General features: G+C 40.5%; 5 protein-coding genes and 3 pseudogenes across 11 annotated transcripts; 4 read left to right on the top strand and 4 right to left on the bottom strand.

Moving 5' to 3' along the window:
- Nucleotides 1–51545: 51545 nt before the first annotated feature.
- On the bottom strand, nucleotides 51546–52829 carry PAQR9 (progestin and adipoQ receptor family member 9; the record flags this gene model as incomplete). The annotated part of the gene is made up of 1 exon (XM_082655122.1): nucleotides 51546–52829. The coding sequence occupies exon 1, from the start codon at nucleotides 52677–52679 to the stop codon at nucleotides 51546–51548; it is 1134 nt and encodes a 377-aa protein (XP_082511248.1). The 5' UTR covers nucleotides 52680–52829.
- Nucleotides 52830–96247: 43418 nt separating this feature from the next.
- On the top strand, nucleotides 96248–149256 carry U2SURP (U2 snRNP associated SURP domain containing). 4 transcript variants are annotated; one of them, XM_082654564.1, is made up of 28 exons: nucleotides 96248–96359; nucleotides 104901–104945; nucleotides 106230–106361; nucleotides 113755–113853; nucleotides 115932–116046; nucleotides 116610–116743; nucleotides 119267–119334; nucleotides 119876–119970; nucleotides 120054–120089; nucleotides 120179–120261; nucleotides 121633–121798; nucleotides 121980–122191; nucleotides 123132–123175; nucleotides 126249–126353; nucleotides 127645–127711; nucleotides 127792–127955; nucleotides 129282–129444; nucleotides 129860–129939; nucleotides 130878–130965; nucleotides 131985–132107; nucleotides 133169–133325; nucleotides 134164–134259; nucleotides 134966–135032; nucleotides 139176–139335; nucleotides 142216–142326; nucleotides 144738–144856; nucleotides 146095–146271; nucleotides 147421–149256. In XM_082654564.1, exons 1-28 carry the CDS (start codon nucleotides 96315–96317, stop codon nucleotides 147557–147559), a joined length of 3090 nt encoding a protein of 1029 aa, XP_082510690.1. In that variant the 5' UTR covers nucleotides 96248–96314; the 3' UTR covers nucleotides 147560–149256. The 4 variants fall into 4 exon arrangements, with proteins under 4 accessions (XP_082510690.1, XP_082510689.1, XP_082510688.1 ...); XM_082654563.1 differs by having other exon boundaries at nucleotides 96273–96359; nucleotides 120054–120086; XM_082654562.1 differs by having other exon boundaries at nucleotides 96273–96359; nucleotides 127645–127715; nucleotides 127796–127955.
- Nucleotides 149257–196082: 46826 nt separating this feature from the next.
- Nucleotides 196083–198206, top strand: CHST2 (carbohydrate sulfotransferase 2; the record flags this gene model as incomplete). The annotated part of the gene is made up of 1 exon (XM_082654796.1): nucleotides 196083–198206. One exon carries the CDS (start codon nucleotides 196083–196085, stop codon nucleotides 197673–197675), a length of 1593 nt encoding a protein of 530 aa, XP_082510922.1. The 3' UTR covers nucleotides 197676–198206.
- Nucleotides 198207–297867: 99661 nt separating this feature from the next.
- Nucleotides 297868–298438, bottom strand: LOC309822695 (large ribosomal subunit protein uL22-like; annotated as a pseudogene). Its single transcript has one exon. The product of its transcript is annotated as a large ribosomal subunit protein uL22-like (transcript).
- A 47954-nt stretch (nucleotides 298439–346392) lies between these two features.
- On the bottom strand, nucleotides 346393–886681 carry SLC9A9 (solute carrier family 9 member A9). Its single transcript, XM_082654190.1, has 17 exons — nucleotides 886399–886681; nucleotides 870687–870889; nucleotides 844593–844670; nucleotides 842126–842202; nucleotides 731705–731820; nucleotides 699497–699602; nucleotides 632104–632236; nucleotides 627667–627802; nucleotides 609999–610087; nucleotides 561198–561311; nucleotides 559502–559613; nucleotides 538001–538154; nucleotides 459573–459621; nucleotides 447066–447145; nucleotides 349534–349639; nucleotides 347898–348264; nucleotides 346393–346956 (listed from the first exon to the last, which is right to left on the bottom strand). The coding sequence occupies exons 1-16, from the start codon at nucleotides 886571–886573 to the stop codon at nucleotides 348037–348039; spliced, it is 1956 nt and encodes a 651-aa protein (XP_082510316.1). The 5' UTR covers nucleotides 886574–886681; the 3' UTR covers nucleotides 346393–346956; nucleotides 347898–348036.
- Nucleotides 574691–577581, bottom strand: LOC309822647 (eukaryotic translation initiation factor 4 gamma 2-like; annotated as a pseudogene). Its single transcript has one exon. The product of its transcript is annotated as a eukaryotic translation initiation factor 4 gamma 2-like (transcript).
- Nucleotides 886682–959942: 73261 nt separating the features above from the next.
- On the top strand, nucleotides 959943–960654 carry LOC309822694 (cytochrome b5 domain-containing protein 1-like; annotated as a pseudogene). Its single transcript has one exon. The product of its transcript is annotated as a cytochrome b5 domain-containing protein 1-like (transcript).
- A 48441-nt stretch (nucleotides 960655–1009095) lies between these two features.
- Nucleotides 1009096–1031283, top strand: DIPK2A (divergent protein kinase domain 2A; the record flags this gene model as incomplete). Its single annotated transcript, XM_082655108.1, has 3 exons — nucleotides 1009096–1009752; nucleotides 1025379–1025682; nucleotides 1028465–1031283. 3 exons carry the CDS (start codon nucleotides 1009096–1009098, stop codon nucleotides 1028794–1028796), a joined length of 1293 nt encoding a protein of 430 aa, XP_082511234.1. The 3' UTR covers nucleotides 1028797–1031283.
- Nucleotides 1031284–1136700: the final 105417 nt, after the last annotated feature.

The raw sequence follows: 1136700 nt of genomic DNA, 5'->3' as shown, positions 1-1136700 counted from the left end.
ATAATGATCTTATAGTGCCAACATTACTGCAGTGACAGACTGAACATGATTTCCTGAGAGGAATGGTAGTGGATCATTTTCTATGTTCTCCATTCACAAGTCACTTCCTGCACTCATTGGTCTTCTAAACTATGGTCTGGAGAAACCGATTCTAAACACAGGCAGAACCAACAAATCTACCTCAATTCAATTGCCTTTTATTTGTTCCTCAAGGAAAAGATTCACATTCATTGCTCATTAAACATCTGGAATAAAAGAATTTGTATTTCCAATTTGAGTCTGGTTTGTTATGAGTTTCAAGATTGCTAAATGTTATTGCTTTTGAAAAGGTAAGATAACTACCTAAAAGGCATTATCCAAATAAATATTATATGCGAACAAAGACATTAAAACTATGAGACTGAATCATTATGAGATTCTTCAGAGTTCTGTGAATTTTGCAGTTGGTTTTCTTTTAATTGTTTCTGTAGAGAATTTGCAATTTAAGAATTAACTAAAATTAAATGAAATTAAAATTTAAGAATTTCTCTAAAAGCTTTATATATAAAGAATTTATAAATATAAAAAATTATATGTCAAGGATTTATATATACTGTAGTATATGAATATATGTTTATATATAAATAAACATGAAATTATGGCTATGAACACAGTCCTAAATCCATGATATTAATAAAACTGTTTCAAGTATGTGTCCTGAGTCCTTTGCCCTCAGAGTTCTAAAAACACTTTATTGTCTTGTAAACACTTTTGAATAATCCAAACAAAAACTTCATTTTTCCTAAGAAACAAGTCAAACTCTGCACACACATTTTTCCACTAAGATAATTGCAAAAGAAGATATATGTGGGAAAACATCACTTTCGGTAAATTTAAATAAAGCCAAAATGCTTGAACATCAACATATATTTATTGTGGACATTAAACGGTTATTAATTTTAAAAATTAGCCTGAGACTTGTTTGATGGAATTTAATAGGATTACAGCTCTTGATGGAGTCCAGAGCCTTTTCTCAGGGACACTGCAATTTCCACATCTTAACTGAGCGATGTTTGCCAGACGCTAATGACAGGAGTACTCTGGCCTGCTGTGTAGAACTAATTGCACAAATGGGAAGTTGTAGCAACAGAAGTGTTGTGACTGTGCCTGCAGCAGGTGATCGTCCGTTTTCTCAATTGGTAATGTTTCCATTGGCAGTATCTCGAGGAGATTTTTTTGTTTGTTCCATTTTCCTTTGACCCTTGGTATATATTGAGAATTCTGAGCAAGGTAATAGGTATATGAATAGATGTATAATATATCCATTATTTCCTACACATTATTATTCATGCATATATAGATATGGATGCAGGTTGGAATGTGTGTATGCATCTGTGTGTGTGTGTATCTTCTCCAGACAGTGCTGAGGAAGTAATAACAAATTTTTACTCTTTGACGTTCCCTTTTCTAAATTCAAAACTGACCATCCTCTCCTGTCTACATGTTTTTCCTTCTAATGCTGCGGGTTTTTTTTTTTAACATTCACTAAATCTTAGTTAGATTTTTAATCTCAGCTCATCCAAAATCTTCCCTTCTTCTCTCCCTCTCTTCCTTTCATAAGTTTTTGAGAGGCTATTTTATGCTTTATGCCAACTGCTTCACTAGGCCCTGCAGATATAGTGTTGAATAGAACGACCCAGTTTGTATCCTCACCCTTGAGAATGTCCTTCAAGTTTAGTTCTGTAAGTAATTAATCTCATTCATTTTGTATTGTGTTGGTTCGGGTCCTCTGAGAGACAGTCACTAGTACAGACTTAGATGTCCACAGATATATTGAGGGAAACACCTGTGGAGGATAAAGGGATAAGGAGGCATGAGTAGGTAGGGAGCCTCAGACTGCAATGCAGGTCTGGCACCTGTGAAAGGAGTTAGGGAAAGAAGTGGGATTGGGTTGGAAGAACTTTAGGTGACAGTGCAGCCCTGAGTAAAAGCTGGGCCAGGGCAACAAGGACCTCTAGCAAGGAGCCTGTTAGAGGAGACCTGTGTTGGCTCTAGTACTTCTGCCATTGGCTGGGAACAGCCTGGGTGGCCTTGGCAGGTATCCTGTAGTAGATCTCTAAAGTACAGGAGCTGGAGGCTGACAACTAATGACAGTCCTTACGCCAGGTTCTCTCCTGAAGGGACATCTATATGGTGTACTCCATGGCTACCACATGGGTGAATTTTAGGGTTTTATGTGCAGAGGCAACTTTATTTTCAAGTTCTTGGAAGAGGTGGGAGTGCGAGCAGAAGAAACATTTCACTGCTGCCTCCATGTAAAGATTGTGATATCAAGAATTTAACTTTGTAGCAACAAGGTCCTACTGTATAGCACAGGGACCTATATTCAATATCCTGTGATAAACCACGATGGAAATGAATATGAAAAAGAATCTATATATGTATAACTGAGTCACTTTGCTGTACAGTAGAAATTAACACATTGTAAATCAACTATACTTCAATAAAATATTTTTAAAAAGAAGAAGAAATAATATGAATTAAAAGTTCAGATTATGAATTGGCAACGATGGTACAAAATTTAAAAGGTGAAATTTAATAAAAATAGTTCTGTGTGAAAAAAAGAAAGAATTTAACTTTGTGACACCCAAACAAGGACATACCTGTGTCCTTCCCAGTTTTAGCAGAGAGGTCATTATATGGTCCAACTCCATTGAAAATACATATAGGGCTATTTTGTAAAGGTGCATTTCTTCAGATGCCTAGGGCTCCAAATCCTGTATTTCACTCTTGTCCCACAACAGACGCCTACCAGCAATAAGGTGTAGAATTAGATACACAGAAGGCATCCTGTAACACTTATCTCTTCTAGATTGCTTGTGTCACCTACAAATCTAGGACATCTTGGATTGCCTTAAAGCCCAAACCACACCATCCCATACCATCACCACCACCAAAACACTTGTAGCTGAGGAAAAGAAAGACCAAACAAGAAAAATCGATGAAAAAAGAAAAGCTACAGGGCTTCCCTGGTGGCGCAGTGGTTGAGAGTCCGCCTGCCGATGCAGGGGACGCGGGTTTGTGCCCCGGTCCGGGAAGATCCCACACGCCGCGGAGCGGCTGGGCCCGTGAGCCATGGCCACTGAGCCTGCGTGTCCGGAGCCTGTGCTCCGCAACGGGAGAGGCCGCAGCAGTGAGAGGCCTGCGTACCGCAAAAAAAAAAAAAAAAAAAAAAAAAAAAAGAAAGAAAGAAAAGCTACAAAACGACATGATTATATCCAGAATAATTATACCCAACTACACTTCAGTTGAACCCTCCTCCAGCTTGCCCTCTCATCAGATAGCTCTAGTGGGTCTGAAAACTTAGGCAGCCCAAAGGATTTTAACCAACAACATACCAGGCCAACGACTCTCCGCCTTCAAAAAGATTAGCACCAAGGAAAATTGGAAATACCAAAATCAGCAGTCATCTGGACTCTTCAGGGCAAAAACAAACAGCCGAATAGTAAGTGTCTAGATGGGTAGTATTTCAGATGAATATCTGGTGGTTGGACTTTTTTTTTTTTTTTTTATCTCTGCAAAAAGCACTAGAGAAACAGGAGAGACTTGTTTCTTGGCTTCCAAAAAAGGAAATATGAGAACATTAGACACAATGAGAAGGTGATTGGGAGATCGTCTCTAATTATTGCTGCTCCTCGACATTTTTGTGGTTGGATCTCCACTTATCCAAGATACTAGCTCCTTACATTAGCTAATTTTGAAACGTAACTATGATGTCTTTAATGTTATTCTAAGAAACAGTAAATGAAAACACGGTATAATTTAGCTAAGTATCTAGATCTGTGCTGTTCAGTAAGACAGCCACTAGCCACATATGGCTATTTAAGTTTATTTATTTATTTTACTAGTGTCAACTAGTAAAAGTCTTGCCTATCAAATAAAATCTTGCCTATCAAATCAGACACTAACTTTGAATAGAGTAATCTTTACATGAGTAAAAACATTCATTCACTTTAGTTTTTTAAAACTAAAAAAAAAAAAAGTAGAAAACTGACATGGCACTACCTGTGGCCTGGCCTTGGTAGGTCCTGGCGGGCAGCCAGGGCTCCCCTGAGACTCCAGGGGCCTCTCCAGACTGCGGCTGCTCTCTGGCTCCCCCCAGGGGCTGGGGGTCTCTGGTGGGAAGGAAATAAAAACCTTTCCCAAAGTGTGGGCTCCAGAGAAGACAATGCTTACAAAAGAGATGACCAGAAATTCGTCCTTTTGGAGACTCTGACTTGGTGCTAGTCACCTGGGACTCTGTGGTGTTGAATTGCTTGGTTCCAGGTTCCTGGTCAGAATGACATGGAGCCGTGGAGGTCGGCAGGACTAGAGCTGAAACGGACGCTCGTGGTCAGCTCCCCATTCCTGTGATCATAGTGCCTGGATTGTCCTTCCCCACTCTTTTCTTCTTTCTTTTTATTTTTTTTTGCGGTACACAGGCCTCTCACTGCTGTAGCCTCTCCCGTTGCGGAGTACGGACACGCAGGCTCAGAGGCCATCTCACGGGCCCAGCTGCTCCGCGGCATGTGCGATCCTCCCGGACCAGGACACGAACCCGTGTCCCCTGCATCGGCAGGCGGACTCTCAACCACTGCGCCACCAGGGAAGCCCCTTCCCCACTCTTAGTCCAAGTTGTCCTGATGAGGACGGCTCCACCCTGACTCTCTGGGGAAAGCAGTGACTCAGACCGCAGTAAATCAGAGCTTCACACTCCCCTGGCCGCAGCGCTCACTTCAGGGATGGGCCTAGGATCGCTTCCTCCCCAGAGCCCATGGGTTGCCATGAAACATTTTTGGAGAAGGAGACATTTCTGAGAAGCGTGAGATGTGCAGTCTTTTTGCTTTGAAGCTGAAACCTGAGAGGATGTAGGGTCGGATCTGCTGTCACCATCTTGATACTTCCGGAGCCATCTCAGAGCAAATCAGATGAGATACAGATAGAGAACAAGTCCTGGAGACAGTGGTTGGGCCCGGAATCCGGCCATGCCTGATGAGTCCATCCTTGGCCTTTTTGTTTGCTCACTCAGTTCCCTGGTAAATTCCCTCCTTCTTTAAACCAGATGGGCTCAGGTTTTCTGTCTCATGCAACTGGAATGGCAAACTCCTGCTGCTTCCCCTGCCAGGAATACCTCCACCCACCCCCATCGACTGGCAACTATCTCCTTCTCTTTCAAGACTCAGTTTATACACCAATCATCTGTGAGCCTCTTCTGGCTCTCCTGCCTCAGGGGGAACTGACCCTTCCTTTATTTTCCTCCACTGTACACTGTACACATTTGTATCATCGCACCTAAATTGCCTTAGAACACTTATTCTTATCATTGTGGCTTTCTCTCGATGAGGCTGTAAAGCTGTCGAGGGCAGGAACTGTCTATTTGTGGGCTTTGTATCCTCAGAGTCTAGCCCAGTGTTGGACACATAGTAGGTACATAACTAGCATTTGTTACGTGAATGAATGAATGAGTGAATAGCACAAGGGTCTGCACCCAAGTTTTCCTATAAGTGATATTCATGTCTCAGCAGGTGGACAGAGTAAGGCCATGGAGAATTTGGGATACACAATGGAAGGAACCAATCTGTCCATTGGTCAGTCATTCAGTCAGTCTGTCTATCTATCTGAATCTCCTTAGGCATCACTCACAACTGGGGTTCCCAGGCTGCGGCAGTGACTCATGCTTGGGAATAGGAAATTCAGGGCTGTTTAAATGTCACCTATGCCCAGCACTGATTTTTGTGACAATCCTTGCCCAACTCTGCTCTCTCTCTCTCAGGTGGGCCTCTTGGTGAGCAGCTCTGGAGAACCAAGGGCACAAAAGCTGAGGGAATGAGGTGGAAGGTGATAGAACAGTTTTGAAGCATTTAATAAGTTCTTATTGCTCCATTGAATTCGTTTACTATAGGAACTTCTTTTGTCCCCATTAATATGAGAAGCCACTTGGAGGTGCAAATATGACCAATGGCAAAATAAAAAAATGACATTAGTGAATGTAAACAGAAAATGTTTGAAGCATCATTTAAAGCACCAAACGTATCCTCAAGACATTACTATCAGTAAGTAGGTCCGATCACCACTCGTTTGGTGTACTGATCTTGTTGACGTTTCCTGTTTCCCAAATCAGAAGGTCACCAACCCCAAGCTCTGTAATCTACTAGCTAGAAAACCTTGGGCCAGTCATTCAGCATATCAAGGGTATAATTTTATCACCTTTTCAGTGGGACAATAAAACCATCACCCCTACCTACCTCTCATAGTTGAAATGAGGATTAAACGAAGGGAGAAACGGAAACTGAAGTGAGATTGGACGCCTTTTAAGTTCCCTATCCTATACTGCACATATTACAGACTGCATCTGTCTTGATTTTCTTGGTGACAAGTGACAGACAAAAACAAGCCAAACAGCCTTAAGTGAAAACAAGAGACACTGACACTCATAACTGAAAGATCCCCAGAGAGATCTGGGCTCCAATGGCATCACTGGAACCCAACCAATCTCTCTCACCTCTGTTCTCCTCAGTGTTGGCTCAGTTTCCAAATATTACTGTCCCTTGGGGTCACAAGATGCTTCCAGGAGCAGCAGACCTCATTCAAGTCTGTTGGAAAGGAGTAATTATCCTTTCCTTAAGAGTCCCAGTAAAAATGTCATTGAGTTTTATTGACTGTTTGGATCATGTGCCCATCCCCAAACCAATCATTGTGACCTAAAGAAATATCATATTTTTTCTGATTGGTGAGGCTGAGTCACATGCCCATACCTTGAGCCAAGGCTACAATCAACCCCACCCTTACTTCATGAACTGAGAGAGGAAGAGTTGGTGATCCCCCAAGGGAAATTGTGCTGTGGTTACCAGTAGGGAGCACGGAGGTTAAGTGACAAGACAACAGATGTCAATTACCCATATGTAACTCTTAAGACCTCAGGCCACACAAGAGTGGTGATAGCAGCTTGAGGCAGATGGGAGGGACAAAGGGGGTCACAAGAGCATACAAACTAGAATCTCTCTGGTTTTATCCCCACCTGCTCTGTGAGAACTCCAGACCCTCAGCTTCCTCCCCTATTAGTTAGGGAGTCCCTGGAGACTTTAGCAGGGAGTCCCTGGAGACTTTAGCAAGTAGTCCCATGTACACTTGTGAAAGAGTTCTTCTGGGTATTGCTCAGGACCTGTAACCCCTTCCCCCTTTGCTGTGGCCTCTTGTGATGTTTTCTGTGGCTGCCAAGGCCAAGGTATGCAAAGCACAGTGTTGCTTCTGCAGTGCACAATGCCCTCCAGGGGCAGCAGAAATGGTGTGCATGTTGCTGAAAGGATCAAACCCTTTAAAAACTGGTGCCTCTTCTCACTTCTCCAACAGGGACACCATGTGAAGACAATACCCTTCACTCCCATTTTTGCCATTCAGCCCCTCTTACCTGGCAGACAGGGCTCAGGTGGTGCGTGCCCAGCCAACAGGTAAGCCAGAGGATGGAGCTGGAACACAACTATTTGTGGTTATAAAGCCAAGGGAATGGAGCCCAGGGAAATTCCTGGATGCAGTGCCCTGTTCAAGTCCCAGTTCAGAGCCCAAGTCCAGGGACACAGGTGGGCAGACAGCTGAGGAGCACTGACGTGGAGAAATGGACTTGAGCTTGAGTTGATTGCCTGAGGAGTATCCCCTCTCCCAGAGTTGCTGGCTGGGCTAGACTGTGCTTATGTGATAACAGAGATCAGTCAAACCACCCTGTATGTTATCGCTTACTCTTCCCTGCAGTCCTCTCCCACTGTGAGTCCCTGGGGGCTGGGCTGGCCATCAGTCGACAGGGTAGATTACTGAGAACCATACTTTTTCTGCAGGAGTTGCTTACTATTGCACTTGGACCAATCCCAGGGTTCCAACTCTTTCTCCCTTAAGGTATGTCCTCTTCTTCATGCAAATCCGTGCCTGCAAAGGATGGTAGCAGTGGAGTTGACGGCCCTGCTGGTCCTCCCGGCAGTCCTCAAACACTGTAGAGTGGGCATTATACATAATGATAACAACATCTAATACTAATTGAGAGCTTGCTATGTACCAGGCAGGGCTCTGTGTGTGCTACCTTCCTCACTCGTAACAAAAGTCCCCCGAGTTAGGAACTATTATTATCCACAGTTTATAGATGAGGGCATCGAGGCAAAGAAAGCTTTAGTAGATGTACCTATACCTTGAACTGGATATCTGTCTGTCTTGGTCACTGTTGTGTTTCCGGTGCTCAGCACAGTGCCTGACTTAGAGGAGTTATTCAACAAATACTTTTAAAATTGATGGATATGCAGGGGATGCTGCGGTGGGCCTCCTTGATCTCTCATTTAGGACAAAGGCGTTCATTCCCCCAGTTGCTGGCTGTCAGCTGCTAACACCTTCCAATTGGCACATGTCTAGGAATTTCCCACAGGACAAGATTTACAGCCCCTCCCCCAAGGATGGCACCCAGTGGCTGGTCTATGTGGGAGTTAAAAGATCAGTCCCGATTTGAAGGGCCATCCCAGGCCCCACTGCAGATGGAATCAGTTAGGCCTCTGCTGCATCTCCATTGCAGTTCAGTCTCTCTCTCTACCCAGTCTCGCTTTCCTCACTTCTTTTTTTTTTTTTTAACACCTTTATTGGAGTATAATTGCTCGCTTTCCTCACTTCTTTATGGCTGTTATTGTCGACTACACCCCTCAGTGAACCACCTGCATGCAAATCTCTATCTGAGTTTTTCTCCAGGCAGCTTGATCCAAGGCGGATGGAATGTGTCCTTCGCTCAGCCTTGTGGCTCTCACCTCAACAATCCTCTCTAGAGACTGGCTCTTTTTCTAGAGCTGTTTGAGGTGACATGGCCATGGGCGCTGCAAAAGCCTCTGCCTTCCTCCCTGAAACTTTCACAGTTCAGGAAGATGCCACCTCTCATCACAGCTGCTCTCACTGAAGCTGGAACTCTTTGTTCAGCCCTGATGAGCCCAGAGACGGCTCTCTTGTCTCAGTGCCCCAGGCCACAGTGATAGCTCAAGACACAAGGAAGAAAGCTTCTACCCTTGGAGATTCTCTCAGGAGCTCCACCCCAGCTTCACAGACCTTCCTATGAACCCTCCACCCTGGCAACCCTCTTGGGTCAGACCAGCCGCCAAGGCATCCCTTACTAGCACCACTGTTCCCCATGAGTTCGGTCTGCTCCTTCCTGCCAGGTGAATTTCCTTGGAGTCTCTTGCTCTTCCTTTTTCCATCTGCCTATTGTCAGGGCCACATTATGCACACCTGAAGCACGAAATGGAAATGGGTCCACTTCCTCCCCCTGGCTCCTCTGTAAGTTCTGACTGTCCATACCCCTTGCCTCTCCCCAGGAACCAGCAAGCTCTGAGAAAATTGAATATATTAGGACAGGGAGGGAGGGTAATGTGGGAGGGACGTCTGCTTACTGAGATACGATCCAGACAATACCTTGTTGTGTACAGCAGAGGAGTTACGAAGTCAGATAAACCCAGCTTCCTAACATCCCATCTGTAAAATGGGGATACTTCACTAAGTTGGTGAGATAAATAAGGTAATGCGTGTAAAGCACTTGGCATTGTGCGTGGCATGAAGTGTGTGCTGCATACATGATATTTGTGCCAGTTACTTGGCTTTTGTCTCTCAGTTCTAAACCTACCGCTGTCTGCTCTGCTTTGAGGGTCTGGGACTCTGCAAACTACAGTTCTGTTTACCCGCTATTCCTTGTTGGGCTCCGCCCATGGGGAAACCAGAGGGAGACTACAAGGCTGCAGGAGGGAGAAGGAACGTGCTCCTCCCCTGGGGGCTGGGATCTACTTCTTGTTCCTGTGCGGCTCACATCAGCAATGCTTATTCATCCCTTCCAGAGGCAGTCTGAATCCAGGTTGCACTTCCCCCCTTACTTGCAGAAGCAGCCTCATCACACCCCCTTGGAGACACCAGCCCCATCCTCGTGCACTATCCTCAGAGGTCCTAGGTCCCACCTGCACCCTCCTCCTCTCTTCCCCACCTCTAGGGGAGGTGGATGTTTCCCATAGTTGCTTCTGCTGTGATTTCTTAGTGTCTTCTTTCTACCTTTTCAGTCTCCTAGTTAACAACATTATACCTACTTAACAGCTTTTTTATATGTGTGTATATATTAAATTCTCACTGTTCAGATAACTGGTACGGTTTCTTGTCTCCTGACTGGACCGTGATGGATATAGCAGCTTTTCCATTTTATGAATGAGAAAACAGGGGTTCGTGTTGGTTAAGGAATTTCCCAAGGTCACAGAGTGGTTCTTTGGGGTTTGAATCCTGGTCTGCCTTTGGCCGGCACTGCAGTGGCATATTCTACATGATATGACACAGCTAAAGTAAGCCACGTTGCACCCACTCCAGGTCACCCTCAGATTTTCATCCCTGCCTTGGCCTCACCCAGTTGCGTGATGGGATGTACTCCACCCACTACCCTGGGGCTTGGAACTGAGAATAAAACCCAGCTGCTGCGTGGCTAAACACGGGACATTGAGTGCCTCGCTAAAATTCTGTTATTTAAAAAAAATTATTTTGACCAACTTCTAAATTTCTCATTAAGTGAACAGGGATAAATAGTAAATCAGTTATAAAAATTTTAGATGCTAGTGAATCTAAAAGGATTCACTAAGGTTTATAAAATTATCTTGACCGAAATTGATTCTCTAAGCCTGACCTAGAATTTTGTGGGGAAAAAAATTCTCGAAACACAGCTATTTTAATTTCACTTTTATTTTTAGAAGTGTTTCCTGAAGCACTTTTTGATGGAGGACAGGTGGTCAGAAAGAAGAAAGGGAGCTAGACCGAAAGAGAAATCTTTCACATCAAACAAGGATGGACTGCACATCTTTAAAAGATGAGGAACCAGCATTCTAATGGATTATTTGGGGAAAAGACACAGTGACATTCCTGGGAATCTGGCCAAAGGAGGAACTATTACTGGCTGTTTCTGACTTTGTTCAGAATATTCCTGGGACTCAATATCTTTATAACGCCATAGAGATAGAAGCTTTTTCCTAATATGAAGAATGCCACAGTCCATTAGCAGAAATTGAACAACGTTTTAATTTTATTATAATGAATATCTAATTAGAAATCGTACCTCAAAGAAAAACAAATGAGTTGTTAAATAATTATTGTCAAGAAATAATGAGTAATGTTACTAGATGAATGGAAAAGGCTGACCTCAACATGTTGGTGAAAACAGAAAATACAATCCAACTTCTGGATCACTACCTAGGAATGAGGGCAGGGTTCTCATTCCAGGCAGTGATAAGTTGTTATGTTTGATGTTTCTCTACTAGAAAAACAAAATCATGTAAGCAAAGAGTCATTTTTACAAGTTTGGAAAACTAAAGCCACAAAATTTTGTGTCATCACCAAAGAATGTTCCTAGGAAATTCACTGACAAATATATTTTTTATAAAAAAATTGTTTTCAGAATCATACCAGGGAGTTGAACATTCAGAATTTATTAAATATTAAGTGTTGCCAGATAAAAGCCAAGATAAGTGAATATTTCTCCTATCTAGCTACTTCCCTTCTTTCTAATATTCCAATATCTTGCTTTCTCACCGACTATATTCTACTTGGCTATTTTTTGGAGGTTCCTACTGTTTATGCTATTTACTCATTACCAAATTTTAAAGAAGGAAAAAATGACAGAATCCACGGACTTTTCTACCAGTCTGAAAGGGCTTTCTAAAGTAACATATTTTACAATCTTTTATATGACTGTTACTGAGAGCACTTTTAAAACATTTCTTAAAATTGTCTTTCTCCATTCTTCAAGTCAGCAGAGAGAACACAGCAAGGTCAATGTGCTGTCCTGGATAAGATCACAAGCTCCAAGGGTCAAGAGATCAGAATTTGGAGTTTAGCTTCAGCCATTCACTAGCTGTGTGACCTTTGGGCAAGTTACCTAACCTCTCTGAGCCTTAATTTCCTCATCTATAACATGGGGTGATGATAGTGGCCACCTCATAGGATTGATGAGTAAAACAGATGATATGCCCGGCACATCGTGTATGCCCAGGGCGTTACTATTTAATGAAAATGCAGGGGCTCAGAACAGGATTGGAGTGAGGGTTACCTCTTGGTAGGGTATCAACTGTGTATGAGAAACACTTCCATGAAGTTCATTGGAACTTTTACTCATTCATATTTGTTGAACCCATACTGTATGAAAAAGAGCTTACAAAGTGCTAAGTAAGCTACAACCCATGCTTTCAAGAAATTTATAGTCAAGTTGGGGCATGAGGGAAATATCCAAACAACTTAGGGACAGAAGAAAAGAAGGGACTTGAGTGTGGGACAAGCAGTGTGAGCTGTGGAGAGTCTCAGGGTGGAGCATCGTGGCTTTCCTGAGAGCCAGGGGTAGGCGGTACAGGTGGGTAGGGTTGGACCAGGTGACAGGGACATTTCAGGGGAGGAAACAATATAAAGCAAGAAAAAGAGGCGGTGAATTGTGCAATTCGTTTGGGGAACTAACCTATTTGGCTGAAGCACTGGGTGATGGTGAGGGGATAGTAGAAAATAAAGCTGGTTGGAATCAAACTTTGGAGAGCCCTGAATAGTAAGTAGATGAGGGAGTCTTGGTGGTTGGTTGGTTGGTTTTGGTTTTAAATAGATAGTAATAGGGAGCCAATGGTAGCATTCAAACATGCTCGTCTCTTTTACCTTCTTTTCCCCTCCAGATAGGTCTTATCTCTCTCTTCTCCCTTTCAGCCATATTTCTTGAAAGTCTTGCCTAAATACTTTGTCTGAAATTCAGATGCTCTGAACCACTGCAGCCTGGCTTCTGTCCTGTCATTCTGCTTGGAACTGCCTTATTGAGTGCACCAGTGACATCCTTTTTTTTTTTTTTTTTATTGAAGTATAGTTGATCTACAACATCGTGTCAATTTCTGCTGCACACAAAGCTCACAGCTGCACAGTGAGTCAGTTATACATACATATACATTCTTTTTCATATTCTTTTCCATTATGGTTTATCTCAGGATATTGACTATCATTCCCTGTGCTACCAGTGACATTCTTGATGCCATTTTGCAGTCCCTATGGCGTCGACACACTGACCCTTCCTCCTGCACTGTCTTCGCTCGGCCTCCATAAACCAGCACCTCCTTGGATTTCATCTAACACCTCGAGCTGCTCTTTCTCAGCTCCTTAGCAGGCTCATCTCCCTCTGCCCATCCCGAACTATCAGGACACCTTGGGGATCTGACCACATGCCTCCTCCCTTCTCCTCCGCGTCTCTTCCTGAGGGATCTCACCGCTCCTCTCCATTTCCACACCCCTTACCACTTCCGTGCTGAGGATGGGTACTCAGATCCGCATCTGCTTCTGAGCTACATTTCCACTTACTTTACAGACAGCTCCTCTTGGAGGTTCTTCAGGCACCTTAATCCCAATGTGCCCAAATGAACTCATTGGTTACCCCTATCCTGTGATCTCTGTCTTAATAAATGGCGCCTCAACCCACACGTTACCGAAGCCGGAAATCCGGCGTCATCTGAGCCTCTTTCCTCTTCTTTATGTCCCACATTCTGCCACCAAGGCTTATTGCTTCTACCTGTGCCTGTTCCTTGAACCCATCTACCTCTCTTCGTCCCCATTGCCGTTTTCTTATATTCTCTGCTAGTCCTAAGTGGTCTTCCTTTTCCCTGTGTCCATTCTTCATGTTGCCATCATATTGGGTTTTTTTGTTTTGCAGTGAAAATATTGTCCCCTTAATGGTACCCATTACTCTTAGGGATGAGTTGCAGACTCATCACAGCTTATAGGCCCTACAGGATCTGCAGATATGACCCTGAAACAGCAAGTGGTTTTACCCTAAGAGTGCTTAATGCCTCGGGATGCAGGCCAAATGCAGGGAGTCCATCAGATCTTTCATTCTCTGGCTGCTGTCTGCCTTTCCTTTCATCCCTGGGCTTTCACTTACGTGCACCCTGCCCTCCTGTCACCTTGAACCTCTTCCAGGTTCTGGGATGTGTCATGGTCTCCTGTGTGCCCAGCCATGCACCTGCTGCTTCCTCTGCATGGAGCATTTATCGTCCCTTCTGCACCTGTCACGTCCTGTTTGCTTTTTTTTTTTTTTTTGCAGCACGTGTGCCTCTCACTGTTGTGGCCTCTCCTGTTGCAGAGCACAGGCTCCGGACGTGCAGGCTCAGCGGCCATGGCTCACGGGCCCAGCCGCTCCGCGGCATGTGGGATCTTCCCGGACCGGGACACGAACCCGTGTCCCCTGCATCGGCAGGTGGACTCTCAACTACTGTGCCACCAGGGAAGCCCCCTGCTTGCTTTTTAAATGATTTTCCTGGGTCTCTTCCTCCAGGGAACCTTCTCAGGCTTTCAAGTCTAGGTTAGTGGCCCCTATTTAGTGCTCCAGTTTTTGGTTAGTCCTTTTCGTTTGCTATATTGTTTATGCTTCTGTACTGTGATTGTCAACTCACTTGCCGTGTTCCTCTTTTGGACTGTAAGCTTGGTGTGGAAAGGACCATGTCTATCTTATTCATTGCCTTATTCCCAGCACCATTCGCCAGTGCATGGCACATAGTAGGTATTCAACAAATACGTGTTAGGTGAATGAATGCATGAACTCAGCAGAAGTTATTAGTACAATAACGAAAAAATTAGAAACAGCAGCTATTAAATATTACCATTCATTCATTCACCCATTCAATCACTATTTACTAAGGATTTATCACGTGCCCGGCACTGGGTTAAGAAACTGGTAATGAAAAAGCTACAGAAATATGAATACATGTTTATAATGCAATATAATGTGAAATAAATAAATAAACAAAACCGGAATACCAAACTGGGTGTACACTATGATTACAACTCTGTAAAATATGAAAATAAGTTTCTTTTTCATTGTTTAGTGGCTACCATAAACAGCTATAATTCTGGAGCACCTATCTTACTTTAAGCAAGTTGATACAATAAACAGGTAAAGAGCCATTTTCTTGTACTTTAGAAGCTCAGTCATATAGAAGAAGAGGCTGGAATAAAAGTCAGTGTTGCTGACTTCTTGTCCTGGCTCTCGCCCTTCTGTGACCCTGGACAGAAGTCTTGTGTTCTCTGGGCTCTGAAGCCTTTATTTACAGACCGAGTCTGGATTATGTAATCTTTAGATGAAAGAACATCTTATCTGAGCTACTCAGACCCTTTAAAAGTTACATTTTTCCCTCTTTTCCTACTTTGAATAGAACCTTTGGTAATTCTAACACATAGTTAGATGTATTCCCCACCCCCCTTCCATCAGTTATATAAATGAGCCATACATTATTAAAATTTGGCAAAGATTAGTATCAGGTATAGTATCTTTTGATAAGTTAAGCATTTTATTTTCTAATGAGTAGCCCTCCCTACCAAAAGAAATCAGAAAGAGGGTAAGAAGAGAATAAAAAATGCTATTTTGTTTTATTGAATTTTAACTCCTTGGCCATTTTAAATTTCCTCAGAATAGTGTTTGGAGTCTTGACCTTGTAGTCAATTGGTCAGTCTGCCACTGTGGAGACGCTGGCACTGCTGGGGGTAGCCATGGGGAGGATGCAAAAGAAGCAAAATACACGATGTCTGCTCTCGATGGGGTCCCATCTTATGCTGGGAGCGCTCAAGCTAAACGCTCAGAAACAGCAACACGCGCACACTCACATGTGTGCAAAGTGACACCACGTTCCTTCCTTCATTTAACAAGAATGTGTTGACTGCCCGCTCTGTTCTTTGGGATCAGTGCTAACAAGACAAAGTTCTGGTCCTTATGGAGTTGTCATTTCAGTTGACTATATATCTCTGAATCAAAGAAGTAGATTGAGGGAAAAGTGAGGGTTAACGTCCATCACCCTTGTGGGCAGATTCACAGCCGAGCGGCAGGGGAAAGCCTTGTCAGACAGGGCAGCTCTCCCCCACCCCTGGCAGCTCTCCCCCAACCCTGGCTCTTAGCTCTGGGGGGCAGTGGTGTGCCCTGTGTATCTGACACACAGAGCACGGCATTGGTTTACAGATCCTCCTTTATATCTTATTTTCAGTAATAGTAATAAAATGAGAAAAATAATATGAACAGAAAAAAACCCACCGTGACATTTTTCTTTTATTGAACTTTGTATGTATAATCATGTCAATAAAAACAAATAAGTAATAAAATAAAGGATTCCAGGATCAAAAAATGGGGAAAAGTAATGGATTACTACTTTTTAATTACATTACTATTTTTCAAACAGAGGGGGAAAATATATCTACATATTAGTCTGCCACAGAAACTAATAACATGGCAGGTGAATAGTAATTAAACAGCAAATAAGGAAAATGACAACTAAAAAGGAATCAATTTCATTTTTTTTGTTTTTTTGTGGTACGCGGGCCTCTCACCATTGTGGCCTCTCCCGTTGCGGAGCACAGGCTCCAGATGCACAGGCTCAGTGGCTATGGCTCACGGGCCCAGCCGCTCCGCGGCATGTGGGATCTTCCCGGACCGGGGCACGAACCTGTGTCCCCTGCATCGGCAGGCGGACTCTCAACCACTGCACTACCAGGGAAGCCCCAATTTCAATTTTTAAAGGTATTGTTCAAATGCTGTTAAATTTCACATATGAACTAATTTCTATTTTTATCAGACAAAAATGTTCCACCTTGCAGTTTGCACTGTTTCACTTTAAAATTTTAATCACAAATTAAAGCTCCAAGTGGTCGCAGAAAAATGAGAGAATTACATTGAATGAGAGAATTGAAGTAGCTCAAGTTCTGTTATACTCAAGACTGCCTCTTATTTCAAATCTAGCGTGTAAATGCAAAAGCAGAGAACTCCACCAGAACTGGAGACATGAAATGTGCCCAAAGCAAGCATGAATGATTCCAAACCATTAGGAACTAAGCTATCAAACAAACTCGTGTAGATTAGTCTAGTTATGCGAAGGCTTCTGTGAGTTAACTTCCATGCAGAATACAATGTTTATTGAACGATAAGTGACAAAATGTGCTAATTTTACATATTACAAAGTTGAATAGTTACCACAGAACTTTTGCAGAATTTAGACAAACAAAAGATTTGGAGAGAGGAAGAGTATTTCACATTGTATCTGACATTGTGTAGAATTGCCAGTGTGGCACTATGTAAAAGCAGACCAACTTAGTCTGTCTTATTATTGTTTTAAATCTCTCTACAGACTGTTTACTCCCTTATTGCCTGGGACGATTCATGTGACTACTCTTGGAACACCAATGGCAGAGGAAGTGAGGAAAATTAATATAGGAACTATAACTTAAAGCCACATGTATTTAATTGGTAAGACCCTCCCTGCCTCTCTGTTCCAGGCCAGTTCCCAGCCGTGGGAGCCTCAAGAAGCCCCTGCACACCCTCTGGATCTTGCAGCCGGATGAGGCGCCTGCTCAAGGCTGCTTATCATAGACTCTGAAACAATAGCAGAGGCTGTGTGTCTATTGGGTGAGTGCGAAATAGGAGTTAGGGTGTGTATGCTTGCAGACGGGCGTGTTTGCCTGTGACGTGAGGTTAGAGAGGCTGGTGAAAAGCACTAAGAATAAACATAAAACGAATTTGTGCCCTCTCCTGGAAACAATGGGAAATTTTGGTTTGAAAATTAATGTGGATTTAAACAGCTTCTCCGAGTCCAAAATACCTCACAGACATCATTTAATTCATATTTTCAGTTTCCCTCTGAGTTTGGCAAGAGATTTCTGTAAGCAGGGGGAAATTGTGGAAGGTATATTCAGTGATCCCCCTCACTCCAGGGTGAATTTATTAAACGGTAGATGAGTTTTAGACATATACATAGGAAAGGAAAAGAATGAGACCAAATCAGTAAGAAGTAATTATTTAGGAGCGTAATATGACAATACCTGGTACAGTTGAAGATAGACATTCCCAATGATGCAGCCATTCACTTCTCTTTTTAAAAAAAATTATTTTATACAATTTTAAAGGTTACACTCTATTTACAGTTATTACAAAAATACTGGCTATTTTCCCCGTGTTGTACAATACATCCCTGCAGCCTATCTTACACCCAGTAGCTTGCCCCTCCCCCTCCTCCATTTCTGCATTCCCCTCCCCCTCCTCCCCACCGGTAACCACGACTTTGTTCTCTGTAACTGTGAGTCTGCTTCTTTTTTGTTATATTCACTAGTTTGTCATATTTTTTAGGTTCCACATATAAGTGATATCACAGAGTATTTGTCTTTCTCTGTCTGACTTACTTTCCTTAGCATAATGCCCTCCAAAGTCCATCCATGTTTGCAAATGGCAAAATTTTGTTTTGTTTTTTTAAATTAGCCATTCACTTCTAAATATACACCCCAGGGAAATCTCCTGTATGTGCACAAGAAGACGTGTCAGGATGTTTCGGACAGACTGAGTTTCTTAGGCTCAGCCGTGGTTTTCTCAAGACCCCCCAGGAAAATCACCTTCTTTGGAGCCACAGAGAGGTCGTTTTGACCATTGTGGTAGGGAAGCTCATGAACCTCCACCTCTGCAGAAGCCATGCCGTCGTCACTTTCTTCCTGCTCAGCCAGCTGGGCCCATCATATAGCTGCTCCGGGTCTCCCAGGTCACCGTGGTACAGCCCAGTTATCACCCTGCCTCAAACCTCGCACTGCAGCCCCTTCTTTCCCACCTTGGACCCTACCTGTCACCACGGAGGTACAAGATACAACAGAACCACTGGAGGCACACTGGCTTGAGGGGGCCCAGATGCTGCAGGCTGCGGGCAGAAAGGGGATGTCCCTGGCTTGTGCCTGCTCACAGGTGGCAGATGCCAGTGCTGTTTCTTCATGGCTGCCAGGAGGAGCCTGCAAACAATGCCGGAAGTGCAGGATATTAATACCCAATGAAGTAAGTGTTAACCACTGATTCTTTGTTGTTATATTTAGTGTTATTCTACACTAGCATTATTTTTTAAATTCCACATATAAGTGATATCATACAGTATTTGTCTTTCTCTGTCTGACATATTTCACTTAGCATAAAACCCTCCAAGTCCATCCATATTGTTGCAAATGGCAAAATTTCATTCTTTTTGATGGCTGAGTAGTATTCCATTGTATGTGTGTGCGTGTGTGTGTGTGTATATATACCACATCTTATAGAGAACAAACTATTGGTTACCAGTGGGGAGAGGGAAGCGGGGAGGGGCAATATAGGGGTAGGGGATTAAGAGGTACACACTATTATGTATAAAATAAGCTACAAGGATATATTGTACAACACAGGGAATATAGCTAATATTTTATAATAACTGTAAATGGAGTATGACCTTTAAAAATCACGGATCACTATACTGTACACCTGTAACTTAGATAATATTGTACATCAATTATACTTCAATAAAAAATCAAAAAACATTTCAGGGCTTCCCTGGTGGCGCAGTGGTTGAGAGTCCGCCTGCTGATGCGGGGGACACGGGTTTGTGCCCCGGTCCGGGAAGATCCCACATGCCGCGGAGCGGCTGGGCCCGTGAGCCATGGCCGCTGAGCCTGCGCGTCCAGAGCCTGCGCATCCAGAGCCTGTGCTCCGCAACGGGAGAGGCCACAACAGTGAGAGGCCCGCATACCGCAAAAAACAAAACAAAACAAAACAAAAAAAACATTTCAACCACTGAGAGGATGGAAAAGAATCCATGGATGATTTTTCTCCATCCTCTCCCCAAAGGAATCTTCTAAGAAATGATTCAATGTGGTCTCTGGAAATTTCCTACATGACTGAGCAACCAACTGTGCCTTCTAGTGAGGTGTGGGGGGCCAGCTCAGCCAAAGGTCACCTTCTGTCTGCTTCCCCTTCCTCCTGCCTCAATGCCCTGTTCCCCTTCACTCTTGCTTCCCCGGGTTTGCATTCTTCCAGTAAAGCTTCAGAGTGTAAAATTTGCCGCAGGCTCTAATTTCCGGGGAACTCAGACTCAGACAAACAATGCTGACTGCAGCAAAATTGTCACAATGCTCAGACATTGTTTTATGGACGCAAAACCATAATTAAACCATTAGCACAGAGAAAAAGAAGGAAAACTAGAGCGAAAACAGGGAATTTCAAAGCTGGAAACTAAAATGAAAACAAACATGGACTCACAGTGCAAAGAATAGCCTCTGACCTGGGAGAGTTCACTTCTATTTTTTCTCTACTGCTCACTAGCAAGCTCTCTTGTAAACTTTTTTCTTTAATTTTATTTATTTATTCATTGGCTGCATTGGGTCTTTGTTGCCGCGCGTGGACTTTCTCTAGTTGTGGCGAGCAGGGACTATTCTTCGCTGTGGTGCGCGGGCTTCTCATTGCGGTGGCTTCTCCTGTTGTGGAGCATGGGCTCTAGGCGTGAGGGCCTCAGTAGTTGTGGCACACGGGCTCAGTAGTTATGGCTTGCGGGCTCTAGAGCACAGGCTCAGTAGTTGTGGCGCACAGGCTTAGTTGCTCTGCGGCATGTGGGATCTTCCCGGACCAGGGCTCGAACCCGTGTCCCCTGCATTGGCAGGCGGATTCTTAACCACTGCGCCACCAGGGCAGTCCCAAACCTTATTTTTTTTAATGATTACAATATAGTGAAAAGCTTTCAGTTCCTTAAAACCTGCTTAAACCTATGGATGCTAATGACTAGTCTAGAAAAGAAAAAACAATATTCAGAAGAGTAACTGTTGTTTCAGATACAACTTTAATACATTTTGTTTTGTGAAACTGACCAGAGTTTCAAAGGTTCATCCAGAAGTTCTGGGGTCAGGTGACCTAGGATTTAAAATCCAGATTTAGCCATCATTTAAAGGTTACTACCTGTTTAAGCTTCAATTTTCTCTTCTTTTAAATAAGGATAAGAGAGTACCTAAGTCATAGAGTCGTCATGGGTTTTAAATGAGATAATTGAGGGTCTGGCACCCATTGCTCACTGAACATCATCACCCATTATAGTCCCGATGAGGGACATCAATTCTTTGTGAGCAAAAATTGGTGCTGAGCAAAGCTACATTTATGCTTGTTGTCTTGAGGTAGATAAATTCCAGTTGGAGCTTTTAGCATGAAAGGAACATATGATTTTTTTCATCATTTTAAGTGTGTGTTCGTGTGTGTGTGTGTGTGTGTGAACTCAACCCATTTTACCAAGCACCTACCTTAGGCCTGGCATTTTTCTAGGCAGGAGGATAGATAGAGATCAAGATAAATTAGGTCCTTGTTCCTGAGGATTTCTTGTTCATGGAAAACAGCTTATTATTGTTTTGTTTATTTGTTTGCTATTTCAGAAGGAAGTGATCAGCACATCAGCACCTGACAGGGTGATAAGAAGCTAACAGCCCAGGACAGAATGGAAACTTGGGTCAGATGTAGTGCACTGTCATTACCAAAAGAGTTCTGTAGCCTAATTTTGGTTCTTTCTACCTGGCCTTTGAACTACCCAATATTCTTTCCTGTCAACAAATTTGTTATTTCCTAAGTCAATTGGAATCCATCTTTAGTGCTTAAACTGAGAATCCTCTCTAAAAATTTTAGCGAGAACATCCCCTTTTATTGTCTAAGCCCATCTGAGCTGGACTTCCTATTCCTCGAAGCCAGAAGCACCCTGACTGATGCAGGAGTACCGGCAATAAGTGTTATCAGAGCTCTGAGCAATAACAAACAGATGGTTAGAGTGGGGCGTGTGCAAAGTTGAATTTAGTCCAGTGCATCTGCTGCAGGCAAGGAGATTGTGGCAGGCAATAGTCACGTGGTGACCATAGTACGGAAAGGACTGCAGGTCTGAACTTAGCTCTGCCTCCTGGCTCCTCCTGGATCTGAGGATAAGCATCACGCCCTCTCCACTGCCCTCTTTGTTGCGGGTAAAACATGAAGGAAGAATGACAGCCTAGCTTATCCTTTCCAATTATCGTGTGTTCTCCTTACCCCAATCCCATTCAACTTTGATATTGTTAGCTAAGGGTTTGCATGCCTATCATTGTGCTGGTTCAGCAAGGTTGGCTGTCTGTGGTCTAGACTTTCAAGTGATAGGTCTAATTCTAAGATGCCCAGGAAAGCACCCTCCCAATTGGCCCCTTTCCAGATAAGCACACTTGTTGAGAATCCCCAGGGTGTAGGGGACAGCTATTCAGTGTTGAGTCCTTGTTCATAGGGTCATCACAACATCAGATTATGAGGCAATGCCCTCACGCAAAGTAAGAGTACATTTAGAAATGACCTTGAATAAATAACTACTGGTTTCATAACTATGCTTATTTTTCTTTGTTTCCACTTGGACCTAGATTTTGGCTTGATCATGTCTTACTACTTTGTTAGCTCTTTGATGTCCTTAAGACATAATTTTTGTTTCTAATTTAGCCAGTATTTTTTTGTTATTTTCAGTGGGAGAGTGGTCCAAAATATCTTGGTAACCATATTGTCATAAATGGAAATCTTCCATTGATTTTTTAATTCCATGACTATATTTTTCATTCTTATAAGTTTCAAATGGTCTTTAAGTCTCTTTGACATTTTTAAATGATTTCGTATTGCCTGCCCGTTTTTTCAAGATTGTTGTATTTTTCTAAAATAGTTAAAAGTAGTTATTTCATATTTTGTGTTTGATATATCCAATAGGAGGTCTTTGGAGTCCTTTAGTGACATCTACTCTTTCTGCTGGATCTTGCTCATGGTGCCTTATTTCCTAGTATATTTACTATTTTTGCCTGATGGTTGTCTGTTTCTTGGAATTGGTGTGTTTGTGTGAAATTCCAGAACTAATAAAAAAAATCCATAGATTCAAAGAGCCTTCTCCACTCCCGTTAACCTGCTTCCCCCAACAAAGAAAAATCCCTAGGAAGACAAATTTAAAAACATATAGTGGGAATATAAATTGCTGCAGCCACTATGGAAAACAGTATGGAGGTTCCTTAAAAAACTAAAAATAGGGACTTCCCTGGTGGCCCAGCGGGAGAGAATCCGCCTTGAGATGCAGGGGACGTGGGTTTGATCCCTGGTCAGGGAACTAAGATCCCACATGCCGTGGGACAACTAAGCCTGTGCGCCACAACTACAGAGACCATGCACACTGGAGCCTGTGCACCACAGCTAGAGAAGAGAAAACCCACACACCACAACAAGAGACAAGCCTGCACGCCACAATGAAAGATCCTGCATGCCGCAACTAAGACCTGACGCAGCCAAAAATAAAATAAGTAAATAAATAATAAATCTTAAAAAAAATAAAACCAAAAGTAGTTACCATATGATCCAGCGATCCCACTCTTGGGCATATATCTGGAGAAAACTCTAATTCAAAAAGAGACATGTGGGCTTCCCTGGTGGTGCAGTGGTTGCGAGTCTGCCTGCCGATGCAGGGGACACGGGTTCGTTCCCCGGTCCGGGAAGATCCCACATGCCGCAGAGCGGCTGGGCCCGTGAGCCATGGCTGCAGAGCCTGTGCGTCCGGAGCCTGTGCTCCGCAACGGGAGAGGCCACAACAGTGAGAGGCCAGCGTACCACAAAAAAAAAAAAAAGAGAGAGAGACATGCACCCCAATGTTCATAGCAGCACTGTGTACAATAGCCAAGACATGGAAGCAACCTAAGTGTCCATTGACAGTGAATGTATAAAGAAGATGTGGTATATACACACAGTGGAATACGACTCAGCCATAAAAAAAAGAATTAAATAATACCATTTTCAGTAACATGGATGGATCTAGAGATTATCATACTAAGTGAAGTAAGTCAGGCAGAGAAAGACGAATATCATATGATATCGCTTATATGTGGAATCTAAAAAAAATGGTACAAACGAACTTATTTACAAAACAGAAATAGACTTGTAGACATAGAAAACAAACTTATGGTTACCAAAGGGGAAGGGGTGGGGAGGAATAAATTAGGAGTTTGGGATTAAAATATACACACTACTGGGCTTCCCTGGTGGCGCAGTGGTTGAGAGTCCACCTACCGGTGCAAGGGACACAGGTTCGTGCCCCAGTCCGCGAGGATCCCACGTGCCACGGAGCGGCTGGGCCCGTGGGCCATGGCCACTGAGACTGCACGTCCAGAGCCTGTGCTCCGCAATGGGAGAGGCCACAACAGTGAGAGCCCCGCATACCGCAAAAAAAAAAAAAAAAATATATATATATATATATATATACTATTATATATAAAATGGGTAACCGAGGGACTTCCCTGGTGGTCTAGTGGTGATTCCTGGTCAGGGAACTAGATCCCAAGAGTTGCAACCAAAAAAAAAAAAAAAAAGCCCACATGCTGCAACTAAGACCCTGCCCAGCCAAATAAATAAATATGTTAAAAAAAAAAGATAACCAACAAGGATCTACCATACAGCACAGGAAACTATACTCAACATCTTGTAATAACCTATAATGGAAAAGGTTATTACCTATATATATACATGTATGTATAACTGAATCACTTTGCTGTACACCTGAAATATCACTGATGAACATAGATGCAAAAATCCTTAACAAAATACTAGCAAACAGAATCCAACAGCACATTAAAAGGATCACACACCATGATCAAGTGGAGTTTATCCCAGGAATGCAAAGATTCTTCAATATATGCAAATCCATCAACGTGATACACCATATTAATGAACCGAAGGATAAAAACCATATGATAATCTCAATAAATGCAGAGAAAGCTTTTGACAAAATTCAACACCCATTTATGATAAAAACTCTCCAGAAAGTAGGCATAGAGGGAACCTACCTAAACATAATAAAAGTTGTATATGACAAACCCACAGCCAACATCATTCTCAATGGTGAAAAACTGAAAGCATTTCCTCTAAGATCAGGAACAAGACAAGGGTGCCCACTCTCACCACTATTATTCAAGATAGTTTTGGAAGTTTTAACCACAGCAATCAGAGAAGAAAGAGAAATAAAAGGAATCTAAATTGGAAAAGAAGAACTAACACTGCCATTGATTGCAGATGACATGATATACATAGAAAATCCTAAACATGCCACCAGAAAACTACTAGAGCTAATCAATGAATTTGGTAAAGTAGCAGGATACAAAATTAATGCACAGAAATCTCTTGCATTCCTATACACCTACAACAAAAACTCAGAAAGAGAAATCAAGGACACACTCTCATTTACCATTGCAACAAAAAGAATAAAATACCTAGGAATAAACCTACCTAAGGAGGCAAAAGGCCTGTATGCAGAAAACTATAAGCACTGATGAAAGAAATCAAAGAGGATACAAACAGATGCAGAGATATACCATGTTCTTGGATTGGAAGAATCAACATTGTGAAAATAACTATACTACCCAAAGCAATCTACAGATTCAATGCAATCTCTGTCAAATTACCAATGGCATTTTTCACAGAACTAGAACAAAAAAAAAGTTCACAATTTGTATGGAAACACAAAAGACCCCGAATAGCCACAGCAATATTGAGAAAGAAAAACGGAGCTGGAGGAATCAGGCTCCCTGACTTCAGACTATACTACAAAACTACAGTAATCAAGACAGTATGGTACTGGCACAAAAACAGAAATATAGGTCAATGGAACAGGATAGAAAGCCCAGAGATAAACTCACACACATATGGTCACCTTATCTTTGACAAAGGAGGCAAGAATATACAATGGAGAAAAGACAGCCTCTTCAATAAGTGGAGCTGGGAAAACTAGACAGCTACATGTAAAAGAATGAAATTAGAACACTCCCTAACACCATACACAAAAATAAACTCAAAATGTAAATCAACTATATTTCAATAAAATTTAAAAATATATACATATACACACATCCTCATTTATAAGATTACATCAGCTTGAAGAACAAATATGGAAGGATGCACAATATATTTTTAACCTGGCCATATGGGCATGGAGGTAGAGGTGAGGGTGGAGAAAGAATGATGTGGGTGATGAGGAGAAGGAGGTTGCGAATAGCAAAGCAAAAAAGGAACAAAAGATGCAAAAATTTATGATTATGTTTAGGTATTTTTATAAATGTATATATGTAGAAAAAAGCTTAAAAATAAAATGCATAAACAAAGAAAAACCATATATCTCTATATAGAGATATTCAAAATAAAATAACTGGAAATTGAATCTAAAAGTGGATTGAGAAAAATGTCCTGCAGTCACATGCAAAGATGACTCAGTCTTAAGAAATATATCAACATTATTCAATATACTGCATCAACTAATTAAAAGTAAAGAATCCTATGTTAGAATAAACATACGTCCCTAGAATAGGAATTGATAAAATTCAAAAACCATTCCTAACATATAAAGAACTTCTAAAGTTGGTGAAAAAAAATATCAGCAATCAATTACAAAATAAGCCAACAACCTGAAGAGGTTAAGTGGCCAGTCTAAATATGAAAGAACAATAAATAGTCATTAAATTGTTAAGGAAACACAAGTTAGAGACCTTCAGTTGTCACATCTGCAGCAAATATTCTCTGAATCTGGTTTTCAAATTTTTTTAAAGTTGTCTTTTTATTGACATGCAGATTTTAAATGTTTCTCATGTATGCAGATTTGTCATTCTTCTTATGAGTGTGATATCATTTTTACCCTTGAGATTTGAAAAAACGGAAGGTTATAATAACACATATAATAACATTGTCAAGGACGTGAGGAAACCAACATTCTCATCCCATGTTGTGGATGGGAATGCAAACAACAGATTTTGAAATATAATCAGCTATATGACTGCTAGCATAACTAACACCTTCTTGGACCTGTTTTAGTTCATCCTGTCCCGTCACTGATGCTACCTAGGACTATACTGTGTGGTAAATCACTTCTCTGTCGTCAAGGGCTTTGGAGTTAAGATATTGTTTAATAATTATTAGGACCAGGTGGCCTCTATGCTCTGTTAGTCTCCAAACAATGATGAAGACCTTCACTGACGTATTCCTGGTGCCCATGAGACTAGTCACCCATTCCTAAATCTTGACTTAGGAATGGATGTCCTGTTTCCAAGCACCAACCCCCATACCCTAGGTTAATTATAAAGTGGTTTCAGTGGCCCCTGGGTGGTGCTGAGTGCAGCTGCGAATGCTGGATGGTTGTCTGCCCGATCCCCATTACACCCTGTAAGTTACCCTGGAATAAATGGATCCATTGATTAGACGGAGCTGCCCGCTAATTTCTTCAGTCTCAAGATGCCTTCTCACTTTTGTGGGCACTTTTCATTCCTTCTGTCCCCCAACATCAGGTAACAAATATTAAAACATTAAATATGTTCATCTTTAGAACTTGCAATCCTGCTTTGAGGAATCCATATTGCAAAAAGAAATGAACTAGCCAATACAAGGAAGTTTCTTGCGGCACTGCTTATAATATAAAACTTTATGGGAAGTGGGGGGAGCAGAGACAGCTGAACATTCATCAGTAGTGACATGGTATACTTTATAGGAATTTACAAAAATGAGGTGGTTTTTTTCCATTATTGACATTATATTACATCGATTACTTTATATGGAGGGATGTCCATAATGTACTATTAAGTGAAGAAAGAGAGATACAGGAAGTAATGAACAATGTGTTGTTTTTGCTGACCCAGGATTCATTAACCTTTCTGGTAAATGTGGTTTTCCTTTTGGGAGTATTATGAACTGGATGTTTATGCCCATGGCTCCCACTCCACCAAATTCATGTGTTGAAATTGTAACTACCAATGTGATGATATTAGAAGATGGGATGTTTTGGGTACTTTGGATATTAGTTCATGAGGGTGGAGCCTCACGAATGGGATCAGTGCCTTTATAAAAAGAGATATGAGAGCTTTCTCCATTTCCTCCTCCTCCCCTTCTTCCCCCTCTTCCTCCTCCTTTATCTCCATCTCTTTCTCTGTCTCTGTCAGAGACAGACTCTCTCTGAGACTCTCTCTCAGAGTCTGCAAACCAGTAAGAGTATCCTCACCAGACACCAGATCAAATCCAACTCTAGATCTTGGATTTCCAACCTCCAGAACTGTGAGAAGTAAATACTTGTTATTCAAGCCACCCGGTCTAGTATATTTTTGTTATGGAAGTCCAAACTAAGACAGGGAGCCTATTCTCAGTCCATGTGTACCCATGACACATGACTGGAAGATCACAACGAGAGTATTCCTCTGGCCTCAGGAATGGACATTTCATCGATCCAATCAGAGGCAGTGAGTGCAAAACCTCAGAACTTTCGTTGATTCTGTTGAAAGAGAAACATACTCTTTTTTTCCCTGGTTTTGGAGCTGTGAAGATGTAAGCTATTGCCACCACAAGGGAAGATTTGCCCAAGAATGGACCAGTATAGAGAAGACCAGCACCAAGACAAAGCAAATTAAGTCCCTAGATCCAGCTATTCTTGAAACCTTCTCAGTTTAGTGAACCAATAAATCCCCCGTTTTAGTTAAACAACTTTCTGTTTCTGTTACTTGCAACCAAGAGTCCTGATTAATATGTAGAATGATGTGAATGATTTGATTCTGACTTTATAAAACGAGCCTTTACAATTATGCATTTGTGTTTGAATAAATGTACATATTTCTTTACTGAGGAGAATATACACTAAACTGTTAACATTGTGCTTCTCAGGGGGATGGAATTGGAGGCAGTGAAGGGAAGATTAATAACTTTTTCTTTATACATATCTGTAATGTTTGACTTTCACACAGGTGTTTGTATCTTTTGCAATTTTTAAAACCCTATAAATTTTCATATGTTTTGTGTTTTTTCAAATACGGGAATTTATAAAAGGGGAAATGATGCAAATTACCCAGAAAAAGAAAAAAAAGCTTAAAGTTGATACTAGAAACATTTTAAAACAAATAATCATATCAGCTGATGAAAACTTAGTAAAACTTTTCTGAGTTAATTCTTGATTCCAGAACTTAAATATAATTGATTATTGCTTTTTATATCCTTACTTTGAATGCACATGATTAAAGCTTTTTAAAAATGTCCTTATTCCTAGTTAACCTGATGCACATATGGCTTTAATCCAATATATTTAGGAATAGGAAACAGGATTTCTCCTCCACGATTAAAATATACCCACCCCTACATTAAGAAAACAAAATAATAAAGTATTTCACTATTGTCCTGGAAATTTGTCTTTCTCAGATTTGAATTCTGAGTTAAAAAACTAATTATAACTTCTTATAACTTATGAAATATGCTTTGAATGATGCCTTCTGATAATGTTTGAGACTTTTTTTCACACTGGCATCTTTTATTTCTTGATTAGAAATGTAACCAAGGGTCTGATCAACCTAAATCAAAATCCTAGATCTTGGGGCTTCCCTGGTGGCCCAGTGGTTAAGAATCCTCCTGCCAATGCAGGGGACACGGGTTCGAGCCCTGGTCCAGGAAGATCGTACATGCCACAGAGCAACTAAGCTTGTGCGCCACAACTACTGAGCCTGCACTCTAGAGCCCGCGAGCCACAACTACTGAGGCCCTCGCGCCTAGAGCCCATGGTCCACAACAAGAGAAGCCACTGCAGCGAGGAGGCCGCTCACCACAACGAAGAGAAGCCCCCACTCCCTGTATAACTAGAGAAAGCCCGCACGCAGCAACGAAGACCCAATGCAGCCAAAAACAAATAAATAAAATAAATAAATTTATTTAAAAAAAACAACTAAATCTTATAATTTTATGAAAACACAATTCGAGGCATATGTTGTTACAGTATTTACATTTGCATTATTTAGTAAGATGGTTTTTTCCCTCCTGGAAGCTAGGGAAGGGAGATCAGTGAGAACATTAATGACAGAGCCAGGAGAAAACACTGCCAGCTCTTACCTTTGAGTGGCATTTCACAGGTCTTAACCTCACAGCCTTTTTTAAACCCGCAAAGGTCATTTACTTTCTCACACAAGCCTCTAACCCACTTCAGAGATGGGTTTAGTCAAAGGTAAAGCCCCTGTGAATTGGTAACCTGGTTTTGGGAAAAGACTTACATAGTAACTAAGGTGTTGGATAAACAGACAGTTACCATTTATTTACAAAGACGCCTCATAGCTATGAGTATTATTTTGATTGTGTCTTCAGAGCACAATATAGCTGTCTTAGAGCTCCTTTTCCCAAGGAGAGGATCAGTTTAAATATAATTAAAAGTTGGTAATTATTTCCTCGAATTTGGGTATATCAGGTTATTATGTTGTATCTGCAAACCCAGTATGCCATGTTTATAGGTAGGAACTTCTAATGTACCATATATTAAATATTATCCATTAAATCCATCAAAATGAAAATCTTGACAAATGACAGTAAGTGAAATAAATAAATAATGTCCTTGGAAAAAAACACAGTAATATATAAATAATTTTTATCTTATAAAATTAATCCCATAAGAGAGCATAATTGACTTTATTGATTTACAGTACCGTCAACGTTCTTGTAATGTAACATTTAGTAGCTAGCCTTGGACATTAAATTTTAAACTCAGAATCACCATCAATCTTTTATTTAGATCTGATAAGCTTCTGGGGTTGCTCCAGCAGTGGTATCTTAATATGGTTCTCCCACATGGAGGGACTCACCTTCAGGATATTATCTGTCCTCTTTTACAAATCTATAAGCAAAAGTATTACCTATGATAATGGAAATAAATGACTAAAATTTTTTCACTTGGCATTGGGATAAGGATTACATTGCCTTGACTAACAGCTTATATATTTTTTTTCTTAGCTTTATTAACTCTAGCCAAGTCCTTAATTTTCATGAATGGAATTGAAAATACTGTTCTTTTAATCTTCTGGGTTGAGTTCTGGATCATACAAAGATTAAGTGAAGTGATTCCAAACCTAAATCCTATAATTATGAAATGTCTGTTTTAAGTTGATGCTGGGTCTTCTTTCTCCCTCTACTTCTAAGTTGGGAAGAGAGCTTTCTGAACTGCAAATTAAGATAGTCTTGGCTTGTTCGTCTGTGGTAAAGCAAGCAGACTTCAAGAGGCCATCTACTTAGTTACCATTTGTTTTGCTTAATCTGAGATTAGGCCTAGGTTTACAAAAAATTTACTAAATTTAGAGTAGACAGAAGGCTTTAAGACAGCATTAGTTGGTAGGAGTTTCTTCCTACAGCCTCTTCTGAGTGGTTCGTGAATGGGCAACAAAATGTAAATAAGCTTTGACAAATCGGAGGATGCAGTTTGAGAGGGAATCGAAATATCTACAAATTGATCAAATAACATATTAGAGGACTTCTAAATGCCGGCATATGCCATTTTTTAAGGAGCTGGTAATAATTCCTCTAATGATTTACTGAATGTATTTTTACCACTGACCATTACCTAAGGGAAGAAAGATCATGTGACTCTTTACTGTAATGGCTCAGATAAAGAAAACCCCGTGGGAGGAAAGACTTAGAACTACAGCCTCACTTCTTTTTAAAAAAAATTTTTTATATCTTGATTGGAGTATAATTGCTTTACAATGTTGCTTTGTTTCTGTTGTACAACAAAGTGAATCAGCTATATGTATACATATGTCCCCATATCCCCTACCTCTTGAGCCTCCCTTCCACCCTCCCTATCCCACCCCTCTAGGTCATCACAAAGCACGGAGCTGATCTCCTTGTGCTATGCGACTGCTTCCCACTAGCTATATCTATTTTACATTTGGTGGTGTATAAATGTCCATGCCACTCTCTCACTTCGTCCCAGCTTCCCCTTCCCCCTCCCCACATCCTCAAGTCCATTCTCTATGTCTGCGTCTTCTTTCCTGCCCTGCTGCTAGGTTCACCAGTACCGTTTTTTTAGATTCCATATATGTGTGTTAGCATATGGTATTTGTTTTTCTCTTTCTGACTTACTTCACTCTGTATGACAGACTCTAGCTCCCCCCACCTCATTACTAATAACTTGATTTCATTCTTTTTTATGGCTGAGTAATATTCCATTGTATATATGTGCCACATCTTCTTTATCCATTCATCTGTTGATGGACATTTAGGTTGCTTCCATGTCCTGTACAGCCTCATTTCTAATTGGAGTGTGGTGAAAAAGACACTAGTTACAACTGGAACAAGGGGCCAGGATGGCTGCTTGCCTTGTCTTGCAACCAATAGTCAGCAAAGCTTTGCATCAGCATATGAGACAATTTTTGCAGTCAATTTGGGGGGTTAAATTGTAGAAACTCTCAAAGGGACCAAATTGAGGACATTTCTGAGATTTAGAATTTGACACTTGGTTTAAGAAAGACTACAATGGGTAATGTGACCTTCCACCTTAGAGATAGTATTATTAATTGATGAAGTGTATTAGTTTAGTTTTATTTTTATAACTCTAATAAACTTAAAGAAATGTCTTAGCGGTCATTTAGAGTGGGAAAACATATTTATGATACTGTGCTTTTCTGCTGTTGCTTTCTCTGCTTGAAGAGCCTGCCAGGAACAGGATGGTGAAGGAAGGAAGGAAGGAGTAAGGACTCAGGGCCAGGCAGACAGACAGATCTGTGTTCATATTTCAGCTCTACAGTTACTGGCTGGCTGGTTGCAAGTGTGAAACTGATCCTCTCTGTTTCCTCAGGGGTTCAGTGGAATCAATGATAATTATACTGAGGGGATGTGGAGATAATGAAGTAACATATGCAAAGTACCTAGCACATGGCAGATGCTCCAAAATGTTGCTTTACTTCCAGTTTCCCTATGTCTGCCCGGTAAATCACTCATCCTTCAGACTGACTCAACAAACCTCTTACCTTCCAGCTCTCACGACCCTTCTCTTATCATGAAAATGGAAAGGTTGGACTACATTTGGGATATTATTCCCAGGTAGTCTTTGGAATGCAGAGGACTGTGCTCCTTCCAAAAGACACAGAAGCAATTGTCTTCAAACAGCCAAGAGTCCATCAGAAGCTGGAGTAGCAGACTACTTGGATCTGAATCAGTTAGGGAAGATTTCTTGTTCTCTTTTGTATGATCCAATCATAAATTCTGTAAAGTCAACTGACTGATAAAAAAAAAGCTCTGCCTTTATCATTGACCTCCCAACCTAGTAACATTTCACCTACTAATCTTCCCAATTGATTTGTCCTTCAGTCTAGTTTTCCACCTGCTGTTTGTCTGACTGGGAAATCTGCTATGTCTACAGAATCTGACCAGTCAGCATTCACACCAACTCAGGCTGCTACACTGGCTGTCCTTTCAAAGACTCCTCTCCTCCATCTCAGATCTTCAGAGCTATGCTCACTGCTCTGCATAGGTGTCCATCATACGACTTTGAAGAGGGACAGCTAAATCAATATTTTTGCTCTCCTTTGCTGCCAGAATTCGATGATCTGTCACAGTTCTTGCCCAATTCGTCTAATCGTTATTGTTCAAATGTTTTTAGCTTTGTTTAAAGTATTGGGTTAGGTGGTTTCATAAGCTACCTCTGAGCTAAACTTTGAAGTAGAACTTTAGCAACATTTTACTATACTTTTCCACAACCCAGAGCACATACTATTTTATGCTTAATGGTTAATCATTAATGGCATACATCTTTTGCAACTATCCTCCAAGATTTTTCCAGTATTTTCTATCTGGGAAGGTTTTTACTTATAATCATCCTATCCTGAATCATCTTACAAACGCTTCTGTCTTATATTACATTGCTCCTAACCTACAGACCAAGCACAGATTACTCTAAATAATGTTGAATAAGATGCTATGGTTCTGTAAAGTCTTTGATATTCACATCTGAATGCAATCACTTGTAGATTCATAGAATAAATCTCTCTACAATGGGAGTGTTTATAAGTTGCTTATGTTAAACAGTTCCCCTATCATGCTTTTCACATTAAATAAAGTAACCCTTTCAAATCAATTTTCTATTGTATCTATGACGTAATCATTCGATGGTATAGGTCAGGGTTGGCCAACTTTTTGGAGGGTCAGATAGTAAATATTTGGAGGGTCAGATAGTAAATATTTTAAGCTTTGCAGGCCACGCAATCGCTGTTGCAACTACTCAGCTCTGGTGTGTAGCAGTCACAGACAATTTATAAATGGATGAGCATGGCTGTGAACAATATAACTTTACCTATAGATACTGAAATTTGCATTTCATATAATTTTCACAGGTCATAAAATATTACTTTTCTTTTCAACCATTAAAAATGTAAAAACCATTCTTATGGCCTGTACAAAAACAGGCAGAGGGCTGGATTTGCTCTGTAGCTGTGGTTTTCTGGGACAGTATAGTTTAAAGCCAGAAGCAGATCCAGGTTTTGTGAGGAGAGAACTCTTTACAAGGGGACCTTCTTCTTCTTCTTTTTTTTTTTTTTTTTAACAGTTTACCATTTTAATGTTTCAATTTGCATTTACTAAGGACAAGGATATTTTCTTAAGTAACATCAGTAAAACTAATAAATTTATGAAATTTAACAGTAATACCATACTTTCTAACCTACAACCCCCACTCCATTTTATTCAATTGTGCCAATAATGTCCTATGTAGGACTGTTTTCAGTACAGGATGCCATCCAGGTCATGTAATAAGTAAAGTCTGCACATCTCTTTAGCTTAAGGGGTCCTTCTTTTTTAAAAAAAATTATATAAAATTACAAATACAAAATTAGACACAAGGCTTTGGGAGGGACACGTGCGGGTGATAGGCCCTTGAAAATGGAGTCTCCTTGGTGTCCTGGTGAATCTGCCTCTGGTGACACTTGGACAATTCTGCTGTGAGGTTCCCAGACCTGGCTGATTATTCAAGACACCAAGAGAATTTTCTAACGACAGGCTGCAAAGCCCCAACAGAGTGCCTGAATTAGAATCTCTGTCTTGTGAAACTCCCAGGCAATTCTACTGTGCAGCTAGGTTTGGAGACCACTATTTTACTAACCAATTTATAATAGCATATGAGTCCATTAGAACCAGTACCACAAACACATTTGTTGCCTTAGTTGTGTAGCCTGTCCAGAAGTAGGTTTTAACCATTGTTATTGACCCATAGCCCAAATATTTAGTTTTATCCAGAAAGCTCGTGTGTTAAATGGTCTCAGCAGAGCAGATATACATACTCTTAGGCCAGGCCATCTACTCTCTTTTCAGTGAAGGTTAACCCATCCATAGTGGATTGGCTCTTCACCATTTAGACTCAGTCTAATATTTTTATATATTAATCTTTAATTTTAAAACTCTTTTTAAAAGTCTTTGAGCTGGCATTACATTTCAGATAATCTATGAAGTAAATAAACGGCAGTTGAAGAACATCTGAAACTTATGTCTTCACAGTTGGGAGAGTTAGTTTATAACCTCAGGCACAAGGTGGTAGCTAAGTCACTTGTCATTGCCTGATGAATCGTCAGATTTATAGAAGCCTGTTTTCATATTCCTGTGAGTATAATGCATTCTTTATTCTTCAAATATAATATTATTTCCATGATGCTGAGGGATCTTCTTAGTCAGAATTGGGTAGTTCTGTCTGTAGAGGAGGTAGATACTACCACATCCAGTCATTTATTCATTTAACTCATTAACTCATACATTCAACAAGTATTAAACAACTGCCTACAGTATGCTAGGCACTGTGCTGGGTGCTGAGGACCCAAACCTGCAGCCTTGGAGCTTAGATTCTGATGGGGAGACAGAAACAGTAAACAAGGGAATTTCACATGGTGATAAATAATGTGTAGAAAATAAAATAAGGTAAAGCCATGGTGAATGTGTGTGTGTGAAGGGAGGGAGGAAACAGGGGCCACTACTTACCTAGTCAAAGGTGGTGGTGACGTTTGAGCTGAGACTCAAATAGTGACAAGGAGTCTGAGCTGTGCTGTCCAGCACATGGGAGATTGAAGCTCCTGAAATTGGGCTGGTGCCACAGGTTGAAATGATAGTACTTTGGATATAGTGGCTTAAACAAAATATATCATTAAATTTAATTTTACTTGATTTTTGACCCTTTTAACGTGGTTATTAGAAAATTACATATATGGTTTGTGTTATATTTCTATTGGACGGCATTGATCTAAAAAGAAAGTTAATTCAATTCCATTTTTTCCCCAGACTGCACACATGCCCTCAAGGATCCTTATGGATTGGGGATGTTATGAGTTCCTAAGAGTTTGAGCTAATATAACCCTAGCTAAAATGTACTGAACAGTTAGCATGTAGCAGGCACTTAGTAAAATTGCTTTACATTCATTCCTTGAATTCTCACACTGCTAGGACATAAGAAATATTTCCAACTCGATTTTACAGATGAGGAAAGGGAGGTCTGCAGGGGCCAAGTAACTTCCTGAGATGACAACGAAATCGTGGCGTGAGAAGTCAGACCCACGTCCAGGTCTGATGAGCGAGAGGCCAGGAGTTGCAGTGGGAGGAGGCCGGAGTTCAGAGCACGAACAGGGTCGGGACCACCGCGGGTTTTCCTGCAGCCTCCCGGGTCCTCGAGTGCGGGTCCCCTGACCCCCACCGCCGTCCCACCGTCCAGCCCGCGCCCCGCGCCCCTGCGCCGGCTCCGGCCGCCCTCCCAGCAGCTCCCGCAGGACAAGACCAAGACCAAGGGCGAGGCTCCGACCTCCCCAAGCCCACCCCGCCGCCCTCGTCCTCTGGGACCCACCCGCCCCGCGCGCCCCGATGACCCTCGGCCCTCGCCCCGCTGCCGCTCCAACCCCTGTCCCCTGGCGACTACTCCCCGAGCACACCCGGAGAGCACCCCGCATCCCTCTGGCTGCTCGAAATGTATTTCCCGAGCCAGCGTCGGCCCTGCAGGAATTCCTGCAAAAAATCCAGCGAGAGCCGATTTCCTCCCCCTTCCCCTACTGCATGCATCTCCCCATCTGCTCCGCCGGCCGTGGTTCTGAAAGAGGCCTTTGTGGGGACCTTTATCGCTCGAGGGTCATCTCGCCATCTGGAGTGACCAGGGTGTTTGGTGTGTGTATGTTTGTCCACAGCTCTTTAGATACCATTCTCTGGAGAGGCAGGATCCCCACCCCACCTCCAACTTGGGGGTCCAGCTTTTTCCTTCCGATTGTCCAGAACTTCACGCTGCGCCTCCACAAAGTTGCCTGAGTGTGCAGTCATCCAGCTCCATGGCCGCAGCGGGGACAGTGGGGACATCGTTCCAGACACAACAAGCAGGCTGGACGCTAAGAGGCCCCAAACACCCGGGCAGCGATTCCAGAAGCGGCTTCCCGTTTTACAGGAGGGCACTGGTTTCCTCTTTGGGGCATCTTAGGAGGGGCTGTCAATAGTCACTAGCACCTCGGGGCGGGGTGGTGGAGTCAAGCAACACTAGGTGTCTTTGTCAGACCTACTTATGGCATCGAAGAGCAAGGACAGGGAGGAAAATGTTTAGTTTTTAAAGTACTCTGCTACTCACATGACGAGCCCCGTGTTGTTACGCACAGGAAGAAAGGGGGAACTTCATCTTCACCAGACCTGAGTCTGACTCACAGCATAGCTGTGACTCATTCTTCCAGGACTACTTCTCCAGCCACGAAGAAGCAAATGATGGCCCCAGGGCTGAAACGATTCTGTGAACCAGTATGACGGGGAGACAGGGTAGAATTGCCACCTGGTGCTAAGAATAGCCCTCACGTTTCCTTTTTATTCTCTTTAAATTCATTTTAGCTGGATTCCATCTGTGTAACCAAATTAAAGGGAGGCACCATGATTTATATGACTTGCCCTGGATCTCCTTATGCGTTCATGGGATACACAGGCGCCTATTAACAAGCTTTACATTTGGCAAGACATAGGTAACATCGGAGATCAAAATGAGGGGCTTCTGACAGGATTTCACATCTACGATTTTTTATATGTGACCCTTTCCTAGGATCTAAAAGTGACAAAAAGAAAACACCATAACCAAAAGCAAAAATTCAGATGAAAACCAAAAAAATCAAACCAAAACAAACAACAAGAGAAAATGAGGACAGGCACCTTTTTCTTACCTTATTTATATGCAAGATATGATCAGGATCTTCTTAGAGTTGGTGGATTATATGCGTATATCTGTAGAAATATTTATTTCCTTAAGCTCATTTCTTTTTGTACTTTTTGAAATTTCTGTGTAACTAAAATAAGAATATGAAAGAATTCTAAACTGATATTTATAGATTACCATCAAAACAGATTTATAGATGGTAAGGATGAAATAATACAGTGAACCAGTTAATTAACAGCAGGAGTAAAAACCCACTCAGAGCACCTTTAATTAATAATGTAGCTCTCAGAGAATTACATTTTGTACCAATAAATGCTCACGTGCCTTCTCCCTACCTCTCAGTTTTCTACATATATTTTTACCATTCTATAGGTTCAGGATAGGAAGGTTGGGTACTATGTGAGCAGGCAGGATATGGGACCTCTTTTATTAGTCCTATGATTTTAAGAAGTACTTATATTTGCAAAGGTAATCCAATTTCTTAAATTCTACCTTCTTTTAGGAATTCCTTCAGCTCTTGGAGAAAAAAAAAAATTGGAGGTCAGAAACTGTGAGTGGACTCCTCAGACAGAAAGGAGAGAAAGAAATTATTTACAAATGCTTCAGAAGTCATCATGACTCAGCCATAAAAAAAAAAAAAAGAATGAAATAATGCCATTTGCAGCAACATGGATGGACCCAGAGATTGTCATACTGAGTGAAGTATAATAAGTCAGACAATCATATGATATCGCTTATATGTGGAATCTAAAAATAATGGTACAAATGGACTTACTTACAAAACAGAAATAGAGTCACGGATGTAGAAGCAAACTTATGGTTTTCGGGGGGGTGGGGGGAATAAATTGGGAGATTGGGATTGACATATATATGCTGCTATATATAAAATAGGTAACTAATAAGGACCTACTGTATAGCACAGGAAGTCGTCTCAATACTCTGTAATGGCCTATATGGGAAAAGAATCTAAAAAAGAGTGAATATATGTATATGTATAACTGATTCGCTTTGCTGTACACCTGAAACTAACATAACATTGTAAATCAACTATACTCCAATAAAAATTTTTTTAAAAAAGTCATGTCATGTCTACGTGTAGAATTTCCTTTGTACAGATTTTGAGTGGGTGTTGTATCATTCGCTATGCTCTGTTCCTTTCTTTCTTTTTTCTCTGGCCTTCCTGTTACGCATATGTTATACTTTTTGTAATTGTCCCACAGTTCTTGAATATTCAGTTCCATTCTTCCCCAGTCTTTTTTCTCTTTGCGTTTCAGTTTTGGAAGTTTCTATTGATGTATCCTCAAGCTCCTTGGTTCTTTCCTGAGTGTCTAGTCTACTAATGAGTCATCAAAGTCATTCTTCATTTCTCTCACCATGTTTTTGATTTCTAGCATTTATTTTTGATTCTTTCTTAAAATTCCCATTGTTTTGCTTACAATTAGCCATCTGTTCTTGCATGTTGTCTGCTTTTTCTATTAGAGCCTTTAGCATTGTTGTCCTAAATTCCTAGTCTGATAATCCCAGTATCCCTGCCTTATCTGAGTCTGGTTCTGCTGCTTGCTCTGTCTCTTCAAACTATGTTTTTGGCCTTTTAGTAGCCTTGTAGTTTTTTATTTAAAGCTAGATGTGATGCATATCAGGTAAAAGGAACCCAGTACTTGTTCCTGCAGAGGTTTCTGCTCATGGATTCCTAACATGGCAAGTTATAATTCTCTGCATCCACCTGTCTGGATCTCTAATTTTGAGGACAATGGTTTGCTCTGTGATCTCACTTCTCTGATGGATCCAAGAAGAGTTGTTGATTTTTTGGTTTATTCAGAGTTTTAGTTGTTGTTAGGATAGAGTGACAATTTGTAAGCTTTTTACATGCCAGACCAGAAACTGGAAGTCCTCAGTCAATGTTCTTTAGTTGCAGGAAATGGAAACCTTCTGGCTAACTTAAGGGGAAAAAAATTTTAAAAAGAAGTAATATATTGAAGGCTATGGGTGCCTCACAGGATTACATAAAGTCATATGCAGGCAAGTCATGGAAAGTACAGAATCCAGAGACACTTTGGGCTCACAGGCCTACCTTGGGTCACATGCCCCACCCCCCCCACTGCCAGGGAGAGCAGTCCCACCAAGGTTGAGTGGGAGGGGTTCTTCCTAAAAGGAAATTTAGGGTACTGCTAGAAGAAGCAGGGGGATGCATTATAGGGATACAAGGAAACCAAGGGAAAGAGGAAACCAAGCACCTGCTGAAGTTCCAGCTCACTTCCGATGGCCTTTCACTGGGATAGAGGACCACAATTAATTTTTTAGATCAGAGACTCATGGAATTCCTTTCCAATGTTATAATTCTGTATATTCTTTATATTTAATGGATTTTTGGTTATTAGGAGCTGAGTCTCAATATGAAAATTATAAACACTATGCTGATACATGGGAATGTCGCTTATTATTTGTGAGTTTTGTTATTTTAGATTTCTTTCACTTGACGTATGTTCTAAGTATCCATGTTATATCTGCCTTCATCTATTTAAAGTCAACATTAAGGGAAAGAAATCTTAGGTAATTCTGTTCCTAATGTTCCTTTTTTCCTTTGCAGTAGAACCAAATCTCCGAAGAGAGTTCAGTCTCTGCCTGATCCAGAGTCTGCTTTGTCTTCCAAGGAGAATTAAGCGTGAAAAATCAGAGGCTTAATTGACTACTTGCTAATGATTGGTTTGGGGAATAAAGAGCTATGTCTTCCCATTTCCAGCACTCCTGATCACCATCTTTTTCTGCTTAGCTAGTTTATCAATTTGGAATCAGTTGCAGACAACAGAGTCCACTCAAACTAGCTGGGGCTGAAGGGGATTTGTTAACAGGCATTGGTTGGCTTAGACACCCACTGAAAGGGTTGGAGGAGTAGGCTCAAGGTTGAGCTTCCTGGAACTAGCATTACAATGCCTTGGTGAGTCAGAGAGCTGACAGGAAGTGGCAGAATCAAGCCGCTAACCGAGTCCTTAACTTTTACTATACATAGTAGAGGGTCTGCATTCACACTTTAAGAACATCGACGTCAGGCGTCAACAGGGGAAGAGAAGTCAGCAAAGGAGATTATGAAAGAGTAGCCAGAGAGGTAGGAGGAAATCCAGGAAGTACAGGGTCACAGAGGCTGAGGGAAGACTTTCAGCAGAAGGTAATGGAAAAGAGGATCTAAGAAATGTCCAGGACACAATAAGGAGGTTGTTAGAAATCTTGTAAAAACCATTTTGGTGAGATTAATGAAGCCAGAATGCAGTGAGTGAAGGAGTGAGTGGGAAGTATGAAAACAAAGACAAGTGTACACCACTCTTGCAAAAAGCCTAGCTGTGAAGGAGAAGAGAGAGGGGAGTGTTCGTTAGAGTGTGACATAGTGGGGAGAGGGTGACTCTTTTTTTAGAAGATGGGAAAGACTAGTAGCACATTTTAAAATGTTCATAGGGAGAATCCTATTGAGTAGAAGTAGTTGAACATACAGGAGAACAATGTGCAATACATGGAGTGTGGTTCCTGAAGAGATGGGAAGGGGTAGGATGAGAGATTTGAGGAAAGAGCGGAAGTGGGAAGATGAAAGAGATGAAATACCTGCAATGGAGAACAGGAGGGTCACTGGGCAGCCCCGAGTCCTAACATATCAACAGAAATCTGTACTTTAAGCATATATTTCAAATACCTAACATGCAGATCCTAGAATGGGGGACTGGCTGAGTGAAGGTGGGATGGGGCTGTGCAAGTCCTATTATATAGAACTGGGACACTAGCAAACCTTATGGATCAGTTAAGATGTTTCTGATTACATGCAATAAATACAACTTAAACTAGATTATATAATGAAGGTTTATAAGGAAAAGTCCAAAAATGTGTAGGCTTCAGGCATAGATTGATCAAGTCTCCTTTTGTGATTTACTCTATTTGACCCCACTCCATGTGCCAGCTGTACTCTTATGCTGGCTTCCCTCAGGGTCACACTTAGACTGCCAGCAGCTGCCAGGGTTAAGGATCCCAGAAGAAATTGGAACCATAAAGGAAGAGTGGGGAGGGAAAGGGAAAAAAATACCTGCCTTCTGCCATCTCCCTTCCATCCAATCTCCCACCATTTCTCTCCTTGGCAGGACCTAACAAAAGCCAGAGAGAAGGGGGCCTAGAATCAGCTCCAATACAGAACAAATGAGGGGAGGGATGGAGAAATGGATCTGAAGGCAAACAGGCAGATATCTGGCACAGGCCCAAGGTGGACAGAAATCCTCCCAGCACACAGAACCTGAGGAACTCATCCAACAACCAGCTCATGGAGGGCTTGGCCTTCCTAGATCATGGGAGGTGACGGCTGCCAGTTACTGGTGGCACAGTATGCTATTAGAAGTGGTACAATATTGTGAGCGGGAGTTGGCCTCTCAGTGATCCAATTCTTCTCCGCCTACAGTGAGTTGGGGTGTAGCTGAGTGTCTCACTGAGAGGAACTCCTATCACATGGAGATCCTAGGTGCTGGGAGCTGGCTGCAGTTCTAAGCCAGGACTTTGGGTTGATTTGGGGAAAGGGGGCAAAAACACTTAGATTAGACATGTAATGGTTCTACTGCATAAGGCAAGCATATATGGAAAGGAGAGTGTGGGCTAGCCAGCCAGGTGCTGGGCTGTGGTTGTTATTGTTTGGGGCTGCTGGCATGCATTTTCTTCCTTCCTTCTGTAACCGGGGGCTCCAGAATTTGGACAGGAACCCCACATTGGTAAGACACTTGGCTTAGACAAGTGCCTTACATAGTGCCTATTGGCCCAAACCTTCGGTCTCCCATTGCCCTTGTCCTCACACTCCCCAGGAGTTGGGATTACAGAGGTATGCCTGTGTACCAGACAACCAAGGGACGCATGATGAGGTGGACAGCAGTTGTTTTTGTCTGCCCATCATCCCTTCCTTTGGGGAATGACTCTTCCCCTCCCTGCAGTTCTGAAAAGGGCTGTAAATCACAAGCACCATACCCTGACATCAGAAGAGTCCATGTGATCTAAGCTAAGCCAATCAGATACTCGCTCCCAGGAATCTGAACTGGGGACAGATATAACAGGGCCAGAAAACAGCTGAAGTTGCCTCTCTCTGGTAGCAGTACCCTGGAAAGACGCTGGCTTGGGGCAGGAGTTCCCAGCTGGAATCTCAAGCTCTGTCCTACTCTTTTTCCTTCCTGAGGTGTGGGTGGTCAGCTCTGTGCATTCTGGGAACTCCCTAGTATTCTTCCTACAAACCTTTTCGTGCTTAATTGATTTTTTCTGTTCCTAACAACCCCTGAAACAAGAGTCAACATGAGTTAAAGACTTAGCAGCTTAAGAACTGAAGTTGAATCTCCCTTGCTAGTATTATTTAGGACAGAGATGATGCAAAGTTACACAGATCACAGGGTTCTGGAACAGGCTGTATTTGCAGAGAAGTCCATGGACCACATGTGCCCTTGAAGAATAGTGAGGTGTAAGGAAAAACTTCATTACCTGGGTTATATGAGTATTTTCTTAGAAGATATGGTTTCAAAGTAAGTCATGAATTTTCTCTTTCTGTTGGGGGGTATGCCTTGTTGAGCTGCTTGTGGGATTTCAGGTCCCCAACCAGGGACTGAACCCAGGTCCTTGGTAGTGAAAGCACAGAGTCCTAACCACTGGACCTCCAGGGAATTCCCATGAATTTTCTTTTTCATTTAACTAAAATTGTAAATGTAATATACTAAGGGTACTTCTTCAGGACAAACTTAACATTCTTCCCTTCTGCCTGCTGATGCTTGTGTCATACATACTATTAATTTAGGGATAATCTGTTTGCTGAAGGATATCTTCTGGACATGCAGAGAGGCGTACAAATGCAGTCCTAAACACGATGCTTACAAATAATTTATTCTTATTTCATACATTTGTTTTTCAGCAAAAAATGAATAGTTATTTATACAGATGTTCATGTTCAAGATCATAGGGAACAAATGTCTCAGAAAACCCAAATCATGATACAACAGAAAAGAGTCACAATTTTGTTCAGCTACATGCACAGAACTGACCAAGTGATAGTTATTTCTATGGATTATTTTGCTTAATTTATCAGGTAACAGGGGATTATGATTAAATAATCCTTTTCTGGCAGAATACACCAATGATTTGAAACCACATCGTAGCCCCCGTCCACACATCCTGAGAAAACCTCGCCAGCTAGCTAAACACAGCTGTTTAAGATCTAGGTGGTGACTGGAGTTAAGGTAGCCTAAGAAGAATTCATTTAGCAAGCAGTGGAAAAACTAGAAACTATTAGTTTCTTTTTTCATGCCTGCATTTTCCTTTACTCCCTTCTTCCTCCATTATCACCATTAAATGAACTTAAAAAATACTGACACAACGAGGGCTCTATTTGGTCACTGTTAAATCCTCCGTCTGCCTCTGACCTGAGGAAAAAGTGAGTATGGCCCTTCAATTAATGCCCTTGACCGCAAAAGGGGACCTGCTGGTTGTACATTCTTGTAAATCTGAGCACAGTCATTGTATTTAAATCCTCAGTTTAGAAATGGATGAACCTCCTAAGGCAGATGGTTTGAGATGGCCTAAATACACATGGAATCTTTTTAGAAACCTTTTGTCTTCAAGGCTGAGTTGGGAAGTGAAGGCTTCAGGGGTGATGGCCATGGCCTGGGAGAAGGCTGATACGAAGAGAGTTCAGAGCTACCACGTGCTTTATTTAGAGAAGAGAGCGGCCACAGCGTCCTCCCCCAGCCCTGAAACACAGCCTTTTCCTGGTCTGTGGATTGATGGCATGAGGCTTTACGCTTCTTTCCGCTCCAGAGAAACTAGGAGTGGAGTGTCCAGGGCTATACATTTTACTGGCTATGTTATCCACTGTGAGTGAACCCTCATCAAACTCAACTGGGCCTCATTTCTTTACTGCCTTGGTACTCAGTTGCTTAGTTGGAACAATTTTGCTCATAGCCTCCATAAAAGACCAACCTGGTAGAAAAGTAGACCTTCTGCGCTAAGCCTTGCTGGGAGAGTGAATTTAATGATGTTTCTAACTAGAATTTTAAAAAGACTTAAATTTAGCCTTGTGACACACCTATAACATAGCTGACCTGTTTTCTTCTTTTAAAAAAATTGTTTTATCCTTTTTTAAACTATACACTATTTACATTTTTCAAGACCTTGTAGGTCTTTATCATTTGGGTAAGAGCTCCAGGTGATTAAACTCCCAGGACAAAGATGAGGCTTTCCAAAAAGCGCTGGTTCTCATCTATGTGCAAAGGCCAGTTTTTACAAACAAATTGCTATTATAAACTTTTAAAATATAAAATTAGAATTCTTCTCTAAAAATTTTGCCTATTAGTTTTCATTTTTGCATCCAGCATATTACAAACAGATCATGCTTTCTAACTGGAGATGGACCTAAAAGGAGAAATGATGTTAATGTGTCCCTGTACTCCATCTGGAAACAAGGGTTATTTACACGGGGTCCTTTCTCAATGTTGTGGTGAGCTGTGAGGGGCAGGGCCATCTCTACAGCATGGTTAAAAACCCAACCGAAGACCCCTCCACTCCTGCTTGAGTGCTTATTGCATATTTTAGGTGGAGTATAAGGCATGAGAAAGGTGGCCAGCCACTTTTACACGCTGGAGAATAACGCTGCACATTCAAGAAATGCCACGGTTGGAACAGCTTTCAGAGATTGTTCAAGAACAAAACGTATTAAAGGTCGTGCGTTACATTTAGAAGCACAATACATCGGAGAACATTTTCAAAAGCTCAAACGCAAAGCTGTGTTCCACTGAGTTCAATAGTCAATAAATGAGCATTTTGCTGCCTCTAGGTATGTGTTCAGAGCTTTCAAAAGTCACATCCTGCCACAATTAACAGCCAAATGAGCATTCCCGGCCTCTGACCTATCCGTAAACGCTAATTCTGCAACTCACTCACAGGCTCTGAAGAAGCTGTTTGGAAACAGAAGAAGCCCACGAACCCGGTTAGAAATCTGCAAACGAGAAATGCAATACATTTGTCCTTTTTTTTAACAACGACAAAAATTTGTGTTGGCTTTTGGAATAGTGACCAAGAAGAGTAGACGACCAGGGGCTTCCCCTTCCCCGGTGGTGCAGTGGTTAAGAATCCGCCTGCCAATGCAGGGGACACAGGTTCGAGCCCTGGTCCGGTGCCTCGGAGCAACTAAGCCCATGTGCCACAACTACTGAGCCTGTGCTCTAGAGCCTATGAGTCACAACTACTGAGCCCGTGAGCCACAACTACTGAAGCCTATGCGCCTAGAGCCCGTGCTCCGCAACAAGAGAAGCCACTGCCATGAGAAGCCTGCGCACCACAACAGAGTAGCCGGAGCGCTGCAACAAAGACCCCAACGCAGCCAAAAATAAATAAATAAATATTTTTTAAAAAGTGGACACCCATTTTCACAATTAAGAATAATTATTCATAATATTGAAGGAATAAAATCTTCAGTAGGAAAACATGCAGCCTATCACAACAGAATACAGCAGTACTCAGCTTCCACCAATGATTGCTGCCTTTTTTAGTTTGTCTAGACTTGTTCGCTTTTTGTCAGGTGATATACGTCAGAGAATATTGGCAATCCTTCAAGAAAATGATCCAAAGGTGCTTTACAGGGCTTCCCTGGTGGCGCACTGGTTGAGAGTCCGCCTGCCGATGCAGGGGACACGGGTTCGTGCCCCGGTCCGGGAAGATCCCACATGCCGCAAAGCGGCTGGGCCCGTGAGCCATGGCCGCTGAGCCTGCGCGTCCGGAGCCTGTACTCCGCAACGGGAGAGGCCACAACAATGAGAGGCCCGCGTACCGCAAAAAAAAAAAAGGTGATTTACAATTGGCTGATGCTATCCCCTCATGCCTTTTTGCCTTATGCCCTAATTTTATGGAGACAAATTAAAGACGGTAAACCAGGAGTACATCTGCTACTCAAAATATACCTAGGCACTTGTGCTCAGGTCATAAGCTACAGGATGTGGTCACGCTGCCAAACAGAATTCCTCGCCTGCCTATCTGAGCACTAATGCCCTGGGAGTGCACACGCTTTTCTAGGGACAAAATGTAAAACTCAGGCAAAACTGTCCATAGTTCAACTTGCCCCATTCTAACTGTGTGAAGCTAATCCTCCTTGTTCTCCCTTCTCCCATGCCTGCTTCCTATCTTTTTCACATCTGGTATTTTTTCTATGTAGCTTTCTCCAGATTAATTTTTTTCTAAAACAGGTTTCATAGGTTACAACACAATGACCTGAAAAGAGGAAAAAGGCTAAAGAACATTAGGTAATCTCAGCTAATCTTTGGAGATATAAGCATTTAAGCTCACATTTTTAAAAACTTAAATATGCTATCTGTGAAATGCAGACACGTAATGATATCACGGTTTAGGCACTTTGGATGAACCTTGCTTCACAGTGGTTTAAAACCATGAAACTTCCAAAAGTGATCTTTATGAATTAGCAGTGATGATAAATTTTGCAACTCTTTGTACATATGCCTGCTCTCCCTTCACCTGGATTATGCATTAAACTTTCTAGTTATTTTTACCAAGAAAATTCACATAGGCTCAGGAGCAGACAGAAAAAAAAAAAAAAGGAATGAAATCGATTGTGGGTGAATTAGCATGTGAATTGAAATAAGATTCTTTGCATGGCTCTTAGGCTAACAGGAGAAAAGAACCAAACTCAGCGGCTTGGGACAGGGATCCCTGGCCAGAGGGCCTTTCTGGTGCTCCCACCTCTGTTCCACCAGCAGATAAAAGGGTAATGGCTATAATAATATGGCTGGTTCCTTGCCCAGCATCTTACATGCAGAAGGTTGCTAATGATCACTAAACGGATTACAGGAACAAGCAAGTGAAAATCAACTCAGAGAGAAGTCGGCAGCGGCAGACTTCAGCAGATGAAGAACAATCCAAGATGACAGAAAGTACTTAAGCAGCTGAAAACATTTTGTTTAAAATTTTATAACCTAAATTCAAGGATAGTCATCTCTAATCTCGCTGTTTTACAGTTATAAGGTAATCAATGAAAGGGGGAAAATATATAGATATCCAATTAGTGTCGGTGTGCTAGGCCAGGCATCATAGCCATGCAAACTAGTAACACTCACAATTGAGCACACAACCGTCTCCACGTTCTAATTCTGCCACCTTGGACCAACGGTATAACCTTAAAGTGGAGATAACGCCTACCTGTCTCCCACTATAGCTCTGTGCAGATTAAATCAAGTTGTGAAGAGATCTAAGATTAAAATCCCTGTTTGTTATTGCTGTTAGCTCTCAGATTCAGCACCAAATCAGAAAAAGTTATAAAATCACCTCCATCCTCAAATTTTGCATTCTTCAAAATGATTCCCCTGAAGTAGTATGATGAATTAAGTGAAATGGTTTTTGACTGCGATCACTTACAGGCAGGATTTATGAATGGAAACATGGGAAGGCCACTCTGGCCAGCTCTGAAGCCCTGGGCTTTCTTCCTGGGCTATTTACAGAAAGTGTATGGCCAGGGGAAAAGATCACGTTTGTTTTTACAAGCCAGTCATGACATGACTGAAGAACTCATTTCCTCTCTCTGCGAGGTCACCCTCTTCACCTGAAGGTGCAGATACAAGAATGGCAGGGAAGAAAGGAACCTCCCCTTAGCCGCCTACATCAGCCTGAGTCAATTCCACAGACCAACCCACAGGGTGACAGGCATGGAAGTCAAACACCCTCATTTCCCAGGCATGACTCTCTGATGCTGCTCCTTGAGATGTCATCCAGATCATGACTAATGAGTAAAAATAAAATGCATTACATAACGGGCTTCAAAATTCTACTGCTGAAATAGGTTGTACAGAGATAAGGGAGTGCATTCTTACTTATCATCTGTCCTACATTTCTAACAGCTGAACACAATAAACTGACTGAATTGGATGTGCCAAAATGAAGAGTGTGAAAAAATATTTTAAAAGCAATTTTATTCTGATTGTCATATTACCCCTGAAATATATAATATACCTGGAGAGTTCCAAGCAAATGTGGAGACTGAGTAAATATTTGCTGATTCTCAAATATCATCATTTATCTTGACTGAAATCCGATATCATTTAGCAAATAAAATATATAGCCTCACAAATCAACCCCGGCCTTATGTAGTGTATACAGTACCTATTTGGAAACATTAGGTAAAGCCAAACCAATGTTTTCAACTAGAATGTCCTTTGTCAGTGCTGTATGTGGTATATAAAAATGAAGATGGAATGGGAAAGGGAACGTGCAGGAAGGAAGAAGCAAAGGGAAGGAAAGTCAGTCCTCACTTTGCTGAAACCTTCCAGGGAAAAAGTGTGTCATCTTACTGGGCTCATGCATCATAATCACTTGAAAATTATATGGGTATAATTTTATCCTTAAGTGGCCTCTGCTTAAGGACAAAGACACAAGGCAAGAAGAGAATTTTCTTTGAGGACCTGGAAGATCGCCAACAAAAATTTAAAATGACAAATAGAGGCTTTATTTCTTGTTCTCAAACTCATCAACCTTTTTTAGAAGGCTGTCTCTAGAGAGTTTCTTCTAGTTTACAAGGAAGATCCAAAATGCTCCTCAACCTGTTTTTCTAGCTTCCAAACCAACATTTTTGGGGGCTCTAAAAGAGACAACAATGACATGCAAATGAGTTTGCATGTGGAAATAGCCTGATTGCCACAATTGTCCTTGAATACACGTACTGAATTAAGTTACAGCTGAGGATTAACATCCGTGGCAGGCACAGCTCTCAGTCCCTGTAACCTAACAGGAATCTCCTTGCACTTTGCCAAACGTGAGACACTGACACCCATCAGCAAATGCGCAAAGTGTATTTACAATCTCGTTAAGAGATCTCCTAAGTTAAATATAGACATATATAAAGTTAACTTCCGTGTGCAATTAACACACAAGGATACTGGTTCCTCCAGGGAACTGTGCCGGAGCCTCTCTGTTTACAAGTACAGTAGTGATTAAAAGCATAAACAAAAGGAGCAATTTTGGCAGGACCACCAGCCTACCAGTGCTGAGGTAAGTGTTCATCTACCTTCTGTCCTTGATCTAAATTATACCATGAAGTCAAGACTTCCCCATTCAATGACTTATCTGGCTCTTCACCCGAAGGACGTGTCAAGAAGTGTGATAAGTATTTAAATAAGCCACCTCAGTGGTGTGTGTTAGTCTAGAGCTGCTATCTCAAGTCCAGGATAACGTTTATGAGAAATGTCTTAAGTAACACTGGCCAACGTGGCTGTCAGATAGGATCTCAGGAGCGTGTTTCCCTAACTTTTCAACGATTTAGGGTGACCGCCATTCATTTCCATAGTCTGGATCCAAATGAGAATTCAGTGCTTAACTAGGCAAAGGTCATCTTATTTAACTCAAAATTTTCAGCTATAACTCAAGCAACATACTCCTGACTTTCATATTACAACTGCCATATTTACTGCTGAATACTACGATTTTAATTTTAAGCAAGGCTAGACGGGCTCAGTCTAGAACAGTGTCCTTTCACCTTCCCCGATGGCAGCATTAGGAACCACAGCCTCATTAGTAGGCTGATTTCTTCTCCTTGTAAGAGAAGCCAAATGCTCTGCATGTCCTAGGAAGCCACTACTGGTGCTACCAAAAACTTACAACCCATACCATCTTCCTTCCCTCCTGAAGAGAATGTTAAACCTTGATTTGCAATAAAGTAAGAAAAGCTTACACCTACTGCTCTCCCCATGCAAGAAACTATGTTTGAGGACCAGTCATTTGGGCATTGCTTCAAAAGGCACATTTATTCCAGTGGCAATTTGAACCAGTAGAGAAAGAGAGAATAAGATTAAAAACAAAACCGAAAAAACAGGATGGGTTTTGTGGAACACATAAGTAAATAGCAATCTGGGACCTATACAAACCACTTAGCTCCTTCCCAATAGTTTAACCAGAGTCCCTAAGGTAGAATAATTCACAGTTGTATCATGACACACACAGGCCTTCAAAAAATACTGTTTAAAAAAGTAGCTGAGAACTCTCAAGCAGCTTGCCCTGATGTCCAGTTCAAGTATATGCAACGCAGAAGAGCCGCAAGTTTCCAAACTACATGATAAAGAAAATTCAGTGCGGATCACAGGCTTCGATAAATTATGAAAAATCATTGTATATATTACTATTTAACTAACATCTAAGAAACATTTTGAAATAATTAACGTGTGTTCACATTCCATGCATTTTCTAGCAGGTTAAGCCCTGGGTTAGTGTCTCTGTGCTCTTTTCCTACAAAGCTCTATTCTTTGACAAATCCAAGCATTCCTCACACTGAAACGGAAGTACCCAGGGATTCTGTCTACTTACCCTCTTTACTGCATGCCTGACCTCACAAGGGCTGCTCGTTATTACCTCTGGCAGAGAAGACGACTGGAAGATCGAACTGGTTGGGGGTTTATGTGGGGTTCTATTCGCGCTGCCTTAGAAGAATCCCTGGATGTCACAGACACCACCTGCATTTTTTCCAGGGGCAAGAACCAGCCGCCCTCTCCCTCCTGCTTGCCCCACCTCCCTCTCCCAAAGCCCTAAGTGCACTGAGTGCACTCTCCCAAAGCCCTTGTCGCACTGAACTTTTTCCCTGTGGTTTTGCAGCACCCTCCTCGAGCAAAGAAGGAAACACAACAAAACTTGAAAACAAACCAACAACAGAAACTTCAAACAGGTGAGCGAGCCGGCAGCCTCCTCCAAGGCGGAGGCTCACTTTTTACCGCAGAATTCGGTGTTGTTGAGGAACTTCTTGATGACCAGCCCCAGGCAGACAACCAGCAACAACATGTAGCCCACGGTGCCCGAGAAGGTGGGCGCGTCCGGCGGCGCCTTAAGGAACTGGCGCAGGCCCTCCTCCACGTAGTACACCTGGTCGTAGATGCTGAGGAAGGTGAAGATGTGGAAGAGCTGGTGGCTGTGGCCGATGATGTCGAAGAGGCCCGGCTGGATGCGCTCGGGGATCTTGCTCACGTTGAAGAAGGCGGCCACCACCAGCCAGAAGTAGCGGCGGTAGAAGTGCACGAAGAGCGTGGGGTTCTCTCCCCGCAGGTCGAAGAGCCAGCTCTCGAGCATGATGGGGCAGGCCATGCTCAGGGGCATGACGAAGACGAAGGTGCGCAGCGCGAATGGATAAGAGCACCAGTCGGTGCGGCTCTTGCAGCAGGCCACGGTGCAGGCCACGGCCAGCAGGAAGGCCACGGGCAGCACGAGCGCGCGGTAGGCGGCAATGAGGCCCGTGCAGTCCACGTGCCAGCCCAGGCGCTGCTGCACGTACGGGGTCATCACCCTGGCGTCCAACAAGCTCAGGCCGGGCAGCAGGTAGTAGTAGTAGGCCACAGTGCTGCCAAAGCCGTAGTAGCTGATGGACGCGTAGTCCAGGTAGAAGAAGGCTGCGCGCAGGCGCAGCGACAGGCAGCTGAACACGTGCGCCGTGCAGCTCATGGCGAAGGTCAGCAGCACGCCCGAAGCGTAGCACCACAGCGGCAGTAGCCACGGATGGTGGAAGGGCACGTCGCGGCCGCTCAGGAAGAACAGGCGGCAGAACTTGCTCAGGAACAGCAGCAGTGGGATGAAGTGCGTCCAGAAGTTCAGCGTCTCGTTGGTAGGCTTCAGCACCGAGGCTAGGCACTCCTGCGCCGTGCACGGCAGCCGCCGGTAGCCCGACAGGATGAAGCACTCCACAAAGTCGTCGGGCACCTCGTCCCAGCGCAGCAGCGGCTTGGCGGAGGCCGGAGCGTCCCCGGAGGGTGAGGGGTGGGGGCGTGAGGCGGCCTCCGAAGCCGCCGCTGTCGTGCCGGGCGGGCCCTTTGTGCCCGCGCTCCGGGGCTGCAGGCGCCGCGGCATGGTGCCCGGGGCTTGGCTAGGGCGCGCACAGGCGACCTCTGGCGCCGGCTCCGGCGCGCTCGCCAGTCCCCGCCGGCTGCCGTCGGAGCCTTTGTGCACGCGCCGGGGGCGTCGCTGCAGGTTCACGAGAAGACCTGAGCCTTGGAGCAGCCGTTCCTAAAAAATAAACAAATAAGTAAATAAAAATAGTCATCGATTTCGCAGCCGCGTAGCGACCGGTAGGAGCGCACGGGGCTCGGCGGCCCCTTCCCCAGGCTCCCTGCTACCGGCTCTCGGCCGCCCGCGCTGCTGCAGCGGCGGTGGCGGCGCGGCTGACGGCGGCGCTGCTGCGGTGACTGGGCATCGCGCGGTGCGGGCGCAGCAGCAGCCGCCCCCGGCGCGGGAGGCGGGGATGTGGGAGCTGAGGCGCTGGAGGGAGGGAGGGACGGGCGCACTGGGGGAGGGCGGGGGCCTCTCTGGCTAGTGTTTCGCGGCGGCCTCGGGGGATAGAGTTGTCCCTGGGCTCGAGTTCCGTACCATCCCCCCTCCCTCGGGTCGCAGAAGCCCGAGCTGGCCCGTTAATGATTGATGCGGGGGACCAAAGGCTGCGCCCGCGACTCAGCAGCGCGCGCCGAGGGCGAGGGTCGGCGCGGGGATTCGAAACCCGACAGCCACGCGGGCGTTCGAGAGGACACTGGAGAAACGCGTCCGCTGGGGGCGGGGAGCTGCGGCCGCGGGGGGAGGGGAGAGGAGCGCAGCCGGCGCGCCTGAGCCGGGGCAGGGCGGAGGGATGCGCTGACAGTAATCTCCGGAGGGGGCGGGGGCGCTCCGGAAATCGGGGGCCTTTGAGGCCATGTCTGGATCGGGGCGTGTCATTGTCAGATACCTGGGACTGCTCCTCTCTTTCCGTGTGTGTGCGCGCGCCCGCGCGCGCGGTCCTCACTCTTAGCACCATATCAAGCATTAGTTTGTCTCCTTTCGTCTAGCGGACTTATTCAGGTGCGTCACTAACCTCCTTTCGTCCTTGTCCGGTCCAAACGAACGGTCCTCTAAACTGGCCTGTGGTCGCGGTCACCAGGCCTCGGGGGCCGCAGCTCACCCGTGCTCCTGTTCTTGTGTCTTTAACTAGGAATTTTGTTTGGAGCCCAAAGTCCTACAACTCAGAGCGGGCTGCTCAAACTCCACGTTTTAATGAAAATTTTCAGGTGAAGACCAGGCGATTCAGAAAGCCTGTAACGATCTGAGGAATTTATTAAGAAGGGGTTCCCAAGCAGAGCTGCGCCTGAGTCAAAGGCTGATCATAAGTGGGGGCCGTTGATGACGGAGGACTAAAAGGAGGAGGTGCGTTCTAGCCCTAACTGAAAAGAGAACGGAGACGAATTCGTAGAGACTCGGAGGGGTGGCTTGGAAAAAGCTTATGCATAATTTAGCAGAAGTACCTGGCAGGCTAAGTTGGGTGGCTGGAGCCCAGAAGAAAGGAAGACTGAAGAATGGAAAACAGTTGTGATGCACTGCGCTGTGAAAATATGCCCGTAAGCCTTGTGAAAAGAGGGGCTAAAAAACCTGCCTCCTGTAAAATGTTTATCATTTCACGGAAGTTTCTCTTAGTGATGCCTTGGGGATGTGACTGAGTCTGACTTGCATCACTGACCTGCTGTATAGTGTCATGGCAACAAGGGCTAACCTTTAAGGAACCAGGCACTGTTCTAAGTGCTTTAGAGTTTTAAAATTTTTTAGGTATTATTATTTTTCCCATTTTGCAGGTAAGGAGGTGGAAGCACCACAACGGTGAATAATATGCCCAGTTGGCAGAAGGGGGATTTGAACCCAGCAAGCTGCTTCTGGATCTTGTGTACTTAAAGCAGAACATCCAACAACCTGATTTGCTCAGAAGAAACTAGTAGGGAAGGATAGTCTGATTTGAGGAAAGCCTTTCATGTTCATTTTATAAGTGAAAGGCCACCTTCATCACTATAACAAACCCTGTAGGTACGTCAAGGAAGATTTACTTAGTGGTGGCTCAGAGGACTTAAGTTATGGATAAGAATTATTTATAACTAAGAAACCATTCAGTATTGTAAATGTCTAAAATTACTTAAAGGTACTAGAAACAGTCCCTTTAGAAGTTTCCGCTTTCTCTTTGAAAAAAGTGTTTTCCATTAATAACTGCTTTAGCAAACTCTTACACAACTAGACCAAAGGTACACTTGGGTCTCGAGCCTTTCTGAACTATCACAAATTCCTTATTAATGGATTTTAAATAAATGAGATTTTGCCGTAGTTACTTAACTAGTATTTTGTTTTGCCACTGTCTATAGCCTTGTTTTTGTTTTTGCGGTACGTGGGCCTCTCACTGTTGTGGCCTCTCCCGTTGCGGAGCACAGGCTCCGGATGCACAGGCTCAGCAGCCATGGCTCACAGGCCTAGCCGCTCCGCGGCATGTGATATCTTCCCGGACTCGGGTACGAACCCGTGTCCCCTGCATCGGCAGGCAGACTCTCAACCACTGCGCCACCAGGGAAGCCCAGCCTTGTTTTAAAGCAAAACCTAATTTCCTTTCACATCTGGACTAAGGATCCAGGCTAATTTGTAAAAGGGATTAAGATTCAGCCATTTATAAATCAAACCTGGGAATGATAAAACTGAATCCAGGGCAGACTGGAAAAAAAATTTTTTTTTCTATTCTCTTTGTTACTTCATAAACAACTTGAGCTGTAGAAAAATGTTGATCTTATAATAAGCCCCATATTTACCAACCTCTTAGTTGCATAATCAGCTCACTTACATAATCGGGAGAAATAATAGAAAGTTCACATCAAATGAAATAATGGAATTGACTCTAAATGAAAGTGAAAAAACTCTGGCTAGATGGAATAACATTTATCTTGATGACTAAGAGTGATGAGACTGGCTATGATAAAAGATGGTGTTCTTTAAAGCACTCAGTATTTTATAAAGTCAAAAGATCTGTTATAACATTCTCATGTCTTTCGGAAAGTCTTTGTGACTTCTGCTTTTCTCTTTTCTCACGCGTCTCCCACCGCACATGAGGCACAAAGTCAGCTGCTGCCTTGAAGTGGTGTTCCCGAAAGCTCTCTGATGCCAGCCAAAACAGGTGTCCTGGCTATACCTTGACAAGTCCAAGTAAAAAGGAACTAAGGAAACTGCAAAATTCACCTAACTTATTTATAAAAAAAAAAAACCAAAAACTATGATTTTTCCTTAATTACTACCAATCTATAGAATTAATTTTTCTTAAGGTTTTTGAGATGTAAAACTGTGTTCCCCAAACCTTACAAAGGCTGGCTTTTGTAGTTTAAGTCCAGTAAATTAACTGCCTCTTGTCAGTGAGAACCACGATTCCGTCCCCTGGGCTTGGCTAAACAGATAGAAGAAGTGGGCTGGCTGCCATTCCCTGAAGGTGCACTGGGAGATAAGGCATCTCTAAGGTAACCAGAACTACCAAGTTCCTGATAGAGAAGAGTCACCAGGTATTACATTGGAAAGCCAGTGCCAGCGTTTAGAGGCAGAAACCAGCTAGTTCTCCCAATTGAAATCTTGTCAAACCAAGGCTACAAATGTGTTTTTCACAGTTCTGCGAAGGATGCTGAGGGGTCCTGGCTGCAAAATGCAGTCATAGGTAGGAATTGTAGCAAGCAGGACGAATGGCTTTTGCCCTTGTGGTTTGCTACCAACTATAAGTTTATTTGTGTTTCTCGCTGCAGTAATAAGATGAAGCATATATAAAAATTCCGCAGCAAATGTGATGTCCTCTAATAAAGGTGATGAGATATTTGTAAAGCCTGCAGAAAAAAATATGCTATGATATTTGTTAATACTACATCTGGTTTTGGAGGAAGTAATTTTTTTGCTAGTCTCATTTTTAGAAAATCAATCAACCAACCAAACGAAACCTACTATGGACCCAGTGCTTAAATGCACCCGTGACTCTGTATGAAGAGAATTCTATAAGGTTTCGTCCGTCTCTTTAGAATATACAGTCTAAACAAAGTGCTTCTCTTTCCTCAAATTGAAAACAGTCGTAATGTTATCATCCAAACTCTTCCATGCTGTTTGGGATTAAAATATACACACTACTATGTATAAAATAGATAACATGGGAAAGGGACGGTGGGAGGGAGAAGCAAGAGGGAGGGGATATGGGGATATATGTATACATATAGCTGATTCACTTTGTTATACAGCAGAAACTAACACAACATTGTAAAGCACTTATACTCCAATAAAGATGTTTAAAAAAATAGATAACCAACAAGGACCTACTGTATAGCACAGGGAATTATACTCAATATCTTGTAATATGTTGTATCTTCCAATATACCTATAATGGAAAAGAGTCTAAAAAAGAAAAGATATATATATATATATAAAAAACTGAATCACTTTGCTGTACACCTGAAACTAACACAACATTGTGAATCAACTATATTTCAATACAAATTAAAAAAAAAAAACAATCACTTCCATGTCAGATGTGGTCACTACCAGATTATAGGGTCCCAGCTTCCTAATGGTGGAAAAACTTCTGGCAGCGGCATCAGGTGTATCTATGGCAACTTTTTCAGGGCAAAGTGCAATCCAAAGCCTGGGTAGAGGGCTGAAAGTGAGAGAGAGAGTGGTGGGAGATTGAGTTCTTACCTGGCACCGTTCCTGCCTGGTTACTGACATGGTGGCAGGGTTCTCGCTCTCTTTTTTTTGGCTGCACTGCAAGGCTGGTGGGATCTTAGTTCCCCGACCAGGGATTGAACCTGCGCCCTCGGCAGTGAAAGTGTGGAGTCCTAACCACTGGACCTCCAGGGAATTCCCAACAGGGGTCTCTTTTGAAGGAAAGCTAAGGGAGCCTTGTTGAGGGTGTTTTTGCCTTTTGAGGTTCTATGCCGGGAGTGACAATTCCATATGCCCCTCTCTCCACAAGTTCACCTGCTCTCTACCAGTGGTCTCCAGAGGGGGCTGCACAAGAAGACCGATGATGGTGAAGAATAAGATGTCGCAACTTCTGTTTCAATAGATCTCATCCTTCTGAATGTCCATACTCTGAGAAGGTTGTATAATACGCTTAACGTGGAACCCATGGAGGTAACTTACAAATAATACGTTGGGTCGTGGGGAGCATCTAAACACTGGCAGGTAAAGGGCACGCGATCGAAACTGTTTGACGACTTCTGCCCTGGAGTCCATTGCCCTTGTTTGTCCGGTCTGCTTCCATCCCCTGTCCCAGATCCAGGATGGACTCCCCTTTCTTGCCTCTCAGGTTGCTGGAAAGGGTGTTTTGGAGTCACCGTCTGTCGTCCTACAGTCCCTAGGCTCTGATTAGCCCTGCCCAAGCCTTCAGCCCCTCCCATAGCTTTCCTGAGCTAATGCAGTCTCCATTCTGGAGTTATTTCTCCCAATTCTGCCCTTTCTGTTTCCTGACTAGAGCCCGGATTGTCTTCCTGTAAAATCCTCGTATTTACATGTTACATTCACCCTAATTCAGAGTTATCCTTTGGGGAAGAGACTTTTTTGGTGGTGCCTTTGAGGTGGCTTCCATTCATTTAACTTCAGAAACAGTGATACAAGTGTGTAAGATAGATGACTGAGTGCCTGCTCCTGATTATTTTATTTATTTTTTTAAAAATTTATTTATTTATTTTTGGCTGTGTTGGGTCTTCGTTTCTGTGCGAGGGCTTTCTCCAGTTGTGGCAAGCGGGGGCCACTCTTCATCGCACTGCACGGGCCTCTCACTGTCGCGGCCTCTCTTGTTGCGGAGCACAAGCTCCAGACGCGCAGGCTCAGTAGTTGTGGCTCACGGGCCTAGCTGCTCCATGGCATGTGGGATTTTCCCACACCAGGGCTCAAACCCGTGTCCCCTGCATCGGCAGGCAGACTCTCAACCACTGCGCCACCAGGGAAGCCCTGCTCCTCATTATTTATTGACAGTTTTCCTTGAGACACAGTGCTTTGCACATAGTAAGTACCCAACACGTACTTGTGATTGGGGCAATTCTTTTCAGTACTGTAGTTCTTTAAAAGGTTAGACTCTTAGAATAGGCTTGTCCTGTAACCCTTTGGTCATCTACAGAGTTGGTCATGTAGTCCACCTCTCTTCCCATTTATCATAGTTGTTTCAGTAATTGATCATACACTGTATTCAGGTACGGGGATAGGCACTTTACCTATATTATCTCTAATTCTCAGAATACTCTTTGTAAGGTAAATCCACTCTCCTCATTTTCAGACAAGAAATCAGAGGCTCAGAGATGTGAAGCAGTTGGGTGGCAGGGCCAGAGTCAAACTATTAATTCCAAACTCCCCACTCTTTCCTTTATGGGGCACTGTCCCCAGCAAGGCTATGGTGTAGCCAGCCTTGAACATCTCCAGCAAAGGCACCTATTACCTCATATGGTCTCCCCTTCCATTTCAAGCATTTTAAATGGTTGTTGTTGGAGAACTTTGTAAATAATTAAATGAGCATAACTGATGAGAAAAAAGCCACTGTTACATCTTGGCCTAAAGGTCAGCCATAAGTGTCATTGAATGTGGTCACTGGTTGGATCTGGTTAGAAAGTCCCCAAAAAGAATGATGCCAAATAAGACGTGTGTGCGTGCAGTATGTGTCAGCTGCATATTGATTATCCATGGCTGGAAGGTACATTTCATACAAAGAGCATTTTCCTGTAAACAATTAACATCTGTTGTTACCAGGGGGCTTGCCACACCCTCGATCTCTACAAAGAGGCCAATAGCAGATCCTGTGATTTCAGAGATGATCCTTGCATTTAGTACAATATTATTGACTACAGTGATTGATTAATACAGAAAGGAAAGTATTCTGCTATGGTTTCATTTAGTTTTTTTTTCTTTTTAGAAATTAAAAAAATGTTTAGGCATAATGCACATGCAACATTATATTAGTTTCAGGTGCACAATGATTTGATATTTGTATCCATTGTGAAATGGTCACCACAATAAGTCTAGTTAACATCTATCAACATACATAGTTACAAAAAAATTTTTTTTCTTGCATTGAGGACTTTTAAGATCTACTCTCTTGACAACTTTCAATATGCAATACAGCGTTATTATCTGTAGTCACCATGCTGTACATTATAGCCCCAGGACATTAATTTTTTTAACTGGAAATTTGTACTTTTTGACACCCTTCACTCATCTTGCCCACCCCCAGCCCCTGAATATGTTATTTTCTTCCTCTGACATTTTTCACTAGCATAATGTCCTCAAGGTCCATCCATGTTGTCACAAATGGGAAGATTTCACTCTTTTTTATGGCAGAATTATATTCCATTGGTGTATCCATCTATCTATCTATCTATTATCTATCTATCTATCCATCTCTTCTTTATCTATTCATCCATCTATGGACAGTTAGGTTGTTTCCATATCTTGGCTGTTGTTAATAATGCTGGAATGAGCATGGAGGTGCAGATATCTTTTTGAATTAGCATTTCCATTTTCTTTGGATAAATACTCAGGAGTAGAATTGCTGGATTGTATGGTAATTCTATTTTTAACTTTTTGAGAAACCTCCATACTGTTTCCACAGTGGGTGTACCAATTTACATTCCAATCAACAGTGCACAAGGGTTTCCTGTTCTCCAGTACAGGTTATTTCTTACCTTTTTGATAATAGCCAGTTTAACAAGTGTGAGGTGGTATCTCAGTGTGGTTTTGACTTGCATTTCCCTGATGATTAGTGATGTTGAGCATCTTTTCATGTACTTGTACATCTAGCTTTTTTTTTTTTTTTTTTCAGTACGCGGGCCTCTCACTGTTGTGGCCTCTCCTGTTGCGGAGCACAGGCTCCGGACGCACAGGCTCAGCGGCCATGGCTCACGGGCCCAGCCGCTCCACGGCATGTGGGATCTTCCCGGACTGGGGCACGAACCCGTGTCCCCTGCATCGGCAGGCGGACTCTCAACCACTGCGCCACCAGGGAAGCCCTACATCTAGCTTTTTAATGTAATGATTCTCTTTTTCTTTGAGGTACAGTGTCTATTTGTTGAAAATATTTATCAACATAATTATCTTGGGACCAATCACAAAACTAATTGAAGGTATCGTATCTTACATATATTGATTTTTTAAAGAGTGTGATCTTACATTCACCTTGTGCCCCATTCATGTGAAAACCACAAGAATGTGGGGTTACCAATAATAGGACTTTCCTCCACACACTTAATTCATTTCTATACAATGAACAAGGAGCGTTTTTTTTTTGTTTTTTTTTTTTTCGCGGTACGCAGGCCTGTCACCGTTGTGGCCTCTCCTGTTGCCGAGCACAGGCTCCGGACGCGCAGGCCCAGAGGCCATGGCGCACGGGCCCAGCCGCTCCGCGGCATGCGGGATCCTCCCGGACCAGGGCACGAACCCGCGTCCCCTGCATCGGCAGGCGGACTCTCAACCACTGCACCACCAGGGAAGCCCCAACAAGGAGCGTTTTTTAAAGAACATGTGTAGTCCCTTGGTCACCCAGTGGCATGTTTCCTTTGAGCCATGTGTTCTGAGAATTCTATGGTCAAAATGCATTAGTTTTGTTTTATTCTTGGTCCCTTCCCTGCTCCTCCAAACTTCCACCAAACTCCGCTCTAGATACCTCATTCTCATACACACTTAACTCACTGATTAGAGATAACCCAGTGCTGGTTAGGGATTATTGAGTAAATCTATAGTGAGCATTCAGGAGACAGGCCAGTTGTTTATTTAACAAGCAATAATAAACACCACTTATGCACATAGCTGGTACCTATTGCTCAGGGCATGGAAAGGCAGAGGAGCAAGTTGGAGCACAACAAAGAGAAGTCAGAATCATCCCTCTTCTCACTTGGAGGGGAAATGGGTCCACAATGTTTTAATGCAACCACTTTGTGATTACTTATTTAACGCAGCCATTTTGAAACAAGGAACATTTCAATGCTGCTTCAAACACCATTAAGCTTCTGATGTTTTTACTTCTAAGTAATGTGCTAGACAGACACCTGCACCCCACCCACGGAGGTCAGGGCTGGGGTGAGGGTTAAGCACCATCTGGCAAGAAAACTATGGAAAACAGAGTCATGAGTCATCCACACTTGTTCATCTCAAAGAGAACTGTCATCCCTGGATTATTTGTTTGTCTGTCCCTTGGCTTGCATCTCTGTTCTCTGATTTCTCCTTTACTGTACCAATGCCCAGGCTCACTTCTTCTTTTTCTTCTTTTTTTTTAAATAGATCTTTATTGGAGTATAATTGCTTCACAATACTGTGTTAGTTTCTGTTGCACGGCAAAGCGAGAATCAGCCATATGCATACATGTGTCCCCATATCCCCTCCCTCTTGAGCCTCCCTCCCACCCTCCCTATCTCACCCCTCCAGGTCATCGCAAAGCACCGAGGAAGACCTAAATAGACATTTCACCAAGGAAGACATACAGATGGCCAAGAGGCACATGAAAAGATGCTCAACATCACTAATTATTAGAGAAATGCAAAACAAAACTACAATGAGGTATCACCTCTGGCGGGTCAGAATGGCAGTTATCAAAAAAGCTAGAAACAATGAATGCTGGAAAGGGTGTGGTGAAAAGCGAACCCTCGTACACTGTTGGTGGGAATGTAAATTGATACAGCCACTTCTAATTAACAGCTTTGAATGCAAGAGTATGGAACTGACTTTGTTTTCCACTTTAAATTGCATGAATGTCCACTCCTATGTTTTGGAAGCTTCCTGATTATAGTAACTTTATTTAATTGGGTCAGTGTTGGAAGGGAAGTGGGGTGGGAATGGAATGACTCTTCGGGTTACAATTCTATCTCATATTGCAAGCTCCAGACTGCATCGGAAATCCTCAATTAACATTTCTAACAGGTCCTTCAGTGATGTACATATATTCTATCTACTGGCATCAAATTCCTTTGCAATAACTTAGGGGAGACAGGCTACTCCAGGTCTGGTAGATGTCAACACAACACTTTGTTTTCTCATATTATTAAACAAAATTAAAACAAATATCGAGTAATTAGATGTGGGCTTGTCAAAACCATAAATTTGTAAGACGTTTTAAACAATTCAGAAATAAAGTAGGAAATGAAAATCTCATAAAAAAGGGGATGAGAGATGGAAGAAGGGGTGAGGAAAGGCTATTTTTCTTGTTTTATTTGGTAATTTAAAAACAGGTAGTGATTTTACACTTATGTCAAGAATCTTTTGACTTTGCTCGGAAGAATGTTCTATCTCAGGAGAGACAAAGCATGGTACAAATACTATAAAAGAAGGAGTAAAATGATGGGGAGGGAGGAGAGGATTTCTCTGTGTGAGAGGGGCATGGAAATAGCCTGCCTTAGTTTCCAAATTGGAATGGTATTGTATTAGGGCTGATGTGGTTCTTAAATTCTATGTCAGCCTCATGATTGATGGCAGAAAATCATCGCCCCAGTCGGGGACGGAGGGGAGTCCCTTGTTGGGGGGAGGGGGGCTCCTAAATCCTGTCCCATGTGGTTGGTGGTTAGCTCACGGAAGGAAGGGATTTTTAATCTACATCGCTCATCTTTTAAGACAGAGGTTGCTAGTTACCATGTTCCCTCATTCAATCCTCTCTCTCATCCGCTGCACCAGCCTTCCTGCTGTCCCTCTAAAAGCGTGTGCCGCCAGGAGAGGCTCCGTGTGGCTGTGCGCAAGCTGTCCCCTGCACCACAGCCTGGCAGCAGGGGCAGGGAGGTCTGACAGGCAGCCTGTAATCTGCCGGCCACACTCTGGGCCCAGCCGTGGGCTGTCTCCCCAGAAGAAAGGGTACCTTTCCCTGACTCACTGCTGGGCTGACAGCTGCCCCCGGGCCCTTGCACTTGCTGTTTCTCTCTGCCTCAGATGCCTTCTGCCCTGACATTGTCCCTTCATTCTGATCAACATCACCATCTCTCAGAAAACTCTGCCACCCATCCGATCTCAAATGACAGCCCCCGTCACTCTTTGCCTCCTCGCCCTGCTTTATTTTCTTCATATTTTTCTGGCTGACGCTGTGTAATATATGGCATGATATATACTTCATTCTTTCTCCCCTCCTGAAATATAAGCTCTGTGAGGGCAGGAACTTTGCTCTCTGCTGTATCCCCAGCACCTATCAGAGGGCCTGGCACATAGAAGGCACTTAATTAACATTTGTGAAATGTTTAAAAACACCCATTTCCAAGGCTTTCTAAGTCCAGAGTTAGGCTCAATTCAGAACATTTGTACTGACCCTGTTCAAGCAGACTCTTCTCTAATTAACTGATCTCCACAACCCAGAAAAGCTAAACCAAAAATAGAAAACACGAAAGCTGTTGGCTGAGAACCTGTGACTAGGGCTGTGGTATCTGCACTTCAGAATCAATCACTTGGGGACCTTAACAACAAAACCCCCGAATGAGGCATGCCACCCCACTCTCACCACTCCCCTCAGCTGAACCTCTGGAAAGAGCCCTGTTCACTCGGTGGACAAGTCATTTATCTGGAAAGAAACAACATATAACGTGGGCTATTATGATAGGAAGACTTACCAGTGCTTTGATTTGAATTTTAAAGGTCAATTCTAACAAAGTAGTTTGTATCAAAGAGAATTCCTCAAATCTCTTCTATTAATAGCATCATTTTGCACCCGGGCAGCTCTGCACAAGCTATTTAGGATTGTCTCACCATGGTTTCACCTTAACTGAGATAAAGAAGCAAATGTCAGCGTGGATATAGTGCCACAGAGATATAAAAAATTTACACCCTCTTTCCCCATGGCCTGAGCTTTTAGAACTTAACAGATCCTTTTCCTGAAAGTCTGATTTAAAATGTTTGGAGAAAAAAAAATAAATAAATAAAATAAAATAAAATAAAATGCTTGGAGGTTTGCAAATTTTAAAGAGCTTTTAGGACCACAACACTAATTAAAAATTTTTTTTTAATTTAAGTATAGTTGATTGACAATATTATACTAGTTTCAGGTGTACAGGGTAGTGATTCAATATTTTTATAGATTATACTCCATTTAAAATTATTATAAAATATTGGCTATATCCCCTGTGCTTTACAATATATCCTTGTAACTTATTTATTTTTTATGTAATAGTTTGTACCTCCTAATTCCCTACCCATATCTTGCCCCTCCCTTCTTCCCCTCCCCACTAGTAACCACTAGTTTGTTCTCTATATCTGTGAGTCTTATTTCTTTTGTTCTATTCATTTGTTTGTTTTATTTTTCCGATTCCACATATAAGTGATAACATACAGTATTTGTCTTTCTCTCTCTGACTCATTTCACTAAGTATAATACCCTCCAGGTCCATCCACGTTGTTGCAAATGGCAGAATTTCATTCTTTTTTATGGCTGAGTAATAGTCCATTGTGTATATATACCACATCTTCTTAAGCCATTCATCTGTTGATGGGCACTTGGGTTGTTTCCATGTCTTGGATGTTGCAAATAGTGCTATTATGAACATTGGGGTGTGTGTATCTTTTTTTTTTTTTTTTGTGGTACGCGGGCCTCTCACTGCTGTGGCCTCTCCCGTTGCAGAACACAGTCTCCGGACGCACAGGCTCAGCGGCCATGGCTCACGGGCCCTGCCGCTCCGCGGCATGTAGGATCTTCCCGGACCGGGGCACGAACCCATGTCCCCTGCATCGGCAGGCAGACTCTCAACCACTGTGCCACCAGGGAAGCCCCTGTGTGTATCTTTTTTAATTAAAGTTTTTATCTTTTCTGGATATATACCCAGGAGTGAAATTGCTAGATCATATGGCCTGGGCTTGCAACATGGCTTTGTTATATATCGACTGTGTGACCTTGGGCAAGTTGTTTAACCTCTCTGATCTGCAAAGGGAACCTGTAATGTTGTCTTGCAAGTTTGTTGGGAAGATTGATGCATAAAAAGTGCTAGATACAGACTAGGTATCAATAAAGTGTAGCTGTTACTGTTGTTCTATGCCCTCCCCCGAAAACCTTAGTCAAGGAAAAACAAACACAGCCACAGATATCACAAAACATTAGTTTAAGATGGTAGAGCTTTCAAGAGTGTTTATTTTTTAGTAGAGATACTTGAAAATAAAAAGCCACTGAGATATAAAGGGATGAACTTTAGTAATGGGGTGGACATCTGGGCACGGTCGAGATACATGCAGGGGGATGGGTTAAGTGTTAGGGGAACAGTTTCCCCTGACAGTGCCGGGAGGGAGCCAGTGTGAGGAGTACGCGTGAACACATGAAGACAGATAAGTCCAGGCAGGCAGGCAGCCTTAGGGCAGGTAGCTAGGCATCTAACTAGCCTGAGGAGGGACATGGCACAGCAACCAGAAATTTGGAGGAGTTGAGATGCACACTTGTAAGTCTGAGTAGCTGACATCAGGGCGATCCGTCAGGAGGTGGGGAGACCACAGCACCTGTTCTCATGTTCAGTCCTGGAGAGGTTGGCGGTGGGCAGACCGACAAATCCCAACAGGCAGACAACTGCTTCTGTGCTTCCCTTTTAAGTCTGGCAAGAGTAGCTTGTGTATGTCGATGTGTCAGTTGCCATTTATTTTTATTTGCATAAAAGCATTTTTTTAGAAATAGAGAATTCTGGGGAAAAAAACGAATTAAATTCTAAACCGTTAGAAATAGTCTAAATGCTCTTCTAATCTTTCTCAATATTCCTACAGATGTTTCACATAATTATAATCCATGTGTGAATTCCGTCTTCTGTTCTAAATGTAGATATTTCCATGAATTAACATAGTACACATCCTTTCCATTTTTAATACCTCTGTAATCTTTCATCCAGATTATATCACAGTTCCCCACTGGAAGTATTGGGGATGCTAAGAATTTATCATAATTACCAATTGCACTATCTTGAGAATATCTTTGGCCATTTTTTTATTTTACATTGTTTCTTTGCCATAAATTCCCCAAAACAGAATTATGAGATCAAATATATGAACAGTTCGGTGGCTTCTGACATGATTGACAAATTTCTTTTTCAAAAACCTCTGAGATCTCCCTCCTCAATGCCCTGTCAACCCAAAGCCCACATAGGTCTCACCTCCCATATTCCACAGGGACATGACCCCATCTTTGCCCTGGACCCTGGATAGACACACTTCATGTGTGCGTCAAGGTTTTAGCAAGGCCGGCTTCGAGGCAGAGGTAAGAGTTGGTGCTGGGCAAGCTGGCTTATGCTGGCCTCGGCCCAAGGCTGACCTCAGCCTGAGAGAGAAGGCAGAGAAGAAATGCTGCTTCTGTTTCTATTGATTCTTAGAAAACATACGGTAGAGGGAAACAGGATACAGAACTGAACTGGAAAAGGTCTCTCCTATGTGTAGTAACAGAATTTACTGTACTATACTGTTATCAGGTCTTTTAATGATAAAAGATCCTATTTGTTCGTTTAGAAGTGGAGATAACCGATTCTTCATTCACCAACTGCTCTCCGTTTGGTTGTTCCAAAGGAAAGTGGTGAGCACATCACAATTTCATCCCAAATGTGTCTGTAAGCTCCATGAGGGTGGGTCCCTGTCCAGCTGTGCTGCCTCTCTATTCCCAGCACCTGGTACAGCACCTGAAGTGCAGGAAATACCTGTTAAATTCATAAATGAATGAATGTATTCCCAGAAATAGGAAATCAATGAGACAACCTGGCTCTTTTTCTCCAGGGGACTTTCTACCCAAGAAGCTTTCTTTCTTTCCTCTAATAGCAGTGACAGCACAACATTTAGCAGACGTAAAGTGAACATCAGCCTTGCCCTGATGTAAAGACCAGCCCAAACAAAAGGAAGTTACTTCCAGAAATTCTCTTGTGAAATGCTATTTAATCAGTACTTTTTAGGGAACCTGCAGGATTATTTTGAATTTGGCTGGTGCACGGGTTCTGGTTGAGGGAATGAAGATCTGATGAGTCAGCCGTGCAGCCAGGGCTCTATCTCTAAATGGTCTTTCGTGAATTAATCGTTAGACCACATGCAGGGCCCCACCCATGTTTACTTTCCATTTGCAAGATTATGTTTCACAAATCCCCAAATAACACAGAAAATAATTTTTCTTCCAAAAAAATCTATTAAAAACATAAAACTATGGCATGAATAGGATTTCTTTTCCATTTCCAGTTCCAACTGGTTGTTGTTAATATATAGAATAGCTATTGATTTTCGATATTATTAATTTTCGATATCTAGCCATTTTTTTCAAAATCCTTTAGTATATTTTTGTTGTTGAATCTCTTATGTCTTCTCACTATACTCTCACATCATTTGCTATCATCCTTTTAACACACTGCTAGATTTAATTTGCTAATATTTTATTTAGAATTGTTTATCCCCATCTTTATAAGTATAATTGTTCCATCATTTTTGTGTTGTGTATTTTGTAGTAGGTTTTGGTATTAAGGATATGGTAAAATCATGCAGTGAAATAAAGTGCTTTCTGTCTTTTTCCATGGTCTGGGATGGTTTGGGAAGGATAGGAATAATTATGTAGTGCTTATTCCAGAATTATATCATTTTATAACATTAGGAAATATATCAACATTGTCAAGAATATTATAACATTGAAGGTTAAAATTTATGTGATTATGGTGATGTAGATGAAAAAACTTTGACAAAGTAGGTTTTCTAATAAAAATTCCAAATGTAATAGGAACAAAAGGAAGCTACTTAAATTTGCGAATAACTATGAATTACAATCGTCAACATCATATTACTGAGTGAAAAATCAAAGCTACTGTCATTAAAATCAGGGACAAAGCTGGGATAGGCACATTCACCACGATTCAACATTTTTTGAAAGTTTTAACTAATGTATTTGGGACTCTTCCATAAATTTAACAAGTGGTATAAATATTGGAAAAGAGGATAAACTTTTTGCAGTGGTGTGACTATATACCTAGAAAATTCAAGACTCTGTTAAAAACCAATTAGAACAATTAGAGATTTTAGCTCAGTTGCTGAATGCCAGGTAAATATGCCCAAATCATTGTTTCTTCTATATTAGCAATTGTCTATTAGATATGGGAGAAAAATCCCATTCAAAACAGTGACAGAAAGAGCAGATTCAATGATAAAGGCGCAAGAGTTTTATTTTTAAAAACTCTAACATTTTCTTGAAGAACCTAAATAAATGGGGCATTACACCATGTCCATGGATAGATTTAATATATGTGTCAGTTTCTGAACAAATTAATAGGCATATTTAATACAATCCAAATCAAAATGTGAAAATATATTTTCTTTGAAATTGAACAAATGATTTAAACCTTTGTATGGAATAAAAATATTTAAAATTTATTGGATAAATTTAGAAGGGTAGTAAGGGAGTACTCGCCTTACCAGAGAGAGAAAACGTGCTATAAAACAACGAAAATCAAAACAATATAGATGTGACGCAACTACAATAGAATCCAGAGATAGACTAGTCAGGCTATATTTGAGAACTTGTGCCATGAAACGTGTGTTTCAGTTAAATGGGAAGGATGTTTCTTAAATGGGATTAGCACAATTAACTGTTCATCTGGATTTTGGAAGGATAAGGTCTTGAGTGAGATTGCTTGGGTTAAAATTTCATTTTTGTGTCTTAGTAGCTGTGTAAACTTGGCTGGTTCCTTAAATTCTCTAATCCTTAATTTTCTTATCTATGTGAAGTGAATCAAGTTCTTACAGAGCTCCTGGCATATGGAAATTGCTCAGTAAATTTTAGCTGTTATTGTTGCTCATTATTATTATTTCTTCTCACTGTATAAAAATAAAGCCCAGATGGGGGCATATATTTAGAAAAGACAAAAACTCTAATTCAAAAATGTACATGCACCCCAGTGTTCATTGCAGCACTATTTACAGTAGCCAAGACATGGAAAGCAACCTAAATGTCCATCAACAGATGGATGGATAAAGAAGAGGTGGTACATATAGACAATGCAATATTACTCAGCCATAAAAAAGAGTGAAATAATGCCATTTGCAGCAACATGGATAGACCTAGAGATTCTCTAAGTGAAGTAAGCCAGATAAAGACAACTATCATATGATATCACTTATATGTGGAATCGAAAAAAGTGATACAAATGAATTTATTTACAAAACAGAAATAGACTTATAGACGTAGAAAACAAACTTACGGTTACCAAAGGGGAAGGGGGGGCAATAAATTAGGAGTTTGGGATTAACAGATATACACTACTGTATATAAAATAAACAGCAAGGACTTACTGTATAGCACAGGGGTATCTTGTAATAACCTATAATGGAAAAGAATCTGAAAAAGAATATAAATATATGTATAACTGAATCACTTTGCTGTACACCTGAAATGAACACAACATTGTAAATCAACTATACTTCAATAAAAAAGATTGTATTCTCCCCCTCAAAATAAATAAATAACAAAAAATCCCAGAGGGATTAAAGATCTGTTTCAAATGTAAAACAATAAAAATAACAGAAGGAAATATAGGAAAGTATTTGTATAATCTCAGTTTGAGGGAGACAGCCTGCAGGAAGACAGAAAACCCAGAGCCATAAAAGAAAAATCTGATGAGTTTGACAACATAAAAATTAGAAACTTCTGCCTAGGAAAAAATGGTAATCAAAGTCAGTATACGGGCTTCCCTGGTGGCGCAGTGGTTGAGAGTCCGCCTGCCGATGCAGGGGACGCGGGTTCGTGCCCCGGTCCGGGAGGATCCCACATGCCGCGGAGCGGCTGGGCCCGTGAGCCACGGCCGCTGAGCCTGCGCATCCGGAGCCTGTGCTCCGCAATGGGAGAGGCCACAACAGTGAGAGGCACACGTACCGAAAAAAAAAAAAAAAAAAAAAAAAAGTCAGTATAGGACAGACAAGAAATTAATTATCTTTAAAATACAGAGAACTCCTACAATCTGATAAGAAAATAGAAAAAGAAAAAATGGGCAAAGGGTATGAATGATCAGGTCACAAATTAAGAACTTTATATAGCTGAGAAATGTCTGAAAAGATGCTCAGCTACACTAGGCCAGTGAAATGCAAATTATAATAATACTGAGTTGACTTTTTTTTTAATCCAACAGACTCACAAAAATCTGTAAATTTATCCTCCAGCTCTGGCTGGAGGATAGAGAAACAGGTGATGCCCAGTGTTGCCGGCCAGAGTGTGTCTGCTACAACTCTTTGTAAAGTTAAATCAGTTAGCTAATTAGTTAAAATTAAACTTCCACATACCTTCTGACCCAGCAATCTCACTTTTGCAACTCTAGCCGATAGAAATGAGAGCACAAATAATTAAAGGATAGGTGTATAAGGGAATTTGGTACACCAATTTTTTAGACCATCCCCCCCCCAAAAAAGAAAAAAAACCACTGGAAATAATCTGAAGATTTCTCAAATAGAGAAATGGATGAACAAGAGATGGACTATTATGTCTACAAAGAATACATTCCATGTTATGTATTGATCTGGAGTAACAAAAGCAAGTTCCTGAGTCATGACATGATGGTTGACATTTATTGAGCACTTACAACATGCTAAGCCATTTAAATATGGTCTCTTCATTAAACATCGTTGTCAGGGTTCTCTCTCACCGGATCTGCATCCTCCTTCCTGGTGTATTCCGGGGTTTGGCTTTCTCTGCTCTGTTTTATCTGAATTGTCTTCCAGAAAGTATTGTCCATTGGTGACTTCCTTATCTGTTCTCTTTGTTGTTTTAATTTTATCCCTCTCCCCGCCCCACCCCCCCAATTATCTATACAGATTGTCTCTGGAACAACAGGAGACGAATGTTTGGTCCACTCTCTTGAAGCAGAATCCTTTAATTTCACGTTGTTAAACAAGGGGGAAAAGCTGCCCTGCATTTGCATGCTTTGATTTACATAGATTTGTATGAGGGCAGAGGAAAGTAGGAAAGAGTACACAATTGAGTCTTAACATTTGAATTGACGCATTGGCAATCTATTGTCCTTGAGTGGAAAGCTCCCATGATTTTGTAAATAACATTATTTCACTTTACAACTGTGGATATCTGTTGTCAACGGACTGAATCTGATTCAGTTGTAAACTGATTCAGTGACCTGCATCAACTAAGGTACAATATCTATTATCATCATATTAATTGGTCAGTTTTGAATTATAGACTCACAAAGAAGGTAAAACCCCGTAACTGACAAAACACATCATGTTAATTAAGGCTTCCAAGCCAAAGAAAGTCTTTTAAAATCCCAATAGCTAGGAATAACGCACCTTGTTTCAGAATTTAAGAGCACTGTTCCTCACATTTCTAGTTTAAATTTTTTAAAAATCTATAGGTAAAAACCTATAGGAAAAGGAAATTACATTTAAGAGTACCTTTGTGCCATGTTCTGAGAGCATAAGGAGATTTAAAAACTCCCTTATTCTTCTTAATGTGTATACATTTATAAAATTATTTTCTTTGCTTCTCTGCTAGTCAGTGGAGCGCACTCATTAAAAGTCAGGGGAACAGCATGTTCCATTATCAGCACACTAAACCACAGGATTAACGAATATTCTAGCAAAAGCAATCACATTTATTAATGTCCCCATGGAGCTGTGGTCTGAAACGATAAACTTAGCCATCGTAATTTGGTATCCATTAATCAAATAAATTAATTCATCCATCCACGGTTTCGAGTATATTTACAATTTAAAAAGGATAACTTTGGGAAAAGAATAGATCCAAAGGAGGGCACACTATTAATTTGCATTACTTTGGCAGCTCCTGATTCTGGCAAACCACACGCAAAGGGTTAATGAGCTGGGTTGACTCAGTTGGTAGCCGCATTTCGTAGTTGAAGGGGGTGGCAGGAATTTAGAACCAAAATGATTGCCTGGAAAGGCAGCAGGGGCACAAGAAGACAGATGGCAGAGAAAAGGGAATGTGTTTTTTTGTGCATTTACCAAATATAATTAAGTACCTCCTTTTTACCAGTGTTAGGTGCTTTTCAAAAAGGATTACATTTAATCCTCTGACTAACCCTTACAGATGAAGAAATCAGACGAGAGAGAAAGAGAGAGAGAGACTTGCCGAATGTAGCACAGCTAGTAAGTGGGAGAGCAGTTTTGAATGCAGTGGAGCGATCTGAGGTCAAAGCCAGAGCTCTATTCTCTGTCACACTGTGTGTGGACTGTTGTCTACCCTTGAAATTATTTGCTTAATCTCTGAATCCCTTGCTAGAGAGTAAGCTCCTTGAGGGCAGAGGCTGTGTCCCCCTGTGGATCCAGGTGTCCCTCATTGCCCTCTACAGAGTCCTCTGTTGGGAGCAGGGCACTTCCTGTTCCATTTACTTCCCATTTGGTGCAACCTGCTAGGAATTTATTCCTTCACTTTAGCCAGGCCTCTGGTGCGCCTTCTGACATTCATCCTTTCTTGGTCTTCTGCTTCCACTCTTTCCCTGGAAACCATTTTTCGTGCAGCAGCCAGACCGATCTTTTGAAATGTAAAGCAGGTAGTCTTGATCTTTGAATAAAATCCAAAATCTTACCCATGGCCTCCTGGCCCAATTACGGGCCCCTGTGAACATGTGCCCTCAGGACTCCAGCCTCGTGCCTGTGCTCCAGGCGCAGTGGCTCTCTTCCCGTTTCTCATCACTCTGAGCTTTGTTCCACCCTGGAGCCTTTGCACAGCTGCTTCCTTTGCTCTTTGTTTTAATTATCCCAGAGAAATACATGCACAAGGAAGCATGTGCAAGGACGTTTATTGAGGCAACTTTGAAATACAACAACTGAAAACAACCTAATGTCCTGCATCAGTAGAAAAGGGCCTACAATGTATATCTTCTGTACAGCCGGTGCTCCTTATCTGCGGATACCGGGAGATCATCGTCTTCAGAACATTATGCAGCAGTTGGAAACACTGAGATACATGCTGATGGGGGTATACATTGGTACAGTACCTGTGGAAGGCAATTTGACAGTATCTATCAAAATTAGCAATTAAAAAACCCTTTGTACAGTTTCCCTTTTGGAAATTAACCCTACAGGTATACTTCCACGTGGAAAGTGACACAGGTACAAAGTTCTTTATTGTAGCACTCATTGTAATAGTAAACATTGAAAACAACCCAGGACTCCATCAACATCCATCCAGGGGGCTGATTAAATTATGGCAGCCATACAGTGGAACACCATGGTGCTGAAAAAAGGATGAAGATATTCTCAATACTCTGATATGGAAGGGTTTTCAAGATATGTAAAGTCACTTCAAGGGGCAGAATAGTGCATAAAATGGGAGGAAAATAGGAATTATATTCATATTTGCTTGAAATGCATGAAGAATAACGGATGGTAATAAGAAACTAACAACAGTGATTACCTATGAAACTTGTATGGTGTAGATGAGGAGGAAGAATGGGGAGGAAAACGTCACTGTACATTTTCAAATACTTTTGGGGGGACTTCCCCAGTGGTCCAGTGGTTAAGACTCTGTGCTTCCGGGCTTCCTTGGTGGTGCAGTGGTTAAGAATCCACCTGCCCATGCAGGGGACACGAGTTCGAGCCCTGGTCCGGGAAGATCCCACATGCCGCAGAGCAACTAAGCCCGGCGCGCCACAACTACTGAGCCCACGCGCCACAACTACTGAGCCCACGCGCCACAACTACTGAAGCTCGCTCGCCTAGAGCCCGTGCTCTGCAACAAGAGAAGCCCCCGCAATGAGAAGCCCGTGCACTGCAACGAAGAGTAGCCCCTGCTCGCTGCAACTAGGGAAAGCCTGCGCGCAGCAGCAAAGACACAACGCAGCCAATAAATAAATAAATAAATTTTATATTAAAAAAAAAAGACTCAGTGCTGCCAGTGCAGGGGGCACGGGTTTGATCCCTGGTCGGGGAGCTAAGATGCTGTATGCCACGGGGCTAAAAAATAAATAAATGAATACTTTTGGGGCTTTAACTATGTGAATATACTACCTCCCCCTGCCCCTACATACACAAAACAAGGAAGAGGTGGGTCTACCTATTCTGACATGAAAAGGTCTGCAAGACAAATTGTTAAGAAAAACAAGCATGCTGCAAAACAACATGCAGACACTTACCAAGGTTTAGAAATATAAGGACAGGGGATTTGGAGAAGGGTGCAAGAGGGGGACTTGATTTTTAGGGGTGGGCTGGCCAAAGGCAACGTTCCTTTTAGCTGTATGGGTCAATTCTTTTTTAAAAAGAAGAATGTACTATGCATTATTTATGAATTCGTTATAAATAAAGGAATAAAAAATATATCTTGGGTGGAGTACTGCCAAGTGATGACCAGATTAAGGGTTGGGTTCTGGGAGTAGGTGATTGAAATGTAGTGAAGGTGAGGCTGGAGTTAAGGAGGTACCAGACGTGTTCAGTCAAGCTGTTACCCAGAGCTACACACATGGTAAAAAGCCCCAGTGTGATGCTGGGAGCTGGGCTGGGACAGCATGGGGCAGCTCTGAAGGCTGAAAGACCCTCTGAAAGTCTTCATCAGGAGAGGCAGCTCCATGACTCCCACGAGGTCGTGGCTGGAGGTTCTAGAGCTGAATGGTCTCCAAGGAGAGTTGGCTTTATCTGGTGGTGGAAGGGAAATAGAAGAGAAATACTGTCCAATATGGAAGCCACTGGCCACATGTGGCCCTTGAGCACTAGAAATGTGGCTAGTGCAACTGAGGAAATGAAGTTTTTAATTTTATTTTGATTAACTTAAATTTAGGTAGCCACATGCTTATTTGTGTTTATCACATTGGACAACACGGAGCTAGCCTGAAGCTGCATGAGGAACCGATCCTGGTAGTTTGAGGTATAAAAGAATAAGTGGCCTCTGCTAGAGACGCCCAGGGGTTGTGTAGTGGCCTTAGGAGAGGACCTGGATCCCAATGATGCAAGAAGAGGAAAAAAAGTGCTCTGGGGAAAGACTGAATATATAGGAGGTTAAAAGGTATTTATGGGAATAAGGATCTAACATTTCCATCATTGCAGAAAGCTCTACTGGACAATGTTAGTCTAGCCACATGCTGCTACTGAGCCCTTGAGATGTGCTGTGAGCATAAATACACACTGGATTACAAAGACTTAGTCCCCAAAGAAGAATATAAAATATGAATAACTTTAAATATTGATTACATAAAATTATAATATTTTGCATATATTACATCATATAAAAATATTATTTAAAGTAATTACAAAGGGGGAGGGAGGGTAGGTGAGTGATAGACTGGGAGTTTGGGATTAGCAGATGTAAACTATTATATACAGGATGGATAAACAGCAAGGTCATAGTGTATAGCACAGGGACCTATATTCAATAGCCTGTGATAAGCCATAATGGAAAGAATATGAAAAAGAATGTATATATGTATAACTGAATCACTTTGCTGTACAGCAGAAATTAACACAATATTGTAAATCAACTATACTTCAATAACATTTTAAAAAAGTAATTACAGCTGCTTCTTTTTTAAAGTAGCTCCTAGAAAATTTTAAGTTACATGTGTGGCTTGTATTATATTTCTGTTGGACGGAGTTGATCTAAAAAGTGCAGGGGAAAAGATTGAGAGGGAGGTCAGGTCAGAGCAAGGCTGAGGATTGTGGGGATAAGAGGTGCTTTAGTACATTTTGGTCCCAGGTGGTGTCCGGTCTTCTCTCAGTTTGACAGGAAGGGCCCCTACGAGACCGGCTGAGGGCCTGGGGTCCAGGCCTAGAAAGCAGTAGTATGGCTTGGGGTGATGTCGAGGGCTTTGTTTGTGGGGTCAGCTCAGGACTTTCCAGATTCTCTTTTCCCTGTGAAAGTGTACTCCCCTCTAATCTTAACTTGAGTGATACTGTCTCCACATCCTATCCCTTTATATAGTAGAGTTCACCCTAATTGAGACTAGCCTTTCCTTAAATATGTAAAAAAGATGCTCAACTCACTTATATTAAGAGAAACACAAAGCAAAATACAAGGAGATATTTTTCACATAGCAGATTGGTCAAGATTTAAAAAAAAAATTAAGTATAAACTGTGTGGGCAAGATACAGGAAAACAGGGTTATGGGAATTTAGTTAGTACAACCTTCGTAGAAGACAAATTGATAGTGTCTATCAAGACTTTAATTGTGTGGGCTGCCTGGTGGCACAGTGGTTGCGAGTCCGCCGGCCGATGCAGGGGACACGGGTTCGTGCCGCGGTCCGGGAAGATCCCACATGCCGCGGAGCGGCTGGGCCCGTGGGCCATGGCCGCTGAGCCTGCGCGTCCGGAGCCTGTGCTCCGCAACGGGAGAGGCCACAATAGTGAGAGGCCCACGTACCACCCAAAAAAACCAAAAAACAAAAAAAACCCTTTAATTGTGTATTTGCTTTGACTCAATCCTGATAGTTATTCTACAAATATACACACTGCAAAATAACCTCTGTAAAAGAGTATTCACTGCAATAATGTTTATGCAAGAAATAATTGGGAATAACTTAAATGTTCATTACTAGAGAGTGATGAAATACATGATGAGTATAATTTCAATAGGATTATAAAATAATCATGTAGCTTCAATAGCAGGCAGCCGCTAAAAATAGTAAGGCAGATATAAAGCAGATCCAAACGTACAGAGAAGGATCTCCAAGAGAATAGCATTAAGTTAAAAAAAAAAAGAAAGAAAAAAGAAAAGAAGCAAAGTGAGAACAGTGTAGGTAGCACACTGCCATTTCCGTCGGGGGTGGAGCTCAATATATTTGTTCAGCTCTATGTTTCCACATGTATAGATTTATTTGAAGGTTGTATAAGAAACTAGTAACAATGGTGGCTTCTAAGGAGGGGAACTGTATTGGGGGAAGAAGAGAGACTTAGTATTTTGTACCTTTAAGTTTTTTATGACCCATATATATTGTCAATCCAATAAAACCAAATAAAACATCTAATGACTTTTTAAGTAGGGAATTACCTCTTATCACAATACCATAGAGCATCTTTTGCCTACACTTCACAGTTTACTTCTTTCCGGGTGCTGCAACTCTCTCTTTGCTTTCTAGAGAGTTAGATTTACCCTCTTACTACTTAGCAACTGAAAGGAAAATTGTATGTATTTATTTATTTGATTGTCAAGTACAGTATCTGGATTTACCAATTTTTAGATTTCAAGGATTTTGATTTCTTTCCCTCTTATTTTGTCCCTTTCTTCATGCTTATCGTTAAGTTAATGAGGGTTTTTAAAAATATTCACATTGAACAGCAGCAGCTAACACAACAATGTAAAGCAATTATACCTCAATAAGGATGCTAAAAAAAGAAATATTCACATTGAAAAATCAAAGTTCTCTTATTCTTCCTCTTATTCTTTGAGTACTCTTGAAATAAACATTTAAAATTACGTAGAAGTGAAATAAGACCAAAATACCCGATGTAGTGTGCCCTCTAGTGGTTAAAGAAAACACTCACAAACTCACCAGCCCCTTCTTTTCTCAAGAATCAAGAACTTCTGTGTTTTACTAAAAATAGAATTACCATAAAATCCAGCAATCCCACTGGCATATATCCAGACAAAACTATAGTTCAAAAAGATACATGCACCCCAATGTTCATTGCAGCACTATTCACAATAGCTAAGACATGGAAACAAGCTAAAAGTCCATCAACAGATGAACTGATAAAGAAGATGTGGTACCTATATATAATACAATGGAATACTACTCGGCCATAAAAATGAACAAAATAATGCCATTTGCAGCAACATGGATGCAACTAGAGATTATCATACTAAGTGAAGTAAGTCAGAAAGAGAAAGACAAATACATACCATATGATAATCACTTATATGTGGAATCTAAAATAAGGCACAGATGAACCTATCTATGAAACAGAAACAGACTCACAGACATAGAGAACAGACTTGTGGTTGCTAAGGGGAGGGATGGACTGGAAGTTTGGGGTCAGTAGATGCAAACTATTACATATAGAAAGGATAAACAATAAGATCCTACTGTATAGTACAGGGAACTATATTCAATATCCTGGGATAAACCATAATGGTAAAGAATATGAAAAAAATGTACATATGTATAACTGAGTCACTTTGCTGTACCTCAGAAATTAACACAACATTGTAAATCAACTATACTTCAATAAAAAATAAATTAATAAAACAAGAATGTGTTTTAAAAATATGAGTGAAAACTCAGTTCTAAAGTGAAAGACAAAAAAGCTATGAGAAACATAAACATAGCAGATGTCTCAGTCTATTCAGGCTGCTACAACAAAAGCACCATAGACAGAGTGATTTAAACAACAAATGTTTATTTCTCATAGTTCTGTAGGCTGGGAAGTCCAAGATCAAGGTACCGGCAGATTTGGTATCTAGTGAAGACTTGCTTCCTAGTTCACAAACAAGCGTCTCTTCACTGTGTCCTCACGTGGTGGAAGGGACGCGAGAGCTCTCTGGGGTCTCTTTTATGAGGGCACTAACTCCATTCATGAGGGCTCTACCCTCATGGCCTAACTAATCACCTTCCAAAGGTTCCACCTCCATAACCATCACATTGAAGTTTAGGATTTTAACATGTGGACTTTGGGGGGACACAGATATTCAGCCCATAACAGTAGGTACATTTCTTAAATCAGAAACAAATAGTAGCTAAGGAAGAAAACGATCAAAACATATTTAACTTGCTTTACCATCCATCTCTCTGGAGCCAAATACACAGATCAAAGGTGACCTTCCAAAGTTTTAGTTAGAAAGATAACTTAATTGGATTGGAAGCAGAAAACTAACTCTAACTTTAATTTGCCCAGGAAGGAAACAAAGGATGCATCATAAAGTAAAGCCATTGGAATTGGTTAATGAAAGAATGCCTGCTTTTAGTAAGTGATCTAAGAACAAAAGTCATAGAATTTTTTCAGAAAGTGTGTCACAGAGGGTGATTTGATGGTCAAAGCCCTTGTTTACAAAGTTTCCTTGGGTCTGGTGATGGTAAACCAGGGTCTCTTTGAAGAAGGCTGGAAACCTAAGGAGTGTTGGCATGTGGTCTTCCGAGAGCAGCTTTGTCCAACAGGATGGAAAGTTCAGCTCAGAGTGGGGGGAATGGGGGCTGTCTTGATGGAGGTGACTGACAATTCCACCCATGTCAGTGGAAGGAAAACAGAATAGATGTGGACTTCTTTTCAAGGAAGAACACCCAGTTCCAATGCCTTTACTCTGGCAAAAATGCACAGGATATTAACATGCCACATTTTCTTGGATTTACCACCTGTGAAAGAGGCCCTTACATAGACTTGGTCCCTGGGCTAGCCCTTCCTTTCTCTTGGCTCTTGCCTTTTCTGAAGTTGACAATTCTTTAGTGGCAGAAAGGAACACTAGTACAGGAAGGAATGGAAGAGATGAAGGAGGTATCATGTCCATCTTTTTCATCCTGGATCTCAGATTCAGAGGTTTCAAATAATCGTACTTCTCATTTCAAGGCGCATTGTCATCGTCATCTGGGTAGGGTTCCTCTTGTGACTGACTGATTTCTTAAATGGTTTACTTATTATCTCCTCTTCCCTTATCTGCTTCCCTTTAAGCCTTCCCCCAAAGGCAACTATTATTATGTGTTTAATGTGTATCTGTGTGTATGTTTCTTGCAAAATATATATAATTGTTTTGTGTACATGTATTTTTAATTGAGTGGTACTGCAGTATATCTCTCATTCTGTTCCTTTTCTCTTGCTTCAGCAGATGTCTCTGAGATCTATTTATATTGCTGTGTGTACTTTTCATCCATTGTTTTTAACTGTTGCATAATATTCCATGATGCATATCTACCATTTTAACAATCCACTGGCCAAGAGATGGATAACCAATTGTCTCTAACTCCCTGCTACCACAGATAATGCTGTCTCTTAATGAATCTGAGTGAGAACGTCTTTGCGATATATACTGAGGGATGGAAATGCTGTGCCGTAGAATATGAATATGTTTAATTTGACTATAGTTCCAGATTGTTTTCCAGAATGGATGATCTAATCTGTACCTCCTATAGCAGAGGGCCAAAAACGTATTCACAAATTCTCATCAAAAGGTGGAAACTGTTTCTCTTCCCTTTGAATCTGATTTGACTTGTGACTTACTTTGAACTGTAGAACATGGCAGAAAATACATTATTTGAGTTCTGAGTTAGGGCCTTGAGAGTTCTTGCAACTCTTATTGCTGAGCTGGGACCTTTCCACCATCATGTGAACAAGCCCGGGCTAGCCTGCTGGAGGATGAGCGACCAGGCAGAGAGAGGACCCAGGTGCTGCAGACACTTTGGCTGAGGCCCCAGACATGGGAGTGAGTGGAGAGTAGTGGCACCAGAGAGTAGGCTGCCTGGCAGAGCCCAGTCCAGATTGCAAACCCACAGAATTGTGAGCTAAATAAAATGTTTGTTGTTTTAAGCTACTAAGTTTTGGGTGTTGTGCTATGCAGCAATAGATAAGTGATATTTCCCCCCTGACATATCTCATATTCCCACCAACACTTGACATAATCTAGCTTTCTTATTTTTATCCATCTTATAGGTATAAATAATATTTTATTTAATTTGGATTTTTAGAAGTATACTAATAAAATTGAATATTTCGGCATGTGCCTGGTGGACTTTGGGCTTCCTCTTCTTAAATTGCCTGTTCATATTCTTTGCCCCTTTTTCTTATGAAATTGCTGACTTTTCTTGATGATTTTTTGTTCTTGTATATTAGGGATATTAATCCTTTTCCATTTTTAGACACTATAAATATCTTCTACTATTCTGTAATCTATTATTTTTTATCCGTGATGGGCTTTGTTTAATAAAACTCCTTAATTTTTTTTTTTTTTTTTTTTTTGCGTTACGCGGGCCTCTCACTGTTGCAGCCTCTCCCGTCGCGAAACACAGGCTCCGGACGCGCAGGCTCAGTGGCCATGGCCCACGGGCCCAGCCGCTCCGCGGCATGTGGGATCTTCCCGGACCGGGGCACAAACCCGTGTCCCCTGCATCGGCAGGCGGACTCTCAACCACTGCGCCACCAGGGAAGCCCCTTAATTTTTTTTTTAACATCTTTATTGGGGTATAATTGCTTTACAATGGTGTGTTAGTTTCTGCTTTATAACAAAGTGAATCAGTTATACATATACATATGTTCCCATATCTCTTCCCTCTTGCGTCTCCCTCCCTCCCACCCTCCCTATCCCACCCCTCCAGGTGGTCACAAAGCACTGAGCTGATCTCTCTATGCTATGCGGCTGCTTCCCACTAGCTATCTACCCTACGTAAAACTCCTTAATTTTTATGTAATCAAATGCCTCAAGCTTTTGCCTTATGGTTTGTGTTTGTAAATTTTTTTAATTGAAGTATAGTTGATGTACAATATTATATAAGTTACAGGTGTTACAGTATAGTGATTCACAAGTTTTAAAGGTTATACTCTATTTATAGTTATTATAAAATATTGGCTATATTCTCTGTGTTATACAATATATACTTGTAGCTTATTTTATATATAATAGTTTGTCCCTCTTAATCCCCTACCGCTATATTGCCTCTCCCCACCCACTGGTAACCACTAGTATGTTCTCTATATCTGAGTCTGTTTCTGTTTTGTTATATTCACTAGCTTGTTGTATTTTTTAGATTCCACATATAGGTGATACCATAGAGTATTTGTCTTTCTCTGCCAAGGTTTGTCAAGGTTTGTCAAGGTTTATTTAAGAAATGCTTCTTAACTCCTAGGGTCATAAAGACATCCTACTACAATTTCCCCCATTAATTTTAGAGTTCTCCCTCAGATAATTAGAACCATCATTCATCTTGAAACCACTCTGCTAGTTAAGAGGTGAAAAGGGCATTTTCCACCCTGGTCCCATGTACCAAACTGGATTTTCTTTTTCTTCATAATGAGTCAGTTCTCCTAACACCATCTGTTGAGCAATGCATTCTTTCCCCCATTGAGTTGTGGTGACACCTTTGTTGTGTATTAAGTTCTCATGTGCAAATGGCACTACGTTAGCTCTTCTAGTCCACTGGCCAATCTTTCAGTCTTGTGCTAATATAACACTGTTTTTGTTTGTTTGTTCTGTTTTGTTTTTACAATGGCAGGAGGTTTGATATTTTGTTCTTATGTTCTAGGCATTCAGCCATGTGCTTTCTTTTTTTAAATAAATTTATTTGTTTGTATTATTTTTGGCTGCGTTGGGTCTTCACTGCTGTGCATGGGCTTTCTCTAGTTGCTGTGAGCGGGGGCTACTCTTTGTTGGAGCACGGGCTTTTGGTGCACAGTCTTCAGTAGTTATGGCACGCGGGCTCAGTAGTTGTGGCTTGCAGGCTCTAGAGTGCAGGCTCAGTAGATGTGGCACACGGGCTCAGTTGCTCCGTGGCATGTGGGATCTTCCAGGACCAGGGATCGAACCTGTGTCCCCTGCATTGGCAGGCGGATTCTTTTTTGTGGTACGCGTGCCTCTCACTATTGTGGCCTCTTCCATTGCGGAGCACAGGCTCTGGACGCGCAGGCTCAGCGGCCATGGCTCACGGGCCCAGCCACTCCGCGGCATGTGGGATCCTCCCGGACCGGGGCACGAACCCGTGTCCCCTGCATCGGCAGGCGGACTCTCAACCACTGCGCCACCAGGGAAGCCCTGGCAGGCGGATTCTTAACCATTGCGCCACCAGGGAAGTCCCAGCCACGTGCTTTCACTCCAGGTTCTCACTTAATTCTCTCAGAAAGCTGCAAGGTCAGTATTATGTTTTTATTTTTTTAACTTTTGGAGGTGACTTTATTACCATGATTGTGATGATCTAGGTCAGTATTATTATCTGTATTTTACACATAAGGAAACAGAGGCCCAGAAAATTTAATTTCATTGCCTAAAGTTCATGTATATTCTTAAATGATGGAGCTAGGGTTTAAACTAAGTCAATCTGGCTTGAGAGCCTGTGTTTTCCTTTCTACAACATGCCCAGCTTGTCAGCTCCTGGTCTGGTTGCTCTTTAAGCTCAATGAAGAGTCCTGACCAATTGGGAAAGGGAAAAAATTCATCATCTCAGTCTCTTGGCAAACACTGGCATGGTTCTAGGTTTAATTGCCTCATTTTTTTTTTCACTCAGTACTACCAATGCTCAAAGTTTTAAAACTCCATATTCTGAGCTAGATTTAGGTCACTTATGTGATAATTTTAAAAGTAAAGCTCCAGGTCTTGGGAGTGATGTAGTGTTTTCTAACTATAGTATATGCAATTTAGCTCAATAGTTAAGAAAGGGCTTCCCTGGTGGCGCAGTGGTTGGGAGTCCGCCTGCCGATGCAGGGGACACGGGTTCGTGTCCCGGTCTGGGAGGATCCCGTGTGCCGCGGAGCAGCTGGGCCCGTGAGCCATGGCCGCTGAGCCTGCGCGTCCGGAGCCTGTGCTCCGCAGCGGGAGAGGCCACAACGGTGAGAGGCCCGTGTTCCGCAAAAAAAAAAAAAAAAAAAAAAGTTAAAAAAAAAGGCAGAAACCTAGGTCCTCACAATGTAGGAGACAGTGTTGTTATTACCCACTCTCTTCCTTTTCAGCAGAACTCAGATTTTATTCAGATGATTGCGGATTCCCTGGCAGTCCAGTGGCTAGGACTTGGTGCTTTTGCTGTGCAGGCCTGGGTTCGATCCCTGATCAGGAAACTAAGATTCTGCAAGGCGCAGGGCAGCCAAGAAAAAAAAAATTTTTTAATTCAGATAATGCACACCCTAGTCAACCAGGTGCTGCATATAAGCCAATCACGGTCATTCTACTCCCCTTGCCATCAGTTGGTTTAGGTATGAGCATCAACCCATTTCTGGCAAGTAAGACATGAAGAGAAAGTCTGATAGGGTGGCTTCTAGGAAGTTTTCTTCTTAAAAAAAAATGATATACAAGCTTTCAGGAAGAAAGGAACACTTTTTCCTCTGGTGTGATGTTGGGAGCTGTGGTAGCCATTTTGTGACTGTGAGGGAAATTAGCCTGAGGAGCAGGCTGACCCACTGAAGGTGGCAGAGCAGAGTGATGGAAAGAACCTGGGACTTTGATGAGACTGAGCTGTTAAATTAACAAGTCCTGGGACAGTCTTGCCTCTGAACTTCTTGATGAGTGAAATAATAAAATTTCCTTACAGTGTAAGTCACACAAGTGACGAGGCTCCTGTCAGTTGCAGCTAAAGGTATCCTATACGTGCTTCCTAAGGTGATGTAAGTATAAGTCCTCAAATATCTCTTGTGAATTTAAGTCAAGAATGTGACCTCTGTATGGGCTAACCACATGCACTTGCCCCTGCTCGAGGTAGGGAGTAGGGGAGTGAACAGGGCATGTCGTACCACAGTTCCCATATGCCTGCCTTCTATCCCATCCCCTCTCATCTCCAAGGAGCTTACTGTCTAGTAGGGAAGACAGAAACATGACATGACAGTGGGTGAAGACCTGCCTGGGACTAAGTGTAAAGTACAGGGTAGCCCAAAGGATTGAGAGACCCACTTATCTGGGATGCATATCCAGGAACAGAATTGCTGGATTATCAGGTAAGGGCATGAGAATGGTTGGGGCAGGAGTGGGCTAAGGTGTCAGAGGAAGAGCCTTGAGTTGGGTGTTGTGCATAGGAATTATCCGGGGGAGGCCTGGGAGGAACAGTATTCCAAGTTGAGAGGAGGTGTGCGTTAAGAGATGGAGACAGGGCTTCCCAGGTGGTGCAGTGGTTGAGAGTCCGCCTGCCGATGCAGGGGACACGGGTTCGTGCCCCGGTCCGGGAGGATCCCACATGCCGCGGAGTGGCTGGGCCCGTGAGCCATGGCCATTGAGCCTGCGCGTCCGGAGCCTGTGCTCCGCAACGGGAGAGGCCACAGCAGTGAGGGGCCCGCGTACAGCAAAAAAAAAAAAAAAGAGATGGAGACAGAAACAGGCCCCCGAGGGGGAGCTCGAACCCTTGGTGTGGCTGGAGCACAAGGTTATCAGGACACAGAGAATGGGGCTGAAAAGAAGGCATTTTCCTGTTCCTCCAAAGAGGTGAAAGGAAAGAGTCTCTTTTTCTGTGAGAAGTGATATGATATGAGCTCAAGTTAAACAAAGTATGAAAACGCTTCTTTGTGAGTTAGCTAATGTATGTCGACATAGAAAAAACGTTCATATGAGAATTTTAGAAATGGGTCTTTGGAATGATTGTTTATTGGAGGATATTAAAAATGTCATTATTTGTCTCTTTGCTCATTTGTTGAATAAACAATAGACTGAAATAGACCAAAGGGTCTATATTAAAAAGTAAGTTTCCTCCCGCCTCTGAGCCCCAGCATCTTACATTTCCTTTCCTGATGGTGAGCACAGTGGCCAGTGTTTAAAGAACTGTATATATGCATAACAAACAAGCATTTTGTATTAGTTATCTACTGCTGTGTAACAATTTACACCACAACTTAGTGGCTTAAAACAACAAACGTTTATTGTCTCACATTTTCTGTGATCAGGAGTCCAGTGGCCTAGCTGGGCCCTCAGACTCAGGGTGTGTCACAAGGATGTCATCAAGCTGTCAGCTGGGAAGGCAGTCACCTCATAGCTCCACCCCGGAACATCTGCTGTCAAGTTCGTTCAAGGCCTTGTTGGCAGGATTTAGTTCCTCACAGGTTGTTTGGCTGATGGCCTCATTTTTTCACTGGATTTTGGCCTGAGGCCTCCCTCAGCTTCATGCCCCGTGGGCCTCTCCACTGGGCCCCTCAGAGCATGGCAGCTGACTTCATCTGAGCCAACAGTTGAGAAGAGCTAGAAAAGTCAAGGAAGACAAGAAACCAAAGATTTTTTAACCGAATCTCAGAAGTGACATCCTCTCACCCTTGCTGTATTCTGTTCATTAGAAGCACGTCAGTAGGTTGAACCCATGCTCAAGGGGAGGGGATTACACAGGGCATGGTTACCACGGGCTGGAGAGCATTGGAGGTCATCTTAGAAGCCGCCTGGCTCACATGTGTACATATTTCTATCTATTGATGGTTTTTTTTTTTTTAAGCATAAAGTTTCCTGCCTTGCTTTTGTCATGTAGCAGTGTATTTTGGAGCAATTTCCAAGTCAGTGTATAAAGATCTTCTTGGCATAGCATTTTGGCCCTACACCACACTGAACATTCTATGGATGTGCCATAACTTATGAAACAGTCCCTTAGTGACGGACGGTCAGGGCATTTTTGATGTTTTGCTGCACATATTCTTTACTGGAGTGAGAAAGCATCCAGGAGGAAAATTCATTCTTACAAGTGGAATTGCTGGGTCAAAGGGTATGTTCACTTCACATTTTAGTAACTATGGCCAAATGGCCATCCAAACCCCAAAGCAGAAGAATTGTCTACTTCTCCACAGCTTCTTGAGGCATTTTTTTTGCCACAAGTTTTAATGAAAAGAGAAAAGAGAAATCGCAGGAGAAAAACTAGAAACCTAAGTCTAATAAGTGAGACTAATTGGAGTCATTAATTTTTAGTCACAAAAGGTGGGACACTATTTGTTTACTTTGATTTGGATTTACCAGGGTATTTTCCTAGTGTAATATACAAACAAGAGCAAGGACTCTTGAGTTGAGGTCCCAGCATACCTGTTGATCATGTCTGGCTCTCGTCACTATAATCTTAGATAATGCTTCCCTCTCTGAGGTTTGTGTGGGTCGCTAACAGCATTCAACAGTTAGCTTCTCAGATTCCAGCTGCATCTGTGGACACGGCACTCATGAATATCGAATAAAGTTTATAATGAGTAATTATTTACTTTGGAAACTTTACAGCTTTGGCTGTTTTGTCTTCTCTACGGATGTTTCAAGCATTTGAAAGACAGGGAATGTTGGGGTAAAAGAAGTCTTAGAACCCAGATATAGCTCTCCTCCAACTGCCTTCCAAATTCTGGAACCCTTTCTACAATCAGCTTCTGTCTGTGTATTTTCATAGAGAAGTACTTATTTCATTAAGGTAGATTGTTTCACTGGTAAACAGTTCTAGAGGTTAAAAAGTATTTTGTACATTGAGTAGAAATCAGAAATTTGTTGTTTCGTGCCTCTATCCAGTGCTTCCTCATCTGTCTTAGGGAGAAACAAGGAAAAGGTCTTTGTTCCTCAGCTCCCGTAGCTTCCTTCAGTCTGCTCTCCTGCAGGCCAATGACTTTATTTTGTATCATTCCTTCTTCGCAGGAGTTGATTTCCAGATGCACCACCACACTGATCCCTCTACTCTGAACACACTCCTATTCTAAGGTTCAAAAAGGTGTCAAGCATGAGGGTACCCACACTGCCAGTTTTTCTGCTGATCCCCACTTGATAGTAGGTATACTTTTAAGACCACTGATTGCTGGTATGTATAAATGACAAAGAGCTGTTGTGAATTCAAGAATGCTCTGACAGTGTCCATAGCAGCATTATTCACAACAGCCAAAAGCTGGAAGCAACCTAAATGTTTATCGATGGATAAACAGCTAAACAAACTGTGCTATAGACATACAATGGAATATTATTCAGCCTTAAAATGGAAGGAAATTCTGACACGTGCTACATCATAGCTACATTATAGGAGACATTATGCTAAGTGAAATAAGCGAGTCACAAAGGAACCAATACTGTTTGATTTCACTTATATGAGATATACAGAGTAGTCAAATTTATAGAGACAGAAAGTAGAATGGTGGTTTCCTGGTGCCGGGTGGGGGGCGGGGGGTGGGGGGAGGGGAGATGGGAAGTTAGTGTTGAACGGGTAGAGTTTCAGCTGGGGAAGATGAAAAAATTCTGGAGATGGATGAGAGTTTGCACAACAGTATGAATGGATTTAATGCCACTACGCTGCACCCTGAAAATGGTTAAAATGGCAAATTGTATGTTATGTGTATTTTACCACAGTAAACCAAATTGTATCCTAGCAGTCACAGCAGCATCTCCAAACACTTGAAAAACAAATTGTATATGTGCCTGAGATCTATTATTCATACACTCTACAGTTAGTTTTGGCCCCTCAACCCCACACCCGACATGAAATCTTCATTCGATCACACTGTAAGCCTCTGGGAGCCATTTGTACTATGTGGCCCTATTTCCCTGGGCGCGACTGATTAGACCAAGAATGAGCAGCTGATATGAGCTGGACTATTCAGAAACTCACGGCTGTGATTTTGGAATTTGGTTTCAGGAACTTTTTGTTAGTCTCTGTGTAGGGTGAGGGGATATATGTTTGGGAGCTACAAAGGTAGCCATCTTCCATGTTCATTTATTATTTATTCAACAAACGTTTATTGTTTGCTTATGGGTGCTAGGCACAGTAATAAGTTCTGGGATTCAGCCCTCTCCCTGTCCTCCTCAAGAAACAGAGCAAGCCAGACTGAAAAGGTATTACCTCTAATGTCATCTATAATATGTTTGTTATCTCTAAGATTTTGTGAACTCTTCCCTCCTCAATGAGCAATACAGTATACCATCGTTTTATCGTATTTAACTTCCCCCTCTACATTATTTCGTTAGCACTTTTTTTTTTTCAGCACTGGAGCTAGCACAACTGCTCAATGAAAGGACACTAGGAAGATTTTTTTTTTTTTTTTTTTTTTTTTTTTTGCCGTACGCGGGCCTCTCACTGCTGTGGCCTCTCCCGTCGCGGAGCACAGGCTCCAGACGCGCAGGCTCAGCGGCCATGGCTTACGGGCCCAGCCGCTCCGCAGCATGTGGGATCCTCCCAGACCGGGGCACGAACCCGTGTCCCCTGCATCGGCAGGCGGACTCTCAACCACTGCACCACCAGGGAAGCCCTCGAAAAGAGTTTTTTAAATTGAGGATGAGAAGAGATTCGTATTATTTCAAACTTTGCACAGGAAGGGAGACTTTTCAGTCTGTTTAAAATGAGCAAAATTTGCATTTTCTTAAAATGAGATAACATTGTGCTAAGGTCTCCATCCTGCTCTCCGAGAGCCTCTAGTAATTCCTGGGAGTTAGCCCCAGAAGTGACCTCTTAAGAGCAGGACAGATACCCCCAAAAGTTCTACAGATTCTTTGACGAGGCCTTCCCTGACTCCTCTTATGCAGCACCAGTCTTCTGTGTTCTCAAAAACCACCTCTGCTGTGGATTTCATTCATTAGCAAATAGTCATTGAGTGCCTGCATGATGCTTACTCTGTTTCAGGCACTGCAGACACAGCAGTAAACAAATCGGACCAAAATTTCAATCTTATTACACTTGTTGTGACACATCTGTCTCCATTATGCCCTGTAAGTCCTCTGACAACAGGGATCTGTCTCATGCCATTTCACTGGAACCATACCTTCTACCCCTTTAATTCCCCAATAACAATTTCAGAGCTCAGTTGCTTTGAGAAGACTGTATTTATTAGGACCATTCCCATGTTAGTGTTCTGGTCGGATCAAAGCTGTGCCTGCCAGCTTTCTTCTAAGATGAAGAAAGTTCATTTTAGATCCTGTGGTAGGCTGAATAATAGCCCTCCAGAGATGTCCACACCCTGATCCCTGGAAACTCCAGATACGTTAATTTACATGGCAAAGGGGCTTTGTGGACGTGATTAAGTTAAGGTTTTTGAGATGGGAAATTATCCTGGATTGCCGTGGAGGACCCAGTGTAATCATGAAGGACCTTAAAAGAGGGAGGTGGCAGACTTGGAGAGAAGATTATAAGTTTGAAACAGAGGTCAGAGAAGAGAGAGGATGCTATGCTATTGGCTTTGAGGACGGAGAAGGGGCCACAAGCCAGGGAGTGTAGGTGAACTCTAGAGGCTGGAAAAGGTAAGGAAATGGATTCTCCTCTAGAGCATCCAAAATGAACACAGGCCTGCTGGCACATTTTACACTTCTGACCTACAGAACTATAAGATAATACATTTGTGTTGCTATAAGCTGCTAACTTTGAGGTAATTGTTCTGGCAGCAACAGGAGGTTAATAGAGATTTCTACCCGTCCTCCCTCTAATCTGCTCACCCCACTGCCCATTCTCCCTGGTGCACAGAGCAGGACATTTCTACTCTGTTCCCTTACTTTCCCAAGTTATGGATGTGTCCTGGGGTTTCTTAACACAAGCCTGTAATAGTGTTTCTGTCATAGGGTTGTCTGACCATTGGCAGTCTTTGGCATATCCTCAGGGTCCCCAAGTTATCTATGAGAATTAAAAATTCTGTATTTTTAGTTCCATGCTTGGCTAAATAATTAATATATAATTAATATATATTTTAATAATTCAACTTACAACCCTAAAGTCAGCCTCATCCTCGTAAGAACACTAAAAGCATTCGCATCAAAGTCAGGAACAAGACAGGGATATCCATTAGTGCCATTCTTACTTATTGTTATGCTGGATGCATGGCTAATGTTATTACACAAAAGATAGAAAAAAAAAAGTGGGACAAGAGGAGGTAAACTTATAGTTATTTGCCAATGAAATGAAAGTCCAAAAGAAAATGTGAAAATCTATACAAACAATAAAAGAATTCAGCCAAGTGGTAGGTACAACATTCATGCATGGTAATCAACATATAAAATTACCTAGGACACATATAAATAATGGAAAAACATCCTATTTGCAGTAACAAAAAATTAAAAAACTAAGAATTAGGGTAACAAGAAATGTGCAAAGTCAATACAAAGGAAACAGAACAAAACTTAGAAAAGAAGAAAAGTATGCCATGTTCCTTAAGAGAAAGACTTACCATGATAGCACTGTGAAAAGAGAGTCTTATGTGCTTAAGACCACTGCAGCTGGGCTTCTGTTGTTGGCAACCAAATGAAACTGATCAGAGAAAAAGTCTTGTTTTATTTTCTCTCCCTAACTTTATTCTCCACCTAGCCTTTATATTACCTGGTGGTCCAAGCCAAGCCCCCCTTTGGACTGCCAGGCCATGCAAGTGAGTTCTCCCTAGGAGATGTTGCCCTCTGCTCGTTGTTGTGACTTGCGCTGGGCACCTTCAGTCCTCCTTTGTCACACACACATACACACACACACAAACTTAGAAACACCCATTTCCACAATACCCTATCTGGACCATCCTAGGTTTTACTATATTGTTGATACAATAATTGCTACACAGTAAGGGTAATCTCCCCAGGATCAAAGCTAAAATAGCAATTTTTATTATCTTCAACATGTTACCGGACCATTCTTGGGCTATATGCTTTCTGACACTGTTTTGTTTTTTGGGTTTTTTTTGTGGTACGCAGGCCTCTCACTCTTGTGGCCTCTCCCGTTGCGGAGCACAGGCTCCAGACGCGCAGGCCCAGCGGCCGTGGCTCACGGGCCCAGCCGCTCCGCGGCATGTGGGATCCTCCCAGACCGGGGCACGAACCCGCATCCCCTGCATCGGCAGGCGGACTCTCAACCACTACGCCACCAGGGAAGCCCCTGACACTGTTTTTTATATACTTCTTACCTCCCTACATCCTGGGCATTGTAGTTAAAAAAAATTCCACTGCTAATTACTATTGTCAAAGGAATTCTATATATCATCAATAAGTACATTTTTTTTGCTGGGGGGGAGAAAAGGGAGAAGCTGTTATTGCCACTGAAATTTTACTTGTCAGGGTAGCATTGTGGGGTGGGGCAGGCGATCAGGTTAATCAGAAAGAATCTTCCAGTCCACACAGACCACAGCCTCCTTGGAGGCTGTTACCTATCCCTAGAAGCGGCTAGGATCTCTCAGCAGATAAGCTAAGTTGGATTTTTAGCTCTCCCTTCCTCCCTTTTATCTTCTTTCTGCAGAACCTGGCACATGCTAGAATTTCAGAACTGCCAAATGAACAAATGGATGGGATTGTCCTTTCACCAACCTATATCCTGAAGCCTAAAGAGCAGGGAGAGCTGCTTAAACGTTCTCTAGAAAGTGCCACCAAGTAGGAGCGGTTCATTGGCACAATAGAGGAGACGTTAGCCTGAGGGCAATCATTTTTTTTTTTTTAACATCTTTATTGGGGTATAATTGCTTTACAATGGTGTGTTAGTTTCTGCTTTATAACAAAGTGAATCAGTTATACATATACATATGTTCCCATATCTCTTCCCTCTTGCGTCTCCCTCCCTCCCACCCTCCCTATCCCACCCCTCCAGGCTGTCACAAAGCACCAAGCCAATATCCCTGTACCATGCGGCTGCTTCCAACTAGCTATCTACCTTACTACGTTTGTTAGTGTGTATATGTCCATGACTCTCTCTCGTCCTGTCACAGCTCACCCTTCCCTCTCCCCCCAAAATGGGCAGAAGACCTAAATAGACATTTCTCCAAAGAAGATATACAAACTGCCAACAAACACATGAAAGAATGCTCAACATCATTAATCATTAGAGAAATGCAAATCAAAACTACAATGAGATATCATCTCACACCAGTCAGAATGGCCATCATCAAAAAATCTAGAAACAATAAATGCTGGAGAGGGTGTGGAGAAAAGGGAACACTCTTGCACTGCTGGTGGGAATGTGAATTGGTTCAGCCACTATGGAGAACAGTATGGAGGTTCCTTAAAAAGCTACAAATAGAACTACCATATGACCCAGCAATCCCACTACTGGGCATATACCCAGAGAAAACCGAAATTCAAAAAGGGCAATCATTTTTAAGGTCTCTACCTTTCACTGCGTGTACTGTGAAATGCTGCTATTGTTTCAGCCTCTCCACTCCATCTTTCCCTCCCCCCCCCTTATTTTAAAAGAAATTAAAACATTTTGGGAGGCCCTTAAAAGTAAATGGGCCCTAGACACTGCGCCCTCTGTGCCTAACAGGTAAGTCTGTTCTTGGTGCCGGGGGACTGATTGTTAAATATTTTGATCATTACCCCTGCTGAGACTTACATTGTACATGAGAAGTAGATAACTCATAGGCCTACAAGCAGGCCTGTGTGGGGCACTTGTCCACCGTGTGTGGCGAAGCCCTGGACCCCCCTTCCCAAGAGCTCCCTGTGGCTCACCTCCACCGGATTGTTCCCAGACTTGCCCATTTTTCAAGAAAAACTGGAAATCCTGAGTAGAAAAAAGTCAAGTCTCCCAATTAAAAAATGATCAAAATTCAAAGAAAAAACCCTCCCTGCTTGAGCCAAACAAAACACCTCTGCGGACTGCATCTGGCACTACTTTGTAATCTCGGTCAAATGTAGCTTTGGGGAGAACCCTTGCAAACAGATGACAGGTGTAGGACTAGAGAACCAACACGCCAGGAAGAGAAGAATGGTATGGGTTCAGTGTGATTGTAAAAAAGTAATACTAATTGCAGTAAATTGTATGATTTTCTTACTCTTCATGTGTAGTCACTTGGCAATAATAATTGTGAATCTAATTAAAAATTTCAGGTTCTGTAAACTTCCGTTCATATTCATATTCATGCCCTTTCATCCTCCTTGATTTGTGGCTTGAGTAACAGGGCCATTTACCTGTACCTATTGAGGAGAACTCTGCTCTGAATCGTGATTGTGAGTTTTTAAGAGTACTTAATTAGGCCTTAATAAAAGCCTATGTACCATTTCTAGTCAGGTCATATTTGTTTGACTTCCTTTGGGGCTTTACTGTATGAAAAAGAAGAGAGAGAAGAAGTCTATGTTCCTTTATGTTCAAGTCTTTAGGCGTAAACATTTAATAAAAATGATTTTTACGTGAAGTAGGACTTTAGGGATCTAAATGAAAAGTATGTATATATTCACTTTACAGTGACAAAGTCAGCCTGCAGCATTGCCAGAACATGACTTGGCACGGCCAAGCCCACAATTCTCCCTTCATCTCAGCTGATGATTTCATTTTCTAATCCTAGATTGTAAACAGACAATGAAGATCTGGTGCGATGAGCATCTTGAGCGCGAAACAGGTTCCTATGGTAACAGAAGCAGTCTCTTTCTTAGGCTTGGTAGGGGAGGGAGGTCTGTAAGTCTTCCTGGAGGAAGGGATATCTTCAATAAGAGTATAAAAAGAAATCGATTAGCCTTCAATTAGCAGTCAGGACAAGGGTAGGGGGGAGAAGCCCAGAAGTGAAAAAAGCTGGGCTCGAAAATAAATTCAGCAGGACTGGAGATTCTAAAGCATCATTCCATTTCAAGTATAGCACTTGTTACTTTCTGACTATTCCTTGTTTGCTTATTTGTTTACTGTCTGTTCTTCTACCCCCATCCCCTCACACAGAACAGGAGCCCTACCTGGCCTGCTGATTCCTCAGCCTGGCACATACGACTGTTAGTCTTTCCATGTGTCAGATCCAGCTTCCCTCACCATCACGCCAACCTCCCCTCCCTCTCCCCCCCAACACCATCCAACAGACAAAATTCTACTTCCTCAGAGTTGGCTCAAATGCATCCTTCTCTGTGAAACCTCCCCCCAACTCTTTGCCCAACCCCTACCTTTAGAATTAATTCTTTCAGGGTTCCCACAGCTAATGACCCTTCCTTGCAGCATAAATTGAATTCTACAGCGTTAGTTAGTTTGCTGTTCCCTTCTCTCCCCTATTCCTCATTAAATCTTTTTTTTTGGTTCCTCATTAAATCTTAAATCATATGAAGATAATGTGTTTTAGGCATCTCTGTAAGCCTCTCAACATTTCGTGCAGGCTTTTACACACAAAACGGGCTCAAAATTTTTTTTTTTTAAATATTTTGAATAAATGAATTCAGGAGAAGGTCATGAACCCTTCTTCCTCCCTTCCCCCAGTGATCAGAGCAATCTTTTAAAACTTAAAATCTGACCACATCACAGCCCTACTTAACTGTGTTGAGGGCCGCTCTTCATCCTTGGAATAGAATTCTAATTCTCTAAGCACACTGGTTACCTCAGGGTCCTGTGTGAGCTTGCTCCCAACCACTTCTCCAGCCACGTCGATTCCCAAAACCTGGTCTAATAAAACGGGACTGCTTAACGTGACTGGGCTGTCCTGATTCATGCCACCAGGCTTTTATTTCAACGACTCCCTCTGCTTGGAAAGCCCTTTCCATTTTCCTTGCCTGGTTTGGCTCAGGAATGACCTCAAGCAAGCTTTCCTTCTTTGACTATAGATCCTATTAAAAATTTAAAAAACCAAAACCCAAAAAGCTAAGTACAGAAAGGTTTATGGCGTTCCCCTCCATTTATGTGATTAAAAATGAAAAAACCGTAAAATGTAATTCTTAAATGACACACAACTTACATGGATGCTAGATTTAGAATACCATCTGTTTATGATTTTTCTTTCATTCACCCTCTCTCTGCATGTAGCCGTTTTGACCCAGAGTCTATCCGATAACCCCACTGCCGGAACCTCAGGTTGGGTCAAAAGCTTCCCTCCTCCGCTTCCGGACACCACTCTATTTTAAATTAACTTGAACAGACTGCAAGTTTGCCTTTCCCACTAGGGTGTGAGCGACAGAGGTGGCGCGAACACCATCTCTGTCCACGGAGCGCCGGACCCCGGTCGGCTCCAGATTTCTGAGTTGAAGTAAAGGCTCCTCCCCAGCTGACGACGCACTTCTTCTTTACGAAGACTTTCCCTCCTCGCCCAGCAAGTGCAACTGGCTCGCACCTACCAAAGGTTGGTGCTGGAAAAAGACTGAACTATCGACCGGCCCTGAAAGCCAGGACGAGAAGATTCTCTAAATTCTCGGGCCCAATAACGCGACACGCCACAGAGACGCCCCCAAATATTCAGCGGAATGGGCGGGCCCGGGAAATGACCAGCACCGAAGTCACGTGGCGAAGCTCCTCTTCAATTTCGCCAAGTCGGCAGTCGACTATTCGGGCTTGCACGCGCCTCAGGCGGGCTCCGCTGAGATCGAGTCTTTCGGCGCTCGACTCGCCCGCGCTGCTGCCGCTGCCGAAGGAGGGGCAAAGCTGAAGATGGCGGACAAAACGCCAGGCGGCTCTCAGAAGGCCAGTTCAAAGGTAATTTCTTAGAGGACTTAGTAAGTCAGTGAGTGTATCACTGTCGTCTGGGGACTACAGACGCTTCTGGCCAGAGGGAGGAGATTGGGGTGGGGGTCCGCGTTCTGGTCGCGGTGGTAGGCCGGGCGCAGACTCACCGTGGTGCGCAGGTTGAGAGGCCTGGTATCTCCTCTTAGTCCCAGCCTGGATTCGGCTCGAGACTGGCGGGCCCAGGGCGGGTGGCGTGAGTAGTTCGGCTCCCGCTTAGAACTGGAGTGAAATCAGTGATTTAGACTGAGGTCTGAAGTCGGGAAAACGCGCCCCTGTATTTCAGCTTACTGAGCTCCGAGGCCGCGGGACAGAGCCTGGGAGAGGCGGGAATCGCTTCCCGGTGCTTAAGTGTCTGCCTCTGTTTCCTCGGCTCTTTGGGTTTGGTTCTCGCACGCTTTCGGCCTCGCTCAATTTCCTTCACGTTCTCCAGAGAATAGATAATCTCTAGGGCCGCAAATTGTGAGGGGAGGACCAATAGTGGAAGGAAGCGGGGTGGGAAGTGCAGTTCTCCTTTGCGGTGATGCCTCGCCAAGGTTAATGCTACGCTCTACACGTGGTCTTAGCTCACATAAGAGGAAGTGTAAAATGAGCCCTTCCATGGAGGGCTCGTTTTCGAGGACTCGGGGTCTTCCGCTTCTTCTGAAAGGAAAACTTTAATAGACTTGGAAGCCACCTAAGACTAGTAAATTGCTTTTGAGTTTACAGGGAACCGTGTGCACGTATTGTGAAACCACTGAGCTGTAGAAGTCGTTTAGCGTTAGTTAGGTTGTGATTAGCATCGGGTCCTAAGTTGCCGTCCTGGACGGGTCACTTAATCGTTTTTTGCTTTGAGTTTTTCATCTCCAACACGATATTAAAAGTAATAGTGCCCGAAGTAGTTGTTAAGCTTTTTGATGCTGATGCAAGAAGTGTAATACTTAAAGGTTCTAAGGACTTACGTCTTAAAGAGTGTGTATGATAGTAAGTAGGTTATGAGGAAGTTACGTTTACGGTAGAGGGGTCTAGTCTTGTGTGTACAGTTTGTTCTGGGAAACGTAAGCTATTATACACCTGCTTTCTCAGTTTCTATTAAATCATAGTCTTTATGCCATTTGGTGAATGATGTTTATAATTAGTTCGTAATTAGTAATGGATTTACCAGAAATCTTTTAGTTATGTAGAAACTGTGGTAGAGGGCCAGTCTTGGCTGCTTTACAACCTGCGTTCACTCCTTGTTTGTTTCTCCCCTCCCCAGTACATTTCTCCTTGGTGAGGAGGGGCTCACCGGGTTGGGTACATGACTGCCCGCTTCCTCAGCGGACTCTGACAAAAACAGCCCTGCTTACTATTAGGGAACTGTTACTAAAGCTAGTGCATCCATAAAATTCATGCACAAGCCTCACTATTTTTGTTTCTACTCAAAGTAATATTTTAAGTGTCTTCTGTTTGAGGCTTTGGCTTACATTGGAAACATTAATGTATATATATGTTCAGGCCTCCTTCTCTAGTAGTACTTCTCACGGTTGTGACTGTGTGGCTGTTCCCTGTAAGTAAATTGTTGGATCTTCCAGTAATCTTTTTAGTTTATATTGCTTTAGATTATAATCAGTTGATGCTGTTAAGAGATTTCCTACCGATGTCTGTAAAATATCTCAGGAGGGTGCGTGATGTAGTGGAGAGATTATGGATTTTGATAACAAACAAAAGGTATTTGGATTCAAATCCTGACTTGGTAATAAATTATATTTGCGATATCAAGGCAAATTGCTTAAACTTTTCAGCCTCAATTTCCTTGTTTGTAATATGGACATAATCCCTTTTCTACAGGGTTGATGTAAGGGTTAAATGAGTGAATATCTATAAAGTACATAAAAAAACTTAGTTCCTTTCCTCTCCCCTTTGTTCTTAGAGGAAGTAAAAAGTACTTACTTTTCAAAATGTCAGGCTAAATTCTAATCCTGAGATTTAGAATCTATTATCAGTTATCATAATGACTGCTCAGATTACTGCTTTCTATTTCTAACACAAGTCCAGAATTTATTGGAGAGAGTATAAGATCATTTTGGTTAATATGACAGTGTTTGGAATTTCTAGCCTTTGATCTCTGTTTTGATTTCTTCCTCTGGGGAGTGCAGATGAGTGACATATTCTACCATACAGATGGAGTAAAATATTCTTTAGTTTCATGTTCATTCTTACTCTTTGGTAGTTAAATTCCCATTGCTATGGGTAGGGATGCTTGTTAATCGTATTTCTAGACCCTGAGGAAAATGTTAATTTTTAAATGTACAAGAGGATGTAATGTACGGCATGGTGACTATAGTTAATAATACTGTATTGCATATTTGAAAGCTAAGAAGAGAGTAGATCTTAAAAGTTCTCATCACAAGAAGAAAAAACTCTGTAACTATGTTTAATGATGGCTATTAACTAGACTTATTGTGATGAAATTTCTGCAGTGTATACAAATACTGAATCATTATGTTGTATACCCAAAACTAATCGTGTTGTATGTCATTTATACCTCAGTAAAAAAAAGTGGAGCTAATTGAGGTAATTTAAGGTATTGAGGTAATTTAACAAATAAAATGTATAATAGGGTTTTTTGCTATTGACAATGGCAAAATTATTTGATGTGTCTTAATTACAAAATGAAGAAATTAAATTAGATAACCTCTACAGTTTCTTTTAGCTTTAAAAATTACATTTTAAGTTTGTATAGTCAAATGATTTAACGTTTATGTGTAGTTGTCCCTGATGAAGAGACCCTTTATTTTCTGTGTAATTTTGCTGTACTTTTTATTTTAAAGCCTGACAAATATAGAAATTCAGTAAATGTTTTAGGAATTAGCTAAAAATTTCCTGTGCATTTATTCTTGTATCACCAGACTAAAATGATGCTTTGGGGGAGGGGGTACCATGTTGTAGCTTTGATTTTGGGAGGAGAGGCAAAGAGCCTATAATTGTTTGCTTAGAAAAATGTTAAATTTAATATATAAACTTAGAATTTAATTTATAAAAATTAATTTATTTTGATTGTAAGAGTTGTTTGCTCAGCCAATGAGGATATGAAGAGAATGTGGTATTCTCGTTCCCTCTGCAGCTCCTGTGCTGGTAGTACTACTAATATAATGGAATTGTGTGCCCTGTTATTTCACTCTGTGACAGTGCTTATTTTTTGCCATAGTGTCAAAAATTGGGTTAGAGAGGTAAATGAGCTAAGTAGGAAATACTGCTGGCTTCCTTGGACACCCAGTGCTAAATTGGTGTGGGAACTATTTTAATTGACTGCTGATTAACAAAAGTATTTCAGTTGTACGAAATATGTATTGATATAATGATTATCCATTCAAGACTTATCATCCTTAGGTATATATTACTGCTTGTGTACATTTTTTTGGTGGTACCTGAAGGTATGTAAGAATTAAATATGATCAAAAACTCCAAACAAAACACAAACCTTGAAAAATTAGGCTCTCTTGTTCTGCATTTTAGTTTAAACTGAATCTTTATTATGATATGGATGTAAGATAAGATAACAGTCTTATCTTAAAATATAAGGTGGCTGTGTTTTGGGGTGGAGAGAGGCATTAGGAACTTTTATTTTCTTGATTGGTGTCTTTTAGAAATTCGAGTATTTGTAGCACTGGTGCTCGAATATGACTATTAATATGGTATTAAAAATTTTCTGTCTTATTGGATTGAATTATTTGTTTTCTGAAAGTCTAGCTTTTTTTTTTTTTTTTTTCCTCGGTACGCGGGCCTCTCACTGTTGTGGCCTCTCCCGTTGCGGAGCACAGGCTCCGGACTCACAGGCTCAGCGGCCACGGCTCAGGGGCCCAGTTGCTCCGCGGCATGTGGGATCATGTGGGATCCTCCCAGACCGGGGCACGAACCCGTGTCCCCTGCATCGGCAGGCGGACTCTCAACCACTGCGCCACCAGGGAAGCCCTGAAAGTCTAGTTTTTATTCTCTTCTAGTTTTTATTCTCTTCTAGTTTTTATCCCTGAAGCTTTTTTCCCCTAGAAAGTATAATAAATTGACAAAAAATACTCATTTGCCAGTAAGGCAAATGAGAGGAGGGCTCATTTGGTATGCAAGTTGAAGACTCATGCCTCTCTATCACTTTTTACAAAGGACATCATTTTTGAAAAACAAAAACAAAAAAGAGCCCAAAACTTCCTACAGGATATTAAACTCAAAAATATTAATATTACAAATAATTTGCCTCTTGTACTGTTAAGTAGCTTTAACAGTTTATTGCAGATTGACCACATGCTAGATATTTTGCTGAAATAATTTTTTTTAAAAGCAAGATGCATTTGCCAATAGCAGTTGAGGCTATTTGGTACTGTTAGATGTCTCTTCCTTGAGCACTTAATTTTTTTCACCAGGCTTTCCTCATTTTAGATTACAGATCATTCAAAATGTACTTACAACTTTTCATGTGTTGGTAGTGTTTTGGATGTAATTTTAAGGATAATTTCAGGTTTATTATTTAACTCAATAGATTTGATGAATTTTTTTGAGAGGTAGACTTTGGTTTGTCTTGGAAAGTGGTATTCAGCTAGGTAGCTGTTACTTGTTGGTGAGTGGACAGCTTAGTATGTTGATAGTGAGGAGTGCAATTTTGTTGTGTAGGTACTTGTTCCAACTTGGTACGTCAGCAAGTTTATTGAGGCTCCGTCACTTGCCAGATTTTGTTTGACTCTGAGGAAGAAAAAATTAAATAAGATGATAATCAGTTTTGGGGAACATGCTGTCAAGTGGAAAAAGAGTCAACACATGATAGTTCAAAGCAGAGCCATCAGAAGCGTCTAAAACTTTAGGGAAAGAAATGACAGCTGGTTGATTGGAGGGTGGGGTGGGGAGGCTTCAGGAATAGAGGAGTTTGAGTCTTTTGAACAATGAATAGAGTTTTGAAGGGTAGACATAGAGGTATAAAAAAGAGATGGGTGAGGTAAAGAAAATAAATCACTGGCAAATGGATTGATACATGTTCTGGTTTAGCCAATGTATATAGGACATTTGCATAGGGATAAAAGTTTCTGAGACGGAAGGATAAGTTTGAGCTAAATTGTGGCGGCTTTAAAACCTATGGAATAAAATTAGAGAGCCATGGAAGATTCAAGGCAGGAAAGTCCTTTAGGAAAGCTCTTCTGGAGACATAGTTTAGGAAGAATTTGGGATTGAGGAGGATTAGTTTGAAGATTTTTGTAGTGCTGCTGATAAATATTAAAGATTGCTTCAAAATCTCACCTCAGATACTCTTTGGGAAGCTTTTCTGACATCGTCCCCACTCCCACTAAGATTTGCTTGCCCTCTGTGCTCTGGTGGTATAGCCACACTGTTTTACTTGTCTCTCTTATTTATTAGCTCCTAAGAACATTTATATCTGATGTAAGGCACAGTACCAGTAAGTGGTTGCCCAGTAAATGGGTTGAATAAAGGGAAGATCTGAACCACAATAGTGTCTTTAGTAAAAAGGGTCCCCAGAGAAGAGTTTCAGTAGAGGTGGGGTGAACAGAATTTGACTCAGTTGGTTATGGGGGAGAGGGAAGTAGTCAAGGATGACCTTGGTATAATGCTGCTGGCTAACACTCATTGAGCACTTTTATGTACCAAACACGGTTCTTAGTGCTTCACCTGTCTTTGTCCTTCACAACAATCCTATAAGGCAGGTGCTATTCAGCATTACAGGTGAAGGAACTAGGCCCAAGTTTACAAAGCTGGTAAGTGCTAAAAACAGGAAGTGTGATTCCAGAGTCTGTGCTCTTAACATTTTACTACTTCTGTATTATGACTGATTGAAAGTTACCATTCGGTGTTAGAAGTAAGAAGGTCAACAGGAGAAGCTAGTTTGGGAGGAAACTATATTTTATATATATAGGATGTGAGGAACTTGCAGATATTCAGGTGAAGATGTCCAGGAAGTTGTTTAAGAACAGATTGGAACCCAGGAGAGGCACCAAGGTTGAAGATAAGGAATTGGGAGTCATCTCAGCACAATAAAAGTGTTGATATGCTTCCTATGGGAGTGATTATTAAACTTGTGGAAATGTAAGTTGATGCTTTAGAGGATGTGAGGAGGAAGGAGGCAGATGGGAATGGAGAGCGGACTAGGCAGAGTGGAGGTGTTGGAGGCATGTTGCTGTGGTTAGCTTGCTAATTTGAAAACTCAGGTGTGGCGGTTTTTCAATTGAAGTAAAGTAGGAGCAGCTGGAAAAAAAAATTTTATGGTATCGTTTAGTTGGCTTCACCTCTATCTCCTCAGCAGCCATCAGTATGATCCTTTTTTTTCCCCTTGCTGTCCTTCCCCACATCTGTACTATATCTGCTTTCTCAAACTTGAGATAAGTTTTTCTTGTGTCTGCTGCTTTATTGCCTCAAATCTCCCTTATTTTGCCTTTTCATTTCTTGCTTTTGGGTCTTTTCATTTGGATGAGGGATTGTGCTGTGGACTTCAGAAGATCTTTAAGCATCACTAATTTACTGTTCTTCAGTAAAAACATAAAACCCAAACCCAAGACAAATAACATAGTGCAGTTCCAGGTTAAGTAGAGGGAGAGACTCTTCAGAAGTAGTGTTACGTTTACTGATTACCTGGACCATTAGCTTTAAAAGTTGGTTATTCCTTTAAAATTTTTATTTACTGCTATTTCCATCTCTTTAACTGTTCTCAAGCCTAAAATTTCATTCTGATGCTGTGTAGCGTATCAGTGGAAAATGTTTGGTTTGCACTAAATATGACCATCTTAGGTTAATTGAAATCAACTGATGCATCGTCCTAAGCCATGCTGTTATTTTTAAATCCTAGAAATGATTTGGATGTGGTGGCATAGATGAAAGAAAGGCTAGCACTTTCTTATCTGCTCTTTCGTGCTTATTCTTCTGGGGTGAACTTCAGAATTATTTTTGGCAATCCCCCTTGTCCCCTTGCGACTTCCCTTTAGGATTTTGAGCTCTGGAATGAAATTGCATTAAATGCATGAATAAATTTAGGTGTAGTTGACTTTGTCTTAATAATGAGTTTTCCCATCTAGGAATGTGATGAATCTTTTCAAAAGTTGACTTGAATAACAACCCTTTTGTGAAGTTTGTATTTTCTTCGCACAGGTGGTACATATTTCTTTAGTTGGTTTCTAGTTGTTTTATGTTTTTTCTCACTATTATGATTACCCTGTTATTTTTGTTACCTAGCAGGTTAACACTGGTATATTAGAGGGCAATTGAATTTTTTTTCCTCCTCAATTCACTCAGTCTCTTGACGGAACTTTTTCTTTCTTTTTTTTTTTTTTTTTTTTTTTTTTGCGGTACGCGGCCCTCTCACTGTTGTGGCTTCTCCCGTTGCGGAGCACAGGCTCCGGACGCGCAGGCTCAGCGGCCATTGCTCACGGGCCCAGCTGCTCCGGGGCATGTGGGATCTTCCCGTACTGGGGCACGAACCCGTGTCCCCTGCACCGGCAGGCGGACTCTCAAGCACTGCGCCACCAGGGAAGCCCCCTTTTTATCTTTTTTAAGAGGAGTTATTTATTGTCTTGTATTTTTTAAGTGTCTGCAAATGGGTGCATTTCAAACTGATTCAAAGTAGGTTTCACAGGGTTAAATTTAAATATAAAAAAATTTCTTTCATGCTACCTTGCCTTTTAGGAAAGGTTAGCAAGGAGAAGAAAGTGAAATAGGAGGGACACAGTAAAAGTTGGGGACAGAAAAAAGACGGGTAGAAAGAATGGAGATGGCTGGTGGCTCAGTGCTTGGTTGTCTTGGGCTGATTTTGCCTAGGGTCCAGTATGGAGTTCAGAGGAATAAATTGATTCAGTATGAAAATCCGATCAGCTGTTCTTAGCCTTATGTTTCAACAAGATAAGTAAAGCAGTACTGTGTGGACCCATGGGAATCTTATTGGCTTTTTTCTACATCATACAAATCTTCAATTTTTTCTTAAAAATGAATGTATTGTCTTGTGCATTACATTTGAAATCTAGAAGTGGGAGCTAGGATCGATGAGGTACTTGTGATCTCAAGATTCTTGATTTCACTTTTAATACTTAAATATATATATAAAATAAGTAAAATCTCACTACCCAATACCTTGAAAAATAAAAACAACTCAGTGCCAGAGTTAAATTCTGGGCCTCCAATTAAAATTTCAGAAAGATACCACATATTATTTATTTAGTTAATAGTGTTATAGCTTGGCTTCTTCATCCTTAGCTGCATAGTGAAAAATCAAATAAATTATTATATGCCATATGTAATCTGAAATTTAGATCAATTAAAACAAAATCAGGTGAAACTTTAACACTTGACCTTATTGGAAAGTGCCATTTGAAGACTGAACTTGACTGACACATTTATTTTGGATCACAATTTTTTTTTTGTAAGTCAGAGGTTGCCTTTGTTTGGTTTTATTAGCTGAGAAGAAATTGCTACAAGTTTGGAAAGATTGTGTAACATAAGAAATACTTGTTTTGTTAGCATAATACATTTTCTGATTATTTAAATGTTGGCTTTTATTTTTAATGCTTGCAGACCAGATCATCAGATGTTCATTCATCTGGATCTTCAGATGCCCATGTGAGTATAAAAGGCAATCGTTGTCTTTTTTCCTTAAAATTTAATTTCTTGTTGTATATATCCCTACTTGATATGTCCCTTATGATTTTACTTGATAAATAAATATGATTGCGTTGTATGTGCATATTTTCTTTAACCTTTTTTGCTAGATGTTCTGTGTTTTTTTTGTGTTCTGTTATTTACGTAAGTTGGCCCCTCAAACCATGTTAGAAACCAAGTGTGTATATTTCCCTTTTTTTTTTTTTTACTGTGCTTGTAAAATTTTGTACATGCATAGGTGTGTGTGCTTATACATTTTTTTTAAACAAGTTTTGCGTTATACACATTTCTTTTCACAGTGCACAGTACACCTATTGCAAATCCCTGCAAGTCAACAGATACAGCTCTAATCTAGTCTTTCTAATGGTATCTTAATGTTCCACGGGGGAGGTGCAATTATTTATTAAGCTATTTCTCTGTTGATGGGCATAGACGATTTGTTTCAAGCTTTTTGACATTTTGAATAATACTGCGATAAACTTTCCTTTACATGTGTTATTATAGCAGTGCTAAAAGTGTGGTCTTCAGACCCGTGGGGTTGCTGAGAATTTTTCAGAGTGGCTGAATTCAGAACTATTTTGTAATAACACTAAGACATCATTTGCCATCACTGTGTTGACATTTGCACTAATGGTGCAAAAACAATTGATGGGTAAATTGTTGGCACCTTAGCACGAATCAAGGCAATGTCGCCAAAATGTGCTAGTAGTCATTGTGTTCTTCCCCTCCAGACACAGTAAAAATATGCTAGTTTCACTTAAGAATGTTCTTGATGAAGCAGTAAAAATTATTAATATTAAATCTTGTCCTTGTGTATGAGTGTTTTTAACGTTCTGAGTGATGAAATGGGAGACACATATAAGGCACTTCTGCTTGCCAAAGTGTGGTGTTTGTCTTGAGGAAAAGTATAATACTTGTGGGATTGTTTAAGTTGTGGAATAAAACTGGCTCCTTCTTTCATGGAATACCATTTTTACTTGAAGGTACAACTGACAGACAAACTGTGGTCAGACTTGGGTGTTTGGCAGATATTTTCTTGAAAATGATCTTTCAAGTGCAAGTTAGAATTATTGAAAACTTCCTGTACTTAAGAACTTTTCTGATGAAATCAGAGGTATTAAGGGATAATTAGTGGAATATTTTGATAGTGTAAAATGAAGTTTGTTAATATTTGGACATTTGGGTTGATTCTAGTTTCAGTACTACATATATGATTTTTAAAAACTCGTTTTCCTTTTCTCGAAGATGGATGCATCTGGACCCTCAGATAGTGATATGCCAAGTCGGACACGACCTAAGAGCCCAAGAAAGCATAATTATAGGAATGAAAGTACCCGTGAAAACGTTTGTGACTCTCCTCATCAGAATCTCTCAAGAGTAAGTATTGATAAAGATAAGAAAGGATAGATAATGATTTTGATTTGCCCTTGATTGAATTTGGTAGTTGAATATCTTGGTTTTGTGCTTGTTGTTTCATCTTGTACTATTTGAAAATAGCATTCATTATTCTATTTGGGTTAACAATAAATTCAAACTCATCTAAGGAAATGTTTTTTAGCTCATATGTAAGATATGTTTCATTTAAAAATTTTAATTTTATTTTAAAAAACCAAGGAGTGTTTTGAATATAAAATGGTTAATAGATTTATTGTTCTCCCCTTATGCCAAACATTTACTGAACCAAGTGCCAGAGGCCAGTCACTGGAAATACACAGGTGATTAAAACATATTTCTTGTTCTCAGCTTACACATAGTCCCAGCCTGGGAAGCTAACAGGAGCAGGTGCTGTTCACTCTGGTCAGTGCAGTTCCCAGGGTGCTGCAAGCACCCAGAGAAGGAGCATCTTCACTGCCTGTATCTGCAAAGTACTCTCGTGTTCTTTTAGTCTTTTTTTAAATTTCAAATAATGTTTTCTTGTCGTGGTTAAATTTGGAAAATATAATAAGGAGGACAGTCATTACCAGCCAGTATTGATATTGATAACACTTTATTTTTCTTGTTTAATATTTTTAAGCATAAATATATTTTTACTTTGCTGAGGTCCATTTTACAGGAACACATTTTAAAAGATTCTTCAGGTCTAATTTTTTTTGATTTTAGGAAAAACTCTATAACCAAACTTTAATGGGTGATTATATTTTTTGAGTAAGTATTCCATAATTTTCTTAACCATTTCTCTCTTAGGTGTCTAAGTTTGGCTCGTAGGATATAAATAAAATTGAAGACAAAAATTTTGCTTTGTAAAATTATGTTTCTTATTGAATTTGTATGTAATTTTACCATTTGTTTAAACTTCAGCAGTTGAAATCAAAGGTGCTGAATGATGGCAGAACATTTTCCTTTCTATTTTGGGAAAAAATTTACTTTGAGTGTGTTTGTGAAACCCAGTATTGACTTTTGAGTTATGAACTGCTTTGTTTTTTTTTTTAAAGGGATTTTAATGTAACCTTGAAGTAGTTTGCAGCAGTATTACTTTTCCATTTTGTATCTTGCCAAGGGCAAGCCTGTTTAATAACCAAGGGATTGATAGTTTAATTTCATAACTGGTTAACTTCTCATTTTGGTAGGTGAGAGAGAAACCTTCAGATTTCAACTGCAGATTAATATTTTACGCTGTATTTTTGAATTTTATTTAATTTATTGTTTTATACAGCAGGTTCTTATTAGTTATCCATTTTATACATATTAGTGTATATCTGGCAATCCCAAACTCCCAATTCATCACACCACCACCACCCATCACTGCTTTCCACCCTTGGTGTCCATACGTTTGTTCTCTACATCTGTGTTTCAATTTCTGCCCTGCAAACCAGTTCACCTGCACCATTTTTCTAGGTTCCACATATATGTGTTAATATATGATATTTGTTTTTCTCTTTCTGACTTACTTCACTCTGTATGACAGTCTCTAGATCCATCCACATCTCTACGAATGACCCAGTTTTGTTCCATTTTATGGCTGAGTAATATTCCATTGTATGTATGTACCATGTCTTCTTTATCCATTCGTCTGTCGGCGGGCATTTAAGTTGCTTCCGTAACCTGGCTATTGTAAATAGTGCTGCAGTGAACATTGGGGTGCATGTGTGTTTTTGAATTGTGGTTTTCTCTGGGTATATGCCCAGTAGTGGGATTGCTGGGTCATATGGTAATTCTGTTTTTAGCTTTTTAAGGAACCTCCATACTGTTCTCCATAGTGGCTATATCAATTTACATTCCCACCAACAGTGCAAGAGGGTTCCCTTTTCTCCACACCCTCTCCAGCATTTGTTTGTAGATTTTCTGATGATGCCCATTCTAACTGGTGTGAGGTGATACCTCATTGTAGTTTTGATTTGCATTTCTCTAGTAATTAGTAATGTTGAGCAGCTTTTCATGTGCTTCTTGGCCATCTGTGTGTCTTCTTTGGAGAAATGTCTATTTAGGTCTTCTGTCCGTTTTTTGATTGGGTTGTTTGTTTTTTTTAATATTGAGCTGCATGAGCTGTTTATATATTTTGGAGATTAATCCTATGTCCATTGATTTGTTTGCAAATATTTTCTCCCATTCTGAGGGTTGTCTCTTCGTCTTGTTTGTAGTTTCCTTTGCTTTGCAAAAGTTTGTAGTTTCCTTGCTTTAAGGTTCATTAGGTCCCATTTGTTTACTTTTGTTTTTATTTCCATTACTCTAGGAGGTGGATCAAAAAAGATCTTCCTGTGATTTATGTCAGTGTTCTTCCTATGTTTTCCTTTAAGAGCTTTATGGTGTCTGGTCTTATATTTAGGTCTCTAATCCATTTTGAGTTTATTTTTGTGCATGGTGTTAGGGAGTATTCTAATTTCATTCTTTTACATGTAGCTGTCCAGTTTTCACAGCACCATTTATTAAAGAGACTGTCTTTTCTCCATTGTATATTGTTGCCTCCTTTGTCATAGATTAGTTGACCACAGGTGCTTGGGTTTACCTCTGGGTTTTCTATCCTGTTCCATTGATCTATGTTTCTGTTTTTGTGCCCGTACCATACTGTCTTGATTACTGTAGCTTTGTAGTACAGTCTGAAGTCAGGGAGTCTGATTCCTCCAGTTTCGTTTTTTTCCCCTCAAGACTGCTTGGGCTGTTAGGGGCCTTTTGTGTCTCCATACAAATTTTAAGATTTTTTTTTCTAGTTCTGTAAAAAATGCCATTGGTAATTTGATAGGGATTGCCTTGAAGCTATAGATTGCTTTGGGTAGTATAGTCATTTTCACAATATTGATTCTTCCAATCCAAGAACATGGTATATCTCTCCATCTGTTTGTATCATCTTTAATTTCTTTCATCAGTGTCTTATAGTTTTTTGCATACAGGTCTTTTGTCTCCCTAAGTACGTTTATTCTTAAGTATTTTATTCTTTTTGTTGCAATGGTAAATGGGAGTGTTTCCTTAATTTCTCTTTCAGATTTTTCATCATTAGTGTGTAGGAATGCAAGAGATATCTGTGCATTAATTTTGTATCCTGCAACTTTACCAGATTCATTGCTTAGCTCTAGTAGTTTTCTGGTGGCATCTTTAGGATTCTTTATGTATAGTATCATGTCATCTGCAAACAGTGACAGTTTTACTTCTTCTTTTCCAATTTGTATTCCTTTTATTTCTTTTTCTTCTCTGATTGCTGTGGCTAGGACTTTTAAAACTATGTTGAATAATAGTGGCGGGAGTGGACATCCTTGTCTTGTTCCTGATCTTAGAGGAAATGCTTTCAGTTTTTCACCATTGAGAATGATGTTTGCTGTGGGTTTGTCATATATGGCCTTTATCATGTTGAGGTAGGTTCCCTCTATGCCCACTCTCTGGATAGTTTTTATCATAAATGGGTGTTGAATTTTGTCAGAAGCTTTTTCTGCATCTATTGAGATGATCATATGGTTTTTCTTCTTCAGTTTGTTAACATGGTGTATCACATTGATTGATTTGCGTATATTGAAGAATCCTCGCATCCCTAGGATAAATCCCACTTGACCATGGTGTATGATCCTTTTAATGTGTTGTTGGATTCTGTTTGCTAATATTTTTTTTGAAGATTTTTGCATCTATGTTCATCAGTGATATTGGTCTGTAGTTTTCTTTTTTTGTAGCATCTTTGTCTGGTTTTGGTATCAGGGTGATGGTGGCCTCCTAGAATGAGTTTGGGAGTGTTCCTTCCTCTGCAATTTTTGGAAGAGTTTGAGAAGGATGGGTGTTAGCTCTTCTCTGAATGTTGGATAGAATTCACCTGTGGAACCATCTGGTCCTGAACTGTTGTTTGTTGGAAGATTTTTAATCACAGTTTCAATTTCATTACTTGTGATTGGTCTGTTCATGTTTTCTGTTTCTTCCTGGTTCAATCTTGGAAGGTTATACCTTTTGAAAAATTTGTCCATTTCTTCCAAGTTGTCCATTTTATAGGCATAGAGTTGTTGTAGTAGTCTCTTAGGCTGCTTCGTCTGTTGTAACTTCCCCTTTTTCATTTCTAATTTTATTGATTTGAGTTCTCTTCCTCTTTTTCTTGATGAGTCTGGCTAATGGTATATCAATTTTATTTATCTTCTCAAAGAACCAGCTTTTAGTTTTATTGATCTTTGCTATTGTTTTCTTTGTTTCTATTTCATTTATTTCTGTTCTGATCTTTATGATTTCTTTCCTTCTGCTAACTTTGGGTTTTGTTTGTTCTTCTTTCTCTAGTTCCTTTAGGTGTAACGTTAGGTTGTTTATTTGACGTTTTTCTTGTTCTTGAGGTAGGCTTGAATTGCTATAAACTTCCCTCTCAGAACTGCTTTTGCTGCATCCCATAGGTTTTGGATCGAGGTTTTTGTTGTCATTTGTCTCTAGGTATTTTCTGTTTGGATGATCTGTCCAATAGTGTAAGTGAGGTGTTAAAGTCCCCCACTATTATTGTGTTACTCTCGATTTCCACTTTTATAGCTGTTAGCAGTTGCCTTATGTATTGAGATGCTCCTATGTTGGGTGCATATATATTTATAATTGTTATCTCTTCTTCTTGGATTGATCCCTTGATCCTTATGTAATGTCCTTCCTTGTCTCTTGTAAGATTCTTTATTTTAAAATCTATTTGGTCTGATATGAGTATTGCTACTCCAGCTTTCTTTTGATTTCCATTTGCATGGAATATCTTTTTCCATCCCCTCACTTTCAGTCTGTATGTTGTCCCTAGGTATGAAGTGGGTCTCTTGTAGACAGCATATATATGGGTTTTGTTTTTGTATCCATTCAGCAAGCCTGTGTCTTTTCGTTGGAGCATTTAATCCATTCACGTTTAAGGTAATTGTCGATATGTATGTTCTTATGACCATTTTCTTAATTGTTTCAGGTTTGTCTTTGTAGGTCCTTTTCTTCATTTGTGTTCCCCACTTAGAGAAGTTCCTTTAGCATTTGTTGTAGAGCTGGTTTGGTGGTGCTGAATTTTCTTAGCTTTTGCTTGTCTGTAAAGCTTTTGATTTCTCCGTCGAATCTGAATGAGATCCTTGCGGGGTAGAGTAATCTTGATTGTAGTTTCTTCCCTTTCACCACTTTAAGTATATCATGCCACTGCCTTCTGGCTTGTAGAGTTTCTGCTGAGGAATCAGCTGTTAACCTTATGGGAGTTCCCTTGTATGTATTTGTCATTTTTCCCTTGTTGCTTTCAATAATTTTTCTTTGTCTTTAATTTTTGCCAATTTGATTACTATGTGTCTTGGCCTGTTTCTCCTTGGGTTTATCCTTCCTGGGACTCTCTGCTCTTCTTGGACTTAGGTGGCTGTTTCCTTTCCCATGTTAGGGAAGTTTTCACCTATAATCTCTTCAGATATTTTCTGGGGTCCTTTCTCTCTCTCTTCTCCTTCTGGGACCTCTATAATCGAATGTTGTTGCATTTAACGTTGTCCCAGAGGTCTCTTAGGCTGTCTTCATTTCTTTTCATTCTTTTTTCTTTATTCTGTTCTGTGGCAGTGAATTCCACCATTCTGTCTTCCAGGTCACTTATCTGTTCTTCTGCCTCAGTTATTCTGCTATTGATTCCTTCTAGTGTATTTTTCATTTCAATTATTGTATTGTTCATCTTTGTTTGTTCGTTAATTCTTCTACGTCTTTGTTAAACATTTCCTGCATCTTCTCGATCTTTGCCTCCATTCTTTTCCCGAGGTCCTGGATCATTTTCACTATCATTATTCTGAATTCTTTTTCTGGAAGGTTGCCTATCTCCACTTCATTTAGTTGTTTTTCTGGGGTTTTATCTTGTTCCCTTCATCTGGTATATAGCCCTCTGCCTTTTCATCTTGTCTGTCTTTCTGTGAATGTGGTTTTTGTTCCACAGGCTGCAGGATTATAGTTGTTCTTGCTTCTGCTCTCTGCCCTCTGGTGGATGAGGCTATCTAAGAGGCTTGTGCAAGTTTCCTGATGAGAGGGACTGATGGTGGTTAGAGGTGGGTGTGCTCTGGTGGGCAGAGCTCAGTAAAACTTTAATCCTCTTGTCTGTTGATGGGTGGGGCTGAATTCCCTCCCTGTTGGCTTTTTGGCCTGAGGCGACCCAAAACTGGAGCCTACCTGGGCTCTTTGGTGGGGCTAATGGTGGACCCTGGGAAGTCTTACACCAAAGAGTACTTCCTAGAACTTCTGCTGCCAGTGTCCTTGTCCTCATGTGAGCCATAGCCACCCCCCACCTCTACAGGAGACCCTCCAACACAAGCAGGTAGGTCTGGTTCAGTCTTCCTTGGGGTCACTGCTCCTTCCCCTGGGTCCCGATGCGCACACTACTTTGTGCGTGCCCTCCAAGGGTGGAGTCTCTGTTTCCCCAAGTCCTGTGGAAGTCCTGCAATCAAATCCCGCTAGCCTTCAAAGTCTGATTCTCTAGGAATTCCTCCTCCCGTTGCTGGACCCCCAGGTTGGGAAGCTTGACGTGGGGCTCAGAACTTTCACGCCAGTGGGTGTTCTCCAGTTTGTGAGTGTTCTCCAGTTTGTGAGTCACCCACCCAGCAGTTATAGGATTTGATTTTATTGTGATTGTGCCCCTCCTACCGTCTCAATGTGGCTTCTCCTTTGTCTTTGGATGTGGGGTATCTTTTATGGTGAGTTCCAGTGTCTTCCTGTTGATGATTGCTCAGCAGTTAGCCTTCTACTCCACCATCTTGAAGCATTCTAGGCTGTATTTAATAAACATTCCTCTCTTTTAAAAGTTTATGACTCAATTATCATTCAAATAAATAACTGAACAATTAAAAGTCTACAATTTGTTCAAACCATGTTTACAAGGAAATTGCTTCTAAGTTACATAAATGAAGAATTCATTAAAATACTATTTTCTCATATTCAAAATTAATTGATGACTGTTTACTTGTGTGAAACCTAGAACACAGTATGTGATATTTTCCCAGCAATGAAAATGAAATTATTTTGTTCATAAACATCAGTTTTGTTGATGAAGAATTAGGTAATTTACTGAATTACAAAAGGAAGTGATGTGATTTTTGTGCCTGAATTGGGGGTTTTAGATGGTAATGATTCCTGCTACTGAACATAGATGCCTCTTTCTCCCTATTTGAATGTCTTTTTTCTATCACTGCTTCTTTTGCCCAGAAGCATCTATACTTGCCTTCCTCAAGTGCTTTTATTCTTGCCGCCAAGTAGGTTGAATGAGTTCTAAGCCTTTGTGTCTCTCTTTGTGTTGTATTTTTACTTTATGTATTTAAAAATGGCTTTTGTAAGTTATTAGCCTTGAGGTTAATAACAAGTTAAATTGAGAATGTGTATGTAAAGGTATGCTTTTTATTTCTTTTCACAGCCTCTTCTAGAAAACAAACTTAAAGCATTCAGTATTGGAAAAATGAGTACAGCTAAGCGAACTTTAAGTAAGAAGGAGCAAGAAGAATTAAAGAAGAAGGTAATGCTTAAAATGTATTTTTAGTTATCTTTATAAGTGTGTCTACGGAGGCGTTAAGTGTATGGACAGTAGAGAAATGTTTTTCAGAGATTCTTGTCCTCCAGGGTATTCTCAGCTCCCACCCCAAGTTAAGTCTATAACACAAGATATATTCGGAGAAGTCCAGCTTTATCCCTGTCCCCTCCACCATTTCCTCTCTTCTGTGTAAGTAAGAGTTTTGATTGTTTTCTGGTCTATTCTTTTTGTATAAGCAAGTTTGTATAAATGTATGTTGTGCCTGCTCTTTCTTAGATGAACAATAGCTTGCTATATTCAGTACACTTTTCTCCACCTTGCTTTTTTCACTTAACATTATATCTCAGAGATTACTGGAAGTATATTGAAATATTGCTTGTTCTTTTTTTATAGCTCTATAGATATGCCATAGTTTATTCACTAAAATCCTACATTCACTACAGTGCCTATTGAGGGCATTTGTGTTTTGGTCTTTGGCTGTTTCCGGTAGTGCACTTAGGGATAGTGTTAGGCATATGGGTTTATTCCTAGTGTATCTTTAGGGTGTATTTCTATAAGTGAGATTACTGGGTTGAATGGTAAATGCATAGCTGTAATTCTGCTAGATAGTGTTAAATTGGTCTCTCGTATATATGGGCAGGTCCATTTTGCATCCCTATAAGCAGTGTTTGAGAGGTTGGTTCCCCATAGCCTTGCCATTATTTTTGAAGGACTTTTGCCAATCTGCTAAGTGAAAAATTGTATATTGGTGCAGTTTTAAATTTGCATTTCTTTTATAAGTAAGGTTGAACAACTTTTCTTGTGTTTGATTTTGTGAACTGTCTGCTCATATCTAAACCAATATTTCTCTAAGTTAGTAGGATATCTCTGTTTTTAGAAACTCCTGTATTAAGTATGTTGTAACACTTGTCTATGACATAAGGTACAGTGTTCTTATTCAGTTTGTTGACTGCCTTTTTATCTTGCTTCTGGTGTTTTTTTTCCATGCAGAAACTATTTTTTGTTATATGGTCAGATTTATTATCAGTCTTATGATTTTTTAGTTTACGTTTTTTTTTTTTCGGTATGTGGGCCTCTCACTGTTGTGGCCTCTCCCGTTGCGGAGCACAGGCTCCGGACGCGCAGGCCCAGCGGCCATGGCTCACGGGCCCAGCCGCTCTGCGGCATGCGGGATCCTCCCGGACCGGGGCACGAACCTGTGTCCCCTGCATCGGCAGGTGGACTCTCAACCACTGCGCCACCAGGGAAGCCCCTAGTTTACATTTTTTTACTCCAACCTTTTAAAGGAATTTCCTCATGTTTTTCCCAATACTTACATTAAAAAAAAATTAAATGTGATTCATTTGCAATTTCTCCTGGTATGTGATGTGAAGAATTGGTTCATTTTTATCTTTTTTTCAAATAACTATCAAATTATCCCACCATCATTCATTGAAAAGTCCATCTATTCTCCACTGTTTTGAGAGGCCCCTTTTATTGAATACTAAATTTCCACGTGCTATTGGATTTATTTCTATATTTTCTGTTCTGTTGGCCTTCCTATTCATGCATGTTTTGGGGACATTTAGAATAATTATAATTGTAATTATAATTACATATAATTATAATTTTGAGGTTTTTTTCTCGAATGCCAACTGTCTGGAGATATTGCTTCTTCAGACTTCTAATACTCATGTCTTCAGTGGTTTGTGAAGGAAATGTTTATATTCAGAGTTAAATTTTTGTGCCTTAGAAATGTCATAAACGTTAATAGAATAATATATTTTGTGTAGTCTGTTGTCATACAGTTGGACCCTTGAATTGTCTCTGAACAGATTTACTTAGTGGGTCCTTTTCTTGTTCCACAAATTACCTGTAGAGGAGCAAAGCCCCTCTTAATTCCAGTGTTAATTAGTATGTTAAATATCTACTAAGCATTAGATATTACTGCCTGTTAAGGTTGCTTAATAACCTGCTTTCCCCATTGGAGGGAGAGGTTTTGTTTACATTATTCTTGGATGAGTTTCACCGTATGTACAGTAATTTTTATATCAAGTGATGTTAATATTTTCGTGTGTATTTAGGAGGATGAAAAGGCAGCTGCTGAAATTTATGAGGAATTTCTTGCTGCCTTTGAAGGAAGTGATGGTAATAAAGTGAAAACGTTTGTGCGCGGAGGTGTTGTTAATGCAGCTAAAGGTTAGTGTGAATATTATAGTCCTTGAGCAAACCCAAAAAGTCTTGGTTGAATTGCTTTTGAGTTTCATGTTTCCTTTCTATCAGCACCCTCTAGTGGTGATAATGATTAGTAAAATTAATGGCCAAATGTGGATTAATGACAAATTGGAGCCAGATAAGTTTAAAAAATGTTTTAGTACCTTTCAGGTTTCGAGATGGCAGAGAACTTTGCAAACATTTTCAAGTATTTTATAGTTTTACTGTATATTCCTAGGAGTGGAGTTGCTACTCATATGGTAACTATTTGTTTAACCTTTTGAGAAACTGCTGTACTGTTTTCCAAAGTAGCTGTACCATTTTACAGGTTTTATAGTTTTACTATAAAATGATTAAATTAGTAGTTTTGAGAGTAAGGCAGTAATATTTGAATAATATTTGAATTAAATTTCATATTTTGTCACTAGTGATATATCTTAATACTAAAAGCATTTTACTAAGTTGTGTTTATTTTTAATAAAAATAGTAAGTAAACAAAATCCACATAATGTGAAATTAGTTTTGAAACTTAGTATTTTAAATTTCAGAAGAACATGAAACAGATGAAAAAAGAGGTAAAATCTATAAGCCATCTTCAAGATTTGCAGATCAAAAAAATCCTCCAAATCAGTCATCCAATGAAAGACCACCATCTCTTCTTGTGATAGAAACCAAAAAACCTGTAAGTCATACTTAAATAAGCGACCATTTATGTTCAGAGATGACACTGCCAATAATATTTTCTGTACTTCCACTGTAAGCAGGACTTTGGTTTCTCGTTTCTAATTATTTTGGTAGTAGATGTTGAGTTTTGATGCTTAACCTTCCTAGATGAGAGATAATAAATTAGGACACATAGATGATACTCTTTTTATGTTTGTTGAGCAGTGAACATTTGCTGTTACAGCATACTGCAAGTTGAAAGTTAACTATAGTTTAGGCATAAATGTAAAGTAATGGGATTGTCTTTTTAAGCAATGCTGAACTTGGGTATTTAAATATCAGCATGTGTAGTATCAATTACTTTGGAAGACTGTGTACTCCAACAATGTGTCTGTTGCCTGGAACATTTTTGGAATTTATTTGGATTTACTATCAGAACTAGTGACACTTTCCTTTAAATATTCTCAGTGTTAGAAAGTCTTTATGTTTTGAGAGTGAGAGTTTTCATGGGGGATGGTAGGTAGATGTGGGTCTTGTCATTTGGAGCCAGATTTGAGGAAATGTGATTATGCTGAATAGTGAGACTGATTTTTCTTGTATGACTTTTAAAATAGCTCTGAAAGCAATTTAAAAAACAGCTTTATTAAGTGTTTTTTTTTAACCTATGTTGACAGTTGTGCAACAGTCACTAATCTCTAATTTTGAAGCATTTTTATCATCCCAGAAGGAAACCTTATACTTAATTTCAGTCATCCCTAACCGCTGGCAACCACTAATCTACTTTCTATCTCTTTGGATTTGCCTGTTCTGGACATTTCATGCACATGGAATCATACAGCATATGGCCTTTCGTGTCTAGCTTTTTAGCACAATGTTTCAAAGTTCATCTACATTTTGGTATATATATCAGTACTTTATTACTTTTTATGGTTGAATAACATTCCATTTTGCAGCTATACCTCATATTGCTGATCCGTTTATTACTTGATGGACATTTGGGCTGTTTCTACTTTTTGGCTATTATGAGTAATGCTTCTGAAAACATTCATGTATAGGCTTCTGTGTGGACATATATTTTTAATTCTTTTATATTCCTAGGAGTGGAATTGCTGGTCATATGGTCACTAATTGTTTAACCTTTTGAGAAACTGCCATACTGTTTTCCAAAGTAGCTGTACCACTTTACAGTCCCATCCATCAACAGTGTATATGAGTGTTCCAATTTTTCTACATCTTCATCACCACTTGCTAAAATTATTTTAGTCAACTTAGTGGGTGTGAAGTTGTACCTAATTGTGGTTTTGATTTGCACTTGCCTAGTGATGTTGAGCATCATTTTATTTATCATCCACTTGGAGTCTTCTGTAAAGAAATGTCTTTTCAGATCCTTCACGCATTTTTTTAATTGAGTTATTTGTCTTTTTATTGTTGAGTTGTAAGAGTATTTTACAGCTTCTAGAGTCAAGTCTCTTATCAGCTATGTTGTTTTCTCCCAGTTTGTGGGTTGGCTTTGCCCTTTTTTGTTAGTGTTCTTTGAAGAACAAAAGCTTTTAATTTTAATGAAGTCTAGTTTATCAGTTTTTTGTTGTTGTTGCCTTTTCTTTTGTTTCTCATGGTGTCATATCTAAGAAACTATTGCCGAATTCAGGCTCATGATGATTCACTCCTATGTTTTTAGGTCTTATATTTAGGTCTGTGAACGATTTGAGTTAATTTTTGTATATGGTATGAGGTAGAGGTCCAACTTCATTCTTTCTTATGGGTGGATATTCAATTTCCGTACTTCCATTTGTTAAAAAGACTATTCTCCCCCATTGAATTATTTTGGCACTTTCAAAAGAGGGATTCCAAAAGCATTTTTGGAAGCAGTTTTTTTTTTTTTTTTTTTTTTTTGCGGTACGCGGGCCTCTCACTGTTGTGGCCTCTCCCGTTGCGGAGCACAGGCTCTGGACGCGCAGGCTCAGCGGCCATGGCTCACGGGCCCAGCCGCTCCGCGGCATATCGGACCGGGGCACGAACCCGTGTCCCCTGCATCGGCAGGCGGACTCTCAACCACTGCACCACCAGGGAAGCCCTGGAAGCAGTTTTAAGAGAGGAATTCCAGCGGTGTTACTATTTGTTTCAGTAATTCATTTCCTTCTAAGGTGATTGTTTTGAAGGGTGCATATTTTTGGTAGTTGTTCACGGCAGTTATTTACGTGGCAGTTCAGTTACCTTATGTTTATTAATTTTCCCTCCAGTACCCTTCCAACAGTATTCTGGCCTAAGTATTGTAGGCTTTGGGACAGGGGCGGGGCAGGGGATAGAGTTGGTGGCTCCTTTAAGAGTGCTGCTTGTTGTTTTAATAATGTGTTAAATTCTCAGTTTTAGAAAATAGGAAGGAAAGTTCAGTGGTAACAGAAGCATTCTTTCTTTTTAATTTAAATAATTAGATCATAATTGGCACTAAAATAAAAGTTTATTTAAAGTGATCTGATTATCGAACCATTAGTTTTGTTTAACCTTGTTTTCTTTGAAGTATAACTTATCATATCCTTCGTAGCCACTGAAGAAAGGCGAGAAAGAAAAGAAAAAAAGCAATTTGGAACTCTTCAAAGAAGAATTGAAACAGTAAGTTTTATAGTGTTGAGAATGGCTCTCATAGGTATTTTGAGCTGATACTTATAGATGCAGGTATGAAGAATGTAGTCTACCAATTTGTTTTTACTAACTGGCTTACCATGAGGCTGTTTTAGATTATTTTGTGGGTTATGTTTGAAAATGAAATTAGCATTTTGTCCAGCATCTAGGTTGTTTCTGTTATGTGGATGCAATTAAATTGATTTAACTAATGTCCGGAGTCCTGTTTGCAGTGGAAACAATATAGTCACTGAGAGGAGTGGTCAACCTTTATCTAAGAAAGAACAAATTAAGTGGTTTTAATGTTGAATTTCCTTCTCACCTTAGAAGTGGGCTTTATATTCCACTGCTTGATATATCAGAAGTTTGCTCATGACTTGTAGCTGAGGGACTCTTTAATCTTGGTTGTCAGTACTGGCATTACACACAAATATTTCAGGTTATTTCAAGATGATATCTGGATAAGTTCTGTTATTAAATGTGAACAAACAGATTTTGGCTCGTTATTAGTGATTATATATATTTTCAACAGAATTCAAGAAGAGCGTGATGAGAGACATAAAACAAAAGGCAGATTAAGTCGATTTGAGCCACCTCAGTCAGATTCTGATGGTCAGCGTCGTTCTAGTAAGTGACATTTATTTTAATGTTTGTTTTTGTGACGAACTATTCCAAAAACTAAGAATTGTTTTCTTTTCCCCCTTTTAAAGTGGATGCGCCTTCAAGAAGAAATAGATCATCTGGTGGTAATACAGTTTTTTGCTTTTTTTAATTCATAGAAATTGTCCAAACTGTGTATTTTGCAGGTTATAATTTTTTCTTCTCTTTGTCCTAGTTCTCGATGATTATGCACCTGGCTCACATGATGTTGGAGATCCAAGCACTACTAATTTATACCTTGGAAACATTAATCCACAGGTAATATTAGAAAAGTAAGATGAATGTTGGCTCATATGCTGTATACTTTTGTAGGAAAACTGCTTTGCCAGTCATTAAAAAAAATGAAGTCAAGAATCTGAAGTAAGCAGATTTGGTGGAACTAGATAAGTCTCTAAAAGTATCTTGTGAAATTGAGCCTTAGCGGTATGGGCCGAATTTTCTTGCTACAATTCCTAAGGGCTTGTCTCCTCTTTTTTTCTTTTCCTTTTCTTTTTTTTTTAAAAAATTACATTTATTTAGCTTTTCTTTTCTTCTTCTTCTTATTTCTTTTAAAAGCTTTTGGCTGCGTTGGGTCTTCCTTGCTGTGCGCAGGCTTGCTCTAGTTGCAGTGAGCGGGGGCTACTCTTCGTGGTGGTGTGCGGGCTTCTTGTGGTGGCTTCTCTGTTGTGGAGCACGTGCTCTAGGCATGTGGTAGTTGCAGCACCTGGGCACTGTAGTTGTGGCACACAGGCTTAGTTGCTCCGCGGCATGTGGGATCTTCCCACACCAGGGCTCAAACCTGTGTTCCGTGCATTGGCAGGCAGATTCTTAACCACTGCACCGCCAGGGAAGTCCCTGTCTCCTCTTGCTGTAACTGGACTGTCCTCTGACTTTGAAATGTTTTGCTAGGTGCTGATTTTATTTATCAGGATATGACCAGTGGTAGACAATATTCTTTTGAGACTGTCCCTTTCTGATGCATAGCCTACTTCCTTATGGATTTTTTTCTTTTTTCATCTTAATAATAGCAAACTAATATTTCTGCTTTGTCTTTTATATTTTAATTCTTTCCCCTGCTTCATTCTTAATTGTTATGGGGAATGTAGTGGTTGCTCTGCATAATAAGATCTTTTAAATAATAATATATATTTTGGACCTCATTGCATACTTACCCTTTTTTGTTTTCTCTGTTCTTGATTACACTGGCAGCTGGGTGCTGGAAAAAGAAAAAGTGACCAGATCCTTTATTTCTTTCATTGCCAACAAATATTTCCTCCTTGACTTAAGTGTGGTAATCATTGCTGCCTGAAAAAGGTTGCTAAATGCTGAACAAACCATTGCTGTAGAAAGCGTATTTTAGGTGCAGGATCTCAGAAGGAGAAAGAGTGAAGGTAAAGGTGTGCTTTTGATTTCTCCAGCCACCCAGCCTCTTCACCCGGCCACTTACGTAAAACAGAATGTTTCTGGTGTGAAAAGATTTGCGCGTGCCCCATGAAGGCAGGATTTTACCCTTGTAGAGGTCCCAGTACTTGAATGGAAAGCTGTAGCATTGATAGGTCTCTTCTCATTTTGCAAAAACTGCTCTGTGCTGCATAGAGTTCTTTCTTCTTTCCTCTTTGCTTACCAAAAATATCTTATGCCTTATAATAGATGAATGAAGAAATGTTGTGCCAGGAGTTTGGAAGATTTGGGCCCCTGGCCAGCGTGAAAATTATGTGGCCCAGAACTGATGAAGAAAGGGCAAGAGAGAGAAATTGTGGCTTTGTGGCCTTTATGAATAGAAGAGATGCTGAAAGAGCTTTAAAAAACTTAAATGGTAAGGAAGCCCATCTGTAGAACTCAGATATTGCTTTGGTTTTGAAAAGTATTTATAAAAACTCGAGGGGAAAAATGGACCAGAAAGGTAAAGGTTAAACATGAAAATTAATTTAAATCACCAGAGAGCCCTTATTTTCTTCTGAGAGTTACCAGGGTGACTTTTCTTTTCTTTCTTTTAGGAAAGATGATTATGTCTTTTGAAATGAAGTTAGGTTGGGGTAAAGCTGTGCCTATTCCTCCACATCCAATATACATTCCGCCTTCCATGATGGAACATACGCTTCCCCCACCTCCGTCAGGACTGCCTTTTAATGCGCAGCCTAGAGAGCGATTAAAAAACCCCAATGCTCCCATGTTACCACCACCTAAAAACAAGGAGGATTTTGAGAAGGTAATTTAAAAAATGTATATAGGGCCGCATCTAATTTGTAAATACTAAATCTGTGGTAGTATTTCTTTTCAACAATTTATAGAAAGTGTGTGTGTAATTCTGTTTGGCAACTCTTAAAGAAAATGAAATAACTTAGATGTGTTCCCTGCCTTAGCCCATGGAAACCCTGTATTGGGATGCTAGGTCATATTTTTATTTGTGGCTATCATTCCTTTTTTGACCACTTATTAAGTTTTTTTTTTTCCTTTGTCCACTGTTGTATCCAGGTTTGCTTAAGTGTAGTATCTAAATTTACTTTGTTTTGAGAAAGTGATACTTTGTATTTGGTTAAGTGCCTTTTCAGTTAGAAAGACTCCTAAATAGTTAAATTGTTTGGATGGCAGCTAGCTAATAACTTCGTTTTCAAGATCTAAGGTATTAGAATATTTGAGAGCATATATGGTTTTTAAAAAGTTAGCTACTCTAGTAAAAGCAAAGGGTGAGTATTTTCTTTTTATTAAACATAAAACCAACTTAATTTCAAGTTATAAGAATTTGTTGGTTCTATTATGAATTAATTACACTTAAAATGACAGGGCTGGTTTTAAAGGCTTGGGAACAAAGTAGCAAACTGTATGGTCAGAGGCAAACAGTTAATGATTTCACAAATTAAAATCTTTATCTGATAATTCTCAGTGTAGTACCTATTTCAGTGCATTGATGTGCATTCTGGCAGGAATGTTCTGATTCTTTGCATTTGGTGAACGTTTACTGTTCACTGAACACATCCATTTGCATTTATGTAATTGCTTAGTGTATAATTACTTCAAATGCAGTGATTGCCTGCAAAACTTGTGATTAGATGTGTAGTATTTTCAATGCATATGTATATTTTTGCTTGTTACTTGTTAACAATACTCACATATTCTATGTTTATTATCTGATGTGACTTCATATACAGACTCTGTCGCAAGCCATAGTCAAAGTGGTTATCCCAACAGAAAGGTACATGTTTTTCTTTATTATTACTGATCTAAATATAGACAATATCCCCTTCTGAATTAAAAAAAAAAATGGTGTTGAGGAAAAGGTAGTATCTTGACTGAGCAATGGTTCCTTCCCAGTACTTTTTGGGGGGGATATGTGAAATTTAACTAACTTTAGTATACTTTGCAATTTTATGTCATTATCTTTTTTGTTTTATTGTTACCAATGTAGGGTGTTTTGTAGCTTTAGTAGTTAGAATGTGTTTAATAGATTTAATCTGGAGTTGTTAGTCTAATAACATTAGACTATTGGGATGGGAAAATAGGTGTTTTAAATGTATCTTAAATTTTAGATAATGTTACATTTTGACCCAATCTGTTATTTTTTTCCTTGGTTTCTGAATTGTCTGTGTTTAATATGCAACCTTAGTTTGAGTTTTCCTTACTGAAAGCATACCTTTATTTTTCCTAAATGATTTTAAGAAGGAATTTCTATTATTCTCATGAACACTGACCATAACTAGAAACTTTTTTCATGATAACAAAGGTGTTTGGAATTCTTTTATTTTCCTTTCTTCCTTTTTTTCTTTTTCAACATAATGTTAAAGCGGAAGAATTCATGCTGTAGGTATGCTCTTGCTCAGTCAAGCTAAGCCTTTTCCCAAACACAGGAACACAACACTGGTTGAATAATAACACAAAAGAATACCAAATTCTCTTTGACATTGGCCTTGGTGAGCAACACCAGCTGAACTGTCTGCGGCAGCGGGGGACCAGGAAAACATCATGGGATGGATTGGGAAAGTATACAGTTTTTGACCAGACATTGGTACGATCGACTCCAATAAATGTGGTTTTATTATAACTGAGAGACAATTTTTGTTGTTGTTGCCCAGAATAAGATAATTACCATTTTAAAATAAAATAATGCACTTTAAATTATACCATCTTTTTGTACTACACTGTTTCATTCTGATAGAAAAGTCACCTTTTTAAAAATAAGCACATAATCCTTAAGGAAAAAAGAGTGATTACAGTTCTTAAGAATCTTGAATTAAAGTTAATTGTCAGATTTTGATTTTAAATAATCATGAAACATATTAAAACTTCTTTTAAACTTTAAATTTTCTAAAAATAGATATATCAGTTACAAGCCTGTTTAAAACTATAGTGGGTTTTTTTTTCCACTGGTAAAGCACTCACAGGAAAGTAGTATATTGGCATCACTTAAAAAGCATATATCCAGTATTAGCTTTACATGTGGCTCAGCTTATTTCTAAACAAAATTTTGAGTGTACATTTTGCTGTAAAGTCTTGACTCACCATTACAATGAATCCTTTGTTTTAAACTTGCTAAATCATTTTTCATCTATCTTTAATATGCAAGTCAAGTTGCTTTTGACTTAATTCATACAAGTTTCTGGATGTGTAGTATTTGTCCACCTAGTCATTGATTTTATATATTATGATACATAAAATTTCCCTTTAATTTGACATATACCAGTGGGAGTTTTGGGACTGAATCAATACCATATCTCCCTTCTTTTAAAACAATGTCATTAACCACATGGATGTTGAGAACACATTCTCATTTGGTTATCAAGACCTGCATATTTGCAGACCAATTAGTACTTCTGTGAAAGAATTTTTAGATTTAAAATTGATACTTTTGGGTTTTTGCTTTAACAGTTTGAGGTTGAATTAATAATTTTAATATATAGTTTTCCCTCTGTTAAAGATTTATTAAACCTTCATATTTTTCTTTGACCTCTTTTAGGAGGTCAAAAAAATTCATTTTTTCACTATGTAGAGATTTTAGTGTCCACTTAAGTAGGTTTGTTTGAAAACTGAGAAAATAATTATAATCAGCATGAGATAAATTATTTTACTGTTCATGTACTCTGAAGCAGGGCTTTATAGAGCAAAAAAAATGTCTTATTCTATAACTGTATATTTATTTATATTCTAGCAGTTATATGAACTTAATTTGAGCTGGGAATGCTAAAGGTGTAATTTAGTGTGTGCCTTGTACCAAGAGCCAATATCCTTTTGCTTTTCCCATTTGTTATTTGCCAACTCTATATGGTGGAGACTGGTGAAATGAGAAATCAGAAGTAGCTGTCATAAGCTGAATCATTTTTGCCTGACACTGTAATCAATGTCTAAAATTGTGTTTGGAGCCTAATAAGGTATCAGATTTTAAAAATAAAGACTTTGTATAAGCCCAGTCAACAAAATGACGACTAAAAAGTTACATATGTTTATTTTTGGCTTAAATATTGGGAAGTAATTGTTACGAAAAATGGGAAGGGCATATCACCAACGTCCCTTATTTCAGAATATTTTGGAAACAGGACTCCATTCGTTTAAGGCTTTGGCAATATAATTGCTTTATTGATTCAGAACACACAGGCAGAATTATACATGTCATGAACTATGTGAACTAGTTTGAAGTGTGGTCCAAAGGGATGTTGCCTCATTAAAGGTCAGATTCAATAAAAACTCCATCTGCTATATGTGTACCAGAAAAGCACAGGAGTTGGATGGATTTTTTTTTTATTATTATTAACTCAGACCTTAAACTTGTTAATAGTTGTGCATTTTTATAAATTATAGTCATGTATATAACATTTCAATATCACTACAAAAGTGCTTGGTTTAGGAATGTTTTCTTTTAAAACTGAGATAGTGTGTAAGTTTTTAGATGGTTATGATAACATGTAAGCTTTAAGTTACTGATTTTATATATTTGCAGCTTTCCAGTTAGTTGTGATTCATAATTTAATGTTTTGCATTTGGAAAGTAAAATTAAGTGGGTATTTAGACATTGAAATCTTTATTACTGTGAAGCTGTGTTGTGGTTTCCCACCCTCCCTTCCCTTCCCTTCCCCTCCCACTCCCTTATCCCCATTGCCCCACTCCCTCTTAATGCACAAGGTATTAACTATGCTCCAGGTTACTTTCTTGGTATAAAATTCTGTATTAGTCAGCAGAATAATCTTTTTCTGCACAATTATAGTAACTTAGGTCAAGTGTAGTTTTATTTAGTGGTAGGTCTGAATCCATTTTCTTTAACTGTGTTGTTGTTGTAGGAATTTGCTCGCCCTGATACATCGAATGATAGAGTTTGTTGTACGTGAAGGGCCAATGTTTGAAGCTATGATTATGAACAGAGAGATCAACAATCCTATGTTCAGGTGTGCATTTTTTTATTGTGGTAATAACATTTACATGTAACATACAACTGACCATTTATATATGTACAGTTCAGTGGCATTAAGTACATTCATGTTGTTGTGCAACCATCACCATAACTTTTCACATTTTCCATAACTGAAACTCTGTACCCCTTAAACAATAACTCCCCATTCCTTTGGTCCCTCAGCCCCTGGCAACCACCATTCTACTTTCTGTGAATTTGATTACCCTAGGTACCTCATCTAAGTGGAGTCATACCTTATTTGTGCTTTTGAGACTGGCTTATTTCACTTAGCTTAATGTCTTCAAGGTTCATCCTTGGTATATAGCATGTGTCAGAATTTCCTTATCTTTTAAGGCTGAATAATATTCCATTGCATGTATATACCACATTTTGTGTATCCTCAGATGTGCATTTTTAAAAATACTTTAAAATTAAAAATACTGAAAGAAAAAAGTCCTAAAAGTATGAGGTTATTTTCGTAATGGGGTGAGAAGGCAGTTTTAATAATTAGACTAGAATGTGCCTGGGTCCATTTTCCAGTGATTTCCATGGTTTGATTAATTAAATAGCTTTGTTTTTAGCATTCTCTAGGAGGAAAATATTTTTCATTGTGTTTTTCAATGAAAGAGTCTTTCATAAGCAAAATACGGTAGAATAAATGAGGTTTATAAGAAACTATTCTGAATAGTTATATCTAACACTTCATTTGCAATTTACTTAAGTCATTTAAAAACCACTGCTTTTGGGCTTCCCTGGTGGCGCAGTGGTTGAGAGTCCGCCTGCCGATGCAGGGGACACGGGTTCGTGCCCCGGTCCGGGAAGATCCTGCATGCCGCGGAGCGGCTGGGCCCGTGAGCCATGGCCGCTGAGCCTGTGCGTCTGGAGCCTGTGCTCCACAAGGGGAGAGGCCACAACAGTGAGAGGCCCACGTACCGCAAAAAACAAAACAAAACAAAACAAAAAACACTGCTTTTGAAATTATATTTTGGGAAGATCTCTCCATTGCCCGACACAGTACCTGACACATAGTGTTCAGTAAAACTGATTGTAAGACTCAGCAAGGTGCATACATACCTTCTGAGTATTAGTGTCAGTCACAAAGGCAGTCTGGGGTTGGGGTGAGGAAGGGGATAGATGGTAGTCGGTGAGGATTTCTCTTCAGGGATCTTTGCTTTTGGTTTTCTTTAGAAGTAAATAGACAAATAATATTTCTCATTCATATTTACTTGAAGATAGTTCTCCATTAAAGAATCCAATGTTTAATTTTTTGTTTGTTTTTGTTTTAGATTCTTATTTGAAAACCAGACACCAGCCCATGTTTACTATAGGTGGAAGCTTTATTCTATTCTGCAGGCAAGTATAATCAACTACTTTGTTTAATTTTGACTCTGAGGTATTAGATCTTTCTAATAACATTCTGGACACTTAACTAGGGAGATTCTCCGACTAAGTGGCGGACGGAAGATTTTCGTATGTTCAAAAATGGATCTTTTTGGAGGCCACCACCGTTAAATCCATATCTGCATGGGATGTCAGAAGAGCAGGAAACAGAAGCTTTTGTAGAGGAGCCTAGTAAAAAGGGAGCACTTAAGGAAGAGTAAGATTTTTACCTTTCTTGTTTTATATTCAGAAAAGTTGCTTTAATGGTCACTTTAATTAATGGTCTTAATAAGATGTGTTAACCCTAAAATAAAATGGTTTTTAAAATTTGTGATTGTTTAAAATAGTAACATCTCTTAACATATGCATTGTAATTTTAAAAATCTTGGCAAGTATTATAAGTGTGTGTCCTATTCAACCTGACCTCTTCCTACTGATAAAAATTATTGATGATCTCTTAAGTGATGGTACTCCAGCAGTGGAATACTTTATATATTCTTATAGGAATTATTTCATGGCCCTTAGAACTCTTGCCTCTTTGAATGCAACGTAGAGGTAAAGTTATTTTATGGCTTAGTGAAGTCAAATGGGTGACTGCAAAGCTGCTCCATGAAGTGCCGTGTGCGGCCACCATGGAAACATGTTATTATTAGTGCTCAGTCAGCACTGCTTCAGGGCAGTTAGCCTGGTTTAAGAAGCAAGAACAAATTTAACTGTTGAAATGTTTAGAGGAAATTCTGTATACCTGAAGGGGAGACAAAGGCCAAAATAATTTTTAGCTTATAGGATTATATACTTCACTGTCAATAAATCTTAATGCTAGTTGCATTGATGCATTGTTTGTGAGAGCATTGCTGATAGAGAACTATAGCATTTGAGAGTATATTTGCTTCTGAAGATGTATGTTCATCATTACTTTTGCCCAGGGATCTGCATACTCAGCCCGTAGGCTAAATCTGGCTACCTCCTATTTTTGTAAATAAATTTTTATTTGAACATGGCCATAGCCATCCTTTTACATGTACTCTGTGGTTGCTTTGGTGTTATAGCAGCAAAGCTGAGTAACTGTGACAGAGACTATGACTTTCAAAGCCTAAAATATTCACTCTGTGATCCTTTACAGAAAAAGTTTGTCAACCCTTGCTTTGTATCCTGTCCTAATCCTATGCAGAAGTGCTAAAGTAACAAACTTCCTTCAAAGGAGAGTGAAGACCATGAAGGTTCTTCAGTGTAATAGGATAATAGGAGTGGGACATTCGCGAAGACTCTTGAAAAAATGCCTATAATTTTAAATTTGCTTAATTTGTAAACTAAAAGTCACTAAAATAATTTATTAGTTCCTGGGATAGTTTTCTTCCCCATATAAATTCTTTAAAAAAAGGTAACATATTTGGAATACGTAACACAAATCAGACTTAACACAATTTAGTCTTCAGAGTTTTATCTGAGTGGGTTTTAAAGAAATTAACTTGCGAGCAGAAAGTATAATGGCATTTGAAATTTGTATTTATAAATACTTATAAGTTAAAAAATTCGTATTCAGACAGAGGGACAAATTAGAAGAAATTCTGCGGGGGTTAACTCCAAGGAAAAATGATATTGGAGATGCAATGGTTTTCTGTCTTAATAATGCTGAAGCTGCTGAAGAAATAGTGGATTGCATTACCGAGTCATTGTCCATCTTAAAGACACCCCTCCCCAAAAAGGTATGGGAATACTTTCTCCTAATGGAACATTCAGTTAAGTAAAGGAGAGGTAATAGTTGACTTCTATTTGAATTGAAATTGGTTTCCTTTTTGAATGAAGAAGTTGACTGAAGAAATCTTTCTCGTGGAGTTTCATTTTCCTTCTGCCTGGGAAACTTATCTTAGTTATTAACACACAAATTATCAACAGATTGAAATGTAAATGAGTTACAACTTCTATCCCTGCCCAAGTCATGGTTGTGGTGATACTGAATTTCTTAAAACCCTTCTCATTATTTAGGATTATTAAATTATGGCTGAACATTGGCCTTATGCTGTTGATTCAAAAAATTTCAATATGGAAATATTTTTAGTAATGTTTTTTGCTGTTGGTTTTTATTTTTAATCCATTTTATGCTATCTTTTGGTATTCTAGATTGCCAGATTATATTTGGTTTCTGATGTTTTGTACAACTCTTCAGCCAAAGTTGCCAATGCTTCCTATTATAGAAAATTGTAAGTATAGTGATGTAAGTTGATATGCCTGAACTAAAATATTTAAGGGTAAGGAGCTCAGAAAAGAGGATAGTTTAGTTAATTAATACCCTCAATAATAAGAAATAATTTGAACTTCTTCATAGTTTGTTTAATATTCTAAAAATTGGATTGTATTCATTGAAGTAAACCACTTTAAGGTAAATTATTATAATCTTTTGCAAGTTTTTCTATCAGTTTCTTGATTAACTATTAATAAAAGAACAAATAGGAAGAGTTAAAAATCACTTTATTCCTATTGTGTATTTAGCCACTTGTGTAATAAATAAGCTGAAACACTAGAAATAGTGGCCAACAAAGGAAGAAAACAAAGGAGCATTAACTATTTATAGAATCAGTGTTCTCTGATCATCATTGTATTGGTTGTAGTTCATTGTTAATGTTTTCCTAGGCAATAGGAAATTATGTTGCTGTATATTGATATATAGCTCTTCCTCAGTTCCCCACAGTTCCTTTTTGGTGTTTATTTTATGAATTAGGGAAGCTTTTCTTTAGGAACTGGCTCTGAAGGGAAATTTGGAGGTTTGGGCCCTAATCTTAGCTCTGCTATTCCTTCTTTTGCCTTGGACAGGTCACTTACCTTTTCTATTTCCTATTTTATAAAACAAAGAGGTTGGACTAGATGGCTCAAGGTATCCTAGATGTAAAAGTTCCTTGTTAATTAAGGGAACTAGTTCTTAAGGCTCTTCGTGCGATTTTGCAGAAGAAAAATTCAGAATAATAGGAGTTAAAGTTATAGTTTTAGAGTTCAAACACCTAATTCTTATTTTTAAAGATTTACTTGATTAATTTATTTATAAAATTAAAAGTCCAGAGTGGTTTTCATTGGCTAGCATGTTGAAGTAGATAAGGATTTTTAAACACATTCTATTGTAAAAAACATATTATTTGAATTTCAGTTTTGAAACAAAGTTGTGTCAGATATTTTCAGACCTCAATGCTACCTATCGTACAATTCAAGGCCATTTACAGTCTGAAAACTTTAAGGTACGTTTATTGTTTGGGTATTTTTGCCCTAGTGTTTTAAATGGGAAGTAGGCGCCGGGAAGCACATTGGTGGGCTAAAAGAGTATGTTAAGTAAGTGTAAGACATAACTTAGATGTTTCAGAAATTATTGTTTTAAAATTTACTGCCATTTTACCTTCAGTGTCAAAAAAAGTCTGAAATTTTAAAATATGTCTAGTGTTTTGTTGGGTGTCTGTTTTAGTTTTAAGGGTTTTATTTAAACATTTTAAATATTGGTCTTTTCACAGAAAACACTCAGAAGATCACTTGTTTTGTAGTGGTATATATTACTTGGCTGGATTAGGAATATAGTTATTCATGTTGAAAGTATATTCAGTTGTTAATTTTTTATTAACTCTCAAGCTGTAGACCAATGTTAAGAAAAGTCAAACAGAATACCTTACTTATAGTTGAAAAAATAGATACACTTTCATGGGAAGAATACTCATTAAGGAAATTTTTATCTTGGGAAGATGCCCAGTGACCCTACCCATTTAGGGGATTCAGACAAACAACTCCATTAAAATTTTTTTTGACCTCAAATTTTGACCATAAGACAGAGATTATAGAAAAGTTTAAGGAGGGGACAGAGAGAAGTGTTAGCCAGAATCAAGAAGTACTTCATCGGACCATAAAGGAATTCAGATCAAAATGTGGGCTACCTTGATATCCAGCTTTCATAAGTTTCTAAGCTAGTGTTTCCCAGAATGTGGCCTCATGTGTACCACCAGTGGTATGGGACCTTGATCTTAGGTGACTGAGAGCAAACAGTTACTGTTTATTTTTTTATTACATTTATTCTTAGTTTATTTCCTCTTTTAATGGGGAGGTAATATTGATTTTTTAAAAAAATATTGTAATGATGAATAGATATTTCCCTTAAACTTTAAAAAGAATATTGGTTTAAAGGAAAATTTAGCAAATTGTGATGGTCATTATCATGAGATGACATTGGATAGTTATTGCCCTGAATGATAATTCATTGTCTTTTTCCTGTTAGCAACGGGTAATGACCTGCTTTAGAGCATGGGAAGATTGGGCAATTTATCCAGAACCATTTTTGATCAAACTACAAAATATTTTCTTAGGACTTGTAAATATTATTGAAGAAAAGGAGACAGAGGTAGGTATTCAGTGTATTTGTCCGATTATCTTAAAATTTATTTCTGGAATGCTGTGGAGGTATGAAATGTTACAAATGTAACATTTCTTTGTGGAAAATGCCTACTGCTTACCACTAAACAGTGGATTTTTGTTGCTGGGATTGCTGGAGCCCAGGACTTGAAATTATATGTAACAGGAATTCTCTGTTTTGTGTCCTTATGTGAAAATTGGTGACTTTTTTATTTGATGACATAAAAGGATTTATAGTATATTAGTAGAAAAAAACAAGTAATAGAGTAATGTATATAGCATGATTTCGTTTTGTTAAACCAAAAATAGCTGTGTAAGTAAACATATACCTGAAAAGATGCACCACAGTGGTAGCAGATTGTATTCATCACCATTCTGTGTTTTTGTATTTTTAACCTCCTCAATAGTTCTTAAATCCATCATCTTCATTTCTACCATCCTAATCCAGCTATCATATTTTCACTTTTACTGCTCCAACCACATGGTCCGTGTTTCAGTTTCTTAAATATGTTTCCTCCTACCATACATCTTTGTACATGTTCTTTCCTCTTTCTGGAACATCTCTTCTTTATCTGAGACACTTCGGATCTCAGCTTGAGCATAAATTCATTGAGCCTTCTCAGACCTCTTTAGGTGGAACCTACTTATTACACATTCTGATAACACAGTGCACCTCTTCGTTATAGCAGTCATCGTGTATTGTTGTGATTATCTGATTGTCTGGCTCCTTCTCTGCCCCACTGTCCCCCCCACCCCCTAATTGTACTAAGCTCTATGACAGGAGGGACTAGGGCACCAAGGCTCATTTTTGCTCATCATTGTATCCTCAGTGCCTCACATGGTACCTGGCGTAATTAAGTACTTGGTAACTATTTGATAAATATTGCACAGATGAATGCGTCTTTGTCAGCTGGATGATAAAAATATATTCTTATTATATCCTCACATTGTACTTGGGAATGTTGGTTGGTTTATACTGGATTGCAAGTTAATCTTTTAGCAATATGACTTTAGCAAGCAAAAGAAAATGTTACAGTAGTGTTTTTATAGGATGTACCAGATGACCTTGATGGTGCCCCCATTGAGGAAGAGCTTGATGGTGCACCTCTAGAAGATGTGGATGGAATTCCTATTGATGCTACTCCCATTGATGACCTTGATGGAGTCCCTATAAAGAGCCTTGATGATGATCTTGATGGAGTGCCTTGTAAGTTCAAATTTCAAACTCATTAAATCTAGCTAATAAGTTTGATTCCAAGCCTCTTTAATTTCCACACATGCTGATATGGAAAAAGGTTATAATTTCTCAGTAAGGTTGTCAGTCATTAACTTTTTTCTGTCTTTTATTTCTGACTTTTCAGAATTGAACAACCCAGTAATACATTTGTGCCAAGAAAAAGGTTTCCTTTCTGGTCACATTTATTTGTTGGGACAGTCAGCCTCTTACAATATTAGCAGGTTTTTCCTGTCTTGTTAGGAAACTATAGGCAAAATCTTGTGTTCAATTGTATGCATAATCCCAGGTGCTTGGTTTTATCAGTTCTATTTTTATTATTAGTTTTCCTAACTTATAGATTCAGTTTTCCTATTTGCCTGAAATCATTTTTGGAAATAGGAAGTATACATAATCCTTAGTACATTTGGATTATATGTTAAAATATTGAATAATATATGAATTCTGCAGTTTAAACAATAATTAGATAAAGGTACTAAAGTTTCTTTTACTTCCTCAGCTTCTCCATTTGCTTGCAGTAACCACCTCTGTGTTCTGAGTGTGTGTGTGTGTGTGTGTGTGTGTGTGTGTATATACACACACACACACACATATGCATATGCATATGTATAAATTATATTTATACTTATATTTAAAAATTGGACCTCAGGTGCAGAGAGTTGGATTAGTCATAATCCTTGTTCTTGACACTAGCATTATTAGTCCATGTGTGACCTTATTTAATTTTACTTTTTAATAATAAGTGAATACTCATGAGCTCCTTAAGTCATCCTCTAGTAGTCAGAATTAATGGCTCATCTTTCTTCAATAGTGGATGCGACTGAAGACTCAAAGAAGAATGAGCCTATATTTAAGGTTGCCCCATCAAAATGGGAAGCTGTAGATGAATCTGAATTGGAAGCACAGGGTAAGTAAAAATACAATAAATACAAAGCTTTAAAAACTTGAGTACTTAAAATTTTACCAGATCGTTGTGTGTGTGTACATTTTCCTTTTGTATTTTATAACATGTTTCAACCTTAAGACCCAGTGTTGTCATATTTTATGTCTAGTGGCTAAGTTTTCATTGTGGTTGCTGTTTAAATTTTCTTAGATCCTTCAGTTTGGATGCTTCAAGAGTAATCAGAGAAATCACTAAAAACCTTTTAGGTTAAGCCATTTCAGTAGAAAATGTAGATGGGAAGCTGTACCTATTTGGAAGTTTACTTAGAGGTCAGTTTCAGAAAAAACAAAGCTTTGTCTCTCTTATAATGCTTGACTTCTTAGATGCAGTTTAGACCTGTCTTTCATGCTTGCTTGGACATGTATCCTAGCGCTTATAATCTGTAATTGTTAATTTGGTATTTGTAGGTTCTAATGAAATAAATCTTACCATCTAGCATAGAAATAAGGATGACAACATTAGTTGTCACCTCATGAATTTGAATAAAATTATAGTGTAGGTGTGAGGAAAGAAATACATTTAGTACATAGGAATGGCTATTCAAAGAAAAGATAAATGTAGATAACTTCTGTAATATAAACTTTCAGTTCTAAAGCTGGGCTTCTACTGTGCTGCTGCAAAAATGCTGATTTACCTTATGGAATTACATCCTTTTTTTCCTTCCATTCAGCTGTAACAACTTCTAAATGGGAGTTATTTGACCAGCATGAAGAATCAGAAGAAGAAGAAAATCAAAAGTAAGAATCTAAGTTTCGAATATACTCAGTTTCTTATTGCATATACACTCCCTTTTTCATTAAGAGGTATGCTTGAAATAATAGTGAAGAGGAAAACTTAACTCTTAAAAAAACTTGTTTTAAGAGGATCATTTTTAGTTCTTCATTGTTTTTCCAGTGAATAAAGAGCTTTTGCTTTCTGGTTTTGACGCATCTGGTTTCACTTTGCTTTTGAGTTTGTTTTCCTATGCTAGGTTATACATTCTTACTTTGTAGTTACTAAATGGTCGACTGCATTTATTTTAAATCTTTGTCATCAAGTATTGTTTTGGCTCCACAAAAAGTGTTTTTTAAAATGTGAATGGGAAGGTTATGCTCCTTTTTGGGGGGGATTGTGCATTGCTAAGAAAAATAATGCATTATGACCATTATGACCGTTATGTTATTTAAATGTTAACACCTCAGAAGAACTAAGAATAACTAAAAGAAAAAAACCATTTTACCTTTATTTTATGGAGAAATTATAGTTTCAGTTTTGCTCTTTGGTAATTACCCCCGGTTGATTTTGAGTTTAACACTGAATGTGATTATAGGAATTCCTGCTCCCAAATTCTCCTGCAAGTTTATGCTGGTAGTTTTTTTTTTTTTTTTAAGATAGCACTTGACACCTTTAAAAATCATTGCAAAAAAAGTTAATTTTTTTTTAATAGGGAAAGAGATGGCATCAAAGCAGAGGTTTCTGGTTTTTGGGGTTTTTTTTAAATCTTCTTTTATTGTTTTCATATGGAAGAGTGCACAAAAGGAAAAGTCCCTTTGTGTCCCAGCACAATTTGAGCATTTGTGTGGATTCAATAAGTGGGTGTTAGCATTTAGATTTAAGGCAATATGATTGATCAGCATTTGTGGAAACAGTTTGGTATGAGGAAGAAAACTTGGCAGTGGTGATGTCTTTCCAGAAACAGTGTGATCAGAACAAGTCAGCAATGATTATGACAACATGTTTACAAAATATAGATGTGGTTCGCTGATGGAAGTACCTCTCTGAGGCTGTTTAGGAGTACAGGAATTGGAAACAGTCCAGTTTGTTTTCATTTTTATGTCTGCAGTCCCATCATTAGTAACATCTCTCACCATTGTAGAATCACTGCTTTTTAAAATGAGTATGTGTATTCATAAAATAATTATTTAAGGGAAAGGAAGGGTAGAAAAGCCATTGCAGAACCCAAATATTGTTCAAGTGGTTTTGTTTCTAAAGGTGCTAATTTTTTTGCATTGAATTTGATATTTATGTTAATGTTTGAAATGTGAAAGCATTTTTGTGTTGATGGTAATTGTACATTCATACAGTGAAGCACGGATCACTGAAAATATAATTTATATTTTTGATTTTTCCTAGGAGCTCCAAATAAGTCATGATAACATGAAAATAACTTTTTGAAAACAGGGAAAAATACTTTTTCACATATTACTGCTTTCTGGTCCTTGAAATTTTCTTGCGCCTCACTGCTGCTCTCTAGTGGCTGAATCCAAAATGCCTTTTTACCAAGGAGCTGCTTTTTTTGGGCGGGGGCGGGTCAGGGTGCTGCATTGGGTCTTCGTTGCTGTGCACAGGCTTTCTCTAGTTGCAGTGAGCGGGGGTTACTCTTCGTTGCGGTGCACGGGCTTCTCATTGTGGTGGCTTCTCTTGTGGAGCACGGGCTCTAGGCACGCGGGCTTCAGTAGCTGTGGCTTGCGGGCTCTAGAGCACAGGCTTGGTAGCTGTGGCTCCCGGGCTTAGTTGCTCCGCGGCCTGTGGGATATTCCCGGACCAGGGCTTGAACCCGTGTCCCCTGCATTGGCAGGCGGATTCCCAACCACTGTGCCACCAGGGAAGCCCTGGAGCTGCTTTTTGACACTAGTAATTATTGTCTTTGCGGCAGAAGGGTGATTAAAAAATATATATAGCACTACTAATGCTTTGGAGAAAAGTTCCAATAGTAATTTAATTCGTTTGTAATGAATTCTGTATGGGTTTAGTCTTGAATTTCCAGTTCTTTACAAGAAGAGCAAGATGAGGCTGTGATGAGATCTGAACCTAGAACTGGTAACTAAGAGCTAAAGTCAAAGCCAATTAGAACAGATCACTCAGGCCTTACAAAATTTAAATAGCAGCTGTAAAGTATGTGTGTATTTTAAATTCTCAAATTGTAGTTCATTTTAAAAGTCTTAAATAATATGATTAGTGTTTAGTGTCTAGCCACCTATATTCTTTCTCTGTATGTATAAAAGCATGCATATCTATTTAAAGCATAAATTATGTACTATTGTACATACTATTCTGTGACCCATGTTTTTCACTCAAGTGTCATGGGTTTTGTTATTCCATGTTAGTCCATATGTTTATCTGCTCTGTATTCATCTGTGGTTGAAAGCAAGCATTCAGATAAGTGTACAAGGAAGTTTATCAAGGAATATTTCAAATTGCAAAAAATTTTTTTTGAAAAAATTGTAAATAACAGGCTGGAATTGGTTAAGTAATCTCCATTGACTAGATAACACAGTTTCATTAGCTGTGTTGCATCTTTGTTGATTAACTCTTTCCAGAATAATCCTTCAGTAAATAATCTGTATTTACACACACACACAGACACACACACACACGCACACACACACACTTTAACCACTAAAAGCATCTGAGACACTTGTAAAACTATTTTGCACCATAAAACAAGAAATTCTCGTTCTTCTAAAAAATTAGCTAAGAACTGCATTTAGGAAGTTTCTGACAAATTAATGAGAAATATTAAGTAAAAGTTTATTTCCGAAAAGAATATGTTTTTTAATCGTTGGTTTTGACTTTTTCCTCTTTTTTTCGTCACCTGAGTATTGTATTGAGTTGTGCCTATATGTGCTACTAATGATTTGTGGGGCTCTGAGAGTATAAAGTGTGAAAAGCATTTTATTAGTATTCTAGAAAGGACCTTTAAATGAGAAATTAAAAAGCTAGTACTCTATTTTTATCTACCTTGCTTAAATTTTTCTCATTCAGTGTGTGACTCTAAAATAATTAAAATTTTATTTGGAAAGGATTTGGTTATAATTGTTTTTATATTATTATGAATAGTTTTAAATATATACTAAAAGAACTTCTCTTATTCATGGTAGAGGGTAGTTAGTACTCAAATACCAATATATAAGAGCTTATCAGGTTCAAATATTAAGGGAAAATGGCATATATTCTAGGCTGTGCCAGTAATGTTCATATCACAGTATTGTTTATGAGGAATTTTGTTTGTATATACATAAACATTTTGAGTTTGTACATGGAAGACTTGTTTTGCCCAGATCCAACATTTACACTCAAAAGGCCCAGTCCCAGAGCATACAACCTTTTTTTTTTTTTAAGTCCCATCATTCTTTGTGCTTCAAGAACATTGAAGAACATTTGTTAATCCTATCCTGGCAATGATGAGCAGCTTGTCATAGTTGCTCCCCTGTCTGTTTCTACTCGATTGCTTCTGGAAGGACAGGAGAATTTTTCTTTGTTGTATCCTTAGCTATGGTAGTCACTTAGTTTATCATTTTCTTTTTATCTGACATAGAACCAATACAACTTTCATAATCAACTATGACATGAATACTAATGTGTGCTAAAATTTAAAATTAATACACTGTTTTGTTCTTAGGGTTATGTGTTAATTAGATAAGGTCTTTTACTTGCTGCATAGAAACTCTGTGACTCAAACTTACGTATTCTCTAGCTTACAGGCTCTGCTGAAGGAAGGGTAAACATTAGGCTTTTTAAACATTAACCATCATGAAATCACTCTGAACTATGAAGTATGCAGAAATCACTGATTGATTAGTCATTTCATTTAACTGTTGCAAGGAAAGTTTGTGGCAGAATGAAAACCACAGAAATAACATTAACATAAGCAGAATTTTTAGAAGTGTGATTATGTTGAAGCTCACATTTTTTCTATGGAGGAAACATAAGAGTTTTATAAAATTGTTATTTGATCAGATATTTAGTAAAAAATGTTTTAGTGATGAATTGTCCTCTTATGTTTTGTTAACATTATTTAAGCTCTAAGGCAGTGAAAAATCAAAAAGCTGTACTGTAAAATGTAATTTTTTTCCTTGCTGTTGTGACATACAACGTATTCTGCTTATTTATTTCCAAAGTCAAGAAGAAGAAAGTGAAGATGAAGAAGATACTCAAAGTTCCAAGTCTGAAGAACATCATTTGTACTCTAATCCAATCAAAGAAGAAATGACTGAGTCCAAGTTCTCTAAGTACTCTGAAATGAGTGAGGAAAAACGAGCTAAACTCCGTGAAATTGAGGTTAGTATTGCATTGAAGTTTAAACTACACTACACTGGCCTTCTTTCACTTTTCCCACCAAACTGTGCTTCCTCTTTAGAATCATACCTTGGTCCATACTGTCCCCTCTCTGCCTGGAAACCTTCATACCAGCTGTCTTCCTTCAGGCCTCTTAGTTCAAGCATCTCTTCTGTCTTTCTGTTACGATTTTACATGTGTTGTGGTGTGTGTATTTTTTTTTTTCTTGCTTGCTTGTTTAGTGTGTTCCCCACTAGGCTGTGATTTCTGCAAGAGTAAGGGACCATGTCTGTTGTCTGTTCATCATCATATCTCCAGTGCCTGGCACATAGGAGATCCTCTGCAGATATTGATGTAATGAATAGATTATATCTCGCATTATGAAATCCATCACATGTTGAGCATAAATAGTATGTAACAAAAAAAGTGAGATATTTTCTGACACGTTCAAGTTATGTATACGTGGTACAGTAGTAGGCTCATTTTCAGTGTCTGCACGAGTGATGGGGAGAGAGTAGGTGTTGATTGGGGCTTAACAATAAGAAGGGGAATAACATTGCGGGAATCCAAACTCTCAAGACTTCTCTCTCTCCATTCCCTTTTCTATTATAGTGCCTTTTTAAAATTACCAAAGGTATTCAGACACGTCAGTGAGGGGAGGGTTGTATAATGGGAGCCTTCCTTATATCTTGCCCCAAGGTGGTAGAACATTCCCAGTAAATATTAGCAGTCGTGTAGCAGTCAGTCCAGAATCTCAAAAGTGTACGTGAGGGTGAATTTTAATACTCTGTCCGTTCATTTAACAGTATTTTATATGCCTACTGGTTGTCAGTGCTTTTCCTCTTACTAACTTATAATACCTACCACCTTAATTTTCACTTCTCCACTTACTCACTGCTGGGCTGGTACAAGTTCTTGCCCACCTCTTTCTCGATATCACCAAGCCAGAAAGTTAATAGAGAAAACGTTTTGTTTCAGCCTTACACAGAATCAGTGTGATGTCAATTTTAAGTAGAGAGGAGGGATTTTCAGAGTTAGTAAGTTGATTCATTTTTCCTGAGGTATATTCATATACATTCTTTATAAAATTGTAGGGGAATAAGATGTTGTGTTATCAGTGAATGTGCTCACCTGTGGACCTTTTTCAAGCTGCACATGGCCCTTAACTCTCAGAACTTCTCCCAGTCTTACTGAACTCTGCCTTACTGACCTGATGGATCTATTGGAGTAGAAACAAAGATTGAGTTCAATAAAAAATGTATTTTCTTGATAATTGAATTACCCTCTTATAAATGCCAAAACAGACTGTTTCTAAATGTTCTGTTTTCTTATTGACTTGAAAGAAAACCATGTGATACAACTTTTGTTAATTTGGATGGTTCTACACTGTATATGTGTATACTGATTTGTGCTATATATGCATACACAGAGGTGCACATAGCAACACACCTTATATATATACATTTCCCTACTTTATATGTTCTTTGAGAATCTGGCCTCTCTCTTTGTTAGATACTCAGCGGTGGTTCATCCTACTCTCATAGTGGCTACCCTATCGCAATTGGGATTTGGACGTGAGCCAAATCCTGATTTTAAAATGTAGATCTTGGGTTTGTTATAGAATTATCTATTCTTCTCCCTTATTTACTCTGAGATTTAGTCGTGTGGAGTAAAGGTCCACAACTGGTGGCAAATTTGAACTAGAACTCAGGGCTCATGAGCTTTATTCATGCGCGCTCTCTTCTCTGCCCCTAAATTCAAATGTCAGTTTCTGAATTTAGAATTCAGTGAGTACCTTTTTATTGGAGAACCCTTAAATAAAGAATTAAGTTCTAATTAGTTTTATTATATACTATAGGATATATATAGTATGTATAATGTATATTTATTGTGTAGTTTTTCTTTCTAAAAGCTCTTTTCTTCCCCACATGTGTCGTAATAAAGATGTCTATAGCTGAATCTTTTTTTACCACGGGATTAATAAAAACCAAAGGATTTGTGTTATAAAATACTGACATTCTCTGCAAAGCACTTAGAAAACACGCAGCCATAAATTACAGTGTTTACTGGAAGCAAGTTCTTAATCTTTCAGATTCTGCTTAGAGCAGTGCCTAGGCTGGCATTTTCTTTTCTCATTCTGCTGTTGTCTCCGTTTCTATCAATAAGGGTTGGAGGAGTGGAACACTAGGTGGGGAGCCAGGTGAAGGGTCTTCTTTGTTGTTGAAGTAGAAAGATCCCTTTTCTGCCCTCATCCCTGAGGAAAGAGTGAATAGTTGAGGGGAAAGGTGATATACTTGGCACTGTCCCAGGGCAGCCAGGGGATAGATGGCTAACAAGCCATTCCATGGGCTACTGTCTTTTGAGTTGGGACCCTTTGTGACCTGTTTTCTGGGCGCCCTGGACTTGTGCTTGTGCCTGAGTTAGGCCACATCAGCAGGAACTGTAGCTAGGGATTTTATAATGATCTTCAAAAGGTGCTCTAGGAATGCCTTTCTTTCACCAAAGTAGCATTCAGGTCTGTTGTTTGACTCTTGGATGCTTACCTCTTAAACTGATTTACCACAAATTAGAACAGTCATTTTTGTCAAGTCATCTCGTGTGGCTGTGCAGAGAGCACGTGGACCAATGTCTGATTACTTGAATTCTGCATAGTTGGGCTTGTCTGACAAGTGGCCTTCCGATGAGGGAGTTACACATTGATGTTATATTTTGACTGAGTCCTTAATCGGTTACTGTATGTTTTTATGTTTTATGTTGCTATACTTATGCTTTTCGTTTTTATACACTTGTTTCAAAGAAGAGAGTTTTTTTTAAAGGAGCAAAGCACTCCTTGAGAAGCTATAGCGATAAAAAGATTTATTTTAAATATGTGTTATTTCACAGCTCAAAGTTATGAAGTTTCAAGATGAATTGGAATCTGGAAAAAGACCTAAAAAACCAGGCCAGAGCTTTCAGGAACAAGTAGAACACTACAGAGATAAACTTCTTCAACGAGTACGGAATAAGTATACGCAGTAATATGCATTTTCCAGAGTTACTTGTTTGACTGCCTACAATATTGATATATTGGCGTATTTAAGGAAAAGAATATTTAAATTATATCCTTTGTCTACATGCTGAATATTGGTAGCTAATTCGGAATGTTTGAAACTTGACGTTTTACAGTTATTTCAGCGTGGAAAGCAGTCTTAGGGCAACAGCACACTGTTTTATTCCTGATACTACCTGTGGAGCATGAAATCCTGCTAAGAACATGCTTTCAGAACTGGAAGATACTATAGGAAGAGTCACATTTGTGACAGTGAGACACCAAGAACCCTGAGAAGTAGCACAGAGTCAGAGATGGTGTTAGGGTTTGGGAATTTCATTTAGGACTCCTTTTCCATTGTGTCCAAGGAGGGACAGCAAGTGGTAGAATATCTCATCTGTGAATTCTAAGCTTTTGAGGGACCTCGTATTCTTATACATAAAAAAGTGTTCAGGGATATACAGAGAATTTTAGAACAAGGAGGCCTACATGATAATTGTTGAAAGAACCTAGGAATTTTATCGGGACTGCTATTAATTTTTACCTATATCTTGACTGTCATTACAAATAAAAGATTATAGAGAGAAATAGAAACAACTAGAAGGGAGCTTAAAATCATACAAACCTATTAATGGTGACGGGAGCACAACAGTGTGGTAAAGCAGCTTGTTGCTGTACAACACTGTGGACCCTGGTGCCACTGTCTGCTGTGCACTCCCAGGCACGTCACTGAAACCTGCTTTTACTCTGTAAAACTGGGTTGATAAGTCCCAATTTTGCAGGATTGTGAATTAGATAATAGCTATATTAACTCTTTATTATTGAATTAAAATGTTTAAAATATCTTGAGTGTTTTAACTGTAGTCTGATTCCTATGAAAGTGTCAATCAGGAAAATGTATCCTACAGGTCACCAGAGGAAGTCAGTCTCCTCAGCATCACTTTTTAAATTTGTGCTCAGTATGTTGTATTTGGAAAAAAGATAAATGAGTTTTTTTGTTTTTTTTTTTTTAAAAAAAGATGTTATGTGTCTGAACCCCATGAGTCCCTTTGGAGATGGTAGATGTTTGATGTGCATGGAAGACTACACCTTGAGATGCCCACTGGGTCTAATGTAGTAATACATGTATTACCATTTTAGTCTCCTTGCATTCCATCGTTGTAATTGGAGGGAAGAATGTACTTTTTGAAGGTACATGCTAGGGGTCAGCAGACTATGGCCATCACCTCATTTTTGTAAATAAACTTATTAAAACACAGCCATACCCCTTCACTTATTATCTGTGTATTATCTACTGTGGCGACTAAAGCGGTAGAGTAGACCGGTTGTGGCCCACAAAGAAAATATTCACCACCTGGCCCTTATGGAAAACATGTGCCAGCATCTGATGTAGGCTTTTTATCAGATATCAGTTAGCTTTCTTGATGCATACAAATCATAGAGAAATTTAATTCCTGTTAGTGGAAAGCTAAGTTGGCTTTGTGGGTTCATTGTCTATAGCCACTCCTTTAATTATCAATAGAAATCATAATTTCAAGTGAGAAGTGGCAGTTGTAGCAGTTGGGGATAAGCAAATAAGTTATTTTTTGGTTTACATAATTATATAGTCATGTAGTCAGTTTGTACTTTTATAAATTAGGATTTAACATTTCCAATATGATTGGTACTTGTTTCTCAATAGTATTAGTATTGAGTATTAATAGTATTTTAATAGTGTTTTCTGATAGTATAGTATTTTCTGATGGACGAGTATTGTGAATAGCTCTTTCTCCTTTTCAACATATTACTTTGTAAGGGCTTTCCTTTGATTAAATCAACTTGCTGTACCATTAGAATCACTATTGACAATTTTATTGCAGTCTGAGGTGGAAAGGTCATTGTTCTGTTAGCTTTTTCCAATTGTTTTTTCAAGTGGAGGGACAGCACTCTAGGTAGTAGCTAAGAGAGCCCTGGCTCTGGAGCTTTGGCTCAAATCCTGACTTCACCATCCTGTATGACCACAGGCATGGTACTTAGCCTTTCTGAGTCTCATTTTTCATCTCTAGAATGAGGATAATGCTATTCCTAGACATGTTTCGAGGAATTACATGAAATGATATATGGAAAATTGTTTATTAATTGCTTGGCCTGTGGTAGGCACTCAGAAAATGTTCAGCTGCTGTCACTGGCATCACTATTATTATTCAGTATAAGTAGAAGAGTAGAAGAAATGACTGGTTTTCTGGAAGAGTAGGTATTTAAAAAAAATAGTTATACCTTCAGTAGTAATTTAAAAAATAGTTAACTAGAAGAGGCAATATTGTTTCATAAATGAGATTAACCAGGTTGGTGTTTTTAATGGCTAAATACTTTCTCTTTAAAAAAAAAAAAAAAACAGGAGAAAGAGAAAGAATTAGAAAGAGAACGAGAAAGAGATAAGAAGGATAAAGAAAAATTGGAATCTCGATCCAAAGACAAGAAGGAAAAGGATGAGTGTACTCCAACAAGGAAAGAAAGGTATAACATTTCTCATTTAATGCCTATACTGGTTTCAGGATTTGGAATCATGTTTCATTTTGTAATATTTTCATCACTGGTGCCAACAAACTGGAAAAGTATTTTTGTGTGTGGTAAACATGTTTGGCCTCTGCCTGCAGGAGGCAGAATTAGCTGAGAAATGGGGCAGTCAGTTGGCACTTGGCTTAGTTATCTGGGACATCATCCCTTTACATGGTTCGTATGGTACCTTAGCCTTAGTTCGGTGCAAGAATTCAGTTACCGTATTAGGTATCAAACCTAAGGCTTAAATAACTAAACAACTTGCTAGATCTTACCTGTTGCCTCCAATATAAGCTTTTCTTCTGTGCTGAGGCTGATATCTGTAAACTTGAGTCTCCTGGTCCTGTTTGTAAAGGGAGTTTGTGTATATAGGCCATAGGGACTTGGTCCTCACTTTAAGGCTTTATTCTAATCAAAATCATTTCTCTTTTAGTTTTTATTCCTTACTTGCACAGTTCCTAAATCTCTGATTAGTAGAGAAAATTACTTCAGTTAACAGAATTGAGGTTTTCCTAATAAAAACCAAACAAATGCCAAGAAAAAAAATTTGGCTCAGTCACCCTACATATAGTTACAAATAAGTTATACTAATTGGTTAAGTAGTAAATCTATCACTTTTTTGTTTTCTATTATTATCTTGATATAATTTCAGATTTATAGAAAAGTTGCAAAAATAGTATAAAGAATTCCCAGATATCCTTCACCCATATTTCCCCAATGTTAAAATATTTCTCCTTTTGCTTTATTTTCTTCTTCCTCTTCCTTCCCCCCTCGTCCCCAATCATTTAAGAGTAGTGTGCCTACATGATGCCCCGTTTTCATACTTAACTACAGTAAAAGTTTCAAGATCAAACAACAACAAAAGGTTTCAAGAGCAGGAAATTAACATTTTAAAAAACACGATTGTCTAATCAGAGACCTTTATGAAATTTGGTCCATTGTTCCAATAATCTTTCTTAGAGCAGGAGAAAATCTAATTTAGTTGAATTCAGTTTTTGTCTAGATCAACCTATCTTTAAGACTTATTTGTTCTTAGTATAAAAGGCTTTGAATGTTGTTGGAAAATAACATTAATAAGGTTAGTGAAAATAAAGATAGTGTAAGCTGGTAGGAATTAAAAGCTAATTTAGTAGAAGGAAAATGAATACCTGATCCTTTGCTCACTTATGGAATGTTTTGGGGGCTTTGTTCCATAGGAAAAGGCGACACAGTACGTCCCCTAGCCCATCTCGCAGTAGCAGTGGTAGACGAGTGAAATCCCCATCACCAAAATCGGAGCGATCAGAGCGTTCAGAAAGATCTCATAAAGAGAGCTCACGGTCCAGGTCATCTCACAAAGATTCTCCTAGAGATGTTAGCAAAAAGGCCAAAAGGTAAACGCAAGTCATTTTTCTGTAATATTTGAAATGCCAGTTTCCTTGTCATTCCACCAGCTTTTGAAAATAATTTGGTTGGCAGCCATTTTTTAAAGGATTTTAGAAAACCAAACAGATATACTTTCATTTTAGAATCTTCCTTCCCATCTCACCACCCCAGCCTTGTCATGACTAAAGCACAAGAAAGCTTCCAACAAGGAAAGACCAGCCAAGAATTTTAAACATCAGTTTCCTGTGGAGTAGGGATAGCTGCTTTCCTTTCCTTTCTGTTCTTTAGCTTCTATAGAATATTCTTTGATTTTTGTCAGGGCTGAAAGAAAAATACATTCTCCCTCCCCACCCAACAGTAATCTTATTAGCAAGTTCTTGGGTAGAGACTTATGGACATAGATACCATTTCTTCAGTGTTTAATTTAGTGTGTTATATACCTTTCTCCTCCTAGTTCCAGAAAGGTGGTTCAGAAATGTTTTATTTATCTAGTGTTTTATAGAAGAATTTTTCTGAGAGCTAAAACTGCTTTTTATCCTAAAACGTTTTTATTGTAACCATTTTTAGTAAAATCTTTATACAACAGATAAGTCTCTTTTTCTAAATGGTGCTTGTGCATATATTTATATACATGTTCATGAAAATTATATATATGTATATATAATTATTTGTTTTGGTAATTTTCATGAATAGCACAGAGTTATGCTGTCTTAAATGATTTCCTCAAATGATATTGCAGTAGTTGGTTCTTTCCCTTCAAGAAGATAGGCTGCAAAGCTGCTGCATTTAAAAGTTTGTGAATGATCTTGGATGCCATTTTGAACTTTGGCTTATAATAATCTGGGGAGCTTGTTAAAATGCAAATTCCCAGTCCCTGCCTCTTGAGATTTTGACTCAGTAGAGCAGTAGTAAGGCTCAGGAGTCTGTCTTTCTAAGCATGCATACCACCAATGATCACTGATGCAGCGCCTAGGAAGTACAAAATCTGTGTGTGTGTGTGCACACGGTAGGCAAAGCATAAACTTGGAAAGTTTACATCCTTTTTTATTTCAGTGACTTTCATTGTGCTCTCTTAAAGATCACTTTAGATAATTTAAGGATAGTCAGTTTTGATCACATGAGTACTTTGGCTAAATTGTTTTTGTTTGTTTCCTCAGATCTCCATCTGGTTCAAGGACACCTAAAAGGTCTAGGCGATCACGGTCTAGATCCCCTAAAAAATCAGGGAAGAAATCCAGATCCCAGTCCCGATCTCCACACAGGTCTCATAAAAAGTCAAAGAAAAACAAACACTGACATAAATTTTTAAGATGCTGTCACTTATTGGAAATGCGATTTTGTTTTGTGCCTGAACGGTCTGTTTTTTTTAAAAAAAAACAAAAAAACAAAAAATCTAATGAAAGAGCATTCCTGGGGTTTTTCTTTGTTTGTGAATGCATGTGTAAACTCATAAGTAACTGCATCTGTAGACCTGTCGTTGTTTTATATTGTATAAATTACTTTCATTGTGGCTGTTTCTCAAGATGAGATTTTTATTGTGCTAATGAACTTCATCAAAAATGTGTATAATGGATCTGCTGGCAGTAGTAATATTTTGTTTTAGGATGTTGTGACTTAGCAAAAAATAATACAGATGTCTTCCCCCCTTTTGTAGCTTTGACAATTTGAATTAGATTTCAAATAAAATCTGAACAGAAAACTATAACGTTGTTTTTTTGCCCTATCGATGACATCAAGTCCCTTAAAGTCCTACTTAAGTGAGTTTAGCACTTCTGCTGTGTTTCTTATACCTAATGCACTTTACAAGCTCCATTGTTCAGGTAGCTAAAGTTTTATATTTACTAAGATGACTGTCAAAATTTAGGGACCTGAGACTCACATTTGGTAGGTTTGCCAACCAGTTTCTTTGGTAAGGTTCCCTTAAGTAATACTAGTACCCAGAGATCAAAAGACTAGGCAAATGTGGTGTAGTCTTTTGTTAATGCAATGCCTGGTTAGAATATTTTTTTCTTTTTTCAGAGAAGCAATATGGTTTCAATAGACTTAACCTGTGTCCTGAGCAACTACTTATTTTCAGGGAAAAATTAAATTTCCATCTTTCGATTTCATCTTCTCTCATTAGAAAAGTTTACTTAAAAGTTTTCTAATAATAGTTGGCCATAGAATTTTTTTTTGAAGGTTACCCTTTTACAGCCCTCTGTAGGCTGTCTTTCAAACACTGGTATCAGAATATTTCTACAAGGTTCAGTGTAAAGCACCTTTGTTGGGTTTTTTTGGTTTGTTTTTAAAGAATTTAGTTTTAGGTTTAGCTTTAAGTAAAATTTAAAAATAAAATAATTTTCAGGAAACTTAACATCCAATGGTTTGTAAATTAAAGGTGCAAAAAGTTGATTTAAACCATTTGCAGAGTTGAAATCTGTAATAGAGTGGTAATAAATTGCAGTATGAGGAAGAAATAAGAAAACTTGTGTAATGTTGAATATAATATTGCTATAATGTAATAAAGGGTTATGTAGACTTGAACTGACACTACTACTATTTGTGAATCTTGCTTTCAGTTTTTCATTTAGGCACTTTATACAATGGTTGATGTTTTTTTCCCCCTCTTAATAGAGTAGAAAACTGTTCTAATAATGGATTGTTTTGAGTTAGCTTGTTTTTTAAAAATACGTTTTCAAGTTGTTTTACTTAGTCTTGCCTAGTCACAAAATAAAAAAGCTGTACTCATGATTTGAGGAGTAGGAATATCAGCTGAGCAGTGAGGCATGTTATTGCCAAACTGGGCAGACCTACAATAGCTGTAGAAATGAGCCAATCAGATTATTTTACTTAGTGGTTCTTATCAACATGCAATATTGCTTGAAAGTTATTCCCTTATCATGCACTCTTTTGTTTGTCCGTATTGTTAGGGTGTTAATTACTAAATGTTGCTCAGAATAATTAAACATGAACATTTGGTGCTGGTTTTTAAAAACCTACAAATATAGCCATTTTTAAAGAGCATGTTTTTCTCCCCTGTTCATTGCCTGGGAGAATGGAATTTTATATAATTACCTTTCTTTGCAGAAATAACAATGTTGAGTTGCTGGTGATTGCGGGCACTCTGTCATTCATTGGTATCTAGTATAGGCTTAGAAATGATAAGTCAGGAAATGATTTTGCCAGTCAAGTTGCAAGGAGTACTTCTTTTTCTCTCTTTAAAAAAATACCCTGGAGAAGCAGGAGTGTGTAGAAATTGTTAGGTCAGTTTCGGGTGCTTATATTTAGTATTTTTTCTACTGCAGTGGGACATAGCAGTTCTTTTAATCTGCGTCCAGATATAACGAACATCGTTTATCTATCTTAGAGTGGGTGAGACTGGCTTCCTTTTGGGTGATGGGTGGGGATTGTGTAGGCTTGGTAGAATATGTATTCTGTGAAGTTTGCTAATGTTCGTATTAGATTGTATTGGATTTTTTTCCCCTGGAATTGCAAATGGTATTGTTAGATAGGTTATTTCCAACTTAATGAGAAAATATCCAGAGTAAGTGTGTTTAATTCTCCATGGATTCTGTGAAAGCTTAACGGTCAGAAATTGGTGAATTGTAAGGGAGGAGATATTCTCTACCATATTTTTATAATAGCATGTTATTCCTGTTTCCTGTCTAAAGAACACTTAATTAGATAGCAAAACTTCTACAGGTTGACTAACCTGTAGTTTGTAGGTGTGGCCATCCAGTTATAGGAAATACCCTGTTTCAGCTCTGTGATAGACAGTTATCCTCACCACAGCTACATGTAGGAGGAAATCCTCTGATGGCTACTCTTTTTATAAAGGGCGTGGCTTAAACTCTTCACTCTCTAACATGCACAGGGATTCCTTACCAGGTTAATACCACTTAATCTCTCATTCTTTGACAGGTGAGAGAAAGTAAATCATGTTTGTGAATCTTTTCTTTGACTTTGTATTTCCTTATTATTGTTAATAAGCTTATGGGCACTTCTGGACTGCAACATGTTGAGAAGTTAGAGACTAAAGAACTAAAACAAAAAGCCCTGACCCAAAAGATCACTTTTATTTGGCTCAGAGTGTTCTTGGCATTTCTGCTAAAGTTTGCAGAAAGTACTATACACTGACCTAGTTTTTCTTTATTGCAGACCATTCCTGAGACTTTTATCCCAATTAAAGGAACTTAGAGGGAGGAAATACTTGCTTATGACTTTCACATTTTTTCCCACAAACTTTAATATTCTTGATCACTTGAAAATATTTTAAAGAAATTCTAATCGTGAGCTAATATAGTTTATTAGAAATATTCTGCCCATATTTGCCTCCATTGTGGTATAAGTTCTGAAAAAATTACATGGACATGATAATAGTATATGATTATTAAAAATGACATGAAATAAGTATTGTCCAAGTGACTTAACCTGTTCTGATGACCACAACAGTGTGATTTCTTTAGCAGAGAAAGTTGTTTTTAAAAATAAATAGTACCACTTTTCTAAGAAAATAAGAGCTTCTTTTTGCTTTGTTGTTTTCCTCTTCTATTATATATTAATGGAAAAGCTACAGAAAATTCAGTGCAGGTACTAATGAAGACACTAGTGTAAGTTTAAAGGAACATATGACTGTAAAAACTCATGAAGTGCTTGGTTTCTTCATATTCCACATGCATGTTTTAGAATAGATTTTAGGGAGTATTTAATTCATTTTCCTTTTGGCATTTTTCTTTATTTTGTTATCAACTTCCCAGGACTTAGATGATACACAAATACAGATCCCAGGGGATGTGTTGTGATGCTGGACTAAAAGGTGGGAATGCGCTGCTGTCCAGAGTGAGCCATGTTCCAGTGTTGAAAATTCAATGCCTCAGTGTTTATTCAGTACCACCTCATGGAGCGTCAGTGTACACGGATTATATGTATAATTGGTTATTTATATAGTTTTGTAGATCTGTAGATAAATGCCCTCATTCATTTTTATATGTAATTGTGCTTGGAGTATTTTTGTGTTTTATTCTTTGACTTCAACAGGGTCTTGTACGTTATATCTTTGGTGATTTGAAATATCAGGAAAGACAAATTTTCAGAAATGAGAATAATACAGTTGAAATCAGCTTAGCTGAAATATTCTATAGCAAGACAATTTCTTTTGGGTGAACTGATTCCATAATTAACTACTCTTGATGTAAGGATTCAGTTTATTGTGGAGTTGCTTTCCAGACTGTCACTTTATAGTTTTTCTACATAAAGATTATATAGTTGCAAACAAAGGTTGTGGAATTTCCTTTTTGTTGTTGTTTTTTGACTTTTAATTACTTTAATAAAATACGTTGTTTTCACAGCAAACTTTAGACTGTTCATGTAATTTTCTCCATACAGTTTTTCTAATGTAAGCCCAGCAAATAATATCTAGTTTTCAGCAGCGTTATCCCAAGTGAAATAAGTGATGTGTCATATTTATCAGTTATAGCTAAAATGTTACTACATTTTACATGTTTAAACCATAATAAAATATTGTCATGATAGATGATTTTTTTTGTGTGTGTGTGGTACGCGGGCCTCTCACTGCTGTGGCCTCTCCCGTTGCGGAGCACAGGCTCTGGACGCGCAGGCTCAGCGGCCATGGCTCACGGGTCCAGCCGCTCCGCGGCACATGGGATCTTCCCGGACCGGGGCACGAACCCGTGTCCCCTGCATCGGCAGGCGGACTCTTAACCACTGTGCCACCAGGGAAGCCCTAGATGATTTTTTTGATAAGGAAATTTTAGTTCCTTATTGGTTCCACTTTTTAAAGAGAGTTTGTTCTGTTTTATGGAGGCAATTTTCAAACATATATGAAAGTAGAATAATAGGATGAGCATTCCTAGTACCCATCGGTCTGCAAATACCAAGTTATTAGTCTCTAAATGTCTCTAAGTGTTTTCTTTTTTAAAACATAACCACAGTATCATTATCACATTAAAAATAATTTATTGCTTCCTTTAAAATCTTTTAAATTGTGGTAAAATACTCAACAAAATTTACCATCCTAACCATTTTTGGGTGTACAGTTTAGTCGTGTGAAGTATGTTCACATTGTTATGCAACCTGTCTCCAGAACTTTTCATGATACAAAACTGAAACTGTGTACCTATTAAACACTACTCCCCCATCCCCACACCCGGCAACCACCATTTTTTACTTTCTGTGAGTTTGACTACTTCAGATACTGCATGCAAGTAAGTGGAATCATACAGAACTTGTCTTTTTGTGACTAGCATATTTCACTTAGCATAATGTCCCTTCAGGTTCATCCATGTGGTAGCATGTGCATTGGTTCTTTTTTAAAGCCTACTTTTTCTTTTAAAATTTCTATATTTTCTTATAGAATTTGAAAAGTTTTTTCTGCAAATGGCACATTAGCATTTTCTATTTTGAGTAAAAACTTAAAAAAGAAAACAGTAATACCAAGTATATATGCCAACCACTGACTTTTTTTTATCACTTTTGTGCTGTGTTCTCTTTAAATGATTATGTATGATATGATTTCACATCAACATATCATAGCATGGGGTGCAAAATACACTTTCAAAGCATATGTGATTTTGAAATTGTAGTGTATTAATATAAATGACCATACTCAAATGCTTTTTTAGCTTATTTATTGCCTGATGAAAAGGAAACTAAAATTCTGGCATTTAGTATACTCAGTGTTTAGACAAGACACTCATTTTGCCACAAAGGAAAAAAAAAACTTTTGTTTTAATTTTTTTAAGTTATTTTTTCCTATTAGAAAACACAGAGCATGAAACTGTTTGGAATAAAGAACTTATTTTTTTTTTTCTGCGGTACGTGGGCCTCTCACTGTCGTGGCCTCTCGCGTTGTGGAGCACAGGCTCCGGACACGCAGGCTCAGCGGCCATGGCTCACGGGCCCAGCCGCTCCGCGGCATGTGGGATCTTCCCGGACCGGGGCACGAACCCGTGTCCCCTGCATCGGCAGGCGGACTCTCAACCACTGCACCACCGGGGAAGCCCTACTTTTTGATTTTTAAATGAGATGTGGCATAGCATAATGGAGGAAGAGGAAGAGGCTGGTCTGTGGCCTTATATTTGAACTTATTTGAACTTGAATACCAGCTCTTCCCCACTATTAGCTGTGTGATCCTTTGGAATCTATTCTTGCCTATAAGATGGCAATAACCTCGCCTGTTTATTTTAAGGATGAAATCACATGTAAATGACTGGCGTGTAGTTGTCATGCGGTGGTAGTTTAATAAACTTTCAGTATTCCTGGACACTAGTGATGGGAACATCTTTTAACTAAAAATAGATCAACACTACAATTCTGTAGTACTGGTACCTTTAAAAGACACATTTGTGTACTTGATTCGTATTTAGTTAACAGATTTTGTGGACTTACACTTGGGGATATGTTGCTTTGTTGCACACTGAATATCACTTCATAATTTGCTGCCAAGTCTTATAGATGACGTTTAATTCTTGATCTCCTTTGAGAAAAACATTTTCATTAAGCAGGTTTTTAAAGATACTTTTTAAATTGTCATTTATTATTATGGAATTCCCCTAACCAAAGTTCCTGAAAGGAAGCTCATAAAGCAAAATCCAAATGTAAACAGCTTAAATAGGGTATATGGTGGAAAGAGCCTGGAAAATAGTATAAAATAGGATGAAGCACTCACTGGATTCTTTGACCAAGTTCAAAGTTAAAACAAAGAAAAGCTATACCAGTTACCAGAGCTGAGCAACAGTATGCGATATTCACAGAACGTGTGGACAGGGAACAGCATGAGGGAAGACCAAAAAGAGGGTTAGTGATGTGAGGGTAATTGAACTCCTGTGTTTTGTGTATATTTGCAAGTTACGATTTGTATTTTCAGATTATGCAGAAATAAGAAATGTACCCTAAAACTACTTTTAGAAAGGAGAGCTGAAACTATATAGAATTTGAAAAGGAAATTACACTTTAAATTCTACTCAGAAGTAATGGCTTTGTAATAAAATACCTTTCAGGACATTTGTAATGATCTTTGGAGTTCTCAGCAGCTGCACCAACATGAATCTAGAAGAGCAAAACTTTGCTTAAAAACACTATTTCGTTCTCCATATAGCTGAAACATTGAAATCGAAACAAGTACCTCACTATCCATTGGCCACCTTAAGCAGCTTAAATAGTCCTGTTACATGAAGTTGCTATTAGATGATTTTTCTTTCAGCATATTTTGTTTCATTGCTGCAATAGCTATTGGGTGTGAGCAGTTTGTTAAACAGCATTTAGGAAGGTGCTTTTCAGATGGTTTTTAGCCATGCTAAAGTTTTCGGGCCTCTCACTGCTGTGGCCTGTCCCGTTGCGGAGCACAGTCTCTGGACGCGCAGGCTCAGCGGCCATGGCTCACGGACCCAGCCACTCCGCAGCATGTGGGATCTTCCCGGACCGGGGTGTGAACCCGTGTCCCCTGCATCGGCAGGCGGACTCTCAACCACTGCGCCACCAGGGAAGCCCCCATGCTAAAGTTTTAATAAAGGATATGTCAAACTCTTCACTCACTTCTGGGAAAGTTAGCTATCTGGGCCTAATACAGGCCTCCCTTACAGGGTGTAGTGTGGTATCAAAAACGAAAAGGTGTTCTGAGTAGGTTTTCTAATCTTTATAGTCTCTAATCACAACATTTAGCTAATGGGAATTTCAACTCTAAATTTCGAGATCACATATGTACCTTATGTATTTCATAGGGTGCTTATCCTTAACTTCTCCTGATATATCCATCTTACTTTAAGAATGTGTCCTCTCCAGAAAAAGCAGCAGCATGTCCGAGTCTGTGCCAAATACTATATACGTGTGCCACAAAGCAGAAGTATCACTCAAGTACTTCTCAAGAGGCATCAGCGTCTACAAGTACCTGTTGAATGCTGAATTGATTGCCCTAAGAGCATGCTTAATTTTACTCAAATAGTAGGCATATGTTAGAGAACGTCTTTAAGCAGGGAATCATCTTTTTACCTGTTCTCTTGACTGACGTGGAACTTGTCGAAACCTGTCAGAATATTCTTCATTTGCATGTATTATGAAATCTAATGTATTCTTTTTCTATTACATAATAAAATGGTGACTAACAATATATGAAGAACGAGAGAAAGTTTTGGTGCTAAGATAAAGAATTACTCTGCGTGCTGTATGTTTCAGAGCTTATGGTACCATTCGCAGCAAGTTGCAGAATTCTACTAGATCTGTTTCCGTGTATTTCCAGAACAGATTATCTTATAATAGTCTTCATGATTAACAGTCACGGCACATACACTGATACTGTCCTACTCAGTGAATAGTTCAAATGATTCTCTTCAGGTACCATAGCCTATCACAATGGAATTCAAAGTACTTAGCTACAGAGATCACATCATGGCTTTCCTTGTACCTCATACGTCCTTGGAATAAAGGAAAAAAAGCCTTCAAGTTATTTTTAGTGCCTGAGTATACTAGTACCTACCCCTCTTTATCCTAGACTTTGGCCTTTTGTCAGTTTATCTTGATGTCCTTACATGCACCCATTGGGGATCCAAAGGCCCTTGAAGACCTTGCAAAACTCCTCATGTCTGCGTGGAAGGTGTTTTACCTCTGTTGAAACAGACCCTTTTGTTGAATATGGAGGAGGATATAATGTACTTTTGGAGAAAATAGAGGACTTGCCTGACCTCCTTACCTCTTCTGATTGCCTTGTAGTGCTTTTTTTTTCCCCTCCCCACTTTCTCTGAAGTTTTTAGTTCTTTCCTTGCAGAATGTGTTGAAGACAACAAGGTAAACATGATAAAATATCTGATTGTGGCTAAAATGATATTTCTCATTGATCTGTACAGATGCTTACCTCTGACCCAAACACTGCCCAGGGCAAGAAGGAAGACTTGAGGCGAAGACACAAGATATTAGACATAATCACTTCCTTCATCTCATGTATGAATGAGTCTAGTTGTCAGACCTCAAGACCTTAGAGCTTTTTGGATATTTTGGTGGAATGTGATTTCTAAAGAAGAATTTCTGACCTTGATCATCTTTAAGAAATCTAGATTAGCTCCTACAGGGCTTGATAGAAAGTTTACAAAAGCTGAGTGCCTCCTTGAGAACCAAGTTCTTTGTATTTTGTAGCCCAGCAGAACTTGGCCAAACAATATAATACAATACCCGGACTCCAAAGCCTCCCTTCAACTTTGCTTCGTTGCAAAACGTGGCTGCCAATCACTTCCCAGCTGTGTGGCCTTGGTCATGATGCCTCTTTCCTTATCAGCACAAGTGCACCATCCCCTTTATAGGGTTCATCAACAAACTGAGCATTTGCTGCACACCTGGCATTGTTCTAGGCGCAGGGGGTATATGGTGATGATAGAACAAGGTCTTTCTCGTGGAATTTACATCTTAATGGGAGGAGCCAGACAGAAAATCAAACAAGATCATTTCCAGTGGTTCAAGGTCCTGAAAAACAAAAAGCGGGCAGTGAGACGGAAAGTGGATGAGAGGTGCCTATTTTAGATAGGGTAGTCAAGGAGGGCCTCGTGGTGGTAATGTTTGAGCTGAGAACTGAGTAATAAGGTAGGACTGGTTGTGTGAAGATAGGGCACTGAGTGCTCCAGGCCCAGGGAGCTGCAAGTATGGCTGTGTTAAGGAACAGTGTTGGTGTGATGAGGAATGGAAAGCAGTCAGTGTGGCTCCAGTGCAGTGAGGAAAGGAAGGTGTGGAATGAGGTGAGATTAGGAAGAACTTGACAGTTTTAAGCAAGGGAGTGATGTAGTTTCAGGTCACTGGCCACTGTGCAGAGAGGCAAGAGGGGAAACGGAACTTAGGAAGTTCTTGGCTGTGAAAATTAAATGAGATCGTGTAAGTGAAGTATCTGGCATTGCCCCGAGCACATAGCAGCTCTCTAATAATTCAACCTCTCCTCTCATCATTTTCTTGGATCTTATGATTCCTTTCTTCCCAGCAGAGGCTAAGCATTCACTTTAAGATTAACTTCACTTGACCTCTCTTAAACAAATTCAACCAGATCAGGACACAGCACCCCTGTTGCTGGTATATGAGGAAATTATAAATTGTGTAGACTACATAGCATTCCTTCACTGCCACCTGCTGCTTCTACTGCCTACTGCACTGCAGGGTGTTAATAGGTACTACTTGGAAAAGGGAGTTGTGTGGTCAAATCAGTTGAGAAACACCAGGCTAAATAGGCTTCTTTACAGCAGTCCTTCTCAGAACCTTGACTATGGACTATGTATGCCCAGGCAGGAGACGTTATGTCATTTCCCAAACGTATCTGATCTCAGAGGGCTAAAGTTCCACTGAACATACTTTGGAAAACACTTTCAAACTGTGATTGGGCAACTTTATTTTTTGGAGTCTGATGAACTGATTGATGGGTTGGTTAGATTAGTCAGTGTCCTTGGGCACAAGTCAGTGAGACCATCTCTTGCTAAATTAAGCAAAAAGGAATTCAATTCAGCAGGATGTAGAGCGCAGCAGGCAAGGGAGCTGGAATCACAGTGGTGGGCAGTCTGGCCAGGCCCCCACCAGGAAGGATCACAGCTCCAGCCTTCTTCAGCCTCTTTGTTCTTCTCCTGGAGGTTTGGGTTCCAGGAAGGGGGCACCTGATGGACCTAGCTTTCCAGTCATAAGCTTTTAGAAAATATATAACTTTAATGGCTACAAACAATCCTTTACTGTAGTTTGCCAAGACCCTGTTGTTAGAAACTTGGGTTGTTTCCACTTTTTTCTAAACAATGCTGTGATGAACATCACCATGTATATAACATTTTTGTTTTCATTCTTCAAAAAACCTTTTGGATTATTCCCAGATATGGAATAATTGGGTCAAAGAATGTAAACATTTTAAAGCTCATGTGATGCATGTTGCCAACTTTCTTTCCAAATAGGTACCATTTTAGACTTTATGTAATGTTGGGGGATGGGTATTTCACCACACATTTGCCACCACTGGGAACTTGTGACGTACAATTTAAAAAATTAATTCAAATTGGATGAAATTACTTGCTCCCAGCTGGGGAGATTTCTGGAATCCATAAAACAGAGGGTGATTTTGGCAGGCTATATAGATGAATGAGGTAACTGGTCCAGTCATCTGGAGAAACGTGTAGGTTTAAAGCAATTCCACTTGCAGGAGCCATACTGTGTGGCAGCCATATCCCTAGAGCCACACTAATTTCCTCTGACATCTGAGGCAAAAGGCCAAATACTCCTGATATGAATCAATTGTAACTCAGTTTTTTTTAAAAAAAATCACTATTTTATATTATCTTTAGAAAGGAGAGAAATTATATATAATAAATGTAAGTCTTTGGGTGGCTTTAGCTGTTTTCAATTTTTTGTGTAATTTTGGCAAGTTAGTTTTCCATGTGCATACGTGTCTGAGTATGGTTATGTGTTACAGAAGGGGGCTGGGGGAGATAGAAAGGAAGACACCTCTGGTACATGAAAAAATCAAGCCAAGCAATGCTGTGTGTCCTCTTTTCCAGACCAGGGACCACCTAGGCAGGTTTCCATTTTTCTACTATATCCTGGTATGTGGTTAAGAGGAAACTTCTCCTCCCAGATGACTCAAGATGGAATACTGCGAGATCCTCCCTCACTGAGTCAATAAAAAGTTGAACCTTAAGGTTCTTATCTTCCAAATCTTGTGTTTGATTAAGCTAAAGAATAGCAATATTGAATGTTAAGCATGGTAGATAGCAAGGTGGAAAGGGGAACCATACCTCCCAAGCTTCCTACCCCCATCACCATGCACCCAGTTATGAGATACCCCCAGCTTCTGGGCCAGGAAGGAGCCAGTGCTTTTGGTGTGGGTTTGCCCCTTTAACAACAGGGGTCAGATCAGCAGTGAACCTCCCTTAAGCCTCTACCCCCATCACCAAATGTCAAGAAGAGGTCCTCACATCTCCTGTGGTCCAAAGAAAACCACAGATACCCAACTCTCCCTCTCTCCCTTTCCCTTCTCACAGCTTCTCACAACTGATTCGACCATTATTTTTCTTTCTTCCACCAAGACTGAATTTTCCCAGTCCTTCAGCCCGGGTTATGTCAGTTATCATGAGGAGCCCCAGACTCCCACGTCACCCTTCACCTCCAACATTCTAATACACCTCAGGCTGAATATTCCCTGTTCTGTTCAGGATTCACGGACCAACAGAAACAAAATCCCCAATGTTCTCAGTCTCCTTTCTGAATGTTCCTGCTGCCTTCTGGTTTTCATTTGAGCAGAATGTAATAGGAACATTCAGAAAAGATGTTGCAGATACAGGAGATTTTGCTACTGTTGGACTGTGAATCCAGGAGGACAAGGTTTATGACCTCTGTGTATAATCTCATTTGGAAATAACATTGGAGGTCTTTTTTTTTTTGCATTTTGGAATTTTATTTTATTTACTTTATTCTCTACATCTCTGTCTCAATTTTTGCCCTGCAAACTGGTTCATCTGTACCATTTTTCTAGGTTCCACATATATGCGTTAATATATATTTGTTTTTCTCTTTCTGACTTACTTCACTCTGTATGACAGTCTCTAGATCCATCCACGTCTCTACAAATGACCCAGTTTTGTTCCTTTTTATGGCTGAGTAATATTCCATTGTATATATGGACCACATCTTTATCCATTCATCTGTCAATGGGCATTTAGGTTACTTCCATGACCTGGCTATTGTAAGTAGTGCTGCAGTGAACATTGGGGTGCATGTGTCTTTTTGAATTATGGTTTTCTCTGGGTATATGCCCAGTAGTGGGATTTCTGGGTCATATGGTAATTCTATTTTTCGTTTTTTAAGGAATCTCCATACTGTTCTCCATAGTGGCTGTATCAATTTACATTCCCACCAGCAGTGCAAGGGGTTCCCTTTTCTCCACACCCTCTCCAGCATTTGTTGTTTGTAGATTTTCTGATGATGCCCATTCTAACTGGGGTTCGCTGATACCTCATTGTAGTTTTGATTTGCATTTCTCTAATAATTAGTGATGTTGAGTAGCTTTACATGTGCTTCTTGGCCATCTGTATGTCTTCTTTGGAGAAATGTCTATTTAGGTCTTCTGCCCAGTTTTTGATTGGGTTGTTTGTTTCTTTTAATATTGAGCTGCATGAGCTGTTTATATATTTTGGAGATTAATCCTTTGTCCATTGATTTGTTTGCAAATATTTTCTCCCATTCTGAGGGTTGTCTTTTCATCTTGTTTGTAGTTTCCTTTGCTTTGCAAAAGCTTTTAAGGTTCATTAGGTCCCATTTGTTTATTTTTGTTTTTATTTCCATTACTGTAGAAGGTGGAGCAAAAAAGATCTTGCTGTGATTTATGTCAAAGAGTGTTCTGCCGATGTTTTCCTCTAAGAGTTTTATAGTGTCTGGTCTTACATTTAGGTCTCTAATCCATTTGGAGTTTATTTTTGTGTATGCTGTTAGAGAGTATTCTAATTTCATTCTTTTACATGTAGCTGTCCAGTTTTCCCAGCACCACTTATTGAAGGGACTGTCTTTTCTCCATTGTATATAATTGCCTCCTTTGTCATAAATTAGTTGACCATAGGTGCGTGGGTTTATCTCTGGGTTTTCTATCCTGTTACATTGATCTATATTTCTGTTTTTGTGCCGGTACCATACTCTCTTGATTACTGTAGCTTTAGAGTATAGTCTGAAGTCAGGGAGCCTGATTCCTCCAGCTCCGTTTCTCTTTCTCAAGATTGCTTTGGCTATTCGGGGTCTTTTGTGTTTCCAAACAAATTGTGAAATTTTTGGTTCTAGTTCTGTGAAAAATGCCAGTGGTAGTTTGATAGGGATTGCTTTGAATCTGTAGATTGCTTTGGGTAGTATAGTCATTTTCACAATATTGATTCTTCCAATCCAAGAACATGGTATACCTCTCCATCTGTTGGTATCATCTTTAATTTCTTTCATCAGTGTCATAGTTTTCTGCATACAGGTCTTTTTTCACCTTAGGTATGTTTATTCCTAGGTATTTTATTCTTTTTGTTGCAGTGGTAAATGGGAGTGGTTCCTTAATTTCTCTTTCAGATTTTTCATCATTAGCGTATAGGAATGCAAGGGATTTCTGTGCATTAATTTTGTATCCTGCAACTTTACCAAATTCATTGATTAGCTCTAGTAGTTTTCTGGTGGCATCTTTAGGATTCTCTATGTATAGTATGATGTCATCTGCAAACAGTGACAGTTTTACTTCTTCTTTTCCAATTTGTATTCCTTTTATTTCTTTTTCTTCTCTGATTGCTGTGGCTAGGACTTCCAAAACCATGTTGAATAATAGTGGTGAGAGTGGACATCCTTGTCTTGTTCCTGATCTTAGAGGAAATGCTTTCAGTTTTTCACCATTGAGAATGATGTTTGCTGTGGGTTTGTCACATATGGCCTTTATTATGTTGAGGTAGGTTCCCTCTATGCCCCCTTTCTGGAGAGTTTTTATCATAAATGGGTGTTGAATTTTGTCAAAAGCTTTTTCTGCATCTATTGAGATGATCATACGGTTTTTCTTCTTCAGTTTGTTAACATGGTGTATCACATTGATTGGTTTGCATATATTGAAGAATCCTTGCATCACGGGGATAAATCACTTGATCATGGTGTATGATCCTTTTAATGTGCTGTTGGATTCTGTTTGCTAGTATTTTGTTGAGGATTTTTGCATCTATATTCATCAGTGATATCGGTGTGTAATTTTCTTTTTTTTGTAGTATCTTTGTTTGGTTTTGGTATCAGGGTGATTGTGGCCTCCTAGAATGAGTTTGGGAGTGTTCCTTCCTCTGCAATTTTTTGGAAGAGTTTGAGAAGGATGGGTGTTAGATCTTCTCTAAAGGTTTGATAGAATTCACCTGTGAAGCCATCTGGTCCTGGACTTTTGTTTTTTGGAAGATTTTTAATCACAGTTTCAATTTCATTACTTGTGATTGGTCTGTTCATATTTTCTCTTTCTTCCTGGTTCATTCTTGGAAGGTTATACCTTTCTAAGAATTTGTCCATTTCTTCCAGGTTGTCCATTTTATTGGCACAGAGTTGCTTGTAGTAGTCTCTTAGGATGCTTTGTATTTCTGTGGTGTCTGTTGTAACTTCTCCTTTTTCATTTCTAATTTTATTGATTTGAGTCCTCTCCCTCTTTTTCTTGATGAGTCTGGCTAGTGGTTTATCAATTTTTTTTATCTTCTCAAAGAATCAGCTTTTAGTTTTATTGATCTTTGCTATTGTTTTCTTCATTTCTATTTCATTTATTTCTGCTCTGATCTTTATGATTTCTTTCCTTCTACTAACTTTGGGTTTTGTTTGCTGTTCTTTCTCTAGTTCCTTTAGGCATAAGATTAGAGTGTTTATTTGAGATGTTTGTTGTTTCTTGAGGTAGGATTGTATTGCTATAAACTTTCCTCTTAGAACTGCTTTTGCTGCATTCCATAGGTTTTGGATCATCGTGTTTTCATTGTCATTTGTCTCTAGGTATTTTTTGATTTCCTCTTTGATTTTTTCAGTGATCTCTTGGTTATTTAGTAATGTATTGTTTAGCCTCCATATGTTTGTGTTTTTTGTGGTTTTTTCCCTGTAATTGATTTCTAATCTCATAGCATTGTGGTCAGAAAAGATGCTTAATATGATTTCAACTTTCTTTAATTTACTGTGTCTTGATTTGTGGCCCAAGATGTGATCTATCCTGGAGAATGTTCCATGCACACTTGAGAAGAAAGTGTAATCTGCTGTTTTGGGATGGAGTGTCCTATAAATATTAATTATATCTATCTGATCTATTGTGTCATTTAAAGTTTTTGTTTCCATATTAATTTTCTGTTTGGATGATCTGTCCATTGGTGTAAATGAGGTGTTAAAGTCCCCCACCATTATTGTGTTACTGTTGATTTCCTCTTTTATAGCTGTTAGCAGTTGCTATATGTGTTGAGGTGCTCCTATATTGGGTGCATATATATTTATAACTGTTATATCTTCTTCTTGGATTGATCCCTTGATCCTTATGTAGTGTCCTTACTTGTCTCTTGTAACATTCTTTATTTTAAAGTCTATTTGATCTGATAGGAGTATTGCTACTCCTGCTTTCTTTTGATTTCCATTTGCATGGAATATCTTTTTCCATCCCCTCATTTTCAGTCTGTATGTGTCTCTAGGTCTGAAGTGGGTCTCTTGTAGACAGCATCTATATGGGTCTTGTTTTTGTATCCATTCAGCGAGCCTATGTCTTTTGGTTGGAGCATTTAATCCGTTCACGTTTAAGGTAATTATCGATATGTATGTTCCTATGACCATCTTCTTAATTGTTTTCAGTTTGTTTTTGTATGTCCTTTTCTTCTCTTGTGTTTCCCACTTAGAGAAGTTCCTTTAGCATTTGTTGTAGAGCTGGTTTGGTGGTGCTGAATTCTCTTAGCTTTTGCTTGTCTGTAAAGCTTTTGATTTCTCCCTCGAATCTGAATGAGATCCTTGCCGGGTAGAGTATTCTTGGCTGTAGGTTCTTCCCTTTCATCACTTTAAGTATATCATGCCACTCCCTTCTGGCTTGTAGAGTTTCTACTGAGACATCAGCTGTTAACCTTATGGGAATTCCCTTGTTGCTTTCAATAATTTTTCTTTGTCTTTAATTTTTGTCAGTTTGATTACTATGTGTCTCACTTGTTTCTCCTTGGGTTTATCCTGCCTGGGACTCTCTGTGCTTCCTGGACTTTGGTGGCTATTTCCTTTCCCATGTTAGGGAAGTTTTCGACTATAATCTCTTCAAATATTTTCTCAGGTCCTTTCTGTCTCTCTTCTCCCTCTGCGACCCCTATAATGCGAATGTTCTTGCTTTCAATGTTGTCCCAGAGGTCTCTTAGGCTGACTTCATTTCTTTTCATTCTTTTTTCTTTATTCTGTTCTGCAGCAGTGAATTCCACCATTCTATCTTCCAGGTCACTTATCCGTTCTTCTGCCTCAGTTATTCTGCTCTTGATTCCTTCTAATGTATTTTTCATTTCAGTTATTGTATTATTCATCTCTTTTTGTTTGTTCTTTAATTCTTCTAGGTGTTTGTTAAACATTTCTTGCACCTTCTCAATCTTTGCCTCCATTTTTTTTCCGAGGTCCTGGATCATCTTCACTATCATTATTCTGAATTCTTTTTCTGGAAGGTGCCTATCTCCACTTCATTTAGTTGTTTTTCTGGGGTTTTATCTTGTTCCTTCATCTGGTACATAGCCCTCTGCCTTTTCATCTTGTCTGTCTTTCTGTGAATGTGGTCTTTGTTCCACAGGCTGCAGGATTGTAGTTCTTTTCTCTTCTGCTGTCTGCCCTCTAACATCGGAGGTCTTAAATTTGAGTTCCTGTGTGCAGATGTGGCTCGAAAGTCCTCTTCTTCTCCATGATAGACACTGAGGTCCTCACGGATCAGGTAGCCCCATGGGACTATGATTACAGAGTGATGAAAGATCCTAGACACTTCCCAGGGTGCCTTCTGGCCACGTGTATTTAAACTCGGTCAAAGCATCATGTTGCCTAAGAGGGGAATACATTTAGGAGTGAAGGCATTTGCATTCAAGAGGCTGCCTCTTATTCTGAAAATGATCCTGGGCCAGAGTCAGGCAACTTGGGTTCTTCCATGAACCAGCTGTGTGACTTGGGCAAGAAATGTGCTGTCCTTGCGCCTCAGGGTCCTTGTGAGTCAAACCACAGTTTCCCAAACACCAGACCACAGACCAGCCACATCAGAATCACTGGGGAGATCTCAGAACTCAGATTCCAGGTCCCACCTCTGAGATCCTGGTTCAGCAGGTCTGAGGTGGGACTTAAGACCTGATATATATATATGGCTTTACTTTTAAGTTAGAAAATTCAAACATATGCAAAAGTAGAAAAAATAGTATAATGAACCCCCTGACTACGTCACCTGGCTTCAACAATTATCCCTTCACAGCCACTTTAATCTGTATAAATCCCAGACATGTTATTTTAATCATACATATTAAAAAAAATTTTATTGGAGTATAGTTGCTTTACAATATTGTGTTAATTTCTACTGCATACCAAGGTGAATCAGCTATACGCATACATAAATCCCCTCTTTTTTTGGATTTCCTTCCTATTTAGGTCACCACAGAGCATTGTGTAGAGTTCCCTGTGCTATACAGTAGGTTCTCATTAGTTACCTATTTTATACATAGTACCAATGTTTCTCTACAAGATACAGACTTTAAAAATATCCACTATGCCATTATACACCAGAAAAGAAATTAACAGTAATCCCTTAATATCATTAAAAATCCTGTCAGTGTTCACAAATCCACAATTGTTTTATTAAAAAATGTGTTTTTTTCCTGTGTGTTTGAATTGAAACTCAAGTAAGGATCCTGCATTATGATTGGCTAATGTATCTCTTAAGTAACTTTTAATCCATTGGTGTCCCTCATTTTAATTTTTTTCCCCTTAAAGCTGGGTTGTTTGTCCTCAAGACTTTCCCATAGTCTGGATTTGGCTGACGGCACCTCTGCCACCTACCAGGTTTATTCTCTGTAAAGCAGTCATTTGATCTAGAGGTTTGATGCCTTGGGTTCAAAAACTTTGGCAAGGAAACTTCATAAGAGGTGGTGTGCACTTCCATTAGGAGTACATAATGTCTACTTGTGTCTCTTTTTGTGACATTAGCCGCCACTGATGGCCATTGCCTATGTCTATTAATCCATTATGGTTGCATATGGTGATGTCCTAAATTTATCATTCCTTTTCCATTTGTTAGCTGAGATGATACAGAGAAACTTCCCCTCATCTACTGTTTGCTCAGGCCACAGTACAGTTCAGATAGGAAAGGCAGCCTAAATGCTTGATTCTTTCCCTTTATTTTCCAGTTTGCAAAATCATCTCAATGCAGGAAATATCACTACCATCCTCCAAAGTGACCATTAAAGTTTTATTATTATTATTATTAACATCATTATAACCTCATGGATTTTTAACATGTTTGATGTGCTTTTATCCATTTCTTCCTGAGTCTTTTTGACACATGACATTGGTTTTTCATAGCTTCCTTGTCTTCTGAAATGACAGAGTCTCGAGACTCATCTTGTGCATTTTTTACCCCCAGACCTAAAACAGCCATTTCTCAAGCTTTAGTGGAACTCATATTATTAAAAGACTCCTCAGGTAATTCTGATTTGCAGCAAAGTTTGGGAACCACTGGGTTGTATGAGATTCCTTCCAGCTCCAAAATGCTATTTTTTTCTTCTTGCTAATTACAGTAGCAAAAATATATTTGAAGTGATTTTAAAATATTTATATGAAATACAAATATATTTCCATACCTGATATCCTTTTCCTTTGCTCACTGCACTTTAAATTGGTACAACTTTTTAAAATGCACTTTGACCACACCCTGAATATTGTCCTACACTTTGACCCAGAAATCCCACTTTTAGAAATCTGGTTTAAGGAAATAGTAAAAAATATATATGAATCTGGAAAAAGATGCATGCACCAACACTTTATTTGCAAACTGTAAAAAAATTTAGACATAGCTTGAACATCCAAAAATGGGGGAGCAGTTTGGTAGATTGTGGAGAATTTACTGGAAGGAGTATTATGAGGCCATTAAATAATGCCTGGGAGGACTGTGCATCTAGATGCAAAATTGTATTTATGACATTATGTTAAAATATGCATACGAAAATGTTTAAAATTGAATATATCAGAATGAGAGCAGTAGGTTAGTAGACTTACGGGTGACTTCTCTCTGCTCTCCCCCTTTTCCAAAGTTACTTAAACGCGTATTTAAAAATTCTACGAGTCTGTGATATTTCATGGTTAACTGACTTGCAGTGCCCTGTCACTTAGAAACAACAGGGCTTGGGGAAAAGGGGCACAGAGCATAAGGCACAGCCCAGAGTCGGTGGGAGGGGGGGTGTTACCTAGGGAGTGATGGGGGAGGGGACACGACCACCAGGCTGAGAAAGGCCAGTAGGGGTGAGAGTGGACGCGACTGTGGCTCGCCTTCGGTCTTACCTGAGCTTTGTCTCCATCATGCTCACGAACAGTGCAGCTACAAGCATGGGCTTGGAATCTTTCCAAGCTCCTAGTCTCCTTGGTGGACCCTCAGGCATTTCATCGGGGCTTGATGGCAGGGACGACTGTCCAGCCTCGCAGGCTGAGGAATTTGGCTTCAATATATTCGGGTAACCAAGGGAACAAATGAACATTTGTTTGGGGTTTGCCCTTTCAATCATTTAGACTTAGAACAAGCGCCTTTGGGTTGTATTTATCGGGATGTGAAGCATCTTTTCTCAAACCACTCCTCACATCTGGAAGGCCCTCCCCTGGCTTTCTCTCTCTCTTGTTAGGAGGTGGTGCCAGAGGGGAAGCTGAGGGTGAGGAAAGGGGTGAGCCCAGGCCAACGGCCAGCACCCTTTGACCCCATCTTTTGAACTCTAGTCATGTGCCCTTATAGCCCCAGGATTTCCCCCTCACGGGAGAAAAGACACAAGAGGCTGGGATGGAAAAGCAGAGAGAAGCCACATTACCGGACTTGGAATGCCAAGCTGAGAATTTTGGACTTTCTTCTCTAGGGACTACAGGGGGTTTTGAGCAAAGAAGTGATGCAATCTGACCTATAATTTAGGAAAACCACTCTGGCAGCTGAGAAGGAAAGACACTGGCATGAGGTAAAGTCAGTGGGAGGGGAGCCAGAGCCAGGGGCCAGGTGAACAAAGGGAGCTTGGACGGACATGGCAGCAGCAGAAAGGGCAGCATGGATTTCCCACCGAGGGACAAGGCTGAGATTATTTACCAGCGTCTGTTGCCTTTTCCTCCTTGGCACACAGCTGGGCCACGTGTATTAGTCCCAGTGCTGCTGTAACAAAGGACCACAAACTTAGTGGCTTAACCCAACACAGATTTGTTCTCTTACAGTTCTGGAGGTCAGAAGTCGAAAATCCAGGTGTTGCAGAGAGACTCTGTGTCCTTGTCTTTTCCAGCTTCTAGAGGCAGCACCTTGGCTTGGGCTACTTCCTCCATCTTCAAGGACGTTACTCCAACCTCTGCTTTCATCTTCACATCTCCTTTTCCTGACTTTCACCCTCTTGCCTGTCTCTTCTTAGGACACTGTGATTACACTGGGCTCACCCATGTCATCCGGAACAATCTCTTCATAGCAGGATTTTTAACTGAATCGCACCTGCGAAGTCCTTGTGGCATGAAACATAGAACACAGGTTCTGGGGACGTCTTGGGGCCATCATCTGCCTACACACCACTCATCCCAGGCTCCCACAGTTAGGTGGGGTTATGAGGCCAAATCCCGGCCATTGGAATGTGACCAGATGATGTGATTTCTACTCTTCCCTTCCAGGCCTGGACATAAAGTCTCCCTTGTTGCCCTCCATACTCTCCCTTTTCCTGTGCTGAGGACACAAAGGAAGGAAAAGGCAGAGATGGGGACTTCCCTGGTGGCGCAGTGGTTGAGAGTCCGCCTGCCGATGCAGGGGACACAGGTTTCGTGCCCCGGTCCGGGAAGATCCCACATGCCGCGGAGCGGCTGGGCCCGTGAGCCATGGCCGCTGAGCCTGCGCGTCCCGAGCCTGTGCTCCGCAACGGGAGAGGCCACAACAGTGAGAGGCCCGTGTACCGCAAAAAAAAAAAAAAAAAAAGGCAGAGATGTACGTACCTGGGACCCTGGATGGCCAAGCAGAAAGCCATCTGCCACCAAGGAACAGCCACATTGGACCTAGTTGAGTGAAAAATAAACCTCTGTGTTACGCCACTGAAATTTGGGAGTTTGCTGTTAGCATCACTTACCCTAATACCTCAACTGGCTGACTGTTATTCAGGATTGAGAGGGAGACAGAGGGATGGTTTAGAGTCTTAGGAGGTGGGGAGGCTGGAGGCCCTTAGTGAAGATAAAGATTCAATTTGGGGTGTACCTTGAGACACTTTTGACTGAGGTGTCGGGTGGGTGTCCTGTTCCATATCCGAAGTCCACATGTGAAAATAAGAATGCATCCATAAACACACACGCTACCATATATAAGACAGATAACCAACAAGGACCTACTGTAGCACAAGGAACTCTACTCAATATTCTGTGACAATCTATATGGGAAAAGAATCTAAAAAAGAATGAATATATGTATATGTATAACTGGATCACTTTGCTGTACACCTGAAACCAACACAACATTGTCAATCAACTATACTCCAATAAAATTAAAATATTAAAGAAAGAATACATCCGTATCTCAGAGTGAAAGCTAAATAAGGCAAAAGGTCTGAAAGACATTCTATAAATGCTGCTTCTCCTTTCAATATTCTCACTGGGTTTTTAGAGGAGCCCATTTCTGGGAAGTACTGCACGTATTTAGATGCAGCAGATTCAGCTGTAGTCTTGCTTCAGTCAGGCACCTGAGAGGTTTCATGGCAGCGAGTAGAGAGTTACAGGGCTGGGACGTGCAAAAGAAGAGAGAAAAGGGACAGGGCTGAAAGGAAGACGGGGGAGTGGGGAGGTAGCAGCCTGGCTGGTGGTCAAGGTTTCTGGCTGAAAACAGTTTTGGTGAGGGTTTTAAGTATTTTTTTAGTTCTACATAAGCTCAGAAATAATAAAAGAAGTAACTTTAAAAGTTTAAAATTTAGAGTGTAAGAGTGAAAATTCCTGGTGGCAATGGCTAACAATGTATTGTTTCGATTTTCTGATTTTTTTTCTATTCATGTGCTAACACACACCCACCCATTTTCAACTTGCTTTTTATACTAACTAGATCTTGAATATACTTCCTTGTCATTACCTATAAATCTGCCTCATTCTTTAACTACAATTGATAAACATTTGATTCCAGACACCATATCAGTGAACATCCTTTGAGCCCCGGGAGACCACTTCAAGGAATCTATACACTGCAGGACAAATAAACCCCTTGGAGTGGGATTGCCATGTCAAAGTGTAGAAACACTTTATAACTTTCACAGGTATTTAAGTTTCCCTCCAAAAAATATACCAATATCCCCTTTGTGAGGGGCAGAAGTTGTGGAGTCAAGGAGGTGGGGCGTGGTGTGGAGGGAGGGTGGATTTTGTGTGGAGACATGAGGGAGACAGGAGGATGGGGCAGAGAAAGACTCAGGACTTGCCTGCCTGCCGCCTGGGGCCCAGGGACCAAGCCCTGGGAAGAAGGGTGCGTGCTTGGCTTGATGCTCTGTTGTCACTGTACCGAAGCTCTTAATTTTTAACAAGGGGCCCCCCGTTTTTATTTTGCTTTGGGGTCCACAAATTATGTAGCCGGTCCTGGCGAAGGAGGAAACGGGCAGAACCAGTGAGCACTTGTCCTCGTGGTGACGGGGTGCTGCATGGACAGCCCTTGGCCCTGAGGTCAAAGCGAATGGGACTTGGGCCGGTCCAGGGATGTCTGGACTCCTCAGGAGGGGGGCTCACAGTGAGCAGGGGGGCCCTGAAGAGAAGCTGGATTGGGGCGCCCCACAGAACCTGTGTCCACTGGCCCCCTTAGAGTGTCCTAAACCAGTGACCCATCTTGGAACCCCACTGGTTCTAGAGTGTGGTCCCCAGGCCAGCAGAGGCAGCATCCCTGGCGACTGGTTAAAAACGCAGATTCTATGTCCATGCCTCTCTCTTGCTTTGTCACAGCTCACCCTTCCCCCTCCCCATATATACACTACCAAAAGTAAGGTAGATAGCTAGTGGGAAGCAGCCGCATAACACAGGGATATCAGCTCGGTGCTTTGTGACCGCCTGGAGGGGTGGGATAGGGAGGGTGGGAGGGAGGGAGAGGCAAGAGGGAAGAGATATGGGAACATATGTATATGTATAACTGATTCACTTTGTTATAAAGCAGAAACTAACACACCATTGTAAAGCAATTATACTCCAATAAAGATGTAAAAAAAAACACAGAAAACCCCCGCAGATTCTAAGGCCCCACCCCAGACGAACAGAATCAGAGACTATGGTGGGGCCCATCCATCTATGCCCCCGCCAGCCCTCCAGGGGTTCTGATGGGCCCTGAAGTATGAGAACCCCCGTCTAGACCAACTCTGGTCCTCAGGACTCCTCTTGGAGCTGGTTTCCAGAATAGCATAAACCTTCTGGCCTCTGAAAGGCAGAAGTGAGCCCAATGAGGGAACCTGCCTTTTTTCTTGCCCAGGCTGGGGCTTCTCCCTCCTGCTTCAGCCTGAGGGAAAAGGTTTGGACCATGACAAGTCTCCTGGGGTATCAGTGTGCTTTTCCTCCCTCTCCATCATGAACATAATCTATTGGGCTAATGAAATGCTATGCAGACCTCATTTCTGTGGTTCCCTCGTGGATCCAAGATAAAGTCTATAATAAGTCCTCCTCACATAGGGAGACAGAGGAAAGCTAGGCAGAGATGAATATCCTAAAAGACATATTAATTATGTGCGTTCTGCTTTGGAGAAGCTAAAAACCACTGCATTCGCTAATAGCTTTATGATCGTCTTTTAGACTCCTGGAAGTTGCACATGTCTAAGGTAAATATCTTTGTCAGGAAAGGGGCCTCTTGGGATGCACGGAATATGAGACTATTAGAATTAGAAAGGGCAGCTAGAGATGGTAATAAAGTTGTCTCTCATCGAGGAATAATATTGAAAACTGCTAGCACGAATGGTTTAAACTCTCTGAAGAGTCAGGACGGACTGTATAGAATGGAAATTACAGGCACGTGTTGGGCCCTATGTTGAGTCCAGGTCTGCACGGCCCCCTCCACATCTCCTTGGGCTAGGGAGAGCCGAAGCTATTTGAACTTGTAGAGGCTGACGCTCCGGGCTGCACATGTTTTGAGTGCAGGCGAGGGGAGTGCCCATCTCTGACTGAGTGGGGGCCTTTCACTGTGCCTGGGCGAGGGGCACTGTAGGCTGAGGACAAAGCTGGGGCTCCCGGTATCCCCTATTCTGGGAGCTGGGGCACCCCAGGCCTCTTGCACCACGTTCAGCTGATGACTTCAAAGGTGCAGGGAGAGGTTGGAGCTGGACCCTGCCACTGCCTGTCTTCCTCTTTTTTTTTTTTTTTGCCTGCATGTGGGATCTTAGTTCCCTGACCAGAGACCAAACCTGCACCCCCTGCATTGGAAGTGCAGAGTCTTAACCACCGAATCGCCAGGAAAGTCCCTGTCTTCCTTCCTCTTAATCCTACAAGTGCTTGTGAGTTTGTCCGTCTGCTGGGCACTCCCTCCAGGAGTGTGGAGGGATGAACAAAGTCAGCCTCTGAGGGGGAGCCCAGCGGTCCTCTCTCTGCCCCTCGGGCCCTGTGCCCGGGGTCTGGTTCTGTGCAGACAGCAGGAGGTCTGCAGATCCCTGCTGGGGGCCCGGGCCTTGACAATCTTTTGGCAGCCACCTTCCCCTAAAAGGAATCTCTCTTTGCCTCCAGCCAGCTGCTGCAGCCCCATCTGTGCCTGTTAGAGATGTGCAGAGGGTGAGCTGGTGACAGACTGATTCACAGAATTGTCCCTAAGCTGCAGGTGTGAAAAGAAGATGGGTTCAGAGCATCATAACAGAGGAACAAGGCTCAGTGGAATAGACGTGACTTTCCAAATCATTGACACCGGCAGGAAATGTTACCTCTGGTCCCAGCAGCTTGTTCTGGTCTGATGTCCCGCACTCCCTGGGGCTCCCTCCTCCCCGTGGGGTCACCCAGGGCTGCCTCTTGTTCCTTGTCTGCAACACATGTGCAGCGAGAGGGGACACGATGTCCTTGGATGGATTTGCAAATCAAAGTGTGTGATATTCTCTAAAGGTTGTGGGTACCTTGACCTTACAGGCTTTAAAAGAAAGTCTTAATGAAGCAATAGTCTCCAGATGCTCATTTCCTTTTTTATTTTTACCTGTAAGTGACCTTTTCTTCTAAGAATGGGCTTCTGATGTGCAAGGTTTTCTTGTGTTTGCTGCTTTCTTTTTTTTTTTCCTTCTGGGCTCATTCTTCGTGACTTTGTTACCATGTCCCTAGCCTCTACCTTGGATGCTACAATTGGAGGTTACAGCTGGTGAGAAGAAAAAGCCTCCACCAGATGAATTCTTAAGAGACCGAGGTTCTGTATTTATCTCAGCAGCTTAAAAAAGATACAGGGAAGGGAAACACAGAGATGCTGTGACACACAGATGGAATTATGGCTAGGTGGGATGCTTTTCAAAGCTTTAGATGGCTTTGTTGGGTCTGTGAAAAAAACCCGTCTCTTCTCCTAGGGGGCTCCATAAATTCTGAAGTCCAGTCAGGTAGCAGCGCGGGCTGGATTTCCACTTACTGCCTGAAGGATCTAGAACAAGGATATTCTGTGCGGCGTTTCTGTATGGAGGCTTTTGTTTTCTCCTCTAGCTTTGAAATTTGCATTCCTTTTAATAAAACATGCTGGTACAAAAACATGTACGCGTATGTGTTTTGTCTATGTTACTTAATTTAAAAAATGTTTGCATTTTTACAAGTTATTCTTTTCAAGAATTCAGTGAAACAGAGTGGTGTTAGTAGCTCCATGTTTTAGGTGGGAAACAGAGGCACATTTGAGGTCTGGTGTCTTGTCCCAGCACAGTGTTCTCACATTCCTTGTTCAAAAATGAACGAGTCAGTTTTTTTTTTTTGTTTTTAATTTTAATTTTTTTATTGAGGTAACATTGGTTTATAATGTTATATAAATTTCATGTGTACAACTTTATGTTTCTATTTCAGGATACCCTGCAGCATACTCACCATGAGAAATTTAGTTTCCATCCATCACCTTTATCTATTCTCCCCCACCACCTCCATGGCCCCCTCCTCTCTGGTAACCACTACTCTGTTCTCTGTATCTACATGTTTATGTCTGTTTGTTTTGGCTTGTTCATTTATTTTGTTTGTTTGTTTTTTAGATCCCACATATGAGTGAAATCATATAGTATTTGTCTTTCTCCTTCTGACTTATTTCACTTAGCATAATACCCTCAAGGTCCATCCATGTTGTTGCAAATGGCAAGGTTTCATCGTTTTTATGGCTGAGTAGTATTCCATTGCATATATGTACCACATCTTCTTTATCCATTCATCTGTTGATGGACATTTAGGTTGTTTTGATGTCTTGGCTATTGTAAATAATGCTGCTATGAACATTGGAGTGCATATATCTTTTTGAATTAGTGTTTTCGTGTTCTTTGGATAAATACCCAGAGTGGAATCGCTGGATCATATGGTAGTTCTATTTTTAATTTTTTGAGGAACCTCCATACTGTTTTCCATAGTGGCTATACTAGTTTTCATTCCTACCAACAGTGTACGAGGGTTCCCTTTTCTCCACATCTTTGCCAAATAAGCCAGGGTTTTTAGTTGGATGCAACAGAAACTGACTAGTGCTGATTAGTGGGGAAAACAGTTACTGGGCACCTCCTAGAATCCCCAGGACGGCAGTGAGCCAGGCGCACAGCATGAGTGGGAATAGAGGTGCTAAGGGCACAGACAGCTGTTGGGCCGGATTCTCATCTGTTCTGCATCTGCGAGGCTGGTTAGTAGAACTGTAGCCAGAGTCCTGGGCCCTCCGTACAGAGCTGGCGAACGTGAATTTCAGCCCCCCTTTGGCTCCTCTAGTGGAATGGACTCATGTTGGGGAAGATTCTGAATATGGGAAAGGGATTTGGTTGCTGGGGAAGTATCTGTTCCTATCTGTTGCCCATTTCTTTATTGAGTTGATAACTCATTAAAAAAAAATTCTTTCTGAAAAGTTCTGCGACATCTATCTTTGGGAAATTTCTGGGAAACAATAAAAAGCTTAAGAAGCTGAGAGCTAGCTTATCCCTAAACCATACATTTATAATTACATATATTTATTTCTCAGACTAAAATATTTATTGTCAGTGGTGTATTGTATAGGGTTATTGGGGAATGTTTGGTGTGTAGAATTAATAAGGGGCCCTGAGATGCCTTGATCTCTCATTTTTCTAGTTATCAGGCACAATCCCAGGGGTGAACAAAAAATAATTAAACAACTGGAGAAAAAGAATCGCATTTGCTGTGTTTTTGATTTTCAGAAAAGGTAATGTTCTCAAGACATAACCTCAGAAAACTAAGGAACAGTTTGTTTGGAGTCCCTTCTCTGAATCTCTTAGTTTTTCTGTAATTGTAATAAAACACTTAACCCAGAGTGCATTGATCTGCTAGAATTTCATACCACTTGTTTCAACAGCACAATCCATTCTTCCTACCGCATCTATGAACATGTATCGAACATTCAGTACAACCTATCATTAAGGAGACGTAGAAACACCCGCTCTCGAAGCGTTTACCAATTAGTTGAACTGAGTCGGTTCCCCGTGAGAGCCCTGCGTTTAGCTACTGCAGTTCATGAAGGAGTGAGGTTGCTGAACCTCCCAGCCTTGGAGAAGTCAGGCAAGGACCTCACCACTCGATCTCCGGCTTGAGGACCTGGTCAAGAGATTTCACAGGCTTTTCTAAGGGTTATATCTTGACATTTCCCTGCTTCCTGGGCCCACCACCATTCTGCTCCTCTACTTTCTCCCTCCCCCTTTCCCTCTTCAGACTCTGTACATACCTGCCAGCCCCAGGGCAGTGCCCTCTGTCAGCATGCTGCCTGAGAAAAGGGGAGGATCTGTCCAGTCCTTCGCCTCAAAGGGCCAGTGCGCGCCCAATGCAAACAACGGAAAACTCAGATAGCTCCCAGATCAAGAAACAAAATCCGAAGATTCCCTGGGCATCTTGGTGGAGTGGCGTTTTGCTAGATGTAGACCAATTCTCTGGTCCAGTTACAGGTAAGAGTTTTCATTTCGTTCCGTGATAGGCTTTCTCGTGGAAATCTCCGTACACTTGTATCCAGGGACCCTGGCACCGATGCTGTGTGAAGAGTTGATTCCTATGATCTCAACTCTGTGGGTTAAGATTGTGAGTTTGTGACACAAACGGACTCACAGACTTAGAATATGCCAAGCGTTCTTCCCTATCTCACTCCTGCACTCTCGCCCAGCCTGTGCTTGGCCAGCTCCACCCATCCTTCCATCTTGGTGTCCTGGACGTCCCTTCCTCAGAGACGCACCTCTGACCACTCTCCGAAATGCTCCAGCTCGTCTCATCTTCCACGGTGCCTTCATAGACTCACAGACATAGAGAACAGACCTGTGGTTGCCGAGGGGACTGGGGGATGGAGAAGGGATGGATTGGGAGTTTGGGATTAGCAGATACAAACTACTGTATAAAGAATGGATAAACAACAAGGTCCTACTGTATAGCCCAGGGAACTCTATTCAATATCCTGTAATAAAGCCTAATGGAAAAGACTATAAAAGAGAAAAACAAATAAATTACAAGAAAAAATGATCTGAAGTTGAATAGGTAAAACCCAACTTCCTTAGTTATTTAAAATTACTGGGCTAAATCACCAAAATTAATGTATAGTCAAGGAAATAAAAAAGAACAACCGAAGCATCTTTTTCATAAAAAAACGACTGTGAGTTTCTGGTGTGTTGAGAGCGTAGGAGTGCCGAGGACTAAGAAACCACTTATTCTCTCATCTTGTCCCTTACAAGCCTCTGACTTCTTCCCATAGGAGGAGGGAGAGAAATATTCTCTCATCTCTCTAAGAGCTTTCTCCGTCATCTCTCAGCTTCACCCCTTTAGTACCCTCAAGGTGGCACTGGGCTAAAGATTGCCATTTTTGAGCCCCTCTTTTGCAAGTCTTGTAAGGGGGTGTCTAGTAGCAACCTGTGAAATGTGGAGAGTACTTGACACTTATTGATTTGTTCTTTTTTTTAGAATTTTATAAATTTCAGTTTTATTTGACATTTAAAAGAGCTATGTTGACAAATACTACAGTAATACACAAGCCTTCGATATCATAATGTATATTGTATTCTTCCACCTATTCATCTGTTCCTGACCATATGGAGTTTTGGCCAAACCTGAGACTGAAAGAGGCCCATCTAAACATGCTGTTGTGTGTGTATATTGTATTTGTATCTTCATCATCATCACCTCCCAGCTGGTTCTGTATCATATTTAAGGTACCCTTGAAGGATACAAAAAGCGAATAATATGGTGTAAAAGGAAGTAGGTAGAGTTTAGGAAGGAGTGATACAAACAAGAAAAACAAGCATGAATATATAAAAATGGAGTGAGGCTAAAACCAACACAGTTTCCGTCCATGGACCAAAGTTTGGCTCTGAACTTTCTGGTTAAATGAGGAGGTCTTCGAAATGTGACCCAGAAGGAATTTCTTTTGGGTCCAGGTAATCAGTAGATTGTGATGATCAGAGTACTTTTAACCTATTTAAATCAGATTTATTTTTAAAAGCTGGACAATTATAGTGTTATTAAATGTCCTCTCTGATGTAATCTTCCTCCTAAAAGACTCCAACATCAAACCAATAAACAACATAAGATTTCCCCAAAAGAACCAAGTCTGCCCAAAAGACACAAAAGTATTTCCACCTTCAGAATAAAGTTGGTGAAATACTCTACCCATGAATATTTCTGCAGAGGCAGTTTTCAGTAAAGAAGGAAATAAGAGTGGACGGTGGGTTTTTTGATGGTGCAGTACCCATCTTATCATTGCACCTGAACCAGTTGCTACGAGGTGGGCAAGGGACCCAAGCAGGATGAAGGGACTTCCCTCCCTGGAATTTGAATCACTTTTTGATTTGACCTAGGGACAGAAAATGCTTGGCGTCATTCACTCCAGCGGGGCTGTGCCTGGCGGAGGCTGGAACACAGTCTCCTGGGCACCCCCTGTCCCCTGACCAGACCGGACTGGCTCTGTCCCTTGTGAGCCTTGGACTTCCGCCTTCCTCTCTCCTGTGACACTGCCCTCCCCTCTCTCGCAACCACCCCCATAGCTTTCTAATAAAATCTCCATTCATTTATGATGGTCAGACTCTGTTCCTGTTTCTTGACTCCCAAGTATTCTGACGCTTTCTCAACGTGGCTTCAGTGTCCTCGGTCTGACCAAAAGGTTAGAAAGTTTTTATCCCGGGTTGTTCAAAATTCTGCTTATAAAACATCCCCGGCACGGAACACTTTCCCACAAAGAATCTATCCGTTTTATCTGTATGCTGAATTTCTAAGGTAGCTAATATGCCTTGCGTCTAGATGCCCAGTTATCAGGAAGAAGATGCAGCCTCTGCGCATTCTTTCGTTAATTAGATCTGCTATGAAATCATTCATTTGATGTCCACCTAATGAAGCTAATAAAAGCCTCCTCTGAAGCGGGCTATTCTTCGTACCTCAAGTACTGTATCTCGCGCTCAGCCACGCTGGCAGCCGAGCTAACAGACTCATTATCTTCCAAATTCTGATGTCTATTTTCACGCTCCGTTGATTTCATTAGATACAAAATAAAATCACTACTTATTAAAATTGCATTAAAATCCTAACTTAAACTGACAAAAGCTTAGAAACTTAGAGGCCAGGCTGCTGTTCAGCCTCCCGTATACGAGAAATTCCTGCATTTTGCAGACTGAGTGGATTGGGCCTGGCCTGTACTTTAGGGCCTAAACATTCGGTGTTTCCCAGGCTGGATGGGGAGCCAGCAGAGCGAGCTGCCAATGAAATTACTTGGTTTCTCACCAGTCAGTGATTCAACCATATTTTAATAGGTCAGCAGTTATCTTCTGATTTCCGGAATCAAATGAGGCAAACGTGAGGATGGGAAGAAAGACCATTTTTACATGGCCAACTGCAATGCCTTCAGAAGAGATCACCAGTAGAGATGTTTCCACTGTTGATGCTTTGGAGCTGCTTATGGAGAGGCCAGTAGATTGGTTATACTTCCATATCACATCATCAATGTTACTTCCCCCAGAGAATGTCAAAAACAAAAAATAACCAAAACCAGCCTTGGTTCTTATGGAAAACAGGAACAGAGGGTTAAGCGGCCACGACTTTCCAAAACCAATGTGTAACCTGACTGTATCCGGGGGAGAGAGGCAGAGTGGGCATCTGAGGGACGCTTGGAAGCACGAAGCTGGCGGTTGCACAGGGGAAAAGGCGTTGGCTGAGAAAAGAACTCTGTCCCGGGTGCGGATCGGGGGGAGCTTGTGACCTTCAGCCAGTTATTCTGTGGATTTTAGCGTCCTCATCTGTAAAATGGAGCTGTCGTACCACATTATACTATTACTCTCACCAGACAACTCAGTGTGTGCGTGTGTATGTGTGTGCACGTGTACATGTGTCTTTGTGCATGTGTGTGTGTGTGTGTGTGTGTAAATTCTAAAAGCTGCCCTCCTCAAAATTGCCCCTCCTCGAATTGAGTACCACTGTTCTAACCCATCCTTCCTGCGGCTGCCAGGGAATGTCTCCTTTGGTCCCCACATGAGGAATATTGTTCTGATCACCTTGAAGACTGCAGTTCTGACAGCCTCTAAATCAGTGTTGAGGAGGACAGTGGCCAGTCATCACACACATCGGAGAAGGGAAAACTCTGCCTCTTCTCCTCCCCTCTTCCCACACTTCCGCATCCCCTGATTTCCATTTGAACTCTCCCAGTTGATTCCTGAAGTTGGGACCTCAAGGCAAAGATCCAGGAGGTGACAGGACACTGTCCCTGATGCAGTCACTGAGATCCTGGCGGGTGCACAGCAGCTCTCTGGGTGCCGTGACATTCTAATGAAAATTGCCATGCAGTTGAAGAATGATACAAAAACGTTAAAGAAAAACTGACAACAAAGCCACTGTTTATTGACAGCTTGTTATGTCTGAGGTGCTGTGATAAAATACTTATATACACTATCTTGACTCTTATGACAACCTAGTAGACATTATTATCCCATATTACAGATGAGAACACTGAGACTCAAAGAAGTTAGGCAATTTTCCCAAGGCCTCAGAGCTCCCTAAGCGGTTGATCCAGAATTGGAGACAAGCAGAGCTCTTTGCCACCTGGCCAAAGAGGAATCATGGAGCAGACTGTTTTTTGGTCTGTGTTACAAACAATTTATGGGTCACGAAAATAATTCAGAGGTTAAGGACAGTATTAAAAAGGTAGAATAGACTAGAAAATATCAGAGGACCTCTCATGTTTCGTGAGTGGCACACATGCACAAGAGTTTGTGTGTGTGTGTGTGTCTGTGTCTGTGTACAGGGTTGTAATGGAAAATCGGTTTCCTACTGTGAGTTGTGATTTTAAAAAATGTTTGTAAAACTCTGGCTTGGAGAAGTTAATGAATGAGATGGAGTGAAAAGGGCTAGGTGTTGGGGAGTCTAGGTTTTTCCATCCAGAAATTGACCATGAATTAGTTTTTTCATTTCAAACGCTCTCATTACATCTCTCTCTTCTTTTATTATCGTTCTTTCTAGCTCTGACATTCTATGATCTTTTGAGAAGCACACACAGTTAATTTGTGTCTTAGCAGTTTAGAGCATGACCAGGTCACTGGACACCGAGGAGCTTTATGCGGGATGTCACCTGAGCAGAGAGGAGGAGGGTGTCTTTCCTGGGCAGGGCGACCAGCCGAGTCAGGGCCTGGAAGTGGGGCTCCAGGAGTACAGGAATGCAGGGGTAACACAGGAGGGGTGAGAATGCAGCACTGCCCATGCTGGGCTGAGGGGGCTGAGGCAAATCTTGGCAGTGGGGAGCGAATGAAGTCTTTGGGTCAGGAAAACGGATTGATAAAAGTGCATTTGATGCTGGGATTGCAAATTTCTCCAAAGCTAGGCAGGTACCATGAACGAATGAAGTGCACCAGGTGTGGGCTCTGGTGAGCTGTCCATCACATGGTCCCACTGAGGGGACAGCCACCCCTAAGCTCTGGAAGATTACCTTATGAGAATACAACTCCAGTGTTGCTAGATCTTCTGATTTTTGAACAGAAATCTGAATTTTTATGTGAAATCTCTGGATTGGCAATGTAGACAACTGTATTAGTTATGGTAAAAGGCAATGCTGCTGTAACAAATACATTTCAAAATACAGTGGCTTTAAGAAGACGGACATTTATTTCTCTGAGGTTGTGGCCCAGGCTGGTGGGCTGGGAGGTTGGAGGCCAGCTGAGCTCCACATGGTCATTCAGGGACCATACTCCCTCCATCTTGCTCTGCCATCCCTTAGGGGACCATCCCTAACTGCACGATCAAAGCTGGGTCATCAGCCTGTCTGTGGTCCAGCATCTCTGCAGCTGCGGTCTTTCTGCCTTTGATGGCTCTCATTTCTCCCTCCCTCACTCCTTCTTTCCTTCTCTTCCCCTCCATCCCCCTCTCCTTTCTTTCCTTCCTTTTCTTGCTTAATCTTCTTCTCATTTTACTCCCTCTTATAAGATATACCACACATAAGAAAAGTACATAAAATATACATTATAACAAACACCCTCTATGTTAAGGAATGTAATATCGTGAGCTCCTTGAAAGCACCCCAACATGCCTTCTCAATCATCATTTGCTTTCTCCTCCACAGAGGTAACCACTACTGACTTTAGTGGAAAGTATTTTCTTGATTTAAAAAATATATAATTAAAAAATATGTAAAGAACATAGTGTAATTTCTCCTGTTCTTGAACTTCGTAGGAATGAGACAATACTGTATGTCCTGCTTCATTTTTACTCAACAGTGTCTGTAAGATTCATGTTTTTGTTCATACTCTAGTTCATTTCTTTTCATGTCATATTCCATTGTCTGACCATATAATTTATTGATCTGTTTTGATGTTTTGGATTTTATAAACACTTCTGGCCTGTCTCCTGGTGCCCATGTCCACAGATGCTCTAGCAAATATGCCCTATGAGTAGAACTGCTGGGTCAGAGCAATGAACTTTTTCAAGTTTATTAGATAATGTCAAAACTTTTTTCCAAAGTAGCAATAGTTTATGATTCCCACCAGCAGCGAATGAGAGTTCCCTTCCTCACCAACAGTTGGCACTGCCAGATTTTTTATGTTTTTAGCACTTTTGTGGTGTGTAGTAATATTGCTTTCTGGTCTTTAATTGCATCTCCTTGATTACTAATAAGATTGAGCATCTTTTCCTGTATATTGGCAATTTCAGTTTATTCCTTTGTGAAGAGCCAATTCAAATCTTTTGCAGTTTTTTCTATTAGGCCACTTGCCTTTTTCTTACTGAGCTGTGAGAATTCTTTGTGTAAAGTGGATTGAAGTCCTTTGAGACTTACATGTGTTGCAATATCTTCTCTCATTCCACGGTTTGTATTTCCATTTCCTTTATGCTATTTTTCTGCTGAACAGAAGCTCTTATTTTTAATGTAGTTAAATACATATATATATATTTTTCTTCATGGTTAGTGCTTTTTTGTGTTTACAATTTTTTTTCCTCTATTGAGATCATTAAGCTATTCTTCTATGTTATCTCCTAAGAGCATTAGTGTTTTACCTTTCACATTCAGGTTTGTAATTTAGCTGGGCTTGAATTTTATGTATTGTATGAGACAGGTGTTCAATGTCATCTTTTTCCATATGGACATTCAATTGTCCTAGCATCATTTATTGAGAGACTGTCTCTGTCCTACCCCTTTGCAGTGGCAACTACATCACAGCTCAGGTCCATATATGCATGAGTCTGTGAAGGAGCTACCTGGTCTATTCCAGTCCATGCTCGATTTTTCTGTTCCTGCACCAATATCACACTGTCTTAATAACGAGAGCTTTATACCAAGTCTTGATATCTGCAACAGCAAGTCTTCCTACTTGTTCTTCTTTGAGGTTTGCTTGGCTTTGCTTGGTCCTCTACACTGTATATCCACTGTGAATGAAAAATGGTGCTTGCCTTCTCAGTAAATAAAGGATGCTGTAGCCATCAAGTCACTACAGCCGCCCGTGAAGGTGAGCCTTGAGGGAACTCAGGGTGGAGACAAACAGGCTGCCCATGAAGTCACCCCCTATGGTGCACCCTGAGGGGACTCCGGCTGGGAAAGCACAGGATAGTGACCTTACCTAGCTAGCTGAGATACATATCAAAGGAATGATTTCAATGAGCCCAGACTCTTGCATCTTCCCATACATTAGGAAAGTGCTAATTTCATTAACTTGAGGTGGCTGGTTTTCTTTAATTAGCAGTAATCTTTTGATGTTCCAACTACCTGGTGTTTTGTTGCAAAAGCCCCTATGTATCCTGGGTCCTTCCTTCCTTCCTTCCTTTATTTATTTATTTTATTTGGTTGTGCTGGGTCTTAGTTGCGGCAGGCGGACTCCTTAGTTGCAGCATGCCTGTGGGATCTCATTGCCTGACCAGGGATCTAACCCAGGCTGCCTGCATTGGGAGCGCAGAGCCTTAGCCACTGGGCTACCGGGGAAGTTCCCTCCCTTTCTTCCTCCAGTCAGTCCCTCAGAGCTATCTATTGGCTGCATCCCAGGGTTAACTCCTCAGTTTTGTCTGCCAAATAAAACATAATTCTCAGCTTTTAGGCTGTGCATTTTTTTTTCAGTTGACACCACGAACTTTCAGTAAGTGGGTATGTTAATCCGAATAACCAAGTTTGTCACTAATGAAAGCAGTACCTTCTGAGTAGAACATTTATAAGGATTTACATATGTTACCCCCAAATGGCACTCTAGAAAACACGATACAAATGTGCACCCCCAAAGCAGGTCAGAACAAGATTTAGCATGGAGAAGGACCATTTATATGTTTTGTGATTTAATTTAGGTGGTGGTATAATGTTGACCTCATGCCTCTAGTAGCTGTTCAAAAAGTATGTGCTGAATATAAGAATCTTTTGTATGAATAGAAATACCGAGTGTAATGGCAAGCAGAATGTGTTTTCCCTTCTCATTGTAACTGTATGTGTGTGGTACTCATGTGGTTTTGATGTTTGAAATAATTGATTATATACTATTCTGAAAAAAAGAACGAGATACACTTAAAAGCAAATTGAGTGTTTTAAAAAGGTCTTTCTTAACTCTAAACCTTAACAACAAAAGCCAGTTGTATGTATGTATATAGTTCACAGAAGCGTTTCAATGGAATTATCAGATTTGGGGTGCATGGAGTTTGCCAGCATCTTTTGCAACACTCATGAGCCTGGAATGGAAATGTTTACTGTTAAGTTAAGAAGGAAATAGCATGAAGTTGTTCAGTGAGCTGGAGCCAGGGCTGCAGGTTGAGCATAACTGCTTTGGGTTGCACAGGCGTAAACACAAGCCCTCAGCAACGGAGAAGCTAGAAACTGGAGGATTAATATTAGACATACAATCCTAAACGAAAACCGGAACATAGAAACCAATCAGTGGCTCTCATAAACCGTGTGGTTCATGACCTAACATAAGTGAATGGGGTGATCTGGGATGCCAGATGGAAAGTGTAATAAACAAACAAAAAACCCCACTTCAGTCTCTGTTAATGAGCATTCTGACCCTAATCTAATCACATGCAAATCAGGAACTCACCACACAGGGGAAGGAATTCATGGGGTAGAATCTGCATTGTACCAGGAAGACCCTGAACTGGACCCCTAAATGTTAATGGAGTAATTAAATGGAGGAAAGTTGTAAAATCAAATTTTACAGTCAAGATGTTTGTACATTCCCTCATTCATTCACTCAACAGATATTCAATCTTTGTTCAGTGCCTCCATAAGCAAGGCACTTGTGCTAAGTCCTAAAGCAGTTTTAAAGATGTACATGATGGTATTATAAAACGTTCAGACAGATTTCTTCAGTGGCAATCTACTTTTAAATTGTTACATTTCCCATAAAATACAGTCCTTGTCTTTGAGAAACTTCAATTTCTGACATGGTGTTTCTTAAATACTAGGAACCCTACCACTCATGGTATGTCAGATTGTTTTCAGGAAAATGAGGAATAATTTTCAATTTTTGCCTGGGGCTGGTCTGTCTTTAATACTTACTAATTTCCCCCTCCTTTTAAAAACAAAACAAAAAAGCAAAAACAAAACAAAACAGGACAACAAAAACAATAAAAACACACAAAAAAAACCCAAAAAAGAAACCAAAAACAAAGAAAGGCTATAATCTAATTGAATTTAATAACTTTCTTTTGTTTTTTTGTTACATTTATATTTGGTTACTTTTCATTTGTAAAAATTGATAATGGTTTTCCATCTATAGTGGTGATATACAATTTCTCTCTAAAATAAATATAGGTTAGCTCTTGAACAGTGAATCAGATAAAATAAAATATTAAATAAACAATAAAACAGGTGGTATCTGGCCATGACAAGGAGTGAAAGTGGAAGAGGAATGAATGAGGTTTGGTAAACTGCCAGAGGAGAAGTAAGACACGCACATACATATTAGCTCAGCTAACTCAGTGGTTCAGACATGAGCTACAGACAGAAAGAGCTCTGGGCATTGGCTGCTTTTCTTCCTGTAGTAATCATGGAAGGCTCCCTGGAGGAGGCTTTTCAGCCTATCTATGGATGGGGACTAGCATTGGAGCCAAGGGCCTTGCAAAACGGGGGAAATGACTGAAAGCCTGAGGGTCAAGGCGTGTGCTGCAGTTGACAGTGGTCCCCCCATTTAAGTGCATCAGAATCAGCTGGAGAGCTTTTCCAGGACTCTGCCCTTGGAGATAGATAATGATGCTGTGGGTCGGAGGAGGGGAGTGTTTAAACCTCACTTTGAGCAGGTCCTTGGACCACAATTTGAGAGGGCCTGTGAATCTAGAGACTAAACACAGACTTGGAGGTCAGAGCCCATTGAGCACTGAGTCAGCATCCCTCTTGTGGTCATAAACTTGCAACATGGCTGGGCTGCTTCCACTTTCCTGTGTCTTCACTGCAATCCCGGCTAACATCAGTTTCCGCACTCTCACGTGGCCCATGAGGCTTATACACATATTTGCTACCGGTTTGGTGGTGTTTTTGTGGGCGAGATTGGGAGGAGAATGCTTGGATGTGGGAAGATGGAGAGAGAAGATCTGCTATGAGTTTTCTGTTCATGCTTTCTATATAAGCCTCGTGCAGGGCTAGGCATCCAGTACTGGGTCCCTGGAGGACAGGATGAAATAAGGATGCTAAAATTCTGCTGGACCTAGCTATTCATGGGTAAAATTAGTGCCTCATTTCCAGTCTTCGTGAAATTTCTATCCTTCTCTGGTGGGAGGTTATAAGGACAAGCTTCTGTAAAGTGCTTTGAAAGTGAACCATGATTATGCAAACAGACGACATTATCTACCTTCTACTGACAGCAAGAATTGGTGATGTGGGGAGTCTTGCAGGTAAATAAAGACTTTTCGAATCAGGAGGAACCATGGGATTAGACTAAACGTGAGCCCCCAAAGCACACAGTGCGTATTCAGCACTTTGACTTGAACTACCAGATGGATAGTAAACTGTTAGGCGATATTCTGAGTGGGTTATTTAAAAGGATGTAAAAGATTGCTGACCCAGGCTGGGACTGTGGGAAAGCTGTGGGCACATCTGCAGCTATTGAGTACATATTTCTAAGGGTTTCCCGCAGAACATAAGTAAACAATTGCCTGCCTGAGTGATATGGGAGTTTCATAATAGCCATAAATACTTAAGGTGATGGCCAATGTGGTTGGACATATGCAGCTGTGTGCAGAAACAATGTCGTCCAGCCAAAACATACCAAATTGCACCATCTCTCTTGGGTTCTTCTCCAACACAGCACACCAGGCAGAAGGGCAAAACTTGAGCCATGGATACCCAAGTGCTCTGATGTGGTGACACCGGCAAAAATGCTGCAAATAGGGGAAGATGTTGTGGCGTTCACGTCATTATGGACAGAGTTCAACAGGCCAGGGATCCAAAAGCTTGCAGAGCAGTGCCATGCATATTAATTGAGAAGGATTAATTTTCACCAGAAGGAGAGGGCTTTCTTCTGTCATTAGTGACCATTATTCCCACTTTGTTAGTACTGCCATTCTGTCCAGCACATCATCATATGCTATGATGCTGTCCATCATATCTTCATTCTCTGGGTACAGAGTCCAGGCAGTGGCAATGGCTGAACGTTGCGTCTCTATAATGAGTATAAAGCCATGACCACTATGGTCTGGGCAGAGGAGATCTGAGGGAAAAAGAAACAAAACATCCATCATTAAAATGATAATGGAAAAATAAATCTGGATGAACCCAGATGTTTGTCATAAAAATAAAAACAGAGAGTTTAGTATAATAAATTCCTAATTTCTTATGTTGTACTGAAATTTCATCGAGTCAATTAGATCCTGAAATAAATGAGAAGTGGGGCATTGGCTGGAGATGAAGAGAATAATGTACTTTTGTACGAAGGCTAGGAGTTTAGACATTTATTGGATTGGAATTTGACCTGTGGCATTAAAATGTAGATTGTCTCCCAAAACTGTAAGTGGGGCACGGATTTGCAGAAGAAACTTTTCTGCATAAAAAGTTGTGTCCTAACAATGAAATCTTGCATAAAAATAGACAGCTAACAAGGCGAAGGAAAAGAAACACTCAACAGATCAACAGAACATTTTGTGCTCTCAAAATGGAAGTGGCAGAAACCATGCTTAAGCCAAAAGGTTGCTCCTTTGAAGGAAGTAAAGCCACTCGTGACTGAGAAAAGAGAAATCTGTCGAAAGACAAGGATATGTCATCTGAAAACTAATGAGACGTTACATTCTGAGCCAAAATTGCATCCCACTTTTCAGCGTGTCACTGGGCAAGATCTGAGCCAAAGCATAAAGAGTTGACCTAAAACTTTGGGAATTCAGAACTCAGAAGCTGCCATAGAAGATGAAAGTGGGGCGTGGGGCAGGGAGGGGGGGAAGACCAACTATAGACGGAGGAGATGCAGAATGAAACTATCTAGGTTAAGACCTACTTTCTTTCTCCGATATTTTCCCCGGTTGGATTTTCTATCTTGTGACTGCCAAAACAATGTATGCATGAAATTCTACATTCCCCTGCATTCAGCGACATACCATAGAAATTACTCACATAAGCATGGAGGTGACCCATGGAAAATCACTGGCTCTCTGCATCATAGTTTTTCTATAAGTTACAAGGACGGAGATAACTTGGCCCGGAATAGAATTTGCTTTTGTGCGTGGCGCTGAGTACCCTGAGACTCACAACATGCCCAAAACACTCATCTTTCTTCAGAAAAAACTGATGTCACTATGGGTTGCTACCGTAATCAAGTGCGGGCATAGTTTCTTTTTTTTGTTTCTATTTAATGTCAGCAAAGCAGCTATTTCTATGGCTTTAGGTAAATACAGAAGTTGAGAGTGAAGGACTAGTTCTGGAAATTTGTATTATTTTTACTTATTTTTGTGCCAAGAACGTTCTCTCGTGTGGTTGTGCAGGTTGTATTCTGCACAGTTTCCTGCATCTGCTCCGCTGGCTGCGCACCCTGGCCTGGGGCTGTACCTGGGGTGGGGACGGTGGGGAGGAAGCATTTCTTATTAATATGTGTGCTAGCAAGTGCTCCAGAAGGAGCCTGTACTAGCCACCTGATAATCCTGCGCGACAGAAAAGGGAGTGAAACACCAGTCACCCACCTGCGTGACCTTAAGTTATTTATTTAGGTGTTCATTCATTAACACCAGAATGGTTGCTACCGGGCTTCCCAAACTCTAATGTGCAGACCAGTCACTCAGCGATCTTGTTAAAATGCAGATTCTGATGGAAGCCGTTGGGAGGCCTGAGATTTTGCATTTCTAACAAGCTCTCAGGTGACCTTGATTCAGCCAATCCACTGACCATATTTTGAGTAGCAAGGCCCAGGGGACGTCAAGGAGAAGATGCCCTTCACCTGGAGTGGGGGGCAGGGACTGTTATTTACTAACAGCTCGGAGCCACGCTGTGTGTCTTCCTCCTGCACTTGCCCTAGCTTTTACTAGCCATTCGAGGAGACAGCTATTATTATCCCATTACTACAGATGGAAAACTGAGGCCCAAGGAGATGACATACTTTTTCTGGGAACATAGAACCAGTAAGTAAACTTGCAGGGAATTGAATCCAGGGCTGATTTCAAATTCTGTACATGAACCACTATATCTTTTTTTTTTTCATTTATTTTTTTATTTTATAAATTTATTTATTTATTTTATTTTTGGCTGCGTTGGGTCTTCGTTGCTGTGCGCAGGCTTTCTCTAGTTGCAGCGAGAGGGGGCTACTCTTTGTTGTGATGCGCGGGCTTCTCATTGTGGTGGCTTCTCTTGTGGAGCACGGGCTCTAGGCACGCGGGCTTCAATAGTTGTGGCTCGCAGGCTCTAGAGCGCAGGCTCAGTAGCTGTGGCACACGGGCTTAGCTGCTCCGCAACCTGTGGGATCTTCCTGGACCAGGGCTCGAACCCCTGTCCCCTGCATTGGCAGGCGGATTCTTAACCGCTGCGCCACCAGGGAAGCCCCATGAGCCACTATATCTTGTTTCTCCATCTCAAGGAACTTAATTTCTTCTGTCAATAAAGAGAAGGTTTTCCAATTGATGGCCTTTTATCAGAGACTGTGTTACCTGTGGTAGAAGTCACATGGAAGGCATGGGGGTATTACACTAGACAGCTCTTTATTTGTTTTAAGCAGAATTCTATTACTGCACAGACATGTGGATGTCCCACGGAGTTTCTACCAGTGTGACATTATCTCTGCTTCCTCATGACAGTTGATTTTGGTGACTGGTTGATTATTTTTAAAGTACTTCCGATCATGGACTAAAACCCCAGTGGCAAAGCTTCTCCGGTTTTTCAAATGTTGTGTTTCAAAAATACAGTGAAAGTCATTGCTCCTGACCGACTGGGGCCAGGTGAGTGATGTGTCCAGAAGGTCCACAGTGAGGCAGTTGGCCATCTCTCAGGGCCTATAGGGAGGTCCAACTTCCAGGCATCCAACTTTTGGGGGACAGGCTCTCCATGGAGAGAACAGATTTGCTCCAAGGAGCAATTCCTGCAAACTGGAGCTCCAGCCTGGGGATGAGGGTGGTGGCTGCAGCAAGGCACGCTGCCCACTCCCAGTTCAACTCCATTTAGTGTGTTCATAGCTCACAAGTCCTGGGCAACTGAGGGGGAGAGCGGGGGTGGGGAGGGGGAAATGAAATGATTTTCCAAATGCTTCAAGACCACTTTCTAGCTGAGGATAGCACAAGACACAGCTCTTACTGCTGTTGGGAGATGTTTGGCATGGAGATGTGAAAAGAGTTGACAGAAGCTGAGTCTCTTGTTTCCAGGCAGTCATTTCTCCAAGAAGCCTCTTCCTAGAAGGGATTCATCCCTACACACTTGGGCATGAGGAATAGCTTAATGCAGCGTGCTGAGATGAGCCATCAGGCCAGACCATCAGAGTGGTAGATGTAACCCACACTAGTCTACCTTTCCTGAACTGAGCATTGATATTATGACATTAGATTGCATTGACTGGGCTTATAAGAACCAGCACCTACTGCCCCAACTCTATAGTTTTTTAAATTGTAGATCGTGGAGACATATTTAAGGACATAGTACACTTTCCATGCTGCGTAATTCCTTTTTAAGGACCCACAGTAATTAGCCAACAAATAGTTATTGAACGCTTATATGCCAGATAGGGTGCTAGTATTAGGAAAAAAGCAGTGAACAAAGAAATCACATGAATGAGTCTTACAATACAAAGAAGAGAAATTATTTTCTTAGTTCTTTATGTCAGGCAAAGCTGTCAATCTCCTGAGCAACTTTCCTTCTTTACAATGCCTACTAGGAAGCTCAGAGCCAATTTTTGGACTCACCTCTCGCAATTGCACAGGACCTCATGAAATGAATTGTTGTACAGACCATACCCCTGGCTTCATGTTATTTTCCCCTTTGATCATTTTTCTTGTGTTTATCTCTGTGGGCTACCTCACATTCCTGCTATTTTTTTTTTTGAATGGGAGGTTATAATTAAATAATAATAAAAGAGCCCAGCAGATCAGGGGTTATGAGTGAGCAGCCCAATCAGTGTTAGTGTGAGATAATGAGAAATATACATATATTGGTCTCTGTCCTTGGTTCCCAGCACAGGACTCCTAAAACCCTTGCAGTTTCCTAAGTGATAAGAGTACTAGGAGCATCTTTTGTTCTAATGAGTGACTCTGGGTGGGCTTCTGAGTGGCTCCTGGATAAGGGCTGGTCACCAGAAGGACAAGCCGTATTAGAAACTTAGAATTCTCAGCCCCAGCCTCCATCTTCCAGCGAGGGAAATGGAGTTAATCATTGGTCATGACAACATGAGAAGCCTCCATACATTCCAACAGGAGGGGGTTCAAAGAACTCCTCGCCGGTGAACATGTGTTGGTGCCGGGAGAGTGGTGAGCCCAGAGAGGGTGTGCAAGCTCCGTGCCCCTTCCCACATACCTTGCCCTGTGCATCTCTTCCATCGGGCTGTTCACCCATATACTTTATCGTATCCTTTTACGATAAACCGATAAACATAAGTAAACTTCTCCTGAGTTCTGTGATCCGTTCTAGCAAATTAAGTGAACCCGAGGAGGGGGTTGTGGGAAACCTCTCACTTAGGACCGATTGGTCGAAATCCCAGGTGGCAATCTGGATTTGCGATTGGCATCAGAAGTGGGGGGCAGTCTAGTGGGATTGAGCCCTTAACCTCTGGGATCTGACACTATCTCCAGGCAAAGAGTGTCAGAATTGAGTAAAGTTGCTGGACACCCAGCGGGTGCCACAGAATTGCTTGGTGTTGGGGAAAGAATCCACACTTTTGGTGACCTGGAGTGTCAGAAGTGAAGTGAGTAGCAGAGTGTTCTGTGGAGGAGAAAGACACAGGTGGCAACCTGTGGGTTCTTCTCATCCAGCTGGTGATAAATAAGGCCAGGGAGAGGTGTGAGCGGTGAGGTCACCGGTGCTGTTTTAGAGGCTGGGCTGGAGTTCCTCAGGATGACTGGTGGCTACGTACTAGAATTTGAAAGTGGGAACTCAAAAGAGTTCCTTCACAGCCATCAGACGATTCAGGTTATTTTCTTTTTTGACAGTTAAGGCAAGCATCTCTCCCCGCCACCCCAAACTTGACCATTTCATTTCAGCTTTTAAACTCAATTAAGCAGAGCGGTTACCTCTGGAGGTTCATGGGCTCTGCAGTGGGTTCATGAGTATTCATTATATTATTTAAAATCATATAAAAAAGAAAAGAGCCACCCTTGGACTAATGACAACAGTGTGTTTTAAATCAAAGATTATGATTAATCCAATTCTGTGTACTCAAGTTCCCCTGACAATGCATATTCGCTGAAACGATGACTGACTGAATCTATCTTGGTGCCCGGCAGGGCGGGGTGGGGGGGCAGGCATTCCCCAGAGGGGAATCTTGTGGGTCCACAGTGACACAGACAGGCCTGGATGGAAACTGGCTGGGTAACCCAGCCTTACATCTTTTCTCGACAGACTATGGAGGAAGGTCTGGGAAGATCTCTCTGCCACATCCCACAGGCTGGGCCCTGGGCCTACAGCACCTCAGAACGTTTGGCCTCCTATCTGTCCAGGATTAGGTAAATGCCACAGCAAGTTTCCAACAGCAGTTTCCTTTCCACAGCCCAGACCGCAGAGGATGGACTGAGGAGCCTTGTGGAAAAGACTCTGAATTGCAATAAACTCAACAGTGAGCTGAAATTAAGGACAGCCCTGTGGCCTGACTCCTCTGACAACAAAATTATGTGACTTCTTATAGGTCTGGGTCATTGCTATGCTAACGGGATAAGTGGCTTAAAATGAAAGGACATCCTGAACCCACGTGGGAAGACAGGCATTATCAAGTCTTTGGGTGACATTAGTTGTGACGAAGGCTGGAATTAATCATGACACTGTGCAAAACGGTTTAAACATTTGCAAGCAAGGAGAGGGTGGAGATGCTGGAACCTGTAAATTGATGCTAGCTGAGCACTCACTGTGGGGGGGGGGGGGGGTGTCCAGCAAATGGATTTACTATTTTGCCAACTTCAGGAAAGTGTTACAGAATGGCAGACAAAACTGTTTCTATGCAAACAATTGTTTAGAAAAGGGTCCTTACAGCAAATAACTGCAATTCAGGGGCTTTCTGAGTAACCACAAAGCCAGGGACTAAATTTTAAATATTCGACATTATTTTTCTTGGAACCAGGCTGAATACTGACGTCGAGGTTTTCTTGCCTCCCTAACTCCGTCTCTTCCACCAGTCTTTTAATGTGTCAATATCACTTCAGTTTCGTGGGGAAAGGGTAGAGGGAAAAAGGAAGAGGGGTAGAGACAGTAGGGGGAAGGGCAGTGGGTGGGCCCAGAAATGGAGAGATGGGAAGTCACTCCATTAAACTATCATCTTCGTCTGTAAACAGGGATTAAAAACGTCTGTCTGTCCTGACACGCTCCCAGGGGAAATGCCATGCTGCTTGAGAAAGCTGTGAATAAAATTCGATCTCTACTCTCCCTCCCTCTATTTGCACAAAATCTGTCCCAGAAACGTCTCACCCTTACATTTTATCAGAACCACGGGAGGGGGGGAAAATATTACCTGAACTCTACCCGTGGCATTATGGATTTTTCTGGAAAACGAGGCTAGGTCAAGTTCTTGGAACATATTTCTACCCTGAAAACTCATATGAATTAAGTCACTTTCGGAATTAAGAATGGAATTAAGAATGGAATTAAGTGCACTCCTTGCACTCCGAAGATTCGTACTTCAGTAAGACTCACTGAAGAATAATGGCGCAAACAACATTTTTTAATTTAGAAGAATCTTGCTGAGAAAGGCTGCCCCAAATAGTACAAACATAAATTCGCAGTAACTTTGTCAAATTTCTAAAAACTCCATCAGGACAGGAGGCTGCAAAACGTCTCCAGGAGATCAGTCTGTTACCAGCGGCCCGTGAGCTTCAAGATCGGTCGCAGTTCGTAGCGATTCAGCCCAGGACTCGAGTGGGGTTTAATCATCTGGGCGTCTAGCTCCCCATCACCGTTCAATTACTGGAGGCTATTATAATTGTCCCCATTTTGCGGATAAAATTGAGCTACGGCTTAGTCTCTTTTGGTGAGAGATTGAGAGAGAAAGAGAGAGGAGGAGGGGAGGGAGGGCTGTTCCTCATTATCCTAAAAAAAAAAAGTACTTAAACCTTAACATAAAAAATGATCTACTTCCAAAAACTGCGTTTCCTTTAGGGTGAAATCGTTTGATCTCATCTCTAACACCAAGGAGCAAAACAAGTATTTTACTGTAAATTGGAACAAAGAGTTACCCCCGACCCCTCATCACCCCAATTCCTGAGGACGTCAGTCACAGCGGACGCGTCATTACGATCGGAGGTGGGGAGAGCGTCTGCTGGGGGCTAATAAAACCGAAGAGGCCCTCTCCATGGGTGGAGTAGAGCGGGGAGAAGACGCCCCGCTGGCACACACCTCCGGAAAACTGAAGCTGCTTCTTTGACCCAGGGGTCAGAAAGATTTATTACTTCCTCGGTGAGGGAGAAGCCTCAGGCCAGCTGGAAGGGACGAGCCGGGAGTGGGGAGCCTGAGAGCCGCGCTCGGCCTCCTCGGAGCGCTCCGGGGCGCGGGTGCGTCCTCGGTCCCCGAGAGGCCCGGCGGTGCCGACCCCGGGGGGAGAGCGGAGTGGGAGGCCGCTGTGGGATTTCTGCCCAAACTTTATCACCAACTCTTTTCCGAGAGCAAAACTGTGCGGTTGAGCCCGGTAGCGGCACGGAGAATCCAAGTTTCCCAGAGGTCGGGACGCCCGAGCGCTCCGAACCCCGCGCCCGTACCCTGGCGCTTGGCGCACGGATTGCTACGGCCTACGCCGCGCGGACGGCGGCCCAAGCGGCGCCGCTGTAAATCGGAACCCGCATCTCCAACCCCCAAGGTGGCGGCGGCGGGAGCTGGGCGCTGCAAGGGGGGGCGGGCGCGGGACGCGCGGAGGAGGAGGGCAGCGCGCCGAAGGGGAGGAGCCGCAGCGACAGACGGCGGCGCGCACCAACCCGGCGCCGGCTGGCAGGAGCCGCGCAGAGGCTGGACGGAGTGCGCTCCGCGTAGGGAGAGTCGGGTAGCAGCATCCTCCCCGGCGCCGGCTTTCGCGCGGCGGCGGCGGCGGGGTTTTCTCTGCCCCGGTGCCTCGTTGACCTGAAGAGGCTGGTGCTGCGGGGGAGGCGGGCAAGGGAGCGCTGCGGACCCCGGCTCCTTTGCCTAGAGCTGTGTGTGTGAGTGTAGGGGGTTTCCGGGCCAGTCGGAGGCTGAGGAGCGGCGGGGGCTGCCGGCAATGCCCGCCCGGGCATCCTTCGAGTGATGGAAGAAGCAGCTGCTGCCGCCGCCGCTGCAGAGTCGCGCTGCGCCCCATCTACCACCACCAGAGAGATGGGAAGATTCGGGGAGCGGAGGCCAAGAGCAAGAGAGGCGGAGCCGCTTTGCCGGGAGCTGGGTCCCGTATAAGCCCCCTCCCCCTCCCCTCCCTCGGCCAGCTTCACCCCGCCAGAGCGAGGAAGGAAGCTACAGTCCCGAGAGGGCGGCGGAGACGCCGATGGAGCCGGGCGCACTGGACTCAGCGGAGCGCAGAGCAGGGCTTCGGGCCCGGTGAAAGTTTCCCTTCCCCAGCCGCAGGGCGCCCGCTGCCCGCAAACTCTGCCCAGGGCTTGGGCTGCCAAGTCCCTCGGCCCCCTCGGAGGCGCGCGGACCCCGGGCGGAAAACAGCGCTCGAGAAGGCGGGGAACGAGTGACAGCAGGACTGACCGCCGGGCCGTGCTCCCGGGCCGCTCCGGGGAGCGCCCGTGGCTCCAGGTTAGCGGGGTAGCCAGGCAGACCCGAGGGTGGGCGTTAATTAGGGGGAGGAGGATTGGGGCGCACGAGCTTACTCCGCTTCCCCTCGCAGGTCCTTCTCAGAGCCGCTGCCATGGGAGAGCCAACCCTGGGCGCCGGGGACCAGCCGCCGTTGCTGCCGCGCCCGCCTCGGAGTCGCGGCCCAAGTCCCAGCGCCCGAATCCGGGCCGCTGCGTCCTCCTCCCGGGTTGCAGGGCCGCCTCCGCCGCGCTGCCGGCCCGGGTTGTGCCTGTGATGAGCCGCAGCCCGCCGCGAGCCCTGCCCGCGGGCGCGCCACCCCGGTTGCTCGCGGCCGCGCCTGCCGCCGGGCCGCGCGCCTTGCTCCCGCCGTGGCCCCGGCGCCCGGGTCGCCGCTGGCCCCCGTCCCCGCTCGGAATGAAGGTGTTCCGCAGGAAGGCGCTGGTGCTGTGCGCGGGCTACGCGCTGCTGCTGGTGCTCACCATGCTCAACCTCCTGGACTACAAGTGGCACAAGGAGCCGTTGCAGCAGTGCAGCCCCGACGGGCCGCTCGGTGCCGCGGCGGGGGCGGCTGGGGGCGGCTGGGGGCATCCGGGGCCTCCTCCGGCCGTGCAGCCCCGCGCACACACCCGCTTGGACCCCCGTACCCCATACCGCTCTCCCGTCGCCCCCGTCCGGGCGGCTCCGGCAGCTGGGGCGGGGGCGGCGGGGGCCGCAGCCCCTCCGGGTAATGGCACTCGGGGCACCGGGGATGGCGGGGACAAGAGGCAGTTGGTGTACGTGTTCACCACGTGGCGCTCGGGCTCGTCCTTCTTCGGCGAGCTTTTCAACCAGAACCCCGAAGTGTTCTTCCTCTACGAGCCAGTGTGGCACGTGTGGCAAAAACTGTACCCAGGGGACGCCGTTTCCCTGCAAGGGGCGGCACGGGACATGCTGAGCGCTCTCTACCGCTGCGACCTCTCTGTCTTCCAGCTGTACAGTCCCGCTGGCAGCGGGGGGCGCAACCTCACCACGCTGGGCATTTTCGGCGCGGCCACCAACAAGGTGGTGTGCTCGTCGCCACTTTGCCCCGCCTACCGCAAGGAGGTCGTGGGGCTGGTAGACGATCGCGTGTGCAAGAAGTGCCCCCCGCAGCGCCTGGCGCGCTTCGAGGAGGAGTGCCGCAAGTACCGCACTCTGGTCATCAAGGGCGTGCGCGTCTTCGACGTGGCCGTGTTGGCGCCACTTCTGCGCGACCCGGCCCTGGACCTCAAGGTCATTCACCTGGTGCGGGATCCCCGCGCCGTGGCCAGTTCACGCATCCGCTCGCGCCATGGTCTCATCCGTGAAAGCCTGCAGGTGGTGCGCAGCCGGGACCCCCGAGCGCACCGCATGCCCTTCCTGGAGGCCGCTGGCCATAAGCTGGGCGCCAAGAAGGAGAGCATGGGTGGGCCTGCAGACTACCACGCCCTTGGCGCCATGGAGGTCATCTGCCACAGCATGGCCAAGACGCTGCAGACGGCCCTGCAGCCCCCTGACTGGCTGCAAGGCCACTACCTGGTGGTGCGGTACGAGGACCTGGTGGGAGACCCCATCAAGACCCTACGGAGGGTGTATGACTTTGTGGGGCTATTGGTGAGCCCTGAAATGGAGCAGTTTGCCCTCAACATGACCAGTGGCTCAGGCTCCTCTTCCAAGCCTTTCGTGGTGTCAGCACGCAACGCCACGCAGGCCGCCAATGCCTGGCGGACCGCCCTCACCTTCCAGCAGATCAAACAGGTGGAGGAGTTTTGCTACCAGCCCATGGCCGTGCTGGGCTACGAGCGGGTCAGTAGCCCTGAAGAGGTCAGAGACCTCAGCAAGACCCTGCTCCGGAAACCCCGGCTCTGAGACGGGTTCCCGGGAGACCAGACTCCCTGTGGGGACACCCACAGAAGGATTGTGGTGTGTTTCAACAAAAACAGCCCAGATCCAAACTGAGGAAGCCCACACATTCTGTTATAGATACATAATATAAATAACCACACAGGCACTTACTGTCAGTGTTTTGAGTCATTGAATTTCAAGGAACAGCCACAATACACACACATCTCAGAAAAGGCAAGGCTTGAAAGTGCTGACCCGCCGCCCTTCCTCTTCTCTCCCCTGCCTTTTCTCCCTTTTCCTACCCTCTCCCCTACCTGCCTTCCATTTTGAAGTGGGATGTTGATTAAATCAAGATCCAGTAACCCAAATCTTGTTTCCAAAATTTTCGTGGTATCTGTGAACACGTAGAAGAGTCATTTGGATGTCGGGGGTAGGGTGGGAGGTGTGGGAGGGTGGAGAAAGGGGAAGTGGTCCAGGAGCAAAAGCCCCACTGGGCACGCTAAACCAAGGAGGCATTCTTCTAAGTAGACTTTTGTGTAAAAAGCAAAGGTTATATGTGAGTATTAATAAAGAAAATAATAAATAATATTCTTTTTTATATTTGCCTCCATTACTTGGATTTGCCTGTGTTCCTTGTCCTGTGCAGCTTCAGACAGAATCTGCTTCTCCTCCCCCCACCCCCTTTTCCTGTCTGTTTCCTAGAAAACAGCTAAGATGGGTGGGAGCAGCTTCAGACTCCTTGATAAGAGCCTTGGAGTTGTGTTCTCCCATGTAAATCACAGCCTGTCAGGTGCCCAGGAATGGGGACAAATCTTCAGATTCTAAAGGCAAAAACCAAGCAGGGCAGTGGAGGAAAAAGCACAGCGCTACTTTCCTGTTCCACTTGGAGCACAGAAAGGAAGAAGCAACCCCTTGAGGATCTGAAGGCATTCGGTTTTGATTACTCTTGAGTTAACACTGGGAAACCTTGAAGCAGAGACCAGTGTTTTGGTCCTGAGGTTAGTTCAGAAAAAGGATTTTTTAAAAAAGAGAAGTATGTAGTTCAAAAAACTTCTGATGATAAGAACACAAACCTCAAAAATTAGTGTGAACGTTTTGTTGGCAACGGTAGCAAGTTCTTTGGTTAGAAAAGTGACAGAAGTGTTTGAGTTTGGAGCGTTTTTCTGCCTCTGACACAGTCCACGGAGGCATATGAAAAGGGAAGTTTGATCTGGGAACTGTAAGGGCACCCACAGGTTATCCCCCTTATTCCTGGCTGCCCACCCAAATTAGTGCAAAAGAGAATGTGAATTTATAATGGTTTACTTAGGTTGCTTGTGGGGGTACATTGCTTTTCTTTTTATGTTTTCTGAAAGTAGAAAATTGCAAAGAAGCTACGTGTTGCTGACAGTATAAGTCTTCAACCAAGAGCTTCTTTTAGATATGAAAATAAATTATGGGAAAGAGGAAATGAAAATGAATTAAGAGTTTGTATGTTGGATTGTGAGATTTGGTATTTTCCAGGGAAAAAAGCATTGCAATTTTCCTGTAGTGGTAATGGTGTTGCTGCTGTCCTGAGCCCATTTGTACTGAAGCGTTCTGCAGAATGTTGTATTATGATAAGAAGTTATGAAGCTAAATAGGAAAAAGAGAGTGTAGTTGTATATTACATTAAATACGATACAAGTTCAAGTTCATCATAATTTTATTTTACTGTAATTTATTGTGAGATTTGTGCAAGCCAATCTGTATAGGTTAAATGCTGAGGATTTCATTTTAAGGCAAATATAATGAAAAGGAATATGTACATGGGAAATACTTTAAGTATAATTTTTATTACAATGTGAAATCTAACTACACTGTTAAGAATTCCGAGAGTTTAAAAGCACAGAGGTTAAAAAAAGGGATGTATTTAGCAGTGGATTTTATAACACATTCTAGAATGGTTATTTCTTAATTTACTAAAATTGTTTATAGTAATTGTGTTTATTAATCCAGATTACAGCTATAACACGTTGATCATGGTTTCTATGATATTTTCATGGTAGCGCCTATGCTGAATTATCTTCAGCAGTAGAATATTTGTAACAACTTTAATTTAAGAATACTTTCAAAGTAAATGAACAAAATAAATATTAATGTTGGGTGACTAGAGATGAAACAGGTTTAGTGGGAAATTAAGGCAGCATCATTAAAAGGCAACCACTCTGAATTAAAGAACCATTTAAAAACAAATTTCATGTGACATTAGAATCAACTCGTTTCACTTAATCACAGTAAAATTCATGCTTAGTGTTTGAGTGAAGGATCTTTAGGCAGTTGAATTCATTCTTCTCTCTGGATAGCTAAGGACTTTGATTGCATTAAAGTGGAATCACGATGTTTTTGGATCTTGTATTTAAAAAATGTGAGATGCCACGTAGAGGCTTTGTAGCCTGCAGCACGTTCACGGTCTCTGCTCCAATGAAATTTTAAGCTAAACACCAACAGTTCTCCCCTTGCTGTGTTTGAACGAGGCTTCCGCCCCTAATATCCTTGTTTTGTAGCAGCTGCCTTCTCTCCACTCTGCCACTCCTGGGCTCGGGAATTTGACAGGGTGAATTGTTGCTCCTGAAGATTTGTACCTCGCTGCATTCTAGGAAAGCGAGACAGGTGTAGTTCCCACAAACAGCCGAGATCGTCATATCAGTGACATTCTCCTTCTACAAGTCTGAGAAGGAGAGAAGCAATTTTGGGTGTTAATCAGCTTCTGTCAGCCCCTGGAGCAAGCAGACTTGTGCCACAACAATTTGTGACAGAGCCTGTGACCATTTCTGAAGCAGCAAATGTGAAGGAGTTCCTTTCACCGTTCCCAACTTGGCAATATGTCCATCAGCAGGAGGACATATTCTTTAGAGCAGCTTATCAGAGTGATTTTTATTTTCAAATTCTGCTTGACTGATAGCACGCCTGATTTACCCCATTGACTTTGGAATCCCTTTGTTAATTAGAGAGCTCTATTTGTAAAACAAAGTCGACTCAGTGCATTTAGCCAACAAATATGAATTTGGAACAAGGGCAGCAGCTCAGGCTGGGTGCTTGAGTTTCAGGGAGCTCAGGGGCACTCAAAGGCCTCATTCAGACTGACCCGTGGGTACCCTGTGGGCGGGCATGGGGGCAAATCCTGCACCCTTCAGTGTCTACTACACAGTGGGTACTTGGTAACTATTTATTAAGTGAGTGAAATATGTAACTATCCAATTTTGAAAGTGCTCAGAAGGGAAAGAGTGGCAAAATGAGTTACCTGTTTGGAGAAAGTGCCAGGCTATTCTTTAAAGTTTGCTGAAGAGAATGGGCCTTAGGCTCTATTTAGATGTGGGGCATAGGCACTAGGAACACCTTCAAGATTTCCAGGAGGATCTGTGTTTAGTTCAATATTTCCCGCTGATGAATTAGAATTTCTGAACACGGAGAGGTAAAAGTCTCCAAATGAGGAATTCTATTTCTATTATTTGTTTTTCCAACAGCATGAACAAGATAAAAGGCAGGGATCAGAACATGCCGGCAGAATAAATGCTGCCCTGGTACCTAAGGGATGTTGTTCATGATTGCAGAAGCCTGTGATATTTATTTATGGTTTCGAGTGCTGTGAATTTCACCCAGGCAGAGAATAGTTACTTGCAGGAAGTGAGTCCTGTTGTGGACAGTGGACGAGACAATGGCTGCCTGTCCCCATGCATCCCCTGCCTGGCCGTGGCCAGTTCTGTCCAGGATTGCTGTTGCACGCTGGAGAGCTGTGGCTGAATTACGCTGTCTGTTTGAAATTACTGTGAATCTGAGTGAGGCCATTAAATGAATATTCCCTCGGTCTGAACAGTGAAATAAACATCATGTTGGAAGCCCAGTCTCTAGAGATGACTTCAGAAAGACTAAGAGGGAAGTAAAAAGGCGTGTCTTATCTGTAGTCGTGAATAAAGATGAGGTGTCACTTTACCACCCTCCCCTGACCTCCTTCCCTTCCCTCTCTACACACAGCACACATGCCCGCCTGCACATACAAGTGTGTTTGTGCACTGTCTTGAGGTCTGGAAGAGAGAATGTTTTTATACCAGCTAATGGGTGTGTGGGGAGGGACACTGTTTGATCGCAGGCCTCTGAGAGCTCGTGGGTGATGATTCTGTCAGAACCAGTGACAGTTCTGTGTCAGGATCCAGTGTGGACAGGTAGAAAATGACCGTTGCAATCTGCAGAACGGCTTGAGGTAGGTGATGGGATGTCCCAAGGTAAATGCACAGCTTATAGACCCCTTTTGTCACTCACCTTGAGAGGGACCCTTTCAAATCCGTCACGGCTAAGAACACAGTTGGTTTCCATACCTTCCCTTCTTTCTGGCAATCCAGCTGCTACTTTTGCAGTTCAAGTACAAGCCACTGAGCTGCTTGGGTATGGGCTCTGGTACAAGTGTTTAATAATTGAAATTACAGGGCTTGACTTTTATTACATCTGATACAGTTCTGCACACCCTTCATCAAATTATGCTAAGGAAATGGTTCAATTCTGAATAACACATTAAGTTTGTAGAATGGGAAACTTTATGAACCAGTGTTGGGGGTGGTATTGTTTATAAACTTGAAGGAGCCTTGAAGAAATAGGGCCTGTCTGTATACCTGGCAGGATGAGAGAGGATGGCCAAGGCCAAAGCTTAACTTTTGACCAAGCCAGTTATTTGTAATCAGACATCAAATGTGTTCTGGGGCTGTTTGAACTTTCAGGTTGGTGACAGTCACCCTGCCAAGTAAATGACTGTGAAAATGATCACTGGAACCAAAAGCTATACTCAGAACCATTCAGTAATGGCTCCCATCCTGAGTGTGTAGACAGGGCTTGATAGAAATTCACCTTGAGGCAGTGAATCCTCGAGACAGGACCAGCTACATAATTTGTGGGGCTCCGTGCAAAATGAAAAGGCAGGGCCTCCTGTTAAAAAATTCTTAAGCGTTTCAATTCTGCAGCAGCAGAGGATTAAATCAAGCATGGGCCCTTCTGAGTGTAGGGCCCACAAACTGTACGGGTATTTACCATGAAGCCAGTCCTGCATCCAGATACAGAAACGAAATGCTTAATTATAGGAGAGAATAAATAACAGTGGCCTACAGTTTCTTGGAAAGTGGCTGCAGGGTATCGTGTGTAACTATAATTAAAGCACAGACATCCTAGCGAGACAAGTGCACTCTGCATGATGGAGTTCTAAGGAGGTGAGTGTGCACATGACAAATAATCCTTGATGACTGTAGCAAATGATTGACAAGGCCCTCTGAGTCATCAGTTGGGCTTGAGACAACTTGGGACCAATCCTGTTCAGGGTGGATATTGCTTTATTAACTTCTGGTCCTGATTTTTCTTCCCTTGTAGCTAACTTGTTTATTCTTTTTGTTTGTTTTATTTTGTTTTCTTCCTGTCTTCCAGAATTCTTTTTATGAAATATTAAAATTTCAAACTACCACAAGAACTAGTCTCTTTATGTTAATTTTGTCTAGTATTCATCAAGCCCATTTGATCTGAGTATTTACTTCTTAAGCTCAAGAAGTTATTTTCTATAACTTTATATAAATATAAATGTATAAATATATATAAATATAAATAAATAAATAAATATATAGCCTGTGCCGTCAGGGGAATCCTTCAGGCAAGAACACATCAGATAGTCTTCCATGAGGATGCAGAGCTTACCTCCTTGCCCTCAGCGTGGGGATACTAGCAACTTCTGCTGACAACAATATTTCCTTCCTTCTGAAACGACTGTGGGACTCTCTGCATTTGCTTCGTGTATAATAGAGAGGGAGAGTCTATGCATAGAAAAGCAGCAGGTCAAGTTACAGTGAACGCAAGGAGTAAAGGTGCAGGGTGTGCTAAGCCATCAGCTAAGCCTCCTTATTGTGTGCCCAGTCTGTTTGGCTAAGTTTATTTCATTATAAGTGTGGGATGTCCCGCTCTTCTCTGGGGAAATTTCTCTGCCCTCTCGTACCCTCTCCTGCCTGCCATTTCTTCTCTACTTTGTAAATTCCTACTCATTATCTAAGAGCCTAGATGTGTTTGAAGCTTTTATTTATCAGCCCTGCTCCAAGATGCAGACGTGTCTTTCTGTCTCCTATTCCCTCTGACCGCCTTGTGCATAGATCCATCGGTATGTATCCCTGCAGATTGGGATTCTTTGTTTATAATCCACTTCCTCTTCTAGTCATGGTCCTTCGAGAGGAAAGAAACTGGATCCTATCTGTGTGTGTGTCTCCCCAACACTGAAGCAGCATCTTGCTCGTAGGTCTTTAAAAAGTGAGCGCTGGGGACTCCTCTGGTGGCGCAGTGGCTAAGACTCCGATGCTCCCAAAACAGGGGGCCTGGGTTCGATCCTTGGTCAGGGGACTAGATCCCACATGCATGCTGCAACTAAGAGTTTGCATGCCACAGCTAAGGAGCCCGCCTGCCGCAACTAAGACCCGGCACAGCCAAAAAAAAAAAAAAAGTGGAGTGCTAAATAAAAGAGATCACCCAAGAAGCCACCGCAGCAGAAGGGATTGAGGGGAGCAGACACTGTCAGAGGCTTTTGAGTTGGGATGTGACATTCCACCATGGTCTGAGATTCATATGTGTGCCAGACAGAAGGCGGAAAAAGCCAGACAAATCAATACGGATGAAAAGGAATTCCAAAAACTCCTGTGGAAGGCCTCAAATGTGGTCTTTCCATATTAATGTTTGAAACAGAGGAACAATAAATTGGAGCCCCCCAAAGAAAGGTAACAACTGAATTACAGTCAATAGAAATGATACAATTCTTTTGGTCCTACCCATGCACGTAATATATATGTATTCTTTTTACATATTAAAAAAATTTTAATACAATTTTTAAAGGTTACTTTCCATTTACAGTTATTACAGAATACTGGCTCTATTCCCCGTGTTGGACAATACATCCTTGAGCCTACCTTACACCTGATAGTTTGCCCCTCCCCCTCCTCCACCTCTACCTGCCCCTCCCCACTTGCCTTGCCCCACTGGTAACCACTAGTTTGTTCTCTGTATCTGTGAGTCTGCTTCTTTTTTGTTATATTCACTAGTTTGTTGTATTTCTTAGATTCCACATATAAGTGAGCTCATACGGTATTTGTCTTTCTCTGTCTGACTTACTTCACTTAACCTAATGCCCTCCAAAGTCCATCCATGTTGCTGCAAATGGCAAAACTGCGTTCTTTTTTATGGCTGAGTAGTATTCCATTGTGTCTATCTACCTACCTATCTATCTATAGATATAGATATACATACAATGGAATATATATATATATACACAACAGAATCTATCTCTAATATAGATAGATATATACACAATGGAATATATATATATATATACCACAGTTTCTTTATCCATTCATCTGTTGATCGACACTTAGGTTCCATATCTCAGCTCTTGTAAATAGTGCTGCTATGAACATTGGGGGGTGCCTGTAGAAATGATACAATTTTTAAGGGCCCACTAGGAAAATGTATTGCGGTAATATAGGCTGAGCCCGTGTATTTATTTTGACATGTGGAGCTCATGACTGGTATGATCATCTTTTGACTTTTTCAGGGACTGGAAAGGTTTCAAGGAACAATGTGGAGGTCTGAATATTACATTTCCATTTTCAGATGTCCCAGTTACTCTGGCAAACTCTTATTCTCTCTAGGACTGAACTAGCTCCTGGGAGGAATTAAAATATTTGATGTTCTCATATTCGTGCTCAGCATCTTTAGATAAAGGAGGGTATTATGTTATTTCTTTCTAAAAGAAAAATAGAAATGAAGCACATTTTCTTTCTGAAAGAACGGGCGTTCGCATTTATAGTTTTTAGCCCTGTTATTTAACCAGCCATACTTGCTGGTGAGACCAGTATCCTTCCAGGCTGTGAGCTCTGAGTGCACTTTTTTAGGTTAAGTCTTCATTTATATTTTTACATTTCCCAAGTGACTTCTCGATGTGTGGTGCTTTTTATAACTTTCTATCACCATTTTAGTTTCACTTTCAAATGCCCTAATTGTGATGGTGATAATAATACTAATACTGTCATTTACCCTTTGTAGAGCATTTGTTATGTGCTAGTCACTGTGCAAAGTACTTTACATGTATGATTCTATTTGATTCTCGTAACAATCCTGTGGAATAAGTATTACTGTCTCCATTTTTTCCTTCCCATTTTATTGAGGTGTAATTGACATATAGCACTGTATAAGTTAAATATGTACAGCACAGTGATTTGATTTACATACATGATGGAATAATTACCACAATAAGTTTAGTGAGCGTCCATCATCTCATATAGACACAAAGAAATAGATTTTTTTTTCATTGTGATGAGTGTCTCCACTTTACAGAAGGGAAATATAGGTTTAGATGCTTAATTTTCCTCAGGTCACGCAGCTATTTAAGTGACAGAGCCTCTTTCTTTTTGCTTGGTACATGAGAGGTCACACTATTTCCATATAAGGGATACGAACAAAATAGCAAAGCTTTTTATTCCAGCCAAATGCTTTCCGAGAAATGCTTCCTAAATGCTGGAGGCATTATGCCTTCAGCCAGGGAACAGGTGTTATCAGTATTGTTAGAGATGCGTTTTTTGCAGCAGAAAGAAAGAAGCAATTGTTGGTCAGAATTCCTCTTGGATTGACCTTTGTTTAGCAAAACATGTAATAGGCCATTTTGGTGGTGGGAAGAAGGCGTGGAAAATCTGAACAGGAAATTTGGGGATTGGGAGAAAGAGTTTGAAAGGAGAGGGGAAGAGGTGGAGGGAGGATACAAGCAACACGATGGGATGCTGGAGCCCAAGGAGGGGACCCTGCAGTGATGTTCCTGGAAGAGAAGGGAATGGCCAGTAACAGGAAGAGCCATGTTCAGCCTGGAGGTATTTGCTTTCCTCAGCTGCAGTGTGTAGTAGCCTCTGTTACTCCAAGCCTTCAGCAAGGCTGCTACATGCTTTGCCTTGAGTGGGTGGTGCTTTGCAGGCTGAAGGGATCAGAGTGGTGCCACCCAGGATGACATGGGGTGAAAAAACTACAGGAGGTGAAAGGCAGGGAGGCAATTGCAAATTCAGTGGAAGCAGGAACTCGAGCTAGAATTGACCTGTGGGAGTGTGGGCTTACCCCAGGACTCCCTGGAGGCGTTGGGCAGGGAAGGACATTTCTCTCCCACTGTGAGATGGAGCTTCTGGGCAATCTTATTTAAAATTTCAAGGATGAGGGGGTGTGAGCACTGCTCAAGGAGTAGGGATGTCCAGGAGGTGGATGTATGGCTTGTGACTCTAAGGCTTTGCAGGTAGGGACTCAGTGGGCAGGTGGAGACCTAGCGAAGTTAGGAAATACTGGCATGTCGTAAAGGTTGATGTGATAGAGACAGCTCAGTCATCTACAGGTGTGGAAATCGAGGTGCAGAGAGGCTGGAAGATGTCCTCTGTGTCTCTAGTCAGAGAAATTGCACAAACTAGAAATCACAGCTCTTGGTTTCCTGACACATCCTTGCCCTAAGACTTATTTCCTTGGCGCCCACCAGTTTTTTGGCCACTCCAGTGTTTCACAGTATCTCTATAGAATGTCTGGGAATCAGAGAAGAAGTGTCCTTTGGGATTCTGGTCAAGTTTTAGTAGGAGATGAGGTTGAATCCAAAGCAGAGAGCTGAGTTTCTGGGTGGTCTGCAAGTGTCATTCTCATAGGCACCAGTCAAGGTTCTTTGGTTGAAAAACAGACTCAATTACAGTAAGCAAAACAGGAAATTAGCTGGAAAATATATTGGGAGGCCACAGAATTGAAGAACAGCTAAAAAGCAAGGCTGGATACACTGGCTTTCTTGTTTCTTTCTTTTTTCCCTCCCTCCCTCCCTTCCTTCCTTCCTTATTTCCTCCCTCTTTCCCTCCCTCCTTCCCTCCCTCCCTCCCCTTATCCCTCCCCCACTCCCCCCCACTCCTTTTTAATCCCTCTCTCCCTCTTCTCATCCTCTTCCTCTCCCTTTCTCTCTCTTTCAGTTGCCTTGCTTCAAACATTCAGAATTCAACGTCTAGGAAGAGAGAGTTGCACTGGCTGAGGTTGGGGCACCTGAGCAGGGCACCTTGACTGACAGTCCCACTGAGGCAGGAGATAGATGGGCCCCAGGCTGAGCAGCTGAAGTCTGTCCCCTGTGGACAGATACTCCAAGGTAAAGATAATGGCGGGAGCCAGGAGGAGATGAGTCCTGCCGAGATAGAAGATAAAAGAGACGACATATTTCTCATTCTGGAGGTCAAGGAGACCTCCTGACTACACATGCGCAGAAAGGCTCCTTGGGGGTCAAAAAGGGAGGGGACACCATCCCATAATAAGTGGTGTCAACCTTCCCACAGGCCTCTGTGTTGGAATCCATCTTGGCTAAGAGATGTGTGTGCATGGGGTGGGGGGACCCTGAGATAAACCAAATATGGACTCAGAGCCAGGCAAAGCAAGATGATTGGCCAGGGGAAACCTGGCAGAAATGCCCCATATAAGTGATTCAAACTACCACAAATCGTGACTCTCTCTCTGAGCCCGCCGGTGTGTGCCTATTCACAGGTACTTTTTCCCTCCTAATAAACACTTTACTTGTTTTACTGCTTTCTGTCCCTTTGTTGAAATTCATTTCTCCAAAGCAGACAAGCCAGGGCCTTGTCACTAGCCACTGGCCCTTATGGTCTAGTGGTTAGGATTCAGTGCTGACTCTGCTGTGGCCTGGCTTCAATCTCTGGTCGGGGCCACTGCAGGTCGAGGCCACCTGAGTTCACCACCAACCTGCACACAATGTGGGAAAGTAGTTTTCCACAAGAAAATCAGGGTGCAATGATCAAAAATAGGTGAATAAATTCCAGGTGGCCTTAAACCAAGAAAAATCTTCTATCTTCATTTACATACTTTCTTATTATCTCCTGTTACCTTGAATAATTGGGACCAATCTTCTTCAGAGCCCACTACACAAAAGGTGGTTCGCTCTGCATTGCTATGTTAAAATGTGGGCAGCGATATACCTTATTAGTGAATTGGGCAGCCATGCTCGTTGGATGTAAATAAGAACATTCACTTATTTAAGTGATGGGGATTAATTCAGGTAATGAAATTCATGTAGACAGTGCATTTTGTGATGTGCTTTCAATTCAGGTTTTGATAATAACGCCACCTTACACTTCTGTAATGCTTTCTAGTTTACTAAGTACGACAGGTATTGCTGGTTTCCTACCCACTATCCATTATCCCCTTCTTTCTTACTCACAGAATCTTAGGAGGCAATATGCTCAGCTAAAAATATTTCCCAGTCTCCCTTGTAGGTAGGAATGATCCTGCGACAGCCAATGAGATGTAAATGGAAATCTGCTGGGGACTTTTAGGTAAGTGTCATGTTTCTGATTGAGACAGAACTTTTTCTTGCCTGTTGTGTCTTCCTACCTGCCTTCTTCCCTTTCTCCCTTCCTGCTCTCCCCCCTCCTTTCTGTCTATCCATCTGTCTGTCTTGAGTCTGGAAGGGGAGACTCTACGCTGTGGCTGAGAGGTGGCCATGAAGGTAAAGGCCACTTGCAGAAAGACAGAAGCCAGGGATGTTGATGAGATCATGAAGTCACCACACCAGTTGTGGACCAACTGTGTTGTAGGAAAAATAAACACCTAATTGTTTAAGCTGCTGCTGTCCAATTTTTTGTTACTCACAGTGAAATACAATCCTAATGAATACACTGAATATTCTCACTAATACTTTATTAGATTATTGGAAACTTGCCACCACCAGGCAGAAGTAGGATTATGACCCATCTTTTATAGGAGGAGGAACTGACTCTCAGAGAGGCTAGTGGCTTGCTCAAGGTCAAAGTACATAGAGTAAATGTCAGTTCTGAGATCCAAATGAGTACTCTTTCCACTCAGCCGCTGGTTCTCACCTGTCCTTTCAATCTACTTGGTGGGGAGGATTGAGGGCCAGTCTTTGGACAACTGTGTGTGTGTGTGTGTGTGTGTGTGTGTGTGTGTGTTTGCCATGACACTGGCATTTAGTGGGCTGGGAGCAGTATTGCTGAATATTCTGTTGTGCACAGGACTGTCCCAGGTAATGAAGCATGGTCCTGCTCCAAATGCCAACAGTGGTTCCTTTGAAAAATACTGAGCTAAAGTAAACCAAAGAGAATTATGTACTTACTGACTCAGAACCAACAGTAAAGCTGCCTGATAATGATACTCCATAAATGTTAGGTGATAAGGATATCACCACCATTGTCAACATCATCATCATCATTGCTCTTGGGGGCATTTAAGGCGGGAATGAATTTAAAGTTTGCATGTTTCTATAGCTACATTCTGCTGCTTTAGGTCAGGTGTAGAAAAGATGGCTGATTGGATGATGGGTAAAGGATAGGGAAACAGTAGCAGTCAGGAATTCTTGAATCCTATATTTCTAAGATGGTGCAGTTGTTCTCAGTCAAGGACTAAGGTAGTTGTGTGGATTGAAGGTGAACATGTTAAGGCGATGAAAAAGTCTAGGATATCAGATAGGTTCCCAGCGTGGACACTCAAATCATGGATAACGGTGGTCTAGGCCATGGTCGTTGATCTGGGCGCTCAAATCTTGCACTTATCCCTGGTGTTTGAGATTGAAACTGTCCTCTTCTACAACTTGCTTAGTCTCTTCATGTCCCAATGCACAAGTTAGCTCATTACTGCAACTCTATGTTCATGCCTGTGGAAGCTCTGTTCCAGCTTACACCAATGCCTCCTTTCTTTGAGGACAAATAAAACACAGTATTTTGTATTGGCTTTAAAATATTTGATGTGTCATTCTGGTCTATATTCCAATTTAATTCTAATCTCAGAAACAATTAAACCAGACTTTTCACTTCTCATTTCCTGCACGGAAAGTAATGAGTGAAATATTTCTGGAGTGACTGAACTACACCATTGCTGAGGTAGATGTGGAGCAGTGTCACGTTAAAGGCCCCCAAGAAACCAATCAGCAGTCTTTTCCAGATTGGGCACTGTGTGTGCTTTGCCTGTGGCTGGTGACACACACACACACACACACACACACACACACACACACACGTGCGCGTGCGCATGCGTTGTCAACAGTATTTATCAGGTGCCAGTGTTCTTCTCTATGCACATGCTTCTATCACGCCTCTGTTGTGGTGACTGTGGCCTTTTGGCGGCCTGGCATCCAACCGCTGATTTTCTTTTGGGAATCCATGCGTCCTGCTCTTTTGATGCGTGTGGTTCTGCTGGGGCTAACTCCACCCGAAACACTAGTGTTTGCCATGGTGGAAGTCTGACTTCCCAGGACACAGTGATCGGTTAAGTGTTGAACATGTGACCCAATTAGAGCCAATGAGATACCTTGAGATTTTTGCTGAGATTTCTGGGATAAGCGGGCACTCTTATTAAGAGGAGAAGAAATATGGACTGGTAACCACATTGCCTCCAAAAGAAAAGAGCCAAACCACAGGAAGCAGAGCGAAAAGACTGAAACCAGGTACTGGTGGAGAAAGAGAAACTAGGTATTCGTGATGTCATTTTAGCCCTGCATCAAACCAGATTTGAAGTCACCTCACCCGAGCTTTACAATTCCAGGAGCCAGTTACATTCCCTTTTCACTTGAACCACTTTGGATGGGTGTTTCTTGCTTGCCATGCAAAGAATCCAAACGACAGCTGAATTTTCCCAGAGTGTTTTAAGCTGTCTCTCTTATGACACCAACTTCTCAAAGGAAGGGCCCCTGTCTTATCTTTATATTTCTAGGAGAAGGCACAGTGCCTGGCGCCTGGAATGCCTCCAAACCATGTTTATTTAATTGTGAAGGGAAGTGGGGTCCTCAGGACAGTTGCATCAGCCCCTCTCTATCCTGCCGGATTGGAATCTGCATTTTAATAGGCTCCCTGGTGATCGATGTTCACACTCAAGTTTGTGGCCGACCTATAGGCAATTTCAATTTGCTAACATTCAGCCTGGAGTGGTTCTGTACGAGGAGCACCATCGCAGTTCAGTAATTCTGGCTGCATGCCAGGCATCTTGCTCACGTCCATAAATGTATAGATGAAGATGCTCAGAAAGACAGGAGCAGCATGCGTAGCTGGTCCAGTCCCATGGAGCGAGGGACGTGAAAGGCCCCCATGGCTTCACCAGGGATACCTGGATCCCCCCCTGCACCACATCCTGGCCACCTGTCAAAGGACCAAACATTTGTTTACTTATGAATATGTTAACAGCCCACTAGATTTTTCTTGATTTGGAGAGCCTGAAGAAAGCTAATTGAAACCTGAATTCCGTCACAGTCTAGGGAATACTACACGTTAAAATGAATTCTGGGCTTCCATCCTGCAGCATCTTAGCCCTGTGGCTGACTCCAGAATTTGATTTTGACTCTCTTTGAGTGTGCATTTTTAGAAGGACCAAAGGCAAACAAGCATTGTATAAATAACAGAAAAAATGATGGATAGTCTCATTTCTTAGCATGTTTTCAGGTGATAAGAAAACTTGACATAACAGACCCGCTAAAGATTAGATGCTGGTTAAAAATGACAATGTCAATCTTGTTCTTTTTTTCTGATTTCTGCTCACCTCAGTTAATAAGAGTATATTTCTACCATAAGAGCTTTACACCCAATCATAACATGAATTTTGAGTAAATTTAGAGTCTCATCTAAGGGTCATATATGCATGCTTCATACATATGTACATGTAATGTAAATAATGTGCATAACTTTTGATTGACACAGGGCAGAAAGAATGAGTCATTTCTTTTCTGTAACTTAAGAATTTGTTTAAAAATGGCTGGTTGGAGACTTCAAGCTGGGGGTAGGCGAGGAACACAGTCATATGCTTCCTAGCTGCGGTTTGATCTCCAGGACGAGGAAGTGATGACTGACTCAGCGTTATCCCCAGGGGAGACGTGGTCCTGGCATTGCCATTGGCAGTTGCTCTTCAGAAATAACTTCAGACTTTTGGCTTTCATTGCTCAGTGTAGAGTTGAGAGTCAGCTGTGGATCCGTTATCTGGGCTGCTGTGATGTGATGATGCCTGAGGCTAATAGCTAAGGACTTCCAGGAGTTCCTAATGGCCTAGAGATGATGCCCTAACCACTCTGATGAGAGCTGCCCAGTGTGGTAACTTACATTTTAATATCCAACATGTTACTCATCCTTCGTTTCTTGGTGGCAGGTTAAGTACCTTCATTTCCACAATGTTTGCCAGCCAACATTGTTTACAGCTCCAATAAATGGTAGAGAGCAAGGACACCACAACCTAAACACGACACACTGTGGAGCACACTCAACCGGCCATAGCCTGGAGGAACACTTATGGGGTAAGAGCTCAGGACAGTTGGCCACACCAGCTCTCATTGCTAAGGCTGAAGCCTCAGAGTGTGGGGAAAATCAAGATCATGGCAATAGATGGTTATGTATACATTATATCCATTTATCTATATAGATACATACATGTATATGCTTGTGTGTATACATGTATTTTAAAGGAAGCCATTTTAGGGACAGACAGCACTTTAACATAACAAAGCTGAGCAAAGAGGGGGAAAACACCCCCCTTGGGCGTGAGTGCACCTCCCAGGTGGTACCTAACCTAACAGCCTAGGGCCTGAGTGTACCTATCAGCCAGCTGGTGCAGGCAATGCCTTCTTCCTACAGGAGAGGTACCAGCCCTTTTAGATTTGCCCAACTGGTGGTTGGTTGGTTCACTTTTCAAAAGCAACTTCATACTGACAGTGAACAGGTAGAAAAGATCCTCCTGCCTCTGACCTTCAGAGGATGATAATAATTTGCTGACCTCAACTGAGTGTACTGTTCTGGCCACTGTGCTATGCATACACGTCATCCACCCAGTGAGCCTCTAAGGTAGCCACTTCTCTTAGCCCCATTCACAGACAAGGCTCAGAGATACAGTAACCTGCCCGTGGTCACACAGCCAGCAACCGGGAGAGCCAGCAGTCTCAGCCCAGAGCCCAAGATCTTACCGTGCAACTCTTTTTCCCAGTTAAAGAGTTTGTAGTTGTTCTCATTTCAGACCGACATAACTACCTTCTAAGTTGAAAACCTAGAATAGACCTAACGATCTGCCACAAATAGGAAAACATCACACAACTCCTTCTTTACGTCTGGGTAATTATGGAGGGATCTTTGTTTTTTCAGGCTTTCTTTTCTTTTCTTTCTTTTTTTTTTTTTTTTTTAAAGAAAACTTCAAGTTGTTTATCCAGAGATCCAATTAGGATCTACTTTCCTATTTGAATCATCATCATGTATCATACCTATTTTGAATCAAATGAACAGGTTGCATGGAAATGTCCTATCTGGATGCGAGAGGAAAGCAATTATTTCTGTTTTAGTGCCATTTAGAATCAGCTGACAAGGAATGATTTAGGAGGACTTATTTACGTGTTTTCTTAATCAGAGGTGTGAGCGGGGGACTTCAGTGACCCCATTGTTAATAAAGGTGCACATTGAAAACTTAGTCACAGGTGGATGTTGGCTTTTTAGAGATTGAGTCCTCAAGTCATTATGAAAATATCCGGTGACGTTCTGAGCAGGTTGAAAAAAATATTGCCAAACCTGTCATCTTCCACAGCATTATGTACTTAAAAATAAGGATAAAGACATTGCCTGTGTGTGACAACTGTTACTGTTTCATGTCATAGCTCTGTGTTCACCGACGGGAGACGGCCATGGAGCACAGATTTGGTTATCCAGGGAGTACACACAAATCGCTCTGGCCTGTTGAACAACCAGTAAGAGGCAAGGAGGTAGGGAGATTTTATTTTATTTTATTTTATTTTTGCGGTACGCCGGCCTCTCACTGCTGTGGCCTCTCCCGTATGCGGAGCACAGGCTCCGGCCGCGCAGGCTCAGCGGCCATGGTTCACGGGCCTAGCCGCTCCGCGGCATGTGGGATCTTCCCGGACCGGGGCACGAACCCGTGTCCCCTGCATCGGCAGGCGGACTCTCAACCACTGTGCCACCAGGGAAGCCCAGTAGGGAGATTTTGATTAAGAGTGGTGTTATGGGCTGGTGACATCACAGACTAGTATGGGCTAAGGACCCAGAATGATGTATGGGCTTATTAACTTCCTCGAGAAAGAGTTCTTGGGTTTTCCTTAACTTTCCTTGAGTATTCAAAGAAAACATTGTATCTTTGGCTTCTTTTCCCAGGTGGGAGGTGTCTGATGAGAAGACATTGTCATTTACCAGCTGGGGACCATTCTGATCCCTGTTTTGTTATTGATCTTCTATCATCGGCAAGAAAATTAAAGGAGGTGAAACTTCTGCTGCAGCCCAACGTTTAGAGGGCTTGATGTCTAATACTGAAAGAACTCTTCCTCACAAGAAAAAAAAGCAAGCCCTCCATTGACAGACTCATGTTCAAAACTCTGATTTGGGGGTGAGGGAAACGGCGCTCCGTGAGGAAAGGATGGTGAGCTGGGGTTCTAAGCCCGGTAGTAGAAGGAGAGTTAGGATTAGGTTTAAGATTAGGTTTCCTTCACTGCAGCACCCTTAGCAATCGGTAACCTTCTTTATTATTTTTTTGAATACATAATTGCACGAAGGAGGAGACAGAGCAGAAGCACATTGTTCCTATCCCCAAAGCTAAAGCTAGAAACAGAAAACAGTGTTGAATCCACAATCCAAAATTTTGACTGGAGGATGTTGCTAGCTGTGTTCTTCTAGGACTTTCCTTTGGTTTCCCAGAAACCCGCAATCCCTACTCTGTTCAGAGAGATGCCCCAGACCAAGGGATGACCAGGCTTCCAATTTCCTTCTCTGTCTTGCTTCCAAAGTAGTGATTAAAGGTAGACGGCTGGGAGGAGTGAATGAAGGACCCTCCAGTGAAACCTTTAAGACACTCACAAATGGTAAGTTTTTATTCTTCCATCTGAGCTTATTATTTTTCTCTCTTCCCCTTTGTTGAAACTTGGACAGCAAACAGCCTAGAACTATTGATATATCCTTCGCTCTCCTACCTCAAACAAACCAAAACAAACATTGAATCCACACACATGTATTTAAGACACTGATTTGGGACTCACGGAAATGGTATCAAGCAAGGATGTTTAGAGTTTTGGTTGAAATGCCCTTTCTCCTTGGCTCATACAGTTTTGTGTACAGCTTGCAGGGCACCGAAGGAATTAATCTGGAAAAAAAACAGTCAAAGGCTTTTAACATGAAACAGGCTTTTCATGTTCATAAGCCATCTGTGCTGTGACCTCAACCAGCAGAGTCCTGATGTTGCCACCCGAATGCTCCTTGCCCAGGAAGCGAGCCTGTGCTGTCCTGAGCTAGAGACGGCCCCTAGTCTGGCTGATTTCACGGAGGGAGGCATTGGTGATGGGGCTCTGTCGTCCTCCAGGTCAGCCGGATGGAAACAGGAGTCGGGAGCAGGACAAACATTGCCAGGGTCCTGTGGGGCCCACAGCATCTGGATTCCTTTCTTTCTTAAGCAGTGGGTCTGATTTCACTGGTATCTTCTCTACTACCTGCCTGGGTCCAGGGTGGTTATGTTCATGCCAAGAATATTCTTCCACTGGGCAAAGCAACAGTGACTTGGAAATTCAAATATATAAAAGTATATATACTTAATAATTCAGCAGAAATTTAAAGCACTGTAATGTGCAAGGGACACAGACAACCATATTCTCTGCCCTCTTGGAGTGTACTTTGTAGTAGGAGAGACAGACTAATAAACAGTTTAGGTACAGTGTGACAAGTGCCACTGTAGGACAAGTTCAGGGACAGTGAAAGACTTGCACGGAGGGAGGAGGACCTAATCTCTACTGGGTGGTGATGGGGGTGCTAGAAGTCTTCCAAGAGGAAGTGACGTCTCTTCAGGGGCCTGAAAGGTGAAACAGGATTTTCTAAAAGGTGTGGGGTTGAGGCCAGGCTAGGGCACCAGGCAGAGTGAACAGTGGGTGCAAAGGCCTGGGAGAAGTGGAGTGGTGCTGGCGTCTACAGTGGGCGAGATGAAGCTGGCGAGATTGGAAGTACAGCTAGTGGCTTCTGAATAGCATCATCCTCTTCATCTACAGTAATAGAACCACCAAATGCTAGCAAGGCATATGGCTGCCCAGAATAAAGACTACATTTCCCAGCCTCCCTTGCAACTGGATGTTGCCCATGTCTAAGTTCTGGCCAGTGAGATGGAAACAGAAGTGAGTGTATATCCTGTTGGTTGTGCCCTTAAAGAGTGTGTCCTTCCTCCTGCCCTTTCCTGCTTCCTGTGGGCAGGAATGTGAATGAGGTCATGAGACTTCTGGGAACGGCCCTGCCCCAAGGGTCCTGTTCCTGGAAGCATCTTACAGTTATGGGCCACTCATACTCAGATGACTATGTGAGAGAAGAATAAACTTCTCTCTTATTTAAGTTACTGGTCTCTTGGGTCTCTGTGACAACAACTGTATTTCTGTTCAAAATAATTCCAGAGGGAAGCTGTGCCAGATGTTTCTTTCTTCCATTTGAGTAGCATGCCTTATTGAGCATCTGCTCTGTGGAGGGACCATGTAAAGCTGGAGTTACTGAGGTCACCACGCTGGACAGAGTGCCCACTCCCATGGAACTAGACTCTGGTGAGGCTGTTTGTAAGGCTTGGCAAGCAGAATCATAATAATGATGATGATGGTTAGAGCAGCTAACATTCATCAAGAGTTTTCTCTGTGCCAGACACCATGCTAAGTGCTTTTCATGTTATGTTCTGTAACCCTCACAACGGCCCTATGACCTACCTGCTATTGTGGCCCCATTTTGTAGATGGAGAATGAAGAGGTTAAGTACCTTGTTCAAAGCCCCATTAAGGAGTTTGTTCTCTATTTGGAGAGCAGTTGGAAGCAGGGTGAGGGCTGAAACATACGTGGGTATAAATAGGGGTGGCCAAAGGTGTAGGTTCGGGTTAATAGGTTAGTGCAGGGTTTAGACTTGATCTAGACCTTGCTCTTTCAGGTCACTGCTGCCTCCTGTTGGTGGCTGACTCCTTAGCTCTCTGCCAGACCACACAGTTTAGTCTATACAAAGCTAGTTGCCCCCTGCTTACCAGCTCCAACCACAACCCCAATGGGAACCATTATAAACATTTTATCTTTTAATGCTTAATTTTGAAATAGTTTCAGACTTACAAAATGTCACAAGAATAGTACAAAGAATTTTCCTATCCCCTTCACTCAGATTCCCCAAATGTTAATATTTCACATAGCTACAGTAAAATGATAAAAACCAGAAAATTAACATTGATGCCATACTGTTATGTAATCTAGAGACCATATTCACATTTCTCCAATTGTCCATCTAATGTCTCTTTTCTGTTCCAGGATCCAATCCGGGATAGCATGTTGCATTTAGTTGTTATGCCTCCTAGTTTCCTTTAATTTGTGACAGCTTTCTCCTTAGTCTTTGTCATTCATGACGTTGACCTTTTGTGGAGAGTACTGGCCAGCTACTCTGTGGAATGTTCCTTAATTGGATTTGTCCAGGTTTCATGATGACTGAATACAGGCTATGCGTTTTTGACAAGAACATCACGGAAGTGGTATTGTGTCCTTCTTGTGCAACGTATCAGGAGGCACTTGAGATTGATTTGTTCCATAACTGGGGATATTAACTTTGAAAACTTGGTTCAGGTGGTGTCGGACAAATTTCTCCTTTGGGACGTTACTATGTCCCCCTCTGTAACTAGTAGATATTTTAGGGGGAGATACTCTGAGACCATGTAAACATCCTGTTTCTCATACTTGTGCCTATTAATTTTAGCACCCATTGATAACTCTTGCCAGAAACAATTATTACTGTGGTATTTGTCAAATTCTCTACTGTCATCATTCTTTCTACATTTATTCATTAGAATTCTACTGCAAGAAAGAGCTTTCCCTTCATTCTCATTTATTTGTTTATTCTCAATTGTTTATTTATATCTGTATAGATTAATGGCTTTTATTTTACTCTATGGGCAATTATCTATTACTATCTTTATTTATTTTATTGCTGAAATTGTTCCAGATTTGGCCACTAGGATCCTGTGTCATTTTGACATATCTCTATCATTTTTTGAGCATTTCTTACTCTTTGGCACCATAAGATGGTCCAGGTTCATCTTCTTCTTTTCTTTCCCTGTCCTGGAATCAGCCATTTCTCCAAGAAGCTGTGATTTCTTTTATTGGAAAATGGTGTTTAGAAGTTAATATCTGAGTGGTAGATCGGGTCATCAACTAGAACAAGTGTAAGCCTCTATACAAGGGGGCATGGTTGCATGTTGCCACTTTTCATTCTTTTCAACTTAGTTTTATGGCCTGTGAGATATTGGGATAAAAGCCACACAGAAATATCAGTGTGCGTATTTATGTTTATTTACTATCTTTTGACAAATATTTATTGAATATTTACTGTTCTAACAATTCATCTTTTTACCTGTGAGCATCAAAATTTATTGCTACTAGAGCTGAAAAGCAAATAGATTATGGTTAATCTAACTCTGATTATATACATGTATGTGTTGGTGTGAATAGACTAGATCTATTTAATGCCTTATCACCTGGTTAACTCAGCCCATTTGCTCAAGCTACTGGTCAATTTAGTAAAGCAAAAATCAGCTTGGCTAGTTGTTTGGCATAGTTAGATCCTAATCAGCTAACTACATTTTTCATTTTTTAAATAATTGTGCTGTTGTGTAGAGACAGCTTTAGTTCGAAATTCAATTTCCCAGTTTGTAATACATTTGCCAAGATGGTCAAATCAGCATAGCTACATGGCTGCCCAGAATAAAGACTACATTTCCCAGCCTCCCTTGCAACTGGATGTTGCCCATGTCTAAGTTCTGGCCAGTGAGATGGAAACAGAAGTGAGCATAGCTATCAAATCAGCATAGCTAATACTCTTTCTCCTGATGGATATCGTAGTTATATGCATAGTCAACAGGTAATTTATGAACTCTAAGGCCAAATCTCCCAGTGCAAAAGCTAATGCTGGTCTGTTTTGGTGAAGGATGTCTCTATTTCACTTTCGATGGATTCCTAAGCAAATTCACTCTATAGATCAAACAGAAGTGCAGTGAGGAAACCCTTGGAACACGGTTCAGACATGCTGCTTTAGCCAACAATTTCCCACATGGGTAATGCGGTTAGAGCAATCATATAAATCGAAACACCTAATTCTTCTTATCCAGAAAGTCAAAGACTTTTCTACATTGTATTTGATGTATTTGGTGGCACATAATAGATTAAGAAGGAAAAATACAAGGTTTCAAAAGAGAAGTTAGGACGAATTATATTCTTATAAAAAGACTTTGTTGTGTGGCTGTTGTCCAGAGCTAGTTCCCCAAAAGATGAGCAGTTCCTGATATGATCAAACCCAGGTTGTGATTATAAAAATAGTTGCTGTTCAAGAGATACATCTGAATAGGTCGTGTACCAGACTCGACCATGGTACCATCCTTCCAAAGAGAAGGACACCCCCAATAGCCTTGGAAAGATCACCCAGATATCTCTATTACTTCCTGTGTGCCTCACGGGACTATTTCAACAGAACAGTGCCTTCTTATGGGTAGTTCTTCCCTTAAAGTTGTATTTTGAAAAAATAAGGTCCATTCAAGTCTTCCATCTTAGCCTTTTGAGACACACTGTGATACCATTTTGAAGCCACTTGGGAGCATCATTTCTTCATTCAGAGCTCCTGATGGAGGGAAAGTCAACTTCTCTCACCCCAGCACAGAGACTCCTCTTCCAGCTGGCTACTGCTCCAATGGCTAGTCCTCAGCTCCAATTCTCCTTCGTAGATTACCCCCGAGGGCAGGTGTTGCTGCCATCATGAGAATCGTGGGGAAGAAGAAAACGCGAGACCGACCCAGATCAACCAGTTTGGCCACGGAATATGCTATCCCTTAGTATTTTTTAAAAACCTAACAAACAACCTGGTGCTTGTTAAACACCTTCTCAGAACCACCCCCCAGCCCCACATACATTTTGAGTCCATGTGTCGTTTCTGTTGGTAATTGCCCCTAGAAGGTTCAGATGGGGTTCTGCAAACCAGTTCTTGCACCTTGAAAACAGCACTTATGTTCTCCTACTCTCCTGGGATTCTGTGCCCTTATGATTCTTTAACATTACATTCACTTCTTCAAAAAGGTGCTCATTTTCTATGTCAGAAACATGCGCATGTTCTACCCTGGAGAGCTAGGCCATCTGTTCAAGAAATGCTGCAGTGAGAATATATGACATGACATGGACCCGTTTTGATGGTGAAAGGAAAGGAACATGGCACAGACTCACCCCAGGGCCTTTGCACTTGTGGTATCTTCTGCCCAGAATGTTGTTTCCTGAGATCTTTGCATGGCTGTTCCTCTCTGGCCATTCAGGTCTCAGCTTAAATATACCGTCCCTAGAGAGGCTTCCCTGACCACACAGGCACTCTCTTTCCTGTCCCAGTTTTATTCTCTTCATAGCACTCATCATGACCTAATATTATTTTGTTGGTTGATTTGTTTACTCGACACTTGGGGGCCTAGAATAGGAAGCCCTTGGGAGCCGGGACCTTGTCTCTTTTGGTCGTGAGCATATCCCTCTGGTTTAGAATAGGAACGGTGAAAACTTACCACATGTTCACGATGCTTGTGTCAATTTGTACACAGAACCGTCAACTTTACCTGGAAGAAACAAGTATGTACCTCTTTCATTTGTATGCTGTGGTCTCAGGTACATCCCACATTGTAAATCCACATGCCCCTGTAAGCTGCCTGTCTTTTGCAATTTTATTATTATGATCACCCTCTTTGTAAGAGATTAGAAAAGATGGATTTTGGTGGCAAGTGAAGGGTCATTTGCCTCTTACTTACTTCCAAGCCTTCTTCCCTAGCTGAACAATTACATAATGCAGTTGCAGTGTCCAGGCCAGCAAGCTGTCAGCTGCGTGCCAAGTGTACTTCACACTGGAAGTCAGTTCATAATGCAGGGGTGCCGATAGGATTTGCTTTACTCTGGCATCTGGGTCTGGCTGTGGCTTCTCAGGGGCAGAGGAGAATCTGTGCCACTGGCCACCTCCCGGAGTAAGCCAGCTCTGAGCCCTGCCATCTGATGTCTCTCTCCTAGCTCGTCTCTCCTCATCCCAATTAATATCACAAAAGGGCAACATTTATGTAAAACCACATGCCGAGCGGCCTTTCGCTCCTAATTTAAACTATTAAAATGCCATTAAGAATTGCACAGCACGTTTCAGCACTGTTTTCCTTCATTATTTCTTGTTGAAGAACAGCCACGTGGAAAGGAATGCGTTTTGTTTCTGTGCAAAGTGGAGCTCGTTTTTTTCAGGATGGTTTATGGTACCTGCTGGTGGAATTTATATCCCCAAATCCAAGCCCCCGCTACCCAGAGATGGAGTTAGTAGATACACTTTCTGTCAGCGAAACTCAGGCCAATCAATACGAACATACCAGGGCATCTCTTTTAAACATTTGGCTGAATAAATCATCGTGGTCACCACGCCGGAGACAGCCTTCATTTCAACTGTGGAACGTTTTGGAGCCTGTGAAATTTCTTTCCTGTTTGCTTGCTTCTTTTCGATAAAGCGTCAGCCTTTGCTGTACCATGGCAAATGCCTCATCAGAGGTTACACCTGCTGCTCCGATGCAAAGCTGGTTATCCAAAGACCAGTTCGTATGTCATGGGGAACCCTTCATGAATATATAGTCTACCCGCAGGGCTTGTTATTTTTGAAATTTTGGCCCAATTTTCATTGTTTGGAGATTAAAACACACGCAGTTTCATCTCAGCTTTGACCTTTTAAGTTGCTACGCGTTAATCTTCGGCTAAAAGCATGGAGAGTGGGAAATATTATATTTTGTGAAGGAAGCAGCCTATGCGCACAGAAGGGGACCGCGGTTATGGAAATGTGTCTCTTACACAATGTTTCAATGCTAGAAACGGTATCAACAAAGACAGTATTTTCGTGCATTTTAAAAATTGAAAACGTGTACTTAGATTCTGGACGGCTGCTTTGCAAGCAAGCTGCTCTTGGGTGTTTTTCTTTGCCCGGCTTCTCTTCGTGGGAGAGATGGTGTCCCCGGGCAGACGCACCCGAACGGTTCATTCAGGGAGCCAGTGTGGTTGCATCTGAAGCCAGGGTCCCTTTAGGCAACGTCTTCCTGACCTTGGAAGGAAGAGCAATTTTTGCCTCCTCTGCCCTGTTAAGGGCCCCACAGCTAGCTGGGTGGTAGTGGCTCCCCTGGGACCCTCCATTTCCAGCTGAAATAATGGCAAGCTTGTTCAGTGCCTGCGCTGAGCTCAAGGCTTTGCATCCTGAGTTCATCCAACCCTCATATCCACCCCTGAGAAGTACACCATCTACCCCACTGTATTCACCTGGTGGCTGGCAGAGATGGGAATGGAACCCTGGGCCGTCTCACTCCAGAGCCCATGGCAGCCTCCATACCATCGTGTTAGGTGGCTTGTCATCTAGGGAATTCAGAAGGTCCTTCAATGCCACCATTTGCTAGACTGAGGAGATGAGCAGAAATCCTAGAACTCTCTACGCCCCGGTGTCCAGGGGAATACATTCTGCAGAGAGAGCCTGATGATACTTTCTCCCTGGGGATAAGGACCACCAAGCCTTCACGTAATGACATCTCAGGAGTTGTGACTATGAAGTAAAATCAGTGGCTTTTTAACACACATGGGGATGGCGTCCTCCATCGTCAAAGCCTGAGCCAAGATGGGCTGATTCCAATGACACCACCAGTTCTCTCTTCCTCTGTCTCCTCGGCTTCTGTATCCCGTCCTGGACCATGAAGCTCCGCTTAGAAATGGAGGAAAAGCACAGGGTTTCGTGTCCTAAGATGAGAGGTCAAGCCTGAGCTCCACTGATGACAAAATAAATGACCCGAGGCCATGGAGTCAAGCTCTGAGCCTTCACTTCCTTCCTTGTAAATTGCAGGTAATTAGAACCTCGTCATCATCTCCAGTGATGGGCCAATCTTTATCCTTTGAAGGTGGGTTTGATTTTTGGATTAGAGCTAAAAATTCTTTGCGGAAAGTGGCTGTGAATAAGGTGAGCTTTCTCTCTGGGAGAAGCTGAGCTTATATGATGAGGTGGCCAAGTCATAATGCTCCTTTCCTCGTGTGATTTGTGAATTGGCTCTATGGAAATTTCAAAAATGCCTTCCTCTTGGCATAATTACTGGAAGAAGTATAGCACCTTTTTTTGTGTGTGTGATACGCGGGCCTCTCACCGCCATGGCCTCTCCCGTTGCGGAGCACAGGCTCCAGATGCGCAGGCTCAGCGGCCACGGCTCCCGGGCCCAGCTGCTCCGCGGCATGTAGGATCCTCCCGGGCCGGGGCACGAACCCGTGTCCCCTGCATCGGCAGGCGGACTCTCAACCACTGTGCCACCAGGGAAGCCCAGAAATATAGCACCTTTTAAACTAGGATGAAACTGTTCTGTTTGTTAAACTCTCTTATGGATCATATGATGCTTTCTGGATCTTTATTTCCTTTGAGACTGTGATTGAATGTTTACTGCCTCTCAGATTTTCCTGGTGAAGATCTCAGGCCTGGGAAGGCACTTAATTCTTTCACAAGATGGTGAAACTTGGTGAATAGGAATCCCAATCCTCCACCCCCTCTTGATGACACAACTTTAGACAATTCATTGAAACTCTTGAAGGCTCTGTTTCTCAATTTAAAAATGGAAAAATGCTGCCTTCTCTACAGGATTGTTGAAAGGATTAGAAATAACGTACGAACAGCATCCAGCACATTGCTGGCATGAAGTAGGTACTCAAATTATATCTGTCCTTATTGAAATTGCCTGAGCAGAAAAAGATAACTATTTTCACAGTTGGCTTTAAAAATATAGGTTATTTCCAACACACGATGACTCTCCCGAGCATTTAAGGACAGTCATACAGTTTTTAATAAATGTTTACTAGTGCCTATTTTGTGCCGGATTCATGATGAGTTAAATGAGGCCTGGGGTCACTTCCAGCAGTGGGGAGAAGGGAGAAAAAGATGAGGAAGTAAGGATAACTGAAGAACTGAATGACGTCCCTGAACAGTAGACAGGCCCTGTTACAACCCATCCCACTGTGTGGTGGAAACTTCTACAAGCTGGAGGCAGAATAAAGCAGTGGCTTACGTCTTTGCTCCGGAGCCACTGTCTGGCTTTGAGTCCCAGCTCTGCCGTTTACTGTGCAACTTTAACTTCACTGAGCCTCCGTTTTCTCATCTGAACATGGGATGACAGCATTTACCTCATAGGGTTGTTGTGAAGTTTAAATGAATGAATGAATGTAAAGCACTGAGAATCATGTCTGGTAATATTTGATAAATGTTTACTTAGAAGTGATTGGACTGACATTTATTGAGCATCTTCTCTATGCCAGGCACTGGTCCAGGCACAGGAGAGAGTGTTGGCAGAATACTTGCCCTCGAGGAGCTTTTAGACATGTAATAGAAGCAGCAGGCAGGAAAGTAGAGGACAAGGAAACACCACATGTATTAGGGAAGGTGGCCAGGGAAGGCCTCTCTGAACGAGTGACATTTGATGTGACATATGATGGATGTAGGGTGATCTTAGAGTCTAGATCAAGGATTGGAGGTAGAGAAAGACTAATTTTCACGAGAGTTTCACCTGTGACATAATCCTGTGGTCAGGATCTCCCTGAGATATTATGTTGTTCCACAGCCGCTCCTTTCAATGGAATTAGAAACTTGGTAATTATGGGAACACGTCATCACAAATGGTAGACTCTAGGCAGCGGCGGAGGAGAACTAAATCAGATACATGTTCCACACTGTTAGGAGGGCTATTTGCCCCTTCTCCTCAGCAGATAATTCTAACTCCGCTTAGACCCATTTCACAGATGTAGAAAACTGAGCTACTGACAAGACTAACTCATATACGACACACTTATCAGCATTATACATTAATATAAAATGCCAGCGTTCTTCAGATTACAGTTGTAATCAGCAGATTACAACACAGGAACTGTACGACAGACCCACTAATTGTCTGGGCTGGTGCCTGTGATCGTACATGGTATAATTAGCTCAACTCTTGCGGTGGCCCTGCTGTTGCCTATCCAATATGTATTTTAACTTTATTAATAGAATGGTCATTTTGTGTGGGGTTGGCAATGTGTCCCACTAGAAACGCACACCTCTCAGACTCCCTTGCAGCTAAGAGTGGTCATGGGACACTATTCTGGTCACTGAGGTGTAAGCAGAATGCTGCTAAGGGGGTTTTGGAAAAGCATTCACTTTCTGGATGCAATGCTTCCCCTTTCTGTTTCTTTCTTTTCTTCCTGCCTAGAATGTATATGTGATGACTTAAGATGCAGCAGCTATTTCGGAGCCATGTGGCAACAAGCATGAGAACGGAGACCTAAGACACAAGACTTGTGGGACAGGAAGAAGAGAAGAACCTGGAATCCTGACACCAGTGTTGCGTTTTGGCACTATTGTGAGACTGCAGACCCCCAGATTGCTTCATTCATTAGACCAATAAATCCTTATCTATTTAAGGTAGTCCCTGGTAGTCAAGATTTCTTTTATTTGCATCTGCACATATTTCTAACTGATACAAATAGCTTCCATAACAATGGGCTAGCCGACAGCAATAAATTTCCCCGTTTGGAAATTGGCACTCGATTTTATGTGAAAAGAGAGGGCATATGAGCAGATAATGAAAACAGTATACAGTCTAGTTCTCTGTAGGAGAATTGGCTTTTCTAGCTACTGCTTTGTCTTAACTTATGGCTTCTGGCTTCCTATGTCTTTTGTTCCTTAACAAAATGGAAATTGAAGCAATCATTTGTGAGGACGCCGACAGGCCGCTTACATCTCCAGATCTGGCAGGGTTTCTTCTGCCCCCATTTAGCCTGATTTCTTGTCCTGACTCTTTTCCTCTGGGTCACGTTCCCCAGCATCTTCTTGACTCTTTCTGCCACCCAAATATCGCTCTCTCTGCAGTTAATGATTTCAGAGGCAGTTCTTGTCTCTTCATTTTGACCGGGAGTGACTTGACCTAAAGCCATGAGAATGGCCCGAGAGAGACCAGCGTAGTCCTAATTGCTTTTCCTGGCCCTTCAAAAAAGAAATTCAACAGCCAATACATTCGGAGGTGATTGTATTATCTCAATTAACCCCCTTGTTTTAGCTCCTGGTTTACTGGATGAGAAAGAGGAACGTGGTTTTAGGCAAAAGGCTCCTGGTGTGCAGTTACAGCTCGGAGTCTGGTGCCCCGCTACCCACTCTTCCGTGTAAAAGCGAGAAAGTGCCGGGAACAGCCTATGCCCGCTCCTTTAGCTATCAGCAAGTAGGGACTCTGATGTCTGCGAAGATGTGACCAAACCTTCAGATTCCTCTTTGTTTGTGTCCACATCTGCCCAGATTAAAGAAATTCACATATATCCTTTCCTGAAGTGATGAGGGTCACGTGGAGACAGGCTGGGGTGAAATGCAGAAGTGAGTATGGTTATTTACGAATGGCTCTTACACACGGGAAATAATCACCTTCCGAGTCCCTCCTTTTCCAATAAACGTATAATTGCATTCTAAATCAAGAAGTGCCAATACCTGCAAAAGCTGAAAGTGGTAAAAAAAAAAAAAAAAATCATATGAATGGGACTCTCCAAAGACGTTTTGCTATGCTGTGTGTGTGCTCTGGTAGCCACTGCCTACCAGAGGAGCATGCCTCATCTAAACTCCTGGTTGTGTCAAAGAGATTTTTTTCCTAGTCTCCAATTTCATTTTTTCCCTCCCTTTGTCCTTGTGTTATTTATGGGACAAGGCTGAGAGTGAGTTGCTGAGGCACTTTTCAGCATATGCTTCATAAGTTTTATGAACCTCAATTGAATTTGCTTTTCTGTCTCCCTAGTCTAGGCTGAATAATTCTTTTCTGCAGTATAACCTATCAGCCTGCTGAAGCCAGTGGATACAACCCGCCTGCCCTTGCAGCCAGCCAGCCAGCCTAGACACTTCCCAATCATTTGCCTCATTTCCTGATGCAATGGGGCACCTGAAACGGGGCTCATAGTTTCAGCTGAAGGCTGCGGGACAGGGCATCGGTCACCCCCTCTGCCCCTCAGCTCAGTAAATACTCATCTCGTGAATGCTGCCACTGATGCCATCTTCAGAAGTGAAGGCGCCTCTTCTCTCTGGAGCCTCCCTCCCTCACGTGGTTTGTGAAGTGCTAAGCTGACTTGAAGCGCTGGAAAATCCGAAGCAAATAAATTTGTTAGACCAAGGCAAGTGGACCGGCAGGTGGGGCATCTCTTCCATCATCAGGCAAAATCTGAGTTGAACTACCCAAGTGTGGTTGACAGTCGTCATTGTTGGCTTTCTCAGCATCAAAGAACCCTTCTTATTTGAGACAAGCCTCTGCTTGTGGGAGTCTTGGGGATGGGCAGGGCCCAGATGCCCATGACAAAATCAAGGAGAAGGAAAGATACTCTTTACTCCTTACTCCTTGCTTGCTTGGCAGATAAGACGCTTCCCTCAAGGCTTGGAATTTCCAGGGAGTGAGGCAAGGATGGAGCTCCATGGGAGCAAGTTGTAGCAGGCAGAGGTGGGTGCTTTTGGCTCTCCTGGGGGTGACCTGACAACACCCTGCCCGGATGGGAACTTGTCTATGTTCTTGGGCTGCCCAGGCTGCCTTTTTCTGTCTGTTTTCCAAGCTTACATCTTCAGTCTTCCAATGGATTCAGAGTGCCTCCATCCTTTCAATACATCCCTTTTGGTAAGACCTACAACCATAACTGGCATGTGAAGGAAAAAGTAAATCCCCATCCCTCCCTCCACCACCCAACCCATTAGAACAAAATCAGGAGAAACGGATAGGTGTTCCCTTTCAGTCATCATTTCTACCTGAGATGGACAACAGCCCATTTCTTGTATGAGAAGAATGGCACTCCTCACCCATCCCTATCGTATCTGAATTAAGGTCAGGGTTGTTTTCTTTATTGCATTTTAAGGAGAGGTTTGGAGGAGGTGACCGATTGCTCATGTTTTTACCACACTAGTAATACATGAATGCATAGTCCTCATAGAAGACTCCAACAATGCAGGAATATTCAGAGGGAAACAATGCAGGAATATGCAGACAGCCTCCCTGACAGCATGCCCCCAACCCTCTTGCTTCCTGCCCCAAGAGACAAGCACTGTGAGCATTGCTCTGCATTCGTTCAATCCATGCACTTTTAAACACATAAATGGGACGTACTGTGGGCTTTGCTTTGTGACTTGGTTTTCAGTTAACAGTTTGTCTGGAAGATCTTTCTATAAAGGCTCAATATTTTCTTTTAACAACTGCACAGTATTCCATACCATGCTTAATTTAACCTCTTCCATTTAGGAAGTAGGAAAAACTTTTTTTGCTGGTAGAAAAAAATGCTGCCATGAACAACCTTGTATATCTTTGTGTTTATACATAATCTTCTTTTCTAGGATAGATTTTTCTAGAACTGAGTGTTTTCTAGAATGGATTTCCTAAATCAAATATTATATGTATATTTTCAACAAGGACCTACTATATAGGACAGGGAACTCTACTCAATATTCTGTAATAACCTATATGGGAAAAGAAACTGAAAAAGAATGGATATAAGTATATGTATAACTGAATCACTTTGTTGTACACCTGACACTAACACAACATTGTAAATCAATGATACTGTAATATAAAATAAAAATAAAAAATACTGTATACATGTACAATTTTGATAAGTGCCATCCAACAGCTTTTGAAAAAGGTTTTACCAATTTACAGCCCCTTTAATAGAATGGCCTAGAGCCCAATTCTCCAGCCCTTTCAATGATTTTATAGGCACTTAATTCTCTTTCCACTTAAAATTGCCAAAGTGGTTTTGATTTCCTGCAACAGAATCCTGCCTGATATTCCATGCTATGATCACATGACTCCACTGCTTAAACCACTTCTGTGCAAAAAAAACAAACAGGGCTTTCCTAGTGGTGCAGTGGTTGAGAGTCTGCCTGCTAGTGCGGGAGACACGGGTTCGAGCCCTGGTCTGGGAGGATCCCACATGCCGCGGAGCTGCTAGGCCCGTGAGCCACAACTACTGAGCCTGCGCGTCTGGAGCCTGTGCTCTGCAACGAGAGAGGCTGCGATAGTGAGAGGCCCGCGCACCGCAATGAAGAGTGGCCCCCGTATGTCACAACTAGAGAAAGTCCTCGCACAGAAACGAAGACCCAACACAGCAAAAATAAATAAAATAAATTAATAAACTCCTACCCCCAACATCTTCTTTTAAAAAAACCCATACAAACCAATCAAAAAATGGGCAGAAGATCTAAATAGACATTTCTCCAAAGAAGACATACAGATGGCCAACAGGCACATGAAAAAATGCTCAACATTGTTAATCATTAGAGAAATGCAAATCCAAACTATACAATGAGGTATCACCTCAATCCAGTCAGAATGGCCATTATCATCAAAAAGTCTACAAGTAATAAATGCTGAGGTGTGGAGAAGAGGGAACCCTCCTGCACTGTTGGTAGGAATGTAAATTGGTGCAGCCACTATGGAAAACAGTATGGAGGTTCATTAAAAAACTAAAAATAGAGCTACAATATGATCCAGCAATCCCACTCCTGGGCATATAGCCAAAGAAAACTCTAATTCAAAAAGATACATGCACCCCAGTGTTCATGGCAGCAATATTTACAATAGCCAAGACATGGGAGCAACCTAAATGTCCATCGACAGATGTATGGAATAATGGAAAAATAAGTGAAAATGGCTGGCATCTACCCACATGTACTCCTGTCTTCCTGCCTTTGCTTCTTCCCCTTTCCAGCTCAATTGTGCCCCACAAGCCCCATCCTTTCCTGGTTGGTGCGTGCCACGGTCAGGACAGTCCCACTGCTCTTGAAGGCTGCCCAGGGGATGCTGGATCACATTTCTCCCTTCTCTACCTTTGTTGGGTTGTGCTCTGGTACACACTGTCCCACTCTCAGGTGAACGCAGCATTTGATTATATCAGAGGGTAAAGCCATTCTTTGGTCATTATTTTACACCTGTGTACATTTTGTCCCAATCTAGATTATAAGGCCCTAATGTAAAAGGGAGCACATCTTGTTTTCCTTTTGTATTGTAACATGCTTAAAACAAGAGAAAAGAAAAGAAAAATTCACTGAATACCTACTATGGATAAAGTGCTTTCTTAAGCATGACCTCATTTAATATTCAAGACAACTCTGGAAATATCTTATTGAATTTCAGAGGTGTGAAACAACTTTCCTCTGACAAATTCCCAAAGTTCAAACTCAGATCTGAACTCAGATCAGCCCAGTGCCACAGTGCTTCCTAAATCCATTGCCTCATCAACGGCCCCTTAGGGCTTTACACTCCTAGCGGGGGGAAGTGGTGAACTCCTACTGTGAGTTACTAACTCATGAAAAATGAAAGTGTGCCTTCTTTGCCTAGAAAGACGATGTCTCAGGGACTTCCCTGGTGGCGCAGTGGTTGAGAGTCCGCCTGCCGATGCAGGGGACACGGGTTCGTGTCCGGGTCCAGGAAGATCCCACATGCCGCGGAGCAGCTGGGCCCGTGAGCCATGGCCACTGAGCCTGCTCGTCCGGAGCCTGTGCTCCGCAACGGGAGAGAGGCCACAGCAGTGAGAGGCCCGCGTACTGCAAAAAAAAAAAAAAAAAAAAAGATAATGTCTCAGGACTCTCAAAGTTTTCACTCTGTGTGCCTGTATTTTTCTTCAGATATTTAAAAAACGTTTAATTTTGAGATAATTTTAGAAGTTGCAAAAGTAGTACAGCGGGTTCCATATACCCTTTATCAGGCCATCCCTTAAAATCCTATAAAAATGTAGTATAATTATGAAAACTCAGAAATTAACATTGGCACAGTACTATTAACTAAACTACAGATGATTTTAGAATTTCCTGAGTTTTTCTGAGAATGTCTTTTTCTGTTCCAGAATTCAGTGAGAATGTACTTAGGCATAATGTCCCTTTAGTCTCCTAGATCTGTGACAATCCCCCAGTCTCTCCTTGTTTTTCATGGCTTTGATAGTTTTGAAGAATACTGGTCAGAGATATTGTAGAATGTCCCTATGTTGGGGTTTGTCTGATATTTTCCCGTGAGTAGACTGGAGCTATGGGTTATTGGGACGAACACCACAGAGGCGATGTGCCCTTGTCAGTGGGACATGTTAGAGGGTACATGGTGTCATAAGGACATCACTAGTGATATTAACCTTGATCATTTGGCTAAGGTGGTTTCTCTGCTGTACAATGACCATGTTTACCTTTGAAATGAATTAATATTTGTTTGGGGGGAGATAGTTTGAGATTATGGAAATATCCTGTTTCTCCTTAAATTTTCACTCACTAATTTTAACAACTATCAGTGGGTTGTTCCTCTAGTGGGCACTATGGTGGTGTTCTAATAGTGATTTCCTATTTCTCTCATTCCTCCTACACTTATTTACTGGAATTCTTCGGTAAGGAAGTGTTGTCCCTTCTCTTCTATCTATTAATTATTTAATCATTCAATCATTTATTTATCTCACTATAGACTCAGGGAATATTTATTTTAATCTTTGGATTATGATCCAATACTTTTGCTATTTATATTGTTGCACACATTGTTCCAGCTTTAGCTATTTCAGGTTGGCTCCTGTGCTTTGTAGCATGCCTTTATCTTCTTATTTTTTTGTAAAAAAACCCTTTTTAACTTTTGCGAGTGTGAGATGCTCCAAGTTCATCTTTTTTTTAAATAGCAGAATGGAGTTTTACTTTGATTTACTGAAAAGATAGACATTACTAAGCAGCCAGTTGATAACTAGTCACAAAACATAATTGTTGGGCATCAAATTATTCTACCTTTCATTGTAAGCTAATCAGGATTTTAGACACAATGCAGATTAATGGCCATCTTATATTCTTCCTGCTCCAGCCCTGGAATCAACCACTTCTCCAAGGGGCGTGGGTTCCTTTCATGGTAGCATGGTATTAGAAACCAAGATCAGGGTAGTAGGTGTGTTCATTGCTACTGGGTTATTACTACTCCTAGAGTTTTTTTTTTTTTTTTTTTTTGCGGTACACGGGCCTCTCACTGTTGTGGCCTCTCCCGTTGCAGAGCACAGGCTCCGGACGCGCAGGCTCGGCGGCCATGGCTCACGGGCCCAGCCACTCCGCGGCATGTGGGATCTTCCCGGACCGGGGCACGGACCCGTGTCCCCTGCATTGGCAGGAGGACTCTCAACCACTGCGCCACCAGGGAAGCCCTAGAATTTTTTTTTTTTTAATTACAAAATTAAAAAAATTTTTGGCTGCACCACATGGCACATGGGATCTTAGTTCCCCAACCAGGGATCAAACCCCTGTCACCTGCATTGGAAACGTGGAGTGTTAACCACTGGACCGCCAGGGAAGTCTCTGTTACTAGTTCTAGAGTCTCTCAGGAGACACACTGAGCTAGGACACACATGTGTGTTTACTAACCTATGCATACATCTATATTTCCTTCTGTATTTTTGTAGCAAAACCAAAGACACTACAATAAAAAAACAATGGGACAATAAGAAGTTGTCATTTAATGGGTACAGGGTTTCAGTCTGCGGTGATAGAAGAGTTCTGGAGATGGATAGTGGTGATGGTTGCACAACAGTGTGAATGTAGTTAATGTAGTTAATATTTTAACCACACACAGAAAAATAGCTATAAATTCACGTTGCTACCTCCCACTCCCATCTAGCAGGACAGGGATTATTCTAGCCTCCTTCTTGCCTTATTTGGAACTTTTTCCTCTAGCAGTAGGAAATTTAGCTCTCATTATCAGCAATACATGTTCTTGTATGTTCAACTCTAGCATACATAGAAAATGGTTTCAAAATTGCTAACCCAATACTCCCGTGAGAAACAAAGTTACCAACTAGAGTACATTCTTTCTGTCTTTAGCCTTGTAGTATCCAGTCAAGATATTGTTTTCCAGAGTTACTTAGCTCAGTTCCTTCCTTCCTCACCATCTTCAATGTGGTTATGTCGTTCATTTGTAATATACTTGGATTCATTTGTCCCAAGTGCTGGCTTGACGGTCAGTGAGATAGTGCATGTGAAATGCCTAATGCACTACCTGGCATGGCTCAGGGTCTTAAGAAATATGAGCTGAACCTGAATTTGTGGCAGTGATAAGTGTTGTCCATCAGCTTCATTACTCCAGCCCCGTGAAATGTCAAAAGAGCTTTGATCGGGTTTCGAGGGCCATTCTTGGCTGTGACTCAGAACTAAGGTAACCAGCCCACAAAAATCGTCAGAAGTGCTGCCCTCATTAGCATCATGCTCTAGACAGCTGAGTTACTTCTCACAGGCCGATAACTCTATGGGCTTAAATGGTGAGTAACCGTAGAAGGTGTGAATCATGGAAGGGACAGAGAATTTCAGGGGTTAAAAGCTATCTAGAAACCCAACAAAATTAGAGCTTATTCCTTCATCTTCTTGTCTCTTGAAACAGCCCCATTTCTCCACTCATTTGCTGTCCAGTAACAGTCACCCTGTGATCTCTGTAGTGGATTCTAAGCTCAGACTCACCAGCGTCAAGGGATGCCTCCCCTTGGGCAACTTGAAATTCAGTTAGGATTTTTTTGGTTGCAGGCAACAGGAAAAAAAACCCCTAGCTACCTTAAGCAGAAAAGGAATGTGCTGGAGGATATGAGGTTGCTCACAGAATGGAAGAGAAAGCTGCTGGACCCTGTTTCAGAACAACAGGGACTTAGAAGCTTTGGGAAACTCCATAGCAGGAACCAATTGTCACTGTGTCCAGGCCATGGCTGCCAGAATGAATCAATTCCAGAAATCTCTCTTTGTGTCTCTCTACACAAGACTCGATTTCTGGGAGTGTTCTATTGGTCTAGCCTGGGCCACATGCCCACCTTTGGTTGTGGGAAGGCAGAGCACCTTGAATAGAAACCCACCAATGGGGAGAGGGGGGTAAACAGCCAATAACAGAAGTCCAGTACTCTCTGTGATATGGTCATCTTTCTTCCATCTATTGTGAGCTCTAAGTTAATTTAGCAATAAAAAAAAAGTTGAGCAATAGGCTGTCTTTCCCCATATTCCCTACATGCATTCTCTGTAAATCCTACAAAGTTCTCCCCTCCCTGCCACGGTAAGTGTGAGTCAGATGATGACACATGGTTGGCTTTGCTGTTGTCCAAAATGTGCTCTGGGTCATTCTTCAGGGTGGAGTGTAGCAAATGGTCAGGGTGTGTCACTTGGACGTTCACCCAGCTTCTCTTGAGACAGTCCTTTACTGTGGAATTGGGTGTTGGTTTGAAGCCCTGGGATTCCCCTGATTTCACATTTTATGAAATCCTCAAATAAAATGCAAATAGAAGTTAGGTTGGGTGTGAAAGTCAATTTACTACAATACCAAGTTGCAGAGCGTGGAAACTTGGAATTAGGATGACTGGAATTCAAGTCCTGAAGTGGCCACTCACCAGCCGTGTGTTCTTTGATGTATTATCTTCTCTAGGGCTCAGTTGTCTCATCTGTAAAACGTGGGAAGGCCTTGTAGTCAAAGGCACAAGCAATGGGATCAGATCCTTGGATTGATTCCGTGCTCCACACTCCCTAGCTATATGACCATGGGAAATAGATTTAGTGTCTTTACATTTATTTAATGTCTTTAAATTCTTCCCTTGTCTGGAAAATGGGATAATGATAGTGCCTCCCTCCAAGGCTTGATCTGACAAACAAATAAAATAAGTTACATAAGTTGCCATTGTTATTATTATCACAGAATTTCTGTTTTGTTTTAGTTTTTGGCTGCGCTGCACAGCTTGTGGGATCTTAGCTCCCAGACCAGGGATTGAACCCTTGCTCCCTGCAGTGGAAGCACAGAGTCCTAACCACTGGACCTCCAGGGAAGTCCTGATTACAGAATTTCTTGAGGATTAAGTTCCTGTATGGGAGGTGCTGGGCATAGGGCCTGCCCTACTACAGTAAACGTTTAATAAATGGTGGCTATTGGTATTACGTGGCTTAATGACAGTTTGTGAATTACCTGTTCTTCCTTTCATTTGTCTGGGTAATTGAGTTCCTGTGTTTGTACATATATTTTAACCAAATTGCCTTGTATCTGGGGAGAAACTCTATGTTGCTTTTGTTTTCTTCAGAGACTAATAAAAGATTACAAAGACCTCAGGATATTTTTTAGAAAAAAATGTTTATTAAACTGATTGGATTCAACAATCTAACCTTCTCTGGAGCTACTGAAATGGTAAGCCTTGTCTTTAATTGCAAGGTTCTATTTGTAGAGCTCTAAAGGTAACACTGAAGATACATTCTAATAATTCGGATGAAGAGAGCAACAGACAGCCTTTTCTTAAAAAACCTGAATCCTTTGTCCCCAGTTTCCCAGGGATGTGCTGAATTCTCTGCTTTGCTTGTGGAGACAGGAACGTTTGACTGTGTCCTGATAGTAGGAGTGGTCCACAGATCCCATGAAAGTGATTTTCTTTTCTTTCTTTTTTTAATTGGAGTATAATTTCTTTACCATGTTGTGTTAGTTTCTGCTGTATAACGAAGTGAATCAGCTATATGTATACGTATATCCCCTCCCTCTTGGACCTCCCTCCCACCCTCCACCCCTATCCCACCCATCTAGGTCGTCACAGAGCACCAAACTGAGCTCCCTGTGCTATACCGCAGATTCCTACTAGCTATCTATTTTACGCATGGTAATGTATATATGTCAGTCCTAATCTCCCAATTCGTCCCACCCTCCCCTTCTCCCCACCCCCCATGTCCCCATGTCTGTTCTTTACATCTACGTCTTTATTCCTGCCCTGCAAATAGGTTCATCTATACCATTTTTCTAGATTCCACATATATGTGTTAGTATACGATATTTGTTTTTCTCCCATGAAAGTGATTTTAAAGCTAAACTCTTCATTGGCTTCTGCATATGAGTGTTTCTCTTTCTACCGCTTAGATTTCATTCTTTGTCATGAGTTCTACCACTTTTTTAAAAATTAATTAATTAATTAATTATTTCACACACACACACTGTATTTTATTTTTACAAGAGATAAATAGACTGACACCAAGCATTGTTAGTGGATGACCACAACAAAAGCAACAATGACTGCAATTACCAAACACGAAACACACTCATACTATGTCATAATATTGACATTCAGCCCAGTAACCCTCCACTGTAACAGCTTTTACTTTGCAGTGAAAATTGATTTGTATATTTTTTGCCTCTGAGTCCTTGTGGGATTTTTTTTTTAATTCAAACAGAAAGTCACAAAAATTATAATCATCCTCATCAGTTTACTCAGTCCCATGTAATTAATTTTTTTTTCATCTTGATCTTTTGTTAGCACTTTTATGAGTTCATCAGTTTTCCATTAGAGTTCTGAAAATGCTTATTCATTCAGTTCATCTGTACAGTCAGTTACCAGAAACCTGTACTTGTCAGAGTCTTTTCCATGAATTCCTTGAAGATGAAACCCTTTTATAGGAACATATTTGCAAAAGCCTCAGAGTACATCCAGAACTGTCTGTAAATGACAAAAGAGTTAAAAATGACCATGGTCAAAGATTTGATGAAAGTTCATAATAATGTAATTGACAAGGAAATTTAGTTATTTCTGAGATATACATTTTAAAGTAATAACTAGAATTATGACTTATTATACCAGAACATATAAGATTTTTAGAAATTTCATGCAATGTCTGAAACATTTATATTAACATATTTCCATACAAATAACCCAATGAAAGTTGAGTATTAGTTGTTTTGTTTGTTTGTTTGTTTTTTTATACTGCAGGTTATTTGTCATCAGTTTTATACACATTAGAGTACACATGTCGATCCCAATCGCCCAATTCAGCACACCAACATCCCCACCCCACCGCAGTTTTCCCCTCTTGGTGTCCATATGTCTGTTCTCTACATCTGTGTCTCAACTTCTGCCTGCAATCCGGCTCATCTGTACCATTCGTCTAGGTTCCACATACATGCGTTAATATACGATATTTATTTTTCTCTTTCAGACTTACTTCACTCTGTACGACAGTCTCTAGATCCATCTACGCCTCAACCAATGATTCAATTTCGTTCCTTTTTATGGCTGAGTAATATTCCATTGTATATATGTACCACATCTTCTTTATCCATTTGTCTGTTGATGGGCATTTAGGTTGTTTCCATGACCTGACTATTGTAAATAGTGTTGCAATGAACATTGGGGTGCATGTGTCTTTTTGAATTGTGGTTTTCTCTGGGTATATGCCCAGTAGTGGGATTGCTGGATCATGTGGTAATTCTATTTTTAGTTTTTTAAGGAATCTCCATACTGTTCTCCATAGTGGCTCTATCAATTTACATTCCCACCAACAGTGCAAGAGGGTTCCCTTTTCTCCGCACCCTCTCCAGCATTTGTTGTTTGTAGATTTTCTGATGATGCCCATTCTAACTGGTGTGAGGTGATATCTCATTGTAGTTTTGATTTGCATTTCTCTAATAATTAGTGATGTTGAGTAGTTTTTCATGTGTTTTTTGGCCATCTGTATGTCTTCTTTGGAGAAATGTCTATTTAGGTCTTCTGCCCATTTTTGAATTGGGTTGTTTGTTTCTTTAATATTGAGCTGCATATATATTTTGGAGATTAATCCTTTGTCCATTGATTCATTTGCAAATATTTTCTCCCATTCTGAGGGCTGTCTTTCCGTTTTATTTATGGTTTCCTTTGCTGTGCAAAAGCGTTGAAGTTTCATTAGGTCCCATTTGTTTATTTTTGTTTTTATTTCCATTACTCTAGGAGGTAGATCAAAAAAGATCTTGCTGTGATTTATGTCAAAGAGTGTTCTTCCTATTTTTTCCTCTAAGAGTTTTATAGTGTCTGGTCTTACATTTAAGTCTCTAATCCATTTTGAGTTTATTTTGGGGTATGGTGTTAGGGAGTGCTCTAATTTCTTTTTTTTGCATGTAGCTGTCCAGTTTTCCCAGCACCACTTACTGAAGAGACTGTCTTTTCTCCATTGTATATTGTTGCCTCCTTTGTCATAGATTAGTTGACCATAGGTGCATGGGTTTATCTCTGGGCTTTCTATCTTGTTCCATTGATCTATGTTTCTGTTTTTGTGCCAGTACCATATTGTCTTGAATACTGTAGCATTGTAGTACGGTCTGAAGTCAGGGAGTCTGATTCCTCCAGCTCCGTTTTTTTCCCTCAAGACTGCTTTGGCTATTTGGGGTCTTTTGTGTCTCCATACAAATTTTAAGATGATTTGTTCTTGTTCTGTAAAAAATATCATTGGTAATTTGATAGGGATTGCATTGAATCTGTAGGTTGCTTTGGATAGTATAGTCATTTTCACAATGTTGATTCTTCCAATCTAAGAACATGGTATATCTCTCCATCTGTTGGTATCATCTTCTTTAATTTCTTTCATCGTCTTATAGTTTTCTGCATACAGGTCTTTTGTCTCCCTAGGTAGGTTTATTCCTAGGTATTTTATTCTTTTTTGTTGCAATGGTAAATGGGAGTGTTTCCATAATTTCTCTTTCAGATTTTTCATCATTAGTGTATAGGAATGCAAGAGATTTCTGTGCATTAATTTCGTATCCTGCAACTTTACCAAATTCATTGATTAGCTCTAGTAGTTTTCTGGTGGCATCTTTAGAATTCTCTATGTATAGTATCATGTCATCTGCAAACAGTGACAGTTTTACTTCTTCTTTTCCAATTTGTATTCCTTTTATTTCTTTTTCTTCTCTAATTGCCGTGGCTAGGACTTCCAAATCTATGTTGAATAATAGTGGTGAGAGTGGACATCCTTGTCTTGTTCCTGATCTTAGAGGAAATGCTTTCAGTTTTTCACCATTGAGAATGATGTTTGCTGTGGGTTTGTCGTATATGGCCTTTATTGTGTTGAGGTAGGTTCCCTTTATGCCCACTTTCTGGAGAGTTTTTATCATAAATGGATGTTGAATTTTGTCAAAAGATTTTTCTGCATCTATTGAGATGATCATACGGTTTTTAGTCTTCAAGTTGTTAATATGGTGTATCACATTGATTGATTTGCGTATATTGAAGAATCCTTGCATCCCTGGGATAAATCCCACTTGATCGTGGTGTATGATCCTTTTAGTGTGTTGTTGGATTCTGTTTGCTAGTATTTTGTTGAGGATTTTTGCATCTATATTCATCAGTGATATTGGTGTGTAATTTTCTTTTTTTGTAGTATTTTTGTCTGGTTTTGGTATCAGGGTGACGGTGGCCTCATAGAATGAGTTTGGGAGTGTTCCTTCCTCTGCAAATTTTTGGAAGAGTTTGAGAAGTATGGGTGTTAGCTCTTCACTAAATGTTTGATAGAATTCACCTGTGAAGCCATCTGGTCATGGACTTTAGTTTGTTGGAAGATTTTTAATCACAGTTTCAATTTCATTACTTGTGATTGGTCTGTTCATGTTTTCTGTTTCTTCCTGGTTCAGTCTTGGAAGGTTATACCTTTCTAAGAATTTGTCCATTTCTTCCAGGTTGTCCATTTTATTGGCATAGAGTTGCTTGTAGTAGTCTCTTAGGATGCTTTGTATTTCTGTGGTGTCTGTTGTAACTTCTCCTTTTTCATTTCTAATTTTATTGATTTGAGTCCTCTCCCTCTTTTTCTTGATGAGTCTGGCTAATAGTTTATCAATTTTTTTTTATCTTCTTAAAGAACCAGCTTTTAGTTTTATTGATCTTTGCTATTGTGTTCTTCTTTTTCTATTTCATTTATTTCTGCTCTGATCTTTATGATTTCTTTCCTTCTGCTAACTTTGGATTTTGTTTGCTCTTCTTTCTCTAGTTGCTTTAGGTGTAATGTTAGATTGTTTAATTGAGATTTTTCTTGTTTCTTGACATAGGCTTGTATAGCTATTAACTTCCCTCTTTGAACTGCTTTTGCTGCATCCCATAGGTTTTGTATCGTCATGTTTCCACTGTCATTTGTCTGTAGGTATGTTTTGATTTCCTCTTTGATTTCTTTAGTGATATCTTGGTTATTTAGTAATGTATTGTTTAGCCTCCATGTGTTTGTGTTTTTTTCCCTGTAATTCATTTCTAATCTCATAATGTTGTGGTCCGAAAAGGTGCTTGATATGATTTCAATTTTCTTAAATTTACTGAGGCTTGATTTGTGACCCAAGATGTGATCTATCCTGGAGAATGTTCCATGTGCACTTGAGAAGAAAGTGTCATCTGCTGTTTTTGGATGGAATGTCTTATAAATATCAATTAAATCTATCTGGTGTATTGTGTCATTTAAAGTTTCTCTTTCCTTATTTATTTTCATTTTGGATGATCTATCCATTGATGTAAGTGAGGTGTTAAAGTCCCCCACTATTATTGTATTACTGTCGATTTCCTCTCTTATAGCTGTTAGTAGTTGCCTTATGTATTGAGGTGCTCCTATGTTGGGTGCATATATACCAATAATTGTTATATTGGGTGCATATGTATTTATAATTGTTATATTTATAATTGTTATATATTCTTCTTGGATTGATCCCTTGATCATTATGTAGTGTCCTTCCTTGTTTCTTGTAACATTCTTTATGTTTTATTTTTTTAACACCTTTATTGGAGTATAATTGCTTTACAATGGTGTGTTAGTTTCTGCTTTATAACAAAATGAATCAGTTATACATATATATATATGTATATATGTATATGTTCCCATATCTCTTCCCTCTTGCATCTCCCTCCCTCCCACCCTCCATATCCCACCCCTCTAGGTGGTCACAAAGCACTGAGCTGATCTCCCTGTGCTATGCGGCTGCTTCACACTAACTATCTATTTTACGTTTGGTAGTGTATATATATCCCTGCTACTCTCTCACTTTGTCACAGCTTACCCTTCTCCCTCCCCATATCCTCAAGTCCATTCTCTAGTAGGTCTGTGCCTTTATTCCTGTCTTACCACTAGGTTCTTCGTGACATTTTTTTTCTGAGATTCCATATATATAACAATCTTTATTTTAAAACTATTTTATCTGATATGAGTATAGCTACTCCAGCTTTCTTTTGATTTCCATTTACATGGAGTATCTTTTTCCATCCCCTCGCTTTCAGTCTGTATGTGTCCCTAGGTCTGAAGTGGGTCTCTTGTAGACAGCATATATATGGGTCTTGTTTTTGTATCCATTCAGCAAGCCTGTGTCTTTTGGTTGGAGCATTTAATCCATTCACGTTTAAGGTAATTATCGATACGTATGTTCCTATGACCATCCTTTTAATTGTTTTGGGTTTGTTTTTGTATGTCCTTTTCTTCTCTTGTGTTTCCCACTTAGAGAAGTTCCTTTAGCATTTGTTGTAGAGCTGGTTTGGTGGTGCTGAATTCTCTTAGCTTTTGTTTGTCTGTAAAGCTTTTGATTTCTCCATCGAATCTGAATGAGATCCTTGCTGGCTAGAGTAATCTTGGTTGTAGGTTCTTCTCTTTCATCACTTTAAGTATATCATGCCACTCCCTTCTGGTTTGTAGAGTTTCGCTGGGAAATCAGCTGTTAACCTTATGGGTGTTCCCTTGTATGTTATTTGTCATTTTTCTCTTGCTGCTTTCAATAGTTTTTCTTTGTCTTTTATTTTTGCCAATTTGATTACTATGTGTCTCAGCATGTTTCTCCTTGGGTTTATCCTGTATGGGACTCGCTGTGCTTCTGGCTTTGGTGGCTATTTCCTTTCCCATGTTAGGGAAGTTTTTGACTATAACCTCTTCAAATATTTTCTCTGATTCTTTCTCTCTCTCTTTTCCTTCTGGGACCCCTATAATGCGAATGTTGTTGCATTTAATGTTGTCCCAGTGGCCTCTTAGTCTGCATTTCTTTTCATTCTTTTTTCTTTAGTCTGTTCCGCAGCAGTGAATTCCACCATTTAGTCTTCCAGGTCACTTATTCTTTCTTCTGCCTCAGTTATTCTGCTATTGATTGCTTCTAGTGTAGTTTTCATTTCAGTTATTTTATTGTTCATCTCTGTTTGTTTGTTCTTTAACTCTTCTAGATCTTTGTTAAACATTTCTTGCATCTTCTCGATCTTTGTCTCCATTGTTTTTCCGAGGTCCTGGATCATCTTCACTACCATTATTCTGAATTCTTTTTCTGGAAGCTTGCCTATCTCCACTTCATTTAGTTATTTTTCTGGGGTTTTATCTTGTTCCTTCATCTGGTATATAGCCCTCTGCCTTTTCATCTTGTCTGTCTTTCTGTGAATGTGGTCTTTGTTCCACAGGCTGCAGGATTGTAGTTCTTCTTGCTTCTCTAACATTTTGTTTTTAATGTCTTTTCAATTCTTGGACAACTGGCCTTCTGTCCTCATGATTGATCACCTCTGTGTTTTTCTAGAGGCTGCTTTACCTCTTCCCTAGAAACCTTAGCCTCTAGCTCTGATTACCCTGTGATTTCTTGCTGACAGTGTCTTTGGGATGGAAATTGCTCCATCATCTCTTCTGAGGGGCAGGCTGTTTTGAAGAATTAATTTGACTTCTCAGTAACCACACTCACCCCCTGTGTGGGCTGTGGCTTTTATGACCCTCAGACACCCTGCCCTACGAGGGCATGGCTTCTTAGCTGCATTTCTTGTCGCCCTTTGAGCTTCCAGTGTGGGCATCTGTGGCCAGCAGCTCAGCTCAATACCTTATATCTTTGGGACTCCTTAGAAGCTTCCTTTTCCAACAGTGCCCCATGATTCAGTCTTCAGTTTCTTTTTTAATTTCTCTGTGTTTAGTGGCACATACATGTTTCATATTTATGACAAAGCTACAGTTTTCTGGAGACTTAACTATTTTTGAAGGGAATTTACCTATTACTTTCTTTTTCTTATTGAAGCATAGTTGATTTACAATATTATATTAGTTTTGGGTGTATAGCATAGTGATTCAATGTTTTTATAGATTATACTCTATTTAAAGTTATTACAAAATAATGGCTATATTTTCCCGTGCTGTACACTATATCCTTGTTGCTTATTTATTTTATACATAGTTGTTTGTATCTCTTAATCCCCTACCCCAATATTGCCCCTCTCCCCTTCCCTCTCCCCAGTGGTAACCACTAGCTTGTTCTCTGTACCTGTGAGTGTGTTTCTGTTTTGTTATATTCACTAATTTATTTTTAAATTCCAATATAAGCGATAACACAGAGTATTTGTCTTTGTCTGACTTATTTCACTAACCATAAAACTCTGCAGGTCCAGCCATGTTGTTGCAAATGATAGAATTTATTCTTTTTATGGTTGAGTAGTATTCCCCACACACATGCACACACACACACACACACACACACACACACACACACACACACACACATATTCTTCCTAATCTGTAAAATAGGTAAAATGCACCACAGGATTGTGAAGATTAAATATGATAACATGGTAATTGACTTATGTGCCAAGTCATTTCAATGCAAGACAAGAAATTCTTTTCAACAAACTGTTCTGGAACAATTGGATAGCGCTGCAGTGGGAAATGAGCCTCGACCTCTACAAGTCCACATTTAAAACTAATTTGAGATGAATTATAGACATAATATATAAAATCAGAGTGCTAAATCTTCTAAAAGAAAGTATAGGAGAATATCTTAGTCAAAGAGTTCTTTGTCAAGTTGTGGAAAGCACTAATCATAAAAGATAAAATTGGTAAGTTAGACCACATCAAAATTAAAAATTTTTGTTCATCAAAAGATACTGTTAAGAAAATAAACATGCAAGACACAGACTAGGAGAAAATATTTGTAATACATGTATCTGCATAGATCTGACAAAGAATTCGTATCCAGAAAATACCAAGAATTTTTACAACTCAACAGTAAGACAAACAACCAAATAAAAACATGGACAAAAGATTTGAGCAGAGAAACTCACAAAAGGAGATATACAAATGGACTAAAAATACATGAAAAGATATTCAATATCTTTATTCATCAGGAAAAGGCAAACTAAAATCAGAATGAGATACCACTAGATATCCATTAAAATGACTAAAATTAAAACAACGGATAACACCAAGTTGTAGAATACCTGGAATATTCATATGCTGCTGGTTGAAATTTAAATGGTGCAACCACTATGGAGGACTGTTTGCCAATTTCTTATAAAGTTAAACATACATCTACTCTATGACCCAGTAATTAAACTTGTAGATATTTATCTAAGAGATAAGAGATATGAAAACCTATGTTCACAAAAAGGCTTGTGCAAGCATGTTCATGGCAGTCTCATTCCTAATAGCCAGAAACCAGGAACAACCTTCATATCCATCAACAGGTTGAAAAGATAAGCAAATTATGGTATATCCATGTGACTGAATACTGCACAGCAATAAGGAAGAACAAATTATACATAACAACATGGGTGAACCTCACTATGCTGAGTGAAAGAAAACAGATACAAAAGAGAACATACAGCATGATTCCGTTTATGCTAAATTCTAGGACAGAACTAGATGAATCTATAGCGATAGGAATCAAACAATCGTTGTCTTCATGGGAGGGAACTGACTTGAAAGTGACACAAAGCAACACTGGGGTGTGGTGGACATGATTTTTATCTTTACAGGACTGATGGTTGCATGAGTGCGTAGAACTGTCAGAACTCACTGAGCTGAACACTTAAGATGTGTGCATTTTACTGTATGTAAACTATTCCTGAAAAAAAAAGGACAATGTGGTAAAGGGCACAGTATAGGGTAACTTCTCAGGAATGGTGGCTGTGGGTATTACAGGCATGGACAACAATACCAGTAGTTTTAGTTTTGGTCTGCTGCCCCAATAAGTCAGAGGCTCTGCCAGCCATCTCTTTTGCCTAGCAGGGTCCTGTGGACTCACAGGGGACTTTTAGTAGATGTTCTGATTTGATTATTGTTACCCACAATGATGCACCTGAATTCTTTTTTTTTTTATTAAGGTGTAGTTAATTTACAATGTTGTGTTAGTTTCAAGTGTACAGCAAATGATTCAGTTATTTATATATATGTATTTTTTTCAGATTCTTTTCCATTATAGGTCATTACAAGATATTGAGTACAGTTCCCTGTGTTATACAGTAAGTCCTTGTTGTTTACCTATTTTATACATAGTAGTGTGTATATGTTAATCCCAAACTCCTACTTTATCTCCCCCACACTCCGCTATCCACTTTGGTAACTGTAAGTTTGTTTTCTATGTCTCTGAGTCCCTTTCTGTTTTGTAAATGAGTTCATTTGTATCATTTTTTAAGATTCCACATATAAGCAATCTCATATGATATTTGTCTTTCTCTGTCTGACTTACTTCACTTTGTATGATAATCTCTAGTTGCATCCATGTTGCTGCAAATGGCATTATTTCATTCTTTTTAATGGCTGAGTAATAGTGCATTGTCTATATGTACCACCTCTTCTTTATCCATTCATCTGTTGATGGACATTTAGGTTGCTTTCATGTCTTGGCTATTGTAACTAGTGCTGCCATGAACACTGGGGTGCATGTATCTTTTTGAATTATGGTTTTCTCTGGGTATATGCCCAGTAGTGGGATTGCTGTGTCATATGGTCATTCTATTTTTAGTCTTTGAAGGCACTTCCATACTGTTCTCCATAGTGGCTGCACCAATTTAATTCCCACCAACAGTGTAGGAGGGTTCCCTTTTCTCCACACCATCTCCAGCATTTATTTGTGGACTTTTTAATGATGGCCATTCTGACTGGTGTGAGGTGATACCTCAGTGTAGTTTTGATGTGCATTTCTCTTATAATTAGTGATATTGAGCATCATTTCATGTGTCTGTTGGCCATCTGTGTATCTTCTTTGTAGAAATGTCTATTTAGGTCTTCTGCACATGTTTTCATTGGGTTGTTTGTTTTTTTGATATTTAGCTGTATGAGCTGTTTGTATATTTTGGAAATTAATCCCTCATCGGTAGCATGGTTTGCAAATATTTTCTCCCAGTCTGTAGGTTGTCTTTTTGTTCTGTTTATGGTTTCCTTTGCTATGCAAACACTTTTAGTTTAATAAGGTCCCATTTGCTTATTTGCACCTGAATTCTTAACTCACACATATTCTCTCTCTTTCCCCTCATCTCTCTCTCTCTCAAACACACACACACACAGAGAAAATCATGATCCTCCCTTTCTTTCTTCCTTTCTCCTTCTCTCCTTCTTTCCTATTCATTTCTCATCTTTATTCCACCTCATTCCAAAGTCAGTTTAATGCGGTTATAATAAGAGTCAGCTACCGGATAAAATGGTGTAGGAAACAAATGTAAACCTAAAGCCGGAAGGAAATAGACACCATTTGGTTCTCAGCCCTTGCTCGAGGTAGGCTACAAATTGGGCTCTGAGCTTCCTAGCCACAGCAACAAAAAGGGAAATATGATTAGTCACTAAACAGCCCACAGAGCAGATTCACAGATGCCCTCAAGCAGCATCTTGAGCTGGTATCTGTTATTCAGAGCCCCAGGTGTCCAAATTTGTTTGCCCGAGTGGTGGATTAGTGGTGAGGCGAGAAGGAACTAGAGGTTTATTTGCTCTTGGCTCAGTTTTCCTGGAGGGGAGACACTGAAGGTTTCCTTCTGGAAGTTAGTGTCGCCAGGGCTCTCCATGCAGTGGAGATCACATTATTTGTATTCTGAACCTCTGTGGTCATCCTCTGGGTGAGCAGCCCACCCCATTGCCCAGTTCATCCTCCCGCTGTTTTTCTGCAGTTTCAGTTTTGATGTTGACACCTTTTCTTGAGTGGTATTCTGGCAAGACAAGCTTGTTGCTGAATGGTCCTTCCCAGCAGAGATCTCTTTCATTCATCTTGGCTATTTTTCTTTGATTATGGTAGACTTATCTTTTCCCCTCCCCTTCTCAGAGTTATTTTAGACTTTAAAACCTCTTCTTAGGGTTTCAGCCAAGCTATCAAGTACATGGATGCAGGAATTTTTTAGACGGAGAGCCCTCTCCCATTGACCCTTTTAAGAATGAGCTTCCTAATTACAGGGAGTCACTGGCCTTGCAAGATATTACAGATCCATCTCCCTCTTGTCTTGAAGAGTTACTTTCCCTAAGAACCTGCTGTTTCGTAGCTGGAAATGAGATTTTCAGGCTGCTCACTGGAATTAAATCTTGACTTCCAAGAATGAGCAACTTGTAGTGTCAAGTACACCAGACTGGGTGTTGGCAGATGTAGATTCCAGATGAACTTCCAGGGCTGACCCGCTGTGTGATGTTAGGCAAGTGCTGTAAACTTCCTGGGCCTGCTTTCCTCATGGTGCAATGGAGGAAGTAATCTCAGAAGGTCGTTGTGATGATCAAACAAGATATAACACTTGAAAGTGTTTTGAAAGTCTCAGTGCTTTAAGTTCTAAGTCTGTAATGGAGAGGAAATGAAGGAAATAGATTTTCAGTAGTATGGAATTTGCAGGTTGTATTCAGTGCCTTGGTAGGGGAACAAAAGTATTAGGAAACACAGTTCTTATCCTGAAGAGTTTTAGGCAGAGCTCGAAGGTTGTGTGTAAAATGTAAAACGTTTCCTCTTGATGGCTCTCTGAAGTGTTTTTTTTTTTTGGTCTGAAGATTTTGGAGTCAGACTTTCTTCTTTAACCTCTCTTTCTCTAAATATTTAACTTCTTCCACCTCACACTGATCTCTAGGCATTACAAAAATAGCTCTTACCTCCCTTGAATAGTGTGTTTCAGATAATGAGAATTTCAGAACTCATCATGTTTCTCTTTTTGCTTTGGCTACCAGCAACCCCAAAGCTATAACTGTTGCTTAGTTTAAATAACCATGATATTCATGGTACTTGAAGCATTTCCTTTTGCTTCTTCTTTTTTCTACCTGATGTCTGACTTTTTTTTTTTTTTTGCATTTGAATAACCTTACTGAATATATCTTTTTTTTTTTTTTGCTGCAAGTTGTTATGGATTATTTTTGGCAGTATAAATAATTTATAAATTAATTTGGAAGTATAAATAATGCCAGCACATAACAACAGATAACAAGCACTGTCCAATGGGAAAAATGCATTCTGAGTTCTAATTCAGCATTCCTCCTGCTGTCTCAGTGGTTGAAAAGAGGACTCTCTTGAATTCTAAAGCATCAGCTCTAGCAGTCAGTGACTCCCACTGAAGGAACTGGGTGCCAGGTGGGAGTTACTGACCACTTGAGAATTCTCTAGATTTGTAGAGGAGAAGGACAAGCTTAGGACTGGTGCTTTCTCAGCAGCTCAGAATGGTCTGTTCAAACAGATTTCCTGGTCTCCATTTGTGGATATATGTGTAGCCAATGCTTGGCACTCAGAGCAGTTCTCCTCAAACTTTAACATGCCTATGAGTCACCTGTGGATCTTGTTAAAATGTGGATTCTAATTCACTACTTGTGGGATGGGGCCCAAGAGCCTGCATTTCTAACAAGTTCCTAGGTGATGCTGATGCTGCTGGTCTGGGGACCAGGCTTTGAGTAATGAGGACTTAGAGGTCACTCAACCCAATCTGTTGAATGGGTGAATCTGACCTGTGCATGAGTCATACTTCCTAATTTTAGAACCACTATATTGCTAGACCTGTCTTCTCTTAAGAACCCTAGTTCTTCAACGTTCCTAATTTCTTACTGTCAGTTGAGCGTCTCTTCCACTTCTTGGTGAGTTTTCGCCTTTCTTTTCTTCCCTCCTGGCCCGCACCAAACTCAAGTCCATTCCTAAAGGGAATATACTGCGGGCTGTAGTGTCACTGGATGGGTCCAATCTCTCTAGTCTTAAAGGTAGACTAGCTTGTACTTTTCCTTAGAACTGGGGTGATAGGGGCAGGGGTGGGGTGGGCCTGCAGGGTTTTGTGCCTAGTGGGTGCTTCTTAGATATTTGTTGCTTGATTGACTTGCCTGTGACTGTAAAGGTTTTCATTAATGGAGACTGAAAACTTGACAAAAATTGGCTATCCTTTACCGACCTCTCCCTGCCTACAGAAGCAGAGGTTAATGGATGCAGTAGTGATTTAATAAATCACTGTGAAGATTAAGGCCCTCATCAGCAAGGGACCAAGGTGAGAGAATGGGTACTGGGGTCCAAACACTGGTGCATTTGGGTCAGGCTCTCAGGCTGTTCCTATAATGTTGGTTCACCACAAATTAGGCCACAGAGACCAAAGGTATTCACAACTCAGTGGCTGGAAAATGTTACAAAGTGTACTGTGAGGGCTGCATATTTGAAACCATCAATACTGCCTCTATACCACTTGCTCTCTGCCATGGTCCTTTTCCACTCTCGTGATTCTCCATCACTTTCCTCCCTGCCTCAGTCAGAGAGGTGAATCAGAAATGCAAGGTGGGGCTTCCCTGGTGGCGCAGTGGCTGAGAGTCCGCCTGCCGATGCAGGGGACACGGGTTCATGCCCCGGTCCGGGAAGATCCCACATGCCGCTGAGCCTGCGCGTCCGGAGCCCGCGCGTCCGAAGCCTGTGCTCCGCAACGGGAGAGGCCACAACAGTGAGAGGCCCGCGTACCGCGAAAACCAACCAAACAAAAAAGAAATGCAAGGTGCAATGAGCCAGGATTCCTTTACCTGCCCACATGACATGCAAATTAGTAATACAAAGTAAGACTTAACACTGGCATCTTAGAACGTACATATTTGCATAAATGACTCTCTCTCTACTGAGTCCTTCATCTTGGAATAAGATTATAGTTGTCTCCAACAAGGAAAGTTTCCATTTATGTTGCAGAACATCAGTCATGAGGTGTGTCAAGACAAACTTGTTATTAGTCATGCTTATAGCATCCAAGTTCACTAACAATGTATTTAAAAAACTAAATGAGTAGATTCAGGGATTTCTGTCTCACCATTGCATTCTCACTGACTTGCATGTGATATGGTCTCATGAATGAGTGGGAGAGAAAGGTCTTGTAACAATCAACGAGTGGTAACTTGCGTATCCACCAGGTGCTGAATGGCACTTCTGCCATCTTGAAAAATTCAGCTAAAGTCCCAAAGCCAATCATGATTGGGTGATAAGTTCCTAGGGAGTTGCTGTTAGCCATGTCCCTGCAGCGCCTACTGAGAAGGAATCAGACCAGCCCAGTGAACCTCAGCCCAAGAACCACCTCCAACCTCTATGAAGAGAAGATGAGAACTTCAAAAGGATCATCAAGGAAATGAGTGACGTGGCTTTGGCTCTTCCTTCCAAGCCTGGGATGGGGGCTCCCCCAGGGCACCAACACTGAATCACAAAAGCACTGATCAGGTATGTCCACTTTGCCCCATCCCCCTTTCCCTGCTCCTACCCCAGAAGAGAACTGGGTGGAGGTGGAGGAGGTGTGAAAGGGTGGTGGAAATACAGACAGCTCTCCAGCCTCTGCAGGTCAGTGCTATGCTTGAGGGGACAGGGTATCAGTGGTTGAAGGAGAGGAGGTTGAGCCTTGAATTGCGTGGGACTGATATTTTGATTTTGAGTGGACCAGGCTTGAGAGGGAGTCTTGATGGCCCAAATGAGGCTTGTTCTTAGAAGTGGCAGAGACAGGAAAGTTATGGGATCGGTCAAGTATGGCAAGGGGTAGAGGAGGGCGGTCTGATAAGGCAGATCTGAGGGCAGCAGCTAGAGGAAAACAAAGCTGTTTCCTGTTTGAACCCTGCTTGCTTCAGACTGTTCCATGAGATGGTTTCCCACGTGAGCCTGGGTACACCCATGGGAGTATGTTCTGTCCGTGACCATCACCTGACCTGGGAGTCTCAGGGGAAAAAGTGTAGGGAGATTTGGGGCTAGAACTCCTTTATCTCCCAGCCTCAAGGAAGACCATCTTGGTGTGGAAGGGGTTGTCTGAGGACTAGTTGTGTGTGCTGTCCCAAGATACGTCCCTTGAAGATATTCTCTCATTTGACACCTATTCCTTTGCATAAGCAAACACATTGTTTTTTGCCTTTATGGAGTTTTTAAAAAAATTTTATTTTATATTGGAGTATAGTTGATTAATAATGTTGTATTAGTTTCATGTATACAGCAAAGTGATTCAGTTATACATATACATGTATCTATTCTTTTTCAAGTTCTTTTCCCATTTATGTTGTTACAGAATATTGCACAATTTGTATTGTGCTGTACAGGGTGTCCAGGAAGTTTTAAATTGAAATATAAATATTTCCAGGAGGGCAGCACCTGAGGCAATATTAATTAGTGGCTTTGGGGAATTGTTTGGTGGGATCAAGTCCCCATCCCTGCTCAGAAGCCTTCAGTGTCTCCCCAGTGCCCATGTGATTAAGTCTGAATAGTCTAGCCTGGTCCACAGGGGCTCTCAGAACTAGTGCCAGTCTACTCTTCTGGACCGGACTCCTTCTGAATTCTCCCATCCTACCCCACAAGTCAATATTACAGCTCTTCCGGAGTCCGTGCATCTTCCTGAATGTGCTACTCACTTTTCCCATGGATTCCCATCCTGCTGTCCTCCCATCACTGTCTTTAAAAAGTCTACCCATTGGGCTGTGTTCGGATGCCACCTCCTACAAAAAGTCTTCCTTGAGCTTCCTAATTCATTTTTCTCTCCCTTAGTGATCCTTAATGCAGAAACCAGCACCTACTTTGATAACATCGCACATCAGGAGTTAGAGAGAGAGAAGTAAAGTTTCAGCAAAATGAAAGCTCGTGAAAATTTTATCCGACAAACACTGAGACTTTTTTCAAGTGTATCATCAGCAAATCCCCTTCCTCCCCTCCCCCATTTTTTTCTTTACAGTTCTAGGGTTTACCCTTCCCTCTCTTATGCAGTCTAATGAGATCTCTCCCCTGAGTGTCATCTGGGTCCCCTTCCCCTGCTGACCACAAGGCAATTCTCAGAGGGCTTTGCTTGCAAATTCTATGTGTTCACTGGTTAATGAGCACTTCCCTCCTCCCTTCCCTGCAGATCTTAGCACCACAAGGCTTTAAAAAATTCCTGTGTCTGTAGCCATAATATTTACATCACCCTATAGCTTGGTCTGTACACAATTCTAGCACATAGTACTCCCTGCCAGCCTTAGAATTTTCTGTCTGCTCCCCTGACAGATTGTATACTTCTTGGCCGTCCCTTCATGCGGTACACACGTTCTACCTACTTCATGTAGAGAACTTTGTAGGGACTTAGTAAATATTTGGTGAATGACAACTCATGAGATCTAAATCTGCAGGTGAAAAACTCCAGAGAGAGGCTAAAAGAGAGCTGTTGGAGGAGGTGTAGAACTAGCCGTTCTGTGGACCAGCTTCCGTCATGCCACAATTTTGTGAGAGATTGATCTGGAATCAGGCTGCAACATCCCTATTCACATAAGGCTACAGACCTCCAGCATATAAGGAACATTACACCTTTGTCCTTGATTTATCTCTTCATGCCTGCTCAGGCACCCACGTTGGGGTGTGTGTGTGTGTGTGTGTGTGTGCGTGCGTGTGTGTGTGTGTGTGTGTGTGTGTGTGTGTGTGTGTAAGATGGGGGCAGGCAGCACATGTGGGCTTGGGAGTGAGGGAAGTTGTAGTTTTGACCACTTACTCCAGTGTTTGAGGAAGAGGGTTTGAGTTTTCAGTCTGGTCTCAAAACCAGGTCTAGGATATTTCATTCTTCCCTGGCTGGCTGGCAAAGTGCAGTACACATGTTGTACCCAGACTAAAGAGCGTGTGAGAGACACACGAGTGTTTCCAGGGTTAATTCTCCCTTCTCCATGAAGCCTGCAGAGTTTTACAGTCTACACACATCACCCCTTTACAGAAGATCCTACAGCATTTAATACTTGATACTACTCCAGCCCTTGATTATAGCCATTTTTGGTTAGTTTCTTTAATAACGTCTGTCTTTCATTTGCTTCAAAGCTCATCTCTTCCACTGCTCCCTTGCTTCCTGTTATATGAAGCAGTGTTGAACATGTAGGAGGAGCTTGGTAACTATTAACTGTTTTACTCTCTAATTAGATCCACTATGCAGTAGCTACCAGAGGGTGCTGGGTTTTAGCGGGTGTAGGAAAGTAATTTGGGGGAATCATCTCCAAAGACCAAATGTATGAATATTAACTTAGGTTGCTTCTCTGCAGGCCTCATGGGACTTAGATCAGATCAGCAGACTTTTCAAGAAATAAACCACAAGTAGCTGAAAAACACAAAAGTTCAAATTGCATCCGGTGTAACCCTGTGAGAGAATTTCTACAGCAGAGGAAGTCTGTTATTCTCGACCTGAACTTCAGTCTTCTGCGATAACATGGGGGCTGCAAAAGTGTTTCTAATCTCACTGATAAAGTTATATTCTTACCCATAAATCTATCTGAAATGAGAGGGACCAACTGACTGAGAGCAGAGAGAAAATTTCCCCAGTGACAGTACACAGTCTCTGCATATGTGTATATATATTTAAGTCTCTGCACATATATATATATATATGTGTAATTGGTTAATATTATGGAAACTTCATCTCGGTTTTAAGTGGTGTTTTTCTTAATTTGATGTGCATTATTTTAAAAACATGGCACAGATGTAGCCTTTAACAGCCCCCGGCCTGTGGCATTATTCATACTGAAGCTTTCAACCAGCTGAATAGGAAAGCACTTTTAACTACAGTCCACTTCATTAATGTTTCTGCTGTTTAAGCAGAAAAAATTGGGATGTGGCTCAGCAAAAGGCTGAGGAAAACATAAAATAGGAAGAGTAATATATCTATTTCTCATAGAGTTTTCCTATGTAAGGAGCATCTTAATGATTTTCTTTCAATTAACATAGTTTCACACATCTGAGAATGAGAAATGCAAGAATATATTGTTAGGATAATCCGTATTTCCCAAGATGTGTTCAGTTTGGAGTCGCTGGTCTTTATTCAGCTCTTGCTCTGCCAGTCTTCCCCTTCTGGGCCCTCACAGCTCGATGTCAGCTCCTCTTCTTGCTTCTGGGCTCCAGACTGAACGTTTTAGCTCTCTAATAAACATTTCAGAAAAGTCCTATTGAAATTTCTAACTCATCAAGCTAACAGTGACCTCATGATATTATCTCCAAGCAATATTTGCATCAATACCATTGACATCCTCCACATGCCTGAGTCAACTTTGACTTACTTTTCTGTGTCCTACAATCAATCCATGGTGGCTGAGTCTTGTTGATTCTGCCTTTGAAATGTCTACAGAACACGCTCTCCAGTTTCCATTTCTACTTCCACTGCCATAGTTCCTGCTTACCTGGGTCATGACAGCAAAGAATTGTCCTAATTGGTCTCATGGGCTGCCATCAATTCCCTCTCAAAAGCACCCTCATGAGGCCTCTGGGTTGTCTTCCTAAAGAATGACTTGGGTGATGCCCTTCTTCTGCTGAAAAACTTGTGGTGGTTCCACCACTGCCTATTGAATCTGTTTCCAACCTAACTTTCAGCCTCATTTTCTGCAACTCCCCACCATCTCCCCACACTGAGCTCCAAAAGACAACTCACTTTGCTCAGTGATATGCCCGCTGTGCCTTTGCCTGGGCTGTTTTCACCCACAGGAGCCTCCAGCAAGACAACATGCAAATATCCTGCATCTTCCCCTAGCCCCTCACCCCCGTCTGGTCCAAGCATCATTTGTTCTCTGTTTTAAAAACAGCCCTTCTTGGCAGGCTTTCTGGAGGCTTTGTTTACATTTCCATCTCTCCTGTGCACCAGATTTGAGTTCCTGGAGTGCAGGGACTATGTCATTTTTATCTTTTTTTTTTTATTTAAAAGATTCAAATTAGTGATGGATATGTATTAACTGCTCAATGAATTCTTCTTGTTGAATGAATGAATAAATGAATTGTTACCTCCTTTGTGAATATCTGATCCTCTAAAGCAAAACTATTTTTCTCCTTTATGTGACAATAACATTTTGCATATTCTTCCAAGATTTTTCTCTTTGCATTTGGCTTTTAGCAGCTTCCTGTGATGTGGGTTGGTATATTTTTCTTGTATTTATCCTGTTTGGGGCTTGAGGGGCTACTTGAATCTGTAGCTTAATGTCTTTTTTCAGCTTTGGAAAATTCTTTGTTATTATTTCTTCAAATATTGCTCTACCCCTTTCTTTCCTTCTTCTCTTTGGGACTCTAATTCCATATGTTAGATTTTTCTACTGGGTCCCCTATATCTCTTTCAATGTTTTCCATCTTTTTTTTCTCTCTGTGCTTCATTCTGGATAATTTCCACTGTCTTATCTTCCAAATTATTAGTCTTTTTTCTAGCTGTGTCTAATCTATTATCTATTTATTGAGTTCTCAACTTCTGATATTAGTTTAGAATTTCCATTTGATTCTTTTTTATAGATTCTAATTTTCTGGTGAAATTCTCAATCTTACCATCTATTTTTATTAACCTATAAATCACAGGAGTTTTAAAGAATTTAAATAACTCCTTGGATTGCTGTAGGGGGTAGGTCTGTTTCTACTGTCTTTCCCCCCTCTTGGTCATCTCTCTTGGATGTCTGAAACATTTTATTGAATGCCAGATATGCATATAAAAATTTGTAGAAACTATAATAACACTTTCTTTTTCTAAAGAGAAATTTAAAAATCTTCCAGCGCTCTGGTGCTGCTGATAGCTCTGCCCAGCTTGTTATAGTCTTAGAAACCACTATCTGCCTTTCCTTAGGTGCTTCGTATGAATCAGTAAATGCCTCAGGGTAAATGCTGCTCAGATTGTTGGGTTCACCCCTCTGCTTCCCTCCTCCCTGCATCTTGGTCTTTTAACTCCTGGCTGTCTTGCTGGCTCTGAACTCCAATTTTTGTCTCCCTATCTTTGTGAGATGGTGAAAACTCTGCTCAGCCTTTTTGTGTCAGCAGTTGCTTTCTGCTTGGCTTCTCAGCCATCACACACACTGTGTATGAATCAGAAAATATCCCAAAGAGAAAAGTGATATGAAATATTGGGCTCACCTCAGTGAGTTTCTCCTCTCTCTGGGCTCCTGCAAATCCTGGCTTCCTTAAGAGTTTCCAATGTCTTCAAACAGATTTTTTTTTTTTCATTTTAGCACATCTTTGCAGTTTGTTCAGGGGGATGATTGCTCTGCTATGACATAGTCTGCTGTAGTTGGAAGTGGTACTCTGTGTATTCTTCTATTACAGCATGCTCTTACATTATACATTTTCAGGTGTGTTTCTTTCTCCTCATTTATGACTTCCCTGAGGTCAGAAACAGTATTTTCTTTCATTTATCTTTCACGAAATGCCAATTCGTCCATCAATTCATTCAATGATTTTGTTTTTGAGCAGCTACTATGGTACAAATGCTGAGGATACATCAGTGAATAAAATAGACTAGGTCTCAGCTGTTATGGAGCTCATGTCCTAGTGGGGGAGAAGGTACACAAACAAACAAATGAATAGCAAACACCCCCCCCCCCAAACCAAGTAGTAAAAGATGTTATGTGCAGGATTAAATTAGAATGCTGGGGTCCAAGGTGGGTCACCATTGAGATCTAAATAATAAGAAAAAGTCAACCATAAGGAGATCTGGAGAATTGCAGGTAGAGAGAGGAAGCAAGGGCAAGGAAGGACCCAGCATGTTTGCTAAAGTTGATGAATTTTATGAGAGTCTAAATTAAAGATTTCAACATAAGGTTTTTCTTCTTTTTTTTTGAGAACATTAATTTATACATTTTGAAACATTTCGAATATTTGGTAAATAGCTGTCTCTGAGGTACTTTAACTTATTTAGGAATCATGAATGTTACTTATGGTTTTATTTGTTTGTTTGTTTGTTTTTGCGGTACACGGACCTCTCACCGCTGTGGCCTCTCCCGTTGCAGAGCACAGGCTCCGGACGCGCAGGCTCAGCGGCCATGGCTCACGGGTCCAGCCACTCCACGGCATGTGGGATCCTCCCGGACCGGGGCATGAACTCGTGTCCCCTGCATCGACAGGCGGGCTCTCAACCACTGTGCCACCAGGGAAGCCCACTTATGGTTTTTAAGAGTTAAAATATCCGCAATAGGCATAACTCCCTATAGGAGGGTCCCTTGCTCACCAGGGTGGCAGAACTGAGTAGAAACAATAATTGTTTTTTTCTTACCTTTGAGGTTATGTGTATCTGCAAACATGCTATTTTTGTTTAATAATTACATAAAAGTATTATATTTTTAGTACTGCTCTGTATCAGTCAGGATCCCAACAGTAAACAGAAGCCCATTCACATAGTTCAAGAGACTGAAAAGAAGAGCCTGCTTAGAATAAAAAAGAATGAAATAATGCCATTTGCAGCAACATGGATGAGCCGATTATCACACTAAGTGAAGTAAGCCAGACAGAGCAAGACAAATATCATATGATATCACTTATATGTGGAATCTAAAAAAGATGATGCAAATGAACATACTTACAAAATAGGAACAGACTCACAGACTTCAAAAACAAACTTATGGTTACCAAAGGGGAAAGGGCAGGATAAATTAGGAGTTTGGGATTGACATATACACACTATTGTATATAAAATAGATAATCAACAAGGATCTACTGTATAGCACAGGGAACTCTACTCAATACTCTGTAATAACCTATATGGGAAAAGAATCTGAAAAGAAGTAGATATATGTATATGTATAACTGATGCACTTTTCTGTACACCTGAAACTAACACAACATTGTAAATCAACTATGCTCCAATATAAAATAAAAATTAAAAAAACTTTGATAAGCAAAAAACAAACAAACAAAAAGATGAGGCTACTTACAGGGGTATAGACAGGGCTAAGGGAACAATCAGGGATGTGAGGCCCCCAGAGATGAGCAACGGCAGAGCCATTACTGCCCCAGATCTGGAGGGACACAGAGCAATACAAAGTGCATTGCTTCAGTTCCGTGCAAGCTGCAGTCAGGGAGGGATGCAGCCACTGCCAGAAAACATGGCCTGGGGCAGGGAGGGAGCAGGAAAATGTACCCTGTCTTCTCTTTCCTCCTGCCTTGCTTTAAGGTGTCTCCCTTGGCCAAACCCACCCAAGAGCCAGCTAGCAGTGGATCCTGGTTGATCCAGCCCATGGGAGTCAGTCTCCAGGACTCAGAGCTGCAGAGAGAAGGGCCAAGATGGACCCGAGGGGAGGCAGCCAACCAAACACAACACCCAAACGCTCAGTTTTGCAAGCAGTAATGAATTTGAAGAGAGTTTACAGGATTCATTTGGAGCTCCAGCCTACTAGATTTTTGTGATATAAAGTACATACATACAATGGAATACTACTCAGCCATAAAAAAGGATGAAATAATGCCATTTGCAGCAATATGGATGGACCTAGAGATTATCATACTAAGTGAAGTAAGCCAGGCAAAGACAGATACCATATGATACCACTTATATGTGGAATCTAAAAAAATCATACAAGTGAACATATCTACAAAACAGAAACAGCCTCACAGACATAGAGAACAGACCTGTGATTGCCAAGGGGGAGGGGGTGGGGGAGGGAAGGACTGGGAGTTTGGGATTAGCAGATGTAAACGATTATATATAGGATGGATAAACAACAAGGTCCTACTGCATAGCACAGGGAACTATGTTCAATATCCTGTAATAAACCATGATGGAAAAGAACAGAAATAAAAGAATGTCTATATGTGTATAACTGAGTCACTTTGCTGTACAGCAGAGATTGGCACAACATTGTAAATTAACAATACTTCAATTAAAAAAATGTAAAAAATAGTGCCTTTCCCAAATCAAGGGTAGAGAACCCAAAAGATCTTCAGTCATGTCTTTAAAGACAGAAAATTATTTCGAAGCACGTTGAAACCAACTTGGGAGAATATGAGGCTATGAGACTGGAGTGCTCAGTGGAGTTTTGAAGGATTATTTTAAGGCAGAATCTTGCATTTGTGATGATGAAGGAAGAGATAGACCAGGGGAGAGCGGGCATACATTGGCAGGCCCGAGAGAGGGAAGAAGCGTCCTGCGGTGGGACACGGATTTCTCAAGGTATAGTCATCAGTATACGAAAAAACCCCAAATCTAGTCATATCCTGAAAATCTGCTTGCTCATGAAGGGTTTGTGGCATTGATATCAGTATGGTTTTATGACACAGAAGTAGTTATCGTTTCAATTCAGCAATTTAAAATACCAGAATCTTAAAAATGTTATTGCCCAGGGTACACAAAAGCACCCGGACACACTTGTCTGCACACCTTCCTTGTCTGTACACCTGAAATTAACACAACATTGCAAATCAACTATACTCCAATATAAAATAAAAATTAAAAAAAAACTTTGATGAGGAAAAAACAAAATATAAATATAAATTAAAAAAATAAATATAAATGTTCCTTGGCCTGAAGACTTGGTGGACTTGGGCTAAGTCGTGTTTAATTCATGCCCCGTGTTTTTCTCTAAAATATCTCAAACTGAACAATCTCTCATTTCACATCTGAATACTGTGTAACTTTTCAGTCAATATTTTTTAAATGTCTAACTTAAATTTCCATCGTTTCTTTTTCACATTGAAAATGGGACAGTTCTTAGATGGGGTGTGGCAATGGGATAAATCTTATTGGTTCAAAGGGTATGTATACTCTTTTGTTCCTGAAAGTTTGAAACAATTTATGTCACATATTACTTTTCAAAAGCTTAGTGTTTACCATTCTAAGTACTTTATAAAATTTTAACTCATTAAATTTCCAGCAATGCTGTCAGTCGGTACTATTATTATTATCGTCCTCATTACACGTATGGGGCAGCTGAGAAGTGTGGCACAGAGGGTTTAAGTACCTAACACAAGGCTGCACAGTTAATAAATCGGATTAAAACTGGGATTCAAACCCAGGAAGTCTTGCTCCAGAGTCTGTGCCCTGAACCACTACACCAGGCTGTCTGTATTCAGTGGAGGCTTGAGTTTACAATAATTCCACTACTGTGGGGTTCAGATTTCCATACCATGAATTGAAGTGTTTATCAAATAATTAAACCAAGATTTTCAAAAGTGCCTAGTAGATGAGTCCTCACCTTAAAAAGACTGTTGATTAGACTTTTACCATTAGAGAATCCTTTAATGTTTCTTTGGGCCAAAGAAACATTAATGAATTCTCTTACAGTAAAAGGGAAAGATCTAATTAACATTTCCTAAAATGTGTTCCTTGCAGGAATGCCCTTATAGGATTCTCCCTGTAGAAAGGTTTCCATCATCAAATAAGTTTGGAGAACCTCACATGCTATATACATATATTTGAGGTTCACAACACACATATTAAAGGTACGGAAAAGTCCTTCAGGAAAGACACTTTCTTAACTTTTTTCAGCCTAGAATTTACCAAGTTAAACTGACCAAAGGTTTATTTTTTCACAAAATTCTTATTAACATCCTATAGCACCAGTGTCGTACAATTTTCATCAGGTTCCTTAAAATCAAAGTGTTGGCTCTGAGGCTTCTAGAAGGCAAGCAAAAAGGGGCTGAAAAAAATGACCAAGAAGTGAAACAATGAAACAGACTATTGCCTTTTTGCTTATACTGTCTGAAATTCACCTTTTAAGTCTATGATAATCTGCTAAACTGACATTTCCCATCATGGAATAACATTGTTGGATTTCTTCCTGATCTTAGTCAGCTCTAGATGTAAGCTTGGGAAGTACTGTGGAGAAGCTCACTTGCCCTCCCCATGTGTGCTGTGGATGTCTCCTCAAATAGCCTTGCTTTGTTTGATATTTTAGAGTGATTTTTTAAATGCTCAAAAAGGGCAGATTCTAAATCCAGATCTGGTGAGAGACGCTGTTACTTATCTGAGAAGAACAGCTATGGAGTGCGCACACATATGTGAAAAGATCTTTTTAAAACAAAGAAATGAGACAGAGAGAGAGGGAGAGAGAGAGAGAGGGAGATAGAGAACTTGATATAGAGATTTGTCATGTATCAAAGACTCTGTATTCATCATATCACTTCATGCTTTGTCTACATCTGGGGACTGGAATTCCCAAACACATTCTAAGAATACTGTTAAGAACATTGTATGCTCCCTTCTCTGCCAAACACTCTCTCTCTCTCAAAACAGTCAGGTTTAAGTTCACTGCATTTTGGACACCTGGTTCTGACTATGGTGTTGAGCCCCTGGCTTTGTCCTCTCTCCCTACCCTTTCCTGATGGTAGTCACCTCAACCCCAACGTTTTGGTTCCAACAATCCCAAGAGCAACATAGAGAACAAGTTCCCTTTCTCATGGTCATTATTGCTCTTCCTGTTTCTCTCCCTCAACCGAGTTCCCAAAGTCCAGGACGGTCGGGAACCACTGTCTGCAGGGACCCTGGGTACTGCCCTTCAATTGCCCATTAGACTCGGGCCTGCTTGGGCAGGGAGGAAACTGCTCTCTGAAAGTGAACTTGTGACCTGTGCAAAATGAATTCACTTTTCAATGGCACTAGAGGTCTATTTAGTAAATGACTTTCCTTGCACAGAATTCCACCCTGGTGTCCTGGAAGACAAGACTGGTGTCTCACAGGTGAGCTATTTTCTCCCTGGGCAAAAGTGTTCCTACACAGAGGGCTCTGGGGGGCCCATGAGCCTGAGTCTTGTAGGTGGACTGAAGGATGTTTGGCTGAAGGTCTGCTGGGACGGGGCAAGCATGGGGATTGTGTTTGGCCCCTGAAGTTTCTAGACCTGGGTCAGAAGGGTTTTCTGAGGAGCTCTGAAAACTGAATTCTTGACCACCTTTTGCTGTGGCAACATCAGTGACGACCACAACAGTGATAACAACTCCTTATGTGGCTCCTATCAAATTCTGGCACAGCTGAGGATACTTCACACACATTACGTCCGTTAATTTAGCAATAGAAATATGAGATAGGTTCTGATATCATTTTATGGATGAAGAGATGAAACTTGAGAGGGTTAAGCCCCATACTTAAGGTCATGCACATAGAATACGATGGAGTGAGGGTTCAAATTCATTCATTTATTCAACAAATATTGACATTCTAGGAATAGTTCTAAATGCCAGGGATGTAGCAGGGAACAAAATCCAAAAGTGAATATAGCCTATTAGAGGATGAGAAGACTAATGGAGAAAACCAGAGCCGGATGAGGAGATAGCATTTATGTGGATGACTGTTCTATTTCATGTGGGAAGGGGTCAGGGATGTCCTCTCTAACAAGGTGACATTTAAGGACAGAGTTGAAGGAAATGTGGAAGCAAGGCATTTACATATTCCAGAGATAAGGGAACAGTAAGTGCAAGGGCCCTGTGGTGCGTGTGTGCTTGGCCTGGTCAAGGACGGAGAAGACCAGTGTGACTGGAGCAGAAAGAGTGAGGGGGAAGTGGGTACTAATTGAAGTCAGACAGGTGGCCAGGTCATGTAAGACCTTATAGGGCACTGTTAGGGCTTTGGTACTTACTCGGAAAGCCATTGGAGAGTTCTAGCAGAGGCATGGTATTGAGGCCTTACATTTAATTTTATTTTCATGATACAATAAAGGACATTTTAATCCAACCGTAATTCATTTCTATATTACATACTTTGAAATTTCTCTAATTTCTTAAATGTAATTAACCAATTAACCACCAGAGATTCCCAATAATGTAACAGAAAGAAGATAATTCGTAAATTTCTGTTTTTGAAACTATGAAAAATTATTAAAACATACCAGATAGAATTCTTAACATCTTTTCTTTTTCATGGTATTTGAAAGGCATTATAAAATATCATAAAAGCCCTTCAGGAAAGAAATCAAACAAAGTGACAAAGGGACTATCATACTTTACAAATGCAGTATAGTATTGTCTCTCGAGTCAGAGGCCTTACACTTGAAGAAGCTGATGTGCAGTATAGACTGTCAGGAGGCAAGGACAGAAGGTAAGATACCATTATGTGCTCTTGTAATAATCCAAGCAAGAAATGATGTATTGAGGCCAGCATGGTGGCCATGGAGATGACGAGAAGTGCTTGAAGGCAGAGGCTACAGGATTCGGTGATGGTTTGGATACAGGATGTGGGGAAAGGAGAGGAGTCAAGGATGATGCCGAGGTGTTTGTGCCGGGAAACCGAAAGGATGCCATTGTCACATACTGAGATAGGAAGACAGTAGGAGGAGCAGGTGGGGGGAAGGGTTGGGAAGGGCAGATCAAGAGCTTGGATTTGGACGAGTTAAGTTGGAGATGCCTAGTAGATACCCAAGTGGTGAGACTGAGTAGGTTGGTGTACATATAAGTCTAGAATTCGGGGCAGAGGTCTGAGTTGGAGATCACGAATCTGGGATTCTTGCTGTTTTCTAAACCATGAATCAGAAGAGATCACAAGGGAGTGAGTGTAAATAGAGGAGAGAAGAGGTTGGAGGCCTGAGCCCCAAGTTAGGGACATGAGATGGGCATGAACACAGGAGACAGAGAAGAACCAAGGGAGGGTGAAGTCCTGGAAACCAAGTACAAAGGTGTATCAAGGAAGAGGATGTGATCTTCTGTGAAAAAATGCTGCTGACAGTTCCAGTAAGATGAGAGCTGGGAATTGACCACTGGATTCATGCATTCAACAACAACAACAGATGAATAAATTCAGTAGAAAGGAGCTGTTTTGGCAAAGTAGAGAGGCTGAAAACCTGTTTGGAGTAGGCTCAAGAGAGATGGGAACAAGAGGAATTGGAAGCAGTGGATAAACAAAACAAAACAAAACAAAACAAACAAAACAAAACAACCCACCAAAACTCCTTTGAGAATTTTTTCTGTGAAGTGGAATTTTGGAATGGCATGGGGAGCAGAGTTAAAAGATTTATTTTTTAAAAGATACTTGGTATTAGGGCAAGTTTATATGCAGATATAAACAATCTAGCCAAGAAAGGAAAAAAATGATGCAGAAAAGATGGGGTAAGTGGTGGAGCAATATCTTTGAGTGGGCAAGAAAGGAGGGGGAAATCTTGGGCACAAGGGGAGAAATTGGTCTTAGAAGTATGGATGGTTTATCCACTGAGGGAGAAGGGAGGCACAAAATAGAGGATCACATGGGTGGGTGGTAGGAGCATGTGAAAATTCTTCTCTGATTGATTCTATATTCTCAGAGAAATTGGAAGCCAAGTCGTTAACCAAGAGGGAAGATGGGGAGGAGATGTTGGAGGGTGTAAGAGAGGAGACAGGAGAAATCTAGGAGTGAGGAGAGTGAGTGGACTCAGGAAACGAACGTGGTGGCAGCATGAAGGGCTGTAGGTAATGGTCTTGAACTTAAGTTGGGACCTGTCAGGCTGGTTGTGTGCTTTTCTCCAGCCACATCTAGCTGGAGTGTACGAGTGTGGATCAAGGAGGGTATGAGGTTAAACTAGGGCTGTGTTTTTTTCCAGATGAATAAGAAGAAAAGAGGAAAGGGCAAGGGAATGATTACAATGGTGAACCATAGATTCTAAGCTCTGTAGAGAGGGAAGTGAGAATCTGAACAATAAAAGTGGTAAGATCAATAGATTTTATCCTGGTGGGTCAAAGAGTTGTTGCAATTGGGGTACCAGAGGTAGTGATGTAATTGGTGAATGGGCAGCAGGAGATTTAAAGTGAGATTGCAGAGAGCATGTAGTTATTGATACTGACAAGATTTAGGGCGACCATGTGACTGAGCAGTTGAGGTAGGTCAGCAGTTGTGGCGGGGAAGGAGCAGATCATTGGAAGAAGGGTAGGTCTAGGAACTGGGAAGCCAGAATACTGGAAGTTTCATTTCCATGGGTCTTGAAATCAGCGAGTATTAAGACAGGCAGGTGCTAGTTTGTGTACTTGTAGCTAAGAGCAGTAAATAATGAGGGAGTGTGACGAGGGTCTTGAGATCATGGCAGCAGGAGAGGTAGTGGACGTCTAGGCTGATAGCTGGCTGTGCAAAGCTGGGAGAATTTTAGGAGATGTGAGATGTCAGTGAGAAGCAAGCAAGTCACCCAGTCCACCTCCAGGCCCTGTGAAATGATGACCGTGAGACAGAAAATAGCTCTCAATGCCTGAGGGCTGAAGGGGAGGCAGCGTCCTCAGATGACAGGTGGTTTCAGATGGAGCAGGGAGGTGATGGAAATGTTTAGAAAAGATGTTGCGATGTGGGATTTTGTGGATGTTCAGTGAACTTCAGAGGACACAGTGGGAGAGTTTCAGGAGTTGGGGAGGGATGGGAGGGAGAATCAGAGTAGAGGATGTCTGGGATGAGGGCTGGGGTATAAGGGATGATCTGGAGTAACGCGTCTGTAGAGGCTGGCAAACGGGGATCCAGATGGTCTCTACAGCAGACAGCGATGTTGACGCTGTGAGTGTTGGTGGTGGGAGGGGACGGGAAAGGTGTGTGTGGTCTTCCCAGGGACACACAGAGCTTTGGAGCCCCCTCTTGTCTCCTGCCAATGAGGGTGTGGAGACATGGCTGGGTGGTGGTATCCAGAGCACCTGAGCTTTTGGCCTCATTTCCATTCCTGTGGTCGGAGGCCATGAACTAGGTGCCAGAGTTTGTGCTTAGCACCGAGGACCAAAGCTGGGGTCAGCGGCTCCTGTGCCACACCATGTTGAGCCTATCAGATGTGGGTATCCTGCACAGGAGAAACAAGATCATCTAGTCACCATCTCTCTTCATTTCTTCACTCTGCTCTCCACTGAGTTGTCTTCATTTTCAGGAAGATTCTCTCCATGCCATGGTAAAGTCAACCTAGCAGCTCCAGCCTTGCATCCATTCATATGACCACCCCTTCGGAAAGAAACCTCTCCCCCAGTGATTCTCCAGAAAGATACCTTGGGTTCTTCTCTCTGGCCTAGCCTGGTTCATATTCCCATTGTGGCCAAGAAGATGTGGGACTGCAACTGGCCAGGTACACCACCCCCCATCCTGGAGCTAGTTCACATGAACTGAGAGTGTGGGAGGATATGTCCCCGAAGGAAAAAAATTAAATGATTTGCATCACGTTTATTTGGAGGAAATCTGAGTGAAGAGATTGAGGGCTGTGGGGACAGCATGTCCAGCCTTCCTCTGTTATCCTGAACAATTCAACATTGGCCCCAGTTTTGCATAGATGTTCAGCTGAACAAAAGCCCAGCAGTTCATCAGACCTATCCATTTTGGAAAGCAAGTTAGGCATCATCCATTGTTAACTACCTTTTTCCAACATCAGTCAAGATAGTCTAGGTTTTGTCACTGTTACAAATAACCACCAAAGTCTTAGTGGATTAAGCTTAATTATTGCTCATACAAAGTCCACTGTGGGTCCCGGCAGCCATCTGTCATGTGGTTCCTCAGGGACCCGGGATGCTTTGGTCTTATATGGTTTCAGAATCTCAACACGAGGCCTCGCTGAGAGCATTGTACCAGGATGAGAGGAGACTGGAGAATTGGCGGGGGTGGTGGGAGTGGGGAAGCTTGTCACTGTCTCTGCTTGATATTACAGACTTCACTTCTACTCACTTCTCATTGGCCAGGACTTGTCACATGTCTGATGGGAGACACAGGGACTCCTCTTTGCTTCCATAGATATCTGTGCACTCCTTTGTCATAACACCTGCTTTACAGTGTGGGAACTAGCTGTTTAAGTGTCTGTCCTCCTGCAAAGACTGTGGGTATCTAATTCATCTCAGTGTCTTTGGTGCCCAGTACCAGCCAGACACATTACAGCATTAAAAAAATGTATTAATTGAATTAGTCCAACCTATTCGTTTGGCATATAAACCAAATAAGACCCCTAAAGATGAATGAGCTCAGAGAGGTGAAGTGATTGACTCCGGTTTGCATAATTAGAACAAACACAGGAACCCAGGGCAGCTGACGTTTAGTCTGCTTCCAGCCTATGCCACCACGTATTACGTGCAGGTTGTGCATTATAAGGGGGACACCTGGCTGAGCCCATGTCAGGCTTGGTGTCCTTGTTATAGGCTGTGCTTGCTCAGAGGAAGCAGAGGACTTTTCTTTCTATAAAGCACTTTGTGCTGGTCAAGCCAGGTACCTTGGAGGGTGCGTCTGATGGGAGAGAGTGTCTTTTCCTGATTTGCATTAAGGTACTGAAACATGGACTGAATGTTTGTGTGCCCTTAACATTCATATGTTGAAATCTAATCTCCAGTGTGATGGTATAGGAGGTGGGACTTTGGGAGGTGATTAGAGCACGAGGGTGGAGCCCTCATGAATGGAATTAGTGGCCTTATAAAAGAGACCTCTGAGAGCTTCCTGTTTTTTTTTTTGTTTTTGTTTTTGCCATGTGAGGACACAACGAGAAGACAGCTGTTTAATTACCAGGAAGTAAGCCCTCATCAGACTCTGAATCTGCTGGTTCCTTGATCTTGGACTTCCCAGCCTCCAGAACTTCAATAAATAAGTTTCTTTTGTTTATAAGCCACCTAATCTATGGTATTTGTGTTATAGAAGCCCAAACAGACTGAGATGTACTGTAAAGACCAGTAATGGTTCCTCTTTTGCCATGGGACATGTTTAGCACCTAATACACTTTAATCACCCAGGGTCAGGTGACCTAGCCTCTAAGGCCCAGGAAGAGAATAATCACCCTCTGGGCTTCCAAGAATAGATCGCAGATAGACGCTCTGATTCTTCACCCTTCCAGCCAGGGAGAGATGGGAAGACCCCCTTTATCCCCCCATGCTTGTACCTTTCAAAACTTGCATAGGAACTGAGTTGCTCAGCAGAGCAGCTCTGAGGAGGCCTCTGCCATCCCCTAGACCCACGCACCACTTTGAGCCATAAGAATGGCCAGCTTGTTCTGGATCTTTCCATATTTCTTCTTGAGAGACTTCTTGGACCAACCCCCTGTGGATCATGAATATTTTTGCCTTAATTCTTACTCCCCATCTGATAACCCCTCATTACCTGCATGTTGCCTTATCCCTACACTGCTCTGTACATCCTAAAATATGACCCTTCTTCCATGCCTTTGCATCTGTCCAAATCCTTCCACTATGCCCTTTGGAGCTCCTGGTTTGTCTTTATCAGACATAAATTGTCATTTTTTCCCCAAAATGTTCCCTTTACCTTCTCACTCTAACTGGAACCTGGCTGTCCCTGAGGACTCTGCTTCCTCCACAGTCCTCTCAAGGAGAGACTTTGATTTCATACCCCATGGATCTGAAAGCCTGGAAAAAGGGTAAGTCTCTTCCTTAGCCCCCTTTACTGCTTCTAATTAATCATTGCTCTTGCTTCTAACTTCAAAGATCTGAGCTCCTTTGAAGCACAGCGTCAGATGTTACCACCTGCTACCCCACCTTGCTGCTGTCATTCAGCAGCAAGTCCTTGGTGCTTCCAGCATCTGATTTGCTGTCTTTATCTCTACTGCCAATGATAATGACAATGATAGTTAGCATTTACCAAGTGCTCTCTTTTCTCCTGGAACTCTTCTAAGCTCTCTAAAAACATTATTTTATTTAACTCCTATAATACTATGAGATGGGTACTATTATCATCCTCATTCTATAGATGAGTAAGCTGAGGTGCAGAGCGTAATCAAATATCACACACAGTTAGTGACAGAGTCAGGGCTGGAAATACAGTCGGGCTCCAGAGCAAGTGCCCTTAAATACTATATTAAGCTATTTCCCTGTCGACGTTCCTGGCAACCTTAACATCTCTGCAGATGACCCACTTGACACCCTGGCCGTTCTACTCCTTAATCTCCTTGGTTTCCTTGTTCTACCACAGTTGCCCACTCCTGCGAGCTTTGCTTCAGTTACAACGGCATTATCTCCAAATATGGATTTCAAGTTCCCTCCTGTCTGGCATCAACCCCTGTTTTTCTTTCTTTCTTTCTTTTTTAAATTTTAATAAACTTTAATTAGCATACAATAGGGAATCACTGGAGTTGTTTTTAGTAGGAGCTTGGCCTGAGAACATGTTAGGAGGACCGATTTCCAATACTGAGCAGGCTGGATCAGAGAAGAAGAGGAAGAAATCAGAGAAACAATTCAGGAATGTGTCCCAATATTCCAGGAGCAGAAGTGAGGAGAACTAAACTCAGGAATGAAATACAGGGAACAAACGCAAAAGATGTGGTGACTGAAGAATCAGTGACTTGGTCTGGTGTGACAGAAGAGACTGAGGGTATCACAGGGGAAACCCAAGTTTCCCCTGAGGGTAAATGGCCCTCAGAAGAAGAGCTGATTTGAGGGACAGTGAAATATTGTCTGGCTTTGGTCAAGTTGTCAACTCCTGTTTTTCCAACCCTCTACTGTAGTGATCCCACTCCAGAAATTCCTCAGCCTCATGGAAGCCTAAAATCCAACAACTCCATTGACTCTATTATTTCACTTATAATAACACGCCCTGAAATCCTCATTTCCTTTTGGTGGACGATGGCAACAAGCTAGGGGAGCACTTCCTGTTTCAGTTACATAATGCCGTGTAACAAATCACCCCAAAGCTTAGTGGTTCAAAACAACAAGCCTTTTATTCGCTCACAATCCTGTGGGTCAGAAATTGAGCAGGGCTTGATGGGATGGTTCTTCTGCTCCAAGTGGCATCAGCTGGAGTCTCTCATGAGGTTGTAGTCAGATGGTGACTGAGATTGGAGTGTCCACGATGGCTTCTGTCTCATGTCTGGACCCTTGGTGGTGATGGCAGGTATCTCTCTCTCTCTTTCTCTCTCTCTCTCTCTCTCAATTCATACTGCACTTTAAGTGTCCATCCTGGACTTCTTTACATGGCAGTTGGATCTCAAGAGTGAGTATTGCAATTAACAAAGCTAGAAGCTGCAGAAGTTACACAGCATCACTTCTGCTGCATTTTCTTAGTCTGAAACAAAATGTATGGTGAGCCCAGATCCAAAGGGAGGGGAAATAGACTGTGTCTCTTGTGGTGAATGGCAAGATTACACTGCAAAAGAGCATGTGGAAAGGGGTGGGGGAAGACTGTTGACACTATCCTTGGAAACAATTTAATTATGACACAGCATTACAATTTCTCCTTCGAATGGGCTTGTACCTCCCTTATCCTCTTTCCCTTCCTTCTTGCCTGGCAAGATTTTTTAAATATTCTTGCCTGGCAATATTCCTGGCAATATTCATAAAGCAACTTACTTTATTACTAGTTGGGTAAAGCCATCACTACGTGGTTAAAATCACAGTGAATTGCATCAGACTGCCTGATTCAAATGACAAACTAATTAAAGAAAGTGAGAGACAGCTTATTAAGGAGAATATCAGGCTATCTCACTCTCCTACTTAAATCCCTTTAATGACTTTTCATTGCAATTGAACAAAATCAAATGGTTAATCATGGCTGAAAAGGCTCCTGCCAAACTTTCTGAACTCAGTTCCTATATTCAACGTCCCCTTTTCCTACTCCGTTCCAACCAGCTGGCCTTTCTAGAGGCCTGAGAACATACTCCTTCCAGTCTCAGCCCTTTGAATGTGATACTTCCCACATGGCTGCTCTGAGAGCATCATTCACAACTCAGTTCAAGTCACCTCCTCCAAGAGGCCTTCTTTGATTACCGTACATAAAGGAGATTTCATGTGACCCCCTTGTAGACTCTATATCAGATTACTCCATTTTCTTCATAACAATCACTATCTAAAATTTGCTTATGCATCAAGTTCCATGTTTATTGTTAATCTTCCTCACCAGAATGTTAGTTGTTTTTTTTTGCAGTATGCGGGCCTCTCACTGCTGTGGCCTATCCCGTTGTGGAGCACAGGCTCCGGACGTGCAGGCTCAGTGGCCATGGCTCACGGGCCCAGCCGCTTCGCGGCATGCGGGATCTTCCTGGACCGGGGCACGAACCCGCGTCCCCTGCATCGGCAGGGGGACTCTCAACAACTGCGCGACCAGGCAAGCCCAGAATGTTAGTTTTTTGAGGCCAAGGACTCTCTCTTGTGATTCTCGGAACCTAGATGAGGCCTGGCACAGAGTATGTATCTAAATATTTATTAACTAACTGGACCTGTGCTTTTTAATTTATTGAATAATATGAGTAATTCAAACACATGAGAAAATTTTCAAATAGCATCAAGGCATAAAATAAGTAAAATTATCCATCTGTCTGTTCTCAGAACACCAACCCCCTCACCCCCATCCGGTTCTCACTCCCAAGAAGTAAGTTGGTTTTGGAAGTTTGTAGAATTTATCATATTACCATTACTTCTCTCCTCTTCTTTGTCCATTTTTTAAAGTTACATTATTGTTTGAAATGTCTTCTTTTGGTTAACTTTATAACCATAAATAGCACACATAAACCACTATTTCTTGTCTCCCCATTATGGAAGAGGAGAAAATATACACAGATACTTCCTTTCCCTTTTCTCTGGCCCCTCCCCTCTTAGCTTCAGTCATTACTTTCACATGATCAAGGTTTATTACATTTATATTCTGATCTGTAACTATAATTAAGTCTTCTGTGCTTCGATGATAGGTTAGTTTCTTAAAATTGAATACTATTAAATGGCAATTGGAAATTATGATTATGTAAATATTATTCAGTGTAGAACCAAGTAGTTTGATTAGACTTGTAGAGAAGGAAAAATAATCCCAAATTACCAAACCCATGACATGCAATGGAGAAAAATCCAAACTTCAAGGTCAAATTAATTCTCTGTTTTCCACTCCATACTCTTTTACTTGCTAAAGTCACCCTGCGGTTTAATTTGCTTCGACATATGACATTTCTTGACAGCTTTGTTTTGTTTCTTCCAAAATCTCTAATTGCCTTTTTTTTTCTGTTGATACGAAAATTATAACAATAAAAAACTTACTGAGGGCCAGGCACTAAATATTTTGCATGTATTATTTCATTGAATACCCACAATGACCTATGAAGTAGAAATTATTTTTATACCTATTTTTCAAACAAGAAAACTGAACCAAAGAGAATTTAAGTAGCTGCTCAAGGTTACACACATAGTTTGTAATTTGAACCAAGCAGTCTAATTTTGGAGACTGAGATTTTAATCACTTTGTGATGTCTTTACCCAATTAGTAAGCATATCAAACTTCTTAATTACACTGTTATTGAAGTAAATATTTTTTTCTAAATTGAAGACCTTTTGTGGGAAGGTTTGACATCCTGTTTCAATTTAAACTTTCAGGTTTAGTACTGCTGCACAGTTGTCGTCTTGACATTTTATTTTTATTGTACTTCTGGTCTGGTCCATATCTTCCTCTTTCTTTTATTTCATTTAAATTTTTGCTGGCATGCAATGACAGGTAAGTTCTTCAGAATGGGTAACCGGAAAGTACAATTTCTGAGTCATTGTATGTTTAACAAGTTCTTGCATTATGTTGCCCTCACACTTGACTGATAGTTTGGCTGGTTATAAATTTAGGTTGGAAATAATCTATCAAAACTTTGCCAATATTGCTCCACTATCTTCCAGCATCTGATGAGGAGTTTTATGCCAGTTCTTTTGAAGATATTTTTCCCCCCTGGAAGTTTTATGTTCTTTTTATCTTTGATGTTTCAAAATTTTATAATAATATGTTTAGGTGCGGGCCTTTTTGTTCAGTAATTGGTACATCCCAGACTTGTGCTTCCTTCTACTCTAGGAAATTTTCTTCTATGATTTATTTGATGATCTTCTTCTCTCCAGTTCTTTTTTTCCCCTCTCCTTCTAGAACTCCTGTTGGATTGGTGTTGGAATCCTCAGAATGAAGTTAAATCTACCATGTTGCTTACGTTTTTCTTAATTTTTTCCATCTTTCCTTTCTTGTTTCTTGCTTCTTTATAATGTACAATCTTTCTTTGACTTTGTCTTCTAGCCCTTCTATGATTTTTCTTTTAACAATTACTTCTTTAATTTCTGAAAGGTTGTAGTTGTCTCTGCACATGTTCAAGTGTCCTGTTCAATTTTCATGGATGTGGTGTCTTTTTGAATCTCTCCATGCGCCCTTGGTAATCAGTTACTCTGTTTACCTTAGAGTTTCTTTCATGCTCTTGATTTCCTTAACTGTTTGCTGAGGCTTGGCTGATTATTTCTCTTTGTAATAAAAGGATTAGATTTCCTACTATGGGCCACTAAAGTAAGTTTCTTCTGGAGCTGATTAGATCTGTTTCTATAACTGATATCATCCTCCTCTTTCAAAAAAAATGTCTGAGTTACTCATCCTCCGGGGTCAGTATATAACCCCTTGTATTTTTATCCAGGTGAAGCCAGAATAAAGTGAGTCTTGTGGGAAGATTTAAGAGAAAAAGACATAACAAGTTAACGTGTGGCTTGAGGGATAGATGTGCAGAAGGGGAGTCTGTCTTATAAGTGGAGTTTCTGGCATGGGTTAGTATTTAATGTGGCTGATTGTGTACAAGGGAACCTTAGAGGGTTGTTTTTGTTTGGTTTGGTTTTTTAAAGAAAATTTTTTTTAGAGCAGTTTAAGGTTCATAGCAAAATTGAGGGAGAGTTACAGAGGTTTCCCATATACCCCCCTCTCTCCTTACATGTGTAGCCTCCTCCATGATCCACATCTCCCACCAGAGTGGTACATTTGTTACAACTGATGAACTGACACTGACACATCGTTATCACCCAAAGTCCATAGTTTACATTATGGTTCATTCTTTGTGGTGTACACTCTATGGGTTTGGACAAATGTATAATGACATGTATCCATTATTCTAGTATCATACGGAACATATTCACTGCTCTAAAAAATCCCCTGTGCTCCACGTATTCATCACTCCCTCCCCCCAACCTCTGGCAACCACTGATCTTTTTATTTTCTCCATAGTTTTGCATTTTCCAAAATGTCACGTCATTGGAATCGTATAGTAGCCTTTTCAGACTGGCCTCTTCCACTTAGTAATATGCATTTAAGGTCCCTCCATGCCTTTTCATGACTTGAGAGCTCATTTCTTTTTAGGACTGAATAATAGTCCTCATCTGGATGTACCACAGTTTATTTATACATTCAACTATTGAAGGACATCTTGTTTGCTTCAATTTAGAGGATTTTTGGTGGTTGTGAGTTTAAACCCTTCTCAAAACTCAGAAATCAGAACCGTCTCCTCCAGCCCCTGGGCACCTACAAAGTCACTTCCCAGCCATAACCATTAAGAGCACAGCAGACCTCTAGGACTCAGAATATAGAGCCACTGTTTAAATCTATATTGTCTAGCGAAGGGGATGGGCATGCTACCCCTGGACCAGCTCTGGCCTCTTCCTAACTTGGTATTCTGTATTATTTTACTAATAACATTTTTCTCTTGTGAATATAAGATCATTGTGAAAAATTTGAAAAATTCAGAATTTAAAATATTAAATATCACTCAATATTCTACCACCCAGAAAAAAGGTTACAAATTCACTGTATACCTTTCCAGTTTTTTGAGAAATAGATAGCATATGATGTACATAGTTTTTATTTGACTTTAGAAAAATTTATAGTTTATGTCTTTAAATATTCTTCAAAACATGATCCTTGATGTTGCATGATATTTATCACATGTCTACAGTACAGTTTATTTGCCTATTCTTTACTTTTGATTTTTGGAGCATTTCTAGATTTTCTATTATGAGTCATACTATGAGAAATATCCTCGTTCATACAGCTCCCCTGGCCCCCCATCTCTTAGTTCCTTGGATTAATTCTTAGGATGGCAGATATAGGCCAAAGTGTTTCAGCACATTTTAAAGCTTTTGGTACATACTGCCAAATTGTCCATCTGTTGAGATAGTATCAATGAATACATTTTTCTGTTAGTGTGTAAGAATTCCCTAGCATCTAAACTTGATGTTATCTTTTAAAAAAAGAGAATGGGAAAAAAGATTTTCTATCAGCATGATAGAAGAACATGATTTTCAATGTTCTTTTGTGTTTTTTTGATTCTTACCGAAATTAAATATGTCTATCTATCTATCCTATTTGCATTTCTTCTTTTGTAATTTTTCCTGCTCAGATCTTTTTGCCTATTTTTCTGTTAGTGTGCCTCTCTTCTATTATTTATAAGACTTTTATGGATTAAGAATTCTTCTCTTCCATATACATGTATATGGAAGAGAAGAATTCTTAAATATATGTATGTGTATACATATATGTATATATATTCAAACAACTTTTTTAGTCTCTGAATTTCTTCCTAATTTTGTTTAGGACTTTTTTTTTTTTTTTTGCGGTACGTGGGCCTCTCACTGTTGTGGCCGCTCCCGTTGTGGAGCACAGGCTCCGGACGCGCAGGGTCAGCGACCATAGCTCACGGGCCTAGCTGCTCCGTGGCACGTGGGATCTTCCCAGACCGGGGCACGAGCCCGTGTCCCCTGCATCGGCAGGTGGACTCTCAACCACTGCGCCACCAGGGAAGCCCAGGACTTTTTTTTGAATAGAGAAGTTTTAAGTTTTTTGCATGAATCCTTTTTCTAATGGGTTTACTTCTTTGGCACTTTTGAAATTTAAATCTTTAAACCATCTGGAATTTACCTTTCTGCAAGCGTGATATAGAGATCTAACGTTATTGTTTTGCTAAACATATGGCCAACTGTACGAACACCATCCACCATATAATATTTTATTTATCCACCAAATAGAAATGTTATTTTTGAAATATACTTAATTCTTACATACGTTGGGATCTGCTTCAAGGATATCAATTCTTTCCTATCACTGTATCTGCTCACTGAAGTGCTACTACAGTGTTCTAATTATTGTATTTTTACAGTATATTCTTAGAAATGGTAGTGAATATTCCAATGACTTGCCTTTCTCAAATATTTAAAAGCAATTCTTGCCTACTTATTCTTTCATATGAACTTCAGAATAATTTATTCACACTCTTTCCTATCCCCAGTCTACTTAATCTAATGTGTTAAGCCTATAAATTAATTTGAAGAGAAGTAGCATCTTCTCATTACCCAGGCTTCTTTGCCCAGCATGATCTATCTTCTCATTTATTCAAATAGCTAACTTGTTGTTATATTCAGTAAATTATGTACAGTGTAATATCTTTGATAAACCCATAAAACCATGAAGAAATGTGATTTGACCCAAGCGACCCTGGAACAGAAATCAGGAAACTTGGATTCCTGCTCCAGCCCTGCCACCAATTGGCTGTGTAAACTTGGGTAATGAGCATCTTTGGGGCTCTGTGTTTTCACCTGTAAAATGAGGAAGGCTTGATAAAGACTTCTCTAAGATCTCTCCAGCAACAGCATCTGTGAGTCCCTGAATCATGATGCAAAATTTGTACAGCAAGTGGTCCCCCGCCAGGAGGAGAATGTTACTCTAGCTCCCTGCACTGGCATCACAGGCGTGCACAGAACTTTGAACACATCCACCCACCATTCCTTACAAGAAAGTCAGTAAGAAAGAGAAGAACTGTGCACACTATGGAATTAGTTTCATTTCTTACATTTTCTAGCTTTCAGTGCTGTGATAAAAACAAATTTAAAACCATCTTACCAGGCCATTGTTGCTGTTCCAAAGCAGGGTTGAGATGTGAGCTCTCAGTGGGAGGAGGGGGGCCTTATGGAGGGGCCTGGAGCCGTGGGCACTGTTACCATTTTGCAAAGCTCCAGGGAAGCGAAACAAAAGAAATGGAGCTGCTTTGAAGGTCCCTGCCAAGCTCTTCTTAAGAGCAGCCGGATTAGGAGGAAAATGAGGCTTCTATTAGCATGACCAAGCATTTAATACCCCCTGGAACCCACAAAACAAAAACACAGTCATCTTCATCTCACCATTAAAAAGAAAACACGAAGGACAGTGGCTTTGCTTGATCTCATTAATTGGATTATAAAGTTTTTATGGAAATTCTGTTGCAACGAAGTGACCAAAGCTTTATGGCCAGGACAGAATAACTCAGAGCAAAGCTACAGGTCCACCCAAGATCCTTCATCCCTAGAAAAATGGGGCTTAATTTCCACATCATAAACGGTTTGAATCTGCACAACTTTTCCTATTGCTTTTGAAAACAATTCAGTTTCAAGAACAGTGGAAGATTGAACTCAGTTTGGTGATGACCATTAATAGTTCTCATTTAGAAGGATATTTTGGAAAGCTCTTTTTTTTCCCATTGTCACGAAAAAATGAACTGGTGATGCCTAAGCAAGCACTAGAAGAAGAGCTTAATATATTGGCAGATAAAAACACAGCACATACTGAAGGAATGTATTATGGACGTAAGCCATAAAAATGTTTTCAATTTCTTTTGGTGTTAAGCTACAGTGTAAGAAACGAGTCAATTTCTGGAGACTCACTTGAGGCAATTTGCATATAGAATGTTTATTGCAGGATGGCAGCTGTGACTATGAATAAATGCAGCCAGTTCTTGTGAATGTTGCCTCCCATCTCTGTCCAGGCTACCAGCATCTGGAAGTTGTGACCATGCTGCATTAAGAAAAATGATTCAAGGGACTGAGAGACAGTGTTCAAAGTTTATATAATTTTAACTTAATTTGCAGCTAATTCATGTAGCCCTTTTTGAGGTTTCTGTGAGTCCTCTTAAGGAAGTCTTCCAACATCAAGAGAAATAAATGTTTTCTCCCAACTCCAGAACCTTCCTTTTCTTTTCCTTTGTTCTGTTTTTAAAAAGATAAATTCACCCTGTCGGTACACATTGAGATCCTGTCCCTTTTCTTTTTGGAAAATAGCTTACTGCGAAGACTCCTTTACAACTGGATTCTGGGGAAGCATTTAATTACACACCAAGGGAGGAGGGTGTTCACGTGGATAAAAGAATGATGAAAATGCTATGAAAAGTGACAAGGATTGAAAGAGAGGATAATATGCCAAATTATAAAACCAAACAGACAAATGTCTTTGACTTCATTCTAGACCTAAGAAAGAGGGAGTGTTTACAAACCATCCTGCAAGTAGAAGGCTTGTTTGCCCTGGGAGCCCTGGGAAAGGAAGGGGGCGGAGGCAGCAGAGCCAGCCCACAGGTTGCAGCTCCTGGGAATTTCTCGGTCCAGATGCAGTGAGGGCAATGGACCAGCTCCACTTCCTCTTCCGGTTGCCTTTGAGGTCTGGTTCTCATGCTGAGCAGCCCGCAAGCTCCATGCCAGCCTCTCTTCCCGCTGCCCTCCACAGGCTCCCGGTGTTTCTCAAGAGCAAATGTCACCAACTGAGGGTGGCCTTCCACGACCTGCAGGTCTCACTCAGCTCTCCCGCTTGTATTTGCTCGTGACATCCTGTGGGTTTCCTTCCCGGCTCTCACACCCGTCTGTAAATGTGCATTGACTTGTGTGCTTACTGGTTTCTCTGGCCAGGTTGTACATCCCCGTCAGGGCTCCGCTGTGGCTCCCCAGCACCTGGAACAGGCTTGGCACACAGCAAGTGACCAGTACATCCTCGGTGACCAATGAGCGAACTTTGTGGTTTTCCGAGGAAGACCCATCTCCACTCCCGTCCTTGCCTTGTCTTGGCAGGATTCTCCAACAGCTTGATTTCCATCTGTCTCCTTTTTACTTTCTCACTCCCTTCCTCTGTCCTTCCCTCCTTCCCCTATTCATTTGTAACAACTTTATTGGTTTCCTTCTTTTTTCTCCCGTACAGCTCTAGAAGGAAACAGATGGGTAGAGGATTTCGGATGAATACTGAATATCACATCCCCATTGATGAGATCATTTTGGAACTTTCTAAAAGTACTCTTCATGGTTACATGGCCAGGGAGAAAATATCCCTGGGTTTTTGAGAGTGGGGATGCTGCTGCCAGGTTTAAGTCATTATTAAAGAGACAAAGACTCACCAGGATAAAGCTGCTGCAAAGTTTTCTTTCTTTCTTTAGCAGTAGAGCATATTCAATAAACAGCACTCACCTGGAGGCACGCTGGATGAGAGCTCCTTCTTTTGTGTGTGTGTGTGTTTATGTGTAATTACTTGTCACTGTATCGAAATGTCATATCTGGGAGAAATTATCTTCCTTTAGACATTTCCAATAGCATCCACCTTGGGACTGCCAATAGGAGATGACTCGGCCCCGGAAAGAAGATTTTTTTTTTTTTTTTTTTTTGCGGTACGCGGGCCTCTCACTGTTGTGGCCTCTCCCACTGCAGAGCACAGGCTCCGGACGCGCAGGCTCAGCGGCCATGGCTCACGGGCCCAGCCGCTCCGCGACATGTGGGATCTTCCCGGACCGGGGCACGAACCCGTGTCCCCTTCATCGGCAGGCGGACTCTCAACCACTGCGCCACCAGGGAAGCCCCGGAAAGAAGATTTTTAATGGCTCATATTAATAGCATATGATTTTCCTCCTCCCTTTAAAAAATGTGGGCAAATGTGTCAGAAAGGCAATGTCATGCCTTGAGCATATGAAAGACGTTCCAGGTATTATTGCCTGCTTGTTACCTTTGATTATCTCATCCCTTACTCTCCAGAAAATGACGTGCATATGGACTTGGCTCCTTCAGAGAGGCAATCTCAACTTTGTCAGAGTTAAGCCCATCGGTTGGGTGTTGAGCCATCTCTAGCATTGATACTACAAGCTGGGTTGTTAGATTCAAAGAGCAAGTGGACACTGCCATGGTACTTGGTGGCTAAATGCCCTCTCTTCCCAGTGATGTCCACAGCAGTTTGACTCTAGGTCAACCACCTCTCTCTCCCACCTTCATCTCAGCTTGAGAAAGGCTGCCCTGGTGCAAAGCTGCAGTGAGTCTCGACATTTCAGTGAAGACAGGGAGATCTGTCGGTAACCCAGCAACGTGGCGACATAAGCATCCACGTGCTGTTTAGTTTCTCAAATAATGAAATGATAGTCGCAACATTTTGCATTTAAACAGCACAGTCTCCAAGGACCTTACAGACTGTTGTAAATAGAGAACAGGGGTCACAAGAACCTGCTCCTCTGGAGATGGCTAGCTCTATTTTACAGATGGCTAAGCTAGAGCAAACACAGCACAAGAGACCATTTTACATGAGCGGCAGAACTAGCTAGGAAGCATGCAGAACTTCCAGCCAATGGAAAACGCTAAAGAAAAGGACCTGTAAACCAGCTCATTTTTTCTCATTAAACTTTTCAACTCCTAGGGAGCAGAGAATGTGTTCTTCATATATTTTGAAAAGTAGTTGCCTTACTGATTGCTAAATTGTAGATGAAGTCAGTGGGTAGGTGGTCTGCCTTGCAGCCTCACTGCTGAACAAAGAATCAGCTCTAGGAAGGGTTTGCAAGATGTTGTTAGTTTTCTAAACTTGTGGTTATTCTGGGATTGTTTTCTGAAAATGAAATTTATTTCTGATCCGAAGGCAGATGCTCTTATTTATCTACTCCTTTTTTGCTAACAGTGTGGTTTTAAAAAATTGCCACAATGTTTTTAATGATACTCCTTCCGTTGAGAGATAGGGTCTTTATAATCTCTCCTTGAGTCTGGTAGCCTTATGACCGATTCAACCAATAGACTATTGTGGAAGTTATGCTAGATGACTTTCTAGGCTGACTCATACAAGGTGATACAGCTTCCCTCCTGTTCACTGGAACATGCACATTGGGAGCTCAGGAAGCCATGAAAGAAGTCCAGCTACGATGAGGCTGATATGCTGTGTGGAAACCGAAGTCGCACTATGGGGCTCTGTGTAGGCATTCTGGTTGACCCCCCAGCTGAGCTCAGCCTTCCAGTCATTCCCGCCTGGGCACCAGATATTTGAGTGAAGAAGCCTCCAGATAATTATGCTGTCCAGCACCCAACTCTGCCATCTCATTGTCCCATCTGAAATCCCAGACCTTGTGAGACGCAATAGCCGTCCTTTCTGTACCTTTCTAAATGATCAGTAAGAATGATTAAAGCATCATTATTTTCGGCCACTACGTTTAAGGAAGTTGTTTAAGCAACAGTTATAATGCTCAGAACCCCAGTCGTCCACGTCCACGTGTATGTCCTGAAGGAGAGGCTGTGGCCCTTTCTTGACTCCTGAGGGTGAGTATGTATTTGTCTAAGGCAATTGTGGCCATCTCATTTCTCTTACTATGTGTTTAGGTTGGGTATGTTCAGGAGATGCAATTCTGGTCAATTAAGTGAGTAGAAGAGTTTGCTGGGGCTGCTTTTGGGAAAATTTCCCTTATTCTCCATAAGATTTGAAGGACAGACTGGTTCTCCATGCTACCTTTGGATGCTGTTGTCTGCACATGAAGCCTACACCCGTGGTACCCATCCTAGGACCATCAGGAGAGCAAAGAGGACAAGCCACACACTGAAGGGACAGGTCAAAGAGAAGGATGGAGAATCTACGTCCTTGATGAGCTCAACACTGAAGATGCTCAATCCTGGAACTACATCTGCTTTTGCACTTCTTGCTATGCTAACATTTTCCTCATTGTTTAAGCCTGTTTGGGCTTTCTGAGAGCTTCAGCCATAGATTTCATATTTCAGAGCATAGGATTTTTTTTTTTTGGTACGCGGGCCTCTCACTGCCGTGGCCTCTCCCGTTGCGGAGCACAGGCTCTGGATGCGCAGGCTCAGCGGCCATGGCTCACGGGTCCAGCCGCTCCGCGGCACATGGGATCCTCCCAGACCGGGTCACGAACCCGTGTCCCCTGCATCGGCAGGCGGACTCCCAACCACTGCGCCACCAGGGAAGCCCCAGAGCATAGATTTTGGTCCTAAAGATCTAGATTCAAATTTTGGTTCTGCCACTTATTAGCTGTCAAACTTTGAGTTGTTCTCTGTTTTCTTAGGCTAAAAAAGGTTTTCATCACTGAATTCTTGTGAAAATAATATCAGTCACGCAATAGGTGCTTATTGAGGGCCTGTTGTGCGCCAGGTGCCATTCTCAGCTCTGGGGAAGTGGCTTTGTATCAGATGGATAAGCTTCCAACCCTCATTGTGGCTACATTCGTGTGAAGGAGATAGATTGTTAATGAGGACACAAACAAGATAATCTCAGCAAGCGCGATAAAGATAACATAAGATGAGGTCTGCAGAATGCTTAGCACTGGGCCTGGCACAGTGCAAGCAATCTGTGGTGGCCTCTATTACCTTTATTATTAAAGTTAATAAATAGTATTGAAATCGCCATTAGGGAAAGTAGTCGCACGAGTGAACTTTGATTTTGGTCTGAGGATTATAGAAACATGAAGCCTGTTTGTCCCCCCTCTCCCATTTCCATCCATTAGGATTAAGGGGGTAAGGCCTTCTCTGCAATGCACTGGCCTGAATTTTTACCCTTCAGGATCTTGTCATTGGCTCTTCCTGGGTGCCGCCCCTCCCCAAGTGAGCCGAGGTGAGATGTGTGGCTGGTGGGAGAGCTCCATGGACAGGTCTCCACTGGCTCTCTTCTGACCCTTGGGCAGCCGGGGCTATTGAAGCATGTCAGATGGAGGTGGCCAAATGCCAGCACGTTCCCCTCCACGGTCGTCCCCTGCCTCAGGTCTCCCAACCCTGCAAAGTGGGTAGATGGGTAACACTGGCTCCTAGAGTCCACACTGAGGCTGTGCGTTGGAAGGTGTGAGGGCCTGGCTCGTGATGAGGCTGGTTTAGACTTCAGAGCAGCAGTTCTGTGTAAGTACCGCACGCTAACCGATTGTGCCGCTGGAGCTCCTAGAGCAGCAGTTTTCATTCTGAGTATCCCAAATACCTAGAAATTGGAGAATAATGACAAAAACAATGCACTATGGATTTTTGGTAGGGACCTATGGGCCAGGCATTTGTGAAGTATTTTTAAATTATAGTGGTGTCTAAGAAAGGTTAATGTATGAAATGTCCTGATTCCCAGCTCCAAGTGGCAGAGCAAATTCTCTCATAAGATGGCCCGCTGCTAATCCCCTTCAGTGACAGAGGCTGGACCATGTTTTATGCACTGTCTTATTTCTCTGTTAAGGCATCCAACTACTCCTGTTTGCTTTCTCCCTGATATACACAGCTTATCCATGCTAAATAGTGCTGAAAAGCAGTTTTGAAACCTACCCACACCTCCAGCTGAGAGATTTAGTTGAAGGGTTCTTTGCCCGTGTGTTTCGAAACATTGTTTATGCCATGCACTGCCTTGACCCTGGTTATCCTGAAGAATATCCCCTTCTCACATTTCAGCTTACTGAGCTGGGTTGGAATTCAATCTGGCTGGCTTGCCAGGCAGCGCTTCAGACATGACTGAGGTCTTCAGGCTGCTGCTGTCAAGTGTGGAGAAGAAAAACAAGTCATGTCTGCCCAGCCCTGTCTGCTGGGCTCCTGAGAATGGCAGCTGTGTAGCCCTGGTGTCCTGAGTGATGGGCCACGACCACTCAACTGTGCAGAGTCTCCCCTCCAAAAATGCACATGCGGCCCTTTCATTTTGTGTGTGCATTTGCAGCGGCTCACTGAGGCATTTCCCTGGAGCTCAGGGTAGTGCATTTTTTGTTTAAAGGGGATTTTTGGTCTCAAGCGCTTCTCGCAGTCTTGTGGAGGCAACCTGTTGAATCATCGCGGGTGGCCAAATGCAGTGGCCAGAGGTGGCATCTGATGGTGTTTCTGATGGAGGGGTCACTGACAGTGCCAGCCTTAGTCTTCTGCAAAGGGGTGAGGAGGTCTTATTAAGAAGGGGTGTAGGTAAGTAGTTGCCCTCTGGGACCCTACCTGTCATCGCACATTTTCCATCTCCTTTTTTGGTTATAGAGAAAATCCCTGGGCTCTTAGACAGACCTAGGTTTGGAAGCCGAACTTGGCATCTAGATACAGTTTGACCTTAAGTAATACACTTAACCCCTCTGAGTCTGTTTTTTTTTTTTTTTTTTTTTTTTTGCCTATGGATATGAAAATAATGTTTAACTCACAGGATTGATGGAAGAATTAGATGAGCTCACTGCATAGCACGGGGCTCAATAAATGTCTCATTTTAGATGTCCTCTTTGAAAATACAAGTGTCACATCAAGGATTCCTACGATACAATGAGTGCTTAGCAATGAGCACTCACTCAACACTTAACGATCATTAAAACAAGGATTGGCAGGAATTAAGTGGAGAGGGTCAAAGGGGAGAGATAGAATCTTGTAGGAAATGGGTAATAGCACCAAAGACATTGATTTTCTCACCTCACAGCTTTCCTGGATGTCAGGCCTTTTATGGAAAGCTAGTATGTATGTATGTATATATATATATATATATAAAATATGTTATATATGTTAAAATCAGTTATAAAGTATATATATACATACTATATATAATATGTATATATATTATACATATTTTAAAATCAATTCTAAGGTACACAGTTTAAAAAGTTAATATCTCTGAGTTTTGAATTCACTTGACAATCTATGGCATTTATAATTACAATTTTTTAATGGTATTTGAAATAACATCTCGCAATGGATGGCATCTGAGTTTGGACGAATAGGGTAATACTTTTTATAAACAACAATAGTTTCAGGAATCGAGGGCCTTCTTTAGGATCTCTTAGAACTGCACTGCCTAAAACTGTAGCCACTAGCCCCATGTGTGTTTTGAGCACCTGAAGTGTGGCTCGTCCAAATGGTGATGTGCTGTAGCACCAAATACTCACCGGAGTCTGAAGACTCTGGTATGGAAAAAATAATGCTAAGATATCTCCTTAAGACTTTTCTGTTGATTACATGTTGGAATGATAATATTTTGGCTATATTGGATTAAATCAACTATATTATTAAAGTTGATTTCATCTGTTTCTTTTTCCTTTTGTAAGGCTACTAGAAACTGTAAATTTCCACACACAGCTCGCGTTTCTTTTCTCCTGGACGGTGCTGCCTTAGAACAAAGAGCTCAGAGTTGGTCTGCTGTGACCACCTGGTAGAAGCTGGATGGGCTTCAACCCCAAATTTGGTTCAGAGATTGAGACTGATTATGCCACATAAGAAGAGGGTATGAAAAGGTTTGCTACTCACGTAATGAGGCTTTCTGGGGAGAACAGTGTAGGTCCCAGGCAGTTCCAAAAATACCCTGAGAGCTGAGGGATAGGAGACTGGCTTGGGGGTTTTATGGCCGTTCGGGAATGGGACTGGGGTGAGGGTTCCCATGTGCTGGCAGAGGCTTGAGTGACTAGAAAGTCCCCGGAGGGAACATCTGGGCTTTCTTTTCAGCTTTTCCAGATGTGGCGCAGAAGGGGAAGAGGGAGGGTGAGGTTAAACGCTGTCAATTCCAACTGCTGATCATAAAAGAGTCAGATTTCTTATTACATGGTCTAATCCTGTGCCTTCATTTTACCAGTGAGGATTCAGACGCAGAAAGGGAAGGTGACTTGCCAAAGGTCACACAGCCAGCTAGAGGCAATGCTGGTGCTGGAATCCAGGCCTCTGGAGACCAGAGATTTTTCCTCCCCTTCACAGCACCTGGTGGAAAGTCTTCTTGGAGAACAAGGAAGTTCTTTCTCCGGGGGACAACAGTCTCCATGTTTTGTGGATCTGTTGGGAAGAAAGAAGTGCTGCAGGATGGCAGTTGGGCTCAGCCTCAACCACCTGGGACTCTCTCTCTCCTCTCTCTCTCTCTCTCTCTCTCTCTCCTCTCTCTCTCTCCCTCTCTCCCTCTCTCCCTTTCTCGCTAGGGCAGCTCCAGGCCAACTTTCCTGATGTTTGCTGACAAGCTGGCTCAGGAAAGTGACTTGAAAAGTAAATACTAACTCAACCTAAAATGAAAATGAAATCAAGAGCTGAAAAGGAAAACAAAAGAGAAACCCCCCCCCCAAAACAAACAAATCTGTGAGAACAGAGTAGGCATTGTGCACTTACTTTTTTTGATGTCCAAGTGGCTTTGAATCAAGCCAGAAAGCTCTCACACCTACATTCTATGCGGATTAAAAACTTCCACGAGAGGTTATGAGTCCAGGGACAGAGGGTTCCCATTGCAGGTGCAGAGCTTAAATGCTTCACAAAGGAAAGGAAGTAAGCTCGTTGGGGTTTGTTTGAATACTTCCAGGAGAGTCGTTTCAAGTTGACAGCATGCATTTTGGAAGCCTGAATACTTAAAAACACACTTGAGAAGGAACTGGTTTTAAAATCTGAAACTTTGCCTGGTTCTCGGTTTCTCTGAAGTGTCAGTAGTTTTGTGTTTTCTATTTATTGTTTCACACAAAAATCAGTCTGAATTTGTTTTGATTTTTCTGATTTTCTCCTACCCAGGGAAATTGAGCTACCTTCTCAGTGGACATAAGTTTGCATAGAGTGGACATAAGTTTGCATAGAGTCTCCAATAATTGTCAGTTCAGCTGACACTCGATGGGACCCTGGAATACACTCTCTCTGCTGCCTTCTAGGAAGAACAAAGGGTAGAAGGGGTTGATTGAGAAGCAGATAAAGAGCTCCTCCTGTGTCATGGCCAACCAAGAGAATTTCATCCCTATGTGTGTGTAGGTTCAGCCCACAATTGTCAGGCAAATGAGACATGATGGATAGAAAAATGTGACAGCTGTGGATGATACCCAATTACTTATATTTAGCTTTGAACTGTCTTTTGTTGGGTTGTGTCTTTTGAATATGGGGAATTTTATGGTTATAGCAATACCAGCATATATCAAATTATATATTCTATGCCTACCCTGGGGAAATAATTTGTGATATTGTCTCTATTGATTCTATTATTTATTATCTGAAGGGCATTTTTTTGCTTGGAGAGGAATACTCGCTACTACCTAGCTTTCCTTTCATGCTCAATTTATTAACTTTTTGGACGTTATAAAACAATAAGCATTAACATAATTAAATAATTAATATTCTTCTAAATATTTGCATGCTATTCAACACAGCTAATAAGTCAAAATTTAGGAGTTTGAGAAGATATTTTCCCCCCCACAAACTTAGAAAATTATTTGATTAAATGTTTTCACACAGTATACCTTTACAAGTCCTATGTACCAGGATTCTCCTAAATGCTCTAAACACCCAAGAGGGAGGTAGAACACACAGAATATCACAACGATTGCAGCCCTTATTCTTATACTTACACTACTGATTTCACTGTTTTATTGTTTCTCTCCAAATCTGTATCCTCATTCTCATCTGTATTCTTATACCTTCCCAGGGTGGCAGTAAGTTTACCAGACCCACTTAGATGCCAGGTTCTGGGATGCATCCCCAGATTCTTGGTTTGGATGTAGGACCTGTTTTTTAAGTTCGAGATGATTTAAAACAGAACCCCGGTCAATGGCCCTGGCTGGGTCCACTTTTTCATTGCTTCTCTTGCTAGTCATGAGATTTTAAATTTCTGAGGCTTTTAGGCTTTTGATATTTGGTGTCTTTCTCACTATCCTGCCATTATTGTATATCGGCCAGGTCTTTAAGTCTTATTGGAACGTAGTTATGCATTCCTAGAATCTCATTCTTATTAATAAGTGCATTTAGAAGATTAGGTTTGTGCGGTAAGTTCTCTTCTTTGGGTTACATCGTGGATGCTGTGATGTGCCTTCCAGCTCCTCCCCTGATGACTGGGGCACTCATTTCCCAGTGGGTAGGCATGTTGCTTGCTGACGGCTCAGCAGAAACTGTCCTTGGGCAAAGGGAGCTGCCTTGCCCCAAAGACAGGTTGGTGTAGTGGTACCAATGCTGATCCCCTTGCTTCAATATTCTAAATCTTCAATATGGGAGCCATTCCGGTTTTGGAGCTCCCCATGGGGTTGGCTTACGCTTTGCTTCCATGCATCACAATTCAACTCCCCCCACCCCATTCAGCTTTCCTCACTCGCTTACAGGAGTCTTTTCCAACAAGACACCCTAACAAACCTCTAGTTCAGAGTTTGTTTCCAGGAAGCCCACCTACAAATGTTTGTGCCAGGCATAGTCCTAGCAAGTGGCATCCAATGTAGAATCTTGGAGCTGGATCACTGATCAGGTGGCAATGAGGACCCCATCATTGGTGGTAGCCCCCTGATATATGGTGCAATTGCTAAAATGTCCCTGGTGGTGAACAGGGATGGGGTACTGGTGGAAGGGAATTCACTGGAAGATGCAATACCTCAGCAGTCGAGAGGTTCAGGGAAAGTAAACTTTTTTAGGATTATGGAATTGGATGGCGGTTGGTTGGAGATCTCCAGCTACTGAGAGAAGGAAAGGCTGAGGGTGATTAATCACCAATTTCAGATGAAGTGTGAAAAGCAGAGCCAGCCCACATGTCTGGCCGCATGTGAAGAGATTCTCATTTCCTATAGCCAAACGGCAGAAAACAGTCAGCATCAAATCTAGGACTTAATTCTAAGAGTGATGGTGCTCCAGAAGAGGTTGAATTCTTAAACATGGCAAGTCTGCCACCCCAAGTTTAGGGTTCTGAGGAGAAAGGTGTAGGACTCTGAGACTTGGAATGGGGCCCTCTGGGTTGATGTAATTAAACTCAATCCCTGGAGTCCCCCAAAGTCTCTGAGCTTGTAGAAATGGTCAGAGTCCTCACTATTAAAGACTAGTGTACTCCTGTCTTGAAGACAAGGAGGAAGTCTCTGCCTTGAAAAACAATACATCAACCATGCCCGCCATCCCCAGGATCTATCTCCACCTCTTCTCTAGACCAGTAACTAGAGTTAAGCCACAGTATAACCTGGCCAGAGAAGTGCTGTGTCTGCTAAGGGAGGAGAGGGAGTAGCAGTACCTGGGCAGCACGTGGTTCCCAGAACTGGGAGAGTATGAATGAGAGGCTGGATCAAGCGGGGGTGAAGGTGAAGAGGAGATACAAGGTTGGTTGAAGGGAAGTTTACGGCTATGGGAACACTCTCACAGGATACATGATTTAACACCTTGGCAAGGACCCTGGGGGATGAGGCTGACACGCTGCTAGCACATTGCTCTTAGAAGCTTAAAGAAGGTGATGTTCTACACTAGGTGAAGTAGAAATTCCAGAACTGTGGCAGATGGTGGAAGGGATCAAAGGCTCAGAGAATTGAGGATGCTAGAGAGAATACACTAAGTAAGGATAAAAAAGTACCAATTAACTTTCTGGCATTCCATGAGAAAGCCAGAAGAATAAGGTCAGAAGGATACCAGCCTCACTGAGCAGTTCAGTGGTGGCTGTGTTCTGAAGGCCAGGGCTAACACAAGGTGATGCTGTTATAGCACCTAGTTTGGTGACAGCAATGGGGCTGATGGGCTCCACAGGACTTCACTCTCAGAAGTGAGAGGGCACAATAATCCTAATTAATGGCAAGATCAAAGTGACAGCCAGAAAACCTGACCCACTGAGAGCTATGGAGGTGGTTAGTAAAATGTAGCATCGCTGCAGGTGAGATAGACGGGCAGCCACAAAGGATTGCTCAATCCATACAATCAAAAACCATCAAGGCTAGATTATCAGGAAGTTGAGGGAACTAATGTAATAAAAATTCATGATGTCCCTTGTCTAGTTTCCAGGCCTGAGCCTGTTTTTGGACTTGGAATTTTTCGACTGAAAGAGAGGTAGAGTCCGTAGGAGGAAGGACCCTGCAACACCATGGCAAGTGAATATGATATAATTCCTCTGGGTAATGATGCCCCAGAGGGCATTCCAATCATTTACCCAGTTAACTGTACACTGGATAAAGGGGAATACCCAAACATTTCAAAGACTGTTGGCAACAGAGTTGATATTAATACCTGGGGTCCCTTCCTCTTCAATAGCATAGTCTAACTCACAGAGTACGTTGAGTTCATGGACTCATCCAAAGGTCTTTCCCTGGAACAGACATACTTGGTAGTTTGCAGAACCGCCATATTGATTCCTTGGTTCTAAGCTAAGAGATGCTGTAGTGGAAAAGGCCAAGTGGAAGACTTCGCTGCAGCTGCTCTCCTCCTAATGGTCAATCAGGCAGTAACTTTGGTGGCCCTGAATGCACCACACCTCCCAGTATTCACAGCTTTGAGTTGTCCCCTCCAACACTGAGTTTGAGCTTGGGAAAATGGGTATAAACAGGCATGATACAAGCAAAGGCTTGATAAGAGTTTGCACATAAGGGCTTGTCTTCTTGGAATGCTTGCTCTTGGGATTGGCTGCCATGTAAAGATGCTCTAGGTAGCTACATGAAGAGATGATGTGGACTGCCAGCCTTCTCTGCTAAGATGCCAGCCATGTGAATGAAGATATCTTGGACATTCCAGCCTCAGCTGCCATCTGGTTGCATCTGCGTGAGAGACTCCAAGCAAGATCAACAGAGGGATGATCCAGTTAAGCCCCTGTTAACCCACAGAATTGTGCTAAATAATAAAATAGTTGCTGTTTTAAGCCACTACATTTTGTGGTAATTTGTTATTCAGCAAGAAATAAACAATTGTAAATAAAAAAATATAACATCCTGGGGGAAATGGCAGCAATTAGCATAACTGATAAAGACCTAGACCCTCTCAAAGGGCAGAATTTTGAGTGTTGCATCTGGTCTATACTTTTATGGAAAGAGAAATGGTTCAAGGCAGGCATACGAATGGACTCCTGGGCAGTGGCAAACGACTTGACTCGTTGGTCAGAGGCCTGGCAGGAGAAAGATTAGCAGACTGGGAACAAAGAGGTCTAAGAAAGAGGTGCCAACTAAAAATTGGCATTTGTCATCTGCCTCTACAAGGATTAAGCCACTACAGCCACTGACCTTCAACACACCCTGAAAGGAGTTCAGGGTGGAGACCAGGAAAGAGGTGCTCTGTACTCTGGGAAAAACTGGCAGAACAAGCCTGCAGTGAGTTAGGTATTTTCAGGAGAAGATTTTATAAGCCCATTTTTTTGCATCTCCTTCTGTCTAGAAGAGCAATAAAATCATTCATGGTGACATCTGCTGCTTGTGACTAGCAGCAACTTTCTGCAAAACTCTGTGCTTGATTCCATGTACCCCCCTTCACCAAAATCACATGTATACTGACCTTCCCCCCTGCCTCTTCGGAGCAGTTTCTCAGAGCTATCTGAAATGCTGTCTCCTGGGCTATAGTCCTCATTTTGCCCCAAATAAAACTTAACTCACAACTCTCACGTTGTGCATTTTTTTTTTCAATCTACAGAGGCGTGTGGTTGGACCTACAGGAGTGGCCACAAGGTGTATGCTGTGGGTCCTGGAGGACATTTCACTTCTCTGGTCCAAGCAGCTCTCCTCCATGCTGTATGTGAGAACTACATTCCTACGTTGAACGACTCTGTCATTTTTGTACTGGTTTATACCTTCCCAGGAGCAGGTAGGTCATTATATGCCTAAGGCTGAAATGACTTTCCTGATGGTTGGGTCTGAATGTGGTGAGCAAACGCCAAACCTTCCTTCCTGGGGGAGGGACTGGAGTTCAGATGATTGTGCAATCCCTAATGACTTTTTTCTGATCTATTGGTTTGAACTCTGAGGTTTGCACAGATTGTGGACGAGAACTGCTACGTCAGTTCTAATTCATCCTTAACTATGTAATCTGAATCTTGAATCCAAGAAACATGTCCAGAGATAGCCAGGATCACACTACAATTTATATTATTTGAGGTAGAAGGTCTTATCTTTCCTTTATTAAGAGGCCTGAGTAGGTTGTTGGCTTGGCCTTTAACTTGAGTAGGTACCTGGCTGCCTTCCCAGCTTACACTTCATGGAGAAGGACTTCTGTCCTCACAGGGGTCTTGTCCTGCCCTCCAAGTTTATTCTCCTGATGCTGTTTTTCTGGCCACGGTTGATTGGAGCCAAGGTGAGCAACTGATGCATGCTGAACCAACCATATTTTTTCTCCTTGGAACTTGGAACTGAGCTATGACACAGTTAGTCCTGGCTGGTCTATTGAAGCAAGAGGACAGAGACTTGGGAGCTGAGACATATTCACCCTTTGCTCACGTACGCACAGAGAAGCATCAGAGGCCCTTCAGAGGGAAAAGAGAAGTGGATTCCACAGAGCTTTCCTCCTTTTGGCTTCCAGATCCCACCTTCCTTTTGCTTCCTGAATATTCTTTTATCTTTATAAGAATTCTTATATCTTTATTCCTATATCTTATATCATTTTTTTTTTTTTTTTTTTTGCGGTACGAGGGCCTCTCACTGTTGTGGCCTCTCCCGTTGCGGAGCACAGGCTCCGGACACTCAGGCTCAGCGGCCATGGCTCACGGGCCCAGCCACTCCACGGCATGTGTGATCTTCCCGGACCGGGGCACGAACCCGTGTCCCCTGCATCAGCAGGCAGACTCTCAACCACTGCGCCACCAGGGAAGCCCTATCTTATATCTTTAAGCCAACTTGAGTTACTTTCTGTGACTTAAAACCAAAGAGATTTAACTAGCATAGACCCATTTTCCTGAACATACTTCTGGTGCCTGGATATTGCTGCTTGATTTTCCTTTCTTCCTTCTTCCCTTCTGCTCTTCTTTCCTCTCTCCCTCCCTCCCTCCTTTCCTCCCTCCCTCCCTTTCTCCCTTCTCTCCCTCCCACGCTTTTCCTTGTTGCTTTTCATTTACCCCCAGGACTGCATTGCCATTGTGTATTCAGGTTACAGAGAATCCCTGTTCTAACCCAAAGTGGTTTTCTTGCCAGGAATCCCATAGGTACAGACCCTCAGCTTTGAAGGCTAAATTAAGCTTAAGGGTATACCTCCCAGAATATAGCTCACAACCTATTATCTGAAGAAAATAAGCAAAGTCATTGTTCTTCCCTAAAGGCAGCCTCCTCTTAGTTAAGTACGTATGTCTAGTTCCATTTGTGTGATCTTCAACAGCTCTTTGCACTGAGAAGGGAATAACCAACCCCCAGAGACAAGGGACAACAAGAGGGCCTTTCACACGAGTTTCTTCATCTTTTCTCAATGTTCTTTAGTAGAGAAGAAGAGAGACTTGACAGTCCCCTCACCTGTCAGTCCAGGAGAGGTAAAAATGAAACACATTTGTTTAAATATATTTGCTAAATCTCCACTCAAATTCAAGTACTGTTGCTTATCATGGCAAAGAGAAAACAACAAAAGACTGGATGTAGGACTCATTTTCAGAAATAGGAGGATGGTTGGAAAAACTATGATCACCCACACTTTAGACAATTGAGCAATTATTAAAAAGAATGATTGGGGGCTTCCCTGGTGGCGCAGTGGTTGGAAATCCACCTGCCAGTGCAGGGGACAGGGGTTCGAGCCCTGGTCCTGGAAGATCCCACATGCCACGGAGCAACTAAGCCTGTGTGCCACAGTTCCTGAGCCGGTGCTCTAGAGCCCGCAAACCACAGCTACTGAGGCCCGCGTGCCTAGAGCCCATGGTCCACAACAAGAGAAACCACCGCAGTGAGAATCCTGTGCACCGCAACGAAGACTAGCCCCCGCTCACTGCACCTAGAGAAAGCCTGCACGCAGCAACGAAGACCCAGCATAGCCAAAAATGAATAAATTAAATCAACAAAATTTAAAAAAAGAATGATTGGTTATTAAAAAGAATAGTTATTAAAACCAGCAATATGTATTATAGTAAGAGCTTTATCTGGGGTAAAGTCTGTGCATTACCCGCCCCCCCATAAGTCTATCCCTTTCCATGAAATTTAGCCGGCCACATAGCTGCCTGGGGAAAAGACTACATTTCCCAGCTTTCCTTGTAGCAAAGTGTAGTCACATGACCAGGCCCTGGTTAATGACGTATGTGGAGAAGTGAGATAGGCAACTTCTGGGCATGTCCTTTCCTCCCTTCTTTCCTTCATCTTATTTCCTGAACGTGGCTGTGATGGCAAACTTAGGTCATGTGGATGAGGGGTACTGCTTGGGGAGAATGGGTAACAAGATAGAAAATTTTGGGTGCCTGGCCCACGGTATGGGACAGAGCTCCAGAAGGCCCCTTGACCATCTACCTAGGAACTGTTAAGTCAGATAGAAAGAAACTTCTGTCTTCTTAATTTGGATCTCTGTTACCTGCAGTCAGACTTGTAGCCCAATTAATACCTCATATAAGGAGGAAAAAATTTTCAGTTGTAGAGTCATGTGTATAGTGTGATATGGTTTTAAAATATCTGTGAAAGAATTTGCCTTGTATGTATGCATATATGCTTGAAATGTTTAAATGATCTTCAAGAAAAGTGGGAAAGTATATGGCCAAGCTTCTAACTTTGATTTCCTAAGAGGTGGGGTAGAGAGAAATTGTTCACACTTTCAACATCTTTTGTTTTTTAACTTATTATAACAGTCAAAACATTTTTTTAATTTATAGAAGAAATTATTTCAAGTCTTCCTGAAATAGGAGTAGCTAACATGAAGGTGCTAATTAAAACCATGCAGTGGAAGGCTTTTGGGCTAAAAGTTCAGGAACAGAAACACAGCCTGCTGTTCTGGTGTGGCAGGATGCTATATCTGCCTGAGAGACTTATGTGTGGGGGGCTATTCTTTTTGTTTTTGGGTGCATTGGGTCTTCATTGCTGCGTGAGGACTTTCTTTAGTTGCGGTGAGCGGGGGCTACTCTTCGTTGTGGTGCGCAGGCTTCTCATTGCGGTGGCTTCTCTTGTTGCGGAGCATGGGCTCTAGGCGTGCGGGCTTCAGTAGTTGTGGCTCACGGGCTCTAGAGCACAGGCTCAGTAGTGGTGGCGCACGGGCTTAGCTGCTCCGTGACGTGAGGGATCTTCCCGAACCAGGGCATGAACCTGTGTCGCCTGCATTGGCAGGCGGATTCTCAACCATTGCACCACCCGGGAAGTCCTATATGGGGCTATTCTTACAAACTTCTTTCTAGATAGAGGTCCTGCTGGCTCTTTTATGTGGTTGAGTAAATGCTACTGAGGAGGACTGATTATTTTGTAGTAAAAAGAGAGGAACTATTGTGTTTCATACAACATTATCTCTCTATTTGCTTCTATTATGGAGCAACTGTGGGACGAGGTGGACAGAATGAGTGAGGGAAATAATTCAACTGTGGAAAGACATCTCCCTAGTGACTTCTGACCAGCTGACCACATGGCCAAAACTCAGAGTGCGAAGGGGTGTCAGAGAGCCATGAATTTACTGCCTGCAATGAATACAGCCACATCACCTGCAGGACGCAGAGAGATTTGCACATTTGTTGATACGGCCCCAGTTGGAAATGAAAATTTGGAAATCCTGGGCTTCAGAGTCAGCAACCAGCAGCAAAAGCTTTCAAATTCTTTTTCTAAGCACTTGTTGGAAGATATTGTTTCTTTTTGTACTCCGCCCTACCTCCCTATTTTTCTAAGGAAAGAATGATGCCACAAGACTATAGTTTGACAATAGTTAAAATGGCACTATTCATTGAGAAGAGATGCTAGTTAAATTTTTCCACTTGACCAAGGAAAGGGAAACTAATAGCTTCCTTTGGTTTTCCATATCTGGGTAAAATGGACAAAAATCACTGAGAAGAGAAGGATGTGGCACAGACACATTTGAAAGGACATCTTTTCCAGGACCAAAATGAAGATTATTCAAAAAGTACTAAATAAATTCTAAATGGAATTCTGAATTTGAATTTGGAGGTTGTCTGGCATAATAGAAAGAATAGGGAATTTGGAATCAGCTAGGTGTGGGTTCAAATCCTGATTTTCCACTTATAGCAGTGTAATAGGACGTTAAAATAAAACTTTTTTTTTTGGTGTCACTTTTGGCCAGGGCTTTAAGACCATGATATTAATTTACATTACAAAGTGGGGTATGACATCACCATGTAGGACTTGCAACAAAGTGTTTAACACCATTGTGGGACTCTTATCCCCTCAGCATCAAGGATATAAAAGGGTTGAATGGAGATTAGAAGATTTTTATATGGAAAGGTGGGACATTTTTCTTTTACCTCAAGCCCAGGGAGAAGGTCTTCAGTAGGACCACAAGTGAGTTTGACATGTGTCCCAATGGATTGATGTTTGAGTCACGCTGAAGACATCAGAAAGGTAAGAGACTGTTGTTTCGTTTCACCAAGAGAAGAGTGAAAAGATGCTGCATAAGGATGACTTTCACTCCCCAGGCTGACTGGGGCAAAGAGCACATGTTTCCTTCTGACTAGGTGTTGCCCAGGAGGGCTGTCTTAGCTGCCAACCAGGAAGGTTGCCTGAAAGGGCAAAGTGAAGTCAGGAGAGAGTGTGGTTGGGTCCTGCTGGGTGAGGTTTGTGGGAGAAACCCAGTCTTTGAGGAGTCTCTGAAGAACCCACATAAGTGCCCCTTGAAACAAAGAGTCAGTTGTATACAGCTGCCCGTCCTAGGAAGTGCTGGTGTCACAGCACTACGGTGGCAGGTGGGGTAGGATTGCGAAAGAAGACTCAAGGGACCTCAATAGTCAGCGCTTATCAATCTACAGTTCATTGCAGGAAAAGGATGAAATAGAGCATCAGCATTAAAGCCAGGACATACATCGCAGCCAAGGGCGGCCTCACAGCAAAGGGTCAGGACAGCCCAAGTTCCAGGTGTCTTCCTCTGTAAGGGCTGAGGTGGGATGCCCCTGCTCTCTCAGCTCAGGAACCACTGATGTGTGCACAGAATACTTAGAAACCAGGGAGCCCAGAGGAGAGTCTGGGCCAGGGTTTCTCATACTCTGCTGGTCACATGGGTATAATTTTGCTATGCAGTCAGCTCCAATGTCCAAGGCTGGAGGGGGGGCTCTCACCAAGACCAGGTGCAAATCATCAGCCTCACTGTTATCCATAAAGATGCTGACAAGCTTGTACAAACCACCCCAAACTCCTCAGACACATGGTTATAAAGTGACACTATTAATCATGCCTTGGCATGTCAGCATCTCATATCTGAGTAAAACAGCTCAGCCTTCTTCCAGGCTTGCTGGCATTAATCCTCTCCATGCACCAGCTCATGACAATCTCTGTCTAATAAGAACATTTCTGCCCCTGGCTTCTCCCTGCACTCTAAGCCTAGAAGAGGTGAACGCAGCCTAGGGATTGGAGGGGAACAGAAACCCAAGATGAAGAAACAGAAAAGGAGCTGACCACAACTATTTCCTTCTCAAAGCATGTCTGACAGGAAGAAGATGTCATTCTAAACGTAATCGAATCTTGTGACTCTTCCGTAAGACTGGATATTTTAATTATTGAACTGAGACTATTTTCATGAACTATACATAGCTGGAAAATTCTCTTTTTTTTCTTACTGGTGATGATTGACCATAAAACCATGAGACTTGTCTTCAATTTCATCTAGCAAGCCGGGCAAAAATTAGGCCTCACAGGATGTGTTTGAATAGGTAGGAGGAGAAGATCAAACCACATATGAGCTTGATTCTTTTCATATATGGATTCCATGAGAATATCAAAGGTGAAATTGGACAAGTGTTAAGGAATGCCCAAGAAAAATGAGAGGTGTTAAATAAGTAAAAATTGATGGTTAAAACTCTCCCTTTCCCACTTCAAACCTAACTAGAAATAAGCACTGGAATCCTATTGCTTTCTTTTTTTTCAATTTTCAATTTCAATTTAATTTTTTTATTGAAGTATAGTTGATTTACAATGTCTCAGGTGTACAGCAAAGTGACTCAGTTATACATACATATATATATATATATATATATTCTTTTCAGATTCTTTTCCATTATAGATTATTACAAGATACTGTGTACAGTTCCCTGTGCTATACAGCAGGTCTTTGTTGTTTGTCTATTTTAGGTACAGTATTGTGTATCTCTCAATCCCAAATCTCTAGTTTATTCCTCCCTCCCTTTTCTCCTTTGTAACCACAAGTTTTTTCTTTTTCTTTTTCTTTTTTTTTACTTTTATTTGCATTTATTTTTTGCGGCATTTATTCCCAGGCCGTAAGTAAGTTTTTGTTTCTTCGGTTTCTTCTGGGATATCTTTTTCTTCTGGGCAACCTCCTCTTCTGGTTTAGGAACAATCTGTTCTTTTTCTGTGAGGATTATCTCAGTGTGGCAGGGAAAGCTCATGTATGGGTTGATCCAACCATGAGCTCTGTAAGTCCTGTGCCGTATCTTGGGGGCTTTGTTCATCTGGATGTGCTCAATGACCAGAGAATCTACATCTAAGCCCTTAAGTTCAGTATTACTCTCTGCATTTTTGAGCATGTGCAGTAAAAATTCAGCACTCTTTTTGGGCCACCCATCCTGTGTCCAGCCCCATTGTTTGGCCTGGAGCACACCTACCAACTCCACCATTGTAACAACGTAATGGCACACATGACTTCCTTAAAGTGACATCCTTCAGATACTTGGCGGCTTTTCAGATATGCATACCCTTAACGGCCTGGGCAGTTTCACGAGTGTGCTTAAAGTGAACACGAAGATTTGAACCTCTTGACTTGCATGATTTTGTGGGGGTTTCTGGGCCAAGTGAATAGAGGACAGTTTTTAGAGGTCACCTCAGGCTGCTTACTGGAAAAGGAAGCACAGGTCTTTTCTTAACAAAGCAAAATGTTTACTTACATCGTTTGATTTTATGATGAAGGAAAAGGGATTAAGATACCAGTTTCATGAGTTTAAGAGCTGGTTTGCAGGATTAAGAGAGATCTTGAGCAGCTGGGAAGATTGCAGGGTTGACACATGGAACATGCTCTTTCAGGCCGTTAAGTCACGTCACCAGGAGCGGAATGATAGCTCTTTTTCCCCAGGCCCCCTTGCAGTTTTTGGTTTCTGGCCGTCTGATGAGGGCGGAAGTGGTGTAAGCCACTTGCAGTCCTGGCTCTTAAAAGCCCAACAGACTCTCCAGATTCCTCTTTCTCTGCTACTCTGAAGTTTTCTAGATGAAAACAAGACAGAGGAAGTTCTCCTGACCTGTATAGGGCTTTGTGTGAGCAAGTTCAGCCATAGAAATGTTGGGTTAACTGTAGGTTAAACCATCCTGACTAATCTATGGGAAAAGACCTAGGAAGAAAGGAAGCAGCCAAAACATAAAGCAGTTTTCCCAAAACAGATCTAAAGGTGGAATCAATATTTCTTGTACATCAATATTGGTTGAAGAGAGCAGGGATTAGGGAAAGAAAGAAGAATTGGCATTAAATAATTTTACCTTGTGGTTACACTAAAAAATGAAAAAACTTCTAAAAAAGAATAATACATAAAAAGAAATGTATAAAAATCATACAATTTTCACAAACTGAATATGTCCATGTAACCGAGTGAGTAGTAATAATAATAATAGTAATAATAATAATAAATCAAGCCAGAGTATTACCAGGATCCTAGAAGCTCTCTTCATGACGCTGTCAGTCACAAGCCCACAGAAATAGCTCTGTTCCGACTTCCGACGCTGTGGTTGCACCTGAGCTCTGCTTGACCATGTGGTTACAAAAGGACTTCACTCCCCAGACCCACTTAAGTTTCCATATTACCCAGAAACTCCAGGCTTCTCGAAGTTTCTTAATTTTTTTGCTTTCATAGCTAGTAGAAAAAAAATAAGTTAAAACAATTAGGAATTGAATGAAACGATTATCAAACTGATTTTAATTCTTAGTGGATTTTATTTTCATTAATTTTAATTTCATTTTCTTGGGATAAATATCATATGTGTGTATGTCCACAAAAATTTATAAAACTCGTTATACGTTACCAAAAAAGGTCATCTTATTCCATTTTGCTTTTGTTTTTGTTTTTTTTGCGGTATGCGGGCCTCTCCCCTCTGTGGCCTCCCATTGCGGAGCACAGGCTCCGGACACGCAGGCTCAGCAGCCATGGCTCACGGGCCCAGCCGCTCCGCGGCATGTGGGATCCTCCTGGACCGGGGCATGAACCCACGTCCCCTGCATCGGCAGGCAGACTCCCAACCACTGCGCCACCAGGGAAGCCCTACATTTTTAAAGGTAGAGATTTTACAGGCAAATTGTATGGTCGTAATTCAATACAATTAAAAACAAAGACTGGAAAGTTATCAAAATATTACTGCATGGAGAATAAAAATTAATAGAAAACACTTGGTACAATCCAAAATCAAAACTGAAGTTACAGTCTTTTCAAAACCATGAAAATAATGCTTTATCTTAAAACCTAATAGTCACTGCAAAAGCTATTCTCATAGAAAAATCCATAGCCTTAAATATCTTTATTATTATAGAAGTACTGAAAATAAACCTTGTCTATCTTAGAATAAAACACAATAAATCAAACAAAATAAGCCAGGAAGTGAGGATTACCATATTGCATCAATTCTATTTTTTTTTGGTGCGGTACGCGGGCCTCGCCCGTTGCGGAGCACAGGCTCCGGACGCACAGGCTCAGCGGCCATGGCCTCACGGGCCCAGCCGCTCCGCGGCATGTGGGATCTTCCCAGACTGGGGCATGAACCCGTGTCCCCTGCATCGGCAGGCGGACTCTCAACCACTGCGGCACCAGGGAAGCCCTTGATATCTCTTAAATCAGAACATGTCCTCAATTTCTTTTGACCATGTAGCAGTGTGACCTTGTTATTACCTGTGCCTGTAAAAACTTGGCTGTTCTTCCTGGTGGCATGATTGAAATCCCTTGAGATGTCAGTCAAAAAACCATTTAAGCACTGTTTGAAGAAGGGCTATGAATACTGGTTGATGTCTGAAATACTTTGAATGACACTTCCAGTAAGAGAGAGCTAGCATCAAAACTTGAAGAGTGAGTATCAGCAATTCGGAAGAAAATCTTGGAAACAGTTGTGGGACGCTCTTAGGAAATGCTGTGTCACCAGCACGGGGGACAGAATTGTGTGGAAAAATTGGAACATTGATGACTGAGTGGATGATGATTTAAAAGAGCTGGTCTCTCAATCAGAAGACATCTTAGAAGTACTTTAAGTGATTTTATGTTTTCTTTTATGGATGCATAAGAGAAATATGATTAAAATTTATGCCTAATGAGTTTCAAAGAGCTCTTCCAATAAGTAAAGAATAAACATTCTAAGTGATAAGAAAGCCTTATGTCCTAGACCTAGATAATGTCGAAGAGTTTTTTTTTTTTAGCAGTGTCCAAAATAATGATGAAATGTGGTTACACAGCCAAAAGTTAAAGTTATGAAAAATAGAAATAGAAAACTGAAAGAGTAGAATGTATATATAAATGGAAAAACGAGATTTTTGCAAAGATTGGTAATGTATAAATAAATTCTTCATGAGCCTGATTAAGGACAAAAGTGTGGGAGCAAAAATATACAGGATTAGGAGTAAGAAAAGACAGAGAAGGTAGATTGAAACAGTAAGAGAATATTACATGCAAATCATCAGCAACCTATCTGAAAATCAAGAAATGGGGTTGGTTGGACCTAGAGTCTGTCATACAGAGTGAAGTAAGTCAGAAAGAGAAAAACAAATACCGTATGCTAACGCATATATACGGGATCTTAAAAAAAAAAAAAAGGTACGGATGAACCTAGGGGCAGGGCAGGAATAAAGATGTAGACATAGAAAATGGACTTGAATGTAAAGCAATTATACACCAATAAAGAGGTTAAAAAAAAAAGAAAAGAAAATGGACTTGAGGATATGGGGTGGGAGGGTGAAGCTGGGGTGAAGTAAGAGTAGCATCGACATATATACACTACCGAATGTAAAATAGTTAGCTAGTGGGAAGCAGCCACACAGCACAGGGAAATCAGCTCCGTGCTTTGCGATGACCTGGAGGGGTGGGATAGGGAGGGTGGGAGGGAGGCTCAAGAGGGAGGGGATATGGGGACATGTGTATGCATATGACTGATTCACTTTGGTGTACAACAGAAACTAACAGAGTATTGTGAAGCAGTTATACTCCAATAAAGATCTATTAAAAAAAATACCAGGGGTTGGCAAACTTTTTCTCTAGGAGGCCGGGTAGTAAATATTTTAGGCTCTGTGAGAGGTAAATCGAGGCTATTACGTAGGTATTTAAATAACCATTTAACTATTTATAGAGAAAGATGTGGCCAAGATGGTGGAGTAGGAAAAGACCCTGAGTTCATCTCCTTCCATGGGCACACCAAAATTACAACTATTTACAGAGCAACTATTGATGAGAATGACCTGAAGGCTAGCAGAAAAGATTTTCCACAACTAAAGATACAAAGAAGAAACCACAAAGAGATGCGTAGGAGAAGCGGAGACACAGTATAGTCAAGATTCATCCCCCTGGGGCAGGCAATTCACAAACAGGAGAACAATCACAATTACAGAGATTCTCCCCAAGGAGTGAGAGGTCTGAGTCCTGCATTAGGCTCCCCAGCCTGGGGGTCCTGCACTGGGAAGATGAGGCCCCGGAATGCCTGGCTTTGAAGGCCAGCAGGGCTTGCGTACGGGAGAGCCAGAGGGCTGTAGGAAACCAAGACTCTGCTCTTAAAGGGTAAACACAAAAATCTCACATGCTCGGAGTCCTAGCACAGAGGTAATACTTTGAAAGAAGCCTGGGTCAGACCGCCTTGCTGACCTTGGAGAGCCTCCTGGAGAGACAGGAAGCAATTTGGACACCCCCTAGGGACACAGATGCTAGCAGCAGCTATTTTGGGGGAGCTCATTCTATCTTGAGGACACTGGTGATGACAAGTGCCATTTTGGAGTCCTCCCTCTAGCCTACTAGTGCCAGAGGCTTACTGCCCACCGGCAGGCCAGCACCAGTCTTGGGATCCAGTCCCCCCCGCCCCACACACACACTTATGGGCCGTCATCAGCTCTGGACACTCTGGGCTGTGCAGCCAGCTGCACGGGGACCTGGCCTGGCCCAGCAGGAGGTTGGCAACCACCACACGAGGCAGGGCCTGGCAGCTAACTGGGTTGAGTGCCAGCTTCAGTGACCAGTGGGTCCACAGCAGTCACCCCTACCACAACAGAAAGGCCCACACAACCCAGATGAGGGGCACCTCTAGAGCATAAAGCTCTGGTGACCAGCGGGGAGTGTGCTGCTGGGTCCCACAGGAGGTCTCCTATATAAAGCCACTTCTCCAGGATCAGGAGATGTAATTGGCCTACCTAACATGTACAAATAAATACAGCAGAGTACCGAGTGAATGGTATATTATAACCAAGGAGAAAAGGCAAGGGCGGTTGCCTCTAAATTATCAAGAAATTTATCAATAATTAACTATATCAGCAAATAAGAGAAAAGCAAATATGATCAGAGCAATAAATGCTAAAAAAATTTGATTAAAAACAACTGCAGCAGTTATTCCTAAAAAAAACCCTCTAAATAACTGGCAGTTAAGAAAAGCTATTTAAATATGATTAATGAGTGAAGAGGGTCAAAATATACAAACTTCCAGTTATAAAATAAGTAAGCCATGGGGATGTAATGCACAGCATGGCGACAATAGTTAATACTGTATTGCATATTTGAACATTGCTAAGAAGTAGATCTTAACAGTCCTCATCACAAGAAAAAAAAATTGTAACTATGTACGGGGACAGATTTTACCTAGACTTATTGTGGTGATCATTTTGCAATATATACAAATATTGGATCATTATGTTGTACACCTAAAACTAATATAGTTATAGGTCAACTATACCTCAATTAAAACAAAAGACTCTGGTTTTAAAACAAAATAAGAAACATCACTCTATGTACTGAAATGATGAAGGCAAGTCAATGAAATTCAAAAAAGACATGCCGGGCTTCCCTGGTGCCGCAGTAGTTGAGAGTCCGCCTGCCGATGCAGGGGACACGTGTTCGTGTCCCGGTCCGTGAAGATCCCACATGCCGCGGAGCGGCTGGGTCCGTGAGCCATGGCCGCTGAGCCTGCGCGTCCGGAGCCTGTATTCCACAATGGGAGAGGCCACAACAGTGAAAGGAAAAAGACGTGCCAACTATTACCTTTATCATTCTATATTATTTTGGAGGTTCTGTTGTATATACTAAGACAAAATAAAAATAAAATACAGTAAGTTCCCTACATACGAACCTTCAAGTTGCAAACTTTCGAAGCTGCGAACGTGCATTCCATCAACGTCAGGCGTGAGTGAAATTGCAGCTTGCCCTCCGTCTCCTATTGCTGAGGATCCTTCAGCTCTACCATCTCCCACCTCCTCTCCCTCCTCCAGTCAGTAACTCTTCTTGCCTGTTCGCTCGATGCCAGCCCCTGGATGCCAGCTGTTGTACTGTACTACTGTACTTTTCAAGGTACTGTACTGTAAGATTAAACATGTTTTATTTTTTGTGGGTTTTTTTTCGTGTATTATTTGTGTGAAAAGTATTATAAACCTATTACAGTACTATATAGCTGATTGTGTTAGTTGGGTACCTAGACTAACTTTGTTGGACTAATGAACAAACCGGACTTATGAACGCACTCTCGGAACAGAACTCGTTCATATGTAGGGGACTTACTTACTGTAGTAAGTATAAGCAATGGAGAAAAAAGAGGTAAACTAATCATATGATTCTACACCTAGAAAAAGCAAGAAATTCCAGTTTTAAAAATTTCTAGGAAAAGACTTTTTCCTAGAGAATGAAGGGGAAATAAGAGAATTTGGTGATGTGGGACACAAGCTTTTCTTTATTCTAGAAATAAGACATGGAAATGGGAAAACATTTCATTGATAACATCAACAATAATTTAAAATATAGATAAGAATGGTACAGAACCTGTAAAATAAATGATAGTATGAGATGGAAGGATGTAAATCAACACCTGAATAACTGGAAAAACTTTCATGTTCTTGGATTGGAAGTGTTAATATCAAACAAAATCAATTATGTCATTACTCATGTCAATGCAATTTCAATTAGAATTCCAATGAGAGATTTCGGGGGAATAATTGATTATGATGATATTACATTTCATATGGAGGAAAAAATGCCTATGAACAGCCAGCAAAAGTATAAAAAGAAGCATAGTAAGGAGGCATCTGCTTAAACTAAAAAGCCACCATAATAAATCAGTATGATACAGGCATAGGGATGGCCATATAGATCAAAACACAGATGGACACTTCAGAAATAGATCTCATTTTATAGGATTTAAAAAAATTTTTTTATTGAAGTACAGTTAATTTACAATGTTGTGTGAATTTCTTCTGTATAGCAAAGTGATTCCATTATACATATATATTCTTTTTCATATTCTTTTCCATTATGGTTTATCACAGGATATTGAATATAGTTCCCTGGGCTATATAGTAGGACCTTGTTGTTTATCCATCCTATATATAATAGTTTGCCTGTTCTAGGATGATTTTACATATGAAAATGTGGTATTTCAATTCAACGGAAGAAGAATGATTTATTTAATAAATAATGTGTGCAACAGGCTATCTATCTGGAAGAAAATTAAAGAGGACTCGTATCTAGTATCATTTATAAAAATAAATCCCAAATAGATTAAAGGAATGAGACTTGTAGGGTCTCTTTCAATGGATGGACTTCACATTTTGAAACTCTGCTTTGGCCACTGTATCTGGAGTCAACTCTGTCCAAATTCCTCACAGGATGAAGGGGAAGCTGGCATCTTCCCATCTGCCTAGATGCAAGGGAGTGGAGGCTTTGAACACAATGAAGGAAGACAAAGAGAAGGCATACTGAGTAGGCGACTGGTGCTATCTGCTAAAGAAAGCCAACTGGAGAGAGAGAGAGCGAGAGAGAGTTTATATTGGAGTATTTTTGTCATTGGCTGGGATCCACTGCTGTTGCTGTTGCTTTCCCTTGCTTTGATTAGTTTTGGCTTCTGGCCAGGTCTTTGCTGTGGTACCTGCAGCCCCTAGGAGGACAGGAAGACTGACTTCTATCTTAGGTACCAAGGAGGAAAGAGTCCAAATATCATGTCTAGGACACCCACCACCCCCTGCCCCCAACTCTCTAGAGCCGCTCTTTTGCAGGAGGGAGAAGAAATGTAATTACCGCTGCCTCTTCCTTCATACTTAATACTCTGAAGAAAAGGGGATGAAAGCCAGGAAACCAAACAGAAGGACAACTGCTTTCTTCACCCACTTTTAAGGGATACCCAAGACAGGTGTGGGGTCATTAACCATTTCCCCAGCATCCTGCACAGGATGAAGGCCCATCAGATAGTCGCCCTTGAAAGACGTCCTATTCCTGGTGCTTCTGCATCTGGTCCTGAGAAACAGAGGGCTCAGCATCACCTGAGGAGCGGTGGGTGTGGGGAGGAGAGAAGAGAGGCCAGCTGAGCAGAGAGCCCGGGAGAGGACAGTGCACTGTCCTCTCAGGCCTGGGGCTTGCTGGGGGAGCAGCTGACCTGAGCTGAGGACCTCAAGGAAGGGAAGGAACCCTCTGCCATGCTGCTCACGGATGTAGAGGACGCTGAGCTCGGATCCCGAGGTGATGCATCGCTGCAGCCACAGGTAACCATCTGAACGACTAGAGGTGCTGGCGAGGGCAGGGGTGGCATTCTCCCCAGATGCCAGATTACCCTGCCCTGGCCAGAGAGCTGTTTATTTAAGGGCAGAGGCCAGGCACATCCAGAACCTTCAAGGCTTCTGTCAGGGGTTCTCTGACAGAGCCGGGGCCTGGGTGGGACCTCTGTGCCCAGGAAGTGACAAAGAGGCACAGCACTAAAGTGACCCCCCCACAACGTTGCCCTGTCTCTGGCTCTCACCAACAGTGCCAGCTCGGGGAACTTGCCGAGCATGCAGTGATCAGGGCAGGCTGCCCCGCAGCAAGGGTGTCTGAGGGAAGAAGTGTGGTTTTGGCGTCAGACAGACCTGGGCTTGAGTCCTGAGTGACCCACTTGCTAACCAGCTGTCTGATCTGGGGCAGGTCTCAGTTTCCTTGCTGTTCATTTGTGAATTAAGAGACCCACAGAGCTGTGGGGAGAGGTCAACAGGAATGAATGACATGGCACTCAGCACAGTCTGGCACAAAGTAGGCACTTAATCAATGTGAATTTCCTTCCTTCTCTCTGAGGACGCAAGGTGGCCTTCCACGGCAGGCATCCTGGAGGTCCTTTTGTTTTCCTCTTGTTGGGCTCACCTGGCCCTGCCTCTGGTGGGTGCAGCAGGCACAGCTTAGTGAGCTCCACCTCCCAGTACCTTACCTTACACTGCTCCCTGCTGCTCTATCTAATTTCTTTACTGTTGTATTGCTTTGCCTAGGACAGTGCCTGGCACATAGTAGGTGCTCAGTGAAAATGTTCAGTGAATGAATGAATGAGTTCGTCTCTTTTGTCCTTAGACTGCTTTGAGTGAGACCCCCAAAATTATATAATTTGCACCTGGACAATTATTGTCACTTGGAGATCCATCTCTGTTTTTTGGTTTATAGTTTTTCACAAAGAACTGTCACATTCTAAGGTCAGTACCAGGTTTCAGACCACATTCAGACATTATACGTACTAATACACACCCAAAGCCTGCATTAGAAAGAACTATTTTGCTGTAAAATAAGCCAAAGATTTCTTTAGAAATTATTGGCTACTGGAAACTTATTTAATTGACAATTTGCTAGGATTTCTTAGCAACCATCGTGCCTGCTCAGGAGTTTCTGCAAAGTGAGCAAATCTGACTTACAAATGGTTTTCAGATGTAATGGAATTTTTATGAATACTAAACTGAACAATTAACGAGGTTAAAATAATGTTGTATTTTGGCAATAAACATTTATTAATTTATGTTTTGCTGGTTTCTTTTCACATTTGAGAGTCAATGATTTTATTTTTTATTTTTTTTTAACTGGTGGGAGCTAGCTTTTATTTATTTATTTTACATCTTTATTGGAGTAAAATTGCTTTATAATGATGTGTTAGTTTCTGCTTTATAACAAAGTGAATCAGTTATACATATACATATGTTCCCATATCCCTTCCTTCTTGCTTCTCCCTCCCTCCCACCCTCACTATCCCACCCCTCCAAGTGGTCACAAAGCACCGAGCTGATCTCCCTATGTGCTATGTGGCTGCTTCCCACTAGCTATCTATTTTACGTTTGGTAGTGTATATATGTCCATGCCACTCTCTCACTTTGTCACAGTTTACCCTTCCCCTTCCCCATATCCTCAAGTCCATTCTCTAGTAGGTCTGCGTCTTTATTCCTGTCTTACCACTAGGTTCTTCATGACATTTTTTTCCCTTAAATTCCATATATATGTGTTAGCACACGGTATTTGTCTTTCTCTCTCTGACTTACTTCACTCTGTATGACAGACTCTAGGTCCATCCACCTCACTACAAATAACTCAATTTCGTTTCTTTTTATGGCTGAGTAATATTCCATTGTGTGTATGTGCCACATCTTCTTTATCCATTCATCTGTTGATGGACACTTAGGTTGTTTCCATCTCTGGGCTATTGTAAATAGAGCTGCAATGAACATTTTGGTACATGACTCTTTTTGAATTATGGTTTTCTCAGGGTATGTGCCCAGTAGTGGGATTGCTGGGTCATATGGTAGTTCTATTTGTAGTTTTTTAAGGAACCTCCATACTGTTCTCCATAGTGGCTGTATCAATTTACATTCCCAACAACAGTGCAAGAGTGTTCCGTATTCTCCACACCCTCTCCAGCATTTATCGTTTCTAGATTTTTTGATGATGGCCATTCTGTTTGGTGTGAGATGATATGATTTTATATTCTGGCCTCAAACATTTTTGTAGGTCCCTGAAGAACTCATGTGACATGAGCACTGGGCTGAGAGCATCTGTTGGAGAAAATAGTCTCAGAGGATTGTAGACTCAGAATGTCTGTAACTTATTCTTATCTAGAGTGGGTCATGGGCTATCTTGATAAGGGGAAAGGACATCTTAGGAGATTGTCTTTTAGCTCTAGCCTCTTCGGTATTCAGCCCTGATTCTCCTTTTAGTGTCTTTTAGTATCTTACCCCCTACCTATTTCCTTTTGGTTTCCACCCTCTGCACTGAAACCTGTTGTATCATTTGCCCTCAAGGCCACAATTCTTGGCTTATCAGGCTCGCTGATCTGCATTATTAAGTTCTTGCACCGGTGGGCTGAGTCATTCATTTTTGTATTCCCTTAGAAAGGAAAGTTAGTAAATGTAAGTTGAAGGTAAGAAATAATAGATGAAGTCTTTACATCAACTAAAAGGCATCTTCCCTTCCCAGGTAATGTGGCTGTATCCCATGGCCTCTGGTGGAGGTGCTGCTATCTGGAAATCCCCTCATTCTGTGTCCCTCTTCCTCATTCTGGCAGACGCCTCCGGTCTTTTCCCTTTTCAGAGAGAGGACAATGGGATGAGGGGGAAAGGAATGGAGAGTGAATACCTGAGAACAGTTTATCAACTGCTTTATTAGACTGCTACGCAGACTATGGTCTGAGGACACGTAGCATCTGTACCCGCTGGGGGCTTGTTGGAAATGCAGAATCTCAGGCTCCACCTCAGACCTGTGGAATCAGAAGCTGCATTTTAAGAAAGTCTCTGGGTGAATGCGTGTGAACATTAAGGTTTGAGAAGCCCTGGAACCAGACATCATCACCTGGATGTCCCTAAGTACTCAACGTCCACAGGTCTGAATCTAAGCCCATCATCTGCTCCCACAACTTGCCCCCTCCTGAGCTTCTTCTCTTCTTCCACGTTTCCGGGGTGCCTGAAATTATACTTCATCATAGGACTTGTTTATTGTCTATTATGTTACTTTTTTACTGTTTTCTCCCCATTAGATTGTAAGCTTCTTGAACACAGGTATTAAGTCCGTTTATTTTCTGTCACCAACAGTGTTCGCTGAGCCTGAAACAAGTTTTGGCTTCTTTAACCTCAGTTTCCTCATCTGTAAGATGCAGGGGCTGGGCTTCATCTCAAAGACTCTGTTCAACCATCACATTCTGGGACTCTATGATGTGCTCTCAGAACTGCAAGTTTGAGAAACACCTTGGAAGTCACCTAACTCGACAACTGCTCCCCAAATCCCCATATTACTCCATGATATTCTGGCTAAAGTGGAAGCCCCTTCAGTCACATCCACATGTAATGACTGTCCCACTTAAGCATGGACATCTTTAGTGACAGAGAAGTTAGGACCTCTGCGGTCAGTACATTCCATTTTCAGAAGACTCTACCTTTTTAGAAACTATATTTTTGAGGCTTCATAGCTAAATTAAATGAGAATAGATATTGGAATAGGATAGAAGTTGTCTCCAATTTCACGAGAGTTATTAACTGTGTGAGTTGAACAGACTCTAAGATGAGCCCATGAGCCCTGTCTCCTGGTGTTCATGCCTTTGTGTAATTCACTTTCCTTGAGTGTAGGTGAGCCCTGTGACTTATTTCTAAACAACAGAGTGTGGTAAAAGTAATGGGTTGGCACTCCTCTGGTTACATTATGCTATGTAGCCAAGGTGATGTCACTCCCATACCTACAATATATAAGACTCCATGTCCCTCGCAGACCACTCTCTATCTTCAATGCTGGCTTTGAAGAAGTAAGCTGTAATGAGTTTTACAGCCACAAAGAAATAAATTCTGTCATAGGCCTGAGAGAGCTTAGAAGTGGAACCTTCTCAAGCCCTCAGATGAGAACCCGTCTCTGACTGGCACCTTGATTTCAGCTCTGCAGAGGACCCAGCTAAGCCATTCCCGACCTCCTGACTCTCAGAAACTGCAATAATCAATGTGTGTTACTTTATGCTGCTATTTGTGTAATTTGTTACACAGCAAAGAAAATGAGTCATATACTGTATAATCTTGGGCTTGCTTCTTAACTTCATTGATTTTCTATAAAACATAATAATACCTACCACCTAGGGTTCTTGTAAGGACTGGAGACAATTTGCTTGCCGACAGTGGGTAGCATCAATGGTAGCTTTTCTCCTTGTTATTGTTATTTTCTCCTTGTATCTCCTGAGACTTTTCATAGCCAACTTCATGAGAGAGTTGTCTTTGGAAGCCGTCTCCAATTCTTTGCTTCTCGTTCACTGGTCAGCCTTCTCCTATGTAGTTTTTGTCTGCGTCGGTCCATTGTCAAGATTACCAGCAACCTCTAGTTTAGAAATCCAATGTCTCCTTTATTCTGTCATCGGTTTACTGACCTCTCAGACGATTTTGTTATAGCTGACTGCTCACTCCTTCCTGAGATACCCTGTTGATGTCCATGATAGAACACTCTTCTGGCTTTGCTCTTTGATGCTTTTTTTTTTTTTTTCTATTTGGCTGATAACCCATCTCTACCCAGTCTCTAAGTTCTAATACAGCATGCTCTTAAGCCCTCCATTTCCTTACATACTGCTCCCTTACATTATTCATCGGGTTTTTTTTCCATGGTTTTCATTAGCATCTGCAGGCTCCCAAATTTGTAGGTCCTTCTCTGAACAATCCTCTGAGCTCTAGACTCATATATCCAACTGCCATCTTGACTCCTCCATCTGGCTACCTCACAGGCATCTCAGATTGACATGTCCCAAACTGAACATTCTATCCTCTTTAGCCATTCCTCTGTGGATGGACACTTAGGTTAGTTCCAGGTCCTGGCTATTGTAAATAGTGCTGCAATAAACATTGGGGTGAATGTACCTTTTCAAAGTATGGTTTTCTCCAGATATGTGGCCAGGAGTGGGATTGCTGGATCATATGGTAGCTCTATTTTTAGTTTTTATAGGAACCTCCATACCGTTCTCCATAGTGGCTGCACCAATTTACATTCCCACCAACACTGTAGGAGGGTTCCCTTTTCTCCACACCCTCTCCAGCATTCGTTATTTATAGACTTTTTGATGATGGCCATTCTGATTGGTGTAAGGTGGTATCTCATTGTAGTTTTGATTTGCATTTCTGTAATAATTAACAATGTTGAGCATCTTTTCATATGCCTTTTGACCATCTGATAAAGAAGATGTGGTATATTTATACAATGGAAAATTACTCAACCATAAAAAGAATAAAATAATGCCACTTGTAGCAACATGAATGGACCTAGAGATTATCGTGCTAAGTGAAGTAAGCCAGACAAAGACAAATATCAAATGATACTGTTTATATGTGGAATCTAAAAAATGATACAAATGAACTTATATGCAAAACATAAACAGACCCACAGACATAGAAAGCAAACTTATGGTTACCAAAGGGGAAAGGTGTGGGGAGGGATAAATTAGGAGCTTGGGATTAACACACACACCCTACCCTATATAAAACAGATCATCAACAAGGACCTACTGTACAGCACAGGGAATTATACTCAGTATTTTATAATAATCTTTAAGGGAAAATAATCTGAAAAATATATATGTATATATGTATAACTGAATCACTTTGCTGTACACCTGAAACTAACACAACATTGTAAATCAATTATACAAAACAAAACAAACAAACAAAAACCCCCAAACCAAAACTGAATGTTCCATTCCCCACCCTCCCAGATTATTCACCAGCCTTCTTCCTCATCTTGATAAATGGTATCACCGTCCACCAATTTGTTTCAACCAGAATCACCCTTGATTTCTTGCTTTCACTCATTCTTCCTGTCCCCCTGTAAGCAAGTCCTACCTATTACAACTAAAATAGTATGTCTTGAATGTGTCCCCTTCGCTCCCTCTATACTGCCACCACTCTGTCCAAGCCCCCAGGAGCAACCCCTTGAACAGGGACAACATCTAACTGCTCTCTGCTCTTTCCCTCAGGCCTCTCTTCAAACCATTCTTCAGGCCACAGCCAATGATCTTTTAAAAATTTAACTTGAATTATATCCCTCTACTTTTAAAAAACTTTAAAGGCTTTTCTTTTGTATTTAACATAAAATTCAGACTTTTAAATGGCCTAAAGCCCTATATAGTGTGGGTCCTCCCACCATTTTCCTGTTCTTTCTTTTCCTGTTGTTACCTCACCTTAAATATTCTTCCCCTTGTTCTCTTTATAGTGTCTTCCTTTCAGTGTTTTGGCTTCAGTTTAAACATAACTGCCTTAGAAACATCATTTCTTACTGCTCTATTTACTTTAGAATTCTGCTCCTCTTCTCTAATTCAGCACCTTGCTTCATTTCCTTCTTTGCACATTTTATACTTTGTAATAATCAATTTGTTTGCTTATCATCCATCTGCCCCACTAGCCCATAAGTTTCATGAGGGCAAGTTCTGGCTGTTAGGTGGCAACTTGGCAGATCTTTATTAAATGAATGAATGAATGAATGAGTGACAATAGTGTATTCTATTCTTACCCTCTGGGTCCACCCAGAAACAGTGTCATCCCTCTCACGCACTCTGCCCCTTCAGTTCCTTGAAGACACACTCCTCCCCTATACGAAACAAGGCTTCCTTTTCCCTAAAATAAAATATTTTTCAGCTTCCCTTTGTCACGTGATTTTGATGTCACTTTATAATCCTTGCTATTCATTCAATAAATCTACTCAATAAAATAACAAATATTATTCACTCTCCTTTGGACAGGCCTCAGCTCTATTTTGTCAGGTTCTTATTAATATGTGTTCCCCTGCCCCCAGTAAATGGGTATTTCCTAGAGTTGAAGAAACTCTTGTAGATGTTGACTGACTAGTCCAGCTCAGAGTTGACGAGGACTGTCATATCCCTCATTTCAGAGTCCATACTTCTATTGATTCATCCCAAGTGGGAGTTTCAAGAAGTCTAGAAGGGAAGGTGACGTCATCACAGTAGTGGGGAAGCGGGAGTGTATCAATTACATGACTTTGGGTGAAAGTAACAGAAAACTCAACTATTAACAATGGATTGAGCAATATAGGTGTTTAATATCTCATATAACCAGAAACCAGTCTTTAGGCTTGGTTAAGAAAGTGGTTCAGTGACGTCATTAAGGACCTAGGTCTTCAGTCCTTCAGTCTTAGGTCTTAGTCCTTAGACAAAGTCCTTAGTCCTTAGACTAAGTCCTTCAGTCTTAGGTCTTCTTTGTCCTTCAGTTTTCTTTCCTATTGCTTGCAAGATGGCTGCAGTAGCTCCAGGCATCACCAAGCCCAGAGGTAGAAAAGGCACCTTTCTTTTCTTCTCAAGAATCTTTTTTTTTTTTTGGTCTGGTAAGTTTAGGTTGAATTTATTAAGAAACATTGGCAAGTTTATAGCAAAACTAAATTCCGAAATCATTCAGTACTCACTAATAGTGTCTGAGGACAATTCTCATTCAGAAAAAATTCAGTCTCAGTCTTAAGCTCCAAAAATTAAAATGTAACTTTACCACCATTAAGACATTAAGCTGCTATAGGGTAGGACAAGTCATTATATTCACCTTCTACTTCTGACAAAAATTCATGGAACTGATGATATTTAAGTCCATAAGAGCAAGTAAAATACCCCACGGAGAGTACTGTTTCAATAACACATAAATACTTTACACAAGTGCTGATAAATAGTAGAATGAATAAAGATAGACTTTTAGAATTTTACATTTTAATAAATTTAAAATGTAAAATTTGTAAATTTCTCTAAACATCTTTCTGCCCCACATGTATTTTTATCACCATCAGTTGTAGGACATCTTAGTAGATTCCACTTCAGGTTGTAATAAATTAGTGCTTTTTCAACTTCTTTGAAAAATATATATATATTTAAAAATTTTATTACTATTCAGAAAAGCTTAATCCAAATAGTGTTAACTGAGGCACCAATTAACTTTTGACCCAGTAGGAAAAGATGCAATAAAAAAATAGTAAAACTAGGACAAAATCAAATACACGAAGCACTTACAAACGTAAGTAACATTCAAAAGCAAGCTAATTGTAAAATGTCTCAAAATTCTACTATTACATTATAAAGTCACAACTAATATAAATCTAAAAAATGTACCTGGATGCTTTTTTTCTTTTTTTAAAAATTTTAAATTTTCTTTTATTTATATTTTTATACAGCAGGTTCTTATTAGTCAACAATTTTATACACATCAGTGTATACATGTCAATCCCAACTGCCCAATTCATCACACCACCACCTCCACCCCCCTGCTGTTTTCCCCCTTGGTCTCCATATGTTTGTTCTCTACATTTGTGTCTCAATTGCTGCCCTGCAAACCAGTTCATCTGTACTATTTTTCTAGGTTCCACATATATGCGTTAATATACGATATTTGTTTTTCACTTTCCGACTTACTTCACTCTGTATGACAGTCTCTAGATCCATCCACATCTCTACAAATGACCCAATTTCATTCCTTTTTATGGCTGAGTAATATTCCATTGTATATACGGACCACATCTTCTTTATCCATTCATCTGTCAGTGGGCATTTAGGTTGCTTCCATGACCTGGTTATTGTAAATAGTGCTGCAATGAACATTGAGGCCATGTGCCTTTTTGAATTATGGTTTTCTCTGGGTATATGCCCAGTAGTGGGATTGCTGGGTCATATGGTAGTTCTATTTTTAGTTTTTTAAGGAACCTCCATACTGTTATCCATAGTGGCTGTATCAATTTACATTCTCACCAACAGTGCAAGAGGGTTCCCTTTTCTCCACACCCTCTCCAGCATTTGTTGTTTGTAGATTTTCTGATGATGCCTATTCTAACTGGTGTGAGGTGATACCCCACTGTAGTTTTGATTTGCACTTCTGTAATAATTAGTGATGTTGAGCAGCTTTTCATGTGCTTCTTGGCCATCTGTATGTCTTCTTTGGAGAAATGTCTATTTAGGTCTTCTGCCCATTTTGGATTGGGTTGTTTTTTTTAATATTGACCTGCATGAGCTGTTTATATATTTTGGAGATTAATCCTTTATCCATTGATTTGTTTGCAAATATTTTCTCCCATTCTGAGGGTTACCTTTTCATCTTGTTTATGGTTTCTTTTGCTGTGCAAAAGCTTTGAAGTTTCATTAGGTCCCATGTGTTTATTGTTGTTTTTATTTCCATTACTCTAGGAGGTGGACCCAAAAAGACATTGCTGTGATTTATGTCAAAGAGTGTTCTTCCTATGTTTTCCTCTAAGAGTTTTATAGTATCTGGTCTTAAATTTAAGTCTCTAATCCATTTTGAGTTTATTTTGGGGTATGGTGTTAGGGAGTGATCTAATTTAATTCTTTTACATGTAGCTGTCCAGTTTTCCCAGCACCACTTATTGAAGAGACTGTCTTTTCTCCACTGTATATCCTTGCCTCCTTTGGCATAGATTAGTTGGCCATAGGTGCATGGGTTTATGTTGGGGCTTTCTAACTTGTTCCATTGATCTATGTTTCTGTTTTTGTGCCAGTACCATATTGTCTTGATTACTGTAGCTTTATCATATAGTCTGAAGTCAGGGAGTCTGATTCCTCCAGCTCCGTTTTTTTCCCTCAAGACTGCTTTCTCTATTTGGGGTCTTTTGTGTCTGCATACAAATTTTAAGATTTTTTGTTCTAGTTCCGTAAAAAATGCCATTGGTAATTTCATAGGGATTGAATTGAACCTGTAGATTGCTTCCCATGTCATTTTCACAAGGTTGATTTCACAAGGTTGATTCTTCCAATCCAAGGACATGGTCTATCTTTCCATCTGTTGGTATCATCTTTAATTTCTTTCATCAGTGTCTTATAGTTTTCTGCATACAGGTCTTTTGTCTCCTTAGGTAGGTTTATTCCTAGGTATTTTATTCTTTTTGTTGCAATGGTAAATGGGAGTGTTTCCTTAATTTCTCTTTCAGATTTTTCATCATTAGTGTATAGGAATGTAAGAGATTTCTGTGCATTAATTTTGTATCCTGCAACTTTACCAAATTCATTGATTAGCTCTAGTATTTTTCTGGTGGCATCTTTAGAATTCTCTATGTATAGTATCATGTCATCTGCAAACAGTGACAGTTTTACTTCTTCTTTTCCAATTTGTATTCCTTTTATTTCTTTTTCTTCTCTGATGGCCATGGCTAGGACTTCCAAAACTATGTTGAATAATGTTGATGAGAGTGGACATCCTTGTCTCGTTCCTGATCTTAGAGGAAGTACTTTCAGTTTTTCACCATTGAGAATGATGTTTGCTGTGGGTTTGTTGCATATGGCCTTTATTATGTTGAGGTAGGTTCCTTCTATGCCCACTTTCTGGAGAGTTTTTATCATAAATAGGTGTTCAATTTTGTCAAATGCTTTTTCTGCATCTACTGAGATGATCATATGGTTTTTAGTCTTCAATTTGTTAATATGGTGTATCACATTGATTGATTTGTGTATATTGCAGAATCCTTGCATCCCTGGGATAAATCCCACTTGATGGGATTTATGATGTATGATCCTTTTAATGTGTTGTTTGATTCTGTTTGCTAGTATTTTATTGAGGATTTGTGCATCTATATTCATCAGTAATATTGGTGTGTAATTTTCTTTTTTTGTAGTATCTTAGTCTGGTTTTGGTGTCAGGGTGATGGTGGCCTCATACAATGAGTTTGGGAGTGGTCTTTCCTCCGTAATTTTTGGGAAGAGTTTGAGAAGGATGGGTGATAGCTCTTCTCTAAGTGTTTGATAGAATTCACCTGTGAAGCCATCTAGTCCTGGACTTTTGTTGTTGGAAGAATTTTATTCACAGCTTCAATTTCATTACTTGTGATTGGTCTGTTCATATTTTCTGTTTCTTCCTGGTTCAGTCTTGGAAGGTTATACTTTTCTAAGAATTTGTCCATTTCTTCCAGGTTGTCCATTTTATTGGCATAGAGTTGCTTGTAGTAGTCTCTTAGGATGCCTTTGTATTTCTGCAGTGTCTGTTGTAACTTCTCCTTTTTCATTTCTAATTTTATTGATTAGAGTCCACTCCCTCTTTTTCTTGATTAGTCTGGTTAATGGTTTATCAATTTTTTTTTATCTTCTCAAAGAACCAGCTTTTAGTTTTATTGATCTTTGCTATTGTTTTCTTTGTTTCTATTTCATATATTTCTGTTCTGATTTTTATGATTTCTTTCCTTCTGCTAACTTTGGGTTTTGTTTGCTCTTCTTTCTCTAGTTCCTTTAGGCAAAAGGTTAGAGTGTTTATTTGAGATGTTTGTTGTTTCTTGAGGTAGGATTGTATTGCTATAAACTTCCCTCTTTGAACTGCTTTTGCTGCATCCCATAGGTTTTGGGTCATCGTGTTTTCATTGTCATTTGTCTCTAGGTATTTTTAAATTTTCTCTTTGATTTCTTCAGTGATTTCTTGGTTATTTAGTAACGTATTGTTTAGCCTCAATGTGTTTCTGTTTTTTATTTTTTTTCACTGTAATTGATTTCTAGTCTCATAGCATTGTGGTCAGAAAAGATGCTTGATATGATTTCAATTTTCTTAAATTAACTGTGGCTTGATTTGTGACCCACAATGTGATCTATCCTGGAGAATGTTCCATGTGCACTTGAGAAGAAAGTGTAATCTGCTGTTTTGGGATGGAATGTCCTATAAATATCAATTAAATCTATCTGGTCTATTGTGTCATTTAAAGCTTCTGTTTCCTTATTTATTTTCATTTTGGATGATCTGTCCATTGGTGAAAGTGAGGTGTTAAAGTCCCCCACTATTATTGTGTTACTGTTGATTTCCTCTTTTATAGCTGTTAGCAGTTGCCTTATATATTGAGGTGCTCCTATGTTGGGTGCATATATATTTATAATTGTTATATCTTCTTTTTGGATTGATCCCTTGATCCTTATGTAATGTCCGTCCTTGTCTCTTGTAAGTTCCTTTATTTTAAAGTCTATTTGTTCTGATATGAGTATTGCTACTCCAGCTTTCTTTTGATATCCACTTGCATGGAATATCTTTTTCCATCCCCTCACTTTCAGTCTGTATGTGTCCCTAGGTCTGAAGTGAGTCTCTTGTAGACAGCATCTATATGGGTCTTGTTTTTGTATCCATTTAGCAAGCTGGTGTCTTTTGGTTGGAACATTTAATCCATTTACATTTAAGGTAATTATCTATATCTATGTTCCTATGACCATTTTCTTAATTGTTTTGAGTTTGTTTTTGTAAGTCCTTTTCTTCTCTTGTGTTTCCCACTTAGAGAAGTTCCTTTAGCTTTTGTTGTAGAGCTGGTTTTGTGGTGCTGAATTCTCTTAGCTTTTGTTGTCTGTAAAGGTTTTGATTTCTCCCTCGAATCTGAATGAGATCCTTGCTGGATAGAGTAATCTTGGTTGTAGGTTCTTCCCTTTCATCACTTTAAGTATATCATGCTACTCCCTTCTGGCTTGTAGAGTTTCTGCTGAGAAATCAGCTGTTAACCTTATGGGAGTTCCCTTGTATGTTATTTGTCATTTTTCCCTTGTTGCTTTCGATAATTATTCTTTGTCTTTAATTTTTGCCAATTTGATTACTATGTGTCTCAGCATGTTGCTCCTTGGGTTTATCCTGTACAGGACTGTCTTGGCTTCTTGGACTTTGGTGGCTATTTCCTTTCCCATGTTAGGGAAATTTTTGAATATAATCTCTTCAAATATTTTCTCTGGTCTTTTCTCTCTCTCTTCTCCTTCTGGGACCCCTATAATATGAATGTTGTTGTGTTTAATGTTGTCCCAGAGGACTCTTAGGCTGTCTTCATTTCTTTTCATTCTTTTTTCTTTATTTTGTTCTGCAGCCGTGAATTCCACCATTCTGTCTTCCAGGTCACTTATCTGTTCTTCTGCCTCAATTATTCTGCTATTGATTCCTTCTAGTGTAGTTTTCATTTCAGTTATTGTATTGTTCATCTCTGTTTGTTTGTTCTTTAATTCTTATTGGTCTTTTTAAAACATTTCTTCCATCTTCTCAATCTTTGCCTCCATTCTTTTCCCGAGGTCCTGGATCGTCTTCACTATCATTATTCTGAATTCTTTTTCTGGAAGGTTGCCTATCTCCACTTCATTTAGTTGTTTCTCTGGGGTTTTATCTTGTTCCTTCATCTGGTACTTAGCCCTCTGCCTTTTTATCTTGTCTCTCTTTCTGTGAATGTGTTTTTTGTTTTACAGGCTGCAGGATTGTAGTTCTTCTTGCTTCTTCTGTCTGCCGTCTCACATCTTTTTTAATCCTAGAAGTCTTCCCTCCCCTCCCACTCCCATATTTTCACATCTCATTGGTAAGAACTGGGTCACGTGTCACCGCTAAAACAACCAATGGGAAAGAGAAGCAATCATGATGTTGGGATTGATTAATGAAGCTTCTCTGGGGTGGAGAAGGAACAAGTCTCTTCTGAAGCACAAGACCCCATCACCCTTGAATCAACTCTGGGTTCTGCTAGCAAGGAAGGCAGGGCAGGGGATGACAAGCAAGAGCAACTGCTGTAGGGCGGGTGATGCTTTTGGGTATGCAGACCTGTCTCTATCTCTCATCAATGTCTGCAGTGGCTGCCCTCTCCTGAAATGTGAACATATCTTTTTCAAATTCTCAAGCACTTTAAAGGGTTTTCTTGGGGGTGAAACTTATTCTGGACATACTATATTTCATCAAACCTAAGAAACCATAGACTACAAGATTCACCATTGTCTAGTGAACTTCTAAGATAGAAAAAGTTATTTTAAACTCTTACGTAATGTCTTAACAGTCATTCTGCATGGTCCTTGATTGGTCATACTAGCCTGTGCTGCTTTGAAATTTCTTTCATCTCTTCCGAAGGATTTGTCAATTTCTCTTGCATTCAGTTGCTTTGCTGGATGTGGGGCAAATATAACTGCTTAATTTCTTGTAGATTTCATCCTTTTTGAGGTCTTGAAAGAAGTTGATTGTTGCTTTGTGAGAAAGTATAGAATGGCGGTTTTCCTGTAGCAACAAATACTTGCTTCACAAATGTCAAATTTACAGCCCCTTCCTCTGTTTCTTTTTGCATCCACAATAGTTCATTGTTCGAATGCCAAAATATAGGATAATCTTTGGAGGGCCTTTTAAACGGCATTGAACCTCCACACCCGTCCTTGCAGCCATGCATTGAACTCAGCTGAAAGTATGATAGCATGAACAGCTGTGACCAAGTTTGCCACACAGAGACCAAGACGACTATTCTGTGATTGCCTTGATTCTAAGGCACATTTTGATTTTAAAAGATGTTAAAATGTGGAGGGCAGGGAAGCCTGTCTTAGAATCTGTGAAACATGGCACATCTAAATAGCATGGTAGTCTGTGGCTTAATCAAAGCTATTGATGGTTTCATGTCCCTCATTAATGGCCAACTCGGGCATGGGCCCTGTGTGGACTAAAAATGCAGAGACTGGCTGGGCAGCCATGGCCTGAGTGGTTCTAATTAGATCAGAGAGACGTGGAGCAGGGCTCTTTGCTGAGCTGGCTGTGCGACATGAATGGTCACCACTGGAGCCTGTGATTTTCTTATTGCTAATTGGACAAAGGCTTGTGTCGTCTGTCACTTCCTGCATTTGTTTTCTGCTTCACTGCACTCTCTGCCAAGGCAGTAAGATGTGGCTAGAAAGGAAGAGGGGTGTGTGTGTGTGTGTGTGTGTGTGTGTGTGTGAGAGAGAGAGAGAGAGAGAGCGAGCGAGCTTGAGTTTAGTGAAGAAAAACACTCACCTTTAAAAAATCGGTTCTGGACTTCGCTGGTGGCAGAGTGGTTAGGAATCTGCCTGCCAATGCACAGGGGACATGGGTTCAAGCCCTGGTCTGGGAAGATACCACATGCCATGGAGCAACTAAGCCTGTGTGCCACAACTACTGAGCCTGTGCTCTGAGCCCGCGAGCTGCAACTACTGAGCCCGAGGGCCACAACTACTGAAGCCCATGTGCCTAGAGCCCATGCTCTGCAACAAGAGAAGCCACTGAAATGATAAGCGTGCACACCACAACAAAGAGTAACCCCCGCTCGCCACAACTAGAGAAACCCCATGCACAGCAACGAAGACCCAATGCAGCCAAAAATAAATAAATTGGATAAATAAACTTATAAAACAAAAATAAAATAAAATTAAAAAACAAACAAAAACAAAAATCGGTTCCTGAAATGATGGAATCCAAGCCCTGGGTGGGATTCTGGCAAAGGGGCTCATGGGCACAATTTTCCTCCAGGACCCCCTCTGAGGCAAGGTTGGGCTCCTGCTGTGGCTGGGTCTGGACACTGCAAATCATGGAAAACAAAACCAGACCCAAGATCAGACTGCCTTCTGATGAACCTAGGGACAGGACAGGAATAAAGATGAAGACGTAGAGAATGGACTTGAGGACACGGAGTGGGGGTGGATGGGTTAAAGTGAGAGAGTGGAATTGACATATATACACTACCAAATGTAAAATAGATAGCTAGATAGCTAGGAAAATAGATAGCTCGTGCGGCTACAGCCGCATAGCACAGGGAGATCAGTTAGGTGCTTTGTGATGACCTAGAGGGGTGGGATAGGGAGGGTGGGAGGGAGACATAAGAGGGAGGGGATATGGGGATATATGTATATGTATAGCTGCTACACTGTTATAAAGCAGAAAGTAACACACCATTGTAAAGCAATTATAGTCCAATAAAGATGTTAAAAAAAAGATGATCAATTAAAAAAAAAAAAAGAAAGGAAAAATACATGTGTGAGAATCGTCTTGTCTGATGTCAAGCAAGTGAAAAGGCGCTCTCGGTTCGGATGATTCGCTGAAAAAAATGTGCCCTTTCGGCCAAGCTCCCTTCTGCCTTGAAGTCTGTTGTTTTCAGCATCTCAGTCCCCGGCCCACCCACTCTGCATTGTGTTCACAAACCATCCTAACATGTCAGCGTGTGCTTGTCAGCTTCAGAAAGGAAGGACCGCACTGAGGTCTATTCCCTATGCTGCCCTTTTTGCCCCCAGCACAGGCAGGCTGGGGCAGAGGCAGTTTCTGTTTCTGCTTTAGTAATCCACGCCCTCCTTCTCAGTTCTCCTCGCCCCCAAATCATTGTTTCTTCTTCTAATGTTTGCATTGCAAAATTTCGCCTCTTGGTAAGGAGCAGAGGAAAAAAATAGCTCTTTTCTTTCTGGAAATAGTAAGTGGGGTTTGCACCGCAGGTTAACGGTTTGTGCTCCGCACTCTGATAAAACTGGTGGCAAAACCCGGCTCCTTCCCTTATAATGCATAACCCTGGGCAAGTCCCTTAATCTCCACAAATCTAGGCTTGCTTATTTGAAAAATGAGGACAGAAATGGGAGACATGTCTCTGATTGTTTGGGGATGACGTGGGATCACTCATGCACTGCCTGGCACCTGCTAAGTGTCCAACAAATGATAGCCAGCACTGGGTATTATTTTTATGCATTTGAGGGGCTGTAAGTTTCTTATTAGTCATTACAGAGTCCATCACTGTCAACTCCTCTGTTTCCAGAGAGGATTCTCGCCTTGACTACGTGTGCATCTCACAAGCACGCTTTCTGTGGGCAGTAATATCTCCCTCCATCCTGTATCCCCAGTTTTGTATTTCTATTGTGGTCAAGCCTATCATCCCAGCCCCAGATTTACACATTCACCTGCTGACAGGACCCAGCTTGCAACTAACACTAAAACTGAACTCTCCCCAAACACGCTTTCCTCCATGGTTTCTCTCTCACCACCATCTCCCAGTCACCCAGGGCAGCCATCTGCTCATCCCAGCACCCACTTTCTCTTGTCCTCACTCCTGCCTTGGTGCCCCTTGATTTCTACCATTTTCTGCAACGAGCATTCCCAACTGGCTTCCTCATTTCCATTTTATCCATCTTCCAATCCACCCTTCACTGTGTTGGGCTTACCCATTCACGACACTGTTTAAAACCTTTGGTGACTCCATGTTACCTTCCGTGTAAAATCCAAACTCCTTGATGGGGTCCTCCAAAACCCTGTGATTTGGTCCACCCCTCCTGCTCATCCCATCTCTTTCCCTTTGTCTTTAAATTCCTCACACTCCAGCTGTGCTGGATTGCTTGAAACATTCTTCCTGATCCATGGACATGTCTTGGACTTTGCATAAACTCTTCCCTCTGCCTGGAACGCAATTTCCATAACTTTTCTTTGTGTTATTTATTTTATCTCAGTTGATACTCCCATAAAGCCTTTCCTGACTAAACCCCTCAAATCTGGCTTTCGTTCCCCTCACATTGCACATTGCATACTAGGCATTCCTTCATCGCAGCTCTTTCTGAAATGGAGCAGGAACCTATGGTCCTTGCCCCCCTCCCCATGTCCTCCGCCTGTCTTTTGTCTGTGGAAAAACTTTAGCCAAAGAAGAAGTCTAATCAAAGAAGTGAGAAAATGCAGAAACAAAGGAAAACATCCAACAAGACTAAATAATAATAGTTTAGTCAGTAAGCAAGGTCAAGAACCTTGAGTTCCTCCTCAAGGGCTATAGATAATATTCTGAGCCGTATCCTGTGAGCTGTCTTATAGACATTAAAACCCCCGCCAGGTGGAAGATGTTAACTACATGATGACCAGACTGTAACCATGACATAAGCTGCCACAATTCCAAGAATTAGCTTCAAAGAAATGGGAAAAAACTGACCCTGGAACTGCAGATTAATTGTGCTTAAAACAATCAAGATGATGCTGATCAGACCACTGGTGACCAATTTCAAGATGACTGTCAGAGCTGACTGTGCTGTTTCTGCATGTGACCCCCTCCCTCCATCTATAAAAGCTCTTGCCCACTGATTGTCAGTGGTGGGGAGTTGGCCTTTGGACAGGAGTCCACCCTACCCCCAGTTGCTGGCATCCAAAATAAAGCAAACTTTCCTTTCGACCAACCTTGCCTCTTGGCTTTTGAGTGGTGAGCAGCCAGACTCCACTTTCGGTTACATTACCACACTCCTTGAATGAAGGGAATTTTTTTTTTAAGCTTGGTATCCACCATAATTTGCATTAGGTCTGGCACACCGTACAAATATAGTATGTTTCCTGAAAGAGTGAACAGAAGAAGGAAGGAGGAGATGAATCATTTTGATGGGAATAAATCAAGAAGGTAGGGACTTCCCTGGCAGTCCAGTGGTTAAGACTTTGCCTTCCAAAGAAGGGGGTGTGGGTTCAATCCCTGGTCAGGGAGCTAAGATCCCACATGCCTCACAGCCAAAAAAACAAAACATAAAACGGAAACAATGTTGTAACACATTCAATAAAGACTTTAAAAATGGTCCACATCAAACAAACAAACAAAACTTAAAAAAAAAAACCAAAAAACAAGAAGGTAGATGGTTCTCCAGGGTAGTATGTCTGCATCTTGGTGCTTGCCACAGGGGATGGCATCATGAGATGAATTGCCTGCATTCCATCTCGGTTATCTGCACACGGAGAGAACCCTAGTTGCTTCTTGTGCTCTCCAGAATCAAATGACATTGCCCACTAGGGTCAGATCCCCAGCCTGGGAGGAATTAACCAGCCGGCTTCCCAAGTTCTGTCCTTCTGACAATGGCGGTCACATAAAGAGTTTAAGTCCACTTTCTCAGCTACTTGACCTTGGAGTACTGAGGACTTTGGAAGAATGAAGGCTAAGCTGCATCTGTAAGTCAGTCCTGACCCTGGTCTTTCTCACTGGATATCATTGTTTAGTTTTTGTATCGGTTTTTATTGTTAAGAAGGCTTGTCATGGTTAATAACTTTCTACCCTTATTTCCTGTTTATCTGTAACAAGAAAGAAATTTTGACAAGGCACGAATTCATCTGTAGATAGGGGGTACTCTTTGAAAGCTTGTGGATTTTTATGCTTTTTTAAGAGATTGTTGAGACTTCTGACGCTCTGATTTACCCTGAACGTATTTCAACTCTTGAGTAGCTCTGATCAGCTTAATTTTCAAAACATTTATCTTCAGCGCACTGAGGGAGCTTTAATATGTCCTTAATCTAGTTTGGTGCATTTCCAGTAGTTTTGTCTCTTGTTTCTGTAAATAGAGAAGTAAAGCAATGGGGAGGAAGTAAAGGTAGCATTTATCAGGAGGAATTGTCCTTCTCTCCCATTAACAACTTCTGTGGCCTGTTTTTTCATTCATTCATTATAGGTCAAAAGTTACTTTTTGATGAGAGCTAATGCCTTTTGTTTCTTTAAAGGATCTTTAAAGGGCCAAGAAGGCCATGCCTATTCCTCAAGTGGGTAAACTTGACAAGGGAGGTTAATAGATTTATCCAAGGTCATATAACAAATGAGTGTCAGAGTCTGAACAAACACCCAGACCTAGACACGGTGTCACTGTGAGATTTTGCTAACTGTACCCTGGTGGTCTGATCCTTTGTAGCTTAGGGGACAGGTTTCCTTTATCTGTCAGTGTCTTCCTTTGTGAGTAGACAGTTTTTTTCCGCATAAGCACAGATTTGCCCTCCTTTAAAGCTGACCTCAGGATCCTTTAATTCTTAAGCTCATCATCCTCAGGTATTCAAGACACAATGAACGGGACACACAGTTCCTAGGACATTTGTAGATGTCTCTTCCCAGGTGACACCAGCCTGCAGATGAATCAGAAATGATGATCTGGACTCATTCCTTAAGAACCCCAGCATCTTCTAAGCCAGGTGTCCCCAACCCCCTGGCCGTGGACTGGTACCGGTTGCAACCTGTTAGGAACGGGGCCGCACAGCAGGAGGTGAGCGGCAGGTGAGCGAGCGAAGCTTCGTCTATATTTACAGCCTCTCCCCATCGCTCGCATTACCGCCTGAACCATTCCCCCCAACCACTCTTGCCGGTGCCTGGTGCCGGAAAGTTTGGGGACCGCCGTTCTAAGCAGTAGTTCTTAACTTCGCTTCACATTTAAAAGAAAATTCCAGAATTTAGGCCCCAGCCTCAGAGATTTGTATTTCATGGGTTTAGGGTGAGGTTCTGGCATGGTAATTTAAAAAAATCTCCTTGAATGACTTTAACGTATAACCAGGGTGAAGAACGAATATTCTTGGCTATCTTGCCGATTTGCTTTTATCCTTAAACGTGGGCTTTGCTTGTAGAGCCATGGCCAAACGGGTTGGAACCTTGCTCTATTTTTAAGTTAAGCCACCTTTATTGTACTCTGCAGATGTTGAAGTAAAAATCTCATCCTTGGGAATTACAGACTGATGATATAACTTCTCTGTAACGAGGCTGAGACAGATAAAGCAAAATGAATCACTCAAGAGTCTTCTGAAGCATCTGGATGGGTAGAATTTGAATGGAACAAGCTGGCCTGAGTAAAATTATGCCTCTTGAACCTGTCAGAAGTCCTTGAAATAAAGCCATGGATAAAAGGGACTAGTGGCTATAATTTATTTAGTTTTTCCAGAAGCCATTGTTAAAGTTCTTCATGAGAAGAGAACCTGGTAACTGGGGAGGGAAACTGCAGAACTGCCAGGGATTAGGACTGATTAGGAACTGGGACTCCCGGGGTCAGGAACAAATGTCTGTTTTCAGTGTAGCCAGCTTCAGCGGGGACCCGCACAATGATCTGATCAACAAACTTCGTGATATCTAAGATTCTTTTTTGTTTTTATTACCCAATTTTACAGCATCTTTTGAGAGACAAGGGTTCTCGAGCAAAGTGGTTAATGACCAGCTCTCTGCCCTCTTCCTTGCTTGTCCAGGACAGGGTGGCAAGGTTGAGTGGCTATTTGTCTGGCTTTGACCTCTGACCTTGATTCACACTCTGAAAATGTAAGATCCTCTAGAGTGCTCTAAAGAAAATGAATCATGGGTATTCCAGAGACTGGAAAGGCTGATGGGATGTGGTAATCTACTTAATCAAAGGCAGACAGGGCAAGAACTGTAAGCAGAAGAGCTGCTAGGAAGCTATGTGTCTCTCCTCCCATCTCTGGGGTCTGCTGTATTTGCTGGGGACCTTTTGTTGCTCAGTGAACCCAGGCCCCCCGTGTCTTAAGTCCCCCGGAAGGTTGTGCTTCACCAGAGTCTACCTCCTCTTCTTTTAACCTTGGCACTTTTCACTTTCTTTGGCAAACTACTCATCACCCACTCAGTCCATGGAGCTCAGGAGGGAGCTGTGACTCACCCGCCCTCCCAGCATGCACATATATTAGCTCCAAGGTGAGCACGTTCCCTCAGCCTGGCTATTAGCATATTCCATCTCTTTGGCCTCAGTGACTTCAATAGGGCTGGTCACCTTGCCCAGGTTGGTCCAGTGAATTCCAGCCCAGGGATTTTGTTGGAACTCTCTGAAAGAGCCTCCCTCTGTCCATTGCATTTGCTAAGCTGGTGACCAGGGGCCACCCTGAAGAGGGCAGCTTCTTGAGATAGAGAAACAAAATGGAAGAAGGCAAAGCCAAGAGGTGGAACATGCCACACTTCTTGACAACACCTTTGGAGTATCCGGATCTGGGTGTATTTACGAGATATGTCCACTGGACTTTTCTATTAGTCAACAGATTTTTCATCCCACATAGTCTTTCCTTAAGCTTCTTAAAGCTGTGTTTCTGTCACTCACAGGATCCTTTCATAAGAGGTCCCTAAGTGAATACCCTCCTAACACACCTTAGTGGCCCATCCCATTAAAACTAGTCTTTCCTGTCTCCTTAGGGACAGGCTCTCTGGACAGTGGTAGTGGCAAGCTCATCTAAGAAATGAGTCTGTGTTGATGAGCCAGTCAGGGGGTTGTCTCAGGTGAAAAGTTTACATTAGAAAATAATTATTTTATTGACGTATAGTTGATTTACAGAGTTGTGTAATTTCTGTTGTACAGCAAAGTGACTCAGTCATATATATATATATATATATATATATATATATATACACACACACATGCACACACATATAAATATATATTCTTTTCCATTATAGATATCGCAGGATATTGAATATAATTGGCTGTGCTATACGGTAGGACCTTATTGTTTATCCATTCTATATATGAGTTTGCATCTGCTAATCCCACATTCCCACTCCATCCCTCCCCCACCCCTGACCCTTTGCAACCACAAGTCTGTTCCCTATGTCTGTGAGTCTATTTCATAGATAAGTTCATTTGTGTCATATTTTAGATTCCACATATAAATGATATCATATGATATTTGTCTTTCTCTGTCTGACTTACTTCACTTAGTATGATAATCTCTAGGTCCATCCATGTGGCTGCAAATGGCATTATTTCATTCTTTTTTATGGCTGAGTAATATTCCATTGTATAGATATACCACATCTTCTTTATCCGTTCATCTGTCGATGGACGTTTAGGTTGTTTCCATGTCTTGGCTATTGTGAACAGTGCTGCTGTGAACATAGGGGTGCATGTATATTTTTGAATTATAGTTTTGTCTGGATATATGCCCAGGAGTGGGACTGCTGGATCTTATAGAAACTCTATTTTTAGTGTTTTGAGGAATCTCCATACTGTGTTCCATAGTGGCGGCACCAATTTACATTCCCACTGAAAGGTTTACATTTTGACAGCATTTTTCTGGAGCCAATAGTTCTTCTTTTCAGTTAACCCAGCAGAGTGATTGTGAGGAACACAGGGAAAGAGGGGTTAGGGAATGAATTTTCACTGAACATTTTCTACACGCCGGGTCCTGTGTCAGGTGCTTAATATACTGTTACCTAATTCTTACACAAATTGTGTGTATATTATTATCTTTGTTTCACAGATGGGAAAAAATATCAATAACAATAATAAACAGCTACAATTTATTGAGTGCTATGTTCTCATGTTAGCTATAATTCTACTTTATTCATTACGATAATAACCTGCAAGGTAGAGATTAGAACCTATATTTTATAGATGATGAAGCCAAGGTTCAGAAATGTTAAGTTCACTGTCATGTAGCTAAAAAGCGGGCAAATCTGAATCCAGACAGACTCAAGTTGGAAGCCAAGCTTGATAGGAAGCAGATCTTCATTATAGGCTTGTGATGGGGCTGGATGGGGAGATATTTGGGGCTAAGGAGGGACTCTTGCCATGGACGCGCAGTCAACAGGAATAAGTCACAGATAGTGTTGACCTGAGCTACCTGACCCAAGCCCTGGCATACTGACCACAAACTTTAGTTGGGATCTCTGGTCAGCTTACTTGCTTGATGAGATCTAAAGGAGTTTTCTACTTGGGACTTTATAAAGAAAAGAAGAAAGTATAATTAAGAGCACAATGTAGAGCACAGTTGTCATCTAGCCTATATATTGTAAAATAAACCCTAAACATACTGGATACTCCTTAATTTGAGCATCAGTGTAATTATCAGTTGGTAAATGTGGAGCTGAATGGGGCTCGGGACGTCTGCCGGGAGCTGTTAGTATTCTCTCCTAGGTTGTGCCAGTCCTGGGAGTTCTTTTGGTCTGTGCTAATGTCCTGTGGTGATTTGTGTCCCACATGGATCCATGCCAGCCCCTTTCAGATGTGCAGCTCCTTTCTCAGTCAGAATCGATATCCAAGATACAAAGAGTTCTCTGTCTTCTAGAATGCAGCCCCTTGGAGCTCAGTCTTTAAGGTTTATCAATTGCATTTCAGTTGTGCCATTTACTCCTGTCCCAACTGTTACATTAATTAAACAAGGAGGCCATTAGACTGGCTCCAACGCCTTGATGACCTATGTAAACCGACCAACATCTGAGCCCATAAATGCCTCCAGGTTACAAATCCAAAATGTTAAGGACAATGAGGACTTCCCTGGTGGCGCAGTGGTTGAGAGTCCGCCTGCCGATGCAGGGGATATGGGTTCATGCCCCGGTCCGGGAAGATCCCACATGCCGCGGAGCGGCTGGGCCCGTGAGCCATGGCCGCTGAGCCTGCACATCCGGAGCCTGTGCTCCGCGACAGGAGAGGCCACAACAGTGAGAGGCCTGCATACCGCAAAAAAACAAAACAAAACAAAATGCTAAGGACAACGAATCACAAACAGCCAACCAGGCTTTACGCTACAGACAATCAAATCATTTCCTTTCTTTGCTTTTGCACCTTCTCTGCACAAGTCTTTCCCACTGTGCCTGTCTGCAGAGCGCTCCTAACCACTTCTGGTTTGGTGCTGCCCCAATAGAAGAGATTCTTGATCAAACTCTTAAAATTTTAAACATCTTACTTTAAATATTTTATCTTTCAACACCACCTATGGCTATGATGCTGTTGTAGGCTGGAAATGGCTCCCACAGACATCCAGGTCCTCGCCTCATCCCTGCAACCCGTGGATGTTGCCTTACGTGATGAAAGGGATTTTGCAGGTGTGATTAAGTTAAGGCTTTTGAGATGGAGAGATTATCCTGGATTATCCAGGTGGGCCCAATTACAAGGTCCTTCTAAGAGGAACGGTCAGGCGGCTCAGAGTCAGGAGAAGGAAATCCGATCACAGAAGAGGTTGGAGTGATGCGGGCAAGGGGTGATGAACCACGGAACATGGCAGCTTCTAGCAGCAGAAAAAGCAGACAGACTCTCCTCCTGATCCTCCAGAAGCAACCAGCTCTGCCGACACCTTGACTTTAGGCCAGTGAGGCTGATTTTGGACTTCTGACCTCTAGCACTACAAGATAACAAATTTGTGTTGACTTAAGCAACTGAATTTGTGGTAGTTTACAGCAGCAATGCTCCAAACCATAGCTTAGATGCTTGAGGGACTTTTTTGTTTTCCTCCAGCAAATGCCTTTAGCAAACACATGCCACACATTGTTTTACTGGTGTTCGTGAAGGTGTACAAATGACTTCCCCTGAGCCACCTGGGGAGGGGGGTTTCAAGGGTTCTCCTGGCTTGAAGAGGGGAGAGGATAACTTTTGGTGTGTGTGCATCCTCAAAAACGCTCCCCTTCCTTACAAGGCCTCGACTCTCCACTTGCTTCCTGTGTTGCACTAACAATCGCTCCCCTTGCCACAGCAGCGGTCCGTAAAAACTGTCCCCTTGCCCTTTCACTGGGTTTTACTGTGATAGAAGAGTTTTCGTCAGTTGATGGATACAAAGTTAACCATTTAATTCACACTTACATGTTGTAATTTGAAGATAGTGGTGGAAGGCCAGGTTCTACTGGGTTACTGAAGGCCTCGGGGTGGGGGTGGTGGTGAATTCATCACGGGACTGGGCTTCAGCTGGACAGGAGGATGACTTGACTTGGGATATGACTTGGGTGTTATCGGAGCCAATTAAACTCAGAAGAGACTGATGATTCAGCTGGATTTTATACATCCATAACTGAGCGTATTGAATGCTGCCGACTGGTATTGATACTTGCCATTTGGAGTCTAAGGAAGAAGAATTATCAGAAGCTTCCCTGGTAGACATGAAGTCAGAGCAAAGGGAGGTATTAATATATCAGAGTTTGGGGACATTTAATTCAGGACAGTTTTCAAAAGAAGACACTTAAAAAATGTTTGGGGAAGTCTAGTATGTGGAAGCTGGTGCATCAGGGGTGGAGGTTCCTCCACACCTGTGGTGACCCCCAAAGGCCCTCAGAAACCCACCAGGGCTCTTCCAGGGACAGGCCTGGTGTGTCAGCCCTGTGCCATGGCAGGATATGCCTCCTTGCTGATGCCAGCTTTGGGATCTCTCCCATCTAGCCTGACAGAGCTGAACAAACACTGTCAATGATGGGGTCTCTGGGCTTCCCTGCTGTGTGCTCCAGGCCATCCACGCCCCCTGAGTTCCAGAGACTATTCTTAAACTGGGTACAATATAATTGATTAGGATTGATTTTTCTAAATTACAATTACAGTTTGGTTTTGTTTCTTTAAAATTACACTCTGGTCCCCTTGATTGGAGTTTTGAATATTCCCAATCTTTTCAGTTACACACTTACAGTCTCTGGGTTTATTTCCACAGATGGCTGAACTCATGCATTATGTATGGGTTTTACAGGTGGTGTCTCGGAGGGCGAGTCTATTCTTGAATGTTTGCTGGGTCCTATGGTCACTCGCATGTTTTATCCACATGTGTGGTGCTGTCTCCCCGTTGAGTGGGGCTGCTGATTCTCCTCATGGGAAACCGACCCCTTAGCATTGCCAGGCTACCTGTGAGGGAGTCAGGATGTGTTTTCATCTTCCCCCCAGATTCCTGTACGGGGAGGGGATTGTAAGTGTTGACATTGGATCAGAACTGTCAAAAGCGTATAAACTCAGCTTCAGAACTTGAGAAACTTGAGTTGTGGTTCTCTTTGTTCTGCAGCAGAGCTAAATCCCCCTGTTTCTCAGCAATCTAGAACAGAAAAACAAAGAAACACATGGACCCCTCAGGTGCAACTCAACTGATGAGGACACTTCCATCCCAGCATCCCTGTCTTCAGGGTGGCCGTGCTCACTCAGCTTGGGTTCGCTGAGGACCCAGATTTCTTACTCTCCTTTAATCAATTGCGATTTCAGCTGTGGTTGGGTGGGACTTCTTGTAATTGTGTTTAATTAACATTGATGTCGAAACAAGTGTTCCCCCCTACCCACAGCCCCGGGCGTCCTTCGGGGACTGCGCCTATAGTAGAGCTTCTGGTCGCCCTCTCTGCTTCCTTTTCTCTCCCACCTCCACCAGCTGTTCTCTCCCCTGGTTCAGAACTCCTGTGAAAGGCTGAACGGGAGGAACAACTACACCAGCACATGTGCTCCCTGTCCCCCATCCCCAACTCCCGTCAACACTTCAGTCACACACTGTAAGGTTCAAACTATCGTCCTGTCTCCCAGGGCATCAGTGTTTGCTCAGAGACCCTCAGGGCTGCGGCCCTCTCTCCACAGAGGGCTTGCTCTCATCTTCTGCAGCTGTGCCACCTGCCTTCCTCACTTGAACTTGACCTACTAATGCTGTCCTCCAGAGGATCAGCACAGTGTGGGAGATGCATCAATGGGCTAATTACATATGGTGGAGAAAAGTTTACCCCTCAGAGCAGGAACTCTTTTGAGGTTAAAGCCACCATAAGCGCTTATGAAATGCTGATGCCTGGACAGAGAGAGAGAATCATTCCTTCTGCCCCCTCCATCATTTCCAGGCCACAGGAGAAAGCCAAGGCTAGTGGGTGTTGGCGGGAGGAGCTGTCATTGGAATAAGTGTGATGGCCAGAGGTCACCTTAATTGAGCTGCTAAATGGAGTTGTGTGTTTTGTCTCTTTAATGTGGATGGGTCACTGTTTTTATGGCTGTACTTATGTCATCTTTCTTATAACTGGCCTGGCTTATTGGCACCGCTGGGTATTGTGGACTGAGAATTATTGGGAGTCATTTTTTTTCCTTCAAATGAAAAGCCTGCCCTACTTCTTCCGAACTTATCCATCAAAAGTACTTAGTATAACCTGACTGGTTGTAGGTGAGTGACTGAATTGGGTTTACTTGCAACTTCTTGGCATGTGTTTCGCAGAATGTTAGCCTACCAGAATACCTATCAGACATTTGACACACCCACGGACCACCGTTTTCATAGAAAAAAGATGCCACACAATTTTTAAAATAGTAAAGTGAAAACTGCATTCAAAATGGAAAACAATATTTGTTTGTTTGTTTGTTTTCCGGTGAGAGACGTGATATAGTTTACCATCTTTCACTAATGTGTCCATATCCGAATACGTATCTGTTCAGTGGGAGAGAGTTTGAGCCACAGATGAGTTTCCCTATAATCTATTGCCTTTTGGTTTGTATTTCTCCTAAATTTGAAAATCCTTATTCATAATTATGTGTTTGGTAATGGAGGGACATATAGGGTGACTCTATCAGATAGTTCTGGATATCTGCATAGGAAGGACAAGACCCCCAGATTACGGGGTGCCTTCTCGTTATTGTCTTTCTGCCCATCAGCCCCCTTGTCAATTAACACGTCCTACTAATGGGGGTGTTTCAACAAGGAAGATGATGGTGAATGAATTCCTTATTTCTTCTTTGGTTTTATTTGTAAGTTTTCTTCGTATTCTTTTGTAATATTCAGATATGGATTTTCAATATGCCCATTAATAAGCCATATATTTCTCTCTATCAGAAGACAAGAGAAATTGTTTTGGAAAATAGCTACTTCCAAGGATGGAGTTGTCTGTACCACTGTTTGTTTCTTAAAAATCCAGATGTCTCATTTCCAATATTAAAAGTGATGGCATTTCAGCTCTGAAGTGAGAGTTGCAGGCTGTTTAAGACACTGAAAGTTCAAGTGTGTTATGTAACTTGAACAACACAGTTGAAATGATTGGTTACAGAAATGGTTCCTACTGGAATCCAGACTCATGAAGTAAAAAATCATATTATCCATTAAAAAAAAAAAAACTATGTGAGTCCCTTTCTCCTTGACATTCAGGATATTTTGGTGAGTCAAACACAGAGGACTCCCCGTCCATGCTTTAGGTGGTACGTGGAAAAACTCTATACTTGGTGACCACAATTTGATTTGATATGCCACTTTTTATTGTTAAATCAAGATCATGGCTTAAAAGAAAACTACCATCTGTATGCCAATGATTCTCCTGAAAAGAAAATTCCAGGTCTAGCCTGCTGGTCCCAGAGGAGGATGGGATGGGAGGCACAGCAGGGCTAGACCGGTGATCACCCCAGTGGGACCCAGCCTGGAATGACAGACATGCCCCCCGTCCCCCAACAAATGACTCATGACACATGAGCTAAGTAAATGCTTACTGTTTGTATTGCTGAGATTTTTGTATTTGTTTGTTATGTAGCAATAGTTAACCAAAATACCTTATTTCTATCATTACCTTCCTAGAGTCTATTTTCAACACAGCAGATGGAATGATCCTTTTAGAAGCCAGATTTTGTCAGTTATGGGCTGCCCATGCCATCGGTTCTCATCTCACTAAGGGTCAAACAAAAATTTTTACAAGAACCCATATGGATGACCTCTTCGCCCTACTCATTTCCTCCTGATTTCATCGTCCACAAGCCTCCTCCTTGCTAGCTCTCCTCTAGTCACACTTATTTCCTTGCTGTCCTTAAACATTCCAGACAAGACTAGAACTCTCTCCCTGCAGGTATCTCCACGGTTTTTGCTCAAATGCCATCTTCTCAGAGAGGCCACCTCTGATCATCCTACTTAAAATCTCAACTTTCATGCTACTCCTCATTCTGTAATCTCAATCTCCCTTACACTGCTCTATTTCCTTCCCCTATGGTGTTATCACTCAGTGATCTACCACTCAGCAATCTACCGGACAGTCATTGTTAAAGTCTTTCTTTTTCTGCTAGAATGTAAGTTTCAGAGGGCAGGAAACTTTGTTTTGTTCACTCAGTATCCTAAGCGCCTAGAACCCTGCCTGACATAGTGTAGGTGCTCATTAAGTATTTGTAGAATAAATAAAGGTCAAGAGGTATACTGGTGACCAGAGAGGTTCTCTCTGAATAATGCAATGTGTGGATGGACATTTCTGCTTGCTTGTCAAAGCCCTCTCTGGCCACCTAACAGTATTTTGTCAGTAGGATCAAAGCACACCTTTCCTGGTCTACCTCACCAGGTACGAAACAATTATTTCCAAAATAAAGAGTCTTTTCTGTAGCAAAGGTTTTTAGTAACAAAGAGAACAAAAACTTGCAGGGCAATTTTTACTTCATTTATTTATTTCACATAAGCCTAGAGCTGATTTATATTCTATTCAATGGTGGTATTATCCAAGTGAAAACTGAAATACCCACTCGCAAACTCACAAGATCACAAAGACGTTTCACCTTGAAAATCGTGTCCTAAAGTTTACTCTTGTTTTCCCTCTAAGCGGAGTATTTATAATTAAACTGGTTTAACAAACATTTTGGCGAAAAGTATAGTTTGACCCATTTTTTTGCTGTTAGGCGTACAACTTTGTTTTTGTTTTGCGGTACGCGGGCCTCTCACTGTTGTGGCCTCTCCCGTTGCGGAGCACAGGCTCTGGACGCGCAGGCTCAGTGCCCATGGCTCACGGACCCAGCCTCTCCACGGCATGTGGGATCCTCCCGGACCGGGGCACGAACCCGTGTCCCCTGCATCGGCAGGCAGACTCCCAACCACTGTGCCACCAGGGAAGCCCAGGCATACAACTTTGAATGGTGTTTCTGTGGCTTATAACTCTTCTTCAACTTCGGGCCAAATTTGTTAATTTTGTACTGGAATGTATTATTTTGTATTTGTTGTAGAAAAATGGAAAGATTTTACCAAAGAAGGAAAAGAAGTTTCCCTCTGTTCTCTGAAGTGGAGGTAAAATTTTCTGCCCTCCTCTGACAAGTTTTTTAAAGAGATGATGCTCTTCGAGGGAGGGGTGACCTGATAATTGAGTTTCAGATACTTTTCCTTTGTGTTGCTTGTGTGCAGTTGTCATTCGATGAATTCACCTGCCTGGTCAGACACCAGAACCGCAGAAACAAGCTCTCGCTCGAGTCTTGTTTGCTACCTACGTGTATAACATTTTGAATTATAGTATTTATATGATTATTTCTATCCCTACTTTTATGCTCCAATGAACTACTTTTGAGCCATCGATCCATCTTTGGGAATGTGGTGACACCCTACTAAGGACAAAAATGCATATAGGACAAACATAGCCGTTTTGCCCAAATAAGGAGACAATGTATTAATTAAGATGAGTTGCGCCCTGGAAACTGAAGATTAGATAACTGAAGGATTAGCTAACTGAGAAATAGCTGGGGAAAACTGAGTGATACTATCCTTACCAGATACGGACACACTTTAAAAATAGAAGAATTTTTGGGAAGATCACAGTTAATATTACATTTCATATGAGTGCCCTGGCTGCGAACCAAATGGTTCTGTCACTTCATTTCTGAAGCTGCCAAGCTGCTTGCAGACCCCTGGACAGATAAAGACTGCCTGTTAATTGCATCCCAAGCCTGAGAAACACTGCTCTGGCCTCCAGCTACTTGAAGTGTGGTCCAGGGACCAGCAGATCAGCATCACCCAGGAGTGGCTGGAAATGTAGAACCTCAGGTCCCATCCGAGACCTTCAGCATCTGAATCTGTATGTAACATGGTCCTCAGAGCATCAAACGTCCTTTAAAGTTTGAGAAGTGATGCTCTAGACAGCCCTTCTTAAGATAGGTGTCAGGAGGGCGGGGTTACTCTCCTAATAAGCACAGCAGCCTTGCAGGCCTTCGAGGATGGCAACGACACCAGCTGAACGGGCAATTGAGGGGGAGCAGAATAAGCCACCCCAGAAGGCATCACTTGGGCTTGTGGATCATCTCAGCCTGAAGACAATCGGGGCCCAGCGGGCTCAGGTAGAGCTTTTTACCTCCCCTTTAACTCCTAAAAGAATTTAGAGAGGGGGTCTGTACCAGGAAGAGAGCTATTGCCAGAGAGCATTTTTATATCCAAAAGACTCATCTGCGTGGCGAGGCAAGCATTTGTTCCCAAACGTTGGCTCTTCCCATCTTCCTGTGAATTGTCTTCCTCCTCTTTGAAGCCCCAGATCCCTACTCCCTTCTCCTTAGCTCAGGATGCTATAAAAGCCTCAATTGCCTGACTGCGGGGGGGTGTCATATTTTTATGGGGCTCCCATATGTAAGAAATTTGTTTTTCTCCTGTGAATCTGTCTTACGTCAATTTAATTATTAAACCAGCCAGAGAACCTAGAAGGGAAGGAGAGAAGAGTTTTCCACCCTATGCAATCCCTGACTGTATCAAGAGTCATCTCTTGGGCTTCCCTGGTGGCGCAGTGGTTAAGAAGCCGCCTGCCAATGCAGGGGACACGGGTTCGAGCGCTGGTCCGGGAAGATCCCACATGCCGTGGGGCAACTAAGCCCGTGCGTTGCAACTACTGAGCCTGCGAGCCACAACTACTGAAGCCCGCACGCCTAGAGCCCGTGCTCCGCAACAAGAGAAGCCACCGCAATGAGAAGCCCGTGCACCGCTAGGAAGAGTAGCCCCCGCTCTCTGCAACTAGAGAAAGCCCGCGTGCAGCAACGAAGACCCAACACAGCCAAAAAAAAAAAAAAAAAAAGAGTCATCTCTTCATTTCTAGCAGGCGCAGACCGTTGGGGGAGGGTGGAGGGGCAGGGCTGGCTCTTGGTCAAGGTTTCACCAGGAAAAGGATGCACTTGGAGACCAAGGCCAGCTCCTGATGCAGTTCGTATCTCTGGATCCAGGAGACAATTTGGAGTGATTTGGTGGGTGACGTTGCATGGTCACGGGGGCTTGGAGGGAGCAGGTATTTTTTCTTCTTTTGTTCAGGCAGCAGCTGTGGCTCCCAAATACGTTGCCTGCTGGGGATCTAGAACTTGATGATTCACAAGTTTTGTGAGTTGGTGCTTTTCGAGCTGGACAGTGGTCTCGGCCGTGAACGTGGTTATAGCCTGAGGATTGAGAATTAGGCACAAATGAGGGCAGCATCCTCATCACCTCTGTTACTTCTTAGCCATTGTGTGGTTCCTTGTTGCCCCAGCAAGCAGGATGCCAGGGACGCACCCTCCGGCCCCTGCCGTCACAGCTTGCCCTTCTCTTCCCCTTCCTTAGACTGTTCCCCCCGCTCCACATTCCCAGCTTGTACTGCCCATCCCAATCACCACTTCCCCTTTGATGATTTTCTGCAACTGGGTGCTATTGCTTCCTCCTCCCAAATCCCTTTCATCTAGTGGTTTGCAACCTTGGCTACACAACAGAATCATCTGAGAAGCTTTAAGAAATCCTAACGTTCAGGCCACAGCCCAGAGCAGTTAAGTCAGGATCGCAGGGGGTGGACCCAGGCATCAGGAGCTTGTAAAGCTCTCCCGGTCCCTCCAATGTTCAGCCAGTACTAGTACCATAAAACTCGTCTGATCACTGTGAACCGCATGAAGCTGAGGTACATCTGTCTGGTTTTCTGCCCCTGGTGCTGGGGCATCAAGTGTTCTTAGCGCATCTTGACAGACTTGTGCTAAGTCTGCCCGCAGCCTGGTATAATTGGGGAAGAAGTCATGGTCTTTGGAACTATACGGTTCTGGGTTCAAAACTCCCCTCTGCCATGAATCAACTGCGTGATCTTAGGCCAAGACTTAACTTTCTCCCAGGTCCACGCACGTAAAGCGGGAGTTGAAATGTGATGCTCCCAGGGTGGTTGTGAGGATAAAATAAGATACTGTATCTGGAAAAGCGAGGCCCATATCAAAAGGTCAACTAATATTTGTTTCCTTTTCTTCCTTTTGTCATTTTTCCTTTTTCCCTTTAGGCATGGTGCCAGGTACAACCAAGCTCTACCAAGCCATGACTTAATTCAGCTCAGTTCTGTTAAGTCAGCGTATCCCGAATGCTGGCCATCTGCAAGATAATGAGTGGACAGTGGGGTTTCAGGGAGGGGGACCTGGTGATTTTGGTTAACTGAAGGCTGCCTGTAGACCAGGAAAAGGATGGGTGAGTTTCACAGTATGACTGCATTTCTTAGGCCACATCCTGAAGTAGGGGGCATTTGAATCTGATCTCTTGTGTTTGGTCCTTGCTGAGCTGCTCTCCTCCCACTGACCAGTTCCCAGTGGGGAGGGGGCACAGAGGAGGAGGATGATCTGCAAAGAAGCTGCCTCCTGTAATGCCAAGGTGCAGATGACCCAATCCCCTCCTTTACCTCCAGGCTGCCTTGGTGGATCTCCCCTCTCCTCTGTACTCGCTGCTAAAACGAATCAGTCTGCCTGTTGAGGTGATGCAATGAACCAAGATGTCTTTGAATTCATGTGCTGTCTGGACTCATCATTAGTCATCTGTGCCATCTTGACTGACCCCATTAATGATGTTGACACTGGCAATTCCTAACCTGGATTATCAGCAGTATATTGTAAGCCTCTAATAAATGTTTGTGAAACTGAAGGAATGACAGGTTGATGGACAATATTTGGGAAGACGATGGAACCTTCCATAGGCAGGTGTCTTATCCTTGCAACCTCCCCAAACCTAGCCTAACGGCTGCCCATGCTCAATGATAAACACACCTCAAGGCTTCTCGGCTAATCTCACAAGTACTTCAAGAGTGTGCTTCAGAATCATCCTTTGAACATCAGTTATCCTTGAACTGTGCTATGTATCTCCACACACAGGGATAAGAGATTGGGGCAGCACTATGAGTAAATGAGAATACAGCACAGAAGGTGGTTTATTCAGAAACAAATCCCTGAAGTGCTCCTTTCAAAAACATTGGAATTGATCAAATAAACTACCTGTTTCGTTTATTTTGTGTGAGCATTGCTCTTATAGCCTTTGTCCTTCTGTTCCAATCTGGAAGGAGAGGGGAAAGGAAGAGGGAGGGGAGAGAGATCAGGTGAGGGAGGGCATATCTTGGCAGGCAGGCCATCAGAGTGGGCAGTTTGGAAGTCTCTGGTATGAGCTGACACTGCGGTCACAAGCAGAACTTCTTCTCCTCAGAAACCTCAGTTCTGCTCTGAGGGCCTTTAACTGATTGAATCAGGCCCGCCCAGGTTAGCTAGCCTAGTCTCCTTTAAAGTCAACTAATGATGGATGTTAAGCATATCTACAAAATATGCATTCATAGTAACACCTAGACTAGTGTTTGAATGACTGGGGATTATATCATAGCTGAGTTGACAAGCAAAGCTATCACAGCTGAGGAGAGGTAGGGCCGTCGTACACCACCGCTAGAACAGTAACGGTAGAAATCGATGCTTCTCTGAGCTAGTTCCCTGTCCCTGGAATGCCAGAGCTTCTTGAATTCTCCGTGAGGGCTCATCCAGGCTCTTTTCACGGGTGCACACTCTGTCTATCCACTGAATGTAGCACTTAGCCTCTGTCCGATTCTCTCTTTCTTCTTAGTGTCAGTGGTTCTCCCCAGGGATTGAGTGAGAATCATCTGTGGCGCCTTTTGAGGAAAAATATGCTTGTCCTCTTGGAGATTCTGACACGGTCCTTTTGTGGGGAGGGCATATCAGAATTTCTTTGCAGGAGTTAGAGAGAGGTGATGAAGGTCATGTGGCATTTGAGAAACTCTTCAGTGAAGCTGTGATGCACATCTCATCCCTCCAGACACACGCCTCCAGCCTGGACATTTTCCTTAAACTTCAGATTCTTGTAAACCTCTGGAGAGCTCCATGAAGCTCTACACGGGAACCTCAGGCTCAGCATGTGCAGAGCTGAATCTACTGGTTTTTCCTCGTTCCTCCTCCTAATACCCTCAGTGAATGGAGCCATCAACCTATTGTCACCTAAGCCTCAAACCTGGGATCCTTCTGGGCTTCCTCACCTTCCATAGCCAATCAGTTACCAGCTTCGTAGATTCTCACTCTGAAATCCATCTGGAAGATGCGCCCTCTCCGTCCTCCTTGATTCCACCTGAGTTAAGTCTCTTATCATCTCTCTCCTGGGCTAGTAAAATAGCATCCTAACTGGGTTATTGCACCAACTCCCAGTCTTACTTGCACTCTGTCTCCTCACAATACATGTAGTTTTCTTCCCCGTTTAAAATATTTCAGTAGCTCCCCATTCTCAAAGGATCATGACCCAGACACTTCATTTGATCTACATCTCCAGAATGATCTCTTATTCTTCCATTTTCTCACACTCAAACACATAAACAAGCCCCATGTGGAATAATTTATAGTTTCTCTAATGTGCCAGGCTGCTTCATACCCCTTTGTCTCTGCCCAGGCTCTTCCGTTTGATTGGAATGCCTTTTCCATATTCTAATGATCCACCACACCTCTTGCCCCACGGGCCAGCACCCATCATGTCTGCTTGGTCATATTCTCTCATCTTTCAAGACTTCACTCAAATGTTAGTTCCTCCTTGAAGCCTTGCTTGACCATACCTTCACTCCCCACCCCCGTCTTGAAGCCAGAGCCACTCTAAGAACAGATCATAAATGAAAATGGTATCATTGTTAAAACTAAAAGTAACGCGGATAAACCAAAAGGCTCTCTTGATTCAGTCCTCCTATTCCCACTCCTCTTTTTGTTATCAGTCTGCTGTGGATCATCCCAAACTGTTTTTTCACTAACAATTTATCTTGAAAATATTTCCATGTGAATGCATATGTATGGGTCCATCTCTACATAGAGTATAACTAACTGCTGCAGAGTATGGGTATAATACAGTTTAGTTAACTCTTCTGCTATTTTTTTTTTAACCTTTTAAAAGGAGTTTTATTGATGGTGTGCTATGCAGGCATTAACATTTCTCAAAAAATTTCAAATAGAAAGAATTAAATTGCTTTGCTTAGCAATCTTTTTTCCACTACTTTATCTTGTTTTTTTTGAATTTTATTTTATTTATTTTTGTATACAGCAGGTTCTTATTAGTCATTAATTTTATACATGTCAGTGTATACATGTCAATCCCAATCTCCCAATTCATCACACCACTGCCTCCAACCACCACCGCTTTCCCCGCTTGGTGTCCATACGTTTGTTCTCTACATCTGTGTCTGTATTTCTGCCCTGCAAACCAGTTCATCTGTACCATTTTTCTAGGTTCCACATATATGCATTAATATACGATATTTGTTTTTCTCTTTCTGACTTACTTCACACTGTATGACAGTCTCTAGGTCCAACCACGTCTCTACAAATGACCAAATTTCACTCCTTTTTATGGCTGAGTAATATTCCATTGTATATATGTACCACGTCTTCTTTATCCATTCGTCTGTCAGTGGGCATTTAGGATGCTTCCATGACCTGGCTATTGTAAATAGTGCTGCAATGAACACTGGGGTGCATGTGTCTTTTTGAATTATGCTTTTCTCTGGGTATATGCCCAGTAGTGAGATTGCTGGATCATATGGTAATTCTATTTTTAGTTTTTTAAGGAACCTCCGTACTGTTCTCCATAGTGGCTGTATCAATTTACATTTCCACCAACAGTGCAAGAGGGTTCCCTTTTCTCCACACCCTCTCCTTTGTTGATTGTAGACATTTTGATGATGGCCATTCTAACTGGTGTGAGGTGATACCTCATTGTAGTTTTGATTTGCATTTCTCTAATAATTAGTGATGTTGAGCAGCTTTACATGTGCTTCTTGGCCATCTGTATATCTTCTTTGGAGAAATATCTATTTAGGTCTTCTGCCCATTTTTGGATTGGGTTGTTTGTTTTTTTTTAATATTGACCTGCATGAGCTGTTTATATATTTTGGAGATTAATCCTTTGTCCAACTTCTCTGCTATTGATGGACATTTTCCCCCCAGTATTTTGCAATAACAGTGTCACAAGGAATATCATTTTGTACACTTTCTTATGCATAAATGCCAAGTATTTCTTTTCTACAGGGATGCCTAAAATAGAAGTCTGGATAGAAGGTATACATATTTGATTCTACATTTCTTGATATATTTTTTTATTTGGTAGTTTTTTTCTTTCTTTTCTCATGCATCAGTAAAAGTTCTTTGTATATTTTGAAGAATGATCCTTAGTCGCACAAACAAAAAGTGTATATATATATATATATATGTATTTCTCCACTTCATTTAAAAAATTTTGCTTATTGTGTCTTTAATTATAAGAAATTTTGTATTCTTATGTAGTCAAATGTATCATTCTTTGCTCTTGGTTTGTATCTCTCTCAGGAAGACCATCCATATGCCAAGGTTATTTACATATTCTATTTTATACTTTGTGTTATTCTGTAGCTTTATTTTTTACATTTAGCTGTTAAAGTTACTTGGAATTTAATTTTATGATGTTTGAGGGTATTACCTAATTTTCTTTCTTTTTCCAAATTGAAAGTCTACTTGGTCCATACTATTTAATGAATAATATTCTATTCATCCATGTCCCCAAGTTGAAATGACATGTTTTATGTATTAAGTTTCTAAACATATTCATGAGTCAACTTCTGTCCTTTGTAGTAGATTTTCTTGATCGCTTTGCTTATTTCCGGGTCAATACTACACTGTTTTGGTTACTATAGCTTTATCGTATGTTTTGATACCTTATAAGGAGACATTATTTTTTAGCTGTCTGTCTCTACTTGATATGGGCCGGATGGGATTGAGTCACATGTCTTTGAATTTTAAAGATCTTTTACATAGTTTGCATCCATGTGTGTTGAATGATGCAAATGATTAAACCAGAAGCTATTGGTGCTATTGTTGCTATACTTTGTATTCTCAAGGTCTCAAAGATTGCAACGTAAAATAGCTTTTCCAGTCCTTACTTCCTATTGCAACTCAGTACCTTAATGTGTTGCTTCATAGGAATCTTCTTCTTATTATTTTGAATAAATAGTGCTTTTACAGTGTACAAAACCCAAAAGCTGCAAAAGTGAGAAATCTCTCTTTAATTCTTAAGAGGCAATCATACTACCAATTTCTTCTTCAACATCCAGAATGACAGCAACCATCTGTTCTGCACCTTGCTCTTTTTGTTTAACAATATATCTTGGCGATCATTCCATATTAGTACTTATGGTGCTGTTTCATGAGATAGCTGTGCCATGTTTTATTTAACCAGGATGGCAATTCAGTTGTTTTAATAAATATCCTTTATATGTATACAATTCTCAAATATCTGGAATAAAAATTTTGCTTATGAAATTGGTGAGTCAAAGGGTATTTGAATTTTCAGCTTCCATTTATATCATTAAGTTGTCCTCCAAGACGTTTCCAGAAACTTCATGAATGAAGACCGCGATGGCATTTGCCACCAGGCTTCGGACTTGCTCAGACGTGTGCCGAGTACCAGGGAGAACACTACAGAGACGTTAGCTGGGACCTGACAGTGAAAGGAACTCTGTGTGTGTGTGTGTGTGTGTGTGTGTGTGTGTGTGTGTGTGTGTGTGTGTGTATGTGAGTGTGATGTATACACGGTAAGAAGTTCAAGGAAGAACCTTAGGTGAATTAATTAGGGTCCTGTTTAAAGCTCTAATAATGAATGCAAGCATTAATGGTTTGAATAAAGCTCCTTTGTCTTCATTATTCATTAGAAACTGGCAGTAAATAATAGGTTTGAATTCCACCATCCTGATGCTGCTAATCAAAGCACAGAGCATTTCTTAAGATCATAAATTATTATTCTTCACGACAGGAGCAGAGAGGGAATTTGGTTTTATGAATTGGTAACTGGGACACTAGCTAGCCTCTATTCTGGTCTTGGTCTGATTCAGAGGGAAAGAGGCTGGTTATCACATCTTGAAGCTGGAACCCTGTCCAATTGGGCGGGACACACGTTTCCTCAAACTCACAATATCATACCTACCTGGAGTCAGCTGGGATAAGTGGTCCAGTCCAGATTAAACAGCCCTCATTCTCCTTGTGGGTAACGGTTCATGATGTTCAGATGCAAAGAGATTTTTTTCCAAGCAGGAAGAGGGCTTTGCCTGTGGGCCAGGAGGCTATTTTTGGTCTGCCCTCTTAGCCAGTTGGTACTGGCTGTAGACGGTGTATCTTCCCCTACCCGCCCCCCCGCCCCCCGCCTCATTTCCATCCAGTGTGTCATATTTCTCTCCCTTCTCTCCACTCCTTCCCTCACTAACGTTTGTCTGTTTTGGGGGGATCTTCTCCTTCCCTGATGTGTCTTTCTCCATGCAGAGGAAAAGAAACAAAACACTGAGTTCTCATCCCTCCCTCTCACATGATAAAGGCAGAAATAAGATGAATCCTGTCTCCCGCCTTTCCTTCCGTCCTTTCTCCTCTAGCACCTCCTCCCCTGTTTTGGAAGTTTCTGGTCCCCTGCAGTGTGAAAGGAGGAGGTGCTCCCTCTGCCTGACTCCGCCTTCCCTTCTCACATCCTCCCAGCCCGCTGTGCTCTCTCCACGTGTCACTGACTAGGCCAGTAGCCCCCATGGCTCTTCCTGGCCCAGAGGACCCCAGCATCGCCCTTACATCACTTTTCAGTCCCCCTTCACCTGGCACTTCGAGAGCAAGGGTTTAGCACTGCCAATTGGCGTAGACAGTAGAAGATGGCTTTAAATACATGAATAAAACAATTGTGCTTTTTAACAAAATTTTATTAGGATTAAGTCAAATTAGAAAACTTCCTGCTTTGCCATTTGCCATATTTACCCGGAATGACCATGTTATACTTAGCTGAGCAGAAAACAATTTATGTCCCTGGATTCTACTGTTTGGAAAGCAAGAGAATCTGCATAGTGGCGTGCCCAGCACCACCATGGTTCATGTCTAAAGCCAAATAACGGGTCAGCAAAGCCTATGTTACTTCCAAGCTTTGGGCCCCAGGAAGGTGTCATTCCTACCTACCTCCAGGCACAGACTCATCAGAGCCTGGGCACCTGTGACTGGGGTCTGCTTTTTTAGGAGTCTGATATTAACATTTGCATTTCAAGAGAAGCTGTGTTTGAGGTATCTTAATGGCTTAAAAGTTGCGCAGCTAAATTAAAAGCTATTGCGTTGGTCTCCCCGCCATGGGCCATGAGCCGTGCCTTGTAAAAATGCTCCTGATGCTGCGTCCTTGTCTCCTCCGTGTGGTCTCTGCGCATCCTCAGCCCCGATGCTCTCGCTCCTGCCCCTGCACTGCTGTCGAGCTGTGAGAGTTGGAATTGGAGGACAGGTCAGGGTTCCTGTCCCGAATCCTGCTGCGTGCAGAGGAACCTGTGCTAAGGAATCTCATCACTCAGCAGACAGAGGGACCTGCCGTGGAGCCAGGAAGTGACTCAGATGCAAGCGAGGACAGGAAGGCTGAAACATGGTATGGAGAAGAGGACCCCGCTGTCCCTGGAAGGGGTCCTACCAAGGTGAAGAGTGGCACTGCATTTAGTGCAGAGTACAACAAAGCTGTCACCCACAGCTTCAAGCGACGGGAGGAGCAACTTGAAGTGAATGCGGAGAACCGCGGGTCCCCAGGCGACGTGGGCTCTGTGAGGCCGTCAACAGCGGTATCAAGCAAGCACTTATGTGGGCAAATATCCGTGGGTCATTCGGAGCGAGTGAGAACCTAGGTTCTAAACATATAAAACGTCTCACTTCCTGAAGAACCGGGCATTCCCTCCAGCTTAGGAGACACACATTTAAGCTCAGAAACTCTTTTTCTGATTTTTTTTTTTTTTGCGGTACGCGGGCCTCTTACTGCCGTGGCCTCTCCCGTTGCGGAGCACAGGCTCCGGACACGCAGGCTCAGCGGCCATGGCTCACGGGCCCAGCCGCTCCGTGGCATGTGGGATCTTCCCGGACCAGGGCACGAACCCATGTCCCCTGCATCGGCAGGCGGACTCTCAAACACTGCGCCACCAGGGAAGCCCTCTTTTTCTGATTTTTAAACTCTCCTTAATGAAGGGAATAGAATCCCAAATCTGAGTGAAGGGCCCAGAGAGCTGCACACAGAAAAGAAACACCCTGCAGACACAGCACATCTGTTTCATCCTCCCAGCAGCTAGACTCCTCCCTCCCTCCCCTCTGCATCCTTCCCACCCCACCCAATTCATTAATAAAAATGGCGCTGTCAAAAACTTAAATGCAGTTGCGTAATATAGAGGGATGATAATAAATTCTCATTTCTGCAGGCACCAGAGGATACACGTGATAAGGTTTTGAATCTCTCCAATTGATGCTCTTCGTACATTTTCCAGCCTCTCCTCCACGCAGCCTCATCGGCTTGGCTTGATCCTCAGTGATCCCTGCATTACCTGTGATTACCTCGGTGCTGTTCACGCCCATTAATTCAGCTGGGACTGACCCGGAGTTTGCTCAAGCTTGAGTCCGTAGCCTCCTAGGCCAAGGTCCCCCTCATAAATGTTTTCCTTGCTTGGAGTCTGGGGTGAAGCTTTCTGGTCCAGACCCAGCCTTGCAGGAGGGCTGCAGGGTGAGGTCGCTTGCTCCTGGTAATTCATGGCCAGTTCATCCTGGTTTACAATACATTCTACATCATCCTCTTTGAGCTGTTCCTGGTTTTGGAAAGAAAGAGAGGTCACTTCCTGATAAAAGCAGAAAACAATAGCAGTCCTACAGTGTTACAAACTAGGATGTTTGTTTTCCTTTTTTAACTGCCCTGTCTTGTCTCAGCTGACGTTGCTGGTATGGCAGATGTCACGTTTTCCCTCCCTGTGGGTAAGAGAACATGTGCTAATTGAGCACCTCTGTGGATAAGGAAGTTAAAATAAAATGCAGTGGATTTTTTTGAATGGATACCTAATCTGGGTGAGAGGAGTTAGGAGTTTGCAGAATCCTGTGACCTCAGAGTACGGAATGATTCTCAATGTAGGTTTTGTAACACTCCTGCCTATCACAAAATTCTTAAAACTCAATGTCTGTTATATTTTCTCTACAAAGTATATCCTCACAGCATGTTTCTTGGGATGAGTGTCACAGGGCTAAAAAGGGTTGGAAGTTACCATAGCAGATAATAGTGGAAATGAACTAGATCCGGCCACTAAAGTTTTCCTCAGACAGAACTTCCCTTAAGGAAAGGAATTAAAATCTCAACTCTTCTTCCATTGGTTTTTGGAAGACCACACAAAATTACCTGTAGAATGAACCCTAGCTAGGTGACCTCAGCTCAGTGGTTTTCAACTTTGGCCTGTCTTGGAATCACTTGTTGAAGCACAGATGCTGGGCCCCTGAGACCAGAGTTCTGATGTAGGGCCTGAGAACTTGCAGTTCTAACAAGTTTCCAAGCGATGCTGAGGTTGCCGGTCTGAGGACATACTTTGAGAACCACTGGCTCAGGCTGTGGTGTCCTGAGCACGTCTGAGATCTGAGACGCCTTTTTCTCTGTTTAGACAAGGGGTCAGCCAGCTGGACAACCTCCAAGGGTGCCACAAACTCCAAGATTCTACTCCTCGCCAATCCCTGACACTCTGATTTACTGATAAGGATTCTAATTGCTTCTCAGCATTTTTGATTCCACCCCCTTGAGCTATAAAGCACAGGCCTGATATTCTAAATCTCAAAACACAGCACTTTGTGAGGGCACATGCCTTCTTTTATATTTTCTAAATTCATCTTATGGTTAAAAATATTGGTCACAATAAAAAATTTGCATTTTTAAAAAGAAGAATGAGCCCACATTAGCAACAACTGAAAAGAGAAGAGAGATGATTCTTGGTGCCGTGAATTTTAAAAATGCTTCCTCCTCATGCTGGGAAGAAATAGCTCTGAGGTTCCCGGGCTCATCAGTATTCACCATGCCTGTCCCTCTCGGGATATTTACTCACCCCATAGGCCTGAGGACTGGTGAGCAGTCTGGAAATTGGGCCGCACCATTCAGGTAATGTTGTGGTCAGCGGAGGACCAGAGTGGGTTAAAATTGGTTTCAGATATCTGCGAGGCCTGTTAGGGAATACTTGCCAAGAGGAAGCCAGGATTTAGTTTCTTACACAGCACAAACATTTGCATGCCGCGAAAGAGACAGTTATTTTTACATTTAAATCGCCTACTCCCTCATTTAGGAGGTAATTTGGCCCGCAGAAATGCCTAGTTATATTCTTTGCTCCACACACGTTCCCAGCCCTCCTCGTGGTCTTTGATGATGGAGAAATGGCGCCTCGACCTGAATGACTTGAATAGCAGCATACGAGACTGTGTTTTCCTAAAACCGCACACACATCTTAAACCAGAGGTAATTGTCACAAAGAAGCAAGAGGTATTTCATAAAACGTTCACTCATTCTAGGACTGGGTAGTGAACAGAGATTGTTTACCAAAATACTTTATTTTCACTATTCAACACAGTCACTTTATACTTCATACATCAATGCATCTCCATACGAAATAATGTAAATAAGCTGGGTTTATTTTACTGTCTAGCACCTGTCTTCCCCCCCCCCCTTCATCCCAAAGTGCTCTAACAAGTTAAAAGTAAAACCTGTTCATCTAAAGCCGTGATGCTTCCCTCCAGTCTAGCAATAATGAAATCCCTAGAGGCTGCCTCAGGTCGCCTTATTTATTTATTTATTTTCCTCCAAGAAAAGTAGTGAAATTATTTCACCATTCTATCAGAAACAGCTTTTAAGCTTTGTATTATTTCCTCTTCTGGAGAATAGGTCACCTCATCAACTTTCTGAAATGCTCTAATAAATAGGGAAAGGGAAAACAAAATGGAAGGCAGTTACCATCGGCTTGTGAGGATGTACAGTCACCCCCAGGCACTGAAGACAAGAGGGAATCTAGGCGATGACTCTACTGCAGCCCACCCACCGCTGGACGGTGACAACATTCTGTCATGCCTGGGATGCTCTGACAGTGTGGGACAGAGGGAGGATGCAGCCCACATGGGCCGGGAATCTGGTTGCCTCTGGCTTCAAATCACTCACCACCACAGTGGGGACAAAGCAGGTGAGGCTCATGAACACAGCCTAGTTATGACGTGAGGAGAGCGACTGAAAAGATGCTTAAGAGGGTTTGTAATTGCAACTGCGAATAGAAAACTTGACGACTCTTTTCAGATGAGCAGCTGTTGTGCTCAGTTAAGGACCAGGAAGATATTAAAGCTCAGAGCCTGGCATCCTCTGCAACATCGTGTAAGTCTATCTACAACTCTGGAAAGTCCTTGATGATTTGCCATTAATTTTTATTACAGAGTGTTATTACCTTCATTTTATGGATGAAAGAATTGAAGCCTAGAGATATGATGATTTTAAATAATCCGGAGGCTCCCTTTGCTATTTGAATCCACCACTGTCCTCCCCTAGTGAAAGGTAATTTATCAGAGCACAATCGTGCATGTGACCAGCTGGTTCTCTAGAGAGAAAAGCTTGCAGACAGCACCCCTGCTGGTGAGCTGCAGACCCTCTCAGGCAGGGGGCATGTGGTCTTACTAGGTTTTATGGTGTGCATAGGTCAGGGAAATTTTTTTTTTTTTTTTTTTTTTTTTTTAGGGAGGTGAGGTGGACGATATATATATATATATATATATATATATATATATATATATATTATACAACTGAAGTATAAATCAAAGAAAATCCAGCCAATTTTATTTCCAGATGGAAAAGTGACAGCAAGTAAGCAACATTTTTAGCAATGTTGTGTAAATAAAAATGAGGTCTTTTGTTTAAGAGAGGCCTGGGCAACTTCCATTGTTTGAGGTTCTCAATATCATGAAAAATCACAATGCCAAAATCATGCTACAAAAGGAAAACACAAATTTAAACTTGCACAAGGCACATTTTCTTCTTTTCATCCTGATGAGGTATCTCTTCAACTTTATGTGTCTTGTTATTGGAGCTAACACTTAATGACTTCCTTTGTAGCTTTCTGTGACTGTGAGGCCTGGACCAAATGGGCTACCATCTGGCCCCTCTGGACAAGCTCTGGGATTTTCGACTCAGAAGACTTGGGCACAGCTGCCAGCTCTGCCCCTTCACCGACTCTATGACCTGTGGTCTAGTGATTGACCCCTGTGAGCCTCAAGCGTTGCCATGGATATTAACTGAAATAACATGGAAAAGAGGTGTTACACTTTCACATGCCATTCAAATGCTATTTTATTTAAAAACATTATTTTCTAAGCAATACTTTCTGGAGACAGTGGTGTGTCAATTATTGTGCAAATAACAGAGAGGAAATGATATGAGGGTAGAGGTGAGAGAGCGGCACTCCTGGCATTTGCTGCGGCATTGGGAGTCGCAGCCTAGTTAGTGGTTGGAAGATTTGAGCTGCTCCTACACCAAAAATAGCTATTTGGGTTAAACATTGTTGTATGGGGGGGGGCTGGCGTCAGGTAGTAGGTGAGAGGTGGGAGAATTTGCTGACATAAGACTCTTCTAGGAAACTCATGATGCCATTCTGGCTGTGCTGGAGTCTCAGTAGCGGCAAGTCAAAGGAAGGACACATACACCGCGTGGCAAAAGTGAACGGAACATGTAAGCACCATCCGCAGACACGAAAGATGTGGACCAGAGTCTACGTTCTCCAACGTCTTGGTTTGCCCAATGCTTGCCATATATAATGTGCTCAGTGGATGTTTGTTGAATTTATAGTTTAGGAAAATATTCATGGGTATTATGAGTGATGGAGGTGGATTCTGGGTAACTGTGTCAAGGGAAGAATGAAGGGAGCAGATTACAGCCAACAAATGAGGATTTCCTGAGGATAAAAGCCTAAGGAAGGTCAAGTCAGAGATGGATCTCTTGGGCCTAGGTTATTAGAGAAAGGGGACCATGTGGTAACGGCATAAAATAAAGTGGTTAGAAAACAACTTTGTGCTTCACTCATTCAATCATTCATTTGTTCCTTCATATACTCACACGTTTTTATGTTATGCGCTAAACTACTGAAGAACCCACACAAGGAAATTAACAATTACATTACAGAATGGAAAGCTCCCTTGTCTCTAGACGGTGGTCTTCTTGAGGGCAGGGCTGTCCCCTTCAGCTGGATACAATGCTCGGCACATTTTAGATGTTCAAGAAATAGTTGTTGAATTAATGATGAAAACAGGCTCAAAGAGAGGAAAAGAATTTCTCAGTGGAACACAGCCAGTTAGTTATTGGCAGAGCTGGGCCTGAGACCCCAGACATTTCCACCACATTGGGCACCTTCCTGCTGGTATAGAGAAACTGAGTAACAAGTCTCATCTAATTGGATAACTTATTTGGAATTGGGGACTCAGTGACTTTCTGAGTTCTTCATTGCTGAGCAGTATCTGGAAAGTGGCTGGATCTCCAGGATTACCTGAATTATTAAAAAGTAAAAAAACTCTTTTGATCTACAGGAAACCCCAACTGCCGATTTTGCAAAATGTGTTATTTTTCTTATCAGGTTCTAGTATATGTTCGGAGAGAGAGAGATTCCCCATTGGGTATTTCTGGTACAGCTAGTTTTGCTTTTCTAATAAGCTTGAAATGCATTGAGATGAAATGTTAAGCTCTGGGGGGGGGAAAAAAAACAATGACTTTTCTCATCTTTAAAGGGCATAAGTTTGGGAAGAGCAGTCTGTTTCAGGAGATGTAAGTAAAAGCTGGAACCCTACCTGGAATTTAACATGTGTGAAATAGGAAAGACAATTAACTCAGGCCAAAGGAGAAAATGCATCTGCTATCAGCAGGTCCAGAGCTAAATTTAGTGCTTAACTGAACCAACATCCAAAATAGTGGTGACATTGATTTCTCTCTTTTGTTAGTTTCTGTTTTGATTATTCTAAGTCCTCATGTTTTGTCCCTTGTAAGTTGCCAAAACCAATGGGTGCACAGCTTGCTCCTGCCTATGCCTCTCATAACACGGTCCTACATAGATTGGTCAGATGCAGAAACCCCAAGCAAAGATCCAGCTCCACAAAAAAATCTGCCCCTTTGAAGGGAGTAAGCCCCATTGCCCTGTACTATGGACTGAAAGTTTGTGTTCTCCCAAAATTCACATGTTGAAGCCCTGACCCCCACTGTGATAGTATTTGGAGATGGCACCTTTGGGAGGTAATTAGGGTTAGATGAGATCATGAGGGTGGGGCCTTCCTGAGGGGATTAGTGTCCTTATAAGAAGAGAATCCAGAGAGTTTGCTCTCCCTCTCTCCACATGTCCACAAAGGGGTCATGTGAACACACAGTGAGGTAGTGCCTGTTTGCAAGCCTGGAAGAGAGTTCTCACTAGAACCTGACCGTGCTGGCACCCTAAGCTCAGACTTCCAGTCCCCAGAACTGTGATAAAATAAGTTTCTGTTGTTTAAGCCAGCATTTTATGGTATTTTGTTATGGCAGCCTGAGAAGACTAACATGCCCCTGTTTCTGGACTTCTTGAAAAGTCTTTGATTTCAGAACCCTGAAGAGCTATGTTCTATCTTGGCTTTCTCTAAACATGCCTCATCGTGAAGACCATCTTGGCATTTGTTAAAAATTCAGATGTCCAAGTCTTGCCCTGGAGATTTTGATTTGGCAGGTCTGGGAAGTTGCCCGGGACTCTGAATTTTCAATGGCCCAGGCAACTGATGATCAGGCAAGTATGGAACACAGTGGTCTCTCTCCAGAGTATTGCCCTCCATATGAGATTTAGATCTTAAATAGGAAGAAAAAGAACATGGCCTCTTATGTCCATAAAGCCATCATTTTTAGGGTGAGCATAGGTATAAGGTAAGCCCATTTTGCCCAGAACCCAGACCTGACTAAAGCCAATTGTTTCAACTTGTCCCTGGGGGATGGGTCAGCAACTTGGCTCAACAAGATACAGTCTTGATGATGTTACACCCGAGAGTGGAATAATGAAGCATTGCATCTTGGCTTGAGTAGGAAGACTTTGTGCCTATTGGGAGCATTTGCATGTGTTTGTATGTATAAGCTTGATAAATGGTCTTGTTATCAGGAAAAAATTCTTGTTAATTCAGAGGTGTGTAGAGAAGGAAAGCACATTTATCTTTTTAGGAATACACCCTGCATCTTTTTATTTATAAGACATTTCTCTATACCTTATTTTCTCTTTACAACTGTAGGTGGGTATTATAGTTCCATTTTAAAGATCAAGAAATGTGTAATCAGATGGCTTTTCGATTCTCTTCTAAACTATCTTTAGCTCCCTTTCCAGAGCGCATTTAACTTCCAGGGCTGACTTGCTACCAGAGATGGTCAGGGATCAATGGCAGGTGAGTAGGGAAGGGTAAGTGCATCCCAGAGTGGGAGCTGACCTTGCCCTCCAAGCCCATATGTTACTGCAGGAAACCAGGTCCCATTTGCTATGGACTTGCTGAGTCCCCACACTGGTATTTACTCAGCATCCATGAACAGAACAAGTAGAGGATAGCCCCAAATTGTACACACCCCATCATTCTTTGATTCCAATATACAAATCACACCCTTTATGCTTTATTTCACAGGAAATGTGGGCTAATAAATTGAATTGAGTGTGTTCTCCTTCTTCCTTAGGATATGTTGGATTCTGTAATTTGACACACTGTCTTGCCATCTTGTTTAAGTATGTGATGAAAAATTTTGCTGAGGTGTATTTGGGGTTCAGGTTGGAGGAAGACTTTAAGAGTCCAACCAAAAGCCCTCTTCTTTAAGCTGTTTTATCACTCTGTTCTCTCTACCTTGAGGGAGGACTTCCCATTCTGCACTGGCACACACAGAGAACGTAGAGGTGTGGTCCTGTCTTTGCAGCAGCCACTCTATTTCAAGAACAAGCTATCAAGAATATACAATGGAATATTACTCAGCCATAAAAAAGTACGAAATTGCATCATTTGTAGTGATGTGGAAGAATCTAGAGTCTGTTATACAGAGTGAAGTAAGTCAGAAAGAGAAAAACAAATATCGTATATTAACGCATACATATGGAATCTAGAAAAATGGTACTGATGAACATATTTGCAGGCCAGAAAAGAGACACAGGTGTAGAGAACGGACTTGTGGACACAGGGGGAAAGGGGAGGGTGGGACGAAATGAGAGAGTAGCACTGACATATATACACTACCATTTGTAAAATAGATAGCTAGTGGGAAGCTGTTGTATAGCACAGGGAGCTCAGCTTGGTGCTTTGTGATGACCTAGAGGGGTGGGACGGGGGGGTGGCAGGGAGGCTCAAGAGGGAGGGGATATATATATACACATAGCTGATTCACTTCGTTCTACAGCAGAAACTAATACAACATGGTAAAGCAATTATACTTCAATTTAGAAAAAAAAAGAAAAAAAAAGAAAAACAAGGAAAAGGCAGAAACCCGCTATTCACATACAAGGGTGAACATGTGTTCCTTTTTGGTTGACTATCCTAACCTTTACCATTTTAAAGGAAATTGCCCTGGACAAGTGCTAGGGCAGAAAGGAAGCCCGAATAAACACCCTGAGGGGTAAGCAGAACTGTCTGGAATAAGATAGCAAGGAGTGACTGCAAGCCCCTTCAGCCTGGTCTTTGAGCTCTGCTACTCACATGTCTGTTTGGAGAATGGTTCTCCCTTCAAGGCCAGGCTGGTTTGTCCCTTCCTCCCAATAGCCATCTTAGATCTGCCACGCTGAACTGCTTCAGCTCCATGGCAGATCCAGAGCAACATGTATAATACATACCTGCCTGACAGCATTTATCACATTGTCTTAAAGCTGATTGTTTACATCTCCATCTTCCTCTTTAGACTCTAAGCTCCTTGAGGGAGCTTATAAAATAAAATCTTTTTATTGTAAAATGAAAAAGTGATACATCAAACATCATAAATCTAATGTGTATCTTAATCGATCATTATAACCTTCCAGATTCCAGGAAACGGAACTATGTCACCTACCCTTGAAGCCCTTTTCAGGTGTCTCATCCTAATCAAAACTTCTTCCTCTCTCCAAAAGGAACTACTATCCTGATTTTTATACAAGTCACTTCCTTGAGTTTTTAATTACAGTTTTGTCACTTAAATGTACATTCTGGCACACTACAGTTTGGTCTTGCCTATTTTTAAAAATGTGTTATGTCTTTTAATCTATAGATTCCTCTTCCACCCTTTTCTTTATAATTTATTTGTTGAAGAACCTGGGCCATTGGACCTGTGGAGTTTCCCATGGTCTGAATTGCTGATTGCAAACTCATGTGCAGCCCAGCATGTTCCTCTGCCCTTCGTATCTCCTGCAAATGGCCAGCTGGATCCAGAGACTGGATCAGATTCAGGCTTTATTCTACCCCTTCTGCAAGACTAAAGAAGGCACATCATATCTGGTTGTCTCTCTTTGTGTGATTTTAGCAGCCACTGATGTGTAATAACTATATCTATTTGCTCACTGGGGTGTGCAAACAGTGAAATTCTAATTTTATCTTTTTATTATTTTATTAGGTAGAATACTTTTATAAAGAGACACTTTTCATTTGTCCTATTGGGATATTCAGTGGAATAGTCAATACAGGAAAGGCAAGATAAATGTTTGATTTATTCCCTCTACTTACTAGTTTTCCAGATAATGATTGGTTATGACCCTCTGAAAATGACTGATGCTTTGTTTAAATATCACCATAAAGTAATGGTGAATTTAAATGAATTTGATTGCAATTTTTATCACTGTTGAAGCTCAAACTGAAGCTCTTTGGTCAATGGGAATCTTCAGATCAGCTTCTGAGTCCTATTGACATGATGCCAGTATCTTTGATAGCTTCCTTGTCATCTGCATGGCAAGTTGTAGGTTCATCTTATACACTTCTGTTTCAGACCTCAAAGAAGCTATTTCTCCAAACTTCTCTGAGTTTTATTTTCCAGTGGGAAAGGGTACTTTAACAGCACAACCTGGGCACCAAAGGTTGCAATATAAAATGGGGTGCTGGCAAATGTATAACAACTGACTCTCGTAAAAAAAAGGGCAGATTTGTAGCATTTCCTGATTTTCATGGTGTAAATACTCCCATTATGGCTGATTCCAATATACCAACATGGAGTCATTAAATGTGGAGTTGGGACAAATGTGTACAATCTGTTCTTACCAGCTCTTGTAAACCAGCTTCACCACACCACTGATTATATATCTCATGAGTTCCTATGGATACTTCCAATTCAAGTTCAAGAACTTCTGATTCTCAGGGACATAGGGGATGATAGAATTAGAATACTCCACAATGACTCATTTGTTTTATCCGTAGTATTATACTTACAGTAGTCTCATAATCATAATATACTACCACTGTAATAATTACATCATATATTAAAAATGTTTGCTTATCCTTCCTCCATTCTAACTTCTCATCAAAAAAAGAAAATCTATAGTAGAACTATTCATAGTTGTACTATATTTACATTGTCAGAGTATATAACCATTACATTCTATACTCTCTCTCAGCCCTCATGTAATCTTAGCACTACAGGTAACTGTACGTTTAATGTTCACCTTCAGGCCTTATGTCAATGTCTTTCTAGTCATTTTGATTCTTTGAAGCTTGTTCTTTAGTAGATTCCTTAGGAAGGACTCATGGAAACATTTGCTGAGTTCTCGAATATTGATAAGAGTTAGTGCCCTTTATATATTGAAACTGTTTTTCTGGAAATAAAATTGTTGGCTTATACTTTCTTTATTTGATTACTTAAATATGTTTCTATTTTCTTTTAACATAAGGAGTTGCTCCTGAAAAGTCTAATGAAAATATAATTTTCTCTCCCTTATAAATCACATTTTTTTTCTCTAAATGTCTGAAGGACTTTTTAAAATTTTTCATTAATTTCACTAATTTTTTCCTGATGTTTGCTGTTCCTAGTTGATAGCCTCAGGTACATGGTGTGCTCTTTCAATGTGTCGTTCCCAATGTGTTAAATGTGTGTGTTGTATTTCAGGGAAGTTCTCTTGAGCTAGGACTTGTTCTGTTTCCTTGCTTTGCTCTTTTTTCAGGGATTCCTGTTTTCTAGATGTTCCATCTCCTGTGCCTATCTTCAATATTTGTCACTTTCTCTTGAATCTTTTTAATCTTTTTCTTCATTTATTTTTGACTTAAAAACTTCTCTTTCTTTTCACTTGCATTTTCTCTTAAGGTATTATCCATTGTGTTTATTTGCTTTTGTAGTCTTTCTAATTTACTATTCATTTCTGAAATAATTTTTAAAAAATTTTAAATTGTTTCCAGAGCTTTTTTCTAATTCTGATTTATTTCGTTCTTTCATAGCTTGTATCATTTTTTTTTTTTTTTGGTTTGATTTTTTTTTTTGCAGCATGCGGGCCTCTCACTGTTGTGGTCTCTCCCGTTGCGGAGCACCGGCTCTGGAGACGCAGGCCCAGCGGCCATGGCTCATGGGCCCAGCTGCTCCGTGGCATGTGGGATCCTCCCAGACCGGGGCACGAACCCGCGTCCCCTGCATCGGCAGGCGGACTCTCAACCACTGTGCCACCAGGGAAGCCTCTCGTATCATTTTTTTAAGGTCTTTTAACTTGCTTTAATATAGCATGTTATAGTTTTGATTTATTTATGGGCACATCTTTCTGGCATGTTTTCATTATTTGTGGAGATGTTATTCTGCTCCTCATCTTCTTATTTGTTTTTTTTTCCTTATAATAAGTCTCTATGGGATTTGACTTCTATTCTTTTCTGTTGTTCGTTCTTATGTAAAATTAGTTTTCCTAAAGTTATAGAATAAGATAGGGTTCAGGAAAGCTGTTCTGACTTCACAGGGTTCCCTCTTCTGTTGTTTTTATATAGTGGTAAACATGGTGGCTTGCATTCTGAGATTTCCTGCCCTGTTTCCTGTGCCCACTGCACTTCCCCCCACCCCCAACTGATCTGGACCTTGTCTTTCCTTTATCACTGTTGTCTCTATGCAGCTCAATTTTAACTCCACTCCAAGGCCATTTCTCCTGAGTGTAGGGCCTGACCTTGAAGGGAGACTTCTGAAAAAATGCCCGTGTGCTCATCACTCGTGTACAATTTTGAGAGCTCTCAGGGGTCTCGACAGCCCATTCAGTCCTTCTTCCTGGGACCTTCCACTTATTCCTCTTAGAGAAAACTACATCCCCCACTCCCTGCCCTAACACCAGGTTTAGGGATGTTTATCAAATTGGTCCAACTACACTTTCCAGGAAATACTATTGGCCATTCAGTTCTCCTGATTTCAGATGTTACCTCAAATGTTACCCTATTGCTTCCTTTTTCCTCCTGAATGGACACTTGTACTATTGGTAGTTTGTTTCCCCTCACTTTTAATTTGGAGTTTGTGAGAAAACTTGCCCCTAGTTTTGCTGTAAATGTGTCCATGGATTTTGGTTTTGTTACCTAATTGTTCTGCCTATTTTTTTTCTTAACTTAAAATTTTTTTACTTACTTTTTAAAATTGTTCTGCCTTTTTTTTTTTTTTTTTTTTTTTGCAGTACGCGGGCCTCTCTCTCACTGTTGTGGCCTCTCCCGTTGCGGAGCACAGGCTCCGGACGCGCAGGCTCAGCGGTCATGGCTCACGGGCCCAGCCGCTCTGCAGCACGTGGGATCTTCCCGGACCGGGGCACGAACCTGTGTCCCCTGCATCGGCAGGCGGACTCTCAACTACTGCACCACCAGGGAAGCCGTGTTCTGCCTATTTTTATGTAGGGATTTGGAGAGATTGAGAGACTGCTGTTGATGCCACTGCCATCTTCCCAGAATCCTCCAGGACTGAATTTTATTTGATCTTCTATCTTTGGTGATTAGTATCTAGCACATTACCAACGAATGGGGATGTGGTCTAGTTAGATTTGTAAACTGTGCTCTGTCTGAATTGCCTAAGCTAACTGGGGGCTGTCCATAATTCAACCAATGTGGCTTAGATTTATCAATATGGACTTCCTATGTCACAGCCAGATGAGCTGATGGTACCTGGAGCCATGATTCCCAACCTTCCCTGGCCTTGGACTGGCATCTCTGAAAGAATGCCTGTGTGCTCGTCATTTGTGTAAAATTTCATGTGACATTTCAGAGAGTTCCCAGATGCCTTGAAATGCATCCATGTTCCCCTAGAGGTCCTGAGCTAGGAAACTCTGGTGATTAAGTATTAAGGACAAGGGCCGACTAAAGGCCGATAAAATGATGTGCTTGCTATCTTATTTGTACCGGGAGTTGGTTTTATCAGCGATATCTATAAGATCTAACTATCAAATGTTAATTCTGTTGGGCTTCTCGGTTCCAGATAGACAATCCAGGGACGGAGAAAGGGCAGTGGAGTTTGCTGAAAGGTTAAAGGAAAGAAGACAGTTGTAGGATACCAAAGCAGCCAGTGTAAGTAGGGCAAGTGGACAGGAGATAAACAGGGGGAAATATTGGAATCATGAAGCTGGAGGAAACCTGAGAGTTCATCTGATCCACAGCCTTGGATCTAAATACAAAAGAAAGTCTAAACCTGGGTTTTTTCCAAGTGTGGTCACCTGCTCATCTGCGTCAGAATCATTGTGGCTTCTTAAAATGCAGATTTCCAGGCCATGACCCCCTTAGGTGGGGGCCTAGCAATCTGCATATTAAGAACTCCCTGAAAACCACTGGTCTAAATGATGCAGAGCAGAACGGCATCCTGTCTCTTGAAGAACTCTGGATGTGGAGGTACAATATCTATGAGCTGCACAGTGCAATAATAACCATGATGACAATAGTATTACTTTCACTCTTACCACCATTGCTTCTCCTCCTACTACTGTGGCCTTAACATTTTTCCCTTTGGGCACAGGATGGGCTCACAGATTTCCAGGAATCTTTGCTGCCTATCAGACGCAGTTAAATCCATTTGCACCATATGGGAGGTTGCATCTGGCTCATTGTTTCGAGAGAAGACAGTTCTGGAGAAGAACGCTGCTGACACTCACATGGAGTGGGTCTTGGCTTTTCGTGGCCTTCTGGTTGTTAGGGGAAGTGCTACCCCGGACCGGGGCATGAACCCGTGTCCCCTGCATCGGCAGGCGGACTCTCAACCACTGCGCCATACTTTTTTAAGCACAGGTCTGGCCACGTAATAAGCACTCAGCAAATATTAGTTAACGTTATTATTTTCACTGTGTCCTTTGAGGAGTTGTGTGTATTAGAAACATATTCCAAATATCCCCAAGTCAATTTACTCACGAAAACCCCTCCCTGTGCCCCAAGGATTTCCTAATATTTCTTCTGCTGGCTGCTGGAGCCCAGAGGAAGGTACTGCAAAGTTTCTCTCAGAAGATTCCCTTCTGTTCTTGGAGCTGTGCCCCACGTGTTGGTGCCCAGGGAGGATCTGCTCACTGTTTCATGTCAGCAGGGTTTCAATGGAGCACTTACATTCCAAGGCTCCTGACACAGGAACGACCTGTCTCCACGGGAGTGAGGCACTCGCTCAGAAGGGGGCTGTTTTCATGTTGGGCATCGGGTTTTTAAGGTCGCCCTAGAGCAGCCCTTTCTCATCATTGTATTTGTTTCTCTGGGCTCTGGTTGTCCTTGAGGCCAATCCAACTTTCCTATACTCTGAAGACACTGTCTCTTCCTGGCCATTTATCGAACTCCTTACTATTGAGAAAGACAAATCTCTGTCGCTCTGTCTCTCTCTCTCTCTCTCTCTCTCTCTCTCACACACACACACACACACCAGCAACGCTGACTGCTGTAACCCACTGAGTTAGTTACGCATATGGGAATCAGGGTATGTGACACTGGGTTATTTGAAGCTATGAAATGAAGCCCCATTCAGGACACATTAGAAACTCCTTTTCCTTTGACTGAGAGGACATAAGAGGAGAGCCCTTTGTTGTTACAGGGTCACATGTCATAAATAATCTCATTCTGCTCTCCAGGCACATTTTTCTCTCAGATGCAGTCACTTTCAAACTTTTTTCCCCCTTTAACCCCTACCTGGAAATACATTTTATAATTGCTTCTCAGTACGTGTCCTAACATCTGCCGAGTCATAAAAGTAAAAATACTGCTGTGATGCACTTGGGTCTATTCCTATTTTTATTCTTTGTCCTATTCTCCATCCTATCCTATCCTACCCTATCCTATCCTACCCTACCCTATCGTATCCTATCCCATCCCATTCAGTCTGTCTTCTATATATCTTTCTCCTGAGCATTGCTAGGATTCACCAATATCCAGGTCTCCTCGTCTTTCAGGTACATCAGCATCTTTGAAGAAGTTGCCTCGGCTTCTTTGAAGTAGGTGGGGCTATATCACTAATTCTGGCCAATGTGCTGTGGTCACGGTGACTAGTGTCACTTCTACGCTGAAACATCGGAAGCCAGCAAACCTCCAGCTCACTCTTTCCCTGATACAGTGATCCCAGGAGGCCTCAGGTTGAGGTGGTGGACGCACAGATCAAAGCTGCCTGCATCACTGAGTTGCCTCATGGAGGTCTGTTGCCCTAGAGGGTCACCTGCATCCTTAGCAGCCTTTAAGTAAGAGAGAAATAAAAATGTTTGTTGGGCCACTGAGATTTGGGAAGTGTCTGTTACCACAGGATAGTCTATCCTATTTTAATATGGTATTCTTGTGTATTTCTTTCTTTCTTTTTTTTAAGAAATGCTGGTCCTGGGTTACTGAAACGATTCCATGACCCACCATGGGTAGCCTCCTACAATTTGCAAATCTTTTTTTCAAAGCATCTGCCACATCGACAGCCCCAAAGTTTAGGTAGAGAGAGAACGCCACAGAGGAGGGCAGGCACGTACCAGTACCGTCTCTCTTCAGGGTTCCAAATACGGGGGATTGGGTGACTTAAGGACTACTTGGTTGTGTGACGTGGAACCTAGAGAGTTAGGTTATAATAGTTTTGGTGGGGAGGCACCAGGGACTAGTTCCAAAGGTGACTGAGTAGTGCATTTACCCTTTCTGTGGGACATTTTTTTGCCTTTTGGATGTACGTGGATCCAGATTCAGGCCTCATATATATTGCATTTTATCAATAGTCCTATGTGCGCTGAGAACCCAAATAAGCGGTGTATCCTGCTTATTATTAAAAGAACTTGGAGTACAATCGCATGACTGCTACTACTGTACTGTCAAGCGGTGAGATCAGAGGCCTCTATCATGGCTGCGTCCTCGACTAGATACTTGAATTTCATCATCCTCTGTTGATCCTACTTACTTTCCCAACCCTATTCCCCATACTTTTCCACAATCCTTAGTTTCTGATAAATGTAGTTGGGCACTGATTCCTGTTTTCGTATCACTGTCTCTCTGGGCCTTTGCATATGCCGTTCCCTCCATTTAAACAGCTTTTCTTTTCACCTTGGCACTTGGAAATCCTACATCCTTTCAGACACAGCTCAACTGTCACCGTCTCTGAAATCCCATTGATCTTTTATTTACTCCTCTTCTAGGACTTACCACTCTCTACCTTATGATGATTAAAGTTCAATTCTCCTCCCGCCATCCTACCTTGAGCCAGAGCTGCTCTCTTTTAGCTTTTTTGTCTTGGGGCTCCTCATAAAATTCCATCCAAATAAAAGGCTGCCCATGAACAACAATAACCACAACACATACCCTAAAGTTAGAAACTCCACTGACTTAAAAAAATAACGTTGAGGGACTTCCCTGGTGGCACGGTGGTTAAGAATCCACCTGCCAATGCGGGGGATACGGGTTTGAGCCCTGGTCCAGGAAGATCCCATGTACTGCGGAGCAACTAAGCCCGTGCACCACAACTACTGAGCCTGCGCTCTAGAGCCCGCGCGCCACAACTACTGAGCCCACGTGCTGCAACTACTCAAGCCTGCACGCCTAGAGCCCGCGCTCTGCAACAAGAGAAGCCACTGCAATGAGAAGCTTGCGCACCACAACAAAAGAGTAGACCCCGCCTTCCACAACTAGAGAAAGCCCGTGTGTGGCAATGGAAGACCCAACGCAGCCAAAATAATAATAATAATAATAAAAAATTAAAAAAAAAACAAGGTTGATTTATTAAGACATGGAAGGCCTTTGTAGGCTACTCACTGTTCCCATATTTACCAAATACTATACAGACTTTTATCTTTGCATGCTCTGTTTCTTTTACAAGGAACGTCCTTCCTCAATATCTTTGGGGGAGGCCCATTTATTCTTTAAAGCCTATGGGATAATTGCTTTTTGCCTACCCAATGTCCAGTCTCCCTTTCTCCTTTATGATAGCAAGAGGTTCTATTTCCTCAGCAGATTAGGTGTCCAATGACATTGAAGAAGTTTGTTGGGTAGAATTTCTAGAGAAACTCTGCAAAGAGAGCTTCAATTTTGTCCTTTTTCCTTTCTTGCCCGGCACTTGTATGCGCTGTCTGAAGCTCCAGCAGCCATTTTGGAACCATAAGGTAAACTTGAGGATAGAATCTGTATACTAAGGATGGTAGAGGAGAAAGATAGGAGGACCATAGGAATACTGATGACATCATAGAACTCTGTTACCAGCTGTAGACTGTTTAATGCTGGACTTCTTTTACATGAGATGAAACCTCTATTTTGATTAAGCTATATTTTTTTGGATTTTTGTTATATGCAGCAAAACATAATCCTAATGGATATACCGCTCAAATTCTTCTTTGTTACCATCCATGTATCCTAACTAGGGAATTTTTTTTCCTGGGGCTCCCACAGGCCTTCACTCAACTTTCTGAGTATATTTATGTTGATATATAAGAACTATTTGACTATATATCTCCTCCCCTGTAAGACTGTGAGCTCCTTGAGGGAGGAACATTGTCTCATTCCTTTTCGTGTCTGCGGTGCTTAATGTCCAGTAGCTAGAAATGAGTCCTCTCAATTGATGTTTGTTGAGTTGAATTGAGACTTGAAAAGGATTTCAGGTTTTCTGTTAACTTGCAAATTCTTCGGGAAAGGGTATTATCTGAAACCCGAACCTTATTTGGGATTTAGTTGGCAAGAAATAAAATCATGGGAAATGACACTGGACGGGGGCCTTTGGGATGAGGGTGTGAGGGATGAGTAGGGCTGAACTGGCCACAGGAGGAAAGGTGGGAAAAATCACAGCCATGGATTTCAGCCCATCTGGATCTCCCTAGGGCAGCTCTTGTTTGCTGTTATGCTTTTCTGTACACAGAACCTCGCTCCCTGGAGAGCCCTAGAGGAGGCTGCCTGCATTAGGAATGCTTTACCTCATCCCTCCTGCCTCTCTGAGAGGCAAAGCTTCTCTCCCGAGACCAGGTATCACAGATAACTGGCTCCTTGGGCATAGCTGCGAGTGCCTCCTGCATGCCCCAGCCCTGTCCCCTTGGTCCTCCCAAACCACTTTGGAAGGGTCTGTCACTCTTGAGTTGCAAGATTAAATGAATGCATGTTTGGATAAGATGCCTTTGGGCCCTAGATCAAAGTCTTACCTACCCGGGCTCTAGACCCCTTTCAGAGCGAGTATAAAACCTGCCCCCCGCCTTTCAGTGAATTACGGGTGCAGAAGGAGAGAAGTCCTACATATCCACCGTATCAACACATCTTCTCAGGAGCAGAGCTCAGGTGGCGTCCTCTGAAACCGGTGCGCTGAGAAAATGGAAAGACGCGCTTTCTATTAAAACCGTTCAAAAATTTTATTGGCGTGGACAAATACGATCTTTTGACTAAATAAAACCACTGGGGGGCCAATTAAACCATGCCACGTGATATGATTCTTCTCTCCTTGTAAAAATAATAAAAAATGTTTCGGGAGGTTTGCTGTGCTTTTGTGTGTCTGCTTTAATAAACGGTTCCAGGGTCTTTCTGTTGTTGTTAAGTCACAGATCTGGATATAAGCCAAACCAGTGGCAGGAGCTGTCCCGCTTGCCACAGAAAAGGAAGAAAAAGCACCGAGTCGTTGTACAATTTCACTCTCCTAAATCAAACCTTCCATTTGCCACAATTATTTACCATTGCTTTGTAATTGTGAGGAGACAGCTGAGTGGAGCTGGAAGTCTATTCGTTCTTTAAAGTGACATAAAACGGCACTTGGAGTGCCAAACGATAATTGTTCTTTTCTCCCTGTTAATATCCAGCCGCTGCTAGGAGTTCTGTGAAAGGTTCATTTAATGCCAGCTCCAGAAACTTCTGTGGGATTTGGTTCTTGGCCTCTCTTTTGAAAACCAATTTGAAATCACCCTCAGGAATTGGGAAGGCTGAATTGCTTGTGACTTTCAGTCAGAATTCCTCTCTAAATATTTTAGCAGGATGGAGAAATCTCCCTCATTTACAACCCTGTCCTACTCAGTAGGGGTATGGGTGAGAAATAGTGGCAGTTTCTCAGACATACGATTACTTCAAGGACATTTCCAGCTCCACCTGAATCTTAGGAACTGGAATTTGGTAAGAAACTAGATCTTATGAGATTTTCACCTAATCTAATAGGACCTTGGTGGCGAGACAAAAACTGGAAGTCCATGGGAACCACTCTGCAAGGATGGGAGGGTCCTTGCTCTTTGGCTACGCTCTCAGGGGTTCCCGCACCCCACAACGAAGTGACCATGTATGGGTAATCTGCCAATCCAATGAAACTTTCTGCTGACAAAATGAACGATACAGGGCTTCCCTGCTGGCGCAGTGGTTGAGAGTCCGCCGGCCGATGCAGGGGACGCGGGTTCGTGCCCTGGTCCGGGAGGATCCCACATGCCGCGGAGCGGCTGGGCCTGTGAGCCATGGCCACTGAGCCTGCGCGTCTGGAGCCTGCGCTCCGCAACGGGAGAGGTCACAACAGTGAGAGGCCCGCGTACCGCATAAAAAAAAAAAAAAAAAAAAGAGCGATACAGATTGGCTGCGTCCTTTGGCTCTACGTGAGTTTCCAAACACCCTTGAGATCCCTGTTGATTGACTACAGATAGGGCAGGGAAGGTAAAGACGTGCTGTTATCAATGGGCCTTTCTACTGTACGGATGAGTTCCTACTACTCCTGCCCTCCAGTTTCACATTCTATGCAACACTGTCGAGTTTCTGACCTGGGTTAGAATCAAAAGCAGCGAGCTCATGCCTCTCTGACCCTCTGGCTCAGAATTGCAATATTAATGGTGTCCAGCATTTATTAACACTAAGTATATTGGAAACTCTGTGTTAAGTGCTTTACGTGAATAATCTCCTTAAATCCTAGGAAGTAGCTTTATCATTATCCCCATTTTATGGGTGAGGAAACTGAGGCCCAGGGAGTGGAAGCCATTCAGCTAGGAGATGGTGAAGCCAGAAGGCACACTTGAGCTGCTGCACTGCCAGCCTCACTTGCCCTCGCTTTGACTCTGGAGCTCAGAGCACGACGATCACATCTCTGGCTTCGGAAAAAGTCAGCAGAGGTGCCTCTTAGAAAAGACCTTCATTTTCTGCGTTCTCTGAGCCTGCTTCAGCACCATTCATACCTGAGGCCATCAACGCAGTAGGTGACTGTGACCCAGGAACTTTGTGGCATGATAATGGGCTTAGGTTAGGAACAGAATTATTGGTGTGAAAAGATTTGCCGTGGGGCAGACTTCCATTTGCAATGGCTGGAGTTTTAATAGTTTGTCCCACGTATCCCTGGTTCCTTGAGTTTTGAAAAAGAAGAGAAGGAGAGGAAAGCAGAGACACCCTGGAAGAGGCACTGGGCTGTCTCACCCTCCTCCCTTTCTTTCTACTACGTATAGTTTTGAGGTTCTATTCATGAGCTGTAGTGTTTTGAGCCTTTTAGGAATTGAATACACAGTTGAGGGAGTATGAGATGTGACTTAATCACCCAGAACCCGGGAGGGGTTGGATACAGAGTTTAGTAATGTCCTCAGAACTGAAAGATTCTCTTCTCTTTCAACCAAGGACATTCAAGAGTTGGTGACTTTGGAAGTTGGGGGATTTTCACCTTCCACGTGCCATCTGCTGATTGAACGGTAGTTGTTATTTTCTCCTAACTGAGCTTCTTTTTTTGAGGCTGATTTTAAGTGTTTGCAAAGGAAGGCAAGTGTGTGCTCTGGAGGTGGTAGGGGTAGGAAGCAGCGGGGTCTCGATAAACCTTCCCAGGATCTGCCTGAGAGCTTCGGCCAGGCCCTGGCCCCATGCACACAGTGTTGCCAGACATAGCGGCTCTGCGACCTTCTTGAGGATTTGGAGGAGGCCAAGCCAGGCATTCTACGGCTCTTTCTGTTGGCTCCTTCAGGGCCAAGGGCTTCTGATGCCATTCAGAGCCCTTGGAGTAAATCTGACATTTGAAAGGAGGCCAGGGCATTCTTGGTATAGGCGGTGCCCGGTCTCGAGCCGATTTCCGAGATTTATAGCCTGGTGACATTCCCTCCGGCTCCCAACTTTCCTCTCGGCCAGGGCCTCACAGGGTGTTCTTGTTCAGGCTAAGGCTGCATTGTTTTGTGCTGTGGACGGACATTCTTTTTCTCCCATTGATTCTTCCCAGTTTAGGGATGCAGCTCTGTCTGGACATAAATGGAGGTGGAAACAATCACACCAGATTTCAGTGACTTCAGATAACCATCACAGTGGCATCTTCTGGGGTTTCCCCCAGGAAGTAAATAACTCAGATTAACTCCAAACTCTTTAGAATAAAACTTCATAGTGTCTGCTAGACTGTGAAGTGCAGGTGCCAATGCAGGTCACCTTTGAGTCATCATAGCCCACGACATAAGAAGTCTTAAAGCAAAATGTGGCTCCCCTATTTCTGGACCTCACAAGGTAGGTGTCAGCAAAATTCTCCATCTCTCAACCCCTTCTCTGTCCTGGTAGCTGGGCTGGTGGGGAATGGGTGAGAACCACTGGCAAACAGGGGAGGCCCAAGAATGCCCGGCCAGGCAGCTCTAGAGGGGCCGCTGGCGTGACCTGGACGAGGCAACAAAGCAGATACCGTTTCCTAGTCTCTGTTTGACCTGAGGCTTGGCCAGCTTATACCCTAGGCAAAAGTCTTGCATTGCCAATTTAGAAGAGTGCTAATACAGCAAACTATGAATAATTGGATGACTCAGAAAATAGCGTGTTAAGGGGCAGACATCAAAGGGTGCAATGGACCAGAGGGAAAAAATTCTTTTCTCTCTTCTTTATCCTCTGGGAGCTTCTCTTCCTGTGCTTACCATTGCTAGCTTCTCTTGTGATCTCGCGTCTCATTTCTGTGATTCACAGGTGACTGAAGTGGAAATACGAAGCAGGAGCAGATCGCCCATTGTTTTGAGTTATCCCTGCAAATTCACTCTCTTTGCCGACACGCTGAAGGAGCGGACTGTGTAGCTATTCCCCCTGGGTTTGGAATAATTCCCGTTGCTGCTATTCATGCAGCCCAGGACAATCATTTTCCCATTTTCTGCTCAGCACCTTGTCCTTCAGTGGCGATGGAATAATAGTGAGTTAGTTTATAGAATCGTTGTACCTATAGACCTTTGCACTTTAGTTAGGAATGGCCTGGGGCAAGAGGAGAATTTGCATGAGGTGGATGCCAAAGGGGATTTTAGAGATTAAAAAATGTCCCAGAGGTAAACTATTTGGTTTTTCCAGAGGGCTTAAAATGATGCCAAGTGCTTACACTTAAGTATCGCTAGGGTGCTATTCTCCAGTAGATTCTGGCCTGTCCCCCCAAAATGTCTTCCTGGAAGAAAAACAAATTGAGGCTTTTGATTGATTTGTTTTTGTTCAGAAAAGCTGAAATGGAATTAACTTCATAGGTGGAGAACTGGTCTCTGCTTCTACTGCTGACAGTAAGTACTACAATAGGAAACAAATGGAACATTTCCTTCTGAACAGAGCTGTAGTGAATTGAGAACTAAAGAGCTTATGGAAAATAGCTTTCAAATGATTATTTTTGTTTGCTTAAATGCTTGATTATGATGATTGTGCTTCCAGCTATACACAGAGACAGCATGGGAAAAAAGCTAAGCCTAGACTCCTGTTATAACAAAAACCACAGAACACATCACACTTCATAAAATCCAAGTGCTCATAGGTTTCCTGGGACTGCTAAGTAAAGTATAAATACGCTGTTCAAGTTCTCCTTGTTTGCATTTTCAAGGCCAAGAATTCTTTTTAGGCTTTCTTTAAAAGGTTTACCTTGGCCTTGGGTCACTGTAACACTTATGAAATGAAACTTGAACTTGGAATTTTCTTGCTTTGCCTGCAAAGGTTGGCCCTCTGGTTTACAACAAGAGGCTTTTGGGGGTGACGAATACATCCACTGATGGCTCAGGGTTTCAGACAACAGGATCATTCCAGCCCCTGAACTGGACAGTTCTTGGTGGGATAATTTCATCACTGCGGCAGAGACAAACCCGGCTACAGCACCACTATCAAGCACAGCCCTATTGACAGCCATGTTCCGTGAAGTAATTTTTCTTGTTCTTTGCTTAGAAAGAGTAGGACCATTACAGCCATGCAGTCACTTTAACTTCTCAGACCATGACCAAGATGAATAATATGAATAAACCCTGAACCAAGAACCTAAAGGCAAACATGATGGGACAATCAAGTAGAGAACTTCAAATGGTCTTGGAAGATCCAAGTGCTACCTTGGCAATTTTAAGCTCTGATCTTCTCTGGCCAAAAGCAAACCAAATCCCCTTGCCTCTGCCCTCATCCAACATGCACAATGGCCCCAGGGATGATGAGGAAGCAGTGGCAAGAGAACTGACACTGTTGGTGGATGTTCAGGGGGCTGGCAGATGGCTTCGAGAGCATTCCACCGTCAGCCTGTAAACCTGACTCAACCTGAGAAGGACTGAGATCGCTTGATAACTGCTGGTTTGCTCAGCGGGGCTCTCAGTGGTAGCACAGCCTGGGAGCAGAACGTTCTGTGCTCAGGGTGAATGGGGCCAGGTGATGCTTACAGGGCCCTTGTCTACACCTGCTCTGTTTCAGAGTGAAACAGATGAGCTTGGTGTTGGAGGCTCAATTCACTGCCCCCCAGAAAACCAACAGCCAGTGACACGTTGTGCCAGTAGCAAGGCTGCTCTGGTACACTTTGACTTGGCTTTTTGTTTCATTCAGTTTCAAGAATGTTTGTGAATGCTTTTTAAAGATGCCCCTTGTCTTTACCCTTTCAGCCCTGAAGCTCTTGAAAAGGCCAAGACACGGCAAGGACACTTCACATTTCTCCTGGCCCAAATCGACCTCCTTGTCTCCCTCTCCCTAAGACCTGTTCCTCCCCTTATACTCCCTGTCTCACTGAAGAAGACTCCATCCTCCAGTTTCATGCTCAAGCATGGGGTTGACCTTCAACTCGCTCTTCTTCCATCCCCACCACAGCCAATCAATCCATCAGTCACCAAGTTCTATCTATTCCACCTGCCAAAGACCTCCCCATCCATCCATCCATCCATCCATCCATCCATCCATCATTCCATCCATCCATCCATCCACTTCTCTCCAGCCCACAGCTGCAGTCCTCACCCAGGCTGCCAGCACTTCTCCCCCGGGTGCCTGTAACAGTCTCCTCACTGGTCTAGGGGCTCTGCCGACTGACCCCAGTTCACTGCCCCACTTCCACTCCCAGTCGCAGTAAGAGTGGTTCTTCTTCAATGTTGACTAGATCATGATACTTCCGTGCCTACAACACCATCAAGGGCTTCCCATGGCCCTGAAAAGTCTCACCTCCTTAGCCTGATGCAACTGGACTCTTTGAGACCTGTCTCCTTCAATGTAACCACACGTGCTGAGTCCTATCTTTTCTCATCCTTTGCACTTGCTCTTTCCTCCACCTGAGTGCTGACTCCACCACTGTCCATGGCTCCTCTTCTTCCTCAGTTTTCAGGACTCAAGGGTCAGTTCCTCCCAGAAGCTTCCCCTGACCCTCCCTCCTCTGGACTTCCACAACCTGCACCCATTGTAACTAGTGGGACGTTGTAATCTAATGTCAGAACTAGGACACCTATGAGAGTGACAGGGTCACTTGTACATATTATGCACAGACAACAGGCAAACCCAGGCTGTATGGTCACCCTTATCATGGCATTTATCACACCTTCAAATTGCTTATTAACTGGCCAGGTCACTCCCCGCCCTGGCCGGCAGACGGCAAGGTCCCTGATGACAGAGAATGCCCAGTTTTCAATGTAGTTGCTTCCATAGTAGGTGCTCAATACATATTTTTTAAATGAATGAAAGAAGGGATGAAAATGACTGAAACAAATAAGAGTCTGGTCATGTGGTCCCAGACTCCAGAGTCTGATGTAAAGTCATTTGTCCCCAAACCCTGCTGGTAGGCCTTGATGTCTAATGGACCTAGATTTTCTCTCTGTTTCTCCTCTGAAGATGCCCTCAGCCATCACAAAGAGCACAGAGAAAGGATGTACTAGACTTCCTTGCTAACACTCCCAAAATTCTTAATTCCAAAGCACGTCTGGCTGAAATGAAGCAGATGGGTCGGGTCTTGAAGTGTGTTTCCTGGTGGATAAGCACCTTAGGATGTTGCGACATGTTAAATGGGTTCTGGGCCCAAATGAGTCACGGAAATTAAGCATGTCTCTTTATTGCTAAGGTTCACTGTGAAATAAGCAGTGTTTCTGAAGTTTAGATAGACACAGAACCTATCCTCCTTACCTCTCCCATCTCCCAGCCTTCATATTCCATGGAACCTGCTTTGAGAACCAATAAAATCAAGTTGCCAGGCCGTCTCTATGTAGGTGAAAGCTTTGAGTCCCTCAAGGCCAGGCCTGTACTTTACTCATCTCTCCCCATTGCCTAGACCAGTTGGCACACAGTTGACACTCAGAAAAAATGTTTGTTGCATGTGGACTGGAATGCCCTGCACTCAATGGAAGACAGAAGAGCTTGGGGTTGGGGGAAGCCATGTCACCCTGCCACACTGGCCCTGCAGGTGGCCTAGGGAAGGGGAGGAGGCCGACTTGCCTGAAAATGACACGGGGAAGCGATGAGGCTGGTGAAGCTTGTCTGTCACGCTTTGAGCCGTGCCCTCCTTGACCTCATACCCTGTTCCCATCCCACCTCCCCCATGGATTTGGCTGTCATTGTCTGTTCACCAAAACACTGAGCTGGTGAAGCTTAGTCTCACTCAGTGGTGTTTGCTTAGATGGCTCCTGCTAACACCCTCTGGCCTCAAGGGAGAGCAACTCGAGTGGCAGAAGGCCAGGTGGCAGGACTGATTTCAAGCAGGCTCCTGCTGCCCCACTAAGGTATGTTGTATTTCTCGCTCTGCCCACTTGGGAGGTTGGCCCTGATCGTGCACCAAAGCCACATGTTCTGTCCATCGCCCAGAGGGGGGCCTCACGGGTCAGTGTTCAGAACGGAAGAGGATGGGGCTGTTGATGTTCCTGAGACATCAGGAAAGAAAAGCACAAACCCAACTGAAAACCTCCCAATGAGGGAGGAAAAAAAAAAGATGGTGCTCAGAAGTTAAACACTGCTCCTTTGGAGCAGGTTTAAATGTCTGTCTTGAAGAATTTTTTGGCAGTGTAACTTCTGTTTCCTTCTAAGATGCTATTCCTTCTTCCAAATTAATTATTTATTATAGAATGACAAAATTTCATGAAGCTACAAGCTGAATCTTCTCCTTTTTCACTGTCCTTTTTCCAATCTAAAAGGGGAAAAACAGTCAGAAAATGCCATCCTGAAACTCTGCAGTTGAGCCAGTATGGGCTGCAAGTGAGTCCAGTGGGAGGGCCTGTCACCCACAGGGCTGCTCTAAGCCAGTGGGGGTGAGGCCAAAGGGACTCTCCTAGGAAAGAGGAGGGTCCACCTGCAGGGAAATGAATTACTTGAAGCTTTTAGAATATGAGTCAATCTGACTTGTCCCTCTACCTTACTAAAGAATGCTTTAGACTTTTAGATTTTGCTCCTATAAAGAAGAGCCGGCCTCTTGGCCTAACCTGCTACCACCCAGAACAGCAGGCAGGAGCCGGGGGCTTAGAAACAGCAGAAGCTCTTCATTGAGCACAGGGGATGAGGACACAGAGCCTAAGGGCTTCCATTCGGCTTAGAAGCCCCTGGACTGGCCCCTGGCCTGGTGCTCGGCTGCCATGGGATTAATAATGACAATATATAGCCTCGTCCCTTCAGGTCGGCGTTTACCTCTAAGTAAGTTCAGTCTGGGCTGACTCTGCTACCAAATGAATTAGGAAATGCTTTTGCTTCTCAGGGCAGTTTAGATTTCTGAACTACTGATGACAGCTTGTGGATTTATACTATCATTTCCATTGTAGAGGTGAGTAACCTGAGGATCAGAAAGGTTAGGGATTTGGTGCAGTTTATACATCTGTGATCTGAACACAACTTGGCCTAGGTCCAGAACCCATGTTCTTGCTACTACATTCTGCCTCCTTCTGGCCACATGGAGGTCCCCTACTTGTGTTTCCCTGTGTCTATGTGGCTGGGGGATGTCCCAGAGTTGTAAAATGAGAGCTGTGGATGGGATGATCTAGAAGGTTCCTTCTTGACCTCTCATTCCATAACTCAAAGCAAACACGTGTTCCACTGTCTACAATGGGGTATATACATCCAAGTGGATGCCTAGGAAGGGAAATCTGCCCCCTCTAAGACCTCTTTTCCAAAATGTAAGACCCTGGGCTTTTGGACCAAGTGATATATGTGAATCCCTTGATCCCTCTGTGCCTTGATGGCAGTGCTCTGGCTGCAGCATGGGTGATCTTCACTGAGACAGGGGACCCAGGCTGGTTAATGCTACACTTGCTGGGGGGCAACATAGAAGACACTTAAGTGCAATAAGGCCCCAGAGCTATAAATAAAGCTCCGATTTTTTTTTTTTTTGGAGGAGTTGGGGGTGAAGGTGGGGGAAGAGACCCTTTAAATGGAAGAACTTGTGGGTATAAATCTCTCTTCTCATCTGTCTTTATTTTGGAGTGTGTTTAAGGATATATATAATATGCATTCCTCTTCCCATATATCTCTATGCTTATATCAATTCATAAATAAAATATACAGCTGCTCGGCTGAAATGTATTACTTGTCTGCAAGATTCCTCCTGCAGGTTAATATCTCCTGCCAGGGGAGCTGCCCTGGTTTGCATTGACTTTCAGTGACCTACTTGCATGCACTGGTTCAGGCAGGGTTTAACAAGTGGTCTGGTAGATATGTGCATCTGCATGTATTCTTCATTTTCACGTTATTTTAGTATTAATTGACTTCACTACGCCAAAAATCAATAGTATGTGCATAAAGTTAATCTGGCAATTGCACCTTTAGACAGGAAACCTGTCATGAACAGATACTTAAAAAAATGTGTTTATTTATTTAGGCTGCACGGGCTTTCTCTAGTTGTGGCGAGCGGGGGCTACTCTTCGTTGCGGTGCGCGGGCTTCTCATTGTGGTGGCTTCTCTTGTTGCAGAGCACAGGCTCTAGGTGTGCAGGCCTCAGTAGTTGTGGCTCATGGGCTCTAGAGCGCAGCCTCAGTAGCTGTGGTGCACGGGCTTAGTTGCTCCGCTGCACGTGGGATCTTCCCTGACTAGGGCTCAAACGCATGTCCCCTGCATTGGCAGGCGGATTCTTAACCACTGCGCCACCAGGGAAGCCCTGAGCAGATACTTTTGGAAATGGCTCCGGAGGGGAGACTAATTCATGCCGTTTATCATTCTACAGCTGTTCTGTTATTGGTATAATCGGCATTTTCCCGATAAGTGCCTTCAAGATCCTCAGTGCTTATGGGAGAGAGAACCTTGAAAATGGAACCCACCTGAGGATTGCACATCATTGTGCAAGTTCCCTTTCTGTTGTTGAATGTGATCTGAGACTGAGGTTGGCGGCTGTGAATTTTAGTATGTTACTGTCAATCACGGGAGCTTATCTGAGTCTATTTGGCTTGGAATTGGAAATTCCTGAATAATGTGACACTTACACCTTGGGTAGTCTCAGAATCAGAAGGCAGTTTGATCTCCCTGATCAATTCTAAAATATGATTCCTACAGTATTTACTAATACTGAAGAATTCCATCTTTGAGCACAAGTCAGTGTTTTGAATGTGCCCGTAACCCTTGCAGGAGGTATTTCTTGTTAAAGCCAGGCGTACAGTTAGGGACCAGAGAGTAAAAAAAAAAAAAATTTATAAAACTCTTTTCTTACACACATCTGTAAAAACAAATAGAACAAATAATATGAGATGATGAAACGTAAATTCATATAAAATGTTGTAGAATATTCTCGGCCAAGTCAAGCACTTGGTGCGTTGTGAATAACTGTTTCTTGTAAACTAAATTACAAAAAATTGGATTAAAAAATCAATGGACTATTATTTATGTTCCATTTAATCTAGGTGCTTTAATAATGTCTATCTGGCCAAATACAATATTGATTTTTCATTGCTGTGGGATTCACTTAACCTCAAACAAAACTAAAGAAAACGAAACCCCAACTGCTTACCCTCTCTTGTAATTGTTGGTGTTTACAGTGGGAAAGAACACGTTGAATTTAGGCAACTGATGGGGAAAGGGGAAGAGATGTAGGAGCCTTGGTTTTCTGCCTGTTTTCAACTGACAAACACTTATATTAGGTGTGAGATCATAGAAAAAAATATATATATATGTATTGGTCTTTGACCCTGGTTCCTGACACTGGGCTCCTGAATCCCTTGTAAATTCCTAAGTCATAAGAGTACTAGGAGTATGTTTTGTTCTAATGAGGTGACTCTGGGTCCTGAGAGGAGACAGGGGCCAGAAAGGAAGTTAAAAGTTGGTCATGACTACGTGAGGACGCCTCCATAAATTCCCTACAGTAGGGGGTTTGCAGAGCTTCCAGGTGGGTAACCACATCCGTACCTGGAGGGTGATGCATCCCAACTCCACAGGGGCAGAAACTCCTGTGCTCGGAACCCTCCCAGACCTTGCCCTATGTATGGCTCCATCTGCTGTTCATGTGCATCTTTTATCATATCCTTTAATAAACTGGTACATGTAAGTAAGTATTTGCCTGAGTTCTGGGAGCCTCTCTAATGAGTTAATCCAACCTGAGGAGGGAGTCGTTGGAACCTCCTATCTACAGCGCAGGTGATAAGCTGGGCTTGTGGCTGGCGTCTGAAGTGGGGGTAAGGGTAGCCTCCTTGTGGGACTGAGCCCTTACCTGTGAGATGTGACGCTATCTCTTGGTAGGTAGTGTCAGGATTGAGCTAAATGGCAGGATACCCCGACATCTGGTGATCGGAAGTGTCAGAAGTGAAATGAGCTAGGTGAGTAGAAAAGGAGATTACCAGGAAAGAAGCACAGCAGAAAGGAACTGGGTTTCCTCTACTCTGGAAGGAAAAATCTGGTACGAGTAGGGTAAGGCTCAAATTCGTACTGTGCATTTTCAGATATATACTAAATGATAGAGCAAGACTATTGCCAAACAAGGTACCCAGTAAGTGTGTGACAAGGAAGCACAGAAATCTGGTGGAGGAGGCTGCTTCAGACAAAAGCAGAAGTTCCAGTTTCTATTTTACATTAACTTTTTGAGAAAATCCGTTGTATTCCAAGTGGGTTGTCCAAATACTGAAAGAAAAGAAATTTTCAGGTGAGGGAGGGTAGACGGGTGGAGGGTGGGCATTGGCAACCCCTAGGGCCTTGCCCAAGCTCTTTCTGACAGGGCTTGTGCCCTATAACTTCTAATAATTGCCTAATTTAAATCTTATTTCGATTTTATAATTCACATGTCAGTGTCTCCATTTTGCAGATGAAGAAACTGAATACTCAGAGAGGTTGAGTTGCTTGCTTTAAGGTCACACAGCTCTTGCTTAGCAGGACTGGGGTTCTAAACTTGATCGGACAACATGTTTTTTCTACACATGTCCCATGTAGGAAATAGATAGAAATATGTCAAAAATAACATTATCATGGGGATTAATATTTACATGTACAAGATGGAGGAGCTGATCAGAAGATCATTGATTGAAGTCCTATCTGTGATAAAGTTTAATGATTTGAGAGTGGTTTAGAAAAAGCTGAAGTCACCTCTGGAAGTCCATGAATGGAAATTAGTTTGCAGATAGGTTTTGTTTTGCCTGTTGATGAAACAGGTAAACATCTGAGGTTAAGATTTTTTTTGAGCTAACATTAAAGCAAACACTAAACCTTATATAAACTTTATATAAAAATCTGAATAATCAGCAGATGTGGCAATTGAGTCTGCACTCCTGAAAGGTAACAAACAGTTGGTTCTGAGTACCAGCTGTTCACTTTAGATGTTGTCAGCAGTTTTCCACTTTGCCATAGTCCCTAACAATCCCTAATGTCTCCCTGACACTGATGCCATGTATCGATTGCTTTTACTTCTTTTTATCCCCTCAAACCTGGCAGCTCCCTTTATTTGTCCTGCCTGCTTTGTCCCTGTAGGCACTTTTAGGTGGGTTTCCTGATACAGAAAGCAGTAGAAGCTAAAAGAAGAGAGACTTGCATTCAAGAATCTACCATGGCACTAATCAGTTCTGTGATCTCAGGTTAATGCATTAACCACTCTGAGCCTCAGATTCCTCATCTGTTATGTGGGAATGATGAACGATTTGGGGAAGATTAAATTTAAAAGTTTATGAGGGCTTCCCTGGTGGCACAGTGGTTGAGAGTCCGCCTGCCAATGCAGGGGACATGGGTTCGTGCCCCGGTTCGGGAGGATCCCACATGCCGTGGAGCGGCTGGGCCCGTGAGCCATGGCCGCTGGGCCTGTGCGTCTGGAGCCTGTGCTCTGCAACGGGAGAGGCCACAACAGTGACAGGCCCGTGTACCGCAACAACAAAAAAAAGTTTATGAGATTAGGCTCAATAAATGTTAACTGACTCTAAGACATTCTTAGAAAACAGTTCTTAAAGAAATGTTGCCCTCACCACTAATTCACAGAGGATGCTAAAACTGACAGTGTCCCAACAGCCTCTCACATCCATCTTATAGCTAACCTTTCAAGTCACCTACACCCTTTTCTAGACCAGTTTTGCTCTCTTTCATTCTCCTTTAGTCCAGTGATTTTTAATGGTGCTTCAGACCGTTTCCAACATTACTGTAATTACATAGCAACATCTTTTCATAATACGAAATGGAGCAATTGAGCAAAACACGCAAAGACCTCTGCCTCCCCAACACCCCTTTCACACAGCTGCTCATGGTACCCCTTCTTTGCCCACTGGGAGATGAGGCGCCCACACTTTCTGGCATGTGGCTACCATTTTAGATCTTTCCATCATCACTCCTGTTTCAAGGCCCTACAATTGTTAATAATACGGTATTGCCCAATGATGTCTGAATAACTTTTTTCTTGACTTCAATCTAAGACTCAGCTACCGTGGTGGTGTATTTACTTGGAAGGTACAATGGGAAGTGGGATTTGGAGTCCCTGTAGCGACAGGTAAGCGGTAACCCTTGGGCTGGATGCAGGTTTTCAAAGAGTCCCTGACTTAACCTCAAACAAGAGGGAAAATGGCCCATGGAGGCCCTTACAGAAATAACTGACCTGCATTTTGGCAAAAACGTATAATTCAAATAAAATTACTCAGGGTGGAAAATGGCTTTCTCCTTGCATGAATGAGAAAGGTTGAAAGGCAATTTTTGTTTTGCCTGCTTATTTCTCCATAGAACTGATCTCTTTGGACCAAGTGTTGGAAGGGCTTCCCACCTCTTGGGGTTCAGGTCAACCAGTGTGTGTCCATCCTGTGGATAAACACGGCGATCGGGAAGAGGGTGCTTAAAGGTTGTTCTGGGCAGGTGCTGAGGCAAGCAGACAGCAAAGGAAGTCTGTATGGATCCACGACCCCATGCTAACCTTTAAGCAGGTGTCCATCTCATTCTGCGATTGAATTAGCCAGTGTCCTTTTTGTTCGACTCGTCAGATCATAGCTCAGAGCCTTCTTGCATTTAATGGCATGAACGTGAGCTCTTACTGGGGATGTAGGGAGGACATGGCTCACCAGCACTATCTCCCTGTGCTCCTTTCTCTTGGGAGTTCATTTCCCAGGTTCTAGGTGTGGCAAAGAGGTTCCCTGGTCTTCTGAAGAGTGAACCTCAAGGCTGCTTAGCAGGGCATTGGCAAAGCAGGACCTGCTAACTTGGAACCTTCGCTGCCGGTTAAGAATAGATTTCTAAGTGTTTCAGGGTGCTCAAGCACAGCTGAACTATTTCACTTTCCATGGCTGATCTATTCTTATGCTTTGAGAGCAGCTTCCATAGTGCAGCCAGAACACAGAAGAGGTTTGTTGAGCTCGGCATCCCGGGGCTTTGAGTAGGCGGATCTATTTTGGGAGCTTGCTGTGAGAATTCTGAAACCCAATCATTCCAGATACTGAGTGCGCCCTAAGCTCTTCACCTTTCCTGCTGGAGGGTAAGGAATACAGGAGCACAGGCTGTTGGAAAAACCCTGGAGCTACCATTGCCACTTCGTGATTTTAGGCAAGTCACATCATCTCTCTGAACCTCAGTTTCCCTATTTCTCAGACAGGGATCACTCTGTTAAATGAGATGATAGGTGAGCAGGGTATATAGGCTGTATTGCTGTATGCCTGATGCCTGGCATACAGTCGGTGCTCAAGAACTGCCAGTTCTCTTTTCTTTTTCTGATGCTCCCATGTTTCTTGCCCTAGCAGAAAGTGAGCTGAAGGCATGGAAAGAGTGCTTAATATTTAATCTGTTATCCATCATTTTCTTTCTCTTTTCTAGAGCATTACAGTTCTTTCCTGAGAGGTGAAGAAGGCCCTAAAATAGTCAATCAGCATGTAAATGTCAGGTTCGTTCCAAGCTAAGCCCCTTAAGAAATCTTTATTTTGCAGAGGGTCCCCTCCTGTGGCAGGGGCTCAAGCACAGGAGTTGTGGGCAAGCACACTGGCAGAGCCACTGGGGCTGCTTGCCTTAGTGTGCTGGCTCTCAAAAGAGCAAAATCAGGATGGCCTGGAGAGCTTGTTAAAACAGCTTGCTAGGGCTTCCCTGGTGGCACAGTGGTTGAGAGTCCGCCTGCCAATGCAGGGTTCGTGCCCCGGTCCGGGAAGATCCCACATACTGGGGAGCGGCTGGGCCCGTGAGCCATGGCCACTGAGCCTGCGCGTCCGGAGCCTGTGCTCCGCAACGGGAGAGGCCACAACAGTGAGAGGCCCGCTGGTTGCACATTGGAATCATTTGGGGACCTTTAACAACCTCAGACCACACTCCCAGCCAATGAAATCCCAGTCTCTGGGGTGGGGTACAAACATCAGTCATGGTTGAAACTCCACGGCTGATCCCAACATGTAGTTTTGACAGTACTGGTTCTCAAAGCTGGCTACATATTGGAGAGTTTTACAACATAATGATGCTTGGGTCCCACTCCCAGAGATTTTGATTTGGTTCAGGGTGAGGTCCGAGCATTAAGGTTTTCAAAAGCTCCCGGGTATTTTAATGAGCAGTAAAGTTTGAGAACCTCTTTCTAAAGTCCAAGGCACTCTTTAGTAAGGCAAAGGGAGAAGTTAGATTGACTTGTAGTCCAGGAGATTGAAGCAATTAATTTCCTTTCAAATGGGCCCCCTTTTCCCCAGGAGATCTGCCCTGAAATATGGCCAAAATAAGAATATTTTTTACTCTTATTTTAAAGGCAAAAAATTGTTTTAACATCTGTATTCAGGAAGCTGTGTTGTACAGTAGCTCAGAAATAGGCTCGAGAGAGAGCATTCAGCACCTAATTCCTTCCATCACCACCTTCAGCGTGACCTTGGAAAATCTTTTCATGTTTACGTTTCCATATTTTCTCATTTGCGAAACCCGGCTAATCCTACAAAGTGACCACAGGACTGGTGTGTGGTCAGCTGCGGCTTCAAAAACACTCCTGCTACACTTCTCCCGAATTGTTCTGATTTGCTGACTACATTTGGACATTTATGCCAAATGCCTACTTCGTGTGTCTTGAAAATCTGTCACATTTAAACTATAGTATTCTATCTCTCTCTCTCTTTCAAGGGTACCAATTGCTTCCTGTTCTATTCACACAAAGTTTAGGCTTAACACACGCCAGGGATTCAGAAAAATCAGCAAGAGGGCGGAAATGGTTTTTGAAAAGCTGTGGTTTTGCAGGCTTGGCAGGGTCAGTCTTTTTCTTGACCCCCTAAGCGGAAACGTCCCACAACTTTCCAGTGGTCCACTTGGTCCCCCGGCTCGCGCTTCTTCTGGATGATTGCCTATACTTTAGCTTTATGAAACAGGCTCATACATCTTTGTTTCCCTAGCGCTTAGCATACTGCCTGGAACGTAGTAGGTGCTCAAGAAGTGCTGGTCCAACAAATGAATGAAGTGGCAGGAAGAAGTAAAATCGGACAGTACGGAGGACCCAAAGGATTCCAGGAAACAGAAAGGAAATGATATTTAATGGGAAAAGTAGGTAAAAATAAGGTATTGATGCTAATAAATGTTGAAGGGAATGAAGTGAAGGGCTGAAAAAGCTCAGTAAATGAGAGGCAGGAAAGGCCAGGAGGCCTGAGTGAGGTTTGTGAGGGGCAGAGAGGATGAAGGGGCCCCTGGGACAGCTAGAGAAAAAGGGGAAAATGACCGGAGAGAAAGAAGTAAAGGTGTGACTGACAAGGGACCTCGGGCAGTTGAAGGTAGAGGAAGGGAGTGAAGGTAGGAAGAAGGAGGCAGGGGATGGGGGGAGATGTCATGGGGACAGAACCTCCCAGGACCAGGACAGCTGGTCCCCTCGCTGAGGACAGACAGGGGTGGCTCAGGTCTGACTGAGGCAGGACTGGAGGGAAAAGCCAAACGGGTGGGCATGAAGTGGGCCACTGTCAGGGTTCATCACGTTTTCTGGAATCGGATATTTTCAAACTGCATAATTCTCTTTGTTTTCAATTATCCTCTGCGAGAGAGCACAGTCCCTGCCACCTTACAAATCCACCTCGGTTAAGCCCAGACAGCCACTGCTAACACCGGGATGATTCCTTGGCCGCCTCCCGGCCCTCCCTTTCCAGCCACCGCATCCTGCCCCTCCGCCCCCAGAGCCTCCGTTGCATCTCCAGTCATTTCCCCTCCCGACTTCCAGGCACTGCCGGCCAGCGTGACACACAGACTCTTAAGCCGCCTTCCTGTCCCCATGGACCCTCGTTCCTCCAGGGTCACTGCCAGCCTATCCGCAGCCTTTGCGCAGTTTGGAAAAAGGTGCCCGTGGGATCCTGGGCAGATGAGTTGGAGAAAAGGGCCGGTGGGATAAAGCAAGACTTGTGTCGCAGTCAGCAACTCTGCGACGATGATGTGTGTGTGTGTGTGTGTGTGTGTGTGTGTGTGCGCGCGCGTGCGTGCGTGCGTGTGTGCGGGGAGGGGTGTGTATACAGAGGTGTTCGACGGAAGTTGCTCATAAAAAGGGATATTTGAACTGCGTTTTCAAAGATGAGCAAATGTTTTCCCTCTTCCAGATGGTTTTGTGGGGGGTGGGGGGTGGAACAAAGGGAAAGAACTGCTTTGGGGCAGGAATAGCGTGTGCAAAGGAGCAGAGGTGGGAAGCAGTGTGATTTTCAATATTGCTGGAGCGTTTGTGTGAAAGGTGGTTAAGAGGGGACCCAGTGATGGAGTTGAGGTTAGAACAGGGAGGAAGGATGGGGTCGTGAAGGAACTTGAATGCCAGGCTCAGAACCAGATATCACTTTACAGGAACTAGGTAGTGTCTGGTTCGAAGCAAGGATGAGATGTGAGATTTGCATTTGAGAATGACTACTTTGGAAAGGTATTATTATTTAGTTTTTTTTTATATATGATCAAACTCAGCCTCAGAGGGGTATTTATAAATGACATGCTCCATGTCACATAGCTGATGGCAGAACCAGAACTTGACTCCGTTTTGTTGTGCTTAAACCTGGATCTCTTTACCCAGACCTCAGGTCTGAGTGACCTGTGAGATTTTCCGTGCAGAATTTGCTAGCCCCATCTCACCTTCAAAAGCCACAAAGGACTAGATTCAGGCCAGTTCAGAGAATGCCCCTTGGGCCCCTAAAGAGATACTTTAAAAAATCTAGTTGCTTCATTTCTTAACAGAAAAACTTTATTCATACTAGTTTAGTTCTTAGAAAGCTGAACCAAAAACTGCTCCATTGGGCATTTATTGGCACTGATTTCCAGAAAATATTTATATTGTCAGCTGGAAAGAGGGAAATTGGGGGAAAGAGGACTCAGTGATCTCTTAGATTTCCGTGGGAAGACAGCAACTACAGTCAATCGTTAGTGGCCACTGGATGGTGTATCTACTGGTTTTGGTCTGTGACCTCAACATAACTTCATTCCAGGTCTGCTTATGAAAACAAAATGGAATTCCTTCAGCGTTTTTCTCCTTTTCCTGTCTCCTATACCTAGGTGAGATTTCTGCCAAAGACAGATGGCCTCAGGGAGGAGAGAAATGATAAAGAGCTTTGAAAATCCAATTTCTGGGGTTCATCTTCTGAATCACTGGTGGCCGAGGCACCCAGGAAATAGCCACCTTAATGACTGTGCCTGGGAAGTGCCTTTGTTCAACTCCAGCAGGGAGAAACTGCTTCCTGTGTCTAAGACGTGAAACTGAGAGAGGAACCCAAATTCTCTTAGTCATCTGGAGTTCTGCAAGAGAGGCACTTTGGGATTAGAGGGGATGTTTTTACCTTGTTTACACTCAGCTTCATCTTGGTGGCATTCAGGCCTCGGTTAAGAACTTGGTTTCAAGTTGACAGACTTGATAGAAGTCCAGCCAAGGCTGGCTCATGAATGAGACACCCAAGGTCTATCTTCAGACCAGCCAATAAATTACTATTATCACTGCTGATAAGGCTGAGTTCTTTGAGATTTCTCTAAATATAGATAATACGAACAATAATGAATTCCCAGAATGTTCCCACAGACATTCAAAGTACATCTTCTATTAGTAATTTTTTAAAAAGCTTTGGTTTAACATCCTCGCCTTCCTTCTAGAGTATTCCTATTAAAATTTAAGTCCAGTGACATTAAATGCGTTAGTTTTACACACAGATTTTTAAAATTTTTTTATAAGTTATCTATTTTATACATATTAGTGTATATATGTCAATCCCAATCTCCCTATTCATCCTACCACCCTCCCCACCCCTGGCTTTCTCCCCTTCGTGTCCATACGTTTGTTCTCTACATCTGTGTCTCTATTTCTGCCTTGCAAAACGGTTCATCGTACCATTTTTCTAGGTTCCACAAACATGCGTTAATATACGATATTTGTTTTTCTCTTTCTGACTTACTTCACTCTGTTGCTGTTTCTTTTTTTTTTTTTTTTTTTTTTTTGCGGTACGCGGGCCTCTCACTGTTGTGGCCTCTCCCGTTGCGGAGCAACAGGCTCCGGACGCGCAGGCTCAGCGGCCATGGCTCACGGGCACAGCTGCTCCGCGGCATGTGGGATCTTCCCGGACCGGGGCACGAACCCGTGTCCCCTGCATCGGCAGGCGGACTCTCAACCACTGCGCCACCAGGGAAGCCCTTACTTCACTCTGTATGACAGTCACTAGGTCCATCCACATCTCTACAAATGACCCAATTTCGTTCCTTTTTATGGCTGAGTAATATTCCATTGTATATATGGACCACATCTTCTTTATCCATTTGTCTGTCGATGGGCATTTAGGTTGCTTCCATGACCTGGCTATTGTAAACAGTGCTGCAATGAACATTGGGGTGCATGTGTCTTTTTGAATTAACACACAGATTTTTTTTAAGGGTTGACTATTTGCAAGTCCAGGTGAAGAGCAACCCCACCCTTAGGTCACAACTACCCTGTACACACACACACACACACACACACACACACACACACACACACACGCACCCACACACTGGCATTCTAGCTCCTCCTGCTGGTGGCCACTCAGCTCTGCTTATAATTTTATAACAGGGTTAACCAATTGATCTGGGTCTATAGATAACAGCTTTGGAGAATATTTTATATTTTGATATCTGATCCTGGACCAGATGTCAAAATTAGATTTTTGGGATTAAGAAAAAAATTCCCTTTTCCTTTGCTCAGTAAGTGACAAGGCAAAGTCACAGCTTTTTTATTAGTATCTTGGTGCTCAAGAATCCTAATGCCAACTGTTGTGGGCCATTTGGGTAGATAGGGAAAGGGAGAGTTGAGGCCAACTTTTTGAGAAGCTCCGTTAGGCTTTTTTTCTGCTGCTTCTAACTCTGTTCCAGCAGGTGACCCCTGTCTCCTCTTCTAAACCTCTGACTGAATCATGATTATTTTGTTACGCAGCAGTGGCTACCAATGGTGATGCTAATAGCGATAGATACACTGAGTGCTAAGAACCTCATATTCTTTACCTCGTTTATTCTTCTTGACAACCATATAAGGTAGGTAATGCCATTTTACAGTTGGGAAACTGAGGTTCAGAGAAGTTAAGTATATTTCCCAGTCACACAACTTGAAAATGGTGGAAACCGGTACTGGAACCAGGTCTACCTGACCTCGAAGTCTGAAAGCAATTTTGTTGTCTTCATAAAAGTTCACGACTATTTGGATTTCACTTTCTTTATGACAGGGTTGCTGGGGGGAAGTGAATTGATAGGAAGAGAAAGTCTAGGGAAGGGGCTGCAAAGGAAAATATAAATATTAGAGTGTGGATTTGTCTCAAGGAAATGTTTTGGCAAATTTGGTGGATCCGGTCAATGACGGTCAATTCTATTTAAGGCCTCTGATCAAAACTAACTGTCCATCACTCCATAAAAAAGAAATGACTGAAGATAAAAAGAAATATATTTTTGACCAGAAGTGGATTGGCAGAAAACCCAGCTCAAGTTATAGAACCATCTCCTCGGCTTCCTTCCTGGCTTGTCTCAATTTCTCAGCTGTCAGGTGGTGAAGAAGAATGTTTGCTATTTGTCAAAGTCATATTTATTTAAGAGTGAGCAAAACAGTCTAACAAAACCTCCTTTTGTGGTATATTCGGTAATTTACTCAGATTATGAACATTTGTTTTTTTGTCTTTGGCACGTATGACCTGAAAAATCATAAAAGTGGAATTCCTTAAAAACATTCTGAGACACTGACAAACATGGACATTGTTTTCCTTACTGTCCCGCTCGAGCCTTATTATTTCCTGAAAGATTTTAATGCCCCTCAGAAGCACCATCAGGGAGGCTGTGGGGAAGCGCAGCAGGGGTGCTGGACAAGAAGGCAGGTGTTTGCTGGATCCCTGGAGGACCCGGCCTCTTTCTGCCATCACACCGGCATCCCCCTGCCTTCCAGTTAAACCCAGGCACCTGCACCATGAACCTACCTGCTTTCAGTTTATGACCTAATACTTCACGCAAGGGTAACATTTAGGGCTCCCCTCTAGAATTATTTGAGAATTAATGAGGCAATGCATGTAAAATGGTACTGCATACCATGCCTGCCATGCAGTAAACACTCCAGAGTTAACTATTATTAGACCTTTTAAAACAATTTCTCCACTTGCCTAGAAGATCCATGAAGGCTGGGGCAGTATTCTCATTGATGAATCACCAGGACCTTGCACAGGTATATGTATATGGCACAAGCTCAATAAATACCTGTTAACACAAATATATAAAACCTGGCCCAGGACGCCAGCATCTTCCACCTGGGATACTGCCATGGCCCGCCTGGTCTCCCTGCTTGCCCGCTTGCCTGTAGACACATTGCCCACACTTAGCCAGAGTGATGGTTCTAAAATATAAGTACTATGTCCGTGGCTGCCTTAACACCCAGCTCTGGAAGCTGGTGAACTTGGCCCCTGCACTGTCTGACTGTCTGGTCTCTGCTTCTCCACAACCTTGTCTTTCCCTGCCCCAGCTCTTTCTCAAACATGCTTTCCTTTCTTCCTCCTTCTCTTTCCTCCTGGCCTGCAAACATGCTGTGTCCTTCCCCTGGTCATGTCTTGACATGGTCTCACATCTATGTCTTCAGGTCTCAGTAGAAATCTTCTTCCTCAAGGAGGTCCTCCCTGCTCTCTGTCCAAAGTTATATTGTTTCCTGCTCTCCTTTTTCTTCTGTAAAACTTTCAGTGCTATAGTTTGTTCTTTCTGATAGATGGTAGCTCAGTGATATGCTGGCATAGGTTCCCTAGAGCAGATTCAGCACAACTTTTCCCAACTCTGTATTCGGTGACCTCACATTGGTAGATTGATATCAGCCATGGTGGGAATATTTATACCATGGAAATTGGCATATGTGACAAAGCAATTTTTTACTTTTTCTCCAGAAAGCTGGTTGTTAAACATTTATTAGCACACCATTGGTTAGTCCCACAAGAGCTGAAGGTACCCTAGTCCCTCCCACAGAGGTTGGCTCATAATAGGTTTCTTTAGATATTTATGGAACTAAAGTATATATTGAGACTTTCAGGGTGACCATACTGAACTGTGCACTCTATCTATCTATCTACCTATCATCTATCTATCTATCTATCTAATGTCTCATTTTGACAATGACCTCACGAAGTATGTACTGTGTCTCTTATTTTTCACATGAGGAGAGCTAGGCTCAGCAAAGTAAGTGATTTCCCCAATGTCACAGAGTGAGTCAGCTGAAGATCCCTTGTGCCTGCACCTTAGGGCTCTGCTCCAGCCTGTTGCCCTCTGCTCCTGGCTGTCTGCACCCACACTGTCTCGAGCCTGGCTTGGGTCTCTGAATATGGACTGAAGCCTGCCTGTTCCCAAATAGACTGGTTCCTCTGCATTCACTTTCCTGGTCCCCAGTCTCACAATGACAGCTGGTTGGTTGCCCACCCTCTGCTATGGTCTCCAGCCTGTCCTCTGGGTGAGCCCTGTCTTTGGGGACCTACATGTGGCCCAGTGGGCACAGGACATGGCACAACTGATAAGGTCTGGGAAGCCTCCAGAGTCCCATGCCTGCGACTGCATAGTAGGGTAACCAACTCATCTCGGTTTGCCCTGGACTTTCCCAGTTTTAGCACTGAAAGTCCCATGTCCTAGGAATCCCCTACAGCCCCAGGCAGCCTGGAATGGTTAGTCATCCAACTTAGGATACAGAGATGTCTGAGGCCAGCAGAGGAAGGGAAATCCCAAAGGGGCTTTGAAAGGACAGCATCCACTTAGCCAGTCCCTTTGGTCACCTTCACACTGTCTGCTGACTCTGCACATCTGTGTCCCTATCTTTGTGAGCGGCTAGGACCAAGGGCAAGGCATTTAATTTCTCTAAGTCTCTGTTGATACATCTGGAACATGGAGATAATGAGGGCCAGCTACATAATTTGTGGGGCTCAGTGTGAAATGAAAATGGGGGAATCCCTTGTTCAAAAATTAAGAATTTCAAGATGGCGATCGCAGAGCCCAGGGCCCTTCTGAATGGTGTCTGTCTGCGACACCACTGGTCTCAAGCCCATGGAGCTACTGCTGGTTATCGATAACACCTATCATCCAGCGGTGTGGGGATTCCGTAGCCCAAAGCATTGACAGCATTGAGCATGGTTGCTTGGCCCAGGGACAATGTCCAGAACGTGGAGGTGATTGTTTCTGTGGTCTGGCCTGGCTACCCCTGGCCTGCTCAGCCTTTTCCAAAACAAATCCTGAATTCTTACCTTGAGGGTAATGTGAATTGGGTGATTTTTTGTGAGTCATTTCATCTTTTCTAGGCTCAGATTTTTCCCTCTATAAACCATGGGGATTGCAGGAAACCTCTAAAGAGCTCACCAGCTCTAAATCTGTTTTGGCCAACGCCGTGACATTTGTGCATACGAGCAAAGTCTTAATGTTCTTTTGAAAGCAATTTCTCCCTCCCTGGGTTTGCTGAGATTCTATTTGGCCCTCAAGTTCATTTCATATCAAAGAGTCTTTGCAACCCTGAATACATAAATCAGGGTATGTATTCTTCCTAAAGTTCCTCTAATTCAAAGGTTAACCCATCTTCCGCGTGAGCAGTCTGAGGCTTGGGATGGCTGAATGCCTCTCCTGGGGCCGTATAATGAGATGGAGGAGGGTAGGAATCAAGACCTGCTCCTCCACAGGATTATACCGTTTCTTTCCTGGCGAAGGAAACATCAGAAGACATCTTTATAATCATATTTTGCAATTATTCTCTTCTGAAAAAGTTTTCATAAAAACAAAGAAGTAGAAAAGCAAAAAAAAAAAAAAAAGTAAATTTTCCTTTAAATTTTCCTTTTCCTTTCCTCACTGGATGATATTTTTTTCAAGTATGTTCCTACTTTCTCAAATGCAGGCCACCTGACCCAGGCTTAGTTTCATGATTTCTCCAGTAATTTCTACTTAGTAAGGATGAGGGTTTCTTCCCTTCCCACTTCAGTGTAGGATTCCCAGACCCTTTCTTCTCATGTTTCTGTACTCCAGGGTGAATAAACAGATGTTCCTTTAAAAGCACATCTTCTTTTATTTATTTAATTAATTTTTAAAAACATCTTTATTGGAGTATAGTTGCTTTACAATGTTGTGTTAGTTTCTGCTGTATAACAAAGTGAATCAGCTATATGTATACATATATCCCCATATCTCCTCCCTCTTGTGTCTCCCTCCCACCCTCCCTATCCCACCCCTCTAGGTGGTCACAGAGCACTGAGCTGATCTCCCTGTGCTATGCAGCTGCTTCCGACTAGCTATCTACCCGTCAGAATGACCATCATAAAAAATCTACAAACAATAAGTGCTGGAGAGAGTGTGGAGAAAAGGGAACCCTCTTGCACTGTTGGTGGGAATGTAAATTGATACAGCCACTATGGAGAACAGTATGAAGTTTCCTTAAAAAACTAAAAATAGAACTACCATACAACCCAGCAATCCCACCACTGGGCATATACCCTGAGAAAACCATAATTCAAAAGAGTCATGTACCAAAATGTTCATTGCAGCTCTATTTACAATAGCCAGGACATGGAAGCAACCTAAATGTCCATCAACAGATGAATGGATAAAGAAGGTGTGGCACATATATACAATGAAATATTACCCGGCCATAAAAAGAAATGAAATTGAGTTATTTGTAGTGAGGTGGATGGACCTAGAGTTTGTCATAAAAGCATATCTTCTTAACTTTTTGTTTCTCTCTATCTCACTGGTCTTTTGGGGATATCTAATCATTCCCTTAAAAGAAAAGGTTGAAAAGAAGGAAAGAATGTTCTCAGTCATTCCCTGGGTCTGGTCCATGTGAATTCCCAGTAGACCGCTCCATGGGGCATCTGGTCATGTGCCTAGTGGTTGGAAACTTTTGAGCTTTTCCCAAGGTCGAGAGTCAGAGACAAAAAAAAAAAGTCTCTGTCTCTGGAAATCCTGTTACTTCCAAAAATCATACCCACTCCCATTTGTGCTGGTTCTTTCACTGAGGGAGCCCTGGCTGGACAATGGATCCAGCTCCTTTTTGAGTGATATATTTTTAAATTTAAGGTTGTACTTTTCACATGAACTGGCTCAGGGCCAGACTAAACATGTATTGTTTTAGTGGGAGTGAAGACTGTAATTTTATCTCTTCTCTTAGTTTAATCTGCCCTTCTTCTGCTGCAGTGGTCCTGAACTGACAGATACTTCAGAGACAAAGGGAAAGGGTTTTCTGTGCCACTCTCAACTTTCATTGAGATTTAAGGCCATATGCCATTTCCTCCATTTTCAAACAGCTTAGAAAGGAAGCCCAAAGGCTCAAATTCTAAGGAACTGTGATTTGCCAACCAGTTTGAACCAGCCTGTGAATCAGGTTTGTAAACTAAGAACAGTTTCCAGTGGGCACTCTCTCCCTTCTCCATAGGCTGTGTAATAATCTCCTTTCTAGAAGAAAGTCACAGAAGTCTGGGGCTGCTATGAAATTTTCAGCTGGCATCAGGCCAGAATGAGGGCTGAGAAGCTTGGAGTGAAATGTGGAGGTGGTGTGGCCTTTACAAAACAAACCCAGAAAGTCTTGCACTTAAAAAAAAAAAAATCCCAATTTAGAATCTAGGTTTCCACCAATTTCAGAAATGGATACTTTCTGCTTCCTGCCCCCATCCTGACACAAGGGATGTTTTCTAGTTGTAGGGATTATAGAGTTGTAGGGGTAGTTATAGCTGTGCAGGCAGATGGAGCATTCCTTAGAGGAACTAAGAAAACTAGGGGGCAAATCCTGTGTATGCAGGAGAGGGAAGTGATGAGAACTGGTGTAACCACAAGAATTTGTGTCTCACAGGCTCATGAGATCATGGAGACACTAATAAGCACAGGTGGTCATAATGTTCATGAATAGAAAATCAGAAGAAAATTTCAGATCCAGAAAGATATTCTGGGCCTAAAATCCTTCAGGGCTAAGAATGTCCTCAAGTCAAACCGGGTTGTTTATTTGGGAGGACGTCAGATGTCCTTAGACCTCACATAGTTTAGAGATCAGAAAATGGGCACCCTGAAAGGTTGAGTTACCAGAGTTTGTGAAAGTTCTCTGTGTAAACGACTTGATTTCCAGAGAAATTTTCCCACCCAGTTTAGCCAAGACTAAAACTGGCTTCTTACCTACCCTTCACGGTCAGTGGGAGATGGTGGTCTTTTCTTTAAAAGCAAGTCCATCGTGCTCTAATTGGCCCCTGGTCAGCTGCCTTGTCTTTAGTGGCCAGGACTCTTCTTAGCTGCCTGGTCTCTCTCTTGTAGGAGGGGTTATACTTTGCAATAAAGGGAAGGATGTCTCAAGTGAGCTGAAAAGACAGTGAAACATTCCTGGTAGCCAGAAACAAAAATCAATACTGATGGTCCAGGTTTTGATAATCTGGGCCTACCTAGGGAAGACCTTACATGGCTGGTGAAGTGAAATGGCATATTATTTTGGTTTGGGATCATAAATATTCTACATTAATAAATTAATGTGCCTGCTTTCCCTATTGGTTATGACCTTCTCTTACAGTTAGTAGGGAAATGTAATGGAAGAAAAACATTTAAATATCATTCAGTATTATACATTTGTATAGCACTTAACAGTTAATGAGAACACAGTGTTTCATCTGCTCTAAATGTCTGTTTTGTGAGGTATGTGTTCCCGTTTTCACAGATAAGGAAATTAAAAACATAGGGAAGAATTTGCTCAAGGGCAGTAATTAAGTGGCAGATGTAGGGCGTGACCCAGGAACTTTTTATTCCAATTCAAAATTTCCTTTCCATTTTAAAACAATTCAACTTTTCCAGGTTATGAGAAATTCTTCTCTAGAACCCTGGTGAAAGCAGACTTCACTCCCAGGCAGGTTAGATGCTTCTACTAACAATAACTACGTCTTTTACCCTGCAGAACTAAACAACAGTAATGGGGGAGATGAGGACAAGTAAAGTTGTATTAGAAGCAGGTGATATGTCAGGTCTTATTACATAAAATTTAAATATTGGGAAAAAATGTCTCTTCTAGTTATGTTGACATAATTAGTGGGGAGGGGAACTATGTTCCGAATGTTCTTTTGTCTCTACCTGTTGCTCTGGCTGACTTTGCTCCCCTGTGTACCGAATACCAACCCTAAACATTATGAGAGTGAAGAGTGATGGTGGCCCTTCCATATTTTAGTTTCTCTGAGATCGTCCTAAGTTCAGCCTTAGAAAATAATTTGAAAATATATTATACTTCCCTGCCCCATGGGCAAAACAAAAACATTAGATGAGTTAGTCCTTTTGAGGGATGAGAGACATGCTATTTGTCTACCAGAAGGTGAAAAAAAAGCATTAAGCTCCAATCTTCACGCAGAAACAAAATCTGAATGCTGACCATTTGGCCTGTTAAATCTTCTTTAAGTTACAGAGAGTCAAAACACCCCAGGAAAATACTCAGTTGCTCTCTCTCCATGTCAGAGGACACGGTGTAACCTACTTCTGTCATTTGCTGAGCAAGGATTGATGTGTGGGCATGTGGGTGAGGAATCGTGGTGGATGGTTGAAAATGTATTGCAACAGGGCTCAATCCAACAGCAAGTCAAAGGAACCGGAATGAACTTTGGAGGAAACACAGAAACGGTTGCCAAAAAGTTAACGCGCAATTGTAACGTCACAAAAGCACCCCTTCATAGGGCTTCCCTGGTGGCGCGGTGGTTGAGAGTACGCCTGCCGATGCAGGGGACACGGGTTCGTGCCCCGGTCCGGGAAGATCCTACATGCTGCGGAGCGGCTGGGCTCGTGAGCCATGGCCGCTGAGCCTGCACGTCCGGAGCCTGTGCTCCGCAACGGGAGAGGCCACAACAGTGAGAGGCCCGCGTACTGCAAAAAAAAAAAAAAAAAAGCACGTCTACAAAAGGTCTGGCCGTGCTGTTTCCGGAAGCACGAGCATTTGTCTGGAAAAAGACTACTCTCAAATCTTTGCTCCAACCTCCATCTGACTCTCTCTGAATCTGCCCCAAAGGAGAGAAGCAGGTTAGCTGCTTGATGTCACACCAGGGCGGAAAAGCATGGGCTTTCCAAACTGGACCCTGGCTCACCAGGCCTGAGGATGAGGTGGGACCCAGTGAAGTCATCTGTTCCATCATCCTGCCTTTCTCTAGTGGATGAACTACCCTGCTTTCCGCAGCTGGCAGAGAAGTAATATTCTACACCTGCCTTCAGGCAACTCATTCCTTGGGGTAGCAACCCCACCTTCCTAGAAGGTCTTCTCACTTTTGAAACTGAGTTCCTCATGTCGCATCTTGTTTCAGTGCAGCTGGCTACCGTTTTCTAATAATATCAGACATTTGGGGACTGACGTTATCCCCCTCTCACCTCTGATCCGTGCTCAGACCAAGATGGCATCTCATGCTCCGTGACAACCCGTGCCTTATGCTGCTGACTCAGAGAGCTCCCCAGTGAATCCTCCATCCCAGAGAACAAGCTCTTGTTAAGACTATACCTCCTCTTTTTTCAAATATCCTCTTTCAGGTCATTCTCTGGGCAAGAGAGCTAATGAATTCGTCTGGTGAGACTTCGATAAAGCTAATAATATTACATAGGAAACAGCACAAAGGGTCAGGAGGTTAAAAAAAACCTTAAAAACTAGAATTAATTGATCTTCTACTGTGGACCACATGGACCCTCACAGTTAATCCTCAGGATGGTTCTTCAAGGTGGCTTTGGCCGGTGCTAGCTTTGTGCTTGAGGAAATGGAGCCTCAGTTCCATAGTGAATAGAAAAGCTGCAGTTCAGCGTCTTACTGATTCTAAGGCTACACACTACAGGAGGGCAGGGGCCCAATGATGGGGAAGGGTTCCATGCCCAAGATTACATCCTGTCCCTGCCTCTTCTTTTTTTGTTTTTTGGGCCACACCGCGTGGCTTGTGGGATCTTAGTTCCCCAGTCAGGGATCGAACCCAGGTGAAAGCGCAGAATCCTAACCACTGGACCACCAGGGAATTCCCTGTCCCTGTCTCTCTTTGAATTTTTTGGTCCCCTCGTAGCCATAGGGACATAGCTCCACAAAATACAGCCAGGGCCCAGCTGGTTTGGGATTGGCCGAGTCCTCTAAGCTACAGCCATGCTCAGACCCAGAGCCACTACAGCCGGGACCTGCTTGCCGCCTGTCGTGAGATTCTTCATGCTCTCTCACCAGAATGCCAATACTTCTGTTTTCTCCCTGAATCCTCCCCAAATGTTCTCAGTGTTATTCCCATCCTACAGATGGAGAAACTCATGTCCTGAGAGCAATGAAGGAGTGAAAGTTCACACTCTTTTTACCTCTTGGCTTTTGGGGGCACACTTGGGTCTTTCCCTATCTTCCATTCTTGGTAGAGGCAAGGCAGCATGTCTCTCTTCTCCTGGACTGTCCTGGAGAATGGCCCTGCCTGGGAGGCTGGCCTTCACAATGCACCGAGCTGACCATGCCACCAGACTTGCTGCTTTGTGGGACTGAAGATGTGGGTGTGCTCGGGAGGGGTGGAGAGTAAGTTCAGCAACCCTCCTGGGAGCTCCCACTGCCCTTGTGCCCACCTCCATCATGGGACTTAACTCTGTGAATTATGAATTTTTAAGCCCCTGTCTCCCCATGGGACCATGAGCTCCTTGAGAACAGGAGTTGCATCTTCTCATTTCCATCCCGAGCAGGTAGCATAGTTTGTTAGCACATAGTAGCTGTTCAATAAATATGTCATGGACGAGCGGAAGGAGAAATATGGCTGCCTCCTACCTTACTGCTGAGATCACAGAGTGCTCTATTCCATATGTTGTCGGGACCCCACACTCCCCTTGCTCACCTACCTCTCCCCACATTTTGCTGGCCCTTCTCCTTCTGACCTGTCCCCATAGAGGGGCTGGCCCCAGGGAATAGAGGTAAGGAACCCAGCAGACTGAGCCGTGTGCATGAGCACGATGCGTCGACTTGGGGGTGAGGAGAGAATGGTTTGAATTCTACTTTTCCAGGGTTTGAAGGGGAACTGTGTGAGTGACACACAGCAGCTGTTTCCACTTAAAATTGATTACCAAGTATCACTACAAATGGACTCAGAATTTAAAACAAAACTCTATGGAAATGAGTCATTCTCAATGGGTTGAAGGAAAGAAGTTTCTCCAGCTGAAGACCAGAGAGATCTCTGTTAGTCCTGCTTTCCCCCTACTGGACAGTCCTTCTAGAGGCTACAGTTCCCCTTACGTTACAGAGATAAAACGAATCCCAATTCTTTCTTGCTGGCTGCTTGTCACGAATTTTAACTGGTCCTGAGCAAATGCCCTGGCACTGTCGGCAAAGCTGGAAGTAAAATGTCGCCGGAGACGGAGGCGGCCAGGCTAGCCTCACTCTACTCTGGGGCAAGAGCCACACTCTTGGAGATGAACCTCAGAGCAGCCCTTGGACTCTATCACAGCCCTCAGCGGTGAGTAGCTGATAGGCTGGTGGGCAGTGCCATTTCCATTAGCCCTTCAGCACCTGGGAAGTTAAACGTAAAATACTGTTTGGTTTTTGATTTGTTCTTATTAGAGAATTAAGAGTCTAATTCATAGAAACAAATAACCTCAAGGTGTGATACTCAAGGAAATTTCAGAGAGCCTGGGGTTATTAATGACCATACCATGGGCGGTCTTCGTAGAAAGCCTGATAGAGGCGGCAAATCAAATAAAGAAAATCAATTTTTGAGAATAAATTAAATTTAAAACGCATCAGCTGTAAGGCCCCAGCAAAGACAAGTTATAGTACATCTTCTGGTCATCTAACTAATGGAAGTCACATTTTATTCCCATTGTACTGGCCACACATTACTGAGCTCTGATCTCTCTCAAATTAGATCTTTGCAAAGATATAGTTGGCTCGTCTTGACAGGGCTGATGGGTGGTGAGAGCCTCTAGCAGCAACACACTCCATCTGGGAAGATTCTCTTCTGCTCAGCTCTATAAAGCATTCTTTGTGTTGCAAGAATTGATGTACGGCTGTGCGGCCTGAGAAAACAAAACCCAGCGGTCCACTCCTCTTTTCTCCGCTGCTTAGCTCATAGAGTAGGTACACGGCTGGCCCTAAACAACATCCACGTCACCTCCAAGGAGAACAGAGATGCCACTTAGTCCCTTTCCTACCTAGACTTGTTTAAAACCACGTGTGGCGATCACAAGTCAGGAACCATAAGATACTAAAGACCCAGGGGGTTGCTTGTCCTTTGGTCAAGGAGACTTGATAACACTTGTTGTCTGTACCGGTTTTAGGCTTTTATATTATCTTCCTTAATTGGAAGAATTCCCACTTGGGTAGAGCTAAAATAAACCCAGGGTTTAAAGGTTCCCTGGGGTAATACTAAAATGCGTATTCGTTGTGTGCCGGTAGAGTGAACGTGATCCCACGGCCCTGTGCTGTGGAAGGTCCTGGAGAAGACGGAGCCTGGGATCTGGATGGAGAGAAAAAGCCTCCAATGGCGGCCAGGAAGGACCTCTAGCTGATGAAAAAAGCCAGGAGGCAGCGAGGGGAGATGGTGACTCCTAAGTCCCCTCGCCCAAAGCTCTATCCAGAAGGTTCTGGGATAGGTATCTGAGTGTCTGAGCCAGACAAATTGGGTTATACTTAGCTGAGGCACCCAGCACTGAGGGATGCTGGGGCGTTGGAGGGCGTTGCAGTTTGTTGAAACTGCACAGGCGGAAACATTCCCACGTCTTTAAACATTGAAAACCACTTGCCACTCACGAGACCACAAAGGGGATTGCCAGCTTTACTTCATTTTCTTGATCGATCCACCCAACATTTACGATGTGCAATTACTGCATGTCAAGGAGCTTGCTAGGTAATTGTGACATAGTTCTTGCTCTCAGGCTTTCTCCTATTCTGGTGAGGAGACAAAAAGTAAACAGGCAACTTCAAGTCCTGTGCTCAGTGATCTGAGAGGGTCTGGATAGGAGTCTTCGGGAGCACACAGGGCTGGAAGTTATTACCAAACTCAGTGGCAAGAGGACCTCTTCTACATTCCCAGGAGAGCTGGTATGCAACAAAGTGCCTAGCAGACAATACTCCATGCAGTCAATTGCTCTGGAGCTGGGCCCTTAAGACCGCACTGATGTTGATACCACAATGATATTAATAAAATGCCTAGTTGACCCCATATCAGGTGTGTAAATACGAAGTAATGCACTCTCGACATTTGATAGAACCCTGACCATCTGACTTGGACAGGCAGTGAGAAAATCAGCCCTGCTGGGAATCAGCAGGATACAATGGATGTACTAAGGAATAGAGAAGAACGACGCTGGCAATATTAACTGCAAATTCATATTGAGCACTTAAAACAATTTACAATGTTACTGCATTTAATTCTCCCAGCAACCCTCCCAGGAAAGAAATGATCGTTATTTCCATCTCATAGATGAGCAAATCAAGGCTCACGGAGGTCAAGTAGCTTGCGTGGGCACTGTATCACACAAATACTAAGTGGTGAACATAGGAGTCGATTTTAGTTCTGGTCTTAGGGTTGTCATGAGGACTAAGTATGTGCGAAGTGCTAGGAATGGGGCCTGAAACATAGCCAGCACCCGATGAGAGTGAACCATTATTACCAACACAGATAAATCTCGCCTGCAGATCTCTTCCAAGAGAAAAATAAATGATCTCCCCTCAAACAACCAACTTCATGCAGACCTCTCAGTGATTAAAGGCACTGATTACCTGCGCCTAAAGGAGAAAAGAAATGAGGCGAGAGCTTGCCAGCCCCCTGTGTCCAGCCAGGGTCAGGCTTGTGGTGTGCGGTATAGGTGACCCTCCATGGAGCCGGCTCCATGATGCTTCGTGCCCAGGTAGAGCCCAGCGGGGGCCCTGGGAGCCCAAGGCGGGGACAACTCCCACCCCATTTGTCCCTCCATTTTCTCTTGGGCTGGATGTTTCAGTGTTACTGATTAAAAGACTTTCTTCAGTCAAAATCCTCCTGATTCCCACGCCAGCAGGAGAACGTGAGGTCTTTGATGGGGCTTGGGGAGGGGGAGGGGTGGGGACATGCGGGGAACAGGTGAGATGTGATGAACCACACTTCCCAGCAGTGTTTTCCAAGAAGTAGGCATTCTGGGCACTGGAGAAAGCAGACATCTATTTTCTTTCTTTTAAAGAAAGCAGTTTCTACCAAATTCATTATTTCTAGAGAATTGATATGTTCTGTATTTCATTTCTTCCTTCTCTTCCCATCCCAATCTCTTTATAGGCTTATGCCACCCAGCGGGATTTCGAGAAGTTTGTTACAACCGCCAGCAGTGGGGCTGGATGTTGATATCTAGTCATCTTTTTATTTTTACGTTTTATTAGACAATCTACCTTTAGAAACTCTACCTAAGGTTGTTTCTCCACTGACTAATAAATACTCCTGCATGCATTTTACCCTTCTTTCAACAAATCAAGACTGGGATATTTCAAAGGGAAGATGAGAAATCAATTAAAATTGTATTGAGAAGAAGCTGTCATTATTGCAATCTTTAAAATAAGAAAGATAAGCAGCATTTTTGTATTATTTCTCTGAGGAACTCAAAGTAACGTTCAATTAGCCCTGTGAAGTACATACGAGAGAAATGTGATTAGGTGCCCTTTTCTCACGAAGAAACAAACATGGAGAGGGAAAGTGATGTGCTCGTTCAGAATACACAACCCAGTCAAGCAGAACTTGTAACTACACACAGACCTCACAATTAGCCAGTAAATGTAGTAGGCCACCTCCAGAAGCACACATTGGACCAAAGAAACCAAAACAACTCATCAGTCCCAAATGGCTGGCCTTTATGGGGCATGAGCCTTGGACTTGCCAGGGTTCCCACCCCTTCTCCCAGACATGGGGTGGAGTCTCACTTGTCATTCCTGGTCTTTACTTAGCCTGTGATACCCATTTCTGTTGCCTGCCTGAGAGTAAGGTACAAGCAGTGGGCACAGGTTGGACACAGGACCAGCTCAAATAATATGACAGGGAAGCAAAGGGACAGGTGAAGACTATCAGCCCATTTCAGAGTTAGGAAAATAGAAACACATAATAGGAAGTCATTTACCCATAGTTCCTCCAGGCTTCTACTCTCTCTGCTACCATTTTGCCCTGATAATCTTGCAGATGTTTCCTGAAGATCTTAAATTTCAGTTGCAACAGAAATCCTTAGTGCTTGTTACTCTCACCACTTAGCTTTCCCCCCAGTATATCTATCCTTTAGGAATTTGTGACTTGCGACAGACTGCAAATGTCAGATGGGGGAAAAGAAAAATGATAATAGTACACTGGGAGTTGTAGCCTCTTTGCTAATTCACAGAAGCCGTTTCCAGAAAAATATTGCCTGCTAATTAAACAACCCTTTTTTTTTTTTCTGACAGATGAAAACATGGGAAAAATCTTATCCCATCTGTTGGAGAGCAGCCACTGCCCTGGGAGGTGGCTTCTTTTTCTAAGGGAATTGACTCCTTGGGAACAGCCATAAAAAGCTTTTACAGTAGGTAGAGCTCTGATCTTCAAGCCACATGACAAACCTTAACTAATTAATATATCCACACCCTGTGGGGAGGTATCATTCATTAGCACCACTGCTTCAAGGTCTTTGCCATGACGCCCTACAAACACGAGTTGTCTGTCATTGGAGGTCCACACAGTTCTCTGCCACCTGGATGGCCACTCTGTGCCTGGGACTGGCCTGGTGTATAGTAGTTGCTCAATAAATACTGCTTGGATGAATTTACTGCTTATCCTCTATACGCTACCACTTCAATGACAACAAGCTCCTGTTTAGAAGAAGAGGAAGTTCCTGTGTTTGAAGTATTGTAGTTGAATTATATCCCCTCCAAAATACATATTCGAGTTCTGATCCCCCGTACCAGTGAATAGGACTTATTTGGAAATAGGGTCTCTGCAGATGTGATCAAGTTAAAATGAGGTCATCCTGGGTCAGGGCGGGCCCTAACTCCAATGACTGTTGTCTTTATAAGAAGAGGGGAATTTGTACCTAGAGACACAAATGCGCGGGGAGAAGACGACGTAAAGACGAAGGCAGAGATTGGAGCAAGGCATCTACAAGCCAAGGAAGCCAAAGAGTACCTGACAGCAACCGCCAGAAGCTAGAAGAGGCAAGGAAGGATTCCTCCCAGGGCCTTCTGGAGGCAGCATGGCCCGGCTGACGCACTGATTTCCAAGGTCTGGCCTTCAGAACTGTGAGAGGATACATTTGTGCTGTTTTAAGCCACCCAGCTTGTGGTGCTTTGTTACAACAACCCTGGGAAACCAATCCATGAAGCTTATGACAGATCAGCAAGAGACCCTTTGGGGAATGAGACAGGAAGCTCTGCTCGCTTTTGCTTGGAAGCTCAGTTTCCTTATGGCCTCCACGGCAGGGCAAGGCAGTATCATAGCAGCTCTGTCAGAGTGGTGGTAAGAGATACGGAGGGGAAGAAAGGGAAGTGTGTGCAATTTACCGAGGCCTTCCCTTTGTGCCCAGGAGCCCTCTGACCCAGGTGGGTCTGTCTGGTCTTCAGATATGGCCCCCCTGAAGTCCTTCACGTTCCAGGAGGTGTTTCTCCCCGGGTTAGCTCCTCTTGGCATGTTCACCGTCATGGATACCACCAGCCACCTATTGAGAGGCTGCCCTTCATTTCGGAGCTGCAAGCTCTTACTCTGCGTGATCTATATTCTCTGTTTCTGGTGAGACAAATGGGTCCGCTATGGGCACCGCAGTCTGTGTGTCAGGTATGTTCTAGGACATTTCCCCTCACATTAATCATGATCACTGAGGTCCAAAGGGTCAGCTGAAATAGTACATCCATTGCTCTGAAGTATATTCCTTCTTGTAACTAAGGAATATTTAGAACTTTAAGTAATTTTGGAATGTCAGTGGTTCCTGATCATGATTTTTAGCTCCTTAGGAAGACTCTGGAGCACGACTCTTAGACTTTTTAGGGGCCAGACGCTTTGAGAGTCTGATGATGTTATGAAGTCTCTCTAGGTGGACATCCATACAACATCTGGATGATGCTGTAGGCCCTGGACCCCGAGCTAGGAATTCCTGCTCTGCCCTAGGTGGACCATCTTTTTCTTCATCTCAGCTTATCAAAAGGAGAAGCTGTTTGGCCCTTCCAATGACTTTTCAGAAGAGGAGTCCTGGCCTCTGGCTTTTGGGAAGTTAGTGGAGGAGCCCTGACCTTTTGGTTGATCTCAGCTGACTTTTTCCTTGATTTACATAATTCCCCAGTAGGAATGGTTAATATCACCAGAAATTTGGTCAAACATTATTCTGGGTGTATCTGTAAGAGTGTTTCTGGATGAGATTAACATTTGAATCAGCAAACTGAGTAAGGCAGATTGCTCTCCCCAGTGTGTAAATATGTATGGATATCTCCTGCTTATTCTCTTTCTCTGAAGAGCCCTGACTAATATAACCAGGGCAAGAGGAGTCAGAATCTGTACCTCATTTTGCCCGTGAACTGCTTCTTCCTCAGTAGATCTAGGCCCTTCGTGTGTGTGTGTGTGTGTGTGTGTTTTCAAAGTAGAAATTCCAAGGCTTACTTTTAGGGTGTTAATTAGTGCAAAATAGATTGCCTACAGATTAACAGAAAGAAGAAGTCTTCCAGACCAGAGTGCCTGACATGGTCCTCACAAGCTGTAATCATAAAAGATGCTTGTGTTTGCTTTGTTTCCGGCACATGGATCCATTTATGATACGTATGCGCCCTGAGGAAACTAATATTTTTTAAATGGATTCTTGAAGCTGGTTTATGTTAGTCTTCAGTTTGGCAGCCTAAGAAAATTGTTACCTAATCTTCCAATTATTTAGTTGGCCCCGTATACTTGGTCCCAATGTATCCATTTCTCTTTGCATTATATTTATCAGTCTGTTTTTGGTGGTGGAGGTGACAGTCCAGGTTGAAAGTTCCTTCCTGTGCTGTTCTTTGCTGTTATCATCACTTCTCTCCTTTGCTCAACTTAAAACTCCCGCTCCCCTGGGAAAGGACAGAGATGGGGTCAGGGAAACCACAGCAGCCTTCCTTGAATGAGACTTATTGAACAAGTGGGAGCACCGTGGGGTCGTTGTAACGCTCCCCAGGCAACCGGTGAGCCCGGTCTGGGTCTTTCTCTCCATTCCCACAGCCTCCCTGCTTCCCTGAAGCTCCACCAGTATAGCCCGGTGGGAAGCACCCTGCAGTCAGACCAATCTGGACTTTAACTGCAGTCGGGGCCCTTCCTCTTACTAGTGTGTGGCCCTCGTTGGGTGAATTCCTCCATCTCTGGAAGCAATACCTGTCTCCTGGGGCTGAGTGAGGACAGTGTAAACGTAAAGGCCCTCGGGTGGTGCTGATACAGTGTGGATCTTAGTAAATAGTAGCTGCTTCTCTGTTCATCTGCATTAAGGCTCTCAGGGCAGCCTCTCAGAGGCTACTTCTCCCACCTCCAACACGGCTGTCAGCTTACTCTTCTTAATGTCATCAAAAATCTTCTATGGAAAATATGTAAAAAATCCCCAGATCCTTTACTCTGGCTGGTCAGATTATGGACGACCTGCTGTTTTCTTTCTTATGTGTTTCTGTCTCTTCTCACTGACCAGAAAATAAATAAATAAAAGCCAGGCTCTATCACTTCTCCTTTTCCCACGGTGGAGAGAACAGTTCCAAGCCTGCTCTCCATTGGCCCTGGTTGAATTTGTCCTCATTGGCTATGTCACTATGTCACTTAACCTCCCTCAACCCTAGTTTCTCCTCACTTACAAAAGACTGTTTGTGCAAGGACTGAATGGGAAAATGCACGTAAAATACCCAGCACAGGGCTTAAGCAATGAGAGCTTTGAGCGCCAGGAAGTGCCTGAAATACTGGCCTTGCTAAGGGTTTGTTAACAGATCCGCAGAATATAGTCAATTATGTCTCTCATTTCTTCACCCTCCATAACCCAAAACTTCTCCCTTGGCCTCAGTTCAGACAGAGCTTACTGTCAGATTGGGTTCTGTTCCGGCAGGGTCAGCTTGGCTGTCCTTTTCGTGTCCCCTCTGTCTCTGACTGCAGGCTCCCAAGACCAGGGACCTGCCTTATGTGCCACACGTGCAAATCAGGATCAAAAGCTTCCTTACCTTTGCTAAGGGTGAAGGTGCTGTGGGCAGGAGTAACTGAGAGGAACAGATACACCTGGACGGCCTTGGCCTGTTCCATAGGACAAGACATCCCCTTGGGCTCTGCAGTGCGTTCAAATCTTTGAAAGCCCGTGGCCTCGTGCCACTCAGGATTATCAGCAGCAGCATCAAAAGGTACAGTAATGGACTGTTTATTGGTGCCTTGTCAGCAACTGTTTAAAGCGAATCCTTCAGACCTGGTCTCTGTCTATAGGATGAGCTCAGGGCAGACACAGAGGGTGTGTCAGCCATCACTCGCGCAGGTTCTGAAATGTTCTGACATGCCCTCAGTCCGTCCTGAGGCACTGCAAATGTGTCCTGGCTTAAAGTTTTGCTTAATGTTTTCGCTTTAGGAAGGATGAATCTATTTTCTTGTAGTTGAAGCTCTGATACCACTTGGTTTTCTCTTCGTGCACGCAACTGTTCTGTGAGTGCTTTATGTATTCGCTTGCACGTGAACATTCACAGAAGATTCAATAAAAAGCTCACAATAATGAAAAGAAAAAAAACGTACAAATCTTGGATGTGCAATGAAAGGAGGTTTCGACTGTCTTTTGACCCAATTATTGGAGAGATGAATACTTTGAAGGAGCGGAGGAAGGATTAGAAGAAATTTCTCCCTACGTCCATTTCATCCTCTGTCGGCCTTTCTGGGTATCTCTTCTTCCCAGGTACCTGGGTTTCTAGTTCTGTATTTAGTGTTAGCACTTTTGTGGCAAGGTAAAGAGCTTCTTCTGGAGAAAAGGAAAAAAGATCTTCTCTCTATTGAGGAAATCATGACTGAGTTGTGGCAACAAACACTCAACTGGGTACTTAACTGTGCTAGATGACCCTATTGTGTTTTTTTTTTTTTTAAAGAAGATTTGCTTTTCTTCCCCGAAATGACTTGCCTTTCTCCCCTTCAGCTTCCTGCTCCACCTTCATTGTCAGCTGATGACCTCGCCACGTACTCTACTGTTTCTCCCCTTCAGCTTCCTGCTCCACCTTCATTGTCAGCTGATGACCTCGCCACGTACTCTACTGAAAATAAAGAGGAACCAGAAGCTGTACCAGACAGGAGCCCCTCCACTTCCCACCATCAAACTCCCACCCGTCTGGCCTGCGCTCTCCTCCTCTGCTCTTCTTTCTTCTGAGTGTTTGCCCTGCCCCCTCAAAGGCCAGTCCCTCCTCCTGGGATTGGGAGTCCATCCTCTGACACCTTTTCAGGGAAGTCTTTTTTTATTCACTCTTCAGCACTGCTGTCTCCCTCCCTCCCGAATCATTTCCATCAGCTACAGACCAATGTGATCTGGCATCTTCCATATTTAACTTTCCTCCATATTTTGCCCCATTTCTTTGATTCCTTTTAGAGCTCTGATACTCAGAAGAGTTAATTTATGCTCACTACCTTCACTTTCTCATTTGTGTTCACTCCTCAATCTAGCCCCAGCCAGCTTTTGCCCCTGTCACTCCATTGAATTTGCTCTAGTCAAGGTCAACCAATGACTTCTGTGGTGCTAACTCCAAAGGACGCTTCTCTGTGTCCCTCAGCCCCTGGCACAGTGACCCTCCTTCTCCACACACCCTGCTACCTGACTTCTCAGGTTTCTGCACCCTCTTGCCTCCCCACCTGCCATTCATGGGCCTATCCTTTGAAGTCTTCTTTGCAGACTCCCATCCCTCTACTTAAGTCTAAAAACTGGTATTCCTGGAGGGTCTGTCCTGGGACCTCCTATCTTCCCCCAAACACCATCTCTCTAGGTGATCTCATCTATGGTTTTAAATAGTGTCTAGAGATTAACAAATCACATATAACAAATATTATATCTCCATATGTTTTCTGAGCTCTAAATGCATATATCCAGCTGGCTACTTACCTTTTCCACTGGCCAATCTCAAACTTAACTAATCTAAACCTGAACTCTGGATTCCTCCCTGCCCCCACCAGTCTTCCCTCTCTCAGTAAATGACATCACCAGTCGCATGGTGGCTGCAGTCAGAAACCTGGGAAGTCAGTCTTGATTCCTCCTTTTCCCTCACCCCACTCCCCATACCAATGCCTGAAAGTCCTGTGATTCCACCTCCAGACTAGTTTCAAGGCACCACGATTCCCTGCATCCAGGCCACCGTTGTCTCTTGCCTGGACTAATACAACTGCTTCCTAACTGGTCTCCCAGATGCCACACTCACTCCGCACAGCATAACCGGAGTGATCTGTAAGAAAGTAAATTAGATCCCAAGATTGCCCTGCTTAAAACTCTTTGATGCATGTTTATTTCACTTAGAATAAAGTCTACCCTCTTCAGCCTCCAGGCCCTGCGGGATCTGCCTTCCTCACCAGATTTCCCTGGGACCTTGTTCCTCAATCATCCTCTCTCTCAGCCACACTGGCTGCCCTTCTGTTTCTTAAACATGCTAAGCTCTTTCCCTGACAAGTCTTTGCACGTGCCGTTCCTTCTGCCTGGAACCCTCCTCTCAAAGCTCCGCAAGAGCCTGGGTCCTTCTCATTTTTAGTTTCTGAAGGAAAGCTCTTCCCCGACTGCCTGTAACGTAGCTTCTCCCCACTATGGTCCCTCTCCATCACGGTAAAAAATGACCGACTCTGTAATTATTCCACTTGTTTGATTTGTTTTATTCCCCTGCTAGATTGTTAGGCTGCAAGCTACATCGTAAGAGGGGCCGTGTCTTCTAGCCCCAGCCCAGGTACAGAGGCTGGCGCTTAGTAGGCACTAAATAAATACTCGTAGAATCAATAAGGTGTTATATGTTTGCGCACTTAAATCAACAGTCACGTGTGTCTCTGCCTCAGGGGTCCATTTTCTCTTGCCTGTGTTCACAGTTCTTACAAATGGTGATAGAGGCCACTCATCTACCTTGTGGTGAAATAAAGTAATTTTTTTTCATCAGCAGTCATGATCCCCTTGAATCTGTCAGCAGACGTGGGTTCAGAGATAAGTCTTTTTAGGATAATTTCAGTTGAAAAAGCTCAGAAAGGGTCCTTGCAAGTATTCTGAGAGTACAGTGGAGAGCTGGAAACACATTTTTCCAGAACTTCAACTAGAACTCTCACTTGCAGAAGCTCTTTCAGACAGGAAAGAAAGAGGAAGGAAGTCTAAAGTCTCCAAAAATTGCAAATGATAAATCCAAGTGAGAGCTAAACTTCCTCTCTTAAAAAATCACAACCTCCCACAATGAAAGAAAAAAATCTATAAAAGTAGACTTGTGGGTGTGAGGTAGAGTGGGGCGAATGAACAGTAAGGGAACTTGACTAGTAAATGTGGGCAATAAAGAAGAAAACCAACTTAGACACTGGATCAGACAGTGCGAAAAGAAGTTCCTCAGTACAGCGCCATATGGAACAACTATGAATTTTAATTCAAGAGAAGGAAACAGAGGTTTTGTCTCTTTAACTTTTTCCATCTCCTCTTATTATTACTAGTAGATTGATTCCATTTCTTGGGCCCTGAGGCTTTTCTTGTTTCCTGTCATTAGAACTCAGAAGTATTTTCCTCTGTTCCCCACCCCCCCCTTCATTATTCTTAGTTCTTCCACAAACATCTGTGGTCACCTACTGGAGATAGAGAAACAGCCTCTAACATCTTTCATGTTCAGTGTACTTGAGGGTAATACTCTGAATGTCACACAGGATTAACAGGACATTCTGATCACACAATTTTTGTGTTTGCACACTGCCCCAGAATGTGGTAGTAACTAGATTTTCCAAGCTATCTAGGGTAAAAATCAAGTACATGTAATAACTTTTGTGAGAAGCAGTGCCAGTTCTTCCAAATCCATTCTAAACTCTTTGAGCACTAACTAGTCCAATCCCCAGCTTTCACGTTCCACTAAACGTTGCAAACCTGGGGCTTCCCTGGTGGCACAGTGGTTGAGGGTCCGCCTGCCAATGCGGGGGACACAGGTTCGTGCCCTGGTCCGGGAAGATCCCACAGGCGGGGCGGCTGGGCCCGTGAGCCATGGCCGCTGAGCCTGTGCATCCGGAGCCTGTGCTCCGCAACGGGAGAGGCCCCAACAGTGAGAGGCCCGCGTACCGCAAAAAAGTTGCAAACCTGGATGAGCTATTCTTACTAAGAAAAGAAAGGTTCTGAAAGGCTCCTCTCTTCCTGATTGCAATGTGTGTCAACAGAGGGAGTTTTTCTACATAAACGTTTCTGCTCCTTGTACAAGTACTATCTGTTTTTCTTGCCTGCAATAATACTTATTTTAATCAATAATAGATAGATATCTAGAAATCAGAGTCTCAGCTGTCTTTAAAAAAGTAAACTATTACATATCTTACTGTAATGGTGGGTACATGTCACTCCATATTTGCCAAAACCCATAGAATGTACAGCAGAAAGAGTGGAACCCAATGTAAACTATGGACTTTAGTTAATAATAATGTATCAATATTGGCTCATCCGTTGTAACAAATGTACCACACGAATGCAAAATAATAATAGGGGAAACGATGGGCAGAGAGTGGTGAAGTATATGGGAACTCTGCTCAACTCTGCTCAAAATTCTGTAAACCTAAAAACTGCTCTAAAAAGTAAAGTCTAGTAATTAAAAAAAATACAAAGTGGTTACAATCCCTCTGGTTTCAAGATCTTTCATGATATTAAAGATTGTTTCACAGAACCATTCTGAACAGCCTGAAAACACAGCAACAGTGAGCCATAAAGAATCAGGTGAACTCTGCCATCTTAAATGGGTGCTGACGTAACACTGGAGTCTAGATGCCCCGATCACGTCCGACACATGCCCCTTCCTTCATCTCCCTGATTCAAAACCCTACACAGTATTCTCAGCCCAGTTCCCTGAGATCCTCTTTTTCAGAACATCCAGTTCTCCACCTGGAAGTAATATTGTCACCGTTGCTGGAACTTTCCCAGCTTCCACAAGTTGTACACAGGGCCTCTCCTGTTTCTGGCACAAGTTAGCTTTAGCTGCTGGAGGATATCTGGGTTGTTCTCCCTGATTAGCTTGATCTGTTCCCCCATTACCGTATTTGTTATGGACCCGAAAGATTGTGAGAACAGTACCTGGGTTTTTCCTTGCTGATAATGCTGTTCTTGCCTGTCTGCAAGTGTGCTTGTTTTGTGCTGTTTCAGTACTCTGCATCAACTTTGCTTGACCACATATGACCCATTTAAAGTTCTCGTCAAAAAGCCCTGAAAATATGACCTTATTGCCTGATGTGGGCCCCAAACTTTCCACTCAAGTTGATCTCTGCATGTGGCACTTGCTCTAACAGGGTCAGGAATGCCAACAGCTGACTTTCAAGAGTCCAGCCATTTAAGAACAAGGACCTGTTTCTGAGCCTCAGTATAGCTGTGACCCAAACAACACATTGCTCCATAATGCTGACAAAAAATCCTACCGTATAAGGAATGTTTCCTATTTAGGGCAACCTTTTACGGATCTAGTAATTTATTGTCCCTTGAAGTGTGTGTGTGTGTGTGTGTGTGTGTGTGTGTGTGTGTGTGTGTGTTTGCGCGCGTGCGTGCGCGCACACATTTGGGGTGGAAGTGGCGGCAGGGGAGTTGATGCAAAAGGTGAGAAGCTGAGCCCGGGGCAGAACAGGGTACTCAGTAAAGCCAGGAGGAACAAAATAGCAAAAAGGAAAAAATGAATAACTTGCAGACTCTGTAAAGGAAACTCCCCTGTGTGTTGGCAGCAGTGGATCTCTATTGACATGAAATTTAAAATCGTTGATTAGCGAAACAATTTTGATTTCCCATCAGATTCTTGGGGGGGAGGGTGGTTACACGGGAGAAGCTGGGCACACCTGTGTGCACGACCCTCTGCCTCCCGGTGCCCGCCTGGCGGGGTCTCGGGTCTCCTCCCGGCCCAAGGAGCACCCTTTCTCTTCCATTCGTCTGCGCAGCCTCCCAGCTGTTCCCCTTCGGGAAGGGCTGATCCCGTCCTCCGCGGGAACTACGGGGTCCTCGCTGGAGGGACCTCAGGAGTCCGGGGCCCACGTCCCTGGGCACGGCTCCCTTTCCCCTCAGCTTTTCTTCGGCCCCCGTACCTGCAGGCTTGGCTCTCTGGGGTTTTTTTCTCCGTAATATAGGAGGGAGGGTAATTAGAAGGAAATCCTGAGAAAGAGCTTTCAAAATACTTTTTACAAAAATGCTGGAGGTGCAATTCTAGGAAAAGTGGAATTTGACCGGGCTATGACCCGCCACGCCAGGCTTTGAGTCCGAGGTGGAGGAAACAGATGGTGAGGTGAGGGACCGTGTGTGCCACCTGATGGGCTGGCCAGGGCCATCGGCGGGACGGCGCAGCATCAGTGGGAGCCGTGTGAGCAGAGGGCAGCCCAACTGCGTTTTAAACCAACATGAACTTGAGGGCAGGAGAAGAAAAGGATAAAGCGCTATTAATGGGAAGTCAAGACGTTTGTGAACGGAATGAGCTCAGTCATTTTATTTTAAATTCAGTGCCAAGCGGTGGGGAGTGGACTTAATTAGTTTCAAGTCTCACCTTCAACCCTGGGGACAGGTAGGTCATTAGAAGCCAAAAGGGACAGTCTCGACCATCTTGGCCCATTTCTGACGACTGTGACCAACAGTCAACTAATCAGACCTGAGCTGTGGAATAAATGACAAATGGACATATCTCTTTTTCATTAATTTTCATCTAAACGTAGTTTGGATATTATTTTGAGAGTGTCTCTTTAAGCACAAATTTATTATTAATGGCTAATATTTTAGGATACGGTTAGCTACATTTCCTTGGGTGTCAAGCACATGCTGTTTCCTGAAAATCATTAAAGGTCTTCCTTCTGTTCATAGGAGTGACACATCCCATTGTCTTGTTTCCACAATGCTTAACTGTGTTATAGCAAATGCCAATAGCGAACTAACTATCCCTTTGAATGTTTCAAATGCGACTTTTAATTAAGTGTATTAACCTGATGAATCATCACTTGAGCAGCAACTAAAATAAGATTGTAGGCATTTTCAACTTTTGGATGTCCACAGAACATGAAAAGCACTTTACGAGGCTTGCATTAATGCATATTTCATTATAATGTAATTCTATATTAGATATTCCACTTATGCATAGAGCCAAAATAGTTTCTGCTCTGTAGCGATGCTGATTTAAATGAGTAAACCACAAGGAATCGAGAAAGCTTAACTCTTTGTGTATCTCAGCATGGTCGTGCTTACAAAAGAATTCGCTGGGAGCAGAATTTCACCTTTAGTTAGTGGAGAGAGTACAGCATTTATGTGTCAGGTGGGATGGGGTAAGAAAGAATGGATGCAGCATTTCTTCTGCACATTAACTGATTAAGGGTAATCCTGAGCAAACCCTGAGCACTTTCCCTTTACTCCACATAGACAGCTGATCAGTTTCGCTGCACCGAGCAGTCAGCAAGGCCAAGTTGCACACAAGAGGGTTGTGAGGGGCTGGTGAATTGCCTTGACCACCTGGATAAGAAGAACACCTGCAACAGAAATGCATAAAGAAACCCTGGGAACTAAATGGATGGCTCTCTGCAAGGCTGCCATAAAGCACCCTGCACAATATTACTAATAGACCTTTTACAATTTTTATAGCTTCCCGAGTTATTTTTGAGCCAGTGCTAGCATTCAATTATTTCCTGTTGAATAAGGAACAAAACAGGCCTAAAGACTGAAAGGAAAAGCTGCTGAGGGGAGTGATCTCTCCAGATGGAAGTTTTCTGGCAGATCGTGATTTGTGACTCAGAATGAGCCCAGATCACTGCGCCATATGGATGGCAGCAGAGCCTTTAGACACTGACTCAGTCACTCAGCAGACTTCTGAATTCCTACTATGCGTCAGTTATTAGCTGGGCATTGGGAAACAAAGATGAGTAAGCAACGGTATCTGCCACCAAGGAGTCCGTTCATTCATTCATTCATTCATTCTTTGACATTTACTGAGCAGTAGTGATGTGCATCGTATATTGGGGGACTTGCATGTGTAAACAGAGAGTAAATTACCATATGGTACTATGACAAAATCAGTTATAAAAATAGGGGAAAATGCTTCGCAAGGATGGAGGTGGAGAGAGAGACTAATTATATCTGGCGTCGTCATAGGAAATTGATAAAGTGACCTTCAGCCTGAATTTTGAAGATGGATTAGTGGACTAAGGAGTGGTATTGGTGGGGTGGGAGGAGGGCAAGGCCCTTTCCTTTCCTAGCAAAGGAGTAGTAGGAGCAAAGTCACAGACTTAAGGATTCATGCTTGGGAGGAAAAATAAGAAAATAAGAAATTGATCGTGGATAAAGCTTGTGGCTTCATAGACAGGAAGTGGAACTAGAGAAATAACCCCTTCAGGATCTTCAATGTCATGTTAGAGTTTCAGCTTTATTCTATATACTGGGAATGGCAATCCCAGAGCTTCTCCCTTTCTACCCTCATGGCAGATGTCCCCAGTCCGCCATGAATGGCGTTCTTTCCTGCTGAGCCCAGGCCGACCCATGGAATCTTTCTCTGCACAGGGCTTTAGGAAGCCCCCTCCACCTTGCTAGGATTGGCACATAGGAAAAGTATATTCCCTCTCTTTGCTGCAGGCAAAGGAAGTATTCTGAGGTTTTTAAATCTAGGAATGACAAGGTCAGATTTGATTATTGGGAAGCCTATTTTACTAGTACACTAGAGAATGGATTGGAGTGGGCAGAATCTTGAATCAGAAAAGTCATTGGTTCTCAACCCCGGGTGCACACTGAAATACCTGAGTGCTTGTTAAAAATATCTTGTACCTAGGTCCCACCCCAAACCAATGAACCCAAATGATTCATGTGTGCCCAAGGGTTGAGATCCACTCGTCTGGGTACTAGTTAATGGGAACATTTATGAAACGTAATAGGTTTTATCTTCCTTCATGATGATCTTGGAGAGGGGAGAAGATGACTTGGGGAAGATGGGAAAGGATTTACCCTTGTTTGGCCTTTATTCAAATAGTATAACTAATAATGACTGTGCTTTCTTGGCAGTCTTCTGTGTGTTTATGTGTTTGCTAACTTATATGCAGATGTATCATTTCACTTGATCCCCACATTAATCCTGTAAATATGTATTTATTATTCCCAATTTACAGCTGAAGTAACCACATCTCAGAGACCTTAAGTAACTTGTTGATGATCACAGGGTACTCTGATGCCAAGAGTTATATTCTTTTCACTCCTCCATGTTACTTTCAGGACTTTTAATTTAAATCATATATAAAACGCAGGAAATACATTAGAAGAAATAAGAGCAGTTGAGGAGTGTATTGTTACTCTTAGGTATGATCAAGTTCACTTTCGGGAACTAAAACCTGAGCCTCTTGCTCTGTCAAGTAGGCTGGGCTGGACCTGTGGCTCAGGAAATGGGTGACTTTTAAAAAAATTTATTTTATTGAAGTATAGCTGATTTATGCTGTATAGCAAAGTGATTCAGTTATACACATATATACATTCTTTTTCATATTCTTTTCCATTATGGTTTATCACAGGATATTGAATATAGCTCCCTGTGCTATACAGTAGGACCTTGTCGTTTACCCATTCTATGTATAATAGTTTACATCTGCTAGTCCCAAACTCCCAATCCATCCCTCCCCCAGCCCACTTCCCCCTTGGCAACCACAAGTCTGTTCTCTATATTTGTGGGTCTGTTTCATAGATACATTCATTTGTGTCATATTTTAGATTCCACATATAAGTGATATCATCTAGTATTTCCTTCTCTGTCTGAGTTACTTCACTTAGTATAATAATCTCTAGGTCCATCCATGTTGCTGCAAATGGCATTAAGGAAATGGGTTATTTTACACCTACTGTAGTCTTTTTATGGAGGACTGATGGGAACATCAGTGTTTCCCTCGGGTCCGGACAAGGTAATTCCCACCCACCAGGAACTATCTTTCACTCTGTGTCCTGGCTGGCCTAAATCCTCATTGTATGCACATCACATCATTGCCCTGACTAGCTGCGTTTGCTTGGTTGTGATTCCTGTGAACAGATAGTACAATGAAACCTCTAAAATTAAAAGACACATTAGGTCCTTTTGCAAATGTATATAAAACTTGGATTTGTCCGACCAATTGTTATTTAGCAACCAATTAATGCTCCGTGGCTACCTAACTATCCAGATCATTTCAGAACTAATAAGCTGGAAACTAGTGATTCACAGGAAGCACTAAGTTCTGACTTGGTCTGAAACTTCAATTCTATTATCTCTCTCTATACAACAGAGACAGCTAGAATAGCCAGCAGCCATGACAGGAGTTGAATTTGACAACCTGTATCTCATCTACAGTCCAGCAGGCTGCTTCCTGGCCTGGGTGATTGGCCATGAAGGTTGGGCTTGAGGAAAGCATGTTACTGCAGCTAGGTGAGCCCCATGGCTTGCCCTGGTAATAAAAGCCGCCAGCAGAGGAACACACCACAGAGTGCAGAAGTCCCTAACTTTGTCTAAAGTCTTCAATTATCAGATTGTATTAATTCCTAACAACGGAGCCAAGTAAGGGGTGTTTTATTCATTTGTTACGTTTTACTCTCTTGACAAAATCTTATGCATTTCGTTAGCGTCTGTTTTTTTTTTTTTTAATTGCAAGGAGACCCTGGGACCTTGGCTTTCTAGCTGTGTTCTGTGGAGCCCCAAGATTCCTTGCTGTATGGGAGGAACCTCAGTGGATGTCATGGGGAGGAGAAGAAGGTAGGAGAGAGGGTTGGACTCTAGGCTCTAGGATGTTCATCCCATCTTCAACCCGAGCAGTTTTGCTTTTACTAATTTTATATTTGAAAAAAAAAAAAGGCTATAATTGGTGTGAAGAGCACTGAACTAGACATAAGAAATCCCTGGGTAAGCATCTGCATGTGTCGATCAATTGGACTTCTTTTAATTTTAATTGTCTGGAAATTCAATTTTGACCCTGTGCGTGTCTGAAAAAGTGACCTGAACATAGCAGAAAAGAGGTGTCACAAAGCCCATGAACTTGACTCCCAGGAGAGATCTGGATCGACCTACATGCCCTTATACCATGACCATGGAGTTAAAATGGGTTTAAAGTCAAGGTTTCTGATTTAACAACCCTGGTTATTACATTTCAACAGCATATATTAGTAGAGAGCTGTTGGAAGCTGACATGTGGAAAACTAATAGAAGCCACAGCAGAGGAAGTGGCATGAGACTCAGTCACCCGCTGCACTGGAGGGACTATCTCATTGTGGGTCACAGTGTGGACTATGCAACCTAACAGATTTTGATTCATGAGCCAATTTGGCCCCTTACTTACTTTGTGACTTTGAGCCTCAGTGTTCTCTTCTGTAAAATGGGCACAGTAGTCAGGCTCTACTGGAATCTGACAGGGCAGCTCCCTCAGAGGACTTCTGGACTTTCCCAAAGCTTTCCTGTTGACCTACTCTAGCAGAATCCCCTGAAATACTGGTTAAATATACAGATCCCCTGGGCCTTACACCCAGGCTGCCTGAATCAGAATCTGCAGGGGGAGGACCAGTGATCTGAACTTTTAATCAGTGCCTCAGGGGATGCTGAGCTGCCTCCATGCTTAGAAACTACTACTTTAGAGACAGCTTGACAAACCCTGATGAAGATTCTTGTGAAACTAAAGAGTGGGAAGGGGAATCTCCAGCCTATGGAGACCCTGGCCTTGTACCCACACCCCTTTCTTCCTAGACCTACATCCTCTCTGTTGGCAGAGGAGCGGGTACTTTGAAAGTCAGAACCCACTGCTGCTTCTCGTCAGGGCCAGAGTGGAAGCAGTCATGACCCCATGAAGGAGAATCACATGCTTTTTGCTTTTCTCTCAAGCAAGGAGGGATCCTTGAACGCCAATTAAGTGACTCTTCTATATTATACAAGAGACTAATATGGATGTCTCTTTAAATAAAAAGCCCTATTAAAACATATACTCATGTGGTTTTGGAGAGGTACGGAATGTGTATTTTTTGTACCAGGCTGAAAACTGGCCACATTACCGTAGTGGTCTTGCAGAGTTCCAAGAAAGAAAAGAGCTCTCATTTTTTATTGCAATGTCAAAGTGTTACGGTTGTCAACCCAGTTGTGCCTAAATCCACTCTAAGAGGCTTCATTATAAATAAAACTGAATCCAGTTTTCTGTAATCTTTCAGTTTGCACAAAAAATGTGGCAAAGGGAAAGGCATTGTAAACATCTTTGGCCTGATTTGGTCTGTGTTTTTCTGTGTCAGACTGGAGCTCCTGACAGGGAGACAGGGCAGTGTTATATTAACAAACACCTTTGTGAAACCCATAGAGAGAGGGAGAGAGGGAGCAGGTGGGAGCCAGTCAGCTCTGTTTAATCATTTAACTCATTCCTAGCCTAGAGTGTGTGTACAGAACTTGGGACATGCATACACATATTTTTAAAAGATTCTTTAAAAATAATGGCACACCTGACTGCACCCAAACCAGGTGATGGCCTTACACAGGTGTTTGCTTCCACTTATAGCTGCCACTGGGTTGAGGAAAACAGTCAGAATGGTCCAGGGTAATCAATCACCTTTATGTTAAAAAATGACTTAAAGCAGCCTGAGGATTGTATGTCTAGGCTGCCAATTGATTAAAATAATCATGCATGTGGGTATAGTGCTTGATACTTTGCCATTATGACAATAGCTTCTTCCCGTTTTGAAGATTACGAAAGAGATTTGAAAAGTGACTTGGCCAAGTCACTCAGTTATTAAGTGAAAGAGACAGGGGTCTGAACCCATGTGTTTTGAATCCAAAGACCTTCAAAGTTCCACAAGTCACACCACCTTAGCTAATAACATAAAAGAATGCCATGTGATCTCTTCCCTATTAGGCCTTGTTGGAATTATAACCAAGGAGTGGTTAAGAATGCTGGAAACCTTCAGATTCCGTAACTTAAATCTTACTGATGCCTTCTACACAAGGCTCTGTGTCACCTGACAGCCCGAGGGACGGACTTTTGGCTTCCCTACGCCACTACCTGCCACCGAGGGCTTCACTCTCAATCATCATCGATGATTATCTGTGTGTCCCTGGAATGCCACCTTGCTCTGTCTCACAGTCTGCTCATTAGTGCCCCTCCTGGTGTGGAGGCTCATCACATGCTCCTTGGACAGGTGCCCTCAGCCTCCTTCACTGCTAGCGTGTGTTGGCTGTCATCTCTGGCTTTTGTAATTAATTACAATTTGCCGCATAGGAGCTGAGTGTCTGGAGGGAAGAAATGCAGTTTCCAGCTCTCTCGCTCACCTACTCGGCTCAAGCCTTGGATGAGGATCTTCTCCAGTTGTGTTCCAGCCTGCTTGATTCTCGCTCAGTGCACAGAATTCCTTTTCCCTCCTGCCTTCCTTTATGTCACATTCCCTCCTTCTGCACTGACATACTACTTTGTTTCTAATATGAATACATGATTCTTCAGATCCTTTTCACTGCTGTTCTTAAGGCTCTCCATCATATGGCATTGGCCCATCATTGAAAACCCTTGTTGCGCCTGGTGAATGACAGTTGTCACTAAAAGAGCAGATTGTTGAGGTGTTCTCTGGAGTTCTCAACAATCACACGACTCTGATCGTTTCCTCTCCTGTTCCAAAGCCGAGCTTGGCTGTGTTCAGTTCTGATCATTAGGTTCATGTTTACAACTGTTGCTCAATTCACTGTTTTCTCACAATTATTAATACGACTCTGGGAGTGACAACTGCTTCTGTAAAAGAATTGCGCTGGGCTTCCTTGGTGGCGCAGTGGTTGAGAGTCCGCCTGCCGATGCAGGGGACGCGGGTTCATGTCCCGGTCTGGGAAGATCCCACGTGCCGCGGAGCGGCTGGGCCCGTGAGCCATGGCCGCTGAGCCTGCGTGTCCGGAGCCTGTGCTCCGCAACGGGAGAGGCCACAACAGTGAGAGGCCCGCGTACCGCAAAAAAAAAAAAAAAAAAAAAAAGAATTGTGCTGCCTGAATTATGGTGTGTGCTACATACAATTACAGCTCCCCAAAAGGTATTAACTGACATGGAAAAAAGCAATCAGGTCAAAGACGAATGCATAGGAGAACTCTAAAGCGCACTAAAGACACAACGTGAGAACTTGTGCATCGTGACACTGTAAACAAAATAATAAGGGTCTTGGAATCATGGTTGATTAAATTCCTGTTAGAAGCCCTCGGCACTATTACATCCTGCTTAGTCTCCTAGGCACCCTTGCGCATTCTCAGCCAACAAACTATAAGTTCGTGCTTGAATGGCCTAATACGGTCTTAGGTTCCAGATTCTGTGCACAACCATGCTAAGCCAGAAGAATTAAGTGCAAAGCAAATACATAAATAAAGCAGTGGGCAGAGGTCAAAAGCCAATGCCCAACACCAGCCTGAAACAGAGCAAGCCTTTTTGTGGAAAACGTTCGTGTTTTTACTATTCTTTAACTGAAGGACCTTTCTGATTACTTGCCGATTAAACATTTACTAGAACACCTGCTATGTGCCAGGCACAGTGGTAGTCCTAGAGGCTATCATGGTGAGCAAACAGTTACTGATGAGCAGCTGGGATTTCTCAGCGGAAAAGCAAGATGGGTTCCTATCTCAACCATTCTATAGCAGAGTCTGAAGAGACACTGTCAATGAGGTTTGGGTTTGGGCTTTGGCAGCTTTCCCAGGGCTCTCTGTTTGCACCCTCTTCAAGATTGCTTCTGGAAAGGGGGCACCGATCCTTTTCCAGACACAATTCATAATAATTATTCGCCCTTACTATACTCATCTGTCTGTATTTCAGAATATACTCAGAAAAGGTCTTCTGTTCAGATCTTATCTCCACTCAGTAAAGGTTCTCTTAAGATCCCAAAACCTGTCTGCAGGTGCCCTTTCATTTGCTCTTTCTAAGATGACAGTATGAATGGCTTGGTATGAGGAATGTAAAAAAGAGAGCTGAGGAATTTATTGAAATTTGTCAGTCATCGGGACAAAAGTTTTTATTCATTTCGACATATTTTGTGCAGTTAGGATCATCTGAACTTTACCACTCTTGCTGGTAGCAGAATCATAATTAAAGCTGAAAAGGGTACTTAATTCAAAGAAAATTCTTTAAGAAATCCTTAACAAAACTCTTAGGACTGCCCCTCCCACTATCCTTTAGGCTGAAAAATCTGCCCAAATGCCTTTTGGCACTTATATTGCATATAATCAGTTCTTTTCTCTGGGTTTATCTCAGGATAGCATTAATTTGGTATGACTGGGAGGTAATTTTCCTTCATTAGGCTTTTTGTCACTGTTCTTTAGTGATTCTGTCGTGCAGACCCTTTGGAGCAGAAGGCTCACAGGTGCCGAGCTCCCATGAAGTCTTGGTCATGAGAACGTATGCCTGAGATGGGACCAGTTTGGGAGCCTCCAATGCTTGAAGTTAAGGATATGTGGTCTGGGGTGGTTTGGGGGATCCAGAGTGAGATTTCAACATAACCATCAATTCATAACTGTACCAAGTGGCAAAGGAGGGCAAGAGAGTCATTCTGGGTCATTGGCTGTACAGTGCAAATTTAGACTGAAGAATGAAAGGTATTGGAGGACATCCTGGAAAAAAACATGACTGGGTACCTGTGAATTTAAGCACACTTTTCAGGAGGTGACAAGGTACTTGCCATAGTGTGATGAGCAGGAGAAGCTGTGCAAGATGGTTGGGGAGAGGTGTGGAGAGGAATAACATTAGTTTCAGATACCAAATTGAGGATTGAACTTCCTGAGGAATTTTTGAGCCCTGCGGAAGTATATTGAAAATATATTATTTTACCAAAACTGCTCCAATAATGCAGAAAATGGTGCTAAATGGGTGCTAGAGATTGAAATCTTTCACAGTGATGTGACACATATTATTACAATAAGACTCACAATAGATCGTATTTGCTGTCTTGCTTACTCAAATGAATAGGAGTGGATCCAGATTTTGTGGAGCCTGAAGGTTATCCAATCTGGGGGACCCTCCTTAACAAAGAGAATATAAACTTTGAGTATAAAATAAGGACAGATTCTTCACAAGGGGCTCCCTCGAGGGAAGGGCCCTGAGAGTCGAATGTCACCGATTCTTGACGAATCCACGTCTGGATGTAGAGCTGTGTTATGAGCCATGTCATGGGAAGGGCCCAGCTCCCCTGCCACCTTCGTAGGAGGCAGGCAAAGGTGAATGTGGAAACTGTGGTTCCAAGTTTCAGATTTTACTTAGCACATCTGAGTGCTTTGCTGACCATGTTGGAAGCTGCCTGTTGATCCCTTAGGAAGGGAACTCTCAATGAAACAAACACCAGAACGTGTGCTTCCTTATGACCAGAAGGCCCTCATCCAGAATTTAGTGAGCTGGGAGATTCCTCCTGAGGCCACTTACAAAGCTTTTGGGGATGTGTTCCTGTTTAGCATTGAACTACCTTAGATTTAAAACACCCCACCCAATGCGATTATCTAGGTAGCCACCAGAGCAAATAAATAGCCACAAATAAAATAACCTTCAAGGCCACACAGCTGCCAGGAACTGGATTTGTCAAGATTAACCTGAGCAAGTTAATCTGGCAATGCTGCAGACACATGCCCCCGTGGAGACCATAGCATATCACGTTATTCCAAAAGACCAAGCAGACTGAAAATCAGCTGCAAGAATTCCTTTTGGGTGATCTGTTTAATCACTCAGGTTGGGTACAGTATGTCTAGTGCACGTTCAAGCCGGGACACATGTGCATGCACACACACAAACATGTCTCTCTTTGTGAAAAGACTCTTCCTTCTTTCTATCTGATCTCTCTTTGAACACATTGTCAAAACAATCCTCAAATGCTACATAATATAGTCCTCAAATGCTAGTAATATAAAAATGACTGTAATAATACAAGTGGTATTATTGCCATTCATGGCACTGACACTTTTGACTGTTTCTCAAATCTGCAACTATCCTATTTTCTAGTCTTTATTCTTTTATCCGCTGAAATGACTGATACAGGCAGTTTAGACACGCAGAGAAGGAGATAATGGTTTTGACCTTAATAGATGGTTTGAATGGGTAGCACATCCCATAGACTTAATACCAGAAGAGGTTATGAACGCTTTTTTTCCTTGGTTCTCTCCCTTTTTATTATGAAGGGACTAATTTTGTGTGACCAGGCTCACATGAGTACATGTGTGACAGGAAATATTAAACTCCTTTTGATTCCTCACTTTGTGGTGACAGGAACAGGAGGGCATTCTTTTAAAATTCTTCTCTTTTTCTAAGCAAAGTGTGGGAATGAAGGGCAAGAGTAAGCCAGTTTTCAGAATGAGATGTTTTAGCAAGATGTTAAGAGGGAAACAAAATAATTTTCAACAGTTAAGAGAGAACTGCCACAAGTGGTAGTCAATCAAATCAATGATATGGCTTCATAATGTGGTCTTGGATTCAGCAAAAAAAAAAAAAAAAAAAAAGGTGCTGTAAAGAGAAAACTGCAGGAGTCCCCATTGTGTCCCCACAGCATGAATTAAAAGGGTCTGCTGGAACCTGGAAGGCTGTGAAAGTGGCCTGACTACCACTGATTCTTCTGATGGTGTCAAAGATGATTCATGTTTATATATAAAAGGAAGCACTTTTGTCTGCTATTCATAAGTTAAAAATGACAGAGGGTATACATTTTCACTAGGCTATTTACCCAACACTGCTGCCTTGGAAGCCTGGTTCTAGGTCCCATGAGTTCCCATGAGTTCTCTCTCTGTGATCTGAGCTCTGAAAAATGTCCTGAGCTGACTACCTGAGCAACATTATATCTAAACTAACAGCCAGATGTACTGATCAATGATCTGAACAGCTCGCGAGTTATGGCTGAAGGAATGGCTTACCCATCAAACCCACATAATTCTCAGAATAATGATTCCAGCTTTGGGGCTGGAAATTATTTAAATGAAAGATTATTTACAAAGGGAACAGCAGGGAGAGGAATCATGTAAATTAGATTCATTAAGTGGACAGATTCATTCACAGTTCATTTTGGGATAATTTATGCCCGTTTTCTCTGATGTCATCTGTTGTTCAGGTTAATAATTAGTCATGCTCATTATTAACTGATGGAGGTTGTTTTGTATTTTGGCAGAGGGAGGCATATTATTTGAGAAAGCTCCTATCAACATTCCTGTGAATACTGAGCTTTCAATATAGGTAGAGGGTTTACTTGCAAAAATATACCTCTTTCATTTTTCCAAACAATGCAATATTCTGATGCATTGAGTTCTATATTCTTAGGAGGTTTTGCAGAAGAATATATCATTCTTTCCTAGTGTAAAAACAGTCAAGACCAAAAGAAAACAGGGTAAAATGTTCATTTTAAGTCTTTAGTGCTTTCTGCTTAGAACCAAAGATAATATTTTAAAATATATGAAGACATCTCTTTTACAGGCTAAGTTACAGATCTCTTGAGAAATCCAATACAATGAGGAGGCCCATTTAAAAGATTTTATGATCAGAAAATGAACTTTAATACTCTGTTTTACAATTCCTCCAAATGGAAGAAATGTATGTATCTAAGAAGATATGACAATCCATTTAGACCTCTTGAAATTCTTGGGTGTAGCTGTGAGAATGTGTCTCAGTCCTGTGTAATTTAGTGACTCTGACCTCGAGAACGTGACAAGAATGATGCCCACTATTAATGTTGTTTTTCTTTAAAAAAACAAAATATTTCCTGGCATGTAATTGTTTTTTTTTTTTCCAAAAAATACTTGATCCTGTGCAGTATTTACACTTACATCATTTCCCATTTATAATTCTTGTTTCAGTGTGTTGGAGGGAAAAAAAAGGTGTTAGGTAGTTCTTCTAAAAAACTCAACCAAACAATAACAATCAGAACATTCTAAGCTATCCTGAACGTAAATTCTGAAGGTAGTAAAACTGGTGAGAGATGATTTACGTAACAGCTGGATAAAGGAGAGGGAATCCAAGAAAATGCTTGCGTTTTTTGTCTGCGTTAACAGTACGGAGGGGACACTGGACATGGATTAGGTTTGCAGGGGAAATTCCTGAGTTTAAGGCATATGTGTGGGGCTATCAAGTAAGTTGCATCTACGTACCTGGAGTTTGACAGAGGTTTAAATTTGTGACTTATCTCTGTTTCCCTGTTATTTTAATACAACAGTATAGATGGACACTTAGGGATAGAGAACAGAGTGAGAAGAGGGCCTTGGATAGAATCTTGATTAATCCCGGCATTTAAAGGACAAAGAAAGATGAGCCTGAAAACGATTGGCCAGAGTGACAGGAGGAAACTCAAAGAGAGTGTTGAGTCAGGGAGGACAAGGGAAAGAGCATGACAAGCAGGGAGCCATCAACAGTACCACATGCTGTGACAAAGTGAGAGAGTGGCATGGACATATATACACTACCAAACGTAAGGTAGATAGCTAGTGGGAAGCAGCCGCATAGCACAGGGAGATCAGCTCGGTGCTTAGTGACCACCTAGAGGGGTGGGATAAGGAGGGTAGGAGGGAGGAAGACGCAAGAGGGAAGAGATATGGGAACATATGTACATGTACAACTGATTCACTTTGTTATAAAGCAGAAACTAACACCATTGTTAAGCAATTATACTCTAATAAAGATGTAAAAAAAAAAAAGACACGTCAGAAGAGAACTGAAAAATATCTGTATGGTTTAGAGATCTGGGGGTCATTGTGGACCTAACAAACTGCTTTAATAAAGTGGTTGAGATGGAAGCCAGAACTGAGTGGGATGAGGACTGAGTAGAAGGAGAATAAATGGAGACAGTGATTATAGTCATTTTTTCTGAGAATTTAGACTTTAAAATGGAAGGTGAAAGAAGATGATTGATGAAGGGGTTGTGAGGTTACTGAAAGTTTTTATTTATTTAGTTGGTGTTAAATGGTTAAGACTTCTTAAGTTTGGGGGGGAGGGATAAACTGGGAGTTTGGGATCGACATATACACACTACTATATTTAAAATAGATAACCAACAAGGACCTACTGTATAGCACAGGGAACTCTGCTCAATATTCTGTAATAACCTAAATGGGAAAAGAATTTGAAAAAGAATACATACATGTATATGTATAACTGAATCACTTTGCTGTACACCTGAAACTAATACAACATTGTTAATCAACTATACTCCAAAATAAACATTTTTAACAAGTCATTTCAAAAGATTTAGTTGAGAAGGAGTGGTTGACAATATAAGAAAAGAGAAAGTGTGGAAGTAGGTTGTTTTGAACGTTTGACAGATAGATGAGAGGAGTTCCCATCTAATGGCTTCTATTCTCCATTAGCCTCCTCTCTCTATTAGGAGGGGAGCTCATCTGTTGAGAGCAAGATGGGAAAGTTGGGGCTTCTCTGGTGGCACAGTGGTTGAGAGTCCGCCTGCCGATGCAGGGGACACGGGTTCGTGACCCGGTCCGGGAAGATCCCACATGCCGCGGAGCGGCTGGGCCCGTAAGCCATGGCCGCTGAGCCTGCGCGTCCGGAGCCTGTGCTCCGCAACGGGAGAGGCCACAACAGTGAGAGGCCCGCGTACCACAAAAAAAAAAAAAAAAAAAGGATGGGAAAGTTGGAGAGTTGAAGTTTCAGGAGAGCAGACATAGGTTTGAAAGAGTAATTAAAGATCAAAGTTATGAGAGTTGTGAAGTAGGAGAGTTGAGCAGTACAGATCCATTTGAGGTTGGTATTCAACAGTTTAATAGAGACGAAGTCTTCCCAGGTGTGTAACTCTAACAGGGCTCAGCGACTCAGGCGCAGTTTCCCCCAAAAGCAGAGAGTTGGGTCCACCACGGCTTGGGGTTTTGTCAGATGGGTGTACCAAAAGGATAGTGGACAAAGGAATCTAGAGTGCTTGGAAAGGCGTTATTGAAATGATGGAGCATGGATTCCAATCTAGGTAAGTAGAAAAGTGGGGAAAGGATAGACCTTAGTGAACTGGAGTCTCTGTCACATGAAAGAATCGTCTCATCTATGCATATGCCCCCCTTAATATAGCTTGTCTACAGAAGGAGGAAAAATAATGTCTTATTTAAAGTTATAGATATTTAAGCTCACTGAATATAAAGAATTTCTTTTTGATTAAACTAAAGGGCAAAAGAGAACTAAATCCAATTTTAACTACTCCCTCTCCCTTCAAATTTGTAGGAAGGTCCAAGCACAGAAAAAACGGATTTCAAAGACAAGCTCAGACTTGTATAAATTCTTATCTGAATATAGATTTCTCCCTATATGCCAGTTAAAACTCTCTCAGCATAATAAATTTGTGGGAAAAATGTTCTCTTTTCATTTGGCTAAGGGTAAAGGAACACCACTGTGTACAAAGAACTGGAGACCAGACGAGGAAAAAAAGTGGAGAGAGAGGATGAAAAGCATAACTTTACTCAAAGGGGAACCTCATTTAATTTTTCCATTATTCTCATCAAAATGAGTGCTGAGCCAATTGCAAGAGAAAACTGATACTTGATGTTGTAAAAAATACACTTAAAAATAATCATACTAAAGTCTCATTTCTTTCTCAGCACTCTGTGGCCTTTTTGTATTATATTATTTTTATTAAAACCTTTGGATAAAATGAAAAGAAAAAGAAAACACTAGCTATTAGAAAACAAGAGAAAAATCGTGAGAAAAAAACATTACATTCAATCTCCACAAAACTTTTCAGATGACTGTTGTCAATTTCCTTCACCAAATAATAAGTAATATCACAGCCAAGGGCAAGTCTAACTTTTCTTTTTTTCCAGAAAGGAAAATGACTAGTTATTCCGGAAAAGCAAATGAAAGGAAACGGAATTTCTCCTCACCAGCTAAACCTCAAATAAACAAAAAGCATCTAACAATCCAAGGACATGAACTTGGACCTGGTAGGGGACATAACTGAAGCAATTGCTAGAACTGCAGAATGTGCCCATCTGTGAGCCTATGAGATAATGGATAGCGTTTTTCTCAGCAAGGAGCATCGAAGATATATTTCATCATTGAATTTGGTCATGTACTGGTTCAAGAATGTTCCCAAGCATGGCAACTAATTTAGGGCTTTAATAGAGAAGCAACTTTATGTATGGTTTAATCAGATGGCTGCATGGGAAAGGAGCATTTGTTTGCGTTAACAAATGGAATGATGAGACAGATAAAAGGGGAAATCAAGAAACTCACTCAAGGAAACAGATACATGAAGGAATAAAAGTGAAGTTCAAAATTCCTGCGAAGAGAATTTGTTATAAGCACTTGTAGGTGTTTTCGGCTAAACCAGAAATCAAACGGCAGCTACTCCCAGCTGAAGTCCAGAGCGATAAAACACAGATAGGGAAAGAGCCCCTGGATGGGGGTGTCCCATGCCCAGGGTTTCAGTCTCAGCTCTGCTGAGCCTCAGTTTCCCTACGTGTAAAGAGAGAGGAGCCTCCTGCTCTGTGCGAGAACGAAGAGGCCACCACCGTTGTCATCTGCCCACTTTTTTTTTTTTTTTTTTTTTGCGGTACGCGGGCCTCTCACTGCTGTGGCCTCTCCCGTTGCAGAGCACAGGCTCCGGACGTGCAGGCTCAGCGGCTATGGCTCACGGGCCCAGCCGCTCCGCGGCATGTGGGATCTTCCCGGACCGGGTCACGAACCCGTGTCCCCTGCATCGGCAGGCGGACTCTCAACCACTGCGCCACCAGGGAAGCCCATCTGCCCACTCTTATCCACAGCCAGACGTAGCAGGGCAGCTATTTCTAACTCTGTCTTGAAAGAATTATTTCGAAACCAAGATGATGAAGAGGATCCAGTTAGAAAAAAAAAGGTGAGTTCATGGCTTGTCAAAAGGGATTAAGATTTCTTCCTTTGTTTCTAGCAGAAATAGGGTAAAACCAGGTCTTGCTGGAAGCTGGATGAGACGGTAAGCAGCTATTGATGGCAGCGTATTGGACTTTATTTCATTTCTTTCTTTCATTTTCACATATGCTTCCTGTGATTGAATCATAGAAAGTCACTATGTCAATTATTTACTTCCTGGGAGTCTAGGAAAGTACCTTTATTTACTACATGCCATCCAAATGGGATGGTACATCTTGTTAAGTCTGCAAGGATAAAAACATGACAAGTGTGCCCTATTTCTGAAAAATAGATTCCAAGTTTGCCACAGAGAGCCAGGAATGTCTTTCCTTTCTTCACTCAAAACCACGGGAGAATAAATACTCCTTTTCATAAAGGTGGCTTTTTGGGGGGCCAAATTCTCACAGGAGAATTTGTTTTAAGCACTTTCGTTGTGCAGTATGGTGTTGGTTGGAAGCATAAATAGACATACAAGACTGAAAAAATAAGCTCTAATTTCCAAGCCTATAAAGATAGTGGGGGTACTGTGTGGGAATCATGGGTTGTCAAAGCTCCGGGTTCCTGAACTTGCACGAGGAGTGCTCTGTGTTGGGGTAGTGGTCTCCTCGTTAAAGAACAGGCAGGGGCATTCCAGGTCCTCACAGCTAAGGAGACTGGGGCTGGGAGTGGTTGCCTCAAGCTCACATGGCCTGCAAAGCCAGGACCCATATTTTTCCTGCTTTGTGACCTCTGGGGCCCAACTGCATACTCTCTGATTTCTGGTTTAGCTGACTTTCTCAGAAGGAGCACTCTATTCACATCAATAATTGCTTGGATGTAATGCTTGCAATCATATTTTATGATAGAAAAACAGGCACGTTATTTTCATGGCCAGATGGGATTCCCCAAAGATTATTCTGATCATGCGGCAGGAGGAAGCCAGCTGCCCCAGGTCTCAGCTGACTGCAGCCATGGGAATCCTGTCTTCCCCCAACCCCTGGCTACTGGGTGACTTGAGTGGTACACATGGAGGAGTCCTATTTCTGTTCGCTTACTCCCAGTGAGGGACACCTGGCATTTTTGGACCACTGTTGAGCTGGAACAAAGTAATTTTGCCTAAAGAGCCTGTAGGTGGGCTTAAAGCAGAGGGGCAGTGATAGCTTTTTTCTCCTGCAGACATAGGTGCTGCCAGGTCAGTCCCGGAAGCCCCTCTCTTTGAGCAGAGGCTGGGTAAGCCTCATCTTGTGGAACTAGGGAAAAGCTGTAGTGTGTGGTTAGGAAGGAGTGTGGAACACATCCATTCATATCCTTGAGTAAGAATAACAATAGCAGCCCTTTACTGAGGGCCTATTTTTTTAAGACCTTATTCTAGGTGTGTGTTTAACATTTTGAATCTTACAACAATCCTGAAAGATAGGTATTATTGTCATGGTCATCATCACCATTTTACAGATTAGGAAATTAAGGTTCAGAGAATTCAAGTAGATTCTGCAGTGTCACACAGCTAGTAAGTGGCAAAGATCTAAACCCAGCTGTTTGACTCATCCTCCATGCTGCTCCAACCTAATGAGTTTGAACTTGACTTGGTAGGATATGGTATCAGGGCTGTATTCATAACATAAGTTAACCTGAGGTTTAATTTAAGCAAAGTCTACAAATAGAAGACAGATTGATGAGACCGAATTTTCACAAAATACTATAATAAGTGTTTTCCCTCTTTTTGAGTAGAATTTTTTTTTAAACATCTCTATTGGCGTATAATTGCTTTACAATGGTGTGTTAGTTTCTGCTTTATAACAAAGTGAATCAGTTATACATATACATATGTCCCCATATTCTTCCCTCTTGCGTCTCCCTCCCTCCCTCCCTTCCTATCCCACCCCTCTAGGTGGTCACAAAGTACTGAGCTGATCTCCCTGTGCTATGCGGCTGCTTCCCACTAGCTATCTATTTTACGTTTGGTAGTGTATATACATGATGCCACTCTCTCACTTTGTCACAGCTTACCCTTCCCCCTCCCCGTATCCTCAAGTCCATTCTCTAGTAGGTCTGTATCTTTATTCCCGTCTTGCCCCTAGGTTCTTCATGACCATTTTTTTTGTTTGTTTTTTTTAGATTTCATATACATGTGTTAGCATACGGTATTTATCTTTCTCTTTCTGACTTACTTCACTCTGTATGACAGACATCCACTTCACTACAAATCCACTACAGACATCCACTTCACTACAAATAACTCAATTTCGTTTCTTTTTATGGCTGAGTAATATTCCATTGTATATATGTGCCACATCTTCTGTATCCATTCATCTGTTGATGGACACCTAGGTTGTGTCCATGTCCTGGCTATTGTATATAGAGCTGCAATGAACATTTTGGTAGATGACTCTTTTTGAATTATGGTTTTCTCAGGGTATATGCCCAGTGGTGGGATTGCTGGGTCGTATGGTAGTTCTATTTTTAGTTTTTTAAGGAACCTCCGTACTGTTCTCCATAGTGGCTGTATCAATTTACATTCCTACCAGCAGTGCAAGAGGGTTCCCTTTTCTCCACACCCTCTCCAGCATTTATTGTTTGTAGATTTTTTGATTATGGCCATTCTGACTGGTATGAGAGGATATGCCGTTGTAGTTTTGATTTGCATTTCTCTAATGATTAATGATGTTGAGCATTCTTTCATGTGTTTGTTGGCAATCTGTATATCTTCTTTGGAGAAATGTCTATTTAGGTCTTCTCCCCATTTTTGGATTGGGCTGTTTGTGTTTTTGATATTGAGCTGCATGAGCTGCTTGTAAATTTTGGAGATTAATCCTTTGTCAGTTGATTCATTTGCAAATATTTTCTCCCATTCTGAGGGTTGTCTTTTGGTCTTGTTTATGGTTTCTTTTGCTGTGCAAAAGCTTTGAAGTTTCATTAGGTCCCATTTGTTTATTTTTGTTTTTATTTCCATTTCTCTAGGAGGTGGGTCAAAAAGGATCTTGCTGTGATTTATGTCATAGAGTGTTCTCCCTATGTGTTCCTCTAAGAGTTTGATAGTGTCTGGCCTTACATTTAGGTCTTTAATCCATTTTGAGTTTATTTTTGTGTATGGTGTTAGGGAGTGTTCTAATTTCATTATTTTCCATGTAGCTGTCCAGTTTTCCCAGCACCACTTATTGAAGAGGCTGTCTTTTCTCCACTGTATATTCTTGCCTCCTTTACCAAAGATAAGGTAACCATATGTGTGTGAGTTTATCTCTGGGCTTTCTATCCTGTTCCATTGATCTATCTTTCTGTTTTTGTGCCAGTACCATACTGTCTTGATTAGTGTAGCTTTGTAGTATAGTCTGAAGTCAGGGAGCCTGATTCCACCAGCTCCATTTTTCTTTCTCAAGATTGCTTTGGCTATTCGGGGTCTTTTGTGTTTCCATACAAATTGTGAATTTTTTTGTTCTAGTTCTGTGAAAAATGCCAGTGGTAGTTTGATAGGGATTGCATTGAATCTGTATATTGCTTTGGGTAGTATAGTCATTTTCACAATGTTGATTCTTCCAATCCAAGAACATGCTACATCTCTCCATCTATTTGTATCATCTTTAATTTCTTTCATCAGTGTCATAATTTTCTGCATACAGTTCTTTTGTCTCCTTAGGTAGGTTTATTCCTAGATATTTTATTCTTTTTGTTGCAATGGTAAATGGGAGTGTTTTCTTAATTTCACTTTCAGATTTTTCATCATTAGTGTATAGGAATGCCGGAGATTTCTTTGCATTAATGTTGTATCCTGCTACTTTACCAAATTCATTGATTAGCTCTAGTAGTTTTCTGGTAGCATCTTTAGGATTCTCTATGTATAGTATCATGTCATCTGCAAACAGTGAAAGCTTTACTTCTTCTTTTCCAAATTGGATTCCTTTTATTTCTTTTTCTTCTCTGATTGCTGTGGCTAAAACTTCCAAAACTATGTTGAATAAGTGTAGAATTTTAATTGCAGAGCATCTCCCTGTGAGAAAGCAGCTCGGGAGAAAAAACTAAGTTCACTCAGAGGTCAAGAGAACTGTATTTGCAAGGCAAGACTGGGCCAGTGGCTTGTTTTTCCCAAAGAACAGGCTCAGCAAGAACACAGAGCAGGTTCATATAAATAGGTTTCCACCTGTGGGGTTGTCAACCGCTTCTCCCCATGAGACTAGTCTTCCTGCCTCCTGTTTCTGTGACTGGCAGAAGCAGAGGGTTGGAACACCCCCAGCTACCCACAGCCCACCACTCCCTAATAACTGCACCTCCTGGCCCTTCCTCTCTGCAGCCCCAATACCCCCAGTACCACGGCATCAGATTCTATGGATTTGGGGCCAGGGTTTTCTAGCATCTGTCCCTTTTCTTTCTAGTCCCGTTGCCACTAGTCTCATTTAGGCCCTTGTGACTTCTCCCTAATCAATGCTGTTAAACCAATCTTTCTGAAACAGGATTCTCTCACTCCTGTGTCTACAAATCATCCGCTTCCCCATTATCTACTGAATCAAATCCAGACACCTTCACCTGATACTCAAAAGCTTTACAGATTTCCCTAAACACAGCTTTTTAGCCCCTTCCTCTCTCATGGCCAGCCCTACATGTGCCAAGCTGCCATCCTCCGTCTATCCCAGGCACAGTCTCACTTCACGTGTGACCTTTGCTTTGCCTGGAAAAACTTACTAAGCATATCTTGCATTTGTTTGATATTTCCTAGTTTTCAAAGTGGTTTCACTTACCTTATTCCATTGGAAAATTGTAATTACTAAGCAGGGCAGATAGCAGATTAGAAAATATTGGCTCTGAGCAGGCCTAGAGCCTGAGGTTCCACAGCCGAGAGGCAGGCCTAGGAGCCAGATCTTCAAATTCCCTCTCTCCACAGCTCTGGGTTGCTTTTCTCTCTCCTCCTTCTGCCTTTCCTCTGGCTCCTTCCAGTTTCTACTTGTCAAGTTCTGCCTTCTTTCCAAGTCCAGCTCAAATCCACTAGCACCATGAACTCTTCCAAAATAACCCGTAAGAGTCAATGGCTCTCCTTTCCATATGCTCTTACAGCTCCTCACCCAACTACCCTGGCACTTAAAGCAATTAGGTGAAAAGGCCTGAGAGTTCCAGGATAAGGGTTTGAGGCCAGCATAGATCAAGGTTTCAAGTCTTTTTGATTAGGATTTCCATTAAGAAACACATTTTATATCACAAAGTAGAGTGCACACACACACACACACACACCCCTGAAACAAGTTTCATGAAACAGTATTTCTAATCCTGCAACGCATTAACATATTTCTCTAGTCTATTTTTTTTTATTATTATTAAAAAGTACTAGTTAGGAACCCAGTAAATTGATTTTGAGGACTAATGAGTCCTGGTCAGCAGTTTAGAAAACTGATTTAAATTTAATCTGTCATTCTAAATGGCCTAGACAACATTTTCAAAGATTTGTAAAAGACTGAGCTAGCAAGAGAACTATGTTCATTGGGGGTTTAATCTGTGATTCTTATCAGGAACACAAACACCTCTCACAAAGGCTAGGCCAGGAAGGAAGGGCCTCAGCTGGAGAGCACCAGCTTCTACTTGCTGGAAGGTCAAGAACAGGGATTTTTTTCCCCAGCTTTATTCAGGTATAGTTGACAAATAAAAATAGTATATATTTAAGATGTACAACGTGATGTTTTGATGTATGTATATATTGTGAAATGATTACCACAATCAAGCTAATTAACAAATCCATCACCCCATACATTTACTTTTTTTTTTTTTTTTGGTGGTGAGAACACTTAAGATCTACTCTCAGCGCATTTCAAGTATAGAATGCAGAATTATTAACTATAATCACCATACTGTACATTAGATCTCCAGAACTTACTCATCCTGCATAACTGGAACTTTGTACCCTTTGACCAACACCTCTTCATTTCCCCCAATTCTGCCCCTGGTAAACACCATTCTACTCTCTGCTTTTATGAGTTTGACTTTTTTGGCTTCCACATGCACGTGAGATTATGCAAGGAGAGGCTTCCTAACAGGGGCTAATTGATGGAGGAATGGGATGCATCCATTTCACAGTGGATCATCTTCAAAAGACAGTGTCAGAGATCTGGGGAGAAAGATTTCTCAACGAGGCACATCTGTAGACTGAGAGCAGATTTTTGTGCTCGTCATAATCTTGACTAGAGCAGGAAATCAGCTAGAATTTAAAAATAGTAAAAATGTAATAAAATTTTTTGTTTATATCTGCATAGTGAGTCTGAGGGCCTTCAGGCCTATAAACCCGTCAATGAAGTTAGTATCTTTTCAACTTTATGAAGCACTTGACGTTTGCAAAGTGCTTGTACAATTACCAATTACCATAATGTTCATCTTCCAAACATTACAGCTCAGAGAAGGCCTGAGGACTTCAGACTGAGAGTAAAAATTTAAAACAAAAAAAGTAAAGGGAAAAGAGTTGGTCAAGCTAAAGACCAGGCTTCTGGGCTTATGCTGCCAGAGCTGTTCAAGATGTGGTGTACCTGCTTCTGAGTAGGGTCCCCTCTTGCTGCAGTGCATGCAGCCAGCCTTGGTACGCTGCTCTTGGAAGCTCCAAGCATGATCTGCGTGTACATGAAGCAGGGGAGGGAAAGGCAAAGGGCTTGGCACCTGCAACCCAAGTGCTCCTGGTGTTGAGGGATGTAGGAAGAGGTGTTTGCGACTGCTGGGAAAGGGTAGTGAGGAAACGGACAAAGGAGTTATGGCCTTTCCTGTTCCAGCTATTAAAGGCTGTATGTATAAGCTGGAAAGCAGCTCTGGCTATGTTTACAAGCAACAGGTCAGTGAAACTCAACACACTGGTTTACTTCCAGGAATTCCAAGGAAATGGCTTTAAGGAATGTCAAAGGCAATGCTTTGAGGATGTGTCTGTTTCCTCTGGAGAAAGGTTAGCTCTCCTGTGCTTCTTCCCCTCCATTTAAAATCATCAGTTACCACTGGCAAGTGGCTGACCCCAGGGCTGAGCGTAGCCTGAGGGCTGGTGGTGTTTGAGTGTATCAGTTTAGGAACAAAAAGCAGCCTTTTCTTTGGAAGTGATTTTTAATCCAACATTTTCTGTTAGATTAGTTCAAACCTCTGTCAGAAGTGCTCCCTTTCCTGACCATGGTTAGGTAACTGCAGTACCAGAAGCTGAGCTGAAAGACTGAGTTGGCTTTTGAACCAGAAAACCTCCTGGTAGACCCTAATCGTTTCACCACCGGATTTTCCTTAGTGGAAGTTAAAAAAAAATCAATCTCTTAATGAAACGATACCTTTCTATGTTAATACGCTTGTGTTTCGAAACACATATTGAGCGTTCCCAAATGTTTTTCAAAGGAGAATGAGGACATTCCTGTCCTCATTTTTATCCACATAGAAAACGGGTGGGTGATTTTGAAAGCAACCGTCCAGAATCATCCTAAGTTTATTGTTCTCTCAGCCGCCCCCTTCCACACAGCCACGAGTTCTCTTCATTATAACAAGCCGGACTGTGTGACTCCGTGCTTAAAGCGCGGCATTGGTATCCTGCTGTAAGTAAGATAAAATCCATTTTCTTGACCGTGACACACGTGGTCCAGCCCAATCTGTCCACATGAGAACTCTTTAGTTTCACCTCCCACTGATCTAGCTGCACTGAATCTCTTACCATTTTCCAAATACCTCACACCCTGTTTGTGTCTCTGCCTGAGCTGTTGTTTTTTTTTTTTTGCGGTACGCGGGCCTCTCACTGTTGTGGCCTCTCCCGTTGCGGAGCACAGGCTCCGGACACGCAGGCTCAGTGGCCATGGCTCACGGGCCCAGCCGCTCCGCAGCATGTGGAATCTTCCCGGACCGGGGCACGAACCCGCGTCCCCTGCATCGGCAGGCGGACTCCCAACCACTGCACCACCAGGGAAGCTCTGCCTGAGCTGTTTTATTGCCAAAATGCCATTCACATCCTCAGCCCAGGTCTTTACGGATTCTTACTTTTTTTCTCCACCTGGTTTCTAAGTTACTTTTGTGTGGCTTCTCTGATTCTCCAAAGCTGGTGAGTGCGTTGGCTACACCCGCCTCTGGCTTCCGTAATGCTTTTTGCTCATAACTTTTATATAGTTCTTAGTGCATTGGTGGCTGCTGTCTCTACCTCGTTAGGTTACTGGCATCTTGAGGGCAACCACCATTTCTTATTTATCTCTGTGACTTCAGAAGCCAGAAGACAGGCTCATATTTTTTTTCTAGGAAAGAAGTATTAAAACTAAAGTCATTTAAAACAATTAATGAAAATTTAAGCAAAATACTTGTTTTATTCCAGATTTAATATTAATAAATTAAATATTTAATTTATTAATATTAAATATTAATATAATATTTAGATTAAATGTTAATTCTGGACACATTAAATGTGTAGGTACCTGACAAATGACCATCAGACAGATGAATCAGATTTGCGACAGAAAGGAAACTTTAAAGGCTCTTCAGCCTGTGACACGCTGCCCTACCTTTAGCCATCTGAGAGACCAAAACAAAGAAATAAAATGAATCCCAGTGGGAGAGAATTCTGATTGTGCTAGGTGTCGGGAATAAGAGTCTCCTCCTTTCTTCAAAGGCTGACACTATAGTTCTCTGGAGATCACCTGCTTTCTCTTCTCCCAGTTCTGTGCCTTACAGGAAGCCTTACTCAGGCTTCTCTGAGCTATTCGTGCCACACTTGTCATGGGACCATCCTCCATGGTATTCCCTCCACGCAGAATGCTTTCTCACTTCCCATTGTTTAATTTCATGTTAGGAAATCCCAGGTCCTCCATGGACTCTTTCCCACATGATTAGAAGAACAGTAGTGATTTCTCCTGTAATCCCTTCTTCCATTCACCGCCAGCGCAGGTACCTCTTTGCCTGCTCTTATTTATGCGTTGAGAAGGTGTTATTATGCGTTGAGAAGGTGTTATCACCATCCACCTTGTGGAGTGAACTTTAATTAGGGTGGGGTCATGTCTGCCCACATGCCTTGTACTGTGTCTACCACAGCTTCACAATCAGACAAGGGTTGAGGACTGCTGTCCACGAGATAGACTTGGCCTCTGTCTCCCTGTCAGGTGAGAATATGTGAGACCGGCAGCCAAGGCTCCTGCTGCTAAGGTGTCTCTGGTAGCTCCCAAATTTGTTGGCAGCCTGTAAATGCCTTGTCTCCTACGGCTGAGAAGGAATGACCAAGTAGCAATTAAAGACAATTTAAGCAAAATACTCTTTTTTTCCCATGGGGAAGAAATATTGAAACTAAATTCAAAACTGGCAACATTAAGGTAATACATATGTTTTTGTCAGTCTTAACATTATTTCCTTCTCCTTTATTTCTAATAAAATGATTCAGTATGTACTGACCTAGAAATCTTCAAATGTAACATCACACTGCTAATGACAAAACATGATGGCTTCACCTGAAAGGTGCAATTAAAAGATTTCCTTTATCACAAGAATGTGCAAGAGGAATAATTATCATCAAAGGCTTGTATTGCTTCCATTGCTGGACAGGAAAATGGTTGCACTTTTCTATCAAGCTAAAATTGCTTTCTGTGGTGTAATTTCCAGAAAAATACTATGGGACGAAGTACTGTAACTTAGGAAAATTGTAAATGAAACAATCCCATGTGCAGAACAGGAGACACAAGGAAGTGCCGAACACCCAGCTACTTCCATCTACTCAAGATCAAATCAGAAGAATTGTGTCTGATTTATAGCCTGAGTGGAATCTTTTGTTTCTGGAGACTGAAGACTTTCCTATGGTATTAAAATAGGGCTGTTACAACAAAAAATTATTACAAGCATATAAGACCATAGATATTTTGGTCACTCAGAAATAATAAATGACAACGAACACCAAATACATTACATGATGCTGCCCTTTAAGAGAAGCAGACATCAACAGGTAATAATGACAATAATAAAGCTCACATTTTTGAGCACTTATCTGAGTGCTTTAACTCATTTAATCCTCAAAACAAACCTATGACGTAGGGACTTGTATTATCCCCATTTTGCAGCTGAGAGACTGAGGCACAGAGAGGGTAAATAACTTTCCTAAAGTTACACAACTAGTAAGTGGGTAGGCTACAGTAGCAAATCAATAAATCCTGACCACTGAGCCAGGTTTCCCTCTATTTGATGAAAACCAGTACTGGAATGTCTAAGTGTATCTTTCTTTATACCAAAGTCATTTCCTGAAAAGACATCTGTAAGTCAGAAACTCAAAGACAGAACCAGATTGGAATGTAAGCTCTGTGAGGGTTTGTCAACAGCTGTATCCCTACTGCCTAGTATAGTACATGGCCCGTGGTAGCCTCTTGATAAACATGTGATGAATACGTGAATAAATAGAGAAAAGAGGAGAGTCTAATACAGTGCTTTGCAATGAGAAAGTGCTCAACAGATTTTTAAAATTGGATTTAAAGGAATTTGTTTTATGAATCCATTTGAGAAGCGGAGGATTCATCTTCTGATTTCCTGTTTGTGTAAATCCAGATTTTCATATTGTTTGCTTACAGTGAAGATGAAATGAGAAAGCATTCTCATTTAAGAGACATATTATTAAAACTTTTACAGGGGAAAAGGCAAAACAAATCAGGGATGCCAAAACTCTTGGAGAATCCTAGGATTATTGTAGAAAACTCAGTTATCGTCTTGGGAGCCACAACTTTTCACATTCATAGCAGAGTATCTACCATGTTTGGGCAACAATTCACAATGCCATGCTTGTAGTCACTTGTCAGGACTCCAGAAGAGCTTAAGTCCAGTTATGGAATGTTTCAACATATTTAGGCCACAGGGTCTTAAGAAAATTGCACTATTTAACTGGTTTAAACATGTTTTGGCTCTGAGAGATAAGTGAACAAGGTACCATCAGTAGGAAGCTGTTTTAAGAAATAGCTAAATTTTCCAATGGATTTAGCCAAAACAGAAGATAATATTTATTGTTCCCATTATACGGATGAAGAAACCATGGAAGACCCAAGTTATGACCTGAACAAAAGACAGCTCATGTTTCAAGGCACGGATACCACCCCCTACATTGGTTCTCACCAAACAGTCAAGGAATATAAGGATCCAGGAAGCTAGTGTTTTCTTTTAGTGAATTTTAATTTCATTTCACTTAGGTGCTAAGTCAAGGGCTGTCTACAAGGTCTTTCTACACTAGCATTTGTGAAGACAAGGAAGACCAAAAGTCAAGCTGCAAACGCAATGGATTAACCACCCAGGGGAGAGTGCCGGCTGCACTACTGCCCCATGCAAGCTCAGCTCCTCCCTATAGCCAGCTTCCCAGGAGGGAAGCAGTTATAATGCCACATACATCCTCACGTGGGATACCACTGGGGATGTATTTAGAGAGAGTCTTTAGAAAGCTGATTGCTTATGTTTCTTTCAAATATTTTGAAATATTGGTGCTTTCTGAAACCGCTTGTGGAGTTATCTGGTTACATTTTGCAAGTGAGGGTTACAAATTATTTTAATTCACAGCTCTCTAAAGAGTTCCCCCATTAAACTCTGGAGATGCCAAGGTCTCTCTTTCCTACACTAAGGGCCACCTGCCATTTCAAGGGGCTTTGGGGTCATGACTCATCTGAATGAATCAAATAAGCACGACTTCATGAGAGTCAGCCGTGCCTACCTTGTTTGCTGTTTGCCTCAGTACCTCCTGTATTGCTTGGCGCATAGTAGGTACTCAATAAGTTGAACAAAAGGCATCTTACTTACATCCTCTGCTATCCCTCTGGCTTTCTACTTAAAGTAAAACACACCCTGCCTCCGGACTGGTGAAGATTTTGATGAGCCTCCCAAGAAGCTATCACTTCGAACTATCAATTGTATGCCAGGCACACTTAAGCGCATCACACACATATTAATGCCACCAGAGCTCACTGGATGGACTACCCGAACCACAACCCGTGGATTCTTCAGGTGGACGCAGCCCAGTCTTTGTTGATTACGAATGCTGCCTCCAAGTCCATCACTGACCTTGGGTGTGTCTTTTCCCTCCTTGGGGCTCAGTTGCCTCATCGATAAAACAGGAATCACAGAACTAACATTCCCTGTTCCTCTGAGAGTTTTTTTGCTAAGTGAACTCAAGTCATTCACAAGGCCACAGTACCAACCCAACAACTAATTCATAGATGCTTCAGCTAGTCAGAATAAGAAAAAGCGGCAATGCAGTGATCATCATTTAAAATGGAAATTGCCGCTCACAATATTCATACCTATGATTTAAAATAAGCATGACTGTGTGGGATATAACGAATTCTGTCAAGTTTTAGGAGGAAAGGGTTCTTTTCCCTTGTTTTTTTGTTGTTGTTGTTGTTTAAAGACTACGATGCCGTTACATTTAAATCCATGAAATACTTGTTTCCAAGGATCATTCTGAGTGATCTGGATGTTCACGTTTATTTTTCCTGGAATGCAATCTGTCACACTTTGGTTCAGGAAGGGGTCTGGCATCTGCCACTTTCCTTGCCAGACTTTTTAATGGAAAACTCAAGAGCTGCAACATCTACACGTCTGCCATGGCCTTTCATTTTCTTGGTAACATCTCAGTGCACAATTCATTTCAAGCCAGTGATGGGAAGGAAGTCTCCATCCATGTGACTTTGTAATTCTGTTACTGTGTCAACTTACCAGTCCATTGTTATCTTTGTGCTATCTTTACACTTCTGTAAAATGTTGGCAACCACAGGATAACTCCTTATTTTCAGTTGATGTTGGCATACAGGAAGCGCTAAAAATGATTTTAGGCTGCCCTTTTTATTTTGGAAGAAGTCATTCTTATCCTCTGTCATTCACATTTGTAGAACTAATATATAAACATGCTTTTTTTTTGTTTGTTTTGTTTTATTTGCGGTATGCGGGCCTCTCACTGTTGTGGCCTCTCCCATTGTGGAGCACAGGCTACGGACGCGCAGGCTCAGTGGCCATGGCTCACGGGCCCAGCTGCTCCGCGGCATGTGGGGTCTTCCCGGACCGGGGCACGAACCCGTGTCCCCTGCATCGGCAGGCGGACTCTCAACCACTGCGCCACCAGGGAAGCATGCTTAAGGGGAGAGATGATAAATGATAGAATGGATAGAGACTGTAGAAAGTAGACAGTCCAGCAGCATCATTAGTCACCTACGAATAAGGCAACCTACGATTCCTATACCAGCTGCAACACTGCGAATCTAAGCAAACCGTTTTATCTGATGTCTTAAAATCTGAATAAGGGGGCATCAATTTCTAACCTTCTCATTAAAAGAGATTGTTAGTGAGGATGATAGGTGGCTCTAAATTCTGATTTCTATATACAAATAAAATCAACACACAATCGGTGAGATAAGATACAGTCACCCAGACAGAGAATGGCTTCTAAGCCAGAGCCAGGCTTGAATATATGAGATCAGGTGTACGAATTAAACCTAAGGAAGGATGGACCAACCATAGGAAGGAGGTCAGTGAGGCAACAGGGATCCAGCTCTGCCGTGGTGGCTGTCCCTGCCCAGGGAGAGGGACCCTGCCGCTGAGGGAGGGGTGGGTGTGCACCCGGGGTGTGCCTTTTGGTGCCGAAGGGCAGCCTGGATGAAAAACACTAAGATTATCCCCTCTGCCTTGCTCTGCTTTCAGACTCACTTAGCAACCCTCAGATAATTCATTGGATTTTTCTGCTATATCAACGTTTTAGAGTAAATGTGCCCTGGATAGAAAATATTGCTTTCTTGCTTGATTCATTCATTCAGTGAATATTTATTGAGTGTCCACTATATGCCAAACACTGTTGTATGCTTTGATTACAGAGCCAAATCCCTGTCCGCAGGAAGCATACATCCTGGTTGGGGGAGAATATTATAACAAATGCAAAAAGTACATACAGTGTCAGATGGTGATAAGCATAATGGTGACAAATGAAGCGGGGAAGGGGAGAGGGAGTGCTCCTGTTGGGACGGCTAATTTAAATATGGAGCCAGGGGGCTTCCCTGGTGACGCAGTGGTTGAGAGTCTGCCTGCCGATGCAGGGGACGCGGGTTCGTGCCCCGGTCCGGGAAGATCCCACATGCCGCGGAGCGGCTGGGCCCGTGAGCCACGGCCGCTGAGCCTGCGCGTCCGGAGCCTGTGCTCCGCAACGGGAGAGGCCACAGCAGTGAGAGGCCCGCGTACCGCAAAAGAAAAAAAAAAATGTATATATATATATATATATATATATATATATATATATATATATATGGAGCCAGGAAAGTCTCACTGCCAAGTTGGATGAAAGAGGTGAAGGAGGGAGCCCTGCGAATGTCTGAGAGAAGAGCATCCCAAGCAGGGGGAAGAGGAAACCGTGCGAAGGCTCTGAAGCAGGAATGTGCTTGGTGTCTCTCAGGAAGGCCGGGGTGCTGAAGCAGGCTGAGCCAGCGCGCGACAGGGAGAGAAGGGGCCGGAGGGACACTGGGGACCAGACTGCGACTTGACCCTTCTAAGAGCTGGGAGAGAATATCCCTCCCCATGAGGACACATATGATGATTTAGGAATTTGATGTCTGGTTTCTACTTGTGCCTCCCTGAGCTTGGCTAGAGTCCATCCGTTTCTATGAAACGAAGCCATTCTCGGAGTCTTTGGCATATTGAACTTTCTGCCTTTGAAAAGTTGAGAACGTGATTCAGAAACTTGGAGACTCCTTTATGGTGGTGTTCTTAGGGTGACCGACCAGGACCCCTAACCTTATCACCTCCTATATCTTCAACAGCTGCTTGGGATGTGAACTCTGTAGGACATAATGTAAGCAGTCATAACAGTCATTGCTTTAAGAGTGACATTCTGGACGTATGGAAGTGGGGTATATGTGTAGATAAGAGCTATCATGGACATAGAGCTGTCAGTGAGAGCGTTCATTTAAGTATATTTATGGATTTTATCGTTATGTGATGCCTTTCTTTGTCATTACGGTCTTTGTTTTGAAGTGTTTCGAAGTCTATTTATTTATTTAATTTTTGGTTGCATCGTGCAGCATGTGGGATCTTAGTTCCCTGACCAGGGATTGAATCCAAGCCCCCTGCAGTGGGAGCGCAGGGTCCTAACCGCTGGACTGCCGGGTAAGTCCCTAATATAGATTTTGACAGATCCGGGCTTGGATCATGGAATTGACATTAGCTATGGAAACCTAAGAAAGTTATTTAAGTTCTTGGAGACTTTGTTTCTTCCATCTCAAAGAGAGTCTTTGTGAGAATGAAACCAAAAGGGTGGTTATTAGGATTAAATGAAAGAATGTTCTCGATGGCAAAGCACTGGTGCTCAGTAACGTGGTTCCCTTTCTCATAGCCCCCTTCTCAATTTCTGCTTTGCACCGCAAGACTCAGAATTGCTGCCCACAGGGAATCATAGTGAAATCTTAACTAATCGTCAATTTTGGCACCATAGGCTTCCGGCTTATTTATTTGTACTTGTTGCGGTGCGTGGGCTTCTCATTGCAGTGGCTTCTCTTGTTGCTGAGCACGGGCTCTAGAGCGCAGGCTCAGTAGTTGTGGCACACAGGCTTAGTTGTTCTGCGGCATGTGGGATTTTCCCGGACCAGGGCTCGAACCCGTGTCCCCTGCCTTGGCAGGCGGATTCTTAACCACTGCGCCACCAGGGCAGCCCGCACAGGCTGTTTTGTCAGAGGCCTAGACAATCAGCAGTCCATTTGTGTGGTACTCTACCCTTGGAGCCACCCTCTTACAGAGCTGTGGAGGTGACATGAAATTATAACGTAAAGCACTCAACACGGTACTTGGCCATGGTTCATCCTTATGGAATGTTAATTTTTATTATTTTTATTTTTCCGTAGGTTTTGGGAAATTTTTATGGGAATGCATATGTATTAATTATGCTATGAAAAAAAGAAAACAAGACTATATGAGCCATAGTGACTTGTTTTATTGATACCGATGGTAAGTTAAGAGCATCTTTGTATCCTTGGGTCTGAATATTGGGCATAAGTTCAATGTGAATATGTGAACACAGTGTCAATACTGTGACACTTAGTTTTACATGTTTACTTGACTAGGCTACCTCGTTATTCAATCAGACCCTAATCTAGGTGTTGCTGTGAAGGTATTTTCTAGGTGTGGTTAGCATCTACAGTCAGTTGACTTTAAAGAGATGATCCTCAATAAGGTGGGTGGGCCTCATCTGATCAGTTGAGTGGACTTAAGAGCAAAACTGAGGCTTCCCTGAGGAAGAAGAAGTTTTGTCTTAAGATTGCAGCATCTCAGCTCCTACTGGCGAGTTTCTAGACTGAGAGCCTGCCCTGCACGTTCTGAACTTGCCACCTTCACAAACACATAAGTCAATCCCTTGAAGTAAACCTATGTGTATGTGTATTATATGTATATGTATGTATGCATGTGTGTGTGTGTGTGTGTGAGTGTGTGTGTGTACTCCTGACTGGTTCTGTGTCTGTTTCTCTGGAGAATCCTGACTTACAAAGGTGCATATGAAGGCTCATTTATTCTTCTTTTTCTTTTGTCGGTAATTCTTTGATGCCTCATTTGCATGATGCAATTTTACTAAAATGAAACTTGAACAGCTCCAAACTGCATAATCCATTTCTTTCAGCCTCACGCTTTCTTTTTGGCCTCAGCCAGGCAATCTGACCCCAGAGTTGGGGGGATCATCCCTACATTGACAGCAGCTGGCATAGTCTACCCATGAGGTCCATGGGGCACATCGCCTGGGTTCTAGGTGGCCAACAGGATGACGGTAAATGCCAAGGGGATAATTTTTCTCTAAAAATATGGATAAATCAAGAGTTTACAGAGTGGAAACTGGTTGGTTTGCTACACTCTGGGTATGAATTCAGAGCATAACTAGGATATAAAAACTCTGTTGTCTAAGTGAAAATATATTTATGCAGTGATGGTAGCCCCGCAATTTCTAGGATGAATGCACAGGAGGACAAATTACCATGAGAAGAGATATTACTGAGAGTGTAAGCCTGCTTTCATTTTTTGCTAGTTTGTCCATAATCATATGGAAATAACCCCCCGGTAAAATGTGAGACAAAAACTATGACATCATCTGAATTTAGTGTCACTGCTCTAAGCTAAAAATTTGGGTGGGTTCCTACGTACATTTCCTTGTCTCCAAGTTATCTTTTCCATTTTGCAATGCAATGCAAAGCATTCCTTACAACACTGTCAGAATTTGAACAAAACATCTTTTATCTAATTTCTGATTTGCCATTTTGTGATATTGTGATTTATAATAAGAAATAGAAATTTGGTCTTCATCCCCAGTTTTGGCAGAGAGCTCTTAAAACCCTTGAATTTCCTAAGTGATGAAAGCAAAAAGGCATCTTTCTGTTATGTTAATGATGACGTTTGGACCCTAACTAAGGTTGGGTGCCGGATGCCAGGAGAACCCACCATTAGATTAGAGGGTTGGAACTTTCAGTTCTCACCCTCACCACCTCTGGGGAAGAGGAGAGAGGCTGGAGATGGAGTTCAGTCACCAATGGTTAATTATTCATCAGTTGTGCCTATGCAATGAAGCCTCCATAAAACCCCAAAAGGATGGAGTTTAGGAGAATTTCCAGGTTGGTGAACAGGTGGAGATTCGAGGAGAGTGGTGCACTCAGAGAGGGCATGGAAGCTCCATGTCCTTTCCCCGTACCTTGCCCTATGCACCTCCTCCATCTGGCTGTTCCTGAGTTATATACTTTTATAATAAACCAATGATCTAGTAAGTAATGAGGTCTTCTAGCAAATCAATCAAACCCAAGGAGAAGGTCACGGGAACCTCCAACATGTAGCCGATAGATCAGAAGCATAGGTAACAACCTGGGCTTGTGGCTGGCTTCTGAAGTGGTGGTGGTAGGGGCAGCCTTGTGGGACTGATCTTACCTGTGAGATCTGACTCTGTCTCCAGGGACATAGTGTCAGAATTGAGTTGAGTTGTAGGACACTGACCTGGCGCATTGCTTGGATGGGTGGGGAAGCCCCCCTTCCACAAGTTGGAAATGGGGTCCTGGAACCCCAAAAGACACTTTCTTACTGAACATCTTGTCATAACCAAGCAGCCTTTATATGTACTCTTTAGCCACATTTTTATAACTTCCTACAAATTTGGTTATCAGATACTTTAAGCAACGGCAGGAGAAAATTGTGTTTCCAGAAGAGAAACAAACTGGAACACAAAGCAGCGTAACCTGCTAAGAACTGGCTTCCCTCAGAGAGACCAGTGACTGGTGAGTGAGGTACCAGAACCTCCAAGAGGCAGGTAATGGCCAAGATGGACCACTTTTAGGGTGGTGGCAACCTACACTGTCCATGAAAGCGCAAGATTGAGTGAGGCAAGGTATTTGCCCATAGATAACAGAAGTATGGAAAAGCAAAACTGTAGCCTCAAAAAGCCTCTACCTTCCACATCTCATTTCATAATTCTTGGAATGTTCTACTATTTCAGAATTGCTTTCTAATTTTAACCTTGTTTTACTTTTGCTTATCTCTGCAATCTTCAATGGGCTTCTCTTCACTTCACTCTTACTTATTTTTTTTTTCTCGAATTTGTCATTCCTCGAATTTGCTTTCCTTTCCTTCCTGCTGTGAATTTCCTGTATTTCTCTTGCTTCTTCTCCCCTTTCCATTTTTACCTCCTCTTCATCTTATTCTTTGAATTTCTTTCCCCTGTTCTTAATTCTTCTTCCTTTCCCTCTGATCTGTTGTGGCTTTAATCATTGCTGAGCTGCTTTAAAATCGCCCAGTGACTGACATTTTCTCCCTGAAAGGAGAGGGATTTGTGACTGTGGAAAACTAACTACAAAGACCCAACACATTCAATTTTCAGCACAGTTCTTTCCTTTCTTCTGTGGCGCTTTTGCCTGGGATTAGAGGTGGACCGCTTACTGCAACTCACAATGGCAAAGCCCTTCAGGCCTGACTTCTCAGCTCTGTGAGTCGCATGGCAAGGTGTATCTGAGCCGCTCTGTTTACACTGATTGCTAGAATTTTAAAATTGCCCGTCACTAGAAAAAGCTTACTCAAGTGTTTCCTGGAAAACAAAGTAGTATTATTTCACAATGTGATGACCGGACTTATTCTTCTCCTTGGACTATTCATCCTCCCTCCCCCCTCCCCCTTCATTTTTTACAGCATGAAACAAAAACAGACAAATGTGTTCCTGGCAGAAGGGTGAAGGAGCTTTGTCACCCTAGCCGACTCCACCAGAAGTAAGATTTTTACAAAGGGATGAACAGTAAAATTAGTAAAATAGATCAGTTTTTCAGGACTCTATGATTTTATCATAGGGCATTAGGAAATAGTAGATTGCCACAAGCACACCAGATTCATTTGCCTCTGAGAGATTTCACTTTAGCTCTTTGCAACACTTAAGTATGGACTACACAGCTTTTTATGTTTTGAAATCATTCTTTTGGCTAAATTTGCTCGTGAATTCGCTTTACCTTTCTGCGTTTCTTGAAGAGCAGCAGCGCAGACCTCAATGATTAAGTGCTCGAAGTCAGTGTCTGCCATGTAGCAGGACCTGGGAGATTATCATTATCAAAGGATACTTGTGGTCAAAGCTGTACCACATTCTGAAGAGCCAGGCAGTCTCTGTTTTCGTCGTGCTTTTGCCAGAGTTGTTTGCTTCCTAGCGAGTGACAACAGAAAAAGGCATTGGATAAATGATCACTATAAATATTGAGATATAATATCAACATTAATACATAGTATTAATTATTAATACATTAATAATGTATTAATGTATTAATACATGTATATAATATTAATATATTTTAACTATAAGAATATGCGTCAAGCTAAATTAAACTTAACCACTTTTAAAAAATCTTTCCAGATACAGGTATTTTCATCTAAATGTTGAACCTGCTGCCAAGCAGATTAGCTCACGGATCTTGCCATATGGGTGAGGTTCTTGTGGCATAATTCAACATTTACTTTTTTTCATAATTCCTATTTTATTAAACAGCTAAGAAATGCCACTTTGTTGACACCAGTGAACATGATATTTCTGTCAGATTGCTGTTGTGGGGATTTTGCAGTTATTTCTGTCAGATTTGGATGGTATTTATTTACGATTTACCAAAAGGTCAAGACTAAAGGGATAACAGTCTAATAATTGTTAAACTAGTTTTCATTCATTTTATTTTTGATAGATCACTACCAAAGCCTATGGTTAATTTTTGATATCTTCCCCCTTCGATTCTTAAGTTTTGAAATAGATATTCCGGTTAAGAAGCCTGTAATAATTTAATAACTGAATGAATGTGTTTGTCTCCCCCAACCCCATGCTCACTCACTCTTTTTTTTTTTTCCTCAAAGGACCACAGTGGGAAGGAGGAAGAAAAGGACAAAAGAGATAGGTGTTTATGTAACAGTAGAGGATGAAAATGTGAGAAAAAGGTGAAAAATTTTTGTGAACTTTAGAGAGATGATAATGGACATTGCAATGTGGTATGAAGGAGATTCCGGGACATTTTTACCTCTTTTGTGTATCTCATTTTGCATATTAAGAGAATTCCAGACTTCAATCAGTTGTAATTATCTTCATCATTAAAAGCATTTATATCTTAACATGGACTTCATTACTTTGTTTGGGCCCTCGGTTTCCATGCCCAAATTGTATCAGGAGTTCACAGTCCAGTAATAATGTGAACATTCTCAAGAAATCATGAGGCATGGAAGACAGTGAGAAACCACTGGCTGCTCCAAAGCTAGCCCTTAGTTGAAACCAAGGTGATTTACTTTACTTTGTTTATTTACTTTTTTGCCCCTTTCCAGACAGTTCCACTGATGGGTAATGATAAATAACTGAACACAAAAGGCTGTATTCTGCTCTCTGAAACACATGTAGAAGCAGACGCTGCAGGTCCATGCCCCACAAACAGAAGGGGAACACAAGGATGCTAAGTGTGGTCCCTCCCTTTCTAGGCCTCCACTTATCCTTTGTCTAAAATGGTTGAAGCAGACACTCCACAATAAAATGAAAACCCAAACTGGCAGCCTTTCTCATTGGTTGTTTTAAGATCTCTGATTTCCAACACTGAACAGTTTCCTAAAAGGCGTTCCTGAGTATGCCACTGTCCTACGTGATGTTGATGGAAATTCTGTGCCGATCGTTCAGGAAGGGATGGGTTTGAGAGTGTTAACCAGGTTTGTTACATTCAGAAATTTTTGGAATCTTTCGTTTGTAAATGAGCATTGTAAATCTTTGAGAGGGAAGCCTTTCTCAAACTTACCTGGTCATGGACCACATGCCCCATTCCCAAGTCCCACAATGGGACATCTATTATCTTTTCATGGATGATGTCAGAGTTTCATAGATCTGTTTTCTGATAGACCCAGAGTGCCATGCCCTGTTATCTAGAGCTAGAATGTACCCATGGCATTTCCACAGAAGGGAAACCAAGGTGTCCAGTTCAATTTCCATCTGTCCCTGAACCTTTCTCTAGCTATTTCTACCCCAAGAAAGGTGTCAGATTTGCAAAGTCACTGCTATACTTAGTGTTTTCTTCATCATCTTGCAACATTTGCAAGTCGTTTCTGAGTCACTGTCTCTCAAACAGGTCAGCACGTTGGGGCTCAGCTGGCAGAGTAAAACTGTTATCCCTGAACTAAACTAGGTAGTAACGCTCTGGGCTAGCCCTGGGGAGTTCTCTCTCTCTTTTCTTTTCTCTTCTTTTCTTTTTTCTTTCCTTAAGAACAATAAGCAGTTACACATTTTAACCATGCAGAGGCACAGGTAATTTTGATAGCTGACAATATCTATGGATGACAAGACAGTCACTGAAGAAAATTAATAGAAAGGAGTGTAAGCAAATTTCTGTTTTTCTGTTTGGTTGTTTGTTTCTAAGTTAAGGTGGGCTGTGTAGTGTTGAGCTTGGCTGGCAGTCAGGGGCCCAGGATTCTAGCACCCACTCCACAGCAGCCCGGCTGAATGACATTTGTAATAACATTCTCCAGCTGTGGAATGCTCATTCATTCCTAGGCAAGGCGCTGGTCACATTATCCAGTCACTAACTTTTTCAGTCATTGTTTTTCAGTTTTCACAACAAACCCTCAAGGTAGGTTGCATTATACCTATTTTACAGGTGAGGACCTAGAGAGGCCCAGAGAAGGGAAGAGCTGAGTCCAAAGTCACATAGCTAGCAAGCTATAGAGCTGGAATTTGAACGTAGGACTAAAGGACTCCAAAGGTGCTGTTCTTTCTGCTGGTATCTCACGCAGCCTTTGAACTTCGGAAAGCACACACACCGTATGATAGGCTATTGGGCTGCAGTCTCCTCGCCTGTAAAATGAATTGAGGAAATTGGATTGGCTGGTCTCTGAGGTCCTAATCGTATGGAAAATACTGTTTTTTCATTAATGACAACAACAACAATAACGGCTGGCACTCCTTGAATAGATGCCATGTGCCAGGCACTGTTCTAAGTGCTCTTCAGATATTATTATTCCTATTTTACAGATGAGGAAACTGAGGCAACTGGAGCACAGAGAGGTTTCCAAGCACAGTTGTGGCCTCTCAGCAGCAGCCTTGATTCCGTCATCTAGGTGGGTGTAAGTGGAGAGCAAACTAGGGCAAATGGGTACCTGAATAGATGAGGTCGGGATACTGAAGGTTGAGATGCAGCAGCTATATATCCCCCCAAACGTAATGAAAATGCATGGCTCCCCTCAGCTGGGTGAACGCTAATGGGTTGGAAAGTGTCCCTGAAGAAACTTAACTTCAGTGTTAGAAATTTCTCTAGACTCCTAAATACTGGTTTCAGGGATTTCTGAAGGTCTTGGAAAACCTCCCTGCCTTTTACCCCCTTTTTCCTCTCCTTTTTATTTTATTTCCTGAGGGGAATATATCAGAATGTACAGGCACTCCTGAAAGAGCTTATACTCTATTTCTGGGAAATCTTCCAAGGTTATTTTTTGCCAGCTGATGAGAGCAACACATACTAGGTAGCATTTTGGAAAAAATGTTAACACTTGTAATCTATTTTTCAAACTTTAATTTACTTGGGATACTGGAGATGTTATTCATTTTACTGCTTTGTAGAGAAATAAACTGGGCTCCAATTAGAATGAAACATAGAAAATGTTTTTCCAGGTAAGGGAAATACCATGGATGATCCAGCATTGACGTTTCTGCTGATCTGAGATAAAATGTTCAGTGTATGTCTTAAATAGCTGTTGGCCCAATTCTGGATCCATTCATTTATTTCTCTGAAGTTATTGATGACTTAATAACTGGGTTATGAAAGGCCATCAATAAATGAGTAGAAATAAATGAGTTAGTCCACTGTGTGCTCTGCTTGTTCACTGGGGGCTGAGGATAAATGTGCCAAGGGAAGGCCAGCCTTTGCAGTCACCCTGGAACAGGGAAGGTATCCAATGAGGCAGCGCAGAGGGCAAGCCCCTGGGAGGGCCCAGATGGGCAGAGGACAGCAGGTAGCATCAATTTACCTGGATTATTCTGAAGCAGTGATCAGATCACACCCGAGGACAAGGGATATAAGCAGTCATCAGAAGAAGAATCTGGAACTTGGTGATAGTCCCTTTATTGCTAGCAATATGTCTTCTTTTTTTGAGTTCTTTGATGCCAGAGGGGCAGTGGCATCCATGTTGGAACAAGCAGAGGATCCAGAAACTGAAGAGCAAGATTTGAGTTCTGACTCTCTACTGTCTACCATTGAATAATAATGATACACTCTCCAGAGCTGAGCCTCATGTTTCACAGCTGTAAATGGGAACTGGAGATCCAAGGGCATGAATGTTAGCTTTTATTTGCCCTTGCTACTTCTAAGAAGCAGAGTGTTTGATATATGCGTAATTTCTGTTTCCTTTATTATCCTCCATTTCTGGGAAAATGTAAAAATGACTGGGGCATTTGATATCTTTCCTTTTTCTCCTGAAACAAGGGAATAGATCAGAGGTTGGGAAGTGGCTGAGCACGATAAGGAGTGAGTAGTTGTCTTTTTTTTTTTTTTTTTGCGGTACGCGGGCCTCTCACTGTTGTGACCTCTCCTGTTGCGGAGCACAGGCTCTGGACGCACAGGCTCAGCGGCCATGGCTCACGGGCCCAGCCGCTCCGCGGCATGTGGGATCTTCCCGGACCTGGGCACGAACCTGTGTCCCCTGCATCGGCAGGTGGACTCTCAACCACTGCGCCACCAGGGAAGCCCAGTAGGGAGATTTTGATTAAGAGTGGTGTTATGGGCTGGTGACATCACAGACTAGTATGGGCTAAGGACCCAGAATGATGTATGGACTTATGAACTTCCTCGAGAAAGAGTTCTTGGGTTTTCCTTAACTTTCCTTGAGTATTCAAAGAAAACATTGTATCTTTGGCTTCTTTTCCCAGGTGGGAGGTGTCTGATGAGAAGACATTGTCATTTACCAGCTGAGATTCCTCAATCCTACCCACCAGGGAAGCCCAGTAGTTGTCTTTTAAGTGACCCCTCTAGCACCACCCTAGAGAGGGAGCAACAGGAAAATTAGGAAGGTACTCTTTGTTTTATGCTTATTTGGATCCCTGAAAGAAAACAAAGGCTCTGGCCAGAAATCTTTAAAAAACAGACACTGAAGCAAGAGGGAATTGCTTGCTGTATTAACCTTAATGAAAAAGAGCTAAGCAAATGTAAATACATTCCTCTATCAATATTCAAAGGAGGGGTCTTTGCTAAGTGAACCGGAGGAACTCTGCTCTGGGCTAGTCATATGGGATTGCTTCTCACTTCACGGGGATTCAATGGATTAAGAGAGAGAAGATTTTCCTATTTCTAAGATTTCATATTCAATACTAATGTCAGTGGAGGTTGTACAGAATGATGACAAAGACAGATAATTATCATAACAAATCTGTAGAGTCCCTTCTGGGTTCCAGGGCACTTTTTCAAGTAGTCAATGTGAATGGGATTTGACAGCAGTCCTTTTGCCCTGCCACCTCCCAGTGTGGAATGTATTCATGTAATAATTTCAAGTTTATTGCCCTGATTTTCTGATTACCAAGGAGAAGACCGGATTCTCTGTCCCTAAAGAGAACGATTTCTAGATTCTGAAGAAGGGGGACATGACACAATTGGGAGTCAATAGGAAATTTTTTTCAAATTTATGTTTTAAAAGGTAAAATTAACTCTTAGCCTCCACATAGAGAGTATTTTATACAAATATTTTCACCTTCCTCACACTATGATAAATTCATAAACGTTCCCAAGAAGGTATAGTCACAAAATACATGCTTAGGGAGAAAGAATGAAGGAAACAACTAGATAAGGATGGGTAAAAATGCCAAGAGGAAACGTAGACATCACAGATACACTACCCGATGGGCTAAACTCATGGTTTAGCTACAAAAAAAAAAAAAAAAAAGGTCTGCTTCAAATAACTTTGTCCGTACAAGAGATTCAAGTTAATCCAGGGAAAAATAAATTGTTTGGTTCCGGTAAATATAATATTTTGGTGAGTTAAAAATGTATATTCGGGGCTTCCCTGGTGGCACAGTGGTTGAGAGTCAGCCTGCCGATGCAGGGGACACGGGTTCGTGCCCCGGTCTGGGAGGATCCCACATGCCGCGGAGAGGCTGGACCCGTGAGCCATGGCCTCTGAGCCTGGCGTCCGGAGCCTGTGCTCCGCAACGGGAGAGGCCACAACAGTGAGAGGCCCGCGTACCGCAAAAAAAAAAAAAAAATGTATATTCACAAATTCTTTGGTACTTGTCCCTTTAAAAGATGGAGACTAATTTCCCTTCCTATTGAGTGTGGACGATATATAATGACTCATTTTTAATCAATGGAATGGAGCAGAAGGGATGGTGATATACAAGGCTAGGTCATAAAAAAACATTGTGATTTCCTCCTTTCTGTCTGTGTTGAACCACTTGAGGGAAGTTAGTTACCATACTGTGAGGACCCAAGCCACTCTATGGAGAGATCCATGTGGTAAGCATCCGAGTCTCCCTGCCAATAGTCAGCAAGGCACTGAGGCCTCCTGCCAACATGGAAGTGAACCTTTCAGACCCAGTCAAGCCTTCAGATGACTAGCTCTGGCTGACATCCTGACTGCAACGTCATGAGAGACCCTGAGCCAGAAACACTCAGCTAATTTGCTTTCAAATTCCTGACACTTAGAAACTGTGAGATAATAAACATTTGTTATTTTAAGCCACTAAGTTTTGGGATAATTTGTTCAGCAGCAATAGAAGGCTGATACAATTACATATTGGAATTATAAATTCTAGATGTAAAAGGCACTGGAGTAGAAAATGCACCTTGGAACAAGAAGATCCCAGCTCATGCTGTTTCCCAGTGACACTGCCCCAAACCACAAACACCATAGCAAAGATAAGGGTTCTACATTTAGGCCTGTGATTTGAGTATACAGTATTATATTTTTGTCTGAAAACAAAACAAAACAATGTTTCCCCCTACAAAACTACTTGCAAAATACATAATGGCTGGTAAGAATAACTGGTATCATAAATACATGATAGAATTCAGATATTGGGCAACAGGCAGCAAAGGACAAATGAGGTAAGCCCTATATTCTCTTTTCTTTCTGCCCTTTCCCAACTGTAGTACAAGGAGCTAGAGTCCAAGCAGAGAACAATTCAAGCTGAGAGCAACAGTCTCACTGAGTTGAAGAACTACAAATTGGAGATTGGGTGTTATTGAAGCGGCTGGAATTTTTTTGTTGTTGTTGTCTTGGGAAAGTTACTTTAATTCTTTGAACTTCAATTTCATCATTTATAAAACGGGGTTTATAATATGTGTCTCGATTGGTCAAGGTAAAGATTAAATGTGATTTTACATACAGCACCTAATTGCTAAATTGAGGCTATCATCTTCCTGCACTTCCTCTTCCTCATTATTTCTGTTTTCTAGAGCATGTAATTATAGAATCTGTAAATATAGATTCTATATTCTATTCTATATATATATATATATATATATATATATATATATATATATATATATATAGAATTTAGTCTTAAGCAGTAAAAATGTAGTGGGGAGGGTGTATACTTTTGGGTGTATAAGCCGTAAGTAAAACCAAAATAAATTCAGTGTTGGCCAAGGGAAAACCCAAGATACTTGCTCTGAAATAGTCATTTTGTTTTTCTCAAAGTACTGTTAGTTACAATAACATAAAAAAAACCTTCATCTGGGTCAGGTCAGTTTTAGAGCTTACTGTTCTATTTCTGAAATATTTGTTGGTATAGCATGGAATTTACATTCTGTGAGGCCAGCTCCAACAGCATGGGGACATAGTATGGAAAAATATTGATAATTGTTAGATCCGAGGAACATATACGTGGGAATCTTTATTCCGTTTTCTGTAGGTTTGTTAGCAATATCTAGAAAATATTCACAAGGCAAAATTAAATTTTATTTCATGACTAGATGACCCTACCATCTGCGAATCTCTTTCCCTCTTGAACCTACTTATATCTCCAGCATTTAAGTATCAATTGTGCAGAAGAACACATACTTTTATTCTTCTCCAAATGAGCTCTTTCAGTTTTAAGGGTGTTTTAAGTTATGGTTTTCTGGGATTTGGCAAACAAGTCTTTGTTCACCTGACTCATACCCTCCATATTTTTACAGACACTTTGTTGTGTCCCTTCTTAGTGGTAGTCGTTCTGCGGGAGAAATCGTAATTCGTTTAATCTCCCTCTGCTCGTTGAAGCTGCTCTTCTCTGGACCTTTCTCAGCTCTGCTTTGACTTTCTTGAGCTGTGGTGACCAGAACTTATCCACCCAGGTTACACACAAGCATAAATGACAACCAAAACCAGAATTCAATGAAGGGACTTCTCGAAGCAAAAATAAAAGTGGAAGTTAGCATTAAGAGAGCACATAGAGAAGCCAGCATAGTGTTCAAAATAAAATTATGTTAGAAAAGATGAAAATTAGCCTCACTGTAACAGTTGGCAGAGTCGGAAATGGAAGAAAAATGAGTTTTTAAAAAAGTTGATTCCATTACTTTTAAGTTCCAAACCTGCAAGTCTTTGCTGCCATCACACATAGAATGAAATCAAAATCACCACCGTGGCCGGTGATCTGGCCCCTCTCGGTCTCTCCGAATCCACCTGCACTGGCTCCCACCTTGCCCACTGGGATCCAGCCACACTGGCCTTCTTGCTGCGCGTGGAGCGCACCATAACCCGCTGTGAGGCCAGGGCCTTCATCCTTGCAGTTCCCTCTGGCTGGACTGTTTCCCCCCAGAGCCCACATACACATCTCACTTCTGCACATCGTTCAGGACTCTGATCAAATGCCACTTCTTCAGAGAGGCCTGCCCTGGCCAGCCATAGCCTCTCCTCCATTGTTCTCCATCCTTGTACCTGCTCTACTGTTCCCAGTCTCTGAACATATAGTATGTAGCTGTTTACCTTTTTGTTCCCAGTGTCCCCCATTAGAGCGTAAGCTCTGTGAGGGTGAAGACTTTGAATTGGTAACTGCTGCATCTTCCTCACACTTAGATTCGTGCCTGACACGGGTGGGTTGTATGAATGAATAAATGATTGAACGAATAGACGCACGCACACCAATTAAGAGTGGAAGTTCTAGAACCAGATTCTGGGGTTGAATTTCACAATGTGTCCTTTGGTACGTTATTTAACTTCTCTGTATACAGTTTCCTTATTTAAAATAGAAGCATAATAACAGTACCCACTCATAGGTTTATCTTGGAAGATAAATGAGTTAACACAGATAAAGTGCTTAGAACAGTATTAGTAACAAGAGTCAGTACTCCACAAATATTAGGATGATCATGAAAAAGGGCAAGAAGGGAAAAAGAGAAGCAATCGTGGCAGCCCTTCTTGGGTAGCGGGAATTTTCTATTGAAAGATTAAGGGGGGCGTGGCGCTCCAGCATGGCTCACCTTTGGAATGCTGGGCTGCCAAGGACACTGAATCAATTACAAGGACAACTTCTTGTTGGGGCGAGGGTGGGGTGGTGGAATTTTGTCTGAGGGCTTTTTTTTTTTTAACATTTAAGAGACATAAAATCACAACTGCGATACCTTCCATTTCTCAAAGTGGCACATTTGCATAGACTATATATTTAAAGTTTAATACTTGCTTGTGGAACATTCTTTTTAAAGCTTCTGGGTCTGGTATGAGTAAGAGTGTAACACCATTCACACTTTCAAGGTACTACAAGGCAAAAAGGAAAATTGTGACATTGCTGGTTAGTCACAGCCACAAGTTCATATTTCCCAAAGGTTATTTTACTCTCCAGAAACAGAGAAAAAGGAAATTCCTTCAAAAATAGGTACATGTCGGGCTTCCCTGGTGGTGCAATGGTTGAGAGTCCGCCTGCCGATGCAGGGGACACGGGTTCGTGCCCCGGTCCGGGAAGATCCCACATGCCGCGGAGCGGCTGCGCCCGTGAGCCATGGCCGCTGAGCCTGCGCGTCCGGAGCCTGTGCTCCGCAACGGGAGAGGCCACAGCAGTGAGAGGCCCGCGTACCGCAAAAAAAAAAAAAAAAAAGTATATGTCATTACATATGCTTATTATTGATTTTGAGAGTATATGATCAGTAATTGCCACAATTATCTGAAAGTTTTAGCTTTGGGCAAGTAAGAGTAAGGTCTTTTTTTCAGAAGTTGACCAGTGCAAAGATTATCCTATTTGTTAATGCAAGACCAATTTAATAAGTGCAAGCTGAGTGGAAAAATGCAATCCACCTAAGAATTAGGTTTCTGGTCTTTAGTCAGAGCAACAGGTGTTGATAATAAGCGAAGAGTCGTCAGGCAAAATGAGGGCTGACAGGTTCTTGACACATAGTTTGGAAAGTACCAAAAAACCCCCTCGGTCCAGGTCAAGTGGCAGCTGCATGGACGCTGTGGTTTGTTACTTCTGGCCTGACCCCACCATTTCCCGTACTTGACACTGAACATAAGAATTATTCCAAGGGTGGAAAAAGCCTTTTTCTGAAACGTAGTTACCTCGGTAGTCAACCATCATGAATAAGAACACTTCCAGGACACTTTTAAAAAACAATAGCGGCAGAAGATCAGTAGGAACCATGTAAATTATACCAGGGTTAGTTAGATAACTCTTTATGTGTCCTCTACAGGAAGCCCCAAGCGAGAAATTGTGGCCTGTGAACTTCTGTACAGCTTGAGGACAGAGTATAATTTTCGCCTCTAATTATAGTAATTTAGTATATTACTGGTTATCATTTCCTTTCCCCCCCTTTGGTTACCAGAAAGCTCACTTGTGGTTCAACTTTAGCAAGTACATAGGACCTTATGATCTGCTTACTCATGATTCTTTTTACTCCTCTGGTTTTGTTTCTGCTTTCATTAATTTTTTTAACTGAGTTTTAAAGTTTTTAAAAAATATTTTACTATTATTTTATCATATGTGGTGGTGTAAGCTGCTTCATCAAATCCTTCACGAGATAAGATGGTTTTAATGAAATTGATTAAGTTAGGTCGTTTTCATAAATATAATTCTAACAACCTGGAGAAGTAGACATTATTATCATGCACGTTTTACAGTTAGGAAAATTGTGATTCAAAGTGTAAAAAAACTTGCCCAAGATCCAAATACCACGTAGTTTTCACTGTACTATGTTGTACTATCTCATTTCTCTAATAACAACAACGACAAAAATACTTTCTACTGGTTTAAGTATCTTCAGGTAAGAGTAATTACTAAATTGACAATGGTATGAATGAGCTAAAATAAAGTACATTTAAATTACAAAAGAAAAAAGTTAAACTAGCAGGTAACCTTACCAATAATTATATGTAATTGTAAAATATTAGGCAGTTAGAGGAAGATGAAGAATTTTCTTTGATGAATTTTCTTATTCTATCACTTTTCTTTTAAAGAAAAAGATATGAGAAGGACAAAATTTAGATAAAAGTTCTACGTGAAAGTAGAAGAATGGATTAGTTGATCTATATGAGCTAAAATGCTTTGTGAACATCTGTACCAGCCCTTCCTAAGGACTCATTACAGCCCACCAGTGTAAGGAGATGGACGGGCTTTGATCCCCTTTCGAAGGTCACCACTCTGGCCCTAATCCCAGTACGCTGACACCCTGCTGGGCTCAGTCCTGCAGTTAAGTGTCTTTCCTGGGCAATAAAGTCTGTGAAAACAGCACCAGCATGGGCTTGGAACACATGTGACAAAAAAATTCAAAGTACATATGAGCCAGGATCATTGCCAACTTCATTTTCCAGCCCTTTGTGTAGAGCATAGGATCCTTCCCTCTTTACATGAACCAGGAAAGCAGCAGCATCTTGCCTGGCGGCACTAACCAGCTGTGCCTCACTGATGGGACTGTAGGAAAAAAACCCATGAAATAAAAGAGAGATGGACCCTCTTCAGATCCAGATATGATCAGGACACAATTCATTAAGCAGCACCGCTTATTTAAGATGTTATTCTATCATGTCTGTCTACCTGCAATTTCAGCAAGAGGTGCAACATTTCTACACAATTGTTTGCTTTAAGTACTGAGTTAAAAATGACCAAAGCAAAATTGCCAATGACAGGTTTTACTCTGATGTTAGATTCAAGTCCAGAATTTGCAGAGACTACGCTTCCCTTACTCAAGGCGAAAGCACGTTGTTCTGAATAATTTTCCCTAAGGATTTTCAGGCTGTACTTTTGCAGATTTTCAACATTTCTGTATTTCTGTATACCTGGACCTGGTAAATGAGAAATCATGCAGGAGAAGCAGGCCCATCTGTTGTGTGCCCAACATGCATCGAACATGCATCAAGTACATTTCACTGAGATGACAGCGCTAGCAAGTTGCTGGGCAGGGATTTGAACTCCAGGCTGCCTGATTCCAAGAGCTGTGCTCTTGCTCATACACTGCAGTTTCCAGGCTTCCTGCAGCCACAAAGAAGGCATGAGTGTATGCTAGTTCTAAGCACTCTAGAGGTTATGCAAAGGTTATCGACACCCTGAATGCCTGCGTATTTTATAGTCATCTGATTTATTTTATCTGCGGGGCCAGCCCCCTTTAGAACGAGTCTCCTGGCTATGGAACACAAGACCTCATATCGCTGTACTCTATGCATCGGCTTCTTTGACTTGCCTGGTGTGAAGAGGGCTCCTTCGGATCCTCATCCGGGTCCACACCAACCCTGTTAAAGAGAACAGAGAACTGGTAAGGGCCTTGCTGCAGATGAGATGACACAGTCTCTTGGGTCAGATCACGTGAACCAAAGACAATATGAATCAGACGAAAGGTTTACCAGAAAGCCCTCCTACCTCTCCCTGAATCGAAAGAACTTCAAATAGATTTATGGCAAGAGGAGAACTTGTACAGCTGGGCCTCTGCACAGCTGGTGAGATCGGGCATCCACAGCTGTTCCCTGCTGCTGTCTTTCCCAGCAAGAGCAGAAGCCTGAGAACCTGGGACAGGAGCGCTCAGGAAAAGACCTCCATGGCCCCCAAAACAGGGGTCCTAGAAGGAAGGCCATCTGTTCTTCCTGCAGGACTCACTGACAAAACTGCTCTGGGAATGTGGTGGCCCAGGCTGCAGCAGGCTCCCCAGGACAGAAGAAAAACAGATCCTTTGTCCAGATGCTCATGGAGGCTGGCAGTAGGGAGGATCCAGGTTTGTGGGGCCTGAGACTTATACAATTTGGGGGGCTCTCTTTAAGCAAATTAATACAAAAATACAAAATTAGGGATGAAAGTGACTCTTTAAAGAGAAAATAAATTATAACACATTTTATAATCTTAAAATTGGCAAATGCAACAGACATCTCAACATCTATAAAATACATAATATTCGAATTACTTTACTGCCTGACATACCTCTAAAATAACCTTTTCCTCCTAAGTTTTGCCTGCATACTTTGTTACTCTCTTTATATGATATAATGATTTTGTATAAGACAGTATAGGAGGGGGCTTCCCTGGTGGCTCAGTGGTTGAGAGTCCGCCTGCCGATGCAGGGGACACGGGTTCGTGCCCCGGTCCGGGAAGATCCCACATGCCGCGGAGCGGCTGGGCCCGTGAGCCATGGCCGCTGAGCCTGCGCATCTGGAGCCTGTGCTCCGCAACGGGAGAGGCCACAGCGGTGAGAGGCCCGCGTACCGCAAAAAAAAAAAAAAAAAAATAGAGAGAGAATAGGAGGACAAGGTAGTCTCTCCTCTAGCAGAGTCATCACAATTATTAATAATTGGGAGGCATTAAAACATGGTTCCTTACAGACATGCTTGCTGTGTGCAGTACTGCTAAAGGTTTATACCCCGAAAAGACAAGATTTCTGATAAATTTCACTGCATGCAATTCTCGTCAACAATACCCAGTACGCTTATCAGTGTATACGCTGCATCGCTGAATGTACGTATTCCTGAATTTCCGTTTTGACAGGGCCTCAATGAGAACAGAATCCTCCACTTTGAATTGTACACATCTCATGACTGGAAGAATTGTCCACAGACTAGCTTCTGGCTCAGGGCATTTGAAGCCTTGTTTTTCCTCCACTACCCCCAGACTTGTGAAGCCAGTCACCATAGGACATGTTCATCTTCCATCCAGCCTCGTGACACACTGCCTGTAAGCCGGCGCTGCAGGAGGCTGGCCAGCAGTGACTTGCCCTTGCACAGAAGTGACTGCAGACCACACAGCCTCATCCCACTAAATACAATCTAAATGCGCTCCCAATTCGGCTTCCCCTTGGTCGGACCCCACAGCTGCCCAGGGCCACTCCAGGGCCATCTGACCAGGCGAGAAGCATGACGGAGGGGAAACTGTAGCACAAAGAAACAGTGATCAAACCCAACAGTGGTTAAAATATATTCCTTTTGCAAATCTTACGAAAACATAGGACCATGGGAACACAATGCTGGGGCTCTTCCCAGGGCCTTGGAAGGGCCGGAGCGTGTGAGGGCCTGGAGCTGGAACTTCCTCTGCTCTGGAGGGTGGGCCTCTGCCTGTGGTGGGCGGCACGGGGGTGCAGCTCAGGGCCTCAGCCACCTGGCTGGGGCTCCGCCAGAGCCTTTCCCGAGAACGTCACAATTTCTAGGGCTTTAGCGTCTTTCCTTCCACTCCGGCCCCTGTAAACACTGCTGCAGTGCCCTTGTTCTGGTCCCTAGATGTGGGGAGGGGAGGCAGGTTAGAAGCTACCAGGCCTGCAGATGTGTTAGCCTGTGAAAGGAAAGCCACTGGTGGAGAGGTGGTTTGTTTAAAATACCTCTGATTCTTCAAAAATTAGTGTCCTCTGGGCATGAATAGCCCCTTTTCTCTAACCCAGAGGGTGAAATGGGCGGCTATTTATTGTGTGCTGAACCTCTTGGCCTTTAGGTAACTAGAAAGGGCCTCTGCTGGGGACTAACCTTTGATTTTTTTAGAGTAGAAAGAGCTATTTGATCTATTTCGTTGAAGTTGGAGGGAGAGAAGGACAGGACGGGGGGGGGGGGGCGAAAGGGGGTCAGGAAGGAGAAAGGAGGAGGGGGAAGGAAAGAGAAGAGAGAAGGGAGGGAGGGGGCAGTGTAGGGATGGGGGGAAGAAGGAGGGGCAGGGGGGAGAGGACTGGGAGAGTTGAAGGGGGGAGGGGGGGAGGATAGACAAGAAGAGAGGGGGAGGGAAAGGAGGAAAGGGTTGGGGAGAGAGAATGGAGGGGAGTTAAGGCCCAGCCTCTCAAGGTGGGTCTAGACAGTGACCTTGGGGTATGGGTGGCCTGAGTCCAACCTCTATGAATAGTGGGGTCCCAGTTGGAGGCACCCTGGCCCCCTTTCTCGTGGGGCTGGGCCACCTTCAAGCCTCTGGTGGATCTGAGCTCTCTGGCGGATGCTGGGAGCCCCTAGGAGCCTTTATTATTGAGCCCTAACCCCTTTCCCAACACCAGAAGCTACAGGCACCCATGCAGGCTGTGAATTGAACTGAGGGTCCTGAAGTTCCCACTGCTGCATTTGCTTAGGGCCTTTTTTTTTTTTTTTTTTTTAAGTCCTCTGTCTAGAAAACTAGAGAGAACAGAAATCAAATTTCACAAGAAACCCAACATTTAAAGTTTGAGGCAGCACTGAGGCCTTTCTCCCCAGCAGCAGTCATAGCAGACATTTCTAGTTTCAATTATTCTAGAAGCCAGATGGAGCAGAGGAACGGTAGCAGTGGATTAAGTGCTTCAGTTTTATGTGGGACTCGGTGAAAATCATCTCAGGGGCCCGAGAGATCGGCTGTTTTCCTCGGAGCAAGAATACATCTCCTCCCTCCTGCCGTTTCAGGGAAGCTCAGGGTCTGCTCCTGGGGCCAGGCCTGCAGCCCTCTTGCCTAGAGCAGACGAAACATCTCAAGAGGCTTGAAGAAAGAGAGACTGCATATGAGTTATTCCCTCCTGGGGCAGCGGTGGGGAACAAAGCAGATGTGGTCCCTGCCCTCACAGGGCATAACGGTTAGGTACGTTTAATTAGAAAAATCTGAAAAGTTTCTTATAATTGTTTTGGTTTTACTTTTTTAATTAATTTTTATTGGAGTATAGTTGCTTTACAACGTTGTGTTAGTTTCTACTGTACAGCAAAGTGAATCAGCCATACGTATACATATATCCCCTCGCTTTTGGATTTCCTTCCCATTTAAGTCACCAAAGTGCATTAAGTAGAGTTCCCTGTGCTGTACAGTAGGTTCTCATTAGATCTCTACTTTATACATAGTATCAATAGTGTATATGTGTCAATCCCAATCTCCCAATTCCTCCCACCTCCCCCTTCCTCCCTTAACCCCTTGGTATCCATACATTTGTTCTCTATGCTATAATAATTGAGGTGCTATGAAGGAAAGGCACCTAAGAATGACACCTTCTTTCTCTTACGATTTTGCCTGCTTTTCATAGCAATCTTGCTAAAATATATTACCTGGCCCCCTGCTTCCTTAAACAGAGTGTGATGGGGCTACTCGGAACTTTACTGGAGGTTTCAGTATCGCCACTGGCCCCATAAAATCTAACACTCACTTGTTATAATGATTTCCAAGAGGTATGTGAACCTCTTTATGCCCATATTAAATGGTCCCTGGCTACTATTCTTTTTCTTTTTGAAATTCTTGTATCTGCCATTTAGATTGCCTTGATTTTCTACCTGCAACAATATGTTAGAATATTGTCTCTATGCTTGCCCCCTACTTGTTTTTTTTTTTAACATCTTTATTTGAGTATAATTGCTTTACAATGGTGTGTTAGTTTCTGCTGTATAACGAAGTGAATCAGTTATACATATACATATGTTCCCATATCCCTTCCCTCTTGCGTCTCCCTCCTTCCCACACTCCCTATCCCACCCCTCTAGGTGGTCACAAAGCACAAAGCTGATCTCCCTGTGCTATGTGGCTGCTTCCCACTAGCTATCTATTTTACATTTGGTAGTGTATATATGTCCATGCCACTCTCTCACTTTGTCACAGCTTACCCTTCCCCCTCCTCATGTCCTCAGGTCCATTCTTATGTCTGTGTCTTTATTTCTGTCCTGCCCCTAGGTTCTTCAGAACCATTTTTTTTTTTTAGATTCCATATATATGTGTTAGCATACGGTATTCGTTTTTCTCTTTCTGACCCATTTCACTCTAGGTCCATTCACCTCACTGCAAATAACTCAATTTCATTCCTTTTTATGGCTGAGTAATATTCCATTGTATATATGTGCCACATCTTCTTTATCCATTCATCTGTTGATGGACACTTATGTTGCTTCCATGTCCTGGCTATTGTAAATAGAGCTGCAATGAATGTTGTGGTACATGACTTTTTTTTTTTTTTTTTTTTTTGCGGTACGCGGGCCTCTCACTGTTGTGGCCTCTCCTGTTGCGGAGCACAGGCTCCAGACGCACAGGCTCAGCAGCCACGGCTCATGGGCCCAGCCGCTCCGCGGCATGTGGGATCTTCCTGGACCGGGGCATGAACCTGTGTCCCCTGCATTGGCAGGTGGACTCTCAACCACTGCGCCACCAGGGAAGCCCCATGATTCTTTTTGAATTATGGTTTTCTCAGGGAATATGCCTGAGATATTGGGATTGCTGGGTCGTATGGTAGTTCTATTTTTAGTTTCTCAAGGACCCTCCATACTGTTCTCCATAGTGGCTGTATCAATTTTTATTCCCACCAGCAGTGCAAGAGGGTTCCCTTTTCTCCACACCCTCTCCAGCATTTATTGCTTGTAGACTTTTTGATGATGGCCATTCTGACTGGTATGAGGTGATACCTCATTGTAGTTTTGATTTGCATTTCTCTAATGATTAATGATGTTGAGCACCCTTTCATGTGTTTGTTGGCAGTTTGTATATCTTCTTTGGAGAAATGTCTGTTTAGGTCTTCTGCCCATTTTTGGATTGTCACCCCCTACTTTTTAATTTAGTGTGGGACCGATAGCCTGAGAGTCAAATTTAATACATGTTTTTTCTTTTCAAGTTTATAATACACACACAGATACGTAACAAAATAATACTGTTGAAACATTACAGAAGGGCTTACAAGACAACACAGTAGTCTCCTGCCACACCCCGCACACCCACATACCGACTCCCCTCCTCTGAGGGCAATTTTCTGCCTTTTCTCCACTGTGATGTATAAACTGGCATCACCATGCATGGCACCTTCACACAGCATCCCCAGGGTTAAGCAAACATGCCAGCTGCGTCTGTGTCTCTTACTCTCCTCTTCAAGAAAGCAAGTCAGAGTGTGAAAGTAACCCCCTAAAGGGTTAACCTTGAATCCACTCACTTTTATGCATAAGAGATCATTTACACACGGTGGGTTCTTGAGAGGTTATTAGAAAGAAGACACAATGAACCCTGGCATGTGGCACCACAGGTGTATACATACAGCAGCTCCCAGGTGAGATCACAGGTGTATGGGATGACGTGCACCCTCCTTAGGTGTTATCCAAGGCTCTACAGCACCTTTCCCGCAGCCTCGCACCACCCTTTCTGCTCATCTGATCTAGACGCAGTGTTCCAGGACTGGCAAATGGACCTGTCCTTGTTTCTGAGCCTCAGTACCCAACTGGGCCCCTGAGCTCTGGTCCTGCCTGGATCAGTTCCTCTTCCGTCGACTGAATCCCCTCTCTCCAAACTCTAGTTGGTGGTTGGGCCATGCTGGCCATCACTGGCCATCTGTGATGCCCCGCCTCCTATCCTGAAATTCCCTCTCCTGCCCTTCCTCTTCTGATCACCACCGTGGACCATGCATTTTGTTGCCCTGACTTGGTTCAGATGCCCCATCACTTAAAGTGTTCACTGACTTGGATGGCAAGTAGCCATACACCTTCGACTCTGTTCTCTGCTTCCCGACAGAACCCCTTCCAGGGTGTCTGTGATTGTCCTGCTGTGTCCCTGGCCCACCCTGTGTTCACCTCTTTGGTGCCAGCCAGACGAGTGGGGCTAGCCAGGGCTCTTCAGGATACGCCAGCCCTGGCTGGAATCCCGGGACTCAGGATCACCCTGTGGTTGTTGAGGGGTGAGTGAAACCCCGCTGTGAAGAGCCTGTCACTACTGTGTGACCTGCATCACTCACTGCCTTGGTTTCCTTGTTAGTACAGTGGGGATAATGACAGAACCTGCTTCTTATAGTTGTGGCGAGGATTAAATGAGAAAATACTTGTAAAGTGTTAGCTTAGGGCCTGGTACCCACTGAGCTCTCAAGACACGTTAGCAGCTATTGTCCATGTTATTATTTTTATTATTATCAGTACTTTTTTAAAAATCAATGGGGCCAGAGCTCAGTACTGCCATGCTCCCTGCTCAACCCTTCTAGTCCCTGGTTCTGCATTGGGCAACCCTCAGGTATAAACTAACAGTTACAGCTGAGCCATAGGGAGTGGCCAGTGCACAGGAGGAATTTCCAGTTTCACAGTAAAACATCATTTCTATTTACAGAGGGCCAAGCTTCCCAGATTGGAATTCATTTACAATTTACTGGTAGGCTAGGGAGGTAAGAGGGCAACAAAGAAGGAAAGGAAGGTGTCTAGAGAGCAAGGGGAAGGAAGGAAAGCGTAGAACTGAGCAGAAAGAGAGCAAAGAGAAGGCAGGTGCAAAGGAAACAGTATCTTACTATAAAGAATAGGTACAGGGGGTGGATAAATAACCACAAAGGTGCGTGCAACTTTAGAAAGGGAAGCCAAGGCTGGGTGGAGGAGCAATTGCACAGCCCAGGAAAAGCTCTAAAAATATAGAGAATTGAAGAGCCAGTAAAGGAGTAAAAAGCAATGAAAGAGTCTGGTTAAAATTTTATACCATGTTTTGCATTTTTGATGTACCTTTTAATTTTAAACAAGTCGAGGCCGCCTCTGTGGTATTCAGATGAAAATGAAAACGAGCTTTGCACATATTCCCAGCTGTGCCCTCCAATGCCTCCCTCCGGGTTCCTCATTTACGGCGAGCAGCCAGCGCCGTTTTCAGAGCCAAACACAACTCTGTGCACCCTCGTGCACCTCAACTCCATGGCACCTCCATTCTTTGGTGAGTTTTATTAGACATACTAAAGTCTCAGGATGCTCCCATAACCAACCACGGCAAAAAGAATGCTCCAAAGTTGGGGGTTTTCATAGAGGGGAAGCAAGGTAAGTAACTAACAAAAGGCTCGCTTTTCCCATTAAAGCCAACAAAATCCATTCTGATCCTTATCACTTAGCACCTCCGGAAAGGGAGTGAAATATTACCAGGGCTTAGTCTCATTGTGTGAATTCCAATAGTCTTACGTTCGGTTTGGTTCTTTTTGACGCCGCCCCCCCTCCCCCCGCTGACAGGGGCCAGGTGGTGAGGGAGGAGAAACCATTTCCTCTAAGAACTGTATTTGATGGCTAAATGTAAAAAATGACATTTTCAGTAAGGGAAGAGCGACTGGATATTGAGTGCAATAAATACAGCAGGACAATGGAGGAGTCTGAAAGACACCCGCTGGGGTTTGCGGACTATTGTGTAGCCATGAGAACATCCCACAGGGGCCCAAATCCGGTACTTTACCCCATTTTCACCCTATATTATTTGAATAAATAGTAGTGGGGCTTGTGTATGGCCCAAATCAATCTAATATAATCACTCAAATATTTTCAATTTATTTTGGGGAATTAAGAAAATGGACTAACGTAATTGGAAAGACTCACCTCAGTTCAGTTTGTAGTTCCGGCGCGGCGCGGTAGCTAGATGAGTTAGGAGCCTGCAGCCAGGCTGTATGGGTTCAAGTCTCACTTCTATGATTTACTACACTTGTAACTTTGGGACAAATTACGTAATCTCTCTAAACCTCAGCTTTCCCAATTGTAAATGGGGATATATATATATATGAATGTAGGGGTTATTATAAGGATAAAATGAGTTAATACATATAAAGTGTGTAAAATATTGGCTGCCACTTAGGAAACACTCATGAAACATTAACTGATATTCTTGGTGTGATTAGCAAGAAACGGATGTACCCCAAATTGAGTGGTAAATAGGTTAAAGCCAAGAGTAGATTGTCTATAAATGATAGATGCTAAGCTATAAAGAGCAATGACAGGATTGCTGCCATCAATGACTCCAGATCTAACGGCAAAGACAGACATTGGAAGCAAAGAACTCGAGTACAGTGAGGTAGGCACTGTACACAGAATTATTGGAACACACACACAAAGCGCCCAACCAAGATGGGTTCTGCAGGGATTGGGCACATTTCAAAGAGGAGCTGGGTAAAAAAAAAAAAAATCATCCCCAAACCATATTCCACAGCCAGGCTAATGAACTTTCATTCTTTGTACACTGCAATATAAATTGAAGAGTGTAATTCAACTACCTAATTGAATATAAGTTGGAGTTTAGAATAGTATTAAAATTTAAATAGCTTCATCAAGTTAAAACAACAAAACAAAAAACCCAAAAATGAAGAGGAGCTGGGTACTGAAAAGGGAGTATAGTGTATGTGCTTGACATTAAGATCTGATTGCTGAGGCATCCGTTTCTAAAGACATCCATCTTCTATAAACACATTGCCTGCTATATGGTACAGCTCCTAGCATAACAACCAGACTAGGAATTAAGCTGCCCCACCCATAAAGTTCCCTCTTTCAGAAAGCCCTGGGTAACCCGATGACTGACTGCTTGCGTGACCCAGGTTCTCCTTTCCCATCCTCAAATTCCTACTCTTATGCTTTAAATTAGCCAATAAAGAGTGAGCACCCGAAAACCTAGACACCCCACCCTCAGACCTAGTAAAGGCAGAGACCCAGGTCCATTCTCTCTCTCCCCCCGCCCCCATGACCTTGTTGTGTGGCCTCAGGGGTGTTGAGTTCACTCTGTGAGCAATGAAACTTGTTCCTGAAAGTTCCCTGATGGTTTTTGGAAGTGTGTCATGCAATCATAACAAAAACCACAAGGGCTGGTCCAGCCAAAACATTGGCCCCAGTGGGAGAAATGTCTGTGGGGTCTCTCTACGAGGAATATGGGTGAGTGAGTGCCTCAGGCATTCCTAACTCAGAGCATCACTATCAATAGACTGGGACCCACACCACATGAGGATTTAATGAAAGAGAGGTTGGGAGAGTGTACTCCAGGCTGAGGGCACAGCATGGGCAAAAGGGCTAGAAATTTAAAAGAATGAAGTAGACTTAGGACATGGTAAATAATTGTGTGAGTAGATTGTGAGGGCTATGCATGTTGAGGTGGGCAGAATTGCTCTGGGTGAGATCAGAAAGTAATTTGAGGCCAAATTATAAAGGATCTTGAATGCTATGCTTATGAGAGTGTTTTTTGTTTTGTTCTGTTTTCCTGTAGGCAGTAGGAGTTGAAATAACTAGATTTATGTTCTAGAAAAACAACTGGTGGCAAAATTGTGATATTAAGAAACTGGAGGCATGGAAGTCATTTAGTAGACGACTGCAAGAGTCCAGCCAAGAGTCTAAGCTAAGACACTGGTGGTGGAGAAGAGATGGATTTGAGAGAGGTGTACATGGAGGGGCGGGGGTGGTGGTGGTGGTATGTGATGGACTGACTGTGGAGGGAAGGAGAGGAAACTACCGAGATGATTCTGAGTTTTTAACTCAGCACACCTGAATGGTTCACCCCTGCTATTAACCATATACAGGAGGCATATGTGTGGATTTTCTTTCTTTCTTTTTTTATAAAATTTTTATTGGCGTATAGTTGACTTACAATGTTGTGTTAGTTTCAGATGTACAGCAAAGTGAATCATATATATATATATATATATATATATATATATATATATCCATTCTTTTTCAGATTCTTTTCCCATATAGGTTATTATAGAACATTGAGTAGAGTTCCCTGTGGTACACAGTAGGTCCTTATTAGTTATTTATTTTATATATAGTAGTGTGTATATGTTAATCCCAGTCTCCTAATTTATCACTTCCTCCCATATTTCTCCAAGGTCAGCCCGCTACATTCGTATCAGCTCAAGAAAAGTAGCCCCTCCTCCTTAAGAGTTTTAGCTATTTGCTTGTCTGAAGTGGAGGTTGAGACTAAATGGAAAATCCAAGGAATAAGGTAGGGAAAATGGGTGTTTCAAGGCCAAGATCAGTGGACTGGGAATGTTCACAGAAGCTGGAGAAGGGTGTATCACAATCTGTATTTGAAGACAGTTTGGACATCTTATTTAAGAAAGGCTACAGAGAGGCTAAGGAAAGAGGCTCAGGAGAGTAATTTATCATAGTCTTGAAGAGAGGTGAACATTTTCTGGATGAAGGCTGTGGCAATAGAGGTAGAAAAATTTCCGTTTGGATTAACATGTTACATGAGACAGACAGTACCACATGGGAATTACCCAAATGTAGACAATGTGGGCTCAGAATCAAGAAAAGCACCCCACCTCCCCATTTCTTGTTTGCTTTTAAGCAAAGAATGATGGATCATGTCAGAGGCGTGATAGTGAGTCCCTTGGTCAGTAACTGGTAGACGGTTTTCACTTCTTTCAGAAGACTGGATTTAGAGTGCACAGTGGCATTGAATTTGAGGAGTGATAAGATATCTGCCAATGAATTGAAGGGAGAAAGGGAGGTTCCATAATTTAGGGACATGAAGCATTTGACATGACTGTGAACTCCATAGACAAGTAAGATACTGGTGAGTCTGGGGATACTGCAGGGAGAGCAGAGCTGGGGATACTGCAGGGAGAGCAGAGCTGTCCCTCTGGGTTTCCACCAGTGCATGGACACACTGTCATCTGTTGGTCTCCTGTATGCTCTGCTAGATTATACTTTCCCACCCCTGGGACCTGGCTGATCACTAAATTGAAAATGGCTAGATCAAGTGTTCATGTGACATTCCTGTCCTGGTGTCCTGTGGCTTCCCGCATGATTTTTGTTTTTTTAGGAGATTATGGATGTGGAACAGATTCCTTGGGTCACTGTCACGCTGATCAGACTAGAGAAGGGTCTGATCTCTTTTTAACTCTTTGCTGATACAGTTTACTAAAAATACTAGGTAACAGCTAACATGGCATATAGCCTAATCATTAGGACTTAGACACCCTGACAAGCTGGTCCCACCATTTACCTGTGTGGCTATAGGCAAGAAGCTGTGCCTCGCTTTCCCTTTCCATAAAATGGAATATGAATAGTAACTATCCAGGAGGTTGTTGTGAGTTGGTGGATGTAAGGGGCTCAGCAGGACTTCACCAAGAAGTCCTCAGGAGTGGTAGCTGCTGTTATTGTTGTGTTTCTTGTTGATGTTATCCTTGCTGCTTAGGCCTTCTGGATAGAGATTTAACTGTGAGTGTCTCCAGCATGGGAGTTACGTTTCATCCTTCGTCACCTGGCCTTAAAGTCCCTTTTCCATGTAACTCCCGGTTCCAGCAGAGGCTTATTTACAGGGTAAACACTGAGAAGAGGAGGTGCTTTCTGGATGCATAGATGAGCCATTGGGCTCGTGTTTATAATCTCTGACAATTTAGAAATACATTTGGGAACATATAAGTATGCTGGAAACGTTATTTTCTTTGAAAAATAAACACCAATAAACAAGTACATGTCACAGACACAAACCAGATCTATATCCTATTCTCTAAGTTTGGCAAAACGTCCCTTGAGTTTGGAGTGTTTAGTTTTGCCAGGATGTAAGCTAATTTCAGGCTACAGATAAGAGCCAATTAGAAAAGGGACTGAGACTGAATACACGGACTAATTTCTTTTGACCTAAGCTGCAAGCGCACTGACACACTTTGGTGGCAAGACAGATGTAATAACTTAGCAAGGCATCTGGTCTTTCTTCCCTAAGGCTTCACTCTGGGTGCCCCGTCTGGGCAATTAGGGATTTATCAGAGCCAAGTGCTCATCCCCTTTCAAGAAAAGCCATCCTTTCAAGTGGATTAGCTTGTTTAAATTCTAGTGTGTTACCAGGTGAGGCGTCTTCTCAATGTCAAACTGAAGACGTTTTATGAGAAAAAAGAGAGACATTTTATTACCGGATATAAAGAGGTTGTAGGAGCCTGCTTTAAATGTTGGTGTGAAACCAAAAGTGGTTGAAAATAAATCCCAGACTGTCAGCAGTCTGAGTGAGAAGTGGAAAATTTAAAACTTGGAAACTGTTGTGGTTCCTTCACAGTCAAATAGCCTCCCATGGCAATACCAGAATTGCAACTCCTTCCCTCACTCCAAACCACCCCAGCCTCTAAGGAACTCAAGGTGGAACTGTGGCCTAATCCCTGCTCTCCAGGAAAGACCACACTTGGTATGTAGCCTTGGTCTAGAGGCCATCTCAGAGTAAGACTTCACACTGCTGTTCTCTGATGTGCTCAGACTTCAGTGGGAAGGAGCCTGGATGGAGATGTGTCCTCTTGATGCAAGGAGCATATTATCCCCATGAGAAATCACCCACAAAAATCAAGAGTGGACTTTGACGATAAGGGGGAAATACATGAAACATACATTTAGGGAACCATTAAATTTCTTTAAGCAATAACCCAGGAGAAAAGTTGACCCAGCCAAAGTAAATGATGGCCAGGAGACATTTATGTGGAATGATGTCCTGGAAATTATCCTAAGAGGAGAACAACAAAGCTTTGCAAAATTGATGGATGTTTACCTATAGTACAGCTGTTGCAGGAGGTATAATTCCAGTGGCTGGTTCTGAATTCTCCAACCGAAGTTGGCTTTACCTGTTGGTAGGGCAGGTAATCTACAAGGTGTTTTGAGAAGGCTACCTCCCCAAATCGTGACCTTCTCTAACTTCTAATGTCTGAACTTCCTTAACATGAGATAAAGTGCTTCATTCCCAGTTGAAGATTAGACCTAAAGGCAAGGACTTGGTAGAGGCCATATTTGGACTTGTATTCACACAATGTACAAGTGACTGGATTAGGCTTATCCCTGAGAGCAGGAAGAGGTGAGAACAAAAGCCCAAAGGGCACCAAGGTATTGAGAGAGGGCATCATGGAACGTGGAAGTAAGGGCGGCAGAGTGTGAAAAGGCACCTGGAAATGTAAACTTAACAGTAGCAACTAATATATATTGAGTGCTTAAGGAGTGTTAGAATAAGCATTCGGTAATATTCCTGTTTTATCTAAAGCATATGGAGGTGGGGAAGAGGATCGTAAGTTATCATTGTAATACCATGTATTTTAATAATAATAATTAAAAAAAAGATTTATAACCCATTTCTTTAAGTTAGCCATTAAAAAGCACTTGCAACTGGGTCCTATGATAATTTTGCACCAGTAAATCTGTTGCTTTTGGCTATCCATCACCAACATCCTGCAGATAGTACAGAATTATTAACCATGTGGACGTAAACCATGAAAAAATAGAAAATTGTTTCACCAACACTAATAAATCACTAAAATTGAAATTAAAACAGCTTTGGGGTAAATAATGGTTGCCCAAATCATTACTTAAGCCCCAAATTGGAAGTAGATTGTGATCCACAATCTCTGCAAACAACTGAAATCTTATTCTCCTTTGGGGTGGTTAACACTTTTTAAGGCCATGTGATGCTATTAACAATTAATACTCAGCCTTCCGATATACATATTTAATTTTTTAATGAGAAAACTTCTTCCTTATCCTCAGAAGAGAGTTAAGTCAGAAATACCAGTCTCAATATAGCATTATAAATGAGTAAATGTCAATTTTAAAAGGGAAATTCACAGGAAGAGGTAATGGCTAAGCTAGGAAGCTGTTACTGCATGACTCATCAAAAAGAAGAAAATAATGTTAGTTTCTTGCAGAGAGGGATTAAAGTAAATCGCTAGAAAAATAATGTTTTCTCTGGCCAAACCAGCTTCTATTAACCATGAGACTGAGGTGCATGCCTGCATGCAGGACTGTTAAAATGAAATGAAAATTTTAAACTTTAAAGTAAAAGAATTCATGGTTAATGCTAGAATTACACTGAAAACTGCACTTTGATTTCAGAATCAAAGGCTTAAAATCAGGGATGTGAATTGAGAATTAATGAAATGCCATTGGGAAGAAGTTATCTTAGAGCAGATGAGAAAGAGGAAGATGAGAAGAGGGAGTGAAAATCTGCTGTAAAACGGTTTCAGATTGTCGTGAAGACTACAGAAAGTGCCCAGCATGGACACAGAATTAGTGTCAACTTGGCAGAAAATGAAACAATGAGAGTTAAGTGAATGCTCATGGTGAATGCAACATTCAGGCTTTTTTAGCCTATCATTGCAGAAGATCGTGATGATAGCTTAAACTTTTGTATACAAGCTAGTATTTTTCCTAACACCACACTATCCAAGCCCTAAAAGGACGTATCAGCTGGAACAGGAGGACTCTCTCATTCATTCCCACCTTCACTCACTTATTCATCCATTCATTCATGAAATCCTGGTTGAAGATATACCATGGCCATTATTACACCCTAAGTTTGTGTTAAATCCAGATACATGCTCGAAGTATTTACACTGAATTTCATCAAATCAAAGATGCCATCAATTATACGGCACACTATTACTCTGTATACCTCTAAGAAGAAAAATGCTGCGAATTGTACTTCTGACGTCATTGATTATAAGACAAGATTGACTTCAGCAACGTTAAGATGTGAAAAACTGTGCAGTTGGAATCAATGACACACCCCCACAAAATAATCAAAATGCAGGGCTCAATGCCAATGCCAGGCCGTTAATCACACTAGCCTCTGGACATTTCATGTATGAATAGTGTATTATTTGCCTGGACCTCGGGGTGGGGGGGGTGGAAAGTCTAAAGAGATATTTTTTAAATCTCTAAAGAGATATTTTAAAATCTTTTAACAAGAGCTCTTCTTATACTTACAGATTAAAAGGTAGAACATTCCCTCTCTTAATTGTATTGCAAACAACTCTAAGTCCCTGGGTGAATCAGGCCTGGGTCTAGGCGACCCCTCTTTCCAGGTCAGGAAAGTGCTGAACCTTAGCCTGATCCTGAGACTCAGCACCTTCTTAAATTTTGCATCCTAGGTACCTTTCTTGCTTCACTCTTGTCTTGATCTTGGATAAAATAACCTCACAATTGTTTTCGCTGCCTTACCCCTGGATTTGGGAAATGTGTGACTTTTTCCATTTGCCCTTCTACCTTCTCCACGCTGTCCTGGGCTCCGGGATGCTCACCATTGTGAACAACATTAACTGTGTTCTCTCGCCCTCTGACGTTAGATTGGTTTTGGCCAAAGGGAAGCACCGGCAGGATATTGGAAGGAGGGAGGAGAGTGAAGACAGGGTATTTATTCCTTAAGCTCCCTCCTTGCTAGGTCACCACGGCTGTCTGTGTCCCTCTCCCAAAGCCTCAGCTCCTCATTGGCAGCCTTGTCTATATAGCTTCTCTCTCTAGGTCCTGGTCAATACTCCTCTCCCTATCCATTTGGGTGGTTACTTCTCTCCACTGCTTCGAGTCCTGGGGTACTGCACTATTCCTGGTTGGTTTTCTTAGGCCAGCCCATATCTTTGTAAACATTCCCTTTATTAACTTTCTTTAAATGAGTCAGTTTGAACGTGCTACTTGTTTTCTGCCTAAACTCGGGCTAGTATAAAATATTCCACATCTGTAAGCATGCAGCTGCAGTAAGTTCTTACTTTGAACTGGGAATTTTGTAGGCACTTGAAATTTCTTAAGGAATTCATGAATATAATAAACAAATCTTAAACAGAGTTTTGTTTCCAGCCTTAAAAGTTAAAATTGCGTTTTTAACTGTTTCTCTAGGGCACCTGCATATTCATGCCCGGCTTGCCATAAACTGCTCTCAGCCCTAGGCTGGCTTAGATTTTTCACTAGGGAAATGTGCTGACTGCAGATATTAGGAGTGCATATCATACCACAGACAGGACCTAAACAGGAGGAACTGGGAGTTTCGGATTGACAATAAACACTGCTGTACTTAAAATAGATAACCAACAAGGACGTATTGTTTAGCACAGGGAACTCTGCTCGATATTCTGTAATAACCTAAATGGGAAAAGAATTTGGAAAAGAATAGATACATGCATATGTATAACTTAATCACTTTGCTGTACACCTGAAACTAACACCATGTTGTAAATCAACTATACTCCAATAGAAAATAAAAATTTAAAAAAAAGTGTTTCGGAACCGAATCCACTTATTACAACCAAAGGCAAAGTGTGCTTTATTAAATCTGCATAAACTACTGAATTCTGTAGAAATGCTAAGAGTTTGCAGAAGTCTTTCTAGAAGCTGAAATTGTAACCCAGTGAAGCAGTGAGGTGGACCTCACCAACTCAGCAATCAGGATCCTGCTGACCTCCTAATGGTAAGCTTGGTGAAACAGTTCACACCAGGCTCAGAAGAGACCTCAGATGGTCTCATTCTACCACATCGTTTAAAAGATGAGAATGCCAAGACCCATAGAGATTACTTGGCAGAGGCAATTAGGTTGTAAGTAATAGAAACAAGATTTAGATCAGTTTTTAAATTTAGGTTGTTTCAACTTTGTATGTTGCCTACCTTAAATAAGCAAATGAACAATGATGGGGGAGATTATAAAATCTTTTTTATCCTTTGGTGAGAATGGACTTTTAGGAGAGGGAAAGATTAAAATGAAAAGATTAGTGGAAGATACTTATTGTCTGAGACGTCAGGATATAACAATGCAGAGTGAACTTGAAATTTGAGAACAATATAGCCTTAATGTGGCGTGAGGTGGTATTTCTCAAACTCTAGTAATTTGCTTAGTCTCTTTGTGATTTTTTTACATTACTGAAAGCCACTTGTACACTTATTTCTTTAAATTAACTTTTCTTTCTTCCATTCTGTCAGTTTTGCTTCATGTATTTTGGGGCCTTATTGTTCAGAACGTGTGTTTATAATTGTTATATCTTCCTAACAAATTGACCCTTTTTATCATTATAAAGGAGTCCTCTAGCAACGTGTGTGTGTGTGTGTGTGTGTGTGTGTGTGACAGTCCATTTTGTCTGCTATTAGTATACTTCTCCAGTTCTCTTACGGTTACTCTTTCCATGGTGTATCTTTTTCCATCTTTTGCCTTTTAGCCTATTTGTATCTTTGAATCTAGTAGGATCTTGTCTTTTTAAAATCTAGTTCAATAATCTCTGCCTTTTGATTCAATTGTTTAGTTCATTCAGATTTAATTATTGATAAAGTCAGATTTACCTCTGCCATTTTGGTACTTTTTTCTATATCTTTCATGTGTTTTTTATTCTTCTGTTCTTAATTTATTGCTTTCTTTTGTATTAAATGGATATTTTCTGTGTACCATTTTAATTCCTCTAATAACTTTTAAAATATTTTTGAGTAATTTTCTTAGTGGTTGCTCTGGGGATTACAATATACATTTTAACTTATCAGACTCTATGTCAGGTTTATACTAAATTAATTCCAGTGAGATATAGAAAGTTTGTTCTACTCTATTCCCTCTCCCCTCTTGTGTATTATTAATACAATATATATCACATCTATATATGTTACAAGCACAAAAATATAGCATTATACTTGGTGCTTTATATAATCTTATGTCTTTTTAAGAAACTAAGAAAGCAGAAAAATATATTTATAAAGTTGTTTATTAATCTTCTGATTTACCATTTCTGGTATGCTTCATTTCTTCCCGTGGACTCGAGTTATCATCTCATGTTACTTCCTTGCTCACTATAGGTAGCTTCCTTTCTTCCTTTCCCCTTTGTATGATTATTATGCTATAGGCCCCATAATTCAATTTTATATTGTTTAATCTTGTTGTCTTTTAATTAAGAGAAGAAAGGAAAATAAATATGTAATTATGTTGTCTTTTATGCTTAATACATGATTTCCTCTGCCAGCACTTTTTGTTTTTCATATGGATTAACTTACAGTCTAGCCTTAACTTCTTTTCAGCTTAGAGAATTCCTTTAGTAATTTTTGTAAGGCAGGTCTGCTGGCTACAAATTATCTTAGTCTTTGTTTATCTTGGAATGTTTTTATGTTTTCCCCACTTTTGAAAGATATAGTGTTCTTGGCTAACAGGTTTCTTCTTGAAGCACTTTAAATATGCTATCCATTGCTATTTGCACTCTACCATTTCTGATAAGAAGCTGTAATGTCATTGAGATTCTCTCCTATGTGATGACATTTTTCTCTGCTGCTTTCAAGATTTTCTCTGTCTTTTACTTTCAACATTTTGACTATGATATGTCTAGATATGGCTCTTTTTTGTTTTTCCAATTTGGAGTTCATTGAACATGAATGTGTAGATCAATGTTTTTCATCATACCTGGGAAGTTTTCAGCCGTTATTTCTTTGAATATTTTTTCTGTCCCTTTCTTTCCTCTCTTTCTGGTACTCTCACTACATGCATGTTTGTGTGCTTAATGGTGTCTCAGAGGATCATTCATTTTTCCTCATTCTTTTTTCTTTAGGTTTTAAGATTGTATAATTTCTAATGACCTATCTTCAAGTTTGCTGATTCTTTTTCCAGTTCAAATCTTCAGTTGAACCCCTGTAGTGAATTTTCCATTTCAGCAAGTGTACTTTTCAACTCCAGAATTTCCATTTTTCAATCTCCTTATTGATATTCCCTATTTGATGAGTCATGGTCATCATACTTTCCTTTAATTTTTAAAAAATGGTTTCATGGTTTTAGTTGTTTGAACATATTTATAATAGCTGCTTTGAAATCTTTGTCTCCTTCACCTGGGCTCCCTCAAATGCAGCTTTTATTGCTTACTTGTTGTTGTTTTCCTGTACAAGGGTCACAATATCCTGTTTCTTTCCATATTTTATAATATTTTGTCAAAAACTGGACATTATATTGTACCAATTCTGGATTGTGATCAGCCCTCTTTCCCACCCCCAGGGCATGATGATGTTGCTATTTTGTATTAGTTTATCTGTTTAGTGGATTGCCTGGACAAATTATGTAAAGTCTGTTTCCATTTTGGAAGTCCTGCTCAATTGATGTTTTACAAGCTTAGTCTATCTTAAGCAATAATATCTATGAAATTATGGTTTGATATGCTAGCTATGTATTTTATATATCCCTTTACCCTCAGTATGCCATCAGCATTCATTGGATCTAATTTTAGTTTTTGAGTTTATTTTTTCAGTAGTTCTATTCGTAAGTATTGCTATTTCATGATATTTTCCTTCTTTCTTATAAGTCTTCCAAAGCTCAAGGAGAAATCATACATATTAAAAAAATAAAATAATACCAATTTTTCTCTTATAATTCTAACATAGGTCCCCTGGACCCTTTTAAAAAGCTAAAATATATTTTAAAATCTTAGTGATCTTATTTTTCCTATCTTGAAAAATTTTGCTATTCTGTCATCCTACAAATTATGTCCTCATCACTCATTATTCCAAATGATGCTATAAAATACTAAATTAAGAAGAAAACAAGAAAACTGATGGGATCACCTAGATACACTAGTGATATGAGTCATCATTATTTTATTATCCTTTAGCTTTCTTATTATGTTGTCTAAAGTATTGCATTACCTGTTGAAAAGGTGTAAGGGAAGATAGAAGACACTCTCTTTGTAGTTGTAGTCTGCTTTTAGTTTTCTTTGGACACAATTGAGAATTCAGAATTTTTTCATTTCTCACCCATAATGATAAAAAGAGTAGAATTTACAACAGAAGACATTTCACAATTATTAGACAAATGAGAAAACAAATGCAAAGAGACAGCAAAACTCTATTCTCTAAGGGTGATGGTCAAATTGATTGTATTAGCAAAATCTTAGACCATAATTCTTCCAATAACAATATCCTAGATGAATTGTTTTAAACTCCAGAATCCATGAATGACGAATATAATTCTAAGAGCACAAAGGAAATATGGCATTTTCATCAATTTAGTCATTGAACAGGAAGAACTTTATCATGTAATATTTTGCAACAAGAACTTGAATTATCCCATGTTTCTAAAAGGACATATCCATTATTTTTTTATCTTTTATGATGCATTTGTGGCAAAATTATTTGATATGATTTGTAAGTAGACAAATGCTGAATCAGATATATATACAAAGATGAATGAAAGAAAATTAAAACAATTCAATAGACATTATTATTTTAATTGCTGTTTGTAAATCTAAAATGGAAATGTTTTGTAATGTGGAATTAAAAATATGGCCTCTTCAACGAAATTATGATTAATCAAAATTTTAAAAAGTCTTTACATTTTCCATTTTCATAATGCAAATGAAAAAGAAGACCCATAAGTAATGATAAGCTAGATCCTCTTAGTGATATGTTTGAAATCTGTAATATGTTCTAGGTGCATGCATGACAGTTGACAAGCAATTAATTGAACTAAGAGAATGTTGCCCAGTTCAGATTTCTCTCTCTCATTTATGTACCTAGAGAGAGAAAGGGAGGAAAAATATATAACAAAAATTGTGTTTTATGTGTTTGTATTCTTAATAAAATTTTGAATAAAGTTGCTTTTCACTATCCTTTTTTAAAATATCTTTATTGGAGTATAATTGCTTTACAATGTTGTGTTAGTTTCTGCTGTACAACAAAGTGAATCAGTTATATGTATACGTATATCCCCATATCCTCTCCATCTTAAGCCTCCCTTCTACCCTTCCTATCCCACCCCTCTAGGTTGTCACAAAGCATCGAGCTGACCTCCCTGTGCTATGCAGCAGCTACTCACTAGCCATCCATTTTACATTTGGTAGTGTATATATGTCAATGCTACTCTCTCACTTCGTCCCAGCTTCCCCTTCCCCCAGTGTGCCCTTAAGTCCATTCTCTACGTCTGTATCTTTATTACTGCCCTGCCACTATGTTCATCAGTACCATTTTTTTAGATTCCATGTATGTGCGGTAGCATATGGTATCCTTTATTTTTCTGAAAATTATTTATAAAATGTTTTAAAATATAAAAAACAAAAGCATATTTATCTAGATAGTAAATGGTGATGAATATTTTTCCTATTGTACTAGGGATTAAACACAAATGTGTAACTTAAAAAAATTTAAAGTTCGTCATTGTACCTCTTAAAATACTCCTGCATGCATGTGTATCACACTTTAGGCAAAGGGATGTGCTAGGATGCCTAATGGTTTTAGAACCAGGATGACCCAGGTTTGAATTTTGGCCCCACTCCTTTTAGCTGTGTGACCATGGACAAGAAACATCCCTTCTATAAATTCTAGTTTATTCATCTATAAAAAGAGGATAATAGAACCTGCTCTGCAGAATTAACATCATATTCAGAGATGAAGACAAAATACCCAATGTATTTACTAGGAAACATTAGGTGCTCAATAAATACTCTCTTCTTCCTTCTTTCCTTTTGGTATTAATAATCTTTGTTGAGGAAGATGCATGACTAGACTAAGACTAATGGAAAAATAGGTCTGGCTCAAAAGAAACATTATAAATAGAGGAATGGCACTGTGTGTGTGTGTTTAAAGCATATAATTAAGTGAAAATAAACAAATCTTAGTGGAAAAATGAGATGAAGAGTGTTTCTGCATGGATGAAAGAGAAGTGGAAGGATTATATCCTGGGAGTATTACACAAACTTCGAGGCCAGGTAAAGGCCTTGACATACTCTCTTAGTATTGTATACAGACCCGTACAGAGAAGAGCTCCTACAGCTAGATCTTCAGTCCTCCAGATATCTGTTGGAAGTTTAAGGTTTTTTTTAACTATAAGGCATCTGATTATTTCTTGGTTTTCCCTGCTGACAATTTCATTATCATTACTCAGAAGAAAAGGAAAGTAACAAGAGGGATTTCTATTTTGCTGTTAATACTGACCAAGAAATCAGAACAGTGATGACAAAGAAAGAATGGAAAATTTAGGGAAGGTTTGGCACATTATCCTGAGCTTTATTAATGTGAAGGGAAAAAAATGATAGGCTCAATTAGGTACATCTCTGGCTTTAGGAAGGCATACTTCATAACACTCAGGAAAGACATGGCTAAACAGTCAGTGGTATTAGAAATTGCTACAGCTCTTTTGTAGAACAATTAGGCAATATGTAAAAGTCATAATACTGTTTGGCACCAAAAGCCTACTCCCGGGAATTGATTTTATTTCAAATGCCCAACTGACATTTCAAATAAAACCTAATCTAAAAGCATAATCATGTTCACCATAGATTATCACCGACTGTCCAAAAACCTATCTAGAAACAACTTAGGTTTTGTCCCTTGACCTCCACTCCAATTCCCCTAGAACTGCAGTCAGCAAATGCTTTCTGTAAGAGGCCAGTAGTGATTTAGGCCATACTCTGTTGCAACTACTCAACTCTATCATTGAAGCATGAACCCGCTCATAGACAATATATAAACGAATAAGTGTGGCTGTGTTCCAATACTTTATTGCTAACTCTGAAATTTTAGTTTCCAATAATTTTCACATGTCAAGAAATATTATTCTTTAAGAAATGTTTCTTCAACCATTTAAAAATATAAAAATCATTATTAGCTCATGAGCCATACAAAAACACGTGGCACATCTGCCCAAGGATGCTCCCACTACTGTGGTAGAAGAGAGTCTTGGAGAGGGTGGAGCCCTTCTTTCCTCCCACTCCAGAATTGGGTCTGGATTTTTCTGGTACCATCCTGTAGTAACATATATCTCTTGCTCATTTGTCACTTGAGATGCCAATTCCTATTTGTAATGTTCTTTTTGAGAAAGACACATTTGTCCAATGATAATGTTCTTCTGGTTATGCATCCTATCTCATCAAATATTACTGATACCAAGGAGAAAGAAGGAAGAAACAAGTATTTATTGATTACCTTCTATAATGGAAAAATATTCAGATTTCTGAAAGGGAGTAAATGTGATTCCAAACAACATAGCCCTGTAAACGTGATGGACCCCCCAAATAGACTGAAAAGCAGACTGATGCCACATAAAAATAAATGTACCTGTAGGATGGGAAGCCTCTGGTATAATCTAAAGAATTGTGCTATTGGTTCAATTTTGCACCATACAATCCCTCCTGACTCTCTTATAGGGTCCTCCTGAAAAAGGACTGTAGCTTTCTGTGCTCACAGATGTGTAGGGTTTTTCAAGGAGCACCTCTTCCCTCTTAACCAGAGAACCAGGATTCTCTTCATTTCAGAGATTACGTGGCAAATTGAGGCTGGCAGGAGTCTTTAGAATCAAAGAGTCAGGGCCTAACCAAGCCTAAGGCTCATTTCAAAGTCCATCCCAGTCCGTGACTCAAGTTCTTTCCATAGGAAAAAGACAGAACAGGGAATGGGCTTAAATAACATCTTGATCAAGGTTAACTAAGCAGTGTCTTTCTCATAATTTAATATGCATACTCATCATCTGAAGATATTGTTAGGATGAAGAATCTGATTCAGAGGGTTTTTAGTCAGCTTGGGCTGCCATGACAAAATGCCATAGACTGGGTGGCTTAAACTACAGACATTTATTTCTTACAGTTTTGGAGTCTGGGATGCCCCAGATAAAAGTAGTGACTGATTTGGTTACTAGTAAGATCTCTCTTCCTGGATTGCAGATAGCTGCCTTCTCATTATGTTCTCACATGACCTCTTCTTTGTGTGTATGGCAAGAAAGAACACAAGCTCTCTGGTGTCTCTTCTTATAAGGACACTAATTTGATTAGATCAGGGCCCCACCCTTACAACCTCATTTAACCTTTATTACCTCCTAATAGGCCCTATCTCCAAATACAGTCACATTGAGGGTTAGAGCTTCAAAATATGAATTTGGGGTGGTGACACAATTTAGTCCATAATAGTAGGTGTGTGGGGGGCCTGAGATTCTCTATTTCTAACAAGCTCTCAGGTGATATGGATGCTATCTGCCTTTGGACCACATTTTGGGTATCAGAGAACCAAAGTTAAAGGTCCCAGGTCTTGCTTTAGGACAGAATCAGGGTGCTCAATGATAAATGGGATGACATGGCTAATCATGTTAGTAAAGCTTGTTCAGGAATGATGCCAATGAGAATAACGGCACTGTATCCTATTGATGTGTAAAATGTCATCAAAGAAAGCACAAAGACATGAACAGATTAGCACAATGGCAGTCAATTCTTCAACAAATGACCCTAAGTGAAACTGCCTTGAATGGTATCTTTCAGATTTCTGGATTTTTTCTAAGACATGTGAAGTTCTCCCGATGAAATGTTTTATACCTCCAAATCTGAAAGCTTCTTACCAAAGACCCCTTCTCTGGAGCATTATTAAATTTTCAGCAAAGAGACAAAAACACCATTACTATATGAGAAAAATAATCTTGGCACATAGAGGGGAAAGAAGACTCCGCCTGAATTTCCAAATTTGTACTACTAGTAACTCTACAGAGACAGGTGCAACTTAGAAAAAGATGAAGAATCAGGCCATTTTGCCATCATTTTATTTGGGCTGCTGATAAGCATCACCAGCCAGGAGAAATGAGGACTGACTTTACAAAAGAGCTGCACACACACACACACAAAAAAAAAAGGAAAAGAAAAAGAAAAGAGAATGCCTGCCCAGATGTATTTTGACAGTTTCCTACAAATGAGGCAAGTTAATTCTGGGCTCAGGAATACCATTTTTCTCTAGTGACATGTCAGTGGTTCTCAGAACTCCTTTGGGTATCTGTGCCTTTATTTTCCTTGGGCATGAATCAGGCTCATTTGGATGTGAGGTCAGGCCACTGTGCCCATTAATGTTCTTAACTCAAAGACAAACTTTAGAGACTTCAACTGTAAATAGTGTGATATCCTGCTATTTCTTCTGACTGAAAAGTGGTGGGTAAAAATAATTATCTGACCTTCCATGGCCTGAACATGGAAGAACACTTCTTGGGATACTGCACAGATATTCTCAGATACAGGTTCATGGCTGGAGGACCAAACTGAGTTCTCCATGTTTTAAGCATCTCTGGGAGTCCAGAATAGTGACTTAGCCTCTCAGCAACAAAGCACAGCCTCAAACGAAGGACCAGAAAGGTTTGATTAAAATCAGCTGCCAAAGCACTATTCACAACAGCCAGGACATGGAAGCAACCTAAATGTCCATCGACAGAGGAATGGATAAAGAAGGTGTGGTACCTATATACAGTGCAATATCACTCAGCCATAAAAAGGAAAGAAATAGTGCCATTTGCAGAGACATGGATGGACTTAGAGATTGTCATGCAGAAGGAAGTCAGAAAGAGAAAAACAAATATCGTATGATATCTCTTCTATGTGGAATCCAGAAAAATGGTACAGATGAACTTATCTGCAAAGCAGAAATAGAGTCACGGATGTAGAGAACAAACTTACGGTTACCAAGGGGTGAAGGGTAGGGTGTGACGAATTGGGAGAGTCGGATTGACATATATACACTACTATGTATAAAACAGATAACTAATGAGAACCTACTGTATAGCACAGGGAACTCTACTCAATGATCTGTGGTGACCTAAATGGGAAGGAAAGAGGGGATATATGTATACGTATAGCTGATTCACTTTGCTGTACAGCAGAAACTAACACAACATTGTAAAGCAACTATACTCCAATAAAAAAAATAAACAGCAAAAATAAAGTCAGCTGCCAATATTCAATGTTTCCATTTCATTCACAGGTTAAACCTCACCAAAAGACTAAATTAACGTGGCACAAATCAGTGGTAGAGAATTAAGCAAATATACTTTGCCTGAACCTATCCTTCTCCATCAAAGAGAAAAATCAAGCTGGCCTAAGTAGAGGCACAGAACAGAAGAGTCTTTCCTGGATGCTTAACTGCCTGACTCTTTATTTTCCCCCAAGCAAATATCATCATCGACTTGCTGCTTTTCTAGAAGCTATGCGGGAAGATTGACTTGGATGGAATCCAGAACGTTTGTTACCAGTTTTGTTTGAAAGAGTTATCTGAATATTAAGAGATCTTGACCAGTGATTCTTTGATTTGATTCCCAAGATCTAGATTTCTCAGTGATGTGTTGTTAGGGTTCTGGACTGCAGGGGCAGAAGGAAAGAAGGACAAAGAAAACATAAATTGAGCTGAAGTACTAAAGCTGTATTAATAGTCATTGAGTTACAACTGTGAAGTTGTGTTTAATTACTTTAGGAAGAAGTCTCTTGAGCAGCTCACTTGTTCCCTAAGTAGGACGTTAGAGCTGAGTAAAGAGGCCTTGAGGAATAATAATGAGGAAATGCTGACCTTGCTTGTTTCTCTCTGTCCCCACCCTCCATCCCCAGTCCCCTAGGATGAGCCCTCTGAACTGTAGCAGAGAGGGCTGGAGAGGACGGAGCTCTCTTCTCTCTCACTCCAGAGCTTGGCTGGGCATTTCTGGAATCAGTCTATATTAAACATATATATTTTTGATTATTTATCACCTTTATATGCTAACTGCATCCCTGGACTGGTGACAGAGGCATCTGGGTGAGCAGGGGCATATTCAGACTTACGGTGAGTACAGCGCCTCATAAAGTGCCTTGCCCATCACAGGCACCTCAAACGCTATGTATTTGAAATTGAACTTCATGTCTTCCCTCTCCAACTTATTCTTCCTTCTCCATTTTCTGTCTTACTAATAGTATCACCTTCACCTGATGACCCAATCTCCAACTCTCACTCCTCTTTGACTCCTTTTACTTCCTATTTTCTGCTTCCAAATGCCAGGATCATTTCATTCCAGAACAGCTTCTCAATCCAGCTCTTCTTTCTGATCCTGCTGCTTCGGTATTTTAGGCTTTCATCACTTTGCTGCAGAATTATCTCCACCCTTATCTCAGGGCATTGCTGCCAGAATTGTCTTCTTCTGCACTTTGCTATCCCTCTTCTAATTTCTTAAGTTGAATAGGTACAGTTTATTTATCTTCAGTCTCTCTTTCTTTCTTTTTTTTTTGCGGTACGCGGGCCTCTCACTGCTGTGGCCTCTCCCTCCGCGGAGCACAGGCTCCGGACGCGCAGGCTCAGCGGCCATGGCTCACGGGCCCAGCCGCTCCACGGCATGTGGAATCTTCCCGGACCGGGGCACGAACCCGTGTCCCCTGCATCGGCAGGCGGACTCTCAACCACTGAGCCACCAGGGAAGCCCTCTTCAGTCTCTCTTTACTTTCATTTTAATTTTTCTAATATACTAAAAGCATTTAAAGCTTTACATTTTCCTTTTGAATACAGTTTTAGCTGCGTCCTGTACTCTTTGGTATGAAATGTATACTTTTTTGTTACTCTCTAGATAATGTCATATTTTTGCTAGGACTTGCCTATTATGCCAAAGAACGTTTCTTAATTTGCAGGTAATTATACTTGTTTTGGGTAAGCATTTGTTGTTGATTTACATTATACAGTAGACCCTTGAACAACATGGGTTTGAACTGCATGGGTCTACGTATATGCAGATTTTTTTCTTTCAGTAGTAAATACTACAGTACTATATAATTCATCCGTGTTTGGTTGAATCCCTGATGCAGAATTGCGTATATGGAAGAACCTTGAATACGGAAGGTAGACTACAAGTTATAGGAAGATTTTCAACTGCACTGAAGGTCAGCACCCCTAACCTCCATGTTGTTCAAGGATGGGGACTATGATATTCTTTCCTTTCCCTCAGGTGAATGGTACTTAGGCTGGATAAGATTTTAGGATCAGAATCTGCTTTTATTAATAATCTTTCTTTCTTGGGGCTTCCCTGGTGGCGCAGTGGTTGAGAGTCCGCCTGCCGATGCTGCGGACACGGGTTCGTGCCCCGGTCTGGGAGGATCCCACATGCCGCGGAGTGGCTGGGCCCGTAAGCCATGGCCGCTGAGCCTGCGCGTCCGGAGCCTGTGCTCCGCAACGGGAGAGGCCACAACAGTGAGAGGCCCGCGTACCGCAAAAAAAAAAAAAAAAAAAAAAAAAAATAATAATAATAATCTTTCTTTCTCTATACAGGTGTTATTTCAGTGTTCTTTAGATTCTAGTATTTCAGGTGATGAGGAAGTGACCTGTTCTTTCTGTCCGAAGGTCTGTAATATTTCCTCCTTATCTTTGAAAGGTAGAAATTTCACTAGAGTATGTCTCAGGTTTTTATTGTTGTTGCTTTCCCCTCTTAATTCGTCTTCTCTAGGACTCAGTGGAGCTTTCAGTCTGAAGGACCAAGTATTTCTTCAGTTTAGGGAATATTTTCTTCCATTATTGGCTCATTGTTCTGCACACGTTACTTCATATGTTAACACGGTAGGTCCTCTGGATGTGTCTTCTAGGGCTCTTTTCTCATTCCACATGACTTATACTTTGGGGACTAGTTCTCTGTGTCTTGAGATATTTCTTTAACTTGATCTCCCAGAACATGAATTCTATTCTCAGCAGTGAGCATTCATTTTTTTTCAATTTGTCTACTGAACTTTTAAAATTCAGAAATATCATTCTTGTTTCCAGAAAGTCTTTCTGTGCTCTAATTAGATCTTGCTCTAATTACTGTTATTAATGTCCTCTCTCTCTCTTCCATTAGTTCTAATGTAAATGAAGTTGCCAGCTTTACTGCTCAGCCTTGTCTTTCTCCCTCTGTCTACAGAGTCCCCTTAAGTGGGTTGTAATTTTTCATTACCTACTGATGTTGTGTGCTCCCTCAACCCGTGTCCCCATCAGCCCGTTGGGGAATTCTATCAGTGATGGCAGAGCACGGGGCAGGAGGCACGCCGGTACCCATTTTTAGCGACTGGCGGCCAGCAAGCCGGTAAAGTGTTACGTTCCGCTGAGGTGCTGATCGAACTCTCTCTATTTAGAACAGATCCAGCCCATCAGGGAAGCCCCACGTAGGTCCAAGAGGGTGAGCATAAATCGGTGACCTCTTCGAATTCCACATCTGTAGCCGGGAGAGACACGGCCCCCTTCCAAGGGCACAGACAGACATCTGCCAGATGGGCTTCTCTGGGGAGTCGCAAAATCCAAGGTCCTCACTTTATGCCTCCTGGTCTGCCACTGGTCACCAGGCCTTGCTGGTGGCTGCCAACTACAAATTGGCACTTGACATCTGCCTCTACCAGGGTTAAAGTATGAGCCGCTGCAGCTGCTGACCTTCAACACCCCCTGAAAGGAGTTCAGGGTAGAGATCAGGAATGAGGCCGTCTGTGCTCTGGGAAAAAACTGGCAGAACAAGCCTTCGGGTACTTAGATATTTTCAGGAGAAGAATTTATGAGCTCAAATTCCTGCATCTCCTCTTATCTAGAAAAGCATTAAAATCCTTCACGGTGACGTCTGCTCCTTGTGACTAGCAGTAACCTTCACGAGATTAGAAGCAAACTTCTGCCAAAAGTGTGCGCTTGGTCGCACGTTTTTGTGCGATCGCATTTATCCCCCTTCACCAAAATCACATATACACTGATCTCCCCACCACTTCTTTGGAGCAGTTCCTCAGAGCTCTCTGAGATGCCATCTCTCTGGCTATAGTCTTCATTTTGTCCCCAATAAAACTTTAACTCACAGCTCTCACGTTGTGCATTTCTTTTCCAGTCAACACTGCCATGGAGCCTGAAGTCCCCAGCATGCTCTCCCTCATTGTGTCCTCTGGACTCTGGCTCTAGTCTCACTGCTATTGAGAAGGACAGGGGACAAGGCCATGCTTTCTCTCTGGCAGTCCCCTTCTCAGATTCCAAGCTATCTTCCTAAAGTGTAGGGAATACTAGGACCTTCCAGTGGCTCCCCTCTCCTATAGCACAATATCCAAGCCCTAGGCCCTACGAGCCGAACCTTCCTTAAATTGGATGCACTGAACCAGGCCACACCCCCTCTGTTTTCTTTCATACCTGACTCCTCGCTTTCTCCAGACCCATGCCGTGTATTCCCTTTCTGTGTTGACGTGCACGTTCCCTTCATCAGGAAGTCCCACCACTTCCCCTTGCTCTGACTTCCGGCAATCTCTTCATTCTCTGATTCAGATACCACCTTTTACAGGAAGCCTCAGTTGGAATTTATTCTTCCCTCCTCTGTGACCCTATCACTCCTAGTTGTTCCTCAGTGGCGGCACTTCATACAACCAGCCTTTTCTTTTCATTTGGCCGTGCCGCGTGGCTTGTGGGATCTTAGTTCCCCAACCAGGGATCGAACCCGGGCCCTCAGTAGTGAGAGCGCCGAGTCCTAACCACTGGACTGCAGGGAAGTCCCAACCAGCCTTTTCTTAAATGACCCTCTCTCCCTCTCCCACCCCAGACCCTAAATAACATGAGGGCAGGTTCTAGGTCTGTCTTATTTGATCTCTTCTCACAGTGTCTTCCATGAAATGGATGCCCAATATTTGTAGTGCTGAATTGACAATGGAAAACGATTAAACTAGACATTGGTGGAGCAACCCTGAGCTTTTTTTTTTTTTTTTTTAACTACTGGTGAAAGATAGTGTCCTTAAGATCTACTGGAGTTTAACAGAGGGACTGATGTCCTCAGCATCAGTTTACAGACTTGCACCTTCAGAAAAGGCCTCTGAATCTCATGGGAAGGACTTCCAATTATTTTCTCCTACCCCACCGAGGTGTTATTGTAAAGAGAGAGATGGGACGCGGGTAACAGGGTTTGTGGTCAGTCACAGCCACTGCATGTCACGCAAAGCCTCTCCTCGGTTGCCTGGAAGTATGCAGCTTAGTCAGGTAGAAGATGGCCGGCGAAAGACCAGAGGTTCATGCTTTTCAGAAGACCTGTCTGTCGTCCATGAACCATTGCAAAGATAAGCTTTGAGGGGGAAATGCCTCTGACACTTCAGGAAGTTTGAAAAGATTCATGATGTTAAGAAGGCCTACAGAATGTACAAGAAGAGTTGGGAGGTGCCTTTCCCAAGGCAGCTGATTATAAGGAAGCAGGACTCACCCTACTTCCACCTGCTTGCAGACTCCCACTTCAGAGAGAACCATAACTTTCTGAAGAACACTTCACCTGTCACCAGACCTCTGTGTGACTTGGGAATGAGCAAAGATGACACAATTGGATAATCAACAGTCTAACCTTGACTAGTTTAACCATTTTCCTGCCTGGGGCTCCTTGAAGTAGCTGGTCTCATGGTACCACTTTCTTGCTCTAGTTTAGAAAGCCAAGTTGAAGGTACTAAAATACAGAGACCTGTATTATTAACTGAGTGTGTGTTTATTGTAAAGATGTATTCTCTTGGTGAGAATATATTGCAGCTCTTCCTGGAAAGGAGCCTATTGGCCCCTTTAAGAATCCCATTAAGCACACTGTCACTTTAAATGCACCATTTAAAGGCAAGGGCCAGTGCCTCATCCAGGGCCAGACACATAGCAGACTCTTGAAAAATGTGCTGAAAATGGAATAGTCAGCATTCAGCGGAAAGGCAGAGATTCAGTCTGATCTTTCCTTTCTTTTTGGCCTTTACACCATTTGTTTTTATAATTGCATTCCAATTTCTCCTTTCCTCTTCACAACCTCTTCAAGACTACATGTGTGTGTTTGTATGTGTACGTGTATATGTGCTTATGTGGGTAAAGTTGTATATGCTTTTATATATGTGTGTATATGTGTATATCTGTATATATGTCTGTGTATATGTGAATATCTTTTTGTGTGGAGGAGTATATGTGTGTAAATCTGTACATATCTGTGTATGTGTATATACTTGTATATAGCTACATGTGTTTATGTATGTTGCTATGTATATATATGTGTGCATGCACACATTTAATTTTATATTTTATAATATTTTATAAATAAAAAATGTGTATATCAGATACCCACTACAGTTGATGATCAAGCCATTTCTTCATAGAAGCTAGCCTGAAAAAAGAGTCTAAATGACATCTTGCTTAAGTTTACTCCTTGACTCTTGTAGCATTACTGGAGGAGGACAGGCGAATGGGGTATAGGAGAACATTTGGGATGCTGATATTAGCCTTCCAGTCTAAAGGGAGATATTGATGGTACAGGAAAAAGGGAGAGGAGGACTGAAGGAGGGAAGATCTGAGAAGTGAGAGAGGATAGAATCCAGAGCTCAGGGGAGAGGTTGCTTTAGATAGGAGAAGGGGCAAGCCTTCTACTGGGTTAGGAGGCTCCTTCCAAGCTGCGTGACCCTGTTTCTGTGCTCTAAGGGCAGTAGCAACTGTAGCAGAAGGCTCTGAAATTCTCCTTGCCATGCACTGAATTGGATCCCCTAAAATTCATATTGAAGCCCTAACCCCCATGTGATTGTATTTGAAGATAAGGCTTTTAGGAGGTAATTCAGGTTTAAATAAGGACATAAGGGTGAGGTCCTAATCCCATAGGATTAGTGGCCTTGTAAGAAGAGGAAGAGAGATAAAGGTCTCTCTCTCTACCTGCACACACTGAAGAAAGGCCATGTGAGGACATAGTCAGAAGACAGTCATCTGCAAGGCAGGAATAAGGTCCTCAATTGGAACTGAATCTGCTGGGACCTTGATCTTGGAATTCTCAGCCTCCAGAACTGTGAGAAATAAATTTCTATGGTTTAAGCAACCCAGTCTCTTGTATTTTGTTCTGGCAGCCTGAGCAGACTAAGATGCCCTTCCTAAGGACTCTTACCACACAGCCATTGACCTGTGAAAGAGTAGCTTCCAAGGCCCAGAGGGACTCTAGCTTTGGAAAGAGCACATCTTTGCTTTGTGTGATGGTCACAGAGACTGGGACAATGGGAGACTCTCAGAGGAAGGAGTATCAGGATTCTGTAGCCTTACTCTCCAGTGCAAGGAGCTTCATTACATGCATTTCTTGTGCTCCTCTACCATGGCATTCTATTTGGTTAATTCCTACTCAATACCCTCAAGAAGGAAGCAGACCCAGCAGGAGGGTCTGTTCTGAGCACAAAAAGGTTGACATAAAAATTCATGATTTATTGCCTCTTCTTCCCACTTCTGCTACCCATGCTTCATGGTGAGGCTGTACTGGTTTAAGAATTCAGTCTCTGGAGCCGGACGCCTGGGTTCATCACTTTACTGGTATCGTGACCTAGGGCAGATTGCTTAACCTCTCTGTGCCTTTGTTTTCTTATGTGTAACGTGGGGACAATAACACCATCCACGTTGTAGGCTTGCTGTGGAGAGTCAAGAAAGTTAATATGTGTAAAAAATCTTAGCACGTGGTAAATACTTAATGTTGGCTCTTATTATTTTTTTCTGTTCTTCTTCCTTGAGTTCATTAGCAGGGGACCCATGGCAGTTCCTGGAGCTGAAGCATGGCCAGCTCAGTTAGTCCAAGGCATGTGCTTCTAAAGGAAAATGGTCTTGACTGTATCAGGAGAAGAAGATGGGAGCAAGTGAAGTTGGGGTGGCAGGTTTGGTAGTGGAGGCTGAGAGGGTGTGTGCCTGCTGGCGGCTGTTTTCTCAGTGAAGCGTGAAACAAGGTCATCAGCTGATGGGCAGCGTGGAGGAGGGGCCGTGGGAGGCTTGTGAAGGCTGGAGAAGGAATGAGTTAGATGTCTAAGAGAGGGGGAAAATGAACCTTCTAGAGAAACCTAGCAAGCTTGCTGAGGAATATTGAGTGCCAATTTGAGTCTTGAGATCATGAATTTAAAGTGAAAACAGAGGCTTGATTGTGTGAGTTTCTTCCAACATCCAGCAACCCGGGTGATGCAGGGAGAAGGCGTGGAGCTGCCTTCTGATCGACTGTCCTCGTTTGCAGGGCTGTGTGTCCACTGTGCACTAACACCTGCTTTTATACATGACGATTTTGCTGGTTTTGTTTATAACATACTATGTTAATGATGAAGGGAAATATTCTAGAATCTTCTCACCTTCTTGTAGCTTCATTTTCATTTCCTTGTCCCTTTCCCCTGAGACCACATGTGTAAATTACCAGTTTATGGTAATTTAATTTGTAGAATGCTTTGGACAAAGAACTCATTTTCTTAGTTCATGTGGCTTTGGGTACTGTATTTTCTTTTTATTACCCTATCAGGGTCTTAATCTCTTCTTGCCAAAGCAACAAAGGCACAAGATGACAACAAAATCTCATACTTCTATAGCACTTACTATGTGCCAGGCACTGTTCTAAGCACTTTACAGATATGAACTCATTCATTTTTCAGGTAGGGCACAGAGAGCTTAAGTAACTTGCATGAGGTCACACAGCGAGGAAGTATCAGAGCTAAGATTCAACCAGGCAGCCTTGCTCTGGACTCCATGCTTTGTACCTCTATGCTTCTCTAGGGCACCCTTGAAAAGAAGTTTAAAAATTTGTGTCTCTTTAAAATATTTACTTTCTGAGAAAATTTATAATAGATCTACCCGCCTCTAACTAGGCTCTTTCCTTACCTTCCTCTCACATTGCATGTACCTCCCTGCTGTTGACATCATTAAGGATAAAGATGACCAGTACCATCTCTCCAACCAGCCAACATATATTTATGAAAGGCCTACCTTGTTTTAGCACGAATGAGATAAAGATGACCAAAACACTCTCCTTGCATCCCCAGAACTCAGTCTAGCTGGGGATCAGAAAAATGGACAGGGAAAGTACAACAAAGGATACAGGGAAACCCCCAGAGACACAAGATCCTGTGAAAAACAAACTACATAAGGAAAAAGAACAGGTCAATGGTGCTGAATTTATTTCATTCTCAATGGCAGCCTTTTTAGTCCCTGAGCAGATGCCAACTCTTCTGGTTGTGTTACAGAAATACTCTGGCAACAAGATGCCAAAAACTTTAGTCACTGTGCTCTTGAATTTCCGGAACAAGGGGAATGTGGAATGCTGGGAACTGGAGGTGGTGTTCTGAGCTCATTGTTAGCAATTTTAATTTGCCTCTTTGGCCAAGTGGGGCATGGTCAGAGTTCCACAAATCAACTGGATGGGGTCACGTCCTGGGCATATTTCTCTTGACGAGTAATGTGACAGTGGGCTGAACAGAAGGTGGGTCTGGAGCCCCTCACACATTGGATCCAATCTGGACCCAGTCATTTACTGGCTGTGCAGCCTTGGGAAGACATTTAAGTTGTCCTAACTGCAGTTTTCTAATCTATGAAATGGACCTTCCTTGCAGGGATGTTGTAAGGATTAGCAATGAGTTTGCAAATTTCCTAGTATTATATGCATTCAATCAACCCAAAGCCATCATTATTTATTATTACACAGAGTTAAAACTCTATGGTAAAATTGTCTTAAATGCATCCTTTATTGCTGGAGCAGTCATCTCTTCCTCCGAGTTCTATCGCACCTTGGAAATATTCAGAGAGGGTGAAAATGCCATAAAAATGCAACTTATTATACTCAATTGCTCTTTTAGAAGGTTATCTCACTAGACCATACTTAAGAAATTACGTGATCATTTTAACTTCGTTGCCCATTTTTTAACTCTATATAGGTATAATTATAGTTGTATTATTTTTGTTATTATTATTATTACTTAACATTGTGGTGAGGGGAAAGGTGAAGGGAATAATTATTTATTAATTGTTTCTATCTACCAGGCACTCTGCCAAATAGTTTTGCATACAATTAAATATCACAACCACTTGGGAGCTTGGTGGTAGCATTATTTACATTTTAAAAATGAAGTAACAAGGCTCAGAGAAGTTGCGTCACTTTTTCAAGTTCACACAGCCAGTGGGTGTCAGAGCCAGTCTGGCCACAGGCCTTTTACTCTGACCTCCATCCTGTGTGTCCTCCTGAAACAGGTATTATGGTCACAGCTATTTTACAGATGAAGAATGGCAAACCGGAACAGTTAAGTGACTTGTTCAAGATCATACAGCTATTGAAGAGGAGGCCCGGGACTCAGTCCCAAGTTTCAGTGCAGTTTTCTTCCTTTTCCTTGAACCCCGGGGGGCAGACAATAGAGTAGAATGGTTAAGAGCACAGGCTGTTAGGTTTCTTGCTGTCAGAGATGGAAATATGGAAAGGGAGAAACTAGAACGGTATTAGACTAGTTTTGAAGGCATTGGTATGAACTCATATATAAAGGTGTATGTAGCCACACCAGAATAGAAACGAACGTATATGTAAATCTCTCTTTCTTCACGTATACACGTAATTCCTAATTCTTTCTACCTATAGGGCCAGCTTTGAAGCAGCAATGAGCACACCAACACCACATCTTGGTTTCTAAATACCGTTCTTCATTAAAAGAAACCAGGGATCCTGGGAGACATGGTTGATGCCAGGGCTGGAGCAGGGAAGGTACAAGATGAGCCTGGAATATCTTATTGTGCCAATTCGCAAGGAAGTGCTCTAAAAATGATAGGAAAATTAAAAAAGACGAAGCAGACAGGTTGAAGGCGCTCCCAATAGGCAAACTGAAGACAACTGGAATATCAAAATAAAAAATAGTAATACATTATAATCCACTGAATAAGTAGAAAAGCACAAGTCTATGCTGGTATTCATAAAGAAATGAATGACTTGAAAATTGATAAGAACTGGAATATTTACATAGCTTCAAAATACCCCCCCACACACAAAAATACTTGTTAATTATGGAGGGTAAAATGCAATGTGATAAGTCCAAATCATGAGCCCCCGATAGCATGCAATGAGAGGAACTCAGCATCACTTCTGTGATATTCCCGCTAAAGATGAAAATCTGAATCTAATCATGAGGAAATATCAGATACCCACCAAAGGAAGGATCTCTACAAAAGATCTGGCCTGTAATCTTCAAAGGTATCAAGGTCATGAAAGTTAAAAGATTGAGGAACTGTTCCAGATTAAATGAGACCAATGAAATGTGACAAATAAATGTAACACATGATTTTGCTTTAAGGGACGTTAGTGGTAAACTGGTAAAATGTGAATGGGATGTGAGAATTAGATGGAAGAAATGTTTTGAATGTTAAATTCCTGACCTTGGTGGTTGTGTTGTGGTTGTGTAGGAGAATATCTGGTTTATTGGAATTACATGCTAATATATTTCAAGGTAAGATGTATCAGGTGAACGACTTACTCTCAGATGGTTCAGGAAAAAAGAGATCTGTGTATTGTATTTGTTTTCAAGATAAAAAGTTATCTCCCCCAACAATAAAAAGCTCAGAACAAAAACAACAATAAAATGGAACACAGGTGGTACATGCAGAAGTTATAGTAAAGTGGTTAAAAACATTCTTTAGGCTCTGGATTTGAATTCCAGCTTTGCCACTTACTAGCTATGTGAACTTAGGCCTAAGTTATCTGTGACTTACTTTCTTGGTCTGTAAAATGGGGATAATAAAAGTACCAACATAGATTCTTTGTGGATTTAAATGAGTTAGTAACCATAAAGTACTTGATATCATGAGGTCTATAATCAGTGCTTAATACCACTGGTTGTTCTTCTTACATGGTAGGCAATGATATGGTTCTCTGTGATCCATGTTCCCTTCAAGGTGTATGCCAGGGAGAGAGATCTGGTGTACTCCTTCTGACTTATTCAGCTAGAAATAGAATTCAGCTAGAAAGCATGTGCTATGTGGTCAATCCTATTATACAGGCAGATGGCTGTAGATTTCACAGACTGAGAAAGTTTAAAATAACACAGATGTGTTTGTAATCTTTGGATATATACTTTTTGATGTAGGGCCCAATGGGGATTAGTTTTTATTTTAACTATACATAATTATCCTATCAGGCCAAGATATTGTGTTAGGAATAATCTAGGCATTACTATGAAGAAAAAGTGATTATCACATTGACAAGATGTTTCTTAAGCAGTTTAAAAAATATACATGCATGGCCTATTATGAAGGATTAAAATGTATCCACTACCAACAGCGGCTAATTCAGTTAAAAATGGAAATAAAAAATGGAAATTAAAACAATGTTCTGGTTGGGAAGGAAGCACAGATTGCACTTTGATGTTGATTCTTTGAAATTATTCCTTTTCTGCCCTTTGGATACTTAATACTGAGCAGGAATAACACAATATGAGAAGCTGAGTGTGGGCGTGGGGAGTAAGACTAGTATTTTGCTAGTTATCTTCAATGCATATTTTTTTTGGGTCCGTCTCCACTAATGAAATTGAGTTTTAAGAACCCTGAGTTTTTTTTCAGTTAGCTTTGGTTGACATGAGAGCCGATGGGCTCTGACAAAGCCTCTTTGCTCTCTCATTTGGCAGTCTTTTAAAATGTTACTTTAAAACATTTTAGAGGTTCACAATGACCACTGCTAACAGGACAAAATGGGATCCACCTCACCCCTTGGAAAAGAGTGAAAACCTCCAGCTGGGCTGAACTCTAACCTTGACCCTGGGATGTCCACTTGAATATGCCCGTGTTCTGAACTAAAGAGCCACATTGGCTTTTTTATTTTCTTCTTCTCAAAAGGCAGAGAATTATTATTATTATTTTTTAGTTTTTAGTTTTTGCGGTACGCGGGTCTCTCACTGTTGTGGCCTCTCCCGCTGTGGAGCACAGGCTCCGGACGCGCAGGCTCAGCGGCCATGGCTCACGGGCCCAGCCGCTCTGCGGCATGTGGGAACTTCCCGGACCAGGGCACGAACCCGTGTCCCCTGCATCGGCAGGCGGACTCTTAACCACTGCGCTACCAGGGAAGCCCCAAGGCAGAGAATTTTTGACGCACCTTCAAGATTCCATTTATATCAGTGACATAATAGCGTCAGTTCTTTGAAGGAAGAAAGAAGAACAGGCAGCAACTGGTATTATATTGTTAAGTGCCCAAGAATCAATTACATCCTTGCTGAGACAAGAGGCAATTTTCCCATTTAAACTTCACAGATGCACGGACTGGCAAATTATTGTTGGGTTGTTGCTTCTTTTATTATAATTAACAATTAAAAAACACACTTTATAATGTAATTAGCTGTTTACTGGCTGTTACTGGCTCAGGTCATAGCCGGGACTTTACTTTCAAGGATATGAACTACTAAAAAAGTATTTTAATCAACTCTTTTAAATTCAGTCACTAGTGTGGAACCATTTTGGTCCCTCACAATTAAGCCACCGGAAATTTCCAAGCTGATCTGGGTTTATAAGAAGCATCTTGTGGAAACCTATCAGTTTCCTTTCTTAAAACATTCAGCTGGGAGTTCACTGATTCTTCATTTCTGGGAAATGTAGCAGCAGTTTTCTTGCCTTCCCCTTCCCCCAACCTTTTTCCTCTTGTTCATCCTTAAATAAATTCTTTTATCTCAATGTAGGCTCATATTCTTAATATTTTTCAAATACACACACACATGCAGAACACACAAGAAGCTAATTTTGTTCAAGGTCAAATAGAAATTTTATGATTACCCTTACACGGACAACCTGTTTGAAAGAAGCTAATAATTTAGATAATAAGCAATGCCATGTTGGAAAACGGCACTAGAAATGGAAACTGTTAAGTGTAACAATGGATGACTGTTCATAATTATAAAAGCTAACACTTATAGGGCACTGATTATGTACCAGGCACTGTTTAAAGTACTGTATACACTGTCCACAATTCAATTCAGTTAATGACCTCACAATGACCCTCTGAGGTGGTTTCTATTATAGTCCCCAGTTTAGAAACAGAAAAGGGAGATGCTATGGAACGTGCAAGTGGCAGAGCTGGATTCAAACCCAGGCAGCTGGCCCCAGAGCCCATGCTTTCAGCCACTACAGTCTACTAGTAACTACAAAACATGATGACTGTTGAAGCAAGGTTGAAGCTTTTTGTTTGTTTGTTTGTTTTTAAATCCATAAAAATGAAGTAAAAGAGATTTGAGAAGCAATGTCTTCATATACTGATTGACAATCCGCACTGATGAGATTCCTGGGGAATATACATTTGCTTACCATGGACCAGGCTAAAGCATGAAGTGGGTTAAATGTCCAGGAAATATCCACGGAAATAATGGCAAAAGTTACGCTTGTGTAACACACTCATGCACATAAGGTTATTGAAGTTACCCATACCTCCTTATGTGGCCTCATACTCTAAGAAAAGAAACCACCATATGTTGCCGCATATTTAAAACTATTATTGTTATTATTTACAAATTTAGGCTACTTTTTAGGTATTGAAATCTATTCTTGGATCTTCTTCCTGTTGCATCAGGGCATCTTGTGTCGAGTAAATGGTCTCTAATAATGATCAAGTAAGGTACTTCTTACCCACACCCTATCCTTTTACAAAATAGGAGTTGAGGCCACTTACGATAGGAGGTCACGTAGTTGGACAAGGACAAGTGTTATGTCATGATGATGGGGATGGAGGGAGGGGTGGGTAGAAAATGATGGTTTTAGAAAACTTAGGGCTGGAAATAGTTACTACAGCTGAGCCCAGCATTTCGTGCTTAATTGGCACAAAGCAATGGTGTGATGTTGGTGAAATGTGTCTTAGCTCCTGATATTCCACCTTTTATCTTCGTTCCCTGCCCGGCTACTGGTACTTAACGCTGATATTTCTCTCCACATGTCTCCTGAGGCACCTTCCTCCCAGGGTCTCTCAGCTGGCTGTCAGCTCATCTCTTAGAAGTCACGGCTTGATGTCGGTTTGAGAAACTACCTCTCCCAAGAGAGCGGGGTAGAATAAATGAGGACACTTGGAAAACTTGAAAAGCTGTTAGAGGTATTTATTGTTATTATTAATGGGACAGTCAAAGGAATAATACCTTTAAATTAGGGGACCGATTCAAGTGGTGACTCGGGCAGCTGTATAGGTTGGGAGGATGTCTGGATGATGTTTGGGGTAAGGGGTCAACTTGGGACTCCCTAATAAGGCTGTATGTAAAGCAGGCATTGACTTGTATTAGGAAGAGAGGAGAGAAGGCAGGTAAAGGTAGAATTCAAAGCTGCACTGAGTCTATCTGCACGGAGAGGAGTGGAGGAAGAGGTCTATCCCTGCTACCTTTCTAACCACAATTAGGGCAGTTCATCTTTACAACATTTGTTGAATGCCTCCTGTGTGTCAGCACTGGGTTGGATGCTGCGGTACCATGGTGACCCAGACACATCCCTGCCCTCAACAGGTGGATGGTCTAGTGGATGACACTAAGAGGCAGCTCCTCTCCATGGCTGTCCACACCAAGATACTTACTTTCAGAGGAAGTCAGACAGAGGTCTGGGAGGAAGGGCTTGCACACCTGGCTGGAGATCTCCCCTGAAGAGGGAGAAGCAGAGTATCTGTGGTCCTGGTCGTCAGAGAGTTGTAGGACAAAGCCTGCATCCACGATGGCCACTAAGGCCCAGCGGAGGCCAGAGTCACGGTGTCCTGGGTTCATTACTTGGCTGTATTGGCCTTAGAGGTCATCTCCTCCAAATCTGTTATTTTACAGATGAGGCAACTGAAGCCCGCAAGATATACTGATGGACTGGGCAGTGAGTGGCAGAGCTAGAAATAGAAACCAGATGCTCTGATGCCCTATTCATGCCACACTTAGGTCTGAGCCACAGGGGCTTGGCAGTTACGAAAATAAGGACACACTTAGGGGAGGGGCTATTTTCTGTCTTATGAGTCATTTATACTCCAGGGCTAGTGACTTCATCAGAGCCTCTAGGAGAATAGATTTGGAAAGAGGGTGAAGAGAGATAGGCAGCAGTCCCCTGGGTTCGGGGAGAGCTGGTTGCGGCCGTTGAGATCAAGCTTTGCAGACTCATAACGTGGCTCAGTCACACACAGCCACGGGTGCCCTCACACGGGCGCCTTCCTGCTACATCACTTAGGCTGACAGGACAGAAGCCTCTTCTGACAAAACACAAGCGAGCTCTGCAGGCTTAAGGAAATTTTGAGTGTTATATACACGCATATATCCCTCTTCTCTACTGAGAGGCAGACCCCAAAGGCAGCATAGGAGTCCAACCCACGGCTGAGTCAGTGATGCTCACAGACACACAGGAAAGGCAGGACTTGGAAGCCCCAGCTGGCCCACCTGGGCCCCTGTGGAGGGGGCGGGGCAACGACAGCCAAGGCGGGGAGTGGGTGCTTCTAGGCAACTCTCCTTTCACTGAACCTGCTTACAAGGGGTGCGGAGGACGTGCAGCTGCACATGGCCTTCTGGGAAAGCATCCTCTTCACTTGCATCAGCTGCATGAAGAGCTCGTGGCAGCGCTGTTAGTCATGGACGCACCTGGTCCACCCGCCCTTCTGCTCAACCGTCTTCCAGGTAGGGATGGTCATGTGACCCAGTTGGGCCAAAGATCCATAAGCAGAAGCTGTTGGATGGGGCTTCTAGGGGATCTGCTCTCCTGGTTCAATAAAGGAGGTGACAGACTCATGTGCTATACACGCTCTCTTCCCCCCTCTTCCTTCTGAGGACACAAATCTGTGGCAGCCTCTTACGACTGCAACAAACTAACACGACAGAGACGATGGAAAGAGCCTGAGTCACCATTGTCATCATCGATTTTCTGCACTAGTTCTGGACAGATCCTCGGATTTCTTAATATGTGAGACAAAGAAGACCCTATGGGTGTAACCCTATCGGTGTAAGCTACGTAGTTGGGTATTTTCCTGGTCTCAAAACAAGTAACAACCTTGGGATTCAAGGCCTTTCACAATCCGATGCCACAAAACCTTTCCCATCTCACCTGCTGCCACCTCCCTCCCTTCTCAAAACCCCATTCCTCTGATCCAAATATCACAGCCCTGAGAAGTCCTCCGGGGAACTGGTCGCACACCCTGCTCTACACTCTAACCTTGTTCGTACCATCGCCACGACACACAAAACCATGTATTATTTGCTGATTTGCTTAGATTCTTTCAACTCCCTCCTAACTTGACTCCCAGCCTCCACCTTTGCCTCCCTACAGTGTATTCTCAGGATGAGAGGTTCCTTTGAAACACCAGTCAGATATATCCCTCTTCTTTGTAAAATCCGCCAGTGACTCCTCGTTCTTTCAAAGTAAAAGGCAAAGTCCTTACAATGGCTTGTAAGGCCCCATACGACCTTCCTGCCCCCATTTTTTCTCCAGGGTCTCCTTCTAACTCTAATTCTTCACCCACACTGGCCCGTAGACACTGCCCCAATGTGTCAGGCTCGCTCTCACCTACAGTCTGCATGAGCGGCTCCCTTTGCCAGAGCTCTCTTCCTCCTTTCCCTCCTTCAAGTGTTTGCTCAAGAGAGACCTTCTCGTTAGACCTACCTGGACCACCCTAACTCACACTGCAATCCAACCTCATCCCCTGTATCCAGTCCTCCAGTTTCCCTTACTCTGCTCTATTTTTCTCTATAGCAGTCACCGCCTTCTAATATACTGTATAATTTACCTATTTATTGTGCTAATTGCTTATGGTTTACTTCCTCTTGCCAGAAGGAAAGCTCCCTGAGGGCAGGCATTTTTGTCTTTTTTCGATAGCTGACTTATTTCAAGTGCCCAGAATTGTGCTTTGTCCATAAATATTTGTTGAGTGTATGAAAAAATTGATTTGTTTACGATTAATATGGCACTGAGGACCTACCATGTGTCACACCCTCTCAGGTGCTAGGGATGTGGTGGGAATGAGCTACGGTCCTGGCTCCTGCAGAGTCTGCAGCTAGATGATTGTTTACCATCCCAGTGACCCTACTTAGACTAGTCTCACTAATAGGTAGAGGGTATATTTATCATATCAAGGAAGAATAAGAATTAAAACATTAATTACTGGAGGGCTCCTTCATTACAATCCCATCCATAATTCATACAGAAAGGGAGACAGATTGGGTCCAGGTTTTGAGGAACTTCACAAAGAAAGATGTTATTACAATGAGCAGGCTGCCCAGGAATCAGTATTTGAAGGGCTTTTATTCCTTGAGATGGAGGCCAGCTGGCTGGTCTTGCCCACATTTTATCTCATCTGAAGGCACTCTCGCCTTTTTGACTACGGCTGGAAATCGGCATCTAGGACATAATCTGATTGGAGCGACAGCATCAACCAACTTCCTTGGGAATGAAGGTACAGCCCTGGTAATTTCTTTGAACTTAACAATGAAAGTGAAACTTTAAATAAAACCCTTGAGACAGCATTCCTTTTCATGCACGTCTAACTGGACTTGATCATAGGATTCCGTCTTGATATGTCTGCTCTTGATTCCCTGGAAAGGTGGACAGCTCCCGTAATGACGGCAGAGGTTTCCTCCCTTTACTCAAATGTGTCAGGGCAACAAGAGCACCTCTTGGTTTTGACTTTATGGCTTTTTTAAACGAGAGGGTCACTTGGTCTTTTTTGGGGGGTGGGGGGATTATAGCACAAGCATCATGGAGATTTATTTACTTGTATTCAAAAACACTGTGGTGAATAATTTGTATTGTGTGTTTTGACTCTGCTTACCTCTTTGATGGAAAAGTACTTTATAACTGATAGGCATTTCAGCAGATCAAGGAGATTCATTACCCTGGCGGTTTTTCATTTTCAGATAGGAATGAGTAGAAATTATCCAATTTCTCTTTTTATAATAACGTCCAATACATTTAGTGTCCAATTTCACACTGCCCCTTGATTTATAGCATTTGCCAGATTAATCAAGATCTGCTGATATTATAAAAGGTTGGTGTCTCTTAACCCTATGAAGCCCAGGAGGCAGGCATATAGAACCACACAAGGATTAAACCTGTCTGACTCTCATACACACTCCAGAAAGCAATTCATTTATACTCTGTTTACTCGTGTGTTTCTATCTTGTCCTACCCTGCTCCACATCTTGAGGAAATGTGCAGATTCTTGGCAGCAGCAGCAGTTTCTCAGAAACCTTGATTAAAACCGCCCATAAAGTAAAGTAAGTGGGGAGTTGCATACCAAACCTTTAGTGTTTCAATGGTTTTGAAGTTTAGATAGCCTGTGTCTTCCTTATCTTTGCACATCAGGTTTTCATTTAGGTGTCTTCCTACCTGATCTCTGCCTCACTAGAGGGCGATGTGCTGCAGAGGGCCTTCGGGGCAGGCTCTCCTGGCTCTGCCAGAAGACATGCGGATGGCCAGCACACACATGAAAGGATGCTCAACATCGCTAATCATTAGAGAAACGCAAATCAAAACTACAATGAGGTATCACCTCACACAGGTCAGAATGGCCATCATCAAAAAATCTACAAACAGTAAATGCTGGAGAGGGTGTGGAGAAAAGGGAACCCTCTTGCACTGTTGGTGGGAATGTATATTGATATAGCCACTATGGAGAACAGTATGGAGGTTCCTTGAAAAACTAAAAATAGAACTACCATCTGACCCAGCAGTCCACTACGGGGCATATACCCTGAGAAAACTGTAATTCAGAAAGACACATGCACCCCAATGTTCACTGTGGCACTATTTACAATAGCCAGGTCATGGAAGCAACATAAACATCCACCAACAATGAATGGATAAAGGAGATGTGGTACATATATACAATGGAATATTACTCGGCCATAAAAAGGAACGAAATTGGGTCATTTGTAGAGACGTGGATGGATCTAGAGACTGTCATACAGAGTGAAGTAAGTCAGAAAAAGAAAAACAAATATCGTATATTAGCTCATATATCTGGAATCTGAAAAAATTGGTATAGATATCTTATTTACAAAGCAGAAATAGAGACACAGACTTAGAGATAGAGAACAAATGTATGGATACCAAGGGGGAAAGGGGTGGTGGTGGGATGAATTAGGAGATTGGGAATGACATATATACACTATTGATACTATGTATAAAATAGATAACTAATGAGAACCTACTGTATAGCACAGGGCACTCTACTCAATGCTCTGTGGTGAGCTAAATGAGAAGGAAGTCCAAAAAAGAGGGGATATATGTATACGTATAGCTGATTCACTTTGCTGTACAGTATAAACTAATACAATATTGTAAAGCAACTGTACTCCAATTTAGAAAAATGGGCACAATAATAAGATAAAAAGCATATGGCACATAGTAGCACTACACTATGATACATGCATTCCTCTCCCCAACACGCACATACTTAGTTTCTTCTAATTTATGTAATGTTTCAAGTTTGCTTCAAGTTCCAGCATCTTTTTCAAGGTGGCCTTTATCATGAACTATAGTATATGATGCTATGTTGACATGTGGATGTGGTTCTATCTCTGCAAATATATTGAGAGTCATCTGAGAACAGGAACTAGGTGTTAAGTTGTGTTTCTTTGAATAATGTGACTGCTTTATAGATATTTAGTGACTGATGACTTAAAAGAGAGAGAGAGGCAAGAAAGGAAAGTGAAAGAGAAGTTTTATAGGTTATCTTTCTTGCTTATTTGGAAATCCTATGTTTAGCTTTCATTATGCTGGCATCTCCTCTAGCACCTCTGAACTGGAGAAGTTCTCATGGAAGAACATCCTGTAATTTTTCCTTTCCAGCCTCTGTGTTGTGCTGTAATTTTCCTTTCCAGTGTTCTATTGCAACTACTAACCACCTTGGCCTCCTCTTGCTGGCCCCATCCAATCTGAGGGCACAGGTTGGAAGAAAAATCCTTATTTCTCCAGAATCTACTGGTTCTGTCTTGAAAATGCCTCTTGTGCCTGCCCCTTCTCCCTATCCCCACAGCTACTCCCCTAGGTCAGGTATTCATCTCATCTCATTTGGATTCAGTTCCATAACCTTCCATCTCTCCCCACCCCAATCCATAACCTCTGCTGCTGGACCAATTGGATATGGGTAGAGTCCTTATCATCTCAATGCCTCTGATGGTAGAATCATCTCCCTCAGTCTGGTCCCCAGCACCCTCCATGACCTCTCCACACCCAGCTCTCTCAGCCTTACACCCATCTCTTTATGTCTCCTGGGCTTCATGTGGTCCATCCCATGAGCCTCTTCTGACCTCTCTCCTACCGTTCATGTTAACCCCTTTTGTGGTCACCCAATATTGCCCTTGACTACGGCTCTGGACCCTGTTTTCTTTCAGGCATGGCTCCTGTGCTTCTTCATCATCAAGCTTTCCCAACCTTCAGCTGGAATAAACACCTCCTACTGGCATCCCTTAGACCTTATCAAGATACCTTTTAAAATATTTATCCCTCTCAACCTTGTCTTATGTTTAATATAATATTTCATATATTTTGCATTATAAAAAATTCTATTTGGGGATGTCTTTTCTCTCCTACCTTTTTTTTTAAACATCTTTATTGGAGTATAATTGCTTTACAGTGTTGTGTTAGTTTCTGCTGTATAACAAAGTGAATCAGCTATATGTATACATATATCCCCATATCCCCTCCCTCTTGCGTCTCCCTCCCACCCTCCCTATCCCATCCCTCTAGGTGGACACAAAGCATTGAGCTGACCTCCCTGTGCTATGTGGCTGCTTCCCACTAGCTATCTGTTTTACATTTGGTAGTGTATATGCGTCCATGCCACGCTCTCACTTCATCCCAGCTCACCCTTCCCCCTCCCCATGTCCTCAAGTCCATTCTCTACTTCAGTGTCTTTATTCCTGACTATCTTGTAAGCATCTTGAGGACAGAAGGCATGACTGTGTCTTTGCTTTTTAAAGAAGTTTTTTGGGTTTTTTTCCCATTATAAACCCAATGCACCTGATTCTCTGAGTTGGAGGAAAGGCATTGTAGATAATGAGAAAGTTGGAGTCCAATAACCTTGTATTTTCTTGATGAAGAAGACAGTAAAGTCAAGGTTTTAAAGTAAGAGTTTCAAGTAATTTTTTTAAAAAAGTAATAATTTGCTTATGTATCTAATACCTGCTTAGCTTACATATCCATTTTCAATTATAATTCTACAGCAAATCCTACTGTCCAAAAAACTTTGCAGACTCATTACAGAAAATTTGGGAAATTCAGAAGTCAAAGCAAGGGAAAATGTCTTCACTTTGAGTCTAACACATTGCCTGACACCTTAGACTTTCAGTAAATTATCTTTAAGTAATTAATCAATGAAATCAAGCTTTCCAGGAGATAAGGGCTTTGGAATGAGAGGACCAGGGACATGAAAGCCTAGGGCAGACTTCAGAGCAGCCAGTAGAGTGGCAGGATCTGAGGGGTGACAGAAAGCCCCACTTAGATCTCTCCCAAAGGGTCTCAGCTTGAGTGCCACTCAGTCTGAAATGGCACACGAGACTCCATCTCTCTACTCCGCTTAGTCAAACCACTAATACACCTGGAGGACTACCATAATTATATACAAAACAGGATTGCTCCACACATGTTACATCCTTTCCTCCCTCGAGGGACATAGTGGGGCCGGAGATAGGACCGGAAGGAATTGTGTAGAAAGAGAAGTCACAGACCCTGACGCTAAACCTTTAAGATGATTGTGCCAGCCTTTATGTCACTGTAATCAACCCCCTAGGCCCTTTTTCCTTACCCTCCCTCATCCTCAAGGCAGGCCTTTCCTGCTTTACCTCTAGTCTCTCTTTGCCTTCTCGTGCTCCAAGCTCCTGTCAATCAGCCCTCACAGCACCTCTTCAGACACAGGGGCCATGGGGGCTCCCTCCTCCATGGGGAGAAGTAGGTTCAAGTCTGCATGAGGCTCACACTCGGTGTCTGTGGTGAGAGACTGGTGGGCACAGGGTCTGGTCTTAGCTGACAGGCTCAGCTCATTACCCCATCCCGGGCATGCCCCTCTCCCACCCCAGGTGACTAGAGAGCCAGACCCTGGCCTGTGAACATTTAATATGAGAGCACTTAGCGTTCACGTGACACCCTGTTACCTGTCATGCTCACAAAACATCTTGAGGCCTTCAGGTGGAAAGTGCTATAAATGCAAACAGCCTCAGTCAGACCTTGTTCGGTCCATCAGCAAATGAGAGGTGAGTTACTGTCCTGTTCCGTCGAGCCCCTTGCGATTTGGTCAGATGATTTGTGAAAATCAGAGCAGAAGCAAGGGCCTCTCCCTTGCTTTCTTCACGGCGCGGATGGGAGAGGCAACAGTGAGAAGTACAGCTGCCCCGACTCTTGTCTAATATAGCAAAATAAAATATTTCCTCTTCATGGACAGTAATTTGTGACTAATTAGGCATCAGTGCTTTCTGGCTGACCAGCTGCAATGCAGAGGTCAGCTGGTGTGTTTCCTAACAGATCAAAAAGAGAGAAGGCAAATGCTTGTCACGGGGAAATGAGCTTCCTTAGCTGGGATGCTTGGCCGAGTCTGTGGTAGCATTGCTGCTCTGTCTGCATGGGTCTGCCTGAGCCACCTTCCTCCTAGTTAACTCACCTTTTATGGGTTCACTCAGAAGTCACTCCCTTCCAAAGGCCTTCCTCCACTCCCTGGATTATGTATAGCCAGGCACCTAGCTAGATCCTCCGGTTATGTTTCAGTCTTGTGTGCCCTTTGTGTACAGCTCTAATCAGAGTATTATCATCTCACACTTGATTCCGCTTGTTCCTCCCACCAGACTCGGAGCTTCCTGATGGCAGGACTGGGTCTGACTCGGTTCCCCACTATTGCTCCAGCCACAGAGGCTGCCGCTTAGCAGATGCTCAATAAAACTGAATGAAGGAATTGCAGACTGTTAGCACTGGAAGGGACACTGAAGCCCCCAGAGGTGACATCATGCGTCCAAAGACACAGTGTCCCTTATAGCAATCACATTTTCCTGATTTCGAATTCCAGTTCCTTCCCACATTCACTTGTGAGGCCCCCTGCCTTCAGAATGAAACAGGTCACTTCCAGAGCTACCCTGGTCCTCGGCCTCAGGCTCAGATTTCAGGATGGTAATCAGTGGACATAGGGTGGCTAGAGGAAGGGGATGCCCAGTGCGGGTCCTGTCATATTCAGCACCTTCAGATGGTTCGTGCAACCTGCTTCCTTTGAGGACTTGGGATACTGTATTGAGCTAAAGATCTAGGACTTTAACCCAGAAAAACAGCTGATCTCTATTAGAAGAACATTCGAGGCCCGAGGCAGCTCAACAGGCAGAAAAGTAGGTCAAGTTAAATTCTGTACACAGGGAGATCTGTGGCTAAATGATGGGAGGCGTGTTATGATCCCACTGATACGGTCTCAGGGAAAGAAAGATTCCCCACCCCCTAGTCAACAAATTGGAGGAGGAAAAAATGAAAGGGTTTTACTTACTAGAAACATCTTTTCTGTCCAGGGAAGAAAAATAGCTCTTAAGAGTGTTCAAGAAATAATTTCAATCAAGAGCAAGGCCATAAACATAACAGCATGAACAGTACAGAAGGATGTAAGAGCCAGGTGCACCAGGAAACACACTGTCTTTAAGTTAAACGGCTGGGTTCCCTCTTATGGTCAGTAGAAAATCATAGAGGGGAACTGTTAGCTTGGCATTTCTTTTTTCAATAGTAAATCAATGGATCCTTCATTTTCACTAAATTGTTTTCCTGCCCTCCAGGGAAAATATGACACAAGTATAATGCAGATGAGGAAAGGAAAGGCCAGGCTGGGACAAAACCCCCTTTTATAAAAGAACCTTCCTTCAGCTTGACAAATGGATGAAGCAAAATGTGCTTATACAAGCAAAACAATTAAACAGGTCCATACGGTTTAGAACTCGCATGGATCAGTCGCAGGTGGTAATTCAGCCCATTGCTCGTCAGGTGTGCGCTGTGGGCAAGGGCCAGGGGCAGGAGGCCCAGTCTCTGCAGAATGGTGGCTTCAGAGCAGCAACTCTGCACTCCCTTCACAGAGCAGAGGTTTATGTGGGATTTGGCAGTGCCCAAGTTTCTGTGTTTCTGGAGCAGGGTGGAAACGGATTCTACCAAGTGTCCCCCTGGTGCGCGCGTGTGTGTGTGTGTGTGTGTGTGTGTGTGTGTGTGTGTACGCATGCGCATGCACACGCGAGGTAGGGGCTGGGAGGGAGTGTGGTGGAATTCTGCAAAAGAAGTACACTCCAGGGTACAGCCCGAAAGCCATCTCTGCCTTCCAGCCTGAGAAATCGTCTAGCTTAGTTGTTCAGAAACATGTGTCTGAGATTCACAAACACATGAGATTTAAAACCTGGGGAGTTTTTAAAAATGCAGATCCCCAGCCCCACTCGAGACAGCGGAATTGGTCTCCCAGGGAAGAGTAAGAACACTATCTTACAAGCCCTTAGTCTGGAATGACCCACAGGGTTTGGGGCCCTTTGGTCCGTCCAGCACCTGCCTTTGGCAGCTGAGGAAACCAAAGTTGAGATTGTTGGAGCAACACGGATCTTGAACCTCTGATCAGGGAGTGGACCCCAGTCTTCAGAGCCACAACCCACCCCCTTTCTTCAGCAACGCGGTTGCTGGAGGACTCAGGGGCTCATTTGACTGAGGAAGGTCACACTGCCGCTGGCTGAACTCAGGCTTCCCCGTTCCAAGCCCAGGGCTATTGCTACAAGATGCTGCTTCCTTTGTCCTTGCTAAGGTCCTTTTGCTTGTTGATTCAGTCATTTATGCAGTTGTTCAATTTGAACAGTGTTAACCTTGTGTGATTGCCCACTCTGTGCTACTCACAGCTGCAAGGGGTGGGGATATAAAGTTAAATGAGCAGTGTCTATATCCTAGGGAATAACACAGCCTAACACGAGTGACAGCAGTAATAATGCACAACAATTATAGGAACTTATTACTTGCAGGGCACTGTTTGGAACCTTTTCTGTTTACTTAGTTAATCCCTCACAATAACCCTGTGCAGTAGGTGCTGTTGTCCCATTTTGCAGATTAGAAAACAGAGGCACAGAAAGACTTGCTTCAAGTCACACAGCTAAAGAGACCTAAGATTTAGTACCTTGGTAGTTGGGCCTCCGAGCCCATCTTCCTAGCTAGCCACAGCCTCGCACTGCCTCTGGTTAAGCTCGCTGTACCTTGAGAGTCCAGTGGAGGCACAGGGTCAGTTCTCCGTGGGATCAGGAAAGGTTCACAGATGAGAAGTCACCACAATCAGCACCAGGTGGAAAGTGGAGTAGGAAGAAGAATTAAGGCAAGAAAGGCAGCCTGAGCTCTGGGGGTTCAGGAGCAGAGGATGGAGGAAGGACCTCGCAGTGGGTTACCTGTCGCTTCCTGGTTTGTGGAGTCATGTGGCATTCATGTGTAATCTGTCCCCCTAGTAAGGGGCCACCTTTTGGGACCATGCCATTCCTCTGTGTCGCCCACCCAGAGCCCCCAATAAATACCAGGTGAATGAAAAGGAGAGGGTGGGGCAGAGAATGCAGGGACCCTGGCTCTGAGGAGAGGAGACAGTTCAGGGGCAGCTGTGGCCACAAGGACGAAGCAGAAGCCAGTCCTGCTAGGGGCAGAGGTGGCTCTTCTAAAGCTCTGGCACCTACGTCTGGGCTTTAAAGGTAAGCCCACAGTGGCTCTATGGGTTCAGGAGTTCAGAGGCTACCCTGGTGCCAAATTCAGCCTGCCCCTGACCTTACGGGCTTCCCAGGGCAGCAGAATTAGCCAATGCAAGTTGCTTTGTCTTCATGCTCACTTAAGCCACATTCAAACTGTGCTTAGAGCAGGAAAGGGACAGTTAAGATGGAGTGAATGGTGCAGGAAACAAGGGGAACACAGGCTGATGCTAGTGGAGAGTGTGTTTGACCTTGGTTTGCCGCTTTCCTCGGCAGGGGAGACCCACCTAAGGATTTTACGAGCTCTGAGAACACAGCGACTTCGTTTCCTGTGAAATCAAAAGGTCCTTTAAGGCATTCTAATGATCTCTTTAATCGCCACCATGCTAATGTGGTTTGAATTCTGAGAGACTTCCCTATTGTTTATTGTTGACAGAGTGGGGACACATCCCAATGGGTACATGAAATTCTTTATGAAATGAGCCCTAGGAACCTGGAGGGGTTCGCCAAGGGCCTCAGCAAGCCTCTGCTTCCCAAGGCAGGGACTTCACTGAACATCGAGATGCTCTTTCTCTCTTTGATGAGAACTCCCAGAATGATCACAGAGGGCTTTGTGGTAGAAAACTACTTGAACAGTACATCCCCCAAAGGAGCTTTGCTGGCAAAATGGAAACTGTTTAAATATGTTCATACAGAAGACACTTTAAATTAAGCCTGGCATAACTTTTGTGGGTTGGTATTCTACAGAGCTTGGTCCAGAACTATAGATTTAAAGATGCTGTTACTGGGAATTCTGTTCACTGAATTGAGCATCCTGAGAGGTTTGGCCCCGCTAGAGTGAGAGAAGGTGGGAGGGTGGAACCGGAGCCAGGGCTGCAGAGGCAGGCGCTGGCACAGCGGAACGCTGCCTTTTCAGTACCATATGAACCAAAATGGACATGCAGTGACAATTTCACACAAACAGCAAGTTGGACTTCCTACAGAGCAGTTTCTGAAAGGACTCAGTGTGTTGTTGGAGAACAGCCTCTTGGCGCCCTGGTTCAACATAACGGAGATAATGTACTTTCAACTCCCCAGTTCGGAATGTTCACCGAGCTCTCACATGCCTAACAGCCAGACAATGGCGGCGTGATCAGCTTTTGTAAACTGCTTGCTACCCACGCAAATCCTAACTTCTAAAAGCCACGTCTTTCAAGTATCCTTCATTAACAGGGGAAAGCGAAACAGGCTGGGTGAGGCCAGTTAGTCGGCTGGGTTAGGTGTGTGACGGGCTGCGAGGGCCCGCGGGGTCGTGTAAGGAAACTGGGTGGGTTTGTGGGACCCGGTGAGGTAGGAGCTGGTGGTGAAGGACAAGGCTTTTCCTATTTCAGTTGGTAGAATGTTCTCTGAGGTTATAATCCTTTGTTTCCAGTACTTAAGCATCATCAACGGCCCTTTAAGCCGTGTAAAGTATGACTGAGGACTCCGGTTACAGCCTCTGGGAAAGAAAGGAGTTTCTGAACCCTCTGTAACCCTTTCTGGCTGAACAGACACGTGAAAGCACAGTGTACAGCAAGCCACCCTCTAGGTGAACAGAGTAGGGCAGAGGTGGGGAGGGATGCAAAATTACATTTTGAAGCAAGATTTAGGATAATTTTATCATCATGTGCTTCCCATGTATGATTTCTCAAAGCCACCCCAAGTCTCCTGTGCACTGCTTGCGTAGGTGCCTCCTATACTGATGAGGGGAGCATTGTGTTCAGGTTTTAAGCATAATAGTGTTTTAAGATGTAACCTTATTTGCTGCTCTTTTCATTGCTGCTTTGCAGTGTTTTCTCTATTTTAATTACTGTTTTAATGTGCTGCCTGTATCCCAAGATGCTTCTGTGAAGGGTACCATTTTAAGAAGTGAAGAACTAGATCAATAAATCCACATAAGGATAAGATGACATTAGTCAAACCTGTGTCTAAATGAGCGTTTTTTAATTTGCCCAGTGTTGAGTGCTAATGAGCAATAGTCTCTCTTTCAAGTGTAAGGACTGAGGTGTGATATCCAAGGTCAGACATGGAGCATGGGTAGAACTGGGAGTGGAAGGCAATATTCCCAAGGGCTCTCTTCGTTTCCAATAACTAGAATCCATGCTATCATGTTTGAGTTTGAGCTTCTGTTCTCAACAAGTCTTTAGAAGTAACAATAGCTCTAATGAAGGCAAAAGTATATATTTTCCACTTAACTCTAGCAGCAATTGAATTGTAGTTCTCTTGGCCAGGAAACAAATTCCACAGACCCAGTTCTTAACCTGAATCATGTTACCCTTGGTCACACACTCGACTGCGTTCCTTCGCTTAGTAAAGTAGGAAACGGATGGTGGGTTCAGAGTTTCCTGAACCTGAAGTAGGTGCTGTAATGACATAACGCCTCTCCACTCCCCCACGGCCACACCAAGCTTTGTATTTCTGGATTTAAGCACAGGCAAGATGAAAACAATAGCTGAAATTTCATAAAACAGTAGTAGTTACGCCTAAATGTTTTTACTGACTTCCTAAAAACACGTTGGAATCAGCTCCAACTGTGTTTATAAATGAAAAAGGAAATGAAGTTCAACACCCCCACTGCAAAATTCTTTGGTCCTGAATTGGCCAGATGCCTAGATTTCCTTTACGTAAACGGGGTCAAGTGTGAGGGCAGCCAATTGTAAACTAAGGTTCTGGCCTCCTGGAGCCTCATGATCAAAGATGTCAGTGAAGACACCATGAAGTCGTGTGGAGACTTCCCAGGCCGGTGGAAGCAACGAGCCCAGGGGTCAAGAGCCCTTGGAGCGAATGTGGCTCATGCAGCAAGAAAGAAAACAGCTTTCTCAGGCCTCTCTCCCCTCCACCCAACACACACACACACACACACACACACACACACACACACACACACACCTCTGCTTCTACAGACTCCTTCTGTGGGGCTGGTCCTATGACTTTTTATTACTCTCAGATAGCTTAAAAAATGGTCCTCTGATCAAAACAATGAGGTGTCACCTCACTCTGGGCAGAATGGCCATCATTAAAAAGTCTACAAATAACAAATGCTGGAGAGGGTGTGGAGAAAAGGGAACCCTCCTACACTGCTGGTGGGAATGTAAATTGGTGCAGCCACTACAGAAAACAGTATGAAGGTTCCTCAGGAAACTAAAAATGGTGTTGCCATATGATCCAGCAATCCCACTCCTGGGCATATATCCAGACAAAACTATAATTCAAAAAGATACATGCACCCCTATGTTCATAGCAGCACTATTGACAATAGCCAAGACATGGAATCAACCTAAATGTCCATTGACCCATGAATGGATAAAGAAAATGTGGTACTATATATATATATATATATATATATATATATACACACACACACACACACACACACACACACAGTGGAATAGTACTCAGCCATAAAAAGAATGAAAATTGCCATTTGTAGCAACATGGATGGCCCTAGAGATTATTATACTAAGCGAAGTAAGTCAGAAAAAGAAAGACAAATACCATATGATATCACTTATATGTGGAATCTAAAATACAACACAAATGAACTTATCTATGAAACAGACTCACAGACATAGAGAACAGACTTGTGGTTGCCAAGGCAGGAGGGTGGGGGAGGGATGGATTGGGAGTTGGGATTAGCAGATGCAAACTAGTGTATATTGGATAGATAGACAACAAGGTCCTACTGTATAGCACAGGGAACTATATTCAATATCCTGTGATAAACTATAATGGAAAAGAATGTAAAAAAGAATGTATATATATGAAGCACTTTGCTGTACAGCAGAAATTAACACAATGTTGTAAATCAACTCTACTTGAAGAAAATACACTATAAAGAGAGTGTGTCTAGTATGTTATACATATGGGTGGGGCAGACTTACTTTTCATTATTTACTCTTTTGTATCTTTCAAATTTTGTACTTTATATATGCATTTCCTATTCAAAAAGAAATAAAATAATTTAAAAAAGAGTCCTCTGGTCACTTGTAATCACAGAAATAGTCTCAGGTAATAACTATGTTCAGTCACATGTAATAATATCAGAATCTGAGTTTCATTCCAAGTGAGTTCCCTTCACCAGCTTGGGCCTGCTGCAAGGATCCATCTTTCTTTTGATCCTCCTGATGTTTCCCACTCCACTCCTACTTGCTAGCTTGTCTTCTTCAAGGTTAGGGGACAGGAGAAGGAGGAGAAGTAAATAGGCAAGAAAGGTTTCATTTGTCTGGCACAACTAAGGTGCCATTTCCTTTGGCTGTGACAGATGTTGGAAGTTGACCGGTGTGGGCATTTGTGAGGGCTCTTCAGGAAGCCCAGAGGGCTCTCTAACCTGTGGTTTCCTACATGGTTTGTGCGTTTCATCCACCCCTCCTTTGGCCCCTGAACAACCAGCTGTATAGCCCTGGCTTTCTTCCGCTGTGATCTCTGGCCTCTCCGGGTGACATTCTAGGGCCAGGTCTACGACAACTCAACACAACAGGATCAGCCTATTACACCACATGATCCGTCAACAGGAAACATGCTCCTTAGATGCGTTCTCAGTGGAAACACGTCAGCTTCCTACACTGTGGCTCTCACTCTGTTGTAGGCTGTTTCAGCCAGCTCCTGGCTCTTCAGATTTCTCCAGGTGAGCCAGGCAGCAGGTCTGACACTGGGTCTCTCAATCCTCTGGGGACATTCATCAAGCCTGTCAACGGTCTCAATGAACCTCGTCTCAGGGGCTTAAGGGGAGGGGCAAGCTTCATGTGTGTTATCCCTTTCTTATACATGATGTGACCCACAGATTTACTTTGCCCAGTGGAATGTGAGTAAACATGATACACACTACGTCCAAGTGGAAGCTTTTAGAGACTTTGGAAGTTTCAGCCCTTTCTCCTGTCGTGGGAGAGAAGCATGTTCCAGATAAGGCTGCTCCTTAGCCTGGGTTTTAGGATGAGAAAACAGATGGCAGAGCTCCAGCCAACCGGCAGCCAAGAGGAGTGAAGCCCAGCCGAGCTGCAGCTAAGTAGAGCCCAGTAGAGTCAGACAGGTAGGTGACTCCTAGCCTTTACATAACTTGCACAACAAACATCAAACATCAGCAAACATCTTTGTGGTTGCAGATCACTGAGATATTTGGGCTACTGTCCCTGCTGCAAAAACTGACTAGCTAAGTAGTGGCACAGTAGGTATTAGGAAAATTAGAGGGAGTATGTCCTAGAATCCAAGTGAAGAAGGAGGTTTCAAGTAAAAAGGAGGATCAATTGAGTTAAATGTTGTTGATCGTCCAATAAAATGAAAAGTGAGGCTTGACCATTGGATTTAGCAACATGCAGGGGAGCATCAAGACTGGTAAGAACAGGGACTTCCCTGGTGGTCCAGTGGTCCAGGACTCCGCATTTCCACTGCAGGGGACCCAGGTTCGATCCCTGGTCAGGGAACTACTGCAAGCCCCGCAGCCAAAAAAAGAAAAGAAAAAAGAGTGGTAAGGACAGTTTGGCAGAATGATGCGGGCCACTGCAATATCAGAGTACATTCAAGAGAGATCGGGAGGAGAGGATTTGTAGATACTGTGATTTGAAAACGCTTTTGAGGGATTTTGCTGTAAAGGACAGCAAAGAATGAGGTTATAGCTGGAGGGGGATGTGTGGGCAGGAAAGGTTTTCTGTTTTTACTTAAGATGAGAGTGATAACACTAGGTTTTTAAATTATTCAGGGAAGGGGGCAGATGGGGGCAAATGATGATATGAGAGAGAAGAGAGATAAATGCTGGAGTGATGTCTTCCGGTAAGTGAGAGAGGATGAGAGTAACACACGAACAGGAGGATGAGGCTTAATTGGAGCAAGATTAGTTTGCCCCTTGTAATACAACAAGGTGGAGTTTAAGGGCGTTGATACAGGGAAGTAGGTAGATAAAGGGGGAGCTTGTGAAAATGATCTTCTGATTGCTTCTGTTTTCTTAGTGAATCGAGAAGATCATCAAAGGAAAGAGAAAGCTGGGGAAGAGGTGATGGGGGCTTGTGGGGAGGAGAGAAGGTACGAATGAGCTTGTCTAGCAGAGCGGGGTTGTTCATGGGTTAGGGAACTTTAGGATTATCTCTGCGCAGCCCTCAAAGGCCCTGAGTGCCTTCTGAGTGCCAAGCATGATGCTAAAAGCTAGGAGACAAAGGGAAGTCTCACGGTCTAAGGTAGAGAATGCTACCATCAGCAACATTCTGCCTTTTTCCCATTTCCATTTGATGTGCGTCACATGCTTGAAACTACCTCTGTATCCCCCATCCCCAAGCCCCACCTATCACAAATACACTTGGCAGAAGACAAAATTACGATGTTGCTATTTATTTTTATAGCATGTATTAGAAGTTATGAGACACACTGAAAAATCCAAAGAGCAGTTAACTGTAGGATGGAAACACAGGCCAGATTTTCATTTCACCTTAGTATCCTACTGAGTTAGACAGGATTTGGCTCAGTGACAGAAAAAAACAAAATCACAGCCAGATGTTTGTGTTCAGGATTGGAGGCAAAAATATTAAGTAAAACAAAAAAATCAAAACTATACTATCAATAATCATCAGTAGCTTTACAAAATATATTTATTCCTATACTTTTGTGCTACTTTTGTTGTGTTGCCAACAAAAAATTTCTGCGAAAATGATTGCCTCAAAGTTTACCTTGAATAAAGGAAACAGAGCAAGTCGAAATTTGCAAATGCCTTGTGTGACTTCTGTTTCAAATGGTTTCACGTTAGCAGTCCCTAATGGTACCCCTCCTAATTTCCTACTAAACTGCTTTTGAAGGCCCAGAAAAGGCAAACAACTCCAATACCATTGAAAACCTAAAATAACGGGCAGGCTAGTGCTAGAATCTCACAGGAGTTTTCAGTAATCATAAGCTGGAGGAGGGACCTTCAATACGGTGGAGGGGTAAGACGTGGAGATCACCTTCCTACCCACAAATACATCAAAACTACATCTACATGTGGAACAACTCCTACAGAACACCTACTGAACACTGGCAGAAGATCTCAGATTTCCCAAAAGAGGCCTAAGGGTGACCTACATGCAGAGGCGGGGCCACATCCAAAGCTGAACCCCAGGCGCTATGTGAACAAAGAAGAGAAAGGAAAATTTCTCCCTGCAGCCTTGGAAGCAGTGGATTAAATCCCCTTGATGTACCCTGCATCTGTGGAATACCTGAATAGACAATGAATCATCCCAAAATGGAGGTGGTGGACTTTGGGAGCAAATGTAGACTTGGGTTTTGCAGTCTGTGACTGATTTTCTTCTGAGTTTTATGTTTATCTTAGTTTAGTTTTTAGCACTTGTTATCATTGGTGGATTTGTTTATTGGTTTGGCTGCTCTCTTCTTTTTTTATTCTTTTATTTTAAAAATTAAAAAAAAATTAATTTATTATTAAAAAAATTTTTTTTTCTTTCTTTTTTTCTCCCTTTTCTTCTGATCTGTGTGGCTGACAGGGTCTTGGTGCTCTGGCCTGGTGTCAGGCCTGAGTCTCTGAGGTGGGAGAGCCGAGTTCAAGACATTGGACTACCAGAGATCTCCCGGCGCCACATAACATCAATCAGAGAGAGCTCTCCCAGAGATCTCCATCTCTCCTCCATCTGGATGCCCCATGCCAAACAACTAGCAAGACAGGAACACTACCCCATCCATTAGCAGAGAGGATGCCTAAAATCATACTAAGTTCACAGACACCCCAAAGCACACCACAGGATGCAGCTCTGCCCACCAGAAAGACAAGATCCAGTCCCACCCACGAGAACACAGGCACCAGTCCCCTCCACAGGAAGCCTACACAACGCACTGAACCAACCTTACCCACTGGGGGCAAACACCAAAACCAATGGGAACTATGAACCTGCAGCCTGCAAAAAGAAGACCCCAAACACAGTAAGTTAAACAAAATGAGAAGACAGAGATACACACAGCAGATGAAGGAGCAAGGTAAAACCCATCAGACCAAACAAATGAAGAGGAAATAGGCAGTCTACCTGAAAAAGAATTCAGAGTAATGATAGTAAACATGATCCAAAATTTTGGCAATAGAATGGAGAAAGAACAAGAAACATTTAACAAGGACCTAGAAGAACTAAAGAGCAAACAAACAGTGATGAAAAACACAATAAATGAAATTAAAAATTCTCCAGAAGGAAGCAATAGCAGAATAACTGAGGTACAAGAACAGATAAGTGACCTGGAAGATACAATAGTGGAAATAACTACCACAGAGCAGAATAAAGAAAAAAGAATGAAAAGAATTGAAGACAGTCTCAGAGACCTCTGGGACAACATTAAACGCATGAACATTCAAATTATAGGGGTCCCAAAGAACAAGAGAAAAAGAAAGGGACTGAGAAAATATTTGAAGAGATTATAGTTGAAAACTTCCCTAACATGGGAAAGGAAATAGTCAAGTCCAGAGAGTCCCATACAGGATAAATCTAAGGAGAAACACACCAAGACACATATTAACCAAACTATCAAAAATTAAATACAAAGAAAAAATATTAAAAGCAGCAAGGGAAAAGCAACAAATAACATACAAAGGAATCCCCATAAGGTTAACAGCTGATCTTTCAGCAGAAACTCTGCAAGCCAGAAGGGGGTGGGAGGACATACTTAAAGTGATGAAAGGGAAAAACCTAAAACCAAGATTACTCTACCCAGCAAGGATACCATGCAGATTCAATGGAGAAATTAAAACTTTTACAGACAAGCAAAAGTTAAGAGAATTCAGCACCACCAAACCAGCTTTACAACAAATACTAAAGGAACTTCTTTAGGCAGGAAACACAAGAGAAGAAAAAGACCTACAAAAGCAAACTCAAAATAATTAAGAAAATGGTAACAGGAACATACATATCTATAACTACCTTAAATGTAAATGGATTTAATGCTCCAACCAAAAGACACAGACTGGCTGAATGGATACAAAAACAAGACCTGTATATATGCTGTCTACAAGAGACCCACTTCAGACCTAGGGACACATACAGACTGAAAGTGGGGGGATGGATAAAGATATTCCATGCAAATGAAAATCAAAAGAAAGCTGGAGTAACAATCTGTTTTTTTTGTTTTTTTTTTTGTGGCACGTGGGCCTCTCACCGCTGTGGTCTCTCCCACTGCGGAGCACAGGCTCCGGACGCGCAGGCTCAGCGGCCATGGCTCACGGGCCCAGCTGCTCCATGGCACGCAGGATCTTCCCAGACCGGGGCATGAACCCGTGTCCCCTGCATCGGCAGGCGGACTCCCAACCACTGCGCCACCAGGGAAGCCCTGGTGTAACAATTCTTATATCAGACAAAATAGACTTCAAAATAAAGACTATTACAAGAGACAAAGCAGGACACTACATAATGATCAAGGGATCAATCCAAGAAGAAGATATAACAATTGTAAATATTTATGCACCCAACATAGGAGCACCTCAATATATAAGGCATATGTTATCTGCCATAAAAGGGGAAATCAACAGTCACACAATCATAGTAGGAGACTTTAACACCCTACTTTCACCAATGGACAGATCATCCAAAATGAAAATAAATAAGGAAACACAAGCTATAAATGACACATTAAATAAGATGGACTTAATTGATACTTATAGGACATTCCATCCAGAAACAACAGAGTACACTTTCTTCTCAAGTGCTCATGGAACATTCTCCAGGATAGATCATATGTTAGGTCACAAATCAAGCCTTGGTAAATTTAAGAAAATTGAAATCATATGAAGTACCTTCTCTGATCACAATGCTCTGAGACTAGACATCAATTACAGAGAAAAAAAACTGTAAAAAATATAAACACATGGAGGCTAAACAATACACTACTAAATAACCAAGAGGTCACTGAAGAAATCAAAGAGGAAATCAAAAAAAACCTAGAAACAAATGACAGTGAAAACATGACCACCCAAAACCTATGGGATACAGCAAAAGCAGTTCTAAGAGGGAATTTTATAGCAATACAACCCTACCTCAAGAAACAGGAAACATTTCAAATAAACAATCTAACCTTACACCTAAAGCAATTAGAGAAAGAAGAACAAAAATACCCCAAAGTTAGCAGAAGGAAAGAAACCATAAAGATCAGATCAGAAATAAAGGAAAAAGAAATGAAGGAAACAACAGCAAAGAACAATAAAACTAAAATCTGGTTCTTTGAGAAGATAAACAAAATTGATAAAACATTAGCCAGAGACATCAAGGAAAAAAGGAGAAGACTCAAATCCACAGAATCAGAAATGTAAAAGGAGAAGTAACAACTGACACTGCAGAAATACAAACGATCAGGAGACATTACTACAAGCAACTCTATGCCAATAAAGTGGACGACCTGGAAGAAATGGACAAATTCTTTGAAAAGCACAACCTTCCAAGCCTGAACCAGGAATAAATAGAAAATATAAACAGACCAATCACAAGCACTGAAATTGAAACTGTGATTAAAAATCTTCCAACAAACAAAAGCCCAGGACCAGATGGCTTCATAGGCGAATTCTATCAAACATTTAGGTAAGAGCTAACACCTATCCTTCTCAAACTCTTCTAAAATATAGCTGAGGGAGGAACACTCCTAAACTCATTCTACTAGGCCACCATCACCTTGATACCGAAACCAGACAAAGATGTCACAAAAAAAGAAAACAACAGGCTGATAACACTGATGAACATAGATGCAAAAATTCTCAGCAAAATACTAGCAAACAGAATCCAACATCACATTAAAGGGTTCATACACCATGATCAAGTGGAGTTTATCCCAGGAATGCAAGGATTCTTCAATATATGCAAATCAATCAATGTGATACACCATATTAACAGACTGAAGGATAAAAACCATATGATAATCTCAAAAGATGCAGAAGAAGCTTTCCACAAAATTCAGCACACATTTATGCTAAAAACTCTCCAGAAAATGGGCATAGAGGGAACCTACCTCAACATAATAAAGGCCATATATGACAAACCCACAGCCAATGTCATTCTCAACAGAAACCATTTCCTCTAAGATCAGGAACAAGACAAGGTTGTCCACTCTCACGACTATTATTCCACAAAGTTTTGGAAGTTTTAGCCAGAGCAATCAGAGAAGAAAAAGAAATAAAAGGAATCCAAATCAGAAAAGAAGAAGTAAAGCTGTCACTGTTTGCAGATGACATGATACCATACATAGAGAATCCTAAAGATGCCACCAGAAAACTACTAGAGCTAATCAATGAATTTGGTAAAGAAGCAGGATACAAAATTAATGCATAGAAATCTCTTGCATTCCTATACACTAATGATGAAAAATCTGAAAGAGAAATTAAGGAAACATTCCCATTTACCACTGCAACAAAAAGAATAAAATACCTATGAATAAACCTACCTAAGGAGAAAAAAGACCTGTATGCAAAAAACTATAAGACACTGATGAAAGAAATTAAAGATGATACAAACAAATGGAGAGGTATACCATGTTCTTGGATAGGGAGAATCAACACTGTGAAAAGGACTATATTACCCAAAGCAATCTACAGATTGAATGCAATCCTTATAAAGCTACCAATGGCATTTTTCACAGAACTAGGACAAAAAATTTCACAATTTGTATGGAAACACAAAAGACCCCAAATAGCCAAAGCAATCTTGAGGGAGAAAAATAGAGCTGGCGGAATCAGGCTCCCTGACTTCAGACTATCCTACAAAGCTACAGTAATCAAGACAGTATGGTACTGACACGAAAACAGAAATATAGATCAATGGAACAGGATAGAAAGCCCAGAGATAAACCCATGCACATATGGTCACTTTATCTTTGATAAAGTAGGCAAGAATATACAATGGAGAAAAGACAGCCTCTTCAATAACTGGTGCTGGGAAAACTGGACAGCTACATGTTAAAGAATGAAATTAGAACACTCCCTCAGACCATACACAAAAATAAACTCAAAATGGATTAAAAACCTGAATGTAAGGTCAGACACTGTCAAACTCTTAGAGGAAAACATAGGCAGAATACTCTATGACATAAATCACAGCAAGGTCCTTTTTGACTCACCACATAGAGAAATGCAAATAAAAACAAAATAAACAACTGGGACCTAATGAAACTTCACAGCTTTTGCACAGCAAAGGAAACCATAAACGACAAAAATACAACCCTCAGAATAGGAGAAAATATTCGCAAACGAATCAACAGACAAAGGATTAATCTCCAAAATATACAAGCAGCTCATGTGGCTCAATATCAAAAAAATAATCAACCCAATCCAAAAATGAGTAGAAGACCTAAATAGACTTTTCTCCAAAGAAGATATACAGGTTGCCAACAAACACATGAAAGGATGCTCAACATCACTAATCATCAGAGAAATGCAAATCAAAACTACAATGAGGTATCACCTCACACCAGTCAAAATAGCCATCATCAAAAAATCTACAAACAATAAATTCTGGAGAGGGTGTGGAGAAAAGGGAACACTCTTGCACTGCTGGTCGGAATGTGAATTGGTACAGCCACTATGGAGAACAGTATGGAAGTTCCTTAAAAAACTACAAATATAACTACCATATGACCCAGCAATCCCACTACTGGGCATATACCCTGAGAAAACCATAATTCAAAAAGAGTCATGTACCAAAATGTTCATTGCAGCTCTATTTACAATACCCAGGAAATGGAAGCAACCTAAGTGTCCATCATCAGATGAATGGATAAAGAAGATGTGGTACATATACACAATGGAATATTACTCAGCCATAAAAAGAAATGAAATTGAGTTAATTGTAGTGAGGTGGATGGACATAGAGTCTGTCATACAGAGTGAAGTAAGTCAGAAAGAGAAAGACAAATACCGTATGCTAACACGCATATATGGAATCTAAAAAATATATATATGGTTCTTATGAACCTGCGGGCAGAACAGGAATAAAGATTCAGATGCAGAGAATGGACTTGAAGACACAGGGAGGGGGAAGGGTAAGCTGGGACAAAGTGAGACAGTGGCATGGATATGTATACACTACCAAATATAAAATAGATAACTAGTGGGAAGTAGCCGCATAGCACAGGGAGATCAGCTCGGTGCTTTGTGACCACTGAGAGGGGTGGGATAGGGAGGGTGGGAGGGAGACACAAGAGGGAAGGGATATAGGCATCTATGTATACATATAGCTGATTCACTTTGTTACACAGCAGAAACTAACACAACATTATAAAGCAATCATATTCCAATAAAGATGTTGAAAAAAATAATAATCATAAGCAATTTTGAGAAGAGCAACCAGTGGCCTATCCCTACCCCTACCCCACTTCATGGAATACAGCATCCTTGCCTGTCTGCAAGACAGCTGAAACACACTATGTTCTTCGCCCCGCTATCTGCCCCAACCTAGAGAACTTGTATCAACCAAACCACCTAGAGAAGAAAGTCATAGGGTGGGATACAAGGTGGCAGTTGGGGGTGTTGTGTCACCCTCACAAAGGCAGGGACTGTGGTTTCTTGTATTCTATGCTTTATCTGGTGGCTGGCACAGAATAGAAGCTCAATAGATATTTGCTGAATGACTGTGAATGAGTGAAGGAAAGGATGGGGGACAGAGGTCAGCATTTGCAATGGCACATTGCATTCCAGGGGTATAAGTGTCCCATAAGTAAAGTGGTAGCCAAGGGTGCAGGTGGGGAGATGCCAGGAGCAGAGTGTGTAGCATTGGTTCAGAGGGCCTCAAGACTGAGAAGTGAGGATGACAGAAAATTCTACACATAGGTCATAGCTTCAAAGAGGAATATTTGCTTGATCCTAGAGCCTAGGTTACAGATGTTGCAAATTGACTTGCTTGCTATGGCTCCCAGAAAATAATGTGATGAACAACCAGATGGCTGTTTAGGGGAGCCTGGGGCAATCCACATACCTGTCTGTTGGCAAATACCAGGTCTGGAAATCTTTCTCCATATTCAAATACTACTGGAGGCAAGAAAAATCACACAGAGCTTACCAAGATGTTTTATAGAATGAAGAAAAAGGAACATCTTCCTGAAGACCTAGAAGAAATGAGCTTCTGGAATCAGGATAAAATTTTAGAAAACTGTTAGGCATCCTCAAAACATGCAGTAATCCTGGACTATAAGAAACAGGTTGGAAAGTCACCAAGGAGAGAATAGATTACATTGTTCGTGTTTAAATTAACCTGACCTTACTAGAAACAATTTGGCAAAATATATTTTGAGCTGTAGAAAATATTCTACCCTTGACTCCTTAATTTCATTTTTATTCTAAAACAAATCAGAGACACTAAAAGTTTTATGCAAGTATGTATGAAATAATTACATCATTTATAACAGTTTAAAATAAACCTAGTCTAATCTAATGCCAATGTAGATAAACAATTTTGGCATATTCATATGATTTTGTTATTCAGTCCTTGAAAACATAATTTCAAAGGATAGCTAATAAAATTGGAAAGTTATCATGCTATATTTTAAGTAAAGAAATAACAGATCTGAGTTTTGTTTAAAAAAAATTGATTTCCATAAAAAAGTCTATAGAAAAATGTACTACTGTTAGTAATTATCTCTGTATAGAAGGACTTCAGATGAATTTCATTTTTTAAAATAATTTTTTAGTTTTCTAATTTTATATAATAAGCATATATTAGTTTATATTCATAAAAATTAAACACCTGCTTAAATGCCTGGTAATGGCTCATGAAAAATAGAATTAAGATTACTGTTTCAAACATTTGTATTTTCTCCCCTTTCTCTGAGAATCCCTTTGAAATGCTAAGAGTGCTGTATAAAAATGAGTAGATCCATGGCGACAGTAAAATTTAAAAAAAAGAGAAGGGTGGGATTATTTTGCTGGCTAGACCAGAATAAACTGCAACCCACATGGACAGAGGCTGCAGGCAGGCAGCTGCACTCCCTGGCAGAGCCCCAGGAGGGCCACGCAGAGGGGCAGGTGAGGAAACCCAGGCTGTGGTAGCCCCAGAATGGACTGAACCAAATCCATTCCCAGCATTTTAGCTGGAACTTTCCAAACAAAGATGATCATTTGCTTGGTGGGGACTCATGTGTGGGTGCTGTGCCCAAGAAGAAAGAGCGACAAAGAGGCTCAGGGGGACATGCAGTGACCTTTGAGGTACGTTTTGAATCCTGCAGAAAATAAGAAATAAGCAGCCAGTGCCACTGAGAAGTCAACTGTTGAGATGCTTTTCACCCTCATCTCCAAACATGAGTGTTGCTTCATAACTGGCCAGTTATACTCTGCACTACAGATCTAGCACTGGGAAGCATAGAACACTCTGCCCATTAAGAAAAAGAAGAAAAAGAAAAGAAAACAACAGCTAAGACTCTTCCAAACATTCCTTGTACCGAATACAATGAAATCTGCATGAAAGCATATTTTGCCTCTAATAGGCAATTCCCTGTCTTAAGCAATTTCTTCCAAGTGACTCTGTGTGATAGAATTCAACACTTATTTTTAAAAACTCCAGTTAAAATCCCATATTTTGGCTTGCAATTGATCTCCAGGGTAGATGCTAAATGGGAGCTTTATTGTAATTCTTTGGATTTTAAACATTTTAAACCATAAGGTTTAAAGTGCATACTAGTAGGTAAAAGATTATAATAGATTAAAAAAAATAAGACTTTATTTTCTGAAGAGAAGTTAAGGACTTCAGGGAATGAAATGATGTTGATCAAAACACTGAAATCTACTAGCTCACTGCTTACTTATAGCCAGAATGAAATGGAGGAAATAGGGAGTCCCCACTGTCTAGTGCTAATGAAAATGACTTTGCTGTATTACTTTTTAAGATTCCACATTATGAGAACTAGAGGATAGAAGAGGGGCATGAACATATAAGAAGGATACAACCATTTTAAGTTTCATTTCTGGGATGAGAAAGACATACCAGACAATTTGAAGATTCCCTATCATAAAATGGTGTACTACACACAACACATCAGAAATATGTGAAAGACTGTATAAAATTAGAATGCAAAACCCTGACTACAAAAAAAAAATATAGTGGGAAATTTAATGTACCTCTTTCAGAATCTGACATCTAGTAAAAATATAGATAAGGATATAGGGAATTTGAGTAACATAACCAAGAAACTCAATACATATGTGCATAACTTTTTTCTTAAAAATAGCAAATATACTTCTTTTCATGTCCATGGAATATACACCCAAATCAGTCATGTACTTGATCACAAAGAAAACTTATATTTTGCTATTTAAAAAATCTTTTTTGATGTGGACCATTTTTTTAAAGTCTTTATTGAATTTGTTACAATATTGCTTCTGTTTTATGTTTTGGTTTTTTGGCTGCGAGGCATGCGGGATCCTAGCTCCCTGACCAGGGATCGAACCCACACCCCCTGCATTGGAAGGCAAAGTCTTAACCACTGGACCACCAGGGAAGTCCCGAAAATCTTACATTTTAAAAGTAGAATTATTACTGATAACATTCTCATAATTTGATAAATTAGGAATAAATTTTTAAAAAGGTGATCAAAACTGTGATCATTTGGTAAACTAAGAAATTGTCAAAAAATTACCTATCAAAGGAAGTCAGAACTGAATCATCTCAAATGTAATCACTGAATCAGAAAAGGATCATCAATGGATGCTAAAAACAGTGGCTTACAGAGAGATTGGAGACAGGAGATTCACACAGTGCTCAAGTATTGCCCCATAGGTTAAAAACTAATTCCAAAGGTAAAACTATACTTTTACAATGGGGGTTAGCGCTGTAACCATATGAACAAACTTAGCATCACCGAGAGTGGGACAACTTGACCTTACGTGCCTGTTGATATGAAATACGCATTATTAATTTTTTTTTTGAAATACACATTATTAAGCATAAAGCATTACCAATGAATATTCTTTTCTTTTTGGCTTAAACAACAGACATTTAATTTCGTCACAGTTCTAGAGGCTAGAAGTCTACGATCAAGGTCCCAGAATGGCTAAGTTCTACTGAGGGCATTCGTCCTGGTTTGCAGACAGCCACCTTCTCCCTGTGTCCTCATTGCATTCCATGGAGCATGTATGCAGAGAGACAGCGATTGATCTCGATCTCTCTTCTTACAAGTCCACCAGCCCTGTCAGCTAGGACCCTACCCTCATGATATCATTTAACCTTCATTACCTCCTAAAAGCCCTGTCTCCAAGTATACTCACACTGGGGATTAGGGCTTCAATATGTGAATTTTGAGAGGACACAGTTCACTACACAGCAGGGTAAGTCTCAGTTCGGACTAGCCACATCCACATGGTCAAAAGACATGGGGCTACCAGGTACCGTGTGGAATAGTACAGTCCAACAGTTGTACTTGAAACATACCCCTAACGAGTAAGAAAGACTTGTGCATTTGCCAATGAATATACTTGTCTAAAAGGTTCAACCTGAATTTCGAGCCTTGACCTAATTTCTAGTTTACAGGAAATATAGCAGAGAGAAGAACATATTAATGGATGCTGGGAGGAAACAAACAAGTCCAGAATGTGGAATAGTGTGTAAAACAACTGACCTGGTTTCTTCTAAAAATCAATGTCATGGGGAAGAAAACGAGAGAAACTGGTTTAAAGAGACTAAAAAAAACCCAACATTGGCCAAATATAATACATAATCTTGATTTGATCATGAATTAAGAAACATCTATACATAATTTTTTTTGCAATAACTGGGGAAATTTGTGTATGTACTGATAAAATTATTAATTGTTTTTAATATTTTTAGACACAGTAATGGTATTTTGGTTACCTAATAGAATGTCCTTGTTTTTCAAAGTTGTATCCTTTAGTATTTAGATAAGAAGTGTATGTCTGTTTTTACATTGAAATGATTCAGTGAAAAAGAAAAGAATAAATAAAAACACATTTAATATATGTATATATGTGATATATATTTATATATAAAGGCAAGAAAGCAAAACAGGCATATTATTAACAGTGGATAAAACTAGGTAAATTGTATATGGATATCCTTTTTAGTTGAACTATATGAAATTGACAATACTTGACCATTTTTGAGTTTAAAGAAATGACAATTTTACATTTGAATACACCAATTACCATAGGAGACACTAGAAGGGTGATTAAAAACCCACCATTAAAAGAACTCCAGGAACCAGATGGTTTTACAGCTGACTTCTAACTAGCCTTTAAAAATCTGATCATTTCTATGCTATGCTATTTCAGGCCATGAAAAAATAGAAAAGTCTTTAGCTCATGCTATGAATGTAGTACATCCTTAACACTATTTAAACCCAATTAAGAAAGCCCCCTCAACCCCTCAAAAGAAAAAGAAAAGTATAGACTAACCTCAGTTATTGTTATAGATAGCAGAACTGTAGGAAAAAATCAATACCAGGATATCTATCAATATATTTCATCACATCAATAACGTAGAGGAAAAAACTATGTGATTATCTCAATATATGCTGAAAATACTATTAAAATTTATCTGACATTTCTAATAAAAGCTGTGAGTAAAATAAGGTTACTAATGAGTGCTTAGTTCTGCTTAATGGACTTTAACATGTATTTTCTTATTTAATGTTCACACATTTAATCTTCAGAGACAGATCCTGTTATCCCCATTTTGCTCTCTAGGCTAAATGTCTAGAAGAGGGAATGTTGAGTCCTATAATAATTGTATGTTGAACTTTATAAGAAACTGCTAAAGTGATTTACAGATTGGCCATACCATTTTGCATTCCCACCAGCAATGCATTCTCTTTAAGTGTGAGTATGTAGCTTGTATTTTCATTCTCTTAACAGTGTCTTTTGCAAATCGAAAAATATTCATTTTGATGAAGTTCAGCTTATCATTTTTTTCTTTTGTACATGATGCTTTTGGTACAATATTTAAGACTCCTTTGCCTAATTTACGGTCATGAAGATTATTCTCTTATGTTTCCTTTTAGAAGTTTTATATTTTACATTTTGATCTATGATCCACACATGTCCTGCATCCAGTATATGTCCTGTGCCATCCAGTATATAGTCTGGCACCTGAGTGATGCTCTGTCTTGTAGCTCATGTCTCACACTTTGGTGTGCTGTTTAGGCTTACATAGCTTGGAAGCGAGCCCAAAAGTTTATACACAATTTTATCGGATCACTTTCTTGTGCTCCCTCCACTCCACAATGTCTTCCACGTTTTCTGGCTTCCCAAAGCCCAGGGCTTTCGTTTCCCTACACTGCTACATGTTTCCCATGATTTTTCCATAATATTGGGCCTGTTTCCAAGCTCAAGCAATGATAAGATTAAGAGAGAAAAAAATTCAGTGGGACTTCTTCCCAAGGCCTCTGGACCTCAGTTCCTCTGGTTGGGAATTTGGGGTCCACCCAATTGTTGCTGCCATCATTACCACTGCTGCCTTAGGTTTGCCTGGTATTGGGATGAGAATGGAGTAAATGATAATAACAAACAAAACAGGGGATTTCCCCGACTCTTTTGCCCCACAACAGTCCTCTGTCCTGTTCCTTATGTCCAAAACAGATAATTTCTTTTGCAGTTCTTCCTTGTTGTGCAGTTCTGGCTTTTAAACTGCCTTTGAGTTCAGGTCAAGAGATTCCAGAGAGGAAAAAAAAATGGGAAATTCATCACTGTTTTAATAGTACTCTGAATTCTGGTTTCCTTCCCCAATCTATCTGCTACCACTTTCTTTTAAGAGTCCTTAGATGACTGCTACATTCATTCTGGCCAGGGATTTTAATTGCATTCGTTGGAAGAGACAGAGGGGAGTAAGTGTGCGTACACCATCTTGACCAGAACTGGAACCCCTCCATAGTCTTTTGGATCACAATTTCCATCTATTGCATTTAAAATATTTTTTTTTCAGACTACACCTATTACCCAAAGTAAAGATACATCTATTACTTAAAGTAAGGCACCTATATTTGATCATACTTTATGGTAGCGAGCTAATAAATTCTCTTTGATAGAGCAGAATGTTCACTGTTTGGTAAACTTAATAAATGGGTGAAGCTTATTAACATCGATGTTCTCAAGAGCATGTTGGAGAAGATAAATAAGAACACGCCTAGTGGAGGATAGCTGGCAGTTATGAACATAAAGACTATTATCTCTGAAACCGGCAAGATTCAGTACATAGAAAGAAAGCATATTAAAGAACCCAGATGGCATTGGAGGCAAATTTAGGAGCTGCTAATCCCTGCTTGTTAAAAACCTAGGATATATTTAGGTTAACAATAGGTTACTAGAGTTATACAATATCTTTAATAAAATATGCCAAGCTAGATGGATTTAAGCAATAAATATTTGGAGTTGTGAAACATTTTTTAGAAGAGCCTATGGAAAGTAGAACATAATTTTAAATGGGGGTCAGAGGTAGGGGATATTAAGTACAAGTTTACATTCAAATGAGTAAACTGGTTTTCCATGTTTCTTGACAAAGGGTATTTCTCGGACCTGCCAATGAATAAAAATTGAGACAAAATGTACAAATTGGTACACAGTCAATGCAAAATAATGAATTGATACACACTGATGAAGCGGTGCAAATGAAATATCTGAAGAGATCCTAAGCAAAGATTATCATGTTCAGAAGGAAATAAAGCATGTTCTAGAAAGAATCTTTCTGAGCTGTTGGATGAATATAACGCTTTTTGTGAGCATTTTTCCTTAAGAGGTTTATCATTTTGAATGCAGAAATAGGAGCTGCCTGTAAAACTGATGAATCTAATCATTACAAAAAATGAACTAAGCTCCTCAGAGGCTATTTCTTTCTATTCCCCATGTAAACCATGCTTTCATAAATACAATTAATTAATAACACTTTATGTGTATGTATGTGTGTGTGTATATATATTCCATAGGCAGAAGAAGAGTGTTTGGATAAGAAAAGGCTCATAGGTGGTCTTTTTGGTAGTGTTACAGCAACATTTATTGAGCGCTTACTCTGTGCCCTAAATTTATACATGCAATACTTAATCCATATAAAAATCTAAAGAGGTAGGTATTATTATTGTTCCAAGTTTACAAATAAGAAAACTGAACCATAGAGAGGTTGAATTTCTTGCTCAAGGTCCCACAGCTAGTAAGAGAGGGAGGCATGGTTGGGCCCCATACCGTCTGCCTCCAGAATGTGTGCACTGATCTACTATGTTAATACACCAGTGAAGTAAATTGTTAAGCATGCATGAGACTTTGGATGCTAGAAAGAAAACCAGGCAGAACACAGTTGGATATGAAGGGAACTTGATTATATGTATTCTTCCATTATATAAAATTGACATTGCCTCACCTCAGCAATAAAGGACGTCTGTATGTAAGCAGGTGTATTTAACTCTACTGTTAAGATTAAAAAATATTACTAAAGACAGTTCTCTCCTTACCACTGTTTGCATTCCCATGGTGGCTGTTATAAACTTTGTAGCCAGTGGGTATATATGATAAAGGAATCATTCTAGGATGACATAAAATAGGATGGGCCATAAACCCAAAATAAGTTTTAAATATTTAACTAAAATAATGGTAGTGGAGACGTTGCACTAGTTAAAAGTTATTCACTCTGCAATGGACACAGGGCAGTATGTGTGATTTTTTGTTTGATCTGAGGAAGGGGCTGACAGCAGGCTGACTTGGGATCCCAAATGGGGTTGGGAAATGAGCCTGAGGATAACAAATTCTTCTAATTCCAAATTCCTATAATTGAGGAAGGCAAACGTCCCTGCTTGGCTACCTGAGATCAGGGCTGGCCTTGTTTACCTTTAACTTTTCTAGGTCAAGGAAAAAAATCTGCAGCAAGAAACTTCTGTGCGGCACTAGCAGGTCAACCCCATCACTCGTGAGGGATGAAGATTTCCTGTGTTTGTTTTTAACTGGCCTGTCTTGCTTATAAAAGTACATCTCTTTTTCCCCAAAGAATTTGTTAATCAAGGTAGTTTGCAGGCTTCAGGAATTAGCTCATTTATTTGGGGCAGCAGAAGAATGAACCAGTTGGGAGTGCAGGCCCTGGGCTCAGGCTGCCTGCCCTTGTAGTCTGACTCTGTAGCCGGACAGTGGGGTGACCCTGGGCCACTTTGCAAGGCCTCACCCACCCTAGGAGGTAGCTACTGCTATCGTCCCCGTTTTATAGATTAGAGGCTGAGTCACAGGGAGGTCTTATGCCTGGCACTTTATTTTCTAACTATCTGGCACAGAGTAAATAGTCAATAAAAGCCAGTTGTTACTCTTTGAGATGTTCGAAGCAAAAATCTGGAAACTGTAGAAGTCATCTTGCTGGGGGGCACTTTCTCATATTGTCTGGAATACAAGTTCTGAATTGCTCTTGTGTGCAAGGCTTTCTGCACTGTGGTTGAGGTATTTCGAAGAGATGGGTCCAGCATTCCTATCTGGGAGAAGCCAGGAAAGGTTTGCACTGTGGTATGGGCTCCATTCTCATGAGTTCTGTTAACTCCATGTGACACCCTACCCTAAACTAAGGATGGGGTTACCATCCCAGATTACTTACCACTGCCGGAGAGCTCTGCCTCACTGGTTCCTGAGGTGTATTTGTAGGCATGTGTAATTATTTGGTGGACAATACTGTTTACTGGCCTCTGTAGGGCAAAGCCTGACACCTTTGATCTCTTGTTTCTTGGCTAAAAGCAGAGCTAGTCCTCGGAGACTGGGAGCTGGGTTTTCCTCACCACCAGTATTAATGTAATTCACAGAAGGGAGGAGATCTGGATTCTAATCGAGAAACCATTCTGCTTTCTTTTACATGAAAACCTCCAAAATAATACTGGGGGGAGTCTTTTCTTTTTCTCTAGAATTTTAAGAAACAAAGGTTCGTGATTTATTTCAAATGCTGCATTAAAAATATTTGTTATTATTAAAAAAACAACAGCTTTAGGACAAGAAATTTGAATGTGCTTAGGATAAAACTTAACCAATGGAGAATTTGTTTCATATGTTAAGATCATGCTGAGTCTCTTTAAGCACGAAGTCATTGCTGTTTTAACGTTTTTCTATCAAAGTGTAATTCATATTAATATTATCAATTTTTACCTTACATAAAACGTTTAATCTGCATCTTACTGTGGTAGTTTTCAGCTGAATGGCAAATTTTATAGGGATTAAAAAATAAATAAATAAACTCAAGTACATACCTAATAACTTAAGGGAAAAAAAATGTAGAAATTTAAAACAATCAAAAAAGGGGGCTTCCCTGGTGGCTCAGTGGTTGGGAGTCTGCCTGCCGATGCAGGGGACATGGGTTCGTGTCCCGGTCCAGGAAGATCCCACATGCCGCAGAGCGGCTGGGCCCGTGAGCCATGGCCGCTGAGCCTGCGCATCCGGAGCCTGTGTGCCGCAACGGGAGAGACCACAACAGTGAGAGGCCCGTGTACCGCAAAAAAAAAAAATGATGGACAACTACCATTTAAAAGCGATAATGAAATGAAGGATTTCTTTGATAGCATTACAAACCACAGTGGAAGTGGAGCATATGCTGGTATCACTATAACATGGTCAAACCAAATTTATGTCGTGCTTGTGTGTGTGTTTGAACACACACTAACTTATGATCCTATTCTTTTATGTTTATTCTATTGTGCTCTAGTTCCTTCTCGTTGATCAATGCACAATGAATTTTTCTCTTCAAGTTAGCCCCTGCTTCCCTCCAGCATAGGTGCTAAAATTTTTAAACTTGAGGCTCAGGTGTGGGGCCCTGGGCAACCCCAGCCAGATCTGACAGTATTTAATATTAGCCCCATCTCTATGTGGGGTTATAAGTCTAAACCAGTGATTCTCAAAATGTGGTCCTAGAGCAAGCAGCATCAGCATTGCCTGGAGTGTGGTTAAAATGCAAATACTTAGGCCCTGAACCAGACCTACTTGATCAGAAACTCTGGGGCAGGGGCCCAGCAATGTGGGCGTTTAATGAGCCCTCCAGTTGGTTCTGATGTTCATTAAAGATTGAGAGCCTTTTGTCTTAACTTGGTCTTGCTGCCCTGTATCCTGTCTACCTGGGTTGACTTCCTAGATACACACATACCTATAAAGCTCAGTTATCCCCTCTGATTTCCTAATGACTGGGTCTCTGTCTCTCTGACTGGGTTTATGCCCTGATTTCAGATTAACACTCTAGCTCCCAGCTGGGATTTCCACCTGGCCTGCTGGACCAGAGCCCTGTCAGCTCATTTCCTTAAATATATCACAGTCCTGCTTTTACTCTTCTCCCCTCCTGGCTGGTGGACAAGTCTGGCATTGAATCAGTTGGGCCATTTGGAGCCAATTCGCACTGGGGCATCTCCATGACCTGGGAACTCCACGCTGTGCCTCCCAGCAGGCCATAATAGCACTGGCCTAAGATGACCTCCAGGCCCCTCACCTGTGGACGTTATAGTTGACATTACTATCCTTCTTTATTAGTCCCTGTCCTATAACCTGATAAACGTTCTAACCTGCCTAAGGCCCCATTTTCTATTACCTTGTCCCTACTGATCTGGATATCAAGAGACTGCATGAGCTATAACATCTATCTGAAGTCAGTGGATACCTTTGGAAAACACTACAGTAGAGTTAGGTAAACATTTTAGGGTAAAACATGTATTGATTTGGGACAAATCCTTCAGAGTAAAGAAAGACAATAGTAGAAAATAAGTTATATTTGAATTACTTTAAGAAAATGTTGCCACTTTATGTTCTGAAATAAAGCACCACTTTATGTTCTGAATATTCTAATTTACCTGATAGAGCATTCAATACATTTATCTTGTGAGGATTGGTATCCTCTAACTTCTGCTTTCCAAGTCCTAATTGTTCCATGCATGGATCCACCTACTGAATTTATTTTCCTGAAACCTGAACACACCATTATCTTACTATCAGTTTACAGGAGACTCAACACCATAGCGTTTAATAAAATATTCGTGCTCATCCAGAGGAGCCTATAAGCAGCTACCACCGTGAAAGAAACTGAAGGTCACATTTATATGCCTAGAAAATAGTTCAACAAGTATTTCAAAACATTCTCCATTTCAACCTTTGCTCAAAGCCCTTTTATGTTTTAGCAATATTCACAATACTTGAAGAGGTCCTTTTTTCCTTGAATTGCATTTAATGCGTAACCACTTGGCCCAGTTTAGACATAAGCTTTCTTACCCTAAACTCATGAGTTCCGCTTCTGCTTCTATTTGTCAGATGGATAGAAATTTGTCAGTAAAGCCTTAACAAAAGGAATTTACATGCGTGGTTATATTCATTCAATTTTTCATGGAGCAATTATTTATTCCATTCTACAACGTGCCAAGCACTACATTGGTGCTGGAATAACAGAGTCCTTGCCTGAAAAAAAATCTTCTTGGAAATCCCCTCCCAGTCAGATGGATCTTTTCTTGTCAGAGATGGTGGGTATAGATTTGCCTCACAGAGAATGGGCGGGGACCAGGGAGGGGCTGCATGATCATCAAGATGTATGGCTTTGGAAAGTAAAATGTGACTTATGAAAGCACTGTTACATTCTGGGATGTGAAAATGAGGACCCAGATCAAAGAAACAAAGACAACAACATTTTACTTTTTCACAATTGGTACAAGCTATTCATTTTTCATCAAATCTTCTACTACCTGCATACTTTGGGTTAATAGCAATCATCTTCCAAGCACGGCTTACTGGATGGCCCCTAACTGAAGTCTTGACCAGATTTTCCTTTAAGAAATTGTCTAATCTGTGTCTATAGCATCCCTCTGGCCAAACATATGGTTGAATAATCAAATACATTTAAGCATTTCCTGTGTCTCTAATTCTATCCTAAGTGCTGTGACAAATTAAAAACAAAGCAAATTCATTTTCTTCTTGGTATTATAGATTTTTCTCTATAAATTCTACTGTATCATAAGTATCTTGAGGACAAGACTCATGTCTCACTCATTTTTGTGAACTCCATAGATTACCGCATTATACTCAGTAAATATGATTGAATGGAAAAATTCATAAAGAAATTCATTTCTAGGGACTGTAGACTATAAACATCATCCTGAGATTTCTAGAACTCTTGGAAAAGTCAGTTCTGTTGGTGATAGGTCATACTGTTTCACCTTGTGAATGAAGGTCAACTTGACCCCAGGGAAAGTTAGTGTACAGACATGCCATTGTACTCTTGACCAGTCAGCAACATCAGAAACAGTGCAGCCATGCCTCATAATGATTTCCTTTGTTAAGCAGTGTCACTCACCTGATCTGAAGCCAAGTCAGCATGGGGGTTGTTCCTCCTCCGAATATCCAGACTGTGAAGAACACGAGGAGCAGAGTAGTGGTAAACATCATTTGCTTGGGCTGAGATTCTGTGTTCCGAATAGCTAAGGCAAAAGCTATCGCTCCTCGCAAACCTGATGGAGAAAAACCAAAGAAGGAAAAGAAACATCTGCACGAGTGTCATTCTCATTTCATTGAATTTATCTTTACAATTTACTGACAAACACAATTATATTTTAAAATTAAACTTTTAATTTTGAGATAACTGTAGACTCACATGCAGTTGTAAGAAATAATAGGGACTTACTGTGTGCCCTTTCCCCATTTTCTCCCCAGCGGTGATGTCTCGTCTTGCAAAACTGTCTAGTACAACATCACACCCAGGATTTTGACGCTGATATAGTCAAGATTCAGTACATTCCCAACACCATAAAGATCCCTCATGTTGTCCTTTATACTCACACCTACTTCTCTCCCACAAACTCCTTAACATCTGGCAGCCAGTAATCAATCATCCATTTCTATAATTTTGCCGATTCAGGAATGTTATGTAAATGGAATCATGAAATATGTAGCCTTTTGTAATTGGCTTTTTTTCACCCAGCGTAATTTTTGGATACTCATCCAGGTTGCCAAATGTATTGATAGTTTGTTCCTTTTTATTGTTGAGTAGTATTTCCATGGTATGGATATTCCACAGTTTGTTTAACCGTCATCTGTTAAAGGACACCTGGGTAGTTTCCAGTTTTTGGCTATTACAAATAAGGCTGCTGTGTGAATGAATGTAAGTTTTCAGCTCTTTGAGATAAATGCCCAGGAGTGCAATCACTGAGTTATATGGTATTTGCATGTTTTTTTAAATTAATTGATTTTAATTAAAAATTTTATTGAAGTAACATTATTTAAATTTATATGTATAACATTGTATATATTATAACATGTTTCACGTGTCCAACATTATATTTCTATTTTTAATTTAATTTAATTTATTTTTTTATATAACGTGTTTTTATTTTATTTTATTTATTTATTTATTTATTTTTTGCGGTACGTGGGCCTCTCACTGTTGCGGCCTCTCCCGTTGCGGAGCACAGGCTCCGGACGCACAGGCTCAGTGGCCATGGCTCACAGGCCCAGCCGCTCCGCGGCATGTGGGATCTTCCCAGACCGGGGCATGAACCTGTGTCCCCTGCATCGGCAGGCGGACTCTCAACCACTGCGCCACCAGGGAAGCCCCTATAGCATGTTTTTAAAAGAAATTACTACCAAACTTTTCCAGAATGGCTCTAGCATTTTACATTCCCAGCAGCAATAGATAAGTCATCCAGTTTCTCCGCCTTTACCAGCCTTTAGTGTTGTCATTATTTTAAATTTTAGCCATTTTGATAGCTTATTGGGGTTATAATTTCCATTTTCCTAATGGTATTGTACATTTTTTAATGTGCTCATTTGTGATCTATCTACCTGCTTGGGTGAAATGGCTCTTTGTGTCTTTATCTCATTTTCTAATTGAATTGTTAGATGTTTGTTAAATTTTGAGAGTTCTTTATATATTCTAGATAATAGTCCTTTGTTGGATATATAGTTTGCAAATATTTCCTCCCACTTTGTAGCTTTTTATTGATAGAGTCTAATCTGTTGATCTTTCCCTTTATAAATCATCTGTTTGGAGCCAAGTCTAAGAACTCTTTACTTAGCTCTAGGTCCCAAAGATTTTCCCTTATATTTTAAAATTTTTTCTAAAAGTTATTTAGCTTTACATTTTACCTTTAAGTCCATGCTCATCTTGAGTTAATTTTGGTATAAGCGGCGAGTTTTAGGCTGAGGATATATTTTTTTTTTTTTGCCTATGGATGTTTAATTGCTCTATTGAATTGCTTTGGTACCTTTGTCAAAAACCAATTGGGTGTATTTGCATGGCTCTATTCCTGGGTTCTCAATTCTGTTCCATTGATCTATGTGTCTATTCCTGTTCTGATGGTACACTGTCATGATTACTGTAGGTATATGGTAGGACTTAGTATTGGGTAGACCTCCTGCACTGTTGGTGGGAATGTAAATTGATACAACCACTATGGATAATATTATGGAAGTTCCTTAAACAACTAAAAATAGAACTACCACATGACCCAGCAATCCCATTACTCGGCATATATACCCTGAGAAAACCATAATTCAAAAAAACAGATGTACCACAATGTTCATTGCAGCACTATATTTACAATACCCAGGACATGGAAGCAACCTAAATGTCCATTGACAGATGAATGGATAAAGAAGATGTGGCACATATATACAATGGAATATTGCTCAGCCATAAAAAGAAATGAAACTGAGTTATTTGTAGTGAGGTGGATGGATCTAGAGTCTGTCATACAGAGTGAAGTAAGTCAGAAAGAGAAAAACAAATACCTTATGCTAACGCATACATATGGAATTTAAAAAAAGAAATGGTACTGATGAACCTAGTGGGAGTGCAGAAATAAAGACGTAGACATAGAGAATGGACTTGAGGACACTGGGTGGGTGGGGAAGGGGGAAGCTGGGGCAAAGTGAGAGTAGCATCGACATATATACACTACCAAATGTAAAATAGTTAGCTAGTGGGAAGCAGCAGCATAGCACAGAGAGATCAGCTTGGTGTTTTGCTACGACCTAGAGGGGTGGGATAGGGAGGGTAGGAGGGAGGCTCAAGAGGGAGGAGATATGGGGATATATGTATGCATATGGCTGATTCACTTTGTTGTACAACAGAAAATAACACAGTACTGTGAAGCAATTATACTCCAATAAAGATCTATTTAAAAAAAAAATCGGGTAGAGTGATTCTTATTTTTCATTTTCAAAAGTGTTTTAAATATTCTAGATCTTTTGCCTTTCCATAAAATTTTAAAAGAATATTGTCTGTATTTACAAAAAAAATCTTTCTGGGCACAAATACTTTTAGAAAATCAAGTGTGTTAGACAACAAGGAAAACCAAGCTTATGGACCATTGAAAATTAATAAACGATTAAATGACGTTTAAGAATTATTCCAGCCTGAGAACACACTTTTACAAAGTCTATAATCTAAACTGACCTATTAAAACCTGCTTTTTTGTCTATTTTTCTTCTTTAATAATAATATGTTAATTGAATTTTTATGAAGCCATATTAAATATATTTGCAGGAAGATGTTAAAGAAGATTAAATGCTACAATTTCAAATCAAAGTGTGATGACATTATAAAAACAGATGTAGACTTTGAAGAAAAGTAAATAAAAGCACAAGTAGTAAAATAAAAAAGTTAAAATTGAAAATCTCTCTTGGGTAACACAAGACTTATAAGACATTTACAGGCTCTGTTACACCATGTAACAGGGCAAATAAACATTTATAATGATAGCAAGTATAAGTCAAAGGTAGTGATTTTTGCTACTTTTATAGGAAGGTTTAAGTCACATACATAAAATTTCAATGGTCCATTTTTTATAATATTTATTGTATTAATATCATCTAGGTTTCTAATTTTCTAAATCTTTATTCATACATTAAGAGACTTTTAGAAATTGGATACAGGTTAGGATGAGAAAAACTATAACTACTTTGGTCTTTATCCTTGGCTTTGCAACTTAGAATATAATGCTCCTTTCTCATCTTTACACTGAGAATATACAAGAGACAAGCGGCATAACACAAGATCCAGAGGATTAGAATAGAGAGACTTAATATATTTTGCCTGAAAGAAGGAAGCCTCAGAAAGAGAAAGGAATATGCACTCTGATTATAAAATTACCTTCAAGGAACAAAATGTAATGGAGGAAGAAAATTATTCTAAATCTCCATGTAGACAAGGAAATGGCCTGAAGATAAGAAAGATAACATTTGAAGTAGATATTAATAAAGAAAAAAAATTTTTTCATCAGAAATTCTGAACACTTAGATGGCTGTACTCAAGAAGAGTACACCAGAGACGTTCATGCACTTAGACCCAGCTGGGGACAAGAGAGTGGGGATATTAATAACCCTTATTACTGGAGAATATTTCAATAATGTTCTCTCCAGGAAATACAAATGGTGTCATTAGGGAATGAGAACTGAAAGAAACAGTTTTCCAACAGCCTTCTATATCTGAGGAGAAAATGTATAGGTTAAGGTAAAGCTCCTAGCAGTGTTTAATCAGGACAAGATTGGAGATAGAAAGTGATCTTTTCTTTTTCTCTTTTCCTCAAGCTCACATTTCCAGAAGTGTCCATAAAGAAGCATTATTCCAGTTAAGTGGTGTGTATTAGAAATATTAAGTGATAAGACTCTAAGTATTTGTTTTCATTATATTGAATATTTGTGTGTGTGTGTGTGTTTGGCTTTGTTTTTTCATTTTTTGTTTTTACTTTGAATTTTGTGAGAAAGAGAAAAATAGAGACTGGAATAAAAGTTAAAACTTGCTACGTCATGTTTATTGTAAAGTTCATGTTAGTTATCAAGGGCAAGGAAGGACATAATCATTTATCTTCCTGAATATGTTTTATAATGTATTGTTATTATGTTAAACTAGCATAACTAGGCTCTTAAATCTAAATTATCTATACAGGAGCAGTTCTTAGTTTAAAAATATACTCAAAAGATATATGTTATTCTGACTTCTAAAAAAATCTGTATCCTATAAATAAAGCTCTATATTTACAGGAGATGCAATGTAGAGATCTCTTTAAAAAAAAGAAGAAAGAAAAATGCAGCCACTGCCTTGTACTTGTACTTGTGGAATATTAAGAAACATTGATATTTAGAACCAACTTCAAGATGGCTCTATAAGAGGAGCCCTCCCCCATATAATGGTCACCTAAAAAAACACAGAAACAGTGTGTTTTTGGAGAAGAGAGTATCTGTCTGTAGCCCTGGCCACTTTTCGCAAATATGGCTCATGCCACGTGTGAGATGGCCTAGTAGCATGGGAAGCATGGAACTGAGAAAGGTGAGGTCACTAAGTAGACAAAGTGAAGCTCATTTAGAACTCTAGATGAGAACAACTGCCTACATACCATTCATCCTTTATGATGCCAAAGTTATTGATCACGCATTTGGCACCTAGACAATTGTCAAATCAATGGCCATTCATTGCTTCATTCAGCACATATGTGTCTTAGCCTGACATAACAAAATACCACTGTCTGGGTGGCTCCAACAACAGAAACTATTTCTCACGGTGTGGAAGCTGAGATGTCTAAGATCAGGGTGTCAGCATGGCCAGGTCTGGTGAGAGCTTTCTCTCTGGCTTGCAGAAAGCTACCTGCTTGCCAGGCAAGAGCAAGCTCAGTGGTGTCTCTTCTTAATTCTATCATAGGGCACCCCACCCTCATAACCTCATCTAAACCTAATTGTTTCCCAAAGGCTCCATCTCCAAATAACATCATATTGGAAGTCAGGGCTTCAACTTATGGATTTGAAGGGGACACTATGTGAGGGGAGTCCATAGCAATATGTACTGATTATCTGTTATGTGGAGGCTCTGGGCACACTTATCCTATCTCCCTCACACCATGGATTTGGGAAACAGAGGACTTTAGGACTGAAATAAATTACTTAGGCTACCAGCAAAATACTAGAAATTAAAGATTAGTATTGACTTAGGAGTTTCTTTTAGCAAAACACTATTTTCCAAGAACACATGCCATTTTGCTTACAGACCAGGAAATTCAGAACTCATTATCAAAACTTGTGTTTTATTTTGCTTAATGGGTACTTTGATTCTTTGGATTTACCTTTCTTTTTCTCTTTGTTTTGGCCAACTAATGGACATAATTTTATACTTTGGGGGGTTATAGACTATTCCATCTGATTTTAGATGGGTTTATTGTTCAGAGACTTGACATATTTCACATACTCAGTTGGAAAGTTAGCATCATCTTGTGGAATAAAAGAATTACCTGAAATTAAATGTGGTTTCATTTAAAATTGGCCTCTAAGGGATTCTTATGTTAATTATGTCGATGTTCTATTCATAACAATAGAAGACTATTGAACCAAGGAAAGCTTTCTGTCAAGGACCCCTGCTGCAGAAAAAGTGCAGCTTCCTGTTTATCTTTAAACAGCAAAAGTGAAACTTAATCTGTTATAAATTTGCAAATGTGTTCTGAACAGGGTGAAGGTCTATTACAGCTACATTTAAATCACAAGAATACAAGTACCCCCTAAGGCATCTGCATTGAAGGTGCAAAGCAAGAGTCTAAACCTAAACATTTATTGAGCACTCACTCTGTGCTACCTGTTACCCAAGGCACGGTGGGGGGATGCAATGGTGAGGAAGCTTGGGCTCCTCTATTTTAGGGCTCATGGTTCTACAAAAATGAGTCTCTTAACAGGTAAATTATGATAAAGTATATTAGAGGTATAAAGAGTATGCTTTGCATGTATAGTCTGTTGAAGAAAAAGGTAAGATTGTTAAATTGCATGAGGGCCCAAATCACGGCCATTGTCAACAAATGTGCAATGTTTAAGGCACTGAAATCAATGGTGGGGTGAAAGAGCTCTTTGTACATGTGGTTTTCTATGCTTGAATCATTTTTCTCCCATTCAAATTTTCTCTAGTTCTTTCTTCTATAACCCTCGCCCAAATTTCACCTAATTCCAATGATCTTCAGAGCTCTGCTGAGCCTCTGATTTCTCTATGAAGCCTCCACTGAGGTCTGGGCCTGGGTTAGGCTAACTGACATTCCCAGTACAAACTGTGCTTGGCCTATCAGGTGACTTATGACATTACACTGTAATTGGCTGGCTCTTTGTTTATCCACACACGTAGAGCAATGCCAAGCACATAAAAGGTCAATGAACAGATGAATGTTCTGATTCTTCATGATTCTTGATTACAAATGGAAGAGTGATTGATATCTCTTAGTTCAATGGAATGGTTGAGTAATTGTTTCTTCAAGTTTGGCTTCTGCCCTTTTATTATTTATTGAGACCCTTATAGCCTCGTACTGAGAGTCAAGAGACCTGGGATCTGTTTTCAGGCCTGCCCGACAGGATGCACGATCATTAGCCTCATCTGAATCTGTGTTGTCTCATCACTAAATGGAGGTTTTAAGACTAGCTTGTGGTCTTTACCCAGAAGTGCACATCAGCATCAACTGTGAAACTTAAAAATGTATGAGTTACTCATGCTAGTGTCCTGACTCTAGAGATTTGGATTCAGCAGAGAATGAGTTACCTGAAAGCTCGGGCTCCTCTCTCTTCCCTCTGTACCACCTTGGTCCGAGGCCCATCACCTCACACTCTGACTGTGCCCCTGACCAACACCCTGGTCTCTTGGCCTAACAGCCTCCATCCTTTCTTCCTTCCAGACTATCAACGTCCCTCTGAACAGTTTCCTCAGAATCTAGCTTTTTGAGGTGGTGATCTGACCCAGAAACCATAAGTGGCTTCCTACAGCCCACAGAAACACTTCAATCAGAATTTTGCTCCCCTTTCCGGGTCTACCTCCTCTTGTCCACTGAGAGCTTTCTATACCAACAAGGTGGTCTTCTTTCTCTCAGTAAACAATTGTTATCCTTGCCCCTACGCCATGATCCCACTGTTAAGCCTGTGTTTCACTTCTTTCTGCCTCTATTCCAACCCCATGAAGTTTTCCTGAAATACTCCAGTCCACATTGCTTTTTCTTGGAAATCCTATAAAACACATTGCTCATGCCACTCATATTATTAAATGATAGTCTGAGATGAATCAGTAGCTTAATATGATCTATTCTTTACTCTCAATTATTAATCTTTTAAAAGGTTGGAATTACAACTTCTTTACACAACTTAATATCTCTCATAGTATCCAAAACATGAAACTCAGTAAACGCTTTTGAATTGAATGATTACAGTGGCTTCAGGCTCTCGAGATATGAGGTGGTGACGTTCATGTGTTCCTTCATTCATTCGGGCTCTAGGGGACAGCAGAAAACAAGAGATAGTTTCTGCCTTAAAGGGGCTTCCAGATTAGTTTAAAAAAGAAAAAAAAAGTAATACGTAAGTTGTTGTGAAGAAAACAAAAGTAGGATAAGAAGATAGAGGATATATTTATGTGAAGGGTTGGAGTGTTTAGGGTGGTTAGGAAAGCCACTTTGGTTAGGTGACATTTGAGCATAGACTCTAATGAGGGAGAGGCCATGTGGGTGTCCGGAAGAAAAGCACTCCAGGCTTCTGGAACAGTAGGCGCAAAGGCCCTGAGGCAAGGATATGCCTGATATGTTCGCATAGCAGCAAAGGGGCTGGTGTGGCTAGAATGGAATCAATGGGGGGCGGGAGGTGGGGGGTGAGTGGAAGGAGATAATGCTCAAGAGGTAACCGAGCCAGATCATGCTGGGCTCTTGAACAGCAAGCCTTTTGAATTTTATTTTGAGATGGAAAACTTCAGGAAGGTTTTTGGCAGGGTAGCGCTAGGATCTATTCTATGATTAAAGGGATCACTCTGGCTCTGTTATGAAAAACAGATCTCCAGGCTGGAGGCAGGAGGTCAGTGAGAAGCCTGCTGCATAATCCAGGCAAGAAGTGGAAGTGGATCAGAACAGGATGGTAGCATGGTAAGTACTGGAATAATGTCAAAGGTCGACAATATTTGCTGATGGGTTGGATGACGGGTATGAGAAGAAGAGAGAACTCCAAGAACTTATGGCCTGAACAACTGGAAGAATTGGGGGAAACTGTGGGAAGAGCATATTGGGGTGTCTGGGGGAGATCAAGGGTTATATTCCAGCCATGTGGAATCTATGATCCCTAGTAGTCACACAAGCGCAGAGGTTGAGTGGGTGGTTGGAGCTAAGGGTCTGGAATTCAGGGGAGAGGTTAGAGTCATTTTTACTGGAGACAGTGGGGAGTTGGGAGGAAAGTTAGGAGTTTGAAAAGTGTGGGAAGATAAAGTTGATTTTAAACCATGTTTTCTCTTGCTTTAAGGACTTTGTGCTGCTTCTCCCACCTCCAGTGCTCTTCCCAGGCTTCCCCTCGCCCCCTTCCCCAGTCTCCCCCCTGCCGGCCCCCAGCCCTGGCTGCTCCTCATTCATTTCAGTCCTCAGAAAGGCTGCCCTGACCATGCCATCTAAGTGCCCTCCACTCGAACCCAGGCCTTTTTTACATGTCATTTATTACACTGATCACCATCTGAAATTATATGTTTGTTTTTTAGCCTTTAAGACCTGTGTCCCTCCGCAAGACAGTGAGCTCAGTGACAGCAGGCCCAGTGCTAGGATGGTGCCTCTCATATAGCAGGCACTCCTTAAGCATTGGATAAATGCATGAGTGAATGGATGAGGGAAAGATCATATTTTGCCTTTGAAACACAATTGGAATCCAAAGGAAAATGAACAGTAGTTGGACAGGGATGCAGAAATGTCTGTGAGAAACTGACCCATTCTTTAAAAGAAATATCCCTTAGATAAGTTATTTTGCTGCCTTTCTTTTCATTTGGGATATAATCCATTGCAATACCTTTTTTTCCTTTCATTTCAAGTACTGTGAGGGGGTTGATTTCAAAGATTTAACACATTCTCATCAGTCTGATAAATCAAACCCTAGTTTGAGTCTACAATAGAATTATGTATTGCTTTTACCTTTGCTGAAGTCCCATGACCTTGCAAAAGGTAACTACTTTCAGCAAAAACGTCAGTCTGATTTCAAAATACATTTTCCAGGACAGTACAACCTTGTTATACAGTCCCATTTTCAGTTCAACGTCGTTTTATCACATGGAAGCGAAGCCAACAGATTGTTTCAGTGAAAAAGCCTCTGCATTCAAAAATAAATTGAGTTTTTCTCGAAACTAAGTCTGTGTTAGACAAGCAGAACTTTCTTTCCTTCATCTCTCTTCCTGAACTTGAATCATTTAAACCTAAGGCCACTGAGAAGGAATGCGACATAACTTCAATGTATTTTTGCATAAAATGAAGTTTGTTTTTGGACACCTTAGGCAGCCAGGAAGGGTAATTGTACATAGGATTAGCTCTGTCACAGCTCTGAGTCAACATGCATAGATGCCTCTGTCTTTGGAAGTTTATTTTTACGTAGGGAAGGTAGATGCGGTAGGAAACTGTGGAATAATCCTTGCCACTAGCTGAAATCTTCAATGGAGGGTTTCAAGAGAAAGGCTAAGAGAGATCAGAAGAAAGTCAACTTTCTGTGAGCAGTACCCAACTTATGGCCAGCTTGTGTTTCAAAGGTCAACTTATAAGTTTCCTATTTGACCAGTGGTTCTCAACTTGGGTGAGTTTGTCCCCCAGGGACTATTTGGCAATGTCTGAGGACATTTGTGATTGTCCACAACTGGAAGGTGAGAGGCGCTAATGTTAATCTAGTGGGTAGAGACCAGGGGTGCTGCTAAATATTCTACCATGTACAAGACAGACCCCACAAAAAGGAATTATCAGTCCCCAAATATCAATAGTTGCTGGTTTGAGAAACCCTAGTTTAGACACTGGATTGCTTTTTTTCCCATAGGATCAACGCTAAAAATATTCCTACTGCAGAGGGCTATTTTGGCAAAGATGGCTATCTGTCCATCGGAACCTATTTTTATCATCCATGCTATGCTGTTATAACTGCATAAACTGCATTTCCTAGCATCTCTTGCAGCTAGGAATACAGCTGGTTCTCACCAGAGAAATGAGAGCAGAGGTGATACATGTCATTTCTGGGCCCAGGCTTTTAAGAAAAGCTACCTACCCCAGTCTCTCTTTCCCATTGTTCCACCAGCCAGTTATAAATCATTATGAATCCCTATAGCAGTGGTTCCCAGACTTTAGCTCCATCAAAATTACCTGGAGTACCCGTTCGACCTTAGATTGTTGGGCTCCACCCCCAGAGTGTCTGATTTCAGTCGGTCTGTGGTGGGGCTTGAGGATTTGCATGTCTAACAAGTTTCCAGGTGTTGCTGATACTGCTGGTCTGGGGACCACGCTTTTAGAACCCTTGACTTAGGGGATTATGATGCCACAAGATGGAAGGAGCCTGGTGATATCTGAATCGCCACCTGGAGGAGAGGCATCTTTCCCCCACCCTCATGTTAATATCAACCCTACCTGTGACTTGAATGAGAGCGGATTTACTACTGTGGTTCAACAACTGAATTTTAGGAGTCTGTGTGTCCTAGTAGCTTAGCCTATCATAAGGCTGTCTACATCTACCAAACCTACATCTCTCTCCCTTACATGTCCCTGTAGAATCACAGAATATTTTCTTAACAGATGAGGGAATATGGGCTGGGAAGGATGGGGTAGCCAAGGTTACACAGTAAATGGTATGGCTTGTTATTCAATCTGTTTCATTCCCCCCATTGAATATATAACCCATAACAAAGATTAAAAAAATCATGATTATCTTAATAATTTGAATTTTTAGGAAAGATGCGAAGAAGAAAATTTTCTTCCCCTTTCCCAGGCGGACGATCAACCTGAGGTAACATTTTGAAAAAGATGTTTTGCCTTTTGCTCTCCCTCCCCAATTCTTTCTGCACCTTCTCTCTCTGTGTCTCGGTGTCTCTGTCTCTCTCCCCCTTTCCGGGCATTACTGCCATCATGCTGCCCTCCCCATCCCAGTCCCAGACACCCGACTCTAAAATGATCGGTTTTTGACTCTCCAGTCAAAACCCCCATTTCCGCACGCAGCCAAAATGAGCTTCCTGCCGGGAAGAAAACAATTGGAAGGAAGAAATCTGCTGGGGAAGGGCAGCACACAATTCTCCTGAAGGGCGTGCTTTTTAAAATAGTTAACATGCGTGCTTTCACGTTTACTTGTGGAATTTAAAACAGCTCCAGGAAGGTCTAGTGACATTTTTCAGGCACTGAGGGAAGTGGACGGTGAGTGGGACTGAGGATCCTGTAAAGGGAGAGCAAGGCTGTTATTCCCAGGCAGGGCACCTCTGGTGTCTCCTTCTGCCCTCAAGTGCCATCACAGGTCCCTAACTTTTGGAAGAGGGTCAGTGGGAGGCTGGGCAGTGCGGCTGGGACCCAGCCCTACTCACAGAGGTTTGGTCTGTCTGTGAAGGATTTGGTTGCCCAAACAGCACTGCAATGTCCCCAGTATATTAGAGCAAGTGCCGATAATTCCTAAATGATGTAATGGCCCTATGGAAATGTAGCACAAGGCATTTTTAAATGTAAATGCTTCTTGCTCATTTGCACATAGAACTTACTAGAGTCAATCCTATTGACTTCTTCTGAACTCTATCCACAGAACCTGAGGGCAGAATTAGAGGGATTTATGCATGGCACAGGCAGACTTATTTTTTGAGCCTGGTTCGTGTGTATTGATAGTTTTCTAAGGTTATGTCTACCTAATGCCCAAAACAAGCAAGCAATTAGTAAGCAAATTCAGGCAGAAAACAGGGAAAAACAATGTGGTCCTTTTGTTTGCCTCAGCGGACAGGTTAGCTTGGTTAAAACTATCAGTCAGATATTTGTGACATCTGTGACACTCCTGAAAAACTGAAATGCACACAGAAAGTTCCCAAATTAAATAAGATTATTTATTTTTCTGTATCTAAGACCTTATCCTTGAAACACAGGGAGAGGTGACAAGGGTTCTGGGTTGTCCCCTTTCATTACTCAGTGTCTCTCAGGGGCTAGAGTGTTCTTATTGGCTACTCTCTCTCTATAGTGCGGCTGGGTAATCTACAAGGCCTTGCCACTTTTTCACACTCAATAAATGTCTAAGTAGATGGTGGCATCTTGCATGTGTCCACTTGTCCCAGAGGGGGCTCCAATATATTTTCCTCACAAAAACTGGTATTTTGAATTTCACTTTGAGTTGACAACGTTTCACATCTTAGTGCGAGGAGTAGGTCACTGCTGCAACTAAAAGTAGAGTATCAGCAATTGTCCTTAAATGAAGGGAAGGGGGTGGAGCCTCGGATCTCGCCTTCCACAGGTATGTCACTAGCACTTAGCATTGGCCTCAGACTAGGTCCTCAGCAGTGATCTGAAGGTCAAACCTTACTTAGAATAAAAACCTTAATCTCCGATAGGAGGTTTTTCCGAGAGCAGTTGTGAGTTTATGTGAATCATGTCTCTGTGAAGCACTAACGGCTATCTCCTCTCGGGTGGTTAAAGAGAGTGATGGAAACTCCCAACTGTCGAATGTGGCCTAAGTGGCGGTCCCTGTGCCAGGCATTTTATATACACTTTCTACTCTGGTTTTCAACACTGACCGTCTAACGTAAGTACCATTTTATAGCCACGGGAGCTGAGGTTTAGAGAGAGTTAACCATATAGCGCCCCATGGCTGAGACTGCTTCAAAGCCTGAGCCCTCTGCATTTCACCAAAATGGTAGTTCCTATTTAGAAAATATGTGGGGTGCCCAATAGAATCTAATATGCTGCTTAAAAACGCAAGAGCTAATAACTTTTACTGTAAATTTATTTTGGAACTAAGTGAAGAATAGGCTATTTTGACCTAATCATAGGAGAACATTATGGGGCTGTCTGTAGCTCAAAGCTAGTTCTCAGATGTTCTGAATTTGTCATCATCACATAAACTTTTCTCAGCATTTGAAACTATGAGGACTTAATGGGATCTTCAGTTCATCCGGACCTGCCGTGCTTGTCTACTTTGTCACAGCAACGCGGCACGTGGTTACTTGTTATTCAAGATGTCTTTTTTCTGACTGTTTGACACACTGGTTAGAACATTTTCATGACTCATTTCCTGCATAAGCTGGTTAACCCTGTCCCGTTTGAAGACCTCAGAAGACCTTCACCGGTCAGCCACCTGCTCACTAATGCCTTCCCCGGGCCACAGTGAGTGTCACGTGAGAGAGGTGGGGACTTGGTAGATGTTCATCCACTCTAATGGAGAAAATGTTCTCAGCCTATGTCCCATTAGCTGGTTAGTGACCTTGTACTGGTAAGGAAGAGACAGTGGCCTAATTAACTGCACAAGATACACCCAGAGCAGGAAGGAGATATACCACCACGGGAGCAGGAGGGAACCCTGGACTCCGGGGGAGGGGCTGAGAAGAGGAAGGCTTGGCAAGGAATGCTTGACAACGTGATGGCGTCATCTGGGCTGTCGCTCTCTGGAAGGATGAACAAAGGAAGAGACGAGGAGAGAAAGAGTCCTGTCGGGAATTCCCTGGCGGTCCAGGGGTTAGGACCTGGTGCTTTCACTGCCAAGCCCGGGGTTCGATCCTTGGTCGGGGAACTAAGATCCCCGCAAGCCAAGAAAAGAAACAGTCCTGTTGCTTAGAAGACTCAGACTCTCAGACAACCCTTGTACATACATTTAAAGAAATCTTTTTTCTGAGCTGAAGTCAAGCCTGATTCTTTTTTTTTTTTTTTTTTTTTTTTTTTTTGCGGTACACGGGCCTCTCACTGTTGTGGCCTCTCCCGTTGCGGAGCACAGGCTCCGGACGCGCAGGCTCAGCGGCCATGGTTCGCGGGCCCAGCCGCTCTGCGGCATGTGGGATCTTCCCGGACCGGGGCACGAACCCGTGTCCCCTGCATCGGCAGGCGGACTCTCAACCACTGCGCCACCAGGGAAGCCCCAAGCCTGATTCTTGATTCAAATCATTTGGCTCATATAAAAGTCCCAGGGTTTTTAATGAGATCTTAGGTCTTTAACTGGAAATCATAAACATCCATCCAACACAAAGCAAGCAAAGCTTTGAAAAATAGTTTCATATCCAAATGCTACTGTTGAGGAAGTATTAACAATGTTTACTGTTATGAATGCTCAGGGAAGGGTTTTTTAGCCAGAAGTGAGTAGGTAAAAAATATTTTCTTTTATTTCAAAAACAAAAGTCTTTATTTGTTGATCTCTTTCCTTAAATTTATTGTTGCTTAGCTCCCACCTGGGCAAACATGGTCTGAGAGCTGCCTTTGGGGTCAATTCTGGATTCAGAAGTTCCCAGGCTGATAAAACAGGAATGGATAGTCCTTAAGTGAAATTTTAGTGAAATGTACAATTTTAGTTGCATAGACATTGTTGTAGGTTGTTCATTCATTTGCCTATTCATCCGTTAATTATTTGTGGAAGGTTCAAGTAGTGGGCTGGGTGCTGAGGTACAGAGTGAATGAAACAGATAAGTATTTGGCCTCACAAAGCTCCCTGTCTAGAGGGGCACACAGGCAGGCAAACAGAAAATCATGGTAGAATGTGATGGGTGCTAGGAGAGGAGAAGTATTGGGTGTTACAGAAACAGAGGAGAGGGACATCAACCCAGACTTGAGGAGTTACAAGGTTTCCTACAGGAAGTGATGTCTAAGCCAAGATCTGAAGGATAAAAGGTATTAGCTGAGTAAAAGAGTGAGGGGTGGGGGGGGTGTGTGTGGAAAGGGGTCCAGACAGATGGAGAGCCTGAGTGAACAGGGAAAGAATTCCACATACTCGAGGAACTGGAGGAGATTCTGTAACTGGGTAAACATTGCTGTGCTGATCAGACGGCAAGGGGAAGGACAAGAAGCAATGGACTTGAGGATATGGGGAGGGGGAAGGGTAAGCTGGGACAAAGTGAGAGAGTGGCATGGACATATATACCCTACTAAATGTAAAGTAGATAGCTAGTGGGAAGCAGCCGCATAGCACAGGGAGATCAGCTCGGTGCTTTGTGACCACCTAGAGGGGTGGGATAGGGAGGGTGGGAGGGAGGGAGACGTGAGGGGGAAGGGGAAGGGATATGGGAACATATATGTGTGTGTGACTGATTCACTTTGTTATGAAGCAGAAACTAGCACACCATTGTAAAGCAATTAGACTCCAATAAAGATGTAAAAAAAAACACAACACCACAAAATAAAAATTGAAGTTCTTCAACTTGAATGCTAAAAAAATAAAAAAAGCAAGCCTGGCACCCAAGGGGGTCCAAAGCAAAACAGAATAAGGTGGGAGGGAGGGATTGAAGAGAGAGGTTCAGAACAGAAACCACGAATCTTGATTACGTTCTGGGATGCACTTCTCAAAGTTTCACATGCATGCGAATTGCCTGGGGATTTTGTTAGAAAGCAGATTCGGATTCAGCATTTCTAAAGAGACCCCAAGTGATGTCCTATCTGCTGGTCCCTGGACCACACTTTTGGGTTTGAAGGATCAATGAAGCATGGAAGTGTCCCTTTTACATGGTGGCTGGTCGTTATTGTGGGACAGTCCTGGTGGCTTAACAGCGTTCCATTAATTTGGGTCGTCATAGACACAGAGTCCTGTTCCTAGGCACTGCTGAAAAAATAACCTGGACTCTTCACTTTCATGAATTCCACTTGTTTTCTTCCTGGGTATAACTGATAAATCAACTGGGAAGCCCACTTCTTGGTCAAAGTCTCAGACTGGCTCTGACAATGGCCTGATTGGTGGCTCACCAAAAAGACACTAAGAAAGGCTGTCACCTACACCCGGGCAGTGGTCCTTAAGCTGTCCTTCTGTAGAACACTGAGGTTCTATACACTATTTCCCAGAACTTGAATAGTAATGGCAGTCTTTTTACCATTAAGGGGGAAAAAACGGAATGCTAATGGGAACGTTTTCTTAAAGTTTTCCTTCCAGGCCTTTCTCTCAGTTCTTTGGTGCCAGCAGCTGTCTGAATGCCAATGAGTGCTGGGGACGATCAAATGAGCAACAAGCAACATTAGCAGCAAAGCCTGGCCACCCTTGGTGCTGTTGTCTTTATGGCTATGTAAACTCTTGGATGAGGTTTTATATTATATCCATACACTGAGGTCACATTTCCCCGGTTAAAAACCCTTCCTAGTTTATGCAATAGGACACATCAGGGGTGCAATGTCTCTTCAAAGTGCAACAGAAATGGACAAATTGGAGAATTATGTCCTGTGACCCACCGTTGGGGCCCTTGAACCTGCCCGGGTGCTTCAGGGCCTCCGTTCCATCCGGATCAGCACAGCAGCTCTGCATGGAGCCTCTGAAGCCCAGTAGGCTAAAGTCCCCAGCCACAGTGGTTTCAGGAAGGCTGCCGGGGCTCAACTGGGCTTGGTTTTTCCTCTCCTTCAAGCAATTGCCAGCTCTTATTTAGTTTTAAATTAAATCAAAATTGCAGCACATGGATTTGAATTAAAACAAGAGGCCCGATCTTTGTAATATGCACCACATCAATAGGAAAGCTAATTTGTGCAAAGCACATCTCCTCCTTTAATTTAAACCACAGAGCTCCGCTTCTCCGGTTTCAAGGGAGCTGAGAACTGGGCAGGGCAGCTCACCCCAGGCACTAACTAGGGCTGTGCTGAGAGGGACAGGAACAGTTTCAGGGGAGCTTAGCGGTCCTCTTAAGCCCTTTGTTCCGGGTGTCACATGATACAGCAGAGCAGTTGTGAACTCCTGGCCTTGAATTTAAAGAAGGTCTGAAAATGTCTCAGGGTAGACTCCCCCAACTGACTCTTAACTGAAACCTAGCTACCAAAAACAGAAATTGCATTATTAAAAGCTTCTCAGGGCAAATGAGGCAGAGAGACCACACTGCTCCTGACCTTGAGACCTCATTTTAAGGTTCCAAGGCTGCATGTGTGTGGATTACTAGACTACACAAAACCAATCGGGTAGGGTCTGTGCTAGGTGAGAAATTCAATCTGGGTCCTGACAGTTGCTTCGCTCAGTTTAACTGGCTCTAGAGGCCAAAGGTGGAGACGGTGGGGGGGCGGGGGGGGGAGGGCACAGGGTGGTGGAAGTGGCAGTAAGGTCATCAATGAACAATGTGTGCTTTGCTCAAAAACACTGCTGTACCCCAGCCATCTACACAGCTCCACGCCTTGCTCCAATGCTCACTGCCGGTAGTGTGTGCTCCCCAACAGGAGGTAAGTAATAAGCAGCTGGATCCCTCTGCAAACTGTCTCCTCCAGGTGCATCCAGATTTGGAAACAGGTCTGATTCAGGTTTTATGGGGCCTGAAACTTACACATTTTTGAATCCTCTTTAAGAAAAATGATACAAAAACACCTTTCACAAATTTTATATACCATTAGGACACACTGCTAGCGCCCATCCCAGGGTCTTGGAAGGGGGACACGGGGAGCTTAAAACTGAAGCTTCTTTAACTTTACAAGTAAATCCACTTCTGCTTGAAATACATCACCAGTTCTCTACCTGCCCAGTGCAAAAAGGCATGCACAAGGTGAGGGTAAAGGTGATGGAAAAGGCTTTGTCAAATAGTAGGTGTAATTGACTAAGACAGAAGTTCTGGTTCTTATTTGATTGGTCTTTGAAACATCTGTGGTGCAGCGGCTTAGGGAACCAAGCTTGGCCCAAAGCCAAGTTCTCTCTCTTAGGCTGCAAGCCACCTTAAGGGCAGGGTTCTCATCGCTGTCTTTGTTCACCCAAATACCTACCAAAGAGAGCCTGTCAGGGAGTGTCTGCTGAATGAGTAGCTGGGTGACTGATTGAGGGATTGTGTAAATAAATTCACGCTCCCATTTTAGATCGAGGGTCATTGTTGTTTATCTTCTCCAGAGGACTCTGAAAAATGTTTTAAGTTATGTAAAGAAAGGCTCCATCTAAATTTATTAGTGAAGCATGGACAAGTGGTTTCCACCAGAGAGCTTCCAAACTTATCCTTCTTACTGGATGACCAAAACCACTCTAGACATAATTAAGAACATTAAGCTACATTATAATGCAAATATTCTTTAAGGGGTTTGGCTGTTTCTTCTGGTTTCAGCAGCTGTTGTGCCCACACACTCAGAAAAGGCTAGACAGTGTGTTATTTGATCTGCTTTTTCACTTCCTCCTCAGGCTTACATTACCTTACGTTGACCTTTTAAATTCTGTACTTCCTGGCAAATATATTTAAAACTTTAGGTCCTGAGTGAGGTATGGCATATCAGAATTCATGCAGAAAATCAAAGCCCAGTCTGGACCATTCTCTTTTGAAGAAAAAATACTGCGCCGCACATGGTAAACTCCATTGGTCCTTCCTGCACTCTGAAGGGGGTCAGTGGGTGCAGTGTAGAACCTGAGCCTATGGCTGGGAGGGGTGTCACCCACGTGTGTGGTTTACTGTGAACAGGATCGGGGTCAGGTTTGCATGAGAGGCATGTTAAGACATGCTGGAGTTGGCCTGGGCTAGGAAGGGCACGGTTTTGATTTAACTTTTGTTCTCATGACCTTGAGGGTAAATCTGAAGTTGTGTCAAGACAGATGAGAAGGCTCTAAATTCAAAGTCAAGGGGCCTGGGTTCAAGTCTCAATTTCATCTCTTATGAGTTGTCAGATCGTGAGCAAGATACTCAAAAACTCTCCATGTCTTTCTCTCTCTCTTTCTTTTTTTTAATCTGCAGGAAGAGACCAAGAGCGCCTATCTTATCTTGCCCTGGCTATGAGTCTCAAAACATTACCCACAAAAGGTCTTAGAAAGGTATAAAGTGACTTTGGAGTTGAGCATCTATGATTCCATTACCTAACCCTATAACATTACAATCTCCTCATTTTTAAGAAGACAGCTTTTTGGTGGAAAATCCAATGTTCTTAATGCTAGGAACTAGCAGATGGATATTCCCTTGAATTAAACTATTAATGTCAATCCCATTAAAGTGATGGGGTTATTATTTTTCTTCTAGAGGATGAAGATGATCTAGAACAGGGCCAGATAGTAAATATTTTAGGTTTTGTGGGCCATACAATTTCTGTGGCAACATTCGCCTCTTCTCTTATAGCACAAAAGGCAGCCACAGACAATATGTCAACAGAGGGGTATAGCTGTGTTCCAACTTTAGTTACAAAATTCCTGTGGGCTAGATTTGGTTCAAAGGCCATAGTTTGCTGACTCTCTGATTTAGGATATCATAAAGGTATCACCGAATTCTGGGCTTCCGCACATCCCCTGGTCATACACACCATACTGCTGGCCTCGGTTTTTAATGCAGCTCCCATCCAACAGCTAAGCAAACACAGAAGGTGCCAAATCCAGAAAGCCACGAGGTTATTTGGGCAGACGCTTCACATCCCAACATGGCTATCTAAACCTTGCACTTCTTTCACAATCTTCTTTGGGAAAAAAAGCATTGTTTAAAATATAATCTCCAAGTTTTAAAAATAAACCACCATTCTCCGGAGTAAAGCTCCTGATACTTTGATGGGAACGAAGGAAAAGTGCTTCCCACCTCCTAGAAATGCTTTGCAAAAGTGCAACCCAGAGCCGACTTCTTATTTATGTGATCCAATTTACCTTTTGCTTTCCCACAATGGAGTCAATCATTACCAAAGTTCATCACTGCTCTAAGTCAAAGATCACCTATCGGTACGAATTATCCTCTGTATGACTCCCTCTCTCACCCCGCCGGCATGTCTGGAAATGTAGAGGAGCACTGTCAGAGGCCTACAGAAGGGCATTTCTAAACTCTGGGTCTCCATTTGCCAGTACTTGATTAAATGACTCATTCTCAGCCTGAGAGCTCCCACCCTTTACTGTGTGGAACAGGCTGGGAGGGACCTGAAGGTGAAACAAGCCTTTTATTCCTACTACTACTTCTAGAAATGTGGATTTGGGACACTTAGTTGGGTTTGAGGTGAAGTCTCACAGACCTGGGTTTAAGGATGAGTTCATCCTTGGCCAAGTTACTTGACCTCTTTGAGATCCTGAACCTCAGTTTTTCCATATACAAAATGGGTTAATATCTGCTTTATAGGATTGATATATAGTGAGTGGCAAACAGCAGATATTCAATAAATGATAGTTTTCCTCACTCTTTCCATATCTCCCTGAATACCCCAAATTTTGTTTGCTCTATTCTGAAGCAGTTTTGTTTTACTCTCATGCATCTTCCAATGAACTACCTCTGAGTGTAATATAAGTGCATAAATACATAGAAGGCATGTAAGGGGAAAGGTCTCCAAACAAGAAAAGGCTGATGGTAGGAAAATTAATTGAACAGAGAGAAACAGAATCCCCAGGGTAGTTCAGGGTCAGCAAATTCATTTTGTTTATTTTCTTTGGGAAAAAAAGAGCCTTCAGGTATGGTTTGAGAGCAGAGAACCTGTCGATCTCATCCACCTGTGCCTAGAACGGCTCTTGGCATTTGGTGAGAGTGCAATTAATACTTGTTTTCTCAACTAATAACTGATCACACTTAGATATGATTTGCTTTTGTATTAACCATAAGAAGTTGCTGGAGCTTGGCATTAGGGAAGGAGCAGGGGTTCTAAAGAGAAGGAGCTTTAACACTGAACAAAAATGGTACCATTTACACACTATTTACCTGCAAGTATGCAATTTATGAAATTATTAAATTATGCAAATTCTCCCAAGTGAAAATTGATCTGAAATAAGTCAGGGGAAAGTCCAATGCCTATTCCAGGCCAGTTTCCGGCAGATACTGAACCTTGAGGCCATTCCAACAAGATTCCCTTTAATTTCATTTCCCTTCTGGAAAAAAAAAAAAATCCCATTGTTGTTCAGAACTTATGGATATCCACATGGCAGTATGTTCAATGGGATAAAGAGAAGTTATGCTTCCCCAGAAGGTCTCTAAGTATCCTCATGGTTTTCCAAGTACTGGGAAATTACGAGAGAAGACGTGCACTAACACACAATGTAGTTCACATACCTGAAAACATCATCATGTGCTGAAAGTTCCAGGGGATCTTGTGTTTCCGGCCCAGATTCAGGAGGAAGGAGAGGGGATATATGTTGCATGCTCTGGCTACAAAAATTGCTAGCTGTGGATAAGCACAGGGAAACATTGAGGAAAATGTTGCTGCAATAAGGGTGAGAGTTCTTGAGCTTTAAATATTATGTCCTTAAGCTTCTCTATATTAGGACCCAGAAAACAGGAATAAACATGTCAATACATGTATGTCCAACTTGCTTCCAAAATTCATTTTTCAATGTCAGTTCCTGTCCAGAAACAGTAGAGAACTCTGTCTTCTTTGAACATATACTCGGTTTAAAATTGTTAACCCAATACCATTTCAATCACTGTAAATTTTCTCATCATATTTATGCTGCTGATAACTGACTCTACATTCAGTTCTGCTGCAAAATGTGAGGCAGAGACCATTCTGAGGCTGTGGCATCATCCTCTCAAGCAGCACTTTAGAAAGGATAAATGTGCTTCAGCTCACGATTATCATCTTACTTTCCATCAGTTTATACTCCTTAAACCTAGCAAGTTTCACTTATTTTTTTTCTTTTAGTGGATTTAATTTTGAGAGGAACTGCCTGTCTAAATGTATAACACAACTTCTGCTTTAAGAGATGTTTCACTAAACTCCAAGCTTTCTAGGTTAAAAATCTGTGAAAATATTTGTGGTAGTCATCTCTCCTCTTTTGACATCTTGGACTCCTTCCCTGATAGTCTGTCTATTCTAGTTTGTCCTCAAATGGGATGGAGTTATTTGGGAAGAGGGAGCTTCCTTCTAGGATCCAGGTTTCGGATGGAATTTGAAAATTCACTTGACTGCTCAATGAAAAGAGAACAAGAGGTAGGTGCAGGTGCTTAGTTGGACCCTGGCTTCCAGAGAGGAGTCGGCTCTCTTGGCTGTTACAATCATCTGCCTGTGATCCTAGGGGGCATCTGCCCATTTTCCAGGTGGGAACAAGGACAACAGCTGCTGACTGTCCTTGGGGACATGCGCAGTGGCTCAGTATCCTTTCTGATAGACATCCCTTCCTACTGGGAATGCTTATACCCCAGACCTAGAGCTAGAAAAGTCCTCTGCATTAAAACTGAAGTCTAGATTTCACCTGTCCTTTTACTTACAGGAAAGGGGCTAGCTTATTAAAATAAACTTACATGTGCACAGAGCTTAAGACATTAAAAGCACATCTATCATGTTAATTTCACTTGATCTTTACTATCTTTTTTTCAAAGTCCTCACTGGAAAAAAAGATTTTACCATCTTGCACTGAAAGTATTTCTGAAGTTCTAAATCTTGGCTGTCTTCTGATACATTCTAATGCAGATTAAATATAAAAAATGGATTGACATACTCTTTATATAAATGATTCATAATTTGAGTTAAACATATTTTGAATCTTCAAAAAATGTCATTTTCTTTTAGTTTTTCCCCCTTACTTCCCTCAGTATTTTCCAAACTTTTTATCCTGAACCATAACATTTAATAAAGGCCCCAATTTCTTAGGATAATTTCCACCCCTAATTAGAATTACTTGTCTGCCTTGAATTTGAGCTTTGCAGTAAACCTGAGGAAATTACTTTAACAATTTAACAGAATAATCACTAAAGGTAAGTAGTTTGTTCTCTTTTCTCATCACCCATTGTTCTGTATTTCAAAGGATACAAAGGCTCCAAGTATGAAAAGAGCATTAAAGATATGATTCTGGAACGTGAACAGCGCCAGGCCCATGTAACAGAAGATGACGTTCTCAGCCAAGAAGTTCATAAATTCAAACAACTGAAAACAAAACAGAAAACAAAACCCATGAATTACGACTCAGCTTTGAGTCCATTTAATTTCTTGTGACTTTATTTGGTGACTGAAGGGTCCTCCTGTAACTGGCAAGGCCATCCTTTGGCCTTTTGCTCAGCCTCTGGCGGGGTGCAGGGGCCCTGCCTATCCTGCCAGGTCAGCTGACTCTACCCTGGCTCTCTACCCAGTGACAGATGCTGCAGCCGTGTCAACATCCCACCCTCCTTTCCAACGGCAAGGCTGCCAGAGGTACCCCAGGGTGAGATTAACTGGCATGATCTCCATGGAACAATTCCTACTAGGACGAAAGAACAGTCCCTGTTACAGAAATTGAAACTACACGATTTGCTTAACGTGTACCATAGTGAACGATGCAAGAATTGTTTAGTAGATACATGTGAGTTCCCAGACCCTGAAGAACTAAATAAAAAAAAGAAAAAAAAAGCTTTAGCTAAATTACCTTCCTCAGGCAGGCAGGAAGGGCAAACCTGGAAAACTTAGAAACCTGTAGTGAGGACGAATGTCGATTATATTTCAAATTAGAATAATCAGTATATTTCAAACTTCAGACAATGCGACTCATTAAACTGACTGACGTAGGTATAGCCATTAAATGTCTACAATCTCTAGCTGGTAAAAAGGAAATGATTAATCCCAGGGATCAGTTAATTCAGCAAGAACACAATCAAGACATCACATTCAGTCAGAGGGATAGAGTAATAACATGTTATGCTGAGGGATGGCCCCAAGAGTTATTCTTAGACCATTAACTAAACAATTGAAGTTGAACAAGAAAAACATTCTCCAACTTCCAGATTAGAAGTGAAAGGGAAATGTGTCCAAGGGCTACAGCAAAGGCAGATTTAGAAGAGATTTTAGTTTATGATCCAGACTATTCATTTGGAAGTTCTGAAACTTCTTTCCCAGACCTACATAAATCACCATGTTAGGTAGACGTCTCCAGAGACATTTCTCTTGATTTTTTAAGGACTCATTATTTTTTCATGTAATTTATTTACAGCCCCACAAATAATGCCCAATACCTGTTCACCGACAGCTGACAGAAAGAAAAGCAGAATCTTGTCAGACGCATTATTTAAAACCAGTAATAGAAAGGATGGGTTAAAAAAAAATCACAGCTCTTTTGGTACAGGATGGTCTTTCTGCAGGGGTTAGCGATCGTCAATTACCCTGAGTACTCACTTTACATTCTAGGCCAGCCCATCAAAACAAACACCGTCACTCAAATAACCACAGACAGCTTGAAAATATAGGGGGAAATGTAGGAGATGGGGGACACTTTTCTATCTCATTATGTCTTTACTTTTTCAAAAAGTGAGATTTGGCTGCTGTCTTAATCTGCCATAACATGTCAGGCTGCTATAATAAAATACTATAGACTGGGTGCCTTGAACAACAGAAATTTATTTCTCATAGCTCTGGGTCTGGGAAGTCCAAGATCCAGGTGCTGGCTGATTTAGTTCTGGTGAGGGTCCTCTTCCTGGTTTGCAAACAGCAGCCTACTTGCTGTATCCTTACATGGCAGAGAGAAAGAGAGATCTTCTCTCTTGTGTGTCTTTTTCTGAAGGCACTAATTCCACTCATGAGCACTTCACCCTCATGACCTAATTACCTCCCAAAGGCCCCACCTCCAAATGCCATCACACTGGGGATTAGGACTTCAACAAATGAATTTGAAGGGGGTTAAGGGGAGACATTCAGTCCAGAGCAGCTATCCAGTTTTTGACATTAATAATCACGTATCAAGGTTAAATTCATAGGGCTTCTCCTTCTCCGGTCCCCATCCCAAGTGTCTTTTACTCTAGAGGGGACATTTTGCTGATTAGGATCCATTCAGCCTCTTGTTAGTGGTCATACCCCAATTTGCCTCTGGGGTCCACCTCTTTCCCCACGCTCAGCCCAGCGTGTTTGGTTCAGAAATGTGTGTGATGAATTCAGCAGTTATTAGCTGGAGTTAGGACTTCTGATTGTGAGACATTAAAAAAAAAAAGTAAGTTAAGGAAACAAAGGATATGTCTGTACACGTATGAATCCATCGTGTATTAACATATACATATACACATAACTTGCACTCCACTTTACAGACGTTTGACATTCCTATTAAATTTTGTTTTTTACCATGAACATGTTACTTTCATAGCTTAAAAAACTGAATTAAATTATAACAAAAATTTTAAAGTGGAATAAAATACTTCCCAAATGTTTTCCTTCTTTAGCCTTGCTTAAGCTCCAACTCTTTATCTTTTTACTTTCAGGAAGTTATCAAGCATTCTTATCTAATATTTTTCTTATTTTCTTTAAAAGTTGTTCTTGAGTGCAGGAAAATACAAACAACCACCAAAAAAAGCACTTATCTTTTTGTGGAACATCTTTTTCAGTGATCTCTTTATTCACAGATCTATAGATTATATAGACGACATGCATAATGTTACATAAATCTGACTGTATTTTTATATAATTTACTTTAATTAACTCAGTAATATTTCACAAGCCTCTTTCCATGGCAATAAATCTCAATCTACTGAACAATTTTTAATGGCAGCACAATATCCCTTTGTATCTTCATACCCAATTTTATTTCACTGTATCTATTATTACCCATTATTAGACATTTGGTTGTTTCAGATTTTCCCCTTATAAACAGTGCTGCACTGAGCATCTTTATACAAATCTCTCTCCCTAGCTGAGTGATTACTCCTTAGGTGAAATTCCTAGATCTGGGCTACTTCTGTCAAAGGATATATATTAATTTTTCTTTTTCAACATACTACCAGCCTGCCCTTCAGAAAGATTATACCAATTTACATCTCTAATAATGGTGTAGAGGCCGCCCTTTCCTCACACTCTTGCCAAAATTAATTTTTATCAATTTTAAAAAAACCTTTGACAATCTAATAGACTCACTTATTTTAAATTGTAGATGGTTGTTAGCATTTTAAAAAAGATTCCCTTCATAGCAAGGCAGCAGCACTGATTAGCACTCCTTTGTCTACTTATATCATGTAACAACATTCCTCTGAATGAATAGGCTTCATAATAACTTCCTTCTCAGGGCACTTAATGAAAATGTGTGGGCAAATTCAACTTTGTGTTTCACATGCAAAAATCTCCTGAAGACGTGTTTCAGAAAGAGAATGTACCTTAAGGCCAAGCTGACAGAAGCAACCAATTTGACCATTAAACCTTCATTGCCTGAGTCTGGCCCAGAGTAGTCAATTACTGAGGGAATAGATTTACTGGTCAATTTCGGAAAAAAGAAAAAAGAACAAACTCCACCCCAAACCAATAATAATAATAAATGTCTAACTAGTTAATTCAGTATTTAATATGAATAACCTCGAATCTACTTCCTTCCCACTCAGGGTCAATGAAAAATAACTTGAGTCAACATTTTATTTATCCAGTACAGTAAGCAACATTTGTTTTATTTCCCTTAATTCACAGTTTGGGAGCCTGTGGAGGGGACCCAGGTTAAAAGTAATATTTGCTTAGCAGAGCTTTTCTTTAGGACAAAAAAGCACGTTTAATAGGGCAAGCAAGACTAGGGAAATATTTAAACTGCATAAGAGGACAATCTGTGTTTAAAAACTCAGAAAGTTCATGGTAACAACTTACATGTTAAACAACATAATCTGGTCAGCAAACCGTGTTCTCTAAAGACTTATTTGATACTATGTTTTTCAGTTGGTGTTACTCACTGTACTTACTAGAAAGTAAGAAAAAGTCATATCTGTTTTATAAAATATGTTTATTACTAATTCTGATTGACTTTTTCTCCTATTAGTAAAAGAATGAAACAACCATATTACTGTGGTTCATGTACAGAAATATTACAGCAGTTCACTATACCCTGCTTTACTAATACTAATTAAATTCACATGAACTCCTCAGTATGGCTTTTATTTGACTTACAGTTTGTTTCAACATATTGACTTTCATTTACTTGGCCAAGTAATGCACTGAAATTCATTTTAATTGGGATGTTAAAGAACCTACAAAACTATAATAAAAGTGAAAGGAAAGAAAGAACTAACTATATTCTTTTATTTTCCCCATAATTTTGTCCTGGGATTGATTTTTTGTTTGTTTGTTAATAAAATTTACCCTTATTCCTAACTGGGAGCCTTCTTTAGAGAATATCTCAGATTTCTTTTTTTTACACATTATTGGGTATATCTATAACTATTCTGAACAAACTGGAGTACAAGTAAACAATTTTTATTCCTATATTGGGGGATTTGCAAACAAACATTACAATATATTCTATTAAAATTATAAACTTTTGCTCCTGGGATTCTAACATTTGCTTAGTCCCAAGTCCTGAGGAAATCTGTTCAAGGTGAACCCAATAATTCCTGTGGGCTCTACAGGTAGCATAGGACTTGAATTGTGCTGAAGACCTGTGACCTTTACCACCAGGACATAAGGGATCTGAAAGCTTTGTTGCCAGTCAAGGTCGTGGTTCCCAGAGTGAAGCCTCTCCTTACAAAGCCGAAGATCTATAGTTACAAATAAGTACAAGTGCAATCCTTTGAGATCCTCTTCTAGATTTAGGACACTGTCATAATATCAGTATTACTACTTCTAAAATAGTAATAATGCTAATGGGACTCATTTTTTTAGGACTTAACTTGTGCTAGGGAATGAGTTAAAGGCTTTTGCTTACTTTAAACATTTTTAGCAATTCATGTCATTATGAAAAGAAAACTCATAAATTGATAATATTATTTCTATTTTACAGTTGGGGAAATTGCACTCAACCATGGTAATGCATTTGCCCACGTAAAGCTCAATAAAGGGAAGAACTGAGTTGTCCCGAGTTTTGTCCAAGGCACATGCCACTTCTGCCAGACTAGGCTGCCTCTCCGTTAGACAAGATTCAGGTTCAGGGACAGCGAGAAGTTTGTAATAATAGTATTGGTGAATATTTGTAACACATTACAGTCTGCAAAGTATAGTTTCATACATATATACACCCCGTTTGATCATCAGAGCAACTCTTCCCTAGATATCTTCTAGGGAAGATATCTGTGACTCCGACCACATTGTTTTTCAAGTAAAGAAACCCGAAAGGTAAATTTCCTCGTACCCAACTAGTGGATGCAGGGGGTGACTTGAGGTAGGGGATACTTATCCCCCCGCAATGTCTATTACCATCTGCTCACCCAAGCTGATTCTTCCAACACTTTCCCTCCTCTCAAAGTACAAAAAGTAAAAACAAAGGTCTTGCCATGCATTTGTAACTTCAAGACAAATCTCCTTCCCATTCACCCCTTTCCCCTTAGAGAAATTCTGGACTTTTCACTGTGCCTTATATAATGATTGTATATGGTTTTATATGTATATTACGATACATATATATATATCTTGATATCTCTATGTATCTAGGTATCTATGTATCTATCTATGGCCTAAAATAAGACAAACTTCATGCAATGTCTCTGCCCCATTTGCAGGAGGTGGACTGCAAATCCAAGATCAGATTCTTCAAGGTTAGGACTATACAGGCCCTGAAGTAAAGGAGGTTCAGAGAGCTCCTTTACTGAGCTAACCAAGCTGGTGCAAATGATTTTCAATACTTGATTTGGGTATTTTGAGCATGTCGGCTATCTCCCGCGTGGTATAACATCGATTGCTCTCAAGTAATGTCTCGATTTTGTCGCGATCAACTTCAACTGGTCTACCCAACCATGGGGCATCATCGAGCGAGAAATCTCCAGTGCGAAACTTTGCAAACCACTTTGGACACGTTCAATCAGTCACAGCACCTTCTCCATACACTGCACAAATCTTTTTTTGCATCTCAGTTGCGTTTTTACCTTTCTTGAAATAAGAAAGCATAATATGCTGAAAGTGTTGCTATTTTTCTTCCACCTTCAATATTAAAATGGCTACACAAAAATTCACCAATTTTGATGTCTTTTTAAAATGCATGCTGTCACATACAATCTAACAAAATTGACATGATATGACAGCTGTCACATACAATCTAACAAAATTGTTTCGAATGAAGTTAAAGACAGCTAAGTGCTACTAGAGCCATCTTACAGGAAAAAAAACAAATGAAACTTTTGGCCCACTCAATATTTCTTTGTTTGAGAATTCTTGGGTTCCTTATGCACTCCTGGCTGCTACCCAGCTCTCTCCTGTCCCCTGCATCTTTCATTGTTTTCTTTTAAACTTAATTAGACTTTTTAAAAACATGAGAATTTCAAAAGCACAGCCTATAAAAACACAACAGAACACATTTTATGAAGATGAATAGGCATCATTAAGTAAGTAAAGCTAATATAGGAAATAAACGTAGTTACAGCTACAAGGAACTGAGCTTCATTAAACTGAATACATACTATAGCCAGATTTTCTTGAAATCCTTAAGCTTATAACTTAAGGGGAAGGTTATTTTCTATGAATTTGCTAAATTACTTTAGCCAGTAAACACTGATAATAGTGTTCTTATTTCTGGAGGTTTTCCAGTTTTGATTCTTCCTTTTTGGGGGGCTATTAAGGTAAAAGTGTAGAGTTTTGTAAGGTTGCATTTAAGTTAATACACTATTACGTTAAGAGTAACTTCTCAAGTCTGCAACTTCAAAGTTCTTATTATCATGATATTGATCAGGAATATTGGTTCACCAAATAAGACTGGCCTTAGATCTATTTTGATGAATTTAAACACATACACACACACACATGCACATACACAGGCACACCAGAATATAGGAACACAAATTTCAAAGGTAGAGTCACCTTGTGATGTATGTAGTCCAGACATCTAGCCAATGCTTGATTGCTCCAACACTCTTGTTAACGGTCTCTCCAGCTTATAACTGAACACAGCCAAAGGCAGAAACCTCACCACTTACCAAGGAAGCAAATGGCATTTTTAGACATCTGTAACTGTAAGAAAATCTTTCCTTATGTTGAGCTGAAATTTCATTCTCTATCACTTTCAACTACTTCTCCTACTTCTACTTCTTTAGCTCATAAAAAAAATAAGTCAAGTAGGGTATCATTTTATTCCATACTGCTTTGCTCTAACAGCAGAAAGGGGATTTCCATCAGAAGAGTTGCAGTTTAGGCAATTTTACAGTGTAGGCAGCAAATGCCATTTTTCATCCTACAGTCTTGTTAGTCTTGAAAGTAAACATTTTGCTAGGAGTTTGTGGTTGGCATGTGGAGCCTCTAGTCTAGAATACCTGCAAAGGCTTGGGGGGCTAGAGTAACCAGAATTATGTTCAAATAAGTGTTCTCCAGAAGGATCTTCTCAGCAAACCTAATAGTACTGGCCTTTAGGGGAAAAAAAAAAAAAAAAAGGAGATGGCATAACATAATTTCTCCGTGGTTTGGCCAACAAATAAATTAGCTAGTTGAAACAATATATTTTCTTTGAAGAAATTAAAACCATGCTTTAAAAAAATCTCTTAATGAAAAAAACAAGAGAAACATCGATATTGTTAAGCATTGGTATAAAAAAATTCACACTTCACACATTATCAAAAATTTTAAAGGTCAATATCCCATTTCTTCTACTTTTTCATTTAGCTATTCTTAATCTGTTTTCTTATTCATCTTGTGTGTCTTTTTATCTTTATAATTAGCCTATGCTGAATTCTTTCTTGAGCGGGAGTGTGAAGAATGTACACAAAAAGGAAGATTTCTAATGATGTCATTTCTTTAGGTCTCTGAGTTGAATACCAATACCCAAGCCCTTGCCACTGATCTGAGTGACAACCACCCACAACATGGCTGAGGATATATTGCTCCATCCACCATGAGAATATTGTGCTCTTTCTACATGAAGATTTGGCACTGGCAACATACAGTATATTGAGCCCCAAACACTGTGAGCTGTGTTCGACTTCTTCCTGCCATCCCATTTCCTTGATGAAAGTGTTACAAATGCCTAGGGTTAAGGACATTACTCAGTGTTGTTTTATGATCAGCTATTTCACAATGTAATGCATAGAATATCAGGACAAATGCAAAACACTAGAACCAAACCAGTATTCACTGAGAAAGGCTTTGCCTCAGTATTTCAGATTGAGAAGTTGAAGCATGTGTTTGGAATAACACTTAGTTGTAAAGCTAGCTTGAAAATTTCCAGAGATTCTTTGCTTCATGTTATGTTACACCTAATAAACACTGGCATTTATGTTAGTGCATCTATCATGTTTGAATTCCTTTGATAAACTTTCTGAATTAGATAATTTTGAATAATTTACTGTAATGGTACGACAGTAACCAGAACTTCTCAGAAAAAACTATTTTACCACCCTTACCCCATCTCCTATTTTTGAGGGAAAGTAATTTGAAGACTAATCCAACGGATTTGCTATCTAACCTGACCAAACTCTTTGTTCAACTTTTCCTTTTGCTTTGAGGTCATCTCTTGTACAATACATGGAGGTAGGTTTTTCACAATTTAGAATGTAAAGAGGTATATATTTTTTCTTATGTATTTCAATCTGATTTTAAGTCTGATACAAGTATGTAACACAACTTTATATTATACGTAAATAGTAATATTCAAACTCTTAATTTTTTGTTTTCCAGATGGTTAAAGAGTTCATTGATTTGACTGACAAAGAAAATATCACAACGAAGGGTTAAAAAGCATTTTAATTAGGAAGAAGATTTTGAATTCAATTTCTGAACTATGGTGGATTAGATTATGGAAAGGCATTCAATAGAAGGTTTGAAGCTTAGAGTAGAACATTGTGCTAAACATGATAAGAAATTGGAACATGCGAAAGAGTCTTTATAAATCAGAGAAATCAATGAAAATGAGACAAAAATATATGACAATTGAATAACGCCATGTAATTAGAAAACAGCTGCAAATGATTTTTATGAAGGCACGAATATCACTAAATCAATAGCTGATGAAAATTAAGTTTGCTTGCCTTGTTTCTTTGTAATGGAGAGTTAAAATGTAGTGAATGTAGATTGTCGGTGCTTGTACTGAACTCCAGAAAACTCTTATTTTACACCGATTAACTTTGTTGAGCTTCTTTTTCAGCAAGATTTATAAAGCCCCCCTCCCTGAAGCCTCTTTGTATTGAAGCTACTGCACACCCTTGACAATATAAGTAAAATGTCAAAAACTATGAATGATTACAGTACGTGCATGTATTTCTATTTGTTTCCAAGGAAGGCAATTATATTTTCACGTAAAAACCAGACATGCCTAAATCGATTCTGTATGAGAGTTTTAGCTTTGACTTACTTTGGTGGTTTGGAGCTAATTTTATTTTTGTTCCAAACTCTTTGGGTATTTCAGAGTTACCACACAAAGATCCCTCAGAAAGTTCTCTTGGGCTACATGTGTATTTTCGATGATGTTCAGAATGAGTTTGTATGCAAAACAAATCATATTCAAATACCGAGGGAAAGACTCAGCTGTAGATATGCACTAGAAGATCTTAATCAGTCTCTACTCTCTAGTTTAACCCTCCATTCCTTCTTACCACATAAATCTTTAGGCTTAATGAGAGTCAGTTCCACTTGTTCCAAAGTCTGTTTATCTTTGCTTTAAATTGGTATTTGTAATTGCTAATTTAACTACGTAGATTAAGTGTGACTATGAAAGAAAGAGTTGATGTTTTTCAAAACTAAGTTAAATATGTAGAAAAAACTTGGTAAAATTTAGTTGCATAGAAAATGATACTAAATTAGTGGTGAGCGGGACAACTATAAAACGTTTAAATACAGAAAAATTCTTAACGTATATGCTTTGCTGATGTCTTTAATTCTTGGCTCTGAACTAAAGACACAGAAATAGAAACTGGAAGTTCTGGTAGATATATTTTGGGTGTGCTTTGTGCAAGAAAGGCATCCTAGAACCCTAAGATTCAAAGAAAAGCCATTGAATCTTTATCAAAAGATTGGCAAATTAATATGCATTTATGTAAGTGATGATTAAATGTTGGAGGTATTTGTGTCATTTTAAAATGATTCCTTGCTTTAACTGACTTTTCCATTAATTGACTGATGCTAATTTTGTTTTAGATAAAAGTGGTGCCTGTTTTTCTCTCTTTTAACACTTTTCTGTATTTAATATTTCCATTTGATTATTTTTTCCAACCTCTTGTACCTGTTCCAAATGACTAATATTCTTCTTTATCTCTTTAAGGATACTAATTATACGTATTTTAAATTGTTGGCTTGCCGTTTCCAATAGTTTTGCTTCTTGTGGTCTATGTCCAGACTTTGGTCTCTGTTTTAAGTGGTTGTGCTTTTCTGGGCATTTTGTTATTTTGGCCTGTGAGCCCATATCTTCCTGGGGTCAATCCTGTCTGCCAATGTTATGAGGAAATGTTACGAGGGACACACACTAGAGTTCCTTCAGTGATTTTTAGGAGATGCGCGGGGATGAGCTCCAGGGTGGAGGAAGCCCTCAGCACCATCAAACTTTTGATCACCCCCCAAAACTGAATTGGTTTCACTCCTCTGGCAATTCGTCTGTCAGGGATTCACCCTTAAACCCTTAGAACATAGCAACACTGGGAAGAGGCAGAGTCTCTCTAGGTCATTTTCCATCATCCTGAGGGTTTGGAGGCACAGGAGATGGAGGACAGAGGATGCTCAAAGGCAGGGCAACTGGTCATCCTGCACTTTTATCAACTTCTTCACTGCCCAGATGCTACTTCCAGGGCTACCATGATGGATGCTCTAGGCTATTGCAATGAGGCTGGCGAAGATCATCCCAAAACAATAAGGGCAAGAGGCAGATGCAGAAGTTAAAATCTCTAACTGATTCTCTCTTCCGACTTCTGCTTTCGCTGCTGTGCAGGTGTGGCCATCCTTCATACCACTTTGACCACCTCTGGCCTCTCCAGGTGTTCTTATAGTTTTTATTACTTGCTTGGTTCCATGTTTTCTCTCAATCATGTAGTTTCTCCAGGTTTCATTTGGGAAGAAGGAGCCAGCAGCTGAAGCTAGTTTGCTATTTTGTCATCACTGAGTTTTGTATTATTTTTAAAGTTAAAGTTGCTGATTGAGAATGATAAATGGTATTGAAGTGTTCTCCTCCATAGGGGTTTCTGAGTTTAATTTGAGTCAAACTACTGAAAAGCCTGCTCAAGGCAAAACTGGGGATATGAGGTTGTCTATGGCCTATGCCCTCGGCCTCTTTGCGTGTGGAAATTCCTCCCTTTCCATGGGTGAGGAAATCATATATTTCAGACTTTTGAGGACCGACCTATTTTCAGACACTTTGTTCTTTTGTCCCCATCTAAGTACTATTGTGCTTTTCTATCCTCTATTCTATTTTTGGTTTGGAAAACAAAGTTACTGTACCCCAAGAGATTTCACTCCTTGTACCCCTTATACTTCAGATGCCAAATATCCTAGAATTTTGACTTCTGGAAAATCAAACCAAAAATTCAGAAAAATAGATAAGTCACAAACAAGCAATTTCTTAAAGAAGATATACAGAGCTTCCCTGGTGGTGCAGTGGTTGAGAGTCCGCCTGCCGGTGCAGGGGGCGCAGGTTCGAGCCCTGGTCCGGGAGGATCCCACATGCCGCGGAGTAGCTAGGCCCGTGCGCCACAACTGCTGAGCCTGCTCTCTAGAGCCCGTGAGCCACAGCTCCTGAGCCCATGCGCCTAGAGCCTGTGCTCCGCAACGGGAGAGGCCACCGCAATGAGAGGCCCATGCACCGCCATGAATAGTAGCCCCTGCTCGCCGCAACTAGAGAAAGCCCGAGCACAGCAATGAAGACCCAAATAAACGTAGCCAAAAATAAATAAAATAAATAAATTTTAAGAAGATATACAGATGACCCCAAAACTAATCTGTAAGTTTCAGAAGGGCGCCTAGCACACTTGTTGTGTTTGTCACTGAACACCAACTCCCAGCAGAGAGCTTAGCATATCATAATGCTCAATAAATATCTACTGAATAAACAAAGTGAATAAAAAGGGAACTCTAAGGAATTGCCTGTGTCACTGTAAGTTTGCACAATCTTCCTTCATGGAAATTTAGGAAAAATATAATAAAATTTATAAGATGTAAAACCTTGATCTGAACAATTCTACTTCTTGGAATTTTTCCTAAGCAAATAATGTGACAAGTATACAGAGATTACATCAAGATGTTCATTCCTTAAAATAAAAAGATATGGAAGACAACCAAAACATACATCAAAAGAAGAATACTTAAACAATTTAAAAGGGATTACACTTCTGAAGGTTCACTGCCATGTATGATGTTTCCTATGGCTTTTTACCAGACACATTTTATCAGATAAAGGAAATTCTTCCCTTCTATACTTTGCCAGGAATTTTTTAAATAAATATTTGTTGAATCTTTCATATCCAATGCTTTTTTTAAATCTACTGAGGTATTTTCTTTTCATTTGTTTATGTGGTAAATTATACTTACAATATTTTAATATTAGAGCATACTTACATTCCTGGGACAAACCCAGCTCAGTCATAACGTACTTTTGTTTTACACTGATGAATCTGGATTGCTGATATTGCTTTCACAATCTTTGTATCAATGTCCATAAGTGAGATTGGCATACACGTTTCATTTTTATTACTGCCATTGACTGGTTTTTATTTCAGGAGTATTATAATAGTGTCATTAAATGACTTGGGAAGCATTCCTCCTTTATCTTTTTTCTTAAAAGGTAAGTATAAAATTGAATGATCTGTTTCTTGAAAGTTAGATAGAACTCACCTATGAAACAATCTGGGCCTTGTTTTTTTTTTTTGGTGAATGGATTTTTAGCAACTGATTCAATTTCTTTAATGATGATAGGTCTACCTAATTCTTTTTCCCCTTCAGACAGTTTTTTTTTTTTTCGAGTATCACAATGTTTACTGACAGATACAAGTATATAAAATCAGGGCATGAACATGACTTGATAAATTAAGTAGACTTAATTTCAATACTATAATAAGAGGGACCAATTCAAATTCTCACCATTTGTTTCACACCCACAAAGACCACGTCAAGGGCATTTATGATCTCTCAAAACTGACCAGTTTTGTGCAAGTAAACCATGTTTCTTTTAAAAAGACTTGTGCACTTGCCCAGGCTCAAGGATATTAAAATCTAGCAAATAAAGCCCATTACTAGAGGTAGAAATACAGGCAATATACTATTACGGCAGCAACCATCAATTACAGTTAAGAATTTTTCTGTAACAACCAGATGGATAATCAAATATTGCAACAACTCAAGTATTACTGAGCAGAGTGCATTTCTACAGTATTCAGTGTTGCTATTCAGTTTTCTAACTTAAAACAGCCTATGATAACTGGCAGTAAAGAAGGTCCTTGCAATAGACTGCCTCTGCTTGAGAACTTGATGTAATTATTGCATGCTGCTAATATACTATCTAAACATTAAATATACTCCTAAAATATTTGACGGTAGACTATGATTAAGACATTACACTACAAAAAGACCTTATGCAGAAAGAAATCCTAACTGACGTGCTTCTGCTTTAAATATTGTGAAAATGCTACAGCAGAATGAATTTTCGTAGTGGTTAGGTCAAATGGAGTTACATCATAGCAACAGTATGTTTTGCATGATTTAAGGCTTTGGCTGGTTTTTTTAGTCAGCTTCTTCCTCTGATTCTTCTTCAGCAGTTTCTAGCCAGGTTAGCCACTGATTCACCTGGAACAAAGCTTTGCGTTTCCCTGGAAACTCATGGGTTATATCTTCTTTCCAAGCCAAGAAAGCTTCTTCTTCAATAATCTCCATGTCATAGAAGTGAACAAAAAAGTGAAGTAACATGGCTTTCGGGAAGTTGCTATTGTAGCAGTGTACCTGAAGAGCACAGAGGGCACTGACTTGTAGATCAACGTGATCATGAAGGAATTTCTGCATTACTGGCTTGGAGGAAAGAAACAGTTGTTTTTCCTGCTCTAAGTATTCTTTGGAAGGAGCAGAGGAAGAATCTGTTTCATCACTGGGTGGGTTTACTTCACTAGAAACGTACTGTAAGAAGCTAGTCGTTAAGATGTTCACAAATCCTTTATCTACATGAAGTTTGGGAGAGATGTTATCTTTAATCCACTTATATATGGTTTGAGGAGATGGATCCAACTTTATTTAGCTTTAACAGTTCCTTCTCCAATTGGAGGAGTGGGAGTAAGAAACTGTCCCTTTCCTTCCAAGATCTCCAATATGCGGTCCTTATTCTGATCAATTTCTGGGAGCATTTTTTGCATATTGACTTGCTTTGTTGGAAAAGCTCTGTTGACCATTCTCGATCTTGTAATTTAGTTAAATGCTGAAGACAAAGTAAGAAGAGAGGAAAACGGGTGCCACTTTCCAGTGGTTGAGCTAGTTCTGAAATGCTCACCAGCGCCAAAATGATAGCATGAGCTGCAAACTGTGCTAAATATGATTTCACCAAGGGGATATGAACCTCCAGTTTGGGGCACTGGTCCAGTACATTCAGGAAAGCCTGCATGAAGTTGTCACTTGTGGTTATCCCTTTCTGTTTGAGGAAACTGATCAAAGAACTTGCTTTTTCTTTATCTTCATCACTTCTCTCTAGTGACAGGATGATTACTTTGCTTAACATCTCGGGGAGAAAATGTTTAGGAGCCCTCATCTCTCTTACACCATTGACAGCTTCGTTTACATTTCCACTATTCAAATATTCAGTTACAGCAGTTTCGGTTAATTTAAGCAGCTCTTCCTTTGATGGTGGTGGCTTTTTACTGGTCTTGGCAGGCTTTTCCTGAATAAGTGGTGGATTAGTTTTGAGACCAAGCTGAGGTGTCTGTCCCAGAGGTGGTGTCTGAGTGCGTGGTGGTTGTGCACTATAGGAGGAATCACAGTTATCTGGCACTGGATTTTTATTCATTAGGAAAGACTGAGCAGGCCTCAGGCTAATCTCATCTGCATTAAGCTGTCCTTAGAAAACCGAGGTGGTATATCCTTCGACTGTCCTTGCAGCTGGGATAAGAGTCCCTGACTCTCATTATGGTAGAGCTGGCTTAGCCCCTGGTTTTCATAAACTTGCCTCCCATCTCCCCAAACTGCGATTGTGTGGGAGGCATGATGTGTCCCCCGTGGCCACTGAAGAGTTGATTTGAACGATGACGCCCCAGGGTGGGTGAAAATCTATCCTGGATAACTCCTGGACCAGTACCAACTCCACTATCTGGCATTTGTCCAAACATATCAGCAAGTCCTCCAAGTGGGTCCCTATCCATTTTCATCCTGGGTGGCATGAACCGTCCCTCCAACAAGAAGTCACTTCTCATCCCTTGAGCCACAGGAGCAGGAATAAACACTCCTAGATCTTTTAATGCATCTTGACAGATTTGATTGATCATCTTTAGTCCATTGTCAAGAAAAGCCTTGCGAGGAACTCAGTGGTGTTCTCTCAACTCTACAGTATCCTGAAGCGGCAATTCCTTACTTAACATCAAGGAGCATATTCGGACAAAGTACTGATCCATTAAGGACTTGGCTCGTTCATGGTCTAACCTAGGTCCCACTGTCCTCATTACCTGACAGAGGCACTCTAAATCCTCTCCCATATCTTTGAGTTGGAATCTCTTCTTTTTTTCCAAAAGTGTTTTGATGCACATATAAGGATAGATTCATGAATAAGATCAAGCTTTCCAAGTTCTCCAGTGAATTTGATGTTCCCCAACATCTTGATCTTAGCAATGGCTCTCTGTTCCTCCTCCGCGGGGAGGAGGGGATTTTCATGCTTATCACAGACATCAACGTTTCTGGGTCGGTTTTCAAATTCATCTTGTAATTTGGAAATTAGGAGGTGTCTGAATGTTGTGCTTTGCTTCTGTCCTGGTTGACCCTCTGCTGCTGGACCATCAACGTTTGGTGCATCTTCTGCCAATCGCAGACATAGCTGAGCATACAGTGAGCTATATTTTGGCTCTTCTAGGGTTTTGTCCACCATCAGCAGTATGACCCCTTTAAGGATGAGTTTAGACTCTACACCCACATTGAGGAACTCAAGGCATAGCTTGTCAAACTTCTCAGGAGTAAGCTTATTCAGTATGCCTCTTACTTTCCTGAAGATTGCATCATGTCGTTCTTTTTCATTTGCAGAGTTGTTTGCTGCGGAGTTGTCCTCTCGTCTAGTGCTTGATGCATTTCTGAGCGTTTTGCCCTGGGGTTTTCCCCAGGAACTGGCTGTTGCCAGCGGTCTTGGGGTAGTGCTGAGGTGCACCTTTACTTCTCCTCCGCCCGAAGAAGCACTGAAACGAGAAGCAGCCGCTTCCACCATCGCACTCTCCACTTTGGCAGCTTGACAATGAAGAATCTTCAAAAGAATAATATTAATGGATGGGGTGGGGAGAGAAGGGGATGGGAGAAATGAAAACCCTTCACCGAGAACTCAGCAGCTGCCACTGCAGCTGTCTCCTCAGGATCCGGTCTTCCGGGACGGGGAAGGGAGGGGGAGGGGAACGGAAAACAAAAAACGGGGAGCCCCTTCAAACAGTTTTGGTAAGTTATATGGTTCTAGGAGATTGTTCTTTTCACCTAAGTTTTTAGGTTTATTTGCATCGATTGTGCATGACATCTTCTTATCTTTTTAACCTCCACAGCACCCATGGTAATGTTCTCCTTTTCTTTTTTAACATTGTTAATTTTAGGGTTTTTTTGCCTTATCCAGATCGTCCATTTTATTGGTTTTTTTCAAAGAAACAATTTTTGGCTTTGTTGATCCTCTCTATTGTAGTTTTGCTTTCCATTTATTTTCTTTCCTTTTTACTGCTTTTACCTTTATTTTTTACTTAATTTTGTTCTTCGGACTTGTTCTGCTTGTTCCTTTTCTTAACTCTTAAGCTGATATTTTTACTCATTAAATTTAAATTCTTTGTAGTTTTTTTTTTTTTTGCGGTACGTGGGCCTCTCACTGTTGTGGCCTCTCCCGTTGCGGAGCACAGGCTCCGGACGCGCAGGCTCAGCGGCCATGGCTCACGGGCCAAGCCCCTTTGTAGTTTTTAACATAAACATTAAAGGATATAAATGCTCTAATTTCATTTCAATACTACATTTAATTAGTTGCAAATTTTGATGTGCAGCTTTAATTGTATTTCTTTGGTAAAATTAAATACAATTAAACAAACAATACATAAATATGCTTAGAAATAATTAGAACATTTCAGATGATAGAGTCCCCTTTGACTATTCCTCCTGGTCCCTCCCACATCCATCCCATGTAGTCTATTTTTTATCTAGAAAGGTATTCTCATTAAAATATATTTTTTGTACATGTTTTTCAAAAACAGTATTATTTTGAAAACATGCTGAAGGAAAATATAGTATCATTTTAAAAATTTGCTGGTTGTAGGTTTACATATGACTAATTTAATAGATACTACAAAATAGCCCTCTAAATTAGTATATTTTTTACCTTTTCATGAGTAGTTTATTGGAATATCTGGTTCCCTAAAACCTTAAAACACCTAGCCTGGTCAACTTTTAAAAATTTTGTCAATCTTATGAATATTATATTATTATCGTTTTATTTGTAGCCCTGATTAATAGAGAGTTTGGGCAACTTCTCATGTTTATTGACCAATTGGAATTACTGTTCAATGAATAGCCTATCTTTTTCCTTAACCATTTTCTTTAGATTTTTGTTTAAAATTATTCTTGTTATATATTGAGTAGACAATGTGGAATACTTATAACTATAAAATATAAAAATAGATAATATAACATATGTCTACACATTCCCCATACTGTTAAAGAAAAAGAACATGGCCTTTATACTTCAGAATTGCTCTCTGCTCCTCTGATCCCATCCCTTCCTTTCTGTCTGTGTGGTAATCACTATCTAAAATTTTGTGTACCTTATGGCCTTGTTCTTTATACTTTTTCTGCAAATCTTAATATCTCTAAACAATATATTATTTTGTTGTTATGTTTTTCAAATTTATTGTTATGTTTTTCAAATTTATATAAATGAAATCACATTGAATATATTGCTCAATATTTTGTTTTTGAGATTCATCGTGTTGTTTTGCTAGAGTTCTGATTCATTCATTTTCCCAGCTGTATGATATAAGAAATGGAAATGCAGTTATCCATTCTACTGTTGATGAACATTTGGGTTGTTTCTAGTTCTTTGCTTTTATAAACTGTGGAGCTTTGACTATTCTTGTACCTGTCTCCTGATGCGGGTATGAAGCACTTAACCAGAGAGTATCTACTTGGAGTGGAACTACTAGGTCAGAAGGGACATCGATCTTTTGCTCTATGGGTACTGTCAAATTGCTTCTCAAATTTACCCTCCCACCAGCAATGTGTAAATGTTCCAGTTGCTCCACACTCTTGCCCAAACTAGGCATTCACTGATTCATTCATTCATTTATACATTCACTCAACAAAAAGTTATTGAGGACTTACTATGTACCAGCCACTATTCTAGGTGCTGGAAATGCAGTAGTGAACACAACTGACAAAAACACTTGCCTTTTGGAACTTCAATTCTGTAGAGGAGACATTAAACAAGATAAACAACTAAAATATATAGCATATTAGTGATATGAACTAAGGTTAAAAAAATAAAGCAGGAAGAGAGATATAAAATAGCAAGGTTTTTTTTCCCTTCCAAGGAGTTCACTCTGCTGCCAGGGAGATGAGAGCCACAGCTGTTAGACCGAAGTCCTGATACTCTTGCCTGCAAGAATGAAGGCTAGAGTTAACGAACCCCCCTCCCCCCAGGAGAGGGCAAAACCTGATGGAGAAATATTGAGAGTGAAAGTGCAGAGGTCAGAAATGATCTGACGTGCCACGTGGCCAAGACAGGAAGCTAAGTAGGAAAAAGTGGGGTTATTCAGTGTGTTGGCTGAATCACCCCCTTCTTCTCACTGACTTTGTCCCAGAAATTTCAATAGCTCCGGATTATTTTTGGCTTTTGGTTTCCCCTCACTGGAGGCTGAAAAATAATTATCAAGGTGGATGTTGAAATTTTAGATAGTGTCCAATGAAACTATTACTGACTTAAAGTAAAGACAAAGTAAAGATCTAAAAACAAAGTGAAGATGCAAGCCAGGTAGACATCTGGGAGAGAGACAGCACGATTAGAGCTAGCAGCAACACAAAGGCTCTGAAGAATATCAAGGAACCCAGTGTGGTTGGAACAGAGAAGCAGAATGCAAGAGATCAGAATGAGAGCCATGAACACGGTGCTCTAGGAACTTGAAGGACTTAGTGAAGGATTTTGGCTTTTACTGGGGAAGATGAGAGGCACTGGAGGGTTTTGAGCAACAGAGTGACATGGTTCTGATTATGCTTTAACACCATCATTCTTGCTACTGTGTTGCAAATAGAAGCCAGTGATGAAGTAGAAGGGCCAGTCTGATGGTTATTGTAATAGTCCAGGTGGGAGATGTCAGTGAACCTGGACTACAGTGGCAGTGATGGGGCTGGTGAGAGGAGAGAATATTCTGAATATATTTTTAAAATAGAAGTGAGATGATTTGCTGAAGGCCAAAGATGAAGTCAAAGATGACACAAAGATTTTGGCCTAAACAAATAAAATAATCCTAATGAGGTTAATGTCCCTACGAGGTAGGAAGAATTAATAGCCTCATTTAATAAATGAGGAAACCAAAGCCCAAAGAAGTACAGTAACTTGCCCAAGACCAAATAACTATGTATGTGGATCTGGGATTTGAACCGAGCTAGGCTGACTCCAGAATCTGCACTCTTAATCACTCAATTATATATGTTAATTTTTTTCAACCTGGTAGAATGGTTTGAATTCCTTACGTGACCACTGATTTGAACATTTTGTGATATATTGATGACTATTACGATTTCTTCTCATATGAAATATCTAATATCTTTGTCTAGTTTTCAAATCAATGGGTAGTTTATCTTTTTCTTATTGATCTGTAGGAATTCTTTATATATTCTGGAATATATGATCCTTTGGTAGTTATATGTCAAATTGCAAATATTTCCTCTTGTTTATCACTAGCCTTTCTCCTGTTTTTATGATGTCTTTTGATGAACAAATGTTCTTTATTTTAGTGAAGTCAAATAGATCGAACTTTTCCTTTATTTATTTTTTGTACTTTAGAAGTCTTCTGAAATAAAAGGAAAAATTAATCTATGCTGTTAGAGTCAAGATAGTGGTTACTCTTTTGGGGAAGGGCAGGGAGGTGACTGTAAGGGGCATTAGAGAGGCTTTTGAGGTGCTGATAATGCTTCTTGACCTGGGTGCTGTTTACACAGTTGAGTTCAGTTCACAAAAATTCAGCAAGTTGTGCACTTATATGTATTTAGCCTATGTATACTATAATACTTCAATTAAAAAATTTTTAAGTTAAATCTGACAGTCCCTTCCTTTTAACTCATGAGTTTAGTCCATTTACAGTTTTGTTCACTATTAATGTATTTGATTTTATTTCTACTGTCTGCTTTCAAATTACTCTGACTTTTCTATGCTTTGGGGGTTTTGTTGTTGTTGTTGTTCCCATTTCCTGCCTGCTTTTGTATTGATTGACTTTTTTCCTTCTTTATTTCCCACTGGGTTGGAAGTTATGCATTCTATTATAACATACATATCTTATGTAAAGTGAATTTCTGTTAGTACGCCCTTTCAATAACTTAAATTAAAATGCTTTGATCTGTTTGTGCCTCATTTTAATAATTTACTTTGGGGCTTCCCTGGTGGCACAGTGGTTGAGAGTCCACCTGCCGATGCAGGGGACACGGGTTCGTGCCCCGGTCTGGGAAGATTCCACATGCTGTGGAGTGGCTGGGCCCGTGAGCCATGGCCGCTGAGCCTGCGCGTCCGGAGCCTGTGCTCCACAACGGGAGAGGCCACAACAGTGAGAGGCCCACATACCGCAAAAAAAAAAAAGATGGAAGCAAAAATGAGAAAATAAAGTAAATTTTTTTTTTTTTTTTTTTGGTGACATCTTTGTGGCCTTTGTCTAGAATGTGGCTTGCCAAAGATGCTTTGTTTTTGCCAGTTGTTCCACGCATATTTCCAACCTGGACCACATTTTAATTTATATTTTAAGTTTGGGTATTGTGGATATCATACGCAGTATAAATTTAAACCATAAACTCTCATAAGGTCAAGCCTGATGTCTAAATTTCTCAGGGGATACATCTTTCCCCACCTAGAACCCACCAATGTTTTCTGAGATATTGTAGATATAGTAGCTCACATGTAAGAACTATTTAGGAGACAAGTCTAGCCCGGAAATTAGACTTGAAAATAGTTTAAAATCATTATTTGTATCCTCTTAATTCAATTCCCATTTATTTCCAAATATTGGTTGACTGTTTGCCTTATGTTAAAGATGTGCTAGTCACTGGGGATACAATAAGAAATAAAACATAATTCTTATTTTCAAGGAAATAATAGTTGGATAGAGAAATTTACAGTCTTGTTACATAGAAATGGTCAAAACCTAGTAGGTACACCACAAGTTCTCCCTGGTATGCCCATGACAGGTATTTAATTGGTCCCAGCTTTCGTGTCCATTGATTTTGGAAACAGCCATAAAACTCCACCTCTACATCATATTGTCAGTTCATCTGAGTCTTCATATATCATCCTTTCTTGCCTTTCCTGACCTAGAAGAAAGACCTGAAGCATCTATTATTCCCTCCAATTATAACCAGCTTCCAAGGTCAGAAAAGACTGGGCACCAGGGTGGCATAGAAACAACCAGATCTAACAAGGATTTCCCTGTGCTACTTCAACACTGCCCTGGATATTTACCTACACTGTGGCACAACCTTGCCACTTCATGCCATTATATTCACTATATTAGAAACTTATAAGAATATAAGAAAGCATAAGTGAAAATATGCTTAAAAATTCAGTAAAACACAACCTAAAAGATTACCCTGAAAAATAGAAAAAAGGTCATAGAAAGAAACAGGATCTGTAAAGTTTCTCATTAGGCCAACTGCCTGCCTCTCGTTACCCACACCTGATTCTCATTGGGCCTGCCCGGATTTCATTTGGTTCTCAGGTCATTGCTTATATTCATATGGGGGCTACATAACAGGGTCTCTTCCAGTCCCAGAATTCCATGGAGAGAAAAAGAGAAAATGTCAATAATTAATGAACTGTCAGGGAGACACAGCTTCAACACATCCTGAGTCATGTAAAAATTCCTACTCTACAGCTCTTAGGCGTGACCAGCGAAAGGCCAGCATTTAACTTTTCTGAATGTATTTTAATATAATGCTTATCTTTGCTTCCAAAATGCACAATTTCATAAGGTAGGAAAAAACTGATATCTAAATTAAAATGAAAAATGTGGATAGGAGTGACTTATTTTTACTTTTCACAAAACTCAAACTTTGCAGAACTTCATATTTTTCTTAATTTTTAGAAAAACGAATAAAATTAAAAAACCCATATAATTAATTTTATCAAAACGCAAAGCTAACCCCAGTAATCACCCCTCCTAATAATTTGTACCTCTTAGGAACTGTTACACTTAACATTGAGTCATAAAAAGAAAGTGTTGGGTTATAAAGACACAGCTTGAATCCCAGCTCTTTGGTTGCAAGCTGTGTGAAGTTGAAAACTTGAAGCCTCAACATTATTCCATGTAGAATTGGAGAATTTAATACTTACTGTGCAACATTGTTGTTATGTAAACCTTCCGGCAAATATGAGGGGCTCAATGAAGGGTAACTGTTATCATTATATTTTTCTGTAATCCCCTCAATGTCTAGCACATAGGGATTCTCAATTATTCATCGTTGAAAGACAAACAATCATGACAAGATTGTGTGTATTGTGTATAGCTAGGGTAAGAAGGTAATGAGAAAGAAACAAAATATTTATGGTACATATATTTATTTTGACTTCTGCCACATAAGCTATGTAAAAAGAAGAAAGAGTTGAATATAGATGTCTCCTTTACCCAAGTAAAACAATGAAATCTAACAATAATGTTACATTTCTTTGATATGATGAAAGGACATGACATTGAGGGGGTCCTTTTTTTTTTTCTTCTGTTTTTGGCCTCACTGTGTGGCTTCTGGGATCTTAGCTCCCCGACCAGGGATGGAACCCTGGGCCCACAGCAGTGAAAGTGCCAGGTCCTAACAACTGGACCACCAGGGAATTCCCTGGGTGGTCCAGGGAATGGATGCCTTAGCAGAGCAGATGGAAGACTGAAAAGGGAAGACCAGAAAGAAGGAGGAAGACCGGGAGGGGACTGACTGTCTCAGAGAAACCAAGTAAAGAGGTGGATTGAAGAATGTATCTGTTGTCTATGATGAAAAACCCTGGGCTGAGGAGAAATAGCTAGAAGGGATCGAGAGGCTGAAGACACAGGGGGGAGGAAGATGACTGAAGTCCCTTAGGAGATCCAAGTCCCTGCTCTCACAGGAGAGGAAAAGGATAGAGGCTGAACTGAGATGAGGGATCAAGGTTAATAGATTCCCCATCCAACTAACAGTCTCAGGTATCAAAGTCAAGCTGAAGGCAAGGGTGGCATGGGATTGGAGAATGTGCAGAAAGAGGAGAAAGTGGATCAGCTTTAATAATCAGGGAAGAATGTGTGGTGGCCACATTGTTTCTTCATACGTATATAGTTGCTTCGAAAATACTTGACTGTACTAAAATCAGTTTTTGCATATATTTTCTGAAACAAGACCCTAGAATTCTATCTATACTAATCGCTTGGGTTTCCAGAGTGCCCATCATTATGACCAATGAATGGAATTAGATTTCTTGAGACCTATATCCATACTCAACCAAGATGAACAAAGTATACTGAATGCTATACAGATGTCAAAAGAAATTGTCAGCCTAGGCAAAATATGGCTACCTCTTTTAAAAAATGCTGGCTAAAGGAGGATGCAGTTAAGGAACTGGTTCTTATGTTTTTAAGGCTTTTAAAAATGTCATTTGTCTATTTTTATATTGTTTAAATTCACACAAATCCATTATGAAAAAGACCTCATCTTGCATAGTAAGGACAGAGCTCCAACAAGCGTCGATTACATGCTAAATAGTGTCCCTGCGTGAGGTAAGTATTATTTCTCCCATTTCCCAGATGAAGCCTCTGTGGCTCAGATTGTTGAGTGACATATTTAAGATCACACAGCAAGTGACAAGTAAGGACCCTGGCTCTGTCAGATGAGTGGTGGATGCTTTCTCTAGAATGCTGAAGTAGCATATGAATCTCATCCTTCAAATCTCCCTACCACCTTCTCTTTGCTCTGTGAGTCTCTTGGGGAACCGTTTCTTCTTTTACTTTAGGAATTAGCATTCAAATGTCACTACAACCTTAAGAGCATATTTCTGGGTCTATAATGAAGAACAATTTTATCCCTTTAAAACATACCCTTTCACTTAGATGGTACCAATAAATTGTTGTGGCATCTGATTTAATCTGACATATAAATAAGAAAGAATGAAATGATAAAAATCCACAGGTTGTAAGAGCAGAAAAGTAGATGGATCTAGATACATCTCTTTGGCCAGTAATGACAAAACAAAGAAGAAGACTTAAAATTAATGGGAGATACTTAGTTTGTAACTGTCAAGTAGATGGTGCAGGATACAAAATTGTACACACACAGTTTAGTCTTGGCTAAATTAAAATAGCTACGAAATACTAGCAGAAAAAAATACCAAGTTCAGGTAATATGCAATGAATTCTTAGCATACATTTGTAAATCCTGGAATTGTGGGTAAATACTAGTTTAAATATTAGTTGTTCTGATCAGGAATAGAGACACTGTGTTGGTTCTTTGGGAATATAATGATATTCTAAAAGGCAAAGAGAAGTGATGATTTGAAAGAAAAGCAGCTTGCAACAGATCAGCATAAAAAAAAAAAAAAAAGAAAAAAAAAGCCAAAGTATTAGCAGTTACAGTGGTTGCTTTTAGGCAGTAAGATTTTCTTTTACTCTCATTATTCTGTTTTATATTTACTGGTATGCTACAAGAATTATGTTATTTTTATAAATAGAAAAAATAACAAAGTCAAAGCCATTACCAAAAGCTTTTGGCAGGTGGCTTTGAAGTCTGGGTCTTTTAAGTCCACAGGGGGAACGGCACCAAACCATCAAACCACAGAATCCCTACTTGTATGGGTCAGGGAGTGACAAAGCAGTCGTCAGAAGCACCACAAGGAAATGTCTCTTAGGCTTGTTGTCTTGTTCCAAGGAATAGCCCGAATGCAGGTCTACACAGGATTGTTTCAATTCACCTGTCATAGTGGCGAGGACGTGAGCAACAACCCAGAAATGCTTGGGAGCAGGCTGCTCTGTGGGCACGCAGTAATCAAAGAAAATAGGCAGTAATCGTCCAGCAGTTCCAGCTGTCTTTAATGTAACTCCAAGCTAATATACTTACTTCCTGTATTTTAGCATCTACACTGGGTTTAAAGAAACCGATCTGCCAATAATTTAAGAGAACAAAGGCCCCTCTGAGCCCACACACACCCCTCCCCAGCATTGCATGCTGCCCCCTCCCAGCCGTGCTCACCTCCAGCAATCAGTTCCATTTCTAAGGAGACGGAGAACAATTTATTCAGCTTCAATTTGCTGAGAGGAAAACCTCCTATTCTCTAATATTAATTCTTGAAGCAGATTCAAAAACAATTTTTGTTCCTTGCCAAGGTTTGGGGCTTTGAAAGATATTAATGTAGACAGTCTTTGAAATATTAGGAGTTGGCAGCCATTGTAAGGATCTTGAACTTAGCAAGGAAGTCTCAGTGCAAAGTATAAGTTATCTTATGTGTTGAAATATATATCAAGCTTCCTGTGCAGTGAAGGGCTTGGGCACCCTTGCGGAACTATGGACGTGGACATGGACAATCGTTGCATTCATTTCAAGCAGATCTACCCCGTATTAGGGACCAGGGTTATTTGGGGAGATATTTTCTTATTTTAAAGTAGTGTTTTACATTTCCAGTTCTGAAACTCCTTCCATGCAGTTTTAGGCAAATCTACTTGGAATCCACAAATATACCCAGAACAGTGATGACCTGTTTCCTCTTCACACATTTAACATTTTCATTTTTGCTTTTCACCATTTTTCATAGATAGCATGAAATATGTTCTGTCATTCCTTTTTACGCCTTAACATAAGATGAATAGACTATCATTTTAACTAAACATATTAGCCGTATTGGAGCACAGGAGGATCCAGTACAGCGAAAAGTATTTAATTGACACTTGACAAAACTTGACAACTTGTGTCTTTTCATCGTTAGCATTTTCTATCGGTTTAGGAGAGTGGAAATCAGGGGACATGATCACAAGGCTGATGTAACTGGATTAGGATGATTTTTTTCATCTAATTGACTAGTTGTCTTGGTGCCACACAGTATACGCTGAGCGCTATTGCATCAGAATTCGCTGGCTCTCATATAATGAAAGCAATCCTAGAGACTCCCTGCCCCAGTCCACCTTCTGACTTATCTTTCTAAAACACAGTGTGCTTCTGCCGTTGCCCGTCAACTTTAGCTGCCTCCTTACTGCCTGTCAAATAAAAGCCAAACTGCTTAGCATGACTTTGAAGACTCAACACTCTCCAAGATCTAGCGCCAGGCCCATTTCCTGATGCTTAGCCCTCCTCCCCTCTGCCCCTTAGTAGCGGGAGCAGAGCCAAGGGGTGGTGTGGGCCACATATGAAACTGTTTTGTAGGGAGTGGTGGTCCAGGCAGAGGTGAGGGACAGGCTTAGTGGACAGAGGGTGGCACCTCATGTTAAGAGCCGGGCGTGTGCACCTGGGACAAGGTGACGAGAATGCTACCAGGTTGGGGCTAGGCAGTAGCGTGACCAAGGCTAAGCGGCTGTAACGAAAGTAAATATCCAGGGTGTGGAAGTGGGAGGGAAAAAAAGAAGACTAAAGCTGGAGAGGGATGGAGAAAACTATATCCATTCCTTTTCCTCAGAAACCACTTTCATCAGCAGACTTTGCAGAAACCATAGACACCCAAGGAAGGGAGAAGTGAATATTTCTCCTTTGAGCACTAACTTTGGATTCAGATTCTTTGCGCTCAGCTCCCTGCTCCACCACTGCAAGCTCTGTGACCCCAGTCAGGCAACTTTGCTTTTCTGTGCCTCCTTTCACCCACTGGTAAAATGGAGATAAGAAGAGTTCCTACCTCATAGAATTATTGGAAGGATTAAACAAATTAACTGAGGTGTCTGCGCATGGTGGGTCTTCAATAAGTCTTACTGATGATTATATTTTTATGATAAATTTGGAAATGTTTTTCTTTACACATTTCGGAAATAAGAAATCACAGAAAGCAGAATTTGACTGTAGTATACCGACTAGGGTGACCAACTAGTCTCAGTTTGCTGACATCTTTTCCTGTTGTAGCACTGAAATCTCATATCCTGGGAGCCCCTCAGTGCTGGGCTAACCAGGACCATTGGTTGGTCACCTAGTAATGAGTGCGGGAACTCTTTGCAAACAGAATGCCCAGCTGCTTAGCAGCATGGTGTTAGTTGAATCATATGAAATTGCCATTTCTGTAGTTGAAAACATCAAATAGCCACAGTTTCATGTGGTCCAACAGAGTAAAAAGTCGTAACATGGCTAGGAGTGGGTAAGGAGAAGAAGGTGCCTTCTTTACTTGTCCCTTTAGCTTAAAAGAAATAAAAGTCAACAAAGGTTTCTTGAGTATTTACTATGTGGTAAATCAGGACTTTATCTTGACTTTGGTTAATCTTCACGATTCATAAGTGGGGAAAATCAACAACATGAAACAATGGAAATATAAAGCCACCAAGAGCATTAACTCGAAAGGAAAAGAAAAAAAGCCTGAAGGAGAACACGTGCATCCTCAAGATGAGGAGAGAGCCAGGGCCGTGGTGGGAGGAGAGAGGGCGTCTGAACAGGGTGCAGTGACCCTTGGGGGAACCTAACTCCTTGAAGTTCTGATCCAGAAGCCTCTGGAGCAACAATCACAGTATCTCACTTCAGGGTGGGAAATGCCTTTCTGGAAGGAAGTCAACCTTCCATGGCCTAAACCACAACACTGAGATAGTTAAGAAAAACATAAGTTAAACTTAAAAAAATTTTTTTTATAAAAACACAGGAGGGAGAAAAAGTCCAAGTTCATTGGCTTTTGGAAAAGACCTAGAGGATTTCTTATTCATCTGAAGCATTTTGGCCCCATTTCTACTAAAAAGTTTTAATTGTCTTTGATATGTAATCCTCTCTAGGGGTTTGGATAAAACAAGGGCATTCTGAAGTTTTGTTTGGGGAATGTCATCCCATAAAAGGATCTGTGAGTGGATTTTGGAAGGATCCAACACTGTTTTGTTGGATAGTTTTATATGTTGGATGAACTGAACACACTAGAGCAGGGATTTTTAACTCTTAAGAAAACTCGAAGTACATTTTAACAGAGAAGAAAATAGAAGTCGTAGCTTTCAATTCCAAGGACTCTGTGACCTATGAATGGTTACTGGCTTCAAGGGAGAGATTGAGATTTATATAAAGTATTTGATATTTATATAAATTTGCATAGTATTTATAAAGTATAAAGTAGTTGATTTATATTAAAAAGTGAAGAATCCAAAAATCCAAAAATATATTAAAAAGTGAAGAATCCAAAAAAGTGAAGAAGCCTAAAAAAAAATGGACGCTATATCTGATGCTGTACTTTTAGCTAATTTCTCAAAAGCAAAGTCTGTCCAAGGAGTGCCTTACTTCGTTTTAAATTTATTATGGGAGGAAGGGATGCCACCCCCCATGACTCCAGGATGTAGGTGTGAGAATGAGAAATCTGGGGTCGTGCTTGCCAAGAGTCTAGCCTGAGTATCACCTGTTCTTAGAGCCTGGAAGGCAGCTGCAGCCTCGTTTAAGCTTTATGGTTTATTTCAGCCTGCATTTATTGAGTCCGTGACACACACTGTGCAAGCAGAAGGGAAGGAATACCTGCCTTTGAGGAATGGAGAGGTTTGTGGCTAATAAACAAGAAGTGGCCACTAAGCAACTGAATTATCATGGTTGGTAGAATATCCAAGTTATTTTATCTGGTCAAGGTTTTCCCTTACTGACCAGATGGAAAAATGCCCATGCATTTTCTCAAGTCTGTCAGAAGTCTTGAAAACACTATCCAAATAGTTGTTGCAGCACACGGCAAACGGAGACAAGAATCAGGCAGCTAAAGGGCAGATATGGTCTCTCACTGCTCTGTCAAGACATGCGTTCCCCACTACCTGTTTTCTGATCTAACCAGCTTCAGATTGGTTGCTGCTCTACCTAAGTTCATTGAAAAAATTGCTATAATGTGATCCATGATTTGCCTATGTCAACTGAGCTTCTTCTAGCATTTTAAATTTGATTTCATGGAATAAGATAATTCTATTACAGATCAGAAGCTTGAACTGCAAGATGTAAATACGAGTCCTAATTCTAGCACTCAGAAAACAAATAAGACAAAACAAAAACAAAATAACCAAAACCAAACCTAACATGCATATAAGTGCCACAAACGCTGTAAAAACGAGTGTGTGAAAACTTATTTAAACCTCCCCACAATTCTATTCATTCGTCAACAGCTATTTGGTGAACTCTGTTACCGATTCTGATGCCGTGAAGTAGAAGCTATCATTATCCCCAGTCATGAATGAACCTGATTCACCCCCTCAGGCCTCCTTTTGGGTATCCTGGCCTCACCGACCTCTTGAGATTTTGAATGCTCTCTTGGCAAGGAAAGCAAACTGCAATCCCCAAACTTCCTCTTTTCCTGAGAGTTCTGCTCTGGACTCTCCTGAGCCCACAGTGAATTCAGCTGAGTTTTACTTATTTGATTCTCTTCAAAAGAGTAGTAAGGGCACCTTTTCTTGTCCTTGGGGACTGGGACTCAGATGAGGGGATGAAAGAACCCACACTACAAGTGGTCCACAGTCCGTCCTCCTGCTGGAAGTGCAGTAAACCAGGGAGGACATGACATGTGGGAAGCTTGTCTGAAAAATCTTTAGAAAAGAGGCAGTCTATGCAAACCTTCCTTCACTGGGTTCCTTCTCATTTCCTCTTTATAGCTTAACTCTCTATAAAATACAAAATGTGGGTGTAGATGATGAGAAATGGTAGGAAAAAACAAGACCAAATGATCTAGGTAATTGTTGCTCAACATATATCCACAAGCCTCATTTTAATGAAGGATATCTATATCGTGGCCTGGAACATCGCCCATGACATAGTAAGTTAAAAAATAGTAAGAAGTAAAAGAAAGGGCTTCCCTGGTGGCGCAGTGGTTGAGAGTCTGCCTGCCGATGCAGAGAACACGGGTTCGTGCCCCAGTCCGGGAAGATCCCACATGCCGCGGAGCGGCTGGGCCCGTGAACCATGGCTGCTGGGCCTGTGCGTCTGGAGCCTGTGCTCCACAACAGGAGAGGCCACAACAGTGAGAGGCCCATGTACCACACACACACACACACAAAATAAAAGTAAAAGAAAGAATCTTTGGTATAGGGAGATACCACAAGTGCACGAGCAGACCCATGGGTCTCCCATGTCCAGTGTCAGTTGCCCTACCTTCTCTGCTTCCCAGATGCCAAGATTGTGTGAAGACTGACTTGGAGACACACAGGATAATTCAGTACCTGTATTCTCTCGCTTCTGGGAGGCATTGTGCAGATGTTAATAATTCAAAAAGTCATGGCTCTAACCCAGCAGAGGATGCTTTGTAAAGAACAAACACACTGGAATCTGGGAAGGTGCAGTAAGTGAGGCTAAACAGGTAGAAGTAGTCAGATATACGAGCATATCACATGCAAAACATAGCAAAGCTGACCTTTGTTGTGTTACTGATGCATAACCATGAAAAAACCCTACATATTTAAACATCATATATCTTCGAATCATCTGGAGGTAGAGGTATTTTAAAAATGTATCTGAGAGAGAGAGAAAAATATTTCAAACAGACCATTGTAGCCAATGTCCCATTGTCAAGGAAAGGTCTTTGTAGCTAAAGTGAAATGGCATTTCTTTTTTAATGAGGTGAACATTTGTGAAGAGCTATTATGCATATTTTTCAAAAAATAATAGTGTAGATCTCTCCTGTAAAGCAATAAATGTCTGGGTTTAGTCCACCTAACCTATTGTCTAAAATATAATGGAATTTTTAACATAAGCATCTACAAATAAATTGGGTTATATACTGCAAGTTGGAACAATTCACAAAGCTACAGCAAAAAGCTTTTCTTATTAAAGATTTCATTTGGTAAAAACTGAGTGTAATAATTATCTTGCCCAGATTTCACTTAAAAAAAAAACAGTTATGTTTGTGGGAAGAAAGCCCATATTTTACACATTGAAAATTAAATCAGTTGTCAGATGATACTTTGAAACTCAAGACCAGCTCATAGTAATTAAAAGATAATAATGTTTCAAGAATCAAGTAAATCTGAAAGTCAATAAAACACAAAAATAATTTATGGGTGCTTTTAAACATTTGAAAATAAATTCTAAAAAATTATTTTAAATGACGTGTAACTTCTGTGCAGCAGAACCACAAATCAAATCATCTCTCTGTTCACCTAGTTCAAAGTTTGAAAGGGAAAGCGTGACTTTTTGAAGTTGACTGACTGTAAAAGGTGAATTTTTTAACTGGATTTCTCAATATTCCTGTGGTAACAGATTTCTCCAGGAGCCCACTGCATTTGGGCACCTCTCCCAGAACCCTGGAACTACACCCCCAGGGTCAGGCAATGATGTTTTTTGGATGCAGGTGCTGGGCATGTTTTAGCAGGAGGATCATTTGTTCACGTTAAAGATCATGGGTTCATTTAGGGACCCCAGACTCTTTTGGTCCACAGAGCTCGGGTTTACTCCTAGGGCGGAGCTAGGGGTCCTGGCGTCCCTCTGAGTCTTTTGTGCTGACCAGCAGGGTAGATTTAAGTGTTTCTTTATCAACCCTAGTGGTTGTTTGTCTTGACATTTGGAAACTGGTGGAAGAGTTGGGATGCTGGACGGTGGGATCAGAAAAACATATTTGGAATAAATAAGTTTGGCATGAGGTTTTCTTTGAACTGCAACCCTTAAGTCATTGGGAAACTCATGGTGCAACTAACATTTTACTTAAAAAAAAAAAGGCTTAAAAAAGTCACTTTTGTGTTCTGTGGCATAAGCTGAAGCTTCTGTTGCAATTTAAAATCAAAAAGCATTTTCTTTTCAAATGGAATTTCTAGGTTGAGGGAGGCCTTTTAAAAAATGATAGAAAAAGGAGCTTTGATTGCATAAATCATTAAATCCTTAGAATATTCGGATGAACAATAGAAATGGAATCATCTCTCTTTTAAAAGCAGATCTGAAGTTTAACTCCTGTAGGTCACCACTTAAATCATCATAATAAATCACAACCAAGGAAAACACTTAGGAAAGAATCACTTAAAAGCACTTAAAAGTTCTGAGAAGGCATAGAATATATACATTCAAGTCAAAGTAAAATTAAGATATTGACGAGCATAGAGATTGGAGCAAGTCAGTCTTAAGGCAGCTTAGAAGACTTTAGTGTTCTGTCATATAAGTTTCTATATCACAAAATCAACTAGCACATACTGTTTCTGAACAAAAGATTCATGTTAGAAGCAGAACCTGGAGTCAGCTTCAATCCTATCACTTTCTGCCAATGATACCTGGGTGTTTTTATTTTCATGTCCAGTTGAACACTGTCAATGAATTTACTTTTTTTTTTTTTTTTTTTTTTTTTGCTTAACTCTGAAAAACATGGTGTAAATTGCTTGAAATTAAGTACTAATGTACACTTTTGGAAACAGCATTTTTTTCTATCTATTTCCAAGTAGTTGAGTATGTTCCTTATGGTGATATGAGCTTTCAGAGTACTGATAACTTATGACACAAATGTGTTTTTTTGTGGGGGGAGGATTCAGTGAATAGAATAAGGTTTTCTAAGATGAAAGCTCTTGAGAATGTTAAAGAATCCAAAATTCTTGGGACTTCCCTGGTGGTCCAGTTGTTAAGACTCCACGCGTCCAATGCAGAGGGCACGGGTTAGATCCCTAGTTGGGGATCTAAAATTCTTAACCATGTACAATAATTGCACATAGATTATAACTTTAGACACACGTTTGATTCTTCTTTACGCGTCTACCTCATCATATAGAAAACATTAAACTTTCTTTCGTACGGTTCTGAAAATTATCAACGTGTGCCTTAGCCACAGGTTCTGAGAAATAGACATGGCAAGTTTTCTCTCAATTCATACATGGTAGAGTACAGTAATTAGAATCACTGTCATTTAAAAATACCACCTCCTTAGCTGAAGAAATTAGAGATTTGATTTCAACATTCTCAAGAGTATTGACTCTAAAAAGATATTATTTATTGAGGCTTCAAATAATTTTAGGTGGAAAAAAATTCTCTATCCCAGAATTATCTATAGTATGGGATACTGTAGGTAAGTCTAGATTCAGATGGATCGTACACTTAGCAACTTTCCAAAGGTATTTCATGAAATTCATCACAAATAAGTGCTCCTATGAAACTAAAACTGGAAATGAAAGTTAACTTGTGGGATACTCTTAAGTCAATAAGTAGAGGTGGAAGAAAGGCAGCTTGGTGAGGTGGGAAAAAAAACCCTGAACTTGGAATCTGTCCTAAACCCATCCAGGTCTATTTGTTGTATGACCCCAGGTAAATGAGTTAGCTTTCTGTGTGCCAGTTTCCTCCTCAGTAAAATAGCTGCTCTTAAGACCTAACTGACCAGTTGTTGTCATGAAGATTAAATATACTAATTTTCGTAAACCACCTTCGACAGTGATTGGTACCTATTAGATATTCGATAAATATTAATCAAATCTGCATTCTCCCAAGTTAAAGATGAAAGAAGTGAAAATAAATACCCTTAAATAGCTCATTCTAGTTGAAGGACCATTTTTTATGTAGTGCAACAGTTGTGCAATCTGTGATCACTACAGTGAATCTGTGAATCTTAAAGTGAAACCTCCATTTGTCTGCTTCGGACAGGTGAGCAACTCACCCTACGAGGGGGTCTGTCAATTGTTCTCTTTGGCTTGTCAGTCTGACTGCCTTCCCAGATCTAAGAACTGTGGAAATACTTATCTGGGTAATGTCCCCGAAACATCCTGACTGCAAATATAAAGGCATTTGTACAAACATCTAAACCCTGATGGCTCTGAACCTCCACCTACTCACACAGAATGTAAGATCCCTTCCAGAGTTTCCTTTTCTCTTGAATGTTTAAGGGAATCCCAAAGGGGAACCTCATGAGTGATGTTAATGTCCCCCAAGTCACTGGCTCTCAAGCGTTGCTGTACATTAAAGCCACCCAAGGAGATTTAAAGAGCTCTGCTGCCTGGTCCATCCCACCCCATGCCAATTAAGTCAGAATCCCCGGGAGAGGCACCGGGCACAACTCCTGGGTAATTCCAGCGTGCAGCCTGGTTGGAGAAGGGCCTCAAGCCCACCGGCGTGCAGTTCCCACCCCACGTGAAGTCACCTGGACAGTTTGGCTTCTATCTGCTGGATCAAAACCCCACCTGCCAAATGACAGAACCTCAGCCCTTCCCCGTCCAGTGTCTTTCTAGAGTCCCAGGTTTGGTCACTCATTAGAATCACTTAGGTAGAGTTAAAAAATACATATTGCAGCCCAAAGCCCTATACCACAGAGTAACTAAATCAGAGCTCCTAGGCATCTGGGATTTGTATAAGCTCCTCAGTCATTCTAACAGAGTCCAGGGTTGAGAACGCCTGCTCTGAGGGCTTTCAGGAGGAGGGAGCGGGGGTGGCACGTATGACCAGAGTCTGGAACTTGCCACGCCTCAGCTCCAGCTGCCCACGTGCTTGCTCAGCTCAGCCACAGCCATGCTACCTGCGCCCACCTACTCTCGCTGTACTCTGCGCTGCTGACTGTGCTCTCCATGCCGCCTGCACTGCAGCTGCCTGCTGCCTGCAATTCTAGGACAGCCCCATTCCTGAGGGCCCCTGTTATTTTTGCCACCAGCACCTGAAGCTCTATTTCTGCCTGCCTCCTGGTCTTTGCCGCTTATCTCTCCCTCCAACTTCATTTCCTTGTGTCCAGTTCTTTTAGAGATGGTCCCTTAGTAGAGGTATTTGGACACCCACTTAAATTCTTTCTAGTTTACCAGCCAGCATTCTGGGAAGAGAGGAGGGCCCCAGCAGGGACACAATGCTGCCTCCCCCTCTCCCCATTTTACCAATTAGTGCTCTTGTCCTCAGAGTATAGGCAGGCCAGCAGGTGGGTGGGTTAGGAGGGCCACGTCCATTCTCACAAAGTCCCACAAAAAGATGCTGACCCTCAGGCTGTACTAGACCCCTTCCCATTTATAGGAATTTCCCACTTAAGGGTTTGGTTATTCCTCTCTGTGTCTGGCTTCTGTCATTAACCCCTTCCTCATACATATATCACTACATGCCTGAAGCCCAATCAGGGATAAAATTCAAGCTCCTTCCCTTGGGAACTAGGGCTAGATGCCTGTATTAGTGCCTGGGAACATTCTAGAGCCTTTAATAAGGTACTTTTTTGCCCAGAACATAGGGAAGACCCTTAAGGAATGGTGCTTTATTCCACAGGCCAGTGTATCTGAGTCCTAGCAACAGTTCAGCCATTACATGAAACATTCAGTAGGGCCAAACAAGCCAGAAATGTTCCTTTAAAATCAGACTACTTTTCCCTGGAAGGTTAGATGGTTTCAAACTCTTTTGTCTCTAATAAACTTGGATGAAGCAAAAGACCCCTGTAGACTACCTGCCCCCACTTGGTACTATAAAAGCAAGCCAAAAACCAAACAACAGATTAGCACAAAGGGGAAGAATGGTGGTGTTTTCCCTAAGAGGGTGGTGTACATCATTAATTTATGCCAGCACTGAGTACAGGCAGTGTCATAAAATTGAATCATTATCACACTAGCCTACAAACCACCATTGGGAACACCTGCAGAAGGAATAAACAGCTGAGATATAGTTCGCCTTGTGACCCTAGGAAAGAACCCAGAGGCTGCTCATAGAACTTCACAGTAACTCTCCAGAAACCTGCTGTGTCAGAACTCATGATAGTGCAACTCAGCTTGTTCTCATCTCATCCCACGTGCTACCTGGAGCCCTTCTCTGCCTGTCTGTTTCTAGTTGGCCAAGAGATCTACCTCGGCCCTATGTTGTAGGTCCCTGTGCTATCATCAGAGCAGCATCTTTAGACAAGAAAAGCAAGTCAGAGGATGACTAGTGCTGAGGTCTGAAGTCATTGTCCTAGAAACCCAAAATAACATTTTTTCCAGATCTGAGTCCCAAGGACCACATTTTCACAGATCTCTGGGGAACAGAAGAGTTGTGTAAGTTCAGTTACCTATAATGTCAGAAAAGATTAGACGTTCTTTCTCAACAGAAGAATTCCTTTATTTTTCCATCAGGCATTTTTGCCCCTCTAGTTTGTCCTTGAAAATTTAATTGGAATGGAACAAGGCACAGTACGAAAAGGGAAAAGAAGTATGTTTTCAAGCATAATTTTTAACATCTTGGAACCAATGGAAAAATACATCAGGAATAGTTTGCTGTTTGGGTGTTCACTGCTAAAGCAGTCCATAATAAGGGACATTCTCTTCTCCCTCAAGAACAGATCGGTCACTGCTGACTCCAATCAAGTTCTTTCTCAATGCAACCCAGAACAATTGCATTAAGTGACTTTCCTAAAACCAAAGTCTTATGCTCATTTATTAGATTTTCCTTTCGGGTAATTTGGAGTTCTGTATCATCTCTCCACTGATGAGATTTTTTGGATTTTTGAGCTGTGCCTCCAGAAGCAATTCAATTTCTCTTTTGAAGGAATTGCACAAAGACTTAACATTTTATTAAATCCATTTGCTGCATCTTTCAAGACCTTCAAGGAAATGGCATCCTTAAATTTGGCAGATTCTTTAACAAACACATGCTCTGGTGCGTGTATCCAGCCTTGATGTTTTCTGTGCTGCATCAATCAAATTTAATTAAAATGAGTAGAAAGATTACAGTAATTTCCATTTATCATCCCAAAATGCCATTATGAGACTGAAGCCCTTCATACCTGCACCTGTCAAGCAGGGTGATAAAACTATAATGGGCTGTTCAAGGGGGTTATGTCATTGCCATCCTTAGAAATTTTAAGGTAATAATGAGCAACCATCTGTCTTGAATGTCATCAAAATGGGGACCAGGCCAGCTGATCTCTTAAAACCTATTGAGATAAATTTTTCCCATTAAGCAGTGAATCAGACTCATACATAGAAGGACATGGATCATATATATTTATATGTTAATACTTAAGCATTAATAATGATTTTTTTTCTTGTTTTCTAAAGGTGAAAGAAATGAGAGAAAAAATTGAGACAAAGGGCAAGAGAAAGAGAGAGAGAGAGGACCATCTCTCTGAAAGACTGAAGCTCTACATAGTGGTAAAGAATACAAAGCCATTATTTTGGGGAAAACGTAGTAAAAAATTAAATTTTAGAAAATGCCGAATGAGGTAAGTATACTTTCTTAGGGTTAAGATAAGACAAAAATTAAGAGAAGGCTTTGAATCTTGTTGGCAAGAAATGTCATGGTGAATTAATATGGATCCCCAAAATGTTGCCTATTGGGTAGAGATAGACAGTCCTGGCAGGTGACTCAGATATAGAACTGATGAATCCTGAAGAAAGAGGAAAACAACAGCAGCAAAATGGAATAAAATATCTGTCACAGGATAAAGAGGTGAATAGGATAGGAGATGTGACAGCATCGATACTTTGGTGGAAAAAGAAAAGTCATTCTTGGTTCTACCTATCAAGGCCGTCTCTGGTTAGTGTTAAGGCTGAGAAAGGAAAAGAAGAGAAAAGGGAGGAGTGTTGGTCAGCAAGGACAGGGTTACTTGGGTTCATTGTCATCTACAAAGGGGACAGGGAGGAAGAAGCGAAGCCCAAGGAGAGGAAGAAAATGACAGTGATAAAAGGAGAAAGGAATGAATTAGAGAACATGGTAGTAGAATAGATAAACAAATCCAAGTGCTATTTCTTAAAATGATCAGTATAATATGCAGTTTCATAAATTAAAGAAGGGGGAAAATACATACACATCACTGTCTACTGGAAAAGTCTACAATCAAATATATGAAAAAGACATTAAAATAATAATGGGTTATGGTGCACAGCTCTATCCTTTGGGTGACCTTTTTAACTTCTCTAAGGCTTGTAAAATATGACTAATATTATTATTTACCTCCTGAATTTTTTGGTGAATTTTAATTGGAATAATTTATGTGAAATATATATTTATAATGCCAGGTAATAGTGTTCAACAATTGTTGTTATTAAAATTTTTGAAAAGCTGGAGAGAACAGATGGTTTACTAGGAAAGTAAAGTTGACTGAGGAAGTAGAAAACCTAAGTATTCAATCATATAAGAAATTGAAACCATAATCAAAAAATCACTTCCAAAATGGCATCAGGTTCCACGGTAGTTTTAAAATATATTCACAATTCTTTGAAACTCCTCCTTCCAAGAGGGGGAGCTTAATTCCCCTCCCACTGAGTGTGGACTGGTCTTAGTGACTTGCTTCTAGCAAACAGAATATGGCAGAAGTGACAGTGTGTGACTTCAGAGAGCAGTTAATAAAGAGCATTGCTGCTTTCTTCTTGCTCTGGGGGAAAGTTACTTTCACACCATGAGGACACCCAAGCAGCCCTATGGAAGGCGCATGGTGAAGAACTGAGGCTTTCTGCCAATGGCTATGTGAGTGAGCTATGTTGGAGTGGATCCTCCAGGCCCAGCTGAGTCTTCAGATACTGCAGCCATGGCCAACAGCTTGTCTGCAACCTCATGTGAGACCCTGAGCTAGAACTACCCAGCTAAGCTGATGCTCCTAGGCTCTGATCCCTCAAAAACAATACAAAATAGTACAAGTTTGTTGTTTTAACTGATACATTTTAGGGTAATTCATTACACAGCAATAGATAAGTAATACACCAAAGGTTGCTTTTTGGAGGTGGGTATTTTTAGCTTGCAGGGCATATCCCTTGAGCATTGGTCTATGCCCAGGTTGGCCCCTGGGTTGCAGAACTGACTCTACCCCTCAGGCCATCGAACTTCCTTGGGCTTCAGTTTCCTCCAATATAATTCTGGGTTTAAAAGTTTATCTTTATATTCCCACCTTGCTCTGAACTTCTTAGATTTTATGACTTAAAATTCTCAACTGCAATTATATACTATGATAAACAAACACAGATGTGTGGTTAAAAGAGTAGCTAAAATTTAATCGAGAAGTTACGGTACCTTTATGTTACAACTTTATCAGACAAGAAAACTTACATGAAAAATTTTCAAGGGAAAGCACATCTCATGTCTTACTTGGCTTTATTTCTCCCTGGGCCCTAGTACCTGGCATATAGGAGATACCTACTACGGAGGGCGCCTAAGGGTCATTTGTGGCCCCTACTCTAATCCAAGTTGGTTGTGGCATACGGCTTCTTAACTAGGGGTTCACAGACAATAATTCTTTCTGGGCACCGAAAGTACAGTGTGTTCCTGCCATTATGTGGGAGCTCCACTCTCATTAGCATTTAAAAGAAAACACTTATTAGCTGAACTACTAAATGTCCTTTATACAATATAATGAGTTTCACTGGAAAGAATCACCAGCTTAGCTAAGGAGAAATTTAAGCACTTTGCCATCATTTATGAATTCAACCCTTCTAGGATGGTATTTTTAAACGTACTTTGAATGAAGGGAAGAAGAAAAGTGGTAGAAATCTTGACAAAAGAAATGTAATTAGAGTTTTTTAAAAATGGCAATTCTATGCTTTATGAAGATATCTTTGATCTTACTTCTCAGAAGCCAGGGAGACAGGGGCATTGTTGCCCCCGACTTTCTCTCTACTCTGTGCCTCAGAACAGGTAACTGGGATGAAACGAGCTTGCTTTTGTTAAAAGTGATGGAGAAAAATTGCACAAAACCATAATCAAAAACCACTGTAATGCAAATCAATAAGGCAGAGGCACACTGCAGGAAACAAGCAATGGAATTACACTTGATCTTTCTTTCAATATCTCAAGATTACCCTAGACATTTGCTTTGTACATCCAACTCATTACATTTAAATTAATGCATCATATCAGAATTAAATAAAACTATTAATTAGCATACATTGTTTCCCCTCTCTATTTTTTATCTTGGAATGTTAAAGGTCATAATTCATTCACTCATTCATTTATTTATTTATTAATTCAGCAACTCCTAAGTTCAAGACAAAACTAAATGGTAAATTTCCATAAACTTTTCATATAGACCACAACATCCTAAGAGATCAGACAGGACAAAAGTATACCTAGAGCCACAGAAGGTTAAGATAAATTTAGACGTTACATATGTAAGCATTTATCAAAAGGAAGTGTGGTGAGCAGGGAGATTGATATCATGGGTTGATGTCATTTTCTTCATGATCCTACCTTCATTATCTTTGTAAGGCACAAATCTGATTATTATCATCATCTCTATGTCTAAAAGCCTTAAGCAAGTATGAGCCTTATAGAATATAGTTCTCCTGGGCTTCCCTGGTGGCGCAGTGGTTGAGAGTCCGCCTGCTGATGCAGGGGAAACGGGTTCGTGCCCCCGTCCGGGAAGATCCCACGTGCCGCGGAGCGGCTGGGCCCGTGAGCCATGGCCGCTGAGCCTGCGCGTCCGGAGCCTGTGCTCCGCAACAGGAGAGGTCACAACAGTGAGAGGCCCGCGTACCGCAAAAAAAAAAAAAAGAATATAGTTCTCCTAAACGCAGCACAATGAGACACTAAAATGTCCACCTGAACTCACCTCTCCATTTTAATCCTCAAACTTCTCCCACACCTTTCCCTTTCCTGCTCCACAACCTACACCAGCAGCCCAAACCCACCCCTATCTACTTCCCCAAGGGAACCTGAGCTCCAGGCAGAGTGCGCTATCTCTTTGTCTCTAGGACTTGTCAAGATCATTCTTAGTTTTCTGCTTTTGCATACTCTTTTCTCTTTGTTTTCCTTTCCTATGAAATCTGCATGATAATCTCCTAATTATCTTTATAGCCATCTCTAAAACTCCCAACTCACAATCACATTGCCTCCAGGGAGCAATTCAGTCTCCTGGTTGCCTTTTTTTTGCCTTTGTCTCCCTGGATTCTAGCATGGTGCCTGCCATGCAACCAGGTGGTGCTTAGTCCACACTCAGACCATGCTTGAAATGAAAAGCTGGGAAGCCCTTCAGTCAGACCCTGACACTGAGTGGTAGCAATGTAAGCTTTGTTCTCTCCACCCCAAGGAAGCAGGCAGTCTTTGAAGAACCCATTACAATCACTCAGGTAGGAACAGAGAATTTTTCCAGGAAAAAGTACCCAGCCGTCAGTGAAACTTTTCACTCCAGGATAAATCAAGGACTTTGATGTTCTACAGCTTCATCCTTGGATTTGATTTGACAGCTTATTAAAATGGTGTGCCCAACAATTTGTCAACAAGAGCAATGGCAAACTTTGACTGCTTCTCTCATCTTTATGCATTGCACTGTAATCAAGTGATCCCTGCCCATTCCAGTCTGGAAGAGGGAACCAGATGCGTGTTTTATGCTCTATGTCAAGTCAGAGAATTATTAGGTTTACAGCATCCTCCTTAAAACCCAGTCATATAGTTCAATCATTCATTTCACAAATGAGAAAACTGAAGCTCACAGGTGTTAAATTAATTATCCAAGGCCCCACCATTAGTTGTAGAGATAATGAGCAAACTAGCTTTCTGGACTCTCGCTTAAGTGTTCTTTTCACCATATCACCTGGATTTCCCCACATTCCTGTTCTTTTTCTTGAATTTTCTTTTTACAAACTCATGCACAGCACATCTAATTTGGCTCCCATTGTCTTTTTTTTTTAATTGGAAATTTAAATTTGGATTTGCATTGCTGCTTTTCCATTCAATGGTGATAAACACTCAAAATATCATCTGGGGGGAATGGAAATAAAATAAGCATCTGGAAAGAATGTGCTGTAATGAAGATGTCATTGTTTGCCGATAAATGCTAGGCAAAGAATCTGGCTTTTCAAAAATAAATGCACGAAAACATCTATGTCCGTCTCGATCTATATTTTAATAAAAAAATTAAAATGCACTGAAAGACTTTCAAAGATGACAGAATTAAATATAAGATAAATGACTAAGTAGCTAAAAGGATAATAAAGATAGCCAAACATTCATTCATTCACTCACTCATTCATCTATCCATCCACTCAAGGTTTTCTGAATAAATGATGCTAAGCCCCCCAATTGCTACTAAACCCATTTACTAATCAAAGAATAGTAAAAGGCAAAATAGTTTGAATACAAGTCAAAAAATCTAAGTTAAAAATTTCCCTCTGCCACTCATAAGTCTTGGCAAACCCTCTAACACACGGCCTTCTACTCTGTATTATTCCCATCAGCATACAAAAGTACTGTTATTTCTCCCATCTTAAAAATAAAACGGGGCCTCCCTGGTGGCGCAGTGGTTGAGAGTCCGCCTGCCGATGCAGGGGACACGGGTTCGTACCCCGGTCCAGGAAGATCCCACATGCCGCGGAGCGGCTGGGCCCGTGAGCCATGGCCGCTGAGCCTGCGCGTCCGGAGCCTGTGCTCCGCAACGGGAGAGGCCACAACAGTGAGAGGCCCGTGTACCGCAAATAAATATAAATAAATAAATAAATAAAACGATTTGTCTTTCGGCCTCACTTTTCCCTCCAGCTATCATCTCATTTCTTTGCTCCCCATCCTTTGAAAGACTCGTCTATACACACAGTTTCCAATTTCTTCCCTTCCATTCTCTCTTGAACCCATTATATTCAGGCTTTTACCCTGACACTCCACCGACAGGGTTCTTATCAATGTCATCAATGATGTTCATGTTCTTCACATTACTTGACCCTTCAGCAGTATTTGGCACCATTCATCATGCTCCTTCTGGAGACTCTTCATCTGACTCTCAGGACACCATACTTTCTTGGTTTTCCTTCTTCCTACTGGCTTCTCCCTCTAGGTCTCCTTTGCTGGTTCCTGACTCTTCTTATCACCATTGGAGTGCCTCAAGGCTTGGTTCTTGGATCTCTCCTCTAGTATTTCCTTAGAGATCTCATCCAGCCTCATGTTTTCAATATCATCTCTATCCTGGTGACTTCTAAAATTATACTTGTAGCCTAAACTTTGCTCCTGAACTCCAGAATTCTTTGTCCAACTGGCTATCCACAGCTTTGCTTTGTGGACTAACACACATCTCAAATGTAACAAATCAGCACTTGGTTGTCGATTGTCCCTCAAACGTGCTATCTTGCAATCTTCTCCAGTTAATACATGACACCTCCCTCCTTTTAAAATTTAAATCGTATCATGCCATGCCTGAACTTAAAAGCCTCTGGTGTTTTCCCACCTTGTTCAGGCTTTCCAGGACCCGTTCCTTGTCACTGCTCTGATATTGTCTTTCATGCTCTCCCCTGGTACACTCCACCTCAGCCACAATGGTCACCTTTTTCCAGGGTGCCATTGTGTACGTGGTTCCCAATTTCTGGGTAGCTCTGCCCCAAATGTCTACATAGCTCCCTGTTTTCTTTCTTTCAAGGATCACCTTCTTTTTGAGGCCTTCCTTGGCCACGCTGTTTAAAGTAGCAACCCTGCCTTCCCATATACACACACTCTTTCCTCCCTTCCTTGCTGTATCATTGGCCTTATAACTTAACGTGAATGCGCTGTATGTTTTGCTTATTTATTTTGATTACTCCAAACTCCTCTACTAGCAATTCTTTTTGATTCACTCTTGTATCCCAGCACCTTGAAGAGCGGCTGGCACAAAATAGGCTCTCACAAAATGTTAGATGAATGAATGAAGGTAATCAGTGATAATAAGAAGAGCTACCACTTAGGTAGAGAAGTAAGTAAAAATTAAATAAGTACTTTGTACACGTTAATGCATAATAGATGTTAATTATTTAAATTAACATTGTACACCCATGTGTATCTGTAGAAGTAATTTTTAGGTGGAAACTGCAGGAAGGGAAGGAGAAATTCTAATTAAAAGGGATGGTAGATCTGTGATAAACCATAATGGAAAAGAATATGAAAAAAATGTACATATATGTATTACTGAATCACTGTGCGGTACAGCAGAAATTAACACAACGTTGTAAATCAAATATACTTGAATAAAATAAATTTAAAAAAAAATACCCAAAACCTTGGAGAAAAAATTAAAGGATACCCTTTAATGTTTAAAAAAAAAAAAAAAGGATGGTAGAGAAGTACATGGTTTTGCAAGTTAGCTTCAGGCCAGGAAGAGACAGCTGATGGAAACACCCTGGAATCTGGCCCAGATTATCAGCTCCCAGGCCTGCCTAGCGGGTGAGGGCATGAGGGAGGAAGGGGTTGGGAGGCAGGCCTGGACATGTGTGAGTGGGGTCAGGAGGTTGGTATGCGGTCTTCTGGACGCTTCAGGGTGAGACCTCTAGGCTCACAGACTGTCGTGTGCTGATGTCCATCTCGAGTATCTCTAATGGTTCTCAGTTTCTAGGTCAAGAGTCAGGGCTTGCAGTATTTGTCTGTCTCTAGAGCTAGATGTGCACACCCTAAAGTAAGCAAACGGCTTTGAGTCCAGGGAAAGGGTTGCCACGTATGTTCATATACTCTTTACTAGAGGGCTTTGCTATGAAAATAGAAGTCCTCATGGTGGGTAACAGCACAAGAACGTCTCTATTATGCTGCTTTGTGCCTAACACACAGCGATGCTACATGTCTCTTCATGGATTGGAGTGAAAATCAATTCACCGGCATCTAGATGGTCATTATCAGTTACAAGACATATTTTAATGTAAATCTGCAGTTTAAAAAAGGACTCTAATTCTTGAAGCTACAAAGGATATATTAATTCTCAAAAGTCTTTGTATCCAGACATAGCCGTTTCATTAGCTGATCTAGGCACAGTCCAGGAATAAAATTCTTTAGTAAATCATATTACCTAAGGATTTTTTTTAAATATATACATTTATTTATTTATTTATTTTTGGTTGAGTTGGGCTTTCCTTGCTGCACACAGGATTTCTCTAGTTGCGGTGAGCGGGGGCTACTCTTCGTTGCGGTGCGCGGGCTTCTCATTGCTCAGTAGTTGTGGAGCAGGGGCTTAGCTGCTCCGCGGCATGTGGGATCTTCCCAGACCAGGGCTCGAACCTGTGTCCCCTGCATTGGCAGGCTGATTCTCAACCACTGCGCCACCAGGGAAGCCCATAACTAAGGATTTTATAACACAAAGTTGATTTTCATTGATTTTTTCCTACACTTCACTAATTGACTTCCTTCACTCCCATTAAACAGTCCTGGGGACAGAGGCAAAGAGGCGATTTCTCCCACTGACAATGAACACAACTCAGGGAGATGCAGAGGAAGATAATGTATTCTGTAACCATGTGTTGTTATATAATACTTTCTAAACCTTTGTCCGTTTCAAAAGGAAACAGTGGCAATCTCTATAATACCTGCCTCAGCTTTTCTTTACAATTTATAATTGGTTTCCCACATGGAGTTTAAACTTTGCTTGCTACATTGGTGCAGACGTGGCCAAGGGCTTTTGATCTGTGAAGTTCATTAAAGTACTTGATCTCATTGTTTTTTTAAAATGGTGACCTCGGACTCTATATGCTAGAGTGGGGAATATATGTGTAGATGTATGCATATATATTCATGTATAAATATGCACAGTTGCTATGTATGCATATATCGCGAGAAAAAATAAATAGAAAATGAGAGATCCTGAAAGAAAAAAAGTGAGAAAGGTATGAGAAGGGAAGGGAAGGGAATTAGCATTCATTAAGCTCCTACTATGAACCAGACACCCAGGAAAGAAGGCGATGGGAAGAGCAAAGATGGAGGGATGCAATTATCTGGATGTTAAAGAATGAACTTGTAAAAATCTCCTTCCCTAAAGGAGACTGCTGTAAAAATGGATGCTGGCAGCCCATCAGGGAGTGCTTGTCAAGCCATTCAGAGGAGAACAGAAGGCTGTGGGGCACTGATTTTGGCTTTGTCTCCCCTAGGTGCTGGGCTGCTGTCTCGCCATGAGATGAGTTATCTTTGAAGTTCTGCTGAGTAGTCTAGATAGCGTGACTTAAAAGTGCAAGTCTCTAAACAGAGTTCAGCCTTTCAGAATATAAATGCTCAGAGAACAATATGAGGTCAGGAAAAACCAGCCCAGGATATTTCCCTTTAAGTTCTAGAGAATGCTAGTAGTCTCCATAATTAAAAGGATCCTAGGAGACTATGTATAGGAAGTTTCTACGTACTGGTATCAGTTTTTTGGTTCATTTTTTGAAATTGGGGCTCCTTAAAATGTCTGTAATTGCATCTTCTGTGTCCTCTGATGGGCAGAGATAAGGGTGACCTTGCAGAATCCCTGCTGGGTAGGTAGGAGATGGGCTCAGGTCCAGCTGAGCTTGGGACATGACAAAGAGAGAAGGATGAAAACAATAGCCATTTTACAGAGCTTTAAGGTAAGTCTTCGAAAACTGTTTAGGAATGCCTAGCCAATCACAGGTTTGCTTAGATGTCTTTTTGGGTTTTTTCCACTCCCACTGCCCCAACATCAGATGTTCTCAGCATCACTGGGCTTATTATAGGAGCCTATCTACCTCCATTTGCATTTTGGGATAGATTGCAATAATTTGGTTCTATTCTTCATAATTTTCTATATCCATGTTCCTTGTCATGTAACTTTACAGTGCTCTCCCACTGTGAGCTAGTGACCTGCTCAGCCCCTTGACCCTGGGCTCAGCCATGTGATTTTCTTTACCTATAGGATGTTTAGGAAATGTGATGCAAGCAGAAGCTTGAAATGAACTGGCACACGGGGGTTTGTTCTTCTGCCAGGAGAAGAATGACAGACACGGGGCACTGGTTAAGGTGCTCCAGACAAGCCCACTCTAGCATAGAGCCCCACCAAACCCACAGACAGTGAATCATCCTAGTTGAGACAAGTAGAGCCACCCAGATCAACCCAGAACAAAAGAGCTAAGCCCTGCAGATGCACGATAAATAAGTGTTTATTGTTAAATGCCAGTGGGGTTGCTTGTTATACAGCACAAGCTAGTTGATACAAGTGCCATTTGATCCATGCTCTTCTTGTCTGTCAGTTGATATTTCTAAAATGGAACTTCAATTATCCGAAAATTACTCTACCTAAGACACTTCAATGACTTCCTGTTATGGGCTGAGTGATGTCGTTCTAAATTCACATGTTGAATTCCTAACCCCCAGTACCTCAGGATCTGACCTTATTTGGAAATAGGGTCCTTGAAAATGTAATTAGTTAAGTTGAGATGAGGTCATACTGGAGTATGGTGGGTCCCTATTCTAGTATGGTTGGTATCCTTATAAAAAGGGTAAATTTAGAGACAGACATGCTCACAAGGAGAATGCCATGTGAACATGAAGGCAGAGATTAGGATAATGTGTCTACAAGCCAAAGAACACCAAAGATTGTCAGAAAACCACCAGAAGGTAAAAACAAGGAATAGAACAGATTCTCTCTCAGAACCCTCAGAAGGAACTAATCCTACCTATACCTTGATCTCAGACTTCTACCGTCTAGAAGTGTAACACAATAAATTTCTGTTGTTAGAGCCACTCCCCATTACCTTTAGGTTAAAGTCTAAGCTTCTTCACAAGGTATGAAAGTCCTTCAATAAGCTGGTCTCTGGCTGTGTGTGCAGTCTCATCACATACTATATTCCACTAACTTCAGCCTTACCCCATTCACTAGCCACATAGAACTATTTAAAGTGCTCCAGTAAACTGCTTCAGAGCTTTTGTCCATGCTACAACCTTGGCTTCGAATGCCCTTCCTGCTACCTTCTCATCCCCCACTGGATCCCACATCTTTACCTAATTAACTTCTATTTGTATTTCAAGCTCCAGATTGGGCTATCATCTCTGGAAACTTTCTCTTCACCTTCCCAGGCCTAACCATGGGAGGAGGCCCTATTGAATTCTCCCCAAACAACCTATATAGACATTTCTATCTCAGTACTTATCACACTGTGGATAATTAATTGCTCACTGCACATCTTTATTCTCCTCAACAGACTTGATAATGAAGCACTTAAAGGCATGTTCATATATTATCTGCCCTTTTATTCCTTGTACCAAGCACAGTGCTTGGCACACAGGGGTGATGCAGCAAATGTTTGTGGAAGGAATCTGTGAGTGTTTATGCGCCAATATCAAAACAGATGTGTTCCTGGCATATGGGAGACACATACTGCTTATGTGACAACTGGCAGTTGAGTTTACTTGAAAGCAAAAGCACCCAATTAAAGACCAAACATTACTTCCTTATCCTTCTTCATTTCCTTCTTTCTATAAAACTACCCAATCTCACATGCTTTATAATGCTTTGACATGTAAGTGACTGCGAATTATTACTGACGGTGGGCCTTTCATCTTCAAGACTGACAGTCTACGTTCCACATTTTTCAGGAGGGAGAGACTATTATAACTATATTTTTGCTTACCAAGAGAATTGTTAATAGTTATCCTGAAGAAAAAAAAAATCTATAAATATCCAACCTATAACGAAGCCTTCAGCTTACTGCCTTCCTTTACTAATGAAATTCTTTCCAAGTGCCCGGCCAGAATTGCCACATAACCATTACACTGAGAAAAGAGACAAAGCCTGTAGTGAGTTTTTTCTTTTACCTGTTTAGTCCTCATTTTGGAATCCAACGACAGATTGTTGTAGGTGTAATGTGCCTGTGTGACTCCACAGAAGAGAACAGCAACTATCCCTGAAATTTAAAAACATACCAGTCAAAATCAATTTTCTTTCCCATCTAAGTCAAAGGGGTAGGGCTATCCCAGCTGGAAAACAGACTTGGCATCAGTAGAGTTAAAATTGCTAATAATTATGGTGATGAAACCTTTGGTAAACCTGGCTGCTTACTTTAAACATGGAACTTAACAGGATTAAAGTTAAAGAAAAGCGTTAAGAAGTAGATTCTTCCTGGGGAATAAAGGATTCTCTGGTCATGTGTTAGGAAAGTTATACTTGGAAACCCATGAACAAAAGACTGTATAGTCAATTCCAGGCCTCTCACAGCTAGTGCCAACCACTCGGCTGCATTTTATACTAAATGCTGGCATATTTGCTTAGACATTTGCTTTCCACTGTGTACCTTCAGGAGCCTGAGAAGTTCCTATCATTCCATAACTTAGTATTAAAAACCACGAGTCATAAACCTAAGACATCTACAAGGGTTCAGTTGCCTCTGCCAATACTCCTACTTGCCAAGCCCGGAAAGAGATCCTTGTTTGCCTCTACACCTCCTTGGCAAAGCTGGGGGCTTTGTCTTTCTAATGCTGGATAATCTCGTGAACATATCCAAGGCACACACTCCTCGAAGGTAAGCTGGTCTGTTCCTGTGTGCTTCTTATCCACAGTGGGCCCCCAGCTGCCTCTCGGCTGGTTGCAGGATTTATTTCTTAAGCCATCATTATACCCAGTTTCAAATGTTACATGAAGCCACACATACACTAGATGCTGCCTGGGGACAGAGGAGGAACAACCATGGGACAAATGTGTTATTTGTCCCTGCGCTCTGTTATTCTCTGTGTTATTGCCCCTGAGCTGGGGTGGGGAAGTGGTAGGGGCTGCATTCTACCTTGGATTAAAGATTTGATTAGCTATGGGAAATTGGGCATAGAGGAGGGCTTTGGGAAAAACACAAGATGTAAGTAGTCTTCAACCCAAACCGAGGGGATTGAATTGAATTTTAAACAGCAGACTCTTTCCAACTAAAAACACTCATAAATTAAATGCTGATGATTCTTAAGAGCATAGAGATATGTGAACTGAATACTGACATTTCAAATGAAATAAAAATTCTGCAGTAAAGAATTTTAAAGAACCAAGCATATTTTTTATATGTACACTGTATGCTTCTATTTATGTGTTGGTTATTTTGGGCGTTGGCTTTGGATAAAATATTGCTAAGACATATTTGTCTAATACATTTACATCACTTATTTCCTTTTAATATTATGCTTCAAACTTTTAGGCAAAAGAATAAAAACAGCTAGGAAATTGTGCCAAGAAATAATATATGCAGTAAGCATTTATATAGTTGCTTTGGGTAACTTTTCAGTTTTCTAGCCTCTCTTCAGAAATTCAAAGAAAAAACTGCTTATGAAATACTATATTTCTCTCTTCACAGAATTTCTATTAAAAAACAACCAGTACCAGGGAAACTTTGGGGGTACTGAAGTACTTCAAGGACTTCGAGGAACTAGAAGGATTGCCATGCATGTTGTTTTGTCATCAAGTAGTTTTCTTTCTTTCTTTAAAAATGCAATTTATGTACCTCTGCTGATTCAGCAGTCTGTTGGAAGCTTTTCTGGGTGAGGTTTAGCCGACCTCCCACTGTTGTGGAAATGTTTTGACTATATATTGATCTGCAGAGAAGTAGTGAATAAAAAGGGAGGGGCATGTGGGTAGTGCACAAATGCATTCCGAGAACAAAAAGAAGTAACAAAGAATAAAGGATAGGTAAGGGCCGTAAGATTGGCTGAATGCTTATGGTGGGCAAGGAACACACTAGTTTTATTCACATCATCTCATTTATTTCATTGATTTATTATCTCACAACAGGCTTCACACGATTCACCAGCCCTTCCCGCTCTCTTCCCCTTCTCAGTAATAGTATCTCCATTCTTCCTGCCATCCAGGCAAAAAACTCTGGAAAGGGCTTCCCTGGTGGCGCAGTGGTTGGGAGTCCGCCTGCCGATGCAGGGGACACGGGTTTGTGCCCCGGTCCGGGAAGATCCCACATGCCGCGGAGCGGCTGGGCCCGTGAGCCATGGCCGCTGAGCCTGCACGTCCGGAGCCTGTGCTCCGCAACGGGAGAGGCCACGACAGTGAGAGGCCCGTGTACCAAAAAACAAAACAAAACAAAACAAAACACTCTGGCAACACTCTTTACTTCTCCCCTCTCTGTACATCAGCAATGTTGTTGACTGGTCCTTCAAAACCTACCCGGCATGCCATCACCTCTCAACACCTTCACACTGACACCCTTTTCTAAGTCACCATCATTTTCTGCCTGGATTACAGCAAGAGCTTCCTAATTGTACCTCTGACCCCGTCTCCCTTGTTGACTCTCCACAGTCTACCTTCCACCCAGCAGCACTAGTGAATCTTTTAAGACAGGTCAGATCATGTTAGTCCTCTGCTCCCAGCTCTGTAATGGAAACACATAACAAACAGGCCCTGTAGGATCTAGTCCTGCCTCCTCCTCCCCTCCCCGCGGCTCCCTGACCTCCGCTTTTCCCATGACCCCCCGCCCCCCGGCCCTCACCTCGTCACATACCCTCTTCGTCTTCGCTAAGCAGGTTCCACTGCAGGGCCCTTGCATGTCTGGTTCCCACTGTTTGGAAAAGTCTTCTCCAGACACCCACATGGCTCCCTCCTTTCCTTAAGATGTTACATTATCAGACTGGCCTCTGCTATGCACTCTATAAAACTAATCCCTCTCGTCGTTCTCTACTTGCCTACCTTGACCTATTTTTGTAATATTATTTACTGCCACCTAACATTTTATATATTTATAGGTTTATTTTCTGCCTTTCTGCACTGCAGTGGAAAGCTCAGGGAGTGCAGAGTGATTCACTGGTCCCCAGCCATTAGAGCAATGTCAGGCACATGGTAGGCACTCCACATATTTGCTGAATAAATAAATGAACATTCCTATCACCAGGTAACAAGAAACCAAAGTAATTTACTCAAGGTCACCTTGAAAGTGGCAGAGCTAAGATTCAAAATTCCACAGACTCCCTGTACTTTTCTGCCTGTATTAGACCCTCCGGGAATGTTTTAAGGTAATCTTAAGCCATCTAAAAAATATCATTTCTGATGTCCCAGGGAAAGAGTCAGAGATTTGATGATGAAGATTATATACCTGAGTTGGCTGGACATCTCCTTTGAGGATATTTTCTCCAGTAGCTCCATTGGTTTTCCCATTAGAACACTAATAGGCAAAGTTTCTGCTAATACTTTTTGAGTTTTGTCTACAGATATGTCACACAAGCAGCAAACAATGGAGAGTCTGCCTACATGACCAGAGTCTTGGTGTTGTAATTAAAATAAAACAACAAAGCTGATCTGACCCTTAGTATTAGCATACATAATCATAATTCTATAGCTTGGTAATTAATTCACTCACACAAATTAACAGTTGCCAGTTTTCTACCTTACAAAAGTATATTTTAATTGCCACTATATTTTTACATACCTGTGCCTGCTAGCCCTAGTTGTACCACTGTTATGTGAGGCCCTAGACCACTCTCTTGCATGCTCTGGATCTCAGACTCTCAGTTGTAAAAAGGACGGGGAGGGGCACTAAGTGTTCCTTGTGCCAGGCTGTGAGCTAGTGTCTCAGCCCCAAGCCCACCCTCCTGTGCTGGTCTGTGATCCCGAGGCTGGGGCTCCCCAGAATACATCTTCCTTTGCCTGATGGGCTCTGTCAGTATAGAGCCCCAGGAGGAGAGTAGGACGCAGGAGGGGAGAGAAGGCCTTGCTCCCTCCTGTTTGCCTGCTGGTCCTGTCAGCTGCATCTCAGCAATGGTTCTTCACCACAGCTTTGGCAGTTGGTCCCAGCCTTCTGTTCTCTTTTTGTTTTTTGTTGTTTTCCTTCACTTGCAGACCAGCCTCCTGGGACCCCCTCAGAGAAAGCAGCAGCAGTCAGGCAGTGTCCTCAGAGGTCTGAGTCCCAGCTCTGTGGTTCCTTCTTAGGAGCTTCTAGATTCTCTTCCCTTTGCTCCTCTAGTCCAAGGGGTCACACTTGCTTCTTGCAGTGACTACCTCTGTGTTGCCTCAGTGCCCCTTTTTTACTTTCGCAGCTCTTGCTAAGTATAAAAATGTTTTTAATTATATTTTTGTGTCTTATTCTCCATTTCTTCTTTCTGTGACTTTCTAGAATTGACATGATTCCATGAAATAATTTTAGGGTCATGGAACAATTATCTATTAAGAGTGTTTGAGGAGTTACAATTTTTTTTCTTTATTTTAAAATTATTTTTTAATCCGAGCAACACTAGAATATAAAAGAAATTAGTTAACATGGAATAAATTGATGATATATTTTACTATCAAATAGTTCAAAAATTCTTTCCCCCTCTAAAAATCAAAACAAAACAAAACAAACAAATTGCATCCTTTGATCAAAATGTTATAAAACTGGAAATTAACAAAAAGCACAGCTACATAAATGTATCCATTAGAGATTTTTAACTGTATTCTTTCCAATAAAATTGGAGTTGAAGATGAAACCAAATTTGAAATTTTAGCTTATGTAGAGATAAATGACAGTAAGTGTATAGTACATTTCTTATCAAAACCAATGGGATAAAACCAAAGGATTATTCAGAGGAAAGGTTATAGTCTTACATGCATTCTATTAGAAAGAAAAAGGGAAATAAATGGACTATTTACCTAAAGAATCTAGACAAAAGACATAAAAATGGAACCAAAGACAGTAGAATTAAAAACTTAATAAATAAAAATGAAAAAATACAGCCAAAGAGAACATTCCTAATAAGCATATGGTTCATGCCTCTCAGGCCTTGGGGTCCCTCAGGTGTCCATCCTCCCCAGGCTGCCGTTCTTTGGCCGTGGCTGCAGGTATGTAATGGGTGATGTTGGCCAAGGGCTTCACCCACCTAAGACTCAGTTTTCTCATTTGGATAGGGCCCACCTGTCTCACAGGTCTGTTCTAAGTATAAAGCAATACAATGGATTTTAACATGATTTGTAAACTAAACGCTAAGAAGTAAATATAAGGTTTTGCTATAATTACTAGAAGTAGGTGAAAGGAGGAAGCCATGAAGAGAAGGAATGACTCAGAGAAGCTCATTACAGGTCTAAACACAACAACATTTCCTATTCAACAAGTTGCTGGGGGAAGAAATACAAAACATCTAGCACGTCTCACACCTTTTATGTCCTTAATCATTATTTGTTGCCTTCTCTTCCACATCAACTCCTGCAACAAGGAAAAGCAGGTGAAAATGTGTGCCTCACTCCTAGAAATCCAAACTTAGACCATTCTCAGTAATCCTACAGTTAAGGTATCCGATTTTTGCAAGTTCTATCTACTGAGATATTCAATGAGGAAAGCATGGGTTATGGTTATGGGGAATGCAAGGATGAATAAACCCAGTCCTAGACCTCAAGTAGCTTTATGTCTCCTACCAGAGACAACATATACACAGAGATATCTAAAAGCAGGTAGAATGAAGTAGGGGATAAGAAAATGGGAATTCTGAGGGAGTGATTTCTTTTGGGCTGGGGAAAGTGGGAGAGAGATGGGGAAAGTTTTCCTAAAGGACACAGAGGCATTTAGGTCTTGGAAGATAAGAAGAATTTGGAGGTGCAGGGTCGGGGGTAGGGAATTCAATGTGAGTGAAGGGTGAAGGCTAGGAAACTATGTGGCATGTCCCAGGAACATGCAGTTTACCTGCACACTTTGGGTTTGCATCTGTTATAGGTTAGGGAATAAATACACGTTGAATTAATTAATTACATTTTTCCAAATATTTCAAAACTTAGAAGAAACATCTAATATGATCTATGTTTAAAATGATCAAACTAATTATTATAAGTATGAAAGTATTTCTCTTACATGCTGTATTAGTCCTAGTATCCATAAAATAGAACTATGAAACATCTAATATGTTGATCTTCTGCTGGCAAACATTACTGCATTTTCTTTCCTAACTGAGGTAAAATCTGATCATTCTGCTTCCACCTCTTCTGAAAAACACAAGCGGTCATTAGATGCAACTACGAGGGTTGCATGTCTAAGGTTTGGGTTTCAAGTTGTATTTATGGGGCCCTGTAGCAATGACAAGTGGAACCAAGTACATACATCCAGATCCACAGGGAGGGAGCATGCTCAAAAATATCTGAGAACTAAAATAGATAAGGAGCTCTGAAAGAAATTAAGAAGTGGCTTAGAGAAAATAATAATAAGAGTTTCTGACTCACGTGTGTGCTCAAAATTGCCTATCAGTTTGCACAGTGAGCTTTCAGTGGTGGGCAAGATCGCTGAAGAGCTGTCTGCAAGGACCCATTTGTGCAATTTTGAATAAGAACTAGAACCGATACTTCATGACACTAACTAAAAGAGCTGTATGAGAAACCACAAAGAGGTATACAGTTAAATTCAAATTATTGGCAGGCAAAGAAGTTTAGGAAACAGCATGAGGAGGTCTGTAATTCTTTGGGAAGAATAATGATTCTGCTGGCAAGTAAATTCTTTCCAGAGAGATCAATTTTTTTTTAATAAATTTATTTTATTTATTTTTATTTTTGGCTGCATTGGGTCTTTGTTGCGGTGCGCGGGCTTCTCGTTGCAGTGGCTTCTCTTATTGCGGAGCACGGCACGCAGGCTTCAGTAGTTGTGGCGCACGGGCTTAGTTGCTCTGCGGCATGTGGGATCTGCCCGGGCCAGGGCTGGAACCCGTGTCCCCTGCACTGGCAGGCGGAATCCCAACCACTGCGCCACCAGGGAAGCCCCAGAGAGATCAATTTTGAGAGGACAATTAGCTCCTTTTGGTTAACAGAACACCATTTACACTGTTCTCCATGATTCCCACTTCTGGACCTTCTCAGAAAGCATTAGTGTTACTAATGCTTGTGTATACACAATATTTAGTAACATTAACCTATGCTTACACACATCACACACAAACCTATGCTTACACGACATCAAGGTGCATTGTGTGGTTGTAAATTATGTAAGAAAAAATGTACTACAATGGGTGTCAGGAGACCTGGGTTCTATCTGGCATAGTTCAGACACTTAACTAGTTGAATGACTAATGCAATTCAAATTCATTGCCTGGTCCATTGTTTTCTTCTCAAAGAACTAAAGAAGATGGTCTGCATTAGTGTTCTTTAGACTGCGGTATGCAAGAAACCCACTGAAGCGTAGAAGAAAATATAAGAACTTCATAAATTTTTTAAAACTTTTTATTTTATATTGGAGTACAGTTGATTAATAATGGGATAGCTTCAGGTTCATAACTTTTAATTAGAACTTTTGTGTATTTTAAGGTAAGTAAGTACCATTGTGGGCAAAAAAATATGCTCATGTGCATATAAGTGCATGATAAAACTCTTATTTTTTTACGATAAGGGTCAAGAAACTGTGGTAAATACTGCTCTAGATGATCTCTAAGCACCTTCCCATCTTAAGTGTCTGTGATCTGAACTGCTGTTTTTACATTTGCTTCAAGGACTGCATATATGGAATTGAAGAATTACATGGTACCCCCACGGCCTCATGTGGACTTCCTGGCAACTAGATTACCTTCTCGACCTAGATTTCCTCAAGGGCTGGGTCTATGACCTCCTTCTTTTTATTGCTCCCAATCCCATAACAGTGCCCAGTAGACATCAGACACTCAAATGCAGGTTTGTCAAAGTAATGAGTCTCTATTTCAAGAAATATTTAGCTGCTCTAAAAAGAGAACGAAGGAGAAATTATTTTTGATCCTCACATACAAATAGATGTTTATCTGGATTCATTAGTGGCAGAGTCTATTTTCTTCTAACATTTAAATTTTCTTATTCAAGACTATTGTCACGTACCGTCTCTGCTACTGATAACATTATTCAGTGGTTCTTTTCTCATTAAAAGTTGATGAAGACTTCAGATACAGAAGCTGAAAAATAAACATCTGTCACATGGAGGATGATTTTCTTTGACATTAAATGCAGACTTGAGGGGTTTCTAAGACTGGAGAATATTGCGTTTTTGGACAGGAAATATTGATTATATCATCGGAACACAGAAAAAGAGCGAGTGAGAAAGAAAAAAATGTGTCTTGCTCTCAGGCGGCACTCTGAGGGGTTTTAAGGTTGATGGGTTATTTTTCCATGCCACACTTCTATTTATTTTTGATCTAGTAAAACGAGACATTTCTGACAGGTTTCCTACCACCACTGCTGAACGTGAACCTGGAACTGAGAAGTCAAAGATTTAACGAAATGGAAAACTCCTTCAGGGAATATGAAGGATTCCAAGTTTGCAAAGAATACAATTACTGTCTAGTTTACTATATTTGGCAATGCTACGGTTGGCAGATGAATGATGAGTCTGTGGGATACAAGAATATCAATATAGAAAACAGCACAAATCTATGTTCTTCTTTCTAGATCCTCCAGTGCAGAGGGTAGGCATGCATTTAAGATTACTTCCTGTCTGTGTTGCAAGGTTTATAAATTTCCATTTAAAACAAAAAATTCCTTAAATAATGTAGTAGTGAGTACTTATGCAAATTAACTTGAGGTCTGGAGGAGAAGAAAAGTATCCTTTTGTTTAGATCCCTGGCTTTCCACCTCAAATGTTGGTACTGTCAGGTTTACTCCTTCTTTTCAGTTTTCATTTCCTTGGAGTCGCTTAATACATGTACACCAATGTCACCTAAATCTCTAGTCAGCAGTCTCATCCCAGATATCCATGTCCAGTTGACCACTGTACCTTTCCATGTAGAAGTTCCACACGTGTATAGAATCCAGAAGACTTTCAAATGGACTAATTTTTTTTTTTTTTTTTCGGTACGCGGGCCTCTCATTGTTTTCTACACGCCTGTGCAGGACATGAGCAACTTTCTCTTTTCCCTATGGCTGCTGGCACCGTGAGGAGATGTTAGGTAAAGACAGAAAACATTTACAGTGAAGAAAGCAGAGGTAAATTTGTCCACTACTCAAGTTACATATGCAAGATTGTTTGAATATTGAAATGATGAGCTATTTGGTTCAAGAAAGTGCAGGTGTGAGTTAATGAGTTATCATGCTAGGAGATGTATTTTACACCTGTGTTTATTGAGATGGCATCTTTGCGTGTTTGCCCTTGGTTCAGCAAGCTAGTTAATAAATCCCCTTGAGAATTTTGGGTGTCTATTGCTACAGCTTGAATGCCTAATATTTTGAGCCTCTGGCTCTATTTCTGGCTTGGAAAACACTCAGTGCACCTCATTTGTTGGTGAATTGTTGGCTAATTAAGTTGGATTCATATGGTCCTGTGAATATGAAAGCAAGAACAGTTTGAAGCTGAGATGTCAGCTAATGACATGTATTTAGAAGCTAAAACCGGCCAGATTTGATTTGAGAAACAATTTAAACTAAGTCCCTCCTGGTGATTTGTTTTATTTACTGAGATCTAGAAATATATTTCCCATCCAGTCATGCAATGCATCAGTGGTAAGCCAAATGGAACACATTTATCTCTGAACTAGAAGCCTTCTTAAGAGTTTCAGACAAGTATTCGCCAAGTCGAGAGATGATGGAGATGAGAAGTAATGAGCCAGCTTACTTACTCAGATCAAGTAAAGTCTCAACGTGTCCAGTAATAGTCATTTCATTTGGAAATCTTTCCTCGTCTGTTGCCAAAAAGAAAGACATTCCCAGTTTCCCCTTTTCCCAACTACTTATTCTACAAAAGCCTTTCAAGAGCTGACCGGACAGATAAGCAGGACCTGAGCTTTCAGGTGTCAGCTTTTCCTTATCATGACAATGTAATTAGGCCCTTGCCATTTGAGACCAATGGGGGAATAAGGCTGGGTGACGTCATTGAGGTGAATTGACTGTTTATGTTGTGCTTCATGTTTGTGTGTGCTGAGCTCTTCTCTCGTTCAGACATGTTGGTCAATTCCTTAGTGAATGAGCCAGAGCGGCATTTGTTTTTACCCTTCTACATTCAAAATTTTTTTCAGAGTTTCTTACTCTCTAGAGTCAGACTACAAAGCCCAATAGCATTGCTTAGTACAGTAATCAGGACTTTTTTTCTTTCAGATTTTTACACGTTTGTTTTCTTAGATGGAAACTATTCTAAGTTGAGTAAATAGTGGGCTATACAGTTTAACTTTTTGTATGAGAAAGTGAGGGATGCCAACGGCCTCCCTCCTCCTCCTTCACTTCCAGCTGACATAAAATATGCCCCAGGAACCTAAAAATGGAAGCTGCCTTTATTACAACAGTGCCTGGAAGCAGAGAATTCATTAGATGCAGTGTCAATGTTGCCATTAGAAATCTTACTCTTTGGGTGTTTAATGACAGTCCCTGAAAGTTTGCCTCTGGCAAAAACCTGACGTCCAGGGCTTCCCTGGTGGCGCAGTGGTTGAGAGTCCGCCTGTCGAGGCAGGGGACACGGGTTCGTGCCCCGGTCCGGGAAGATCCCACATGCCGCGGAGCGGCTGGACCTGTGAGCCATGGCCGCTGAGCTTGCGCATCCGGAACCTGTGCTCTGCAACGGGAGAGGCCACAACAGTGAGTGGCCCGCGTACCGCAAAAAAAAAAAAAACAAAAAAAAAACCTGACCCCCAAAGTCTCAGCTGGGAAACAAATTATAAAAATGAATTTTCAAACCACCTGTCCAGCTGTGCTTTTTGGTTATCTTTATAAACTGAAAAGCAGCTTCTATGACAGGATTCAATGCCACCAGAGATTATGCTATAAATAATACTGCTGAATTATTTTCAATATTCAATTTAAAATAATGGCTCAGTAACCTAATGACTTTTAGAAAACAGGCCAAGAAAAATTCTACGTGATCAGAAATCAGGTATGCATGTGTACCAGGTACCTGACACAGAGAATACCTCAGGTCATGTATTTATTCAAAAGCCACATTTTGTATGTGTGCCATGTCCTTCCACTACAAAATAATAAAATCTTTTTACCTCAGCAGTAAAGAAAACTGAGATACCAATTAACAGGGTGACATTCCTATCCTTCAGCAAGTTAGCAGAAGAACTAGAAATCTGAGACATACCCCTTAGTGGCTGATTTTGTAATTAGGGCAGAAACTTCCATATACATTCTCTTCCTTCTATGCTCTCCCAGCTTGTAAGGACTCCCTAAAGTCCATTTCTGTCTACACACCCTTATCTTCTAGAAAGACTTCTCACTTGCATTTGATATTCTGCCCAGTCTTCGTAAATAAAAGTTTTCTCAGACAGCACTTGTACATTTCCAGTAGCAGAGCATCAGACCTTTGGGTAATAGAAATGCCAACCTTCATTTGCATGTCTAAAAGCCACTTGTTTCCATAAAACTAAGTGCTTCTGTGTGACTATTGAACATTTGCAGGTGCAATTTCTAAGAGACTGAGATGAGGCGGCTGCAAATGTGGCCCTTGAAGTAAAAGAAGATCAAAATAAATCAAATGATCATCATCAAATTAGTAACAACTAAAAGTGAAAGCAGCAAATGTGGTCATGAGCAAGCCCCGCCCACCACACTGAAGTGTGCATGATGAATCTTATAAGGAGGCGAATCGAAAAAGAATTATGAAGACTGTGCAAACGGTCTCTGTAAGCTTGGTTCTTTTTGTTTGTCTATCAGTATGCACCTGGCATGAGATGGTCCCAAGCTTCCTAGCCTAGAGGCTGTGCTGTCTGTGAGCCTCTCTTCCCTTCTGAATTGTCACCAAGTTATGCAGCTTCTTTTGTTGAAATACCTCATAGATTATTCCTTCCCTGGTACTATTTAGATTTCTTTGTTTGCAAGCAATAAACACTGATCCTGGCAACTGTAATCAGAAAGGAATTTATTGGAGGGAAGAGGCATAAAGGCAGCTCCAGGGATCTGTGGCAGGAATAAGGAGAGGGTCCCAATAGGGTTTTGCTGTTGGAAAGTCTGGATGCCAACAGTTGTATATACTTCTAACTCCCTCCTAAAAGTTCGTATCACAGGGAAGGAGTGTCTGTTAGACCTAGCTTCGGATGCCCCTATTCTCTTTGGCAGGGGAGAGTGGGGTACCTTGGTTAAGAAGATGGTATCTGATGGAGGAGGGTAGTTCCCCAAACAACATCAGGATGCTATTCTCAGTGAAAGGGAGAACGGGTGCTGGGCAGCCAAAGCCGACATATGCCCACCATATTCTTTTAGATTAGGCTCTTGTTTCCCAAGGTCTCCACGTCTCCATTTTAACCTAAGAGTTAGGGAAGTGAAATTGCAGATCAATGTAATTTATGATATATCCTTTAGTTGATGTATGAATCTGCTCTGAAATACCCTGACCAGTGGACATAAAGAATCTACGACGGCTTCCCTGGTGGCGCAGTGGTTGAGAGTCCGCTTGCCGATGCAGGGGAGGTGGGTTCTGTGCCCCGGTCCGGGAAGATCCCACACGCCACGGAGCCGCTGGGCCCGTGAGCTATGGCCGCTGAGCCTGCGCGTCCGGAGCCTGTGCTCCGCAACGGGAGAGGCCACAGCAGTGAGAGGTCCGCGTATGGCAAAAAAAAAAAAAAAAAAAAAGTAGAATCTACAAGAATATTATCAGGCATAAGGCACTCACTAACTCATAAAACAGTCTGTTATTCAGATTTTAGAAAATTTTCATTTTGTTAAGCTAAAATCATTCATTCCATTGCTCAAATGATATTGAATGCCTAGCATGCTTCAGCCACACTGCTGGTGTTGATATAGTCCTCACAAACCTGATAGTCTAATATAATTTTGGCCCATCAATCCAAATTCTACACATCAGCTATGGTTCTATATTTCAGAACTGCAGAGAGTAAATCAAATAGCATGGTGAGGTCTAGATGCACATAAACAAACAATAGCCTTCCAGAAACTATAATGGAAGAAGTTTCCATTCATCATAGTATGCCAAAATATAAAATAGCTTAAAAAGTACTTAACAAGAAATTTGTAGGTCTAATGTGAAGACACTTATAAAAATTTACTAAGGGCCATAAAGGATGAGTTGAATAAATGGAGAGACATAACATATTCCTCTGTGGGAAGACTCAACACTGTAAAAACACCATTCCTCGTCAAATTAATCTAAAAATTTAATACAACCCCAATCATAATCCTAAAGTTATTTTCTGCTTGAAACATAAGAAAGTTATTTTAAGTCATTCTGGAATATAAATATGTGAGTATAGCAAAGAATCTCTTGAAATTGCTATTAAAAGGAACCATGGAGTTGAAATGATGAAAACAGTAAAGACCAAGAGATCAGTGGAACAACAGAAAGCCCAGAACATATATACACATATATATACCTACATACATGGACATTATATTGTAAATTCATAGGTTAAGTTTGAAGGGTGTTAGGATGAGTGAATAACAATCTAGGAAGAAAATCAAATCCCTACTATATCTCGCACCTCATAGCAAGACAAATTCCAGATGGATTCCAATGCAAAAATAAAACCAGACGAATATTAAAAAAAGTATACATTATTATTAATAACAGTGGGCTTTATAAGTAGAAATCAATAAAATCTTGGGCTTTCGAAGGAAGAAATAAAATTAACCACATGAAACTTGAAAATGTCTATACCAACATTTCCCTTACATAAACAAATAAAGCATAACATATTTAAAAGGTAAAGCCGTGAATTGGAAAATATTTATAGCCTACATGACAGTCAAAAGGTTAATATTTTTTAATAGATAAAGAGCTTCTAAAATTTAACGTGACAAAAATAAGCACTTCAATAAGAAAAAAGGACAAAGGTCATAAACAGGTAGTTCACCAAGGGAGAACTACAAATTGCCAATGACATATAATTAAAATGATTTCCTCAGTAAAAATATAATGAATTTAAATCAGAATAAGACGGAACTTGATTATCAAATTAGCAGGGGTGAATATGAGTTCGGGTGATGAAGATGTGAGTGAATGAGCTCTCTCTTACATCGTTGGTGGAAGTATAAAGGAATGCAAATTTTCTGGAGGATAACTTGGATTCATTTTTCCAAGACATTAAAATGTTAGCATTCTTATTAACCCAGGAATTTTATTTTTAGTCAGTTATATAAGTAGAAGTTCATACATCAAGCTATAAGGATTACCATTGCAATCATATTAACAATGTTGAAAGCTATAAACAATCAAAAGGTTAGTATAATAAATTATGGCAAGTTAATATGATATAGTACTAGGCAGCAATTAAAAATAATAATATAGAAGAATATTTAATGCCATGAAAAACATTCACTATAAATTGTTAAGTGAAAAAAAGCAAGTTACTTAAAAATAAAAATGTAATTACATATATGTATGCATGTATATATTTAATTACGTATATGTATTTGCATATAATTAGATCAATTCAGACAAATACTAACAATAGTTATTAATAGGCAGTGAGAATACAGGTAACTCTAATTTTATTTCCTTCTGTAAATCTACATTTTCCACATTTTCTACAATGTATATGCCTTACCTTGGTAGTAAGAAAAAATAAAAAATATATTCTTAAAACAGATATATTTTGTTTAAAGCAACAGAAATCCTTTTTTTTAAATGAAATCTTAGGTGAAAACCCAATCTATGGAACCAATAAGAGGGGTGAAGTAGGGGTGGTAGGCCTAGAGGCCTGCTCCCTTGATGGGCACCCTTGAGCCCTCACCTAGCAATGTCAGGGCTGGGGGAATTCTGCTGAGAACCCATTGTGTGTAAACACCATTTCTAGGGTCCTACATGATTTGTTCTCAGTGAACCCATACACGGCCCCGGGATGGCTGGTTACCACTACAGTTACTCATAAACTATTTAATAGCTCATTTCATTTAGTTCACTACATTCATTGTCATATGTTCATTCGTTAAGCACTTTCTGAAAATTTTTCTAGATTTTAGCTTTGCGTTATATTAGTTTATTTGTGGATTAGAAATAAAAAGATTTTCTTACTGCATGAAATATCCTCAGAGAATATAATTTAATTCCACACCATCAGATTTTATTGAAGGTTGATATGAGAAATGATTACATGAAGAATGAATCTCCATCTTCCCTAAAACAATACATTGTCTGTTATGATGCTCAAAGGCCCTTACATAAAGATGTGTGTGATAAATTCCCCTAAAGTTTTAGAAAAAAAGGTTGCCCATTTTTATAAATAATTGTGACTTCCTTTTATAGTACTGTATTATTCCTATATAACTCATCATGTTTCGCTTTTGGCTTTGGCTGCCAGAAAGCTCAGAGCTATATTTATTGCCAAACCACAGCAATGAACAGCTGCCTCATTTTGCAGAAAAACTCTATCCCAAAGCACTTGAGTGTCTAGCCTCAACTAAATGGTCCCATGATATGCATGGCTCAGGTTATGAGTTGTCTCAAAGCCAATTTAGAAATAGGCAAGGATTAAATAATAAACAAACAAACACATAAGTAATTTGGACTTAGCAGGCTTGGTCTTGGGCGGTACAAAACGCTCACACCTGAAGTTTGATTTGTATCAAATGCCTTTCGGGCACGTTGCTTAATCTGGAGTACTGTTCTGGATGAGCGCTCCCCTGGGTGCAGACGTGGACACTTGGGTCTTTCTGCTACCAAGGCCCACACATGCGTCCACCCACCCCATGATGCTGGCTCCTTAGAAGTGATCTGCATGGTATCCAATAAGGATATCAGGTCAAAAGCATAGCAAAAGCGCAAGCACAGATAAACTAAGAGTTTATACGTGGACCATAACCCTAAAAACATTTAAGAAAACAAGATATTGCTGAATTGATCAGGAAATAGACAATCTTCACAAACAGAAACAATCTTAAGCATTGGGATATGTGCGCATAAGTGTGTGTCTGTGTGTTTATTACAATGATCAACAGTAGACTAAAACATATCAGGTGAGTTAAGGTACTTCTTTACCTTTCCAGAAGGTCAAATATGTATTCTTATTGTTAACATTACTCACATCATTTTACAATATGGTAAGTGCTGAAAAGGGCATGGAATGTGGAGGAAAGGGAACCACAATTTTCTGAATGACGTATGTAAATTGTTTCCTCCATTATTTCATTTAAGAGACACCAGTATCCTTTTTCTTTGTAATGCATAAGCTCTTTAGCGACCTTTCTAATAACACAGTAAGGCTCTAATATAATGGATGTTGTGTTAGAATGGTTTGGAATGATACTGGGCCTGGTAGGGTGGACTCTGGTAATGCAGTCTTGATTATAGTGTGATAATAACTGGCAGGTGGCTGTCTGTATCAGCAACAGACACCCTCAAAGCCTGTGGAAATAGCTTGGTTCCCATGGCTATGAAGTAAGGTGGGTCAGCTGCCCAGAGCAACAGATTATCATTACAAAAAAGATTTGCCATGGCTTTCACAGGAGAGGCCAAACCAGCCTAGAAGCAAATGGACGAGGCAGGCTTCTGGGGCCCCAAATATCTTCCTACTCCTGCGGGCCTGCCTCATATTCTATAGATAGAATTTCATTCAAGGTAGAATGCTTGGTACCCATGAGCCCAGGCTCTAGAATCAGATCTCCTTATTTGAAATCCCAGCTCCACCACTTACTGTTGGCTGAGTAAACTGGGCATAGTCCCTAACTTTGGGTCCTTCTGTAAATGAATGAGAAAATCCATGAAAGGCAGTTAGCCAGCACCTGGCTCATGGTCTGCTTTCACTATATATCAACTTTTATTATTATTTACACTTAAAGTACCACCTTTTAAAATGCAAGTACCCAGGGAGGCATACCTTATTCCCAGTTAGTACTTCGGAGGGGGGCGGGGCAATCTCACTTGAAAGTCAATTAAGATGTAGTGAGCAGCAAGGGATCCAGGACTGAAACCCAGGAGAAGCAAGGAACTAAGCCAAAGGAGAGAAACAGCTTTGAAATTGTGCTCAGAGCCACACTGATTCTTCTACATGGAAAAGTACCCAATCGTTGCAGCTAGCCAAGCACAAACCCTCGCTGTTGCAGAAAGGCAATCCAGATACAGGATGCGTGGCACCTGGGACCTTAGGGACTGCCTCTCTCTATCAACTGCTCCATCTCAGAGGACTCTACATACAGACTTTCTACAGTAAGAGACATTAGTTAAACCGTGAAGCCACCAAGTTAGTGCCTTGTTTTCTGGCCTGCCATGGAGTGTATGCAAAGATTTATAAATACGGTCCGTGTGTGGAGATGAGCACACCAGGAGAGGCTGCCTTCGTGGGCGTTGCTGTTAACAGCCAATGGAAAGTCACCACCCTTTCCCACAAAGCGGCTGTGCATCCCTTCACACTCTGAGCAGAGACTCTTATTTGTAAAGTCATCCATCACCTCAGTATACCAGTCATTCATAGATTTCAACATCCCCTTCCTGACCAGCAAGGAGAGGAGAGGAAACGGCAGTTTGGAGACTTCCAGTTGAGCTGTTGGATAAATGGATGATAGTTTTTCTTCTCCCCAGGGTGCCCAGGAGAGGCTGATTCTGACACAAACCCATAGAAAAGGGCCTCCATTTCACCTCCGGCTGGGTCAGGGAGGGGGGCATGGGGAGAGGTGGGGGGAACACATGTGTTCACACATCCAGTTTGCTGCGCTGGACGAAACACTGACCTGTTAGGCCAGCGGCCTCGGCAGACAGGAAGGCGCTCCAAGACAGGAGGAAAAACAGGCCCGTTTCCAGCATAGGGAACTCACACAGTTTGGTAAATTTGGTCAAGTGACAAAGACGCGTTAAGGGAAATAACAACTGCTTTTATGAATAAATCTCCTTTTTGGCTGTGAAAAAATCTGGTTGTGTTTTAGATGAGAGAACTAATTTTCGGAGCTGGCTGTAACTGACTGAGACTTGACTTTGAAGGCCAGCAGGAATCATGCTTCATTGCGGGCTGAACACTCCTATAAAAATGCAAACTGGTGTTCAGATAAAAAAGATGTCTTACTAAGAGGATAAAATCAGCTCAGTGTAGACACAAAACTTCTTAAATTTGGACTCAGCCCTTGGGGTGTGCCCCTCAGAATACTGGCAGATCTGGGAAAACAAAGCCAAGGGGAGTGAGGCTGGGTGAGATGCTGCCAGTGTGTCAACACTGAAGAAGGCCACTGCTCCCCAGGGAGTGCTGGTCTGTGGACAGATCACCTTGAAGAGCCTTCTCTCTTGGGGATAGAAATTGAATCAGGAGGAGCATGTATGTTCCATGAGAGGGAAGCTGCCCGGACTCTCTTTGTAAAAGTAGGATGGAGGAAAATGGGTGTTGCTTCTAGGTCAAGCAAGATACCCTTTGGCGGGCAGTGGTTCATTTTGGCCAGGATGACACTTGGTCAATAGTCTATAAATTGCAAATAGAACAAAGGCACAGTGATCTGAGTCAGGCAGAGAATGGGCTATGGGGAGATGATTAGGAGTTAGTGATGGATGGGAAAGGGCTACCTTGTAATTGTGTCCACCACTAGGCGGAAAATGCCCTGACAGGTAAAGAGATGTTAACGATGTTGCATTTTTATGTTTCTACAACAAAGTGTAAGGAAGATTCCATATTAAGAGATGTTTGGCAGCAGGGCAAGGAAGCAAAAAGTATGACCTCTGCGTTAGTAGATCTGGGTTTGAGTCTTGGCTCTGCTAGTCACTGGCTGTGTGATTTCTGAGCAGTATGTTAACCTCTGTGAGCCTTATTTGTATCCTAGGTGAATTGGCAATGAGAATAATACCTACTTATACAATGTGCAGAGTAACATGCAATGAAGATATTAAAAATGTTTTGTAAAGTCTTAGAAAGCACAAAATACTAAGGATCATGTCATGGTTGGGAGTGTGGCCTCTGGAAGGCAACTCTACCTGGGCCCATATTCATGGTATCAGCTTAGACGGGTCACTCTGCGCTTTGGTTTCCATGTCTGAAAATGGGCATAATAGTGCAACCTACCTCCTAGGTATATAAACCACTTACAATATGTTAAGCACTCAGAAGAGTGCCTGGTATATAACAAAGGATGTATAAGTTTTTCAATTAGTGTGATTTAAATAAATTTGTTTTGTAAAACATCTTTTCTGGAAAGAGATTCAGTAAGGGTCTGGAAGCAATTCTTTATCTGGAGGAAAACATGGGCTGCCCTTTGACCCTTTTCCAATGTCCCCTCTTCTTACTTGGAGGGAAGGCTTTGTTCCTAATGGGGTTTGTTCCTCTGAATTCCCTCTTCTAGTTTGTTGTAAAGAGAAGGCTCAGGCCGATTTGAGTAGCAGAATACCAACTGGGCGTAAAGTGTTCTTCTCTTTCCATGGCCTCCAGAAAGTTGTTCAGTTCTGAGTCAAGCCCTAAGCTTGTCCAGAGCCCAGGGGCCCACAATCTGAGGAGCCTCTGCCTCGTTGTGGACAAGGTATCCAGGTGGTTATGGTGGAGGAATGGACTGTGCCCCTGTCTCCTTCACAGCCTGAGTTTGTGACCCAAGGCCATCAGGTGTTGCCACTATTACTGAGGCCCTGTCTCTTCCTTTTCTCCACCCCTTTCCCCAGATCTGATCCAATATCAGAGCAGACTTCCAACCTCCAGGAATTTTTACCTTCCTTATCAATTTGTTTACTTATGTGTCCATATATTCCTTGCACACTGGGCAGAAAAAAGTTCCAATCTCAGCCCTTCCACCTCGTGCCGTCCCTGGGACCAAAGGCCTGGTTTTAAACCCCTGCCCTGAAATGTCCTAGCTGTGTGGACTTAGACAAGTTGCCTAACCTTATATGTCAGTTTCTTCAGCTGAAAATTGGGGGAATAACAGTATCTCCCTGCCAGGGTTCTTATAAAAACTATCTGAGATAATCTATGCAAAATACTAAGGACAATGGCTGGCACGTGGTACAGTTCTGAACATATGTAAGATGACATAATTAATATCATGTCCATTATTACTGATATGTGACTCAGAGTGAGCTACTTAACCTTTTTGAGCCTCGATTTCCTCCTGTGTAACCCAGTGTCTTACAGGGTTAATTCGAATAAGAAGATATATATAAAGGCCCATGCTAGACATTCACTAAATGTTGTGATCATTACTATTACTCTACTCCAAACAACATGTGATCTCCATCGTCATTCCACTTAATAATTAAGAGGCAACAGGGAGTAGTGATCAAGAGCATGGTCTGTCTCTCGGTTTCACTCCTTGGGTTTGATCTTGGCTCTACTTCCAAGCTGTATGACCTTGGGCAATAGCTTACCCTTTCTAAGCTCCAGTGTCCAGTAAAAAAAGATATGACCATTGTGAAGGTTAAATGAGTTATTGCATGTAAAACAAGTAGTAGGGGGCCTGACATGTCTCCAGTACTGGGTAGATCGTTAATCATTATTTTTAGTTGGAAGTCAGCCCTATCTTTTCCGACTTACTTTTGTCAACAGAGTTGACATTCTCCAGGGTTTCCAGGACATGACTTTGGGGTGGTCTTTTGATTCTCTCCTCTTCCTTATCTCTTAGTACCAACCAATCACTAAGTCCTAGAGCTTCTTCTAAACATTGGCCTCCTTCCCGATTTCCACCCCCCACAAGTTATCATCACAGTTTTCCTTGATCTTAATCTTCCTTCTCTCATTCACCCTACATACCAGTTCCTTATTTATGTTTTAAAAGCAGGACTTTCATTGTGTCCCTCTCTGTGGACTATAGAAAGATGCCCAGGCTCCTTTGAATAACACTCCAAGATACTCCACAAGCTGACTCCATCCCACCTGTGTCCCCTCATCTTCCACCGCTCACCAGCCTGAGCCCTCAGGTCCTTTCAGGCACAACTGCCATGTGCCACGGCAGTGCCCCCTCCGCCACATCTTCATGAATGCTGGCCTTCTCCTGAATCTCTTATCATGTGGCTTTTGCCTGTATCCTACCCATTTTTCAGGTCAAGCCCAGGTCCTACTCTGCATGTAAATACTGCTTTTCAGATGATTTTCCGGAATCATAAGATTGGCCAAGAGTCTATTGGACTATCCCAGACACAGTGGCCTCATCAGCATTTGAATTTTTATAATCTTACTAAGGTGGCTCTGCAGCTTTAGCACTCACTTTCCATCCAACTCTTACTGTAGAGCTTGTCTTTCCAAGTTTGTCATTAGTTGAAGGCAGAGTCCATGTTTTATTCATCTTCTGACTTATCTTAGAAAACTTTAGTAGAACCTAGCCTTTTAGCAGTTGTTCAGTGAACTGTTAGGCTAGTCCTCATGAAAAGAGACCCCAACATTTTGCTTTCCTTGCCTTGATCCCTGACCCTTCTTGTATCTTTCTCCTTTCTTACTTCTCTTTCCCCCACAAGGTCTCTGGTCCTTTGTTCTGCCTCTTCTCTGTAGCCTCAGTTAACACTTGACATTAGCCTTCTGGCTTTCCTCTTCAAATCTGACTTATTTTTGCCCCCATGAGTGAAGAGCTCACCAGACCAGCTTCTTTCCCCGGCTCAAATCCTCTAGGAACTTTACCCATCCTTCCACCTCTCTGCTGAAAAAGAGGGAGTAAGATGACACACTTGCCTGGATATGGCAAACATTTCTGCTTGGCTTGCTGTTCCCCTTCCATAAAAGAGCTATGCATGCTCGTTTAAACTCACAGTCATCTTTGGCTTGGCCAACCCTGTGAACTAGTGCTTGCTACAAGTTTGAAAAGGAGGCAGAGAACACTTAGTTTATCATTCCCAGTCAATCATGCTTTATTCTTGACCTTAGATCTTCAGTTCTTCCTCTTGACCTTAATATATCCAAGCCTGATACGCTCTGGTCACCTATATTCCTAGGTGGGAATTTTTTTAAGACTGTTGCTATCCTAGGGTCAGACAGTATGAGCAGTGCTAGAACTGGCCTTGGACAGGAAAAGAGCCTGGGCCCCTCTTCCACTGGTACCGACCTGTGCTTCGAGGGGTGGCTCGGAACCAAGATGGCTCCAGTGGTGCCGTACTGCGCTCGAACGAGACTATCTAACCATTTCCTAGCCTGGAATTTGTCAGTCCTCAGAAACATTCCGGGGAAGTTGACTGCTCTGAACAGTCCCCAGCTTTCCACACAGGACAAAGGATATCAGTGCCGTGACAACAGCATACGCAGACCCCATTGCAAATGAGCCGGCGAAGATCCCCAGGAAATTCCCCACGGACTGGAAGAATGCTGCAGCATCAAATGCGTTCGGATTCTCCTTGGGACTGTAAATGGATATAGAACTGAAACGAGAAGAGGGTGACGGTTAGTCAGCGACTCCCATCTCATGGCCCAAACACCAGAAGTCAGAATTTAGCACCCACTTTTGGGAAGGGCACGTTTTCCTATGAGGTTAGGTGCTGGTTGGAAGCTTTCAGGGGAAATGGATGAGGACAGAGAGAGGTGGAGAAGGCAGAAAGCTTTCCGCTTCCTTACAACCCAATCCCATGGTATCTATATATTGCTGCCCATCAGTAAACATTTTTATATAGGAAGGATCGTAAGGAATATTGTTTCTGAGCAAACTAGGCATTAAAACATGGTAGGCGTATAAGGAATCTGCTGAGGAGATAGATAACTGTGAATTATTTAGTGGCCATATGTCTTCAGTGCTGTTAAATATTCACAAATGTTCCTGATAAAAAGTGCGCTTTTATGGCCTGTGCACAAATGGATGATACAAATCACAGCATGCACAAAATATTCTGCTGTGATCTTGTCATAAACCACAAAACATTGCTCCTCTCCAGTGTAACCCTTCAGAAACAGAGCCCAGAGGACGTTCAGAGCATCACAGTATTAACCCCTGGGGAGAGACAAACCCCTCATTTTCCCCCTGAAACAAATGGCAGCAGCTGCCTAAGGTCATCTTTTATACCCCAATTCTGATGGCTGCCAATAGATTTATATCCACAGAGAAAAATCAATCCACCAATAGGCAGTCTGTTCACTTAAATAGTTTTGAGGATGTCATATTTGCTATTTTCTTTTTGTAACCAGGGCCTCAAATCCCACAGTGTTAATGTAAGGGACAAGGTGTGTCCTATTTTAGGAAACATGAGCTCCGTATTGTAGCATCAAAATGAACAGATGTGCTAGAACCAGTAGCTTTTGGGAGACTAATGAAGTAACTTCTCAGATTTTTTTTTTTGTAGTTTTTATTTTAATACAAGGTCTTTAAAGCTAATCAGACAAAATCAATAGTTCCTCAGCGGCTGCTGGGAGGGACCTTGTAGCTCTTAGAGAGCAAACAGTACACCAGACACACTGACTTGAGATTAGATAGGATTTTACAGAGATGTAACTGAATCTCTTGTGACTTGGATGATGAGAGTACGTTAACTCTCTGACCTGACGTTTTGTGTCTAAAGACTAGTTAAGAGAGAACAGGGGGAGTGGGTTCCAATTCTCCTCCAGGAAAATGTGTGGCATAAAAAAGGTAGTTTTAAATGTTTCTAGTTTTTCCCTGGATATCTTTAAACCCCCAAAGTAGGCCAAACACTTCTGCTTTTTTTTTTTTGAATTTTATTTATTTTTTTATACAGCAGGTTCTTATTAGTTACCCATTTTATACATATTAGTGTATATATGTCAATCCCAATCTCCCAATTCATCACACCACCACTTTCGCCCCTTGGTGTCCATACGTTTGTTCTCTACATCTGTGTCTCTATTTCTGCCCTGCAAACCGGTTCATCTGTACCATTTTTCTAGGTTCCACATATAGGCGTTAATATACGATATTTGTTTTTCTCTTTCTGACTTATTTCACTCTGTATGACAGTCTCTAGATCCATCCACATCTCTACAAATGACCCAATTTCGTTCCTTTTTATGGCTGAGTAATAGTCCACTGTATATGTGGACCACATCTTCTTTATCCATTTGTCTGTCGATGGGCATTTAGGTTTCTTCCATGACCCGGCTATTGTAAGTAGTGCTGCAATGAACATTGGGGTGCATGTGTCTTTTTGAATTATGGTTTTCTCTGGGTATATGCCCAGTAGTGGGATTGCTGGGTCATATGGTGATTCTATGTTTAGTTTTTTAAGGAACCTCCATACTGTTCTCATTGTGGCTGTATCAATTTACATTGCCACCAACAGTGCAAGAGGGTTCCCTTTTCTCCACACCCTCTCCAGCATTTGTTGTTTGCAGATTTTCTGATGATGCCCATTCAAACTGGTGTGAGGTGATACCTCATTGTAGTTTTGATTTGCATTTCTCTAGTAATTAGTAATGCTGAGCAGCTTTTCATGTGCCTGTTGGCCATCTGTATGTCTTCTTTGGAGAAATGTCTACTTAGGTCTTCTGCCCATTTTTTGATTAGGTTGTTTCAAACACTTCTGCTTTGATCATGTAATTGGATAAGGAAGATGAATGTGGATCTCAAATGGAGCCCTGTTATGTATATGAGAAAGGGATTGCCTTTGAAGTGTTCTTCTTTTTGTAAAGTGTTGTGCTTTGCAGAAAAAAAAGGAAAAGCAAACCCATATTTGGGTCCTTTGTAGCTGACAGTCCTGGGAAAGGGTGTAAAACCCCATGGCCATTCGGAAACTTGGTGCCCATGGCTGCGTGTGTAAAAAAACACAGTAGTGATGAGGAAACATTCCAGTTGCTATCTGTCTTTCAAACAAAGGTTTTTGCACAGTAACACAGTTTTGTAAATAATTCTGTTAATTCCTAAGGCTGCTCCCAGCAGATCTGATCCTTAGAACAGGCATCTCTTCAACCCCATCTTCACCTTTGCACTCGCTGGAAGTGTTTTCTCTGTCCCGATGCTTCCCTAGCTTGAAGCACCACTGTCACTTCTTTTGGCCATATTCCGTATCATTACTTATGTAATGTTTGTTCTTAAATCAACTCATTTTTATTCAAATGCAAAAGCTTTTATTAAATAATATTTACGAAATCATAGTTTTGAGTTGCTTCATATATCGCTTTTTAATACACATGAGATTATGTAATTATTAAATTTGAGAAACAAAGTTCCCCTTTGTGTCACCTAAAATCATCTGGGTATCTCCACTGGTTCATAGTCTGCGTTTTGGGAGATGCTGTTTTCTTCCTGGGCTCTGATCCCCACCCAAAAGGGTGCAGTCAAATTTCATACCTTCCCTGTGAGATCTGATTGAACTGAAGGGAAGAGCTTACTTAATTCTCCTTGACCTATGGAGACTCGTTCATTGATTTGCCAGCCCTAAAGCACTTCAGGATGTTAGTCGAGATGCATGGGGTACCTGCTATGTACCAGGTGATGGATTCGATGCAGGGAGTGGCGGGCGGGCAGGGAAGGGCATGGAAAGGAGAAGCAGAACTTGAGTCAACAAACATTTTACTGACCATATGCAAGGCATAGGCGGAGAAGCCTAAGATAGAGAAGACAGCTAGCTCATGTCAGTCACAGTGCTGAGAGTGATTGTGAGAGATGTGCAACATTTAATGGGGCAAATGAGGAAAGGGGCACTAGTTTAGAATAGAGGGGATGGCATTTGATCAAGTCAACAGTCAGTGATGGGCAGCAGGCATTCCAGGTAGTGGAAAGGGTGGAAGCAAAGGCAAGGAGGCAGGAGAGTTGAGGGCACTTCAACGTGGAACTATATAGTGATGGCTGGAGCCTGACAGCACATATGTGGGCACTGGCGGAGGGGCAAAGGCAGGTAGCTGGCATCACTCAGAGCTTTAAATTCCACCTTAAGAATATACAAAAGCCCTCACATTTATGTAATATTTAGTCCTCTTATGCCTGCATTATAGGGCAGGTATATGGTCATCCGTCTTTTTCTTTCTTTTCTCCCCCCTCCTTTTTAAAAATAAAATACAGAAACGAAGAGTCAGAGAAATGAAGATCATATAGCTACTAAGTTCAAAATGTAGATTTCTTGTTTCTCCCTTGAAAAAGTGATCTTGTTGGGAGGCAAACATGAACCCACATCAGGACCGTTGAGTGAGTGTGGTTCTGATTCGAAGGGCAATAGGAGTTCAGGCACCAGAACCTTGGATTCCATGTGTGGATGGAACACGAGAAGCACTCTCCCATGTGCCAGGAGAGTGTGGAGCACCTTGCATGGGGTGACAGAGCCCTCCTCTCCCATCCCACTAGCAGGTGAGACGCAGGGCTCCTCCTGGAAACCTGCTTTCGTGCCTGCCTTCTGCTCCTGGACTTCAGCTTTGCTAGGCCTGGCCTGGGTCTTTGTCCTGCTTCTATGCCCAGGACACAGCCTGACGCCCGGCCCGTGGCAGGCTATATACAGGTTGAGGGAACGAGGGCAGGCTGACTGGAAAGCAGGAAGGAAGTAGGAAGAAATGCAGGAGGAGAAGCGGCTTGCAAAAGCTAGTCATCTTTCAAATGGATCGTCATCTACAAGAGTTTTTATTAGGCATTGACTATATGTAGTCATGTCGTGGGTACTTTTAGGGTTATCAGTGCAAGCTTGAAGTCAACACTTGAGACTCAGCTTGAGCCTCAAAGATCTCATCCTTATTGGCTGTATGGCCTTGGTTAAGTTACTCCATCACTCAGGCTCAGTTTCAAAGTCTATAAAATGGCCATAACATTACGTATCCCACAGAAATGTGTGAGAATATGAGGTACATTTAAAAACCTATAAAAAAAAATAAGAGGGACTTCTCTGGCAGTCCAGTGGTTAAGACTCCATGCTTCCATTGCAGGGGGCACGGTTTCGATCCCTGGTTGGGGAACTAAGATCCAGCATGCTTCAGGATGTGGCCAAAAAAAAACGATTAAGATTAAAAAAACCCCCACAAAGCCTATATATTTATCTTATAGGTTGTAGGGCCATTCATTGAGTGCTGATTATGTGCACAAAAAATAGGCTCTCAATGAATGCTGGCCATCATCACCATCACTGCCATGATCATCATCATTCTGCTAAGAACTTCCACAGGCTCACAATGAAAGAGGGCAGAGCGCTGTGGCTGAACAAGGCCTTGGTTCCAACTACGGACCGATGGGGTGTGGGTCCCCTCCCAGCACACTGTGCTTCTAGGTTGCTGCAGAGGGAAAAGTCACTTTTGCATGGGAACATCAGGGTCTCCAGGGAGGAAACGGCCATAGAAGTGACGCCAGTAGGTTGTCACGTTTTGCGCGGAGCTCTTGGGTCCGTGGATTAAGGAGGAAAGGAGCGTCCTCAGCAGCCTGGACAGGGATGTGCTCCAGGACAAGAACAGGCCAGGAGACTGAACTTGAGTTACATCTCCCCAAGTTTAGCAGAGGACATTCTGCAGGCAAAGCCCGCTGGCTGCTGGTGAGGAGTGAGGCAAAGAAAGCAGGGGCCTTATGTCCCAGAGACATTGTATCTCTCCTGACTGCCAGGATTTTAGGAAGTTGTTCCTCCAGGCTCTAAGCCCTGGAAAGGAGGCATCTCTCTGGGCTCTGGTTTTCAGCTTCAACACTAAGCCTCTGGATTATGGAGCAGCAGTTGTAGCGGGTGTTTTCAAAAATGACCAAGGGTTTGGGTAGCATCTGTAGAGTTCTCTAACTTCAACCTGAGAAAGGACGGAAGATCATGTTCTAACGGTTTCAGCACTTTGGACTTAAAAAGGAAATACCTCCTCCCGTGCACCAAGGGAGATGCTTGAACCATTCGTGGATGCAAATATCAGAGCGGGGAGAGGCAGGGAAGAGGAACTGGACTTTCTGCTAATCTGTGTGGTGCTTGCTCTTTGGGACACCACTCTGAAGAGGCACTGTTTACAGCACATGCTGGTGAAGATAGATCTGTGATCTGCAGATTTCTGGAAAACAATGTTTGAGTTGGATAGAACCGATATCCTTGAAAATGACATGACCGGAAATACACAGTGGTGTTTAAATATTCATCTTATAAATTGGATATAAGTCCAGGTTATTGATTCTGAATCATTCTGTTCAGGAACAGATTATTCACCAAAAACTGTTTTGATGGTAGTGTATTGCATACAGTCTCAGAAATAAATATGCATATCTTTTATTCAAAATTTTTGAAATGGATGAAATATCCTAAATTCCTTTGATGATAGCCACATGAATAAGGATCACACTGCTCGTTGTATCTTTTTTTTCTTTTTTTCTTTGCGTTACGCAGGCCTCTCAGTGTTGTGGCCTCTCCCGTTGCGGAGCACAGGCTCCGGACGCGCAGGCTCAGTGGCCATGGCTCATGGGCCCAGCTGCTCCGCAGCATGTGGGATCTTCCCGGACCGGGGCACGAACCCGCGTCCCCTGCATCGGCAGGCGGACTCTCAACCACTGCGCCACCAGGGAAGCCCTTCGCTGTATCGTTTAAGACTCACAGACACCATCGAAACTCCAGTGTTTCTCAACAACCCATCTTTTCATCTTTACGATGTTCCTACAGGAACCCCCCTGGCAACTTAGGTAGCGTTAAGGGCATAGTATCTGAATCTGAGATCTGGGTTGAAATCTCAGCTCTGCCACTTACCGGCTGTGTGAACTTGACCAAGTTACTTAGACTATATGCACCTCAGTTTCCTATGATGATGATAATTTAAAAAATGATACTAAAATGAGGATGATAATAATAGTACATATCACAGAAGGTTGCTATGAGAAGTCAATCAGTTAATGTTTATAAAGCATTCAAAATGGTACCTGGCACATAGTAAGAACTACATAAGCATTTCTTAAGTTAATCATCCTTCTTCAAATAACCCATCTTCCTCCCCCTCCCCCTTCCTCTTCTTCTCCTTCTTCTTCGTCATTGTGTTGTTTGTCTGTCTTTCCGTCTCTTTCTCAAACTGAGAGATTGGTTTAGTTCTAAAAGAAGTATCCCAAACTAGATGTCTAATGAGTACCTCAACGAAAACAGAACTGAGATGTCATCACCTGTCTCTCTCACACTCTGACTGGTCCTTGGTCTAGAATCTCTTGGTATCAGGGATCATTTGATCATACAAATTGTTTTGTGTAGAATGGCATGTGGCACATATGCTCAATAAATGCCAGCCATGAGGAAGAAGGAGAAGGGGGGCGAGGAGGAAACGAAAGAAGAGGAAGTAGGGAAGAAGTTATTGCAATCATGCTGAGAGTGAAGATGAGATCATGTATAGAAAGTATTCTATAAATGGAACCACCATCACTGCCGCCAATGCCATCCCTTCCAAAACTCTGGCCATCTTCCCATTCTGGACCCTACGGAGTCATCGCTCTCCTGATTCTTACAATCTTTCTCAAGACCACCCAGCTTCCATCACCACCCACTCCTGTTACTCTTTACTGCTACTGCTAAAATATTTTCCCCATTATTTTCCCTCACAGAAACTACTCAACAACCTCAAGCTCCTGGGCAGCCTTCCTTCATAATGATGTTCGCCTCTGACAGGTCCTCCCAACTCCCACAATCTACTCAATATTCTGGGTGCCTGATTGGGACAACCTGCTTCTCTTATCTCCCAGTCCAGTCTCACTTCTCTTGTTAACATGAATCAATGCCACTTTAAAATTTTAAAAGGAAAGTTTTAAGCATATACATCACATCCCTTTTTGAATTTCTATGAATGTAATCAAGAAAAAGATGGGAAGATGATTACTATAGCCAAAGATATACAAAAAGGACCTTCCATTTTCTCTGCCAAATCTTTAATCCCTAACAAAAAAATTTAAACTACTAGCACCAGTTTATTACAGAGCTCTTGATTCTTCCAACTGTACTATATTGAATCCTTCTTTGTGCTGGGTGTATAGTTTCATCAATGATGTCTTGGTCAAATTCCATTATTCAGTTCCTTTCGGTTATCACAACTTAGTGCTGTCCAGCTTAAAACCTAAATCTTCAAAGCAAGCTGCTTCTTCTCCCTGCAGAATATTCTAGAGCAGCAGGCAGGATGACTTGAAAGGGAGGAGTGGCACACTTGGTGGCACAGTGGTTAAGAATCTGCCTGCCAATGCAGGGGACGTGGGTTCAAGCCCTGGTCCAGGAAGATCCCACATGCTGCAGAGCAACTAAGCCCGTGCACCACAACTACTGAGCCTGTGCTCTAGAGCCCGCGTGCCACAACTACTGAAGCCCGTGAGTCTAGAGCCCGTGCTCCGCAGCAAGAGAAGCCACCGTAATGAGAAGCCCGCGCACCACAAGGAAGAGTAGCCCCGCTCACAGCAACTAGAGAAAGCCCACGCACAGCAACAAAAACCCGACGCAGCCAAAAAAAACAAAGCAAAGAAAGTGCTCAGGAATGCTCCCCTCCACCTCCCTCCTGAGCACCAGCGCCCCCTGGTGTTAGAGGCATGGGGGAGTGATGGGGAGCCAAGCTCTCCACCTTTTGTGGCCAATTGTTTGGCCACAATGGACAGGGTCCCTGGCCTCACTCTTGTCCCTGCTTGGTCCGTTTCTTGGAAGCCCCTGCTGACATGGTGGCACCTCCAATTTATGAAGAATATCCTCACAGGGACCATTCAGTTTTCCTTCTGCCCTGCCAGCTGTATATATTCCCAGCCCTTTTCTATGGCTTGGATCAGGGTCCACTTGGGGAATTCGGTGGCTCTCACACCTCCCTTGATCTCCAGTCCCCTTTAGTTGGGGCACCCCTGAGCACCCTCCATGGACCATGGAGCACTCTTCTAGGAGGGCTCACCTTGCCCACTCCCCAAAGACAGCAAACTAGGGAGCCTTCAGGTCCTGCTGACACAGAGGACTCCAGCTGACTCCTTCCAGAAATCTGTAGGCCAGTCCCTGTGTTCTTCTGCTCTCTCACTCCAAGAAGACACATCCAAGAACCTCCTTCCCTGCTCTGTTTTGAGAGGGGCTCAGCCCCTCTGCAGTTCCTCCCCTGGGGACAAGCTGGCAGCCTTCCTCTTGCAGGCAGCCTCCATCTATTGGGGGTGATTCCAGTGGCGTTCCTTCCACTTGACTTAGGGGAGAGGAAGCTCCCTCACGGGGAGGGGTGAGAGCTTCACACCTCAAACACTGCAGTCTCTCCAAGGAGGACCCCCTTTCTTTCCCACTCCTTTCATACACTGTTTTGAGACCAAGGAGATGGGGTAGGAATTGGAGGAAATGAGGCTGATGCTGTTGCCAATTAAGCCTGTTGGGAGGTGTGTGGTTCTAAGTGCTGGGGAGCGCTGATGCTCCTTTTAGTAGGGAGGCATTTAGCAACTTTTGTTTCAGGTCTGCTTCCTAAACCCAGTTTGGAAAACAGGCAAAAACCCACAGGATGATGCATCTTGTGACCTTTATGTCCGGATGCTTCTAGTTTCTTTTCTCCCCATCTATCTAGAGTTGCCTTGTCATTCCGCTCTGAAGGATACATTTTAAGGAGAAATGCAACATAGAGGGGTGATGGAAACTTGTAAAAGCTGCTCTGTTTGGTTGGCCCTGAGTTTCACAGGGAAGAAAGTAGAAGAAAAACTAATTACAGTGCTATTTTGTGTTTAAAATTGTTTATCTCCCCCCCGAAAAAGAAACAAGTGGATTCTTATTTATTATTTGCCCTTTAATAACTCTACCAACCTGCGCTTTCTCAAGAAGTTGCTTAATTATGAATAAGGAATTGATTTTATGGGGCCAAGAATTGTGTGAACACGTTGGAATTCATTCTGGCATCTGCTTGCCCATTATTCTGGCTTATGTCCTGCCAAAGGCTGATGAAGTTCTGTCAAGAGAACCTGCTGTAAAGCATAATGACTTCAGGAATTGGGGGCATTCCAGGCACCCTGGGAAGTTAGAAAAGTTGCCTTTTAATAGTAAGTGGTTCTGGCCAGAAGTTCACTGAGCTTGAGTTAGAACCACAGGGTCTCACCTTCCCAAGGGCAACAGCCCTGCAGGGTCAAGGGCTGTGTTTCAGGAGGCACATTAATGAACTCTTGCGGCTTCTGAAGGACTGTTTAGTTAATGACCGCTCCCTTAGGGTCCAAATTCACACCAAACAGTGATTTTTCCAAATCCTTGACAAATATCACTTTGCCATTTTGACGTCTGGCACCACAAGACACGGAGAATTTTGTGGGAAGTATGAGTTAGTATATCATGGCTGCCCCCAGAATAATATGATCTCAGGCTGAATTAATGGATTCATTCTAACAACAAATGTTTCTTGAGCACCTACTATGTGCAGACATTTTTCTAGACACTAAAGATCCAGCAGGGAACACAACAAACCTTCTGACCTCATGTTCCTTACGTTCCAGTGGAGAAATCAACATAATAAATAGCTAAGCAAGTAAACATACGATTTAAGGGCAGAGGAGACAGAAAAGAAAAAGAAAGCAGCGTGAAGGGATGGAATAGAGAGTGATGAGGGTGCTGTTTTACTTAGGATGGTCAGGAAAGGCTTCTCTGAGAAACATTATTAAGTGGAGTCCTGCATGAATAGAGTGGGGAGAGTTTTCTAGTCCTTGAAGCAGAGGCAGTGTGGCTGGAGGGGAATGGGCAAGGGGAAAGTGGTAGGAGACAGGGCTGGAGACTGGGCTGGGGCCAGGTCTTGTGGAAGTTTTCGGGACTTTCTTAGGACTTAGGATTTTCCTCTAGGGGTGAAAGGGCATCCACTGGAGGGTTTGGGGTAGGGGAGCATGGTATAGAACATTCCAGGTGAAGGCTATGTTAATAACAGTAGAGGAAACTGGACAGGAGTCAGCATGGTCCCGTTGTCCTCCCCCATGGCTGGATCAGACGGGGCTTTCTTCTTTGGTCTGGGTGGCACCATCTGAACGAAGCCTGACAAACCATAGCAGACCACAGGAGAAAGAGTAGGGTGGTGGGGAAGAAGAAGTAAGGAAGGAGGGGAGTTTAAAGGATAGATGAGTTTAGCAGAAACAGCTACAGTGAGCATTTGAAAGGCGGTCATGCAGAGGAAGGACTGGCCTCGTTCTTTGTGTTTCCAGAAGGCAAAGTAAAGTCCACGAGTGAAACATCAGAGGGAGAAAGATTTCAGCTTTATATTCTATTTCAGAATTTCCTAATTCTTAGATCTGATGGAAAACGAAATGAGATCTATAAAAGTCAAGTTCTCTGTCGCTGGAGATACTTAAACATAGAATGAAAGAGTTACCTGTCATGGTGTTATGGAGAAAATTCATGGACTAGACAGTTGGGTAATGTGGCCTCGAGAAACCTCCCGCCCCCAGGGTCATTGACTCCCTACCTATTTCCAGCTTCCTCCAGGACTATCAAGAGAGGGGTGGAGGGTACTTGGCTTTCTGGGCTACCCAAATCCTGCCATTGGAAATGGCTGAGTATTCAGCGAGCAAGGGGCAGTACTTCAGTGGGGATGCAATGAAGGCGCCGATGATTTAGGTGGGAGCCATGTTGATAATGACATCAAGAACAGTTACAAATTTCAGCACGGAATAAAGTCTTTGACAGATTCCTAAGTGGCTCTGGTCCATTAAGTTCCAACTTTAAAGTGACAAAGAGAGCTCTGAGCTTAAAATTGGTTAAAAGGGAAGAAGAGTTAAAGGAGGTTTGTTATGAATTATATGTACATTTTCTTTGAAAGGACATCTTAAATTACTTTGCGATTCAGCCTGAAAAGTCTTGTCAGAATTGTATTAGTCTGCGGGCTTTGAGAAATTTTCTCTTGCACCTAATATTGAGAGGAAAGTGAATCAGAGATAGTCCTAAAGATAAAATAACTCGCAAATACTCTTCTTATTTGGTTTGCTCTCTTTCTTTTCTGAAGCAGAAACAGGAATTTGAATCCCACCACTGTGAACCTATTTAAAAGAGAGAGAGAGACACTAATTCTCATGATCTAATGGGAACTTCAACCCTTTCTCCAACTTTTCAGTTCCTTTAATCCTCACTAATGAAATCTTAGCTCCAAAGAGTACTGTAATATGTGAAACTTTTAGTCATAATAGATATAAAAAGATGTAGAAAAGTAGGTTAATTGCCACTAAAGACGGAAATCTAGTTAAAATTAAAATACAATCATTAACAGGTGTAAGAAAGACCAAATATTAATCCCCAAGGTTGAAATGGAGAAGGGGGTCAGGTGCTCCAACATTTACTGAGAACTCAAAATACAGATTATTCGCTGTATTTGTTACTATGGAGCATTCACTATGTGTCAAGCTCTATGTTAAGCATTTTTATAAACATTATCTCACTGAACCCTCACAGTGACCCCCTGAAGTAGGTGCTATTATGATTTCCATTTTATAGATGAGGAATCTATGGTTAGAGAAATGAAGTAACTTTATATATCTCACCTCATTTAATCCTTCCAAAAATGTAATGAAGAAGAAAGTATTTGCATTTTAGAGATAAACAGACTCAGGGATGGTAAATCATTTGCCCCAAGTAACTCACTAGTAACTGGAGCGGCAGCCATTCAACTCAGGTCTCACTAGTGAAAGCCCGTGTGCAACGTAGACTGGGAAGGGAAAACACTAGGATCCGTCGCCTGAGTGTACACACAGATAAATAACTCAACAAACGTTTCACGTTCATAGGATAGAGGCAAAGACTACTCACAGAAGGTTAAAATTTTAGGACTTCTGGTACTAATTTGTAAGAAAAAAACTGCATTAATGAATCTATTCATTTCGATATGAGGAGTTTTGCTGACCACCTACTGCTGCTTGGAGGCCAGGATTTCTTCATGGAGGGCTCTTCTCCACATCGAATGAGTTTGTTATGAAACTATGTACACTTCATGTCTCTTGATGTTCATGGCAGCACCGACTCAGGCCTCACATCACCTCATGCAGGTGTTCACGCTGTGCTGCCATGTGGTGACTACTGTCTCTTTATAGTAATTACTTACTTGTGTCACAGTGTCTTCATCTAAAAAATGATGATAATAACAATTGTGCCTCCTTCATAGAGTGGGGATTAACTGGGTTAATACGTGTACAGTGCTTCTACTTGGAACACAGAAAGCACTCCATAAATGTGAGCTGTTATTATTGTTGTTACTGTTATTTATATCAATATTACTGTTGGAATGATTATCGTTCACCATTTGCTCAAAAGAAATCAATAAAAACTGAGCTCTTCTTCTAAGAATATAGAGGCATTCAGGAATTCCAATTAAGGTGTCAGAACGTTATAAGAGTCTTCTGAGGTGGAATGAGTAATACATTTAGAGTTAGATCATGTACTGAATTCATCTTTTTCTTAATGAGGTCTGTAAAGCAGAAGGTTATTGGGATAGTATCAAAAAAGAAGATGCATGTAAATTGTTAATAACAGTTAAGACCAAAAGATCCACGGATTTTACAAATCCAGCAGAGTTTAACTTCCAGCAGCCTTGCTGGAGAAGGGGACACCAAGATAGACATACCACAGAAATCCCGTTGCTATACCTGAAGCAAAAATGTTCATGAACAGAAAGTATCTAATGAAGTTGTATAGAATTGTGGGTCAGCAACAATCAAGAAAAAATCATGAAATCGATGGAGCTGCTTTCATGGCGATCACCAATTCACAGCTCACTGCACGCTACATAGAGATAAAAAGAATCCGAAAACAGGCACTTGCTTTCATTGGGGCCTGCAGTGCTTCACAGATGCTGTGGGCTGAGGACAGAGAGATGAGGGGCTGAATGACACACTAGCTTCCTCTGGCTGGGTCAAAGGACTTTTCATAGACAATGTCCTATGAAAAGCTTTCCTAATCTGGGTGCCTTTCATTCCTGTGTTAAACAAAACTCACTCCTGTTATAAACAGCTTCCTGAGACAGCCTGATGGAGTTTCACCTGGTGACAAGCCAACTCCCAGAAAATATTTGCACTGATCAACTCATATTCCCAGATCCTTCTCCTGTGCTTCTATTTATTAGCAATTAAGTGAGCATCCGGGCCCCAAATCACAACCTAACTGAGAATCTGCATCCCTAAATAGAACTGCAACTAAATAGAGTTGCAGATAATTTTGCTTGAGTACAAGTTTATCTTTGGGAGCAAAGCACATAGGTATGTTGCCTCCCCTCTACAGATTTTGATTTTATGTTTGAAGCATGGGAGCTGTGGACCAACAAATCTTACCAAAGTGGGTTTTGCTTTCACATAATGCTTTTAAATTACATTATATGTGTCTAGCAGTTGCTATAAAGTATATATTGCAGAATGCTAAAGTTCCACAGTAGAGTCATCTCTGATACTGCATCTTTAGGATACAGCTTTATCTAGAATAACAATGTAGACTTCACAGTATATTTGAATCTCAAACGAATACAATTTGTAAAAATCGAGAGATTTCTAACTCAAGCAATTAATAGGTTTTTCCCACCCATGTAATAAAGATAGTTACTAAGACTTGGAGTCAGATGCCAAGCACCAGGATGAACACTTCATTTACCAAGGCCATTGCTGAGCCGTGAAGGAGCACAAGCTCCTAGGGTTAGAGCCCTGAGCCCTGGGCCCTGAAGCAGTCTTAAAGGTTCAAGAAGATAGGTTTTGCACATCTAGGTGGACAATAGGTCAGAGGCTGGGGAAAATGCAGACTGGAAGGCTTGGTGGAGGACTGGGGTGGAGGCAGGTGAGTACAACACTTCAAGTTAGACCCAGGTGAGCAAGCCACAATGAGTATATATACAACCAGCAAGGCAGCCAGGGAATCAATGATTCAGGGAGTCCAGGGATGGATGTGAACCCAACTTAAATGCACACAAGCGCTTTGCTGGAAGGAGAGTCCTTAACTTTCATACACCTTCACCATTTATTCCATGACCTCAAAAAGGTTAAATACCACTGAAGTAGGCGTACACAAATTCTGATGGCACAACAAGGAGGGAGTGGTCAGAAGCTGAGGCGAACAGTGATCTACAGAAGGGGAGATAAGAGACAAAATCAGATAACCAGACCAAGGTACAAGAAACAGGAGTGGGGTCATGGAGGAAACCCCGTGCTTAAGCCATGGCCTTTCACTCACTGCCTGCTCGGGTAGGGGTCGTATATGGCAGCTGTGGGCTAGCAGGCAATGCACGGGAGAATGTCAGTAAATAATGACATCTAAGTATATCTGGAGAGAAAGGGGATGTTTTGAGAGTTGTATTTATACAGGAATAAATGACAGAGGAAGTATAGCAGATAACATCGTGAAGCATAAATTAACTGTGGCCTGAATCAATCCTACTCTCTCTTCAGGGTTTAGCTTATGTCAACTTTATTGATTCAAAACATCCAAAGTCACTCACCATCACCACCACCACTACCAGGGCTTGGCTCTCCTTAGGTCAATCAGAATGTGTGAGACACAACAGCTCCCAGGCCTTGTTCAGCGCACGCATGGCAAGATCTTCGAAAGATCTACTGTCTTTATTTATATGTCATGAGAGCACATGGGAGAAACAGGGAATTTGGGAGAGAAATGTTCCTTGATGGCTCAATTATGAAATAAGTAACATGTTGGTAATAAAAAGCATTTGGGATATAGATGTCTCTCTGTAAGATGGGTTAAAAACTAGTGAATTGTTCATATTGTTTGCAAGGGAAGAAACTGGTAGCCAGGGTGGGTCAGAAGGAGGTGCTGGAGATGCGGCCCCTCCTATTTGGAGGGCAAGTGGCAGGTGGGGAAGGCTGCTTTGGGATAATTCCCCTCTGCTCCTTTTATGGTAGGGGGTCTCTCTCGCTCTCTCATTTTGTTTTTTTGTTTTTTGGATTTCTTTGGTCAGGTCTATTTTGTATTACCATTCTACCCACCACTAACTGGGTATGCTACCAGCTAGTGTTGAACTTTACTACTTAAATGGGACTAAGGTTATACAGAAATTACAAAGTCTTTGAGATAAAGGGCGAAATTCAATAATTATACCTCACTGTCTCCTCTGGATTAAGTGTATTCATTAGATTTTTATTCAAACCTATTGCAAGGAATCCAAATCGGAAAAGAAGAAGTAAAGCTGTCACTGTTTGCAGATGACATGATACTATACATAGAGAATCCTAAAGATGCTACCAGAAAACTACTAGAGCTAATCAATGAATTTGGTACAGTGGCAGGATACAAAATTAATGCACAGAAATCTCTGGCATTCCTATATACTAATGATGAAAAATCTGAAAGTGAAATCAAGAAAACACTCCCATTTACCACTGCAACAAAAAGAATAAAATATCTAGGAATAAACCTACCTAAGAAGACAAAAGACCTGTATGCAGAAAATTATAAGACACTGATGAAAGAAATTAAAGATGATACAAATAGATGGAGAGATATACCATGTTCTTGGATTGGAAGAATCAACATTGTGAAAATGACTCTACTACCCAAAGCAATCTACAGATTCAATGCAATCCTTATCAAACTACCACTGGCATTTTTCACAGAACTAGAACAAAAAATTTCGCAATTTGTATGGAAACACAAAAGACCCCGAATAGCCAAAGCAATCTTGAGAACGAAAAAAGGAACTGGAGGAATCAGGCTCCCTGACTTCAGACTATACTACAAAGCTACAGTAATCAAGACAGTATGGTACTGGCACAAAAACAGAAAGATCAATGGAACAGGATAGAAAGCCCAGAGACAAACCCATGCACATATGGACACCTTATCTTTGATAAAGGTGGCAGGAATGTACAGTGGAGAAAGGACAGCCTCTTCAATAAGTGGTGCTGGGAAAACTGGACAGGTACATGTAAAAGTATGAGATTAGATCACTCCCTAACACCATACACAAAAATAAGCTCAAAATGGATTAAAGACCTAAATATAAGGCCAGAAACTATCAAACTCTTAGAGGAACACATAGGGAGAACACTCTATGACATAAATCACAGCAAGATCCTTTCTGACCCACCTCCTAGAGTAATGGAAATAAAAACAAAAATAAACAAATGGGACCTAATGAAACTTCAAAGCTTTTGCACAGCAAAGGAAACCATAAACAAGACGAAAAGACAACCCTCAGAATGGGAGAAAATATTTGCAAATGAAGCAACTGACAAAGGATTAATCTCCAAAATTTACAAGCAGTTCATGCAGCTCAATAACAAAAAAACAAACAACCCAATCCAAAAATGGGCAGAAGACCTAAATAGACATTTCTCCAAAGAAGATATACAGACTGCCAACAAACACATGAAAGAATGCTCAACATCATTAATCATTAGAGAAATGCAAATCAAAACTACAATGAGATATCATCTCACACCAGTCAGAATGGCCATCATCAAAAAATCTAGAAACAATAAATGCTGGAGAGGGTGTGGAGAAAAGGGAACACTCTTGCACTGCTGGTGGGAGTGTGAATTGGTTCAGCCACTATGGAGAACAGTATGGAGGTTCCTTAAAAAACTACAAATAGAACTACCATATGACCCAGCAATCCCACTACTGGGCATATACCCTGAGAAAACCAAAATTCAAAAAAAGTCATGTACCAAAATGTTCATTGCAGCTCTATTTACAATAGCCCGGAGATGGAAACAACCTAAGTGCCCATCATCGTATGAATGGAAAAGAAGATGTGGCACATATGTACAATGGAATATTACTCAGCCATAAAAAGAAACGAAATTGAGCTATTTGTAATGAGGTGGATAGACCTAGAGTCTGTCATACAGAGTGAAGTAAGTCAGAAAGAAAAAGACAAATACCATATGCTAACACATATATATGGAATTTAAGGAAAAAAATGTCATGAAGAACCTAGGGGTAAGGCAGGAATAAAGACGCAGATCTACTAGAGAACGGACTTGAGGTTATGGGGGGGGGAAGGGTGAGCTGTGACAGGGCGAGAGAGAGTCATGGACATATACACACTAACAAACGTAGTAAGGTAGATAGCTAGTGGGAAGCAGCCGCATAGCACAGGGAGATCAGCTCGGTGCTTTGTGACCACCTAGAGGGGTGGGATAGGGAGGGTGGGAAGGAGACGCAAGAGGGAGGAGATATGGGAACATATGTATATGTATAGCTGATTCACTTTGTTATAAAGCAGAAACTAACACACCATTGTAAAGCAATTATACCCCAATAAAGATGTTAAAAAAAAAAAAAAAAACCTATTACCACCTTCTTGGAAAATCCAGTTTTTAAAAACATGCCTCAGGGCCATTGCTAGAAAGCATCCAAATGGAAACAGAGGTGAGCCAGTGATAGAAGAGGAGAATGCCATTCAGATGAAAACAACAGAGGATTGTACTGCTTTCATATCCATTTTGTGTGTGTGTGCGTGTGTGTGTGTGTGTGTTAGAGAAAGAGAGCGAGAGTGATAGCAAGAGCAAGAGAGAGAGAGAAGCTCTAAAAAATCTTATGCAGAGAAATAGCAAAATCCATGTTTTTGCGTGTGAAAAGCCTGCTTTATCACTTAATGCTAATGAAACATCGTCAGGAGGAGGTCAGTGCATAATTAGAGATTACAGCACCATGGATGCGTATGGAGTGTGATGGTGAAGCCCCAGGTAACTTCATCACAGGAAAAGTATGATAATCCCCACAAACTTAATGCCAGAATTTGGGGAATGTAATGAAATGGAAGGTCTCAGAGAACCAGACAAGCACCTCTACCATCTTCTGCCTTGGATTGCCTGACAATCTTTGGCCCTGGCACCAACCGGTCTGTGTAGGTGGCAGTGGAGAGGAAAGAGAACGCTGCTTCTATTAAATTATTTACTTTGAAAACGTTTTGCCTTCAAACTTCTGGATTTTAAAAAAAAAAGGACTCAGTAAATTACCAAAATGACGACCGAGAAAAAAAAATAATAATTTCTGGCTTTTCAAACCATAATAAAATAAACTAGTAAGATAGAAAAAGATAGTTTGGGGGCTTCCCTGGTGGCACAGTGGTTGAGAATCTGCCTGCTAATGCAGGGGACACAGGTTCAAGCCCTGGTCTGGGAGGATCCCACATGCCGCGGGCCTGTGAGCCACAACTACTGAGCCTGCGCGTCTGGAGTCTGTGCTCCACAACAGGAGAGGCTGCGATAGTGAGAGGTCCGCGCACTGCAATGAAGAGTGGCCCCTGCTTGCCACAACTAGAGAAAGCCCTCGCACAGAAACAAAGACCCAACACAGCAAAAATAAATAAATTAATAAACTCCTACCCCCAACATCTTCTTAAAAAAAAAAAAAAAAGTTTGTTGGTAAATTGAGTGATCAGTCCGTGCAATGCCAGCTTAATTTTAGAGTCTTAAATACTGAATTTAGAAAGCATATATGGTATGTTCCTGCAAAATATTCTGTGTTAAAATCCTCTTGGACTTTTTGCTTTCCACATTGCAATGCTAATAGCTGCCACTTATTGAAGCCCTCTTGCAAGCCAGAACTGTCATCAGCATTTTGTATACATTATTTGTAATCGTTCCCACAGCCCCACAGGAGAGATAATATTATCTACATATTACAAGGAGAAACTGATGACATTGAGGAAGGTTAAGCTACGTGGCCAAAGACACGTGGCAAGTAAATGGTAGGACCAGCGTTAGAACCCAGTTCTAAACCTCCTGTGTTGCCTCTCCCTTACGGCCCCCTCCCGAGTAAACTGTCCTCAGGTGTGCATCAACAAAAGGGTAGCTATATGTGCTGGTCCCAGTAGGTAAGTCCTTCCCTTTGGTAATCTCTACTGGTGAGGTGAGGTCTTTAAAGTATCTATCTGCATATTTCTTTAGTTCTCCCTTTGTGTGTTTATTTAATAGCAAACCAGCAGATAAAAAAAAAAAAAAAAGGTCCACAGGGCTACTGAAACTGAAGTTGAACAGGGTCAGCTCTCCTCCAGACTTTCCCCTAGGCTTAGCAAAATGTTTGTGTTTGAAAGGTACAATGTTTTGCCTGTTATCGGGCAGGAAGTAGCATATCTGTCCTTGGCTGCTGCTAAATTCTATGGATAATCAAAACATTATTTTTCTATCAGAATGGAATGTAGTACCAAACAGAGTACCCAGTGATGGAAGCCTACACCACCAAAGCAGACTTGAAGACAGATGTCACCCAAAAATGCAACCCTTGATGAGTTCTCCTTTGAACACACCAGGTTTGGGGGTAGTGGTTCCTTGTGACCTAAGCACAGCAGCAAATGTGGATCTGATCCACCTTTCAGATCCAAGATCCTCCCAACAGAATCATATTCCTTTGGCTTCAGGGTGGTCCAGCAAAATGGAATACATTTATTAAATGAGAAATTAATTATACTAAGATGCATTTCATGCCAGATGGTGATTCCTTCTCAACGAACAACTCTTATCAAACATCTGCCTGAGGCTACCAGATCCAGGAAAATGTATTGACTTCTTATGAAGAGAATGATTATCTCCCTTCTTTACTGCTGCATTCCTCTCAGTGTTCCCTTTCCTGCATCAGGATTAAATCAGCACGTCCTCCCTTTTTGCCTAGTTCAGTGAAAATAAAACTGTTAGAGTCACCTTCCTCTTGAGTCTCTCAAGTAAGATATGATGCAATGCCATGAATGCACGGGTTCGGGTGGTATGGGTGGAGTGTAGAAATAAGGGGAGGGGTAAATCACAAGCACTGAAGATTTCTCTGGAGAGAGTCCATCAAATGGTGTTCTAATCCCAAATTCTGGCTTACTATGTGTAACAGTTGCTTGGTTGGCTTGAATGGGAAACAAACTTGGCAGCAGAAAGGAGAGAGATGGGACATATGGCTTGCTGCACGATAGATTCTAATATGCTGCCTTGTCTTCTAATAAACATAAAACAATCCTTAGTGGCTGGGCTTAACAGGGGAAAAGTTTTTGTTTTTCAGTCTCGTTTCCTGGAATAGGATGAGATGGGGCCTTTTTGCAATGTTGCCTATAGCCCAGGGCAAAAACTTTCTCCATGGGCTTCTCTGTTTCTTCCTAGTGATGGGAGGAAAACAAACCATGGCACAACACAGTTTAACCAAGTTCAGATGAAGTATAACTTTGGTGGTGAAATATACACTCTAAAACTTTAGGGTCCAACAACCAGAAAAATATATGGAATAACTTTTATCTAAGGGATTTGAACTTTGTGAGAGAGTGAGCAGATCATATAAATCCTAATCTTTTCTCAACACACACACACATAGACACACACATTCAGAGACATAAGTAGCCACACCCCCCTGCACAACTGAAGCACCTCATCAGGTGTCAGAGTTCTTTGGAAGTGAGCGAAGGATTTGGGTTTTGACGGATGTTTGTGCTATGCTCGAGGCTTATTTATCTGTAGTCTTAGAGACCACAGCTTTTGGAGGTTTTATTATTTCCATGAGGTACCCCAAATTGGTATTGCTTTTCTGTTTCCTTAGAATTAAACACTTCCTGTCGAATTATCTGGCTGCTTCCATCAAGAACATGGTCTATGGGATCATTAAAATGATGTGACATCATGCTTAGGGAATATGAAACACTTGTTCAAAACTCAGCATGCAGATGCTCCCCCCATAACGTACAAAGTCTTGAACATATGTCGTGGCAATCTTCTTTGCTAGCTTCCCTTTCTCTACTTCTTAATGCTTAGCATAGAGAAAGTGCCAGAACATGTAGCATGAGCCTATGAAATATGTCACTAATCTCAGAGCTGAGTTAAAAGAAAACCGAAACTTACTCTTAAACTACTTTACACTTATTGGCTGAGATGGAGCACATTGGGTCCTACAGCCCCAAATTCAGAGGTTCCTCAAAGTTCTAAGGAAGGTGTGGTGCTAAAAGAAGCAGAAAACTGGCTTCAATTAATTCTAATCATCACTATCATTGCTATTAAGCAATTCTATTTAGAGTACCATATTTAGGTACCATGGAGCTAAAAACAAATAATGAGCACTGCTCTCCCTAGAATCCCATTTTTGGAAGCTAGCAACAAACAGCTGGACTTTAACTCAGGGGCCACAGATGAAAGCCTCCATTCTTGCTTACCAATTCCCTGAGCTCTCCAGTTCCCTGCTAAATTTCTTTTGAACACACTCTCATACTTTTGTATTTTTTAAAAATGGAAATGTTAGCAGGAAAAATCCACTCCACTGTAAGAGGCACATTATTCTGAGAGCATAGCTTTCCTCAGAAATACCAGCAACACTTCCACTGCTCTGTAATAAGTGGCTGCAGCTGTTGCCATGGTGATTTTCATTTTTAAAAAACTGTATCCACACAAAGACAGGCAACACAGCTGTTTCCAGGAGGAATCATAAAACACGTCCGGATGTAATGATGCTACTGTCTTTTGCTGTGATAAGAGGGACATGCGTATAAGTCTAAGCAGAACTAAAGATGGGGCTGTAGCTATGTTCCCATCAGGGCCTATCGGAGGGTAACTTAAAGCTGATGAGAGTTCAACTTATACCCAGTTTTCTCAGGCAGATACCTAGCACCAGGTTTACGTAATTTTCTCCAGTAGCTGCCTTTCCAAAACATACCCTCATCCCCCAAATCTCAACGTTACCCCAGAACATTCCAGAAGCAAGCTCAACTGACACTCACTCAGTCCTTGTTTATCTGAAGTTCCATGGCCTCCTACCTATGTGTTATTAAAAGGCTGCAAGAAAGTCAACACAATGTATTTAAAATCATTCCCCACTTTCCAGTTGGGGAGAGTGTGCTGCCTGCTGCTGTCCTGGTCCTTCAAGAGCCAAAAAGTTTGGTCTTCTCTGTGTGGGGTGCAGTAGGCATCAATAAAGACACATAGATACGTGTGGAGCTGCCATTTCTTTAACAATGACATTATGTTTCTCAGGGAGCAGGACCCTTTTGCTTGTTGTTTTGTTTTTTGTTTTTAAGGCCTTGATTTGCTTAGCAAATCAGATGCTGAAAATTATGTGAGTAGATTCAAAATGTTGGTGGCCTCAATCCCTCATTCTAAACAAGATTCAAACTAGTTATCCCTTCATTAACCTGAAGGGACAGTTCTTGTTGTCACACAGGCGCAGTGGGACTCTGGCAGAAAAGTAGGAAAGGAAAGCTTACCATATGCCTCACAGGAAAAGAGTTAGAAAAGAAATTATATTCCCTGTCTCATATCACTATTTAACTCTTAAAAAACATAATTATGTTTCTGGAATCCTCTGTATTTTATCAAGCAGTTGGTTACAGCTATTTTGTTATCACTAAGAGCATTGAATTATAAATGGTATAAGTCACCAAATGCCCAGGAATCTAATAATAAAAGGACCTTACTTGGAAAGCATAATTGGTCCTTTTATTCTGTGAGGAGGGCCTTTGTTTGCAAAGAAATACGGCTGTGCTTAACATCTGAGTAATCAGCAATCTTTGTGGCGGTTATTGTTATTAAACATAAGGTTCAGATGCAACCCACAAATAATCCACGGGAAGCTGTGGGGCTTTATGAGCTAAACAATTGCCTGTGTTTGGTCCTAACTTGTCACTGACATTCTCTGTGACCCAGCAAAATATCACTTCTCTCCTTTGTACTACTGCAATACAAATGGCGCTGAGGCTGACCACAGACAAGGCTGTGAGCAATAAGGAGTCCAAGTTCCTTCACAGTGCCCTGAAGGGTTCAGTGTCATCCATAATGAAGTGTATAATAAAATAGAAATCAGACAAACTCGTCTGGGTCCCTCGAGACCTATAAGAAATCAGTGTCGCAAAATATTCCATTTGTCTTCTCATGATGTCACAAAGTAGGAAATCAGTGGCTCTTTCCATTTTTTTTTTTAAACTCAGAAACCAAAGGAAAGATGGAGAATGAAGTCACTTGTCAAGCGTCATGCAGCTAATCAATAACTGTCCCAACTATTATTTTCTTGGCCTCTTACCTATCAGTCCAGTGCTACTTGCAGATAGCCTGCTGCCCTGAAAGGCAGCAAAAACAGAGAAGTTTCCTCTAGACAGATTAGAATTCTTTAAGCGTGCAAAAAATAAACAAAAGTAGAACTCATTCACTTATCAGATTTAAATATTAACCTTGGTAAGTCAATCCTTAAAGCTAATAAATATTATTAGCTTTTAAAATATTAATGATGTACAGAGATTGGTGCCTTTCCTGTTCCTCAGTGGATTTGAGATGACTGTCCCCAGACTCAACTCCCAGCAAATCAAAAGAACTGATCAGTATGGAAACACGTATGTTGATCAGCAACCACGGCTAAGGAAAGAATTGGGAAATTATTTCATAGTCGTCGAGAGGAGCTAAGGTAATGAAATATGGGCGACACAGGTTGTCAAATAGACCAGAAGGCTGAAATATTTTTTTTCACAAGTGCTTTCAACTACTTCAAATCCTCTTTTTCACTGTGCCCAAGGCTGAGAGAAGAGACCCACTGGGCTGTCCCTCTAGCTCTTGGCAGAGCTTGGTGAAGATCAGAAAACAATATGGGGAGGAAGCTCTGTGTGATTTATTTTAACTGAGCACAAGAAAGTGGCAATTGGGGATGTAAGTGTAAATGCTGCAAGTGTGTATTTGTTTAGGTACACATTTCATTTCCCCTAGACATGGGACGCTGAGGGGAGAAACAGTCTCAATAATGATAGTAGGGGAGTTATTTTTCAAAATTTCTTCTCTTTAATTAAATTCCAGTATGATTATTTCTACTGGTTTTCATGTTTATTCATTCAATGAATATTTGCTGAGGGCTTACTAAGTGCCTGGCACTATTGTAGATGCCACAGGTGAATATAGAGGGGGGAGGCAAAGAGACAGAAAATAAATATGAAAATCAACAATCAATCTTTTGAGATGGGGAATGATCTGTGACCCTCCCCACACAAAGATTAGAATTTAGAATTATAAAGTGGCTTCATAGACAATGTCTTATCTGAGTTTCATCATATTCCAATGATATAAGTTTTGTGGCGAAAGCTCCATTTTGTAGATTTGGGGATTGAAATTAAGAAGTGACTTGGTCAAATCCATTTAAACAGTGAATGTTACGGGCTGGGGGGGTGGGGGGGTATGGTGAGGGGGAGGGATAGGTTGGGAGTCTAGGATTGACATGTACACACACTACTATATATAAAATAGATAACCAAGAAGGACCTACTGTATAGCATAGGGAACTCTGCTCAATATTCTGTAATAACCTAAATGGGAAAAGGATTTGGAAAAGAATAGATACATGTATATGTATAACTGAATCACTTTCCTGTACGTCTGAAACTAACACAACATTGCTCATCATCTATGCTCCAACATAAAATAAAAATTAAAAAAAAATACATAAAAAACAATTATCAAAAACAGTGAATGGGGAAGCCAGGGTTTAAATTCAGGACACCTTTCTTCAAAACCTCTGCTCTTTTACTGCATCATACCACCTCCAAGGATTGATTTAAAATTTTATGTATCTATGTACAGTTTCCAAATCCAGTATTAAATAATTCTCCAAATTCATGTATTTAACCCTCCCACTCCGTACTGCTAATTTATAGCTTTGCAGTTTAACCATTGCTTTCAAATTTCACTGTGCAGAGATAGGAGGGCTGGTGCCAGACTCTCTGGGTTTGAGAGTAAGTTCTATCACCCTGGAGGCAGCAATTTACTGGGCACGTCACTCAAGCTCTCCAAGTACAGTAACTTACAGGACTGCAGTAAGGATTCAATGGGATACGAGGCAATGCATAGCACATGCAACATGATGGTTACAGATGTAACCCTGGGGAGTTACCACTACTTTTCTTTGCCTCTGTTGGCTCACTGGAAAAAAGGGAACGATAATTACGTTAGTTTACCTTATTAATCTCTTAGGGTGGTCATAAGAAACATATTGTACAACAGACGTAGGAAGCCTTTGTGAATGGTGAAATGTAATTATCGCTAAAGGAATCCTCTAAATCAGATGCCCGACAGAAGACACGTAGCTAGACTAGGCTTCTCGTTATTTCCATTCATGAAGAGGACCCAAGTGGTCTGCTGAAGTTTGGGGCCAATGCCATGGTGTGAGCAAAACTCCAGCTAACAGACCAGGTGGTCTAATTCCTAGGTTCTCAAGCCCAGAGGGCTGCAAGGTACACCTTTTGGGGGGCTATTTAATGAGCCCATTATCTAGCTCTCATATGAAGTCACCCAGAAGGAAGACCCAGCTCTACATATTCTGAAAAATGCCTGAACTCGATGGGATGTGTCCACGTGTTTGCACAGGAGCACTGCTCCCTCTGTAGACTCTTCTGGAGGAAACACCCTCGCTGGGCCCCAGACCCTCTCACTCGCCCTCCCCTCATCCCGCACGGCTCCCACACTCATCCCCACCTCCTGCACCCCGAACACTTACCACCATCCCCCTGAGCTCTCACACTCCCCTGGCTAAGACTTGAGGCCCTGCTGGGGAGACTTCCTGGAGAAATTCTCCTCTATTACATTTCCAGCCTGTATATAACAGCTTTCCAGTGTTCTCTTTCCTATTTATTTTAAATTTTTCGACAATGCCTTTCTTCAATTTTTAAAAACTTATTACTCCTGCAGGCTTTATTCGTCCTTAACACTATCATATAAAAAATTAACTTTGCTGTTGTATTATTCAATGTTTCAAAGCAGCCAAGAGTCAGGGGAGAGAGAAGCCCTGTTGGACCAGTTTGCTTTGAAAAATCGCTGGCTTGCTCATTGTGGGACCAGTGGTACGTAGCCAGCCCCATAGTCATGGGCCTCCTTCCCGTGCATGCTCCTGACCCGGGCTGGAGGCTCTGACTCAGATCCAAAGACTCTAGGTCAACACCTCTCAAGATCTCAATGGTGAGATCTTAGCTAAAGTCTGCCCCTTAAGAAGTTCTTGCCGGTGAGGAAAGCCAGCTGTGTATCATGTCAGTTGCTACAAACATTTACTAGTTGCCTATAAAAGGAATTAAAGCAATTTTTTTACACGCTAGAAATTCTTAATATTCAAATACATTACTTTAACTCTATTTAATACTAGCTTTTGTGCTTCTTTTAATTAATATTTCATTCATTTTTAATGGGTTAATAAATCCTTTTAAAAGGCTAAAGGAGATATGGATATGAGTGGGACAATTCTGCATGTAGTCTAAAATGAGAGCACTTAATCTTTTTTCCTGGCTGAATATATCTGATGCTTAGCTCTGTAATATTGGGTAAATTACTTAATCCCCCTGTACAATAGGGGTAACAGTACCTGGCTTTCTCCAAGAGTCCCTTTCACATTTTAAGACAGTTCCCTTCTTTAGCTCTGTCCCTGAGGACCATTTAAGATGCAGTCCTACTGAAAGTCAAGCATGTGAACTGGCATTTCTAAGACCTGTGGCTGAGAATGCCTGTGACCACACATGGCTTAAAAGTTTTAAAGCCAAGAGTTTTTCTTCCATATTTTACATGCAGAAATCTATGTGCAGCCTTTTTGAGTAATTAAACATAATCAGATTTCTTTCAAGGAACCTGTTGGCTTTATCACTGCAGGGGTAGGAAAGAAATATGAGCATCAGGTCTGCACATTTTCACCCCGTACCAGGTACATTAATCTCATGAGACTGGAAGTATATAAATCTCTCATTAATTGCAACCTCAGAAGTCAACTCTGAATGGTCTTCATGCACTACTTATAAGTGCTCACATGTGAGATTCCAGAAGGACCATCTAAAGTACATGAGAACCAAACATTCTTCGGTTGCTTTGGCAGCCATCCTTTGAGATGGCCTCCAATGACCCCTGACACTTGGTATCCGCACCCTTGTGTAGTCCCCTCTCCCGTTGTACCAGGGCTGATCTGTGTGATCAACAGAAGTGACAATATGTCGTTTCCGAGACTAGACTGAAATAGTCACCACGGCTTCCATTTTGGTTGCTCTTTCTTTCTCTCACATGTGCTACATCATAATCTTTCAATCTTTCTCTTGGATTGCTCTCTGTCAGGGAAGTCAAGTCATGCCCAGCCCTGTGAAGGAGAATGTGCGGCATGGAAGTTAAACATTCTGCTGACAGCCATGTGAATGTGCTTGCAAGTGGAGCCTTCAGTTCCAGTTGAGTCTTCAGAGACTGCAGCTCTGGTCAACAGCTTAACTGCAAAGTCACAAGAGACCTCGAACCAGAACACCTGGCCTCAACAGCCCTTCAGGAATGGTGAGATGAATGTTTGCCATATTAAGCAGCAAAGCTGTGGGGCAATTTGCTCCCCAGCGATGGATAACTAACAGTCACTTAAGCTCTAACTTTGTTTCACATCAGATCATCAGGAAACAACTTTAAAGAGCTATTATAGTAGTGGCTTTATTTAGTGAGGGATTATTGCTCTACTTTTAGCTTTGGCAGAGGGCGGATCTGAGAAGAATAATTTTGTGTCTTTCATAAGACTGTAGTCAAGAACATTGTCTACTGTGTCACCCTATGCCCTATTTCTCATGGAGTTCAATAACAAACAACACTGGCAGATGATCTGTGTGTTTTCTTTAGCTGGCTCGAAGAACTATATAAACTGATGTACTTCCCTTTTCACTTTGTCGCCAGGAGGCTCTGAACAAAATTTAGTGCTAAATTAAGTAACTAAGTGGTGCCAGATACTCATTTTCTTGTTTCCTTTAAGAGACATCTTTTCATCTTTTACTTATTATCCTTTTTGAAAGTAAATATTCCTTAGTCCTGTAAACTAACTCAACTCCTTTCTGGACATAATTAAGTCTAATTCAAGATACTGTGAGTTTGTTGAGTAACTCTTAGGTGCCAAGCAGGGTACCAGGCCCTAGAAATACAAAGATGAATAAGACAAGAAGTAAGGCTTGCTTTTACGAAGCTCAAAATCTGGTACTGAACAGCTATGTGGAGAACCAGTCATAAAACCAAATGACGGTCATGCTCATCACAGAGTGAATGAAGCAGGATGAAAGTGTTAGCCAGAGAAAATGACTCCTGACTTGAGACAAAATCAAAACTGGGCCTGACAAAGAGGGAGAGGCTGGCGTTATGTTTCGGGGAAAATAAGAGTCATCTAGGATATGGTGAGGAGCTTAGTGTGGCTCAAGTGGGGGTGAAGTGGAGGTGGAAGTGTATGGGGTACAAATAAAAACAAGTAATATGCTTCTGAGTATCTGGGAACACAGTTTATATGGAAGAGGTTGTAACACAATAGAGCCTATTTTTTCCACATGAGTACTGACCAAATTAATAAATAGCTAACCTACCAGGAAATAATAAAGCTATTTCATAACAGTTTACAGCACCCCTGCTTGGCTGTGATACTGCTGAATTCTTGCAAAACTAGAAAGAAGGAATAATTTAAAATTGGAAACATGTCCAATTATTATTAATTACCCACAGATTCTATCAAGTTTCCAACAAGGGGCTCACTGGTTGAAACAAGAGTTAGAGAAAGTTCTGGAGGCTCTGCTTCCAAAGAAACCACGAAACCTCACAAAGATACAAATGCACAAATACGAAGCAAAAATGAACGATTTTCTGCTCTTTTCTGCTTGTCTGAATCACACTGGAACCCATTTTGTTTATATTTACTAAAATTAGTGTCTGTGTTTTCTTTACAGGACCTCGGATTACTCCCCCAAATAAATATGCTTCCCTTGGAGTATGTCAAAAGAGCAGATCATCTTTCTGACCTTAGCGAGTTAAAGTGCCTACATACTAAAGCGAACTAACCAGATTAATCATCCCTTTACATATTTATTAGGAGCTGAATGGTGATGTATTTTGTGGCACTCCACAAATTTTTTACTTCCTTAGACCAGAAGTTACAAACTCAGGCGCTTGCAAGGCCATACTTAAAATGTAAAGGAACTAACTGTCTATGGAAACAAGGGAGAGGGGTGAGAACTCCATCTTTCAGTACTGGCACAGGCATGCAGGAGGACCTGCATTTTTTTGGTTACTTTGTTTGTAAAAGACACTAAAAATCTTAACCGTTATATAAAATCGGCCAATTTTTAAATGTTGGAAACTAATACAACTTTTAAACATTGTGTGGACTAAACAAAATGTGTCTGAAGATGGGATATGAGCAGTGGACCATGTGTTTGTAACTTCAGCCTTAGAAAATTATATTAGCAGGTATTATCTTTAGCACATATTAAAAAATTGTTCAGAAACCACTTTTAAGATTTGTATTTGTTTTCAATAACTTTATGACATCACTGAGTGCTGACAGGAGTACAGAGCAGTGTTAAGGAAGTTAAGTGTCCTCAGAAAGTCATTAATAGGGGGTTCATGCAACCAGTAGAACTAAACTAATGTAGAGTTTCTTCCCGTATTAGTGTATATAGACTTAAACGTGAATTATAACAACTTTTTGAACTCATAGCTGAATGTGAAATAAAGAAGTGGAAATCCCTAGGAGTAAGAAACAAAAGGAAAACTGAAGGCAAGAATCAGCTCCACTTGATGCTACTAAAAAAAACAAAACCTTCACAAAAGACAAGTTTGTATGCTTTCTTTAACCTACTTGGAGGACAATTTAAATCAATATCCTTCACTTTTCATTCTAACTTGGTTTAACAAAAAAAGTTGAAAATATATACATAGTGTAAAAAGAGAAACCACTATGAGGGAGAGGCAGAAAACTAAAAAATTAAAAAAGGGAGAACTAGAACCATAAGAAATAGAAATAGGGCTTCCCTGGTGGCACAGTGGTTGAGAGTCCGCCTGCCGATGCAGGGGACACGGGTTCGTGCCCCGGTCCGGGAAGATCCTGCATGCCGCAGAGCGGCTGGGTCCGTGAGCCATGGCTGCTGAGCCTGCGCGTCCGGAGCCTGTGCTCCGCAACGGGAGAGGCCACAACAGTGAGAGGCCCGCGTACCGCAAAAAAAAAAAAAAAAAAAAAAAAAGAAATAGAAATAGCAGCACAGTCTGAAAAACCCTTCAAAATAGTTACATTTAAAACGATTAATGGTAAGTTAAATATAAAACATAATGAAAGAACATAGCCAAATTTAAAAAGAAACAGACCAAAATCTAGAAAGTAAACTGTAGACAATGAAATTAAAAACTCAGTTGGCACAGCTCAAAAGAGATTTAGAGAACAAGATCTGAGGAAATCACTCAAGTAACATAAAGAGAGAAAAAATTTTAAAAAATAAGACACATGGAGAATAAATTGAAAAGATCCAATATATATCTAATAGCAGTTTCAGATGAAAGAAAAGAGATGAGGGAGAGACAATATTCTAGGAGAATTTTTATATAATTGAATAATCATTATTCTGAGTGGAATAAAGTAAAATTAATGCATACTTAGACTTCCTGCAGTGAAACTGCACAATTACAGTATATAAGGAGAAAACCAAAAATCAACCAGACAGAAAAGATAGATTCGTTTTAAAAAGATAACGCTTATAGAGCATATTGTTAATCAATACCAACAAAGTCCAAAATACAATTTTCTAACATGTCTAAAGTTCTGAGGGAAAATATTTGTCAACTTTGAATTCTATAACTGGATAAACTATATTTCAAAAGTGAGGACAAAATAAAGAAAATTTTAAGCCAAAGGCTAATAATTTACTGCTAAATTACCATTACTGAGATAATCTGCTAATCTAACATCTTTAGTAAAAGAATCATTACAGAAGAAGCTTCAGAAAGAAGAAAACTGGACACACAAGAAAGAGTAGGTTCATGAAGCAATGTTAATTAAAGAAACTATTAAACATGAAGATGAACCAAAATAAGCATTAATTGTAACAACAATAATTATTATTGAATGGTTAAAAATGAGGTGGAATTAAAATACTAGCCAATTAATAACATGAATGATGGGAGAAGCAAGAAGAGTTAAGGCATTTTAATTTCTTCGTATTATCCAGGATGATGCTAGAGATATTTATTTATTTCAGACTTTGTTAATTATGAATGCTATGTGAATTATATATTTAAAATTTAAGGATAATGACTAAGGTAACAAAAAGAACTGAAATGAATCACTCCACAGTAGTGTAACAACGACAATATAAAAGGGACATAGAGCAGTCAATATTCCAAATGAAAAAGCAAAGGAGAAAAGAAGAGACATAGAAAAGCATTTACATTGAAAGCACAAAGTAAGGTATGTGTATGCACACACGTGTGTGTGTGATCAGAGATGAAAATGACATGATCTATCGTCCTATTTCACTATTTAAAGATATATTTTATATGTATTCAATAATAATATATAGTATACTATATATAATATAGTATGTAATATATGTATTATATATTACATCTTTATGTAATCTATATGTATTATATATACAATTATCACATGAGTACAAAGATAGATAGATATATATATATATATACATACAAGGATTTCATTTTTGAAATAGTGAAAATATGGCAACAACTTAAAGGTCCATCGATAGGAAAATACTCAAATAAATGTTGATATATTTATATAATGAACTATTACTCAGTAGTTAACATGAATGGATTATATCTAGAATTACCTATATTGATAAGCTGAAAAAAAACAGGACAGCAAATGGAAAAAGCAACTTTTAAAAAAATAACCTAGCAGACATTATGACTAGCTACTTAAAAGTTAATAACTCCCCCTTTTCCCAGTGACTTTCTCTACTAAGAAAGCTGCTGCAAAGCTAAAAATATTCAATACTTTGCCCTCTCTTGTAGTGAAGGGTGTATCAGTTCTAGCAAATGAGATGTAGTGAAATTCTCTGGGTGTCTTTTCCTTCCCAAATAAAATGACAAAACTTAACAAGGAAAAGGCTGTTGCCTTCCCTCTTTGTCCTCCCTGGAATGTGAAGTCCTGAGGTTTCGTAGCCAACTCACCAGCAGGTGAAGAGTTACCCACTGCGACAGTGGGGCAGGATGACAGATAACATCACTATCATCTCAGATGACATCACTGAGCCACTGGATCACCACAGGACCACCTTTCCTTAGACTTCTTGTTTTGTGAGACAAATAATACTCAATTATTTACTACCTTATAGTGTATTTTTCTGTTACTTGCAGCTGAATGCAATCTAATTGAAATAAATAAGTATAATACCATTTATGTAAATTTTTACATAAAATTTACAGAAATGTTATATGTTGTATACAGATACATACAGACATAGGGCATAATAAAAAATGGTCGGGGAGGGTAAACACTGACTTTAGGGTGGTTAGTGGTTACCTTCGGGGAGAAGGGAGCTGGGGGAAGAAAGAGAATAGGAAGGAACAGGACTACAATAGTAGCTGTATTTTTATTCCTTTAAAAAGAGTTCTAAGGTAATATCAATCTTTTGAAAAAAAATCTGAGTAATGCGTATATTTTTTTTCTGTATACTTTTACATAGTTGAATCATTTTAAACATTTTCTCTAAAACAAAAGAAATGTGAAATCATGTAAAATCTCTGGTTATCTATGCTGGAACATGGTTTGTTGTATCCCTTGTAGGTGGTGATCTATAACTCCATTATCTGACCTATTTCCACACTCCAGGGAGTTAAAGCAGGGGAGAAGATAAGTCTATTCTCAGTCTGTTCCAGGTACAGATCTGCTACAACTGTAGCAAATGACCTAAGAGAACAGGTGTCTGGGAAACTTTTATGTTGCAACAGAGTAAGCAAATAAAAATTGTGGAGAGAGTGTTCTAAGAAGCAAGCAAGAAAGCATGATGATTGGCAGCTGGAGTTGGTGTAGGCAAAAATATGGGATGATGACAAGCCTGAAGAAATCCCAGCTCGTGGGCCAATTTGTTACAGGGCAAGCCAGCCTAGAATCAATATTTTTTCAATTACATTTAAAAACTGTTTCACAATCTAGTATTTGGACAGCAAGCTAGCAATGTTGTAGTTATTAATTTTTAACAAAATTTTAGCTATACAAGATATGTATTCTCATGGGAAAAAAACTGAAAAAAAAATTCAAAGAGTGCAGAGGGTGTAAAATGAAAAGTGAAAGACTTTTCCTTCCTCTCCAGGCCCCAATTCCCACTCCCAGAAGTACTCTTAATATTTCTTCTGCTTCTAAAACTTTTATGTATGGATTAGCAATATATACCCTCTCTTATTTTTAGAAAAAATATGAGAAAATACCATACGTATTATTCAATAAATTGCTTTTTAACTTAAGTGATATATTGGATATCTTCCAAATCAGTTCACATATAATGATTTCATTCTTTTGAACAGTTGCAAATATTGTATGAAGTGATCACGTTTATTAAACTAATTCCATATTGGTGGACAATTAGGTTGTTTTTAATTTTTTGTTTTTATAAACAATGTTTATAATGCAATGCAATAAACATCCTGTTATTCATCTTTTCCCTACAGATATGAGCAGCCACTTTTATCATATCTAAAATTCCCACATGTGTTTGTTTGGATTTTTTCTAACTCTAGTCTTCCATTAAGGCTGCCAGCCTTTTCCTTCACAGCACCAAACTTTGATGGCTATAGCCTCACAATACATTTTAGGATCTGGTAGATCATGTACCTCAGCATTACTCAGGACTTTCAGAATTTTCCTTGAATGTTTATTTTTCCAGATAAACTTTAGCATCATTTTGTTAAGTTTAAAATATCCAATCTGGGGCTTCCCTGGTGGTGCAGTGGTTGAGAATATGCCTGCCAATGCAGGGGACACGGGTTCGAGCCCTGGTCTGGGAAGATCCCACATGCTGCGGAGCAACTGGGCCCGTGAGCCACAGCTACTGAGCCTGCGCGTCTGGAGCCTGTGTTCCGCAACAAGAGAGGCAGCGACAGTGAGAAGCCCGCGCACCGCAATGAAGAGTGGCCCCCGCTCGCCGCAACTAGAGAAAGCCCTCGCACAGAAATGAAGACCCAACACAGCCAAAATGAATAAATAAATAAATAAATAAATTTATTAAAAAAAAAATCCAATCTGTTTCTCTGAGCTGTCAGTCATTATTGTGCATTCCATCTCCAGAGGATTTACTTAAGAAATTGAGGCTGGGAGGGTCTGGACTGGGGACAGCAGGCACAGGGGAGGAAGACTGGGATACAGAACTGAATAGAGGTGGGTTAAATAAGAGTCCATACCATAAACTGTGAGAACTCCTAGATCCTTTTCCATGCAGTACTCTCAGCATGTTGGCAATCTACTTACACCTCCCATTAGAAGGACTATTTGTAGACGCTGACTGGTTCACAGGTACTTAGATTTGGAGGTGCCCCCAAATAAAGGCCAGGTTCCCCAATTACCCTACAATGAGGCTCACCAGTTGACAGTCAAGACTTGCCCCTAGCCCACATCCTGTGCCTTCTTAGGCTTTTTCTCCCCACTTTACTCTTAAATATAGATATTCAGCCAAGCCTCTCCAGAGAGATGAGAAAAACTGAGAACAAAATTGAAAAGACAGGAAAAAAAAAAAAAAAAGAATTTTCAGAAAACAGACACAACTTAAGGTACTGAAAAAAATCTTCCAAAACCTATTATCAGTATTTTGAGGCAAGAGAAAATATTGCATTCATGAAGCAAGCATAGGACTTTAGAAAAAGAAGCAATCAGAAAACAAGAAAGGACTTTTAGAAAGAAAAATACAAGGACTGAAATGAAAATTTCAAAACTGGAACATAAAGTTGAGTAAATCTCTTCGAAAATGTTTATATTAATAGATAGATGTTTAGCTAGATATGATAAAGAATTGAAAAGTACAAGAGAAAAGATGAGAAAATGAGATGATCAGGTCAACATTACAAAATGGGCTCCATAAAAAGAAAGGAGAGAGAAAAGATGAAATTATGAGAGAAAATGTATGAGAAAATTTCCCAGACTGCAGAGTATGTTTCTAAATTGTAGGGCTCACCAAATATGAAGCGCAATGAATGGAAAAGAGCACTATACTCAGATAGATTATTGTGGTATTTCAAATGAAAGGAATAAAGAGAATGTTTAAGTAATTCTTTGAGAGCCAAAAGAAAGAGCACAAACGAGTGGGTGGAAGTCACACAGCGGTGGATTTCTGAAAGCAGCAGTTGGAAGACAATGAAACATGTCTTGAAAATTTTGAAGTAATATGACTTCTAACCTAAAATTCCATAGTCAGCCAAAGAATCATCCCAAGCATGAGAGAGGAATACAGTTGAAACTGGGTATCTGCAAGGGATCGGTTTCAGGACCCGCTGTGGATACCAAAACCTACGGAAGCTCAAGTCCCTCACATAAAATGGATAGTATTTGTATAATAACTGTTTATTTTATTTATTTTTAACATCTTTATTGGAGGATAATTGCTTTACAATGTTGTTTAGTTTCTGACGTATAACAAAGTGAATCAGCTATACGTATACTTATATCCCCATATCCCCTCCCTCTTGCATCTCCCTCTCACCTTCCCTATCCCACCCCATAACTGTATATTTTAAATCATCTCTAGATTGCTTATGATACTTAATACAATGTAAATGTGGTGTAAATAGTTGCCAGCTTGCAGCAAATTCAAATTTTGCTTTTTGGACCTTTTCGAAAGTTTCTTTTCCCCAAATATTTTCCATCTGCAGATGTGAAATCCGTGGATGTGGAGGGCCAACTGTAAAGCCATGTTTACTATGCAGTGATGCAATATCTCAGAATAATTGCTCTTTATGTTCCCTTTGCAGAAGCATACTGAAGGATATGCTCCATGAAAATATAAGGGAAAGATGAAATAGAGCAAGGATGTGAAACTATGAGAAGAGATAAGTTATTGAAGGGAGTAAATGCCAAGAGAGAAATGGAGGTGAGGACAGAGACTTAAGCCTCATAAACTTGGGACCAGGAGAAAGATGCAGTTAAGACAAAACAAAAGGTGGTTTAGAGAAAGACAGATGGAAAGCTAGGTTAGTTCAGAGTTGAGAATGGACGGAAGTGGAGAGAGTCCTAAAAACTAGGTGGTTAAACAGTTTTTGAGGCTTCAGAGAAGAAGTCTGAATTCTTGGAAAGCACAGTTTGAATAGGCACTAAAGGAATGGAGAAGCAGGTTTGTTGAGTCAATGGGATGGAAGTCAGTTTACAGGGGTTAAGGAGAGATATGAGAAAGTAGAGTAGAACAATTCATTTACTAGATTGGTGATGCAAGGAAGAAGAAAAATATATTCGTAGTAAAAATAGTAGAGACAAGCAAAAGTACTATTTAAGGAGGGGAAAATAATGGCATAGCTGAAAGAAAAAAATAAAGGAGATGATACAGAAGCAGAGCTACAGCAAAACAGAGGAAGAGATGAGCTAAGAAACAAAGTCTTAAAAGGGACACAAAGGGATGAGAATCCAAGTGAAGTCAGTCACTCTAACAAGAAGGAGAGTTTATCTGAGACACATGAAAAGATTAAGAAGGTAAAGGCAGGAACGATGATATGTTAAGGTCTGGTTGACTGTGTAAAAGTTAATTTATACGCAGTGACTTGGGTATTACTATAAATCAATGCCTGAAGGAGAAACTCAGCAGGAGGGTAAAAGAATCAGAGGTTTAAGGAGCAAGGAATAGATCTGAAACGTTAAATGGCAGAACACTTGGGGCTCAGGAAGAACCACTCTCCTCATGAGAGACAGCCTTGCAGCAAAAAACTTTAATGGGAACCAATAAAGGGACTTGATGATAGGAAATAACTAGTTCACGAGAAATTTGTTATACAAGATAATTTAGTCAAAAGAATGAATTGCTGAAAATAACTATCAAAAACACTTTTTTCCCTCACAAATAGGTAACTTGGGTGCTCCTTCAGTTTTATTTATAATGTTTCACTGTGAAATATTTTTGTCAATTTCCAGAATATTTTTTCCTTTTTCCTTTCTTAAGTTTTCAATATCTATTTCTATAATTATTACTGTACTTATTTGTAATAGTAAAAATTTACCAAAAGACACACACTCACAAATAAAACTAATATCCAACAATAGATGATTGGTTAAATGTTCTCAAACACTAAGTATGGTATGAGATAATTTCTGAATAAGGTATATATGTATATGTTATTCATATGTATGAGCAAAGAAATGGTATATCTATAATAGTGGTTGTCTCTAGGTTGGATCATGGTGGGGTTTCTGATGTACGTCTTTTTGCTTGTCTGCAATTTATGATTTTCTTCTGTAGTGCCTAAATTACTTTTATTTATAGGTGAAAAGAAAAACACAGAAAAGGACAAATACTAAAATTTTTCAGACTTAGGCCTTTTAGATATTTTTCTTTAATTTATAAAGTTTGAGTTAATTCTTAGTCAAGTGTGTCTACTCAGCTGTTAGGCCTGTTCTGTGGTCTCCTCATATACTGCCTCATGACCTTTATACAAAAAGTTATAAAGTCTTGACATAGTGAAGGGAAACATTCACTTTTTTACCCTCAATCCGTTAAAAATTTTTCCAAACAATTATGGCGGGTGTAACCCCCAACTGTTGAGTATTTAGGTTTTTTCAACTTATCAATAATACATTTTTTTGAACATTTAGTTCCCCTTGTATTCTGGGGGATATAGGGGTGGGGTGGGGAGACTTGGAGGAAACAGTAAAAAATCAAAAAGAGATGATCAGAGGAGAACAAAGCATTTTTTTTTTTAATAAATTTATTTTATTTATTTTTATTTTTGGCTGCGTTGGGTCTTCGTTGCGGTGCGCGGGCTTTTCATTGCAGTGGCTTCTCTTATTGCAGAGCACAGAGTGCGGGCTTCAGTAGTTGTGGCGCACGGGCTTAGTTGCTCTGCAGCATGTGGGATCTGCCCGGGCCAGGGCTCGAACCCGTGTCGCCTGCATTGGCAGGCGGATTCTTAACCACTGCGCCACCAGGGAAGCCCCAAACAAAGCATTTTAAAAGTGATCTGGGGCACTTCAAAAATCGAAATGTTACATGAAAAAAAAAACCAGAATGGAATCGATTTATGGAAAAAAAATATTGTATTGATAGATCAATTTGTTTGCAGCCAGTTGGTCTTTAAAGTTGTTTTAAATTGGATCCTGTCCTGCAAGATGACTAGGAAGTGTTCTAGGGCCTGGGAGCGTGAGTGAAAAATACAGAGTGGGTTGACTCAGAGTGGATCTTGGTTGGAAAAAATCAAGAGGTTAAAGACAACGATATTATAGAGGTCGATGTGAAGCAATTGGAGATTAAAGCAGGGGATACTTTTAAGTCAAAGCTTTAGGTCAATCGTCAATGTTCGAAGCATTCAAAAGACAGATAATGAGTGCCAGACTTCACCCAAGGCTGGATCCCAACCTGCCCCACGTGGGGTACGTCATTGCAGAGTTGCATTGGCCCTGTCTCCGTGCACAAGACAGTGATTACCATTGACAGAGCAAGCTTGAAGAGAGGTAGGTATCACTATATATAGCAGCACAGCAGTTAAACTTTGCATTTTTGGCCTGTTTCAAAGTCTCAAACCCTGAACCCATGTGAATTTGCATGAGCGCAGCCCAGTTAAATGAAATATTGTCTGCAAGGTGGAAGCAAATCCTATGCAATCCTATTGCCTTCAGACAGTCTGTCTCACTCATGGGCTACTCTTACATAAATGAGCAAGGATCTGGCTTGGCTTGCAATCACACTGACCTTCAGGGCGGTGCCCTTGTGCTCTGACAGGTTGGCAAGAGGAACGTTGTTAGGATGCCAGACCACCAGTATGCAAGCCGATTGAATACAGAGGTAAATAGTTTCTTCCCTGAGGTGATTTCAAGGTTCTCCGACAGAACTGTCTGTTTATCAAACCTCCATTTCATAGTATTCTTTTGTTTATAGAAAAACAGACCAAAATACCTGCAACTGTCCTGAGCAGATTTTAAATGACATGCCGGGGAATTCCCAGCTAATTTGCACCAAGTTACATTTTCATACATCCCTGAGGGCAAACTCTGTGACACCTCGCACTGAAATGTTCCAGCTGACACTTAGAGAGGATGACTGTGATTTCAGTTTGAATATTACATGTAAACAAAAGGAATTACCTCAATAGCAACTTACTTAAAGAACTGCCTTAGAAACCTGAAGCACTTTAAGAAAGCTAAATCAAACCAATATGGATTTTTTTTTTCCTAATGTAGAAAAAAAGAAAAAAAACTAACACAGCAGGGGCTGAAATATGTGACAAACAATTTGGAAACAGCTGTGCGGATTGCAATAGTCTCCCAATAATATACTACTTGTATTTTCTTCTCAGTTTGATTCCTTGACTCCTGGAAGTACTGAAAAGTTAACAAAACATTTTCTTATGGCAAGGTGTTTTACTGTGATCAATTACCTTTCCTTCTGTGTGCTGTGCTGTCCTTAGTCACATGATTAATGTCTAAGGGGGCAGAAGGGCGGGGCCGCAAGGTATGCTTGTTTTTTTTCTTTTTTTCTTTCTTTTCAAAAAACATGTTAAAATTGAAAAGTGTGTAAAAAGAATTCCAAATGTCAATAGCAAATGATTAATCTTCTAGCAGTTATGGATAATAACTTACTAAAAAGAAAATTAAGCATGGAATCATAAAGAATTTGTGAAACTTTCTGTAATTTTAATATGTTTGAAGACTTGGCAACCAGTCTTCAGAATATATCAAAACCTCTCAAAGTCTGCAATTAAATCTTATGGCCACAAAATCTTCCACAAATATATTTATGAAGTGCTACTAGCTAGTATTAAGTTGTAGTAAACCTAGTATTTCTGGTGATTTTACGTACATTTTTTTACATGCCATCTGGAATTTGTTTTCATGTAAGGTATGACAGTAGAGTTATAATCTTTTCCTCTTGTCTTTTTATAATTAGCCAGCAAAATGTCCCAACTTCATCTTCTTTTTCATTTTTCACTGAATTGTAATGTTACTTTAAACATAAAACAAGTGTGCATACGTGTCCACAGACACACCTCTGTTTATTTCTGAGTGTTCTATTTTTTTTATTTGACTTGTCTATTCCTGTACTGGTACCATATTGCAATAATTATAATTGTATCATTCCATTAGGCTTTCTTTTTCAGGATTGCTTTAGACATTACTGTAATTCATTTATTCTCCTATACAAAATTTAAATAATTTTATCCAGTTTTAGTAGAAGTGGTCATGTTACTTTTGGGAATTGCATTACATTTTAAAACTAATTTGGGGAGAATTAACGTTTTTAATAATGAGTTTCTTATGCAATAGTATATCTTTCCCCTCTTCAAATTTTATAATTCTCCTCCTATAGTTTCTGAGCATTACCTCTGCTTGTGTTTTCCGTCGCCCATCTGCTCCAGAGCAGCACCCAATAGCTTGAATGAGTCTGGGTTATTCCACTGTTTGCTTTGGGGGAGTCTTCAGCGAGTCATGTGATGAGTATGTCATTTCTGAGGAATAACACTATAGTTTCCTAGGCTCAGTTTCTCTCTAAAAAAAGTCATTCTACTCATTTGCGGTATGCTTGTATCAGTTTCTGATCCCCTTTCCCCCTCCCTCCACTCTTGCTACGTATCATTTGGTAAGCTGTATATTTAGTTCTTTGATCAGTCTTTCTGGCTCTCAATCATTTCTAACTCTCCTTTCTAATGAACCACAAAACTTATTCAGAGACACCTCTAGCTTGGGAGAAAATAGACTATGCAGAGCTCTCTTCTGATTCCAGGCACTTTAATTCACAGTCCTCCAACAGACAATGAGAGTACATCTTACTGATTGCCTAATAAAACCAGGAGAAATTGCTCTCTCAATGGGCTATAATTGGATCATGTCTTTGCTCACGTGGCATTCAATAGGGATCCAGGACAATTTAAGGCTTTTGGGTTTTTGGGGTTTTTTTTTTGGTTTCTTTGTTAGCATAAGAAAGATATAAACCATGGTTAGGACATTGAAAACTTTCCACTCCCATGATGGGTGGTGGAACTATCAATTCAGATTCTACATTCATGGGATCTTTTTATGTGTCAGATGGGGTACTTCTTCCCTCAGATACTATCTGGCTTTATGACAATCTCAGTTTTTCAAAAGGTAGCTGTAAGCCCAGACATTTGAAATAAAAAATAATAGGTTACGAAAGCTTAAGTCCATGTATTAAAATGATCACAGGAGATAAGTCAGAGCCAATAGTAATAGTAAAATAAATGTAGCAGGCATCACTTGTTGAGTTTTTATTATGTATTAGATGCTGTAAATAATTTATCATCATTGTTACAACAACTGCATGAGATATGTAAAATTAGCCCCATTCTATAGATGAGGAAAACATCTCAGAGAGATTAGGTACCTTCCCCAAGGCTGTACGTTGTGAGTGAAAGAAGGAAGAATCTTCATCTGACTAATGTTTGTGTTCTTTTCAGTACAGTATTTTGCTTCCATTCATCCTTACTATCTACACAATTCTAAGAAGTTTAGAGAAGTTGATTATCCAGTTTTATACTGTAAAACATATTAGAAATGGCAAATTGGAAAGAGTTTGAGACACTTTTGGAAGTACAAAAGATTACACTGTACAACAATGACAGAGTTAAGTTGCCACAGAGACCATATGGCATATAAACCTAAAATATTTATCATCTGACAATCTACAGGAAAAAGTTTGCAGAACCCTGGATTAGAGTAGATGGAAGCAGGGGAGCAGATTATTCACTGATGGCCTATGGGCTTCAATTGATTGCCATGTTTTATTTGGACTATACATTGTTCTTTTGTTTGTTTAAAAGAAAATATGAAATCTTTTCAACATTTAAAATTGAGATCACACATAAAAATATCCAGATTCCTAGCTACTCTTGAAAAATCAGAAGTTCTAACAATTTTGGATGTAATTTTCTGCATAGCAAGAATTAGAGCTGAGGGCTTCCCTGGTGGCATAGTGGTTGAGAGTCTGCCTGCCGATGCAGAGGACACGAGTTCGTGCCCCGGTCCGGGAGGATCCCACATGCCGCGGAGCGGCTGGGCCCGTGAGCCATGGCCGCTGAGCCTGTGCATCCGGAGCCTGTGCTCCGCAACGGGAGAGGCCACAACAGTGAGAGGCCCGTGTACCGCAAAAAAAAAAAAAAAGAATTAGAGCTGAGTGGGGGCAACTCCCTGCATGGGCATGAGCTCTCCATTTTCCCATTGTCCTTCCACTCCCAGCCTAATCCACTCGTGTATCTACCTCTGCCCTGCAGGAATCTAAGTGTACAAACTCCAAAAGAAGCTGGAGATAAAGGTAGTAGTGATTCAGTAAAGAGCTAGGAATGCCCTGTTGAGGAGTTTGAACTTGATCCTGAGGTGCCAGGGAGCCACTGAAAGGTTTGAAAGAGACAATTGACTTGAGGAGACTGGCCTTTAAAAGAACAATACTCTGATAGCACCATGAAGAATGAACTAATGGAAACAGTGACTGGAGGCAGTAAGACCAGTTAAGAAGCTTTTGAAGAAGACCAGTAAAGAGTTGAGGGAGGCCTTAACTTGGTGTCAGAGGGAAAGTAAAGAGGCAATGGGTATTAGGAATATTTACAAGGCAACCAAGAGTACAGCTGGGACTGAGCTACAAAGAGGAGATATTAGATTGACAAAAGCCCACCACTGCTACTTGTACTAGAATGGTGTGGGGAAAAGCGTTAGCATTGACCATTTTTTGAACACCCACTTGGGGATTGTCAACAAACTCTTAAAGTCAATAAGGCATAGGGCTTCCTTTGTATGGTTGACTGATCGACCTTGGGTCAAGACAGCTTATGTATCAGGAGTTTTGGGGATGACAGGCGTTGAGGTGGGGCAGAGAAACTCTTCAGAAGAGACTATAAAAAAAATATCTGGGGCCAGTGGCCTTCCATTATAGGTAGGTGTAGAATATTAGGGTAGTTGAAGGGAGAAATGGCTTTTTGGGAGCCTTGGGGTCCAATGTACATCCTGGATTTGGAAAGTCTGGTAGATACAGATAGATATAGAGACCTCACAGGGGCTCAAAGATAATATCAAATCCACGTGCCTCTTTCTACTCCTTCCTAATTCTGCCTCCAAAACCAAGCATGGTTTCTGATGGTGGAAGAGCAGCTGCTTCAGGACCAACCTAGGACTATGAAAGGAGACTTACCATTCCTCTCAGCCTCCTTAGATGCACAGCAGACGAGTCACTTCTTGCCTGCTGGAAAGACCCTCACGAGCTTTCCAATAAGGATCTATTCCCACCTAACAGTAAGGAGAACTGAAATGCTACTTTCACTTGTGAATGGAGAGATAATCTCAAAACAGTTATTTATTTGAAGAAAAAACAAGTACTCAATAGCATTTTCTAAAGATTTTGACCAAAAGGAGAATGAAAGACACAGAGGGTTTAAGCCGTTTCTCTGAGGAGAGAAGACATGGCAGTTTCCATGGAGCATCACATCAAAGGAACTCAAACCACAGCATCCTGAATTTTGAAAATAATGGTAGCTTCCCCAATCAAGTTCATCATTAACAGTGAACTGAATCTTACAGAAGAGAAAGGATTTTTCCTTAACAACCCACACACCTCTGTCGAATTCATTCAGAAGAGTAGCTGAGGCAATTTTCTAAGCCCTATATTTTACCAGTATTATACAGAGGTGCTGAAGAAAGTCCACAAGGAGTAACTGGAAGACAAAGGGAAAAGCAAAGAGGTTGAAAAGGAAACCTAGAAAATGCTGTCACTGTAAAGATGACAGTTTCTGAAGCAAAATCTCAGACAATGCTCCCTGTTGGAGAGAACTTGTGATAACTGCTCTAAGCAGAGTAATTTTGTTTGTGTATGGAGAAAAAAGAAAGAAAACACATTTTGAAACAGTAACTGATATTTAGAAAGGAAACTTACTGGAAGCAAACTAGAACCATTATGCTTGTCTGATTAAAAATGGGATTTTCAAATTTGCAAAAATTTTCATTTTATACATAATGCACACACATTTTCCATGCACAGCATTCAAATATTAAAATCTTTACAGAGCCTTTTATTTAGTGTCATGCATGTGTGTGACATTTTGCACTGCCCCAGATCAAAATTCATCTCGCGGTGCCATGCTGTGTCGATCCCGAGGAAAGGCACACAGACCCTCATTTTAACAGGGCAATAGCTTTGGGTAAGAGGAGAGACGAGTCCTCCTTAATCTCACTACCCTGCAGCTGACTCTGGAGGGCCACCCACATGGCCAGAGATCTGAGGAAGAACTGAGGTGAAGCACTTCTAAGAATGGCCTTTTCTTTCTCAGTATCTCAACAACTTCTGGACCCACTAAAAGAAGAGACCAAATAATAAATCCCACTTTCATGGTGTTTTACAGTCAACAGAAAGCCCATCTCATTAAGTTTTCATAAAAGTTGCTGTTGATGACAACAATGCTGGTCAAATAGATTGAATAATTGTCCTGTATCATTAGGAGGTGGCAGATGTGGGGCTTCAACCCAGGCAGTGTTTGGGTTGTCACAGCTGTGCCTTGGCCATGGAACAGCAGCAAGAGTGGGGGAACCCCTCTTCCTTTCAGTGGCCCCTGTGTCTGGGAGTCATGACACGATACTTCAGTTCATTTTCAGGGAGGGTTCTTCTCTTGCAGGTCCTCTTTCTTTTGACATTTATTCTATAATATTTATAACACTTCAAATTGTACCAACTAACTATCTGTGCAGTGGCTCCATTACTAAGTTCTGCCACTTTCTAATTAAGGAGTTTTAGGCAAGTAGTTTAACATCCCCGAGCCTAGGTTTTTTTTAATCTATTAAATGGGGATAAGAAGTATCTATCACATAGCATTGTTGGGAGGATTAAGTGTAATGGTGTATGCAAATCACTTATGAATACATAACATGTACTAAACACTCAATAGATAAGAAAAAAAATTCTTTTTAATTAGCAGGAAGCTGGTAATATGCAAGTTCAGTGGAGAACATTTACTTCTCCAGTTAAACTGTGAGCTGTCAGGAGGACCGGCCATTATTTATTTAATGTATCTGTATTTTATTTATTTTATTTAATGTAGTCTGTATTCTACCCTGGGGCTCTCCCTAAGAATATGTTAATCCTTCCTACACACTCTTAGGAAAACACTACTTTCTCACCTCTTAGAAGGAAGATGGTCTTGTTTAGAATGTGAGAGCCTAGGGGGCAGAAGCTATTTCCCTAAGGGACAGATGGATGGGGATGGAGAGATGGAAGGATAAAAGGGTAGAGAGAATAACATAATAGCTCACTCTTTAATATTCATCGTTAGTTAGATGGAATATAGAGACCTATTTGAGTCACTTAAATTGATTATTTCTGTTAGAACAATCATTTTCTGAACTAAGTTATCTCCTGAACTATACTTTGGGATGTCAGAGTTCCACCACATAAAATAAGAGGCATTTCATTAACAGTCATTTTGCAGATGACGTAAATCAGGCCCAAAGAGTATGTTCAAATATGTCTTTGAAATGTCGTAGTTAAACCACCTTATTTTCTTCAAGATTAATGTATTCAAAATTTCTTCTTGTGCAAAAACAAAAAAGTAAAATACATTTAAAAATTTAAAATGTAGCTTAGGGAATTCCCTGGTGGTCCAGTGATTAGGACACGTGCTTTCACTGCTGTGGGCCTGGGTTCGAGCCCTGGTGGGGGAACTAAGATCCCACGAGCCGTGCGGTGCAGCCAAAACAAAACAAAACAAAACAAAATGTAGCTTAGTTAAGTATTTTTCTTTTGCTAACAAGATTAAAACAGACACAAAAACCAGCATCAGAGGAGCTTCAGTATCAGTGGTTTACTAATCCAAATCTCTTTTGGGTAAGTTCATGACCATTTCTGTTTCCTCTGGATCACCTGCACTTAGGCCACTTTTTTGGTGATGTCATCAAAAAAACAGGTAATATTCTTTTTTTTTTTTTTAACATCTTTATTGGGGTATAATTGCTTTACAATGGTGTGTTAGTTTCTGCTGTATAACAAAGTGAATCAGTTATACATATACATATGTTCCCATATGTCTTCCCTCTTGCGTCTCCCTGGTAATATTCTTTTAATGTAACTGACTGCAGTCACCATGTGGTGGGGGGAAGCACTAAGCAATAAACAGTCTGTCTACGCAACTCACCAATCAATTAATGAAAAATCATTTATTAAGCTTGATAGCTCATCTGATCTCCAATCAACTCACTCAACAAATACGTATTAAGCATCTACTAGTGCAAGGAAATGTGTTGAGTGATAATGACATGTTGGTAAGGAAAACAGACATGGTCCTTGCCCCCATGGAGTTTACATCATAGTAGGGGATAAGAGACAATAAATGAGTAAATAAATGAATATATAATTGCAAATCATGATAAGTGCTATGATCAGGGCACCATACTTAGGGTTGCCATTATTAAACTTACATATACTAAAAGAAATTTTCATTGCTGATCTGAAGTCCAAATTTAACTGGGAGTCCTACATGTTCATTTGCTAAATCTGGCAACTCTACCAGTATAGAAAATAAATGTGTGTGTGTGCATGTGTGTGTGTGTGCACGCATGTGTGCGTGTGTGTGTGTGAGTCAGGGGAGAGATACATTAGATAGGATAATCAAGCAAAGTTCACTCTAGACACTCTATTTAAATTGAGACGGAACAGATGAAAAGGAGCCAGCCAGGAAAGGAATAGGGTGGCATATGGTGGGATGTTGTTGCAGGTATGGGTGGGGGGTACAGAATTCCAGACAAAAAGGGGTTCATAGAGGGTTCAAAGGGGTTCAAAGGCCCCGAGATGTTCATTCATTCAGCAAGTATTCACTGAGTGTCTATTATGAGCCAGGCCCTGTGCACTGGGGGTACAATGGTGAGCAGGACAGAAGCATTCTCTACTCTCATGGACCTACAAGTCTAAAGTACCAACTGAGGACGACAGGGCACAGCAGCAGTGAAATCATATTTAGCATGGGGATGGAAGAAAATTCAACTATACCATTTTTATTCCCTTAGCTGCTAATATGAGGCTCAATGAAAAAACAAAAATGTGTATTTGTTGAATTCAATAACCATTTATCCTGAACTTGGCCACGGTAAAAAAAAAGAAAAAAAAAAGAAATTGACAGACAACCTTTTGTTATCCTTTAGGATAATTGTCTTTGGGCTGCTCATCAATAAAATGCCTCAAAATTAATGAGAAGTAAAATAAACTCTCTAGAGAAAATTCATACTCATTTAAATAACTCCCTAAGCCAATCAACTCAAGTGGAGAAAAAAGGCAAAAGGCACAAAGACATGAACACAAAACAACCACTTGGTTGATCCAGTGTGCCTCAAGAATAGCAAAGATGCTCTGGATGCGAGAAAGGACCAAAAAAAAGATAAATTCTAGAAATGTAACCATCTGGAAAGTTCCAGGATAACCACAAATATCTTTTACTCCAGTGAATTGTGTTTTTGCTCTGAAGATCAGTTCATCTGGGGGAAAGGAGTGATTCTTGTGGGTAAGAGCACAGAGACATCCCTCTCATCATAGAAGCTAAGGCAAACTTTTTCTGCCTTGACAATTATCTGAGATTTTTCAGATAATATCCATTGTATTAATGGTAATGCAGTTCAGGAAAAATGATCAGAGATTAGCTTTCAAGCCATGAGTTGAGTTCACTATGTGAAAATCTAAGGGGAAGAAATAGAATCCGATTTAAGGCTCAATTTTTAATTTGCTTATCTGAGCAAATTAAAAAACGAATTCATATTCCAATGTATTTTATGAATATTACAGACCTTTGCTTAAAGTATATTTCTTTGGAAATGCTCTTACCTAGGTGTATTCATCAATTAATAGCCCAAAACAAAACAATCTGATAGGATGATTATGATATGATAATAATTCAGAGACTAGTTACGTCAAACTAACCTTAAATACATAGGGTAGTCTATTTCTCCAGCCTGCTGTTCTCTCTTGGAATCTCAATATCATATTCAGTCTATTTGCTATACCTCTTAGAGTCATATCAATTGCAAATTTGACAAGTCTGCAATCTGTCCTTCCATGTCAGTCACCGATAAAAATGTTAAACAGAATAAATCCCTCAATCGAGCCCTCTGCCAAGCTACTAGAAATACGGACTTTTATCGCTACTTAAATCAATACTCAATTATTCAATTTTGTTTCTTACTAACTCTAACTTCTCCATATTATTCCACAAGTTTCTGATGAGAGGCCAAGTGCCTTGCATAAATCCAGACGAAATTTAGTAGGGATTAAAAATAATCCCTGCATTTGGGTCAAAAATTCTAATGCACTTTTGAAAACATAGCAGCAAACTCGTTCACAGTAGAGCAACTAGGATGATGAATGAAATCAGAACTATGTCGTATGTAGAACAGAAATAGGGATTTGCAGAGAAGACATTGAATTTTTTTTGATAGGTTTTTTTTTTCTCTAACGTATAAATGGCTTTCATATGAAAAAGAAGGTGTTCGTCTTCATTGCTAAGGTGGCAAATTCAAACTTCCACAGAGGTCTGGCAGGCAATGTGAGTGAGGGAGGACAGCCTTACTTTTCCTTTTCCTCCCTTGATAGAGACAGAAGCACAAGAAATAATGCCTTTCCTCTTAACTCTCCTGTAAAAAGACACTGTGTAAACTCAATAGCCCATGGCAGAGGATCCCTGGGCTCAGTTTAGGGGCAACATGGAATGGTGGGAACTGTGACTAACTGGGGTATTCTGCGCAGATTAAAAGCGGGGGCAGTCATTTCCTAATGCCAGCTAATTGTTGTCAGGGGAGATGTTATCTATGCACTCCCAATATTCGTACAGCTAACAGCTTTTTCAAAAGTAATCAGAAATCTGGGTTTTTATGTTAATTCTCGTGATTTTTAAATCTGGGCAATAAATTCAGAGTTTAAAAAGAAAACAAAAAACTTTGCCAGTCAACACTGGGGAAGCCCAACAAAACCAAGCTTCTAGTTACTATAGGATTCCCAGAGGTGAGACCAGGACCGATGATTTGCAGATACAGGGAATCAGGTAGGAGGTGAGTGGAGAGAAGCACTTGCTGCTCCCGGGAGTTGCCCTGCTTTCCCTCCAGATCACCAGCTCTGGGTGGAGTGACCTCCTGCTGGTCACGACGGAAGGCAGCCTTATCTGAAACTGCACTGATTGAATTTTAATGCCCAGTCTCACTCTGAGAGGCTATGGTTCCAAATAAAACTTTCCCTGGGGGTTCAGAGAAAGGAATCTATGGCTGGAAGGTTCTTGATAGTGTTTGTTGGAGAGGTAGGATGTAATCTCAGCTCTGCAAAACAATAACCATTTGGACACAGAAGACTTGGGAGGGAATTCCTAACTGATAAAAGAGCAGGCACAAAAGAATTAAGGTAGAAATGAGGATAGCCTGAAACGCAGATGGCAATGAGAAGATTCTAATGGAAGTGGATTGCTTATGTCGCTTACACCTAGGGTCACAAACTGGCCCCCTCCAGCTAGGCTTGGCTATCACAATGCTTAAAATTAAAATTGAACCGAAAGTACTTTTGGAGGGCATGCATCCTCCACTTAGTCACTGGCCCCACCACTTTTTGTTGTCTTGTGTCCTGGACCATCACAAATTCGTATTACCTGCTTTGTTCACAAACTCCTTAGAGCTGTATTATCATTAATACAAAGGCAAATTTTTTTTGATTTTATGTGAATATATTTTCCTGAGTCAAGTTCATGATGCATACATCCAATACGTCTTAAACATTCTTATATGGTTAGGAATTTGGAACTTCGAAAATGATCTAAATGAATTGGCCAAAGATTTCAACTTTCAATCAACTGTTCTGGCATCCGAGACACACACATTTCTAGGGTTTCACTCTTATAATTTAAAATCAGGTTTTTGCTGTCACACAAATACCCGTGCTTGTATAAGCCTTTTACAACCATCCTCCCATTGGATTCTCACCAAATCCCTATTCATTCATTCATTCAACAGAGGCCTACTAACTACAGATGGCCAACTATTCTGCCAGTTGTAGGTGCTCAGAATGTAGCAATAAACACAACTTAAAACCTCTACTAAGTAAGCAGGTAAGGCACTTTTTTTCCCATTAAAAATGCATTTACTACAGAAGTAAAACAGAAATACGCCCTCTGTATTGAAGATTAAGGCAATGCAGAAGTGTACAGAGCAAAATGTGAAAGCCACTCCCTTACGTTTATATGCATTTATATACAAATGTCATTTTTGCATAAATGCTATTATACAATATGCACTTTTCAGAAACATTATTTTGTAACTAAAAATTTTGGTTTTTCCATGTCTTCTACTTTTTATAGGCTCCAAAGTCTTCCCTAGTTTGTATGTAGTACTATATATATATATATATATATATATATATATATATATATATATATTTAATCCTTATTGGAGAATAATTGCTTTACAATGTTGTGTTAGTTTCTGCTATATAACAAAGTGAATCAGCTATACATATACATATATCCCCATATCCCCTCCCTCTTGAGCCTCCCTCCCACCCTCCCTATCCCAACCCTCTAGGTGGTCACAGAGCACTGAGCTGATCTCCCTGTGCTATGCAGCTGCTTCCCACTAGCTATCTGTTTTACATTTGGTAGTGTATGTATGTCAATGCTGTATATAGTACAATATATTTAATCTCTTCCTTATCAAGAGACATTTTGGGCTGTTTACATGTTTGTTGTCATTATACTGATGACTATATAGGTATCTTTGTCTGCATAAGGAAATATTTCTTGAGGTATATTACTAGAAGCAGCTTAACTGAGTACATTTAAAATGTTCAGTGATACTGACAAAAATGTGTGTAAGAACACCTGATTCTCCTCATTCTTGCCAACACTGAACTGAACGTGACAAAACTCTTTAAATCTTGCTAATCAGATGGATGTAAAATGTCTCATTTGAATTTGTATTTTCTCCATTTGTAAATAAACATCATTTTACTTGGCTATATACGTGTGTGTGTGTGTGTGTGTGTATACACACACATACAGAGATCTGCAAATTATTTTTTCATATTTTTATTCAACTTTGTATTGAAAATTTTTCATATTGATTTGTAGGTGTTCTTTGTGTATTTAAAATATTAAGACTGTAAAGATGTTGCAAATATTTTCTTCTAGTCTGTTATTTGTCTCCTATTTATGCTATTTACTTTTAAAAATTTGTGTATAAATTGGTTAATTTTTAATTTTACTGTTTTTAAGTTTTGAGTGGTTTTTTTTTTTTTTTTTGAGTGTTATTTAGGAAGACCATCAACATTCCAAAATTATAGAAATAGCTCCTGGTATTTTTATAGTTATTTCTTAACATTTTGTTCTGTAACCCCTCTAGAGTTTCTTTTTTAGGAATAATATGAATTAGGCATTTAACTTTGTCTCCCAAAGGAATAGCCCATTGACCCACACTATTTATTAAAACACCTAATCTGTTGCCTTTATATTGGAAGAACAATTTGGCTTGGGTTTCACATTCTGTCCCTCAGAAGTAAAAATGTGCTGCCTTTCCATCTTCTGAAATTGAATGTCACTTGGGCCTTGGTCAAGTCCCAGGCCAACCTGATTATTCCTGCTTTTGTAAGTGACTTGGATTTTCTGCTTAGATGTCCTCATAATTCTTTCTTTAAACTTGAAATTCAATAACTTTGCCAGATTGTCTCATCGTGTTGATGATTCCAAATGAAATTTTCTTGGCATCTGGTGGGTCCTTTAAGTCTTTCCATCCACTTATTACATCATTTCAGGAGAATATTGTTTTATTATGTTTTAAAATAATTTCCATGTGCTTTCTTCTTCAAAGATACTCAACTATCTGTCATTCACTTCTACCGTATTCCCTATAGTCATTACTATAACTTTGTTCTTTTCTACTTTGCTTCATGTTATTTCCTCAAATCTATCTTCTATGTCCCTAACAGTGCTTTCAGAGAAGTTCATTCTATTTTTGTTGCTTCTAAAGTCTTTTTTATCTCTTAAGTGATTTTATTTATCTCTCCAACTTTTCTCTTGAGCTCTGCTGGCACAGTTTTAATCTCCCTTGATTTTTTTATGTCTCTTCTGTGAAATCTTTAATGATATATCTATATCTATCTATATCTACATCTAGAGAGAGAGAGAGAGAAAATTCACGCTGTCCTTCATAATAATGGAGAATTCTTTGTCTAAACTTTTCTTTAATACTTTGGTAAATTTGTTTGGGGGATTGTGGGCTCTTCTTTGGCTTAAGTTAAAAAAAAATATTTTGCAGTTTTGATGAACATGTCCCACTCCCTCCTTTTTGATTATTACTCATCTTTAAAAGAGACTGGCTACTTATTAAATAATAGTATAGTGCAGGGATACAGGGAAATGGGTGGAATAGAGTTGAGTAAGCGGAAGCCAATTGCAGTTCTAATTTGGATTTTGTTCTGGTTATCTATCATTGCAAAACAAACCACCCCAGAACTTAGCGGTTTAAAACAACAATCAGTTGCTTCGTTTACAAATCTGCAAATTGGGCGGAGCTCAGCTCATTTCTGCTGCATGTGGTATCAGGGGGGCAGCTCTAAAGAGGTTGAAGGATCCGCTTCAAGGATGGACCACCCAAAGGTCTGGGAAGTCAGGCTGGCTGTCATTCTCTCCCCAGGTGTCATTCTCTCCCCAGCCTCTCCCCAGAGAGGCTTGACTTCACAGTAAGGTCGCTGCGTTCCAATGGGGAGTGTCACAAGGAACAGGAAGTGGAAGCTGCTAGTTTCTTAAGGCCTGGGCCTGGAAACTGGCACAGCATCCCTTCCTCTGCATTTTATAGATTTACGGGGACAAGGGGAGGGAATATAGACTTCACCTCCCCATGGGAGGACTGTCAAAGAATTTGGGAGTCATGTTTGAAAAACTGCCCCAAGTTGTCGGTCTCAAGCATTTGTTGCTAAATCTGTTTTCTTTCTTTTGGGAACACATCTTTTTGCAGTCCATGGCATTCAAATTGAGTGCCATAGAGAAAAGATCCATAAGTTACAGATAAAGTATTTTTTGGTTTGGAAATTTTTGCCTCCCTCCCTCCTGCCCGCCCCCATGCAAACAGCCTCCTGCAATGCCCTAGCTGGGAAACTAGAGTGTAGGTCAGCATGATTTCTACTCATCTTGGCATTTTGAAGGGTCAGATTATTTTCCTCCATTTCTTCCTTGGCCCATCCAGCCTGATCTTATCTGTGCTCTAAACAACAGAATGTTAGCTAGGCCTGTCAGTGATGTGATATGCTGTCAAATCTGAGAGGAATTGACCTGGCTCAGCATCTTTCCATCTCTTGTTCAAGATTTCACATTATTTGGCAGCAATACTTCATACGTAAATATTTCATAGTTTGTGGTTTGGAGCTGTGACTGTTTCTTTGTTTCATTTGCTATGAAAATTTCCTATTTTTCAATGTTTTTAATAATTTTAGTTTGTTTTGAGGGCATCTAGTAGAATAAATATCTTATCCTCCTGTTTTAAGCAGAAGCTCCATGTGAACTTTAGAATCACCTTAAAAAAATCTGTTGGGATTTGAGGAGGCAGATTATTCTGAAGGTACAGATTACTTGGGGGAAGGGCTGACTATTTTACAATATTGAATCTTCCCATCCTATTTTGTAGTAGGGCTCCTCATTTATTGAGATTGTCTTTTTTGTCCTTCACTAAAGTTAAGACTTTTCTTCTCACATATCTTATAGGTTTATTATTTAGGGCTATTCTAATTATTTTAGATTTTAAAATGTTATCGTGAACAAAATAATTTTCCCATGACATTTTATCATCAATTGTTACTGAAGTCTAGAAAAGCTATTGATTTTTGTGCATCAGTCTTCTGTCCAGCCAGATTTCTGAGCTCTCTAAATTTTTCCATTTGAGTCGGTTGTATTTTTAAGTAGACAATCATATCAGCTCATCTATTAAGTATTTAATTTTAATATTTTAAATCTGTATGATTTTACTTTTAAAATTTCAGCTTATCCCTGTCTTCAGGATATAGTCTTTTACCCCATCTTAGTAAATAATTATACATGTTTTGGGCTTTGGTTTTCTAGAGTTTTGTTTTCCCATGACACTGATCTTATTGCTTTCATAATCTATATCTTCAGTGCAATCTCACTTCTAAAATCCCAACAGATTTTTATATTTCAAATTGGGATAGATGTGTATACTGAGGCTGCATCTTGATGAAATTAGAAAGCAGACTTGCAGAAACTGACTGACTTGCTCAATGGGATAAAGCTAGTAAATGATAGAGTCATCATCCAGACTCCCAGCCCGGCCTTCGCTTCTTCGTGGAAAAAGTAAAACACACAATCCACACATGAGGTGTGTTCTAAGATTAAAATTCTTCCACCAAAACTTTTACCAGAACTCCTAATAAAACGAAATTGAATGCATACGTGTGTATATTTTTTATTTTTCATAACTTATTCTTATAAACATGCTGATGAAAAGGCTAAAAGCAGACTGCTGTTAGAACAATAGGCAATGTCTAAAAATCTAAATGTTCAATAGTCACATAATGAAAAATTAACTCTGCTTTGAAGATATTCTGACGTCCATAAAAACAAAGTAGGCAGATGAGGGTGGGGATGGGGTTAAAGATAAAAAAGGATAAACCTCCAAATATATTGGGGTCAGGATTTAATGTAATGGCATCAGGGATAGCATACTCAATCAATGGCATTAGATCAAAGTTGACAATTTAGCTGTCATTCTGGAAATAAGTTAATTGGCACAGGCTCCAGAATTTGACTTTCATATACTGAGTTGAATTAAGTACCTTTAGAAAACTCAGATGGAATTACATAACGATTCTGACACTATAGGATAATGCCAGCAAGCATGTGGTCTGGATTTTATGTGTTTCACTTCATAAAAGAATTCACTGGGCACTCACTCCACTATCTTTTGAAATGAGAAACTCTTGATGTTAACCCATGAAGAGCAACGTAAATACTGGAAGAATTTATTCCTTTTCCCTTCAACACTGCCTGTCATTCTGGCAATGAAAAAAAAATGATGTATTTGAGGACCCCCGGGACAGGAAAATTGATAAGAGCCCCCAACTTCTTTTCCATACACAACCGATCTTTTAAAGCTATTAACACAGGAGCTGGGCATTCAAAGACAGTTCATTTATCATCTAATAGCAGGCCAGGGTATCAGCCATTATGGTCATGTTCTGAAAAATGGGTCCTGAGTTCACCCACTATAGCTGAACAGCTGCTCCTTCCCAAAGTTTTAATCAGATTCCCAGAGCATTACATGCCCCAGGAATGCAGAGCCCACATAAAATCTGCAACAAGCCTGCCATGTAAATTCATTATGGAGCCCAAATAACATGAACAGATTATATTCTCCAGCCCAAGAGAGAGCTTTTAATTTAGACTAAAATTATGATCGCATACTGATTTGACCCCTTGTTCTCTGGAAAGGTTTTACTTGGGAAAAAACTCAGAATTGATCACCTAAAATAAAAGGCATTTTCTTGGTTGTTCAGAATGAGAAGTCAAGCTTAAACACATTGGAAAGAAATATGCTTTAGGACAAAAAAAAATCTTAACCCAGAGCTCCTGAAATATAAAGTTTTGTCTTTTTTTGTTTAGATACACTTCCCTCTCTCTGACATGAGAGCCATAGCTTTCTACAGATTTTAAAAAGAAGTTTATGACCTCCTCTCCAAAAGTTTAATGTGTACTGTTTTAGATCTTGTAATGAACAGAAGCTAGTTTGGCAATGTTGGAAATCTTATCTCACGTGAAGCCAAAGCCATGATTGGTTCTTCTCATAGATGTCCCTGATACCTAGTTATGAACTATCCTCCATCACTAGGCCACTGTCTTGTGAATGTATGTCACTGGTCACAACACAGAGAAGGAGAGACAATCACTATTAATTCCCCTACCAGGTATTAAAGGACATTAAGCAGAGACAAAGGCATTCATGTGTAGTGACAAAAGTGCAATGTATCAATCAGAAGAAGGACGGACTAGTCATAGAAGAATTGAGAATCACAGAATCAAACACTGCAACTGACCATCCCAGGTTTATCTAGTGGGGAGAGAGCAAGGTTTAGTTATCCTAACAAATGTAGAATAGTTTTAAATGTCTTAAACGTTGGTATGGATTTGGGGAGTGGTTGCCATTGCCTACCACTTCAAAATTCCAAGTTCTGTTGGGAAAAAAATACCTTTTGTGTGAAAGATGCAGATAAACATTTGATTCATCAATCTATCCTTCTTCTGTCCCCATGCAGAGCATACAACCCTTTGGATATTATTTGTCTTTATATGCAGGTCAGCGCACAGGAAATACTGCTTTTATCATGTGATCCTTGCGGTACTTGAAATCCCGGTGACAGTAATTTCCTGTGGTGAATTAATAAAGTGGATGCTGATTATGATTCAGCTTCCTAAGTAGCTTGACTACAGAAAGAAAACGAGCTGATCATGCTAGCATGGAGAGTCTGGTCCATGGGTCAGTAACTTCTTGGTGTTTATTATAGCAGCACCCTGGTGTCCACCTCTGCCTCATGCATACTTGGCTTAGTGCAAGTCATTCTCTTAGTACATGGCTGGTCATGCCAGGCCTAAACAAGAGAACATCACCAGGTTCTTCAGTGTAGAGAGAGAGCCAAAATTTCAAACAGGGGCCAAAATAAATAAGGCACTACTATGACTTGGTGACAATGTACATCAAAAGACAGAACTACCTCTTTCAACTCTCTCTCAAGACTGGCTTTTTGCCTAAAACATTAGCTCACAGTCATTTGTGCACATAAAGAACAACTTTTAAAAGAATCTCCATCACACAGCATATCAAGAACTGGTGTGGTAGAAAACGTCCCCTGCTTTCCACCCATGGAAGTAATCTCTTCTCAGGAATTGGCAAGAACTGAATAGATGAATTCCTAGTGTGGATCATAAATCTGACAGTAAGAGAACACGAAGAAATCAGAACAGAGAGTAAGCAAAAGTAGGAAGACAATGAGAAAGATGAAGGACAGCCTCCAGAGAGAACACGACGAGTCCCACACTTGAGACACTAGAGGTACAAAGGATACAGCCTATAATCTTCAACAGAAAAGTGGAGGGATCCCAGGGAAGATACTTTACCAGCTTCCTAATGTATAGAAATACCTCGTAGAGTTTGAAATTGTTAAAGACTATCTAAAGTTTCAGAGCAAGTATAAATTGATTGCAGCATTTCTAAACCAAACTGAAAAAGATTATTTGTTGTCAGACTCTTGCACCATTTTGAGAAACATTTCGATAAATACGGCTACTTGAGTGAAAATTGGATTGCTTTAAAACAGCTCTTTTGCTGTATCTCCACTTCTTCTGCATACCATCCATCATCTCTCAGTTCACTATCATTCAATGTTCACTATCTCTGAATATTGTAGTGGATAATATAGTGCTTGTTTCTTCCATAATTTACCCCTCCCCATTAATCATCATTATTGTCATCACAGTCATTGCTTATTAGATTTATGATTGTTTCACCAATATCTTTGCTCACCACTCCTCGTCTCCCAAGTCTTTGTGAGTTCAGTTTCTTATTTCTATAATTGATTATCTATGAGTGGTAAACTCTATTTACCTGAAAATGTCTTTATTTCATTCTTTCCCTTGAATAGCATTTTAGTTGAATTTAGAACCTCGTTTGTAGGTTATTTTCCCTCATAACTTTGTACATATTATTGTACTGTCCAAATTGTTTTCCACTGTAAGTAATTCATCTTTCCTCTCTGGTTAATTTTAAGATTTCCACTCTGTCTTTGATGATCTCATATTTCATTATAATATATTTGGCTGTGGGTTAGTTTTAATTTTTCCAGCTCTGGACATAATATGATGTTTCAGTTTTTCTCTTCAACTCTGGAAAATTATCATCCATTATCTCTTCAAATATTGCCACAGATTAATTCTGCTCTGCATTCTGGGTCATTTGCAAACTTTACTTCTGTTTAACCAGCTGCATTTAATAGGACATTTATCTCATCCGTTAGTTTTTAATGTCGATATCTGCATTATTCTTTCCTAACTTGTTTTCCGTTCCTCCATTTATCTCTTTAGTCATTTTAATATGCTTATTTTATAACATATCTCAAGATTTTATAATTTTTGTTTAGTTCCTTAGGGTGCTTGTTCTTCTGATTTACTTTTATCTTCTGACTTTTCTTCACCGTGGAGTTATTTCCTTTTGTGGCTTGTAAATTTTTATTGTGAATTTACTTTCAGGAAGGGTTGTTTTTTCTTCTGTGGGATTTCCATGAGTCTGGGTTGAGATAGTATCACTTCAGAGAAGTTTAGCATATTTAGAAATAAGGAAAGGGAAATAATGCTGGGGCAGATGTTTCAATAGTCCTAAAATCTTTTAATCTTAATTCATTGGCTTGTATTTCCTACACACAACTTCCCAGGCCAGGGATTCTGATGCAAAATCCAGATAAATGACAAGTTTCCTCAACATTTTTTAAGGCTGATGGACAGAGTCTGTGACGGAGGGACCACTTTGAGAATCCAGGCTTTATTCAAAGAGCTTTGCTCAAGTTTATTATCATGAGTGAGGCTACAAGAGAAAGCGCTCTGATTTCCACATGGAAGTGGGACTCCAGCTCCAAAACCTCTGAGTTTATATCCTATACAAAATCATGTGGCTACTGACAGTGGTATCTTCCCACTCTTGCCTTGTACACCTGGGGAATTTCCTTTTCTCTCCTTCAAATTAATTCTACATTTAGCAAAGATTTTTTGCCTTTTTAGATAAAACTTTTTTTTTAACATCTTTATTGGAGTATAATTGTTCTACAATGGTGTGTTAGTTTCTGCTATATAACAAAGTGAATCAGCTATACATATACATATATCCCCATATCTCCTCCCTATTGCCTCTCCCTCCCACCCTCCCTATCCCTTCCCTCTAGGTGGTCACAAAGCACCGAGCTGATCTCCCTATGCTATGTGGCTGCTTCCCACTAGCTATCGATTTTACATTTGGTAGTGTACACATGTCCTAGAGAAATGGAAATAAAACAAAAATAGATAGATAAAGCATTTTTTAAAGTTTGTAAATGCATAGGGCCTATGTGCTTCATTTCAATTCATTATGTTCTGAACATTCCATTATTGTGAAATATGGTAGTTGTTGTTCTGGGATTAAACTTGACTTCCAATCACTTTCTTCTAATAAAAGATTCCATGCCACTGGCCACAAGGATGGGGATATCATTCAGATCTGGCCGATCACCATGTTTAATTTCCATAGAGTACTATGTGATTGGCCTAGAGGTGATCTTCTGATACAAGCAGAGCCAATAGGAGTCCTTCTCTATGGCTGATATGCAAATATTGGGAGAATTAAGTGTTATTTTGAACTCGAACAATATAAGCCTGGAGATGCCATAGGTCACTCTCTCCTACTTCGTAGTCATCTATCTGTGCAGTCGTCTGTCTGTACTAGGAAAGAATGACACTAGCACTCAGAGGGAATCAGAGCCAAGAAAGAAAAAGAAAGAGTAGACAACCACATTTGAATCCTTAAATCCTGGCATGCCCAGAGTCAGCCCAACTCGTGTTAAATAGGCCAGTGAATTCGTTTTGCTTAAGCTAACTTGAATTGGGTTTCTGGCACTTACATCTGACTTATACACCAATAAATTAAAGTATAAATGGAATTGAGATAAGAAACCATCAATATGGATTTCTTTTTTATTCTTTTTTTAAAAATTTTAATTTATTTATTTATTAAGTTTATTTATTGATTTATTTATTTTTTCGCTGCGTTGGGTCTTTATTGCTGCGCACAGGCTTTTCCCTAGTTGTGGCGAACGGGGGCTACTCTTCATTGCCGTGCACGGTCTTCTCATTGCGGTGGCTTCCCTGTTGTGGAGCACAGGCTCTAGGCATGCGGGCTTCAGTAGTTGTGGCTCGTGGGCTCTAGAGCACAGGCTCAGTAGTTGTGGTGCATGGGCTTAGTTGCTCCGTAGCATGTGGGATCTTCCCTGAGCAGGGCTCGAACCTGTGTCCCCTGCATTGGCAGGCGGATTTTTAACCACTGCGCAACCGGGGAAGTCCCAATATGGATTTCTTTTATTTAGTTATTTTTGGCAGTTCAGTCTGTAGTGTGTGGTTTGAAATGAAGCAAAGCAAGTTCTGAGTTCCCGAGAAGCAGTGAGTAAACGTCAGATCTAATCTGAGAGGCAAGGGATTGGAGTCACAGGATAAAGTCAATGTCAATTCCCAGTAATCTGAACAGGGACATGAAAAGATAGGGTAGGGGAGATGCCAGAGTCATAGCCAGGAAACAGGAACCAGGAATCAGGAACAAGGAAAAGCAAACAAGGCCGCAGCAGCAGGCAGGGGTGTGGGCAGCAAACGCTGGGCGTTCTGAGCTATGCTGGAGGTCAGCTGAGCTTTGCCTCCCAGTAGCTTCTTAAAGATGCCAGGACGCTGTCCCATTCCTGCTAGGTGGTGCCACCTGGTGTCCAAAAAATGAAGTTGGCTTGGATTGACTGTTAGGGCAAGGAGTCCTTAAGCAGAAAGGACCATAATTCTTTTTTTTTTCCTAATTATGTATCCCAGCAGTATCTAGACAGGCATCAAAATAAATGTATTTTATGCTGATTATCAGTTTCCAAGGCAAATATCAAAGTGACTTACCCTCAGAAAGATGTGTCAAGATATAAGAAATTTGTTTTTAAGTTAAGCAGATTCATGAGAAATATTATACTTTCCAGTGGTAATAACAGTTTTGGTTCATTCTCATCAAAAGGAGACATCTCCTTATCACCTCTATGTTTACAGCTACGGGTAAAATGGGAGAAGTAGCGCTAGTGAGGATAACTAATAAGGCGTTTCATATATTTAGAAGAAGCAGTATGAAGAATATTAAACATCCATCCTCTGGAATGTATTTTAATGAGAGGATTAGTAAAATGTCCCCACCTGTGTTTGAAAGGTTGAGAAACTTCCAGATAATTAGCTGCATGTCATGGTGGATGGAGAAAAGTATGTCTTTCGTTCAAGGAGCTTGTAATCTACTTAGAGATGATGGTACCAAGAGAAATAATAGATTTCCTTAACGAAATATGTTCAGAACCAATCCCTACATAGCTATTTTCTGGGATAATTTATAGAGCAAGTTTTTGTTGCACATATTAAATCCTGCTTTAGCTATCATTTGCCTCGTTTCGGTGAGGAGCTGTTGAGAGTAGGGATGAGTGACTGTGCCCATCCATCTACATTACCAACGCTCAGCATAGAGTCTGGCACATACAGGTCCTCAGTACATTTTTGTCAAATGGCTGGATGACATCTCAAGGTTCCTGTTAGTCACATGGTACTTGGAGTCTCACAGCCATCCCATTAATTTCCATGTTAAATTTCCCTTAAGATGCATGGACTATAAGAAATGTGGTCTTTCAAAATGTCACTCACTCTTAAGTGCCAAGCATTCACCAGTATCACACTTGAAATGACATTTTCTAGTAAGAGCCTCTAAGCAGCATAATACTCTTATTTGAAATGAGAAAATGGTGTCCATTTCTCCATCTCTTTCAATAATCTATATTAAATTTCCTTGTAAGCATTTGCTTAACAGAAAATAAAGGCACCTAGTACGTGTTTATTATCATCCAGGAGCCAGCTGTTTAATGAGGTTCTTATTTTATCTCTAAGAAAATCTGGAGGCATTTGTATACTGTGGAATTATTTTACAAGAAGATGTTTCAGTACAATACTGGCAATATTTCAGTTTCGCAGATAAATGGCTGAGAACAAATCATCATCCTCTTTCTCATCTTTCATGGGTAGAAAAAAATTTCAAACTTAAACCTCTGTAGAATCTGCATTTAAATGAAGATTGCCAATTATCAAGTATGTTAATGGGGGATTCTTTGGACCAGAGTCGATCATAAGTAGTTTAATCTATTTCCAATACATATATACAAGTAAACAGAAGAAATTAAAAATCACCTGTGATCCCACCTAACACTCTGATTTTGTATATAAATAATAATGTGTTCTAATTATACACCCACATGCCTACACACATGAATTTGGCTGTGATTTTTTTAAACCAAAACAGATCTTAGAGTATACAACATTTAACATTTTTCCTATTTTCTTAAAAAATATATTGTGAGTATCTTTTAACATCAACACTCCTTTTCTATCATTTTTCAAATGTCTGCGTAGGATTTCATGATCTTAATATATTATAATTTACTCAACCAACTAGTAACATTTATGGTTTTATTTCTTCCGATGGCTGCCCCATGACTCTAAATAATATGTATATACTTCCATTTCTTGATTTATCAACTCCACACATATATATTGATTTCTTACTGTGAGAGATGTGACATTTTAGGTAACTTAGCCCTGCCTTTCTCTCTCTCCTCCTCCAATTAACTTCCACAAGTAGTATCAATTTTGGTTGTGAGTACCTGTATAACTTTAAGTAATATACTTCAACCTCTAGTTCTTTAGACAGTGTACCTTAACTAAGTGGTTCCTTCTTAATGGGGGAAATCACATGTAAAAATGGTTATTCTCTCTATTCCTTGGATCATAAAATGCCATATTTATGAACGAATGCTTCACTAGAAGCAGGTCTATCTTTAGTCATAACAATGAAACCAGAGAGATCTGTGTAAGTACAATGAAAGATACTGATATACGTGACTATATAAATTATAATAAGTATATATATTTATAAGCATAGATTATGTAGATTATATAGATTATAGAGCCTTTCCAAATATATTGCTTTATTTATTGCCCAGAATAATTTTGTAATGTATACAGAACAACTATTATTACATATTATAGGTAAGGAAACAAGCATGAAGAGTTTATGGCCATTTGAAGTCACTGTCGTGGTCTTTTAGGTTCTGTTCTGTTTTGTTTTGGTTCTGAGCAGCATCCACTTTTCCTTTTCTGTGGCAGTATTACTCTGAGCAAGAATCCCATCTTTCCCCAGTCTCAGTTCACGTGCTTCCAAGTAAAACCAATTACTGCCCTGAATTTATGAACAATGTGACTTAGACCTGAGACAGTAAAGGAAGCACATTTCCCTGGCCACAAGTGGGTCTGGAACAGCGTCAGAATCTATAAGGTGTACTAAGATTGATGTTGGGAATAATGGGACAAAGATTCTTGCTCTAACCTCCTGAAGAAAGAGGCAGCCCTGGGACTCGCTGGCAACTATCTAGTGACCGGGTGAGGGAGATAACCCTGAAGAAGCTGAGCGAGGTGAGAGTTCAGCTCATTTCACTGGATCCTTTCCTGAGCCATTTCTATTCCTGCTGTTCAGTTACATCAGCCAACACAGACTCCCCTTGTGTTGACTCCAGTTTGGGTGGATTTCATGTCAACTGTAATAATTGTACAGTTAATTCGTGACAATCCTGACACCACCACTTTTGACTTCAACCTAGGGCTCTTTCTACCCTACCATGGTGCCTCTGAAAGTAATGTCTTTGTTCAGGATTCAAAAACACACACCTTTCAAGATGTCTTCATTGTATCTTTTGCCTTCCTTCACAGTCTATTACACAATCTTTAGAAGTGCAAATCCATCCCATGGAATTCATTCATGAACCAATACACATACATATTTGGGTATGACATTCCCCATATACTTGAAATAATAGCATGGATCAGAGAAAAGCTAATTTCAAAACTTTTTCGTTAAATAAAGTTACTTTTATCTTAAGATAATTCTGGATCATTTTAAGCCTTAGGGACACCACCCACCACATGCCGCTGTGTACAAGAGTTATGGTCATCAAATTCAATGATAAATTAGTTGTCTGAAATTCAGAGCACATTTAACCTAAGAAAAAGTATTATAATTAGTTCGCTTCTTAGATTAGCACAGAAAAGCTGATTTAATCTAAAATGTGGCTAAATTACTTTGTATTTGAATGAGGAATACTAGAGCACATTACTGTCAAAAAACTAACAATAAAACTTTTTTAAATACTAAGAGGATGGTTCTTAAGCAAGGAGATTTGCTTGTAGAAGATGGAAAGACAAATGAAAGTGTGTGGCTATTCCAAAGAGGCTCCGGAGTCACTGCCAAGGCCATAGGGGCTGATGATTTAGGTCATTTACTGTACTTGATTTCACATCAAAATGTGTCTTTTCCTTTCCATGGTACAATAAAAGCTCTACCTCTATTCTTGAACTTCAAAACCACACGAAGATGGAACTGAGAAAGGGAAAATACAAAGGAGGTTTTCATTTTAATATACGTTTCAAGTGCAAAGTCTCCATCTTCAGAAAGTTACTATCTAGAAAAGCAAATATACGTGTAAAGCCAAGATTTCATGGCTGAGCTAGCAAGGAATCGGTGGGGGCACATACGGAGGTGGAGGAGGGACTTTAGCATGTGAGCTAGTGGTTCCCAGACGAGGAGACTGAGGTACATGGTGAAAGACTTGATGGGGCAGAAGCAGGACCTGGGAAGAGAGAGCTTTGTGCCTGTGAAGAAAGGCATGAGGCTACAAGCCAGAGAGATGTGTCTGGCTACTATGTGAAGTTAGAGTGAAGGAAGAGAAGAATGGAGAGACAAATGTTTGAACTCCTGGTCTGAAAGTCATGGAAAACTGTTAAATAGGGTTCTTCCATAGGAACTAGAAGATAGTTGGAAGATAGTTGGGGATGCAGCATTAAAGGAGACGGAATGTGTGTGTAAGTAGATGTATAAAAAGAGATTGACACGTCGCACAGGGAGATCAGCTCTGTGCTTTGTGACCACCTAGAGGGGTGGGATAGGGAGGGTGGGAGGGAGACATAAGAGGGAGGAGATATATGCATACGTATAGCTGATTCACTTTGTTATACAGCAGAGCTAACACAACAATGTAAAACAATTATACTCCAATAAAGATGTTAAAAAAAAAAAGATTGTCATACATGCTGCAAACTAAGTTTAAGAAGCAAGTGAGAAAAGTGAAGAGTAAAACACATGGAGGATTGTGTAAGGTGAAAGAAGAAGTGGTCAACAGACGGCACAGGGGGACAGAGAGCTAGACCCAGGGTAACCTAGTTACAGGAGGCCCTCCGTATTCGCGGGTTCCTCATCGAACAATCCGAGGTTTAGTTAGTTGACTCAGCAGACATGGGGCCCACGGATAGAGAGGGCTGACTGTACTACGCCATTTCATATAAGGGACTTGAGCACCTGTGGATTTTGGTATCCACAGGGGGCCTGGAACCCATTCCCTGTGGATACAGAGGGACAGCTGTACATTAACGCTAAGTAGAGCTCCTGGAAGAGGCTCGTGGAGTCCAAATGCACCAGGTGGAAGAACGAGCTTGCAGGTTTGAATGTGTGGAAGTTTCCGTGTCAAGTATTCCTAATTTAGAATTATCTTTATTTTAAAGTTGAAACTCACTGGGGTCACTCTGCACAATACCTGAAATGCCAAAGCTGGGAAGCACAAGATTTCAGCTAGACTGGCAAGCTCTGGTGCCTAGAAAGGAAAGGATCTTGCCATGGTGGGAAACACATTTTATTAAGACATGCAACGCACAGATAGGGGAGTAGAAGAGGCGCTACCAGTAATAACCACATACTGACCTGGGGAGATCTTAAACGGACTGTTTCAAATGCCCCCCAGGCTTGTGCTCAACAGTGTCAACATTCATCCTTGGAGTCTGCATTTTGAATGGAAAACTACTGTGCACGGTAGTGCTGAAAGTAGAAAGGCCAAACCTTTCCTTGGCTGTAGCTGCATGATTCTTTCCCAAGGCTCATTTGTGCTTTAGTCGTTTTGCTTTGCTTGGCCTTTTTACAACATGGCAGCTCAGGAAGTGAAGATGAGGGACTCAGCAGATTTTTAAAAATTTTTCCTCCAAATGTTCCTTTAATACTAGTATATCTTGGACAAAGATCCCTGATGTTTTAATTAATTGTTCTTGGTGTTTCTTTAAAAGCATCCTTTGGCATTTGTGAATCTGCCATGGCTTTTGCTCTTAATTTGCACTCACTGGTATTTTCCTTTAATGCAGGAGAGGCACTTCTCAGTAGCCAGGTAAAATATAAGTTTTTTTTGGAGACTCTTTCTTGAAAGTTGCTGAATTCAGTGGTAACTTTAGGGTGGCAGCCTTAAGAAATGTCAGCTGGCAGAAAAAAAGAATAGTGCTGCCCTGTTGTTTCCTACTCCCCTCTGGGCGATCTGACTTCTAAAAATCCTTTGTTACTTTGCAATACATTTTCAAATGCATTTGAAGTAATTAAAACCCTGAATTGAATCTTGTTGTCACATTTAATTATTAGAGAGCTACCTTCCTCTAGGGTATCTGACTGCTGCCCAAAATGTTGGTCTTAATCTAAAACCAAGAAGAGACCTCTGACATAGTGAGAGCCACCGAAGTGTCATTTATTAAATATAAATGGTAAGCATCTAAAGGGGAAAAGATGAAGGGAAAATTACATTAACTCTTAGCAGACAAAGCTGCATCATTTTGACTTGTCACGTGATGATTTTAAAATGTGTGTGTTTCTATAATGTGTTACATTTGTACTGATAAATAAAGAATATTCTGACGCTCAACGTCTATCTCCAATTTGCCAAACTTAGTATAAATACAACGGTTTCTATTAGTCTATTATCTGGAAAGTGACTTAAGGAAAAAAATTAAATGATATTGATTTGAAATGAAGAAAGCTTATTTATGTGCATTTTAGGAAGCCTAAGTGAATCAGCTAAATACATACACCGAGAAAAAAAACATTACCCTTTGAGTAGTATCTTGTAATAAGCTGGAAACATGAAGCTTATTAAGGTGTTAGAAATTAAGCGGCTAATGAAATGTTCCTACTCTTGGCGCTCTTCTGTGATAGTAATTCCTTAAAAGTTAGAAATTGACTGTATCTCTATGACATAACAGAAAAGACACTCTTAAAGCCACTAGGAATTATCACCAAGTAGAAGCATATTTTACATGGTCAAAGAAGCACAGGCCAAGTTCTGGTACTTACTATGTAAGGACTATGGCAACTGCATCATTCAACACACTCTCCCCAAACAAGAGTGTGTACAGGTCGGGGTCGACATGCAGTTCATGGAAAATGGCCAACACCGTCACTAGGGAAGACACACAGATACGCAGAGTTAGCTGGGACGTAGCCAGGGACTTGTCCTTGGTTGTGGTCACCTGTATAAAGCACTCATTAAATGTTCATCTTCTCAAATCCATCACTATACACGCACCGAACCTTTAATCAAAGAACGATCTGACTGTTCACTTCCCTGCTTAGAGATTTCTCTGGGCTCGCTCCTCCCTGCTTACAAGAGAAAGTCAGCTCCTTGGTACGAGTCTTCTATAATCTTCATGCTCTTTACCTTCCAGTATCTCTTCCTGCACCACTCCCACCCCCTAACCACCCTTTGCTGCCTCCCTCAAGCCACAAGGAACTTGCCATAATTTCCCAAACTCGTGTCATTTTTTAATTACCTTGGCATTTTGATTCACTTTACCAGAGCAGCTATTTGTTTCCCATCCAAGTGCTACTGTTCCCCTCCTTCCTTAAATACGTAAACACAGACACACACAGGCACACACACATGCACACACACACACTTCTTGCTCTCCAAAAAAACCAAACCAAACCAAAACAAAAAACCTTTATTCAATCTTTAAAAGCCTTTCAAATTTCCCCTCCACACCCCTGATCCCTCAGCAAAGACCTGGGTCACTCCTGTTTGATGCATGAACGACTAAGTGAATGAATGAATGAATGTTGTTGCAGCGACTTATTCCTGTGAAGGGAGAGGTAGTTGGCACCTGGCTCTCATTCTCTCGAGATCACACTCATCTATAAAGATGGACTCAATGTTCCTGAAAGCAAGACCTAAGGATTCATTTTTGGCAGCCTGCTGCATGGCTACTATATACCTCATATCTGTATGGAGCCTTTGGGAGTACACCAGGGCAGTAAATAATCACAAACTGATTAGCTGTGGTCATCAAAACTATTCAGTGCCTTGATACTTGAAGCAGTCATGCAAAGTGTGAACAGCAATCATTAGGAAAATGATCCATTGAGTTGATTGCCAAAGGGGAAAAGAGGGTGGTTGAAAATGACACTGACGGTAAATTTTTAAGGCAGAGTGGGCATTTTCATTTCTGCTCTTTCTTTTCCTATTTCATGGGCCGTGAGGTTAGTAACTGTGTTGTATAAAAGAGTGCTGGGGGGAGAAAAAGCTGAGTTGGACTGTTTTGTAAGTAGAATCAAGAAGTTTGGCACTTGTCCTGCTATAATGGAAGGGTTTTAGTCAGACAATGACACAATCTGATTTAAACTTTGGAAATTAAGTTCAGGCAGCAGGGCAGAGGGCAGAATGGACGTGTGGCTAGAAGCTTTCCCAAATGTTCTGGCAAGAGATGAGTTGTACCAAGACAGGAAGAGTCCTAGATTCAGTCTCCTAAATTCTTGCACATCCTGCTCTGCCCTGAACATCCACCACCCTGGGTTCTGATAGGTCAGTGACCACCGTGCTTTGTACTTTACTTACTCGTTGGTTCTCATCTTCCCTCTGTGTCACTAGCCCTTAGCACGGTGCTAGAATATAGTAAGCCTTTAGTGAGTGAATGAATAAAAGATAACGTCAGGGAGGATAGAGCAGAGGTGACAATACCCACAAGATATTTGGGATGGAGAATTGGTGGGTCTTGGTGCTTGAGAGAGAGCAAGGAGTGCTCTTGGTTTCAACCCTGGGCAGTTGGTAGATGGGCTGCATAAGAGAAATTAGTTTGTAGACAGGGGCATTTTGTAAGTTTGGTTTTTGACATGTTGACTTAAATAGCCAGGTAGAATTTCCAAAGGAGATTTCAATAAGAAAGCTGGAAATAAAAGGCTGTAAGCCGAGTTGGACAGAGTTAAAGCAGAAGAAAGATTTTAAGTGTTATAAGCATGTAGATGGAACATAAAGCCACAGGAGTGGCTGAGATTGCCTGGGCAAAGTATATAGAAAGAGAAAAGAGTTCATGAGAGATCCTTGGGGAACACTTACAGCTAAGGGGTAGGTGGAGAAAAAAAGGCATGAAACATACGCGTGGGATATTTGCCAAACCTGACCCTAAGCATGAACAAGTTGGCTGAAAACCATATTCATCATGCATAGAGTTTTATTTACTAAAAATTATCCTGGGGAAAGGAGAACTGAATTCAACAACTAGCTCTGAGGTAAAGAGACAACAGATATAAAATGTCATGAATTGGCATGACAATTAGCCGGCTCCCATTTTACTAGGCATAGAGTCAATTTCATTATTCTAGCTGAGTAGATCCTTAATCACGACAGGCAGAACGGCAGAGATGTCCTCTCTACTAGCATGTAGCTGTTCACATTTGCCACCACCCTTAGCCTTTGCAGGCGGTCGTAGGAGGGGCTAACAATTACCTCTGCTAAGTAACCTCTGTCTACTGCTAGGATAGTCAAGACCCTGCATCTAATCAAAACAAAGAGACTTCCATTGGGGGTTTTAATTAGCAACATTTTCCTTTTGCTAGGTTTTTGTGGAATAAAAGTAATTTTTAAATTAGAAAATTCTATCATGGAAGCTCTATTGAATATTGGATGTTGTTTTATTGTGATTGTTGATTTTCCAAGCTTTGAAGATGACTCCCAGACACACAGGTTTCCTAGGCTCACAAATAGGGATGTAAGGCCCAGGGTTTCTTTCCCCACATCCCCAGTTATGAAGTCCACCCTGGGCTGGGATGGACTCTGCACTTTTCCAGTGAGAGCTCTGGGCCTTAGAAGGGAAAGGCTCTTAGTTGAATATCCAGTTTTGTTCAAAACTGTTCTGACATTCCCACAATTCCTTTTTTTTTTTTTTTTTGTGGTACGCGGGCCTCTCACTGTTGTGGCCTCTCCCATTGCGGAGCACAGGCTCTGGACACGCAGGCTCAGTGGCCATGGCTCACGGGCCCAGCCGCTCTGCGGCATGTGGGATCTGCACGGACCAGGGCACGAACCAGTGTCCCCTGCATCGGCAGGCGGACTCTCAACCACTGCGCCACCAGGGAAGCCCCCACAATTCCTTTTGCACAAAGAACTGAACTCCACTTCATAAACGTTATCCCACACAAGAGAGAAAGCTATTACTCTGTGCATTCCTATTTACCCTGTGAAGAAATGGAACGGCTTGGAAACAGAGCCAGGCAGTGTGTCCTACAAGAGGAAGTATTTGCTAGGACCACAAATGAGTTGAATAGGTGAGTCAGGAAATTAGCCGCCCACTCTCGCTGCTAAGCTTAGAGCTTTTAAAAAACACATTTAATTAGCTCGTTGGCAGGGCTCAATCTCACACACAATGTCCAAGACTCTGTGTCACCTTCCCAGGAGGGAGTCTCTTGGAACAGCTGTGGACATGCTCACACAAGCTCTGCCCACGTGTTGCTGGGTTTGTAAGGACAGCCTAGATCCGAGGCTGGGCTGAAAAGCAATGCACAGTTAGATAAGCCTTCTTGTGACAGTATGAGGAGAACATTCTAGACCCCATGTGGATAAGAAGGGGAGAAGACACAATCCAATTTCTTAAGCCTCTGATTTTATCAGGGGATTCAGTCATATTTGCCTTTGTCATGCTGTAGTTGCACCCATCGCTTAGTGATGGGTTGGAAGCTCCGCTTGGGGCTCAGGACCCCTCCCTCCCCAACACATCCTCTTTCTACTTGACTTTTTAGCTGGAGAAATATCCGCTTTGTCTCCCAAATTGGTAGTAAGGAATACAAGCACACATAACTTTATGCCCAAACACACATACACACACACACACACACACACACACACACACACATAACTACCCCCAGGTAAGAGCAGTGGATGGTTGAGAAATGTCACTGACTCACTGGAGATATCTGAGAAAATAGTTTCAGAAATCAAACAGCAAGGGGTCTTGGGGGAATGAATGAGGCAGTGGAGTGGACGGCACTTCTGAGAAGCTGGTGATCAAGTGAAGCCTATGGAGCAGAAAGCCAAGAGAGGCTTTCTCTTCAATTTCTAAATTACAGGTTGAGCAGAATAAGCGGATAAAGAAGTTGAAGAGAGAGGAAAAAGAGGGGAACCCCTTTAAAGCATTGAAACTATTATTGTCTCATCTCAAGTGTAAAAACCATACCTGGAGATAAAAATTCAGATAATGACTGGCTGACCCCATCAGTACCTCAATGTGTTGACTCTTAAATGATGTTTTGCTTTTTTTTCTTTTTTTACTGCTAGCTTTTGAACTAACCTCTTTCCTAATGCTCTTTCAGTCACTTTTTTTTTTTTTTGAGGTACACAGGCCTCTCACCGCTGTGGCCTCTCCCATTGTGGAGCGCAGGCTCCGAACACACAGGCTCAGCCGCCATGGCCCACAGGCCCAGCCACTCCGCGGCATGCGGGATCCCCCCAGACCGGGGCACGAACCCGCGTCCCCTGCATCGGCAGGCGGACTCCCAACCACTGCGCCACCAGGGAAGCCCTCTTTCAGTCACTTTTAAGTCTTCAGGGTGATTTAGTGACAGTCCCTTCCCTAGACTCTCCATTAGCAGCTCTCTGACCCATATTTTCTTGGTGTTTTACAAGGAATTTAAATTTCAAATGATATGGGTCTATGGAAAACATCACACAGCAGTTCCTACCCCTGTTGCTCTAAGTCATCACTGAGCCTTGTCAAAATGCTGGCTTTCCCTGGAGAGTGCTCTCTGTGGTTTTCTGTGCAAATCAGTATGTGTGACACTTGTCCCTGACACATGGAGAATCAAAAATGTCCCTGGCCTGTGCAGCTGAACCATGTCAGGCCTGACAGGTGGAGAACCCTGGTAATCTCATAAATAAGGTAGCATTTTTGCATTTCCACAAGTGATTATTGGGGAAATGTGGGATTTCTTGTTACTCATGTGATTCCTATAGAAGAAATTCTCCTGTAACTCTTCCCACTTTTCTGAAATATTATACAGAGTGAGATTTCAAGGAGAGACTTCCAAAAAAGTTGAGGTATCCTAGTACAGGCTCGAATACTGGAATTATTTTGAGCCTAAACCTTCTCAGTGAAGCCTTGGCAGCAGAATCAGCGCATGTACTGGTTTGGCCGGTCAAGCTTTGCTAATCATATCCTAGAATTACAACTAGAAAACCTAACCCTTCTGAAATAAGTCAGAGAAACTATGCCAGATCTAGAAAGCTAACCACTAGATTTACTTCTTTGAGGTTATTCTAAATCAGAAGGTACACAAATCATCATGGAAGATTTAACCCTAAAACGCTGCAATTTTATTTTGGCCATCAATAGGATATGTTATTTTGGTACCAAGTTAGGAGTGGAGAAAGTACCATAGGCAAGCACACTATTGAAGCCCTCTTCACCAGGGATCCTTGGGAGAAACAAGCCCTAATGTCCCAAGGCAATGGTTTCAAAGTATGGTCCAGGGTCCTTTGGGAGTTCCTGAGACCTATCCAGGAAGATTCCCCAAGGTCAAAACCATTTTCAGATTAATAGGACAATGTCACTTGAGTTTTTCCTTCTTATTATGTCATCTGTGTACAGTGGAATTTTCCAGAAGCTATATGATGTGTGCGAGTGCAATTGAATGCAGAAGCAGATGTGAGAATCCAGCTGTCTTCTACCACACCACATATTAAGGAGATTTGAAAAGATGTAGAACAATGTCCCTCTTCTCAGTAAATTTTTTTGTTTTGGAAATAAATTTATTTTTATAAAAATATGTCATTTAGCTTATAAATGGTTTATGATGGCTATTTTAAATAGATCGATGAAAATATGTTAAAAAATTTAAAGTTCTAACATGGTAAGAATTGATAGATGTAACACCCATAAACAAAAAGCTCCTTGAGGTCTTTCCTAATTTTGAAGAATTGTAAAGTGGTTGTGACACCAAAAAGTTTGAGAACCATTGTCCAAAGACACTTGTTGTACGTAATGAATTAATTTACATCCTCTGCACTCAGAATGATACTGGCTAAGCATCATCTTTGAGAGAAATGAGAAAATAGTTGCTCAAATCATTTTCTGTAGAATTTAGCTCTCTTGGATTCCTGTTGAGAAAGCCACCCTAGATCTTAATATCTTTTGCCACACTATAACCAGCTGGCATATAGGTAGAGGATTTCTAAAACTCCCACATGAGGAAAATTATTCTTTTCATATTAATTCCACTGGCACATTTCTGGAATCACAGTTCTGTCGTGAGTGTTTCTGTTTGTTTAAGTCCGTTTTTGGAATGTAAGTGCTTTGTGGACAGAGATTATTTCTTCAATATATGAATAATAAAAACACTGACAATCCTACATCCTTTCCTCGACTTCGAACATGGCTGAATGTTATTCCAGAAGAATCTACTTCCTCTTTTGCTTTAAAACCAGGAGTACAGTCCTTAGCAGTTACTGAGAATATAAAAAGGTAATCAGAAGATCACAAGGTTTGGTATTAAGAAAAAAAAGATATTGAAAGATTAGGAAGGGAGAAACCTGAGAATAAATACAGGGGTCGGGGGGATGTTTCCCAGATTCCATATTTGGGAACTTATGGGCTGAAATCTGTTGGCACTTTAGCTGGTGCTTTAAAAATTTTTCCCAAAGGTACCTACAACAGAAATATTCTAAACTTAACATTAGCACAGGACAGAAACATTTAAAATAAGGCCCAGTTTTCTCACCAATGGGGTTTAATGAGCCATGGTGCAGTTTAATGGGGAATCTCTGCAGTATGCTCAATATCTGAGTGAAGATGACTCACCCTGTCATCAACAAGCGTTCTCCAATCAGGATTACGACAAGCATTTTGCCATTTTAAAAATGAACACAGTAGGCAAGGGTTTGCCTACAAATCATGAAATAAATTCAGAGAAAAGCTCAGTGGAGCCATAAGGCAGACAAAGCTTGGATGGGTCATCAATGGAAGGTAAAAATATCACTGTGACCCATGAAAAGTAACAATTGTAGGAAAAAAGATGGTAGTGTTAGTCATGATCCTAAGATAAGTGGATTTCACAAATAAATTTTTCTCTTGCTACAAAAAGATATGAAACAAGCAGGTATCTTATACCATCATTGCCCAATCTGTGGATCAAGACCCTGAGGGACATTACAGAAAAGGTTTCAAAGTAGAGGGTGCATATTCCTGCTTTCTAAGCAGTTTAGACAAGCTGCTAAGGGTGAACAAGAGTAATATTGAGACGAGTCCACACTGGGTCTATGTGAGAGAGAGGGGAAAAGGGACAGGAGGAGAGGGATCATACCATGTGTCCAATCATTCATGTCATCACTCTGTGAGGTAGCCTGGATAATGCCTGCCCCCCCACTACCACCAAAGATGTCCATGCACTAACCCCTGGAACCTGTGCATATATAACCTTACACGGCAAAAGGGACTTTGCAGATGTAATTAAGGTTCCCTTAAAATGGGCAGATTATGTTGGATTATTCAGGAGGGTCCAACCTAATCACACAGGCTCTTAAAAGCAGAGAAATTTCTTTGCCTGGTCAGAGATGCAGTTGAAGGCAAGGCAGAAGAGAGACTGAAAAAAAGAGGGAGTCAGGAAGATTCCAAGGGTGCGAAGGATTGAACACTCCATTGCTAACTCTGAGATGTAGGGACTCACTTGCAAGGGCCAGAGGGAGATCTCTAGCAGCCAAGGTATTCCCAGCTTTCAGCCAGCAAGGAAACAGGAACCTCAGTCCTATAACTGCAAGGAACTGGATTCTACCAACAAACAGAATGACCCTGGGAGAGGATTCTTCCTAGAGCTTCCCTGTAAGAGCCCAACTAGCCAACACCTTGATTTTGCCCTTGTGAAACCTGGAGTAGAGATCCCAGTTGAGCCAACCTGGACTACTGACCTATAGAACTATAAAATAATAAATTTGTGTTGTCTTAAGCTGCAACATTTCTGGTAATTTGTTATAGCAGCCCTAGCAAACGAATACACTCTGCTACCCTCTCACCATAGGAACTACAAAATGGCTAAACTTCCAGGCATTTGATTTTTCAATATATGAGTTACTGAGTGGGGATGTAGCTAGAACGGCCCTTCAGTCCTCCCGGCCCCTACCCCACCATGGGTAGAAACGAAGTCACTTAGACAAATCTTTTAGCTCATGCTTAGCAAGGGAAAACCTGGACCGATGAGAAGGCTGTGGGTTTGAAAATCTTTGTGCGTATGGGGTCCTCTGTGCTAATTAATTACCCATGCGAGTCACCCTTGGTACGATCATCACACACAACAGATCACTCGTTTACTCAGAATGTATTACTTTATAGCTCATCAGATCACTTTATTTTCCAGTGTTTATTTTATATGACCTACACTGTGAAGAATTGGTGCTGAAGTGGGAATGATGACTTCCAAACCAGGGTGGAAAGTTAACACAACTGGGTAAGCCAAGTCTAAAGCGAGCAAGCCAAAAGTCATAAAGCAGCTCTCAGGATAATTTTTATTTTTCTTCTCTGAACTTTGTTTTGTATTTTATAATTTTTTTTACAATAAGCATGCACTATTTTTAGAATAAGAAAGGTAAAAATCATCTTAAAAACTGGCCAAACTTAATAAGGAGATACAGCATGGAACCCGGAGTCTCTTCCCACGGCCCAGGATGCCATATGTGAGGACCCCTCACCTCCTCCCTTTCTCTCAGAACTTCCTCCCTGGGCTTCCAGATTGTTGAGCCCTCTGTGTGACACGACACTGTGGACACTTCTTGTCTTTCCAAGTGCTCTCCTTTGTGCTGGGGATACAAGCTTCACCTAATTTCCCTTCAACCCCTCTTGTCTCTTTTTCTCTCTCTCCTGGGTAAACTCAAGCAGATGCTGCCCAGGAACTCCTCCTCGGTTCCCTTCTCACTCGACCAGCTCTCCCTGAGCAATCTCATCCACACTAAGTGATCTCAATCTCCAGCCCATCTCTTCCTCTCCCTCAGCTACAGACTCCCGTATCTAGCCACTGCCAAGACAACTCCACCTGGAGTTCTTCTACTGGAACAAATACTTGTTAAGCATCACTGTGTGCCTGGCACTGGGCATGGATGTGCTATAGATTCCCTATCCCCCAACCAGCCTTTGTCAATCGGCTGCTCTTGCCCTTGAACTACCAATCTCAAGGAATGGCATCATCACCTACCCAGAAACACTTTGTTTGTGTTAAAAAATGTGACTTATCTTATTTACAATGGAAAAATCTCTGGCATTATAGGATATAATTTCAAGAGACAAGCCACACTTTGCAGTTCAGTGGTTTACAAGGTCAGTCAAGGAAAGAAAAAGAAACCAGTTCCAGAGGTGCTATATTACATCAGATACTGCAGTGTGAACTAGCTTTGTCATCTCTGAAATTTTAGTCCTCTACAGTAATCCTTTCTGGATTGGAAAATAATATAAGCAGGCAGAAGTTCAGGTGCAGGTAAATGCTTTTTCTTATGTGAAAGCAGTATTAAAAAACAAACAAACAAACAAAAACATCTCCCAAAAAACAGCCTGCAAGCATTTTTACTTTTCTTTAAATTGGTCCCCTTGGATAAAAAGTTGGTCATCACTGGTATCGGTTATTCATCTATATATTTGTTGATGCCTTTGATCGTTTTGGCAAGCAACAGGCAGTTAATTCTGTTGACCTAATGAGTGAACAAATGAATGAAACTTGAAGGTCATGCGCCATGTGGCTAACTCCTTGAAGATCAGACCGGCTCCTGCCTCTCTTGTGTCCTCCCATTGTGGTCAATGACTTCTTTGCCCACTCACTGACCTGATAGCACTTGTTATAAAAAGCTGTTTTTGTTTCAGTTCAAAATAATACATTGAACACTACAATGTGTTTTTTTTATAGTACCCAGGTAAAAGGTCAGTCCCTGTCCTTTCTTGGCTGTGTTCTAGAAGGAGGGAAACCACTTTTCAAGGAATCCTAACCCCAGGAGCCTCTGAGAGGCTTCGTAGAGCAAAGGCACTCAACCCAGGCTGCTACTTGGGGTGCTCTCCTGGCTCCTTAGGCATCTCACCCTTCAGGAGGTGCTCATTTTCAGGTTGTGCAAGTGCTGACGCTGCATTTATGTGACTCTGAGAGTGAGTGCTGCCTACAGTGTGACTCAGTAGTTGCCTCATTGCCCCATGGTTTTGACCTCAGTCAGTCAAGCCAAATCCTAAAGGGAGCCAGAGGGTGCTCTTGTTCAAGGAAACACTCTCCAAGAAATTTCTGAATCCAATTTCCCCCCATATGCAATATCTTCTTTAACACATAATTGGAAAGTGTGGGCTGGACACTGACTTTCAAAACTTCTGTTCTGCAGGTCTGTCTTTGAGCGCTGCTGAGAATGAACTGCTTTCGTTTAAGCAGAGCCATTCTGTTCCCCAAAGCAGTGAGCCAGAGAGGTCTGTCAGCCACAGCTGTTTCCCAGCTGTCCACGGAGCTGTTGAATTGCTTCAAATGGTTTTTCAGTGTATTCTTGAAACCCCATCCTCAGAACACCTGGAGTCTTGCTTTATCCACTCTCAATATCCCGGGCATTTATATAGTTGGTTGTCACCCACTATCTTTTCTAATTCTGTTCTGTGGAGCTGACTTTCCATAACTAGGCTTCCAATTGCTGAAGCAAGACCTTTGCGCCAAGACCTTGCTATTCACAACTCTGTTCTGAGGTAGACATCATGGTTGGGAACTTGACTCTGACGTCAAACCAACCTCTGTTCGGATCCCAGCTACAATGCAAATGAACTTGGTGATCTTGAGCCAGTTACTTAACCTCACTAAGCTTTCAGTAAGCTTCACTGGCAAAAGGGAGATAAAAATATTCCCTCCCTCGTAGGTTTTTGGAGAATGATTAAGTGGGATAATTTATGTAAAGTGTCTGGCATATTGTATTTCAGTAAATGGTGGTTACCATTAATGCTATTATTCATGTCATCAAAACCATCAGAGGGTTTGTCCATTATAAAATGGAATGACACCTTCTACTTGTGTGTTTCCCCTTTGATACTCAAAAATGCCTTCAAGAGACGTAAATAGATATTATCAAGCAGAGAAGTGACGAAAACTCTTCTCTGCCTCCTTCCATTTCTCACAAATTACCCCTTGAATTTCTGCATTTGGAAAGAACACCTACTCCTACCCAACGTACATTTACTTTCTCTTTCTGAGTCTCAAGGTCCCTGTCTAAAAAAGAGATTGAGAGAGCTTGTCTTTAAGGTCCTTCCAAAACTAAAATTCTATGGCTCTCAGACCTAAACTCCAAACTGTAGACTCTGGGTGTGGAGAGTGCATATTTTCCTAATTATGCCGATGGAGCCTGGGTGGGAACTGAGATCAGGGGTTGCAGAGCAACAGGTGCATAATAGTGTCAAAGGCAAATGATCATGAGCTTGACTCTTCTGCATAAGTGAGGAGAGAGCTGTTATAATAGCAAGAGTGTGTGCTCTCGATTTGACCCTGGCCCCCAGAATTATCAAGCCAGGACACCCCCAAAGGGAGTCTGAGCCTAGGAAGATCTTGCTAGTATTGAGCAGGTCATGCCATCTGTGGCCTGAATGGGGATTTTTTTTAAAAACCTACTCATACGGCCATCTCTTATAGGAGAGAAACATGGTTTGTGGTTCCTCCAACTGACATGTTGTCTTCTTCAATCAAGCAAAATACTGTCTTGAAGGAGGTCCTATGCCTTCCCAGGACCCTCTTCTCACCAGAGTGATACAAGAGTTCATGGGGCCCTTCCTCCGAGCTCACAAAGCTGCCTGACTACCTCTGTCTCATCTTTTAAACTTACTGCCAGTTTTCATATTTATATCCCCCTTTAGACTGGAGTTTCCTGAGGGCAGGATCAGTATTTTGCTTCTCACTCCCTCCCTCAGTCACTCCTATAATACCTAGTGCATAGCAGGTGCCGAATAAATGTTTGTTAAATGAAATCAACAATAAAGTGAGAACTTGACTATTAGGTTTCATTTTGTGCTAAGCCTAATGGGCACATCACTGTTCTATAATATTTTGAGAAATAACAGTGGTGTAGGACAAAGAATGTTGGATACACTTTGTCTCCCATCTCTGCCACTTATGACCCTTGCAGACTTAAATAAACCACTTAAGTATTTATAATCTTAAGTTTCTTAAAATGGAGATAATTGACTGGCTGTGGTGATGATCAAATTATATGATATATGTGTACACACTTAGTTAATTGTTGTTATCACTAAATGGTATACTCTCCAGGTAGAAAAATTCAGATGGAGGTTTTCGTTTGCTACCAATTGGTGGCTTTGGGTTCTAAATTTTGACTTAACAGACTCTTTGATGGTTAGAATAAGGACATTACTGATTTTAGAGCTGGCTGCACGTTAGCTGAAGTCAATAATACACTTTGATCATACAGATGTTAATGTCTTACAGAAAACATAGTCTAATTATCTAAGAAAATAGAAGTCCTGGCTTTTGTGTCAATCTTTCATGGACTTACTATAAAATCTTAAGAAAAACCCAACATTTTTCTGTGCCTCAATTATTTCATCTAAGAAATGGATCCTCTCTACCCAAGAAAACTACATGAAAGTAATTGAAATACTGCGAGTGGAAGCTATTTCAGTTCACTGAAAGAGATACATAATATAAATTCAACCTGTTCTTTTTATTTCTGGGTAAGTTAGCTCAAGAATAGAATCTGGGTTTATATGATGGTGTTTTATAGACCTGGGTTTATGTAGAGACTTTTAAACTGATGCTATCCCAGTATGTTTAACATGGAATTGGACAGACACACAAAAATGCAACCGAATACTATTAAATGACACTGTGTACAGGTTTGAAGCACAGATTGCCTCGTAAAAATGGCTGGTCTGTCTGCAGTCTCTAGAAGCCTGCTACCTTCTATGGGAAGTACGCTGGTCTAATATCCTCTGACTTCCTCGGAGGTTTAATTTTTTTCTACCTAGAATTCAATGAAAACATATGAAAAGACCCCGAATGATCCCTCACTGCTTGCCTTCTTCCACAGCAATACTAATACAGTACTTCTCTACCAAATATTACACAATAGAAGTAGAGTCACCCAAGTTTCTCTACAGATAACTAGGCAAATGATTTAGGGACATAACCTTATACTGTATGTGAGCTTTTTTTTTTTTTTTTGAATATGGGAATAAAACCATCTCAATCTCTTCCTATGCTGCTTAAGAGATATTAAATGAATGTTGTCTTTGTTCTCAAAGCCAGTCCTGGTGCTGAAGAGACTGCTTTGTAAATTACATCTTATTTTTTTTGTCTGCAGATAGAAAGTTATTCAGTTTTCTCTTGAATTTCTGTGTAGAATGCTGCTAACACCAGTGCTGAGAAACCACAAACTTGGTGTATTCTGAAACTCTGAAATGCAGAGGCAGAGAGGACCAAAGAAGAAAAAGAACAATATATATGACTGTAAAAAAAGAAGCTATAGGGCTTCCCTGGTAGCGCAGTGGTTGAGAGTCCACCTGCTGACGCAGGGGACACGGGTTCGTGCCCCAGTTCGGGAAGATCCCACATGCTGAGGAGCGGCTGGGCCTGTGAGCCATGGCCGCTGAGCAAACATTGTCATAATCAGAAGACTTTTCATTGTTTAGTTCTGTTTTTCTAGGTCCCTTTGATCACACACGCTCTTCATTATTGTTTTTCAATATTTAATTGTGGTCTTCATTCATTTCTTTTGTTTGTATTATAGCTTTTTTTGCGGTACGCGGGCCTCTCACTGTTGTGGCCTCTCCCGTTGCGGAGCACAGGCTCTGGACGCGCAGGCTCATTGGCCATGGCTCACGGGCCCAGCCGCTCCGCGGCATGTTGGATCTTCCCAGACCAGGGCACGAACCCGTGTCCCCTGCATCGGCAGGCGGACTCTCAACCACTGCGCCACCAGGGAAGCCCGACAATGTTAATAATCATTCCTCCAATATTAAAAAAAAAAAAATCAGGGCTTCCCTGCTGGTGCAGTGGTTAAGAATCCCCCTGCAAATTCAGGGGACACGGGTTCGAGCCCTGGTCCAGGAGGATCCCACATGCTGCGGAGCAACTAAGCCTGTGTGCCACAACTATTGAGCCTGTGCTCTAGAGCCTGCGAGCCACAACTACTGAGCCTGCGCCCACAGCTATTGAGCCTGCGTGGCACAACTACTGAAGCCTTGCACCTAGAGCCCATGCTGCACAAGAGAAGCCACTGCAATGAGAAGCCCACGCACCGCAACGAAGAGTAGCCCCTGCTCGCTGCAACTAAAGCCCACGCACAGCAATGAAGACCCAAAGCAGCCAAAAATTAATTAATAAATTAATTTAAAAAAATCAAAATTCTAACCAGAGAGTTCAATGACAAATGAAAAAATATGAGAGACAGCCCGATTAAGTCACCCTTACCGGAGAGGCTTTTCTCCAAAAATAACAGTTCTGCTTTTAATTATAGATTCTTGGGTCTATTAATCAGCCGTCTTCCTCAAGGCTAAGCTTGGTGCAAATAACAGAGAAGGATTCAGCAAAATGCCTTGTTTAATTAAAAAGAATTTAATTAAAAATATTTTTATACACATGACCAATCACCATTATTTATGCAGATGTTCCTTCGTGCTTTGGAAAGGCTTTTTTTCTTTCTTTTCCTCCTTTGTCAAAAAAATATGCTGTTCTTCTGCAAGAACTACTGTGAAATGAGAAGCACTATGATTGGTAGTTAATACCTATTTTTATCAAAACAGCAGTGTAGCTCACACATCACCCGTGCAGCTGTAACCATAGTAACCCCAAATAGAAAGGGTCTTCTTCGGATTATCAACACGATCAAAGGTAAGATAGTTCATGTGCCTCTGGAATAGTTACACTGCAGCAAACTTTAAAGGATAAAGGTGGCATTTTTCCCCTTACAACTTAAATGTTAAATGAAAATAGTGACTTGCAAGTATGGTATATAAAACCACCTTTCATTTTTGAAGACTCTTATTTCCTCAAAGTGTTAATAATAGAAAAGATGAAAACTCAATGCTATTCATTTGTCCAGTGCTTCCATCTGATTATGCTGAGGAGACAATAATAATCATTTTGCCAAGCTGGAGAATTTGTTACAGGTAAAACCCTACCCTTGGGCACCCTGTAGGATGAGAAGTCATATTTTGTGCCCATGTACTCAGAGGGTGGCTTTGGTCAGTGGTGATTGTAGACACACATTACGTGGGATAAGCTACAGTCAGTGACTCAAGGTGTGGACTGGCAGTCAAATTATGAAGAAAAGGAGTCTTTAATTAGAGAAGTGGAACTCGTTTGAAAGAGCAGTGAAGTACCAACCCAAACACAGATCTGAATTTGGCTTTATAATTTGTGGTAGTATTAGAATGGGGTGAGGAGGGGATAAAAGGCTAGAGCACTCATTCTTAATTATTCCATGATCTATATAATCCAAAACAGAGGCTGGTATTCAAGCCTTTCTACTACATTTTGCAATGCCTGATATGACTCCAGGAGCAGCATCTGGAAGCACAGGGAAACTACTCTGAATTTTAAATATTTAAATAACGTACACTGGGAAACCATCCACAAAATGAAAAGACAATCTACAGAATGGGAGAAAATATTTGCAAATGATGGGACCGACAAGGGCTTAATTTCCAAAATATACAAACAGCTCATACAACTCAACAACAAAAAAACAAAAAATCCAATCCCAAAATGGGCAGAAAACCTAAACAGACATTTCTCCTAAGAAGAAATACGGATGACCAATAAGCACATGAAAGGATGCTCAGCATCACTAATTATTAGAGAAATGCAAATCCAAACTACAATGAGGTACCACTTCATACCAGTCAGAATCACCATCACCAAAAAGTCTACAAACTATAAATGCTGGAGAGGGTGTGAAGAAAAGGGAACCCTCCTACACTGTTGGTGGGAACGTAAGTTGGTGCAGCCACTGTGGAAAACAAGAGGTTCCTCAGAAAACTAAAATAGAATTACCATATGATCCAGCAATCCCAATCCTGGGTATATATCCAGACAAAACCATAATTCAAAAAGATACTTGCACCCCTATGTTCATAGCAGCACTATTCACAGTAGCCAAGACATGGAAACAACCTAAATATCCTTCAATAGATGAATGGATAAAGAAGATGTGGTACATATATACAATGGAATACTACTCAGCCATAAAAAAAGAACAAAATAATGCCATTTGCAGCAACATGGATGCAACTAGAGATTATTATACTAAGTGAAGTATGTCAGAAAGAGAAAGACAAATACCATATGATATCACTTATATGTGGAGTCTAAAATATGACACAAATGAACCTATCTATGAAACAGAAACAGAATCACAAACAGAGAGAACAGACTGGTGGTTGCCAAGGAGGAGAGGTTTGGGGGAGGGATGGAGTGGGAGGCTGGGGTTAGCAGATGTAAGCTTTTACTTATAGAATGGATGAAAAACAAGGTCCTACTGTATAGCACAGAGAACTATACTCAATATCCTGTGATAAACCATAATGGAAAGCAGTATCAAAAAAGAATGTATATATATGTATAACTGAATCCCTTTGCTGTACAGCAGTAATTACCACAACACGGTAAATCAACTCTACTTCAATAAAAATAAATAAATAAATAATGTACGCTGGATGCTACAAAAAGTAGATAATCCACACAAAGATATATACAATTTAATTGTTGTTTCTCTTTAATCCTTTTACATTTGGGATTTACCTTGAAAGCGGATGGGGAAGTAATGAAATATCATGAGACAACAACTGTTTCCTCATGGTTACTGAAGAAAAGAGTGGATACTTGGCAATTTCACGTTCAATTATAAACAAATGTTTTGGCAGTGTCATCTAAAAAGTCAATAAAGTGATTTAGAACAACTCATTGTGAGTAAAAATTTGTTTAAAAATAATACCTAGCAATTTACAAATAACAACATTTCTTTTGATCTCACAAGAATTCTGTGAAGAAATTGAAGGTACTTGATGTTTTGTTTTTACAGTATCTATTTTAAGGACATGGAAAATGAAGTTCAGAGAAGTTAAATCACTAAAATGTGGCTATCCATTCACCCATGACACTAATCTTGCCTTAATGAACATATACTTTCAATATCCAGGATAATTTGGCCACTGGAAGGCCCCGTCCTGACCTCATTTTTAGGTAACTCTCCTACACCATCACACACCTATTTTATTTTTAGTGGCAATTCCTCTTGGGATTGAAAGTTTATGATCCATCCCTAACTGTGATCCTTTTATGTGGAGAATTTCCTAGGCGATCTCTTAAATGCTTTAACCCACAAACATAGGCGTTGGTAATGTATTCCCCAGTGCCCTGGCTCACTCTAGCTTTCCACTTGAGACCAGCTAGTCCCAGAATTAGAGTGACACCTAGCTGTGATTTTAGGTAGCACATGCTGGGAAAGCTGGGCAATGGATGCTGCCCTGCCAGGAGACAGTCAGGTGTGTCTCAGGAGGGAGGTCACCACCTCCCAGAGGTGGAAGTCTCCGAGGTTTTCTATACTTCTGCAATCTCCTGGGAACTAGGACATTTATAGTTCACATTCCCTGAGGAGGGAACACATATGGTGGTGAGAATTTATCTTTACTACAATTATCCTAAAAAGTTCATTTTTGCCACCCTTGAAATTACATACATATCCTATAAGTGCGTAAACCGATATTTACCTCAACCTAAAAACATCAGTACTGAGCCTACTTCACTCTCTATGATTCACCATGTTTACTCAGGATTGCAAATATTTCACTCATCAGTTCTTAGATTCATCAGGCTTCTTTCTGGACTAGCATCATTAGCGTCAGTTGGACATTTGTCAGAATTGAAGTACTGGACTCCACCTGGACTTACTAAATCAGAATCTCTGGAAGCAGAGCCCAGTAATCTGCACTTTAACAAACTCTCCAAATGAGATTTACATACGCTCAAGTTGGAGAATCACTAATGGAGAACAGGAAGTGAGTGACCTCAGCAATCATCTAATTCCTCTAGGTATATATGAGGAAACTAAGCCTAGAAAGGTTAAGTGGCCACCCGAATTTGCCCTGTGAGTTAGTAGCAGGAACTGAACTAGACCTTAGATCTCCCAATGCCCAGTTACAAAAATAACATGGTGCTACAACACTTGTCAAGAAGATGGTTGGGCTCAGTATTAGCAAAGCAGAGACTTAGGCTTTGTATCTATATTCCTCTTGGCTTCTAATTTCAATAGATGAATTATCCATGCATTTAATTTGGGCTCCAGACAGGATAATGCCAGAGTGAATATTGTAAATTCAATTAACATGAGCCAGTAGTCTCCTTATGAAAGCCAACACCCAGGGTCCAGGGCTTCATCAAGCACTTGGGATCCTTAGCACACTTCAGCTGCCAGATCAAGTCAAGATGTGTGACTTACATGTAATATGCAAAGTCGCTGAATTTTTTTTTTTACTCCATAGTATGCATAATATCATATCGAGTTTGAAGATTTTCTTTTAAGATGTTCTAATTACACTTTATAGTGGTTTAATAACATGACATTAAAAAATGCATCAATTTTCCCATTTCTATGAAATTTTGAAGTTTTCTTTTTGCATACATAGATGTGCTTCCATATAAATGCATAAATATGTAAATGTCACATTATATTTATATACTTTTTGTTTGCTTTGTTTTAATAGTCTTCTTTTTTCTTTTCCTTTTTGACATGTCTCCCTTTTCCCCATCTCTTCTTTTCCTTCCAAAGTAACCTAACTTTACAATAAGTACATGTCCCACCAATGTCTCTTCATACGAAAATTCTCTTTATATTAATCACATACACACACATTTGTAACAGATTAAATCAGAAGTTTAAACTGAGGAGAAAAGAAAAAAATAACATTTTCCATAGTGAGATGCACAATTTTAAAGTACTTATCCAAAACCCAGTTACATGATTCCTTTAAACCTCTCACCTACCTTAAGAATGTGAAAGGGTCTCTAGACTCTAGCCTAGCAAGTTAAGATTTGTGAATGGTGTTCCGCTACTTGTGAATTGTGAATCTCACACTCCCTCATCTCAAGCCTATGAAAAGGATCTTTGCCTAGACCGTCAGACAGCTTAAGATGTGACCCCTGGAGTTGGGGAACACAGTGGAATATTGGTTGACTCTCGCCTGAGAAATCTAATGGGATGTGGCTGTCCAGCTGCTCTAATGGTGGCTTACTGTTAATCAAATAAAAAATTTCCTTACTTCATCTCTGCCTCCGTCTTGTAGGAGTCAGGAACTGCATCTAGCAAGGGGTAGATGAGGCATGTGAGAAAGAAGACCCCAACCAACCTGCCTTCAACGGGCTGGGAGATATGGGGCAAAGTCTTAAATTAAATTGAAAACATGCAATATTACATGATACTGGACATATTCATTGCTGAATTGAGACTCTGATTGCAACTTAAAGACCAAAAGTTTTCATCCACGTGGGAAAGGAGTAGTCTTTTAAAAGAATAGTTTTAAAAGAGCAATGGGAGAAAAAAAGCAGTTTCTACAGTTATACCCCATGAGTCCTGCTTTATACATATATATGTATATGTAAATACAAATACAGGCATTCCCATGTATTTATGTATGTACATTATGTATATAAATACATTTATATACACAAATAAACATAAATACATGGGAATGATTGTTGTTTTTAAAAAATTTGAATCATATATATACTGTTCTGCATTTTGCTTTACATAGTCAACAGTGCCTCCAGGAAAGCCTTCAAGTCAGCTGGAAGAGCACTAATTTTCTTTTTTAATGGCTACATGACATCGTGTAGATGTCCTGCAACCTATCCAACAATTCCCTTATGGATAGGATTCACTTTGCTTCTTTTTTCTTTTCCCCTCCACTTAAAAAGATGTTGCAATAAACATCCCTGCCCATATATCCTTAAGAACCAGTCTTTCTACTTGTGTGGGATAACTTCCCAGGAGTCAGATGGCTGGGAGAAGGGGCTATGTATTTTAAATTCTAATAGCTGTTGCAAAATTGATTTCCAAAAGTCTGTTGATGATTTAAATTTCCACTAGAAATGTGTAAGAGTCCACTTTTCCCTGCCTCCCTGACAGCAATGACTGTTACTTGGTGTTAACAGTTGTTGCCAAACTGCTAGGGGTAAAATGATATGCTGTTACTTTATTTTACATTTCTATGGTTTCTGATGAGTTTGAATAACTTTTCACATTTGAGGCCCAAGAGGATTTGCACTTCTATGAATTGTCTCTTTATTGTCTTTGTCCATTTTTCTGTTATTTATTGCCAGATTGTCCTTTTTAAGTGTCTTTGTATATTAGAGAAAATAATACTCTGTTCTCTATATTTAAATGTTTTTTCCCTAACAATTTAAAAATTGTTTTAAAACAATTTTATATAGTCAAGTATGTCTATTCTTTATTTGTAGATTCCAGGTTTCCATTCCTTGTTAAGAAGAATTTCCTTATCTATAATCTGCAAATATAAATGTACAGATTTTTTGTTTTTTTGTTTTTTGTTTTTTTTAGCTACGCGGGCCTCTCACTGTTGCGGCCTCTCCCGTTGCGGAGCACAGGCTCCAGACGCGCAGGCTCAGTGGCCATAGCTCACGGGCCCAGCCGCTCCGCGGCATGTGGGATCTTCCCAGACCGGGGCACGAACCCGTGTCCCCTGCATTGGCAGGCGGACTCTCAACCACTGCGCCACCAGGGAAGCCCTCTTCTTTATTTTTATTTTATTTTATTTTTTAACACCTTTATTGGAGTATAATTGCTTTACAATGGTGTGTTAGTTTCTGCTTTATAACAAAGTGAATCAGTTATACATATACGTATGTTCCCATATCTCTTCCCTCTTGCATCTCCCTCCCTCCCACCCTCCCTATCCCACCCCTCTAGGTGGTCACAAAGCACGGAGCTGATCTCCCTGTGCTATGCGGCTGCTTCCCACTAGCTATCTATTTTACGTTTGGTAGTGTATATATTATTTAACTCAATATTCAATTAATATTATTATTTCAAAATGTAGTCAGTATAAAAATTATCAGTGAGATATTTTACTTTTTTTCACATTATGTCTTTGAAATCTAGGGTGTATTTGATACATACAGCCCATCAATTTTGACTAGCTACACTTCAATAGCTACGTGTGGCTCATAGCCATCACATTGGACAGAGCAATGCTCAAGTAAGCCCTATTTGAGGCTGCCTAAGACAGGACAACCTGGATTAATTTTCTTGAGACAAAACACGACAAGTCTACACAGTAAGAATTATTTTCTAGTTTTAAATACTGGACTAATACTTCTGGAGTTCAAAATAGCACAGCTGTATTTGAGTCTCAAAGTAGCTGCATCACATAAAATGAAAACATTTTAATCCAAATAGGAAACAGGGAAATTGATGAAGTGAGAAAATGCACAGCCCACTGTGCATTTTCCTGAATGAATGGCTTCCTTGAGACCTTGGAAGAAATGTCAGTCCTGTAAATACCAGGATGAGTTTCTGTCATCTTCTGGGTGATTAATATTTAATGTATTGTGCTGAGTTCTTCCTTTTCCTAAAGGAACCTCCTATTTTGGACATCTTTCAACCTGAAAAAAAACCCCACACTGTTATAACTGCTTCTGCAAGTCTACAATCTATGGCTTGGTGCTCTCTAGAAAGTGTTAAGCTACTGACCACCGATGAAAAGGGGGAAAGAAATATTGGCTGCATGGTTGAACAAAAAGAAAGACACATTTATTTTTGTTTTAGCTGAATATATCTTTTTTTTTGGAGGACAGAAACTAATATTTGCACTCAGCTTGTGCTGGAAGTTCAGCTATGTGCAAGGAGTTCCACCTTCATCTTGAGTCACTGTCCCTCCTGGGGCCATGAGACTCCTTATCTCCAAGGGTGAGCTGGGATATTCAGCTGCTTCACATTTCACATTTGAGAATAGATACCCTTTCAAGCTCCACACTTTGCTCTAGCAGTTTCTTCCACAAATTTATTAATTCATTAATTTAACAAGCATTTATTGAAAACCTACTGTTTTAGATACGAGAAATATAAGAGTGAAAAGATAGGAAAAAAACCCAGAAAAAATAGAAAAAAAAAGCTCCTCTTTCAGAGGGACAAAGAACTAAGGAACAATAAGGAAATAAAATAAATAGTAGATCAACAGTGATAAGTCACTAGAATGTAAGTCAAGGAAAAAGGATGTAAGTCAAGGAAAAAGGATGGGAAGCACAGTGATTTGGGGCGAACTGTGTTGGGGGGAAGAAGGGTGTGATTTTTGATAGGATAGTTAGGGAAGGTCTGATTGAGGTGACATTTGAGAAAAGACCTGAAGAAGGTGAGGATGGAGAAACAACAAATGCAAATGCCTGGAGGCAGCAGCAAGACTGGTGTGTTCCAGCTAACATCATACTCAGTGGTGAAAAGCTTAAAGCCTTTCCTTTAAAATCAGGAATAAGACTAGGATGCCTACCCTCACCACTTCTATTTAACACAGTATTGGAAGTCCTAGCCACAGCAACCAGACAAGAAAAATAAATAAAAGGCATCCAAATTGGAAGGGAAGAAATAAAACTGTCACTATTTGCAGATGACATGATACTCTATACAGAAAATCCTAAAGTCTCCAAACAGTCTTCATGTATTATTAGAACTAATACATGAATTCAGTAAAGTTGTAGGATACAAGATTAATATACAGAAATCTGTTGCTTTTCCATACACTAATAATGAACTATCAGAAAGAGAAAGCAAGAAAACACTCCTGTTTAAAATCACATCAAAAAGAATAAAATACCTAGGAATAAATTAAACCAAGGAGGTGAAAAACCCATACTCTGAAAACTTTAAAACACTGATGAAGGAATCTGAAAATGACACAAGTAAATGGAAAGATATCTCATGTTCTTAGAGGATTAGAAGAATTAATATTGTTAAAATATCCATACTACTTAAAGCAATCTACAGATGTAATGCAATCCCTATTAAAATACCCATGACATTTTTCACAGAACTAGAACAAATAATCCTAAAGTTTATATGGAACCACAAAGACCCAGAATTGCCAAAGCAATCTTGAGAAAAAAGAGCAAAGCTGGAGGTATCACACTCCAGCTTTCAGACTATACAAAACGACAGTAATCAAAACAGCATGGTACTGGCACAAAAACAGAAACATAGATCAATGGAACAGAATAGAGATTCCAGAAATAAACCCATACACTTATGGTCAATCAATCTATGACAAAGGAGGCAAGAGTATACAGTGGAGAAAAGACAGTCTCTTCAGTAAGTGGTTCTGGGAAAACTGAACAGCTGCATGTAAAGCAATGAGATTAAACATTTCCTCACACCATATACAAAAATAAACTCAAAATGAATTAAAGAACTACATATAAGACTGGAAAGCAGGAAACTTCTAGAAAAGAATATAGGCAGAACACTCTTTGACATAATTCTTAGCAATATTTTTTTGTATCTGTCTTCTAAGGCAAAACAAATAAAAGCAAAAATAAAAAAATGGGACCTAATTAAACTTAAAAGCTTTTGTACAGCAAAGGTAAACATTGACAAAATGAACAGACAACCTACTGAATGGGAGAAAATATTTGCAAATGATATGGCTAATAAGGGGTTAATATCCAAAATGTATAAACAATTCATACAACTGAGCATCTAAAAACAATCAACCAATTAAAAAATGGGCAGAAGACCTGAATAGACATTTTTTCAAAGAAGATGTACAGGTGGCCAATAGGCACATGAAAAAATGCTCAATGTTGCTAATCACCAGAGAAGTGCAAGTCAAAACCACAATAAGATATCACCTCACACCTGTCAAAATGACTATCATCAAAAATTCTACAAATAACAAATGTTGGCAAGGATGTGGTGAAAAGCGAACTCTAGTACACTGCCGGTGGGATTGTAAATTGTTGCAGCCACTATGGAAAACAGTACGGAGGATCCCCCCAAAACTAAAAATAGAACCATCACATGATCCAGCAATCCCACTGCTGGGTACATATCCAAAGAAAATGAAAACGCTAATTCCGAAAGATACATGTACGCCGATGTTCATAGCAGCATTATTTACAATAGCCAAGATATGGAAGCAACCTAAGTGTCCATCAACATACAAATGGATAAAGATGTGGTATATATACACAATGGAATATTGCTTGGCCATAAAAAAAGAATAAAATTCTGCCATTTGCAACAATGTGGATGGACCTAGAGGGTATCATGCTTAGTGAAATGTCAGACAGAGAAAGACAAATACACCATGTTATCACTTATATGTGGACTCTATAAAATAAAACAGATGAACGTATATAAAAAAACAGAAACAGACTCAGATATAGAGAACAAGCTAGTGTTTACCAGTAGGGAGAAAAGGGGGAGGGGCAAGATAGGGGTATGGTATTAAGAGATACAAACTAATATGTATAAAATAAATAAGAAACAAGGATATATTGTACAGCACAGGGAACTATAACTATTATTTTGTAATAACTTTAAATGGAGTATATTAAAATATTGAATCACGATGGTGTACACCTGAAACTAATATTGTAAATTGACTATACTTGAATAATAATAATAAAAAAAAGACTGGTGTGTTTAAGGAATAGCACATGGGTATAGTGGGATTCCCAAGTATCTTTACATACCTTAAGGACCTCTCTATGTCACTCACTCCATATAAAGGGATATTTCAGTCTTAATAATAAAAATCGTTATCTTGGATAATCTAAATATACCAAACTGGACCCAAGTCAGTGATGAAAGAGACAGGAGGATAGTATGAAGTCGGAGAGACTCCTAATGGGCTTTGGCCATTTGTAAAAAGAGGGATATTAACTATAGCATCTATTTCCAGTCGTTGGGTCTCTTACTCTATTACCATTTTGTTGATTGTTTCTCTCCCCTCCCCCATTCTCCTATTTTTCCTTGTCTAAACACACCTGAAGATGTGTGTTTATCGATCAAGCCCTGCAAGTACTTCTCTCTTCCCATACCCTGCAGTTTATCATACATGGTCTCTTTGGGGGCTCTGCCTTTAGTTATCCACTCTTTCTGTTAAGGGATGCTGATGACGTTTACATCAGCAGCAAGATCTTCATCAGTGAGGAAAGGAGGAAACTAAATCAATCAAATAATATCTAAATCACCCTAACTGGAGGTAAACTGAAAACTGGCTGAAGAGAGTCTGAAACGTGCAGGAAGAATTAGATTTAAGTCTAAATATGTAACTGTAAAAGAAAAATATGAATAGTTAATAATACCTCGCTGAGATTTAGCTAAGGCTAAATGGGAGAGAATTAATTTAAAGAAGGCCATGAAAAATCAGAGCACAGGTTCTCTTTCATAAATTAGTGAGTCACAATAACTTAGGCAATAAATGAATAATTGTAGGGTAAGATTAACTAGGTGTTTAAAGGTTGTTGAAGATCTTAAATAGCACCAATTTAGCAGAGAGTAGGTTCAGTGTGTTTTAATATAACAATTAGCTCCCAGAAGAAAAGGGTGCTTAAGTATTCCTGTTCACGTGTGGGTCTCTGCTATGTGAGACCTTCTCTAACATTTGCTGAGTTGGTGTAAGAACCCCCAAATGTCTGGGTGGAGGGCTTTGGGTTCACTTTTAACTACTTTGAAACAAAAACTTGTTTAAAAATAAAATTAAAAACAAAAAAACAAAAAACAGTCTCACAGAAATAAGCACCAAATGTTAGAGCTGGAAAGGCCTCTAGTCGAAACTTTTCATTTTACAGATGAAGAGTCAGTTTCTTCATCTGTAAAATGAAGGGGTTGGAAAAGATGAGATCACATATCTTCCACTTTCAGTAACCCATAAAATCTAGAGAGGCTAAGTGGTGCCCAAAGTTGTACAGCTGGTCTGTGCCAGAGTTGGAAAGTGGACTTGGTTCCCAGGATTCTCGTTATGGCTGTGAGTCAATTCTGCATTCCAAAAAATTCAGTCAGCTCAGTTGTTTGATACAATGTAGATAAATAACCATCTTACTGAGCTAGATTATTTTTTTTCTATTTCAGTCAGTTTTCCTGTGTCATGTAAACATAACCTCAGGAATATCACTAGTCACAGAAGGAGCAAAGCTTGAACACCACACACTTGGAGCTGGCTGAATCACTCCATAAAATGCAACAACTTGGCCATTAGCATGGGGACCAAGAAACAATGGATGCAGTGCTTTTCAAAATGCAGACTTGTGCACAGGTGACCTAAAATGGGACCTGACCATGAAAAGCAAAGTATCCATATATGGCAGAAGAGAACAACCTGAACTAACTAGAAATCACTGATGGATTGAAAATAATTTACCTGAGGCCCCATTTCCGTGGATGCCAAGGGACTTCTGCATTTCCCTGGGTTTGGGGGATGGTAGCATGAAATGTTCCAGCAATGATTTAGCGGCCAGGTCTTCTCTAGGCCTGGAGATGGAACAGTCTCTCCCTGTACACCACTCTGGGTCTCTGATCTTCTAATCGACACCACAGGTTCTAAATCTGAGACATACTTTCATTTCATCCTCTTCCAGAGAGCAGGTCAACATCATACATTAAAAACTGCTTTTTCCTCCCCCATCCCATAAGCAAAATAAGACAGACAAAAATGTGCAAAATATATTTGTAACTTATATTACAGACAAAGGGTTAATATCCCTAGTATATTAAGGACTTCAGAAGCATGAAAAATAAAAGATCAACAACCCTACTGGAAAAGGGCATCTTATAAACATCTGCTTTTCAGAAAAAAAATGCATATGTTCCCTAAACATATATTACTCATATTAAGAGAAATATTAAGTCAAGCCACAGAGAGATACAAATCCTCACTTATTGTATGGGCAAAAACCCAAAACTGTAACAGAATTCTGCATTGGCAAGGCTGTACAGAACAGACACTGTCATACATTGCTGGTGTGAAGGCGAAATGGTACAAACTTTATGGGGAGGAAATTGGCATCTAGGAAATTACAAATACCTTTTAACCCGTTTCTACAAATCTATCCCAAAGAAACAGGAGCAAAATGTGGAAAGCTATTAATTTTAAAGTTATTAACTGTAACATCATTCATAATTGCAAAAGACAAAAAACCCAAATGTCCATTAACAGGCAACTGGTTGAATAAACTATGGAATACTCTGCAGCTATAAAAGAAAATGAGAAAACTCTTAATATGTTGCTATGGATTACTCTTCAAAATACTGTTAATTAAAGAAGAGCAAGGTGATGAACCATGTGTGCTGTAGTATATAGTCGAGCGTGTTCATGTTTGTTTGCTTAGAGTTAAAAATAGAAGCATACCAAATGTAAGGCCAGACACTATCAAACTCTTAGAGGAAAACATAGGCAGAACACTCTACGACATAAATCACAGCAGGATCCTTTTTGACCCACCTCCTAGAGAAATGGAAATAAAAACAAAAATAAACCAATGGGACCTAATGAAACTTCAAAGCTTTTGCACAGCAAAGGAAACCATAAACAAGACAAAAAGACAACCCTCAGAATGGGAGAAAATATTTGCAAACAAAGCAACTGACAAAGGATTAATCTCCAAAATATACAAGCAGCTCATGCAGCTCAATAACAAAAAAACAAACAACCCAATCTAAAATGGGCAGAAGACCTAAATAGATTTTTCTCCAAAGAAGATATACAGGTTTCCAATAAACACATGAAAAGATGCTCAACATCACCAATCATTAGAGAAATGAAAATCAAAACTACAACGAGGTATCACCTCACACCAGTCAGAATGGCCATCATCAAAAAATCTACAAACAATAAATACTGGAGAGGGTGTGGAGAAAAGGGAACCCTGTTGCACTATTGGTGGGAATGTCAATTGATACAGCTACTATGGAGAAGAGTATGGAGGTTCCTTAAAAAATTAAAAATAGGGCTTCCCTGGTGACGCAGTGGTTGAGAGTCCGCCTGCCGATGCAGAGGACACGGGTTCGTGCCCTGGTCTAGGAAGATCCCACATGCCGCGGAGCGGCTGGGCCCGTGAGCCATGGCTGCTGAGCCTGCGCGTCCAGAGCCTGTGCTCCGCAACGGGAGAGGCCACAACAGTGAGAGGCCCGCGAACCCCCGCAAAAAAAAAAAAAAAAATTAAAAATAGAACTACCATATGACCCAGCAATCCCACTGCTAGGCATATACCCTGAGAAAACCATAATTCAAAAAGAGACATGTACCACAATGTTCACGGCAGCACTATTTACAATAGCCAGGATGTTGAAGCAACCTAAGTGTCTATCGACAGGTGAATGGATAAAGAAGATGTGGCACATATATACAATAGAATATTACTCAGCCATACAAAGAAGCGAAATTGAGTTATTTGTAGTGAGGTGGATGGACCTAGAGTCTGTCATACAGAGTGAAGTAAATCAGAAAGAGAAAAACAAATACCGTATGCTAACACATATATATGGAATCTAAAAAAAAAAAATGGTTCTGATGAACCTAGGGGCAGAACAGGAATAAAGATGCAGACGTAGAGAATGGACTTGAGGACATGGGGAGAGGAAGGATAAGCTGGGGTGAGGTGAGAGAGTGGCATGGACATATATACGCTACCAAATGTAAAATAGATAGCTAGTGGGAAGCAGCCGCATAGCACAGGGCGGTCAGCTTGGTGCTTTGTGACCACCTAGAGGGGTGGGATAGGGAGGGTGGGAGTCAGACGCAAGAGGGAAGGGGTATGGGGATATATGTATACGTATAGCTGATTAACTTTGTTATACAGCAGAAACTAACACAACATTGTAAAGCAATTTTATTCTAATAAAGATGTTAAAAAAATAAAAATAGAAGCGTAAACTAAAAACCAACCAAAATGGTTGAAAAATTAGGATAGAGAGGACAGGTCTAGAAGTTAGATTTCTCTTCTTTTGTCCTATGGTTTTCATTTTGGAATTCTGTAGATATTTAATCTAAGTTTAAAACAACAATTAAAAGCAAAATGAAACAAATGAACATTATTGTATAATTGACTTGTGGCTTACCCACACAGAGGATTATTTCAAGAGCTCTTAAAACAGAGTAATTTTTAACTGTTCATCCTAGTGGCATATACACAAAGGTTAAAAAGAACCACAATGTAATCTAAGCAGTTTTCAATAATCATATTTTTAGTAATAATATGTGCACTGTAAATTTGAAAATATACATTTAAAGGAAGTAAGAAATTATATTAATGTAATAGAAAGAAGAAAAGTAGGCAGAAGAAAAATTTAAATGCAAAATAAATTCAAGGCAGTTAAGTAAAATTTCTATAATCCTAAATTGGAAGTAACAAGATTAATATGAATTTGTGATATTATTTCTCCTTCAAAACAAATAAAAATATGTAGAAACAATGACCAATACAATAGTAATGAAAACACCCAGTGTCCACATTTTGTTCTCTAAATAAATTTCCCGCTTAGAAAGAACCAAGTCTTCTTAGAGAAATGTCTGGTTCTAAGTCAGGGTACAGGAAACATACAAAAGAAGGTTGGAACATCTAGTCCTGCTCCAAAACAAGAAATCTACGAGAGACTATTGGGTTTGTGCCAAAAGGATATAGGAGAAACTTGAAGAGGCTCCCAGTTGTCAAAGATGGAATATTTTGTTCAAAAAGTATAATTACAATAGTAGATTGAAACATATCAACTATGTTTAAATCCATGTGTTGATATGATACTTTAAAAAAGCCCCAAACCACCTCCCTGATCATATGTGGGAGATGATAAACAACTCATTATTTTGAAAATTAGAACATTAGTAAGTAAACAAAAAGAATAAATAATTTATCCTGATTTTTTGTTCAAATAATTATCACAGGGCACTCAAAAAGTTGATCTGGAAAACTGCTTCTTTCAGGAGAGTACCAGCTAATACATGCAAAATGCAGGACAGAATTAGCATACCACTAGTTTGTAAGCCCTAACAAATTCTAGACTAAGCATAACCATCAACAGGTACTAAAGCCATTAGCTAAAATGGGGAAGTCTAACATTAAGAGCTTCTCAAACTTTACTGTGCATATAAACCACTTGAGGATATTCAATTCTAGAACCTGATTCAGTAGTTCTGGAGTTGAGCCTGAGATTCTGCATTTAAAACAAGCTACCACATGGTGCCAATACTGCTGGTCAGAGGGCCATTCTAAGAAAGAGAAGAGCAGCCCCTAGTATCCGGGAGCTGGCCTGGTACTATCAGCTGGGCTTTGTTGTTCTCTTGTTGAATGTAAACAATTTCACAGAAAACATCAGACAGGTTTACTCTGTGACCATGATGGATCAAGACAAAAACAAGCCTACTGTGTAATCACATCTAAACACAAAAAATGAACACTGTCCAAACCACAACATCCCTATCTTGGCTATTATAAGTGGCCCGGCTTCTTTACAAATTGTAGCCTTAGTCTCTATTCAGTCTTTCCTCCTGCCGGATAAGACTTACTAAAATGCTCAATCACTCATGCTTTCTGACAGCATCTAATCCAGAGCAAAGACCCAATTCCTTAAGCCTTCCCTAAAATCACCAAGCATAAGCCCAAGTCCTATAACAAGTCCTTTCTAACACTCTCTGAGATGTCCCATGGTTCCTCTGGTGAGCATTCTCTTCATTACAACATGTAATAAACACATCTTGTTCAACTACAGGTGTGTTCTGGTGGTCTTTGCCGGAGTAGCAATTCAGTAGTGTGATGGATCAGGCTGACAGGTGAGTCACTAAACAGTATGTGCTTCCTGATGTGATGCTATAGAGATTCATAGCAAGCAAGTAATCTCTTTTTTTTTTTTTTTTTTTTTTTTTTTGCGGTACACGGGCCTCTCACTGTGTGGCCTCTCCCGTTGCGGAGCACAGGCTCCGGACGCGCAGGCTCAGCGGCCATGGCTCACGGGCCCAGCCGCTCCGCGGCATGTGGGATCTTCCCGGACCGGGGCACGAACCCGCGTCCCCTGCATCGGCAGGCGGACTGTCAACCACTGCGCCACCAGGGAAGCCCCAAGCAAGTAATCTTGCCAAAAAAGATGAACGCTGATCTGATTAAACCTCTAGATTTAACCATCAGTTTACAAGAAATACAGAAGCTAGAGGAACATTTTAAGCAACCATATTTAATTCAACCATGAGACAATTTGCCTTTTTTTCCAACAAATAAGTGACAAGAAAAATAGAAGATGGAAGGGGAACATATAGATGAAAAGAAACTCAATAGTCATATCCACCAATTGTAATGTGTAGCCCTTATTTGGGTCCTAATTTGTACAAACTACTACACAAACTAATAATGACAATGACAAAAAGACAATTGGGGCTATTTGAACAGAGCCTAGCTCTCTGATAATATTAAAAAAGATTATTAATATTTTTAGGTTTCATTATGACAATGGTCATTTTTCAAAACATTTACAAATAAAATGATATGCTGTCTAGGATTTGCTTTAACATAATTCAGTCATAGTGAGAAGGAGTGTAGAAGGGTATACATAAAAACATTGGCCATATTTGATAATCATCATAATTTGCTAATTTTAAGGGTATATGACAATTCTTTTTATTATTCTCCCTATGTTTAATATGTTTAAAACGTTACATAGTAAACAATTTTAAAAATTATTTTTTACCATTTAATTCAATAGAGCTTTTTTTTTTTTTTTTTTTTTGCGGTACGCAGGCCTCTCACTGTTGTGGCCTCTCCCGCTGCGGAGCACCAGGCTCCGGACGCGCAGGCTCAGCAGCCATGGCTCACGGACCCAGCCGCTCTGTGGCATGTGGGATCTTCCCGGACCTGAGCACGAACCCGTGTCTCCTGCATTGGCAGGCGGACTCTCAACCACTGCACCACCAGGGAAGCCCCAATAGAGCATTTTTGAAAGAAGAAAGTTAAATAGAGAGAAATTAAGGACCACAGCTCAAAATGGCTACATATTCTACAGAAATAAACAGTAATGAATTTTAAAGAGTCTTTCCCATTACTGAAATTGATTTCAGAACTATTTTTTGAGAGGTGTTAGAATATTCACCTGTTTCTTTTCTTTTTTTTTGTAATCACTAACAGATATGTCAACTGCAAGTGAAAAGGAATAAGGAATATTATGTAGACTCGGGTGATGGTCATCAGAGAAAAATTCAATTTAAATGTTTGAGTCTTAGAAAGAAGGCAACATATCATTTGGGCAATTACCTGGATCTGTAGCAGACATCAGTGAACCAAAAAACAAACAGTCAGTGAAATGAAAGTCTCCATTTTTCAGCTGGTCAGCATATACCATGGCCTTCACAAAGCCATACATAATTAACCTGTTGAAGAGAAAAATATGATCTTCAAACATCAACATAGCTGACATTCTAATGGGCTTCCTGAATAAGCATGAGGCACAAATTACCACTATTCTGCCTATTTGTAGCCATGCTAGTCCTCACTACACTGTACCAAATATCACAGTTTATTCACCTGGCAAAAGGTAAAAGAACATTTTATAGTGTACTTCAGTGAAAACAAATCTCAAGGATATAAAAAATTATCTGTGAAATATGGCATAGCAAATCATACCCACAAATATAGTGGCTGGGTTGACATCTGTAAATGGATTGCTTTTCAGTTTTACTGTTTTGTCTGCTAGGGTGTCTGCAAAGGGTTCAAGTTTCAAGTCTGTCACTGTGATGAGAAGGATACTGGCCACTCACAGGGCACTCAGTCAACCAGTTACTTTACAATAGATGAGTCTCTACTACTGGTGGTGTCAGGACACTTCCACACCAGGTAGAGAAAACAGTTAGGTTTAGAGCGCCTGTAACTTCAACACATAGTTGAAAATGAATCTTGAAATGGTTACATTTTGATCTTGCAAAGAAAGCCATTCTTTTCATGAGATTATGTTTACCAAACCCATGGAATGCAAATTATTTGTTTTGGTCATCATTTGCCACCCTATAGCTTTTAAATTGTATTTAATTAACTGATTTTTCTAAATCCTAGTGGAGGAAACACAAAAATTGGTGAACTGGACCACGGTAGAATCACTGAAAGTGACTGTAAGAGTCCTTAGAAACCACTGACTCTCAGACCGATAGACTGTTGCTTAGATATTCACACGTATTTAAATTAGTTTCTTGAAAAATGTTCTAGGGTTGTGAGCATGACTAAAAAGACTAGAAATCAGATATTTGAAATTTTAATGACAATGAGAATGTGGATATTTCAAATTCTCTTATGAAAAATTTCTCTATGAGAGAATATTTCAGACACACTTGCATTTAAATCCAGTTTCTACCACTTACTAGTTATGTGATTTTAGGGCATTACTAAAACCTTCTGGGGTAGGGAAAAGAATTATGGTTAGTCTACAGAGCTGTTTTAAGGATTATCTGAGGTAATATAAATTTGGGTTTTGACACATAGTAAAGTCTCAATGAGATTATGACTGCTAATAGTAATTATCAAAATAGGTAATATTCACTTTCTATATCTATTTCTTCACATGTTTTAACTCATTTCATCCACATATTGATCCTACAAGGTAGGTACTATTTGCATTTTACAGATGAGAAAACTGAACACTGTGTGATCAAGTAACTTGCTCAAGGTGACACAGCTATTAAATTGTGGAACCCAGACTTGAACTGAGAAATTTGACTCCAGATCCCAGGTTTTTAATTCCTACATCATATTGCCTACATGAACAGTTCCATATTGTACATTATATGTTATCTCATACAGTATACTCTTAACTAGTCCATAAGGTGGTTGTTCTATATAGGACAAAGGTGCAGCAACGGAGTATCCCCAAGAACTTGGAGATAATACTACCCATGAGCTGAACTATTAAGACAACCACATGGGTTCGAGCAGGGACCCAATATTGCTGTGAAGTGTGTGGATTCTAGCAGGGGAGGCTGAAGCTTAACTAGGCTGCAAGTGTTAACATATCTGAGAAAGCCTGTGTCATGCGACACAGCAATTGTTTCTGGGAAGAGGCCTCAATCATGGCAGCTCACCTACACTTATCTTGGGGAGGGCATTCTGCTGGTTACCAGGGTATGCAGCCTCTGGACAGGTTAAGAGTAGAGTCATTCAGCTTGTTTATTCAATAGATATTTATTACTGAACCCCTACTATTGTCAGGCTCTGTGCTAGGTGTTTAGAATACATCAGTGAACAAGACAAAGATCCCTGTCCTTATGGAGCATGTCGTTTACAGCAAGGCAGATGGCAAGAAATATAATCATAGATTTTAATTATATATGTTATCCGCATCACCCTCTGTCTGATGAACACTGAGACTTTCTGGACAGTCACAACATTACCAGGGAAATGCTCTCCGAGAGTCATCCTTTCAGCCTCACTTGGTGTTAACCTGACTTCACCACAGTTCTTCCTCATTTGAGCTACACTTCCAATATGGGACATGGATAGGCTCTGGAATCAGTATCAACTTTATGACCTATGACTATATTTCTGAATTCTATACCCATTAGTTAATTTTACAAGTTAGGAATCTGAGCCTCAGAATTAAAATGACTTGCCCCATATTGCCCTACAGAAGCCAGGGTAAGATTGGGTAAGATAAAAAAAATATATGCATGCATATATATTACCCAGGCTTGGGAAGATTACTTGGAAACTAGAAGCCTCATATACTATTGATGAAAATAAAATTAAAGTCTTTATAAAAGCCAATTTGACAATTTATTTTTAAAGTATTAAATTTTTTATATTCTGTAGCTTATTAAATGATTTTCTATGAATTTTTGCCAAGAAATTAATCTGAATACACACCAGAAGTTATTTAGTTTATTTCAGATTATTACTATTCATGAGTGAAAAATTCAAAGCAATCTAAATGTCCAGTGAATAAATTACAGAACACACATATAACGAACTAATATGCAACTATTAATACTATATACAAGAGTGTATATTAGGCATAGAAAAGTAAATTGATAAAGCAAATTATAAAGTGGTAATATATAATAATTTCTAATTTTATAAAAATTGAATATATTTAAGCACACATATAAACAGAAAAAGGTCAGAAGCATATAGTCTGGGATGTTAATAGTGGTTATAAAGTGACATGTGACTATTTTCTTTTTTCCTATTCTGCATTTTCAGTTCTTTCTAAATAACAGTCATAATAAAAAAATAACAATGTACATTAGTGAGTGCTATTATGTGACATGACATTCATTATGTCATTTAATCTTCATAATACTTGAGTTAGGTACTATAATTATTCCTTTTTACAAAGGTGAAAATCAGGATTCAGAGAGGGTAAATAAGTTGCCTAAGGTCACAGAAGTTAGCTTATGACAGAGCTGGATTTGAACCCAGGCAGTTGGATGTCAAAACCTGCATACACAACCACCATTCTATAGAGATTCGGAATTGTTTTGAAATCAAGAGAAACACATGTGCATGTACACACACACACACACATGCACACACATATACACATACCCCTATACACACAGTTTGTTTTTTTAAAAAAAGAAAGTAAATGATTTGTTTACTCCAAGTCAACCCCTGGACACAAAATAACTATAATTCCAATATCTTCCTTGAGATAATACCTTAAAAAAGCAAGAAAAACAGAAAAAGCCCAGTGTAGTATGAGCTCAGTATGATCATTTTGTTATTATTACCAATAACAATGGTCATTGTCACTGATAATTATAATGTCAATAATTAGTGTGTATCTATTATGTGACAGGCACTTTTTTAAAATAACTAGCTATTGTTATTGTTGCTACATTATTGTAACTAACTAATTATAACTGTATTAACTGGGAGGATAAATAAATGAACCCATTAGCAACCACCACATTCTCACAGGGTGGTATGTTCTATCAGCACTTCACAGAAACTATTTCAGATGGCTCAGGATACAGGAAAGATGTGGTCTGATGGGGAGAGGGAAGCCAGTGAATTCCAGTGCACGCAATGCTGTGAAGATGGTGGACCCAAGTGAGATGTCCTTCTGGGGTCAGCCTGTGCTTAGGGACAGCCCAGGTCACAGGGATGGGCAGAAGCAGAACTGCCATATAAAAAGCAAAATTGCTGATAACATTGATTTCAACAAATATCCACTTAGTGCTATTCTTTAAAAAGCAGAGTGCTTATGCTACAGAGGATACAAAGGTGCAAATCCATGACCCGCCTTCAAAGAGTAGAGTTTCACAGGATGGCAGTCATGTCACTTATAGAAGGCATTGGGTAAAAGAGAATTTGAAGAAATGTCCTACACAATGCTCCACATACTCACTTTATTGAGTGTTTGTGACACACGTACTGATTTTAAATTTCATGAGCTTGTTTCACACTATTAAAGTTCCACACCTAAAGGCATGTTGCAAAAATGTTTCAAAACAAAAAGTTCCAGAAGGCTCAATTGCTTGGATGATTTTTAAGTATGCCATCTTAGTCTCTCTCAGTATTTTTTAAAAAGAATACATCTTCTTTTTTAAAAATAGTCTTGATCAAGCTATGAATAGATCTACTGGAAAAAGCAGTTTTTTTGAATTGCTAGAGATACGCAAGGGGAATTGCTGTCAGTTTGGAAACAGCTGTGTGGACCAGGCCTCTTAACTGTCAGAAGAGCCACATTCCTGCCTGTGAAAGCTTGTGAAACAGACCATTACATGGACCTCACTCTGCAGTGGGAAAGCCCAGCACCAACAGGCTCTGATAGCAAAACAAAGATTATAATCTGCACCTAAATTTCTGATTTCTATACTCAAACATTTCCTCTGGATAAGCATCTTTATTTATTTGTTCACATTTTACGGATAGTTTCAATCTCACAGTTTCTTTTTTTTTCTGGGGCATGCATTCAAGAGCAATACCCCACTAGAGAAGTCATAAATTCTTTTATTTTTGGCGGTACGCGGGCCTCTCACTGCTGCGGCCCCTCCCGTCGCAGAGCACAGGCTCTGGACGCGCAGGCCCAGTGGCCATGGCTCATGTGCCCAGCCGCTCCCCGGCATGCGGGATCCTCCCGGACTGGGGCACGAACCCGCGTCCCCTGCATCGGCAGGTGGACTCCCAACCACTGCACCACCAGGGAAGCCCCATAAATTCTTTTTCTTTACAGCTTTACTGAGATACAATTCACATATAACATTGTGTCAGTTTAAGTTATACAATATGATGATTTGATATATGTATGTATTGCAAAATAATTACCACAATAAGGTTAGTTAGCATATCCATCACCCCACAGTTATCATACTTTTGTATGTGGCGAGAACTTTTAAGACCTACTCTCTTAGCAACTTTCAAATATACAAGATAGCATTATTAACGATAGTCACCATGATATACATGACATCCCCAGTCATCTTATAACTGGAAGTTTGCACCCTTTGACCATCTTCACTCACTTCTCCCACCTCCCCCTTGCCCCCTGCCCCTGGCAGCCACCTATCTGCTCTCTGTTTCCATGAGAGAACTCATAATTTATTAATGTTGGGGTGGATGGAATTGGGAAGGTCTCCTAGCCAAATTCATTCACTCATGCATTCATTAATTTGCTCATTAACTCATTCATTCAACAAATAAGTATCAACAGACATAATTCCTCCGCTCAGGGAGCTTATATTTTATTGGGGGAGCCAGATGTTTACTAGCTAATTTATAATTTATTATTTTAACAGTATTGTGGTTAAGTCCTATGGAGAGAAGTACAGATTGCACATGTCCACACTTCTATTAGCTGGGAACAATAAAGGGGGACTTTATTTTATAGGAAAGATTACACGTTCAACTTGAGAAATGTTGAGATTGAGAAGCTGGTGAGCCTGTTGGGTATTCAGAGTTGGGTGTGAACGAAAATGTGAAGAGAACATAAAGTGGACGAGGGCCCACGATTGATGCCTGGGAACTCCAGCATTTGAAGATGAGGTAGAGATGATGAGGAAAAGAGGATACAAAGAATCGGTCAACAGAGACATGAGTGGAAATCTGGTAGAGTGTCACAAGAGTCAAGAGAAGAGTGTTTCCAGAAGGAGGGTATGATACGTAGGATTGAATGTTGCCAAACGAGCCCATTCATTTAATGTCATTAGGAATGTGGGAGCTAAAGCGAGATTAGAATGGGTTGAAGAGCCCATGGAAAAAATGAGGAAATTGAGACAGGCAACATACCCATCCTTTTGGGAGGTCTGGCTATGAGGGAAATCAGGTCTGTCTCCAGAAGGGGGTTTAGGGTGAGACTTGAGTTGATCTTAAATATGTGGGGAAGAAGCTGTGAAGAAGCTCACATCTCATGGGTGCTCACAAACAGGAGATACAAAATAAGAATTCTGCTTTGTCAAGAGTAGTGGCATGAGATGGTGAGTCTGATTTTAGGGGAAACGATATGGGCCTTAAAGGGTCTGTAGGATCATTTGCTCCTAGGTATCAAAGAAATGATTCTCCTCTTTTGTCACTGTTTTTCAGTTTGTGTGTGTGTGTGTGTGTATACACACACACACATATGTTAATATATATATAAACTCATACATATATATGATAGTAAATTCTCTCTCTCTATATATATTTATATATATAGTATTTAATATCATAAAAGCCTTTACTAAGGCTTATGAGAAATGCAAAGATAAGTCAGGCATGATTTCCATCCTCAGGAGGGAGAGACAAGTCACCTACAAAAGCAGAATACGTGATAGAAAGTGTTACGTGTCCTAGGTGAGTTGCAGATCAAATGCACTGAGTTCGCAGAGGAGAAGCAGCTCTCTTGGGGACTCAGGAAAGGCTTTGAGAGGAAGGTGGCATATTTGATGAATCTGAAATATACACTCAAGTAAGGAGACTGCCAGCAATATCCTATCTATATGTGAGATGCCCAAACTACTGATTTTCTTCCCCTAGAATGCAAAACTGTTCCTACTGAAGGTGGTTTCTTCTTGGATCAATAAAAATACAATGGCCAAAAAATGAAATCTCTCCTTTAGCAATCCAGGAAACCACATGCCATCTGCCACCCACTACAGAGATGGCGAGGAAAGCCTTGTCCTGACTGAACTGTGACTCTATTTATGGCCTTTATCTCAGCACCCAGAGTGGGCTGCTCGGCCCAAGAAGCCCACGAAGCCTGTGGGTCCTGCTGTAGCTGAGTCAGGTGCTAAGATTTCATACACTAGATGACCCCTTGGCCCATTCTAGTTTTCCCACCAGTCCCAAGACTTTGTTCCTTCTGTTTTAGTGAAAGCTGAGGAGAGGAGGGTGAAGGAATCAACTGGGTGGCTTGTGGGCATGTTAAAAGAAAATAGGGGATCGGGTGAAGCCCCACTCAGCTTTGTTATGGTGACAAGTGAGCTCCTGTCCAGTTCCTCTATCAGATTATCTTGTACCAGCAACCAGGAAGAGTGCAGACTGCCTGCCCTTAATCCTCTTTCCTCTGAAAGGGGTAGAGGGAGAGAGGATTAGAGGAAGGGAAAGGTTGTATCCAACTTTTCTGTCCCTAAGTGGAAAGAGGAGGCTGGTTAGGGAAGGGGGTGGGGGTAGGAGGAAGAGGAGAGATGAGGGGAGGGTTCACTGTCAGGGGCATAAATGCATGTGTCAGGGCTGGGAAATTCTATGCCGGAACATTTGACCGCTCAAAAACTTTGTTTGCGACAGCCATCAGCAAGACAACTGTACCCCCATGGCTTCTACTCTCCTACTTTCTTCTTGGCTGCCAACCCCATGGAACTTTAATTCTTTTCAAGGTGCTGAACTGTCATTGGGTAGGTGGCTCTCTGGCCCTGAAATTTTAAGGAATAAAAGTATTAGGAATAAAAATGGGGGAAGGAGGAAGGCAATGAACATATGAACATTTGAGTTCCTACTCTGTAGAGCTCCCATGTGAGTGCATTTTCTATATTTTTTAAATCTTCACACACACACACACACACACACACACACACACACACACACACACACACACACACACACCACACACACACCAGTTGGGCAGCCATCAGGAATCTTATATTACAGACAAGGAAATCCAGCTAAGGATAGAAATGAGATTTAAATGTATGTTCCTTTCTACTTTTTAGTATAGGACACTGTGTAGAAAATTTAAGATATCTTTGCCTTGGCTTCCCAAATTTTAAAAGTCAATTACTATATTCTTTGTTTCTGAAAGAATGTTTTTAGCATGATACATAATGGGACCAGCTTTTTAAGTGTTAGGAATGCCTTGAAGACCTTGCTTTTCGGCATCAAATTTGGCTGTAAGAGGGTTTGGAAAGCACCATGCCTTCCATGATTTTCCCTTTAAGTCAGTTCTATATCAGGCTTCCTATGGGCCTAGAAGAAAACATGGTCACCATGTCTTTTCAAGAATGGAAAGGGTGCAGAGAGGAGGTTGTGATGAAATACACTGTTTTTTAACCATGGCTGGGGTCTGAGGCTTTGCGACCTTGGGATCCTTGGAACAAAGTTAAGCGAGTCCATTTTTCCACATACTCTACTGCTCACTTGCCTGTCAACTTGTCACTTTCTTGGACCTCCCCAGAGGCCCTATAGCAACCTACATAGTTGCCTGCAGGGAAACAAGCTTCCCTCCTGTTAAGTGCTTCATAGTTCTTGGAGGAAATGTGGTATAAATCCCAAGCATGAATTTGGAATGAGCAGAAGTCACAATGCTGAAATGCAGTAAGATGTTGAGATCTACTGAAAGGTGAACTAGACACAGGTGAGAACTTGACCAGGCATCCTAATTGTGTGTCTACTCAGATCCACTTTCTGGGAGTATGCTGGCTCATCCACGGGTGAAATAGGATTGCTTTTGAGAAGACTGAGAGGAACAATGAAGGCAGTGTGGGAGTCAGTCACACTCACTAAAAGCATCAGGTACCCTAAATGACAACCTCCCTTGCAGTTTGTCAGCCTACGCCAGCAGCCAGGGATGCGTGGCCCTTACAGTGCTCTGAGTCATCTCAGCTCTCTCTACAACCTGGGCACTCTGCCTTCTCCTTTCAGAAAACCATGCCTAATACTTACTGGATATAATCACTGCTCTCTTGCTGCCATTCTTCTTTCAACTTGTATCCCCACTGTCTACCCTTTGATGTGGTTAACAAACCTCTCTTCTTTATTTCATCCAGATCCTACATTCCACTCATGCATTCTTTGTGTGCCTATCTTACCTGACTAATTTGAAGAAAGACAGCACATCTGGACTGTTCTGCCTTCTTCCCTCTCTGTTCCCATCTCCATTATGCACACATTACCCAACCTTGCTAGATACTAAAGGTTACAAAGATGAATCTGATACGGCTTCTGCCCTCTAGGAGCTAATAGCTCCTAGAGAAGGGACAAGCTAAGTGTGTAAATAACTGGACTACTAAGTAAAAAATAACAAGTTTGGTAAGACAGCTAAAGGGATAGCTCAGGGGAGGAAAGGAGAACTATGGTCTGGGGGAAGAAAGCACTGGAGGTGCATATTTCTTGAAGGACCAATGGGGTCAGACGCGAGTTGTAGTCATGTAAAGGGGTGGTCACTAAGGAAAAGTTAACATGGGCCACCAAAGCAAGTGGGTGGCAACACATGAGGTGTGGACAATGAAAGTTGGGTAATTTAGTGAGATGGATCCTTCCACTATGAATTACTACATAGTCTAATTCAACGGTTCTCCAATTTTGGTGCATATTAGAATCACATAGGGAGCTTTGAAAATCATGATGCCCAGGCTACATCCCAGACCAAGTATCTCAGAATCTCTGTAGGTGGGACACAGGCATTAGTATTTTTTTAAGTTCTTCCACTGTTCCACTATGCAGCCAGATCTAGAACAAGTGTTCTAAATCACATCATGTCTCTAGTGCCCAGACCAGTCACCTAAGGATCAGCCAGTAGAGTGTGGCCTGCCTTCTGCCTTTCTGATGAGCTCCCAGGTGCTGATACTGCGGGTCCCATGTCACACTTTGAGCAGGAGACCCTAAAGGAGGATGCTGCTAACTCAGCAAAATCACTGAGACTCTTGTATATATTCTGGCTCTAATGGTAAACTCTAGGCAGCACTCTGAATTCACACATGGAGCCTGTCTGAGATGCAATTAATACAGGTTCACATACAGATAAGCACCTAATACTTACTACCCACTGCCTGGTGACTTGGTCTCCCTGCTGATTTGTGGAAGAGGCTTATTGAATAACATATGAAGGTTCAAGGTACTGTTACCTCTCAGTTCCAATCTGGAGCTCTTTGTAGAATAAAATTTAAAAAGAGGTGGGGAAGAGGGAGTGAAAGAATGTCTCTCCCAGTAAAATGTAAAATTGAACAGACTTCCATTATGCCTTTGATTTACAACTCCGGAGACTTCTGTCCTAGGTACAGAGACCCACCCTTCACTGACACAGGGAAAGAGCTGGGTGACTGCTTTGGTCTCATCACATCTGAGGCTGGTCACTGCAAAGTTTTACTGAGTCTTCAAAAGTGATAAAGCGTATCTTCAAGCTTTTCTTTTAAATTTTTTTTTTTACTCTTAGCAGAAATTTGCATGTCTGTTAAAGGAATACTATGCCTGTTAAATAAAAAAACCCATTTCTTTGCTTTGGGCTGAACTATATCAACTCAGAAGCTCTGATTGGCAGTACAAATACGTGTATGTACGTGTGTGTGCATCTGTAATGCACACATGCACACACACATGTATGTATACACATATATACATATAATCTTTGATTAATAACAAATGAGCCTGTACAAAATATCTCTAACTATGAAATTCATCCCGGCTAAAGCAGCAAGAGAAGAGCCTGCTGCCCTGTATAGTTAGGCCCTTAGCCACTACTTTTCATCTTTAAAAACACATGCATGACTGTTGCCTCACTTGCTCTCACCCCTCCTGGGAGGTGGATAAAGTCAAGCTCCATTATCCTACTTTCACAGATAAGGTAACCGTCCCAAGGAGCTTAGCAGCCTATTACCACCTCACAGCATTTGCTCCACCATTTTTCCTCAGATGTGAAACTGAAACACTTTGGAACCAGTTGTTTAGATCTGGGGAAAAAAAAAAAAAAAACTTAAAAAATTATTCAACTCAGACTCCCTATTTAAAAATATAAAAACCACGACTCACCTAGGTTAGTGGCTTGGTCAAAGTCACACTGAACTCGGCTGGTAGGGGAGCCAGGACTGGAACGCCAGTTTTCTCCTAAAGAGGTTTTACCAGAACTGGCAGATACCACAGATGCTCTGCTGCCTAGGATCTCAGCAAAGGGAATAGAACCTGTGATTTGAATATAATTTGCCTAATCTATTATTCCCAGAAAACTTCTCATCCCTTTTCATATTCCCTAAAGCATATTTATGTTCTTCAGCTGTACCATTTGGAACCCTAAAGCCAACTGCTGGTTGCAACAGAATGTAAATAACCAGAAAATGCAACTCTCAGGATTTTCCCCAATCAGATGAATTTTCCAGCAAGTAGGAAGCTCATAAATAATGTAGATGTTTAAAACATATTTAGCCCAAAGTAGGATGTTACACTATTCACTGTTTGACTGATGGCTTTAAAATATATTATCATTATTGGTGACAAGATAGAATGAACAATACATCTTGTGAGTGACGAAAATCAAACATTAATTCCTTGCCCTGATTCTTCTTTTCCAACCATGTCAATATATTTTTGAAAAATTTTTGATCTAGAATGGAGAGTTTCCAATGGTCTGTTTTGCTTCTGATGCATGTAATACAACTTCTTACTTGAAATTCCTTTGTAGTTGTAAAGTGAATTTCTTTTGGAATATTTCAAATCAATTATCAGACCCCCGAGACAGATTGTTCTCATGGGCTTCTCTACTAATAACAGAGTTTACCAACTAATCAAATATAGAAAAAAAATCACCCAAATGATTTAGGGAACAAGAAAACAATAGAATACTTAGTGCCATAAAGAAATTATGTATTCCCCTATAGATCCTGAGCCTTGAGATCACTACTGCTGTTCCCCATCAACCCAGCAACACAAGCATTTCAAAAAAAGGCCATTTGATTTGTTAAATCTTGTTACTCCCAAGTGTCCCTGTCATAATATTAAATGACCAGACTCCAGGGCTAGATCTACCTGGGGCCAGCCTGACCAACCTATAGGAACATTTCTGACAATTACCCACCTATCTGGTCTACACAGCACCAGACAATTGATATAACTACTCTTCATCTATGCCCCTACTTATTGTCTACTAACCCCCATCCTACCTGACATACAGACTGCTTTACACTATTAGGCACTGAACTGAAATGTAGACAGTTGGGCATGTCCCCATGTGATTTGAATTGAATGGGCTTTTAATTCAGCTGTAAGACAGACATGGTGGTATGAACCATCTGCAGAGGACTCACCCAAGTAAATGGGCCAATAGTTAATGATTTAATTTCTTAACAACTCTATACCTCTGAAGAACAAAGCACCTGCTATTATCAAGCATAATTTCATCTTTAAAAACTCAACATATCAATAGAAGGAGTAAATGCTTTCTTTTTTATAGAAAATGAGGCTCAGAGGGAGAGGTAAGAATCAAGTTTATTTATTAAGCCATACAGTACATTTTTAATTGAGTGCCTACTATATACCCAGAACCCTGCTAGGTGCTAGGCATAAAATGGAAAAAAAAGATAATGAGGAGTCTACTCAGGTATGTAGAGAAGTAAACGGATTGTTAAAGTCTGTTATGGTAGATGCCTCTGCTGCTTTCTAGCTCTTTGACTTTAGGCAACTTGTCTATCTCATCCTTTCCTCAGTTTCCTTGTCCATAAAATGGGTATAATAATAGTCCTCCTTTTGTACAATATTATTACCAGAGAGCCACTACTGAATGACCCAAGGGCTTATTTAGTTATTCCAGCTCTTACTTTTGTTGAGAAACACAAAAGGCCATTTAGCCTATGAGACCACCTCCCTCAAAGAATCAGCAAATTGAGAAAGGCTCAGATTTGGAGTTATCAAGAGAAGCCTTTAATAGGTTGTTTTCAACATAGAAACATACATTTTCATCTAATTTCATTATAGACATTTGCCAAGACCTCATTGGCAAAGAGATTACTCCTTTAAATGATTCTTCAACCAGATCTAGTGTTGTCAGCACAGCACACAACTGAGAGACCACCTCCCCTGACCCCACCGCATCCAATTTTGGGCACCCCTGAAAAAAGCAGGCAAGTAGCCACGCAGAAGATGGTGAAGAGAAGCTTGCCAGGAGGTCACGAATAGCTTAATAGGTTTATTCACCCACATAATGAAAATATTCAAACAAATATCACAAAATTCCCAAAGCTAGTGAGGTGACAAGAGAAGATGATAAGAGAAGACAGATCTATGACAAAAGAAGTAGTGGAGGGGAAAGATATCTGTATCGATGAAAGTATATTTGTGCAGACCTTGAGACATACTAATTCCACTGTATTCAAAATTGGTCTGATCTCAGCTAAAATATTTTCTTATTCGAAACACCCCATTGGAAAATGGCTCTTAAGATACTGAGGGGTTAGAGACATGTTAGATGGGCAGGAGATGTAGAGCTGGGTTTGCCACCTGAGAGAAGGCCAAGAAGCAACATGGTACCCAGAGTTTAGAATTGGAGGATGGTCATTGGAAGGGAGAAAGAGAATTTAATCCATGTTCCTCCAGACAACCAGGACATTACAAAGAGTCAGATCAGCCTATTGAAGAACTGTCCACAGTGTGGTAGGAATCCACTCTGGTGGGAAGCAGTGAGTTTCCTTCCCTGTAGGAATTTAAGCATCCCTTAAGTATTCTACAAAAAGGATGCTGGCTTATTATATGAAAAGTATACAGGTGTACTTGAGGGAGTGAATTTAGGGGGTGGAGCTAAATAAATTTTAAGGTGATTTCAAACTCTAAAATTTCATGATTTTATAAAAATCTGAAGAATAAAATAAAAGTAAAGACCAAGAGAGGAAGATGGGAAACTTCGTAATTGACAATACTTTCCAGCATTCAGTCAGTTATCAAAGTAAAAATAAAGACAGATTTGACAGAACCTAAAGTCTGGCACCAGGAACTGATTTTATTAACCAGCACTCTTTTCCTAACTTGACAGTAGCTCCTTCACAAATGCTTATTTTGGAATAGAATGCAAACAGATGAAGTTATCCTTGCCTGTGTCAAATACCTCAACCTTCCCAGGAGATGGGAGGAGACATTCACAAAACTCATTGAATTCCCCAAGACTGGGGAACAACTCATTTTTATTTCCCAGATGACACTGAACAGGATGTCTAGCAGCCTTTCTACCTTATCTAATACCCAGGCTCCTGTTCTGCCTTCTAGGAGGACCTGTAGACACCTCAAACTCACTAGCTTTGAGTCTGAACATAGGATCTTCTCCAGAACCCTGGGGTTATTCCAGTGACTTTTTTCTTCAGCAAAGGCAGCAACTCCTACCCAGAAGACTGGAGGTCATCTTAGACGTATCTCCACCTCCTCCCCATGCCCCTCCCTGTAGGCAATCTATCACTAAACTGCTCTTTTGCCTCTTGAGTTGGTTTCAAATACCTCTGTCTAGCCTAGGCCACATCTCCTCCAGATATCTCTATGCTTGCTGAAACTGTCTCCCTGTATCCCTTCACTTCCCACCAATGTGTAGCCAGAATCATTGTAAAACACAGATCTGACCATATAGCTCCATGTTCAAAGCCTTTTCGTGACTTCCCATTGCTCTTAGATTAAATGCCAGAATACTTGTGGTGGCTATTCCTTTCCAGGTCCATTCTCCATGCTTTCCACCCTGCTCTGTGCTCCAGGAGGCTGACGTGTATGAGCTCTATCAGTGAGCTCTCCTATTCTCTGGATTTTGGTTCGATTTGACCAACAGGTCAAAGGGGTGAAGGGACACTGGCAGGAGATCAGAGTGGCAGACAAGCATAAGGTTGGGGTATTTATTCTTTATGCTTTCAGTTCTCTCCCTTCAGGGTCTATATGTGCTCTTTGTCCTTCAATAAAGGTCACACCTAAATTCAGTTTGTCCTGTCCACACAGATCTCTTCAGATTCTAATACCTCTCCATCACTTCCCCCCTCAGATAATTGTGCCCCACTATCACCAACCCTAGGAAACCAGACTACCCCTTATGTCTTTTCTTTGCCCCGCCCACATCTTTTAAATAGTCCTCAAACATCACTCTTTCAATGAAACTATTCTGGACCATCCTGCAAGAGTCTGATCTGCCTAATAGAAGCTTTTGTCATGCCTTCTCTTCTTCATAGCACTCATCATAGAATTAAATGATTAATTGTATAATAGACTGTCTAATACCTGTCTTTCCTGCTAGAATGAGGGTAAGGACCATCCTGTATTAGCCATCCCCAAATCCCTAGGACACTTACACATAGGTGCTCAATAATTATTTATCAAATAAGAAGGTTGGTGAGAGTGCAGAAGAGGGATAGGTGGAAAGGAAGGCCAAGCCAGGAATGAAAGAGCCCCAGTCAGACCAGAGCCATCACAAACCAAAAACTTCCACACTACAAGGCCAAGAAGTGAGGGCAGCATTGACTGTTCTCTAATTGTCATAGAAAATCTGGGGAAGGCATGACATCAAAAAATTTTTTATGACATCAAAAAATTGTTTGTAACTCCTTTTCACAAGGAGATTGTCAAAGAGAATATCTTCAGTTAAATGCATTTTCAAAATGTGAGGTTTATACCCCAAAGAGTAAGTCATTTTCTGTTACTGCACACAAAGCCACCACATGGCAGCTTGGCTGGAGTTGACATAGGTGTTGCTTTGAGTTATTTTCAAAAGAGAAATGGTGTTTTTCCTTCAAGACCCAAATATCAATATTTTTCAGAAAACAAAAAACCCACATACTTAATTTCTTATTAAGCATTGCTTGTTAATTATCAGTTCATATCAAAGAAGAGATTAGGGCTTCCCTGGTGGCGCAGTGGTTGGGGGTCTGCCTGCCGATGCAGGGGACATGGGTTCGTGCCCCGGTCCGGGAAGATCCCACATGCCGCGGAGCGGCTGGGCCCGTGAGCCATGGCCGCTGAGCCTGCGCGTCCGGAGCCTGTGCTCCATAACGGGAGAGGCCACAACAGTGAGAGGCCCGCATACCGCAAAAAAAAAAAAAAAAAATAAGAGATTAATTAAAGTGTCTCATTCCAGACTCCTGCCAAGTAGCGAAGAGTGGCCACGGTTAGCCCCGGACCCTATGCTGAACTCTGGCAAGTTTCTCCTGTTATGTGGCTGTGAGAGGAGAAAGTACACTCAGAAGAAGCATCATCAGAGAGCACAAGGTCGAGGTTAGGAAATCAGTCCAGCATGCGGTTGTCAGCTCAAAGGGTGATGAACAAAGGCTGAGGCGAAACGAAACAAAACAAAATCAAACAAACAAAACCAAGCAAGATGATGACCAAGGGAGAGATGGTACGTGAGGCAATGTGCAGCAGGCAGAGGGAGAAAAAGGAGAGATAATTACAGAGTGGAAGTGGAGGAGGTTGCTAAAGCCCTTTATGTGGCTCTTTTGCTGTTGGCTCGGATGTCTGGGAGATCTATGGGGAGCAACAGCCATGCTTCCTCCAACCACAACGGGTGAGACCCGGAATGGGGCAAAGGAGGACGAGCAAGAGGATGAGGGAGAGAGGACTGCAAATGAACCACAGCCTTCAGCTGCTTTACCGGCTGTAGCTCCTTGAGCTTAATAAGCCTCTTCCGGTACCTCCCAGGGTGGGTGAACATGGTGGAGCCCCTTTCCAGAACATCAAAGTTGTCCTTACACTAATCATCACCTTATACTGATATCAATGCTTCTTAATCTGTAATGCACAGATCAATCACTTAGGGACCTAGTGAAAATGCAGATTCTGATTCAGTAGGTCTCAAGTGGGGCCTGAGATTCTGAATTCTAATGCATTCCTATTTGAATACAGGTGATAGGAATACTGCTGATCAATGGACCACACTTAAGGAGCAAGGTCCCAAACTACACACATGATAGGCATTTTCCAGTGAGTGGCACTATCTCAGCATGGCACCTCTATTTCATTCCTAACCTACCACAGAGACTGTAATCTGGCTGCTGAGAGGCAGTGGAATGCCTTGAAAATTGTTAGGATTAGTGGCTAACAGTAAAAGATCACACATAAAAATTCAGACTATGAGCTTCTCTTGGAAAATAAGAAGATCTAGCAACGTTGGACCATGTTTCCCTCGTGGAAGCAACCCATTGGAACTGAGCAGTGGCTGCCTGCTTCCCTACCTGACCACAGTCTGAGCTACTCTTACATCTAGCTGGCTTCAATCTTTACATCCCCTGCTGCATCCCCCTCTGCATTTGTGTCTGTGAATTCTGCTATATTAGTCTGAACTGAGATGCACCCCGTATTTTTAAAGAGAATTTTGCTTCCAGTCAAGTCTTTTTAGTCATCAACACGTTTCTCCATTTTAGAAAGCTATATCCCTAGTATTAAGGATGCAGACAAGTTCAGAAAGAACACGTTTTCTATGGCAAGGTGGCCTTATCCACTTGCAGATAAAGACAGAAAAATGATTACTTGAATAAACAGTGGCGGGTTACTAGGTCCACATGTCACAGTGTGGATGTAACATTCTCAAGGGGTAAGAATTAAGCAGCTAATCATGTTCAGTGATGACTGAAGGATCCAGATGGTGATGGAAAGTTCAAGCCACAGAAGTTGAACATCAAATAGGTTATGGGGAGTTAAACAGGGGAGAAGAGAATGACTGAAGCTAAGAAGAAGGAAACAAAAGATAGCGCAGTCCAGCTGAGCCATTTCTTAGGAATTGGCAAGTTTACAAGTCTCTGACTTGAGAACATTAAGAACAAAAAAGAAACATTCAGAGAGAACAATATAAAGCTGAAATAACTCCTTTTTGCTCCTTGCCATCTTGGGATGTGCAGGCTCGCCTACTGGTTTGATTTGCACTGTTTACTTACATTTTTCTGTTCTTCTCACATATTTCTCTCTCCCACATATACACACATATTTGAGGAGAAACTCAGGGGAAAATGTTTTCCTTGCATAATGCTTTCTTGTTTTTGTTGAAATGGTATCCAACAGAGTGCCTGCAGAGTGAACATTTCTGCCCCTGCTAGGGAATCAAGAGCTTTGAATGAAAAGCACAGGCAGCAAAGTGCCAGTGAGACTGGATCAGGCTCAGTTACGTCCCTGCTGGACCAGCACCTCTCACCTGGAGCTGAACCCCTCATGGGGTGAAATACCTGGGCTCCACTCCTTCCCAGCCCATTCCCACTTACCACCTGGACAGGCAGGTTCTGCTATGGCTCTCCAGCCCTTCATAGCTCTCCTACAAGTGGCCCATGCCCAGCCCTGCAGCAGCTCACCTGGGTCAGCCCACCCTGGTGGTATCTCATGGATTAAAAATGTCCTTATCACTCCTCGTCTTATAAAAATGATTTAATCTTGAATTCCATTCCTTAGGATCCTGCTTTCTGAGTTTAAAGGTGAGAACTGAATATAGGGGAAAGAGCATTTGACTCGTCATAAACTCTGGGTTCAACTCCAAGCGCTGCTATTTAGTAGCTGTTTAAACTAGGACAGCTCAGCTTCTCAGAAACTCAGTCTCCTTCTCTGTAAGATGAGGATAACCACACCGACTTGGAAGGCTGTTACACAGCAGGTAGCCAAACAAATGGCTGTTGAATCTTAAACAGAGTTCTGAAAATCCATGCTAATGTGTTCATGGACATTAATTTCTTAATGTGTTCTTTCAATTCGCATTTGCTTCTTTATAGAACGTAGTGCACGTTACTGAGAGGCTCTAACTGTGGAAATTTGTATTCCATGGCGGATAAAGGGCTCAGAGTTTCCTCCTACAGACAGGTGACTTGCCACCTTCTATTTTACAAGATCTTGGGCAGGACTCGTAGCTCCCTCAAGGCACCTCCATTCCTATGGGGAGACATCTGGGCTGCAGCAGCCCAGGGGCACCAGATGCACAGGCATGATGCTTGATGATGATGAAGTAAATTGTAAATTTAAACCCTGTTTTTACTTGGGAAAAAAGTCCCTTTTCTTGTGTCTTTAATAAAAACACAAGCAACCAAAACATATCCTTTAGCTTTCAAATAAGCCCTTTCAGGAATGGGAGAAATTAGTTTACAAGACAGTTTTGGATCTTCAGCTTTTAATTATCTTTGCCCTAATTAATCTAGTCACTATTTTATTTGAGTATTGGCTTGTTTTTCCTAATAGGGAGATGGTGAGAGTCTTAACAATGTGGAAGACGTGGTACTGGAGAAATACGAGTCGCTATTTTTACTTGAAAATAAAGTATATGCAAATATGTGTGTGATGTTCCTTGTTGAATAACATGTCAGGCTGATAAAATTGCACCTTGGTACTTGCTGTTTCTTTCACATGGAATACCCTCTACCTCCACCACTCCCACCCTTGGACAGCCCCTGAAGTAGTGCTACTCATTCTTCAAGTTTTAATTCAGGGGCTGCTATCTTTGGGAAGCCATCTGGACCTGTCCACCGTTTACACTGGGTCTTCCAAGGTAGTGTTCTCTCCTTCTTTCTCCTATCCGTGATTCCATGGTAGATGTAGCTTATCTTGTCGTTTGGTAACATTTGTTTACTTGTTGTTTCTAGGCTGTGTATGCCCTCTGCAGGCACCATATTTAATTCTTCTCTTATCTTCAATACTTAGCACAGTACCTGGCCTTTAACAGGTGCTGAATAATTGCTTGTTGAAAACACATATGATAAATGAAAAAAACGGAATACTCTGGTAGCTGTATTGAACTATCTCCAATCCTAGTCCTGTGTATGCCCTCTTGTCATTCTGGGATATCACCTTCCATTTTTCACTCAGCCACCCGTATGTGTGTAGGTCAAACATGGTAATACTTTCAATCAGAGGATCAGAGGCCCTCCTACATGGAGACTCCTTGAAGTTCCCTCCTGAAAAACTGCTTCTACTATTGCTCCTACTGTAGAGTAGACGCCCAATAATTATACAATTAAATAAATAATCTACTTTTCTTCTCATGCTTGGCTGTAATTCCTAACCCTAAATGACTGGCAGTATTTTTAAAAGGCTTCCAAATGAATGTTCTAAATTAAACCCAATTGATATTTGTAAAGATTCTGATACACACACACACCAATGTGCCACATTTGGGTTCTCTATTGGAATTACGAGGCAGATATTCCAAGGGTTCTATCCATATAGCTATAAACATGACAAATGACTTGAAAAAACAAAAGAGATTTCTACCTAGGCCCAGGGTTTTTCTTTGCTGTTCTTTGCCCAGCAATCAAAGTCAAGACTAACTGTGAGGCTGGAGGCCACCTGAGGAGGATGCATTTGGCTGCCAACGACTCGGGTCTCACTTGCTGAGGAAAGAACAAATGAGCAGGTGAGGAGTTTTACTTTTTTAAATTCAAGCCAGACATACAGAGATGTCAGGAAATCAGGCTCTCCTGCCAGTATAAGCCTCCTCAAAAGGTTTAGGCCTAGGTCTCCTAGGCCTATGGGTGTCCGTTCACACCCTTGCAGGGATAACTGCAAAGAGCCAGTATCCCTTTCTACCTCCACCTTCTGTTGCTTCCAACAGCCTCAGTTTCCCCCTCATTTCCACCCCTGTCTCTGAGGAACATATGTAGCCTTCAACGGGAAAATGTGCAGAGCATTAAAAAGTGCCTTCTTAGGTTCTCATGTTCAAGTCTTTTCTAGGTCCAGTTTAGGAAGGCAAAAGAATGGGTAAATGAAAATGTTAGCTGTCTAGGTATAGGAAGAATTGATTTAATATTTTGAGGCTATAACCCATGTATAGTTCAGTCCTTAAGTATTTTCCTTAAGCTTTATCTTTGTTACAAGAACAAAGTCCAGGTCATCAGACATAATTTTTGAACCTAAAAATGTCCCAACAATACCTCTTCAAAATCCTCCCTTACATCTCCCACCTGCTGCAATCACGTGCCACATCCTCAGAGCTTGTGGGAGGAAGCTATAGGAGAGGCCCAAGTCAGAAACTCCTCATGTGGAGGAGGGACAGAGAAAGGAGAAATGCTAGCAACTTCCATTCATTAATCCTCTTAATGGCATGGTGTAAAGAAACAGAAGTGGTGAGTTCTTTCTTTAGATATCAGTTCAATTACCACTTTTTTGGAAAAGCTATCTTTTACTCCCTGACTATATAAATTCCCGCTATTAGATTCTTCTCAGCACTTATCAGTGTTATGATTCTACATTTATTTGAGTAGGTCTTTTATTAATGTCTATCTCATTGAATTCAAGTTCCATGAGGAGAGGAAATATGCTCTTTTATTTTTTGTCCTCATCAATGTATCCCCAGCACCTACACAATACTGAGTATCTAAAATGAGCTCAACATGTTATCATGTTATCAACAATCAACATGTTACCAACAGAAGATTGTTAAATGAATTAGAATTCATCCACAAAGACTTTAAATAGAAGGAGGAAGCTCTTCTTCATACACTAATATGGAAAGATCTCTAAGCTATGTTGTTGAGTTAGAAACAAAAGAGGAGGCGGAAAAGGTATGTTCTACTATAAAATAAATAAACCAATGTCTAACTGAAAAAAAAAAAGAAGTGGTGAGTTTCCACTCTCTGAATCTGAGGATGCCTGTGAAAGTGTAGGAAGGGAATCTCTGGAGAAGGAGGTAGTTAATAAGAAGAGAGTGGAGGGGGGCTTCCCTGGTGGTGCAGTGGTTGAGAACCCGCCTGCCAATGCAGAGGACATGGGTTCGAGCCCTGGTCCGGGAAGATCCTGCATGCCACGGAGCAACTAAGCCCGTGCACCACAGCTACTGAGCCTGCGTGCCACAACTACTGAAGCCCGTGCGCCTAGAGCCCGTGCTCTGCAACAAGAGAAGCCACAGCAGTGAGAAGTCCGCGCACAGCAATGAAGAATAGCCCCCGCTCGACACAACTAGAGAAAGCCCGCGGGCAGCAACGAAGACCCAACGCAGCCAAAAATAAATAAATAAATAAATAAATAAAAAGAAGAGAGTGGAGGGGAAGAGCTGAAAGTGTGTCTCAATCATCCATCCCAGGTCCCGGGGAGAGGCCTTGTTACAGTGGCTGTGGAGGTAGGTAACTCCCCTCCAGCCGCATCCCCCTAACTTCTTCCCAGCAGCCCAGGCTTTATAGAGTCCCTTGGGTAGAAGTGAGGCACTGAATCACTGGTGGTTGTGGTTGTACGGCTCAGCGGTGGTGGAGACTGATGAGAAGGGAGGAGGGCGAGAAATCCCCACACAGTAGCAGCTCAGCACAAGGAGAGAAAGTGGCAAGCCCTTTCTGAGGTGACCTTTAACACTGAGGGTTGGATGGACATCAGACAAAGACCAGATGAAGAAGAGCCCAGAAAAACATTTTTTAAACGGAACGTTTGCTTTTATGTCTCAGCAATCTGACAAGTCAGTGTCTAAAACAAAAGTATTATTGAAAACATGGCCTTTACGAAGATTTTTGTGAGCCAAAACAATTTTTTTAAGTGAACGAAGAAAAGCAGTATCATGTTAAGTTTTAAAGAATCTGATGAATGGAGGGGTGGGGGGTATGATGGGGAAATAAGGTGCAATTTTGCCAGGTGTAAATCTGGTAACACTCTCCTTCCTCCTGAATTCAACAGTTTTCTGCAGGCTAAAATGAGTCGTAGTCATCAATAAAACTGATGGCAAACCCTAGGGCCAAGCCAGTGTACCGAAGGTCTGGCTTCCTGGAGTCTCACACAAACTGCAGAACCACGTAGAATGCAGGTTCCCCTCTCTCTCTCCTTGGTCAAAAATTCTCTGGCCTTAACTTCTTTTTCCTTTTGTTCCCCTTCTTTGGGAAGAGGACATTTTCTTTTCACTCCCCAACTCCCCTCCAATTTCCTTTGCATTTTTGGTCAATTTTGTCTTCAGTGGCCAGTAAATAGTCTCTGTGTTATGTTTCCAAGACCATTTTCTGTTTATTTATCCATTCTCTATTCCTAAGGACCAATTATTTTTGAAAATTGGTATTTTAATATTTGCTGAGTACAAACAGGGCTCAGAACACCAATAACTTCACTGTCTCCTAACTTTCTCCCCAGCCTCCTCACTATATAGTTTGACGATTACTGTCCACTTCACTCCTAGCTAGTCAACCCTGCAGGCTGGTTGAGTTCCGGTACCCCTACAGATAAATAAACCCAACAACACATAAATCTGCTCTGAGTTTCAGTATCTGCCTTCTTTATGTGATAAAAATAATATGTCTTCCTGGTATGTGATTGATGGAACAAAGATTGCTTTTAGAAATCAACAAACCAATAAGCAGAAAACAAAGCAAAACAAAACAAAAAAACCCTGTGTTCCTGAAAACCACAGTCAGGAGAAAAAATTGGTCAGACTCTTGCACACAGAGAATTAGAAGCTAAACTCCAAAAACAAGTGTCCTGGGTAGAGAGACCCAAACCTGCCATTGCCTCAAGTTTAAGTCCATCAGAAGGCCAGGATGGTGATGGATGGGGCCTCTATTTCCTGTATACAGGTCCCTGGGGTTTTAGGGAGGAGATAATGTTCATATTTTTCATGTTAATCCAAAGAATGAAACATTTTCTAGTCAGAAGACTAGACTAATGGGTTGGTTGCCCAATGGAAAATGTGTGCTTCAATGACATTTTCAGAGGGCTGCCTCTATATTGGACTCAACTCTCTATATTGGACTCGACTCACAGGAAGAATATTCCCTGAATAAGTTGACATTTCTAAATTATGCACCTTTTATAACATAAATAACTTGAAGTAGAGCAGTCGGTAGGTCAGTTATCCAGGAAAGGTGACCCATCTAACACTTTACCACCTCAGTCACCTGTCCAAGTGTGTCCTTGGTCCAAAAGCACCCACACCACCTGGGAGTGTGTTAGAAATGCAGAATCTCAGGCCCCTCCCCAGACCTGCTGGCTTGGAATCTGCATTTTAACAACATTCACAGGCGATTAGAATTTGAGAAGTTTAACCTGTGAAAGTATGTGAAGCCTAATGAAGAAAAATAAAACACCCTTAATGGTCAGAGAAGCTAGAATAATGTCTAAATAATTGCCCAATTCTTTACTGGAGATGGAAGCTTTACCCTTGCTGGAACTGAAGACCACAGTGGAGATCTCTTTTCCTCTGTCTTCACTTGCTGTCTCATTTCCTGTTTGAGTTGTAACTTTCTGGAGATTTAACTTTTTGAAAAGCCACCTTTGAGTAAAGGAGACCGGCCAGTAGGGGAGATGATGGACAACTGAGGACAGTCTCTTGCAGCTATACCCTGGCTAGAAAACATCAATTAACATATTTCTCAAACTGAACCAAAAAGTAGCTCCTTCAAATTATTTCAAATTATTTAAATAGACTGAAATAAAACTCCATTGATTGCTTTTGATGAGAAGATCCTAATATGCTAAACACCAAAAACATTAACTTTTATGAAAATGTGTTTGGTGAGTGAAGTCAGACATTTTACCTACCACAGAGTAATTACAGACTTCCACACCAGTGGTGGTCCCATGGACTTGAGCACTCACTCCTCACAAGTAAAATATAAAGGCAAGACACCAGAAGGGTCTTTAGAGGTCAGGTGGTTCAAGCTCCTCATGTTATAGTTGGGAAAACCAAGACAGAGGGTTACAAATAGAGTCCATACAAGAAAGAGCCCAGGCCTTGTATGTATTGCTTAATCCACGCCTCTTCTCACCCCAGCACTGCCTGCCCCCAACCCCCGTGATTCTTGAGTATGTTACTATCTTGCTGCTGAATTTCTTCAGTGTCCATTTTCCCCTCTCCCATTATGGCATAAGGGCTTTGAAGGCAGGAGATGTGTCTTGTCCTTTATCCTGCCCAGTGATTAGGAGAAAGTTAGAAATACAGAGCTAATCAATGTTGCCTATGGTGAGGAGGAGGGTGACTGACTGCAGAGGGACACCATGGAAACTTTTGGGATGATGGACACATCCTTCATAGTGATTGAGGTGGTGTTTAAATGAGCATACATTTGTTAAAGGTTATCTGACTGTACACTTAAAATGGGTGCCTTTTATTGTATGAAAATTACACCTTGATAAAATTCATTTTAAAAGGTAAAAGAAAAGATCATCAGACATAGATATCACACATAATGATACCACATCATTAGATTTGTGCTTGTCCCTGAATACAATCTGTGACATGTCTTTTCAGTGGATAAGCTACTTGTCCATGAATAAACTATAATAAAAGTTTATTCAGATAGGAGGCAAGGAGAGGTGAACTCTGGCTTTTGTAGTCAGAATTTTAAAAAGTATCGACCCAGTTAATTGAATAAGGTCTTCAGAGACGGAAAAAAAATCCACCTCCTTTCTAAAACGCCTAAGGAAAATACTCTGGGAGAATATGGTTGACTGGAAATATAATAACAAAGATAGCAGTTATCTTTACTTAATTCTCAAGGAATCCATCTTTCCAGCATAAAGTATAAAGGACTCATCCCAGTGCCTCAAAATTGGACTTACTGCATCAGTTGGACTATTTAATAATCACTTGAGGATTGAGATGAGTCACAGAAGATTTTAAACATAAAAGACCCCGACCCCAAAAAAACTCCTGAGTAATTGTAAAAAAGAAAATGAATAATAAAAAAAGAAGATCCACTAGAGGGCAGACAGCAGAAGCAAGAAGAACTATAATCCTGCAGCCTGTGGAACAAAAACCACCTTCACAGAAAGATAGAAAAGACGAAAAGGCAGAGGGCTATGTACAGGATGAAGGAACAAGATAAAACCCCAGGAAAACAACTAAATGAAGTGGAGATAGGCAACCCTCCAGAAAAAGAATTCAGAATAATGATAGTGACGATAATCCAGGACCTTGGAAAGAGAATGGAGACAAAGATCGAGAAGATGCAAGAAATGTTTAACAAAGACCTAGAAGAACTAAAGAACAAACACCCAGAAGAATTAAAGAACAAACAACTAGAGATGAACAATATAATAACTGAAATGAAAAATACACTAGAAGGAATCAATAGCAGAATAACTGAGGCAGAAGAACGGATAAATGACCTGGAAGACAGAATGGTGGAATTCACTGCTGCAGAACAGAATAAAGAAAAAAGAATGATAAGAAATGAAGACAGCCTAAGAGACCTCTGGGACAACATTAAATGTAACAACATTCGCATTATAGAGGTCCCAGAAGGAGAAGAGAGAGAGGAAGGACCCGAGAAAATATTTGAAGAGATTATAGTCGAAAACTTCCCTAAAATGGGAAAGGAAATAGCCACCCAAGTCCAGGAAGTGCAGCGAGTCCCATACAGGATAAACCTAAGGAGAACCACACTGAGACACATGGTAATCAAATTGGCAAAAATTAAAGACAAAAAAATATTGGAAGAAGCAAGAGAAAAATGACAAATAATATACAAGGGAACCCCACCTAAGGTTAACAGCTGATTTCTCAGCAGAAACTCGACAAGCCAGAAGGGAGCGGCATGATATATTTAAAGTGATGAAAGGGAAGAACCTACAACCAAGATTACTCTACCCGGCAAGGATCTCATTCAGATTCGAGGGAGAAATCAAAAGCTTTACAGACAAGCAAAAGCTAAGAGAATTAAGCACCACCAAACCAGCTCTACAACAAATGCTAAAGGAACTTCTCTAAGTGGGAAACACAAGAGAAGAAAAGGACATACAAAAACAAACTGAAAACAATTAAGAAAATGGTCATAGGAACATACATATCGATAATTACCTTAAACGTGAATAGATTAAATGCTCCAACCAAAAGACACAGGCTTGCTGAATGGATACAAAAACAAGACCCATATAGATGCTGTCTACAAGAGACCCACTTCACACCTAGGGACACATTCAGACTGAAAGTGCGGGGATGGAAAAAGATATTCCATGCAAATGGAAATCAAAAGAAAGCTGGAGTAACAATACTCATATCAGATAAAATAGACTTTAAAATAAAGAAGGTTACAAGAGACAAGGAAGGACACTACATAATGATCAAGGGATCAATCCAAGAAGAAGATATAACAATTATAAATATATATGCAACCAACATACGAGCACCTCAATATATAAGGCAACTGCTAACAGCTATAAAAGAGGAAATCGACAGTAACACAATAATAGTGGGGGACTTTAACACCTCACTTACACCAATGGACAGATCATCCAAACAGAAAATTACTAAGGAAACACAAGCTTTAAATGACACAATAGACCAGATAGATTTAATTGATATTTATAGAATATTCCATCCAAAAACGGCCGATTACACTTTCTTCTCAAGTGCGCATGGAACATTCTCCAGGATAGATCATATATTGGGTCACAAATCAAGCCTCAGTAAAGTTAAGAAAATTTAAATCATATCAAGTATCTTTTCAGACCACAATGCTATGAGATTAGAAATCAATTACAGGGAAAAAAATGTAAAAAACACAAACACATGGAGGCTAAAAAATATGTTACTAAATAACCAAGAGATCACTGAGGAAATCAAAAAATACCTAGAGACAAATGACAATGAAAACATGACGATCCAAAACCTATGGGATGCAGCAAAAGCAGTTCTAAGAGGGAAGTTTATAGAAATACAAGCCTACCTCAAGAAATAAGAAAAATCTCAAATAACAATCTAACCTTACACCTAAAGGAACTAGAGAAAGAAGAACAAACAAAACCCTAAGTTAGTAGAAGGAAAGAAATCATAAAGATCACAGCAGAAATAAATGAAATAGAAACAAAGAAAACAATAGCAAAGATCAATAAAACCAAAAGGTGGTTCTTTGAGAAGATAAATAAAATTGATAAACCATTAGCCAGACTCATTAGGCAAAAGAGGGAGAAGACTCAAATCAATAAAATTAGAAATGAAAAAGGAGAAGTTACAACAGACACCGCAGAAATACAAAGCATCCTAAGAGACTACTACAAGCAACTTTATGCCAATAAAATGGACAACCTGGAAGAAATGGACAAATTCTTACAAAGGTATAACCTTCCAAGACTGAACCAGGAAGAAATAGAAAATTTGAACAGACCAATCACAAGTAATGAAATTGAAACTGTGATTAAAAATCTTCCAACAAACAAAAGTCCAGGACCAGATGGCTTCACAGGTGAATTCTATCAAACATTTAGAGAAGGGCTAACACCCATCCTTCTCAAATTCTTCCAAAAAATTGCAGAGGGAGGAACACTCCCAAACTCATTCTATGAGGCCACCATCACCCTGATACCAAAACCAGACAAAGATGTCACCAAAAAAAGAAAACTACAGTCTAATATCACTGATGAGCATAGATGCAAAAATCCTCAACCAAATACTAGCAAACAGAATCCAACAACACATTAGAAGGATCATACACCATGATCAAGTGGGATTTATCCCAGGGATGCAAGGATTCTTCAATATACGCAAATCAATCAATGTGATACACCATATTAACAAATTGAAGAATAAAAACCATATGATCATCTCAACAGATGCAGAAAAAGCTTTTGACAAAATTCAACATCGATTTATGATAAAAACTCTCCCGAAAGTGGGCATAGAAGGAACCTACCTCAACATAATAAAGGCCATATATGACAAACCCACAGCAGATATCATTCTCAATGGTGAAAAACTGAAACCATTTCCTCTAAGGTCAGGAAAAAGACAAGGATGTCCACTCTCACCACTATTATTCAACGTAGTTTTGGAAGTCCTAGCCATGGCAATCAGAGAAGAAAAAGAAATAAAAGGAATACAAATTGGAAAAGAAGAAGTAAAACTGTCACTGTTTGCAGATGACATAATATTATACTGAGAGAATCCTAAAGATGCCACCAGAAAACTACTAGAGCTAATCAATGAATTTGGTAAAGTTGCAGGATACAAAATTAATGCACAGAAATCTCTGGCATTCCTATACACTAAAGATGAAAACATCCGAAAGAGAAATTAAGGAAACACCCCCATTTACCACTGTAACAAAAAGAATAAAATACCTAGGAATAAACCTACCTAGGGAGACAAAAGCCCTGTATGCAGAAAACTATAAGACATTGATGAAAGAAATTAAAGATTATACAAACAGATGTAGAGATATACCATGTTCCTGGATTGGAAGAATCAACATTGTGAAAATGACTATACTACCCAAAACAATCTCCAGATTCAATGCAATCCTTATCAAATTACCAATGGCATTTTTTACAGAACTAGAACAAAAAATCTTAAAATTTGTATGGAGACACAAAAGGCCCCGAATAGCCAAAGCAGTCTTGAGGGAAAAAAACGGAGCTGGAGGAATCAGACTCCCTGACTTCACACTACTGCAAACCTACAGTAATCAAGACAATATGGTACTGGCACAAAAACAGAGATATATAGATCAATGGAACAGCATAGAAAGCCCAGAGGTAAACCCATGTGCCTATGGTCAACTAATCTATGACAAAGGAGGCAAGGATATACAATGGAGAAAAGAGCCTCTTTAATAAGTGCTGCTGGGAAAACTGGACAGCTACATGTAAAAGAATGAAATTGGAACACTCCCTAGCACCATACACAAAAATAAACTCAAAATGGATGAGAGACCTAAATGTAAGACCGGACACTATAAAACTCTTAGAGGAAAACATAGGAAGAACACTCTTTGACATAAATCACAGCAAGATCTGTTTTGATCCACCTCCTAGAGTAATGGAAATAAAAACAAAAATAAACAAATGGGACCTATTGAAACTTTAAAGCTTTTGCACAGCAAAGGAAACTACAAACAAGACGAAAAGACAACCCTCAGAATGGGAGAAAATATTTGCAAACGAATCAACGGACAAAGGATTAATCTCCAAAATATATAAACAGCTCATGCAGCTCAATATTAAAGAAACAAACAATCCAATCCAAAAATAGGCAGAAGACCTAAATAGACATTTCTCCAAAGAAGACATACAGATGGCCAAGAAGCACATGAAAAGCTGCTCAACATCACTAATTATTAGAGAAATGAAAATCAAAACTACAATGAGGTATCACCTCACACCATTTAGAATGGGCATCATCAGAAAATCTACAAACAACAAATGCTGGAGAGGGTGTAGAGAAAAAGGAACTCTCTTGCACTGTTGGTGGGAATGTAAATTGATACAGCCACTATGGAGAACAATATGGAGGTTCCTTAAAAAACTAAAAATAGAATTACCATATGACCCAGCAATCCCACTACTGGGCATATACCCAGAGAAAACCATAATTCAAAAAGACACATACACCCCAGTGTTCACTGCAGCACTACTTACAATAGCCAGGTCATGGAAGCCACCTAAAATGCCCATCAACAGATGAATGGATAAAGAAGATATGGTACATATATACAATGGAATATTACTCAGCCATTAAAAGGAACAAAACTGGGTCATTTGTAGAGACGTGGATGGATCTAGAGACTGTCATACAGAGTGAAGTAAGTCAGAAAGAGAAAAACAAATATCGTATATTAATGCATATATGTGGAACCTAGAAAAATGGTACAGATGAACCAGTTTGCAGGGCAGAAATAGAGACACAGTTGTAGAGAACAAACATGGACACCAAGGTGGGAAAGTGGCAGGGGGGTGGTGGTGATTGTGGTGGGATGAACTGGGAGATTGGGATTGACATGTATACACTAATATGTATAAAATGGATAACTAATAAGAACCTGCTGTATAAAAAAATAAATTCAAAGAAAAAAAAATAGAAGCTGCCTCCCTAATTATAGTGCAAACAACAAAAAAAGGTCTAGAGTTTTAACATGACAAAGGAGCAACAAACTTTAATTAACACTGTCGGGTACATAGCAGATATTCAATAAATATTTGTTGTCTGATAAGCAGGAATAAAAAAAACAATTTCTGAGTACTTTGAGAAGAGGATACAACTGTCTAAAATCTTATCTTTATTTCTAACCAAGGTAGCTCAAACATAGGCTGCGTATTATCCAAATATAAAAGGTGAACAGTAAAGAAAATCTGCGTTATTAAATGCTTTCTCTATAAGTGCTACTTGGGGCATCAGTGGAACCATTGTTACGTTTTAAAATCCAACTTCAGTGATTGGATTGGTATGTTGGGCTGTTTGTTTGTTTGCGGTACGCGGGCCTCTCACTGTTGTGGCCTTTCCCGTTGCAGAGCACAGGCTCTGGACGCGCAGGCTCAGCGGCCATGGCTCACGGGCCCAGCCGCTCCGCGGCATGTGGGATCTTCCCGGACCGGGGCACGAACCCGTGTCCCCTGCATCGGCAGGCGGACTCTCAACCACTGTGCCACCAGGGAAGCCCTGTTGTGCTGTTTGAATTATAAAATTTAGAGTTAAAATATATCCCTATCCATGCATTAGCCTATGCGGACCAAAGATTCTCTGGCCACTCTTTAGCCTTGACACTTGTTTCTCGCACTATTTTTAGATTACTCTTAGTGAATCATATTTTATTTACTACCATGGGAAAAGGCTTCTGCTTCTCTCCTGCCAAAATTTTATGGCTAGCAGGCTCATCTTCCGTAACAAATTATATCTTGGCTTCAAATTTGTATAGTAAAGAAAAAAAGACAGCTGAGAAAATAAAACAGATTAATTCACTGAGTGTTTTCCCTTCACAGATGAAGAAAATGCTTTAGACAGTGACCCACCTTGGGCTATTACTTCTACTTGCCTCTATGAGGTCTGTTAGTATTGGATTATTCATCTGTGTCAATAGATTCACTTATTTAGCTAATATTAATTTATTTAACAAATACTTATTGATGACTATTTTGTGCCAGGCGCTGTCCAGAGGAGTTACCATGTCCCCATGCCTCCTAAATTGAATTTATCCTCATGCTTTCCTATATTTCCTGCACAAATTTTTATTTCTTCTCCATATTCCTCTATATCTCATACTGTCCCTTAAAGTTGTTTTTAAGTCTTCAGTTATTAGTTGATGGAGCTGTTATTAAACAATTAATGGGAGACAGCCACATTTCTAAGGACTGTGGCTATTCTGGGCCAGGCATTCAGGGTAAGGTGTGAGCAAACCAACATGGTGCTGTCCTCTTGCAAGTTTACAGAACAAAAGAAGAGACAGATATTTAATGAGCAAATAGCATGGTGACTTCTTGTGGTGAGGATGCTACGAAAACCACAATATCAATGATGGAGAACAAATCAAAGTAGGATGGAGGAGAATAGATAGAGGAATCAAATAAAGCACTGTTTAAGCTGAAATCTGAAGGATGGAAAGGAGGAAGTCATGTAAAGATCTGGAAGGTGATCATTGCAGGCAGGAGGACCAGCACGGACAAAGACCTCGAGGCAAGGGATATAGCGTATTCTAGGACCTTGAAGGAAGTGGAGCAAAATGGATGAAGGGGACAGAGGGGTGCGGTAAGCTTGGAGAGGAAAGCAGAGCCTTTACAGCCATGGTAAGGTATTTGGATTTCATCTGAAATACAGGAGAATCCACAGGAGGATTTCAAGCAGGGATGAGGAGGTAGGTGGTCTAACATTTTTAGAACGTTGCTGTGGCTGCTAAGCAGAAGTGCAAGGTCATGAAGGAGGCCCTCACCATATCCAGGTGAAGAATGATTTGCTCAGAGTTGGGAAGTGGCAGTGAGGATGGAGCGGGGAGAATATTAGAGATATATTTAGAAGGAAGAAATGGCCTCAATTAACTCTTGATTCATTGGATAAGTGGGTAGAGGTATGGAAAAATCAAGGAGGACTATCAAGGTCTAGTCTTAATCGAGTAGATTATGGTTCCAATAACTGACGTGGTGAAGATATTTTGCAGGAAGCTGATGATCGTGGCATGGTTGAAAAATGTTTTTTGGTCAATGTCCTATCCTTATAATATAAAGGCATCCATAATCTGGTCGCTGCTTACATATTTAGACTCATCTCCTTCCCCTCTTGCCTCATAACGTATGTGACACCAACACCTAATTCCCTCTACCACCAGGCAGTTCCTTACCTCCACACCCTTGTTCATGCTCTTCCCTCTGCCTGGAATGTCCTTCCTTCATCACCTAGACAACTCCTTCTACTTTTTAAAACTTAGCTTATACATCATCTCCCTAAGGAAGACTTCCTTGATCCTCAGTCTAAGTGCCGCTCTATTGAGCTTCCAAATTTATACATTATTGTGTTGGCTCTGGAATACAACAGACCTGAGTCTGAATCCACACTACTTGTTATTTTAGCTGTGAGGTCTTGGAAAAGTTACGTGACCTCTCTGTGCCTCAGTTCCTCTTCTGTAAAATCAGAATAATAATATTCTATTATTGGTATGTTGTGAGGCATACATCATATAATTGAGGTAGAGTGCTAGCACAAGGTCAAGGCTCTTCAAACATTAACTCTCCTCACTCCTGTCCATGCGTCTATCTCTTCCACTGGTCCAGGCCTACTGGAGAGTAGGGATTAAAACTTGAAATTGTATCTGTGGATCCTAAAACTCCTGGGCACATGGGAGACACTCAACATACATATAATCAATGAAATTCAAACTCCTCAAGACTGCATACAATACCTTTATTGGTCCATAAGCCTTCTCCATCTTGTCACCTCACACCGCTCTCTCATCCACTTCTCTGTGCCACCCCCGCAATTCACCTCATTGTACCTTCTTGCACCCTAGAAGATTCTCACCTTAGATGCCCTCTTCTTCTGGGGTTCCCTCTTTTTGTTGGTCCTTCTATCTGAAAGTACCTTCCCAACTTGGAAACTCCTACTATTACTTACCATTCAGAATCAACAGAAATACTATCTACTCTCTATACGTGGCCAAGCTCCCCCCATTGTATCCCTCAAGGATTTCACCTGTGTACATACTTTCATGGTAATGTTTTCTATTGTATGACAGGTATGTGTTATGTGTGTGTTTTCTCTTCTATCCTGTGGGTTCCTTAGGTACGAATCCTGGTATTTATCTCCGTATCTTGTTCTTCAAACTGTGTCACATATAGTAAGTGGTTGATTGCATAAATGTTTTCAGAATCGAAGTGCACATGTTAAGGCCAAGTGTGGTGGCCTTATATAATTCCGACAATCACAACCAGAAAGAGGATCACAAAAACTTCAGGGAGCATACTCACTGTTGGACCACCTTTGAAAGGGAGGTACTTTGGAGACTTTGGCATGACTGTGTAACTCAAGAGCAAGGATTAGTCTTATAACCCATCTTCCATCATTCCTCAAACCTACCTTCTTTCCCTTGCAGCATCTAAATAAGTAAACTGTCTTCCTTTTTTGTTCACCATTCTCTGAGATTCTCTTATGATGCAGACAGTCCATTTCTACGTAGCCTGCCTTTCTGAATGGATTTACATCTAGGGGTGAAGCAGTTGGGCTTTCCTTACTACCTCTCTTCGCTTTTTCAGTTCCTACTCCCTGAAACATACTTTCTGCTGGGCAAGTTCTAATCAGTCTCTGTATGTCCTACTCTACGTCCGACCTGGAGATTAGAGCTCATCACTACCCACTCTGGACTACCAAGACATTTTGTACATTCCTATCTTACAAGACATATCATACCATCTGTTAATAGGGTTATGAGCACTGCAAGGGAAGGGGCTATTTCCAATTCATCTTCATACCTTCAATGCTCATCTAAATGCCTGGTATACTGTAAGCACATAATAAATGATGGATGGATGGATGGATGGATGGGTGGGTGGATGGACAGAGCAGAAGATAGAGCCTTGCAGACTAAGCCACCTCCCCTCCCCCAGACCTCTACTAAACTTTCAGAAAAGTTAGCATGACTTAAAAAAAAATCTGTCACTTAAGATGATATAGGTTGCAAGTGACAAAAAACCCCCGCAAACCTTGATTCATATTGGCAATTTTCCAGCTCAGCCACTTTCACCTGATCAACATAGACCGTTTCCTTGTGGTCACAGCATGGCTGCAATATCTTGTTCCAACCCTTATATATAGACACAATTACTTTCAGAGATGAAAGGGCTATCTCCCCTTAGGAGAGAGGAAACCTTTCCCGGAAACCCCCCAGAGGCTTTCCCCACAAGCCATGGGCCAGAACTAGTTCACATGCCCACCAGTCTCTGGCAAGGGGCCTAGTCATGCCTACAGAGATTTACTCTTGAACTAGGGAAGAGATCACCATCCTCAGAGCCATGTGGATAATGGGTAGATGCCTAAACAAAATAGGAGTTCTGGTAGCAAGGGTAGGAAGAGAGGATGCTGGGTAGATATCTGTTCCTCAGGCCGAAGTTCCCAATTGATTCCCTTATTCAATATGCATACCCAAACAAGTTTGAGTTTGAATTCTACTGCTCCTTCCTGGCCTGTGCAAGGTCTAGAAAGGGATGAGGACAGTGTTCCTGCTTGTTGTCGGCCCTCACTTCATTCCCTCAGTGTCTTGATTCTCGTACTCCACAGTTGGTTCTCACTCATCTTCCCACCTGTAGGCTCAACCACGTAATGTGTCCTCAGACATACTTCTGAGCTAGGAAGTGCTTGAATATACCTGTCCTCCTGGAATATCAAGCATTCTTACTGTTAAGATGACTTGTGATGCAGAGCCCCACAATGAATATAATACCCTTAAGATACGAAAAAGTCCCCTTTGCTACACTCCTGACCCAGGATAGGTCCTTGGTGCCCAAGCTGCAGTCACCTCTCCATATCACCTTGCCCTTTTCTGAGGAGATCCTACTGTGTATTTTGCTCCAGTCATCTTTGAATGAAATCATTCCTTTCCAAGTGGTAACACATCCCCATGATCTGTTTGCTTCTATCACTCTCCAACTGTCAAAGGATGTGAGACATCACTTGAAAGTGTGCTCCAGTGGCTCCTTTAAGCACTTCTCTTGCCTGCCATCTGTTCAGCTATAGCAATATGCCCAGGAATTGCCTTGATGTCTTAGTCTGGTTCCCTCTCAGTGCATGACCTGCTGAACAGAGTTTATTTACATGGCTTCTGTTCTTGAGGATTGGATCTGCTCCAGGAACCCTGTGTTGGTTAGTGACTGGGAGCTGTAACTTGATGTTTACTGGAGCATGTGCCACTGATTCAGAGGGTGAACTTGACGACAACAGAAGGCCCAGATCTCACACTTCAAAAGATAAGCACACGGTGCCATGAATTTAAAATATTTCACTTTGTCTGAAACTTGGTGGCGGTTTATGCCTCTCTGTCAAAAATCCACAAGTCCCTTAATCTGGCCTCCTAAATTCTATTTCGCATATTATCTGTAAATATCTTAATTTGCATGTAATCTGTGATCTAATCATGGACAATGTAGAGAGTTTACAAAGTGGGGCAGCTCTTCATCATTCTCTCCTTATGTGACAGAGATCCCTCAGGTACCATTAATGACCCTTTTCTCATAAATGAAAGTGTGTGTTTATGGTGTTAACCTCAAAGAAAGAGCTTTAGGCAACACTGCCTTCAGCTGCATGTGTGAATGTCTCAGAGAGACACATGGGAATTGTGAATGGGGATTTAAGGACAGCCTCTGACCCCTTTAACTTCTCATTAACAAAGCCTTTGCTTAAATGTTTAATGTCCAATTTTACAATAGACAAATCCATGCTTCACTAGAGTCCATCTAAATACTTCATGAACCTCCTCCCTTGCCACACCTCCTGGGAATTCAAGGCACCGCTGAGTTATCTCCTCTAAAGGAATTTTGTTGCTCACAGAAAATAACAATGACCAGTTTGTGAACTCCAGAGAAAGGAAATTTGGATCAGAGATAAGAAAAGTGGTAGAATATGACATGATAATCACTAGAACCAGTGCAGTCGGACCACATGGCTGTCTTCGACTGAATATGCTGAGCGGTAACTAGCACTTGGAATGGTGAAACGGAGCTAAAAAGTTATCAAAACCCTCAACTGACCTATCAGTTAGTAAAGACAATACTTTGCCATACTCTCTACATCAACTGGATATTTTATTTTTTCCCTAATTGTCTGTTCCATGAACTATTATTACTTCTTTCAGGTTTCACTTTGGCTCAGCTTTTGGCTTTATAATTCTCAGATTCTGAACTTTAAAATCGACAAACGTTGGAGAGAAAATGTCTTTTGAGTTTTTCTCAAAAGCTTAGGTTTGGAATGTCAAAAGCAAAGGCCTTGAAGGATTCAGTCATAATGAATAGATATGGAAGGATATGATTTCAATCATATGCCAGGTTTTCCAATCCCTCTACCCTCAGCACCAAATCCAGATGAGGGACAGTTTTCCAGACTAAACGAGAGAAGAGATGGGGATGGGAGGAGGGGAAAGAAAAGACTTTACACATTGGTTCGTCCCTGGCTGCATGTTGGGAGTGGGGATGGGAGGATAGATGCCACTCCTCGGGTAGACTTGGGGTATTTGAGAGCATAGGCTGTATGGATTGTTTTCTAGGTAGGTCCCAGTGAGGGCACCTACCTCACCTTGGTCACTGGTGGAGCATGCCTTGAGAGATGTCAGGTAGAAACAGAGGTGTGAGGTATCCACACACACAGGCCTAAGGCAACTCTTCCTAGATACCGTGGTGTGATTCTTGGCAAACAGGCAGATAGCCAGCAGAGCCATGAGGTCTCGCTATACAAACAATGAGGACATGGTCATCAACTATTTGAACCAAAGATGAGAAACTACCCAGGATTCAGATCTAGCCATGGACTGCGGACAGAGGACAATGAAATAAAAAATGTCCTGACTTTCCATTTTTCTCCTAAATTCCAGGAGTCCAACACTGTGACTCCTGGAATTTAGAGAATCCCCAAGAAAAGAGAAAGAGAACATCTTGAACTGACTGAGGATAACTCGGATTGACTAATTAAAACCTTGAATTGATTTGAGATTAATGTAACTAGTCAAGATTTTGGTTTTGCCCCCAGGCATAATGGTGATTTGAATTATGGAAAACATCAAGTTACATGGCTTATATAACTGAGATTTTGACAGATTATATATATCTATAATTTATGGAAAAAGAAAAGAAATATACAAAATAAACCCCAGGATAGTAGAATTATGTCTTATTTTTATTTCTTCTTCATATATTTTTTATTTTAAACATGTTTCAAGAGGCATGCGAACTTCAATATTGGAAATAAAACTATTAGTTACAAAAGAAAGAAGAATTTGACGTAAGTAACCAGTTTGTGAGCATCAGAGAAATGAAACATCAATAAGAGAAGATCCTATCTAAGCCCTTCCTACTCTGCAAGCTGTTTAGAAACCCTGTGAGCACTTCTGTCCCAGGATGTAACGGGATGCGGTTGCTCACCTTAGACCCTTTCCTTCCCACCTTTCTTGCTAGCAGAACCCTGAGTTTGTTCAGGTAGCCTCCCTTGGTGCACTCTGGGTGAGAGGCCGCATGCCAGGCCCAGGGATGAAGCAGGACAATCTAAGCCAATGAAACACGAGGGGAAATCTGCTAGGGGTGGTGGGTATTGTGGAAAATGTTCCTTAGCTCTTAAAAGGAGACTCAAGATGGATAGAGTCCCCCTCTCAGCTCTGGTCACTTGTGTGTGAGAAAAGGCTGCCTGGAACTGTTTCAGCTATTGTCCAACCTCACAGCTATTGCGAGGAGGGGAGTTAGCTTGGTGGGAAGAGACTGAAGATAGCAGAGCAAAAAGATGAGAGGACACTGGCCTGGATTTAAGTTGCTCAGTTAACCAACTGTGAGAACTCCAGATGTCTGGTTATTTGAGACAGTAAATCCACTTATTGTTCAAGGCATTCTGAACTGTTGTTGTTGTTTTTTTTTCTTTTACTTGCAGCCCTGTTACATGGTGCACATACTTAGCACATGGTACGATCAATGATGACTGATTTACTTGTTTGTTTTCCACTTTCCAGGAGTCCTTCCCTCATCCTGCCCTGCATCATGACCATCTTGAGAACACAGATTATGTATAATTTATTTCTTTGTATGGCTGACCCAGGACTATGAAAATGTAGCTTATGCTATACAAAAATTATTCAGTCATAAAAAGGAGTGAAGTTCTAACACGTGCTACAACATGAATGAACCCTGAAAACTTATGCTAAGTGAAATAAGCCAGACACCAAAGAACAAAGATTGTGTGATTCCACTTACACGAAATATCTAGAATAGGCAGATTTAGAGACAGAAGGTAGATTAGAGGTTACCAGGGGCTTGGAGGAGGGAAGGATGGAGAGTTATTACTTAATGGTTACAAAGTTTCTATTTGGTATGTTGAAAAAGTTTTGAAAATAAATAGTGATAATGGTTGTACAACATTGGAAATTCAATTAATGCCACTGAATTAGATACTTAAAAATGTTTAAAATGGTGTTTTACGTTACAAATTTTTTTCACAATTAAAAAATAAAGAATGAAGGAACACTGTCCCTACTACCTACCACTCATGGGTCTTACACTCAGGATGGCCACAAGGAGGATTTTGACAGGGATCGGGGGCGGAGGGGAGGGGAGTGCAAGCTAATGGTCACAAGGCTGTAGGAAGCCTTCTTTAGGGGCTCACAATTCAGAGGAAGGAATGAAGGGGGATAATTTGTCTCTTCTTTGTCCTCCATTTGTAAGGGCCCAGGAATCCCACAGTAACCACCTGTGATTTACAGGCATTTTGACCACTGGGCAGATCATTCCAAATAGGTACTCTGAGAGAAGGACCAAATTGGAACCAAAGGTGGAAGCAACTGCCCAGTGGAAACAGAGAGGAAAGTCTGTCTACTTGAGTCAATAATACTCAAAACTGTTAATTGTTCATATTTCTTTACAGTTTTATTTTTCAGCATTTGGAAAGATGCCCTATTTTCATTCACTCAACACTTAACTACCTCTGAGCACTAGTTTAAATTTGTGCTAAGATAATAGAAAAACACATAGAATCATGATGGTAGCTGTCACCACTACCGACTGCCAAGGGGAAAGCCTGAGGTCGCAGCCTGTCATGTTACATGCTCAGAACTAGCCCAGCTTCTCCTGGGCCCACCTCGGGAGCTATGAGCAGCAGAATACCCTTCTCTCCTGCTTTGCTGCAGCCTCGATTCCAGGGCAACTACCACAGGGCAGTGGAACAATGTATATCTGGGGCCCAGCCCCCTGCATGCTGAATCCTGGGTAGCTAGTACAGCAAATTCCACAGGTGCCGTCAAAACAAGCATTTTGGTATCCTTTTCTCCTGTTATTCCTTCTCATCACTAAGCCTCATTGCCAAAGAATTTCATCCTCTGAGACATCCGAATCTATTTTAGTGGGTGTGGTTATTTTAAAATTTATTATGCAATATTTAACATATTCAGAAAAGTAAGGAATAAATCAACGTACAACTATAGTAACTACATACCCACCCAGCTCAGAAATAACATGTTATCAAGACAGTTGAAGGCCCCTCTTTAATTACATCTCCATTCTTTTCATTTCACCAGATAAAAGAGTTTTTCAACCCCTCTCAGTAATAACCCAATGTTCAAGAAACATAAATACTAGGAAATGATTCCACATTTGCTCATTAATTCATGTATGTTTTCATCCAACTAGTGCATCAAGAGTCTAGTGTGTGCAAATATCACGGGAACAACTTACTTGTCCCCTACTCACCATTCTGTATCGTAGGCTCCAATTATCCTACTTTGTATTCAGTTAAATGGCAAACAGCCAATTGCCATCTTTGGGATAATAACCATATTGCTCAACACCATTAATAACTTGTCTCCCTCCTTCTCATCTCTAATATCATGAACCTCAGTCTCTATAGTCTTCCATTCCAAAGCTCATTCTTCAACCTTCAAATTAATCTTGTGGTTCTTCTCTAACCCTTTTCCAATGTTCTCATGTGCTCCCATGTACATGTGCTGTTACACTGATGAGTAAAACATCTATGGTTCCTGGAAAATAATGTCAGCACTTACTGATTACTGATTATGTTCTGGTTACTTTACATATAGCTACTATCTTTTATCTTCATAAATACCCTTCATAAAAAAACCTGGGGAGGTTTGTGGATGAGCAGACTCTATTATGGAGAGATTCAGTAATGTGTTCAAGGTCACAGAGGTGCCAGAGTTGGGAGGTGAACTAAGGTGGAGTAACATGGCCATGCTCTGTCCTCTACTCTCCCTCTCTAAATGGCTAAAGAAAATCCCTGGTGAAGTATCTTGTGGTTAAGTCATAATAAAGATGATCAGATTGTGAATTGTGTTGTCACATGCACTTTAGTAAAGATGCATCAGTCAGTCTGGCTACAGTTCAATCAGATCCATTTAACAAATGACAATAATTAGTGTACTCAGAGTCACACACTTGCTTTATGTAGAAGGAAGGGCCTGTTCACTAGAACACAGAATGCAATCCCTGACAAAATAAACACTAATACATGTGAGAGCCACACTTCCTGTCTTGTTGGTAAAATAAAATTCCCCATTCCTCAAAGAGAAAGCAATCACTAGAATGGCTTTTGAGGACCAACTACCAAAATGAAAAGCTTAATAATGATTAAAGCTTCTGCAATCAATAATGTGAAGCAGAAAAGTAGACAACAGACCTCTAAAGGCCTCAAATAAAAGAACTCCTACCCTTTGGGGAATCCCAGGAATTACTCAAGTAATATTTTGTTCAACCTTGGAACCCTAGATTTAAAAGATATGCTATCTGTAAAATTAGATTTGCAGGAACACTCCAGTGAGCCTGAGAAAGTAAAGTTGGAAATTAAGACTTTCTCATGGTCTGTCCCACAAAGCCCAAGGTAAGGAGTGTTATAGAGTCAATGCTCAGCACAGTGCCTGGCATACATGAGCTATGAACTGCTGACTGAATGAATGAAGCAATGAACCTGCGAAAAGCTGAAGGGAAAGTAAGACTCTGTAAAAACATTCAAACTATAGGCTTCCTTCTTTAAGACTTCATGCTCACCAAATAGGGCTTTGAATAACTAATCTAATTTCTCAGGTATAATAATTCAAGGAAAAAATTAACTAAGTGGATGCCTCACAGATACTGCCAAGAGTTAGTGTGTAAGATCATGGGTTGTAAAAAGGGATGAATTCAAATCCCTGATCTCCCATTTGCTACTTGTCTAACGTTGAGCAAGTTACTTAGCCCTCTCTGAGCCTTAGTTTCTTCAACAATGATTTTAATGTGCCTCTTTCAGACTCTCCTGGCAACTTATTTGTTCTTTCCCATACCTTGTCATTTTTCTTTTTGAAAATCACAACATGAAATCTCAAAAGTTAGTGGGTTATGCAGACAACTTTCCTTGAGATATTTTTAATAGAGGATGCTCTTCCAGGAATCCATACCTTTATATATGTTGTGTTCTTTCTCTGGAACCTTTCATTGGGCTTGTGGAGTTCCTAACGATTCTTTAAAGTCTATGCATCTCCATCCTTGGAAAGTTTGCTCTGCTCTTACCCCACCCCCCGCTCTTGACACAAAACTTAGTCTCTCCCTGACTCATGTTCTTCCTTGCACCTGTATTATAATAGTTCATCACCCACTACCGTATAGCTATTTGCTTATGTGTCTGTTTCTCCTCTAGCCTGGGAGTTCCCTAAAGGTAAGAACAATGTTCTCTTTGCCATTATGCACGAGCATCCTGTCAAGTGTTCATTTGCTCATTTACTCATGTTTACTGAGCATCGACTACATCTCAGCATGTGGATTCCAAGGTGATCAAGGTAAAAATCCTACCCTCTTAGAAGTTATGTGCTAGAGGAAGTGGATATTCAATAAATGTTGAAGAGACACAGAGTACACCCTAAATAGGGGGCTCTGTGGAAGTAACTATTTACTCCCTCTTTCAAGTTTTATCTAAATTTCTGGGGTTTGTTTTAACCAATAGCAAGAAGGTCTAAGACTGAGAAATCTCTGTCTGATTTGCTCTTAATTCTCAGGATATTCACAATAAATGACTATGGTAGGTGACATCTGTAAAAGACAAACACACCACAATTCTACGCTCCTGCACACTAAGGAGAAGGTAGTTAATTGGCTCACTAATCAGTTTTTGAGCAAAGGGCTAACAGGATAATGGGCCAGTAATGAGATGACTCTTCCAAGCCAGGCTGCCAGCTAATCACATCTGGTTTGTAAAGTATTAATCAGCTCTGAGTCAGTGGGTAGGGAACATTAAGAATGCGGTTACTTCCTAAACAAATTATTTTCCACTTACTCTGACAATCATAATTGGAGCATTTGAAAGAATTATTTTTAATACACTAAGTAGAGAAAAGCTCAGATATTGAGTCATTCTAATAATATTCTTTGATTAAAAAACCAAGTTATAATATTTTATATTATTAAAGATTTATGGTAATAATAACTCAATAGACTTCATGCCACATTAAAAATGTCAAGGCAGTATGTCGCATTTTAAGATTTGCTCTGGAAGTACCAAGCGTTCTAATCTAAGTCTTTACATCATTTCATCATGAAAACAACATTTTCTGCCCCAGTATTTTAATTAGTCCTTTAACTGGAATTGTCTCCCTGGGTTCACTGAAAAATTAGCTCTTTTCATTTTCCTATTACTCTTTATGTTCCAGGTACATTTGATGTTCTTCCTGTTAGTCATTTGCCTTTTCGAATTTTTACCAAGATATTCTCACAGGAATTGGATGCACTTTTATTTTTGGAAGACAGCAGGTAGAATAATTAAGTTTGAATCACAGAAATAAAGGCTTGATTCAGAATTCACTCAATACCTAAAATAAGAACCCCACTAAAGGGAGTTTTAAAACTCCCATGAATGGCAAAGCTAGTGAAGACTGTGCTGATGGCATGTTTCAATCTCAAGTTTCAAACATGTGCAGGATGAAGGTCAATGTATTTCGTTTGTGCAGAAAACATATTTTGCTTATGAGTTTATATACGATTTCTTCTAATATGCTGTCCTATACTAATATTTTTATATACACCTACAGAAAATATGATTTCCTAGCATTTATGTTGACATTTAGTTTTCTTCTAAATATATAATAAGCTTTTACTGTAGAAAATTTGAAAGTGGGGGAAAAGTATAGAGCAAGACATTATCCATCTTCTCCCTCACCCTCTAAGACCTTATCATCATCATCATCAAGAATGTTTACACTAATTCAATACTTAAAATGTGTTCACATGCTCTGTTAATGCTTTACATGAATTTCTCACTTAATCCCCCCAAAATCCTATGAGATAGTATGCTGGATTTTTAAAACTATTTTAAGTGATTAGTTTATAATATTCCCATGCTTCTTTGTGCCTTTCCTTTATCACAGGGGCTGGAAGACCAAGAACTACATGTCCTAGACTCCATTACCACTTAGGTTCTGCATGTACTTTATATTTTGCTGTTTACTGAAATACTCTAGCACTAGATCTGGGAGACAAGAGGGAGTCAGAATTCATTCTTCTTTCTCCTGCAGTGGCAGATATGTGGGCCTTAGGAGAAATCAGTCTTCAGGGGCTTCTGAGTCCCCTTCCAGTCACATGCCATAGGACACAGGCATAACTGGGATAACAGCAAGGTGTCCTATAGTCCCTCACCACTGGATGGGATCTCTGGGACACAGTTGTAAAATCTAATGGCCACCCTCTTGACTTCCCTCTCCAGCCCTACCAACAGTATTGTAAACCCCCAAATATTATGACATAGTTTCTGCTTGAAATACCTAGAGTGGATCTGTTTTCTCAACTGAACCGTTAGTGTTATAGCTAAATAATAATATGACTCCTGGGGCATTTTACAACATCAATAACCAATTCTCCAATTATTTGGACACCAACTAGATGTCCAATAATTTAATTTAATTCTGACACTATCTACTTGGAGTTAGCATCAAATTCTACAAGTTAAAGGGCTCAGTTCCACAAGACTGCCCTCAATTCAAATGCCAGTTACAAGTCCTGAAACACTTTTAGTTCTGACCCACCAGCTATAAATCGGGAGTTTCCACAGCCCCTTCTTGGTTCAGTAACATGCTAGAATAGCTCAGAGAACATGTAAAAACTTTTTACTCACTATTACCAGCTTATAATAAAAGATACAACTTGGGAACTGCCAAATGGAAGAGATGTATAAAGCAAGGTATAGTGGCAGTGGGTCGGCAGGGGCAGGGGGTGGGGTGGAAAGGCACACCACCCTCCCAGCCCTTTGATGTGATCACCAACCTGGAACACATCTTTGAACCCCATCATTTAGGGCTTGCATAGAGGTTCTATTATATAGGCATTGTTGATTAAATCATTGGCCATTGATGGCTGACTTAATCTCTAGCCCTTCTTGCTTCCCTGGAGGTCATGGGGTAGGGCTGAAAGTTCCAGCCTTCTTTCTGATCATGTCTTGGTCTTTCTGGCAATCAACCCCTGTCCTGAAGCTATCTCGAGGCCTGCAACAGTCACCTCATAAGCATAAATGCAGGTATAGTTGAAGGGAGCTTATCACAAATAATGAAAGACACTCCTATCACTCTGAAAATTCCAAAGATTTTAGGAGCTGTGTGCCAGGAAGCCAGGAAAAAGACCAAATATATATTCCCCATTGTACGACAACTCCCATTTCACAGTGCAGAACAAAAAGAGACTAACAAACTCATTCAAGGCCACACGACTAGAAGGTGTTAGAGCTGAGGTTTATGTCCATTCAGTCTGCATCCAGAGGCAGCACTTTTCAGTCCTATGATAAATTGTATATAACGTTAGCACATTTTATGCAAATCTAACTTTTATGCATTTTAACCCATTTGTGACCCATACCTTTTATAAAATGTTGCAAATTGCTATTTTTCAAATAGTACATGATTTTCTTTCTCGTTTACACACTTATAAGAGTCATACAACATTTCATTTTACTTAACATAATATATTAAACAGTCTTTTAATATTGGACATTGAGACAAATTCCAGTTTTTACTCTTAAATAATGCTCTCAAGCTTTACCTGCATTTCACATTGTACCATAAAGAGAGACTACTAAAAATTCGGTTACTGTATTTCAGGCTACAGATTTCTTTAAGATTTTTATACTTATATTTTAAAATAATGAGCAAATGAGCAAATGAAACATGAAGCAAATTTGAGGTATATTTCCAAACTAAACAAAGTAAAAGAAACTTCTTGGTGCCCAAACCTCTTGCTCCTATTAACCGCCACCCCCCAAAAAACAACAAAATGTTCCTGATTAGAAAGGTCAAACCCAAAGAGAATAGTTATTTAATACTTACTTAAAATCTGCCATGAAAGGAAACAAAGATGATGATGTTGATAATTGTCACGTTTATTAAATTTTCAGGTTTAATATTTCCTTACTAACCTTACCTGATCTTGTGATCAGTGACCACAATAAAATTTAAGGAAGCTCCAAAGATCAAGTTTAATTTCATTTAGATACTTAAAGTGGCATTTGCCTTCAAGCAATGATATTTTCTATAATAACATATACAGGGTTAATCTGTTCTTTTGCTTCTGTTAAGCCACTGCCTGAACACCTGCACCAATGGTTCTCACAGTGTGGTCCCTGTACCCCAAACTTCAGTATCTCCTGGGAATTTGTTAAAAATGCAAATTCTTGGGACCCACCTTTACCTACTGAATTAGAAACTTTGGGGTGGCACCTAGAAATCTGTGTTTAATAAATCCTCTAAGATTGTTTTGTCTATTTTTTAAATCTCTATCCCTATCCTTGTCCAGGTATCTTGGTCTCACCTATGCTCCGTCTGAGATGCTATTTCTCTTGGTTGGGTGTCTGTAAGGTGAGTTAGAGCATTAGTGTTGTCAACCAGGACTGTCTTATTTAAGATCTGACAAAATCCAGCTTCCTCCATTTGGAGATCCTGGAATTCTCTAGAGTATAGCATTTGAAGAAGTTGTGAACTTAGTGAGAAGTTGGCCAAGGTTATGAATTGACTGTTGCCTCATGTGTTGTAAAATTAAATGAGACTAGATCAGAGAGAACACCAGATTATTTTGAACTGTTGAGAATGTTGTCGGTTGAGGATCTGAAGTTGAAGCAGGATTCTCAGTCGGCTATGCATTAAAAGTAGATATAGGTATGATTTTGATGGGCCTTGTGCATAAATTAATTCAGTTTTTCCCACACTTCAGCCTTTCCCCGTCACTGCCAATTTTCATTCATATGACCCAGTTTTAAAATTAAATATATTTACCTTTGTCCTAATCAATAATTGTCACGAAGTCATAGTTTTGTTAGTCTAGTTATATACTTTTTTCTAGTACAAATTAAAATAAATGCATATCAGTGATATGTTTGGTAAATATGAGATTAATTAATTTATTAAATTATCACATCTCCTCATTAGAGAATCTCTGGAAAGAATGCAGACTTTGACAAGAGTATCTAGCTATATCACAAATGTAAGAAACAACTCACTAAAGGAGGAAGGAGGAAAAGGCTGACCTAAAACTAAAGGCAAAAGGAACTGCACATAAATACTTTAATTGATAAAATTGTTTTCCATGGAGGTAGAGGTTAAAAACTCTGATACTGCTATACATGTATATTAAAATTAAATAAGTAAATGGTTCTCCCCTTTGGAGAGAAAATTTATAGGTCAGCAAGGGGAGGAGGCTAGAACAACCCTTGTGGTAATAGAGTTGGAGACTCGGTAAGAATTCATGTTTAAGTTAATATAGATTCAGAAGGTTATATATAGAGATATTTATAGATATATGCATGTAGACAGTATACACACATGTATTTCCTTGCTTTGTCAGCCGAGAGGCCTAAAAGAGAGGACCCTGTAGCAATGAGTACACATAGCCCTCAGATTTGGTTTCTAACATCATTCTCCAACAAAAGAAACCAGTGTTCCCTAGAGAAATGGCTGATTCTAGCTCTGGACAGGAAATATACAATCTGAGCCTGGAGTATGTTGTAGCCCCAGAAAGTAAGGAAGTGACCCACCCCCACTCAAGGAATCCCACAGTGATGGGAATATGTCAACAGGGTATAGGTGCCAACTGAAAGAGCTCCCAATGGCCAAAGCTAAAGTAATTTGAGCAATAAAATAAAGTAGTATTGGATTATCAACCAAAATATTAAATAAGTATCCATGAGTCCATACTGAAATAAATAAATAATTGAACAAATGAATAAATGGGGGAGAAGAGACAAATCTCTCCATGTAGAATTCCAAAAATCGATGCAGATACTCCATGGAAAGGAAAAGGAACATAACTCTCTATGCCATAAGTGTGGGCTGCACATAGTGACTCCCTTCCAAAGAGTAATTGGAAGGAGGGGAAAAGAGTAACTTTACAGTGGAGAAACCTGACAAACACTAATTCAGGCAGGTGACCAAGGTCAACACCAATAGTCAAAAATCATGTTGAAACTTTGTACCCTTGATATGATATGATGAAAATGACAATTTACCTTTGTGATCTTTCTCCCTAAAACATATGACCTCAGTCTTAATCATGAGAAAAATATCAAACAAATTCCAGTAGAGGGGCATTCTATGATATATCTGACCAGTACTGGAAACTGTCAGTCATGAAAATCAAGAAAAGTCTGAGAAACTGTCACAATTAAGAGTAGTCTAAGGAGACATTATAACTAAATGTAATGTGATATTCTGGATGGGATCCTAGAACAGAAAAAGGACACTAGGTAAAAACTAAGGAAATCTGAATGAAAGCATGAACTTTAGTTAATAATAATGTAACAATATTGGGTCATTTGTTGTAACAAACGTACCCAACAGTTAAAAAGGAAACAACAGGACCAAATAGAGTCACTTGTGGTATGCCTCATGTCAGCAAATCAAGACTTAATACCTACCCTAAATGCAGCTACAACTTCTCCCAGGAATGTAGTCTTAGCCAGTCCGTCTGGAGTTCTAGTCAGGACCAATGCGGTAATCTGCCACATGTGCCCTTCCATCCCCCATAGGCAGGGGGCACCTAAACCTGAAACCTACTGTTCCTCCCCCTCTGCCTATAAAAGGCTTCCACTTTGTACAACTCCTCAGAGATCCTTTTTACTTGCTAGAGGGGTTGCTGCCCGATTCATGAATCGTTCAGTAAAGTCAATTAGGTCTTTAAAATTTTTGTTATTTAACAAAACTAATGTAAGACGTTAATTATAAGGGAAACTGCATGGGTGGGGGAGTATGGGGAGACATAATGGGAACACTCTGTACCAGCTGCTCAATTTTTTCTGTAAATCTGTAACTTTTAAAATATAGCCTATTATTTAAAGAGTTAAGATAAATGTATCACAGCTCTCCAAGAGAGCCTGCTGCCTGTTCCCAGGAGGTTCTCTTCATCTCCTGCCAATTTATGCCAATTTAGGAGGGTGATTGGGGGCTGAAGCCCAACTCCCACTCTGCTTACACAGCCCATGGCCCAGGTAATAGACTGCACCCCTTCAGAGGGGTCAACTTTGTGTAATTTGTAGAAAGGCATTGGTATATGCGTGTAATTTGCATAGATGCCTTGGTATGTGCTAGTTCCTGTGTTAGTTTCCTGTGGCATTCCTAATTATTTCGGGAATGAAAGCATGAGGGTGAGGAGAATATTTTTTCTGCTGAACAATTCTTTAGACATGAATGCAAGTGAGAAGTTCAACTTTAATATATTCTGACACTTTTAAGCCCCTAAAGGCAGAAGTCTGGACCAGATGACCATCTAGGCTTTAGATGGTCTGAAGAATTCTGATTCTGTGGATGCAGGTAGTGAGTAGCTAATATGATCAATAGTAATAATAGTAGCACCATCAGTTAAATACTTAACCACATCCCAGGCACCAGCAGTATAGAGTTCAAAGTAATTTTTGAAAGGTCCAGAGTCTTTAATGCCTCCAGGTTAATGCCAGTTCTCGGTTTCGCTTTAGAGCATCACAATGTTCCCGTTGTGCCCTAGGCTCCGGTGTCCCCAGACATCGGCTCAGCTGGTAGAAACCTGTTGCTGCCCCAGTCCTCTTCAGGAACACTGGCAAAGGCTACTTCACACCCGCCAAAGACATCCCTCATGGCACCTCTTGCCTGGGGAGACCGAATCTCTAACAGGCCCTGAATGCGTCTCCCTCATCACGGGACTCCAGGCTGTGCTAATCAGAAATGACAGTTACCTGTACATAGTTATTTCCCACACAGGTGTCCCTAACTCAAAACCGCTTCAGAGCTGAGCCACAATAATAGAAAACTTGACTCCCCCTCTCCCCAGGGCCCCATCCACTCACTCCCCAGCCTACCCAGGCCCTCCCTGCATGTGTTCCTCTCACCATTAAAAAGAGCTTCCTGTTTCTTTTTTTTCCCCCTGTCTTATTTAGATAATAATTAGAATTCACCATTTTATGCTCTAAAGGTTTTAAAAGGCTTAAAAAAATCTCCACTGGTCTTGTAGCTTTTTTAGTCAAAATGATTAAGTGAAAAACAGCTTTAAATGTTTCCTGAATTAGGCAAATGAATAATGATTAAGTCTGATTAAGTGGAGAATCAGAGGAAAGGGGTGTGAGCCAGGGGTAGCTTTTTATACCAGGTGTTTACTGTGCCAGTATCCAGAGGAAGTCTTTAATGAGAAAGGAATTAGATGATACTTATCTGAAGTGAGCCCACTAAGAGGAATTACCTTAGGTTTGGTGGATACCCAGAATGCAGAGTTAGGCATTCGTTTTTAAATCAGTCCAAGTCTAATGGCCAGTTAAGCCCCATTTGTTCAACTCTGCCATCGTCTTTTGTTGTTTACTGCTTCGACTTTGAATGCCAAAAGCTTTTTAAAGAGAGCTTGACCTTTACACAAAGGAGATTTTTCTGTTTAACTTCTAATTTAATATGACTGGCATACAAAATATACTAGTTTGATGCTCAGGCAATAACTCACAGGAGAGAGAAAGAGATGGAGCTTCCAGACAAAACACGGCATAGAGACTGATAAATGAAAAATACTGACCAGTGAGCATTTTCAAGCAACCAAGATATGTTTTTATAATAAGCTTCTTTGATTGCAAAGCATTTATAGATATTTTTATTGTTACAGTACAGAAAAAAGCCTCCAGAAAAAGAAAAAAAGAGAGATTTTCAAATAACTAATTCAAATCTTCACAATTGTATCTCCTGGATTGTTCTCATTTTAAAGTGATACTGTTATTTTTTAAGACCATTTTTACTCCTGTGTCATAATTCTAGCTCAATGGCTAGCCTAGAAGTCTGCAAAGAACACTAAAATCATCCTTCATGAAAACTTTACAGCTGTGCAACACTGCCTTTATGGGATTAACTCTTAAGCCTACTTAAAGGATTGGGATAACAATGTCACCAATACTTAGAACACTAGGGCTTGCTGTACATTTTTCTGGAAATTCTCTTCATTAAGGTCCTGACTTTGGGCAGTGTAGATTTAGAGTTTTCATATCATGGCAGGGGTCAAAGTTTACATCTAGCTTGAGACAACCAATAGGGATAAAATGTATAAGATTAACAACATCCTGCCTCATGGAAATTGCATTTCAATTGAAAAGAGATAAAATAAACACAGGAAATCACTTTGCAAATTGATACTTGCTGTGTGTGATCAGACGAATTCCTCTATCAGGGGGACGCCTGAGCAGAGACTGGATGAAAAGAGAAGTTAAGGTAGAACAAGGGAAACTGCAAGAGCAAAGGTCCTGAGGCAGGAATAAGCTCGGACTTTCCAGGAAGAGAAAGAAGGCCAACGTGGCTGGAGAAAGTTGACCATAAGCAATACTCTAAAGGTAGGCAGATGCAAACTGGTATATACAGGATGGGTAAACAACGAGGTCCTACTGTATAGCACGGGGAACTGTACTCAATATCCTGTGATACACCATAATGGAAAAGAATATGAAAAAGAATGTATACATATGTATAACTGAGTCACTTTGCTGTAGAGCAGTAATTAACACAACATTGTAATTCAGCTATATTTCAATAAAAAAAATTTTTAAAAAAAGGTAGGCAAGGTAGGCAGAGGGTAAACCATGTCACTTAGGCCACAGCAAGCAGGTGGAATCTTACTCCCAATATGCTGAGAAACAATTAGAGGTCTTAGGCAGAGAAGACATGGATTTCCTGCATGGAGAATAGATCTGGTGGGGTAGTTTGTAAGGTCTGAGAGTGATTCAAGCAAGAAATAGTGGCTTGAACTCGGAGCAGGTGCAGGAGGTGTTAGGGAGGAGACAGCAGTGGCCATTCATTCAAGTATTTACTGAGTGCTCCTTGAATGTCCAATAGTTTCCTATGTTCTCTTTTTTCTCCTCCTGAACCTTCAGCCTCAGCACTTCCATCATACCCCTCTCATAGCACGTACCACATTGTACTTTCATTTTCTTAACTGTTTGTCTCTGTGTCTCTTCTCACATGCTAAATTGTGAGTTCTTGAAGGACATGTATGGAATATAATTTACCTTTCTATTTCCAAAGCCCAGGGCCTGGCATCTAGCGGTGTCTCAATAAATGTTTTTGTGTTTAATTAATATGTTGAATTGAATTCAAGACTCCTATCTCAAATTCTCAGGAAAAAAGCTTGTCATCAAGCCCTGACTATCTGAGTACATTCACCAATATTTTAAAGTGCTCAAGTAATTTCCTTCCAAGGTAGCGTGGTTTGCCACCTGTCCATTCCAAATAAAAATAGTGCTGATTAATATAAACAAAATAGGAAAACAGTTGGCTAGAAATCTTTGCTTTCTTCTTCATCTGCTATTAGTTTTCCTCCATAACCATGGAAAAAGATGACCAAATAGAAATTTTTGTCTTCACTGGTGATGGTGTTGACAACACCCAAGATGAAAATACTTATCTCTCTATATTAAATCATGTGACAAAGCTAATTGCTTTTTCCCTCAAGAGTAATATTTTTAATTCTTTTGGACCAAATATTATAACTTGAACCATCAGACAAAGACAGTGCAGTGGTAGGCTGAACAGTGAGCCCAGAAAATGTCAGGTCCTAATCACCAGAACCTGTAAACGTTACTTTATACAGACACAAGGATTTTGCAGCTATGATTAAGTTAAAAATCTTGAAGTGGGGAGATTATCCTAGATTATTCAAGTGGGTCCTAAATGCCATTACATATATCCTTATAAAACAGAGGAAGAGAGAGATCTGAACACACAGAGAAAAGGACAGGTGAAGATGGAGCAGAGAGATTTGAAGATGCTGGTCTTGAATATCAGAGCGAGGCAGCCACAAGCCAAGACTGCCAGCAGCCCGCAGGAGCTGCAGGAAGCAAAGAATGGATTCCCCATTAGAACTTCCAGAGGAGACGCAGCCCTGCTAAGACCTTGATTTTAGACCAGTGAAACTGATTTCAGATTCTGGCCTCCATAACTGTGAGAAAATACATTTCTGTTATTTTATGCTTCTAAGTTTGTGGTAATTCATACAGCAGCCATAGGAAACCAATACAGCAATGTTAGGCTTTGAGTTATTTTTTTAAGAATTCTCCTTGGGGATCTGGTCTGCTTTCTGTCCTCTGCAGCATCCCACTTTACCTCTCAGCTCACTGGACAGACAGCACTGCTCTCAGACCTGGTGAAATGACCACCTGTCCAAGATCCTGTGCCCTAGAGACCCAACTATCGACCTTGTCCAGATGTTCCCTCTCCCCAGGGTGGAATGTGTATGGGCCAATGAGATGTGGCCGCCCTGAACCCATAATCCTGCTATCCAGGCCACACTCTTGTTCTGAGACTCCAGGATCCCCTGCCACTAATGGTGCCAAGCCAGCTCCTGGGATTCTATGGGCCTTTTTCCTAAGGCTGAGATGAGCCAAAGTGGGTGGCAGCCAGGGACCAGAGACTCACACTCTCACTGCCCCTATGTTCTGGCACTGAACTTGGCGTCTTGAGAATTCCAAATTGGAGCTGGCCTTCCAGGTCATTATAAAGGTGTATTTGTCAAGGTATAAGCATGAACATATTTATTTAGCAGTCTTTGGGCCTGCCTTTTACCTTTAAATATGTAGGCTTATGATATGTGGGTGTCCGTCTATGCTCTTGTCCTGGTCCCCACAAATGTTATAGACCCAGGAATAGGTCTGGGCTTACCAAGCTGACATCTTGTGATTTCCTCTTCCTTGCCCAAGTCCTAGTGTCTGGTAGCTAGTTTAAAGAGCATTCCATGTTCTTGAGCTCCTCGATCAGAGTTCTTGTATAATACAAGTTCCTGGCACATTACTACAACCAACAGGGGAGAGGATCCAATAACAGAAAGAATTGGGGCTTTGGAATCAGACTTGGCATCAAATCTGTGCTCCACCACTGGTGGCACATTCTTTAAGTTCATGGGGCTTCAGCTGCCTGTCACTTGCCCCACTGCAGTGACCTCAGAGTCTCTACTCTTACCCCCCAAAGCCCATTCCCCACCCAGGAGCTGGAGAGATATTTTTAATAAGACAATCAGATCATGTCACTGGCAAAGACTCTCACCTTTGTCAAACTTAGTCAGGCTCTTGCCCCTTTTCGATTAGGCCCTGTTTGGGGTCCTTGTCCTCAAGAGCAAGAATCCTTCTAAGTCAATTTATGGAGAATCCTTCACCCTCAATATCTGATCACCCTGGCCTGCCTTCAACAAGAAGCCTGTTGAGTTAGTTTAGCCAGAATCCCCGCTTTAGCCCTAATGTTTCCTCTAATAATTTTTTTGTCCACTGACCCTCACCCTGCTCATTGGTTGTAAATCCCCTCTTGTCCTTGTATTCGGAATTGAGCCCAGTTCTATACTGAGGTCTCTTTCCCCCATTACAATAGTTCCTGGTTAAAATCAGTTTTGACCGCTTTACTGTGCAGCTCTGGTTTTTCTTTGGCATCAGTCCTCTGCAGAAAACTACCTAAGGACTTCCCACCACACTTAGAAGAGTCAAACTCTCCAGGACAGCCCACAGTTGGGGTGTGGCTCCTGTCTGACTTCCTCTCCTCCCTGCTTCTCCTTGCTCACCTTTCTGTAGACCCACCTTCCTTCCTTTGTTCCTTGAAGATGCTCTATTCATTTCCATTTTAGGGTCCTTTGTATCTGCCTGGAATGTTCTGCCTTCACATTGCCTCAGGACTGGACCCCTTCTTCCAAGTACCTCCCAGCTCAACTATCACTTCCTGAGTGCCACTCCCAGGCTCATTCTATCACATGTTCACTTGTTTGTTTCTGTATTAGCTGTCTGTTTCTCCTAATGGAGTGGAAGCCCCGTGTGGGCAGGGATTTGCTGACTGTTTCCGTGCTGTATTCTCAGTGCCTAGCATAGTGTTTGCTCTGTAACTATATCCTGAATGAACACTTGTCAAGGGCTTGCTCTGAGGGTTCAATGAATCCGTCACCCATCTTACATGAGATTTTTTTTTTTTTTTTGCGGTACGCGGGCCTCTCACTGCTGTGGCCTCTCCCGTTGCGGAGCACAGGCTCCGGACGTGCAGGCTCAGCGGCCATGGCTCACAAGCCCAGCCGCTCCACGGCATGTGGGATCTTCCCGGACCGGGGCACGAACCCGTGTCCCCTGCATCGGCAGGCGGACTCTCAACCACTGCGCCACCAGGGAAGCCCTCACATGAGATTTTTAATAAATGTCAGTCTTCCTCACCCCCTTCCCTTTGACAGGATGTGTGATTTATTATCCCCTGGGCTCACTACCTCTTACTTGTTTCAGGAATGTTCATGCTTTATCTGGTACCCCAGTGCTTCTCTTTCCCATCATAAACAGAAAGAACCTATTCCTTCAATGAAGCTCCAAGAGTTGATTATTTTACTCTTGCTGCTTTGCATTTTGTTGCCTTGATAACAGAGAGGACCTTTCTCATGGAGAGTTCCTATTCTTTCTTCAGGCCTAAGCACAAGTATTTCCAGAACTTATCTCATGGAACAGTGATAGCTTGTACACTATTCTGTCCTTTCCATGACCACAAGCTGACTTAAAGCAAGGGTCACATCTTCTCAATCATTTCTTTCTTGCAAGTGAGAAGCATATCCAAAAATCCCAATGAATATGTAAGTTAATTACATACATTTAATATATATATGAAGTCTAAGAACAGCTTTCTTCCTGATTGCATTCATTTGTTTATTCAAGTACAGCCGTGTAAGAGGTGCAGGGCCATGTATGCCTCTCTCTCTCTCTATATATATATATATATATATTTTTTTTTTTTTTTTAAGATGTCTTTGTTTATTTACTTCCTTGCTTGCTACCACTATCCTCTTTCCCAAACACACACACATGCACACATATATATATACACACTTTCTTTATAAAAAAAAGATTTCAGAAGTCTTAAAGGGGTAATGTAAAACATGAAAGATTTATTTCAACTATATAAAATAGTTGAAAGAAGGGTAAAAGAAGATATAAAAAAAGGATGGTACTAACTGAAGACAGGAATAAAACTAAAATTGCACACCAAATAAACCCAAACATAATAAAGATGTGCATAATAGAATTATACAAGCATGTGAATAATAAAACTGTCATTTTTTATAGAAAACAGTTAAATATGGAATATATATTTTCTAACTAAACTTAATTTTTAAAATATTTTTTTCTAGACTTTCAAGCATTTTATGGATGCAAGTACAGACTATTTAAAAATTTAAAGCATTTTATTACTATAAATATTGTGAACACATGGTTTTACTCATTTGCTTGTTCTTTTAAATTGATATTCATAAAGCCTACATAAATCTCTTTGCCTTGTTTTGCAGGAATTGAAACTGTTAGGAGGTTTAGAACAGACAGCTATGGTGTCATTCTTTATCACACACAATCAAGCTGCTTTCTTCCTTTATTCTTTGTTTTTTCCTTTTAGAAAAAATGAATCCATGGTTCAAGTTAAGAAGAAAATTAACTTGCAACATCACATTTTAGAAACACTACAGTAATTTGAAAGACAACGCACAGCAAAATGCTGCAGCATTAAAGAGCTAGGCTAAAAACTCTACGTCTGGAGACTTAGCTGGAATTCCTTTTATCCCACTTAGGAAAACATTCCTAGATGCCAAAGATTAAGCATGCTACTTTATGGGACTAATGTTTAATGTTCTCTACTTCATTCAACAGTGAAAAGCAAATCATTCATAAAGCTTAACAGTTTATCAGAAGCCTAATATTTGTGTTACATCTTAAAGCTAGAGTTGAGGAGAATGGCATTTTGGGACAACACTTTTGATGTTTAGTTGATTTCAAGGCCTAAGTGGCTCAATAGTTGATTTGCTTCTTCTTATAATTCTCAGATAGCCAAAATTGCCCTTGAACGCCCCTTATTGGTCCATGAGGTATAACTATCCTGGCTTCAAGAACATATTTCTGTACAGTAATCCTTGAGTATACCATTAAAGTTTCAGAACCACTGGTCAGACTAAAATAAGGAACAAAAGGAAAATCTATATGCCGATGCTTAGGCATCTAAATTATTCTGCCTTTCAGATATGATTAAACCCTAGCAGTGAGTAGGGGGAGAAATGTAAATTATGCAGGCTCCTCTGTAGGTGCTACTCCATTTTTTGGTAAGACTAAGCCTTCATGATCTTAATATTTGTTGGTAGATTTATCGTTGTAAGGATAAAAGTAAGTCAGCTTATGGTTAACTGCATGATACTGTATTGTCTTGATTTTGCAGTTAAAAGTGACCCTAAATTCAAATAGAAGACAATTAATGCATCAATACCATCTTCAGTTATATCCATTTATTTTGAACTTTGTTCTAACTTTCAATCGAGCCTTTAATGGCTTAGTAAATGACAATGTGTTTAAATTTTCACTGACATTTTCTATTTTCACAAGCTTCACGTTTCTTCAAAGAGCCCCAAACTCAGTGGCATGTTTTTTGTAATACCTGTAATCAAGGCCTTCACCCAGGTCCTAAGCAAAGCTAACAAATAATTATTCTTCACAATAGAGCTAAAAACAGGAGTCTAATTAATTAAAGTACTAATTGAACTTCCCCATTACTGATGCATTAGTTCCTGCTCTGACATAAACATTAATCAAAGTCGTTGAATAATTCAGCTCTCCACTTCCCCCACTTGTGTAGACAAATCTACCTGCTATCCTATAATGATAACATAGAAGAAAATGTTTCATAATGTTGTTTGGTAATGTCTTTGTTAAGTACCAATAACCGATAACTACTCTACAGAAAAGTGGGAAGAAGGTACAGGGTAAAAGCAAATTGTAGTCATATATATGACTACATATGGCATGTAAAATATATAGTTAAATAAAATATATTTCTTATTTAAATAAAATATATTAATATTACATATAAATATATTTATATATTTCCTCTTTAAAAAAATAAATCCATGGAGGAAAGAGTCTTTTCAGGAAATATTTTTAAGTATTTCACAAAACTTTTGCATTTTAATGAAGTGGGCCATTTAGACTGCAACTGTACAGGGAGGGACAGTGGATTTCCTTTAATTATGTGATTAGATAAATATTTATATGTTTTTCTCTGTGTTGAAATTCAGGCTTCCTGTTGAGTCTAGCTGTTGGCTCTCTCCTCTCCAACTGGCAGAACCAGTTTCCAGGGCTACAGGAGGAGATGCACATCAGATGCTGCTTCGATAAGATCGGAAGTCACCATTATGGAAAGTTCTGCTTTTGAAGCCAGGCTGGCGGGGACCCCAGTCTGGCATTGCAGGATGAGTGGTGGCTGCTCTTGCCACACCTCCCTCAGCTTCTTGATATGTGGACAGGAGGATGCGCACTCTCAGAGGGCACCCTCCTTTCTAAGCATCTATCACCTTAAAATCACTAGTAGGATGTTCCTAGAAGGACCACCTAATAGTTTAACATGGAGACTGTAGTACATGATATGATGCATGGTCTCATCTCCCTTCAGGAATGCAGGACTTATTCCCCTGCTGCTGTCAGCTCCTTATAGGGATTGCCCTGGTTGAAGAGACTCACCTTGTATAAGGTCATACTTCCTTCCAAAGGCAGCTTACATCCAGTGCTGTAAAGGGTATAAAGGCCTGGCCTCCTTGTGTCAGTTTGGGGCAACTCTGACGGGTGGTCCTGGCTCGAGGGTCTCCCATCCCCTTGGGGTCAGCTAGGGCCTTCCTTGGGACTGCGTTGTAGCTCAGTTTCTCACTCTGCCCCATCCTACCTCCTTCCACAGGCCTGTATCATGAGAACACTTCCTAATCTCTGCATACTAACCTCTGCTTCAGAGTTGGCTTCCTAAGGAATTGGCCTGTGACAGAAACGACAGGAAGTTCCCTTCCAGAAGAATTAAATGGTTTTTATTCTTCACTTTGTTAATATGGTTTATCACATTGATTGATTTGCGTATATTGAAGAATCCTTGCATTCCTGGGATAAACCCTGCTTGATCATGGTGTATGATCCTTTTAATGTGCTGTTGGATTCTGTTTGCTAGTATTTTGTAGAGGATTTTTGCGTCTATGTTCATCAGTGATTCTGGCCTATGATTTTCTTTTTTTGTAATATCTTTGTCTGGTTTTGGTATCAGGGTGATGGTAGCCTAATAGAATGAGTTTAGGAGTGTTCCACCCTCTGCAAGTTTTTGGAAGAGTTTGAGAAGGACAGGTGTTAGCTCTTCTCTAAAAGTTTGATAGAATTCACTTGTGAAACCATCTGGTCCTGGACTTTTGTTTGTTGGAAGATTTTAAATCACAGTTTCAATTTCATTACTTGTGATTGGTCGGTTCATATTTTATATTTCTTCCTGGCTCAACATCACTAATTATTAGAGAAATTCAAATCAAAACTACAATGAGGTATCACCTCACACCGGTCAGAATGGCCATCATCAAAAAATCTACAAACAATAAATGCTGGAGAAGGTGTGGAGAAAAGGGAACCCTCTTGCACTGTTGGTGGAAATGTAAATTGATACAGCCGCTATGGAGAACAGTATGGAGGTACCTTAAACAACTAGAAACAGAGCTACCATATGACCCAGCAATCTCACTACTGGGCACATACCCTGAGAAAACCATAATTCAAAAAGACACATGCACTCCAGTGTTCACTGCAGCACTATTTACAATAGCCAGGTCATGGAAGCAACCTAAATGTCCACTGACAGACAAATGGATAAAGAAGATGTGGTACATATATACCATGGAATATTACTCAGCCATTAAAAGGAACAAAATTGGGTCATTTGTAGAGACGTGGATGGGCCTAGAGACTGTCATACAGAGTTAAGTAAGTCAGAAAGAGACAAACAAATATCGTATATTAACACATCTATGTGGAATCTAGAAAAATGATATAGATGATCTTATTTGCAAAGCAGAAATAGAGACACAGATGTAGAGAACAAATGTATGGATGCTGAGGGGGAAAGGGGGGAGGAATTGGGAGATAGGGATTGACACATACACACTATTGATACTATGTATAAAATAGACAACTAATGAGAACATACTGTATAGCACAGGGAACTCTACTTAATGCACTGTGGTGACCTAAATGGGAAGGAAATCCAAAAAAGAGGGGATATATTATATGTATAGTTGATTCATCTTGCTGTGCAGTAGAAACTAACAGCATTGTAGAGCAACTATACTCCAATAAAAATGAATTAAAAAAGAAAAAGAAGTTAAATGGTATGACACTGATCACAGTCATTAACAAGGTGGGCATGGCGTCAATAGGCAAATGATAAAAGGATGTGAAAGAAAGTAGTTGGAGGTACGGGGGAGAAGTAGGTCACACTGGAGACTAAAATGAAATAGGCAATGTTTTCCTTTCTCCTCAGGCTGAGTTTAGTCAAGCGGATTCTGGACCAGAGCCTGGGGCCTCCTCAGTGAGTCTCACTATTGAAAAATCTGTTCTCACCAACATGGCCCGCTGTTGAGAGGAAAGGACAACTAGGTCTGGGAGGAGAGACTATTCCTCCATCCACAGTCTATTTAATCACCTCTCAGACACTCATCGAACTCTTCAGAATCAGCTTCAGAGTTACTTCAAAGAACCCTTACTTCAAAGTGATGTTCAGAGATTTGCAAATAAACTCCAGAGTTCTCAGAAATCTCCTCAGCAGCAGCAGCAGAGTGGGCACCTCTCCTGCCCTTACTGTGGATGGGAGATGGCAGTCCAGGGATCTGTCTCCTTAGCAGAGAGAACAGCAGCCCACCTTTAGCCCTGCTGATATGGACACAAACCGTTCACAGGTTTCTAGCAGAATCTGGCCACCATCCCGTCTGTTTTGAATTCTCCTTTTTATCACCTTCACCATAGGTGGTCTAGTAAGTCTCCAGATGAGACCATGGACTTTAGACACCACTACATGATGAAGGTGAGACATGATTTAACACAGGAGATCCTCACTGGGCTTTACTGACCAACATGCAAAGAAAAACCATCATAGCTGCCAGCATAGGCCTACCCACCTCGGGGGAGTGAGGGTGGGTGTTGTAGGAAGGCAGAAGGTAGAGGCAAGGGTATGGCAGCAACTTTAAAGAAGAATAAGTGTAGACCTAATACTTGGTGATGTCTTTATCCCCAGAAGCCTGGCTGTCTGCACACATGAAAAGGCACTGGGAGAGCTGTGTGAAAAGGTTCCATTTCTGTTCTTTTTTTTTTTTTTAAGTTGTCTGCCAGATGCTCTGAAAAGAGCTTTTGGTGTTGAGCTTAAGGCAGTTTAACTAGCAGTAGGCAGAGCATTGTTAAAATGGATAAAAATGGGAGATAAGCGTTGCTCCCACAATCTGCTTCCAATGGATATGGAAAAGAAAAGAAGTGGCTCCTTGGAGGCACATTGTTGCTGCACTTCCTGGGCTCAAAGGCCTTCCTCTAAAATTAATATTTACCTCCAATTACAGTTTCCTGGGGTAAGGAGTCCCCACTGATGATCCTGTTCTGAAAAGCTTTGATTTGTTGCAGGGGTAGGCAAATCTACTCACTTAGGTACCCCCTCACAGAAAGCGGCCAATGAAAAAGATTAAAATCAGAGCAGGAGGAATGTGTTATTTACATTTCTTTGAAGTTCAGGCCTTCATTCCTTCTCTTTCCCCACTCCCTTGAGCAGAATGGCTCCAATAAGTTTTGCTCTGCTTTTAGAAAGCTCACATCTGCCCCTTGGCTGTAGTTTTGCTTTGTATTTTGCCACATTTGGAAGGCTTTTCTGTCTCCTTGAAATTAGGATTTGGCCCATGTGGAAAAAAAAAAGAAAGGTGTAGATGTATGACTTTGCTGACTCCACATGCATGCAAACCGGGAAGTAGCAGACTAGCTGAACTTTGCAGACATACCAAACGTCATTTGAAAGCTTGCTTTCCCCTGCCCACCAGCCCCATTTTCTGTTAACTGCAGCCATACAGAGCTCCAATCCCTTCTTTGGATGGGTGAAAAAAACGAGGTGGAATTTTTCCTCCAAGAGAGGAAAAGAAAGGAAGCCGACGGAGGCCGTCCCCTGGGCCTGATGAAGCACCGGCCTTTGCTCCTTCCTGGTGCCCTCCAGGACCCTAACAGGTTATTACAGCTGAGTTTTGGAGTGGTGACCATCCATGGCAACACTAGAGGATTTCCAGGGATGATGCTGTACTCCACTGCGGCAGTCCCGGCAGCTTTTCAAACCCCTGTGGTCCCTCGCTGTAGACGGACGTGGCTGAGTGTGGAGGGGATTTAGTCCTCTCAGGCCTTCAGCCTTGCTGAGACCACTTGCATATCTACCGGGGCTGCCCAGAATGGTGTGTAGTTATAACAGATATAAGAAAGTATCTTGAAACTAATTTTTTTTTTCTTTCAGGAGTCAGTCATTTTTTAAAATTTTATTGAAGTATAGTTGATTTACAATGTTGTATTAATTTCTTCTGTACAGCAAAGTGACTCAGTTATACATATATATGTATATATATATATGTTATTTTTCATATTCTTTTCCACTGTGGTTTATTTATCACAGGATATTCAATATAGTTCCCTGAGCTATACAGTAGGTCCTTGTTGTTTATCCATTCTATATATAATCGTTTGCCTCTGCTAATCCCAAACTCCCAATCCTTCCCTCCCCTAACCTCCCTCTCCCTTGGCAACCACAAATCTGTTCTCTATATCAGAGTCTGTTTTTGTTTCATGGATATGTTGATTTGTATCATGTTTTACCTTCCACATATAAGTGATATCATGGTATTTGTCTTTCTGACTTACTTCGCTTAGTATGATAGATCTCTAAGTTCATCCATGTTGCTGCAAATGACATTATTCTTTTTGATGGCTAACATTCCATTGTATATATATATACCACATCTTTATCCATTCAACTGTCAATAGACATTTAGGTTGTTTCCATGTCTTGGCTATTGTAAATAGTGCTGCTATGAACATAGGGGTGCATGTATCTTTTCGAAGTATAGTTTTGTCTAGGTAGATGCCCTAATTCTTTATGTGGAGAGAGGAAGGAAAAAGGGATACTGAAGAAGAAAGATTTTTGATAAAGAGAAAAAGTAAATAACTTACCAGATATTGTCTGCCAACAGGGAACAGACCAAGACATGTGCTGAATCTTTCCCTATAATCTGGTATGTCTGGATGTCTCAGGATTTCTCTTTCTCCTCCTAGGAGCCAGGAACCCAACCATCCTCCACAGTTTTGGATAGACCTTTCAGAGATCACGTCTGAGAGACTCTTAAGACAAAGGTATGGAAAAGAGATGGCCAGCTGTCAGGATTAGCCACCTGAATCCAGAATAGGGGAAAAGTGAGACAGAAGAAATAGAAAATACAGAAAAATGTAACCACTGAGCTGATAAAATAAGGGAAAGTGTTCTTGCAGCCACCCTGTCTCAGTAAAATTTAGTTCCAGTGTGGGAACCCCAGGGTCAGGTTATCATGCTTTGGGATTTTTTCCTGCTCTTATCCCTCTGAACAGGAGTTAAGGTCTATGGCCAGGAAGCTCCTGCCAATGAATATTTTCTATTCTTCCTTTGTCAGGTTTTCCTTTTCAACCTCCCAACAAGATCATTTTGCCAGGGGAGTGTTTTTTTCCTGTGTGTGAAGGGTTTGGGGGACTGTTTGTTCTGAAAAGCATCTGCAGACAATAATTGGGACATGTGTTAAAGCTGCCATCAATTTGCTTTATTGATATGGAAGCCTCAGTGGGTCCCCGAGGAGAACAGACTTTTTCCCCACGTGAGCAAGCGACTGAAAAGGCCGAGCCACTGAAAAGGACGAGTCAGAGGCAGGAGCCAGGAGAGGAAAGGGACAAGGGGAGACAGAGGGGCGGAAACCGAGCCAGCAGTCCTAAGACAAAGCCCGCGATGAAAACAAAACCTTCTTGAGATGTTCAAAAGGAAAGCTGGTTATCACAGAAGCTCCTCCAGAAAAAGGAATTTTCAGGGATTAAGACAAGGGTGGGTGGAGACAAGAGATGAGGGAATATGTGTATCAAAAGAACCTCAACTGGATGGCACGGTTCCCGTCTGTTAAGCAGTTTAGTTTTTACGAAAGCTTTCTCCCCCCATTAGAGCCTAGTGTTTAGTTCTGCCACAGAGAAATCCAAAGTCTCTTGACTTGTTGTTTATGGCACCTGGACAAATGGTAATTATCAGCCTATAATTCCCTTGAGGGGAACGGATGTTTCAATAAATTATAACAGCTGAGTCTGAGTGGTTTACAGCAACATCAAAACCTTGCTATGGACGTATAATCTTATAACCACAACTTGCTAGTGAACAGGTGTTTGCACAATGGGTGATCTGGGAGCTTCCGGCCCTTCTCAGGGAGAAGTGTGGGCTGCCGGGCTCTCTCCAGCTGCCCCCAAGGCACCCTAGAATGAACTGAAGACACTTCCCCTCTCAGTAGGTTGCCAAGGCTCACTGCCTTGGCTTCTCCAAGGTGAACACGTTTGGATCCGCACTGGTATACACATCTATAAGATTTGTTGATTCCCTCAAAAGAGTACTCCCCAAAATGACCACAAGTGTGTTCTCCAGCATTTAACATGTTCACAGGTATCTCAGAGCAAGGAAGAGCTCTACAGATTATATTCGAGGACAGAGCGAAAGAGGGACTGCCTAAATCAGTATGCAACCTTGGTCGTGGTGATTTAATAGTAAAACTTATAAGACCTGTTTTGAAAATGTGTTAGAGCCGTATTAGAAGCATTGGGTTCAAGATGTTCAAGAAATATTTATTGTGAGGCTCCTACGTGGACAGGACATAGAAGTGTCCTGTTAAACGGTCAGGCGTAAGATAGAAATATGGCAGGATTGCTGAAAAGCACTAAAAAAAATCATAATTCATTTTCATAGTGTTTCATTTTCATAATGTTTCATTCATTTTCATAATTCATAGTGTATTTAAAGTATATACTCCTGTGACTTCCAAAAATAGTTTGAAGTTGCTTAGAATATAATGTCATAATATATATTATGCCAAATATATCTATTATATATGCAAATATGCATGCATGTGTGTGTATGTAATTTTTTAAACATACCAAGGAAAGAGTGGGAGAGAATTGTATTGGATATTAAAAACTAAGTTAAAGCAATTTGGCTCTAAGTTTCTCTTTGAACTTCCTTGAACAAGAAAAGAAATGGGGAAAAAAAGAAAAGGAAAGAAAAAAGAAAAGATGATGGATATAACTGTTGAGGAAACTGAGGTTCCAGTAAGAAACCTGATCAGTGGCGCCTCTTAGGTAATGCAGTGGGGACTCCAGGGCCCAAGTCTCTAAAACACCATGGCAGGTGGAGCACCATTTCTTACCAATCAGGTCTTCTTCCTCCTCTCTGCACACACACAAAAGCAAACAAATCACTTTTCAACCATCACACTGTCTCATAAAAAGAAAATATCTACAGGCCTTTCTGCACCTATGGTCACAAAACATGAAGGCCACAATCCCACAATTAGACCTCAGTATGCAGGAAAGAAAAGCTCTTCTTCACAGAATAGTGGCAGTATCCAGCCCTTATAAATCCTTGGAATAAACCAATTAAAGCCACTGACTCACCAGGCAAGGGCTTTAGCATGAAAAGAGAGTTATTGCTGTCATTTCCATACACTATCTCATTCTAGTACCGTATTTTTAGTGTGCTTTCTTAAAAATATCTATGCTCCAAATTGCCTGACAAATTTTAGCACAAACATCCATTTGCCTTATAATCTTTGCCCTACGTATGTTAAGCCTCCAAAGATTTTCAAAAGTACTTATTTTCAAAAGCACTCATTGGTCCTCCACACCTTCGCACTTCAGAAACTAAGGCACTCTGGGGAGAGTGTTGGTTTATTGAATGGATAATCCATTTTTGTAACAGAGACATAAATAAATAGAGACAGGTTGAACATATTAATAGGAATTATCGCACTATAAGAACTTCTGCAATGAAATATTTTCAGACTTCAATGTCAGTTCAAGAGGTCTGTCCTTCCAAACAAAGGTGTATATGCTTCCATTAACTGGGCAAGAGAACTCTATAGTCTATTCTTTGATTAATCCAAAGCACAGAGTTAAATGTCTGAGTGAAGTAACAAATTAATCCTGGTAGTTCTACTCCTTTTAATTGATCTCTTAAATGGTTCTGTTTCTATTTTTAATTGTCCTGTTACTGTAAGCTGCCTCAAAGTCTTTTTTAAAAAGGTGTAAATCATGTATAAGCAAATGTAATAAAACACAAATGCTTTCTACAGGAACTTAGGTAAAATGCAGGATGAACCAAAAGATGCATATCAGGGTACAAGACAAATGAGGATAAAGTTTCCTTGTGATATCCCAGAAACTGTCCCCTGGAACAATATCAGGTCCACAGAGCCAAACAGTTTACATGTGCTCGAGGAAGAAAAAAACCAAACCAGTAACAGGGAGAACTCAGGGTTCTCTTTTCAAAGATATAGATTTGTGACACCTGAACCAAAATCACTGGGCAAATTTAAATGCCTTCAGGTTGGAAGTGTGGGTATAAATGAATGAAGTGGTGAAAAACCACAGAGGGTGAGCCTTATGGGGAAATGGAGAATGTGCCTTCCCACCATTCAAATGTAAATTTTTATAAAACATGCCTCAAGACAGACAAAATATTGTACATCTGTTGACCACAGTTGTTGGCTCAGTGGCTATGTTGTGACCCCTGATCTAAATAATCAATATATTTCACGCCACTAAAGTTTCTCAACAGTGGAACTACTGGCACTTGGAGTGGAACCAACTTTCACTGTGCAGCACTTTGCTGTGCATTGCAAGTCTACGGTCCTCCGGGTCTCCCAGGAACCAAAAGCTATAGCACCATTCAGGCAACTGAAAGTGTTCCCACCACCCCACAAATTTCAAATGTGTGTTTCCCACCCCTCCCCCACCCCAAGGTGGGAACTAGTGTCTAGTTCCATGCCTAAACTATTCTGCCTCTTGGTATGTTCATATCTCACCTTGTATTTTTCCTTCTTCACCAAATGATTTTCAGGATTTAAGAAGAACAGTATAGGGCTTCCCTGGTGGCATAGTGGTTGAGAGTCTGCCTGCCGAGGCAGGGGACATGGGTTCGTGCCCCGATCCGGGAAGATCCAACATGCCGCGGAGCGGCTGGGCCCCTGAGCCATGGCCGCTGAGCCTGCGCGTCCAGAGCCTGTGCTCCTCAACGGGAGAGGCCACAACAGTGAGAGGCCCGCGTACCGCAAAAAACAAACAAACAAACAAAAAACAGTATAATAGCAGGCCCTTTCCTTTGTCTTACAGCGAATTAGAAAGGGTGCTATGAAGGGGTTGGCAGGAAATATGAAGATAATGAGATGAGGAGGAAGAGAAAATGGTCAAGGGCAAGTCAACACAGTCACTAGGCAAAGGAAACAGCAGGGAAAGTATGTGGAGATGGAGGCTGGACTAGTGATTTTTCTTATTGCTACCACCACACAGTTTTTCAAAGCTGCTCTCTTTCATCCTCTTCCATCACCTTGGAACTTTCCCAGAATGCCCAATTTGAGAAACTTTGCATTTATATCTTTGGCCCCTAAATTAAGTTAGAATCCTGTCTTAATGACCACCATTTATAACATCCAGTTCTACATAATGAGGCCATTGCCAACTCATGGTCAACAGCCCACAGTAACTCAAGGTTGCTGTTATGGATATAATTAGCTTCCTTAAATGAAAAACTCATGTAAGACAGATGTATTCCCAAGTCATTGTTCATTTACCAGTCAACCTAGTTAATACACCTATTGATATAGTGTTTCATTCATAAATAGAAATTACTTTTGGATGATTGCATGTTATAATATCCTGTGTAAATCTGGCATCAGTTCTCAAAGTTCAGTTTTTTGTTTCCTCTGAGTGGAGAATGTTGTAAACTATAAGGACTTGATGACTGTAGGGTTCCCCCCGATGGAGAAATGGCCCTCGCATTTTTAAAAATGGTAAAAAAAAAAAAAAAAAAAAGGTCTCAGGGATATGCAGATTTGAAGATGTTTGGAATAAAACTGTTAACAGAGAAGAGAAAATGAACCAAGGTGGGGGTGGGAATATAGGTGTCAGACAATTTCAAAAGTTCAGAATAGAAGAGTGTCAGACATAGGTAAAGCAGGATGGAAGAACCAGTGTAAGGAAAGGTCAGGAGGTATAACCGACACAGCTTGGTTCTAGCAGAGAAGCAAAGACTAGCAGACTGGGCCTGTGTTGCAGGGGAGAGAGGGGATACGGGGGAGGGGGTGGGTTGGGGGGAGGAAGGAGTCCTCTAAGCCTTGGTATAAAGCTGGGCTTTTAAATGTAATGTCCACGCTTATTGACAAGGAAGGGAGGATTACAAAATAAGAGGTCACTAACAAGTTCCTACAGCCTCAGAAACTGATTCAAAGTAACTCTTGATATGTTTTTAAAACATCTGTACTTTTTAATAATCATGATAATATCAACAACTAGTTGATAGTTCATTCGTTAAGCTGTAGGCAATGTTCTATTAACTTTACATGGATTAGCTTCTTTCATCTCAACACTATGGGCATCCTCATTGTGCAGCTGAAGAAACTAAGGGGGAGAGGGTTAAATAACTGGCTCAACTCTGTCACATGGGTACTAAGGGGAATTTGAAGGCAGACATCTGGTTCCAAATCCCTGCTTTTAACTGTCAAGTGACACTGCCTCTTTTCACATCTGACACTCTCTGTTATTCCCAGGATGACAGACCCCTTGAGAACTATCCCTACCCCACCAAGAGTGGACCCCAGAAGCCCTGCATGCACTATCGCCTCCTCAGGACAGAATTGTTCAAATCAAGGTAGGCACCTTGCCCCAAACTAATCCCTTCAGATTCTCCCCCACCCCAATAGTTTGGAATTGGGATAGAAATAACCAGTGAGTTTGGTCCTTTATGCTGAGAAATGTCAGTGTAGGGGCTACCATGTATCTGCCTCCTTCCCTTCAGGTCTACTGAGAGACAGAAGATGAGGAATGAGTGGAAGGACACAGAAAAGAGATAGAAAGGGAGCATTTCCTAGGTCCTTAGTGAGTGTCCAGCTCCTTTTTTCCAGGCCAAACTGAGGCCAGCTCCTTTCCTGCCATCAGATTCAGTAAAATGCCCTCTATCCTCATAGTAAGAATCCCTTTTTGCTTATCCTGCTCTGAGTTGGTTTCTGTCACTTACAACCAGAGATGTAACTAAAATAACATAGAGACCTCCAATCTGTAGTTTCTATCTCTTCTTCTGTATTTTACTGTCTTAAGCATTTATCCCTTTCATCAACATTTTCTGTCTTCTTTCAGATAAGAAACCCTTTCCTAAATCCCTCTGAGATTTAGTCTTAGAACAATAATAATATTGCAGACATCAGCAGACCTCCATCTCCTACTAGAAAGACTGAGAACAAAATAACCACAGAGTGTACAGTACATATTTGCTTTATGGAAATGATTTTTAAAATGATAACAATAGCAGCCACCACCACCACATCTGATATCATAAATACCCTTTTTATTTGTAGAGTAGACATTAATTTTAATGGTATTTGGGTTCTTTTGATAGTCTACCAATTTCATTAAAATGGAATTCTACTGTAATCCCTGATAAATAATTAAAATAGCCCCTGATAGAAGCTTAACTTTTATACTCGCAAATAAAACTTTGCAATGGATTGCTTTAATAGCGTGATGATCTCCAAAGCAACTTTCCCACATCAACTATGTTTTTATGAGGGGGATGGAGGCAAGGATACTGCCTATGGTTATTTTCTCAAGTTGACCTGAACTGGCCTGAGCAATTAGTATGCCTGTGACTAAACACAGATAGAACGGATAGACCTTCTCCATCATTCTCATTTTGCAGATGAGGATGCTGAGGCCTAAAGAGCAAGGTCACACAATTTAGTGGCAGTGTTGGCACTGGATCCTGAGTCAGCTAATATTCCTGATTTAAAGCTCTTTATATTTCACCTCTTTGAGAAGGCTTTGTGGCTTTTACAAGTTTCAAAACATTAAGAGGCGACCTAAGGTTGAGGAACTCAGATCCATTCACATGAGAAGTATCCAGTAGAATGGCCAGGCACTGGATGGGGAGTTCTGGGCCAGGCTCTGCCATTTACAGAGCTGTGCTTTTGGGTCCCATTTGAGAGGAAAAAAAAAGGTGAGGAGACAGAACTAGTTCCAATGGTTTCTTGACATTTTGGAGCGTCCTCAGGTGCCTCTAGAAAATCTGGCTAGCCTCCCATTGGGGCTTTTGGTGGCAGCTTCTACTGGCTTTCCTATACAGTGATCAGAACTGGAAATTCATAGAGTCTTCTTGTGAGCCAAGGGAGTTCCCCACCCTCTTCCTTCAGAACCCAGATAATGTGCGTGAGATTCAACCCGCAATGACATTCAGATATCTGTGTCAGTCACTAACGTCAGAGCCATTTAGTTTACAAGCTTTGGAAATTTACATCCATCTACTTCTTTTGTTTAACTTGACTTTATCTTACTAGTTTCTTTACTGAACAAAGAAATCTTGAGTTCAAAAAAAAATCTCTTAATCTGACTTAAGGTAAATGTCTTTATAAACAGATAAGTTCAAATAATAGACGTGGGATTTGGTTACTGTGGTTCTAAAACAAAGCACAAACCCCTGCACTTCTCTTTTATAAAAAAATACCATCATGGATTTTGTACTCCTAGTTTCTGGTATCAATTCAGCCTCCTGCGATATGTGTTACTAAAAATCTTTGGAGTGCTTGTTTGTACATGCCAGATTTTCTTTAATATACCAACCAATAAATAGTTCCACTCCGCAATCTTTCAGAAGAAAAAAAGCTGTGAAAAATGAAGTAAAAAGCAAAATAAAATATTTTTCACATTTCTTCATATTTGTCCTAAAGCAGGGAGTGTGGCTCAGGATCTCCACCTAGTGGAATCTTTAAGGTGATAACTCTGTTGTAAAACCTCTAAAACTTAAGAAATTTGAGGATGGGGCCATCAAGTCAGACGAGTGATTTTTTTTCTACACAAAATGTATTTATTGAGAGTCTGATATGATAAGTCAATATTGCTTCTTTTTTTTTTTTTTTTTGCGATACGCGGACCTCTCACTGTTGTGGCCTCTCCCGTCGTGGAGCACAGGCTCCGGACGCGCAGGCTCAGCGGCCATGGCTCACGGGCCTAGCCGCTCCGCGGCATGTGGGATCCTCCCGAACCTGGGCACGAACCCGTGTTCCCTGCATCGGCAGGCGGACACTCAACCACTGCGCCACCAGGGAAGCCCTAATATTGCTTCTTTTTAAGTGGGAGGGTTCACATTTCCTAGGTTACTATTAAGAGATCTTTTTCAACTAAGATCTCTGACCCATGAAAGCCATCCTTTGTCATATCATAAGCAGGGTACTTGGGTTCTTCCTCTTTCCCTTTGCCAAGCTCATATCAGAAGACACTGCTTTATAAAAAATCCACTCTGAATGGGTAGGGAAAAGAAAGGGACTGTTGCTCAGGAAAGGACATTTTTTCCTAGTTATTAATTCTTATCAAAAGGTTGATGGAGAAAGTTGCTGATAAGGTATCTAACAAGGTGATGTGAGTGCTCTCAGATAGATTAAAGGGACATAATATATCATGGGGCTCTCATCTACTTCTCAGGATGAATACAGATTATATCTGTGTAGACAACTGAATGAATTTCAATGATAGCATGTAATTTTCGAGATAGACCACTTCTGATCATTTTTCCCTTTGAAAGGTAAAACATATGCAATGCAAGTTGCAGTGCTAACTGCTGCTCTCAGAGTAACTTCTGGAAAATCTTTAGGTGCACAGTCACCACCTCATGTGTCCACCTCAGTGATCTGGAAAGGCTAAGACTTCCTTTGCTGAATTTTCCATCTTCTCTTCATCACGTCTGGTATTTTGTTTCTGGCACCTGTGTTCATTACCAATGATCCCTGAGAGATCATTGAACCAAGAGGCGTCCCTGAGTTCATATCCTATGAGTCTGTCACACTATCCATATGCTGCCTAGAACGATGCAGGGCATTTGGGGTTCAGTAGGGATCTTGTTATAATTATGCTGTTCAATAGACTAGCTGTTTATTCATGGCCAACACATAATTTATACAATAATTGTCCTTTACTCCAAAAACAAAAAGCATCAGTGGTCAATTGGTATAAAGACTGATACCTATGAAAAATATAAGCCTGTGATTGCTGATATAAATCACTGACATAAATCTGTTTCATGGTCACCCTGGGCTCTGTGCAGCCAAATTCAAATTACTTTCCTGTCATATTTTGGTGTAATGATTGCATTAATGGCCCCAATTCCTCACCCTTCCATCTATTTGCCACGTCTGTTGTCATTGAGGCAATAGATAACTGATAGAGGATGCACACTAAATTTTGGGATGGCTTAGGGGTTAACCAGAGGAAGTTCTTATTGAAAAATAGTCATCTGAGAGCAAAGAAGAACTGTAGTTTGGGATTTTGAAAAATGAGAGCTACAGGGAACAAAAGTGAAAAAGTACTTCATGGTGAAAATAAGCAGACATTTAAGAAAGTTGAAAAGGATATAGTATCAGGCAACAAGGCCAGAACCAATATGACCATGCTTAGTGAATGTGTATGGGAGGAAGGGATTCTGATGGAAGAGAATGGCTACCACACAGGATTTGACCTCACCACATATTTAAAAATAGCGGGGTGAACATAGGCAGAACACTCTCTGACATATATCGCAGCAAGATCATTTTTGATCCACCTCCTAAAGTAACAAAAGTAAAAACAAAAATAAACAAATGGGACCTAATTAAACTTAAAAGCTTTTGCACAGCAAAGGAAACCATAAACAAAACAAAAAGACAACCCACGGAATGGGAGAAAATATTTGCAAATGAAGTGACTGACAAGGGACTAATCTCCAAAGTATACAAACAGCTCATGCAGCTCAATATCAAAAAAACAAAAACCCAATCAAAAAATGGGTGGAAGATCTAAGTGGACATTTCTTCAAAGAAGACATACAAGTGGCCAAAAAGCATATGAAAAGATGCTCAACATCCCTAATTATTAGAAAGATGCAAATCAAAACTACAATGAGGTATCATCTCACACTGGTCAGAATGACCATCATCAAAAAAATCTATAAACAATAAATGCTACACTGCTGGTGGGAATGTAAATTGTTACAGCCACTATGGAGAGAAGTATGGAGGATCCTTAAAAAACTAAAAATAGAGCTACCATATATCCACAATCTCATCCTGGGCATGTATCCAGAGAAAACCATATTTGTAACGGTACATGCACCCCAATGTTCATTGCAGCACTATTTACAATAGCCGGGACATGGAAGCAACCTAAATGTCCATCGACAAAGGAATGGATAAAGAAGATGTGGCACATATATACAGTGAAATATTAGCCATAAAAAAGAATGAAATAATGCCATTTGCAGCAACATGGATGGACCTAGAGACTGTCATACTGAGTCACACAGAGAAAGACAAATATCATATGATATTGCTTATATGTGGAATCTAAAAAAAATGGTACAAATGAACTTATTTATCAAACAGAAATAGAGTCACAGATGTAGAAAACAAACTTATGGTTTCCAAGGGGGAAAGTTGCGGGAGGAATAAATTGGGAGATTGAGACTGACATATACACACTATTATATATAAAATAGATAACTAATAAGAACCTACAGTATAGAACAGGGAACTCTATTCAATACTCTGTAATGACCTATATGGGAAAAGAATCTAAAAAAGAGTGGATATATGTATATGTATAACTGATTCACTTTGCTGTACAGCAGAAACGAACACAACATTGTAAATCAACTATACTCCAATAAAAATTAATTTTAAAAATAAAATAAAAAACAAAACCAAAAAACATAAAAATAAAAATAGCGGCATGATTGCTTTAACCATTAAGGAATTGCAAATTGCATTTCTACAAGTAGGTCTTGGCTTTTTTTAGCTGTAAGTGGAGGGATAGACTAGAAGAGTTCCAAAGCTCCTTCCACATGTCCCATAACCCTATTATCTCAGTATACCAATTCATTGTTTTGAGAAACAATGCATGGTAGTCATGCCCACAATTACTGTATGCAATTAGAAAGCAGTATCTGTAGCATTAATACCACTATGATTTGAGTGTGTCTGAGTTGAAGAATACTTCATGAGAATTATGCTAATAAGATGGTTAGGGGTTTAGAGCATATGTCTCATTCAGGAGGTAAGCCCCTTGATTGGATCTCCAGAAGTTTCTGCAGGGGACAGAGTGAAAGAATTGATGTTTGACTACAATAACAAGGCCAAACTTCATGCATGTTATTCATGCCTTCATGCCAGGGTACCTTCAGACAGGATTGGGCAATAAGACCTCTGAAGATGTGGATGATCTCCCAGCTACAAGCAATTTTCCATACTGAGTAAAGCTATTTACTCCTTCCCTATGATATACACACATGAGCTGGCATGGCCCTTCATATGATTTGGTTACTGAAACAGAAACAGAAAAAGAGAGAGAGAGTGCAAGAAAGTGAAAAAATAAATTGACTTCAAAGGCTACCTTAACTGACTATCGTGTTTTGGGAGAGGAAGGATAGTTTCATGGGCAAATATCTCATTAACCTCAACTAGAAAGCTCCCTGTGGCCAGGGACTCATCTCACTCTTAAATACCTGTAGCATTCAACCCCATTGGAATGAACATTGTAGACTCTCAACAAATATGTTCTATTTTTTCTCCTCTTTTGTACTAGGGGACTTTTAGTGCAGCCTTGTTTTCTTGTTTTTGTTTTGTTTTGTTTACAACTTTATTGGAGTATAATTGCTCCACAGTGTTGTGTTAGTTTCTGCTGTATAAAAAGTGAATCAGCTATATGTATACATGTATCCCCATATATCCTCCCTCTTGTATCTCCCGCCCACACTCCCTATCCCACCCTTCTAGGTGGTCACAAAGCCCCAAGCTGATCTCCCTGTGCTATGCAGCTGCTTCCAACTAGCTATCTATTTTACATTTGGTAGTGTATACATGTCCATGCCACTCTCTCACTTAGTCCCAGCTTACCCTTCCCCACCCCCTGTGTCCTCAAGTCCATTCTCTACATCTGCATCTTTATTCTTGTCCTGCCCCTAGGTTCATCAGAACCATTTTTTTTTAAGATTCCATATATATATGTTAGCATACGGTATTTGTTTTTCTCTTTCTGACTTACTTCACTCTGTAGGACAGACTCTAGGTCCATCCATCTCACTACAAATAACTCAATTTTGTTTCTTTTTATGGCTGGGTAATATTCCATTATATACATGTGCCACATCTTCTTTATCCATTCATCTGTCGATGGACACTTAGGTTGCTCCCATGTCCTGGCTATTGGAAATAGTGCTGCAATGAACATTGTGGTACATGTCTCTTTTTGAATTATGGTTTTCTCAGGGTATATGCCCAGTAGTGGAATTGCTGGGTCATGTGGTAGTTCTATTTTTAGTTCTTTAAGGAAACTCCATACTGTTCTCCATAGTGACCGTATCAACTTACATTCCCACCAAGAGTGCAAGAGGTTTCCCTTTTCTCCACAGCCTCTCTAGCATTTACTGTTTGTAGATTTTTGATGATGGCCACTCTGACCAGTGTGAGGTGATACCTTATTGTAGGTTTGATTTTCATTTCTCTAATGATTAGTGATGTTGAGCATCCTTTAATGTGTTTGTTGGCAATCTGTATATCTTCTTTAGAGAAATGTCTATTTAGATCTTCTGCCCATTTCTGGATTGCGTTGTTTGTTTTTTTGATATTGAGCTGCATGAGCTGCTTGTATATTTTGGAGATTAATCCTTTGTCAGTTGCTTCATTTGCAAATATTTTCTCCCATTCTGAGGATTGTCTTTTTGTCTTGTTTATGGTTTCCTTTGCTGTGCAAAAGCTTTAAAGTTTCATTAGGTCCCATTTGTTTATTTTTGTTTTTATTTCCATTTCTCTAGGAGGTGGGTCAAAAAGGATCTTGCTGTGATTTATGTCACAGAGTGTTCTGCCTGTGTTTTCCTCTAAGAGTTTTATAGTGTCTGGCCTTACATTTAGGTCTTTAATCCATTTTGAGTTTATTTTTGTGTATGGTGTTAGGAAGTGTTCTAAAGTCACTCTTTTATGTGTAGCTGTCTATTTTCCCAGCACCACTTATTGAAGAGGCTGACTTTTCTCCATTTTATATTCTTGCCTCCTTTGCCAAAGATAAGGTGAACATATGTGCATGGGTTTGTCTCTGGGCTTTCTATCCTGTTCCATTGATCTATATTTCTGTTTTTGTGCCAGTACTATACTGTCTTGATTACTGTAGCTTTGTAGTATAGTCTGAAGTCAGAGAGGCTGATTCCTCCAGCTCCATTTTTCTTTCTCAAGATTGCTTTGGCTCTTCAGGGTCTTTTGTGCTTCCATACAAATTGTAAAATTTTTTGTTCTAGTTCTGTGAAAAATGCCATTGGTAGTTTGATAGGATTGCATTGAATCTGTAGATTGCTTTGGGTAGTATAGTCATTTTCACAATGTTGATTCTTCCAATCCAAGAACATGGTATATAACACCATCTGTTTGTATCATCTTTGATTTCTTTCATCCATGTCTTATAGTTTTATGCATACAGGTCTTTTGTCTCCTTAGGTAGGTTTATTCCTAGGTATTTTATTCTTTTTGTTGCAATGGTAAATGGCAGTGATCCCTTAATTTCGCTTTCAGATATTTTGTTTTTAGTCTATAGGAATGCAAGAGATTTCTGTGCATTAATTTTGTATCCTGCTACTTAACAAAATTCATTGATTAGCTCTAAGAGTTTTCTGGTGGCATCTTTAGGATTCTCTCAGTATAATATCATGTCATCTGCAAACAGTGACAGTTTCACATCTTCTTTTCCGATTTGGATTCCTTTTATTTCTTTTTCTTCTCTGATTGCTTGGCTAAAACTACCAAAGCTTGTTGAATAATAGTGGTGAGAGTGGGCACCCTTGTCTTGTTCTTGATCTTAGAGGAAATGGTTTCAGTTTTTTACCGTTGAGAACAATGTTGGCTGTGGGTTTGTCATATATGGCCTTTATTATGTTGAGGTAAGTTCCCTCTATGCTTACTTTCTGGAGAGGTTTTATCATAAATTGGTGTTGAATTTTGTCGAAAGCTTTCTCTGCATCTATTGAGATGATCATATGGTTTTTATCCTTCAATTTGTTAACATGGTGTATCACATTGTTTGATTTGCATATATTGAAGAATCCTTGCATTCCTGAGAAACACCCTACTTGATCATGGTGTATGATCCTTTTAATGTGCTGTTGGATTCTGTTTGCTAGTATTTTGTTGAGGATTTTTGCATCTATGTTCATCAGTGATATTGGCCTGTAGTTTTCTTTTTTTGGTGACATCTTTGTCTGGTTTTGGTAACAGGGTGATGGTGGCCTCAAAGAATGAGTTTGGGAGTGTTCCTCCCTCTGCTATATTTTGGAAGAATTTGAGAAGCATAGGTTAGCTCTTCTCTAAATGTTTGACGGAATTCACCGGTGAAGTAATCTGGTCCTGGGTTTTTGTTTGTTGGAAGATTTTTAATCACAGGTTTAATTTCAGTGCTTGTGATTGTTCTGTTCATATTTTCTATTTCTTCCTGGTTCAGTCTTGGAAGGTTGTACTTTTCTAAGAATCTGTCCATTTCTGCCAGGTTGTCCATTTTACTGGCATATAGTTGCTTGTACTAGTCTCTCATGATCCTTTGTATTTCTGCAGTGTCAGTTGTTACTTCTCCTTTTGCATTTCTAATTCTACTGATCTGAGTCTTCTCCTTTTTTTTCTTGATGAGTCTGGATAATGGTTTATCAATTTTGTTTATCTTCTCAAAGAACCAGCTGTTAGTTTTATTGACCTTTGCTATTGTTTCCTTCATTTCTTTTTCATTTATTTCTGATCTAATCTTTATGATTTCTTTCTTCTTCTCACTTTGGGTTTCTTTTTTTGTTGTTTTTCTTTCTCTAATTGCTTTAGGTATAAGGTTAGGTTGTTTATTTGAGATGGTTTCTTGCTTCTTGAGGTAGGACTGTATTGCTATAAACTTCTCTCTTAGAACTGCTTTTGCTGCATCCCATAGGTTTTGGGTCGTCATGTTTTCATTGTCATTTGTTTGTAGGTATTTTTTGATTTCCTATTTGATTTCTTCAGTGATCTCTTGGTTATTTAGTAGCATATTGTTTAGCCTCCATGTGTTTGTATTTTTTACAGTTTATTTTCCTGTAATTGATATTTAGTCTCATAGCGTTGTGGTCAGAAAAGATACTTGATACGATTTCAATTTTCTTAAATTTACCAAGGCTTGATTTGTGACCCAAGATATGATTTATAGTGGAGAATGATCCATGAGAGCTTGAGAAGAAAGTGTATTCAATTAAGTCTCTCTCCTCTAATGTGTCTTTTAAAGCTTGTGTTTCCTTATTTATTTTCATTTTGGATGATCTGTCCATTGGTGAAAGTGGGGTGTTAAAGTCCCTTACTATGATTGTGTTACTGTCGATTTCCCCATATATGTCTGTTAGCATTTGCCTTATGGGTTGAGGTGCTCCTATGTTGGGTGCATAAATATTTACAATTGTTATATCTTCTTCTTGGATCGATCCCTTGATCATTATGTAGTGTCCTTCTTTGTCGCTTGTAATAGTCTTTATTTTAAACTCTATTTTGTCTGATATGAGAATTGCTACTCCAGCTTTCTTTTGATTTCCATTTGCATGAACTTCTTTTTTCATCCCCTCACTTTTGGTCTGTATGTGTCCATAGGTCTGAAGTGGGTCTCTTGTAGACAGCATATATACAGGTCTTGTTTTGTATCCATTCAGCCAGTCTATGTCTTTTGGTTGGAGCATTTAATCCATTTACATTTAAGGTAATTATCGATATGTATGCTCCTATTACCATTTTCTTAATTGTTTTGGGTTTGTTTTTGTAAGTCTTTTTCTTCTCTTGTATTTCCTGCCTAGAGAAGTTCCTTTAGCATTTGTTGTAGAGCTGGTTTGGTGGTGCTGAATTCTCTTAGCTTTGGCTTGTCTGTAAAGCTTTTAATTTCTCTTTCCAATCTGAATGAGAACCTTGCTGGGTAGAGTAATTTTGGTTGTAGGTTTTTCCCTTTCCTCACTTTAAATATGCCCTGCCACTCACTTCTGGCTTGCAAAGTTTCTGCTGAAAGGTCTGCTGTTAACCTTATGGGGATTCCCTTGTATGTTATTTGTTGATTTTCCCTTGCTGCTTTTAATATTTTTTCTTTGTATTTAATTTTTGATAGGTTGATTAATATGTGTCTTGGTGTGTTTCTCCTTGAATTTATACTGCATGGGACTCTGCATTTCCTGGACTTGATGGACTATTTCCTTCCCCATGTTAGGGAAGTTTTCAACTATAATCTCTTCAAATATTTTCTCAGCCCCTTTCTTTTTCTCTTATTCTTCTGGGACCCCTATAATTCGAATGTTGGTAAGTTTAATGTTGTCCCAGAGGTCTCTGAGACTGTCCTCAATTCTTTTCATTCTTTTTTCTTTATTCTGCTCTGTGGCAGTTATTTCCACTCTTCTATCTTCCAGGTCATTTATCCAGTCTTCTGCCTCAGTTATTCTGCTATTGATTCCTTCTAGAATATTTTTAATTTCATTTATTGTGTTGTTCATCATTGTTTGTTTGCTCTTTAGATCTTCCAGTTCCTTGTTAAACATTTTTTGTATTTTCTCCATTCTATTTCCGAGATTTTGGATCATGTTTACTATCATTACTCTGAATTCTTTTTCAGGTAGACTGCCTATTTCCTCTTCATTTGTTTGGTCTGGTGGGTTTTTACTTTGCTCCTTCATCCGCTGCATATTTCTCTGTCTTCTCATTTTGTTTAACTCACTGTGTTTGGGGTGTCCTTTTCCCAGACTGCAGGTTCACAGTTCCTCTTATTTTTGGTGTCTGCCCCCAGTGGGTGAGGTTGGTTCAGTGGCTTGTGTAGGCTTCCTGGTGGAGGGGACTGGTGCCTGTGTTATGGAAGGTGGGGCTGGATCTTGTCCCTCTGGTGGGCAGGGCCATGTCTGGTGGTGTGTTTTGGGGTGTCTGTGAACTTAGTATGACCTTAGGCAGCCTCTCTGCTAATTGGTAGGGTTGTGCTCCTATCCTGCTAGTTGTTTGGTATGGGGCATCCAGCACTGGAGCTTGCTGGCCATTGGGTGGAGCTGAGTCTTAGTGTTGAGACAGAGATTTCTGGGAGAGCTCTCACCAGTTAACATTCCATGGGGCTGGGAGGTCTCTGTTGGTCCAATGTCCTGGACTCAGCCCTCCCACCTCGGAGGCTCAGGCCTGACACCTGGCCAGAGCACCAACACCCTGCCAGCTGCACAGCACAGAAGAAGAAGAAGAAGGAGAAGAAGGAGAAGGAGAAGAAAAATGAACATACAGAACCCCAAAACAAACGTTAAAAGTAAAACTAAACAGGCAAAATCACACACACGCACGCACGCGCGCGCGCACACACACACACACACACACACACACACACTCACAAAAAGAGAAAAAGAAAAGGAAGAGAGCAACCAAACCAATAAACAAACCCACCAGTTAAAAGAAGCACTAACAACTAAACTAAGATAAACATAAAACCAAAAACAAATCAAATGCCGAAAGAAACCCCAAGTCTACAGTTGCTCCCAAAGTCCACCCCCTCAATTTTGGGAACTTTTGTTGTCTATTCAGATCTTCTTAAAATGCAGGGTTTATCAAGTTGATTGTGGGGATTTAATCTGCTGCTCCTGAGGCTGCACAGAGAAGTTACCCTTTCTTTTCTTTGTTCACACAGCTCCTGGGGTTCAGCTTTGGTTTTGCCCCCACCTCTCCATCTAGTTCATCCTCAGGCGTCTGTTCCTTGCTCAGACAGGAGGGGGTTAAAGCAGCAGTTGATAAGGCTCTCTTGCTCACTGAGGCTGGGGAGAGGGACGGGTATGGTAGTCATAATTGGAACACAGGGTATGCCTGCAGTGGCACAGGCTGGCATGATGCTGCAACAGCCTGAGGCATGCTGTGTATTCTCCTGGGGAAGTTGTCCCTGGATCATAGGACCCTGGCAGTGGTGTGTTACACAGCCTCCTGGGGGAGTGTGGGTAGTGACCTGAGCTTGCACACAGGATTCTTGCTGGCAGTGGTGGCAGCGGTAGTGGTCCATGCCTGCCTCTGGGGTTCAAGATGATAGCCGTGGCTCACACCTGTCTCTGGAGCTTGTTTAAGCAGTGTTCTGCTGTCTGTGGGCACACGGAGCAGGAATCCCCTCTCCTTGTGCACCCCGAAACAATGGTCTCCTTCCTCTCTGGCAGGTCCAGACTTTTTCACAGACTCCCTCCCGGCTAGCTGTGGCGCACTAGCCCCCTTCAGGCTGTGTTCACGCAGCCACCCCCAGTCCTCTGCCTGGGATCCGACCTCTGAAGCCCGAGCCTCAGCTCCCAGCCCCCATGCGCCCTGGCGGGTGAGCAGACAAGCCTCTCGGGCTGGTGAGTGCTGGTTGGCCCTGATCCTCTGTGCAGGAATCTCTCCGCTTTGCCCTCCGCACCCCTGTTGCAGCGCTCTCCTCAGTGACTCCGAAGCTTCCCCCCTCCGCCACCTGCAGTCTCTGCCTGAGAAGGGGCTTCTAGTGTGTGGAAACCTTTCCTCCTTCACAGCTCCCTCCCAGAGGTGCAGGTCCTGTCCCTATTCTTTTGTCTCTGTTTTTTCTTTTTTCTTTTGCCCTATCCAGGTACATGGGGAGTTTCTTGCCTTTTGGGAGGTCTGAGGTCTTCTTCCAGCATTCAGTAGGTGTTCTGTAGGAGTTGTTCCACATATAGATGTTTTGGTGATGTATTTGTGGGGAGGAAGGTGATCTCCATGTCTCATTCCTCCACCATCTTGAAGGTCTCCTTCAAGAACCATGCTTTGAGAACCACCATCCTTCTGGTCTTGGAGAGTCTCTGGGAGAGCAGAGGGTGTGCAGCTGTGGCTCACCCTGGTAATGTGAACACTGGTGGAGGACACACTGAGGAACATTCAGCTGCAGGAACACTGCTGCTGGAAGCTAATTTCTTGGCTCGTTTGCACTGAGACCTGGCAGCACCCAACAGCCCGCAGGCAACAGTGCTGGGATGCCTCCAGCCAAACAACTAGCTGATTGTTTTTATAGAGGTGAAAAGCTTTAGAATTTTTTCAACAGTAAGTATGAATCTTCCTTTGTCCTTTACAGCATGATTTTTTTTTAAAAAATCATGGAATGTTTAAAAGTAACCACCTATTTCCTTAATGAAATGGCCATTTAGATGTCTGGTTTCCCAATCATCTTTATCACTTCATGCATTCCTGTGACACCTCTCTATCTTATAACTAAATGATTATAAAGGAGAAGCCTAATGGTTTAGAATTAACTACACAGACAGTAATTATATCTTTTCAGTCTCTCACTTCCTCAGAATTTTTTAATGATCAAAATACATTCTCTTGAAGAGAGCTGGTATGAATTCTCATGTTTGCTCTGTTTGTTGCAAAGTTTGTACCAGGCAATTAAAGGTAAGTAGATGACAGCTATAGAGATACTCTCCATAACCACCCTGTTTGCTCTACCCCCTCCAGCTGGACTTTTCCACATTTCTTATCATTTCCTTTCCCCTCTTATTCTTCACACCACCCCCTCTTCTTGCTTGCATGCAATATTCACCCATTAACTGCTATACACTAAGTTTACACACCTGAAGGGCTCCTCTCTCAATGATTCTCAGGAGGAAAAATCATACAAACATTTCTACCTATATATAACAGTGATGGCTGTGATAATAAGCAATCAGAACACTACTAACTGAGGGGACAAAATGTATCTGGCATCGTTCCAAGAACTTCTTATATATTAATTCATTTAATCTTGACAACACCCTGCCCTATATTTTGTCCCTAAGTTATAGATGCTGAAAAAGGTTGTTCTATTTTTTTTAAGAGAATGAAACATGGTTCTCGTGGAATCAGATGCACCACATTCCTCTAAGCATGTGAATCTAGTAATAGAACACGATTTAATGAGGTATTGAAACTGGATGGAGTGCACCTCATCTAACCAAACACAGGAGGAACTGTGTTTAAGATACCAAAGGGCTACTTCAGGTGAAAGAACTCCTACTCATGTGTACAAAAAGACACAGAGGGCTTCCCTGGTGGTGCAGTGGTTGAGAGTCCGCCTGCAGATGCGGGGAACACGGGTTCGTGCCCCAGTCCGGGAAGATCCCACATGCCGCGGAGCCGCTGGGCCCGTGAGCCATGGCCACTGAGCCTGCATGTCCAGAGCCTGTGCTCTGCAACGGGAGAGGCCACAACAGTGAGAGGCCCACGTACACCAAAAAAAAAAAAAAAGACACAGATTCTTTATAGTGAGGTTACTAAGATATCCAGTGCTATATACATAATAGGTGCTTTAAAAGTAATTGCTGAATAAATGGTATGGCATGTTAATGCTCTATGAATATGTCTCCATTCAGTAAAATGTGGTAAATAAAGGGAAATGGTATTTCTTGGTGAAGTTTCCAATTCCAAAGTACTAACGCTATTTAAAACAAGATTATATACCTCTATGCAACATTTAGTACAAATGTTTATATTTTGTCACTTTGAGTAAATGTTTCACATTAAAATATGAATAATTTAAAATAATAAGGTTTTTTAGTCTGTTATAAAAGGTTAAGCATGGATTAGTGGTTAAGTGTTTAAACATTCACTCAAGTTCCAAATTATTTAACTTTTTCAAGCCTAGATTTCCTCATCTACAGAGTGGAAAGAAACAACATGATAGAGTTATCAGATTAAAGGAGAAAATGTAAGTAAAATACTTAGCAACTGGCACATAGTAGATAGTAAATGTTGTTACTACCGGTAATTAAAGGTGAGGCAAGGAGCTGTCAAATTAAATGAAAATAAACTGTATTTTATAATCTTAAAAATACAGGAGTGGCTTCTTCAACTCTTACTACAACCTGAACTTGCTTTGGCCCCTGCTCTGCATCATGCTTATCCTATGCCCAGAAACCAACACTTCTCTTTATTCCCCTCAGTGGATTTATACAATCCTTATCCATGTTAACATTAGTGAAAACAAGCCCATGTTGAATTCAGTTGCTGATACCAGCCTAGTCTTTTTAATGTTTTATTCTTCAGTACCTAAGGTATTCCTCTGAAACAAAAGCAAAATCAGAAGAAAACACTAGAAACTGAGAACTCTTTCTTTTCCACACTATTACAAATGTTCTTTTTTGCTATCTTCTAAGAGTAGCCTTGCGGCCACCAAATTTCCAGCAAGCTATGCTAACTTGTAATTCCATGTAAGCTAATGAATAACAAGTACAAACAAACACACAAGAACTAAAAATATAGCAGCGAGTTAGGCCAATACTGATCTGAAAAGGTAGCACTCCAGGAAAAGGTCAAGAAAGCACAGCAATCTCTGTTAGATAAGGAGCATAGGCTCTGGCTAAAATTCAAAACCTTTTTCCTCCCAGTGTGACACAAGGATGGATGATATTTACATGAAGAATACACACCCTTGAGTACAGAGATAAGATATGCCAAGAGATGTGTGGAATTCCTAGGGAGCTAGCTGCAAGCTTGGTTTCTTTTTCCCCAATTCAAGAGAAGATATAGCTGCATGCAAGTAAACATGAATGTTTATGGATAGCCTGAGAGTCATTCTAACTATATAAAGCATATAAATTATTTCCTCTATGGATACTTTATCATTCAGAATAAATTACTTGCAACATATCTTGTTTCTCGAATAGGAGGACTCAACCACATAAATATACAAATTTTTCACAAGTTAATTTATAAATTTAATGCAATCCTAGTAAAAACACCTAGTTCTGGATGATTTTGGTGCAAGATTATACTGGTGATTCATAAGTTAATATTGAAAATAAACAAACAGGAATAGTAAGAAAAATTCTGGGGAAAAAAGGAAGAGACACTAGCCCTTTCATATATGCAAACGTATTTTACAGCCATAATAATTAAGAAGAAGAAGAAGAAAAAGATAGTGAGGTACTGGTGGTGCTTAAAAAAAACAATCAATAGAACAGACTATACTGTTCAGGAATAGACCCAAATAAATGTACAAATATAGTATATGACAAAAATAGTATTTAAAATAAGTGGGCAAAAGATGAGGTGTTCGACAAATACTATAGGAATAAATAACTATTTATTGGGGGGTGGTTGGATGGAGGGTGGATAAAGTTAGAGCCTTACATCATAACTTTTATGCCAGATATTGAAGATATACCAAATAATTACTACAAATACAAACAGGCATGAAAGCACTTGAAGAAAATGCGGGAAAAAATTAATAAAATTTAGATTGGGAAAGGCCTTTGTGAGAAAAATCTAAATGCCACAAAATAAAGTATTGATAACAACAATTATATGGGAAAAAAATTTCCTGAAAATAAAAATGAAATGACAAACTGGGAAAAATATTTGCAACTCACATCACAGTAGACTAATCTCACTAATGTATAAAGAGCTCCTACAACTCAATAGAAGACAAAATAAATAAAAATTATGAAGAAGACGATTCACTGAAAGGAAATATAAATGGCTCTTAAACAAATTTAAAGATGCTCAGCCTTACTCACAGTAAGAGAAATGTAAACGAAAACTATAAGCTTTTTTTTTTTTCACCTATCAAAATGGCAAAGATCAGATCAAAAGGTCTGTAGAAGGGAAAATGCCTCCCCTGTTATGTTCCACTTGGTGCCCTGATTCTAAGCACACACTATATAATATTCCAGCTTGGCTGCTATAACAAAATGCCATACACTGGGTTGCTTAAGCAATAGATATTTATTTCTCATAGTTCTGGAGGCTGGAAAGTCTAAGATCAAGGTGCCAGCAGATTACATTCCTGATGTAAGCCCTCTTTCTGGCTGGCAGATAGCTGCTTTCTTGCTGTGTCCTCACATTGGTAGAGAGACAGACAGCTCTGGCCTCTCTTCTTCTTATTATAAGGACACAAATTCCATCATTGGATCCTACCTTTCTGTTCTCATCTAAATTTAACTACCTCCTAAAGGTCCCACCTCCAAATACCATCACTTTGGGGTGTTAGGGCTTCAACATATTAATTTTAGGAAGGGGACACAAATATTCAGTTCATACAACACAACAATGCAAAGAAGCAAAGGGATCTCATAACAGGGCTGAATTGAAATGGCTGATGAGAGCATCTGTAGGGAACTGGGAAAGGAGTCTCCTCTACACAGAACCAATGTTCATTGAGTGCCAACCATGTTAAGGAGGAGGAGGTATTCTTTATGACATTTATTTCTTTCTTATGACGTGTTGGGTGGGATTCTGATTCAACTGCAAGTGGTGCATGGCATGTATCAAAGAAGGGAAGTGATGGAGTGACTAGACTGAGTGAAGCTTGCTTTTTCAGATTAACACTGTCATTATTAGTCACACACACATACACATAGACAGACACCCTGACCTTGCAGAGAGTAGGTGTCATGGGGGAAAGGCTGAGATCTCAAGCTCAAGGATAAAGAGACTGAATGGGAATTTATCCTCTACACTGAACTGTCCACTTTTAGGCTAACTTGTCATTGAAAACCCAGGAAACTCCTTAATTATAAACAGGAATTTTATTGACATTGGGGTGGACTCGGTTAATAAGACATTATGATTTCCTCTCTACTCCTGTTGCCATTCCTTGTCATATTTTTGGCTGTGAAAGTAGTGGAAACCACTCAGACTATTTTCTCTTCTTGTCATCACTTGGAGAAGTGACCACTTCCCCTTCTTGAATTGACAGAGAGGAAGAAGCAGCCTTCTTTCCAGACTACCCTCCAGTCTGGGTAGCAGAAACAGAAGAAGAAGTGCTCAAGGATGGCCAGATGGTCAGCTGAGCCACAGGTGGGCTTCCAGCCTAGGCAGATGGGTCCAAGGCAGACTCAGAGGAGCTCCCGAATGTGTGTGTGGAGGGGCAGCAGAATGTTTCTCATGGGTCCCAGAGTGGCACACTCATGACTCAGACTGCCGGAAGCCCTGGCGAGACTTTGCTGCCAGGACAAGGAAGGGTATACAAACGAAATGTGTAGACCAATGCCTGAAGTCCAGACTATGGTGTCTCTGTGAATGCCAGCATGCCCTGATAACATCCAGGAAGCCCCCCACCCTGACACCTTGGGGCTCCAAAGTCTCCTAGTGTTGGACATGATCCCAGGGAGAGAGATTTCGTTTCAGCCACACAGACAGAATATTAAAGCCTCAAAACAGAAACTAATTTTAGTTACAGAAAAAAAAGTAAAGAAAAGTTTCTTTCTGGTACACTCAAGCTTGTGGATTAAAGGACAGTCAGTATAATCAAATATAGATATTTGAGAAGGAGGGTTCTAGTTAGAAGGGCCTCAAACTCCAGGTTGGGTCATATGTAGTTTATCCTGTAAGCCCAGGGACTCCATGGTTGTTTCCGAGCATTCTCTCTGCCTAGTTGTAACCTGAAGTGAAAGCAGGTTCTGGAAGGAACTGTAGCACTTAACCCCTATTAGTTAAATACTACAAACAGCCTTTTCACTTCAAAAGAAGAGTTGTGACCACTTTTGTGAAGTGCTAATTAGCAAGCTTATTGGTTGCCCCAAAGTCCAGTTTGTGGAAAACTGTCAGATTGGAGCTGTGACTGGAAACATTTATAGAGACACCACTGCCCCCAAGAGGTCCTGCCCAACTGATTCCAATTTCAGAAGTGTGGCAGCAGTTCTGTATTTCCACCTGCAAATTCCAGAGAAATATGGAAATGAAGTTGATTTTAACTATGTTGAAAGGTAATACTTTAAAATTATCATTGTTGGAGACCATGGTGGGTTTTGGTGTTTGTTTTGTTCAGCTTTTTTTTTTTTTTTTTAACATTTTGAGTGTGTGTATTGCTCAAACAACTAGTTCCATTAGACCAAGAATTCTTTTTTTAGTTGTATATTAATCTTCACTGTATCTAGTGGTGTGCTGCTACATGTTCAAAAACTAGCTCTTTAAGAAGAAAAGCCCTGATTTATAGCCTTTGCCAATTTCTATGATGTAAATACACAATAGCCAATTTCAAGCTACCAATGTGAGATCTCTGAAGTAGAGTTGGGAAAAAATGCACAGTTGCTAGCACATTCTTACACTGTATTTCTACCATACAGATACACTTGTAAATAACCTCAAAAGTACGAATCATAAAATGTAGCAAAAATTAAGAAGTGATGTTTTTACTATTAACTTTGTTTTAATATAATTTATATATTTGCATATTCACATAATTTAATGATTTTTAATAATGGATGTGTTTGACAACTGACTCACAAAAGTCCTGAAACATTAACCATTGGCTCTTGTGAGCCAGTACAAGCCACTTCAGTGTGGCACTGATCGTCACACTGTCCCTAGCATGGTGATTGCCACCTAGTAGGTGTTTTACATATGTTTGGTTAATTACTTGGTTCATTAGTTAATGAGTAACTCTCTGAGCCTAAAAGTCTTCCAAATGCAAATGCAATAAAAGATTCAGGTCTGTTTAAAATCAAGTAAGGGGTGGAGGGGTTGACCCCCGCATATAAGGCAAAAATTCTGTTTTCTTGGCTTTAATAAATAATAAATCAACTAGTAAACTTCTACTTTTGCTACCATGTAGCATCCATATAAACTCAACGGCTGAGTGTTAAACTCAGCAAGATATAATAACCAACTGTGGGACAGTCACTTAGCCTTTCTAAGAAAGGAACCTTCACTGGTTGAAGGCCTCACTGGTACCAGTGATGCCTTTCATTTCTAAGGTTGAGCTAAGGGTTTATAGGTGCTTGATTTATTATTATGCTTCATAATAGGCATGGCATATTGGTTAGGAGCATAGGTTGAAGCCGGCTGGCCTGGGTTTGAACCTCAGCTCTTCACACGTACTGTCGATGTGACATCTGTCATGGTTCCTATTCCCGTTGAGCTGTGGTCTCCTCACCAGCAAACTGAGGACAACACCACCATCCACTCCATGAGGTGTTTGTGAGGACTGAATGGACTAAGATATATGAAAGGCTTGGAACAAAATACATACATAAAAGATGGCCTATAAGGTTAGCTATTATATTATTATTATGTGTATCATGTATCATATTATAAAGAAGGAAAGAAGACAACCTTTAAAAAACCGAAAGTTGAACTACATATTGTTGCAACATTTTCTAATTCTAAAAATGTTCATATTATGTACATATTTGCCAACTCTGAGCCTTTCAAACGGACCTAGCTTATGTGGACAAGCCCAAGCCTGGGTGAAAATGCCCCATCGTGTTCCAGCCATCCCCTACCCCTACCCCTACCCCAGGACCCTCCTCTCCCCTGCCTCCTTGGTTCATTTTCACCTCAGCTTTTTCAGCTTCACAAGCCTTACTGTGGCCCACTGCCATGGACTTCTGTCCCCACCTGGCCCCAGATAGGTGACCTGGAGTTGGATTTCCCAGTCCCATTGCTGACTTGTGTGAAGGACCCCAGGTCTCACTAGTCAAAAGAGAGCAGCACCTCCTGGGACCCACCCCTACCCTGCTGGTCTTGCCCCTCCTTGGCCCTCTCTGAAAGGGGAGAGGAAGCAAATAACATTTAAAACCTGTATTTGCAAATATGAGTAGACTGGAGATGAGGTTTTAGCTCTGGGAAGACCTTAAGGTAACAGGGAAATGAAGAGGGAAAGTATTGGACTGAATTCAGAGTTAATGAGGTTAAATGAAATGATGATTATATAGTGTCTGGCACTTAAGAGGTATTCAATAATTAATACTTTCCTGGGACAAAGGAGAACTGAATAATAAATAGTTCACTTTTTTTTAAGCCTGACTAAATTATTTATCATCTCCAGGTAAAACCGGGAGGTTGGATTAGTTGATGCCGTAGGCAGCTCTGCCTCAAAAAATCAGTACATATTCTCCCTTAGGTTAAAGTTTGATTATACATAAAGCCCAGAAATAAGAAATAATAAACCTTGTTGAGTCAGTTCGAAACTGTTAAAATTGTGATTTATAAATTTTCCCACCAGAGGGCACAGTATAAAAGCCAATGGCTGCTGAGCTACAGCTGGTGTATCGTTTACTGTGTATAATTATTTCATTCTGTTGATTTTGGAATGGAGTTTCAGCTTCCTAGGTGGTGATAGTTGCCCCCTCCTGTTTAACATCCATTTTAATATAATCCACACTCCATTCTTCACATATTTAGGGTTTGCCTTGAGTCTGAAATCCACAAATAATTTTACCGAAATGGCTTTTCACATCTGCTTATTGAAACAGACTTTTTTGAAGTTCCAACTTTTCTTTCCAATAGGCAAAAGATTGTAACTTTGAAATGATCTTGAAATGTAAACTTATGATAACACTCTACGGTGCCTTGAAACACTGCTAAAATCTGGCTTCAACTCTGTGTGGGTGTTAGTGGTTAAAAAGCAAGGGGTGTAGCTTTATCAATCTGTTTTGTGCTCTGAATCTAGTTTACATGCAAATTCTCGGGACACTGAGAAAATATACACATCCTTATCATGTTCTAAATAAAATCTATCACCTTCAAAATTTAAATGTATGTTCTTTAAATCTAAAACATCACAATTTAAAAAACTAATTTACTATTCTGCTTTCTCAAAACATGTGTTTATTTAATATAATGGCAGTTTGAAAGGATTTTAATACATGTAATAATAAGCTATATATTATTCCTATCCTTCAAAAGGAATAGGTATAAAGATTATATTAGATCTTTTATTTATACCTTTGTGGCAATTGTATAATTTTTCTCCATCTCTTCAAACCAGATTTTGTTAAGGGAATTTCCCCCTATTGAGATGTTCTTCATAGTGATTTAATGGACTTATCCAGTGAAGTTGTAAACTAGTAAGAAAACATGTGAACATCTGAAAAAATCTGAACAGCAAGGCAGGTGATGAAAACAAACTCTAAAGCATTATAAAGTCAACTCTTCCATTCTAAGGAATATAATTTGTAATGTTTTCTCCCCCCCTTTATTTTATTTTTATTTATTTTTAAAATATATAATTATTGGGCTTCCCTGGTGGCGCAGTGGTTGAGAGTCCGTCTGCCGATGCAGGGGACACGGGTTCGTGCCCCGGTCCGGGAAGATCCCACATGCCGCAGAGCGGCTGGGCCCGTGAGCCATGGCCACTGAGCCTGCGCGTCCAGAGCCTGTGCTCCGCAACGGGAGAGGCCACAACAGTGAGAGGCCCGCGTACCACAAAATATATATATATATATAATTATTTATTTATTTTCTCCCCATTTTTTAAAAAGGATAAAGCAGGAATATGCCATGTAAAATAAAAGTTATTTCCCATAACTATAACTTCTTCTACAGACTTATGGACTTTTAAAAACCGTGTAACTGGAGGGAAAAAAAAGACTAAAATTCAAATTAATAAAACAAAAAGTCTTACAAATATTATTAGATGTTAAAATTTGAAAATATGAGGGGGGGGATATTTTTCTAGATCAGAATTCTTTTCAATTATAAGTAATGTTTTGAAGCAATATTTTACCAATACTTTCCCCTTCAACATGAATGAATTTCACACCATGGTAGGAATGTTGCTTCAACTGAGGAAAATCTATCCCTACATATGTTTGTTATTTTAGAAAGACTGCAAATTTTGAACATTTCCCATCATAAGAATTTTGTAAACTCACTTAAGAGAATGCTAAGATATATTTTCAATATAAAATTTTTCTTCTGGGGAAGCAACTCACAACATTCAGGAATTGAATATCTATCTGGTGAAAGATGCATTAGTTTAGTTCTTTGGGGGACTAAGGAGGCCACCAAAAGGCATTTTTATCACCTCTTCCTTGGCCCCATTCTCTCTTAAAAATACTAGGCTGGTGTTGGTGTACCCATCACAGAGATCATGCCTGAATCTCAGTTCTACTGGACCATCTTGGAAAACAGCCATTTTTATTAAAAACTAGATAGCCAGAGTTACTTGAAGTCCAGCTGCCTCAAAGAAATTTACTCAATATGGAAAGTTTACATCAGGAAGAAACGTAGTCAGGTTAGATTTCAAGTATACAACTGAACTGCCTGCCTTTCCTCCCTGACTCCAATAAAAGAAAATTTGAAGCAAAGTTTATCTGAGTTATATTTTTATATATATCTTAAATTAAAAATCTCCTTCTTGAAAAACTGTCATCTCATAAAAATGCTTAAGCAATTTTCCAATGAACTTTAATGGAATTAAGATTTGTTCTGAGAAACTAGTTACCCACCTAGTGGACTTTAACCAAACTTTTTTTAAACCATAACCTAGCCATTTAAACCATAACCTAACCATTTTCTTTTCCTCTATGAAATACCCCTACCATAAGGACATTTTTGAATTGACCTCCTTGAGCACTGCTTCTCAAACTCTCTGTGGTGAAGGAGCATTAATCAATTATTAATTATTATTATTATTAATTCCAAACTACTGCCACTGATACTTTTGTAAAATGCAATAAAAATGAAATGCTGCATAAATTGTATTTTTACATTACACAAAATGCAAGTCCAAATATTTTATTATTAAATTCAACAGATATCAAATGACTGTGGATATTCCTAAATGCTTATTCTCAGTTTTTGTAATTATTTTTCCAAATCTAATAGAACCCAGCTCACAGACCAGCACCAGTCTGCAGATAACACTCTCAGTAGCATTGTGCTCATGGCCTTTCCTCTTACAGCAGGTTGTAAAAAACTTGACATGTTCTCATAGCTACATTGCCTGAAGAGTACTAACATTGCTCAAAATATGTTTCAAAGTATCTAAATAGCTATGAATAACTCAAGGTTTAAGTAAAGTCCCTTTTATCTTGTAAAACTTTAAAACAAAAATCCCATAACTATTACTGAATGCTGAAATTCTTCAAAATGGGAGGAATGGAGTCAGAGAATGGCTTTTGGAACTGTATATCCGTGCTTAACTATGTCCCTTGTAAACGTATCCATCTGGGAGGCAGGGAGGAAGAGAAAAAGGAGGGTTGGAAATCATCTGGCAACTATGTAAGAAAATATCTTTAAAAATAGCTGTATTTGCATAACCTGATATATGGAAAGTTAGTTAAATTTAGAAGGAAAGAGAGAAAAACCTTTGGGGAAACTTCTGTACTTTTTCCCAACAGGAAAATCGATTTCCTTACAAAGAATTATTCATTAGAAGTAGCCAAGCTAAACAGAACATCAGTGGAAGTAATAGAACAGTTGAATCTAAGATTAGAGACACAGCTCTTAAAAAGTATAATTTGGGCTGCCATTGAGTGAGTTAATGCTGGTTGACTTGCATGCCCTGTGTATGTAATTTCCTCTAGAGATCAACTAAATACAGTTCTCCAAAATTCTGTGAACACAGCACTATTTCTAATGTAGGACTCTTGCAATGATATGAAATTACACCTCCAGTGTCCTAAACAATCTCACTGGATTTATGTTCATTTCTGGATCTAGCTCAGGGATGTCTTTGGGGGGAAATCTCACATCCCTGCTGTCTTGATAGGCAGTTAAAATAATAGATGTAAAAAAATTTAATTAAAAATTGAAAGTGGTGTGTCTGTGTGTGCGTGTGTGTGCATGCGTAGGTATGTATATATATATATTATGTACATATGTGTATGTATTATACATATGTATATATGTATACCTGCAGTGTACGTAATACACTGTTATTATTTATCATGTCTATTATAAGTCTCAAATTTCACTTGTTGTATTGAATGATCAGCAAGAGAATAGATTTCAAGAGTGGGATAGCCCTTAACCAAGGATGTAAAGTATTTGAAGAGATCTAGGAATTAGAAAAAATAGATATTATTTCCAGTTTTGACAAATACTAATGAACAAAAGTATCTTAGAAAGTAATTTAACTTCTCTAATATTCAGTTTTCTTATGTATAAAGTAGGATAATTTCTGCCTCTGCCTGTCTGGTACGGTTGTGGTAAAATGCAAATGAATACACTTTGTGAGGAGGGCAAGGGACTACGAGAATAGTACACTTTGCTCGTATTTCTAACATGAGTATCATTTCTATGAAAATGGGCCATTTGAAAGTAAAATGTTTTCCTAAGGCATGTGCCATCCACAATAACCACTTACATTCTCCCAAATGAGTCTCCATCTACCTTCCACCCTTAGAGGATAATGCTTACCTTTTCCTATACTCTTAATTTCTCTCTGCTGGGATAAGGCTGTAATTGTATTTAGCCCTGTGAAGCACAGTGGATGACTTGTTAAATAATCAGGTTATTGATTCCTGTAGAACTCTTAAATTTGTGACCTAGAAGAGATATATTTTTGCTGCAAATTAAAAGCAATGCCTTCACAATCATGTAAGCAATTTATCTATTACATATACATATACATATGTTAGAAGCCATAGGTCACCTGGATAGGGGACAGCTCAATAACAGAAGCCAAGCTATACAAAATCAACAGGAAAAACTAAACACATAAGTAAACTTTGAAACAGAAGTGGCAGGTATTACGCAGAGAGAAAGAATCAATTAGTAACAAATGACTAAATTATGGTTAGTACTTTGGAGGGAAGAAAATGTTGGCACATTACATGCAACCAAAAAACATAATGAAGATATTATGATCATAGCCATGGAGAAAATGATCTTGCGAAATGTGATTAGTGAATCACAGCCAATTAGGGATTGATGATACATTATGATCACTCTCATGAAAAGTTTTGTTCAATCATGACTTTGTCAATAGTGCAGTTTGGACACTGAAAGAGGAGAAGCAAGAAACTCACAAGTGCTAATATCCATTCTGTAAAATAGAAGAAATATGATTTAACTTGGGCAATTAAGAAAGCATCATCCTCATAACACCTATTCTAAGGGATTGGGGAGGTGGCCACCATATAATGGAGGCTAACCAGAGAGAAAGTTTCCCATCAGCCATAAAGAGTTCAGCTTCTAGTTCTATTATTCTTAGGACCCCTGGTACTATGATAGAGACGAAGTGTAGTAGGGCCATTGCCAAACTGGTCAACTAAGGTGCTACCACTAAAACAGGCTAAGTGGACTTTGGGAGTCCATGAGCCCAAGAGTTACAGTCCTAGGTTTAGATAAGGATAAGAACCTCTAGTTTTCATCCAATATCAGACCACTAGGGCCATAGGAAATATCTGGTATATTCTATATGTTATCAAAGAAAGAGGTTGTGTAAAAGATTTTATAGAGTGGACATTCTTTTTTTAATTAATAGACTATTTTGTGAGTGGTTTACAGAAAGATTGAGTAGAAAGTATTCAAAATCTCAAGATAGTTACCCATATACCCCTTCACTCTCCTCCAGTTTCATCTACCATAATCCAATATTGATACATTATTATTAATTAGTCTGTAGATTACATTGGGGTTCATTGTTTGTCTTTGTGGACATTCTTACTTAAGAACCCTAAGCTTCTACTGTATATTAACAAAATTCCAGCAAGAGTCTGTTCCATAAGTAAGAATGTTTATGAAAGTATTTTGCAAAACTTTTTAACATTCTAAGGAAAAATTAAAAATTGTTTTAGTAAAAAATATGGAAATGTATATTCTTATGATGAGAACAATCTTTAAATGGAGGGTTATGATAATGAATGAATTTAATGTGTGTAAAGTGCATGTCAGTGGCTGGCACAAAGTACATGCTCAATAAATGCAAGCAATTATCATCATTAGAGTTGATAGTTCTCATAGCTGTACACCTTATTTGAAGAGGGGGACCAAGTGATATGGTATCCTTGAGAAGCTAAAGAAAAGATTGAGTAATCCACTTCACCAAGCACTAGAACAGAGTTGCCAAGAAAAATCCAGTCAAAAGCAGGTCAAATTCATATAGATGTTGAAATCACAAGGAGGAAGGAGATGCAACCACAGGGCAAATAGTCAAGAATCATATAAAAATAGATAGTAGGTACCTATCATCCAGTAGCAATGACCTTCAAGTTTAAACTTGCTCATTGATGCTAAAAAAATGATGTCATCATTCATATTCATGATTCTGTTGATAATGTAGCTTACCTATTGGAAACCTTTATAGCTGCCTCTCACGTGGAGGAAATTAGTAAGTAAGGGTGAAGTAGAGCAATAAAGCATCTCAGAGCTGTGGTTAAGATTGACTTCTATTCCTTTTATTGGGGCCATTTCATTTTAATGACACCAGAGCGTAATTGCTAAATCAGGTAGAGTACCTCCCACACTGATACTGCTGAAACACTTAGACCAGAACTTTGGGCATTTCTCACTGAGATGGCTCTATGTGCCCCACTAACAGTAAACTACCAATTACCTTCTACATAACACACATACAATATTTGACTCAGATATGTGCACAGACACAGATAGCTATATAAATCTTGTGGATATAAATTCTGAAATTAATTGATTTGGTTTCGTTTCAGTGATGCCTGGGTAATATGAATTAAACGCAAGTTAAAATCATCTTGATTCCTATAGTCTGTTCTTACTAAATCCCTAAGTAAGGTATTAAATCTCACTACCAGTTTGGAAGTGCAGCATAGTAAATTTACCTAGGGCTTTTGTTAATATGCAGATTAGGACTCAGGAGGTCTGGGATGAGACCCAAGACTCCACATTTCTAAGAAACTCCAGGTGTTGCTGCAGGTACAAAGATGCAACTTAAGTTGTAAGGATGCGTTTAGCGTAGGAGCTCTGGAGTCAGTCACGCCTTGGAAAAATTACTTAAGCAATATGAGCTTCATACCTCTCACTTACAAAAAGGGAACGACAGAAATTATCCATCTCTGCTGTTAGTTGTGAAGATTAAATGAGATAGTAAATGCAGAATGGTCAGTTCAAGGCCAGGAACCAAAAAAATGAACCAAAAATCTAGCTTCTGTTGAAATTTTTGTTACTTCTACTACCTCTTTGTCAACCAAAGGATATACATTTCTCAGATCTTTTCATTAATTCATTGATTCACTTGGCAATATAGTTATTGACTTTTACTAAAAGTAAGGGCATGATTACCAAGAGGTTAATTCTTTATTTTTTTTTTGTGGTACGCGGGCCTCTCACTGTTGTGGCCTCTCCCGTTGCGGAGCACAGGCTCCGGACGCACAGGCTCAGCGGCCCCACGGCTTACGGGAGCGTGGGATCTTCCTGGACCGGGGCACGAACCCGTGTCCCCTGCATCGGCAGGTGGACTCTCAACCACTGTGCCACCAGGGAATCCCCCAAGAGGTTAATTCTATTAGGGAACATAAGACAAGGATGGAAGGGGATAGCACATAAGGTCCAAACTGCTAGATTTGACAGTCAAATTCAGAGTGAGCTTATGGTTGAAGCCAGAAAATTGAGTTACCCATGATGTCCTTTATTTCTCTAAATCTGACGAATGGCCATGTCCTGTCAGTTCCATCTCCCAGTCAGCTCTCAAATCCAACCAAGTAGTCTCCAGCTTTAAAGTAGCATCACCTCCTAGCTGCTCTCTTGTTTCCCACCTTGACTTTCTCTCATCCATTTTCATATTCCAATTGGAGTGAAATTTTAAAAGTGCTTATCTCCTGTTGAGCACTCTACAGCCTACAGAGTTATGTCCAAACTCCAGAACAAGGTCTCAAGTTCCCAGAAAAAATTTTGCCCTCACCCTGTGTATCTCCTACTGCTTCCTGTCCATACTCTGGCCCTGGACAAAAGCCAGAACTCAAGTTTCACCTTGCTGCTGGCCTCCCACGTGCTATACTCTCTGCCTGAAATGTCTTCTCTCAGATCTTTTCCTGGGTTCCTCCTTTGAAATAAATGTAAGATCTCAGGTTAGAAGTCATTTACCTGGAAGCCTCTCCTGGCTTCCTTACTGTGCTCCCACAGCTCCCTCTACCTACCCCGTCAGAGCTCTTATCACTCCAGACCCAAGCCTCAAGCAGATCCTCCAAGTCTCTGATCTCTTTGCAGCATGCACTTCTCCTTGCTCACACTCTCTGTAGCTGTGCTTTTCCATGTGTTTATGTGATTCCCTCATGAATGCCTCCCTTGTAGACTGTAAGCTCCAGGCCAGCTAGAAGTGGGCCATTTTATTGCTTTTCAAAGACTGCTAAATTGCAACACTAAGAAAATGAAATGTTGAAAATAAAACCATTTATAATATAATACAATATTCCTAGGAATAAATTTAGTAAAATTTGTGCAAGACTGTTATTGGAAGACTTAAAGAAAACGTAAGTAAAAAGAGATATCAGATTTTAAGAATAGAAAGGCAATATCATAAATATGTCAGCTTTCCCTAAACTGATCTATAGATTTGATGCAATTCTAATCAAAATACCAGCACAGTGAGTCAAAGAACCTGATGAGATGATTCTAAAATTTTTACAGTAAAATAAAGAGATCCAAAGAGCTATGACACTCATAAGGAATATTGTAGGGTGTGTGCAGTGGGGAGGAGGGTAAGGTTGTTCCTATTAAATATTGAGTTAATTACTAGAAGGCAACAATGATTAAAGTAGTGTGATACTGTCACAGGGCTAGACAAATTGATCATGAAGTCTGACAATACTAAGCACTGGTGAGGATGTGGTACAATGGAAACACACCAGCTGGTAGGGATACCACTTTGGAAAACAATGTGGTATCACACATTCCATTTCAAGTTCACTGTTTAAAGAATCTTTTACAAGAGCCGCAGGTGACTTGTACAAGAATATTCATAGATGGGACTTCCCTGGTGGCGCAGTGGTTAAGAATCCGCCTGCCAATGCAGGGGACACAGTTTCGATCCCTGGTCTGGGAAGATCCCACATGCCGCAGAGCAACTAAGCCCGTGCGCCACAACTACTGAGCCTGCGTGCCACAACTACTGAAGCCCGTGCGCCTAGAGCCCATGCTCTGCAACAAGAGGAGCCACCGCAATAAGAAGCCCGCACACCGAAATGAAGAGTAGACCCTGCTCGCCGCAACTAAAGCCCACGTGCAGCAACGAAGACCCAACGCAGCCAAAACTAAATAAATTAATTAAAAACAACAAACAAACAAAAATAAATGCAGCTTTATAAAAAAAAAGAATATTCATAGATAGAAGCAACTCCATCAATAAGAGAATAAGTAAAGCGTGGAATATTCTCACATTTGCATGTTACCAATGACAGTGAATGAGCTACAGCTAAAAGCCATAACGTGGATGAATCTTAGAAAAGTCATGAGTGGGGGGAATAAAGAAAATGGCTTGATGACATAAAGTATAATACTGTTTTTATAAAGTTCGAAAGCTCATGGAAAGACTATAAATAAAAATTCAGCATAAGATTTACCTCTGGGGATGGGGGGGAAGGAGAATGGGGAGGAGCACACAGGTAAGTTGGACAGTTTTGGCAATGTAGCTTATAGTTTAGTGAAAGATTCATGGGTTTCCATTTTTAAGGTAATTTTCAAGGCCCTGAAAACATGCAATAAAGGCCATGTGGCATAACTCCTCAACCTTATTTCTTCTTAAACTGTTCAAGCAAAATGAATAAGCTGCCAAGATCAAGCTTTAGTCGTCTCCAAAGCTCCACCCTTTCCCAAAGCACCACAATCAGTCAGACAATAGTGGATGCAAATCAGGTTTGTTATGACAGCCATTGGCAAGGGATGTGCAGTCGTGAAAGAAACCTCCTCAGCAAGGATGTTGTTGCCTTTACAGCTAACATGGCCACACCTTTGCTTCCACATTCTCAGCATCACTGGTGGGAAACAGAGCAACTGAAATTCTCAAATGAAATAAAACTCTTCCATAATTCTCTACTCTAGCTGAGCAGGGCTCAATTTTCCACGAATGTCATTTGCTTTGGTAGCATAAAATCTTAGTGAGCCATGCTCTCTACTTTATTTCCTTTGAACTTTTGTATATTTTTGCATAAAATTTTATATCCAAACATAGAATGTTATAAGATACTTCTTCGAAAGTCACTTAAGTCATCAGGGTACAGATTCATTATTACTCTTTTCAGAACATCGGGAAGTCTAACAGAGAAGGCTGGTGAGTTAGCCTTTCTAAGGTCAACTTGATTCTCCATCATGTTTTCCTTTCGTAGCCATAGGTTTCACACCAAGTTTTGAGTCCCATTTTTCAATGCCAGCTCTTACCTTGATATCTCTGAAGATATTTTATAGTTCCTTCCTGTGGTAGAATATTTGCAAGGATGACCACAATAATTTTCCCATCCCTGTATGCATACCACTTTGTAATGTGACTTTATCACAACCTGCATCAAGAGCTGGAGCCTATTTCCCCATGCCTTGAATCTTGGCTGCTCTTGTGATAATTTGACCAATAGAATGCAGTGAAAGTGATATTGCAAGACTTCTGGGACCAAGCCTTAAGAGTCTTGCACTTCGGTTCTCATCATCTTGGAATGCTGCCCTGAAACCATCATGGAAAAAAGCCAGGGCTAGCCTACTGGTGGGTGAGAGGTTACATGGAACAGAACTGAGTCCCCAGACCAACCAGCTAATAATCAGAATCAGCCACCAGACATTTGAGTGAACCCATGTTAGACCACCCAATCCCTGTCAAGCCCCAGATGATTGTGGTCACATGAGTGACCTCAGATGAGAACCACAGAACTGCTCATCTGAGTCCAACCTAAATTGTTGAGCTACAGAATTGTGAACTAATAAAATAGCTGTTTTAAGCCACTAAGTTTGGGGAGTGGTTTGTTACACAGCAACAGATAACTGATCTATTTTCCTTACTTTTTTTTACCTTTTGTCTGCAAGGGTTGTGGTGTGTGTGTGTGCATGTAGAAGCGGAGCCACATTTAAATCTTCTCCATCAGATTTTGGTCAAATTGAGAAAAATGTTTGACTTTGTGTCCAAGGGTAATGAAGAATGAAGAAAAACTAGGTAATTCCAAGACTTGAATATTTCATTTAAAAGGAATCCCATAGGGCTTCCCTGGTGGCGCAGCGGTTGAGAGTCCGCCTGCCGATGCAGGGGACACGGGTTCGTGCCCCGGTCCGGGAGGATCCCACATGCCGCGGAGCGGCTGGGCCCGTGAGCCATGGCCGCTGAGCCTGCGCGTCCGGAGCCTGTGCCCCGCAATGGGAGAGGCCACAACAGTGAGAGGCCCGTGTACCGCAAAAAAAAAAAAAAAAAAAAAAAAAAAAGGAATCCCATAGTTAGAATCTTTAGAATACATTATTCAATAATAAGACTTATCAGGTAAATTCTTTTTCAGAATAGATTGTTTCAATTATTTTTATACTTTTTTTATTATTACATATTTCTCTTTTTCCATGTCAACAATCTCACATATTTTGTTCGTTCTACATGATTTTCAGCATTTCTCTTCCTAATTTGGAGTTAGGTTTTATTTGCTTTCCTTTTTGAATCTTTCAGAATTTGTTTACTTTTCTCTGTCCTGTGCTGTCATTCTTATTCCTGACATCTTCAAGGCTGTGATAGAAGGAGTAACGTGGTAACTAATGCATAGATCCATATGGCGCTCTGACAGCTTCACCTCCTTTACCTCCAAACTACATCTCTGATGTTCTCCACAGTCCCTCCCTCCCTCCCTTTTGTTTCTTTTCCTCATAAACTTCACTCTCCTCTTTGCTGCCAGAAATACAGCCCGTGCCTGCTGTGATATGGATATGAGAAACCACACTGCTAAGCAGCTCGGGCTGTACTTGACAGATTAGAGATTATTTTTTTCTCATTTGGCTGTGTCAGGGCAGCAGCACATTTATTTTTCTCTTTGACAACAGTGACAGCTATTACTGTGCCAGCTCCGTATCTAGAGAGTAAATGAATGCACTGAGGAGGCATGGGGCCTTCTAGGCTGACTCAACACAGCCTCCCGAGCTCTGCTGTGTTGCAGCCTACTGAAAATGGAGTCTCAGAGAGCAGCAGCCCAGACAGAGTCTCAGGGGACAGTGAGAAAAACACGGTTGGGATGGAGGGGAAGAGAGTGGGGAGAAAGAAGAGAGAAGGTGAAGATAGATAAGGGAAGAGAGAGGAAAAACAGAGGGCTTTGTGGTTGATAAGAATTAACCAGGGGATGCGGGCAAATACACTCTTGGCACCTTTGCATCTCTGCTACTGCCTGCCAACCAGAGTTGCTCTTATTAAAACACACACAAAGAGAAACAACAGAAGAGTCTGAGTTTCCCAGAAATGGAAGTAAGCAACGTAATCAAGCTGCTTATATTTATAAATCTATTAAATAGCTCCTTCAACTTGTTTTCCCTTTTATTTTCTTTTTAATACAATTGACACATGCAAGAGAATATATAGAAGATATATGCAAGTTATAAATTATAGTAGTATATTGAATACCTGGAAACCCACTCCAGCCCATGAGCCAGAATATCACCAATAACTTATTTCTTCTACGTGTTTCTTTCCATTCCATTCTTTTCCCTGTTTCCCAGAAATTACCACTTGGCTGAATTTTGTGTTCTTAATTCCCTTATTTACTACACATATGCATATATGCATTCTCACCTATATGCATGTATGCTTATGCAACATTGTTTAATCTTGGTCATTCATGAACATTATAAAAAAGGTCTTACGGGACTTGATTTACTGATCTTACCTTATGCTTCCAAGATTCACCTCCATTGTCATTAGCAATTTTATTTCATTGCTTTTCACTGCTGTATAATATTAAATATATTTATTTCTCTTTTCTCCTTTTAATGAAATATGAGTTATTTACAAGTTTTTGCTATCATATAATATATATATTAATAATATATATAACTATATATGATAATATATATATTATTATATAAAATTGCTACAAATATTTTTATGCATGGTGCACAGGTACAAGGGGGTCCCTAAGGAAAACACTCAGAAATAGAGTTATAAGTTATACAAATATGTACAAAGTATATACAAATGTATTTATAAATGTTAAAATATATACTCATAAATATATACATTGGAATAAATTTATATTCAAGAGTAAAGAAATAATAATAGACAAGGTACTCATGAAGAAGAGTTTCTTTTTAAGACATAAAGACTTATTATGAAGCCATCATAATTAGGACAGTGTGGTACTTGTGCAGGGATAGATTAGAGACCAATAAGATAGAATTAATGGTCTAGAAACAGAAACCACAACATATGGTACAGAAGGAACTGTAGATACTGGGGAAAAGTGAGACTAGACAATAAATGATGTTAGAATAATTGGCTGTCCCTCTGAGAAAGAAAAATTTAATTGGATGTCAACTTCATATTATACACAAAAATCGATTCTGGAAAATGGACTTACGGCAAAAGGCAAAACTTTAAAACACTTTAGAAGAAAATGTCTTTCTGATTCTGGGGTAAGGAAGGATTTTTTAAATAAAATACAAAAATGTTAACCATAAAAGAAAAAAATATAAATTTAACTACATTAAATTTAAGAAATTCTGTTCATTAAGAGACATCATGGAAAAGTAAAAGCACAAGACACAAACTGGAAGAAAATATTTGAGGCATATGTAACTGAATACAGACTACCATGCAGAACATACAAAGAAATCAGGCAAATTAATGAACATATGGTAAAACAACTCATTAGAAAAATGGACAAAAAGTTTGGTGAGGTATCATATGAACATACAGTCAACTTCATTAACAATCAGAGAAATACAAATAAAGACCACAGTATAATTTCACCTCACACCTATTAGATTGCCAAAAATTAAGAGGAAAAATTGGTACTAGTGCTTTGGAAATGATTTTGCATTATTTTATAAAAATGAGTAGCATTTTGCAGACCCTACCACCTGGCACTTCCACTCTTAGGCATGGATACAGAATGGCCACCAAGTCGGGGACCATGGACAAATACGTAATAGTTAGTTTATTGTTATTACATTATACTACATGATAAGATAATAGCATGCATATTTCCAGACTTTATGGCCACACTGAATGCAGTCTAGAGAATTCTTCAGTTCTAATTAAATACGGAGATATGTGAAATCCTTCCTTTCTCAACCTTCTCTTTCCTTAGGCTCTTGAAAAACATACTTGTTCTTTGTCAACTTCAATCTCTTAGCAAAGCTGATGAAACAGTGAAATCTATGCAGACTCTCTCCCATGAAAAATTCATGGACAATTTAAGGGGGTTGAATGCCCCACCCTGAAGTCCTTTTATGAACCATTTAAGGGTCTGTGTTTCCTGGATTAAGATCTGGATTAGGAATTAAGAACTGCTCTAAATCATTCTCTTCCCAGTGTTAGAGCTTAAGGCACTGAGGTATCACTCGGCCTCCATTTATGAACTAAACCTCTTCAGGTTTTGGTTCTAGACCCTTGTTCCTTCTTCCAGGCTTAGAAGTCAGCCTTTTGAGACTTCTGAACCTCAGCATACAGTATCTCATTTAAGGACAGAGCAACAGCAATTCAAGAACCAGCGCCATGGGCACTTAGACCTACAGTTCCCCAGCTCAGCAGGCATGATGACACAAGAGGGCAGTGTCAGGCATGCTTCTGTGGTATATTAAGGAGCCCAGCAGGAAAATCAACATTCCTGAGGAATGTTGATATGAATAATATAAACAACCTCACATTTCTGAATCCAAGTTTTCCAGAATGAGTTACACAGAGTCCAGCAATTCTAAGCAAGTCAAATGGATTCATACCATCCCTCCAACTACCTCCAGTAAGAAAAGACAGGTTCCATTTCTACTTTGCAATTATATTCACAGCTCATTCTTTTTTTTTTTTTTTTTTTTTTTTTTGTGGTACACGGGCCTCTCACTGCTGTGGCCTCTCCCGTTGCGGAGCACAGGCTCCAGATGCGCGGGCTCAGGGGCCATGGCTCACGGGCCCAGCCGCTCCACGGCATGTGGGATCTTCCCAGACCGGGGCACGAACCCGTGTCCCCTGCATCGGCAGGTGGACTCTCAACCACTGTGCCACCAGGGAAGTCCCACAGCTCATTCTTAAACATTCAGATTTTTCATAATTGCTAGTCATAATGATAAATACAAGAATCTGAAATTATTGAGGACTTGGTTTGTCTGGCATGTATAGTTATTAATTGCAAAACACTACAGGAAATGTAACGCGTCATCTTAGGAGGAGGAAGAGGACAAGGAGATTCTAAGTGTGTCTGTTCTAAAGTCAGACTGGCTATGCCATTTAATACCATTTACTTACTGTGTAACCTTGAACAAGTCTCAACCTCAGCATCCTTGTATGTGAAATAAGGATAATAATAGTACCTGTCTCATAGGGGCATTATGAGAATAAAATGAGATAGAAGCATAGGTCAGTGTGTGGCACATGGGATGCGATTTAAAAAGTGAGCTAGTTTTAACATTAACACCCCATTCTTCATTTAGATCCATGTCCCCTTTGTTTGTTTGTTTCTTTCTTTCTTTCTTTCTAACTAAATTATTATTTGTTTATTTATTTTTGGCTGTGTTGGGTCTTCATTGCTGCGCACAGGCTTTCTCTAGCTGCGGAGAGCGGGGGCTACTCTTCGTTGCGGTGTGCAGGCTTCTCATTGCAGTGGCTTCTCTTGTTGTAAGTATGGGCTCTAGGCGTGTGGGCTTCAGTAGTTGTGGCACGCCACGGGCTCAGTAGTTGTGGCTCATGGGCTTAGTTGCTCTGCAGCATGTGGGATCTTCCCAGACCAGGGCCCGAACCCGTGTCCCCTGCATTGGCAGGTGGATTCTTAACCACTGAGCCACCAGGAAAGTCTTCCATGTCCCTTTTTTCCAAATATTTTTGAAACTGTGGCATTTGTTTTAATTCCTCATTAACAGAGAAGCTAAAAGGGTATCATTTTCATTGCTCTTGAAAAAGAAGCACTTCATGGGTACTAATGAGTTCTTAAAACAAAAATGTATGTGCTGACAGTAAGCATTAGGTAGGTAGTCATTGTGATGACACATCTGTGTGGCCATAGAGTGGAAACATGAAGTCAAAGATAAAGGAATAGTCCCCAAAGATGAAGGAGATGAATAGCAAAATAATTCAAACACATGGGTTTTATTTAAAAACAGATATGTATTTAAAATATTTCTTAAGTGATAAAATGGGGGAGAAAACTAGAAAAGATGGTTTGATCCTTTAAGAACAATCCATCCTATAAAAAAATGGTTAAAGGTTTCTTTGACTTTATTGCCAGGAGGATACTGTTAAAATTTCCCATGTAATATGAAAGATGATTTACATCTAATTTTTGAAACAAAATGAAGTTAATAAAGGTTAAGAACTCTTTCATTTAAATGGACCCAATGATCTAAATTACTAAAGTCTCTGAATCCAGCTCTAAAACCAACCTGTAGTTTGATTACAGTGTTTACCTAAAGAAGACCACGACCCACTAGCTGAGTTTTCATTCATATTCCAAAATCACTCTTTGTGACCTTCACATTCTCATAAATTTCTGATCCTGGGGCTTTCCTGGTGGTGCAGTGGTTAAGAATCCACCTGCCAATGCAAGGGACACGGGTTTGAGTCCTGGTCCGGGAAGATCCCACATGCCGTGAAGACACTAAGCCCGTGAGCCACAACTACTGAGCCTGCGCTCTAGAGCCCAGGAGCCACAACTACTGAGCCTGCGTGCCACAACTACTGAAGCCCGTGTGCCTAGAGCCCATGCTCTGCAACAAGAGAAGCCACCGCAATGAGAAGCCCGTGCACCGCAACAAAGAGTAGCCCCCGCTTGCTGCAACTGGAGAAAGTCCGCATGCAGCAATGAAGACCCAGCACAGCCAAAAATAAATAAATAAAATAAACAAATTTAAAAAATAAAAATATAATATATTTCTGACCCTGGGCTTCATGGCCATCTGCCAGTTGACTCTCCAGTATTTTAGTTTCCACATTCTCTTACATTGCTCAGTGAGACTTACTCTCTAACTTGGAAACTTGCACAATATTCCCCATACCCACCAGGACTAGTGCACTTGAGAGTATGGAAAATCCAACTACCTCATCCCTCTTCACTAAATAACTACCCAGAATCTGCCTCCTTTATAAAATTATTCTCAGAGTCCAATCTAACTGACTGTCCTGAATCCCTCCTCTTGCCCATTTTATAAACAGAACTGCATAAACTCAGGCCTCCCCCTTCTTCCCCTTAAAAATGTGGATTTCTTTTAGATAGGGTTCCCTAATAAAAATCTCTCATGTCTGTGAGAACTTTTAAGGGGATAAATGAAGAAACAAGGGGCATGTTAGTAAATATTGACTGATTTACACCATTTTTTCTTTAGCTTAATATTCTAAATGCTATTTTTTAGTGATACCAATACATAGAAGTAAAGCACATTTTTTGGCATGAAGAATTTGACTCTGGAGCCAAATTCTTTGGTTACTAATACCAGCCCTATTACTTACACTGTGTTATTCTCTCTGAACCTCAGCTGTCTCAACTGTTAAGTGAGGATAATAACATTATCTACTTAATAGGATTATTTGGAGGATTAAATGAAATAATCCATGTAAAGTACTTTTAAAAAGGGCATGGCACATATTAAGCACTGAATAAATGTTTGTTGCGTTGTTCTTACCACCATTAATTTATCAGAAAATGTAACTGGTCATTTTCTAAGACTTAAGTGTAAGTCTGAGTGACTCACAACAGGAGTCACCAAATTATGAAAGTGTCTGTTTGGTCTGAATTTAAGTGTGTGCCTTTCTTTCAAAATTTCTGATTGTATCTGGAGAACAGCATCAAAATAAATGATTGTTTCTCATTGTACAGTACCCCAAACAACTGAACCTACCAATACTCTTCCTCTATTTCTGCCCATAGCATAAGTGTGGAGTCGCCCATCATTTCCTAGAGGTTGAATCCAATGGACCTACGCCTATCCCACTTGACCTCTCCTGTGTTAGACACTGTCCACCCTCCATCTACCTTTTCCTTTAACTTCCAGATACATTCCCTGCTGGTTTGCTTCCTGTTTCTTGGGCCCAGTACTTAGTCCTTTGTGGGCACCTCTTCCTTTCTTCAACTAGTGCTGTTGTATAAGTACCTTCCTTTCTCACTCCACCTACTTTCCCCGGATGACCTCATTCTCTCAAGATTTCCACAAGTTGATAGCTCATATCCACCTTTACTGCCACTGCCTAAGACTAGGCCCTCATCACTTCCAACCTAGCCTGGAAATTGCCTCTAAAATGGTCCCCCTGCTGCCTTTTTCCTACTTCACATGGCCACCAGAATGTCCTTCCTAAAGGATAAATCTGACCTTGTCACGCTCAAGCTAAAGCTCTTCAAGGGTTTGCCTTACCTTGCTGGATAAGATCCTAAAACCTTTAAACTATCTAACCCTTCTGCACTTTAACCTAATGACCCACATTAGGAAGGCACCCTACAAGTTTTTGTTGTTCAAACAAGGAACATGGTTCTAAAAGTTTTGCCAGGGCTGTGCTTTTTATTCAAATCACTTTTCATTATAAATTATTGATCACAGCCTTAAAAATCAATTAGAAGAGTTTCTCAACTCCAGTAAATACATATCACTAGATCTCTTGAATTGAAAATTTTAAGAACAAGTCAATTATATACAATGCGCAAGTGCAAGCATACACACACACACACACACACACACTATACATTATTGTGCTTTAAAACTAGATGTATAGATTTTTAATAATAGTAAAGTGTATTATATCAATGCATACACTTATATATACTTAAAATCAGTTATGCAAAGGAAACAGAATAATAATGAAACAGATTATGCCATAATTTGACAGCATTGTCCACAAGTTTAGAATTTGCATCTACTGTAAATCTCAGATTTCCATATTATAGAACTGCTAAAGATCAATCTTGCTATAAACTGATAATCAATCATTTGTAGATGTAGACATCTCAGAGTCTTGTGTCAATGTATAGGAATAATATTAGGTATGTATAGAAATTCAAGATAAATTGCTAAATGAAGAGGTAGGTGATGGAAAGAGCTACTGGATCAAGAGAAGAAGTTCTGAATTTTGTCCTGACCAAGGTCCTACTTCTCATAGATGGTGAGACTGAAATAATTAATTAGCCTTTCAAGATGTTACATTCCTCCATCTCCAGAAGGAGGGGTTTTAATTACACAGATCTCTGAGGCCCTTGCCAGCTTTGAAATTTGGATATTTAGCTATGGCATACCCACAGAACAGAGAAGCCTGCCCTTGAACAAGCTTTGAGAAAGATCAAATCCACTGTGACTCTCAATCACAAACAGTTGATAGATCTCTTAGCTGTCCAGATTTTATAAGGCTCCCCAGTCTACATCTCTGCAAGCCTCCACCTTCAGGTGCTAAAATCTTCAGCTTCCTCACCGCCTTAACCATGCTGGACATTTTCATATAATGTAGCCTGAGTTGTTTTAGGCTTGAATCAATAAAAATTTAACAGAGAATTCAAAATACCCCCCCCCGCTCCCCACTTTCAGGTCCAAGTAATGAGAGCTCCTTAGCCTTCCAGTGACACACACTAAATGTTTCGTAAGGAAAAGGCTGGATGAATGACTAATGTGTGTTTTTAGACTCAGTTTCTTGTGTTAGGGATATAACAGCTGTGTGCAGTAAAATTCCAGGGTAGAACTGGCTGTATCGACAATTTAAGACATCCATGCCTTTGTAGTCATAGCAGCTGTACATGTTTTCTGCAGTGGAGATTTAACGTATTGGATAGGATTATGAGTGAATTGGAGTGGCTTCACTATTTTGTACCACATTTTGTTTTATGATGAGCTGCAAGCCAGAGTCTGTATAGTTAGACTTGGGGCTTAGCAGCATAACCAATAAAATATAATGAGAAAAAAAAATACACTGTGTCCTACAGTGTATCCCAGCAGTAAACAACTCTGCTAATATTTAGAGATGTCTGTCTCAGACTGCTCTCTTGTAAACTTTCCCTTAGAAAGAAAACTCTTAATGTATAGCTACTATTTTACTCCTATCAACTATATATAGGTAAGGTTCTGCCAAGAAGAAGGAAAACGAATGCAATGTGCATATCTGCGTTATTTAAGCCAAAAAAGTCAACGTGCTTCATATAACTCAAACCAAATTATCCATAGTCCCTAAGTCAGAAGTTCAAAACTCACAGAGAAAATCCAACAGTCTAATTCTAGTTTGCTTTGATTTGAAGACTTGTGTTTGTCAAAAGACATGCAAGCCTTGGAATTGAGTCAGAAAAATATGTAAAGAGGTGATATACTGAAAAAAATAGACAATTCACCCAGTCAGTGTGAGTCCAGGAAATGTGAGATTCCTCCCACATTTCGAGAGCACCGGCCCTACAGCCTTCTGGAACTTGAGCTCCGAATGTCACTTACCCTATGACGATACAGGAGATGGCAGTTCCCAAGAAGGCATATGTTAAAATAGATCCTAAGTTCTGAAAAAAGTGTCTCTGGGGAGAAAAAGATACATTTTATATAGTACGTCAGCATTTTTCTTCTTAGTGTTAACAGGAAATAAAAATAAATGCAATAAATTGCCCCACCCTTCCCTCACTGTTTAGGCAAATTGTGTTTTTGGAGCATCAGTTCCTGGCCCTATTGTACAAATAAGGCTTAACTGATTTACACAGAAAAGGACAGAGGTTTCCAAAAAATAGGGGAAAAAATACACCTGGAAGGTGACAGGGTAGAGATGAGAGAAACTACTGCCAGAACTGGCTGGACCTGAGAGAGAGGGAAGGGACTGGAGCAATGGCCATGCAGGATTCTGGGATGATTAAAGGAAGACAGAGTTTTTCAGAAGTTTTGTTGTCACTGAAACCCCTTTAGCACTTTAAATATACTATTCTAAAAGATTTAAGTTGGGCTTCCCTGGTGGCGCAGTAGATGAGAGTCCGCCTGCTGATGCAAGGGACACGGGTTCGTGCCCCGGTCCGATATGCCGCGGAGCAGCTGGGCCCGTGAGCCACGGCCGCTGAGGCTGCGCGTCCGGAGCCTGTGCTCCGCAACGGGAGAGGCCACAACAGTGAGAGGCCCGCGTACCGCAAAAAAAAAAAAAAAAAAAAAAAAAAAAATTTAAGTTGTCTTTTGACTTTTATTGGATCTCTGATTTACAGTTCTTCTGAATGTGGTGAAACAAAACCTTAATCACCTACAACAGTTTATTCTAATGAATCACACAAAATGATACCTAGTCTTGGGGCTGGGGATGAGGAAGGATGACTGGAATAAGTCTAGCTTTCTAAATCTTTTCAAATGCTTGCTTGGGAAAACTCCCTTCCAGTTCTGTAAGTGGCATCTAAGTAGCCAGAACTGACAGAAAGAGGGAGCCTGGAGTACACAAGAAAATCAGGTCTGTGCTGAAAAAGCAAAGGCTGCTGGAGCCCATAGGCCAAAGGAGGAGAGCCCTAGGAATCTCTGGAGTGGGTGGTGGGCAGCAGAAAAGCAACTGCACTACCTCTGCATCTCAAAACTCATTCAGGCCAGAACCTCACTCTGCAGCACTTGGGATGCTAGCACCTAAACTTCTATGTGAATTACTAATTTAGGAAATGTGAGCATTCAGGCTGCACCTAAGTAATGTTTTGCAAGTGCATAGAAACTGCAAAACCAGACTTTGTCTCTATCAGCATCAACAGCTGAGTATTAGCAAAACAATCTTAAGTTTTCACCCAATGGGTGATGGGTAAACCCAATGTAATTAACAGCAAACTCTTTGGTTATAATCATCTAGAATAATATTGCCCAGTAGAAATATAATGTAAACCATATATGTCATTTAAAGTTTTTCTAGTAGCCACATTAAAATAAGTTTTTAAAAAGTAAAATGAGGGCTTCCCTGTTGGCACAGTAGTTGAGAGTCCGCCTGCCGATGCAGGGGACATGGGTTCGTGCCCCGGTCTGGGAAGATCCCCCATGCCGCAGAGCGGCTGGGCTCGTGAGCCATGGCCACTGAGCCTGCGCGCCTCTCCGCAACAGGAGAGGCCACAGCAGTGAGAGGCCCGCGTACCGCAAAAAAAAAGTAAAATGAATGTTGATAATAAAATGTTTTATTTAATCCAATATATTCAAACATTATCATTTCTGTATGAAATCAATATAAAACATTATTGAAATAATTTACATTATTTTTTGATACTGAGTCTGTAAAATCCAGTGCATATTGTACACTTAAAGCACGTCTTCAGGGGCTTCCCTGGTGGTGCAGAGGTTAAGAATCAGCTTGCCAATGCAGGGGACATGGGTTCGAGCCCTGGTCTGGGAAGATTCCACATGCCATGGAGCAACTAAGCCCGGGTGCCACAACTACTGAGTCCGAGCACCACAACTACTGAAGCCCGCGTGCCTAGAGCCCATGCTCCACAACAAGAGGCCACAGCAATGAGAAGCCCATGCACCTCAATAAAGAGTAGCCCCTGCTCTGCGCAACTAGAGAAAGCCCGCGCACAGCAATGAAGACCCAACACAGCCAAAAATAAATAGCCAAAAACCACAAAAAATCTATTTCTATGATAACTGTAGAAAAACGACTGATTAAAACGCCCCAAATATTAATAAATAAATAAATAAATAAAAGTTAAAAAAACAAACAAAAAAGAAAAAGCACACCATTCAGACTAGTCACATTTCAATGGCACGTGGCTATCGGTTAGTATACTGGACATAGCAGGATTTAGAAGAATTCTAAGCATGTCAGATTTGAATCTGTATCACATATGATCTAAGATAATGATATTCTTACCAAATAGGCAAACCCATAAAATAAAATAATTGTTTTCATTAGTGCTGGCAAAATACTCTACTTAATGATACAAGAAGAAAACAATCACTGTATATTTACCTTCTTTAGGCTATATCCGGCATGAAATATAATTGGTGGCAGTAAAACATTGAAGAAGATTTCTGGATCAAATGTCATCTGCCAGAAAAGACAAAAGTATAGTTAAGAAGATGCTCCTTTGGGCTACTAAAAATAAGTTTAAAAAAATTGTTACGGTCACCCTTGCTAAGGTTGTCTGAGGCATATTAACATGATATTAAATTAGCAAAGATGAAAATAAGAGAAAATGCAAACTTAGAAATTCATAATTGAATACAACTATAAATATTTTAAATGTAAAACTTTATTCTGCAGCTAATAAGAACATCAAAAAAACCTCAATGAAACCTCTCTAGGCAAAGAAAACCTTTTCCTTTTACTTTGATTAGTTATTCATTCCTCATATTTTCAATGTTTTTATTCTATTTTATTTTTTTCTGGTTGAGGAGATTGGTAGTGTTCCAACATTTTAGCTCTGACAAGGATTTATCTAAGGTTTTCCCAAATAAAACATTTTTAGAAATTTAGTCTTACTTTTCCCACTTTATCCCACTCTGAAGTTCAAAATATTTTCTGGACTCTGGAAAAACACATTTGAAAGTGAAACTGGATTTTTCTAGTATTTGTTTATTGGTTTTTACTTAAATGTTAAAATAAACTTGGCAAAAAATTCCTTGGTGTGAAATGCAATGAAATGAGATGGAGAAATTCTTGAATCCAATATCTGCTATTTGCTGGGTAGTCTGAAAATGTTAACTCATTTAATCTTTAAAACCTTCCTTAGGCTCATTCTCTTCTTCCACACTTTCCCTCTCTCTCAATCTCTCTCTCTCTCAATCTCTCTCTCTCTCTCTCTCTCTCTCTCTCACACACACACACACACACACACACACACTCACTGCCATTCATTATTTCACCACTAAGCCTTCTTACCATTACAGCACTCGTCAAAATCTTTGAGATGTATGGGTTTCACAACTATACTTTCTAATTTCCTCCCCCTTTTTGCCTGAATTCTTACTCATCTCTGAAACTGGATCTCAAAAGCTACTCCTCTCTGAAACATGCTTTGATTTCCCAAGTCAAAACTGACTATTCTTTCTTCTATGCTCTTTCAGCACTTTGTACCCTCCCTTGAAGGATATGTGTTTCATAACATATTTTACACAATTATTGGTTTCCGTTTGACTGTTTTCCCAGTTAAATTGGGAAGCCATCAAGGATCACAATGATACCTTAGTCAATTCTGTGCTGCTTTCATCCCTCCCAGTGCTAGCCCATTGCTCAATATATATTTGCTAAATTGGAAAAAAAATTAATTGCCTTTGAGAGACAAATCTATTAAAATGGAATGAATTATATATATCCCTAACAACCTTACACATTACAGGTAAGAATTACTTAAGTAAAAATTAAGAAAAGCCTTTCTTAACTCCCATTTTTTACTTTGGGCCTAATTGAGCATTGCCAGAGTCCCTCTTCGCTTTTCTGCATACTGGCCCCTCAACTCTACTCTTCTAATATTTGGAAAGGGGAAGCGGGGGAAGTAGGAGCCACCTAACTCAGCTGGGCACCCTCTCATAAACCTAGTTATTCCCTCATTGATGCTACAACTTCTTGTACCAGTGAGCATTCAGATAGATCAGCTTGGCCTATCCCCAACTCTCTGTGCCAGTTTCTTCATCTTGAAAATGAATACAATAATCTGGTACCTAATTTTAAGGTGGTTATAAAAATTAAATGAATTAATACTTACAAAGCCCTTGCAGCATTGCCTAACATCTAATAAGCACCTTTAAGTATTTATTACTAAAGAAAATGAAATATCTGAATTAATATTTTGAAGTTATACTATTTGAAGAAGTTGCCCTATTGTTAGGAACTCTTGAGTGTTACAACTGTGTAACATTTGGGCAAAGATATTACTTTTCCTTCTAAGTTTACTCTTTTTTCTAAGATTATCTGAAACACCATTATTGATCTATTTTTGAGGCCTGTTTGAGAGTGTATCAACTGCATATTTGAAAGTTTTTAGCAAAGAGATGTATTTCTGAGTTCTGGAGGAGAGAAGCAATGCAGCCGTGATCATCTGGAAGAGAGAATTACAGTGGCACAACATCTTGGACAGAAATATCCCTCGCCTCGGCAGTTTTTCTGCAAAAATCAGGTTAATCACTCAACCAGAACATTTCAATAATCAGAATGCCCCATTCCCTGCATGCAGGTTAACTAATGTGTTATTGAATTATATTTTCTGGAGCAGCCAGATGAAACTGGCAGGCTGAGAATGGCATGCAGCGTACGAGGATTTATTTGTATATACAAAACAGATTTGTGTTCCTTTCAGACTTGCTATAAGCTTAGGAACTGCTAAATCAGAGTTCTGGGAGTAACTCCAAACCCAGACAATTTCTCAGAAATGGCTGGATCTGCCGCTGCACCGACCTCCAGATGGCGATTCCACATGTCATTTTCCTCAGACTTTGTGTTCAAATCATGGCCTTGGAGGTGAGACTGTTTTTAAGGCCCAAACAATTAAAATTTTTCATTATAGTAGGAGGGGGGAAAAAACCTAAGACAGGTGTGAAAGGGAAGAGCAGAAAGTTAAAAATCTTTCAGCTAAATACATTAGTCTTAAGATACAAATTTTATAGACCAGCACTGTCCAGTAGGACTTTGTGTGATGTGAAAATATTCTATTACTGTCCTGCCCAATACAGGAGCCATGGGTCACATGATCTACTGAGCAATTGAATTGCAAGCTACTGGAACTGAGGGACTGAAATTTTTTTTTCTATGGCTAGTAACTGTTGGACTGTACATTTATAGACAGTTACTAGAATTAAAAAATTCAGACCATTCAATTCTTAGATGGTTTACTGTCCCATATAAGGAGTGGCTAATTTGGAGCAACTGACCTGAGACTCAGGTGGTAGAATTATGGATGCTTCATGAAAACTGTGAGATTTTTAAATACTGAGATTCAATTCTTAAAATACCAGACAATATGAGACAGAAAAATACCAATATGTTCAACTACTACAAGGATGCAGTAGTTTTACCTATTAACTCAAACATGCACCGGTATTTGGCTAGGAATGGCCTGGACACGTTGATAGAGATAATCAACTTGAAAACTTCCAAAAGCAGAAAGCAAAGGTACCAAGTTTAATTCTCATCAGAAGGTTATAGATACGGAAATTCTGTTTGGGGCTTCCCTGGTGGCACAGTGGTTGAGAATCTGCCTGCCAATGCAGGGGACACAGGTTTGGGCCCTGGTTTGGGCCCTGGTTTGGGAGGGTCCCACATGCCGCGGAGCAACTAGGCACGTGAGCCACAACTACTGAGCCTGCGCATCTGGAGCCTGTGCTCCGCAACAAGGGAGGCCGCGATACTGAGAGGCCCACGCACCGCGATGAAGAGTGGCCCCCGCTTGCCACAACTAGAGAAAGCCCTCGCATAGAAACAAGACCCAACACACCCAAAAATAAATTAAAAAAAAAAAAATTCTGTTTGATCCCGAGTATTAAGGCTTCCAGCAACTCAATATGAACTATCTAGGAAGAAATATCAGTGTTCTAGCCACTACTAAATAAATAAGCACTAAAAGAACCACTTTAATAGGGGACTGTGATTTATGTGGCATATTACTCCCGAAGAGGCCTTTTAAAAACATAGTTTCATCAACTCTGACAGCATTCCTGCGTGGTAACTGGCAAATGCAATTATCCCCTTTTTCCAGAGACAGGAGAAGAAATGAATGGCGTGCCCAGTGTCAATGAATGTGTCAGGGATATTGCTGGGAATTGAGTATATCTACATGGGCAAGCTAAATGTGTGATTTCCAAGGGAGAACCAGGCTAACATAACTACTTAAAGCAAGACTTAGGAGTGTTTAAGAGAAGTTGGGACTCAGAAGTAGGCTTTCATTATTTTGGCAATTCCCAATTCCTTTGGAAAAGTGTTAACACAATAATGCGTTCACTTATCTTCAATGCTTTGTTCATTAGAAATCTGACAAGCCTCTTCTCTGTTGCAAAGTTCTTGAAGATATATGATAGATGGACTGAATCCATGAAGGTTATAGTCAAAAGAAAGACGCTGTGTACTTTCAGTACAAGGCACAGGGTTACGTTGTAGTTCATGGTTCTCTAGAACAGAGACACCACTCTGGGCTTGCTAACCCTGCAGGGAGGCTTGATATTGAAGCAGCGTATGAGCTGGGTTTTGAAGGTTGGGTAGGAGCCTCTCCATGGGACACCAACATACAGAACCATGCTCCTTTGTCTGCCCTGGAAGCAGTGGGCCAGGGTTCACCAAGCCACAAGGGAAACTGGCAGCTTCCTGGAGTTTCAGTTATACTTGATAGCAAGCAGTTTGAAATATTTTAAATATTTTTAAAATGCAGATATATTTAAAAGCGAAAATCAAAACCTGTATGCATTTTTAATGTAAATATGAGAATTCAAAGAAAACTTGGCTTGCTCGGGGGAGACAGCTTTGGGATATACATAGAGACAACTCAAGGGTGTGTGTTTCCTTTCCTCTGCCCTAAGTTTTGGTATGAAAAGCACCAGAGGGGGAGAATGCAGAACAAATTCAGAATATCTGATGAAAATATACCGCCTACTAATTAGATAAGCTTAGTCCACTTAATCTCTCTGAGGCTCAGTTTCATCATTTGTAATATGGGCATGCAAATGCCTACTTCCTAGACTTGCTTTTGAGGATTAGATATAATAAGAGGTGTAAAGTGTTCTACTTGGTACCTGACATTGATTGTTTCTCAAGAAAGGCTCACTATACCTGAATTGAAATGGAAGAAATCGCTGAAGGAATGGGTTAAGGATTGGAGGCACAAGGCGCACTTGGGGAACAGAAGTAGAAAATGTAGACCTCCTGAGTGATGTGGGAGGAGGTTAAGGCCTGGCTATGCATACTGCCCAGACTATTTACCTCTCTAACCCAGCGGTAATGAACTGAAACTATATTCATTCAAACACGGAAGAAAGTAGAGATATTTTTGCACAGCAGGATTAAACAACAAAATGGCTATTGGGAGTATAAATTTGTATAACCTTTTAGTAGAGTAATTTAGCAAAAGGCATCAAAATGTCAAATATCCATAACATTTGTTTTGTTTTTGAAATTTATTTATTTATTTATTTTTGGCTGCGCTGGGTCTTCGTTGCTGCGCACAGGCTTTCTCTAGTTGCAGGGAGCGGGGGCTACTCTTCGTTGAGGTGCGCAGGCTTCTCATTGCGGTGGCTTCTCTTGTTGCGGAGCACGGGCTCTAGGCGTGCGGGCTTCAATAGCTGTGGCTCGCAGGCTCTAGAGTGTAGGCTCTGCAGTTTTGGCACATGGGCTTAGTTGCTCCGCGGCATGTGGGATCTTCCTGGACCAGGGCTCGAACCCGTGTCCCCTGCATTGGCAGGTGGATTCTTAACCACTGCACCACCAGGAAAGCCCAGATATCCATACCATTTGATTCAGCAACACCTCATCTGAGAATTTATCCTGCAGATATGCTTGCATATGTGTAGAATGACATGAGGGCAAGAGTATTCATTGCAGATGAATAAATGGGAAGAAAGAAAGCATTGAGGATGATTGAAAAATGGACTGGTTAAATAAATCACAATATTCAGCTGACCCTTGACCAAGGTAGGGGTTAGCGGTGCTGACCCTCCATGCAGTCGAAAACTGGGTATAACTCACAGTTGGCCCTCTGTATACGAGGTTCTTCCCTTTCTGCAGTTCCTGCTTATCCACGGTTCTGCATCCGCAGATTCAACCAACTATAGATCATCTAGTACTGCAGTACTTGTTATTGAAAAACATTTGCATATAAGTGGACCCACGCAGTTCAAACTTGTGTTGTTCAAGGGTCAACTATAATCTGTAAAACTGAATACTATGCAACTGTTAGAAAGGCTGAGGAAACTGTCTGTGAACTGATATGGCTGCTTTCTAAAATTTGCTGTCAAGCTCAAAAAGCAAGGTGTAGAACAGTCTGTCTGGCATGTGTAACAAACACTGCTATGGCCTCACCACACCCCATTTTCTTTTTGTCCTGGCCAGACACTTAGACCACATTTCCTTGTAGTCACGTGGGGCCATATGACAAAGGTCTGGCCAATTGAATATGGATAGAAGTAATATAAATAATTTCCAACCCTGGTCTCTAAAAATCCCCTAAATCTTCCATGTTCTCTGTCTTTCTGCCTTTGTTAGCTCCTGTAGAACATCTGGCAGAGGTCCCAAATACTAGCGACCGGCAGAACCACTAGATTAAAGGAAGTTGGGAATGATTAATGGCCCCTGGAGAAGACTACAGTGGTCCCCTCATGGCCCAAAGGTCACACTGGATTGGAACACAAGCAAGAAATAAACCTTTATTGTGTTAAGTCATAGAGATTTGGGGGTAGTTTGTTAAAGCATTTGGCCTATTCCATGATTTGTGTGGAAAAGGAGGACGTGTAGAATATTTACCTGCATATTATAAATATGTGTGTGTATATATGCATATATATATACTATCGTCTATTGCATATTATATATACAAGTTATATATATATATATACACAATCAGTTGCTTCTGGGGAGGCCAGGGAGGAGAACTTGGTGGCAGGAAGTACGGGGGTTGGGAGAAGGGTTTTCTGTATGTACTTAGTGAGGGACGACTTTCTTTGCCCTGGCTTCATATCTATGGATACAGAGAGGACTGCTGCTTAGAGCAGGGCATCCCAGCATTTTTGCCATCACGACACACACAAAATGAGTATATTGGGTCAATGGGGTAAACTGTGGGGAAATTAGGGTCCTGATGAGACTACTCAGGGATGAAAAGATGAGACTAGGACTCTGACCATCCTCAGCCTGACGATGAAGGGATTGATACCTCATGGCACACCTGTAACCCATCAGCACACCAGTTGGGGAGCACTGTACAGGATTTAACACTCCTGGCCCTGGTCCCACCTTTCACTCACTCTCCCTAGGAAACAGAGAGTGACTAGCCTAATTGGTAAGCTGGAGTAAACGAACTGAGTGTGTGCATCTCAGCTCCCTCTCTCTCCGTGTTGGAACCGGCCTGCTTGCTCAAAGTGGATGCCCCCCGCTCCTCCCAGACCTAGGGAAGGCTCATGCTGTCCAGCTGGGTCCGTGGCTGGGTGGGTCAGTCTTTCTAATTCTGGGGTGAAAGACGAGCAAGCCAGCTTACAGACTGAGACTCATTATTTTACCTAGCTTTTGCTCTCTGTCTTTCTCATTCCTGTACCTATGTCTCAACTAGCTATAAAATCAGATGGGCAACTATACTGCAACAACAAAACGTCTTTTTTTAATAAATACTATCAAGTTAAAAATCAGATGGGCAAAAGAAATGATATTGAATAATGTCTTCAAGATTCCAACCCACCTTTTTGGTACCTTTTGAACGTTAAGCCACATGAATGTATTACTTACTTAAAAAATAAAGTCATTTAAAAAAAAAGGTGTCTCATGTAGATTAGTTTGAAGGGACCTCAAGTTTAGCCTGGATGAAGGGAAACCATTGTCAAGAACCAAAATGAGCACAAGGTAAGGACAATGTGAATGAAGGTAACTGTGACAGAATGGAAAGAAAGGACCAAACCAAGGAGACATCCATTCATTCAACAATATTTACTTAGAGTAAGTAAGATCAGGACAAAGAATGGTAAGGATATAAGTTTAGGCAGGTAAGGAAGCCATACAAGCAGCAAAAAGATAATGAATTACTGTTTTTTAAAAATGGGGAGAAATCCTGCTCTTGACATTCAAATCTGTGGAATGGCCAGTTTAGGAGATAGTTATTCACAGTGAAAAGCATTCTTCCATTTTTCCAGATGGTTTCCTACAGAGCTCTTATATGTGGCAGGGACTCATCAGAGAAATAGGCTTTACCTCCTGTAGGCTGTTGTTTAAGAAATACAGAGTGCCACAGATACATAGGCTGTCAGAAGGAGAAGCTGCCTGAGACGTCACCCAACTTAAGGGTCTGCAAACTGATTTCTGCCAATGCCTGGGCTCCAAGGAGGGAGTGGTGGTGATGGGAAATGGAGACAACTGCGCTGCGTCCACCCTGGCTCTGCTCTCCAGGTTCTGCCTGAGCAGTTTTGATTTCACGTGTTTCACACATTGTGAAGGATTTTCAGATTTTCTTTGAATGAAGTGTTCCTCTGCTAAAAAATGTTTGAAACCCTGACCTAATGTTGTCCCCCAGAAAGTTCAAGGGACATGTGGAAAATCACAGGATCACTCAGAGGCACCACTGAACTTTGAAATCCTAAACCAGAGCTGTTTCTCTTTTTACTATATTTATATTCTTAATTTTGCTTCAAACAAGTTTTAAATGATGTGTCAGAGTTGAAGACCCTTCCCCAGAAGTGACCAATACCCTGAAGTTAGAAAGTGCTTTCCTTCCATGACTGTATTCTTGTACTTCATATACATGTATCCATAGAAATAATTAGTATTATTTGTGTATTTTTAAATTTTACAGAAATTTAGCCATAACTAGCCTTTTGTATCCTGCTTTATACATTCAGAAACGTTCTTACAATTTATCTACATTAATACATGTGGATCTTGTCTATTCGCTTAAACTGCTGTATAGCCTTCTGTTGGATGAATATATCACGATTGTTTTTTCCCTTCTCTGATAAGAGAATTAGGGCAATTAGGTATTTTCCTATTTTCACTATGACTAAAAATAATGCAATAGATATTCTTGTACTTAAGCCTTTGCATACATGTGTAAATTTCTCTAAAAGAGGAAAATACATAGCAGTAGAACTGCTGGATGATAAGGTATACGAATCTTCAACCGTAGTAGGTTGAAGTAACTTTAAAGTGGTTACACCATTTACACTCCACGGGAAAGTATAGGAGGATTTCTCTACCTTCTAGCCAACACTTAGTATTGACAGATTTCTAATTTTTACCAGTAAGATATATATGAGTTGCTACCACATTACTGTTTTCTTTGCATTTCCCATTACTAATGAAATAAGCATATTTTCCTTGTTTATTGGTCTTTTGTGACATCACTTTAGTGATTTTTTGGATCATACCTTTTACCCAGTATGACTTTTTCTTGTTTATTAGTTCTTCACACAACCTGATTACTATTCTGTTTTGGTTATTTACACTTCAAATACATTCTTCTATTCTCTCACCCCCTTAAACTTTTTAACATTGTTTTTTAACTTTGTCAGTGGTGTCTTTTCATGCAAAAGTTTTTCATTTTAATGTAGTAAAACTTATCCCATTTTTACTTTGATTCAGCTTTTGGTAACTTCTTTAAAAAAATCTTCTCTTATCTTGATGTCATAAATATATTTTCTCCTAAAGTTTTATAATTGGCTGTTTACCCTAAACTTTTAAAAGCCTGAGGAAAGGTAAGGGTATAATAATAAATAAATAAAGCAAGTTGCAAAGTTTGAGAGACCATCTGATTTAAATCACATAGAAAAATATGTAAAATATATGTAAATATATTTTATTTGTAATAATAATTATAAATTATCATTGAGAAATTGTGAGATTTCTCACAAAACTATGATGACTTTTCAAGTAATTAAAATTCTAGAAATACATTATTGTGAACATTATACATGCAAAAATGACAGATATAAGCACTGGTATTTCATTGGAGGTAGGTAATGTTTATAAACCCAGGCAAACTTAAGTGGAGAATTGAGAACAAAACATTCATATAATTCTAAATATTTAGCTTGGCAACACGGAGGTGTGGAAACAACACTGAACTCAAAGTCAGAAGACTTGGTCCTAAGACCATTTGGGCCACAGATTAATCTTGACCAAGTCACATAAGCTTTCAGAGCCTCAGTTTCTGAAACACAGGGGCGATATCTGATCACCTCTTGGAATAATGGTGAGACTGAAATGGAAATAACTACCACGGAAAAGGGAATGCACAGTCATTATAATTCAGGCAGGGCTGAAGCTCAGGGTCTGTCTTCCTTACTTATAGACTACTACAGTTACCACTTGTCAATTAATTACAATAATAAGTAATAATTTTTAAAAACCCTGACATTTCCATAAGGCTGTTACAGTTTTAAAAGTGCCTTCATACATAGACTCTCATTTTTTCTTTAAAACAACCTTTTGAGGTAAGTACTGTGAACACCCCATGTTTACAGAGGTGGAACCGAGGCTCAGAGAGATACGTGGCTTTCACAGAGTCACACCTTGTAAGTAGTAAGACTTGGACTCAAACCTTAGCTTCTGATTGTGAGTCCATTGCTTTGTTGATAACAATAAAGATAACAAAACTAACAGTTAATATACCTTGAACACTTACTATGAACCGGGCACTATTCTAAGTGCTTTACATGTATGTTCTCATTTGCAACTCACAATGACCCTACAAAGTATTGATAGTTAGGAATATCTCATTTTACAAATGGGGAAATTGAAGCATAGGAAAACTAATCATCTCATCCAGCATCACACAGCTGGTAAGCAGCATTTGAACCAAGTAATATGACGCCAGGGACCACCTTCTTAACTAAAGTAGTCCATCTGCCATCCACCTATGGGTTCAGGTTATCCACTCCACTATTGGATGTGTCCTCATGAGCTTCAAATACATAAAGACCACCCACATTTTCCAGATCATTGCCACAGCACCTAGACACCGATGGGCAGACAGTCTCCTATGTTTCTGCATAAGATTCTTGACATATGAACTTACCTCTGTTACCTTTGTGACCCTTTACTAAGGTAACCATACCTTCTGGTTTGACCAGAACAGTCCCAGGTAATACCTGTTGTCCTGGCCTAATTATTTATCATGCCTCACTTAGCTCTCAAGAGTTCCAGTTTGAAAATCAAATGATATGGTCTCCTACTCCCGACCCTAGACACCCAGACTCCTGACCTTTTAACTCCCTACATATAGCTTGGATTGGCTGCTGGTGCCCTTTGCTGTGTGGGTTGCCTACCCGTCTTTACCTCCACTAGCTGTGGTATTAACACAACAGGGGGACTCCCTGGCTACAGATCAGCAGGGGAAGAGAAAATAATAGGTGTGTGTGAGAAGGGCCTGGTCCCCCATCTCACCAAGAGTATTCATTCCTCAGTACCCAGGGGAGGGTTGCAAAAGGAAAGACATCCAACAGAACTGAAAACCTGTGCCTCAAGAATGATTTCCCCCCTAATCTGGAATTGATCTTAATCTTGGCCAATTTTTATATTATAAGCCAAAGAAACTGTGCTTTCCAACCCTCGGAATATACAGGAGCATCACAGTCCCACAGAGTTTCTTTTTTGCCTTACAATTTTTCTGAGTTTGCATTATCTTTTTGGTCCTTAGTTTTGAAGTGTGCTTGCAGCTTCCCCGTCACAAGACCTCACCACAGAGCAACTGGCCTGGGGAAGCTGGACAGGAAAGGGCTGAGTCAGCAAGGACTACAGTCATAGCAGGCATGCTTGAAGGGATTTGGGGGAAGTGGGGTGGGGGGGAGGTGCTGAAGTCAGCAGAAAATGATACCATACATCTTGATTTAAAATTAAAATGATGTATTTTTCAAACAGTGCATTCACCTTAAAAATGATGCATTAAAAAAACACCACCAAACTTCCTTCAACATGCCTACTTCAAACTTTGTCCCAAGGAGGAAAGCCATGCTTGCCAAGGGCTGATGTTAAGGAAGCAGAGTAACATTTACAGCACACCTAACACTAAATAACTTTTTCTCCTTTATTTTGTAAACCTAAAGTGGGTATCACTGATCCCTGTTTTATAGATAAAGAAAAATATGAGAAGTTAACTTCTCCAAGTCTCAATGCTGAAAGTGGCAGAGGTAGAATTCAGCCCTAGGTGTAACTGCAAAACTGCAATGGACTGAATATTTGCATCTCTTCAAAATTCATATGTTGAAATCCAACCCCTAAGTTGTTGGTATTAGGAGGTGGTGCCTTTGGGAGGTGATTAGGTTGTGAGGGTAGAGCCCTCATATTGTGAGGGTAGAGCCCTCATACATGGGATTAATGTCCTTACAAAAGAAAACTGAGAGAGCTCTCTCATTCTTTCTATCACATAAGGACACACAGCAGGAAGATAGCCATCTATGAATCAGAAGGCTAGCTCTCACCAGATACCAAATATGCTGGTGACCTGATCTTGGGCTTGCCACCTTCTAAAACTGTGAGAAATAAATATTTGTTGTTTAAGTCATCCAGGCTATGGTATTTTTGTTATAGCTGCCCAAAAGGACAAAGACATAAACCTTACGCATTTCTCTATATCACCTTAGAGGTAGTCAGTTCAAGCTGAAGATATGAAGCTCTAATAGTGAAATTTTAAGACAATCACCATGTGAGAAAGAACTTTTTTGTGAGATGAAACATGTGGTGTGTGGATATTTTCAGTTCTCCTAAAAATGCAATGGTATAGGCATATATTCAGTGGTGTGCTAGTAAATCATCTCTCTGGAGTAAAAAAAGCCTACAAGCCCCGATTTGCAGCAGTTGACAATTTCTGTAGTCTAAATACTCCTACCACGGCCCATTTCAAGTTGCCAATGTTTGATCAACTGGCTTGCAGATTCCTGGATATTTAATAAATAATCAGCTCTCAGAGCACAGATTCTCAGTACTCCACTGCATTATTTTACTTCAACTATGTTTTAACTCATCATTTGGGTACTCTTCTTGCACACATAACCTATATAAAGCTTCTCAGACTATTGAAGGTATAGGAGACCAGAATATATTATATCCCCCAAAATATGCCTTTTTGGCCTTAGAATTATTTTGATCTGATTATTTTGAGAAACAGCAGACACAGGAGAAGCTCTGAAAACAGACTAGAAGTTACCCTTTTGTAAGGGAAACTTACATTAGGAAACCTCCATTTGTAAGGGTGTTTCCTTCTAGGAAGAGAAGGATGACTCTAAATCATATGAAACTTATCAATAAAAAAGGCACAGACTTAAATCTGCATAATAACCTTACCTTCTTTACCATACATATCCTAGTCACCTTCCTAAAACTTGCCTCCCCTACACACTTCGTTATTTTAGCTAAAGATGGTACTGAAGCCTGAATTCTAAGCCATCTCTTTGGGTTACTCATTCCCTAGATTTCTCCCAGGTATACATGAAATAAATGCATTAATAAACTTCTGTTTGTCTTTCTCTTGTTAATCTGTCTTCTGTTACAAGGGCCCTAGTCAAAAACCTAGACAGGCAGAAAGAAAGATTTTTCTCCCCTACAAGGGTCAATGTGTTAGACACGGGGATTTTCCTTCATTGAAGGCTTTGTCACCTCTGCTGCTTAGAATACTGTCAGCCCCTTCAGAGATTGCCAAGACTGAAAAAAGCCAGCTCACGCAGAGTCACGCCCTTCCCAGAGTAGCCCACATCCAAAGACAAAACGATTTGGTATTTTAGAGTCCAGGTCATCTCAGTTCAACTGCGGATGACTCTGAAGAGCCAGTCTAACTCCAGAGCTTCCCAGGGAGTTAGACAAAATTGTTGGGCCTGCATCACAGCTTAACTTCTCCCTTGGCCCTCTCAGGCTTTCTTCCTCTTCCATTCATAAGGTGTTGATCTCAAGGGCACTTAACCATCCCACTAAACTCCACCTCTGAGTCCTCTAGGAATCCAATAGTCAGAAAGAATGGTGAAGGGGGGACTTCCCTGGTGGTCCAGTGGTTAGGACTCTGTGCTTCCACTGCAGGGGGCACGGGTTCTACCCCTGGTTGGGGAACTAATATCCTGCATGCCGTGCGGCATGGCCAAAAAACCAAAACAAAACAAAACATAAAAGGAGCAGTGAAGAGAACCTGAATTTGTAGACATTCTCGATTCAAACACCTCCACCTGAGGCAGAACTCTGTAAATCAGACCATGTCTAGTTAGCCTTATAATTAAAAACGGATCTGAGAGGAGCAGCTGAGAGACTCCTAACACAAGACAGGCTCACATGGCATCAGGAGACAAGCCAGTTAAATGCACAGCTTCCTTAAGGTTCTCACCTCTCTTGATGGTCCCCACCCTTCCTGTGCCACTGATGCCTATCCTGCCTTCAGGCTGTATAAGCTACCAATGAGGAGCTTCTTAATGACCTTTGGGAAGAACCAGGAAATGCAGTTGGATGGAACCTTATGTAACTACTCACTGCAGCCCAGCAATGATAAATGTGCACTCTCGCCACAGTTTAACGTTTTAGAAGGAATAAAGCAAAGAGGAAAGAAATTGAAAGATCCATGTTAAGTTTTATCTACTGAGACTATAAGCCTTATGAGAAATCTCTCTTTCTCCCTCCCTCCTTCTCTCTCCCTCTGTTTGTCTCTCCTGTACCCAGCCTCCTTTTCTCCCTCTCCCTCTATCCTTACTTAATTATTTGGAGATGAGACTACCAGCAATTCAACCCTCTGAGTGGCAAAAAGCCATCACAAAGCCCTGGTACTTCACTCTGAGGAGAAATCTGTGATAAATCCTTGGGTATAAAATGGCTGACAACTAAGACAGGACAGTAGCAGTGAGAAGTTGCAACTGAAAAGCAGAGAAGAATACTTCATTATATCACCCACTCACTTGCCAGGGTCCACAGAGTATCAACCATGTGCCAGGCACCAGCACACATGTGCTGTCAGCTGGGAATACAGTGTGACCACAGACAGACCTGGTCCCTCCTCCTTTCCTGGGGCCTAGAGTCTGGTGAGGAGACAGACATTAATCCAACATTATCGATATAAATCTTAATTTACAACTCAGCTAAGATACAGTAGGAGAACACCCGCTGGAGCTTTGAGACGACAGAACTAGGTACTGAAGTATGGCAGTGTGGGATCACTTAGGGTGGGACTGAATGTTCTCACAAAGCTAACAGCCCCTAAGAGCATCCCTACCTCAGGCCAAGAGCCCGTGTACGTACTGGTGCTGCTGAGACTCAGAATATAGTAAGATTTCAGAGAAGAGCAGAATTTTTCAGGAAACATCAAAAATAGTTAAAATAAAAATAAACTTTTAATAAAATATGAACTATTCTATTGGTCCTTATGTTGAGGTGTACATATGTTAGGAAGTAAACAAGGTGATCCATCTGGGTGTGCAAAAAACTTTTTATATTTTATTTTTATCTCATCCTTTAAAAAATTCTAGTTTGATACTGCTTTTTAATATACACAGTACATTGGTACAATAGTACTTTCATCTCATTTGTAAATAAATAGGCATATATTAGGTACACATAATAGTGTTTTACTGATGCACATATCAAAGTATGGAAATCAGTGTTTTAAAGTACTTAGCAGTTAGCTGGTGCCTAATAATAACAATTAATATTTACTGAGGACTTATTAATGCTGTAACATATTATCTGGTTACATGAATTATTTAATTTAGTCCTCATAATAACCTTTTGAGGTTGGTACTAGTATTGCCTCATTTGACGAAACAAAGGCACCAACAGTCAGGTCACATGCTAAAGATCAGGTTAAAGGTAGACCAGGGGGCTTCCCTGGTGGCGCAGTGGTTGAGAGTCCGCCTGCCGATGCAGGGGACGCGGGTTCATGCCCCGGTCCGGGAAGATCCCACATGCCGCGGAGCGGCTGGGCCCGTGAGCCATGGCCGCTGAGCCTGCACGTCCGGAGCCTGTGCTCCTCAACGGGAGAGGCCACAACAGTGAAAGGCCCGCGTACCGCAAAAAAAAAAAAAAAAAAAAAAAAGGTAGACCAGGGATTTAAACCCAGGTATTCTGATTGCAGCGTGGGGCTCTAACCATATTATGCTGCCTCATACACGCCAGTTCCCAGCACGTATGTGTTGATGTTTAAAAGAATAACATTTTGGTGTTTTTTGGAAAGATCACCTAGGAGGAATATTTTGTTCTAACACACAATAAATACAAGACATTAATAATTACAGAAAATAGAATCAAATAACAAGGTATAAGTCATTCTTTTAAGATTGGCCTCCCATGGAATATATTTCACCATGATCTTGAACTGAGTAGGATAGGGAAGTGGAGAGAATAGCTTCAGAGCCCTCAGCCACCCCCATGCCCCCAAAATAGCTTTGAAAACCTGTCCTTTGATAGCTAAGTGGATGGCTACACGGCACCCCAAAATGCTAGTCCACAGTGTGGTCTGCCATGCTGGCTCCCATATTTCCTAAAAATGTGTCTGTGCTACCACTTTAAGTCCCTTCTGGAACCAGGCAAATGGATGACCAAATGGACGTGCTAAGATGGTCCAAGACCAGGCAATAGTCAGAAGGCAGAGGTGATTGGAAGATGGGTGGGCATCTCAGTTGTTTCTCTCCATGGTGGTCTGGGATATTTTCTCAGGCTTGAAGCCAGGAATCTGAGAAGCTATCCCTTTACTCCATAGCTGCTCTCCTCTTATCAAATTTTGTCATGTTAGAAAGAGCACCATGCCAGTGTTCATCCTACTCATACACTTTCACATGACTTCTTTCCTTTCCCAGCGAAGAGTGAGTATGAGAGATATCAGTCCAATCTGTGCTCTAATCACATGACACTCCAAGAGACCATTGCCACCAACAGTTTTTACATTATTTTGAGTAGCTAGGCTTTTTGTTAAGAAATAAAATCAGACAGCTGGTTGGAATGCAATCCCCGCCACAAATAAATGTTCCAGTGGTCAGTTTCCTTAGAACATGAGTCCTGAGTGATGATCTGTGAAGCAGAAGAAAGGAAGTCCTAAGAGTTTTTGAGTGCTGCCTCCATAGCCCTGTGTTAGAAAGCCGAGCTGCCTTCCAGGTGGCAAGGGCTTAATCCAAACTCTACCACATAGATCTGTCTAGGGTAATTCCTAACCCTGCATTGGGGGTGCTCCAAGTTACAATCAAACTGTAGTAGAAGAACTCCTTCGTGTCTGGACTGTGCCTTCTGAAGGCCAGACTGCAAAAGTTGCCAGGATGCTAGGCAGAGCCTGCCTGTCTTTGGGGCACAGTGTTCTGTTATTTCTACATTTTCTGCATTTTCACTGCCCAGTCCAAGTGCACGTCTCTCTTCTTCTCCTCTACCCTTCTCAACCACAACAAATAGAATTTTTCCAGAACTTTTTGTATAGACAAAAATGGTCTTGGATGTTGATGAAAAATATAGCAAAGAACTGGCAAGGGAAGAAAATGACCTCCAGAAAGCAAAGGCATCTAGTCTTATTTAGTTTTGCCCTCTGTTTTGAAATTCTCTGCTTACAGATCTCTGCGTGGCTCACTCCAACTTCATTCAGATCTTGGCTCCAGCTTCACCTCCTCAATGAGACCTTCCCTGCAGGACATACCTAAATACACTTCTCTCACCATCCCCTCATTTTGTTAACCTTTCTTTATAGCACGTGTCTCCACCTGGCATTAGATTATGAATGCTTATGTTGAACTGTACTTCATCTATCTCTCCCCTAGAACCTAAGCTCCATGAGACTGAGGACTTTGTTTTGTTCACTACTCTATTTGCATCATCTAAAACAAACTGGCATATGATTAGTGTCCAATCAATAAATATTTGTTGAATGACTAAATGACTAAAGAAAATCTATGTTGTTCAATGACTAAATTAAAACCAAATGGAACTAATCACCAGGGAAATGCAAATCAAAATCACAAGGATACAGGAGAGATCATCTCACACCTGTTAGAATGGCTATTATCAGAAAGACAAAAGGTAACAAGTGTTGACCATGATGTAGAGAAAAAAGAACACTTTTCACACTGTTTGTGGGAATGAAAATTGGTGCAGCCAGCATGGAAAACAATATGGAGGTTTCTCAAAAAATTAAAAAATAGATCTACCATATGATCCAGCAATCCCACTTCTGAGAATATATCCAAAGGAATTGAAGTTAGGATCTTCGAGAGGTAGCCACACACCCATGTTCATTGTCTCATTATTTACAATAGCCAAGACATGGAAATGACCTAAGTGTCCACTGATGGATAATTGGATTAAGAAAATGTGGTGTATATATAGAGATATATGCAACTGAATTATTCGACCGTACAAAAGCAGGAAACCCTGCCATTTGCAACAACATGGATGGACCTTGAGAACATTATGCTAAGTGACATAAGACAGGGAAAGGCAACTACTGTATGATCTCACTAACTTGGAATCTAAAAAGAAGAAAAACAACGAACTCATGGAAACAGAGAACAGATTGGTCGCTGTGAGACCTGAGAGATGAGGAGTGTGAAAAATGGTTGAAAGTGGTCCAAAGATACAAAGTTCCAGTTATAAGGTAAATAAATCCTGGGGATATAATGGACAGCATGGTGACTCTAGTTAATAACATTGTATTGTATATTCGAAAGTTGTTACAAAGTTAAAAGTCCTCATCACAAAAAAATTTTGTAACTACATGAGGTGATGAATGTTAACTAAACTTATTGTGATGATCATTTTGCATTTGATATAGATATATAGATATCTATATAAAATCATTATGTTGTACACCTTAAACTAATATAATTTTATATGTTAATTTTATCTCAATAAAATTGGGAAAAAAATTTAATGGAATATTTGGAGTCGAGACATTTCTGAAATCATTTCTCAGGCCAACGTTCTACAAAGAAAGTTGAACAAAGGTGGAAGAAAACAGATAAAGCAAATTTAAAATGTCAGCTTTCTTTATTAACGACAGATCTCTTAACTAAGATTTATGATGAAAGTAGCTAAGTCTATCCAAACAGCCTCATCCCATGCTCTGCCAAGCTTGAGATCCCCCAGGACAATCTCATGTGTAAGAGTCAAGACTTGTCATGATAAAGAAACATAAATCATGAATCCCTGTTCTCTACAGAATGGAGAAATAATTGATAGTGTCCTACAAATGTTTCTCCAAACCCAAAGTGCTGATTTATCGTGATGCTTGCTTCTCTCATTGTGCCTAGAACAGTTTTAGAGATTTCTTTCCTGTCTTTTCTTTATCTTCTCCAAAAGTGTCCCAGCACTAACTGCACATATTTATCTCATGGTCTGATGACTCCTTCTGATCAAGCTGTTCCTGTTACTAGAAGAGCTTGCCTCTGAGCCAGAATAATCAAGCAAAAAGAAAGACTGGAAAGAACAGAAATAATTTACAAATAAATATGTGAGTATTAAGACTGAACGACAAACAGTCAAAATCACCATCAGAAAAAGTTGGACAGTGAGAAAAATATTAAGACACTGATGTTTTGATACTGCAAATACAAAATTATTTTTTAAAGTCATATAATTAGCTGTGGCTATAAGGACTTCCTTAAAATATCTCAAAAATATACAGTATTATCAACACAATTGATAATAGCTTCAGTCTGACCTATTTGCCTGGTAATTCTCTTTACTGCAACAATAGGACAGATTACTCAGCAGTGTAACTTACTCCTTACCAAATGGTAACTTTCCTTACCAAATGATAGTGTCATTTGTCACACAGGAAGTGAAGACTTGGCAAACATTTCACTGGGTAGTTTCCTTCGACTTTTCACATTACAGTCAACTGACTTATAAATTATAGGAAGTATAAATTTAACCGTGCTGACAACTTTTTGAAAACCTACTGGGTCTGCAAGACTTTTCCAGCCAAATGGTCTGCTGACCTTTCCAACTCAATGTGGAAAAACATAATGTGTTAAGTCAATGATAAATAAATTAATGATGAGACAAATTAATTCATTCATCAGTTTTAAACTATACTTATGATTTTCACCTACAAACCAGCTCCTTCCCTTAACTTTTAAGGTCTCCATTTCTGTCCTGCCACTCTCTGTGAACCCACAAGAGAGGGTAGCAGAACTAGCTATACTCTCTTCCTCCTTGTGCCCAATTGGTCCAAACTCTACAGCGCCTTCCTTCCTTGCTTCTCTTCCATCTGCCTCTTGGTTACCATTCAAGCTTAGCCTCATCTGTCTCTCTGCTTTCATTCTCTACTTTGTACACAGGAGCCTAACTATTTCTTTCCTTTTGTCAACATTGCACTCTTCCACTGACTACCAATAGAGTAGGCATTACTCAGCCTGGCATTTAAGGGATTCCGTAACCAAGATCTGCCTTTATTCCCACACTATGTTTCACTGGTCTTCCGTACTTCAAATTATCGGAAATGTTTTTCTTTCTTGGAATACTCTCTACCCCTTTTTCTACCTCCACATCATGCTTTTATCTCTGCTTGGAATGACTCTCCTACCTTCACACACTACATATATCACCACCAGAGTTAATCAGCTATCCTTCTTTGAAATCTTTCCTGTCACCCTAACAAGAAATAATATTGCCCCCTCTGAATGTCTGTGGTATCTGACCCACTCTTTTGATAGCTGTCTTGTGGTGTATTTGTTCATTTATTCATATGATGTGTTTTCCCCAATTTACTAATAAACTCTTTGAGATCGTTCTTTATTTCAGAATTGAAACGGATGAGACTCACTCAGTTCACTTGTGTTGAAAGAATGAATGAATGAATGAGTGATGGAGAAAGTTCTTTTATCTCCTGCTCTTCAAGAGCAAGATTTAAACTTCCTATTGATATGAAATTCAGAAATGCTTAGTAGACATTTTAGTATGCCTAAATACTCTGTAACAAATTAATGTCTGTAAAGCCACTGTGTAATAGAATATAGGCCCCACTCAGTTAAAACTACTTAAGGATACATTAGATCCACAGAATAGTGTGACAAACAGTGTTGGAAACATTAACTGGATAGATACAAAGCAACACGATCTAGTTTTATTCTCTCAGAAGGTTGTTTTGAGATCATCAGCTGCTCCTAACATATAGAAAAATACTGTTTTCACATATCTTTAAGCGAAAATATTTTTTCCTTATCTGCATTGAGCATGACCAAAAGAAGCTTGGCATATGGTATTTCCTGAAATTTTTATATGTTTATAATGTGGCATAAAAGCACAGTACACTGCTGCATATATACGTGCCAACAGCTCTCACATTTTCCAGTTTTATACCTTCTTATTGGAAGAAACTCAGGGAGCCATCAAGCCCAGAGCTGTTTCCAAACACATCAAGGCCTAACCGTTTCAGAAATGCACGTGCTCTTACAAGTACTCCAAGAGATGATTCTATAGCACAGGAATTTATTTCAGCCTCTTCAAATCCTGAAGTCAGAAATTTCATCCAAGCCCTTAAACTACATTCTTCTGAGAGTAAAACTCATCTTCTCATCCTGTAACTTTTGGAAACAAAGGCCAAATACTCCCTTAAATCTGTACCACAAAGAAAAAGGTCCCAGTGGAGCCGCACCAATGGCTTCTGTAACACCATGGTGCTAGACCTCTTTCTGTAATTCTGACCATCCTCTTCTCTTTCCAGCACTGGTCCTCACCTCCTTCCACCCATCTCAGCGTAAGATAGCCCAGGCCTCAGTCCTTCTCTGTCCACAGGGCCACTCAAGAGCCTGTCCAATGGTGTGGGATATGATACATCACTCAGGACTCAGAGTAAAGTGCTATGGGTGTCCGTTCTGCCTCTGACCAGTAGTGGGGCCCTGGACCTACCATGTAATTTCTCTGGATATGAATTTCTATCTATATGTACACAACTAAGATTAGATAATATCTTAATCTCTTCAACCATTAAGTGTGCAGGACACTATTCTACCAACTCCAAGATGATAACTTCCAAATAGTCTAGCTGTATATACTCCACCAAGCTCTCAGATTCTTCCATTTACTCATTCATTCATTCACAAGCTATTTATTTAGCAGCAATATGCATCGGGCACCGTGGTAATCTTTGGGGATACACTGGTCAATAAAAAAGGCATGATCCCTGCCTTTGTGAAGTTTACAGTCTAGTGGACATCAAACAATGTAAGAATGATAATTAATAAGCAAGAAAATACATATAAAATTTCATATGGTGCTAAGTACTTTGAAACAAAAGAGAGGGCAGGAGAGAAAGAGAGAGAGGGGATACAGTGTGAGAAAATCACAGCGCAAGCCCTCTCTGAAGGGATGGCATTTCAAGATTCTAGGGATAAGAAGGAGGCTGACACCCAAAGAGAAGGAGTAAAACCATTTTAGGCAAAAAGAATAACATGTGTAGAGGTCCAGAAGCAAGAAAAGTACTTTGTGTATAAAAGGGGCTGATAGATCTGCAGCAGTGGAGGTGAGGAGAAGAAGCAGAAAAGTGGCATTTCTCTCCTCACTATATTCACCTGAACACAACACAGGACCAAAATCAGTGTTTCCCAAACTTGTCTGCACATTAGAATCACCTGGTGAAAGGGGGAAAAGCAGGGGCGGGGAGGGGGTTGAACTGAGAGATTGGGATTGACATTTATACACTAATATGTACAAAATAGATAAGTAATAAGAACCTGCTGTATATAAAAAAAAAAAAGAATCACCTGGTGATCTTCGAAAAGTTCCAAAGCTCAGGTGGCACCCCAAACCAGTAAAATGACAAACTCCAGGGGTGGAACACAAGCATCAGGATTTTTTGCAGCTTCAAATGATTCCAAAATTCAGACAAGTTTGAAAATCACTGACTTAAATCAATTTTAGGGCTTAAGTTCTTCTTTTACTCTTCTCTAAAATGATGGAGTTCAACTTAATCAAGTCAGGGCTCTTTCTTTTTTTTTTTTTTTTTTTTTTTGCGGTACGCGGGCTTTTCACTGCTGCGGCCTCGGGACGCGCAGGCTCAGCAGCCATGGCTCACGGGCCCAGCCGCTCCGCGGCATGTAGGATCTTCCCGGACCGGGGCACGAACCCGCATCCCCTGCATCAGCAGGCGGACTCTCAACCACTGCGCCACCAGGGAAGCCCAGGGCTCTTTCTTGCTCTAAATTAGATGATCTCTCTCCAGATGCAGATCCACAGTCATTTTCACCCATGCTCTTCCACAAATCTTCCTTCCCTCCCTTGCCTCTATCCTAGGACTCCCACATTCTCCCAGCCAGACCTGAAGCCTTAGAATCTTAGATTCTTCTCTTCACAGTGTTCCTATAAATCAAGCAGGTTCTGTTGATCCAAAGCGTTGATGAAGCCCTTCTTCCCTTTTCACCTAGATAATCACTTCCTGCAGCCTCACCCTCCAGTCCTGCCCACATCTTTCTGAACTCAATCCTGCTGCCTATTCAAGCCATAGCCACATTTCCAAGCCCTTCTCAAGTTCCACGTCCTCCAGGAAGACTCCCTAACAAACTCAAGTATCTATGACAACTAATCCATAAAGTTTCATAATTCTCATTGTCTATATGATACAATTTAGAACTGAATTATATACTAATGTATATTATACATTGGTCTTATCTCCCCAAGGGATGTTAAATAAATGGAAAAAAATCCACATATTTTATTAATCCCTGGCATATATTAAGCATTCAAATATTAGTAGCAGCAATGGTAGCACTGGTCTTGGAGGTAGTGCAGTGGTGATGGTGTTGGCAGTGGTATTAGAAGTGGCAGTGGAAGTAGGAGTAGAGGCAGTGACAGCAACATAAAGGGCCTTACGACAGGTACTTTATATACATCATCTCATTTAAACATTAAAACAATCCTACAAAATAGTTCTAATCTCCCCACTTTACAAATAAAACAGTTGGAGATTAGGAAGTTCAAGGAATTTACTCAGGATAGATGGCAGATCTATCTGGTCCTGAATTTTTTTCCCATTACTCCATGTTACCTCCCTATAAGCCTTCCAATAAACAGGCCCTTTTTTGGAATTCTTTTGCATCTGACATAAATTAATTGTTCGATTGATATGAATACTTGCATGCAGTGGACAATTCCCAGTAACAAATACAGACTATGGGCATTTCATTTTTGCAGACTAACTAGGGTCCCCCAAAATTGGCACTTAAGCAACAAATGTGTGTTAAGATATACTCTGGCCATTTATAAAAATGATCCTTTCCACCTAAAGTTGTCTAATATGGTAAGTGTACCAGTGGATGCCCCTTTCTCCACCAGCAAGGAGCTGGAGGATTTACCCTGGGTACTGAGCTGCCTATTGCCAACCTGGGATGCCACGAGGAACAAATGCTAATTGTGAGTCAATAAGTCACACAATTTAGAAGGTAGTCTATAAAATACTTGAGCCTTCAAGGTCATTGAAACATTTCATGTGCAGAACTCATAATCCACCCAATGAAAAGATCAAGAAGGCCCCAGAAACTTAGACATTTTCTCCATCTCTTGCCTTAATTTTTCAAAAGCAAACATTGGAGTTTGGCTGCTAATAAAAACAAATCAATAGGTGAACAACACAGTAACAAAATGTCTGATCAGGTGTTTGTAGGCTCTCCTGTTAGAGAACAATTTGCTATAAATAAAACAGAGATAATTATCAGCATCTTTGGGACGGGGGGGGGGGGTGATGGTGGCCAACCTGTTTGGAGAAATAGTGCTGCTTAGAAATGCAGATTAAATAGGTAAGAGAATGAGGAGGGAAATAATTTATGTTCTGATACTAAGCAAAGTAAAACTGAAGACAGTGTTTAAATTATGCCGCTGACAAGGTCACTTTAAAAAATTATTTCAAGATAGATAGTTTTCTATTATTCATGTAAATAGAAACAATCTCATGGAAGAGATCATCCAAAATAGCAGATCTAGAAGTTGCTCCTATTTACTTCAGAAATACATTATTTAATTTGCTTTTTTGTGCTTCACTTCACTTTACTAAGTCTGATTTAGGCTAGTAGTATAATCAGTTTGACTTTCCTGAGCCCTCACCAAGTGCTAGGAGGAAGTTAATCTAGAATGTGCTAGTGGAAGATAATGTGAAAAAAAACCACTAGAAATTACTCATCTTGAATGAAGAAAAATCCAGATCATGTATCTCCCCTCCTGTCTCAAATCTCTTGAAATGAAAAAAAAATGTGTATTTTAAAAGAAAACTAAATTTATATGGGATAAAATTGATAAAGTGCACTTCCGTAATAGCAAGGAAGTTCTCGGCTCTGACACAAAACGATCTAGAATAAATCTCATAAGATCCTGATTCTTAGCATGTACTTGTGTTGTTAAACACAAATTCACTTATTCCAAAGACTGATCCACACACAAGACACCACAGAAGGTAATCTCACCTGTTTTCTGACCCAGAGTCCTGATAGTAGAAGAAAGTTTCCCTCCTAATAACTGAAGCAATTCACGCATTTGCAATAATAAAAACATTTTTAAAAGATGAGTAACTTCACAATTCTTTTTTCAATCTAAGATTCCCTAACTAAACTGATGGAGTCAAGATCTCTTGAGATTGACTGTGTGTCAGTGTATTTATAAACAGCCAAGTGGCCAATGTTTTGTGTTGGCAGCTAAAAGTCAGCCATTCTAGATCAAGGCTTGCAAGTGAAAATTTTTTTATTCTCCTCCATTTTCCTTTTGACTTAAGGGAGATTTAAACTGCATAGCCAGCTGGTAATACATACAACAACACTTAAAACACACATGTGGGACTTCCCTGGTAGTGCAGCGGTTAAGAATCCGCCTGCCAGTGCAGGGGACACAGGTTCCATCCTTGGTCTGGGAAGATCCCACATGCCGTGGAGCAACTAAGCCCGTGCGCCACAACTACTGAGACTGTGCTTGAGAGCCCGCGAGCCACAACGACTAAGCCCAACTACTGAGCCCAAGCACCGCAACTACTAAGCCCGTATGCCACAACTATTGAAGCCTGCGCGCCTAGAGCCTGTGCTTTGCAACAAGAGAAGCCACTGCAAGAAGCCCGCGCACCACAACAAAGAGTAGCCCCTGCTCACTGCAACTAGAGGAAGCCCATGTGCAGCAACCAACGCAACCAAAAATTAAAAAAAAAAAAAAATGTGAAAACTTGAATCAAGTAACATGAAAGGCAGAGTCAGCTTAATTACTATTATCTTTTTACCTAATGTAACTGTGGCTTGCAAAACAGTTATAATAAAAAGCATTATTTTTCCAACTTCTAGAAAAAAAATACAGACAACTGAGCTTAAAATCAGAGTATATCAAGGCATTAACCACTTAGCTAAATCACCCCATTAGTGTGGTGTTGAAAAAGGGCATATGTATGTGTATGGATGCGTTACTTATGGTGGCTCATATATGATGCAATTATTTATACTGGAAAACAAAAATATGTGACCAGAGAGGGAGGATCCTTACCTTTTCAAGTATAGCGTTGCCTTGATGAGGATTGATGTTGTGCCGGCTTATTTCTCTCTTGTATTTATATTCATAAACTTGGTCAGTGATATTAATCAGCAGAGTTGAAGGGCTGAAGACCAGTTTTCCACAATCATACACAGTTCCACTTTCAATATCAGTTGGTGCTGTAGCGTATCGTAAAATTAATCCCATTACAAGGCCTAAAATAAAGAATAAATAATTGCACTGGAGAAATGTAATCTAAAATGTTCATCACTAGATGCTTTCAAATATATGATTTGTAACTTGTGTAGGTGGCAGGAGAAAGGGTCGTTGCCTGGTTTGGAAAATTGTTCACTCTTCCATAGATACCAGCTCAACAGACTGTATTGTTAAAATATTTGCGATGGACACTGTTAATACTTCTCCTTTTTTCCTTCCTAATGGATCCACAGGTTTTGGAGAGAAGAGCTACCCACCTCTTCTATCCATCCAAGTGCTCAAGAAAACCTTGGCTCCATGAGAGATACTGTAATCTAATCAGTCAGGAGATGGAATTCCCCTGGAGAAAGTTTCTGGTCCACAGATCAGCACATATCTGAGACAGCCCCATCAGACTAAAAGGTTGCACTTATATACTGTGGTTAGGGGACAAGTGTTCTTATTCTCTCCCTCAGGATATGATCAAGACAATATGTTTCTCTATTTTTTGCTGGCAGGTATCTTGTGACCTTGAGGGGATATAGTCCAAGGACACAGTCAATATCCTGAGGATGGTTGGACTGAGATATAGACAGAACCCAGGTCCTGGATGCCTTCACTGAGCCCTGGATCAACCTATCCTGGAGCTACCCTAATTCTAGACTTCCTGTTATGTGACATAATACATTTTCTAATTTTTCAAACAATGTAAAATCAAGTTTCTGCTTACCTGCAGCCAAATGCATTCTAATGATACAATATTCCCTTAGCAAAGAGTTGAACTCAAGTGACAATCCTTGACTTTTGAGTTTACAGACTCTGTTAGGATGCTCATGATAATCTGATAAATGTGAACTCTCTTAATATTGTGGATTTATTAACAAAATCACAAAGAGACTTTAGAGGTCCACACATTCCTCAATTTAAAATTAGGATTGATGTATTTGTTTTAGGATAAATCCACAGTTCACTCATTAAAACATCAAAGTTTGGAGGTTTTAACCACTCTTTTGTAAATCTAGTCATCTAATGGCCTTTCATTTATTCAATAAAACATTTGTTGGGTGCATATTTTGTTTCAGACATTTATGGACTTAAAATAAAAATACAGTCCCAGTCCTACAGGAGCTGAAGTTTACAAAGTGAAGATCCATAAGCAAACAATTATAATACAACGTGACGTGTGCTATGACCGCTGGTAAGTGCCCTGTGTTATACGAGTATAAAGAGGAGACACTCCAAGGCTCTGTGAATGATGCAAAGCTTTAGATGAATCTTAGAAGGTCACATAAGATTTGTCCAGATGACCTGAATCAAGGAATGAGTTGGGATCCAGGCTGCACGTGTGGGTGGCAGCACGTGAGTTACGGCAGAGACAGATAAATGTTCCCTAGGATTTTTGTTTGCCAGTGTGTAGAATAGTTGTCAGGAAGTGGCTGCTTGGCCAGAGATTGTGTTTCCAGCTCTCTGGCGTTTGGTTGGGTTCTCATCGATGGAATATAAGCAAAAGTGATGTGTGCCACAGCCCTGAAGAAGTAGGTGAGTTTTCTCCCTTCTCTTTCCCCATTTATCATATGGATGGGGCAGAAACAAAGGCCCTATAGGTATAGGTAGACAGAGTCACCACATTGAAGAAATCTGCGTCCCTGAGACACCAGGTAGGGGAAAGCCATCCGCCAACCAGGAAAACCTGCACTGGACTGTTACTTGAGTGAAAAGTTAACTTCACTTGTGTAGTCACTGAAATGTGAGTGGTTCTGTGTTAACAGTCACTAGGATAACCTAATAATATAATGTATAAATACAGAGGAATTTAAGAAATCTGATGGATTTAGGGAATCAGCAGTGGAGTAAGAAGAGAATAGGTGGAGAGAGACAGAGACAGAGACAAAGAGAGAGAAAAACTCTAGACCACAGGGGCCAGGTCATAAAGAGACTCCTCTGTCATGCTAAGAAGTTTTTATTTTTAACCCAATGGTAATATAGAACTATTGAAAAATTTTAGGCAGGACAGTAAAACAGTCAGATTTTCATATAAGATCTATCACTTTGGCAGTAATGTAGAGAGCTAGAGTAATAGGTGAGAATGAAAGCAGATTTCTGTCAAAAATATTTTTACCTTACTTGTTCCTGCTTCAGTATTTGGCCCACTCCCCCATAATAGTGAGAAATATTTTATCTTAACCTTTGCCAGCAAGAAAAAATAAGTGATGGGTATGTAACCACCAAGAGCACTTGACCCATCATAGAACAGTGGGCAGCCTTCCATGTGCAGTGTCAAATGACTACAATAAAACAAGTTAGGAAAGAGAAGGGAAGACACACCACATACACTGCACATGGTTTAGGGTGCCTGTGTAAGAACATCACTTTTCCAACACTCTAGTGGAATCCTAGGAAGGACTCGTTTTCTAAAAGTTACTTGGCAATTACCATGGATGATGCTATGACCTCTGTTTTCTGCTAAGTGGAATATAAAGAAGGGAAACAAGGTACTACATGCATAGGGCCTGAATGGAGAGAAACTGTATTGGTAATATCTGAAATTCCCAAAGGGTGAGCCGTGAGCCGCTTATTTTTGCAATATGCTTTCAGTGCGGTAGCAAGAAGTAAACATGTAGTGTCCATCATTTTTTCTCAAGCAGGGGAAACAAGTATTTGTCATAATAACAAGTGCTCAGTACCTGGGTTTCTGTGGTTAAATTCATACAATGCCTCAAAAGCTAAATGGCTGTGCCTGGCCCTCTGTACCATCTCTGGTTCCAGCGTTCGAGAACGGCACACTGGAGTAAGTGGAGTAATCTCCTCGCTGCCAGAGGTGACCAGATGTAATAGCCATGAAAATGCACCTTGCAGATAGATCTCCCACCACGAGGAGTGTGTAGTCTGACCAATGGTCTGGAATTCATGACTGCAGTCATCCTGAACCCAGCCAATGACTGATCGCAGCAGGGGCACTAAGACAGGGATATGGGACTCCTCTGAAGGGTCACCATGGCTCAAAGACTCCGCATCAGCTTTGCCCAACCTTTCTTAGAACTGCACCGCAGCCTAAACCTTTTCCTACGCAGCCTCCCCTCCTTCCCGCTCTCCACAGGGTTTGGTTGGGCTGCTCCAAGACCTGATAGCTGGCCCAGCATCCGCAGTCTCCCTCCCCATTTTTCCTCAAAGGGATTTTCCCCCAATAAACATTTTGCACAGCTAATCTCTCTCCAGCATCTGCTTCTTGGAGGACCCAAATTAACACACTAGACAGAAGGCCCTGGCCCTCCTTCTCCCCAATCCCAAGAGTTGAGAGGAATCAACATCTTGGCACAGTACAAGAGCCAGTGGGGAAGCTGCAGCCTCACCATGCACTCGGTTAAGAAATGCATCCAGCATTTGTGTGCAGTAGCAGCAACGAGAAAATCCTTAATGTTGGAGGCCAGACACCTACTCATAGAGCCTCATAATGCTTTTGACAGCCACTCAGAGCTTTAGCTGTATGCTGACACAAACGCAGAATGTTGAGTTAACATACTCCAGCCCAGTATTGCAGGACAGCAGGTGACAGATAAAGTAGGATTGCTAGTAGGAAGAAAATGCTAATGAAAAGGGGTCATTTTTATACTCCCACAAAGATACAGGGTAAACAGAGCATCAACCACTTGTGCACAGAAGAAGAAAAGAGGGGACTGTCTACCATGACTTATGGACACAAACCAGTACTCTCTTTGGTAAGCCACGAACCAGAACCCTACCTGCCCGAGGAGAAAAGGAGGCAGCCTGTCCCAGCAAAGCAATACCACAAACACATGTGTGCATAGCCCTGACCCCAGGTTGTATCCTCACAAGCATGACACTTTGCTGAGCTCTGTCACTTGGCCGGCTGGTGGCATTACCTTCTCCAAGCAGAAACTCTAGTCCAGATGCATCCCCTGGGTCTACAAGTTTGAGCATCTGGGCAACTAGGGTGACAGCAGTGGGAACTTGCTTTCTAGTGAACGCTGACCTTGCCCCAGAAGCACACAAACCCCCAAGACAGATCTTGGAAAACAGACCTCATCCCTAAGGTCCTCACAATCCTACAAAGTCCATCTCAAGTCCCAGCTGGGGGACCTGTGCTCTGATGCAGCCTGTACTCACTAAGTTCCCTAATCTTTGAGTACTTATAGTTTGCACCACACCCTTTCTGGCTCCATTTCATATAAAGATATATATTGTTCAGCACTGCTCTGTAGAGTTTGGCTTTGTCACCCCCATTGGATAATGAGACTGTTTAGGGCAGAAGCTGTGCTATTCTTCATCTCTTTTTTCTCTAGAAAAGCCAAACACTTTAGGCAGTTATAACCCAACTTTCTCCAAGTCCACAAACTCCCTTGGATTCAAGAAGAAAAGGATCCTCTGAGTTTATGTAGTTAGTCAGTGACCGACATTTTAAAATGTCACATGTAAGGAGCATCACACCAAATGTTGTGATGTTCCTGTCCTTACAGAGCTTGCAATATAACTCTCATAGCAGATGCCTGACATACAGTTGACATGGTGATGTCTGTGGGAGAGGAAAGGAGGGACGCAGGAAGGAAGGAGGAAAGAGCCTCACGAGCACTCAAATGCGAAACATTTAGAAATATGAGCCTCCTCTTTCTGGACTGGCCCTCCATTCTCCACTTTGAAAATATGAGAAAACCCCATTCCCTTCCTCCCTCCTTCTGCTTTCATGCTACAGACATGGAAGGCGTTGCTCTAGGACTTGTGGGAATTATAAAAATGAATAAAATATGGCCCTGATCATAAAATATTAAAGTATTTTAATCCTACCAGGCGTCTTCCTTCTGCCCAATCCTATGATCCTGATTTCCAGTGAGAATAAGGTACAAGGGTTTCCTAAGTGTCTTCTTATATTAAGCCTGCATTTCATAACCAGTTCCCCTGCATCTTATTTAGTCATTCTACATGATGCTGAAATGTTATCTTAAAGAGAATTTTCTCAGAGGAATATAGATGGGGATTTACTTTTATATATAATGACCATATTTATATATAACGAAATGGATAACAGTATGGTTTTTAAAACACAACATGTTGAAATCTCTTTGGCTATGTTCAGACCAGTGATTGTGTGCACACACTATCACGCACACTGCCACACTGCATGGCACACTCCAGCGGGCTCCTTTCAGATTCTCTTCCTATACACATGCATCAGACTATCACACAGGTATATTTAAATGCCACGTGACATTGGAGAGAATTTAGGAGCCTCAAGAAAATGTAGTTAATACATGAAGATTGAAGAACTGAGTTTTGTAGTTCTTTCACTCTCTATGCACAGAGTGGCTACCAAGAATAATCTAAATAAATGAGGTATTGTCTCTTACTGAAAAAACAAGATAAATCCTTAAACTACGTAAAATGATATTTCAACTTAATAAGGGTATCAGACACTGCTGATTGGCAACTCAGCATCTATCCCCTCTTTTTCCCAACAAAACCCTGATTTCTTCCGCTAACCATCCCTCCCCACATGTGCTCGGGGTAAGGTGACCTCTCTCTCAGTTCCAAGGGTGTTTCTATTCCCCTTGCTGATAATTGGTACTAGAAGGCATGTAACTCTATTCCTGTCAATAAAATGTGAAGAGAAGCTTGCTAGGAGGCTTCTTAGAAAAGTTTTGACATCCTAAAAGAGGGGCCGAGGAGAGATGAGCTCTCTTCTTCCTCAGGCTATTATTGTGCCTGGTCAGGACACCAGGAACTGCCATGCCCACCTCGCTCCCAGCCCGGCATTGAAGTCAGCACTGGGAATGGCAGAGCGGAGAAAAGGAAAAGAAACCTGCATCCTTGAAAAACACAGCAGTTGCTGAATCAGCCAGCCCTGAAGACTACTCTTCTCTGGACTTCTAGTTATGGGAGATAATAAATTGCCATGTTGCTTAAGTCTGTCTGAGTCAGGGTTCCTGTGACTAGCAGTGGAACACATCCTAACAGATACCGTTTTTTTTTTTTTAACAAGTGAATGTACAAAGTCCCAAAGAACCCTAAAGGAGAGATCAACTAACTCCACCCCCTAACGTGTTAAGGAAGGCTTCGCAGAGGAGCTTCCTAAGGATGCACTGGATTTGCAAGGGAGAGAAGAGGGCGTGGACTTTATAGGGAGAAGCACATGGAAATAAATAAGTGGGGTGCTAATCAGGAACATCGAGCAGTTTGGGTGGCCCACTAGGGCACCTGAGATCAAGGACCCCAGTGAGGGTGTTCAAGAGGGAGAGATGGTTGCCAAGAAGATCCTGAGGAAGAACAGAGTGAGCTCCTTTTGAAGAGGCAGATTTGTTCTGTTTCGGGGCAGAGGAAAGAGCGTTTGGAGAAAATTATCCGAAGAGAGAAAAGAGAATTGAGAAACAGTGGGAACATGGAGAGGAAGTTAACATCAGAAAGAGTGTCTATTTATGTGAAAAAGAATTTAACAAAGGAATTTGAGAAGAGGAATTTCAAGATGACAGGAATAAAATAAAGCCAAGGAAGAGTGTTCTTTACCACTCTTAAGACTTTTTATAGTGGGAGACTCTTTAAGGCAGGGAATCTAAGATGTTATTTCAGTCACTCAGATTAAAAAATATGAACTAGGGATCCAAATGTGGAAATGAAGAAGGAAAGGGTGTGATAAATATTCGAAGGAAGCCAAATCGGTGGACACCATTTAACTGTAAGATAGTATTCACAAATATTAGATATTACGTGTTATCGCTACAATTTTTAACTGTTTACTTGATATTTATCCACCTCTACCGTCTTATCAAAGCCTTTGTCAGAACACTGATTTACAGGGATGATATGGGTTTGAGTTTCAAATGCTAAATGCATTCCCTAACATTTTCCTTTAGCAGTTTAGTTTTACACTGAGATTAGTCAGGGATAGAACCAAAAGTAAAAATATACAATGCCTTCTGGCTATTTAGGGCTTTTGTTCTCTCTCTGCCCTCCCACCAACCTTCTAAATTCAAAGGACTAAAGGAAGGTGTGGGTGTTGCTAAAAGGGACATAATTTATTGCTTTGTGCTGGCTCACTACCAACTTGCTTTGCTGAAGAAAAGCATCCCATAACGATTTCAGAACAGGTCTGTCTGGGGCATCTGCCCACAAGAGTATCCCATGATATTCCAAGGTGGAAAGTGGTCCATGAAGCTGTTCCACCTTGGGATGCTTCATCCATTCAAAGTTCTATCTTCTCACAGGTTAGAGTCATATGTGAAATGACAGAGTCCCAACCATGAGATCTTCCACCATGGTAGGCTGCCCGATGTGCACATCCATCCTTGGTGCATACCAGACAACACACACATGCACACACTTGTGCATACAACACACACAAACACACACATTTCACAGCACTCCGGGATTCCTAACATAACACTATAGGTAACTTTTCTCTAGAAACTATCTCAGCCACAGCTTATATGTAGCTAATACCCTTCCTTGAAATCATCTTAGAAAGTTTACAAAAGAAATATAGAGATATCTACCTAGATAAATACTGACTAAAACAAAATGATTTCTTTTATAATGTTTACACAGAACAGTCTATTTTTTCTCAAACCAGAGGTGGAAATGTCACAAAGTATTCTAGATAGTGAAAGAGGAAGGGACTCTCCAATACATGGAGATTGTCTCCCAAACTCTCTCTTCATCACAGCAGGGTAATGAAGTGAGAAAGAAAAAAGATAGGAGAAAAGGAGACAAAACTAGAAACTGGATGTTTCATTTTCCTAGTGGAGTAGTTCTCAGACTTTAGTGCATCAGAAACCTCTGAAAGTTTCATTAAAACACTGCTTTGCTGGACTCCAAGTTTTTGACTTAATAAGGCTGGGTCGGGGGCTACATATATACATATCTAACAAGTTTTCAGGTGATGCTGATGCTTCTGGAACCCTACTGTGAGAAGCACTGTCTTGTAAGACAGCAGTTTCTACCAATACGACTGCCATCACAGTCATAGAACTCCATCAAAATCCATGTCACCTCAGGTTCATGCACACAGGTTTCATCAAGCTTGGAGAGCCCAGAGGTATAAGTAATTTTATCTTCAGTCTCTTCCAAAAATTTAATTCCATTAAACTAAGGTGAGATGAAAGCCTAGTTTTGCACACTCCACATGAATAAGGCATTTGTAGTTCCTTCCCCACCCATCCTGACAATCACAGGCATTTAAAACCAGAATCACCGTGGACTTGCAACACCGCCTTCCCTGATGCTGGGGCAGGTGTTTCCGGGGCAGCCTCATCACTCTCACTGCGACATTTCAACCCAGCTGCTTGGCGTGGATGTGCTTTCACCATATTGCCCCCACTGTCTTTCCCATGCTGGGCTTTTGGCTATGGACAGTATAATGTTTCTGAGGCCTCAAGGTAAAAAGAAAACTTAACGACCCACCTCCCTTTCCCAACCTCTCCGCACTCCTAACTTCCTGGGAGAGTTAAATACCAACAGCAGACTTTGACGAGAGGACAACTGTGGCCAGAATTTGAGAGCACTAGCTTCCAAAAATGGTGTTTCTCCCAATTATTGCGGGCAGCCTTGGCCATAGTTGTAAATTTTTTGTTTCTGTTTCCTTAGATACAAACTGAAGATCCTCAGACCTTTTCTGCATGGATATGGTGATGATTAGCCATGAGGGTTAATGTGTAGTTAGATCTTTCAATCTCTTTCTTTTATAAACTTTCTAAAGTACTATCACCTGGCACAAAATAGACATTTATTAAGTAACGGCAACACTTCTAGGGCTAAATGTGTGATACAGGTGAAAGAATATGGGTTTTATGATCGTGGGTTTGAAGTTCAGCCCTGGTGGTTACCAGCAAGTCACTTTATGTCTCTGAGTGTTGGTTTCATCATCTGTAACATAAAAATGACAATATCTCCCCCGTGCAACACACACATGCACACACAAACACACCCATGTTTGTGATACCCAGTGGCCTTATGGAGCCAAACTGCCAAGGTATGAGTCCCAGCTTAGGTACCTAGTACGTGTGACCTTAAGCAGGTTACTTAATTTTTGGTGCCTCAGTTTCCCCACATAAAAAATGGTGGTTGGGCTTCCCTGGTGGCACAGTGGTTGATAGTCCACCTGCCAATGCAGGGGACACGGGTTCGTGCCCCGGTCCGGGAAGATCCCACATGCCGCGGAGCAGCTGGGCCCGTGAGCCATGGCCATTGAGCCTGCGCGTCCGGAGCCTGTGCTCTGCAACGGGAGAGGCCACAACAGTGAGAGGCCCACATACCGCAAAAAAAAAAAAAAAAGGTTGTTGTGAGGATTAAATGAGTTAATATATGTAAAGTACTTATGACAGCATAATTCATACTGTAAATGCTATTTGTGTTAGCTATTTTTATTATTGTTACTTGTTATATTGTTATTTTTATTATATGTTATTTTGACATAATAAATGTTTAGCAAATATTAGTTTATCATGTTACCACTTGCCTAACCATTTAGACTATATATAATATCTCCATAAACAGTTTAAATCAAAAATTCATTTTCTTGATGTGCACACTCATTAGCCTTTAGAGTCTGAGATGGGATCCTTTGAGGCAACACAGTAGTTTGCTCTACGGGCTTCCTCTGTAGCTCCTTAGTGACTCAGAAGCACAGCAGGATACATAGGAGGTTATTTTCTTAAAATCAACTTTGAAAAACCTACACAGAGCTATACATCTTTGATTTTTTTCCACTTTTTCGAACTTTCCTTGGCTAACACTTTACAGCATGGAAAACCTGGCCCTGATCTCCGAAGCTTCTTAAAACCAACCTCTTTTTCCCCCAAGAGGGAAAGCAAGTTTAATTCATTAGGCTCTTAACCCTAATTACCTTTCCTGCAGATCCTTTCAAATTAAATCAGAGCCACTCCGGTTTTCATATGACATGCATCCACAGATCCCCAAACCCACAGCCAGACCTCACTGTTCGGATGGTATAACTTTCTCTCTTTGCCTTTCTAACAGGAATTCAACAGGATTTACTGAGCATTCCATATAAAATCAGAGCAGAACTGGAAGAACTAAGAATGGTAAAATAACACTAATTAAAATCCCATCTGGGAGAAAGACTCCGATGTCATTATAGGCTGGTAGGGTTCTGGGAAAAAAAGCTATTGGTTTGAGTTGGAATGGCTGAGAGTTGCCTGATGGCTAATGTCAGTCTTAGCCTGAATTTTGAAGGACTTTTTTTTTTTTTTTTTTTTGCGGTATGTGGGCCTCTCACAGCTGCGGCCCCTCCCGCCGCGGAGCACAGGCTCCGGACGCGCAGGTCCAGCGGCCAAGGGCCACGGCCCACGGGCCCAGCCGCTCTGCGGCACGTGGGACTCTCCTGGACCAGGGCATGAACCCGCACCCCCTGCATCAGCAGGCGTACTCCCAACCACTGCGCCACCAGGGAAACCCTTGAAGGACTTTTGAAGCTGGAAGGAAGGTTAGTGAAATCTATTTCATTTCTTCCTCATTTTATAGATAAGAAAACTAGGGCTAGAGATTAAATTGCTTGCCCAAAGTAATGCATCTAGCTACTGAAAAAAAAGAAAATCATAAGGATTTAAAAACCCAAATCCCCAAGAGAGCATCCAATGCTTTCTCCATAAAGCATGCTACCTTTGCATAAGTAAAAAGCCTCAGGAGGGCCTTCCAGGCAGGGAGAAGGGTGTGAAGTCAACATCTCCTATGGGCCTGGCAGTCAAGGAGGCAGGGCTGGACTGAAGCAGAGTAAAATGCATCAGCAGGGGAGAGCCACACCATGTCCACCAAGACAATTTTATCCTGAGGAACTTCCAAGCAGTGCTAGGATAAAATTAATGCCTTATGATTTTTTAAGAAAAATAGCTTTTAAAACCTTAGTGCTTGACTAGGTAACTATGTTTTCTTTAAATCTTGAAAAACAGGCCGTTGAGTGAACTCAGCTGGCCTTATGAAACCGCTAAATATATTCTTAGAGCATCAGACATAGTCTAATAGGTTAATATAATATAGTTTAATGAATTCAAAATCTAAACTTTGTGGCTTAAAATTTCCCTTCAGCCCACTAAACAGTGAGCAAGATTTCCCCTTGTATTTGGAGACTGTCCCTCATATTATAAGGCTGTGAAATCAAAGGTAGAATTCTAAGAGATTTAAATTGTTCTGTCCCTAAACTCAGATCCCAACCCTCAAATGCATGGCATTATGAATGTCCTACAAAGTAAGGGAGCCCCCAGTGATGTGTAATGGAATTGTTAATGCTATCAGGGAACAAGGAGCAATTTTTCTTTTATGAACGAGCAATGGATACAGGGCCCTAAGTGAGCAGCACTAAGTGCACCATCTGCTGCCAGTCAATATTTTGACCATTAATAGTCTCTTAAGCTTTTAGTCCAATTTAAGTGAATATCATCATGGCTTATACTTTAAGCCAGTTATGGAGTCTAATCCTTTGATTTTGAAATAATGAGAGCTGTAGAATGTCATGAGACACAATTACCAACCACTGTTCCTGGTGAAGCAAAAATATTGTTAAAATGCTGCCACTAATTTTTAAAAGCATCCTAGGATGCTTGATACCAAGAAAGATAGATTATTTGTATCTGGAGTATCAGAATTATCTCCAAGGAACTCCAGAGTCAAACCAGACACCACCCATGATTTTTCTTGGCCTCTACAACACTTCATATAATATAAGGTTAACAACTTGGAAATTGTTCCTAACAATAACTATAAAAGAGCAGTTAAATGTTCTGTTTGATCACTTTTCTCCTCACTTTTATTTAATTGCTCATTTCCTAAGACCCTGCTCCCTAAAATTTTTTAATTGGATTTCCCCATATACAGATAAAATGCATCAACATCTAGTGTGTCTTCTAAAGGATAACTGACACATATCGGCAGAATAGTGACAGAAAGCAAAAGGCTGGCTGGGCTGAAACAGGAAATCCAGGGCCTTAGAGAAATATTTATGGTCCTAGATGCAGAGGAAAATGAAACGTTATATAAATAGTTGACGAGAGTAAGAGCAGTAGTCAGTCTAGTAGGGGAACTGTTAGTCAAATTCACTGATAAGCGTCAGGTACAGGACCAAGCAATTTTAGAAGATGTTTCATTACAAGCATATCTGTCTGTAAGATGGAGATGACTGAAGTACAGTTTACTTTCAAGTGTTCATCTTCTTTAAGATAAAAAAAAACTTTTAAAAGTTCAACGTGAACCATAGTTTTGTTTCTTTTCTTCCCCATTGATTATCACCAGGCCCCTGGCAGAACTCTCACAAGAGCCATGGCTTCCATCCTCTGGTGATGAAGGGGTTTATTTGGTCTTACTCTGAAATTTCATTCTTTTGGACTTTCTGGAAAATAGAATCTATCTGACTAATCTTGAAAGCATAAACAATATGAGGATGCATCTGGATCTCACAGATACATCTTCTCTCTACGACAATCATTGAAAGAATTTATTTATTTTAAAATATCTTCAGCATCTCTTAATAGAGATAGCCCAGCTCGGTGGCTAATTACATGACCTTCATATCTCTAAGTCTTCATTTCCTTACCTGTGAGATGAGGAAGCTGGACTTACAATCTCTGACTCCTTCCCAATATATGAATTTCAAATTCAGTTACAGCTACTGGGAGATTCATTCACTTGGCATCTCCCTTCCCCTTACCATGCTAGTGGGAACCTGCTATATAGCGCAGGGAGCTCAGCTTGGTGCTCTGTGGTGACCTAGATGAGTGGGTTGGGGGGGGGGGAGGTGGGAGGGAGGTCCAAGAGGGAGGGGATATATGTATACATATAGCTGATTCACTTCGTTGTACAGCAGAAACTAACACAACATTGTAAAGCTACGATACTCCAATAAAACAACAACAACAAAAGGTTTATCTGAATGTCCCTCTTATTTCTCTGTTGTAGTTTCAGATGATTTTATTACATCACTGACAGAAAGTCCCTAATAAATATTTCAGACATAACATTTAGATCATCCCTGAAGAAGAAATATGAGATGTCACCAGTGCTATCCATATGGACTATTTTCAGAGATTGTCAGTGAGAACTCTTTTGAGATGAAAATGAACCTTATTAGACCTGTGGATGAGTCAAATCACATGGACGCCGCCATGAGTAGCTATTCAGTTTAGGGGAAGTTCACTTCTTTGAGATTTAGTTTCTTCCTCTGTATAATGAGGTGGCTAGAGAAAATAACCTTTAAGATCTCCTTAAATTCCAACAATTATAATTCTATGCCAATAAAAAAAAACTAAACAACACTAAAATAAAAGTCTTTTCACTGATTTATACAGCTCAAGATAACTCAAGGATACTAAAAATTCTAGTAATGGGATAGTTATACATATCTGTGGATGTCTCCATAATTTTTATAATCCTTATACATTGCAGTGTTTCAGAACTTGCTTTCAATAACTCCCATATAAAAAAATTTATAAAAGAAGGACAGAAATCAGACAGCTCAACTTAATCCCACACAAACCTTAAGCTTAAACTGCCTTAAGAATAGCAATTTAGAGAAACACTATCTCAACTATTGCTCAATGTGCTAATATTTTTTCTTCTTTATTGAAGTATAGTCGATTTACAATATTGCATTAGTTTCAGGAGTACAGCAAAGTGATTTGGTTTTACATATACGCACACACACACACACACACACACACACACACATATATAAAACCGAATCTTTTTAAAATTCTTTTCCAGTATAGTTTACTACAAGATATTGAATATAGTTCCCTGTGCTACACAGTAAATGTGCTAATATTTTATGACTTCAACCACAACTTAAAAGTATTTCCTGCAGTTTTTAAGGATTAAAAGTTAATCTGGGAATTTTCCTGTTAAAAAGTAAAAGTTACATTTATGTGTCGTGAGTACAAAGTATGTCTGAATTTTAATAGGTCACCAAAATTTAATCAAAAGTTTTACAAAACAGTGTCTCCATCATAGATAAGCTGAAATTGGTAAATAAGTCATAGTTCAATCAAATTCAGGGCTGTGAAGAAATCTTCCCCTCTAAGAAAGGGTCATAATTTTAAAACCAGTGTTGTTTTGCTAAACTATATATAGCCCTTTAATTTAATGCCAAGAATTACATTGTTTCTGGCTTCTCAGATTACATCCTATATCCTCTTTGATTATTTATTAGAAGAGTCAGTAGAAAGCCTGGTCCACTGATGGTGGAGAAGGGCAGTGACTGGCGCCGAGGGCTTTACATCAGCTGGTGTCACTTCCCTTCTCTCTGACCATTTCTCTTTAACCTGATTGTAAGTTTTTCCCCTCAAATGAGAGTTTTGTTATGTTTTTTAAGTCCCTCAATGGAAAGGAACTTAACTGTGCTCTGAATGGACCAGCACATCAGTCTCCTGAAAGAAATTACACTGCTTAGCCTAAAACTTCTGCCTTCTAGCTCAAGTATCTCACAGTGGGATCCAGCTAAGGCATCCGATTTCTTATGGTCTCAAATCATGACTGTACATTGTTATCATCAGGACATCATATGCTTAGCATATAAAATGTGCACGGATCCTGTTCCCTGAACCTCGGGGGTATAAAAGGCTTTAGGACCTCCAAAATAAGGGAAGTGAAATATAAAAGTATATTCTTTACTATGACTTATAACAATGCCTCAGCTGTTTCCACTGTGTTCAAAGTTCCTATCCATTATCAGGCTAAGAGTGGTAAAGCAAACTATTTCATAAATCAGATCAGTTTTAAAATCACCAGTGTCTTACACTTTACTTTAAAAGATGAGAGTACATACTGGAAAATCTCTGTCACATTTTATTAAGCTTTCTGAAAGGAATGACATGGTAAGTTGCACAGAAAGAGCAATACTTGGGAGCTTAAAAGGTTAAATTCTTTTCCACACCTTGTCCCTCCCTCCAAAAAAGACGATACATAGTAAATCATACTAATAATAACTATAAACTAGAAATTATGAAATCAGGCTAAGAAATGAAGAGCACTGCATAAAGAAACTTGTGTATTATAAGAAAATAAAACATGCTCATATAATTAAAATAGATTTGAACAAAATTACTCCAATAGTAGGGGTGGAATACATACGTTCTGCAAGTTTTCTTCTTGAAACTAGTTGATGTAAGAGGATTTACTCAATACATGTTTAAGTGATGTTATTTCTAGAACTTTATAAAGCCCATCAGCCCCTCCAGTGAAAGAAGGCTGCTCTCTGTGACTTCCCAATGTCTATCATTACAAAAACAAACAGCTAGCCCTGTTTGTCTCCCCACATGACAATGGACCTGCATCTGTCGACAGGCTCGCATTATGTGCTGCGTGAGAACATGACTGTGACATTTACTCTTGTGACAAGGCAAATTTTGGCAGCTCATCTGGATAGAGATGAGCATTCATTATGCTGCAGCACCTTTCATCAAGCTAATGACATTTCAATCAGCATGTTTTCTCCAGTTTCGGTACTTTGCCATCTGAGCACAAGTCTCTAATTACGCCCAAGCAACAAGTTTCACATCAATCCTACAGTTTCTGCACTCACCGTACACCATCGCTCCTCCGGTTTCATGCAAGAAGCGAAATCGATGATTTTTAAATAACCAGATTGTCAAAATGGTAAGGATGAGCAAAAAATTAAAGACAAGCAGCTCCACCGCTCCCTGATGTTGAAACTGATACTCGTCCCTCTCTGACATGAACCTTTGCTGTCTCTCCATTCTCCAGTCTACTCGGGATTCCTTAGATAAAAACCTGGATAAGGACTGTTTTATCAAGGTTTGCCTAAGACGGTCTGGCTGCCTGAGGATTTCAGGATAACACTGCCACTTAAGTTGCTACTTCATGAGCATTCTGCCTTGGCTTAGTATTCAGATGGCTTCTAGTTACAACTTCCTGTTTCTCTCTTAAAGCAGCCTCGTCTTTTTTCAAACTCCAGAGTGTGGTTTCATCATCAACTCTTACTGTCTTTAAATGATTCATTCCATGAAATTAACTTTCATATCGGACAAACCTGCTATCAGTCATTCTGAGATCTTGAGTCATGATCTTATCGTTTAGAACAAGTCTTCTTAAGCTGCATAACAGGTGAATTGTAGATTAATAATAAAGCAGATCACCTTACATCACCAACATTTTCTAAATTCAAAAAGCCAATTCCTGAATCATAACCTCACTCACATGCGAGATTTTTCCTTTCCAACCAAAGCCTAGCAATGTGATGGGGACAGACTGAAAATGATTTCACAAGGATTTTTTTTTTTTAAGTTTAGAAGCAAGAAATAATTTTGTCTATGAATGTCCCTCTGGTTTTATATAACTGGTAGTCACAAGAGCAGTATTTAAACTCTGAATCAATTGCTTTTCTTTTAACAAGAATAAATGAAAGCACAAGACAAAAAGAATTTTGTCCTATCTCTACAGCTGTGTGCTGTTTTTATATGTTGAGTCAAAAAAGAAAAGAAACTAAAGACGTGTCTTTGAAGGAAGAAACCATACAGCCATTCCCAGTAATGCCACATTTGTGGATTTCTCTTTGTAAAGCTCCTGGTCCAGACATTCAGGACCCACAGAATCTGCCACAGATCACAAACCTCCTCTGTCCTATATGCAAAACAATGTGGTTCACTGAGGAATAGTCTGCCACCAATAATGAAGCTTCCAGAATTCCAGGGCACAGACAGTGATGATTCTTCAGATCATCTTGCATTTGGCAGGTTAGTTCTGTTTGAATTAAGATTCTTAATGCTTTTTGAAAAAGATCAAGATAACGCTACCACAGGCTCTGCTGTTTTCTTAGTAATTGTTATGATTTGTTTGCCTTATTGGTCTTATGATACAATTAGATACAGGGTTAAGTGAGGTTCTTCATCATTTCATGATATTATTATAACTCAGGGGTTGTAATAATCATCTAGTATACCCATACTTGACGGAATTAGTATTCAATTTATATGGTGTAAGTGATTCATTGAGTAGGAGGAGTCCAAATAGAGCCTCAGAATATCTTGTCACCAAAAGCTAGAGGTCAAACACATGATATATTGGGGGCTAAACTAGCTCCTCAATAACAGTTTTACCCACAGAGAAAGTCTATCAACCACTTAATATAAAATTCTGCTGTTTCAGCTTCTTTGCCTTCTGCAACTTTTGAAGCTGATTTCCTGAGTTTAAGTCAGCAGGGGGTATTTATGTGGGTTGCAGATGTTCTTTTAACACACTACCCTTTTTGGCAGACATATCCATGATGACTAATATTCAAACTGTTTTGAAATCTGTCAGATAATGCTTGCAAGCATTTCATGAAGCTTTGCTAGCAGGTTCTACCTTTACAGTTTTGCAACCCCACAGGTTTAGTCTCGAGTTGTTAGATTTACAAGATAACCCAACTTCAAAACGTGGCAATTTCCTATCTTTTTTTTCTTTTTCTTTTCAGTCACCATTTAATTACTTTGGTTTCCTTTTAATAATGATGATTATTCCATCTGGCCAGAATAAACTTTCTTCGGTTGTCTTATTACGACATCCAATTTCACGCTCTTACCCAATGAAGCAACTCAGTGAGAGGATTAAAGACCTATGGAATGTTTTGATTGGCTAATACACTGTTTTTAAAAGTCCTAAACTTGATGTCAACATATGAAAAAAGGTATATTTCACATAAAAATATCAGACACATGGTTTCTCTAGAAAAAAACTGGTAAGATCTGGCACACTGGACCCTCTTCCCATGTGGCCACAACCTGTGAAGGCTGAGGGGGTTCCTGTTTGCCACAAGTCCCATTCATTCTATTTCACTCATTTATGTTCCCTGCATGACCCCTACAGTCATTTGAACATGTGGCCCCTGGTTCACTCCAGGAATGGAATACATTCACCATTCTATTGTCCAGTCCTGATACTGTTTAACATTAGGATGGGAAGCTGAAAAGAAAAGGGGGTTTAGGAAACTTTTCCAATTCTTCCATTCAGAAAAGTATTTCAATTCCTCCTATCTTGTGTTTTCTTCTCAGAATATCATTTAATATTCTTAGGTACCAAGAAAAATAAGAAAACTAAGTAGAAGCACATATTACTTTGGTATCTACTATAAACCAGGAAATATGCTGGGAAATTTAATTTAATGTAATAGTCATAAAAACCCTACATGTGAGGCACTTAAGGCTCAGAGAGGGTTGGTAATATATCCAAGGTTGCACAGCCAGTAAGGGTTAAATTCACACACAGGGTTTAGTGGCATTAAGATGGCATTTTAGCTGGGGTGATCAATTCACCTTGCCTTGTTAGAGACTTTCGTGGTTTTAGGACTGAAAGTCCTGTATCCCAGAAACTCCTCAGTCACAGGCAAACCAGCACAACTGGTCACCCTAATAGCCAAGGTTCTCCAAATTTACAAATCCTGTACTATCAAAAATGACTGCTCTTTATGAGATTCCTGAGGGAGATATCCACAAAAAGAAGAATATCTATTAAAAATTAAGGCAATATTTTATTAGCTGGTGACATAAACCTTAGTACTAGGGCTCTGACGAAGTTGGGATCTCAAAACTTAAATACAAAACTTAAATACTCCCAAAGAAGAATTCGTGATTGTCCCTTAATTCAGATCTTAACACCTATTGGCCACTGAGTCAAAGGTTCTTGCTGAAAGATACAACATGCCAGTAAGAGGAAGGAAGTAAAGAGAAAAACAGGATGGCCGAGCTTATGCAGTGAAATTCCCCTGACTCAGCTTGCCCATCTAGTCTCATGGAAGGAAAAACTTGAAGAGAAGAGACTTCCAAGCCAAATAACGTGGTGTAGCATAATACCCCCACCCTTAGTGAATGTGACCAGTTAGAACCCATAGACTGTGTTTCATAATCTAGCCAATCATTTGAGAGTTCCTTGCTCTTGGAGAGGACAGTGGAGATTGTGGGCTCAGAGGATTGAGAAGGGAAACTTTCCTGGGGTGAGGAGAGATGCTGAGGGTTCCTCTTCCCTGTTCCCTAGAGCCCCCACTCTGACCAGTCTTAGTTCTCTCTCAACCATCGGGCTTAACGGAAAATACTTAAGTCAATTCAGGCCCTGGGTTAGAGGAAGATCCCATTTCCTCATTCACTTGGCCTTTCTCCTGACACGTATCCCTCTCTGAGACCAGTGAGATGGCCGTTTCATATTTTGCCCCCAAAGGTTCTAAAATAGACCAGGACAGGACTGTAATTAAGTTTACTTGAAGGTCACACAATGCACTAAACTGAAGATTCACCCCCTATTCTATTTTCAAACTTGCCATAAATCCATCTGTTAAAGTAATTACATGAGGCAACTATTAGACTGGGGTGACGCTAATGCCTTGGTCACCTATGCAAGCAAACCAAACCTAAGCCAGAGTCAATGTGCTCAAATCCAAGAAAATGAAATTTAAGAACAACCAATCACAAACGGCCAACTAAGATTTCCCAAATAAGGCAACCATGAAAGCTACAGCAAATCAGATACTGCCCTTGCTTTGTTTCCCTATCTTTTCTACAAAAACTTCTCTCTAAGCTTCTCTTGGTGGAGTGATCCTAATCACTTTCAGTTTGGTGCTGCCCCAGTTTGAATGGACGTATGCCCAAATAAACTCTTGAAAATGTTAATGTGCTTCAGTTTATCTTTTAACACATCTTAGCTTTCCCTACTCTCCAAAAGTCACATGTTAGCATAAAAATGTCCCTGATTTGAACAATATGAACTGCTCCCATTAGTAGATTCCCACAGAGAAATGAAAGTTCAAAAATTTCACAGAAAGTTAAATTCCATGTAAACACTTGGACAAAGACATTCACTGCCTAATACCTGGTTTTCCTCTTCAGACTCTGAGTCTATGGGACCAAGGACCATGAACCCAGGACAAGACCCCCAAGTGCATGTTTTTTCCACTGCTCTTCATTATGGCGGCAAAGTGAAATAAAGTTCACTGAAGACTAGTGAGAATGAGAGGGCTTGTGTAATTGCATTAAACAACTCATATATAGAAACACGTGTGCATGAATGAGGATCTCGTCCTTCTTCTGCCCCACCAAGTTCCAGCCATGCTCTGAGGAAGGAAAACTGGGGTACAGACCTTACTGTTTTCCAAGGTGAGGTCTTATCTCTAGATTGATCATCCTTGATGTACACAAGTACATAATGAGGACCCCAAACCAGTGATGACCAGAGAAAAGGGGAATCGCCTTACACTTGCACCAGATGCCACTTGCTGGCTTTGTCCCAGCAAACATATACTGGGTCCCACTTTTTTTATTTAAGCATTGCTTCATTGAAGGGTCCCAAAGCTGTACAGAGCTGAAGAGAGGCAAGGCTGGCATTTTGCCTGTGATCTAGCCATGTCATCCCTGTGCCATCAAAGGGCCTCACAGCTAAAGCCTCAGAGTGACGAGGGTCCCAGATGAATATTCCTTGATTCCTAATTCTGCCTCTTCTCTTTCTTTGTTCCTAGACTTCTATCCATAGCATATCACCCTTTTTCTTTTGTAGAGGGTACCACTGTAAGAAATAATAAATGTTACCTGTCAATTATATCTCAGTTTTTAAAAAATTAAAGAAAAAGTAACAAGCTTCGGTCCATTGGTCCTCTCTTCTGTCTTGAACATACTGAAGGGTAAGTTGTGAGAAAAATTTCACTCACTGCCTTTTCATTTTGTTCAGTCAGTTCTTCACGAGGCAGGGTCAGTGCAGGCTGGCCACAGTGGCTGAAACCTCCCCACAACCCCAGATGGAGACTTCAGAGCCGGAAAGAAGTATGAGCTCTGGAGCCAAGGACAGGGAGGATGAGATGGAGAACTGACACTCCAAGCTGCATCTACTGATACTTTTAATGCAAAGTTTCTGTGATCAAAGACCTGAGAAAATTCATTCCTTTGATCTCCTAAGTGTCTACAAGATAAATTCACATTCCTCTTAGGATATAACTTCTCTTCTGTGTCTTACAAACTAATAACTCTGACCTCATTAGCTGAAATATATTGATAGTTTGCCCTATCACTTCTCCATTAAATTATTAAAATTTTATATAAACTAACGAAGAAAGGCACCATGCCCCTCACCTCTCCCTGGTCTCTGCATATTTCTCCAGTTAGAGAAATGTACATAGGAGGAGAGAAGACAGAGTTCCCAACAACATGAAGTTGTATAAACTTGGAAATATTTTTCTGAAATGAAGTACATAAATGCCAAGCAGATTTTGACAGAAATGTCTCTTAGACACTGGGTGGTGGAAGAACTAGTCCCCAAAATATCATCAGGGCTTATAAATCTCAATTAAGCTGTAACAGAGAACATTATGTTACAGCAGGTCTTCCAGGTTCCCAGATTCTTCAACAAAATTACTTTTAAAAGAATAGATAACTTTGAATATTTATTCACTCTTAGTATCCTTGTTAAAAGAAGAATTTTTCTTCAGTACATTTGGGCTTCAAAATTGAGGGACTATAAATTATATAAGTTTTTAAATGTTAAATGAAGACCCTTTTTTTTAAAACAAAAATGCCTTTCTAACTCTACTTTCAACTTAAACCTTGTCTGTTAAGGCACTCTAATTAAGAAATATTGAATTTGGAAAGAGCAGAATCAATTGGTTGTCAGCAATTTGAGATAGAAACAGTATTGGATTCCACCAAAATCTACTATAATAGCTAGATTCATCTCCATGTGAAAAATGGAATTGTTCTGCTGGAATTGTTAGGCTCCATGAGCAGCCTAACCTCACAGCTCCTCCCTGCCACCATCTTAACCAAAGGAGAATACATGCAAAACAAATAAATGAACAAAACAGTCACATCCGAAATATAAAATTTTTGTGAACTATGTTTGAGAAGGTGGCTTAGACCACAAGTCTCCCACCTCATCCCAAATCTACAAAGAGGCTGAGGAGAGCACATTCAGAGACACACCTAATGATGTAAGACCTTATCAGCAGAGCAGAATCCACATCCATGCACCCAGCCTGTTTTAAGGAGGTCTCCTGCAGAGACACAGCAGGAAAAAGAAAGAAAGAATGTTAGGGCTTCAACCACCCCTTAACCTTCTGGGCTCACCTTGACTGTAGTAGTCAGAGAAAGAAACGGTTCAGACTTCTCTGCTCCTAAGCCCAGGAAACTCCCCTCTAATAAGGTGTGGCCCAGCCCATGTGATGCCTAGATCACCCACTGACCATTCTTGTTCCAAGGGATCAAGAGTGAAGCAGAAGCTCCTTCATGGCACTTGCAAAAGGTCAGAAGCATAGGTAGAAGTTTTCTCCTGCATGAACCAGTGTGGAAATGTGGTGACAGGAGCAGAAATGTTCCCCATAAACTCTCCCCAGGTATTTGTTAGACTTCACTGCCAGGCGTGTGATCAACCAGGAGCAGACTGACCCACTCCAGAATGGAAATCAGCATTGTACCTAAGCAATCATGCTCCTGTGTTCAAGAGGATGCTTCTTTTGAATACACCTGGGACAGTGTGTTGAGTGGTCTAACTATTGCTCCCAAAACCTGTGAGGAAGGATAAGAACTCATTAAATTTGCCTTAACTCCACCACACACTAAAGGAAAAAAACTCACTCCTATACAATTCTTTTTTTTTTTTTTTTTTGGTAAGTTGTGTTGATCCACATTGTGCAATTCACAACTTAAAAAAAGTATAAAAGTTCCATGTGCCAAAATAAAACTACTCAAAAAAAAATCATACAAACAACACTCAAATACCCCAAATTTGAATATTAATTATTTGATTGTTAAATTATGAGAGAAAGTACTAATATTCTAAATCAAATTCCCCTTCTTGTAAACTAAATTCAAATTTTTTTTTCTGTCTCTTTCTGGTTTTAATGGATTCATCTCACTCTGATGTGGCCAGCTTTCTTTTAGCAGCTGCAGTGTTTTGCGCCATCTCTGAAGCACTGGAATAATTATAGCTTCTTCAGCAGCTACAAAGCTGAATTTACCCAATTACAAATTACTCATGCATTCTGCTGTGCCTAAGAATCACAGCACCAGACTTATTCTAACAAAGTTTAGAAAATACAAGCAAGCAACTCCTGTGCCACCAGAGCATTATCCCAAGCAAAATTATCTGTCCAGAGTTTTGTAGACAGTACAGTCTAGTTCTGTATTTTTGTTATCTGCAGAACATTGCTGAGAGTTTTATCCTAGGGAAAGACAGGCACATGAAGAAAACACAGTTATAGATAAAATATTTTGGTTTCAGGCTAACTGACAGACATCAATCTGGGCATGTGGTCCAGAGGCCATTTCCAGCAAATTTAAACCCACAAGGGAGAAATTACCCATTAATGGTCATACCGTGTTTCCTGCAACGATGGGAAAATTCACTCGGATATATTGTCTCACCATTAGAGAGAGGCATTTAAAATGCTATCTTCTTGCAGAAAAAGCATTTGATAAAATTCAACGTTCATTCATGATAAAAACTCTCACCAAAGAGGGTATAGAGGGAATATATCTCAACATAATCAAAGCCATTTATTACAAACTCACAGCCAATATAATACTCAACAAAGAAAAACTGAAAGCCTTCCCACTAAATTCTGAAACAAGCCAAGGAGACCACTCTCACCACTACTATTCAACATAGTATTGGAAGTCCTAGCCACAGCAATCAGACAAGATTAATAAGAGGTATCCAAATTGGAAGAGAAGAGGTAAAATTGTCATTATATGCAGATGACTTGATACTTTATATAGAAAACCCTAAAGACTCCACACAAAAACTATTAGAACTAATAAATGAATTCAGCAAGGTACCAAGATACAAGACTAATATACAGAAATCTGTTGCATTTCTTTACACTAACAATGAAATATCAGAAAGAGAAAGTAAAAAAAAATCCTGTTTAAAATCACATCAAAAGAAAACACCAAAAACTAGGAATAAACCTAACCAAGGAAGTGAAAGACCTATATGCTGAGAACTATAAAACATTCATAAAAGAAATCGAAGATGACTCAAAGAAATGGAAAGATATCCCATGCTCTTGGATTGGAAGAATTAATATTGCTAAAATGGCCATATTATCCAAAGCAATCTACCGATTTAATGCAATCCTTATCAAATTACCCACTGACATTTTTCACAGAACCAGAACAAATAATCCAAAAATTTGTATGGAACCACAAAAGACCCAGAATTGCCAAAGCAATCCTGAGGAAAAAGAACAAAGCTGGAGACATAATCCTCCCAGACTTCAGACAATACTTCAAAGCTAAAGCAATCAAAACAGCATGATACTGGCACAAAAACAGACATATAGATCAATGGAACAGAATAGAGAGCCCAAAAATAAACCCACACACCTATGGTCAATTAAGTTTTGACAAAAGAGGCAAGACTACACAATGGAGAAAAGACAGTCTCTTCAGCAAGTAGTGCTGGGAAAGCTAGACAGCCTCATGTAAATCAGTGAAGTTAGAACACGCCCTCACACCATACACAAAAATAAACCCAAAATGACTTAAAGACTTAAATATAAGACATGACACTATAAAACTCCTAGAAGAGAATATAGGGAAAATGTTCTCTGACATAAATCATAGCAATATTTTCTTAACTCAGTCTCCCAAGGTCAAAGAAGTAAAAGTAAAAATAAAGAAATGGGACCTAATCAAACTTACAAGCTTTTGCACAGCAAAGGAAACCATAAGCAAAACAAAAAGACAGCCTACAGACTGGGAGAAAATATTTGCAAATGATGCAACTGACAAGGGATTAATTTACAAAATATACAAACAATTCATATAACTCAATATCAAAAAAACAAACAACCCAATCAAAAAATGGGCAGAAGACCTAAATAGGCATTTCTCCAAAGAAGACATACAGATGGCCAACAGACACATGAAAAGATGCTCAACATCACTAATTATTAAAGCAATGCAAATCAAAATTACAATGAGTTATCACCTCACACCAGTCAGAATGGCCATCTTCAAAAAGTCTACAAATAATAAATGTTGGAGAAGGTGTACAGAAAAGGGAACATTCCTAAACTGTTGGTGGGAATGTAAATCGGTACAGAAAACAGTATGGAGATTCCTTTAAAAACTAAAAATAGAACCATAAGACCCAGCAATACCACTCCTAGGCATATATCCAGAAAAGATGAAAACTCAAATTCAAAAAGATACGTGCACCCCTATGTTTATAACAGCACTATTTACAATAGTCAAGACGTGGAAGCAACCTAAGTGTCCATCAAGAGATGAATGATAAAGAAGATGTGGTATATATACACAATGGAATATTACTCAGCTATAAAAAAGAATGAAATAATGCCGTTTGCAGCAACATGGATGGACCTAGGGACTGTCATATTGAGTGAAGTAAGTCAGACAGAGAAAGACAAATATCATATGATATTGCTTATATGGGGAATCTAAAAAATAGTACAAATGAATTTATTTAAAAACAGAAACAGACTCATAAACATAGAAAGCAAACTTACGGTTACCAAAGGGGAAAGGGTGGGGAGGGATAAATTGAGAATTTGGCATTAACAGATATACACTACTATACATAAAATAGATAAACAACAAGGATTTCCTGTATAGCATAGGGAACTAGATTCAGTATCTTATAATAATCTATAATGGAAAGGAATCTGAAAAAGAGTGTGTGTGTATATATATATATATAGATAGATAGATAGATAGATATCACATATATATAATTTATCACTTTGCTGTGCACCTGAAACTAACACAATATTGTAAATCAACTATAGTTCAATAAAAAAAATTAAAAATAAAATAAAATGGTATCTTCTTCTAAAAGTTTGAAATGTGCAAGGGTGACACCTCTAGTCTAGTACTGTGGGTTAACCCAAGGCTTCATTGGTCCGCTCTGTGTCTGTCCTGTATGTTGAAAACCTCTTAATTATTTATTAATGAAATAATAAACATCTGGACCTTTCATGTACTCCACCATAAAATCATGTGAAGGAATAGTTAAAATAAGAATGGCAACAATTTTATGGTTGCTGTGACTGCATAATGGGAATGTTATATTATTCTATTTTTATGTGTAATTCAAAATTTCCACAATAAAAAAATTTAACTATATTTTTATTTCCTTCTTGATTGCTGCTTTTGGAGGATCCAGTTCCTCCCAGAGCCTGAACTCTGTCTAGTGATACTGCCTCCATCCCCTTCTAAGCACATTCATGACCTAACATTCTATGTAAACTCAACCTCTTTCCTTCTCTATTTCTGCATCCCCAGTAGAAACTCAAAAGGATTTTAGCCTGTGCTGGAGCAGATTTGGAGCTGGAATTCCTTTAACCTTAATCTAAGGAACCATATCTTATAGATGCAGTTCCCTCTTATCACTTGAGGGATGGCCTCATTTAAAGAATTATCCTCAGTACACCCCTAACTGAATTCTCTGTGGATAGTTCTAAATAAGCACCATTGTGTTCTTTTTCACGTCCTTTCCCCCCAAACCTTGCCTTTCCTTGGCTTTTGGACTTTTCAGACCTTGAACGTCTCTCTTCCCACATCATTGGTAGCAGAACTATTCATTCAGCTTCATCTTTTCCTACAGCAGTTTAATATCCCCTAATGTTCCATTTCCTTCTCTTCTTCCATGAACTCTGCAGGCTCAGCAGAGCTTTGAATTTTCTTTCCTCCTGGGTAGCACTTATTGCTGGATCAGAGTTCCTGAGTTTTTTTTTTTTAAAACCAGACAGTTGTTCTGGGATCCCCTACATGGAATCAGTCAGTTCTGGGTCAGCCAAATGTGTTCACTGTTCAAACATATCCAATTACCTTCACCATCCCAAGCTTGATAATTCTAACCATACCCATAAGTACCTTCCATCAGCCTAGCACCTGACCCTGGCCTGGAATTGATCTCTTTTAAACCTACCAGGCTCGCCTTCACTGTACCTCATCTTCCCTAAATCTTTGTTCAGAGTCCTAACCCTATGATTTTCTTGGACATCTTCCCCCAGACAATGGCCATATGAGTTTGCCACCTGAAATGACTATGTTACCTTCGGACTCATCAAACAATGTTTAATGTATTCTCTGCTAATCTTTCCAGTCCTTCTATCATAAATGTCCACTTTTTCTTTCTTTTTTAAAATATTTATTTGTTTTTGGCTACATTGGGTCTTCGTTGCTGCGTGCGGGCTTTCTCTAGTTGTGGCGAGCGGGGGCTACTCTTTGTTGCAGTGTGCGGACTTCTCATTGTGGTGGCTTCTCTTGTTTCGGAGCACAGGCTCTAGGCGTGTGGGCTTCATTAGTTGTAGCTTGCAGGCTCTAGGGCGCAGGCTCAATAGTTGTGGCTCACGGGCTTAGTTGCTCCGCAGCATGTGGGATCTTCCTGGACCAGGGCTCAAACCCGTGTCCCCTGCATTGGCAGGTGGATTCTTAACCACTGCGCCACCAAGGAAGTCCCCATACCCAATTTTTCTGCAACCACCCAATACAGCACTTCCATGAAATGTCCATGAATATATGGATAATAATATACACATAATATAAGGAAATTATTGTTAATATTTTTAAAGACAGTTTTTAGAACAGTTTTAGGTGTTACAAAAAAAGTAAAAGGAAGGTGCAGAGATATACAGTTTGCCCCCACACACAGGCATAGCCTCCCTATTATCAACATCACTCATCAGAATGGTATAATTTTTACCAAGTATGAACCTACATTGACACATCATAGTCACCCACATCATAATCACCCAAAGTCCATAGTTTACCTTAATGTTCACTTATGGAGTTGTCCATTCCACGGGTTTGGACAAATGTATGATGGCATATATCCATCATTATAATATCATACAGAATTTTTTCACTGCTCTAAAAATCCTCTGTTCTCTGCCTATTCTTATTTCCCCTCTCCTCACCCCCTGCCCCTCACTAGCAATCACTGATCTTTTTATTATCTCCATAATTTTGCTTTTCCTATAATGTCATATAGTTGGCTCATACAGTTGGCTTCTTTCACTTACTAATATGCACTTAAGATTCCTCCATGTCTTTTCATGGCTTGATAGCTTATTTCTTTTTCGCACTGAATAATATTCCATTGTCTGGATGTACCACGGTTTATTTATTTATTCACCTACTGAAGGACATCTTGGTGCTTCCAAGTTTTGACAATTATGAATAAAGCTGCTATAAGCATCCATGTGCAAGTTTTCGTGTGACGTAAGTTTTCACCTTCTTTGGATAAATACCAAGAAGAAGGATTGCTGGATCATATGGTAAAAATATGTTTAGTTTTCTAAAAAACTGCCAAACTGTCTTCCAAAGTAGCTGCACCAACAATAAATGAGAGTTCCTATTACTCCACATTCTCCTCAGCATTTGGTGTTGTCAGTGTTCCAAATTTTGACCATTCTAATAAGTGTGTAGTATCTCATTGCTGTTTTAATTTGCATTTCCCTGATGACATATGACATGGAGCAACTTTTCATATGCTCATAGTACTAAGCATATAGTCATACTGATGGCTAAGATTTATTAGAGCAAAACCAGCAAAGGGAAAAGGCACATGGGACAAAGTCTAGAGGAAACCAGGTGCAAGCTTCCTAGAGCTCTCTCCTGGTAGAGTCACTCAGGTGAGCTTAATTCCACCATGGTTGAATTGTGACATGTGAACTGTTGTCTCCGGGGGAACTCGTTCGAGATTCAGTCCTCAGACTTTTAACTGGGAGTCGGTCATGTGGCAGCCTCTGCATAGCATGTACCAAAATTCCAGACTCCCAGAAGGAAAGCAGGTATTGAACACAAACCACGTGGTTTACCCAGACAGTTTAGGCGCAGTGAGCAGCTCTCATCAATTAGGGAATGGCAGGAATGCTCCCCAAATCCAGGTTCTGATGCCAGCTAAGGGCCAGCCTTGTAAGCAGGCCTTTCTAAAGAGAACAGTGTCAGGCCTGCCATGGTAACTCTTTTCTGCACATGGACACAGTAAAAGTTATTATGTATTTAATAACTTTATAATAATTATGTGTTCAACCAAAGTTATTATGTATGCATATTGAGCCTGATGTCATGCTAGTGGCATCTGTCAGTCACAAGTACAGCTGAATGATTTTTAAAACAACTGAGCGAAGTATATGATACGGTCATTATTCATTGACTTAGTGGTTCTCAGTTACATTTATTAATTCACACTTCTGTTGTAGGACTTAATGATTGTCTTGACTTATTGGTCTTGTTTCTAAATAATGGCAATTTTGTAACAAAATTATCTATAGTCAGACATCAGTACTCTTGAATAAAATGGCTAGTTCTTATTTTACGAAGAAAGGTGCAGTATGTTTTAGTTTTAGAAGTTAAGCTAAATCTTTAAATGACTAAATTAGCAGGGAATATTGTCAGAGCAGATGAATCTAGTATTTTTAACAACTGATTTATGCAGCTCATCTCGGAAGGTATGAGTGAAAAGTCTACATTTGAACATAAAACCAAAAAATTACATGGCTTGAAACTTAGAAATATTGTTAAGATGAATAAATATTATTAATAAAAATGTGAGTTATAACTTCAAAAAAAAATCAGTTGACTGTATTTATGAGTGGCCTTTCTGGGCTTTATGTTCTTTTCTATTAATCTGTTATTTGCCAATACCAAATTATTTTTTTTAATTGACGTATAGTTTCTGTACTATATTATGTAAGTTATAGGTTTACAATATAGTGATTCAGAATTTTTAAAGGTTATACTCCATTTATAGTTATTATAAAATATTGGTTATATTCCCCATATTGTACAATATCAAACCATCTTGATTACTGTAGCTTTACAGCAAGTGTTGAAGTTGGGTTGGGTAGTGTCAGTTCCCCAACTTTGTTCCTTTCCTTCGGTACTGTTTTGGCTATTCTGGGACTTTTTCCTCTCCATATTAACTTTAGAATGAGCATGGCCATATCCATTAAATAACTTGCTGGAATTTTGGTTAAATCTACAGATCAAGTTGGGAAGAACTGACATCTTGACAATATTGAGTCTTCCCACTCATGAACATGGAATATATCTCCATTTATTTAGTTCTTCTTTGATTTTATTCATCAGAGTTTTATAGTTCTCTTCATATAGGTCTTATACATTTTTTTTTTAGATTTATACCTAAGTAGTTCTTTTAGTGGGGGGTGCTAATGTTAATGATATTGCATTTTTTATTTCAAATTTCACTTGTTCATTGTTTGTGTGTAGGACAGCAATTGACTTTTGCATATTAACATTGTATCCTGGAACTTTGGTATAATAGGTTATTAGCTCCTAGAATTATTATCAATATTTTTAGATATGAAAGAACCTCGTGGTTCAATTTTGCTTTTTAAATCCTTATTTCTTTAAGACAATACAAATGAAATTATATGGTGTCTGAAATTAACTTTAAAATAATCCAGCAGGGGATAAGGGGCTGGGGGAGGAATGGAGAGGTATAGATGAAATGAGAATGACCATATGTTTATAACTGCTGGAGCTGAGAGATGAACTCATGGAGGTTCATCATATTATTCTCTCTTCTTTTGTGTTTGTTAGGAAATTTCTGTAATTAAAATGTTTTTTTTTAAATATGAAGGAAGAGGATGAGAAAAGAAAGGGAAAGGAAAAGAAGAGAAGAGAAGGGAAGGGATGGGGAGGCAGGGGAGGGGAGGAAGGGAAAGTTTCACTCTCAACAGTATTCTCTATCTGGGCTCTCACTGGGAGAATTAACCCAGTTAGCTCTCTCAATCTCATTTCCTTTACTTGGTTTCATGAGCTCCCCAAACTCCTTGATTGAGTAACAACTAAAACATTTCCCTTTTTCCCAGTTACATCTTTTTTCAAGAATTCAACCTTTCTTCACAGGTAGAAGTTCATTCTCTATCTCTATCTATACTCTCAGCATGTATGCCTTCATTTTGCTTTTACGTTTTCTCATTGATGTTTTGATTTTAAGATCAAACCTCTTTCCAGTTTTCTTTCCTCAGTATATCACTAAGCAAACCAAATTCCAAATGACAGAGTTTCCTGGAAGGAAATCTTGAAATTGTTCCTACTAGCCTTCGGTTCATAATGAGGTTGGTTTTGTTTTGAACTCTACTCCAGCTTAAAAATGTGACATAGCTCCTTTGGAGAAATTCCATATTCCTCTTTGCCTGTTGCACTACCCTTCCATGGTTGAAGCTGTAGTTGGGATAAATCCACACCGATGAGCAGAATTGCTAAAATACCCATTTCAGAGCCAATTTACCACCCAAAGGTAGAGGTTGTATATTTCCAAAATCCTATAATGGAGCCTTATGAGCCCCAGAGACTATTTGTAAGATTTGGAACTCATCTGGAGCTTCTACTCAGGCCTGATGCTACCAAACTGCAGGTCAGAATGAACACATTAGTGTCCTGTGCCCCAAGCACTATATGGAGAAAAAAGACACTATGAAAGTAGCAATCATTGTTTCTACAAATGTCTAAAAAGGCCTCACAGAGTGAAGACCACATGTTTTGAGGTGGCATTTAACCAGAACTCTGCTTCTGAGCATCCCGTGCCTTATGTACCAGCTATGGCTGTACAATAAACCACTGTGAGCTGCCCCAGCCCAAGCTGACCACTGAGTCTTACCTTGAGATCCTCAGTCTCCCTAGGTTGCCTTTTGCTGCCCACATGCCCATCTTATGTATATACTTGCTTCCCAGCCTATTTTAGAGGTCTTTTAGATCTAAAATCCTATTCTGCTCCCCTTCAGAGTGCTGACTGATAAAGCAAACACTTAAAGAACAGATAGCCAATTGTATGAATGGTTTAGCAGGGCTTCTGCTAAAACATGTTGGAGACTACAGCTTTGACCTGAAGTTTTCTTGATCTAGGATCTGCACATTTACCCTGGGGCTGTGTCCAGGTTGCAGATAGGACTCTGTGTCCACTTACCCAGTCAGCTGCAAGGACCAGGCTACACTGTGTAATGTCTCCAGCAGGGACTGATGCCCATGGAAGGGCACTACCCAGGTGGGCTTACTGCTTGGCCACAGAAGTGCAGGTAAGCCTGTTTGCACCTGAGAGCCCAGGGGGGTCACAGAGATTAAGGTGGCCCCCTCTTCTTTTTATGGGCACAGTCCTCACAACCAATATGGCCCAGTGAGTATCACGCTCTGTCCATAGCAGGTGGAGGGAGGGGCACAAGCTTTCTCACCAGAACTATTCTGAGAGGACAGAAATATTGGTGAATGCGTCCTTCTCTCTAGGCCAAGATGGGATCATGTGAAGAAGAGGAGAAATTTTTCTTTACAACTTTTTGGTTTTAATTGAAGTATAATTGGTTTACAATATTGTGTTAGTTTCAGGTGTAATACTTCCTTCACAACTCTTAAGTTTGAGGTTTTAAAATTGAGGAAACTACAGTGGGAAGGCCAGAATTTCAAGTGAGTCATCTAATCAGAGAAAGTCACAAATTCAGAAACTTTCCTGAAAAAAGTCATAGAACTCTTTGATTTTACTATTGATAAAATAATATAATTGATAGTTTTGTATAGTAATGCTTCTCACAGTTTTTCTGAACTCTAAACGTTCCATCCTTGGAAATACAATCTTGTATTTTAATATCTCTGCAGTAATAGAATTTGCACCCAGTAGGAACACTCTATTATTTATCAAATACTGTGGTTCTCTAAGCAAGGTCTGGACCAGCATGGCCTGGAAACTTGTTAGAAATGAAAATTCTTCCACTCCAGACCACTGCATACGTAAGAAACTCTGAAGGGTTTGAGCCCAGAAATCTATGTTTAACAAGCCCTCCAGATGGTTCTGATGCTCATTATAGTTTGAGAACGACTGGTCCAAGAGGTATCTTGATAGATGTATGAATTGATAGAGTAATAAATGACTCATCTCATAAAGTAAAAGGAGCAAATATACAAATGAAAAAGTGCCAAAGCCTGGTTTAAAACTCATAAAATAACTGGTATGGAACATCCCATGTAAGTAATAACACACATGCCAGATTCTCAAGGCGACACCCAATCTCAGATAAATTGGACGCCAATATGTTCTTCTTTAAGAAACAGTTGTGTGTAGCCAGTGCTATCATTTTTTTTTCTTTTTTTTTTTAAATTGTGCAGAAAGATAGTAAACATCCTGCTAATTTTCACAGGCATTGCATCACTTTCATTTCCAGGGGTTCAGCATTAGCGTCTCCCTGTGGTGTCTTGCAGGACTGGCTTCCTATCTCTTCTTTCATCATTCATCCAATTTCTCCTCTCCTTCATACACTCTGCTTCACCAAAAACCATCATTATTCTGAAACAGTATTGGATGTGGTTCTGCCCACAATGTCACTAAGAGCTTTGACACAATAGACATAAAGATGATTATTAATCCAGACATCTAGGATAACACACAGTGTTTTCTTATTCCTCTAACCTCATTTTCTCCTACCTCCTCTACTCTCAAGAAGTTCCTCCTGACACAGTGTCTCCTCTCTCCATTCCTGTGTCCGATTCTAGCTCAGCACTCCAGTCCAAGCATCCTAGTGATGTCTCTGTGATTCCATGCTTGTCCCATTCTCATGCTTTCATCTCTTTCTTCTTCATATTATCTCACTTTCTTCCTTCTTTTCCTTTCTCTTTCCCTTCTTAACTTTCCCTTGCTCCTCTGTATTCTTCATTGGTTCCCTCTTTTTCCTTGTTGTCTTCTCTTCCTCACCCTTCTTTCATCGTATTTCCCCTTTCAGTGTAGCTTACTCACGAGAGACTGAGCCACCTGGGAGGCAGACAGGAAACACTAGAGGTGCTCTTGGAACACTGAGGACACTTGGTGAAGGGCCCTGCCCTGTGCTCGGTGCTCTTGGCAGTAACAATATTTAGAAGTCAGGGTTGGCCTGACAAGTATGTTATGCACATTTCTTTCCTGGAGTTTACCCAGTTTAATTCTTCCAGTTTCAAGCACTTGACTTCTCTGGCTTCATTTTCCTATCTCTCCCGCAATCCAATTACACTACATCCTGAAAATATCTCTTTTCTAAAACAGGCAAGATTGTTACCTCACTCCCCTGTTCTAATTATCATAAAACTGTTGCAGAAGGGGTAGTTAACAGGGACTTCCCTGGCGGTCAAGTAGTTAGGACTCCATACATCCATGACAGGGGGCACGGGTTCAATCCCTGGTCAGGAAACTAAGATCCTGCATGCCACATGGCACGGTCCAAAACATAACAGTAATAAAAAAAAATAATTTAAAAATAAAATTTAAAAAACTTATTTGTTAAAAAAAGAAAAAGAGGTAGTTAACAAATGAAATGTACATATACAACAGCCTTTAGAACATCAGGTGGCAGAGATTTAAATATCTTACAAAATTCTCATTTTCCCAGGGTGTGTGCTCTTCCCATAAATTCATAAGCCTCAACAAGAATCCAGAGGGTTTCTCAGAGTTCCACTATTTAGGCTTTCTGGGAAGCCATCTGCTCCTTGTTGTGACCAGTAATAATCCGTTAATAATTTGTGATAATTTTCTCCCATTTACAGTGGATTTCTGCTCAGGAACATCCCTGTTTCTTGCTGAACACCACCTTCTTCATTCCTCAAATTCAGCTATGTCCCCTTGAATCCAGTGACCATTGTTGCCCTTAGGAATAGCAGAACTGGACAAAAGTGTGCTCTTTGTCACCTCTCAACAATCTACCCTTTAGTATTTTACAAAATGTATTTGACATAGGTCCTGCAACTTTGTAGTATGTGTCGTAGGTATCCCTGACTTAGTTGTGCTTATTGTTTCCTGGTTTTTACAGACAATACTAATAGCTAACATTACTGTTACAATACCATTTCATACAATCCGCTTAACCACCCAGTGAAGTAGGTACTATCATTAGGTCCATTTACCACTTGAGGACATTAAACACAGAGAGAGCCACTTGCCCAAAGTCCCATGGCTAGGAAGTAGTAGAGCTGGGGAAGGAAATCTCTATATCATCCATCTCTGGATTTGAAAATAAAGATAGTAATAATATAGACTTAATTAAGGCCTTTTTGTATTTCTGTTTGAGCTTTTTTTTTCCTTTTCCTCTCTTTGATCTCATGTCATGTAAATCTTACTAAGTCGGAATTTGGATAAAAGGCTTTGAAATGGATAAATTTTTTCTTGAAAATAACACCATTAATTAAGGGCCAAGTTTCTTTTCATTGAACATAACATTATTAAAATTGCCAGAACATTTTCTTGGGTTGAAGGTGGAGGGAGATTCTCAGCAGCACAATTCTGAATGAAGTTTTGATCACCGATGATTTTTCTTCACTTCCTTTTTAAAGCACGAATCCACTTCCTGTTTAGGCAGTTAGATATTCTCCTTACTTTGCCCCTGTTTTTTTCAACATGTAGTATCAAAAGAACCCCCTTTTTACTGCTTATAACAATGTACATCAGGAAAATAACAAAGTAATATGACCTCATTTCTTTTATGCCAGGATAGGATGATGCTTTCAGTGTGCGTCTTAGTTTGGGTAGCTATAACAAATTGTCATAGACTGGGTGATTTATAAACAACAGAAATTCATAGCTCTGGAGGCTGGAAAACCCAAGGTCAGGGCACCAGCGGATTCAGTATCTAGGGAGACCTCCTTCCGGTTCAAAAACCGCCATCTTGCTGTATTCACGTGGTAGAAGGGACTAAAGAGCTCTCTGGGGTCTCTCTTTTTAGGGCTCTAATCCCATTCATGAAGTCTTCACCCTCATGACCTAACCACCTCACAGATGCTCCACTTCCAAATATCATCGCATTAGGGATTAGGTCCAACGTATGAATGTGGGGGGCACACAACATTATTACACAGTGGAGAGCAGTGTGTAAATAGACTTGAGTTCATTACTGGTAGAGAATAGTATTTCCTTGTCCTCTTCTAATGTTGTGCATAAAGGCATCTTATTCACAAGGATAAAGAGGATAAAGTACATGGTTAGCTGGATCTTAGTTTGAATATACATATACTATGAAACTTTAAATGCTTAGAGCTTAGGGCTCCCTTGGGCTGTGTCATGTCCTGCATATCAAACTTACATGAGAAAGCCAATTACACACCGGACTGTTAGATTCTTTGATTTTTAGTTCTGAGTCTGCCACAGGCATATGTGTCTCTGAGAAAGTCTTTGAAAAGCCTTGTTTTCACTTCTACCCTTGTAAAATGAGATTTTACAATCTGCTAGGGAAATTCTGAGGATTAAATATCAAATGATAGCAAAGCACTTTGAAAGTACTAAATGGGGTTATTAATAATTTAAGAGAGAAGCAAGCCTTCATCTGAGTTGTTGAAAGGAATATGTGGCATATTTATTTCAATCACTTATCATTTCATTGAAATTTCCTCTACCTTGAGCTACACAGAAAACATCTGATTCCCTTAAAAACAGGACTTTAAAATTAGTTCTCTTTTTCTTTTTTGGGGGGGCACGCGGGCCTCTCACTGCTGTGGCCCCTCCCACCGCAGAACACAGGCTCCGGACGCACAGGCCCAGTGGCCATGGCTCAGGGGCCCAGCTGCTCCGCGGCATGCGGGATCCTCCCAGACCGGGGCACGACCCCGCGTCCCCTGCATCGGCAGGCGGACTTTCAACCACTGTGCCACCAGGGAAACCCTAAAATTAGTTCTTTTTTTATAGTTTTTCAAAGTACTGTCACACCAGTTATCTTGTTGGATCCCCACAAAACTCCAGGAGATATAAATAACACCTTGTATAGAAATTTTATAGACTACGAGGAATAGAATACCCTACAAATACTTGTTTAAATAAATAGAAGTTTATTATTCTCACTTAAGGAAAAGCCCAGGGGTAAGAAATTCAGGGCAAATGCAGAGACTCAATTGTGTGACCAAAGATCTTAACTCCTGTCTTTTTCCCTCTATGGTCTTTGGTGAATTGACTTGTCACCTCATGTTTACAAAATGGCTGCTATATGACTCCAGGCACCATATTTATTTTTAAGGTAGGAGAGAAGGAAGAAGGGAGTCCTGTTAATCATATCTTTTTTTTTTTAAATAAGGAAAACAAAAGCTTTTCTAGAAGCTACTCCAGAGTTCTACTAGAACTGGATCATATGATCCCTGCTAGGGCGAGAGAAGGGAGGGCAGTAACTGTATGGCTTTCTATGCTCTGTGGCAAGGAAGAAAGGGGCTGAGAACATTTGGGGAACCCAATGCTAGTGTTGATGAAAAATGACAGGCATTAAAAAGTCAGTTTCTCAAGGTGGCACAGCAGAGGAGATTAAAACAGATCCGAATAGCTCTGCTCAAGTGGAAAAATCTAACAATAAATTGTAAAATCAACTGAAATTCTTTTGGGGGCAATCACACAGAGGACTACTCCAGGTACCCTCACTACATGACCCCAGTGCACTCCCGTAACAGTGCAGCAGCAGAGGAATGGCTTTCTCCCTTGGGCACATGATGAACTTGTCTGTTATTTTTTGAGGAATCATCCTTTATCAGCAATCCAACTCCTTAGCCCGCAGCCTCCTTTTCTTGTTCTCCTCCATTAGCTCAGCAAGGTCACATGGAATAAGTTGGAAAAATTAATCACTTGACAGAGGACTACCATGGGGAAGATAACTTCTGTGGCTTCCTGTCTGAATCAGTCAGAGTGTGGCTGCAAGAAAAGGAGCTGAAAGGATACAGTGTAGGAAATTGGGTGCTTCCGTTAGTGGTTGAGGAATTACTCCCAAACAACGTCATGCAACAAGCCCTCCAAGACAGCTGCAACCTCTGACACGTTTGGAAATGTGGGGCTTCAGGAGTTGATGTTTGGGTTGGTTGACCTCAAAACCCACTGCCACCTACTGCGATCCAGGGATCAAGAAGCTGCAGCCACTGCCCTCCACATCACAGCTGCCTCTCAACACACATGGAGCTAGTGAAGGGATCCAGAAAAATCTCAAAATCCTCACAATGATGTTAGCCAGCAAGATCCAAAGCAACAGGAAGATGGCACCCGTCTCACGTCCACCTTAAAGACTCTGCATAAGTGCGTCAGATTAAAGAGTTAATCTGTACCCAGAATACCAGCTGTGTGGAAGTTTAGGAAAGGTAGGTTTCAGTATGCCAGTCTCTGCGTAACTCCAAGCACGTGCGGAGGAGTTTGGAAGTAAGGCTGAAGGCCAATCTACCATATCCGTAACATCCCACCACTCCCAAATATCGACGGAGACAGGAACCAAAGGGCGATAGAAAGGAGTCTCCCATTAGCATCTAAGTTTTGGCTGGGACTTGCTCACACTTGATGAATTTAACTTGATTGTAAGTTCCAGTGACAAAGACTTAATTTAGGATAAATTCTACAGGATATCTGATCTGATGTCTGGAATATAAAAGCATTATTCATTGAGGACTCATTTTGTGCCAGCCACTATTATTAGTGCTTAGCATGTAATTTATTAAAACCCACAATAACCCCGTATGGCAGGAAATGTTGTTAGCGCCGGTGTTCGGACGAGAAAACTGAGGCACAGAGAGACTACTTGCTAAATGTCATAAAGATGCCAGTGGTGGAGCCACATTGAGCAGAGCCATCCGGCTCCAGAGGCCAGGTTTCTAACAACTATAATGTATTGCTGCTCCACAAAAATTGTTTACATTTAAAGCCATACTGGATAAATTTGCCCTTCACAGTCTCTCCTTCGATTAACTATTAACATCCTGCTGGCTCCCTAATCAATTGATCTTGATGATTTTTATTGAAGATTCAAGATGGTACCATTAGAAGAATTCCTGTTCAGCTAATCCTATTTGACACTGATTCCCATCATAAAATTAGACCTACCTTTTGCTTGAGATTCTGAGATTTAAACTCACGCAGAAAGCAATTTATTATTTTCCTAAGAGTTCCCCCAAAGTCAAAAGTGAGGACTACTCGTTTTGCAATTCTCTCTTCTCAGAAAATAGCCCCAATTCTCTGGAGGAGCCCCTAGGGCCAAACATTATAGAACCCTCCCTTTAGGCACATTTGATTGGTCCAAAGTTGTTTATAGGATATTGAACCCTGTAACTAAGAAAAGAGGCTTAGTTCTTCTTAAAGGGCCAAGTTAGGAATTGGGAATTGGGGAAGCATACCATGCAAATGAAGCCAAAAGACCTAAGAGAATGATATCCAGGAAAAAAGAAGCAGCAATGACCAACGGGTGGGGAGAAACTGATATAGAGAGAGGAAATTGTGGAAGTGACCAATCTGATTCTAGCTGTGCCCGACACCAAGCTGTATCCCTGCCTTTATTTCATGAAAGTGCCTCAGAGGTCTTCTCAAAGGCTTCCAACAACTTCCCCTCTGTTCTAGTTATTCATTCATTGCTGTGTGACAATAAACCATCCAAAACTTAGTGGCCTAAAACAACGTATCATTTATTTTGCTTATAAATCTGCAGTTTGGGCAGAGCTGGGAGGGGACGGTCTGTCTCTGCTCTAGTCAACACCAGTTGAGGTGGCTTGAAGGCTGGGGGCTGGCTCACTTAATCCCAAGTCTGGCAGTCGGTACTGGCTGCCACCTGGACCTCAGTTGGGGCTGGGGTGGAAACACCTTTACAAAATCTTTCTAAGGTGCTACTTGACTTCCTCACAACAATGTAGCTAGATTCCAGGGGCAAGCGTCTGTACAGAGAAAGAGAGACTTGAGCAGCTATATCACCTTTTATGAGTTAACCTTGATATTCAAATAGTCATCACATGGTTCCAGGCCCACCCAGATTCAAGAGGAGTGGCAGCATCATATTGTAAGAAGACCTCGTGAGATGGGATACATTGATGTAGTGACCTTTGGAAAATATAATCTGCCACATCCTCTGTAAAGTGATATCGTGTTACTGTGATGGAATAAATATATGTTTGGTCTTTGTCTGTGGTTCCTGGCACACAGCTCCTAAAACCTTTAGAATCTCTGGAGCCAAAGGGTGTCTCTTGTATGCTAATGAGATGACTGCTGACTGAGGGCCCCTAGATAGCTTCGGGATGGGGTCTGGTTGCCAGAAAGACCAAGGCACTACTTGAGGGTTGGAAATTTCAGTGCCATTGCCTAACCTACAGGAAAGGGACAGGGGCCAATGACTGAGTGATTCCTGAGTTACACCCTTTATAATAAACCAGTAATCGTAAGTAAAGTGTTTTCCTGAGTATTGTGAGCTGTTCTAGCAGATTATCAAACCTGAGGAGGGAGTCATGGGAACCCCCAATTTATAACTGGTTGGTCAGAAGTAAGGTGATCCGGAACTTATCAATACAATTGGTGTCTGAAGTGGGGGCAGTACTACCCTGAGAATGAGCCCTTAATCTATGGGGTCTGTGCTAACGCTGGGTAGTTAGTGTCAGAATTAAAATGAATTGTAGAACACCCAGTTGATGGCTGAAGAGTTGGAGAATTTGTTGGTGCTGGAAGAACACCATGCATTTTATGTCAGAAGTGTTGTAAGCAGAAACAGCTCACAGTTACTTAAAAGTGTTTGCTACTTATAAACAAAAGTGTGTGTAAGATTTAAATAGATAATATATTTGTGTGGTCCAAAATTCAAACAAAAATTAATTTGTGTATTTATACACAATAGTATAGTGAAAAATGTCACTCCCTCTCCACACCCGAGACCTCCAGGTGACAACATATGCCATCAGTTTCCTGAGCTATTTTTTGCTACTATAAGAAAATGCTGTACATAAATAAAGACCTCCCCTTCAACTATTCTATACATATAGTAGCCCCCTTTCAATACTTTGCCCTTTTAACTTATATTTAGAGATCATTATGTATCTATGTACATTTTCTCAGTCTTCTTTTTAACATCTTTATTGAAGTATAATTGCTTAACAGTGTTATGTTCGTTTCTGCTGTATAACAAAGTGAATTAGTTATATGTATATATATATCCCCATGTCTCCTTCTTCTTATACCTCCCTCCCACCCTCCCTATCCCACTCCTCTAGGTGTTCAAAAACCACTGAGCTGATCTCCCTGTGCTCCGTAGATGCTTCCCACTAGCTATCTATTTTACATTTGATAGTGTATATATGTCAATGCTACTCTCTCACTTCATCCCAGCTTACCCTTCCCCCTCCCCATGTCCTCAAGTCCATTCTCTACACCTGCATCTTTATTCCTATCCTGCCCCTAGGTTCACAAGAATCACTTTTTGTTTTTTTTAAGTTCCATATATATGTGTTAGCACACAGTATTTGTTCTTCTCTTTCTGACATACTTCACTCGGTATGACAGACTCTAGGTCCATCCACCTCACTACAAGTAACTCAATTTTGTTTCTTTTTGTGGCTGAGTAATATTCCATTGTACATATGTGCCACATCTTTATCCATTCATCTGTCAGTGGACACTTAGGTTGCTTCCATGTCCTGGGTATTGTAAATAGTGCTGCTGTAAATAGTGCAACATTGTGGTACATGCCTCTTTTTGAATTATGGTTTTCTCAGGGTATAATGCCCAGTAGTGGGATTGCTGGGTCATATGGTAGTTCTATTTTTAGTTTTTTAAGGAACCTCCATACTGTTCTCCATAGTGGCTATATCAATTTATATTCCTACTAACAGTGCAAGAGGGTTCCCTTTTCTCCACACCCTGTCCAGCATTTATTGTTTGTAGATTTTTTTGATGATGGCCATTCTGACCGGTGTGAGGTGATACCTCATAGTGGTTTTGATTTGCATTTCTCTAATGATTAGTGATGTTGAGCATCCTTTCATGTGATGGTTGGCAATCTGGATATCTTCTTTGGAGAAATGTCTATTTAGGTCGTCTGCCCACTTTTGGATTGGGTTTTTTGGGTTTTTTGATATTGAGCTGCATGAGCTGCTTGTATATTTTGGAGATTAAGCCTTTGTCAGTTGCTTTGTTTGCAAATATTTTCTCCCATTCTGAGGGTTGTCTTTTTGTCTTGTTTATGGTTTCCTTTGCCATGCAAAAGCTTTTAAGTTTCAGTAGGTCCTATTTGTTTATTTTTGTCTTTATTTCCATTACTCTAGGAGATGGGTCAAAAAAGATCTTGCTGTGATATATGTCAAAGGGTGCTCTTCCTAGGTTTCCCTCTAAGAGTTTTATAGTGTCCAGTATTACATTTAGGTCTTTAATCCATTTTGAGTTTAGTTTTGTGTATGGTGTTAGGGAGTGTTCTAATTTCATTCTTTTACATTTTTCATTCTTTGTAGTATAGTGTGAAGTCAGGGAGGCTGATTCCTCCAGCTCCATTTTTCTTTCTCAAGATTGCTTTGGGTATTTGGGGTCTTTTGTGTTTCCATACAAATTGTAGAATTTTTTGTTCTAGTTCTGTGAAATATGCCACAGGTAGCTTGACAGGGATTGCACTGAATCTGCAGATTGCTATAGGTAGTAGAGTCATTTTCACAATGTTGATTCTTCCAATCCAAGAACATGGTATATCTCTCCATATGTTTGTATTGTCTTTAATTACTTTCGTCAGCGTCTTATAGTTTTCTGCATACAGATCTTTTGTCTTCTTAGGTAGGCTTATTCCTAGGTATTTTATTCTTTTTGTTGAAATTGTAAATGGGAGTCTTTCCTTAATTTCTTTTTCAGGTCTTTCATCATTACAGTATAGGAACACAAGAGATTTCTGTGCATGAATTTTTATCCTGCTACTTTACCAAATTCATTGATTAGCTCTAGTAGTTTTCTGGTGGCATCTTTAGGATTCTCTATGTACAGTATCATGTCATCTGCAAACGGTGACAGTTTCACTTCTTCTTTTCTGATTTGGATTCCTTTTATTTTTTTCTTCTCTGATTGCTGTGGCTAAAACTTCCAAAACTACATTGAATAATAGAGGTGAGAGTGAAAAACCTTGTCTCATTCCTGATATTAGCGGAAATGGTTTCAGTTTTTCACCATTGAGAACGATGTTGGCTGAGGGTTTGTCATATATGGCCTTTATTAAGTTGAGGTAGCTTCCCTCTATGCCCACTTTCTGGAGAGCTTTTATCATAAATGGGTGTTGATTTTGTAGAAAAGTTTTTCTGCATTTATTGAGATTATCATATGGTTTTTATCCTTCAGTTTGATAATATGGTGTATCACATTGATTGATTTGTGTATAGTGAAGAATCCTTGCATTCCTGTGATAAACCCCACTTGATCATGGTGTATGATCCTTTAATATGCTGTTGGATTCTGTTTGCTAGTATTTTGTTGAGGATTTGTGCATCTATGTTCATCGGTGATATTGGCCTGTAGTTTTCTTTTTTTCTGACATCTTTGTCTGGTACTGGTATCAGAGTGATGGTGGCCTCGTAGAATGAGTTTGGGAATGTTCCTCTCTCTGCTATATTTTGGAAGAATTTGAGAAGGTTAGGTATTAGTTGTACTCTAAATGTTGGACAGAATTCGCCCATGAAGCTATCTGGTCCTGGGCTTTGGTTTGTTGGAAGATTTTTAATCACAGTCTCACTTTCAGTGCTTGTGATTGGTCTGTTCATATTTTCTATTTCTTCCTGGTTTAGTCTCAGAAGGTTGTACTTTTCTAAGAATTTGTCCATTTCTTCCAGGTTGTCCATTTCATTGGCATATAGTTGCTTGTAGTAGCCTCTCATGATCCTTTGTATTTCTGCAGTATCAGTTGTTACTTCTCCTTTTTCTTTTCTACTTCTGTTGATTTGAGACTTCTTCCTTTTTTTCTTGATGAGTCTGGCTAATGGTTTATCAATTTTGTTTATCTTCTCAAAGAACCAGCTTTAACTTTTATTTATATTTGCTATTGTTTCCTTCATTTCTTTTTCATTTATTTCTGATCTGATCATTATGATTTTTCCTCCTGCTAACTTTGGTTTTTTTTGTTCTTCTTTCTCTAATTGCTTTAGGTGTAAGATTAGGTTGTTTATTTGAGATTTTTCTTGTTTCTTTAGGTAGGATTGTATTGCTATAAACTTCTCTCTTAGAACTGCTTTTGCTGCATCCCATAGGTTTTGGGTCGTCATGTTTTCATTGTCATTTGTTTGTAGGTATTTTTTGATTTCTTCAGTGATCTCTTGGTTATTTAGTAGTGTATTGTTTAGCCTCCATGTGTTTGCATTTTTTACACATTTTTTCCTGTATTTGATGTCTAGTCTCATAGTGTTGTGCTAAGAAAATGTACTTGATATGATTTCAATTGTATTAAATTTACTGGGGCTTGATTTGTGACCTTATATATGACCTATCCTGGATAATGTTCCATGAGCACTTGAGAAGAAAGTGTTGTTTTTGTCTTCTGTTGTTTTTGGATGGAATGTCCTATAAATATCAATTAAGTCTATCTGGTCTAATGTGTGTTTTAAAGCTTATGTTTCCATATTTATTTTCATTTTGCATGATCTGTCCTTGGTGAAAGTGGGGTGTTAAAGTCCCCTACTATTATTGTTACTGTCAATTTCCCCTTTTATGGCTGTTAGCATTTGCCTTATGTATTGAGATGCTCCTATTTTGGGTGCACAAATATTTACAATTTTTGTATCTTCTTCTTGGATTAATCCCTTGATCACTGTGTAGTGTCCTTCTTTGTCTCTTGTAATAGTCTTTATTTTAAAGTCTATATTGTCTGATATAAGCATTGCTGCTCCAGCTTTTTTTTGATTTCCATTTGCATGGAATATCTTTTTCCATCCCCTCATTTTCAGTCTGTATGTGTCCCTAGGTCTGAAGTGGGTCTCCTGTAGACAGCATATATATGGGTTTTGTTTTTGTATCCATTCAGCCAGTCTGCATCTTTTGGTTGGAGCCTTTAATCCATTTACATTTAAGGTAATTATTGATATGTATGTTTCTATTCCCTTTTCTTAGTTGTTTTGGGTTTGTTATTGTAGGTCATTTCATTCTCTTGTGTTTCCCGCCTAGAGAAGTTCCTTTAGCATTTGTTGATTTGAGGAAGAGAGGAACCAAACCAATAAACAAATCCACCAATGATAATAAGCACTAAATACTAAGCTAAGATAAACATAAAACCAGAAACAAATTAGATGCAGAAAGCAAACCCCAAGTCTGCAGTTGCTCCCAAAGTCCACCACCTCAATTTTGGGAACTTTTGTTGTTTATTCAGGTATTCTTAAAATGCATGTTTTATCAAGTTCATTGTGGGGATTTAATCTGCTGCTCCTGATGCTGCATGGAGAAATTTCCCTTTCTCTTCTTTGTTTGTACAGCTCCTGGGGTTCAGCTATGGTTTTGTCCCCGCCTCTGTATGTAGGCCACCTTCAGGCATCTATTCCCCACCCAGACAGGAGCGGGTTAAAGCAGTGGCTGATTAGGGCTCTCCTGCCCACTGAGGCTGGGGAAGGGGAGGGGTACGGTAGTCATGATTGGAATGCGGGGCAAGCCTGAGGAGGCAGAGGCTGGCACGATGTTGCAACAGCCTGAGGAACGCCATGTGTTCTCCTAGGGAAGCTGGACCTGGATCATGGGACCCTGGCAGTGGCGGGCTGCACAGGCTCCCAGGGGTGTGTGGATAGTGACCTGTGCTTGCACACAGGATTCTTGGTGGCAGCAGCCTTAGCGGTTCATGCCCGTCTCTGGGGTCTGAGCTGATAACCACGGCTGGCGCCTGTCCCTGAAGCTCGCTTAGGCGGTGCTCTGACTTCTGTGGGCACCATGGGAAGGAATCCCCTCTCCTTGTGAGCCCTGAAACAAAGGTCTCCTGCCTCTCTAGCAGGTCCAGACTTTTTCCCAGACTCCCTCCTGGCAAGCTGTGGTGCTCCAGCCCCCCTCAGGCTGTCTTCACACAGCCAACCCCTGTCCTCTCCCTGGGGTCTGATCTCCAAAGCCCAAGCCTAAGCTCCCAGCCCCCACCCATCCTGGTGGGTGAGCAGACAAGCCTCTCAGGTTGGTGAGTGCTGGTCAGCACCGATCTTTCGTGAGGGAATCTGTCCACTTTTCCCTCCGCACCTCTGTTGCTACGCTCTCCTCCATGTCTCCGAAGCTTCCCTTCTGCCCACCCCACGTCCCCGCCAGTGAAGGGGCTTCCTAGTGTGTGGAAATGTTTCCTCCTTCACAGCTCCCTCCCAGAGGTGCAGGTGTCATCTCTATTCTTTTGTCTCTGTTTTTTCTTTTTTTTTTTTTTTTGCCCTACCCAGATATGTGAGGAGTTTCTTGCCTTTTGGGAAGTCTGAGGTCTTCTGCCAGCTTTCAGTAGGTGTTCTGTAAGAGTTGTTCACATGTAGATTTATTTTTAATGTATTTATGGGGAGGAAGATGATCTCCACATCTTATTCCTCCGCCATCTCGAAGGTGTCCCCCTTCTCAGTCTTTTTAAGGCTGCTTAGTATTCCAATGTAGCGATGTAGTATAATTTATCCAGCCCCTGATCTATTAATAAACATTTAAGATTGTTTCCAATAAAGCTATTAAGAGCAACTCTACAATAAACTTCTACATCTGTCTAAACCATTAGCCAGATTTATCAAGAAAAAAAGGGAGAAGATTCAAATCAATAGAATTAGAAATGAAAAAGGAGGAGTAACAACTGACACTACAGAAATAAAAAGGATAATGAGAGATTACTACAAGCAACTCTATGCCAATAAAATGGACAACCTGGAAGAAATGGACAAATACTTAGAAATGCACAACCTTCTGAGACTGAACCAGGAAGAAATAGAAAATATGAACAGAACAATCACAAGCACTGAAATTGAAACTGTGATTAAAAGTCTTCCAACAAACAAAAGCCCAGGACCAGATGGCTTCACAGGCAAATTCTGTCCAACATTTAGAGAAGAGCTAACACCTATCCTTCTCAAATTCTTCCAAAATATAGCAGAGGGAGGAACACTCCCAAACTCATTCTACGAGGCCACCATCACTCTGATACCAAAACCAGACAAAGATGTCAGAAAAAAAGAAAACTACAGGCCAGTATCACTGATGAACATAGATGCAAAAATCCTCAACAAAATACTAGCAAACAGAATCCAACAACACATCAAAAGGATCATACACTATGATCAAGTGGGGTGTATCACAGGAATGCAAGGATTCTTCAATATACGCAAATCAATCAACGTGATACACCATATTAACAAATTGAAGGAGAAAAACCATATGATCATCTCAATAGATGCAGAGAAAGCTTTCGACAAAATTCAACACCCATTTATGATAATAACCCTCCAGAAAGTAGGAATACAGGGAACTTTCCTCAACATAATAAAGGCCATATATGACAAACCCACAGCCAACATGTGTTCAACATTGAAAAACTGAAAACATTTCCACTAAGATCAGGAGCAAGACAAGGTTGCCCACTCTCACCACTCTTATTCAACATAGTTTTGGAAGTTTCAGCCACAGCAATCAGAGAAGAAAAGGAAATAAAAGGAATCCAAATCGGAAAAGAAGAAGTAAAGCTGTCACTGTTTGCAGATGACATGATACTATACATAGAGAATCCTAAAGATGCTACCAGAAAAGTACTAGAGATAATCAATGAATTTGGTAAAGTAGCAGGATACAAAATTAATGCACAGAAATCTCTTGCATTCCTATACACTAATGATGAAAAATCTGCAAGTTAAATTAAGAAAACACTCCCATTTACCACTGCAACAAAAAGAATAAAATATCTAGGAATAAACCTACCTAAGAAGACAAAAGAACTGTATGCAGAAAATTATAAGACACAGATGAAAGAAATTAAAGATGATAGAAATAGATGGAGAGATATACCATGTTCTTGGATTGGAAGAATCAACATTGTGAAAATGACTCTACTACCCAAAGCAATCTACAGATTCAATGCAATCCCTATCCAACTACCACTGGTATTTTTCACAGAACTAGAACAAAAAATTTCACAATTTGTATGGAAACACAAAAGACCCCGAATAGCCAAAGCAATCTTGAGAAAGAAAAACGGAGCTGGAGGATTCAGCATCCCTGATCTCAGACTATTTTATTCCCCCAAATACTGTCTAAATATACATGTCCTCAAGCAGTATATGAGAGTGCCCTTAACAACTAGCCAATGATGAATTGTATCCTTTCTTTAAAAAAAACTCTTCATAATTCAGTGGTCTTTTTTCTTCTAGTCATCCATCCATTAATTCATTCATTCAAAAAAAATTTAGTGACGGTCCGCTCTGTGCTAAGCACTGTTCTGAGTGATAGCGATAAAGTTCCTGCTCTCACAGAGGGCTAGGGTGTGAATAAGGTCAGAAATGCATCCAGAACCAGATGGCATGAGGCTTTCTGCACCATGGCGTGTACGGCCTTTGGATTTCATTTTTAAATGTAAGGAAAGCCATAAAGAAAATTCAGGTAGAGCAATGACATGATCTTGTTTACATTTTTAAAGGATCATTCTACTGCTGGTAGTGAATAGCACATAGGCAGACAAGAGAGGCGTCCATTAGCCTAAATTGCTATGCTTTTGGGCCCAGAAATTGGTAAGTGGTTTGTACAGGGGAGGTGGGGTACAGGCGGTGAGAGGTGGACTCTGGATTATTATTTGTAAAAGTGTTTTTTTTTTTACATAATTATGTTTATTAGCTTCTTATTTGTTATTTTGTTGGAGATATATTCCTGGTTGTCATTTAACTTTTAAATTTGTATACAGTTTTTGATGTACAGATACTTAACAATTCCATGTTATCAAATCAATTATTTTAATGCTTCATAATCCTCTCTTGACCTGAAATTTTTTTTTTTTCTGGTTTATGAAACATGATATTAAAACTCTAACTCTTTTTATCACAGTTTCTTCTGAAGCCTAAAAAGCTCATGACAAAAGAAAGTGCATGGCAGGTGCTTCTACATTCCAAAGTGGGATGCCTAAACTTCAGTGACTCAGCAGCACTGCAAAGAAATGACAAACACCAGTGTGTGGCCCCTAGCCAACTGTAGAGAAAGGCCTACAAGGACAGACGATGAAAAAGCCAAGGGAGGGTAGCTTTCTTTAGAGAGAGTTGTCAGTGTGGGTCCCACACCTAGTCTGAAGGGAGAAACTGGGGACTCTTCCCTTTCACCACAATCCCAGTTGGGGGCTTCTAGGAGGCCACTGTGAGAGCCTGGTGCATAGTTCCCTGGTATTTGGGAACACAGTGGTCCAGAGTAAGACTCAGGTCACTTACCAGTAGTGATCCATGGCCTCAGAAGGCTGTGTTTGGGACGTTATTACAAACAAAAGGGCTTATTTCTTAGGAGCCGATGCAGACAGGCACGGTTGTACAGAGGTGTTTAAAAGGGACCTTTGACAGTGACCAATCATCCTGATTTGTCCAGGCCTGTCGAAGTTTTAGCGCTGAAAGTCTCATATCCTGGGAAAGCCCTCAGTCCCAGGGAAAGCCCTCAGTCCCAGGCAAACCAGGGTGGCTGGTCACCTTACACATTGCCCAAGAGTTATGAAAAAAGAGGCAAAACAGCCCTCAGGAGAGGCTAAGGTGGGAGGCAAGAACCAGGCCAGGAGGAACTCTGCCCCTCAGGGGATCTGCAGTGGAATGGATCCAGCAGGGGCCTGTTAGGGTAACCACCCCCCACCCCAAAAACTTTTGCATAATAAGAATCCAACTTTAAACGTCTGTGACAGCCAGGGGGAGCGAATATCAGAGGACCTCTGCCTGTCAGTTAGAACTTTCTGCCCCTTACCACTCCTACTTCTATGACTGAATGTGACTAGAGTGACTTATTACCTAAAAATGGTTGAATAAATGATGGGACCTATCTGCCTAGGGCAGCTCTCAAGTACACAGGAGAAAAAGGGGCTGATGTGGCAGGTTTCCCAGGATGGCAGTGAGAAAGTATGCAAGTGATGTCGCCTCCCCTCTTCCAACGTCACAGTCACAGTGAGTCACAGGGAGATGGGGGTCTCACTGGATTCTTCCCCACCCAGAAGCCAGTTTTGCAAGGGTGCATTTGTCAAGTTCTAGATCTTCTTTTCTACGTTTGTATATTAAGCTCTGTTTAGAGCTATATTTGATTCCTTGTTGATCCTTATGGAAATGTGCTATTTCAATTATTGGAATTTTATTGTATGTAGTCGCATGTTTAGGCTTCAAGAAAAGCTTTGGAAAAATCTTACAAATTCTCAATACTCAGCTCATTGGGATTTTACCTGAGATTGTATTAAGATACATTAATCTTATGAGAACTGACATTTTATTTATTTTTTAAAAATATTTATTTATTTATTTGGCTGTACTGGGTCTTAGTTGCAGCACGCAGGATGTTCGTTGCTGCGTGTGGGATCTTCGTTGTGGCATGTGGGATCTAGTTCCCTGACTGGGGATTGAACCCTGGTTCCCTGCATTGGGAGAGTGGCATCTTAACCACTGGACCACCAGGGAAGTCCCTGACGAGACCCGACATTTTAAAAAGCACGGTCTTTCCAAACTGTCCAGATTTAAATGATAGCTTTACCACTTGCAAGTTATGTGGCCACCGGCAAGCTAGTCTCAAGGCTCAGTTTCCTCATTTATAAAATAAGGCTAATAATCATACCTACTTCAGAGAGTTGTGGTGAGAGTTAAAATGAGTTAATAAATGTAAAATGCTTAGAAAAGTGTCTAACATGTAGTTAATGGTATATATTTGCTATATTATTATTGTTGTTATTATTATTATCATCATCACCATCATCATCACCAATATCATCATCATTCAGAGACAAAGTATGTATGGTTGCTTTATACAGGGTCAACTTAGCTAAGCTGGAACTATGCTTCACTTTCCTCTCCTGTATGGTTCTGCTAGCGTTGGCCAAGAGAAATGTGTACAAGATTTGAAGAGAAGAAATGAAGCAGCATCTGGACCTATGGCTCTACCAGTTAATGCTGGACCTCCTCCTCCAGCTCTCAGAATCAGCTTCATGTGCCAGGTTCACATTGAGGTTGGAGGTGATAAGAAGAAGAAATGCAATTTCCAGTCTTTCCCTGCTCTCCCCCACTTAAGACCATCTTTCTTTCCCATTTGCCAGCTCTGCTGACATGAGGCCAGCACCAGATGCAGAAACAACTGCTGTACATTGATTTCTCAACTAGTTCCCACAGTTGTGTAAGGTCCAATCCTTGAATAAATCCCTGACTCTCATCACTCGTAATGGTTCTGCTTCATTGACAGAACCCTGACTGGTAAAATGTCTCTCCATTTATTCAATTTTTTCTTTATACCTCTCAGTAAAATATTGTAGTTTTCATCATGTATGCTTTACACATTTCTTGATAGGCTTATTCTTAGCTATTTTATGTCTTTTGTTGACATTGAGAATGGGATCCTTTGTTTCCATATCGTGTCTTCTAATAGGTAAACTTAGAGAAATTAATGTTTTGTATATTTTATATGATATCTGGGCACTGTAGCAAACTCTTATCAGTTCTAGAAGTTTTTTCAGATACTCTTTACACCACTTAGGAAAGGAGAAAGTACTGGAAGTACTATAACTATGCCCTTCACCCTTAGGCATATTTCAGCCTGTTCCACCATAACTCCTTTATGTTCCTTTTCCATTCTTCCTTCTTTTTCACCCTGGCAGGAAGTGTTTCTCCCTCCTCCGTTCTTCAGCAAAAATCTCAAGCTTTTTTCAGTTGTTCTTTGGAAAATGTTTATAAAACTCTCCCATGATATTCCCCTGTTGAGAAATAAAAAGCAACTACCCTCCAGACTCCCAATTTCTCCCAGTTTTACCCAGCCCTCGGAATGGATTATCCAGTTCAGCCCACATTAAAAAGCCCTTAGTGTTTCTTTTCAGCCAGTGATAATCAGATCAAATTGCAGACTTGAAATGTAAATGACCCTGAATCTGAATGAACTCACCCCTGGTGAAATTTCAGCCCCACAGAAAATTGGGTCTGCTTCAGTCGGAAGATCCAGTACCGAGCCGAAAGAAGACAAGAAGGCTAAAAAAGGAGACAAAGATTAAATAAGCAAATCATAAACACTTAAGAAAAAGAATAATTTTCCTCAGTCCATGAGCCTATTAAAAATTCAGTTCTTAATGACTGGAACACAACAGCACTGCTTACATAAAAAGGGCTATTCTTCATACACAGCTCCTCTTAGCTGAATCACTGAATCACACAACACAAATCATACTGTAAAATGTTGTAAGTTAAAAAAAAAAAAAAAGAATAAATGGTTTTGCTGAATGAAAGTACTGTGCTTCCTTTAAAAGAGATGGAAGCAAAAACCTTTCTATTCACTGGGACCATGGGCCAAATCAGGCCCAATACTTTTTATTGTATGGGTTGCAGGCTAGAAATGGTTTTTCTTTTATATTTTTAAATTGTTGAAAAAGAAAAACATCAAATGAAGAATCATATTTTATGACATATGAAAATTACATGAAATTCAAATTTCAATGTTATTAAAAGATAAACTGATTCATATTAAAAACTTTAAGAGTTTATTCGAACAAAAATTGATTCAAATGGGGCACTGCCAAACCAGAAGTGGTAAGGACAGCTCTGCTGACAGGAGCTCAGGAAAGACTTTTATAGAAAAGAACGCGGAAGCAAAGAAAGGAAATTATTGATGGGTACAGCTTAAAGCCTAGTTGGCTGTTTGCGATTGGTTGGCCTTAGGTTTCAGTTTTGTACATTTGTGGTATTTATAGGCTTAGATTTGGGTTTGCTTGTGCAGGCAGTCACAGCATTAGGGCTACCTCAGCCTAGTGGCTTCCTTGCTTAATTAATTTAACAGTGTTCATAATACAATTTCATTCAACACAGCCACACTCATTTATTTACATGTTGTCTATGGCTAGTTTCACGTTACAACCGGAGTTGAGTTGTTGCAACGGAGTATGGCCTAAAATGCTTACTAACTGGTCCTTTACAGACAAAGTTTGCTGACCCCTGGGTAGACTAGTTTCAAAACCTTGGCACTATTGATATTTTGGACCACTCCCTAACCACCCTTCCATCCCTTATGAAAAAACATCTCCAGACATTGCCAAATGTCCCCTATAGGGCAAAAATCCCTCCTGGTTGAGAACTGTCACAGACCAAGCCCACTGGGGACTGAGGTGGGGGGAATAAGATGGAATCTAGGGGATAAAATCTTACACCTAAGTTATGGATTAGCATCCCCAGCACAGAACCACTGCGCCCCATACCCCAACTTGGCAGACCACGTGCAGAAGCACTGCCCACAACACTGCAGTTCAAGGTGGCCACTGCATGCTGTGTGCAGAGATGCTGTGCCCAATACTTCAGTCTGGAGCACTGTGAGCAACATGACTGCAAGGACCCATAGAAACTCCATCCATCCCTCCCTCCATAGCAAAGAACCCTATAAAGAAGCCCTGCCAACATGTACTCTAGCGAACACGTACTCTAGAGTCAAGCTCGCACCTCTCCATTCTTTGGTCAAAGGATAAAGCTTTCCTTTGCTTCTGAATGGAGCTTGATCTCATTCTATTTACTTGATTGACACTGGGCAGAATGCTTCTTGGGGGCCGACTCAGACTCAGACAGGTCGGTAACAGAACCACTGCTGTAAATGATGAAAACACCCCCCCCACCCCAGTAATTTTCACAAGGCTATAAGGATGATTCAGGTTGCTAAAGACAAAAAGGAGGAAGGAAGGGAAGGGAAAGAAAAAGGAAAATGTTACTTTATCTCTTGCTGAGTTTTTTGAATACTATTTTTAACTTTAAAACTCCCCAAGCAAAAAATGTATAATAGTGTTTAAAAATACAACTCACATGGACTCTAGGTATGCAGAGATTGTAAAGTTACTTTTGGTTCTCAAGACATCAGCCTTCCTCTCAGCAGCCCCATCAATATAATGTAGCACCTCCTACTTTCAAAGACTCCTTACATGTTAATTTTCTGATAAACTTTCAGTTGTATGTGGAAGTTGCTACACATTTATTTTGCTACAGGCCCTGGGCCTTATTTCTTTAGGTTCCAGAAAGTTCTATTATGAAAGAGAATTTCCCCAGTCCCTTCAGTGAGAATTCACTCTGTGGAGAGTCTTTTCTCTCAGATTCTTTTTGGTTTAACTTTGTTGAAACTTTCCTGACTTCAGCTAACCCTTGCTGTGACCTCAAAGACCAGCTTCCCACCTGTCTCTTGGGGTCCCAGATTGAGTTTAGCCTGGCATTTCTGGAAATTGTGCAGTGGGCTCAGTAGCAGCCTGTTTCCCTGAGGACTAAGAGCCTCCTGAGGGAGAACCCATGCTGAGGGAAGTAGATGCCAGACACAGGGGGCTTAGCCAGGAACACCTGAAGGGAGAGAAGACTGTGAACACAGTGAGTCGTCTGCCATGCACATTTGTCTCTGGGTCCAGTCCCCACTTGACTGGGAGGGACTCATGTCCCTAAAATAAACTCAGAAGAGCTACCACCCTAAACCGTCATAAGACACTGGGCACTTGTCTATCTAAATAACAAATTTTGACACCTAAAAAGGGTTCAATTTTCTATTTTAATTTTCAAAAAGCTAAAAACATAATTCTTATACCAATATAGTGAGCATGTGTCAAATAATTTTTTAATTCCGTAATGAAGGAACTAACATCTGTTTTGAAAACCTGGTTCAAAATAGAACATGAGAAACTAATACAATAGACCCTCATTACTCACAGATTCCATATTTGCATATCTACTCACTAAAATTTATTTGTAATCCCAAAATCAAGCCTTGCAGCACTTTCGTGGTCATTTGTGGAGTGTTCAAGGCCACACAGAGGTCATGTGCAGAGAGGCAAAAAATTTGAGTCTCCCAACATATAAGCTCCCAGCCAAGGTCAAATAACTGCATGCTCTGCCTTCTTGTTTCAGCTCTCATACTGTAAGTAAGTGTCCTTTTTGAGGTCTATTTATTGCCACTTTTTTTGCATTTTTGCATTTTTCTTGGTGATTTTACTGTTCAAAATAAGTCCTACATGCAGTGTTGGGATTCTATCTATTGCTTCTAAGCTCAAGAAAGCTGTGATATGCCTCACAGAGAAACTCCGTGTGTTACATAAGCTTCGTTCAAGCACGAATTATGGTGCTGCTGGCTGTGAGCTCAATGTTAATGAGTCAACAGCATATACCAAATAAGTTGCCCTTTAAGCAGAAACACATATAAATCAAGGTTAAATACTGATTAAAATGTGACCAGAAGCTTGAAGGAACCTAACCCTGTACTCCCTCTAGGAGCAATGGTTCAGTATTCACTAATTCAGAGTTCAGAGTGACCTTATAGAACATAACTACCACAAACAATGAACATCAATTGTATATATATTCAGAGGAAAAAAAAGAATGCTGGAATAAATTTCAAAGTTAGATTTTAAAAAATGGTCAGTGACTACTAGGACAATAAAACTTTTGTACTAGACAGAAATCATTGGCAGTTTATCAATCTTCTGTAAGTTAACATCCAACTTTACATAGTCTAAGAAAATCAACAGTAAATAGAAAGTCAAACAAAGTTATAGTCCCCTGGAGCAACAGCTGACCCTTAGTCAGGCTTGGTAGACAATGCTCTAGAGTACAGGGTTCCTCAGCCTTGGCACTACTGGCACTTTGGGCTGCATAATTTGGATAACTGTCATGGGGGGGTTATTCTGTGGTCTGCTTAATGTTCTGCAGAATCTCTGCCTCTTCCTACTGGACACCAGTAGCACCTTCCCTCCCAGTCATAACAATTAAAAGTGTTTCCAGATATTGCCAAATAACCCTGGGGGACAAAATTGCCCATGGTTGAGAATCACTTGTCTAGTATGATTTTGAATAAAGCACACAGTTACCTGTTGCCTTTTCTTCTGTTTTAGATTTTTTTCTTAATATATTCATAAAAAGAGGGAGAAAGATATACTTTTCCCCCTGTAACACACAGGTTTGAAACTTTAAAACATGTACCATAATTTGTAGTTATGTATATAATACTTCACTAGTTATATTCTGTCTCACCCATTGTGGTAAATGAAGCACAGTGCCAGGAACACAGAAGACATTCAATAAACATTTCCAGTAGGAAGTCATGAAGTTTGAAGGTTCCAGGATCTAAGCTTGGTGTGAAGTATAGTATTTGGGGATGGAGAGGACAGGTACCTTAGGAGAGACAGTCTTACTGAAGCTGAATTATAGTTGCCCATAGGAGGTATCTGCTTGCCATCTCCCAGAAGCACTGGAGGGCTGCAATCTGAAAGGGATGAGACCCTGAATGAGCAGGAAAGGAGAGATCTAGTGGAAATTTAACTTCATTTATAGAACAAGCTGCTAAGGCCTGGGAGATTAGGTGATACTGACATCAGCCAGTGATACTGTCCCAAGGATGGCTCTATGAAAGTCATATGGTCTTCCAGAGATCAGAATTTGGAAATGGAATGGGTACAATTCCTGGCTCCTCCACTGATTAACTGAACCTCTCAGAGATTGATTTCTCCATCTATAAAATGGAAATAATAATAGTGCTGCTATGAACTGAAATGTTGTCTTTCAAAATTCATATATTGAAACCCTAATGCCCAGTGTGATTGTATTAGAAGATGGGGCCTTTGGGAGATAATTAGGTTAGATGAGGTCATGGGGTGGGGCCCTCATAATGGGATTAGTGCCCTTATAAGAAGAGATACCAGAGAACTTGCTCATTCTCCCTATCCAAATGCACCAAAGAAAGGCCATGTGAGGACACAGGGAGAAGGTGGCTGTCTGCAACCCAAAGAGAGAGCTCTCATCAAACATCAACCCTGATGGCACCTTGATTTTGTACTTACAGCCTCCAGAACTGTGAGAAATAAATTCTTGTTTAAGCCACCCCATTTATTGTATTTTGTTATGCCAGTCTGAGTTAAAACAAGTATCAACCTCATAGCATTACTGTAGGGATTAAATGAGAAATATATGCACATTTCCTAGCACAGTGTCTAAGAATTCTCTACATCTTAGCAAATGGCAAATATAAGAACTCTCTACAGTTTAACCAAAAAAGACAGAACCTGAAATGACAGTGGATAGAGGCTGACTTGGAATTGCCCCCTATACACAGTATCCCTTTCCTGTTTTGGATCCCATGGTGCATTTACAGCAGCAAAAGCTGATATTTTTACTAATTTATTTTGAAATTAGAACTGTGAAGCAATACCAGTCCCCAGTATGCATTTGGATTATTTTTATAGCTATCAATTTCTATAACTACCAAAAATGTATCAGGCCCAATCTATAATAATAGATAAATAATAATCTAGTGTTGCATTTTTGAAGGGGTGCTGCATGTTGTATTCCATTTATGCCACACCTAATAGAACACCCAGTAGAGCCATATATTATGTGACTTGACAGAGTTCATCTATGTGCAGAAAGTGAGGAGCTGGGGCCACTGCACAAATAATGTAAAGCTAAGTCTTAGACTAAACTTGGCAAGCTCTGTGTCAAATAGTTGTGTGGTCTGGACACAGCAGGATATGAATTAATGATCCAGTGTGAACACCACACTTTAATAATAGGGACATTTTCCACTTTCTTTCACAGTGGTTTATCTCACTGTCAATACCTGATAAGTATTTATAAACCTTATTTATGTCACCTTCTCTTTCTACTCTCAGGTCCTTTAAGTATAATGACCAACTCCTTTCATGTTTCTGTGAAAATGGCCAGAAAATAATTCAGAAAACAGACATTATTCTTGGCTATGCTTAGAACTTCAGTCGATAAAGAACAGGCCAAAGCCAAAATGAAGGGTAATTTTGAATGGACAAAGTAGAGCATTATATGAAATAGTCCAGATACTCTGGAGATTTCCCTGACAAGTTTCTCAGAAGACACTTTGTCCCAATAAACACGTTATTTGGGTAAGTGTATGGAAAAAAAGTTTGTTTATAACATTTGGAGAGTAAACATTTCTGATTGAGAACTTTTGTTTTAAACATCTCGGCCATTTATACAAAATGGCCTTTTGTTTGGGAGAATTGAGGAACAACAGTAATTTTTGCAAAAGTTTTCCACTGTTGCTTAAATGAAAACATGTTTATAGAAGTGCAGCAGCTCAGTGTAGCCCTGAGGTCTAGATAAAATGGAGGTCAGCTGAACTGGGGTACCAGGTCCCCTCGCTCATAACCTCAAAACAGCTGTGCTGGCAGTGCTGGATGGGCAGAGTCGTGGGCATGATCTTGGCCTCCTGCCCCAGTCCTCTTCCAGAGCTAAATCACAGGGCTTATAAGTGACCTTTTGAAGTACTCTCCCTGTGGCCTTGGAAAGATGTACAGGTATAAAGAGAAGGGTTAGTGCCCTAAGCCAATCCCTGAAAGCAACTTAGTCAATGAAGCATGTTGGAATTTTACCCTGTAGCCCCAGATGTGCAAGAATGTCATTTTCTTTATTCAAATCATAATTCAATCTCCGTCTTGATTGGTCAGAGCTGTTGGAAAATTCAATCTCAGCATTATTAGGTCCACTCACCAGGGTCATGGGAAAGTCCTGGGGATCTTACACAGAGAGGAACATTTCAAAGGGTGAGAAGCAGCCAGGAGTTCGGTCCCTCTTTGTTATGTGCGTTAGCAAAGCCCACGTGTCCTTTGAGGGCAGGGGCACTGCTCCTCTTTGGGAGAAGGCAGGAGGCTCTGATGCAAGCCATTGTCTGACATCTAGTAGGTCTCAGGTCCCTGGGGCCTCTGACGCCTTCTCAGCCTGAGGAAATTGTTTTCCTTTCTTATGCTGCTTCTGAAGTATTCTTAGGACACTCTCCTTCCTACCTTACCTCTCTCACGGGGGTTCTCTAAGTATGATTTTGAGAGCAGCAGCAGCAGTACTGGGGGAGCTTGTTAGAAATGGAAATTATCAGAATCTCGATGTAGACGACCAGAAGGAAGTGTTTTAACAAATCCTCCACGTGACTCTGATTTGAGGCTACATTTTGAGAAAGACTGACCTAGCACAATGCATTCAATTAACTCAAAGTTTTGAAAGCAAGAACTTAGGTAATTTCTGGTTTTAGCCTTCAATATAGCACCCCACTCCAACTCAAGGCCACGGAAGGAACAGGCCTGGCTATAACCAAAAAATAAACACTCAACATAACACATAAGTGTCTTGCACAGCAAAGGATCTGAATAGACATTTTTCCAAAGAAGACATACGGATGGCCAACAGCCATATGAAAAGACATTCATCATCACTAATCATCAGGGAAATACTAATCAAAGCCACAATAAGACATCACCTCACACCTATTAGAATGGCTATTATTAAAAAGACAAAAGGTAACAAGTGTTGGCAAGGAGGTGGAGAAAAGGGAACACTTGTGCACTGTTGGTGGGAACGTAAATTGGTGCAGCCACTATGGAAAACAGTATGGAGATCCCTCAAAAAATTAGAAATAGAACTACCATATGATCCAGCAATTCCACTTCTGGGTATTTATCCAAAGAAAATTGAAAACACTAACTCAAAGAAATATATGGGGCTTTCCTGGTGGCGCAGTGGTTGGGAGTCCGCCTGCCGATGCAGGGGACATGGGTTCGTGCCCCGGTCCGGGAAGATCCCACGTGCCGTGGAGCGGCTGGCCCGTGAGCCATGGCCGCTGAGCCTGCGCGTCCAGAGCCTGTGCTCCACAACGGGAGAGGCCATGACAGTGAGAGGCCCACGTACCACAAAAAAAAAAAAAAAAGAAATATATGCATCCCCATATTCACTGCAGCATTACTTACAATAGCCAAGATGTGGAAACAAACTAACCGTTCATCTGTCGATGGATGAATGGATAAAGAAAATGTGGTATATATAAAAGAGACAGTATTCAAGCATAAAAAAGAATAACATCTTATCCTGAAGGCATTATACTAAGTGAAATAAGTCAGACAGAGAAAGACAAATCCTGTGTGATCTCAATTATATATGGAATCTAAAAACAAGTGAGCTCATAGATACAGATTTCAGATTGGTGATTACCAGAGGTGGGGCATGGGAGGTGGGCAAAATTGGTGAAGGGAGTTAAAAGGTACAAACTTCTAGTTATAAAGTAAAAAACTCATGGGTATGTAACACAAAATATGGTGACCATAGTTTGATATACCATATTACACATTTGAAAGTTGCTAAGAGAGTAGATCTTAAAAGTTCTCATCACAGGGAAAAAAACCCTCTGTAACAATGTATGGTAAAGGATGGTAACTAAGCTTAATGTGGTGATCATTTCCCAATACATACAGACATTGAATCATGCTGTACATCTGAAACTAATAAAATATTATATTTCAATTATATCTCAATTAAATAAATAGATGCTCAAAAACTTTTAGAGAATAAAAAACAAAAACATAAGCACCTCTCTGATTTTTCTGAAATTGGAAAACAAAACCACAAATGAATATCTCAGTAAGTATTTTAATAAATTATCTGGCCACAAGGATTAACTTTAATGATAATAGATTTCTGAGCAAGCAAGTTCCAGGAACAATGAGATGTGGTAGAGTTGGGGTGATCTGGGGTCAGGAAGAGTCTAGGAAAGTGAGATAATAGATGAAGGAAAGGTGCTACATCAACTATGGGGAAGAAAAATGTCATTTTCCTGGACCAGCATGAAATTCTAGAGAAGCTGGTCATCAAAACCTTTATTTCCGGGCTTCCCTGGTGGCGCAGCGGTTGAGAGTCCGCCTGCCGATGCAGGGGACACGGGTTCGTGCCCCGGTCTGGGAAGATCCCGCATGCCGCGGAGCGGCTGGGCCCGTGAGCCATGGCCGCTGAGCCTGCGTGTCCGGAGCCTGTGCTCCGCAGTGGGAGAGGCCACAACAGTGAGAGGCCCACGTACCGCAAAAAAAAACAAACCTTTATTTCCAAAAGTGAGGCCTCAGGATAGCTCTGCAGTTGTGATCATAAAAAGGCAGTGACGTACACTGCTCAAAAACAAAGTGCAAAGCATAAGAAGCCCTGACTGTCCTGAGGCTGTAACAGACAAATTTCCACTCTTCCCTTTCTGCATGTGAATGCAGTTGTACCTGCATATGTGGCCACTTAGCTATGGGCTACTGAGTCCCAGGCCTCTTTGCATCCAGGTGTGACAATGGAGTGTGAACAGAAATGATGTCACTCCAGACCTGGGCCTTATAAATAGCCTCCTTCCCACTTCTCCTTTCTGTGAACTGGAACAGGTTGGTGCTTGTGATCCACCTTTGACCATGCAAATGAGGGTGACAACCTACAGTGGAAGCCAGAGGGAAGGAAGCTGGGTCCCTGAATAGCCATATGGTGCATAGCAGCTCAGCAACACACCCTGGGCCACTAGATAAGAGAAATAATTTTCTTTACTCCTCTAGTTTATTGGCTTCTTTGTTATAGCAACTTAGATTTTCATGTAACTAATAGAAAAATCAAGGTCCCATGTGAAAAATCAAGGCAATGCTTAGAATTCATTGAAGCCCAATAACACCAAAGCCCACACAGCAGGTGCTTCATAAATAGTTACTAAATGAACGAGTGTGGCACCATGAGGAGCTGTTGGGGCAAGAGATGCCAACCGTCTCATAAAATAATCTGCCTGAAAGTAAATCTAAGTGGTGGGTTGCCATCTACAGTGAGAAGAACAAACAGCACACAAACAGCAGCAGTGGGTTAAAACCAAGTGGGCATCTTTGTGTGTACAATGTAGAAATGATTGCTAATTATACAGTAGTCACTTAAGTGATTTGCAGAGAGTAATCACAGTCACTGTCATTTTCCAAAACAAAAGAGTTATACACGCACAGACATATACAGACAGGTAAATGCTCCTTTTAACAAGTTTGATGAGACATCAAGATTGCTATTCTGTTCATGGTCCATAAAATAATGAAAAGCCATTGCTACAATATGCAGATTGAATACAAAGTAGCTTTTTACGTACTCTGTAAAGGCAGTTTTTGGTAGTATATGGCATATAACTCCAACTCCATTTGCTGAACCTTTGGAGGGCCTACTATGTTAGAAGTATTGCAAAGAAAAATTCAAAGATACCAACAAAAACATTAATAAAGATATCAGAGGGAGAGAAAGTTATATAAAACAGAGGTTTACATTTCTAAGAAATGGCAATTAAGGAGTGCCTGAACCACTCTGGCTATGTCGAAACTTTCTGTGGTGTCTGTGATTAATGCCTATCATAGAAGTTGTTCCGACACTTAAATAAAATAACATACATAAGGTACACGGTGAATTAAATGAGCTCCAGAAAATGCTAGTTCCTTTCTTCATACCCTGTAATATAGTTTTTTTAAAAAAAAAATAAATTTATTTATTTATTTTTGGCTGTGTTGGGTCTTTGCTGCTGTGCGCGGGCTTTCTCTAGTTCCGGCGAGCAGGGGCTACTCTGTCGCGGTGTGCAGACTTCTCATTGCGGTGGCTTCTCGAGCACATGCTCTAGGCATGTGGGCTTCAGTAGTTGTGGCACACGGGCTCAGTTGTTGTGGCTCGCAGGCTCTAGAACACAGGCTCAGTAGCTGTGGTGCACAGGCTTAGATGCTCCACGGCATGTGGGATCTTCCCAGACCAGGGCTGGAACCCGTGTCCCCTGCATTGGCAGGCAGATTCTTAACTACTGCGCCACCAGCGAAGTCCCATACCCTCTAATGTAGTATCTTAAAAACTTGAAATAATTTTCAAAATGTTTCATTGGTGATTTGTTCTAGAGCCATAAAATTAGTTTTACCTATCTCAAGCCCAACATATATGCTTATGTTAACACACACGCTCCATCCAGAGCAAGTAAAGAGTAATGCATTTTGCAAACCAAAGGATAATTGGCTACGATGGATATCAAGGTTTTCTGATGTAAGCCAGGAAACTCCACTCTGGTTATTTATGCTGACAGCTGACTTACTGGAAGGAAATCTGGTATCTTAAGGATCCACAGCAAGCTACAAAATGATTGCGCATTTACATTTTTGCCTAATCATGGGGACAGTTGTTATAATGTCACTGTTGGCATGGCCACCTTGGGACACGAGATATGGCCTTAAATAATCTTCAGTGGTTTCCTTGACTACTTCCTAGTGCCAGAGCCACTTTCTGTACCACACCAGAGCTGCTGGGCCCTCATGCTCTCAGGCCTGAGCCACTTGCCTGGCTTCCTAGACACATAGCTCCAGAGATGGAGCATGCTGTTTCTATGGTGCTAAACCTTTGCTGCAAACATCATCACATCTCCTATTACCATCTACCTTATCAGTCTCCGCTGAGATGGGATTAGGTGTTGTATGTCCAAAGCAGCTCCAGGGCCAGTCCAATCTGTCCACACATACTGAGCCTTCCCCAGAGCTGCCCCTGAGGGCAGGTTATCACAACCGAAAAGTGCAGAAGATTTAACACCCAAATGAGGAGGACTTTGATCTACAGGAGATGGAAGATAGGAAGAAGCTGACAGGTAATTCTTCCTCTTCTCTGCTGCTGCTGGGCTGTTCTGAGACAGACCTCCGTGCACATACTGTGGTCATGTCTCACATAACTGAGCTACCAATGGTGTCTTCTTGAAAAGCTGTGGCCAGATCTGTAATGCATCACTTTGTATTTTCTTTCCCTCCTGCTCTGCTTCACTTCCCTTTTCCTTCTCACTCTTGTTTCCCTGGCAAGCAAAAAAACTTGGCATCTAGGGTTTTCTTCCAGGCCCTTTTATTGAGGGAACAAGAGTTATGTCAGTGTCACAACCTTAACTTTCAAATTTCCAGGCTGGAGCAGTCAGTTGGTTGATATTGGGCTACAGTGCTCATGTCCCACGCCAGTGAGCTGGGAAAAGGCACTTCTGCCTCACCTATGATGCTGTGGTGAGAGGTGGGGGTCCTGCTTCTCATCTATTTGGAATTAACCCCAAACAGGAAAAGTGTTTGGATTCTGAACAGTCACAGAGGTGACACATTTCCCCTCTGAACCAGCTTGGCTTTTGTAGTTCCCTCCCCTCCCCTGGGTTTCCCCATGTGGGGTGTCTTCCCTCTATGCAGCATCACCCCGAGGTATCTCCTCCACTTTCACCTCCTGACTCTGCCAAATCAGCTTTCACCTATTCTAGACTCTCTGCTTCTGATACGCTTGTTGTTCCCATTTTCCTCATTAGACCAAATATTCCAGATTGACCCATTCTTACTAGCTTCCCTCATTCCCAGATTCAGAATTCATTTCTCCTTTGCATTTCATAGTCCACAGGCCAACCAGCTAGCTCTCACACGTAGCCCTGGCATTGGTCCCTTGTCTCGGTTAGCATTCCAGTTCTTTGCTGCCTGAAAAGTAGGAGTAGATGGTTTCAGGTATAAATAGAAAATGCTGGACATCTTACATCTTTCAGGACAGAGGAAGATTAAGCCAGATTCAGCAAGGATCCAATTCTTTGGATTTGCACAAGGTGACCAGACATCTCATCCTTTTTTTTTTTTTTTTTTTTTTTTTTTTGCGGTATGCGGGCCTCTCACTGTTGTGGCCTTTCCCGTTGCGGAGCACAGGCTCCGGATGCGCAGGCTCAGCGGCCATGGCTCATGGGCCCAGCCGCTCCGCGGCATGTGGGATCTTCCCAGACCGGGGCACGAACCCGTGTCCCCTGCATCGGCAGGCGGACTCTCAACCACTGCGCCACCAGGGAAGCCCTCATCCTTTTTTTTAAAAGAAGTGTCTGGGGAAAAGTCTTGGACTGCTTTCAAAGGGGACTTTCTGATAACTGTAGATGCACTAGACTATAGTGTCTATGTAGTCATCTATATTGCTGCCCAGTATGGTGAAAATATACACTGTGTGTGATTGTTTAAAAACATCATTCATTCATGCAAACAGAAGTGGTAATGTTCTCTTTAGCCAGTCCTAACCTGTGCTGATTAGCAGGTTCTCACTCTCAAATACTTCCGGGGATTTCCAAGGTATGCTAATGTACTGCATCTTTCTCTCATGACCACAGATGCTGTGTACGGTTATGCAGGTCTGTAATGTATAGGGGAACCACACATAAAGGGGCATCATTCCCACTGCGGACACCATAGAGTTATTACAACACTTTTTCTGGCAGATAGACGTAAAGTGTTTTGTTTTAACTAACTAAGGTATCAAGAGTTTAGCTAAGCTACTCCATAGCATTGTTGCCTCGGCATCCGTTTTGTTCAGCCAAGCAGCCTGCAGTAACCTTAAATGGACACTAGCCTTGGCATACAAGTACATGCCCCAGATAGCAGCCAGTAGAATCAGAAGCAGAAGTCAGTTCCCGATAAGACTTCCCCAACAACCCACGTGATCAAGCCCCCTGCCTCCCAGTGCCTGCCTGCCTTATGCACCCCTTAGATAAGACCCTCATGGACTCACAAAAATGCAGCTCTTTTGGTTTGAATTGGTCAATCTGTCCCTTACTTGGGAACCCCAAAGCACTCCACCAGTGCTTAATAAAGGCATGTGCCCAAGGTCCTGTCTCTTTCTCTCTGACTTGACCTCCCCATGTGGCCCCTTGAGATGTCCTGGGCACTTCCTCCAGGACCTATGAGTAATAACTTCTCTATTTCAGTTTCTCTTGGGTCTGTTGTTGAACTGCAACTCATCACCCAGAACCCTGGGCTGCACTTAACAAACGTTCATTTGTTTACGTAAGTAAACAAATTAGATTAGATCAATTTCCTGGCAAAGGTAAGTAAGGGGTACTGAAAAATGGGCACCTTCTTCTAATTTTTACAAGGGTGCCGTAAGAGCTAGTGGCAGCTCTTCTTTTTCCCCATACAATTTATTTGGGCTGGTTTAGACATTCTCTTTAAAAAAAAATTGTTCCAGCAGGGGTCTCTCTACGCATATGGTACAAAAAATTCTTAGATGTTGGAACGGAATATTTTCATTTTGCTTACCAATCTTACAATGTAAACAGATGCGGTTGCAAAATATATCAAAACTCTTTTCTTACACTATTAGAAAACCATTGAAAATAATATAGTAAAATTTATTCCACTATATTATAATATAGTGTATTATAATATATAATATAGTGTTCCATATCGTGATTTGGATGATTAAACAGGTATGTTCACTATGTGATAATTCATCAAGCAATGCATTTACAATATGATTTTTAGGTAGTTTTCTGTTTATATATTATACTTCACAAAAAGTTTTATTTATTTTTTATTTATTTATTTAGTTTTTTTAATTTATTTTTTTAAGATATAATCCATAATTTGACTTCTATTTGCATGTTCTCTCACTTTTTTGTTTCATTTCTTAAGTATCTAGAATATTAGAAATTGGCTATTTTATTTATTCATTTAATTGAATTTTATACATATTTTATAAATTATGATGCTTGGTGTATGTGTTGGTAGAAAAATATGGAAAAATTAAAACATAGCTGTAATATTAAAAAGAAAAATGCAACTTGTTTGAGAGTATTATCCAGGAAAAAGCTTTGCATTGGTTTTTGAATCACAGACTTTGACAAAGAGGCATAATCACTGTTGGCATCCAAGCTTTTGGGAAGGATCCCAAAGACCAGATGGATATTTGTCCTGTGATATGCTCTGGGGCTTGTCTGTACTTCTGGTGGGAACAGGTCAGAAGGGGTCAAGGGCTACTGAAAATGTGGACCTTCCTGAAGAGTTTTGCTCGTCTCTGGTGTCAACCAGTTGACTTTTTCTGAGGAGAAGAGAAATGGCCACAAACTACCCCTTGCCAAGTTAGCAAATGACACCTGAAATACAGTGCTTGAGAGAAATACTTGTCATTAAAATAGAAAACAGAAAAAATTAAAATTCTATTTAAATTCTTAAGTACAGATTTATGCAAAGTACCCAGACTGCTGGTTTTATTTCTATGTTTTAATCTCAAGATTTTGTTATTTTTCCTTGCTTTATTTCTTTATGACTGCACCTATCACATCTTTCCCTGTCTCTATTTTCATTCCTTCTTTAATCTCTCATTTCTCAAAATCTTCTCTTAATTCTAAAAAAATGTAACAACATTTTAGTGGCATCTTTTCATAAAGTAGATATTTTCCATTTACAAAAATTAATATTGGTCCATGAGAAACTTCAATCTGTCCGAGCACTAATAAAACAGAAAACATTAAGTGAAAATGTTTTATTCCAAATGGCATTGCCACTTACTTTTTAAAGTATTAGAGTAATTACCTTAATTCTCTCTTGGAAGAAAACATCCATTAAGATACTTTAATGAAGGAAATATATATTTGTAATGGACCAAATGGCAACATGCCCTTGTCTGAAGCAATCACACTGTCCAATAAAGGAAGCTCCATATTTAAATGTGGTGCCTCTGAACACCAAGTATTACAAGAATTCCGAGTCAGAAGGATTCTATGCCAAAAGCACTCCATAAATTTTTATTTATTTATTTATTTATTTATTTATTTATTTTTGCAGTACGCGGGCCTCTCACTGTTGTGGACTCTCTTGTGCGGAGCACAGGCTTCCTGACACGCAGGCTCAGCGGCCATGGCTCACGGGTCCAGCCGCTCCGCGGCATGTGGGATCTTCCTGGACCGGGGCACGAACCCATGTGCCCTGCATCAGCAGGCAGACTCTCAACCACTGTGCCACCAGGGAAGCCCAGCACTCCATAAATTGGTTTACCCTTTCTTACTATCTTGTGGCCTCATTCTAAATATTTATTAGTAATGGTAGTGTGTTGGATAGTTCCAACAATATAGACCTTAATATCCTATGTTTATCTCTGGGCTATTCAAATCAATAAATATTACAAATCCTTCACTGGAAACACTTTTTCACCATTTTATCTTTACCATTTTATGTTTCTTCCTGCCTTCCTATTTCTTATGTGAGCCATGTCTCTGCCCTCTGTTGTTTTTTTTTTAATTTATTTATTTTATTTATTTACTTTTGGCTGAGTTGGGTCTTCGTTGCCGTGCATGGGCTTTCTCTAGTTGCGGTGAGCGGGGGCTACTCTTTGTTGCTGTGCATGGGCTTCTCATTGCGGTGGCTTCTCTTGTTGTGGAGCACGGGCTCTAGGTGTGCGGGCTGCACTAGTTGTGGCATGCAGGCTCAGTAGTTGTGGCTCACGGGCTCTAGAGCACAGGCTCAGTACTGGTGGCCCACGGGCTTAGTTGCTCCATGGCATGTGGGATCTTCCCCGACCAGGGATTGAACCCGTGTCCTCTGCATTGGCAAGCGGATTCTCAACCCCTGTGCTGCCAGGGAAGCCCCTCTGCCCTCTGTTTTGCTTATTGTTTCCTTGCTCTCTTGTTTGTTCAGCATCTGTACAATCATTTCTCTTCGCTCTGCCCCTTCCTTCAGCCTCATGTTCACTTCAGCCTCCACATTTTTTCCTTCACAAACCTCTTTGATTCCAGCTGACAGTTTAAGGGTTTTTTTTTTTCTTTTACTTTCCAGAGGCTCCTGTTGCCATAGTGATACTTGGTGATGAAGACCATGACTGCTTCCATTGGCACTCTGGTTGCTATAACAATGCCAGTTGGCCGATAATTCTGCGGAAACTTGTGAGAAGGATGCTAGCTTATACCTTTGTGTGGGACAGCCTGCCCGGAAATGTTTCTTAGTTAATGGTTGTTTGTAGCATAAACTTAAGGGCACCCCTTTCAGGAACTGAAAAACCAAGACACCAATGTTTGTATCTTCACACCCTGAAAAATTTCTCTCCCTTCCCTGTCTTTGTTTGTCCTCCCTTCCTATTCTAATTATTCTTGATATTAAAAACATACCTGCTATGGACTGAACTGTGCCCCCACAAAATTCATAAAATTGAATCCCAGTCCTCAGTGTGACTGTATTTGGAGATAGGGATTTTAGGAAGTAACTAAGGTTAAATGAGATTGTAAGGGTGAGGCCCTGATCCAATAGGATTGGTAGCCCTAAAGAAGAGGAAGAGAAAGAGATCCTTCGGCTCTCTTTCTACCATGTGAGGACACAGCTAGAAGGCAGCTGTCTGCAATCCAGGAAGAGAGTCCTCACCAGGAACTGAATTTACCTGCACCTTGTTCTTGGACTTCCCAACCTCCAGAACTGTGAAAAATTAATTTCTGTTGTTTAAGCCACCCAGTCTATGGTATTTGTTATGGTGGCCTGAGCTGACTTATACAATACTTTAATATTAACATTTATAGATCTTGTTAAGTGCTTTTGCTTTCAGAGACATCAACTTCTGGAAATATACCCAAATAAGAAGTTATAGAATATCGCAATGTACATTATCAATATTTCATTCTTGAATACTAGATGAACAAGAATAAAAAGATGACAACATTTATTGCCACTTTTGTGATCCTTTTTGTTGTTGTTACAACTTTCTTATTCTCAAGAAAATATAAAGAAATGTGTAATTATCTTTGTCTTTATACACACTATAACTCATGAAAAGCTAGACAAAGTATTTCTTTTATTTTGTTGCAATTGTGTCACCTCCCTAGGCTGTAAAGCTAAGCAGCTTACAAGCATTCACACTGGTCTTCTCATTTGTGCCAACTCGTGTGGAGGACAGAAGCAACTATAGCATCAAAGCTTCCTCAAAGCCTCCTCAGGACTGATGTCAAAACAGCTAAAACTGCTTTAAAAAAAATAAGGTCTATTAAAAAATATCTTTCAAGTGACAGGTGTTCCAGTACACAAAATGCCAGAAGAATGTCAAAAACTGACCATACACAACCAGTTATGTAATTCATGATGTCCCTTTGGGAGAAAGTATTACTTCTGATTAATTTTTAAATAATATCCCTACAAATTTTAATAGATAAAAAGTTGCTCTGGGGAATCAAGTAACCCATCATCCTGATGACTGTCAGTCAAAAGTTTGATAAAATTTTACCAAATATTCTTTTCTTTTTGATCTGATTCAACAATAACTACCCAATCATTCTTTTGACTATAAAATTCCTTACCAAGAAAGAATCTTTAACCAGCATACACACTCATAGACTTTTTCCTTGCAGCAAAGTTGTGATGAAACTTTGACACATACTCATTACTAAATTGGCTGAAAAGTAGCACCAGGTGCCCATCAACAGATAATTGAATTAAGAAGATGTGGTGTATATGCACAATGAAATATTACTCAGCCATAAAAAGAGTGAAATACTGCCTTTTGCAGCAATATGGATGGACCTGGAGAATATTATGTTTAGTGAAATAAGTCAGACAGAGAAAGACAAATACTCTATGATATCACTTTTATGTGTCTAAAAAATAATACAAATGGATATATATGCAAAACAGAAACAGACTCACAGATATAGAAAACAAACTTGTGGTTTGTTTTCTATAAAAGAGATAGAGACAAAGATCCAAACTACTATGTATGAAATAGATAAGCAACAAGGATATACTATATAGCACAGGGAATTATAATCATTATCTTGTATAATCTGCAAAAATACTGAATCACTATGCTGTACACCTGAAACTAACACAATATTGTAAATCAACTATACTTCAGTTAAAAATAAAAAAAGAAGGGCTTCCCTGGTGGCGCAGTGGTTGAGAGTCCGCCTGCCGATGCAGGGGACACGGGTTCGTGCCCCGGTCCGGGAAGATCCCACATGTCGCGGAGCGGCTGGGCCCGTGAGCCATGGCCGCTGAGTCTGCGCGTCCGGAGCCTGTGCCCAGCAATGGGAGAGGCCATGGCGGTGAGAGGCCCGCGTAACACACACAAAAAAAAAAAAAAAAGAAAAAAAAGAAAAGAAAATTACTAAGAGTTGTAATAGAAGTTAGCACACGGATATGGGGAGTATTTGAATTTTGGGTTTAAGAGTGGGTGGGCATGGGGGTGGGAAAAATTCCTCCAGAAGTGACATCTAGATTAAATACTACAGAGGGAATAGGACAAAAGGCGTTGGGGAGATGAGAGGAGTCTAAGAGTAGCAAAGAAAAGAGACCTAGAAGAGGAAAAGCACTATCTGTACAGCAGGGCTGTGGCTGCCTTGTCTATGTCCCTTGGCTTGAAAATTGCCTTGTTCTCAGGGCACTTTCACCTGCCTATATCTGCATCTCCACCTGATAGTTTTCCTCCAGGGCAGCAGAAGGCCATTCTTCCCTCTCTTGGGAAATGCTGGTAAAAAGCTTGAGAGGACTAATACCCCCTAGAGCAGCCCTCAACCAATGACAGAGTGGTGCAGCTAATATGAAAACACCCCAGTTCCTTCTTCCCTCAGGTGGGATAATTCTAAGTGTGTTTTATGTTTCCCAGAATTTCCCCAGGGATTTAGCTCCAATCCCCCACTGTGGGCAGTGGCTTCCTTTTCCTGTGTCATTTACCCACTCCTTACCAGTGTTTTCTCTGCTTCTCTGATAAAGTGCTTTCCCTCCAGTCCTTGTCACAGGGTCTGCTCTGGGGAATCCAGACTAAGCAGCCTTATTGGGTGAGTTGGAAACAGCTGAGCAACAGAGAAAACTTGTAATATTCAAAGTCCAAAGAGGTTAAAGCAAGGTTAGGCCAGAGTATGCAGGGCACTGAGCTGCCAAATTTAGCATATAAAAATACAGAATGCTCAGGTAAGCTTTCATTTCAGATAAATAACAAGTAACACTGTCGCATAAGTATGTTCCAAGTATTGAAAAAACTATTCTTTGTTTATCTGAAATTTAAATTTAACTGGGCATCCTGTATTTTATCTGGCATTGCTACATGATACAGAAAGGATTTGGAGCTTTATCTATAGGACACTTTGATTGCAGTGTGAAGCATGGATTTGAGAAAGGCTGGGGAGACCAGTGAGGAAGCCTGGGTCTGGGACTGTCAAGGAGATGGGAAAAATAGACAGAAAGCATAAGGGCATTTAGAAAGCTACCTGCACATCTCAGACTAGCTGCCAGGGCAACAGAACTATCTCACTGGATACAATGGGAAAAGACTTCCAAAAACAAGTTCAAGATGTCCTGAAAATACCCTCACGCTGTTTACAGAAAGACATCAAAGTAGCAGTACAAGGCCTCCTTTCCCCGCCTCCCCCATGTGCTTATGCCCATGGAGTGAAACACTCTTCCTCAGGCCCAAACACCTCTCCCTCACCCTCGAATTCAGGGTGCAGGGGCCCTTTGGGCCTGACCACTCCTCCTAAGCTGTTCTGAAGACCTACATTAGAATGGACTCAGCTCAGCCCTGTCCCCAGACAAGCCTCTGACCAGAGCTTCCGGGAATTACCAGCTCTGCATGGCAAAGGGCACTAAGGAAAAGCAAATTCTCTTGTTGGTCATTTTCTCTTTGTTGTTGTTTTTCCTTGAGATGGACCTTGCCCTATTTGATAACGCCAGCCGTTATGCCCACATTTATCAGTGATGTCACAGAAAATTCATCCTCATTATGGAGATGAATGGAAACCATATTTGGAATCACACAGCCTTCTCTTTGTGAAGAGCTCTTCAGTTTCATTTCAACTTTCATGAAGGAAATTCTATTCCTGGGGGGATCTACTTCAAAAACAATATGTTAAAAGAGAAAGAAGAAAAATGAAACCTATTATACCAATGGTAGATTCTTTCTTCTGTTTCATTCTGTTTCTTCAATTTGTAAACTGCACACCAAAGACCATTAGGGAACATAATTTGAATTGCTTTACTCCAAAGTTAAAGTGTCGAAAGATTAAGAAAAACAAAAAACTGCACCAAAGTGAAAACAGGCTTTCCTTCATTTTCTAACACCTGAATTTGACTGTAACTTTCATTTCTGAAATTGTATAGGGTTTTTTTTCAAACTAAATTATAAATACTTGTGTCAGACACTAGAAAGGCACATACATGAATGGTTATTTAACGGTGAACTTTTTTTGTTTGTTTGTTTGGCTGCGTTGGGTCTTTGTTGCGGTGTGCCAGCTTTCTCTAGTTGCGGCAAGCGGGGGCTACTCTTCGTTGTGGTGCGTGGGTTTCTCATTGCAGTGGCTTCTCTTGTTGCAGAGTACGGGCTCTAGGCACAAGGGCTTCAGTAGTTGTGGCTCGCGGGCTCTAGAGCGCAGGCTCAGTCGTTGTGGCACACAGGCTCAGTTGCTCCACGGCGTGTGGGATCTTCCCAGACTAGGGCTCGAACCCGTGTCCCCTGCATTGGCAGGCAGATTCTTAACCACTGCACCACCAGGGAAGCCCATAAGTGGGTATTTAGAAGTCATGTGTTTTCTACCCATATTCACATATACACACACAGGCACCATAGTATGAGTGATTTGAATTAGCGGAGTTGTTAATCACACATTCAGGCACCCCACAGTAGTCAAGCTGGCATCCCAGGGTCTCTGGAATGCCAAGGATCATTTTGGTTATTTACATATACTATATGTTTAATTCTCATAATAACTTCATAGGGTGGTTATGTCTTTCTCCACTTTATAACTGTAGAAACTGAGACTTAGAAAGATTGAATAACTTTTCCAAGGTCACACAGTCAATAAGTGACAGTTATGGGCTGAATTGCATCCCCTCCAAAGTTTATATATGTTTAAGTCCTAACCTCTAATACGTCAGAATGTAACTGTATTAGGATATATGATCTTTAAAGAAGTAATTAAGTGAAAATTAAATCATTAGGGTGGACGTTAATCCAATATGACTGCTGTCTTTATAAGAGAAAGATACCAGGGATGGGGGCCCACAGAGGAAAGACACTGTGAGAAGACAGCCATCTGCAAGCCAAGGAGAAAGGCCTCAGGAAAAACCAACCCTGCCAACTCTCCTTTATCTTGAATTTCTAGCTGCCAAAATTTTGAGAAAATAAATTTCTATTGTTTAAGCTACCCAGTCTATGGTACTTTGCTATGGTAGCCCCAGAAAAATAACTACAGTGACTAACCCACAGTTTTCACCTGGCCTGAAATCTTTTTTCACCAGGGAATCAGGCCTAGGAGGAAATGGGGTTAAGGGAGAATTGATTTTACTTAATATCCAACATCCCAAGGCAAACTGGGGATTAGCTCAGGCTAACTAAGTTATCCAAGATGACCCAACGTGGTAGCTGTGGTGGTGATGTTATGATGGTGGGTATTCTAGGGAGGAAGGACATCGCAGCATAAGTTCCTAGGCAACTCAGCTCAAACCCAGAAGAGCAGGGAGTAGCACTGTCCTTCCAGATAATCAGTTTACTGAGTAAGATCCCAGACCATGACCTGATTCTCAGAAGCAGAATCCAATCCCCCTCATGTAACCCAGCACGAGGGACTGGCAAAAGTGTAGTGTGTGGTCCACATTCTCTTCCAAGGCACCTCCTCTCCCACCGGTATCCCAGGTATTACCCTAGAGCCTTGACGGCTGAAGGATGAGGCCTCTCTCCTGGTCCAGCACAGATTAGCTGGGGTGGGGCAGGGCAGTGCAGAAACTGGGCCCAGGCCCAGTGATCCAGAAAAGATCCCCAGAATGTTGAAGGGGGCCCAGTTCTCCTTCCCACAATGAACTTTTTCTTCTCAGAATTTTTAGCATTTCCCAAAAAAGAAGGAGGGAGTACAGTTATCTATGGAATCCAGTTTGCATAGATGCCACTTTGAATAAATAGCAGCCAGCTTCAAATAAAAAGCAGCTACTCCCTCTCCCTGGTTCCCCAAGGCAGAGGCTGTGATTTTATTCTACCCACCCCTTCCCACCCTCACCACCACATTTACAGGCGAGGGTTCTCAGCCCTGCATCTTCTGGGCTGGATGGACGCCCAGTTCAGCTCATAAATTCCTCTCTTATAACTCCCATTTGTTCCATCAGTTACCAAACATCCAAAAAACATTCTCATAATCTTTGCAGTTTGATATGTCTGATATTCAGGCTGTCCAGAGTTCAGGGCTCAGGGTGGGGGCCCTTTCTGCCCAGGTTTAAGGGCTATACTGGAGTATATAGGCCCCTAGAGAATTGGAAAGCTGAACAGAAAATTGAGGCAGAAAAAGTACTGACTTTGACCAGACCCTTAGTGCAGGGACTGACCAGCATGGAAGGCCAGAGCTTTCAGTACGTGGAGGCCCAAGGCTTGCTGAATCCTGAACCTAAAACTACGTCCAATCCAACTCCACCCACCACTGGCAAGACAAAAGTTCCTAATGCCTCTGTTCAGTCCTACCATCATCAGAATCAGCCAGAGTGGGACTCCCCAGATCCATCAATGATGGCCTTTTTGCCTCACAGGAGTGGGTCTGGGGGTGAGCAGTACTTGCCATGGTTAATATAATCAATAGGGTCCTCTCATTTCCAGAAGAGTCTAATCTTGGAGTGGGGGACTCTCTGGAAAAAAACCCCAAAGAACTGAGATATTGAAACTACTCCCTAAAAGCTCCTGGTGGGTCAGATGTACAGTGACAGTGTAACATCCATGGCCTTGATGTACTAAGTGGAATCTAACTTCTCTTAGAGTTGTTACGAATTACAAATGTAGAGCCATTTCCATTAATACGCGCACCTCCCTCCATCACACATATATTCCTGAGGGGTGAGGTCTCTAGGTGGGTAGCTGCATTGGTCCATTGGTTCATTGGGTCATTGTAGGTATGAATGCTTTCTCTCTCCCAGGAAATTGTCTGGCTGTTGTCATGGAGCAAATTGTATTGTCGGAGTCAAGTGGGATCCAGAGCCTCAACTTTCAAGTGTGTGGAAAACAGAGCAATGGCTCCCTGCTGAGGAAGCAAGGCCATCCAGCCATGGAAGCCTGGGGTTCTGCTCTCTGTGGTGAGGTGCTCCTATTCTGTGACTATTTCACCCAGAATTACTTCTCTTCACACTCTCGGTATTATTGGATATATGCAAATTAGGCTAACCTAATACGTTACGTGTTGGAAAGCTAAGGTGGCCCTCACTGACAGTAGGCAGCCTTTGTGTGTTGGTATTGATGAATTTCTGTGGCCAGAACTGGCACTTACAGTCATAACTCATATAATCTTATACTCTACATACTCAATATTGTTTTCCTCAACTGCTTCTCTATATTTCAATTGCCTGTGGTCTCTGTCCCCTGCTAAGATGTCATACAGAACCAGAAGATCCATGAATGTTAGAGTTATAATGAACAGTCAGATGTCATTTGAGCCAAAGTAGAGGAGAACTCTACTGACATGTCTCTAGAAGTTGCACCCACCCCTTCTTCAATACTTACAGTGTCAGGAATTTCACTGCTTTGTGAAGGAACCTATTCCATTGTTACACAGCTCTAAATGGGATGTTTCTATTTCTTTTTCTTTCATTTTCCAGATTATTGCCTAGTCTCATAAAGCACACAGAGAGACTGTCCTGATCTTGCACAGTCTTTGAGCACATGCGATGGGTATCCACTCTCTAGGAAAGCCTGACATGGCAAGCTTAACCTGGCCCATTCCCACAAGGTAATTTACATAAGTGAAAACAAGGGGCAAAGAGCAAAAGCATAATATGCTTTATAGCTTGTCCTTTGTTCAGCAATTTTGCATGCTTCTGACCTTGTAAATTTGTCAGAGAGAAAAGAAAGGTGGCCTCTCATCACCACAAATGAGAACAGGAAAGTTACTGATGATTTCCTCACTGTCAATCATCTTTCTTGGGTCTGAAAGGGAGAGATACCTCTTCTGAAGCAGGAGGAAGAGTGACCAGACTGTGCCATGGATCTTGACCATGGATGACCCCCTTTGGATCTCTCCTTCCTAGGATAGGTTTCTCAGATCTTTGAAACAGTTGGAAGAAGCAAAGCCTCATCTGTCAGGGCTGTGAAACCAGTGCAGGTGACATCTGACTATTACCTCACCTTTTCTTAAGTATATAAATAAGCAACTTTATTCAAAACCTTGACTGATGACTGTCTCTTGGCATTTTGAACTTTTTTATCTATTGCTGTATAAAAAGAGTTTATTAATTTATTTGAGGCCTGGCATAGAGAAGGGAATTTTCCCTAATCTTTAGCCAAATGTTCCCTTAAAACATCCTAGAGGAAAGAGAAGAAGTTGGGGCAGAGGAAGAAAGTGGAGAAAGAGAAGACAAAGAAGGGGAAGAGGGGACAGGGAAGTGGAGGGGTGGGGAATAGGAAAGGAGGGAAATTTTCCAGCTCTTTGTGACTAATGGACTAAACTGCTTCAGCCGTCTGTTAGAGGTGAGTGGTCTGTTTGACTGAAGCTCTACTTAGATAATATCTGTTGTGCTTTGATATGGCAGCCCTAACAGACTAAGACAAAAGAGCAAAACATATGCTTGTTTCACAGTTTTTCAAAGAAAACATAAAAATAACACTGACTTCCATGTGTATATCATCAGACATTTTACAAAGGTTGTCACATCCAGTATTAAATTAGATTCTAACTGCAGACTTAACTGGTACATTATGATAGCCATTTTCCAAAAGGGAAAAGCAGACAGACGAAGGAAGGTAATTTGTGCAGTGTCACACAGAAAGGTCAAAGTCTGGACTTGTACCCAGACCACTGTTCTTTGCACAACACTAAACTGCTCTCATAACAATCAATCTTCACACCATGACATCATTTATAAATCTAACAAGAAGGTTTCAGTGTTTTCACACAAACATCAATAAAAGCGTTTAAAAGGGAATTGTCAGTCATACCTTCTAAACTAAAGATGACATATGGATTTTATCTTGCAAGCCAACTATGATCGCTTGGGAGGGGCTGCCAATCCTGTTTACTGATGAGGATTCTGAGGTCATGAGGATTCTAATACCCAAATTAACTAACAATGTCAGCCATAGGCACAGGAAATGGGGTGTGAAACAGGTGAAACTGGGATTACAAATGCTACTCCAACCCCGAGAACAATATGGGGTCCTCAGGGATGAACAAATGAGTTTCCCAGTGGGAAGAACAAAAATATAAACAAGGTTGGCCAAGGACATTTTTGTTTTTAATTCTTTTTTGAGTTGCTTCTGTCGAGTTGCCTCTCTCTGACCTCTCATTTTCTTTCAGTATGGAAAGTTGGAACCTCAGAACTAAAGTCTAAAAGAAACTCCTCACATGAAGCTTTATATGTATGGAAGATAATGAGTTTCTGAGAGACAAGGTCTTCAAGATTTTACAGTAAATGCAGAAGCAGATTTTATGAAGGACTGATAAGGAGAAGCAAAATTGGTTCTCAAGAACATTCCTAGCAACTGTTTCATGGTTGGTAGAACAATTGGATATATAATCAGGGAGTACACAGCTTTGATTATAGTGGATTATACCAAAAGACATAATAATACTGCTATAATTACATATCAGCAGTTAGGCCTCAAATTCTTTTTTAGAAAATAGTTACAAGTTTTGTAAAGCTACAAGTTTTACAGAAATAGATCCAAGATAACAAGAAACACAAGGATCACAGTAAAAATCCTTTGTGACTAAAAAAGTGGCATCCTGTTCCTCCCCACTCCTCCATCTTAAACATCCTCAAAAATAAGTCCTTACTGCACAGGACAGTAAACTGCAAAGCATATTCAGATTTTAACTTAATTTTTTTTCAAGGATAAGCTAGATGCCTGCTTTCAAAACAGATAACACACTTAAAATGATGTAAGAAGTTAAATGGCTCAAACAAGACTGACCAATTTAGCAAAATTTACTAACAGAAGTAACTTCATATAACTGCTTTCCTTACCAAAGCCTATAAAATGCCACTTTCATATAACAAAAAGGATGAAAGCTTTTTTATTGTTATGGAAACCAGAAATATATGAAGATCATTTTAGAATAAAATTAGAACATACTTTAATTCAATCTTGTTGACTTTTAAAAAGTTATGATTCTTGAAGCTAATGCTTTTCCCATTAATTTTTTTTTTTTTTTTTTTTTTTGCAGTACGCGGGCCTCTCACTGTTGTGGCCTCTCCCGTTGCGGAGCACAGGCTCCGGACGCGCAGGCTCAGCGGCCATGGCTCACGGGCCCAGCCGCTCCGCGGCATGTGGGACCTTCCTGGACCGGAGCACGAACCCGTATCCCCTGCATTGGCAGGCGGACTCTCAACCACTGCGCCACCAGGGAAGCCCTCTTTCTTTTAATGAATCAGTTGAGCCTGTCACTTCAAGGAAAACAACTGATTGTATTTGTTGCCAATGGGAAAATTTGAACTAGATTTTAGTAAGACTTTTTTTTTTTTGTGATATGTGGGCTTCTCACTGCTGTGGCCTCTCCCGTTGTGGAGCACAGGCTCCGGACGCGCAGGCTCAGCGGCCATGGCTCACGGGCCCAGCCGCTCCGCGGCATGTGGGATCTTCCTGGACCGGGGCACGAACCCGTGTCCCCTGCATTGGCAGGTGGACTCTCAACCACTGCGCCACCAGGGAAACCCCCCATTAATTTTTAAAAGTAATTTTCCTAAAGGTCTTTTTTTCCCAATATTTATTTATTTTGGCTGCGCTGGGTCTTAGATGCAGCACGCGGGATCTTCACTGTGGCATGCAGAATCTTTTTTTGTTTGTTTTTTAGTTGCAGCATGAGGGATCTTTAGTTGTAGCATGCTGACTTCTTAGTTGCCACATGCTGACTTCAGTTGGGGCATGCATGTGGACTTCAGTTGCAGAATGCATGCGGGATCTAGTTCCCTGACCAGGGATCAAACCCGGGACCCCTGCATTGGGAGCGTGGAATCTTACCCAACTGGACCACCAGGGGAGTCCCCTCAAGGTCTCATCTGAGCTATGAGCCAGATATTTGCTACTCCTAGTATTTATATTCTTGAGAAAAGCTCTCTGGTAACATAAATAATAAAGCTGAACTTCTAACGTGGTTCTTTGTAAAATGAAGGTAATAACTAAATTACAAAATCAAATACAGAAAAATTGAGCAACTGTGTGACTCTAGCAAGAACACTTACATTTCATGTAAAAACAAAGTGAGGAAGATTCAAACTCACTCAGTGACAGGTTTTACTTCAATAAAAACATGGATTCTTATTTAATAAAGTACTTATTTCCAAGTTAACAATCGATTACTCAAATATATTTTTTCTTTGAAAATAGGCCTCAAATGAGATAAGAGAAAATTAATCTGAGTTATAAAAATACAAAGGGTCTGAAACATTATATTTTTAAGTCAGAGTAGGACACTTAAAATACTCCATTGTATTTGTATCAGAAGTAGTTAAATTTTTGATACAAGTTGCTCGATACAAAGTAATAATAATTAAATTAAATAATAACATAGTCTTAACTTTATGAAGTGCATTAGTGTTGCCAACTCTCATGCTTATGGTCCACATGTCATCTGGGCCCCCTTCCCATGGAGTCTGGGAGAGACTGATCTGACCTCTGCTTGGTGACATCTCTGAGCCTTCCTCAAGTTTCCCAAAAGTACAAGGCAAGAGAACAAGGAATAATCTATATTCTTAAGGGCATGTTGGCCTCCAGGTTCCTTCTGACCCAGTCCCAGTGTTAACTCAGATGAAAAACATGCCCCTCTTGAGTCGCCCAGAAAATTTTGCTCTCCCAAAGCATGTGAAAGTGTATAGAATTTTCTGAAGATTATGCCTGATGGAAGATTTGGAAGGGCTTATCTTGAAGCACACAAGTAATTTCATATGAACATATTCCTCTCTGCTTCTTTCCTGTCCTTCAGTCTCTCCATTACTGGGAATGTGCACTGGCTCTTCTCCCCATGGAGATTCTTTTTTTTTTTTTTTTTTAACATCTTTATTGGAGTATAATTGCTTTACAATGGTGTGTTAGTTTCTGCTGTAATAACAAAGTGAGTCAGCTATACATATACATATATCCCCATATCCCCTCCCTGTTGTGTCTCCCTCCCACCCTCCCTATCCCACCGCTCTAGGTGGTCACAAAGGACGGAGCTGATCTCCCTATGCTATGCGGCTGCTTCCCACTAGCTATCTATTTTACATTTGGTAGTGTATACATACCCATGCCAGGACATGGGGAGGGGGAAGGGTAAGCTGGGATGAAGTGAGAGAGTGTCCTAAAGTCCATTCTCTACATCTGCGTCTTTATTCCTGTCTTGACCCTAGGTTCTGCAGAACCATTTTTTTTCTTTAGATTCTATATATATGTGCTAGCATACAGTATTTGTTATTTTCCTTTCTGACTTACTTCACTCTGTATGACAGACTCTAGGTCCATCCACCTCACTAAAAATAACTCAGTTTCATTTTTTATTATGGCTGAGTAATATTCCATTGTATATATGTGCCACATCTTCTTTATCTATTCATCTATCAATGGACACTTAGGTTGCTTCCATGTCCTGGCTATTGTAAATAGAGCTGCAGTGAACATTGTGGTACATGACTCTTTTTGAATTATGGTTTTCTCAGGGTATATGCCCAGTAGTGGGATTGCTACGCTGTATGGTAGTTCTGTTTTTAGATTTTAAGGAACCTCCATACTGTACTCCATAGTGGCTGTATCAATTTACATTCTCACCAACAGTGCAAGAGGGTAATATGTTCTCCACATCCTCTCCAGCATTTATTGTTTGTAATTTTTTGATGATGGCCATTCTGACCGGTGTGAGGTTATACCTCATCATGGTTTTGATTTTGCATTTGATTTGCATTTCTCTAATGATTAGTGATGTTGAGCATCCTTTCATGTGTTTGTTGGCAATCTGTATATCTTCTTTGCAGAAATGTCTGTTTAGGCCTTCTGCCCATTTTTGGATTAGGTTTTTTGGTTTTTTTGATATTGAGCTGCATGAGCTGCTTGTATATTTTGGAGATTAATCCTTTGTCAGTTGCTTCGTTTGCAAATATTTTCTCCCATTCTGGTGGTTGTCTTTTCATCTTGTTTATGGTTTCCTTTGCTGTGCAAAACATTTTAAGTTTCATTAGGTCCCATTTATTTATTTTTGTTTTTATTTTCATTTCTCTAGGAGGTGGGTCAAAAAGGATCTTGCTGTGGTTTATGTCACAGAGTGTTCTGCCTATGTTTTTCTCTAAGAGTTTTATAGTGTCTGGCCTTACCTTTAGGTCTTTAATACACGTTGAGTTTATTTTTGTATACAGTGTTAAGGAGTGTTCTAATTTTATTCTTTGTTATGTAGCTGTCCAGTTTTCCCAGCAGCACTTATTGAAGATGCGGTCTTTTCTCCATTGTATATTCTTGCCTCCTTTATCAAAGATAAGGTAACCATATGTGCAGGGGTTTATCTCTGGGCTTCCTACCTTGTTCCATTGATCTATAGTTCTGTTTTTGTGCCAGGACCATACTGTCTTCATTACTGTAGCTTTGTAGTATACTCTGAAGTCAGGAGCCTGATTCCTCCAGCTCCGTTTTTCTCTCTCAAGATTACTTTGGCTATTCGGGGTCTTTTGTGTTTCCATACAAATTGTGAAATTTTTTGTTCCAGTTCTGTGAAAAATGCCATTGGTAGTCTGATAGAGATTGCATTGAATCTGCGAATTGCTTTGGGTAGTAGAGTCATTTTCACAATGTTGATTCTTCCAATCCAAGAACATGGTATATCTCTCCATCTGTTTGTATCATCTTTAATTTCTTTCATCCGTGTCTTATAGTTTTATGCATACAGGTCTTTTGTCTCCTTAGGTAGGTTTATTCCTAGGTATTTTATTCTTTTTGTTGCAATGGTAAATGGGAGTGCTTCCTTAATTTCACTTTCAGATTTTTCATCATTAGTGTATAGGAATGCAAGAGATTTCGGTGCATTAATTTTGTATCCTGCTACTTTACCAAATTCATTGATTATCTCTAGTACTTTTCTGGTAGCATCTTTAGGATTCTCTATGTATAGTATCATGTCATCCGCAAACAGTAACAGTTTTACTTCTTCTTTTCCAATTTGGATTCTTTTTACTTCTTTTTCTTCTCTGATTGCTGTGGCAAAAACTTCCAAAACTATGTTGAATAAGAGTGGTGAGAGTGGGCAACCTTGTCTTATTCCTGATCTTAGTGGAAAAACTTTCAGTTTTTCACCACTGAGAATGATGTTGGCTGTGGGTTTGTCATATATGGCCTTTATTGTGTTGAGGTAAGTTCCCTCTATGCATACTTTCTAGAGGGTTTTTATCATAAATGAGTGTTGAATTTCATTGAAAGCTTTTTCTGCATCTATTGAGATGATCATATGGTTTTTCTCCTTCAATTTGTTAATATGGTTTATCACATTGATTGATTTGTGTATACTGAAGAATCCTTGCATTCCTGAGATAAACCCCACTTGTTCATGGTGTATGATCCTTTTAATATGCTGTTGGATTCTGTTTGCTAGTATTTTGTTGAGAATTTTTGCATCTATGCTCTTCAGTGATATTGGCCTGTAGTTTTCCTTTTTGTGTGCCATTTTTGTCTGGTTTTGGTAACAGGGTGATGGTGGCCTTGTAGAATGAGTTTGGGAGTGTTCCTCCCTCTGCTATATTTTGGAAGAGTTTGAGAAGGATAGGTGTTAGCTCTTCTCTAAATGTTGGACAGAATTCGCCTATGAAGCCATCTGGTCCTGGGCTTTTGTTTGTTGGAAGGTTTTTAATCACAGTCTCAATTTCAATGCTTGTGATTGCTCTGTTTATATTTTCTATTTCTTCCTGGTTCACTCTCATAAAGTTGTGCTTTTCTAAGAATTTGTCCATTTCTTCCAAGTTGTCTATTTTATTGGCATATAGTTGATTGTAGTAATCTCCCATGATCCTTAGTATTTCTGCAGTGTCAGTTGTTACTTCTCCTTTTTCATTTCTAATTCTATTGGTTTGAGTCTTTTCCCTTTTTTTCTTGATGAGTCTGGCTAATGGCTTACCAATTTTGTTTATCTTCTCAAAGAACCAGCTTTTAGTTTTATTGATCTTTGTTATTGTTTCCTTCATTTCTTTTTCCTTTATTTATGATCTGAGCATTATGTTTTCTTTACTTCTGCTAACTTTGGGGTTTTTTGTTCTTTTTTCTCTAGTTGCTTTAGGTGTAAGGTTAGGTTGTTTATTTGAGATTTTTCTTGTTTCTTGAGGTAGGATTGTATTGCTATATACTTCTCTCTTAGAACTGCTTTTGCTGCATCCCATAAGTTCTGGGTCATTGTGTTTTCATTGTCATTTGTTTCCAGGTATTTTCTGATGTCCTCTTTGGTTTCTTCAGTGATCTCTTGGTTATTTAGTAGTATATTATTTAGCCTCCATATATTTGTAATTTTTTCCTGTAATTGATATCTAGTCTTATAACGTTGTGGTCGGAAAAGATACTTGATATGATTTCAACTTTCTTAAATTTACCAAGGTTTGATTTGTGACCCAAGATATGATCTATCCTGGAGAATGTTCCACGAGCACTTGAGAAGAAAGTGTATTCTGTTGTTTTTGGATGGAATGTCCTATAAATATCAGTTAAACCCATCTTGTCTGATGTGTCACTTAAAGCTTGTGTTCCTTATTTATTTTCATTTTGGATGATCTGTCCATTGGTGAAAGTGGGGTGTTAAAGTCCCCTACTATGATTGTGCTGTCAATTTCCCCTTTTATGGCTGTTAGCATTTGCCTTATGTATTGAGATGTTCCTATGTTGGGGGCATAAATATTTACAATTGTTATATCTTCTTCTTGGATTGATCCCTTGATCATTATGTAGTGTCCTTCTTTGTCGCTTGTAATAGTCTTTAAAGTCTATTTTGTCTGATATGAGAATCGCTACGCCAGCTTTCTTTTGATTTCCATTTGCATGGAATAACTTTTTCCATCCCCTCACTTTCAGTCTGTATGTGTTCCTGGGTCTGACATGGGTCTCTTGTAGACAGCATACATACAGGTCTTGTTTTGGGATCCATTCTGCCAGTCTATGTCTTTTGGTTGGAGCCTTTAATCCATTTACATATAAGGTAATTATCAATATGTATGTTCCTATTACCATTTTCTTAGTTGTTTTGGGTTTGTTATTGTAGGTTTTTTCATTCTCTTGTGTTTCCCGCCTAGAGAAGTTCCTTTAGCATTTGTTGTAGAGCTGGTTTGGTGGTGCTGAATTCTCTTAGCTTTTGCTTGTCTGTAAAGCTTTTGATTTCTCCGTTGAATCTGAATGAGATCCTTGCTGGGTAGAGTAATCTTGGTTGTAGGTTTTTCCCTTTCATCACTTTAAATATGCCCTGCTACACCCTTCTGGCTTGCAGAGTTTCTGCTGAAAGATCAGCTGTTAACTTTATGGGGATTACCTTGCTGCTTTTAATATTTTTTCTTTGTATTTAATTTTTGATAGTTTGATTAATATGTGTCTTGGCGTGTTTATCCTTGGATTTATCCTGCATGGGACTCTCTATTATTCCTGGATTTGATTGACTATTTCCTTTCCCATATTAAGGAAGTTTTCAACTATAATCTCTTAAAATATTTTCTCAGTCCCTTTCTTTTTCTCCCCTTCTTCTGGGACCCCTATAATTTGAATGTTGGTGTGTTTAATGTTGTCCCAGAGTTCTCAGAGCCTGTCCTCAGTTCTTTTCATTCTTTTTTCTTTATTCTGCTCTGCAGTAGTTATTTCCACTATTTTATCTTCCAGGTTGTTTATCAGTTCTTCTGCCTCCGTTATTCTGCTATTGATCCCTTCTAGAGAATTTTACATTTCATTTATTGTGAACAATAAATAGTTCTTCTAGGTCCTTGTTAAACGTTTGTTGTATTTTCTCCATTCTATTTCCAAGATTTTGGATCATCTTTACTATCATTACTCTGAATTCTTTTGCAGGTAGACTGCCTATTTCCTTTTCATTTGTTTGGTCTGGTGGGTTTTTACCTTGCTGCTTCATCTGCTGTGTATTTTTCTGTCTTCTTATTTTGCTTATCTTATGTGTTTGGGGTCTCCTTTTCACAGGCTGCAGGTTCGTAGTTTCCATTGTTTTTGGTGTCTGCCCCCAATGGGTAAGGTTGGTTCAGTGGGTTGTGTAGGCTTTCTGGTGGAGGGGACTAGTGCCTGTGTTCTGGTGGATGAGCCTGGATCTTGTGTTTTTGGTGGGCAGGACCACGTCCAGTGCTGTGTTTTGGGGTGTCTGTGAACTGATTATGATTTTAGGCAGCCTCTGCGCTAATGGGTGGGGTAGTGTTCCTGTCTTGCTAGTTGTTTGGCATGGGGTGTCCAGCACTGAAGCTTTCTGGGTGTTGAGTGGAGCTGGGTGTTAGCGTTGAGATGGAGATCTCTGGGAGAGCTTTCGCTGATTGATATTACGAGGGGCCAGGAGGTCTCTGGTGGACCAATGTCCTGATCTTGACTCTCCCACCTCAGAGGCTCAGGCCTAACACCTGGCTGGAGCACCAAGACCCTGTCAGCCACACGACCAGGTACATGGTTGTTTCTTGCCTTTTGTAAAGTCTGAGGTCTTCTGCCAGCGTTCAGTAGATGTTCTGTAGGAGTTGTTCCACATGTAGATGTATTTTTGACGTATTTGTGGGGAGGAAGGTGATCTCTATGTCTTACTCCTCTGCCATCCAGAAGGTCCTCCCCAAGGAGATTCTTGCCCCATACTTTCAGTAGGTTCTAGCTTCCTGCTTCTGTCTCTTCCTGCCTCATTCCCTCAGGGGTAAACAAACTTGTCTCTCCATCTCCAGAGTCACAAGTTCTCCAACAAGATGCTCACCAAGATACTAAATATGCCTGAACATAAGAGACCCAAGAATGTATTTTCCAAAAGAGAAGATCCCCTTTAAAGAGTTTTTAGCCAACTTAAATATGTATATAAATGATTGATATAGAAGAACCCGTCATATGTCTTCTTACATTATTGAATTTACCAATTTAATCACACAATCATACTTAAAAGAATGCATTATAGAGGACCTATATTGCTTTTTTTCTAATTGGAGTATAGTTGATTTACAGTGTTGTGTTAGTTTCAGGTGTACAGCAAAGTGATTCAGTTATACATGTACATATATTCATTCTTTCTAAGATTCTTTTCTCATATAGCTTATCACAGAATACTGAGTAGAGTTCCCTGTGCTACACAGTAGGTCTTTGTTGGTTATCTATGTTATATATAGTAGTGTGTGTATATGTTCATCCCAGGCTTCTGATTCATCTCTCCCTGCAACATTTCCCCTTTGGTAACCATACGTTTCTTTTCAATACCTGTAAGTCCGTTTCTGTTTTGTAAATAAGTTCATTTGTTTCTTTTCTTTCTAAAAAAAATTAGATTCCACATATGAGTGACATCATATGATATTTGTCTTTCTCTGTCTGACTTACTTCACTTAGTATTGTAATCTCTAGGTCCATTCATGTTGTTGCAAATGGCATTATTTCATTCTTTTTTATGACTGAGTAATATTCCATTGTATATATGTACCACACCTTCTTTATCCATTCACTGTCAATGGACATTTAGGTCGCTTCCACATCCTGGCTATTGTAAATAGCACTGCAATGAACATTAGGGTGCAGGTACCTTTTCAAAGTATGGTTTTCTCCAGATGTATGCCCAGGAGTGGGATTGCTGGATAATACGGTAGTTCTATTTTTAGCTTTTATAGGAACCTCCACACAGTTCTTCATAGTGGCTGCACCGATTTACATTCCCACCAACAGTGTAGGAGGGTTCCCTTTTCTCCATACCCTTTCCAGCATTTATTGTTCATAGACTTTTTGATGATGGCCATTCGGACCCATGTGAGGTGATACCTCATTGTAGTTCTGATTTGAATTTCTCTGTTAATTAGTGACATTGAGCATTTTTTCATGTGCTTTTTGGCCATCTGTATGCCTTCTTTGGAGAAGTGTCTATTTAGATCTGCCCACTTTTTGATTGGGTTGTTTGTTTTTTTGATATTCAGCTGCATGAGCTGCTTGTATATTTTGGAGATTAATCCTTTGCTGGTCGCTTCGCTTGCAAATATTTTCTCTCATCCTGTGGGTTGTCTTTTCATTTTGTTTGTGGTTTCCTTTGCTGTGCAGAAGATTTTGTTTAATTAGGTCCCATTTGTTTATTTTTGTTTTTATCTTCATTACTCTAGGAGGTGGAACAAAAAAGATATTGCTGCAATTTTATGTCAAAGAGTGTTCTGCCTATGTTTTCCTCTAAGAGTTTTATGTGTCTGGCCTTACATTTAAGTCTTTAATCCATTTTGAGTTTATTTTTTTGTATGGTGTTAGGGAGTGTTCTAATTTCATTCTTTTACATGTAGCTGTCCAGTTTTCCCAGCACCATTTATTGAAGAGACTGCAGAGGTTCTCCCACAAAAGTGAGAGTCCTGAGCCCCACATCAGGCTCCCCAGTCTGAAGGTCTGGCATCCGGAGGAGGAATCCCCAAAGCAGTTGCATTTGAAGGCCAGCAGGGCTTGAGTGCAGGAGCTCCACAGAACTGGGGGAAACAAATTCTTCATATTTGACATAGGTGTCTTTGCCATCAATAGAGCCATTGTTGAGTCATCTAACACAGTTCTCTAAAACACATGAAGTTCATTTCTTTCTAACTAATTTGAAGTACAGCATACTGAATCCAGTCAGCCCAAGCCATAAAAATCAACCTGTTATTTATGTTCTCCATAATGTAACCACTTAATTTTCTGCTTTTTAAATTGACCTTTAAGCCTTATTTACAATGACATTCAACACTTGCAAGTGAGAGCTTGTACTGGGGAATAATGATTACAGCTGGGTTAAACTTCCTTGTGTCCTTTTTTGTAACCAATTCTCTTGAGTGACCTTTATAAACAACTGAAATTAACATTGATTGAAGTGGTTTCAGGCTGATCTTCCCCGCAAATAGTTTTTGTCCTCCAACATGATACTACTGAAATAATGTCCTATGAGATTTGAATGTAAGGTTGCTGTCTTTTTTGGAGGGATAAATAATTTTGAGGGTAAAAAAACACAAACTCTCACCTTATGTTCTAGCATATAGGCAACTGTCCCTTAACTTTCTCCCTAGGAAGGACTGTGGTATCAGTTGTTAAAATTTTCCTTATTACACATATATTAATAATATCATTTAATCTCCATAGCAGGGCAAATATTAATCCTACATTACAGATGAAGAAAATGAAGTTCCAAGAAATGTAGCATCACATGGCTTGACATTGGGCCAAGTCTAGCCAAGTGGTTTTCCCCAGAATATGATAAAAACAAAATACAAGGACCTCTGCAAGTTGCTAAGAGAGTAAATCTTAAGTATTCTCACCACAAAACAGAAATGGTAATTATGTAATGTGATGAAGCTGTTAGCTAATGCTATGGGGTAATCATTTTGCAATATATACATGTATCTCCAAGTCCATATGTCAATTATATCTCTAAAGTTGGGGGGAAAATTGTGTACAATGAACTCATAGTACAGTTATAATGTCAGAAATATAAAAGACCTCCAAATTAAATATATTTTTAAAAAATACAGTAACCTGGAGTGGATAAACGCGCTCACCTTAGCTCCTGGACGAGAGGGAGGATGCAGCAGTGACTGCATGCTGAAAAGCGAGGAAGCTACTAAAGGAGTCGGTGACAGATAGAGCAAGAGCCATGCCACGCCGGGGCCTAGTGGCCGGGCCAGACTTTGACTATTTTCAGCGTCACTCTTTCACGCCAGCAGAGGTGGCCCAACATAACCAGCCGGAAGACCTCTGGGTTGTCTTACCTGGGAAACGTGTACGACCTAACGCCGTTATTACAGGAGTACAAGGGAGACCTGCTGCCGAAACCCATCGTGGAAGTTGCGGGCCAGGACATCAGCCACTGGTTTGATCCAGACACCAGAGACATCGGCAAAGCACACAGATCCACTGACCGGTTCCCTGAGATACCGCACCCCCCGGGGCTACTTTCTGCACGTGCCGCCTCAGCTGCCCCTTGCGGACTGGGCCAATGATTTCGGGAAGCCTTGGTGGCAGGGGTCGCGTTACGAGGTGGGGCGGCTGTCCGCCAAGACCCGGAATACCTGCATCATTAACACGCTCACATCGCAAGAGCACACACCGGAGGTGGGGGCCCGGGAATCAATGTGGGAAATCCTACACAGCTATCTCCCCTATGCTGCACATGCTGCCAGCTACACATGGAAATATGAAGGGGAGAACCTGACATGGATTATACCCTGGAAGAGAATGGCATCCGGAATGAGGAGGAAGAATTTGATTATCTCAATATGGATAGTACACTCTACACACCTGCAGTACTGCTGTACTTCAATGATGACCTCACAGAGCTACAGAAAGGGAGATGTATGCTCACGTAGGCTCAAGACATATTTTGAGTTTAGCTGTTTCTGTGCCCTGTAGGAAAAGAGGTGGGGATGGGGCGGGGAGGGCAGTACCTGGACCTAGACCTCCATTCTGCTCTGGGAGCTGGCCTGAGGTTCCCATGCCCAACTGAAGTGTAAAGGTCCTATTCCTCGGGTTAATTACAATTTAGTCTGAGAAAGTTAGGAAGAATGCTAGAAGTGAATTAATTTTTAGAACTGATACAAGAAAATAAAGTATCTTAGATCAGGGAGATGTAGAAGAGGATAGTCAGAGAGAGCTCAGGCAGAACTTTTCAATAGTAAGAGAAAGAGAAGTCCAACACAGGGATGAGGGATGGAAGAACTTTTCTGGCAATGATGGAAATGGGGTGGCTGCAGGAAGACGGGATTTACAAAGACAGGAATAGGAAATGTCTATCACTGGCCATATAAAACTGGCTAATCTCTCTTCTGAATAGTATTTGGCAGCTGAAACCCAAGAGGAATGAAGGAAGTGAATGGTCACCAGGTAATTCAGGCTAGATATTATGCTATGTGCTTTATATACCTCATTTAATACAACTACCCATAAGACAGATACCATTGCCACTATTTTACAGATAAATATTCTGAAGCTTAGTAAGATATAATAGCACAAAAGGCACACCAGTTAGTAACCAGATTGCAAACCCAGGTCTTCCCAATTCCAAAGTCTATGTTATTCTCAATGCCCTGGCTCACTGCACAATGGGAACCTATAGGCCTATTGTGTAGTCAGCTGTGGTGTTGTGCTTTTTTGTTTTGTTTTTTTAGTTATTGTCTTTGCAAGGGACATAGCAGAGTTCTGCAGTGGCAGAGAGGACACAGGGAAGGCTATGTGTCAGCTGAGTCACAGCTATTGAGGCTACTTCGTGGTTAATCCCATAGCAAAACTTTCCTCTGACTTTTCTGAGGCCAAGAGGTGGGTATATACTGACTCCAGGAAAATTAGAGTGGGAAAGGGCTTTTGGATTGGGACCATTTAGAAGGGGGAGCAAAAAGGAGGCAACAGCATGTATATTCATGATGAGCCTGGGCCTCTGAAGGGAAGATGAGGAAGACAGGGTTGACTTGCCAGATGGTGACTCTACAAGGAGGGGCTTGACAGAGGTGATGTAAAGAGAAGTGCTAATTAAGTCAGAAAACTTCTGGTGTTCAAAAGAGGACAACCATGGAGGGCAGTGGCCAGATTTGGTCCCCTATGACCTAAGCAGGGAAGGGGAATGAGAATCACAGGTGAATTTCTTGACAGTAGCAGGCAAAAAAGCAGGGAGATGTAAGCGCACCTTTGTGGAAGGTGGCCCCCTATGAGACACTGGGTAGGCTGCAGAGGAGTGTGCTGAGGGGCTGACTATGAACGGCATGGACAGAGGTGGAGACATCTGTATCCACCTGCAGTTGTTTCATGTGTATCTCGTTTGCTCAACTAAACCCTAAACTATTTGAGAACCAAATATGCTATTGCTGTAACCCCAGCCACAGGGCCTGTGCCTATGGGACCTGCCCAAACTCATCCCTCTTCCAGAGTTTCCTACCTTAATACCTCTTGCTAGAAACACATCCCTCTCCTCACACACCCAGTCACTCTCCAAGTAGATTCTATGTCCTAAACATCTCTGGAATCCATCTTCTTTTCTCGAAGCTGTTATCATCACCTCTGGTCTGGGACTGCTGCAATAACTTCCTAACCAGTCCTCCCAACTCCACTCTGTCCTCCACACACAGCAGAGTGAGCTCTGAAAAACAAACCTAAACACCTAACTTTCCTCCTTCAGATTCTTCAGTGGCTTCCAGTTGCTTTTGGAATAAAGTCCTAAATACAAAGACCTTGCATAAATCAGCCTCTATCTTGCATCATCCCTCTTTTTTCCCTGGCTTTCTGTTCACTAAAGGTTTTCTTGCCTCAGAGCCGGCACACAGGCTGTTCTCCCTGCTTACAACACTCTTCCATTTCCCACCTTGCTGATCCTAAGTGTTTCTTCCTCAAAGAGACCTTTTCTGATTTCTTGATGCAGGTCAAGACTTTCTGTTAAATCTTCTCTTAGCACCATGCCTATTTCAGAGCACTTATTACAATAATAATGTTAAAATTATGGATGTAATTGGCTGGCTGGCTGCTAGACTGTAAGTTCATGAGGGCAGAGATCGTGTCCATCTTGTTCACTGCTGTATTCCCAATGTTGGGCACACAGCTGCTGCTCAGTAAATTTTGACTGAATGAACTCAAAAAAATAAAAATAAAAAAATAAAACTACAGTAACCTGGGTAATGGCTTGAGATTAAGAGGAAGGTTTTTCTAGCAATTACCTCTGTAATATCAAAAATAAACACAATTCTGGGTTTCCCTGGTGGCGCAGTGGTTGAGAGTCCGCCTGCTGATGCAGGGGACATGGGTTCGTGACCCAGCCCGGGAAGATCCCACATGCCACGGAGTGGCTGGGCCCGTGAGCCGTGGCCACTGAGCCTGCGTGTCTGGAGCCTGTGCTCCGCAACGGGAGAGGCCACAACAGTGAGAGGCCTGCGTACCACAAAAAGAAAAAAATACAATTCTTTTATTTCTTCATTAGTAAATACTTTCAAATATCCCTTGGAATTCTTTTCAAAGCCCTTTTCTTTTTTCCTGTGATAGGGTCATTTGTTACCAAATTCAAAGGTTTGAATAATCAATCTCTCAATATGCTATTTTCATATTTTTAAAGAATTTGTGCCTATGCTAAGGTAAGAAATCATCCATCTGATACTTGCTTATTTTTAACACAAAAGTGACACATCATGTCAAAGACTATTTCTAAGGAGGTTTTTGTTTTCACTGCTGAGCTGAGGTAAAAGGTTTTTTTCTCCAGCATCTCAGGGGGACTGCTCAGCGTGAGGAATGCACTATTCTCAGGAGAGGGCAAGCCAGATGTTAGGTGGGATTTTGGAAGGGTCTGGGCTGAGGACTGAAATTCAGGCTATGTGGGTGATAGAACTACTTGCAGAGAAAGGCTGGGGAGAGAAACTCATTTTTAAATAGCTGCTCAAGGGTGAAAACGTGGAGAAGAAGAGCTGCTAATAGATATGTGTGTGGGGGGGTGGCTTGCTATATGATGCACAGTGTGAAATAACTGTGCCACCCTTTTAAGAAAACTCATAACACATGTCCAAGTTATTCTTCAAGTTTTTTGTAGTTTCTTTGTTCTTTTACACAGAGGTGAAAGGACTCGGTGCTTTGTGTTCAAATTCCTTCCCGGGTAAGGGAGAGAGAGCACAGAAGAGGTAGCCAAGCTAAGTTCTTTAAGCAAAGGCTGGTTCATCGGACAGACAAATCCTGGATTCAATCCAGCCTTTCAACATTTTGCAATGCCAAATATTTCACTTTTATCCTCACTGAGGAATGATAAGACCTGAGCAAGATTCATGGTTCCTAAAATGAATGTGAACTAGAAGAAGACACCAGTTCATGCAGAGTAAGAACTCTCTTAGATTGGACTGCTGGGCTCTTCAGCATGGTCACCTTCTCAGCTTGAACCCCAAACATCATCAGAAGCCACTTAATTAGTTTAAGAAACCACTATCACAGGAATCAGGAAAAACCCAAATTCATATAATCAGTATATTTTTCTCCTTGTAAGTGAGCCCTTGTGAGCAGCCAAATCAGAAAAAGGACTTTTGTTCAGAAGGCTCCTTGTTGGGATGAAATCAGATCAGGCAGAAACACTAACTTGAACCTCAGAAGGGGGAAGGTCTTGCTTTAAAAAAAAAAAAAAAAAAGCAAAAACACACCCTTTAAAGTTCACTGGTAATATTCCCTGCATCCGTAACTATACCAGGACTCACTGGAGATCAAACACTACGAAGTCCAGCTGCTAGGTCAGCGGGTGCTCCTTGACTGAACAGCCCCACCTTATTGGCAAGCCTTTCTTTGGACATGGTGATTCATTCAGTCTGGGGACAGCCAAGACTCCTGTCTTTCTAGTTACTTTGCATATGTCCTCTGCTTTGATCATCAAGTTTAACTGTACATAAGCAATCTTATTTCCTTCCTTTCCTACACCTTGCTGAGGACCACAGTGCAGGTGCCTGAGAAAATACTCGCATTCCCTCCTAAACAGCAGGGCTATAATTTCTGTATGAGAAGCTATGCAGTCACTCATGCCTTTCTAAAAAGAACTCTCCCCTAAATTTCTATTTCTCCGTATTACTTAATTTTAAAGACTCTAAGAAACCTATATAAACTTAAAGGTATAAAGATCTATAACAAATTTAAATTATATTCCTTCTTAAGGTTTAGGCTTTGAACATTAGCAGAAGATATGGTTTTCTATCTGTGTCAACACCTCATTTTGCTCCCTTACCACATTTTTAGAGTCAATAGTAAATTCTTCCCTAATCTCCTCTTCATTAAGTCCAAACGGAATTCTAGCCTATCAACCACTTATGTTTATTTATTTGTTTTTATTTTTGTTCTTATTCTGCATAAAGTTTAAAAATGGGGGGGAATGCGTTTTAGAAGGCTCTGTGCTTCCTGGGGCAATGCAGTATCACAGCAATCACTAAGTCTAAGTGTCCTGAAAAAAAGGTCTGGAAAACATTTACTCTGGGCTTCCCTGGTGGCGCAGTGGTTGAGAGTCCGCCTGCCGATGCAGGGGACACGGGTTCGTGCCCCGGTCCGGGAAGATCCCACATGCCGCGGAGCGGCTGGGCCCGTGGGCCATGGCCGCTGAGCCTGCGCGTCCGGAGCCTGTGCTCCGCAACGGGAGAGGCCACAACAGTGAGAGGCCCGCGTACCACAAAAAAAAAAAAAAAAAAAAAAAAACCATTTACTCTGCCTACTTATATATTGGGCCTGTTTCCATGGCATTCCCAGATTTAAGTAATGCATGGGGCCCTTCTCTACCCATTCTGATTAATTATTCATTCACAAATATTTACTGAGCATCTCTACTCTGTCAAGCACTGTATGAGGTAAAAGTCATACAAAAGAGAACAATGAAGTTTATATCTAGAGACAGTGTCTACAAAATTTTTAAACTGAGCAATACTATTAGGAAAAAAGAAGCAGTACATCCATTATTTATTTATAAGTAACATACATGTGTTCCTGTACTAATATTGTATATATTATAAGAATTCTTAAAAATAGCCATTTTAAATGGATCAGATTTTCAAAAGTTAACAAGAAATATATGTTCTAACATTTTCTCCCCACACACCACTGGACCAATTTGCATAGCAATTAAGGTGTGGCGGTGCCCTACTTTGAAGACCATTGAAGCTGTTGACCAATGTTCAATGCATCTGTCATTGACATTGAAATAGTGAATTTGTAAAGTGGAAGTATATGTTTTGAACTATTTTACAGATGAATAGACCTCTTTCAAAATGCTATGTGAATTTAAGAATTATATGTCAATGTAGGAAAACAACTTAAGAAGAAATATATTTTTCTTCAAACTTCTGCAATTTCCCAGACATAAAATTATGCTACGTTATGATTTCTGATTGGTAACAAATAATACATGGCATGAAATGAGTATCTCAACTTGGAATTCAGACAGATAATATAAATATTTTATTTTACAGTTCTACTTCTTTACCTCTGTATTAATATGAATTAAATTTAATGACATGCCAATACAATATATAATATAGTCATTACACAGAATCTTGTAAACAAATAAGACATTAACTGATTAATAATTGTGATTCTTTACTAAATTTTTCTTTAGCAAATACTGGAGGTATTGTTACTTGTTGTCATAACTCATCTTATTGCTGCACTAATAACTGTTTTAAGAAAGACTTTTCAGAAGATGAATAAAAAAGGCAACAGCCATAGGCCTAATTGCTAAGGATGTGTTGGGTAAAGGGAAACTTCTTGTCATTTTTTAAATATACTAAAATCTTAAAATTTAAAATTATATACATATTTGTAAATAAATGTATATTTGTGTATGTTTGTATCTATAAACCATAGGATTTGTAAAGAGAATGAAGTGATGCTACATGGGAAATTCCCTTAGTAGGAAAGCAAATCTTCGAGATTAAGTATGAAAATAAAATAGTGAAGGTCAACAGGGAGAAAACAGCTCCTTGAGAAACTTTAGTAATCAATCCCCAAAGCTTTTAAAAGCCTCACTTTAGATCTGATGTGGAATCGGAATATTTTAAATGGAAAAAACATTACTTCAAGTGAAAATTTTTAGCTGGACTATTAAAAAAGGGGATGGCTATATTTGAGCTCTCTTGATCTCAAGGAAACTGAAATTCATATTACTACGTGAAAGAAGCTTTACCTAGAAAGGTTACATACTGTATGTTTCCGATTATATGACATTCTGGAAAAGGCAAAACTATGTAGACAGTAAAAAGATCAGTGGTTGCCAGGGGTAGGAGGGTGGCAGGGATGAACAAGCAGAGTGCAGAGGATTTTTAGGGCAGTGAAACTATTCTGTATGATACCACAATAGTGGATACTTGTCATTACACATATGTTGAAACCTGTAGAATGTACAACACCAAGAACAAACCCTAATATAAAGTATGGACTTTGGGTGCTTATAATGTGTCACTGCAGGGTAATCAATTGCAACAAATGTACTACTCTGGTGGGGGATATTGATAAAGAGGGAGGCCATGCATGTGTGGGAGCAGGGAGTATATGGGAACTCCGGACTTTCCTCTCAACTTTGCTGTAAATCTACAATTACTCTAAAAAAATAAAATCTTAAAAAAAATAAAGCCTACTTAAAAAATCTATAAGCTCTTGGATGCTACCATTTTTTAAAAGGAAGTAAATTTTTTCAAGTAAAATTGTAATATTGTTTCCTCAGGTTTTAACTAAAACATTCCACTATTGTGATTTTTAAATGAAATTATATTACTAAAATGAGCCATTTTACACATAGATGGCCCAAAGAGTGTAAAAAATATTGACCAACTTTTGGTTGGTTGAAGTACCTTTCTATAAATGCCATTGACTTTTTCCGTACTCTTGTTTGAACAAATAAAAGCAACAATTAATTGGAAAACATTTTTAGTTTTGTATGGGCTCAGAAAGACAACTCAAAATATTCAATAAAAGACCATTTTGGAGACTGTACTTTGAAGTAAAGCAGAAAACTGAATGAAAAGCAGGTAACAGACCAGGATAGAGGGAACTGTGAGACAAAGGATCAAATAAAAATTATTGGACATCCCCAAGAACCTTCTAATGGCTTACATGTGCCCTACAAATAGTTTCATAGATCTGTAATTTTTATCCTTAAAGCAAGATCTAAGGGGGGAAAAATGCTTTGCTTTTTGTGTTTCTATAGTATTTACCTCACTACATAAAAATGTTAACATGAATTTCTCCTCTTATCATAATGATGTCTCAGAAGTTTTGATGTTGTAACAGAAAACTAGATGTAAACCGTGTGACACACTGCTAGTTGTCTCCTAAATCTATCTCCCCCTTCTTGCTTAGTAATCAAGTTTTAGCTAGGCATGCAGATAGAGACTACAGTTCCCAGTCTGCTTTGTAGCTTGATAGGACCATGTGATTAAATTTAGACCAATATGTGAATAGAAATAACGTTTGCCATTTCTAGGCTTTGGTCTTGAAAACACTGGGGATATATCTCTCCAGCTTCTCTTTCCCCTTTTCCTATAGGCTGGGGTATAGACATGGCAGTGACCCAGCTTCAACTATTCCCCAAAAAGAGGTAATCCTAGTGATAGCAGAGGAATAAAATGGAGAGTTCTTGGTCCCTGGACAGCCTCATGGAGCAGAGCTGCTTCCTCAGCCTTAGATGGTCAAGTCAAACTATAACACAAGAAAGAAATAAACTACCATCTTATTTTAGCAACTAATTCTGGGTTTCTTTTTTTTTTTTTTGGTCTATTTGTTATAGCAGCTTAATATTTACCCTAAGACAGAACAAATTTAAAAATAAAAGGGATTTACTGACTAATGAAACTAGAAAGTCTAGGGTTTCTGTGGGCTTCAGGATTTGTTTGATCAAGGAGTCATTCCTTTCTAGGTCTCAGTCTTCAATGTATTAGCCTCATTCTGAGTCTGGCTTTCCTACAGTGGTACAACCATTAACCAATCACTGAGATCCAAACATGAGAATATAAAATCTACTTTAAGCCTGAACTTCATGCCTCACCCTAGAGCCAGGGGTGTATGAAGTCGTTGTGTCTACCAAAATGAAAATTCAGGGAAGTTTCTAAGAAAAGAAAAATAGAGGCTGGAGAGAAAGTCACACCACAATATTCACCACATGTGATTCTCAAAATTCTCATTCACTGGGAATTTTTTTAAAAAAAGAAAGAAGAGAAAAATGTTCCCAGGTCTGCCCTTTCTCTGTAACCCCAGCCACTCTGAGAACCTCTGCCTAATAAACTGTGAGCTTCTTATTTGTTGTTGCTTCCCCAAGACTCAGGATATGTGCCAGGCACACAATAGAACCCAAGAGATATTTGTTTAATTGAGTTCATTTAAATTAAGTTTGAAAGAATAATTAGGAGAAAAGAGAAATTGTATTTAGGCAAAATTTCAGATTAAATTTTTTTAACTTCAGTTTTAAGTTTGGGATATTAGGGGACTAGGCTGAATGAAATATCTTTGAAGGAAAACAGGAGTCTCTTGGATAGATTAATAATTTTTTTTAAAATGTAAAGGGAAGATATAGAAATCATTAACCTTTCTTTCATGAGGCTTTTGTTACACTCCACCAGGGGAATAGTGAGGTGGGATACTGACTGCCAACAGCAATAGGCAGTATGGAATATTTGCTGAAGGGATTAAAGTTGCAGAGGGTATAGTCCATCTCTAGCCAGGACCCCAGCTGACAATTATACATAGAATTGTGTTCAGAGTTGGAGAGCAGGCCAGGAAAGCAGCACCATAAGAATGCTGTCTTGAGAAACTTATTCCATTCACATTCTGCCCCTTCTCAAAAGCAACTTGGAGGGCTTCCCTGGTGGTGCAGTGGTTGAGAGTCCGCCTGCCGATGCAGGGGACACGCGTTCGTGCCCTGGTCCGGGAAGATCCCACATGCCGCGGAGCGGCTGGGCCCGTGAGCCATGGCCGCTGAGCCTGCGCTTCCGGAGCCTGTGCTCCGCAGTGGGAGAGGCCACAACAGTGAGAGGCCCGCATACCACAAAAAAAAAAAAAAAAAAAAAGCAACTTGGAAAGCAAGAAAACTCTAGACCATACAAAGTATAATTATTATCATTCCGGCCTCTGAAGTCCATCTTGTCTGCGCAGACACATTACAGAAAATCACACCCTTCAGGCTTCTCCCAGAAACCATATGTTCAGGGCCTACAATGTTCCACTTGAGCAAGAGCATTTGGCTTTGTGGCTACATCCCTGTGGCCCACTGTGAAAGGAAACATCTTTTCTTTTTCTTTTGACTAGGCTGAGCTAACCATAGGGTAAGTGTTGTGGAGAACCAGATTCCAATCCTCAGCTGGCTTTAAACATACTACTTAGGAGAGAAAGCCTAATAAAGCAAGCAGTGGTGAATGATGAAAGATATGTACATCCTATAGACATTAGATCATAAACTTCTTGACAGAATTGTCTGTCTAATTTGGTCTCTTGGTCCTCTAACAATGAGCTCAAAGAATAAAAAATGTTTCTTTTTATGAAAAGTTCTTCATACAGAATGGCTATGCTGTTTAAGTGAACTGTAGGCAGAGTAAATAAAATTGTAGTAGCTAACTGACAAGTCCTAAGAGGTTCCTAAAGATATTTTAAAAATCACCTTAAGAAAGCATGGCTAGATGCCTGAAAGTGATATCTAATCATTATTATTAATAAATATATAATCACTAATCTGTTTTATATTCATTTGCCCCAAACTAGTCCTCAAATAGTAATCATTCCATTTTATGTATTTGTTAACAATAAAAAAATAGACATAAAATATGTCTTTTACAGGCAAAATTAATCTATTGTGGTAGAAGTCATAAAGATAATATGAGAAGGATGGGTATCAACAGGGAAGGGGCAGAAGAGAACTTTCTGGCAGGGTGGAAATGCCTATATCTTGATCTGGTGATGGTAACAGCAGTTTATATGTTTGTGAAAATTCATCAAGCTTTCCTTTTAGGATTTGTATATTTTACTGTATGTAAAAGATATCTTATTTTTAAAATATTTTTAGAATATGTATTTTGCTTAGGTGAAATCCTAGATTTAGATGCTTTTGGCTTCAAAGATTCATTTTATCTGTAACAGCATGAGCAGAAATACTACATGGTACATTGCAGAGGCAGCATTTTCTTCATGTATGGTCTAAAACTCCTGTTGAAATTCTCATCACATTCCACACAATAAATTAGTTCCTGAGCTTGATTAATATCACTGGAAATTAACAGTCTTTTAAGGTAGTTTTTTTTTAAACGGTAAATAAGGAAATCCTGCAACTCCAGCTAATTTTGCTGCAGTTTTGCAGCAGTGAAAATACATCTTTGTCTGTAGTCCAACCACCATAAAATCCTGTATCCCTGAGATTATAAACTTGTGGCTATGATTATGTCACTGGTTTTAATATAACTCTTTCAATATAGTTAAATTTTGAGAATAAATACAAAATCAGAAGGAAAAAATAATATATGGTACACCCAAAATTCTGAACACAAAATTCAGTGTTAGGATCAACTCAAAACATGATTTTGTTTTTTTCATTCCTTTTTGACACTCCCACTGCTACTCCTCAAAACACAAAGCCTGTTTAGGACATCAATCCTTCCACATACAATTATTTATTCAGTGCTTATAAGTTCCTAGGCACTGGGGCAATAAAGGTAAAGAAAGTAATGGCCCTTTCCCCAGATAATTTGCAATCTAAATGAGGAGACAGAACAACTCATTTAAAAATCATTACTTTTAAAACGTTTAAAATTTATTTTATTTTATTATTATTAAATTACCATTTAATGAAAAAAATGATAAAAGATATCATATATAGTGGTATGCTGGTAAATGTTTAACAACTGGCTCTCCAAGAAAATGAATAAGCCTTGATTTGTAGCTTTTGCCAATTTCTATGTTGTAAATACTCTCACCATGGCCTGATATCAAGGTACTAATATGAAATCAAGTGGCTGGCAAAATTCCTCCAGTTTTGACCACCTGCTCTCATGAGTTGGTATATACCAGTTCTGGCACACCACTGCTTCAATATCTAGTGAGAATGCAAATTATTTCTATAGCAGCTTCAAACCATGTAGAATTATCAAAAAATCCACTTTATTAAGCATCTACTAAAAATCAAGTACTGTGTTAGATATTAGGAACAAAGAAGATTAATTATAGTCTCTACCCTCAAGGATTTTATAATCCATGAGAGTGGGATTAGATAAGTAAGCCACAGACTATAAATACGATTAGTAAATGCCATGGTAAGGGAAACGCAAAGGAGGGAGCAAGTAACCGTGGTAAGGGAAATGCAAAGGAGGAAGCAAGTAACCGGATCATGGGTCAGAAATGCTTCCAAGTGGAGGTGATACTTGAGTTGAACGTTGGACACAGGTAAGATGTACTTCCTCTCAAGCACTATTGGTGACCTGACTTCAGCAGATCTAACACTTTGAGGCAGGCAAAAGTTATTTACCAGAAAATTTGGGAAATGCCTTATTATTTTTTCCTTATAAATCTGTTCAAAGGTAATAATTTTAAATAAATATTCAAATCAATTGATAGATGACAAAAATAATCAAGTGAAATAGTAGCAGTTTTCCTAGTGATTAAGCCCAAATATCTTAATACCTTTTATCAGCATTTCCTAAAGTAAGTTCCATGGGGTGTTAATAAATCATGTTCAAAACAAAATGTCATGGTTAAGTAAGCTTGGGAAACATTTAGTGAAGAAAGTTAAACAGGTTAGTTACTGCCAATACTTCCCAGAGGCTTTAATCTTCTCCTGTGCATTGTGATCCTTTAAGAGCAGGTTATAACATGACTCTTTTGCAGAGACTCATAGGAATTAGTGTTCCAGGAAGTGGACTTCAGGAATTATAAAAGTACAAGTGGCTCATTAAAAGAGTTTTAAAGAGATTTTTTCCCAACAGATTCTTTGTAGACACATACCTAGTCAAAACAGTAATATCTCTAAATGTCATTAAGATACCATGAAAAAAATCACCTCTTTAGTTCTGCTTCATCATCTCTCAATTATATCATGGGTAGTATAACACCTGACAATTGAGAATAATTTAAAATATCTCTAGAATTGGAACTTCCCTGGCAGTCCAGTGGTTGGGACTTTGTCTTCCAGTGTGGGGGGATGCGAGTTCGAACTCTGGTTGGGGAGCTGGGATCCCACATGCCTTGGGGCCAAGAGACCGGGACATAGAGCAGAAGCAATATTGTAACAAATTCAACAAAGACATTTAAAAAAAAAATGGTCCACATCAAAAAAAAAAAAAATCTTAAAAGAAAAAAATAAAGTATCTCTAGAATGGTAGTAAAGGTGGTACCAAACGTGAATAAAAACTACACCACTTGTTAAGCCCTAATGGCATTTGGTGAGATGACACAACAAACCTGTGCCTCCAAGTCTTGGTTCATTGCCAGTATCAAGGCTGAACTTATGAATAATGAATTTTCTCTATGGTAGGAATTGCCAGAATGGCTCTTTTGCCCTCATTTTCCACAGGGCAGCTTTTGGTACCATCTTTATAAATTCCTTTCTTATTTACTTTTTAAGGTATTTCTTGGAGTCCTCTAATAAAGAGACATCCACCACCCACACACCCTGGGTTTAGTCAATACTTAGCAGATTTATCAGCTGTTTTCTAAGTGACAATCAGCAGGAAGCTTGCCCTGAGAGAATATATAGAGAAGCAAGACACTTGTGTTTGGAGGAGAGGGGAAAGATTTGTGCACAGTATGGGTTTCCCTTAGAACACAGCAGTCAGGTTTGGTAGGCAGTGAATTATCTGTGTCTGGGAGAGGCACTCCAAAGTTGCAAGAATTTCTCCCTCCTTCTAGCTTCTCATCTCCTATTGGTGTCACCCAAATGTCCAGTGGTGATGTAGTCTGTTAAGGTCAGCCTCCCAGGAGACAGAAGAGGGCAGAGAAGGGAGAACAAGGAAGTGAGGGAAGATGAAGCATAATCAGCACATCTTCAAGGCCAACTAAACAGTGATAGATGCTACCATTTTGAAATTTCTTCTCCTGAATTTATGTTGACAGATGTTTACTTATTACCCAAAACAGAATATATCTAGTATCTTCGGTGTGTTTAGACCTAGGCCAAACAAATGCAGCCCACTGTTGCTTGCTTTGGTAAATAAATCTATGTTGGAATCCAACCACGCCTATCAACTCTACAAAAGGCAGAGCTGTATAGTTTCAAGAATGATTTTAGGCTTGCAAAGCCTAAAATATTTACTATCTGGTCTTTGACAGAAAAAGTTTGCCAATCTTTCCACTCAAATTTTCTAAAGTGTTTCCAAAGTGACTTAATGTTTATATTTTTGAAATCAGATTTTCTCTGTGAAAAGATTCAGGTTATTTCACACTAAAAAGCAAATTATAGTTAAGTCTGATAATAGCTAGGCTAGCACATGCAGCTGAAAAGTGGGAAAATAAAATGTTTGTTTTGAAAATATCCTTTTTTAAGATCACAAACATCTGGATATTCCCCCAAACATCTGGAGCACCAACTGATTGACTCATTATGTTTAGCCAGGCGCATTTTGTAAACACTAGCAGTCAAAACTAAGCATTAGAGGTAAAAAATAATAATTTCATATAACACCCTTATACAAAATACTTCACATTGGCTTTCTTGTTCTTTTAAAATGCACCAAGAAGTACAAAGAAGTCTATAATTCTGTCAGAGATTTTGGAGAATTTAAAGAATATGATATTGTCTTTTTCTTTATATCTTATTCGGTTATGAAATCTCTGTAATCTCATTGTCTGAATGATAGAAGATAATATCATTATGATGTTTTTTAAAAAGGCCTCAAAACTTAGAGTAAACAATGTACTTTTCAGTAACTATATAGTAGAGTATCAGCAAAGTGGTGTGAGGAATTTACCATCTCTGAACAATTAAATTGAAATAAAACTTGTTCCTTGGTTGCTCAGTGTCAGCTCTTTTGATGTCAGAATAGCCATTGGTTAGAGCCAAATAGATTGTCATGAAAGTGTCTGGGGCTTTGGAACCAGCCTGGGGTTTGACTGCTGGCTCGAATTCCTTTTAGGCTGTTTGGGCCAAAGTTTCTACTTAATAAAATGGGGATAATATTTTTATTGGTGATAGATACAGTGTATATGGTACCTGAAAAAAGAATAATAATAACAATAAAACAATCGCTCCCATTTATTGACTTGCTTACTATGTGCAGGCCACTAAACTCAGTATGTCATATACTTTACATCATTTAATCCTCACAAAAGCCATAAAGGTAAGTACTGTTGTTATCTGTCCTTCAGAGATGAGTTCATTGAAATGTTAACTTCCAGTTTACAAATTCTACCCTTAGAAGAGCAGCTACCAACCATCTACTGCCTACTACATGCTGGAGACTTGGCATTTATTTTCTCTTAAGGTTTAGAGAGATTAAATAGTTTGCCAAAGTTACACAGCTAATCAGAGACAGAGCTAGGGTCAGAGCCCAAGAAGAAAACCCCTCAGGGCCATTGCCTTTAACCTTTACTGTACTACCTCAGCAAAAAGTAGCTATTATTATTATTACCATAGGTATCAGTTTAAAAAAATAAACATAAAATCAATGTACTAAAAAGATACACCTATGCATATGTTTGAAACTTGACAAATGTAATTAGGGAATCAAATAGTTTCAGGTATAACCTATTGAATTGAGAGCGTCTATCTTTGTACTGAATTGCAAAGTAAATATGAGGACAACTTGTAAAAGTCAAAATAGAGCTAAGCACGAAGCACTCCACACCTGAATCTACTTTCCCAGGACAATCCTTCTAAGAAACAGAATTTGAAATTTTGAATTCCAAAGTTATGTTCACATCTGCATCAGATATCTTAAATCGTGTGTGTTGCTGAGAAGTGATAAAGCCTGCAATTATGTCATCTCAAGCTCTGAGAAAGTAAGGTGCAGTAATGTTTGTGAAAGAGCATAGTGCCATATGCAGTCCATGTCAGAAAAATCGACTTGAGTTCCTATGTTCTTGTATCCTCACTTCAGATTGTCAGCCAGAGCGATATGCAGAAAATATATAGCTTGTCTGAGTTTGCCCTTGCCGAAATAGTCTCAGACTTGTGGGATAAACAGGTTAAAACTTCTATCTGAGAGAGACCTTTTCCCCTCCTGATTTTTTAGTTTTGTTTTTTTTAATCCATCATTGGATTTAGGGATGGCTGCCTGCTAACATATCTGCAAAGAAATGGCATATAACCAAGAAAAGTGCAGCAAAAGTTTGGTTTTTATTACAACATTTGGGCAAGTTTTGAAGAAGATGTCTTCAAACAATAAAAGGTAGTGTTCCAAGAAAATCAAAAATTTTGACCACCTAACTCTCAGCAAGCCATTTTCTGCAAATTCTGCAGGAAGCATAGAAACCAGTCCACACTGTGCACTTCAGTTGGGGACAGAAAACATTACAAATGTGAACAGCCTTTTCTGTTCTGTCTTTTCATCATTCTATTCTTTCCACACTGATAATCAAACAGTAATTGATCCTTTTTTGGGTCACCCATTCATTGGAGAGTTTCTGAACATATGGGCATGCCACCTTCTGGTGAAAGGTGTTTATCTGCCATTTACAAAGGATTGGAACTTTCACGGATCCTTCAAGAAAAAGGCAATGTCCTTGATACTTCTGCTTGCATGACAAATTATTCAACTGATTTGTTTCAATAATTTTCTTTTTCCAGAATTAAAGTCAAGTATTATTCATTATTATCATTTAATCTTAGTTTTAGCTAGTCAGTATAATGAGCAGAAAATAGCTAGAGAGAAATAAAGTCTATAGCCTGAAGGATTCCTCTCTTTCTCACACTTCCTAGGGACCTGTGGAGAATTCAAGACACAGCACCTTAATGTAGCCCCTGATTTAGAAGTCATGCTGAGAATGTACTTCATAGGTCTTAAAAAGTGTCTGAATTTTGCTTTTCTTACTCTATGGTACAAGATTTGATAGCTTGAAAATAGATACTGAAGAATTTAAATTCTAAGTTCATTTGGAAAATCTATAATGCACAAGAACTCACCTCATTTTTATGATTATTCTATCAATAGCTTAACAGTGCAAAATTAAGTTTATTCCTACGGATAATAGACTGTTTCTATGGTAGCTTTTTATAGCTGAAGATAGGAGAGATTAAATTACCACTTTAACAGTGAATTGTTGGGCTTCCCTGCTGGCACAGTGGTTAAGAATCCACCTGCCAATGCAGGGGACACGGGTTCGAGCCCTGGTCTGGGAAGATCCCACAAGCCGCGGAGCAACTAAGCCCGTGCACCACAGCTACTGAGCCTGTGCTCTAGAGCCCGTGAGCCACAACTACTGAGCCTGTGCTCTAGAGCCCGCGAGCCACAACTACTGAAGCCTGCGTGCCTAGAGCCTGTGCTCTGCAACAAGAGAAGCCACCACAATGAGAAGCCCGCTCACTGCGATGAAGAATAGCCCCCGCTTACCGCAATTAGAGAAAGCCTGTGCACAGCAACGGAGACCCAACGCAGCCAAAAATAAATAAAATAATTTTTTTAAAAAAAACAGTGAATTGTTTTAAATATTTTAATAACATGCTGATTTTTACAAGAGAAGCTTAACTGTTCCCTCATCAATAGATAGAGTTGCAACATAAAATACAGGATGCCAGTTAAACTTCAATTTCAGGCAAATAATAAATATATATATTTTAGTATAAGTATGCCCCACCTACAATATTTGGGACATGGATTACTGAAAAAAGTTCCTTGTTCCTCTAAATTTCAAGTTTAAATGGGAATTCGGTATTTTCATTTGCTAAATCTGGCTTTGAATGGTTTTCAAGAGTTCAGCTGGCTATCAACACCCTTTACATTCATCCATTCATTCATTCACTCACTCATTAATTCATTTAACAAGTATTTGAATACTTCCTATACTATTGTCAGCATGGGGAATAGTTTTGCAAAAATCCCCTACCTTATAGATCAGTGGTTCTCATTCTTAGTTGTCCATTGTAATCAGCTGGGGAACTTTTAAAAACATGTTAATAGAGCCCTGGATACAACCCTCAAAGATTCTGAATTACTTGTTCTGGGGTCCATCCTAGTCATTAGAGTTGTATAACCTCCCCAGGTGATTCTAATGTATGGCCAAGGTTGAGAACCACTGCTGTAGATGGAGACAAATTGGTTTTAGTCTTTATTTTTGCAATACCGGCACCTGCCACCAGGTGTGTCCATTAATGCTTGATTCACTCAGCATATCAACTCTTTTCATAGAAGCAAACTGCATACAATTTTAACTAATTGAGATTTTTCCAAAGCAATATAACTTTTTTAAGCAAGCACTATACATTTTTAAATTAAACTATTTTGCCTCAATTTTAAAACTATGAGTATTTAAATAAATGCATTTATACATTCATTCAAAAATAGTTATTTCTGTCTAAGCATTGGGCATTGTACCAGGCACCGGGGATGAAGCCATGAAAAAGACAAAGCTACTCTTCTTATAGGAGGGACAGACAATTAATATGGAAACAAAAAATAAATACTTCCTCTGAAGAAAAAGAACCAAGGAATACAAAAAAAAAAAAAATTGAGTAGTGGAGAAGGGTGGCATTGTACAATAAAGCAATCAGGAAAAGCTTCTCAGGGGTACATTTGATCAGACACCTGAATGAGGTGAAGGACTGAATCTGCAAAAATATCCAGTGAAAGGTAAAAGAAATAGCAGGTAGGAAGGTCCTGAAGCCAGAGAAAGCTTGGTGTATTTGTAGGAAGAGTTGGAAGGATAGTGTGGCTGAAGCAATGGTATGGGGAGAGTGATATCAAATGAGGCTAGACAAGGGTATGTAGGCCCTTAGGCCAAGGTAAAGACATTGGGCCATATTCTGGGCTATGGGGCAACATATATGGTCTAATTTACAATGTAAAAATATCACCCTGGCTTCCATGTAGAGACTGGATGGTAGGGTAATGGTCTGGCAGGAGCAGGCAGACATTTAGGAGACTACTGCTGTGGTTTGAATAAGAGATAATGGCAACTTGGACTAGGATGGCAGGGGTAGTGGTTTCAAGAAGTGGTCGGACTCAGGATATATTCTGAAAATAAACCAACAGTTCTTGCAGATAGGTTGGATGTAAGGTGTGAAGGAAAGAGGAAATAAGACTGTCTGAGATTTTAGCCATCTACAAAGATGGGGCTTAAAAGGCTGACACAAGAGTTCTGTTAGGGCCAGGTTAAACTTGAGGTGCCTAATGCTCATCCCAGTGGATAGGTCATAATGGCAGATATGTGTGTATGGGGCTCAGAGAAGCAATCAAGGCTGCAGATATAAATTAGATCATCACCAGTACATGCAAGTGTACCATTTTTCTCAAGTTTAACACATTGTACTGTTTTTAAACAAAGTGGTGCAGTCATTTCCTTTCAAAGTGAAATACTTTTTCTAGGAGTTATACCCATGACCTTCTCAACTACACTGGCACCTGATGACTTATAATCCTTTACTACAGAAAGTGTATATAAAAGGAAACATTGCCCCCATAACTTTTTAAATGTCCCTGGGATGAACACAAGAAGTAATTGTGAAAATTATATTGGATGATGCATGAGGCCTTTTTAGACTATAACTAAAAAAACCTCTCATGACTAAGAAATGATAATTTTCAGCTGTAACTGCTTTTTTCTTGAAATTGTTTTATCACACATTTTAATATTCAAACAATCCAGTGGTATTTTTAAAATAGTAAGTAAATTATAAATAAAAATTAGATTTTTTATACCATTATATCTTTTAGAATGGGGTTCATACAAGTAGCATAATTTTTGATAGATTAAAAGGAGAATTTTAATATACCAACTAATCTTTATTATAATATTCACTAGAGAATATTCAGTTTGTAATGTTGTTGGAAAACTGAATTTAGTAGAAAAAAAGGATTTTGAGTTTCTTATTTGCCACTAAACTAGTTATATGACTGAACACAAATTGTTTAGCTGCCTGGAAACTTAGTTTTCTTATTTGAAAAAAAGGCTACTTCTAAATCTACTTCTAAGGGCTTTTGATTAGGTGAAATAGTGTGTGTAAAAATATTTCATAAATAATAAAATTATACATGAAAGAAACTGTAAATAAATCATGGACTACTGTCCACATTCTTTTCTATTAATAAATATCACACATCTAGTACTTAAGAACTCAAGGCAGATGGCAATGACGATAACATTGCTGTGAAAAATTAGTCACAAAGTGTTTTAAACTCAAAAATATAAGTCTAAAAATCTTACCTCTTTTTTTTTTAACTTCTCTCGTGTTATTAGTTTACTTCTTTTTCTTGAGTTGTTAAGGTGACTGAGTTTATCTTTTTTTTTCCTCTCTATCGTTGATAAGGATAAATGAGGAATTTGAGATGGTAAGATTAAGGAGTCAACACTGACAGATGGAGAAAGGAGAAAACTATGAAGAATTCAGATAAGGCACAAATAAACTTCAACTCAGCTCTCTTTCAAAATTTATAGTATAAGCAATATATAATTATGTGTTTACATTAGTGATTAAAATATTGCTAAAAGCTTTTTTAAGAGAGTTAATTTTAATTAATCATCAAAACACTATTATTGGTCAACTTAGTATGGAAACAGTTGTATTAAACAGCAATAGGATTCATTCCCATTTCTACCTCTGATACCTGGCCCTGTGAATACTGGCTATGGAAGAAACAATACCATATATTGGATGCTGATTCAGACGTAAATAGCCTCCTGAAGAATATGAGAGTGGCACCACTTACTATTACGCCTAGTGATCCACTAGCAAAATTTTTGCTCCCTATACCTGCAACCTTACACTCTGATCTACAGGTCTGACTTTCAAAGGGAGGAATGCTTCCAACAGCAGACACAGGTAGAAAACTATGTGAAGACAGAGAACTGGAGCAACACATCTCCAAGCCAAAGAATGCTAAAAATTGCTGTAAACTACCAGAAGCGAGGAAGAGGCAGGGGAGGATCCCCCTGTATGTTTCAGAGAGAGCATAGCCCTGCAGACACCTTGATTTTGGACTTCTAGCCTCTAGATCTGTGACACAATAGATTTTTGGGTAATTTTTTTAAGCCACCTAGTTTGTGGTACTTTATTATGGCAGCCTTAGAAAAGTGAGACAGCCACTGTTTTAATAAATCTTCTAGATTTAACAGGGCACAGAACTTGTTTAGAAAGATTTACTATTTTCTAGGAACTATTAGCTAAGGGGCTATGTCTCCTGTCTTTCATAAGCAGTTAAGAAGGAACAGGAAGGTAAATCGAATCAGGTAGTACAATCTTTAAGTAAAAAAAAATGTTCATGCTCTCCACAATAAAGCACATTTTATTTTTCTCAAGACAACATTAGAAGATTCTGATGTTTTTAAGACATTAGACAACATTAGAAGATTTAAGACAACATTTAAGACAACATTAGAAGATTCTAGATATGTAACAACATTGGCAAGTAGACTTGGAGAACATGAGCCAGTTTTATAAGTAACAGAGGATGATTTAACGTCCAAGGATGTACTTTTAAACTTTATGCAAGCCAAGGGTCTACAAGACAGGAGAGGTCATTTATGTTGTCTCAACTCCTAGAGCAATATTTGATTTGGGCCAAAGAAGTACAGACACTCCAGATAGATGGGAAAAGGGAAACGGGAAATTTTAAATAATATCAGAAGGAAACTTTTAAAGGAGTATAACATCCATCATTTTGTCAACAGTGATCTGGTTAAGGCTGAGATTTTAGAGCAGTTCAATTGGACTTTGAAATCTAAAATGTGGTGTTATTTTACTGCTCAAAACACATTTTAATACATTGATATAATTCAGTACTTTATCACTAGTTAACAACCACCAGAAAATCTGAAAAAAAATCTATAAATATCATAGTCAGAAATTCTTTAGAACTTCAAGAGAAAAAACAAAATTCCATTTTGTGAGAAAGAAAATCATGGCATCTGAGTTAAAGGAGAGATTCGAAAAGTGGTTCCAGGAGATAGTAACAAGAAAGATATATTCAGTAACAAAAGTGGTAACCAGAAGCTAGCAACAACTTTTTAGTTAAAAGATCATGAAAAGGCTGCTGGAAGAACCAAAAATCATAACCATATGTCAAGAGTAAGTACACAACATAAAAAAAGAAATTATTTAGACAAAGGGACATGCTAGGAATTAGATCATTCTCATCAAATGGTTGGACTGACTTGAAAATATTAATAGTTGGACAAAGCTTTGATGATTTAGAACCTTTACATGGTGGAAAGTAGGTGAATAAAAACGGTTTTTATACATATGGTTACCAAAGGGGAAAGGCGGGGGAGGGATGAATTGGGTATTTGGCATTAAGAGATGCACACTACTATATATAAAACTGATAAACAACAATGGCCTACTGTATAGCACAGGGAACTATATTCAATATTTTCTAATAACCTATCATGGAAAAGAATCTGTATATTATATATGTATAACTGTATAACTGAATCACTTTGCTGTACACCTGAAGCACTGTAAATCAGCTATAGTTCCATTAAAAACAATGGTTTTTATATTGCACTACCCAGCAATATTTCAACATTACCTTTCCCTAGAAGCTTAAGGATATCTGATAGTTGGGATTTGAGCAGATCAAGGCCCCAGAACTAGGAAATCACCCCCAGAGATGCTATCTTCTGGTGTGGAGGACCATATTTTCTAGAGGAATAAGTATAAACTATCATCTTTATATATTTATATTTAGAAAAGAGTAAATTAGTTCAAGCCACCTACTATGACCCTCTCAGAATTTTATGCTGGATCTTTTGCTTTTAGCTGGCTAAGAGAAAAAGTGAGAAGGCTGCATGAAACATTTTGCTGTCAACCCTGGAAGTGGATGTATCCCATCTACCACACTACTTTGTCTAGAATCCAGTCACAAGGCCATATTCATATTGCAGTTTGGGCCAGGAAAGGCAGTATTCCTATGTGGAAGGAGAAGTGGGATTGATAAACACCTAGCAATTTCTGCAAAAAAAACTGATACATGCACAAATATCCCCTATTTTCATTTTGTTGGCATTTGCAGGTATGTCTGTGCCCAACTATTAGTTTTCAGCCTTTCTGGATTAGATTGGCTTTAGATGAATCTCTTGAATCTACAGTTTATACTTGGTTTTAGCTCTATGATTTGACCTAAGAGTTTCCTCTTTCACTAGGTGAGTTTTTTAATTTAAATTTATTGATCTGATAGCTATGTTTGTTCTTAGTTTTGTCAAATTGTTTTGTTTTCTTCTTTTAACTTGTTAATGTTTACTATAAGGTTATCTTTTTTCTTTGGTTTAGTTTTAAGCTTGTTTTCTTCCTAAAATTTCAACGGTTTTCTTTTTAAAATGAATATAATCTATCCTCTGATTTTTTAGGCTTGAAAACTCTGTTTGTTGGCTTTAAACATGTATAATAATTTGGTTTTGTAGTAAATTCTTCTGATGTTCTTTCTTTTCCTGAGGAAAATGTAAATAATGTTGTATCATCTTCTAGCACTGATTGTAACTGGGATGAATTTCTATATAATTTTCTCTTTATTTTTGGAATAAGGTAATTCAGGCTATTTATTTCTGTTGCTTCAAATCCTTGCCAACTCTTGTTATTTCTAGTTATTTTAATCTTAGCCATGTGAAACGATGTGTAGTAATAACTCATTTGCATTTCAGTTTGTATTTTTCTGACAACTATTGATAGTGAGCATTCTTTCATGTGTTTGTTGACTACCTATATTTTTACATATTTATGTAATACATATAGTTTTATATAAAATATAATATAAATATATATTATGTGTATTATACATGTATAATTATACACACATATATAAAATTTGATAGATATAACATTTTCTCCCAATATGGCTTACCTTTTCATTTTCTTAATCGTGTGTTTGAAAGAGCAGAGGTTATCCTAAAAAAGAAGAATAAAGTGGGAGGCATCACTTCCTGATTTCAAGCTATCTTATAAAGCTAAAGTAAGTAAAACAGTATGATACTAGCATAAAAACAGACACATGACCAAGGGAACAGAATCGAGAGCCTAGAAACATAATAAATCCACACGTATATGGTCAACAAATATTTGACAAGGGAGCCAAGAATACTCAATGGAGATGACAGTCTCTTCAATAAATATCACAGGGAAAATCGAATATTTCTAAGAATGAAATTATACCCCTATCTTATACCTCTCACAAAAATTAACTCAAAATGGATGAAAGACTTCAAAATGAGACCAGAAGCCATAAAACTTCTAGAAGAAAACATAAGAAAAAAACTCCTTGACATATGTCTTGGCAATAATTTTTTGGATATGACATCTAAAGCACAAGCAACAAAATCAAAGATAAACAAGTGGGGCTACATCACTAAAAAGCTTCTGTACAGCAAAAGAAATGATCAACAAAGTAAAAGGACAACTTACAGAATGGGGAAAAGTATTTGCAAACTGTATATTTGATAAGGGGCTAATATCCAAAATATATAAAGAACTCATACAACTCAAGAGTAAAAAAAGCACATAATCCAATTAAAAATGGGCAAAAGACCTGAACAGACATTTTCCCAAAGAAGATATACAAATGGCCAACAGGTACATGGAAAGGTGCTCAACATCACTAATCATCAGGGAAATGCAAATTAAAACCACAATGAGATAGCACATCATGCCTGTTAGAATGGCTATCATCAAAAAGATAAAAGATAAATGCTGGTGAGGATGTAGAGAAAAGGGAACCCCTGCACACTATTGGAGGAATTGTAAATTGGTATAGCCACTATGGAAAGCAGTATAGAGTTTTCTAAAAATATTAAAAATAGAGCTATCATATGATCTAGCGATTCCACTTCTGGAAATATATCTGAAGGAAATGAAAATGCTAATTCTAAAAGATACATGCACCCCAAAGTTCATTGCAACATTATTTACAATAGTTAAGGCATGAAAACAACCAAAGTGTCCATTGACAGATGAACGGATAAAGAAGTTATGATATATATATACACACACATATATATATATATATGATAGAATATTATTCAGCCATAAAAAGAAGGAAATCCTGCCATTTGTGACAACATGGATGGACTTTGAGGCATTTATGTTAAGTGAAATAAGTCAGACAGACAAAGACAAATACTATATGATCTCGCTTATATGTGGAACTAAAAACAAAAACAAAAAACAAATTCATAGTAAAAGAGATCAGATTTGTGGTTACCAGAGGTGGGGCTGTGAGGGTAATTGGATAAACAAGTAATAGGGATGTAATATACAACATGATGACTATAGTTAACACTGCTCTGTGGCACATTTGAAAGTTGTTGAGAGTAAATCCTAAGAATTCTCATCACACACACACACACAATTTTTTTTTTGTATCTATATGAGATGATGGATGTTAATTAAATTCATTGCAGTAATCATTTCACAAACATGTAAGTCAAATCATTATGCTGTACACCTTAAACTTATGCAGTGCTGTATGTCAGTTATATGTCAATAAAACTGGAAAAATATAACAAAGATACCATTACAAAATCTAAAAATAACTCATTTATTAAAACCACTCCAAAAGGAACCAAGACTGTGACTGTGTCATAACAAAACACATAGTAATACAGGTTTACACCTAGAAAATGGATAATAAAACAACCCTGGGTGGGAAGCACAGGAGAAAAGAAGAGGGGCAGTTATCACCATGAGATCTTTTGGCATCTTTACATGTCATTTAAGGAAGAAAAAACATCAAGCAAGGAAAAACAAGTAAGGATAAACTGGGTGAGCATTGTAAACCAACAGCTAATAATTAAGAAGAAACTGGAAAAGAGAAAAGGAGTAGGAAAGTCAGAATCATAGAATAAATGTTAAAAAAAGAATATTAGTAGATTTCAAACTAGTCTTAAAACATATAGCTGCTCTCACATTCTACCCTGGGATGAAGTGTGGTCTTACCCTGCCAAATAGTTTTAAAAGCTGCAGTAATTTCCTGGTATGAAGAATTACTTCAGGATGTTAACGGAGTCAGGATGCTCTCCTCATTAGTACCTGCAATTTATATTCAGACAATTAGATCTCAGAATCCACATGCCCACTCTCTCAATAACCTTTGTAACCAGTTCTCCAGTTACTTTAGTTCCTTACCTCATAAAATATATTTTATTAAATAATTTGTTAAACTATAAAATTTACAATAAAAGCATTTAAAACAAAGTTTTTAACTTTGATAAAATAAATTTAGCCTTTTTCTTTTTTTTTTTTTTTGGCCGCACCTTGCATCTTGTGGGATTTTAGTTCCCCAACCAGGGATTGAACCTGGGGCCACAGCAGTGAAAGCACCAAGTACTAACCACTGGACCACCAGGGAATTCCCCAAATTTATCATTGTTTTTGATTTCATGATGAGAACTTTTGGTGTTTTATCTCAAAAACTTTTTTCTACTCCAGTTCTGTGAAGATTTTTCTCCTAAGTTTACTTCCAGAGGTTCTATGATGTCTTAGCTTTTATGTTTAGATCAATGACCCATTTCAAATTAAGTATCTGTAGTTTTTGAAAATTAAATCAATCTTGCATTTCTAGAATAAGTTCCACTTAGTTATGATGTATTATTTTTATATATTGCTGAATTTATAATATTTTGATAAGAATTTTTGAATCTATGTTCCTAAGGGATATTGGTCTGTAGTTCTGTTTACTTACAATGTCTCTGTCTGGTTTTAGGGTATTAGGATAATGTTGGCATCATAAAATGAATTGGATATTGGTAATAGTTTCATTACCACTATTTTCTGAAGGAGTCTGTATAAGATTAGTGATGTTTTCCTTTTAATATTTGTTTTAATCTACCAATCCAACCGTGTGGGACTGCTGTTTCCTTTGTAAAAGGGAAGTTTTAAAATAATCGATTTCAATTTTTTAAATAGGAGACTTAACATGTTTTTCCCCCCATGCCAGTTTTAATTTGGCCTTTCAGAGTATTCTATTTTATCTAAGTAGTCATAGTTTTTAACAAAATATGTCTTTACTATTTTTTTAATGTATGTAGGCTCCATAGCGTTTTCTCCTCTTTCATTCCTGTCTTTGGTAATTTTTGTCTTTTTTCATTCTTTCCCGATCAGTCTAGCAAGAGGTTTATCAATTTTATTGATCCTTTCAAAGAAGTAGCTCTTTGTTCAACTGATTTTCTCTATCGTTTATTTTCCACTTAATTTATTATTCTATTCCTTATTTCATTCCTCCTACTTATGGTGGGTTTAATTTTTTGTTTGTTTGTTTTACTTTTTAAAATAGAAGCTTAGATCATTGGTTTTTAAATGTTTCCTCTTTTCTAGTATCAGCACTTCAAGCTATAAATTTCCCTGTAAGTTACTGTAGTTGCATCCTACAAATTTTGATGTGTTATTTTCATTATAGTTCAAAAATAATATCATTTCATTCAGTTCAACATTTTTTCTAATTTACCATGTTATTTATTCATTGACCAATGGGGTATGTAGAACTGTGTACTTTAATTCTAAAATATTTAGATATTTATTTCAAGATAAATGTCATTGTTTTCTAAATTAATTTCATGTGGTCACAGAATACATGCTGTATGACTTTGATTATTTTACATTTATTGGAACTTCTTTTATGGCTCAACATATGATCTATCTTGATGAATATTTCCTGCCCATTCAAAAATAAGATGTATTCTGTGTTGGGTGTAGTTTTCTATAATTCCAGTTAGGACAATCAGGGTGCTATTGTTATTCATGTTTTCTATAATCTTAGAGAAATTTTCTGGCAACTTATTTTATGAATTACTAAACTGTGTTGAAATCTTCAACAACATTTATGGATTAATTTATTTTTCCTTTCAGTTCTCTTAGTTTTTGCTTCTTGCATTTTGAAGCTCATTATTAGGCACACACACATTTAGAATTATGTCTTCTTGATTAAATGATCCTTTAATTATTATGAGATGACATTCTTCACTTTGGTAATATTGTTTGACCTGAAATTGATTTTGTCCTATATTAATATAGCCACTTTATCTTTTTTACGACTAAAGGCCTATAATTGTCTTTATATTTAAAGTGATTATTGTGGACACCATAAAGTTTGGCCTTGCCTTTTTATCCAGTCTGAAAATCTCTACCTTTTAATTGGACTGTAAGAATATTTGTGTAGATCCAAATTTCCATCTAAATTTTTATTTAGCCAAAAATAACTTCCTTTATTTTTGTAGTGCTTGTAGTGCTGGACTGTTAATGATATATTTTCTTAGCTTTGTCTGAAAATGTCTTTATTTTTGCCTTTATTTTTGAAGGATATTTTAACTAGATATGGAATCTGATCAATAGTTTTCCTTTTCTTTCATTATTTTGAAGATTTTTTCCATTGCCCTCCAGCTGATATTGTTTCTAATGAGAAGTCAATTTTAACTCTTATTAATTCCAAAGCATGGAAAATGCCCCCCCCCCTTTTTTAATCTTTGGTTCACTAAAATTTTTCTCTTTATCACTGATTTTCAACAATTCGATTTTATGTCCCTTGGTATGGTTTCTTGTGTTTGCTCTACTTGGGGCTTACTGAGCTTCATGGGATTGTGAGTTTATAATTTTCTTAAAATTTGAAAAAATATTTGACTGTTATTTCATCAAAAAAATTTCTGCTCCCCTCATTTGGAACACCATTTGTACTTAAGTTGGATCATTTGATATAGTCCCATAGCTCACAGAGTGAATATGTTCATTTATATTCAGCCCTTTTGCTCTCTGTGTTTTAGTTTAAACAATTGTTAATTGCTATATCTTTAAGTTCACTGATTCTTTATTTTACACTGGACAATCTGCCATTAAGCCCATTTATTGTTTCCTGTATTTTTTTTTTTCTTTCATATTGGATATATTTTTCAGGTCTCAAAGTTCATTTTAGTTCTCTTTTCATAACTTTCTTTCCTCATTATAATTCCTTAAAAATATTTCTAATTGCTATTTTAAAGAATGTGTCTGCTAATATTATTTTATTTATGGGTTTGTTTCTATTAACTAATTGCATTCCTAGTTATTACTTGCTTTTTCCTGCATGTCTAGTAATTTTTGATTCAATGCTGAATATGATAATTTTCATGTTGTTGAGTCTGGATTTTTAGTTTTCCTCTAAAGAATGCTGACATTTTTTATGTAACACAATTATTCATCCATTTGAGGTTGTTTAAAAAGTTTTGTTTGTGAGGTGCTAGACTAGCCTTAATGTGGATGTAATTTAGCCTTGTTACTAAGGTAGTACCCTTTTGGGGTCTCTGCTGAATGCCTGGACTGTTCACTAATGTTACTACACTTTGGCTGGTCTGAACTCAAATATATCCCAGGTCTGTCTATGCTCTACCTTCCTGCTTTTCATTCTGGAAAGTGCCTCCAGTTAGAAAGGGAGAATGATTGCTGGACTCACTTAAGTACTTTCCCTTCTCTTTAGAATCACAGCCTTGTGCTGCCTGTTTTCTGAAGTCTGAAAACAGTTGTTTCCTATACTTTGTCCAGTTTTTTAGTTGTATGCCAGTCTAGTACTTTTTACTTACTTTTTTTGTGTGTCTTTTTATTGTAAAATAAAATAAAATTACAGAAAAAAAACACAAAAGAAAATGAATCTTAGTGAATTATTATAAGGTTAAATACCTGCTATGGTCTGAATTTTTGTGTCCCCCCCAAATTCATATGTTAAAATCCTAATCACCAAAGGTGATGGTATTAGTAGGCGGGGCCTTTGGGAGGTGCTTAAGTCATGAGGGTAGAACCCTCACAAATGGGACTGTGCCTTATAAAAGAGGCAAAAGAGAGCTCCCTAGCCCTTTCTGCCTACTGAGAATACAAGAAAAATTCTGTGACCTGGAGGAAGGCCCTCATCCAGCCATGCCAGTGCTGTGATCATGGACTTCTGGCCTCTAATACAGTGAGAAATAAACTTCTGTTGTTTATAAGCTATCCAGTTGTGGTATTTTGTTAGAGCAGCCCAAACAGTCTAAGACTATACCTTTGTAACTACTGCTCTCGCCAAGAAACAGAAATTGACCAGCCATCCTAGAAGCTTCTCTGTGTGCTGTTTCCCTCTCACAGCCCCCTCCCACCCATATCTAGTTTCCCAACTTTTAAAATACTCATTTCCTTGGAGTTTTTATGGTTTTCAATCACTGAAGTGGGCACCCCTAGACCCTTACCCATTTTTGTTAACTTGAATTGTCTTATAAGTCTCTTTTTATATACAGGTGTTCCCTTCATTCCTTTCTATTCTTTACTATTTATCTGTTGAAGAACTGGGCTGTTTGTCCCGTCCAGTTTCTCACAGTATGAATTTTGTTGATTACGTATTCATGGTGTAATTCAAATATTCTATTTTTTCTATTTCTTGCAAACTGTCTTCGGGATCCAGAAGCTTGATAAAACTACCTTTTTATCCCTTTGGTAAGACTATAATTTTCATCTGAAGGCACTTATAGATTGTTTTCACTCAGTTTTGATGTGTGCAGCCATTTGTGTTCAATGCCTAGATTCATTAATTCATTGGTGTTTGTGAAATAGTGATAGCCTAATGTTTTTATTAGCTGAAATAAGTTTATAAGAAGACACAAACTTATTTACTATTTACCAAGTGGTATGGTTCACTTAGGTAGGGTGACATGAATGCTTGCTGTTTTCCTTTCATTGGTTTTTAAGATAATGATTTGCGACTATAATAGTTTCCTATGGCTGCTGTAACAAATTACCACAAACTTGATGATTTAAAACAACATATATTTGTTCCCTTACAATACTGGAGGCCAGAAGTCTGAAATGAGTATTATGGGGCTAAGATCAAGGTTTCAGTGGGGCCACACTCACTTCAAAGACTCTAGGTGAGAATCCCATGTCCAGGTGCTTCCTCCGTCTTCGCTCTTTGACAATGTTTCCATCATAGGGCCTTCTTATTTTCTGTCTGTAGTCAAATCTCTGTCTCCCTCATAAGAATACTTGTGATTATGTTTAAGACCCACCTGGATAATTGAGAATAATCTCCCCATCTAACTATTCTTTTTTTTTTTTTTTAATATTTATTTGGTTGTGCTGGGTCTTTAGATGAGGAAGGCGGGCTCCTTAGTTGTGGCTCAAGGGCTCCTTAGTTGCGGCATGCATGTGGGATCTAGTTTCCTGACCAGGAATCGAACCCGGGCCCCCTGGATTGGGAGCGTGGAGCCTTAACCACTGTGCCACCAGGGAAGTCTCACCATCTAACTATTCTTAATCACATCTGCAAAGACCCTTTTTCCATATACAGTAAAAACTGTGTATCTCTGGAGGCCTACCACAGTGACCAATGAAATCTTTAAAAAATATTATTTAATATTATTATGAACTCACAAGTTTAAACATATCTGATTGGCTTCAATCTATTGCAATTTTTATACAAACTATGGCCAATTAGAGCCTCAATTTGACTTCTGAATCCTTGTGACATGACCCTTGTAATTTCTGATTGTTTTTCTGCTATATAATACTTCAAGATGTTCTAGCATATTTTCTGCTGTAGACCTGGAATCAATCATATCTTGAAGAAGCCTTTATGGTTTCCTTCAAAAGAAAATGATATGTCAAAAGAGTAGTCTGGAAGCTAGGATTGCTATAAAAAATCACTGGTTGGTGATTTTTTTTTTCTAGGATTTTTCAAATTCAGGACTACAGGGTTTTTAATTAACCTTTTTTATTTTGCATCTTTCTTTTCACACTGAGGATCCCCATTCTCAAGGTCATTTAGAATATATCACAATTGCTCATTTATTTTATCCTTATTTTTTATCCCATATTTAAGTATCTTAAATATGTTGTTCCATTTCTTCCTGCATAAAGCATTGCTGTTAAAAAATCTGATAATTTTGATGCCCTTCTGAAATATGTACTCTTTTGCCTAGATTCCCAATGATTTTTTTTTCTTTTCCTTTAAAGTCCAATACCTTTACTAGAATATTTCTTGGTCTTAGTTCTTCTGGATATTCTCATGTAAAAGTGTGCTCTTTTAATGTGTATTTCACAGTAATATTTTTCAGCAAGTTTTTTTTTTTTTTTGCTGTACGCGGGCCTCTCACTCCTGTGGCCTCTCCCATTGTGGAGCACAGGCTCCGGACGCGCAGGCTCAGCGGCCATGGCTCACGGGCGCAGCCGCTCCGCGGCATGTGGGATCTTCCCGGACCGGGGCACAAACCCGTGTCCCCTGCACTGGCAGGCAGACTCTCAACCACTGCGCCACCAGGGAAGCCCCAGCAAGTTTTTAATATTTGTTCTATTCCCTAGATGTTCTTGTTTCTTTTTTTAGGGACTCCTATATCCGTATGCTGAATCTTCTTTTTAAAGCTTCAATATTTGTCATTTTCCCTCAAATCTTTTTTTATTTCTTAATTTTTTTTTTAAAAACTCCCTCCCTTTAATTTACTATTTCTTGTAAGGCATTATTTGTTGTATTTGTGTGTGTGTGTGTGTTAAGTGTTTTTCTTCTAATTTATTCTTCAGTTCTGAAATATTTTTTCTTTTGTTTTTTGAGCTTTATTAGCTAATTTCTGAGTTTTTCTAATTTTTGTTTTCATATCTTGTATCTTTTCATTAAGCAACATTAAGTCTCTTAGCTCATTTTGAAATGGTATGTTTCAGTTTGCATACACGTTGAGCATGTCTTTCTAGTATGTTTTCTTTGCCTGCAGGGTTATTCTGTTCCTTGTTGTCATCTTTTCTTATAGTTACTTGTATGTTATTTGACTTCAGTAGTTTTCCAATGTTCATTTTTACATGGATTTAATTTGCATAATTTCTTAGATTTGGTTCAGATAGCTTTTCTAACTTCTCATGAGCTCCCTTTTCTATAGTTTATTATATTAGTAAAACTATAAGTGCTTGCTTGGTGCAGTTACCAGCTCCGTTTCCTTCTCCCTTTTCTCTGGATCTTCTTTTTCCTTTGTCTTAGTTGTTCCCATGCTTAACAATTTTGTGTCATCCCAGCAGTTTCTCTTCAGTATGAGACCTTGTACTTGAAGCAAGCCCTAGTCTCAGGTATGAGAATTTATGGGAATGAACCAACTCTAAGACTTAGGTCTGATTACTGGAATATGCTACACCTCTCCCAGTTTTAGCTGCTGTTCTCAAATTGAATTGCCATGATTTCCAGTGAATACTTTTAGTTTATGTGGGGTTTTTCTGTTCTCAGCTCTGTCAGATGTCCCTTGGCTTCACACTGCTTTCCGCTACATAGACATTGATAAGACACAGGTCTTATGACTATTGTCCCACCTGATTGTATTCTGGGGTTTGTGAGGACAGCCAGCCTGTTGTTTGTTTGTTTTTGGCTTTGTCATCTAGTTGCAATGTCTTTTTATATGGGGATTCAAAAGATCTCAAACATATGCTACCATCTCCATTACCACCTTCTCAGAATCTCACAGTTATTTAAGTGAGATGACTTAATATAAAAAAGTTATTTAGATGTTAAAGAACCAAAAAGCATAAAAAGAACTCTTTGTGACAGCCTGGAGGGGTGGGATAGGGAGGGTGGGAGGGAGGGAGACGCAAGAGGGAAGACATATGGGAACATATGTATATGTATAACTGATTCACTTTGTTATAAAGCAGAAACTAACACACCATTGTAAAGCAATTATACCCCAATAAAGATGTTAAAAAAAAAAAAAAGAACTCTTGAATATCACAGAGCTAGAAACTGCAGGAAGCAACTACCATATCTAGAACTGGGAAACTGGAGAAGTGTTTATTGCTTGGCTGGTGCTGGCATTTCTGAGTTCAGATGAGGGGACTCATGGAGTTGGGATCCAGCTCTAAGAGAAGCTGGAGCAACATTCGTGTTGGTTTCCCTGAGGGGGCATAATCAGCATGATATTTGAAAGACTGCACACTACAGTCAACTGCTGCTGCTGAAAGGAAATGTTAGTGCCACAGTGAAGTTTTATTGGGGTGATGCTAATAGGAACAAGAAGAAAATAGTGAGAAAAAGAAGAGTTTCTTTCCTCCTCCTTCTGGCCTATGATCACCCTATACTTCTCCCTATCGCCAGAGCTTAACAGGGAGCAAGCTGACAAATCAGAAGTGCAATTTCCAGAGGTCTAGTTCCAGCATCACAAAGCAAAATATACAAGGGTCAATTTGAAGCTGAGAGATAATACCTTAAAAACTGGCTTATAACTGTTATATTCTTTGTAAACTGTGACTTTTATCACTGCATCATCTTTATCTTAGTACTTTTAACCTTTTTATTTGATCTGACATGAATGTTGCCTTTCCTCCATTTTTTTTGTATGCTGTTGCTTATCTCTTTTCCTATTTTTTATTTCCAATATTTCTTCACTGCTTTAAGTGTGTGTGTGTGTGTGTGTGTGTGTGTGTGTGTGTGTGTTTAGGAATACACTGATAGGTTTTGTTTTTATCAACTCAATCTGAGAATCTGTTTTACACAATGGGGAATTTAAACATTTGTTAGGATTTATTCCTTTCACCTTATACTTTGTTTGCATTCTTATTTTTTGTTGTTGTTTGCGGTACGCGGGCCTCTCACTGTTGGGGCCTCTCCCGTTGCGGAGCACAGGCTCCAGACGCGCAGGCTCAGTGGCCATGGCTCACGGGCCCAACTACTCCACGGCATGTGGGATCTTCCTGGACTGGGGCACGAACCCGTGTCCCCTGCATCGGCAGGTGGACTCTCAACCACTGCGCCACCAGGGAAGCCCTGTTTGCATTTTTAAACATTTTCCTTTTTTCCTTCTAAATATTTCCCTTACTAGTTCCCTCTCTGATCATTACTATTACTTATATTTTTCCTCTTTATAATCAGCAAATTTTATTATACTTTTCCGTTCAACTGGTGATTATCATTTTCATATACTCAAAATGAAACCCATATGAAAGGGTTATATGAAAATAAGAAACCAATTAATTCTGTTTTTAGGTGCTCTGCTCCTTCACTGGATGAGCCCTTTAGAATACTTTTACTTCCCCTCTCCCCACCCCCAAGGATTTATTAGCATATTTTATTGATAATTACCTTTAGTTAGTCTATTATCAGGGATTCCTCACATATGCCACTTCTATTTCAAGAATCAACAGTCTGTACTCATATTATACATACTCAGCCTGCATCTCTGTTTAGATTTCTCTTCAGGTAACAGATGTGTCAGAGCTCATCACTCTTTCATCTAGTCCATCTTCCCATGTCTTGAGGGCTGTATTTTCTTTCATTTGTTTGTGGTTTGATTACAGTCCTTTCCTTTACTATTTCTTCAGTTGTACTACTGAGTGATATAGTCTATCAATCTTCACATATTTCCAAACAACTTTCTTTGAAATTGACAATTAAATGATATCTTAGTTATATTAGCATTATTGGGTCATAGTCCTTTTTTTCAATATAAATGATACTAAATTTTCCTCTTGCTTCTCCTATTGTAAGTAAACGGTGGTCTGATTATTTTTCCTTCATGATTTATTCTTTTACCAAGGAAGACAGACTTTTTTCTTTATCCTTGGAACTTAGAAATTTAAGATTATTTCTAATATGTCCATAACAAGATAGTATTAAAAGTCAGCATGTGAATAAAGAAAGTTGAAAGCTCAACAAAATGACAGGTCCTTAAGATATTAATGAATAGATTCTATGACCTTTTCTAATTGCATGATATTGGCATATCTTTCAGGTAGTCATTTTTGTTTGCTCATTTGTGACTGCTGATATTTCCTTTCTCATTGTCACTGAGGTCCTTTCTTCTCTTTTGCCTATAATGCAATTCTTGGAATTGGGCTTTCATTGTACTGCTGTGTAATATAAACCATGATAATTTTGATGTATTAAGACATTAGTTATGGTTGCTTTGCTATAGCTGATGGGAACTCCCCTCCTTTTCTGCAATGTCATTCTTAGTAAATAACAAAGTCTTATTTAAAATTTGGAGTCTACGGTCTTATTTTCCACAACAATGTTTTCATTCATCAATCCTGCCTGACTGAGATCTTTTATTCTGCAGATGAATGTCTTTCTCTAGTTCAGGAACATTTTTTCTATATTTTTTTATATGAAATGCTACTCCATCTTTTACTCTTCCTCCCTTTGGAACTCCTGTTACTCACTGTTGGGTCTTCTGTATGTGTCTTTCAGTTCCCTGGTCTTTTTTTTTTTTTTTTTGCGGTACGTGGGCCTCTCACTATTGTGGCCTCTCCTGTTGCGGAGCACAGGCTCTGGACGTGCAGGCTCAGCTGCCACGGCTCACAGGCCCAGCAGCTCCAGGGCATGTGGGATCTTCCCGGACTGGGGCACGAACCCGCGTCCCCTGCATCGGCAGGCGGACTCTCAACCACTGCGCCACCAGGGAAGCCCTGATCTTGTCTTTTATGCTTTCCATCCACTTGTATTTTTGTTCTGTGCTCTCAATTTTCCACCATTTGATGTTTCATACTATTAATTCTGATATATGATTTATGTGCTGAGTTTTTGGCTTTTTATGTGCTGAGCTTTAAAGCTCAAAAATTATGATTCAAATCCTTGGGTTGGGACAGCATGAGATAGGGATAGTAGTTAATGTGCTCCTAAAATTTCCAGGCTAAAGATTCAGGCCTGAAATAAGCATATAAAATCAGCAGAAATGAAGAAGGAGTAATAAATTGTGTTAGTTCGCTGGGGCTGCCATAATAAAATACCACAGACTGGGTGGCTTAAACAACAGATATTTATTTTCTCAAAGTTCTGGAGGCTGGACGTCTAAGATCAAGTGCCAACAGTATTGATTTCCTCTGAGGCCTCTCTCCTTGGTTTGCACATGGCTGCATTCTTGCTGCCTCTTCACACGGTCTTTTCTCTGTGTGTGCACACCCCCTGGTGTCAGTTTTTGTGTCCAAATTTCCTCTTCTATAAAAGCAAATGACGAAGGCCAAAAATAGCTTCTCTTATGTCAAGAAAGCCATGCCTGTTTAGGCCCAAAATAGCTTCTCTTATGTCAAGAAAGCCATGCCTGTTTCTCTTTCTCCAAGGATTTCCCCCCTACACTATCTGCTTCACTTTCAGTCTTACCTCCCCAGCACACCAGTCAGATTGGATTAGGACCCACACTAATGGCCTCATTTTAACTTAATTACCTCTTTAGAGACCTTATTTCCAACTATGATTATACTCTGAGATACTGGGGATTAGGATTTCAACAGATGAATTTTGGGGAAACACAATTCAGCCCATAACAATTGTCACTGTAAAAGTAAATACTTGCTGTTTATTCACATCAACTAATTCCTGTATCAACTAGGTTTCCAACAATTCAATTCAATTCTGACACCAACTCCCAGAGTTAGCATCAGGATCCACAAGTGTCTCAGTTCCACAAGAGTGCCCCCACTAGAAACACTGGCCACAAATGGGGTGCCAAAATAGTTACATTTCTGCTCAGCAGACTAAACATTCAAGGGTTCCCTCAACCCTCTCAATAGGTTTGGTAACTCACTAGAACAACTCACAGAACTTAGGAAAGCATTTACTTATGACTACTGGTTTATTATAGAAGATATCATTCAGGAACAGTCAAATGGAAGAGGTGTGTAGGGCAAGGTATGGGGGTAGTTGTGTGAAGCTTTCATGCCTTTTCTGGATGCGTTACCCTCCCAGCACCTCAATGAGCTTACCAACTGAAAAACTCTCCAAACTCCATTGATGAGGGTTTTTAAAGGAGGTTTCATTAAGTAGGCATGATTGATTAAATTATTGATAATCGGTAAATAACTCAATCACCAGCCCCTCTCCCTTCCTGGAGGTTGGAGGGTAGGGCTGAAAGTGTAAGCAGATAGGGTAGGAGGTCCCAGAGAAAGAGAACCAGGCATGGCTTTTTAGACATAAAAGAAACCATTTTTGGCCTAAGTCCTTTTGTGATCCAAGCCTGGCCACACTGTTTGCCCTTGAACAGGTCTCAGTAATTAATGATCTTAAGAGAAGTGAGGCAATGTAGGTACAAAGGAAAAGCAGTCAAGAAACAATAGTTCAGCGATAAAAGAGTCCTAGTTCCTCCTCAAGGGATATGCAGAACACTCTGTTACATTTCTTTGAGTTCCACAGGAACTAAGGCCCACACCCAGGTGGAGGATAGTAACTACATGCTGAGACCTCAGACTGGTGGAACCTAAGGAATGATGATGTTGACCTTTTCTGACCCTCAGGACTTTAATCAACTAAAGCTTGGACTTGGTTGACCTTTGCTTCAATTCAATGTTAAATTCTCCTCTGCTTAAGCCCCTTCATGAATATGCATACACTGCCCAAGCCCCTTCATGAATATGAATGTACCCTTAGCTTAAAACTTCCCCAGTTTTGCTGTTTGGGGAAGAATGCTTTGGGAAAGATCCCTGGTGTTCTCGTTACTTGCTGCAAGTAATAAATCCTTACCCCGCTCTTTGGCTTGTTTGTGTCTTTTGGCACTCACTAAAAGGCGAACCTGTTTTCAGATAACAAAAGTTCCAAGCTTCTAATCATGGATTGCTCTTTCTGGTGACCAGAACCCATCCAGAAGCCATCTAAGGGCCTGCCTTACCACTAAGGAAGTTCCAGAAATTTTGGATTTGTATGAGAAACTGGGGACAAAGACCAAATATTTTTCTATTACACCACATTTATGCAAAAAGGTGACACACTGGACTACAAGATGCTTTTGAATCCTTGATGAATACAGACTGAGAAAAATGCCATTTAAATGTTATAAGTATGTCTGCCTTTTAAGAGGTTAACTTTACCTTTAGATTGTTTCTTTGTTCTAAGAAAGCCACAAAGTGGGCCTGTAAACTAAATCAAGTCATCTATCTATTGTTCCTGAGAAAACCACAAGAATCTTGAATGTAAATATCTTAGAGCAGCTAAGAGTTTTGTTTTGTAAATTAAACGTACCTAGGTATCAGGTTTCTACAAGTTTTGTGGCTTCCTTGGCAAAAGTATCCTTTTCTGTTTGGATCTAGATTGCCCTGTGTATTATTTTTGTCCTTTTTCTTTGAACAGTTGTAGGAACTCTAGTGGTGTAAAAGAAGAAAACTCTAAGAAGAGAAAGCTGACTGGAAAGGTGACACAGAAATCAGTTGCAAACTCAGCCAACTTTAGAGACCAAGCAGGTGACATAAATGTGTGTGAAACTGTTCATTCTGAAACTATATTTAGTGGTGAGTAGTTTAGGGGTAAAACTGGAAAGTTTGTGCCTTCTCAAGGAATTTAATTTCAAAAAAGTTTTTGAAACACTCTGAAGTAAGTTTAGTTTCCAGCTATGGTGGAGTAAGAGGGACCAGATTTTATCCTCCTGCCATAACAAATAGAAAATTGGACAAAATATATGAAACAATGGTTTTCAGACTCTGGGCAATGTCAGCACAGGACAGTGATCAATGACCCTTTTAAAAAGGAAATAAGGAAGGTAAGCCCTATTTTGCCCAAGCTTATTTCTGGAGTTTCCAGGTTGCATCATATGAAAGGGTACCCAAACAGAAATCAGCAGTCACACTAAATTAGGGAATTGGAATTTGGTGTTTAAGGATGCCAAGTTTTCTATAATTTGCAAGATATAATGATGTTGAGGAGATATAATAATGTATAGAAAGCACTGCCGAGATCTGTAGAAGGCTGACCTAGAGTCTTGCTGAGGATTAACCTGCACATTGAACTGTGACTTTTAAAAATACCTGTGGAATTTGAAAGTAATTTTTAAAATAAATTTTTTCTTAGTATTTTCTCTGAAATTACTTCCAGTTTTAAGAGAGGAAACAATGTAAAGAAAATGTAATTCACTGGTAGTCATTTTGGTAGAAACAAACATTCCAAAAAATGAATAAACATACATGTTACGATTTAATGATTTTTATAGGAAAGTTTTTACTATTTACTGTTGGTCATTGCTTTGGTATTTAAGACTTTAACACTGAACTAGTTTTTCTCTCTTGATATTGAAGATTACTTAACTGTTTTTTAAATTGTCTTTCATTATCTACAGTTCCATACTAAGTACTAGTGTCTTAAAGACTTGGGAATCAAAACCAAGTCCAAAAAAGAATTAAAATCTGCCCTTGGGAATTCCCTGATGGTCCAGTGGTTAAGACTTTCACTGCCAGGACCCAGGTTCGATCCCTGGCGGGGGAACTAAGATCCCACCAGCCACGCAGTGTGGCCAAAAATAAAATAAAATAAAATCTGCCCTTATATAGAGTTTAAAGCTTCTTTTAAAATACATTCTAGAACGTCAATTACTGTATTTACTACTGAGTCTGCAAACTAATAGCTGCAACTAGGTACTACCTTATGTTAGAATGATATAACATTTATAAATATATAAATTATTTTTACATTTCAGTTAATCCACTAAGTTGCTATTTTTACTTTGTCAACAAGTTCTAATAATTTTTTTTTTTTTGCGGTATGCGGGCCTCTCACTGTTGTGGTCTCTCCCATTGCGGAGCACAGGCTCCAGACGCGCAGGCTCAGCGGCCATGGCGCGTGGGCCCAGCAGCCCCGCGGCACGTGGGATCCCCCCAGACCGGGACACGAACCCGCGTCCCCTGCAGCGGCAGGCGGACTCTCAACCACTGCGCCACCAGGGAAGCCCAAGTTCTAATAATTTTTTATCATTAATTAGATCACTACACATGTTTTACTTATACAATTATTTCAGTCCTATTTTCTAAGTATCAGGCAAATCTTAAAGGAAGCTTAGTTATAATAAAGGATTATGTAATATTTCTAATCCCTTTGATATGATTTAAGATTTTAATCCCTGACTTTGAAACTGAGCAGGGTCCTTCCGGCCCCTCCCAGGTACAAAAACCCCTCCATGTCTCCTGGTTCTTGTTTGCAGAAAAAGACTTTAGTCTCCTAGGCCTTCCCTGAGTTCCAAAGAACAGACTCAAATAGTTACTAATTAGGGAAGTTAGGGGACACAGAAACAAAGGAAAAAGAGTAAAGTAAGAAAAGTAATGATAACCTAAACCAGTGGTCCCCAACCTTTTTGGCACCAGCGACCAGTTTTGTGGAAGACAATTTTTCCATGGACCGGGGTAGGGGGATGGTTCCGGCAGTAATGTGAGCAATGGGGGGGATGGTTCAGGAGGTAATGCGAGCGATGGGGAGTGGCAGATGAAGCTTCCCTTGCTTGCCCCCTGCTCACCTCCTGCTGTGCAGCCCCAGTTCCTAACAGACTGCGGACAGGTATCGCCTGCAGGTTGGGGACCCCTGGCCTAAACAATAGTTCAGTGAAAAAAAAAAGAGTTCTAGTTCCTTCTCCAGGGAGATACGTAACGATCTGATGCATATCTTCCAGTTGTTCTGCAGAAACTAAGACCCCCTACCCAGATGGAAGAAGGTGGACTACATGCTGACCACGAGCACATAGACCCCAGACTGGCTGGAACCAGAAGGCTGACGGTTAAGATTCCTGAAAGGTCATGCTGTTACCTCACCACCAACCAATTAGAAGAAAATCCCTGAGCTGCAACCCTCATCCCAAATGCTGCCTTTAAAAACCCTTCCATGAGAGCCATTGGGGAGTTTGGGTCTTTTGAACATGAGCTGCCATTTCTCCTTGCTTGGGCCCCTGAAAATAAATGCTGTAGTTTCCTTAACCACAACCTAGTGTCAGTAGATTGGCTTTGCTACAAGGCAGGCAAGCAGACTCAAATTCAGTTCAGTAGCAACTTCTCAAAAAATAACCAGAGCTTTACTATTTCCTGGAAGAAAAAAAAAAAAAAAAAAAAGGAAAAAAAGGGAAAAAGCATCAGTTTGTTATGTATATCCTTTGAGGAGGAACTAGGACTCCTTTTTTTCACTGAACTATTGTTTAGGTTATCATTACTTTTCTTGCTATACTGTTTTTTCTTTGTTTCTGCATCCCCTCTACTTTCTACAGAAAGTATAAGGCAGCATAAGAAGTACAGAAAAGTAGTAAATGATCTGTCAAATTGGATAGACCAGTGAATCAAGTATATCTCTATTGTGAACTCAGTTCTATTGGCCATACTCTGTAATTAGATTATACTGGATAATAAGACATCTCTACAGTTAGTTCCTGTGACATAGTGATTTATAATAAAAAAATACATATTTGCCTTTGGTTCCTGGCCCATAGTTCCAAACCCTTGTAACTTCTTGAGCAGAGAGCAATGTGAGCACCTTTTGTTATAATATTTGGTCTTTTGTCCTCAGTTCCTTAAATCACTTCAGAGCCATCAAGGTGAAGTGGGTATCTTGTTATTCATAACAAGCCCCCTTCCACCACAGCTGGCTTTTGTTAATGAGGAGACTTTTGGAGAGCACCTAAGGATGCAGCTGGTTGCCAGGGGAAACAATTAGAATACAGGATTGGAACTTTCAGTCCCTCTCCGTGATGAGGGGAGAGGCAAGAGGAAAGGGACTGGAGGTGGAATCAATCACCTATGGCCAATAATTTAATCAACTGTGCCTATGTAATGAAGCCTCCATAAAACTCCAAAAGGATGGGATTCAGAGAACTCCTGGGTTGGTGAACATGTAGAGAGTCGGGAGAGGGGCACACTTGGGGAGGGCATGGAACCTCTGAGCCCTTTGCCCATACCTTGCCCTACGCATCTCTTCTATGTGGCTGTTCCTGAGTAATATCCTTTTATAATAAACCAGTAATCTGGTGACTAAAACCTTTCTCTGAGTTTTGTGAGCCACTCTCACAAATTAACCCAACCCAAGGAGAGCATATGGTAAGAAGCATAGGTGATAACCTGGACTTACACGACCGGCTTCTGAAGTGGGAAGGGGAGTCTTGTAGGATGGACCCCTTAACCTGAAACCCAAAGAGGGGGTCGAGGGAACCTCTGATTTGTAGCTGGTTATCAGAAGCACAGGTAACAACCTGGGCTCACAAATTTCTTCTGAAGTAAACAGCAGTCTTGTGGGACTAAGTCCTTAACCTGTGGAATCTGATGCTCTCTCCAGACGTACAGTGTCAGAATTGAGTCAAATTGTAGGATATCCAGCCGGTGTCAGATAATTGCTTATTTATGTGGGGAATGCCCTCCCATACACATACACCCCACACACAGGAATTGGTGACCAGAATCTTTAGGTCCCCAAAATGGGATTCTTAATTATTTACCTACAGGGTTTATAAACCCTTTTATAAGGAAAAAACCAAAAACGTCGATATACATCAACAACATAATTCTGAATACTAAATACACACTACATTTGATATCCAAGTGCAAAACATAAATGGCCTTCCTCAGCTGTGGCTGACCTTTATGACGGGCACAGCCATTAGGCTGAAGACTACGGCAGATCTTTTACCTATACATGTGGTTTCCGTGAAGGGATCCTTACTTAGAAAGTAGTCCGAGCGGTAGCTACCCAGAAGATTCTGTTGTTCTGAAAAGGGCAGTTGTGGTTCTCCCAGCTTTCTGTCATGCTTGCTTAAGAGGAGCAATGGGCTGCAGCTGCCAGCATCCAGCAGAGGTGGCAGGAACATCAGGTGCATAAGCCAGTAGATTCAGAGGGGTAGGAGACATAAAATGTGAGGCTTATGAGGAAAAGAGACTGTCAAGGGAAAAAGAAGCAAAATTATCCTAGTGCACAAATTCATAAATAAGGAATTTCTTCCTTATTTATGAATCTTTAATATTTACTTATATCTCAATATTTCTCAAACATGTAATAAAGTTAATATGTATGTACCTGTCTCTCCACTGGACTCTGAAAACCCAAACCCTCAGAATCTTGTACTTGGGTGGAATTGAATAAGAGGCACTTCCAGTATGTATGCCAACTCATAAAGTAGATAATAAAAACGCTAATTTACGTAAGTTTTGGTTTAACTTTTCAAAAGTTCTTGACAACTGGGTGTGTAAGTGATCTCTCATTGAAATGGTATTAATTTTTTTTGTCTTTGCATATCTTACTTTCTTTGCTGAAAAAAGCTGGGAAAAAACCAGAAGTACTAAAAATTTACTAAGAGAAAATGTGCCTCTCTGGATTAGCGTAGTCAAGGCAGAAAACTCTTATGTAACACTACATGTTAATCTGAATTAATATACATCAATAATTATAAATTGCAGTTGAGCTAATTTGAATTATTCTGACTAAGTCAGAAAACTATATGATTCAGTTATCTCAAACAAAGTCATGGTTTTGAGGTTTATTAGTTTGAGAAGTCTATTTTTTACATCCAATGAAGCCAACTGTTTGATATTAAACTTGTCCTAAAAACACCTGTGTATAGTGTCATTGATTTAAAATACAATAAAATGTGCTTAAAATTCTATTGAAACACTGAACAGCTTTTAACTACAAAACCTGTTCTTATGGTACATCTAATACACATAAATGAGATAATTAACATTACTTAGTAGAAGAGTTACAGTTAACATTGTCAAGTGTTTGAATTTTAGGTATTGGAGTTGGAAACAGGGAAAAGACCCCATCATTTTGTGGGAAAATGACAGGTCTTTTAATTAGACTGAAAGTAATATATATTATTATTATTCATATTTTGATAGGTAGCTACAGGTTTCAACAGCTAAATTAAGCTTAGAAACACAAATGTGGCACTGAGGTAAATGGACATGGAAAATTTTACTTGTATCTTCCTCATTCTTTTCCTCTCAATCTCCCCCATCTCAGTAAATGGTAACTCTTCCAGTAGTTTGGGACAAAAACTATGCAGTGATAGCTGATGCTTCTCCTTCTCTCACATCCAAACCTTGAGTAAATTCTGTTACATCTGTCTTCGGAATATAACCAGAATGTTCTTACCAGCTTCCTTGCTATCAGCTGTCATTTCTAGTTTGGATTATTACAATAATATTTAATCCTAAAGTGTTCATTGCTTCAACTGCTCATCTATCCACCCATCCAACAACTACTAATAAACAACCACTTATATCAGACACCGTTTGGGGTACTTATGTACACAGAGAATTGCCCCTTTGGCCTTTACAAAAGGAATACCTCTTTTGCATCCTAAATTTACTATGATGCATTGTCCCAGGACATAACTACCAGGGGACTAAACAGTCAATAATGAGAAAGTTAATGACTCAGTAAGGAATCACTTTCCAAGTCGAGATTCCAATGCTTTGCTTCTTAACCAGACTAAACTGGAGAACCTAATTGATATGTCATTAAGAATATTCTGATAGATCACTGTCAGTAATGATTTTTGGCACACAACATTGAAGGAATATAAAGAATTGAATGACATTACTTTATAATATTCTTTTACTCCTCTCAGCTTAAATGAACAAGATGTTTTGGCCTTTATATCTCTAAAACTGAAAAAGAGAAAAAGAATGTATGTTGAACTCTGTCAGATTACAGCAATAAATAATACTCATCCATGAAAACTTTACCTAAATGATAAAAAAACCCAATCTCCTAAGAAATATATTTCAATAAAATATTACTTTTTATAATACTCAAAATTGTGACATTTATACTTTGATCAGCTGTATACTAATAGCAGTTGTAATGATAAAAAATTTCTCTGAATTGACAACGTTCAGAACATTATGATCACAAGATACGCAATAAATGTAAATATACACACTTTTTTTGCTGCAGAAAACAATAACCAATAAAACTTCCATACGTAAAACCTTACTACCTAACAGTGGCATTTTGTAGGTTAAGAGTTTCTCAATAATACAGCACTATTGACATTCTGGGCTGGATAATTCTTTGTTGTTGGGAATTGCCTTGTGCAATGTAGGATGTTTTGCAATATCCCTGGCCTCTCCCCACTAGATACCAATAGCCCCTACTCCCTAGTTATGACACCAAAAATGTTTCCAGATATTGCCACATGTCCCCCCACCCCACTGAGAGGCAATATTCCCTAATTGAGTGCCACTGCTGTAGGGAATATAATAGCAATGCAATGTAAAACTTTATCAAAGAGCTAGTTCATTTTTTAAAAATATATGATGGGTATCAAAATACTATATTTAATCCCATTGCATACATTTAAAAGAGTGAGTGATTGTAAAATTACATTTTATGATATACTGGAAATTACATTATTTATCATTATCTGAACTTATGGGGAGGAACTTTGGATGTTAGCTCACAATCCATTAGCCAAAGGCATTCAGTAGTTCATAGGATAGGTGGGTAATGTACATTAACATTCATTTACAGATCTTTTCCCAAACCCTAATAGGTACCTTAGAACACTCTTGAGTTTATCTCATATAGCTCTAAGACTTCTTTTTTTTCCCCTTGAGGAATGTAATAAGTTCTTGAAGACTATCTTTCTTTGTAAAAGTCTAGAAAACTGAACTGAAAGAGTATCAAGGCTTTTGAACACATGTAATATATTTAGATACAAATATTTTTCAAAATTCAACTTATATAGGCTAGTAATCTTTTTCACTTCCATTCTTCAAATGATGCCTATACAATTGCAAAGATTTGGAGACTGAAAATAGCTTAAGAACTCCAAAGATCTTTTCTATACATAGAAGCAGTATTTCCTTAATCCTGTTACAAGGCCCGTAAATAGTGTCTCACTGCGCCTCAATCCTCTCAGCTTAATCACTGGCAAAAGTGCCAATGGAATCATTCATTCTAAATAAAATTATAAAAATGTATGTAGTGCTTTTATTGTTTTAAAGCAATTCCACATAAATTATCTACTATTAATTGAGCACATCTAAATGACAGGTAGAAAAGATGTTAGGGATAAGAAATTTGCATTTAGTAATAACTTGCCTAGACAATTCAGCAGAGCTGACATCTCCAGACCAATCGCACCAAACTCTTTTCTTACGAAATCCTGATTTGAGATATTGCTCATTTTACATTTTATGAAGTTTTGGGATGCTCTGAAGGTAAGTTAAATCCAATTACTGCCAAAGGCTTCAAAAAGTCCTTAGCTTTATCACATTTCTTAAGCACTTTGTACAGGCTTTGTACAAATTGGAAGACCAAATTGTCCAACTTGTCTGTAGTCAAAGTAACACCATTTAAAAGTCGATTCTGTGTTGAATACATTTATTAAATTGTACAAAGGTTTTTTGCTTTGTTTTGTTTTTTTGCGGTACGCGGGCCTCTCACTGCTGTGGCCTTTCCCGTTGCGGAGCACAGGCTCCGGACGCGCAGGCTCAGCGGCCATGGCTCACGGGCCCAGTCGCTCCGCGGCATGTGGGAACTTCCCGGACCGGGGTACGAACCAGTGTTCCCTGCATCGGCAGGCGGACTCTCAACCACTGCGCCACCAGGGAAGCCCAAAGGTGTTTATTTTTTCTTTTTCAAAGTTTGAATTCTTATATCATGAAGGTCAAAACACTGACTTCAACAGTACTTCTCAAAAGAATGGCTCTGCCTTTTACAATTAAACAGCTATTGAGAACAACATGGAGAAATAAATTTGATAATCCAGTATAGATGTTTCTCATTAAGCCTTCCAGAGTTCATGTATACAGGCCAGTTAATGGTTCTTCTAAAAATCATTGTCCAATCCCTATCATTAACTCAGTTAAAACCCAGATATTTAATGTCACATCAAGAATCACTTGTCCATCAGAAAAACAACTAGTCCTCATTTTAATTATTCTAGCGCTAAAACTGAAAAGCATATTCCAGCTACTTTAGAGTCTGGGTCCCCTAAAACTTCCACCAAAACAAGGCGCTGTAGTTCAGCATTTCCGAGTTATTTTTGCAGTTGTTACGTGAATCTGAGCCAAGGTGCCCGTGTGGCGCACCAGGCGGCCCCGGGTCCCCATGGCTACCGCCACAGCAACGCGTCGCGCGTCCCGCAAGGCAGGCCCCAGCTCGCGGGGAGGGGCGAGGGCGCCCGCCAGCGCCTCAGAGATGCTCAGGGGAGGCGCCGGGACACTGTCTTCCCCGAGTTGAAGGAAACGGCTAGGGCTGGGAAAGCTGGCGGGGAGCAAGCCAAAAGCTCGTCCCTGCTTCTTCGCAATGGCTAGGGCAGACCTCCCAGCGACACCAGGCCGCGTCAGTTCCCTCTACATTCTTCTTTCCCTTTTTTATCATGGTGCCTTGCAGACTTCGTTTTTTCCGTGCCCACGCAGGATAATTTAAGCTGCCTCCACAAACGTGACAGACGCCAAAGGTGAAGCCCCCAAACAGTCCCGCCAAAACTCACGCCTTTTCCCACGTTTTCTCCGCAGGGCCGCCCGCGAGTGAGAGGTGTGCGGGCACAGAGGGAACTCGAGCTCCCGCCGCGGCCTCGCTTCGCCCCGCCCCCGGGCGCGCGCCCCACCCGTATAAGGTTCGGGGGACACGCCGCTCCGCCCACCTTGCCTCCAGCCCGCGCGCGCGCGCCGGGCGGAGGCAAGGGGTTGCAATAGGTTTCCGCAGTTCCTTTCTTTTTTTTTTTTTTTACCCCTTAGAAGACTGTTTCCACAATGGCAAAAAACAGGCCCCAGTAAAAGTCAACAATCATAAAAGAGTAACTGTTGCTAAAAGTAATTACAGCACAGGAGCTCGCGAGTTTACCCCGCCTCCAAAAAAGCTTGAGCTCCGCCCCCATAGGGTCGGGCCCCGCCCCCCCCAAAGCCGCCCCTGGGAGCCCGCGCTTACGCTTTCCGGGCGGTGCACGACGCGCTCGCTCCGCCCCGCCAGCCCCGCCCTCCGGCCCCCCTCTCCCTCCCTCAGGAGAGCCTTCGCGCACGAACTAGGGCATACGGCGTCAGAGACGTGCGGGCACCTCATCCTTCCCACCTTCCTACACAGTTGCTACTTTTCGATGTGAGACATTCCAGCTTCTCATCCCCTTCCGTGAGTCCCTCTTTTCCTCTTATTAGACCCCATTCGCTCGACGGGCGGCCACCAGCGCAACAGCTTTCGCGCCCCAAGCAACAAGAGCGCGTGCGCGCACACGGGCGGACGCGGCCGCGCGGCCGTCAGGTCCCCGAGCTCCCTCCCTCTCCCGCTGCTGTATAACTTGACTGGCTTGGAGGAGGCGCCGCCGGAGTCGGAGGGCGGGGAGCTCGGAGGAGGGAGCTCGAGAGTTGTGGAGACTAGTGACTGGGAGAAGTCGCAGCCTGCTCCGGTCGGCTCCTTCCCGCTCCCCGTCTCTCTCTCTCTCTTTCTTAACACACCTACTCCGCCTTCCGCCCCAGCCTGCGCCCTCGCTCCTTTTCTCGCCCGGGGGCCCCTGCCAGTCACTCTCCGGGTTTCGGCGCGGCGGGGGCGCCCCGGGGGTGCCCTCGCCCTCCGGGAGCGGGCGGACGGGCGGCGGGCGGGATGTGGCGCCTGGTGCCTCCGAAGCTGGGCCGCCTGTCCCGCTCGCTGAAGCTGGCGGCGCTGGGCAGCCTGTTGGTGCTGATGGTGCTGCACTCGCCGTCGCTGCTCGCCTCTTGGCAGCGCAACGAGCTGGCCGACCGGCGCTTCCTGCAGCTCAATAAGTGCCCGGCGTGCTTCGGCACGAGCTGGTGCCGCCGCTTCCTCAACGGGCAGGTGGTGTTCGAGGCGTGGGGCCGCCTGCGCCTGCTGGACTTCCTCAACGTGAAGAACGTCTACTTCGCGCAGTACGGCGAGCCCCGTGAGGGCGGCCGCCGCCGAGTGGTCCTCAAGCGCCTCGGCTCGCAGCGCGAGCTGGCGCAGCTCGACCAGAGCATCTGCAAGCGGGCCACCGGCCGGCCCCGCTGCGACCTGCTCCAGGCCATGCCCCGCACCGAGTTCGCGCGCCTCAACGGCGACGTGCGGCTGCTCACGCCGGAGGCGGTGGAGGGCTGGTCCGACCTGGTGCACTGCCCCTCGCAGCGTTTGCTCGACCGCCTGGTGCGCCGCTACGCCGAGACCAAGGACTCGGGCAGCTTCCTGCTCCGCAACCTCAAGGACTCGGAGCGCATGCAGCTGCTGCTGACCCTGGCCTTCAACCCCGAGCCGCTGGTGCTACAGGTAGGCGCGGAGCCCGGGCCGGGGGCGTCCTGCCGGGAGGGCCGCCTGGGGAACGGGAGTCCGGAGAAGCGGCCCCTCCCGCGCCCGTCGCCGGGTCAGGACCCGGTGCGGCGCGGCGAGGCGAGGCGAGGCGGCGGGCGTGGGGAGGGGGCGGCGCTTGGGGGACCCCTGGCGCTGTGAGGGATCGCGGAGTGCGACCCGGCTGCTGGAGAGTCTGCTCTTCTCAGCTGGGCGCGGGCGCATCTCGGGTCTGACTGCGGATCCTTCAACGCCAGAGGGAGCGCGTCTTGTACGCTCGCAAAATGTCTCTCCGCCGAGTTTCTTTCGGCTCTCCTCCCTGCCTTTCTGCTTTGATCCGCCGGAGCTTGCGCTTCCGCGGCGCAGTGTGTTCACGAGCCCTTGGACCTTTCTTAGTTCTCCAGTGTTTCTGTATCGCGTTTGGTCTCGTCTTCAGCACCCCGCGCGGCTGGCCTCACTTCGGCCCCAAAGTCTGTCTTTGTTTTATTCCTTAGCTCATTCACCTGGCACATCATTGGGGCCGCCAATTTGGGGACAGACTCGGGAGGGTGAGGTCAGAGAATGGACACCGGGGTCCGGGGTGGGGTCAGTCTGCGAGCCGTGCTTTGGGTGGAATTAGAAAGAGGAAAAAGTAAGGCCCGTTGGACTTGGGGCTGCGAGGCTTTAAGGCCAAGACGGACATTTTCATCCTGATCCTGTGACCTGCTCTATTCATGCGGTAATTTGGCTGCAGGAAGGTGAAATGTTAGGCCAGGGTTAGAAAACAGGGAAAGGAGAGTCATCTCTCTTCTAGCTGACTTATTGGTTCTCTCGTGACTTTATTTTGAAACCAAACGAGCCGTTTAGGGGAGTAGGTTGGGATCTTTTTACTGGTGGTGACAGCCAAAAAGAAAACAGAACCTCTCAAAACTGTGTTTACCTTGGGAAAAGTTGCTGAGTTTATCCACATTCCCACTCGCCTTTAGTGCAGTGTCCTTGGATAGTGGTTACAACTGTTGGGGTTTTGATCTAGCCCGATAACCGCAGGGAAAGTTACCTTGCTCATTTTCCATAACAGTTGTGCTGTATTTCAAATACAAAGGGGAAAAAACATGACGTAGAATTAATCACAAATAATTTTGAGTACTTCACGCCCTTTCGGCGCTGCTAAGAATGTCACTGATGGCTGGGGGGTTTTTACAGGGTTAGATTTTTTTAAATTCTAAAGTGCCTCAGTAGGAATGTACAGTATTCATTTCTATTGCTGGCTTTTCTCAAGTTCTCCGCTGCCCAGCTTAACTAAGAGAAGCCAGCATCGTTTGATTAGTTCAGCCAAATAATTTTAACACAAAATAAATACTTTGCCTCCAACAAAACCGTAGTAAATTTTAAGTCGTCCTAGGATGTATGTAACGGGTCATTTAAAGTACAGATTGTATATTAAATGCTTCTCTTTAACAGTGAATGGTATATAAAACTGGTTAAGAAATTACATTATTCGGTAGTTCCAAAACTAGTCAGCCTCTAAATTTTAAGTCCATACTTATGATACGCACATTTGATTTGAAAGTTTTTTTTCCATTTAAGCTGCTTTTTCTCTGTGAGAAATAGATGTTTATGTTAGCAAGGTTAGTCCCTGGAGAAAGCTCTAGCAGTATGGTTTGCTTAGCAGATAGTCTCTCAAATTCTCTGGGACCCAACAATTTAGTAAAGAGCTATCTTAGTAATACACATTTTCTGCAACTAAAATAGTGGCTTCATATTGAAAGGTTTTTATCAGTTAACTCTACTTATATTAGAACCAATATTTTAAGAACGTTGTATATCCAGTTCTATAAATGTATGCATTTTAATATGAGAAACGTTGACATTTGATTTGCACTAAAGTAAATCTGCTTTATTTGGGAAACTTACATGTTTTTGAAGCTTGAAGTTGTCTTGGTATATTCAGTTTACTTTATAGTTGAGACAGTCAAGTGTACGTATATCTTGTTTTCTGATGAACTCTTCGCTTAAACTTTTCTTCTGTTTTCATCTTTAGTGATAAAAAACTTTTAAAAAATCAGTTATATTTTTGTAATTTAAGCTTACTTGACACAATTGCAGTGAGCAGGTGGCTAGGTGGGTTATAGGATAAGAGTTTGTTTTCAGTATGTGAGGAAATATCTGTATCAACATTGTTGACTGTGGTATTTGTAACTTGAAATTTTAATTTAGTTTTATAGCTGTTTACATGCTGTGTGAAATACAAATTTGGGGTCTTTAATACCAGTCAGTCATTGGTATTTTTTTTAAACTGTTGAGCAAACAAGTAGAATAAGACGACTTATTTTAAATAGAAGGTCTTCATAGAGCTGCTACTTACTTTATAGAACCACTTAATCTTTGGTAAAAACTAATGAGTTAAGTATGAACAATATAATTAAAATTTGATGACAGTATAAAACCAGTGAAGTGAAAGGAATCTCAAAATTCTTTGGTCAAGTACAAAGATTGTTAAACACTAAGATCATGATGTTCATTACTTTTTGTTAGCTAGACAGACATACACAATTTTAGTATTTATACAGGTTTCTGTGAAACTGTTAACAGCTGTTTATGGTAGTATTGGGATAGTAATTGATAATGGTAGAAAAACTCAGATTTGGCTCTCTGTATATTTTGGGGTTCATGTATTTTTAAAAACTATTTTTAAGGGTACAAGTGTGTGTTTTATAGCTTGAAGAGGAACTTGCTTTTTTTTTTTTTTCTGTTTTTTTTTTTTTCCAGGAGAGGGAGCTACTTATTGAATTTTTGGACAGTTGATAACAAACTAGATTTTTCTTATATTGCCCCCAGATTAACTACTTGAGAGAAAAAGTCTTTTGGATCGAATTCATCAAGCTATTCTTAAGAAAAGTTCCCATGTAGGAAACATGCTTCCAAAAATAAACATTTAAGAATCTCTTTTGATAAGGTACTAAAGAAAAAAATGAAAAGTATATATTAATTTAACCCATTAAACATGCATCTTCTGATTTTAAGAAACAGTAACAAACTGAAGTTTCTATTATGCCTTGAAAGGAGACATGAATGGTATTAAATGTCTGCAAGATATGTTTTGGACATACCTTACCTATGTAAGGCTATACAGATTTGTAGTATAGATTTCCCAATATGAAATGATACAGAAGTACAACTCTCTTCCCATTGTTAGATAGTTTTACTAGCCTTCAGCAGCTTATCTAATTCTAAGGAAAGTTGTTCTGCCATAGAATTATCTTCTAAAAAATTTTTATAAGCATCAAGCAACAAGATAATGCTAGAATCTTTATTTTCTACTTTTTCTCTTCACATTTTTACTTCACCCAGAGGTATATTTTAATTACAAGTATGCTAATCTTACTGGAAAAAAATGTGGAGAGGAACTTTGTAATATTCGTATGGCATTTTTGGAATAGTCAGAAATTGAGGTGTTGAAGTATTTGGCAAGATAGTAGGATATTTTCTGTTATTGATAAAATTTCTACCAGTATTTGTACTTACTTATCCTTGAATTTATAAAAATTGTGTGTATAAGGGAGAAAAATGCTGTCTGGATTTCCTGAGGCCCAAATTGTCTCTCTGACGTTATGACTTGGAGATAGTGAAGATGGTCTTGTTTATAGAAATAAGAAAGCTCTTGGTTGTTTGGGGCAAGGAGGTGGGAATTTGTCTTATTATATTTATAGAACTTTGTCTTAAATTTTCTGAATCATGGTTTTAATGGGATTTCTTTAATATTTACAGTGTGTAACTATCATTGTTTAAGCTATAGATTTTAAACTTTTCATTTCTATTCTTATAAATGACATAATACATTGAAAGCATTTTATGTAGTGCCTCATGCATAGTAAGCACTCAATAATTAGAGTGCTTAGATATTAAATAAGTAAGTGACTTAATTATCCAATGCATTTGATTAGTGGTTTTGAAGCTTGTTTGGAATATGAATCACCTTAAAAATAGTTTTGCTTCTGATTATCAACCATATCTTTAATTACACTGATTTATTCCATTCCTACAAGATGAATTTTATAATTAAACTTTGAGTGAATGTTGTTGTTTTTGTCCTTAAAAATAATTTCTATAGGAAAAGAATGTACTTTTAAGATGCACTAAGATGCAGTTTTTGATGTAAACAAAACATTATGGCCATTTATCTAATTGTCTTACTTTGGACCAGTTGATAAACTTTTTATGGGACTCCCTTTACTTAGCTATAAAGTAAGACTATTGGATTAAATTCTTTTCAGCCCCAACATCCTGTGACTCTCAAACTCTCGACTTGAGAAATTATTCTTCTGAGCTTGACTTTAAACTGGTGGGTTTAAGCTCTTATAAAAGGGAGTTAGGCGTTTTTGTACTTGATCCCTGCTATGGGTTGGAGGCCAGGATAGATAGTCCTTTTTCAGGCTTGTCTTCCTAGCCTCAAATTTTTACACACATGAAATCAGATTAAAACAAATCAAAATTCGAGACTGCCTTTAAAGGAAACAAATCTGGAGCTAAAGGTAGCTAAGGGTCTTGTGGGGTATTGGCACCTGGAAAGGATGTTCCAGACTTTGTCACGGGAATTTCTTTTCAAGCAACAGTTTAAGGGGCTACCCCCTTCTCTCCTCCTGGCTGCTGCTGTAGTAACCACACTCCTGCACTCCCCTATTTAGGCTTCAGAGATGGTTTTGACTAGGTAGTTCTGAGTAGAGCACTTTTTATCTAATAAATGAATGAGCTTAACTCTAGAGGGTTTTTTTTTTTCCTGTTTTTCTTGCTTTTTATCTGAGGTTTCATTGACACTTGATTGTGCTTCCTGACAAAGCAAACAAAAATAATAAAACCTGTGTAACTCAGGTCCAAAAAAGAAGGAGACTTTTATTTTGGAAATATAGAAACAGACAGTCACCCATAGGAAAGCACCACTTCCAGATCAGTGGAGCAAAATCATTTGACACCCTAGCCTATTTTCTGGATATGTTCATATCATTTGACTATTATTAGTTCTGAGATCCTTTCTGTACTTTTGTCTAATCTTTGAACTATTTTCCCTCATATTTCCATTGCTTGCATCAGCACATATTCTTCACGTATGTTGGTGGGGGGTAGAAAGCTTACTTTTGGGGGATCTACTTTCTGGACATAGGTGGTCAGTTTCTCAGTGGCTCATCAGGCTGGTTTTTATTATGATTTTCTGGCTTATGTCTCTGGTCTACTTCCTATATTGCAGTTATTGCTGCTGACTCTTCACAGAATGCTGACACGTTTTCTTTCTTTACTCACTCATTTTGTATATATTAAACTAACATGGGCTTAGAATATAAGCCCTGCATTTTTCCTATACATGCAGTGAACTTTAGTACATGATCGTAAACTGTCTTGAGACTGTAAATTATTGGTGTAAGATGAGGATAGTTATTCATCCTGGTCATAGACTTTTAAAGGTTTTAAATTATGTAATCAAATTTTTTATCCAATTTTTATGTCTTTTTGTAGATTATAGGAGGAAGTTATCTGTAAAATACCCAGAAGCTCTTTGGACTTACATAGCCCTGGACTTAGAGTCAGAAGAACTGAATTTTGTTTCCTCATTTGCTAAATAGTCTGTTATAAGGCATTTGGATTGAAACCTTTCTAGGCAGCTACTAAGTAGCTTAGCTGTGTAGGAGGTAGGTATATAAATGACTAATTACCATTAATTATTATGCTATCATAATAAACCCTACAAAAAAAAAGGATATTGTGCACCCTGTCAGATGACTTATTTAGGGAGGGACATCTGGGTGTATCTTCATAAGAATGGATACCAGGGAAGATTTCACAGAGGAATTGAATTCTGAGGATAAATGGGATTTTGCCCATAGATTTGGGAGGTGGGGGTTTGGGGGGGCCCAGGAGGTGTGGTGAGGACAGTATTGAGATAACGTTCTGTACTACCACAAAGCTGTTGGGTGGCAATGAACAAGTCCCTTAATGTTTCAGAGCCTGAGTTTTTTTAATCAGTAAAATGGGAATGTTAATACTGATCGAAAGGATTATTTTATTTATTTATTTATTTATTTATTTTTTTGCGGTACGTGGGCCTCTCACTGTTGTGGCCTCTCCCGTTGCGGAGCACAGGCTCCGGACGCGCAGGCTCAGCGGCCATGGCTCACAGGCCCAGCCGCTCCGCGGCATGTGGGATCCTCCCAGACCGGGGCACGAACCCATATCCCCTGCATCAGCAGGCAGACTCTCAACCACTGCGCCACCAGGGAAGCCCCAAAAGGATTATTTTACAGGAGATAGGATTATTCAGATAATATACGCAAAATATCCTTATTTGTGAAGTTTTTTACAGTATATTATTACTTTGCAAATAAGCTTATTCCAGTTTTAGACATCTATAGTAAACTTCCTTAGTACACTGTGTTGATATCTTAGAAATATGAAAATTTTACTCTTCCTGTGGCAAATGTTCAAATGTCACCACCCTTACATACACATACACACATCATAAATACCTATGTAGCTGCTGCTTCAGGCTATAGTTTTTTTGGAATAGTAATTAAAAGGGGGTTAAGGATTTGTCCCATATGATGAATAGAGTGAATATTGTACGAAACATGGTTTTTCGTAAGGATTCACTAATACAAAGCAAGTAGTTTAATTTTTCTCTGTAAATCATTATTAAGCTTAATAATTTTGTTTAGTACATTGATGAATGATAATTTTAAAACTAGAGGTTAAGTCTGGGTTATTTCTAGACATTCTTAGACTCTGAGACAGAATGTTAGATTTATCATTTGAGGTAAGTTTGATGTTTAAGGGTCTTCATAATTAAGGTGCTTATTTGGAATTTTAACTATGAACTGAAAAGATCTGACAGGAATTCCGTAGCATTGCTCTGTAGTACTGGGAACTGACCTATATGCCCTTAGGATACAGTAAAGATGACATGCCAGGGCACAGTTTGTGCCGTCTTTGCTTTCTGGGGCATTAGATGTGGGCAGCAAATAGAGAACAAGGTAATCTTAGATTTTACATGCTATGAAAAGAACAAAGCAGATTCCTATGATGGAGAATTGGATTGGGGATAGAATTTTAAATTTGGTGGTCAGAATTTAGTGACATTTTAGCTGAGGTGCGAATGATGAGAAAACGCCAGTGGTGCAAAGTTCTGAGGGCAGAGTGATTTTAAGCAAGAGGTATGACAAAATTCAGAGGCCCCAACAGGATCAAGCATGGTAGAACACAAGATCATAGAAGTAGGCAAGGTCCATATCCCGTAGGGCCTTGGAAACATGCTTAATGAGTTTAGAATTTTGTTTTCAGAGCGCTGGGAAACAGTAGGAGTGTTTTTAGTAGGGCCTGATCTGTGGAGAATGGGTTATAAGAAATAAGACAGGAATCAATCAGAAAGGCTTTTGCACTGGTTTGTAGGAGAAAGCTTGGTGGTTTGTATTAAGGTGGTTCCAACTGAGGTTATGAAAAGCTGTTAGACCCAATATGTTTTGGAGAAATAGCTGACAGGACTTGATGATTGGGATTGGTTACAGTATGAGGGAAAGAGAAAAATAAGATACTTCCAGGGTTTTTGGTCCGAGCAACTGTTGATGAGGAAGCCCAGAGATGGAATGGCTGTTGGAGTAGGGGGAACCAAGAGTTTTGTTTTGGCTATGATATAGTTAAGACAACGGGAATACAAATCTAAAACCAGGCACCAAGTGTTTAATGCAGAGATAGTATGTTCCTAGCAGGTATTTTGCTTTACTTCTGAAGGGCTGTGTTAATTCAGTTAAAGGGAATGGGGGAAGTTAGTATTGTTCTATTGGCAGACTTTTTAAAGAAATCAGGTCTTGACTAAAGAAAGTAATGTAGGTTATTGGGTTCAAAAGAAGCTGCTTATATCTTTTTTTCTTTCTTTATTTGACATTTTGTTTTACTGAAAGTAAATATTTGAGTATAGTGTTTCTAGGTATATCTTTCAACTTAGAAACATGGATCACAGTTGCTGGTTCTCATGAGGTAAGAAAGGGTCAGTTGAGACTAGTTAAATATTTAAAATTTTACATTTAAAATTTGTGGCCAAGTGATTTTTTTTGGTGTGGGAGAGCATTTCTTAAGCTAGTCATTTTAAAAGATGAGTTATTTCTGTTAAACTTAGTAGATTTTTTGTTTTTGATGTGTTTTGACGTTAGTTTCCAATTTTAGATACAGCTGTTGGACATGATATTCAGTGAAATAACACAACCATGCTATTTTCAAGGCATTGCTTAATATTGTTGGAATTCTAGGTGGGTGGAAATGGCATTCAGAAAATTATTTAATGAAATAAATGGAACATATCCTGTGACTTGAAAATCTTGAGATTATTAAGATTCTACAGTGTTTGCGATGTATAAATTAAGTATAAATTAAGAAGCTGAGGTCTTAGAGAAATTTTATCAAAAATTAGGTAACCATTAAATCATCCCAGTAATTTTACTATATTTTCCCTCCAGACAGTTCACAAAACTGTGAACACATTAGTCTGTCACCAGTGCATTTGAATAATCTCTATGAACAGCTGTTACAACATGCGTTACTACAATGGGATTTTGTTCAAATTTTGGCTTTTAAAAATAATTTTGAAGCTCAAATGGAACCTTTAAGCATTTTCTATGCTTTTGTTAATTTACTTTCTAAAAATGTTCTCAAGTTTAAATTTGCGTGTACGTGTAGAAATGCCAGTTCTTTAGAAAACCTATTAACTAGATTTTAGATTGCATGTTTTGACTATTAATGGAATTTTTTTTTCAAGTCAGTGTCTTTTTACTAGGAATTTTCTCCTTTAAAAAAAAAGAGCCATTCTTGTAACACATTTCCTTCTTAGGCGAACTGCAAAGTTATATTCCTTTTAATGGAATGTTGTGAGATAATAAATGGCTATAAAATATTCTATGTTTTTTGTATAAAAGGAATTCAGATCTTTTAAACTTAGTATGCAAACTACTTTTGGTCATGTAAGGAGAGAAAAAGATAATAGAACACAAACTCTTTAGAGCTGACCTTACTTTGTTCTATCAGTTTTTCTTATACATCCCATATCTCCTTTTTTAGGACTGTGTTCTGACATAATAGAATAAAATGATGTAATTAATCTGGTAGGACAATCGATGGCTGTTGATTAAAGGATATTGTGATATTGTAAAAACTTGTTTTTCGGAATGATGTTATATACCACAGGATATTGACTAACTCCAGTAAGTAAGATGTTTCTGAATGTTAAGGCTTGGACACATACTTTGTTTTTTTATGGCATGTGGACCATGTTGAGGAATTTGTGTTTTGTTCTGTAAGTCCCAACTTACAGAAGTCTGATCCCTACCTCCCTCTCCAGACTCCATTACCTCAAGCAATTCCCTCCTCATTTCACTGCAGCTGCTTTGGACTTTTTTTCAGTTCTGAGAGGGCAGTTTCTGGCTCTAACATATGCCTCCAACATTCTAAACTGCCTCATCCCCAGTCTACGTAGTATTATACTCATCCTTTAGATCTCTCCCTAAGTGGCACTTCCTTAGAGAGGCTGCCCTTTACCACACCATCTAAAATAGATCCCTACTCTTCTTTCCCAACATATTGTATACTTTTCTGTGATTTGCAACAAATTCCATAATTTATTACTTACACATGTTTAATAATCATCTTCCTAACTCAGGCTAAAAAGCCTTCCTTAGAATAGGGACTATGTTTTATTTACAGCTCTTTACTTAGCATTTCATGATGGAGTTAGGCTAGATCTAGGATTTTTTAATTCAAGATTTGTATTTTTTCATTCCACAGTAACTGTCTCACTACCTTTACTCCAGCTGCTTGTAGTACTCAATGAAATGTGGGTTGACCTACAATCCCTTATCTGTAATTCCAAATTTAAAAATCTGAAGAAAAGTAGGTTTCATCAAATTAAAAACAAACAAATGTGAAAACACAAGGTAATTTATGTGCTTTATCCCACTTAGGATGAATAAGCTTATAGTATTTTTGCAGTGTAATATGTTTTCTTGTGAGGTGCTACCCCAGACTCTCCTTGAGGCATTGCATAATATGAGTATGAAATATACGTACTGTCACCTTTCCAAAATCTGAAAACTTCTGAAACAGGGATATTGGATTGAGGGGTTGTATTAGCCTGAGTTCACCTCTTAACTACCTGTGTGACTTGAAGCAAATCACTCAAACTATGCTGATAAAGTTGAACTGTACTTACAACTCAGGTACCCTCCAAATCTAGAATTCTTAGATTTCACATCCCATTTATTGGTCACATAAAGTGTCATGACATTTGGTTTTGATCAATAGATATGTGATAGTTATGTCAGCTTTTAGAATTTAAAAAAAAAGAGCCAGTCTTGTAACACATTTCCTTCTTAGGCGAACTGGAAAGTTATATTCCTTTTAATGGAATGTTGTGAGATAATAAATGGCTATAAAATAGCCAGTTTGTGGTGCTTACCTATTATAAATGAAAATCAAATTACAATGCTGTGTTTATACATATTACCAAGTTTTAAATTTTTTATATTTTTAGTCCTTGTGGATGCCCTATACATTTCTCATAGCATTGAGCCTTTTTAAAGTTTGGTAACTAATTTATACATTCCTTTGTAAATTAAAAACTACTAGAGGACAGTGAAGATAGATTTCTAGTTCAGTGGTTCTTGGCTACGTTTGGAAGGTGTTGATTATTTATAGATGCCTTTTCAATAGGCAGTTTGCAAACAAGCACCTCTATTGATGAACGTCTGGACTTATATAAATAGGAAGATTTAAACAGGCAGTATAAAAATGTTTTGGTAAGCAATTCTTTATAAAGCAGTAGTAAATTGTACATTTCATACTTTTTTCTTTGATCTTACATTGCCCTGATGAATATGGGGCAAATATTATTCCAGTTTTACAGAGGAAGAGACTAAAGCTCTAAAAAGTTTTGGCTTTGCCACCATCACACAGCTAGTGAGATGCAGAGGTGAAGGTGAAACTCAAAAGCTAGACTTGTGATATCAAGTCCATTATTCTGTTCATATACTGTTTTACACTTTAAATATAGAAGTTTTATGAAATATTATGTACCTTAAAGAGTATAAAATAAATTTTCTCTTTATTGATACATGTTTTATGTCACCTTCATTTTATTTTCTCATAAAATGAAGATGATCCTAGTGGTTTTGTTTGTTTCCGAAACCTTGGCTTTAAGCTAAAAGATACCTAGACATGATGATTTATCTTAGGTTTCATATTCACAGTACCTTTTATTATGTAAATTAACAGTGAAGACATTTAATGTTGCTTTAAATCCTAGAGTTAAGCATGTTTGACGTGATACTTAAATTTCCATTTTTAATTTTTAAATTGGTAATAATACTCTGTAGACTTTCTTTGGGTAGTCACCCACCCAATATAAAAAAAAAACAGTAATAGAGTAGTAAATATATTGTTTTGTAACTATTATGTGCCTTTGTGTAATCTTAGACTAATAGTTATAAAAACTTCACATACTACACTTTATGTCATATACATTCAAGCCTGATGAAAAGCCCTGAACAGTTAATCGGAGTGCCTCCAATCCAATTAGAATTTAAAACATTCCAGGTTGAAAGTCTCTTTTCTTCACATGAAAAGTGTTTGTACACATTTTTTCAGTAGTAAATAATCCTGTAAAATACACACATTTTCTTACACAGCTCAATATCAGAAAAAAACAACCCAATAAAAAATGGACAGAAGATCTAAGTAGACATTTCTCCAAAGAAGACATACAGATGGTCAAAAGGCACATGAAAAGATGCTCAACATGACTAATTATTAGAGAAATGCAAATCAAAACTGTAATGAAGTACCACCTCACACCAGTCAGAATGACCATCATCAAAAAATCTGCAAACGATAAATGCTGGAGAAGGTGTGGAGAAAAGGGAACCCTCCTACACTGTTGGTGGGAATGTAAATTGGTGCAGCCACTATGGAGAACAATATGGAGGTTCTTTAAAAAACTAATAAGAGTTACCATATGATCCTGCAATCCTACTCCTGGGCATATATCCAGAGAAAACCATAAAGTCAAAAAGATACATGTACCCCTCGTTGCAGCACTATTTACAATAGCTGAGATGTGGAAGCAACCTAAATGTCCCCCAATAGATGAATGGATAAAGAAGATGTATATATATACACAGTGGAATATTACTCAGCCATAAAAAAGAATGAAATAATGCCATTTGCAGCAACATGGATGGACCTAGAGATTATCATACTAAGTGAAGTAAGCCAGACAGAGAAAGACAAATGTCATATTGATATTGCTTGTATGTGGAATCTTTAAAAAAAAGAAAAAGATACAAATGAACTTATTTCCAAAACAGAAGGAGACTCACAGACTTCGAAAGCAAACTTATGGTTACCAAAGGGGAAGGGGGGGGCGAGGGATAAATTAGGAGGTTCGGATTAACATGTGTACACTACTATATATAAAATAGATAACCAACAAGGACCTACTGTATAGCATTGGGAAATATGCGCAATATTTTGTAATAACCTATAAGGGAAAAGAATCTGAAAAGGATATATATGTATAACTGAATCACTGTGCTTTACAATTGAAACTAACACAATATTGTAAATCAACTATACTTCAATAAAAAAAAAGTAAAAATGGAAATAAAAATGAAATACACGCATTTTATTTCAGGTTACTTTAAATTGTGTGCCTGTTGTGCTAGGCAGTTTGAAAATCTGATTTTAAGATTTTGTTTAAAGAAAAAAAATGTGGACCTCAGCAGTATACTTCTTATCTTAGCTACTGTGGTTTTGTGCACCGTGCGAGTTGGGTAGTCAGGAAGTCAGAAGTTGTGTTTCTTATTGCTTGATATATTTAATAAATCCAAGCAGTAACATCTTAAAAGTTTGTCTCTCAAACTCTCCTTCATCATGGTAATTTGATCCTAAGCCAGAATTGTTTTAAATACAAATTATAAATATTTTGGCTTCCTTGAAGCATTTTCAATAGAATGCTCAATAGAATTCTGTTCTCATTAATGAAGTCTGACTATTTTGACTACACAATGAACATTCTTCTCATGAGCAAGTGATGTGAATTCATTTGTTAAAGTTCTTCCAAAAGATTAGGTAGCAAACTGTATGAAAGAATTGTAGTGCTCTTCTTAAAATGAGGTATAACAGGATTTCCGTTAACGTTGTCAGAAATTACTGTATGAATGTAAAGTTGCTCAGTATGACATTTGTTCATATATTTTATCGTCTTCCATGAGGGACTTGAGTAATGAAGTGTATATCTGACTGTCGTTTGCCAGTTGGAAAGCCTCCAAAAACAAGGAGGCATTTGTACATGTGCAGAGGTTGGCAGGGTTCCCTTTTCTCCTGTTGTCAAAGACCATTTTATTTTCACAAAGATAAGTTTGTATCTGTTCTACAATATGGCATGTGAATAATATACCAATAGTGTATGGAGGAGTTTTTTCATTTACTTTTTGCATGACAAAACTATGTAATCTCACATATTTATGTATTTTCAGTGCTTTCATTTATATGTCAGGTTTTATACATGAATACTGGGAAATAGTTAAATCTTTTGTAATCATTTTGTCTAAATAAATTTTCAAGTTTGTGGAGGTATTTTAAGTTGGGAGGAAAGGTTGAAAATAACATGTGGTTAGCAGTTTTTGCATGTCACATTGGACATGAGCAATCTGTCACTCTTCCCACTGCCCACAAGAAATTTTAAAATCTCAGGTAATAAGATTAAAAACGCATTTTCCTCTAATTATTAAAGAATCAGTAGATATCGTCTCTGAACAAAATTGAATCAATTCATTTACTATATTTAAAGATTCATGCTATCATATCTAAATTTTTAATTTACATAATTAGTATTTTATCACAAAACTCCAGATCTTAAAATTTAAAAGAAAAAAAGGTATATGTACCAAGAACAAATACAGTTATTGTACATTGATAGTGTTGAAAGGAAACACAAATGAACATAGGTAATTATGGATGAAGTTTGGTTCTAAAAATCTTTTTTGTTTTAAAGTTGATAAAAGTTTTAATGTAAGGGTATTGAGTTTTGTCAATTTTATAAAAGCTCAGGGTAAAATTACTTACTTTTCTTGAGAGGCCCAAGAAGAGCCTCATCTCCAGCTCTTGTATGCAGATTGTTCAATTTTTAGCAATAGAAGTAGGCTACATTTATATTCTGTAGTGTTTTGCTTTGTTTCCCCTGAAGTTTGTGTAAACATCATCTTTATATAATTTCTTCCCCCAACTTAAGGAAAGGTACTAGACTGAAAAATTTCTCTTAAAAAAACGCCTGTGGTCATGTGATCTTCCAAAAAGTTGTTTAAAACAATACTTATCACCCTTTTGCACTGCATTGCTCATCTTGTAGTTGGGTGTTTTAGCTTTGGAGAGTGAGTACCTTAGAATAAGCCTGCCATTTTACTTAGATTGAAAATGACTTGTTGATGATCCTGGAAGATTTTTGTTTTAGGATGTTAATCTTCCTAGTAGTTATAAAATCCATTAGAAAATCTTGCCCAGATTAGGAGAACAAATAATTTTGAAGTTGGGTTAAGGTGAATAGACAATGTGATGGCATTGGAAAGGGAAGCAAGACTTAACTTGGGACCAGAGGTACTTGGAGTAGAGATTGTATTGATAGGTTATCAGATTGCTCTTTACCAACCTTTGGGTATAGATAGAAGATACTTCCCAAGAATCCTTCTTGAATTCCACCCTTGCTTTCCTCTGGACTAGATAAGGCCCCTATTAAAGACTTTCTTAGGACCTGTACCACCTTTTAGTAACTAACACTTATCACACATAATTATTTGTTTGTTACACGTCTTTTCTTCTAAAATTTTTATTTTAGAGACTGTGTAGTTCACTCTTCCAGCATAACACAGTGCCTGGTGCCTGGTAAACACTTGCTGGCTAATAGGCCTACAGTAGTCCTGTTCATTCAGAAGAAAGGATTGGTTGATTGTACTTAACAGGAGTCAAAAAGATAAAGGAAAGCATACATACTTTTAGATCTGGTAATAAAGAAGGTGTCTTGTGTCTTGTTGATCAATTTGGTTCTGAGATTTTGATAAGAAAGACTTACTTTATTTTAGCTTTATAGTGTAATCTGTTAAAAAATTTTCACATCCATGGTAACGGTATGAGTTAAAAGAAGAAATAAAGTTACTCACAGACATTGGGAACAGACGTGTGGTTGCCAAGGGGAAGGGAAGGAGTGGGGGAGAGATGGACTGGAAGTTTGGGGTTAGCAGATGCAAACTATTACATATAGAATGGATAAACAGCAAGATCCTACTGTATAGCACAGGGAGCTATATTCAGTATCCTAAGATAAACCATAATGGAAAATAATATTTAAAAAAAGAATGTGTATATATGTATAACTGAATGTAAATCAACTATACTTCAAGAAAGAAAGAAAAAAAAGTTGATCTCTATTGAACTATTGAATATAAAAAGAAAATCCAAGCTCATACCTAGTAGAAATCCCTACGGAGGATCTGGGCTAGACCTAGGATATCTTCATCAGAATCTCTTATAATAAGATAATTCTTTTGTAGAGTTTTCCATCTGATGAAGGTTGGCCATTTGCAAAATATCTTGGAGCTTGTGGAAGAATGGTGGCTGTAAATTATGTTGGAGAAGAACTGTGGAGTTACTTTAATGCACCATGGGAGAAACGAGTTGACCTCGCTTGGCAATTAATGGAAATAGCAGAGCAGCTGACAAACAATGACTTTGAATTTGCACTCTACCTCCTGGACGTCAGCTTTGACAATTTTGCAGTTGGTCCTAGAGATGGGAAGGTGATCATTGTGGATGCTGAAAATGTTTTGGTTGCTGACAAAAGGTTAATTAGACAAAGTAAGTATTATAACTTTTAGATTTTCTCTGTGTCAAAATAATGTTTACATTTATGTGAAGCAAACTTTTAATTTTCTCCTTAGAGGGCAACCTTGCATCTTTCTTTGTTTTATTTGACCAGTATCAGTAAACAAATACTGATTTATTATACTTACGCTTGTACTCTTAGTCACAGTTTGTCCTTATTTAGAAAATATCCTTCAGGTTCAAATGGACGCAGATATACCGTGTGTGTGTGTGTGTGTGTGTGTGTGTGTGTGTGTGTGTGTGTGTATACACGTCTTTTTCATGCTTTATGCTGTGGTTTAGGATCTAATGCAGAATTAAGTTTTTATATAGTTAAAGGCCACCAGAGAGACTATACTGCTTTTGTGGAGTCCATATTTTTCTGTGGAGTCTCTTACAGAGATATTCTGTGTTTCATTGTTCTGTGAGGTCCCTTCAGTGATTTTTTTTTCTTTTTAACCATTTAGATGATTCCTAGCACTGCAGAACTCTTAACTTTGGTTTGACATTATTACGTCTCATCCAAAACTTTGCTCTCCGTTTATTTATGAGCTCTTCAAAGGATAGGTGGGCACAATGGCTGAAGTGTTTTGAAAATTAAGTGTCATAGGAATTTTAAAGTTTCAGGGACAAAGCCTGTAGTTCTATAACTAATGTACTTAGTAAAAAAAAATCCCGAAGGGTTGTTATTCCATGGTGAAGGTCTTGTATTCTTAATCCCCTCATGTCATATGGGGGTCTGTTGATGAAGAGACCAAAAATTTGTGTCACCTACGGAATGCAGTGAATGTAACAGCAGTCTATTAGGTTTATACTTTTTACATCAGCTTGATCTTGTTAAATACTTAATTTTTCTCAGTGCCTGGATCTGATTCCGTACTCACCAAACTACTTTCTGATTATTTCTTGACCTGCCATGTACATCCTTTCATGGAGAGTGGATACCATGCTCTGGAGTGCTTCATTTCCTACTTATCTCTTCCTACATTTGTGAATGTTGTAGCAGCTTACACCATGCTTTTCTTTTTCAAAGTGTACAATTCAGTGGTTTTATTATATTCAGAGTTGTGCAACTTGCCTAAACTTTAAAACACTTTTATTCCAGTATTCATAAAAATAATATTTTTGAAATTTTTTTTTCTTTTTGATGTGAGCATTCCTGGAATACATGTTACAGTTTTATACCAACTAATTCCTGACCTTGAATGAATACAATATAGCTTCTGTATTCTCGCATTTCATACAGTGAGCTCCAGTGCTACTTTAGCTCTGGCTAATTCTTTTCAAATGTCTCATGGTAGGGCTGTCTAAACAGACACTTTGCAAAAGGCCATATTTAGTTATTCACCCTCTTTTCTGAACTCTTGTAAATGACCTTTACAGGGAAATTGTGATTTTGTTGTGGCAACTCCCTCAATGTCCTTCCCTTTATCATCTAAACTAGTAAAAACAATACACATTCATTTTTTTCAAACAGAATAGATCCTTCCTTGAGAAACTGTTGCATCAGTTATCTTCTTCAACTTTCTACCCTCCTCCTTAAAATCCAATTTTTCTTACCTTCCCCAAAACAAGTATGCATAAGATTCTTTTCTGCTTTCCCAGCATTTTTAAAAGTACTGCTTACTGCCTGTCTCTGCTTCCTCAGCCTCCATTCATTTCTCAACCCATTAAACCTGACTGCATTACCATCTGCAACCACCCAGTTGGCAAATTCGTGAAGTGACTGATTAGTAACAACTTTCTGAAATTCTTTCCTTCTTTGGTTTCCTTCTATTCAGGTAGTTCCTTTTTTAAAACATAAATCTGATCTTAGCACTTCTTTGCTTAATGCTTTTAATGACTTCCCATGGTTCTTCGAGTAAAATTCGAACTCCTTACCAGAGAATAATGTGTATGACTTGGAGCTGTTCTGCTTCATTTTTAACATCCCTCCACTGCACTTAATGCTTCAGCTACAGTGGCCTTTTAGTTTCTTGAATGAACCTTTCCACTGAATACCTTACAGCTACTTTATATTACTCTGTATTTATGTATAAAATATTAACATTATGTTAATAGTGTCTATCTTGTCATCTAGTTAGAACCTCAGACTTTACTCATACACTTCCCTGTTAATTTTTTTCTCAAATGTTTCTACAGTCTGGCTTTTTTTCCTAGACCATCTTAGTCCCTCCAGTCTTCAGCCCAGATTTACATTTCTATTAGACAAATCATGGTCATGACCATCCAAGGTACAAACTATTCTCTAGCCTTATCTGTACCTCCTCCCTAGTTATCTGTCTCATGCTCTAGCCACAGTGAATTTACTGTTTACTGAACCAGCCGGACCAATCCCTTAAATCCATGCCTTCGTACATACTGTACCCTGGGCCTAGCATGCTGTATCCCCTCTTTGCTTTTCAGACTTGCTTATCTTTCAAGACCTAAATCAGTTGTTCTCCTCTGTGCAGCTTTCTGCAGCCTCAGGCACAGGTACTGCATCCTCTGTACTCACGTCGCACTATGTCATACTTCTGTGTGGCACTTTCTCTGTATCATGGAGAGTTTCACTCTACGCTGAACATTTTAGTAGCAGGGACCTTTTCTGATCCTTCTGCCGGGCATTGGTGGACTCCTAATAAACGTTTGTATATAAATTAATATATTTAAGTGTTTAATGTTATACAATTTTAAGAACAAATACTGTGTTAATTAGTCAAATGTTACATTTTGGGAAACAATGAAAACTCTCTTAAAATGTATTTTTCTCTTTCTCCTTTTTCGCTTTTCACAGATAAACCTGAAAATTGGGATGTATGGTATGAAAGCAAATTTGATGACTGTGATAAGGAAGCTTGCTTATCATTTTCAAAAGAAATTCTTTGTGCTCGTGCCACTGTGGACCACAATTATTATGCTGTTTGTCAGAACCTCTTATCTAGACATGCCACCTGGCGTGGCACCTCTGGAGGACTGCTTCATGATCCACCAAGTGAAATTGCCAAAGATGGCCGACTAGAGGCCTTGCTGGATGAGTGCGCCAACCCAAAGAAGCGCTATGGCAGATTCCAGGCTGCAAAAGAACTGCGTGAATATCTAGCACAATTAAGTAACAATGTGAGGTAGTCTATGGTGAAGTTTTCTTTGCTTTTCTTCATTTAAATAGCACTGGCTAAAACGAAACCACCAAAAATTATCTGGAAAAATGAAATTTGGAAGTAATACATTCAGAGGATGATAAACTTGCACTGATAGATCTTAATGTTAACATCCATCAAAGTAAGACATAATTTCAAAAAATCACATGATGCTTCTGCAAATAAGTTTGTTCTTACACTTTGGAGGCTTGAGCTATCGTTAACCGCTTTACCCCCTGAATGCCTGACTGGATTAATGAGTATTGTTAAGCTATTGGAAATGAGTCTGATAGTTATATTGGCTTGTGTATCAAAGGGTACTTGGTACTTGACTTAGTTTGCGTTATGATCATGATTTTGTGAATCTCTTGTATTTACTTTGAATGTCAAGTTAGATTGGCCTGTTTTATAGGCTACTTTTTCCTTCTCATGTGTAGGTTTGTTTTTTTTTTTTCCCCATTTTTATGTTTTTAATTAAATTTTACACATTCAGGTTACTATAGGTATTCATTTATGTCTGGGCTAGTTTTCATTCAGTGCTGTAAGGTACACATTTACCGTTAGGGCAGGATTCCCAGGTTTACTGTTTTTTCAGAAAGCTGAATATTTTATTATGTAAATACATTTCTTCCCACTTTCTGTGGTTTCACCATTGCATGAGATCATTTAAGGTTGTTTAACAGTTACATCCCTCTATGCCAATAAATTGTAAGTGTACTCTAAACATGAACTTTGGCATATGTTGCAAAATGTCATTTTTGTCCCTTAAAAGGCTAGCAATCTATACCTTGATGTTAATTTGATTGAGGGGAAAAAAAAAAACAGTATTTTTTAAATGCTAACTATTCCAGGATAGTAATGCATATGCCAAAGAAATATTAGACCTAGTCCTATGGTTAGATTTTAAAATTGGTCATCTACCTATTTTTACTATCCTACTTCCAGTACTTCGACTCTGTCATTATTAAATTCATATCTTCCTGATTATTCTTTTACATTGAAAAGTTAAGCTACTGCTTGCAAACATATGTAAAAGATGTACCTCTTATTCATTGGTAGTTTTGCAAAAGTCAATGTGGTAGTCATTGTTTGAGTTTAATATGGCATCATAACTTTTTATTTATTGATGGACTAATAATTCTTACTATAAAGCAGACAGGTTTAGCCAGTCTGTCCAACTTGATCTTCATTACCCAATTGTTAACCATAAAAAACATCAAATTTAAGTCTATGGGTAAAAGTTAAACGTGTGAGATTTCTGTGGGCTGTTTTTTAAAGTTACAATATATATATAAATTGGCTATCACTAACGTAGGTGATATTTTCCTGTTTGAAATTACAACTTTTGTTTACCGCAAAGTTTGGTGTAGTGTGCGGTATTTAGTTCTAGACTGACCTTACTCTAATCAGAAAGTGATTAAATATGCACAACCAAAGCCAAGTTTTTCTTTTCTTTTTCATTCATTCAGCAACTATTTATTGAGCATCAACTCTGTGCCAGGTACATTACTAGCTGCTACACACTGTCTGAACGTGACATACGGTTAAGTAACTTTAAAATGATTATCAAAGACTTAAATGTGGGTATTTCTTAAGTTGAAAGAGCATTCATTAAATTGGGATCATGCTTTCATGTTATTTTACTGTTGTGATGGACGTTCTACCTGTACCATCTACAACTGGGTTGCTACAAAAAGAGCAGGAGGAAATCAATAAAGTTAATCCCAGTTTAAAAACTGGAAGAAGGGTAAGATCTCTTCGTTGTAAAGTTAATTTTTATACATCAGTACATTACATACTAAGCTGACTTTACAACTTTGGAAAACTTTTGAGGGGAGTAGGTAAAGTTACGTGTCAAACATTCGCCTCTTACTCAAAACTTCAAATAAAATACACATTTTCAAAATGGAGCACCTTTTATATTTGATAAGTATTCATTACAAACCTTAGAATGCCAGTCATTAGAGGAGTTGTCTTTCTGTGGTTTAGCAGACATTTATCTTACTTTTGGGAAGAGTGATTGTGATTGCAGAACAGGAAGTGAGAAAACACTGCCAGCAGTGATTGCAACTTGAGGTCGTTTTTTATAACTACCATTTCCCCCTTGAGATTACGTGTAATTTCTTTTATCTTTGGAAAAGTTGAGGAGAAGATAGTAAAAGAATTAGGAATTTAAAATTACAGGGAAAAATATGTATGTGAAAAGCAATAAATATTTTGTTCACTTTGCTATCAAGATGTTCACTATCAGATATTTATTATACAGCAGCAATTTATATTTTTAATCATTGCCCATTAATAGACGCAGTAAAATATTTTTGAATCAGACATTTGGGGTTTGTATGTGCATTAAAATTGTCTTTTGTACTGTAAGTTACTGCTTAATTTGAATATTTTATCAGAACTGTCTCCCTGTGCCTTTATAATATAAAGTTGTTTCTACAACTTTTAATGATCTTAATAAAGAATACTTTAAGAATCACACTTTTCAGACTATCTCTTAACTTCACATATACAACTTTTTCTTGAATGGAAAGTGGGGTTATATAGATAAGTTTTTTTTTTTCTCTTGCATATATTTTGATATAATTTTCAGAAACTATCTGGTTGGTTGTGATCCGAACTTAAGGTGTTTGTTTTCTTCTGTTTTTCTGTAGTAGTTGGTGACTTTTTAAACTTTTACTACTAAAATGGGATAGAGAACTTAATTATGGAATTTTTCAGATGTATACAAGAGAATAATATAATGAACAATAATAAACTGTGGTTATAGTAATTTCAAAAGTGAGCAACGGGTGGCCAAACTTGTTTCCTCTGTACCCCAGCCTACTTGCCCCAGCTTATTTTGCGAGAGATATCATTTGATTCAGCCATGCACATTAGGCATTTTCTCCTCAACAAAAATTTCACATCTAAAAACTTAATACCTCAATATCACCAAAGCAAGAGAGCTTTCGGAAACTCAAAGATGTTTTCTCAGAAGCTCAAGATCCGACTGCAGGGACTTTAAACCACTGGCGATATATACGTGGAGTAATATGATAAATAAGGATAATAACTGAAATGCAGTGAAATTCATTAAATATGTAACCTATGCATTCAAAATGATAAACGTGAACAAAAACAAAACAACTCAGTTACCTTTGGAAAGATGTTGAGGAATTATTCTGAAAACTGGAAACCTGGAGAGAAAGAAGCATTTATCCTGCCTTACCCCCAGGATAATCAAATAACTGAGGGGAAGAATTTGTAGAATTGTTCTAGTTAGTATGCAGAAGGAGTATTGTTAGAATATCACCATTTTTAAATTCCTAATGAATTGGCAAGAGCTAGGCAATGCACATCAGTGGCAGCTGAAGCTATTAATTGAAAAGCTGATGAGGAACTTTGGATGAATGGATCTGAATGGCAGCACCTGATGAACTCATTGGTTAATCTTAATGATGTGTCTTCTAATACAGCTCAATGAAAAAGTACCCAGCACCACCTATGAAGTGTCTTGACAGGGAAAAAAAAAAAAAGCCTGAATCTGATCAAGCCCCTAGATCTACCCATTAATGGGAAGAACACAGCACAAAAGAACATGTTACAGAACACCATGGGAATACAATCAACAAAATCCAGAACACGGGGAATTCTACAGGATAAATGACTTGGCTTTGTTTAACAAATTGCAAGGAAAAGGAGGGGGACCCTATACATTAAAAGAGACTTTAGTAACAAAGTAAATGCAAATGTCACCTTTGTATCCCGATTTGAACAAATGTACTTTAAAACCAAGTGGAAACAGAAATTTCAACAATTAAACAAAAAGGTGGATGTCTTGAGTAACCTCATCTACTTTAATTTTGCACTTGCCTTAATATGTGGAAAAACCATAAAACTACCTATACTAAGTCTAAATTTTGTCTAAATTTGTCTATATGTCTAAATTTTGGATAAAGACATTTTAGTTCTTTTTTCTTGAAAAGTTATTTGCCCATGGTCACAAAAATAGGTAGTGGCAGACCTGTGGCTCAACATTGATTTTCTGGTTGACTTCAACACTCTTTCTCCTATACCATGTGGCAACTTTTAAGAACCAGAAGCATATAGTTGAGGACAAGAGCATATGAATATAATTGCATAAAACGTTTACATCCATATTCTCAATTTTTAATAAATTAGTGGAGGGGAAGATTTGTGAGGGCAAGAAGTAGAAAAATCCCAATGAAGATACAACGTAGGGGAGGGGAAAGGGGAAGCTGGGAGGAGGTGAGAGAGTGGCATGGACATACATACACTACCAAATGTAAAATAGATAGCTAGTGGGAAGCAGCCGCAGAGCACAGGGAGATTAGCTCGGTGCTTTGTGACCACCTAGAGGGGTGGGATAGGGAGTGTGGGAGGGAGACGCAAGAGGGAGGGGAAATGGGGATGTATGTATATGTATAGCTGATTCACTTTGTTATAAAGCAGAAACTAACACCATTGTAAAGCAATTATACTCCAATAAAGATGTTAAAAAAAATTTTTTTAAAAATACAAGATAAAAAAAAGTCAGGAGAGAGTTGTGGGGAGAAGAGTAGAGAGTGAGAGAAATACAAGGATAAGATCTTTTCTACTTTGACCTTGAAATGTTAGGCCTCATAGATCTATATAGATTAGATTACTCTTCCCAACATGAGTTTACTAATATATTCTGTCTCTAGGGATCTACCTCAGCCTTTCAAGTTTTTTTTTCCCTTTCACCTTTATTTATCCTACAGATAACTTGAAGCTGTACATCATGCCTTATACTCCCAAGTTCTAAGACTATATAGACCTATAAGAAAGTCGGCCTTGTAAGGTGACAGACCATTAAAATAAGCTCAACATTTATGCAGTCAGGCTTGGGATTTTGTTAATTTCTTTTCCTTTTAGTTGTATATCTCCGGTGTTCCGGTGACTCAGAATACTGAAAGAGGCCACCTGTAGGCTGTTAGATGAAGATAGGACAAGCAGAAGCAATGCTCTCTGTATTTCACTTTAATCCTGAAACAAAACCAGTGGCTCTCCAATGACATTGAGTGGTCTCACCATTTTTCCATTTTTTTTATACTTAAAGACATTGATTATTGGTTTTAGTTTCTTGTAATATGTATTCATTTTTTTTTTTAGCTACGCAAATTACTTAATTATACTTACAGTCTCCTAAGGACTTCTCATGTAGGTTATCTTTACGTTTTTTAAGTAATCACTTCGTAATATTGGGTTACCCAAATTATTTCCTGAGACTTGCTTTGAAAGGTGTTTTCAGTTGTCTCGTTAACAATTCTAAAAGTCAACCTTCTAGAATTTTTTTTTTTAATCAACTCCTGTATTTTTGAGTTTCTTTGATTTTTTTTTCCCCACTATTACTGGGACACTATATTTTTGTGGTCCTTTTATGTAATGATTTTCAGACATAACTTATTTTCAAATATTGTGGAAGTAGAATAAGGTAAGAATTAGAAGTTACAGGCAGATGTTGGTCTCATGAAACTAGTAATGATACTGGTGTACTCAGATGTAATGAAGGTTTTTTTGGGTTTTTTTGCGGTACGCAGGCCTCTCACTGTTGTGGCCTCTCCCGTTGCAGAGCACAGGCTCCGGACGCGCAGGCTTAGTGGCCAAGGCTCACGGGCCCAGCTGCTCCGCGGAATGTTGGATCTCCCGGACCGGGGCACAAACCCATGTCCCCTGCATCGGCAGGCGGACTCTCAACCACTACCCCACCAGGGAAGCCCTGTAATGAAGTTTTGAGTATAGTTCTTTTCTATCTTCCTCTGAAACTAATATTCTCTTTTAAAAGTCATTTTTTGTTGTTAAAGCCACAAATAGAAATCTCAAACACTTAATACTCACATGTCCCCCATGGAAAAATGTTTCTCTGATGTCATTTGAGAAAAGGCAGTGAAAAAGAGAAGAAAGACATCTTTGAATTATTAAAAATGTACACTTAAATGTTTCTGAGAGAGTTTGAATCTCTTCTTTGACACTTGCCAGTTGTTCCCCTAGACAAATCATTTAACATCTGTGAGATAGTGTTCACATTAAAGTAACACAGAATTTCCTCTTTTGACTCTTACTACAAGTTTACTGGCCAGATGCAGTAATGTATGGGAAAACACTTTGTAAGCTGTGAAGTGCTATACAAGTACATGGTAATAACAAATAAACATTGATGGTTTGCCCAGAGAGAAAGAAGAGGCTTCATTCAAGGATTAAATAATTGGCTTCTTGCTAGCTGGAAGTGCACAGGCACACATGACTTTTACCTCTTTATAACTTAAGGCTCTAAACTAGTTTTAGCAGGAGGAAAGGCAGTAGATATTTTTAGAAAACTTCCTGTGGTTTAGATGAAATTGCCAAAGATATGATTCAGCATGAGAATTTTAAGTTTCCAGGTTCTTGTGCTTCACAGGATAATAATTTATAATCCGCAGGGGGAAAAAAAAATCACAAACTTCTTTCGGGGAGGGGACTGTTCCAAGACTTTTGTCAAATTAATGATCAGTTTTGAAGCTAAATTTTTGCATCTTTTGTTGAAATATCAAAAGGTAAAAAATATCAGTTACCATGATACTTAAAGTACGGCTATTTATTTTCAGCTCATGGTTTTACTTAGAATCTTTTTTGATCAAAAATAATGAAACCAGTATAGTATATGTAACTTAAGTCTTAACAGTTCTGAAAAGAGGAAACATAATGGGACTGACATGGCAAAATATGCAAACTTATTCATAATCAAATAATAAGCCACTTTTCCACACCCTCCTCATTGGAAGGAAACAGTACCAGTAAAAATGGTACAGAAGAAGATGAAGAGTTTTTCTTCTTGGCTTGGCAGAACATGGGTCTAGAACAAGGATTTAGTAAAGGGCTAGGGAGGCTAGAAGGCAAAGAGAGAAATCCCTGGATGGATCCAGACATTTTCTTTGCCCTTTTTGATGCCTGTATAAGAATTCCAAAAGTAACACATGAATATATACCTATTAAAATCACCCCTCTTCCCCTACCCCAGCTCTTCTCCTTCAAATAAGTAACTGCTGTTCATACTGTTTGTGTTGGATTGCATTTATGTAGCCATACAAACATATTTTACATAATGGAGATCACATTAACTACATAATAGGCATCATACTAGTCTTCAACTGGATTTTTTTTTGGTAGAACTCAGAGCCTATCAGTCTAAATCTACTTCATTTTTCTAAATCGGGTTGGCAAACATTTTCTTTAAGACTTTGCAGGCTATGTGGTCTTTGTTGGAATTCCTGAACTCTGTCGTTGTATAGCACAAAAGCAGCCGTAGATAATACAAAAACTCAGGAGCGTGGTTGTGTTCCAATAAAGCTCTATTTGCAAAAATAGCCAAGTTTGGCCCATGGGTCACAGTTTGCCAACTCCTGTTCTAAATTGTTACATAGTATTTCTGCATAAAAATAACCATACTTTGGGCTTCCCTGGTGGCGCAGTGGTTGAGAGTCCGCCTGCCGATGCAGGGGACACGGGTTCGTGCCCCGGTCTGGGAGGATCCCACATGCTGGGGAGCGGCTGAGCCTGTGAGCCGTGGCTGCTGAGCCTGCGCGTCCGGAGCCTGTGCTCCGCAACGGGAGAGGCCACAACAGTGAGAGGCCCGCGTACCAAAATTAAAAAATTAAAAAAAAAAACAACATACTTTATTTTTGTAATCATGTCCAATTTTTCACTATTAAACACAGTTGTTTTGACTATCCTTATACAAATAACACTATACATATATGAGTACTTCTGTAGGACGTGAATGCCAGGTCAAAGGTATGCATATTTAAATATGGAAATATAGCTTCCAAACTCTCCAAAGGCTTGCCAACTTATTCTCCCCAAAACTGTACGAGAATATGCTTCTTACTGCCTGCCAACACTGACTATAACATATATATATATATATATATATATATATATGTATATAGGCTGTGCTGTACACCTTGTGGGCTCATAGTTCCCCACCCAGGGATTGAACCCGGGCCCTGGCAGTGAAAGTGCCGAGTCCTAACCACTGGACCACCAGGGAATTCCCTATTTATTTTTATTTTTATGCATATTATATGCAAAATACTATTCCCCTTATTCCTAATAATTAGTTGATGAAGCTTGAGAGAACTAATAACACCCTCTTACCTTCCTGCCTGATTTAGAATAAATTGAGAGGCAGATGCAGGAATCAAGAAGATGGAGAACATCACCTATGCTATTTATCAATATAAAGCTGTTGGACAGCACGGCCTATATCCATGATAACAATAGTCTTCTGGATACTATATCCTAGAATTAATCTTCCCCACTTTTATCACAGGCAGAGTTGAAAAACGACAGACCTTCTGCCATTGTTAGTCTCTCCTTGGAAAACATACATGGAGAAGCAGAGAGTTTGTGATTCAGAAGACAGTCATACTCCTTAAGGAAAGAGAAAGTGTCTGACCACACATGTCCAGTTCCCTTTCCCAACTCACCAGTTAGATGAGTCACTGGAGAAGGGGGGAAGACAGATCGGGAGTGCCCCTCTCAGGCAGTCCTTCCACTTGGAAACATGAGTTAATGTCTTCCCCCAGCACCCCAGCTCCAGCCTTAGTGAGGTTAACCATCTTTCCAATAAGTTTGATAACCATTTAATTTTTTTGTGAGTGAACTGCTTGCTGTTATCCTTTGACCACTTTTAAAAGCTGGTTGATATTTTCCTATTGATTTGTAGGAGTACTTCATCTTATTAAGAATATTAATCTTTGGTTATTTACCACAATTACTGCATTGATTAAATCTAAGTGCCATTGCTTGTGAGATACCATTATTTTATATACTCCTAAGGGGAGTAAGCTTAAAAAACAAAATAAAATGCTGTTAGTGAAGCTATGTCACAGTGAGTCTTATCACTTACAATTTTTATTTTATATGTACTGAAAGAGCTTGCTTAGACTTTTTGAGGGTATACTTAAGAGGGAAAATATAAGCAAAATAGATTGGCTAAGGTATTTGCAAAACATTTTATATTCAGAATTCATTCTCTTGACTCACTTTTCAGAGCCCTTGCTGTACACATTTTTCCACACTATATGTCATCCTCTGTGTCACCAAGAACATGGGTGCAGCCACATTTCTCCAAAGAGTGCTTCGGTGCTGTCTCCAGAATTTTCTTCCAAGCCATAGCCACCAATTCTTTAAGTTTTGATGCTGGGACTTTCTTGAATTTACCAATAGAAGTAACAGGGTTTCAGACAAAAAAAAAACTAGAAGTCTCATTCTTCTCCTTAAATGGTTCTTGAATAGTATGTCAACCCTAGTGTTTTGAGGTTGCACCTTTCCAATAACAATGGGAGTATCAACCACATTTGAACATGTGCAGGCAATGGCTTCATTTCACAACTTCAGCCTGGTAGACAGCACACATAAGACACTGAGATTGTAAAACAAATGTTGGTTTCAGATATATTAAAATTTGAAGAAATGTTTGTGTTCTAACTGATGAATTAGAGTGCTTTTTTTCCAATGTGCCATGACTCTTCTTTTCTTTCTATGGTAAAATATATAAAACAAAATTTGTCATTTGACCATTTTTAAGTGTACAGTTCAATGGTATCAATTACATTCACAATATTGTACAGCCATCACCACTGTCTAGTTCCAAACTGTTGCATCACCTCACACAAAACTCTGTATATATTAATCAACAGCTCTGCACTACCCCTTTCCCCAGCCCCAGGCTTTTAATTTACTTTCTGTCTCTATGAATTTGCCTATTCTAAATATTTTATGTAAGTGGAGTCATACAACATTTGCCCTTTTGTGTCTGGCTTCCTTCACTTGTTTTCAAGGTTCACTCATGTTGTAGCACGTACCAGAATTGTATTCCTCATTAAGAATATTGTATTTTATGTCTATACCACATTGTGTTCATCCACTCATTTCTTTTTATTTCTTTCTTTTTTTTTGCCTCACTGCATGGTTTGTGAGATCTTAGTTCCCCGACCAGGGATCGAACCCGGGCCCTCAGCAGTGAAAGCGCAAAGTCCTAACCACTAGACTACCAGGGAATTCCCCATCCATTTATTTCTTGTTGGATGCTTGGATTATTTCCATCTCTTGACTATTGAGAATAATGCTGAAAGTAATGTTAGCCTACAGGTGACTGTTTGAGTCCCTGATTTCAATTTTGGGGGTATATATATGAGTGGAATTGCTGGGTTACATGGGAATTTTATTTTTAACCTTTTCAGAAATTGCCAAACAGTCACATATCTTTTAACTTTAACATCTGATTGACACCATGGAGATGAACAGAAATTTGTCCATTGTTGTCCCAGACTTGGTAAGGGTGCAGCAACAGCCGTGAGGGAACTGGGAGCAAGAGTGTCCACACAGGTGTCTGTCTTATGAAGTGCAAGAGCAGCCAGAGGTTCTTTAATTGTATCTTTAGAAACAAAGATATTAGCCGTTGTAAATAAATCTAAGGAGTAAGCCTATGCCCAGAGTTACTGAACAATTCATCTTTTTCAATTTGGAAAAGCAGGTGGAAAGAGCTCAATGGCTCTGCCTAAGAAAGGAGAGACTGAGAAACCACAGAAATGACCTGGAGCTTGGGGAGAGAAGAAGCTACCAAAAGGAGACAGACAGAGAGAGAAGAAGCAAATGATTTAGGTCTATTAACAACATTTTAAATACCACTCCCCTTGAGCACACACTAAGTGATAGGCATTGTGCTTAACACTTTATATCTAATCTTTAAAGAAAGAGAGGTATGCTATTTCCATTTTACATACTGGAAACTATGGTCCTAGAGGTTAAGTGTCTGCCCAAGGCCCCAGAGCTAGTGAACTTCAAAGATGGGATGTGCCCCCTCCCCCAGCCCTCTTCACTGTGCCGCTCTGGCCCTAAAAGTTTCACATTTGAAATGCTTTCTTTAACTACCACCCTTTCCTGCCTACCGTTGTCAGAAAGAGCGAGGTCCCTCTTCCTTGCAGGCTTGCCTTGCCCTTCCTGGGACTGGCTGTTGTTCTGTTGTGATCCTGCCGGGAGCTGTGCGATTCTTTCACTGTGTCTGGTGTCTGGTTAGTGACGTACAAGGCTTCATTCCCAAACTTAAACCATCCCTTGTGCTGCTGGTATGAATTTACTTTCTTATAACCTCCTCTGTCGACTTAGTGCATATTTCAACATCAAACTCCTGTCTCTTCCTGCATAACGGGGCCTCCTATTTTCACAGGAGAAAAAAAAGGTAGCTTGTGGGGGTACCTTTCTAAAGTGTACGCACCCACATACCCTATCCCTGCCCTCTCAGCAGACCCTCTATTTCCTATTTATTTATTTACTTATAGCTCAAAGATTGTGTCTCCTAAGAGCCATGTCAAGGGATCCTATGCCCCTGGGGTTGCAACTGCTACTGTCACAGTTTCTCTTTTTCCTGTTACTCTGAGAGTTACATTTGCAAAGCACACACACACCATACTGATTTGTTGATAAAATGATTGTCATAATAACAGTCTCCAAACACAGCTTCCTCTCACTGACCTCCTTCTCAAGAACTTGCACTTATATCCTGTGGTCCCAAATTTACTCCCAGTTCTCCCCTCAAGACGTTTAGGGGCCAGGGGCACCAAGGACAGGAACACTAGCTAGGAGCCTGGATTGAGCGCGGGGCTTCAGGGCTCAGAGGAAGCATTTTAGAGAGACGCTAACTCAACACCCAAGCGCAAATACTGAGTGATAATTCCAAAGAGTTAGAAAAGCTAGACATCTCTTTAAGGGATTAATTGAAAAAAGGATGGTCCGTCCATGCAGTCAAATACTATGATGCCTTCTGGCACTTAAAATGATAATGCAGAGATACACTTATTCACATGGAAGTGAGTGAATCCCGGTATGTAGGGCCTGAGGTTTACACAATTTCTTTAAGAAGAAGATAGATTCAGATACCTGGAAGGGGTCTATGCTTATGTGGGGCTTTAAAGCTTAAACTTCATAAATACACATTGTGAAGAAAGTAGTTTTCTCAGTAGCATGTGAAACTTTGTTCTTATTTCAGAAAAGCCTAATAGGCTATGCAGAGGGCTGCTAGAAGTGGTTATTTGTTGTATTTTTACTTTGGGTATATTTCTATTTTGTATCTCTGCAATGTGATTATATATGCGTGTATATGCATATATGTATGTGTGTGTGCATTTCACATGTATATGTGTATATATATATGTATATTTAAACATATATATATATATATTTATGTTTTTCACTTGAAAATCAGTGGGTCATCCAGACTTCAACCCAAAGGGCTAGGCAGATTAAGAGACTCCAGGTCCAAGATGGTAGGATGGAAAGTTGGGAAAGCAGATGTAAGTAAGGTTTAAACCAGAGAGTAGGAGCCAGGTTTGTTTTTTAATAAGCTTTTTATTGAGCCTTTTAGAGTTACAGAGAAGTTGCAAAGGCAGTACGGAGAGTTCCTGTGTAACTCTCACTTGGCTTCCCTATCTTCAGCATCTTTCATCACAATGGGAAATTCGTCACAGCTAAGGACCTAACGCTGCTACATTATTAGTTGGACTCCATACTTTTTTGGATTTCACTAGTTTTTGCCTAATGTCCCTTTTCTGTTCCAGGATATCACATTACATTTAGTCCTCATGTCTCCCCAGCCTCCTCTAGTCTATGACAGTTTCTCAAACTTTCTTTGATTTTAAAGATCTTGGCAGTTTTGAGGGGTACCGTGTGATGTTTTTATCATGGTTATACAGGGATTTGGGGATTTGGGGAAGTATGACCACACGGGTGAAGTGCCATTCTCATCTCATTAAGGTTCCTGTTCATACCAAGGGTTCATGTTACTAGCATGACTTATCATTGTAGGTGTTAACCTTGATCACCGGCCTGAGGTAGTTTTTGCCAGGTTTTTCCACTGTAAAGTTACTTTTTTTCCCTTTCCTATTCTGTTCTTTGGAAGCAAGTCACTAAGCACAGCCTATACTTGAGGGGTGGGGAGTTAAGCTGTGTCTTTCAGAGAAGTATCTATATAAATTATTTGGCATTCTCATGTATGAGAGATTTGTGTCTTCTCCCCCATTTATTTATTTATTCAATCATTCATTTATATCAGCACAGACTCTTGAATATTTATGTTATATTTTGGGCTATAACCCAATACCATATTATTTGTTTTATTGCTTGAATTATTTCAGCTTTGGCCATTGGGAGCTCTTCACATTGGCTCCTGTGTTCCTTTGACATGACCACATCATTTATTTTTTCAGCGTTTCCTTACTTTCTGGCACTACAAAACACTCCAGGTTCATCTGGTATATTCCCTGCCCCAGCCATAGAATCAGCCATTTCTCCAGAGAACACTGGTTCTTTAATTGGAGAATGGTAAAGAAAGCAACATGTGGGCCCTTGGTGTGCCTGTTGCTACGGGAGTGTCATTGCTCCTAAGACTTTTCAGTGCAGAGAGCTAGGAAATACATGTATGTGTATTAACATACATGTACACATATGTATACACACATATCTATAGTTATTCATATATCTATCCATCTGTATCTATACTAAGCTAAACATGAGTTCATGCTGATGTCGCCAAATTTAATCCAAGCCCACACGGTTCATTCTAGCCTGCCGCTCTTGTTAGCCTGTAGCCTTCTTCTCCAACAGGGAGAAACCTGGCTCCCACCACCTGTCCTGCCTTTACTTATTTGCTCAATCTCAGTGTATATGTAGAGTTCTTTCAGAAATGTTAACCTCCACAGGAAACAACTTTATCAATCTAAGTACAGTATTTATGCACCTTTCCTTTCGTCTTTAGTCTTAACAGTTTCCAGACAAAACATATTCCAAAGTTACTAAGGTCAGCATCATTTATTTAAATGCCAGGTTCCCTTCCCTTCCCTTCTCTTTCCTATCCTTTCCTTTTCTTTCTATATTGGGAGCTGTCCCTCCAGGTATGAGTGAGGAAAAATGCATTAAAGACATTGTGGAAGATAATCCATCCCACTTGTACACAAGCTCCTTTGCAGTGTGGCTTTTCTCCTCTTCCCATGAAGAGGTAGATTCTGTTCCCCCATTCTTTGAATCTGGGACTGGCTTTGTTACTTGCTTTGGCTGATGGGTTATGGCAGAATGGTGTAATCTTGAACCTAGGCCTCAAGACGGCTTACAGTTTTTTCTCTTGCCCTCCTGGTGCACAGCTGCTGTTCTGTGAAGGAGCCTGGGAACACAGCCTGAAGACATGTGACTCAGCTGACAGGCAGTACCCGCTGCCAGTTATGTCTGTGAAATAAAATTCACATGTTATGGCAAGACAAGAAGAATTTAAACATAAAAGATTTTCTCTCCCCTTTGGCCTCCTGTCTACCACCTACTGTGCATTGTGGATCTGTGCATTGACCAAACCTCCCTCATTGTCAGAAATACCTGATCAACCATAGGAGCAACATTCTCCTAGCATCAAAAATACAACTCCTTAAAAGATAACATTCCTTCTTGATCTTGTAAGGGGACACCATGACGCTTAGATCTGGATTATGTAAACTGCCCATAATATGTCATTTAACGTACAACCCTTTGTCTCAAAAAAACTTATATAACTGTACCTTGACTTCTAATGGGCAGAAACAGTTCTCGGAGCCTTCTGAGATGCTGTTCCCGGGTTATAATCCTCAGTTTGGCTTGAATAAACTTTCCCATTTCTTTCTTAGATCGACTGATTAATTTTTCATCAACATGCCCGTGAGGTCATCATAGACCATCCTGTCTCAGTTGAGCCACCTAATACCTGCAGCCACATGAGTGACCTGGCCAAAGCAACAGAAAAACTGCTCAGCTGAGCCCAGCCTAAACTGACTCACTGACTCATGAGCAAATAATTGATTTATGCTTATTTTTTAAAGTCATTAAGTGTTAGATACTTTTGTTTAACAGCAATAGATAAATGATCCAGACACTGATACAGCCTGAGTATTTTTTAACATTCAAGGAGGTTCTACACCTTACCCCACCTAAGTTTTTTTTTTTTAACATCTTCATTGGAGTATAATTGCTTTACAATGGTGTGTTAGTTTCTTCTTTATAACAGTGAATCAGCTATACGTATACATATATCCCCATATCTCCTCCCTCTTGCATCTCCCTCCCACCCTCCCTATCCCACCCCTCTAGGTGGTCACAGAGCACCGAGCTGATCTCCCTGTGCTATGCGGCTGCTTCCCATTAGCTATCTGTTTTACGTTTGGTAGTGTATATATGTCCATGCCAATCTCTCACTTCGTCCCAGCTTACCCTTCCCCCTCCCCCTGTCCTCAAGTCCATTCTCTACATCTGAGTCTTTATTTCTGTCCTGCCCCTAGGTTCTTCAGAACCATTTTTTTTTTTTTAGATTCCATATATGTGTGTTAGCCTACAGTATTTGTTTTTCTCTTTCTGACTTACTTCACTCTGTATGACAGACTGTAGGTCCATCCACCTCACTACAAATAACTCAATTTCGTTTCTCTTCATGGCTGAGTAATATTCCATTGTATATATGTGCCACATCTTCTTTATCCATTCGTCTGTCGATGGACACTTAGGTTGCTTCCATGTCCTGGTTATTGTAAATTGAGCTGCAATGAACATTTTGGTACATGACTCTTTTTGAATTATGGTTTTCTCAGGGTATATGCCCAGTAGTACCCCACCTAAGTTTTTAGACTGTTCCCAGTAGGCTGTATAAACTGAAAGGAAAACACAGAACGTAAAAGTTGTTAGTTAAGTTTTATTCAGGGACCTTACTGAGGACTATAGCCCAGGAGACAGCCTCTCAGACAGCTCTGAGAAACTGTTCTTAAGAGGTAAGTGAGGAGCCAGCATATATATACAATTTTGCTGGGAAAAAAAAAATGTCAAACATCAAGAGATTACTGCTAATCACAAAGAATGGACATCTCAAGTTAAAGATTTTAGTGCTTTTCTATGTATGGGAAGATGCAAGAATCTGGGGTCATTGAAATTTTTCCTTAAATATGTATCTTAACTATCTAGAGGCCCATCAGTCCAAAGCACAGAATACTTCCTGTTTTTCTCCATCCTGAATTGCCCTCAGGGTGCACTGTCAATGGGCGACTGCAGTGGCTAATAATTTGATTCTTGTAGAACTGTTATGGCAGGCAAAATTTTTTCTTTACAGCTATATCATATCAGCCAAATTAAATCATTGCAGGTCACATGATAAATAGCACTACTATTTCTATAAACAAATATTGTGAAATCAAGCCATTGATTTCACATTTCTCCATCATGTATGACTTTCATAAGGACTCCCAGTGTTGGATCTTTAGAACATCAAAAGATTGCTAGAGGTTCCATTTGTGTACATACATGGCTAGGTAGAGCTTCTAACTCACAGCACCTCCTCAGCCATCATAGCTTCTCTGCTATCCCTTAGTAACTTTATTTTTAACTTCTGGATTCAGCTTTAAAATTGAAAGCTTTCAACACTTTCTGATTATTCCCATCTTTTCTGTTCTTTTTCACCTTAGTTTGTATGTAGATGATGATGGTGATGATACTGATGACTGCGCCTTTACATATAATGCTTATGCTACTTCTCTCCAGTATCAGCCTGGACAGCTGGGACCTGCTAGGTCAGATTGGCTAGGGCAGTGCTGACACAGAGCTTCTCATTTGATCTGCTCCCACTCAATAATCTTTCATGATTTAAGTCCATATCACCAATATTTCAGGGTCTCTTACTCATATTACTTTGTTAAGATTTATTTAAAATGGATGTGCTTTTTATGCGCATCATGGTAGGATGATAAATATTAAAAAGGAGTAGAGGGCTTCCCTGGTGGCGCAGTGGTTGTGAGTCCGCCTGCCGATGCAGGGGACACGGGTTCGTGCCCCGGTCCGGGAAGATCCCACATGCCGCGGAGCGGCTGGGCCCATGAGCCATGGCCGCTGAGCCTGCGCGTCCGGAGCCTGTGCTCCGCAACGGGAGAGGCCGCAACAGTGAGAGGCCCGCGTACCAAAAAAAAAAAAAAAAAAAAAGGAGTAGAAAATAAAATAAAGGCATGAGGCAATACCTTTAAAAAAAGGATTCATGGGGCTTCCCTGGTGGCGCAGTGGTTGGGAGTCTGCCTGCCGATGCCGGGAACACGGGTTCGTGCCCTGGTCCGGGAGGAACCCACATGCCGCGGAGCGGCTGGGCCTGTGAGCCATGGCCGCTGAGCCTGCGCGTCCGGAGCCTGTGCTCCACAATGGGACAGGCCACAATAGTGAGAAGACCACGTACCGCAAAAAAAAAAAAAAAAAAAAAGGATTCATTTCATTTTTAATGGTAACCACAATAAAAATTTAAAGTAAAAATGTATAGAAGCATCTTTAAATTTCTCACTTGACTCTAATTTTTTCTTGTGATGCACACTTTTTCAAGTACAGGTACTTCAGTCTGATTTTGAGAAAATGATCTGTTTACTCTGACTGAATTCATAAAATTAAGTTCTGAATTATAAGAGTGCTGTTACCGTCTCTAAAATCTAGATGAATCTTGGCAATCATGGGGAAAATTGTTAAGGTCTCTAGATCTTTAGCAATGCTTTTGTTATTCTGACAAGCTGTCCAGACTGTCAAAAACGTATCTAGGTGATGCAGTCCCTGAAGAAAAATTTATTTATGTCATACCTTTGGATGAAGAACCCCCTTAAGAAAACAGTTTAGTCATTTGGGTCCCATTTGATATTCCCAGCAATTCTTTCCCCATAGTGTTTTTACTAATTAAGAAGCATTTACTTACTGTCTTTTTTGTGCATTCTCTAAGGATAAAAAGAGTGATTAAAAAAACTGAATTCAAGACGTCAGTTTTTTATTTACCCTGCATGTCTGGTTTTAACAAAAATTCTGAGTTTTGACAACTGCTAAAAGTAATGTTCATATCTGTTTTGTGTTCCTTTTTAAAATACTCTCAAGTCACATGTTAGGAGATGACCCATCACATGAGATTAGCTTTTGAGTTTACATGTCACCTCAGGTTATACTTAGTGCTACTGGCAAAAGATTTTATGGGTCTGCAGATCTTTCAACTTTGTTCAAGTTTTTGGCAAGATTTTTTTCTGTGTGTGTGATATTTGTTTCCTCTTGGCAAGTTTCTGACAGCTTGATGCTTTTAAAAATATATGCCTGTGATGTGATCTTCAATACTTGCCTTGCACTATTTTATATTTTGACACGAAAAAGTTAGCTTGTACCAGGCCTTGAGCTCAACAAAATATATGCTCATACGTGTTCCCACATTTTAAAAGGTTGTCCTTTCTTTGGAGGGCATTTCTATTTGTGGATGTACCTAGAGTTACATGTATAAGAAACGAAAAAGAAGAAGAGTTGTGGCCATGGAAACTCATCCTTCACCTACTCGCCACGCTCTTCAACAAGACCAAGAAGAAATGACGGAACAATTTTCAGCCTGACTGTTTTCAAACAGGGTACTGTTGAAAAATCATTCTTAAAGGAGGGAAAAGCTTAATCTGAAAAAGTAGGATACAATCATTAATTTTTTTTCTGTCTGTTTATATTTGAAGTCTTTAGGAGAGCAGGTTCATCTTTACCACTTTATACATTTATTTATTTATTTTTGGCTGTGTTGGGTCTTCGTTTCTGTGCGAGGGCTTTCTCTGGTTGCGGCAAGCAGGGGCCACTCTTCATCTCGGTGCGCGGGCCTCTCACTGTCGCGGCCTCTCTTGTTGCGGAGCACAGGCTCCAGACGCGCAGGCTCAGTAGATGTGGCTCATGGGCCCAGTTGCTCCGCGGTATGTGGGATCTTCCCAGATCAGGGTCGAACCCGTGTCCCCTGTATTGGCAGGCAGATTTTCAACCATCTGCGCCACCAGGGAAGCCGCACGTTTACCACTTTAAAGTGATATAAAGGGACATCAGAATGGGCTGTCTCATCACAGTTAACCACTAGTCCCTTAGTTTACTGTAAGTTAAAATTTTTGGAAACTGCTGAGTTTCCTCCTTTTTCCTCTGAGCAGCTGCCTTGTAAATAAATGTGCGTGTCTGGTCAGCACTGAGGTTGGTTGAAGAATGTTTAGGACATTTTCTTTGATCTCTACTGAGGGAAAAAAAAATCTTAATTGTGTGCTTTACTCTGTAGGATGCAAGGAGGCAGTCCTAGACAAAAGCCTTCCATGTAATTTCCATATGGAAAGCATGGCCCTAAAAGAACGCTTTCTGTCTTATAATGTTCCAGATTTGAATTCCATCTGTACCCACTTTTTAGTTCCTTTGCTGCCACTCCAGAGCTGAGTCACTGTGAATAATCAATCTCTTTGTCTTTGAGGCTAGGTCAAACCTGAAGGATAACATAAGAAAATGCCTCATCCTTAAGGTTGAATTAGCTCTTTGGAATTGCGAGTAGATGCTCTTTGCTGAGAGCTACTACAATGTCTACCTAAATGTCTTCATCTTAGACCATGGGGCACCAAGGTCAGGATGGCTGCAACCTCAAGGCAAAGGCTGTATATTTTTCCATTAAATATCATTTGGCAGAGAAGACTTAAATGCTGCTGTTTTGCTATGATGAAGCTAGTGGTGTCTATGGGTAAATTTAAGGATATACATTCTCAGAGCATATTTAAGCATTTTAAGGATATTTTACCCAATAGTTTAAAAAATGCCGCTTGCTGAATTATAATTCAGAGTATTAACTTTTAAGTTTGAGGACATTTGCCAAGTTTTAGAGAAAGAAGATAAGATTTAGATGCCAGAATATTTTTGATTGAGGCCTCTCCTTACCACTAGTGAGCTGAATAATCAGCTCACTAGTGGATGGGAAATGATGGGAAGGTATTTCTATCTATTGTGAGTTCTGAACTACGTACTCAGTGATTTAATATAATGATGTGTGACAATACTTTCTCAGGCATTATGTAAACATGACAGAATCAGGAAAATAAACACATTATTATCAAAGTGCAGATGGGAAAATCACTTTTTTCTCTTTGATTTTCAACTCTTTCCTCTTAAAGGGAAATAGGATTAAATTATTCCTAAGGATAGTTTCAGCTGCAGTTTTCTATAATTTCAAGTTGATATAAATTGACTGTGGTCTTCATTATACACTTATACATCATATCTTGAGTTCTCAAAAAGTCCTGTCTAAAATAACAACTACTCTGTGTTCTGAAATAATATCTACTATAGCATTGGATAAGTCATATTCAACAAGTTACTAAAAAGTTGTTAAATATTTAAAAATATTCTTTCAATAAATATTACACCGTTAAGGAACTGGAAGTCTGTCAGTATGATGGGAAGTGAACACGAATAACTAGAGTGTGAGGCAAAGTGGATTGTATTAAAAGCTTGCTGGAGAATTAGATGTGTTTTGTAAACTGTAATAGGTCTTAGCAGACTTTGCGTGAGAAACAGGTTGGTGCATAAAGTAATAAGACCAAGGGATAAAGTTTTTCTTAGACCTATTTTTCCATGCTTTCTTGTGAGTGATTTTAGTACCTTAATGAAATATATTTGCTTTCATAGACATTCATGTGTGTGTGGCCTGTTCTTTGTTGGGATGATGTGTGGTATTGATGGAGATGAATGTGGAGGATGATCTTGTTGCTAAATAAGTGCTATTCTCTGGAATTTGGTAAAACTTTTTTATTTATAGGAACTGTTTTTAAAGCATTATAAACTTGCGTTCCATTGACACTTTTTTTTTTTTGCGGTACGCAGGCCTCTCACTGTTGTGGCCTCTCCCGTTGCGGAGCACAGGCTCTGGACGTGCAGGCTTAGCGGCCATGGCTCACGGGCCCAGCCGCTCCGCGGCATGTGGGATCTTCCCGGACCAGGGCACGAACCCGTGTCCTCTGCATCAGCAGGCGGACTCTCAACCACTGCGCCACCAGGGTAGCCCCCCATTGACACGTTTTTTAAGTCTCTAAATAGCTATGTATTCTATTAGGTCCTAAATATTAAGAGTCTCATCAAATTTCTCTTAACTATCTGTAAAACAAAATCGTATTCACATTTGAAATAGAACATGAATGTGCCCCTGTGGAAAAGATGCATTGAATATGATTGAGCCCCTTCCTTGGTTTATTTTTCTCCATGGCACTTTTTATCATTTAAGTACTATATATTTTAGTTGTTTATTTTCTTATTTCCACTTGCAAAAATGGCTGCCAGGGTTTCAGCCCAGTGTGTCAGGGGGCATTTCAAAGAGAATGGGGTAAATGGGCTGGTCTAATGCTTTGAAAATATATCTATTATACCTAAATAGGGTTGCCTATTTACTAGATTGTTCTATTACATACCCACTATGGGCTTCGAACACCAAAATACGAACACATCACATCTCCAATGTCTCTTTCTATACAATTGAAATTAGAGTTTCCATTAGACATCACTTATCTAAGTGTGGTTTATCTTTTAATTAAAATATTTATTGGCATAATTAAATCAATTGTAGATGGATTACTAAAATCATCTTAGAAATAGTAACTAAGGATCATTTGTTTATACTAAGAAAAAAAGTGACTTAAATGTCTGAATCTTTCCAATAATTGTTTCCAACAATTTTTTGTTCTATTGGAATTATTCCTTATAAGTATTATAAAAATGGTGATGGCTACTAAAAAACAGAATTTGTGTTCTCAGGAAAACTTGTTCTTATTGGGAACAGATTCTAAGTTATTTTTTGTGAAATAGTTTCCAGTGCTTCTTTTCCTGATTAGCATCTATTCCTGATTTTGCTTTTATTATGTATTTGTACATGAGAGTAGAATTGATGTAGTCTATAATACCTAACAAATATACTGAACTAAATTAACAAGTGAGAAGACTTAGAGAACAAATTTATGGTTACCAGGGGGGAAGCATGGGGGGAAGGGATAGTTAGGGATTTTGGGATCAACATGTCCACACTGCTATATTTAAAAATGGATAACCAATAAGGACCTAATGTATAGCACAGGGAACTCTGTCCAATATTATGTGGCAACCTGGATGGGAGGGGAGTTTGGGGGAGAATGGATACATCTATATGTATGGCTGAGTCCCTTTGCTGTGCAGCTGAAACGATCACAACATTGTTAATCGGCTATACTCCAATATAAAATAAAGAGTTAAAAAAATAAATTAACAAGTGAGAAGGAAAACATGATATTTCTTTTACACATAATTACTGATCAAAGGATAGAGCATGGGTGTTTTGCTACAATAGAACCCATTTTGAAACTTTCAGTGATATCAAGGCAAATATTATAAGAAGATTTCTTAAAATATTTATAGGAAAAAATAAGACTCTAATGTCAAAGTGAATATTAAGAAAAATATGTAAACATGACAAAATCAGGAAAATGAACACATTATTATCAAAGTGCATAGCCATCAGATGAAAGATATGAAATAAGTAGCAGCTGGGCAATTTGAAGGCTAGATGCAACCAGTATTATATTTGGAAAACAGTACAAGCCACTAGCATCTAAGAAATGACAGACTGTCTAGTGAAACTTCTCTACCATCAGGATGAAAATGCCTGAGAAAGTGTGGTCACACATCATTATATTAAATCACTGGGTGCATAGTTCAGAACTTGCATTAGATAGAAATACTTGCATGGTAGAGGGAAAAGTGGAGAGAGCATTATGGTTAATATTCTTTGATTGTAAGTAATAGAGAGTAACTCAAGCTAGCTTGTGTTTTTAAAAATGTATTTATTATAAGTGTCTCATATGCCGACAGCATAACTGTGGTCAGGCTTTAGGAAGGGGGTGACTCCAGGAACTGGAAAACATCAATTTCTCCCCATCTCTTATCTCTGCTTCTTTCCTGTAAGTGTGCTTTGAGCACAGATCTAACACCTGGCTGGGAAGACACCCAAAGACTATGTCTACATAGACTTGTAGGGTAAAGCTAATGCAATTCTTGGAGTGTTGATCATAAGCAGAAGGTTGGACCTGGAATGGTGACTGTTTTGATAGAGCTGGGAATCTTTAGTGCTTGTGCTCAACATGAAAGGAGTTTGGGGGTAGGACAGGTGTGTCATAGTAGGGCAGGTCAGAAAGTAAGTGTTTATGAGCTCTGATGTCTGGGAGGTAGGGGCTCCAGAAAAGGACCACAAGCTTGGTTAGGATCTTACCGGGCCTTCCTTGCCCTTCCTGCCCTTTTACTTGAGAGAAGGTTCTTCCCTGGGCTCTTGCTTGGCTTGCCTGCCGTCTCAACCCAAGTGTCACCTAATCAGAGAGACCTTCCCTGACCACTCTATTTAATGAAACCCCTATACCACATTTAAAGTACTCTTTCATAATTACCCTGTTTTATCTCCTTAAGCATTTATTTTTCTGAAATTGTCTTGTTTGTTTACTCATCTATTATCTGTTCTCACCTTCGTCCACTCTTTGTGACATCAGAGGCCTTTTGTGAGTTGTTCTCCTTTGTGCCTCTATCATCTAGCACAATGCCTAGCACATAACAGGTGCACAATAGATATCTGTTGGATAAATGACTAGGAGCATATATTGCTACTGTAGAATTGGAGCTAGGAGCAGTATGTAGTGCTAGAGCTGGGGATTGTATGATAGCTTGATTCTGTAGCAGAGTGAAGATTTTTCTTGTCCTATCAGAGGAGGATCTGCCCTCCCACCTATTGGAGGCTTAAGGTACTTATTTATTATACCTATGCTTCAGTAAGATTAGGAAATCAAGACTTCTCAGCTGGTTTGGGGCTCAATCTTAGTATAGGAGAGGGGATTATGAGCTCAGAGTGTAAAGGGCCCTTGGGCACATCAGATACCTCTATGCTCTGTGAGGAAGGGCTCAGCCAACTCTTACATATTATTGTTTTAGAGCTATTGCCTATCTCCCAGATTCAAGGAAAGACAAATGGTGGTTTGGGGAAAGAAAGAAGTGGCTGCAGCTATTACACTGAATTTCTAATAGAGACCTTGGCGGGGCGGGGTGGGGGGTACGGTGTGTTAATGAAGCAAGAATTTATTTTAAATCACCTCTATACATTTGAAAGCTTTGAATTAGATTCTATGAAAAGGTAGGATATCTGAAGGCAAGCTTGAGTTTTGGTGTTAGGATACTATGGTTTTCCTTGTAAAGTTTATCGATATCTTTAATATCATAGGACTCAAACAAGGTCCTATGCTCTTCCTTTTGGACTGTCATTCTGAGGAATGAACTTCATGAAAGGGTAAGATGTATGTCCACATAAGCAAGAGGAGTTTCTCCAAGAAGGAAGTTGGAGTGAAATTTGGAAGAAGGCAGGGAAGCTGGTCACTCTTGAGGATTAACTTTTTCACTAGAACTTCAACTCAAATGGCAGGTTTTGGTAACATTACATTGAAAATAAGTTGCAAGTTTGTCTATATTATATGCTGAAAATCATTTTTTATGTATTGATCATTTCTTTAATTGTTTTTGTCTAAGAATAAACTTGTTTTTGCACAGCCAGGAAACTTTGCTCTCTGAATGTCAGTTTCAGCAATCTCAAACTAAACAAATGAGTCTAACTTTAGTAACCTGTGGCTTTCACCATAGTCTCTTCTCCCTATATTTATGAATCTATTATTTATATTCTTTCTTGGGGAAATTAAGTAATGCAATTAAGATTTGCTTATTCTAGAATGTGTTAGAAAAGGGGAAATTTTAGCTTAGTCCCTCCTGAGTTCTCCCCTTAGAGGAATTTGCACCTTCGGATCATGTGTGCTTCTCAGGGCTGGTGTGAAAACACATTCAAAAAGTTCAGGCCTTCACAGGTTAAATGCCATGTGCTAATCTCAAGTTTGCATCCTCTGTTCCAAGTTCTGCTGAAACTGTGCTGGGTGAATCTCCACTGACTTTTCAGAAAAACTCAACTCCTATACAGAGGAGTAGGATCTAGGTCCAGTATATATCCCCCATTCCTAAGAGCACATTTCCCTAAGGCTGAGGTATTCTGAGAATTGGTGAAGGTGGGGTCTAGGGAGACAAGAAAATTTAGTTAATGGTGACTATCAGAACACCAAATCCCACTGAAGAGTAGAAGGGAGTAGGCAGATACAGGTTCCTTTCTCTTCTGACTGTACAATTCCCAAATCTAGTTTCTTTCAAGATATTCTCACCAGACTTCTGCTTCTAGCTAAGAGAGAATACAGAGATTGAATTTAACCCCCTGCTTTAAACAAATAAGACAAAAATATATGAAAAAATAGTTTTTAAGGCACTGGGCATAAACAATGAAAGATAGTGATCCTTGAAAGATGGGAAACACATGAAGTTAGCCCTACCATTGCCTCTTTTATTGCCTGAGAGAGTTTTTAGGCCTTGGCACAGAAAACAGAAATGGAGGCAGAGAACGGTGGACTCCCTGAGTTAAGGAGATGCTGCCGGGAGTTCAGAGAGATTATGGTAGGTAATGTTCACAGGGCTGAGTGTTGAAAGAAGAGAGTTGCACAGAGAGAGAATCTTGGAAATCTGCTGAGGATCCTTCTCTAGTATTCAGTAGAGTACTAATCAACATCTACATGGGAGGAAACTACCTAAGGTCAAGGAAAGAACTGTTCAAAAAAATAAATAAATAAGATTAGAGGTAATAGAACCTGGTATTCACATACTGCCAAGAAGAGGGCCTGATTTCACCAGCTGCACTGGAAAAATCTCACAATTCAGGGCACTGAGTAGAGTACTCAGAAAGGTCTCCACAGTGGAGAATAATTAATCAGCCCTAAACTAAATGTTACGCTAGTCCTACTTAACAAATCTTAAAAGCAAAATCTAAAAAGATCAAACTTTTCCCAAATAACTTAACTGTGTTGAAGAAGAAAACTCAAGAATATTTACACAAAAGCATGCAGCCATCAATAATATAAAAATCATAATGCCTGGTATCCAATCAAAGATTGCCAGGAATTTAAAGAAGCAGAGATATATGACCCATAATGATGAGAAAAATCAATCAACTGAAGCTGACCCAGAACTGGATTAATAAAAGGACATTAAAACAGATTAAACTATATTCAAAAAGCTAAATAGAATATCTTTAAAAGACCCAAATCAAACTTCTGGAGATGACAGCCACAGTGACTGAGATTTTAAAATGTACTGAATAGGATAAACAATAGATAAGACATTACAGGAAAGAAAAAGATTAGTATACTCGAAGACATAACAATAAAATATATCCAAAACGAATGGTTGAGAGACAAAAGAACATAAAAGAAAAGAAAAGGGCATCAGTGAGCTTTGGGACAACTTCAAGCAGCCTCATATGACTGTAATTGGAGTCTCTGAAGAAAGGGAGTGGGGTATAGAAAAATATTTGAATGAATAATGGCTGAAAAATTTTCAGAGTTGTTGAAATTTTAAACCCACAGATCCTGGAAGCTCAATGAATCCTATTTATAAGAAACATGAAGAAAACTACACCAAATAACGTTATGATTAAATTACCTAGAAGGAGTGATGAAAGGAAAATCTTAAAACCAACTAAAGGAGAAAAGAAAAAAAAACACACTATAGATTAATAAAGATAAGATTTGAGAGGAACCAAGATGGCGGAGTAGAAGGACGTGCTCTCACTCCCTCTTGCGAGAACACCAGAATCACAACTAGCTGCTGGACAATCATCAACAGGAAGACACTGGAACTCAACAAAAAAGACACCCCACATCCAAAGACAGAGGAGAAGCCACAGTGAGATGGTAGGAGGGGCGCAATTACAGTAAAATCAAATCCCATAACTGCTGGGTGGATGACTCACAGACTGGAGAGCACTTATACCACAGAAGTCCACTCACTGGAGTGAAGATTCTGAGCCCCACTTCAGGTTCCCAACCTGGGGGTCCGGCAACAGGAGAAGGAGTTCATAGAGAATCAGAATTTGAAGGCTAGTGGGATTTGATTGCAGGCCATCTACAGGACTGGGGGAAACAGAGATTCCACTCCTGGAGGGCACACACAGAGTAGTGTGCACATCGGGACCCAGGGAAAGGAGTAGTGACCCCAGGGGAGACTGAACCAGACCTACCTGCTAGTGTTGGAGGGTCTTCTGCAGAGGCGGGCAGTGGCTCACCGTGGGGACAAGGACACTGGGAGCAGAAGTTCTGGGAAGTACTCCCTGTCGTGAGCCCTCCCAGACTCTGTCATTAGCCCCACAAAAGAGCCCAGGCCGCTCCAGTGTTGGGTTGCCTCAGGCCAAACAACCAACAGGGAGGGAACCTAGCCCAACCCATCATCAGTCAAGCGGATTAAAGTTTTACTGAGCTCTGCCCACCAGAGTAACAGTCAGCTCTACCCACCACCAGTCCCTCCCACCAGAAAACTTGCACAAGCCTCTTAGATAGCCTCATCCACCAGAGGGAAGACAGCAGAAGCAAGAAGAACTACAATCCTGCAGCCTGTGGAACAAAAACCACATTCACAGAAAGACAGACAAGATGAAAAGGCAGAAGGCTATGTACCAGATGAAGGAACAAGATAAAACCCCAGAAAAACAACTAAATGAAGTGGAGATAGGCAACCTGCCAGGAAAAGAATTCATAATAACGATAGTGAAGATGATCCAGGACCTCAGAAAAAGAATGGAGGCAAAGATCGAGAAGATGCAAGAAATGTTTAACAACGATCTAGAAGAATTAACAAACAAACAAACAGAGATGAACAATACAATAAATGAAATGAAAACCGCACTAGAAGGAATCAATAACAGAATAACTGAGGCAGAAGAACGGATAAGTGACCTCGAAAACAGAATGGTGGAATTCACTGCTGTGGAACAGAATAAAGAAAAAAGAATGAAAAGAAATGAAGACAGCCTAAGAGAACTATAGGACAACATTAAATGGAAAAACTTCGCATTATAGGGGTGCCAGAAGGAGAAGAGAGAGAAAAAGGACTGAGAAAATATTTGAAGAGATTGAAAACTTCCTTAACATGGGAAAGGAAATAGCCACCCAAGTCCAGGAAGTACAGAGAGTCCCCTGCAGGATAAACCCAAAGACAAACATGGTGAGACATATAGTAATCAAACTGGCAAAAAATTAAAGACAAAGAAAAATTATAGAAAGCAGTAAGGGAAAAACGTCAAATAACACACAAGGGAACTCCCATAAGGATAACAGCTGATTTCTCAGCAGAAACTCTACAAGCCAGAAGGGAGTGGCATGATATACTTAAAGTGATGAAAGGGAAGAAAGTACAACCAAGATTACTGTACCCAGCAAGGATCTAATTCAGATTTGATGGAGAAATCAAAAGCTTTACAGACAAGCAAAAGCTAAGAGAATTCAACACCACCAAACCAGCTCTACAACAAATGCTAAAGGAACTTCTCCAAGTGGAAAACACAAGAGAAGAAAAGTACCTACAAAATCAAACCCAAAACACTTAAGAAAATTGTCATAGGAACATACATATCAATAATTACCTTAAACGTGAATGGATTAAAGGCTCCAACCAAAATACACAGGCTTACTAAATGGATACAAAAACAAGACCCATGTATATGCTGTCTACAAGAGACCCACTTCAGACCTAAGGACACATACAGACTGAAAGTGAGGGGATGAAAAAAGATATTCCATGCAAATAGAAATCAAAACAAAGCTGGAATAGCAATACTCATATCAGATAAAATAGACTTGAAAATAAAGAATGTTACAAGAGGCAAGGAAGGATACTACATAATGATCAAGGGATCAATCCAAGAAGAAGATATAACAATTATAAATATATATGCACCCAACATAAAAGCACCTCAATACATAAGGCAACTGCTAACAGCTGTAAAAGAGGAAACTGATAGTAACACAATAATAGTGGGGGACTTTAACACCTCACTTACACCACTGAACAGATCATCCAAACTGAAAATAATTAAGGAAACAGAAGCTTTAAATGACACAATAGACCAGATAGATTTAATTGATATTTATAGGACATTCCATCCAAAAACAGCAGATTACACTTTCTTCTCAAGTGCGCACGGAACATTCTCCAGGGTAGATCACATCTTGGGTCACAAATCAAGCCACAGTAAATTTAAGAAAATTGAAATCATATCAAGCATCTTTTCTGACCACAATGCTATGAGATTAGAAATGAATTACAGGGAAAAAAACGTAAAAAACACAAACACATGGAGGCTAAACAATACGTTACTAAATAACCAAAAGATCACTGAAGAAATCAAAGAGGAAATCAAAAAATACCTGGAGACAAATGACAATGAAAACACGACAATGCAAAACCTATGGGATGCAGCAAAAGCAGTTCTAAGAGGGAAGTTTACAGCTATACAAGCCTACCTCAAGAAACAAGAAAAATCTCAAATAAATAATCTAACCTTACATCTAAAGGAACTAGAGAAAGAAGAATGAAGAAGACCCAAAGTTAGCAGAAGGAAAGAAATCATAAAGATCAGAGCAGAAATAAATGAAATAGAAACAAAGAAAACAATAGCAAAGATCAATAAAACTAAAAACTGGTTCTTTGAGAAGATAAACAAAATTGATAAACCATTAGGCCGACTCATCAAGAAAAAGAGGGAGAGGACTCAAATCAATAAAATTAGGAATGAAAAACGAGAAGTTACAACAGACACCGCAGAAATACAAAGCATCCTAAGAGACTAGTACAAGCAACTCTATTCCGATAAAATGGACAACCTAGAAGAAATGGACAAACTCTTAGAAAGGTATAACCTTCCAAGACTGAACCAGGAAGAAATAGAAACTATGAAGAGACCAATCACAAGTAATGAAATTGAAACTGTGATTAAAAATCTTCCAAGAAACAAAAGTCCAGGACCAGATGGCTTCACAGGTGAATTCTATCAAACACTTAGAGAAGGGCTAACACCCATACTTCTCAAACTCTTCCAAAAACTTGCAGAGGAAGGAACACTCCCAAACTCATTCTATGAGGCCACCATCACCCTGTTACCAAAACTAGACAAAGATACTACAAAAAAAGAAAATTACAGACCAGTATCACTGATGAATATAGATGCAAAAATCCTCAACAAAATACTAGGAAGCAGAATCCAACAACACTTTAAAAGGATTATACGCCATGATCAAGTGGGATTTATGCCAGGGATGCAAAGATTCTTCAATATACAGAAATTAATCAGTGTGATACACCACGTTAACAAGTTGAAGAATAAAAACCATATGATCATCTCAATAGATGCAGAAAAAGCTTTTGAAAAAATTCAACACCCATTTATGATAAAAACTCTCCAGAAAGTGGGCATAGAGGGAACCTACCTCAACATAATAAAGGCCATATATGGCAAACCCACAGCAAACATCATTCTCAATGGTGAAAAACTGAAACCATTTCCTCTCAGGTCAGGAACAAGGCAAGGATGTCCACTCTCACCACTATTATTCAACGTAGTTTTGGAAGTCCTAGACACAGCAATCAGAGAAGAAAAAGAAATATAAGGAATACAACTTGGAAAAGAAGAAGTAAAACTGTCACTGTTTGCAGATGGCATGATACTATACATAGAGAATCCTAAAGATGCCACCAGAAAGCTACTAGAGCTAATCAATGAATTTGGTAAAATAGCAGGATACAAAATTAATGCACAGTAATCTCTTGCATTCCTATACACTAATGATGAAAAATCTGAAAGAGAAATTAAGGAAACACTCTCATTTACCATTGCAACATAAGAATAAAATACCTAGGAATAATCCTACCTAGGGAGACAAAAGACCTATATGCAGAAAACTATAAGACACTGATGAAAGAAATTAAAGATGATACCAACAGATGGAGAGATATACCATGTTCTTGGATTAGAAGAATCAATATTGTGAAAATGACTATAGTACCCAAAGCAATCTTCAGATTCAATGCAATCCCTATCAAATTACCAATGGCATATTTTATGGAAGTAGAACAAAAAATCTTAAAATTTGTATGGAGACACAAAAGACCCCGAGTAGCCAAAGCAGTCTTGAGGGGAAAAAATGGAGCTGAAGGAATCAGACTCCTTGACTTCAGACTATACTACAAAGCAACAATAATCAAGACAATATGGTACTGGCACAAAAACAGAAACATAGATCAATGGAACAAGATAGAAAGCCCAGAGATAAACCCACGCACCTATGGTCAACCAATCTATGACAAACGAGGCAAGGATATACAATGGAGAAAAGACAGTCTCTTCAATAAGTGGTGCTGGGAAAACTGGACAGCTATATGTAAAAGAATGAAGTTAGAACACTCCCTAACACCATACACAAAAATAAACTCAAAATGGATTCAAGACCTAAATGTAAGACCAGACACTATAAAATTCTTAGAGGAAAACATAGGAAGAACACTCTTTGACATAAATCACAGCAAGATCTTTTATGATTCGCCTCCTAAAGTAATGGAAATAAAAAGAAAAATAAATGGGACCTAATGAAACTTAAACACTTTTGCACAGCAAAGGAAACCATAAACGAGACGAAAAGACAGCCCTCAGAATAGGAGAAAATAATTGCAAATGAATCAAAAGACAAAGGCTTAATCTCCAAAATATATAAACAGCTCATGCAGCTCAATATTAAAGAAACAAACAACCCATTCCAAAAATGGGCAGAAGTCCTAAATAGACATTTCTCCAAAGAAGACATACAGATGGCCAAGAAGCACATGAAAAGCTGCCCAACATCACTAATTATTAGAGAAATGCAAATCAACTTTAAAAAATTATTGTTTTTATTTAAAAAATAAAGTGTTAGTATTTATTCTATTAAGATTATATAGTACAGTTTTAACTTTGTTGTTTTAGACATAACTGTCTTTGTACTGTTCACAGTTTGAATGTTTATTCAATATTTTATAACACCTCCCAGAAATTTTTAACTAGCATCAAGATGTTTTGTTTATTTGATTTGTTTTATCGTTTGGAAATTAGTATTGATAAATTACATTATTTCTGAAAATAAAATAAATTTCAAAGATTTGACAGCAGATTTTTCAGAAATGATTTAAGGCAAGGATGTCCTCTCTGGTATGGAGGTTTTTGCTTCCTACTTTACTTTCTTTAATGCTACCACAGAGAGGGTTTGGGGCAGCTCATTACAGCCTCACTAGTGTGGGTCCCTTGTCTAGCCTCTCCACTCCACCTTTGAAAGTTCGTGGCAACCCTACGTCACAAGCAAGTTTCTCTGCACCATTTTTCCAACAGCATTATTTCTTTTTTTTTTTTTTAATTTACTTATTTTATTTATTTTTGACTGCATTGGGTCTTTGTTGCTGCGTGTGGGCTTTCTCTAGTGCGGCGAATGGGGGCTACTCTTCGTTGCGGTGCACGGGCTTCTCATTGCAGTGGCTTCTCTTGTTGTGGGGCACAGGCTGTAGGCATGCGGGCTTCAGTAGTTGTGGTGCCCGGGCTCAGTAGTTGTGGCTCATGAGCTCTAGAGCGCAGTCTCAGTAGTTGTGGCGCACGGGCTTAGTTGCTCTGCAGCATGTGAGATCTTCCCAGACTAGGGCTCGAACCTTTGTCCCCTGCATTGGCAGGCAGGCTCTTAACCACTGAGCCACCAGGGAACCCCCAAACAACAGCATTATTTCTTAATTAAGTTATGTACATTGTTTTTTTAGACATAATGTTATTGGACACTTACAAGACTAAAGTATAGTTGTAAACACAACTTTTACATGCACTGGGAAACCAAAAAGTTCGTGTAACTTGCTTTATTGCATTATTCACTTTATTGCAGCAGTCTGCAACCAAACCCACAATATCTTTGAGATCTGTCTGTATAATAAAAAAAAGATCTAAAGTAACATGAACTCTACCAATAAAAATTTATATGTGTTAAACATGATTCATCGGGTTCATATTAAACTCCTAAAATTGTCCTGAAAATGGAATTTATTTTATGTGTCCTTGTTTTAAAATGATTGTTTCAGCCCATATTGGACATTAGCCCTCAGTGAAATTTATGATTTGGAATTAATTATATTGCTCTCTAGTGCTGCAGATATCACACCCTTCGCCTTTCCCGTGGGAGCACAGGATCTAAGGCCTCTGAGGATAAGCTTCTTGTGTTTGCTTCCACAGCCTTCTCTTTCTTCTTTATATGTTCACTCTAAAATATGTGCCAAGAATGGATGGGATACAAATATGTGATTCCTGGAAAATAATTCCTCTTTATTATTTTCCTTTGGCATTGAGATTTTCATTTCTACCAATTGAAGAACAGTGAAAACTAATCTTTTTTAATAATATTCTTCAAATTACATTTTTACAATATTTCAGGAGTTCCATTTGTGTTGAGAAGTCCATATTAAGCATTTGTATAATTTTGTTATAAACTCTCTCATAAAGTATTATTAACTGCTAATCTATACTTCTGAAACATTTTCTTTTGGATTCAGAGAATTCTTTATGTCCCTGGGAAAGTCCACTCAGAGGACAAGGCTGCAGGAAATCTTTGTGGCAATTGGTATAGTTTAAATGGATTTGTTGGGGCTGGCAGTGACTGAAAATTGGTGGGATTGGAAACATATCACATGAAAAGCTGCACACAGATGTTTATAGCGGCTTTATTCATATCTGCCAAAACGTGGAAGCAGCTAAGATGGCTTCCTTCAGTAGGTAAATGGATAAATAAATGGTGGTACCACCAGACAATGGAATATTATTCAGTGTTGAAAAGGAATGAACTATCAAGCCATGAAAAGACACAGAGTAAACTTAAATGCATGTTACTAAGTGAAAGAAGACAATCTGAAAGGCTACGTACTGTAGGATTCCAACTATACAACACTTTGGAAAAGGCAAAGCAACATGGAGACAGTAAAAGTAATAGTGGTTGCCAGGGGTAGGAGGGTGTCAGGGATGAATAGGTAGAGCACAGAGGATTTTTAGGGCAGTAAAACTATTCTGTATGATACCACAGTTGCGTGTACTTGAATTGCATGTATATCAAAGCCCATTAAATGTATGACCTCAAGAGTGAGTCGACTGAAAGAAATATACTGCTCCAGTGAGGGATATTGATAGTGGGGAAGCTCTGCATCTGAGGGGGTAGGGGGTATGAGGGAAGTCTGTACTTTTGGTTCAGTTTCTGTTCAGTTTTGCTGTGAATCTAAAATTGCTCTTAAAAAAAGAAAAGGCTTTTAATTAAAAAAAATTGTTGGTGGGAATTTAGAATTAAGAATCCATTTGATGCAATGAAAATTACATGATGGACCTTGAATCAGACAGACATTATTTGACTCTTGACCTTACCAATCATTAGTCTGAAAACTTTGTGAAATTTAACTTCTCTGGGCCTCAGTTTTCTTGGGAATAAATTAAGTGAAAAATTTTTACCATGCAGAATTGATATGAGGACTAACTTAGATAACTTCCTCCATGCTCAATAAATAGTAGCTATTATTTGTAATACATTTCAGATTCGGGACTAATTCTTCATACCAGTGGGACTAATTCTTCATACCAGTGGAAGAACAAGGAAGGCAATAGATACAACTACACCCTTTCAGAAGCAGTTTATGGGAGACAGAGAGAAGATTCAATCTGACCAGGCTCAAGCATATTGTGTTTAAAATGTTTACCTTTTACTCTAGCAGTGATAATGTGAGATCTCTTTTGATAAATTGCTGGTGTCTTAAAAATACCACGCATACTCCCACCCCGAAATAGTACTCAAATGATCTAGTATTGGAAGTGATACACAGAAAATCTTTATTTCTTGATGAGTTTTCCCTCAAGTATTAGAAACTTGACTAATATTTCTAAAAATAGAAGAAAGAAAAATACATACGTGAAAAAAATTACTAGGAAGAAGAAGTCCCAGTATATTGGATCCTAGTCACTAATCTTATTGAGAAATTAAACTTGCTATTAGGCTAATAAATGGGGGGCAATGACAGGGCAAAGTATCTTGAAAAATTCAAAAGAAAAATTGAGGCAATTGGGAGGAGTGGGTAACCATGAGAACTGGCAAATAGCTTCTGGTCCATTTTCTTTTTTACCTCACACCAAAAATTCCCTACCTAAAAATAATAATAATAATAACGTCCAGTGGCAGAGCTTTTGGTCTGTTAGAGCATCCATTTCTTCCTAACAATCCCCCTCCCCCGCCTTTTTTTTTTTTTTTTGCCTGCGTTGGGTCTTCATTGCTGTGCACAGGCTTTCTCTAGTTGGTGTGAGCGGGGGCTACTCTTTTTTGTGGTGCGCAAGTTTCTCATTGCCTCTCTTGTTGTGGAGTACGGGCTCTAGGTGTGCAGACTTCAGTAATTGCAATACGTGGGCTCAGTAGTTGTGGCATGTGGGCCCTAGAGAGCATGGGCTTCAGTAGTTGTGGCATGTGGGCTCAGTAGTTGTTGTGCGTGGGTTCAGTAGTTGTGGCTCCTGGGCTCTAGAGCGCAGGCTCAGTAGTTGGGGCGCATGGGCTTAGTTGCTCCGCGGCATTTGGGATCTTCCCGGACCAGGGCTCGAACCCATGTCTCCTGCATTGGCAGGAGGATTCTTAACCACTGAGCCACCAGGGAAGTCCCTCCCCTGCCTTTTTTGTTAATATCTCCCCTTTGTCCCCCTGCAGCCCACGGGCTTCGGGTAAGAAGACCCTTTTTCTCAGTTCTGGGGATTCGTATCACTGACAAAAATAATCCCTCTTCTTTGCCAGTGATTGCTTCAGAAATGGACATGTGATGTGACCCAGTTTGTGCCAGTGAGATGTAAAGAAAGGTTTGCTAAGTGCTTCAGGGAAAGAAATTTTCTTGCTCTTAAGAAAGAGCCACTCAAAAGGGATATTCTTGCTTTCTCTGGTCATCATGGTGGTGCAGATAAAAAGCTCAGAACTGCCACAGCCCTTTTTCCACTATGCAGAAGCTAATCTATGGATGAAATTAATTCACAGTGGAGGATTTAGTGGAGTGAATTACAGAGAAATAGGACTGGAGTTTATTGGCTTGTTCCAAACCTTCACTGTGTCTTCCTCTGGAATTCTAGGTTTATGAGCCCGTACATACCCTTATCCTAGACAGCTTAAATCATATTTTTATTTGCAGCTGAAAGCATTCCAGCTAATATCAGCTGACTAACGACCTATATTAGAAATGGTTATTTCTGACATATTGGTTTTTTATTAACATTATGCACAAAAATATTAAAGATATGGTAAGACCTTTAGACCATGGCATAGTATAAAGAAAATCAGGAATTTGATACCCTGGGAAAGAGCTCTGAAAAGGCATTTGACTTGCTCATCTAGCTACCACCACTCATTTTTGAATGATTAAGCCCTTATGCTAATGTCCTTTTGATTCACTTTTTTTTTGACAGTTTTGTGAATTATATGACCTCATACCTATGTGGGTTAGAGACATAGCAGAAACACCATGAATAACTATGTAAGAGAATTGGAATAGACTCAGTGGGACTTAATCAGATCGTGGATAATGGGAACTGAGTAATATTGACAGTTATAGCAAAGATCATGGCAGGGAATTTTTTATAAGTGGGTTTAATATAACTTTGACTCCAGATGTAATAGCCTTTTAAGACTAAGTTTGCTAACAAGTATTTTTAAAAGGATGAATGTGTTATCAAATTGTGGAGATAGAGTCACACGGATAAATTCTATGATATGAAAACAACCCGTCTCAATTTTTCAATACACAAGTAATTGCCAACATAGAGGAGGACAGCACACATTCCCTAGTTATCCTGAATTGACTTTAATGTACCTTGAATTTTACTTGTAAACCTTCCTAATGGGAATGGGATTAGAATGTCACTGATGAAGAGTAAATGTAGTATGCCATTCATGATGAAAATAAGTGTGTATTTGTTGAATAAATGAGTGAATGAAGACTATTTTTCACTTTTGTTTCAGTCACCACTTAAGTAACTGGCCTGTACAAGGAGTCCTATATAGCTAGTTAAGATGCCGGATTCTACAATCCACTCATGAAACTCTTCACATTACTTTACTGTCAGAGTTTTACTCTTCGCTCTAGGTCCAGGTTCATCTTTCCAGAGGCCTATAGAGCATTTTCATATGCATGTCCCACTATCAGCTCAAACTCTCATATCCTGAGTCAAGCCTCCCTCTTATCTGGCTCTTCTTCCCATCTCCCCACCCCTCTTTTCCATCGGTGGCATACCTCTCTCCCAGTCACTAAGGGATACGTCCATGAGTCATCGTTCACTTTTTCCTCTCCATTATCTCTCTTATTTAATTAGCTATGGAATTTTGCTTACTCTTCCTTTGCAGTGTCCCTTCCTTCCTAGTGCCATGGCTACAGCCCTCTGCTGACTCATTTTTGTTACCAGCACGTCACTCTTTCCCAGCTTTTATTTACCTCCAGGTCAAACCATACTGCACATTTTGGCCAGATTAATCTAACTAGAACATTGCTTTTATTGTGTCTCTCTTTGGCTTGAGAACTCACAGCAACTGTATATGACTTGAAGTTTGAAATCCAATTGAACTTGACTGTCATTCAAGGTCTTTTATCATCAGTCTAATAGTACTTATAGAAATTGTCTTTTAAATCTCCTCAAACTATACTCTCTGCTATAGCTTGGTTTCTGATACAAACTCAGCACATCCCCACGTCTTTGCTTATGTTGTCTTTGCCAGAGATGCCCATTTTCAAACGCTTCTCCGATTCAATCCCTTCTCTTGCTTTTTTACCTTCACCCTGACTCTCAGTCCAAATAGCCATGCCATGCTTTCTTCCAGGTCCAGCTAAGTCTTCTATAAATATTTCTATCTCAGTTCAGTTATTCCGTTCTGAAAGAGCATATCCCCAAGGCTATATTGCCTCAAGTTGTTTAAAGTTATGAAATTGGATGTCAGTATTATGCAGCTTTGAATGGAATGAGTCTCTGCCCCCATCTCTGACTGAATGTAGGCAGTGGGGAGCCCTGGGGCTGTGATCTAGTCATAATATAGCTTGATGGTTGTCTGCTAACTGTGGTTTTCCTCTTTGTGGCTTCTTTAATAGGACTTTCTCTAATGGAAAAGATAATTAAATGTTGACTTAAAAAATTCTTCCTTATGCATAGGTGCACTGTAGTTATAAAATCTACCCTGTGTTGGGAAATTGCTTTAAGAAAATTTAAAGTAATATTTAGAAAAAGACCAATACCTGGACTCTGTTACAATATATGTAAAAAGCAGAATAAACATTTGGATATATTAATATCTTTAGTATATCAAAATATATGGTACTCTAAAAAAAGACTGGAATATTAATATTAGCCGTGGTCATTTTTGGATGATGGTATTGAGTGACATGCTATCTTTTAAAATACTTTATTTTTTTAACTTGTATTTTAGAGGAGTAGAATAAGATATGCTCTTAAGTGTTCTATAAAATTTACTGAATTAAGGCCCAGAAACCTGCTGCTTTTTTGAAAAGCATTAAAGAGTGTGAATAAATAGAAGATCAAAAATTATTCATTAGGACTTATGGGACAGGGAGATAGTTAAATGCAATATAGTGACTATTTTGCTTTGAATTTCTAAAGTTAATAAAGTAACAGAAGTAACTTTAAAAAGATAAATAACTGTTTTGTTTCATTTATATTTATTATTATTAAAAATTTAAAACATACTGAAAAGTATAGAGAATACCACATATAAACACCCATACACCCCTTGCTGGGATTTTACAATTGTTAAAACTTTTCCCATATTTCTATTTTTTCTGAAATCTTTTAAAATAAATTATAGGCATCATGACATTTTATCTCTAAATAGTTCAGAATGAACTTCTTAGAAAATGAAGGCAGTTTCCCTCATAATTACAATTCTACTATCACAGCTAAAGATATAATAATAATTGCCTTACACTATTTAGTACTGAGCCCATATTCAAATTTTCTGTCTTGTCCCTAACATGTCTATTATAGCCAGTTACTGAAACCAGGATCCTAATGAAGGACACACAGTGCTTTTGGTTGCGATGTCTTTTGTTTGTTTTTATCTACAACCCCCACTTTTTCCTCCCTCCCTCCCTTACTTCCTTCCCTCTCCATGATATTAACTTGTTGATGAGACTAGGCCAGTTGTCTTGTAAAACCACCTGCTTTTTGAATTTGTTTAATTGCTTCCTGGTGATGCTGCTTTAGCTTGTTCTTCCAGCGCCTGTTTTTCTATAAACCAGAAGTTTGATCTTTAGGAGTGATTTGATTCAGGTTGTATTGATACATTTTTGACACAAATGCTTTATGAGTAATGTCACCTAGTTCCTAATGCATCCCAGCACCCCTCTACCATCTTGCCAAGACTGATTCCCTGAGTCCAAGAGGCCCATCCAGGTCGTTCCCTACAAACCTACATTCCTCCCCTCCAGCCATCAGTCTCTACAGTGATGCCTCAGCACCACCAAGTAGTTGAACTTTAAGACTGATTACTTTTTTTTAAAATAAAGTCCTCTGATTAAATAGTTAATATTTAAATACACTTGATTTTTTAGAAATCCCTTGGAGGATGTGAAAAATATATATGACTTTGAAATATGGCCATCCAAAATCTACATCCTATAATAAGTGCTATAAACACTGTATTAGACCAAATGACTTAACAGATGAATTCATTTTTCTTCAAGCATAAGCTCAGTTCTTTTAAAACTCTCACGTTCTGCTAAATAAAAATATTGGTATGTTTCATGCATGCCACAGAACTGATGGCTTCTGCTGTGTAAGCATCCTGGGGTCCTTACACTGCCTCTTTTCTGGGGCTCACAGGAGCCAGAATACAAGTGCCCTTGTGTGTGCTTTGCTGTGCCTCTCAACGCACGCCTTCTGCCAATCAAAACTGACTGTTCCCGCTGTGCCAACCTTCCTGGGCTTTTGCCAGTTCCTAAACTTGGCAAGAGAACTTGTGCTGCAAAAGTTTGTGTTGCTATATTTCCCGCTTTACTTTAAATGCTGGGCAAAAATACAGCTCTTTAATTTTTCTTTGGGAGGGTACTTAAATGCTCCTTTTGAACTTCGGGCTCTCGGCACATGCACTTTGTGAAAGGTGCTAAAATTTATGCAATTTAAATAAAAATTTAAATGAATGCCTATAACCATAATTGGTTGTGTATATTTGCAGTCATTATCATAGGGCATCATTTGCCTAATTAATGGAATATACACTTGATTCATTGACATTTTAGCAACACTTCAGAATTGCATCTAGGATGTGGCCACTGAGTTGCTCTTGAACTTTATAATATTCTTAATGACATTATCATTGGAAGTTATGTGCTCAAAACAAGTCGGGGGATGGATTGATCACTTACTTGGTCTTTAATTTAGCAGATTTAAATCTCAGGATGCTTTGTCCTTGGGGTTTTTGGGGTTTTTTTTAAATTTATTTTTGGCTGTGTTGGGTCTTCGTTGCTGCACGCGGCTTTCTCTAGTTGAGGTGAGAGGGGGCTACTCTTCGTTGCAGTGAGTGGGCTTCTCGTTGCGGTGGCTTCTCTTGTAGTGGAGCACGGGCTCTAGGCACGCGGACTCAGTAGTTGTGGCTCTCGGGCTTAGTTGCTCCACGGCATGTGGGATCTTCCCGGACCAGGTCTCAAACCCGTGTCCCCTGTATTGGCAGGCAGATTCTTAACCACTGCACCACCAGGGAAGTCCCCCTTGGGTTATTTTTGTATTACAGAAAATATACTTTTTTAAACATGGATTGTCAGAAAACGTGTAAGTTAGAAATACTAGTAAGGTAGACGAAGACGTAGGAAGAAACATTTATTTTTCACAATTATAAATAATCTGCTTTCCTTTTTAGAAATGCCTTTGACTGGAAAGGATTATATAATGTATGTTCTTCAAACTATTATGTAAAATTTTATTTCTCCATGAGTTCTTAAGCTAGAAGCCAAAACAATGTTTTTCCAGGCCTAAGTGCTTTGCTTGATCTTGCCAAGCCTATTTCATGGTCTGCTAGATTCTAATGGAGATGGTTGGTAATGAGATAATATTTATTTATATATAAAATAAATTTACAACAGAGTGCAAAAAGCATGTAACCAAGCAGTACCAGCTTTAAAAAATTCCTAGTGAGACCATATGAATGTTTCTAGTTTTTCCAAGAGAACAGTTTCTCCACACACACTATATAGCTACCTCATGCACATACCTATAAACATATATATGTTCCTCTTACTCAGAGGTACGTGAATACCTTGGGGTATCATCGTGGGTGATTCTTGCTATCTAATTTAAGCTCTAGAATTCTTACTATCCCAAGAACTATTCATCAGCTGCTGCTTTCCTTGAAATCGATTAATAGCAAATGTTGAATTTGTTTAAAGCAAGTTCTGTGCACCAGTTAAGTGATTTATGTATTTCACCATCTAAAAACAGTAAAAGAAGCTTCTATACTGTCTTTTGGTGACCTTAGTAGCTGATGTGTTAATAACATTTCGGACTGACAATTTGCGGCAGGCTCCTTGCCCAAAGCTCTGTGGTGAATTATTGCCGCATTGCAGATTACAGTTTAATTCCTAAAATAAAAATGCCTTGTTGATGTTTGGGCTGCAGAATCCAAAACCACACTCAGTCTGCTGCATCTCGGAAAAATCATCCTTATAGATGGAACTTAATGTGATTCATAAATACGCTTCGTGCCAAAAACCATAATGTGATACCTTGATTAGTGAAAACTCTGGGAACTGGTCTCCTTTATCACGAAACTGGCAGTATTAAAACTGTGGGAAGTAAAACTTTGTATGTGGTTAACCGGCTTGACAGATGGCACTACACGGCTTCCACTTGTCCCCTCTATATACGGGTGGCCAGAGCTACAAGGAGCAAAATTGTGAGGCCGTCAAAATATGCCTCACCCCGTTAAACCAATGCCCTCCTGTGCTCTTTACTCTCAACTTTGCCAAAAGAGGAAGCTCTAATAACTCTCACTTCCACTAGCTTTCCTCCTTGACTGAATGCCTCTTGATGAGCAAATTACAAAATGGCAATCTATATCCTGCATTTGGCTGGCAAAACTTTTGTTTGCCCTCACAGAGTATTTTGTTTTGTTGGCTCGAATGAATTAGTTACCAATGTTTTGAAAATACAAACGTTTTACATAAAAATAGGGGTCAGCATCTCTCTTGAAATATAAGAAGCTCTTGCAACATTTGTAACCATCCAGACTTTCCCTTGGCCACCCAAAGTTGAAGCTGGGGGATGTCTGTCCCCTGCAGACAAGACGTGCCCTCTACAGCAACTCCATCATTCTCCCTCCTCAGCTGCTTCACTCATTTATGTCACCTGCTGGCCCTTGTGGACATTTCTTTTGACTCCTGTATTTAATGATTATTTTACCCTCAATAGCACTTATGTTTTACGAACTTAAGTTTTATACCTATACATTCTAATTGTGAAGGGAGAGATTTGGTTTCCTCTTAAAAGAATATCAGACCTTGGGAAGCAGGTATGTAAGCAACTCAAATCATGTGGTCTCTAGATTGTGAAAGTAGCGTTACTCCTACTAAAGATGGTGGGGGGTGGTGGAGGAAAGAAATAGATGAAGGAGATTAAAAGGTACAAACTTCCAGTTGCAAAATAAACAAGTTACAGGTATGAAGTGTACTCTGTGGGAACTATAGTCAATAACTATGTAATATCTATGTGTAGTGACATATCGACTAGACATATCATGGTGATCATTTGGAAATGTATAGAAATATTGAATCACTATATTGTGTAACTAACATAGTGTTGTAGGTCAATTATACTTCAAAAACAAACCCATAGAAAAAGAGATAAGATCTGTTGTTACCAGAAGCGAAAGAGTGGGGAGTAGGGGAATTGGATGAAGGTGGTCAAGAGGTACAAACTTCCAGTTGTAGGATAGATAGGTACTAGGGATGTAATGTGCAACATGATAAATGTAACAGTGCTGTAAGTTATATGTGAAAGTTGTTAACTCTTAGTAAATCCTTAGAGTTCTCATCACAGGAAATTTTTATTTTTCTGTTTCTTTAATTTTGTTATCTATATGAGATGACGGATGCTCACTAAACATTGTGACAATCCTTTCATGATTTATGTAACTCAAATCATTGTACTGTGCACCTTAAACTTATATAGTGCTGTGTATCAATCATATCTGAATAAAACTGGGAAAAAATGAAAAAAATAAATAAATACAAATAGGAGGGGAGGAATGATACTTCAATGTTTTCCCTAGACTACTCCTCCCTGTCTCTCCCCCTCCCTCCACTGGATCACCAATGGCACTTACTGGGGTGGCTGAAGCTGGATGAAATTGTGTCTTTTGCTACAGGGTCTTACTGAAACCTGGGCTGTCCTGCCCTTCAACAGGTCACCTGGTGAAACTTTTCCAATCAACTTTTCCCCAAACCTTCCACCTTTCTTAACTACAGGGTTAATATTGGGTTTCTTTCCTAAAATCCTTTAGCATGATTTCTCATCATTTATTTCAACATTGACTCATAGGAGGTCTGTTTTATGTTTTTCCACAGATTTGATGCTATTTTCTTTAGTATTTTGTCATATTCTCCTGTATTATATGTCATATTTTTACCCCCCTACATGAAGATCTGAAGCTAATACCTAGATCTTTTGTAGTTTTTCTGTCTTGCTTGTGAAATATCTGATGAATAAGTGTGTCATTGGAGCACATCCTCTTCATTAATAGAGGTATTACTGAAAGCCTGTGTTAATGTCCCACTGGAAATAAGCCTGCAGGAACGCTCATATTTTCAACAGGTTTTATTTGCTGAATTTCTCCCTGGTGCATCCTTTCAGAGTAAAGTAAGAAAAATGCATTTTTATGCCTGACATTTGGATTTTATTTTAAAACTGCCCATTGTTTTTAGACACACTTGTATATATTGCTGCCTAAGGCTGCTTTGTAAAATTGCTTGTTCTTGAAACCTGTTGATCATAAAGTGATCACTTTGGGGTTTTCTGTTCTGCCCCAAGCTGGGTCTGCTGGGGAGCAATGAATGTAGTCAGACCAGGCTGAGAGCGTTCCTTCAGTCTACCCAGGACAGGATCATGTATGATGCTTTCCTTTCTATCCATTGGGATGTATGGTAATGGGATTTTACTAATCTAATATTCGTCAGGGGCATTGGTAGTATAAAAATAATGTCCTGAGAGGGGGAGTATTTCTTTCTCATATGAGCTTAGAGACAAAGGCTTAGTATGGAAGCATGTCAGAATATGGTGTGCTCAGAGTTAGGCCTGGCCTTCTGTGCCCAGTGACTATACAGATGCCAGTGTAGGTGCAGGAATGTGAACTGGGAGGTCAAGGAAAAGCATGTGTAGGACCAGGGAGAAGACATGGGATGGGAAAAGAGGGTTTTTTTTAAAGCAAAAACCTCAAAGGAAATTTGACAGATATTCCTGTAAGTAATCCACTTTTTCTTCCCATTTTGTCTACTTCCTAAATACATAGACATTCCCAAGAGTTTTATCTACAGTCACAGTGTCAGTGGAAAACTAAGTTGATCCAGCCGGGGCGTTGGGTCCCAAAGGTTCTGAGAGGCCCACTTTAGTAAAATTTTCAATAGTATTGATTGTGGTAACTAACTAGACCGTTACATTTAGAGAGCATTGTGATACCAATAAAATTGCATCTGAGTAAAATTTAATTTTTTGGCTTCATTTTCTTAAACTGCATAGAAGTCTCAATATGGTATCCAAGGCCACCTATGGTTTGACCCTAATTTATTTCTCCAGACTCATCTCTCACTTAAGATTCTTGTATGCTGTGTGCCACTGGACTGCTTTTTTTTGTCCTTTCCCTTCACCAGTGAGTGTGAAATAATATAAAAAATATATGATAAAAATATAAATCTCTCGGGCTTCCCTGGTGGCGCAGTGGTTGAGAGTCCGCCTGCCGATGCAGGGGACACGGGTTCGTGCCCCGGTCCGGGAAGATCCCACATGCCGCGGAGCCTGCGCGTCCGGAGCCTGTGCTCCGCAACGGGAGAGGCCACAACAGTGAGAGGCCCACGTACCGCAAAAAAAAAAAAAAAATATATATATATATATATAAATCTCTCTTTAAAAAACAAACAAACAAAAAACTTTGGCCCTGATTCCTGGCACAGAGCTCCTAAAACACTTGTAATTTCCTAAGTGATAAGAGCACTAGGAGCATCTTTTGTTATTATGTTTGGTCTTTGACCCCAGTTCCTGATCTTAAACACCTTGGAATTTCCTGGGTGATAGGAGTATCTTTTGTTCTAATGAGGTAACTCTTGGTGGGCTCCTGCATGGGAGGCTGGTCACCAGAAAGACCAAGCTGTGATTGGGAGCTTGGAATTTTCAGCCCCACCCTCCATTCTCTGGCAGAGACAGGGGCTGGATATTGAGTTAATGTTCCATTATGCCTACGTGATGAAGCCTCCATAAAAATCCCAGTACTACACGGTTTGAAGAGCTTTGGGTTTGGTGAACACAACTGCGTGTCAGGAGGGTGGCACATCCCAACCCCACGGGGACAGAAGCTCCTGCACTGGGGACCCTTCTGGACGTCACCCTGTATGTCTCTTCATCTGGCTGTTCATCCTTATCCTTTATTATAACCTTTGTAATAAACCAGTAAATGTTAAGAAAGTGTTCCCCTGAGTTCCGTTAAGTTATTCTAACAAATTATGGAACCCAAGGTGGGGCGGTGGGAACCCCGACCTATAGACAGTGAGTCAGAAGTACAGGTGACAACCTGAGACTTGCAATGGATGTCTGAAGTGGGAGCAGTCTTGTGGGACTGAGCCCTTAACTTGTGGGATATGATGCTAACTTCAGGTAGACAGCATCAGAATTGAATTGGGTTATAGAGACTCAGCTGGTGTTGCAGGGAGTTGCTTGATGTGTGGAAAACCCACACATATAGTGTCAGAAGTGCGGTAAGTGTGAGAAAAAAGGAAAACACAGGAGTGTTTTTCCTAGAAATGGGAGAAATATCCTTCTATACACTTTTGCTTGTTATATGCCACTTACTTTTGAAGACCCAGGTCAAATGTAACCAACTCCATGAGGATTCCAAGAGCATCTCATCAGAAGTAATCTCTCCCTCCTTTATTTTCCCCACAGTATTTTAACATCTCCATTTTATCACATTCCATTTGCCTTATGTTTGTAGTTGCTTGTGTCGCTGTCATAATTTTCACAAAAGAGAGATACAGGGCTTCCCTGGTGGCGCAGTTGTTGAGAGTCCGCCTGCCGATGCAGGGGACACGGGTTTGTGCCCCGATCCAGGAAGATCCCACATGCCATGGAGCGGCTGGGCCCGTGAGCCATGGTCGCTGAGCCTGCGCGTCCGGAGCCTGTGCTCCGCAACGGGAGAGGCCACAGCAGTGAGAGGCCCGCGTACCGCAAAAAAAAAAAAAAAAAAAAAAAGAGAGATACATATATGTGTGTGTGTGTGTGTGTATATATATATATATATATATATATATGAAGTCTCACACAATGTATATTACGTATAATATCACAAAAGATTATATATATACATATATATTGGTTTGGCCAATATATATAAACATATAAAATGTTACAAAAGATTATATATATGTAGAGGCAGGACTGCCATGTCGTTCATCTTTTTTATTTCCTGTAGTACTCAGCACAGTATCTTAAACCCAATAGATGTTCAATAAATGTTTGTAAATTTGTAGATCTTTGGAATTTCAACTTGCCAGAATTAATTTGATACCTGAAATATGAAGTAGCAGGAAAAGATTTTATTCTGGGCCAAAAAATTATAATTTGACTTTTGAGAATGTGGTATTTTAGAGTAAATCATGAAGAAAGTATACATTTGAAAGCAGTTAGAACAATATCAACGTGATATTCAGGGAACAAGAGAGAACTGCGGCTGAAAGTGTTAGTCCCTAGCAGGTTTCTGATTGGCCCAGTAATTCTCAACTTGTATGTGTTTCAGTTCAGGGATATCTACCAATTTGAGCAGTGTAATTTCAGCATGATGATTCAACTGTTATCTCAGGCATTATGGATATTTGTGCAAAATGAAAGAAAAAATCTCTTACATCATATATACCCACTGTGGGAGGAAAAGAAATATATATATATACAATACAGATAAGCAGAAAAGTTTTAAAGCATTCTTTCAGAATCATGTAGTCTTAGTCCATTCTGACTGCTGTAAGAAAAATACCATCAACTGGATGACTTACAAACAATAAAAGTTTATTTTTTATAGTTGCATAGGCTGGGAGATGTCAGATCAAGGTGCCAGCAGACTCAGTGTTTGTTGCTTCCTGGTATATAGACAGCCACCTTCTTGCTGTAACCTCACCTGACTGAAGGGGCAGGAGAGCCCTCTGGGTCCTCTTTTATAAGGGCACTAATCACATTCATGAGGGCTACACCTTCATGATCTAATCACCTCCTAAATGTCCCATCTCTAAACACCATCACATTGGGCATTAGGTTTTAATATATGACTTCTGAGGGGATACAAACACTCAGTCTAAAGCACATACCATATGCATATAGTCACTATTAATATTTTGGCATTTTATTTCCAATTATATCTTCATATATACATATCCATAAACACACATTTGGAAGAAGACAAAATTATCTCATTTTTGTTACATAATATCAAGGCTCAGAAGGAACAGATGCTCAAAATCTTTATTAATTTTAAAAAAATTTTTTTATGAAAAATTTCAAAATATATGTTAAAGGAGTCAGAATAGTATTATGAATCTCTCCATCCTCAGCTTCTACAATTATGTCATGACCAATCTTGTTTCATCTATGTCTTCACTCTTTTCCCCCTCCTGTATTATTTGAAGCAAATCCTAGATAGTAGTTTGTGCATCTAAAAGATAAGGATACTTTTTTTTTTACGTATAGCCACAAAACATTATCACAAACAAATATAATTAACAATATTCCTTCTTGCCATCGAAATCCAGTCAGTGTTCAAATTTCCAAGGGTCTCATAAATGCCAACTTTTATGTATTTATTTATATTTTTACTTGAATTTGTTTAAATTATTTAAATCAAGCTCACACATTGTGATTAGTATGATTTCAAGCCTCTCTTATTCTTATGGGTTTAATATCATTTCTCTTTTTTTCTTTGTAATTCATTTGTTGAAGAAACCGTGTCATCTGTCCTGTACTTTCCTGCAGCAAGTTCTTTATTAATTTTGATTCAATTAAAACCTCAGAGCTTACAGCTACCTCTGATCTAACATGAGAAGAAAAGGAATTAGAACTTATGGGCAGATATATATGTAAATGGACAAGCCATATGGATAACTTTTGTTTATTGAAGTTTCATTAGCATTAAAATGATACCCTTATGATCATGAAATTCCAAACACAAATTTGTGAGTTTTTTTCAGAAATTAACTTCTAAGAAGGGTATAGTCCTTGAATGGTGTAATTATATTACTGTATCAAATCTCTAGAGGTACAATACTTGCTAAGATAATCCAATGCCATGGGTTTGAAGTCAATTAAAGCATAGTTCACTGTCTTTTCTGTAATAAGCTTGCATAAAGACAAAACAAAGCAGTGTACAACAAATAAACTCATGCTGATTCAGGTGACAGAGGTTTTATTTTCAGAATACATGTGAAAGAGTGGAGGAATAGAGAGCTCCCTGTGCAATCCTGGAAGACCAGGAACAGCTGAATGGTCAGGATTCATTGGGCAAACCGGTGGTCCTGCAGTTGACCTCCAGCACTCTTGGAGATACAATGGCAGCTCTAGAAATTATACATCCTTACTTTGGAGGAGCTTCACATGACAGCAACCCATCGAGCACCATCTCTGCCTTTATTGCTCCTGCCTTTATTAGTTGAATTCTTTCCACTCTCCTTCTCTTGGTGGCATGGTTTTTGACACCCTGTGGCTTCTACCACCTCATGACTTCTGCAGACGTATAGCTTCTTCTAAGTGCTTTCACTCTGGGTGTCTCTCTGCTTCTGATTCTGCTACCTACTCCTATCTTTCTGTGCTTTGCATTCAAACACCCACTTCAGAGACTCTGATTCAGTTACTCCTCATTGTCCTTTTCTGGCAGAGCATGAGTACCAGGTATGTTTTCAGTTTTTACTTTCTGATTAAATCTTTCTCTTTTTATACTCCCTACTTTAATGATCCAGACCACACACCTGTGTGTCATCCTTTTTCTCATCTCAACTAATCAAATGGTCATCAACTCCCACTGATTCTGTTAATATGTCATGCAGTGCTTTTTTTTTTTTTTTAGATTTTTTGATGTGGACCATTTTTAAAGTCTTTATTGAATTTGTTACAATATTGCTTCTATTTTATGTTTTGGTTTTTTGGCCCAGAGGCATGTGGGATCTTAGCTCCGCAACCAGGGATCGAACCCACACCCCCTGCATTGGAAGGCGAAGTCTTAACCACTGGACCGCCAGGGAAGTCCCCTCATGAGGTGCTTTCAAATCATCTTTTTTTTTTTTAAATTTTAATTAATTAATTTATTTATTTTTGGCTGTGTTGGGTCTTCGTTTCTGTGCGAGAGCTTTCTCCAGTTGCGGCGAGCAGGGGCCACTCTTCATCGCGGTGCGCGTGCCTCTCACTGTCGCGGCCTCTCCCGTTGCGGAGCACAGGCTCCAGACGCGCAAGCTCAGTAGTTGTGACTCACGGGGCTAGTTGCTCCGTGGCATGTGGGATCTTCCCAGACCAGGGCTCGAACCCATGTCCCCTGCATTGGCAGGCAGATTCCCAACCACTGTGCCACCAGGGAAGCCCTCAAATCATCTTTTTGATCTCCTTGGCTACTGTCTTATTATCTTCCATTAGGATTATCCCAATACTCCTCTAGCAGTGTTCCCACCTCTAATTTCTTCCTTTTCTCTAACCTCCACATTACAACAAGAGTGATGTTTCAAAACCACAGTTCTTTTTTTAGAAATGTTACTTGGCTTACTTTTAAGCAAAACAAACAAACAAACAAACAAAATTCTCCTATTTGTCTATGGGGATAAAATGTAAACTCCTTAAAATGCCCTCCAAGGTTCTTCACAAATCACCCCCATACTCCTCAGCAGCCTCATTTCTCACCAGCCTTCTCCCATGGGTGCTGTTCTCTAGCCACTAAGAATTATCATCAGTTCCACAAACAAATTATTGCCTTTGATCCCTCTAGCCCTTTTTCATACTGTGCCTTCTTCTTGAAATATGGACACCTTCTGCCTCCCTTCTCCACCTATTAAAATCTATTGCCCTTCAAAGCAAAACTAAAGGTCATCCCATCATTGCTTGCCTAGGATGATGGAGCTGTTCACCTGCAGTGTTTCCACAATATTTTATCTGCCTGTGTCAGACCACAAATCACATTACTCTGTCATTATTTACTCCTCTGACTGCTTCCACCACTGCTATGGGACCTCTTTTAGGACATGTTCCATGACTTACATTGGTCTCCCCGATGAGTGCAGGACGTCACACATAGTAGGCATTTACCACCAGGAGTGTTTGTTGTATAAAAATAACTGTGAAATTACTCTTTCTGCTGCAGTGTTTAAAGCTCTTTGTTTCTGTTAAGGATACAAGATACTGAGGCATCATTTCTGAAATATTACCTTGCTGAAATATGTGTAAAACGGAATTGCAGCCAGTGGCAACTCTAGCTGAAGAGGAAATCCATTGTTACTAAACTTCGCTAAATACCTTACCTGTAGCAATCAGTAAAACTTCTGCTGGGGAAGAAGGGTCTCCTTTTATTTGTTTATGAGTAAAAGTTATGCTTTCTGATTAGAAAAGAAAAAAAGAGAACCCAGAAATTTATGTTATCTGAGAAGCATTTTTCTGCCCCCCCCCTTTTTTTTCTCCCATGTAGAACAGACAAAAGAGAGACTGAGGGTCCTGAATCTGTGGGAAATGATTCAGCAACAGGTCTTGAATGAGGAAAATCACAAATATTATTCTTTGACCCTTAAATACTCATGAACAGCAGTTACAAGATCCTTCAAGAATGTCAGTGCTAAGCTGTTCTGAAGTCTAACTCCAGAAACTTTCCTCTCTATCCCTATGCCATATGCCTCTCAAGTGGGTGTCTTATTATTATTACCCAAGGTGGGGAGAGAAGAGTTGATTTTTAAAAATTGAGATTTTTAAGGTTCAGTTTATTTTTTTTAATTTTATTTTTTCTGTAAAATTACAATTGGGGGTCTTCAAATAGCTGACTTTATTTTTCATGTGACTTTGTATAACTGCTAAAAACTCAAAAGCAAACAACAAACAAAAACTGCATCATGATTCACTTTATTTTCATTAGAGACCGTTTCCTGTGGTAGGTAAGAAGTCGTAGTGTAGTAGGTTTATATTTTAATTCTTCGACTCATCTTCCTGTGTGACCTTGAGCAAGTTACATGACCTCTCTGTGCCTCAGTTTCCTCATCTGTAAAATAGACATTATAAGGATGCCGACTTCATAGGGAGTTGTGGATTCAATGAGTTGTTATTTCCAAATTGCTTAGAAGGGTGCCTGGAACAGAGGAAGTGTTGTTTGAATGTTTGTAAAATATATAAATATTCCCATAGGAGTGGATAGTGTATGTCAACATCATCTATCATGTACTCTTTGGTAGTGTCAACAAAAATTAATCAGTCGATCTAAGAAAGAAATGGAAAATTTTATTTGAGTCAAACTGAGGGTTATAACCTGGGAACAGCATCTCAGAGAGGTCTGAGAACTGTTCTGCCCTTTAGAAGTCAAGGCACAGTTATTTAAGTTTTTTGAGACAGAGGACTGTACATTAAGTGACAGTTTGCACAATCCAGAGCTAAGATCAAAAAAGGAATGTTATCTTTTAAGGAGTTGTCTTGTTGATGCTAGGAGAATAAGGCTAGAAGAATGCTTTTTATGGTTGAGCCAGTATTTCTGCTGTTGGGGGAGGTTTGGTGAATGCATAATGCAGGTACACAACGCACAGTAGAGGGGAAAGAGGAGGCCAAAGGGCAGAGAAAATTTTTTATGTTTAAATTTTTTTGTCTTGCCATAAAATACAAATTTTATTTCACAGTAGAAAAAAGGTTGACAACTGTAGCCTTATTTATTTGCTTTTAACTTTTTTGAAGCATTGTCAAGTATATTTTCTTCATTGATCTTTACTACAGTACTCTGAAGAAAAGGAACAATAGATAAAGGTATTAACATCTGAGTTACTTGCCCACAGATAATTAACAGCATGAAAAGAGGTAGAACTAGAGTCTTTTGACTTTCCAAAGGCATCTGCAGTTTTAAGAAATTGGACTGCATGATTAGAAATCAATATGTGTTAAGTTTAAAGATATTTTATTGATAAAATGACAGGCTTTAGCCTGTTTATTTTTAAACTGCATACAAAGGTAGCTTAAAAAAATCACTGTGTCCAGCTTTATCTACAAAACACAAAGTCTGAGTTCTCATTATTAATTTTGAGCTAGTAAGTAAGAATATTAATGTTTATAAAGAACAGACTTGGGGTTGCCAAGGGGGAAGTGGGTGGGGGAGGGATGAATTGGGAGTTTGGGGTTAGCAGATGCAAACTATTGTACATAGAATGGATAAACAACAAGGTCCTACTGTATAGCACAGGGAACTATATTCAATACTCTGTGATAAACCATAATGGAAAAGAATTTTAAAAAGTATATATATGCATAACTGAATCACTTTGCTGTACAGCAGAAATTAACACAACATTGTAAATCAACTATATTTCAATAAAAAATAATATTAATGTTTCATATAGTGAAATAGCCTTGTGCTATGACAAGAGCTGTTCAGCAGTTGCTAAGTTCTTTCCGTAAATATCAGGAGCTTCTGGTGATTCAGGATCTTTTAGTCCATATCTATCTCTTACCACCCTGTCTGAGGGGTATATTAGAATTAAAGTAAGTCTTTGGCCAAATTCTATGAAGCAAGGCATTACTTATTAGCAAAGAGATACCATAGAACCTATTCTTGAATCTTAATTAAACATCCTACTTCCTGTCATCAGACACTTGATCAATGAGATACTAGGTTTTATCCCCAGGCTCTGCCTTGGATAGGGAAAAAGAGTATAGAAGGCTTTTGGAAAAAAGACTTGTTATTTGTATAAACTTTACATGCAGGAAGAAACAAGGGAACATCTATCAGTCAGAAGTCAGACACTTCAATTCTTAGGACATTAAAAGTGACTCAAGTATATATTTTGAAAATGGGAATATCAACAGTAAAGAACAAATGTGAATTTTTAAAAAATGAAATATACATTTGAAACAAGTGAGACATAGTAAACAAAGTAAATACAGTACTGAAAAGAAATTCAGATATCTATTGCAAAGAATGGGGGGGGGTCAAGTTTTATTTTGGAAGAGCAAAGAGCGATGTGATATTGAAGTGTTCATGAAGTTGCTTCCAGACAGAAAAATTAAGGATTTTTAAAAATGAATTGAGATTTAAAATTTTAGAACATATACTAAACTTCTGTTGATTATAGAGGTTCTGATTCTGTCATCATTTTCTCTCTTTTCTGGGTATAAAAATCCACACATTTATACCTACATATTTTTTATTAACTCTGTTAACTCTGCCTTTCCAAGCACTCTTATTGTTCACTGTGAGAGATGCTTGGGGAAGGTGAAGTCTGAGAGATGGGTTAGAAGGAACGTCTTGTAGGGGAGCAGCAAACTACAACTGTAAGTGAGGTAAAGAAGGAATGAATCCTATAGCCACTATTAGTGTAATGGCTTTTCAAATTCATAACACAGTCCTGAGGTTATTTGTCCTGTGTCTCCATGCAGTTCTTTCAGACTTCCTTGTTGTAGCGTGGTATTACTCAGGGTACTGCAGAGAAACAGAGTCAATATAAAGAGACTTATTTTAAGGAATTGGCTCATACAATTATGGAGGCTGCCAAGTCCCACAATCTGCCATGCATAAGCTGGAGACCAAGGAAAGCCAGTGGTGTGGTTCCAGTCTGACTCCAAAGCCCTGACAACCAGGAGGACCGATGGTGTAAGTTCTAGTCCAAGTCTAAGACTTGAGAACCAGAGGGCCGATGGTGTAAATCCCAGTCTGAGGGCAGGAGAAGACTGATGCCTCTGCTCAAGCAATCAGACAAAAAATTCTGCCTTCCTCATCTTTTTGTTCTATTCAGGTCCTCAACCAATTGGATGATGCCTACCCACAATGAGGAGGACCATCTGCTTAACTCAGTTCACCATTTCAAATGTTAATCTCTTCTGGAAGTACCACCCCCCTTCCCCAACCACACACACATCCAGAAGTAATGTTTTAACCAGGTATCTGGGTACCTGTGACACAGTCAAGTTGACACATAAAATTAACCATCACTGTATACTGTGGTACACCAACCAGGTAGGCTTTGTAGGAGTATGCTGAGTCCCACTTATGGTTTTCATGTCAATTATCCTCTGTCTTCAAGAGGGTGGTGATCCTGTAGCCCGTTCTCCTGCATTCCAGTTCTTCCTATTGCCTGATTCTTCTATGTCCCCGTAGAACTCTGCAGCTCCCACTCAGGTCAGTCTCCTCGCTCTGGTATCCTGAGAACTGTAAAGTCTTGGGACCTGGTGAAATTGTGTATTCTTTTACATGTTTCAGATCATACAATTCTTAAAAATATTTAACATTATTTTAGTTGAATGTGTACATTGTATGTGGCTTTATCTGTCCCCAAGTCATACCTTATGGAGTCTTTTATTGCTATTTTCCATAATCAGAAAATGCCTTTTACCTATGTTTTTACGTTTATTTGCTTCATTATAATTATAATGATTATAGTAAATCATTATAATTAATAATGATTAATTATTTATTAATCATTTGATATAATAAATGATTCAGTAAGACCATCTTGATTGAGTACAAAACGATAGAAATATATTTTTTAGTTCTTCTCTCTCAGGTTATTTTACATTAGCCTTTTCCCCACACATGTATCATTATGGATTTATGGCTCTTCAGATTTAAAGTATGAGTCAACTTCAGCCAGTTTTCTCCTTTTGATGCCCAGACGATTACAATTTTGGCCAATGGGAGCTCCTTTATGATTGGCCCTGGTGTAATTTTGACACGACCTCATAAGCTTCCTTACTTTTTGGCCTATTGTCAACTAGGAGAGAGAAAGATCTGCTCTACTTGAGATAAAATGCAAATAGCTCAGTTTTCAAAATTCTGTACATTGTCTATAACATCATCATCCCTAATAACATCATCATCCCTAATAAAAACATAAAAGTAAATCATATATTAAAATATTACTAAGTATTCTTGAATTTCTAGAATATCAGAATCTATATATTTTATGTATTTAGTTATATATATTTTAAACTCTGCTAAATCATCTCCTGATCTTATTTTGCTTCCTTTTCTGAGCTACAAATTCCTATTTTATTTTACAATATATAACATCCCGTTAAGGGCTCAGCATCTCATGACTTACGTTGTTATACCAAATTTACGGTATCCAAATCCAAATCTCCCAACTAAGATCGTATTGACCCGGTACCGTCAAAGTCTTCCATTTTGTTCCAGGGATATCAAGGCAACACCTCATATGTTACAACTCATGTGATTATCAAAGAACGAAACATGGATATATAGGTTTCTCAGGCCTTGTCTGGAATAAAGGGTCAAAAATACTTACTACACGTATATTATTGGTATCCTTAGTTTAATAATGATTCTAATAAACACAGCCATTTTTTCAGAAGCCTTTGGATAAACACAGTTAGATATTATGTTAGGATTTATGAATTCAGACTTCTAAAACTCAACTAAGAATGTTAAAATCTGTCAAGAGTATATCCAAATAAAATGAAATTGATTTTAAAATAATTGGAAAATGTGGAAGATTTTATACTCAAGAAATTCAAGTGGAAACTTTTCCATGGATTCATATAATTTTCAGATTCTCTCAGGGTCTTGTTAGAATGGTACTTGTAAAGAATACCCAGGTTTATAATTATAACACATTTCAATTGCACTTCGTTCCAAATGAAAGAAATGTCATATTTTACATAAAACATTAGCTCTTCAGATTTAGTGCAGAAATTCAAATTCTTGAATGGAAACAAAGATGCTATGCCTGAGATTTCCAATTTCATATCTCATAGTAATTGCTCTTGTAACTAGAGTACAATATAAAATTATATTCCTTACAATTCATGTACACCAATAGAAATTTCATTTTTATTATTCAATGTTTTTAAAACTTATGGTTTGATAAAGATGTCAAAGTATAATAAATAGGTAGATAGTTAAAAACATAATTCTCATATAAATATAGAATGAGTCAAAGATATATTTAACTCATTAAAGAGGAAACCAACAGAGTGGCAAAGCTGGATCAAAGGAGTATTCAGAAAAAGAATGCTGAAATAAGAGCACTAAATTAGGTGCAAAACAGGACAATATATATATAAAGCTTTAATCTCTGGGGTTGTATTTTCTATAGGGCAGTCATTATTTACATCTCTACCAGATCAAAATCATTTGCAACTTGTATGTATTCTGCAAGTTAATAGCTAACTTTACACTGTCTGAACTTTAATCAACAGTAAATAGTAAGTCAAACAAAGGAATACTCCCCTAGTCCACTGACTCTTATTAGACAATGTTCCAGGAAGGAGGACAATGAAAGGACACACACTCATCCTTTTGCTATTTCCATATATTAGATATATTTTTCCGAACAGGGATGTTTAAAACAGCAACAACAACAACAAAACCTCCACAAAATTGAATGTTTTGGAAAGAAAAGTGAGATAAAATATGAATATTTTATTAAAGAAAAGGGTGTAATGAGGTCACCTCTTTCCCAGTTTTCTAGAACTGAAGTCCGGCATATGGGAGGATCTTAGTTCCCCAACCAAGGATGGAACCCATGCCCCCTGCAGTGGAAGCATGGAGTCTTAACCACTCGACCTCCAGGGAAGTCATCCTCCCTCTCTTTTTATTCACTTTCAAAGGTTGGCCTCAGGCTCAAGCCTAGTATCCGTTACTTGGCTTGTTGCTGGCCTTTATCAGACCACAGATAGCTTTTTCTTTTCGAGTGTTAGACTCTTCTTGTAAATGTGAGGTCGGATCTTAACAAACGGCACCGCGAAACAGAGGAAAGCTTCAAGTGAGCTTTATTAGGGAGCGCTCCCGGGCGAGGTTCACTGGTTCACTGGTCCGAGAGAAAGGGGCCAGAGAAGTCGCACCCGGGCGAGGGTTGGGCAAGATTTTATAGGGGAAGAAGGGAAAGGGGTGTGGTGAATCTGGGAGGGCGCAGGGTATTCCTTATTTGGTGGTCTTTTCGGGTATCCTGGGGGACCGTTAGTCCCGCCCCTCGAAAGGCGGGAAGGCTGGGCTGCGTTCAAAGTCCCCAGGTCAGTTCCTGGAAGTGGGTGGTCCGGAATGTCTCCAGGGCAGTTTCAGGAACTGGGTGGTCCGGAGAATTTCCGTCTGATGCAACCTGTGAATCTGATTGTGTTCCCCTGCCTCGGGCCAGTTGGCCTTACAGTAAACAAATAAAAATTATTTAAGACTACTTTTAAATTTTCGTACACAAACTTTCAGTGTCATCCTGTCCTTCTGGTTAAAAAAAATCAACTGTCATATTCAGTCAAAATATTCTACTTTACATTCAATACATTTTATACTTTTTTAAAATAGACATTTTATATGGTAAATATATTTGGAGTGCTCCTTTTCAAACAGTTTTTAAGATTCTTAAAGAATTCTCAACATCATTTGTAATTCAACAAGTTTATGTTTGTAATTATCCAAACAGGCTTTTAGTTTTTTTTAGGATAAAATTGTTTTAGGATAATATTTTTTAGGATAATAATTCTCATCTATGGAAGAGAGATTACATTACAACCTAAAACAGAATTGCTTACAATATACCTGTTTGAATTTCAACATCTACTCACTGCTTCCTGCTAGACTAATAATTTTTCTATTCTACTGTTCTTTGTAATTTAGGCTTGCTTGAGAGAGGTTATTTTGATCCACTTCCTACCATTTAAAAGTGAAGGAATGGACAGCAGAGGAAAGCTTTTTCTGGGAATTCGTTTTTGTTCCATTTACTGTAAGTGGAATGGCCACCACTGGCCATTATTTCCAAGCTGTGACCTCCTCAGGGTTTAGGAACTTCAATAAAAATGCTTTGAATATTTAATCTTATACCGAAGTAATTGTTCAGAAACTTTCCTACCATCCTTGAGGGAGGAAATCTGGAAGCTGGTAGGGGCTCACTGTATGGGTGGTTATAAGCCTAGGAGCAAAGTATGAAGGTTATTGAAGTTATTGGACACTCCTCTTGTTAACACGAGTTCATGTGCCCAACTCACAGTGAGGCCAAACAAACACCAGAGTTTGGAGCAGAGAAAGGTTTATCGTAAGGCCATGCAAGGAGACGAGGTGGCTCATGCCCTAAAAAGCCCTGAGCTCGCTGAAGAGTTTCGACAAAGCACTTTTAAAAGTCAGGTGAGGGAGAGGGGCTCGCAGGGTATGTGATCAGCTTGTGCACAATTCTCTGATTGGCTGATGATGAGGCAGCAGGGTGGTGTCACAGGGGTTAACATGATCAGTCCTTAGGCTCTAGGAGGCTTGGGGCTATGTGCTCAAGGTTGTCAAGTAGTTAACATTTGTGCATTTGTTGGAGAGGGGGGTTTTTTACATCTGCAAAACAACTCAGGAAATGTGCAATCAAATACTATTATCTAGGTACTTCAGAGAGGAGCCACAGCAGAGGATGGGGGAAGGCCTGTCCCGGGAAGGCCTTTAAAATATAGGACATAATACACTTCCATGGGTTAGGAGGGCTTCTTGCATTATCATCACTGATTGGCAGTGAGACCTGCGGTGAGTTATGTAACCTCTCTGTGCCTCTGTTTCTTCATCTGTGCTACATAGCTCTGCGTATCTTAGGGGGGTTCAGAGAGACTGCATGAGTTTCTGTGTGTATGAAGCTTAGAACAATGCCCGACTCACAGTAAGTGATCAATAAATCTTAGTTCTTCCTACTTTGAAGATTCACTCTGACATGGACACAAACCATGTTCCACCGTTTTAGTGGCCCAACATTAACTCTGGAGTGGTCAGGCCACAGGCCACCTGCGAAGTGGGAAGAACCCAGAACCCCACGTGTTGCAGGAAGGGAGACCCCTTCCAGGGTATGAGAGTGGGCTCTTGTCTAACACTCGGAAATGAATTGTCCAAGGAGACATGTGATGACAAAGCAAGAGACTTTATCGGGAAGGGGCATCTGGGCGGAGAGCAGCAGGGTGAGGGAACCCAGGAGAACTGCTCTGCCATGTGGCTCACAGTCTCACATTTTATGGTAATGGGGTTCGTTTCCAGGTTGTCTCTGGCCAATCATTCTGACTCAGGGTCCTTTCTGGTGGTGTGCATTGTTCAGCTAAGATAAATTCCAGCGAGAAGGATTCTGGGAAGTTGGTAGGACATATGGACTGGAATCTCCTCTCTCCTTTTGACGTTTCCTGAATTCTTTCAGTTGGTGGTAGCTTGTCAGTTCCGTGTTCCTTACCAGGACCTCCTGTTGTAAGATAACTCATGCAAGTGGTTACTATCATGCCTGGCCAGGGCGAGTGGTTTTTGTCAGTGGTTCCCCTAACGAACGGAGCAGTAGGTTTAGAGTGTGGGGCTTGCTGGCTTTTTGTGCTCACTTCATTCAAGGGTGGTGGAATCTGTATAATCATTTTAGTCCAGGTAAACACCATGGAACACAATTTATTTTGCGCATGAAAATTATTTTCTAAATACCTTCTGTATTAATTAACAAATATCCTGGAGCATATTTCAATAAAGGCATTTGAAGGGCTTACTAATCACCTCTGTCCTGTAGATTTCTGACTGGGGTCTTTCAACCACTAATGAGCTGCCTGGGAATATAAAGTTAATTTACACATGTATATCATACTATTTATACTTAAAAATGACCACACAGATAACTTGACCTCTCAGTAAGTATGGGATAAAGTTTAAGACACAAATCAGTTCTGACCGCCAGATTACCTGTTAGATTCCTCTGTCACCCTAGACTATACTGGAATGTTTATAAAGCAGGGCCCACATTTAATATTTTTACCATTTCTTTCCTTACCAATACAGCTGCATTGATTTAACTGAGGCATTAGGGTGGTACTCATAAAATAAAATATTATTACAGAAGATAGTTTATGTGATAGGAAATAAATCATGCGAGCCGTATGAAGAATTTTAAGTCTCATTATATCAAAGTTACAGTTTTTCATACTTGTGCAGAGGATTCTCTTAAAGGAAATGATTAAGGAGATATTGGAGAAATTTGTGGTGTGATGCATATAGAAGTATTCTCTTTTTGAGAAAAGAGACTTTGAGACTTGAGATGGCAGCTTTGAAAATATAGAAGCATAAATTCACAAAATATGCCTTCCTCATTTAAAGTGAATATGCCTTCACTTTATGAAGGGGAAACATGGATGAAAATTTTTGAAGAGATTGAAGTGAAAAAATAATGATACAAAAAATAGAGACTCATAAATCTCAAAAAAGTTTAATGTAAGTTTTATTTTAAAACAATTTTATCTTTACAGAAAAATTTGTGAAATAGTTCAGAGAGTTCCAATATGTCCAACATGCAAGTTTCCCCTATTACGAACATCTTACACTAATATGATACATTTATTAAGATTAATGAACCAATTTTGATAGACTACTATTAATGAAAGTCTGTTCTTCATTCAGATTTCCTCAGGGTTTTTTTTCTTTTTTTTTTTTGCACCGCGTAGCATGCAGGAACTTAGTTCCCCCACCAGGGATCAAACCCACACCCCCTGCAGTGGAGGCACGGAGTCTTAACCAGTGGACTGCCAGGGAAGTCCCCAGATTTCCTTAGTTTTTAACCTGATGTCCTTTTTTGTTCCAGGATATCATATTTAGTTGTCATGTCTTCTTTAGCCTACTCTGGGATGTGACAGTTTCTCAGACTTTCCTTCTTTTTGATGATCTCAACAATTTTGAGTAGTACAATTCCAGGATTTTGTAGAATGTCTCTCAATTTGGATTTCTCTGAAATTTTTCTCATGATTAGACGGGGGCGATGGGTTTTTGGGAGGAAGACCACAGAGGTAAAGTGACATTTCATCACATCATATTAAGTGTATATAGTGTCAACATGAATGAATGATCACTGTTGTTACTGACCTTGATTACCTGGCTGAGGTAGTGTTTGTCAGGTGTCTTCACTGTAAAGTTATTTTCTCCTCCCTTTCCATACTGTGCTCTTTGGAAAAACGTTATTATGCACAGACCACATTTAAGGAATACGGAGAGAACCTTAAACTTTAAAAGCTATAAAAGTAATGCAAAAAAACAGGAAAATACACACACAGAAAGAAGTGCCTATGCACATTGTTCAGTAGCTTAATTTTTTTCACCTGTGAATAAACTATGAAAATATTTTCATGCCAGAAAATGTTTCTCCAACATGATGGCAACAGCTGCAGTTATTCTATGGTGCTAATATCCCATCCTCCATTCAGCTGTCCGTTGTTGGCCATGTGAATACAGACTCTGGGAACAGTAAAGCCCAAGGACACGGGTGTGCAGTCCTCACAACCAAGGGCTTAGTGCGGAACAGCTTGGGAGAAGGCTGTTTGTTGTCATAATTTTTTTGAGTCTCCATCGTGCTATGATGCAGAGAAGCTCACCTTTTTCCTAATTCTATCCTCTACTCTTATAGCAAAACAAAAAATGAGACAACAAGGTAATACATAGAATTTATTTAATACATTTTAAGATATTTTATACATTCAGAGTAGATATAGGCTGATCTCCAATATTGCCAGAAAAATCATTTGAAACTTGGAAATAGGCAAAAGAGATTACTGGGTATTCTTTCAGTGTAGTGCTAGGCTTCTATTAACTTGGCCATATATAATTCTGTGGGACAAAGTTTAACTTGTAAATTTATGTCAGGTAATATGCAAATAATTTCTGTCCAGTGGAATAGATAACCTCAGTTTTGGTCAATTAACCAGTTTTAAATCTAGCCCAGTAATCTTATCCTAATATTTTCTTCTTAAATTGCCGATGTATACCTTTTCAAATGTTCCTTGAACCTGTTCTCTCATTCAATAATGAGTTAAATAAAATCTTTAGCACGTGTTTATGTTTGCTTGAGAGCCACGATTTTCTTTTTTGAAATTATATTTTAACAATGTTATATAATGAAGTTTGTTTATATATACATTTCAGCACTACTTTAAGATCCTGAAAGGTGCTTTGATTATGATGTTTTAGCAGAATACTATTTGCTTTTCATGCAATTTTTCTATATAATCTAGTATTAGCACAATATTATGTGACACGTTCTAGTTTAATGAATACTTATACATTGAAAAAAATGTTAACCTGATTATATACTTAATCAGAATTTTTCATTTTCTGCATACTTGTGGAAATATGAGTTTAGTACAGTTAGAAAATGCAGTTGAAATAAATGCCAAATACTAGAAATATTAGGTAAAATTTGACATTGTTGGATCCGATTTTTACAGTGGGGTTTGGCTTTACTCAGGTGTTAACAAACTATGTTCTGTTGGTCAAATTGAGTCTGTTACTTGTTTTAGTTAATAAAGTTTTATTGGCTCAGTGCCATATTCATTCTTCAATGTATTGTCTATGGCTGCTTTTATGCTGTAGCTGCAGAGCTGGGTAATTGTAACAGAGACTAAGTGGCCTGCAAGCCTAAAATATTTATTGTATGACTTCTTACAGAATAAGTTTGTCGACTCTTGGCTTTACCTGTTCTAGGATAGGACTTGCCATCATACTTGGGTAATGTTTTACTTTACTAACAGAGAATGCTGAACAGCAAAACATATATGATAGCAAGAGCTACTTTTCTGTTTTGCAATGGAAATACTTAAAAAACAAAAATCTAATCTACCTCTAATATTTTGTTGGTCAACATACATATTTATTACATTTATTTTTTTAATTTTATTTTTTAATTTATTTTATGCAGCAGGTTCTTATTATCTATTTTATACATATTAATGTATATATGTCAATCCCTGTCTCGCAATTCATCTCACCCCCACCATCTCCCCCTTGGTGTCCATACGTTTTTTTCTCTACATCTGTGTCTCTATTTTGGCCTTGAAAACTGGTTCATCTGTACTATTTTTCTAGATTCCATATATATGACATTTGTTTTTCTCTTTCTGACTTACTTCACTCTGTATGACAGTCGCTAGGTCCATCCACATCTCCACATATGACCCAATTTCATTCCTTTTTATGGCTGAGTAATATTCCATTGTATATATGTACCATATCTTCTTTATCCATTCATCTGTCACTGGGCATTTAGGTTGCTTCCATGCCCTGGCTGTTATAAATAGTGCTGCAATGAACATTGGGGTGCATGTGTCTTTCTGAATTATGTTTTTCTCCAGGTATTTGCTCAGTAGTGGGATTGCTGGGTCATATGGTAATTCTATTTTTAGTTTCTTAAGGAACCTCCATACTGTTCTCCATACTGGCTGTATCAATTTACATTCCCACCAACAGTGCAAGAAGATTCCCTTTTCTCCACACCCTCTCCAGCATTTGTTGTTTGTAGGCTTTCTGATGATGCCCATTCTAACTGGTGTGAGGTGATACCTCATTGTAGTTTTGATCTGCATTTCTCTAATAATTAGTGATGTTGAGCAGTTTTTCATGTGCCTCTTGGCTATCTGTATGCCTTCTTTGGAGAAATGTCTATTTAGGTCTTCTGCCCATTTTTGAATTGGGTTGTTTGTTTTTATAATATTGAGCTGGATGAGCTGTTTATATATTTTGGAGATTAATCCTTTGTCCATTGATTCATCTGCAAATACTTTCTCCCATTCTGAGAGTTTATAGTTTCCTTTGCTGTGCACGCTTTTAAGTTTCATTAGGTTCCATTTGTTTATTTTTGTTTTTATTTCCATTACTCTAGGAGGTAGGTCAAAAAAGATCTTGCTGTGATTTATGTCAAAGAGTGTTCTTCCTATGTTTTCCACTAAGAGTTTTATACTGTCCAGTCTTACATTTAGGTCTCTAATCCATTTTGAGTTTATTTTTGTGTATGACGTTAGGGAGCGTTCTAATTTAATTCTTTTACATGTAGCTGTCCACTTTTCCCAGCACCACTTATTGAAGAGACTGTCTTTTCTCCATTGTATATCCTTGCCTCCTTTGTCATAGATTAGTTGACCATAGGTGCATTGGTTTATCTCTGGGCTTTCTATCCTGTTCCATTGATCTATATTTCTGTTTTTGTGCCAGTACCATATTATCTTGCTTACTGTAGCTCTGTAGTATAGTCTGATTCCTCCAGCTCCGTTTTTTTCCCTCAAGATTGCTTTGGCTATTTGGGATCTTTTGTGTCTCTATACAAATATTAAGAATTTTTGTTCTAGTTCTGTAAACAATGCCATTGGTAATTTGATAGGGATTGCATTGAATCTGTAAGCTGCTTTGGGTAGTGTAGTCATTTTCACAATATTGTTTCATCCAGTACAAGAACATAGTATATCTCTCCATCTGCTTATGTCATCTTTGAGTTCTTTCATCAGTGTCTTATAGTTTTCTGCATACAGGTCTTTTACCTCCTTAGGTAGGTTTATTCCTAGGTATTTTATTATTTTTGGTGCAATGGTGAATGGGATTATTTCCTTAATTTCTATTTCTGATCTTTTGTTATTACTATATAGGAATGCAAGAGATTTCTGTGCATTAATTTTGTATCCTGTAACTTTACCAAATTCATTGATTAGCTCTAGTAGTTTTCTGGTGGCATCATTAGGATACTCTATTTATAGTATCATGTCATCTGCAAACAGTAACAGTTTTACTTCTTCTTTTCCGATTTGGATTCCTTTTATTTTTTTTTCTTCTCTGATTGCCATGGCTAGAACTTCCAAAACACTGTTAAATAACAGTGGTGAGAGTGGACATCCTTGTCTTTTTCCTGATCTTAGAGGAAGTGCTTTCAGTTTTTCACCATTGAGAATGATGTTGGCTGCGGGTTTGTCGTATATGCCCTTTATTATGTTCAGGTAGGTTCTCTCTGTGCCCACTTTCTGGAGAGTTTTTATCATAAATGGGTGTTGAATGTTGTCAAAAGCCTTTTCTACATCTATGACGATGATCATATGATTTTTATTCTTCAATTTGTTAATATGGTGTATCACATTTGATTGATTTGCATATATGGAAGAGTCCTTGCATCCTGGGATAAATCATACTTGATCATGGTGTATGATCCTTTTAATGTGTTGTTAGATCCTGTTTGCTAGTGTTTTGTTGAGGGTTTCTGCATCTATATTCATTAGTGATATTGGTGTGTAATTTTCTTTTTTTGTAGTATCTTTGTCTGGTTTTGGTATCAGGGTGATAGTGGCCTCGTAAACTGAGTTTGGGAGTGTTCCTTCCTCTGCAGTTTTGTTGGAAGAGTTTGAGAAGGATGGCTGTTAGCTCGTCTCTAAATGTTTGATAGAATTCACCTGTGGAGCCATCTGTCCTGGACTTCTGTGTGTTGGAAGATTTTTAATCACAGTTTCAATTTAATTCCTTGTGATTTGTCTGCTCATTTTTTCTGTTTCTTCCTGGTTCAATCTTGGATGGTTATACCTTTCTAAGAATTTGTCCATTTCTTCTAGATTGCCCGTTTTGTTGGCATAGAGTTGCTTGTAGTAGTCTCTTATGATGCTTTATATTTTTGTGGTGTCCGTTGTAACATCTTTTACATTTCTAGTTTTATTGATTTGAGTCCTCTCCCTCTTTTTCTTGATGAGTCTTGCTAAAGTTTTATCAATTTTGTTTATCATCTCAAAGAACCAGCTTTCAGTTTTTTTGATCTTTGCTATTTTTTTCTTGTTTCTATTTCATTTATTTCTTCTCTGATCTTTATTATTTCTTTCCTTCTACTAACTTTGGGTTTTGTTTGTTCTCCTTTCTCTAGTTCCTTTAGGTATTAAGTTAGATTATTCATTTTGAGACTTTTCTTGTTTCTTGAGGTAGGATTTTATTGCTATAAACTTCCCTCTTAGAACAGCTTTTGCTGCATCCCATAGGTTTTGAATCATCGTGTTTTCAACGTCATTTGTCTCTAGGTATTTTTTCATTTCCTCTTTGATTTCTTCAGTGATCTCTTGGTTATTTAGTAACATATTGTTTAGTCTCCATGTGTTTGTGTTTTTTACTTTTTATTCCCTGTAATTTATTTCTAATCTCATAGTGTTGTGGTAAGGAATGATGCTTGATATGATTTCAATTTTCTTAAAGTTACCAAGGTTTGATTTGTGACCCAAGATGTGATCTCTCCTGGAGAATGTTCCATGTGCACGTGAGAAGAAAGTGTAATGTGCTGTTTTTGGATGGAATGTCCTACAAATATCAATTAAATCTATCTGGTCTGTTGTGTCATTTAAAGCTTTTCGTTCCATATTAATTTTCTGTCTGGATGATCAGTCTACTGGTGTAAGTGAGGTTTTAAAGTCCCCCACTATTATTGTGTTACTCTCAGTTTCCTCTTTTTTATCTATTAGCATTTGCCGTATGTATTGAGGTGCTCCTGTATTAGGTGCATATATATTGATAATTGTTTTATCTTCTTCTTGGATTGATCCCTTTATCATTATGTAGTGTCCTTCCTTGTCTCTTACAACTTTCTTTATTTTGAATTCTATTTGATCTGATATGAGTATTGCTACTCCAGCTTTCCTTTGATTTCCATTACATGGAATATCTTTTGCCATCCCCACATATTCAGCCTATGTGTGTTCCTAGGTCTGAAGTGGGTCTCTTGTAGATAGCATATATGCAGGTCTTTTTTTGAATCCATTCAGCAAGCCTGTGTATTTTGGTTGGAGCATTTAATCCATTAATGTTTAAGGTAATTATCGATATGTATTTCCTATTACCATTTTCTTAATTGTTTTGGGTTTTTTTAATTTTAATCTTTATTGGAGTATAATTGCTTTACAATGGTGTTAGTTTCTGCTTTATAACAAAGTGAATCAGTTGTACATATACATATGTTCCCATATCTCTTCCCTCTTGCGTCTCCCTCCCTGCCACCCTCCCTATCCCAACCCTCTAGGTGGTCACAAAGCACTAACCTGATCTCCCGGTGCTATGCGGCTGCTTCCCACCAGCTATCTATTTTACATTTGGTAGTGTATATATGTCCATGCCACTCTCTCACTTCGTCCCAGCTTACCCTTCCCCCTCCTCATATCCTCAAGTCCATTCTCTAGTAGGTCTGTGTCTTTATTCCTGTCTTACCCCTAGGTTCTTCATGACATTTTTTTTCTTAAATTCCATATATATGCGTTAGCATACGGTATTTGTCTTTCTTCTTCTGACTTACTTCACTCTGTGTGACAGACTCTAGGTCCATCCAACTCGTTACAAATAGTTCAGTTTTGTTTCTTTTTATGGCTGAGTAATATTCCATTGTATATATGTGCCACATCTTCTTTATCCATTCATCTGTTGATGGACACTTAGGTTGCTTCCATGTCCTGGCTATTGTAAATAGAGCTGCAATGAACATTTTGGTACATGTCTCTTTTTGAATTATGGTTTTCTCAGGGTATATGCCCAGTAGTGGGATTGCTGGGTCATATGGTAGTTCTATTTGCAGTTTTTTAAGGAACCTCCGTACTGTCCTCCATAGTGGCTGTACCAGTTCACATTCCCACGAGCAGTGCAAGAGTGTTCCCTTTTCTCCACACCCTCTCCAGCATTTATTGTTTGTAGATTATTTGATGATGGCCATTCTGACTGTTGTGAGATGATATCTCATTGTAGTCTTGATTTGCATTTCTCTACTGATTAATGATGTTGAGCATTCTTTCATGTGTTAGCAGGCAGTCTGTATATCTTCTTTGGAGAAATGTCTATTTAGGTCTTCTGCCCATTTTTGGATTGGGTTGTTTGTTTTTTTGTTATTGAGCTGCATGAGCTGCTTGTAAATTTTGGAGATTAATCCTTTGTCAGTTGCTTCATTTGCAAATATTTTCTCCCATTCTGAGGGTTGTCTTTTGGTCTTGTTTATGGTTTCCTTTACTGTGCAAAAGCTTTGAAGTTTCATTGGGTCCCATTTGTTTATTTTTGTTTTTATTTCCATTCCTCTAGGAGGTGGGTCAAAAAGGATCTTGCTGTGATGTATGTCATAGAGTGTTCTGCCTATGTTTTCCTCTAAGAGTTTGATAGTTTCTGGCCTTACATTTAGGTCTTTAATCCATTTTGAGCTTATTTTTGTGTATGGCTTTAGGGAGTGATCTAATCTCATACTTTTACATGTACCTGTCCAGTTTTCCCAGAACCACTTATTGAATAGGCTGTCCTTTCTCCACTGTACATTCCTGCCTCCTTTATCAAAGATAAGGTGACCATATGTGCGTGGGCTTATCTCTGGGCTTTCTATCCTGTTCCATTGATCTATCTTTCTGTTTTTGTGCCAGTACCATACTGTCTTGATTACTGTAGCTTTGTAGTATAGTCTGAAGTCAGGGAGCCTGATTCCTCCAGGTCCATTTTTCGTTCTCAAGATTGCTTTGGCTATTCGGGGTCTTTTGTGTTTCCATACAAATTGTGAAATTTTTTGTTCCAGTTCCATGAAAAATGCTAGAGGTAGTTTGATAGGGATTGCATTGAATCTGTAGATTGCTTTGAGTAGTAGAGTCATTTTCACAATGTTGATTCTTCCAATCCAAGAACATGGTATATCTCTCCATCTGTTTGTATCATGTTTAATTTCTTTTATCAGTGTCGTACAATTTTCTGCATACAGGTCTTTTGTCTCCTTAGGTAGGTTTATTCCTAGATACTTTATTCTTTTCGTGGCAATGGTAAATGGGAGTGTTTTCTTGATTTCACTTTCAGGTTTTTCATCATTAGTCTATAAGAATGCCAGATATTTCTGTGCATTAATTTTGTATCCTGCTACTTTACCAAATACATTGATTAGCTCTAGTAGTTTTCTGGTAGCATCTTCAGGATTCTCTATGTATAGTATCATGTCATCTGCAAACAGTGACAGCTTTACTTCTTCTTTTCCGATTTGGATTCCTTTTATTTCCTTTTCTTCTCTCATTTCTGTAGCTAAAACTTCCAAAACTCTGTTGAGTAAGACTGGTGAGAGTGGGCAACCTTGTCTTGTTCCTGATCTTGGTGGAAATGCTTTCAGTTTTTCACCTTTGAGGATGATGTTGGCTGTGGGTTTGTCATATATGGCCTTTATTGTGTTGAGTAAAGTTCCCTCTATGCCTACTTTCTGGAGGGTTTTTATAGTAAATGGGTGTTGAATTTTTTTCGAAAGCTTTTTCTGCATATATTGAGATGACCATAAGATTTTTCTCCTTCAATTTTTTAATATGGTGTATCACATTGATTGATTTGCATATATTGAAGAATCTTTGCATTCCTGGAATAAACCCCACTTGGTCATGGTGTATGATCCTTTTAATGTGCTTTTGGATTCTGTTTGCTAGTATTTTGTTGAGGATTTTTGTTGAGGATTCTGTTCATCAGTGATACTGGCCTGTAGTTTTCTTTCTTTGTGACATCCTTGTCTGGTTTTGGTATCAGGGTGATGGTGGCCTTGTAGAATGAGTTTGGGAGTGTTCCTCCCTCTGCTATATTTTGGAAGAGTTTGAGACGGATAGATTTTAGCTCTTCTCTAATTGTTTGAAAGAATTTGCCTGTGAAGCCATCTGGTCCTGGGCTTTTGTTTGTTGGAAGATTTTTCATCACAGTTTCAATTTCAGTGCTTGTGATTGGTCTGTTCATATTTTCTATTTCTTCCTGATTCAGTCTTGGCAGGTTGTGCATTTCTAGGAATTTGTCCATTTCTTCCAGGTTGTCTATTTTGTTGGCATAGGTTGCTTGTAGTAATGTCTCCTGATCTTTTGTATTTCTGCAGTGTCAGTTGTTACTTCTCCTTTTTTCTTTCTAATCCTATTGATTTGAGTCTTCTCCCTCTTTTTCTTGTTGAGTCTGGCTAATGGTTTATCAATTTTGTTTATCTTCTCAAAGCAACAGCTTTTACTTTTATTGATCTTTGCTATTGTTTCCTTCATTCCTTTTTCATTTATTTTTCTTCTGATTTTTATGATTTCTTTCCTTCTGGTAACTTTGGGGTTTTTTTGTTCTTCTTTCTCTAGTTGCTTTAGGTGCAAGGTTAGGTTGTTTATTCGAGATGTATTCTGCTTCTTAAGGTAGGATTGTATTGCTATAATCTTCCCTCTTAGAACTGCTTTTGCTGCATCCCATAGGTTTTGGGTCATCGTGTCTCCATTGTCATTTGTTTGTAGGTATTTTTTGATTTCCTCTTTGATTTCTTCAGTGATCACTTCGTTATTAAGTAGTGTATTGTTTAGCCTCCATGTGTTTGTATTTTTTACAGATCTTTTCGTGTAATTGATATCTAGTCTCATAGCATTGTGGTCAGAAAAGATACTTGCTAGAATTCCAATTTTCTTAAATTTACCAAGGCTTGATTTGTGACCCAAGATATGATCTATCCTGGAGAATGTTCCATGAGCACTTGCGAAAAATGTGTATTCTATTGTTTTTGGATGGAATGTCCTATAAATATCAATTAAGTCCATCCTATTTAATGTATCATTTAAAGCCTGTGTATCCTTATTTATTTTCATTTTAGTTGATCTGTCCATTGGTGAAAGTGGGGTGTTAAAGTCCTCTACTATGAATGTGTTACTGTCGATTTCCCCTTTTATGGCTGTTAGTATTTGCCTTATGTATTGAGGTGTTCCTATGTTGGGTGCATAAATATTTACAATTGTTATATCTTCTTCTTGGATCGATCCCTTGATCATTATGTAGTGTCCTTCTTTGTCTCTTCTAATAGTCTTTATTTTAAAGTCTATTTTGTCTGATATGAGAATTGCTACTACAGATTTCTTTTGGTTTCCATTTGCATGGAACATCTTTTTCCATCCCCTTACTTTCAGTCTGTATGTGTCTCTAGGTCTGCAGTGGGTCTCTTGTAGAGAGCATATATATACGTCTTGTTTTTGTATGCATTCAGCCAGTCTGTGTCTTTTGGTGGGAGCATTTAATTCATTTACATTTTTTAAATGTATTTATTTATTTATTTATGGATGTGTTGGGTCTTCGTTTCTGTGCATGGGCTTTCTCAAGTGGTGGCAAGCGGGGGTCACTCTTCATCACAGAGCGCAGGCCTCTCACTATCGCGGCCTCTGTTGTTGCGGAGCACAGGCTCCAGATGCGCAGGCTCAGTAATTGTGGCTCACGGGCCCAGTTGCTCCGCAGCATGTGGGATCTTCCCAGACCAGGGCTCAAACCCGTGTGCCCTGCATTGGCAGGCCGATTCTCAACCACTGTGCCACCAGGGGAGCCCCTAACCCATTTACTTTTAAGGTAATTACTGATATGTATGTTCTTATTCCCATTTTCTTAATTGTTTTGGGTTTGTTATTATAGGTCTTTTCCTTCTCTTGTGTTTCTTGCCTAGAGAAGTTCCTTTAGCATTTGTTGTAAAGTTTGCTTTGTGGTGCTGAATTCTCTCAGCTTTTGCTTGTCTGTAAAGGTTTTAATTTCTCCATGAAATCTGAATGAGATCCTTTGTGGGTAGAGTAATCTTGGTTGTATGTTTCTCTCCTTCATCACTTTAAATATGTCCTGCCAGTCCCTTCTGGCTTGCAGAGTTTCTGCTGAAAGATCAGCTGTTAACCTTATGGGGATTCTCTTGTGTGTTATTTGTTGTTTTTCCCTTGCTGCTTTTAATATGTTTTCTTTGTATTTAATTTTTGACAGTTTGATTAATATGTGTCTCGGTGTGTTTCTCATTGGATTTATCCTGTATGGGACTCTCTGTGCTTCCTGGACTTGATTAACTATTTCCTTCCGCATATTAGGGAAGTTTTCAACTATAATCTCTTAAAATATTTTCTCAGTCCCTTTCCTTTTCTCTTCTTTTTCTGGAACCCCTATAATTTGAATGTTGGTGCATTTAATGTTGTCCCAGAGGTCTCTGAGACTGTTCTCAGTTCTTTTCATTCTTTTCTCTTTATTCTGCTCTGCAGTAGTTATTTCCACTACTTTATCTTCCAGCTCACTTATCCATTCTTCTCCCTCAGTTATTCTGCTATTGATCCCTTCTAGAGTATTTTTAATTTCATTTATTGTGTTGTTCATCATTGCTTGTTTCATCTTTAGTTCTTCTACGTCCTTGTTAAATGTTTCTTGCATTTTCTCTATTCTATTTCCAAGATTTTGGATCATCTTTACTATCATTATTCTGAATTCTTTTTCAGGTAGACTGCCTATTTCCTCTTCATTTGTTAGGTCTGGTGCGTTTTTATCTTGCTCCTTCATCTGCTGTGTGTTTTTCTGTCTTCTCATTTTGCTTATCTTACTGTGTTTGGGGTCTCCTTTTTGCAGGCTGCACGTTCGTAGTTCCCATTGTTTTTGGTGTCTCTCCCCAGTGGCTAAAGTTGGTTCAGTGAGTTGTGTAGGCTTCCTGGTGGAGGGGACTAGTGCCTGTGTTCTGGTGGATGAGGCTGGATCTTGTCTTTCTGGTGGGCAGGTCCACATCTGGTGGTGCGTTTTGGGGTGTCTGTGGACTTATTATGATTTTCGGCAGCCTCTCTGCTAATGGGTGGTGTTGTGTTCCTGTCTTGCTAGTTGTTTGGCATAGGGTGTCCCGCACTGTAGCTTGCTGGTCGTTGAGTGAAGCTGGGTGTTGGTGTTGAGATGGAGATCTCTGGGAGATTTTCGCCATTTGATATTACGTGGAGCTGGGAGGTGTCTTGTGGACCAGTGTTCTGAACTTGGCTCTCCCACTTCAGAGGCACAGCAGTGACTCCTGGCTGCAGCACCAAGAGCCTTTTATCCACACGGCTCAGAATAAAAGGGAGAAAAAAGAAAGAAAGAGAGAAAGAGAGAGAGAGGGAGAGGGAGAGAGAGAGAGAGAGAGAAAGAAAGAAAAGAAAGAAAGGGAAAAAGAAAGAGGATAAAGGACAATAAAATAAAGTTATTAAAATAAAAAAATAATTATTAAGGAAAAAAAAATTTTTAAGTAAAAAAAAAAAAAAAGGAAGGATTGAACCCTAGGACAAATGGTGAAAGCAAAGCTATACAGACAAAATCTCACATGGAAGCATACACATACACACAAAAAGAGCAAATGGGGAAAAAATAATAAATCTTGCTCTCAAAGTCCACCTCCTCAATTTGGGATGATTCGTTGTATATTCAGGTATTCCACAGATGCAGGTACATCAAGTTGATTGTGGAGATTTAATCAGCTGCTCCTGAGGCTGCTGGCAGAGATTTCCCTTTCTCTTTTTTGTTTGCACAGCTCCCAGGGGCTCAGCTTTGTATTTGGCCCCGCCTCAGCGTGTAGGTCGCCGCAGGGCGTCTGTTCTTCGCTCAGACAGGACGGGGTTAAAGGAGCCGCTGATTCAGGGACTCCGGCTCACTCAGGCCGGGGGGCGGGGGAGGGAGGGGCACGGAGTGCGGGGCGAGCCTGCGGCAGCAGAGGCCGTTGTGACGTTGTACCAGCGTAAGGTGTGCCGTGCATTCTCGCGAGGAAGTTGTCCCTGGATCCCAGGACCCTGGCAGTGGCGGGCTGCACAGGTTCCCGGGAGGGAGGTGTGGAGAGTGACCTGTGCTCGCACACAGGCTTCTTGGTGTCGGCAGCAGCAGCCTTAGCGTCTCATGCCCGTCTCTGGGGTCCGCGCTGTTAGCCGCGGCTTGCGCCCGTCTCTGGAGCTCCTTTAAGCAGCGCTCTTAATCCCCTCTCCTCGTGCACCAGGAAACAAAGAGGGAAGAAAAAGTCTCTTGCCTCTTCGGCAAGTCCAGACTTTTCCCTGGACTCCCTCCTGGCTAGCCGTGGTGCACTAACCCCCTGCAGGCTGTGTTCACGCCGCCAGTCCTCTCCCTGCGCTCTGACCTAAGCCGGAGCCTCAGCTCCCAGCCCCGCCCGCCCCGGTGGGTGAGCAGACAAGCCTCTCGGGCTGCTGTGTGCCGGTCGGCACCGATCCTCTATGCGGGAATCTCCCCAGTTTGCCCTCCGCACCCCTGTTGCTGTGCTCTCCTCCGCGGCTCCGAAGCTTTCCCCCTCCGCCACCGGCAGTCTCTGCCCGCAAAGGGGCTTCTAGTGTGTTGAAACGTTTCCTCCTTCACGGCTCCGTCCCACTGGTGCAGGTCCCATCCCTATTCTTTTGTCTCTGTTTATTCTTTTTTCTGTTGCCCTACCCAAGTACGTGGGGAGTTTCTTGCCTTTTGGGAAGTCTGAGGTTTTCTGCCAGCGTTCAGTAGGCGTTCTGTAGGAGTTGTTCCACGTGTAGATGTATTTCTGGTGTATCTGTGGGGAGGAAGGTGATCTCTGCGTCTTACTCTTCCGCCATCTTCCCCCTCTCCTTGTGTTTGTTTTTGTAGGTCCTTTTCTTCTCTTGTTTTTCTCACTTAAAGAAGTTCCTTTAGCATTTGTTGTAGAGCTGGTTTGGTGGTGCTGAATTCTCTTAGCTTTTGCTTGTCTGGAAAGCTTTTGATTTCTCCATCCAATCTGAATGAGATCCTTGCTGGGTAGAGTAATCTTGGTTGTAGGTTCTTCCCTTTCATCACTTTAAATATATCATACCACTCACTTCTGGCTTGTAGAGTTTCTGCTGTGAAATCAGCTGTTAACCTTATGGGAGTTCCCTTGTATGTTATTTGTCATTTTTCCCTTGTTGCTTTTAATAATTTTTCTTTGTCTTTAATTTTCATCAGTTGGATTACTATGTGTCTTGGTATGTTTCTCCTTGTGTTTATCCTGCCTGGAACTCTCTGTGCTTCCTGGACTTGAGTGGCTATTTCCTTTCCCATGTTAGGGAAGTTTTCGACTATAATCTCTTCAAATATCGTCTCGGGTCCTTTCTCTCTCTCTTCTCCTTCTCGGACCCCTATAATGTGAATGTCAGTGTGTTTAATGTTGTCCCAGAGGTCTCTTAGGCTGTCTTCATTTCTTTTCATTCTTTTTTCTTTATTCTGTTCCGTGGCAGTGATTTCCACCATTCTGTCTTCCAAGTCACTTTTCTCCCTCAGTTATTCTGCTATTGGTTCCTTCTAGTGTATTTTTCATTTCAGTTATTGTATTGTTCATCTCTGTCTGTTTGTTCTTTAATTCTTCTAGGTCTTTGTTAAACATTTCTTGCCTCTTCTTGATCTTTGCCCCCATTGTTTTTCCGATGTCCTGGATCGTCTTCACTATCATTATTCTGAATTCTTTTGCTGGAATATTGCCTATTTCCACTTTATTTAGTTTTTTTTCTGGGGTTTTATCTTGTTCCTTCATATGGTACATAGCCCTCTGCCTTTTCATCTTGTCTATCTTTCTGTGAATGTGGTTTTCATTCCACAAGCTAAAGGATTATGGTTCTTCTTGCTTCTTCTGTCCACACTCTGGTGGATGAAGCTATCTATGAGGCTTGTGGAAGCTTCCTGATGGGAGGAACTGGTGGTGGGTAGAGCTGACTGTTACTCTGGTGGACAGAGCTCAATAAAACTTTAATCCACTTGTCTGCTGATGGGTGGGGCTGAGTTCCCTCCCTGTGATTGTTTGGCCTGAGGGCAACCCAGCACTGGAGCCTACAGGCTCTTTGGTGTGGCTAATGGCGGACTCCATGAGGGTTCATACCAAGGAGTACTTCCCAGAGCTTCTGTTGCCAGTGTCCTCGTCCCTGCAGTGAGCCACAACCATTCCCTGCCTCTGCCGGAGACCCTCCAACACTAGCAGGTAGGTCTGGTTCAGTCTCCTATGAGGTCACTGCTCCTTTCCTGTGGGTCCTGATGCACACACTACTTTGTGTGTGCCCTCCAAGAGTGGGGTCTCTGTTTCCCTCAGTCCTATCAATGTCCTACAATCAAATCCCACTAGCCTTCAAAGTCTGATTCTCTGGAAATTCCTCCTCTCGTTGCCGGACCCCCAGGTGGGGAAGCCTGACGTCGGGCTCAGAACCTTCACTCCAGTGGGTGGACTTCTGTGGTATAATGTTCTCCAGTTTGTGAGTCACCCACCCTATGGTTATGGGATTTGATTTTATTGTGATTGCTCCCCTCCTACCGTCTCATTGCGGCTTCTCCTTTGTCTTTGGATGTGGGGTATCTTTTATGGTGAGTTCCAGTGTCTTCCTGTCGATGATTGTTCAGCAGTTAGTTGTGATTCTGGTGTTCTCGCAAGAGCTTATTACATTTATTAAATAAATATACTTTGAACTTCTCATTCGTGAGCTAGTCTTATGTAATCAAACCTTCTAAAATATTTGTGTTATGCTGTTGACAATTGATTGAGTCATAAAATAGTTTAATAGTTTACTCTGGCAAATAATTTCTTGCCTTGGGTATATAATGGCCTTTTCTCACTGAGAAATATAGAAGATTTCTGTTATTTTACTCTATGCCCGCTTTCTGATGAAGTGATATAAAGTAAAACATTTTGGTAATATCTGTAAAGCTGCATTTTGGTAACTGTGTTTTCAAACAGAAGAAGCCAGATTTCATGTTAGTGCAAGAGTAGAGGAGAAATACATGTTTTCATTCATAACATTTAGAACATCTTTTATTTCATGAATTGGTAATTTTCAGAAAGGAAAACTTGGGCATTATATAATTAACAGATGGCAAGTTCTGAAAATGCCAGGTCTTTAAAATCCAGATGATACTGATGGTAGTTTGATTAGTTTCCAAACTCACTAAGCCAACCTCGGTCTACAACTCTTTCTTCCCATTTTTTTCTTTTTAATTTATAAGTGAATCTGTTGGCTCCTGTCCTTTAATCTCTTGAAATGTTCCCATTCTCAGTTCTGGGCTATGTGCCTTTTCAACAGATGCTCACTGAGGATTTCCTGTGGGCCAAGGGTTTGAGTGGTGTTTATGGATAAAGTAAACAAGGGCATAACAGGGAAAGGACCTTGCTGTACACATTTTTCTTTCTGTCTGACCAAACCGTGAACGTGACAGACACCTCACAGGCACTTATTAAGGATGATAAGTGGGCACCTGCAGAAAACTAACACTTAGTAGAAACTGCTGCTGACTCTGGGATTACATTTTCTAGCTGCTATGCCATCAGCCGCAGGCTTCTACCATAGAGCTATCTCTCCAGCTTCAAGGTCGCTGAGGAATCCATCACAGTAGATTTACAACCTGCACTGGCTCCATTGTTCCTTTTTTTCATACCCTACCAAGGCTGCTGGTGGGAGGCTAAGAGGCCCTCCCAGGATTATAGCTCTCACTCGGGAACTTAAGAGTTAGTTGGATTTATATAACTTCCCAGCACGTGCTTGCTGTGTGTGCTTCATAACTAATGATTTCCTGCTTATTTCTTCTAAGTCAGAGCCTAGACGTTAGCTGGGGGTTTTCTTGGTAAATCAGAGTCACATAGGTGATAGGGGTTTTGTGAGGTTGAACATACCAGCTTTTAAGGCCGTTCAGCTTTAGACACATTCAGGATTACGGGAGGACCCCTCACATTGCTCTGCCTTGCCCAGTGTATGCCCTTTCAGACAGATTTTTAGTGTCAGGCTTTTCTGTACTCAAAGAGAAGGAAACAATGAGTTCCAAAATAGGAAATGCTAGGAAACACTACATGTACCTTTAGGAGTTCAGGAGAGGAAGCTCTTGGTCTGTGTCTGTCAATACTCTGCTCTGCTGACCCTGGGTTGTGGCTGCTTCATTCTGTCAATTCTGTAAAATCAGATCCTATTTTTGTTTGCCTAGTGCCTAATTGGGAAAGTAAGGCAGTGCTTTTCTAAGTGATTGTTGAAAAAATCATTAGGATAACTAGGATAGTCTTTGTTTAAAGAAGCAAATACAGGAGCTGTAATGAGAATCATGCTAGTGGGTTAAGGAGGAAATCCAAGACAAATATCTTCCTGTCTCTAATTTCCATTCTGGTAATCCTCTTGTTTTTCATCACCTAATGATATGCTTCGCCTCTTGTTGACTTGACCTCTCCTTTCTGTTTCTGTTGTTGGTTAATCTATAAAAGAGACAGGGCACATTCATCCAGCTTACAGACAACCCAACCTTCACCTCTGCTTAAAAACATTTCTCAGGGACAAATACACCTAAAATTGGGGGCTGGCGGTTCATCTTTGTTGGTACAGGAGCAGTTGATCATGAATATTTAAAAATTTTTCAACTTTAAAATCTCTTCTCATTCTCACCCATGGGCATGTATGCTTATGGAGGTTAAAATAATGACCGTAAAGAATCTTAATATTATGTTGTAAATGATACTTCAAGTTGACTATAACAAAACCTAAATTACACAAGAAGCAAAAATGGAATGACAGGTAATTTTCTAAAGTCAATGATATAGGCCAGCCCTAAACTGAAGGTTATTCAGATTAGGGGAACTTGGCAGGCTTGCAGACACTATGTTTGAGTTTTGTTCCTGTTGGAGAACTCTCTGAAAGGTGCCAGGCTTAATGGAATTTAGATACAGACATTCTCATTTCAGCTGAAAGTTGAACATACCTCTGTGTCTGATTCATCCCTGTAATATTGCCAAGTCTGATAGGCTTTCAGAAGCACTTCAACAATTTTTACAGTCTCAGCTCTTGAGTAAGCTGTCACAGCATCTCCACTTGGGGGTTAGGAGAAGATAAGGAGAATCAGAGTCACTCTAGGCAGGTGAACTTGAGCCGTACCAAACAATGGAAAATTCTAGTATAGTAATAACATTCAAGAGCAGAAGTGAGCCAGCTGACACAGGTGAGTTTAGGTAGCTTCAATGGTTTGGGATTTAAGGAGTCTAGAGAAAGCCCCCACCCTTGCTCTAGAATCTTCCTCTCACTGCTCTTAGATGAAGTAGAGATTTGTAAAATAAAGCATAGCTCAGAAAGCAGCTATTAACATTTCACGTGAGTCAGTTGACTAGCTTTCTCTTGCAATGTTGCAGCCTGCTTAGGGCAGGTCCCTATAGGAATCGCACAGAGAGTAATGAGGGACTGGGGTGGGCCAGTCAGTACAGACTTGTGTGGGTTATTGCAGTGTGACCAAGAGTAGGTGTAGAAACTGGGTGGGCGCTTTGGAGAAAAGGAAAAGTGAAAAAGTGTCAGAGGAAGAGTTCAAAAGGCACCTTGTCTGGATCCTTGGTACTCAGGGTGCAGTCACTGTGGACTGTAAGACCCAGAATGGGCATTTAACCAGATCCCCAAGTAATTCATATGAACACCAAAGTTTGAGAAGCACTGGTTTTCTTTTGTCAAGGGCCTGTTCAAGCAAGATAGGTTTGCGTTCTCCTGAGATCCCCGATAGACTTTCGGGACGCCCACTTGAGCATGTGGATTCACCAGCCAAATGGAGAATCGAATCGCATTCACTTTTCGGCAATGCCATTTCTCTTAGCTATTCTAGCAGAGAGAAAGGAAATTAAACCTTGTCTATTGCTGTAAGGATGAAGGTGTCTTTGAACTGTCAGAAAGAAGAGTCAATACTGATTAAGGACCAAATCATGCCCTAAGAGAGAGTTAAATAATAGTTCTGAAGAGGCAGGAATTTGCAATACTAGGAACTTCAGAGGTAAATTGACAGAGTTCAAGTCTTCATCATCATAAAGTCTTAGGAAGGTTATTGACTACATTAAGATAGTTTTCAGGTTTCATAAGAGGTTGGGAGAATTTTGTGTCAGGAATAATTTGTAAAATGTGAAGGAAAAGCTAGTTTTCAAAAGACCATTTTCAATACCAAGACACAAAGTTAGAGCCAGCATAAGGTTATTATGAAAAGCAAACTTTGTAAACAGTTTCTGGATGACAGATTCTGTTGGGAGAAGTGAGATGGTTCTTGATAAGGCTGGCAGCAGAGCCAGATAAGAAGGTAGAGCAGATGTTCGCTGGGGAGTAGTTGAAGAAGAGGGAGCTACCAGGAAGCAATAGGGAAACACCATCATCCATGAGACTCACGTCAAAGTTTATGGAGCTGCTGTTTTCTACCAGGGCCCCTGCTAGGTATGTTAGTGGTAATAACATAACCTTTTCCTGTTCTCCAGCTGTTCAAGTAAAGACAGTTAATCACAGTATCAATACAAGCCAGCTTACGGTAAGTGCCATAATGAAGGAGCATGAGAATATTGTGCATCATCAGAAGAAACAAAAGAGTGAACATGGTCAGAATAGAGGTAATTGACGTGTGAGGTGTTTTGGTCTCGTGGTACTTGGGATATGTAATTTAGAACCTGGCTGTGCACTTACCTCAATATTTGGCCCTCTTTTGAATCCTATGAGAACTTTCTAGTTTGCTACCCAACACCTATAAACAAATTGGTTTTCAAGAAACACCAGCTGCTGTACTATTACTATTCCTCTTTTGCTTTGATTTCTTGTTGTGTCTTGGTTGCCAGGACTTGGTGGTGGTTTAATAATATGATTCTTAAATGTTTGAATGCTTTGCATAATGTTTAATTTTAGCATGGTGGATGAAAAAAGTTAGCAACTCTTCCCCTGTACTGTACTTAGTCAGTTGATTGATTGATTCGGGGCTTATTACACTAAATTGCCAATAGAAATAGTTGTTTGAGAACAGAGCTGGCCTCTTCCAACTTTTAGAAATCGCTGAAGCTTTTGCAGCCGCATCCCTATTCCTTGGGACTCTTGCAGAGCCTTTAGCCTTTAGCCTTGCATTAAAAAAATCCCTGACCATTGCTTCATCTACATCGAGGCTTTCTCATGCTACAATCCATTGCAGTTTTCATTTTTTTAATTAATTAATTAATTTTGGCTGTGCCGGGTTTTAGTTGTGGCACACAGGATCTTCCTTGCAGCATGCATGCAAGGTCTAGTTCCCCGACCAGGATCAAACCCCGGCCCCCTGCTTTGGGAGCGCGGAGTCTTACCCACTGGACCACCAGGGAAGTCCCTCATTTCTGTTAGTTTTAGATTAATTTTTTTCTGATTTTATAAACTAAGACTATTATTAATATTTTTCCTTTCAGATAGTATAATTACATTTAAACAGGAGAATTTATACCTTTAAAAGAGCAGGTACAGAGGGACTTGCACTTCTTGTAGGGATTTCCTACGCCAGAAGTAACAAAATGGTGGCTGGATATGGGCCACAAACATTTTTTATTTGTTTTATTTAATTCTCAGAGTTGTTTTTTTTTTTAAACATTAGTTGCTAATGGATATATAAATCCAAATTTCTGGCTTCCTTTGATGAATCAAAAGCTCTGTTTCATCTGGTCAATATTCTCTCCTAGCAAAAGTTGGCTAGTGCTGAGGGGCAGCTGTCTGCTCTGAATGGGTCATATCCTCTTACTGTGCAGGGCACTTCTGCTTTTCTCATATATTCTCAACTTTCTTGACACTGGTAGGCATTTGTGTTTGGAAATCCTGGTCTAGTTAGTCTGTGTATGGGAGCTAGTCTATATTTAGTGAGCAAGTGAAACAAAAAAATAAATATTCTCCCTCTTAGACATCAAACTAAAGTTTTAAATATCTATCAGGTCTTGAACGATACAAAAAATTCTTTTGGATCTAATAAGTTGGCAAAGACTTCTAAAATTGCAGATAAGTTTTTATTTTTATTTATTTTTATTTTTTTATCTTTATTGGAGTATGATTGCTTTACAATGGTGTGTTAGTTTCTGCTTTATATCAAAGGGAATCAGTTATACATATACATATGTTCCCATATCTCTTCCCTCTTGCATCTCCCTCGCAGATAAATTCTTGTATTACTATGGTCGAAATTAAAAATTATGCAGAAAATAAGCAATTTTGTCTGTTGAGAAGGTTATCATACTTTGCAGATATAATTTAGAGGACTATTTGGAAACTGAGCCCATAGTAATAAAGAGAGATGTTGAGTAAATTATTTTAACAAAGCTCTGCTAACAGTACACTTTAATGAAAACTTCTGAAACTCTGAAAGTTGGAAGTTAGCAAAATTAATCTGTCAAAATGGAAGGTAGATTTTTAATCTCTCTTAAGGATTGAGGCAGAAAGTCAAGCATAGCTAAAAAATGATAGGCTTTTAATAAAGGAGGCAGTAAGATTACTAAGCAAGATACTCTAACACATTTCAAACTTAGTTGTGCTAATAGATGCTTTCCATTAAAAAGCTGATTTTCCTTATTAATCTTTATGTTCAAAGTTATTAAAGATTAACTTATAGCTGTGGATTATTTTTTTCTTTGTTTCAATGAAGAATTTCTTTTAAAGCAAGTAAAGCAGATTTTAAAGAAAGGATAACCTTAGTTTAAAGTAGGTTGAAGTAGAAACAAGATGTTTGTATTGTAATAAGTAGTGTTAGAGAATATTTGAGGGCATACAGCTCAATGGAAAAGAGAAAAGTACATGAGAATGTGCTCCAAAAATATGGCATTTGTAAATCCTTCTTATTCTCAGAAACAAAATATTGGGTTTTCTCACCTCAAAATTTGTCTGTATACCTGCAGTAACTTTTGCCACCGAGCTTTCAATGTTTCTTTAGTCCTCAATGAAAAGGTAGGCATCCCTTTGAGGGGTGTATGTGTCTTGTGGGAGCAGTGCAGTGGAGACTTATTTTCTATAACTGTTTTACTATACTTTTTTTTTTTTGCAAGTAGGTATTGTCTTTCATCACAAACTTTAAATTCTGATTTTGAAAGCATGGTAACATTGTGAGGAACAGACTTTTTTTTTTTTTTTTTAAGCAGAGTGACTTGCTCCAGGACAGGAACTCAATGACCCATTCAAAACCTACTGTGCTGCTCTTTCATTTTTTAGTTGGAAGCTATTATCTACATGTCTAAGCCTCCTCCCCAAGTGTCATTTTGATGGGTGATGGATTTGAACGTTGAGTTCTGAAACCAAGAATCTAGATCAATTATTGTCCTTTTCTGTCTGTTGTTATTGTTGTTTTAGTTTCATTTATATCACTTTAGAAAGAAAGGGATATAGAATTTTAACTTTTGGGAGGGAATTTTGGGTCTCTTTTTTATCCAGTTAGCAGTGTCAGCAGCATAATCTGCTAAAGAAATAGAGATGCAGGTGTCTTGGCTTTAGAAGAAGTGAAACTTCACCATCTCTCTGCAGCTCTTCCTACAAGGGGCTGGCCTTTCTGAGCCTAGGGTTTGGTACTTGTAAGAAATCTTGGAGATCATTTATTTTCTAGTATTCCTCCTTGATTGTTCCATGGCTCATTCATTCTCTCCCGTCTTTTCCCTGTAACCTAAATTTATTTTGTATGTTCAATACAAAATGGAGACCAGACTTGAGACTTTCCCAAGCAGACAAAACCATTTAAGCCACATAAGCAAAACTAAATCTAGCTTGCTTTATGAACATAAGCAAAACTTAACTTATGTCATTTCTTGTAAATGCCTCTGACCATCATAAAAACAACAAGTCATCTTCCTTAAAAAGGTATGAGATAATTACTTTTCACCAATACCCTGCTGCCTGAAAACCCTCACTATAATAATCAATCATTGTAAAGGTTAACAACTTTCTCATTTTCACTTTACAGTCCATCTTGTAACTTCATGCTCCTGAGCTTCATATCAGTCTTGGAATTAGGAAGTTCCCAGCTTGCAAAATGTTCTTACATACACAATCAACTCTTACTATTTACTATTTATTGATTTGGTGGCTTTAATTTTGCTATTTCTGGATTTTTGACATGTGAAAAAAAATTTTGGATCAATATTTTCCACCTTTATTATAAAAATAAAAAACATCTTCGATTGGTTAGATATATTATTTGAAACATATTTGAATTGTGAAAAATGGTTTTTCTATCACTAAAAACTATAGGGTGCTCAGAGGTGCATAGGCAACCTCTTATTAAAACATGTGTATAATTTATAGTTTCTTCTCTATTAAAGTAATACACAGTCACAGGAGAAATATTGGGAAAACTAAAAAACATAATAGAAATCATCCATAACTTTACACAGGGATGAATTTGATATATTGTCTTCAAAAATATTTTGTGTGGAATCCTATGTTTGTGATTTTTTTTACAAAATTTGAAATCATGCTATGTATTTTTGTATTCTGCTTTTTAAAAAATATCCTGAAAGATTTCCTGTATACTTACTTATACATTCTTCAAAAACATTTAAAATGACTTAATAGCATTCTATTTATAGAAGAAACATAATTTAATCAATTATTTTCAGTCATTTAGATTGTTTTCCTATTATAAAGAATTCTGTGACAATTTTTTACCTAATGTCATCTGTGCTCCTCTAATTATTTCCTTAGAATAATTTCCTAGAAATAGAGTGGTTGAAACGGTTTTAATAAAATACCAATCCCAAAGATACTTTTCATTCTTGTATTTACCTGACTTCTCAGAAGTATTGCACCCACAAAACTCTTTTTCTCCACGACTCAGCAGTTTCAACAGCAATATCCCATTCTCCTTCTGTCCTTTTTTCTTAGCCTATCTTACCTACTACAATGGCTTTAAATGTAAACTCTATGTTGACAATTCACTAATTTCTATTTCCCATACAGATCTCTTTTCTAATCTGTTTCCTCACATCTTTGGATGTTTCTCAGGCATGTCACACCCAACATCTTCACACCTGATCACCTTTTCCCCTTCCCAGCCTGTTCCTCCTTTGCCCCTACTAGTGAAAAAGCCACCATCTACCCAGTTGTATAGTTGAGCACTTGCTCATGCTAGAAACCTGTTCTTGATAGCAGGTACCTCACATCTCACATCAAGGTCTATGACTTCTACATCCAAAATAGATCTCAAGTCCATTTCCTTCTTCCAGTCATCATCTCACACCATTACTACATTACTGCAGCTATTTGTAGAACAATTTAATGCTAGTTTCCCCCACCAGATCATAAGGAAATTTTTTCATGTCTTGCTTTCTCCAGTCTGCAGCAGAGTATCTGAGTTTTATTGGCACTCAGCAAATTTATCTTAAACAAGTGAAATAATTTATACGGACAAAGGACCTTTCAGAAATGCTATAACAAATTAAATTCCCATCAGCCATTTATAGTCGTGCTGGCCTTCTTGAAATCTTCATCAAGTTGATAGGAGAAAAATGATTATGCTTTATTTTAACTTACAGATTTTGTTATGGTGAAAATTGACCTTTAAAAGATAGGTTTATTGACTATATTCTTTTGTGAACTGTCATAGCAAATTTTTGACTGTAATCTTTATATTAATTGATTTTGAGTTATTTATATGTTAAGTATACCAATCCTTTGTTAACATGTTATAGATATTTTCCCAGTTTGTCATTTTAATTTTTGTTTCTGGTATTGTTCTTATATGCATAAAGTTTTAATTTTTATTATTAAATTTTATCAGTGATTTATTTATGGTTTTTACCTGTGCTTTTATGCTTTGGAAGTTTTTCCTCTTCATATAAGTGATTAGTCACTATATTTTTCTGGTTGGTTTAAATTTCAAAATTCATTCTTTTGGTCACATAGATTTAATTTTGGTGAACGGTATATGGTAAGGTTCTAACTTTATTATTTTTTCTCATACACGCATATTTAAGAAGAAATAGTTTATCTACTGAAATCATATTAAATATTAAGAACAGAAAACAGATTTTTTTTTCTTTAATGAGTTAAAGATGTCTTTAATGTGCTCTTAAATATTATTATTTCTGGGCTTCCCTGGTGGCGCAGTGGTTGAGAGTCCGCCTGATGATGCAGGGGACATGGGTTTGTGCCCCGGTCCAGGAAGATCCCACATGCCGCGGAGCGGCTAGGCCCGTGAGCCATGGCCGCTGAGCCTGCGCGTACGGAGCCTGTGCTCCGCAACGGGAGAGGCCACAACAGTGAGAGGCCCGTGTACTGCAAAAAATAACAAAACAAAACAAAATATTATTTCTTTTATCACCCAAGTTGTTCTTCATAGCTGGCTTTGATAAGGGATGGTTTGTATGTGTGTGTGTGTTTGCGGGCAGAGGGAGACAGAGAGAGAGAGAGGGCATTCTATCTGACATTGCTGAGGAGTAGAAATTCACATTGCTATATTTCCCATGTGCTATACATTAATAATTTGGAAGTAATAATCATTTTTACTTTAAGTAATGCTTCATGATATTCAAAGCACTTTTATGCCATTTTCTTATTCAAATCTCAAATAATTCCTTTAGGTTGACAGGGCAGGTATTATTAAACCCATTTTGTAGATGAGGAAACTGACAAAGTTCAGTTTGCTTGCTGTAATTAGTACAGCTGGTAGAGGGTGGATCTGAGATTAGAACTTGGCTTTCTTTAATTCTCAGTCCAATATTGTTATATTACATGTGAATAATTAATATAGAACATTATAATAATGATCTGCTTTATCTTTGCCATTGTTGCTCTGTATTGTGAAATGAGATCGCTTACATTTCAAGTCCTGTTGGTTTTGTGTAACTAAAGCATTTACCTTTTTTTTTTAATATACTAATTTGAGACTGAGAACACTAGTGAAATTCATAGCAATGCATAAAAGATTACTTGGTTCCTCCAAAATAGTCTCTGTATTTTCCAGATTTATTTCCCTTCTTACAAAATCAAATGGCTCTCACCATTCACTGAGAGCTACCTAGACACAGCAGTCTTGGTCCAGTGTATTATAGCAAGAGCTTAAAGCTGGAGATTTTGGCCCAGAGATCTGTATTTCAAACTGAATACTGTGTAATTTTTTTTTTTTTTTTTTTTTTTTTTTTGCGGTACGTGGGCCTCTCACTGTTGTGGCCTCTCCTGTTGCGGAGCACAGGCTCAGTGGCCATGGCTCACGGGCCCAGCCGCTCTACGGCATGTGGGATCCTCCTGGACCGGGGCACGAACCTGCGTCCCCAGCATCGGCTGGCGGACTCTCAACCACTGCGCCACCAGGGAAGCCCTACTTTTTATCTTTTAGGTACAGGCTTATGCCACATCTGACTTTATTGCTGTGGGCAAAAATAGCAGCCAGGGTGAAGGGATGAGTTTTTATGAAGAAGACCAAGAAGGAAAAAAAAAAACCAATGGTGTAGTGGAAAGGGAACTGAAGTGCACCTCAGGCACAGACATCACTGCCCCTAAATTTTCTTTCAAGAATTATGTTGAATTTAAATATCTTTTCAGTGTAAATGAGCGTTGGGGGCATATTTATTCTTGTATTTAAGAGAGTGGTTTTTCATAGTTTATAGCACAGTTTGTAAGGGTGAGCTCTTAAACCTGGTTTTAATAGTAAGACTTATGAGAACATATACATAGAGCTGCAGAGTGATGATTCAGATAATCTAGGAGATTCAACACTATATGTGGATCTTTCTAGATTTAAGAAAATATCATAGCAATTCTTACTTTTATTTTAATTCCCATGACAACACACTAAAAGAGTCTAACCAAGGTCTCTGATACTAGAAAGTAATCTTTTCTTATCTGCCTCAAAGAATTTAGTTCTTTCTATAGGTAGCCTCAAAAAATAGACATCTTACTCATTACCAAAATGTTTGTTTCAGAAATTTTGGATAATTAAAAAATATCACGAAGAGAGTAAACATGGAAAATTACTCATAATTCTAACCCATAATTCATAATTTCTACCTCTCAGAAATCAACATTAATTTTTTTTGGTTGTTATTTTCTTTTAGTCTTTTCTCTCTCTTTGTACATAAATACATTTAAAATATTTGGGGAAACCTTAAAGTTTTAACTTTGTTTTTGTTCCCTTAGTATTATACAATGTTTATTTTTATATGATATTTCTCTATAAAAAGTTTACTGAACCAAGGCCAGGTGATAAATACATAATACAAAATCACAGAGCCTTGGAAAACAACTATAACCAAGAAATCCTTTGTGGTATTTGATTTCAATTACTCTATGGATCATTGTATAAGTTCTCAAAAATATTTGCTGGGTGAATGTTGAATTTCAATGAAAAAAAATGAAACTATGCTAAAGGAATAAGGAGCATTATTTTCATCTCTTTTCCTCTATTTATTATTTTGGATCTTCTGAGAAGCAGATACCAAGATGGGATTAGATTGCAAGAAATTTATTGGAGAAAACACCTGTGTTTTAATTTGTTTGGGTTGCTATAACAGAATACAATAGACTACGTGGCTTATAAACAAGAGAAGTTTATTTCTCACAGTTCTGGAGGCTGAGAACTCCAAGATCAGAGTGCCGATAGATTTGTTGTCCGATGAGGATCCGCTTCCTAGCTCATAGATGACTTACTTCTCATCGTCCTCACATGGCTGCAGGGGCAAAGGAAACTCTCTGGGTTGTCTTCTATGAGGCCACGGATCTCCTTTTGAGAGCTTTGCCCTTATGACCTAATCACCTTTCAAAGGACCCCCACTTCTAATACCATCATACGGGGGTTAATATTTCAACATATGAATTTTGGGGGTACACATACATTTAATCTACAACATTCCACTGCTGGTCCCCCAAAATTCATGTCCACGCAAAATACGTTCATTCCATTTCAACAGCTCCAAAAGTCTTAATTCGGTCCAGCATCAACTGAAGTATAAAGTTCAAAGTCTTGTCAGAGTATCATCTAAATCACAGTCTTGTCAGAGTATCATCTAAATCAGATATGGGTGAGACTCAAGGTACAGTCATTATGAGGCCAATTCCTCTCCAGCTGTGAACCTGTGAAACCAAACAAGTTGTGTACTTCCAAAATATGAAGGTGGGACAAGCACAGGATAGACTGGTTACAAGTTAAGTCCAAACTCCACAGCAAACGCTATGAGGACTTAAGGTTTGTGAATAATTCTCTTTGGCTCAGTGCTCTGCCTTCCAGGCCCAGCTATGATGGCATTGTTGCCCCATGGCTCAGGGGGATGGCCCTGTAGCAGCTTTCTGCCCAGACCCTGGGGCTCTCCCAGGTTGGGGTCCTGTGCCAGAGGCTCTGCTAGACAAGTCTCATCCTTTGAAATCCAGGTGGAGGCAACCATGTCCCTCAGGCCCACATGGAAACTGCCCAAATTGGCTGCCTGTGTCCTCCAGAGGGGCAGCGAAAGCAGCCCATGCTGCACCAGGGCCCACAGGCGCCAGTCTTTTGACTTTGAAATCATGTCGTCCCTTCTGCTCCCCGACCCTCCTTCCTTCCTCTGGGCTTGTGGTCGACTGGCAACTCTGATGCTCTCTGAATTGACTTTGAGGTCATTCTTCCCCTGGCTTGGAGAATAGCACCTGGCTTCTGTTGAGATAGCTGACTAAGTCCATGGTTCACACTCAGACTAAAATCTTCATCAGATGGTCACTTGGCCACACCCTAGTGTTCCCTTCCCAACACGCTCTCATGTTTTGCAATATCCACAGGCGGAGAGTTTTCCAGATCTTAAAACTAGAACTTAAACTAGCTTCTTTTTGCTTAACAATTCTTTTGTAAAGTCATTTCTCCTTTCTCACATTTTACTATAAGCAGTCAGAGGGAGCCAAGCTGCACCTTCAACACTTTGCTTAGGAATCACTTCAGCTAACTATCCAACTTCATTGCGCACAAATTCTACCTTCCACGATTGAGCCAAGTTCTTTGCCACTTTATAACAAGGATCACCTTTCATCCATTGTCCAATAGCATGTTCCTCATTTCCATCTGAGACCTCGTTAGGATGGCCTTGACTGTCCACCTTTCTGCCAACACTCTGTTCATGGCTAGTTAGGTCATCTCTAAGAAGACTGAGGCTTTCCCTGGAGCTCTCCTCTCCTTTATAAGCTCTCAGCACCATTGCCCTTAACAGTCTCCTTGTGGCAATGGAGACTTTTTCTAGCGTGCACCTCAAAGCTCTTCCAGATTCTACCAGTTGCAAAGATGCTTCCACACTTTCAGGTATTGGTTAAAGCAGCACCTCCGCCTCTCAGTACCAGCTCCTGTCCTAGTCAGTGTGAGCCGCTGTAACAGAACACCAAAGCCTGGGTGGCTTATGAGCAACAGAGGTTTATTACAGTTCTAGAGGCTGGAAGTCTGAGATCAGGTTGCCCGCACGGTTGGGTTCTGGTAAGAAATGTCTTCTGGGTTGCAGATGGCTGTCTTTTCACTGAATTGTCACATGCAGGAAGGGGTGAGGGAGGTCACTGGGTTTTTCTTTTGTAAGGGCACTAATCCCATTCATGATGGCTTCACCCTCATGCTCTAATCTTCCTGTTGGGAGACAGAGATATTGAGTAATATTCTCTGAACTGAGAAGGAACTTTGAGACTGAAAAACTGAGTGTGCATCTCCATAAAGAGCAATTATGAAGTTTGTTGTGGGTAAGTTACATACAGGCAGGAAAAATGGGGCAGGCAGACAGAAGATCCAGAGGCATTCGCAGCTGCACTGCACATCACTGAAAGGGGTACAGGGAGTTTTAAAGGGACCAACACTAAAAATAGTATTTGACTATCAAGTGAGAAGCCTGTCTGTACTGACTGGAACTGGGATTTTTTCCTTCCTCACCAGGGGTCTCATGACCATTAACCATCTGTATCAGAAAAAGACACTCTTCCAGTTTTCATATCAGATAAAGGCAAGGGTAAAAGTTGATGGGGAATTTATCTGCCTTGGGCACATTCCTTGTGAGTAGGCTAAAGTTCAGTTACATAGAGAAGGGAGTGGGTAGGACTGTGGGTCTAAGATGGAGCTGACAAAATGGAGTTAGTCATACCCCTAAAGATCTTTTTTTTTTTTTTTAAACTGAAGTATAGTTGATTTACAATGTTGTGTTAATTTCTGCTGTACAGCAAAGTGATTCAGTTACAGATATATATAGAATTTTTTTATATTCTTTTCCATTATGGTTTATCACAGGATATTTGTGATAGTATCCTGTGCTATACAGTTCCCTGTGCTATACAGTTGGACCTTGTTATTTATCCATCCTATATATATTAGTTTGCATCTGTTAATCGCAAACTCCCAGTCCACCCCTCCCTCCTCTCCCCTCTCCCATGGCAACCACAAGTCTGTTCTCTATATCTGTCAGTCTATTTCTGTTTTGTAGATGAGTTTGTTTGGGTCATATTTTAGATTCCACATATAAGTGATATTATATGGTATTTGTCTTTCTCTTTCTGACTTACTTCACTTAGTATGATCATCTCTAGTTCCATCCATGTTGCTACAAATAGCATTATTTCATTCTTTTTTTATGGCTGAGTAGTATTCCATTGTATATATACACCACATTTTCTTTATTCATTCATCTGTTGATGGACATTTAGGTTGATTCCATGTCTTGGCTATGGTGAACAGTGGGGTGCAGCACACACCCTAAAAAGTCCTGACTCCTAATACCATCATATTGGGGCTTAAGATTTTAACATATGAATTTTGGAGAGACATAAACATTCAGTCTAGAGTAACCTGTAAGGGAAAAATGGGAGGGAGCTGGAAGAGACTGAGAGAGCTGTCAGAGACATGCAGGTCAGACCCTGGTGAAGGGGAGAGGGAGCCTCATACTGCAGCACCATTCGTTTCAGTAAGAAGTCCTTGAGTTAAATTTGCCTCTCAGAGTAGGACCACATTTTGCAGGAAGGGACCTGCCTTAGTGCTCCTACCACATCAGTCATTGGCTGAGAGCACCCCAGGGGAAGCACAGCCTTGGTGCTAACACATTGGTGAATTCAGGGCACCTGAGCCTTCAGTCCTTATGCCCCTGCAGCAGGAGATCCCACTGGTGCATTTTCATGGACACTGCATCCCAAGTTTGCTGGCTTTTACTATAAAGGGTAAAACTGCTAACAGCATCTACTTATTCTCCCAACCTAGAAATCTTAGCATCATAAGTGACTTTTTTGGTCTTTTCGAGTTTTTGTTACTAGCTTTCAAATATTTTCCCTCTCGTCCATCTTCACTACTATCACGTGTCGGGTCCTTGACAGGTCTCATGAAGATGATCATAGCCACCCTCCAGCTGGTCTCTCTTGCCTCCAGTCACTACCTCAACAATTCACTCCACACTGCCAGACAAATATTCTTAAAATATGACTCACTCTCTTGCTTAAAAACATTTCATGGTTCTCAGTTACCTTCAGGGCAAACTCAGAATTTGATGCAAATTCCAAAGATGAAAACCCCTTTCCAGCCTCAGCTCTTACCACTTCATACTTTCCATACCCTTCTAGGACCATACTGGGTTTCTCACTAATCCCTCAATACAACATGCTCTTTAATGCCTCCGTGCCTTGGACCACGTTCTTCTCTACCCTGGAGTTCGATTCCCTTGCTGTCCTCTGATGAACTTAAACTTACTCCCCAACCCCCAAAAGGATTAAGAAACATTAGAATTTTGTCATATTTCCTTCAGAACTTTTTTATAGCTATATTGAGATGTAATTTACATTTCATAAAATCTACCTATTAAAAGTGTTCAATGCAATGGCCTTTAATTTATTCATAATTAATTTTAGAATATTTTCATCACTCCAAAAAGAAACCTCATATCCACTGGCAGTTATTCTCCATTTCTCCTCTCTCCAGCTCCTGGCAACCACTAATCTACTTTCTGTCTCTACAGATTTGCCTATTATGCACATTTCATATAAATGGAATCATTCATGTGTGGCATTTTGTGACTTGCCTCTTTCACTTTGCATAATATTTTCAAGATCCATCCGTGTTGTAGTATGTATCAGTGCTTCATTTTATTACCAAATAATATTCCACTGTATAGACAGACGTACCACATTTTATTTATGCATTCATCAGTTGAGGGACATTTGGGTTATTTCTATTAGGGGCTATTATTAACATTGGTATACAGGTTTTTGTGTGCACATATGCTCTCATTTCTTTTTGCTATATACTTACAAGGGACATTGCTGTGTCATATGGTAACTCTACTTTTTAACTTTTTGAGGAAGTATCAAACTGTATCTAAGGTATCTGTAGATCTAAAGATCTACAGATCTTTAGTATCTACTGTATCTAAAGTATCTACTGTATCTAAAGAATCTAAAATTCTGATCAGCAGTGTTCAAGGGTTCCAATTTCTCAACATCCTCACCAAAACTTGTCATTATCTGTCTTTCTTTATCAGCCATCCTAGTATGTGTGAAGTGGTATCTCAAGGTTTTACATTACATTTCCTTGGTGTCTTAACAGGATTGTTAAAAATGAAATCCAGCTATCGTCTCCTCTCTTAGGCCTTCCCTGATTCCATGGATCATCCCCTTCCTTATATTTCCATGGCTCACTACATGTTACTCTTACTCCATCTATTATATTGGACAGTTGCCATTTGTTGGTGATCAATTCCTTCCTAAACTTTGAGTTTCTTGAGGGCAGAGATTGGTCATTTATTCATTCTTTACTTCTACCTAGGTCTCATTTCTCCAATGTGATTGAGAATAGGCTGATCTCAAACCACATGGAGCACATCCTTTATTTTGCCCATTATCTGTATGGCATAGACCTGCTCTTTTCATTTCTGCCGGGAAGCTTCCTGGTCACAGTGTTCAATGGGGTATGTGTCAGAAAGAAATACTGCACAAAACTGAGATCTATGTGTTTCTACCCACATCTTCTTAGAACTAATCTCTTCATATGGTTCCATTTGCCCTGGGGAAACTGAGGCATCCCATAGTAGGGATGCACTGTAGTTTGTTTATCCATTCATCAGTTGAAGGGTATTTGAGTTTTTGCAATTATGAATAGTCATGGATAGGTTTTTGTGTGAATATAAATTTTTTAGGAGTTTATCTTTCTTTTTTTTTTAACATCTTTATTGGAGTACAATTGCTTTACAATGGTGTGTTAGTTTCTGCTGTATAACAAAGTGAATCAGCTATATGTATACATATATCCCCATATCCCCTCCCTCTTGCGTCTCCCTCCCACCCTCCCTATCCCACCCTTCTAGGTGGACACAAAGCACCGAGCTGATCTCCCTGTGCTATGCAGCTGCTTCCCACTAGCTATCTATTTTACATTCGGTAGCGTATAAATGTCAGTGCTACTCTACAATGGAGTATTTTCTTTTTAAAATTGAAGTATAGTTGATTTACAGTATTACATTAGTTTCAGGCGTACAGCATAGTGATTCAGTATATTTACAGATTATATTCCATTAAAAGTTATCACAAGATAATGGCTATAATTCCCTGTGCTGTACAATGTATCCATGTTGCTTATCTATTTTATAAGAGTAGTTTGTATCTCTTAATCCCATACTCGTAACTTGCCCCTCCACCCTTCCCTCTCCACCTGGTAATCACTAGTTTGTTTTCTATGTCTGTGAGTCTGTTTCTGTTTTGCTATATACATTTGCTTGTTTTATTTTTTAGATTCCACATATAACTGATGGCATACAGTATTTGTCTTTCTCTGTCTTATTTCACTAAGCATAATATTCTCTAGGTCCATCCATGTTGCCACAAATGACATAATTTAATTACTTTTTATGGTTGAGTAGTATTCCATGATGTATATGTATATATCTATACATATGTATCACATCTTCTTTATCCATTTGTCTGTGATGGACACTTGGCATTGCTTCCATATCTTGGCTATTGTAAATACTGCTGCTATGAACATGATGGTGCACCTGTCTTTTTGAATTAGCATTTTCCTTTTTTTCCAGATATATACCCAGGAGTAGAATTGCTGGGTCATATGGAATTTCTATATTTAATTTTTTGAGGCCCACCATACTGTTTTCCACAGTAGCTGCATCATCTTACATTCCTACCAACTATACACAAGTGTTCCAGTTTTTCCACATCCTTGTCAACACTTGTTATCTTTTGCTTTTTTTTTTTTGGTATTAGCCATCTCAGTGGGTATGCGGTGGTTATTTCATTACGGTTTTAATGTGCATTTTCCTAATGATTAGTTTTGCTTTTTTTTTTGGTATTAGCCATCTCAGTGGGTATGCGGTGGTTATTTCATTATGGTTTTAATGTGCATTTCCCTAATGATTAGTGATATTAAGCATCTTTTCATGTGCTTGCTGGCCATTTGTATATGTTCTTTGGAGAAGTGTCTATTCAAGTCTTTTGCCCATGTTAAAAATAAGTGTGATTATTTTTTGTTGTTGTTGAATGAGAATTATTTTTAATTGTTCCTTAAAGTAGAAATTCTCAATTCTTTTGACAAGAGTGGGGTGCACTTCTGATAAAGTACAAAATTCTCGTGCCCCTAAATTATGACACCTACCACAAGTTGGCTTGTACTGTGGCTAATTATCTTCACTTGAACAAACTGAAAGCAAGAAAAGGTCATATCATTGATTCTTACTTGATAAATCTCAAGTTCCTGGGAAGGTAAGTAGCACATCAGAGTCCAAGGGAGTAAATTAGGGATGCATGGGTATTTCAGAAAAGCTCTCAGGTGTTTCAGGTATTTATTTCTCTAACAAACCAATCCCAAACTGAATGGTTTAAAGCAACAACCATTTAATTTCTCATGATTGGTGGATTGGCACAGTGGTTCTTCTGCTAGTCTTTCCTGGCCTCACTTAGGTTGCTGCATTCAGCTGGCAGCTGGGGGGTGGGAAGGTCCAAGATGGCTTCACCTACACCATCATGTCTGGGGCCTTCTTGAGGATGCCTAGGGGGCTAGGAGCATTCTCTGTCCACATGGTAATTCATCATTCACCCCAGCTTCTTTACGTGGTGTCTGGCTTCCAAGAAGGTAAAAACAGAAGTTGTAAGTTCTCTTACGATGGAGATCCAAAACTCAAAAAGCACCAAAGTCAAAATAAGTCACAGGGCCAGCCCGGCTTTAAGTGGAGGGGAAATGGACACCACCTCTTGATGAGAAAAAGGCACAATTACATTAGTGAAAGAACGTGGGGATGTGAGGGATCATTGCCATCATCTGGGGACAGTCTATCACGCCAGGTGATTTTGAGGTCTCCTTAGGGACAGGACTCCTCTGGTTTGAGAATCTCCAGTGTGTAAGCTCAACTACTCTAATGACTGTTCCATTATATTTCTCTCTGTCCTCCACAGCTGCTCTGATTCTGTGTCTATTCATCATAGTAGCAACAAGACCCATACATGTAGGAAACTGTTGTGCGAATGCATGAAACTATAGCAACAGATTTGTAAACATGGTATCAAGGCTGTGGGAACAGAAATGGTTCCAAAGAATGCTGGGGGTTTTTTTTTGTTTTATTTTTGTTTTTTTAGTTGACTGTCTATAATAGAATTTATAAGTACATTTTTCATGTAATAAGATAGGTAGATAGTTCCTGACCCAACACTGGTAGAGCATTCATTTTAAATTGTTCTTATTGATTCACTCACAGCCTTTCACTGATAGGCCTCGCGACCCACAAAACACATTTACGAGACAGCTGCCTGGAGCAGGTGCAGATTGACTGAGAAACCATGTGGCACATATATACAATGGAATATTATTCAGCCACAAAAAGGAAGGAAATTGAGTTATTTGTAGTGAGGTGGATGGACCTAGAGTCTGTCGTAAAGAGCCTGTAAGTCAGAAAGAGAAAAACAAATACCATATGCTAACACGTATATATGGAGTCTAAAAAAAAAGAAAATGGTTCTGAAGAACCTAGGGGCAGGACAGGAATAAAGATGCAGACGTAGAGAATGGACTTGAAGACATGGGGAGGGGGAAGGGTAAGCTGGGACAAAGTGAGAGAGTGGCATGGACATATATACACTACCAAATGTAAAAGAGATAGCTAGTGGGAAGCAGCCGCATAGCACAGGGAGATCAGCTCGGTGCTTTGTGACCACCTAGAGGGGTGGGATAGGGAGGGTGGGAGAGACACACAAGACGGAGGAGATATGGGGATGTATGTATATGTATAGCTGATTCCCTTTGTTATACAGCAGCAACTAACACACCATTGTAAAGCAATTATACTCCAATAAAGATGTTAAAAAAAAAAAGCAATCTTATCCATGCAAGGTTTGCACTCATTACCCACTTTATGAGAAGCAGAGCAGTGGGGGAGAAGCAGAAAGAACCCAAGATCTAGACCTGTTTTGGGTGCCAAGTTGTGGTATAACCTTGGCCGTGTCAACGAAGGGCGCCCGAGCTTCATTGTCCTCATTTGTCAATTTACAGTACATGTCTCAGTGTTGGGAAATCTGAATAAGATGACCCGTATAACAGCTGGCAGTTGCATCTCTTGCTAGCACAAGTGTCGAAACTAGCATGCAGAGCAACTAAACCAGACACAAAGGTTCTGTTGATCTATTATTGTACATTGAGCTCTGATACTGGTCTGTTCCACTTAAAAGCAATTTCCGGGTGGTTTTTCTGTTTGTACTTGGCCTCTACTCACTCTAAGTCATGGCTGTGATTGCTGCTGTGGTTGCTCAAGCACGTCAAGTTTGGTTGCACTGATAAATGTATAATTAAAATCAAAAGTAAATGGAAGAATGTACTTCAGTTTATAAAATTCTATCTCACTATTCATCGTAATACTATCTCACATTGTATGTGTCCAGTTTCTCACAGATTGGTTAGCTTTTGAGGGCAGAATTTGGGTGCTTTTGCTATTGGGATCTCCTGTATCTGCAACAGTTTCTGATAAAAATTTGGTGGTGATCAAAATCAGTAACTTACTGCATAAAACGTGACACAGTTCTCCTAAACTGTGCATGATATTTAGGTAGCAGTGTCTTGTTATGGGCTGAACTGTGTCCACTCCAAATTCATATGTTGAAGTCCTAACCTCCAGTATCCCAGAATGTGGCCTTATGTGACGATAGCATGTTTACAGAGATAATTAAGTTAAAATGAGCTCATTAGGGTGGGCCCTAATCCAACATGACTGGTGTCCTCATAAGAAGGGGAAATTTGGACATGGAGATGCACATAGATGTAAGAGAATATGAAGAGACATAGGGAGCATACAGCCGTCTACAAGCCAAGGAAAGAGGCCTGGGACCGATACTTCCCTTCTAGCCCTCAGATGGAACCAACCCTGGTGATACCTTGATTTTGGATTTATAACCTCCATAACTGTGAGACAATAAATTTCTGTAGTTTAAGCCACCTAATCTGTAGTACTTTGTTATGGCATCCCTAGCAAACTAACTCATGTCTTAGGAAAATGGACAGGGTTTTGCCCAGCACCACATGTTACATGTAGGGGGGAGCTGTGTATTACCCGTGAACTCATTGGTGATAAGCACAATGATAAATATAAATCAGAGAGGTTCCTCTTGTGAGGCATCTATGCAGCTTCTCCCTGATGTCCTATTTGATAGGTGTCTGGAAGAGAAGTAATAAAGATAGTTCTAAATTCATATTTTTTTCATCTAAGAGAAGAGTTGGAGACTCAGTGATGGTTCTCATTTCCAATTTGGATTACATTTCTTTTTCTAAGAATCCTTTTTAATCACGGGGACAGCTTTTGGGCAAAGGGATGGAATATGTGTTTTATAGTAAGAGCAAACATTACTTGATGAGTTGATACCAGTGTGGGTAATATGCATTGATGTGATCTTCTACATGATAATAAGATAAAATAACAAGTGGTGAAAATCTTGTTTTACTCATATGATAACCTGTACAAAGGTGTAGTTAACCAGGCTTTGAGGCAGTAAATGGTTACATTTGGACACCATAAAAAGGCCTCTTACTCCAGGTGAATCTGATCCACAACAGCGGGGCCACAACTGTGCATTTGGGTAGATCTTAGTGTCATTTTACTTTTATTTGAGACTCTGAGGATATCTCTTTCCATCCCTTTGCCCTTGGTGCAGTGAATATCTATTAAATGCCATGAAAATTTATGCTTGAGCTGGCTAAGGACATGTTGAATAATATGAGTACCCGTGTAACCTCCTAAGGCTAACTTCATTATCAAATTCAGAGTCTAATTACTAGTCTAGTTATGTTTAAAGGCATGGACAGCAGTAATTTTTTTTTTTCTATATAACTGTATGTGTTGCTTTACTCACTAGTTTTTAAGGAAAGAAAATTGTGAGAAATTCAAAGCTTGTGGAATCCTAGTGAAAATGACACAAATTCTTCTTGCCTGGGCTTGCAGAATCACCAGCCTTTAGTAAGGAAAGACATCTTATTGTAGCTTTTCTAATAAGTAAATAAATAAAAAGGTATGTGCATGCACGCACATATGTGTCTGCATTGTATGTTGTGAGAATGATGGAGAAATTTACCTATGACTCTAGAATCTGTCCAGATTTTCTTTGAGGGAAAGGAGAGAGCAGGCAGCAGTGAGAGAATGGAAGGAAGCACTTTGTGAAAAGCTAGTGGGCTATAGGTATTGGTTAGAATTACATTCGACTAGAACAAATACTCTCCATTCTTCAGTTGTTTTTTTTGGGGTTTTTTTGCGGGGGTTCGCGGGCCTCTCACTGTTGTGGCCTCTCCCGTTGCGGAGCACAGGCTCCGGACGCGCAGGCTCAGCGGCCATGGCTCACGGGCCCAGCCGCTCCGCGGCATGTGGGATCTTCCTGGGCCGGGGCACGAACCCGCGTCTCCTGAATCGGCAGGCGGACTCTCAACCACTGCGCCACCAGGGAAGCCCCAGTTGTTTTTATTTAGGAAAAACCTGTGCTAAGGCTAAGACAATGAAATAAATCTTTCTCTCCTTCTGTAGTTTCTTTGGATGAGCTAGTTTAGAAATAGCAGTCTTTGGAAACTATGACTAATCATGAAATGTGGTAATTAGGTTTTATAGAAAGGTGTTATAAGGAATGAGATGATAAATATGAAGACACTGTAAATTCTTAAGGAGAAAGTTATTACTAGAGTGGATTTCTTTATACATCTGGGTAAGTCACTTTGCCTGGTTTTAAAAATTTTGTGGGTGCATGATTCATTAAGGACGTGTGGCTTTGTTGGATTTGTTTTCAGAGGAAAAAAGTTGTGTTCGGTTTTAAATATTTAAAAAATGCCCACAATGTAAAGTCAAATCAAGAGTAAAGGATTAATCTTGTATGAGATAACAGGAGTGTCTGGAGGAATTCTATTTTATTTCATCACTGTTGAGATGAAAACAAGACTGGAGCATTCAGGATATCAGCAGGTTGTCCACAGTCTAGCATGATATAGTGAGCTTTGGGGTAAACAGACATTGGTCATTGCTAGCTATCTGGATTTGGGCAAGTTATTTTACTTTTTTTGAGCCTCAATTTACTCAGCTATAAAAAGGGGATAATGCTGTCTTATCCACACTCAGATGACCTCCCTGAGATCACGTGGCTCTCAAAATCTGAGGGCTCAAAAATCTGGGCTCAAAATCTGGCTTTGGGCATTCCTTGCTCTGAGTCTTAGGTGGGAAACACTGTAGAATGAGAAAAAAAGCCATATAACTGCTCCTGTGAAGGAAAAAAAATTCCCCAATCCACTTTATTCACCAGGAGATTGTCCAGCAAGCAGCCTTTCTTACAGAGAACATTTGATTGCAGAGTTTCCTTAAGCAAACCATTACATGAAGGAAAAAAAATTAAGGATTCTATTTTCATCCTGCTGAATACACATTAAAATGTACACTTTACTTTCTGTCAAAGTAATAAATATTGGGAAGTCAGAAGGTTGCTTTGTGAAACTCTAGAGCATTTGAACTTTTTCTTTTGTATTGGAACTGCGTCAATCTCTGATAAGAATGCTTATTTCCAGGAAGGCAACTAGATCTAATTCAAGAGATAAAAGGCAGATCTCTGACAGAAAATTGCCATCTGAGGGTAGAATTTTCTATTTATTCAGTATAACTTATTTCAATCTTTCACATTAGTGTGGGCTTTGAAACATCAGAGTCTGACAAAACCCCAAGAGGTGATTTTTAGATACAATGTGTGTCTGGCAGAACGATTTACATGATATATTTAATTATATAAATAAAAGTTATTTCTTTGAAAATGGGAATTTTCAGCTATTCTAAGAAAGAGTCTCTCCTCCCCTAACCCCAACGCTCCTTTATTTGTCTTTTCCTATAATAGCTTTTTTGTAATTTAATCAAGTTGCATCCATTCCCTGACAGGAACAGACCAGAACAAATAAATATATGACTTGGTTCTTATTGCATCACCCGTTAGCCTTAGATTGATTGTCTTTATCTCTCCCTAGAGACTCTACCACAGAGGTAGGCTTCATAGGGAAACAGTTGGGAATTTATTACACAGTATGTTTACAGGGGAGTTGCTGAAGGATGGTACCTCTTACAACCCTTAACTGTGTTTGGACCTAGCCACATCCTTACTCACCTCTGGGCATCATTTGCTTGTTTACTGAGGAATGCAAAGAAGGAACAGCTTTTGGATTTTTTTCTCAGTCTCAGACTAGTTCAAGTAACTATTTTTCAAGGTTTTTATATAATATAAATCTTTGAATATACACAATATAACTTTTTTTTAGAAAAAAAAGTATAAGCAGTCTTTATTTAGATGGGTATAGCTGCAGTGTTATTCATAATTATCCATTCCATGCTTCTCTAATAGTTGGTACAAAAGGGACTCAGAGGGCTGGATTGACTTGTGCAAAGGCATGAAGTTAAGCCAGTAAAAGGGCTGAAACTCAAATCCCGAAGTCTCACGCCAGTGCCCTTTCCTAGGAACCATTTCATCTTAGAGTGGAGATTTGAGTGTTATGGCGGCAAGTCAGATTCATTTCATGAGAAAATTCAGATTATCTGAGGAAAGAATGTAAGGCCCGATGTGTTCTTTTCTTTAATTTTTTTTTTTTCCCTGATGTGCTCTTGACAAAAGATATTTTTCTGGAGTTAGAGAAGTACAACAAAGGCTTGGCTCTGATCTTTTCCTAAAAAGTCAGCTCCATCATCCATTGTTCATCTTACAAGCCTCAATTCCATGCCTAGCATGGTCCAGGTCTGGGCTCAGTCTCAAAGAGTTAAAGGCAAATGAGACACTGTTGAGGACCTCAAGGAGCTTATGATTCAGCACTGGACTCTAACTAGCCTTGCTCCCACCTGGAGGTGGAGGAAAAGATACTAAAACTTCTAATTAAGTTTGTTTCCTGAAAACAAGAAAAACATTAGCTTTATGAAAAATTTAGCATATGGATCAAAATAGTCCATGTAAATAATGTATAAATCAATATACTTGCTTTGGAGATGGATATGCAAAACTTTTTACTAATAGGAATGTCAGACCAGAAATGTCCGGAGTTACCGTATGGTGAGAACAGTAAATAAGCCTAGTGAATTTGGAGACTGGTATAGGGGAGATAATTTTCATGAACTAATTTTAATACTATAAAGGATTGATTTTCAAATTGGGAGGGGAACACTGCCATAGAGAGTCATAGCTTTTTTTTTTCTTTTTTAAGGGAAGAATATAGTTTGAAAAACCTGGTGTTTTGTCCTCTTGCTTCAATTTATTTTTGAAATATAATACCCAATATAGCTATGGAATGGTGAGAAATTTTCTTTATCACTAAGAGTCATAGACAAAAGAATGAGAAAGAGCTATCAAGTGAGGTTTAGAGGAAAGACAGACTTTGAAATCAACCATTAGGAATTTCACATCTTTGCTGACAACCCTGGTCGGGTCCTTGTGGTTAACACATTTTTTTTCAATCTGTAAAGTAGAAATAACAGTAACAATTTGGTAAGGTTGTGGTGAGAATTAAAGTGAAATAAAGCGAGCACATATCCATACAGGGCCTGATAGATCCTAGAAGAGGCAATAAATGTAGTGATCTTCCTTTGAAATAAGACATCTTAAGGGTTAAATACCCATCTTCCTATTAAACATTGGCTTCTAAGGATTAAAATTCCACATGAACCCTTCAGTTCTTTATGAGTGGTTTTCATGTTGCCTCAAGTAATTGTGACTCTTGATATCTTGATAAGATCTTCATATTTGTTCCATAAAGAAGTACACAAAGAAACTGGCAGCATTGTAGTGAGACTTAAAATTCTATCATGGATTTAAAAATGAGTTGAGAGATTAGCAAAACAAGGAAGAGAAAAAGGCAAGTCACAGCATGAGAAGAAATTAATTGTACAACATCCATGCCTTCTACACTGGGACTTGAAATGTTCATATTTTCAAAGAAGTTTCTGACAAGCTGGGCTGAATGGCCCGACGGTTAACGTGCCAGATGATAAATTACTTAGTCAGGGCAAAGATGAGAAAGGAGCTTTAAAGGCTCTCAGTACATACTAAATAGATTAGATAACTGTGGAACAAGCATAGTTAATTGAGCAAAATAACAGCAGGTGAAATTTGAAACAGGCAAGTAGGACACACTGAAGAATAGGATGTAAATTACTTATACACACTGTACATTCCTAAATGATAGTAAAACTTCTCAGGGCAATGAACTAAAAGGTACTGTGGGTCAGTTAAGGAAGCATCTTGCCTGGTATGTGAAACTTTCCATAGAGTGAAAGAGCATTTTCTTATTAATAGCATTATCTTAATTCTTTAAAACATTATATTTGTATTCAATGTAGAACATTGCATAGAGGAATGGGAAAATTCTTGGAAAACAGCAAGTGGAACTGGGGTGGAGGGAGTGGGAAAGGCACACAAATAAAATTTTTTGACTAACATGTGCCTGGCATGGGTTACCATAGTAAATTGTATTATTTGCCCACAGTTTTTGCCATTCTCTGTATTCAAGCCCTTTGTTCTGTGGCTTTGCAGTTTCTCCTACCAGAGGTGGGTATATTTCCATGTTCTATAAATGTTGGATTTGCTATGTGGCTTGCTTTAGTTAATCTGATGTTAACAGACATGATGTGAACAGATGCTTAAATGTGCTTGTACATGAAGTGGACATGTTCTCATGCATGTCCGCCATTGTTGTGAGATCATGCCTGGGGTAGCCACTGGTCTAAGGAGGATGAATTCCTCTTGTAAACCACTAAGATTTTGTAGTGATGGTTAACTTCATGTGTCGACTTGAGTAGGCCACGGGGTGCCCTGATATTTGGTCAAGAATTATTCTGGGTATGTGTGTGAAGGTATTTCTGGATGAGATTAACATTTGAATCATTGGACTGTGTTAAGGAGATTGTCCTCCCATTGTGGGTGGGCCTCGTCCAATCAGTTGAAGGCCTGAATCAAACAAAAAGGCTAACACCCTGGCAAGTAAGATAGATCACTTTCTACCTGGCTACTTGTGCTGGAACATCAGTCTTTTCCTACCTTTGGACTCAAACTGAAATATTGGTTCTTCTTGAGTCTGAAGTCTGTTGGCTTTTGGACTGGAACCGTATCATCAGCTCTTCTGGGTATCCAGCTTGCTTGCTTTAGATCTTGGGACTTCTCAGCTTTAATAATCTCTCTCTCTCTCTCTCTCTCTCCATGTATCTATCTGCTTATATATTTATCTATGTATCTGTATGTATGTATATATATATATATCATCTGTCTCATGTTGGTATGTTGGTTCTGCTTCTCTGGAGAACCTGACTAATACAAGAGTTCTTTGTTACAAGGCAATTTGCTATATTAGCATTGAGTTGATACAGTTACTGTATTTGTAGGTGGTTATCTCAATTATCATGATTATCCCCTGTAAAATTTTCTCCCCCCATTTTCACAGATGCAAAAACTCAGGCTCCAAGTGGTTAAATGACTAGTCTAAGGTCATATGGTAAGTGTCACATGGTGGCACTGGAATTTAAATCCAGGTCTTTGTAGTTTCAAAACCTGTGTTCCTTTCAATATGCTATGTTGTTTTCTGGTACCCTAGTGAGATCATAAGCAGAGGATATTAGAAAGTCATTTATGGTTCAACTATAGTTCTTTCTGGAGGTTTGCTCTAAGCTAGATTCAGTCCTCAGCTGGACATTACTCTCTAGCGCTCCAGATGTGGGATCAGCAGTCTAGGCTGACCCAGTGATCGCTCCCATTGGGCTAAGAAATTGCAGATGAGCACCTAGCACCTTAACTACCTCCCACCTAAATGATACATAAGGGATGACCTCTCTTTTGTTCCTGTCACTGTCTGTTCTTTTTATTCATGACATCACATGGGTCAGTTATGTTTTTATCCTTATCCAAGTGGCCCTAGGAGAATTCTCATTAGGAGAAATGAATGTCTCAGGCCACTTGGTGTAACCCAAATAGCTCCCTTCCAGATAGCTAGGAAGGAAAAATACTAACCAATTTCAGAGGAATCCTGGAATCTTGTATCTTGTTGATTATCTGCTATATTCTGCTCTAGGCTAATTATAGTTAATGTTAGCATAAATGTGAGTTTCTGAGTAGACGAAGCCAATATATTTACTTTTTTTTTATACTTTGGTTACATCAGACCCAACAAATTAGATTGCTTAATTCTAGATTTAATAACAGTGTCTCTTTTTCAGTTGAGACTCCTCCTATATTTGATACAGTTTTTTGTCGGGGGTTAAGAGAAAAGATGCTGCCAACATGTATTAACCATAAAATTAAAACTGAAGTCTTGGTTTTAATGCTTGGTGATAGAGTGATTTGAATGGGGCAGTCCTGTATTGTTGAAGCTCAAGTTTTCTACCTTGACACTTAGAGTTATCTTTTCTCCCTCAAAGGTTTTCTCCATGTCCAGATATATTTCCATTTCTCTTTTAAGAATACAGATGCCTGTTATGGAAGAAGACAGGTAGAATGTGCCTGATTCTACTAGGAATGTGAGAATAAATAGCCCATTGTTTATAACTGGAACCATGTAGTCTTGAGAAAATTAATTCTTGCCTTGTGTCCCACTGGACTTTCGTGAACTGTGATTTTTAGTCAGTATAAGCACTTCTGAGACAGATCTTTTTTTCAGAGACATTTGTGTTAAAAATCTGATCAAGGTTTAATAGAAACTTTTTGATCATCACTTTTATTTTTGCATTTCTTTTTTTACTGTTTTTCTTTTCTGTTTATAAGAATAATGTATGTTCATTATAGAACACTGGGAGAAAACAGTATAAAGAATAAAATTTGCTTACATATTCATAATGTAGACTGAATAATAATACTTTGATTATTTTGGTTTTACCTTTTATCTGTGAACCTATATATACATACATTGCAACCAAAATGTATATATTGTTTTCTTTTCCCCCTTGAGAATATTTCCTGAGCATTTTCCTATGTCTTTATAAACTCTTTGGAAACATTTATTTATAATTTTGATCTTGAATTTTCCCTTTCTGGGGGGATGACTCTCAAATCTATCATGTCAATTTAACAACTCCTTGCTGGAGATTTTGACCCAGACAATCTCCTACCTACTGAATAGGCTGCAAGCTGTCCTCACCTCCTACTTCTAGAATATTTTCCTTTTCAAATCCCAATCCCTCTGTTAATGGTGCTGAAATTGTCTTGATAATGTAGGCTAACAATTTTTTAATCCTCTTGCATTTCTCTCTCCTGTCCCCCTGTTTCCAATTACTCACTATGCCCCAGGGTAAGATCTTGGCAATGTCATTCATATTCTTTCTTCCTTTCCAGTCTTATTTGGACAATTTCTTAAGTAAAGCCTGTAGCAGGGCAGTCCTTGTTCCATTGTTGTGGACACCATTGCCACCTCCCTAGTGTAGACCACCATTACCTGCCTCTGGATTATTATGATATACTTTTAACCAGATCCCAGCTTATGCTAAGGCAAGCTCAAAGGTCCTTGAGGAATTATAGAATATCAGTGATGAAAGAAGCTTTCATCTAGGAAAGAAAATGAGGTTTAGAGAGATTAATTTTCTTGATATCAGATAACTGTAAGTAGCACTAGAACCAGGTGTCCTAACTCTTATTTTAGAATTCTTTCAATTCCATTACATCTTCTTCAGAGCTTTCTTAATGAGTGTTAAGTAAACACCCAAATCCTTAGCCAGCAATTCAAGGTCCTCCACAGTCTGACTCCCGGTTCACACTTCCAGCTCACCTCTCCTTGCTCTTTTTTTTTTTTTTTTTTACGGTACGTGGGCCTCTCACTGTTGTGGCCTCTCCCGTTGCGGAGCAGAGGCTCCGGACGCGCAGGCTCAGCGGCCATGGCTCACGGGCCCAGCCGCTCCACGGCATGTGGGATCTTCACGGACCGGGGCACAAACCCGTGTCCCCTGCATCGGCAGGCGGACTCTCAACCACTGCGCCACCAGGGAAGCCCTCTCCTTGCTCTTTGAGCACCCCTCATCGTTCTACCATATTGCTTCTGCCTTTCTCCCCATGTAGAATGGCATGGCAGCCTACCATGACCCGCCCACACCCACCTCCACTGGTTGAAATGCTTCTTGTGATTCAAAGCCAAGATGTAACCTAGCCTCTTCAGTCATGTCTTTCTTGAAGATTCCTGTTGAAATGCCCTTTAATCTTCCCTCTAAACTGCAAATCATTTGAGTATATAATAGTTATCAGTTCCTGGTAATGCAGATTTTACATAAAAACATGGATTGCAACATCCCTACTAAGTTCTCTGCTCCTTAAGGACAAGGATAAGGAGTTCTTAATCATTATTTCATTTAAAACATGTAGGACACAGCCTTCTGTGTAGTTCAGGATCATGAAATCTTTTTTTTTTTTTGGATAAATAAGTCATCTTATTGGTTCAGATACAGATATTAATTATAATTACATTCACAAACAAAAGTTCTAACAGTATGAAAATTCTGACAAAATTACTAAATTATTTAATTTTGATATTCTGTTAGGGTGTGTGCACCAGAAGGAGAACATGATGCTGGACTCTAGGAAGGAAATATTAAAACTTTTATATATATTTATCTCTTGATCTTTAAAATTATTGCTGTTTCTTGGGCTTCCCTGGTGGCACCGTGGTTGAGAGTCTGCCTGCCGATGCAGGGGACACGGGTTCGTGCCCCGGTCCGGGAAGATCCCACATGCCGCGGAGTGGCTGGGCCCATGAGCCATGGCCGCTGGGCCTGCACGTCCAGAGCCAGTGCTCTGCAGTGGGAGAGGCCACAGCAGTGAGAGGCCCGCGTACCGCAAAAAAAAAAAAAAAAAAAAAATTGCTGTTTCTTGTGTAGGTTTTATATATAATTTATTACTAAAGAAGTCAATGTAGATAATTTACAAATGAATTTATTTGTAAATAGGATATGAAAGATGTAAAGGAGGCTCTGAAGTCAAAAAATTGTATTGCTG

The sequence above is a fragment of the Grampus griseus genome, assembly GCF_964374135.1.
Source record: "Grampus griseus genome assembly, chromosome: 5".
Classification (NCBI taxonomy): Eukaryota; Metazoa; Chordata; class Mammalia; order Artiodactyla; family Delphinidae; genus Grampus; species Grampus griseus.
The sequence above is the reverse complement of the archived record's forward strand: the minus strand, read 5'-3'. Positions and strand labels throughout refer to the sequence as shown.

Coding starts and splice junctions, on each gene's coding strand:
- SLC9A9 (XM_082654190.1), bottom strand. CDS start 886,573: ATGGAGAGACAGCAAAGGTTCATGTCAGAGAGGGACGAGTATCAGTTT. Junction 538,155..559,501: donor GCACATGATGATGTTTTCAG/GTATGTGAACTA, acceptor TTTCTCCATCAG/GTTTGCGAGGAGCGATAGCT. Junction 348,265..349,533: donor CCAGTCCTCAGGCCTATGGG/GTGAGTAAATAT, acceptor TTCCAAAACCAG/GAACAGCTCAAAGAGGATGA.
- U2SURP (XM_082654564.1), top strand. CDS start 96,315: ATGGCGGACAAAACGCCAGGCGGCTCTCAGAAGGCCAGTTCAAAG. Junction 129,940..130,877: donor GCTTCCTATTATAGAAAATT/GTAAGTATAGTG, acceptor TTTGAATTTCAG/TTTTGAAACAAAGTTGTGTC. Junction 139,336..142,215: donor CTAAACTCCGTGAAATTGAG/GTTAGTATTGCA, acceptor GTTATTTCACAG/CTCAAAGTTATGAAGTTTCA.